Genomic DNA, 1153433 nt, shown 5'->3' on the forward strand with positions numbered 1-1153433 from the left:
AAAAGGGCCATCTGAAAAAAGTGTAAAATCCAGAAAGGCAGGACAGGCCATGGAGAACTGGGAGCCTTGTTATGCTGATGGGCGGGATGTAAATTGCCAACAGCCACTAGGGAGAAGTGTATGGTGTTTCCTGAAACATCTAAAAAACAAAGCAACAGAGCCTAGGGCACTTCCACTTATGGTCCTATAGCTTAGGGAAATTAAAATCAAAAAGACACAGCCACCCCAAAGTTTGGGATGGCTCTGTTTACAAGAAACTCGTTTACGGTACAAGTTCAATATCGCATAAAGCGAAAAATGGATAAAGAAGTTGTGGTATTTACGTACAATGCACTATCACTCAGCAATGACATCTATGTCATCAGGCCCATAGCAGCATAATGAGTGGATTCAGGTATGATGATTCTAACTGAAATAATTCACACAGAAAAAGAAACATCATAAGATATCACTAATACACGGAATGTAAACTTGGCTACACAGGAACTGAATTTCAAAACAGAACATGGTCCCAAATTTAGAAAACCAACTTATGCTTGCTTAAGGGGAAAGGTGAGTTGGGGTGCTGCATAAAACCAGAGATTGAAATGAGCACAGATAAAGTTCCTTAAGCCAAATATGTAATAGACAAGAGCTACTCCTTGCTCAACGAAATGGACTCAAAACCCCATATTAAACGCCTAATAATGTACCTGACTAGTATGTATCTTAAAACCTATGGATTGCTATGTCTCTGAAAGTGATCAATCGTGAGTACAGGGGCAAAAACGCAGCAGTGATAGGATTGGAGAGTTTTGGTGAGCAAATGAAGACCCTTTGAAGTCATGTTGCATGGTACCCATTCCACGGGTCTCAACTCTCCAGGTTTAAGGGATTCTTCCTTCAGCTAAAACATGCATGTGGAACCCAGAGTATGATCAACCGTGTGATCGGGAGACGTGTTGAAATATGTCTCAGTTCTTGTCCCCTGGTACTCGGGTGCAACATTCCAGATGCTTTACTAACACTCTCCCGACTTGGAGAGTCAGTGCCTTTAACCTCCTGTTTGGCCCAGTTTGCAAATTCCGCGGAAGATGAACAGGAATAGGGAGAACCAATGAGAGACTAGCTGGAGGTGTCTGGACGGGAAAATTTAACTCTCATTTCCCACCAGGAAGAGGAATTAACCAAAGGCTCAGCGTGCCATGCCGGAACCAGATTAGGGCCTGAAGCAATCCTGCGGTGTTGCGGCCAGCTCACAAGAAAGCGAGTTGAAGAAAGGAGCTCAGGGGCACTGTAATTCACAAACCTGCAGAGTTATAAATGACAGCTATCATCCAAAAATATACTGAAGTAAGGCTGCCAAGAGGACTTGAAAGCCGGGCAGAATTGCAGGAAACCGATTTCAGGAGGTAGACTGGAATTGCATTTAAAGCATAGGAAAAGAGGCAGAAGGTCGACAATGATGCACTTGGCCAAAAAGGGCGTATGCGTTTTTTCCTGAATATATTCAGGAAAAAACGCATACGCCCTTTTTGGCCAACCAAGCAAGCTTGCAAAGGAAATCTGCACTACAATGAAGTCTCACTTCCCCCCGTCAAAAGGGCCATCTGAAAAAAGTGTAAAATCCAGAAAGGCAGGACAGGCCATGGAGAACTGGGAGCCTTGTTATGCTGATGGGCGGGATGTAAATTGCCAACAGCCACTCTGGAGAAGTGTATGGTGTTTCCTGAAACATCTAAAAAACAAAGCAACAGAGCCTAGGGCACTTCCACTTATGGTCCTATAGCTTAGGGAAATTAAAATCAAAAAGACACAGCCACCCCAAAGTTTGGGATGGCTCTGTTTACAAGAAACTCGTTTACGGTACAAGTTCAATATCGCATAAAGCGAAAAATGGATAAAGAAGTTGTGGTAATTACGTACAATGCAATATCACTCAGCAATGACATCTATGTCATCAGGCCCATAGCAGCATAATGAGTGGATTCAGGTATGATGATTCTAACTGAAATAAGTCACACAGAAAAAGAAACATCATAAGATATCACTAATACACGGAATGTAAACTTGGCTACACAGGAACTGAATTTCAAAACAGAACATGGTCCCAAATTTAGAAAATCAACTTATGCTTCCTTAAGGGGAAAGGTGAGTTGGGGTGCTGCATAAAACCAGAGATTGAAATGAGCACAGATAAAGTTCCTTAAGCCAAATATGTAATAGACAAGAGCTACTCCTTGCTCAACGAAATGGACTCAAAACCCCATATTAAACGCCTAATAATGTACCTGACTAGTAAGTATCTTAAAACCTATGGATTGCTATGTCTCTGAAAGTGAATCAATCGTGAGTACAGGGGCAAAAACGCAGCAGTGATAGGATTGGAGAGTTTTGGTGAGCAAATGAAGACCCTTTGAAGTCATGTTGCATGGTACCCATTCCACGGGTCTCAACTCTCCAGGTTTAAGGGATTCTTCCTTCAGCTAAAACATGCATGTGGAACCCAGAGTATGATCAACCGTGTGATCGGGAGACGTGTTGAAATATGTCTCAGTTCTTGTCCCCTGGTACTCGGGTGCAACATTCCAGATGCTTTACTAACACTCTCCCGACTTGGAGAGTCAGTGCCTTTAACCTCCTGTTTGGCCCAGTTTGCAAATTCCGCGGAAGATGAACAGGAATAGGGAGAACCAATGAGAGACTAGCTGGAGGTGTCTGGACGGGAAAATTTAACTCTCATTTCCCACCAGGAAGAGGAATTAACCAAAGGCTCAGCGTGCCATGCCGGAACCAGATTAGGGCCTGAAGCAATCCTGCGGTGTTGCGGCCAGCTCACAAGAAAGCGAGTTGAAGAAAGGAGCTCAGGGGCACTGTAATTCACAAACCTGCAGAGTTATAAATGACAGCTATCATCCAAAAATATACTGAAGTAAGGCTGCCAAGAGGACTTGAAAGCCGGGCAGAATTGCAGGAAACCGATTTCAGGAGGTTGACTGGAATTGCATTTAAAGCATAGGAAAAGAGGCAGAAGGTCGACAATGATGCACTTGGCCAAAAAGGGCGTATGCGTTTTTTCCTGAATATATTCAGGAAAAAACGCATACGCCCTTTTTGGCCAACCAAGCAAGCTTGCAAAGGAAATCTGCACTACAATGAAGTCTCACTTCCCCCCCGTCAAAAGGGCCATCTGAAAAAAGTGTAAAATCCAGAAAGGCAGGACAGGCCATGGAGAACTGGGAGCCTTGTTATGCTGATGGGCGGGATGTAAATTGCCAACAGCCACTAGGGAGAAGTGTATGGTGTTTCCTGAAACATCTAAAAAACAAAGCAACAGAGCCTAGGGCACTTCCACTTATGGTCCTATAGCTTAGGGAAATTAAAATCAAAAAGACACAGCCACCCCAAAGTTTGGGATGGCTCTGTTTACAAGAAACTCGTTTACGGTACAAGTTCAATATCGCATAAAGCGAAAAATGGATAAAGAAGTTGTGGTATTTACGTACAATGCACTATCACTCAGCAATGACATCTATGTCATCAGGCCCATAGCAGCATAATGAGTGGATTCAGGTATGATGATTCTAACTGAAATAATTCACACAGAAAAAGAAACATCATAAGATATCACTAATATACGGAATGTAAACTTGGCTACACAGGAACTGAATTTCAAAACAGAACATGGTCCCAAATTTAGAAAACCAACTTATGCTTGCTTAAGGGGAAAGGTGAGTTGGGGTGCTGCATAAAACCAGAGATTGAAATGAGCACAGATAAAGTTCCTTAAGCCAAATATGTAATAGACAAGAGCTACTCCTTGCTCAACGAAATGGACTCAAAACCCCATATTAAACGCCTAATAATGTACCTGACTAGTATGTATCTTAAAACCTATGGATTGCTATGTCTCTGAAAGTGATCAATCGTGAGTACAGGGGCAAAAACGCAGCAGTGATAGGATTGGAGAGTTTTGGTGAGCAAATGAAGACCCTTTGAAGTCATGTTGCATGGTACCCATTCCACGGGTCTCAACTCTCCAGGTTTAAGGGATTCTTCCTTCAGCTAAAACATGCATGTGGAACCCAGAGTATGATCAACCGTGTGATCGGGAGACGTGTTGAAATATGTCTCAGTTCTTGTCCCCTGGTACTCGGGTGCAACATTCCAGATGCTTTACTAACACTCTCCCGACTTGGAGAGTCAGTGCCTTTAACCTCCTGTTTGGCCCAGTTTGCAAATTCCGCGGAAGATGAACAGGAATAGGGAGAACCAATGAGAGACTAGCTGGAGGTGTCTGGACGGGAAAATTTAACTCTCATTTCCCACCAGGAAGAGGAATTAACCAAAGGCTCAGCGTGCCATGCCGGAACCAGATTAGGGCCTGAAGCAATCCTGCGGTGTTGCGGCCAGCTCACAAGAAAGCGAGTTGAAGAAAGGAGCTCAGGGGCACTGTAATTCACAAACCTGCAGAGTTATAAATGACAGCTATCATCCAAAAATATACTGAAGTAAGGCTGCCAAGAGGACTTGAAAGCCGGGCAGAATTGCAGGAAACCGATTTCAGGAGGTAGACTGGAATTGCATTTAAAGCATAGGAAAAGAGGCAGAAGGTCGACAATGATGCACTTGGCCAAAAAGGGCGTATGCGTTTTTTCCTGAAAATATTCAGGAAAAAACGCATACGCCCTTTTTGGCCAACCAAGCAAGCTTGCAAAGGAAATCTGCACTACAATGAAGTCTCACTTCCCCCCCGTCAAAAGGGCCATCTGAAAAAAGTGTAAAATCCAGAAAGGCAGGACAGGCCATGGAGAACTGGGAGCCTTGTTATGCTGATGGGCGGGATGTAAATTGCCAACAGCCACTCGGGAGAAGTGTATGGTGTTTCCTGAAACATCTAAAAAACAAAGCAACAGAGCCTAGGGCACTTCCACTTATGGTCCTATAGCTTAGGGAAATTAAAATCAAAAAGACACAGCCACCCCAAAGTTTGGGATGGCTCTGTTTACAAGAAACTCGTTTACGGTACAAGTTCAATATCGCATAAAGCGAAAAATGGATAAAGAAGTTGTGGTATTTACGTACAATGCAATATCACTCAGCAATGACATCTATGTCATCAGGCCCATAGCAGCATAATGAGTGGATTCAGGTATGATGATTCTAACTGAAATAAGTCACACAGAAAAAGAAACATCATAAGATATCACTAATACACGGAATGTAAACTTGGCTACACAGGAACTGAATTTCAAAACAGAACATGGTCCCAAATTTAGAAAATCAACTTATGCTTGCTTAAGGGGAAAGGTGAGTTGGGGTGCTGCATAAAACCAGAGATTGAAATGAGCACAGATAAAGTTCCTTAAGCCAAATGTGTAATAGACAAGAGCTACTCCTTGCTCAACGAAATGGACTCAAAACCCCATATTAAACGCCTAATAATGTACCTGACTAGTAAGTATCTTAAAACCTATGGATTGCTATGTCTCTGAAAGTGAATCAATCGTGAGTACAGGGGCAAAAACGCAGCAGTGATAGGATTGGAGAGTTTTGGTGAGCAAATGAAGACCCTTTGAAGTCATATTGCATGGTACCCATTCCACGGGTCTCAACTCTCCAGGTTTAAGGGATTCTTCCTTCAGCTAAAACATGAATGTGGAACCCAGAGTATGATCAACCGTGTGATCGGGAGACGTGTTGAAATATGTCTCAGTTCTCGTCCCCTGGTACTCGGGTGCAACATTCCAGATGCTTTACTAACACTCTCCCGACTTGGAGAGTCAGTGCCTTTAACCTCCTGTTTGGCCCAGTTTGCAAATTCCGCGGAAGATGAACAGGAATAGGGAGAACCAATGAGAGACTAGCTGGAGGTGTCTGGACGGGAAAATTTAACTCTCATTTCCCACCAGGAAGAGGAATTAACCAAAGGCTCAGCGTGCCATGCCGGAACCAGATTAGGGCCTGAAGCAATCCTGCGGTGTTGCGGCCAGCTCACAAGAAAGCGAGTTGAAGAAAGGAGCTCAGGGGCACTGTAATTCACAAACCTGCAGAGTTATAAATGACAGCTATCATCCAAAAATATACTGAAGTAAGTCTGCCAAGAGGACTTGAAAGCCGGGCAGAATTGCAGGAAACCGATTTCAGGAGGTTGACTGGAATTGCATTTAAAGCATAGGAAAAGAGGCAGAAGGTCGACAATGATGCACTTGGCCAAAAAGGGCGTATGCGTTTTTTCCTGAATATATTCAGGAAAAAACGCATACGCCCTTTTTGGCCAACCAAGCAAGCTTGCAAAGGAAATCTGCACTACAATGAAGTCTCACTTCCCCCCCGTCAAAAGGGCCATCTGAAAAAAGTGTAAAATCCAGAAAGGCAGGACAGGCCATGGAGAACTGGGAGCCTTGTTATGCTGATGGGCGGGATGTAAATTGCCAACAGCCACTCGGGAGAAGTGTATGGTGTTTCCTGAAACATCTAAAAAACAAAGCAACAGAGCCTAGGGCACTTCCACTTATGGTCCTATAGCTTAGGGAAATTAAAATCAAAAAGACACAGCCACCCCAAAGTTTGGGATGGCTCTGTTTACAAGAAACTCGTTTACGGTACAAGTTCAATATCGCATAAAGCGAAAAATGGATAAAGAAGTTGTGGTACTTACGTACAATGCAATATCACTCAGCAATGACATCTATGTCATCAGGCCCATAGCAGCATAATGAGTGGATTCAGGTATGATGATTCTAACTGAAATAAGTCACACAGAAAAAGAAACATCATAAGATATCACTAATACACGGAATGTAAACTTGGCTACACAGGAACTGAATTTCAAAACAGAACATGGTCCCAAATTTAGAAAACCAACTTATGCTTGCTTAAGGGGAAAGGTGAGTTGGGGTGCTGCATAAAACCAGAGATTGAAATGAGCACAGATAAAGTTCCTTAAGCCAAATATGTAATAGACAAGAGCTACTCCTTGCTCAACGAAATGGACTCAAAACCCCATATTAAACGCCTAATAATGTACCTGACTAGTAAGTATCTTAAAACCTATGGATTGCTGTGTCTCTGAAAGTGAATCAATCGTGAGTACAGGGGCAAAAACGCAGCAGTGATAGGATTGGAGAGTTTTGGTGAGCAAATGAAGACCCTTTGAAGTCATATTGCATGGTACCCATTCCACGGGTCTCAACTCTCCAGGTTTAAGGGATTCTTCCTTCAGCTAAAACATGCATGTGGAACCCAGAGTATGATCAACCGTGTGATCGGGAGACGTGTTGAAATATGTCTCAGTTCTCGTCCCCTGGTACTCGGGTGCAACATTCCAGATGCTTTACTAACACTCTCCCGACTTGGAGAGTCAGTGCCTTTAACCTCCTGTTTGGCCCAGTTTGCAAATTCCGCGGAAGATGAACAGGAATAGGGAGAACCAATGAGAGACTAGCTGGAGGTGTCTGGACGGGAAAATTTAACTCTCATTTCCCACCAGGAAGAGGAATTAACCAAAGGCTCAGCGTGCCATGCCGGAACCAGATTAGGGCCTGAAGCAATCCTGCGGTGTTGCGGCCAGCTCACAAGAAAGCGAGTTGAAGAAAGGAGCTCAGGGGCACTGTAATTCACAAACCTGCAGAGTTATAAATGACAGCTATCATCCAAAAATATACTGAAGTAAGGCTGCCAAGAGGACTTGAAAGCCGGGCAGAATTGCAGGAAACCGATTTCAGGAGGTTGACTGGAATTGCATTTAAAGCATAGGAAAAGAGGCAGAAGGTCGACAATGATGCACTTGGCCAAAAAGGGCGTATGCGTTTTTTCCTGAATATATTCAGGAAAAAACGCATACGCCCTTTTTGGCCAACCAAGCAAGCTTGCAAAGGAAATCTGCACTACAATGAAGTCTCACTTCCCCCCCGTCAAAAGGGCCATCTGAAAAAAGTGTAAAATCCAGAAAGGCAGGACAGGCCATGGAGAACTGGGAGCCTTGTTATGCTGATGGGCGGGATGTAAATTGCCAACAGCCACTCGGGAGAAGTGTATGGTGTTTCCTGAAACATCTAAAAAACAAAGCAACAGAGCCTAGGGCACTTCCACTTATGGTCCTATAGCTTAGGGAAATTAAAATCAAAAAGACACAGCCACCCCAAAGTTTGGGATGGCTCTGTTTACAAGAAACTCGTTTACGGTACAAGTTCAATATCGCATAAAGCGAAAAATGGATAAAGAAGTTGTGGTACTTACGTACAATGCAATATCACTCAGCAATGACATCTATGTCATCAGGCCCATAGCAGCATAATGAGTGGATTCAGGTATGATGATTCTAACTGAAATAAGTCACACAGAAAAAGAAACATCATAAGATATCACTAATACACGGAATGTAAACTTGGCTACACAGGAACTGAATTTCAAAACAGAACATGGTCCCAAATTTAGAAAACCAACTTATGCTTGCTTAAGGGGAAAGGTGAGTTGGGGTGCTGCATAAAACCAGAGATTGAAATGAGCACAGATAAAGTTCCTTAAGCCAAATATGTAATAGACAAGAGCTACTCCTTGCTCAACGAAATGGACTCAAAACCCCATATTAAACGCCTAATAATGTACCTGACTAGTAAGTATCTTAAAACCTATGGATTGCTATGTCTCTGAAAGTGAATCAATCGTGAGTACAGGGGCAAAAACGCAGCAGTGATAGGATTGGAGAGTTTTGGTGAGCAAATGAAGACCCTTTGAAGTCATATTGCATGGTACCCATTCCACGGGTCTCAACTCTCCAGGTTTAAGGGATTCTTCCTTCAGCTAAAACATGCATGTGGAACCCAGAGTATGATCAACCGTGTGATCGGGAGACGTGTTGAAATATGTCTCAGTTCTCGTCCCCTGGTACTCGGGTGCAACATTCCAGATGCTTTACTAACACTCTCCCGACTTGGAGAGTCAGTGCCTTTAACCTCCTGTTTGGCCCAGTTTGCAAATTCCGCGGAAGATGAACAGGAATAGGGAGAACCAATGAGAGACTAGCTGGAGGTGTCTGGACGGGAAAATTTAACTCTCATGTCCCACCAGGAAGAGGAATTAACCAAAGGCTCAGCGTGCCATGCCGGAACCAGATTAGGGCCTGAAGCAATCCTGCGGTGTTGCGGCCAGCTCACAAGAAAGCGAGTTGAAGAAAGGAGCTCAGGGGCACTGTAATTCACAAACCTGCAGAGTTATAAATGACAGCTATCATCCAAAAATATACTGAAGTAAGGCTGCCAAGAGGACTTGAAAGCCGGGCAGAATTGCAGGAAACCGATTTCAGGAGGTTGACTGGAATTGCATTTAAAGCATAGGAAAAGAGGCCGAAGGTCGACAATGATGCACTTGGCCAAAAAGAGCGTATGCGTTTTTTCCTGAATATATTCAGGAAAAAACGCATACGCCCTTTTTGGCCAACCAAGCAAGCTTGCAAAGGAAATCTGCACTACAATGAAGTCTCACTTCCCCCCGTCAAAAGGGCCATCTGAAAAAAGTGTAAAATCCAGAAAGGCAGGACAGGCCATGGAGAACTGGGAGCCTTGTTATGCTGATGGGCGGGATGTAAATTGCCAACAGCCACTCGGGAGAAGTGTATGGTGTTTCCTGAAACATCTAAAAAACAAAGCAACAGAGCCTAGGGCACTTCCACTTATGGTCCTATAGCTTAGGGAAATTAAAATCAAAAAGACACAGCCACCCCAAAGTTTGGGATGGCTCTGTTTACAAGAAACTCGTTTACGGTACAAGTTCAATATCGCATAAAGCGAAAAATGGATAAAGAAGTTGTGGTACTTACGTACAATGCAATATCACTCAGCAATGACATCTATGTCATCAGGCCCATAGCAGCATAATGAGTGGATTCAGGTATGATGATTCTACCTGAAATAAGTCACACAGAAAAAGAAACATCATAAGATATCACTAATACACGGAATGTAAACTTGGCTACACAGGAACTGAATTTCAAAACAGAACATGGTCCCAAATTTAGAAAACCAACTTATGCTTGCTTAAGGGGAAAGGTGAGTTGGGGTGCTGCATAAAACCAGAGATTGAAATGAGCACAGATAAAGTTCCTTAAGCCAAATATGTAATAGACAAGAGCTACTCCTTGCTCAACGAAATGGACTCAAAACCCCATATTAAACGCCTAATAATGTACCTGACTAGTAAGTATCTTAAAACCTATGGATTGCTATGTCTCTGAAAGTGAATCAATCGTGAGTACAGGGGCAAAAACGCAGCAGTGATAGGATTGGAGAGTTTTGGTGAGCAAATGAAGACCCTTTGAAGTCATATTGCATGGTACCCATTCCACGGGTCTCAACTCTCCAGGTTTAAGGGATTCTTCCTTCAGCTAAAACATGCATGTGGAACCCAGAGTATGATCAACCGTGTGATCGGGAGACGTGTTGAAATATGTCTCAGTTCTCGTCCCCTGGTACTCGGGTGCAACATTCCAGATGCTTTACTAACACTCTCCCGACTTGGAGAGTCAGTGCCTTTAACCTCCTGTTTGGCCCAGTTTGCAAATTCCGCGGAAGATGAACAGGAATAGGGAGAACCAATGAGAGACTAGCTGGAGGTGTCTGGACGGGAAAATTTAACTCTCATTTCCCACCAGGAAGAGGAATTAACCAAAGGCTCAGCGTGCCATGCCGGAACCAGATTAGGGCCTGAAGCAATCCTGCGGTGTTGCGGCCAGCTCACAAGAAAGCGAGTTGAAGAAAGGAGCTCAGGGGCACTGTAATTCACAAACCTGCAGAGTTATAAATGACAGCTATCATCCAAAAATATACTGAAGTAAGGCTGCCAAGAGGACTTGAAAGCCGGGCAGAATTGCAGGAAACCGATTTCAGGAGGTTGACTGGAATTGCATTTAAAGCATAGGAAAAGAGGCAGAAGGTCGACAATGATGCACTTGGCCAAAAAGGGCGTATGCGTTTTTTCCTGAATATATTCAGGAAAAAACGCATACGCCCTTTTTGGCCAACCAAGCAAGCTTGCAAAGGAAATCTGCACTACAATGAAGTCTCACTTCCCCCCCGTCAAAAGGGCCATCTGAAAAAAGTGTAAAATCCAGAAAGGCAGGACAGGCCATGGAGAACTGGGAGCCTTGTTATGCTGATGGGCGGGATGTAAATTGCCAACAGCCACTCGGGAGAAGTGTATGGTGTTTCCTGAAACATCTAAAAAACAAAGCAACAGAGCCTAGGGCACTTCCACTTATGGTCCTATAGCTTAGGGAAATTAAAATCAAAAAGACACAGCCACCCCAAAGTTTGGGATGGCTCTGTTTACAAGAAACTCGTTTACGGTACAAGTTCAATATCGCATAAAGCGAAAAATGGATAAAGAAGTTGTGGTACTTACGTACAATGCAATATCACTCAGCAATGACATCTATGTCATCAGGCCCATAGCAGCATAATGAGTGGATTCAGGTATGATGATTCTAACTGAAATAAGTCACACAGAAAAAGAAACATCATAAGATATCACTAATACACGGAATGTAAACTTGGCTACACAGGAACTGAATTTCAAAACAGAACATGGTCCCAAATTTAGAAAACCAACTTATGCTTGCTTAAGGGGAAAGGTGAGTTGGGGTGCTGCATAAAACCAGAGATTGAAATGAGCACAGATAAAGTTCCTTAAGCCAAATATGTAATAGACAAGAGCTACTCCTTGCTCAACGAAATGGACTCAAAACCCCATATTAAACGCCTAATAATGTACCTGACTAGTAAGTATCTTAAAACCTATGGATTGCTATGTCTCTGAAAGTGAATCAATCGTGAGTACAGGGGCAAAAACGCAGCAGTGATAGGATTGGAGAGTTTTGGTGAGCAAATGAAGACCCTTTGAAGTCATATTGCATGGTACCCATTCCACGGGTCTCAACTCTCCAGGTTTAAGGGATTCTTCCTTCAGCTAAAACATGCATGTGGAACCCAGAGTATGATCAACCGTGTGATCGGGAGACGTGTTGAAATATGTCTCAGTTCTCGTCCCCTGGTACTCGGGTGCAACATTCCAGATGCTTTACTAACACTCTCCCGACTTGGAGAGTCAGTGCCTTTAACCTCCTGTTTGGCCCAGTTTGCAAATTCCGCGGAAGATGAACAGGAATAGGGAGAACCAATGAGAGACTAGCTGGAGGTGTCTGGACGGGAAAATTTAACTCTCATTTCCCACCAGGAAGAGGAATTAACCAAAGGCTCAGCGTGCCATGCCGGAACCAGATTAGGGCCTGAAGCAATCCTGCGGTGTTGCGGCCAGCTCACAAGAAAGCGAGTTGAAGAAAGGAGCTCAGGGGCACTGTAATTCACAAACCTGCAGAGTTATAAATGACAGCTATCATCCAAAAATATACTGAAGTAAGGCTGCCAAGAGGACTTGAAAGCCGGGCAGAATTGCAGGAAACCGATTTCAGGAGGTAGACTGGAATTGCATTTAAAGCATAGGAAAAGAGGCAGAAGGTCGACAATGATGCACTTGGCCAAAAAGGGCGTATGCGTTTTTTCCTGAATATATTCAGGAAAAAACGCATACGCCCTTTTTGGCCAACCAAGCAAGCTTGCAAAGGAAATCTGCACTACAATGAAGTCTCACTTCCCCCGTCAAAAGGGCCATCTGAAAAAAGTGTAAAATCCAGAAAGGCAGGACAGGCCATGGAGAACTGGGAGCCTTGTTATGCTGATGGGCGGGATGTAAATTGCCAACAGCCACTCGGGAGAAGTGTATGGTGTTTCCTGAAACATCTAAAAAACAAAGCAACAGAGCCTAGGGCACTTCCACTTATGGTCCTATAGCTTAGGGAAATTAAAATCAAAAAGACACAGCCACCCCAAAGTTTGGGATGGCTCTGTTTACAAGAAACTCGTTTACGGTACAAGTTCAATATCGCATAAAGCGAAAAATGGATAAAGAAGTTGTGCTACTTACGTACAATGCAATATCACTCAGCAATGACATCTATGTCATCAGGCCCATAGCAGCATAATGAGTGGATTCAGGTATGATGATTCTAACTGAAATAAGTCACACAGAAAAAGAAACATCATAAGATATCACTAATACACGGAATGTAAACTTGGCTACACAGGAACTGAATTTCAAAACAGAACATGGTCCCAAATTTAGAAAATCAACTTATGCTTGCTTAAGGGGAAAGGTGAGTTGGGGTGCTGCATAAAACCAGAGATTGAAATGAGCACAGATAAAGTTCCTTAAGCCAAATATGTAATAGACAAGAGCTACTCCTTGCTCAACGAAATGGACTCAAAACCCCATATTAAACGCCTAATAATGTACCTGACTAGTAAGTATCTTAAAACCTATGGATTGCTGTGTCTCTGAAAGTGAATCAATCGTGAGTACAGGGGCAAAAACGCAGCAGTGATAGGATTGGAGAGTTTTGGTGAGCAAATGAAGACCCTTTGAAGTCATATTGCATGGTACCCATTCCACGGGTCTCAACTCTCCAGGTTTAAGGGATTCTTCCTTCAGCTAAAACATGCATGTGGAACCCAGAGTATGATCAACCATGTGATCGGGAGACGTGTTGAAATATGTCTCAGTTCTCGTCCCCTGGTACTCGGGTGCAACATTCCAGATGCTTTACTAACACTCTCCCGACTTGGAGAGTCAGTGCCTTTAACCTCCTGTTTGGCCCAGTTTGCAAATTCCGCGGAAGATGAACAGGAATAGGGAGAACCAATGAGAGACTAGCTGGAGGTGTCTGGACGGGAAAATTTAACTCTCATTTCCCACCAGGAAGAGGAATTAACCAAAGGCTCAGCGTGCCATGCCGGAACCAGATTAGGGCCTGAAGCAATCCTGCGGTGTTGCGGCCAGCTCACAAGAAAGCGAGTTGAAGAAAGGAGCTCAGGGGCACTGTAATTCACAAACCTGCAGAGTTATAAATGACAGCTATCATCCAAAAATATACTGAAGTAAGGCTGCCAAGAGGACTTGAAAGCCGGGCAGAATTGCAGGAAACCGATTTCAGGAGGTTGACTGGAATTGCATTTAAAGCATAGGAAAAGAGGCCGAAGGTCGACAATGATGCACTTGGCCAAAAAGGGCGTATGCGTTTTTTCCTGAATATATTCAGGAAAAAACGCATACGCCCTTTTTGGCCAACCAAGCAAGCTTGCAAAGGAAATCTGCACTACAATGAAGTCTCACTACCCCCCGTCAAAAGGGCCATCTGAAAAAAGTGTAAAATCCAGAAAGGCAGGACAGGCCATGGAGAACTGGGAGCCTTGTTATGCTGATGGGCGGGATGTAAATTGCCAACAGCCACTCGGGAGAAGTGTATGGTGTTTCCTGAAACATCTAAAAAACAAAGCAACAGAGCCTAGGGCACTTCCACTTATGGTCCTATAGCTTAGGGAAATTAAAATCAAAAAGACACAGCCACCCCAAAGTTTGGGATGGCTCTGTTTACAAGAAACTCGTTTACGGTGCAAGTTCAATATCGCATAAAGCGAAAAATGGATAAAGAAGTTGTGGTAATTACGTACAATGCAATATCACTCAGCAATGACATCTATGTCATCAGGCCCATAGCAGCATAATGAGTGGATTCAGGTATGATGATTCTACCTGAAATAAGTCACACAGAAAAAGAAACATCATAAGATATCACTAATACACGGAATGTAAACTTGGCTACACAGGAACTGAATTTCAAAACAGAACATGGTCCCAAATTTAGAAAACCAACTTATGCTTGCTTAAGGGGAAAGGTGAGTTGGGGTGCTGCATAAAACCAGAGATTGAAATGAGCACAGATAAAGTTCCTTAAGCCAAATATGTAATAGACAAGAGCTACTCCTTGCTCAACGAAATGGACTCAAAACCCCATATTAAACGCCTAATAATGTACCTGACTAGTAAGTATCTTAAAACCTATGGATTGCTATGTCTCTGAAAGTGAATCAATCGTGAGTACAGGGGCAAAAACGCAGCAGTGATAGGATTGGAGAGTTTTGGTGAGCAAATGAAGACCCTTTGAAGTCATATTGCATGGTACCCATTCCACGGGTCTCAACTCTCCAGGTTTAAGGGATTCTTCCTTCAGCTAAAACATGCATGTGGAACCCAGAGTATGATCAACCGTGTGATCGGGAGACGTGTTGAAATATGTCTCAGTTCTCGTCCCCTGGTACTCGGGTGCAACATTCCAGATGCTTTACTAACACTCTCCCGACTTGGAGAGTCAGTGCCTTTAACCTCCTGTTTGGCCCAGTTTGCAAATTCCGCGGAAGATGAACAGGAATAGGGAGAACCAATGAGAGACTAGCTGGAGGTGTCTGGACGGGAAAATTTAACTCTCATTTCCCACCAGGAAGAGGAATTAACCAAAGGCTCAGCGTGCCATGCCGGAACCAGATTAGGGCCTGAAGCAATCCTGCGGTGTTGCGGCCAGCTCACAAGAAAGCGAGTTGAAGAAAGGAGCTCAGGGGCACTGTAATTCACAAACCTGCAGAGTTATAAATGACAGCTATCATCCAAAAATATACTGAAGTAAGGCTGCCAAGAGGACTTGAAAGCCGGGCAGAATTGCAGGAAACCGATTTCAGGAGGTTGACTGGAATTGCATTTAAAGCATAGGAAAAGAGGCCGAAGGTCGACAATGATGCACTTGGCCAAAAAGGGCGTATGCGTTTTTTCCTGAATATATTCAGGAAAAAACGCATACGCCCTTTTTGGCCAACCAAGCAAGCTTGCAAAGGAAATCTGCACTACAATGAAGTCTCACTACCCCCCGTCAAAAGGGCCATCTGAAAAAAGTGTAAAATCCAGAAAGGCAGGACAGGCCATGGAGAACTGGGAGCCTTGTTATGCTGATGGGCGGGATGTAAATTGCCAACAGCCACTCGGGAGAAGTGTATGGTGTTTCCTGAAACATCTAAAAAACAAAGCAACAGAGCCTAGGTCACTTCCACTTATGGTCCTATAGCTTAGGGAAATTAAAATCAAAAAGACACAGCCACCCCAAAGTTTGGGATGGCTCTGTTTACAAGAAACTCGTTTACGGTGCAAGTTCAATATCGCATAAAGCGAAAAATGGATAAAGAAGTTGTGGTAATTACGTACAATGCAATATCACTCAGCAATGACATCTATGTCATCAGGCCCATAGCAGCATAATGAGTGGATTCAGGTATGATGATTCTACCTGAAATAAGTCACACAGAAAAAGAAACATCATAAGATATCACTAATACACGGAATGTAAACTTGGCTACACAGGAACTGAATTTCAAAACAGAACATGGTCCCAAATTTAGAAAACCAACTTATGCTTGCTTAAGGGGAAAGGTGAGTTGGGGTGCTGCATAAAACCAGAGATTGAAATGAGCACAGATAAAGTTCCTTAAGCCAAATATGTAATAGACAAGAGCTACTCCTTGCTCAACGAAATGGACTCAAAACCCCATATTAAACGCCTAATAATGTACCTGACTAGTAAGTATCTTAAAACCTATGGATTGCTATGTCTCTGAAAGTGAATCAATCGTGAGTACAGGGGCAAAAACGCAGCAGTGATAGGATTGGAGAGTTTTGGTGAGCAAATGAAGACCCTTTGAAGTCATATTGCATGGTACCCATTCCACGGGTCTCAACTCTCCAGGTTTAAGGGATTCTTCCTTCAGCTAAAACATGCATGTGGAACCCAGAGTATGATCAACCGTGTGATCGGGAGACGTGTTGAAATATGTCTCAGTTCTCGTCCCCTGGTACTCGGGTGCAACATTCCAGATGCTTTACTAACACTCTCCCGACTTGGAGAGTCAGTGCCTTTAACCTCCTGTTTGGCCCAGTTTGCAAATTCCGCGGAAGATGAACAGGAATAGGGAGAACCAATGAGAGACTAGCTGGAGGTGTCTGGACGGGAAAATTTAACTCTCATTTCCCACCAGGAAGAGGAATTAACCAAAGGCTCAGCGTGCCATGCCGGAACCAGATTAGGGCCTGAAGCAATCCTGCGGTGTTGCGGCCAGCTCACAAGAAAGCGAGTTGAAGAAAGGAGCTCAGGGGCACTGTAATTCACAAACCTGCAGAGTTATAAATGACAGCTATCATCCAAAAATATACTGAAGTAAGGCTGCCAAGAGGACTTGAAAGCCGGGCAGAATTGCAGGAAACCGATTTCAGGAGGTTGACTGGAATTGCATTTAAAGCATAGGAAAAGAGGCAGAAGGTCGACAATGATGCACTTGGCCAAAAAGGGCGTATGCGTTTTTTCCTGAATATATTCAGGAAAAAACGCATACGCCCTTTTTGGCCAACCAAGCAAGCTTGCAAAGGAAATCTGCACTACAATGAAGTCTCACTTCCCCCCCGTCAAAAGGGCCATCTGAAAAAAGTGTAAAATCCAGAAAGGCAGGACAGGCCATGGAGAACTGGGAGCCTTGTTATGCTGATGGGCGGGATGTAAATTGCCAACAGCCACTCGGGAGAAGTGTATGGTGTTTCCTGAAACATCTAAAAAACAAAGCAACAGAGCCTAGGGCACTTCCACTTATGGTCCTATAGCTTAGGGAAATTAAAATCAAAAAGACACAGCCACCCCAAAGTTTGGGATGGCTCTGTTTACAAGAAACTCGTTTACGGTACAAGTTCAATATCGCATAAAGCGAAAAATGGATAAAGAAGTTGTGGTACTTACGTACAATGCAATATCACTCAGCAATGACATCTATGTCATCAGGCCCATAGCAGCATAATGAGTGGATTCAGGTATGATGATTCTACCTGAAATAAGTCACACAGAAAAAGAAACATCATAAGATATCACTAATACACGGAATGTAAACTTGGCTACACAGGAACTGAATTTCAAAACAGAACATGGTCCCAAATTTAGAAAACCAACTTATGCTTGCTTAAGGGGAAAGGTGAGTTGGGGTGCTGCATAAAACCAGAGATTGAAATGAGCACAGATAAAGTTCCTTAAGCCAAATATGTAATAGACAAGAGCTACTCCTTGCTCAACGAAATGGACTCAAAACCCCATATTAAACGCCTAATAATGTACCTGACTAGTAAGTATCTTAAAACCTATGGATTGCTATGTCTCTGAAAGTGAATCAATCGTGAGTACAGGGGCAAAAACGCAGCAGTGATAGGATTGGAGAGTTTTGGTGAGCAAATGAAGACCCTTTGAAGTCATATTGCATGGTACCCATTCCACGGGTCTCAACTCTCCAGGTTTAAGGGATTCTTCCTTCAGCTAAAACATGCATGTGGAACCCAGAGTATGATCAACCGTGTGATCGGGAGACGTGTTGAAATATGTCTCAGTTCTCGTCCCCTGGTACTCGGGTGCAACATTCCAGATGCTTTACTAACACTCTCCCGACTTGGAGAGTCAGTGCCTTTAACCTCCTGTTTGGCCCAGTTTGCAAATTCCGCGGAAGATGAACAGGAATAGGGAGAACCAATGAGAGACTAGCTGGAGGTGTCTGGACGGGAAAATTTAACTCTCATTTCCCACCAGGAAGAGGAATTAACCAAAGGCTCAGCGTGCCATGCCGGAACCAGATTAGGGCCTGAAGCAATCCTGCGGTGTTGCGGCCAGCTCACAAGAAAGCGAGTTGAAGAAAGGAGCTCAGGGGCACTGTAATTCACAAACCTGCAGAGTTATAAATGACAGCTATCATCCAAAAATATACTGAAGTAAGGCTGCCAAGAGGACTTGAAAGCCGGGCAGAATTGCAGGAAACCGATTTCAGGAGGTAGACTGGAATTGCATTTAAAGCATAGGAAAAGAGGCAGAAGGTCGACAATGATGCACTTGGCCAAAAAGGGCGTATGCGTTTTTTCCTGAATATATTCAGGAAAAAACGCATACGCCCTTTTTGGCCAACCAAGCAAGCTTGCAAAGGAAATCTGCACTACAATGAAGTCTCACTTCCCCCCGGTCAAAAGCGCCATCTGAAAAAAGTGTAAAATCCAGAAAGGCAGGACAGGCCATGGAGAACTGGGAGCCTTGTTATGCTGATGGGCGGGATGTACATTGCCAAAAGCCAATCGGGAGAAGTGTATGGTGATTCCTGAAACATCTAAAAAACAAAGCAACAGAGCCTAGGGCACTTCCACTTATGGTCCTATAGCTTAGGGAAATTAAAATCAAAAAGACACAGCCACCCCAAAGTTTGGGATGGCTCTGTTTACAAGAAACTCGTTTACGGTACAAGTTCAATATCGCATAAAGCGAAAAATGGATAAAGAAGTTGTGGTACTTACGTACAATGCAATATCACTCAGCAATGACATCTATGTCATCAGGCCCATAGCAGCATAATGAGTGGATTCAGGTATGATGATTCTAACTGAAATAAGTCACACAGAAAAAGAAACATCATAAGATATCACTAATACACGGAATGTAAACTTGGCTACACAGGAACTGAATTTCAAAACAGAACATGGTCCCAAATTTAGAAAACCAACTTATGCTTGCTTAAGGGGAAAGGTGAGTTGGGGTGCTGCATAAAACCAGAGATTGAAATGAGCACAGATAAAGTTCCTTAAGCCAAATATGTAATAGACAAGAGCTACTCCTTGCTCAACGAAATGGACTCAAAACCCCATATTAAACGCCTAATAATGTACCTGACTAGTAAGTATCTTAAAACCTATGGATTGCTATGTCTCTGAAAGTGAATCAATCGTGAGTACAGGGGCAAAAACGCAGCAGTGATAGGATTGGAGAGTTTTGGTGAGCAAATGAAGACCCTTTGAAGTCATATTGCATGGTACCCATTCCACGGGTCTCAACTCTCCAGGTTTAAGGGATTCTTCCTTCAGCTAAAACATGCATGTGGAACCCAGAGTATGATCAACCGTGTGATCGGGAGACGTGTTGAAATATGTCTCAGTTCTCGTCCCCTGGTACTCGGGTGCAACAATCCAGATGCTTTACTAACACTCTCCCGACTTGGAGAGTCAGTGCCTTTAACCTCCTGTTTGGCCCAGTTTGCAAATTCCGCGGAAGATGAACAGGAATAGGGAGAACCAATGAGAGACTAGCTGGAGGTGTCTGGACGGGAAAATTTAACTCTCATTTCCCACCAGGAAGAGGAATTAACCAAAGGCTCAGCGTGCCATGCCGGAACCAGATTAGGGCCTGAAGCAATCCTGCGGTGTTGCGGCCAGCTCACAAGAAAGCGAGTTGAAGAAAGGAGCTCAGGGGCACTGTAATTCACAAACCTGCAGAGTTATAAATGACAGCTATCATCCAAAAATATACTGAAGTAAGGCTGCCAAGAGGACTTGAAAGCCGGGCAGAATTGCAGGAAACCGATTTCAGGAGGTTGACTGGAATTGCATTTAAAGCATAGGAAAAGAGGCAGAAGGTCGACAATGATGCACTTGGCCAAAAAGGGCGTATGCGTTTTTTCCTGAATATATTCAGGAAAAAACGCATACGCCCTTTTTGGCCAACCAAGCAAGCTTGCAAAGGAAATCTGCACTACAATGAAGTCTCACTTCCCCCCCGTCAAAAGGGCCATCTGAAAAAAGTGTAAAATCCAGAAAGGCAGGACAGGCCATGGAGAACTGGGAGCCTTGTTATGCTGATGGGCGGGATGTAAATTGCCAACAGCCACTCGGGAGAAGTGTATGGTGTTTCCTGAAACATCTAAAAAACAAAGCAACAGAGCCTAGGGCACTTCCACTTATGGTCCTATAGCTTAGGGAAATTAAAATCAAAAAGACACAGCCACCCCAAAGTTTGGGATGGCTCTGTTTACAAGAAACTCGTTTACGGTACAAGTTCAATATCGCATAAAGCGAAAAATGGATAAAGAAGTTGTGGTACTTACGTACAATGCAATATCACTCAGCAATGACATCTATGTCATCAGGCCCATAGCAGCATAATGAGTGGATTCAGGTATGATGATTCTAACTGAAATAAGTCACACAGAAAAAGAAACATCATAAGATATCACTAATACACGGAATGTAAACTTGGCTACACAGGAACTGAATTTCAAAACAGAACATGGTCCCAAATTTAGAAAACCAACTTATGCTTGCTTAAGGGGAAAGGTGAGTTGGGGTGCTGCATAAAACCAGAGATTGAAATGAGCACAGATAAAGTTCCTTAAGCCAAATATGTAATAGACAAGAGCTACTCCTTGCTCAACGAAATGGACTCAAAACCCCATATTAAACGCCTAATAATGTACCTGACTAGTAAGTATCTTAAAACCTATGGATTGCTATGTCTCTGAAAGTGAATCAATCGTGAGTACAGGGGCAAAAACGCAGCAGTGATAGGATTGGAGAGTTTTGGTGAGCAAATGAAGACCCTTTGAAGTCATATTGCATGGTACCCATTCCACGGGTCTCAACTCTCCAGGTTTAAGGGATTCTTCCTTCAGCTAAAACATGCATGTGGAACCCAGAGTATGATCAACCGTGTGATCGGGAGACGTGTTGAAATATGTCTCAGTTCTCGTCCCCTGGTACTCGGGTGCAACATTCCAGATGCTTTACTAACACTCTCCCGACTTGGAGAGTCAGTGCCTTTAACCTCCTGTTTGGCCCAGTTTGCAAATTCCGCGGAAGATGAACAGGAATAGGGAGAACCAATGAGAGACTAGCTGGAGGTGTCTGGACGGGAAAATTTAACTCTCATTTCCCACCAGGAAGAGGAATTAACCAAAGGCTCAGCGTGCCATGCCGGAACCAGATTAGGGCCTGAAGCAATCCTGCGGTGTTGCGGCCAGCTCACAAGAAAGCGAGTTGAAGAAAGGAGCTCAGGGGCACTGTAATTCACAAACCTGCAGAGTTATAAATGACAGCTATCATCCAAAAATATACTGAAGTAAGGCTGCCAAGAGGACTTGAAAGCCGGGCAGAATTGCAGGAAACCGATTTCAGGAGGTTGACTGGAATTGCATTTAAAGCATAGGAAAAGAGGCAGAAGGTCGACAATGATGCACTTGGCCAAAAAGGGCGTATGCGTTTTTTCCTGAATATATTCAGGAAAAAACGCATACGCCCTTTTTGGCCAACCAAGCAAGCTTGCAAAGGAAATCTGCACTACAATGAAGTCTCACTTCCCCCCCGTCAAAAGGGCCATCTGAAAAAAGTGTAAAATCCAGAAAGGCAGGACAGGCCATGGAGAACTGGGAGCCTTGTTATGCTGATGGGCGGGATGTAAATTGCCAACAGCCACTCGGGAGAAGTGTATGGTGTTTCCTGAAACATCTAAAAAACAAAGCAACAGAGCCTAGGGCACTTCCACTTATGGTCCTATAGCTTAGGGAAATTAAAATCAAAAAGACACAGCCACCCCAAAGTTTGGGATGGCTCTGTTTACAAGAAACTCGTTTACGGTACAAGTTCAATATCGCATAAAGCGAAAAATGGATAAAGAAGTTGTGCTACTTACGTACAATGCAATATCACTCAGCAATGACATCTATGTCATCAGGCCCATAGCAGCATAATGAGTGGATTCAGGTATGATGATTCTAACTGAAATAAGTCACACAGAAAAAGAAACATCATAAGATATCACTAATACACGGAATGTAAACTTGGCTACACAGGAACTGAATTTCAAAACAGAACATGGTCCCAAATTTAGAAAACCAACTTATGCTTGCTTAAGGGGAAAGGTGAGTTGGGGTGCTGCATAAAACCAGAGATTGAAATGAGCACAGATAAAGTTCCTTAAGCCAAATATGTAATAGACAAGAGCTACTCCTTGCTCAACGAAATGGACTCAAAACCCCATATTAAACGCCTAATAATGTACCTGACTAGTAAGTATCTTAAAACCTATGGATTGCTATGTCTCTGAAAGTGAATCAATCGTGAGTACAGGGGCAAAAACGCAGCAGTGATAGGATTGGAGAGTTTTGGTGAGCAAATGAAGACCCTTTGAAGTCATATTGCATGGTACCCATTCCACGGGTCTCAACTCTCCAGGTTTAAGGGATTCTTCCTTCAGCTAAAACATGCATGTGGAACCCAGAGTATGATCAACCGTGTGATCGGGAGACGTGTTGAAATATGTCTCAGTTCTCGTCCCCTGGTACTCGGGTGCAACATTCCAGATGCTTTACTAACACTCTCCCGACTTGGAGAGTCAGTGCCTTTAACCTCCTGTTTGGCCCAGTTTGCAAATTCCGCGGAAGATGAACAGGAATAGGGAGAACCAATGAGAGACTAGCTGGAGGTGTCTGGACGGGAAAATTTAACTCTCATTTCCCACCAGGAAGAGGAATTAACCAAAGGCTCAGCGTGCCATGCCGGAACCAGATTAGGGCCTGAAGCAATCCTGCGGTGTTGCGGCCAGCTCACAAGAAAGCGAGTTGAAGAAAGGAGCTCAGGGGCACTGTAATTCACAAACCTGCAGAGTTATAAATGACAGCTATCATCCAAAAATATACTGAAGTAAGGCTGCCAAGAGGACTTGAAAGCCGGGCAGAATTGCAGGAAACCGATTTCAGGAGGTTGACTGGAATTGCATTTAAAGCATAGGAAAAGAGGCCGAAGGTCGACAATGATGCACTTGGCCAAAAAGGGCGTATGCGTTTTTTCCTGAATATATTCAGGAAAAAACGCATACGCCCTTTTTGGCCAACCAAGCAAGCTTGCAAAGGAAATCTGCACTACAATGAAGTCTCACTTCCCCCCCGTCAAAAGGGCCATCTGAAAAAAGTGTAAAATCCAGAAAGGCAGGACAGGCCATGGAGAACTGGGAGCCTTGTTATGCTGATGGGCGGGATGTAAATTGCCAACAGCCACTCGGGAGAAGTGTATGGTGTTTCCTGAAACATCTAAAAAACAAAGCAACAGAGCCTAGGGCACTTCCACTTATGGTCCTATAGCTTAGGGAAATTAAAATCAAAAAGACACAGCCACCCCAAAGTTTGGGATGGCTCTGTTTACAAGAAACTCGTTTACGGTACAAGTTCAATATCGCATAAAGCGAAAAATGGATAAAGAAGTTGTGGTACTTACGTACAATGCAATATCACTCAGCAATGACATCTATGTCATCAGGCCCATAGCAGCATAATGAGTGGATTCAGGTATGATGATTCTAACTGAAATAAGTCACACAGAAAAAGAAACATCATAAGATATCACTAATACACGGAATGTAAACTTGGCTACACAGGAACTGAATTTCAAAACAGAACATGGTCCCAAATTTAGAAAACCAACTTATGCTTGCTTAAGGGGAAAGGTGAGTTGGGGTGCTGCATAAAACCAGAGATTGAAATGAGCACAGATAAAGTTCCTTAAGCCAAATATGTAATAGACAAGAGCTACTCCTTGCTCAACGAAATGGACTCAAAACCCCATATTAAACGCCTAATAATGTACCTGACTAGTAAGTATCTTAAAACCTATGGATTGCTATGTCTCTGAAAGTGAATCAATCGTGAGTACAGGGGCAAAAACGCAGCAGTGATAGGATTGGAGAGTTTTGGTGAGCAAATGAAGACCCTTTGAAGTCATATTGCATGGTACCCATTCCACGGGTCTCAACTCTCCAGGTTTAAGGGATTCTTCCTTCAGCTAAAACATGCATGTGGAACCCAGAGTATGATCAACCGTGTGATCGGGAGACGTGTTGAAATATGTCTCAGTTCTCGTCCCCTGGTACTCGGGTGCAACATTCCAGATGCTTTACTAACACTCTCCCGACTTGGAGAGTCAGTGCCTTTAACCTCCTGTTTGGCCCAGTTTGCAAATTCCGCGGAAGATGAACAGGAATAGGGAGAACCAATGAGAGACTAGCTGGAGGTGTCTGGACGGGAAAATTTAACTCTCATTTCCCACCAGGAAGAGGAATTAACCAAAGGCTCAGCGTGCCATGCCGGAACCAGATTAGGGCCTGAAGCAATCCTGCGGTGTTGCGGCCAGCTCACAAGAAAGCGAGTTGAAGAAAGGAGCTCAGGGGCACTGTAATTCACAAACCTGCAGAGTTATAAATGACAGCTATCATCCAAAAATATACTGAAGTAAGGCTGCCAAGAGGACTTGAAAGCCGGGCAGAATTGCAGGAAACCGATTTCAGGAGGTTGACTGGAATTGCATTTAAAGCATAGGAAAAGAGGCAGAAGGTCGACAATGATGCACTTGGCCAAAAAGGGCGTATGCGTTTTTTCCTGAATATATTCAGGAAAAAACGCATACGCCCTTTTTGGCCAACCAAGCAAGCTTGCAAAGGAAATCTGCACTACAATGAAGTCTCACTTCCCCCCCGTCAAAAGGGCCATCTGAAAAAAGTGTAAAATCCAGAAAGGCAGGACAGGCCATGGAGAACTGGGAGCCTTGTTATGCTGATGGGCGGGATGTAAATTGCCAACAGCCACTCGGGAGAAGTGTATGGTGTTTCCTGAAACATCTAAAAAACAAAGCAACAGAGCCTAGGGCACTTCCACTTATGGTCCTATAGCTTAGGGAAATTAAAATCAAAAAGACACAGCCACCCCAAAGTTTGGGATGGCTCTGTTTACAAGAAACTCGTTTACGGTACAAGTTCAATATCGCATAAAGCGAAAAATGGATAAAGAAGTTGTGGTACTTACGTACAATGCAATATCACTCAGCAATGACATCTATGTCATCAGGCCCATAGCAGCATAATGAGTGGATTCAGGTATGATGATTCTAACTGAAATAAGTCACACAGAAAAAGAAACATCATAAGATATCACTAATACACGGAATGTAAACTTGGCTACACAGGAACTGAATTTCAAAACAGAACATGGTCCCAAATTTAGAAAACCAACTTATGCTTGCTTAAGGGGAAAGGTGAGTTGGGGTGCTGCATAAAACCAGAGATTGAAATGAGCACAGATAAAGTTCCTTAAGCCAAATATGTAATAGACAAGAGCTACTCCTTGCTCAACGAAATGGACTCAAAACCCCATATTAAACGCCTAATAATGTACCTGACTAGTAAGTATCTTAAAACCTATGGATTGCTATGTCTCTGAAAGTGAATCAATCGTGAGTACAGGGGCAAAAACGCAGCAGTGATAGGATTGGAGAGTTTTGGTGAGCAAATGAAGACCCTTTGAAGTCATATTGCATGGTACCCATTCCACGGGTCTCAACTCTCCAGGTTTAAGGGATTCTTCCTTCAGCTAAAACATGCATGTGGAACCCAGAGTATGATCAACCGTGTGATCGGGAGACGTGTTGAAATATGTCTCAGTTCTCGTCCCCTGGTACTCGGGTGCAACATTCCAGATGCTTTACTAACACTCTCCCGACTTGGAGAGTCAGTGCCTTTAACCTCCTGTTTGGCCCAGTTTGCAAATTCCGCGGAAGATGAACAGGAATAGGGAGAACCAATGAGAGACTAGCTGGAGGTGTCTGGACGGGAAAATTTAACTCTCATTTCCCACCAGGAAGAGGAATTAACCAAAGGCTCAGCGTGCCATTCCGGAACCAGATTAGGGCCTGAAGCAATCCTGCGGTGTTGCGGCCAGCTCACAAGAAAGCGAGTTGAAGAAAGGAGCTCAGGGGCACTGTAATTCACAAACCTGCAGAGTTATAAATGACAGCTATCATCCAAAAATATACTGAAGTAAGGCTGCCAAGAGGACTTGAAAGCCGGGCAGAATTTCAGGAAACCAATTTCAGGAGGTTGACTGGAATTGCATTTAAAGCATAGGAAAAGAGGCAGAAGGTCGACAATGATGCACTTGGCCAAAAAGGGCGTATGCGTTTTTTCCTGAATATATTCAGGAAAAAACGCATACGCCCTTTTTGGCCAACCAAGCAAGCTTGCAAAGGAAATCTGCACTACAATGAAGTCTCACTTCCCCCCCGTCAAAAGGGCCATCTGAAAAAAGTGTAAAATCCAGAAAGGCAGGACAGGCCATGGAGAACTGGGAGCCTTGTTATGCTGATGGGCGGGATGTAAATTGCCAACAGCCACTCGGGAGAAGTGTATGGTGTTTCCTGAAACATCTAAAAAACAAAGCAACAGAGCCTAGGGCACTTCCACTTATGGTCCTATAGCTTAGGGAAATTAAAATCAAAAAGACACAGCCACCCCAAAGTTTGGGATGGCTCTGTTTACAAGAAACTCGTTTACGGTACAAGTTCAATATCGCATAAAGCGAAAAATGGATAAAGAAGTTGTGGTACTTACGTACAATGCAATATCACTCAGCAATGACATCTATGTCATCAGGCCCATAGCAGCATAATGAGTGGATTCAGGTATGATGATTCTAACTGAAATAAGTCACACAGAAAAAGAAACATCATAAGATATCACTAATACACGGAATGTAAACTTGGCTACACAGGAACTGAATTTCAAAACAGAACATGGTCCCAAATTTAGAAAACCAACTTATGCTTGCTTAAGGGGAAAGGTGAGTTGGGGTGCTGCATAAAACCAGAGATTGAAATGAGCACAGATAAAGTTCCTTAAGCCAAATATGTAATAGACAAGAGCTACTCCTTGCTCAACGAAATGGACTCAAAACCCCATATTAAACGCCTAATAATGTACCTGACTAGTAAGTATCTTAAAACCTATGGATTGCTATGTCTCTGAAAGTGAATCAATCGTGAGTACAGGGGCAAAAACGCAGCAGTGATAGGATTGGAGAGTTTTGGTGAGCAAATGAAGACCCTTTGAAGTCATATTGCATGGTACCCATTCCACGGGTCTCAACTCTCCAGGTTTAAGGGATTCTTCCTTCAGCTAAAACATGCATGTGGAACCCAGAGTATGATCAACCGTGTGATCGGGAGACGTGTTGAAATATGTCTCAGTTCTCGTCCCCTGGTACTCGGGTGCAACATTCCAGATGCTTTACTAACACTCTCCCGACTTGGAGAGTCAGTGCCTTTAACCTCCTGTTTGGCCCAGTTTGCAAATTCCGCGGAAGATGAACAGGAATAGGGAGAACCAATGAGAGACTAGCTGGAGGTGTCTGGACGGGAAAATTTAACTCTCATTTCCCACCAGGAAGAGGAATTAACCAAAGGCTCAGCGTGCCATGCCGGAACCAGATTAGGGCCTGAAGCAATCCTGCGGTGTTGCGGCCAGCTCACAAGAAAGCGAGTTGAAGAAAGGAGCTCAGGGGCACTGTAATTCACAAACCTGCAGAGTTATAAATGACAGCTATCATCCAAAAATATACTGAAGTAAGGCTGCCAAGAGGACTTGAAAGCCGGGCAGAATTGCAGGAAACCAATTTCAGGAGGTTGACTGGAATTGCATTTAAAGCATAGGAAAAGAGGCAGAAGGTCGACAATGATGCACTTGGCCAAAAAGGGCGTATGCGTTTTTTCCTGAATATATTCAGGAAAAAACGCATACGCCCTTTTTGGCCAACCAAGCAAGCTTGCAAAGGAAATCTGCACTACAATGAAGTCTCACTTCCCCCCCGTCAAAAGGGCCATCTGAAAAAAGTGTAAAATCCAGAAAGGCAGGACAGGCCATGGAGAACTGGGAGCCTTGTTATGCTGATGGGCGGGATGTAAATTGCCAACAGCCACTCGGGAGAAGTGTATGGTGTTTCCTGAAACATCTAAAAAACAAAGCAACAGAGCCTAGGGCACTTCCACTTATGGTCCTATAGCTTAGGGAAATTAAAATCAAAAAGACACAGCCACCCCAAAGTTTGGGATGGCTCTGTTTACAAGAAACTCGTTTACGGTACAAGTTCAATATCGCATAAAGCGAAAAATGGATAAAGAAGTTGTGGTACTTACGTACAATGCAATATCACTCAGCAATGACATCTATGTCATCAGGCCCATAGCAGCATAATGAGTGGATTCAGGTATGATGATTCTAACTGAAATAAGTCACACAGAAAAAGAAACATCATAAGATATCACTAATACACGGAATGTAAACTTGGCTACACAGGAACTGAATTTCAAAACAGAACATGGTCCCAAATTTAGAAAACCAACTTATGCTTGCTTAAGGGGAAAGGTGAGTTGGGGTGCTGCATAAAACCAGAGATTGAAATGAGCACAGATAAAGTTCCTTAAGCCAAATATGTAATAGACAAGAGCTACTCCTTGCTCAACGAAATGGACTCAAAACCCCATATTAAACGCCTAATAATGTACCTGACTAGTAAGTATCTTAAAACCTATGGATTGCTATGTCTCTGAAAGTGAATCAATCGTGAGTACAGGGGCAAAAACGCAGCAGTGATAGGATTGGAGAGTTTTGGTGAGCAAATGAAGACACTTTGAAGTCATATTGCATGGTACCCATTCCACGGGTCTCAACTCTCCAGGTTTAAGGGATTCTTCCTTCAGCTAAAACATGCATGTGGAACCCAGAGTATGATCAACCGTGTGATCGGGAGACGTGTTGAAATATGTCTCAGTTCTCGTCCCCTGGTACTCGGGTGCAACATTCCAGATGCTTTACTAACACTCTCCCGACTTGGAGAGTCAGTGCCTTTAACCTCCTGTTTGGCCCAGTTTGCAAATTCCGCGGAAGATGAACAGGAATAGGGAGAACCAATGAGAGACTAGCTGGAGGTGTCTGGACGGGAAAATTTAACTCTCATTTCCCACCAGGAAGAGGAATTAACCAAAGGCTCAGCGTGCCATGCCGGAACCAGATTAGGGCCTGAAGCAATCCTGCGGTGTTGCGGCCAGCTCACAAGAAAGCGAGTTGAAGAAAGGAGCTCAGGGGCACTGTAATTCACAAACCTGCAGAGTTATAAATGACAGCTATCATCCAAAAATATACTGAAGTAAGGCTGCCAAGAGGACTTGAAAGCGTGGCAGAATTGCAGGAAACCGATTTCAGGAGGTTGACTGGAATTGCATTTAAAGCATAGGAAAAGAGGCAGAAGGTCGACAATGATGCACTTGGCCAAAAAGGGCGTATGCGTTTTTTCCTGAATATGTTCAGGAAAAAACGCATACGCCCTTTTTGGCCAACCAAGCAAGCTTGCAAAGGAAATCTGCACTACAATGAAGTCTCACTTCCCCCCCGTCAAAAGGGCCATCTGAAAAAAGTGTAAAATCCAGAAAGGCAGGACAGGCCATGGAGAACTGGGAGCCTTGTTATGCTGATGGGCGGGATGTAAATTGCCAACAGCCACTCGGGAGAAGTGTATGGTGTTTCCTGAAACATCTAAAAAACAAAGCAACAGAGCCTAGGGCACTTCCACTTATGGTCCTATAGCTTAGGGAAATTAAAATCAAAAAGACACAGCCACCCCAAAGTTTGGGATGGCTCTGTTTACAAGAAACTCGTTTACGGTACAAGTTCAATATCGCATAAAGCGAAAAATGGATAAAGAAGTTGTGGTACTTACGTACAATGCAATATCACTCAGCAATGACATCTATGTCATCAGGCCCATAGCAGCATAATGAGTGGATTCAGGTATGATGATTCTAACTGAAATAAGTCACACAGAAAAAGAAACATCATAAGATATCACTAATACACGGAATGTAAACTTGGCTACACAGGAACTGAATTTCAAAACAGAACATGGTCCCAAATTTAGAAAACCAACTTATGCTTGCTTAAGGGGAAAGGTGAGTTGGGGTGCTGCATAAAACCAGAGATTGAAATGAGCACAGATAAAGTTCCTTAAGCCAAATATGTAATAGACAAGAGCTACTCCTTGCTCAACGAAATGGACTCAAAACCCCATATTAAACGCCTAATAATGTACCTGACTAGTAAGTATCTTAAAACCTATGGATTGCTATGTCTCTGAAAGTGAATCAATCGTGAGTACAGGGGCAAAAACGCAGCAGTGATAGGATTGGAGAGTTTTGGTGAGCAAATGAAGACCCTTTGAAGTCATATTGCATGGTACCCATTCCACGGGTCTCAACTCTCCAGGTTTAAGGGATTCTTCCTTCAGCTAAAACATGCATGTGGAACCCAGAGTATGATCAACCGTGTGATCGGGAGACGTGTTGAAATATGTCTCAGTTCTCGTCCCCTGGTACTCGGGTGCAACATTCCAGATGCTTTACTAACACTCTCCCGACTTGGAGAGTCAGTGCCTTTAACCTCCTGTTTGGCCCAGTTTGCAAATTCCGCGGAAGATGAACAGGAATAGGGAGAACCAATGAGAGACTAGCTGGAGGTGTCTGGACGGGAAAATTTAACTCTCATTTCCCACCAGGAAGAGGAATTAACCAAAGGCTCAGCGTGCCATGCCGGAACCAGATTAGGGCCTGAAGCAATCCTGCGGTGTTGCGGCCAGCTCACAAGAAAGCGAGTTGAAGAAAGGAGCTCAGGGGCACTGTAATTCACAAACCTGCAGAGTTATAAATGACAGCTATCATCCAAAAATATACTGAAGTAAGGCTGCCAAGAGGACTTGAAAGCCGGGCAGAATTGCAGGAAACCGATTTCAGGAGGTTGACTGGAATTGCATTTAAAGCATAGGAAAAGAGGCAGAAGGTCGACAATGATGCACTTGGCCAAAAAGGGCGTATGCGTTTTTTCCTGAATATGTTCAGGAAAAAACGCATACGCCCTTTTTGGCCAACCAAGCAAGCTTGCAAAGGAAATCTGCACTACAATGAAGTCTCACTTCCCCCCGGTCAAAAGGGCCATCTGAAAAAAGTGTAAAATCCAGAAAGGCAGGACAGGCCATGGAGAACTGGGAGCCTTGTTATGCTGATGGGCGGGATGTACATTGCCAAAAGCCAATCGGGAGAAGTGTATGGTGATTCCTGAAACATCTAAAAAACAAAGCAACAGAGCCTAGGGCACTTCCACTTATGGTCCTATAGCTTAGGGAAATTAAAATCAAAAAGACACAGCCACCCCAAAGTTTGGGATGGCTCTGTTTACAAGAAACTCGTTTACGGTACAAGTTCAATATCGCATAAAGCGGAAAATGGATAAAGAAGTTGTGGTACTTACGTACAATGCAATATCACTCAGCAATGACATCTATGTCATCAGGCCCATAGCAGCATAATGAGTGGATTCAGGTATGATGATTCTAACTGAAATAAGTCACACAGAAAAAGAAACATCAAAAGATATCACTAATACACGGAATGTAAACTTGGCTACACAGGAACTGAATTTCAAAACAGAACATCGTCCCAAATTTAGAAAATCAACTTATGCTTGCTTAAGGGGAAAGGTGAGTTGGGGTGCTGCATAAAACCAGAGATTGAAATGAGCACAGATAAAGTTCCTTAAGCCAAATATGTAATAGACAAGAGCTACTCCTTGCTCAACGAAATGGACTCAAAACCCCATATTAAACGCCTAATAATGTACCTGACTAGTAAGTATCTTAAAACCTATGGATTGCTATGTCTCTGAAAGTGAATCAATCGTGAGTACAGGGGCAAAAACGCAGCAGTGATAGGATTGGAGAGTTTTGGTGAGCAAATGAAGACCCTTTGAAGTCATATTGCATGGTACCCATTCCACGGGTCTCAACTCTCCAGGTTTAAGGGATTCTTCCTTCAGCTAAAACATGCATGTGGAACCCAGAGTATGATCAACCGTGTGATCGGGAGACGTGTTGAAATATGTCTCAGTTCTCGTCCCCTGGTACTCGGGTGCAACATTCCAGATGCTTTACTAACACTCTCCCGACTTGGAGAGTCAGTGCCTTTAACCTCCTGTTTGGCCCAGTTTGCAAATTCCGCGGAAGATGAACAGGAATAGGGAGAACCAATGAGAGACTAGCTGGAGGTGTCTGGACGGGAAAATTTAACTCTCATTTCCCACCAGGAAGAGGAATTAACCAAAGGCTCAGCGTGCCATGCCGGAACCAGATTAGGGCCTGAAGCAATCCTGCGGTGTTGCGGCCAGCTCACAAGAAAGCGAGTTGAAGAAAGGAGCTCAGGGGCACTGTAATTCACAAACCTGCAGAGTTATAAATGACAGCTATCATCCAAAAATATACTGAAGTAAGGCTGCCAAGAGGACTTGAAAGCCGGGCAGAATTGCAGGAAACCGATTTCAGGAGGTAGACTGGAATTGCATTTAAAGCATAGGAAAAGAGGCAGAAGGTCGACAATGATGCACTTGGCCAAAAAGGGCGTATGCGTTTTTTCCTGAATATGTTCAGGAAAAAACGCATACGCCCTTTTTGGCCAACCAAGCAAGCTTGCAAAGGAAATCTGCACTACAATGAAGTCTCACTTCCCCCCGGTCAAAAGGGCCATCTGAAAAAAGTGTAAAATCCAGAAAGGCAGGACAGGCCATGGAGAACTGGGAGCCTTGTTATGCTGATGGGCGGGATGTACATTGCCAAAAGCCAATCGGGAGAAGTGTATGGTGATTCCTGAAACATCTAAAAAACAAAGCAACAGAGCCTAGGGCACTTCCACTTATGGTCCTATAGCTTAGGGAAATTAAAATCAAAAAGACACAGCCACCCCAAAGTTTGGGATGGCTCTGTTTACAAGAAACTCGTTTACGGTACAAGTTCAATATCGCATAAAGCGGAAAATGGATAAAGAAGTTGTGGTACTTACGTACAATGCAATATCACTCAGCAATGACATCTATGTCATCAGGCCCATAGCAGCATAATGAGTGGATTCAGGTATGATGATTCTAACTGAAATAAGTCACACAGAAAAAGAAACATCAAAAGATATCACTAATACACGGAATGTAAACTTGGCTACACAGGAACTGAATTTCAAAACAGAACATCGTCCCAAATTTAGAAAATCAACTTATGCTTGCTTAAGGGGAAAGGTGAGTTGGGGTGCTGCATAAAACCAGAGATTGAAATGAGCACAGATAAAGTTCCTTAAGCCAAATATGTAATAGACAAGAGCTACTCCTTGCTCAACGAAATGGACTCAAAACCCCATATTAAACGCCTAATAATGTACCTGACTAGTAAGTATCTTAAAACCTATGGATTGCTATGTCTCTGAAAGTGAATCAATCGTGAGTACAGGGGCAAAAACGCAGCAGTGATAGGATTGGAGAGTTTTGGTGAGCAAATGAAGACCCTTTGAAGTCATATTGCATGGTACCCATTCCACGGGTCTCAACTCTCCAGGTTTAAGGGATTCTTCCTTCAGCTAAAACATGCATGTGGAACCCAGAGTATGATCAACCGTGTGATCGGGAGACGTGTTGAAATATGTCTCAGTTCTCGTCCCCTGGTACTCGGGTGCAACATTCCAGATGCTTTACTAACACTCTCCCGACTTGGAGAGTCAGTGCCTTTAACCTCCTGTTTGGCCCAGTTTGCAAATTCCGCGGAAGATGAACAGGAATAGGGAGAACCAATGAGAGACTAGCTGGAGGTGTCTGGACGGGAAAATTTAACTCTCATTTCCCACCAGGAAGAGGAATTAACCAAAGGCTCAGCGTGCCATGCCGGAACCAGATTAGGGCCTGAAGCAATCCTGCGGTGTTGCGGCCAGCTCACAAGAAAGCGAGTTGAAGAAAGGAGCTCAGGGGCACTGTAATTCACAAACCTGCAGAGTTATAAATGACAGCTATCATCCAAAAATATACTGAAGTAAGGCTGCCAAGAGGACTTGAAAGCCGGGCAGAATTGCAGGAAACCGATTTCAGGAGGTAGACTGGAATTGCATTTAAAGCATAGGAAAAGAGGCAGAAGGTCGACAATGATGCACTTGGCCAAAAAGGGCGTATGCGTTTTTTCCTGAATATATTCAGGAAAAAACGCATACGCCCTTTTTGGCCAACCAAGCAAGCTTGCAAAGGAAATCTGCACTACAATGAAGTCTCACTTCCCCCCCGTCAAAAGGGCCATCTGAAAAAAGTGTAAAATCCAGAAAGGCAGGACAGGCCATGGAGAACTGGGAGCCTTGTTATGCTGATGGGCGGGATGTAAATTGCCAACAGCCACTCGGGAGAAGTGTATGGTGTTTCCTGAAACATCTAAAAAACAAAGCAACAGAGCCTAGGGCACTTCCACTTATGGTCCTATAGCTTAGGGAAATTAAAATCAAAAAGACACAGCCACCCCAAAGTTTGGGATGGCTCTGTTTACAAGAAACTCGTTTACGGTACAAGTTCAATATCGCATAAAGCGAAAAATGGATAAAGAAGTTGTGGTACTTACGTACAATGCAATATCACTCAGCAATGAAATCTATGTCATGAGGCCTGTAGCAGCATAATGAGTGGATTCAGGTATGATGATTCTAACTGAAATAAGTCACACAGAAAAAGAAACATCATAAGATATCACTAATACACGGAATGTAAACTTGGCTACACAGGAACTGAATTTCAAAACAGAACATGGTCCCAAATTTAGAAAACCAACTTATGCTTGCTTAAGGGGAAAGGTGAGTTGGGGTGCTGCATAAAACCAGAGATTGAAATGAGCACAGATAAAGTTCCTTAAGCCAAATATGTAATAGACAAGAGCTACTCCTTGCTCAACGAAATGGACTCAAAACCCCATATTAAACGCCTAATAATGTACCTGACTAGTAAGTATCTTAAAACCTATGGATTGCTATGTCTCTGAAAGTGAATCAATCGTGAGTACAGGGGCAAAAACGCAGCAGTGATAGGATTGGAGAGTTTTGGTGAGCAAATGAAGACCCTTTGAAGTCATATTGCATGGTACCCATTCCACGGGTCTCAACTCTCCAGGTTTAAGGGATTCTTCCTTCAGCTAAAACATGCATGTGGAACCCAGAGTATGATCAACCGTGTGATCGGGAGACGTGTTGAAATATGTCTCAGTTCTCGTCCCCTGGTACTCGGGTGCAACATTCCAGATGCTTTACTAACACTCTCCCGACTTGGAGAGTCAGTGCCTTTAACCTCCTGTTTGGCCCAGTTTGCAAATTCCGCGGAAGATGAACAGGAATAGGGAGAACCAATGAGAGACTAGCTGGAGGTGTCTGGACGGGAAAATTTAACTCTCATTTCCCACCAGGAAGAGGAATTAACCAAAGGCTCAGCGTGCCATGCCGGAACCAGATTAGGGCCTGAAGCAATCCTGCGGTGTTGCGGCCAGCTCACAAGAAAGCGAGTTGAAGAAAGGAGCTCAGGGGCACTGTAATTCACAAACCTGCAGAGTTATAAATGACAGCTATCATCCAAAAATATACTGAAGTAAGGCTGCCAAGAGGACTTGAAAGCCGGGCAGAATTGCAGGAAACCGATTTCAGGAGGTTGACTGGAATTGCATTTAAAGCATAGGAAAAGAGGCAGAAGGTCGACAATGATGCACTTGGCCAAAAAGGGCGTATGCGTTTTTTCCTGAATATGTTCAGGAAAAAACGCATACGCCCTTTTTGGCCAACCAAGCAAGCTTGCAAAGGAAATCTGCACTACAATGAAGTCTCACTTCCCCCCGGTCAAAAGGGCCATCTGAAAAAAGTGTAAAATCCAGAAAGGCAGGACAGGCCATGGAGAACTGGGAGCCTTGTTATGCTGATGGGCGGGATGTACATTGCCAAAAGCCAATCGGGAGAAGTGTATGGTGATTCCTGAAACATCTAAAAAACAAAGCAACAGAGCCTAGGGCACTTCCACTTATGGTCCTATAGCTTAGGGAAATTAAAATCAAAAAGACACAGCCACCCCAAAGTTTGGGATGGCTCTGTTTACAAGAAACTCGTTTACGGTACAAGTTCAATATCGCATAAAGCGGAAAATGGATAAAGAAGTTGTGGTACTTACGTACAATGCAATATCACTCAGCAATGACATCTATGTCATCAGGCCCATAGCAGCATAATGAGTGGATTCAGGTATGATGATTCTAACTGAAATAAGTCACACAGAAAAAGAAACATCAAAAGATATCACTAATACACGGAATGTAAACTTGGCTACACAGGAACTGAATTTCAAAACAGAACATCGTCCCAAATTTAGAAAATCAACTTATGCTTGCTTAAGGGGAAAGGTGAGTTGGGGTGCTGCATAAAACCAGAGATTGAAATGAGCACAGATAAAGTTCCTTAAGCCAAATATGTAATAGACAAGAGCTACTCCTTGCTCAACGAAATGGACTCAAAACCCCATATTAAACGCCTAATAATGTACCTGACTAGTAAGTATCTTAAAACCTATGGATTGCTATGTCTCTGAAAGTGAATCAATCGTGAGTACAGGGGCAAAAACGCAGCAGTGATAGGATTGGAGAGTTTTGGTGAGCAAATGAAGACCCTTTGAAGTCATATTGCATGGTACCCATTCCACGGGTCTCAACTCTCCAGGTTTAAGGGATTCTTCCTTCAGCTAAAACATGCATGTGGAACCCAGAGTATGATCAACCGTGTGATCGGGAGACGTGTTGAAATATGTCTCAGTTCTCGTCCCCTGGTACTCGGGTGCAACATTCCAGATGCTTTACTAACACTCTCCCGACTTGGAGAGTCAGTGCCTTTAACCTCCTGTTTGGCCCAGTTTGCAAATTCCGCGGAAGATGAACAGGAATAGGGAGAACCAATGAGAGACTAGCTGGAGGTGTCTGGACGGGAAAATTTAACTCTCATTTCCCACCAGGAAGAGGAATTAACCAAAGGCTCAGCGTGCCATGCCGGAACCAGATTAGGGCCTGAAGCAATCCTGCGGTGTTGCGGCCAGCTCACAAGAAAGCGAGTTGAAGAAAGGAGCTCAGGGGCACTGTAATTCACAAACCTGCAGAGTTATAAATGACAGCTATCATCCAAAAATATACTGAAGTAAGGCTGCCAAGAGGACTTGAAAGCCGGGCAGAATTGCAGGAAACCGATTTCAGGAGGTAGACTGGAATTGCATTTAAAGCATAGGAAAAGAGGCAGAAGGTCGACAATGATGCACTTGGCCAAAAAGGGCGTATGCGTTTTTTCCTGAATATATTCAGGAAAAAACGCATACGCACTTTTTGGCCAAGCAAGCAAGCTTGCAAAGGAAATCTGCACTACAATGAAGTCTCACTTCCCCCCCGTCAAAAGGGCCATCTGAAAAAAGTGTAAAATCCAGAAAGGCAGGACAGGCCATGGAGAACTGGGAGCCTTGTTATGCTGATGGGCGGGATGTAAATTGCCAACAGCCACTCGGGAGAAGTGTATGGTGTTTCCTGAAACATCTAAAAAACAAAGCAACAGAGCCTAGGGCACTTCCACTTATGGTCCTATAGCTTAGGGAAATTAAAATCAAAAAGACACAGCCACCCCAATGTTTGGGATGGCTCTGTTTACAAGAAACTCGTTTACGGTACAAGTTCAATATCGCATAAAGCGGAAAATGGATAAAGAAGTTGTGGTACTTACGTACAATGCAATATCACTCAGCAATGACATCTATGTCATCAGGCCCATAGCAGCATAATGAGTGGATTCAGGTATGATGATTCTAACTGAAATAAGTCACACAGAAAAAGAAACATCATAAGATATCACTAATACACGGAATGTAAACTTGGCTACACAGGAACTGAATTTCAAAACAGAACATGGTCCCAAATTTAGAAAACCAACTTATGCTTGCTTAAGGGGAAAGGTGAGTTGGGGTGCTGAATAAAACCAGAGATTGAAATGAGCACAGATAAAGTTCCTTAAGCCAAATATGTAATAGACAAGAGCTACTCCTTGCTCAACGAGATGGACTCAACACCCCATATTAAACGCCTAATAATGTACCTGACTAGTAAGTATCTTAAAACCTATGGATTGCTATGTCTCTGAAAGTGAATCAATCGTGAGTACAGGGGCAAAAACGCAGCAGTGATAGGATTGGAGAGTTTTGGTGAGCAAATGAAGACCCTTTGAAGTCATATTGCATGGTACCCATTCCACGGGTCTCAACTCTCCAGGTTTAAGGGATTCTTCCTTCAGCTAAAACATGCATGTGGAACCCAGAGTATGATCAACCGTGTGATCGGGAGACGTGTTGAAATATGTCTCAGTTCTCGTCCCCTGGTACTCGGGTGCAACATTCCAGATGCTTTACTAACACTCTCCCGACTTGGAGAGTCAGTGCCTTTAACCTCCTGTTTGGCCCAGTTTGCAAATTCCGCGGAAGATGAACAGGAATAGGGAGAACCAATGAGAGACTAGCTGGAGGTGTCTGGACGGGAAAATTTAACTCTCATTTCCCACCAGGAAGAGGAATTAACCAAAGGCTCAGCATGCCGTGCTAGAACAAGATTAGGGCCTGAAGCAATCCTGCGGTGTTGCGGCCAGCTCACAAGAAAGCGCGTTGAAGAAAGGAGCTCAGGGGCACTGTAATTCACAAACCTGCAGAGATATAAATGACAGCTATCGTCCCAAAATATACGGAAGTAAGGCTGCCAAGAGGACTTGAAAGCGGGGCAGAATTGCAGGAAACCAGTTTCAGGAGGTAGACTGTAATTGCATTTAAAGCATAGGAAAAGAGGCAGAACGTCCACAATGATGCACTTGGCCCAAAAGGGCGTATGCGTTTTTTCCTGAATATATTCAGGAAAAAAACGCATACGCCCTTTTTGGCCAACCAAGCAAGCTTGCAAAGGAAATCTGCACTACAATGAAGTCTCACTTCCCCCCGGTCAAAAGGGCCATCTGAAAAAAGTGTAAAATCCAGAAAGGCAGGACAGGCTATGGAGAACTGGGTGCCTTGTTATGCTGATGGGCAGGATGTGAATTGCCAACAGCCACTGGGGAGAAGTGTATGGTGTTTCCTGAAACATCTAAAAAACAAAGCAACAGAGCCTAGAGCACTTCCACTTATGGTCCTATAGCTTAGGGAAATTAAAATCAAAAAGACACAGCCACCCCAAAGTTTGGGACGGCTCTGTTTACAAGAACCTCGTTTACGGGACAAGTTCAATATCGCAAAGAGTGAAAAATGGATAAAGAAGTTGTGGTACTTACGTACAATGCAATATCACTCAGCAATGAAATCTATGTCATCAGGCCCGTAGCAGCGTAATGAGTGGATTCAGGTATGACGATTCTAACTGAAATAAGTCACACAGAAAAAGAAACATCATAAGATATCACTAATACATGGAATGTAAACTTGGCTACACAGGAACTGGATTACAAAACAGAACAGGGTCTCAAATTTAGAAAACCAACTTATGCTTGCTTAAGGGGAAAGGTGAGTTGGGGTGCTGCGTAAAACCAGAGATTGAAATGAGCACAGATAAAGTTCCTTAAGCCAAATATGTAATAGACAAGAGCTACTCCTTGCTCAACGAGATGGACTCAACACCCCATATTAAACGCGTAAGACTGTACCTGACTAGTAAGTATCTTAAAACCTATGGATTGCTATGTCTCTGAAAGAGAATCAAGCGTGTGTACAGGGGCATAAACGCAGCAGTGATAGGATTGGAGAGGTTCGGTGAGCAAATGAAGACCCTTTGAAGTCATATTGCATGGTACCCATTCCACGGGTCTCAACTCTCCAGGTTTAAGGGATTCTTCCTTCAGCTAAAGCATGCATGTGGAACCCAGAGTATGATCAACCGTGTGATCCGGAGACGTGTTCAAATATGTCTCAGTTCTCGTCCCCTGGTACTCGGGTGCAACATTCCAGATGCTTTACTAACACTCTCCCGACTTGGAGAGTCAGTGCCTTTAACCTCCTGTTTGGCCCAGTTTGCAATTTCTGCGGAAGATGAACAGGAATAGGGAGAACCAATGAGAGACTAGCTGGAGGTGTCTGGACGGGCAAATTTAACTCTCATTTCCCACCAGGAAGAGGAATTAACCAAAGGCTCAGCATGCCGTGCTAGAACAAGATTAGGGCCTGAAGCAATCCTGCGGTGTTGCGGCCAGCTCACAAGAAAGCGAGTTGAAGAAACGAGCTCAGGGGCACTGTAATTCACAAACCTGCAGAGTTATAAATGACAGCTATCGTCCAAAAATATACTGAAGTAAGGCTGCCAAGAGGACTTGAAAGCCGGGCAGAATTGCAGGCAACCGATTTCAGGTGGTAGACTGGAATTGCATTTAATGGATAGGGAAAGAGGCAGAACGTCCACAATGATGCACTTGGCCACAAAGGGCGTATGTGTTTTTACCTGAATATATTCAGGAAAAAACGCATATGCCCTTTTTGGCCAACCAAGCAAACTTGCAAAGGAAATCTGCACTACAATGAAGTCTCACTTCCCCACGGTCAAAAGGGCCATCTGAAAAAAGTGTAAAATCCAGAAAGGCAGGACAGGCCATGGAGAACTGGGAGCCTTGTTATGCTGATGGGCGGGATGTAAATTGCCAACAGCCACTGGGGAGAAGTGTATGGTGTTTCCTGAAACATCTAAAAAACAAAGCAACAGAGCATAGGGCACTTCCACTTATGGTCCTATAGCTTAGGGAAATTAAAATAAAAAAGACACAGCCACCCCAAAGTTTGGGATGGCTCTGTTTACAAGACCCTCGTTTACGGTACAAGTTCAATATCGCAGAAAGTGAAAAATGGATAAAAAAGTTGTGGTACTTACGTACAATGCAATATCACTCAGCAATGAAATGTATGTCATCAGGCCCATAGCAGCATAATGAGTGGATTTAGGTATGATGATTCTAACTGAAATAAGTCACACAGAAAAAGAAACATCATAAGATATCACTAATACACGGAATGTAAACTTGGCTATACTGGAACTGAATTCCAAAACACAACAGGGTCTCAAATTTAGAAAACCAACTTATGCTTGCTAAAGGGGAAAGGTGACTTAGGGTGCTGCATAAAACCAGAGATTGAAATGAGCACAGATAAAGTTCCTTAAGCCAAATATGGAATAGACAAGAGCTACTCCTTGCTCAACGAAATTGACTCAACACCCCATATTAAACACCTAAGAATGTACCTGACTAGTAAGTATCTTAAAACCTATGGATTGGTATCTCTCCGAAAGGGAATCAAGCATGTGTAGAGGGGCATAAATGCAGCAGTGATAGGATTGGAGAGGTTCGATGAGCAAATGAAGACCCTTTGAAGTCATATTGCATGGTACCCATTCCACGGGTCTCAACTCTCCAGGTTTAAGGGATTCTTCCTTCAGCTAAAACATGCATGTGGTTCCCAGAGTATGATCAACCGTGTGATCGGGCGACGTGTTCAAATACGTCTCAGTTCTCGTCCCCTGTTACTCGGGTGCAACATTCCAGACGCTTTACTAACACCCTCCCGACTTGGAGAGTCAGTGCCTTTAACCTCCTGTTTGGCCCAGTTTGCAATTTCTGCGAAAGATGAACAGCAATAGGGAGAACCAATGACAGACTAGCTGGAGGTGTCTGGACAGGCAAATTTAACTCTCATTTCCCACCAGGAAGAGGAATTAACCAAAGGCTCAGCGTGCCATGCTGGAACCAGATTAGGGCCTGAAGCAATCCTGCGGTGTTGCGGCCAGCTCACAAGAAAGCGAATTGAAGAATGGAGCTCAGGGGCACTGTAATTCACAAACCTGCAGAGTTATAAATGACAGCTATCGTCCAAAAATATACTGAGGTAAGGCTGCCAAGAGGACTTGAAAGCGGGGCAGAATTGCAGGAAACCAATTTCAGGAGGTAGACTGGAATTGCATTTAAAGCATAGGAAAAGAGGCAGAACGTCGACAATGATGCACTTGGCCAAAAAGGGCGTATGCGTTTTTTCCTGAATATATTCAGGAAAAAATGCATACGCCCTTTTTGGCCAACCAAGCAAGCTTGCAAAGGAAATCTGCACTACAATGAAGTCTCACTTCCCCACGATCAACAGGGCCATCTGAAAAAAGTGTAAAATCCAGAAAGGCAGGACAGGCCATGGAGAACTGGGACCCTTGTTATGCTGATGGGCGGGATGTAAATTGCCAACAGCCACTCAGGAGAAGTGTATGGTGTTTCCTGAAACATCTAAGAAACAAAGCAACAGAGCCTAGGGCACTTCCACTTATGGTCCTATAGCTTAGGGAAATTAAAATCAAAAAGACACAGCCACCACAAAGTTTGGGATGGCTCTGTTTACAAGAAACTCATTTACGGGACAAGTTCAATATCGCAGAAAGTGAAAAATGGAGAAAGAAGATTTGGTACTTACGTACAATGCAATATCACTCAGCAATGAAATCTATGTCATCAGGCCCATAGCAGCATAATGAGTGGATTCAGGTATGATGATTCTAACTGAAATAAGTCACACAGAAAAACAAACATCATAAGATATCACTAATACACGGAATGTAAACTTGGCTACACAGGAACTGGATTACAAAACAGAACAGTGTCTCAAATTCAGAAAACCAACGTATGCTTGCTTAAGGGGAAAGGTGAGTTGGGGTGCTGCATAAAACCAGAGATTGAAATTAGCACAGATAAATTTCCTTAAGACAAATATGGAATAGACAAGAGCTACTCCCTGCTCAACGAAATGGACTCAACAACCCATATTAAACACCTAAGCATGTACCTGACTAGTAAGTATCTTAAAACCTATGGATTGCTATGTCTCCAAAAGAGAATCAAGCGTGAGAACAGGGGCATAAACGCAGCAGTGATAGGATTGGAGAGGTTCGGTGAGCAAATGAAGACCCTTTGAAGTCATATTGCATGGTACCCATTCCACGGGTCTCAACTCTCCAGGTTTAAGGGATTCTTCCTTCAGCTAATACATGCATGTGGAACCCAGAGTATGATCAACCATGTGTTTGGGAGACGTGTTGAAATATGTCTTAGTTCTCGTCCCCTGGTACTCGGGTGCAACATTCCAGACGCTTTACTAACACTCTCCCGACTTGGAGAGTCAGTGCTTTTAACCTCCTGTTTGGCCCAGTTTGCAAATTCCGCGGAAGATGAACAGGAATAGGGAGAACCAATGAGAGACTAGCTGGAGGTCTCTGGACGGGCAAATTTAACTCTCATTTCCCACCAGGAAGAGGAATTAACCAAAGGCTCAGTGTGCTGTGCCGGAAACAGATTAGGGCCTGAAGCAATTCTGCGGTGTTGTGGCCAGCTCACAAGAAAGCGAGTTGAAGAAAGGAGCTCACGGGCACTGTAATTCACAAACCTGCAGAGTTATAAATGACAGCTATCGTCCAAAAATATACTGAAGTAAGGCTCCCAAGAGGACTTGAAAGCGGGGCATAATTGCAGGAAACCGATTACAGGAGGTAGACTGGAATTGCATTTAAAGCATAGGAAAATGGGCAGAACGTCCACAATGATGCACTTGGCCAAAAAGGGCGTATGCGTTTTTTCCTGAATATATTCAGGAAAAAACGCATACGCCCTTTTTGGCCAACCAAGCAAGCTTGCAAAGGAAATCTGCACTACAATGAAGTCTCACTTCCCCCCGGTCAAAAGGGCAATCTGAAAAAAGTGTAAAATCCAGAAAGGCAGGACAGGCCATGGAGAAATGGGAGCCTTCTTATGCTGATGGGCGGGATGTAAATTGCCAACAGCCACTCAGGAGAAGTGTATGGTGTTTCTAGAAACATCTAAAAAACAAAGCAACAGAGCCTAGGGAACTTCCACTTATGGTCCTATAGCTTAGGGAAATTAAAATCAAAAAGACACAGCCAGCCCAAAGTTTGGGACGGCTCTGTTTACAAGAACCTCATTTACGGTACAAGTTGAATGTCGCAGAAACTGAAGAATGGATAAGGAAGTTGTGGTACTTACGTACAATGCAATATCACTCAGCAATGAAATCTATGTCATCAGGCCCATAGCAGCATAATGAGTGGATTCAGGTATGATGATTCTAAATGAAATAAGTCACACAGAAAATGAAACATCATAAGATATAACTGATACACGGAATGTAAACTTGGCTACACAGGAACTGGATTACAAAACAGAACAGGGTCTCAAATTTAGAAAACCAACATATGTTTGCTTAAGGGGAAAGGTGAGTTGGGGTGCTGCATAAAACCAGAGATTGAAATGAGCACAGATAAAGTTCCTTAAGCCAAATATGTAATAGACAAGAGCTACTCCTTGCTCAATGAAATGGAGTCAACATCCTATATTAAACGCCTAAGGTTGTACCTGACTAGTAAGTATCTTAAAACCTATGTATTGCTATGTCTCCAAAAGAGAATCAAGCGTGTGTACAGCGGCATAAACGCAGCAGTGATAGGATTGGAGAGGTTCGGTGAGTAAATGAAGACCCTTTGAAGTCATATAGCATGGTACCCATTCCACGGGTCTCAACTCTCCAGGTTTAAGGGATTCTTCCTTCAGCTAAAACATGCATGTGGAGCCCAGAGTATGATCAACTGTGTGATCGGGAGACGTGTTCAAATATGTCTCAGTTTTCGTCCCCTGGTACTCGGGTGCAACATTCCAGACGCTTTACTAACACTCTCCCGACTTGGAGAGTCAGTGCCTTTAACCTCCTGTGTGGCCCAGTTTGCAATTTCTGCGGAAGATGAACAGGAATAGGGAGAACAAATGAGAGACTAGCTGGAGGTGTCTGGAAGGGCAAATTTAACTCTCATTTCCCACCAGGAAGAGGAATTAACCAAAGGCTCAGCGTGCCGTGCCGGAACCAGATTAGGGCCTGAAGCAATCCTGCGGTGTTGCGGCCAGCTCACAAGAAAGCGAGTTGAAGAAAGGAGCTCAGGGGCACTGTAATTCACAAACCTGCAGAGTTATAAATGACAGCTATCGTCCAAAAATATACTGAAGTAAGGCTGCCAACAGGACTTCAAAGCGGAGCAGAATTGCAGGAAACCGATATCACGAGGTAGACTGGAATTGCATTTAAAGCATAGGAAAAGAGGCAGAACGTCCACAATGATGCACTTGGCCAAAAAGTGCGTATGCGTTTTTTCCTGAATATGTTCAGGAGAAAACGCATACGCCCTTTTTGGCCAACCAAGCAAGCTTGCAAAGGAAATCTGCACTACAATGAAGTCTCACTTCCCCCCGGTCAAATGGACCATCTTTCAAAAGTGTAAAATCCAGAAAGGCAGGACAGGCCATGGAGAACTGGGAGCCTTGTTATGCTGATGGGCGGGATGTAAATTGCCAACAGCCACTTGGGAGAAGTGTATGGTGTTTCTTGAAACATCTAAGAAACAAAGCAACAGAGCCTAGGGCACTTCCCCTTATGGTCCTATAGCTTAGGGAAATTAAAATCAAAAAGACACAGCCACCCCAAAGTTTGGGACAGCTCTGTTTACAAGAACCTCATTTACGGTACAAGTTCAATATCTCAGAAAGCGAAAAATGGATAAAGAAGTTTTGGTACTTACGTACAATGCAATATCACTCACCAATGAAATCTATGTCATCAGGCCCGTAGCAGCATAATGAGTGGATTCAGGTATGATGATTCTAACTGAAATAAGTCACACAGAAAAAGAAACATCATAAGATATCACTAATACACGGAATGTAAACTTGGCTACACAGGAACTGAATTACAAAACACAACAGGGCCTCAAATGTAGAAAACCACCTTATGCTTGCTTAAGGGGAATGGTGAGTTGGGGTGCTGCATAAAACCAGAGATTGAAATGAGCACAGATAAAGTTCCTTAAGCCAAATATGTAATAGACAAGAGCTACTCCTTGCTCAACGAAATGGACTCAACACCCCATATTAAACGCCTAAGAATGTACCTGACTAGTAAGTATCTTAAAACCTATGGATTGCTATGTCTCCGAAAAAGAATCAAGCATGTGTACAGGGGCATAAACGCAGCAGTGATAGGATTGGAGAGGTTCGGTGAGCAAATGAAGACCCTTTGAAGTCATATTGCATGGAACCCATTCCACGGGTCTCAACTCTCCAGGTTTAAGGGATTCTTCCTTCAGCTAAAACATGCATGTGGAACCGAGAGTATGATCAACCGTGTGATCGGGAGACGTGTTCAAATATGTCTCAGTTCTCGTCACTTGGTACTCGGGTGCAACATTCCAGACGCCTTACTAACACTCTCCCAACTTGGAGAGTCAGTGCCTTTAACCTCCTGTTTGGCCCAGTTTGCAATTTCTGCGGAAGATGAACAGGAATAGGGAGAACCAATGAGAGACTAGCTGGAGGTGTCTGGACGGGCAAATTTAACTCTCATTTCCCACCAGGAAGAGGAATTAAGCAAAGGCTCAGCGTGCCGTGCCGGAACCAGATTAAGGCCTGAAGCAATACTGCGGTGTTGCGGCCAGCTCACAAGAAAGCGAGATGAAGAAAGGAGCTCAGGGGCACTGTAATTCACAAAACTGCAGACTTATAAATGACAGCTATCGCCCAAAAATATACTGAAGTAAGCCTGACAAGAGGACTTGAATGCGGGGCAAAATTGCAGGAAACCAATTTCAGGAGGTAGACTGGAATTGCATTTAAAGCATAGGAAAGGAGGCAGAACGTCCACAATGATGCACTTGGACAAAAAGGGCATATGCGTTTTTTCCTGAATATATTGAGGAAAAAACGCATATGCCCTTTTTGGCCATCCAAGCACGCTTGCAAAGGAAATCTGCACTACAATGAAGTCTCACTTCCGCCTGGTCAAAAGGGCCATCTGAAAAAAGTGTAAAATCCAGAAAGGCAGGACAGGCCATGGAGAACTGGGAGCCTTGTTATGCTGATGAGCAGGATGTAAATTGCCAACAGCCACTGGGGAGAAGTGTATGGTGTTTCCTGAAACATCTAAAAAACAAAGCAACAGAGCCTAGGGCACTTCCACTTATGGTCCTATACCTTAGGGAAATTAAAATCAAAAAGACACACCCACCCCAAAGTTTGGGACGGCTCTGTTTACAAGAACCTCCTTTACTTTACAAGTTCAATATCGCAGAAAGCAAAAAATGGAGAAAGAAGTTTTGGTACTTACGTACAATGCAATATCACTCAGCAATGAAATCTATGTCATCAGGCCCGTAGCAGCATAATGAGTGGATTCAGGTATGATGATTCCAACTGAAATAAGTCACACAGAAAAAGAAACATCATAAGATATCACTAATACACGGAATGTAAACTAAGCTACACAGGAACTGAATTACAAAACACAACAGGGCCTCAAATGTAGAAAACCACCTTATGCTTGCTTAAGGGGAAAGGTGAGTTGGGGTGCTGCATAAAACCAGATATTGAAATGACCACAGATAAATTTCCTTAAGCCAAATATGTAATACACAAGAGCTACTCCTTGCTCAATGAAATGGACTCACAACCCCATATTAAACGCCTAAGAATGTATCTGACTAGTAAGTATCTTAAAACCTATGGATTGCTATGTCTCCGAAAGAGAATAAAGCGTGTGTACAGGGGCATAAATGCAGAAATGATAGGACTGGAGAGTTTCGGTGAGCAAATGAAGACCCTTTGAAGTCATATTGCATGGTACCCATTCCAAGAGTCTCAACTCTCCAGGTTTAAGGGATTCTTCCTTCAGCTAAAGCATGCATGTGGAACCCAGAGTATGATCAACCATGTGATCGGGAGACCGTGTTCCAATATGTCTCAGTTCTCGTCCCCTGGTACTCGGGTGCATCATTCCAGACGCTTTACTAACACTCTGCCGACTTGGAGAGTCAGTGCCTTTAAACTCCTGTTTGGCCCAGTTTGCAATTTCTGCGGAAGATGAACAGGAATACGGAGAACCAATGAGAGACTAGCTGGAGGTGTCTGGACGGGCAAATTTAACTCTCATTTCCCACCAGGAAGAGGAATTAACCAAAGGCTCAGCGTGCCATGCCGGAACAAGATTAGGGCCTGAAGCAATTCTGCGGTGTTGTGGCCAGCTCACAAGAAAGCGAGTTGAAGAAAGGAGCTCAGGGGCACTGTAATTCACAAACCTGCAGAGTTATAAATGACAGCTATCGTCCAAAAATATACTGAAGTAAGGCTGCCAAGAGGACTTGAAAGCGGGGCAGAATTGCAGGAAACCGATTACAGGAGGTAGACTGGAATTGCATTTAAAGCATAGGAAAATGGGCAGAACGTCCACAATGATGCGCTTGGCCAAAAAGGGCGTATGCGTTTTTTCCTGAATATATTCAGGAAAAAACGCATACGCCCTTTTTGGCCAACCAAGCAAGCTTGCAAAGGAAATCTGCACTACAATGAAGTCTCACTTCCCCCCGGTCAAAAGGGCAATCTGAAAAAAGTGTAAAATCCAGAAAGGCAGGACAGGCCATGGAGAACTGGGAGCCTTCTTATGCTGATGGGCGGGATGTAAATTGCCAACAGCCACTCAGGAGAAGTGTATGGTGTTTCTAGAAACATCTAAAAAACAAAGCAACAGAGCCTAGGGAACTTCCACTTATGGTCCTATAGCTTAGGGAAATTAAAATCAAAAAGACACAGCCACCCCAATGTTTGGGACGGCTCTGTTTACAAGAACGTCGTTTACGGTACAAGTTCAATATCGCAGAAAGTGAAAAATGGATAAAGAATTTGTGGTACTTACGTACAATGCAATATCACTCAGCAATGACATCTATGTCAACAGGCCCGTAGCAGAAAATGAGTGGGTTCAGGTATGATGATTCTAACTGAAATAAGTCACACAGAAAAAGAAACATCATAAGATATCACTAATACACTGAATGTAAACTTGGCTACACAGGAACTGAATTACAAAACAGAACAGGGTCTCAAATTTAGAAAACCAACTTATGCTTGCTTAAGGGGAAAGGTGAGTTGGGGTGCTGCATAAAACCAGAGATTGAAATGAGCACAGATAAAGTTCCTTAAGCCAAATATGTAATAGACAAGAGCTACTCCTTGCTCAACGAAATGGACTCAACACCCCATATTAAATGCCTAAGAATGTACCTGACTTGTTAATATCTTAAAACCTATGGATTGCTATGTCTCTGAAAGAGAATCAAGCGTGAGTACAGGGGCATAAACGTAGCAGTGATAGGATTGGAGAGGTTCGGTGAGCAAATGAAGACCCTTTGAAGTCATATTGCATGGTACCCATTCCATGGGTCTCAACTTTCCAGGTTTAAGGGATTCTTCCTTCAGCTAAAACATGCATGTGTAACCCATAGTATGATCAACCGTGTGATCGGGAGTCATGTTCAAATATGTCTCAGTTCTCATCCACTGGTACTCGGGTGCAACATTCTAGATGCTTTACTAACACTCTCCCGACTTGGAGAGTCAGTGCCTTTAACCTCCTGTTTGACCCAGTTTGCAAATTACGCGGAAGATGTACAGGAATAGGGAGAACCAATGAGAGACTAGCTGGAGGTGTCTGGACGGGCAAATTTAACTCTCATTTCCCACCAGGAAGAGGAATTAAGCAAAGGCTCAGCGTGCCATGCCGGAACCAGATTAAGGTCTGAAGCAATCCTGCGGTGTTGCGGTCAGATCACAAGAAAGCGAGTTGAAGAAAGGAGCTCATGGGCACTGTAATTCACAAACCTGCACAGTTATAAATGACAGCTATCGTCCAAAAATATACTGAAGTAAGGCTGCCAAGAGGACTTGAAAGCGGGGCAGAATTGCAGGCAACCGATTTCAGGAGGTAGACTGGAATTGCATTTAAAGCATAGGAAAAGAGGCAGAACGTCCACAATGATGCACTTGGCCACAAAGGGCGTATGCGTTTTTTCCTGAATATATTCAGGAAAAGACGCATAGGCCCTTTTTGGCCAACCAAGCAAGCTTGCAAAGGAAATCTGCACTACAATGAAGTCTCACTTCCCCCCTGTCAAAAGGGACATCTGAACAAAGTGTAAAATCCAGAAAGGCAGGACAGGCCATGGAGAACTGGGAGCCTTGTTATGCTGATGGGAAGGATGTAAATTGCCAATAGCCACTGGGGAGAAGTGTATGGTGTTTCCTGAATCATCTAAAAAACAAAGCAACAGAGCCTAGGGCACTTCCACTTATGATCCTATAGCTTAGGGAAATTAAAATAAAAAAGACACAGCCACCCCAAAATTTGGTACGGCTCTGTTTATAAGAACCTCGTTTACGGTACAAGTTCTATATCACAGAAAGTGAAAAATGGATAAAGAAGTTGTGGTACTTACGTACAATGCAATATCACTCAGCAATGAAATCTATGTCATCAGGCCCATAGCAGCATAATGACTGGATTCAGGTATGATGATTCTAACTGAAATAAGTCACACAGAAAAAGAAACATCATAAGATATCACTAATACACGGAATGTAAACTTGGCTACACAGGAACTGGATTACAAAACAGAACAGGGTCTCAAATTTAGAAAACCAACTTATGCTTGCTTAAGGGGAAAGGTGAGTTCGGGTGCTGCATAAAACCAGAGATTGAAATGAGCACAGATAAAGTTCCTTAAGCCAAATGTGTAATAGACAAGAGCTACTCCTTGCTCAATGAAATGGACTCAACATCCTATATTAAACGCCTAAGGTTGTACCTGACTAGTAAGTATCTTAAAACCTATGTATTGCTATGTCTCCAAAAGAGAATCAAGCGTGTGTACAGGGGCATAAACGCAGCAGTGATATGATTGGAGAGGTTCGGTGAGTAAATGAAGACCCTTTGAAGTCATATTGCATGGTACCCATTCCACGGGTCTCAACTCTCCAGGTTTAAGGGATTCTTCCTTCAGCTGAAACATGCATGTGGAGCCCAGAGTATGATCAACTGTGTGATCGGGAGACGTGTTCAAATATGTCTCAGTTTTCTTCCCCTGGTACTCGGGTGCAACATTCCAGACGCTTTACTAACACTCTCCCGACTTGGAGAGTCAGTGCCTTTAACCTCCTGTGTGGCCCAGTTTGAAATTTCTGCGGAAGATGAACAGGAATAGGGAGAACAAATGAGAGACTAGCTGGAGGTGTCTGGACGGGCAAATTTAACTCTCATTTCCCACCAGGAAGAGGAATTAACCAAAGGCTCAGCGGGCCATGCCGGAACCAGATTAGGGCCTGAAGCAATCCTGCGGTGTTGCGGCCAGCTCACAAGAAAGTGAGTTGAAGAAAGGAGCTCAGGGGCACTGTAATTCACAAACCTGCAGAGTTATAAATGACAGCTATCGTCCAAAAATATACTGAAGTAAGGCTGCCAAGAGGTCTTGAATGTGGGGCAGAATTGCAGGAAACCAATTTCAGGAGGTAGACTGGAATTTCATTTAAAGCATAGGAAAAGAGGCAGAACTTTGAAAATGATGCACTTGGCCAAAAAGGGCGTATGCGTTTTTTCCTGAATATATTCAGGAAAAAACGCATACGCCCTCTTTGGCCAACGGAGCAAGCTTACAAAGGAAATCTGCACTACAAAGAAGTCTCACATCTCCCCGGTCAAAAGGGCCATGTGAAAAAAGTGTAAAATCCAGAAAGGCAGGACAGGCCATGGAGAACTGGGAGCATTTTTATGCTGATGGGCGGGATGTAAATTGACAACAGCCACTTGGGAGAAGTGTATGGTGTTTCCTGAAACATCTAAAAAACAAAGCAACAGAGCCTAGGGCACTTCCAGTTATGGTCCTATAGCTTAGGGAAATTAAAATCAAAAAGACACAGCCACCCCAAAGTTTGGGACGGCTCTGTTTACAAGAACCTCATTTATGGTACAAGTTCAATATCGCAGAAAGTGAAAAATGGATAAAGAAGTTGTGGTACTTACGTACAATGCAATATCACTCAGCAATGACATCTATGTCATCAGGCCCGTAGCAGCATAATGAGTGGATTCAGGTATGATGATTCTAACTGAAATAAGTCACACAGAAAAAGAAACATAATAAGATATCACTAATACACGGAATGTAAACTTGGCAACACAGGAACTGGATTACAAAACAGAACAGGGTCTCAAATTTAGAAAACCAACTTATGCTTGCTTAAGGGGAAAGGTGAGTTGGGGTGCTGCATAAAACCAGAGATTGAAATGAGCACAGATAAAGTTCCTTAAGCCAAATATGTAATAGACAAGAGCTACTCTTTGCTCAATGAAATGGACTCAACACCCCATATTAAACGCCTAAGAATGTACCTGACTAGTAAGTATCTTAAAACCTATGGATTGCTACGTCTCCGAAAGAGAATCAAGCGTGTGTACAGGGACATAAACGCAGCAGTGATAGGATTGGAGAGGTTCGGTGAGCAAATGAAGACCCTTTGAAGTCATATTACATGGTACCCATTCCACGCGTCTCAACTCTCCAGGTTTAAGGGATTCTTCCTTCAGCTGAAACATGCATCTGGTACACAGAGTATGATCAACCATGTGATCGGGAGATGTCTTCAAATATGTCTCAATTCTCGTTCCATGGTACTCGGGTGCAACATTCCAGACGCTTTACTAACACTCTCCCGAGTTGGAGAGTCAGTGACTTTAACTTCCTGTTTGGCCCAGTTTGCAATTTCTCCGGAAGATGAACAGGAATAGGGAGAACCAATGAGAGACTAGCTGGAGGTGTCTGGACGGGCAAATTTAACTCTCATTTCCCACCAGGAAGCAGAATTAACCAAAGGCTCAGCGTGCCGTGCCGGAACCAGATTAGTGCCTGAAGCAATCTGCGGTGTTGCGACCAGCTCACAAGAAAGCGAGTTGAAGAAAGGAGCTCAGGGGCACTGTAATTCACAAACCTGCAGAGTTATAAATGACAGCTATCGTCCAAAAATATACTGAAGTAAGGCTGCCAAGAGGACTTGAAAGCGGGGCAGAATTGCAGGAAACCGATGTCAGGAGGTAGACTGGAATTGCATTTAAAGCATAGGAAAAGAGGCAGAACGTCGACAATGAAGCACTTGGCCAAAAAGGGCGTATGAGTTTTTTCCTGAATATATTCAGGAAAAAACGCATACGCCCTTTTTGGCCAACCAAGCAAGCTTGCAAAGGAAATCTGCACTACAATGAAGTCTCACTTCCCCCCGGTCAAAAGGACCATCTGAAAAAAGTGTAAAATCCAGAAAGGCAGGAAAGGCCATGGAGAACTGGGAGCCTTGTTATGCTGATGGGCGGGATGTAAATTGCCAACAGCCACTCAGGAGAAGTGTATGGTGCTTCCTGAAACATCTAAAAAACAGAGGAAGAGAGCCTAGGGCACTTCCACTTATGGGCCTATAGCTTAGGGAAATTAAAATCAAAAAGACACAGCAAACCCAAAGTTTGGGACGGCTCTCTTTACAAGAACCTCGTTTACGGTACAAGTACAATATCGCAGAAAGCAAAAAATGGATAAAGAAGTTGTGGTACTTACGTACAATGCAATATCACTCAGCAATGAAATCTATGTCATCAGGCCTGTAGCAGCATAATGAGTGGATTCAGGTATGATGATTCTAACTGAAATAAGTCACACAGAAAAAGAAAAATCATAAGATATCACTAATACAAGGAATGTAAACTTGGATACAAAGGAACTGAATTACAAAACAGAACAGGGTCTCAAATTCAGAAAACCAACTTACGCTTGCTTAAGGGGAAAGGTGAGTTGGGGTGCTGCATAAAACCAGAGATTGAAATGAGCACAGAAAAAGTTCCTTAAGCCAAATATGTAATAGACAAGAGCTACTCCTTGCTCAACGAAATGGACTCAACACCCCATATTAAACACCTGAGAATGTACCTGACTAGTAAGTATCTTAAAACCTATGGATTGCTATGTCTCCAAAAGAGAATCAAGCGTGTGTACAGGGGCATAAACGCAGCAGTGATAGGATTGGAGAGGTTCGGTGAGCAAATGAAGAACCTTTGAAGTCATATTGCATGGTACCCATTCCACGGGTCTCAACTCTCCAGGTTTAAGGGATTCTTCCTTCAGCTAAAACATGCATGTGGAACCCAGAGTATGATCAACCGTGTGATCGGGAAACGGGTTCAAATATGTCTCAGTTTTCGTCCCCTGGTAATCGGGTGCAACATTCCAGGCGCTTTACTAACACTCTGCCGACTTGGAGAGTCAGTGCCTTTAACCTCCTGTTTGGCCCAGTTTGCAATTTCTGCGGAAGATGAACAGGAATAGGGAGAACAAATGAGAGACTACCTGGAGGTGTCTGGACGGGTAAATTTAACTCTCATTTCCCACCAGGAAGAGGAATTAACCAAAGGCTCAGCGTGCCGTGCCGGAACCAGATTACGGCCTGAAGCAATCCTGCAGTGTTGCGGCCAGCTCACAAGAAAGTGAGTTGGAGAAAGGAGCTCAGGGGCACTGTAATTCACAAACATGCAGAGTTATAAATGACAGCTATCGTCCAAAAATATACTGAAGTAAGGCTGCCAAGAGGACTTGAAAGCAGGGCAGAATTGCAGGAAACTGATTTCAGGAGGTAGACTGGAATTGCATTTAAAGCATAGGAAAAGAGGCAGAACGTCCACAATGATGCACTTGGCCAAAAGGGCGTATGCGTTTTTTCCTGAATATATTCAGGCAAAAACGCATACGCTCTTTTTGGCCAACCAAGCAAGCTTGCAAAGGAAATCTGCACTACTATGAAGTCTCACTTCCCCCCGGTCAAAAGGGCCATCTGAAAAAAGTGTAAAATCCAGAAAGGCAGGACAGGCCATGGAGAACTGGGAGCCTTGTTATGCTGATGGGCGGGATGTAAATTTCCAACAGCCACTCTGGAGAAGTGTATGGTGTTTCCTGAAACATATAAAAAACAAAGCATCAGAGCCTTGGGCACTTCCACTTATGGTCCTATAGTTTAGGGATATTAAAATTGAAAAGACGCAGCCACCCCAATGTTTGGAACGGCTCTGTTTACCAGAACCACGTTTACGGTACAAGTTCAATATCGCAGAAAGCAAAAAATGGATAAAGAAGTTGTGCTACTTACGTACAATGCAATATCACTCAGCAATGAAATCTATGTCATCAGGCCCGTAGCAGCATAATGAGTGGATTCTGGTATGATGATTCTAACTGAAATAAGTCACACAGAAAAAAAAACATCATAAGATATCACTAATACACGGAATGTAAACTTGGCGACACAGGAACTGAATTACAAAACAAAACAGGGTCTCAAATTTAGAAAACCAACTTATGCTTGCTTAAGGGAAAAGGTGAGCTGGGGTGCTGCATAAAACCAGAGATTGAAATGAGCACAGATAAAGTTCCTTAAGCCAAATATGTAATAGACAAGAGCTACTCCTTGCTCAACGAAATGGACTCAACACCCCATATTAAACGCCTGAGAATGTACCTGACTAGTAAGTATCTTAAAACCTATGGATTGCTATGTCTCCGAAAGAGAATCAAGCATGTGTACAGGGGCATAAACGCAGCAGTGATAGGATTGTAGAGGTTCGGTGAGCAAATGAAGACCCTTTGAAGTCATATTTCATGTTACCCATTCCACGGGTATCAAGTCTCCTTGTTTAAAGTTTTCTGCCTTCAGCTAAAACATGCATGTGGAACACATAGTATGATCAACTGTGTGATTGGGAGACGTGTTCCAATATGTCTCAGTTCTCATCCCCTGGTACTCGGGTACAACATTCCAGGTGCTTTACTAATACTCTCCCGACTTGGAGAGTCAGTGTCTTTAACCTCCTGTTTGGCCCAGGTTACAAATTCCACGGAAGATGAACAGGAATAGGGAGAACCAATGAGAGCCTAGCTGGAGGTGTCTGGACGGGCAAATTTAACTCTCATTTCCCACCAGGAAGAGGAATTAACCAAAGGCTCAGCGGGCCGTGCCGGAACCAGATTAGGGCCTGAAGCAATCCTGCGGTGTTGCGGCCAGCTCACAAGAAAGCGAGTTGAAGAAAGGAGCTCAGGGGCACTGTAATTCACAAACCTGCAGAGTTATAAATGACAGCTATCGTCCAAAAATATACTGAAGTAAAGCTGCCAAGAGGACTTGAAAGCGGGGCATAATTGCAGGAATCCGATTTCAGGAGGTAGACTGGATTCGATTTAAAGCATAGGAAAAGAGGCAGAACGTCGACAATGATGCACTTGGCCAAAACGGGCGTATGCGTTTTTTTCTGAATATATTCAGGAAAAGACGTATACGCCCTTTTTGGCCAACCAAGCAAGCTTGCAAAGGAAATCTGCACTACAATGAAGTCTCACTTCCCCCCGGTCAAAACGGCCATCTGAAAAAAGTGTAAAATCCAGAAAGGCAGGACAGGCCATGGAGAACTGGGAGCCTTGTTATGCTGATGGTTGGGATGTAAATTGCCAACAGCCACTCGGGAGAAGTGTATGGTGTTTCCTGAAACATCTAAAAAACAAAGCAACAGAGCCTAGGGCACTTCCACTTATGGTCCTATAGCTTAGGGAAATTAAAATCAAAAAGACACAGCCACCCCAAAGTTTAGGACGGCTCTGTTTACAAGAACCTCATTTACGGTACAAGTTCAATATCGCAGAAAGCAAAAAATGGATAAAGAAGTTGTGGTACTTACGTACAATGCAATATCACTCAACAATGAAATCTATGTCATCAGGCCCAAAGCAGCATAATGAGTGGATTCAGGTATGATGATTCTAACTGAAATAAGTCACACAGAAAAAGAAACATCATAAGATATCACTAATACACGGAATGTAAACTTGGCTACACAGGAACTGGATTACAAAAGAGAACAGGGTCTCAAATTTAGAAAACCAACTTATGCTTGCTTAAGGGGAAAGGTGAGTTGGGGTGCTGCATAAAACCAGAGATTGAAATGAGCACAGATAAAGTTCCTTAAGCCAAATATGTAATAGACAAGAGCTACTCCTTGCTCAACGAAATGGACTCAACACCACATATTAAACGCCTAAGAATGTACCTGACTAGTAAGTATCTTAAAACCTATGGATCACTATGTCTCCGAAAGAGAATCAAGCGTGTGTACAGGGGCATAAACGCAGCAGTGATAGGATTGGAGAGGTTCGGTGAGCAAATGAAGATCCTTTGAAGTCATATTGCATGGTACCCATTCCACAGGTCTCAACTCTCCAGGTTTAAGGGATTCTTCCTTCAGCTAAAGCATGCATGTGGAACCCAGAGTATGATCAACCGTGTGATTAGGAGACGTGTTCCAATATGTCTCAGTTCTCGTCCCCTGGTACTCGGGTGCAACATTCCAGACGCTTTACTAACACTCTCCCGACTTGGAGAGTCAGTGCCTTTAACCTCCTGTTTGGCCCAGTTTGCAATTTCTGCGGAAGATGAACAGGAATAGGGAGAACCAATGAGAGACTAGCTGGAGGTATCTGGACGGGCAAATTTAACTCTCATTTCCCACTAGGAAGAGGAATTAACCAAAGGCTCAGCATGCCGTGCCGGAAACAGATTAGGGCCTGAAGCAATCCTGCGGTGTTGCGGCCAGCTCACAAGAAAGCGAGTTGAAGAGAGGAGCTCAGGGGCACTGTAATTCACAAACCTGCAGAGTTATAAATGACAGCTATCGTCCAAAAATATACTGAAGTAAGGCTGCCAAGAGGACTTGAAAGCGGGGAAGAACTGCAGGAAACCGATTTTAGGAGGTAGACTGGAATTGCATTTAAAGCATAGGTAAAGAGGCAAAACGTCAACAATGATGCACTTGGCCAAAAAGGGCGTATGCGTTTTTTCCTGAATATATTCAGGAAAAAACGCATACGCCCTTTTTGGCCAACCAAGCAAGCTTGCAAAGGAAATCTGCACTACAATGAAGTCTCACTTCCCCCCGGTCAAAAGGGCCAACTGAAAAAAGTGTAAAATCCAGAAAGGCAGGACAGGCCATGGAGAACTGGGAGCCTTGTTTTGCTGATGGGCGGGATGTATATTGCCAACAGCCACTCGGGAGAAGTGTATGGTGTTTCCTGAAACATCTAAAAAACAAAGCAACAGAGCCTAGGGCACTTCCACTTATGGCCCTATAGCATAGGAAAATTAAAATCTAAAAGACACAGCCACCCCAAAGTTTGGGACGGCTCTGTTTACAAGAAACTCGTTTACGGGACAAGTTCAATATCACAGAAAGTGAAAAATGGATAAAGAAGTTGTGGTACTTACGTACAATGCAATATCACTCAGCAATGACATCTATGTCATCAGGCCCATAGCAGCATAATGAGTGGATTCAGGTATGACGATTCTAACTGAAATAAGTCACACAGAAAAGGAAACATCATAAGATAACACTAATACACGGAATGTAAACTTGGCTACACAGGAACTGGATTACAAAAGAGAACAGGGTCTCAAATTTAGAAAACCAACTTATGCTTGCTTAAGGGGAAAGGTGAGTTGGGGTGCTGCATAAAACCAGAGATTGAAATGAGCACAGATAAAGTTCCTTAAGCCAAATATGTAATAGACAAGAGCTACTCCTTGCTCAACGAAATGGACTCAACACCCCATATAAAACGCCTAAGGTTGTACCTGACTAGTAAGTATCTTAAAACCTATGTATTGCTATGTCTCCAAAAGAGAATCAAGCGTGTGTACAGGGGCATAAACGCAGCAGTGATACGATTGGAGAGTTTTGGTGAGCAAATGAAGACCCTTTGAAGTCATATTGCATGGTACCCATTCCACGGGTCTCAACTCTCCAGGTTTAAGGGATTCTTCCTTCAGCTAAAACATGCATGTGGAACCCAGAGTATGATCAACCGTGTGATCGGGAGACGTGTTCCAATATGTCTCAGTTCTCATCCCCTGGTACTCGGGTGAAACATTCCAGACGCTTTACTAACACTCTCCCGACTTGGAGAGTCAGTGCCTTTAACCTCCTGTTTGGCCCAGTTTGCAATTTCTGCGGAAGATGAACAGGAATAGGGAGAACCAATGAGAGACTAGCTGGAGGTGTCTGGACGGGCAAATTTAACTCTCATTTCCCACCAGGAAGAGGAATTAACCAAAGGCTCAGCATGCCGTGCCGGAACCAGATTAGGGCCTGAAGCAATCCTGCGGTGTTGCGGCCAGCTCACAAGAAAGCGAGTTGAAGAAAGGAGCTCAGGGGAACTGTAATTCACAAACCTGCAGAGTTATAAATGACAGCTATCGTCCAAAAATATACTGAAGTAAGGCTGCCAAGAGGACTTGAAAGCGGGGCAGAACTGCAGGAAACCAATTTCAGGAGGTACACTGGAATTGCATTTAAAGAATAGGAAAAGAGGCAAAACGTCGACAATGATGCACTTGGCAAAAAGGGCGTATGCGTTTTTTCCTGAATATATTCAGGAAAAAACGCATACGCCCTTTTTGGCCAACCAAGCAAGCTTGCAAAGGAAATCTGCACTACAATGAAGTCTCACTTCCCCCCGGTCAAAAGGGCCAACTGAAAAAAGTGTAAAATCCAGAAAGGCAGGACAGGCCATGGAGAACTGGGAGCCTTGTTATGCTGATGGGCGGGATGTATATTGCCAACAGCCACTGGGGAGAAGTGTATGGTGTTTCCTGAAACATCTAAAAAACAAAGCAACAGAGCCTAGGGCACTTCCACTTATGGTGCTATAGCTTAGGGAAATTAACATCAAAAAGACACAGCCACCCCAAAGTTTGGGACGGCTCTGTTTACAAGAACCTCGTTTATGGGACAAGTTCAATATTGCAGAAAGCGAAAAATGGATAAAGAAGTTGTGGTACTTACGTACAATGCAATATCACTCAGCAATGACATCTATGTCATCAGGCCCGTAGCAGCATAATGAGTGGATTCTGGTATGATGATTCTAACTGAAATAAGTCACACAGAAAAAGAAACATCATAAGATATCACTAATACACGGAATGTAAACTTGGCTACACAGGAACTGGATTACAAAAGAGAACAGGGTCTCAAATTTAGAAAACCAACTTATGCTTGCTTAAGGGGAAAGGTGAGTTGGGGTGCTGCATAAAACCAGAGATTTAAATGATCACAGATAAAGTTCCTTAAGCCAAATGTGTAATAGACAAGAGCTACTCCTTGCTCAACGAAATGGACTCAACACCCCATATTAAACGCCTAAGAATGTACCTGACTAGTAAGTATCTTAAAACCTATGGATCACTATGTCTCCGAAAGAGAATCAAGCGTGTGTACAGGGGCATAAACGCAGCAGTGATAGGATTGGAGAGTTTCGGTGAGCAAATGAAGACCCTTTGAAGTCATATTGCATGGTACCCATTCCACGGGTCTCAACTCTCCAGGTTTAAGGGATTCTTCCTTCAGCTAAATCATGCATGTGGAACCCAGAGTATGATCAACCGTGTGATCGGGAGACGTGTTCCAATATGTCTCAGTTCTCGTCCCCTGGTACTCGGGTGCAACATTCCAGACGGTTTACTAACACTCTCCCGACTTGGAGAGTCAGTGCCTTTAACCTCCTGTTTGGCCCAGTTTGCAATTTCTGCGGAAGATGAACAGGAATAGGGAGAACCAATGTGAAACTAGCTGGAGGTGTCTGGACGGGCAAATTTAACTCTTATTTCCCACCAGGAAGAGGAATTAACCAAAGGCTCAGCATGCCGTGCCGGAATCAGATTAGGGCCTGAAGCAATCCTGCAGTGTTGCGGCCAGCTCACAAGAAAGCCAGTTGAAGAGAGGAGCTCAGGGGCACTGTAATTCACAAACCTGCAGAGTTATAAATGACAGCTATCGTCCAAAAATATACTGAAGTAAGGCTGCCAAGAGGACTTGAAAGCGGGGCAGAACTGCAGGAAACCGATTTTAGGAGGTAGACTGGAATTGCATTTAAAGCATAGGAAAAGAGGCAAAACGTCGACAATGATGCACTTGGCCAAAAAGGGCGTATGCGTTTTTTCCTGAATATATTCAGGAAAAAACGCATACGCCCTTTTTGGCCAACCAAGCAAGCTTGAAAAGGAAATCTGCACTACAATGAAGTCTCACTTCCCCCCGGTCAAAAGGGCCAACTGAAAAAAGTGTAAAATCCAGAAAGGCAGGACAGGCCATGGAGAACTTGGAGCCTTGTTTTGCTGATGGGCGGGATGTATATTGCCAACAGCCACTCGGGAGAAGTTTATGGTGTTTCCTGAAACATCTAAAAAACAAAGCAACAGAGCCTAGGGCACTTCCACTTATGGCCCTATGGCTTAGGGAAATTAAAATCAAAAAGACACAGCCACCCCAAAGTTTGGGACGGCTCTGTTTACAAGAACCTCGTTTACGGGACAAGTTCAATATCACAGAAAGTGAAAAATGGATAAAGAATTTGTGGTACTTAGGTACAATGCAATATCACTCAGCAATGAAATCTATGTCATCAGGCCCATAGCAGCATAATGAGTGGGTTCAGGTATGAGGCTTCTAACTGAAATAAGTCACACAGAAAAAGAAACATTATAAGATATCACTGATACACGGAATGTAAACTTGGCTACACAGGAACTGGATTACAAAAGAGAACAGGGTCTCAAATTTAGAAAACCAACTTATGCTTGCTTAAGGGGAAAGGTGAGTTGGGGTGCTGCATAAAACCAGAGATTGAAATGAGCACAGATAAAGTTCCTTAAGCCAAATATGTAATAGACAAGAGCTACTCCTTGCTCAACGAAATGGACTCAACACCCCATATTAAACGCCTAAGAATGTACCTGACTAGTAAGTATCTTAAAACCTATGGAACACTATGTCTCCGAAAGAGAATCAAGCGTGTGTACAGGGGCATAAACGCAGCAGTGATAGCATTGGAGAGGTTCGGTGAGCAAATGAAGACCCTCTGAAGTCATATTGCATGGTACCCATTCCACGGGTCTCAACTCTCCAGGTTTAAGGGATTCTTCCTTCAGCTAAATCATGCATGTGGAACCCAGAGTATGATCAACCGTGTGATCGGGAGACGTGTTCCAATATGTCTCAGTTCTCGTCCCCTGGTACTCGGGTGCAACATTCCAGACGCTTTACTAACACTCTCCCGACTTGGAGAGTCAGTGCCTTTAACCTCCTGTTTGGCCCAGTTTGCAATTTCTGCGGAAGATGAACAGGAATAGGGAGAACCAATGAGAGACTAGCTGGAGGTGTCTGGACGGGCAAATTTAACTCTCATTTCCCACCAGGAAGAGGAATTAACCAAAGGCTCAGCGGGCCGTGCCGGAACCAGATTAGGGCCTGAAGCAATCCTGCGGTGTTGCGGCCAGCTCACAAGAAAGCGAGTTGAAGAAAGGAGCTCAGGGGCACTGTAATTCACAAACCTGCAGAGTTATAAATGACAGCTATCGTCCAAAAATGTACTGAAGTAAGGCTGCCAAGAGGACTTGAAAGCGGGGCAGAATTGCAGGAATCCGATTTCAGGAGGTAGACTGGATTCGATTTAAAGCATAGGAAAAGAGGCAGAACGTCGACAATGATGCACTTGGCCAAAACGGGCGTATGCGTTTTTTTCTGAATATATTCAGGAAAAGACGTATACGCCCTTTTTGGCCAACCAAGCAAGCTTGCAAAGGAAATCTGCACTACAATGAAGTCTCACTTCCCCCCGGTCAAAAGGGCCATCTGAAAAAAGTGTAAAATCCAGAAAGGCAGGACAGGCCATGGAGAACTGGGAGCCTTGTTATGCTGATGGGCGGGATGTAAATTGCCAACAGCCACTCGGGAGAAGTGTATGGTGTTTCCTGAAACATCTAAAAAACAAAGCAACAGAGCCTAGGGCACTTCCACTTATGGTCCTATAGCTTAGGGAAATTAAAATCAAAAAGACACAGCCACCCCAAAGTTTGGGACGGCTCTGTTTACAAGAACCTCGTTTATGGTACTAGTTCAATATCGCAGAAAGCAAAAAATGGATAAAGAAGTTGTGGTACTTACGTACAATGCAATATCACTCAACAATGAAATCTATGTCATCAGGCCCATAGCAGCATAATGAGTGGATTCAGGTATGATGATTCTAACTGAAATAAGTCACACAGAAAAAGAAACATCATAAGATATCACTAATACACGGAATGTAAACTTGGCTACACAGGAACTGGATTACAAAAGAGAACAGGGTCTCAAATTTAGAAAACCAACTTATGCTTGCTTAAGGGGAAAGGTGAGTTGGGGTGCTGCATAAAACCAGAGATTGAAATGAGCACAGATAAAGTTCCTTAAGCCAAATATGTAATAGACAAGAGCTACTCCTTGCTCAACGAAATGGACTCAACACCACATATTAAACGCCTAAGAATGTACCTGACTAGTAAGTATCTTAAAACCTATGGATCACTATGTCTCCGAAAGAGAATCAAGCGTGTGTACAGGGGCATAAACGCAGCAGTGATAGGATTGGAGAGGTTCGGTGAGCAAATGAAGATCCTTTGAAGTCATATTGCATGGTACCCATTCCACAGGTCTCAACTCTCCAGGTTTAAGGGATTCTTCCTTCAGCTAAAGCATGCATGTGGAACCCAGAGTATGATCAACCGTGTGATTAGGAGACGTGTTCCAATATGTCTCAGTTCTCGTCCCCTGGTACTCGGGTGCAACATTCCAGACGCTTTACTAACACTCTCCCGACTTGGAGAGTCAGTGCCTTTAACCTCCTGTTTGGCCCAGTTTGCAATTTCTGCGGAAGATGAACAGGAATAGGGAGAACCAATGAGAGACTAGCTGGAGGTGTCTGGACGGGAAAATTTAACTCTCATTTCCCACCAGGAAGAGGAATTAACCAACGGCTCACCGTGCCATGCCAGAACAAGATTAGGGCCTGAAGCAATCCTGCGGTGTTGCGGCCAGCTCACAAGAAAGCGAGTTGAAGAGAAGAGCTCAGGGGCACTGTAATTCACAAACCTGCAGAGTTATAAATGACAGCTATCGTCCAAAAATATACTGAAGTAAGGCTGCCAAGAGGACTTGAAAGCGGGGCAGAACTGCAGGAAACCGATTTTAGGAGGTAGACTGGAATTGCATTTAAAGCATAGGTAAAGAGGCAAAACGTCGACAATGATGCACTTGGCCAAAAAGGGCGTATGCGTTTTTTCCTGAATATATTTAGGAAAAAACGCATACGCCCTTTTTGGCCAACCAAGCAAGCTTGCAAAGGAAATCTGCACTACAATGAAGTCTCACTTCCCCCCGGTCAAAAGGGCCAACTGAAAAAAGTGTAAAATCCAGAAAGGCAGGACAGGCCATGGAGAACTGGGAGCCTTGTTTTGCTGATGGGCGGGATGTATATTGCCAACAGCCACTCGGGAGAAGTGTATGGTGTTTCCTGAAACATCTAAAAAACAAAGCAACAGAGCCTAGGGCACTTCCACTTATGGCCCTATAGCATAGGAAAATTAAAATCTAAAAGACACAGCCACCCCAAAGTTTGGGACGGCTCTGTTTACAAGAAACTCGTTTACGGGACAAGTTCAATATCACAGAAAGTGAAAAATGGATAAAGAAGTTGTGGTACTTACGTACAATGCAATATCACTCAGCAATGACATCTATGTCATCAGGCCCATAGCAGCATAATGAGTGGATTCAGGTATGACGATTCTAACTGAAATAAGTCACACAGAAAAGGAAACATCATAAGATAACACTAATACACGGAATGTAAACTTGGCTACACAGGAACTGGATTACAAAAGAGAACAGGGTCTCAAATTTAGAAAACCAACTTATGCTTGCTTAAGGGGAAAGGTGAGTTGGGGTGCTGCATAAAACCAGAGATTGAAATGAGCACAGATAAAGTTCCTTAAGCCAAATATGTAATAGACAAGAGCTACTCCTTGCTCAACGAAATGGACTCAACACCCCATATAAAACGCCTAAGGTTGTACCTGACTAGTAAGTATCTTAAAACCTATGTATTGCTATGTCTCCAAAAGAGAATCAAGCGTGTGTACAGGGGCATAAACGCAGCAGTGATACGATTGGAGAGTTTTGGTGAGCAAATGAAGACCCTTTGAAGTCATATTGCATGGTACCCATTCCACGGGTCTCAACTCTCCAGGTTTAAGGGATTCTTCCTTCAGCTAAAACATGCATGTGGAACCCAGAGTATGATCAACCGTGTGATCGGAAGACGTGTTCCAATATGTCTCAGTTCTCATCCCCTGGTACTCGGGTGAAACATTCCAGACGCTTTACTAACACTCTCCCGACTTGGAGAGTCAGTGCCTTTAACCTCCTGTTTGGCCCAGTTTGCAATTTCTGCGGAAGATGAACAGGAATAGGGAGAACCAATGAGAGACTAGCTGGAGGTGTCTGGACGGGCAAATTTAACTCTCATTTCCCACCAGGAAGAGGAATTAACCAAAGGCTCAGCATGCCGTGCCGGAACCAGATTAGGGCCTGAAGCAATCCTGCGGTGTTGCGGCCAGCTCACAAGAAAGCGAGTTGAAGAAAGGAGCTCAGGGGAACTGTAATTCACAAACCTGCAGAGTTATAAATGACAGCTATCGTCCAAAAATATACTGAAGTAAGGCTGCCAAGAGGACTTGAAAGCGGGGCAGAACTGCAGGAAACCAATTTCAGGAGGTACACTGGAATTGCATTTAAAGCATAGGAAAAGAGGCAAAACGTCGACAATGATGCACTTGGCAAAAAGGGCGTATGCATTTTTTCCTGAATATATTCAGGAAAAAACGCATACGCCCTTTTTGGCCAACCAAGCAAGCTTGCAAAGGAAATCTGCACTACAATGAAGTCTCACTTCCCCCCGGTCAAAAGGGCCAACTGAAAAAAGTGTAAAATCCAGAAAGGCAGGACAGGCCATGGAGAACTGGGAGCCTTGTTATGCTGATGGGCGGGATGTATATTGCCAACAGCCACTGGGGAGAAGTGTATGGTGTTTCCTGAAACATCTAAAAAACAAAGCAACAGAGCCTAGGGCACTTCCACTTATGGTGCTATAGCTTAGGGAAATTAACATCAAAAAGACACAGCCACCCCAAAGTTTGGGACGGCTCTGTTTACAAGAACCTCGTTTATGGGACAAGTTCAATATTGCAGAAAGCGAAAAATGGATAAAGAAGTTGTGGTACTTACGTACAATGCAATATCACTCAGCAATGACATCTATGTCATCAGGCCCGTAGCAGCATAATGAGTGGATTCTGGTATGATGATTCTAACTGAAATAAGTCACACAGAAAAAGAAACATCATAAGATATCACTAATACACGGAATGTAAACTTGGCTACACAGGAACTGGATTACAAAAGAGAACAGGGTCTCAAATTTAGAAAACCAACTTATGCTTGCTTAAGGGGAAAGGTGAGTTGGGGTGCTGCATAAAACCAGAGATTTAAATGATCACAGATAAAGTTCCTTAAGCCAAATGTGTAATAGACAAGAGCTACTCCTTGCTCAACGAAATGGACTCAACACCCCATATTAAACGCCTAAGAATGTACCTGACTAGTAAGTATCTTAAAACCTATGGATCACTATGTCTCCGAAAGAGAATCAAGCGTGTGTACAGGGGCATAAACGCAGCAGTGATAGGATTGGAGAGTTTCGGTGAGCAAATGAAGACCCTTTGAAGTCATATTGCATGGTACCCATTCCACGGGTCTCAACTCTCCAGGTTTAAGGGATTCTTCCTTCAGCTAAATCATGCATGTGGAACCCAGAGTATGATCAACCGTGTGATCGGGAGACGTGTTCCAATATGTCTCAGTTCTCGTCCCCTGGTACTCGGGTGCAACATTCCAGACGGTTTACTAACACTCTCCCGACTTGGAGAGTCAGTGCCTTTAACCTCCTGTTTGGCCCAGTTTGCAATTTCTGCGGAAGATGAACAGGAATAGGGAGAACCAATGTGAAACTAGCTGGAGGTGTCTGGACGGGCAAATTTAACTCTTATTTCCCACCAGGAAGAGGAATTAACCAAAGGCTCAGCATGCCGTGCCGGAATCAGATTAGGGCCTGAAGCAATCCTGCAGTGTTGCGGCCAGCTCACAAGAAAGCCAGTTGAAGAGAGGAGCTCAGGGGCACTGTAATTCACAAACCTGCAGAGTTATAAATGACAGCTATCGTCCAAAAATATACTGAAGTAAGGCTGCCAAGAGGACTTGAAAGCGGGGCAGAACTGCAGGAAACCGATTTTAGGAGGTAGACTGGAATTGCATTTAAAGCATAGGAAAAGAGGCAAAACGTCGACAATGATGCACTTGGCCAAAAAGGGCGTATGCGTTTTTTCCTGAATATATTCAGGAAAAAACGCATACGCCCTTTTTGGCCAACCAAGCAAGCTTGAAAAGGAAATCTGCACTACAATGAAGTCTCACTTCCCCCCGGTCAAAAGGGCCAACTGAAAAAAGTGTAAAATCCAGAAAGGCAGGACAGGCCATGGAGAACTTGGAGCCTTGTTTTGCTGATGGGCGGGATGTATATTGCCAACAGCCACTCGGGAGAAGTTTATGGTGTTTCCTGAAACATCTAAAAAACAAAGCAACAGAGCCTAGGGCACTTCCACTTATGGCCCTATGGCTTAGGGAAATTAAAATCAAAAAGACACAGCCACCCCAAAGTTTGGGACGGCTCTGTTTACAAGAACCTCGTTTACGGGACAAGTTCAATATCACAGAAAGTGAAAAATGGATAAAGAATTTGTGGTACTTAGGTACAATGCAATATCACTCAGCAATGAAATCTATGTCATCAGGCCCATAGCAGCATAATGAGTGGGTTCAGGTATGAGGCTTCTAACTGAAATAAGTCACACAGAAAAAGAAACATTATAAGATATCACTAATACACGGAATGTAAACTTGGCTACACAGGAACTGGATTACAAAAGAGAACAGGGTCTCAAATTTAGAAAACCAACTTATGCTTGCTTAAGGGGAAAGGTGAGTTGGGGTGCTGCATAAAACCAGAGATTGAAATGAGCACAGATAAAGTTCCTTAAGCCAAATATGTAATAGACAAGAGCTACTCCTTGCTCAACGAAATGGACTCAACACCCCATATTAAACGCCTAAGAATGTACCTGACTAGTAAGTATCTTAAAACCTATGGAACACTATGTCTCCGAAAGAGAATCAAGCGTGTGTACAGGGGCATAAACGCAGCAGTGATAGCATTGGAGAGGTTCGGTGAGCAAATGAAGACCCTCTGAAGTCATATTGCATGGTACCCATTCCACGGGTCTCAACTCTCCAGGTTTAAGGGATTCTTCCTTCAGCTAAATCATGCATGTGGAACCCAGAGTATGATCAACCGTGTGATCGGGAGACGTGTTCCAATATGTCTCAGTTCTCGTCCCCTGGTACTCGGGTGCAACATTCCAGACGCTTTACTAACACTCTCCCGACTTGGAGAGTCAGTGCCTTTAACCTCCTGTTTGGCCCAGTTTGCAATTTCTGCGGAAGATGAACAGGAATAGGGAGAACCAATGAGAGACTAGCTGGAGGTGTCTGGACGGGCAAATTTAACTCTCATTTCCCACCAGGAAGAGGAATTAACCAAAGGCTCAGCGGGCCGTGCCGGAACCAGATTAGGGCCTGAAGCAATCCTGCGGTGTTGCGGCCAGCTCACAAGAAAGCGAGTTGAAGAAAGGAGCTCAGGGGCACTGTAATTCACAAACCTGCAGAGTTATAAATGACAGCTATCGTCCAAAAATGTACTGAAGTAAGGCTGCCAAGAGGACTTGAAAGCGGGGCAGAATTGCAGGAATCCGATTTCAGGAGGTAGACTGGATTCGATTTAAAGCATAGGAAAAGAGGCAGAACGTCGACAATGATGCACTTGGCCAAAACGGGCGTATGCGTTTTTTTCTGAATATATTCAGGAAAAGACGTATACGCCCTTTTTGGCCAACCAAGCAAGCTTGCAAAGGAAATCTGCACTACAATGAAGTCTCACTTCCCCCCGGTCAAAAGGGCCAACTGAAAAAAGTGTAAAATCCAGAAAGGCAGGACAGGCCATGGAGAACTGGGAGCCTTGTTATGCTGATGGGCGGGATGTAAATTGCCAACAGCCACTCGGGAGAAGTGTATGGTGTTTCCTGAAACATCTAAAAAACAAAGCAACAGAGCCTAGGGCACTTCCACTTATGGTCCTATAGCTTAGGGAAATTAAAATCAAAAAGACACAGCCACCCCAAAGTTTGGGACGGCTCTGTTTACAAGAACCTCGTTTATGGTAGTAGTTCAATATCGCAGAAAGCAAAAAATGGATAAAGAAGTTGTGGTACTTACGTACAATGCAATATCACTCAACAATGAAATCTATGTCATCAGGCCCAAAGCAGCATAATGAGTGGATTCAGGTATGATGATTCTAACTGAAATAAGTCACACAGAAAAAGAAACATCATAAGATATCACTAATATACGGAATGTAAACTTGGCTACACAGGAACTGGATTACAAAAGAGAACAGGGTCTCAAATTTAGAAAACCAACTTATGCTTGCTTAAGGGGAAAGGTGAGTTGGGGTGCTGCATAAAACCAGAGATTGAAATGAGCACAGATAAAGTTCCTTAAGCCAAATATGTAATAGACAAGAGCTACTCCTTGCTCAACGAAATGGACTCAACACCACATATTAAACGCCTAAGAATGTACCTGACTAGTAAGTATCTTAAAACCTATGGATCACTATGTCTCCGAAAGAGAATCAAGCGTGTGTACAGGGGCATAAACGCAGCAGTGATAGGATTGGAGAGGTTCGGTGAGCAAATGAAGATCCTTTGAAGTCATATTGCATGGTACCCATTCCACAGGTCTCAACTCTCCAGGTTTAAGGGATTCTTCCTTCAGCTAAAGCATGCATGTGGAACCCAGAGTATGATCAACCGTGTGATTAGGAGACGTGTTCCAATATGTCTCAGTTCTCGTCCCCTGGTACTCGGGTGCAACATTCCAGACGCTTTACTAACACTCTCCCGACTTGGAGAGTCAGTGCCTTTAACCTCCTGTTTGGCCCAGTTTGCAATTTCTGCGGAAGATGAACAGGAATAGGGAGAACCAATGAGAGACTAGCTGGAGGTATCTGGACGGGCAAATTTAACTCTCATTTCCCACTAGGAAGAGGAATTAACCAAAGGCTCAGCATGCCGTGCCGGAAACAGATTAGGGCCTGAAGCAATCCTGCGGTGTTGCGGCCAGCTCACAAGAAAGCGAGTTGAAGAGAGGAGCTCAGGGGCACTGTAATTCACAAACCTGCAGAGTTATAAATGACAGCTATCGTCCAAAAATATACTGAAGTAAGGCTGCCAAGAGGACTTGAAAGCGGGGCAGAACTGCAGGAAACCGATTTTAGGAGGTAGACTGGAATTGCATTTAAAGCATAGGTAAAGAGGCAAAACGTCGACAATGATGCACTTGGCCAAAAAGGGCGTATGCGTTTTTTCCTGAATATATTCAGGAAAAAACGCATACGCCCTTTTTGGCCAACCAAGCAAGCTTGCAAAGGAAATCTGCACTACAATGAAGTCTCACTTCCCCCCGGTCAAAAGGGCCAACTGAAAAAAGTGTAAAATCCAGAAAGGCAGGACAGGCCATGGAGAACTGGGAGCCTTGTTTTGCTGATGGGCGGGATGTATATTGCCAACAGCCACTCGGGAGAAGTGTATGGTGTTTCCTGAAACATCTAAAAAACAAAGCAACAGAGCCTAGGGCACTTCCACTTATGGCCCTATAGCATAGGAAAATTAAAATCTAAAAGACACAGCCACCCCAAAGTTTGGGACGGCTCTGTTTACAAGAAACTCGTTTACGGGACAAGTTCAATATCACAGAAAGTGAAAAATGGATAAAGAAGTTGTGGTACTTACGTACAATGCAATATCACTCAGCAATGACATCTATGTCATCAGGCCCATAGCAGCATAATGAGTGGATTCAGGTATGACGATTCTAACTGAAATAAGTCACACAGAAAAGGAAACATCATAAGATAACACTAATACACGGAATGTAAACTTGGCTACACAGGAACTGGATTACAAAAGAGAACAGGGTCTCAAATTTAGAAAACCAACTTATGCTTGCTTAAGGGGAAAGGTGAGTTGGGGTGCTGCATAAAACCAGAGATTGAAATGAGCACAGATAAAGTTCCTTAAGCCAAATATGTAATAGACAAGAGCTACTCCTTGCTCAACGAAATGGACTCAACACCCCATATAAAACGCCTAAGGTTGTACCTGACTAGTAAGTATCTTAAAACCTATGTATTGCTATGTCTCCAAAAGAGAATCAAGCGTGTGTACAGGGGCATAAACGCAGCAGTGATACGATTGGAGAGTTTTGGTGAGCAAATGAAGACCCTTTGAAGTCATATTGCATGGTACCCATTCCACGGGTCTCAACTCTCCAGGTTTAAGGGATTCTTCCTTCAGCTAAAACATGCATGTGGAACCCAGAGTATGATCAACCGTGTGATCGGAAGACGTGTTCCAATATGTCTCAGTTCTCATCCCCTGGTACTCGGGTGAAACATTCCAGACGCTTTACTAACACTCTCCCGACTTGGAGAGTCAGTGCCTTTAACCTCCTGTTTGGCCCAGTTTGCAATTTCTGCGGAAGATGAACAGGAATAGGGAGAACCAATGAGAGACTAGCTGGAGGTGTCTGGACGGGCAAATTTAACTCTCATTTCCCACCAGGAAGAGGAATTAACCAAAGGCTCAGCATGCCGTGCCGGAACCAGATTAGGGCCTGAAGCAATCCTGCGGTGTTGCGGCCAGCTCACAAGAAAGCGAGTTGAAGAAAGGAGCTCAGGGGAACTGTAATTCACAAACCTGCAGAGTTATAAATGACAGCTATCGTCCAAAAATATACTGAAGTAAGGCTGCCAAGAGGACTTGAAAGCGGGGCAGAACTGCAGGAAACCAATTTCAGGAGGTACACTGGAATTGCATTTAAAGCATAGGAAAAGAGGCAAAACGTCGACAATGATGCACTTGGCAAAAAGGGCGTATGCGTTTTTTCCTGAATATATTCAGGAAAAAACGCATACGCCCTTTTTGGCCAACCAAGCAAGCTTGCAAAGGAAATCTGCACTACAATGAAGTCTCACTTCCCCCCGGTCAAAAGGGCCAACTGAAAAAAGTGTAAAATCCAGAAAGGCAGGACAGGCCATGGAGAACTGGGAGCCTTGTTATGCTGATGGGCGGGATGTATATTGCCAACAGCCACTGGGGAGAAGTGTATGGTGTTTCCTGAAACATCTAAAAAACAAAGCAACAGAGCCTAGGGCACTTCCACTTATGGTGCTATAGCTTAGGGAAATTAACATCAAAAAGACACAGCCACCCCAAAGTTTGGGACGGCTCTGTTTACAAGAACCTCGTTTATGGGACAAGTTCAATATTGCAGAAAGCGAAAAATGGATAAAGAAGTTGTGGTACTTACGTACAATGCAATATCACTCAGCAATGACATCTATGTCATCAGGCCCGTAGCAGCATAATGAGTGGATTCTGGTATGATGATTCTAACTGAAATAAGTCACACAGAAAAAGAAACATCATAAGATATCACTAATACACGGAATGTAAACTTGGCTACACAGGAACTGGATTACAAAAGAGAACAGGGTCTCAAATTTAGAAAACCAACTTATGCTTGCTTAAGGGGAAAGGTGAGTTGGGGTGCTGCATAAAACCAGAGATTTAAATGATCACAGATAAAGTTCCTTAAGCCAAATGTGTAATAGACAAGAGCTACTCCTTGCTCAACGAAATGGACTCAACACCCCATATTAAACGCCTAAGAATGTACCTGACTAGTAAGTATCTTAAAACCTATGGATCACTATGTCTCCGAAAGAGAATCAAGCGTGTGTACAGGGGCATAAACGCAGCAGTGATAGGATTGGAGAGTTTCGGTGAGCAAATGAAGACCCTTTGAAGTCATATTGCATGGTACCCATTCCACGGGTCTCAACTCTCCAGGTTTAAGGGATTCTTCCTTCAGCTAAATCATGCATGTGGAACCCAGAGTATGATCAACCGTGTGATCGGGAGACGTGTTCCAATATGTCTCAGTTCTCGTCCCCTGGTACTCGGGTGCAACATTCCAGACGGTTTACTAACACTCTCCCGACTTGGAGAGTCAGTGCCTTTAACCTCCTGTTTGGCCCAGTTTGCAATTTCTGCGGAAGATGAACAGGAATAGGGAGAACCAATGTGAAACTAGCTGGAGGTGTCTGGACGGGCAAATTTAACTCTTATTTCCCACCAGGAAGTGGAATTAACCAAAGGCTCAGCATGCCGTGCCGGAATCAGATTAGGGCCTGAAGCAATCCTGCAGTGTTGCGGCCAGCTCACAAGAAAGCCAGTTGAAGAGAGGAGCTCAGGGGCACTGTAATTCACAAACCTGCAGAGTTATAAATGACAGCTATCGTCCAAAAATATACTGAAGTAAGGCTGCCAAGAGGACTTGAAAGCGGGGCAGAACTGCAGGAAACCGATTTTAGGAGGTAGACTGGAATTGCATTTAAAGCATAGGAAAAGAGGCAAAACGTCGACAATGATGCACTTGGCCAAAAAGGGCGTATGCGTTTTTTCCTGAATATATTCAGGAAAAAACGCATACGCCCTTTTTGGCCAACCAAGCAAGCTTGAAAAGGAAATCTGCACTACAATGAAGTCTCACTTCCCCCCGGTCAAAAGGGCCAACTGAAAAAAGTGTAAAATCCAGAAAGGCAGGACAGGCCATGGAGAACTTGGAGCCTTGTTTTGCTGATGGGCGGGATGTATATTGCCAACAGCCACTCGGGAGAAGTTTATGGTGTTTCCTGAAACATCTAAAAAACAAAGCAACAGAGCCTAGGGCACTTCCACTTATGGCCCTATGGCTTAGGGAAATTAAAATCAAAAAGACACAGCCACCCCAAAGTTTGGGACGGCTCTGTTTACAAGAACCTCGTTTACGGGACAAGTTCAATATCACAGAAAGTGAAAAATGGATAAAGAATTTGTGGTACTTAGGTACAATGCAATATCACTCAGCAATGAAATCTATGTCATCAGGCCCATAGCAGCATAATGAGTGGGTTCAGGTATGAGGCTTCTAACTGAAATAAGTCACACAGAAAAAGAAACATTATAAGATATCACTAATACACGGAATGTAAACTTGGCTACACAGGAACTGGATTACAAAAGAGAACAGGGTCTCAAATTTAGAAAACCAACTTATGCTTGCTTAAGGGGAAAGGTGAGTTGGGGTGCTGCATAAAACCAGAGATTGAAATGAGCACAGATAAAGTTCCTTAAGCCAAATATGTAATAGACAAGAGCTACTCCTTGCTCAACGAAATGGACTCAACACCCCATATTAAACGCCTAAGAATGTACCTGACTAGTAAGTATCTTAAAACCTATGGAACACTATGTCTCCGAAAGAGAATCAAGCGTGTGTACAGGGGCATAAACGCAGCAGTGATAGCATTGGACAGGTTCGGTGAGCAAATGAAGACCCTCTGAAGTCATATTGCATGGTACCCATTCCACGGGTCTCAACTCTCCAGGTTTAAGGGATTCTTCCTTCAGCTAAATCATGCATGTGGAACCCAGAGTATGATCAACCGTGTGATCAGGAGACGTGTTCCAATATGTCTCAGTTCTCGTCCCCTGGTACTCGGGTGCAACATTCCAGACGCTTTACTAACACTCTCCCGACTTGGAGAGTCAGTGCCTTTAACCTCCTGTTTGGCCCAGTTTGCAATTTCTGCGGAAGATGAACAGGAATAGGGAGAACCAATGAGAGACTAGCTGGAGGTGTCTGGACGGGCAAATTTAACTCTCATTTCCCACCAGGAAGAGGAATTAACCAAAGGCTCAGCGGGCCGTGCCGGAACCAGATTAGGGCCTGAAGCAATCCTGCGGTGTTGCGGCCAGCTCACAAGAAAGCGAGTTGAAGAAAGGAGCTCAGGGGCACTGTAATTCACAAACCTGCAGAGTTATAAATGACAGCTATCGTCCAAAAATGTACTGAAGTAAGGCTGCCAAGAGGACTTGAAAGCGGGGCAGAATTGCAGGAATCCGATTTCAGGAGGTAGACTGGATTCGATTTAAAGCATAGGAAAAGAGGCAGAACGTCGACAATGATGCACTTGGCCAAAACGGGCGTATGCGTTTTTTTCTGAATATATTCAGGAAAAGACGTATACGCCCTTTTTGGCCAACCAAGCAAGCTTGCAAAGGAAATCTGCACTACAATGAAGTCTCACTTCCCCCCGGTCAAAAGGGCCATCTGAAAAAAGTGTAAAATCCAGAAAGGCAGGACAGGCCATGGAGAACTGGGAGCCTTGTTATGCTGATGGGCGGGATGTAAATTGCCAACAGCCACTCGGGAGAAGTGTATGGTGTTTCCTGAAACATCTAAAAAACAAAGCAACAGAGCCTAGGGCACTTCCACTTATGGTCCTATAGCTTAGGGAAATTAAAATCAAAAAGACACAGCCACCCCAAAATTTGGGACGGCTCTTTTACAGGAACCTCTTCTTCAGCACAAGTTAAATATGCCAGAGAGCAAATAATTGATAAAGAAGTTGCGGTACTTACGTACAACAGAATACCTCTCAGCAATGAAAACTATGTCACCAGGCCCGTACCAGCATAATGAGTGGATTGAGGCACGGTGATTCTAAGTGAAAAAAGTCACACAGAAAGAGAAACATCATAAGGTATCACTAATACATGGAATGTGAACTTGGTTACACATGAACTGAATTACAAAACAGAACAGGGTCTCATGTTTAGAAAACCAACTTATGCTTGCTTAAGGGGGAAGGTGAGTTGTGGTGTTGCATAAAAGCAGAGTTTGAAATTAGCACAGATACCGTTCCATAAGCTAAATATGTAATAGACAAGACCTACCCCTTGCTCAACAAAATGGACTCAACAATGAGGTATCACCTCACACCTGGTAGAATGGGCATCATCAGAAAATCTACAAACAAAAAATGCTGGAAATGTGTGGAGAAAAGGAACCCTCTTCCACTATTGTTGGGAATATAAATTGATACAGTCACTATGGAGAACAATATGGAGTTTCTTAAGAAACTAACAGTAGAATTACCATATGATACAGCAATCCCAGTTCTGGACATATACCCAGACAAAACCATAAATCAAAAAGAGACATTCACCGCAATGTTCATTGTATCACTCTTTACAATATCGAGGTAATGGAAGCAACCTAAATGCCCACAGACAGACGAATGCATAAAGCAGTGGTACATATATAAAATGGAATATTACTAAGCCATGAAAAGGAATGAAATTAGTCATTTGTAGAGACGTCGATGGATCTAGAGACTGTCATACAGAGTGAAGTAAGTCAGAAAGAGAAAAACAAATCTTGTATATTCATGCATATATGTGGAACCTAGAAAAACTGTACAGATTAACCATTTTGCAAGGCATAAATAGAGCAACAGATGTGGACAACAAACGTATGGACAACAAGGGGGGAAAGCTGTTGGGGGGGTTGGTGGTGGGAGGAGTTGAGAGACTGGGATTGGCATGTATACATTTATATGTATAAAATAGATAACCAATAAGAACCTGCTGTATAAAAATATAAAATAAAATTCAAAATTAAAAAGAAATAAAATTAAAAAAATAAAACAGAAAAAACAATTATTCCCTTCACATACATGTATTTATATGAATAAATTATTTCTATGCTTATATCTGTAAATACAAAAAAGAGGAATAAAATCTACCTTGAACCAAAAACGAAAAAGAGAAAAAAAAACACAGAACCCACCAGTTCCACAGAGGAAAACCGTATCAGGGCACTTGCTCCAGTTGTAAACAATTCTGAAGTTGGTCAGTGGTGGGGAATCGTCTCCCATTCAGCCAGCAGCCCCCATGCAACAAGCGTCCTCATTGCAAAGCTGGGGCACCGTGCCGAGGCATCTGTGAGTAAACGTGAGCTGAGCCCCAGGCCAGTTGCTGCTGAACTATTCCCACCCGTCCCAGGTAAAACACCTGAATATATACAAGGACTTGAAAGCCTAGAGGAAGGGCCATAGAGCCACACGAGTGACAGCATACCGGCCGACTTGGTGCCTGCAGGCCAGCCAGGATGGTCCTGGCCCTGGGTGCTCTTCTGGAAGATTTCCATTTCCCTGCCTGAGATACCCGTCCTGTCCCTGCCCCCACTGCTTTTTTCCTTCCTCACCTCTGCCCAGGGAGAAATTCCAGCAGCAGGTATAGGTGACACATCCTCTTCTTTAGCAGGTGGCAGCCTGGCAACTGCTGCAGAAAGTCCAGCAGAGCCCCACTCACACTGGGCCACCCACAAAGCCGTGGCCTCTCACTCCCTCCCACCAGCCCAGCCCCGAGACTGCTGACAGGGCAGAGAAAATGGCGTCAGGCACGGCTGCAGGGCCTCTTGCTGCCTGGAGTGGTATTTATATTGATCTCAACCCAGGCACACCTGGGGAGGGCTGGCCGGCACGGTAAGGCTGCCCAGGTCAGCCAATCATCATCCCTCAGGGGCTCACAGTTGCAGAAAATGGAAATTGCTGAACCGGCCAGGTCCAAGGAACAGGTGTGGGCTCCTGAGAGTCAGGATAGACAAGGGGTGCAGCTTTGGCTTGTTTTCTAATCATTTTATCTGGCCCATAAGTGGGAGACCACTTCAAGAAAACCCTCTCCTAATGAGAGGAACCCTGGAGTCAGGGAGAGGAGGGGTGGGTGGTGGTTGGAGACAGAGGCCTGGTGTCCCGGGTGCAGTGGAAGTCTCTGGAAGACCAGGTGGAGGGAGGCCGCACAGAGTGATGCCCAGGGTCACAGACCTGTCGCAGCTGCTGTTTGTTAGTTCAAGTCCTGCTCTGAGGTGCTCTGTGTCAGCTCTGAGTGACAGGTGAGCTGGGGGTGCTCTGCAATGAGGGCTATGTGCACGGTTCCTGTGTGCCCAGCCCTGCCACGGTACCTGCAAGGGTAGCTCTGTATCCTGGGAGGGGCCTGACCACGAGAGCCCCGTGGGCTGGGGTGGGGGTGGGGTACCTGCCCAGGTGAGCTCCATATTCTGGGATTGGTCTGACCACGAGAGCCCCATGGGCTGCTGGGGACCTGGTAAAGGATGTCAGGACAGTCAGTGAAGCCACCGAGGATATACCTCCAGCTGCTCCTAATTCCTACACCCTGCTGGTCATTCTACCAACCACCAGGACATGGTATTCTGTATTAGTCTTCAATGATGCCTTCTTTTGTATTCCATTAGTCCCAGAGTCACAAGAAATTTTGGCTTGTGAGTGGCAGGACTCAACATACAACTAAAACAATACTTCCGGGCCGTCTTGCCCCAAGGGTGCAAAAATTCCCACACCATCTTTGGGGAAAGCTTAGCTAAAGACCTAAAAGTTCTACCTCTGGGAAAGGAAACCCTCCTTCAGTACGCAGACGACATTCTGATCGCCAGCCCTACTAAGGAGGCCTCTGAACTACCAAGCCAATAAAGGATAGAAGTTGTCCAAGAAAAAGCTCAAATATCACAGACTGCAGTGACCTGCCTGGGCTTCGTTCTCACAGAAGGTCGGAGAAGCCCATCCCAGGAAAGGGAAGAAACCATTTTCAGCCTTACCCCTTTCTAAAACTAGAAGACAGCTTAGGGGTTCCTGGGGAGGCCAGGGTTTGCTGCTTCTGGATCCCTAACTACAGTCTACTAGCTGGGCCTCTATATGAAACACTGAAAGGAAAAGATGATGATCCTTTTGAATAGAATCCAGAAGTGGCCTTTCAAGAATGGAAAGAGCAGTCAATTCAGACCCTTGCCCTGGAACTCCCTAATTTAGCTAAACCCTTTGACCTTTACATTCCCGGTGAAAGGTGAATCGCCATTGGAGAATTAGTGCAAAAACTGGGACCACTTGAAATGGAACAATGCAAGAATGCCATCCAGGTAGGATAAACTACGGGCACCAAGGGGCTTGGCCCACTGCCACATCTGGCCAAGATACTGGCGGTATCTAAAAACCTGGAAATCAGCAGCCCAAAAGGCCACCTCCCTCCTAAGGGAAAAGGACCCCACGTGGTGATCCTAACCACCAACCATGCCCTGAAGTTGCAGGGTTCGCTCCGTGGGCACACCAACCTCGAGTGAGGAGGCCCTCCAACTCCAACATCCAGAGAGATAACCGGGGGCAACAGGGCACCATGACGACTCGTGTGAACATCACTTGACCTGGAGTTTCTCTCATAAAACAACAAGAGTGTGTCCCAAAAGAGTAGACTACTGCTTGCAGGACTTACTGCACGCAGAGGGGAGCTAATAATCTTGGCGGGGGAACCGTATATCACACTGTCACCATAGAAAAGCCTACAGACACCGTGATGATGGTGGCCAATAAGACCGGCTGGACTCCTGTTTACTTCAAAAGGCTGTTGGCTCAGTGGCCATCATGGTCCTTGATCACCACTGACCCTGGACTGTCTGGGAGTTGAGCAGGCAGGGCTCTGACACCTGGTGCTGTTTGTACGTTAATTCAGGAGCCTAATTGAAGAAAGCGCAGACTACTGGTCAGAGCATCTAGGCTGGCAGAAACGGTCAGCCTAAGGTGGCCAAACAAATGTGGGGCGGGGTGAAACCGGCCCCCACAGCGTCTCTGCACATCTCTTTCCTGGACCCTTAAAGGTCATTAGAATCTATAACACTTCCAATGCTGGTGCTCAGGTGGACGAGCAGGGAGGCAGGGGGCCTGGGGACAATCAACGTCACCTGGAGGCTGCTGGGGAGAAGCCCTGACCCTCGCCCCCGGGTATGAGGGCTCCCAACTCAGCACTCAGCAGTTACAGAAGAAGGGTCTGCACCCTCAGCACTCCAAGAATGAGGAACGGGACAAAAGGCAGAGGAGGGGTTTGTCCCCAGCAAAGCCCATTAAAAATCCCTGGGAGATAAAAATAGAATCTGGGCAATAAAGTCAAGTCTAACCTTTTTTATCCTTTGTGCTTTGTCTAATTTCATGTGCTCCTAGGGTCCCGCATGCAGAGGTTCCACACCCAGCACTTCAGACCAGATTTCCTAGTGCAGAATGGCTGGGACGACACCTCAGCTCCTGGGGCCCAGTGCAGACTCCGCGATATAGAGCCTGAGCTGCAGCCAACCCGGCCCTCGAGAGCTCCGCCCCCTCCCTCCCACTGACTCTGACAGGATCTCTACACAACAGCCCAGCCCACAGCCCACGGGGTAGTGCATGCTCTCACCTCTCCATTCTCTGATCAAAATATAAAGTTTCCTTTGCTTGTGAACCAAACTCAGTCTCGATCTGTTGGCCCCAATGACACTGGGCAGGGGGACACTTGTTGGGGTCCACTCTGGAGAATCAGTAACAGAAACTGAGACTATTGTAACCTCAATGAACAGATGTGTGAGCCAAACTGGAGTTAACATAGAACAGTGTATAAGGTTCGGGTAAAATAAGATGTTTCTAACACTTCCATTTGATATTTCCATCACTTTATTATAAGCAAGTTCAGTGAAAAGGTCTGTCTTATTTGTCAGGTCAATATTAGAGAAACGAAGTGATTTCTTTCCAAGGATGTACATCTAATAATCTTGGTTAAAGCTTCAATCTTGTTTTAAATGCTTTTCCATTGAAAATGATACCTCTCTTTCAGCTCCCCCATTTCTGAGAAGTATAAAATCTTATAATTTATTATTACCAAAGGGGAAAGGTGGGAGGAGGGATAAATTAACAGTTTGGGATTAACACATACACACTGCTATGTATAAAATAGATCATCAACAAGGAACTACTGTATAGCACAGGGAACTACACTCAACATTTTGCAATAAGCTATAAGGGGAAATAATCTGGAAAAGAATAGATATTTTTATTGTCATTGTCATCTATCAATGACAGTTAAAGTGTAACCTAAGGGAAGCTGGTGGTGAGTGCTTCTGACCCTGAAGACTTCAATCATCTAAAGTTTGGACTCTGCCTACTTCCCCAGGCCCTTAATGAACATATGTGTAGCCGTAGCTTAAAAAATTCCCCAGTTTGGGTTTCGGGCAGACACTGATTTTGAAAAAGCCCTGGTGTTCTCCTTACATGAATGGGACTCTTCCTACTGCTAAAACATGTCTGTCACACCCAGAGGATGGTATACCGTCTGATCGGGAAGAGTTTGGAAAAGGCATCTCATCTCCTCATCTCCTGGTGCTCGGGTTCACCCCTCCAGCGTCTTTACTAACAGTCTCCCCACTTGGAGATGTCAGCACTGTCAACATCCTGTTGCGTACAGTTTGGAATTTGTCCAGAGGATGAAGCGGAAGGATGAGGAACAATGAGAGACAAGTCCTAGGTGTTCAGACAGGCACATGTCACTCTAATTTCCAACCAGGAAGACGAATTGACCAAAGGCTAGGGTTGCCCATGGAAACAGTATAGGGCTTGAGGAAATCCCGCTGCTTTGTGGCCAGTTCCCATAAACACAAGTTGAACAATGGAACTCAGGGGCAGTAAAATTCATGAAACTGCAGAGTTGAAAATATCCATCACTGAAAAATGTCTTGAGGAAAGTCAGAGAAAAGGACTTGTAAGCAAGGGAGAATGGCAGGAAAGGGATCTGAGGAGGTAGAAAGGACTCGCCATTAAGCACGAGAAAAGGAGCTGAACATTGCCAACATTGCAGTTGGCCAAAAAGGGTGTATGCGTTTTTTTCTATATATATTCAAGAAAAGGGCATACACTTTTTTAGCCAAGCAAACAGGTGGGCACTGGAAGTCAATACTACAAAAGATATCACTTCGCATCAGTCAGAAGAGCCATCCTCATAAAGCGTAAACAACAGAAATGCAGGACAGGGCAAGGAGAAGAGGGAGCCCTGTGAGACTTATAGTGGAAATGTATATTGCCAACGGCCATTCTGGAGAAGTGTATTGTGTTTACTAAAGCATCTAAAAAATGAGCTACAGAGCATAGGGCACTTGCACTCATGGGCGTATATCTTGGGAAAAACAAAAATCGAGAGGACACAGGCACCCCAATGTTTACCCCCTCTCTGTTTAAAAGATCCTCGACTAGGATATAACTTAAATGTCTCTGGAGAGAAAAAATGGATAGAGATGTGGTACTTAGGTAGAGTGGAATATTATTCAGCCTGGAAATCAATGAACTATGGCCAGTTGTAACAACTCCGGAGGAGTTACGTATGATCATTCTAAGTGACATAATTCAAAAAGAAAAAGACACATATCATAAGATATCACTTAAAGGTGGAATCCAAAATGGCTACACATGAAATAAATTACAAAACAAAAACATAGTCAAATATGTAGGAAACACGCATAAGGCTGCTAAACGGGAAAGGTGGGGAGGGGTGAGGCATCATCCAGGAGGTTGAAATTAGCAAAGATACCATTCCAAATACCAAACTGATAATCAACAAAGCCTACACGGTAGCTAAAAGAACTGCACTCAGCACACTCAAGTCACCGGAAAAGAATATATACGACTGGTAAGAATCTGAAAAAGAATTTACTGATGTCTCTCTGTACGTGAATCAAGTGGATGTACAGCAGCAAGAAACAGAGCTTTGAAAATCAGCTGTAACCAATATAGTAACAAATTGAAAAAAATAAATGACAGAGAGACAGAGAAAACCTCTTACAACTTTTCCTCAGGGACAGTGATGCAACATGGATTGAACACATCTAGACCCACAGCAGGATGAGACATAAGGCTGGAAACTGTTTGCACTAAGAGAAATGTGAGGTTGGGTGAGGAAATGCACACCCTTTAAAGTAATACTACCTGGTACCCATTCAATGGGTCCCAAATCTGCAGGTTCAAGGGATCTTCCTACAGCTAAAACATGCATGGAAAACCCAGAGGACTGTACACCATGTGATTGGGAGATGTGTCTAAAATGCAGCTCATTTATCCTCTCCTGGTGCTCCTGTTCACCATTCCAGCCACGTTACTTAGAATCTCCCCACTTGGAGAATCAGCACATTTCAACTTCTGTTTCACACATTTTGCAAATTGTGAGGAGGATGAACGGGAAGAGGGGGAACCAATGAGAGAATAGTTGTAGGGGTTTGGACGGGCACATATCACTCTAATTTCCCATTAAGAATAAGAATTGAAAAAAGGCTCAGCCCGCCTCGCCGGAGCCAAAATAGGGCCTGAAGCAATCCTGCGGGTTTGAGGCCAGCTCACAAAAGAGCAACTTAAAAAATGGAGCTCAGGGTCACTGCAATTCACAAACCTGCAGAGTTATAAATGAAAACTAACGTCCAAAACTATGTTGAGGTAAGGCAAAGAAGAGGATCTGAATGCAAGACAGAATTGCAAGAAACAGATTTCAAGAGATAGATTGGACTCGTCTTTAAAGCACATGAAAAGCGGCAGAATTTCGACAATGATGCAGTTGGCCCAAAAGGGCGTATGCGTTTTTCCTGATTATATCCAGGAAAAAACGCATACGCACTTTATGGGCAACGAAGCAAGCAAGCAATGCAAATGTGCACAACAAAGAAGTCTCATTTCCCACCGGTCAAAAGGGCCATCCTAAAAAATTGTAAAAACCAGAAATGCAGGACAGGCCATGGAGAACAGGGAGCCTTTATACGCTGATGGGCAGTGTGTGAACTGCCGAGAGCCACTCTGGAGAAGTGTATGGTGGTTCCTAAATCATCTAAAAAACAGAGCTACAGAGCATAGGACACTTCCAATCATGGGAATATATCTAGGGAAGTCTAAAAATCAACAAGACACAAGCACACCACAGTTTAGGGCTACTCTGTTTACAAGAACCTCAACTTCAGTACACCTTAAATATCCCAGGAAAGAGAACAATGGATAAAGAAGATGTGGTACTTATGTACAATGGAATATCTCTTCACCATGAAATCAATGTAATAAGGCTAGTAGAAGGATAAAGAGTGGATTTAGGTCCGATAATACTACTTGAAATAAGTCAAACAGAAAAAGAAACATATCATAAGATATCACTTATAGAGGGAGGGTAAATATGGCTGCACAAGAAATGAATTACAGAACAGTGTCTCACATTTAGAAAACACACTTATGTCAGCTTAAGGGGAAAGGAGAGGTGGGGTGATGCATAAAACCAGAGTTTGAAATTAGCACAGATACCGTTCAATAAACCAAATAGATATTAGACAAGATCTACACCTTGCTCAATGAACTGGCCTCAACACACCTTATAAACCGCAGAGAAACATATCTGAGTAATAAGAATCTTAAAATCCATGTATTGATATATCTCCATAAGGGAATCAAGTGTGTGCAGAGCGGCACAAACACAGCAGTGAAAATGAGCTAAACCCCATTATAGAAATAAATTTTAAAAACAAAACGCAGAAACAATGAAAGAGAGAAAAATTCTTACAAAATTTGCTCAGGGGCTGTGATGCAACCTGGATTGACCACATATAAACCCACAGCTGGATAACACATAAGGCTGGACACTTGGGGCTGAGAGGATTGGTGAGTTTTGGTGAGCAACTGCCAAAAGTTTAATGCAATACTTCATGCTACTCATTCCAAGGGTCCCAACAATCCAGGTTGAAGGGAATCTTCCTACAGCTAAACCATGCTTGGGAAACCCAGCGACTGGTATACCATATGATCGGGAAAGGTTTCTAAAACGCACCTCATTTTTCCTCTCCTGGGGCTCCGGATCGACATTCCAGCCGCTTTACTAACAACATCCTCACATGGAGAGTCAATGCCTTTAAGTTCTGGTATCGCACAGTCTGCAGTTAGTGCGGAGGATGAATGGGAATAGGGGGAACCAGTGAGAAACAAGCTGTAGCGGTTTCAATGGGCACATGTCACTCTAATTTCACATCAGTAAGAAGAATAAACCAAAGGCACAGCAAGGTGCCCCAGAAGAAGAATAGGGCCTGAAGGAATCCTGTGGTTATGAGGCAAGATCACAAAAATATGAGCTGAAAAATGGAGCTAAGGGCCACTGCAATTCAAAAACGTGCAGAGTTATAAAGGCCAACTATTTTCAAAAACTATATTGAGGTAAGGCTATGAAGAGGCATTGAAAGCAAGGCAGAATTGCAGGAAACCTATTTCAGGAGGTAGACAGGAATTGCATTTAAAGCATAGGAAAAGAGGCAGAACGACGACAATGATGCACTTGGCCAAAAAGGGCGTATGCGTTTTTTCCTGAATATATTCAGGAAAAAACGCATACGCCCTTTTTGGCCAACCAAGCAAGCTTGCAAAGGAAATCTGCACTACAATGAAGTCTCACTTCCCCCCAGTCAAAAGGGCCATCTGAAAAAAGTGTAAAATCCAGAAAGGCAGGACAGGCAATGGAGAACTGGGAGCATTGTTATGCTGATGGGTGGGATGTAAATTGCCAACAGCCACTCGGGAGAAGTGTATGGTGTTTCCTGAAACATCTAAAAAACAAAGCAACAGAGCCTAGGGCACTTCCACTTATGGTGCTATAGCTTAGGGAAATTAAAATCAAAAAGACACAGCCACCCCAAAGTTTGGGACGGCTCTGTTTACAAGAACCTCGTTTACGGGACAAGTTCAATATTGCAGAAAGCGAAAAATGGATAAAGAAGTTGTGGTACTTACGTACAATGCAATATCACTCAGCAATGAAATCTATGTCATCAGGCCCGTAGCAGCATAATGAGTGGATTCAGGTATGATCATTCTAACTGAAATAAGTCACACAGAAAAAGAAACATCATAAGATATCACTAATACACGGAATGTAAACTTGCTACACAGGAACAGAGTTACAAAACAGAATAAGGTCTCAAATTTAGAAAACCAACTTATGTTTGCTTAAGGGGAAAGGTGAGTTGGGGTGCTGCATAAAACCAGAGATTGAAATGAGCACAGATAAAGTTCCTTAAGCCAAATATGGAATAGACAAGAGCTACTCCTTGCTCAACGAGATGGACTCAACACCCCATATTAAACGCCTAAGAATGTACCTGACTAGTAAGTATCTTAAAACCTATGGATTGCTTTGTCTCCAAAAGAGAATCAAGCGTGTGTACAGGGGCATAAACGCAGCAGTGATAGGATTGGAGAGGTTCGGTGAGCAAATGAAGACCCTTTGAAGTCATATTGCATGGTACCTATTCGACGGGTCTCAACTCTCCAGGTTTAAGGGATTCTTCCTTCAGCTAAAACACGCATGTGGAACCCAGAGTATGATCAACCGTGTGATCGGGAGATGTGTTCAAATATGTCTCAGTTCCCATCCCCTGGTTCTCGGGTGCAACATTCCCGATGCTTTACTAACACTCTCCCGACTTGGAGAGTCAGTGCCTTTAACCTCCTGTTTGGCCAAGTTTGCAATTTCTGTGGAAGATGAACAGGAATAGTGAGGACCAATGAGAGACTAGTTGGAGGTGTCTGGACAGGCAAATTTAACTCTCATTTCCCACCAGGAAGAGGAATTAACCAAAGGCTCAGCATCCCGTGCCAGAACCAGATTAGGGCCTGAAGCAATCCGGCAGTGTTGCGGGCAGCTCACAAGAAAGCGAGTTGAAAAAAGGAGCTCAGGGGCACTGTAATTCACAAACCTGCAGAGTTATAAATGACAGCTATCGTCCAAAAATATACTGAAGTAAGGCTGCCAAGAGGACTTGAAAGCGGGGCAGAATTGCAGGAAACTGATTTCAGGAGGTCGACTGGAATTGCATTTAAAGCATAGGAAAAGAGGCAGAACGTCCACAATGATGCACTTGGCCAAAAAGGGCGTATGCGTTTTTTCCTGAATATATTCAGGAAAAAACGCATACGCCCTTTTTGGCCAACCAAGCAAGCTTGCAAAAGAAATCTGCACTACAATGAAGTCTCACTTCCCCCTGGTAAAAAGGGCCATCTGAAAAAAGTGTAAAATCCAGAAAGGCAGTACAGGCCATGGAGAACTGGGAGCCTGGTTATGCTGATGAGTGGGATGTAAATTGCCAACAGCCACTCGGGAGAAGTGTATGGTGTTTCCTGAAACATCTAAAAAACAAAGCAACAGAGCCTAGGGCACTTCCACTTATGGTGCTATAGCTTAGGGAAATTAAAATCAAAAAGACACAGCCACCCCAAAGTTTGGGACGGCTCTGTTTACAAGAACCTCGTTTACGGGACAAGTTCAATATTGCAGAAAGCAAAAAATGGATAAAGAAGTTGTGGTACTTACGTACAATGCAATATCACTCAGCAATGACATCTATGTCATCAGGCCCGTAGCAGCATAATGAGTGGATTCAGGTATGATGATTCTAACTGAAATAAGTCACACAGAAAAAGAAACATCATAAGATATCACTAATACACGGAATGTAAACTTGCTACACAGGAACAGAGTTACAAAACAGAATAAGGTCTCAAATTTAGAAAACCAACTTATGCTTGCTTAAGGGGAAAGGTGAGTTGGGGTGCTGCATAAAACCAGAGATTGAAATGAGCACAGATAAAGTTCCTTAAGCCAAATATGGAATAGACAAGAGCTACTCCTTGCTCAACGAGATGGACTCAACACCCCATATTAAACGCCTAAGTATGTACCTGACTAGTAAGTATCTTAAAACCTATGGATTGCTATGTCTCCAAAAGAGAATCAAGCGTGTGTACAGGGGCATAAACGCAGCAGTGATAGGATTGGAGAGGTTCGGTGAGCAAATGAAGACCCTTTGAAGTCATATTGCATGGTACCTATTCGACGGGTCTCAACTCTCCAGGTTTAAGGGATTCTTCCTTCAGCTAAAACACGCATGTGGAACCCAGAGTATGATCAACCGTGTGATCGGGAGATGTGTTCAAATATGTCTCAGTTCCCGTCCCCTGGTTCTCGGGTGCAACATTCCAGATGCTTTACTAACACTCTCCCGACTTGGAGAGTCAGTGCCTTTAAACTCCTGTTTGGCCCAGTTTGCAATTTCTGCGGAAGATGAACAGGAATAGTGAGGACCAATGAGAGACTAGTTGGAGGTGTCTGGACAGGCAAATTTAACTCTCATTTCCCACCAGGAAGAGGAATTAACCAAAGGCTCAGCATCCCGTGCCAGAACCAGATTAGGGCCTGAAGCAATCCTGCAGTGTTGCGGGCAGCTCACAAGAAAGCGAGTTGAAAAAAGGAGCTCAGGGGCACTGTAATTCACAAACCTGCAGAGTTATAAATGACAGCTATCGTCCAAAAATATACTGAAGTAAGGCTGCCAAGAGGACTTGAAAGCGGGGCAGAATTGCAGGAAACCGATTTCAGGAGGTCGACTGGAATTGCATTTAAAGCATAGGAAAAAAGGCAGAACGTCCACAATGATGCACTTGAACAAAAAGGGCGTATGCGTTTTTTCCTGAATATATTCATGAAAAAACGCATACGCCCTTTTTGGCCAACCAAGCAAGCTTGCAAAGGAAATCTGCACTACAATGAAGTCTCACTTCCCCCTGGTAAAAAGGGCCATCTGAAAAAAGTGTAAAATCCAGAAAGGCAGTACAGGCCATGGAGAACTGGGAGCCTTGTTATGCTGATGGGCGGGATGTACATTGCCAAGAGCCACTCGGGAGAAGTGTATGGTGATTCCTGAAACATCTAAAAAACAAAGCAACAGAGCCTAGGGCACTTCCACTTATGGTCCTATAGCTTAGGGAAATTAAAATCAAAAAGACACAGCCACCCCAAAGTTTGGGACGGCTCTGTTTACAAGAACCTCGTTTACGGTACAAGTTCAATATCGCAGAAAGCGAAAAATGGATAAAGAAGTTGTGGTACTTACGTACAATGCAATATCACTCAGCAATGAAATCTATGTCATGAGGCCTGTAGCAGCATATTGAGTGGATTCAGGTATGATGATTCTAACTGAAATAAGTCACACAGAAAAAGAAACATCATAAGATATCACTAATACACAGTATGTAAACTTGGCTACACAGGAACTGGATTACAAAAGAGAACAGGGTCTCAAATTTAGAAAACCAACTTATGCTTGCTTAAGGGGAAAGGTGAGTTGGGGTGGTGCATAAAACCAGAGATTGAAATGAGCACAGATAAAGTTCCTTAAGCCAAATATGGAATAGACAAGAGCTACTCCTTGCTCAACGAAATGGACTCAAAACCCCATATTAAACGCCTAAGAATGTACCTGACTAGTAAGTATCTTAAAACCTATGGATTGCCATGTCTCCGAAAGAGAATCAAGCATGTGTACAGGGGCATAAACGCAGCAGTGATAGGATTGGAGAGGTTCGGTGAGCAAATGAAGACCCTTTGAAGTCATATTGCATGGTACCCATTCCACGGGTCTCAACTCTCCAGGTTTAAGGGATTCTTCCTTCAGCTGAAACATGCATGTGGAACCCAGAGTATGATCAACCGTGTGATCGGGAGACGTGTTCCAATATGTCTCAGTTCTCGTCCCCTGGTACTCGGGTACAACATTCCAGACGCTTTACTAACACTCTCCCGACTTGGAGAGTCAGTGCCTTTAACGTCCTGTTTGGCCCAGTTTGCAATTTCTGCGGAAGATGAACAGGAATAGGGAGGACCAATGAGAGACTAGCTGGAGGTGCCTGGACGGGCAATTTTAACTCTCATTTCCCACCAGGAAGAGGAATTAACCAAAGGCTCAGCGTGCCGTGCCGGAACAAGATTAGGGCCTGAAGCAATCCTGCGGTGTTGCGGCCAGCTCACAAGAAAGCGAGTTGAAGAAAGGAGCTCGGGGCACTGTAATTCACAAACCTGCAGAGTTATAAATGACAGCTATCGTCCAAAAATATACTGAAGTAAGGCTCCCAAGAGTACTTGAAAGCTGGGCAGAATTGCAGGAAACCGATTTCAGGAGGTAGACTGGAATTGCATTTAAAGCATAGGAAAAGAGGCAGAACGTCCACAATGATGCACTTGGCCTAAAAGGGCGTATGCATTTTTTCCTGAATATATTCAGGAAAAAATGCATACGCGCTTTTTGGCCAACTAAGCAAGCTTGCAAAGGAAATCTGCACTAAAATGAAGTCTCACTTCCCCCGGGTCACAAGGGCGATCTGAAAAATGTGTAAAATCCAGAAAGGCAGGACTGGCCATGGAGAACTTGGAGCCTTGTTATGCTGATGGGCGGGATGTAAATTGCCAACAGCCACTTGGGAGAAGTGTATGGTGTTTCCTGAAAGTTCTAAGAAACAAAGCAACAGAGCCTAGGGCACTTCCACTTATGGTCCTATAGCTTAGGGAAATTAAAATCAAACAGACACAGCCACCCCAATGTTTGGGACGGCTCTGTTTACAAGAACCTCGTTTACGGTACAAGTTCAATATCGCAGAAAGTGAAAAATGGATAAAGAAGTTGTGGTACTTACGTACAACGCAATATCACTCAGCAATGAAATCTATGTCATCAGGCCCATAGCAGCATAATGTGTGGATTCAGTTATGATGATTCTAACTGAAATAAGTCACAGAGAAAAAGAAACATCATAAGATATCACTAACACACGGAATGTAAACTTGCTACACAGTAACTGAATTACGAAACAGAATACGGTGTCAAATTTAGAAAACCAACTTATGCTTGCTTAAGGGGAAAAGTGAGTTGGGGTGCTACACAAAAACACATATTGAAATGAGCACAGATAAAGTTCCTTAAGCCAAATATGTAATAGACAAGAGCTACTCCTTGCTCAACGAGATGGACTCAACACCCCATATTAAACGGCTAAGTATGTACCTGACTAGTAAGTATCTTAAAACCTATGGATTGCTATGTCTCCGAAAGAGAATCAAGTGTGTGTACAGGGGCATAAACGCAGCAGTGATACGATTGGAGAGGTTCAGTGAGCAAATGAAGACCCTTTGAAGTCATATTGCATGGTACATATTCCACGGGTCTCAACTCTCCAGGTTTAAGGGATTCTTCCTTCAGCTAAAACACGCATGTGGAACCCAGAGTATGATCAACCGTGTGATCCTGAGACGTGTTCAAATATGTCTCATTTCTCGTCACCTGGTACTTGGGTGCAACATTCCAGATGCTTCACTAACCCTCTCCCGACTTGGAGAGTCAGTGCCTTTAACCTCCTGTTTGGCCCAGTTTGCAATTTCTGCGGAAGATGAACAGGAATAGGGAGAACCAATGAGAGACTAGCTGGAAGTGTCTGGACGGGCAAATTTAACTCTCATTTCCGACCAGGAAGAGGAATTAACCAAAGGCTCAGCGTGCCATGGCGGAACAAGATTAGGGCCTGAATCAATCCTGCGGTGTTCCGGGCAGCTCACAAGAAAGCGAGTTGAAGAAAGGAGCTCAGGGGCACTGTAATTCACAAACCTGCAGAGTTATAAATGACAGCTATCGTCCAAAAATATACTGAAGTAAAGCTGCCAAGAGGACTTGAAAGCGGGGCAGAATTGCAGGAACCCAATTTCAGGAGGTAGACTGGAATTGCATTTAAAGCATAGGAAAAGAGGCAGAACGTCCACAATGATGCACTTGGCCAAAAAGGGCATATGCGTTTTTGCCTGAATATATTCAGGAGAAAACGCATACGCCCTTTTTGGCCAACCAAGCAAGCTTGCAAAGGAAATCTGCACTACAATGTAGTCTCATTTCCCCCAGGTCGAAAGGGCCATCTGAAAGAAGTGTAAAATCCAGAAAGGCAGGACAGGCCATGGAGAACTGGGAGCCTTGTTATGCTGATGGGTGGGATGTAAATTGCCAACAGCCACTCGGGAGAAGTGTATGGTGTTTCCTGAAACATCTAAAAAACAAAGCAACAGAGCCTAGGGCACTTCCACTTATGGTCCTATAGCTTAGGGAAATTAAAATCAAAAAGACACAGCTACCCCAAAGTTTGGGACGGCTCTGATTACAAGAACCTCGTTTACGGTACAAGTTCAATATCGCAGAAAGTGAAAAATGGATAAAGAATTTGTGGTACTTACGTACAATGCAATATCACTCAGCAATGAAATCTATTTCATCAGGCCCGTAGCAGCATAATGAGTGGGTTCAGGTATGAGGATTCTAACTGAAATAAGTCACACAGAAAAAGAAACATCATAAGATATCACTAATACACGGAATGTAAACTTGCTACACAGGAACTGAATTACAAAACAGAATAAGGTCTCAAATTTAGAAAACCAACTTATGCTTGCTTAAGCGGAAAGGTGAGTTGGGGTGCTGCACAAAAACACAGATTCAAATGAGCACAGATAAAGTTCCTTAAGCCAAATATGTAATAGACAAGAGCTACTCCTTGCTCAACGAGATGGACTCAACACCCCATATTAAACGCCTAAGAATGTACCTGACTAGTAAGTATCTTAAAACCTATGGATTGCTATGTCTCTGAAAGAGAATCAAGCGTGTGTACAGGGGCATAAACGCAGCAGTGATAGGATTGGAGAGGTTCGGTGAGCAAATGAAGACCCTTTGAAGTCATATTGCATGGTACCCATTCCATGGGTCTCAACTCTCCAGGTTTAAGGGATTCTTCCTTCAGCTAAAACACGCATGTGGAACCCAGAGTATGATCAACCGTGTGATCCTGAGACGTGTTCAAATATGTCTCATTTCTTGTCACCTGGTACTTGGGTGCAACATTCCAGATGCTTCACTAACACTCTCCCGACTTGGAGAGTCAGTGCCTTTAACCTCCTGTTTGGCCCAGTTTGCAATTTCTGCGGAAGATGAACAGGAATAGGGAGAGCCAATGAGAGACTAGCTGGAAGTGTCTGGACGGGCAAATTTAACTCTCATTTCCGACCAGGAAGAGGAATTAACCAAAGGCTCAGCGTGCCATGGCGGAACAAGATTATGGCCTGAATCAATCCTGTGGTGTTCCGGGCAGCTCACAAGAAAGCGAGTTGAAGAAAGGAGCTCAGGGGCACTGTAATTCACAAACCTGCAGAGTTATAAATGACAGCTATCGTCCAAAAATATACTGAAGTAAGGCTGCCAAGAGGACTTGAAAGCGGGGAAGAATTGCAGGAACCCGATTTCAGGAGGTAGACTGGAATTCCATTTAAAGCATAGGAAAAGAGGCAGAACGTCCACAATGATGCACTTGGCCAAAAAGGGCGTATGCGTTTTTTCCTGAATATATTCAGGAGAAAACGCATACGCCCTTTTTGGCCAACCAAGCAAGCTTGCAAAGGAAATCTGCACTACAATGAAGTGTCACTTCCCCCAGGTCAAAAGGGCCATCTGAAAAAAGTGTAAAATCCAGAAAGGCAGGACAGGTCATGGAGAACTGGGAGCCTTGTTATTCTGAAGGGTGGGATGTAAATTGCCAACAGCCACTCGGGAGAAGTGTATGGTGTTTCCTGAAACATCTAAAAAACAAAGCAACAGAGCCTAGGGCACTTCCACTTATGGTCCTACAGCTTAGGGAAATTAAAATCAAAAAGACACAGCCACCCCAAAGTTTGGGATGGCTCTGATTACAAGAACCTCGTTTACGGTACAAGTTCAATATCGCAGAAAGTGAAAAATGGATAAAGAATTTGTGGTACTTACGTACAATGCAATATCACTCAGCAATGAAATCTATTTCATCAGGCCCGTAGCAGCATAATGAGTGGGTGCAGGTATGAGGATTCTAACTGAAATAAGTCACACAGAAAAAGAAACATCATAAGATATCACTAATACACGGAATGTAAACTTGCTACACAGGAACTGAATTACAAAACAGAATAAGGTCTCAAATTTAGAAAACCAACTTATGCTTGCTTAAGCGGAAAGGTGAGTTGGGGTGCTGCACAAAAACACAGATTCAAATGAGCACAGATAAAGTTCTTTAAGCCAAATATGTAATAGACAAGAGCTACTCCTTGCTCAACGAGATGGACTCAACACCCCATATTAAACGCCTAATAATGTACCTGACTAGTAAGTATCTTAAAACCTATGGACTGCTATGTCTCTGAAAGAGAATCAAGCGTGTGTACAGGGGCATAAACGCAGCAGTGATAGGATTGGAGAGGTTCGGTGAGCAAATGAAGACCCCTGAAGTCCTATTGCATGGTACCCATTCCACGGGTCTCAACTCTCCAGGTTTAAGGGATTCTTCCTTCAGCTAAAACACGCATGTGGAACCCAGAGTATGATCAACCATGTGATCCTGAGACGTGTTCAAATATGTCTCATTTCTTGTCACCTGGTACTTGGGTGCAACATTCCAGATGCTTCACTAACACTCTCCCGACTTGGAGAGTCAGTGCCTTTAACCTCCTGTTTGGCCCAGTTTGCAATTTCTGCGGAAGATGAACAGGAATAGGGAGAACCAATGAGAGACTAGCTGGAGGTGTCTGGACGGGCAAATTTAACTCTCATTTCCCACCAGGAAGAGGAATTAACCAAAGGCTCAGCGTGCCGTGCCGGAACCAGATTAGGGCCTGAAGCAATCCTGCGGTGTTGCGGGCAGCTCACAAGAAAGCGAGTTGAAGAAAGGAGCTCAGGGGCACTGTAATTCACAAACCTGCAGAGTTATAAATGACAGCTATCATCCAAAAATATACTGAAGTAAGGCTGCAAAGAGGACTTGAAAGTGGGGCAGAATTGCAGGAACCCGATTTCAGGAGGTAGACTGGAATTGCATTTTAAGCATAGGAAAAGAGGCAGAACCTCCACAATGATGCACTTGGCCAAAAAGGGCGTATGCGTTTTTTCCTGAATATATTCATGAGAAAACGCATACGCCCTTTTTGGCCAACCAAGCAAGCTTGCGAAGGAAATCTGCACTACAATGAAGTCTCACTTCCCCCAGTCAAAAGGGCCATCTGAAAAAAGTGTAAAATCCAGAAAGGCAGGACAGGCCATGGAGAACTGGGAGCCTTGTTATGCTGATGGGCGGGATGTAAATTGCCAACAGCCACTGGGGAGAAGTGTATGGTGTTTCCTGAAACATCTAAAAAACAAAGCAACAGAGCCTAGGGCACTTCCACTTATGGTCCTATAGCTTAGGGAAATTAAAATCAAAAAGACACAGCCACCCCAAAATTTGGGACGGCTCTTTTACAGGAACCTCTTCTTCAGCACAAGTTAAATATGCCAGAGAGCAAATAATTGATAAAGAAGTTGCGGTACTTACGTACAACAGAATACCTCTCAGCAATGAAAACTATGTCACCAGGCCCGTACCAGCATAATGAGTGGATTGAGGCACGGTGATTCTAAGTGAAAAAAGTCACACAGAAAGAGAAACATCATAAGGTATCACTAATACATGGAATGTGAACTTGGTTACACATGAACTGAATTACAAAACAGAACAGGGTCTCATGTTTAGAAAACCAACTTATGCTTGCTTAAGGGGGAAGGTGAGTTGTGGTGTTGCATAAAAGCAGAGTTTGAAATTAGCACAGATACCGTTCCATAAGCTAAATATGTAATAGACAAGACCTACCCCTTGCTCAACAAAATGGACTCAACAATGAGGTATCACCTCACACCTGGTAGAATGGGCATCATCAGAAAATCTACAAACAAAAAATGCTGGAAATGTGTGGAGAAAAGGAACCCTCTTCCACTATTGTTGGGAATATAAATTGATACAGTCACTATGGAGAACAATATGGAGTTTCTTAAGAAACTAACAGTAGAATTACCATATGATACAGCAATCCCAGTTCTGGACATATACCCAGACAAAACCATAAATCAAAAAGAGACATTCACCGCAATGTTCATTGTATCACTCTTTACAATATCGAGGTAATGGAAGCAACCTAAATGCCCACAGACAGACGAATGCATAAAGCAGTGGTACATATATAAAATGGAATATTACTAAGCCATGAAAAGGAATGAAATTAGTCATTTGTAGAGACGTCGATGGATCTAGAGACTGTCATACAGAGTGAAGTAAGTCAGAAAGAGAAAAACAAATCTTGTATATTCATGCATATATGTGGAACCTAGAAAAACTGTACAGATTAACCATTTTGCAAGGCATAAATAGAGCAACAGATGTAGACAACAAACATATGGACAACAAGGGGGGAAAGCTGTTGGGGGGGTTGGTGGTGGGAGGAGTTGAGAGACTGGGATTGGCATGTATACATTTATATGTATAAAATAGATAACCAATAAGAACCTGCTGTATAAAAATATAAAATAAAATTCAAAATTAAAAAGAAATAAAATTAAAAAAATAAAACAGAAAAAACAATTATTCCCTTCACATACATGTATTTATATGAATAAATTATTTCTATGCTTATATCTGTAAATACAAAAAAGAGGAATAAAATCTACCTTGAACCAAAAACGAAAAAGAGAAAAAAAACACAGAACCCACCAGTTCCACAGAGGAAAACCGTATCAGGGCACTTGCTCCAGTTGTAAACAATTCTGAAGTTGGTCAGTGGTGGGGAATCGTCTCCCATTCAGCCAGCAGCCCCCATGCAACAAGCGTCCTCATTGCAAAGCTGGGGCACCGTGCCGAGGCATCTGTGAGTAAACGTGAGCTGAGCCCCAGGCCATTTGCTGCTGAACTATTCCCACCCGTCCCAGGTAAAACACCTGAATATATACAAGGACTTGAAAGCCTAGAGGAAGGGCCATAGAGCCACACGAGTGACAGCATACCGGCCGACTTGGTGCCTGCAGGCCAGCCAGGATGGTCCTGGCCCTGGGTGCTCTTCTGGAAGATTTCCATTTCCCTGCCTGAGATACCCGTCCTGTCCCTGCCCCCACTGCTTTTTTCCTTCCTCACCTCTGCCCAGGGAGAAATTCCAGCAGCAGGTATGGGTGACACATCCTCTTCTTTAGCAGGTGGCAGCCTGGCAACTGCTGCAGAAAGTCCAGCAGAGCCCCACTCACACTGGGCCACCCACAAAGCCGTGGCCTCTCACTCCCTCCCACCAGCCCAGCCCCGAGACTGCTGACAGGGCAGAGAAAATGGCGTCAGGCACGGTTGCAGGGCCTCTTGCTGCCTGGAGTGGTATTTATATTGATCTCAACCCAGGCACACCTGGGGAGGGCTGGCCGGCACGGTAAGGCTGCCCAGGTCAGCCAATCATCATCCCTCAGGGGCTCACAGTTGCAGAAAATGGAACTTGCTGAACCGGCCAGGTCCAAGGAACAGGTGTGGGCTCTGAGAGTCAGGATAGACAAGGGGCTGCAGCTTTGGCTTGTTTTCTAATGATTTTATCTGGCCCATGAGTGGGAGACAACTTCAAGAAAACCCTCTCCTAATGAGAGGAACCCTGGAGTCAGGGAGAGGAGGGGTGGGTGGTGGTTGGAGACAGAGGCCTGGTGCCCCGGGTGCAGTGGAAGTCTCTGGAAGACCAGGTGGAGGGAGGCCGCACAGAGTGATGCCCAGGGTCACAGACCTGTCGCAGCTGCTGTTTGTTAGTTCAAGTCCTGCTCTGAGGTGCTCTGTGTCAGCTCTGAGCGACAGGTGAGCTGGGGGTGCTCTGCAATGAGGGCTATGTGCACGGTTCCTGTGTGCCCAGCCCTGCCACGGTACCTGCAAGGGTAGCTCTGTATCCTGGGAGGGGCCTGACCACGAGAGCCCCGTGGGCTGGGGTGGGGGTGGGGTACCTGCCCAGGTGAGCTCCATATTCTGGGATTGGTCTGACCACGAGAGCCCCATGGGCTGCTGGGGACCTGGTAAAGGATGTCAGGACAGTCAGTGAAGCCACCGAGGATATACCTCCAGCTGCTCCTAATTCCTACACCCTGCTGGTCATTCTACCAACCACCAGGACATGGTATTCTGTATTAGTCTTCAATGATGCCTTCTTTTGTATTCCATTAGTCCCAGAGTCACAAGAAATTTTGGCTTGTGAGTGGCAGGACTCAACATACAACTAAAACAATACTTCCGGGCCGTCTTGCCCCAAGGGTGCAAAAATTCCCACACCATCTTTGGGGAAAGCTTAGCTAAAGACCTAAAAGTTCTACCTCTGGGAAAGGAAACCCTCCTTCAGTACGCAGACGACATTCTGATCGCCAGCCCTACTAAGGAGGCCTCTGAACTACCAAGCCAATAAAGGATAGAAGTTGTCCAAGAAAAAGCTCAAATATCACAGACTGCAGTGACCTGCCTGGGCTTCGTTCTCACAGAAGGTCGGAGAAGCCCATCCCAGGAAAGGGAAGAAACCATTTTCAGCCTTACCCCTTTCTAAAACTAGAAGACAGCTTAGGGGTTCCTGGGGAGGCCAGGGTTTGCTGCTTCTGCATCCCTAACTACAGTCTACTAGCTGGGCCTCTATATGAAACACTGAAAGGAAAAGATGATGATCCTTTTGAATAGAATCCAGAAGTGGCCTTTCAAGAATGGAAAGAGCAGTCAATTCAGACCCTTGCCCTGGAACTCCCTAATTTAGCTAAACCCTTTGACCTTTACATTCCCGGTGAAAGGTGAATCGCCATTGGAGAATTAGTGCAAAAACTGGGACCACTTGAAATGGAACAATGCAAGAATGCCATCCAGGTAGGATAAACTACGGGCACCAAGGGGCTTGGCCCACTGCCACATCTGGCCAAGATACTGGCGGTATCTAAAAACCTGGAAATCAGCAGCCCAAAAGGCCACCTCCCTCCTAAGGGAAAAGGACCCCACGTGGTGATCCTAACCACCAACCATGCCCTGAAGTTGCAGGGTTCGCTCCGTGGGCACACCAACCTCGAGTGAGGAGGCCCTCCAACTCCAACATCCAGAGAGATAACCGGGGGCAACAGGGCACCATGACGACTCGTGTGAACATCACTTGACCTGGAGTTTCTCTCATAAAACAACAAGAGTGTGTCCCAAAAGAGTAGACTACTGCTTGCAGGACTTACTGCACGCAGAGGGGAGCTAATAATCTTGGCGGGGGAACCGTATATCACACTGTCACCATAGAAAAGCCTACAGACACCGTGATGATGGTGGCCAATAAGACCGGCTGGACTCCTGTTTACTTCAAAAGGCTGTTGGCTCAGTGGCCATCATGGTCCTTGATCACCACTGACCCTGGACTGTCTGGGAGTTGAGCAGGCAGGGCTCTGACACCTGGTGCTGTTTGTACGTTAATTCAGGAGCCTAATTGAAGAAAGCGCAGACTACTGGTCAGAGCATCTAGGCTGGCAGAAACGGTCAGCCTAAGGTGGCCGAACAAATGTGGGGCGGGGTGAAACCGGCCCCCACAGCGTCTCTGCACATCTCTTTCCTGGACCCTTAAAGGTCATTAGAATCTATAACACTTCCAATGCTGGTGCTCAGGTGGACGAGCAGGGAGGCAGGGGGCCTGGGGACAATCAACGTCACCTGGAGGCTGCTGGGGAGAAGCTCTGACCCTCGCCCCCGGGTATGAGGGCTCCCAACTCAGCACTCAGCAGTTACAGAAGAAGGGTCTGCACCCTCAGCACTCCAAGAATGAGGAACGGGACAAAAGGCAGAGGAGGGGTTTGTCCCCAGCAAAGCCCATTAAAAATCCCTGGGAGATAAAAATAGAATCTGGGCAATAAAGTCAAGTCTAACCTTTTTTATCCTTTGTGCTTTGTCTAATTTCATGTGCTCCTAGGGTCCCGCATGCAGAGGTTCCACACCCGGCACTTCAGACCAGATTTCCTAGTGCAGAATGGCTGGGACGACACCTCAGCTCCTGGGGCCCAGTGCAGACTCCGCGATATAGAGCCTGAGCTGCAGCCAACCCGGCCCTCGAGAGCTCCGCCCCCTCCCTCCCACTGACTCTGACAGGATCTCTACACAACAGCCCAGCCCACAGCCCACGGGGTAGTGCATGCTCTCACCTCTCCATTCTCTGATCAAAATATAAAGTTTCCTTTGCTTGTGAACCAAACTCAGTCTCGATCTGTTGGCCCCAATGACACTGGGCAGGGGGACACTTGTTGGGGTCCACTCTGGAGAATCAGTAACAGAAACTGAGACTATTGTAACCTCAATGAACAGATGTGTGAGCCAAACTGTAGTTAACATAGAACAGTGTATAAGGCTCGGGTAAAATAAGATGTTTCTAACACTTCCATTTGATATTTCCATCACTTTATTATAAGCAAGTTCAGTGAAAAGGTTTGTCTTATTTGTCAGGTCAATATTAGAGAAACGAAGTGATTTCTTTCCAAGGATGTACATCTAATAATCTTGGTTAAAGCTTCAATCTTGTTTTAAATGCTTTTCCATTGAAAATGATACCTCTCTTTCAGCTCCCCCATTTCTGAGAAGTATAAAATCTTATAATTTATTATTACCAAAGGGGAAAGGTGGGAGGAGGGATAAATTAACAGTTTGGGATTAACACATACACACTGCTATGTATAAAATAGATCATCAACAAGGAACTACTGTATAGCACAGGGAACTACACTCAACATTTTGCAATAAGCTATAAGGGGAAATAATCTGGAAAAGAATAGATATTTTTATTGTCATTGTCATCTATCAATGACAGTTAAAGTGTAACCTAAGGGAAGCTGGTGGTGAGTGCTTCTGACCCTGAAGACTTCAATCATCTAAAGTTTGGACTCTGCCTACTTCCCCAGGCCCTTAATGAACATATGTGTAGCCGTAGCTTAAAAAATTCCCCAGTTTGGGTTTCGGGCAGACACTGATTTTGAAAAAGCCCTGGTGTTCTCCTTACATGAATGGGACTCTTCCTACTGCTAAAACATGTCTGTCACACCCAGAGGATGGTATACCGTCTGATCGGGAAGAGTTTGGAAAAGGCATCTCATCTCCTCATCTCCTGGTGCTCGGGTTCACCCCTCCAGCGTCTTTACTAACAGTCTCCCCACTTGGAGATGTCAGCACTGTCAACATCCTGTTGCGTACAGTTTGGAATTTGTCCAGAGGATGAAGCGGAAGGATGAGGAACAATGAGAGACAAGTCCTAGGTGTTCAGACAGGCACATGTCACTCTAATTTCCAACCAGGAAGACGAATTGACCAAAGGCTAGGGTTGCCCATGGAAACAGTATAGGGCTTGAGGAAATCCCGCTGCTTTGTGGCCAGTTCCCATAAACACAAGTTGAACAATGGAACTCAGGGGCAGTAAAATTCACGAAACTGCAGAGTTGAAAATATCCATCACTGAAAAATGTCTTGAGGAAAGTCAGAGAAAAGGACTTGTAAGCAAGGGAGAATGGCAGGAAAGGGATCTGAGGAGGTAGAAAGGACTCGCCATTAAGCACGAGAAAAGGAGCTGAACATTGCCAACATTGCAGTTGGCCAAAAAGGGTGTATGCGTTTTTTTCTGTATATATTCAAGAAAAGGGCATACACTTTTTTAGCCAAGCAAACAGGTGGGCACTGGAAGTCAATACTACAAAAGATATCACTTCGCATCAGTCAGAAGAGCCATCCTCATAAAGCGTAAATAACAGAAATGCAGGACAGGGCAAGGAGAAGAGGGAGCCCTGTGAGACTTATAGTGGAAATGTATATTGCCAACGGCCATTCTGGAGAAGTGTATTGTGTTTACTAAAGCATCTAAAAAATGAGCTACAGAGCATAGGGCACTTGCACTCATGGGCGTATATCTTGGGAAAAACAAAAATCGAGAGGACACAGGCACCCCAATGTTTACCCCCTCTCTGTTTAAAAGATCCTCGACTAGGATATAACTTAAATGTCTCTGGAGCGAAAAAATGGATAGAGATGTGGTACTTAGGTAGAGTGGAATATTATTCAGCCTGGAAATCAATGAACTATGGCCAGTTGTAACAACTCCGGAGGAGTTACGTATGATCATTCTAAGTGACATAATTCAAAAAGAAAAAGACACATATCATAAGATATCACTTAAAGGTGGAATCCAAAATGGCTACACATGAAATAAATTACAAAACAAAAACATAGTCAAATATGTAGGAAACACGCATAAGGCTGCTAAACGGGAAAGGTGGGGAGGGGTGAGGCATCATCCAGGAGGTTGAAATTAGCAAAGATACCATTCCAAATACCAAACTGATAATCAACAAAGCCTACACGGTAGTTAAAAGAACTGCACTCAGCACACTCAAGTCACCGGAAAAGAATATATACGACTGGTAAGAATCTGAAAAAGAATTTACTGATGTCTCTCTGTACGTGAATCAAGTGGATGTACAGCAGCAAGAAACAGAGCTTTGAAAATCAGCTGTAACCAATATAGTAACAAATTGAAAAAAATAAACGACAGAGAGACAGAGAAAACCTCTTACAACTTTTCCTCAGGGACGGTGATGCAACATGGATTGAACACATCTAGACCCACAGCAGGATGAGACATAAGGCTGGAAACTGTTTGCACTAAGAGAAATGTGAGGTTGGGTGAGGAAATGCACACCCTTTAAAGTAATACTACCTGGTACCCATTCAATGGGTCCCAAATCTGCAGGTTCAAGGGATCTTCCTACAGCTAAAACATGCATGGAAAACCCAGAGGACTGTACACCATGTGATCGGGAGATGTGTCTAAAATGCAGCTCATTTATCCTCTCCTGGTGCTCCTGTTCACCATTCCAGCCACGTTACTTAGAATCTCCCCACTTGGAGAATCAGCACATTTCAACTTCTGTTTCACACATTTTGCAAATTGTGAGGAGGATGAACGGGAAGAGGGGGAACCAATGAGAGAATAGTTGTAGGGGTTTGGACGGGCACATATCACTCTAATTTCCCATTAAGAATAAGAATTGAAAAAAGGCTCAGCCCGCCTCGCCGGAGCCAAAATAGGGCCTGAAGCAATCCTGCGGGTTTGAGGCCAGCTCACAAAAGAGCAACTTAAAAAATGGAGCTCAGGGTCACTGCAATTCACAAACCTGCAGAGTTATAAATGAAAACTAACGTCCAAAACTATGTTGAGGTAAGGCAAAGAAGAGGATCTGAATGCAAGACAGAATTGCAAGAAACAGATTTCAAGAGATAGATTGGACTCGTCTTTAAAGCACATGAAAAGCGGCAGAATTTCGACAATGATGCAGTTGGCCCAAAAGGGCGTATGCGTTTTTCCTGATTATATCCAGGAAAAAACGCATACGCACTTTATGGGCAACGAAGCAAGCAAGCAATGCAAATGTGCACAACAAAGAAGTCTCATTTCCCACCGGTCAAAAGGGCCATCCTAAAAAATTGTAAAAACCAGAAATGCAGGACAGGCCATGGAGAACAGGGAGCCTTTATACGCTGATGGGCAGTGTGTGAACTGCCGAGAGCCACTCTGGAGAAGTGTATGGTGGTTCCTAAATCATCTAAAAAACAGAGCTACAGAGCATAGGACACTTCCAATCATGGGAATATATCTAGGGAAGTCTAAAAATCAACAAGACACAAGCACACCACAGTTTAGGGCTACTCTGTTTACAAGAACCTCAACTTCAGTACACTTTAAATATCCCAGGAAAGAGAACAATGGATAAAGAAGATGTGGTACTTATGTACAATGGAATATCTCTTCACCATGAAATCAATGTAATAAGGCTAGTAGAAGGATAAAGAGTGGATTTAGGTCCGATAATACTACTTGAAATAAGTCAAACAGAAAAAGAAACATATCATAAGATATCACTTATAGAGGGAGGGTAAATATGGCTGCACAAGAAATGAATTACAGAACAGAACAGTGTCTCACATTTAGAAAACACACTTATGTCAGCTTAAGGGGAAAGGAGAGGTGGGGTGATGCATAAAACCAGAGTTTGAAATTAGCACAGATACCGTTCAATAAACCAAATAGATATTAGACAAGATCTACACCTTGCTCAATGAACTGGCCTCAACACACCTTATAAACCACAGAGAAATATATCTGAGTAATAAGAATCTTAAAATCCATGTATTGGGCTTCCCTGGTGGCACAGTGGTTGAGAGTCCGCCTGCCAATGCAGGGGACGCGGGTTCGTGCCCTGGTCCGGGAGGATCCCATGTGCCGCGGAGTGGCTGGGCCCGTGAGCCATGGCCGCTGAGCCTGCGCGTCCGGAGCCTGTGCTCCGCGGCGGGAGAGGCCACAACAGTGAGAGGCCCACGTATCGCAAAAGAAAAAAAAAAATCCATGTATTGATATATCTCCATAAGGGAATCAAGTGTGTGCAGAGCGGCACAAACACAGCAGTGAAAATGAGCTAAACCCCATTATAGAAATAAATTTTAAAAACAAAACGCAGAAACAATGAAAGAGAGAAAAATTCTTACAAAATTTGCTCAGGGGCTGTGATGCAACCTGGATTGACCACATATAAACCCACAGCTGGATAAGACATAAGGCTGGACACTTGGGGCTGAGAGGATTGGTGAGTTTTGGTGAGCAACTGCCAAAAGTTTAATGCAATACTTCATGCTACTCATTCCAAGGGTCCCAACAATCCAGGTTGAAGGGAATCTTCCTACAGCTAAACCATGCTTGGGAAACCCAGCGACTGGTATACCATATGATCGGGAAAGGTTTCTAAAACGCACCTCATTTTTCCTCTCCTGGGGCTCCGGATCGACATTCCAGCCGCTTTACTAACAACATCCTCACATGGAGAGTCAATGCCTTTAAGTTCTGGTATCGCACAGTCTGCAGTTAGTGCAGAGGATGAATGGGAATAGGGGGAACCAGTGAGAAACAAGCTGTAGCGGTTACAATGGGCACATGTCACTGTAATTTCTCATCAGTAAGAAGAATAAACCAAAGGCACAGCAAGGTGCCCCAGAAGAAGAATAGGGCCTGAAGGAATCCTGTGGTTATGAGGCAAGATCACAAAAATATGAGCTGAAAAATGGAGCTAAGGGCCACTGCAATTCAAAAACGTGCAGAGTTATAAAGGCCAACTATTTTCAAAAAATATATTGAGGTAAGGCTATGAAGAGGCATTGAAAGCAAGGCAGAATTGCAGGAAACCTATTTCAGGAGGTAGACAGGAATTGCATTTAAAGCATAGGAAAAGAGGCAGAACGACGACAATGATGCATTTGGCCAAAAAGGGCGTATGCGTTTTTTCCTGAATATATTCAGGAAAAAACGCATACGCCCTTTTTGGCCAACCAAGCAAGCTTGCAAAGGAAATCTGCACTACAATGAAGTCTCACTTCCCCCCAGTCAAAAGGGCCATCTGAAAAAAGTGTAAAATCCAGAAAGGCAGGACAGGCCATGGAGAACTGGGAGCATTGTTATGCTGATGGGTGGGATGTAAATTGCCAACAGCCACTCGGGAGAAGTGTATGGTGTTTCCTGAAACATCTAAAAAACAAAGCAACAGAGCCTAGGGCACTTCCACTTATGGTGCTATAGCTTAGGGAAATTAAAATCAAAAAGAGACAGCCACCCCAAAGTTTGGGACGGCTCTGTTTAAGGGAACCTCGTTTACGGGACAAGTTCAATATTGCAGAAAGCGAAAAATGGATAAAGAAGTTGTGGTACTTACGTACAATGCAATATCACTCAGCAATGAAATCTATGTCATCAGGCCCGTAGCAGCATAATGAGTGGATTCAGGTATGATGATTCTAACTGAAATAAGTCACACAGAAAAAGAAACATCATAAGATATCACTAATACACGGAATTTAAACTTGCTACACAGGAACAGAGTTACAAAATAGAATAAGGTCTCAAATTTAGAAAACCAACTTATGCTTGCTTAAGGGGAAAGGTGAGTTGGGGTGCTGCATAAAACCAGAGATTGAAATGAGCACAGATAAAGTTCCTTAAGCCAAATATGGAATAGACAAGAGCTACTCCTTGCTTAACGAGATGGACTCAACACCCCATATTAAACGCCTAAGTATGTACCTGACTAGTAAGTATCTTAAAACCTATGGATTGCTATGTCTCCGTAAGAGAATCAAGCGTGTGTACAGGGGCATAAATGCAGCAGTGATAGGATTGGAGAGGTTCGGTGAGCAAATGAAGACCCTTTGAAGTCATATTGCATGGTACCTATTCGACGGGTCTCAACTCTCCAGGTTTAAGGGATTCTTCCTTCAGCTAAAACACGCATGTGGAACCCAGAGTATGATCAACCGTGTGATAGGGAGATGTGTTCAAATATGTCTCAGTTCCCGTCCCCTGGTTCTCGGGTGCAACATTCCAGATGCTTTACTAACACTCTCCCGACTTGGAGAGTCAGTGCCTTTAACCTCCTGTTTGGCCAAGTTTGCAATTTCTGTGGAAGATGAACAGGAATAGTGAGGACCAATGAGAGACTAGCTGGAGGTGTCTGGACGGGCAAATTTAACTCTCATTTCCCACCAGGAAGAGGAATTAACCAAAGGCTCAGCATCCCGTGCCAGAACCAGATTAGGGCCTGAAGCAATCCTGCAGTGTTGCGGGCAGCTCACAAGAAAGCGAGTTGAAAAAAGGAGCTCAGGGGCACTGTAATTCACAAACCTGCAGAGTTATAAATGACAGCCATCGTCCAAAAATATACTGAAGTAAGGCTGCCAAGAGGACTTGAAAGCGGGGCAAAATTGCAGGAAACCGATTTCAGGAGGTCGACTGGAATTGCATTTAAAGCATAGGAAAAGAGGCAGAACGTCCACAATGATGCACTTGGCCAAAAATGTCTTATGCGTTTTTTCCTGAATATCTTCAGGAAAAAACGCATACGGCATTTTTGGCCAACCAAGCAAGCTTGCAAAGGAAATCTGCACTACAATGAAGTCTCACTTCCCCCCAGTCAAAAGGGTCATCTGAAAAAAGTATAAAATCCAGAAAGGCAGGACAGGCCATGGAGAACTGGGAGCCCTGTTATGCTGATGGGCGGGATGTAAATTGCCAACAGCCACTCGGGAGAAGTGTATGGTGTTTCCTGAAACATCTAAAAAACAAAGCAACAGAGCCTAGGTCAAATCCACTTATGGTCCTATAGCTTAGGGAAATTAAAATCAAAAAGACACAGCCACCCCAAAGTTTGGGATGACTCTGTTTACAAGAACCTCGTTTATGGTACAAGTTCAATATCGCAGAAAGCGAAAAATGGATAAAGAAGTTGTGGTACTTACGTACAATGCAATATCACTCAGCAATGAAATCTATGTCAACAGGCCTGTAGCAGAAAAAGAGTGGGTTCAGGTATGATGATTCTAACTGAAATAAGTCACACAGAAAAAGAAACATCATAAGATATCACTAATACACGGAATGTAGAATTGGCTACACAGGAACTGGATTACAAAACAGAACAGGGTCTCAAATTTAGAAAACCAACTTATGCTTGCTTAAGGGGAAAGTTGAGTTGGGGTGCTGCATAAAACCAGAGATTGAAATGAGCACAGATAAAGTTCCTTAAGACAAATATGTAATAGACAAGAGCTACTACTTGCTCAACGAAATGTACTCAACACCGCATATTAAACGCCTAAGAATGTACCTGACTAGTAAGTATCTTAAAACCTATGGATCACTATGTCTCCGAAAGAGAATCAAGCATGTGTACAGGGGCATAAACGCAGCAGTGATAGGATTGGAGAGGTTCGGTGAGCAAATGAAGACCCTTTGAAGTCATATTGCATGGTACCCATTCCACGCGTCTCAACTCTCCAGGTTTAAGGGATTCTTCCTTCAGCTGAAACATGCATGTGGAACCCAGAGTATGATCAACCGTGTGATCGGGAGACGTGTTCCAATATGTCTCAGTTCTCGTCCCCTGGTACTCGGGTGCAACATTCCAGACGCTTTACTAACACTCTCCCAACTTGGAGAGTCAGTGCCTTTAACCTCCTGTTTGGCCCAGTTTGCAATTTCTGCAGAAGATGAACAGGAATAGGGAGAACCAATGAGAGACTAGCTGGAGGTGTCTGGACGGGCAAATTTAACTCTCATTTCCCACCAGGAAGAGGCATTAACCAAAAGCTCAGCGTGCCGTGCCGGAAAAAGATTAGGGCCTGAAGCAATCCTGCGGTGTTGCGGCCAGCTAACAAGAAAGCGAGTTGAAGAAAGGAGCTCAGGGGCCCTGTAATTCACAAACCTGCAGAATTATAAATGACAGCTATCGTCCAAAAATATACTGAAGTAAGGCTGCCAAGAGGACTTGAAAGCGGGGCAGAATTGCAGAAAACCGATTTCAGGAGGTAGACTGGAATTGCATTTAAAGCATAGGAAAAGAGGCAGAACGTCCACAATGATGCACTTGGACAAAAAGGGCGTATCCGTTTTTTCCTGAATATATTCACTCGGGAGAAGTGTATGGTGTTTCCTGAAACATCTAAAAAAGAAAGCAACAGAGCCTAGGTCAATTCCACTTATGGTCCTATAGCTTAGGGAAATTAAAATCAAAAAGACACAGCCACCCCAAAGTTTGGGATGGCTCTGTTTACAAGAACCTCGTTTATGGTACAAGTTCAATATCGCAGAAAGCGCAAAATGGATAACGAAGTTGTGGTACTTACGTACAATACAATATCACTCAGCAATGAAATCTATGTCAACAGGCCTGTAGCAGAAAATGAGTGGGTTCAGGTATGATGATTCTAACTGAAATAAGTCACACAGAAAAAGAAACATCATAAGATATCACTAATACACGGAATGTAAACTTGGCTACACAGGAACTGGATTACAAAACAGAACAGGGTCTCAAATTTAGAAAACCAACTTATGCTTGCTTAAGGGGAAGGTGAGTTTGGGCGCTGCATAAAACCAGAGATTGAAATGAGCACAGATAAAGTTCCTTAAGCCAAATATGGAATAGACAAGTGCTACTCCTTGTTCAATGAAATGGACTCAACACCCCATATTAAACGCCTAAGAATGTACCTGACTAGTAAGTATCTTAAAACCTATGGATTGCTATGTCTCCGAAAGAGAATCAAGCATGTGTACAGGGGCATAAACGCAGCAGTGAGAGGATTGGAGAGGTTCGGTGAGCAAACGAAGACCCTTTGAAATCATATTGCATGGTACCCATTCCACGGGTCTCAACTCTCCAGGTTTAAGGGATTCTTCCTTCAGCTAAAACATGCATGTGGAACCCAGAGTATGATCAACCATGTGATCGGGAGACGTGTGCCAATATATCTCAGTTCTCGTCCCCTGGTACTTGGGTGTAACATTCCAGACACTTTACTAACACTCTCCCGACTTGGAGAGTCAGTGCCTTTAACGTCCTGTTTGGCCCAGTTTGCAATTTCTGCGGAAGATGAACAGGAATAGGGAGAACCAATGAGAGACTAGCTGGAGGTGTCTGGACGGGCAAATTTAACTCTCATTTCCCACCAGGAAGAGGAATTAACCAAAGGCTCAGCGTGCCATGCCGGAACCAGATTAGGGCCTGAAGCAATCCTGCGGTGTTGCGGCCAGCTCACAAGAAAGCGAGTTGAAGAAAGGAGCTCAGGGGCACTGTAATTCACAAACCTGCAGAGTTATAAATGACAGCTATCGTCCAAAAATATACTGAAGTAAGGCTGCCAAGAGGACTTGAAAGCGGGGCAGAATTGCAGGAAACCGATTTCAGGAGTAGACTGGAATTGCATTTAAAGCATAGGAAAAGAGGCAGAACGTCCACAATGATGCACTTGGACAAAAAGGGCGTATCCGTTTTTTCCTGAATATATTCACTCGGGAGAAGTGTATGGTGTTTCCTGAAACATCTAAAAAAGAAAGCAACAGAGCCTAGGGCACTTCCACTTATGGTCCTATAGTTTAGGGAAATTAAAATCAAAAAGACACAGCCACCCAAATGTTTGGGACGGCTCTGTTTACAAGAACCTCGTTTATGGTACAAGTTCAATATCACAGAAAGTGAAAAATGGATAAAGAAGTTGTGGTACTTACGTACAATGCAATACCACTCAGCAATGAAATCTATGTCAACACGCCTGTAGCACAAAATGAGTGGGTTCAGGTATGATGATTCTAACTGAAATAAGTCACACAGAAAAAGAAACATCATAAGATATCACTAATACACAGAATGTAAACTTGGCTACACAGGAACTGAATTACAAAACAGAACAGGGTCTCAAATTTAGAAAACCAACTTATGCTTGCTTAAGGGGAAATGTGAGTTGGGGTGCTGCATAAAACCAGAGATTGAAATGAACACAGATAAAGTTCCTTAAGCCAAATATGTAATAGACAAGAGCTACTCCTTATTCAACGAAATGGACTCAACACCCCATATTAAACGCCTAAGAATGTACCTGACTAGTAAGTATCTTAAAACCTATGGATTGCTATGTCTCCGAAAGAGAATCAAGCATGTGTACAGGGGCATAAACGCAGCAGTGATAGGATTTGAGAGGTTCGGTGAGCAAAGAATGACCCTTTGAAGTCATATTACATGCTACCCATTCCACGGGTCTCAACTCTCCAGGTTTAAGGGATTCTTCCTTCAGCTGAAACATGCATGTGGAACCCAGAGTATGATCAACCGTGTGATCAGGAGACGTTTTCAAATATGTCTCAGTTTTCGTCCACTGGTACTCGGGTGCAACATTCCAGACGCTTTACTAACACTCTCCTGACTTGGAGAGTCAGTGCCTTTAACCTCCTGTTTGGCCCAGATTGCAATTTCTGCAGAAGATGAACAAGAATAGGTAGGAGCAATGAGAGACTAGCTGGAGGTGTCTGGACGGGCAAATTTAACTCTCATTTCCCACCAGGAAGAGGAATTAACCAAAGGCTCAGCGTGCCGTGGGGAACCAGATTAGGGCCTGAAGCAATCCTGCGGTGTTGCGGCCAGCTCACAAGAAAGCGAGTTGAAGAAAGGAGCTCAGGGGCACTGTAATTCACAAACCTGCAGAGTTATAAATGACAGCTATCGGCCAAAAATATACTGAAGTAAGGCTGCCAAGAGGACTTGAACGTGGAGCAGAATTGCAGGAAACCGATATCAGGAGGGAGACTGGAATTGCATTTAAAGCATAGGAAAAGAGGCAGAACGTCCACAATGATGCACTTGGCCAAAAAGGGCGTATGCATTTTTTCCTGAACATATTCAGGAAAAAACGCATACGCCCTTTTTGGACAACCAAGCAAGCTTGCAAAGGAAATCTGCACTACAATTAAGTCTCACTTCCCCCAGGTCAAAAGGGCCATCTGAAAAAAGTGTAAAATCCAGAAAGGCAGGACAGGCCATGGAGAACTGGGAGCCTTGTTATGCTGATGGGCAGGTTGTAAATTGCCAACAGCCACTCGAGAGAAGTGTATGGTGTTTCCTGAAACATCTAAAAAACAAAGCAACAGAGCCTAGGTCAATTCCACTTATGGTCCTATAGCTTAGGGAAATTAAAATCAAAAAGACACAGCCACCCCAAAGTTTGGGACGGCTCTGTTTACAAGAACCTCTTTTACGGTACAAGTTCAATATCGCAGAAAGCGCAAAATGGATAACGAAGTTGTGGTACTTACGTACAATGCAATATCACTCAGCAATGAAATCTATGTCAACAGGCCTGTAGCAGAAAATGAGTGGGCTCAGGTATGATGATTCTAACTGAAATAAGTCACACAGAAAAAGAAACAACATAAGATATCACTAATACACGGAATGTAAACTTGGCTACACAGGAACTGGATTACAAAAGAGAACAGGGTCTCAAATTTAGAAAAACAACTTATGCTTGCTTAAGGGGAAATGTGAGTTGGGGTGCTGCATAAAACCAGAGATTGAAATGAGCACAGATAAAGTTCCTTAAGCCAAATATGTAATAGACAAGAGCTACTCCTTGCTCAACGAAATGGACTCAACACCCCATATTAAACGCCTAAGAATGTACCTGACTAGTAAGTATCTTAAAACCTATGGATTGCTATGTCTCCGAAAGAGAATCAAGCATGTGTACAGGGGCATAAACGCAGCAGTGATAGGATTTGAGAGGTTCGGTGAGCAAAGAATGACCCTTTGAAGTCATATTACATGCTACCAATTCCACGGTTCTCAACTCTCCAGGTTTAAGGGATTCTTCCTTCAGCTGAAACATGCATGTGGAACCCAGAGTATGATCAACCGTGTGATCAGGAGACGTTTTCAAATATGTCTCAGTTTTCGTCCACTGGTACTCGGGTGCAACATTCCAGACGCGTTACTAACACTCTCCTGACTTGGAGAGTCAGTGCCTTTAACCTCCTGTTTGGCCCAGATTGCAATTTCTGCAGAAGATGAACAGGAATAGGTAGGAGCAATGAGAGACTAGCTGGAGGTGTCTGGACGGGCAAATTTAACTCTCATTTCCCACCAGGAAGAGGAATTAACCAAAGGCTCAGTGTGCCGTGCCAGAACCACATTAGGGCCTGAAGCAATCCTGCGGTGTTGTGGCCCGCTCACAAGAAAGCGAGTTGAAGAAAGGAGCTCAGGGGCACTGTAATTCACAAACCTGCAGAGTTATAAATGACAGCTATCGTCCAAAAATATACTGAAGTAAGGCTGCCAAGAGGACTTGAAAGCGGGGCAGAATTGCAGGAAACCGATTTCAGGAGGGAGACTGGAATTGCATTTAAAGCATAGGAAAAGAGGAAGAACGTCCAAAATGATGCACTTGGCCAAAAATGTCGTATGCGTTTTTTCCTGAATATATTCAGGAAAAAACGCATACACCATTTTTGGCTAACCAAGCAAGCTTGCAAAGGAAATCTGCACTACAATGAAGTCTCACTTCCCCCCGGTCAAAAGGGCCATCTGAAAAAAGTGTAAAAACGAGAAAGGCAGGAGAGTCCATGGAGAACTGGGAGCCTTGTTATGCTGATGGGCGGGATGTAAATTGCCAACAGCCACTCAGGAGAAGTGTATGGTGTTTCCTGAAACATCTAAAAAACAAAGCAACGGAGCCTAGGGCACTTCCACTTATAGTCCTATAGCTTAGGGAAATTAAAATCAAAAAGACACAGCCACCCCAAAGTTTGGGACGGCTCTGTTTACAAGAACATCGTTTACGGTACAAGTTCAATATCGCAGAAAGTGAAAAATGGATAAAGAAGTTGTGGTAGTTACGTACAATGCAATATCACTCAGCAATGAAATCTACGTCATCAGGCCCGTAACAGCATAGAGTGGATTCAGGTATGATGATTCTAACTGAAATAAGTCACACAGAAAAAGAAACATCATAAGATATCACTAATACACGGAATGTAGAATTGGCTAGACAGGTACTGGATTAAAAAACAGAACAGGGTCTCAAATTTAGAAAACCAACTTATGCTTGCTTAAGGGGAAAGGTGAGTTGGGGTGCTGCATAAAACCAGAGATTGAAATGAGCACAGATAAAGTTCCTTAAGCCAAATATGTAATAGACAAGAGCTACTACTTGCTCAATGAAATGTACTCAACACCGCATATTAAACGCCTAAGAATGTACCTGACTAGTAAGTATCTTAAAACCTATGGATTGCTATGTCTCTGAAAGAGAATCAAGCGTGTGTACAGGGACATAAACGCAGAAGTGATAGGATTGGAGAGGTTCGGTGAGCAAATGAAGACCCTTTGAAGTCTTATTGCATGGTACCCATTCCACGGGTCTCAACTCTCCAACTTTAAGGGAATCTTCCTTCAGCTGAAACATGCATGTGGAACCCAGAGTATGATCAACCGTGTGATCGGGAGACGTGTTCCAATATGTCTCACTTCTCGTCCCCTGGTACTCGGGTGCAACATTCCAGACGCTTTACTAACACTCTCCCGACTTGGAGAGTCAGTGCCTTTAACCTCCTGTTTGGCCCAGATTGCAATTTCTGCAGAAGATGAACAGGAATAGGGAGAACCAATGAGAGACTAGCTGGAGGTGTCTGGACGGGCAAATTTAACTCTCATTTCCCACCAGGAAGAGGAATTAACCAAAGGCTCAGCGTGCCGTGCCGGAACAAGATTAGGGCCTGAAGCAATCCTGCGGTGTTGCGGCCAGCTCACAAGAAAGCGAGTTGAAGAAAGGAGCTCAGGGGCCCTGTAATTCACAAACCTGCAGAATTATAAATGACAGCTATCGTCCAAAAATATACTGAAGTAAGGCTGCCAAGAGGACTTGAAAGCGGGGCAGAATTGCAGAAAACAGATTTCAGGAGGTAGACTGGAATTGCATTTAAAGCATAGGAAAAGAGGCAGAACGTCCACAATGATGCACTTGGACAAACAGGGCGTATGCGTTTTTTCCTGAATATATTCACTCGGGAGAAGTGTATGGTGTTTCCTGAAACATCTAAAAAAGAAAGCAACAGAGCCTAGGTTAATTCCACTTATGGTCCTATAGCTTAGGGAAATTAAAATCAAAAAGACACAGCCACCCCAAAGTTTGGGATGGCTCTGTTTACAAGAACCTCGTTTATGGTACAAGTTCAATATCGCAGAAAGCGAAAAATGGATAAAGCAGTTGTGGTACTTACGTACAATACAATATCACTCAGCAATGAAATCTATGTCAACAGGCCTGTAGCAGAAAATGAGTGGGTTCAGGTATGATGATTCTAACTGAAATAAGTCACACAGAAAAAGAAACATCATAAGATATCACTAATACATGGAATGTAAACTTGGCTACACAGGAACTGGATTACAAAACAGAACAGGGTCTCAAATTTAGAAAACCAACTTATGCTTGCTTAAGGGGAAGGTGAGTTTGGGCGCTGCATAAAACCAGAGATTGAAATGAGCACAGATAAAGTTCCTTAAGCCAAATATGGAATAGACAAGTGCTACTCCTTGTTCAATGAAATGGACTCAACACCCCATATTAAAAGCCTAAGAATGTACCTGACTAGTAAGTATCTTAAAACCTATGGATTGCTATGTCTCCGAAAGAGAATCAAGCATGTGTACAGGGGCATAAACGCAGCAGTGAGAGGATTGGAGAGGTTCGGTGAGCAAACGAAGACCCTTTGAAATCATATTGCATGGTACCCATTCCACGGGTCTCAACTATCCAGGTTTAAGGGATTCTTCCTTCAGCTAAAACATGCATGTGGAACCCAGAGTATGATCAACCATGTGATCGGGAGACGTGTGCCAATATATCTCAGTTCTCGTCCCCTGGTACTCGGGTGTAACATTCCAGACACTTTACTAACACTCTCCCGACTTGGAGAGTCAGTGCCTTTAACGTCCTGTTTGGCCCAGTTTGCAATTTCTGCGGAAGATGAACAGGAATAGGGAGAACCAATGAGAGACTAGCTGGAGGTGTCTGGACGGGCAAATTTAACTCTCATTTCCCACCAGGAAGAGGAATTAACCAAAGGCTCAGCGTGCCATGCCGGAACCAGATTAGGGCCTGAAGCAATCCTGCGGTGTTGCGGCCAGCTCACAAGAAAGCGAGTTGAAGAAAGGAGCTCAGGGGCACTGTAATTCACAAACCTGCAGAGTTATAAATGACAGCTATCGTCCAAAAATATACTGAAGTAAGGCTGCCAAGAGGACTTGAAAGCGGGGCAGAATTGCAGGAAACCGATTTCAGGAGTAGACTGGAATTGCATTTAAAGCATAGGAAAAGAGGCAGAACGTCCACAATGATGCACTTGGACAAAAAGGGCGTATCCGTTTTTTCCTGAATATATTCACTCGGGAGAAGTGTATGGTGTTTCCTGAAACATCTAAAAAAGAAAGCAACAGAGCCTAGGGCACTTCCACTTATGGTCCTATAGTTTAGGGAAATTAAAATCAAAAAGACACAGCCACCCAAATGTTTGGGACGGCTCTGTTTACAAGAACCTCGTTTATGGTACAAGTTCAATATCACAGAAAGTGAAAAATGGATAAAGAAGTTGTGGTACTTACGTACAATGCAATACCACTCAGCAATGAAATCTATGTCAACACGCCTGTAGCACAAAATGAGTGGGTTCAGGTATGATGATTCTAACTGAAATAAGTCACACAGAAAAAGAAACATCATAAGATATCACTAATACACAGAATGTAAACTTGGCTACACAGGAACTGAATTACAAAACAGAACAGGGTCTCAAATTTAGAAAACCAACTTATGCTTGCTTAAGGGGAAAGGTGAGTTGGGATGCAGCATAAAACCAGAGATTGAAATGAACACAGATAAAGTTCCTTAAGCCAAATATGTAATAGACAAGAGCTACTCCTTATTCAACGAAATGGACTCAACACCCCATATTAAACGCCTAAGGATGTAACTGACTAGTAAGTATCTTAAAACCTATGGATTGCTATGCCTCCGAAAGAGAATCAAGCGTGTGTACAGGGGCATAAACGCAGCAGTGATAGGATTGGAGAGGTTCGGTGAGCAAATGAAGACCCTTTGAAGTCATATTGCATGGTACCCATTCCACGGTTCTCAACTCTCCAGGTTTAAGGGATTCTTCCTTCAGCTGAAACATGCATGTGGAACCCAGAGTATGATCAACCGTGTGATCAGGAGACGTGTTCAAATATGTCTCAGTTTTCGTCCCCTGGTACTCGGGTACAACATTCCAGACGCTTTACTAACACTCTCCTGACTTGGAGAGTCAGTGCCTTTAACCTCCTGTTTGGCCCAGATTGCAATTTCTGCAGAAGATGAACAAGAATAGGTAGGAGCAATGAGAGACTAGCTGGAGGTGTCTGGACGGGCAAATTTAACTCTCATTTCCCACCAGGAAGAGGAATTAACGAAAGGCTCAGCGTGCCGTGCCGGAACAAGATTAGGGCCTGAAGCAATCCTGTGGTGTTGTGGCCCGCTCACAAGAAAGCGAGTTGAAGAAAGGAGCTCAGGGGCACTGTAATTCACAAACCTGCAGAGTTATAAATGTCAGCTATCGTCCAAAAATATACTGAAGTAAGGCTGCCAAGAGGACTTGAAAGCGGGGCAGAATTGCAGGAAACCGATTTCAGGAGGTAGACTGGAATTGCATTTAAAGCATAGGAAAAGAGGCAGAACGTCCACAATGATGCACTTGGCCAAAAAGGGCGTATGCGTTTTTTCCTGAATATATTCAGGAAAAAACGCATACGCCCTTTTTGGCCAACAAAGCAAGCTTGCAAAGGAAATCTGCACTACAATGAAGTCTCACTTCCGCCTGGTCAAAAGGGCCATCTGAAAAAAGTGTAAAATCCAGAAAGGCAGGACAGACCATGGAGAACTGGGAGCCTTGTTATGCTGATGGGCGGGATGTAAATTGCCAACAGCCACTGGGGAGAAGTGTATGGTGTTTCCTGAAACATCTAAAAAACAAAGCAACAGAGCCTAGGGCACTTCCACTTATGGTCCTATAGCTTAGGGAAATTAAAATCAAAAAGACACAGCCACCCCAAAGTTTGGGACGGCTCTGTTTACAAGAACCTTGTTTATGGTACAAGTTCAATATCACAGAAAGTGAAAAATGGATAAAGAAGTTGTGGTACTTACGTACAATGCAATATCACTCAGCAATGAAATCTATGTCATAAGGCCCGTAGGAGCATAGTGAGTGGATTCAGGTATGACGATTCTAACTGAAATAAGTCACACAGAAAAAGAAACATCATAAGATATCACTAATACATGGAATGTAAACTTGGCTACACAGAAACTGAATTACAAAACAGAACAGGGTCTCAAATGAAGAAAACCAACTTATGCTTGCTTAAGGGGAAAGGTGAGTTGGGGTGCTGCATAAAACCAGAGATTGAAATGAGCACAGATAAAGTTCCTTAAGCCAAATATGGAATAGACAAGAGCTACTCCTTGCTCAACAAAATGGACTCAACACCCCATATTAAACGCCGAAGAATGTACCTGACTAGTAAGTATCTTAAACCCTATGGATTGCTATGTCTCTGAAAGAGAATCAAGTGTGTGTACAGTTGCATAAACGCAGCAGTGATAGGATTGGAGAGGTTCGGTGAGCAAATGAAGACCCTTTGAAGTCATAATGCATGGTACCCATTCCACGGGTCTCAACTCTCCAGGTTTAAGGGATTCTTCCTTCAGCTGAAACATGCCTGTGGAACCCAGAGTATGATCAACCGTGTGATCGGCAGACGTGTTCAAATATGTCTCAGTTTTCGTCCCCTGGTACTCGGGTGCAACATTCCAGACGCTTTACTAACACTCTCCCGACTTGGAGAGTCAGTGCCTTTAACCTCCTGTTTGGCCCAGTTTGCAATTTCTGCGGAAGATGAACAGGAATAGGGAGAACCAATGAGAGACTAGCTGGACGTTTCTGGACGGGCAAATTTAACTCTCATTTCCCACCAGGAAGAGGAATTAACCAAAGGCTCAGCGTGCCGTGCCGGAACCAGATTAGGGTCTGAAGCAATCCTGCGGTGTTGTGGCCAGCTCACAAGAAAGCGAGTTGAAGAAAGGAACTCACGGGCACTGTAATTCACAAACGTGCAGAGTTATAAATGATAGCTATCGTCCAAAAATATACTGAAGTAAGGCTGCCAAGAGGACTTGAAAGCGGGGCAGAATTGCAGGAAACCGATTTCAGGAGGTAGACTGGAATTGCATTTAAAGCATAGGAAAAGAGGCAGAACGTGGACAATGATGCACTTGGCCAAAAAGGGCATATGCGTTTTTTCCTGAATATATTCAGGAAAAAACGCATACGCCCTTTTTGGCGAACCAAGCAAGCTTGCACAGGAAATCTGCACTACAATGAAGTTTCACTTCCCCCCTGTCAAAGGGGCCATCTGAAAAAAGTGTAAAATCCAGAAAGGCAGGACAGGCCATGGAGAACTGGGAGCCTTGTTATGCTGATGGGCGGGTTGTAAATTGCCAACAGCCACTCGGGAGAAGTGTATGGTGTTTCCTGAAACATCTAAAAAACAAAGCAACAGAGCCTAAGGCACTTCCACTTATGGTCCTATAGCTTAGGGAAATTAAAATCAAAAAGACACAGCCACCCCAAAGTTTGGGACGGCTCTGTTTACAAGAACATCGTTTATGATACAAGTTCAATATCGCAGAAAGTGAAAAATGGATAAAGAATTTGTGCTACTTACGTACAATGCAATATCACTCAGCAATGAAATCTCTGTCAACAGGCCTGTAGCAGAAAATGAGTGGGTTCAGGTATGATGATTCTAACTGAAATAAGTCACACAGAAAAAGAAACATCATAAGATATCACTAATACACGGAATGTAAACTTGGCTACACAGGAACTGAATTACAAAACAGAACAGGGTCTCAAATTTAGAAAACCAACTTATGCTTGCTTAAGGGGAAAGGTGAGTTGGGGTGCTGCATAAAACCAGAGATTGAAATGAGCACAGATAAAGTTCCTTAAGCCAAATATGGAATAGACAAGTGCTACTCCTTGTTCAATGAAATGGACTCAACACCCCATATTAAACGCCTAAGAATGTACCTGACTAGTAAGTATCTTAAAACCTATGGATTGCTATGTCTCCGAAAGAGAATCAAGCATGTGTACAGGGGCATAAAAGCAGCAGTGATAGGACTGGAGAGGTTCAGTGAGCAAACGAAGACCCTTTGAAATCATATTGCATGGTACCCATTCCACGGGTCTCAACTCTCCAGGTTTAAGGGATTCTTCCTTCAGCTAAAACATGCATGTGGAACCCAGAGTATGATCAACCGTGTGATCGGGAGACGTGTGCCAATATATCTCTGTTCTCGTCCCCTGGTACTTGGGTGCAACATTCCAGACACTTTACTAACACTCTACTGACTTGGAGAGTCAGTGCCTTTAACCTCCTGTTTGGCCCAGTTTGCAATTTCTGCGGAATATGAACAGGAATAGGGAGAACCAATGAGAGACTAGCTGGAGGTGTCTGGACGGGAAAATTTAACTCTCATTTACCACCAGGAAGAGGAATTAACCAAAGTCTCAGCGTGCCGTGGGGAACAAGATTAGGGCCTGAAGCAATCCTGCGGTGTTGCGGCCAGCTCACAAGAAAGCGAGTTGAAGAAAGGAGCTCAGGGGCACTGTAATTCACAAACCTGCAGAGTTATAAATGACAGCTATCGTCCAAAAATATACTGAAGTAAGGCTGCTAAGAGGACTTGAACGTGGGGCAGAATTGCAGGAAACCGATATCAGGAGGGACACTGGAATTGCATTTAAAGCATAGGAAAAGAGGCAGAACGTCCACAATGATGCACTTGGCCAAAAAGGGTGTATGCGTTTTTTCCTGAATATATTCAGGAAAAAACGCATACGCCCTTTTTGGACAACCAAGCAAGCTTGCAAAGGAAATCTGCACTACAATTAAGTCTCACTTCCCCCCGGTCAGAAGGGCCATCTGAAAAAAGTGTAAAATCCAGAAAGGCAGGACAGGCCATGGAGAACTGGGAGCCTTGTTATGCTGATGGGCAGGTTGTAAATTGCCAACAGCCACTCGGGAGAAGTGTATGGTGTTTCCTGAAACATCTAAAAAACAAAGCAACAGAGCCTAGGTCAATTCCACTTATGGTCCTATAGCTTAGGGAAATTAAAATCAAAAAGACACAGCCACCCCAAAGTTTGGGACGGCTCTGTTTACAAGAACCTCTTTTACGGTACAAGTTCAATATCGCAGAAAGCGCAAAATGGATAAAGAAGTTGTGGTACTTACGTACAATGCAATATCACTCAGCAATGAAATCTATGTCAACAGGCCTGTAGCAGAAAATGAGTGGGCTCAGGTATGATGATTCTAACTGAAATAAGTCACGCAGAAAAAGAAACAACATAAGATATCACTAATACACGGAATGTAAACTTGGCTACACAGGAACTGGATTACAAAAGAGAACAGGGTCTCAAATTTAGAAAACCAACTTATGCTTGCTTAAGGGGAAATGTGAGTTGGGGTGCTGCATAAAACCAGAGATTGAAATGAGCACAGATAAAGTTCCTTAAGCCAAATATGTAATAGACAAGAGCTACTCCTTGCTCAACGAAATGGACTCAACACCCCATATTAAACGCCTGAGAATGTACCTGATTAGTAAGTATCTTAAAACCTATGGATTGCTATGCCTCCGAAAGAGAATCAAGCGTGTGTACAGGGGCGTAAACGCAGCAGTGATAGGATTGGAGAGGTTTGGTGAGCAAATGAAAACCCTTTGAAGTCATATTGCATGGTACCCATTCCACGGTTCTCAACTCTCCAGGATTAAGGGATTCTTCCTTCAGCTGAAACATGCATGTGGAACCCAGAGTATGATCAACCGTGTGATCAGGAGACGTGTTCAAATATGTCTCAGTTTTCGTCCCCTGGTACTCGGGTGCAACATTCCAGACGCTTTACTAACAATCTCCCGACTTGGAGAGTCAGTGCCTTTAACCTCCTGTTTGGCCCAGTTTGCAATTTCTGCGGAAGATGAACAGGAATAAGGAGGACCAATGAGAGACTAGCTGGAGGTGTCTGGACGGGCAAATTTAACTCTCATTTCCCACCAGGAAGAGGAATTAACCAAAGGCTCAGCGTGCCGTGCCGGAACCACATTAGGGCCTGAAGCAATCCTGCGGTGTTGCGGCCAGCTCACAAGAAAGCGAGTTGAAGAAAGGAGCTCAGGGGCACTGTAATTCACAAACCTACAGAGTTATAAATGACAGCTATCGTCCAAAAATATACTGAAGTAAGGCTGCCAAGAGGACTTGAAAGCGGGGCAGAATTGCAGGAAACCGATTTCAGGAGGTAGAGTGGAATTGCATTTAAAGCATAGGAAAAGAGGAAGAACGTCCAAAATGATGCACTTGACCAAAAATGTCGTATGCGTTTTTTCCTGAATATATTCAGGAAAAAACGCATACACCATTTTTGGCCAACCAAGCAAGCTTGCAAAGGAAATCTGCACTACAATGAAGTCTCACTTCCCCCCGGTCAAAAGGGCCATCTGAAAAAAGTGTAAAATCGAGAAAGGCAGGACAGTCCATGGAGAACTGGGAGCCTTGTTATGCTGATGGTCGGGATGTAAATTGCCAACAGCCACTTGGGAGAAGTGTATGGTGTTTCCTGAAACATCTAAAAAACAAAGCAACGGAGCCTAGGGCACTTCCACTTATGGTCCTATAGCTTAGGGAAATTAAAATCAAAAAGACACAGCCACCCCAAAGTTTGGGACGGCTCTGTTTACAAGAACCTCGTTTACGGTACAAGTTCAATATCGCAGAAAGTGAAAAATGGATAAAGAAGTTGTGGTACTTACGTACAATACAATATCACTCAGCAATGAAATCTACGTCATCAGGCCCGTAACAGCATAGAGTGGATTCAGGTATGATGATTCTAACTGAAATAAGTCACACAGAAAAAGAAACATCATAAGATATCACTAATACACGGAATGTAAAATTGGCTACACAGGATCTGGATTACAAAACAGAACAAGGTCTCAAATTTAGAAAACCAACTTATGCTTGCTTAAGGGGAAAGGTGAGTTGGGGTGCTGCATAAAACCAGAGATTGAAATGAGCACAGATAAAGTTCCTTAAGCCAAATATGTAATAGACAAGAGCTACTACTTGCTCAACGAAATGGACTCAACACCGCATATTAAAAGCCTAAGAATGTACCTGACTAGTAAGTATCTTAAAACCTATGGATTGCTATGTCTCTGAAAGAGAATCAAGTGTGTGTACAGGGACATAAAGGCAGCAGTGATAGGATTGGAGAGTTTCGGTGAGCAAATGAAGACCCTTTGAAGTCATATTGCATGGTACCCATTCCACGGGTCTCAACTCTCCAGCTTTAAGGGAATCTTCCTTCAGCTGAAACATGCATGTGGAACCCAGAGTATGATCAACCGTGTGATCGGGAGACGTGTTCCAATATGTCTCAATTCTCGTCCCCTGGTACTCGGGTGCAACATTCCAGACGCTTTACTAACACTCTCCCGACTTGGAGAGTCAGTGCCTTTAACCTCCTGTTTGGCCCAGTTTGCAATTTCTGCAGAAGATGAACAGGAATAGGGAGAACCAATGAGAGACTAGCTGGAGGTGTCTGGACGGGCAAATTTAACTCTCATTTCCCACCAGGAAGAGGAATTAACCAAAGGCTCAGCGTGCCGTGCCGGAACAAGATTAGGGCCTGAAGCAATCCAGCGGTGTTGCGGCCAGCTCACAAGAAAGCGAGTTGAAGAAAGGAGCTCAGGGCCCCTGTAATTCACAAACCTGAAGAATTATAAATGACAGCTATCGTCCAAAAATATACTGAAGTAAGGCTGCCAAGAGGACTTGAAAGCGGGGCAGAATTGCAGAAAACCGATTTCAGGAGGTAGACTGGAATTGCATTTAAAGCATAGGAAAAGAGGCAGAACGTCCACAATGATGCACTTGGACAAAAAAGGCGTATGCGTTTTTTCCTGAATATATTCACTCGGGAGAAGTGTATGGTGTTTCCTGAAACATCTAAAAAACAAAGCAACAGAGCCTAGGGCACCTCCACTTATGGTCCTATAGCTTAGGGAAATTAAAATCAAAAAGACACAGCCACCCAAATGTTTGGGACGGCTCTGTTTACAAGAACCTCGTTTATGGTACAAGTTCAATATCGCAGAAAGTGAAAAATGGATAAAGAAGTTCTGGTACTTACGTACAATGCAATACCACTCAGCAATGAAATCTATGTCAACACGCCAGTAGCACAAAATGAGTGGGTTCAGGTATGATGATTCTAACTGAAATAAGTCACACAGAAAAAGAAACATCATAAGATATCACTAATACACGGAATGTAAACTTGGCTACACAGGAACTGGATTACAAAACAGAACAGGGTCTCAAATTTAGAAAACCAACTTATGCTTGCTTAAGGGGAAAGGTGAGTTGGGATGGAGCATAAAACCAGAGATTGAAATGAACACAGGTAAAGTTCCTTAAGCCAAATATGTAATAGACAAGAGCTACTCCTTATTCAACGAAATGGACTCAACACCCCATATTAAACGCCTAAGAATGTACCTGACTAGTAAGTATCTTAAAACCTATGGATTGCTATGTCTCCGAAAGAGAATCAAGCATGTGTACAGGGGCATAAACGCAGCAGTGATAGGATTTGAGAGTTTCGGTGAGCAAAGAATGACCCTTTGAAGTCATATTACATGCTACCCATTCCACGGGTCTCAACTCTCCAGGTTTAAGGGATTCTTCCTTCAGCTGAAACATTCATGTGGAACCCAGAGTATGATCAACCGTGTGATCAGGAGACGTTTTCAAATATGTCTCAGTTTTCGTCCACTGGTACTCGGGTGCAACATTCCAGACGCTTTACTAACACTCTACTGACTTGGAGAGTCAGTGCCTTTAACCTCCTGTTTGGCCCAGATTGCAATTTCTGCAGAAGATGAACAGGAATAGGTAGGAGCAATGAGAGACTAGCTGGACGTGTCTGGATGGGCAAATTTAACTCTCATTTCCCACCAGGAAGAGGAATTAACCAAAGGCTCAGCGTGCCGTGCCGGAACCAGATTAGGGCCTGAAGCAATCCTGCGGTGTCGTGGCCCGCTCACAAGAAAGCGAGTTGAAGAAAGGAGCTCAGGGGCACTGTAATTCACAAACCTGCAGAGTTATAAATGTCAGCTATCGTCCAAAAATATACTGAAGTAAGGCTGCCAAGAGGACTTGAAAGCGGGGCAGAATTGCAGGAAACCGATTTCAGGAGGTAGACTGGAATTGCATTTAAAGCATAGGAAAAGAGGCAGAACGTCGACAATGATGCACTTGGCCAAAAATATCGTATGCGTTTTTTCCTGAATATATTCAGGAAAAAACGCATACACCATTTTTGGCCAACCAAGCAAGCTTGCAAAGGAAATCTGCACTACAATGAAGTCTCACTTCCCCCCAGTCAAAAGGGCCATGTGAAAAAAGTGTAAAATCCAGAAAGGCAGGACAGGCCATGGAGAACTGGGAGCCCTGTTATGCTGATGGGCGGGATGTAAATTGCCAACAGCCACTCGGGAGAAGTGTATGGTGTTTCCTGAAACATCTAAAAAACAAAGCTACAGAGCCTAGGTCAAATCCACTTATGGTCCTATAGCTTAGGGAAATTAAAATAAAAAAGACACAGCCACCCCAAAGTTTGGGATGGCTCTGTTTACAAGAACCTCGTTTATGGTACAAGTTCAATATTGCAGAAAGCGAAAAATGGATAAAGAAGTTGTGGTACTTACGTACAATGCAATATCACTCAGCAATGAAATCTATGTCAACAGGCCTGTAGCAGAAAATGAGTGGGTTCAGGTATGATGATTCTAACTGAAATAAGTCACACAGAAAAAGAAACATCATAAGATATCACTAATACACGGAATGTAAACTTGGCTACACAGGAACTGGATTACAAAACAGAACAGGGTCTCAAATTTAGAAAACCAACTTATGCTTGCTTAAGGGGAAACGTGAGTTGGGGTGATGCATAAAACCAGAGATTGAAATGAGCACAGATAAACTTCCTTAAGCCAAATATGGAATAGACAAGAGCTACTCCTTGCTCAATGAAATGGACTCAACACCCCATATTAAACGCCTAAGAATGTACCTTACTAGTAAGTATCTTAAAACCTATGGATCGCTATGTCTCCAAATGAGAATCAAGCGTGTGTACAGGGGCATAAACGCAGCAGTGATAGGATTGCAGAGGTTCGGTGAGCAAATGAAGACCCTTTGAAGTCATATTGCATGGTACCCATTCCACGGGTCTCAACTCTCCAGGTTTAAGTGATTCTTCCTTCAGCTAAAACATGCATGTGGAACCCAGAGTATGATCAACCGTGTGATCGGGAGACATGTTCCAATATGTCTCAGTTCTCGACCCTGGTACTCGGGTGCAACATTCCAGATGCTTTACTAACTCTCTCCCAACTTGGAGAGTCAGTGCCTTTAACCTCCTGTTTGGCCCAGTTTGCAATTTCCGCGGAAGATGAACAGGAATAGGGAGAACCAATGAGAGACTAGCTGGAGGTGTCTGGACGTGCAAATTTAACTCTCATTTCCCACCAGGAAGAGGAATTAACCAAAGGCTCAGCATGCCGTGCCGGAACCAGAAAAGGGCCTGAAGCAATCCTGCGGTGTTGCGGCCAGCTCACAAGAAAGCGAATTGAAGAAAGGAGCTCAGGGGCACTGTAATTCACAAACCTGCAGAGTTATAAATGACAGCTATCGTCCAAAAATATACTGAAGTAAGGCTGCCAAGAGGACTTGAAAGCGGGGCAGAATTGCAGGAAACCGATTTTAGGAGGTAGACTGGAATTGCATTTAAAGCATAGGAAAAGAGGCAGTACATCGACAATGATGCATTTGGCCAAAAAGGGCGTATGCGTTTTTTCCTGAATACATTCAGGAAAAAACGCATACGCCCTTTTTGGCCAACCAAGCAAGCTTGCAAAGGAAATCTGCACTACAATGAAGTCTCACTTCCCCCCAGTCAAAAGGGCCATCTGAAAAAAGTGTAAAATCCAGAAAGGCAGGACAGGCCATGGAGAACTGGGAGCCTTGTTATGCTGATGGGCGGGATGTAAATTGCCAACAGCCACTTGGGAGAAGTGTATGGTGTTTCCTGAAACATCTAAAAAACAAATCAACAGAGCCTAGGGCACTTCCACTTATGGTCCTACAGCTTAGGGAAATTAAAATCAAAAAGACACAGCCACCCCAAAGTTTGGGACGGCTCTGCTTACAAGAACCTCGTTTACGGGACAAGTTCAATATCGCAGACAGTGAAAAATGGATAAAGAAGTTGTGGTACTTACGTACAATGCAATATCACTCAGCAATGAAATCTACGTCATCAGGCCCGTGGCAGCATAATGAGTGGATTCAGGTATGATGATTCTAACGGAAATAAGTCACAAGAAAAAGAAACATCATAAGATATCACTAATACACGGAATGTAAAGTTGGCTACACAGAAACTGAATTACAAAACACAACAGCGTCTCAAATTTAGAAAACCAACTTATGCTTGCTTAAGGGGAAAGGTGAGTTGGGGTGCTGCATAAAACCAGAGATTGAAATGAGCACAGATAAAGTTCCTTAAGCCAAATATGGAATAGACAAGAGCTACTCCTTGCTCAACGAAATGGACTCAACACCCCATATTAAACGCCTAAGAATGTACCTGACTAGTAAGTATATTAAAAGCTATGGATCGCTATGTCTCCGAAAGAGAATCAAGCGTGTGTACAGGGGTATAAACGCAGCAGTGATAGGATTGGAGAGGTTCGGTGAGCAAATGAAGACCCTTTGAAGTCATATTGCATGGTACCCATTCCACGGGTCTCAACTCTCCAGGTTTAAGGGATTCTTCCTTCAGCTGAAACATTCATGTGGAACCCAGAGTATGATCAACCGTGTGATCAGGAGACGTTTTCAAATATGTCTCAGTTTTCGTCCACTGGTACTCGGGTGCAACATTCCAGACGCTTTACTAACACTCTACTGACTTGGAGAGTCAGTGCCTTTAACCTCCTGTTTGGCCCAGATTGCAATTTCTGCAGAAGATGAACAGGAATAGGTAGGAGCAATGAGAGACTAGCTGGACGTGTCTGGATGGGCAAATTTAACTCTCATTTCCCACCAGGAAGAGGAATTAACCAAAGGCTCAGCGTGCCGTGCCGGAACCAGATTAGGGCCTGAAGCAATCCTGCGGTGTCGTGGCCCGCTCACAAGAAAGCGAGTTGAAGAAAGGAGCTCAGGGGCACTGTAATTCACAAACCTGCAGAGTTATAAATGTCAGCTATCGTCCAAAAATATACTGAAGTAAGGCTGCCAAGAGGACTTGAAAGCGGGGCAGAATTGCAGGAAACCGATTTCAGGAGGTAGACTGGAATTGCATTTAAAGCATAGGAAAAGAGGCAGAACGTCGACAATGATGCACTTGGCCAAAAATATCGTATGCATTTTTTCCTGAATATATTCAGGAAAAAACGCATACACCATTTTTGGCCAACCAAGCAAGCTTGCAAAGGAAATCTGCACTACAATGAAGTCTCACTTCCCCCCAGTCAAAAGGGCCATGTGAAAAAAGTGTAAAATCCAGAAAGGCAGGACAGGCCATGGAGAACTGGGAGCCCTGTTATGCTGATGGGCGGGATGTAAATTGCCAACAGCCACTCGGGAGAAGTGTATGGTGTTTCCTGAAACATCTAAAAAACAAAGCTACAGAGCCTAGGTCAAATCCACTTATGGTCCTATAGCTTAGGGAAATTAAAATAAAAAAGACACAGCCACCCCAAAGTTTGGGATGGCTCTGTTTACAAGAACCTCGTTTATGGTACAAGTTCAATATTGCAGAAAGCGAAAAATGGATAAAGAAGTTGTGGTACTTACGTACAATGCAATATCACTCAGCAATGAAATCTATGTCAACAGGCCTGTAGCAGAAAATGAGTGGGTTCAGGTATGATGATTCTAACTGAAATAAGTCACACAGAAAAAGAAACATCATAAGATATCACTAATACACGGAATGTAAACTTGGCTACACAGGAACTGGATTACAAAACAGAACAGGGTCTCAAATTTAGAAAACCAACTTATGCTTGCTTAAGGGGAAACGTGAGTTGGGGTGATGCATAAAACCAGAGATTGAAATGAGCACAGATAAACTTCCTTAAGCCAAATATGGAATAGACAAGAGCTACTCCTTGCTCAATGAAATGGACTCAACACCCCATATTAAACGCCTAAGAATGTACCTTACTAGTAAGTATCTTAAAACCTATGGATCGCTATGTCTCCAAATGAGAATCAAGCGTGTGTACAGGGGCATAAACGCAGCAGTGATAGGATTGCAGAGGTTCGGTGAGCAAATGAAGACCCTTTGAAGTCATATTGCATGGTACCCATTCCACGGGTCTCAACTCTCCAGGTTTAAGTGATTCTTCCTTCAGCTAAAACATGCATGTGGAACCCAGAGTATGATCAACCGTGTGATCGGGAGACATGTTCCAATATGTCTCAGTTCTCGACCCTGGTACTCGGGTGCAACATTCCAGATGCTTTACTAACTCTCTCCCAACTTGGAGAGTCAGTGCCTTTAACCTCCTGTTTGGCCCAGTTTGCAATTTCCGCGGAAGATGAACAGGAATAGGGAGAACCAATGAGAGACTAGCTGGAGGTGTCTGGACGTGCAAATTTAACTCTCATTTCCCACCAGGAAGAGGAATTAACCAAAGGCTCAGCATGCCGTGCCGGAACCAGAAAAGGGCCTGAAGCAATCCTGCGGTGTTGCGGCCAGCTCACAAGAAAGCGAATTGAAGAAAGGAGCTCAGGGGCACTGTAATTCACAAACCTGCAGAGTTATAAATGACAGCTATCGTCCAAAAATATACTGAAGTAAGGCTGCCAAGAGGACTTGAAAGCGGGGCAGAATTGCAGGAAACCGATTTTAGGAGGTAGACTGGAATTGCATTTAAAGCATAGGAAAAGAGGCAGTACATCGACAATGATGCATTTGGCCAAAAAGGGCGTATGCGTTTTTTCCTGAATACATTCAGGAAAAAACGCATACGCCCTTTTTGGCCAACCAAGCAAGCTTGCAAAGGAAATCTGCACTACAATGAAGTCTCACTTCCCCCCAGTCAAAAGGGCCATCTGAAAAAAGTGTAAAATCCAGAAAGGCAGGACAGGCCATGGAGAACTGGGAGCCTTGTTATGCTGATGGGCGGGATGTAAATTGCCAACAGCCACTTGGGAGAAGTGTATGGTGTTTCCTGAAACATCTAAAAAACAAATCAACAGAGCCTAGGGCACTTCCACTTATGGTCCTACAGCTTAGGGAAATTAAAATCAAAAAGACACAGCCACCCCAAAGTTTGGGACGGCTCTGCTTACAAGAACCTCGTTTACGGGACAAGTTCAATATCGCAGACAGTGAAAAATGGATAAAGAAGTTGTGGTACTTACGTACAATGCAATATCACTCAGCAATGAAATCTACGTCATCAGGCCCGTGGCAGCATAATGAGTGGATTCAGGTATGATGATTCTAACGGAAATAAGTCACAAGAAAAAGAAACATCATAAGATATCACTAATACACGGAATGTAAAGTTGGCTACACAGAAACTGAATTACAAAACACAACAGCGTCTCAAATTTAGAAAACCAACTTATGCTTGCTTAAGGGGAAAGGTGAGTTGGGGTGCTGCATAAAACCAGAGATTGAAATGAGCACAGATAAAGTTCCTTAAGCCAAATATGGAATAGACAAGAGCTACTCCTTGCTCAACGAAATGGACTCAACACCCCATATTAAACGCCTAAGAATGTACCTGACTAGTAAGTATATTAAAAGCTATGGATCGCTATGTCTCCGAAAGAGAATCAAGCGTGTGTACAGGGGTATAAACGCAGCAGTGATAGGATTGGAGAGGTTCGGTGAGCAAATGAAGACCCTTTGAAGTCATATTGCATGGTACCCATTCCACGGGTCTCAACTCTCCAGGTTTAAGGGATTCTTCCTTCAGCTAAAACATGCATGTGGAAACCAGAGTATGATCAACCGTATGATCGGGAGACGTGTTCTAATATGTCTCAGTTCTCGTCCCCTGGTACTCGGGTGCAACATTCCTGACGCTTTACTAACACTCTCCCGACTTGGAGAGTCAGTGCCTTTAACCTCCTGTTTGGCCCAGTTTGCAATTTCTGCGGAAGATGAACAGGAATAGGGAGGACCAATGAGAGACTAGCTGGAGGTGTCTGGACGGGCAAATTTAACTCTCATTTCCCACCAGGAAGAGGAATTAACCAAAGGCTCAGCGTGCCGTGCCGGAACCAGATTAGGGCCTGAAGCAATCCTGCGGTGTTGCGGCCAGCTCACAAGAAAGCGAGTTGAAGAAAGGAGCTCAGGGGCACTGTAATTCACAAACCTGCAGAGTTATAAATGAGAGTTATCGTCCAAAAATATACTGAAGTAAGGCTGCCAAGAGGACTTGAAAGCGGGGCAGAATTGCAGGAAACCGATTTCAGGAGGTAGACTGGAATTGCATTTAAAGCATAGGAAAAGAGGCAGAACGTCGACAATGATGCACTTGGCCAAAAAGGGCGTATGCGTTTTTTCCTGAATATATTCAGGAAAAAACGCATACGCCCATTTTGGCCAACCAAGCAAGCTTGCAAAGGAAATCTGCACTACAATGAAGTCTCACTTCCCCCCGGTCAAAAGGGCCATCTGAAAAAAGTGTAAAATCCAGAAAGGCAGGACAGGCCATGGAGAACTGGGAGCCTTGTTATGCTGATGGGCGGGATGTAAATTGCCAACAGCCACTTTGGAGAAGTGTATGGTGTTTCCTGAAACATATAAGAAACAAAGCAACAGAGCCTAGGGCACTTCCTCTTATGGCCCTAAAGCTTAGGGAAATTAAAATCAAAAAGACACAGCCACCCCTATGTTTGGGACAGCTCTGTTCAGAAGAAACTCGTTTAAGGGACTAGTTCAATATCGCAGAAAGTGAAAAATGGATAAAGAAGTTGTGGTACTTACGTACAATGCAATATCACTCAGCAATGAAATCTATGTCATCAGGCCCGTAACAGCATAATGAGTGGATTCAGGTATGATGATTCTAACTGAAGTAAGTCACACAATAAAAAAAATCATAAGATATCACTAATACACGGAATGTAAACTTGGCTACACAGGAACTGGATTACAAAACAGAACAGGGTCTCAAATTTAGAAAACCAACTTATGCTTGCTTAAGGGGAAAGGTGAGTTGGGGTGCTGCATAAAACCAGAGATTGAAATGAGCACAGATAAAGTTCCTTAAGCCAAATATGTAATAGACAAGAGCTACTCCTTGCTCAACGAATTGGACTGAAACACCATATTAAACGCCTAAGAATGTACCTGACTAGTAAGTATTTTAAAACCTATGGATCACTATGTCTCTGAAAGAGAATCAAGCATGTGTACAGGGGCATAAACGCAGCAGTGATAGGATTGGAAAGGTTCGGTGAGCAAATGAAGACCCTTTGAAGTCATATTGCATGGTACCCATTCCACGGGTCTCAACTCTCCAGGTTTAAGGGATTCTTCCTTCAGCTAAATCATGCATGTGGATCCCAGAGTATGACCAACCATGTGATCAGGAGACGTGTTCAAATATGTCTCAGTTTTCGTCCCCTGGTACTCGGGTGCAACATTCCAGACGCTTTACTAACACTCTCCCGACTTGGAGAGTCAGTGCCTTTAACCTCCTGTTTGGCCCAGTTTGCAATTTCTGCGGAAGATGAACAGGAATAGGGAGAACCAATGAGAGACTAGCTGGAGGTGTCTGGAGGGGGAAATTTAACTCTCATTTCCCACCAGGAAGAGGAATTAACCAAAGGATCAGCATGCGGTGCCGGAACCAGATTAGGGCCTGAAGCAATCCTGCGGTGTTGCGGCCAGCTCACAAGAAAGCGAGTTGAAGAAAGGAGCTCAGGGGCACTGTAATTCACAAACCTGCAGAGTTATAAATGACAGCTATCGTCCAAAAATATACTGAAGTAAGGCTGCCAAGAGGACTTGAAAGCGGGGCAGAATTGCAGGAAGCCGATTTCAGGAGGTAGACTGGAAATGCATTTAAAGCATAGGAAAAGAGGCAGAACATCGACAATGATGCACTTGGCCAAAAAGGGCGTATGCGTTTTTTCCTGAATATATTGAGGAAAAAACGCATACGCCCTTTTTGGCCAACCAAGCAAGCTTGCAAAGGAAATCTGCACTACAGTGAAGTCTCACTTCCCCCCGGTCAAAAGGACCATCTGAAAAAAGTGTAAAATCCAGAAAGGAAGGACACGCCATGGAGAACTGGGAGACTTGTTATGCTGATGGGCAGGATGTATATTGCCAACAGCCACTCGGGAGAAGTGTATGGTGTTTCCTGAAACATCTAAATGACAAAGCAACAGAACCTAGGGCACTTCCACTTATGGTCCTATAGCTTAGGGAAATTAAAATCAAAAAGACCCAGCCACCCCAAAGTTTGGGACGGCTCTGTTTACAAGAAAATCGTTTATGGGACAAGTTCAATATCGCAGAAATTGAAAAATGGATAAAGAAGTTGTGGTACTTACGTACAATGCAATATCACTCAGCAATGAAATCTATGTCATCAGGCCCGTAGCAGCATAATGAGTGGATTCAGGTATGATGATTCTAACTGAAATAAGTCACACAGAAAAAGAAACATCATAAGATATCACTAATACACGGAATGTAAACTTGGCTACAGAGGAACTGGATTACAAAAGAGAACAGGGTCTCAAATTTAGAAAACCAACTTATGCTTGCTTAAGGGGAAAGGTGAGTTGGGGTGCTGGATAAAACCAGAGATTGAAATGAGCACAGATAAAGTTCCTTAAGCCAAATATGGAGTAGACAAGAGCTACTCCTTGCTCAACGAAATGGACTCAACACCCCATATTAAACGCCTAAGAATGTACCTGACTAGTAAGTATCTTAAAACCTATGGATCGCTATGTCACCGAAAAAGAATCAAGCATGTGTACAGGGGCATAAACGCAGCAGTGATAGGATTGGAGAGGTTCGGTGAGAAAATGAAGACCCTTTGAAGTCATATTGCATGGTACCCATTCCACGGGTCTCAACTCTCCAGGTTTAAGGGATTCTTCCTTCAGCTAAATCATGCATGTGGAACCCAGAGTATGATCAACCGTGTGATCGGGAGACGTGTTCCAATATGTCTCAGTTCTCGTACCCTGGTACTCGGGTGCAACATTCCAGACGCTTTACTAACACTCTCCCGACTTGGAGAGTCAGTGCCTTTAACCTCCTGTTTGGCCCAGTTTGCAATTTCTGCGGAAGATGAACAGGAATAGGGAGAACCAATTGGAGACTAGCTGGAGGTGTATGGACGGGCAAATTTAACTCTCATTTCCCACCAGGAAAAGGAATTAACCAAAGGCTCAGCGGGACGTGCCTCAACCAGATTAGGGCCTGAAGCAATCCTGCGGTGTTGCGGCCAGCTCACAAGAAAGCGAGTTGAAGAAAGGAGCTCAGGGGCACTGTAATTCACAAACCTGCAGAGTTATAAATGACAGCTATCGTCCAAAAATATACTGAAGTAAGGCTGCCAAGAGGACTTGAAAGCGGGGCAGAATTGCAGGAAACCGATTTCAGGAGGTAGACTGGAAATGCATTTAAAGCATAGGAAAAGAGGCAGAACATCGACAATGATGCACTTGGCCAAAAAGGGCGTATGCGTTTTTTCCTGAATATATTCAGGAAAAAACGCATACGCCCTTTTTGGCCAACCAAGCAAGCTTGCAAAGGAAAACTGCACTACAGTGAAGTCTCACTTCCCCCCGGTCAAAAGGGCCATCTGAAAAAAGTGTAAAATCCAGAAAGGCAGGACAGGCCATGGAGAACTGGGAGACTTGTTATGCTGATGGGCAGGATGTATATTGCCAACAGCCACTCGGGAGAAGTGTATGGTGTTTCCTGAAACATCTAAAGAACAAAGCAACAGAACCTAGGGCACTTCCACTTATGGTCCTATAGCTTAGGGAAATTAAAATCAAAAAGACACAGCCACCCCAAAGTTTGGGACGGCTCTGTTTACAAGAAACTCGTTTATGGGACAAGTTCAATATCGCAGAAAGTGAAAAATGGATAAAGAAGTTTTGGTACTTACGTACAATGCAATATCACTCAGCAATGAAATCTATGTCATCAGGCCCGTAGCAGCATAATGAGTGGATTCAGGTATGATGATTCTATCTGAAATAAGTCACACAGAAAAAGAAACATCATAAGATATCACTAATACACGGAATGTAAACTTGGCTACAGAGGAACTGGATTACAAAAGAGAACAGGGTCTCAAATTTAGAAAACCAACTTATGCTTGCTTAAGGGGAAAGGTGAGTTGGGGTGCTGGATAAAACCAGAGATTGAAATGAGCACAGATAAAGTTCCTTAAGCCAAATATGGAGTAGACAAGAGCTACTCCTTGCTCAACGAAATGGACTCAACACCCCATATTAAACGCCTAAGAATGTAGCTGAGTAGAAATTATCTTAAAACGTATGGATTGCTATGTCTCCAAAAGAGAATCAAGCGTGTGTACAGGGGCATAAACGCAGCAGTGATATTATTGGAGAGGTTCGGTGAGCAAATGAAGACCCTTTGAAGTCATATTGCATGGTACCCATTCCACGGGTCTCAACTCTCCACGTTTAAGGGATTCTTCCTTCAGCTAAAGCATGCATGTGGAACCCAGAGCGTGATCAACCATGTGATCGGGAGACGTGTTCCAATATGTCTCAGTTCTCGTCCCCTGGTACTCGGGTGCAACATTCCAGACACTTTACTAACACTCTCCCGACTTGGAGAGTCAGTGCCTTTAACCTCCTGTTTGGCCCAGTTTGCAATTTCTGCGGAAGATGAACAGGAATAGGGAGAACCAATGAGAGACTAGCTGGAGGTGTCTGGACGGGCAAATTTAACTCTCATTTCCCACCAGGAAGAGGAATTAACCAAAGGCTCAGCGGGCCGTGCCAGAACAAGATTAGGGCCAGAAGCAATCCTGCGGTGTTGCGGCCAGCTCACAAGAAAGCGAGTTGAAGAAAGGAGCTCAGGGGCACTGTAATTCACAAACCTGCAGAGTTATAAATGACAGCTATCGTCCAAAAATATACTGAAGTAAGGCTGCCAAGAGGACTTGAAAACGGGGCAGAATTGCAGGAAACCGATTTCAGGAGGTAGACTGGAATTGCATTTAAAGCATAGGAAAAGAGGCAGAACGTCCACAATGATGCACTTGGCCAAAAAGGGCGTATGCGTTTTTTCCTGAATATATTCAGGAAAAAACGCATACGCCCTTTTTGGCCAACCAAGCAAGCTTGCAAAGGAAATCTGCACTACAGTGAAGTCTCACTTGCCCCTGGTCAAAAGGGCCATCTGAAAAAAGTGTAAAATCCAGAAAGGCAGGACAGGCCATGGAGAACTTGGAGCCTTGTTATGCTGATGGGCGGGATATAAATTGCCAACAGCCACTCGGGAGAAGTGTATGGTGTTTCCTGAAACATCTAAAAAACAAAGCAACAGAGCCTAGGGCACTTCCACTTATGGTCCTATAGCTTAGGGAAATTAAAATCAAAAAGACACAGCCACCCCAAAGTTTGGGACGGCTCTGTTTACAAGAAACTCGTTTACGGGACAAGTTCAATATCGCAGAAAGTGAAAAATGGATAAAGAAGTTGTGGTACTTACGTACAATGCAATATCACTCAGCAATGAAATCTATGTCATCAGGCCCGTAGCAGCATAATGAGTGGATTCAGGTATGATGATTCTAACTGAAATAAGTCACACAGAAAAAGAAACATCATAAGATATCACTAATACACGGAATGTAAACTTGGCTACACAGGAACTGGATTACAAAAGAGAACAGGGTCTCAAATTTAGAAAACCAACTTATGCTTGCTTAAGGGGAAAGGTGAGTTGGGGTGCTGCATAAAACCAGAGATTGAAATGAGCACAGATAAAGTTCCTTACGCCAAATATGGAATAGACAAGAGCTACTCCTTGCTCAACGAAATGGACTCAACACCCCATATTAAACGCCTAAGAATGTACCTGACTAGTAAGTATCTTAAAACCTATGGATCGCTATGTCTCCGAAAGAGAATCAAGCGTGTGTACAGGGGCATAAACACAGCAGTGATAGGATTGGAGAGGTTCGGTGAGCAAATGAAGACCCTTTGAAGTCATATTGCATGGTACCCATTCCACGGGTCTCAACTCTCCAGGTTTAAGGGATTCTTCCTTCAGCTAAATCATGCATGTGGAACCCAGAGTATGATCAACCGTGTGATCGGGAGACGTGTTCCAATATGGCTCAGTTCTCGTCCCCTGGTACTCGGGTGCAACATTCCAGACGCTTTACTAACACTCTCCCGACTTGGAGAGTCAGTGCCTTTAACCTCCTGTTTGGCCCAGTTTGCAATTTCTGCGGAAGATGAACAGGAATAGGGAGAACCAATGAGAGACTAGCTGGAGGTGTCTGGACGGGCAAATTGAACTCTCATTTCCCACCAGGAAGAGGAATTAACCAAAGGCTCAGCGTGCCGTGCCGGAACCAGATTAGGGCCTGAAGCAATCCTGCGGTGTTGCGGCCAGCTCACAAGAAAGCGAGTTGAAGAAAGGAGCTCAGGGGCACTGTAATTCACAAACCTGCAGAGTTATAAATGACAGCTATCGTCCAAAAATATACTGAAGTAAGGCTGCCAAGAGGACTTGAAAGCGGGGCAGAATTGCAGGAACCCGATTTCAGGAGGTAGACTGGAATTGCATTTAAAGCATAGGAAAAGAGGCAGAACGTCCACAATGATGCACTTGGCCAAAAAGGGCGTATGCGTTTTTTCCTGAATATATTCAGGAAAAAACGCATACGCCCTTTTTGGCCAACCAAGCAAGCTTGCAAAGGAAATCTGCACTACAATGAAGTCTCACTTCCGCCCGGTCAAAAGGGCCATCTGAAAAAAGTGTAAAATCCAGAAAGGCAGGACAGGCCATGGAGAACTGGTAGCCTTGTTATGCTGATGGGCGGGATGTAAATTGCCAACAGCCACTGGGGAGAAGTGTATGGTGTTTCCTGAAATATCTAAGAAACAAAGCAACAGAGCCTAGGGCAATTCCACTTATGGTCCTGTAGCTTAGGGAAATTAAAATCAAAAAGGCACAGCCACCCCAAACTTTGGGACGGCTCTGTTTACAAGAACCTCGTTTACGGCACAAGTTCAATATCGCAAAAAGTGAAAAATGGATAAAGAAGTTGTGGTACTTACGTACAATGCAATATCACTCAGCAATGAAATCTATGTCATCAGGCCCGTAGCAGCATAATGAGTGGATTCAGGTATGATGATTCTAACTGAAATAAGTCACACAGAAAAAGAAGCATCATAAGATATCACTAATACATGGAATGTAAACTTGTCTACACAGGAACTGAATTACAAAACAGAACAGGGTCTCAAATTTAGAAAACCAACTTATGCTTGCTTAAGGGGAAAGGTGAGTTGGGGTGCTGCATAAAACCAGAGATTGAAATGAGCACAGATAAAGTTCCTTAAGCCAAATATGTAATAGATAAGAGCTACTCCTTGCTCAACGAAATGGACTCAACACCCCATATTAAACGCCTAAGAATGTACCTCACTAGTAAGTATCTTAAAACCTATGGATTGCTATGTCTCCGAAAGAGAATCAAGCATGAGTACAGGGGCATAAACATAGCAGTGATAGGATTGGAGAGGTTCGGTGAGCAAATGAAGACCCTTTGAAGTCATATTGCATGGTACCCATTCCACGGTCTCAACTCTCCAGGTTTAAGGGATTCTTCCTTCAGCTAAAACATGCATGTGGAACCCAGGGTATGATCAACCGTGTGATCGGGAGACGTGTTCCAATATGTCTCAGTTCTCATCCCCTGGTACTCGGGTGCAACATTCCAGACACTTTCCTAACACTCTCCTGACTTGGAGAGTCAGTGCCTTTAACCTCCTGTTAGGCCCAGTTTGCATTTTCTGCGGAAGATGAACAGGAATAGGGAGAACCAATGAGAGACTAGCTGGAGGTGTCTGGACGGGCAAATTTAACTCTCATTTCCCACCAGGAAGAGGAATTAACCAAAGGCTCAGCCTGCCGTGCCGGTCCCAGATTAGGGCCTGAAGCAGTCCTGCGGTGTTGCGGCCAACTCACAAGAAAGCGAGTTGAAGAAAGGAGCTCAGGTGCACTGTAATTCACAAACCTGCAGAGTTATAAATGACAGCTATCGTCCAAAAATATTCTGAAGTAAGGCTGCCAAGAGGACTTGAAAGCGGGGCAGAATTGCAGGAAACTGATTTCAGGAGGTAGACTGGAATTGCATTTAAAGCATAGGAAAAGAGGCAGAACGTTGACAATGATGCACTTGGACAAAAAGGGCGTATGCGTTTTTTCCTGAATATATTCAGGAAAAACGCATACGCCCTTTTTGGCCAACCAAGCAAGCTTGCAAAGGAAATCTGCACTACAATGAAGTCTCACTTCCCCCTGGTCAAAAGGGCCATCTGAAAAAAGTGTAAAATCCAGAAAGGCAGGACAGGCCATGGAGAACTGGGAGCCTTGTTATGCTGATGGGCGGGATGTAAATTGCCAACAGCCACTCGGGAGAAGTGTATGGTGTTTCCTGAAACATCTAAAAAACAAAGCAACAGAACCTAGGGCACTTCCACTTATGGTCCTATAGCTTAGGGAAATTAAAATCAAAAAGACACAGCCACCCCAAAGTTTGGGACGGCTCTGTTTACAACAACCTCGTTTACGGGAAAAGTTCAATATCGCAGAAAGTGAAAAATGGATAAAGAATTTGTGGTACTTACGTACAATGCAATATCACTCAGCAATGAAATCTATGTCATCAGGCCCATAGCAGCATAATGAGTGGATTCAGGTATGATGATTCTAACTGAAATAAGTCACACAGAAAAAGAAACATCATAAGATATCACTAATACACGGAATGTAAACTTGGCTACACAGGAACTGGATTACAAAACAGAACAGGGTCTCAAATTTAGAAAACCAACTTATGCTTGCTTAAGGTGAAAGGTGAGTTGGGGTGCTGCATAAAACCAGAGATTGAAATGAGCACAGATAAAGTTCCTTAAGCCAAATATGTAATAGACAAGAGCTACTCCTTGCTCAACGAAATGGACTCAAAACCCCATATTAAACGCCTAATAATGTACCTGACTAGTAAGTATCTTAAAACGTATGGATTGCTATGTCTCCGAAAGAGAATCAAGCGTGAGAACAGGGGCATAAACACAGCAGTGATAGGATTGGTGAGGTTCGGTGAGCAAATGAAGACCCTTTGAAGTCATATTGCATGGTACCCATTCCACGGGTCTCAACTCTCCAGGTTTAAGGGATTCTTCCTTCAGCTAAAACATGCATGTGGAACCCAGAGTATGATCAACCATGTGATTGGGAGACGTGTTGAAATATGTCTTAGTTCTCGTCCCCTGGTACTCGGGTGCAACATTCCAGACGCTTTACTAACACTCTCCCGACTTGGAGAGTCAATGCTTTTAACCTCCTGTTTGGCCCAGTTTGCAAATTCCGCGGAAGATGAACAGGAATAGGGAGAACCAATGAGAGACTAGCTGGAGGTCTCTGGACGGGCAAATTGAACTCTCATTTCCCACCAGGAAGAGGAATTAACCAAAGGCTCAGTGTGCTGTGCCGGAAACAGATTAGGGCCTGAAGCAATTCTGCGGTGTTGCGGCCAGCTCACAAGAAAGCGAGTTGAATAAAGGAGCTCACGGGCACTGTAATTCACAAACCTGCAGAGTTATAAATGACAGCTATCGTCCAAAAATATACTGAAGTAAGGCTGCCAAGAGGACTTGAAAGCGGGGCAGAACTGCAGGAAACCGATTTCAGGAGGTAGACTGGAATTGCATTTAAAGCACAGGAAAAGAGGCAGAACGTCGACAATGATGCCCTTGGCCACAAAGGGCGTATGCGTTTTTTCCTGAATATATTCAGGAAAAGACGCATACGCCGTTTTTGGCCAACAAAGCAAGCTTGCAAAGGAAATCTGCACTACAATGAAGTCTCACTTCCCCCATGTCAAAAGGGCTTTCTGAAAAAAGTGTAAAATCCAGAAAGGCAGGACAGGCCATGGAGAACTGGGAGCCTTGTTATGCTGATGAGCAGGATGTAAATTGCCAACAGCCACTGGGGAGAAGTGTATGGTGTTTCCTGAAACATCTAAAAAACAAAGCAACAGAGCCTAGGGCACTTCCACTTATGGTCCTATAGCTTAGGGAAATTAAAATAAAAAAGACACTGCCACTCCAAAATTTGGTATGGCTCTGTTTATAAGAACCTCGTTTACGGTACAAGTTCAATATCGCAGAAAGTGAAAAATGGATAAAGAAGTTGTGGTACTTACGTACAATGCAATATCACTCAGCAATGAAATCTATGTCATCAGGCCCATAGCAGCATAATGAGTGGATTCAGGTATGATGATTCTAACTGAAATAAGTCACACAGAAAAAGAAACATCATAAGATATCACTAATACACGGAATGTAAACTTGGCTACACAGGAACTGGATTACAAAACAGAACAGGATCTCAAATTTAGAAAACCAACTTATGCTTGCTTAAGGGGAAACGTGAGTTCGGGTGCTGCATAAAACCAGAGATTGAAATGAGCACAGATAAAGTTCCTTAAGCCAAATATGTAATAGACAAGAGCTACTCCTTGCTCAACGAAATGGACTCAAAACCCCATATTAAACGCCTAATAATGTACCTGACTAGTAAGTATCTTAAAACCTATGGATTGCTATGTCTCCGAAAGAGAATCAAGTGTGAGAACAGGGGCATAAACGCAGCAGTGATAGGATTGGATAGGTTCGGTGAGCAAATGAAGACCCTTTGAAGTCATATTGCATGGTACCCATTCCACGCGTCTCAACTCTCCAGGTTTAAGGGATTCTTCCTTCAGCTAAAACATGCAATTGGAACCCAGAGTATGATCAACCGTGTGATCGGGAGACGTGTTCCAATATGTCTCAGTTTTCGTCCCCTGTTACTCGGGTGCAACATTCCAGACGCTTTACTAACACTCTCCCGACTTGGACAGTCAGTGCCTTTAACCTCCTGTTTGGCCCAGTTTGCAATTTCTGCGGAAGATGAACAGGAATAGGGAGAACCAATGAGAGACTATCTGGAGGTCTCTGGACGGGCAAATTTAACTCTCATTTCCCACCAGGAAGAGGAATTAACCAAAGGCTCAGCGTGCCGTGCCGGAACAAGATTAGGGCCTGAAGCAATGCTGCAGTTTTGCGGCCAGCTCACAAGAAAGCGAGTTGAAGAGGGGAGCTCGGGGCACTGTAATTCACAAACCTGCAGAGTTATAAATGACAGCTATCGTCCAAAAATATACTGAAGTAAGGCTGCCAAGAGGACTTGAAAGCGGGGCAGAATTGCAGGAAACCGATTTCAGGAGGTAGACTGGAATTGCATTTAAAGCATAGGAAAAGAGGCAGAACGTCGACGATGATGCACTTGGCCAAAAAGGGCGTATGCATTTTTTCCTGAATATATTCAGGAAAAAACGCATACGCCCTTTTTGGCCAACCAAGCAAGCTTGCAAAGGAAATCTGCACTACAATGAAGTCTCACTTCCCCCCGGTCAAAAGGGCCATCTGAAAAAAGTGTAAAATCCAGGAAGGCAGGACAGGCCATGGAGAACTGGGAGCCTTGTTATGCTGATGGGTGGGATGTAAATTGCCAACAGCCACTCGGGAGAAGTGTATGGTGTTTCCTGAAACATCTAAGAAACAAAGCAACAGAGCCTAGGGCACTTCCACTTATGGTCCTATAGCTTAGGGAAATTAAAATCAAAAAGACACAGCCACCCCAAAGTTTGGGACGGCTCTGTTTACAACAACCTCGTTTACGGGAAAAGTTCAATATCGCAGAAAGTGAAAAATGGATAAAGAAGTTTTGGTACTTACGTAAAATGCAATATCACTCAGCAATGAAATCTATGTCATCAGGCCCGTGGCAGCATAATGAGTGGATTAAGGTATGATGATTCTAACTGAAATAAGTCACACAGAAAAAGAAACATCATAAGATATCACTAATACACGGAATGTAAACTTGGCTACACAGGAACTGGATTACATAACAGAACAGGGTCTGAAATTTAGAAAACCAACTTATGCTTGCTTAAGGGGAAAGGTGAGTTGGGGTGCTCCATAAAACCAGAGATTGAAATGAGCACAGATAAAGTTCCTTAAGCCAAATATGTAATAGACAAGAGCTACTCCTTGCTCAACGAAATGGACTCAACACCCCATATTAAACGCCTACGAATGTACCTGACTAGTAAGTATCTTAAAAGCTATGGATTGCTATGTCTCCGAAAGAGAATCAAGCGTGTGTACAGGGGCATAAACGCAGCAGTGATAGGATTGGAGAGGTTCGGTGAGCAAATGAAGACCCTTTGAAGTCATATTGCATGGTACCCATTCCACGGGTCTCAACTCTCCAGGTTTAAGGGATTCTTCCTTCAGCTAAAACATGCATGTGGAACCCAGATTATGATCAACCGTGTGATTGGGAGACGTGTTCCAATCTGTCTCAGTTCTCGTACCCTGGTACTCGGGTGCAACATTCCAGACACTTTACTAACACTCTCCCGACTTGGAGAGTCAGTGCCTTTAACCTCCTGTTTGGCCCAGTTTGCAATTTCTGCGGAAGATGAACAGGAATAGGGAGAACCAATGACAGACTAGCTGGAGGTGTCTGGACGGGCAAATTTAACTCTGATTTCCCACCAGGAAGAGGAATTAACCAAAGGCTCAGCGGGCCGTGCCTCAACCAGATTAGGGCCTGAAGCAATCCAGCGGTGTTGTGGCCAGCTCACAAGAAAGCGGGTTGAAGAAAGGAGCTCAGGGGCACTGTAATTCACAAACCTGCAGAGTTATAAATGACAGCTATCGTCCAAAAATATACTGAAGTAAGGCTGCCAAGAGGACTTGAAAGCGGGGCAAAATTGAGGGAAACCAATTTCAGGAGGTAGACTGGAATTGCATTTAAAGCATAGGAAAAGAGGCAGAACGTCGACAATGATGCACTTGGCCAAAAAGGGCGTATGCGTTTTTTCCTGAATATATTCAGGAAAAAACGCATACGCCCTTTTTGGCCAACCAAGCAAGCTTGCAAAGGAAATCTGCACTACAATGAAGTCTCACTTTCCCCCGGTGAAAAGGGCCATCTGAAAAAAGTGTAAAATCCAGAAAGGCAGGACAGGCCATGGAGAACTGGTAGCCTTGTTATGCTGATGGGTGGGATGTAAATTGCCAACAGCCACTCGGGAGAAGTGTATGGTGTTTCCTGAAACATCTAAAAAACAAAGCAACAGAGCCTAGGGCACTTCCACTTATGGTCCTATAGCTTAGGGAAATTAAAATCAAAAAGACACAGCCACCCCAAAGTTTGGGACGGTTCTGTTTACAAGAACCTCGTTTACGGTACAAGTTCAATATCGCAGAAAGCGAAAAATGGATAAAGAAGTTGTGGTACTTACGTACAATGCAATATAACTCAGAAATGAAATCTTTGTCATCAGGCCCATAGAAGCATAATGAGTGGATTCAGGTATGATGATTCTAACTGAAATAAGTCACACAGAAAAAGAAACATCATAAGATATCACTAATACACGGAATGTAAACTTGGCTACACAGGAACTGGATTACAAAACAGAACACGGTCTCAAATTTAGAAAACCAACTTATGCTTGCTTAAGGGGAAAGGTAAGTTGGGGTGATGCATAAAACCAGACTGAACTGAGCACAGATAAAGTTCCTTAAGCCAAATATGGAATAGACAAGAGCTACTCCTTGCTCAACGAAATGGACTCAACACCCCATATTAAACGCCTACGAATGTACCTGACTAGTAAGTATCTTAAAAGCTATGGAAGCTATGTCTCCGAAAGAGAATCAAGCGTGTGTACAGGGGCATAAACGCAGCAGTGATAGGATTGGAGAAGTTCGGTGAGCAAATGAAGACCCTTTGAAGTCATATTGCATGGTACCCATTCCACAGGTGTCAACTCTCCAAGTTTAAGGGATTTTTCCTTCAGCTAAATCATGCATGTGGAACCCAGAGTATGATCAACCATGTGATCGGGAGACGTGTTCCAATATGTCTCAGTTCTCATCCCCTGGTACTCGGGTGCATCATTTCAGACGCTTTACTAACACTCTCCCGACTTGGAGAGTCAGTGCCTTTAACCTCCTGTTTGGCCCAGTTTGCAATTTCTGGGGAAGATGAACAGGAATAGGGAGAACCAATGAGAGACTAGCTGGAGGTGTCTGAACGGGCAAATTTAACTCTCATTTCCCACCAGGAAGAGGAATTAACCAAAGGCTCAGCGTGCCGTGCCGGAACCAGTTTAGGGCCTGAAGCAATGCTGCAGTGTTGCGGCCAGCTCACAAGAAAGCGAGTTGAATAAAGAAGCTCAGGGGCACTGTAATTCACAAACCTGCAGAGTTATAAATGACAGCTATTGTCCAAACATATACTGAAGTAAGGCTGCCAAGAGGACTTGAAAGCGGGGCAGAATTGCAGGAAACCGATTTCAGGAGGTAGACTGGAATTGCATTTAAAGCATAGGAAAAGAGGCAAAACGTCGACAATGATGCACTTGGCCAAAAAGGGCGTATGCGTTTTTTCCTGAATATATTCAGGGAAAAACGCATACGCACTTTTTGGCCAACCGAGCAAGCTTGAAAAGGAAATCTGCACTACAATGAAGTCTCACTTCCCCCCGGTCAAAAGGGCCATCTGAAAAAAGTGTAAAATCCAGGAAGGCAGGACAGGCCATGGAGAACTGGGAGCCTTGTTATGCTGATGGGTGGGATGTAAATTGCCAACAGCCACTCGGGAGAAGTGTATGGTGTTTCCTGAAACATCTAAGAAACAAAGCAACAGAGCCTAGGGCACTTCCACTTATGGTCCTTTAGCTTAGGGAAATTAAAATCAAAAAGACACAGCCACCCCAAAGTTTGGGATGGCTCTGTTTACAACAACCTCGTTTACGGGAAAAGTTCAATATCGCAGAAAGTGAAAAATGGATAAAGAAGTTTTGGTACTTACGTACAATGCAATATCACTCAGCAATGAAATCTATGTCATCAGGCCCGTAGCAGCATAATGAGTGGATTCAGGTATGATGATTCTAACTGAAATAAGTCACACAGAAAAAGAAACATCATAAGATATCACTAATACACGGAATGTAAACTTGGCTACACAGGAACTGGATTACATAACAGAACAGGGTCTCAAATTTAGAAAACCATCTTATGCTTGCTTAAGGGGAAAGGTGAGTTGGGGTGCTCCATAAAACCAGAGATTGAAATGAGCACAGATAAAGTTCCTTAAGCCAAATATGTAATAGACAGGAGCTACTCCTTGCTCAACGAAATGGACTCAACACCCCATATTAAACGCCTACGAATGTACCTGACTAGTAAGTATCTTAAAAGCTATGGATTGCTATGTCTCCGAAAGAGAATCAAGCGTGTGTACAGGGGCATAAACGCAGCAGTGATAGGATTGGAGAGGTACGGTGAGCAAATGAAGACCCTTTGAAGTCATATTGCATGGTACACATTCCACGGGTCTCAACTCTCCAGGTTTAAGTGATTCTTCCTTCAGCTAAAATATGCATGTGGAACCCAGAGTATGATTCACCGTGTGATTGGGAGACGTGTTCCAATCTGTCTCAGTTCTCGTACCCTGGTACTCGGGTGCAACATTCCAGACACTTTACTAACACTCTCCCGACTTGGAGAGTCAGTTCATTTAACCTCCTGTTTGGCCCAGTTTGCAATTTCTGCGGAAGATGAACAGGAATAGGGAGAACCAATGAGAGACTAGCTGGAGGTGTCTGGACGGGCAAATTTAACTCTCATTTCCCACCAGGAAGAGGAATTAACCAAAGGCTCAGCCTTCCGTGCCGGTCCCAGATTAGGGCCTGAAGCAGTCCTGCGGTGTTGCGGCCAGCAAACAAGAAAGCGAGTTGAAGAAAGGAGCTCAGGGGCACTGTAATTCACAAACCTGCAGAGTTATAAATGACAGCTATCGTCAAAAAATATACTGAAGTAAGCCTGCCAAGAGGACTTGAAAGCGGGGCAGAATTGCAGGAAACCGATTTCAGGAGGTAGACTGGAATTGCATTTAAAGCATAGTAAAAGAGGCAGAACGTCGACAATGATGCACTTGGCCAAAAAGGGCGTATGCGTTTTTTCCTGAATATATTCAGGAAAAAACGCATACGCCCTTTTTGGCCAACCAAGCAAGCTTGCAAAGGAAATCTGCACTACAATGAAGTCTCACTTCCCCCCGGTCAAAAGGGCCATCTGAAAAAAGTGTAAAATCCAGAAAGGCAGGACAGGCCATGGAGAACTGGGAGCCTTGTTATGCTGATGGGCGGGATGTAAATTGCCAACAGCCACTCGGGAAAAGTGTATGGTGTTTCCTGAAACATCTAAAAACAAAGCAAAAGAGCCTAGGGCACTTCCACTTATGGTCCTATAGCTTAGGGAAATTAAAATCAAAAAGACACAGCCACCCCAAAGTTTGGGACAGCTCTGTTTACAAGAACCTCGTTTACAGTACAAGTTCAATATCGCAGAAAGTGAAAAATGGATAAAGAAGTTGTGGTACTTACGTACAATGCAATATCACTCAGCAATGAAATCTATGTCATCAGGCCCATAGCAGCATAATGAGTGGATTCAGGTATGATGATTCTAACTGAAATAAGTCACACAGAAAAAGAAACATCATAAGATATCACTAATACACGGAATGTAAACTTGGCTACACAGGAACTGAATTACAAAACAGAACAGGGTCTCAAATTTAGAAAAACCAACTTATGCTTGCTTAAGGGGAAAGGTGAGTTGGGGTGCTGCATAAAACCAGAGATTGAAATGAGCACAGATAAAGTTCCTTAAGCCAAATATGGAATAGACAAGAGCTACTCCTTGCTCAACGAAATGGACTCAACACCCCATATTAAACGCCTAAGAATGTACCTTACTAGTAAGTATCTTAAAACCTATGGATTGCTATGTCTCGGAAGGAGAATCAAGCGTGTGTACAGGGGCATAAACGCAGCAGTGATAGGATTGGAGAGGTTCGGTGAGCAAATGAAGACCCTTTGAAGTCATATTGCATGGTACCCATTCCACGGGTCTCAACTCTCCAGGTTTAAGGGATTCTTCCTTCAGCTAAAGCATGCATGTGGAACCCAGAGTACGATCAATGGTGTGATCGGGAGACGTGTTCCAATATGCCTCAGTTCTCGTCCCCTGGTACTCGGGTGCAACATTCCAGACGCTTTACTAACACTCTCCCGAGTTGGACAGTCAGTGCCTTTAACCTCCTGTTTGACCCAGTTTGCAAATTAGGCGGAAGATGTACAGGAATAGGGAGAACCAATGAGAGACTAGCTGGAGGTGTCTGGACGGGCAAATTGAACTCTCATTTCCCACCAGCAAGAGGAATTAACCAAAGGCTCAGCATGCCGTGCCGGAACCAGATTAGGGTCTGAAGCAATCCTGCGGTATTGCGGCCAGCTGACAAGAAAGCGAGTTGAAGAAAGGAGCTCAGGGGCATTGTAATTCACAAACCTGCAGAGTTATAAATGACAGCTATCGTCCAAAAATATACTGAAGTAAGGCTGCCAAGAAGACTTGAAAGCGGGGCAGAATTGCAGGAACCCGATTTCAGGAGGTAGACTGGAATTGCATTTAAAGCATAGGAAAAGAGGCAGAACGTCGACAATGATGCACTTGGCCAAAAAGGGCTTATGCGTTTTTTCCTGAATATATTCAGGAAAAAACGCATAAGCCCTTTTTGGCCAACCAAGCAAGCTTGCAAAGGAAATCTGCACTACAATGAAGTCTCACTTCCGCCCGGTCAAAAGGGCCATCTGAAAAAAGTGTAAAATCCAGAAAGGCAGGACAGGCCATGGAGAACTGGTAGCCTTGTTATGCTGATGGGCGGGATGTAAATTGCCAACAGCCACTGGGGAGAAGTGTATGGTGTTTCCTGAAACATCTAAGAAACAAAGCAACAGAGCCTAGGGCACTTCCACTTATGGCCCTATAGCCTAGGGAAATTTACATCAAAAAGACACAGCCACCCCAAAGTCTGGGACGGCTCTGTTTAGAAGAAACTCGTTTAAGGGACTAGTTCAATATCGCAGAAAGTGAAAAATGGATAAAGAAGTTGTGGTACTTACGTACAATGCAATATCACTCAGCAATGAAATCTATGTCATCAGGCCAGTAGCAGCATAATGAGTGGATTCAGGTATGATGATTCTAACTGAAATAAGCCACACAGAAAAAGAAACATCATAAGATATCACTAATACACGGAATGTAAACTTGGCTACACAGGAACTGTATTACAAAAGAGAACAGGGTCTCAAATTTAGAAAACCAACTTATGCTTGCTTAAGGGGAAAGATGAGTTGGGGTGCTGCATAAAAACAGAGATTGAAATGAGCACAGATAAAGTTCCTTAAGCCAAATATGGAATAGACAAGAGCTACTCCTTGCTCAACGAAATGGACTCAACACCCCATATTAAACGCCTAAGAATGTACCTGACTAGTAAGTATCTTAAAACCTATGGATTGCTATGTCTCGGAAAGAGAATCAAGCGTGTGTACAGGGGCATAAACGCAGCAGTGATAGGATTGGAGAGGTTCGGTGAGCAAATGAAGACCCTTTGAAATCATATTGCATGGTACCCATTCCACGGGGCTCAACTCTCCAGGTTTAAGGGATTCTTCCTTCAGCTAAAGCATGCATGTGGAACCCAGAGTACGATCAATGGTGTGATCGGGAGACGTGTTCCAATATGCCTCAGTTCTCGTCCCCTGGTACTCGGGTGCAACATTCCAGATGCTTTACTAACACTCTCCCGAGTTGGACAGTCAGTGCCTTTAACCTCCTGTTTGACCCAGTTTGCAAATTAGGCGGAAGATGAACAGGAATAGGGAGAACCAATGAGAGACTAGCTGGAGGTGTCTGGACGGGGAAATTTAACTCTCATTTCCCACCAGGAAGAGGAATTAACCAAAGGCTCAGCGTGCCATGCCGGAACCAGATTAGGGCCTGAAGCAATCCTGCAGTGTTGCGGCCAGCTCACAAGAAAGCGAGTTGAAGAAAGGAGCTCAGGGGCACTGTAATTCACAAACCTGCAGAGTTATAAATGACAGCTATCGTCCAAAAATATACTGAAGTAAGGCTGCCAAGAGGACTTGAAAGCGGGGCAGAATTGCAGGAAACCAATTTCAGGAGGTACCCTGGAATTGCATTTAAAGCAGAGGAAAAGAGGCAACACGTCGACAATGATGCACTTGGCCAAAAATGGCGTATGCGTTTTTTCCTGAATATATTCAGGAAAAAACGCATACGCCCTTTTTGGCCACCCAAGCAAGCCTGCAAAGGAAATCTGCACTACAATGAAGTCTCACTTGCCCCCGGTCAAAAGGGCCATCTGAAAAAAGTGTAAAATTCAGACAGGCAGGACAGGCCATGGAGAACTGGGAGCCTTGTTATGCTGATGGGCGGGATGTATATTGCCAACAGCCACTTGGGAGAAGTGTATGTTGTTTCGTGAAACATCTAAAAAACAAAGCAACAGAGCCTAGGGCACTTCCACTTATGGCCCTATAGATTAGGGAAATTAAAATCAAAAAGACACAGCCACCCCTAAGTTTGGGACGGCTCTGTTTACAAGAAACTCGTTTATGGGACTAGTTCAATATCGCAGAAAGTGAAAAATGGATAAAGAAGTTGTGGTACTTACGTACAATGCAATATCACTCAGCAATGAAATCTATGTCATCAGGCCCATAGCAGCATAATGAGTGGATTCAGGTATGATGATTCTAACTGAAATAAGTCACACAGAAAAAGAAACATCATAAGATATCACTAATACACGGAATGTAAACTTGGCTACACAGGAACTGAATTACAAAACAGAACAGGGTCTCAAATTTAGAAAAACCAACTTATGCTTGCTTAAGGGGAAAGGTGAGTTGGGGTGCTGCATAAAACCAGAGATTGAAATGAGCACAGATAAAGTTCCTTAAGCCAAATATGGAATAGACAAGAGCTACTCCTTGCTCAACGAAATGGACTCAACACCCCATATTAAACGCCTAAGAATGTACCTGACTAGTAAGTATATTAAAACCTATTGATTGCTATGTCTCCAAAAGAGAATCAAGCGTGTGTACAGGGGCATAAACGCAGCAGTGATAGGATTGGAGAGGTTCGCTGAGCAAATGAAGACCCTTTGAAGTCATATTGCATGGTACCCATTCCACAGGTCTCAACTCTCCAAGTTTAAGGGATTCTTCCTTCAGCTAAATCATGCATGTGGAACCCAGAGTATGATCAACCATGTGATCGGGAGACGTGTTCCAATATGTCTCAGTTCTCGTCCCCTGGTACTCGGGTTCAACATTCCAGACGCTTTACTAACACTCTCCCGACTTGGAGAGTCAGTGCCTTTAACCTCCTGTTTGGCCCAGTTTGCAATTTCCGCGGAAGATGAACAGGAATAGGGAGAACCAATGAGAGACTAGCTGGAGGTGTCTGGACGGGCAAATTTAACTCTCATTTCCCACCAGGAAGAGGAATTAACCAAAGGCTCAGCGTGCCGTGCCGGAACCAGATTAGGGCCTGAAGCAATCCTGCGGTGTTGCGGCCAGCTCACAAGAAAGAGAGTTGAAGAAAGGAGCTCAGGGGCACTGTAATTCACAAACCTGCAGAGTTATAAATGACAGCTATCGTCCAAAAATATACTGAAGTAAGGCTGCCAAGAGGACTTGAAAGCGGGGCAGAATTGCAGGAAACCAATTTCAGGAGGTACCCTGGAATTGCATTTAAAGCAGAGGAAAAGAGGCAACACGTCGACAATGATGCACTTGGCCAAAAATGGCGTATGCGTTTTTTCCTGAATATATTCAGGAAAAAACGCATACGCCCTTTTTGGCCACCCAAGCAAGCCTGCAAAGGAAATCTGCACTACAATGAAGTCTCACTTGCCCCCGGTCAAAAGGGCCATCTGAAAAAAGTGTAAAATCCAGACAGGCAGGACAGGCCATGGAGAACTGGGAGCCTTGTTATGCTGATGGGCGGGATGTATATTGCCAACAGCTACTTGGGAGAAGTGTATGTTGTTTCGTGAAACATCTAAAAAACAAAGCAACAGAGCCTAGGGCACTTCCACTTATGGCCCTATAGATTAGGGAAATTAAAATCAAAAAGACACAGCCACCCCTAAGTTTGGGACGGCTCTGTTTACAAGAAACTCGTTTATGGGACTAGTTCAATATCGCAGAAAGTGAAAAATGGATAAAGAAGTTGTGGTACTTACGTACAATGCAATATCACTCAGCAATGAAATCTACGTCATCAGGCGCGTAGCAGCATAATGAGTGGATTCAGGTATGATGATTCTAACTGAAATATGTCACACAGGAAAAGAAACATCATAAGATATCACTAATACACGGAATGTAAACTTGGCTACACAGGAACTGGATTACAAAACAGAACAGGGTCTCAAATTTAGAAAACCAACTTATGCTTGCTTAAGGGGAAAGGTGAGTTGGGGTGCTGCATAAAACCAGACTGAAATGAGCACAGATAAAGTTCCTTAAGCCAAATATGGAATAGACAAGAGCTACTCCTTGCTCAACGAAATGGACTCAACACCCCATATTAAACGCCTACGAATGTACCTGACTAGTAATATCTTAAAAGCTATGGATTGCTATGTCTCCGAAAGAGAATCAAGCGTGTGTACAGGGGCATAAACGCAGCAGTGATAGGATTGGAGAGGTTCGGTGAGCAAATGAAGACCCTTTGAAGTCATATTGCATGGTACCCATTCCACAGGTCTCAACTCTCCAAGTTTAAGGGATTCTTCCTTCAGCTAAATCATGCATGTGGAACCCAGAGTATGATCAACCATGTGATCGGGAGACGTGTTCCAATATGTCTCAGTTCTCGTCCCCTGGTACTCGGGTTCAACATTCCAGACGCTTTACTAACACTCTCCCGACTTGGAGAGTCAGTGCCTTTAACCTCCTGTTTGGCCCAGTTTGCAATTTCCGCGGAAGATGAACAGGAATAGGGAGAACCAATGAGAGACTAGCTGGAGGTGTCTGGACGGGCAAATTTAACTCTCATTTCCCACCAGGAAGAGGAATTAACCAAAGGCTCAGCGTGCCATGCCGGAACCAGATTAGGGCCTGAAGCAATCCTGCGGTGTTGCGGCCAGCTCACAAGAAAGCGAGTTGAAGAAAGGAGCTCAGGGGCACTGTAATTCACAAACTTGCAGAGTTATAAATGACAGCTATCGTCCAAAAATATACTGAAGTAAGGCTGCCAAGAGGACTTGAAAGCGGGGCAGAATTGCAGGAAACCAATTTCAGGAGGTACCCTGGAATTGCATTTAAAGCAGAGGAAAAGAGGCAACACGTCGACAATGATGCACTTGGCCAAAAATGGCGTATGCGTTTTTTCCTGCATATATTCAGGAAAAAACGCATACGCCCTTTTTGGCCACCCAAGCAAGCCTGCAAAGGAAATCTGCACTACAATGAAGTCTCACTTGCCCCCGGTCAAAAGGGCCATCTGAAAAAAGTGTAAAATCCAGACAGGCAGGACAGGCCATGGAGAACTGGGAGCCTTGTTATGCTGATGGGCGGGATGTATATTGCCAACAGCCACTTGGGAGAAGTGTATGTTGTTTCGTGAAACATCTAAAAAACAAAGCAACAGAGCCTAGGGCACTTCCACTTATGGCCCTATAGATTAGGGAAATTAAAATCAAAAAGACACAGCCACCCCTAAGTTTGGGACGGCTCTGTTTACAAGAAACTCGTTTATGGGACTAGTTCAATATCGCAGAAAGTGAAAAATGGATAAAGAAGTTGTGGTACTTACGTACAATGCAATATCACTCAGCAATGAAATCTACGTCATCAGGCGCGTAGCAGCATAATGAGTGGATTCAGGTATGATGATTCTAACTGAAATAAGTCACACAGGAAAAGAAACATCATAAGATATCACTAATACACGGAATGTAAACTTGGCTACACAGGAACTGGATTACAAAACAGAACAGGGTCTCAAATTTAGAAAACCAACTTATGCTTGCTTAAGGGGAAAGGTGAGTTGGGGTGCTGCATAAAACCAGAGATTGAAATGAGCACAGATAAAGTTCCTTAAGCCAAATATGAAATAGACAAGAGCTACTCCTTGCTCAACGAAATGGACTCAACACCCCATATTAAACGCCTAAGAATGTACCTGACTAGTAAGTATCTTAAAACCTATGGATCGCTATATCTCCGAAAGAGAATCAAGCGTGTGTACAGGGGCATAAACGCAGCAGTGATAGGATTGGGGAGGTTCGGTGAGCAAATGAAGACCCTTTGAAGTCATATTGCATGGTACCCATTCCACGGGTCTCAACTCTCCAGGTTTAAGCGATTCTTCCTTCAGCGAAAACATGCATGTGGATCCCAGAGTATGATCAACCGTGTGATCGGGAGTCGTGTTCAAATATGTCTCAGTTTTCGTCCCCTGGTACTCGGGTGCAACATTCCAGATGCTTTACTAACACTCTCCCGACTTGGAGAGTCAGTGCCTTTAACCTCCTGTTTGGCCCAGTTTGCAATTTCTGCGGAAGATGAACAGGAATAGGGAGAACCAATGAGAGACTAGCTGGAGGTGTCTGGACGGGCAAATTTAACTCTCATTTCCCACCAGGAAGAGGAATTAACCAAAGGCTCAGCGTGCCGTGCCGGAACAAGATTAGGGCCTGAAGCAATCCTGCAGTGTTGCGGCCAGCTCACAAGAAAGCAAGTTGAAGATAGGAGCTCAGGGGCACTGTAATTCACAAACCTGCAGAGTTATAAATGACAGCTATCGTCCAAAAATATACTGAAGTAAGGCTGCCAAGAGGACTTGAAAGCAGGGCAGAATTGCAGGAAACCGATTTCAGGAGGTAGATAGGAATTGCATTTAAAGCATAGGAAAAGAGGCAGAACGTGCACAATTATGCACTTGGCCAAAAAGGGCGTATGCGTTTTTTCCTGAATATATTCAGGAAAAAACGCATACGCCCTTTTTGGCCAACCAAGCAAGCTTGCAGAGGAAATCTGCACTACAATGAAGTCTCACTTCTCCCCGGTCAAAAGGGCCATCTGAAAAAAGTGTAAAATCCAGAAAGGCAGGAGAGGCCATGGAGAACAGGGAGCCTTGTTATGCTGATGGGCGGGATGTAAATTGCCAACAGCCACTGGGGAGAAGTGTATGGTGTTTCCTGAAACATCTAAAAAACAAAGCAACAGAGCCTAGGGCACTTCCACTTATGGTCCTATAGCTTAGGGAAATTAAAATCAAAAAGACACAGCCACCCAAAAATTTGGTACGGCTCTGTTTACAGGAACCTCTTCTGCAGCACAAGTTTAATATGCCAGAGAGCAAATAATGGATAAAGAAGTTGCAGTACTTACGTACAACAGAATACCTCTCAGCAATGAAAACTATGTCACCAGGCCCGTACCAGCATAATGAGTGGATTGAGGCACGGTGATTCTAAGTGAAAAAAGTCACACAGAAAAAGAAACATCATAAGGTACCACTAATACATGGAATGCGAACTTGGCTACACATGAACTGAATAACAAAACAGAACAGGGTCTCATGTTTAGAAAACCAACTTATGCTTGCTTAAGGGGGAAGGTTAGTTGGGGTGCTGCATAAAACCTGTGTTTGAAATTAGCACAGATACCGTTCCATAAGCTAAATATGTAATAGACAAGACCTACCCCTTGCTCAAGGAAATGGACTCAACAATGAGATATCACCTCACACCTGGTAGAATGGGCATCATCAGAAAATCTAGAAACAAAAAATGCTGGAAAGGGTGTGGAGAAATGGAACGCTCTTCCACTATTGTTGGGAATATAAATTGATACAGTCACTATGGAGAACAATATGGAGTTTCTTAAGAAACTAACAGTAGAATTACCATATGATACAGCAATCCCAGTTCTGGACATATACCCAGACAAAACCATAAATCAAAAAGAGACATTCACCGCAATGTTCATTGCCTCACTCTTTACAATATCGAGGTAATGGAAGCAACCTAAATGCCCACAGACAGACGAATGCATAAAGCTGTGGTACATATATAAAATGGAATATTACTAAGCCATGAAAAGGAATGAAATTGGGTCATTTGTAGAGACGTCGATGGATCTAGAGAGTGTCATACAGAGTGAAGTAAGTCAGAAAGAGAAAAACAAATCTTGTATATTCATGCATATATGTGGAACCTAGAAAAACTGTACAGGTTAACCATTTTGCAAGGCATAAATAGAGCAACAGATGTAGACAACAAACGTATGGACAACAAGCGGGGAAAGCTGTTGGAGGTTGGTGGTGGGAGGAGTTGAGAGACTGGGATTGGCATGTATACATTTATATGTATAAAATAGATAACCAATAAGAACCTGCTGTATAAAAATATAAAATAAAATTCAAAATTAAAAAGAAATAAAATTTAAAAAATAAACAGAAAAAACAATTATTCCCTTCACATACATGTATTTATATGAATAAATTATTTCCATGCTTATATCTGTAAATACAAAAAAGAGGAATAAAATCTACCTTCAACCAAAAACGAAAAAGAGAAAAAAAACACAGAACCCACCAGTTCCACAGAGGAAAACCGTATCAGGGCACTTGCTCCAGTTGTAAACAATTCTGAAGTTGGTCAGTGGTGGGGAATCGTCTCCCATTCAGCCAGCAGCCCCCACGCAACAAGCGTCCTCATTGCAAAGCTGGGGCACCGTGCTGAGGCATCTGTGAGTAAACGTGAGCTGAGCCCCAGGCCAGTTGCTGCTGAACTATTCCTACCCGTCCCAGGTAAAACACCTGAATTTATACAAGGACTTGAAAGCCTAGAGGAAGGGCCATAGAGCCACACGAGTGACAGCATGCCGGCCGACTTGGTGCCTGCAGGCCAGCCAGGATGGTCCTGGCCCTGGGTGCTCTTCTGGAAGATTTCCATTTCCCTGCCTGAGATACCCGTCCTGTCCCTGCCCCCACTGCTTTTTTCCTTCCTCACCTCTGCCCAGGGAGAAATTCCAGCAGCAGGTATAGGTGACACATCCTCTTCTTTAGCAGGTGGCAGCCTGGCTACTGCTGCAGAAAGTCCAGCAGAGCCCCACTCACACTGGGCCACCCACAAAGCCATGGCCTCTCACTCCCTCCCACCAGCCCAGCCCCGAGACTGCTGACAGGGCAGAGAAAATGGCATCAGGAACGGCTGCAGGGGCTCTTGCTGCCTGGAGTGGTATTTATATTGATCTCAACCCAGGCACACCTGGGGAGGGCTGGCCGGCACGGTAAGGCTGCCCAGGTCAGCCAATCATCACCCCTCAGGGGCTCACAGTTGCAGAAAATGGAACTTGCTGAACCGGCCAGGTCCAAGGAACAGGTGTGGGCTCTGAGAGTCAGGATAGACAAGGGGCTGCAGCTTTGGCTTGTTTTCTAATGATTTTATCTGGCCCATGAGTGGGAGACAACTTCAAGAAAACCCTCTCCTAATGAGAGGAACCCTGGAGTCAGGGAGAGGAGGGGTGGGTGGTGGTTGGAGACAGAGGCCTGGTGCCCCGGGTGCAGTGGAAGTCTCTGGAAGACCAGGTGGAGGGAGGCCGCACAGAGTGATGCCCAGGGTCACAGACCTGTCGCAGCTGCTGTTTGTTAGTTCAAGTCCTGCTCTGAGGTGCTCTGTGTCAGCTCTGAGCGACAGGTGAGCTGGGGGTGCTCTGCAATGAGGGCTATGTGCACGGTTCCTGTGTGCCCAGCCCTGCCACGGTACCTGCAAGGGTAGCTCTGTATCCTGGGAGGGGCCTGACCACGAGAGCCCCGTGGGCTGGGGTGGGGGTGGGGTACCTGCCCAGGTGAGCTCCATATTCTGGGATTGGTCTGACCACGAGAGCCCCATGGGCTGCTGGGGACCTGGTAAAGGATGTCAGGACAGTCAGTGAAGCCACCGAGGATATACCTCCAGCTGCTCCTAATTCCTACACCCTGCTGGTCATTCTACCAACCACCAGGACATGGTATTCTGTATTAGTCTTCAATGATGCCTTCTTTTGTATTCCATTAGTCCCAGAGTCACAAGAAATTTTGGCTTGTGAGTGGCAGGACTCAACATACAACTAAAACAATACTTCCGGGCCGTCTTGCCCCAAGGGTGCAAAAATTCCCACACCATCTTTGGGGAAAGCTTAGCTAAAGACCTAAAAGTTCTACCTCTGGGAAAGGAAACCCTCCTTCAGTACGCAGACGACATTCTGATCGCCAGCCCTACTAAGGAGGCCTCTGAACTACCAAGCCAATAAAGGATAGAAGTTGTCCAAGAAAAAGCTCAAATATCAGACTGCAGTGACCTGCCTGGGCTTCGTTCTCACAGAAGGTCGGAGAAGCCCATCCCAGGAAAGGGAAGAAACCATTTTCAGCCTTACCCCTTTCTAAAACTAGAAGACAGCTTAGGGGTTCCTGGGGAGGCCAGGGTTTGCTGCTTCTGGATCCCTAACTACAGTCTACTAGCTGGGCCTCTATATGAAACACTGAAAGGAAAAGATGATGATCCTTTTGAATAGAATCCAGAAGTGGCCTTTCAAGAATGGAAAGAGCAGTCAATTCAGACCCTTGCCCTGGAACTCCCTAATTTAGCTAAACCCTTTGACCTTTACATTCCCGGTGAAAGGTGAATCGCCATTGGAGAATTAGTGCAAAAACTGGGACCACTTGAAATGGAACAATGCAAGAATGCCATCCAGGTAGGATAAACTACGGGCACCAAGGGGCTTGGCCCACTGCCACATCTGGCCAAGATACTGGCGGTATCTAAAAACCTGGAAATCAGCAGCCCCAAAGGCCACCTCCCTCCTAAGGGAAAAGGACCCCACGTGGTGATCCTAACCACCAACCATGCCCTGAAGTTGCAGGGTTCGCTCCATGGGCACACCAACCTCGAGTGAGGAGGCCCTCCAACTCCAACATCCAGAGAGATAACCGGGGGCAACAGGGCACCATGACGACTCGTGTGAACATCACTTGACCTGGAGTTTCTCTCATAAAACAACAAGAGTGTGTCCCAAAAGAGTAGACTACTGCTTGCAGGACATACTGCACCCAGAGGGGAGCTAATAATCTTGGCGGGGGAACCGTATATCACACTGTCACCATAGAAAAGCCTACAGACACCGTGATGATGGTGGCCAATGAGACTGGCTGGACTCCTGTTTACTTCAAAAGGCTGTTGACTCAGTGGCCATCATGGTCCTTGATCACCACTGACCCTGGACTGTCTGGGATTTGAGCGGGCAGGGCTCTGACACCTGGTGCTGTTTGTACATTAATTCAGGGACCTAATTGAAGAAAGCGCAGACTACTGGTCAGAGCATCTAGGCTGGCAGAAACGGTCAGCCTAAGGTGGCCGAACAAATGTGGGGCGGGGTGAAACAGGTTCCCACAGCGTCTCTGCACATCTCTTTCCTGGACCCTTAAAGGTCATTAGAATCTATAACACTTCCAATGCTGGTGCTCAGGTGGACGAGCAGGGAGGCAGGGGGCCTGGGGACAATCAACGTCACCTGGAGGCTGCTGGGGAGAAGCTCTGACCCTCGCCCCCGGGTATGAGGGCTCCCAACTCAGCACTCAGCAGTTACAGAAGAAGGGTCTGCACCCTCAGCACTCCAAGAATGAGGAACGGGACAAAAGGCAGAGGAGGGGTTTGTCCCCAGCAAAGCCCATTAAAAATCCCTGGGAGATAAAAATAGAATCTGGGCAATAAAGTCAAGTCTAACCTTTTTTATCCTTTGTGCTTTGTCTAATTTCATGTGCTCCTAGGGTCCCGCATGCAGAGGTTCCACACCCGGCACTTCAGACCAGATTTCCTAGTGCAGAATGGCTGGGACGACACCTCAGCTCCTGGGGCCCAGTGCAGACTCCGCGATATAGAGCCTGAGCTGCAGCCAACCCGGCCCTCGAGAGCTCCGCCCCCTCCCTCCCACTGACTCTGACAGGATCTCTACACAACAGCCCAGCCCACAGCCCACGGGGTAGTGCATGCTCTCACCTCTCCATTCTCTGATCAAAATATAAAGTTTCCTTTGCTTGTGAACCAAACTCAGTCTCGATCTGTTGGCCCCAATGACACTGGGCAGGGGGACACTTGTTGGGGTCCACTCTGGAGGATCAGTAACAGAAATTGAGACTATTGTAACCTCAATGAACAGATGTGTGAGCCAAACTGTAGTTAACATAGAACAGTGTATAAGGCTCGGGTAAAATAAGATGTTTCTAACACTTCCATTTGATATTTCCATCACTTTATTATAAGCAAGTTCAGTGAAAAGGTCTGTCTTATTTGTCAGGTCAATATTAGAGAAACGAAGTGATTTCTTTCCAAGGATGTACATCTAATAATCTTGGTTAAAGCTTCAATCTTGTTTTAAATGCTTTTCCATTGAAAATGATACCTCTCTTTCAGCTCCCCCATTTCTGAGAAGTATAAAATCTTATAATTTATTATTACCAAAGGGGAAAGGTGGGAGGAGGGATAAATTAACAGTTTGGGATTAACACATACACACTGCTATGTATAAAATAGATCATCAACAAGGAACTACTGTATAGCACAGGGAACTACACTCAACATTTTGCTATAACCTATAAGGGGAAATAATCTGGAAAAGAATAGATATTTTTATTGACATCATCTATCAATGACAGTTAAAGTGTAACCTAAGGGAAGCTGGTGGTGAGTGCTTCTGACCCTGAAGACTTCAATCGTCTAAAGTTTGGACTCTGCCTACTTCCCAAGGCCCTTAATGAACATATGTGTAGCCATAGCTTAAAAAATTCCCCAGTTTGGGTTTTGGGCAGACACTGATTTTGAAAAAGCCCTGGTGTTCTCCTTACATGAATGGGACTCTTCCTACTGCTAAAACATGTCTGTCACACACAGAGGATGGTATACCGTCTGATCGGGAAGAGTTTGGAAAAGGCATCTCATCTCCTCATCTCCTGGTGCTCGGGTTCACCCCTCCAGCGTCTTTACTAACAGTCTCCCCACTTGGAGATGTCAGCACTGTCAACATCCTGTTGCGTACAGTTTGGAATTTGTCCAGAGGATGAAGCGGAAGGATGAGGAACAATGAGAGACAAGTCCTAGGTGTTCAGACAGGCACATGTCACTCTAATTTCCAATCAGGAAGACGAATTGACCAAAGGCTAGGGTTGCCCATGGAAACAGTATAGGGCTTGAGGAAATCCCGCTGCTTTGTGGCCAGTTCCCATAAACGCAAGTTGAACAATGGAACTCAGGGGCAGTAAAATTCATGAAACTGCAGAGTTGAAAATATCCATCACTGAAAAATGTCTTGAGGAAAGTCAGAGAAAAGGACTTGTAAGCAAGGGAGAATGGCAGGAAAGGGATCTGAGGAGGTAGAAAGGACTCGCCATTAAGCACGAGAAAAGGAGCTGAACATTGCCAACATTGCAGTTGGCCAAAAAGGGTGTATGCGTTTTTTTCTGTATATATTCAAGAAAAGGGCATACACTTTTTTAGCCAAGCAAACAGGTGGGCACTGGAAGTCAATACTACAAAAGATATCACTTCGCATCAGTCAGAAGAGCCATCCTCATAAAGCGTAAACAACAGAAATGCAGGACAGGGCAAGGAGAAGAGGGAGCCCTGTGAGACTTATAGTGGAAATGTATATTGCCAACGGCCATTCTGGAGAAGTGTATTGTGTTTACTAAAGCATCTAAAAAATGAGCTACAGAGCATAGGGCAATTGCACTCATGGGCGTATATCTTGGGAAAAACAAAAATTGAGAGGACACAGGCACCCCAAAGTTTACTCCCTCTCTGTTTAAAAGATCCTCGACTAGGATATAACTTAAATGTCTCTGGAGGGAAAAAATGGATAGAGATGTGGTACTTAGGTAGAGTGGAATATTATTCAGCCTGGAAATCAATGAACTATGGCCAGTTGTAACAACTCCGGAGGAGTTACGTATGATCTTTCTAAGTGACATAATTCAAAAAGAAAAGACACATATCATAAGATATCACTTAAAGGTGGAATCCAAAATGGCTACACATGAAATAAATTACAAAACAAAAACATAGTCAAATATGTAGAAAACACGCATAAGGCTGCTAAACGGGAAAGGTGGAGAGGGGTGAGGCATCATCCAGGAGGTTGAAATTAGCAAAGATACCATTCCAAATACCAAACTGATAATCAACAAGGCCCACACGGTAGCTAAAAGAACTGCACTCAGCACACTCAAGTCACCGGAAAAGAATATATACGACTGGTAAGAATCTGAAAAAGAATTTACTGATGTCTCTTGTACGTGAATCAAGTGGATGTACAGCAGCAAGAAACAGAGCTTTGAAAATCAGCTGTAACCAATATAGTAATAAATTGAAAAAAATAAATGACAGAGAGACAGAGAAAACCTCTTACAACTTTTCCTCAGGGACGGTGATGCAACATGGATTGAACACATCTAGACCCACAGCAGGATGAGACATAAGGCTGGAAACTGTTTGCACTAAGAGAAATGTGAGGTTGGGTGAGGAAATGCACACCCTTTAAAGTAATACTACCTGGTACCCATTCAATGGGTCCCAAATCTGCAGGTTCAAGGGATCTTCCTACAGCTAAAACATGCATGGAAAACCCAGAGGACTGTACACCATGTGATCGGGAGATGTGTCTAAAATGCAGCTCATTTATCCTCTCCTGGTGCTCCTGTTCACCATTCTGGCCACGTTACTTAGAATCTCTCCACTTGGAGAATCAGCACATTTAAACTTCTGTTTCACACATTTTGCAAATTGTGAGGAGGATGAACGGGAAGAGGGGGAACCAATGAGAGAATAGTTGTAGGGGTTTGGATGGGCACATATCACTCTAATTTCCCATTAAGAATAAGAATTGAAAAAAGGCTCAGCCCACCTCGCCGGAGCCAAAATAGGTCCTGAAGCAATTCTGTGGGTTTGAGCCCAGCTCACAAAAGAGCAACTTAAGAAATGGAGCTCAGGGTCACTGCAATTCACAAACCTGCAGAGTTATAAATGAAAACTAACGTCCAAAAATATGTTGAGGTAAGGCAAAGAAGAGGATCTGAATGCAAGACAGAATTGCAAGAAACAGATTTCAAGAGATAGATTGGACTCGTCTTTAAAGCACATGAAAAGCGGCAGAATTTCGACAATGATGCAGTTGGCCCAAAAGGGCGTATGCGTTTTTTCCTGATTATAACCAGGAAAAAACACATACGCACTTTATGGGCAATGAAGCAAGCAAGCAATGCAAATGTGCACAACAAAGAAGTCTCATTTCCCACTGGTCAAAAGGGCCATCCTAAAAATTTGTAAAAACCAGAAATGCAGGACAGGCCATGGAGAACAGGGAGCCTTTATACGCTGATGGGCAGTGTGTGAACTGCCGAGAGCCACTCTGGAGAAGTGTTTGGTGGTTCCTAAATCATCTAGAAAACAGAGCTACAGAGCATAGGACACTTCCAATCATGGGAGTATATCTAGGGAAGTCTAAAAATCAACAAGACACAAGCACACCACAGTTTAGGGCTACTCTGTTTACAAGAACCTCAACTTCAGTACACCTTAAATATCCCAGGAAAGAGAACAATGGATAAAGAAGATGTGGTACTTATGTACAATGGAATATCTCTTCACCATGAAATCAATGTAATAAGGCTAGTAGAAGGATAAAGAGTGGATTTAGGTCCGATAATACTACTTGAAATAAGTCAAACAGAAAAAGAAATATATCATAAGATATCACTTATAGAGGGAGGGTAAATATGGCTGCACAAGAAATGAATTACAGAACAGAACAGTGTCTCACATTTAGAAAACACACTTATGTCAGCTTAAGGGGAAAGAGAGGTGGGGTGATGCATAAAACCAGAGTTTGAAATTAGCACAGATACCGTTCAATAAACCAAATAGATATTAGACAAGATCTACACCTTGCTCAATGAACTGGCCTCAACACACCTTATACACCGCAGAGAAATGTATCTGAGTAATAAGAATCTTAAAACCCATGTATTGATATATCTCCATAAGGGAATCAAGTGTGTGCAGAGCGGCACAAACACAGCAGTGAAAATGAGCTAAACCCCATTATAGAAATAAATTTTAAAAACAAAACGCAGAAACAATGAAAGAGAGAAAAATTCTTACAAAATTTGCTCAGGGGCTGTGATGCAACCTGGATTGACCACATATAAACCCACAGCTGGATAAGACATAAGGCTGGACACTTGGGGCTGAGAGGATTGGTGAGCTTTGGTGAGCAACTGCCAAAAGTTTAATGCAATACTTCATGCTACTCATTCCAAGGGTCCCAAAACTCCAGGTTGAAGGGAATCTTCCTACAGCTAAACCATGCTTGGGAAACCCAGCGACTGGTATACCATATGATCGGGAAAGGTTTCTAAAACGCACCTCATTTTTCCTCTCCTGGGGCTCCGGATCGACATTCCGGCCGCTTTACTAACAATATCCCCACATGGAGAGTCAATGCCTTTAAGTTCTGGTATCGCACAGTCTGCAGTTAGTGCGGAGGATGAATGGAAATAGGGGGAACTAGTGAGAAACTAGCTATAGCAGTTTCAATGGGCACATGTCACTCTAATTTCACATCAGTAAGAAGAATAAACCAAAGGCACAGCAAGGTGCCCCAGAAGAAGAATAGGGCCTGAAGGAATCCTGTGGTTATGAGGCAAGATCACAAAAATAAGAGCTGAAAAATGGAGCTAAGGGCAACTGCAATTCAAAAACCTGCAGAGTTATAAAGGCCAACTATTTTCAAAAAATATATTGAGATAAGGCTATGAAGAGGCATTGAAAGCAAGGCACAATTGCAGGAAACCGATTTCAGGAGGTAGACTGGAATTGCATTTAAAGCATAGGAAAAGAGGCAGAACGTCCACAATGATGCACTTGGCCAAAAAGGGCGTATGCGTTTTTTCCTGAATATATTCAGGAAAAAACGCATACGCCCTTTTTGGCCAACCAAGCAAGCTTGCAAAGGAAATCTGCACTACAATGAAGTCTCACTTCCCCCCGGTCAAAAGGGCCATCTGAAAAAAGTGTAAAATCCAGAAAGGCAGGACAGGCCATGGAGAACTGGGAGCCTTGTTATGCTGATGGGCGGGATGTAAATTGCCAACAGCCTCTCTGGAGAAGTGTATGGTGTTTCCTGAAACATCTAAAAAACAAAGCAACAGAGCCTAGGGCACTTCCACTTATGGTCCTATAGATTAGGGAAATTAAAATCGAAAAGACACAGCCACCCCAAAGTTTGGGACAGCTGTGTTTACAAGAACCTCCTTTACAGTACAAGTTCAATATCGCAGAAAGCGAAAAATGGATAAAGAAGTTGTGGTACTTACGTACAATGCAATATCACTCAGCAATGAAATCTATGTCATCAGGCCCATAGCAGCATAATGAGTGGATTCAGGTATGATGATTCTAACTGAAATAAGTCACACAGAAAAAGAAACATCATAAGATATCACTAATACACGGAATGTAAACTTGGCTACACAGGAACTGGATTACAAAACAGAAGAGGGTCTCAAATTTAGAAAACCAACTTATGCTTGCTTAAGGGGAAAGGTGAGTTGGGGTGCTGCATAAAACCAGAGATTGAAATGAGCACAGATAAAGTTCCTTAAGCCCAATATGGAATAGACAAGAGCTACTCCTTGCTCAACGAAAGGGACTCAACACCCCATATTAAACGCCTAAGAATGTACCTGACTAATAAGTATCTTAAAACCTATGGATCGCTCTGTCTCCGAAAGAGAAGCAAGCGTGTGTACAGGGGCATAAACGCAGCAGTGATAGGATTGGAGAGGTTCGGTGAGCCAATGAAGACCCTTTGAAGTCATATTGCATGGGACCCATTCCACAGGTCTCAACTCTCCAGGTTTAAGGGATTCTTCCTTCAGCTAAAACATGCATGTGGAACCCAGAGTATGATCAACCATGTGATTGGGAGACGTGTTCCAATATGTCTCACTTCTCGTCCCCTGGTACTCGGGTGCAACATTCCAGACGCTTTACTAACACTCTCCCGACTTGGAGAGTGAGTGCCTTTAACCTCCTGTTTGGCCCAGTTTGCAATTTCTGCGGAAGATGAACAGGAATAGGGAGAACCAATGACAGACTAGCTGGAGGTGTCTGGACGGGCAAATTTAACTCTCATTTCCCACCAGGAAGAGGAATTAACCAAAGGCTCACCGTGCCATGCCGGAACCAGATTAGGGCCTGAAGCAATCCAGCGGTCTTGCCGCCAGCTCACAAGAAAGCGGGTTGAAGAAAGGAGCTGAGGGGCACTGTAATTCACAAACCTGCAGAGTTATAAATGACAGCTATCGTCCAAAAATATACTGAAGTAAGGCTGCCAAGAGGACTTGAAAGCGGGGCAGAATTGCAGGAAACCAATTTCAGGAGGTCGACTGGAATTGCATTTAAAGCAAAGGAAAAGAGGCAGAACGTCGACAATGATGCACTTGGCCAAAAAGGGCGTATGCGTTTTTTCCTGAATATATTCAGGAAAAAACGCATACGCACTTTTTGGCCAACCAAGCAAGCTTGCAAAGGAAATCTGCACTACAATGAAGTCTCACTTTCCCCCGGTGAAAAGGGCTATCTGAAAAAAGTGTAAAATCCAGAAAGGCAGGACAGGCCATGGAGAACTGGGAGCCTTGTTATGCTGATGGGCGGGATGTATATTGCCAACAGCCACTTGGGAGAAGTGTATGGTGTTTCTTGAAACATCTAAAAAACAAAGCAACAGAGCCTAGGGCACTTCCACTTATGGCTCTATAGATTAGGGAAATTAAAATCAAAAAGACACAGCCACCCCTAAGTTTGGGACGGCTCTGTTTACAAGAACCTCGTTTATGGGACTAGTTCAATATCGCAGAAAGTGAAAAATGGATAAAGAAGTTGTGGTACTTACGTACAATGCAATATCACTCAGCAATGAAATCTATGTCATCAGGCCCGTAGCAGCATAATGAGTGGATTCAGGTATGATGATTCTAACTGAAATAAGTCACACAGGAAAAGAAACATCATAAGATATCACTAATACACGGAATGTAAACTTGGCTACACAGGAACTGGATTACAAAACAGAACAGGGTCTCAAATTTAGAAAACCAACTTATGCTTGCTTAAGGGGAAAGGTGAGTTGGGGTGCTGCATAAAACCAGAGATTGAAATGAGCACAGATAAAGTTCCTTAAGCCAAATATGAAATAGACAAGAGCTACTCCTTGCTCAACGAAATGGACTCAACACCCCATATTAAACGATTAAGAATGTAACTGACTAGTAAGTATCTTAAAACCTATGGATCGCTATGTCTCCAAAAGAGAATCAAGCGTGTGTACAGGGGCATAAACGCAGCAGTGATAGGATTGGGGAGGTTCGGTGAGCAAATGAAGACCCTTTGAAGTCATATTGCATGGTACCCATTCCACGGGTCTCAACTCTCCAGGTTTAAGGGATTCTTCCTTCAGCGAAAACATGCATGTGGATCCCAGAGTATGATCAACCATGTGATCGGGAGTCGTGTTCAAATATGTCTCAGTTTTCGTCCCCTGGTACTTGGGTGCAACATTCCAGACGCTTTACTAACACTCTCCCGACTTGGAGAGTCAGTGCCTTTAACCTCCTGTTTGGCCCAGTTTGCAATTTCTGCGGAAGATGAACAGGAATAGGGAGAACCAATGAGAGACTAGCTGGAGGTGTCTGGACGGGCAAATTTAACTCTCATTTCCCACCAGGAAGAGGAATTAACCAAAGGCTCAGCGTGCCGTGCCGGAACAAGATTAGGGCCTGAAGCAATCCTGCGGTGTTGCGGCCAGCTCACAAGAAAGCGAGTTGAAGAAAGGAGCTCAGGGGCACTGTAATTCACAAACCTGCAGAGTTATAAATGACAGCTATCATCCAAAAATATACTGAAGTAAGGCTGCCAAGAGGACTTGAAAGCAGGGCAGAATTGCAGGAAACCGATTTCAGGAGGTAGACAGGAATTGCATTTAAAGCATAGGAAAAGAGGCAGAACGTCCACAATGATGCACTTGGCCAAAAAGGGCGTATGCGTTTTTTCCTGAATATATTCAGGAAAAAACGCATACTCCCTTTTTGGCCAACCAAGCAAGCTTGCAGAGGAAATCTGCACTACAATGAAGTCTCACTTCTCCCCAGTCAAAAGGGCCATCTGAAAAAAGTGTAAAATCCAGAAAGGCAGGAGAGACCATGGAGAACAGGGAGCCTTGTTATGCTGATGGGCGGGATGTAAATTGCCAACAGCCACTGGGGAGAAGTGTATGGTGTTTCCTGAAACATCTAAAAAACAAAGCAACAGAGCCTAGGGCACTTCCACTTATGGTCCTATAGCTTAGGGAAATTAAAATCAAAAAGACACAGCCACCCAAAAATTTGGTACGGCTCTGTTTACAGGAACCTCTTCTGCAGCACAAGTTTAATATGCCAGAGAGCAAATAATGGATAAAGAAGTTGCAGTACTTACGTACAACAGAATACCTCTCAGCAATGAAAACTATGTCACCAGGCCCGTACCAGCATAATGAGTGGATTGAGGCACGGTGATTCTAAGTGAAAAAAGTCACACAGAAAAAGAAACATCATAAGGTACCACTAATACATGGAATGCGAACTTGGCTACACATGAACTGAATAACAAAACAGAACAGGGTCTCATGTTTAGAAAACCAACTTATGCTTGCTTAAGGGGGAAGGTTAGTTGGGGTGCTGCATAAAACCTGTGTTTGAAATTAGCACAGATACCGTTCCATAAGCTAAATATGTAATAGACAAGACCTACCCCTTGCTCAAGGAAATGGACTCAACAATGAGATATCACCTCACACCTGGTAGAATGGGCATCATCAGAAAATCTAGAAACAAAAAATGCTGGAAAGGGTGTGGAGAAATGGAACCCTCTTCCACTATTGTTGGGAATATAAATTGATACAGTCACTATGGAGAACAATATGGAGTTTCTTAAGAAACTAACAGTAGAATTACCATATGATACAGCAATCCCAGTTCTGGACATATACCCAGACAAAACCATAAATCAAAAAGAGACATTCACCGCAATGTTCATTGCCTCACTCTTTACAATATCGAGGTAATGGAAGCAACCTAAATGCCCACAGACAGACGAATGCATAAAGCCGTGGTACATATATAAAATGGAATATTACTAAGCCATGAAAAGGAATGAAATTGGGTCATTTGTAGAGACGTCGATGGATCTAGAGAGTGTCATACAGAGTGAAGTAAGTCAGAAAGAGAAAAACAAATCTTGTATATTCATGCATATATGTGGAACCTAGAAAAACTGTACAGGTTAACCATTTTGCAAGGCATAAATAGAGCAACAGATGTAGACAACAAACGTATGGACAACAAGCGGGGAAAGCTGTTGGAGGTTGGTGGTGGGAGGAGTTGAGAGACTGGGATTGGCATGTATACATTTATATGTATAAAATAGATAACCAATAAGAACCTGCTGTATAAAAATATAAAATAAAATTCAAAATTAAAAAGAAATAAAATTTAAAAAATAAACAGAAAAAACAATTATTCCCTTCACATACATGTATTTATATGAATAAATTATTTCCATGCTTATATCTGTAAATACAAAAAAGAGGAATAAAATCTACCTTCAACCAAAAACGAAAAAGAGAAAAAAAACACAGAACCCACCAGTTCCACAGAGGAAAACCGTATCAGGGCACTTGCTCCAGTTGTAAACAATTCTGAAGTTGGTCAGTGGTGGGGAATCGTCTCCCATTCAGCCAGCAGCCCCCACGCAACAAGCGTCCTCATTGCAAAGCTGGGGCACCGTGCTGAGGCATCTGTGAGTAAACGTGAGCTGAGCCCCAGGCCAGTTGCTGCTGAACTATTCCTACCCGTCCCAGGTAAAACACCTGAATTTATACAAGGACTTGAAAGCCTAGAGGAAGGGCCATAGAGCCACACGAGTGACAGCATGCCGGCCGACTTGGTGCCTGCAGGCCAGCCAGGATGGTCCTGGCCCTGGGTGCTCTTCTGGAAGATTTCCATTTCCCTGCCTGAGATACCCGTCCTGTCCCTGCCCCCACTGCTTTTTTCCTTCCTCACCTCTGCCCAGGGAGAAATTCCAGCAGCAGGTATAGGTGACACATCCTCTTCTTTAGCAGGTGGCAGCCTGGCTACTGCTGCAGAAAGTCCAGCAGAGCCCCACTCACACTGGGCCACCCACAAAGCCGTGGCCTCTCACTCCCTCCCACCAGCCCAGCCCCGAGACTGCTGACAGGGCAGAGAAAATGGCATCAGGAACGGCTGCAGGGGCTCTTGCTGCCTGGAGTGGTATTTATATTGATCTCAACCCAGGCACACCTGGGGAGGGCTGGCCGGCACGGTAAGGCTGCCCAGGTCAGCCAATCATCACCCCTCAGGGGCTCACAGTTGCAGAAAATGGAACTTGCTGAACCGGCCAGGTCCAAGGAACAGGTGTGGGCTCTGAGAGTCAGGATAGACAAGGGGCTGCAGCTTTGGCTTGTTTTCTAATGATTTTATCTGGCCCATGAGTGGGAGACAACTTCAAGAAAACCCTCTCCTAATGAGAGGAACCCTGGAGTCAGGGAGAGGAGGGGTGGGTGGTGGTTGGAGACAGAGGCCTGGTGCCCCGGGTGCAGTGGAAGTCTCTGGAAGACCAGGTGGAGGGAGGCCGCACAGAGTGATGCCCAGGGTCACAGACCTGTCGCAGCTGCTGTTTGTTAGTTCAAGTCCTGCTCTGAGGTGCTCTGTGTCAGCTCTGAGCGACAGGTGAGCTGGGGGTGCTCTGCAATGAGGGCTATGTGCACGGTTCCTGTGTGCCCAGCCCTGCCACGGTACCTGCAAGGGTAGCTCTGTATCCTGGGAGGGGCCTGACCACGAGAGCCCCGTGGGCTGGGGTGGGGGTGGGGTACCTGCCCAGGTGAGCTCCATATTCTGGGATTGGTCTGACCACGAGAGCCCCATGGGCTGCTGGGGACCTGGTAAAGGATGTCAGGACAGTCAGTGAAGCCACCGAGGATATACCTCCAGCTGCTCCTAATTCCTACACCCTGCTGGTCATTCTACCAACCACCAGGACATGGTATTCTGTATTAGTCTTCAATGATGCCTTCTTTTGTATTCCATTAGTCCCAGAGTCACAAGAAATTTTGGCTTGTGAGTGGCAGGACTCAACATACAACTAAAACAATACTTCCGGGCCGTCTTGCCCCAAGGGTGCAAAAATTCCCACACCATCTTTGGGGAAAGCTTAGCTAAAGACCTAAAAGTTCTACCTCTGGGAAAGGAAACCCTCCTTCAGTACGCAGACGACATTCTGATCGCCAGCCCTACTAAGGAGGCCTCTGAACTACCAAGCCAATAAAGGATAGAAGTTGTCCAAGAAAAAGCTCAAATATCAGACTGCAGTGACCTGCCTGGGCTTCGTTCTCACAGAAGGTCGGAGAAGCCCATCCCAGGAAAGGGAAGAAACCATTTTCAGCCTTACCCCTTTCTAAAACTAGAAGACAGCTTAGGGGTTCCTGGGGAGGCCAGGGTTTGCTGCTTCTGGATCCCTAACTACAGTCTACTAGCTGGGCCTCTATATGAAACACTGAAAGGAAAAGATGATGATCCTTTTGAATAGAATCCAGAAGTGGCCTTTCAAGAATGGAAAGAGCAGTCAATTCAGACCCTTGCCCTGGAACTCCCTAATTTAGCTAAACCCTTTGACCTTTACATTCCCGGTGAAAGGTGAATCGCCATTGGAGAATTAGTGCAAAAACTGGGACCACTTGAAATGGAACAATGCAAGAATGCCATCCAGGTAGGATAAACTACGGGCACCAAGGGGCTTGGCCCACTGCCACATCTGGCCAAGATACTGGCGGTATCTAAAAACCTGGAAATCAGCAGCCCCAAAGGCCACCTCCCTCCTAAGGGAAAAGGACCCCACGTGGTGATCCTAACCACCAACCATGCCCTGAAGTTGCAGGGTTCGCTCCATGGGCACACCAACCTCGAGTGAGGAGGCCCTCCAACTCCAACATCCAGAGAGATAACCGGGGGCAACAGGGCACCATGACGACTCGTGTGAACATCACTTGACCTGGAGTTTCTCTCATAAAACAACAAGAGTGTGTCCCAAAAGAGTAGACTACTGCTTGCAGGACATACTGCACCCAGAGGGGAGCTAATAATCTTGGCGGGGGAACCGTATATCACACTGTCACCATAGAAAAGCCTACAGACACCGTGATGATGGTGGCCAATGAGACTGGCTGGACTCCTGTTTACTTCAAAAGGCTGTTGACTCAGTGGCCATCATGGTCCTTGATCACCACTGACCCTGGACTGTCTGGGATTTGAGCGGGCAGGGCTCTGACACCTGGTGCTGTTTGTACATTAATTCAGGGACCTAATTGAAGAAAGCGCAGACTACTGGTCAGAGCATCTAGGCTGGCAGAAACGGTCAGCCTAAGGTGGCCGAACAAATGTGGGGCGGGGTGAAACAGGTTCCCACAGCGTCTCTGCACATCTCTTTCCTGGACCCTTAAAGGTCATTAGAATCTATAACACTTCCAATGCTGGTGCTCAGGTGGACGAGCAGGGAGGCAGGGGGCCTGGGGACAATCAACGTCACCTGGAGGCTGCTGGGGAGAAGCTCTGACCCTCGCCCCCGGGTATGAGGGCTCCCAACTCAGCACTCAGCAGTTACAGAAGAAGGGTCTGCACCCTCAGCACTCCAAGAATGAGGAACGGGACAAAAGGCAGAGGAGGGGTTTGTCCCCAGCAAAGCCCATTAAAAATCCCTGGGAGATAAAAATAGAATCTGGGCAATAAAGTCAAGTCTAACCTTTTTTATCCTTTGTGCTTTGTCTAATTTCATGTGCTCCTAGGGTCCCGCATGCAGAGGTTCCACACCCGGCACTTCAGACCAGATTTCCTAGTGCAGAATGGCTGGGACGACACCTCAGCTCCTGGGGCCCAGTGCAGACTCCGCGATATAGAGCCTGAGCTGCAGCCAACCCGGCCCTCGAGAGCTCCGCCCCCTCCCTCCCACTGACTCTGACAGGATCTCTACACAACAGCCCAGCCCACAGCCCACGGGGTAGTGCATGCTCTCACCTCTCCATTCTCTGATCAAAATATAAAGTTTCCTTTGCTTGTGAACCAAACTCAGTCTCGATCTGTTGGCCCCAATGACACTGGGCAGGGGGACACTTGTTGGGGTCCACTCTGGAGGATCAGTAACAGAAATTGAGACTATTGTAACCTCAATGAACAGATGTGTGAGCCAAACTGTAGTTAACATAGAACAGTGTATAAGGCTCGGGTAAAATAAGATGTTTCTAACACTTCCATTTGATATTTCCATCACTTTATTATAAGCAAGTTCAGTGAAAAGGTCTGTCTTATTTGTCAGGTCAATATTAGAGAAACGAAGTGATTTCTTTCCAAGGATGTACATCTAATAATCTTGGTTAAAGCTTCAATCTTGTTTTAAATGCTTTTCCATTGAAAATGATACCTCTCTTTCAGCTCCCCCATTTCTGAGAAGTATAAAATCTTATAATTTATTATTACCAAAGGGGAAAGGTGGGAGGAGGGATAAATTAACAGTTTGGGATTAACACATACACACTGCTATGTATAAAATAGATCATCAACAAGGAACTACTGTATAGCACAGGGAACTACACTCAACATTTTGCTATAACCTATAAGGGGAAATAATCTGGAAAAGAATAGATATTTTTATTGACATCATCTATCAATGACAGTTAAAGTGTAACCTAAGGGAAGCTGGTGGTGAGTGCTTCTGACCCTGAAGACTTCAATCGTCTAAAGTTTGGACTCTGCCTACTTCCCAAGGCCCTTAATGAACATATGTGTAGCCATAGCTTAAAAAATTCCCCAGTTTGGGTTTTGGGCAGACACTGATTTTGAAAAAGCCCTGGTGTTCTCCTTACATGAATGGGACTCTTCCTACTGCTAAAACATGTCTGTCACACACAGAGGATGGTATACCGTCTGATCGGGAAGAGTTTGGAAAAGGCATCTCATCTCCTCATCTCCTGGTGCTCGGGTTCACCCCTCCAGCGTCTTTACTAACAGTCTCCCCACTTGGAGATGTCAGCACTGTCAACATCCTGTTGCGTACAGTTTGGAATTTGTCCAGAGGATGAAGCGGAAGGATGAGGAACAATGAGAGACAAGTCCTAGGTGTTCAGACAGGCACATGTCACTCTAATTTCCAATCAGGAAGACGAATTGACCAAAGGCTAGGGTTGCCCATGGAAACAGTATAGGGCTTGAGGAAATCCCGCTGCTTTGTGGCCAGTTCCCATAAACGCAAGTTGAACAATGGAACTCAGGGGCAGTAAAATTCATGAAACTGCAGAGTTGAAAATATCCATCACTGAAAAATGTCTTGAGGAAAGTCAGAGAAAAGGACTTGTAAGCAAGGGAGAATGGCAGGAAAGGGATCTGAGGAGGTAGAAAGGACTCGCCATTAAGCACGAGAAAAGGAGCTGAACATTGCCAACATTGCAGTTGGCCAAAAAGGGTGTATGCGTTTTTTTCTGTATATATTCAAGAAAAGGGCATACACTTTTTTAGCCAAGCAAACAGGTGGGCACTGGAAGTCAATACTACAAAAGATATCACTTCGCATCAGTCAGAAGAGCCATCCTCATAAAGCGTAAACAACAGAAATGCAGGACAGGGCAAGGAGAAGAGGGAGCCCTGTGAGACTTATAGTGGAAATGTATATTGCCAACGGCCATTCTGGAGAAGTGTATTGTGTTTACTAAAGCATCTAAAAAATGAGCTACAGAGCATAGGGCAATTGCACTCATGGGCGTATATCTTGGGAAAAACAAAAATTGAGAGGACACAGGCACCCCAAAGTTTACTCCCTCTCTGTTTAAAAGATCCTCGACTAGGATATAACTTAAATGTCTCTGGAGGGAAAAAATGGATAGAGATGTGGTACTTAGGTAGAGTGGAATATTATTCAGCCTGGAAATCAATGAACTATGGCCAGTTGTAACAACTCCGGAGGAGTTACGTATGATCTTTCTAAGTGACATAATTCAAAAAGAAAAGACACATATCATAAGATATCACTTAAAGGTGGAATCCAAAATGGCTACACATGAAATAAATTACAAAACAAAAACATAGTCAAATATGTAGAAAACACGCGTAAGGCTGCTAAACGGGAAAGGTGGAGAGGGGTGAGGCATCATCCAGGAGGTTGAAATTAGCAAAGATACCATTCCAAATACCAAACTGATAATCAACAAGGCCCACACGGTAGCTAAAAGAACTGCACTCAGCACACTCAAGTCACCGGAAAAGAATATATACGACTGGTAAGAATCTGAAAAAGAATTTACTGATGTCTCTTGTACGTGAATCAAGTGGATGTACAGCAGCAAGAAACAGAGCTTTGAAAATCAGCTGTAACCAATATAGTAATAAATTGAAAAAAATAAATGACAGAGAGACAGAGAAAACCTCTTACAACTTTTCCTCAGGGACGGTGATGCAACATGGATTGAACACATCTAGACCCACAGCAGGATGAGACATAAGGCTGGAAACTGTTTGCACTAAGAGAAATGTGAGGTTGGGTGAGGAAATGCACACCCTTTAAAGTAATACTACCTGGTACCCATTCAATGGGTCCCAAATCTGCAGGTTCAAGGGATCTTCCTACAGCTAAAACATGCATGGAAAACCCAGAGGACTGTACACCATGTGATCGGGAGATGTGTCTAAAATGCAGCTCATTTATCCTCTCCTGGTGCTCCTGTTCACCATTCTGGCCACGTTACTTAGAATCTCTCCACTTGGAGAATCAGCACATTTAAACTTCTGTTTCACACATTTTGCAAATTGTGAGGAGGATGAACGGGAAGAGGGGGAACCAATGAGAGAATAGTTGTAGGGGTTTGGATGGGCACATATCACTCTAATTTCCCATTAAGAATAAGAATTGAAAAAAGGCTCAGCCCACCTCGCCGGAGCCAAAATAGGTCCTGAAGCAATTCTGTGGGTTTGAGCCCAGCTCACAAAAGAGCAACTTAAGAAATGGAGCTCAGGGTCACTGCAATTCACAAACCTGCAGAGTTATAAATGAAAACTAACGTCCAAAAATATGTTGAGGTAAGGCAAAGAAGAGGATCTGAATGCAAGACAGAATTGCAAGAAACAGATTTCAAGAGATAGATTGGACTCGTCTTTAAAGCACATGAAAAGCGGCAGAATTTCGACAATGATGCAGTTGGCCCAAAAGGGCGTATGCGTTTTTTCCTGATTATAACCAGGAAAAAACACATACGCACTTTATGGGCAATGAAGCAAGCAAGCAATGCAAATGTGCACAAAAAAGAAGTCTCATTTCCCACTGGTCAAAAGGGCCATCCTAAAAATTTGTAAAAACCAGAAATGCAGGACAGGCCATGGAGAACAGGGAGCCTTTATACGCTGATGGGCAGTGTGTGAACTGCCGAGAGCCACTCTGGAGAAGTGTTTGGTGGTTCCTAAATCATCTAGAAAACAGAGCTACAGAGCATAGGACACTTCCAATCATGGGAGTATATCTAGGGAAGTCTAAAAATCAACAAGACACAAGCACACCACAGTTTAGGGCTACTCTGTTTACAAGAACCTCAACTTCAGTACACCTTAAATATCCCAGGAAAGAGAACAATGGATAAAGAAGATGTGGTACTTATGTACAATGGAATATCTCTTCACCATGAAATCAATGTAATAAGGCTAGTAGAAGGATAAAGAGTGGATTTAGGTCCGATAATACTACTTGAAATAAGTCAAACAGAAAAAGAAATATATCATAAGATATCACTTATAGAGGGAGGGTAAATATGGCTGCACAAGAAATGAATTACAGAACAGAACAGTGTCTCACATTTAGAAAACACACTTATGTCAGCTTAAGGGGAAAGAGAGGTGGGGTGATGCATAAAACCAGAGTTTGAAATTAGCACAGATACCGTTCAATAAACCAAATAGATATTAGACAAGATCTACACCTTGCTCAATGAACTGGCCTCAACACACCTTATACACCGCAGAGAAATGTATCTGAGTAATAAGAATCTTAAAACCCATGTATTGATATATCTCCATAAGGGAATCAAGTGTGTGCAGAGCGGCACAAACACAGCAGTGAAAATGAGCTAAACCCCATTATAGAAATAAATTTTAAAAACAAAACGCAGAAACAATGAAAGAGAGAAAAATTCTTACAAAATTTGCTCAGGGGCTGTGATGCAACCTGGATTGACCACATATAAACCCACAGCTGGATAAGACATAAGGCTGGACACTTGGGGCTGAGAGGATTGGTGAGCTTTGGTGAGCAACTGCCAAAAGTTTAATGCAATACTTCATGCTACTCATTCCAAGGGTCCCAAAACTCCAGGTTGAAGGGAATCTTCCTACAGCTAAACCATGCTTGGGAAACCCAGCGACTGGTATACCATATGATCGGGAAAGGTTTCTAAAACGCACCTCATTTTTCCTCTCCTGGGGCTCCGGATCGACATTCCGGCCGCTTTACTAACAATATCCCCACATGGAGAGTCAATGCCTTTAAGTTCTGGTATCGCACAGTCTGCAGTTAGTGCGGAGGATGAATGGAAATAGGGGGAACTAGTGAGAAACTAGCTATAGCAGTTTCAATGGGCACATGTCACTCTAATTTCACATCAGTAAGAAGAATAAACCAAAGGCACAGCAAGGTGCCCCAGAAGAAGAATAGGGCCTGAAGGAATCCTGTGGTTATGAGGCAAGATCACAAAAATAAGAGCTGAAAAATGGAGCTAAGGGCAACTGCAATTCAAAAACCTGCAGAGTTATAAAGGCCAACTATTTTCAAAAAATATATTGAGATAAGGCTATGAAGAGGCATTGAAAGCAAGGCACAATTGCAGGAAACCGATTTCAGGAGGTAGACTGGAATTGCATTTAAAGCATAGGAAAAGAGGCAGAACGTCCACAATGATGCACTTGGCCAAAAAGGGCGTATGCGTTTTTTCCTGAATATATTCAGGAAAAAACGCATACGCCCTTTTTGGCCAACCAAGCAAGCTTGCAAAGGAAATCTGCACTACAATGAAGTCTCACTTCCCCCCAGTCAAAAGGGCCATCTGAAAAAAGTGTAAAATCCAGAAAGGCAGGACAGGCCATGGAGAACTGGGAGCCTTGTTATGCTGATGGGCGGGATGTAAATTGCCAACAGCCTCTCTGGAGAAGTGTATGGTGTTTCCTGAAACATCTAAAAAACAAAGCAACAGAGCCTAGGGCACTTCCACTTATGGTCCTATAGATTAGGGAAATTAAAATCGAAAAGACACAGCCACCCCAAAGTTTGGGACAGCTGTGTTTACAAGAACCTCCTTTACAGTACAAGTTCAATATCGCAGAAAGCGAAAAATGGATAAAGAAGTTGTGGTACTTACGTACAATGCAATATCACTCAGCAATGAAATCTATGTCATCAGGCCCATAGCAGCATAATGAGTGGATTCAGGTATGATGATTCTAACTGAAATAAGTCACACAGAAAAAGAAACATCATAAGATATCACTAATACACGGAATGTAAACTTGGCTACACAGGAACTGGATTACAAAACAGAAGAGGGTCTCAAATTTAGAAAACCAACTTATGCTTGCTTAAGGGGAAAGGTGAGTTGGGGTGCTGCATAAAACCAGAGATTGAAATGAGCACAGATAAAGTTCCTTAAGCCCAATATGGAATAGACAAGAGCTACTCCTTGCTCAACGAAAGGGACTCAACACCCCATATTAAACGCCTAAGAATGTACCTGACTAATAAGTATCTTAAAACCTATGGATCGCTCTGTCTCCGAAAGAGAAGCAAGCGTGTGTACAGGGGCATAAACGCAGCAGTGATAGGATTGGAGAGGTTCGGTGAGCCAATGAAGACCCTTTGAAGTCATATTGCATGGGACCCATTCCACAGGTCTCAACTCTCCAGGTTTAAGGGATTCTTCCTTCAGCTAAAACATGCATGTGGAACCCAGAGTATGATCAACCATGTGATTGGGAGACGTGTTCCAATATGTCTCACTTCTCGTCCCCTGGTACTCGGGTGCAACATTCCAGACGCTTTACTAACACTCTCCCGACTTGGAGAGTCAGTGCATTTAACCTCCTGTTTGGCCCAGTTTGCAATTTCTGCGGAAGATGAACAGGAATAGGGAGAACCAATGACAGACTAGCTGGAGGTGTCTGGACGGGCAAATTTAACTCTCATTTCCCACCAGGAAGAGGAATTAACCAAAGGCTCACCGTGCCATGCCGGAACCAGATTAGGGCCTGAAGCAATCCAGCGGTCTTGCCGCCAGCTCACAAGAAAGCGGGTTGAAGAAAGGAGCTGAGGGGCACTGTAATTCACAAACCTGCAGAGTTATAAATGACAGCTATCGTCCAAAAATATACTGAAGTAAGGCTGCCAAGAGGACTTGAAAGCGGGGCAGAATTGCAGGAAACCAATTTCAGGAGGTCGACTGGAATTGCATTTAAAGCAAAGGAAAAGAGGCAGAACGTCGACAATGATGCACTTGGCCAAAAAGGGCGTATGCGTTTTTTCCTGAATATATTCAGGAAAAAACGCATACGCACTTTTTGGCCAACCAAGCAAGCTTGCAAAGGAAATCTGCACTACAATGAAGTCTCACTTTCCCCCGGTGAAAAGGGCTATCTGAAAAATGTGTAAAATCCAGAAAGGCAGGACAGGCCATGGAGAACTGGTAGCCTTGTTATGCTGATGGGCGGGATGTAAATTGCCAACAGCCACTTGGGAGAAGTGTATGGTGTTTCTTGAAACATCTAAAAAACAAAGCAACAGAGCCTAGGGCACTTCCACTTATGGCTCTATAGATTAGGGAAATTAAAATCAAAAAGACACAGCCACCCCTAAGTTTGGGACGGCTCTGTTTACAAGAAACTCGTTTATGGGACTAGTTCAATATCGCAGAAAGTGAAAAATGGATAAAGAAGTTGTGGTACTTACGTACAATGCAATATCACTCAGCAATGAAATCTATGTCATCAGGCCCGTAGCAGCATAATGAGTGGATTCAGGTATGATGATTCTAACTGAAATAAGTCACACAGGAAAAGAAACATCATAAGATATCACTAATACACGGAATGTAAACTTGGCTACACAGGAACTGGATTACAAAACAGAACAGGGTCTCAAATTTAGAAAACCAACTTATGCTTGCTTAAGGGGAAAGGTGAGTTGGGGTGCTGCATAAAACCAGAGATTGAAATGAGCACAGATAAAGTTCCTTAAGCCAAATATGAAATAGACAAGAGCTACTCCTTGCTCAACGAAATGGACTCAACACCCCATATTAAACGACTAAGAATGTAACTGACTAGTAAGTATCTTAAAACCTATGGATCGCTATGTCTCCAAAAGAGAATCAAGCGTGTGTACAGGGGCATAAACGCAGCAGTGATAGGATTGGGGAGGTTCGGTGAGCAAATGAAGACCCTTTGAAGTCATATTGCATGGTACCCATTCCACGGGTCTCAACTCTCCAGGTTTAAGGGATTCTTCCTTCAGCGAAAACATGCATGTGGATCCCAGAGTATGATCAACCATGTGATCGGGAGTCGTGTTCAAATATGTCTCAGTTTTCGTCCCCTGGTACTCGGGTGCAACATTCCAGACGCTTTACTAACACTCTCCCGACTTGGAGAGTCAGTGCCTTTAACCTCCTGTTTGGCCCAGTTTGCAATTTCTGCGGAAGATGAACAGGAATAGGGAGAACCAATGAGAGACTAGCTGGAGGTGTCTGGACGGGCAAATTTAACTCTCATTTCCCACCAGGAAGAGGAATTAACCAAAGGCTCAGCGTGCCGTGCCGGAACAAGATTAGGGCCTGAAGCAATCCTGCGGTGTTGCGGCCAGCTCACAAGAAAGCGAGTTGAAGAAAGGAGCTCAGGGGCACTGTAATTCACAAACCTGCAGAGTTATAAATGACAGCTATCATCCAAAAATATACTGAAGTAAGGCTGCCAAGAGGACTTGAAAGCAGGGCAGAATTGCAGGAAACCGATTTCAGGAGGTAGACAGGAATTGCATTTAAAGCATAGGAAAAGAGGCAGAACGTCCACAATGATGCACTTGGCCAAAAAGGGCGTATGCGTTTTTTCCTGAATATATTCAGGAAAAAACGCATACGCCCTTTTTGGCCAACCAAGCAAGCTTGCAGAGGAAATCTGCACTACAATGAAGTCTCACTTCTCCCCAGTCAAAAGGGCCATCTGAAAAAAGTGTAAAATCCAGAAAGGCAGGAGAGGCCATGGAGAACAGGGAGCCTTGTTATGCTGATGGGCGGGATGTAAATTGCCAACAGCCACTGGGGAGAAGTGTATGGTGTTTCCTGAAACATCTAAAAAACAAAGCAACAGAGCCTAGGGCACTTCCACTTATGGTCCTATAGCTTAGGGAAATTAAAATCAAAAAGACACAGCCACCCAAAAATTTGGTACGGCTCTGTTTACAGGAACCTCTTCTGCAGCACAAGTTTAATATGCCAGAGAGCAAATAATGGATAAAGAAGTTGCAGTACTTACGTACAACAGAATACCTCTCAGCAATGAAAACTATGTCACCAGGCCCGTACCAGCATAATGAGTGGATTGAGGCACAGTGATTCTAAGTGAAAAAAGTCACACAGAAAAAGAAACATCATAAGGTACCACTAATACATGGAATGCGAACTTGGCTACACATGAACTGAATAACAAAACAGAACAGGGTCTCATGTTTAGAAAACCAACTTATGCTTGCTTAAGGGGGAAGGTTAGTTGGGGTGCTGCATAAAACCTGTGTTTGAAATTAGCACAGATACCGTTCCATAAGCTAAATATGTAATAGACAAGACCTACCCCTTGCTCAAGGAAATGGACTCAACAATGAGATATCACCTCACACCTGGTAGAATGGGCATCATCAGAAAATCTAGAAACAAAAAATGCTGGAAAGGGTGTGGAGAAATGGAACCCTCTTCCACTATTGTTGGGAATATAAATTGATACAGTCACTATGGAGAACAATATGGAGTTTCTTAAGAAACTAACAGTAGAATTACCATATGATACAGCAATCCCAGTTCTGGACATATACCCAGACAAAACCATAAATCAAAAAGAGACATTCACCGCAATGTTCATTGCCTCACTCTTTACAATATCGAGGTAATGGAAGCAACCTAAATGCCCACAGACAGACGAATGCATAAAGCTGTGGTACATATATAAAATGGAATATTACTAAGCCATGAAAAGGAATGAAATTGGGTCATTTGTAGAGACGTCGATGGATCTAGAGAGTGTCATACAGAGTGAAGTAAGTCAGAAAGAGAAAAACAAATCTTGTATATTCATGCATATATGTGGAACCTAGAAAAACTGTACAGGTTAACCATTTTGCAAGGCATAAATAGAGCAACAGATGTAGACAACAAACGTATGGACAACAAGCGGGGAAAGCTGTTGGAGGTTGGTGGTGGGAGGAGTTGAGAGACTGGGATTGGCATGTATACATTTATATGTATAAAATAGATAACCAATAAGAACCTGCTGTATAAAAATATAAAATAAAATTCAAAATTAAAAAGAAATAAAATTTAAAAAAAAAACAGAAAAAACAATTATTCCCTTCACATACATGTATTTATATGAATAAATTATTTCCATGCTTATATCTGTAAATACAAAAAAGAGGAATAAAATCTACCTTCAACCAAAAACGAAAAAGAGAAAAAAAACACAGAACCCACCAGTTCCACAAAGGAAAACCGTATCAGGGCACTTGCTCCAGTTGTAAACAATTCTGAAGTTGGTCAGTGGTGGGGAATCGTCTCCCATTCAGCCAGCAGCCCCCACGCAACAAGCGTCCTCATTGCAAAGCTGGGGCACCGTGCTGAGGCATCTGTGAGTAAACGTGAGCTGAGCCCCAGGCCAGTTGCTGCTGAACTATTCCTACCCGTCCCAGGTAAAACACCTGAATTTATACAAGGACTTGAAAGCCTAGAGGAAGGGCCATAGAGCCACACGAGTGACAGCATGCCGGCCGACTTGGTGCCTGCAGGCCAGCCAGGATGGTCCTGGCCCTGGGTGCTCTTCTGGAAGATTTCCATTTCCCTGCCTGAGATACCCGTCCTGTCCCTGCCCCCACTGCTTTTTTCCTTCCTCACCTCTGCCCAGGGAGAAATTCCAGCAGCAGGTATAGGTGACACATCCTCTTCTTTAGCAGGTGGCAGCCTGGCTACTGCTGCAGAAAGTCCAGCAGAGCCCCACTCACACTGGGCCACCCACAAAGCCGTGGCCTCTCATTCCATCCCACCAGCCCAGCCCCGAGACTGCTGACAGGGCAGAGAAAATGGCATCAGGAACGGCTGCAGGGGCTCTTGCTGCCTGGAGTGGTATTTATATTGATCTCAACCCAGGCACACCTGGGGAGGGCTGGCCGGCACGGTAAGGCTGCCCAGGTCAGCCAATCATCACCCCTCAGGGGCTCACAGTTGCAGAAAATGGAACTTGCTGAACCGGCCAGGTCCAAGGAACAGGTGTGGGCTCTGAGAGTCAGGATAGACAAGGGGCTGCAGCTTTGGCTTGTTTTCTAATGATTTTATCTGGCCCATGAGTGGGAGACAACTTCAAGAAAACCCTCTCCTAATGAGAGGAACCCTGGAGTCAGGGAGAGGAGGGGTGGGTGGTGGTTGGAGACAGAGGCCTGGTGTCCCGGGTGCAGTGGAAGTCTCTGGAAGACCAGGTGGAGGGAGGCCGCACAGAGTGATGCCCAGGGTCACAGACCTGTCGCAGCTGCTGTTTGTTAGTTCAAGTCCTGCTCTGAGGTGCTCTGTGTCAGCTCTGAGCGACAGGTGAGCTGGGGGTGCTCTGCAATGAGGGCTATGTGCACGGTTCCTGTGTGCCCAGCCCTGCCACGGTACCTGCAAGGGTAGCTCTGTATCCTGGGAGGGGCCTGACCACGAGAGCCCCGTGGGCTGGGGTGGGGGTGGGGTACCTGCCCAGGTGAGCTCCATATTCTGGGATTGGTCTGACCATGAGAGCCCCATGGGCTGCTGGGGACCTGGTAAAGGATGTCAGGACAGTCAGTGAAGCCACCGAGGATATACCTCCAGCTGCTCCTAATTCCTACACCCTGCTGGTCATTCTACCAACCACCAGGACATGGTATTCTGTATTAGTCTTCAATGATGCCTTCTTTTGTATTCCATTAGTCCCAGAGTCACAAGAAATTTTGGCTTGTGAGTGGCAGGACTCAACATACAACTAAAACAATACTTCCGGGCCGTCTTGCCCCAAGGGTGCAAAAATTCCCACACCATCTTTGGGGAAAGCTTAGCTAAAGACCTAAAAGTTCTACCTCTGGGAAAGGAAACCCTCCTTCAGTACGCAGACGACATTCTGATCGCCAGCCCTACTAAGGAGGCCTCTGAACTACCAAGCCAATAAAGGATAGAAGTTGTCCAAGAAAAAGCTCAAATATCAGACTGCAGTGACCTGCCTGGGCTTCGTTCTCACAGAAGGTCGGAGAAGCCCATCCCAGGAAAGGGAAGAAACCATTTTCAGCCTTACCCCTTTCTAAAACTAGAAGACAGCTTAGGGGTTCCTGGGGAGGCCAGGGTTTGCTGCTTCTGGATCCCTAACTACAGTCTACTAGCTGGGCCTCTATATGAAACACTGAAAGGAAAAGATGATGATCCTTTTGAATAGAATCCAGAAGTGGCCTTTCAAGAATGGAAAGAGCAGTCAATTCAGACCCTTGCCCTGGAACTCCCTAATTTAGCTAAACCCTTTGACCTTTACATTCCCGGTGAAAGGTGAATCGCCATTGGAGAATTAGTGCAAAAACTGGGACCACTTGAAATGGAACAATGCAAGAATGCCATCCAGGTAGGATAAACTACGGGCACCAAGGGGCTTGGCCCACTGCCACATCTGGCCAAGATACTGGCGGTATCTAAAAACCTGGAAATCAGCAGCCCCAAAGGCCACCTCCCTCCTAAGGGAAAAGGACCCCACGTGGTGATCCTAACCACCAACCATGCCCTGAAGTTGCAGGGTTCGCTCCATGGGCACACCAACCTCGAGTGAGGAGGCCCTCCAACTCCAACATCCAGAGAGATAACCGGGGGCAACAGGGCACCATGACGACTCGTGTGAACATCACTTGACCTGGAGTTTCTCTCATAAAACAACAAGAGTGTGTCCCAAAAGAGTAGACTACTGCTTGCAGGACATACTGCACCCAGAGGGGAGCTAATAATCTTGGCGGGGGAACCGTATATCACACTGTCACCATAGAAAAGCCTACAGACACCGTGATGATGGTGGCCAATGAGACTGGCTGGACTCCTGTTTACTTCAAAAGGCTGTTGACTCAGTGGCCATCATGGTCCTTGATCACCACTGACCCTGGACTGTCTGGGATTTGAGCGGGCAGGGCTCTGACACCTGGTGCTGTTTGTACATTAATTCAGGGACCTAATTGAAGAAAGCGCAGACTACTGGTCAGAGCATCTAGGCTGGCAGAAACGGTCAGCCTAAGGTGGCCGAACAAATGTGGGGCGGGGTGAAACAGGTTCCCACAGCGTCTCTGCACATCTCTTTCCTGGACCCTTAAAGGTCATTAGAATCTATAACACTTCCAATGCTGGTGCTCAGGTGGACGAGCAGGGAGGCAGGGGGCCTGGGGACAATCAACGTCACCTGGAGGCTGCTGGGGAGAAGCTCTGACCCTCGCCCCCGGGTATGAGGGCTCCCAACTCAGCACTCAGCAGTTACAGAAGAAGGGTCTGCACCCTCAGCACTCCAAGAATGAGGAACGGGACAAAAGGCAGAGGAGGGGTTTGTCCCCAGCAAAGCCCATTAAAAATCCCTGGGAGATAAAAATAGAATCTGGGCAATAAAGTCAAGTCTAACCTTTTTTATCCTTTGTGCTTTGTCTAATTTCATGTGCTCCTAGGGTCCCGCATGCAGAGGTTCCACACCCGGCACTTCAGACCAGATTTCCTAGTGCAGAATGGCTGGGACGACACCTCAGCTCCTGGGGCCCAGTGCAGACTCCGCGATATAGAGCCTGAGCTGCAGCCAACCCGGCCCTCGAGAGCTCCGCCCCCTCCCTCCCACTGACTCTGACAGGATCTCTACACAACAGCCCAGCCCACAGCCCACGGGGTAGTGCATGCTCTCACCTCTCCATTCTCTGATCAAAATATAAAGTTTCCTTTGCTTGTGAACCAAACTCAGTCTCGATCTGTTGGCCCCAATGACACTGGGCAGGGGGACACTTGTTGGGGTCCACTCTGGAGGATCAGTAACAGAAATTGAGACTATTGTAACCTCAATGAACAGATGTGTGAGCCAAACTGTAGTTAACATAGAACAGTGTATAAGGCTCGGGTAAAATAAGATGTTTCTAACACTTCCATTTGATATTTCCATCACTTTATTATAAGCAAGTTCAGTGAAAAGGTCTGTCTTATTTGTCAGGTCAATATTAGAGAAACGAAGTGATTTCTTTCCAAGGATGTACATCTAATAATCTTGGTTAAAGCTTCAATCTTGTTTTAAATGCTTTTCCATTGAAAATGATACCTCTCTTTCAGCTCCCCCATTTCTGAGAAGTATAAAATCTTATAATTTATTATTACCAAAGGGGAAAGGTGGGAGGAGGGATAAATTAACAGTTTGGGATTAACACATACACACTGCTATGTATAAAATAGATCATCAACAAGGAACTACTGTATAGCACAGGGAACTACACTCAACATTTTGCAATAACCTATAAGGGGAAATAATCTGGAAAAGAATAGATATTTTTATTGTCATTGTCATCTATCAATGACAGTTAAAGTGTAACCTAAGGGAAGCTGGTGGTGAGTGCTTCTGACCCTGAAGACTTCAATCGTCTAAAGTTTGGACTCTGCCTACTTCCCAAGGCCCTTAATGAACATATGTGTAGCCATAGCTTAAAAAATTCCCCAGTTTGGGTTTTGGGCAGACACTGATTTTGAAAAAGCCCTGGTGTTCTCCTTACATGAATGGGACTCTTCCTACTGCTAAAACATGTCTGTCACACACAGAGGATGGTATACCGTCTGATCGGGAAGAGTTTGGAAAAGGCATCTCATCTCCTCATCTCCTGGTGCTCGGGTTCACCCCTCCAGCGTCTTTACTAACAGTCTCCCCACTTGGAGATGTCAGCACTGTCAACATCCTGTTGCGTACAGTTTGGAATTTGTCCAGAGGATGAAGCGGAAGGATGAGGAACAATGAGAGACAAGTCCTAGGTGTTCAGACAGGCACATGTCACTCTAATTTCCAATCAGGAAGACGAATTGACCAAAGGCTAGGGTTGCCCATGGAAACAGTATAGGGCTTGAGGAAATCCCGCTGCTTTGTGGCCAGTTCCCATAAACGCAAGTTGAACAATGGAACTCAGGGGCAGTAAAATTCATGAAACTGCAGAGTTGAAAATATCCATCACTGAAAAATGTCTTGAGGAAAGTCAGAGAAAAGGACTTGTAAGCAAGGGAGAATGGCAGGAAAGGGATCTGAGGAGGTAGAAAGGACTCGCCATTAAGCACAAGAAAAGGAGCTGAACATTGCCAACATTGCAGTTGGCCAAAAAGGGTGTATGCGTTTTTTTCTGTATATATTCAAGAAAAGGGCATACACTTTTTTAGCCAAGCAAACAGGTGGGCACTGGAAGTCAATACTACAAAAGATATCACTTCGCATCAGTCAGAAGAGCCATCCTCATAAAGCGTAAACAACAGAAATGCAGGACAGGGCAAGGAGAAGAGGGAGCCCTGTGAGACTTATAGTGGAAATGTATATTGCCAACGGCCATTCTGGAGAAGTGTATTGTGTTTACTAAAGCATCTAAAAAATGAGCTACAGAGCATAGGGCAATTGCACTCATGGGCGTATATCTTGGGAAAAACAAAAATTGAGAGGACACAGGCACCCCAAAGTTTACCCCCTCTCTGTTTAAAAGATCCTCGACTAGGATATAACTTAAATGTCTCTGGAGGGAAAAAATGGATAGAGATGTGGTACTTAGGTAGAGTGGAATATTATTCAGCCTGGAAATCAATGAACTATGGCCAGTTGTAACAACTCCGGAGGAGTTACGTATGATCTTTCTAAGTGACATAATTCAAAAAGAAAAGACACATATCATAAGATATCACTTAAAGGTGGAATCCAAAATGGCTACACATGAAATAAATTACAAAACAAAAACATAGTCAAATATGTAGAAAACACGCATAAGGCTGCTAAACGGGAAAGGTGGGGAGGGGTGAGGCATCATCCAGGAGGTTGAAATTAGCAAAGATACCATTCCAAATACCAAACTGATAATCAACAAGGCCCACACGGTAGCTAAAAGAACTGCACTCAGCACACTCAAGTCACCGGAAAAGAATATATACGACTGGTAAGAATCTGAAAAAGAATTTACTGATGTCTCTTGTACGTGAATCAAGTGGATGTACAGCAGCAAGAAACAGAGCTTTGAAAATCAGCTGTAACCAATATAGTAATAAATTGAAAAAAATAAATGACAGAGAGACAGAGAAAACCTCTTACAACTTTTCCTCAGGGACGGTGATGCAACATGGATTGAACACATCTAGACCCACAGCAGGATGAGACATAAGGCTGGAAACTGTTTGCACTAAGAGAAATGTGAGGTTGGGTGAGGAAATGCACACCCTTTAAAGTAATACTACCTGGTACCCATTCAATGGGTCCCAAATCTGCAGGTTCAAGGGATCTTCCTACAGCTAAAACATGCATGGAAAACCCAGAGGACTGTACACCATGTGATCGGGAGATGTGTCTAAAATGCAGCTCATTTATCCTCTCCTGGTGCTCCTGTTCACCATTCTGGCCACGTTACTTAGAATCTCTCCACTTGGAGAATCAGCACATTTAAACTTCTGTTTCACACATTTTGCAAATTGTGAGGAGGATGAACGGGAAGAGGGGGAACCAATGAGAGAATAGTTGTAGGGGTTTGGATGGGCACATATCACTCTAATTTCCCATTAAGAATAAGAATTGAAAAAAGGCTCAGCCCACCTCACCGGAGCCAAAATAGGTCCTGAAGCAATTCTGTGGGTTTGAGCCCAGCTCACAAAAGAGCAACTTAAGAAATGGAGCTCAGGGTCACTGCAATTCACAAACCTGCAGAGTTATAAATGAAAACTAACGTCCAAAAATATGTTGAGGTAAGGCAAAGAAGAGGATCTGAATGCAAGACAGAATTGCAAGAAACAGATTTCAAGAGATAGATTGGACTCGTCTTTAAAGCACATGAAAAGCGGCAGAATTTCGACAATGATGCAGTTGGCCCAAAAGGGCGTATGCGTTTTTTCCTGATTATAACCAGGAAAAAACACATACGCACTTTATGGGCAACGAAGCAAGCAAGCAATGCAAATGTGCACAAAAAAGAAGTCTCATTTCCCACTGGTCAAAAGGGCCATCCTAAAAATTTGTAAAAACCAGAAATGCAGGACAGGCCATGGAGAACAGGGAGCCTTTATACGCTGATGGGCAGTGTGTGAACTGCCGAGAGCCACTCTGGAGAAGTGTATGGTGGTTCCTAAATCATCTAGAAAACAGAGCTACAGAGCATAGGACACTTCCAATCATGGGAGTATATCTAGGGAAGTCTAAAAATCAACAAGACACAAGCACACCACAGTTTAGGGCTACTCTGTTTACAAGAACCTCAACTTCAGTACACCTTAAATATCCCAGGAAAGAGAACAATGGATAAAGAAGATGTGGTACTTATGTACAATGGAATATCTCTTCACCATGAAATCAATGTAATAAGGCTAGTAGAAGGATAAAGAGTGGATTTAGGTCCGATAATACTACTTGAAATAAGTCAAACAGAAAAAGAAATATATCATAAGATATCACTTATAGAGGGAGGGTAAATATGGCTGCACAAGAAATGAATTACAGAACAGAACAGTGTCTCACATTTAGAAAACACACTTATGTCAGCTTAAGGGGAAAGGAGAGGTGGGGTGATGCATAAAACCAGAGTTTGAAATTAGCACAGATACCGTTCAATAAACCAAATAGATATTAGACAAGATCTACACCTTGCTCAATGAACTGGCCTCAACACACCTTATAAAACACAGAGAAATATATCTGAGTAATAAGAATCTTAAAATCCATGTATTGGGCTTCCCTGGTGGCAGAGTGGTTGAGAGTCCGCCTGCCGATGCAGGGGACGCGGGTTCGTGCCCTGGTCCGGGAGGATCCCATGTGCCGCGGAGTGGCTGGGCCCGTGAGCCATGGCCGCTGAGCCTGCGCGTCCGGAGCCTGTGCTCCGCGGCGGGAGAGGCCACAACAGTGAGAGGCCCACGTATCGCAAAAGAAAAAAAAAAATCCATGTATTGATATATCTCCATAAGGGAATCAAGTGTGTGCAGAGCGGCACAAACACAGCAGTCAAAATGAGCTAAACCCCATTATAGAAATAAATTTTAAAAACAAAACGCAGAAACAATGAAAGAGAGAAAAATTCTTACAAAATTTGCTCAGGGGCTGTGATGCAACCTGGATTGACCACATATAAACCCACAGCTGGATAACACATAAGGCTGGACACTTGGGGCTGAGAGGATTGGTGAGTTTTGGTGAGCAACTGCCAAAAGTTTAATGCAATACTTCATGCTACTCATTCCAAGGGTCCCAACAATCCAGGTTGAAGGGAATCTTCCTACAGCTAAACCATGCTTGGGAAACCCAGCGACTGGTATACCATATGATCGGGAAAGGTTTCTAAAACGCACCTCATTTTTCCTCTCCTGGGGCTCTGGATCGACATTCCAGCCGCTTTACTAACAACATCCTCACATGGAGAGTCAATGCCTTTAAGTTCTGGTATCGCACAGTCTGCAGTTAGTGCGGAGGATGAATGGGAATAGGGGGAACCAGTGAGAAACAAGCTGTAGCGGTTACAATGGGCACATGTCACTCTAATTTCACATCAGTAAGAAGAATAAACCAAAGGCACAGCAAGGTGCCCCAGAAGAAGAATAGGGCCTGAAGGAATCCTGTGGTTATGAGGCAAGATCACAAAAAAATGAGCTGAAAAATGGAGCTAAGGGCCACTGCAATTCAAAAACGTGCAGAGTTATAAAGGCCAACTATTTTCAAAAAATATATTGAGGTAAGGCTATGAAGAGGCATTGAAAGCAAGGCAGAATTGCAGGAAACCTATTTCAGGAGGTAGACTGGAATTGCATTTAAAGCATAGGAAAAGAGGCAGAACGTCCACAATGATGCACTTGGCCAAAAAGGGCGTATGCGTTTTTTCCTGAATATACTCAACGAAATGGACTCAACACCCCATATTAAACGTCTAAGAATGTACCTGACTAGTAAGTATCTTAAAACTTATGGATTGCTATTTCTCTGAAAGAGAATCAAGCATGTGTACAGGGGCATAAATGCAACAGTGATAGGATTGGAGAGGTTCCGTGAGCAAACAAAGACCCTTTGAACTCATATTGCACGGTAGCCATTCCACGGGTCTCAACTCTCCAGGTTTAAGGGATTGTTCCTTCAGCTAAAACATGCATGTGGAACTCAGAGTATGATCAACCGTGAGATCGGGAGAGATGTTCCAATATGTCTCAGTTCTCGTCCCCTGGTACTCGGGTGCAACATTCCAGACGCTTAACTAACACTCTCCCGACTTGGAGAGTCAGTGCCTTTAACCTCCTGTTTGGCCCAGTTAGCAATTTCTGCGGAAGATGAACAGGAATAGGGAGAACCAATGAGAGACTAGCTGGAGGTGTCTGGACGGGCAAATTTAACTCTCATTTCCCACCAGGAAGAGGAATTAACCAAAGGCTCAGGGTGCCATGCCGGAACCAGATTAGGGCCTGAAGCAATCCTGCGGTGTTGCGGCCAGCTCACAAGAAAGCGAGTTGAAGAAAGGAGTTCAGGGGCACTGTAATTCACAAAGCTGCAGAGTTATAAATGACAGCTATCGTCCAAAAATATACTGAAGTAAGGCTGCCAAGAGGACTTGAAAGTGGGGCAGAATTGCAGGAAACCGATTTCAGGAGGTAGACTGGAATTGCATTTAAAGCATAGGAAAAGAGGCAGAACGTCCACAATGATGCACTTGGCCAAAAAGGGCGTATGCGGTTTTTCCTGAATATATTCAGGAAAAAACACATACGCCCTTTTTGGCCAAGCAAGCAATCTTGCAAAGGAAATCTGCACTACAATGAAGTCTCACTTCCCCCCGGTCAAAAGGGCCATCTGAAAAAAGTGTAAAATCCAGAAAGGCAGGACAGGCCATGGAGAACTGGGAGCCTAGTTGTGCTGATGGGCGGGATGTAAATTGCCAACAGCCACTCGGGAGAAGTGTATGGTGTTTCCTGAAACATCTAAAAAACAAAGCAACAGAGCCTAGGGCACTTCCACTTATGGTCCTATAGCTTAGGGAAATTAAAATCAAAAAGACACAGCCACGCCAAAGTTTGCGACGGCTCTGTTTACAAGAACCTCCTTTACGGTACAAGTTCAATATCGCAGAAAGTGAAAACTGGATAAAGAAGTTGTGGTACTTACGTACAATGCAATATCACTCAGCAATGAAATCTATCTCATCAGGCCCGTAGCAGCATAATGAGTGGATTCAGGTATGATGATTCTAACTGAAATAAATCACACAGAAACAAAAACATCATAAGACATCACTAATACACGGAATGTAAACTTGGCTACACAGGAACTGAATTACAAAACAGAACAGGGTCTCAAATGTAGAAAACCAACTTATGCTTGCTTAAGGGGAAAGGTGAGTTGGGGTGCTGCATAAAACCAGAGACTGAAATGAGCACAGATAAAGTTCCTTAAGCCAAATATGGAATAGACAAGAGCTACTCCTTGCTCAATGAAATGGACTCAACACCCCATATTAAACGCCTAAGAATGTACCTGACTAATAAGTATCTTAAAACCTCTGGATTGCTATGTCTCTGAAAGAGAATCAAGCGTGTGTACAGGGGCATAAATGCAGCAGTGATAGGATTGGAGAGGTTGGGTGAGCAAATGAAGACCCTTTGAAGTCATATTGCATGGTACCCATTCCACGGGTCTCAACTCTCCAGGTTTAAGGGATTCTTCCTGCAGCTAAAACATGCATGTGGAACCCACAGTATGATCAACCATGTGATCGGGAGACGTGTTCAAATATGTCTCAGTTTTCGTCCCCTGGTAGTCGGGTGCAACATTCCAGACGCTTTACTAACACTCTCCCGACTTGGAGATTCAGTGCCTTTAACCTCCTGTTTGGCACACTTTGCAATTTCTGTGGAAGATAAACAGGAATAGGGAGAACCAATGAGAGACTAGCTGGAGGTGTCTGGACGGGAAAATTCAACTCTCATTTCCGACCAGGAAGAGGAATTAACCAAAGGCTCAGCGTGCTGTGCCGAAACCAGATTAGGGCCTGAAGCCATCCTGCGGTGTTGCGGCCAGCTCACAAGAAAGCGAGTTGAAGAAAGGAGCTCAGGGGCACTGTAATTCACACACCTGCAGAGTTATAAATGACAGCTATCGTTCAAAAATATACTGAAGTAAGGCTGCCAAGAGGACTTGAAAGTGGGGCAGAATTGCAGGATACCAATTTCAGGAGGTACACTGGAATTGCATTTAAAGCATAGGAAAAGAGGCAGAACGTCGACAATGATGCACTTGGCCAAAAAGTGCATATGCGTTTTTTCCTGAATATATTCAGGAAAAAACGCATATGCCCTTTTTGGCCAACCAAGCAAGCTTGCAAAGGAAATCTGCACTACAATGAAGTCTCACTTCCCCCTGGTCAAAAGTGCCATCTGAAAAAAGTGTAAAATCCAGAAAGGCAGGACAGGCCATGGAGAACTGGGAGCCTTGTTATGCTGATGGGTGGGATGTAAATTGCCAACAGCCACTCGGGAGAAGTGTATGGTGTTTCCTGAAACATCTAAAAAACAAAGCAACAGAGCCTAGGGCACTTCCACTTATGGTCCTATAGCTTAGGGAAATTAAAATCAAAAAGACACAGCCACCCCAAAGTTTGGGACGGCTCTGTTTACAAGAACCTCGTTTATGGTACAAGTTCAATATCGCAGAAAGTGAAAAATGGATAAAGAATTTGTGCTACTTACGTACAATGCAATATCACTCAGCAATGAAATCTATGTCATCAGGCCTGTAGCAGCATAGTGAGTGGATTCAGGTATGACGATTCTAACTGAAATAAGTCACACAGAAAAAGAAACATCATAAGATATCACTAATACACGGAATGTAAACTTGGCTACACAGAAACTGAATTACAAAAAAGAACAGGGTCTCAAATTTAGAAAACCAACTTATGCTTGCTTAAGGGGAAAGGTGAGTTGGGGTGCTGCATAAAACCAGAGATTGAAATGAGCACAGATAAAGTTCCTTAAGACAAATATGTAATAGACAAGAGCTACTCCTTGCTCAACGAAATGGACTCAAAACCCCATATTAAACGCCTAATAATGTACCAGACTAGTCAGTATCTTAAAACCTATGGATTGCTATGTATCTGAAAGAGAATCAAGCATGAGTACAGGGGCATAAACGCAGCAGTGAGAGGATTGGAGAGGTTCGGTGTGCAAATGAAGACCCTTTGAAGTCATATTGCATTGTACCCATTCCACGGGTGTCAACTCTCCAGGTTTAAGGGATTCTTCCTTCAGCTAAAACATGCATGTGGAACCCAGAGTATGATGAACCGTGTGATCGGGAGACGTGTTCAAATATGTCTCAGTTTTCGACCCCTGGTACTCGGGTGCAACTTTTCAGATGCTTTACTAACACTCTCCCGACTTGGAGAGTCAGTGCCTTTAACCTCCTGTTTGGCCCAGTTTGCAATTTCTGCGGAAGATGAACAGGAATAGGGAGAACCAATGAGAGACTAGCTGGAGGTGTCTGGACGGGAAAATTTAACTCTCATTTCCCACCAGGAAGAGGAATTAACCAACGGCTCACCGTGCCATGCCAGAACAAGATTAGGGCCTGAAGCAATCCTGCGGTGTTGCTGCCAGCTCACAAGAAAGCGAGTTGAAGAAAGGAGCTCAGGGGCACTGTAATTCACAAACCTGCAGAGTTATAAATGACAGCTATCGTCCAAAAATATACTGAAGTAAGGCTGCCAAGAGGACTTGAAAGCGGGGCAGAATTGCAGGAAACCGATTTCAGGAGGTGGACTGGAATTGCATTTAAAGCATAGGAAAAGAGGCAGAATGTCCACAATGATGCACTTGGCCAAAAAGGGCGTATGCATTTTTTCCTGAATATATTCAGGAAAAAACGCATACGCACTTTGTGGCCAACCAAGCAAGCTTGCAAAGGAAATCTGCACTACAATAAAGTCTCACTTCCCCCCGGTCAAGAGGGCCATCTGAAAAAAGTGTAAAATCCAGAAAGGCAGGACAGGCCATGGAGAACTGGGAGCCTTGTTATGCTGATGGGCGGGATGTAAATTGCCAACAGCCACTCGGGAGAAGTGTATGGTGTTTCCTGAAACATCTAAAAAACAAAGCAACAGAGCCTAGGGCACTTCCTCATATGGTCCTATAGCTTAGGGAAATTAAAATCAAAAAGACACAGCCACCCCAAAGTTTGGGACGGCTCTGTTTACAAGAACCTCGTTTACGGTACAAGTTCAATTTCGCAGAAAGTGAAAAATGGATAAAGAATTTGTGGTACTTACGTACAATGCAATATCACTCAGCAATGAAATCTATGTCATCAGGCCCGTAGCAGCATAATGAGTGGATTCAGGTACGATGATTCTAAGTGAAATAAGTCACACAGAAAAAGAAACATCATAAGATATCACTAATACACGGAATGTAAACTTGGCTACACAGGAACTGGATTACAAAAGAGAACAGGGTCTCAAATTTAGAAAACCAACTTATGCTTGCTTAAGGGGAAAGGTGAGTTGGGGTGCTGCATAAAACCAGAGATTGAAATGAGCACAGATAAAGTTCCTTAAGCCAAATATGTAATAGACAAGAGCTACTCCTTGCTCAACGAAATGGACTCAACACCCCATATTAAACGCCTAAGAATGTACCTGACTAGTAAGTATCTTAAAACCTATGGATTGCTATGTCTCTGAAAGAGAATCAAGCATGTGTACAGGGGCATAAACGCAGCAGTGATAGGATTGGAGAGGTTCGGTGAGCAAATGAAGACCCTTTGAAGTCATATTACATGGTACCCGTTCCACAGGTCTCAACTCTCCAGGTTTAAGGGATTCTTCCTTCAGCTAAAGCATGCATGTGGAACCCAGAGTATGATCAACCGTGTGATCGGGAGACGTGTTCCAATATGTCTCAGTTTTCGTCCCCGGGTACTCGGGTGCAACATTCCAGATGCTTTACTAACACTCTCCCGAGTTGGAGAGTCAGTGCCTTTAAATTCCTGTTTGGCCCAGTTTGCAATTTCTGCGGAAGATGAACAGGAATAGGGAGAACCAATGAGAGACTAGCTGGAGGTGTCTGGACGGGCAAATTTAACTCTCATTTCGCACCAGGTAGAGGAATTATCCAAAGGCTCAGCGTGCCGTGCCGGAACAAGATTAGGGCCTGAAGCAATCCTGCGGTGTTGCTGCCAGCTCACAAGAAAGCGAGTTGAAGAAAGGAGCTCAGGGGCACTGTAATTCACAAACCTGCAGAGTTATAAATGACAGCTATCGTCCAAAAATATACTGAAGTAAGGCTGCCAAGAGGACTTGAAAGCGGGGCAGAATTGCAGGAAACCGATTTCAGGAGGTGGACTGGAATTGCATTTAAAGCATAGGAAAAGAGGCAGAACGTCCACAATGATGCACTTGGCCAAAAAGTGCGTATGCGTTTTTTCCTGAATATATTCAGGAAAAAACGCATACGCACTTTTTGGCCAACCAAGCAAACTTGCAAAGGAAATCTGCACTACAATGAAGTCTCACTTCCCCCCGGTCAAGAGGGCCATCTGAAAAAAGTGTAAAATCCAGAAAGGCAGGACAGGCCATGGAGAACTGGGAGCCTTGTTATGCTGATGGGCGGGATGTAAATTGCCAACAGCCACTCGGGAGAAGTGTATGGTGTTTCCTGAAACATCTAAAAAACAAAGCAACAGAGCCTAGGGCACTTCCTCATATGGTCCTATAGCTTAGGGAAATTAAAATCAAAAAGACACAGCCACCCCAAAGTTTGGGACGGCTCTTCTTACAAGAACCTCGTTTACAGTACAAGTTCAATTTCGCAGAAAGTGAAAAATGGATAAAGAATTTGTGGTACTTACGTACAATGCAATATCACTCAGCAATGAAATCTATGTCATCAGGCCCGTAGAAGCATAATGAGTGGATTCAGGTATGATGATTCTAACTGAAATAAGTCACACAGAAAAAGAAACATCATAAGATATCACTAATACACGGAATGTAAACTTGGCTACACAGGAACTGGATTACAAAACAGAACAGGGTCTCAAATTTAGAAAACCAACTTATGCTTGCTTAAGGGGAAAGTTGAGTTGGGGTGCTGCATAAAACCAGAGATTGAAATGAGCACAGATAAAGTTCCTTAAGCCAAATATGTAATAGACAAGAGCTACACCTTGCTCAACGAAATGGACTCAACACCCCATATTAAACGCCTAAGAATGTACCTGACTAGTAAGTATCTTAAAACCTATGGATTGCTATGTCTCTGAAAGAGAATCAAGCATGTGTACAGGGGCATAAACACAGCAGTGATAGGATTGGAGAGGTTCGGTGAGCAAATGAAGACCCTTTGAAGTCATATTACATGGTACCCGTTCCACGGGTCTCAACTCTCCAGGTTTAAGGGATTCTTCCTTCAGCTAAAGCATGCATGTGGAACCCAGAGTATGATCAACCATGTGATCGGGAGACGTGTTCCAATATGTCTCAGTTCTCGTCCCCGGGTACTCGGGTGCAACATTCCAGATGCTTTACTAACACTCTCCCGAGTTGGAGAGTGAGTGCCTTTAACCTCCTGTTTGGCCCAGTTTGCAATTTCTGCGGAAGATGAACAGGAATAGGGAGAACCAATGAGAGACTAGCTGGAGGTGTCTGGACAGGCAAATTTAACTCTCATTTCCCACCAGGTAGAGGAATTATCCAAAGGCTCAGCGTGCCGTGCCGGAACCAGATTAGGGCCTGAAGCAATCCTGCGGTGTTGCGGCCAGCTCACAAGAAAGCGGGTTGAAGAAAGGAGCTCAGGGGCACTGTAATTCACACACCTGCAGAGTTATAAATGACAGCTATCGTCCAAAAATATACTGAAGTAAGGCTGCCAAGAGGACTTGAAAGTGGGGCAGAATTGCAGGATACCAATTTCAGGAGGTACACTGGAATTGCATTTAAAGCATAGGAAAAGAGGCAGAACGTAGACAATGATGCACTTGGCCAAAAAGGGCATATGCGTTTTTTCCTGAATATATTCAGGAAAAAACGCATATGCCCTTTTTGGCCAACCAAGCAAGCTTGCAAAGGAAATCTGCACTACAATGAAGTCTCACTTCCCCCTGGTCAAAAGTGCCATCTGAAAAAAGTGTAAAATCCAGAAAGGCAGGACAGGCCATGGAGAACTGGGAGCCTTGTTATGCTGATGGGCGGGATGTAAATTGCCAACAGCCACTGGGGAGAAGTGTATGGTGTTTCCTGAAACATCTAAAAAACAAAGCAACAGAGCCTAGGGCACTTCCTCATATGGTCCTATAGCTTAGGGAAATTAAAATCAAAAAGACACAGCCACCCCAAAGTTTGGGACCTCTCTGTTTACAAGAACCTCGTTTACGGTACAAGTTCAATTTCGCAGAAAGTGAAAAATGGATAAAGAATTTGTGGTACTTACGTACAATGCAATATCACTCAGCAATGAAATCTATGTCATCAGGCCCGTAGCAGCATAATGAGTGGATTCAGGTATGATGATTCTAACTGAAATAAGTCACACAGAAAAAGAAACATCATAAGATATCACTAATACACGGAATGTAAACTTGGCTACACAGAAAGTGAATTACAAAAAAGAACAGGGTCTCAAATTTAGAAAACCAACTTATGCTTGCTTAAGGGGAAAGGTGAGTTGGGGTGCTGCATAAAACCAGAGATTGAAATGAGCACAGATAAAGTTCCTTAAGCCAAATATGTAATAGACAAGAGCTACTCCTTGCTCAACGAAATGGACTCAAAACCCCATATTAAACGCCTAAGAATGTACCTGACTAGTAAGTATCTTAAAACCTATGGATTGCTATGTCTCTGAAAGAGAATCAAGCATGTGTACAGGGGCATAAACGCAGCAGTGATAGGATTGGAGAGGTTCGGTGAGCAAATGAAGACCCTTTGAAGTCATATTACATGGTACCCGTTCCACGGGTCTCAACTCTCCAGGTTTAAGGGATTCTTCCTTCAGCTAAAGCATGCATGTGGAACCCAGAGTATGATCAACCATGTGATCGGGAGACGTGTTCAAATATGTCTCAGTTCTCGTCCCCGGGTACTCGGGTGCAACATTCCAGATGCTTTACTAACACTCTCCCGAGTTGGAGAGTCAGTGCCTTTAACCTCCTGTTTGGCCCAGTTTGCAATTTCTGCGGAAGATGAACAGGAATAGGGAGAACCAATGAGAGACTAGCTGGAGGTGTCTGGACGGGCAAATTTAACTCTCATTTCCCACCAGGAAGAGGAATTAACCAAAGGCTCAGCGTGCCGTGCCGGAACCAGATTAGGGCCTGAAGCAATCCTGCGGTGTTGCGGCCAGCTCACAAGAAAGCGAGTTGAAGAAAGGAGCTCAGGGGCACTGTAATTCACACACCTGCAGAGTTATAAATGACAGCTATCGTCCAAAAATATACTGAAGTAAGGCTGCCAAAAGGACTTGAAAGTGGGGCAGAATTGCAGGATACCAATTTCAGGAGGTACACTGGAATTGCATTTAAAGCATAGGAAAAGAGGGAGAACGTCGACAATGATGCCCTTGGCCAAAAAGGGCATATGCGTTTTTTCCTGAATATATTCAGGAAAAAACGCATATGCCCTTTTTGGCCAACCAAGCAAGCTTGCAAAGGAAATCTGCACTACAATGAAGTCTCACTTCCCCCTGGTCAAAAGTGCCATCTGAAAAAAGTGTAAAATCCAGAAAGGCAGGACAGGCCATGGAGAACTGGGAGCCTTGTTATGCTGATGGGTGGGATGTAAATTGCCAACAGCCACTCGGGAGAAGTGTATGGTGTTTCCTGAAACATCTAAAAAACAAAGCAACAGAGCCTAGGGCACTTCCACTTATGGTCCTATAGCTTAGGGAAATTAAAATCAAAAAGACACAGCCACCCCAAAGTTTGGGACGGCTCTGTTTACAAGAACCTCGTTTATGGTACAAGTTCAATATCGCAGAAAGCGAAAAATGGATAAAGAATTTGTGCTACTTACGTACAATGCAATATCACTCAGCAATGAAATCTATGTCATCAGGCCTGTAGCAGCATAGTGAGTGGATTCAGGTATGACGATTCTAACTGAAATAAGTAACACAGAAAAAGAAACATCATAAGATATCACTAATACATGGAATGTAAACTTGGCTACACAGAAACTGAATTACAAAAAACAACAGGGTCTCAAATTTACAAAACCAACTTATGCTTGCTTAAGGGGAAAGGTGAGTTGGGGTGCTGCATAAAACCAGAGATTGAAATGAGCACAGATAAAGTTCCTTAAGACAAATATGTAATAGACAAGAGCTACTCCTTGCTCAACGAAATGGACTCAAAACCCCATATTAAACGCCTAATAATGTACCAGACTAGTCAGTATCTTAAAACCTATGGATTGCTATGTCTCTGAAAGAGAATCAAGCGTGAGTACAGGGGCATAAACGCAGTAGTGAGAGGATTGGAGAGGTTCGGTGTGCAAATGAAGACCCTTTGAAGTCATATTGCATGGTACCCATTCCACGGGTCTCAACTCTCCAGGTTTAAGGGATTCTTCCTTCAGCTAAAACATGCATGTGGAACCCAGAGTATGATCAACCGTGTGATCGGGAGATGTGTTCAAATATGTCTCAGTTTTTGACCCCTGGTACTCGGGTGCAACTTTTCAGACGCTTTACTAACACTCTCCCGACTTGGAGAGTCAGTGCCTTTAACCTCCTGTTTGGCCCAGTTTGCAATTTCTGCGGAAGATGAACAGGAATAGGGAGAACCAATGAGAGACCAGCTGGAGGTGTCTGGACGGGCAAATTTAACTCTCATTTCCCACCAGGAAGAGGAATTAACCAAAGGCTCAGCGTGCCGTGCCGGAACCAGATTAGGGCCTGAAGCAATCCTGCGGTGTTGCGGCCAGCTCACAAGAAAGCGAGTTGAAGAAAGGAGCTCAGGGGCACTGTAATTCACACACATGCAGAGTTATAAATGACAGCTATCATCCAAAAATATACTGAAGTAAGGCTGCCAAGAGGACTTGAAAGCGGGGCAGAATTGCAGGAAACCGATTTCAGGAGGTGGACTGGAATTGCATTTAAAGCATAGGAAAAGAGGCAGAACGTCCACAATGATGCACTTGGCCAAAAAGGGCGTATGCGTTTTTTCCTGAATATATTCAGGAGAAAACGCATACGCCCTTTTTGGCCAACCAAGCAAGCTTGCAAAGGAAATCTGCACTACAATGAAGTCTCACTTCCCCCCGGTCAAAAGGGCCATCTGAAAAAAGTGTAAAATCCAGAAAGGCAGGACAGGCCATGGAGAACTGGGAGCCTTGTTATGCTGATGGGCGGGATGTAAACTGCCAACAGCCACTGGGGAGAAGTGTATGGTGTTTCCTGAAACATCTAAAAAACAAAGCAACAGAGCCTAGGGCACTTCCTCATATGGTCCTATAGCTTAGGGAAATTAAAATCAAAAAGACACAGCCACCCCAAAGTTTGGGACGGCTCTGTTTACAAGAACCTCGTTTACGGTACAAGTTCAATTTCGCAGAAAGTGAAAAATGGATAAAGAATTTGTGGTACTTACGTACAATGCAATATCACTCAGCAATGAAATCTATGTCATCAGGCCCGTAGCAGCATAATGAGTGGATTCAGGTATGATGATTCTAACTGAAATAAGTCATACAGAAAAAGAAACATCATAAGATATCTCTAATACACGGAATGTAAACTTGGCTACACAGGAACTGGATTACAAAACAGAACAGGGTCTCAAATTTAGAAAACCAACTTATGCTTGCTTAAGGGGAAAGGTGAGTTGGGGTGCTGCATAAAACCAGAGATTGAAATGAGCACAGATAAAGTTCCTTAAGCCAAATATGTAATAGACAAGAGCTACTCCTTGCTCAACGAAATGGACTCAACACCCCATATTAAACGCCTAAGAATGTACCTGACTAGTAAGTATCTTAAAACCTATGGATTGCTATGTCTCTGAAAGAGAATCAAGCATGTGTACAGGGGCATAAACGCAGCAGTGATAGGATTGGAGAGGTTCGGTGAGCAAATGAAGACCCTTTGAAGTCATATTACATGGTACCCGTTCCACGGGTCTCAACTCTCCAGGTTTAAGGGATTCTTCCTTCAGCTAAAGCATGCATGTGGAACCCAGAGTATGATCAACCGTGTGATCGGGAGACGTGTTCCAATATGTCTCAGTTCTCGTCCCCGGGTACTCGGGTGCAACATTCCAGATACTTTACTAACACTCTCCCGAGTTGGAGAGTCAGTGCCTTTAACCTCCTGTTTGGCCCAGTTTGCAATTTCTGCGGAAGATGAACAGGAATAGGGAGAACCAATGAGAGACTAGCTGGAGGTGTCTGGACGGGCAAATTTAACTCTCATTTCCCACCAGGAAGAGGAATTAACCAACGGCTCAGCGTGCCGTGCCGGAACCAGATTAGGGCCTGAAGCAATCCTGCGGTGTTGCTGCCAGCTCACAAGAAAGCGAGTTGAAGAAAGGAGCTCAGGGGCACTGTAATTCACAAACCTGCAGAGTTATAAATGACAGCTATCGTCCAAAAATATACTGAAGTAAGGCTGCCAAGAGGACATTGAAAGCGGGGCAGAATTGCAGGAAACCGATTTCAGGAGGTGGACTGGAATTGCATTTAAAGCATAGGAAAAGAGGCAGAACGTCCACAATGATGCACTTGGCCAAAAAGGGCGTATGCGTTTTTTCCTGAATATATTCAGGAAAAAACGCATACGCCCTTTTTGGCCAACCAAGCAAGCTTGCAAAGGAAATCTGCACTACAATGAAGTCTCACTTCCCCCCGGTCAAGAGGGCCATCTGAAAAAAGTGTAAAATCCAGAAAGGCAGGACAGGCCATGGAGAACTGGGAGCCTTGTTATGCAGATGGGCGGGATGTAAATTGCCAACAGCCACTGGGGAGAAGTGTATGGTGTTTCCTGAAACATCTAAAAAACAAAGCAACAGAGCCTAGGGCACTTCCTCCTATGGTCCTATAGCTTAGGGAAATTAAAATCTAAAAGACACAGCCACCCCAAAGTTTGGGACGACTCTGTTTACAAGAACCTCGTTTACGGTACAAGTTCAATATTGCAGAAAGTGAAAAATGGATAAAGAAGTTTTGGTACTTATGTACAATGCAATATCACTCAGCAATGAAATCTATGTCATCAGGCCCGTAGCAGCATAATGAGTGGATTCAGGTATGATGATTCTAACTGAAATAAGTCACACAGAAAAAGAAACATCATAAGGTACCAGTAATACACGGAATGTAAACTTGGCAATACAGGAACTGAATTACAAAACAGAACAGGGTCTCAAATTTAGAAAACCAACTTATGCTTGCTTAAGGGGAAAGGTGAGTTGGGGTGCTGCATAAAGCCAGAGATTGAAATGAGTACAGATAAAATTCCTTAAGCCAATTATGTAATAGACAAGAGCTACTCCTTGCTCAACGAAATGGACTCAAAACCCCATATTAAACGCCTAAGAATGTACATGACTAGTAAGCATCTTAAAACCTATGGATTGCTATGTCTCCGAAAGAGAATCAAGCGTGTGTACAGGGGCATAAACGCAGCAGTGATAGGATTGGAGAGGTTCGCTGAGCAAACGAAGACCCTTTGAAGTCATATTGCATGGTACCCATTCCACGGGTCTCAACTCTCCAGGTTTAAGGGATTCTTCCTTCAGCTGAAACATGCATGTGGAACCCAGAGTATGATCAACCGTGTGATCGGGAGATGTCTTCAAATATGTCTCTGTTCTCGTCCCCTGGTACTCGGGTGCAACAGTCCAGAAGCTTTACTAACACTCTCCCGACTTGGAGAGTCAGTGACTTTAACTTCCTGTTTGGCCCAGTTTGCAATTTCTACGGAAAATGAACAGGAATAGGGAGAACCAATGAGAGACTAGCTGGAGGTGTCTGGACGGGCAAATTTAACTCTCATTTCCCACCAGGAAGAGGAATTAACCAAAGGCTCAGCGTGCCATGCCGGAACAAGATTAGGGCCTGAAGCAATCCTGCGGTGTTGCGGCCAGCTCACAAGAAAGCGAGCTGAAGAAAGGAGCTCAGGGGCACTGTAATTCAAAAACCTGCAGAGTTATAAATGACAGCTATCGTCCAAAAGTATACTGAAGTAAGGCTGCCAAGAGGACTTGAAAGCGGGGCAGAATTGCAGGAAACCGATTTCAGGAGGTAGACTGGAATTGCATTTAAAGAATAGGAAAAGAGGCAGAACGTCGACAATGATGCACTTGGCCAAAAAGGGCGTATGCGTTTTTTCCTGAATATATTCAGGAAAAAACGCATACGCCCTTTTTGGCCAACCAAGCAAGCTTGCAAAGGAAATCTGCACTACAATGAAGTCTCACTTCCCCCCGGTCAAAAGGGCCATCTGAAAAAAGTGTAAAATCCAGAAAGGCAGGACAGGCCATGGAGAACTGGGAGCCTTGTTATGCTGATGGGCGGGATGTAAATTGCCAACAGCCACTGGGGAGAAGTGTATGGTGTTTCCTGAAACATCTTAAAAACAAAGCAACAGAGCCTAGGGCACTTCCTCCTATGGTCCTATAGCTTAGGGAAATTAAAATCTAAAAGACACAGCCACCCCAAAGTTTGGGACGACTCTGTTTACAAGAACCTCGTTTACGGTACAAGTTCAATATTGCAGAAAGTGAAAAATGGATAAAGAAGTTTTGGTACTTATGTACAATGCAATATCACTCAGCAATGAAATCTATGTCATCAGGCCCGTAGCAGCATAATGAGTGGATTCAGGTATGATGATTCTAACTGAAATAAGTCACACAGAAAAAGAAACATCATAAGGTACCAGTAATACACGGAATGTAAACTTGGCAATACAGGAACTGAATTACAAAACAGAACAGGGTCTCAAATTTAGAAAACCAACTTATGCTTGCTTAAGGGGAAAGGTGAGTTGGGGTGCTGCATAAAGCCAGAGATTGAAATGAGTACAGATAAAATTCCTTAAGCCAATTATGTAATAGACAAGAGCTACTCCTTGCTCAACGAAATGGACTCAAAACCCCATATTAAACGCCTAAGAATGTACATGACTAGTAAGCATCTTAAAACCTATGGATTGCTATGTCTCCGAAAGAGAATCAAGCGTGTGTACAGGGGCATAAACGCAGCAGTGATAGGATTGGAGAGGTTCGCTGAGCAAACGAAGACCCTTTGAAGTCATATTGCATGGTACCCATTCCACGGGTCTCAACTCTCCAGGTTTAAGGGATTCTTCCTTCAGCTGAAACATGCATGTGGAACCCAGAGTATGATCAACCGTGTGATCGGGAGATGTCTTCAAATATGTCTCTGTTCTCGTCCCCTGGTACTCGGGTGCAACAGTCCAGAAGCTTTACTAACACTCTCCCGACTTGGAGAGTCAGTGACTTTAACTTCCTGTTTGGCCCAGTTTGCAATTTCTACGGAAAATGAACAGGAATAGGGAGAACCAATGAGAGACTAGCTGGAGGTGTCTGGACGGGCAAATTTAACTCTCATTTCCCACCAGGAAGAGGAATTAACCAAAGGCTCAGCGTGCCATGCCGGAACAAGATTAGGGCCTGAAGCAATCCTGCGGTGTTGCGGCCAGCTCACAAGAAAGCGAGCTGAAGAAAGGAGCTCAGGGGCACTGTAATTCAAAAACCTGCAGAGTTATAAATGACAGCTATCGTCCAAAAGTATACTGAAGTAAGGCTGCCAAGAGGACTTGAAAGCGGGGCAGAATTGCAGGAAACCGATTTCAGGAGGTAGACTGGAATTGCATTTAAAGAATAGGAAAAGAGGCAGAACGTCGACAATGATGCACTTGGCCAAAAAGGGCGTATGTGTTTTTTCCTGAATATATTCAGGAAAAAACGCATACGCCCTTTTTGGCCAACCAAGCAAGCTTGCAAAGGAAATCTGCACTACAATGAAGTCTCACTTCCCCCCGGTCAAGAGGGCCATCTGAAAAAAGTGTAAAATCCAGAAAGGCAGGACAGGCCATGGAGAACTGGGAGCCTTGTTATGCTGATGGGCGGGATGTAAATTGCCAACAGCCACTGGGGAGAAGTGTATGGTGTTTCCTGAAACATCTTAAAAACAAAGCAACAGAGCCTAGGGCACTTCCTCCTATGGTCCTATAGCTTAGGGAAATTAAAATCTAAAAGACACAGCCACCCCAAAGTTTGGGACGACTCTGTTTACAAGAACCTCGTTTACGGTACAAGTTCAATATTGCAGAAAGTGAAAAATGGATAAAGAAGTTTTGGTACTTATGTACAATGCAATATCACTCAGCAATGAAATCTATGTCATCAGGCCCGTAGCAGCATAATGAGTGGATTCAGGTATGATGATTCTAACTGAAATAAGTCACACAGAAAAAGAAACATCATAAGATACCAGTAATACACGGAATGTAAACTTGGCAATACAGGAACTGAATTACAAAACAGAACAGGGTCTCAAATTTAGAAAACCAACTTATGCTTGCTTAAGGGGAAAGGTGAGTTGGGGTGCTGCATAAAGCCAGAGATTGAAATGAGTACAGATAAAATTCCTTAAGCCAATTATGTAATAGACAAGAGCTACTCCTTGCTCAACGAAATGGACTCAAAACCCCATATTAAACGCCTAAGAATGTACATGACTAGTAAGCATCTTAAAACCTATGGATTGCTATGTCTCCGAAAGAGAATCAAGCGTGTGTACAGGGGCATAAACGCAGCAGTGATAGGATTGGAGAGGTTCGCTGAGCAAACGAAGACCCTTTGAAGTCATATTGCATGGTACCCATTCCACGGGTCTCAACTCTCCAGGTTTAAGGGATTCTTCCTTCAGCTGAAACATGCATGTGGAACCCAGAGTATGATCAACCGTGTGATCGGGAGATGTCTTCAAATATGTCTCTGTTCTCGTCCCCTGGTACTCGGGTGCAACAGTCCAGAAGCTTTACTAACACTCTCCCGACTTGGAGAGTCAGTGACTTTAACTTCCTGTTTGGCCCAGTTTGCAATTTCTACGGAAAATGAACAGGAATAGGGAGAACCAATGAGAGACTAGCTGGAGGTGTCTGGACGGGCAAATTTAACTCTCATTTCCCACCAGGAAGAGGAATTAACCAAAGGCTCAGCGTGCCATGCCGGAACAAGATTAGGGCCTGAAGCAATCCTGCGGTGTTGCGGCCAGCTCACAAGAAAGCGAGTTGAAGAAAGGAGCTCAGGGGCACTGTAATTCAAAAACCTGCAGAGTTATAAATGACAGCTATCGTCCAAAAGTATACTGAAGTAAGGCTGCCAAGAGGACTTGAAAGCTGGGCAGAATTGCAGGAAACCGATTTCAGGAGGTAGACTGGAATTGCATTTAAAGAATAGGAAAAGAGGCAGAACGTCGACAATGATGCACTTGGCCAAAAAGGGCGTATGTGTTTTTTCCTGAATATATTCAGGAAAAAACGCATACGCCCTTTTTGGCCAACCAAGCAAGCTTGCAAAGGAAATCTGCACTACAATGAAGTCTCACTTCCCCCCGGTCAAAAGGGCCATCTGAAAAATGTGTAAAATCCAGAAAGGCAGGACAGGCCATGGAGAACTGGGATCCTTGTTATGCTGAAGGGCGGCATGTAAATTGCCAACAGCCACTCGGGAGAAGTGTATGGTGCTTCCTGAAACATCTAAAAAACAGAGGAACAGAGCCTAGGGCACTTCCACTTATGGTCCTATAGATTAGGGAAATTAAAATCAAAAAGACACAGCCACCCCAAAGTTTGTGATGGCTCTCTTTACAAGAACCTCGTTTACGGTACAAGTTCAATATCGCAGAAAGCAAAAAATGGATGAAGAAGTTGTGGTACTTACATACAATGCAATATCACTCAGCAATGAAATCTATGTCATCAGGCCCGTAGCAGCATAATGAGTGGATTCAGGTATGATGATTCTAACTGAAATAAGTCACACAGAAAAAGAAACATCATAAGATATCACTAATACACGGAATGTAAACTTGGCTACACAGGAACTGGATTACAAAAGAGAACAGGGTCTCAAATTTAGAAAACCAACTTATGCTTGCTTAAGGGGAAAGGTGAGTTGGGGTGCTGCATAAAACCAGAGATTGAAATGAGCACAGATAAAGTTCCTTAAGCCAAATATGTAATAGACAAGAGCTACTACTTGCTCAACGAAATGGACTCAACACCCCATATTAAACGTCTAAGAATGTACCTGACTACTAATTATCTTAAAACCTATGGATTGCTATGTCTCCGAAAGAGAATCAAACATTTGTACAGGGGCACAAACGCAGCAATGATAGGATTGGAGAGTTTCGGTGAGCAAATGAAGACCCTTTGAAGTCATATTGCATGGTACCCATTCCACGGGTCTCAACTTTCCAGGTTTAAGGGATTCTTCCTTCAGCTAAAACATGCATGTGGAACCCAGAGTATGATCAACCATGTGATCGGGAGACGTGTTCCAATATGTCTGAGTTCTCGTCCCCTGGTACTCGGGTGCAACATTCCAGATGCTTTACTAACACTCTCCCGACTTGGAGAGTCAGTGCCTTTAACCTCCTGTTTGGCCCAGTTTGCAATTTCTGCGGAAGATGAACAGGAATAGGGAGAACCAATGAGAGACTAGCTGGAGGTGTCTGGACGGGCAAATTTAACTCTCATTTCCCACCAGGAAGAGGAATTAAACAAAGGCTCAGCGTGCCGTGCCGGAACCAGATTAGGGCCTGAATCAATCCTGCGGTGTTGCGGCCAGCTCACAAGAAAGCGAGTTGAAGAAAGGAGCTCAGGGGCACTGTAATTCACAAACCTGCAGAGTTATAAATGACAGCTATCGTCCAAAAATATACTGAAGTAAGCCTGCCAAGAGGACTTGAAAGCGGGGCAGAATTGCAGGAAACTGATTTCAGGAGGTAGACCGGAATTGCATTTAAAGCATAGGAAAAGAGGCAGAACGTTGAAAATGATGCACTTGGACAAAAAGGGCGTATGCGTTATTTCCTGAATATATTCAGGAAAAACGCATACGCCCTTTTTGGCCAACCAAGCAAGCTTGCAAAGGAAATCTGCACTACAATGAAGTCTCACTTCCCCCCGGTCAAAAGGGCCATCTGAGAAAAGTCTAAAATCCAGAAAGGCAGGACAGGCCATGGAGAACTGGTAGCCTTGTTATGCTGATCGGCGGGATGTAAATTGCCAACAGCCACTCGGGCAAAGTGTATGGTGTTTCCTGAAACATCTAAAAAACAAAGCAACAGAACCTAGGGCACTTCCACTTATGGTCCTATAGCTTAGGAAAATTAAAATCAAAAAGACACAGCCACCCCAAAGTTTGGGACGGCTCTGTTTACAACAACCTCATTTACGGGAATAGTTCAATATCGCAGAAAGTGAAAAATGGATAAAGAAGTTGTGGTACTTACGTACAATGCAATATCACTCAGCAATGAAATCTATGTCATCAGGCCTGTAGCAGCATAATGAGTGGATTCAGGTATGATGATTCTAACTGAAATAAGTCACAAGAAAAAGAAACATCATAAGATATCTCTAATACACGGAATGTAAACTTGGCTACACAGGAACTGGATTACAAAACAGAACAGGGTCTCAAATTTAGAACACCAACTTATGCTTGCTTAAGGGGAAACGTGAGTTGGGGTGCTGCATAAAACCAGAGATTGAAATGAGCACAGATAAAGTTCCTTAAGCCAAATATGGAATAGACAAGAGCTACTCTTGCTCAACAAAATGGACTCAACACCCCATATTAAACGCCTAAGAATGTACCTGACTAGTAAGTATCTTAAAACCTATGGATCGCTCTGTCTCCGAAAGAGAATCAAGCAGGTGTACAGGGGCATAAATGCAGCAGTGATAGGATTGGAGAGGTTCAGTGAGCAAATGAAGACCCTTTGAAGTCATATTGCATGGTACCCATTCCACGGGTCTCAACTCTCCAGGTTTAAGGGATTCTTCCTTCAGCTAAATCATGCATGTGGAACCCAGAATATGATCAACCGTGTGATCGAGAGACGTGTTCCAATATGTCTCAGTTCTCGTCCCCTGGTACTCGGGTGCAACATTCAAGACGCTTTACTAACACTCTCCCGACTTGGAGAGTCAGTGCCTTTAACCTCCTGTTTGGACCAGTTTGCAATTTCTGCGGAAGATGAACAGGAATAGGGAGAACCAATGAGACTAGCTGGAGGTGTCTGGACGGGCAAATTTAACTCTCATTTCCCACCAGGAAGAGGAATTAACCAAAGGCTCAGCGTGCCGTGCCGGAACCAGATTAGGGCCTGAAGCAATCCTGCGGTGTTGCGGCCAGCTCACAAGAAAGCGAGTTGAAGAAAGGAGCTCAGGGACACTGTAGTTCACAAACCTGCAGAGTTATAAATGACAGCTATCGTCCAAAAATATACTGAAGTAAGCCGGCCAAGAGGACTTGAAAGCGGGGCAGAATTGCAGGATACCAATTTCAGGAGGTACACTGGAATTGCATTCAAAGCATAGGAAAAGAGGCAGAACGTCGACAATGATGCCCTTGGCCAAAAAGGGCATATGCGTTTTTTCCTGAATATATTCAGGAAAAAACGCATATGCCCTTTTTGGCCAACCAAGCAAGCTTGCAAAGGAAATCTGCACTACAATGAAGTCTCACTTCCCCCTGGTCAAAAGTGCCATCTGAAAAAAGTGTAAAATCCAGAAAGGCAGGACAGTCCATGGAGAACTGGGAGCCTTGTTATGCTGATGGGTGGGATGTAAATTGCCAACAGCCACTCGGGAGAAGTGTATGGTGTTTCCTGAAACATCTAAAAAACAAAGCAACAGAGCCTAGGGCACTTCCTCCTATGGTCCTATAGCTTAGGGAAATTAAAATCAAAAAACACAGCCACCCCAAAGTTTGGGACGGCTCTGTTTACAAGAACCTCGTTTATGGTACAAGTTCAATATCGCAGAAAGTGAAAAATGGATAAAGAATTTGTGCTACTTACGTACCATGCAATATCACTCAGCAATGAAATCTATGTCATCAGGCCTGTAGCAGCATAGTGAGTAGATTCAGGTATGACGATTCTAACTGAAATAAGTCACACAGAAAAAGAAACATCATAAGATATCACTAATACACGGAATGGAAACTTGGCTACACAGAAACTGAATTACAAAAAAGAACAGGGTCTCAGATTTAGAAAACCAACTTATGCTTGCTTAAGGGGAAAGGTGAGTTGGGGTGCTGCATAAAACCAGAGATTGAAATGAGCACAGATAAAGTTCCTTAAGACAAATATGTAATAGACAAGAGCTACTCCTTGCTCAACGAAATGGACTCAAAACCCCATATTAAACGCCTAATAATGTACCAGACTAGTCAGTATCTTAAAACCTATGGATTGCTATGTCTCTGAAAGAGAATCAAGCGTGAGTACAGGGGCATAAACGCAGCAGTGAGAGGATTGGAGAGGTTCGGTGTGCAAATGAAGACCCTTTGAAGTCATATTTCATGGTACCCATTCCACGGGTCTCAACTCTCCAGGTTTAAGGGATTCTTCCTTCAGCTAAAACATGCATGTGGAACCCAGAGTATGATCAACCGTGTGATCGGGAGACGTGTTCAAATATGTCTCAGTTTTCGACCCCTGGTACTCGGGTGCAACTTTTCAGACGCTTTACTAACACTCTCCCGACTTGGAGAGTCAGTGCCTTTAACCTCCTGTTTGGCCCAGTTTGCAATTTCTGCGGAAGATGAACAGGAATAGGGAGAACCAATGAGAGACTAGCTGGAGGTGTCTGGACGGGCAAATTTAACTCTCATTTCCCACCAGGTAGCGGAATTATCCAAAGGCTCAGCGTGCCGTGCCGGAACAAGATTAGGGCCTGAAGCAATCCTGCGGTGTTGCGGCCAGCTCACAAGAAAGCGAGTTGAAAAAGGAGCTCAGGGGCACTGTAATTCACAAACCTGCAGAGTTATAAATGACAGCTATCGTCCAAAAATATACTGAAGTAAGCCTGCCAAGAGGACTTGAAAGCGGGGCAGAATTGCAGGAAACTGATTTCAGGAGGTAGACCGGAATTGCATTTAAAGCATAGGAAAAGAGGCAGAACGTTGACAATGATGCACTTGGACAAAAAGGGCGTATGCGTTTTTTCCTGAATATATTCAGGAAAAACGCATACGCCCTTTTTGGCCAACCAAGCAAGCTTGCAAAGGAAATCTGCACTACAATGAAGTCTCACTTCCCCCCGGTCAAAAGGGCCATCTGAGAAAAGTCTAAAATCCAGAAAGGCAGGACAGGCCATGGAGAACTGGTAGCCTTGTTATGCTGATGGGCGGGATGTAAATTGCCAACAGCCACTCGGGCAAAGTTTATGGAGTTTCCTGAAACATCTAAAAAACAAAGCAACAGAGCCTAGGGCACTTCCACTTATGGTCCTATAGCTTAGGGAAATTAAAATAAAAAAGACACAGCCACCCCAAAGTTTGGGACGGCTCTTCTTACAAGAACCTCGTTTACGGTACAAGTTCAATATCGCAGAAAGTGAAAAATGGATAAAGAAGTTGTGGTACTTACGTACAATGCAATATCACTCAGCAATGAAATCTATGTCATCAGGCCCGTAGCAGCATAATGAGTGGATTCGGGTATGATGATTCTAACTGAAATAAGTCGCACAGAAAAAGAAATATCATAAGATATCACTAATACACGGAATGTAAACTTGGCTACACAGGAACTGGATTACAAAACAGAACAGGGTCTCAAATTTAGAAAACCAACTTATGCTTGCTTAAGGGGAAAGGTGAGTTGGGGTGCTGCATAAAACCAGAGATTGAAATGAGCACAGATAAAGTTCCTTAAGCCAAATATGTAATAGACAAGAGCTACTCCTTGCTCAACGAAATGGACTCAACACCCCATATTAAACGCCTAATAATGTACCTGACTAGTAAGTATCTTAAAACCTATGGATTGGTATGTCTCTGAAAGAGAATCAAGCGTGAGTACAGGGGCATAAACGCAGCAGTGATAGGATTGGAGAGGTTCGGTGTGCAAATGAAGACCCTTTGAAGTCATATTGCATGGTACCCATTCCACGGGTCTCAACTCTCCAGGTTTAAGGGATTCTTCCTTCAGCTAAAACATGCATGTGGAACCCAGAGTATGATCAACCATGTGATCGGGAGACGTGTTCAAATATGTCTCAGTTTTCGACCCCTGGTACTCGGGTGCAACTTTTCAGACGCTTTACTAACACTCTCCCGACTTGGAGAGTCAGTGCCTTTAACCTCCTGTTTGGCCCAGTTTGCAATTTCTGCGGAAGATGAACAGGAATAGGGAGAACCAAAGAGAGACTAGCTGGAGGTGTCTGGACGGGCAAATTTAACTCTCATTTCCCACCAGGAAGAGGAATTAACCAACGGCTCACCATGCCATGCCAGAACAAGATTAGGGCCTGAAGCAATCCGGCGGTGTTGCTGCCAGCTCACAAGAAAGCGAGTTGAAGAAAGGAGCTCAGGGGCACTGTAATTCACAAACCTGCAGAGTTATAAATGACAGCTATCGTCCAAAAATATACTGAAGTAAGGCTGCCAAGAGGACTTGAAAATGGGGCAGAATTGCAGGAAACCGATTTCAGGAGGTGGACTGGAATTGCATTTAAAGCATAGGAAAAGAGGCAGAAAGTCCACAATGATGCACTTGGCCAAAAAGGGCGTATGCGTTTTTTCCTGAATATATTCAGGAAAAAACGCATACGTCCTTTTTGGCCAACCAAGCAAGCTTGCAAAGGAAATCTGCACTACAATGAAGTCTCACTTCCCCCAGGTCAAAAGGGCCATCTGAAAAAAGTGTAAAATCCAGAAAGGCAGGACAGGCCGTGGAGAACTGGGAGCCTTGTTATGCTGATGGGCGGGATGTAAATTGCCAACAGCCACTCTGGAGAAGTGTATGGTGTTTCCTGAAATATCTAAAAAACAAAGCAACAGAGCCTAGGGCACTTCCACTTATAGTCCTATAGCTTAGGGAAATTAAAATAAAAAAGACACAGACACCCCAAAGTATGGGACGGCTCTGTTTATAAGAACCTCGTTTACGGTATAAGTTCAATATCGCAGAAAGTGAAAAATGGATAAAGAAGTTGCGGAACTTACGTACAATGCAATATCACTCAGCAATGAAATCTATGTCATCAGGCCCGTAGCAGCATAGAGTGGATTCAGGTATGATGATTCTAACTGAAATAAGTCACACAGAAAAAGAAACATCATAAGATATCACTACTACACGGAATGTAAACTTGGCTACAGAGGAACTGGATTACAAAACAGAACAGGGTCTCAAATGTAGAAAAGCAACTTATGCTTGCTTAAGGGGAAAGGTGAGTTGGGGTGCTGCATAAAACCAGAGATTGAAATGAGCACAGATAAAGTTCCTTAAGCCAAACATGTAATAGACAAGAGCTACTCCTTGCTCAACGAAATGGACTCAAAACACCATATTAAATGCCTAATAATGTACCTGACTAGTAAGTATCTTAAAACCTATGGATTGCTATGTCTCTGAAAGAGAATCAAGCGTGAGTACAGGGACATAAACGCAGCAGTGATAGGATTGGAGAGGTTCGGTGAGCAAATGAAGACCCTTTGAAGTCATATTGCATGGTACCCATTCCACGGGTCTCAACTCTCCAGGTTTAAGGGATTCTTCCTTCAGCTAAAACATGCATGTGGAACCCAGAGTATGATCAACCATGTGATCGGGAGACGTGTTCAAATATGTCTCAGTTCTCATCGCCTGGTACTCGGGTGCAACATTCCAGATGCTTTACTAACACTGTCCCGACTTGGAGAGTCAGTGCCTTTAACCTCCTGTTTGGCCCAGTTTGTAAATTCCACGGAAGATGAACAGGAATAGGGAGAACCAATGTGAGACTAGCTGGAGGTGTCTGGACGGGCAAATTTAACTCTCATTTCCCACCAGGAAGAGCAATTAAGCAAAGGCTCAGCGTGCTATGCCGGAACCAGATTAGGGCCTGAAGCAATCCTGCGGTGTTGCGGCCAGCTCACAAGAAAGTGAGTTGAAGAAAGGAGCTCAGGGGCACTGTTATCACAAACCTGCAGAGTTATGAATGACAGCTATCATTCAAAAATATACTGAAGTAAGGCTGCCAAGAGGACTTGAAAGCGGGACAGAATTACAGGAATCCGATTTCAGGAGGTAGACTGGAATTGCATTTAAAGAATAGGAAAGAGGCAGAACGTCGACAATGATGCACTTGGCCAAAAACTGCGTATGCGTTTTTTCCTGCATATATTCAGGAAAAAACGCATACGCCCTTTTTGGCCAACCAAGCAAGCTTGCAAAGGAAATCTGCACTACAATGAAGTCTCACTTCCCCCAGGTCTAAAGGGCCATCTGAAAAAAGTGTAAAATCCAGAAAGGCTGGACTGGCCATGGAGAACTGGGAGCCTTGTTATGCTGATGGGCGGGATGTAAATTGCCAACAGCCACTCGGGAGAAGTGTATGGTGTTTCCTGAAACATCTAAAAAACAAAGCAACAGAGCCTAGGGCACTTCCACTTATGGCCCTATAGCTTAGGGAAATTAAAATCAAAAAGACACAGCCACCCCAAAGTTTGGGACGGCTCTGTTTACAAGAACCTTGTTTACGGTACATGTTCAATATCGCAGAAAGTGAAAAATGGATAAAGAAGTTGTGGTACTCACGTACAATGCAATATCACTCAGCAATGAAATCAATGTCATCTGGCCTATAGCATCATAATGAGTGGATTCAGGTATGATGATTCTAACTGAAATAAGTCACACAGAAAAAGAAACATCATAAGATATCACTAATACACGGAATGTAAACTTGGCTACACAGGAACTGGATTACAAAACAGAAGAGGGTCTCAAATTTAGAAAACCAACTTATGCTTGTTTAAGGGGAAAGGTGAGTTGGGGTGCTGCATAAAACCAGAGATTGAAATGAGCACAGATAAAGTTCCTTAAGCCAAATATGGAATAGACAAGAGCTACTCCTTGCTCAACGAAATGGACTCAACACCCCATATTAAACGCCTAAGAATGTACCTGACTAGTAAGTATCTTAAAACCTATGGATTGCTATGTCTCCGAAAGAGAATCAAGCGTGTGTACAGGGGCATAAACGCAGCAGTGATAGGATTGGAGAGGTTCGGTGAGCAAATGAAGACCCTTTGAAGTCATATTGCATGGTACCCATTCCACGGGTCTCAAGTCTCCAGGTTTAAGGTATTCTTCCTTCAGCTAAAGCATGCATGTGGAACCCAGAGTATGATCAACCGTGTGATCGGGAGACGGGTTCAAATATGTCTCAGTTCTTGTCCCCTGGTACTCAGGTGCAACATTCCACACGCTTTACTAAGACTCTCCCGACTTGGAGAGTCAGTGCCTTTAACCTCCTGTTTGGCCCAGTTTGCAATTTCTGCGGAAGATGAACAGGGATAGGGAGGACCAATGAGAGACTAGCTGGAGGTGTCTGGACGGGCAAATTTAACTCTCATTTCCCACCAGGAAGAGGAATTAAGCAAAGGCTCAATGTGCCGTGCCGGAACCAGATTAGGGCCTGAAGCAATCCTGCGGTGTTGCGGCCAGCTCACAAGAAAGCGAGTTGAAGAAAGGAGCTCAGGGGCACTGTAATTCACAAACCTGCAGAGTTATAAATGACAGCTATCGTCCAAAAATATACTGAAGTAAGGCTGCCAAGAGGACTAGAAAGCGGGGCAGAATTGCAGGAAACCGATTTCAGGAGGTAGACTGGAATTGCATTTAAAGCATAGGAAAGAGGCAGAACGTCGACAATGATGCACTTGGCCAACAAGGGCGAATGCGTTTTTTCCTGAATATATTCAGGAAAAAACGCATACGCCCTTTTTGGCCAACCAAGCCAGCTTGCAAAGGAAATCTGCACTACAATGAAGTCTTACTTCCCCCCGGTCAAAAGGGCCATCTGAAAAAAGTGTAAAATCCAGAAAGGCAGGACAGGCCATGGAGAACTGAGAGCCTTGTTATGCTGATGAGCAGGATGTGAATTGCCAACAGCCACTCAGGAGAAGTGTATGGTGTTTCCTGAAACATCTAAAAAACAAAGCAACAGAGCCTAGGGCACTTCCACTTATGGTCCTATAGCTTAGGGAAATTAAAATCAAAAAGACACAGCCACCCCAAAGTTTGGCACAGCTCTGTTTACAAGAACCTCGTTTACGGTACAAGTTAAATTTCGCAGAAAGTGAAAAATGGAAAAAGAAGTTGTGGTACTTACGTACAATGCAATATCACTCAGCAATGAAATCTATGTCATCAGGCCCGTAGCAGGATAATGAGTGGATTCAGGCATGATGATTCTAACTGAAATAAGTCACACAGAAAAAGAAACATCATGAGATATCACTAAAACACGGAATGTAATCTTGGCTACACAGGAACTGAATTACAAAACCGAACAGGGAATCAAATTTAGAAAACCAACTTATGCTTGCTTAAGGGGAAAGGTGAGTTGGGGTGCTGCATAAAACCAGAGATTGAAATGAGCACAGATAAAGTTCCTTAAGCCAAATATGGAATAGACAAGAGCTACTCCTTGCTCAACGAAATGGACTCAACACCCCATATTAAACGCCTAAGGATGTACCTGACTAGTAAGTATCTTAAAACCTATGGATTGCTCTGTCTCCGAAAGAGAATCAGGCGTGTGTACAGGGGCATAAATGCAGCAGTGATAGGATTGGAGAGGTTCGGTGAGCAAATGAAGACCCTTTGAAGTCATATTGCATGGTACCCATTCCACGGGTCTCAACTCTCCAGGTTTAAGGGATTCTTCCTTCAGCTAAAACATGCATGTGGAACCCAGGGTATGATCAACCGTGTGATCGGGAGACGTGTTCCAATATGTCTCAGTTCTCATCCCCTGGTATTCGGGTGCAACATTCCAGATGCTTTACTAACACTCTCCCGACTTGGAGAGTCAGTGCCTTTAACCTCCTGTTTGGCCCAGTTTGCAATTTCTGCAGAAGATGAACAGGAATAGGGAGAAACTATGAGGGACTAGCTGGAGGTGTCTGGACGGGCAAATTTAACTCTCATTTCCCACCAGGAAGAGGAATTAACCAACGGCTCAGCGTGCCGTGCCGGAACCAGATTAGGGCCTGAAGCAATCCTGCCGTGTTGCGGCCAGCTCACAAGAAAGCGACTTGAAGAAAGGAGCTCAGGGGCACTGTAATTCACAAACCTGCAGAGTTATAAATGACAGCTATCGTCCAAAAATATACTGAAGTAAGGCTGCAGGGAAGACTTGAAAGCGGGGCAGAATCGCAGGAAACCGATTTCAGGAGGTAGACTGGAATTGCACTTAAAGCATAGGAAAAGAGGCAGAACGTCGACAATGATGCACTTGGCCAAAAAGGGCGTATGCATTTTTTCCTGAATATATTCAGGAAAAAACGCATACGCCCTTTTTGGCCAACCAAGCAAGCTTGCAAAGGAAATCTGCACTACAATGAAGTCTCACTTCCCCCTGGTCAAAAGGGCCATCTGAAAAAAGTGTAAAATCCAGAAAGGCAGGACAGGCCATGGAGTACTGGGAGCCTTGTTATGCTGATGGGCGGGATGTAAATTGCCAACAGCCACTCGGGAGAAGTGTATGGTGTTTCCTGAAACATCTAAAAAACAAAGCAACAGAGCCTAGGGCACTTCCACATATGGTCCTATAGCTTAGGGAAATCAAAATCAAAAAGACACAGCCACCCCTAAGTTTCGGACGGCTCTGTTTACAAGAAACTCGTTTACGGGACAAGTTCAATATCGCAGAAAGTGAAAAATGGATAAAGCAGTTGTGGTACTTACGTACAATGCAATATCACTCAGCAATGAAATCTATGTCATCAGGCCCATAGCAGCATAATGAGTGGATTCAGGTATGATGATTCTATCTGAAATAAGTCACACAGAAAAAGAAACATCATAAGATATCACTAATACACGGAATGTAAACTTGGCTACACAGGAACTGGATTACAAAACAGAACAGGGTCTCAAATTTAGAAAACCAACTTATGCTTGCTTAAGGGGAAAGGTGAGTTGGGGTGCTGCATAAAACTAGAGATTGAAATGTGCACAGATAAAGTTCCTTAAGCCAAATATGGAATAGACAAGAGCTACTCCTTGCTCAATGAAATGGACTCAACACCCCATATTAAACGCCTAAGAATGTACCTGACTAGTAAGTATCTTAAAACCTATGGATTGCTATGTCTCCAAAAGAGAATCAAGCGTGTGTACAGGGGCATAAACGCAGCAGTGATAGGATTGGAGAGGTTCGGTGAGCAAATGAAGACCCTTTGAAGTCATATTGCATGGTACCCGTTCCACGGGTCTCAACTCTCCAGGTTTAAGGGATTCTTCCTTCAGCTAAAGCATGCATGTGGAACCCAGAGTATGATCAACCGTGTGATCGGGAGACGTGTTCCAATATGTCTCAGTTCTCGTCCCCTTGTACTCGGGTGCAACATTCCAGACGCTTTACTAACACTCTCCCGACTTCGAGAGTCAGTGCCTTTAAACTCCTGTTTTGGCCAGTTTGCAATTTCTGCGGAAGATGAACAGGAATAGGGAGGACCAATGAGAGACTAGCTGGAGGTGTCTGGGCGGGCAAATTTAACTCTCATTTCCCACCAGGAAGAGGAATTAAGCAAAGGCTCAGCGTGCCGTGCCAGAACCAGATTAGGGCCTGAAGCAATCCTGCGGTGTGGCGGCCAGCTCACAAGAAAGCGAGTTGAAGAAAGGAGCTCAGGGGCAGTGTAATCACAAACCTGCAGAGTTATAAATGACAGCTATCGTCCAAAAATATACCGAAGGAAGGCTGCCAAGAGGACTTGAAAGCAGGGCAGAATTGCAGGAAACCAATTTCAGGAGTTAGACTGGAATTGCATTTAAAGCATAGGAAAAGAGGCAGAACGTCCACAATGATGCACTTGGCCAAAAAGGGCGTATGCGTTTTTTCCTGAATATATTCAGGAAAAAATGCATACGCCCTTTTTGGCCAACCAAGCAAGCTTGCAAAGGAAATCTGCACTACAATGAAGTCTCACTTCCCCCCGGTCAAAAGGGCCATCTGAAAAAAGTGTAAAATCCAGACAGGCAGGACAGGCCATGGAGAACTGGGAGCCTTGTTATGCTGATGGGCGGGATGTATATTGCCAACAGCCACTCGGGAGAAGTGTATGGTGTTTCCTGAAACATCTAAAAAACAAAGCAACAGAGCCTAGGGCACTTCCACTTATGGTCCTATAGCTTAGGGAAATTAAAATCAAAAAGACACAGCCACCCCAAAGTTTGGGATGGTTCTGTTTACAAGAACCTCGTTTACGGTACAAGTTCAATATCGCAGAAAGTGAAAAATGGATAAAGAAATTGTGGTACTTACGTACAATGCAATATCACTCAGCAATGCAATCTATGTCATCAGGCCCATCGCAGCATAATGAGTTGATTCAGGTATGATGAATCTAACTGAAATAAGTCACAAAGAAAAAGAAACATCATAAGATATCACTAATACACGGAATGTAAACTTGGCTACACAGGAACTGGATTATAAAACAGAAGAGGGTCTCAAATTTAGAAAACCAACATATGCTTGATTAAGGGGAAAGGTGAGTTGGGGTGCTGCATAAAACCAGAGATTGAAATGAGCAAACATAAAGTTCCTTAAGCCAAATTTGGAATAGACAAGAGCTACACCTTGCTCAATGAAATGGACTCAACACCCCATATTAAAATCCTAAGAATGTAGCTGACTAGTAAGTATCTTAAAACCTATGGATTGCTATGTCTCTGAAAGAGAATCAAGCGTGAGTACAGGGGCATAAACGCAGCAGTGATAGGATTGGAGAGGTTCGGTAAGCAAATGAAGACCCTTTGAAGTCATATTTCATGGTACCCATTCCACGGGTATCAAGTCTCCTGATTTAAAGGTTTCTGCCTTCAGCTAAAACATGCATGTGGAACACATAGTATGATCAACTGTTTGATTGGGAGACGTGTTCCAATATGTCTCAGTTCTCATCCCCTGGTACTCGGGTACAACATTCCAGGTGCTTTACTAATACTCTCCCGACTTGGAGAGTCAGTGTCTTTAACCTCCTGTTTGGCCCAGGTTGCAAATTCCACGGAAGATGAACAGGAATAGGGAGAACCAATGAGAGACTAGCTGGAGGTGTCTGGACGGGCAAATTTAACTCTCATTTCCCACCAGGAAGAGGAATTAACCAAAGGCTCAGCGTGCCGTGCCGGAACCAGATTAGGGCCTGAAGCAATCCTGCGGTGTTGCGGCCAGCTCACAAGAAAGCGAGTTGAAGAAAGGAGCTCAGGGGCACTGTAATTCACAAACCTGCAGAGTTATAAATGACAGCTATCGTCCAAAAATATACTGAAGTAAGGCTGCCAAGAGGACTTGAAAGCGGGGCAGAATTGCAGGAAACCGATTTCAGGAGGTAGACTGGAATTGCATTTAAAGCATAGGAAAAGAGGCAGAACGTCGACAATGATGCACTTGGCCAAAAAGGGCGTATGTGTTTTTTCCTGCATATATTCAGGAAAAAAGGCATACGCCCATTTTGGCCAACCAAGCAAGCTTGCAAAGGAAATCTGCACTACAATGAAGTCTCACTTCCCCCCCGGTCAAAAGGGCCATCTGAAAAAAGTGTAAAATCCAGAAAGGCAACACAGGCCATGGAGAACTGGGAGCCTTGTTATGCTGATGGGCGGGATGTAAATTGCCAACAGCCACTCGGGAAAAGTGTATGGTGTTTCCTGAAACATCTAAAAAACAAAGCAACAGAGCCTAGGGCACTTCCACTTATGGCCCTATAGCCTAGGGAAATTAACATCAAAAAGACACAGCCACCCCAAATTCTGGGACGGCTCTGTTTAGAAGAAACTCGTTTAAGGGACTAGTTCAATATCGCAGAAAGTGAAAAATGGATAAAGAAGTTGTGGTACTTACGTACAATGCAATATCCCTCAGCAATGAAATCTATGTCATCAGGCCCGTAGCAGCATAATGAGTGGATTCAGGTATGATGATTCTAACTGAAATAAGCCACACAGAAAAAAAAACATCATAAGATATCACTAATACACGGAATGTAAACTTGGCTACACAGGAACTGTATTACAAAAGAGAAAAGGGTCTCAAATTTAGAAAACCAACTTATGCTTGCTTAAGGGGAAAGGTGAGTTGGGGTGCTGCATAAAACCAGAGATTGAAATGAGCACAGATAAAGTTCCTTAAGCCAAATATGGAATAGACAAGAGCTACTCCTTGCTCAACGAAATGGACTCAACACCCCATATTAAATGCCTAAGAATGTACCTGACTAGTAAGTATCTTAAAACCTATGGATTGCTATGTCTCCAAAAGAGAATCAAGCGTGTGTACAGGGGCATAAACGCAGCAGTGATAGCATTGGAGAGGTTCGGTGAGCAAATGAAGACCCTTTGAAGTCATATTGCATGGTACCCATTCCACGGGTCTCAACTCTCCAGGTTTTAGGGATTCTTCCTTCACCTAAAGCATGCATGTGGAACCCAGAGTATTATCAACCATGTGATCGGGAGACGTGTTCCAATATGTCTCAGTTCTCGTCCCCTTGTACTCGGGTGCAACATTCCAGACGCTTTACTAACACTCTCCCGACTTGGAGAGTCAGTGCCTTTAAACTCCTGTTTGGGCCAGTTTGCAAATTCTGCGGAACATGAACAGGAATAGGGAGAACCAATGAGAGACTAGCTGGAGGTGTCTGGACGGGCAAATTTAACTCTCATTTCCCACCAGGAAGAGGAATTAACCAAAGGCTCAGTGTGCCGTGCCGGAACTAGATTAGGGCCTGAAGCAATCCTGCGGTGTTGCGGCCAGCTCACAAGAAAGCGAATTGAAGAAAGGAGCTCAGGGGCAGTGTAATTCACAAACCTGCAGAGTTATAAATGACAGCTATCGTCCAAAAATATACTGAAGTAAGGCTGCCAAGAGGACTTGAAAGCGGGGCAGAATTGCAGGAAACTGATTTCAGGAGGTACACTGGAATTGCATTTAAAGCATAGGAAAAGAGGCAAAACGTCGACAATGATAAACTTGGCCACAAAGGGCGTATGCGTTTTTTCCTGAATATATTTAGGAAAAAACGCATATGCCCTTTTTGGCCAACCAAGCAAGCTTGCAAAGGAAATCTGCACTACAATGAAGTCTCACTTGCCCCCGGTCAAAAGGGCCATCTGAAAAAAGTGTAAAATCCAGACAGGCAGGACAGGCCATGGAGAACTGGGAGCCTTGTTATGCTGATGGGCGGGATGTATATTGCCAACAGCCACTCGGGAGAAGTGTATGGTGTTTCCTGAAACATCTAAAAAACAAAGCAACAGAGCCTAGGGCACTTCCACTTATGGCCCTATAGCTTAGGGAAAATAAAATCAAAAAGACACAGACACCCCTATGTTTGGGACGGCTCTGTTTACAAGAAACTCGTTTATGGGACTAGTTCAATATCGCAGAAACTGAAAACTGGATAAAGCAGTTGTGGTACTAACGTACAATGCAATATCACTCAGCAATGAAATCTATGTCATCAGGCCCGTAGCAGCATAATGAGTGGATTCAGGTATGATGATTCTAACTGAAATAAGTCACACAGGAAAAGAAACATCAGAAGATATCACTAATACACGGAATGTAAACCTGGCTACACAGGAACTGAATTACAAAACAGAACAGGGAATCAAATTTAGAAAACCAACTTATGCTTGCTTAAGGGGAAAGGTGAGTTGGGGTGCTGCATAAAACCAGAGATTGAAATGAGCACAGATAAAGTTCCTTAAGCCAAATATGGAATAAACAAGAGCTACTCCTTGCTCAACGAAATGGACTCAACACCTCATATTAAAAGCCTAAGTATGTAGCTGTCTAGTAAGTATCTTAAAACCTATGGATTGCTATGTCTCCGAAAGAGAATCAAGTGTGTGTACAGGGGCATAAACGCAGCAGTGATAGGATTGGAGAGTTTTGGTGAGCAAATGAAGACCCTTTGAAGTCATATTGCATGGTACCCATTCCACGGGTCTCAACTCTCCAGGTTTAAGGGATTCTTCCTTCAGCTAAAACATGCATGTGGAACCCAGAGTGTGATCAACCGTGTGATCGGAAGACGTGTTCCAATATGTCTCACTTTTCGTCCCCTGTTACTCGGGTGCAATATTCCAGACGTTTTACTAACAATCTCCCGACTTGGAGAGACAGTGCCTTTAACCTCCTGTTTGGCGCAGTTTGCAAATTCTGCGGAAGATGAACAGGAATAGGGAGGACCAATGAGAGACTAGCTGGAGGTGTCTGGACGGGCAAATTTAACTCTCATTTCCCACCAGGAAGAGGAATTATCCAAAAGCTCAGCGTGTCATGCCGGAACCAGATTAGGGCCTGAAGCAATCCTGCATTGTTGCGGCCAGCTCACAAGAAAGCGAGTTGAAGAAAGGAGCTCAGGGACACTGTAATTCACAAACCGGCAGAGTTATAAATGACAGCTATCGTCCAAAAATATACTGAAGTAAGGCTGCCAAGAGGACTTGAAAGCGGGGCAGAACTGCAGGAAAGCAATTTCAGGAGGAACACTGGAATTGCATTTAAAGCATAGGAAAAGAGGCAGAACGTCGACAATGATGCACTTGGCCAAAAAGGGCGTATGCGTTTTTTCCTGAATATATTCTGGAAAAATCGCATACGGCCTTTTTGGCCAACCAAGCAAGCTTGCAAAGGAAATCTGCACTACAATGAAGTCTCACTTCCCTCCGGTCAAAAGGGCCAACTGAAAAAAGTGTAAAGTCCAGAAAGGCAGGACAGGGCATGGAGAACTGCTAGCCTTGTTATGCTGATGGGCTGGATGTATATTGCCAACAGCCACTCGGGAGAAGTGTATGGTGTTTCCTGAAACATCTAAAAAACAAAGCAACAGAGCCTAGGGCACTTCCACTTATGGCCCTATAGCTTAGGGAAATTAACATCAAAAAGACACAGCCACCCCAAATTTGGGACGGCTCTGTTTACAAGAAACTCGTTTACGGGACAAGTTCAATATCACAGAAAGTGAAAAATGGATAAAGCAGTTGTGGTACTTACGTACAATGCAATATCACTCAGCAATGAAATCTATGTCATCAGACCCATAGCAGCATAATGAGTGGATTCAGGTATGATGATTCTAACTGAAATAAGTCACACAGAAAAAGAAACATCATAAGATATCACTAATACACGGAATGTAAACTTGGCTACACAGGAACTGGATTACAAAAGAGAACAGGGTCTCAAATTCGGAAAACGAACTTATGCTTGCTTAAGGGGAAAGGTGAGTTGGGGTGCTGCATAAAACCAGAGATTGAAATGAGCACAGATAAAGTTCCTTAAGCCAAATATGGAATAGACAAGAGCTACTCCTTGCTCAACGAAATGGACTCAACACCCCATATTAAACGCCTAAGTATGTACCTGACTAGTAAGTATCTTAAAACCTATGGATTGCTATGTCTCCAAAACAGAATCAAGCGTGTGTATAGGGGCATAAACGCAGCAGTGATAGGATTGGAGAGGTTCGGTGAGCAAATGAAGACCCTTTGAAGTCATATTGCATGGTACCCATTCCACGGGTCTCAACTCTCCAGCTTTAAGGGATTCTTCCTTCAGCTGAAACATGCATGTGGAACCCAGAGTATGATCAACCGTTTGATTGGGAGACGTGTTCAAATATGTCTCAGTTTTCGACCGCTGGTACTCAGGTGCAACATTCCAGACGCTTTACTAACACTCTCCCGACTTGGAGAGTCAGTGCCTTTAACCTCCTGCTTGGCCCAGTTTGCAATTTCTGCGGAAGATGACAGGGATAGGGAGGACCAATGAGAGACTAGCTGGAGGTGTCTGGACGGGCAAATTTAACTCTCATTGCCCACCAGGAAGAGCAATTAAGCAAAGGCTCAGCGTGCCGTTCCGGAACCAGATTAGGGCCTGAAGCAATCCTGCGGTGTTGCGGAGAGCTCACAAGAAAGCGAGTTGAAGAAAGGAGTTCAGGGACACTGTAATTCACAAACCTGCGGAGTTATAAATGACAGCTATCGTCCAAAAATATACTGAAGTAAGGCTGCCAAGAGGACTTGAAAGCGGGCCAGAATTGCAGGAAACAGATTTCAGGAGGTAGACTGGAGTTTCATTTAAAGCACAGGAAAAGAGGCAGAACGTCCACAATGACGCACTTGCCCTAAAAGGGCGTATGCGTTTTTTCCTGAATATATTCAGGAAAAAACGCATACGCACTTTTTGGCCAACCAAGCAAGCTTGCAAAGGAAATCTGCACTACAATGAAGTCTCACTTCCTCCCGGTCAAAAGGGCCATCTGAAAAAAGTGTAAAATCGAGAAAGGCAAGACAGGACATGGAGAACTGGGAGCCTTTTTATGCTGATGGGCGGGATGTAAATTGCCAACAGCCACTGGTTAGAAGTGTATGGTGTTTCCTGAAACATCTAAAAAAAAGAGGAACAGAGCCTACTTCACTTCCACTTATGGTCCTATAGCTTAGGGAAATTAAAATCAAAAAGGCAGAACCACCCAAAAGTTCTGGACGGCTCTGTTTACAACAACCTCGTTTACGGGACAACTTCAATATCGCAGAAAGTGAAAAATGGATAAAGAATTTGTGGTACTTACGTACAATGCAATATCACTCAACAATTAAATCTATGTTATCAGGCCCGTAGCAGCATAATGAGTGGATTCAGGTATGATGATTCTAACTACAATATGTAACACAGAAAAAGAAACATCTTAAGATATCACCGATACACGGAATGTAAACTTGGCTACACAGGAACTGGATTACAAAACAGAAGAGGGTCTCAAATTTAGAAAACCAACTTATGCTTGTTTAAGGGGAAAGGTGAGTTGGGGTGCTGCATAAAACCAGACATTGAAATGAGCACAGATAAATTTCCTTAAGCCAAATATGGAATAGACAAGAGCTACTCCTTGCTCAACGAAATGGACTCAACACCACATATTAAACGCCTAATAATGTACCTGACTAGTAAGTATCTTAAAACCTATGGATTGCTATGTCTCCGAAAGAGAATCAAGCGTGTGTACAGGGGCATAAACGCAGCAGTGATAGGATTGGAGAGGTTCGGTGAGCAAATGAAGACCCTTTGAAGTCATATTGCATGGTACCCATTCCACGGGTCTCAACTCTCCAGCTTTAAGGGATTCTTCCTTCAGCTGAAACATGCATGTGGAACCCAGAGTATGATCAACCGTTTGATTGGGAGACGTGTTCAAATATGTCTCAGTTTTCGACCGCTGGTACTCAGGTGCAACATTCCAGACGCTTTACTAACACTCTCCCGACTTGGAGAGTCAGTGCCTTTAACCTCCTGCTTGGCCCAGTTTGCAATTTCTGCGGAAGATGACAGGGATAGGGAGGACCAATGAGAGACTAGCTGGAGGTGTCTGGACGGGCAAATTTAACTCTCATTTCCCACCAGGAAGAGCAATTAAGCAAAGGCTCAGCGTGCCGTGCCGGAACCAGATTAGGGCCTGAAGCAATCCTGCGGTGTTGCGGAGAGCTCACAAGAAAGCGAGTTGAAGAAAGGAGTTCAGGGACACTGTAATTCACAAACCTGCGGAGTTATAAATGACAGCTATCGTCCAAAAATATACTGAAGTAAGGCTGCCAAGAGGACTTGAAAGCGGGCCAGAATTGCAGGAAACAGATTTCAGGAGGTAGACTGGAGTTTCATTTAAAGCACAGGAAAAGAGGCAGAACGTCCACAATGACGCACTTGCCCTAAAAGGGCGTATGCGTTTTTTCCTGAATATATTCAGGAAAAAACGCATACGCCCTTTTTGGCCAACCAAGCAAGCTTGCAAAGGAAATCTGCACTACAATGAACTCTCACTTCCTCCCGGTCAAAAGGGCCATCTGAAAAAAGTGTAAAATCGAGAAAGGTAAGACAGGACATGGAGAACTGGGAGCCTTTTTATGCTGATGGGCGGGATGTAAATTGCCAACAGCCACTGGTTAGAAGTGTATGGTGTTTCCTGAAACATCTAAAAAAAAGAGGAACAGAGCCTAGGGCACTTCCACTTATGGTCCTATAGCTTAGGGAAATTAAAATCAAAAAGGCAGAACCACCCAAAAGTTTTGGACGGCTCTGTTTACAACAACCTCGTTTACGGGACAACTTCAATATCGCAGAAAGTGAAAAATGGATAAAGAATTTGTGGTACTTACGTACAATGCAATATCACTCAACAATTAAATCTATGTTATCAGGCCCGTAGCAGCATAATGAGTGGATTCAGGTATGATGATTCTAACTACAATATGTAACACAGAAAAAGAAACATCTTAAGATATCACCGATACACGGAATGTAAACTTGGCTACACAGGAACTGGATTACAAAACAGAAGAGGGTCTCAAATTTAGAAAACCAACTTATGCTTGTTTAAGGGGAAAGGTGAGTTGGGGTGCTGCATAAAACCAGAGATTGAAATGAGCACAGATAAAGTTCCTTAAGCCAAATATGGAATAGACAAGAGCTACTCCTTGCTCAACGAAATGGACTCAACACCCCATATTAAACGCCTAAGAATGTAGCTGACTAGTAAGTATCTTAAAACCTATGGATTGCTATGTCTCCGAAAGAGAATCAAGCGTGTGTACAGGGGCATAAACGCAGCAGTGATAGGATTGGAGAGGTTCGGTGAGCAAATGAAGACCCTTTGAAGTCATATTGCATGGTACCCATTCCACGGGTCTCAACTCTCCAGGTTTAAGGGATTCTTCCTTCAGCTAAAGCATGCATGTGGAACCCAGAGTATGATCAACCGTGTGATCGGGAGACGGGTTCAAATATGTCTCAGTTCTTGTCCCCTGGTACTCAGGTGCAACATTCCACACGCTTTACTAAGACTCTCCCGACTTGGAGAGTCAGTGACTTTAACCTCCTGTTTGGCCCAGTTTGCAATTTCTGCGGAAGATGAACAGGGATAGGGAGGACCAATGAGAGACTAGCTGGAGGTGTCTGGACGGGCAAATTTAACTCTCATTTCCCACCAGGAAGAGGAATTAAGCAAAGGCTCAATGTGCCGTGCCGGAACCAGATTAGGGCCTGAAGCAATCCTGCGGTGTTGCGGCCAGCTCACAAGAAAGCGAGTTGAAGAAAGGAGCTCAGGGGCACTGTAATTCACAAACCTGCAGAGTTATAAATGACAGCTATCGTCCAAAAATATACTGAAGTAAGGCTGCCAAGAGGACTAGAAAGCGGGGCAGAATGGCAGGAAACCCATTTCAGGAGGTAGACTGGAATTGCATTTAAAGCATAGGAAAAGAGGCAGAAGGTCGATAATGATGCACTTGCCCAAAAAGGACGTATGCGTTTTTTCCTGAATATATTCAGGAAAAAACGCATACGCACTTTTTGGCCAACCAAGCAAGCTTGCAAAGGAAATCTGCACTACAATGAAGTCTCACTTCCCCCAGGTCAAAAGGGCCATCTGAAAAAAGTGTAAAATCCAGAAAGGCAGGACAGGCCATGGAGAACTGGGAGCCTTGTTATGCTGATGGGCGGGATGTAAATTGTCAACAGCCACTCAGGAGAAGTGTATGGTGTTTCCTGAAACATCTAAAAAACAAAGCAACAGAGCCTAGGACACTTCCACTTATAGTCCTATAGCTTAGGGAAATTAAAATCAAAAAGACACAGACACCCCAAAGTATGGGACGGCTCTGTTTATAAGAACCTCGTTTACGGTACAAGTTCAATATCGCAGAAAGTGAAAAATGGATAAAGAAGTTGCGGTACTTACGAACAATGCAATATCACTGAGCAATGAAATCTATGTCATCAGGCCCGTAGCAGCATAGAGTGGATTCAGGTATGATGATTCTAACTGAAATAAGTCACACAGAAAAAGAAACATCATAAGATATCACTAATAAACGGAATGTAAACTTGGCTACACAGGAACTGGATTACAAAACAGAACAGGGTCTCAAATGTAGAAAAGCAACTTATGCTTGCTTAAGGGGAAAGGTGAGTTGGGGTGCTGCATAAAACCAGAGATTGAAATGAGCACAGATAAAGTTCCTTAAGCCAAACATGTAATAGACAAGAGCTACTCCTTGCTCAATGAAATGGACTCAAAACACCATATTAAATGCCTAATAATGTACCTGACTAGTAAGTATCTTCAAACCTATGGATTGCTATGTCTCTGAAAGAGAATCAAGCGTGAGTACAGGGACATAAACGCAGCAGTGATAGGATTGGAGAGGTTCGGTGAGCAAATGAAGACCCTTTGAAGTCATATTGCATGGTACCCATTCCACGGGTCTCAACTCTCCAGGTTTAAGGGATTCTTCCTTCAGCTAAAACATGCATGTGGAACCCAGAGTATGATCAACCGTGTGATCGGGAGACGTGTTCAAATATGTCTCAGTTTTCATCCCCTGGTACTCGGGTGCAACATTCCAGACGCTTTACTAACACTCTCCCGACTTGTAGAGTCAGTGCCTTTAACCTCCTGTTTTCCCCAGTTTGCAATTTCTGCGGAAGATGAACAGGAATAGGGAGGACCAATGAGAGACTAGCTGGAGGTGTCTGGACGGGCAAATTTAACTCTCATTTCCCACCAGGAAGAGGAATTAACCAAAGGCTCAGCGTGCCGTGCCGGAACCAGATTAGGGCCTGAAGCAATCCTGCGGTGTTGCGGCCAGCTCACAAGAAAGCGAGTTGAAGAAAGGAGCTCAGGGGCACTGTAATTCACAAACCTGCAGAGTTATAAATGACAGCTATCGTCCAAAAATATACTGAAGTAAGGCTGCCAAGAGGACTTGAAAGCGGGGCAGAATTGCAGGAAACCGATTTCAGGAGGTAGACTGGAATTGCATTTAAAGCATAGGAAAAGACGCAGAACGTCCACAATGATGCACTTGGCCAAAAAGGGCGTATGCGTTGTTTCCTGAATATATTCAGGAAGGAACGCATACGCACTTTTTGGCCAACCAAGCAAGCTTGCAAAGGAAATCTGCAGTACAATGAAGTCTCACTTCCCCCCGGTCAAAAGGGCCTTCTGAAAAAAGTGTAAAATCCAGAAAGGCACGACAGGCCATGGAGAACTGGGAGCCTTGTTATGCTGATGGGCGGGATGAAAATTGCCAACATCCACTCAGGAGAAGTGTATGGTGTTTCCTGAAACATCTAAAAAACAAAGCAACAGAGCCTAGGGCACTTCCACTTATAGTCCTATAGCTTAGGGAAATTAAAATCAAAAAGACACAGCCACCCTAAACTTTGGGTCGGCTCAGTTTACAAAAACCTCGTTTACGGTACAAGTTAAATATCACAGAAAGCGAAAAATGGATAAAGAAGTTGTGGTACTTACGTACAATGCAATATCACTCAGCAATGAAATCTATGTCATCAGGCCCGTAGCAGCATAATGAGTCGATTCAGGTATGATGATTCTAACTGAAATAAGTCACACAGAAAAAGAAACATCATAAGATATCACTAATACACAGAATGTAAACTTGGCTACAGAGGAACTGGATTACAAAACAGAACAGGGTCTCAAATTTAGAAAACCAACTTATGCTTTCTTAAGGAGAAAGGTGAGTTGGGGTGCTGCATAAAACCAGAGATTGAAATGAGCACAGATAAACTTCCTTAAGCCAAATATGTAATAGACAAGAGCTACTCCTTGCCCAACGAAATGGACTCAACACCCCATATTAAACACCTAATAATGTACCTGACTAGTATCTTAAAAGCTATGGATTGCTATGTCTCCAAAAGAGAATCAAGCGTGTGTACAGGGGCATAAACGCAGCAGTGATAGGATTGGAGAGGTTCGGTGAGCAAATGAAGACCCTTTGAAGTCATATTGCATGGTACCCATTCCACGGGTCTCAACTCTCCAGGTTTAAGGGATTCTTCCTTCAGCTAACACATGCATGTGGAACCCAGACTATGATCAACCGTTTGATCGGGAGACGTGTTCAAATATGTCTCAGTTCTCGTCCCCTGGTACTCGGGTGCAACTTTCCAGACGCTTTACTAACACTCTCCCGAATTGGAGAGTCAGTGCCTTTAACCTCCTGTTTGGCCCAGTTTGCAATTTCTGCGGAAGATGAACAGGAATAGGGAGAACCAATGAGAGACTAGCTGGAGGTGTCTGGATGGGCAAATTTAACTCTCATTTCCCAACTGGAAGAGGAATTAACCAAAGGCTCAGCGTGCCCTGATGGAACCAGATTAGGGTCTGAAGCAATCCTGCGGTGTTGCGGCCAGCTCACAAGAAAGCGAGTTGAAGAAAGGAGCTCAGGGGCACTGTAATTCACAAATCTGTAGAGTTATAAATGACAGCTATGGTCCAAACATATACTGAAGTAAGGCTGCCAAGAGGACTTGAAAACGGCGCAGAATTGCAGGAAACTGATTTCAGGAGGTAGACAGGAATTGCATTTAAAGCATAGGAAAAGAGGCAGAATGTCGACAATGATGCACTTGGCCAAAAAGGGCGTATGCGTTTTTTCCTGAATATATTCAGGAAAACAGGCATATGTCCTTTTTGGTCAACCAAGCAAGCTTGCAAAGGAAATCTGCACTACAATGAAGTCTCACTTCCCCCCAGTCAAAAGGGCCATCTGAAAAAAGTGTAAAATCCAGAAAGGCAGGACAGGCCATGGAGAACTGGGAGCCTTGTTATGCTGATGGGCGGGATGTAAATTGCCAACAGCCACTCGGGAGAAGTGTATGGTGCTTCCTGAAGCATCTAAAAAACACATGAACAGAGCCTAGGGCATTTCCACTTATGGTCCTATAGCTTAGGGAAATTAAAATCAAAAAGACACAGCCACCCCAAAGTTTGGGATGGCTCTGTTGACAAGAACCTCGTTTACGGTACAAGTTCAATATCGCAGAAAGCGAAAAACGGATAAAGAAGTTGTGGTACTTACGTACAATGCAATATCACTCAGGAATGAAATCTATGTCATCAGGCCCGTAACAGCATAATGAGTGGATTCAGGTATGATGATTCTAACTGATTTAAGTCACACAGAAAAAGAAACATCATAAGATATCACTAATAAACGGAATGTAAACTTGGCTACACAGGAACTGGATTACAAAAGAGAACAGGGTCTAAAATTTAGAAAACCAACTTATGCTTGCTTAAGGGGAAAGGTGAGTTGGGGTGCTGCATAAAACCAGAGATTGAAAGGAGCACAGATAAAGTTCCTTAAGCCAAATATGTAATAGACAAAAGCTACTCCTTGCTAAACGAAACGGGCTCAACACCCCATATTAAACGCCTAACAATGTGGCTGACTAGTAAGTATCTTAAAACTTATGGATTGCTATGTCTCCAAAAGAGAATGAAGCGTGTGTACGGTGGTAGAAACGCAGCAATGATAGGATTGGAGAGGTTCGGTGAGCAAATGAAGACCCTTTGAAATCATATTGCATGGTACCCATTCCACGGGTCTCAACTCTGCAGGTTTAAGGGATTCTTCCTTCAGCTAAAACATGCATGTGTAACCCAGAGTATGATCAACCGTGTGATCAGGAGATGTGTTCCAATTTGTCTCAGTTCTCGTCCACCGGTGCTCGGGTGCAACATTCCAGCCGCTTAACTAACACTCTCCCGACTTGGAGAGTCAGTGCCTTTAACCTCCTGTTTGGCCCAGTTTGCAATTTCTGCGGAAGATAAACAGGAATAGGGAGAACCAATGAGAGACTAGCTGGAGGTGTCTGGACGGGCAAATTTAACTCTCATTTCCCACCAGGAAGAGGAATTAAGCAAAGGCTCAGCGTGCCGTGCCAGAACCAGATTAGGGCCTGAAGCAATCCTGCGGTGTTGCGGCCAGCTCACAAGAAAGCGAGTTGAAGAAAGGCGCTCGGGGCACTGTAATTCACAAACCTGCAGAGTTATAAATGACAGCTCTCGTCCAAAAATATACTGAAGTAAGGCTGCCAAGAGGACTTGAAAGCGGGGCAGAATTGCAGGAAGCCGATTTCAGGAGGTAGACTGGAATTGCATTTAAAGCATAGGAAAAGAGGCAGAACGTCCACAATGATGCACTTGGCCAAAAAGGGCGTATGCGTTTATTCCTGAATATATTCAGGAAAAAACGCATACGCCCTTTTTGGCCAACCAAGCAAGCTTGCATAGGAAATCTGCACAACAATGAAGTCTCACTTCCCCCTGGTCAAAAGGGCCATCTGAATAAAGTGTAAAATCCAGAAAGGCAGGACAGGCCATGGAGAAATGGGAGCCTTGTTATGCTGATGGGCGGGATGTAAACTGCCAACAGCCACTAGGGAGAAGTGTATGGTGTTTCCTGAAACATCTAAAAAACAAAGCAACAGAGCCTAGGGCACTTCCACTTATGGTCCTATAGCTTAGGGAAATTTAAATCAAAAAGACACAGCCACCCCAAAATTTGGGATGGCTCTGTTTACAAGAACCTCATTTACGGTACAAGTTCAATTTTGCAGAAAGTGAAAAATGGATAAAGAAGTTTTGGTACTTACGTACAATGCAATATCCCTCAGCAATGAAATCTATGTCATCAGGCCCATAGCAGCATAATGAGTGGATTCAGGTATGATGATTCTAACTGAAATAAGTCACACAGAAAAAGAAATATCATAAGATATCACTAATACACGGAATGTAAACTTGACTACACAGGAACTAGATTACAAAAGAGAACAGGGTCTCAAATTTAGAAAACAAACTTATGCTTGCTTAAGGGGAAAGGTGAGTTGGGGTGCTGCGTAAAACCAGAGATTGAAATGAGCACAGATAAAGTTCCTTAAGCCAAATATGTAATAGACAAGAGCTACTCCTTGCTCAACGAAATGGACTCAAAACCCCATGTTAAACACCTGATAATGTACCTGACTAGTAAGTATCTTAAAACCTAAAGATTGCTATGTGTCTGAAAGAGAATCAAGTGTGAGTACAGGGGCATAAACGCAGCAGTGATAGGATTGGAGAGGTTCGGTGAGCAAATGAAGACCCTTTGAAGTCATATTGCATGGTACCCATTCCACGGGTCTCAACTCTCCAGGTTTAAGGGATTCTTCCTTCAGCTAAAACAAGCATGTGGAACCCAGAGTATGATCAACTGTGTGATCGGGAGACGTATTCCAATATGTCTCAGTTCTCGTCCCCTGGTACTCGGGTGCAACATTCCAGACGCTTTACTAACACTCTCCCGACTTGGAGAGTCAGTGCCTTTAACCTCCTGTTTGGCCCAGTTTGCAATTTCTGCGGAAGATGAACAGGAATAGGGAGGACAAATGAGAGACTAGCTGGAGGTGTCTGGACGGGCAAATTTAACTCTCATTTCCCACCAGGAAGAGGAATTAACCAAAGGCTCAGTGTGCCGTGCCGGAACTAGATTAGGGCCTGAAGCAATCCTGCGGTGTTGCGGCCAGCTCACAAGAAAGCGAATTGAAGAAAGGAGCTCAGGGGCAGTGTAATTCACAAACCTGCAGAGTTATAAATGACAGCTATCGTCCAAAAATATACTGAAGTAAGGCTGCCAAGAGGACTTGAAAGCGGGGCAGAATTGCAGGAAACTGATTTCAGGAGGTACACTGGAATTGCATTTAAAGCATAGGAAAAGAGGCAAAACGTCGACAATGATAAACTTGGCCACAAAGGGCGTATGCGTTTTTTCCTGAATATATTCAGGAAAAAACGCATACGCCCTTTTTGGCCAAGCAAGCAAGCTTGCAAAGGAAATCTGCACTACAATGAAGTCTCACTTGCCCCCGGTCAAAAGGGCCATCTGAAAAAAGTGTAAAATCCAGACAGGCAGGACAGGCCATGTAGAACTGGGAGCCTTGTTATGCTGTTGGGCGGGATGTATATTGCCAACAGCCACTCGGGAGAAGTGTATGGTGTTTCCTGAAACATCTAAAAAACAAAGCAACAGAGCCTAGGGCACTTCCACTTATGGCCCTATAGCTTAGGGAAATTAAAATCAAAAAGACACAGCCACCCCTAAGTTTGGGACGGCTCTGTTTACAAGAAACTCGTTTATGGGACTAGTTCAATATCGCAGAAACTGAAAACTGGATAAAGCAGTTGTGGTACTTACGTACAATGCAATATCACTCAGCAATGAAATCTATGTCATCAGGCCCGTAGCAGCATAATGAGTGGATTCAGGTATGATGATTCTAACTGAAATAAGTCACACAGGAAAAGAAACATCAGAAGATATCACTAATACACGGAATGTAAACCTGGCTACACAGGAACTGAATTACAAAACAGAACAGGGAATCAAATTTGGAAAACCAACTTATGCTTGCTTAAGGGTAAAGGTGAGTTGGGGTGCTGCATAAAACCAGAGATTGAAATGAGCACAGATAAAGTTCCTTAAGCCAAATATGGAATAGACAAGAGCTACTCCTTGCTCAACGAAATGGACTCAACACCTCATATTAAAAGCCTAAGTATGTAGCTGTCTAGTAAGTATCTTAAAACCTATGGATTGCTATGTCTCCGAAAGAGAATCAAGTGTGTGTACAGGGGCTTAAACGCAGCAGTGATAGGATTGGAGAGTTTTGGTGAGCAAATGAAGACCCTTTGAAGTCATATTGCATGGTACCCATTCCACGGGTCTCAACTCTCCAGGTTTAAGGGATTCTTCCTTCAGCTAAAACATGCATGTGGAACCCAGAGTGTGATCAACCGTGTGATCGGAAGACGTGTTCCAATATGTCTCACTTTTCGTCCCCTGGTACTCGGGTGCAATATTCCAGACGTTTTACTAACAATCTCCCGACTTGGAGAGTCAGTGCCTTTAACCTCCTGTTTGGCCGAGTTTGCAAATTCTGCGGAAGATGAACAGGAATAGGGAGGACCAATGAGAGACTAGCTGGAGGTGTCTGGACGGGCAAATTTAACTCTCATTTCCCACCAGGAAGAGGAAATATCCAAAAGCTCAGCGTGTCATGCCGGAACCAGATTAGGGCCTGAAGCAATCCTGCATTGTTGCGGCCAGCTCACAAGAAAGCGAGTTGAAGAAAGGAGCTCAGGGACACTGTAATTCACAAACCTGCAGAGTTATAAATGACAGCTATCGTCCAAAAATATACTGAAGTAAGCCTGCCAAGAGGACTTGAAAGTGGGGCAGAATTGCAGGAAACCGATATCGGGAGGTAGACTGGAATTGCATTTAAAGCATAGCAAAAGAGGCAGAACGTCCACAATGATGCACTTGGCCCAAAAGGGCGTATGCGTTTTTTCCTGAATACATTCAGGAAAAAACGCATACGCCCTTTTTGGCCAACCAAGCAAGCTTGCAAAGGAAATCTGCACTACAATGAAGTCTCACTTCCCTCCGGTCAAAAGGGCCAACTGAAAAAAGTGTAAAATCCAGAAAGGCAGGACAGGGCATGGAGAACTGCTAGCCTTGTTATGCTGATGGGCGGGATGTATATTGCCAACAGCCACTCGGGAGAAGTGTATGGTGTTTCCTGAAACATCTAAAAAACAAAGCAACAGAGCCTAGGGCATTTCCACTTATGGCCCTATAGCTTAGGGAAATTAACATCAAAAAGACACAGCCACCCCAAATTTGGGACAGCTCTGTTTACAAGAAACTCGTTTACGGGACAAGTTCAATATAACAGAAAGTGAAAAATGGATAAAGCAGTTGTGGTACTTACGTACAATGCAATATCACTCAGCAATGAAATCTATGTCATCAGACCCATAGCAGCATAATGAGTGGATTCAGGTATGATGATTCTAACTGAAATAAGTCACACAGAAAAAGAAACATCATAAGATATCACTAATACACGGAATGTAAACTTGGCTACACAGGAACTGGATTACAAAAGAGAACAGGGTCTCAAATTTGGAAAACGAACTTATGCTTGCTTAAGGGGAAAGGTGAGTTGGGGTGCTGCATAAAACCAGAGATTGAAATGAGCACAGATAAAGTTCCTTAAGCCAAATATGGAATAGACAAGAGCTACGCATTGCTCAACGAAATGGACTCAACACCCCATATTAAACGCCTAAGTATGTACGTGACTAGTAAGTATCTTAAAACCCATGGATTGCTATATCTCCAAAAGAGAATCAAGCGTGTGTACAGGGGCATAAACGCAGCAGTGATAGGATTGGAGAGGTTCGGTGATCAAATGAAGACCCTTTGAAGTCATATTGCATGGTACCCATTCCACGGGTCTCAACTCTCCAGGTTTAAGGGATTCTTCCTTCAGCTAAAACATGCATGTGGAACCCAGAGTGTGATCAACCGTGTGATCGGGAGACATGTTCCAATATGTCTCAGTTCTCGTCCCCTGGTACTCGGGTGCAACATTCCAGATGCTTTACTAACACTCTCCCGACTTGGAGAGTCAGGGCCTTTAACCTCCTGTTTGGCCCAGTTTGCAATTTCTGCGGAAGATGAACAGGAATAGGGAGAACCAATGAGAGACTAGCTGGTGGTGTCTGGACGGGCAAATTTAAGTCTCATTTCCCACCAGGAAGAGGAATTAACCAAAGGCTCAGCGTGCCGTGCCGGAACCAGATTAGGGCCTGAAGCAATCCTGCGGTGTTGCGGCCAGCTCACAAGAAAGCGAGTTGAAGAAAGGAGCTCAGGGGCCCTGTAATTCACAAACCTGCAGAATTATAAATGACAGCTATCATCCAAAAATATACTGAAGTAAGGCTGCCAAGAGGACTTGAAAGCGGGGCAGAATTGCAGAAAACCGATTTCAGGAGGTAGACTGGAATTGCATTTAAAGCATAGGAAAAGAGGCAGAACGTGGACAATGATAAATGTGGCCAAAAAGGGCGTATGCGTTTTTTCCTGAATATATTCAGGAAAAAACGCATACGCCCTTTTTGGCCAACCAAACAAGCTTGCAAAGGAAATCTGCACTACAATGAAGTCTCACTTCCCCGCGGTCAAAAGGGCCATCTGAAAAAAGTGTAAAATCCAGAAAGGCAGAACAGGCCATGGAGAACTGGGAGCCTTGTTATGCTGATGGGCGGGATGTAAATTGCCAACAGCCACTCCGGAGAAGTGTATGGTGTTTCCTGAAACATCTAAAAAACAAAGCAACAGAGCCTAGGGCATTTCCACTTATGGTCCTATAGCTTAGGGAAATTAAAATCAAAAAGACACAGCCACCCCAAAGTTTGGGACGGCTCTCTTTACAAGAACCGCATTTATGGTACAAGTTCAATATCGCAGAAAGCGGAAAATGGATAAAGAAGTTGTGGTACTTACGTACAATGCAATATCACTTAGCAATGAAATCTATGTCATCAGGCACGTAGCAGCATAATGAGTGGATTCAGGTATGATGATTCTAACTGAAATAAGTCACACAGAAAAAGAAACATCATAAGATATCACTAATACACGGAATGTAAACTTGGCTACACAGGAACTGGATTACAAAACAGAACAGGGTCTCAAATTTAGAAAACCAACTTATGCTTGCTTAAGGGGAAAGGTGAGTTGGGGTGCTGCATAAAACCAGAGATTGAAATGAGCACAGATAAAGTTCCTTAAGCCAAATATGTAATACACAAGAGCTACTCCTTGCTCAATGAAATGGACTCAACACCCCATATTAAACGCCAAAGAATGTAGCTGACTAGTAAGTATCTTAAAACCTATGGATTGCTATGTCTCCAAAGGAGAATCAAGCGTGTGCACAGGGGCATAAACGCAACAGTGATAGGATTGGAGAGGTTCGGTAAGGAAATGAAGACCCTTTGAAGTCATATTGCATGGTACCCATTCCACGGGTCTCAACTCTCCAGGTTTAAGGGATTCTTCCTTCAGCAAAATCATGCATGTGGAACCCAGAGTATGATCAACCGTGTGATCGGGAGACATGTTCAAATATGTCTCCGTTCTCGTCCCCTGGAACTCGGGTGCAACATTCCAGACGCTTTACTAACACTCTCCCGACTTGGAGAGTCAGTGCCTTTAACCTCCTGTTTGGCTCAGTTTGCAATTTCTGCGGAAGATGAACAGGAATAGGGAGAAGCAATGAGAGGCTAGCTGGAGGTGTCTGTACGGGCCAATTTAACTCTCATTTCCCACCAGGAAGAGGAATTAACGAAAGGCTTAGCGTGTCGTGCCGGAACCAGATTAGGGCCTGAAGCAATCCTGCGGTGTTGCGGCCAGCTCAGAAGAAAGCGAGTTGAAGAAAGGCGCTCAGGGGCACTGTAATTCACAAACCTGCAGAGTTATAAATGACAGCTATCGTCCAAAAATATACTGAAGTAAGGCTGCCACGAGGACTTGAAAGCGGGGCAGAATTGCAGGAAACCGATTTCAGGAGGTAGACTGGAATTGCATTTAAAGCATAGGAAAAGAGGCAGAACGTCAACAATGATGCACTTGGCCAAAAAGTGTGTATGCATTTTTTCCTGAATATATTCAGGAAAAAATGCATACGCCCTTTTTGGCCAACCAAGCAAGCTTGCAAAGGAAATCTGCACTACAATGAAGTCTCACTTCCCCCCGGTCAAAAGGGCCATCTGAAAAAAGTATAAAATCCAGAAAGGCAGGACAGGCCATGGAGAACTGGAAGCCTTGTTATGCTGATGAGCGGGATGTAAATTGCCAACAGCCACTCAGGAGAAGTGTATGGTGTTTCCTGAAACATATAAAAAACAAAGCAACAGAGCCTAGAGCACATCCACTTATGGCCCTATAGCTTAGGGAAATTAAAATCAAAAAGACACAGCCACCCCTAAGTTTGGGACGGCTCTGTTTACAAGAAACTCGTTTATGGGACTAGTTCAATATCGCAGAAAGTGAAAAATGGATAAAGCAGTTGTGGTACTTACGTACAATGCAATATCACTCAGCAATGAAATCTATGTCATCAGGCCCGTAGCAGCATAATGAGTGGATTCAGGTATGATGATTCTAACTGAAATAAGTCACACAGGAAAAGAAACATCATAAGATATCACTAATACACGGAATGTAAACTTGGCTACACAGGAACTGGATTACAAAACAGAACAGTGTCTCAAATTTAGAAAACCAACTTATGCTTGCTTAAGGGGAATGGTGAGTTGGGGTGCTGCATAAAACTAGAGATGAAATGAGCACAGATAAAGTTCCTTAAGCCAAATGTGGAATAGACAAGAGCTACTCCTTGCTCAACGAAATGGACTCAACACCCCATATTAAACGCCTAAGAATGTACCTGACTAGTAAGTATCTTAAAACCTATGGATTGCTATGACTCCGAAAGAGAATCAAGCGTTTGTACAGGGGCATAAACACAGCAGTGATAGGATTGGAGAGGTTCGGTGAGCAAATGAAGACCCTTTGAAGTCATATTGCATGGTACCCATTCCACGGGTCTCAACGCTCCAGGTTTAAGGGATTCTTCCTTCAGCTAAATCATGCATGTGGAACCCTGAGTATGATCAACCATGTGATCGGGAGACGTGTTCCAATATGTCTCAGTTTTCGTCCCCTGGTACTCGGGTGCAACATTCCAGACGCTTTACTAACACTCTCCCGACTTGGAGAGTCAGTGCCTTTAACCTCCTGTTTGGCCCAGTTTGCAATTTCTGCGGAAGATGAACAGGAATAGGGAGAACCAATGAGAGACTAGCTGGAGGTGTCTGGACGGGCAAATTTAACTCTCATTTCCCACCAGGAAGAGGAATTAATCAAAGGCTCAGCGTGCCGTGCCGGAACCAGATTAGGGCCTGAAGCAATCCTGCGGTGTTGCGGCCAGCTCACAAGAAAGCGAGTTGAAGAAAGGAACTCAGGGGCACTGTAATTCACAAACCTGCAGAGTTATAAATGACAGCTATCGTCCAAAAATATACTGAAGTAAGGCTGCCAAGAGGACTTGAAAGCGGGGCAGAATTGCAGGAAACTGATTTCAGGAGGTACACTGGAATTGCATTTAAAGCATAGGAAAAGAGGCAAAACGTCGACAATGATAAACTTGGCCACAAAGGGCGTATGCGTTTTTTCCTGAATATATTCAGGAAAAAACGCATACGCCCTTTTTGGCCAACCAAGCAAGCTTGCAAAGGAAATCTGCACTACAATGAAGTCTCACTTGCCCCCGGTCAAAAGGGCCATCTGAAAAAAGTGTAAAATCCAGACAGGCAGGACAGGCCATGGAGAACTGGAAGCCTTGTTATGCTGATGGGCGGGATGTAAATTGCCAACAGCCACTCGGGAGAAGTGTATGGTGTTTCCTGAAACATGTAAAAAACAAAGCAACAGAGGCTAGGGCACTTCCACTTATGATCCTATAGCTTAGGGAAATTAAAATCAAAAAGACACAGCCACCCCAAAATTTGGTATGGCTCTTATTACAAGAACCTCGTTTACGGTACAAGTTCAATATCACAGAAAGTGAAAAATGGATAAAGATGTTGTGGTACTTACATACAATGCAATAACACTCAGCAATGAAATCTATGTCATCAGGCACGTAGCAGCATAATGAGTGGATTCAGGTATGATGATTCTAACTGAAATAAGTCACACAGAAAAAGAAACATCATAAGATATCACTAATACACGGAATGTAAACTTGGCTACACAGGAAATGGATTACAAAACAGAACAGGGTCTCAAATTTAGAAAACCAACTTATGCTTGCTTAAGGGGAAAGGTGAGTTGGGGTGCTGCATAAAACCAGAGATTGAAATGAGCACAGATAAAGTTCCTTAAGCCAAATATGGAATAGAAAAGAGCTACTCCCTGCTCAACGAAATGGACTCAAAACCCCATGTTAAACACCTTATAATGTACCTGACTAGTAAGTTTCTTAAAACCTAAAGATTGCTATGTCTCTGAAAGAGAATCAAGCGTGAGTACAGGGGCATAAACGCAGCAGTGATAGGATTGGAGAGGTTCGGTGAGCAAATGAAGACCCTTTGAAGTCATATTGCATGGTACCCATTCCACGGGTCTCAACTCTCCAGGTTTAAGGGATTCTTCCTTCAGCTAAAACATGCATGTGGAACCCAGAGTATGATCAACCGTGTGATCGGGAGACGTGTTGAAATATGTCTCAGTTCTCATCCCCTGGTACTCGGGTGTAACATTCCAGACGCTTTACTGACACTCTCCCGACTTGGAGAGTCAGTGCCTTTAACCTCCTGTTTGGCCCAGTTTGCAAATTCCGTGGAAGATGAACAGGAATAGGGAGAACCAATGAGAGACTAGCTGGAGGTGTCTGGACGGGCAAATTTAACTCCCATTTCCCACCAGGAAGAGGAATTAACCAAAGGCTCAGCGTGCCATGTCGGAATCAGATTAGGGCCTGAAGCAATCCTGCGGTGTTGCGGCCAGCTCACAAGAAAGCGAATTGAAGAAAGGAGTTCAGGGGCACTGTAATTCACAAACCTGCAGAGTTATAAATGACAGCTATCGTCCAAAAATATACTGAAGTAATGCTGCCAAGAGGACTTGAAAGCCGGGCAGAATTGCAGGAAACCGATTTCAGGAGGTAGACTGGAATTGCATTTAAAGCATAGGAAAAGAGGCAGAACGTCGAGAATGATGCACTAGGCCAAAAAGGGTGTATGCGTTTTTTCCTGAATATATTCAGGAAAAAACGCATACGCCCTTTTTGGCCAACCAAGCAAGCTTGCAAAGGAAATCTGCACTACAATGAAGTCTCACTTCCCCCCGGTCAAAAGGGCCATCTGAAAAAAGTGTAAAATCCAGAAAGGCAGGACAGGCCATGGAGAACTGGGAGCCTTGTTATGTTGATTGGCGGGATGTAAATTGCCAACAGCCACTCAGGAGAAGTGTATGGTGTTTCCTGAAACATCGAAAAAACAAAGCAACAGAGCCTAGGGCAGTTCCACTTATGGTCCTATAGCTTAGGGAAATTGAAATCAAAAAGACACAGCCACCCCAAAGTTTGGGACGGCTCTGTTTACAAGAACCCCATTTATGGTACAAGTTCAATATCGCAGAAAGTGAAAACTGGATAAAGAAGTTGTGGTACTTACGTACAATGCAATATCAATCAGCAATGAAATCTATGTCATCAGGCCTGTAAAGCATAGAGTGGATTCAGGTATGATGATTCTAACGGAAATAAGTCACACAGAAAAAGAAACATCATAAGATAACACTAATACACGGAGTGTAAACTTGGCTACACAGGAACTGGATTACAAAACAGAACAGGGTCTCAAATTTAGAAAACCAACTTATGCTTGCTTAAGGGGAAAGGTGAGTTGGGGTGCTGCATAAAACCAGAGATTGAAATGAGCACAGATAAAGTTCCTTAAGCCAAATATGTAATAGACAAGGGCTACTCCTTGCTCAACGAAATGGACTCAAAACCCCTTATTAAACGCCTAATAATGTACCTGACTAGTAAGTATCTTAAAACTTATGGATTGCTATGTCTCTGAAAGAGAATCAAGCGTGAGTACAGGGGCATAAACGCAGCAGTGATAGGATTGGAGAGGTTTGGTGAGCAAATGAAGACCCTTTGAAGTCATATTGCATGGTACCCATTCCACGGGTCTCAACTCTCCAAGTTTAAGGGATTCTTCCTTCAGCTAAAAAATGCATGTGGAACACAGAGTGTGATCAACTGTGTGATCGGGAGATGTGTTCTAATATGTCTCAGTTCTCATCCCCTGGTACTCGGGTGCAAAATTGCAGACGCTTTACTAATATTCTCCCGACTTGGAGAGACAGTGCCTTTAACTTCCTGTTTGGCCCAGTTTGCAATTTCTGTGGAAGATGAACAGGAATAGGGAGAACCAATGAGAGACTAGCTGGAGGTGTCTGGACGGGCAAATTTAACTCTCATTTCCCACCAGGAAGAGGAATTAACCAAAGGCTCAGCGTGCCGTGCCAGAACCAGATTAGGGCCTGAAGCAATCCTGCGGTGTTGAGGCCAGCTCACAAGAAAGCGAGTTGAAGAGAGGAGCTCAGGGGCACTGTAATTCACAAACCTGCAGAGTTATAAATGACAGCTATCGTACAAAAATCTACTGAAGTAAGGCTGCCAAGAGGGCTTGAAACCGGGGCAGAATTGCAGGAAACGGATTTCAGGTGGTAGACTTGATTTGCATTTAAAGCATAGGAAAAGAGGCAGAACGTCGACAATGATGCACTTGCCAAAAAGGGCGTATGCTTTTTTTCCTGAATATATTCAGGAAAAAAAGCATACGCCCTTTTAGGCCAACCAAGCAAGCTTGCAAAGGAAATCTGCACTACAATGAAGTCTCACTTCCCCCCAGTCAAATGGGCCATCTGAAAAAAGTGTAAAATCCAGAAAGGCAGGACAGGCCATGGAGAACTGGGAGCCTTGTTATGCTGATGGGCGGGATGTAAATTGCCAACAGCCACTCAGGAGAAGTGTATGGTGTTTCCTGGAACGTCTAAAACAAAGCAACAGAGCCTAGGGCACTTCCACTTATGGTCCTATAGCTTAGGGAAATTTAAATAAAAAAGACACAGCCACCCCAAAGTTTGGGACGGCTCTGTTTACAAGAACCTCGTTTACGGTACAAGTTCAATTTCACAGAAAGCGAAAAGTGGATAAAGAAGTTGTGGTACTTACGTACAATGCAATATCACTCAGCAATGAAATCTTTGTCATCAGGCCCATAGCAGCATAATGAGTGGATTCAGGTATGATGATTCTAACTGAAATAAGTCACACAGAAAAAGAAACATCATAAGATATCACTAATACACGGAATGTAAACTTGGCTACACAGGAACTGGATTACAAAACAGAACAGGGTCTCAAATTTAGAAAACCAACTTATGCTTGCTTAAGGCGAAAGGTGAGTTGGGGTGCTGTATAAAACTAGAGATTGAAATGAGCACAGATAAAGTTCCTTAAGCCAAATATGGAATAGACAAGAGCTACTCCTTGCTCAACGAAATGGACTCAACACCCCATATTAAACGCCTAAGAATGTACCTGACTAGTAAGTATCTTAAAACCTATGGATCGCTATGTCTCCGAAAGAGAATCAAGCGTGTGTACAGGGGCATAAACGCAGCAGTGATAGGATTGGAGAGGTTCGGTGAGCAAATGAAGACCCTTTGAAGTCATATTGCATGGTACCCATTCCACGGGTCTCAACTCTCCAGGTTTAAGGGATTCTTCCTTCAGCTAAATCATGCATGTGGAACCCGGAGTATGATCAACCGTGTGATCGGGAGTCGTGGTCCAATATGTCTCCATTCTCGTCCCCTGGTACTCGGGTGCAACATTCCAGATGCTTTACTAACACTCTCCCGACTTGGAGAGTCAGTGCCTTTAACCTCCTGTTTGGCCCAGTTTGCAATTTCTGCGGAAGATGAACAGGAATAGGGAGAACCAATGAGAGACTAGCTGGAGGTGTCTGGACGGGCAAATTTAACTCTCATTTCCCACCAGGAAGAGGAATTAACCAAAGGCTCAGCGTGCCGTGCCGGAACCAGATTAGGGCCTGAAGGAATCCTGCGGTGTTGCGGCCCGCTCACCAGAAAGCGAGTTGAAGAAAGGAGCTCAGGGGCACTGTAATTCACAAACCTGCAGAGTTATAAATGACAGCTATCGTCCAAAAATATACTGAAGTAAGGCTGCCAAGAGGACTTGAAAGCGGGGAAGAATTGCAGGAAACCGATTTCACGAGGTAGACTGGAATTGCATTTAAAGCATAGGAAAAGAGGCAGAACGTCGACAATGATGCACTTGGCCAAAAAGGGCGTATGCGTTTTTTCCTGAATATATTCAGGACAAAACGCATACGCCCTTTTTGGCCAACCAAGCAAGCTTGCAAAGGAAATCTGCACTACAATGAAGTCTCACTTCCCCCCAGGTCAAAAGGGCCATCTGAAAAAAGTGTAAAATCCAGAAAGGCAGGACAGACCATGGAGAACTGGGAGCCTTGTTATGCTGATGGGTGGGATGTAAATTGCCAACAGCCACTCCGGAGAAGTGTATGGTGTTTCCTGAAACATCTAAAAAACAAAGCAACAGAGCCTAGGGCACTTCCACTTATGGTCCTATAGCTTAGGGAAATTAAAATCAAAAAGACACAGCCACCCCAAAGTTTGGGACGGCTCTGTTTACAAGAAACTCTTTTACGGGACAGGTTCAATATCGCAGAAAGTGAAAAATGGATAAAGAAGTTGTGGTACTTACATACAATGCAATATAACTCAGCAATGAAATCTATGTCATCAGGCCCGTAGCAGCATAATGAGTGGATTCAGGTATGATGATTCTAACTGAAATAAGTCACAAGAAAAAGGAATATCATAAGATATCACTAATACACAGAATGTAAACTTGGCTACACAGGAACTGAATTACAAAACAGAACAGGGTCTCAAATTTAGAAAACCAACTTATGCTTGCTTAAGGGGAAAGGTGAGTTGGGGTGCTGCATAAAACCAGAGATTGAAATGAGCACAGATAAATTTCCTTAAGCCAAATATGGAATAGACAAGAGCTACTCCTTGCTCAATGAAATGGACCCAACACCCCATATTAAACGCCTAAGAATGTACCTGACTAGTAAGTATCTTAAAACCTATGGATTGCTATGTCTCTGAAAGAGAATCAAGCGTGTGTACAGGGGCATAAATGCAGCAGTGATAGGATTTGAGAGGTTCGGTTAGCAAATGAAGACCCTTTGAAGTCATATTGCATGGTACCCATTCCACAGGTCTCAACTCTCCAGGTTTAAGGGATTCTTCCTTCAGCTAAAGCATGCATGTGGAACCCAGAGTATGATCAACCATGTGATTGGGAGACGTGTTCCAATATGTCTCAGTTCTCGTCCACTGGTACTCGGGTGCAACATTCCAGGTGCTTTACTAATACTCTCCTGACTTGGAGAGTCAGTGTCTTTAACCTCCTGTTTGGCCCAGGTTGCAAATTCCACGGAAGATGAACAGGAATAGGGAGAACCAATGAGAGACTAGCTGGAGGTGTCTGGACGGGCAAATTTAACTCTCATTTCCCACCAGGAAGAGGAATTAACCAAAGGCTCAGCGTGCCGTGCCGGAACCAGATTAGGGCCTGAAGCAATCCTGCGGTGTTGCGGGCAGCTCACAAGAAAGCGAGTTGAAGAAAGGAGCTCAGGGGCACTGTAATTCACAAACCTGCAGAGTTATAAATGACAGCTATCGTCCAAAAATATACTGAAGTAAGGCTGCCAAGAGGACTTGAAAGCGGGGCAGAATTGCAGGAAACCGATTTCAGGAGGTAGACTGGAATTGCATTTAAAGCATAGGAAAAGAGGCAGAACGTCAACAATGATGCACTTGGCCAAAAAGGGCGTATGCGTTTTTTCCTGCATATATTCAGGAAAAAACGCATACGCCCATTTTGGCCAACCAAGCAAGCTTGCAAAGGAAATCTGCACTACAATGAAGTCTCACTTCCCCCCGGTCAAAAGGGCCATCTGAAAAAAGTGTAAAATCCAGAAAGGCAACACAGGCCATGGAGAACTGAGAGCCTTGTTATGCTGATGGGCGGGATGTAAATTGCCAACAGCCACTCAGGAGAAGTGTATGGTGTTTCCTGAAACATCTAAAAAACAAAGCAACAGAGCCTAGGCCACTTCCACTTATGGCCCTATAGCCTAGGGAAATTTACATCAAAAAGACACAGCCACCCCAAAGTCTGGGACGGCTCTGTTTAGAAGAAACTCGTTTAAGGGACTAGTTCAATATCGCAGAAAGTGAAAAATGGATAAAGAAGTTGTGGTACTTACGTACAATGCAATATCACTCAGCAATGAAATCTATGTCATCAGGCCAGTAGCAGCATAATGAGTGGATTCAGGTATGATGATTCTAACTGAAATAAGCCACACAGAAAAAGAAACATCATAAGATATCACTAATACACGGAATGTAAACTTGGCTACACAGGAACTGTATTACAAAAGAGAACACGGTCTCAAATTTAGAAAACCAACTTATGCTTGCTTAAGGGGAAAGGTGAGTTGGGGTGCTGCATAAAACCAGAGATTGAAATGAGCACAGATAAAGTTCCTTAAGCCAAATATGGAATAGACAAGAGCTACTCCTTGCTCAACGAAATGGACTCAACACCCCATATTAAATGCCTAAGAATGTACCTGACTAGTAAGTATCTTAAAACCTATGGATTGCTATGTCTCCAAAAGAGAATCAAGCGTGTGTACAGGGGCATAAACGCAGCAGTGATAGGATTGGAGAGGTTCGGTGAGCAAATGAAGACCCTTTGAAGTCATATTGCATGGTACCCATTCCACGGGTCTCAACTCTCCAGGTTTAAGGGATTCTTCCTTCAGCTAAAACATGCATGTGGAACCCAGAGTATGATCAACCATGTCATCGCGAGACGTGTTCAAATATGTCTCAGTTCTCGTACCCTTGTACTTGGGTGCAACATTCCAGACGCTTTACTAACACTCTCCCGACTTGGAGAGTCAGTGCCTTTAAACTCCTGTTTGGGCCAGTTTGCAATTTCTGCGGAACATGAACAGGAATAGGGAGAACCAATGAGAGACTAGCTGGAGGTGTCTGGATGGGCAAATTTAACTCTCATTTCCCACCAGGAAGAGGAATTAAGCAAAGGCTCAGCGTGCCGTGCCAGAACCAGATTAGGCCCTGAAGCAATCCTGCGGTGTTGCGGCCAGCTCACAAGAAAGCGAGTTGAAGAAAGGCGCTCGGGGCACTGTAATTCACAAACCTGCAGAGTTATAAATGACAGCTATCGTCCAAAAATATACTGAAGTAAGGCTGCCAAGAGGACTTGAAAGCGGGGCAGAATTGCAGGAAGCCGATTTCAGGAGGTAGACTGGAATTGCATTTAAAGCATAGGAAAAGAGGCAGAACGTCCACAATGATGCACTTGGCCAAAAAGGGCGTATGCGTTTATTCCTGAATATATTCAGGAAAAAACGCATACGCCCTTTTTGGCCAACCAAGCAAGCTTGCATAGGAAATCTGCACAACAATGAAGTCTCACTTCCCCCTGGTCAAAAGGGCCATCTGAATAAAGTGTAAAATCCAGAAAGGCAGGACAGGCCATGGAGAAATGGGAGCCTTGTTATGCTGATGGGCGGGATGTAAACTGCCAACAGCCACTAGGGAGAAGTGTATGGTGTTTCCTGAAACATCTAAAAAACAAAGCAACAGAGCCTAGGGCACTTCCACTTATGGTCCTATAGCTTAGGGAAATTTAAATCAAAAAGACACAGCCACCCCAAAATTTGGGATGGCTCTGTTTACAAGAACCTCATTTACGGTACAAGTTCAATTTTGCAGAAAGTGAAAAATGGATAAAGAAGTTTTGGTACTTACGTACAATGCAATATCCCTCAGCAATGACATCTATGTCATCAGGCCCATAGCAGCATAATGAGTGGATTCAGGTATGATGATTCTAACTGAAATAAGTCACACAGAAAAAGAAATATCATAAGATATCACTAATACAAGGAATGTAAACTTGACTACACAGGAACTAGATTACAAAAGAGAACAGGGTCTCAAATTTAGAAAACAAACTTATGCTTGCTTAAGGGGAAAGGTGAGTTGGGGTGCTGCGTAAAACCAGAGATTGAAATGAGCACAGATAAAGTTCCTTAAGCCAAATATGTAATAGACAAGAGCTACTCCTTGCTCAACGAAATGGACTCAAAACCCCATGTTAAACACCTGATAATGTACCTGACTAGTAAGTATCTTAAAACCTAAAGATTGCTATGTGTCTGAAAGAGAATCAAGTGTTAGTACAGGGGCATAAACGCAGCAGTGATAGGATTGGAGAGGTTCGGTGAGCAAATGAAGACCCTTTGAAGTCATATTGCATGGTACCCATTCCACGGGTCTCAACTCTCCAGGTTTAAGGGATTCTTCCTTCAGCTAAAACAAGCATGTGGAACCCAGAGTATGATCAACTGTGTGATCGGGAGACGTGTTCCAATATGTCTCAGTTCTCGTCCCCTGGTACTCGGGTGCAACATTCCAGACGCTTTACTAACACTCTCCCGACTTGGAGAGTCAGTGCCTTTAACCTCCTGTTTGGCCCAATTTCCAATTTCTGCGGAAGATGAACAGGAATAGGGAGGACAAATGAGAGACTAGCTGGAGGTGTCTGGACGGGGAAATTTAACTCTCATTTCCCACCAGGAAGAGGAATTAACCAAAGGCTCAGTGTGCCGTGCCGGAACTAGATTAGGGCCTGAAGCAATCCTGCGGTGTTGCGGCCAGCTCACAAGAAAGCGAATTGAAGAAAGGAGCTCAGGGGCAGTGTAATTCACAAACCTGCAGAGTTATAAATGACAGCTATCGTCCAAAAATATACTGAAGTAAGGCTGCCAAGAGGACTTGAAAGCGGGGCAGAATTGCAGGAAACTGATTTCAGGAGGTACACTGGAATTGCATTTAAAGCATAGGAAAAGAGGCAAAACGTCGACAATGATAAACTTGGCCACAAAGGGCGTATGCGTTTTTTCCTGAATATATTCAGGAAAAAATGCATACGCCCTTTTTGGCCAACCAAGCAAGCTTGCAAAGGAAATCTGCACTACAATGAAGTCTCACTTGCCCCCGGTCAAAAGGGCCATCTGAAAAAAGTGTAAAATCCAGACAGGCAGGACAGGCCATGGAGAACTGGGAGCCTTGTTATGCTGATGGGCGGGATGTATATTGCCAACAGCCACTCGGGAGAAGTGTATGGTGTTTCCTGAAACATCTAAAAAACAAAGCAACAGAGCCTAGCGCACTTCCACTTATGGCCCTATAGCTTAGGGAAATTAAAATCAAAAAGACACAGCCACCCCTAAGTTTGGGACGGCTCTGTTTACAAGAAACTCGTTTATGGGACTAGTTCAATATCGCAGAAACTGAAAACTGGATAAAGCAGTTGTGGTACTTACGTACAATGCAATATCACTCAGCAATGAAATCTATGTCATCAGGCCCGTAGCAGCATAATGAGTGGATTCAGGTATGATGATTCTAACTGAAATAAGTCACACAGGAAAAGAAACATCAGAAGATATCACTAATACACGGAATGTAAACCTGGCTACACAGGAACTGAATTACAAAACAGAACAGGGAATCAAATTTAGAAAACCAACTTATGCTTGCTTAAGGGGAAAGGTGAGTTGGGGTGCTGCATAAAACCAGAGATTGAAATGAGCACAGATAAAGTTCCTTAAGCCAAATATGGAATAGACAAGAGCTACGCATTGCTCAACGAAATGGACTCAACACCCCATATTAAACGCCTAAGTATGTACGTGACTAGTAAGTATCTTAAAACCCATGGATTGCTATATCTCCAAAAGAGAATCAAGCGTGTGTACAGGGGCATAAACGCAGCAGTGATAGGATTGGAGAGGTTCGGTGATCAAATGAAGACCCTTTGAAGTCATATTGCATGGTACCCATTCCACGGGTCTCAACTCTCCAGTTTTAAGGGATTCTTCCTTCAGCTAAAACATGCATGTGGAACCCAGAGTGTGATCAACCGTGTGATCGGGAGACATGTTCCAATATGTCTCAGTTCTCGTCCCCTGGTACTCGGGTGCAACATTCCAGATGCTTTACTAACACTCTCCCGACTTGGAGAGTCAGGGCCTTTAACCTCCTGTTTGGCCCAGTTTGCAATTTCTGCGGAAGATGAACAGGAATAGGGAGAACCAATGAGAGACTAGCTGGTGGTGTCTGGACGGGGAAATTTAAGTCTCATTTCCCACCAGGAAGAGGAATTAACCAAAGGCTCCGCGTGCCGTGCCGGAACAAGATTAGGGCCTGAAGCAATCCTGCGGTGTTGCGGCCAGCTCACAAGAAAGCGAGTTGAAGAAAGGAGCTCAGGGGCCCTGTAACTCACAAACCTGCAGAATTATAAATGACAGCTATCATCCAAAAATATACTGAAGTAAGGCTGCCAAGAGGACTTGAAAGCGGGGCAGAATTGCAGAAAACTGATTTCAGGAGGTAGACTGGAATTGCATTTAAAGCATAGGAAAAGAGGCAGAACGTGGACAATGATAAATGTGGCCAAAAAGGGCGTATGCGTTTTTTCCTGAATATATTCAGGAAAAAACGCATACGCCCTTTTTGGCCAACCAAACAAGCTTGCAAAGGAAATCTGCACTACAATGAAGTGTCACTTCCCCCCGGTCAAAAGGGCCATCTGAAAAAAGTGTAAAATCCAGAAAGGCAGAACAGGCCATGGAGAACTGGGAGCCTTGTTATGCTGATGGGCGGGATGTAAATTGCCAACAGCCACTCGGGAGAAGTGTATGGTGTTTCCTGAAACATCTAAAAAACAAAGCAACAGAGCCTAGGGCATTTCCACTTATGGTCCTATAGCTTAGGGAAATTAAAATCAAAAAGACACAGCCACCCCAAAGTTTGGGACGGCTCTCTTTACAAGAACCGCATTTATGGTACAAGTTCAATATCGCAGAAAGCGGAAAATGGATAAAGAAGTTGTGGTACTTACGTACAATGCAATATCACTCAGCAATGAAATCTATGTCATCAGGCACGTAGCAGCATAATGAGTGGATTCAGGTATGATGATTCTAACTGAAATAAGTCACACAGAAAAAGAAACATCATAAGATATCACTAATACACGGAATGTAAACTTGGCTACACAGGAACTGGATTACAAAACAGAACAGGGTCTCAAATTTAGAAAACCAACTTATGCTTGCTTAAGGGGAAAGGTGAGTTGGGGTGCTGCATAAAACCAGAGATTGAAATGAGCACAGATAAAGTTCCTTAAGCCAAATATGTAATAGACAAGAGCTACTCCTTGCTCAATGAAATGGACTCAACACCCCATATTAAACGCCAAAGAATGTAGCTGACTAGTAAGTATCTTAAAACCTATGGATTGCTATGTCTCCAAAGGAGAATCAAGCGTGTGCACAGGGGCATAAACGCAACAGTGATAGGATTGGAGAGGTTCGGTAAGCAAATGAAGACCCTTTGAAGTCATATTGCATGGTACCCATTCCACGGGTCTCAACTCTCCAGGTTTAAGGGATTCTTCCTTCAGCAAAATCATGCATGTGGAACCCAGAGTATGATCAACCGTGTGATCGGGAGACATGTTCAAATATGTCTCCGTTCTCGTCCCCTGGAACTCGGGTGCAACATTCCAGACGCTTTACTAACACTCTCCCGACTTGGAGAGTCAGTGCCTTTAACCTCCTGTTTGGCCCAGTTTGCAATTTCTGCGGAAGATGAACAGGAATAGGGAGAAGCAATGAGAGGCTAGCTGGAGGTGTCTGTACGGGCCAATTTAACTCTCATTTCCCACCAGGAAGAGGAATTAACGAAAGGCTTAGCGTGTCGTGCCGGAACCAGATTAGGGCCTGAAGCAATCCTGCGGTGTTGCGGCCAGCTCACAAGAAAGCGAGTTGAAGAAAGGAGCTCAGGGGAACTGTAATTCACAAACCTGCAGAGTTATAAATGACAGCTATCGTCCAAAAATATACTGAAGTAAGGCTGCCACGAGGACTTGAAAGCGGGGCAGAATTGCAGGAAACCGATTTCAGGAGGTAGACTGGAATTGCATTTAAAGCATAGGAAAAGAGGCAGAACGTCAACAATGATGCACTTGGCCAAAAAGTGTGTATGCATTTTTTCCTGAATATATTCAGGAAAAAATGCATACGCCCTTTTTGGCCAACCAAGCAAGCTTGCAAAGGAAATCTGCACTACAATGAAGTCTCACTTCCCCCCGGTCAAAAGGGCCATCTGAAAAAAGTGTAAAATCCAGAAAGGCAGGACAGGCCATGGAGAACTGGAAGCCTTGTTATGCTGATGAGCGGGATGTAAATTGCCAACAGCCACTCAGGAGAAGTGTATGGTGTTTCCTGAAACATATAAAAAACAAAGCAACAGAGCCTAGAGCACATCCACTTATGGCCCTATAGCTTAGGGAAATTAAAATCAAAAAGACACAGCCACCCCTAAGTTTGGGACGGCTCTGTTTACAAGAAACTTGTTTATGGGACTAGTTCAATATCGCAGAAAGTGAAAAATGGATAAAGCAGTTGTGGTACTTACGTACAATGCAATATCACTCAGCAATGAAATCTATGTCATCAGGCCCGTAGCAGCATAATGAGTGGATTCAGGTATGATGATTCTAACTGAAATAAGTCACACAGGAAAAGAAACATCAGAAGATATCACTAATACACGGAATGTAAACTTGGCTACACAGGAACTGGATTACAAAACAGAACAGTGTCTCAAATTTAGAAAACCAACTTATGCTTGCTTAAGGGGAATGGTGAGTTGGGGTGCTGCATAAAACTAGAGATGAAATGAGCACAGATAAAGTTCCTTCAGCCAAATGTGGAATAGACAAGAGCTACTCCTTGCTCAACGAAATGGACTCAACACCCCATATTAAACGCCTGAGAATGTACCTGACTAGTAAGTATCTTAAAACCTATGGATTGCTATGTCTCCGAAAGAGAATCAAGCATTTGTACAGGGGCATAAACGCAGCAGTGATAGGATTGGAGAGGTTCGGTGAGCAAATGAAGACCCTTTGAAGTCATATTGCATGGTACCCATTCCACGGGTCTCAACGCTCCAGGTTTAAGGGATTCTTCCTTCAGCTAAATCATGCATGTGGAACCCTGAGTATGATCAACCATGTGATTGGGAGACGTGTTCCAATATGTCTCAGTTTTCGTCCCCTGGTACTCGGGAGCAACATTCCAGACGCTTTACTAACACTCTCCCAACTTGGAGAGTCAGTGCCTTTAACCTCCTGTTTGTCCCAGTTTGCAATTTCTGCGGAAGATGAACAGGAATAGGGAGAAGCAATGAGAGACTAGCTGGAGGTGTCTGGACGGGCAAATTTAACTCTCATTTCCCACCAGGAAGAGGAATTAAGCAAAGGCTCAGCGTGCCGTGCCGGAACCAGATTAGGGCCTGAAGCAATCCTGCGGTGTTGCGGCCAGCTCACAAGAAAGCGAGTTGAAGAAAGGAACTCAGGGGCACTGTAATTCACAAACCTGCAGAGTTATAAATGACAGCTATCGTCCAAAAATATACTGAAGTAAGGCTGCCAAGAGGACTTGAAAGCGGGGCAGAATTGCAGGAAACTGATTTCAGGAGGTACACTGGAATTGCATTTAAAGCATAGGAAAAGAGGCAAAACGTCGACAATGATAAACTTGGCCACAAAGGGCGTATGCGTTTTTTCCTGAATATATTCAGGAAAAAACGCATACGCACTTTTTGGCCAACCAAGCAAGCTTACAAAGGAAATCTGCACTACAATGAAGTCTCACTTGCCCCCGGTCAAAAGGGCCATCTGAAAAAAGTGTAAAATCCAGACAGGCAGGACAGGCCATGGAGAACTGGGAGCCTTGTTATGCTGATGGGCGAGATGTAAATTGCCAACAGCCACTCGGGAGAAGTGTATGGTGTTTCCTGAAACATGTAAAAAACAAAGCAACAGAGGCTAGTGCACTTCCACTTATGATCCTATAGCTTAGGGAAATTAAAATCAAAAAGACACAGCCACCCCAAAATTTGGTATGGCTCTTATTACAAGAACCTCGTTTACGGTACAAGTTCAATATCACAGAAAGTGAAAAATGGATAAAGATGTTGTGGTACTTACATACAATGCAATAACACTCAGCAATGAAATCTACGTCATCAGGCACGTAGCAGCATAATGAGTGGATTCAGGTATGATGATTCTAACTGAAATAAGTCACACAGAAAAAGAAACATCATAAGATATCACTAATACACGGAATGTAAACTTGGCTACACAGGAAATGGATTACAAAACAGAACAGGGTCTCAAATTTAGAAAACCAACTTATGCTTGCTTAAGGGGAAAGGTGAGTTGGGGTGCTGCATAAAACCAGAGATTGAAATGAGCACAGATAAAGTTCCTTAAGCCAAATATGGAATAGACAAGAGCTACTCCCTGCTCAACGAAATGGACTCAAAACCCCATGTTAAACACCTTATAATGTACCTGACTAGTAAGTTTCTTAAAACCTAAAGATTGCTATGTCTCTGAAAGAGAATCAAGCGTGAGTACAGGGGCATAAACGCAGCAGTGATAGGATTGGAGAGGTTCGGTGAGCAAATGAAGACCCTTTGAAGTCATATTGCATGGTACCCATTCCACGGGTCTCAACTCTCCAGGTTTAAGGGATTCTTCCTTCAGCTAAAACATGCATGTGGAACCCAGAGTATGATCAACCGTGTGATCGGGAGACGTGTTGAAATTTGTCTCAGTTCTCATCCCCTGGTACTCGGGTGTAACATTCCAGACGCTTTACTAACACTCTCCCGACTTGGAGAGTCAGTGCCTTTAACCTCCTGTTTGGCCCAGTTTGCAAATTCCGTGGAAGATGAACAGGAATAGGGAGAACCAATGAGAGACTAGCTGGAGGTGTCTGGACGGGCAAATTTAACTCCCATTTCCCACCAGGAAGAGGAATTAACCAAAGGCTCAGCGTGCCGTGCCGGAACCAGATTAGGGCCTGAAGGAACCCTGCGGTGTTGCGGCCAGCTCACAAGAAAGCGAGTTGAAGAAAGGAGCTCAGGGGCACTGTAATTCACAAACCTGCAGAGTTATAAATGACAGCTATCGTCCAAAAATATACTGAAGTAAGGCTGCCAAGAGGACTTGAAAGCGGGGCAGAATTGCAGGAAACCGATTTCAGGAGGTAGACAGGAATTGCATTTAAAGCATAGGAAAAGAGGCAGAACGTCCACAATGATGCACTTGGCCAAAAAGGGCGTATGCGTTTTTTCCTGAATATATTCAGGAAAAAAAGCATACGCCCTTTTTGGCCAACCAAGCAAGCTTGCAAAGGACATCTGCACTACAATGAAGTCTCACTTCCCCGCGGTCAAAGGGGCCATCTGAAAAAAGTGTAAAATCCAGAAAGGCAGGACAGGCCATGGAGAACTGGGAGCCTTGTTATGCTGATGGGCGGGATGTAAATTGCCAACAGCCACTGGGGAGAAGTGTATGGTGTTTCCTGAAACATCTAAAAAACAAAGCAACAGAGCCTAGGGCACTTCCACTTATGGTCCTATAGCTTAGGGAAATTAAAATCAAAAAGACACAGCCACCCCAAAGTTTGGGATGGCTCTGTTTACAAGAACCTCGTTTACGGTACAAGTTCAATATCGCAGAAAGTGAAAAATGGATAAAGAAGTTGTGGTACTTACGTACAATGCAATATCACTCAGCAATGAAATCTATGTCATCAGGCTCGTAGCAGAAAATGAGTGGGTTCAGGTATGATGATTCTAACTGAAATAAGTCACACAGAAAAAGAAACATCATAAGATATCACTAATACACGGAATGTAAACTTGGCTACAGAGGAACTGGATTACAAAACAGAACAGGGTCTCCAATTTAGAAAACCAACTTATGCTTGCTTAAGGGGAAAGGTGAGTTGGGGTGCTGCATAAAACCAGAGATTGAAATGAGCACAGATAAAGTTCCTTAAGCCAAATATGTAATAGACAAGAGCTACTCCTTCCTCAACGAAATGGACTCAAAACCCCATGTTAAACACCTTATAATGTACCTGACTTGTAAGTATCTTAAAACCTAAAGATTGCTATGTCTCTGAAAGAGAATCAAGCGTGAGTATAGGGGCATAAACGCAACAGTGATAGGATTGGAGAGGTTCGGTGAGCAAATGAAGACCCTTTGAAGTCATATTGCATGGTACCCATTCCACGGGTCTCAACTCTCCAGGTTTAAGGGATTCTTCCTTCAGCTAAAACATGCATGTGGAACCCAGAGTATGATCAAACGTGTGATCGGGAGACGTGTTCCAATATGTCTCAGATCTCGTCCCCTGGTACTCGGGTGCAACATTCCATACGCTTTACTAACACTCTCCTGAATTGGAGAGTCAGTGCCTTTAACCTCCTGTTTGGCCCAGGTTGCAAATTCCGCGGAAGATTAACAGGAATAGGGAGAACCAATGAGAGACTAGCTGGAGGTGTCTGGACGGGCAAATTTAACTCTCATTTCCCACCACGAAGAGGAATTAACCAAAGGCTCAGCGTGCCATGTCGGAATCAGATTAGGGCCTGAAGCAATCCTGCGGTGTTGCTGCCAGCTCACAAGAAAGCAATTTGAAGAAAGGAGTTCAGGGGCACTGTAATTCACAAACCTGCAGAGTTATAAATGACAGCTATCGTCCAAAAATATACTGAAGTAATGCTGCCAAGAGGACTTGAAAGCCGGGCAGAATTGCAGGAAACCGATTTCAGGAGGTAGACAGGAATTGCATTTAAAGCATAGGAAAAGAGGCAGAACGTCGAGAATGATGCACTAGGCCAAAAAGGGTGTATGCGTTTTTTCCTGAATATATTCAGGAAAAAACGCATACGCCCTTTTTGGCCAACCAAGCAAGCTTGCAAAGGAAATCTGCACTACAATGAAGTCTCACTTCCCCCCGGTCAAAAGGGCCATCTGAAAAAAGTGTAAAATCCAGAAAGGCAGGACAGGCCATGGAGAACTGGGAGCCTTGTTATGTTGATTGGCGGGATGTAAATTGCCAACAGCCACTCAGGAGAAGTGTATGGTGTTTCCTGAAACATCGAAAAAACAAAGCAACAGAGCCTAGGGCAGTTCCACTTATGGTCCTATAGCTTAGGGAAATTGAAATCAAAAAGACACAGCCACCCCAAAGTTTGGGACGGCTCTGTTTACAAGAACCCCATTTATGGTACAAGTTCAATATCGCAGAAAGTGAAAACTGGATAAAGAAGTTGTGGTACTTACGTACAATGCAATATCAATCAGCAATGAAATCTATGTCATCAGGCCTGTAAAGCATAGAGTGGATTCAGGTATGATGATTCTAACTGAAATAAGTCACACAGAAAAAGAAACATCATAAGATAACACTAATACACGGAGTGTAAACTTGGCTACACAGGAACTGGATTACAAAACAGAACAGGGTCTCAAATTTAGAAAACCAACTTATGCTTGCTTAAGGGGAAAGGTGAGTTGGGGTGCTGCATAAAACCAGAGATTGAAATGAGCACAGATAAAGTTCCTTAAGCCAAATATGTAATAGACAAGGGCTACTCCTTGCTCAACGAAATGGACTCAAAACCCCTTATTAAACGCCTAATAATGTACCTGACTAGTAAGTATCTTAAAACTTATGGATTGCTATGTCTCTGAAAGAGAATCAAGCGTGAGTACAGGGGCATAAACGCAGCAGTGATAGGATTGGAGAGGTTTGGTGAGCAAATGAAGACCCTTTGAAGTCATATTGCATGGTACCCATTCCACGGGTCTCAACTCTCCAAGTTTAAGGGATTCTTCCTTCAGCTAAAAAATGCATGTGGAACACAGAGTGTGATCAACTGTGTGATCGGGAGATGTGTTCTAATATGTCTCAGTTCTCATCCCCTGGTACTCGGGTGCAAAATTGCAGACGCTTTACTAATATTCTCCCGACTTGGAGAGACAGTGCCTTTAACTTCCTGTTTGGCCCAGTTTGCAATTTCTGCGGAAGATGAACAGGAATAGGGAGAACCAATGAGAGACTACCTGGAGGTGTCTGGACGGGCAAATTTAACTCTCATTTCCCACCAGGAAGAGGAATTAACCAAAGGCTCAGCGTGCCGTGCCAGAACCAGATTAGGGCCTGAAGCAATCCTGCGGTGTTGAGGCCAGCTCACAAGAAAGCGAGTTGAAGAGAGGAGCTCAGGGGAACTGTAATTCACAAACCTGCAGAGTTATAAATGACAGCTATCGTACAAAAATCTACTGAAGTAAGGCTGCCAAGAGGGCTTGAAACCGGGGCAGAATTGCAGGAAACCGATTTCAGGTGGTAGACTTGATTTGCATTTAAAGCATAGGAAAAGAGGCAGAACGTCGACAATGATGCACTTGCCAAAAAGGGCGTATGCTTTTTTTCCTGAATATATTCAGGAAAAAACGCATACGCCCTTTTAGGCCAACCAAGCAAGCTTGCAAAGTAAATCTGCACTACAATGAAGTCTCACTTCCCCCCAGTCAAATGGGCCATCTGAAAAAAGTGTAAAATCCAGAAAGGCAGGACAGGCCATGGAGAACTGGGAGCCTTGTTATGCTGATGGGCGGGATGTAAATTGCCAACAGCCACTCAGGAGAAGTGTATGGTGTTTCCTGGAACGTCTAAAACAAAGCAACAGAGCCTAGGGCACTTCCACTTATGGTCCTATAGCTTAGGGAAATTAAAATAAAAAAGACACAGCCACCCCAAAGTTTGGGACGGCTCTGTTTACAAGAACCTCGTTTACGGTACAAGTTCAATTTCACAGAAAGCGAAAAATGGATAAAGAAGTTGTGGTACTTACGTACAATGCAATATCACTCAGCAATGAAATCTTTGTCATCAGACCCATAGCAGCATAATGAGTGGATTCAGGTATGATGATTCTAACTGAAATAAGTCACACAGAAAAAGAAACATCATAAGATATCACTAATACACGGAATGTAAACTTGGCTACACAGGAACTGGATTACAAAACAGAACAGGGTCTCAAATTTAGAAAACCAACTTATGCTTGCTTAAGGCGAAAGGTGAGTTGGGGTGCTGCATAAAACCAGAGATTGAAATGAGCACAGATAAAGTTCCTTAAGCCAAATATGGAATAGACAAGAGCTACTCCTTGCTCAACGAAATGGACTCAACACCCCATATTAAACGCCTAAGAATGTACCTGACTAGTAAGTATCTTAAAACCTATGGATCGCTATGTCTCCGAAAGAGAATCAAGCGTGTGTACAGGGGCATAAACGCAGCAGTGATAGGATTGGAGAGGTTCGGTGAGCAAATGAAGACGCTTTGAAGTCATATTGCATGGTACCCATTCCACGGGTCTCAACTCTCCAGGTTTAAGGGATTCTTCCTTCAGCTAAATCATGCATGTGGAACCCGGAGTATGATCAACCGTGTGATCGGGAGTCGTGGTCCAATATGTCTCCATTCTCGTCCCCTGGTACTCGGGTGCAACATTCCAGACGCTTTACTAACACTCTCCCGACTTGGAGAGTCAGTGCCTTTAACCTCCTGTTTGGCCCAGTTTGCAATTTCTGCGGAAGATGAACAGGAATAGGGAGAACCAATGAGAGACTAGCTGGAGGTGTCTGGACGGGCAAATTTAACTCTCATTTCCCACCAGGAAGAGGAATTAACCAAAGGCTCAGCGTGCCGTGCCGGAACCAGATTAGGGCCTGAAGGAATCCTGCGGTGTTGCGGCCCGCTCACAAGAAAGCGAGTTGAAGAAAGGAGCTCAGGGGCACTGTAATTCACAAACCTGCAGAGTTATAAATGACAGCTATCGTCCAAAAATATACTGAAGTAAGGCTGCCAAGAGGACTTGAAAGCGGGGAAGAATTGCAGGAAACCGATTTCACGAGGTAGACTGGAATTGCATTTAAAGCATAGGAAAAGAGGCAGAAGGTCGACAATGATGCACTTGGCCAAAAAGGGCGTATGCGTTTTTTCCTGAATATATTTAGGACAAATCGCATATGCCCTTTTTGGCCAACCAAGCAAGCTTGCAAAGGAAATCTGCACTACAATGAAGTCTCACTTCCCCCCAGGTCAAAAGGGCAATCTGAAAAAAGTGTAAAATCCAGAAAGGCAGGACAGACCATGGAGAACTGGGAGCCTTGTTATGCTGATGGGTGGGATGTAAATTGCCAACAGCCACTCCGGAGAAGTGTATGGTGTTTCCTGAAACATCTAAAAAACAAAGCAACAGAGCCTAGGGCACTTCCACTTATGGTCCTATAGCTTAGGGAAATTAAAATCAAAAAGACACAGCCACCCCAAAGTTTGGGACGGCTCTGTTTACAAGAAACTCTTTTACGGGACAGGTTCAATATCGCAGAAAGTGAAAAATGGATAAAGAAGTTGTGGTACTTACATACAATGCAATATAACTCAGCAATGAAATCTATGTCATCAGGCCCGTAGCAGCATAATGAGTGGATTCAGGTATGATGATTCTAACTGAAATAAGTCACAAGAAAAAGGAATATCATAAGATATCACTAATACACAGAATGTAAACTTGGCTACACAGGAACTGAATTACAAAACAGAACAGGGTCTCAAATTTAGAAAAACAACTTATGCTTGCTTAAGGGGAAAGGTGAGTTGGGGTGCTGCATAAAACCAGAGATTGAAATGAGCACAGATAAATTTCCTTAAGCCAAATATGGAATAGACAAGAGCTACTCCTTGCTCAATGAAATGGACTCAACACCCCATATTAAACGCCTAAGAATGTACCTGACTAGTAAGTATCTTAAAACCTATGGATTGCTATGTCTCTGAAAGAGAATCAAGCGTGTGTACAGGGGCATAAACGCAGCAGTGATAGGATTGGAGAGTTTTGGTGAGCAAATGAAGACCCTTTGAAGTCATATTGCATGGTACCCATTCCACGGGTCTCAACTCTCCAGGTTTAAGGGATTCTTCCTTCACCTAAAGCATGCATGTGGAACCCAGAGTATGATCAACCATGTGATCGGGAGACGTGTTCCAATATGTCTCAGTTCTCATCCCCTTGTACTCGGGTGCAACATTCCAGACGCTTTACTAACACTCTCCTGACTTGGAGAGTCAGTGCCTTTAAACTCCTGTTTGGGCCAGTTTGCAATTTCTGCGGAACATGAACAGGAATAGGGAGAACCAATGAGAGACTAGCTGGAGGTGTCTGGACGGGCAAATTTAACTCTCATTTCCCACCAGGAAGAGGAATTAAGCAAAGGCTCAGCGTGCCGTGCCAGAACCAGATTAGGGCCTGAAGCAATCCTGCGGTGTTGCGGCCAGCTCACAAGAAAGCGAGTTGAAGAAAGGCGCTCGGGGCACTGTAATTCACAAACCTGCAGAGTTATAAATGACAGCTATCGTCCAAAAATATACTGAAGTAAGGCTGCCAAGAGGACTTGAAAGCGGGGCAGAATTGCAGGAAGCCGATTTCAGGAGGTAGACTGGAATTGCATTTAAAGCATAGGAAAAGAGGCAGAACGTCCACAATGATGCACTTGGCCAAAAAGGGCGTATGCGTTTATTCCTGAATATATTCAGGAAAAAACGCATACGCCCTTTTTGGCCAACCAAGCAAGCTTGCATAGGAAATCTGCACAACAATGAAGTCTCACTTCCCCCTGGTCAAAAGGGCCATCTGAATAAAGTGTAAAATCCAGAAAGGCAGGACAGGCCATGGAGAAATGGGAGCTTTGTTATGCTGATGGGCGGGATGTAAACTGCCAACAGCCACTAGGGAGAAGTGTATGGTGTTTCCTGAAACATCTAAAAAACAAAGCAACAGAGCCTAGGGCACTTCCACTTATGGTCCTATAGCTTAGGGAAATTTAAATCAAAAAGACACAGCCACCCCAAAATTTGGGATGGCTCTGTTTACAAGAACCTCATTTACGGTACAAGTTCAATTTTGCAGAAAGTGAAAAATGGATAAAGAAGTTTTGGTACTTACGTACAATGCAATATCCCTCAGCAATGACATCTATGTCATCAGGCCCATAGCAGCATAATGAGTGGATTCAGGTATGATGATTCTAACTGAAATAAGTCACACAGAAAAAGAAATATCATAAGATATCACTAATACACGGAATGTAAACTTGACTACAGAGGAACTAGATTACAAAAGAGAACAGGGTCTCAAATTTAGAAAACAAACTTATGCTTGCTTAAGGGGAAAGGTGAGTTGGGGTGCTGCGTAAAACCAGAGATTGAAATGAGCACAGATAAAGTTCCTTAAGCCAAATATGTAATAGACAAGAGCTACTCCTTGCTCAACGAAATGGACTCAAAACCCCATGTTAAACACCTGATAATGTACCTGACTAGTAAGTATCTTAAAACCTAAAGATTGCTATGTGTCTGAAAGAGAATCAAGTGTGAGTACAGGGGCATAAACGCAGCAGTGATAGGATTGGAGAGGTTCGGTGAGCAAATGAAGACCCTTTGAAGTCCTATTGCATGGTACCCATTCCACAGGTCTCAACTCTCCAGGTTTAAGGGATTCTTCCTTCAGCTAAAACAAGCATGTGGAACCCAGAGTATGATCAACTGTGTGATCGGGAGACGTGTTCCAATATGTCTCAGTTCTCGTCCCCTGGTACTCGGGTGCAACATTCCAGACGCTTTACTAACACTCTCCCGACTTGGAGAGTCAGTGCCTTTAACCTCCTGTTTGGCCCAGTTTCCAATTTCTGCGGAAGATGAACAGGAATAGGGAGGACAAATGAGAGACTAGCTGGTGGTGTCTGGACGGGCAAATTTAAGTCTCATTTCCCACCAGGAAGAGGAATTAACCAAAGGCTCAGCGTGCCGTGCCGGAACAAGATTAGGGCCTGAAGCAATCCTGCGGTGTTGCGGCCCGCTCACAAGAAAGCGAGTTGAAGAAAGGAGCTCAGGGGCCCTGTAATTCACAAACCTGCAGAATTATAAATGACAGCTATCATCCAAAAATATACTGAAGTAAGGCTGCCAAGAGGACTTGAAAGCGGGGCAGAATTGCAGAAAACCGATTTCAGGAGGTAGACTGGAATTGCATTTAAAGCATAGGAAAAGAGGCAGAACGTGGACAATGATAAATGTGGCCAAAAAGGGCGTATGCGTTTTTTCCTGAATATATTCAGGAAATAACGCATACGCCCTTTTTGGCCAACCAAACCAGCTTGCAAAGGAAATCTGCACTACAATGAAGTCTCACTTCCCCGCGGTCAAAAGGGCCATCTGAAAAAAGTGTAAAATCCAGAAAGGCAGAACAGGCCATGGAGAACTGGGAGCCTTGTTATGCTGATGGGCGGGATGTAAATTGCCAACAGCCACTGGGGAGAAGTGTATGGTGTTTCCTGAAACATCTAAAAAACAAAGCAACAGAGCCTAGGGCATTTCCACTTATGGTCCTATAGCTTAGGGAAATTAAAATCAAAAAGACACAGCCACCCCAAAGTTTGGGACGGCTCTCTTTACAAGAACCGCATTTATGGTACAAGTTCAATATCGCAGAAAGCGGAAAATGGATAAAGAAGTTGTGGTACTTACGTACAATGCAATATCACTCAGCAATGAAATCTATGTCATCAGGCACGTAGCAGCATAATGAGTGGATTCAGGTATGATGATTCTAACTGAAATAAGTCACACAGAAAAAGAAACATCATAAGATATCACTAATACACGGAATGTAAACTTGGCTACACAGGAACTGGATTACAAAACAGAACAGGGTCTCAAATTTAGAAAACCAACTTATGCTTGCTTAAGGGGAAAGGTGAGTTGGGGTGCTGCATAAAACCAGAGATTGAAATGAGCACAGATAAAGTTCCTTAAGCCAAATATGTAATAGACAAGAGCTACTCCTTGCTCAATGAAATGGACTCAACACCCCATATTAAACGCCAAAGAATGTAGCTGACTAGTAAGTATCTTAAAACCTATGGATTGCTATGTCTCCAAAGGAGAATCAAGCGTGTACACAGGGGCATAAACGCAACAGTTATAGGATTGGAGAGGTTCGGTAAGCAAATGAAGACCCTTTGAAGTCATATTGCATGGTACCAATTCCACGGGTCTCAACTCTCCAGGTTTAAGGGATTCTTCCTTCAGCAAAATCATGCATGTGGAACCCAGAGTATGATCAACCGTGTGATCGGGAGACATGTTCAAATATGTCTCCGTTCTCGTCCCCTGGAACTCGGGTGCAACATTCCAGACGCTTTACTAACACTCTCCCGACTTGGAGAGTCAGTGCCTTTAACCTCCTGTTTGGCCCAGTTTGCAATTTCTGCGGAAGATGAACAGGAATAGGGAGAAGCAATGAGAGGCTAGCTGGAGGTGTCTGTACGGGCCAATTTAACTCTCATTTCCCACAAGGAAGAGGAATTAACGAAAGGCTTAGCGTGTCGTGCCGGAACCAGATTAGGGCCTGAAGCAATCCTGCGGTGTTGCGGCCAGCTCACAAGAAAGCGAGTTGAAGAAAGGAGCTCAGGGGCACTGTAATTCACAAACCTGCAGAGTTATAAATGACAGCTATCGTCCAAAAATATACTGAAGTAAGGCTGCCACGAGGACTTGAAAGCGGGGCAGAATTGCAGGAAACCGATTTCAGGAGGTAGACTGGAATTGCATTTAAAGCATAGGAAAAGAGGCAGAACGTCAACAATGATGCACTTGGCCAAAAAGTGTGTATGCATTTTTTCCTGAATATATTCAGGAAAAAATGCATACGCACTTTTTGGCCAACCAAGCAAGCTTGCAAAGGAAATCTGCACTACAATGAAGTCTCACTTCCCCCCGGTCAAAAGGGCCATCTGAAAAAAGTATAAAATCCAGAAAGGCAGGACAGGCCATGGAGAACTGGAAGCCTTGTTATGCTGATGAGCGGGATGTAAATTGCCAACAGCCACTCAGGAGAAGTGTATGGTGTTTCCTGAAACATATAAAAAACAAAGCAACAGAGCCTAGAGCACATCCACTTATGGCCCTATAGCTTAGGGAAATTAAAATCAAAAAGACACAGCCACCCCTAAGTTTGGGACGGCTCTGTTTACAAGAAACTCGTTTATGGGACTAGTTCAATATCGCAGAAAGTGAAAAATGGATAAAGCAGTTGTGGTACTTACGTACAATGCAATATCACTCAGCAATGAAATCTATGTCATCAGGCCCGTAGCAGCATAATGAGTGGATTCAGGTATGATGATTCTAACTGAAATAAGTCACACAGGAAAAGAAACATCAGAAGATATCACTAATACACGGAATGTAAACTTGGCTACACAGGAACTGGATTACAAAACAGAACAGTGTCTCAAATTTAGAAAACCAACTTATGCTTGCTTAAGGGGAATGGTGAGTTGGGGTGCTGCATAAAACTAGAGATGAAATGAGCACAGATAAAGTTCCTTAAGCCAAATGTGGAATAGACAAGAGCTACTCATTGCTCAACGAAATGGACTCAACACCCCATATTAAACGCCTAAGAATGTACCTGACTAGTAAGTATCTTAAAACCTATGGATTGCTATGTCTCCGAAAGAGAATCAAGCGTTTGTACAGGGGCATAAACGCAGCAGTGATAGGATTGGAGAGGTTCGGTGAGCAAATGAAGACCCTTTGAAGTCATATTGCATGGTACCCATTCCACGGGTCTCAATGCTCCAGGTTTAAGGGATTCTTCCTTCAGCTAAATCATGCATGTGGAACCCTGAGTATGATCAACCATGTGATCGGGAGACGTGTTCCAATATGTCTCAGTTTTCGTCCCCTGGTACTCGGGTGCAACATTCCAGACGCTTTACTAACACTCTCCCGACTTGGAGAGTCAGTGCCTTTAACCTCCTGTTTGGCCCAGTTTGCAATTTCTGCAGAAGATGAACAGGAATAGGGAGAACCAATGAGAGACTAGCTGGAGGTGTCTGGACGGGCAAATTTAACTCTCATTTCCCACCAGGAAGAGGAATTAACCAAAGGCTCAGCGTGCCGTGCCGGAACCAGATTAGGGCCTGAAGCAATCCTGCGGTGTTGCGGCCAGCTCACAAGAAAGCGAGTTGAAGAAAGGAGCTCAGGGGCACTGTAATTCACAAACCTGCAGAGTTATAAATGACAGCTATCGTCCAAAAATATACTGAAGTAAGGCTGCCAAGAGGACTTGAAAGCGGGGCAGAATTGCAGGAAACCGATTTCAGGTGGTAGACTTGATTTGCATTTAAAGCATAGGAAAAGAGGCAGAACGTCGACAATGATGCACTTGCCAAAATGGGCGTATGCTTTTTTTCCTGAATATATTCAGGAAAAAAAGCATACGCCCTTTTAGGCCAACCAAGCAAGCTTGCAAAGGAAATCTGCACTACAATGAAGTCTCACTTCCCCCCAGTCAAATGGGCCATCTGAAAAAAGTGTAAAATCCAGAAAGGCAGGACAGGCCATGGAGAACTGGGAGCCTTGTTATGCTGATGGGCGGGATGTAAATTGCCAACAGCCACTCAGGAGAAGTGTATGGTGTTTCCTGGAACGTCTAAAACAAAGCAACAGAGCCTAGGGCACTTCCACTTATGGTCCTATAGCTTAGGGAAATTAAAATAAAAAAGACACAGCCACCCCAAAGTTTGGGACGGCTCTGTTTACAAGAACCTCGTTTACGGTACAAGTTCAATTTCACAGAAAGCGAAAAATGGATAAAGAAGTTGTGGTACTTACGTACAATGCAATATCACTCAGCAAAGAAATCTTTGTCATCAGGCCCATAGCAGCATAATGAGTGGATTCAGGTATGATGATTCTAACTGAAATAAGTCACACAGAAAAAGAAACATCATAAGATATCACTAATACACGGAATGTAAACTTGGCTACACAGGAACTGGATTACAAAACAGAACAGGGTCTCAAATTTAGAAAACCAACTTATGCTTGCTTAAGGCGAAAGGTGAGTTGGGGTGCTGCATAAAACCAGAGATTGAAATGAGCACAGATAAAGTTCCTTAAGCCAAATATGGAATAGACAAGAGCTACTCCTTGCTCAACGAAATGGACTCAACACCCCATATTAAACGCCTAAGAATGTACCTGACTAGTAAGTATCTTAAAACCTATGGATCGCTATGTCTCCGAAAGAGAATCAAGCGTGTGTACAGGGGCATAAACGCAGCAGTGATAGGATTGGAGAGGTTCGGTGAGCAAATGAAGACGCTTTGAAGTCATATTGCATGGTACCCATTCCACGGGTCTCAACTCTCCAGGTTTAAGGGATTCTTCCTTCAGCTAAATCATGCATGTGGAACCCGGAGTATGATCAACCGTGTGATTGGAGTCGTGGTCCAATATGTCTCCATTCTCGTCCCCTGGTACTCGGGTGCAACATTCCAGATGCTTTACTAACACTCTCCCGACTTGGAGAGTCAGTGCCTTTAACCTCCTGTTTGACACAGTTTGCAATTTCTGCGGAAGATGAACAGGGATAAGGAGGACCAATGAGAGACTAGCTGGAGGTGTCTGGACGGGTAATTTTAACTCTCATTTCCCACCAGGAAGAGGAATTAAGCAAAGGCTCAGCGTGCGGTGCCGGAACCAGATTAGGGCCTGAAGCAATCCTGCGGTGTTGCGGCCAGCTCACAAGAAAGCGAGTTGAAGAAAGGAGCTCATGGGCACTGTAATTCACAATCCTGCAGAGTTATAAATGACAGCTATCGTCCAAAAATATACTGAAGTAAGGCTGCCAAGAGGACTTGAAAGCGGGGCAGAATTGCAGGAAACCGATTTCTAGAGGTAGACTGGAATTGCACTTAAAGCATAGGAAAAGAGGCAGAACTTCCACAATGATGCACTTGGCCAAAAAGGGCGTATGCGTTTTTTCCTGAATATATTCAGGAAAAAACGCATACGCCCTTTTTGGCCAACCAAGCATGCTTGCAAAGGAAATCTGCACTACAATGAAGTCTCACTTCCCCGCGGTCAAAGGGGCCATCTGAAAAAAGTGTAAAATCCAGAAAGGCAGGACAGGCCATGGAGAACTGGGAGCCTTGTTATGCTGATGGGCGGGATGTAAACTCCCAACAGCCACTGGGGAGAAGTGTATGGTGTTTCCTGAAACATCTAAAAAACAAAGCAACAGAGCCTAGGGCAATTCCACTTATGGTCCTATAGCTTAGGGAAATTAAAATCAAAAAGACACAGCCACCCCAAAGTTTGGGACAGCTCTGTTTACAAGAACCTCGTTTACGGTACAAGTTCATTATCGCAGAAAGTGAAAAATGGATAAAGAAGTTGTGGTACTTACGTACAATGCAATATCACTCAGCAATGAAATCTATGTCATCAGGCCCGTAGCAGCATAATGAGTGGATTCAGGTATGATGATTCTAACTGAAATAAGTCACACAGAAAAAGAAACATCATAAGATATCACTAATACACGGAATGTAAACTTGGCTACACAGGAACTGGATTACAAAACAGAACAGGGTCTCCAATTTAGAAAACCAACTTATGCTTGCTTAAGGGGAAAGGTGAGTTGGGGTGCTGCATAAAACCAGAGATTGAAATGAGCACAGATAAAGTTCCTTAAGCCAAATATGTAATAGACAAGAGCTACTCCTTGCTCAACGAAATGGACTCAACACCACATATTAAACGCCTAATAATGTACCTGACTAGTAAGTATCTTAAAACCTATGGATTGCTATGTCTCTGAAAGAGAATCAAGCGTGAGTACAGGGGCATAAAAGCAGCAGTGAGAGGATTGGAGAGGTTCGGTGAGCAAATGAAGACCCTTTGAAGTCATATTGCATGGTACCCATTCCACGGGTCTCAACTCTCCAGGTTTAAGGGATTCTTCCTTCAGCTAAAACATGCATGTGGAACCCAGAGTATGATCAACCATGTCATCGCGAGACGTGTTCAAATATGTCTCAGTTTTCGTCCCCTGGTACTCGGGTGCAACATTCCAGATGCTTTACTAACACTCTCCCGACTTGGAGAGTCAGTGCCTTTAACCTCCTGTTTGGCCCAGTTTGCAATTTCTGCGGAAGATGAACAGGGATAAGGAGGACCAATGAGAGACTAGCTGGAGGTGTCTGGACGGGCAATTTTAACTCTCATTTCCCACCAGGAAGAGGAATTAAGCAAAGGCTCAGCGTGCGGTGCCGGAACCAGATTAGGGCCTGAAGCAATCCTGCGGTGTTGCGGCCAGCTCACAAGAAAGCGAGTTGAAGAAATGAGCTCATGGGCACTGTAATTCACAATCCTGCAGAGTTATAAATGACAGCTATCGTCCAAAAATATACTGAAGTAAGGCTGCCAAGAGGACTTGAAAGCGGGGCAGAATTGCAGGAAACCGATTTCAGGAGGTAGACTGGAATTGCATTTAAAGCATAGGAAAAGAGGCAGAACTTCCACAATGATGCACTTGGCCAAAAAGGGCGTATGCGTTTTTTCCTGAATATATTCAGGAAAAAACGCATACGCCCTTTTTGGTCAACCAAGCAAGCTTACAAAGGACATCTGCACTAAAATGAAGTCTCACTTCCCCCCGGACAAAAGGGCCATCTGAAAAAAGTGTAAAATCCAGAAAGGCAGGACAGGCCATGGACAACTGTGAGACTTGTTATGCTAATGGGTGGGATGTAAATTGCCAACAGCCACTGGGGAGAAGTGTATGGTGTTTCCTGAAACATCTAAAAAACAAAGCAACAGAGCCTAGGGCACTTCTACTTATGGTCCTATAGCTTAGAGAAATTATAATCAAAAAGACTCAGCCACCCCAAAGTTTGGGATGGTTCTGTTTACAAGAACCTCGTTTACGGTAGAAGTTCAATATCGCAGAGAGTGAAAAATGGATAAAGAAATTGTGCTACTTACGTACAATGCAATATCACTCAGCAATGAAATCTATGTCATCAGGCCCGTAGCAGCATAATGAGTGGATTCAGGTATGATGATTCTAACTGAAATAAGTCACACAGAAAAAGAAACATCATAAGATATCACTAATACACGGAATGTAAACTTGGCTACACAGGAACTGGATTACAAAACAGAACAGGGTCTCAAATGTAGAAAACCAACTTATGCTTGCTTAATGGGAAAGGTGAGTTGGGGTGCTGCATAAAACCAGAGATTGAAATGAGCACAGATAAAGTTCCTTAAGCCAAATATTAATAGACAAGAGCTACTCCTTGCTCAACGAAATGGGCTCAACACCCCATATTAAATGCCTAAGAATGTACCTGATTAGTAAGTATCTTAAAACCTATGGATTGCTATGTCTCCGAAAGAGAATCAAGCGTGTGTACAGGGGCATAAACGCAGCAGTGATAGGATTGGAGAGGTTCGGTGAGCAAATGAAGACCCTTTGAAGTCATATTGCATGGAACCCATTCCACGGGTTTAAACTCTCCAGGTTTATGGGATTCTTCCTTCAGCTAAAACATGCATGTGGAACCCAGAGTATGATCAACCGTGTGATCGGGAGATGTGTTCCAATATGTCTCAGATCTCGTCCCCTGGTACTCGGGTGCAACATTCCAGAAGTTTAACTAACACTCTCCCGACATGGAGAGTCAGTGCCTTTAACCTCCTGTTTGGCCCAGTTTGAAATTTCTATGGAGGATGAACAGGTATAGGGAGAACCAATGAGAGACTAGCCGGAGGTGTCTGGACGGGCAAATTTAACTCTCATTTCCCACCAGGAAGAGGAATTAACCAAAGGCTCAGCATGCCGTGCCGGAACCAGATTAGGGCCTGAAGCAATCCTGCGGTTTTGCGGCCAGCTCACAAGAAAGCGAGTTGAAGAAAGGAGCTCAGGGGCACTGTAATTCACAACCCTGCACAGTTATAAATGACAGCTATCGTCCAAAAATATACGAAGTAAGGCTGCCAAGAGTCCTTGAATGCGGGGCAGAAATGCAGGAAACCAATTTCAGGAGGTAGACTGGAATTGCATTTAAAGCATAGGAAAAGAGGCAGAACGTCGACAATGAGGCACTTGGCCAAAAAGGGCATATGCGTTTTTTCCTGAATATATTTAGGAAAAAACGCATATGCACTTTTAGGCCATCAAGCAAGCTTGCAAAGGAAATCTGCACTACAATGAAGTCTCACTTCCCCCTGGTCAAAAGGGCGATCTGCAAAAAGTGTAAAATCCAGAAAGGCAGGACAGGCCATGGAGAACTGGGAGCCTTGTTATGCTGATGGGCGGGATGTAAATTGCCAACAGCCACTGGGGAGAAGTGTATGGTGTTTCCTGAAACATCTATAAACAAAGCAACAGAGCCTAGGGCACTTCCACTTATGGTCCTATAGCTTAGGGAAATTAAAATAAAAAAGACACAGCCACCCCAAAGTTTGGGACGGCTCTGTTTACAAGAAACTCGTTTGCGGTACAAGTTCAATATCGCAGAAAGTGAAAAATGGATAAAGAAGTTGTGGTACTTACGTACAATGCAATATCACTCAGCAATGAAATCTATGTCATCAGGCCAATAGCAGCATAATGAGTGGATTCAGCTATGATGATCCTAACTGAAACAAGTCACACAGAAAAGGAAACATCATAAGATATCACTAATACACGGAATGTAAACTTGGCTACACAGGAACTGGATTACAAAGAAGAACAGTGTCTCAAATGTAGGAAACCAACATATGCTTGCTTAAGGGGAAAGGTGAGTTGGGGTGCTGCATAAAACGGGAGATTGAAATGAGCACAGATAAAGTTCCTTAAGCCAAATATGTAATAGACAAGAGCTACTCCTTGCTCAACAAAATCGACTCAACACCCCATATTAAACGCCTAAGAATGTACCTGAGTAGTAAGTATCTTAAAACCTATGGATTGCTATGTCTCCAAAAGAGAATCAAGCGTGTGTACAGGGGCATAAACACAGCAGTGATAGGATTGGAGAGGTTCGGTGAGCAAATGAAGACCCTTTGAAGTCATATTGCATGGTACCCATTCTCGGGTCTCAACTCTCCAGGTTTAAGGGATTCTTCCTTCAGCTAAAACATGCATGTGGAACCCAGAGTATGATCAACCGTGTGATCGGGAGATGTGTTCCAATATGTCTCAGTTCTCGTCCCCTGGTACTCGGGTGCAACATTCCAGAAGTTTAACTAACACTCTCCCGACATGGAGAGTCAGTGCCTTTAAACTCCTGTTTGGCCCAGTTTGAAATTTCTGTGGAGGATGAACAGGTATAGGGAGAACCAATGAGAGACTAGCCGGAGGTGTCTGGACGGGCAAATTTAACTCTCATTTTCCACCAGGAAGAGGAATTAACCAAAGGCTCAGCGTGCCATGCCGGAACCAGATTATGGCCTGAAGCAATCCTGCGGTGTTGCGGCCAGCTCACAAGAAAGCGAGTTGAAGAAAGGAGCTCAGGGGCACTGTAATTCACAAACCTGCAGAGTTATAAATGACAGCTATCGTCCAAAAATATACTGAAGTAAGGCTGCCAAGAGGACTTGAAAGCCGGGCAGAATTGCAGGAAACCGATTTCAGGAGGTAGACTGGAATTGCATTTAAAGCATAGGAAAAGAGGCAGAACGTCGACAATGATGCACTTGGCCAAAAAGGGCGTATGCGTTTTTTCCTGAATATATTCAGGAAAAAACGCATACGCCCTTTTTGGCCAACCAAGCAAGCTTGCAAAGGAAATCTGCACTACAATGAAGTCTCACTTCCCCCAGGTCAAAAAGGCCATCTGAAAAAAGTGTAAAATCCAGAAAGGCAAGACAGGCCATGGAGAACTGGGAGCCTTGTTATGCTGATGGGCGGGATGTAAATTGCCAACAGCCACTCGGGAGAAGTGTATGGTATTTCCTGAAACATCTAAAAAACAAAGCAACAGAGCCTAGGGCACTTCCACTTATGGTCCTACAGCTTAGGGAAATTAAAATCAAAAAGACACAGCCACCCCAAAGTTTGGGATGGCTCTGTTTACAAGAACCTCATTTACGGTACATAATCAATATCGCTGAAAGTGAAAAATGGATAAAGAAGTTGTGGTACTTACGTACAATGCAATATCACTCAGCAATGAAATCTATGTCATCAGGCCCGTAGCAGCATAATGAGTCGATTCAGGTATGATGATTCTAACTGAAATAAGTCACACAGAAAAAGAAACATCATAAGATATCACTAATACACGGAATGTAAACTTGGCTACACAGGAACTGAATTTCAAAACACAACATTGTCCCAAATTTAGAAAATCAACTTATGCTTGCTTAAGGGGAAAGGTGAGTTGTGGTGCTGCATAAAACCAGAGATTGAAATGAGCACAAATAAAGTTCCTTAAGCCAAATATGTAATAGACAAGAGCTACTCCTTGCTCAACGAAATGGACTCAAAACCCCATATTAAACGCCTAAGAATGTACCTGACTAGTAATATCTTAAAATGTATGGATTGCTATGTCTCCGAAAGAGAATCAAGCATGTGTAGAGGGGCATAAACGGAGCAGTGATAGGATTGGAGAGGTTCGGTGAGCAAACGAAGACCCTTTGATGTCATATTGTATGGTACCCATTCCACGGGTCTCAACTCTCCAGGTTTAAGGGATTCTTCCTTCAGCTAAAACATGCATGTGGAACCCAGAGTATGATCAACCGTGTGATCGGGAGACGTGTTCAAATATGTCTCAGTTTTCCTCCCCTGGTACTCGGGTGCAACATTCCAGATGCTTTACTAACACTCTCCCGACTTGGAGAGTCATTGCCTTTAAACTCCTGTTTGGCCCAGTTTGCAAATTCCGCGGCAGATGAACAGGAATAGGGAGAACCAATGAGAGACTAGCTGGAGGTGTCTGGACGGGAAAATTTAACTCTCATTTCCCACCAGGAAGAGGAATTAACCAAAGGCTCAGCGTGCCATGCCGGAACCAGATTAGGGCCTGAAGCAATCCTGCGGTGTTGCGGCCAGCTCACAAGAAAGCGAGTTGAAGAAAGGAGCTCAGGGGCACTGTAATTCACAAACCTGCAGAGTTATAAATGACAGCTATCGTCCAAAAATATACTGAAGTAAGGCTGCCAAGAGGACTTGAAAGTGGGGCAAAATTGCAGGAAACCGATTTCAGGAGGTAGACTGGAATTGCACTTAAAGCATAGGAAAAGAGGCAGAACGTCGACAATGATGCACTTGGCCAAAAAGGGCGTATGCGTTTTTTCCTGAATATATTCAGGAAAAAACGCATACGCCCTTTTTGGCTAACCAAGCAAGCTTGCAAAGGAAATCTGCACTACAATGAAGTCTCACTTCCCCCCGGTCAAAAGGACCACTGAAAAAAGTGTAAAATCCAGAAAGGCAGGACAGGCCATGGAGAACTGGGAGCCTTGTTATGCTGATGGGCGGGATGTATATTGCCAACAGCCACTTGGGAGAAGTGTATGATGTGTTTCCTGAAACATCTAAAAAACAAAGCAACAGAGCCTAGGGCACTTCCACTTATGGCCCTATAGCTTAGGGAAATTAAAATCAAAAAGACACAGCCACCCCAACGTTTGGGACGGCTCTGTTTACAAGAAACTCGTTTACGGTACAAGTTCAATATCACAGAAAGTGAAAAATGGATAAAGAAGTTGTGGTACTTACGTACAATGCAATATCACTCAGCAATGAAATCTATGTCATCAGGCCCGTAGCAGCATAATGAGTGGATTCAGGTATGATGATTCTAACTGAAATAAGTCACACAGAAAAACAAACATCATAAGATATCACTAATACACGGAATGTAAACTTGGCTACACAGGAACTGGATTACAAAACAGAAGAGGGTCTCAAATGTAGAAAACCAACTTATGCTGGCTGAAGGGGAAACGTGCGGTGGGGTGCTGCATAAAACCAGAGATTGAAATGAGCACAGATAGAGTTCCTTAAGCCAAATATGGAATAGACAAGAGCTACTCCTTGCCCAACGAAATGGACTCAACACCCCATATTAAACGCCTAAGAATGTACCTGACTAGTAAGTATCTTAAAACCTATGGATTGCTATGTCTCCGAAAGAGAATCAAGCGTGTGTACAGGGGCATAAACGCAGCAGTGATAGGATTGGAGAGGTTCGGTGAGCAAATGAAGACCCTTGAAGTCATATTGCATGGTACCCATTCCATGGGTCTCAACTCTCCAGGTTTAAGGGATTCTTCCTTCAGCTAAAACATGCATGTGGAACCCAGAGTATGATCAACCGTGTGATCGGGAGACGTGTTCAAATATGTCTCAGTTTTCGTCCCCTGGTACTCGGGTGCAACATTCCAGACGCTTTACTAACACTCTCCCGACTTGGAGAGTCAGTGCCTTTAACCTCCTGTTTGGCCCAGTTTGCAATTTCTGCGGAAGATGAACAGGAATAGGGAGAACCAATGAGAGACTACCTGGAGATGTCTGGACCGGCAAATTTAACTCTCATTTCCCACCAGGAAGAGGAATTAAGCAAAGGCTCAGCGTGCCGTGCCGGAACCAGATTAGGGCCTGAAGCAATCCTGCGGTGTTGCGGCCAGCTCACAAGAAAGCGAGCTGAAGAAAGGAGCTCAGGGGCACTGTAATTCACAAACCTGCAGAGTTATAAATGACAGCTATCGTCCAAAAATATACTGAAGTAAGGCTGCCAAGAGGACTTGAAAGCGGGGCAGAATTGAAGGAAACCGATTTCAGGAGGTAGAATGGAATTGCATTTAAAGCATAGGAAAAGAGGCAGAACGTCCACAATGATGCACTTGGCCAAAAAGGGCGTATACGTTTTTTCCTGAATATATTCAGGAAAAAACGCATACGGCCTTTTTGGCCAACCAAGCAAGCTTGCAAAGGAAATCTGCACTACAATGAAGTCTCACTTCCCCCCGGTCAAAAGGGCCATCTGAAAAAAGTGTAAAATCCAGAAAGGCAGGACAGGCCATGGAGAACTGGGAGCCTTGTTATGCTGATGGGCGGGATGTAAATTGCCAACAGCCACTCGGGAGTAGTGTATGGTGTTTCCTGAAACATCTAAGAAACAAAGCAACAGAGCCTAGGGCACTTCCACTTATGGTCCTACAGCTTAGGGAAATTAAAATCAAAAAGACACAGCCACCCCAAAGTTTGGGACGGCTCTGTTTACAAGAACCTAGTTTACGGTACAAGTTCAATATCGCAGAAAGTGAAAACTGGATAAAGAAGTTGTGGTACTTACGTACAATGCCATATCACTCAGCAATGAAATCTATGTCATCAGGCCCGTAGAAGCATAATGAGTGGATTCAGGTATGATGATTCTAACTGAAATAAGTCACACAGAAATAGAAATATCATAAGACATCACTAATACACGGAATGTAAACTTGGCTACCCAGGAACTGGATTACAAAACAGAAGAGGGTCTCAAGTTTAGAAAACCAACTTATGCGGGCTTAAGGGGAAAGGAGAGTTGGGGTGCTGCATAAAACCAGAGATTGAAATGAGCACAGATAAAGTTCCTTAAGCCAAATATGGAATAGACAAGAGCTACTCCTTGCCCAACGAAATGGACTCAACACCCCATATTAAACGCCTAAGAATGTACCTGACTAGTAAGTATCTTAAAACCTATGGATTGCTATGTCTCCGAAAGAGAATCAAGCGTGTGTACAGGGGCATAAACGCAGCAGTGATAGGATTGGAGAGGTTCGGTGAGCAAATGAAGACCCTTTGAAGTCATATTGCATGGTACCCATTCCACGGGTCTCAACTCTCCAGGTTTAAGGGATTCTTCCTTCAGCTAAAACATGCATGTGGAACCCAGAGTATGATCAACCATGTGATCGGGAGACTTGTTCAAATATGTCTCAGTTTTCGTCCCCTGGTACTCGGGTGCAACATTCCAGATGCTTTACTAACACTCTCCCGACTTGGAGAGTCAGTGCCTTTAACCTCCTGTTTGGCCCAGTTTGCAATTTCTGCGGAAGATGAAGAGGAATAGGGAGAACCAATGAGAGACTAGCTGGAGATGTCTGGACGGGCAAATTTAACTCTCATTTCCCACCAGGAAGAGGAATTAACCAAAGGCTCAGCGTGCCGTGCCGGAAACAGATTAGGGCCTGAAGCAATCCTGCAGTGTTGCGGCCAGCTCACAAGAAAGCGAGTTGAAGAAAGGAGCTCAGGGGCACTGTAATTCACAAACCTGCAGAGTTATAAATGACAGCTATCATCCGAAAATATACTGAAGTAAGGCTGCCAAGAGGACTTGAAAGCCGGGCAGAATTGCAGGAAACAGATTTCAGGAGGTAGACTGGAATTGCATTTAAAGCATAGGAAAAGAGGCAGAACGTCGACAATGATGCACTTGGCCAAAAAGGGCGTATGCGTTTTTTCCTGAATATATTCAGGAAAAAACGCATACGCCCTTTTTGGCCAACCAAGCAAGCTTGCAAAGGAAATCTGCACTACAATGAAGTCTCAATTCCCCCCGGTCAAAAGGGCCATCTGAAAAAAGTGTAAAATCCAGAAAGGCAGGACAGGCCATGGAGAACTGGGAGCCTTGTTATGCTGATGGGCGGGATGTAAATTGCCAACAGCCACTCAGGAGAAGTGTATGGTGTTTCCTGAAGCATCTAAAAAACAAAGCAACAGAGCCTAGGGCACTTCCACTTATGGTCCTATAGCTTAGGGAAATTAAAATCAAAAAGACACAGCCACCCCAAAGTTTGGGATGGCTCTGTTTACAAGAACCTCGTTTACGGTACAAGTTCAATATCGCATAAAGCGAAAAATGAATAACGAAGTTGTTTTACTTACGTACAATGCAATATCACTCAGCAATGAAATCTATGTCATCAGGCCCATAGCAGCATAATGAGTGGATTCAGGTATGATGATTCTAACTGAAATAAGTCACACAGAAAAAGAAACATCATAAGATATCACTAATACACGGAATGTAAACTTGGCTACACAGGAACTGGATTACAAAACAGAACAGGGTCTCAAATTTAGAAAACCAACTTATGCTTGCTTAAGGTGAAAGGTGAGTTGGGGTGCTGCATAAAACCAGAGATTGAAATGAGCACAGATAAAGTTCTTTAAGCCAAATATGGAATAAACAAGAGCTACACCTTGCTCAACGAAATGGACTCAACACCCCATATTAAACGCCTGAGAATGTACCTGACTAGTAAGTATCTTAAAACCTATGGATTGCTATGTCTCCGAAAGAGAATCAAGCGTGTGTACAGGGGCATAAACGCAGCAGTGATAGGATTGGAGAGCTTCGGTGAGAAAATGAAGACCCTTTGAAGTCATATTGCATGGTACCCATTCCACGGGTCTCAACTCTCCAGGTTTAAGGGATTCTTCCTTCAGCTAAAACATGCATGTGGAACCCACAGTATGATCAACCGTTTGATCGGGAGACGTGTTCCAATGTCTCAGTTCTCATCCCCTGGTACTTGGGTGCAACATTCCAGACGCTTTACTAACACTCTCCCGACTTGGAGAGTCAGTCCCTTTAAACTCCTGTTTTGCGCAGTTTGCAATTTCTGCGGAAGATGAACAGGAATAGGGAGAACCAATGAGAGACTAGCTGGAGGTTTCTGGACGGGCAAATTTAACTCTCATTTCCCAACAGGAAGAGGAATTAAGCAAAGGCTCAGCGTGCCGTGCCGGAACCAGATTAGGGCCTGAAGCAATCCTGTGGTGTTGCAGCCAGCTTACAAGAAAGCGAGTTGAAGAAAGGAGCTCAGGGGCACTGTAATTCACAAACCTGCAGAGTTATAAATGACAGCTATCGTCCAAAAATATATTGAAGTAACGCTGCCAAGAGGACTTGAAAGCGGGGCAGAATTGCAGGAAACCGATTTCAGGAGGTAGACTGGAATTGCATTTAAAGCATAGGAAAAGAGGCAGAACATCGACAATGATGCACTTGGCCAAAAAGGGCGTATGCGTTTTTTCCTGAATATATTCAGGAAAATACGCATACGCACTTTTTGGCCAACCAAGCAAGCTTGCAAAGGAAATCTGCACTACAATGAAGTCTCACTTCCCCCCGGTCAAAAGGACCACTGAAAAAAGTGTAAAATCCAGAAAGGCAGGACAGGCCATGGAGAACTGGGAGCCTTGTTATGCTGATGGGCGGGATGTATATTGCCAACAGCCACTCAGGAGAAGTGTATGGTGTTTCCTGAAACATCTAAAAAACAAAGAAACAGAGCCTAGGGCACTTCCACTTATGGCCCTATAGCTTAGGGAAATTAAAATCAAAAAGACACAGCCACCCCAACGTTTGGGACGGCTCTGTTTACAAGAAACTCGTTTACGGGACAAGTTCAATTTCGCAGAAAGTGAAAAATGGATAAAGAAGTTGTGGTACTTACGTAGAATGCAATATCACTCAGCAATGAAATCTATGTCATCAGGCCCATAGCAGCATAATGAGTGGATTCAGGTATGATGATTCTAACTGAAATAAGTCACATAGAAAAAGAAACATCATAAGATACCACTAATACACGGAATGTAAACTTGGCTACACAGGAACTGGATTACAAAAGAGAACAGTGTCTCAAATTTAGAAAACCATCTTATGATTGCTTAAGGGGAAAGGTGAGTTGGGGTGCTGCATAAAACAAGAGATTGAAATGAGCACAGATAAAGTTCCTTAAGCCAAATATGTAATAGACAAGAGCTACTCCTTGCTAAACGAAATGGACTCAACACCCCATAGTAAACGCCTAACAATGTACCTGACTAGTAAGTATCTTAAAACCTATGGATCGCTATGTCTCCGAAAGAGAATCAAGCGTGTGTACAGGGGCATAAACGCAGCAGTGATAGGATTGGAGAGGTTCGGTGAGCAAATGAAGACCCTTTGAAGTCATATTGCATGGTACCCATTCCACGGGTCTCAACTCTCCAACTTAAGGGATTCTTCCTTAGGCGAAATCATGCATGTGGAACCCAGAGTATGATCAACCGTGTGATCGGGAGACGTGTTCCAATATGTCTCAGTTCTCGTCCCCTGGTACTCGGGTGCAACATTCCAGACGCTTTACTAACACTCTCCCGACTTGGAGAGTCAGTGCCTTTAACCTCCTGTTTGGCCCAGTTTGCAATTTCTGCGGAAGATGAACAGGAATAGGGAGAACCAATGAGAGACTAGCTGGAGGTGTCTGGACGGACAAATTTAACTCTCATTTCCCACCAGGAAGAGGAATTAACCAAAGGCTCAGCGTGCCGTGCCGGAACCAGATTAGGGCCTGAAGCAATCCTGCGGTGTTGCGGCCAGCTCACAAGAAAGAGATTTGAAGAAAGGAGCTCAGGGGCACTGTAATTCACAAACATGCAGAGTTATAAATGACAGCTATCGTCCAAAAATATATTGAAGTAAGGCTGCCAAGAGGACTTGAAAGCGGGGCAGAATTGCAGGAAACCGATTTCAGGAGGTAGACTGGAATTGCATTTAAAGCATAGGAAAAGAGGTAGAACGTGGACAATGATGCACTTGGCCAAAAGGGCGTATGCGTTTTTTCCTGAATATATTCAGGAAAAAACGCATACGCCCTTTTTGGCCAACCAAGCAAGCTTGCAAAGGAAATCTGCACTACAATGAAGTCTCACTTCCCCCCGGTCAAAAGGGACATCTGAAAAAAGTGTAAAATCCAGAAAGGCAGGACAGGCCATGGAGCACTGGGAGCCTTGTTATGCTGATGGGCGGGATGTAATTTCCCAACAGCCACTCGGGAGAAGTGTATGGTGTTTCCTGAAACATCTAAAAAACAAAGCAACAGAGCCTAGGGCACTTCCACTTATGGTTCTATAGCTTAGGGAAATTAAAATCAAAAAGACACAGCCACCCCAAAGTTTGGGACGGCTCTGTTTACAAGAACCGCGTTTATGGTACAAGTTCAATATCGCAGAAAGCGAAAAATGGATAAAGAAGGTGTGGTACTTACGTACAATTCAATATCACTCAGCAATGAAATCTATGTCATCAGGCCCGTAGCAGCATAATGAGTGGATTCAGGTATGATGATTCTCACTGAAATAAGTCACACAGAAAAAGAAACATCATAAGATATCACTAATACACGAAATGTAAACATGGCTACACAGGAACTGGATTACAAAACAGAACAGGGTCTCAAATTTAGAAAACCAACTTATGCTTGCTTAAGGGGAAAGGTGAGTTGGAGTGCTGCATAAAACCAGAGGTTGAAATGAGCACAGATAAAGTTCCTTAAGCCAAATATGTAATAGACCAGAGCTACTCCTTCCTCAACGAAATGGACTCAACACCCCATATTAAATGCCTAAGAATGTACCTGACTAGTAAGTATCTTAAAACCTATGGATCGCTATGTCTCCGAAAGAGAATCAAGCGTGTGTACAGGGGCATAAACGCAGCAGTGATAGGATTGGAGAGGTTCGGTGAGCAAATGAACACGCTTTGAAGTCATATTGCATGGTACCCATTCCACGGGTCTCAACTCTCCAGGTTTAAGGGATTCTTCCTTCAGCTAAATCATGCATGTGGAACCCAGAGTATGATCAACCGTGTGATCGGGAGACGTGTTCCAATATGTCTCAGGACTCGTCCCCTGGTACTCGGGTGCAACATTCCAGACGCTTTACTAACACTCTCCCGACTGGGAGAGTCAGTGCCTTTAACCTCCTGTTTGGCCCTGTTTGCAATTTCTGCGGCAGATGAACAGGAATAGGGAGAACCAATGAGAGACTAGCTGGAGGTGTCTGGACGGGCAAATTTAACTCTCATTTCCCACCAGGAAGAGGAATTAACCAAAGGCTCAGCGTGCCGTGCCGGAACCAGATTAGGGCCTGAAGCAATCCTGCGGTGTTGCGGCCAGCTCACAAGAAAGCGAGTTGAAGAAAGGAGCTCAGGGGCACTGTAATTCACAAACCTGCAGAGTTATAAATGACAGCTATCGTCCAAAAATATACTGAAGTAAGGCTGCCAAGAGGACTTGAAAGTGGGACAAAATTGCAGGAAACCGATTTCAGGAGGTAGACTGGAATTGCACTTAAAGCATAGGAAAAGAGGCAGAACGTCGACAATGATGCACTTGGCCAAAAAGGGCGTATGCGTTTTTTCCTGAATATATTCAGGAAAAAACGCATACGCCCTTTTTGGCCAACCAAGCAAGCTTGCAAAGGAAATCTGCACTACAATGAAGTCTCACTTGCCCCCGGTCAAAAGGGCCATCTGAAAAAAGTGTAAAATCCAGAAAGGCAGGAGAGGCCATGGAGAACTGGGAGCCTTGTTATGCTGATGGGCAGGATGTAAATTGCCAACAGCCACTCAGGAGAAGTGTATGGTGTTTCCTGAAACATCTAAAAAACAAATCAACAGAGCCTAGGGCACTTCCACTTATGGTCCTATAGCTTAGGGAAATTAAAATAAAAAATACACAGCCACCCCAAAGTTTGGGATGGCTCTGTTTACAAGAACCTCGTTTACGGTACAAGTTCAATATCGCAGAAAGTGAAAAATGGATAAAGAAGTTGTGGTACTTACGTACAATGCAATATCACTCAGCAATGAAATCTATGTCATCAGGCACGTAGCAGAAAATGAGTGGGTTCAGGTATGATGATTCTAACTGAAATAAGTCACACAGAAAAAGAAACATCATAAGATATCACTAATACACGGAATGTAAACTTGGCTACACAGGAACTGGATTACAAAACAGAACAGGGTCTCAAATTTAGAAAACCAACTTATGCTTGCTTAAGGGGAAAGGTGAGTTGGGGTGCTGCATAAAACCAGAGATTGAAATGAGCACAGATAAAGTTCCTTAAGCCAAATATGGAATAGACAAGAGGTACTCCTTGCTCAACGAAATGGACTCAAAGCCCCATGTTAAACACCTTATAATGTACCTGACTAGTAAGTATCTTAAAACCTAAAGATTGCTATGTCTCTGAAAGAGAATCAAGCGTGAGTACAGGGGCATAAACGCAGCAGTGATAGGATTGGAGAGGTTCGGTGAGCAAATGAAGACCCTTTGAAGTCATATTGCATGGTTCCCATTCCACGGGTCTCAACTCTCCAGGTTTAAGGGATTCTTCCTTCAGCTAAAACATGCATGTGGAACCCAGAGTATGATCAACCGTGTGATCGGGAGACGTGTTCCAATATGTCTCAGGACTCGTCCCCTGGTACTCGGGTGCAACATTCCAGACGCTTTACTAACACTCTCCTGAATTGGTGAGTCAGTGCCTTTAACCTCCTGTTTGGCCCAGGTTGCAAATTCCGCGGAAGATTAACAGGAATAGGGAGAACCAATGAGAGACTAGCTGGAAGTGTCTGGACGGGCAAATTTAACTCTCATTTCCCACCACGAAGTGGAATTAACCAAAGGCTCAGCGTGCCATGTCAGAATCAGATTAGGGCCTGAAGCAATCCTGCGGTGTTGCTGCCAGCTCACAAGAAAGCAATTTGAAGAAAGGAGTTCAGGGGCACTGTAATTCACAAACCTGCAGAGTTATAAATGACAGCTATCGTCCAAAAATATACTGAAGTAAGGCTGCCAAGAGGACTTGAAAGCCGGGCAGAATTGCAGGAAACCGATTTCAGGAGGTAGACTGGAATTGCATTTAAAGCATAGGAAAAGAGGCAGAACGTCGACAATGATGCACTTGGCCAAAAAGGGCGTATGCGTTTTTTCCTGAATATATTCAGGAAAAAACGCATACGGCCTTTTTGGCCAACCAAGCAAGCTTGCAAAGGAAATCTGCACTACAATGAAGTCTCACTTCCCCCCGGTCAAAGGGGCCATCTGAAAAAAGTGTAAAATCCAGAAAGGCAGGACAGGCCATGGAGAACTGGGAGCCTTGTTATGCTGATGGGCGGGATGTAAATTGCCAACAGCCACTGGGGAGAAGTGTATGGTGTTTCCTGAAACATCTAAAAAACAAAGCAACAGAGCCTAGGGCACTTCCACTTATGGCCCTATAGCTTAGGGAAATTAAAATCAAAAAGACACAGCCACCCCAACGTTTGGGACGGCTCTGTTTACAAGAAACTCGTTTACGGGACAAGTTCAATATCACAGAAAGTGAAAAATGGATAAAGAAGTTGTGGTACTTACGTACAATGAAATATCACTCAGCAATGAAATCTATGTCATCAGGCCCGTAGCAGCATAATGAGTGGATTCAGTTATGATGATTCTAACTTAAATAAGTCACACAGAAAAAGAAACATCATAAGATATCACTAATACACGGAATGTAAACTTGGCTACACAGGAACTGGATTACAAAAGAGAACAGGGTCTCAAATTTAGAAAACCAACTTATGCTTGCTTAAGGGGAAAGGTGCGTTGGGGTGCTGCATAAAACCAGAGATTGAAATGAGCACAGATAAAGTTCCTTAAGCCAAATATGGAATAGACAAGAGCTACTCCTTGCTCAACGAAATGGACTCAACACCCCATATTAAACGCCTAAGAATGTACCTGACTTGTAAGTATCTTAAAACCTATGGATCGCTATGTCTCCGAAAGAGAATCAAGCGTGTGTACAGGGGCATAAACGCAGCAGTGATAGGATTGCAGAGGTTCGGTGAGCAAATGAAGACCCTTTGAAGTCATATTGCATGGTACCCATTCCACGGGTCTCAACTCTCCAGGTTTAAGGGATTCTTCCTTCAGCTAAATCATGCATGTGGAACCCAGAGTATGATCATCCATGTGATCGGGAGACGTGTTCCAACATATCTCAGTTCTCGTCCCCTGGTACTCGGGTGCAACATTCCAGACGCTTTACTAACACTCTCCCGACTTGGAGAGTCACTGCCTTTAACCTCCTGTTTGGCCCAGTTTGCAATTTCTGCGGAAGATGAACAGGAATAGGGAGAACCAATGAGAGACTAGCTGGAGGTGTCTGGACGGGCAAATTTAACTCTCATTTCCCACCAGGAAGAGGAATTATCCAGAGGCTCAGCGTGCCGTGCCGGAACCAGATTAGGGCCTGAAGCAATCCTGCGGTGTTGCAGCCAGCTCACAAGAAAGCGAGTTGAAGAAAGGAGCTCAGGGGCACTGTAATTCACAAACCTGCAGAGTTATAAATGACAGCTATCGTCCAAAAATATACTGAAGTAAGGCTGCCAAGAGGACTTGAAAGCGGGGCAGAATTGCAGGAAACCGATTTCAGGAGGTAGACTGGAATTGCATTTAAAGCATAGGAAAAGAGGCAGAACGTCGACAATGATGCACTTGGCCAAAAAGGGCGTATGCGTTTTTTCCTGAATATATTCAGGAAAAAACGCATACGCCCTTTTTGGCCAACCAAGCAAGCTTGCAAAGGAAATCTGCACTACAATGAAGTCTCACTTCCGCCTGGTCAAAAGGGCCATCTGAAAAAAGTGTAAACTCCGGCAAGGCAGGACAGGCCATGGAGAACTTTTTATGCTGATGTGTGGGATGTAAATTGCCAACAGCCACTCAGGAGAAGTGTATGGTGTTTCCTGAAACATCTAAAAAACAAATCAACAGAGCCTAGGGCACTTCCACTTATGGTCCTATAGCTTAGGGAAATTAAAATCAAAAAGACACAGCCACCCAAAAGTTTGGGATGGCTCTGTTTACAAGAACCTCGTTTACGGTACAAGTTCAATATCGCAGAAAGTGAAAAATGGATAAAGAAGTTGTGGTACTTACGTACAATGCAATATCACTCAGCAATGAAATCTATGTCATCAGGCACGTAGCAGAAAATGAGTGGGTTCAGGTATGATGATTCTAACTGAAATAAGTCACACAGAAAAAGAAACATCATAAGATATCACTAATACACGGAATGTAAACTTGGCTACACAGGAACTGGATTACAAAACAGAACAGGTTCTCCAATTTAGAAAACCAACTTATGCTTGCTTAAGGGGAAAGGTGAGTTGGGGTGCTGCATAAAACCAGAGATTGAAATGAGCACAGATAAAGTTCCTTAAGCCAAATATGGAATAGACAAGAGGTACTCCTTGCTCAACGAAATGGACTCAAAGCCCCATGTTAAACACCTTATAATGTACCTGACTAGTAAGTATCTTAAAACCTAAAGATTGCTATGTCTCTGAAAGAGAATCAAGCGTGAGTACAGGGGCATAAACGCAGCAGTGATAGGATTGGAGAGGTTCGGTGAGCAAATGAAGACCCTTTGAAGTCATATTGCATGGTACCCATTCCACGGGTCTCAACTCTCCAGGTTTAAGGGATTCTTCCTTCAGCGAAAACATGCATGTGGAACCCAGAGTATGATCAACCGTGTGATCGGGAGACGTGTTGAAATATGTCTCAGTTCTCGTCCCCTGGTACTCAGGTGCAACATTCCAGACACTTTACTAACACTCTCCCGACTTGGAGAGTCAGTGCCTTTAACCTCCTGTTTCGCCCAGTTTGCAAATTCCACGGAAGATGAACAGGAATAGGGAGAACCAATGAGAGACTAGCTGGAGGTGTCTGGACGGGCAAATTTAACTCCCATTTCCCACCAGGAAGAGGAATTAACCAAAGGCTCAGCGTGCCGTGCCGGAACAAGATTAGGGCCTGAAGGAATCCTGCGGTGTTGCGGCCAGCTCACAAGAAAGCGAGTTTAAGAAAGCAGCTCTGGGGCACTGTAATTCACAAACCTGCAGAGTTATAAATGACAGCTATCGTCCAAAAATATACTGAAGTAAGGCTGCCAAGAGGACTTGAAAGCGGGGCAGAATTGCAGGAAACCGATTTCAGGAGGTAGACAGGAATTGCATTTAAAGCATAGGAAATGAGGCAGAACGTCCACAATGATGCAGTTGGCCAAAAAGGGCGTATGCGTTTTTTCCTGAATATATTCAGGAAAAAACGCATACGCCCTTTTTGGCCAACCAAGCAAGCTTGCAAAGGAAATCTGCACTACAATGAAGTCTCACTTCCCCGCGGTCAAAGGGGCCATCTGAAAAAAGTGTAAAATCCAGAAAGGCAGGACAGGCCATGGAGAACTGGGAGCCTTGTTATGCTGATGGGCGGGATGTAAACTCCCAACAGCCACTGGGGAGAAGTGTATGGTGTTTCCTGAAACATCTAAAAAACAAAGCAACAGAGCCTAGGGCACTTCCACTTATGGTCCTATAGCTTAGGGAAATTAAAATCAAAAAGACACAGCCACCCCAAAGTTTGGGATGGCTCTGTTTACAAGAACCTCGTTTACGGTACAAGTTCAATATCGCAGAAAGTGAAAAATGGATAAAGAAGTTGTGGTACTTACGTACAATGCAATATCACTCAGCAATGAAATCTATGTCATCAGGCCCGTAGCAGAAAATGAGTGGGTTCAGGTATGATGAATCTAACTGAAATAAGTCACACAGAAAAAGAAACATCATAAGATATCACTAATACACGGAATGTAAACTTGGCTACACAGGAACTGGATTACAAAACAGAACAGGGTCTCCAATTTAGAAAACCAACATATGCTTGCTTAAGGGGAAAGGTGAGTTGGGGTGCTGCATAAAACCAGAGATTGAAATGAGCACAGATAAAGTTCCTTAAGCCAAATATGTAATAGACAAGAGGTACTCCTTGCTCAACGAAATGGACTCAAAGCCCCATGTTAAACACCTTATAATGTACCTGACTAGTAAGTATCTTAAAACCTAAAGATTGCTATGTCTCTGAAAGAGAATCAAGCGTGAGTACAGGGGCATAAACGCAGCAGTGATAGGATTGGAGAGGTTCGGTGAGCAAATGAAGACCCTTTGAAGTCATATTGCATGGTACCCATTCCACGGGTCTCAACTCTCCAGGTTTAAGGGATTCTTCCTTCAGCTAAAACATGCATGTGGAACCCAGAGTATGATCAACCGTGTGATCGGGAGACGTGTTGAAATATGTCTCCATTCTCGTCCCCTGGTACTCGGGTGCAACATTCCAGACACTTTACTAACACTCTCCCGACTTGGAGAGTCAGTGCCTTTAACCTCCTGTTTGGCCCAGTTTGCAAATTCCACGGAAGATGAACAGGAATAGGGAGAACCAATGAGAGACTAGCTGTCGGTGTCTGGACGGGCAAATGTAACTCCCATTTCCCACCAGGAAGAGGAATTAACCAAAGGCTCAGCGTGCCGTGCCGGAACAAGATTAGGGCCTGAAGGAATCCTGCGGTGTTGCGGCCAGCTCACAAGAAAGCTAGTTTAAGAAAGCAGCTCTGGGGCACTGTAATTCACAAACCTGCAGAGTTATAAATGACAGCTATCGTCCAAAAATATACTGAAGTAAGGCTGCCAAGAGGACTTGAAAGCAGGGCAGAATTGCAGGAAACCGATTTCAGGAGGTAGACAGGAATTGCATTTAAAGCATAGGAAATGAGGCAGAACGTCCACAATGATGCAGTTGGCCAAAAAGGGCGTATGCGTTTTTTCCTGAATATATTCAGGAAAAAACGCATACGCCCTTTTTGGCCAACCAAGCAAGCTTGCAAAGGAAATCTGCACTACAATGAAGTCTCACTTCCCCGCGGTCAAAGGGGCCATCTGAAAAAAGTGTAAAATCCAGAAAGGCAGGACAGGCCATGGAGAACTGGGAGCCTTGTTATGCTGATGGGCGGGATGTAAACTCCCAACAGCCACTGGGGAGAAGTGTATGGTGTTTCCTGAAACATCTAAAAAACAAAGCAACAGAGCCTAGGGCACTTCCACTTATGGTCCTATAGCTTAGGGAAATTAAAATCAAAAAGACACAGCCACCCCAAAGTTTGGGATGGCTCTGTTTACAAGAACCTCGTTTACGGTACAAGTTCAATATCGCAGAAAGTGAAAAATGGATAAAGAAGTTGTGGTACTTACGTAAAATGCAATATCACTCAGCAATGAAATCTATGTCATCAGGCCCGTAGCAGAAAATGAGTGGGTTCAGGTATGATGAATCTAACTGAAATAAGTCACACAGAAAAAGAAACATGATAAGATATCACTAATACACGGAATGTAAACTTGGCTACACAGGAAATGGATTACAAAACAGAACAGGGTCTCCAATTTAGAAAACCAACATATGCTTGCTTAAGGGGAAAGGTGAGTTGGGGTGCTGCATAAAACCAGAGATTGAAATGAGCACAGATAAAGTTCCTTAAGCCAAATATGTAATAGACAAGAGCTACTCCTTCCTCAACGAAATGGACTCAAAACCCCATGTTAAACACCTTATAATGTACCTGACTTGTAAGTATCTTAAAACCTAAAGATTGCTATGTCTCTGAAAGAGAATCAAGCGTGAGTACAGGGGCATAAACGCAGCAGTGATAGGATTGGAGAGGTTCGGTGAGCAAATGAAGACCCTTTGAAGTCATATTGCATGGTACCCATTCCACGGGTCTCAACTCTCCAGGTTTAAGGGATTCTTCCTTCAGCTAAAACATGCATGTGGAACCCAGAGTATGATCAACCGTGTGATCGGGAGACGTGTTCCAATATGTCTCAGGACTCGTCCCCTGGTACTCGGGTGCAACATTCCAGACGCTTTACTAACACTCTCCTGAATTGGTGAGTCAGTGCCTTTAACCTCCTGTTGGGCCCAGGTTGCAAATTCCGCGGAAGATTAACAGGAATAGGGAGAACCAATGAGAGACTAGCTGGAGGTGTCTGGACGGGCAAATTTAATTCTCATTTCCCACCACGAAGTGGAATTAACCAAAGGCTCAGCGTGCCATGTCAGAATCAGATTAGGGCCTGAAGCAATCCTGCGGTGTTGCTGCCAGCTCACAAGAAAGCAATTTGAAGAAAGGAGTTCAGGGGCACTGTAATTCACAAACCTGCAGAGTTATAAATGACAGCTATCGTCCAAAAATATACTGAAGTAAGGCTGCCAAGAGGACTTGAAAGCCGGGCAGAATTGCAGGAAACCGATTTCAGGAGGTAGACTGGAATTGCATTTAAAGCATAGGAAAAGAGGCAGAAGGTCGACAATGATGCACTTGGCCAAAAAGCGCGTATGCTTTTTTTCCTGAATATATTCAGGAAAAAAAGCATACGCCCTTTTAGGCCAACCAAGCAAGCTTGCAAAGGAAATCTGCACTACAATGAAGTCTCACTTCCCCCCAGTCAAATGGGCCATCTGAAAAAAGTGTAAAATCCAGAAAGGCAGGACAGGCCATGGAGAACTGGGAGCCTTGTTATGCTGATGGGCGGGATGTAAATTGCCAACAGCCACTCAGGAGAAGTGTATGGTGTTTCCTGGAACATCTAAAACAAAGCAACAGAGCCTAGGACACTTCCACTTATGGTCCTATAGCTTAGGGAAATTAAAATAAAAAAGACACAGCCACCCCAAAGTTTGGGACGGCTCTGTTTACAAGAACCTCGTTTACGGTACAAGTTCAATTTCACAGAAATTGAAAAATGGATAAAGAAGGTGTGGTACTTACGTACAATGCAATATCACTCAGCAATGAAATCTATGTCATCAGGCCCGTAGCAGCATAATGAGTGGATTCAGGTATGATGATTCTAACTGAAATAAGTCACACAGAAAAAGAAACATCATAAGATATCACTAATACACGGAATGTAAACTTGGCTACACAGGAACTGGATTACAAAACAGAACAGGGTCTCAGATTTAGAAAACCAACTTATGCTTGCTTAAGGCGAAAGGTGAGTTGGGGTGCTGCATAAAACCAGAGATTGAAATGAGCACAGATAAAGTTCCTTAAGCCAAATATGGAATAGACAAGAGCTACTCCTTGCTCAGCGAAATGGACTCAAAACCCCATGTTAAACGCCTAAGAATGTACCTGACTAGTAAGTATCTTAAAACCTATGGATCGCTATGTCTCCGAAAGAGAATCAAGCGTGTGTACAGGGGCATAAACGCAGCAGTGATAGGATTGGAGTGGTTCGGTGAGCAAATGAAGACGCTTTGAAGTCATATTGCATGGTACCCATTCCACGGGTCTCAACTCTCCAGGTTTAAGGGATTCTTCCTTCAGCTAAATCATGCATGTGGAACCCGGAGTATGATCAACCGTGTGATCGGGAGACGTGTTCCAATATGTCTCCATTCTCGTCCCCTGGTACTCGGGTGCAACATTCCAGACACTTTACTAACACTCTCCCGACTTGGAGAGTCAGTGCCTTTAACCTCCTGTTTGGCCCAGTTTGCAATTTCTGCGGAAGATGAACAGGAATAGGGAGAACCAATGAGAGACTAGCTGGAGGTGTCTGGACGGGCAATTTAACTCTCATTTCCCACCAGGAAGAGGAATTAACCAAAGGCTCAGCGTGCCGTGCCAGAACCTGATTAGGGCCTGAAGCAATCCTGCGGTGTTGCGGCCAGCTCACAAGAAAGCGAGTTGAAGAACGGAGCTCAGGGGCACTGTAATTCACAAACCTGCACAGTTATAAATGACAGCTATCGTCAAAAAATATACTGAAGTAAGGCTGCCAAGAGGACTTGAAAGCGGGGCAGAATTGCAGGAAACCGATTTCAGGAGGTAGACTGGAATTGCATTTAAAGCATAGGAAAAGAGGCAGAACGTTGACAATGATGCACTTGGCCAAAAAGGACGTATGCGTTTTTTCCTGAATATATTCAGGAAAAAACGCATATGCACTTTTTGGCCAACCAAGCAAGCTTGCAAAGGAAATCTGCACTATAATGAAGTCTCACTTCCCCACGGTCAAAAGGGCCATCTGAAGAAAGTGTAAAATCCAGAAAGGCAGGACAGGCCATGGAGAACTGGGAGCGTTGTTATGCTGATGGGCGGGATGTAAATTGCCAACAGCCACTCGGGAGAAGTGTAAGGTGTTTCCTGAAACATATAAAAAACAAGCAACAGAGCCTAGGGCACTTCCACTTATGGTCCTATAGCTTAGGGAAATTAAAATCAAAAAGACACAGCCACCCCAAAGTTTGGGACGGCTCTGTTTACAAGAACCTCCTTTACGGTACAAGTTCAATTTCGCAGAAAGTGAAAAATGGATAAAGAAGTTGTGGTACTTACGTACAATGCAATATCACACAGCAATGAAATCTATGTCATCATGCCCGTAGCAGCATAATGAGTGGATTCAGGTATGATGATTCTAACTGAAATAAGTCACAGAGAAAAAGAAACGTCATAAGATATCACTAATACACGGAATGTAAACTTGGCTACACAGGCACTGAATTACAAAACAGAACAGGGTCTCAAATTTAGAAAACCAACTTATGCTTGCTTAAGGGGAAGGTGAGTTGGGGTGCTGCATAAAACCAGAGATTGAAATGAGCACAGATAAAGTTCCTTAAGCCAAATATGTAATAGACAAGAGCTACTCCTTGCTCAACGAAATGGACTCAACACCCCATATTAAACCCCTAAGAATGTACCTGACTAGTAAGTATCTTAAAACCTATGGATTGCTATGTCTCCGAAAGAGAATCAAGCGTGTGTACCGGGGCATAAACGCAGCAGTGATAGGATTGGAGAGGTTTGGTGAGCAAATGAAGACCCTTTGAAGTCACATTGCATGGTACCCATTCCACGGGTCTCAACTCTCCAGGTTTAAGGGATTCTTCCTTCAGCTAAAACATGCATGTGGATCCCAGAGTATGATCAACGGTGTGAGTGGGAGACGTTTTCAAATATGTCTCAGTTCTCGTACCCTGGAACTCGGGTGCAACATTCCAGACGCTTTATTAACACTCTCCCGACTTGGAGAGTCAGTGCCTTTAACCTCCTGTATGGCCCAGTTTGCAATTTCTGCGGAAGATGAACAGGAATAGGGAGAACCAATGAGAGACTAGCTGGAGGTGTCTGGACGGGCGAAAATAACTCTCATTTCCCACCAGGAAGAGGAATTAACCAAAGGCTCAGCATACCGTGCCGGAACCAGATTAGGGAATGAAGCAATCCTGCGGTGTTGCGGCCAGCTCACAAGAAAGCGAGTTGAAGAAAGGAGCTCAGGGGCACTGTAATTCACAAACCTGCAGAGTTATAAATAACAGCTATTGTCCAAAAATATACTGAAGTAAGGCTGCCAAGAGGACTTGAAAGCGGGGCAGAATTGCAGGAAACCGATTTCAGGAGGTAGACTGGAATTGCATTTAAAGCATAGGAAAAGAGGGAGAACGTCCACAATGATGCACTTGGCCAAAAAGGGCGTATGCGTTTTTTCCTGAATATATTCAGGACAAAACACATACGCCCTTTTTGGCCAACCAAGCAAGCTTGCAAAGGAAATCTGCACTACAATGAAGTCTCACTTCCCCCCGGTCAAAAGGGCCATCTGAAAAAAGTGTAAAACCCAGAAAGGCAGGACAGGCCATGGAGAACTGGGAGCCTTGTTATGCTGATGGGCGGGATGTAAATTGCCAACAGCCACTCGGGAGAAGTGTATGGTGTTTCCTGAAACATCTAAAAAACTGAGGAACAGAGCCTAGGGCACTTCCACTTATGGTCCTATAGCTTAGGGAAATTAAAATCAAAAAGACACAGCCACCCCAAAGTTTGGGACAGCTCTGTTTACAAGAACCTCGTTTACGGTACAAGTTCAATATCGCAGAAAGCGAAAAATGGATAAAAAAGTTGTGGTACTTACGTAAAATGCAATATCACTCAGCAATAAAATCTATGTCATCATGCCCGTAGCAGCATAATGAGTGGATTCAGGTATGATGATTCTAACTGAAATAAGTCACACAGAAATAGAAACGTCATAAGATATCACTAATACACGGAATGTAAACTTGGCTACAAAGGCACTGAATTACAAAACAGAACAGGGTCTCAAATTTAGAAAACCAACTTATGCTTGCTTAAGGGGAAAGGTGAGTTGGGGTGCTGCATAAAACAAAAGATTGAAATGAGCACAGATAAACTTACTTAAGCCAAATATGTAATAGACAAGAGCTACTCCTTGTTCAACGAAATGGACTCAACACCCCATATTAAAATCCTAAGAATGTACCTGACTAGTAAGTATCTTAAAACCTATGGATTGCTATGTCTCCGAAAGAGAACCAAGCGTGTGTACAGGGGCATAAACGCAGCAGTGATAGGATTGGAGAGGTTCGGTGAGCAAATGAAGACCCTTTGAAGTCACATTGCATGGTACCTATTCCACGGGTCTCAACTTCCAGGTTTAAGGGATTCTTCCTTCAGCTAAAACATGTATGTGGAACCCAGAGTATGATCAACCGTGTGAGTGGGAGACGTTTTCAAATATGTCTCAGTTCTCGTACCCTGGTACTCGGGTGCAACATTCCAGACGCTTTATTAACACTCACCCGACTTGGAGAGTCAGTGCCTTTAACCTCCTGTATGGCCCAGTTTACAATTTCTGCGGAAGATGAACAGGAATAGGGAGAACCAATGAGAGACTAGCTGGAGGTGTCTGGACGGGCGAATTTAACTCTCATTTCCCACCAGGAAGAGGAATTAACCAAAGGCTCAGCATACCGTGCCGGAACCAGATTAGGGCCTGAAGCAATCCTGCGGTGTTGCGGCCAGCTCACAAGAAAGCGAGTTGAAGAAAGGAGCTCAGGGGAACTGTAATTCACAAACCTGCAGAGTTATAAATGACAGCTATCGTCCAAAAATATACTAAAGTAAGGCTGCCAAGAGGACTTGAAAGCGGGGCAGAATTGCAGGAAACTGATTTCAGGAGGTAGACTGGAATTGCATTTAAAGCACAGGAAAAGAGGCAGAACGTCGACAATGATGCACTTGGCCAAAAAGGGCGTATGCGTTTTTTCCTGAATATATTCAGGAAAAAACGCATACGCGCTTTTTTGCCAACCAAGCAAGCTTGCAAAGGAAATCTGCACTACAATGAAGTCTCACTTCCGCCTGGTCAAAAGGGCCATCTGAAAAAAGTGTAAACACCAGAAAGGCAGGACAGGCCATGGAGAACTGGGAGCCTTGTTATGCTGATGGGTGGGATATAAATTGCCAACAGCCACTCGGGAGAAGTGTATGGTGTTTCCTGAAACATATAAAAAACAAGCAACAGAGCCTAGGGCACTTCCACTTATGGTCCTATAGCTTAGGGAAATTAAAATCAAAAAGACACAGCCACCCCAAAGTTTGGGACGGCTCTGTTTACAAGAACCTCCTTTACGGTACAAGTTCAATTTCGCAGAAAGTGAAAAATGGATAAAGAAGTTGTGGTACTTACGTACAATGCAATATCACACAGCAATGAAATCTATGTCATCATGCCCGTAGCAGCATAATGAGTGGATTCAGGTATGATGATTCTAACTGAAATAAGTCACAGAGAAAAAGAAACTTCATAAGATATCACTAATACACGGAATGTAAACTTGGCTACACAGGCACTGAATTACAAAACAGAACAGGGTCTCAAATTTAGAAAACCAACTTATGCTTGCTTAAGGGGAAAGGTGAGTTGGGGTGCTGCATAAAACCAGAGAATGAAATGAGCACAAATAAAGTTCCTTAAGCCAAATATGTAATAGACAAGAGCTACTCCTTGCTCAACGAAATGGACTCAACACCCCATATTAAACCCCTAAGAATGTACCTGACTAGTAAGTATCTTAAAACCTATGGATTGCTATGTCTCCGAAAGAGAATCAAGCGTGTGTACCGGGGCATAAACGCAGCAGTGATAGGATTGGAGAGGTTTGGTGAGCAAATGAAGACCCTTTGAAGTCACATTGCATGGTACCCATTCCACGGGTCTCAACTCTCCAGGTTTAAGGGATTCTTCCTTCAGCTAAAACATGCATGTGGATCCCAGAGTATGATCAACCGTGTGAGTGGGAGACGTTTTCAAATATGTCTCAGTTCTCGTACCCTGGTACTCGGGTGCAACATTCCAGACGCTTTATTAACACTCTCCCGACTTGGAGAGTCAGTGCCTTTAACCTCCTGTATGGCCCAGTTTGCAATTTCTGCGGAAGATGAACAGGAATAGGGAGAACCAATGAGAGACTAGCTGGAGGTGTCTGGACGGGCGAAATTAACTCTAATTTCCCACCAGGAAGAGGAATTAACCAAAGGCTCAGGATACCGTGCCGGAACCAGATTAGGGCCTGAAGCAATCCTGCGGTGTTGCGGCCAGCTCACAAGAAAGCGAGTTGAAGAAAGGAGCTCAGGGGCACTGTAATTCACAAAGCTGCAGAGTTATAAATGACAGCTATTGTCCAAAAATACACTGAAGTAAGGCTGCCAAGAGGACTTGAAAGTGGGGCAGAATTGCAGGAAACCGATTTCAGGAGGAAGACTGGAATTGCATTTAAAGCATAGGAAAAGAGGCAGAACGTCGACAATGATGCACTTGGCCAAAAAGGGCATATGCGTTTTTTCCTGAATATATTCAGGACAAAACACATATGCCCTTTTTGGCCAACCAAGCAAGCTTGCAAAGGAAATCTGCACTACAATGAAGTCTCACTTCCCCACGGTCAAAAGGGCCATCTGAAAAAAGTGTAAAATCCAGAAAGGCAGGACAGGCCATGGAGAACTGGGAGCATTGTTATGCTGATGGGTGGGATGTAAATTGCCAACAGCCACTCGGGAGAAGTGTATGGTGTTTCCTGAAACATCTAAAAAACTGAGGAACAGAGCCTAGGGCACTTCCACTTATGGTCCTATAGCTTAGGGAAATTAAAATCAAAAAGACACAGCCACCCCAAAGTTTGGGACAGCTCTGTTTACAAGAACCTCGTTTACGGTACAAGTTCAATATCGCAGAAAGCGAAAAATGGATAAAAATGTTGTGGTACTTACGTACAATGCAATATCACTCAGCAATAAAATCTATGTCATCATGCCCGTAGCAGCATAATGAGTGGATTCAGGTATGATGATTCTAACTGAAATAAGTCACACAGAAATAGAAACGTCATAAGATATCACTAATACACGGAATATAAACTTGGCTACACAGGCACTGAATTACAAAACAGAACAGGGTCTCAAATTTAGAAAACCAACTTATGCTTGCTTAAGGGGAAAGGTGAGTTGGGGTGCTGCATAAAACCAGAGATTGAAATGAGCACAGATAAAGTTCCTTAAGCCAAATATGTAATAGACAAGACCTACTCCTTGCTCAACGAAATGGACTCAACACCCCATATTAAACGCCTAAGAATGTACCTGACTAGTAAGTATCTTAAAACCTATGGATTGCTATGTCTCCAAAAGAGAACCAAGCGTGTGTACAGGGGCATAAACGCAGCAGTGATAGGATTGGAGAGGTTCGGTGAGCAAATGAAGACCCTTTGAAGTCACATTGCCTGGTACCCATTCCACGGGTCTCAACTCTCCAGGTTTAAGGGATTCTTCCTTCAGCAAAAACATGCATGTGGAACCCAGCGTATGATCAACCATGTGATCGCGAGATGTGTTCAAATATGTCTCAGTTCTCGTACCCTGGTACTCGGGTGCAACATTCCAAATGCTTTATTAACACTCTCCCGACTTGGAGAGTCAGTGCCTTTAACCTCCTGTTTGGCCCAGTTTGCAATTTCTGCGGAAGATGAACAGGAATAGGGAGAACCAATGAGAGACTAGCTGGAGGTGTCTGGACGGGCGAATTTAACTCTCATTTCCCACCAGGAAGAGGAATTAACCAAAGGCTCAGCATACCATGCCGTAACCAGATTAGGGCCTGAAGCAATCCTGCGGTGTTGCGGCCAGCTCACAAGAAAGCGAGTTGAAGAAAGGAGCTCAGGGGCACTGTAATTCACAAACCTGCAGAGTTATAAATGACAGTTATTGTCCAAAAATATACTGAAATAAGGCTGCCAAGAGGACTTGAAAGCGGGGCAGAATTGCAGGAAACCGATTTCAGGAGGTAGACTGGAATTGCATTTAAAGCATAGGAAAAGAGGCAGAACGTCCACAATGATGCACTGGCCAAAAAGGGCGTATGCGTTTTTTCCTGAATATATTCAGGACAAAACACATACGCCCTTTTTGGCCAACCAAGCAAGCTTGCAAAGGAAATCTGCACTACAATGAAGTCTCACTTCCCCCCGGTCAAAAGGGCCATCTGAAAAAAGTGTAAAATCCAGAAAGGCAGGACAGGCCATGGAGAACTGGGAGCCTTGTTATGCTGATGGGCAGGATGTAAATTGCCAACAGCCACTCGGGAGAAGTGTATGGTGTTTCCTGAAACATCTAAAAAACTGAGGAACACAGCCTAGGGCACTTCCACTTATGGTCCTATAGCTTAGGGAAATTAAAATAAAAAAGACACAGCCACCCCAAAATTTGGGACAGCTCTGTTTACAAGAACCTCAGTCACGGTACAAGTTCAATATCGCAGAAAGCGAAAAATGGATAAAGAAGTTGTGGTACTTACGTACAATGCAATATCAATCAGCAATGAAATCTATGTCATCATGCCTGTAAAGCATAGAGTGGATTCAGGTATGATGATTCTAACTGAAATAAGTCACACAGAAAAAGAAACGTCATAAGATATCACTAATACACGGAATGTAAACTTGGCTACACAGGCACTGAATTACAAAAAAGAACAGGATCTCAAATTTAGAAAACCAACTTATGCTTGCTTAAGGGGAAAGGTGAGTTGGGGTGCTGCATAAAATCAGAGATTGAAATGAGCACAGATAAAGTTCCTTAAGCCAAATATGTAATAGACAAGGGCTACTCCTTGCTCAACGAAATGGACTCAAAACCCCATATTAAACGCCTAAGAATGTACCTGACTAGTAAGTATCTTAAAACTTATGGATTGGTATGTCTCTGAAAGAGAATCAAGCCTAAGTACAGGGGCATAAACGCAGCAGTGATAGGATTGGAGAGGTTCGGTGAGCAAATGAAGACCCTTTGAAGTCATATTGCATGGTACCCATTCCACGGGTCTCAACTCTCCAAGTTTAAGGGATTCTTCCTTCAGCTAAAAAATGCATGTGGAACACAGAGTGTGATCAACCGTGAGATCGGGAGACGTGTTCTAATATGTCTCAGTTCTCATCCCCTGGTACTCGGGTGCAACATTGCAGACGCTTTACTAACATTCTCCCGACATGGAGAGACAGTGCCTTTAACCTCCTGTTTGGCCCAGTTTGCAATTTCTGCGGAAGATGAACAGGAATAGGGAGAACCAATGAGAGACTAGCTGGAGGTGTCTGGACGGGCAAATTTAACTCTCATTTCCCACCAGGAAGAGGAATTAACCAAAGGCTCAGCGTGCCGTGCCGGAACCAGATTAGGGCCTGAAGCAATCTGCGGTGTTGCGGCCAGCTCACAAGAAAGCGAGTTGAAGAAAGGAGCTCAGGGGCACTGTAATTCACAAACCTGCAGAGTTATAAATGACAGCTATCGTCCAAAAATATACTGAAGTAAGGCTGCCAAGAGGACTTGAAAGCGGGGCAGAATTGCAAGAAACCGATTTCAGGAGGTAGACTGGAATTGCATTTAAAGCATAGGAAAAGAGGCAGAACGTCCACAATGATGCACTTGGCCAAAAAGGGCGTATGCGTTTTTTCCTGAATATATTCAGGAAAAAACGCATACGCCCTTTTTGGTCAACCAAGCAAGCTTGCACAGGAAATCTGCACTAAAATGAAGTCTCACTTCCCTGCGGTCAAAAGGGCCATCTGAAAAAAGTGTAAAATCCAGAAAGGCAGGACAGGCGTTGGAGAACTGGGAGCCTTGTTATGCTGATGGGTGGGATGTAAATTGCCAACAGCCACTTGGGAGAACTGTATGGTGTTTCCTGAAACATCTAAAAAACAAAGCAACAGAGCCTAGGGCACTTCCACTTATGGTCCTATAGCTTAGGGAAATTAAAATCAAAAAGACACAGCCACCCCAAAATTTGGTACGGCTATTATTACAAGAACCTCGTTTACGGTACAAGTTCAATATCGCAGAAAGTGAAAAATGGATAAAGAAGTTGTGGTACTTACGTACAATGCAATATCACTCTCCAATGAAATCTATGTCATCAGGCCCGTAGCAGCATAATGAGTGGATTCAGGTATGATGATTCTAACTGAAATAAGTCACACAGAAAAAGAAACATCATAAGATATCACTAATACACGGAATGTAAACTTGGCTACACAGGAACTGGATTACAAAACAGAACAGGGTCTCAAATTTAGAAAAGCAACTTATGCTTGCTTAAGGGGAAAGGTGAGTTGGGGTGCTGCATAAAACCAGAGATTGAAATGAGCACAGATAAAGTTCCTTAAGCCAAATATGTAATAGACAAGAGCTACTCCTTGCTCAACGTAATGGACTCAAAACCCCATGTTTAACGCCTTATAATGTACCTGACTAGTAAGTATCTTAAAACCTATGTATTGCTATGTCTCTGAAAGAGAATCAAGCATGAGTACAGGAGCATAAACGCCACAGTGATAGGATTGGAGAGGTTCGGTGAGCAAATGAAGACCCTTTGAAGTCATATTGCATGGTACCCATTCCACGGGTCTCAACTCTCCAGGTTTAAGGGATTCTTCCTTCAGCTAAAACATGCATGTGGAACACAGAGTATGATCAACCGTGTGATCGGGATACGTGTTGAAATTTATCTCAGTTCTCGTCCCATGGTACTCGGGTGCAACATTCCAGACGCTTTACTAACACTCTCCCGACTTGGAGAGTCAGTGCCTTTAACCTCCTCTTTGGCCCAGTTTGCAAATTCCGCGGAAGATGAACAGGAATAGGGAGAACCAATGAGAGACTAGCTGGAGGTGTCTGGACGGGCAAATTTAACTCTCATTTCCCACCAGGAAGAGGAATTAACCAAAGGCTCAGTGTGTCGTGCCGGAACCAGATTAGGGCCTGAAGCAATCCTGCGGTGTTGCGGCCAGCTCACAAGAAAGCGAGTTGAAGAAAGGAGCTCAGGGGCACTGTAATTCACAAACCTGCAGAGTTATAAATGACAGCTATCGTCCAAAAATATACTGAAGTAAGGCTGCCAAGAGGACTTGAAAGCAGAGCAGAATTGCAGGAAACCGATTTCAGGAGGTAGACTGGAATTGCATTTAAAGCATAGGAAAAGAGGCAGAACGTTGACAATGATGCACTTGGCCAAAAAGGACGTATGCGTTTTTTCCTGAATATATTCAGGAAAAAACGCATATGCACTTTTTGGCCAACCAAGCAAGCTTGCAAAGGAAATCTGCACTATAATGAAGTCTCACTTCCCCACGGTCAAAAGGGCCATCTGAAGAAAGTGTAAAATCCAGAAATGCAGGACAGGCCATGGAGAACTGGGAGCGTTGTTATGCTGATGGGCGGGATGTAAATTGCCAACAGCCACTCGGGAGAAGTGTAAGGTGTTTCCTGAAACATATAAAAAACAAGCAACAGAGCCTAGGGCACTTCCACTTATGGTCCTATAGCTTAGGGAAATTAAAATCAAAAAGACACAGCCACCCCAAAGTTTGGGACGGCTCTGTTTACAAGAACCTCCTTTACGGTACAAGTTCAATTTCGCAGAAAGTGAAAAATGGATAAAGAAGTTGTGGTACTTACGTACAATGCAATATCACACAGCAATGAAATCTATGTCATCATGCCCGTAGCAGCATAATGAGTGGATTCAGGTATGATGATTCTAACTGAAATAAGTCACAGAGAAAAAGAAACGTCATAAGATATCACTAATACACGGAATGTAAACTTGGCTACACAGGCACTGAATTACAAAACAGAACAGGGTCTCAAATTTAGAAAACCAACTTATGCTTGCTTAAGGGGAAGGTGAGTTGGGGTGCTGCATAAAACCAGAGATTGAAATGAGCACAGATAAAGTTCCTTAAGCCAAATATGTAATAGACAAGAGCTACTCCTTGCTCAACGAAATGGACTCAACACCCCATATTAAACCCCTAAGAATGTACCTGACTAGTAAGTATCTTAAAACCTATGGATTGCTATGTCTCCGAAAGAGAATCAAGCGTGTGTACCGGGGCATAAACGCAGCAGTGATAGGATTGGAGAGGTTTGGTGAGCAAATGAAGACCCTTTGAAGTCACATTGCATGGTACCCATTCCACGGGTCTCAACTCTCCAGGTTTAAGGGATTCTTCCTTCAGCTAAAACATGCATGTGGATCCCAGAGTATGATCAACGGTGTGAGTGGGAGACGTTTTCAAATATGTCTCAGTTCTCGTACCCTGGAACTCGGGTGCAACATTCCAGACGCTTTATTAACACTCTCCCGACTTGGAGAGTCAGTGCCTTTAACCTCCTGTATGGCCCAGTTTGCAATTTCTGCGGAAGATGAACAGGAATAGGGAGAACCAATGAGAGACTAGCTGGAGGTGTCTGGACGGGCGAAAATAACTCTCATTTCCCACCAGGAAGAGGAATTAACCAAAGGCTCAGCATACCGTGCCGGAACCAGATTAGGGAATGAAGCAATCCTGCGGTGTTGCGGCCAGCTCACAAGAAAGCGAGTTGAAGAAAGGAGCTCAGGGGCACTGTAATTCACAAACCTGCAGAGTTATAAATAACAGCTATTGTCCAAAAATATACTGAAGTAAGGCTGCCAAGAGGACTTGAAAGCGGGGCAGAATTGCAGGAAACCGATTTCAGGAGGTAGACTGGAATTGCATTTAAAGCATAGGAAAAGAGGGAGAACGTCCACAATGATGCACTTGGCCAAAAAGGGCGTATGCGTTTTTTCCTGAATATATTCAGGACAAAACACATACGCCCTTTTTGGCCAACCAAGCAAGCTTGCAAAGGAAATCTGCACTACAATGAAGTCTCACTTCCCCCCGGTCAAAAGGGCCATCTGAAAAAAGTGTAAAATCCAGAAAGGCAGGACAGGCCATGGAGAACTGGGAGCCTTGTTATGCTGATGGGCGGGATGTAAATTGCCAACAGCCACTCGGGAGAAGTGTATGGTGTTTCCTGAAACATCTAAAAAACTGAGGAACAGAGCCTAGGGCACTTCCACTTATGGTCCTATAGCTTAGGGAAATTAAAATCAAAAAGACACAGCCACCCCAAAGTTTGGGACAGCTCTGTTTACAAGAACCTCGTTTACGGTACAAGTTCAATATCGCAGAAAGCGAAAAATGGATAAAAAAGTTGTGGTACTTACGTACAATGCAATATCACTCAGCAATAAAATCTATGTCATCATGCCCGTAGCAGCATAATGAGTGGATTCAGGTATGATGATTCTAACTGAAATAAGTCACACAGAAATAGAAACGTCATAAGATATCACTAATACACGGAATGTAAACTTGGCTACAAAGGCACTGAATTACAAAACAGAACAGGGTCTCAAATTTAGAAAACCAACTTATGCTTGCTTAAGGGGAAAGGTGAGTTGGGGTGCTGCATAAAACAAAAGATTGAAATGAGCACAGATAAACTTACTTAAGCCAAATATGTAATAGACAAGAGCTACTCCTTGTTCAACGAAATGGACTCAACACCCCATATTAAAATCCTAAGAATGTACCTGACTAGTAAGTATCTTAAAACCTATGGATTGCTATGTCTCCGAAAGAGAACCAAGCGTGTGTACAGGGGCATAAACGCAGCAGTGATAGGATTGGAGAGGTTCGGTGAGCAAATGAAGACCCTTTGAAGTCACATTGCATGGTACCTATTCCACGGGTCTCAACTTCCAGGTTTAAGGGATTCTTCCTTCAGCTAAAACATGTATGTGGAACCCAGAGTATGATCAACCGTGTGAGTGGGAGACGTTTTCAAATATGTCTCAGTTCTCGTACCCTGGTACTCGGGTGCAACATTCCAGACGCTTTATTAACACTCACCCGACTTGGAGAGTCAGTGCCTTTAACCTCCTGTATGGCCCAGTTTACAATTTCTGCGGAAGATGAACAGGAATAGGGAGAACCAATGAGAGACTAGCTGGAGGTGTCTGGACGGGCGAATTTAACTCTCATTTCCCACCAGGAAGAGGAATTAACCAAAGGCTCAGCATACCGTGCCGGAACCAGATTAGGGCCTGAAGCAATCCTGCGGTGTTGCGGCCAGCTCACAAGAAAGCGAGTTGAAGAAAGGAGCTCAGGGGAACTGTAATTCACAAACCTGCAGAGTTATAAATGACAGCTATTGTCCAAAAATATACTGAAGTAAGGCTGCCAAGAGGACTTGAAAGCAGGGCAGAATTGCAGGAAACCGATTTCAGGAGGTAGACTGGAATTGCATTTAAAGCATAGGAAAAGAGGCAGAACGTCCAAAATGATGCACTTGGCCAAAAAGGGCGTATGCGTTTTTTCCTGAATATATTCAGGACAGAATACATACGCCCTTTTTGGCCAACCAAGCAAGCTTGCAAAGGAAATCTGCACTACAATGAAGTCTCATTTCCCCGCGGTCAAAAGGGCCATCTGAAAAAAGTGTAAAATCCAGAAAGGCAGAACAGGCCATGGAGAACTGGGAGCCTTGTTATGCTGATGGGCGGGATGTAAATTGCCAACAGCCACTCGGGAGAAGTGTATGGTGTTTCCTGAAACATCTAAAAAACTGAGGAACAGAGCCTACGGCACTTCCACTTATGGTCCTATAGCTTAGGGAAATTAAAATAAAAAAGACACAGCCACCCCAAAGTTTGGGACGGCTCTGTTTACAAGAACCTCGTTTACGGTACAAGTTCAATATCGCACAAAGCGAAAAATGGATAAAGAAGTTGTGCTACTTATGCACAATGCAATATCACTCAGCAATGAAATCTATGTCATCATGCCCATAGCAGCATAATGAGTGGATTCAGGTATGATGATTCTAACTGAAATAAGTCACACAGAAAAAGAAACGTCATAAGATATCACTAATACACGGAATGTAAACTTGGCTACACAGGCACTGAATTACAAAACAGAACAGGGTCTCAAATTTAGAAAACCAACTTATGCTTGCTTAAGGGGAAAGGTGAGTTGGGGTGCTGCATAAAACCAGAGATTGAAATGAGCACAGATAAAGTTCCTTAAGCCAAATATGTAATAGACAAGAGCTACTCCTTGCTCAACGAAATGGACTCAACACCCCATATTAAACGCCTAAGAATGTACCTGACTAGTAAGTATCTTAAAACCTATGGATTGCTATGTCTCCGAAAGTGAATCAAGCATGTGTACAGGGGCATAAACGCAGCAGTGATAGGATTGGAGAGGTTTGGTGAGCAAATGAAGACCCTTTGAAGTCACATTGCATGGTACCCATTCCACGGGTCTCAACTCTCCAGGTTTAAGGGATTCTTCCTTCAGCTAAAACATGCATGTGGATCCCAGAGTATGATCAACCGTGTGAGTGGGAGACGTTTTCAAATATGTCTCAGTTCTCGTACCCTGGTACTTGGCTGCAACATTCCAGACGCTTTATTAACACTCTCCCGACTTGGAGAGTCAGTGCCTTTAACCTCCTGTATGGCCCAGTTTGCAATTTCTGCGGAAGATGAACAGGAATAGGGAGAACCAATGAGAGACTAGCTGGAGGTGTCTGGACGGGCGAAATTAACTCTAATTTCCCACCAGGAAGAGGAATTAACCAAAGGCTCAGGATACCGTGCCGGAACCAGATTAGGGCCTGAAGCAATCCTGCGGTGTTGCGGCCAGCTCACAAGAAAGCGAGTTGAAGAAAGGGGCTCAGGGGCACTGTAATTCACAAACCTGCAGAGTTATAAATGACAGCTATCATCCAAAAATATACTGAAGTAAGGCTGCCAAGAGGACTTGAAAGCCGGGCAGAATTGCAGGAAACCGATTTCAGGAGGTAGACTGGAATTGCATTTAAAGCATAGGAAAAGAGGCAGAAGGTCGACAATGATGCACTTGGCCAAAAAGGGCATATGCGTTTTTTCCTGAATATATTCAGGACAAAACACATATGCCCTTTTTGGCCAACCAAGTAAGCTTGCAAAGGAAATCTGCACTACAATGAAGTCTCACTTCCCCACGGTCAAAAGGGCCATCTGAAGAAAGTGTAAAATCCAGAAAGGCAGGACAGGCCATGGAGAACTGGGAGCCTTGTTATGCTGATGGGCGGGATGTATATTGCCAACAGCCACTCAGGGGAAGTGTATGGTGTTTCCTGAAACATCTAAAAAACAAAGCAACAGAGCCTAGGGCACTTCCACTTATGGCCTTATAGCTTAGGGAAATTAAAATCAAAAAGACACAGCCACCCCAACGATTGGGACGGCTCTGTTTACAAGAAACTCGTTTACGGGACAAGTTCAATATCACAGAAAGTGTAAAATGGATAAAGAAGTTGTGATACTTACATACAATGAAATATCACTCAGCAATGAAATCTATGTCATCAGGCCCGTAGCAGCATAATGAGTGGATTCAGTTATGATGATTCTAACTGAAATAAGTCACACAGAAAAAGAAACATCATAAGATATCACTAATACACGGAATGTAACCTTGGCTACACAGGAACTGGATTACAAAAGACAACAGAGTCTCAAATTTAGAAAACCAACTTATGCTTGCTTAAGGGGAAAGGTGAGTTGGGGTGCTGCATAAAACCAGAGATTGAAATGAGCACAGATAAAGTTCCTTAAGCCAAATATTTAATAGACAAGAGCTACTCCTTGCTCAACGAAATGGACTCAACACCCCATATTAAACGCCTAAGAATGTACCTGACTAGTAAGTATCTTAAAACCTATGGATCGCTATGTCTCCGAAAGAGAATCAAGCGTGTGTACAGGGGCATAAACGCAGCAGTGATAGGATTGGAGAGGTTCGGTGAGCAAATGAAGACCCTTTGAAGTCATATTGCATGGTACCCATTCCACGGGTCTCAACTCTCCAGGTTTAAGGGATTCTTCCTTCAGCTAAATCATGCATGTGGAACCCAGAGTATGATCAACCATGTGATCGGGAGACGTGTTCCAACATGTCTCAGTTCTCGTCCCCTGGTACTCGGGTGCAACATTCCAGACGCTTTACTAACACTCTCCCGACTTGGAGAGTCAGTGCCTTTAACCTCCTGTTTGGCCCAGTTTGCAATTTCTGCGGAAGATGAACAGGAATAGGGAGAACCAATGAGAGACTAGCTGGAGGTGTCTGGACGGGCAAATTTAACTCTCATTTCCCACCAGGAAGAGGAATTATCCAAAGGCTCAGCGTGCCGTGCCGGAACCAGATTAGGGCCTGAAGCAATCCTGCGGTGTTGCAGCCAGCTCACAAGAAAGCGAGTTGAAGAAAAGAGCTCAGGGACACTGTAATTCACAAACCTGCAGAGTTATAAATGACAGCTATCGTCCAAAAATATACTAAAGTAAGGCTGCCAAGAGGACTTGAAAGCGGGGCAGAATTGCAGGAAACTGATTTCAGGAGGTAGACTGGAATTGCATTTAAAGCACAGGAAAAGAGGCAGAACGTCGACAATGATGCACTTGGCCAAAAAGGGCGTATGCGTTTTTTCCTGAATATATTCAGGAAAAAACGCATACGCGCTTTTTTGCCAACCAAGCAAGCTTGCAAAGGAAATCTGCACTACAATGAAGTCTCACTTCCGCCTGGTCAAAAGGGCCATCTGAAAAAAGTGTAAACACCAGAAAGGCAGGACAGGCCATGGAGAACTGGGAGCCTTGTTATGCTGATGGGTGGGATATAAATTGCCAACAGCCACTCGGGAGAAGTGTATGGTGTTTCCTGAAACATATAAAAAACAAGCAACAGAGCCTAGGGCACTTCCACTTATGGTCCTATAGCTTAGGGAAATTAAAATCAAAAAGACACAGCCACCCCAAAGTTTGGGACGGCTCTGTTTACAAGAACCTCCTTTACGGTACAAGTTCAATTTCGCAGAAAGTGAAAAATGGATAAAGAAGTTGTGGTACTTACGTACAATGCAATATCACACAGCAATGAAATCTATGTCATCATGCCCGTAGCAGCATAATGAGTGGATTCAGGTATGATGATTCTAACTGAAATAAGTCACAGAGAAAAAGAAACTTCATAAGATATCACTAATACACGGAATGTAAACTTGGCTACACAGGCACTGAATTACAAAACAGAACAGGGTCTCAAATTTAGAAAACCAACTTATGCTTGCTTAAGGGGAAAGGTGAGTTGGGGTGCTGCATAAAACCAGAGATTGAAATGAGCACAAATAAAGTTCCTTAAGCCAAATATGTAATAGACAAGAGCTACTCCTTGCTCAACGAAATGGACTCAACACCCCATATTAAACCCCTAAGAATGTACCTGACTAGTAAGTATCTTAAAACCTATGGATTGCTATGTCTCCGAAAGAGAATCAAGCATGTGTACCGGGGCATAAACGCAGCAGTGATAGGATTGGAGAGGTTTGGTGAGCAAATGAAGACCCTTTGAAGTCACATTGCATGGTACCCATTCCACGGGTCTCAACTCTCCAGGTTTAAGGGATTCTTCCTTCAGCTAAAACATGCATGTGGATCCCAGAGTATGATCAACCGTGTGAGTGGGAGACGTTTTCAAATATGTCTCAGTTCTCGTACCCTGGTACTCGGGTGCAACATTCCAGACGCTTTATTAACACTCTCCCGACTTGGAGAGTCAGTGCCTTTAACCTCCTGTATGGCCCAGTTTGCAATTTCTGCGGAAGATGAACAGGAATAGGGAGAACCAATGAGAGACTAGCTGGAGGTGTCTGGACGGGCGAAATTAACTCTAATTTCCCACCAGGAAGAGGAATTAACCAAAGGCTCAGGATACCGTGCCGGAACCAGATTAGGGCCTGAAGCAATCCTGCGGTGTTGCGGCCAGCTCACAAGAAAGCGAGTTGAAGAAAGGAGCTCAGGGGCACTGTAATTCACAAAGCTGCAGAGTTATAAATGACAGCTATTGTCCAAAAATACACTGAAGTAAGGCTGCCAAGAGGACTTGAAAGTGGGGCAGAATTGCAGGAAACCGATTTCAGGAGGAAGACTGGAATTGCATTTAAAGCATAGGAAAAGAGGCAGAACGTCGACAATGATGCACTTGGCCAAAAAGGGCATATGCGTTTTTTCCTGAATATATTCAGGACAAAACACATATGCCCTTTTTGGCCAACCAAGCAAGCTTGCAAAGGAAATCTGCACTACAATGAAGTCTCACTTCCCCACGGTCAAAAGGGCCATCTGAAAAAAGTGTAAAATCCAGAAAGGCAGGACAGGCCATGGAGAACTGGGAGCATTGTTATGCTGATGGGTGGGATGTAAATTGCCAACAGCCACTCGGGAGAAGTGTATGGTGTTTCCTGAAACATCTAAAAAACTGAGGAACAGAGCCTAGGGCACTTCCACTTATGGTCCTATATCTTAGGGAAATTAAAATCAAAAAGACACAGCCACCCCAAAGTTTGGGACAGCTCTGTTTACAAGAACCTCGTTTACGGTACAAGTTCAATATCGCAGAAAGCGAAAAATGGATAAAAATGTTGTGGTACTTACGTACAATGCAATATCACTCAGCAATAAAATCTATGTCATCATGCCCGTAGCAGCATAATGAGTGGATTCAGGTATGATGATTCTAACTGAAATAAGTCACACAGAAATAGAAACGTCATAAGATATCACTAATACACGGAATATAAACTTGGCTACACAGGCACTGAATTACAAAACAGAACAGGGTCTCAAATTTAGAAAACCAACTTATGCTTGCTTAAGGGGAAAGGTGAGTTGGGGTGCTGCATAAAACCAGAGATTGAAATGAGCACAGATAAAGTTCCTTAAGCCAAATATGTAATAGACAAGACCTACTCCTTGCTCAACGAAATGGACTCAACACCCCATATTAAACGCCTAAGAATGTACCTGACTAGTAAGTATCTTAAAACCTATGGATTGCTATGTCTCCAAAAGAGAACCAAGCGTGTGTACAGGGGCATAAACGCAGCAGTGATAGGATTGGAGAGGTTCGGTGAGCAAATGAAGACCCTTTGAAGTCACATTGCCTGGTACCCATTCCACGGGTCTCAACTCTCCAGGTTTAAGGGATTCTTCCTTCAGCAAAAACATGCATGTGGAACCCAGCGTATGATCAACCATGTGATCGCGAGATGTGTTCAAATATGTCTCAGTTCTCGTACCCTGGTACTCGGGTGCAACATTCCAAATGCTTTATTAACACTCTCCCGACTTGGAGAGTCAGTGCCTTTAACCTCCTGTTTGGCCCAGTTTGCAATTTCTGCGGAAGATGAACAGGAATAGGGAGAACCAATGAGAGACTAGCTGGAGGTGTCTGGACGGGCGAATTTAACTCTCATTTCCCACCAGGAAGAGGAATTAACCAAAGGCTCAGCATACCATGCCGTAACCAGATTAGGGCCTGAAGCAATCCTGCGGTGTTGCGGCCAGCTCACAAGAAAGCGAGTTGAAGAAAGGAGCTCAGGGGCACTGTAATTCACAAACCTGCAGAGTTATAAATGACAGTTATTGTCCAAAAATATACTGAAATAAGGCTGCCAAGAGGACTTGAAAGCGGGGCAGAATTGCAGGAAACCGATTTCAGGAGGTAGACTGGAATTGCATTTAAAGCATAGGAAAAGAGGCAGAACGTCCACAATGATGCACTGGCCAAAAAGGGCGTATGCGTTTTTTCCTGAATATATTCAGGACAAAACACATACGCCCTTTTTGGCCAACCAAGCAAGCTTGCAAAGGAAATCTGCACTACAATGAAGTCTCACTTCCCCCCGGTCAAAAGGGCCATCTGAAAAAAGTGTAAAATCCAGAAAGGCAGGACAGGCCATGGAGAACTGGGAGCCTTGTTATGCTGATGGGCAGGATGTAAATTGCCAACAGCCACTCGGGAGAAGTGTATGGTGTTTCCTGAAACATCTAAAAAACTGAGGAACACAGCCTAGGGCACTTCCACTTATGGTCCTATAGCTTAGGGAAATTAAAATAAAAAAGACACAGCCACCCCAAAATTTGGGACAGCTCTGTGTACAAGAACCTCAGTCACGGTACAAGTTCAATATCGCAGAAAGCGAAAAATGGATAAAGAAGTTGTGGTACTTACGTACAATGCAATATCAATCAGCAATGAAATCTATGTCATCATGCCTGTAAAGCATAGAGTGGATTCAGGTATGATGATTCTAACTGAAATAAGTCACACAGAAAAAGAAACGTCATAAGATATCACTAATACACGGAATGTAAACTTGGCTACACAGGCACTGAATTACAAAAAAGAACAGGATCTCAAATTTAGAAAACCAACTTATGCTTGCTTAAGGGGAAAGGTGAGTTGGGGTGCTGCATAAAATCAGAGATTGAAATGAGCACAGATAAAGTTCCTTAAGCCAAATATGTAATAGACAAGGGCTACTCCTTGCTCAACGAAATGGACTCAAAACCCCATATTAAACGCCTAAGAATGTACCTGACTAGTAAGTATCTTAAAACCTATGGATTGCTATGTCTCCGAAAGAGAATCAAGCATGTGGACAGGGGCATAAACGCAGCAGTGATAGTATTGGAGAGGTTCGGTGAGCAAATGAAGACCCTTTGAAGTCATATTGCATGGTACCATTTCCACGGGTCTCAACTCTCCAGGTTTAAGGGATTCTTCCTTCGGCTAAAACATGCATGTGGAACCCAGAGTACGATCAACCGTGTGACGGGGAGACGTATTCCAATATGTCTCAGTTTTCATCCCCTGGTACTCGGGTGCAACATTCCAGACAGTTTACTAACACTCTCCCGACTTGGAGAGTGAGTGCCTTTAACCTCTTGTTTGGACCAGTTTGCAATTTCTCCAGAAGATGAACTGGAATAGGGAGAACCAATGAGAGACTAGCTGGAGGTGTCTGGACGGGCAAATTTAACTCTCATTTCCCACCAGGAAGAGGAATTAACCAAAGGCTCAGCGTGCCGTGCCAGAACCAGATTAGGGCCTGAAGCAATCCTGCGGTGTTGTGGCCAGCTCACAAGAAAGCGAGTTGAAGAAAGGAGCTCAGGGGCACTGTAATTCACAAACCTGCAGAGTTATAAATGACAGCTATCGTCCAAAAATATACTGAAGTAAGGCTGCCAAGAGGACTTGAAAGCGGGGCAGAATTGCAGGAAACCGATTTCAGGAGGTAGACTGGAATTGCATTTAAAGCATAGGAAAAGAGGCAAAACGTCGACAATGATGCACTTGGCCAAAAAGGGCGTATGCGTTTTTTCCTGAATATATTCAGGAAAAAACGCATACGCACTTTTTGGCCAACCAAGCAAGCTTGCAAAGGAAATCTGCACTACAATGAAGTCTCACTTCACCCGGGTCAAAAGGGCCATCTGAAAAAAGTGTAAAATCCAGAAAGGAAGGACAGGCCATGGAGAACTGGGAGACTTGTTATGCTGATGGGCGGGATGTAAATTGCCAACAACCACTCAGGAGAAGTGTATGGTGTTTCCTGAAACATCTACAAAACAAAGCAACAGAGCCTAGGGCACTTCCAGTTATGGTCCTATAGCTTAGGGAAATTAAAATCAAAAAGACACAGCCACCCCAAAGTTTGGGATGGCTCTGTTTACAAGAACCTCGTTTACGGTACAAGTTCAATATCACAGAAAGCGAAAAATGGATAAAGAAGTTGTGGTATTTACGTACAATGCAATATCCCTCAGCAATGACATCTATGTCATCAGGTCCGTAGCAGCATAATGAGTGGATTCAGGTATGATGATTCTAACTGAAATAAGTCACACAGAAAAAGAAACATCATAAGATATCACTAATACACGGAATGTAAACTTGGCTACACAGGAACTGAATTCCAAAACAGAACAGGGTCTCAAATTTAGAAAACCAGCTTATGCTTGCTTAAGGGGAAAGGTGAGTTGGGGTGCTGCATAAAACCAGAGATTGAAATGAGCACAGATAAAGTTCCTTAAGCCAAATATGTAATAGACAAGAGCTACTCCTTGCTCAACGAAATGGACTCAACACCCCATATTAAACGCCTAAGAATGTACCTGACTAGTAAGTATCTTAAAACCTATGGATTGCTATGTCTCTGAAAGAGAATCAAGCGTGTGTACAGGGTCATAAAGGCAGCAGTGATAGGATTGGAGAGGTTCGGTGGGCAAACGAAGACCCTTTGAAATCATATTGCATCGTACCCATTCCACGGTCTCAACTCTCCAGGTTTAAGGGATTCTTCCTTCAGCTAAAACATGCATGTGGAACCCAGAGTATGATCAACCGTGTGATCGGGAGACGTGTGCCATTATATCTCAGTTCTCGTCCCCTGGTACTCGGGTGCAACATTCCAGACCCTTTACTAACACTCTCCCGACTTGGAGAGTCAGTGCCTTTAACCTCCTGTTTGGCCCAGTTTGCAATTTCTGCGGAACATGAACAGGAATAGGGAGAAACAATGAGAGACTAGGTGGATGTGTCTGGACGGGCAAATTTAACTCTCATTTCCCACCAGGAAGAGGAATTAACCAAAGGCTCAGCGTGCCATGCCGGAACCAGATTAGGCCCTGAAGCAATCCTGCGGTGTTGCGGCCAGCTCACAAGAAAGTGAGTTAAAGAAAGGAGCCCAGGGGCACTGTAATTCACAAACCTGCAGAGTTATAAATGACAGCTATCGTCCAAAAATATACTGAAGTAAGGCTGCCAAGAGGACTTGAAAGCGGGGCAGAATTGCAGGAAACCGATTTCAGGAGGTAGACTGGAATTGCATTTAAAGCATAGGAAAAGAGGCAGAACGTCGACAATGATGCACTTGGCCAAAATGGGCGTATGGGTTTTTTCCTGAATATATTCAGGAAAAAACGCATACGCCCTTTTTGGCCAACCAAGCAAGCTTGCAAAGGAAATCTGCACTACACTGAAGTCTCACTTCCCCCCGGTCAAAAGGGCCATCTGAAAAAAGTGTAAAATCCAGAAAGGCAGGACAGGCCATGGAGAACTGGGAGCCTTGTTATGCTGATGGGCGGGATGTAAATTGCCAACAGCCACTCAGGAGAAGTGTATGGTGTTTCCTGAAACATCTACAAAACAAAGCAACAGAGCCTAGGGCACTTCCACTTATGGTCCTATAGCTTAGGGAAATTAAAATCAAAAAGACACAGCCACCTCAAAATTTGGGACGGCTCTGTTTACAAAAACCTCGTTTACGGTACAAGTTCAATATCGCAGAAAGTGAAAAATGGATAAAGAAGTTGTGGTACTTACGTACAATGCAATATCACTCACCAATGAAATCTATGTCATCAGGCCCGTAGCAGCATAATGAGTGGATTCAGGTATGATGATTCTAACTGAAATAAGTCACACAGAAAAAGAAACATCATAAGATATCACTAATACACCGAATGTAAACTTGGCTACACAGGAACTGGATTACAAAACAGAACAGGGTCTCAAATTTAGAAAAGCAACTTATGGTTGCTTAAGGGGAAAGGTGAGTTGGGGTGCTGCATAAAACCAGAGATTGAAATGAGCACAGATAATGTTCCTTAAGCCAAATATGTAATAGACAAGAGCTACTCCTTGCTCAACGTAATGGACTCAAAACCCCATGTTTAACGCCTTATAATGTACCTGACTAGTAAGTATCTTAAAACCTATGTATTGCTATGTCTCTGAAAGAGAATCAAGCATGAGTACAGGAGCATAAACGCCACAGTGATAGGATTGGAGAGGTTCGGTGAGCAAATGAAGACCCTTTGAAGTCATATTGCATGGTACCCATTCCACGGGTCTCAACTCTCCAGGTTTAAGGGATTCTTCCTTCAGCTAAAACATGCATGTGGAACACAGAGTATGATCAACTGTGTGATCGGGATACGTGTTGAAATTTATCTCAGTTCTCGTCCCATGGTACTCGGGTGCAACATTCCAGACGCTTTACTAACACTCTCCCGACTTGGAGAGTCAGTGCCTTTAACCTCCTCTTTGGCCCAGTTTGCAAATTCCGCGGAAGATGAACAGGAATAGGGAGAACCAATGAGAGACTAGCTGGAGGTGTCTGGACGGGCAAATTTAACTCTCATTTCCCACCAGGAAGAGGAATTAACCAAAGGCTCAGTGTGTCGTGCCGGAACCAGATTAGGGCCTGAAGCAATCCTGCGGTGTTGCGGCCAGCTCACAAGAAAGCGAGTTGAAGAAAGGAGCTCAGGGGCACTGTAATTCACAAACCTGCAGAGTTATAAATGACAGCTATCGTCCAAAAATATACTGAAGTAAGGCTGCCAAGAGGACTTGAAAGCAGAGCAGAATTGCAGGAAACCGATTTCAGGAGGTAGACTGGAATTGCATTTAAAGCATAGGAAAAGAGGCAGAACGTCGACAATGATGCACTTGGCCAAAAAGGACGTATGCGTTTTTTCCTGAATATATTCAGGAAAAAACGCATACGCCCTTTTTGGCCAACCAAGCAAGCTTGCAAAGGAAATCTGCACTATAATGAAGTCTCACTTCCCCCCGGACAAAAGGGCCATCTGAAAAAAGTGTAAAATCCAGAAAGGCAGGACAGGCCATGGACAACTATGAGACTTGTTATACTGATGGGCGGGATGTAAATTGCCAACAGCCACTCTGGAGAAGTGTATGGTGTTTCCTGAAACATCTAAAAAACAAAGCAACAGAGCCTAGGGCACTTCTACATATGGTTCTATAGCTTAGGGAAATTAAAATCAAAAACACACAGCCACCCCAAAATTTGGGACGGCTCTGTTTACAGGAACCTCTTCTGCAGCACAAGTTAAATATGCCAGAGAGCAAATAATGGTTAAAGAAGTTGCGGTACTTACGTACAACAGAATACCTCTCAGCAATGAAAACTATGTCACCAGGCCCGTGCCAGCATAATGAGTGGATTGAGGCACGGTGATTCTAAGTAAAAAATGTCACACAGAAAAAAAACATCATAAGGTACCACTAATACATGGAATGAGAACTTGGCTACACATGAACTGAATTACAAAACAGAACAGGGTCTCATGTTTAGAAAACCAACTTATGCTTGCTTAAGGGGGAAGGTGAGTTGGGTGCTGCACAAAACCTGAGTTTGAAATTAGCACAGATACCGTTCCATAAGCTAAATATGTAATTGACAAGACCTACCCCTTGCTCAAGGAAATGGACTCAACAATGAGATATCACCTCACACCTGGTAGAATGGGCATCATCAGAAAATCTACAAACAAAAAATGCTGGAAAGGGTGTGGAGAAAAAGAACCCTCTTCCACTATTGTTGGGAATATAAATTGATACAGTCACTATGGAGAACAATATGGAGTTTCTTAAGAAACTAACAGTAGAATTACCATATGATACAGCAATCCCAGTTCTGGACATATACCCAGACAAAACCATAAATCAAAAAGAGACATTCACCGCAATGTTCATTGCCTCACTCTTTACAATATCGAGGTAATGGAAGCAACCTAAATGCCCACAGACAGACGAATGCATAAAGCAGTGGTACATATATAAAATGGAATATTACTAAGCCATGAAAAGGAATGAAATTGGATCATTTGTAGAGACGTCGATGGATCTAGAGACTGTCATACAGAGTGAAGTAAATCAGAAAGAGAAAAACAAATCTTGTATATTCATGCATATATGTGGAACCTAGAAAAACTGTACAGGTTAACCATTTTGCAAGGCATAAATAGAGCAACAGATGTAGACAACAAACGTATAGACAACAAGGGGGGAAAGCTGTTGGGGTGGTGGTGGTGGGAGGAGTTGAGACACTGGGATTGGCATGTATACATTTATATGTATAAAATAGATAACCAATAAGAACCTGCTGTATAAAAATATAAAATAAAATTCAAAATTAAAAAGAAATAAAATTTAAAAAATAAAACAGAAAAAACAATTATTCCCTTCACATACATGTATTTATATGAATAAATTATTTCCATGCTTATATCTGTAAATACAAAAAAGAGGAATAAAATCTACCTTGAACCAAAAACGAAAAACAGAAAAAAAACACAGAACCCACCAGTTCCACAGAGGAAAACCGTATCAGGGCACTTGCTCCAGTTGTAAACAATTCTGAAGTTGGTCAGTGGTGGGGAATCGTCTCCCATTCAGCCAGCAGCCCCCACGCAACAAGCAACCTCATTGCAAAGCTGGGGCACCGTGCCGAGGCATCTGTGAGTAAACGTGAGCTGAGCCCCAGGCCAGTTGCTGCTGAACTATTCCCACCCGTCCCAGGTAAAACACCTGAATATATACAAGGACTTGAAAGCCTAGAGGAGGGCCATAGAGCCACACGAGTGACAGCATGCCAGCCGACTTGGTGCCTGCAGGCCAGCCAGGATGGTCCTGGCCCTGGGTGCTCTTCTGGAAGATTTCCATTTCCCTGCCTGAGATACCCGTCCTGTCCCTGCCCCCACTGCTTTTTTCCTTCCTCACCTCTGCCCAGGGAGAAATTCCAGCAGCAGGTATGGGTGACACATCCTCTTCTTTAGCAGGTGGCAGCCTGGCAACTGCTGCAGAAAGTCCAGCAGAGCCCCACTCACACTGGGCCACCCACAAAGCCGTGGCCTCTCATTCCATCCCACCAGCCCAGCCCCGAGACTGCTGACAGGGCAGAGAAAATGGCGTCAGGCATGGCTGCAGGGGCTCTTGCTGCCTGGAGTGGTATTTATATTGATCTCAACCCAGGCACACCTGGGGAGGGCTGGCCGGCACGGTAAGGCTGCCCAGGTCAGCCAATCATCACCCCTCAGGGGCTCACAGTTGCAGAAAATGGAACTTGCTGAACCGGCCAGGTCCAAGGAACAGGTGTGGGCTCCTGAGAGTCAGGATAGACAAGGGCCTGCAGCTTTGGCTTGTTTTCTAATCATTTTATCTGGCCCATGAGTGGGAGACAACTTCAAGAAAGCCCTCTCCTAATGAGAGGAACCCAGGAGTCAGGGAGAGGAGGGGTGGGTGGTGGTTGGAGACAGAGGCCTGGTGCCCCGGGTGCAGTGGAAGTCTCTGGAAGACCAGGTGGAGGGAGACCGCACAGAGTGATGCCCAGGGTCACAGACCTGTCGCAGCTGCTGTTTGTTAGTTCCAGTCCTGCTCTGAGGTGCTCTGTGTCAGCTCTGAGTGACAGGTGAGCTGGGGGTGCTCTGCAATGAGGGCTATGTGCACAGTTCCTGTGTGCCCAGCCCTGCCACGGTACCTGCAAGGGTAGCTCTGTATCCTGGGAGGGGCCTGACCACGATAGCCCCGTGGGCTGGGGTGGGGGTGGGGTACCTGCCCAGGTGAGCTCCATATTCTGGGATTGGTCTGACCACGAGAGCCCCATGGGCTGCTGGGGACCTGGTAAAGGATGTCAGGACAGTCAGTGAAGCCACCGAGGATATACCTCCAGCTGCTCCTAATTCCTACACCCTGCTGGTCATTCTACCAACCACCAGGACATGGTATTCTGTATTAGTCTTCAATGATGCCTTCTTTTGTATTCCATTAGTCCCAGAGTCACAAGAAATTTTGGCTTGTGAGTGGCAGGACTCAACATACAACTAAAACAATACTTCCGGGCCGTCTTGCCCCAAGGGTGCAAAAATTCCCACACCATCTTTGGGGAAAGCTTAGCTAAAGACCTAAAAGTTCTACCTCTGGGAAAGGAAACCCTCCTTCAGTACGCAGACGACATTCTGATCGCCAGCCCTACTAAGGAGGCCTCTGAACTACCAAGCCAATAAAGGATAGAAGTTGTCCAAGAAAAAGCTCAAATATCACAGACTGCGGTGACCTGCCTGGGCTTCGTTCTCACAGAAGGTCGGAGAAGCCCATCCCAGGAAAGGGAAGAAACCATTTTCAGCCTTACCCCTTTCTAAAACTAGAAGACAGCTTAGGGGTTCCTGGGGAGGCCAGGGTTTGCTGCTTCTGGATCCCTAACTACAGTCTACTAGCTGGGCCTCTATATGAAACACTGAAAGGAAAAGATGATGATCCTTTTGAATAGAATCCAGAAGTGGCCTTTCAAGAATGGAAAGAGTAGTCAATTCAGACCCTTGCCCTGGAACTCCCTAATTTAGCTAAACCCTTTGACCTTTACATTCCCGGTGAAAGGTGAATCGCCATTGGAGAATTAGTGCAAAAACTGGGACCACTTGAAATGGAACAATGCAAGAATGCCATCCAGGTAGGATAAACTACGGGCACCAAGGGGCTTGGCCCACTGCCACATCTGGCCAAGATACTGGCGGTATCTAAAAACCTGGAAATCAGCAGCCCCAAAGGCCACCTCCCTCCTAAGGGAAAAGGACCCCACGTGGTGATCCTAACCACCAACCATGCCCTGAAGTTGCAGGGTTCGCTCCGTGGGCACACCAACCTCGAGTGAGGAGGCCCTCCAACTCCAACATCCAGAGAGATAACCGGGGGCAACAGGGCACCATGACGACTCATGTGAACATCACTTGACCTGGAGTTTCTCTCATAAAACAACAAGAGTGTGTCCCAAAAGAGTAGACTACTGCTTGCAGGAATTACTGCATGCAGAGGGGAGCTAATAATCTTGGCGGGGGAACCGTATATCACACTGTCACCATAGAAAAGCCTACAGACACCGTGATGATGGTGGCCAATAAGACCGGCTGGACTCCTGTTTACTTCAAAAGGCTGTTGACTCAGTGGCCATCATGGTCCTTGATCACCACTGACCCTGGACTGTCCGGGAGTTGAGCAGGCAGGGCTCTCACACCTGGTGCTGTTTGTACGTTAATTCAGGGGCCTAATTGAAGAAAGCGCAGACTACTGGTCAGAGCATCTAGGCTGGCAGAAACGGTCAGCCTAAGGTGGCCGAACAAATGTGGGGCGGGGTGAAACCGGCCCCCACAGCGTCTCTGCACATCTCTTTCCTGGACCCTTAAAGGTCATTAGAATCTATAACACTTCCAATGCTGGTGCTCAGGTGGACGAGCAGGGAGGCAGGGGGCCTGGGGACAATCAACGTCACCTGGAGGCTGCTGGGGAGAAGCTCTGACCCTCGTCCCCGGGTATGAGGGCTCCCAACTCAGCACTCACCAGTTACAGAAGAAGGGTCTGCACCCTCAGCACTCCAAGAATGAGGAACGGGACAAAAGGCAGAGGAGGGGTTTGTCCCCAGCAAAGCCCATTAAAAATCCCTGGGAGATAAAAATAGAATCTGGGCAATAAAGTCAAGTCTAACCTTTTTTATCCTTTGTGCTTTGTCTAATTTCATGTGCTCCTAGGGTCCCGCATGCAGAGGTTCCACACCTGGCACTTCAGACCAGATTTCCTAGTGCAGAATGGCTGGGACGACACCTCAGCTCCTGGGGCCCAGTGCAGACTCCGCGATATAGAGCCTGAGCTGCAGCCAACCCGGCCCTCGAGAGCTCCGCCCCCTCCCTCCCACTGACTCTGACAGGATCTCTACACAGCAGCCCAGCCCACAGCCCACGGGGTAGTGCATGCTCTCACCTCTCCATTCTCTGATCAAAATATAAAGTTTCCTTTGCTTGTGAACCAAACTCAGTCTCGATCTGTTGGCCCCAATGACACTGGGCAGGGGGACACTTGTTGGGGTCCACTCTGGAGGATCAGTAACAGAAATTGAGACTATTGTAACCTCAATGAACAGATGTGTGAGCCAAACTGTAGTTAACATAGAACAGTGTATAAGGCTCAGGTAAAATAAGATGTTTCTAACACTTCCATTTGATATTTCCATCACTTTATTATAAGCAAGTTCAGTGAAAAGGTTTGTCTTATTTGTCAGGTCAATATTAGAGAAACGAAGTGATTTCTTTCCAAGGATGTACATCTAATAATCTTGGTTAAAGCTTCAATCTTGTTTTAAATGCTTTTCCATTGAAAATGATACCTCTCTTTCAGCTCCCCCATTTCTGAGAAGTATAAAATCTTATAATTTATTATTACCAAAGGGGAAAGGTGGGAGGAGGGATAAATTAACAGTTTGGGATTAACACATACACACTGCTATGTATAAAATAGATCATCAACAAGGAACTACTGTATAGCACAGGGAACTACACTCAACATTTTGCTATAACCTATAAGGGGAAATAATCTGAAAAAGAATAGATATTTTTATTGACATCATCTATCAATGACAGTTAAAGTGTAACCTAAGGGAAGCTGGTGGTGAGTGCTTCTGACCCTGAAGACTTCAATCATCTAAAGTTTGGACTCTGCCTACTTCCCAAGGCCCTTAATGAACATATGTGTAGCCATAGCTTAAAAAATTTCCCAGTTTGGGTTTCGGGGAGACACTGATTTTGAAAAAGCCCTGGTGTTCTCCTTACATGAATGGGACTCTTCCTACTGCTAAAACATGTCTGTCACACCCAGAGGATGGTATACCATCTGATCGGGAAGAGTTTGGAAAAGGCATCTCATCTCCTCATCTCCTGGTGCTCGGGTTCACCCCTCCAGCGTCTTTACTAACAGTCTCCCCACTTGGAGATGTCAGCACTGTCAACATCCTGTTGTGTACAGTTTGGAATTTGTCCAGCGGATGAAGCGGAAGGATGAGGAACAATGAGAGACAAGTCCTAGGTGTTCAGACAGGCACATGTCACTTTAATTTCCAATCAGGAAGATGAAATGACCAAAGGCTAGGATTGCCCAAGGAAACAGTATAGGGCTAGAGGAAATCCCGCTGCTTTGTGGCCAGTTCCCATAAACACAAGTTGAACAATGGAACTCAGGGACAGTAAAATTCATGAAACTGCAGAGTTGAAAATATCCATCACTGAAAAATGTCTTGAGGAAAGTCAGAGAAAAGGACTTGTAAGCAAGGGAGAATGGCAGGAAAGGGATTTGAGGAGGTAGAAAGGACTAGCCATTAAGCACAAGAAAAGGAGCTGAACATTGCCAACATTGCAGTTGGCCAAAAAGGGTGTATGCGTTTTTTTCTGTATATATTCAAGAAAAGGGCATACACTTTTTTAGCCAAGCAAACAGGTGGGCACTGGAAGTCAATACTACAAAAGATATCACTTCGCATCAGTCAGAAGAGCCATCCTCATAAAGCGTAAACAACAGAAATGCAGGACAGGGCAAGGAGAAGAGGGAGCCCTGTGAGACTCATAGTGGAAATGTATATTGCCAACAGCCATTCTGGAGAAGTGTATTGTGTTTACTAAAGCATCTAAAAAATGAGCTACAGAGCATAGGGCACTTGCACTCATGGGCGTATATCTTGGGAAAAACAAAAATTGAGAGGACACAGGCACCCCAATGTTTACCCCCTCTCTGTTTAAAAGATCCTCAACTAGGATATAACTTAAATGTCTCTGGAGAGAAAAAATGGATAGAGATGTGGTACTTAGGTAGAGTGGAATATTATTCAGCCTGGAAATCAATGAAATATGGTCAGTTGTAACAACTCCGGAAGAGTTACGTATGATCTTTCTAAGTGACATAATTCAAAAAGAAAAAGACACATATCATAAGATATCACTTAAAGGTGGAATCCAAAATGGCTACACATGAAATAAATTACAAAACAAAAACATAGTCAAATATGTAGAAAACACGCATAAGGCTGCTAAACGGGAAAGGTGGGGAGGGGTGAGGCATCATCCAGGAAGTTGAAATTAACAAAGATACCATTCCAAATACCAAACTGATAATCAACAAGGCTTACACGGTAGCTAAAAGAACTGCACTCAGCACACTCAAGTCACCGGAAAAGAATATATACGACTGGTAAGAATCTGAAAAAGAATTTACTGATGTCTCTCTGTACGTGAATCAAGTGGATGTACAGCAGCAAGAAACAGAGCTTTGAAAATCAGCTGGAACCAATATAGTAATAAATTGAAAAAAATAAACGACAGAGAGACAGAGAAAACCTCTTACAACTTTTCCATGATGCAACATGGATTGAACACATCTAGACCCACAGCAGGATGAGACATAAGGCTGGAAACTGTTTGCACTAAGAGAAATGTGAGGTTGGGTGAGGAAATGCACACCCTTTAAAGTAATACTACCTGGTACCCATTCAATGGGTCCCAAATCTGCAGGTTAAAGGGATCTTCCTACAGCTAAAACATGCATGGATAACCCAGAGGACTGTACACCATGTGATCGGGAGATGTGTCTAAAATGCAGCTCATTTATCCTCTCCTGGTGCTCCTGTTCACCATTCTGGCCACGTTACTTAGAATCTGCCCACTTGGAGAATCAGCACATTTCAACTTCTGTTTCACACATTTTGCAAATTGTGAGGAGGATGAACGGGAAGAGGGGGAACCAATGAGAGAATAGTTGTAGGGGTTTGGACGGGCACATATCACTCTAATTTCCCATTAAGAATAAGAATTGAAAAAAGGCTCAGCCCGCCTCGCCGGAACCAAAATAGGGCCTGAAGCAATCCTGTGGGTTTGAGGCCAGCTCACAAAAGAGCAACTTAAAAAATGGGGCTCAGGGTCACTGCAATTCACAAACCTGCAGAGTTATAAATGAAAACTAACGTCCAAAAATATGTTGAGGTAAGGCAAAGAAGAGGATCTGAATGCAAGACAGAATTGCAAGAAACAGATTTCAAGAGATAGATTGGACTCGTCTTTAAAGCACATGAAAAGCGGCAGAATTTCGACAATGATGCAGTTGGCCCAAAAGGGCGTATGCGTTTTTTCCTGATTATATCCAGGAAAAAACGCATACGCACTTTATGGGCAACGAAGCAAGCAAGCAATGCAAATGTGCACAACAAAGAAGTCTCATTTCCCACCGGTCAAAAGGGCCATCCTAAAAAATTGTAAAAACCAGAAATGCAGGACAGGCCATGGAGAACAGGGAGCCTTTATACGCTGATGGGCAGTGTGTGAACTGCCGAGAGCCACTCTGGAGAAGTGTATGGTGGTTCCCAAATCATCTAAAAAACAGCTACAGAGCATAGGACACTTCCAATCATGGGAGTATATCTAGGGAAGTCTAAAAATCAACAAGACACAAGCACACCACAGTTTAGGGCTACTCTGTTTACAAGAACCTCAACTTCAGTACACCTTAAATATCCCAGGAAAGAGAACAATGGATAAAGAAGATGTGGTACTTATGTACAATGGAATATCTCTTCACCATGAAATCAATGTAATAAGGCTAGTAGAAGGATAAAGAGTGGATTTAGGTCCGATAATACTACTTGAAATAAGTCAAACAGAAAAAGAAACATATCATAAGATATCACTTATAGAGGGAGGGTAAATATGGCTGCACAAGAAATGAATTACAGAACAGAACAGTGTCTCACATTTAGAAAACACACTTATGTCAGCTTAAGGGGAAAGGAGAGGTGGGGTGATGCATAAAACCAGAGTTTGAAATTAGCACAGATACCGTTCAATAAACCAAATAGATATTAGACAAGATCTACACCTTGCTCAATGAACTGGCCTCAACACACCCTATACACCGCAGAGAAATATATCTGAGTAATAAGAATCTTAAAACCCATGTATTGATATATCTCCATAAGGGAATCAAGTGTGTGCAGAGCGGCACAAACACAGCAGTGAAAATGAGCTAAACCCCATTATAGAAATAAATTTTAAAAACAAAACGCAGAAACAATGAAAGAGAGAAAAATTCTTACAAAATTTGCTCAGGGGCTGTGATGCAACCTGGATCGACCACATATAAACCCACAGCTGGATAAGACATAAGGCTGCACACATGGGGCTGAGAGGATTGGTGAGCTTTGGTGAGCAACTGCCAAAAGTTTAATGCAATACTTCATGCTACTCATTCCAAGGGTCCCAAAACTCCAGGTTGAAGGGAATCTTCCTACAGATAAACCATGCTTGGGAAACCCAGCGACTGGTATACCATATGATCGGGAAAGGTTTCTAAAACACACCTCATTTTTCCTCTCCTGGGGCTCCAGATCGACATTCCAGCCGCTTTACTAACAATATCCCCACATGGAGAGTCAATGCCTTTAAGTTCTGGTATCGCACAGTCTGCAGTTAGTGCGGAGGATGAATGGGAATAGGGGGAACCAGTGAGAAACTAGCTGTAGCAGTTTCAATGGGCACATGTCACTCTAATTTCACATCAGTAAGAAGAATAAACCAAAGGCACAGCAAGGTGCCCCAGAAGAAGAATAGGGCGTGAAGGAATCCTGTGGTTATGAGGCAAGATCACAAAAATAAGAGCTGAAAAATGGAGCTAAGGGCCACTGCAATTCAAAAACCTGCAGAGTTATAAAGGCCAACTATTTTCAAAAAATATATTGAGATAAGGCTACGAAGAGGCATTGAAAGCAAGGCACAATTGCAGGAAACCGATTTCAGGAGGTAGACTGGAATTGCATTTAAAGCATAGGAAAAGAGGCAGAACGTCGACAATGATGCACTTGGCCAAAATGGGCGTATGGGTTTTTTCCTGAATATATTCAGGAAAAAACGCATACGGCCTTTTTGGCCAACCAAGCAAGCTTGCAAAGGAAATCTGCACTACAATGAAGTCTCACTTCCCCCCGGTCAAAAGGGCCATCTGAAAAAAGTGTAAAATCCAGAAAGGCAGGACAGGCCATGGAGAACTGGGAGCCTTGTTATGCTGATGGGCGGGATGTAAATTGCCAACAGCCACTCAGGAGAAGTGTATGGTGTTTCCTGAAACATCTACAAAACAAAGCAACAGAGCCTAGGGCACTTCCACTTATGGTCCTATAGCTTAGGGAAATTAAAATCAAAAAGACACAGCCACCTCAAAATTTGGGACGGCTCTGTTTACAAAAACATCGTTTACGGTACAAGTTCAATATCGCAGAAAGTGAAAAATGGATAAAGAATTTGTGGTACCTACGTACAATGCAATATCACTCAGCCTTGACATCTATGTCATCAGGCCTGTAGCAGCATAATGAGTGGATTCAGGTATAATGATTCTAACTGAAATAAGTCACACAGAAAAAGAAACATCATAAGATATCACTAATACACGGAATGTAAACTTGGCTACACAGAACTGGATTACAAAACAGAACAGGGTCGCAAATTTAGAAAACCAACTTATGCTTGCTTAACGGCAAAGGTGAGTTGGGGTGCTGCATAAAACCAGAGATTGAAATGAGCACAGATAAAGTTCCTTAAGCCAAATATGTAATAGACAAGAGCTACTCCTTGCTCAAATAGATGGACTCAACACCCCATATTAAATGCATAAGAATGTACCTGACTACTAAGTATCTTAAAACCTATGGATTGCTATGTCTCCGAAAGAGAATCAAGCGTGTGTACAGGGGCATAAACGCAGCAGTGATAGGATTGGTGAGGTTCGGTGAGCAAATGAAGACCCTTTGAAATCATATCGCATGGTACCCATTCCACGGGTCTCAACTCTCCAGGTTTAAGGGATTCTTCCTTCAGCTAAAGCATGCATGTGGAACCCAGAGTATGATCAACCGTGTGATCGGGAGATGTGTTCCAATATGTCTCAGTTCTCGTCCCCTGGTACTCGGGTGCAACATTCCAGACGCTTTACTAACACTCTCCCGACTTGGAGAGTCAGTGTCTTTAAACTCCTGTTTGGCCCACTTTGCAATTTCTGTGGAAGATGAACAAGAATAGGGAGGACCAATGAGAGACTAGCTGGAGGTGTCCGGACGGGCAAATTTAACTCTCATTACCCACCAGGAAGAGGAATTAACCAAAGGCTCAGCGTGCCGTGCCGGAACCAGATTAGGGCCTGAAGCAATCCTGCGGTGTTGCGGCCAGCTCACAAGAAAGCGAGTTGAAGAAAGGAGCTCAGGGGCACTGTAATTCACAAACCTGCAGAGTTATAAATGACAGCTATCGTCCAAAAATATACTGAAGTAAGGCTGCCAAGAGGACTTGAAAGCGGGGCAGAATTGCAGGAAACCGATTTCAGGAGGTAGACTGGAATTGCATTTAAAGCATAGGAAAAGAGGCAGAACGTCGACAATGATGCACTTGGCCAAAAAGGGCATATGCGTTTTTTCCTGAATATATTCAGGAAAAAACGCATACGCACTTTTTGGCCAACCAAGCAAGCTTGCAAAGGAAATCTGCACTACAATGAAGTCTCACTTCACCCGGGTCAAAAGGGCCATCTGAAAAAAGTGTAAAATCCAGAACGGTAGGACAGGCCATGGAGAACTGGGAGCCTTGTTATGCTGATGGGCGGGATGTAAATTGCCAACAGCCACTCAGGAGAAGTGTATGGTGTTTCCTGAAACATCTACAAAACAAAGCAACAGAGCCTAGGGCACTTCCAGTTATGGTCCTATAGCTTAGGGAAATTAAAATCAAAAAGACACAGCCACCCCAAAGTTTGGGATGGCTCTGTTTACAAGAACCTCGTTTACGGTACAAGTTCAATATCACAGAAAGCGAAAAATGGATAAAGAAGTTGTGGTATTTACGTACAATGCAATATCCCTCAGCAATGACATCTATGTCATCAGGCCCGTAGCAGCATAATGAGTGGATTCAGGTATGATGATTCTAACTGAAATAAGTCACACAGAAAAAGAAACATCATAAGATATCACTAATACATGGAATGTAAACTTGGCTACACAGGAACTGAATTCCAAAACAGAACAGGGTCTCAAATTTAGAAAACCAGCTTATGCTTGCTTAAGGGGAAAGGTGAGTTGAGGTGCTGCATAAAACCAGAGATTGAAATGAGCACAGATAAAGTTCCTTAAGCCAAATATGGAATAGAAAAGAGCTACTCCTTGCTCAACGAGATGGACTCAACACCCCATATTAAACGCCTAAGAATGTACCTGACTAGTAAGTATCTTAAAACCTATGGATTGCTATGTCTCCGAAAGAGAATCAAGCGTGTGTACAGGGGCATAAAGGCACAAGTGATAGGATTGGAGAGGTTCGGTGGGCAAACGAAGACCCTTTGAAATCATATTGCATGGTACCCATTCCACGGGTCTCAACTCTCCAGGTTTAAGGGATTCTTCCTTCAGCTAAAACATGCATGTGGAACCCAGAGTATGATCAACCGTGTGATCGGGAGACGTGTGCCATTATATCTCAGTCCTCGTCCCCTTGTACTCGGGTGCAACATTCCAGAACCTTTACTAACACTCTCCCGACCTGGAGAGTCAGTGCCTTTAACCTCCTGTTTGGCCCAGTTTGAAATTTCTGCGGAAGATGAACAGGAATAGGGAGAAACAATGAGAGACTAGCTGGAGGTGTCTGGACGGGCAAATTTAACTCTCATTTCCCACCAGGAAGAGGAATTAACCAAAGGCTCCGCGTGCCGTGCCGGAATCAGATTAGGGCCTGAAGCAATCCTGCGGTGTTGCGGCCAGCTCACAAGAAAGCGAGTTAAAGAAAGGAGCCCAGGGGCACTGTAATTCACAAACCTGCAGAGTTATAAATGACAGCTATCGTCAAAAAATATATTGAAGTAAGTCTGCCAAGAGGACTTGAAAGTGGGGCAGAATTGCAGGAAACTGATTTCAGGAGGTAGACTGGAATTGCATTTAAAGCATAGGAAAAGAGGCAGAACGTCGACAATGATGCACTTGGCCAAAAAGGGCGTATGGGTTTTTTCCTGAATATATTCAGGAAAAAACGCATACGCCCTTTTTGGCCAACCAAGCAAGCTTGCAAAGGAAATCTGCACTAAAATGAAGTCTCCCTTCCCCCCGGTCAAAAGGGCCATCTGAAAAAAGTGTAAAATCCAGAAAGGCAGGACAGGCCATGGAGAACTGGGAGCCTTGTTATGCTGATGGGCGGGATGTAAATTGCCAACAGCCACTCAGGAGAAGTGTATGGTGTTTCCTGAAACATCTACAAAACAAAGCAACAGAGCCTAGGGCACTTCCACTTATGGCCCTATAGCTTAGGGAAATTAAAATCAAAAAGACACAGCCACCCCAAAGTTTGGGACGGCTCTGTTTACAAGAAACTCGTTTATGGGACAAGTTCAATATCGCAGAAAGTGAAAAATGGATAAAGAAGTTGTGGTACTTACGTACAATGCAATATCACTCAGCAATGAAGTCTATGTCATCAGGCCCGTAGCAGCATAATGAGTGGATTCAGGTATGATGATTCTAACTGAAATAAGTCACACAGAAAAAGAAACATCATAAGATATCACTAATACACGGAATGTAAACTTGGCTACACAGGAACTAGATTACAAAACAGAACAGGGTCTCAAATTTAGAAAACCAACTTATGCTTGCTTAAGAGGAAAGGTGAGTTGGGGTGCTGCATAAAACCAGAGATTGAAATGAGCACAGATAAAGTTCCTTAAGCCAAATATGTAATAGACAAGAGCTACTCCTTGCTCAACGAAATGGACTCAACACCCCATATTAAACGCCTAAGAATGTACCTGAGTAGTAAGTATCTTAAAACCTATGGATCACTATGTCTCCGAAAGAGAATCAAGCGTGTGTACAGGGGCATAAACGCAGCAGTGATAGGATTGGAGAGGTTCGGTGAGCAAATGAAGACCCTTTGAAGTCATATTGCATGGTACCCATTCCACGGGTCTCAACTCTCCAGGTTTAAGGGATTCTTCCTTCAGCTAAAGCATGCATGTGGAACCCAGAGTATGATCAACTGTGTGATTGGGAGACGTGTTCCAGTATGTCTCAGTTCTTGTCCCCTGGTATTCGGGTGCAACATTCCAGACACTTTACTAACACTCTCCCGACTTGGAGAGTCAGTGCCTTTAACCTCCTGTTTGGCCCAGTTTGCAATTTCTGCGGAAGATGAACAGGAATAGGGAGAACCAATGAGAGACTAGCTGAAGGTGTCTGGACGGGTAAATTTAACTCTCATTTCCCACCAGGAAGAGGAATTAACCAAAGGCTCAGCGTGCTGTGCTGGAACCAGATTAGGGCCTGAAGCAATCCTGCAGTGTTGCGGCCAGCTCACAAGAAAGCGAGTTGAAGAAAGGAGCTCAGGGGCACTGTAATTCACAAACCTGCAGAGTTATAAATGACAGCTATCGTCCAAAAATATACTGAAGTAAGGCTGCCAAGAGGACTTGAAAGCGGGGCAGAATTGCAGGAAACGGATTTCAGGAGGTACACTGGAATTGCATTTAAAGCATAGGAAAAGAGGCAGAACGTCGACAATGATGCACTTGGCCAAAAGGACGTATGCGTTTTTTCCTGAATATATTCAGGAAAAAACGCATACGTCCTTTTTGGCCAACCAAGCAAGCTTGCAAACGAAATCTACACTAAAATGAAGTCTCACTTCCCCACGGTCAAAAGGGCCATCTGAAAAAAGTGTAAAATCCAGAAAGACAGGACAGGCCATGTAGAACTGGGAGCCTTGTTATGCTGATGGGCGGGATGTAAATTGCAAACAGCCACTCGGGAGAAGTGTATGGTGTTTCCTGAAACATCTAAAAAACAAAGCAACAGAGACTAGGGCACTTCCACTTATGGTCCTATAGCTTAGGGAAATTAAAATCAAAAAGACACAGCCACCCAAAAATTTGGGACGGCTCTGTTTACAAGAACCTCGTTTACGGTACAAGTTCAATATCGCAGAAAGTGAACACTGGATAAAGAATTTGTGGTACTTATGTACAATGCAATATCATTCAGCATTGACATCTGTGTCATCAGGCCTGTAGCAGCATAATGAGTGGATTCAGGTATGATGATTCTAACTGAAATAAGTCACACAGAAAAAGAAACATTATAAGATATCACTAATACACGGAATGTAAACTTGGCTACACAGAACTGGATTACAAAACAGAACAGGGTCTCAAATTTAGAAAACCAACTTATGCTTTCTTAAGGGGAAAGGTGAGTTGGGGTGCTGCATAAAACCAGAGATTGAAATGAGCACAGATAAAGTTCCTTAAGCCAAATATGGAATAGACAAGAGCTACTCCTTGCTCAACGAGATGGACTCAACACCCCATATTAAACGCCTAAGAATGTACCTGACTAGTAAGTATCTTAAAACCTATGGATTGCTATGTCTCCGAAAGAGAATCCAGCGTGTGTACAGGGGCATAAACTCAGCAGTGATAGGATTCGAGAGGTTCGGTGAGCAAATGAAGACCCTTTGAAGTCATATTGCATGGTACCCATTCCACGGGTCTCAACTCTCCAGGTTTAAGGGATTCTTCCTTCAGCTAAAACAGGCATGTGGAACCCAGAGTATGATCAACCATGTGATCGGGAGACGTGTTCCAATATGTCTCAGTTCTCGTCCCCTGGTACTCGGGTGCAACATTCCAGACGCTTTACTAACACTCTCCCGACTTGGAGAGTCAGTGCCTTTAACCTCCTGTTTGGCCCAGTTTGCAATTTCTGCGGAAGATGAACAGGAATAGGGTGGACCAATGAGAGATTAGCTGGAGGTGTCTGGACAGGCAAATTTAACTCTCATTTCCCACCAGGAAGAGGAATTAACCAAAGGCTCAGCGTGCCGTGCCGGAACCAGATTAGGGCCTGAAGCAATCCTGCGGTGTTGCGGCCAGCTCACAAGAAAGCGAGTTGAAGAAAGGAGCTCAGGGGCACTGTAATTCACAAACCTGCAGAGTTATAAATGACAGCTATCGTCCAAAAATATACTGAAGTAAGGCTGCCAAGAGGACTTGAAAGCGGGGCAGAATTGCAGGAAACCGGTTTCAGGAGGTAGACTGGAATTGCATTTAAAGCATAGGAAAAGAGGCAGAACGTCGACAATGATGCACTTGGCCAAAAAGGGCGTATGCGTTTTTTCCTGAATATATTCAGGATAATCGCATATGCACTTTTTGGCCAAAAAAGCAAGCTTGCAAAGGAAATCTGCACTACAATGAAGTCTCACTTCCCCCCGGTCAAAAGGGCCATCTGAAAAAAGTGTAAAATCCAGAAAGGCAGGACAGGCCATGGAGAACTGGGAGCCTTATTATGCTGATGGGCTGGATGTAAATTGCCAACAGCCACTCGGGAGAAGTGTATGGTGTTTCCTGAAACATCTAAAAAACAAAGCAACAGAGCCTAGGGCACTTCCACTTATGGTCCTATAGCTTAGGGAAATTAAAATCAAAAAGACACAGCCACCCCAAAATTTGGGATGGCTCTGTTTACAAGAAACTCGTTTACGGTACAAGTTCAATATCGCATAAAGCGAAAAATGGATAAAGAAGTTGTGGTACTTACGTACAATGCAATATCACTCAGCAATGAAATCTATGTCATCAGGCCCGTAGCAGCATAATGAGTGGATTCAGGTATGATGATTCTAACTAAGTCACACAGAAAAAGAAACATCATAAGATATCACTAATACACGGAATGTAAACTTGGCTACACAGGAACTGGATTACAAAACAGAAGAGGGTCTCAAATTTAGAAAACCAACATGCTTGCTTAAGCGGAAAGGTGAGTTGGGGTGCTGCATAAAACCAGAGATTGAAATGAGCACAGATAAAGTTCCTTAAGCCAAATATGGAATAGACAAGAGCTACTCCTTGCTCAACGAAATGGACTCAACACCCCATATTAAACGCCTAAGAATGTACCTGACTAGTAAGTATCTTAAAACCTATAGATTGGTATGTCTCTGAAAGAGAATCAAGCGTGTGTACAGGGGCATAAAAGCAGCAGTGATAGGATTGGAGAGGTTCGGTGAGCAAATGAAGACCCTTTGAAGTCATATTGCATGGTACCCATTCCACGGGTCTCAACTCTCCAGGTTTAAGGGATTCTTCCTTCAGCTAAAACATGCATGTGGAACCCAGAGTATGATCAACCATGTGATCGGGAGACATGTTCAAATATGTCTCAGTTTTCGACCCCTGGTACTTGGGTGCAACATTCCAGACGCTTTAATAACGCTCTCCCGACTTGGTCAGTGCCTTTAACCTCCTGTTTGGCCCAGTTTGCAATTTCTGCGGAAGATGAACAGGAATAGGGAGAACCAATGAGAGACTAGCTGGAGGTGTGTGGACGGGCAAATTTAACTCTCATTTCCCACCAGGAAGAGGAATTAACCAAAGGCTCAGTGTGCCGTGCCGGAACCAGATTAGGGCCTGAAGCAATCCTGCGGTGTTGCGGCCAGCTCACAAGAAAGCGAGTTGAAGAAAGGAGCTCAGGGGCACTGTAATTCACAACCCTGCACAGTTATAAATGACAGCTATCGTCCAAAAATATACGAAGTAAGGCTGCCAAGAGTCCTTGAATGCAGGGCAGAAATGCAGGAAACCAATTTCAGGAGGGAGACTGGAATTGCATTTAAAGAGGCAGAACGTCGACAATGATGCACTTGGCCAAAAAGGGCATATGCGTTTTTTCCTGAATATATTCACGAAAAAACGCATATGCACTTTTAGGCCATCAAGCAAGCTTGCAAAGGAAATCTGCACTACAATGAAGTCTCACTTCCCCCTGGTCAAAAGGGCGAAATGCAAAAAGTGTAAAATCCAGAAAGGCAGGACAGGCCATGGAGAACTGGGAGCCTTGTTATGCTGATGGGCGGGATGTAAATTGCCAACAGCCACTGGGGAGAAGTATATGGTGTTTCCTGAAACATCTATAAACAAAGCAACAGAGCCTAGGGCACTTCCACTTATGGTCCTATAGCTTAGGGAAATTAAAATCAAAAAGACACAGCCACCCCAAAGTTTGGGATGGCTCTGTTTACAAGAACCTCGTTTACGGTACAAGTTCAATATCGCAGAAAGTGAAAAATGGATAAAGAAGTTGTGGTACTTACGTACAATGCAATATCACTCAGCAATGAAATCTATGTCATCAGGCCAATAGCAGCATAATGAGTGGATTCAGCTATGATGATCCTAACTGAAACAAGTCACACAGAAAAGGAAACATCATAAGATATCACTAATACACGGAATGTAAACTTGGCTACACAGGAACTGGATTACAAAGAAGAACAGTGTCTCAAATGTAGAAAACCAACATATGCTTGCTTAAGGGGAAAGGTGAGTTGGGGTGCTGCATAAAACCACAGATTGAAATGAGCACAGATAAAGTTCCTTAAGCCAAATATGGAATAGACAAGAGCTACTCCTTGCTCAACAAAATGGACTCAACACCCCATATTAAACGCCTAAGAATGTACCTGACTAGTAAGTATCTTAAAACCTATGGATTGCTATGTCTCCGAAAGAGAATCAAGCGTGTGTACAGGGGCATAAACACAGCAGTGATAGGATTGGAGAGGTTCGGTGAGCAAATGAAGACCCTTTGAAGTCATATTGCATGGTACCCATTCCACGGGTCTCAACTCTCCAGGTTTAAGGGATTCTTCCTTCAGCTAAAACATGCATGTGGAACCCAGAGTATGATCAACCGTGTGATCGGGAGACGTGTTCAAATATGTCTCAGTTTTCCTCCCCTGGTACTCGGGTGCAACATTCCAGATGCTTTACTAACACTCTCCCAACTTGGAGACTCAGTGCCTTAAACCTCTTGATTGGCCCAGTTTGCAATTTCTGTGGAAGATGAACAGGAACAGGGAGAACCAGTTAGAGACTAGCTGGAGGTGTCTGGACGGGCAAATTTAACTCTCATTCCCACCAGTTAGAGGAATTTACCAAAGGCTCAGCGGGCCGTGCCGGAACCAGATTAGGGCCTGAAGCAATCCTGCGGTGTTGCAGCCAGCTCACAAGAAAGCGAGTTGAAGAAAGGAGCTCAGGGGCACTGTAATTAACAAACCTGCAGAGTTATAAATCACAGCTATCGTCCAAAAATATACTGAAGTAAGGCTGCCAAGAGGACTTGAAAGCGGGGCAGAATTGCAGGAAACCGGTTTCAGGAGGTAGACTGGAATTGCATTTAAAGCATAGGAAAAGAGGCAGAACGTCGACAATGATGCACTTGGCCAAAAAGGGCGTATGCGTTTTTTCCTGAATATATTCAGGAAAATCGCATACGCACTTTTTGGCCAACCAAGCAAGCTTGCAAAGGAAATCTGCACTACAATGAAGTCTCACTTCCCCCCGGTCAAAAGGGCCATCTGAAAAAAGTGTAAAATCCAGAAAGGCAGGACAGGCCATGGAGAACTGGGAGCCTTGTTATGCTGATGGGCCGGATGTAAATTACCAACAGCCACTCGGGAGAAGTGTATGGTGTTTCCTGAAACATCTAAAAAACAAAGCAACAGAGCCTAGGGCACTTCCACTTATGGTCCTATAGCTTAGGGAAATTAAAATCAAAAAGACACAGCCACCCAAAAATTTGGGACGGCTCTGTTTACAAGAACCTCGTTTACGGTACAAGTTCAACATCACAGAAAGCGAAAAATGGATAAAGAAGTTGTGGTACTTACGTACAATGCAATATCACTCAGCAATGAAATCTATGTCATGAGGCCCGTAGCAGCATATTGAGTGGGTTCAGGTATGATGATTCTAACTGAAATAAGTCACACAGAAAAAGAAACATCATAAGATATCACTAATACACGGAATGTAAACTTGGCTACACAGGAACTGAATTACAAAACAGAACAGGGTCTCAAATTTAGAAAACCAACTTATGCTTGCTTAAGGGGAAAGGTGAGTTGGGGTGCTGCATAAAACCAGAGATTGAAATGAGCACAGATAAAGTTCCTTAAGCCAAATATGGAATAGACAAGAGCTACTCCTTGCTCAACGAAATGGACTCAACACCCCATCTTAAACGCCTAAGAATGTACCTGACTAGTAAGTATCTTAAAACCTATGGATTGCTATGTCTCCGAAAGAGAATCAAGCGTGTGTAGAGGGGCATAAACGCAGCAGTGATAGGATTGGAGAGGTTCGGTGAGCAAATGAAGACCCTTTGAAGTCATATTGCATGGTACCCATTCCACGGGTCTCAACTCTCCAGGTTTAAGGGATTCTTCCTTCAGCTGAAACATGCATGTGGAAACCAGAGTATGATCAACCGTGTGATCAGGAGACGTGTTCAAATATGTCTCAGTTCTTGTCCCCTGGTACTCTGGTGCAACATTCCAGATGCTTTACTAACACTCTCCCGACTTGGAGAGTCAGTGCCTTTAACCTCCTGTTTGGCCCAGTTTGCAATTTCTGCGGAAGATGAACAAGAATAGGGAGGACCAATGAGAGACTAGCTGGAGGTGCCTGGACGGGCAAATTTAACTCTCATTTCCCACCAGGAAGAGGAATTAACCAAAGGCTCAGCGTGCCGTGCCGGAACCAGATTAGGGCCTGAAGCAATCCTGCGGTGTTGCGGCCAGCTCACAAGAAAGCGAGTTGAAGAAAGGAGCTCAGGGGCACTGTAATTAACAAACCTGCAGAGTTATAAATCACAGCTATCGTCCAAAAATATACTGAAGTAAGCCTGCCAAGAGGACTTGAAAGTGGGGCAGAATTGCAGGAAACTGCTATCGGGAGGTAGACTGGAATTCCATTTAAAGCATAGGAAAAGAGGCAGAACGTCCACAATGATGCACTTGGCCAAAAAGTGCATATGCGTTTTTTCCTGAATATATTCAGGAAAAAACGCATACGCCCTTTTTGGCCAACCAAGCAAGCTTGTAAAGGAAATCTGCACTACAATGAAGTCTCACTTCTCCCCGGTCAAAAGGGCCATCTGAAAAAAGTGTAAAATCCAGAAAGGCAGGACAGGCCATGGAGAACTGGGAGCCTTGTTATGCTGATGGGCGGGATGTAAATTGCCAACAGCCACTCGGGAGAAGTGTATGGTGTTTCCTGAAACATCTAAAAAACAAAGCAACAGAGCCTAGGTCAATTCCACTTATGGTCCTATAGCTTAGGGAAATTAAAATCAAAAAGACACAGCCACCCCAAAGTTTGGGACGGCTCTGTTTTCTAGAACCTCGTTTACGGTACAAGTTCAATATCGCAGAAAGCAAAAAATGGATAAAGAAGTTGTGGTACTTATGTACAATGCAATATCACTCAGCAATGAAATCTATGTCAACAGGCCTGTAGCAGAAAATGAGTGGGTTCAGGTATGATGATTCTAACTGAAATAAGTCACACAGAAAAAGAAACATCATAAGATATCACTAATACACAGAATGTAAACTTGGCTACAGAGGAACTGAATTACAAAACAGAACAGGGTCTCAAATTTAGAAAACCAACTTATGCTTGCTTAAGAGGAAAGGTGAGTTGGGGTGCTGCATAAAACCAGAGATTGAAATGAGCACAGATAAAGTTCCTTAAGCCAAATATGTAATAGACAAGAGCTACACCTTGCTCAACGAAATGGACTCAACACCCCATATTAAAAGACTAAGAATGTACTTGACTAGTAAGTATCTTAAAACCTATGGATGGCTATGTCTCCAAAAGAGAATCAAGCATGTGTACAGGGGCATAAACGCAGCAGTGATAGGATTGGAGAGGTTTGGTGAGCAAACGAAGACCCTTTGAAGTCATATTGCATGGTACCCATTCCACGGGTCTCAACTCTCCAGGTTTAAGGGATTCTTCCTTCAGCTAAAACATGCATGTGGAACCCAGAGTATGATCAACCGTGTGATCGAAGATGTGTGCCAATATATCTCAATTCTCATCCCCTGGTACTCGGGTGCAACATTCCAGACACTTTACTAACACTCTCCCGACTTGGAGAGTCAGTGCCTTTAACTTCCTGTTTGGCCCAGTTTGCAATTTCTGCAGAAGATGAAAAGGAATAGGGAGAACCAATGAGAGACTAGCTGGAGGTGTCTGGACGGGCAAATTTAACTCTCATTTCCCACCAGGAAGAGGAATTAACCAAAGGCTCAGCATGCCGTGCCGGAACCAGATTAGGGCCTGAAGCAATCCTGCGGTGTTGCGGCCAGCTCACAAGTAAGCGAGTTGAAGAAAGGAGCTCAGGGGCACTGTCATTCACCAAGCTGCAGAGTTATAAATGACAGCTATCATCCAAAAATATACTGAAGTAAGGTTGCCAAGAGGACTTGAAAGCGGGGCAGAATTGCAGGAACCCGATTTCAGGAGGTAGACTGGAATTGCATTTAAAGCATAGGAAAAGAGGCAGAACGTCGACAATCATGCACTTGGCCAAAAAGGGCGTATGCGTTTTTTCCTGAATATATTCAGGAAAAACCGCATACGCCCTTTTTGGCGAACCAAGCAAGCTTGCAAAGGAAATCTGCACTACAATGAAGTCTCACTTCGCCCCGGTCAAAAGGGCCATCTGAAAAAAGTGTAAAATCCAGAAAGGCAGGACAGGCCATGGAGAACTGGGAGGTTTGTTATGCTGATGGGTGGGATGTAATTTGCCAACAGCCACTAGGGAGAAGTGTATGGTGTTTCCTGAAACATCTGAAAAACAAAGCAACAGAGCCTAGGTCAATTCCACTTATGGTCCTACAGCTTAGGGAAATTAAAATCAAAAAGACACAGCCACCCCAAAATTTGGGACGGCTCTTTTACAGGAACCTCTTCTTCAGCACAAGTTAAATATGCCAGAGAGCAAATAATGGATAAAGAAGTTGCGGTACTTACGTACAACAGAATACCTCTCAGCAATGAAAACTATGTCACCAGGCCCGTACCAGCATAGTGAGTGGATTGAGGCACGGTGATTCTAAGTGAAAAAAGTCACACAGAAAGAGAAACATCATAAGGTATCACTAATACATGGAATGTGAACTTGGTTACACATGAACTGAATTACAAAACAGAACAGGGTCTCATGTTTAGAAAACCAACTTATGCTTGCTTAAGGGGGAAGGTGAGTTGTGGTGCTGCATAAAAGCAGAGTTTGAAATTAGCACAGATACCGTTCCATAAGCTAAATATGTAATAGACAAGACCTACCCCTTGCTCAACAAAATGGACTCAACAATGAGGTATCACCTCACACCTGGTAGAATGGGCATCATCAGAAAATCTACAAACAAAAAATGCTGGAAATGTGTGGAGAAAAGGAACCCTCTTCCACTATTGTTGGGAATATAAATTGATACAGTCACTATGGAGAACAATATGGAGTTTCTTAAGAAACTAACAGTAGAATTACCATATGATACAGCAATCCCAGTTCTGGACATATACCCAGACAAAACCATAAATCAAAAAGAGACATTCACCGCAATGTTCATTGTATCACTCTTTACAATATCGAGGTAATGGAAGCAACCTAAATGCCCACAGACAGACGAATGCATAAAGCTGTGGTACATATATAAAATGGAATATTACTAAGCCATGAAAAGGAATGAAATTAGGTCATTTGTAGAGACGTCGATGGATCTAGAGACTGTCATACAGAGTGAAGTAAGTCAGAAAGAGAAAAACAAATCTTGTATATTCATGCATATATGTGGAACCTAGAAAAACTGTGCAGGTTAACCATTTTGCAAGGCATAAATAGAGCAACAGATGTAGACAACAAACGTATGGACAACAAGGGGGGAAAGCTGTTGGGGGGGGTGGTGGTGGGAGGAGTTGAGAGACTGGGATTGGCATGTATACATTTATATGTATAAAATAGATAACCAATAAGAACCTGCTGTATAAAAATATAAAATAAAATTCAAAATTAAAAAGAAATAAAATTTAAAAAATAAAACAGAAAAAACAATTATTCCCTTCACATACATGTATTTATATGAATAAATTATTTCCATGCTTATATCTGTAAATACAAAAAAGAGGAATAAAATCTACCTTGAACCAAAAACGAAAAAGAGAAAAAAAACACAGAACCCACCAGTTCCACAGAGGAAAACCGTATCAGGGCACTTGCTCCAGTTGTAAACAATTCTGAAGTTGGTCAGTGGTGGGGAATCGTCTCCCATTCAGCCAGCAGCCCCCACGCAACAAGCGTCCTCATTTCAAAGCTGGGGCACCGTGCCGAGGCATCTGTGAGTAAACGTGAGCTGAGCCCCAGGCCAGTTGCTGCTGAACTATTCCCACCCGTCCCAGGTAAAACACCTGAATATATACAAGGACTTGAAAGCCTAGAGGAAGGGCCATAGAGCCACACGAGTGACAGCATACCGGCCGACTTGGTGCCTGCAGGCCAGCCAGGATGGTCCTGGCCCTGGGTGCTCTTCTGGAAGATTTCCATTTCCCTGCCTGAGATACCCGTCCTGTCCCTGCCCCCACTGCTTTTTTCCTTCCTCACCTCTGCCCAGGGAGAAATTCCAGCAGCAGGTATGGGTGACACATCCTCTTCTTTAGCAGGTGGCAGCCTGGCAACTGCTGCAGAAAGTCCAGCAGAGCCCCACTCACACTGGGCCACCCACAAAGCCGTGGCCTCTCACTCCCTCCCACCAGCCCAGCCCCGAGACTGCTGACAGGGCAGAGAAAATGGTGTCAGGCACGGCTGCAGGGCCTCTTGCTGCCTGGAGTGGTATTTATATTGATCTCAACCCAGGCACACCTGGGGAGGGCTGGCCGGCACGGTAAGGCTGCCCAGGTCAGCCAATCATCACCCCTCAGGGGCTCACAGTTGCAGAAAATGGAACTTGCTGAACCGGCCAGGTCCAAGGAACAGGTGTGGGCTCCTGAGAGTCAGGATAGACAAGGGGCTGCAGCTTTGGCTTGTTTTCTAATCATTTTATCTGGCCCATGAGTGGGAGACAACTTCAAGAAAACCCTCTCCTAATGAGAGGAACCCAGGAGTCAGGGAGAGGAGGGGTGGGTGGTGGTTGGAGACAGAGGCCTGGTGCCCCAGGTGCAGTGGAAGTCTCTGGAAGACCAGGTGGAGGGAGGCCGCACAGAGTGATGCCCAGGGTCACAGACCTGTCGCAGCTGCTGTTTGTTAGTTCAAGTCCTGCTCTGAGGTGCTCTGTGTCAGCTCTGAGCGACAGGTGAGCTGGGGGTGCTCTGCAATGAGGGCTATGTGCACGGTTCCTGTGTGCCCAGCCCTGCCACGGTACCTGCAAGGGTAGCTCTGTATCCTGGGAGGGGCCTGACCACGAGAGCCCCGTGGGCTGGGGTGGGGGTGGGGTACCTGCCCAGGTGAGCTCCATATTCTGGGATTGGTCTGACCACGAGAGCCCCATGGGCTGCTGGGGACCTGGTAAAGGATGTCAGGACAGTCAGTGAAGCCACCGAGGATATACCTCCAGCTGCTCCTAATTCCTACACCCTGCTGGTCATTCTACCAACCACCAGGACATGGTATTCTGTATTAGTCTTCAATGATGCCTTCTTTTGTATTCCATTAGTCCCAGAGTCACAAGAAATTTTGGCTTGTGAGTGGCAGGACTCAACATACAACTAAAACAATACTTCCGGGCCGTCTTGCCCCAAGGGTGCAAAAATTCCCACACCATCTTTGGGGAAAGCTTAGCTAAAGACCTAAAAGTTCTACCTCTGGAAAAGGAAACCCTCCTTCAGTACGCAGACGACATTCTGATCGCCAGCCCCACTAAGGAGGCCTCTGAACTACCAAGCCAATAAAGGATAGAAGTTGTCCAAGAAAAAGCTCAAATATCACAGACTGCGGTGACCTGCCTGGGCTTCGTTCTCACAGAAGGTCGGAGAAGCCCATCCCAGGAAAGGGAAGAAACCATTTTCAGCCTTACCCCTTTCTAAAACTAGAAGACAGCTTAGGGGTTCCTGGGGAGGCCAGGGTTTGCTGCTTCTGGATCCCTAACTACAGTCTACTAGCTGGGCCTCTATATGAAACACTGAAAAGAAAAGATGATGATCCTTTTGAATAGAATCCAGAAGTGGCCTTTCAAGAATGGAAAGAGCAGTCAATTCAGACCCTTGCCCTGGAACTCCCTAATTTAGCTAAACCCTTTGACCTTTACATTCCCGGTGAAAGGTGAATCGCCATTGGAGAATTAGTGCAAAAACTGGGACCACTTGAAATGGAACAATGCAAGAATGCCATCCAGGTAGGATAAACTACGGGCACCAAGGGGCTTGGCCCACTGCCACATCTGGCCAAGATACTGGCGGTATCTAAAAACCTGGAAATCAGCAGCCCAAAAGGCCACCTCCCTCCTAAGGGAAAAGGACCCCACGTGGTGATCCTAACCACCAACCATGCCCTGAAGTTGCAGGGTTCGCTCCATGGGCACACCAACCTCGAGTGAGGAGGCCCTCCAACTCCAACATCCAGAGAGATAACCGGGGGCAACAGGGCACCATGACGACTCATGTGAACATCACTTGACCTGGAGTTTCTCTCATAAAACAACAAGAGTGTGTCCCAAAAGAGTAGACTACTGCTTGCAGGACTTACTGCACCCAGAGGGGAGCTAATAATCTTGGCGGGGGAACCGTATATCACACTGTCACCATAGAAAAGCCTACAGACACCATGATGATGGTGGCCAATAAGACCAGCTGGACTCCTGTTTACTTCAAAAGGCTGTTGACTCAGTGGCCATCATGGTCCTTGATCACCACTGACCCTGGACTGTCTGGGAGTTGAGCAGGCAGGGCTCTGACACCTGGTGCTGTTTGTACGTTAATTCAGGGGCTTAATTGAAGAAAGCGCAGACTACTGGTCAGAGCATCTAGGCTGGCAGAAACGGTCAGCCTAAGGTGGCCGAACAAATGTGGGGCGGGGTGAAACCGGCCCCCACAGCGTCTCTGCACATCTCTTTCCTGGACCCTTAAAGGTCATTAGAATCTATAACACTTCCAATGCTGGTGCTCAGGTGGACGAGCAGGGAGGCAGGGGGCCTGGGGACAATCAACGTCACCTGGAGGCTGCTGGGGAGAAGCTCTGACCCTCGCCCCCGGGTATGAGGGCTCCCAACTCAGCACTCAGCAGTTACAGAAGAAGGGTCTGCACCCTCAGCACTCCAAGAATGAGGAACGGGACAAAAGGCAGAGGAGGGGTTTGTCCCCAGCAAAGCCCATTAAAAATCCCTGGGAGATAAAAATAGAATCTGGGCAATAAAGTCAAGTCTAACCTTTTTTATCCTTTGTGCTTTGTCTAATTTCATGTGCTCCTAGGGTCCCGCATGCAGAGGTTCCACACCCGGCACTTCAGACCAGATTTCCTAGTGCAGAATGGCTGGGACGACACCTCAGCTCCTGGGGCCCAGTGCAGACTCCGCGATATAGAGCCTGAGCTGCAGCCAACCCAGACCTCGAGAGCTCCGCCCCCTCCCTCCCACTGACTCTGACAGGATCTCTACACAACAGCCCAGCCCACAGCCCACGGGGTAGTGCATGCTCTCACCTCTCCATTCTCTGATCAAAATATAAAGTTTCCTTTGCTTGTGAACCAAACTCAGTCTCGATCTGTTGGCCCCAATGACACTGGGCAGGGGGACACTTGTTGGGGTCCACTCTGGAGGATCAGTAACAGAAATTGAGACTATTGTAACCTCAATGAACAGATGTGTGAGCCAAACTGTAGTTAACATAGAACAGTGTATAAGGCTCGGGTAAAATAAGATGTTTCTAACACTTCCATTTGATATTTCCATCACTTTATTATAAGCAAGTTCAGTGAAAAGGTTTGTCTTATTTGTCAGGTCAATATTAGAGAAACGAAGTGATTTCTTTCCAAGGATGTACATCTAATAATCTTGGTTAAAGCTTCAATCTTGTTTTAAATGCTTTTCCATTGAAAATGATACCTCTCTTTCAGCTCCCCCATTTCTGAGAAGTATAAAATCTTATAATTTATTATTACCAAAGGGGAAAGGTGGGAGGAGGGATAAATTAACAGTTTGGGATTAACACATACACACTGCTATGTATAAAATAGATCATCAACAAGGAACTACTGTATAGCACAGGGAACTACACTCAACATTTTGCAATAAGCTATAAGGGGAAATAATCTGGAAAAGAATAGATATTTTTATTGTCATTGTCATCGATCAATGACAGTTAAAGTGTAACCTAAGGGAAGCTGGTGGTGAGTGCTTCTGACCCTGAAGACTTCAATCATCTAAAGTTTGGACTCTGCCTACTTCCCAAGGCCCTTAATGAACATATGTGTAGCCGTAGCTTAAAAAATTCCCCAGTTTGGGTTTCGGGCAGACACTGATTTTGAAAAAGCCCTGGTGTTCTCCTTACATGAATGGGACTCTTCCTACTGCTAAAACATGTCTGTCACACCCAGAGGATGGTATACCGTCTGATCGGGAAGAGTTTGGAAAAGGCATCTCATCTCCTCATCTCCTGGTGCTCGGGTTCACCCCTCCAGCGTCTTTACTAACAGTCTCCCCACTTGGAGATGTCAGCACTGTCAACATCCTGTTGCGTACAGTTTGGAATTTGTCCAGAGGATGAAGCGGAAGGATGAGGAACAATGAGAGACAAGTCCTAGGTGTTCAGACAGGCACATGTCACTCTAATTTCCAATCAGAAAGACGAATTGACCAAAGGCTAGGGTTGCCCATGGAAACAGTATAGGGCTTGAGGAAATCCTGCTGCTTTGTGGCCAGTTCCCATAAACACAAGTTGAAAAATGGAACTCAGGGGCAGTAAAATTCACGAAACTGCAGAGTTGAAAATATCCATCACTGAAAAATGTCTTGAGGAAAGTCAGAGAAAAGGACTTGTAAGCAAGGGAGAATGGCAGGAAAGGGATCTGAGGAGGTAGAAAGGACTCGCCATTAAGCACAAGAAAAGGAGCTGAACATTGCCAACATTGCAGTTGGCCAAAAAGGGTGTATGCATTTTTTTCTGTATATATTCAAGAAAAGGGCATACACTTTTTTAGCCAAGCAAACAGGTGGGCACTGGAAGTCAATACTACAAAAGATATCACTTCGCATCAGTCAGAAGAGCCATCCTCATAAAGCGTAAACAACAGAAATGCAGGACAGGGCAAGGAGAAGAGGGAGCCCTGTGAGACTTATAGTGGAAATGTATATTGCCAACGGCCATTCTGGAGAAGTGTATTGTGTTTACTAAAGCATCTAAAAAATGAGCTACAGAGCATAGGGCACTTGCACTCATGGGCGTATATCTTGGGAAAAACAAAAATCGAGAGGACACAGGCACCCCAATGTTTACCCCCTCTCTGTTTAAAAGATCCTCGACTAGGATATAACTTAAATGTCTCTGGAGGGAAAAAGTGGATAGAGATGTGGTACTTAGGTAGAGTGGAATATTATTCAGCCTGGAAATCAATGAACTATGGCCAGTTGTAACAACTCCGGAGGAGTTACGTATGATCATTCTAAGTGACATAATTCAAAAAGAAAAAGACACATATCATAAGATATCACTTAAAGTTGGAATCCAAAACGGCTACACATGAAATAAATTACAAAACAAAAACATAGTCAAATATGTAGAAAACATGCATAAGGCTGCTAAACGGGAAAGGTGGGGAGGGGTGAGGCATCATCCAGGAGGTTGAAATTAGCAAAGATACCATTCCAAATACCAAACTGATAATCAACAAGGCCTACACGGTAGCTAAAAGAACTGCACTCAGCACACTCAAGTCACCGGAAAAGAATATATACGACTGGTAAGAATCTGAAAAAGAATTTACTGATGTCTCTCTGTACGTGAATCAAGTGGATGTACAGCAGCAAGAAACAGAGCTTTGAAAATCAGCTGTAACCAATATAGTAATAAATTGAAAAAAATAAACGACAGAGAGACAGAGAAAACCTCTTACAACTTTTCCTCAGGGACGGTGATGCAACATGGATTGAACACATCTAGACCCACAGCAGGATGAGACATAAGGCTGGAAACTGTTTGCACTAAGAGAAATGTGAGGTTGGGTGAGGAAATGCACACCCTTTAAAGTAATACTACCTGGTACCCATTCAATGGGTCCCCAATCTGCAGGTTCAAGGGATCTTCCTACAGCTAAAACATGCATGGAAAACCCAGAGGACTGTACACCATGTGATCGGGAGATGTGTCTAAAATGCAGCTCATTTATCCTCTCCTGGTGCTCCTGTTCACCATTCCAGCCACGTTACTTAGAATCTCCCCACTTGGAGAATCAGCACATTTAAACTTCTGTTTCACACATTTTGCAAATTGTGAGGAGGATGAACGGGAAGAGGGGGAACCAATGAGAGAATAGTTGTAGGGGTTTGGACGGGCACATATCACTCTAATTTCCCATTAAGAATAAGAATTGAAAAAAGGCTCAGCCCGCCTCGCCGGAGCCAAAATAGGGCCTGAAGCAATCCTGCGGCTTTGAGGCCAGCTCACAAAAGAGCAACTTAAAAAATGGAGCTCAGGGTCACTGCAATTCACAAACCTGCAGAGTTATAAATGAAAACTAACGTCCAAAACTATGTTGAGGTAAGGGAAAGAAGAGGATCTGAATGCAAGACAGAATTGCAAGAAACAGATTTCAAGAGATAGATTGGACTCGTCTTTAAAGCACATGAAAAACGGCAGAATTTCGACAATGATGCAGTTGGCCCAAAAGGGCGTATGTGTTTTTCCTGATTATATCCAGGAAAAAACGCATACGCACTTTATGGGCAACGAAGCAAGCAAGCAATGCAAATGTGCACAACAAAGAAGTCTCATTTCCCACCGGTCAAAAGGGCCATCCTAAAAAATTGTAAAAACCAGAAATGCAGGACAGGCCATGGAGAACAGGGAGCCTTTATACGCTGATGGGCAGTGTGTGAACTGCCGAGAGCCACTCTGGAGAAGTGTATGGTGGTTCCTAAATCATCTAAAAAACAGAGCTACAGAGCATAGGACACTTCCAATCATGGGAATATATCTAGGGAAGTCTAAAAATCAACAAGACACAAGCACACCACAGTTTAGGGCTACTCTGTTTACAAGAACCTCAACTTCAGTACACCTTAAATATCCCAGGAAAGAGAACAATGGATAAAGAAGATGTGGTACTTATGTACAATGGAATATCTCTTCACCATGAAATCAATGTAATAAGGCTAGTAGAAGGATAAAGAGTGGATTTAGGTCCGATAATACTACTTGAAATAAGTCAAACAGAAAAAGAAACATATCATAAGATATCACTTATAGAGGGAGGGTAAATATGGCTGCACAAGAAATGAATTACAGAACAGAACAGTGTCTCACATTTAGAAAACACACTTATGTCAGCTTAAGGGGAAAGGAGAGGTGGGGTGATGCATAAAACCAGAGTTTGAAATTAGCACAGATACCGTTCAATAAACCAAATAGATATTAGACAAGATCTACACCTTGCTCAATGAACTGGCCTCAACACACCTTATAAACCACAGAGAAATATATCTGAGTAATAAGAATCTTAAAATCCATGTATTGGGCTTCCCTGGTGGCACAGTGGTTGAGAGTCCGCCTGCCGATGCAGGAGACGCGGGTTGGTGCCCCGGTCCGGGAGGATCCCATGTGCTGCGGAGTGGCTGGGCCCGTGAGCCATGGCCGCTGAGCCTGCGCGTCCGGAGCCTGTGCTCCACGGCGGGAGAGGCCACAACAGTGAGAGGCCCACGTATCGCAAAAGAAAAAAAAAAAAAAAGAAAATCCATGTATAGATATATCTCCATAAGGGAATCAAGTGTGTGCAGAGCGGCACAAACACAGCAGTGAAAATGAGCTAAACCCCATTATAGAAATAAATTTTAAAAACAAAACGCAGAAACAATGAAAGAGAGAAAAATTCTTACAAAATTTGCTCAGGGGCTGTGATGCAACCTGGATTGACCACATATAAACCCACAGCTGGATAACACATAAGGCTGGACACTTGGGGCTGAGAGGATTGGTGAGCTTTGGTGAGCAACTGCCAAAAGTTTAATGCAATACTTCATGCTACTCATTCCAAGGGTCCCAACAATCCAGGTTGAAGGGAATCTTCCTACAGCTAAACCATGCTTGGGAAACCCAGCGACTGGTATACCATATGATCGGGAAAGGTTTCTAAAACGCACCTCATTTTTCCTCTCCTGGGGCTCCAGATCGACATTCCAGCCGCTTTACTAACAATATCCCCACATGGAGAGTCAATTCCTTTAAGTTCTGGTATCGCACAGTCTGCAGTTAGTGCGGAGGATGAATGGAAATAGGGGGAACCAGTGAGAAACCAGCTGTAGCAGTTTCAATGGGCACATGTCACTCTAATTTCACATCAGTAAGAAGAATAAACCAAAGGCACAGCAAGGTGCCCCAGAAGAAGAATAGGGCCTGAAGGAATCCTGTGGTTATGAGGCAAGATCACAAAAATATGAGCTGAAAAATGGAGCTAAGGGCCACTGCAATTCAAAAACCTGCAGAGTTATAAAGGCCAACTATTTTCAAAAAATATATTGAGATAAGGCTATGAAGAGGCATTGAAAGCAAGGCACAATTGCAGGAAACCGATTTCAGGAGGTAGACTGGAATTGCATTTAAAGCATAGGAAAAGAGGCAGAACGTCCACAATGATGCACTTGGCCAAAAAGGGCGTATACGTTTTTTCCTGAATATATTTAGGAAAAAACGCATACGCCCTTTTTGGCCAACCAAGCAAGCTTGCAAAGGAAATATGCACTACAATGAAGTCTCACTTCCCCCCGGTCAAAAGGGCCATCTGAAAAAAGTGTAAAATCCAGAAAGACAGGACAGGCCATGGAGAACTGGGAGCTTTGTTATGCTGATGGGCGGGATGTAAATTGCCAACAGCCACTCGGGAGAAGTGTATGGTGCTTCCTGAAACATCTAAAAAACAGAGGAACAGAGCCTAGGGCACTTCCACTTATGGTCCTATAGCTTAGGGAAATTAAAATCAAAAAGACACAGCCACCCCAAACTTTGGGACGGCTCTGTTTACAAGAACCTCGTTTACGGTACAAGTTCAATATCGCAGAAAGTGAAAAATGGATAAAGAAGTTGTGGTACTTACGTACAATGCAATATCACTCAGCAATGAAATCTATGTCATCAGGCCCATAGCAGCATAATGAGTGGATTCAGGCATGATGATTCTAACTGAAATAAGTCACGCAGAAAAAGAAACATCATATGATATCACTAATACACGGAATGTAAACTTGGCTACACAGGAACTGTATTAAAAAACAGAACAGGGTCTCAAGTATAGAAAACCAACTTATGCTTGCTTAAGGGGAAAGGTGAGTTGGGGTGCTGCATAAAACCAGAGATTGAAATGAGCACAGATAAAGTTCCTTAAGCCAAATATGTAACAGAAAAGAGCTACTCCTTGCTCAACGAAATGGACTCAAAACCCCATATTTAACGCCTAATAATGTACCTGATTAGTAAGTATCTTAAAACCTATGGATTGCTATGTCTCTGAAAGAGAATCAAGAGTGAGTACAGGGGCATAAACGCAGCAGTGAGAGGATTGGAGAGGTTCGGTGAGCAAATGAAGACCCTTTGAAGTCATATTGCATGGTACCCATTCCATGGGTCTCAACTCTCCAGGTTTAAGGGATTCTTCCTTCAGCTAAAACATGCATGTGGAACCGAGAGTATGATCAACCATGTGATCGGGAGATGTGTTCAAATATGTCTCAGTTTTCGACCCCTGGTACTCGGGTGCAACATTCCAGACGCTTTACTAACACTCTCCCGACTTGGAGAGTCAGTGCCTTTAACCTCCTGTTTGGCCCAGTTTGCAATTTCTGCGGAAGATGAACAGGAATAGGGAGAACCAATGAGAGACTAGCTGGAGGTGTCTGGACGGGCAAATTTAACTCTCATTTCCCACCAGGAAGAGGAATTAACCAAAGGCTCAGCGTGACGTGCCGCAACCAGATTAGAGCCTGAAGCAATCCTGCGGTGTTGCGGCCAGCTCACAAGAAAGCGAGTTGAAGAAAGGAGCTCAGGGGCACTGTAATTCACACACCTGCAGAGTTATAAATGACAGCTATCGTCCAAAAATATACTGAAGTAAGGCTGCCAAGAGGACTTGAAAGTGGGGAAGAATTGCAGGAAACCGATTTCAGGAGGTACACTGGAATTGCATTTAAAGCATAGGAAAAGAGGCAGAACGTCCACAATGATGCACTTGGCCAAAAAGGGCATATGCGTTTTTTCCTGAATATATTCAGGAAAAAACGCATATGCCCTTTCTGGCCAACCAAGCAAGCTTGCAAAACAAATCTGCACTACAATGAAGTCTCACTTCCCCCTGGTCAAAAGGGCCATCTGAAAAAAGTGTAACATCCAGAAAGGCAGGACAGGCCATGGAGAACTGGGAGCCTTGTTATGCTGATGGGCGGGATGTAAATTGCCAACAGCCACTCGGGAGAAGTGTATGGTGTTTCCTGAAACATCTAAAAAACAAAGCAACAGAGCCTAGTCACTTCCACTTATGGTCCTAGAGCTTAGGGAAATTAAAATCAAAAAGACACAGCCACCCCAAAGTTTGGGACGGCTCTGTTTACAAGAACCTCGTTTACGGTACAAGTTCAATATAGCAGAAAGTGAAAAATGGATAAAGAAGTTGTGGTACTTACGTACAATGCAATAACACTCAGCAATGAAATCTATGTCATCAGGCCCGTAGCAGCATAATGAGTGGATTCAGGTATGATGATTCTAACTGAAATAAGTCACACAAAAAAAGAAACATCATAAGATATCACTAATACACGGAATGTAAACTTGGCTACACAGGAACTGGTTTACAAAAGAGAACAGGGTCTCAAATTTAGAAAACCAACTTATGCTTGCGTAAGGGGAAAGGTGAGTTGCGGTGCTGCATAAAACCAGAGATTGAAATGAGCACAGATAAAGTTCCTTAAGCCAAATATGGAATACACAAGAGCTACTCCTTGCTCAACGAAATGGACACAAAACCACATATTAAACGCCTAAGAATGTACCTGACTAGTAAGTATCTTAAAACCTATGGATTGCTATGTCTCTTAAAGAGAATCAAGCGTGAGTACAGGGGCATAAACGCAGCAGTGATAGGATTGGAGAGGTTCGGTGAGCAAATGAAGACCCTTTGAAGTCATATTGCATGGTACCCATTCCACGGGTCTCAACTCTCCAGGTTTAAGGGATTCTTCCTTCAGCTAAATCATGCATGTGGAACCCAGAGTATGATCAACCACGTGATCGGGAGACGTGTTGAAATATGTCACAGTTCTCGTCCCCTGGTACTCGGGTGCAACATTCTAAACGCTTTACTAACACTCTCCCGACTTGGAGAGTCAGTGCCTTTAACCTCCTGTTTGGCCCAGTTTGCAAATTCCGCGGAAGATGAACAGGAATAGGGAGAACCAATGAGAGACTAGCTGGAGGTGTCCGGACGGCCAAATTTAACTCCCATTTCCCACCAGGAAGAGGAATTAACCAAAGGCTCAGCGTGACGTGCCGCAACAAGATTAGGGCCTGAAGCAATCCTGCGGTGTTGCGGCCAGCTCACAAGAAAGCAAGTTGAAGAAAGGAGCTCAGGGACACTGTAATTCACAAACCTGCAGAGTTATAAATGACAGCTATCGTCCAAAAATATACTGAAGTAAGGCTGCCAAGAGGACTTGAAAGTGGGGCAGAATTGCAGGAAACCGATTTCAGGAGGTAGACTGGAATTGCATTTAAAGCATAGGAAAAGAGGCAGAACGTCGACAATGATGCTCTTGGCCAAAAAGGGCGTATGCGTTTTTTCCTGAATATATTCAGGAAAAAACGCATACGCACTTTTTGGCCAACCAAACAAGCTTGCAACGGAAATCTGCACTATAATGAAGTCTCACTTCCCCCTGGTCAAAAGGGCCATCTGAAAAAAGTGTAACATCCAGAAAGGCAGGACAGGCCATGGAGAACTGGGAGCCTTTTTATGCTGATGGGCGGGATGTATATTGCCAACAGCCACTGGGGAGAAGTGTATGGTGTTTCCTGAAATATCTAAAAAACAAAGCAACAGAGCCTAGGGCACTTCCACTTATGGTCCTATAGCATAGTGATATTAAAATCAAAGAGACACAGCCACCCCAAAGTTTGGGACGGCTCTGTTTACAGAACCTCATTTACGGGACAAGTTCAATATTGCAGAAAGCGAAAAATGGATAAAGAAGGTGTGGTTCTTACGTACAATGCAATATCACTCAGCAATGAAATCTATGTCATCAGGCCCGTAGCAGCATAATGAGTGGATTCAGGTATGATGATTCTAACTGAAATAAGTCACACAGAAAAAGTAACATCATAAGATATCACTAATACACGGAATGTAAACTTGGCTACACAGGAACTGGATTACAAAACAGAACAGGGTCTCAAATTTAGAAAACCAACTTATGCTTGCTTAAGTGGAAAGGTGAGTTGGGGTGCTGCATAAAACCAGAGATTGAAATCAGCACAGATAAATTTCCTTAAGCCAAACATGTAATAGACAGGAGCTATTCGTTGCTCAACGAAATGGACTCAACACCCCATATTAAACTCCTAAGAATGTAGCTGACTAGTAAGTATCTTAAAACCTATGGATTGCTATGTCTCTGAAAGAGAATCAAGCGTGTGTACAGGGGCATAAACGCTGCAGTGATAGGATTGGAGAGGTTCGGTGAGCACATGAAGACCCTTTAAAGTCATACTGCATGGTACCCATTCCAGGGGTCTCAACTCTCCAGGTTTAAGGGATTCTTCCTTCATCTAAAACATGCATGTGGAACCCAGAGTATGATCAACCGTGGGATCAGGAGGCGTGTTCCAATATGTCTCAGTTCTCGTCCCCTGGTACTCGGGTGCAACATTCCAGACGCTTTACTAACACTCTCCCGACTTGGAGAGTCAGTGCCTTTAACCTCCTGTTTGGCCCAGTTTGCAATTTCTGCGGAAGATGAACAGGAATAGGGAGAACCAATGAGAGACCGGCTGGAGGTGTCTGGACAGGGAAATTTAACTCTCATTTCCCACCAGGAAGAGGAATTAACCAAAGCCTCAGGGTGCCGTGCTGGAACCAGATTAGGGCCTGAAGCAATCCTGCGGTGTTGTGGCCAGCTCAAAAGAAAGCGAGTTGAAGAAAGGAGCTCAGGGGCACTGTAATCACAAACCTGCAGAGTTATAAATGATAGCTATCATCCAAAAATATACTGAAGTAAGGCTGCTAAGAGGACTTGAAAGCGGGGCATAATTGCAGGAATCCGATTTCAGGAGGGAGACAGGATTGGATTTAAAGCATAGGAAAAGAGGCAAAACGTCCACAATGATGCACTTGGCCAAAAAGGGCATATGCGTTTTTTCCTGAATATATTCAGGGAAAAAACGCATACGCCCTTTTTGGCCAACCAAGCAAGCTTGCAAAGGAAATCTGCACTACAATGAAGTCTCACTTCCCCCCCGGTCAAAAGGGCCATCTGAAAAAAGTGTAAAATCCAGAAAGGCAGGACAGGCCATGGAGAACTGGGAGCCTTGTTATGCTGATGGGTGGGATGTAAATTGCCAACAGCCACTCGGGAGAAGTGTATGGTGTTTCCTGAAACATCTAAAAAACAAAGCAACAGAGCCTAGGGCACTTCCACTTATGGTCCTATAGCTTAGGGAAATTAAAATCAAAAAGACACAGCCACCCCAAAGTTTGGGACGGCTCTGTTTACAAGAACCTCGCTTATGGTACAAGTTCAATATCGCAGAAAGCAAAAAATGGATAAAGAAGTTGTGGTACTTAAGTACAATGCAATATGACTCAGCAATGAAATCTATGTCATCAGGCCCATAGCAGCATAATAAGTGGATTCAGGTATGATGATTCTAACTGAAATATGTCACACAGAAAAAGAAACATCATAAGATATCACTAATACACGGAATGTAAACTTGGCTACACAGGAACTGAATTACAAAACAGAACAGGGTCTCAAATTTAGAAAACCAACTTATGCTTGCTTAAGGGGAAAGGTGAGTTGGGGTGCTGCATAAAACCAGAGATTGAAATGAGCACAGATAAAGTTCCTTAAGCCAAATATGGAATAGACAAGAGCTACTCCTTGCTCAACGAAATGGGCTCAACACCCCATATTAAACGCTTAAGAATGTACCTGACTAGTAAGTATCTTAAAACGTATGGATTGCTATGTCTCCAATAGAGAATCAAGTGTGTGTACAGAGGCATAAACGCAGCAGTGATAGGATTGGAGAAGTTCGGTGAGCAAATGAAGACCCTTTGAACTCATATTGCATGGTACCCATTCCACGGGTCTCAACTCTCAAGGTTTAAGGGATTCTTCCTTCAGCTAAAACATGCATGTGGAACCCAGAGTATGATCAACTGTGTGATCGGGAGACGTGTTGAAATATGTCTCAGTTCTCGTCCCCTGGTACTTGGGTGCAACATTCCAGATGCTTTACTAACACTCTCCCGACTTGGAGAGTCAGTGCCTTTAACCTCTTGTTTGGCCCAGTTTTCAATTTCTGCGAAAGATGAACAGGAATAGGGAGAATCAATGAGAGACTAGCTGGAGGTGTCTGGACGGGCAAATTTAACTCTCATTTCCCCCCAGGAGGAAGAATTAACCAAAGGCTCAGCGTGCCATGCCGGAGCAAGATTAGGGCCTGAAGAAATCCTGCGGTGTTGCGGCCAGCTAACAAGAAAGTGAGTTGAGGAAAGGAGCTCAGGGGCACTGTAATCACAAACCTGCAGAGTTATAAATGACAGCTATCGTCCAAAAATATACTGAAGTAAGGCTGCCAAGAGGAGTTGAAAGCGGAGCATAATTGCAGGAATCCGATTTCAGGAGGTAGACTGGAATTGCATTTAAAGCATAGGAAAAGAGGCAGAACGTCGACAATGATGCACTTTTCCAAAATGGGCGTATGCATTTTCTCCTGAATATATTCAGGAAAAGACGCATACGCCCTTTTTGGCCAACCAAGCAAGCTTGCAAAGGAAATCTGCACTACAATGAAGTCTCACTTCCCCCCGGTCAAAAGGGCCATCTGAAAAAAGTGTAACATCCAGAAAGGCAGGACAGGCCATGGAGAACTGGGAGCCTTGTTATGCTGATGGGCGGGATGTAAGTTGCCAACAGCCACTCTGGAGAAGTGTATGGTGTTTCCTGAAACATGTAAAAAACAAAGCAACAGAGCCAAGGGCACTTCCACTTATGGTCCTATAGCTTAGGGAAATTAAAATCAAAAAGACACAGCCACCCCAAAGTTTGGGACAGCTCTGTTTACAAGAACCTCGTTTATGGTACAAGTTCAATATCGCAGAAAGCGAAAAATGGATAAAGAAGTTGTGGTACTTATGTACAAAGCAATATCACTCAGCAATGAAATCTATGTCATCAGGCCCGTAGCAGCATAATGAGTGGATTCAGGTATGATGATTCTAACTGAAATAAGTCACACAGAAAAAGAAACATCATAAGATATCAGTAATACACGGAATGTAAACTTGGCTACACAGGAACCTGATTACAAAACAGAAGAGTGTCTCAAATTTAGAAAACCAACTCATGCTTGCTTAAGGGGAAAGGGGAGTTGGGGTGCTGCATAAAACCAGAGATTGAAATGAGCACAGATAAATTTCCTTAAGCCAAATATGTAACAGACAAGAGCTACTCCTTGCTCAACGAAATGGACTCAACACCCCATATTAAACACCTAAGAATGTACCTGACTAGTAAGTATCTTAAAACCTATGTATTGCTATGTCTCCGAAAGAGAATCAAGAGTGTGTACAGGGGCATAAACGCAGCAGTGATAGGATTGCAGAGGTTCGGTGAGCAAATGAAGACCCTTTGAAGTCATATTGCATGGTACCCATTCCATGGTTCTCAACTCTCCAGGTTTAAGGGATTCTTCCTTCAGCTAAAACATGCATGTGGAACCCAGAGTATGATCAACCGTGTGATCGGGAGACGTGTTGAAATATGTCTCAGTTCTCGTCCCCTGGTACTTGGGTGCAACATTCCAGATGCTTTACTAACACTCTCCCGACTTGGAGAGTCAGTGCCTTTAACCTCCTGTTTGGCCCAGTTTTCAATTTCTGCGAAAGATGAACAGGAATAGGGAGAATCAATGAGAGACTAGCTGGAGGTGTCTGGACGGGCAAATTTAACTCTCATTTCCCCCCAGGAGGAAGAATTAACCAAAGGCTCAGCGTGCCATGCCGGAGCCAGATTAGGGCCTGAAGAAATCCTGCGGTGTTGCGGCCAGCTAACAAGAAAGTGAGTTGAGGAAAGGAGCTCAGGGGCACTGTAATCACAAACCTGCAGAGTTATAAATGACAGCTATCGTCCAAAAATATACTGAAGTAAGGCTGCCAAGAGGAGTTGAAAGCGGGGCATAATTGCAGGAATGCGATTTCAGGAGGTAGACTGGAATTGCATTTAAAGCATAGGAAAAGAGGCAGAACGTCGACAATGATGCACTTGGCCAATATGGGCGTATGCATTTTCTCCTGAATATATTCAGGAAAAGACGCATACGCCCTTTTTGGCCAACCAAGCAAGCTTGCAAAGGAAATCTGCACTACAATGAAGTCTCAATTCCCCCCGGTCAAAAGGGCCATCTGAAAAAAGTGTAACATCCAGAAAGGCAGGACAGGCCATGGAGAACTGGGAGCCTGGTTATGCTGACGGGCGGGATGTAAGTTGCCAAAAGCCACTCTGGAGAAGTGTATGGTGTTTCCTGAAACATGTAAAAAACAAAGCAACAGAGCCAAGGGCACTTCCACTTATGGTCCTATAGCTTAGGGAAATTAAAATCAAAAAGACACAGCCACCCCAAAGTTTGGGACGGCTCTGTTTACAAGAACCTCGTTTACGGTACAACTTCAATATCGCAGAAAGCGAAAAATGGATAAAGAAGTTGTGGTACTTACGTACAATGCAATATCACTCAGCAATGAAATCTATGTCATCACGCCCGTAGCAGCATAATGAGTGGATTCAGGTGTGATGATTCTAACTGAAATAAGTCACACAGAAAAAGAAACATAAGATATCACTAATACACGGAATGTAAACTTGGCTACAGAGGAACTGGATTACAAAACAGAAGAGGGTCTCAAATTTAGAAAACCAACTTATGTTTGCTTAAGGGGAAAGTTGAGTTGGGGTGCTGCATAAAACCAGAGATTGAAATGAGCACAGATAAAGTTCCTTAAGCCAAATATGGAATAGACAAGAGCTACTCCTTGCTCAACGAAATGGACTCAACACCCCATATTAAACGCCTAAGAATGTACTTGACTAGTAAGTATCTGAAAACCTATGGATTTCTATGTCTCCGAAAGAGAATCAAGTGTGTGTACAGGGACATAAACGCAGCAGTGATAGGATAGGAGAGGTTCGCTGAGCAAATGAAGACCCTTGGAGGTCATATTGCATTGTACCCATTCCACAAGTCTCAACTCTCCAGGTTTAAGGGATTCTTCCTTCAGCTAAAACATGCATGAGGAGCCCAGAGTATGATCAACCGTGTGATCGGGAGACGTGTTCCAATATGTCTCAGTTCTCGTCCCCTGGTACTCGGGTGCAACATTCCAGACGCTTTACTAACACTCTCCCGACTTGGAGAGTCAGTGCCTTTAACCTCTTGTTTTGCGCAGTTTGCAATTTCAGCGGAAGATGAACGGGAATAGGGAGAACCAATGAGAGACTAGCTGGAGGTGTCTGGATGGGCAAATTTAACTCTCATTTCCCACCAGGAAGAGGAATTAACCAAAGGCTCAGCTTGCCGTGCCAGAAAAAGATTAGGGCCTGAAGCAATCCTGTGGTGTTGCGGCCAGCTTACAAGCAAGTGAGTTGAAGAAAGGAGCTCAGGGGCACTGTAATTCACAAACCTGCAGAGTTATAAATGACAGCAATCATCCAAAAATATACTGAAGAATGGCTGCCAAGAGGATTTCAAAGCGGGGCAGAATTGCAGGAAACCGATTTCAGGAGGTAGACTGCAACTGCATTTAAAGCATAGGAAAAGAGGCAGAACGTCGACAATGATACACTTGGCAAAAAAGGGCGTATGTGTTTTTTCCTGAATATATTCAGGAAAAAACACATATGCCCTTTTAGGCCAACCAAGGAAGCTTGAAAAGGAAATCTACACTATAATGAAGTCTCACTTCCCCCCGGTCAAAAGGGCCATCTGAAAAAAGTGTAAAATCCAGAAAGGCAGGACAGGCCATGGAGAACTGGGAGCGTTGTTATGCTGATCGGCGGGATGTAAATTGCCAACAGCCAATCGGGAGATATGTATGGTGTTTCCTGAAACATCTAAAAAACAAAGCAACAGAGCCTAGGGCACTTCCAATTATGGTCCTATAGCTTAGGGAAATTAAAATAAAAAAGACACAGCCACCCCAAAATTTGGGATGGCTCTGTTTACAAGAACCTCGTTTATGGTACAAGTTCAATATCGCAGAAAGCGAAAAATGGATAAAGAAGTTGTGGTACTTACGTACAAAGCAATATCACTCAGCAATGAAATCTATGTCATCAGGCCCGTAGCAGCATAATGAGTGGATTCAGGTATGATGATTCTAACTGAAATAAGTCACACAGAAAAAGAAACATCATAAGATATCAGTAATACACGGAATGTAAACTTGGAAACACAGGAACCTGATTACAAAACAGAAGAGGGTCTCAAATTTAGAAAACCAACTTATGCTTGCTTAAGGGGAAAGGGGAGTTGGGGTGCTGCATAAAACCAGAGATTGAAATGAGCACAGATAAATTTCCTTCAGCCAAATATGTAACAGGCAAGAGCTACTCCTTGCTCAACGAAATGGACTCAACACCCCATATTAAACGCCTAAGAATGTACCTAACTAGTAAGTATCTTAAAACCTATGGATTGCTATGTCTCCGAAAGAGAATCAAGCGTGTGTACAGGGGCATAAACGCAGCAGTGATAGGATTGCAGAGGTTCGGTGAGCAAATGAAGACCCTTTGAAGTCATATTGCATGGTACCCATTCCACGGGTCTCAACTCTCCAGGTTTAAGGGATTCTTCCTTCAGCTAAAACATGCATGTGGAACCCAGAGTATGATCAGCCGTGTGATCGGGACACGTGTTCAAATATATTTCAGTTTTCCTCCCCTGGTACTCAGGTGCAACATTCCAGATGCTTTACTAACACTCTCCCAACTTGGAGAGTCAGTGCCTTTAACCTCCTGTTTGGCCCAGTTTGCAATTTCTGCGGAAGATGAACAGGAATAGGGAGAACAAATGAGAGACTAGCTGGAGGTGTCTGGACGGGCAAATTTAACTCTCATTTCCCACCACGAAGAGGAATTAACCAAAGGCTCAGCATGCCGTGCCGGAACCAGATTAGGGCCTGAAGCAATCCTGCGGTGTTGCGGCCAGCTCACAAGAAAGCGAGTTGAAGAAAGGAGCTCAGGGGCACTGTAATTCACAAACCTGCAGAGTTATAAATGACAGCTATCGTCCAAAAATATACTGAAGTAAGGCTGCCAAGAGGACTTGAAAGCGGGGCAGAATTGCAGGAAACCGATTTCAGGAGGTAGACTGGAATTGCATTTAAAGCATAGGAAAAGAGGCAGAACGTCGACAATGATGCACTTGGCCAAAAAGTGCGTATGCGTTTTTTCCTGAATATATTCAGGAACAAATGCATACGCACTTTTTGGCCAACCAAGCAAGCTTGCAAAGGAAATCTGCACTACAATGAAGTGTCACTTCCCCCCGGTCAAAAGGGCCATCTGAAAAAAGTGTAAAATCCAGAAAGGCTGGACTGGCCATGGAGAACTGGGAGCCTTGTTATGCTGATGGGCGGGATGTAAATTGCCAACAGCCACTTGGGAGAAGTGTATGGTGTTTCCTGAAACATCTAAAAAACAAAGCAACAGAGCCTAGGGCACTTCCACTTATGGTCCTGCAGCTTAGGGAAATTAAAATCAAAAAGACACAGCCACCCCAAAGTTTGGGATGGCTCTGTTTACAAGAAACTCGTTTACGGTACAAGTTCAATATCGCATAAAGCGAAAAATGGATAAAGAAGTTGTGGTACTTACGTACAATGCAATATCACTCAGCAATGACATCTATGTCATCAGGCCCATAGCAGCATAATGAGTGGATTCAGGTATGATGATTCTAACTGAAATAAGTCACACAGAAAAAGAAACATCATAAGATATCACTAATACATGGAATGTAAACTTGGCTACACAGGAACTGAATTTCAAAACAGAACATGGTCCCAAATTTAGAAAATCAACTTATGCTTGCTTAAGGGGAAAGGTGAGTTGGGGTGCTGCATAAAACCAGAGATTGAAATGAGCACAGATAAAGTTCCTTAAGCCAAATATGTAATAGACAAGAGCTACTCCTTGCTCAACGAAATGGACTCAAAACCCCATATTAAACGCCTAATAATGTACCTGACTAGTAAGTATCTTAAAACCTATGGATTGCTATGTCTCTGAAAGTGAATCAATCGTGAGTACAGGGGCAAAAACGCAGCAGTGATAGGATTGGAGAGTTTTGGTGAGCAAATGAAGACCCTTTGAAGTCATATTGCATGGTACCCATTCCACGGGTCTCAACTCTCCAGGTTTAAGGGATTCTTCCTTCAGCTAAAACATGCATGTGGAACCCAGAGTATGATCAACCGTGTGATCGGGAGACGTGTTGAAATATGTCTCAGTTCTCGTCCCCTGGTACTCGGGTGCAACATTCCAGATGCTTTACTAACACTCTCCCGACTTGGAGAGTCAGTGCCTTTAACCTCCTGTTTGGCCCAGTTTGCAAATTCCGCGGAAGATGAACAGGAATAGGGAGAACCAATGAGAGACTAGCTGGAGGTGTCTGGACGGGAAAATTTAACTCTCATTTCCCACCAGGAAGAGGAATTAACCAAAGGCTCAGCGTGCCATGCCGGAACCAGATTAGGGCCTGAAGCAATCCTGCGGTGTTGCGGCCAGCTCACAAGAAAGCGAGTTGAAGAAAGGAGCTCAGGGGCACTGTAATTCACAAACCTGCAGAGTTATAAATGACAGCTATCATCCAAAAATATACTGAAGTAAGGCTGCCAAGAGGACTTGAAAGCCGGGCAGAATTGCAGGAAACCGATTTCAGGAGGTAGACTGGAATTGCATTTAAAGCATAGGAAAAGAGGCAGAAGGTCGACAATGATGCACTTGGCCAAAAAGGGCGTATGCGTTTTTTCCTGAATATATTCAGGAAAAAACACATACGCCCTTTTTGGCCAACCAAGCAAGCTTGCAAAGGAAATCTGCACTACAATGAAGTCTCACTTCCCCCCCGTCAAAAGGGCCATCTGAAAAAAGTGTAAAATCCAGAAAGGCAGGACAGGCCATGGAGAACTGGGAGCCTTGTTATGCTGATGGGCGGGATGTAAATTGCCAACAGCCACTCGGGAGAAGTGTATGGTGTTTCCTGAAACATCTAAAAAACAAAGCAACAGAGCCTAGGGCACTTCCACTTATGGTCCTGCAGCTTAGGGAAATTAAAATCAAAAAGACACAGCCACCCCAAAGTTTGGGATGGCTCTGTTTACAAGAAACTCGTTTACGGTACAAGTTCAATATCGCATAAAGCGAAAAATGGATAAAGAAGTTGTGGTATTTACGTACAATGCAATATCACTCAGCAATGACATCTATGTCATCAGGCCCATAGCAGCATAATGAGTGGATTCAGGTATGATGATTCTAACTGAAATAAGTCACACAGAAAAAGAAACATCATAAGATATCACTAATACACGGAATGTAAACTTGGCTACACAGGAACTGAATTTCAAAACAGAACATGGTCCCAAATTTAGAAAATCAACTTATGCTTGCTTAAGGGGAAAGGTGAGTTGGGGTGCTGCATAAAACCAGAGATTGAAATGAGCACAGATAAAGTTCCTTAAGCCAAATATGTAATAGACAAGAGCTACTCCTTGCTCAACGAAATGGACTCAAAACCCCATATTAAACGCCTAATAATGTACCTGACTAGTAAGTATCTTAAAACCTATGGATTGCTATGTCTCTGAAAGTGAATCAATCGTGAGTACAGGGGCAAAAACGCAGCAGTGATAGGATTGGAGAGTTTTGGTGAGCAAATGAAGACCCTTTGAAGTCATATTGCATGGTACCCATTCCACGGGTCTCAACTCTCCAGGTTTAAGGGATTCTTCCTTCAGCTAAAACATGCATGTGGAACCCAGAGTATGATCAACCGTGTGATCGGGAGACGTGTTGAAATATGTCTCAGTTCTCGTCCCCTGGTACTCGGGTGCAACATTCCAGATGCTTTACTAACACTCTCCCGACTTGGAGAGTCAGTGCCTTTAACCTCCTGTTTGGCCCAGTTTGCAAATTCCGCGGAAGATGAACAGGAATAGGGAGAACCAATGAGAGACTAGCTGGAGGTGTCTGGACGGGAAAATTTAACTCTCATTTCCCACCAGGAAGAGGAATTAACCAAAGGCTCAGCGTGCCATGCCGGAACCAGATTAGGGCCTGAAGCAATCCTGCGGTGTTGCGGCCAGCTCACAAGAAAGCGAGTTGAAGAAAGGAGCTCAGGGGCACTGTAATTCACAAACCTGCAGAGTTATAAATGACAGCTATCATCCAAAAATATACTGAAGTAAGGCTGCCAAGAGGACTTGAAAGCTGGGCAGAATTGCAGGAAACCGATTTCAGGAGGTAGACTGGAATTGCATTTAAAGCATAGGAAAAGAGGCAGAAGGTCGACAATGATGCACTTGGCCAAAAAGGGCGTATGCGTTTTTTCCTGAATATATTCAGGAAAAAACGCATACGCCCTTTTTGGCCAACCAAGCAAGCTTGCAAAGGAAATCTGCACTACAATGAAGTCTCACTTCCCCCAGGTCTAAAGGGCCATCTGAAAAAAGTGTAAAATCCAGAAAGGCTGGACTGGCCATGGAGAACTGGGAGCCTTGTTATGCTGATGGGCGGGATGTAAATTGCCAACAGCCACTCGGGAGAAGTGTATGGTGTTTCCTGAAACATCTAAAAAACAAAGCAACAGAGCCTAGGGCACTTCCACTTATGGTCCTGCAGCTTAGGGAAATTAAAATCAAAAAGACACAGCCACCCCAAAGTTTGGGATGGCTCTGTTTACAAGAAACTCGTTTACGGTACAAGTTCAATATCGCATAAAGCGAAAAATGGATAAAGAAGTTGTGGTACTTACGTACAATGCAATATCACTCAGCAATGACATCTATGTCATCAGGCCCATAGCAGCATAATGAGTGGATTCAGGTATGATGATTCTAACTGAAATAAGTCACACAGAAAAAGAAACATCATAAGATATCACTAATGCATGGAATGTAAACTTGGCTACACAGGAACTGAATTTCAAAACAGAACATGGTCCCAAATTTAGAAAATCAACTTATGCTTGCTTAAGGGGAAAGGTGAGTTGGGGTGCTGCATAAAACCAGAGATTGAAATGAGCACAGATAAAGTTCCTTAAGCCAAATATGTAATAGACAAGAGCTACTCCTTGCTCAACGAAATGGACTCAAAACCCCATATTAAACGCCTAATAATGTACCTGACTAGTAAGTATCTTAAAACCTATGGATTGCTATGTCTCTGAAAGTGAATCAATCGTGAGTACAGGGGCAAAAACGCAGCAGTGATAGGATTGGAGAGTTTTGGTGAGCAAATGAAGACCCTTTGAAGTCATATTGCATGGTACCCATTCCACGGGCCTCAACTCTCCAGGTTTAAGGGATTCTTCCTTCAGCTAAAACATGCATGTGGAACCCAGAGTATGATCAACCGTGTGATCGGGAGACGTGTTGAAATATGTCTCAGTTCTCGTCCCCTGGTACTCGGGTGCAACATTCCAGATGCTTTACTAACACTCTCCCGACTTGGAGAGTCAGTGCCTTTAACCTCCTGTTTGGCCCAGTTTGCAAATTCCGCGGAAGATGAACAGGAATAGGGAGAACCAATGAGAGACTAGCTGGAGGTGTCTGGACGGGAAAATTTAACTCTCATTTCCCACCAGGAAGAGGAATTAACCAAAGGCTCAGCGTGCCATGCCGGAACCAGATTAGGGCCTGAAGCAATCCTGCGGTGTTGCGGCCAGCTCACAAGAAAGCGAGTTGAAGAAAGGAGCTCAGGGGCACTGTAATTCACAAACCTGCAGAGTTATAAATGACAGCTATCATCCAAAAATATACTGAAGTAAGGCTGCCAAGAGGACTTGAAAGCCGGGCAGAATTGCAGGAAACCGATTTCAGGAGGTAGACTGGAATTGCATTTAAAGCATAGGAAAAGAGGCAGAAGGTCGACAATGATGCACTTGGCCAAAAAGGGCGTATGCGTTTTTTCCTGAATATATTCAGGAAAAAACGCATACGCCCTTTTTGGCCAACCAAGCAAGCTTGCAAAGGAAATCTGCACTACAATGAAGTCTCACTTCCCCCAGGTCTAAAGGGCCATCTGAAAAAAGTGTAAAATCCAGAAAGGCTGGACTGGCCATGGAGAACTGGGAGCCTTGTTATGCTGATGGGCGGGATGTAAATTGCCAACAGCCACTCGGGAGAAGTGTATGGTGTTTCCTGAAACATCTAAAAAACAAAGCAACAGAGCCTAGGGCACTTCCACTTATGGTCCTGCAGCTTAGGGAAATTAAAATCAAAAAGACACAGCCACCCCAAAGTTTGGGATGGCTCTGTTTACAAGAAACTCGTTTACGGTACAAGTTCAATATCGCATAAAGCGAAAAATGGATAAAGAAGTTGTGGTACTTACGTACAATGCAATATCACTCAGCAATGACATCTATGTCATCAGGCCCATAGCAGCATAATGAGTGGATTCAGGTATGATGATTCTAACTGAAATAAGTCACACAGAAAAAGAAACATCATAAGATATCACTAATGCACGGAATGTAAACTTGGCTACACAGGAACTGAATTTCAAAACAGAACATGGTCCCAAATTTAGAAAATCAACTTATGCTTGCTTAAGGGGAAAGGTGAGTTGGGGTGCTGCATAAAACCAGAGATTGAAATGAGCACAGATAAAGTTCCTTAAGCCAAATATGTAATAGACAAGAGCTACTCCTTGCTCAACGAAATGGACTCAAAACCCCATATTAAACGCCTAATAATGTACCTGACTAGTAAGTATCTTAAAACCTATGGATTGCTATGTCTCTGAAAGTGAATCAATCGTGAGTACAGGGGCAAAAACGCAGCAGTGATAGGATTGGAGAGTTTTGGTGAGCAAATGAAGACCCTTTGAAATCATATTGCATGGTACCCATTCCACGGGTCTCAACTCTCCAGGTTTAAGGGATTCTTCCTTCAGCTAAAACATGCATGAGGAACCCAGAGTATGATCAACCGTGTGATCGGGAGACGTGTTGAAATATGTCTCAGTTCTCGTCCCCTGGTACTCGGGTGCAACATTCCAGATGCTTTACTAACACTCTCCCGACTTGGAGAGTCAGTGCCTTTAACCTCCTGTTTGGCCCAGTTTGCAAATTCCGCGGAAGATGAACAGGAATAGGGAGAACCAATGAGAGACTAGCTGGAGGTGTCTGGACGGGAAAATTTAACTCTCACTTCCCACCAGGAAGAGGAATTAACCAAAGGCTCAGCGTGCCATGCCGGAACCAGATTAGGGCCTGAAGCAATCCTGCGGTGTTGCGGCCAGCTCACAAGAAAGCGAGTTGAAGAAAGGAGCTCAGGGGCACTGTAATTCACAAACCTGCAGAGTTATAAATGACAGCTATCATCCAAAAATATACTGAAGTAAGGCTGCCAAGAGGACTTGAAAGCCGGGCAGAATTGCAGGAAACCGATTTCAGGAGGTAGACTGGAATTGCATTTAAAGCATAGGAAAAGAGGCAGAAGGTCGACAATGATGCACTTGGCCAAAAAGGGCGTATGCGTTTTTTCCTGAATATATTCAGGAAAAAACGCATACGCCCTTTTTGGCCAACCAAGCAAGCTTGCAAAGGAAATCTGCACTACAATGAAGTCTCACTTCCCCCCCGTCAAAAGGGCCGTCTGAAAAAAGTGTAAAATCCAGAAAGGCAGGACAGGCCATGGAGAACTGGGAGCCTTGTTATGCTGATGGGCGGGATGTAAATTGCCAACAGCCACTCGGGAGAAGTGTATGGTGTTTCCTGAAACATCTAAAAAACAAAGCCACAGAGCCTAGGGCACTTCCACTTATGGTCCTGCAGCTTAGGGAAATTAAAATCAAAAAGACACAGCCACCCCAAAGTTTGGGATGGCTCTGTTTACAAGAAACTCGTTTACGGTACAAGTTCAATATCGCATAAAGCGAAAAATGGATAAAGAAGTTGTGGTACTTACGTACAATGCAATATCACTCAGCAATGACATCTATGTCATCAGGCCCATAGCAGCATAATGAGTGGATTCAGGTATGATGATTCTAACTGAAATAGGTCACACAGAAAAAGAAACATCATAAGATATCACTAATACACGGAATGTAAACTTGGCTACACAGGAACTGAATTTCAAAACAGAACATGGTCCCAAATTTAGAAAATCAACTTATGCTTGCTTAAGGGGAAAGGTGAGTTGGGGTGCTGCATAAAACCAGAGATTGAAATGAGCACAGATAAAGTTCCTTAAGCCAAATATGTAATAGACAAGAGCTACTCCTTGCTCAACGAAATGGACTCAAAACCCCATATTAAACGCCTAATAATGTACCTGACTAGTAAGTATCTTAAAACCTATGGATTGCTATGTCTCTGAAAGTGAATCAATCGTGAGTACAGGGGCAAAAACGCAGCAGTGATAGGATTGGAGAGTTTTGGTGAGCAAATGAAGACCCTTTGAAGTCATATTGCATGGTACCCATTCCACGGGTCTCAACTCTCCAGGTTTAAGGGATTCTTCCTTCAGCTAAAGCATGCATGTGGAACCCAGAGTATGATCAACCGTGTGATCGGGAGACGTGTTGAAATATGTCTCAGTTCTCGTCCCCTGGTACTCGGGTGCAACATTCCAGATGCTTTACTAACACTCTCCCGACTTGGAGAGTCAGTGCCTTTAACCTCCTGTTTGGCCCAGTTTGCAAATTCCGCGGAAGATGAACAGGTATAGGGAGAACCAATGAGAGACTAGCTGGAGGTGTCTGGACGGGAAAATTTAACTCTCATTTCCCACCAGGAAGAGGAATTAACCAAAGGCTCAGCGTGCCATGCCGGAACCAGATTAGGGCCTGAAGCAATCCTGCGGTGTTGCGGCCAGCTCACAAGAAAGCGAGTTGAAGAAAGGAGCTCAGGGGCACTGTAATTCACAAACCTGCAGAGTTATAAATGACAGCTATCATCCAAAAATATACTGAAGTAAGGCTGCCAAGAGGACTTGAAAGCCGGGCAGAATTGCAGGAAACCGATTTCAGGAGGTAGACTGGAATTGCATTTAAAGCATAGGAAAAGAGGCAGAAGGTCGACAATGATGCACTTGGCCAAAAAGGGCGTATGCGTTTTTTCCTGAATATATTCAGGAAAAAACGCATACGCCCTTTTTGGCCAACCAAGCAAGCTTGCAAAGGAAATCTGCACTACAATGAAGTCTCACTTCCCCCCCGTCAAAAGGGCCATCTGAAAAAAGTGTAAAATCCAGAAAGGCAGGACAGGCCATGGAGAACTGGGAGCCTTGTTATGCTGATGGGCGGGATGTAACTTGCCAACAGCCACTCAGGAGAAGTGTATGGTGTTTCCTGAAACATCTAAAAAACAAAGCAACAGAGCCTAGGGCACTTCCACTTATGGTCCTATAGCTTAGGGAAATTAAAATCAAAAAGACACAGCCACCCCAAAGTTTGGGATGGCTCTGTTTACAAGAAACTCGTTTACGGTACAAGTTCAATATCGCATAAAGCGAAAAATGGATAAAGAAGTTGTGGTACTTACGTACAATGCAATATCACTCAGCAATGACATCTATGTCATCAAGCCCATAGCAGCATAATGAGTGGATTCAGGTATGATGATTCTAACTGAAATAAGTCACACAGAAAAAGAAACATCATAAGATATCACTAATACACGGAATGTAAACTTGGCTACACAGGAACTGAATTTCAAAACAGAACATGGTCCCAAATTTAGAAAACCAACTTATGCTTGCTTAAGGGGAAAGGTGAGTTGGGGTGCTGCATAAAACCAGAGATTGAAATGAGCACAGATAAAGTTCCTTAAGCCAAATATGTAATAGACAAGAGCTACTCCTTGCTCAACGAAATGGACTCAAAACCCCATATTAAACGCCTAATAATGTACCTGACTAGTAAGTATCTTAAAACCTATGGATTGCTATGTCTCTGAAAGTGAATCAATCGTGAGTACAGGGGCAAAAACGCAGCAGTGATAGGATTGGAGAGTTTTGGTGAGCAAATGAAGACCCTTTGAAGTCATATTGCATGGTACCCATTCCACGGGTCTAAACTCTCCAGGTTTAAGGGATTCTTCCTTCAGCTAAAACATGCATGTGGAACCCAGAGTATGATCAACCGTGTGATCGGGAGACGTGTTGAAATATGTCTCAGTTCTCGTCCCCTGGTACTCGGGTGCAACATTCCAGATGCTTTACTAACACTCTCCCGACTTGGAGAGTCAGTGCCTTTAACCTCCTGTTTGGCCCAGTTTGCAAATTCCGCGGAAGATGAACAGGAATAGGGAGAACCAATGAGAGACTAGCTGGAGGTGTCTGGACGGGAAAATTTAACTCTCATTTCCCACCAGGAAGAGGAATTAACCAAAGGCTCAGCGTGCCATGCCGGAACCAGATTAGGGCCTGAAGCAATCCTGCGGTGTTGCGGCCAGCTCACAAGAAAGCGAGTTGAAGAAAGGAGCTCAGGGGCACTGTAATTCACAAACCTGCAGAGTTATAAATGACAGCTATCATCCAAAAATATACTGAAGTAAGGCTGCCAAGAGGACTTGAAAGCCGGGCAGAATTGCAGGAAACCGATTTCAGGAGGTAGACTGGAATTGCATTTAAAGCATAGGAAAAGAGGCAGAAGGTCGACAATGATGAACTTGGCCAAAAAGGGCGTATGCGTTTTTTCCTGAATATATTCAGGAAAAAACGCATACGCCCTTTTTGGCCAACCAAGCAAGCTTGCAAAGGAAATCTGCACTACAATGAAGTCTCACTCCCCCCCCCCCCGTCAAAAGGGCCATCTGAAAAAAGTGTAAAATCCAGAAAGGCAGGACAGGCCATGGAGAACTGGGAGCCTTGTTATGCTGATGGGCGGGATGTAACTTGCCAACAGCCACTCAGGAGAAGTGTATGGTGTTTCCTGAAACATCTAAAAAACAAAGCAACAGAGCCTAGGGCACTTCCACTTATGGTCCTATAGCTTAGGGAAATTAAAATCAAAAAGACACAGCCACCCCAAAGTTTGGGATGGCTCTGTTTACAAGAAACTCGTTTACGGTACAAGTTCAATATCGCATAAAGCGAAAAATGGATAAAGAAGTTGTGGTACTTACGTACAATGCAATATCACTCAGCAATGACATCTATGTCATCAGGCCCATAGCAGCATAATGAGTGGATTCAGGTATGATGATTCTAACTGAAATAAGTCACACAGAAAAAGAAACATCATAAGATATCACTAATACACGGAATGAAAACTTGGCTACACAGGAACTGAATTTCAAAACAGAACATGGTCCCAAATTTAGAAAACCAACTTATGCTTGCTTAAGGGGAAAGGTGAGTTGGGGTGCTGCATAAAACCAGAGATTGAAATGAGCACAGATAAAGTTCCTTAAGCCAAATATGTAATAGACAAGAGCTACTCCTTGCTCAACAAAATGGACTCAAAACCCCATATTAAACGCCTAATAATGTACCTGACTAGTAAGTATCTTAAAACCTATGGATTGCTATGTCTCTGAAAGTGAATCAATCGTGAGTACAGGGGCAAAAACGCAGCAGTGATAGGATTGGAGAGTTTTGGTGAGCAAATGAAGACCCTTTGAAGTCATATTGCATGGTACCCATTCCACGGGTCTCAACTCTCCAGGTTTAAGGGATTCTTCCTTCAGCTAAAACATGCATGTGGAACCCAGAGTATGATCAACCGTGTGATCGGGAGACGTGTTGAAATATGTCTCAGTTCTCGTCCCCTGGTACTCGGGTGCAACATTCCAGATGCTTTACTAACACTCTCCCGACTTGGAGAGTCAGTGCCTTTAACCTCCTGTTTGGCCCAGTTTGCAAATTCCGTGGAAGATGAACAGGAATAGGGAGAACCAATGAGAGACTAGCTGGAGGTGTCTGGACGGGCAAATTTAACTCTCATTTCCCACCAGGAAGAGGAATTAACCAAAGGCTCAGCATGCCATGCCGGAACCAGATTAGGGCCTGAAGCAATCCTGCGGTGTTGCGGCCAGCTCACAAGAAAGCGAGTTGAAGAAAGGAGCTCAGGGGCACTGTAATTCACAAACCTTCAGAGTTATAAATGACAGCTATCATCCAAAAATATACTGAAGTAAGGCTGCCAAGAGGACTTGAAAGCCGGGCAGAATTGCAGGAAACCGATTTCAGGAGGTAGACTGGAATTGCATTTAAAGCATAGGAAAAGAGGCAGAAGGTCGACAATGATGCACTTGGCCAAAAAGGGCGTATGCGTTTTTTCCTGAATATATTCAGGAAAAAACGCATACGCCCTTTTTGGTCAACCAAGCAAGCTTGCAAAGGAAATCTGCACTACAATGAAGTCTCACTTCCCCCCCGTCAAAAGGGCCATCTGAAAAAAGTGTAAAATCCAGAAAGGCAGGACAGGCCATGGAGAACTGGGAGCCTTGTTATGCTGATGGGCGGGATGTAAATTGCCAACAGCCACTCTGGAGAAGTGTATGGTGTTTCCTGAAACATCTAAAAAACAAAGCAACAGAGCCTAGGGCACTTCCACTTATGGTCCTATAGCTTAGGGAAATTAAAATCAAAAAGACACAGCCACCCCAAAGTTTGGGATGGCTCTGTTTACAAGAAACTCGTTTACGGTACAAGTTCAATATCGCATAAAGCGAAAAATGGATAAAGAAGTTGTGGTACTTACGTACAATGCAATATCACTCAGCAATGACATCTATGTCATCAGGCCCATAGCAGCATAATGAGTGGATTCAGGTATGATGATTCTAACTGAAATAAGTCACACAGAAAAAGAAACATCATAAGATATCACTAATACACGGAATGTAAACTTGGCTACACAGGAACTGAATTTCAAAACAGAACATGGTCCCAAATTTAGAAAACCAACTTATGCTTGCTTAAGGGGAAAGGTGAGTTGGGGTGCTGCATAAAACCAGAGATTGAAATGAGCACAGATAAAGTTCCTTAAGCCAAATATGTAATAGACAAGAGCTACTCCTTGCTCAACGAAATGGACTCAAAACCCCATATTAAACGCCTAATAATGTACCTGACTAGTAAGTATCTTAAAACCTATGGATTGCTATGTCTCTGAAAGTGAATCAATCGTGAGTACAGGGGCAAAAAAGCAGCAGTGATAGGATTGGAGAGTTTTGGTGAGCAAATGAAGACCCTTTGAAGTCATATTGCATGGTACCCATTCCACGGGTCTCAACTCTCCAGGTTTAAGGGATTCTTCCTTCAGCTAAAACATGCATGTGGAACCCAGAGTATGATCAACCGTGTGATCGGGAGACGTGTTGAAATATGTCTCAGTTCTCGTCCCCTGGTACTCGGGTGCAACATTCCAGATGCTTTACTAACACTCTCCCGACTTGGAGAGTCAGTGCCTTTAACCTCCTGTTTGGCCCAGTTTGCAAATTCCGCGGAAGATGAACAGGAATAGGGAGAACCAATGAGAGACTAGCTGGAGGTGTCTGGACGGGAAAATTTAACTCTCATTTCCCACCAGGAAGAGGAATTAACCAAAGGCTCAGCGTGCCATGCCGGAACCAGATTAGGGCCTGAAGCAATCCTGCGGTGTTGCGGCCAGCTCAAAAGAAAGCGAGTTGAAGAAAGGAGCTCAGGGGCACTGTAATTCACAAACCTGCAGAGTTATAAATGACAGCTATCATCCAAAAATATACTGAAGTAAGGCTGCCAAGAGGACTTGAAAGCCGGGCAGAATTGCAGGAAACCGATTTCAGGAGGTAGACTGGAATTGCATTTAAAGCATAGGAAAAGAGGCAGAAGGTCGACAATGATGCACTTGGCCAAAAAGGGCGTATGCGTTTTTTCCTGAATATATTCAGGAAAAAACGCATACGCCCTTTTTGGCCAACCAAGCAAGCTTGCAAAGGAAATCTGCACTACAATGAAGTCTCACTTCCCCCCCATCAAAAGGGCCATCTGAAAAAAGTGTAAAATCCAGAAAGGCAGGACAGGCCATGGAGAACTGGGAGCCTTGTTATGCTGATGGGCGGGATGTAAATTGCCAACAGCCACTCGGGAGAAGTGTATGGTGTTTCCTGAAACATCTAAAAAACAAAGCAACAGAGCCTAGGGCACTTCCACTTATGGTCCTGCAGCTTAGGGAAATTAAAATCAAAAAGACACAGCCACCCCAAAGTTTGGGATGGCTCTGTTTACAAGAAACTCGTTTACGGTACAAGTTCAATATCGCATAAAGCGAAAAATGGATAAAGAAGTTGTGGTACTTACGTACAATGCAATATCACTCAGCAATGACATCTATGTCATCAGGCCCATAGCAGCATAATGAGTGGATTCAGGTATGATGATTCTAACTGAAATAGGTCACACAGAAAAAGAAACATCATAAGATATCACTAATACACGGAATGTAAACTTGGCTACACAGGAACTGAATTTCAAAACAGAACATGGTCCCAAATTTAGAAAATCAACTTATGCTTGCTTAAGGGGAAAGGTGAGTTGGGGTGCTGCATAAAACCAGAGATTGAAATGAGCACAGATAAAGTTCCTTAAGCCAAATATGTAATAGACAAGAGCTACTCCTTGCTCAACGAAATGGACTCAAAACCCCATATTAAACGCCTAATAATGTACCTGACTAGTAAGTATCTTAAAACCTATGGATTGCTATGTCTCTGAAAGTGAATCAATCGTGAGTACAGGGGCAAAAACGCAGCAGTGATAGGATTGGAGAGTTTTGGTGAGCAAATGAAGACCCTTTGAAGTCATATTGCATGGTACCCATTCCACGGGTCTCAACTCTCCAGGTTTAAGGGATTCTTCCTTCAGCTAAAGCATGCATGTGGAACCCAGAGTATGATCAACCGTGTGATCGGGAGACGTGTTGAAATATGTCTCAGTTCTCGTCCCCTGGTACTCGGGTGCAACATTCCAGATGCTTTACTAACACTCTCCCGACTTGGAGAGTCAGTGCCTTTAACCTCCTGTTTGGCCCAGTTTGCAAATTCCGCGGAAGATGAACAGGAATAGGGAGAACCAATGAGAGACTAGCTGGAGGTGTCTGGACGGGAAAATTTAACTCTCATTTCCCACCAGGAAGAGGAATTAACCAAAGGCTCAGCGTGCCATGCCGGAACCAGATTAGGGCCTGAAGCAATCGTGCGGTGTTGCGGCCAGCTCACAAGAAAGCGAGTTGAAGAAAGGAGCTCAGGGGCACTGTAATTCACAAACCTGCAGAGTTATAAATGACAGCTATCATCCGAAAATATACTGAAGTAAGGCTGCCAAGAGGACTTGAAAGCCGGGCAGAATTGCAGGAAACCGATTTCAGGAGGTAGACTGGAATTGCATTTAAAGCATAGGAAAAGAGGCAGAAGGTCGACAATGATGAACTTGGCCAAAAAGGGCGTATGCGTTTTTTCCTGAATATATTCAGGAAAAAACGCATACGCCCTTTTTGGCCAACCAAGCAAGCTTGCAAAGGAAATCTGCACCACAATGAAGTCTCACTTCCCCCCCGTCAAAAGGGCCATCTGAAAAAAGTGTAAAATCCAGAAAGGCAGGACAGGCCATGGAGAACTGGGAGCCTTTTTATGCTGATGGGCGGGATGTAAATTGCCAACAGCCACTCGGGAGAAGTGTATGGTGTTTCCTGAAACATCTAAAAAACAAAGCAACAGAGCCTAGGGCACTTCCACTTATGGTCCTATAGCTTAGGGAAATTAAAATCAAAAAGACACAGCCACCCCAAAGTTTGGGATGGCTCTGTTTACAAGAAACTCGTTTACGGTACAAGTTCAATATCGCATAAAGCGAAAAATGGATAAAGAAGTTGTGGTACTTACGTACAATGCAATATCACTCAGCAATGACATCTATGTCATCAGGCCCATAGCAGCATAATGAGTGGATTCAGGTATGATGATTCTAACTGAAATAAGTCACACAGAAAAAGAAACATCATAAGATATCACTAATACACGGAATGTAAACTTGGCTACACAGGAACTGAATTTCAAAACAGAACATGGTCCCAAATTTAGAAAATCAACTTATGCTTGCTTAAGGGGAAAGGTGAGTTGGGGTGCTGCATAAAACCAGAGATTGAAATGAGCACAGATAAAGTTCCTTAAGCCAAATATGTAATAGACAAGAGCTACTCCTTGCTCAATGAAATGGACTCAAAACCCCATATTAAACGCCTAATAATGTACCTGACTAGTAAGTATCTTAAAACCTATGGATTGCTATGTCTCTGAAAGTGAATCAATCGTGAGTACAGGGGCAAAAACGCAGCAGTGATAGGATTGGAGAGTTTTGGTGAGCAAATGAAGACCCTTTGAAGTCATATTGCATGGTACCCATTCCACGGGTCTCAACTCTCCAGGTTTAAGGGATTCTTCCTTCAGCTAAAACATGCATGTGGAACCCAGAGTATGATCAACCGTGTGATCGGGAGACGTGTTGAAATATGTCTCAGTTCTCATCCCCTGGTACTCGGGTGCAACATTCCAGATGCTTTACTAACACTCTCCCGACTTGGAGAGTCAGTGCCTTTAACCTCCTGTTTGGCCCAGTTTGCAAATTCCGTGGAAGATGAACAGGAATAGGGAGAACCAATGAGAGACTAGCTGGAGGTGTCTGGACGGGAAAATTTAACTCTCATTTCCCACCAGGAAGAGGAATTAACCAAAGGCTCAGCGTGCCATGCCAGAACCAGAGTAGGGCCTGAAGCAATCCTGCGGTGTTGCGGCCAGCTCACAAGAAAGCGAGTTGAAGAAAGGAGCTCAGGGGCACTGTAATTCACAAAACTGCAGAGTTATAAATGACAGCTATCATCCAAAAATATACTGAAGTAAGGCTGCCAAGAGGACTTGAAAGCCGGGCAGAATTGCAGGAAACCGATTTCAGGAGGTAGACTGGAATTGCATTTAAAGCATAGGAAAAGAGGCAGAAGGTCGACAATGATGCACTTGGCCAAAAAGGGCGTATGCGTTTTTTCCTGAATATATTCAGGAAAAAACGCATACGCCCTTTTTGGCCAACCAAGCAAGCTTGCAAAGGAAATCTGCACTACAATGAAGTCTCACTTCCCCCCCGTCAAAAGGGCCATCTGAAAAAAGTGTAAAATCCAGAAAGGCAGGACAGGCCATGGAGAACTGGGAGCCTTGTTATGCTGATGGGCGGGATGTAAATTGCCAACAGCCACTCGGGAGAAGTGTATGGTGTTTCCTGAAACATCTAAAAAACAAAGCAACAGAGCCTAGGGCACTTCCACTTATGGTCCTGCAGCTTAGGGAAATTAAAATCAAAAAGACACAGCCACCCCAAAGTTTGGGATGGCTCTGTTTACAAGAAACTCGTTTACGGTACAAGTTCAATATCGCATAAAGCGAAAAATGGATAAAGAAGTTGTGGTACTTACGTACAATGCAATATCACTCAGCAATGACATCTATGTCATCAAGCCCATAGCAGCATAATGAGTGGATTCAGGTATGATGATTCTAACTGAAATAAGTCACACAGAAAAAGAAACATCATAAGATATCACTAATACACGGAATGTAAACTTGGCTACACAGGAACTGAATTTCAAAACAGAACATGGTCCCAAATTTAGAAAACCAACTTATGCTTGCTTAAGGGGAAAGGTGAGTTGGGGTGCTGCATAAAACCAGAGATTGAAATGAGCACAGATAAAGTTCCTTAAGCCAAATATGTAATAGACAAGAGCTACTCCTTGCTCAACGAAATGGACTCAAAACCCCATATTAAACGCCTAATAATGTACCTGACTAGTAAGTATCTTAAAACCTATGGATTGCTATGTCTCTGAAAGTGAATCAATCGTGAGTACAGGGGCAAAAACGCAGCAGTGATAGGATTGGAGAGTTTTGGTGAGCAAATGAAGACCCTTTGAAGTCATATTGCATGGTACCCATTCCACGGGTCTCAACTCTCCAGGTTTAAGGGATTCTTCCTTCAGCAAAAACATGCATGTGGAACCCAGAGTATGATCAACCGTGTGATCGGGAGACGTGTTGAAATATGTCTCAGTTCTCGTCCCCTGGTACTCGGGTGCAACATTCCAGATGCTTTACTAACACTCTCCCGACTTGGAGAGTCAGTGCCTTTAACCTCCTGTTTGGCCCAGTTTGCAAATTCCGCGGAAGATGAACAGGTATAGGGAGAACCAATGAGAGACTAGCTGGAGGTGTCTGGACGGGAAAATTTAACTCTCATTTCCCACCAGGAAGAGGAATTAACCAAAGGCTCAGCGTGCCATGCCGGAACCAGATTAGGGCCTGAAGCAATCCTGCGGTGTTGCGGCCAGCTCACAAGAAAGCGAGTTGAAGAAAGGAGCTCAGGGGCACTGTAATTCACAAACCTTCAGAGTTATAAATGACAGCTATCATCCAAAAATATACTGAAGTAAGGCTGCCAAGAGGACTTGAAAGCCGGGCAGAATTGCAGGAAACCGATTTCAGGAGGTAGACTGGAATTGCATTTAAAGCATAGGAAAAGAGGCAGAAGGTCGACAATGATGCACTTGGCCAAAAAGGGCGTATGCGTTTTTTCCTGAATATATTCAGGAAAAAACGCATACGCCCTTTTTGGCCAACCAAGCAAGCTTGCAAAGGAAATCTGCACTACAATGAAGTCTCACTTCCCCCCCGTCAAAAGGGCCATCTGAAAAAAGTGTAAAATCCAGAAAGGCAGGACAGGCCATGGAGAACTGGGAGCCTTGTTATGCTGATGGGCGGGATGTAACTTGCCAACAGCCACTCAGGAGAAGTGTATGGTGTTTCCTGAAACATCTAAAAAACAAAGCAACAGAGCCTAGGGCACTTCCACTTATGGTCCTATAGCTTAGGGAAATTAAAATCAAAAAGACACAGCCACCCCAAAGTTTGGGATGGCTCTGTTTACAAGAAACTCGTTTACGGTACAAGTTCAATATCGCATAAAGCGAAAAATGGATAAAGAAGTTGTGGTACTTACGTACAATGCAATATCACTCAGCAATGACATCTATGTCATCAAGCCCATAGCAGCATAATGAGTGGATTCAGGTATGATGATTCTAACTGAAATAAGTCACACAGAAAAAGAAACATCATAAGATATCACTAATACACGGAATGTAAACTTGGCTACACAGGAACTGAATTTCAAAACAGAACATGGTCCCAAATTTAGAAAACCAACTTATGCTTGCTTAAGGGGAAAGGTGAGTTGGGGTGCTGCATAAAACCAGAGATTGAAATGAGCACAGATAAAGTTCCTTAAGCCAAATATGTAATAGACAAGAGCTACTCCTTGCTCAACGAAATGGACTCAAAACCCCATATTAAACGCCTAATAATGTACCTGACTAGTAAGTATCTTAAAACCTATGGATTGCTATGTCTCTGAAAGTGAATCAATCGTGAGTACAGGGGCAAAAACGCAGCAGTGATAGGATTGGAGAGTTTTGGTGAGCAAATGAAGACCCTTTGAAGTCATATTGCATGGTACCCATTCCACGGGTCTAAACTCTCCAGGTTTAAGAGATTCTTCCTTCAGCTAAAACATGCATGTGGAACCCAGAGTATGATCAACCGTGTGATCGGGAGACGTGTTGAAATATGTCTCAGTTCTCGTCCCCTGGTACTCGGGTGCAACATTCCAGATGCTTTACTAACACTCTCCCGACTTGGAGAGTCAGTGCCTTTAACCTCCTGTTTGGCCCAGTTTGCAAATTCCGCGGAAGATGAACAGGAATAGGGAGAACCAATGAGAGACTAGCTGGAGGTGTCTGGACGGGAAAATTTAACTCTCATTTCCCACCAGGAAGAGGAATTAACCAAAGGCTCAGCGTGCCATGCCGGAACCAGATTAGGGCCTGAAGCAATCCTGCGGTGTTGCGGCCAGCTCACAAGAAAGCGAGTTGAAGAAAGGAGCTCAGGGGCACTGTAATTCACAAACCTGCAGAGTTATAAATGACAGCTATCATCCAAAAATATACTGAAGTAAGGCTGCCAAGAGGACTTGAAAGCCGGGCAGAATTGCAGGAAACCGATTTCAGGAGGTAGACTGGAATTGCATTTAAAGCATAGGAAAAGAGGCAGAAGGTCGACAATGATGAACTTGGCCAAAAAGGGCGTATGCGTTTTTTCCTGAATATATTCAGGAAAAAACGCATACGCCCTTTTTGGCCAACCAAGCAAGCTTGCAAAGGAAATCTGCACTACAATGAAGTCTCACTCCCCCCCCCCCCGTCAAAAGGGCCATCTGAAAAAAGTGTAAAATCCAGAAAGGCAGGACAGGCCATGGAGAACTGGGAGCCTTGTTATGCTGATGGGCGGGATGTAACTTGCCAACAGCCACTCAGGAGAAGTGTATGGTGTTTCCTGAAACATCTAAAAAACAAAGCAACAGAGCCTAGGGCACTTCCACTTATGGTCCTATAGCTTAGGGAAATTAAAATCAAAAAGACACAGCCACCCCAAAGTTTGGGATGGCTCTGTTTACAAGAAACTCGTTTACGGTACAAGTTCAATATCGCATAAAGCGAAAAATGGATAAAGAAGTTGTGGTACTTACGTACAATGCAATATCACTCAGCAATGACATCTATGTCATCAGGCCCATAGCAGCATAATGAGTGGATTCAGGTATGATGATTCTAACTGAAATAAGTCACACAGAAAAAGAAACATCATAAGATATCACTAATACACGGAATGAAAACTTGGCTACACAGGAACTGAATTTCAAAACAGAACATGGTCCCAAATTTAGAAAACCAACTTATGCTTGCTTAAGGGGAAAGGTGAGTTGGGGTGCTGCATAAAACCAGAGATTGAAATGAGCACAGATAAAGTTCCTTAAGCCAAATATGTAATAGACAAGAGCTACTCCTTGCTCAACGAAATGGACTCAAAACCCCATATTAAACGCCTAATAATGTACCTGACTAGTAAGTATCTTAAAACCTATGGATTGCTATGTCTCTGAAAGTGAATCAATCGTGAGTACAGGGGCAAAAACGCAGCAGTGATAGGATTGGAGAGTTTTGGTGAGCAAATGAAGACCCTTTGAAGTCATATTGCATGGTACCCATTCCACGGGTCTCAACTCTCCAGGTTTAAGGGATTCTTCCTTCAGCTAAAACATGCATGTGGAACCCAGAGTATGATCAACCGTGTGATCGGGAGACGTGTTGAAATATGTCTCAGTTCTCGTCCCCTGGTACTCGGGTGCAACATTCCAGATGCTTTACTAACACTCTCCCGACTTGGAGAGTCAGTGCCTTTAACCTCCTGTTTGGCCCAGTTTGCAAATTCCGCGGAAGATGAACAGGAATAGGGAGAACCAATGAGAGACTAGCTGGAGGTGTCTGGACGGGAAAATTTAACTCTCATTTCCCACCAGGAAGAGGAATTAACCAAAGGCTCAGCATGCCATGCCGGAACCAGATCAGGCCCTGAAGCAATCCTGCGGTGTTGCGGCCAGCTCACAAGAAAGCGAGTTGAAGAAAGGAGCTCAGGGGCACTGTAATTCACAAACCTTCAGAGTTATAAATGACAGCTATCATCCAAAAATATACTGAAGTAAGGCTGCCAAGAGGACTTGAAAGCCGGGCAGAATTGCAGGAAACCGATTTCAGGAGGTAGACTGGAATTGCATTTAAAGCATAGGAAAAGAGGCAGAAGGTCGACAATGATGCACTTGGCCAAAAAGGGCGTATGCGTTTTTTCCTGAATATATTCAGGAAAAAACGCATACGCCCTTTTTGGTCAACCAAGCAAGCTTGCAAAGGAAATCTGCACTACAATGAAGTCTCACTTCCCCCCCGTCAAAAGGGCCATCTGAAAAAAGTGTAAAATCCAGAAAGGCAGGACAGGCCATGGAGAACTGGGAGCCTTGTTATGCTGATGGGCGCGATGTAAATTGCCAACAGCCACTCGGGAGAAGTGTATGGTGTTTCCTGAAACATCTAAAAAACAAAGCAACAGAGCCTAGGGCACTTCCACTTATGGTCCTATAGCTTAGGGAAATTAAAATCAAAAAGACACAGCCACCCCAAAGTTTGGGATGGCTCTGTTTACAAGAAACTCGTTTACGGTACAAGTTCAATATCGCATAAAGCGAAAAATGGATAAGGAAGTTGTGGTACTTACGTACAATGCAATATCACTCAGCAATGACATCTATGTCATCAGGCCCATAGCAGCATAATGAGTGGATTCAGGTATGATGATTCTAACTGAAATAAGTCACACAGAAAAAGAAACATCATAAGATATCACTAATACACGGAATGTAAACTTGGCTACACAGGAACTGAATTTCAAAACAGAACATGGTCCCAAATTTAGAAAACCAACTTATGCTTGCTTAAGGGGAAAGGTGAGTTGGGGTGCTGCATAAAACCAGAGATTGAAATGAGCACAGATAAAGTTCCTTAAGCCAAATATGTAATAGACAAGAGCTACTCCTTGCTCAACAAAATGGACTCAAAACCCCATATTAAACGCCTAATAATGTACCTGACTAGTAAGTATCTTAAAACCTATGGATTGCTATGTCTCTGAAAGTGAATCAATCGTGAGTACAGGGGCAAAAACGCAGCAGTGATAGGATTGGAGAGTTTTGGTGAGCAAATGAAGACCCTTTGAAGTCATATTGCATGGTACCCATTCCACGGGTCTCAACTCTCCAGGTTTAAGGGATTCTTCCTTCAGCTAAAACATGCATGTGGAACCCAGAGTATGATCAACCGTGTGATCGGGAGACGTGTTGAAATATGTCTCAGTTCTCGTCCCCTGGTACTCGGGTGCAACATTCCAGATGCTTTACTAACACTCTCCCGACTTGGAGAGTCAGTGCCTTTAACCTCCTGTTTGGCCCAGTTTGCAAATTCCGTGGAAGATGAACAGGAATAGGGAGAACCAATGAGAGACTAGCTGCAGGTGTCTGGACGGGAAAATTTAACTCTCATTTCCCACCAGGAAGAGGAATTAACCAAAGGCTCAGCATGCCATGCCGGAACCAGATTAGGGCCTGAAGCAATCCTGCGGTGTTGCGGCCAGCTCACAAGAAAGCGAGTTGAAGAAAGGAGCTCAGGGGCACTGTAATTCACAAACCTTCAGAGTTATAAATGACAGCTATCATCCAAAAATATACTGAAGTAAGGCTGCCAAGAGGACTTGAAAGCCGGGCAGAATTGCAGGAAACCGATTTCAGGAGGTAGACTGGAATTGCATTTAAAGCATAGGAAAAGAGGCAGAAGGTCGACAATGATGCACTTGGCCAAAAAGGGCGTATGCGTTTTTTCCTGAATATATTCAGGAAAAAACGCATACGCCCTTTTTGGTCAACCAAGCAAGCTTGCAAAGGAAATCTGCACTACAATGAAGTCTCACTTCCCCCCCGTCAAAAGGGCCATCTGAAAAAAGTGTAAAATCCAGAAAGGCAGGACAGGCCATGGAGAACTGGGAGCCTTGTTATGCTGATGGGCGGGATGTAAATTGCCAACAGCCACTCTGGAGAAGTGTATGGTGTTTCCTGAAACATCTAAAAAACAAAGCAACAGAGCCTAGGGCACTTCCACTTATGGTCCTATAGCTTAGGGAAATTAAAATCAAAAAGACACAGCCACCCCAAAGTTTGGGATGGCTCTGTTTACAAGAAACTCGTTTACGGTACAAGTTCAATATCGCATAAAGCGAAAAATGGATAAAGAAGTTGTGGTACTTACGTACAATGCAATATCACTCAGCAATGACATCTATGTCATCAGGCCCATAGCAGCATAATGAGTGGATTCAGGTATGATGATTCTAACTGAAATAAGTCACACAGAAAAAGAAACATCATAAGATATCACTAATACACGGAATGTAAACTTGGCTACACAGGAACTGAATTTCAAAACAGAACATGGTCCCAAATTTAGAAAACCAACTTATGCTTGCTTAAGGGGAAAGGTGAGTTGGGGTGCTGCATAAAACCAGAGATTGAAATGAGCACAGATAAAGTTCCTTAAGCCAAATATGTAATAGACAAGAGCTACTCCTTGCTCAACGAAATGGACTCAAAACCCCATATTAAACGCCTAATAATGTACCTGACTAGTAAGTATCTTAAAACCTATGGATTGCTATGTCTCTGAAAGTGAATCAATCGTGAGTACAGGGGCAAAAAAGCAGCAGTGATAGGATTGGAGAGTTTTGGTGAGCAAATGAAGACCCTTTGAAGTCATATTGCATGGTACCCATTCCACGGGTCTCAACTCTCCAGGTTTAAGGGATTCTTCCTTCAGCTAAAACATGCATGTGGAACCCAGAGTATGATCAACCGTGTGATCGGGAGACGTGTTGAAATATGTCTCAGTTCTCGTCCCCTGGTACTCGGGTGCAACATTCCAGATGCTTTACTAACACTCTCCCGACTTGGAGAGTCAGTGCCTTTAACCTCCTGTTTGGCCCAGTTTGCAAATTCCGCGGAAGATGAACAGGAATAGGGAGAACCAATGAGAGACTAGCTGGAGGTGTCTGGACGGGAAAATTTAACTCTCATTTCCCACCAGGAAGAGGAATTAACCAAAGGCTCAGCGTGCCATGCCGGAACCAGATTAGGGCCTGAAGCAATCGTGCGGTGTTGCGGCCAGCTCACAAGAAAGCGAGTTGAAGAAAGGAGCTCAGGGGCACTGTAATTCACAAACCTGCAGAGTTATAAATGACAGCTATCATCCAAAAATATACTGAAGTAAGGCTGCCAAGAGGACTTGAAAGCCGGGCAGAATTGCAGGAAACCGATTTCAGGAGGTAGACTGGAATTGCATTTAAAGCATAGGAAAAGAGGCAGAAGGTCGACAATGATGAACTTGGCCAAAAAGGGCGTATGCGTTTTTTCCTGAATATATTCAGGAAAAAACGCATACGCCCTTTTTGGCCAACCAAGCAAGCTTGCAAAGGAAATCTGCACTACAATGAAGTCTCACTCCCCCCCCCCCCCCCCGTCAAAAGGGCCATCTGAAAAAAGTGTAAAATCCAGAAAGGCAGGACAGGCCATGGAGAACTGGGAGCCTTGTTATGCTGATGGGCGGGATGTAAATTGCCAACAGCCACTCGGGAGAAGTGTATGGTGTTTCCTGAAACATCTAAAAAACAAAGCAACAGAGCCTAGGGCACTTCCACTTATGGTCCTATAGCTTAGGGAAATTAAAATCAAAAAGACACAGCCACCCCAAAGTTTGGGATGGCTCTGTTTACAAGAAACTCGTTTACGGTACAAGTTCAATATCGCATAAAGCGAAAAATGGATAAAGAAGTTGTGGTACTTACGTACAATGCAATATCACTCAGCAATGACATCTATGTCATCAGGCCCATAGCAGCATAATGAGTGGATTCAGGTATGATGATTCTAACTGAAATAAGTCACACAGAAAAAGAAACATCATAAGATATCACTAATACACGGAATGAAAACTTGGCTACACAGGAACTGAATTTCAAAACAGAACATGGTCCCAAATTTAGAAAACCAACTTATGCTTGCTTAAGGGGAAAGGTGAGTTGGGGTGCTGCATAAAACCAGAGATTGAAATGAGCACAGATAAAGTTCCTTAAGCCAAATATGTAATAGACAAGAGCTACTCCTTGCTCAACGAAATGGACTCAAAACCCCATATTAAACGCCTAATAATGTACCTGACTAGTAAGTATCTTAAAACCTATGGATTGCTATGTCTCTGAAAGTGAATCAATCGTGAGTACAGGGGCAAAAACGCAGCAGTGATAGGATTGGAGAGTTTTGGTGAGCAAATGAAGACCCTTTGAAGTCATATTGCATGGTACCCATTCCACGGGTCTCAACTCTCCAGGTTTAAGGGATTCTTCCTTCAGCTAAAACATGCATGTGGAACCCAGAGTATGATCAACCGTGTGATCGGGAGACGTGTTGAAATATGTCTCAGTTCTCGTCCCCTGGTACTCGGGTGCAACATTCCAGATGCTTTACTAACACTCTCCCGACTTGGAGAGTCAGTGCCTTTAACCTCCTGTTTGGCCCAGTTTGCAAATTCCGCGGAAGATGAACAGGAATAGGGAGAACCAATGAGAGACTAGCTGGAGGTGTCTGGACGGGAAAATTTAACTCTCATTTCCCACCAGGAAGAGGAATTAACCAAAGGCTGAGCATGCCATGCCGGAACCAGATTAGGGCCTGAAGCAATCCTGCGGTGTTGCGGCCAGCTCACAAGAAAGCGAGTTGAAGAAAGGAGCTCAGGGGCACTGTAATTCACAAACCTGCAGAGTTATAAATGACAGCTATCATCCAAAAATATACTGAAGTAAGGCTGCCAAGAGGACTTGAAAGCCGGGCAGAATTGCAGGAAACCGATTTCAGGAGGTAGACTGGAATTGCATTTAAAGCATAGGAAAAGAGGCAGAAGGTCGACAATGATGAACTTGGCCAAAAAGGGCGTATGCGTTTTTTCCTGAATATATTCAGGAAAAAACGCATACGCCCTTTTTGGCCAACCAAGCAAGCTTGCAAAGGAAATCTGCACTACAATGAAGTCTCACTCCCCCCCCCCCGTCAAAAGGGCCATCTGAAAAAAGTGTAAAATCCAGAAAGGCAGGACAGGCCATGGAGAACTGGGAGCCTTGTTATGCTGATGGGCGGGATGTAACTTGCCAACAGCCACTCAGGAGAAGTGTATGGTGTTTCCTGAAACATCTAAAAAACAAAGCAACAGAGCCTAGGGCACTTCCACTTATGGTCCTATAGCTTAGGGAAATTAAAATCAAAAAGACACAGCCACCCCAAAGTTTGGGATGGCTCTGTTTACAAGAAACTCGTTTACGGTACAAGTTCAATATCGCATAAAGCGAAAAATGGATAAGGAAGTTGTGGTACTTACGTACAATGCAATATCACTCAGCAATGACATCTATGTCATCAGGCCCATAGCAGCATAATGAGTGGATTCAGGTATGATGATTCTAACTGAAATAAGTCACACAGAAAAAGAAACATCATAAGATATCACTAATACACGGAATGTAAACTTGGCTACACAGGAACTGAATTTCAAAACAGAACATGGTCCCAAATTCAGAAAACCAACTTATGCTTGCTTAAGGGGAAAGGTGAGTTGGGGTGCTGCATAAAACCAGAGATTGAAATGAGCACAGATAAAGTTCCTTAAGCCAAATATGTAATAGACAAGAGCTACTCCTTGCTCAACAAAATGGACTCAAAACCCCATATTAAACGCCTAATAATGTACCTGACTAGTAAGTATCTTAAAACCTATGGATTGCTATGTCTCTGAAAGTGAATCAATCGTGAGTACAGGGGCAAAAACGCAGCAGTGATAGGATTGGAGAGTTTTGGTGAGCAAATGAAGACCCTTTGAAGTCATATTGCATGGTACCCATTCCACGGGTCTCAACTCTCCAGGTTTAAGGGATTCTTCCTTCAGCTAAAACATGCATGTGGAACCCAGAGTATGATCAACCGTGTGATCGGGAGACGTGTTGAAATATGTCTCAGTTCTCGTCCCCTGGTACTCGGGTGCAACATTCCAGATGCTTTACTAACACTCTCCCGACTTGGAGAGTCAGTGCCTTTAACCTCCTGTTTGGCCCAGTTTGCAAATTCCGTGGAAGATGAACAGGAATAGGGAGAACCAATGAGAGACTAGCTGCAGGTGTCTGGACGGGAAAATTTAACTCTCATTTCCCACCAGGAAGAGGAATTAACCAAAGGCTCAGCATGCCATGCCGGAACCAGATTAGGGCCTGAAGCAATCCTGCGGTGTTGCGGCCAGCTCACAAGAAAGCGAGTTGAAGAAAGGAGCTCAGGGGCACTGTAATTCACAAACCTTCAGAGTTATAAATGACAGCTATCATCCAAAAATATACTGAAGTAAGGCTGCCAAGAGGACTTGAAAGCCGGGCAGAATTGCAGGAAACCGATTTCAGGAGGTAGACTGGAATTGCATTTAAAGCATAGGAAAAGAGGCAGAAGGTCGACAATGATGCACTTGGCCAAAAAGGGCGTATGCGTTTTTTCCTGAATATATTCAGGAAAAAACGCATACGCCCTTTTTGGTCAACCAAGCAAGCTTGCAAAGGAAATCTGCACTACAATGAAGTCTCACTTCCCCCCCGTCAAAAGGGCCATCTGAAAAAAGTGTAAAATCCAGAAAGGCAGGACAGGCCATGGAGAACTGGGAGCCTTGTTATGCTGATGGGCGGGATGTAAATTGCCAACAGCCACTCTGGAGAAGTGTATGGTGTTTCCTGAAACATCTAAAAAACAAAGCAACAGAGCCTAGGGCACTTCCACTTATGGTCCTATAGCTTAGGGAAATTAAAATCAAAAAGACACAGCCACCCCAAAGTTTGGGATGGCTCTGTTTACAAGAAACTCGTTTACGGTACAAGTTCAATATCGCATAAAGCGAAAAATGGATAAAGAAGTTGTGGTACTTACGTACAATGCAATATCACTCAGCAATGACATCTATGTCATCAGGCCCATAGCAGCATAATGAGTGGATTCAGGTATGATGATTCTAACTGAAATAAGTCACACAGAAAAAGAAACATCATAAGATATCACTAATACACGGAATGAAAACTTGGCTACACAGGAACTGAATTTCAAAACAGAACATGGTCCCAAATTTAGAAAACCAACTTATGCTTGCTTAAGGGGAAAGGTGAGTTGGGGTGCTGCATAAAACCAGAGATTGAAATGAGCACAGATAAAGTTCCTTAAGCCAAATATGTAATAGACAAGAGCTACTCCTTGCTCAACGAAATGGACTCAAAACCCCATATTAAACGCCTAATAATGTACCTGACTAGTAAGTATCTTAAAACCTATGGATTGCTATGTCTCTGAAAGTGAATCAATCGTGAGTACAGGGGCAAAAACGCAGCAGTGATAGGATTGGAGAGTTTTGGTGAGCAAATGAAGACCCTTTGAAGTCATATTGCATGGTACCCATTCCACGGGTCTCAACTCTCCAGGTTTAAGGGATTCTTCCTTCAGCTAAAACATGCATGTGGAACCCAGAGTATGATCAACCGTGTGATCGGGAGACGTGTTGAAATATGTCTCAGTTCTCGTCCCCTGGTACTCGGGTGCAACATTCCAGATGCTTTACTAACACTCTCCCGACTTGGAGAGTCAGTGCCTTTAACCTCCTGTTTGGCCCAGTTTGCAAATTCCGCGGAAGATGAACAGGAATAGGGAGAACCAATGAGAGACTAGCTGGAGGTGTCTGGACGGGAAAATTTAACTCTCATTTCCCACCAGGAAGAGGAATTAACCAAAGGCTCAGCGTGCCATGCCGGAACCAGATTAGGGCCTGAAGCAATCCTGCGGTGTTGCGGCCAGCTCACAAGAAAGCGAGTTGAAGAAAGGAGCTCAGGGGCACTGTAATTCACAAACCTGCAGAGTTATAAATGACAGCTATCATCCAAAAATATACTGAAGTAAGGCTGCCAAGAGGACTTGAAAGCCGGGCAGAATTGCAGGAAACCGATTTCAGGAGGTAGACTGGAATTGCATTTAAAGCATAGGAAAAGAGGCAGAAGGTCGACAATGATGCACTTGGCCAAAAAGGGCGTATGCGTTTTTTCCTGAATATATTCAGGAAAAAACGCATACGCCCTTTTTGGCCAACCAAGCAAGCTTGCAAAGGAAATCTGCACTACAATGAAGTCTCACTCCCCCCCCCCCATCAAAAGGGCCATCTGAAAAAAGTGTAAAATCCAGAAAGGCAGGACAGGCCATGGAGAACTGGGAGCCTTGTTATGCTGATGGGCGGGATGTAACTTGCCAACAGCCACTCGGGAGAAGTGTATGGTGTTTCCTGAAACATCTAAAAAACAAAGCAACAGAGCCTAGGGCACTTCCACTTATGGTCCTATAGCTTAGGGAAATTAAAATCAAAAAGACACAGCCACCCCAAAGTTTGGGATGGCTCTGTTTACAAGAAACTCGTTTACGGTACAAGTTCAATATCGCATAAAGCGAAAAATGGATAAGGAAGTTGTGGTACTTACGTACAATGCAATATCACTCAGCAATGACATCTATGTCATCAGGCCCATAGCAGCATAATGAGTGGATTCAGGTATGATGATTCTAACTGAAATAAGTCACACAGAAAAAGAAACATCATAAGATATCACTAATACACGGAATGTAAACTTGGCTACACAGGAACTGAATTTCAAAACAGAACATGGTCCCAAATTTAGAAAACCAACTTATGCTTGCTTAAGGGGAAAGGTGAGTTGGGGTGCTGCATAAAACCAGAGATTGAAATGAGCACAGATAAAGTTCCTTAAGCCAAATATGTAATAGACAAGAGCTACTCCTTGCTCAACGAAATGGACTCAAAACCCCATATTAAACGCCTAATAATGTACCTGACTAGTAAGTATCTTAAAACCTATGGATTGCTATGTCTCTGAAAGTGAATCAATCGTGAGTACAGGGGCAAAAACGCAGCAGTGATAGGATTGGAGAGTTTTGGTGAGCAAATGAAGACCCTTTGAAGTCATATTGCATGGTACCCATTCCACGGGTCTCAACTCTCCAGGTTTAAGGGATTCTTCCTTCAGCTAAAACATGCATGTGGAACCCAGAGTATGATCAACCGTGTGATCGGGAGACGTGTTGAAATATGTCTCAGTTCTCGTCCCCTGGTACTCGGGTGCAACATTCCAGATGCTTTACTAACACTCTCCCAACTTGGAGAGTCAGTGCCTTTAACCTCCTGTTTGGCCCAGTTTGCAAATTCCACGGAAGATGAACAGGAATAGGGAGAACCAATGAGAGACTAGCTGGAGGTGTCTGGACGGGAAAATTTAACTCTCATTTCCAACCAGGAAGAGGAATTAACCAAAGGCTCAGCGTGCCATGCCGGAACCAGAGTAGGGCCTGAAGCAATCCTGCGGTGTTGCGGCCAGCTCACAAGAAAGCGAGTTGAAGAAAGGAGCTCAGGGGCACTGTAATTCACAAACTTGCAGAGTTATAAATGACAGCTATCATCCAAAAATATACTGAAGTAAGGCTGCCAAGAGGACTTGAAAGCCGGGCAGAATTGCAGGAAACCGATTTCAGGAGGTAGACTGGAATTGCATTTAAAGCATAGGAAAAGAGGCAGAAGGTCGACAATGATGCACTTGGCCAAAAAGGGCGTATGCGTTTTTTCCTGAATATATTCAGGAAAAAACGCATACGCCCTTTTTGGCCAACCAAGCAAGCTTGCAAAGGAAATCTGCACTACAATGAAGTCTCACTTCCCCCCCGTCAAAAGGGCCATCTGAAAAAAGTGTAAAATCCAGAAAGGCAGGACAGGCCATGGAGAACTGGGAGCCTTGTTATGCTGATGGGCGGGATGTAACTTGCCAACAGCCACTCAGGAGAAGTGTATGGTGTTTCCTGAAACATCTAAAAAACAAAGCAACAGAGCCTAGGGCACTTCCACTTATGGTCCTATAGCTTAGGGAAATTAAAATCAAAAAGACACAGCCACCCCAAAGTTTGGGATGGCTCTGTTTACAAGAAACTCGTTTACGGTACAAGTTCAATATCGCATAAAGCGAAAAATGGATAAAGAAGTTGTGGTACTTACGTACAATGCAATATCACTCAGCAATGACATCTATGTCATCAAGCCCATAGCAGCATAATGAGTGGATTCAGGTATGATGATTCTAACTGAAATAAGTCACACAGAAAAAGAAACATCATAAGATATCACTAATACACGGAATGTAAACTTGGCTACACAGGAACTGAATTTCAAAACAGAACATGGTCCCAAATTTAGAAAACCAACTTATGCTTGCTTAAGGGGAAAGGTGAGTTGGGGTGCTGCATAAAACCAGAGATTGAAATGAGCACAGATAAAGTTCCTTAAGCCAAATATGTAATAGACAAGAGCTACTCCTTGCTCAACGAAATGGACTCAAAACCCCATATTAAACGCCTAATAATGTACCTGACTAGTAAGTATCTTAAAACCTATGGATTGCTATGTCTCTGAAAGTGAATCAATCGTGAGTACAGGGGCAAAAACGCAGCAGTGATAGGATTGGAGAGTTTTGGTGAGCAAATGAAGACCCTTTGAAGTCATATTGCATGGTACCCATTCCACGGGTCTAAACTCTCCAGGTTTAAGGGATTCTTCCTTCAGCTAAAACATGCATGTGGAACCCAGAGTATGATCAACCGTGTGATCGGGAGACGTGTTGAAATATGTCTCAGTTCTCGTCCCCTGGTACTCGGGTGCAACATTCCAGATGCTTTACTAACACTCTCCCGACTTGGAGAGTCAGTGCCTTTAACCTCCTGTTTGGCCCAGTTTGCAAATTCCGCGGAAGATGAACAGGAATAGGGAGAACCAATGAGAGACTAGCTGGAGGTGTCTGGACGGGAAAATTTAACTCTCATTTCCCACCAGGAAGAGGAATTAACCAAAGGCTCAGCGTGCCATGCCGGAACCAGATTAGGGCCTGAAGCAATCCTGCGGTGTTGCGGCCAGCTCACAAGAAAGCGAGTTGAAGAAAGGAGCTCAGGGGCACTGTAATTCACAAACCTGCAGAGTTATAAATGACAGCTATCATCCAAAAATATACTGAAGTAAGGCTGCCAAGAGGACTTGAAAGCCGGGCAGAATTGCAGGAAACCGATTTCAGGACGTAGACTGGAATTGCATTTAAAGCATAGGAAAAGAGGCAGAAGGTCGACAATGATGAACTTGGCCAAAAAGGGCGTATGCGTTTTTTCCTGAATATATTCAGGAAAAAACGCATACGCCCTTTTTGGCCAACCAAGCAAGCTTGCAAAGGAAATCTGCACTACAATGAAGTCTCACTCCCCCCCGCCCCGTCAAAAGGGCCATCTGAAAAAAGTGTAAAATCCAGAAAGGCAGGACAGGCCATGGAGAACTGGGAGCCTTGTTATGCTGATGGGCGGGATGTAACTTGCCAACAGCCACTGGGGAGAAGTGTATGGTGTTTCCTGAAACATCTAAAAAACAAAGCAACAGAGCCTAGGGCACTTCCACTTATGGTCCTATAGCTTAGGGAAATTAAAATCAAAAAGACACAGCCACCCCAAAGTTTGGGATGGCTCTGTTTACAAGAAACTCGTTTACGGTACAAGTTCAATATCGCATAAAGCGAAAAATGGATAAAGAAGTTGTGGTACTTACGTACAATGCAATATCACTCAGCAATGACATCTATGTCATCAGGCCCATAGCAGCATAATGAGTGGATTCAGGTATGATGATTCTAACTGAAATAAGTCACACAGAAAAAGAAACATCATAAGATATCACTAATACACGGAATGAAAACTTGGCTACACAGGAACTGAATTTCAAAACAGAACATGGTCCCAAATTTAGAAAACCAACTTATGCTTGCTTAAGGGGAAAGGTGAGTTGGGGTGCTGCATAAAACCAGAGATTGAAATGAGCACAGATAAAGTTCCTTAAGCCAAATATGTAATAGACAAGAGCTACTCCTTGCTCAACGAAATGGACTCAAAACCCCATATTAAACGCCTAATAATGTACCTGACTAGTAAGTATCTTAAAACCTATGGATTGCTATGTCTCTGAAAGTGAATCAATCGTGAGTACAGGGGCAAAAACGCAGCAGTGATAGGATTGGAGAGTTTTGGTGAGCAAATGAAGACCCTTTGAAGTCATATTGCATGGTACCCATTCCACGGGTCTCAACTCTCCAGGTTTAAGGGATTCTTCCTTCAGCTAAAACATGCATGTGGAACCCAGAGTATGATCAACCGTGTGATCGGGAGACGTGTTGAAATATGTCTCAGTTCTCGTCCCCTGGTACTCGGGTGCAACATTCCAGATGCTTTACTAACACTCTCCCGACTTGGAGAGTCAGTGCCTTTAACCTCCTGTTTGGCCCAGTTTGCAAATTCCGTGGAAGATGAACAGGAATAGGGAGAACCAATGAGAGACTAGCTGGAGGTGTCTGGACGGGAAAATTTAACTCTCATTTCCCACCAGGAAGAGGAATTAACCAAAGGCTCAGCATGCCATGCCGGAACCAGATTAGGCCCTGAAGCAATCCTGCGGTGTTGCGGCCAGCTCACAAGAAAGCGAGTTGAAGAAAGGAGCTCAGGGGCACTGTAATTCACAAACCTTCAGAGTTATAAATGACAGCTATCATCCAAAAATATACTGAAGTAAGGCTGCCAAGAGGACTTGAAAGCCGGGCAGAATTGCAGGAAACCGATTTCAGGAGGTAGACTGGAATTGCATTTAAAGCATAGGAAAAGAGGCAGAAGGTCGACAATGATGCACTTGGCCAAAAAGGGCGTATGCGTTTTTTCCTGAATATATTCAGGAAAAAACGCATACGCCCTTTTTGGTCAACCAAGCAAGCTTGCAAAGGAAATCTGCACTACAATGAAGTCTCACTTCCCCCCCGTCAAAAGGGCCATCTGAAAAAAGTGTAAAATCCAGAAAGGCAGGACAGGCCATGGAGAACTGGGAGCCTTGTTATGCTGATGGACGCGATGTAAATTGCCAACAGCCACTCTGGAGAAGTGTATGGTGTTTCCTGAAACATCTAAAAAACAAAGCAACAGAGCCTAGGGCACTTCCACTTATGGTCCTATAGCTTAGGGAAATTAAAATCAAAAAGACACAGCCACCCCAAAGTTTGGGATGGCTCTGTTTACAAGAAACTCGTTTACGGTACAAGTTCAATATCGCATAAAGCGAAAAATGGATAAGGAAGTTGTGGTACTTACGTACAATGCAATATCACTCAGCAATGACATCTATGTCATCAGGCCCATAGCAGCATAATGAGTGGATTCAGGTATGATGATTCTAACTGAAATAAGTCACACAGAAAAAGAAACATCATAAGATATCACTAATACACGGAATGTAAACTTGGCTACACAGGAACTGAATTTCAAAACAGAACATGGTCCCAAATTTAGAAAACCAACTTATGCTTGCTTAAGGGGAAAGGTGAGTTGGGGTGCTGCATAAAACCAGAGATTGAAATGAGCACAGATAAAGTTCCTTAAGCCAAATATGTAATAGACAAGAGCTACTCCTTGCTCAACAAAATGGACTCAAAACCCCATATTAAACGCCTAATAATGTACCTGACTAGTAAGTATCTTAAAACCTATGGATTGCTATGTCTCTGAAAGTGAATCAATCGTGAGTACAGGGGCAAAAACGCAGCAGTGATAGGATTGGAGAGTTTTGGTGAGCAAATGAAGACCCTTTGAAGTCATATTGCATGGTACCCATTCCACGGGTCTCAACTCTCCAGGTTTAAGGGATTCTTCCTTCAGCTAAAACATGCATGTGGAACCCAGAGTATGATCAACCGTGTGATCGGGAGACGTGTTGAAATATGTCTCAGTTCTCGTCCCCTGGTACTCGGGTGCAACATTCCAGATGCTTTACTAACACTCTCCCGACTTGGAGAGTCAGTGCCTTTAACCTCCTGTTTGGCCCAGTTTGCAAATTCCGTGGAAGATGAACAGGAATAGGGAGAACCAATGAGAGACTAGCTGCAGGTGTCTGGACGGGAAAATTTAACTCTCATTTCCCACCAGGAAGAGGAATTAACCAAAGGCTCAGCATGCCATGCCGGAACCAGATTAGGGCCTGAAGCAATCCTGCGGTGTTGCGGCCAGCTCACAAGAAAGCGAGTTGAAGAAAGGAGCTCAGGGGCACTGTAATTCACAAACCTTCAGAGTTATAAATGACAGCTATCATCCAAAAATATACTGAAGTAAGGCTGCCAAGAGGACTTGAAAGCCGGGCAGAATTGCAGGAAACCGATTTCAGGAGGTAGACTGGAATTGCATTTAAAGCATAGGAAAAGAGGCAGAAGGTCGACAATGATGCACTTGGCCAAAAAGGGCGTATGCGTTTTTTCCTGAATATATTCAGGAAAAAACGCATACGCCCTTTTTGGTCAACCAAGCAAGCTTGCAAAGGAAATCTGCACTACAATGAAGTCTCACTTCCCCCCCGTCAAAAGGGCCATCTGAAAAAAGTGTAAAATCCAGAAAGGCAGGACAGGCCATGGAGAACTGGGAGCCTTGTTATGCTGATGGGCGGGATGTAAATTGCCAACAGCCACTCTGGAGAAGTGTATGGTGTTTCCTGAAACATCTAAAAAACAAAGCAACAGAGCCTAGGGCACTTCCACTTATGGTCCTATAGCTTAGGGAAATTAAAATCAAAAAGACACAGCCACCCCAAAGTTTGGGATGGCTCTGTTTACAAGAAACTCGTTTACGGTACAAGTTCAATATCGCATAAAGCGAAAAATGGATAAAGAAGTTGTGGTACTTACGTACAATGCAATATCACTCAGCAATGACATCTATGTCATCAGGCCCATAGCAGCATAATGAGTGGATTCAGGTATGATGATTCTAACTGAAATAAGTCACACAGAAAAAGAAACATCATAAGATATCACTAATACACGGAATGTAAACTTGGCTACACAGGAACTGAATTTCAAAACAGAACATGGTCCCAAATTTAGAAAACCAACTTATGCTTGCTTAAGGGGAAAGGTGAGTTGGGGTGCTGCATAAAACCAGAGATTGAAATGAGCACAGATAAAGTTCCTTAAGCCAAATATGTAATAGACAAGAGCTACTCCTTGCTCAACGAAATGGACTCAAAACCCCATATTAAACGCCTAATAATGTACCTGACTAGTAGTATCTTAAAACCTATGGATTGCTATGTCTCTGAAAGTGAATCAATCGTGAGTACAGGGGCAAAAACGCAGCAGTGATAGGATTGGAGAGTTTTGGTGAGCAAATGAAGACCCTTTGAAGTCATATTGCATGGTACCCATTCCACGGGTCTCAACTCTCCAGGTTTAAGGGATTCTTCCTTCAGCTAAAACATGCATGTGGAACCCAGAGTATGATCAACCGTGTGATCGGGAGACGTGTTGAAATATGTCTCAGTTCTCGTCCCCTGGTACTCGGGTGCAACATTCCAGATGCTTTACTAACACTCTCCCGACTTGGAGAGTCAGTGCCTTTAACCTCCTGTTTGGCCCAGTTTGCAAATTCCGCGGAAGATGAACAGGAATAGGGAGAACCAATGAGAGACTAGCTGGAGGTGTCTGGACGGGAAAATTTAACTCTCATTTCCCACCAGGAAGAGGAATTAACCAAAGGCTCAGCATGCCATGCCGGAACCAGATTAGGCCCTGAAGCAATCCTGCGGTGTTGCGGCCAGCTCACAAGAAAGCGAGTTGAAGAAAGGAGCTCAGGGGCACTGTAATTCACAAACCTTCAGAGTTATAAATGACAGCTATCATCCAAAAATATACTGAAGTAAGGCTGCCAAGAGGACTTGAAAGCCGGGCAGAATTGCAGGAAACCGATTTCAGGAGGTAGACTGGAATTGCATTTAAAGCATAGGAAAAGAGGCAGAAGGTCGACAATGATGCACTTGGCCAAAAAGGGCGTATGCGTTTTTTCCTGAATATATTCAGGAAAAAACGCATACGCCCTTTTTGGTAAACCAAGCAAGCTTGCAAAGGAAATCTGCACTACAATGAAGTCTCACTTCCCCCCCGTCAAAAGGGCCATCTGATAAAAGTGTAAAATCCAGAAAGGCAGGACAGGCCATGGAGAACTGGGAGCCTTGTTATGCTGATGGGCGCGATGTAAATTGCCAACAGCCACTCGGGAGAAGTGTATGGTGTTTCCTGAAACATCTAAAAAACAAAGCAACAGAGCCTAGGGCACTTCCACTTATGGTCCTATAGCTTAGGGAAATTAAAATCAAAAAGACACAGCCACCCCAAAGTTTGGGATGGCTCTGTTTACAAGAAACTCGTTTACGGTACAAGTTCAATATCGCATAAAGCGAAAAATGGATAAGGAAGTTGTGGTACTTACGTACAATGCAATATCACTCAGCAATGACATCTATGTCATCAGGCCCATAGCAGCATAATGAGTGGATTCAGGTATGATGATTCTAACTGAAATAAGTCACACAGAAAAAGAAACATCATAAGATATCACTAATACACGGAATGTAAACTTGGCTACACAGGAACTGAATTTCAAAACAGAACATGGTCCCAAATTTAGAAAACCAACTTATGCTTGCTTAAGGGGAAAGGTGAGTTGGGGTGCTGCATAAAACCAGAGATTGAAATGAGCACAGATAAAGTTCCTTAAGCCAAATATGAAATAGACAAGAGCTACTCCTTGCTCAACAAAATGGACTCAAAACCCCATATTAAACGCCTAATAATGTACCTGACTAGTAAGTATCTTAAAACCTATGGATTGCTATGTCTCTGAAAGTGAATCAATCGTGAGTACAGGGGCAAAAACGCAGCAGTGATAGGATTGGAGAGTTTTGGTGAGCAAATGAAGACCCTTTGAAGTCATATTGCATGGTACCCATTCCACGGGTCTCAACTCTCCAGGTTTAAGGGATTCTTCCTTCAGCTAAAACATGCATGTGGAACCCAGAGTATGATCAACCGTGTGATCGGGAGACGTGTTGAAATATGTCTCAGTTCTCGTCCCCTGGTACTCGGGTGCAACATTCCAGATGCTTTACTAACACTCTCCCGACTTGGAGAGTCAGTGCCTTTAACCTCCTGTTTGGCCCAGTTTGCAAATTCCGTGGAAGATGAACAGGAATAGGGAGAACCAATGAGAGACTAGCTGCAGGTGTCTGGACGGGAAAATTTAACTCTCATTTCCCACCAGGAAGAGGAATTAACCAAAGGCTCAGCATGCCATGCCGGAACCAGATTAGGGCCTGAAGCAATCCTGCGGTGTTGCGGCCAGCTCACAAGAAAGCGAGTTGAAGAAAGGAGCTCAGGGGCACTGTAATTCACAAACCTTCAGAGTTATAAATGACAGCTATCATCCAAAAATATACTGAAGTAAGGCTGCCAAGAGGACTTGAAAGCCGGGCAGAATTGCAGGAAACCGATTTCAGGAGGTAGACTGGAATTGCATTTAAAGCATAGGAAAAGAGGCAGAAGGTCAACAATGATGCACTTGGCCAAAAAGGGCGTATGCGTTTTTTCCTGAATATATTCAGGAAAAAACGCATACGCCCTTTTTGGTCAACCAAGCAAGCTTGCAAAGGAAATCTGCACTACAATGAAGTCTCACTTCCCCCCGGTCAAAAGGGCCATCTGAAAAAAGTGTAACATCCAGAAAGGCAGGACAGGCCATGGAGAACTGGGAGCCTTGTTATGCTGATGGGCGGGATGTAAATTGCCAACAGCCACTCTGGAGAAGTGTATGGTGTTTCCTGAAACATCTAAAAAACAAAGCAACAGAGCCTAGGGCACTTCCACTTATGGTCCTATAGCTTAGGGAAATTAAAATCAAAAAGACACAGCCACCCCAAAGTTTGGGATGGCTCTGTTTACAAGAAACTCGTTTACGGTACAAGTTCAATATCGCATAAAGCGAAAAATGGATAAAGAAGTTGTGGTACTTACGTACAATGCAATATCACTCAGCAATGACATCTATGTCATCAGGCCCATAGCAGCATAATGAGTGGATTCAGGTATGATGATTCTAACTGAAATAAGTCACACAGAAAAAGAAACATCATAAGATATCACTAATACACGGAATGTAAACTTGGCTACACAGGAACTGAATTTCAAAACAGAACATGGTCCCAAATTTAGAAAACCAACTTATGCTTGCTTAAGGGGAAAGGTGAGTTGGGGTGCTGCATAAAACCAGAGATTGAAATGAGCACAGATAAAGTTCCTTAAGCCAAATATGTAATAGACAAGAGCTACTCCTTGCTCAACGAAATGGACTCAAAACCCCATATTAAACGCCTAATAATGTACCTGACTAGTAAGTATCTTAAAACCTATGGATTGCTATGTCTCTGAAAGTGAATCAATCGTGAGTACAGGGGCAAAAACGCAGCAGTGATAGGATTGGAGAGTTTTGGTGAGCAAATGAAGACCCTTTGAAGTCATATTGCATGGTACCCATTCCACGGGTCTCAACTCTCCAGGTTTAAGGGATTCTTCCTTCAGCTAAAACATGCATGTGGAACCCAGAGTATGATCAACCGTGTGATCGGGAGACGTGTTGAAATATGTCTCAGTTCTCGTCCCCTGGTACTCGGGTGCAACATTCCAGATGCTTTACTAACACTCTCCCGACTTGGAGAGTCAGTGCCTTTAACCTCCTGTTTGGCCCAGTTTGCAAATTCCGCGGAAGATGAACAGGAATAGGGAGAACCAATGAGAGACTAGCTGGAGGTGTCTGGAAGGGAAAATTTAACTCTCATTTCCCACCAGGAAGAGGAATTAACCAAAGGCTCAGCGTGCCATGCCGGAACCAGATTAGGGCCTGAAGCAATCCTGCGGTGTTGCGGCCAGCTCAAAAGAAAGCGAGTTGAAGAAAGGAGCTCAGGGGCACTGTAATTCACAAACCTGCAGAGTTATAAATGACAGCTATCATCCAAAAATATACTGAAGTAAGGCTGCCAAGAGGACTTGAAAGCCGGGCAGAATTGCAGGAAACCGATTTCAGGAGGTAGACTGGAATTGCATTTAAAGCATAGGAAAAGAGGCAGAAGGTCGACAATGATGAACTTGGCCAAAAAGGGCGTATGCGTTTTTTCCTGAATATATTCAGGAAAAAACGCATACGCCCTTTTTGGCCAACCAAGCAAGCTTGCAAAGGAAATCTGCACTACAATGAAGTCTCACTCCCCCCCCCCCCCGTCAAAAGGGCCATCTGAAAAAAGTGTAAAATCCAGAAAGGCAGGACAGGCCATGGAGAACTGGGAGCCTTGTTATGCTGATGGGCGGGATGTAAATTGCCAACAGCCACTCGGGAGAAGTGTATGGTGTTTCCTGAAACATCTAAAAAACAAAGCAACAGAGCCTAGGGCACTTCCACTTATGGTCCTATAGCTTAGGGAAATTAAAATCAAAAAGACACAGCCACCCCAAAGTTTGGGATGGCTCTGTTTACAAGAAACTCGTTTACGGTACAAGTTCAATATCGCATAAAGCGAAAAATGGATAAAGAAGTTGTGGTACTTACGTACAATGCAATATCACTCAGCAATGACATCTATGTCATCAGGCCCATAGCAGCATAATGAGTGGATTCAGGTATGATGATTCTAACTGAAATAAGTCACACAGAAAAAGAAACATCATAAGATATCACTAATACACGGAATGAAAACTTGGCTACACAGGAACTGAATTTCAAAACAGAACATGGTCCCAAATTTAGAAAACCAACTTATGCTTGCTTAAGGGGAAAGGTGAGTTGGGGTGCTGCATAAAACCAGAGATTGAAATGAGCACAGATAAAGTTCCTTAAGCCAAATATGTAATAGACAAGAGCTACTCCTTGCTCAACGAAATGGACTCAAAACCCCATATTAAACGCCTAATAATGTACCTGACTAGTAAGTATCTTAAAACCTATGGATTGCTATGTCTCTGAAAGTGAATCAATCGTGAGTACAGGGGCAAAAACGCAGCAGTGATAGGATTGGAGAGTTTTGGTGAGCAAATGAAGACCCTTTGAAGTCATATTGCATGGTACCCATTCCACGGGTCTCAACTCTCCAGGTTTAAGGGATTCTTCCTTCAGCTAAAACATGCATGTGGAACCCAGAGTATGATCAACCGTGTGATCGGGAGACGTGTTGAAATATGTCTCAGTTCTCGTCCCCTGGTACTCGGGTGCAACATTCCAGATGCTTTACTAACACTCTCCCGACTTGGAGAGTCAGTGCCTTTAACCTCCTGTTTGGCCCAGTTTGCAAATTCCGCGGAAGATGAACAGGAATAGGGAGAACCAATGAGAGACTAGCTGGAGGTGTCTGGACGGGAAAATTTAACTCTCATTTCCCACCAGGAAGAGGAATTAACCAAAGGCTCAGCGTGCCATGCCGGAACCAGATTAGGGCCTGAAGCAATCCTGCGGTGTTGCGGCCAGCTCAAAAGAAAGCGAGTTGAAGAAAGGAGCTCAGGGGCACTGTAATTCACAAACCTGCAGAGTTATAAATGACAGCTATCATCCAAAAATATACTGAAGTAAGGCTGCCAAGAGGACTTGAAAGCCGGGCAGAATTGCAGGAAACCGATTTCAGGAGGTAGACTGGAATTGCATTTAAAGCATAGGAAAAGAGGCAGAAGGTCGACAATGATGAACTTGGCCAAAAAGGGCGTATGCGTTTTTTCCTGAATATATTCAGGAAAAAACGCATACGCCCTTTTTGGCCAACCAAGCAAGCTTGCAAAGGAAATCTGCACTACAATGAAGTCTCACTCCCCCCCCCCCCCGTCAAAAGGGCCATCTGAAAAAAGTGTAAAATCCAGAAAGGCAGGACAGGCCATGGAGAACTGGGAGCCTTGTTATGCTGATGGGCGGGATGTAAATTGCCAACAGCCACTCGGGAGAAGTGTATGGTGTTTCCTGAAACATCTAAAAAACAAAGCAACAGAGCCTAGGGCACTTCCACTTATGGTCCTATAGCTTAGGGAAATTAAAATCAAAAAGACACAGCCACCCCAAAGTTTGGGATGGCTCTGTTTACAAGAAACTCGTTTACGGTACAAGTTCAATATCGCATAAAGCGAAAAATGGATAAAGAAGTTGTGGTACTTACGTACAATGCAATATCACTCAGCAATGACATCTATGTCATCAGGCCCATAGCAGCATAATGAGTGGATTCAGGTATGATGATTCTAACTGAAATAAGTCACACAGAAAAAGAAACATCATAAGATATCACTAATACACGGAATGAAAACTTGGCTACACAGGAACTGAATTTCAAAACAGAACATGGTCCCAAATTTAGAAAACCAACTTATGCTTGCTTAAGGGGAAAGGTGAGTTGGGGTGCTGCATAAAACCAGAGATTGAAATGAGCACAGATAAAGTTCCTTAAGCCAAATATGTAATAGACAAGAGCTACTCCTTGCTCAACGAAATGGACTCAAAACCCCATATTAAACGCCTAATAATGTACCTGACTAGTAAGTATCTTAAAACCTATGGATTGCTATGTCTCTGAAAGTGAATCAATCGTGAGTACAGGGGCAAAAACGCAGCAGTGATAGGATTGGAGAGTTTTGGTGAGCAAATGAAGACCCTTTGAAGTCATATTGCATGGTACCCATTCCACGGGTCTCAACTCTCCAGGTTTAAGGGATTCTTCCTTCAGCTAAAACATGCATGTAGAACCCAGAGTATGATCAACCGTGTGATCGGGAGACGTGTTGAAATATGTCTCAGTTCTCGTCCCCTGGTACTCGGGTGCAACATTCCAGATGCTTTACTAACACTCTCCCGACTTGGAGAGTCAGTGCCTTTAACCTCCTGTTTGGCCCAGTTTGCAAATTCCGCGGAAGATGAACAGGAATAGGGAGAACCAATGAGAGACTAGCTGGAGGTGTCTGGACGGGAAAATTTAACTCTCATTTCCCACCAGGAAGAGGAATTAACCAAAGGCTCAGCATGCCATGCCGGAACCAGATTAGGCCCTGAAGCAATCCTGCGGTGTTGCGGCCAGCTCACAAGAAAGCGAGTTGAAGAAAGGAGCTCAGGGGCACTGTAATTCACAAACCTTCACAGTTATAAATGACAGCTATCATCCAAAAATATACTGAAGTAAGGCTGCCAAGAGGACTTGAAAGCCGGGCAGAATTGCAGGAAACCGATTTCAGGAGGTAGACTGGAATTGCATTTAAAGCATAGGAAAAGAGGCAGAAGGTCGACAATGATGCACTTGGCCAAAAAGGGCGTATGCGTTTTTTCCTGAATATATTCAGGAAAAAACGCATACGCCCTTTTTGGTCAACCAAGCAAGCTTGCAAAGGAAATCTGCACTACAATGAAGTCTCACTTCCCCCCCATCAAAAGGGCCATCTGAAAAAAGTGTAAAATCCAGAAAGGCAGGACAGGCCATGGAGAACTGGGAGCCTTGTTATGCTGATGGGCGCGATGTAAATTGCCAACAGCCACTCGGGAGAAGTGTATGGTGTTTCCTGAAACATCTAAAAAACAAAGCAACAGAGCCTAGGGCACTTCCACTTATGGTCCTATAGCTTAGGGAAATTAAAATCAAAAAGACACAGCCACCCCAAAGTTTGGGATGGCTCTGTTTACAAGAAACTCGTTTACGGTACAAGTTCAATATCGCATAAAGCGAAAAATGGATAAAGAAGTTGTGGTACTTACGTACAATGCAATATCACTCAGCAATGACATCTATGTCATCAGGCCCATAGCAGCATAATGAGTGGATTCAGGTATGATGATTCTAACTGAAATAAGTCACACAGAAAAAGAAACATCATAAGATATCACTAATACACGGAATGTAAACTTGGCTACACAGGAACTGAATTTCAAAACAGAACATGGTCTCAAATTTAGAAAATCAACTTATGCTTGCTTAAGGGGAAAGGTGAGTTGGGGTGCTGCATAAAACCAGAGATTGAAATGAGCACAGATAAAGTTCCTTAAGCCAAATATGTAATAGACAAGAGCTACTCCTTGCTCAACGAAATGGACTCAAAACCCCATATTAAACGCCTAATAATGTACCTGACTAGTAAGTATCTTAAAACCTATGGATTGCTATGTCTCTGAAAGTGAATCAATCGTGAGTACAGGGGCAAAAACGCAGCAGTGATAGGATTGGAGAGTTTTGGTGAGCAAATGAAGACCCTTTGAAGTCATATTGCATGGTACCCATTCCACGGGTCTCAACTCTCCAGGTTTAAGGGATTCTTCCTTCAGCTAAAACATGCATGTGGAACCCAGAGTATGATCAACCGTGTGATCGGGAGACGTGTTGAAATATGTCTCAGTTCTCGTCCCCTGGTACTCGGGTGCAACATTCCAGATGCTTTACTAACACTCTCCCGACTTGGAGAGTCAGTGCCTTTAACCTCCTCTTTGGCCCAGTTTGCAAATTCCACGGAAGATGAACAGGAATAGGGAGAACCAATGAGAGACTAGCTGGAGGTGTCTGGACGGGAAAATTTAACTCTCATTTCCCACCAGGAAGAGGAATTAACCAAAGGCTCAGCGTGCCATGCCGGAACCAGATTAGGGCCTGAAGCAATCCTGCGGTGTTGCGGCCAGCTCACAAGAAAGCGAGTTGAAGAAAGGAGCTCAGGGGCACTGTAATTCACAAACCTGCAGAGTTATAAATGACAGCTATCATCCAAAAATATACTGAAGTAAGGCTGCCAAGAGGACTTGAAAGCCGGGCAGAATTGCAGGAAACCGATTTCAGGAGGTAGACAGGAATTGCATTTAAAGCATAGGAAAAGAGGCAGAAGGTCGACAATGATGCACTTGGCCAAAAAGGGCGTATGCGTTTTTTCCTGAATATATTCAGGAAAAAACGCATACGCACTTTTTGGCCAACCAAGCAAGCTTGCAAAGGAAATCTGCACTACAATGAAGTCTCACTTCCCCCCCATCAAAAGGGCCATCTGAAAAAAGTGTAAAATCCAGAAAGGCAGGACAGGCCATGGAGAACTGGGAGCCTTGTTATGCTGATGGGCGGGATGTAACTTGCCAACAGCCACTCGGGAGAAGTGTATGGTGTTTCCTGAAACATCTAAAAAACAAAGCAACAGAGCCTAGGGCACTTCCACTTATGGTCCTATAGCTTAGGGAAATTAAAATCAAAAAGACACAGCCACCCCAAAGTTTGGGATGGCTCTGTTTACAAGAAACTCGTTTACGGTACAAGTTCAATATCGCATAAAGCGAAAAATGGATAAAGAAGTTGTGGTACTTACGTACAATGCAATATCACTCAGCAATGACATCTATGTCATCAGGCCCATAGCAGCATAATGAGTGGATTCAGGTATGATGATTCTAACTGAAATAAGTCACACAGAAAAAGAAACATCATAAGATATCACTAATACACGGAATGTAAACTTGGCTACACAGGAACTGAATTTCAAAACAGAACATGGTCCCAAATTTAGAAAATCAACTTATGCTTGCTTAAGGGGAAAGGTGAGTTGGGGTGCTGCATAAAACCAGAGATTGAAATGAGCACAGATAAAGTTCCTTAAGCCAAATATGAAATAGACAAGAGCTACTCCTTGCTCAACGAAATGGACTCAAAACCCCATATTAAACGCCTAATAATGTACCTGACTAGTAAGTATCTTAAAACCTATGGATTGCTATGTCTCTGAAAGTGAATCAATCGTGAGTACAGGGGCAAAAACGCAGCAGTGATAGGATTGGAGAGTTTTGGTGAGCAAATGAAGACTCTTTGAAGTCATATTGCATGGTACCCATTCCACGGGTCTCAACTCTCCAGGTTTAAGGGATTCTTCCTTCAGCTAAAACATGCATGTGGAACCCAGAGTATGATCAACCGTGTGATCGGGAGACGTGTTGAAATATGTCTCAGTTCTCGTCCCCTGGTACTCGGGTGCAACATTCCAGATGCTTTACTAACACTCTCCCGACTTGGAGAGTCAGTGCCTTTAACCTCCTGTTTGGCCCAGTTTGCAAATTCCGCGGAAGATGAACAGGAATAGGGAGAACCAATGAGAGACTAGCTGGAGGTGTCTGGACGGGAAAATTTAACTCTCATTTCCCACCAGGAAGAGGAATTAACCAAAGGCTCAGCGTGCCATGCCGGAACCAGATTAGGGCCTGAAGCAATCCTGCGGTGTTGCGGCCAGCTCACAAGAAAGCGAGTTGAAGAAAGGAGCTCAGGGGCACTGTAATTCACAAACCTGCAGAGTTATAAATGACAGCTATCATCCAAAAATATACTGAAGTAAGGCTGCCAAGAGGACTTGAAAGCCGGGCAGAATTGCAGGAAACCGATTTCAGGAGGTAGACTGGAATTGCATTTAAAGCATAGGAAAAGAGGCAGAAGGTCGACAATGATGCACTTGGCCAAAAAGGGCGTATGCGTTTTTTCCTGAATATATTCAGGAAAAAACGCATACGCCCTTTTTGGCCAACCAAGCAAGCTTGCAAAGGAAATCTGCACTACAATGAAGTCTCACTTCCCCCCCCGTCAAAAGGGCCATCTGAAAAAAGTGTAAAATCCAGAAAGGCAGGACAGGCCATGGAGAACTGGGAGCCTTGTTATGCTGATGGGCGGGATGTAACTTGCCAACAGCCACTCGGGAGAAGTGTATGGTGTTTCCTGAAACATCTAAAAAACAAAGCAACAGAGCCTAGGGCACTTCCACTTATGGTCCTATAGCTTAGGGAAATTAAAATCAAAAAGACACAGCCACCCCAAAATTTGGGACGGCTCTTTTACAGGAACCTCTTCTTCAGCACAAGTTAAATATGCCAGAGAGCAAATAATGGATAAAGAAGTTGTGGTACTTACGTACAACAGAATACCTCTCAGCAATGAAAACTATGTCACCAGGCCCGTACCAGCATAATGAGTGGATTGAGGCACGGTGATTCTAAGTGAAAAAAGTCACACAGAAAGAGAAACATCATAAGGTATCACTAATACATGGAATGAGAACTTGGTTACACATGAACTGAATTACAAAACAGAACAGGGTCTCATGTTTAGAAAACCAACTTATGCTTGCTTAAGGGGGAAGGTGAGTTGTGGTGCTGCATAAAAGCAGAGTTTGAAATTAGCACAGATACCGTTCCATAAGCTAAATATGTAATAGACAAGACCTACCCCTTGCTCAACAAAATGGACTCAACAATGAGGTATCACCTCACACCTGGTAGAATGGGCATCATCAGAAAATCTACAAACAAAAAATGCTGGAAATGTGTGGAGAAAAGGAACCCTCTTCCACTATTGTTGGGAATATAAATTGATACAGTCACTATGGAGAACAATATGGAGTTTCTTAAGAAACTAACAGTAGAATTACCATATGATACAGCAATCCCAGTTCTGGACATATACCCAGACAAAACCATAAATCAAAAAGAGACATTCACCGCAATGTTCATTGTATCACTCTTTACAATATCGAGGTAATGGAAGCAATCTAAATGCCCACAGACAGACGAATGCATAAAGCTGTGGTACATATATAAAATGGAATATTACTAAGCCATGAAAAGGAATGAAATTAGGTCATTTGTAGAGACGTCGATGGATCTAGAGACTGTCATACAGAGTGAAGTAAGTCAGAAAGAGAAAAACAAATCTTGTATATTCATGCATATATGTGGAACCTAGAAAAACTGTACAGATTAACCATTTTGCAAGGCATAAATAGAGCAACAGATGTAGACAACAAACGTATGGACAACAAGGGGGGAAAGCTGTTGGGGGGGTTGGTGGTGGGAGGAGTTGAGAGACTGGGATTGGCATGTATACATTTATATGTATAAAATAGATAACCAATAAGAACCTGCTGTATAAAAATATAAAATAAAATTCAAAATTAAAAAGAAATAAAATTTAAAAAATAAAACAGAAAAAACAATTATTCCCTTCACATACATGTATTTATATGAATAAATTATTTCCATGCTTATATCTGTAAATACAAAAAAGAGGAATAAAATCTACCTTGAACCAAAAACGAAAAAGAGAAAAAAAAACACAGAACCCACCAGTTCCACAGAGGAAAACCGTATCAGGGCACTTGCTCCAGTTGTAAACAATTCTGAAGTTGGTCAGTGGTGGGGAATCGTCTCCCATTCAGCCAGCAGCCCCCATGCAACAAGCGTCCTCATTGCAAAGCTGGGGCACCGTGCCGAGGCATCTGTGAGTAAACGTGAGCTGAGCCCCAGGCCAGTTGCTGCTGAACTATTCCCACCCGTCCCAGGTAAAACACCTGAATATATACAAGGACTTGAAAGCCTAGAGGAAGGGCCATAGAGCCACACGAGTGACAGCATACCGGCCGACTTGGTGCCTGCAGGCCAGCCAGGATGGTCCTGGCCCTGGGTGCTCTTCTGGAAGATTTCCATTTCCCTGCCTGAGATACCCGTCCTGTCCCTGCCCCCACTGCTTTTCTCCTTCCTCACCTCTGCCCAGGGAGAAATTCCAGCAGCAGGTATGGGTGACACATCCTCTTCTTTAGCAGGTGGCAGCCTGGCAACTGCTGCAGAAAGTCCAGCAGAGACCCACTCACACTGGGCCACCCACAAAGCCATGGCCTCTCACTCCCTCCCACCAGCCCAGCCCCGAGACTGCTGACAGGGCAGAGAAAATGGCGTCAGGCACGGCTGCAGGGCCTCTTGCTGCCTGGAGTGGTATTTATATTGATCTCAACCCAGGCACACCTGGGGAGGGCTGGCCGGCACGGTAAGGCTGCCCAGGTCAGCCAATCATCACCCCTCAGGGGCTCACAGTTGCAGAAAATGGAACTTGCTGAACCGGCCAGGTCCAAGGAACAGGTGTGGGCTCCTGAGAGTCAGGATAGACAAGGGGCTGCAGCTTTGGCTTGTTTTCTAATCATTTTATCTGGCCCATGAGTGGGAGACAACTTCAAGAAAACCCTCTCCTAATGAGAGGAACCCAGGAGTCAGGGAGAGGAGGGGTGGGTGGTGGTTGGAGACAGAGGCCTGGTGCCCCGGGTGCAGTGGAAGTCTCTGGAAGACCAGGTGGAGGGAGGCCGCACAGAGTGATGCCCAGGGTCACAGACCTGTCGCAGCTGCTGTTTGTTAGTTCAAGTCCTGCTCTGAGGTGCTCTGTGTCAGCTCTGAGCGACAGGTGAGCTGGGGGTGCTCTGCAATGAGGGCTATGTGCACGGTTCCTGTGTGCCCAGCCCTGCCACGGTACCTGCAAGGGTAGCTCTGTATCCTGGGAGGGGCCTGACCACGAGAGCCCCGTGGGCTGGGGTGGGGGTGGGGTACCTGCCCAGGTGAGCTCCATATTCTGGGATTGGTCTGACCACGAGAGCCCCATGGGCTGCTGGGGACCTGGTAAAGGATGTCAGGACAGTCAGTGAAGCCACCGAGGATATACCTCCAGCTGCTCCTAATTCCTACACCCTGCTGGTCATTCTACCAACCACCAGGACATGGTATTCTGTATTAGTCTTCAATGATGCCTTCTTTTGTATTCCATTAGTCCCAGAGTCACAAGAAATTTTGGCTTGTGAGTGGCAGGACTCAACATACAACTAAAACAATACTTCCGGGCCGTCTTGCCCCAAGGGTGCAAAAATTCCCACACCATCTTTGGGGAAAGCTTAGCTAAAGACCTAAAAGTTCTACCTCTGGAAAAGGAAACCCTCCTTCAGTACACAGACGACATTCTGATCGCCAGCCCTACTAAGGAGGCCTCTGAACTACCAAGCCAATAAAGGATAGAAGTTGTCCAAGAAAAAGCTCAAATATCACAGACTGCGGTGACCTGCCTGGGCTTCGTTCTCACAGAAGGTCGGAGAAGCCCATCCCAGGAAAGGGAAGAAACCATTTTCAGCCTTACCCCTTTCTAAAACTAGAAGACAGCTTAGGGGTTCCTGGGGAGGCCAGGGTTTGCTGCTTCTGGATCCCTAACTACAGTCTACTAGCTGGGCCTCTATATGAAACACTGAAAGGAAAAGATGATGATCCTTTTGAATAGAATCCAGAAGTGGCCTTTCAAGAATGGAAAGAGCAGTCAATTCAGACCCTTGCCCTGGAACTCCCTAATTTAGCTAAACCCTTTGACCTTTACATTCCCGGTGAAAGGTGAATCGCCATTGGAGAATTAGTGCAAAAACTGGGACCACTTGAAATGGAACAATGCAAGAATGCCATCCAGGTAGGATAAACTACGGTCACCAAGGGGCTTGGCCCACTGCCACATCTGGCCAAGATACTGGCGGTATCTAAAAACCTGGAAATCAGCAGCCCAAAAGGCCACCTCCCTCCTAAGGGAAAAGGACCCCACATGGTGATCCTAACCACCAACCATGCCCTGAAGTTGCAGGGTTCGCTCCGTGGGCACACCAACCTCGAGTGAGGAGGCCCTCCAACTCCAACATCCAGAGAGATAACCGGGGGCAACAGGGCACCATGACGACTCGTGTGAACATCACTTGACCTGGAGTTTCTCTCATAAAACAACAAGAGTGTGTCCCAAAAGAGCAGACTACTGCTTGCAGGACTTACTGCACGCAGAGGGGAGCTAATAATCTTGGCGGGGGAACCGTATATCACACTGTCACCATAGAAAAGCCTACAGACACCTTGATGATGGTGGCCAATAAGACCAGCTGGACTCCTGTTTACTTCAAAAGGCTGTTGACTCAGTGGCCATCATGGTCCTTGATCACCACTGACCCTGGACTGTCTGGGAGTTGAGCAGGCAGGGCTCTGACACCTGGTGCCGTTTGTACGTTAATTCAGGGGCCTAATTGAAGAAAGCGCAGACTACTGGTCAGAGCATCTAGGCTGGCAGAAACGGTCAGCCTAAGGTGGCCGAACAAATGTGGGGCGGGGTGAAACCGGCCCCCACAGCGTCTCTGCACATCTCTTTCCTGGACCCTTAAAGGTCATTAGAATCTATAACACTTCCAATGCTGGTGCTCAGGTGGACGAGCAGGGAGGCAGGGGGCCTGGGGACAATCAACGTCACCTGGAGGCTGCTGGGGAGAAGCTCTGACCCTCGTCCCTGGGTATGAGGGCTCCCAACTCAGCACTCAGCAGTTACAGAAGAAGGGTCTGCACCCTCAGCACTCCAAGAATGAGGAATGGGACAAAAGGCAGAGGAGGGGTTTGTCCCCAGCAAAGCCCATTAAAAATCCCTGGGAGATAAAAATAGAATCTGGGCAATAAAGTCAAGTCTAACCTTTTTTATCCTTTGTGCTTTGTCTAATTTCATGTGCTCCTAGGGTCCCGCATGCAGAGGTTCCACACCCGGCACTTCAGACCAGATTTCCTAGTGCAGAATGGCTGGGACGACACCTCAGCTCCTGGGGCCCAGTGCAGACTCTGCGATATAGAGCCTGAGCTGCAGCCAACCCGGCCCTCGAGAGCTCCGCCCCCTCCCTCCCACTGACTCTGACAGGATCTCTACACAACAGCCCAGCCCACAGCCCACGGGGTAGTGCATGCTCTCACCTCTCCATTCTCTGATCAAAATATAAAGTTTCCTTTGCTTGTGAACCAAACTCAGTCTCGATCTTTTGGCCCCAATGACACTGGGCAGGGGGACACTTGTTGGGGTCCACTCTGGAGGATCAGTAACAGAAATTGAGACTATTGTAACCTCAATGAACAGATGTGTGAGCCAAACTGTAGTTAACATAGAACAGTGTATAAGGCTCGGGTAAAATAAGATGTTTCTAACACTTCCATTTGATATTTCCATCACTTTATTATAAGCAAGTTCAGTGAAAAGGTTTGTCTTATTTGTCAGGTCAATATTAGAGAAACGAAGTGATTTCTTTCCAAGGATGTACATCTAATAATCTTGGTTAAAGCTTCAATCTTGTTTTAAATGCTTTTCCATTGAAAATGATACCTCTCTTTCAGCTCCCCCATTTCTGAGAAGTATAAAATCTTATAATTTATTATTACCAAAGGGGAAAGGTGGGAGGAGGGATAAATTAACAGTTTGGGATTAACACATACACACTGCTATGTATAAAATAGATCATCAACAAGGAACTACTGTATAGCACAGGGAATTACACTCAACATTTTGCAATAAGCTATAAGGGGAAATAATCTGGAAAAGAATAGATATTTTTATTGTCATTGTCATCGATCAATGACAGTTAAAGTGTAACCTAAGGGAAGCTGGTGGTGAGTGCTTCTGACCCTGAAGACTTCAATCATCTAAAGTTTGGACTCTGCCTACTTCCCAAGGCCCTTAATGAACATATGTGTAGCCGTAGCTTAAAAAATTCCCCAGTTTGGGTTTCGGGCAGACACTGATTTTGAAAAAGCCCTGGTGTTCTCCTTACATGAATGGGACTCTTCCTACTGCTAAAACATGTCTGTCACACCCAGAGGATGGTATACCGTCTGATCGGGAAGAGTTTGGAAAAGGCATCTCATCTCCTCATCTCCTGGTGCTCGGGTTCACCCCTCCAGCGTCTTTACTAACAGTCTCCCCACTTGGAGATGTCAGCACTGTCAACATCCTGTTGCGTACAGTTTGGAATTTGTCCAGAGGATGAAGCGGAAGGATGAGGAACAATGAGAGACAAGTCCTAGGTGTTCAGACAGGCACATGTCACTCTAATTTCCAATCAGGAAGACGAATTGACCAAAGGCTAGGGTTGCCCATGGAAACAGTATAGGGCTTGAGGAAATCCCGCTGCTTTGTGGCCAGTTCCCATAAACACAAGTTGAACAATGGAACTCAGGGGCAGTAAAATTCACGAAACTGCAGAGTTGAAAATATCCATCACTGAAAAATGTCTTGAGGAAAGTCAGAGAAAAGGACTTGTAAGCAAGGGAGAATGGCAGGAAAGGGATCTGAGGAGGTAGAAAGGACTCGCCATTAAGCACGAGAAAAGGAGCTGAACATTGCCAACATTGCAGTTGGCCAAAAAGGGTGTATGCGTTTTTTTCTGTATATATTCAAGAAAAGGGCATACACTTTTTTAGCCAACCAAACAGGTGGGCACTGGAAGTCAATACTACAAAAGATATCACTTCGCATCAGTCAGAAGAGCCATCCTCATAAAGCGTAAACAACAGAAATGCAGGACAGGGCAAGGAGAAGAGGGAGCCCTGTGAGACTTATAGTGGAAATGTATATTGCCAACGGCCATTCTGGAGAAGTGTATTGTGTTTACTAAAGCATCTAAAAAATGAGCTACAGAGCATAGGGCACTTGCACTCATGGGCGTATATCTTGGGAAAAACAAAAATTGAGAGGACACAGGCACCCCAATGTTTACCCCCTCTCTGTTTAAAAGATCCTCGACTAGGATATAACTTAAATGTCTCTGGAGAGAAAAAATGGATAGAGATGTGGTACTTAGGTAGAGTGGAATATTATTCAGCCTGGAAATCAATGAAATATGGCCAGTTGTAACAACTCCGGAAGAGTTACGTATGATCATTCTAAGTGACATAATTCAAAAAGAAAAAGACACATGTCATAAGATATCACTTAAAGGTGGAATCCAAAATGGCTACACATGAAATAAATTACAAAACAAAAACATAGTCAAATATGTAGGAAACACGCATAAGGCTGCTAAACGGGAAAGGTGGGGAGGGGTGAGGCATCATCCAGGAGGTTGAAATTAGCAAAGATACCATTCCAAATACCAAACTGATAATCAACAAGGCCTACACGGTAGCTAAAAGAACTGCACTCAGCACACTCAAGTCACCAGAAAAGAATATATACGACTGGTAAGAATCTGAAAAAGAATTTACTGATGTCTCTCTGTATGTGAATCAAGTGGATGTACAGCAGCAAGAAACAGAGCTTTGAAAATCAGCTGTAACCAATATAGTAATAAATTGAAAAAAATAAACGACAGAGAGACAGAGAAAACCTCTTACAACTTTTCCTCAGGGACGGTGATGCAACATGGATTGAACACATCTAGACCCACAGCAGGATGAGACATAAGGCTGGAAACTGTTTGCACTAAGAGAAATGTGAGGTTGGGTGAGGAAATGCACACCCTTTAAAGTAATACTACCTGGTACCCATTCAATGGGTCCCAAATCTGCAGGTTCAAGGGATCTTCCTACAGCTAAAACATGCATGGAAAACCCAGAGGACTGTACACCATGTGATCGGGAGATGTGTCTAAAATGCAGCTCATTTATCCTCTCCTGGTGCTCCTGTTCACCATTCCAGCCACGTTACTTAGAATCTCCCCACTTGGAGAATCAGCACATTTAAACTTCTGTTTCACACATTTTGCAAATTGTGAGGAGGATGAACGGGAAGAGGGGGAACCAATGAGAGAATAGTTGTAGGGGTTTGGACGGGCACATATCACTCTAATTTCCCATTAAGAATAAGAATTGAAAAAAGGCTCAGCCCGCCTCGCCGGAGCCAAAATAGGGCCTGAAGCAATCCTGCGGGTTTGAGGCCAGCTCACAAAAGAGCAACTTAAAAAATGGAGCTCAGGGTCACTGCAATTCACAAACCTGCAGAGTTATAAATGAAAACTAACGTCCAAAACTATGTTGAGGTAAGGCAAAGAAGAGGATCTGAATGCAAGACAGAATTGCAAGAAACAGATTTCAAGAGATAGATTGGACTCGTCTTTAAAGCACATGAAAAGCGGCAGAATTTCGACAATGATGCAGTTGGCCCGAAAGGGCGTATGCGTTTTTCCTGATTATATCCAGGAAAAAACGCATACGCACTTTATGGGCAACGAAGCAAGCAAGCAATGCAAATGTGCACAACAAAGAAGTCTCATTTCCCACCGGTCAAAAGGGCCATCCTAAAAAATTGTAAAAACCAGAAATGCAGGACAGGCCATGGAGAACAGGGAGCCTTTATACGCTGATGGGCAGTGTGTGAACTGCCGAGAGCCACTCTGGAGAAGTGTATGGTGGTTCCTAAATCATCTAAAAAACAGAGCTACAGAGCATAGGACACTTCCAATCATGGGAATATATCTAGGGAAGTCTAAAAATCAACAAGACACAAGCACACCACAGTTTAGGGCTACTCTGTTTACAAGAACCTCAACTTCAGTACACCTTAAATATCCCAGGAAAGAGAACAATGGATAAAGAAGATGTGGTACTTATGTACAATGGAATATCTCTTCACCATGAAATCAATGTAATAAGGCTAGTAGAAGGATAAAGAGTGGATTTAGGTCCGATAATACTACTTGAAATAAGTCAAACAGAAAAAGAAACATATCATAAGATATCACTTATAGAGGGAGGGTAAATATGGCTGCACAAGAAATGAATTACAGAACAGAACAGTGTCTCACATTTAGAAAACACACTTATGTCAGCTTAAGGGGAAAGGAGAGGTGGGGTGATGCATAAAACCAGAGTTTGAAATTAGCACAGATACCATTCAATAAACCAAATAGATATTAGACAAGATCTACACCTTGCTCAATGAACTGGCCTCAACACACCTTATAAACCACAGAGAAATATATCTGAGTAATAAGAATCTTAAAATCCATGTATTGATATATCTCCATAAGGGAATCAAGTGTGTGCAGAGCGGCACAAACACAGCAGTGAAAATGAGCTAAACCCCATTATAGAAATAAATTTTAAAAACAAAACGCAGAAACAATGAAAGAGAGAAAAATTCTTACAAAATTTGCTCAGGGGCTGTGATGCAACCTGGATTGACCACATATAAACCCACAGCTGGATAAGACATAAGGCTGGACACTTGGGGCTGAGAGGATTGGTGAGTTTTGGTGAGCAACTGCCAAAAGTTTAATGCAATACTTCATGCTACTCATTCCAAGGGTCCCAACAATCCAGGTTGAAGGGAATCTTCCTACAGCTAAACCACGCTTGGGAAACCCAGCGACTGGTATACCATATGATCGGGAAAGGTTTCTAAAACGCACCTCATTTTTCCTCTCCTGGGGCTCCGGATCGACATTCCAGCCGCTTTACTAACAACATCCCCACATGGAGAGTCAATGCCTTTAAGTTCTGGTATCGCACAGTCTGCAGTTAGTGCGGAGGATGAATGGGAAATGGGGAACCAATGAGAAACAAGCTGTAGCGGTTTCAATGGGCACATGTCACTCTAATTTCACATCAGTAAGAAGAATAAACCAAAGGCACAGCAAGGTGCCCCAGAAGAAGAATAGGGCCTGAAGGAATCCTGTGGTTATGAGGCAAGATCACAAAAATATGAGCTGAAAAATGGAGTTAAGGGCCACTGCAATTCAAAAACGTGCAGAGTTATAAAGGCCAACTATTTTCAAAAACTATATTGAGGTAAGGCTATGAAGAGGCATTGAAAGCAAGGCAGAATTGCAGGAAACCTATTTCAGGAGGTAGACAGGAATTGCATTTAAAGCATAGGAAAAGAGGCAGAACGTCGACAATGATGCACTTGGCCAAAAAGGGCGTATGCGTTTTTTCCTGAATATATTCAGGAAAAAAACGCATACGCGCTTTTTGGCCAACCAAGCAAGCTTGCAAAGGAAATCTGCACTACAATGAAGTCTCACTTCCCCCTGGTCAAAAGGGCCATCTGAAAAAAGTGTAAAATCCAGAAAGGCAGGACAGGCCATGGAGAACTGGGAGCCTTGTTATGCTGATGGGCGGGATGTAAATTGCCAACAGCCACTCGGGAGAAGTGTATGGTGTTTCCTGAAACATCTAAAAAACAAAGCAACAGAGCCTAGGGCACTTCCACTTATGGTCCTATAGCTTAGGGAAATTAAAATCAAAAAGACACAGCCACCCCGAAGTTTTGAACGGCTGTCTTTACAACAACCTCGTTTATGGTAAAAGTTCAATATCGCAGAAAGTGAAAAATGGATAAAGAAGTTGTGGTACTTACGTACAATGCAATATCACTCAGCAATGAAATCTATGTCATCAGGCAAGTAGCAGCATAATGACTAGATTCAGGTATGATGATTCTAACTGAAATAAGTCAAACAGAAAAAGAAACATCATAAGATATCACTAATACACAGAATGTAAACTTGGCTACACAGGAACTGGATTACAATACACAACAGGGTATCAAATTTAGAAAACCAACTTATGCTTGCTTAAGGGGAAAGGTGTGTTGGGGTGCTGCACAAAAACACACATTGAAATGAGCACAGATAAAGTTCCTTAAGCCAAATATGTAATAGAAAAGAGCTACTCCTTGCTCAACGAAATGGACTCAAAACCCCATATTAAACGCCTAAGAATGTAACTGACTAGTAAGTATCTTAAAACCTATGGATTGCTATGTCTCGGAAAGAGAATCAAGCATGTGTACAGGGCCATAAATGCAGCAGTGATAGGATTGGAGAGGTTCAGTGAGCAAATGAAGACCCTTTGAAGTCATATTGCATGGTACCCATTCCACGGGTCTCAACTCTCCAGGTTTAAGGGATTCTTCCTTCAGCTAAAACATGCATGTGGAACCCAGAGTATGATCAACCGTGTGATCGGGAGTCATTTTCAAATATGTCTCAGTTCTCATCCCCTGGTACTCGGGTGCAACATTCTAGACGCTTTACTAACACTCTCCCGACTTGGACAGTCAGTGCCTTTAACCTCCTATTTGGCCCAGTTTGCAAATTCCGCGGAAGATGTACAGGAATACGGAGAACCAATGAGAGACTAGCTGGAGGTGTCTGGACGGGCAAATTTAACTCTCATTTCCCACCAGGAAGAGGAATTAACCAAAGGCTCAGCGTGCCGCTCCGGAACTAGATTAGGGCCTGAAGCAATCCTGCGGTGTTGCGGCCAGCTCACAAGAAAGCGAGTTGAAGAAAGGAGCTCAGGGGCACTGTAATTCACAAAGCTGCAGAGTTATAAATGACAGCTATCGTCCAAAAATATACTGAAGTAAGGCTGCCACGAGGACTTGAAAGCGGGGCAGAATTGCAGGAAACCGATTTCAGGAGGTAGACTGGAATTGCATTTAAAGCATAGGAAAAGAGGCAGAACGTCCTCAATGATGCACTTGGCCAAAAAGGGCGTATGCGTTTTTTCCTGAATATATTCAGGAAAAAAGGCATACGTCCTTTTTGGTCAACGAAGCAAGCTTGCAAAGGAAACCTGCACTACAATGAAGTCTCACTTGCTCCCGGTCAAAAGGGCCATCTGAAAAAAGTGTAAAATCCAGAAAGGCAGGACAGGCCATGGAGAACTGGGAGCCTTGTTATGCTGATGGGCGGGATGTAAATGGCCAACGGCCACTCGGGAGAAGTGTATGGTGCTTCCTGAAACATCTGAAAAACAGATGAACAGAGCCTAGGGCACTTCCACTTATGGTCCTATAGCTTAGGGAAATTAAAATCAAAAAGACACAGCCACCCAAAAGTTTCCGATGGCTCTGTTTACAAGAACCTCGTTTATGGTACAAGTTCAATATTGCAGAAAGTGAAAAATGGATAAAGAAGTTGTGGTACTTACGTACAATACAATATCACTCAGTAATGAAATCTATGTCATCAGGCCCGTAGCAGCATAATGAGTGGATTCAGGTATGATGATTCTAACTGAAATAAGTCACACAGAAAAAGAAACATCATAAGATATCACTAATACATGGAATGTAAACTTGCCTACACAGGAACTGAATTACAAAACAGAACAGGGTCTCAAATTTAGAAAACCAACTTATGCTTGCTTAAGGGGAAAGGTGAGTTGGGGTGCTGCATAAAACCAGAGATTGAAATGAGCACAGATAAAGTTCCTTAAGCCAAATATGTAATAGACAAGAGCTACTCCTTGCTCAACGAAATGGAATCAACACCCCATATTAAACGTCTAAGAATGTACCTGACTACTAACTATCGTAAAACCTATGGATTGCTATGTCTCCGAAAGAGAATCAAGCATATGTACAGGGGCATAAACGCAGCAGTGATAGGATTTGATGGGTTCGGTGCGCAAACAAAGACCCTTTGAAGTCATATTGCATGGTACCCATTCCACGGGTCTCAACTCTCCAGGTTTAAGGGATTCTTCCTTCAGCTAAAATATGCATGTGTAACCCAGAGTATGATCAACCGTGTGATTGGGAGACGTGTTCCAATATGTCTCAGTTCTAGTCCCCTGGTACTCGGGTGCAACATTCCAGACGCTTAACTAACACTCTCCCGACTTGGAGAGTCAGTGCCTTTAACCTCCTGTTTGGCCCAGTTTGCAATATCTGCGGAAGATGAACAGGAATAGGGAGAACCAATGAGAGACTACCTGGAGGTGTCTGGACGGGCAAATTTAACTCTCATTTCCCACCAGGAAGAGGAATTAAGCAAAGGCTCAGCGTGCCGTGCCGGAACCAGATTAGGGCCGGAAGCAATCCTGTGGTGTTGCGGCCAGCTCACAAGAAAGCGAGTTGAAGAAAGGAGCTCAGGGGCACTGTAATTCACAAACCTGCAGAGTTATAAATGACAGCTACTGTCCAAAAATATAGTGAAGTAAGGCTGCCAAGAGGACTTGAAAGCGGCACAGAATTGCAGGGAACCGATTTCAGGAGGAGGACTGGAATTGCATTTAAAGCATAGGAAAAGAGGCAGAACGTCCACAATGATGCACTTGGCCAAAAAGTGCGTATGCGTTTTTTCCTGAATATATTCAGGAAAAAACGCATACGCACTTTTTGGCCAACCAAGCAAGCTTGCAAAGGAAATCTGCACTACAATGAAGTCTCACTTCACCCCTGTCAAAAGGGCCATCTGAAAAAAGTGTAAAATCCAGAAAGGCAGGACAGGCCATGGAGAACTGGGAGCCTTGTTATGCTGAAGGGCGGGATGTAAATTGCCAACAGCGACTCGGGAGAAGTGTATGGTGTTTCCTGAAACATCTAAAAAACTGAGGAACAGAGCCTAGGGCACTTCCACTTATGGTCCTATAACTTAGGGAAATTAAAATCAAAAAGACACAGCCACCCAAAAGTTTGGGACAGCTCTGTTTACAAGAACCTCATTCACGGTACAAGTTCAATATCGCAGAAAGTGAAAAATGGATAAAGAAGTTGTGGTACTTACGTACAATGCAATATCACTCAGCAATGAAATCTATGTCATCAGGCCCGTAGAAGCATAATGAGTGGATTCAGGTATGATGATTCTATCTGAAATAAGTCACACAGAAAAAGAAACATCATAAGATATCACTAATACATGGAATGTAAACTTGGCTACACAGGAACTGGATTACAAAAGAGAACAGGGTCTCAAATTTAGAAAACCAACTTATGCTTGCTTAAGGGGAAAGTTGAGTTGGGGTGCTGCATAAAACTAGAGATTGAAATGAGCACAGATAAAGTTCCTTAAGCCAAATATGGAATAGACAAGAGCTACTCCTTGCTCAACGAAATGGACTCAACACCCCATATTAAACGCCTAAGAATGTAGCTGACTAGTAAGTATCTTAAAACCTATGGATTGCTATGTCTCCGAAAGAGAATCAAGCGTGTGTACAGGGGCATAAACGCAACAGTGATAGGATTGGAGAGGTTCGGTGAGCAAATGAAGACCCTTTGAAGTCACATTGCATGGTACCCATTCCACGGGTCTCAACTCTCCAGGTTTAAGGGATTCTTCCTTCAGCTAAAGCATGCATGTGGAACCCAGAGTATGATCAACCATGTGATCGGGAGACGTGTTCCAATATGTGTCAGTTCTCGTCCCCTGGTACTCGGGTGCAACATTCCAGACGCTTTCCTAACACTCTCCCGACTTGGAGAGTCAGTGCCTTTAACCTCCTGTTTGGCCCAGTTTGCAATTTCTGCGGAAGATGAACAGGAATACGGAGAACTAATGAGAGACTAGCTGGGGGTGTCTGGACGGGCAAATTTAACTCTCATTTCCCACCAGGAAGAGGAATTAACCAAAGGCTCAGCGTGCCGTGCCAGAACCAGATTAGGGCCTGAAACAATCCTGCGGTGTTGCGGCCAGCTCACAAGAAAGCGAGTTGAAGAAAGGAGCTCAGGGGCACTGTAATTCACAAACCTGCAGAGTTATAAATGACAGCTATCGTCCAAAAATATACTGAAGTAAGGCTGCCAAGAGGACTTGAAAGCGGGGCAGAATTGCAGGAAACCGATTTCAGGAGGTAGACTGGAATTGCACTTAAAGCATAGGAAAAGAGGCAGAACGTCGACAATGATGCACTTGGCCAAAAAGTGCGTATACGTTTTTTCCTGAATATATTCAGGAAAAAATGCATACGCGCTTTTTGGCCAACCAAGCAAGCTTGCAAAGGAAATCTGCACTACAATGAAGTCTCACTTCCCCCTGGTCAAAAGGGCCGTCTGAAAAAAGTGTAAAATCCAGCAAGGCAGGACAGGCCATGTAGAACTGGGAGCCTTGTTTTGCTGATGGGCGGGATGTAAATTGCCAACAGCCACTGGGGAGAAGTGTATGGTGTTTCCTGAAACATCTAAAAAACAAAGCAACAGAGCCTAGGGCACTTCCACATATGGTCCTATAGTTTAGGGAAATTAAAATCAAAAAGACACAGCCACCCCAAAGTTTGGGACTGCTCTGTTTACAAGAAAGTCGTTTACGGGACAAGTTCAATATCGCAGAAAGTGAAAAATGGATAAAGCAGTTGTGGTACTTACGTACAATGCAATATCACTCAGCAATGAAATCTATGTCATCAGGCCCGTAGCAGCATAATGAGTGGATTCAGGTATGATGATTCTATCTGAAATAAGTCACAAGAAAAAGAAACATCATAAGATATCACTAATACACGGAATGTAAACTTGGCTACACAGGAACTGGATTACAAAAGAGAACAGGGTCTCAAATTCAGAAAACCAACTTATGCTTGCTTAAGGGGAAAGGTGAGTTGGGGTGCTGCATAAAACCAGAGATTGAAATGAGCACAGATAAAGTTCCTTAAGCCAAATATGTAATAGACAAGAGCTACTCCTTGCTCAACGAAATGGACTCAACACCCCATATTAAACACGTAATAATGTAGCTGACTAGAAAGTATCTTAAAACCTATGGATTGCTATGTCTCCAAAAGAGAATCAAGCGTGTGTACAGGGGCATAAACGCAGCAGTGATAGGATTGGAGAGGTTCGGTGAGCAAATGAAGACCCTTTGAAGTCATATTGCATGGTACCCATTCCATGGGTCTCAACTCTCCACGTTTAAGGGATTCTTCCTTCAGCTAAAGCATGCATGTGGAACCCAGAGTATGATCAACCGTGTGATTGGGAGACGTGTTCCAATATGTGTCAGTTCTCGTCCCCTGGTACTCGGGTGCAACATTGCAGACGCTTTCCTAACACTCTCCCGACTTGGAGAGTCAGTGCCTTTAACCTCCTGTTTGGCCCAGTTTGCAATTTCTGCGGAAGATGAACAGGAATAGGGAGAACCAATGAGAGACTAGCTGGAGGTGTCTGGACGGGCAAATTTAACTCTCATTTCCCACCAGGAAGAGGAATTAACCAAAGCCTCAGCGGGCCATGCCAGAACCAGATTAGGGCCTGAAGCAATCCTGCGGTGTTGCGGCCAGCTCACAAGAAAGCGAGTTGAAGAAAGGAGCTCAGGGGCACTGTAATTCACAAACCTGCAGAGTTATAAATGACAGCTATCGTCCAAAAATATACTGAAGTAAGGCTGCCAAGAGGACTTGAAAGCGGGGCAGAATTGCAGGAAACCGATTTCAGGAGGTAGACTGGAATTGCATTTAAAGCATAGGAAAAGAGGCAGAACGTCGACAATGATGCACTTGGCCAAAAAGGGCGTATGCGTTTTTTCCTGAATATATTCAGGAATAAACGCATACGCCCTTTTTGGCCAACCAAGCAAGCTTGCAAAGGAAATCTCCACTACAATGAAGTCTCACTTCCTCACGGTCAAAAGGGCCATCTGAAAAAAGTGTAAAATCCAGCAAGGCAGGCCAGGCCATGGAGAACTGGGAGCCTTGTTATGCTGATGGGCAGGATGTAAATTGCTAACAGCCACTCAGGAGAAGTGTATGGTTTTTCGTGAAACATCTAAGAAACAAATCAACAGAGCCTAGGGCACTTCCACTTATGGTCCTATAGCTTAGGGAAATTAAAATCAAAAAGATACAGCCACCCCAATGTTTGGGATGGCTCTGTTTACAAGAACCTCGTTTACGGTACAAGTTCAATATCGCAGAAAGTGAAAAATGGATAAAGAAGTTGTGGTACTTACGTACAATGCAATATCACTCAGCAATGAAATCTATGTCATCTGGCCCGTAGCAGCATAATGAGTGGATTCAGGTATGATGATTCTAACTGAAATAAGTCACACAGAAAAAGAAACATCATAAGATATCACTAATACACGGAATGTAAACTTGGCTATACTGGAACTGAATTCCAAACCACAATAGGGTCTCAAATTTAGAAAACCAACTTATGCTTGCTTAAGGGGAAAGGTGAGTTGGGGTGCTGCATAAAACCAGAGATTGAAATGATCACAGATTAAGTTCCTTAAGCCAAATATGTAATAGACAAGAGCTACTCTTTGTTCAGCGAAATGGACTCAACACCCCATATTAAACGCCTAAGAATGTACCTGACTAGTAAGTATCTTAAAACCTATGGATTGCTATGTCTCCGAAAGAGAATCAAGCTTGTGTACAGGGGCATAAATGCAGCAGTGATAGGATTGCAGAGGTTCGGTGAGCAAACGAAGACCCTTTGAAGTCATATTGCATGGTACCCATTCCACGGGTCTCAACTCTCCAGGTTTAAGGGATTCTTCCTTGAGCTAAAACATGCATGTGGAACCCAGAGTATGATCAACCGTGTGATTGGGAGATGTATTCCAATATGTCTCAGTTCTCATCCCCTGGTACTCGGGTGCAACATTCCAGATGCTTTACTAACACTCTAACGACTTGGAGAGTCAGTGCTTTTAACCTCCTGTTTGGCCCAGTTTGCAAATTCCGCGGAAGATGAACAGGAATAGGGAGAACCAATGAGAGACTAGCTGGAGTTCTCTGGATGGGCAAATTTATCTCTCATTTCCCACCAGGAAGAGGAATTAACCAAAGGCTCAGCGTGCCGTGCCGGAACCAGATTAGGGCCTGAAGCAATCCTGCGGTGTTGCGGCCAGCTCACAAGAAAGCGAGTTGAAGAAAGGAGCTCAGGGGCACTGTAATTCACAAACCTGCAGAGTTATAAATGACAGCTATCGTCCAAAAATATACTGAAGTAAGGCTGCCAAGAGGACTTGAAAGCAGGGCAGAATTGCAGGAAACCGATTTCAGGAGGTAGACTGGATTTGCATTTAAAGCATAGGAAAAGAGGCAGAACGTCGACAATGATGCACTTGGCCAAAAAGGGCGTATGTGTTTTTTCCTGAATATATTCAGGAAAAAACGCATACGCCCTTTTTGGCCAACCAAGCAAGCTTGCAAAGGAAATCTGCACTACAATGAAGTCTCACTTCCTCCCCGTCAAAAGGGCCATCTGAAAAAAGTGTAAAATCCAGAAAGGCAGGACAGGCCATGGAGAACTGGGAGCCTTGTTATGCTGATGGGCGGGATGTAAATTGCCAACAGCCACTCGGGAGAAGTGTATGGTGTTTCCTGGAACATCTAAAACAAAGCAACAGAGCCTAAGGCACTTCCACTTATGGTCCTAGAGCTTAGGGAAATTAAAATCAAAAAGACACAGCCACCCCAATGTTTGGGACGGCTCTGTTTACAAGAACCTCGTTTACGGTACAAGTTCAATATCGCATAAAGCGAAAAATGGATAAAGAAGTTGTGGTACTTACGTACAATGCAATATCACTCAGCAATGAAATCTATGTCATCAGGCCCATAGCAGCATAATGAGTGGTTTCAGGTATGATGATTCTAACTGAAATAAGTCACACAGAAAAAGAAACATCATAAGATATCACTAATACACGGAATGTAAACTTGGCTACACAGGAACTGAATTACAAAACAGAACAGGGTCTCAAATGTAGAAAACCAACTTATGCTTGCTTAAGGGCAAAGGTGAGTTGGGGTGCTGCATAAAACCAGAGATTGAAATGAGCACAGATAAAGTTCCTTAAGCCAAATATGGAATAGACAAGAGCTACTCCTTGCTCAACGAAATGGACTCAACACCCCATATTAAACGCCTAAGAATGTACCTGACTAGAAAGTATCTTAAAACCAATGGATTACTATGCCTCTGAAAGAGAATCAAGCATGTGTACAGGGGCATAAACGCAGCAGTGATAGGATTGTAGAGGTTCGGTGAGCAAATGAAGACCCTTTGAAGTCAAATTGCATGGTACCCATTCCACGGGTCTCAACTATACTGGTTTAAGGGATTCTTCCTTCAGCTAAAGCATGCATGTGGAACCCAGAGTATGATCAACCGTGTGATCGGGAGACGTGTTCCAATATGTCTCAGTTCTCGTCCCCTGGTACTCGGGTGCAGTATTCCAGATGCTTTACTAACACTCTCCCGACTTGGAGAGTCAGTGCCTTTAACCTCCTGTTTGGCCCCGTTTGCAATTTCTGCGGAAGATGAACAGGAATAGGGAGAACCAATGAGAGACTAGCTGGAGGTGTCTGGACGGGCAAATTTAACTCTCATTTCCCACCAGGAAGAGGAATTTACCAAAGGCTCAGCGTGCCGTGCCGGAACCAGATTAGGGCCTGAAGCAATCGTGCGGTGTTGCGGCCAGCGCACAACAAAGCGAGTTGAAGAAAGGAGCTCAGGGGCACTGTAATTCACAAACCTGCAGAGTTATAAATGACAGCTATCGTCCAAAAATAAACTGAAGTAAGGCTGCCAAGAGGACTTGAAAGCGGGGCAGAATTGCAGGAAACCAATTTCAGGAGGTACACTGGAATTGCATTTAAAGCATAGGAAAAGAGGAAAAATGTCGACAATGATGCACTTGGCCAAAAAGGGCGTATGCGTTTTTTCCTGAATATATTCAGGAAAAAACGCATACGCCCTTTTTGGCCAACCAAGCAAGCTTGCAAAGGAAATCTGCACTACAATGAAGTCTCACTTCCCCCCGGTCAAAAGGGCCAACTGAAAAAAGTGTAAAATCCAGAAAGCCAGGACAGGCCATGGAGAACTGGGAGCCTTGTTATGCTGATGGGTGGGATGTATATTGCCAACAGCCACTCGGGAGAAGTGTATGGTGTTTCCTGAAACATCTAAAAAACAAAGCAAAAGAGCCTAGGGCACTTCCACTTATGGCCCTATAGCTTAGGGAAATTAAAATAAAAAAGACACAGCCACCCCAAAGTTTGGGACTGCTCTGTTTACAAGAAACTCGTTTACGGGACTAGTTCAATATCGCAGAAAGTGAAAAATGGATAAAGAAGTTGTGGTACTTACGTACAATGCAATATCACTCAGCAATGAAATCTATGTCATCAGGGCCGTAGCAGCATAATGAGTGGATTCAGGTATGATGATTCTAACTGAAATAAGTCATACAGGAAAAGAAACATCGTAAGATATCACTAATACACGGAATGTAAACTTGGCTACACAGGAACTGAATTACAAAAGAGAACAGGGTCTCAAATTTAGAAAACCAACTTATGCTTGCTTAAGGTGAAAGGTGAGTTGGGGTGCTGCAGAAAACCAGAGATTGAAATGAGCACAGATAAAGTTCCTTAAGCCAAATATGTAATAGACAAGAGCTACTCCTTGCTCAACGTATTGGACACAACACCCCACATTAAACGCCTAAGAATGTACCTGAATAGTAAGTATCTTAAAACCTATGGATCGCTATGTCTCCGAAAGAGAATCAAGCGTGTGTACAGGGGCATAAACGCAGCAGTGATAGGATTGGAGAGGTTCGGTGAGCAAATGAAGACCCTTTGAAGTCATATTGCATGGTACCCATTCCACGGGTCTCAACTCTCCAGGTTTAAGGGATTCTTCCTTCAGCTAAATCATGCATGTGGAACCCGTAGTATGATCAACCGTGTGATCGGGAGACGTGTTCCAATATGTCTCAGTTCTCGTCCCCTGGTACTCGGGTGCAACATTCCAGACGCTTTACTAACACTCTCCCGTCTTCGAGAGTCAGTGCCTTTAACCTCCTGTTTGGCCCAGTTTGCAATTTCTGCGGAAGATGAACAGGAATAGGGAGAACCAATGAGAGACTAGCTGGAGGTGTCTGGACGGGCAAATTTAACTCTCATTTCCCACCAGGAAGAGGAATTAACCAAAGGCTCAGCGTGCCGTGCCGGAAACAGATTAGGGCCTGAAGCAATCCTGCGGTGTTGCGGCCAGCTCACAAGAAAGCGAGTTGAAGAAAGGAACTCAGGGGGACTGTAATTCACAAACCTGCAGAGTTATAAATGACAGCTATCCTCCAAAAATATACTGAAGTAAGGCTGCCAAGAGAACTAGAAGGCTGAGCAGAATTGCAGGAACCCGATTTAAGGAGGTAGACTGGAATTGCATTTAAAGCATAGGAAAAGAGGCAGAACGTCGACAATGATGCACTTGGCCAAAAAGGGCGTATGCATTTTTTCCTGAATATATTCAGGAAAAAACGCATACGCCCTTTTTGGCCAACCAAGCAAGATTGCAAAGGAAATCTGCACTACAATGAAGTCTCACTTCCCCCTGGTCAAAGGGGCTATCTGAAAAAAGTGTAAAATCCAGAAAGGCAGGACAGGCCATGGAGAACTGGGAGCCTTGTTATGCTGATGGGCGGGATGTAAATTGCCAACAGCCACTCAGGAGAAGTGTATGGTGTTTCCTGAAACATCTAAAAAACAAAGCAACAGAGCCTAGGGCACTTCCACTTATGGTCCTATAGCTTAGCGAAATTAAAATCAAAAGGACACAGCCACCCCAAAGTTTGGGATGGCTGTTTACAAGAATCTTGTTTACGGTATATGTTCAATATCGCAGAAAGTGAAAAATGGATAAAGAAGTTGTGGTACTCACGTACAATGCAATATCACTCAGCAATGAAATCTATGTCATCAGCCCCGTAGCAGCATAATGAGTGGATTCAGGTATGATGATTCTAACTGAAATAAGTCACACAGAAAATGAAACATCATAAGATATCACTAATACACGGAATGTAAACTTGGCTACACAGGAACTGGATTACAAAACAGAACAGGGTCTCAAATGTAGAAAACCAACTTATGCTTGCTTAAGGGGAAAGGTGAGTTGGGGTGCTGCATAAAACCAGAGATTGAAATGAGCACAGATAACGTTCCTTAAGCCAAATATGTAATAGACAAGAGCTACTCCTTGCTCAACGAAATGGACTCAAAACCGCATATTAAACGCCTAATAATGTACCTGACAGTAAGTATCTTAAAACCTATGGATTGCTATGTCTCTGAAAGAGAATCAAGCGTGAGAACAGGGGCATAAACGCAGCAGTGATAGGATTGGAGAGGTTCGGTGAGCAAATGAAGACCCTTTGAAGTCATATTGCATGGTACCCATTCCACGGGTCTCAAATCTCCAGGTTTAAGGGATTCTACCTTCAGCGAAAACATGCATTTGGAACCCAGACTATGATCAACCGTGTGATCGTGAGTCATGTTCAAATATGTCTCAGTTCTCGTCCCCTGGTACTCGGGTGCAACAATCTAGACACTTTACTAACACTCTCCTGACTTGGAGAGTGAGTGCCTTTAACCTCCTGTTTGGCCCAGTTTGAAATTTCTGCAAAAGATGAACAGGAATAGGGAGAACCAATGAGAGACAAGCTGGAGGTGTCTGGACGGGCAAATTTAACTCTCATTTCCCACCAGGATGAGGAATTAACCAAAGGCTCAGCGTGCCGTGCTGGAACCAGATTAGGGCCTGAAGCAATCCTGCGGTGTTGCGGACAGCTCACAAGAAAGCGAAGTGAAGAAAGGAGCTCAGGGGCACTGTAATTCACAAACCTGCAGAGTTATAAATGACAGCTATCCTCCAAAAATATACTGAAGTAAGGCTGCCAAGAGGACTAGGAAGCTGAGCAGAATGGCAGGAACCCGATTTCAGGAGGTAGACTGGAATTGCATTTAAAGCATAGGAAAAGAGGCAGAACGTCGACAATGATGCACTTGGCCAAAAAGGGCGTATGCATTTTTTCCTGAATATATTCAGGAAAAAACGCATACGCCCTTTTTGGCCAAGCAAGCAAGCTTGGAAAGGAAATCTGCACTACAATGAAGTCTCACTTCCCCCCGGTCAAAAAGGCCATCTGAAAAAAGTGTAAAATCCAGAAAGGCAGGACAGGCCATGGAGAACTGGGAGCCTTGTTATGCTGATGGGCGGGATGTAAATTGCCAACAGCCACTCGGGAGAAATGTATGGTGTTTCCTGAAACATCTAAAAAACAATGTAACAGAGCCTAGGGCACTTCCACTTATGGTCCTATAGCTTAGGGAAATTAAAATCAAAAAGACACAGCCAACCCAAAGTTTGGGACGGCTCTGTTTACAAGAACCTCCTTTACAGTACAAGTTCAATACCGCAGAAAGCGAAAAATGGATAAAGAAGTTGTGGTACTTATGTACAATTCAATATCACTCAGCAATGAAATCTATGTCATCAGGCCCATAGCAGCATAATGAGTGGATTCAGGTATGATGATTCTAACTGAAATAAGTCACACAGAAAAAGAAACATCATAAGATATCTCTAATACACGGAATGTAAACTTGGCTACAGAGGAACTGGATTACAAAACAGAACAGGGTCTCAAATTTAGAAAACCAACTTATGCTTGCTTAAGGGGAAAGGTGAGTTGGGGTGCTGCATAAAACCAGAGATTGAAATGAGCACAGATAAAGTTCCTTAAGCCAAATATGTAATAGACAAGAGCTACTCCTTGCTCAACGAAATGGACTCAACACCCCATATTAAACGCCTAAGAATGTACCTGACTAGTAAGTATCTTAAAACCTATGGATTGCTATGGCTCCGAAAGAGAATCAAGCGTGTGTACAGGGGCTTAAACACAGCAGTGATAGGATTGGAGAGGTTCGGTGAGCAAACGAAGACCCTTTGAAGTCATATTGCATGGTACCCATTCCACGGGTCTCAACTCTCCAGGTTTAAGGGATTCTTCCTTCAGCTAAAACATGCATGAGAAACCCAGAGTATGATCAACCGTGTGATCGGAAGACGTGTTCAAATATGTCTCAGTTCTCGTCCCCTGGTACTCGGGTGCAACATTCCACACGCTTTAGTAACACCCTCCCGATTTGGAGAGTCAGTGCCTTTAACCTCCTGTTTGTCCCAGTTTGCAATTTCCGCGGAAGATGAACAGGAATAGGGAGAACCAATGAGAGACTAGCTGGAGTTCTCTGGATGGGCAAATTTATCTCTCATTTCCCACCAGGAAGAGGAATTAACCAAAGGCTCAGCGTGCCGTGCCGGAACCAGATTAGGGCCTGAAGCAATCCTGCGGTGTTGCGGCCAGCTCACAAGAAAGCGAGTTGAAGAAAGGAGCTCAGGGGCACTGTAATTCACAAACCTGCAGAGTTATAAATGACAGCTATCGTCCAAAAATATACTGAAGTAAGGCTGCCAAGAGGACTTGAAAGCAGGGCAGAATTGCAGGAAACCGATTTCAGGAGGTAGACTGGATTTGCATTTAAAGCATAGGAAAAGAGGCAGAACGTCGACAATGATGCACTTGGCCAAAAAGGGCGTATGTGTTTTTTCCTGAATATATTCAGGAAAAAACGCATACGCCCTTTTTGGCCAACCAAGCAAGCTTGCAAAGGAAATCTGCACTACAATGAAGTCTCACTTCCTCCCCGTCAAAAGGGCCATCTGAAAAAAGTGTAAAATCCAGAAAGGCAGGACAGGCCATGGAGAACTGGGAGCCTTGTTATGCTGATGGGCGGGATGTAAATTGCCAACAGCCACTCGGGAGAAGTGTATGGTGTTTCCTGGAACATCTAAAACAAAGCAACAGAGCCTAAGGCACTTCCACTTATGGTCCTAGAGCTTAGGGAAATTAAAATCAAAAAGACACAGCCACCCCAATGTTTGGGACGGCTCTGTTTACAAGAACCTCGTTTACGGTACAAGTTCAATATCGCATAAAGCGAAAAATGGATAAAGAAGTTGTGGTACTTACGTACAATGCAATATCACTCAGCAATGAAATCTATGTCATCAGGCCCATAGCAGCATAATGAGTGGTTTCAGGTATGATGATTCTAACTGAAATAAGTCACACAGAAAAAGAAACATCATAAGATATCACTAATACACGGAATGTAAACTTGGCTACACAGGAACTGAATTACAAAACAGAACAGGGTCTCAAATGTAGAAAACCAACTTATGCTTGCTTAAGGGCAAAGGTGAGTTGGGGTGCTGCATAAAACCAGAGATTGAAATGAGCACAGATAAAGTTCCTTAAGCCAAATATGGAATAGACAAGAGCTACTCCTTGCTCAACGAAATGGACTCAACACCCCATATTAAACGCCTAAGAATGTACCTGACTAGAAAGTATCTTAAAACCAATGGATTACTATGCCTCTGAAAGAGAATCAAGCATGTGTACAGGGGCATAAACGCAGCAGTGATAGGATTGTAGAGGTTCGGTGAGCAAATGAAGACCCTTTGAAGTCAAATTGCATGGTACCCATTCCACGGGTCTCAACTATACTGGTTTAAGGGATTCTTCCTTCAGCTAAAGCATGCATGTGGAACCCAGAGTATGATCAACCGTGTGATCGGGAGACGTGTTCCAATATGTCTCAGTTCTCGTCCCCTGGTACTCGGGTGCAGTATTCCAGATGCTTTACTAACACTCTCCCGACTTGGAGAGTCAGTGCCTTTAACCTCCTGTTTGGCCCCGTTTGCAATTTCTGCGGAAGATGAACAGGAATAGGGAGAACCAATGAGAGACTAGCTGGAGGTGTCTGGACGGGCAAATTTAACTCTCATTTCCCACCAGGAAGAGGAATTTACCAAAGGCTCAGCGTGCCGTGCCGGAACCAGATTAGGGCCTGAAGCAATCATGCGGTGTTGCGGCCAGCGCACAACAAAGCGAGTTGAAGAAAGGAGCTCAGGGGCACTGTAATTCACAAACCTGCAGAGTTATAAATGACAGCTATCGTCCAAAAATAAACTGAAGTAAGGCTGCCAAGAGGACTTGAAAGCGGGGCAGAATTGCAGGAAACCAATTTCAGGAGGTACACTGGAATTGCATTTAAAGCATAGGAAAAGAGGAAAAATGTCGACAATGATGCACTTGGCCAAAAAGGGCGTATGCGTTTTTTCCTGAATATATTCAGGAAAAAACGCATACGCCCTTTTTGGCCAACCAAGCAAGCTTGCAAAGGAAATCTGCACTACAATGAAGTCTCACTTCCCCCCGGTCAAAAGGGCCAACTGAAAAAAGTGTAAAATCCAGAAAGCCAGGACAGGCCATGGAGAACTGGGAGCCTTGTTATGCTGATGGGTGGGATGTATATTGCCAACAGCCACTCGGGAGAAGTGTATGGTGTTTCCTGAAACATCTAAAAAACAAAGCAAAAGAGCCTAGGGCACTTCCACTTATGGCCCTATAGCTTAGGGAAATTAAAATAAAAAAGACACAGCCACCCCAAAGTTTGGGACTGCTCTGTTTACAAGAAACTCGTTTACGGGACTAGTTCAATATCGCAGAAAGTGAAAAATGGATAAAGAAGTTGTGGTACTTACGTACAATGCAATATCACTCAGCAATGAAATCTATGTCATCAGGGCCGTAGCAGCATAATGAGTGGATTCAGGTATGATGATTCTAACTGAAATAAGTCATACAGGAAAAGAAACATCGTAAGATATCACTAATACACGGAATGTAAACTTGGCTACACAGGAACTGAATTACAAAAGAGAACAGGGTCTCAAATTTAGAAAACCAACTTATGCTTGCTTAAGGTGAAAGGTGAGTTGGGGTGCTGCAGAAAACCAGAGATTGAAATGAGCACAGATAAAGTTCCTTAAGCCAAATATGTAATAGACAAGAGCTACTCCTTGCTCAACGTATTGGACACAACACCCCACATTAAACGCCTAAGAATGTACCTGAATAGTAAGTATCTTAAAACCTATGGATCGCTATGTCTCCGAAAGAGAATCAAGCGTGTGTACAGGGGCATAAACGCAGCAGTGATAGGATTGGAGAGGTTCGGTGAGCAAATGAAGACCCTTTGAAGTCATATTGCATGGTACCCATTCCACGGGTCTCAACTCTCCAGGTTTAAGGGATTCTTCCTTCAGCTAAATCATGCATGTGGAACCCGTAGTATGATCAACCGTGTGATCGGGAGACGTGTTCCAATATGTCTCAGTTCTCGTCCCCTGGTACTCGGGTGCAACATTCCAGACGCTTTACTAACACTCTCCCGTCTTCGAGAGTCAGTGCCTTTAACCTCCTGTTTGGCCCAGTTTGCAATTTCTGCGGAAGATGAACAGGAATAGGGAGAACCAATGAGAGACTAGCTGGAGGTGTCTGGACGGGCAAATTTAACTCTCATTTCCCACCAGGAAGAGGAATTAACCAAAGGCTCAGCGTGCCGTGCCGGAAACAGATTAGGGCCTGAAGCAATCCTGCGGTGTTGCGGCCAGCTCACAAGAAAGCGAGTTGAAGAAAGGAACTCAGGGGGACTGTAATTCACAAACCTGCAGAGTTATAAATGACAGCTATCCTCCAAAAATATACTGAAGTAAGGCTGCCAAGAGAACTAGAAGGCTGAGCAGAATTGCAGGAACCCGATTTAAGGAGGTAGACTGGAATTGCATTTAAAGCATAGGAAAAGAGGCAGAACGTCGACAATGATGCACTTGGCCAAAAAGGGCGTATGCATTTTTTCCTGAATATATTCAGGAAAAAACGCATACGCCCTTTTTGGCCAACCAAGCAAGATTGCAAAGGAAATCTGCACTACAATGAAGTCTCACTTCCCCCTGGTCAAAGGGGCTATCTGAAAAAAGTGTAAAATCCAGAAAGGCAGGACAGGCCATGGAGAACTGGGAGCCTTGTTATGCTGATGGGCGGGATGTAAATTGCCAACAGCCACTCAGGAGAAGTGTATGGTGTTTCCTGAAACATCTAAAAAACAAAGCAACAGAGCCTAGGGCACTTCCACTTATGGTCCTATAGCTTAGCGAAATTAAAATCAAAAGGACACAGCCACCCCAAAGTTTGGGATGGCTGTTTACAAGAATCTTGTTTACGGTATATGTTCAATATCGCAGAAAGTGAAAAATGGATAAAGAAGTTGTGGTACTCACGTACAATGCAATATCACTCAGCAATGAAATCTATGTCATCAGCCCCGTAGCAGCATAATGAGTGGATTCAGGTATGATGATTCTAACTGAAATAAGTCACACAGAAAATGAAACATCATAAGATATCACTAATACACGGAATGTAAACTTGGCTACACAGGAACTGGATTACAAAACAGAACAGGGTCTCAAATGTAGAAAACCAACTTATGCTTGCTTAAGGGGAAAGGTGAGTTGGGGTGCTGCATAAAACCAGAGATTGAAATGAGCACAGATAACGTTCCTTAAGCCAAATATGTAATAGACAAGAGCTACTCCTTGCTCAACGAAATGGACTCAAAACCGCATATTAAACGCCTAATAATGTACCTGACAGTAAGTATCTTAAAACCTATGGATTGCTATGTCTCTGAAAGAGAATCAAGCGTGAGAACAGGGGCATAAACGCAGCAGTGATAGGATTGGAGAGGTTCGGTGAGCAAATGAAGACCCTTTGAAGTCATATTGCATGGTACCCATTCCACGGGTCTCAAATCTCCAGTTTTAAGGGATTCTACCTTCAGCGAAAACATGCATTTGGAACCCAGACTATGATCAACCGTGTGATCGTGAGTCATGTTCAAATATGTCTCAGTTCTCGTCCCCTGGTACTCGGGTGCAACAATCTAGACACTTTACTAACACTCTCCTGACTTGGAGAGTGAGTGCCTTTAACCTCCTGTTTGGCCCAGTTTGAAATTTCTGCAAAAGATGAACAGGAATAGGGAGAACCAATGAGAGACAAGCTGGAGGTGTCTGGACGGGCAAATTTAACTCTCATTTCCCACCAGGATGAGGAATTAACCAAAGGCTCAGCGTGCCGTGCTGGAACCAGATTAGGGCCTGAAGCAATCCTGCGGTGTTGCGGACAGCTCACAAGAAAGCGAAGTGAAGAAAGGAGCTCAGGGGCACTGTAATTCACAAACCTGCAGAGTTATAAATGACAGCTATCCTCCAAAAATATACTGAAGTAAGGCTGCCAAGAGGACTAGGAAGCTGAGCAGAATGGCAGGAACCCGATTTCAGGAGGTAGACTGGAATTGCATCTAAAGCATAGGAAAAGAGGCAGAACGTCGACAATGATGCACTTGGCCAAAAAGGGCGTATGCATTTTTTCCTGAATATATTCAGGAAAAAACGCATACGCCCTTTTTGGCCAAGCAAGCAAGCTTGGAAAGGAAATCTGCACTACAATGAAGTCTCACTTCCCCCCGGTCAAAAAGGCCATCTGAAAAAAGTGTAAAATCCAGAAAGGCAGGACAGGCCATGGAGAACTGGGAGCCTTGTTATGCTGATGGGCGGGATGTAAATTGCCAACAGCCACTCGGGAGAAATGTATGGTGTTTCCTGAAACATCTAAAAAACAATGTAACAGAGCCTAGGGCACTTCCACTTATGGTCCTATAGCTTAGGGAAATTAAAATCAAAAAGACACAGCCAACCCAAAGTTTGGGACGGCTCTGTTTACAAGAACCTCCTTTACAGTACAAGTTCAATACCGCAGAAAGCGAAAAATGGATAAAGAAGTTGTGGTACTTATGTACAATTCAATATCACTCAGCAATGAAAGCTATGTCATCAGGCCCATAGCAGCATAATGAGTGGATTCAGGTATGATGATTCTAACTGAAATAAGTCACACAGAAAAAGAAACATCATAAGATATCTCTAATACACGGAATGTAAACTTGGCTACAGAGGAACTGGATTACAAAACAGAACAGGGTCTCAAATTTAGAAAAGCAACTTATGCTTGCTTAAGGGGAAAGGTGAGTTGGGGTGCTGCATAAAACCAGAGATTGAAATGAGCACAGATAAAGTTCCTTAAGCCAAATATGTAATAGACAAGAGCTAATCCTTGCTCAACGAAATGGACTCAACACCCCATATTAAACGCCTAAGAATGTACCTGACTAGTAAGTATCTTAAAACCTATGGATTGCTATGGCTCCGAAAGAGAATCAAGCGTGTGTACAGGGGCTTAAACACAGCAGTGATAGGATTGGAGAGGTTCGGTGAGCAAACGAAGACCCTTTGAAGTCATATTGCATGGTACCCATTCCACGGGTCTCAACTCTCCAGGTTTAAGGGATTCTTCCTTCAGCTAAAACATGCATGAGAAACCCAGAGTATGATCAACCGTGTGATCGGAAGACGTGTTCAAATATGTCTCAGTTCTCGTCCCCTGGTACTCGGGTGCAACATTCCACACGCTTTAGTAACACCCTCCCGATTTGGAGAGTCAGTGCCTTTAACCTCCTGTTTGTCCCAGTTTGCAATTTCCGCGGAAGATGAACAGGAATAGGGAGAACCAATGAGAGACTAGCTGGAGGTTTCTGGACGGGCAAATTTAACTCTCATTTCCCACCACGAAGAGGAATTAACCAAAGGCTCAGCGTGCCGTGCTGGAACCAGATTAGGGCCTGAAGCAATCCTGCGGTGTTGCGGCCAGCTCACAAGAAAGCGAGTTGAAGAAAGGAGCTCAGGGGCACTGTAATTCACAAACATGCAGAGTTATAAATGACAGCTATCGTCCAAAAGTATACTGAAGTAAGGCTGCCAAGAGGACTTGAAAGCGGGCCAGAAATGCAGTAAACCGATTTCAGGAGGTAGACTGGAATTGCATTTAAAGCATAGGAAAAGAGGCAGAACGTCCACAATGATGCACTTGGCCAAAAAGGGCGTATGCGTTGTTTCCTGAATATATTCAGGAAAAAACGCATACGCCCTTTTTGGCCAACCAAGCAAGCTTGCAAAGGAAATCTGCACTACAATGAAGTCTCACTTCCCCCCGGTCAAAAGGGCCATCTGAAAAAAGTGTAAAATCCAGAAAGGCAGGACAGGCCATGGAGAACTGGGAGCCTTGTTATGCTGATGGACGGGATGTAAATTGCCAACAGCCACTCTGGAGAAGTGTATGGTGTTTCCTGAAACATCTAAAATACAAAGCAACAGAGCCTAGGGCACTTCCACTTATGGTCCTATAGCTTAGGGAAATTAAAATCAAAAAGACACAGCCAACCCAAAGTTTGGGACGGCTGTGTTTACAAGAACCTCCTTTACAGTACAAGTTCAATATCGCAGAAAGCAAAAAATGGATAAAGAAGTTGTGGTACTTACGTACAATTCAATATCACTCAGCAATGAAATCTATGTCATCAGGCCCGTAGCAGCATAGACTGGATTCAGGTATGATGATTCTCACTGAAATAAGTCACACAGAAAAAGAAACATCATAAGATATCACTAATACACGGAATGTAAACCTGGCTACACAGGAGCTGGATTACAAAACAGAACAGGATCTCAAATTTAGAAAACCAACTTATGCTTGCTTAAGGGGAAAGGTGAGTTGGGGTGCTACATAAAACCAGAGATTGAAATGAGCACAGATAAATTTCCTTAAGCCAAATATGGAATAGACAAGAGCTACTCCTTGCTCAATGAAATGGACTCAACACCCCATATTAAACGCCTAAGAATGTACCTGACTAGGAAGTATCTTAAAACCTATGGATTGCTATGGCTCCGAAAGAGAATCAAGCGTGTGTACAGGGGCTTAAACACAGCAGTGATAGGATTGGAGAGGTTCGGTGAGCAAATGAAGACCCTTTGAAGTCATATTGCATGGTACCCATTCCACGGGTCTCAACTCTCCAGCTTTAAGGGATTCTTCCTTCAGCTAAAACATGCATGTGGAACCCAGAGTATGCTCAACCGTGTGATTGGGAGACGTGTTCAAATATGTCTCAGTTTTTGTCCGCTGGTACTCAGGTGGAACATTCCAGACGCTTTACTAACACTCTCCCAACTTGGAGAGTCAGTGCCTTTAACCTCCTGTTTGGCCCAGTTTGCAATTTCTGCGGAAGATGAACAGGGATAGGGAAGACCAATGAGAGACTAGCTGGAGGTGTCTGGACGGGCAAATTTAACTCTCATTTCCCACCAGGAAGAGGAATTAAGCAAAGGCTCAGCGTGCCGTGCCAGAACCAGATTAGGACCTGAAGCAATCCTGCGGTGTTGCGGCCAGCTCACAAGAAAGCAAGTTGAAGAAAGGAGCTCAGGGGAACTGTAATTCACAAACCTGCAGAGTTATAAATGACAGCTATCGTCCAAAAATATACTGAAGTAAGGCTGCCAAGAGGACTTGAAAGCTGGGCAGAATTGCAGGAAACCGACTTCAGGAGGTAGACTGGAATTGCATTTAAAGCATAGGAAAAGAGGCAGAATGTCGACAATGATGCACTTGGCCAAAAAGGGCGTATGCGTTTTTTCCTGAATATATTCACGAAAAAACGCATACGCCCTTTTTGGCCAACCAAGCAAGCTTGCAAAGGAAATCTGCACTACAATGAAGTCTCACTTCCCCCTGGTCAAAAGGGCCATCTGAAAAAAGTGTAAAATCCAGAAAGGCAGGACAGGCCATGGAGAACTGGGAGCCTTGTTATGCTGATGGGCGGGATGTAAATTGCCAACAGCCACTCAGGAGAAATGTATGGTGTTTCCTGAAACATCTAAAAAACAAAGCAACAGAGCCTAGGGCACTTCCACTTATGGTCCTATAGCTTAGGGAAATTAAAATCAAAAAGACACAGCCACCCCAAAGTTTGGGACGGCTCTGTTTACAAGAACCTCGTTTACGGTACAAGTTCAATATCGCAGAAAGTGAAAAATTGATAAAGAAGTTGTGGTACTTACGTACAATGCAATATCACTCAGCAATGAAATCTATGTCATCAGGCCCGTAGCAGCATAGAGTGGATTCAGGTATGATGATTCTAACTGAAATAAGTCACACAGAAAAAGAAACATCATAAGATATCACTAATACATGGAATGTAAACTTGGCTACACAGGAACTGGATTACAAAACAGAACAGGGTCTCAAATTTAGAAAACCAACTTATGCTTGCTTAAGGGGAAAGGTGAGTTGGGGTGCTGCATAAAACCAGAGATTGAAATGAGCACAGATAAAGTTCCTTAAGCCAAATATGGAATAGACAAGAGCTACTCCTTGCTCAACGAAATGGACTCAAAACCCCATATTAAACGCCTAATAATGTACCTGACTAGTAAGTATCTTAAAACCTATGGATTGCTATGTCTCTGAAAGAGAATCAAGCGTGAGTACAGGGGCACAAACGCAGCAGTGATAGGATTGGAGAGGTTCGGTGAGCAAATGAAGACCCTTTGAAGTCATATTGCATGGTACCCATTCCACGGGTCTCAACTCTCCAGGTTTAAGTGATTCTTCCTTCAGCTAAACATTCATGTGAAACCCAGAGTATGATCAACCATGTGATCGTCAGCCATGTTCAAATATGTCTCAGTTCTCCTCCCCTGGTACTCGGTTGCAACATTCTAGACGCTTTTCTAACACTCTCCCGACTTGGAGAGTCAGTGCCTTTAACCTCCTGTTTGGCCCAGTTTGCAAATTCCGCGGAAGATGAACAGGAATAGGGAGAACCAATGAGAGACTAGCTGGAGGTGTCTGGACGGGCAAATTTAACTCTCATTTCCCACCAGGAAGAGGAATTAAGCAAAGGCTCAGCGTGCCGTGCCGGAACCAGATTAGGGCCTGAAGCAATAGTGCGGTGTTGCGGCCTGCTCACAAGAAAGCGAGTTGAAGAAAGTAGCTCAGGGACACTGTAATTCACAAACCTGCAGAGTTATAAATGACAGCTATCGTCCAAAAATATACTGAAGTAAGCCTGCCAAGAGGACTTGAAAGTGAGGCAGAATTGCAGGAAACCAATTTCAAGAGGTAGACTGGAATTGCATTTCAAGCATAGGAAAAGAGGCAGAACGTCGACAATGATGCACTTGGCCAAAAAGTGCGTATGCGTTTTTTCCTGAATATATTCAGGACAAAACGCATACGCCCTTTTTGGCCAACCAAGCAAGCTTGCAAAGGAAATCTGCACTACAATGAAGTCTCACTTCCCCCCGGTCAAAAGGGCCATCTGAAAAAAGTGTAAAATCCAGAAAGGCAGGACAGGCCATGGAGAACTGGGAGCCTTGTTATGCTGATGGGCGGGATGTAAATTGCCAACAGCCACTCGGGAGAAGTGTATGGTGTTTCCTGAAACATCTAAAAAACAAAGCAACAGAGCCTAGGGCACTTCCACATATGGTTCTATAGCTTAGGGAAATTAAAATCAAAAAGACACAGCCACCCCAAAATTTGGGACGGCTCTGTTTACAGGAACCTCTTCTGCAGCACAAGTTAAATATGCCAGAGAGCAAATAATGGATAAAGAAGTTGCGGTACTTACGTACAACAGAATACCTCTCAGCAATGAAAACTATGTCACCAGGCCCGTACCAGCATAATGAGTGGATTGAGGCACGGTGATTCTAAGTAAAAAATGTCACACAGAAAAAAAACATCATAAGGTACCACTAATACATGGAATGAGAACTTGGCTACACATGAACTGAATTACAAAACAGAACAGGGTCTCATGTTTAGAAAACCAACTTATGCTTGCTTAAGGGGGAAGGTGAGTTGGGTGCTGCACAAAACCTGAGTTTGAAATTAGCACAGATACCGTTCCATAAGCTAAATATGTAATAGACAAGACCTACCCCTTGCTCAAGGAAATGGACTCAACAATGAGATATCACCTCACACCTGGTAGAATGGGCATCATCAGAAAATCTACAAACAAAAAATGCTGGAAAGGGTGTGGAGAAAAAGAACCCTCTTCCACTATTCTTGGGAAAATAAATTGATACAGTCACTATGGAGAACAATATGGAGTTTCTTAAGAAACTAACAGTAGAATTACCATATGATACAGCAATCCCAGTTCTGGACATATACCCAGACAAAACCATAAATCAAAAAGAGACATTCACCGCAATGTTCATTGCCTCACTCTTTACAATATCGAGGTAATGGAAGCAACCTAAATGCCCACAGACAGACGAATGCATAAAGCTGTGGTACATATATAAAATGGAATATTACTAAGCCATGAAAAGGAATGAAATTGGGTCATTTGTAGAGACGTCGATGGATCTAGAGACTGTCATACAGAGTGAAGTAAGTCAGAAAGAGAAAAACAAATCTTGTATATTCATGCATATATGTGGAACCTAGAAAAACTGTACAGGTTAACCATTTTGCAAGGCATAAATAGAGCAACAGATGTAGACAACAAACGTATGGACAACAAGGGGGGAAAGCTGTTGGGGTGGTGGTGGTGGGAGGAGTTGAGAGACTGGGATTGGCATGTATACATTTATATGTATAAAATAGATAACCAATAAGAACCTGCTGTATAAAAATATAAAATAAAATTCAAAATTAAAAAGAAATAAAATTTAAAAAATAAAACAGAAAAAACAATTATTCCCTTCACATACATGTATTTATATGAATAAATTATTTCCATGCTTATATCTGTAAATACAAAAAAGAGGAATAAAATCTACCTTGAACCAAAAACGAAAAAGAGAAAAAAAACACAGAACCCACCAGTTCCACAGAGGAAAACCGTATCAGGGCACTTGCTCCAGTTGTAAACAATTCTGAAGTTGGTCAGTGGTGGGGAATCGTCTCCCATTCAGCCAGCAGCCCCCACGCAACAAGCGACCTCATTGCAAAGCTGGGGCACCGTGCCGAGGCATCTGTGAGTAAACGTGAGCTGAGCCCCAGGCCAGTTGCTGCTGAACTATTCCCACCCGTCCCAGGTAAAACACCTGAATATATACAAGGACTTGAAAGCCTAGAGGAAGGGCCATAGAGCCACACGAGTGACAGCATGCCAGCCGACTTGGTGCCTGCAGGCCAGCCAGGATGGTCCTGGCCCTGGGTGCTCTTCTGGAAGATTTCCATTTCCCTGCCTGAGATACCCGTCCTGTCCCTGCCCCCACTGCTTTTTTCCTTCCTCACCTCTGCCCAGGGAGAAATTCCAGCAGCAGGTATGGGTGACACATCCTCTTCTTTAGCAGGTGGCAGCCTGGCAACTGCTGCAGAAAGTCCAGCAGAGCCCCACTCACACTGGGCCACCCACAAAGCCGTGGCCTCTCATTCCATCCCACCAGCCCAGCCCCGAGACTGCTGACAGGGCAGAGAAAATGGCGTCAGGCATGGCTGCAGGGGCTCTTGCTGCCTGGAGTGGTATTTATATTGATCTCAACCCAGGCACACCTGGGGAGGGCTGGCCGGCACGGTAAGGCTGCCCAGGTCAGCCAATCATCACCCCTCAGGGGCTCACAGTTGCAGAAAATGGAACTTGCTGAACCGGCCAGGTCCAAGGAACAGGTGTGGGCTCCTGAGAGTCAGGATAGACAAGGGGCTGCAGCTTTGGCTTGTTTTCTAATCATTTTATCTGGCCCATGAGTGGGAGACAACTTCAAGAAAGCCCTCTCCTAATGAGAGGAACCCAGGAGTCAGGGAGAGGAGGGGTGGGTGGTGGTTGGAGACAGAGGCCTGGTGCCCCGGGTGCAGTGGAAGTCTCTGGAAGACCAGGTGGAGGGAGGCCGCACAGAGTGATGCCCAGGGTCACAGACCTGTCGCAGCTGCTGTTTGTTAGTTCAAGTCCTGCTCTGAGGTGCTATGTGTCAGCTCTGAGTGACAGGTGAGCTGGGGGTGCTCTGCAATGAGGGCTATGTGCACAGTTCCTGTGTGCCCAGCCCTGCCACGGTACCTGCAAGGGTAGCTCTGTATCCTGGGAGGGGCCTGACCACGAGAGCCCCGTGGGCTGGGGTGGGGGTGGGGTACCTGCCCAGGTGAGCTCCATATTCTGGGATTGGTCTGACCACGAGAGCCCCATGGGCTGCTGGGGACCTGGTAAAAGATGTCAGGACAGTCAGTGAAGCCACCGAGGATATACCTCCAGCTGCTCCTAATTCCTACACCCTGCTGGTCATTCTACCAACCACCAGGACATGGTATTCTGTATTAGTCTTCAATGATGCCTTCTTTTGTATTCCATTAGTCCCAGAGTCACAAGAAATTTTGGCTTGTGAGTGGCAGGACTCAACATACAACTAAAACAATACTTCCGGGCCGTCTTGCCCCAAGGGTGCAAAAATTCCCACACCATCTTTGGGGAAAGCTTAGCTAAAGACCTAAAAGTTCTACCTCTGGAAAAGGAAACCCTCCTTCAGTACGCAGACGACATTCTGATCGCCAGCCCTACTAAGGAGGCCTCTGAACTACCAAGCCAATAAAGGATAGAAGTTGTCCAAGAAAAAGCTCAAATATCACAGACTGCGGTGACCTGCCTGGGCTTCGTTCTCACAGAAGGTCGGAGAAGCCCATCCCAGGAAAGGGAAGAAACCATTTTCAGCCTTACCCCTTTCTAAAACTACAAGACAGCTTAGGGGTTCCTGGGGAGGCCAGGGTTTGCTGCTTCTGGATCCCTAACTACAGTCTACTAGCTGGGCCTCTATATGAAACACTGAAAGGAAAAGATGATGATCCTTTTGAATAGAATCCAGAAGTGGCCTTTCAAGAATGGAAAGAGTAGTCAATTCAGACCCTTGCCCTGGAACTCCCTAATTTAGCTAAACCCTTTGACCTTTACATTCCCGGTGAAAGGTGAATCGCCATTGGAGAATTAGTGCAAAAACTGGGACCACTTGAAATGGAACAATGCAAGAATGCCATCCAGGTAGGATAAACTACGGGCACCAAGGGGCTTGGCCCACTGCCACATCTGGCCAAGATACTGGCGGTATCTAAAAACCTGGAAATCAGCAGCCCCAAAGGCCACCTCCCTCCTAAGGGAAAAGGACCCCACGTGGTGATCCTAACCACCAACCATGCCCTGAAGTTGCAGGGTTCGCTCTGTGGGCACACCAACCTCGAGTGAGGAGGCCCTCCAACTCCAACATCCAGAGAGATAACCGGGGGAAACAGGGCACCATGACGACTCATGTGAACATCACTTGACCTGGAGTTTCTCTCATAAAACAACAAGAGTGTGTCCCAAAAGAGTAGACTACTGCTTGCAGGAATTACTGCACCCAGAGGGGAGCTAATAATCTTGGCGGGGGAACCGTATATCACACTGTCACCATAGAAAAGCCTACAGACACCGTGATGATGGTGGCCAATAAGACCGGCTGGACTCCTGTTTACTTCAAAAGGCTGTTGACTCAGTGGCCATCATGGTCCTTGATCACCACTGACCCTGGACTGTCCGGGAGTTGAGCAGGCAGGGCTCTCACACCTGGTGCTGTTTGTACGTTAATTCAGGGGCCTAATTGAAGAAAGTGCAGACTACTAGTCAGAGCATCTAGGCTGGCAGAAACGGTCATCCTAAGGTGGCTGAACAAATGTGGGGCGGGGTGAAACCGGCCCCCACAGCGTCTCTGCACATCTCTTTCCTGGACCCTTAAAGGTCATTAGAATCTATAACACTTCCAATGCTGGTGCTCAGGTGGACGAGCAGGGAGGCAGGGGGCCTGGGGACAATCAACGTCACCTGGAGGCTGCTGGGGAGAAGCTCTGACCCTCGTCCCCGGGTATGAGGGCTCCCAACTCAGCACTCAGCAGTTACAGAAGAAGGGTCTGCACCCTCAGCACTCCAAGAATGAGGAATGGGACAAAAGGCAGAGGAGGGGTTTGTCCCCAGCAAAGCCCATTAAAAATCCCTGGGAGATAAAAATAGAATCTGGGCAATAAAGTCAAGTCTAACCTTTTTTATCCTTTGTGCTTTGTCTAATTTCATGTGCTCCTAGGGTCCCGCATGCAGAGGTTCCACACCCGGCACTTCAGACCAGATTTCCTAGTGCAGAATGGCTGGGACGACACCTCAGCTCCTGGGGCCCAGTGCAGACTCTGCGATATAGAGCCTGAGCTGCAGCCAACCCGGCCCTCGAGAGCTCCGCCCCCTCCCTCCCACTGACTCTGACAGGATCTCTACACAGCAGCCCAGCCCACAGCCCACGGGGTAGTGCATGCTCTCACCTCTCCATTCTCTGATCAAAATATAAAGTTTCCTTTGCTTGTGAACCAAACTCAGTCTCGATCTGTTGGCCCCAATGACACTGGGCAGGGGGACACTTGTTGGGGTCCACTCTGGAGGATCAGTAACAGAAATTGAGACTATTGTAACCTCAATGAACAGATGTGTGAGCCAAACTGTAGTTAACATAGAACAGTGTATAAGGCTCAGGTAAAATAAGATGTTTCTAACACTTCCATTTGATATTTCCATCACTTTATTATAAGCAAGTTCAGTGAAAAGGTTTGTCTTATTTGTCAGGTCAATATTAGAGAAACGAAGTGATTTCTTTCCAAGGATGTACATCTAATAATCTTGGTTAAAGCTTCAATCTTGTTTTAAATGCTTTTCCATTGAAAATGATACCTCTCTTTCAGCTCCCCCATTTCTGAGAAGTATAAAATCTTATAATTTATTATTACCAAAGGGGAAAGGTGGGAGGAGGGATAAATTAACAGTTTGGGATTAACACATACACACTGCTATGTATAAAATAGATCATCAACAAGGAACTACTGTATAGCACAGGGAACTACACTCAACATTTTGCTATAACCTATAAGGGGAAATAATCTGAAAAAGAATAGATATTTTTATTGACATCATCTATCAATGACAGTTAAAGTGTAACCTAAGGGAAGCTGGTGGTGAGTGCTTCTGACCCTGAAGACTTCAATCATCTAAAGTTTGGACTCTGCCTACTTCCCAAGGCCCTTAATGAACATATGTGTAGCCATAGCTTAAAAAATTTCCCAGTTTGGGTTTCGGGGAGACACTGATTTTGAAAAAGCCCTGGTGTTCTCCTTACATGAATGGGACTCTTCCTACTGCTAAAACATGTCTGTCACACCCAGAGGATGGTATACCATCTGATCGGGAAGAGTTTGGAAAAGGCATCTCATCTCCTCATCTCCTGGTGCTCGGGTTCACCCCTCCAGCGTCTTTACTAACAGTCTCCCCACTTGGAGATGTCAGCACTGTCAACATCCTGTTGTGTACAGTTTGGAATTTGTCCAGAGGATGAAGCGGAAGGATGAGGAACAATGAGAGACAAGTCCTAGGTGTTCAGACAGGCACATGTCACTTTAATTTCCAATCAGGAAGATGAAATGACCAAAGGCTAGGATTGCCCATGGAAACAGTATAGGGCTTGAGGAAATCCCGCTGCTTTGTGGCCAGTTCCCATAAACACAAGTTGAACAATGGAACTCAGGGACAGTAAAATTCATGAAACTGCAGAGTTGAAAATATCCATCACTGAAAAATGTCTTGAGGAAAGTCAGAGAAAAGGACTTGTAAGCAAGGGAGAATGGCAGGAAAGGGATTTGAGGAGGTAGAAAGGACTCGCCATTAAGCACAAGAAAAGGAGCTGAACATTGCCAACATTGCAGTTGGCCAAAAAGGGTGTATGCGTTTTTTTGTGTATATATTCAAGAAAAGGGCATACACTTTTTTAGCCAACCAAACAGGTGGGCACTGGAAGTCAATACTACAAAAGATATCACTTCGCATCAGTCAGAAGAGCCATCCTCATAAAGCGTAAACAACAGAAATGCAGGACAGGGCAAGGAGAAGAGGGAGCCCTGTGAGACTTATAGTGGAAATGTATATTGCCAACAGCCATTCTGGAGAAGTGTATTGTGTTTACTAAAGCATCTAAAAAATGAGCTACAGAGCATAGGGCACTTGCACTCATGGGCGTATATCTTGGGAAAAACAAAAATTGAGAGGACACAGGCACCCCAATGTTTACCCCCTCTCTGTTTAAAAGATCCTCAACTAGGATATAACTTAAATGTCTCTGGAGAGAAAAAATGGATAGAGATGTGGTACTTAGGTAGAGTGGAATATTATTCAGCCTGGAAATCAATGAAATATGGCCAGTTGTAACAACTCCGGAGGAGTTACGTATGATCTTTCTAAGTGACATAATTCAAAAAGAAAAAGACACATATCATAAGATATCACTTAAAGGTGGAATCCAAAATGGCTACACATGAAATAAATTACAAAACAAAAACATAGTCAAATATGTAGAAAACACGCATAAGGCTGCTAAACGGGAAAGGTGGGGAGGGGTGAGGCATCATCCAGGAAGTTGAAATTAACAAAGATACCATTCCAAATACCAAACTGATAATCAACAAGGCTTACACGGTAGCTAAAAGAACTGCACTCAGCACACTCAAGTCACCGGAAAAGAATATATACGACTGGTAAGAATCTGAAAAAGAATTTACTGATGTCTCTCTGTACGTGAATCAAGTGGATGTACAGCAGCAAGAAACAGAGCTTTGAAAATCAGCTGTAACCAATATAGTAATAAATTGAAAAAAATAAACGACAGAGAGACAGAGAAAACCTCTTACAACTTTTCCTCAGGGACGGTGATGCAACATGGATTGAACACATCTAGACCCACAGCAGGATGAGACATAAGGCTGGAAACTGTTTGCACTAAGAGAAATGTGAGGTTGGGTGAGGAAATGCACACCCTTTAAAGTAATACTACCTGGTACCCATTCAATGGGTCCCAAATCTGCAGGTTCAAGGGATCTTCCTACAGCTAAAACATGCATGGAAAACCCAGAGGACTGTACACCATGTGATCGGGAGATGTGTCTAAAATGCAGCTCATTTATCCTCTCCTGGTGCTCCTGTTCACCGTTCCAGTCACGTTACTTAGAATCTCCCCACTTGGAGAATCAGCACATTTCAACTTCTGTTTCACACATTTTGCAAATTGTGAGGAGGATGAACGGGAAGAGGGGGAACCAATGAGAGAATAGTTGTAGGGGTTTGGACGGGCACATATCACTCTAATTTCCCATTAAGAATAAGAATTGAAAAAAGGTTCAGCCCGCCTCGCCGGAGCCAAAATAGGGCCTGAAGCAATCCTGCGGGTTTGAGGCCAGCTCACAAAAGAGCAACTTAAAAAATGGAGCTCAGGGTCACTGCAATTCACAAACCTGCAGAGTTATAAATGAAAACTAACGTCCAAAAATATGTTGAGGTAAGGCAAAGAAGAGGATCTGAATGCAAGACAGAATTGCAAGAAAGAGATTTCAAGAGATAGATTGGACTCGTCTTTAAAGCACATGAAAAGCGGCAGAATTTCGACAATGATGCAGTTGGCCCAAAAGGGCGTATGCGTTTTTTCCTGATTATATCCAGGAAAAAACCATACGCACTTTATGGGCAACGAAGCAAGCAAGCAATGCAAATGTGCACAACAAAGAAGTCTCATTTCCCACCGGTCAAAAGGGCCATCCTAAAAAATTGTAAAAACCAGAAATGCAGGACAGGCCATGGAGAACAGGGAGCCTTTATACGCTGATGGGCAGTGTGTGAACTGCCGAGAGCCACTCTGGAGAAGTGTATGGTGGTTCCTAAATCATCTAAAAAACAGAGCTACAGAGCATAGGACACTTCCAATCATGGGAGTATATCTAGGGAAGTCTAAAAATCAACAAGACACAAGCACACCACAGTTTAGGGCTACTCTGTTTACAAGAACCTCAACTTCAGTACACCTTAAATATCCCAGGAAAGAGAACAATGGATAAAGAAGATGTGGTACTTATGTACAATGGAATATCTCTTCACCAAGAAATCAAGGTAATAAGGCTAGTAGAAGGATAAAGAGTGGATTTAGGTCCGATAATACTACTTGAAATAAGTCAAACAGAAAAAGAAACATATCATAAGATATCACTTATAGAGGGAGGGTAAATATGGCTGCACAAGAAATGAATTACAGAACAGAACAGTGTCTCACATTTAGAAAACACACTTATGTCAGCTTAAGGGGAAAGGAGAGGTGGGGTGATGCATAAAACCAGAGTTTGAAATTAGCACAGATACCGTTCAATAAACCAAAAAGATATTAGACAAGATCTACACCTTGCTCAATGAACTGGCCTCAACACACCCTATACACCGCAGAGAAATGTATCTGAGTAATATGAATCTTAAAACCCATGTATTGATATATCTCCATAAGGGAATCAAGTATGTGCAGAGCGGCACAAACACAGCAGTGAAAATGAGCTAAACCCCATTATAGAAATAAATTTTAAAAACAAAACGCAGAAACAATGAAAGAGAGAAAAATTCTTACAAAATTTGCTCAGGGGCTGTGATGCAACCTGGATTGACCACATATAAACCCACAGCTGGATAAGACATAAGGCTGCACACTTGGGGCTGAGAGGATTGGTGAGCTTTGGTGAGCAACTGCCAAAAGTTTAATGCAATACTTCATGCTACTCATTCCAAGGGTCCCAAAACTCCAGGTTGAAGGGAATCTTCCTACAGCTAAACCATGCTTGGGAAACCCAGCGACTGGTATACCATATGATCGGGAAAGGTTTCTAAAACACACATCATTTTTCCTCTCCTGCGGCTCCAGATCGACATTCCAGCCGCTTTACTAACAATATCCCCACATGGAGAGTCAATGCCTTTAAGTTCTGGTATCGCACAGTCTGCAGTTAGTGCGGAGGATGAATGGGAATGGGGGAACCAGTGAGAAACTAGCTGTAGCAGTTTCAATGGGCACATGTCACTCTAATTTCACATCAGTAAGAAGAATAAACCAAAGGCACAGCAAGGTGCCCCAGAAGAAGAATACGACCTGAAGGAATGCTGTGGTTATGAGGCAAGATCACAAAAATAAGAGCTGAAAAATGGAGCTAAGGGCCACTGCAATTCAAAAACCTGCAGAGTTATAAAGGCCAACTATTTTCAAAAAATATATTGAGATAAGGCTATGAAGAGGCATTGAAAGCAAGGCACAATTGCAGGAAACCGATTTCAGGAGGTAGACTGGAATTGCATTTAAAGCATAGGAAAAGAGGCAGAACGTCGACAATGATGCACTTGGCCAAAAAGGGCGTATGTGTTTTTTCCGGAATATATTCAGGAAAAAACGCATACGCCCTTTTTGGCCAACCAAGCAAGTTTGCAAAGGAAATCTGCACTACAATGAAGTCTCACTTCCCCCCGGTCAAAAAGGCCATCTGAAAAAAGTGTAAAATCCAGAAAGGCAGGACAGGCCATGGAGAACTGGGAGCCTTGTTATGCTGATGGGCCGGATGTAAATTGCCAAGAGCCACTCGGAGAAGTGTATGGTGTTTCCTGAAACATCTAAAAAACAAAGCAACAGAGCCTAGGGCACTTCCACTTATGGTCTTATAGCTTAGGCAAATTAAAATCAAAAAGACACAGCCACCCCAAAGTTTGGGACGGCTCTGTTTACAAGAACCTCGTTTACAGTACAAGTTCAATATCGCAGAAAGTGAAAAATGGATAAAGAAGTTGTGGTACTTACGTACAATGCAATATCACTCAGCAATGAAATCTATGTCATCAGGCCAATAGCAGCATAATGAGTGGATTCAGCTATGATGATCCTAACTGAAACAAGTCACACAGAAAAAGAAACATCATAAGATATCACTAATACACGGAATGTAAACATGGCTACACAGGAACTGGATTACAAAACAGAAGACGGTCTGAAATTTAGAAAACCAACTTATGCTTGCTTAATGGGAAAGGTGAGTTAGGGTGCTGCATAAAACCAGAGATTGAAATGAGCACAGATAAAGTTCCTTAAGCCAAATATGTAATAGAAAAGAGCTGCTCCAAGCTCAACGAAATGGACTCAACACCCCATATTAAACGCCTAAGAATTTACCTGACTAGTAAGTATCTTAAAACCTATGGATTGCTATGTCTCCGAAAGAGAATCAAGCGTGTGTACAGGGCCATAAACGCAGCAGTGATAGGATTGGAGAGGTTCGGTGAGCAAATGAAGACCCTTTGAAATAATATTGCATGGTACCCATTCCACAGGTCTCAACTCTCCACGTTTAAGGGATTCTTCCTTCAGCTAAAACATGCATGTGGAACCCAGAGTATGATAAACCGTGTGATTGGGAGACGTGTTCAAATATGTCTCAGTTCTCGTCCCCTGGTACTCAGGAGCAACATTCCAGACGCTTTACTAACACTCTCCCGACTTGGAGAGTCAGTGCTTTTAACCTCCTGTTTGGCCCAGTTTGCAATTTCTGCAAAAGATGAACAGGAATAGGGAGAACCAATGAGAGACTAGCTGGAGGTGTCTGGAAGGGCAAATTTAACTCTCATTTCCCACCAGGAAGAGGAATTAACCAAAGGCTCAGCGTGTCATGCCGGAACCAGATTAGGGCCTGAAGCAATCCTGCGGTGTTGCGGCCAGCTCACAAAAAAGCGAGTTGATGAAAGGAGCTCAGGGGCACTGTAATTCACAAACCTGCAGAGTTATAAATGACAGCTATCGTCCAAAAATATACTGAAGTAAGGCTGCCAAGAGGACTTGAAAGCGGGGCAGAATTGCAGGAAACCGATTTCAGGAGGTAGACTGGAATTGCATTTAAAGCATAGGAAAAGAGGCAGAACGTGCACAATGATGCACTTGGCCAAAAAGGGCGTATGCGTTTTTTCCTGAATATATTCAGGAAAAAACGCATACGTCCTTTTTGGCCAACCAAGCAAGCTTGCAAAGGAAATCTGCACTACAATGAAGTCTCACTTCCCCCTGGTGAAAAGGGCCATCTGAAATAATTGTAAAATCCAGAAAGGCAGGACAGGCCATGGAGAACTCGGAGCCTTGTTATGCTGATGGGCGGGATGTAAGTTGCCAACAGCCACTCGGGAGAAGTGTATGGTGTTTCCTGAAACATGTAAAAAACAAAGCAACAGAGCCTAGAGCACTTCCACTTATGGTCCAGTAGCTTAGGGAAATTAAAATCAAAAAGACACCGCCACCCCAAAGTTTGGGATGGCTCTGTTTACAAGAAACTCGTTTACGGTACAAGTTCAATATCGCAGAAAGCAAAAAATGGATAAAGAAGTTGTGGTACTTACGTACAATGCAATATCACTCAGCAATGACATCTATGTCATCAGGCCCGTAGCAGCATAATGACTGGATTCAGGTATGATGATTCTAACTGAAATAAGTCACACAGAAAAAGAAACATCATAAGATATCACTAATCCACAGAATGTAAACTTGGCGACACAGTAACTGGATTACAAAACAGAACAGGGTCTCAAATTTAGAAAGCCAACTTATGCTTGCTTAAGGGGAAAGATGAGTTGGGGTGCTGCATAAAACCAGAGATTGAAATGAGCACAGATAAAGTTCCTTAAGCCAAATATGTAATAGACAAGATCTACTCCTTGCTCAACGAAATGGTCTCAACACCCCATATTAAACGCCTAAGAATGTACCTGACTAGTAAGTATCTTAAAACCTATGGATTGCTATGTCTCCGAAAGAGAATCAAGTATGTGTACAGGGGCATAAACGCAGCAGTGATAGGATTGGAGAGGTTCGGTGAGCAAATGAAGACCCTTTGAAGTCATATTGCATGGTACCCATTCCACGGGGCTCAACTCTCCAGGTTTAAGGGATTCTTCCTTCAGCTAAAACATGCATGTGGAACCCAGACTATGATCAACCATGTGATCGGGAGACGTGTTCCAATATGTCTCAGTTCTCGTCCCCTGGTACTCGGGTGCAACATTCCAGACGCTTTACTAACACTCTCCCGACTTGGAGAGTCAGTGCCTTTAACCTCCTATTTGGGCCAGTTTGCAATTTCTGCGGAAGATGAACAGGAATAGGGAGGACCAATGAGAGACTAGCTGGAGGTGTCTGGACGGGCAAATTTAACTCTCATTTCCCACCAGGAAGAGGAGTTAACCAAAGGCTCAGCTTGCTGTGCCGGAACCTGATTAGGGCCTGAAGCAATCCTGCGGTGTTGCGGCCAGCTCACAAGAAAGCGAGTTGAAGAAAGGAGCTCAGGGGCACTGTAATTCACAAACCTGCAGAGTTATAAATGACAGCTATCGTCCAAAAATATACTGAAGTAAGGCTGCCAAGAGGACTTGAAAGCAGGGCAGAATTGCAGGAAACCGATTTCAGGAGGTAGACTGGAATTGCATTTAAAGCATAGGAAAAGAGGCAGAATGTCGACAATGATGCACTTGGCCAAAAAGGGCGTATGCGTTTTTTCCTGAATATATTCAGGAAAAAACGCATACGCCCTTTTTGGCCAACCAAGCAAGCTTGCAAAGGAAATCTGCACTACAATGAAGTCTCACTTCCCCCCGGTTAAAAGGGCCATCTGAAAAAAGTGTAAAATCCAGAAAGGCAGGACAGGCCATGGAGAACTGGGAGCCTTGTTATGCTGATGGGTGGGATGTACATTGCCAACAGCCACTCGAGAGAAGTGTATGGTGCTTCCTGAAACATCTAAAAAACAAAGCAACAGAGCCTAGGGCACTTCCAGTTATGGTCCTGTAGCTTAGGGAAATTAAAATCAAAAAGACACAGCCACCCCAAAGTTTGGGATGGCTCTGTTTACAAGAACCTCGTTTACGGTACATAATCAATATCGCAGAAAGTGAAAAATGGATAAAGAAGTTGTGCTACTTACGTACAATGCAATATCACTCAGCAATGAAATCTATGTCATCAGGCCCGTAGCAGCATAATGAGGGGATTCAGCTATGATGATTCTAACTGAAATAAGTCACACAGAAAAAGAAACATCGTAAGATATCACTAATACACGGAATGTAAACTTGGCTACACAGGAACTGAATTACAAAACAGAACAGGGTCTCAAATTTAGAAAACCAACTTATGCTTGCTTAAGGGGAAAGGTGAGTTGGGGTGCTGCATAAAACCAGAGATTGAAATGAGCACAGATAAAGTTCCTTAATCAAATATGTAATAGAGAAGAGCTACTCGTTGCTCAACGAAATCGACTCAACACCCCATATTAAACGCCTAAGAATGTACCTGACTAGGAAGTATCTTAAAACCTATGGATTGCTATGTCTCCGAAAGAGAATCAAGCGTGTTTACAGGGGCATAAATGCAGCAGTGATAGTATTGGAGAGGTTCTGTGAGCAAATGAAGATGCTTTGAAATCATATTGCATGGTACCCATTCCACGGGTCTCAACTCTCAAGGTTTAAGGAATTCTTCCTTCAGCTAAAACATGCATGTGGAACCCAGAGTATGATCAACCGTGTGATCGGGAGACGTGTTCAAATATGTCTCAGTTTTCCTCCCCTGGTACTCGGGTGCAACATTCCAGATGCTTTACTAACACTCTCCCGACTTGGAGACTCAGTGCCTTTAACCTCTTGATTGGCCCAGTTTGCAATTTCTGTGGAAGATGAACAGGAACAGGGAGAACCAGTTAGAGACTAGCTGGAGGTGTCTGGACGTGCAAATTTAACTCTCATTTCCCACCAGGAAGAGGAATTAACCAACGGCTCAGCGTGCCATGCCGGAACCAGATTAGGGCCTGAAATAATCCTGCGGTGTTGCGGCCAGCTCACAAGAAAGCGAGTTGAAGAAAGGAGCTCAGGGGCACTGTAATTCACAAACCTGCAGAGTTATAAATGACAGCTATCGTCCAAAAATATAATGAAGTAAGGCTGCCAAGAGGACTGGAAAGCGGGGCAGAATTGCAGGAAACCGATTTCAGGAGTTAGACTGGAATTGCATTTAAAGCATAGGAAAAGAGGCAGAACGTGCACAATGATGCACTTGGCCAAAAAGGGCGTATGCGTTTTTTCCTGAATATATTCAGGAAAAAACGCATACGCCCTTTTTGGCTAACCAAGCAAGCTTGCAAAGAAATCTGCACTACAATGAAGTCTCACTTCCCCCCGGTCAAAAGGGCCATCTGAAAAAAGTGTAAAATCCAGAAAGGCAGGACAGGCCATGGAGAACTGGGAGCTTTGTTATGCTGATGTGCGGGATGTAAATTGGCAATAGCCACTCGGGAGAAGTGTATGGTGTTTCCTGAAACGTCTAAAAAACAAAGCAACAGAGCCTAGGGCACTTCCACTTATGATCCTATAGCTTACGGAAATTAAAATCGAAAAGACACAGCCACCCCAAAGTTTGGGACGGCTCTGTTTACAAGAACCTCGTTTACGGTACAAGTTCAATATCGCAGAAAGTGAAAAATGGATAAAGAAGTTGTGGTACTTACGTACAATGCAATATCACTCAGCAATGACATCTATGTCATCAGGCTCATAGCAGCATAATGAGTGGATTCAGGTATGATGATTGTAACTGAAATAAGTCACACAGAAAAAGAAACATCATAAGATATCACTAATACACGGAATGTAAACTTGCCTACACAGGAACTGAATTTCAAAACAGAATATGGTCCCAAATTTAGAAAAGCAACTTATGCTTGCTTAAGGGGAAAGGTGAGTTGGGGTGCTGCATAAAACCAGAGATTGAAATGAGCACAGATAAAGTTCCTTAAGCCAAATGTGGAATAGACAACAGCTACTCCTTGCTCAACGAAATGGACTCAACACCCCATATTAAACGCCTAAGAATGTACCTGACTAGTAAGTATCTTAAAACCTATGGATTGCTATGTCTCCGAAAGAGAATCAGGCATGTGTACAGGGGCATAAACGCAGCAGTGATAGGATTGGAGAGGTTCGGTGAGCAAATTAAGACCCTTTGAAATAATATTGCATGGTACCCATTCCACAGGTCTCAACTCTCCACGTTTAAGGGATTCTTCCTTCAGCTAAAACATGCATGTGGAACCCAGAGTATGATAAACCGTGTGATTGGGAGACGTGTTCCAATATGTCTCAGTTCTCGTCCCCTGGTACTCGGGTGCAACATTCCAGACGCTTTACTAACACTCTCCCGACTTGGAGAGTCACTGCTTTTAACCTCCTGTTTGGCCCAGTTTGCAATTTCTGCAAAAGATGAACAGGAATAGGGAGAACCAATGAGAGACTAGCTGGAGGTGTCTGGAAGGGCAAATTTAACTCTCATTTCCCACCAGGAAGAGGAATTAACCAAAGGCTCAGCGTGTCATGCCGGAACCAGATTAGGGCCTGAAGCAATCCTGCGGTGTTGCGGCCAGCTCACAAGAAAGCGAGTTGATGAAAGGAGCTCAGGGGCACTGTAATTCACAAACCTGCAGAGTTATAAATGACAGCTATCGTCCAAAAATATACTGAAGTAAGGCTGCCAAGAGGACTTGAAAGCGGGGCAGAATTGCAGGAAACCGATTTCAGGAGGTAGACTGGAATTGCATTTAAAGCATAGGAAAAGAGGCAGAACGTGCACAATGATGCACTTGGCCAAAAAGGGCGTATGCGTTTTTTCCTGAATATATTCAGGAAAAAACGCATACGCCCTTTTTGGCCAACCAAGCAAGCTTGCAAAGGAAATCTGCACTACAATGAAGTCTCACTTCCCCCTGGTGAAAAGGGCCATCTGAAATAATTGTAAAATCCAGAAAGGCAGGACAGGCCATGGAGAACTCGGAGCCTTGTTATGCTGATGGGCGGGATGTAAGTTGCCAACAGCCACTCGGGAGAAGTGTATGGTGTTTCCTGAAACATGTAAAAAACAAAGCAACAGAGCCTAGAGCACTTCCACTTATGGTCCTGTAGATTAGGGAAATTAAAATCAAAAAGACACCGCCACCCCAAAGTTTGGGACAGCTCTGTTTACAAGAACCTCGTTTACGGTACAAGTTCAATATCGCAGAAAGTGAAAAATGGATAAAGAAGTTGTGGTACTTACGTACAATGCAATATCACTCAGCAATGACATCTATGTCATCAGGCCCGTAGCAGCATAATGACTGGATTCAGGTATGATGATTCTAACTGAAAAAAGTCACACAGAAAAAGAAACATCATAAGATATCACTAATACACGGAATGTAAACTTGGCGACACAGTAACTGGATTACAAAACAGAACAGGGTCTCAAATTTAGAAAGCCAACTTATGCTTGCTTAAGGGGAAAGATGAGTTGGGGTGCTGCATAAAACCAGAGATTGAAATGAGCACAGATAAAGTTCCTTAAGCCAAATATGTAATAGACAAGATCTACTCCTTGCTCAACTAAATGGTCTCAACACCCCATATTAAACGCCTAAGAATGTACCTGACTAGTAAGTATCTTAAAACCTATGGATTGCTATGTCTCCGAAAGAGAATCAAGTATGTGTACAGGGGCATAAACGCAGCAGTGATAGGATTGGAGAGGTTCGGTGAGCAAATGAAGACCCTTTGAAGTCATATTGCATGGTACCCATTCCACGGGGCTCAACTCTCCAGGTTTAAGGGATTCTTCCTTCAGCTAAAACATGAATGTGGAACCCAGACTATGATCAACCATGTGATCGGGAGACGTGTTCCAATATGTCTCAGTTCTCATCCCCTGGTACTCGGGTGCAACATTCCAGACGCTTTACTAACACTCTCCCGACTTGGAGAGTCAGTGCCTTTAACCTCCTATTTGGGCCAGTTTGCAATTTCTGCGGAAGATGAACAGGAATAGGGAGGACCAATGAGAGACTAGCTGTAGGTGTCTGGACGGGCAAATTTAACTCTCATTTCCCACCAGGAAGAGGAGTTAACCAAAGGCTCAGCATGCTGTGCCGGAACCTGATTAGGGCCTGAAGCAATCCTGCGGTGTTGCGGCTAGCTCACAAGAAAGCGAGTTGAAGAAAGGAGCTCAGGGGCACTGTAATTCACAAACCTGCAGAGTTATAAATGACAGCTATCGTCCAAAAATATACTGAAGTAAGGCTGCCAAGAGGACTTGAAAGCAGGGCAGAATTGCAGGAAACCGATTTCAGGAGGTAGACTGGAATTGCATTTAAAGCATAGGAAAAGAGGCAGAACGTCGAGAATGATGCACTAGGCCAAAAAGGGCGTATGCGTTTTTTCCTGAATATATTCAGGAAAAAACGCATACGCCCTTTTTGGCCAACCAAGCAAGCTTGCAAAGGAAATCTGCACTACAATGAAGTCTCACTTCCCCCCGGTCAAAAGGGCCATCTGAAAAAAGTGTAAAATCCAGAAAGGCAGGACAGGCCATGGAGAACTGGGAGCCTTGTTATGCTGATGGGTGGGATGTAAATTGCCAACAGCCACTCGAGAGAAGTGTATGGTGCTTCCTGAAACATCTAAAAAACAAAGCAACAGAGCCTAGGGCACTTCCAGTTATGGTCCTGTAGCTTAGGGAAATTAAAATCAAAAAGACACAGCCACCCCAAAGTTTGGGATGGCTCTGTTTACAAGAACCTCGTTTACGGTACATAATCAATATCGCAGAAATTGAAAAATGGATAAAGAAGTTGTGCTACTTACGTACAATGCAATATCACTCAGCAATGAAATCTATGTCATCAGGCCCGTAGCAGCATAATGAGGGGATTCAGCTATGATGATTCTAACTGAAATAAGTCACACAGAAAAAGAAACATCGTAAGATATCACTAATACACGGAATGTAAACTTGGCTACACAGGAACTGAATTACAAAACAGAACAGGGTCTCAAATTTAGAAAACCAACTTATGCTTGCTTAAGGGGAAAGGTGAGTTGGGGTGCTGCATAAAACCAGAGATTGAAATGAGCACAGATAAAGTTCCTTAATCAAATATGTAATAGAGAAGAGCTACTCGTTGCTCAACGAAATCGACTCAACACCCCATATTAAACGCCTAAGAATGTACCTGACTAGGAAGTATCTTAAAACCTATGGATTGCTATGTCTCCGAAAGAGAATCAAGCGTGTTTACAGGGGCATAAATGCAGCAGTGATAGTATTGGAGAGGTTCTGTGAGCAAATGAAGACGCTTTGAAATCATATTGCATGGTACCCATTCCACGGGTCTCAACTCTCAAGGTTTAAGGGATTCTTCCTTCAGCTAAAACATGCATGTGGAACCCAGAGTATGATCAACCGTGTGATCGGGAGACGTGTTCAAATATGTCTCAGTTTTCCTCCCCTGGTACTCGGGTGCAACATTCCAGATGCTTTACTAACACTCTCCCAACTTGGAGACTCAGTGCCTTTAACCTCTTGATTGGCCCAGTTTGCAATTTCTGTGGAAGATGAACAGGAACAGGGAGAACCAGTTAGAGACTAGCTGGAGGTGTCTGGACGTGCAAATTTAACTCTCATTTCCCACCAGGAAGAGGAATTAACCAAAGGCTCAGCGTGCCATGCCGGAACCAGATTAGGGCCTGAAATAATCCTGCGGTGTTGCGGCCAGCTCACAAGAAAGCGAGTTGAAGAAAGGAGCTCAGGGGCACTGTAATTCACAAACCTGCAGAGTTATAAATGACAGCTATCGTCCAAAAATATACTGAAGTAAGGCTGCCAAGAGGACTGGAAAGCGGGGCAGAATTGCAGGAAACCGATTTCAGGAGTTAGACTGGAATTGCATTTAAAGCATAGGAAAAGAGGCAGAACGTGCACAATGATGCACTTGGCCAAAAAGGGCGTATGCGTTTTTTCCTGAATATATTCAGGAAAAAACGCATACGCCCTTTTTGGCCAACCAAGCAAGCTTGCAAAGAAATCTGCACTACAATGAAGTCTCACTTCCCCCCGGTCAAAAGGGCCATCTGAAAAAAGTGTAAAATCCAGAAAGGCAGGACAGGCCATGGAGAACTGGGAGCTTTGTTATGCTGATGTGCGGGATGTAAATTGGCAATAGCCACTCGGGAGAAGTGTATGCTGTTTCCTGAAACGTCTAAAAAACAAAGCAACAGAGCCTAGGGCACTTCCACTTATGATCCTATAGCTTACGGAAATTAAAATCGAAAAGACACAGCCACCCCAAAGTTTGGGACGGCTCTGTTTACAAGAACCTCGTTTACGGTACAAGTTCAATATCACAGAAACCAAAAAATGGATAAAGAAGTTGTGGTACTTATGTACAATGCAATATCACTCAGCAATGAAATCTATGTCATCAGGCCCGTAGCATCATAATGAGTGGATTCAGGTATGATGATTCTAACTGAAATAAGTCACACAGAAAAAGAAACATCATAAGATATCACTAATACACGGAATGTAAACTTGGCTACACAGGCACTGAATTACAAAACAGAACAGGGTCTCAAATTTAGAAAACCAACTTATGCTTGCTTAAGGGGAAAGGTGAGTTGGGGTGCTGCCTAAAACCAGAGATTGAAATGAGCACAGATAAAGTTCCTTAAGCCAAATATGGAATAGACAAGAGCTACTCCTTGCTCAACGAAATGGACTCAAAACCCCATATTAAACGCCTACGAATGTACCTGACTACTAAGTATCTTAAAACCTATGGATTGCTATGTCTCCGAAAGAGAATCAAGTGTGTGTACAGGGGCATAAACGCAGCAGCGATAGGATTGGAGACGTTCGGTGAGCAAATGAAGACCCTTTGAAGTCATATTGCATGGTACCCATTCCACGGGTCTCAACTCTCCAGGTTTAAGGGATTCTTCCTTCAGCTGAAACATGCATGTGGAACCCAGAGTATGATCAACCGTGTGATCGGGAGACGTGTTCCAATATGTCTCAGTTCTCGTCCCCTGGTACTCGGGTGCAACATTCCAGACGCTTTACTAAAACTCTGCCGACTTGGAGAGTCAGTGCCTTTAACCTCCTGTTTGGCCCAGTTTGCAATTTCTGCAGAAGATGAACAGGAATAGGGAGAACCAATGAGAGACTAGCTGGAGGTGTCTGGACGGGCAAATTTAACTCTCATTTCCCACCAGGAAGAGGAGTTAACCAAAGGCTCAGCGTGCCGTGCCAGAACAAGATTAGGGCCTGAAGCAATCCTGCGGTGTTGCGGCCAGCTCACAAGAAAGCGAGTTGAAGAAAGGAGCTTAGGGACACTGTAATTCACAAACATGCAGAGTTATAAAAGACAGCTATCGTCCAAAAATATACTGAAGTAAGGCTGCCAAGAGGACTTGAAAGCGGGGCAGAATTGCAGGAAACCGATTTCAGGAGGTAGACTGGAATTGCATTTAAAGCATAGGAAAAGAGGCAGAACGTCGACAATGATGCACTTGGCCAAAATGGGCGTATGCGTTTTTTCCTGAATATGTTCAGGAAAAAACGCATACGCACTTTTTGGCCAACCAAGCAAGCTTGCAAAGGAAATCTGCACTACAATTAAGTCTCACTTCCCCCCGGTCAAAAGGGCCATGTGAAAAAAGTGTAAAATCGAGAAAGGCAGGACAGGCCATGGAGAACTGGGAGCCTTGTTATGCTGATGGGTGGGATGTAAATGGTCAACAGCCACTAGGGAGAAGTGTATGGTGTTTCCTGAAACAACTAAAAAACAAAGTAACAGAGCCTAGGGCACTTCCACTTATGGTCCTATAGCTTAGGGAAATTAAAATCAGAAAGACACAGCCACCCCTAAGTTTGGGACGGCTCTGTTTACAAGAACCTCGTTTACAGGACAAGTTCAATATCGCAGAAAGTGAAAAATGGATAAAGAAATTGTGGTACTTATGTACAATGCAATACCACTCAGCAATGAAATCTATGTCATCAGGCCCGTGGCAGCATAATGAGTGGATTCAGGTATGATGATTCTAACTGAAATAAGTCACACAGAAAAAGAAACATCATAAGATATCACTAATACACGGAATGTAAACTTGGCTACACAGGAACTGAATTACAAAATAGAACAGGGTCTCAAATTTAGAAAAGCAACTTATGCTTGCTTAAGGGGAAAGGTGAGTTGGGGTGCTGCATAAAACCAGAGATTGAAATGAGCACAGATAAAGTTCCTTAAGCCAAATATGTAATAGACAAGAGCTACTCCTTGCTCAACGAAATGGACCAAAAACCCCATATTAAACGCCTAAGAATGTACCTGACTAGTAAGTATCTTAAAACCTATGGATTGCTATGTCTCTGAAAGAGAATCAAGCGTGTGTACAGGGGCATAAACGCAGCAGTGATAGGATTGGAGAGGTTCGGTGAGCAAATGAAGACCCTTTGAAATCATATTGCATGGTACCCATTCCACGGGTCTCAACTCTCCAGGTTTAAGGGATTCTTCCTTCACCTAAAACATGCATGTGGAACCCACAGTATGATCAACCGTGTGATCGGGAGACGTGTTCCAATATGTCTCAGTTCTCGTCCCTGGTACTCGGGTGCAGTATTCCAGACGCTTTACTAACACTCTCCCGACTTGGAGAGTCAGTGCCTTTAACCTCCTGTTTGGCCCAGTTTGCAATTTCTGCGGAAGATGAACAGGAATAGGGAGAACCAATGAGAGACTAGCTGGAGGTGTCTGGACGGGCAAATTTAACTCTCATTTCCCACCAGGAAGAGGAATTAACCAAAGGCTCAGCGTGCCGTGCCGGAACCAGATTAGGGCCTGAAGCAATCCTGCGGTGTTGCGGCCAGCTCACAAGAAAGCGAGTTGAAGAAAGGAGCTCAGGGGCACAGTAATTCACAAACCTGCAGAGTTATAAATGACAGCTATCATCCAAAAATATACTGAAGTAAGGATGCCAAGAGGACTTGAAAGCGGGGCAGAATTGCAGGAAAGCGATTTCAGGAGGTAGACTGGAATTGCATTTAAAGCATAGGAAAAGAGGCAGAACGTCGACAATGATGCACTTGGCCAAAAAGGGCGTATGCGTTTTTTCCTGAATATATTCAGGAAAAAAACGCATACGCCCTTTTTGGCCAACCAAGCAAGCTTGCAAAGGAAATCTGCACTACAATGAAGTCTCACTTCCCCCCAGTCAAAAGGGCCATCTGAAAAAAGTGTAAAATCCAGAAAGGCAAGACAGGCCATGGAGAACTGGAAGCCTTGTTATGCTGATGGGCGGGATGTAAATTGCCAACAGCCACTCAGGAGAAGTGTATGGTGTTTCTTGAAACATCTAAAAAACAAAGCAACAGAGCCTAGGGCACTTCCACTTATGGTCCTATAGCTTAGGGAAATTAAAATCAAAAAGACACAGCCACCCCAAAGTTTGGGATGGCTCTGTTGACAAGAACCTCGTTTACGGGACAAGTTCAAAATCGCAGAAAGTGAAAAATGGATAAAGAAGTTTTGGTACTTACGTACAATGCAATATCACTCAGCAATGAAATCTATGTCATCAGGCCCGTAGCAGCATAATGAGTGGATTCAGGTATGATGATTCTAACTGAAATAAGTCACAAGGAAAAGAAACATCATAAGATATCATTAAAAACGGAATGGAAACTTGGCTACACAGGAACTGGATTACAAAACAGAACAGGGTCTCAAATTCAGAAAACCAACTTATGCTTGCTTAAGGGGAAAGGTGAGTTGGGGTGCTGCATAAAACCAGAGATTGAAATGAGCACAGATAAAGTTCCTTAAGCCAAATATGTAATAGACAAGAGCTACTCCTTGTTCAACGAAATGGACTCAACACCCCATATTAAACGTCTAAGAATGTACCTGACTAGTAAGTATCTTAAAACCTATGGATTGCTATGTCTCCGAAAGAGAATCAAGCATGTGTACAGGGGCATAAACGCAGCAGTGATAGGATTGGAGAGGTTCGGTGAGCAAACAAAGACCCTTTGAAGTCATATTGCATGGTACCCATTCCACGGGTCTCAACTCTCCAGGTTTAAGGGATTCTTCCTTCAGCTAAAACATGCATGTGGAATCCAGAGTATGATCAACCGTGTGATCGGGAGACGTGTTGAAATATGTCTCAGTTCTCGTCCCCTGGTACTCTGGTGCAACATTCCAAACGCTTTACTAACACTCTCCCGAATTGGAGAGTGAGTGCCTTTAACCTCCAGTTTGGCCCAGTTTGCAATTTCTGCGGAAGATGAAAACGAATAGGGAGGACCAATGAGAGACTACCTGGAGGTTTCTGGACGGGCAAATTTAACTTTCATTTCCCACCAGGAAGAGGAATTAACCAAAGGATCAGCATGCCGTTCCGTAACCAGATTAGGGCCTGAAGCAATCCTGCGGTGTTGCGGCCAGCTCACAATAAAGCGAGTTGAAGAATGGAGTTCAGGGGCACTGTAATTCACAAACCTGCAGAGTTATAAATGACAGCTATCGTCCAAAAATATACTGAAGTAAGCCTGACAAGAGGACTTGAAAGCGGGGCAGAATTGCAGGAAACCGATTTCAGGAGGTAGACTGGAATTGCATTTAAAGCATAGGAAAAGAGGCAGAACGTGGACAATGATGCACTTTGCCAAAAAGGGCGCATGCGTTTTTTCCTGAATATATTCAGGAAAAAACGCATACGCCATTTTTGGCCAACCAAGCAAGCTTGCAAAGGAAATCTGCACTACAATGAAGTCTCACTTCCCCCCGGTAAAAAGGGCCATATGAAAAAAGTATAAAATCCAGAAAGGCAGGACAAGCCATGGAGAACTGGGAGCCTTGTTATGCTGATGGGCGGGATGTAAATTGCCAACAGCCACTCAGGAGAAGTGTATGGTGTTTCCTGAAACATCTAAAAAACAAAGCAACAGAGCCTAGGGCACTTCCACTTATGATCCTATAGCTTAGGGAAATTAAAATCAAAAAGACACAGCAACCCCAAAGTTTGGGACGGCTCTGTTTACAAGAACCGCGTTTATGGTACAAGTTCAATATCGCAGAAAACGAAAAATGGATAAAGAAGTTGTGGTACTTACGTACAATGCAATATCACTAAGCAATGAAATCTATGTCATCAGGCCCGTAGCAGCATAATGAGTGGATTCAGGTATGATGATTCTAACTGAAATAAGTCACACAAAAAAAGAAACATCATAAGATATCACTAATACACGGAATGTAAACTTGGCTACACAGGAACTGGATTACAAAACAGAACAGGGTCTCAAATTTAGAAAACCAACTTATGCTTGCTTAAGGGGAAAGGTGAGTTGGGGTGCTGCATAAAACCAGAGATTGAAATGAGCACAGATAAAGTTCCTTAAGCCAAATATGTAATAGACAAGAGCTACTCCTTGCTCAACGAAATGGACTCAACACCCCATATTAAACGCCTACGAATGTACCTGACTAGTAAGTATCTTAAAACCTATGGATCGCTATGTCTCCGAAAGAGAATCAAGAGTGTGTACAGGGGCATAAACGCAGCAGTGATAGGATTGGAGAGGTTCGGTGAGCAAATGAAGACCCTTTGAAGTCATATTGCATGGTAACCATTCCACGGGTCTCAACTCTCCAGGTTTAAGGGATTCTTCCTTGATCTGAAACATGCATGTGGAACCCAGAGTATGATCAACCGTGTGATCGGGAGACGTGTTCCAATATGTCTCAGTTCTCGTCCCCTGGTACTCGGGTGCAACATTCCAGACGCTTTACTAAAACTCTGCCGACTTGGAGAGTCAGTGCCTTTAACCTCCTGTTTGGCCCAGTTTGCAATTTCTGCAGAAGATGAACAGGAATAGGGAGAACCAATGAGAGACTAGCTGGAGGTGTCTGGACGGGCAAATTTATCTCTCATTTCCCACCAGGAAGAGGAGTTAACCAAAGGCTCAGCGTGCCGTGCCAGAACAAGATTGGGGCCTGAAGCAATCCTGCGGTGTTGCGGCCAGCTCACAAGAAAGCGAGTTGAAGAAAGGAGCTTAGGGACACTGTAATTCACAAACATGCAGAGTTATAAAAGACAGCTGTCGTCCAAAAATATATTGAAGTAAGGCTGCCAAGAGGACTTGAAAGCGGGGCAGAATTGCAGGAAACCGATTTCAGGAGGTAGACTGGAATTGCATTTAAAGCATAGCAAAAGAGGCAGAACGTCGACAATGATGCACTTGGCCAAAATGGGCGTATGCGTTTTTTCCTGAATATGTTCAGGAAAAAACGCATACGCACTTTTTGGCCAACCAAGCAAGCTTGCAAAGGAAATCTGCACTACAATTAAGTCTCACTTCCCCCCGGTCAAAAGGGCCATGTGAAAAAAGTGTAAAATCGAGAAAGGCAGGACAGGCCATGGAGAACTGGGAGCCTTGTTATGCTGATGGGTGGGATGTAAATGGTCAACAGCCACTAGGGAGAAGTGTATGGTGTTTCCTGAAACAACTAAAAAACAAAGTAACAGAGCCTAGGGCACTTCCACTTATGGTCCTATAGCTTAGGGAAATTAAAATCAGAAAGACACAGCCACCCCTAAGTTTGGGACGGCTCTGTTTACAAGAACCTCGTTTACAGGACAAGTTCAATATCGCAGAAAGTGAAAAATGGATAAAGAAATTGTGGTACTTATGTACAATGCAATACCACTCAGCAATGAAATCTATGTCATCAGGCCCGTGGCAGCATAATGAGTGGATTCAGGTATGATGATTCTAACTGAAATAAGTCACACAGAAAAAGAAACATCATAAGATATCACTAATACACGGAATGTAAACTTGGCTACACAGGAACTGAATTACAAAATAGAACAGGGTCTCAAATTTAGAAAAGCAACTTATGCTTGCTTAAGGGGAAAGGTGAGTTGGGGTGCTGCATAAAACCAGAGATTGAAATGAGCACAGATAAAGTTCCTTAAGCCAAATATGTAATAGACAAGAGCTACTCCTTGCTCAACGAAATGGACCAAAAACCCCATATTAAACGCCTAAGAATGTACCTGACTAGTAAGTATCTTAAAACCTATGGATTGCTATGTCTCTGAAAGAGAATCAAGCGTGTGTACAGGGGCATAAACGCAGCAGTGATAGGATTGGAGAGGTTCGGTGAGCAAATGAAGACCCTTTGAAATCATATTGCATGGTACCCATTCCACGGGTCTCAACTCTCCAGGTTTAAGGGATTCTTCCTTCACCTAAAACATGCATGTGGAACCCACAGTATGATCAACCGTGTGATCGGGAGACGTGTTCCAATATGTCTCAGTTCTCGTCCCTGGTACTCGGGTGCAGTATTCCAGACGCTTTACTAACACTCTCCCGACTTGGAGAGTCAGTGCCTTTAACCTCCTGTTTGGCCCAGTTTGCAATTTCTGCGGAAGATGAACAGGAATAGGGAGAACCAATGAGAGACTAGCTGGAGGTGTCTGGACGGGCAAATTTAACTCTCATTTCCCACCAGGAAGAGGAATTAACCAAAGGCTCAGCGTGCCGTGCCGGAACCAGATTAGGGCCTGAAGCAATCCTGCGGTGTTGCGGCCAGCTCACAAGAAAGCGAGTTGAAGAAAGGAGCTCAGGGGCACAGTAATTCACAAACCTGCAGAGTTATAAATGACAGCTATCATCCAAAAATATACTGAAGTAAGGATGCCAAGAGGACTTGAAAGCGGGGCAGAATTGCAGGAAAGCGATTTCAGGAGGTAGACTGGAATTGCATTTAAAGCATAGGAAAAGAGGCAGAACGTCGACAATGATGCACTTGGCCAAAAAGGGCGTATGCGTTTTTTCCTGAATATATTCAGGAAAAAAACGCATACGCCCTTTTTGGCCAACCAAGCAAGCTTGCAAAGGAAATCTGCACTACAATGAAGTCTCACTTCCCCCCAGTCAAAAGGGCCATCTGAAAAAAGTGTAAAATCCAGAAAGGCAAGACAGGCCATGGAGAACTGGAAGCCTTGTTATGCTGATGGGCGGGATGTAAATTGCCAACAGCCACTCAGGAGAAGTGTATGGTGTTTCTTGAAACATCTAAAAAACAAAGCAACAGAGCCTAGGGCACTTCCACTTATGGTCCTATAGCTTAGGGAAATTAAAATCAAAAAGACACAGCCACCCCAAAGTTTGGGATGGCTCTGTTGACAAGAACCTCGTTTACGGGACAAGTTCAAAATCGCAGAAAGTGAAAAATGGATAAAGAAGTTTTGGTACTTACGTACAATGCAATATCACTCAGCAATGAAATCTATGTCATCAGGCCCGTAGCAGCATAATGAGTGGATTCAGGTATGATGATTCTAACTGAAATAAGTCACAAGGAAAAGAAACATCATAAGATATCATTAAAAACGGAATGGAAACTTGGCTACACAGGAACTGGATTACAAAACAGAACAGGGTCTCAAATTCAGAAAACCAACTTATGCTTGCTTAAGGGGAAAGGTGAGTTGGGGTGCTGCATAAAACCAGAGATTGAAATGAGCACAGATAAAGTTCCTTAAGCCAAATATGTAATAGACAAGAGCTACTCCTTGTTCAACGAAATGGACTCAACACCCCATATTAAACGTCTAAGAATGTACCTGACTAGTAAGTATCTTAAAACCTATGGATTGCTATGTCTCCGAAAGAGAATCAAGCATGTGTACAGGGGCATAAACGCAGCAGTGATAGGATTGGAGAGGTTCGGTGAGCAAACAAAGACCCTTTGAAGTCATATTGCATGGTACCCATTCCACGGGTCTCAACTCTCCAGGTTTAAGGGATTCTTCCTTCAGCTAAAACATGCATGTGGAATCCAGAGTATGATCAACCGTGTGATCGGGAGACGTGTTGAAATATGTCTCAGTTCTCGTCCCCTGGTACTCTGGTGCAACATTCCAAACGCTTTACTAACACTCTCCCGAATTGGAGAGTGAGTGCCTTTAACCTCCAGTTTGGCCCAGTTTGCAATTTCTGCGGAAGATGAAAACGAATAGGGAGGACCAATGAGAGACTACCTGGAGGTTTCTGGACGGGCAAATTTAACTTTCATTTCCCACCAGGAAGAGGAATTAACCAAAGGATCAGCATGCCGTTCCGTAACCAGATTAGGGCCTGAAGCAATCCTGCGGTGTTGCGGCCAGCTCACAATAAAGCGAGTTGAAGAATGGAGCTCAGGGGCACTGTAATTCACAAACCTGCAGAGTTATAAATGACAGCTATCGTCCAAAAATATACTGAAGTAAGCCTGACAAGAGGACTTGAAAGCGGGGCAGAATTGCAGGAAACCGATTTCAGGAGGTAGACTGGAATTGCATTTAAAGCATAGGAAAAGAGGCAGAACGTGGACAATGATGCACTTTGCCAAAAAGGGCGCATGCGTTTTTTCCTGAATATATTCAGGAAAAAACGCATACGCCATTTTTGGCCAACCAAGCAAGCTTGCAAAGGAAATCTGCACTACAATGAAGTCTCACTTCCCCCCGGTAAAAAGGGCCATATGAAAAAAGTATAAAATCCAGAAAGGCAGGACAAGCCATGGAGAACTGGGAGCCTTGTTATGCTGATGGGCGGGATGTAAATTGCCAACAGCCACTCAGGAGAAGTGTATGGTGTTTCCTGAAACATCTAAAAAACAAAGCAACAGAGCCTAGGGCACTTCCACTTATGATCCTATAGCTTAGGGAAATTAAAATCAAAAAGACACAGCAACCCCAAAGTTTGGGACGGCTCTGTTTACAAGAACCGCGTTTATGGTACAAGTTCAATATCGCAGAAAACGAAAAATGGATAAAGAAGTTGTGGTACTTACGTACAATGCAATATCACTAAGCAATGAAATCTATGTCATCAGGCCCGTAGCAGCATAATGAGTGGATTCAGGTATGATGATTCTAACTGAAATAAGTCACACAAAAAAAGAAACATCATAAGATATCACTAATACACGGAATGTAAACTTGGCTACACAGGAACTGGATTACAAAACAGAACAGGGTCTCAAATTTAGAAAACCAACTTATGCTTGCTTAAGGGGAAAGGTGAGTTGGGGTGCTGCATAAAACCAGAGATTGAAATGAGCACAGATAAAGTTCCTTAAGCCAAATATGTAATAGACAAGAGCTACTCCTTGCTCAACGAAATGGACTCAACACCCCATATTAAACGCCTACGAATGTACCTGACTAGTAAGTATCTTAAAACCTATGGATCGCTATGTCTCCGAAAGAGAATCAAGAGTGTGTACAGGGGCATAAACGCAGCAGTGATAGGATTGGAGAGGTTCGGTGAGCAAATGAAGACCCTTTGAAGTCATATTGCATGGTAACCATTCCACGGGTCTCAACTCTCCAGGTTTAAGGGATTCTTCCTTGATCTGAAACATGCATGTGGAACCCAGAGTATGATCAACCGTGTGATCGGGAGACGTGTTCCAATATGTCTCAGTTCTCGTCCCCTGGTACTCGGGTGCAACATTCCAGACGCTTTACTAAAACTCTGCCGACTTGGAGAGTCAGTGCCTTTAACCTCCTGTTTGGCCCAGTTTGCAATTTCTGCAGAAGATGAACAGGAATAGGGAGAACCAATGAGAGACTAGCTGGAGGTGTCTGGACGGGCAAATTTATCTCTCATTTCCCACCAGGAAGAGGAGTTAACCAAAGGCTCAGCGTGCCGTGCCAGAACAAGATTGGGGCCTGAAGCAATCCTGCGGTGTTGCGGCCAGCTCACAAGAAAGCGAGTTGAAGAAAGGAGCTTAGGGACACTGTAATTCACAAACATGCAGAGTTATAAAAGACAGCTGTCGTCCAAAAATATATTGAAGTAAGGCTGCCAAGAGGACTTGAAAGCGGGGCAGAATTGCAGGAAACCGATTTCAGGAGGTAGACTGGAATTGCATTTAAAGCATAGCAAAAGAGGCAGAACGTCGACAATGATGCACTTGGCCAAAATGGGCGTATGCGTTTTTTCCTGAATATGTTCAGGAAAAACCGCATACGCACTTTTTGGCCCACCAAGCAAGCTTGCAAAGGAAATCTGCACTACAATTAAGTCTCACTTCCCCCCGGCCAAAAGGGCCATGTGAAAAAAGTGTAAAATCCAGAAAGGCAGGACAGGCCATGGAGAACTGGGAGCCTTGTTATGCTGATGGGTGGGATGTAAATGGCCAACAGCCACTAGGGAGAAGTGTATGGTGTTTCCTGAAACATCTAAAAAACAAAGCAACAGAGCCTAGGGCACTTCCACTTACGGTCCTATAGCTTAGGGAAATTAAAATCAGAAAGACACAGCCACCCCTAAGTTTGGGACGGCTCTGTTTACAAGAACCTCGTTTACAGGACAAGTTCAATATCGCAGAAAGTGAAAAATGGATAAAGAAATTGTGGTACTTATGTACAATGCAATACCACTCAGCAATGAAATCTATGTCATCAGGCCCGTAGCAGCATAATGAGTGGATTCAGGTATTATGATTCTAACTGAAATAAGTCACAAGAAAAAGAAACATCATAAGATATCACTAATACATGGAATGTAAACTTGGTTACACAGGAACTGGATTACAAAACAGAAGAGAGTCTCAAATTTAGAAAACCAACTTATGCTTGCTTAAGGGGAAAGGTGAGTTGGGGTGCTGCATAAAACCAGAGATTGAAATGAGCACAGATAAAGTTCCTTAAGCCAAATATGTAATAGACAAGAGCTACTCCTTGCTCAACGAAATGGACTCAACACCCCATATTAAATGCCTAAGAATGTACCTGACTAGTAAGTATCTTAAAACCTATGGATTGCTATGTCTCCGAAAGAGAATCAACCGTGTGTACAGGGACATAAACGCAGCGCTGATAGGATTGGAGAGGTTCGGTGAGCAAATGAAGACCCTTTGAAGTCATATTGCATGGTACCCATTCCACGGGTCTCAACTCTCCAGGTTTAAGGGATTCTTCCTTCAGCTAAAACATGCATGTGGAACCCAGAGTATGATCAACCATGTGATCAGGAGACGTGTTCCAATATGTCTCAGTTCTCGTCACCTGGTACTCGGGTACAAAATTCCAGATACTTTACTAACACTCTCCCGACTTGGAGAGTCAGTGCCTTCAACCTCCTGTTTGGCCCGGTTTGCAATTTCTGCGGAAGATGAACAGCAATAGGGAGAACCAAAGAGACTAGCTGGAGGTGTCTGGACGGGCAAATTAACTCTCATTTCCCACCAGGAAGAGGAATTAAGCAAAGGCTCAGCGTGCCGTGGGGAACCAGATTAGGGCCTGAAGCAATCCTGTGGTGTTGCGGCCAGCTCACAAGAAAGCGAGTTGAAGAACGGAGCTCAGGGGCACTGTAATTCACAAACCTGCAGAGTTATAAATGACAGCTATCGTCCAAAAATATACTGAAGTAAGGCTGCCAAGAGGACTTGAAAGTGGGGCAGAATTGCAGGAAACCGATTTCAGGAGGTAGACTGGAATTGCACTTAAAGCATAGGAAAAAAGTCAGAACGTCGACAATGATGCACTTGGCCAAAAAGGGCGTATGCGTTTTTTCCTGAATATATTCAGGAAAAAACGCATACGCCCTTTCTGGCCAACCAAGCAAGCTTGCAAAGGAAATCTGCACTACAATGAAGTCTCACTTCCCCCTGGTCAAAAGGGCCATCTGAAAACGTGTAAAATCCAGAAAGGCAGGAAAGGCCATGGAGAACTGGGAGCCTTGTTATGCTGATGGGCGGGATGGAAATTGCCAACAGACACTCGGGAAAAGTGTATGGTGTTTTCTGAAACAATTAAAAAACACAGCAACAGAGCCTAGGGCACATCCACTTATGGTCCTATAGCTTAGGGAAATTAAAATCAAAAAGACACAGCCACCCCAAAATTTGTGACGGCTCTCTTTACAAGAACCTCGTTTACGGTACAAGTTCAATATCGCAGAAAGCAAAAAATGGATAAAGAAGTTGTGGTACTTACGTACAATGCAATATCACTCAGCAATGAAATCTATGTCATCAGGCCCGTAGCAGCATAATGAGTGGATTCAGGTATGATGATTCTAACTGAAATAAGTCACACAGAAAAAGAAACATCATAAGTTATCACTAATACACGGAATGGAAACTTGGCTACACAGGAACTGGATTACAAACCAGAACAGGGTCTCAAATTTAGAAAACCAACTTATGCTTGCTTAAGGGGAAAGGTGAGTTGGGCTGCTGCATAAAACCAGAGATTGAAATGAACACAGATAAAGTTCCTTAAGCCAAATATGTAATAGACAAGAGCTACTCCTTGCTCAACGAAATGGACTCAAAACCCCATATTAAACGCCTAATAATGTACCTGACTAGTAAGTATCTTAAAACCTATGGATCGCTATGTCTCTGAAAGAGAATCAAGCGTGAGTGCAGGGGCATAAACGCAGCAGTGATAGGATTGGAGAGTTTCGGTGAGCAAATGAAGACCCTTTGAAGTCATATTGCATGGTACCCATTCCACGGGTCTCAACTCTCCAGGTTTAAGGGATTCTTCCTTCAGCTAAAACATTCCTTCCTTGAGTTCCGCATTCAGTGGAACCCAGAGTATGATCAAACGTGTGATCGGGAGACGTGTTCCAATATGTCTCAGTTCTCGTCCCCTGGTACTCGGGTGCAACATTCCAGACGCTTTACTAACACTCTCCCGACTTGGAGAGTCAGTGCCTTTAACCTCCTGTTTGGCCCAGTTTGCAATTTCTGCGGAAGATGAACAGGAATAGGGAGAACCAATGAGAGACTAGCTGGAGGTGACTGGACGGGCAAATTTAACTCTCATTTCCCACCAGGAAGAGGAATTAACCAAAGGATCTGCGTGCTGTGCCGGAACCAGATTAGGGTCTGAAGCAATACTGTGGTGTTGCGGCCAGCTCACAAGAAAGCGAGTTGAAGAAAGGAGCTCAGGGGCACTGTAATTCACAAACCTGCAGAGTTATAAATGACAGCTATCGTCCAAAAATATACTGAAGTACGGCTGCCAAGAGGACTTGAAAGTGGAGCAGAATTGCAGGAAACCAATTTCAGGAGGAAGACTGGAACTGCATTTAAAGCATAGGAAAAGAGGCAGAACGTTGACAATGATGCACTTGGCCAAAAATGGTGTATGCGTTTTTTCCTGAATATATTCAGGAAAAAATGCAAACGCACTTTTTGGCCAACCAAGCAAGCTTGCAAAGGAAATCTGCACTACAATGAACTCTCACTTCCCCACGATCAACAGGGCCATCTGAAAAAAGTGTAAAATCCAGAAAGGCAGGACAGGCCATGGAGAACTGGGACCCTTGTTATGCTGATGGGCGGGATGTAAATTGCCAACAGCCACTCGGGAGAAGTGTATGGTGTTTCCTGAAACATCTAAGAAACAAAGCAACAGAGCCTAGGGCACTTCCACTTATGGTCCTATAGCTTAGGGAAACTAAAATCAAAAAGACACAGCCACCCCAAAGTTTGGGACGGCTGTGTTTACAAGAACCTCGTTTATGGTACAAGTTCAATGTCGCAGAAAGCGAAAAATGGATAAAGAAGTTGTGGTACTTTCGTACAATGCAATATCACTCAGCAATGAAATCTACGTCATCAGGCCCTTAGCAGCCTAATGAGTGGATTCAGGTATGATGATTCTAACTGAAATAAGTCACACAGAAAAAGAAACATCATAAGATATCACTAATACACGGAATGTAAACTTGGCTACACAGGAACTGAATTACCAAACAGAACAGGGTCTCAAATTTAGAAACCAACTTATGCTTGCTTAAGGGGAAAGGTGAGTTGGGGTGCTGCATAAAAGCAGAGATTGAAATGAGCACAGATAAAGTTCCTTAAGCCTAATATGTAATAGACAAGAGCTACTCCTTCCTCAACGAGATGGACTCAACACCCCATATTTAACGTCTAATAATGTACCTGACTAGTAAGTATCTTAAAACCTATGGATTGCTATGTCTCTGAAAGAGAATCCAGCGTGTGTACAGGGGCTTAAACGCAGCAGTGATAGGATTGGAGAGGTTCAGTTAGCAAACGAAGACCCTTTGAAGTCATATTGCATGGTACCCATTCCACGGGTCTCAAATCTCCAGGTTTAAGGGATTCTTCCTTCAGCTAAAACATGCATGTGGAACCCAGAGTATGATCAACCATGTGATCGGGAGACGTGTTCTAATATGTCTCCGTTTTCGTCCCCTGGTACTCGGGTGCAACATTCCAGACGCTTTACTAACACTCTCCCGACTGGGTGAGTCAGTACCTTTAACCTCCTGTTTGGCCAGGTTTGCAATTTCTGTGGAAGATGAACAGGAATAGGGAGGACAAATGAGAGACTAGCTGGAGGTGTCTGGACGGGCAAATTTAACTCTCATTTCCCACCAGGAAGAGGAATTAACCAAAGGCTCAGCGTGCCGTGCCGGAACCAGATTAGGGCCTGAAGCAATCCTGCGGTGTTGTGGCCAGCTCACAAGAAAGCGAGTTGAAGAAAGGAGCTCATGGGCACTGTAATTAACAAACCTGCACAGTTATAAATGACAGCTATCGTTCAAAAATATACTGAAGTAAGGCTGCCAAGAGGACTTGAAAGCGGGGCAGAATTGCAGGCAACCGATTTCAGGAGGTAGACTGGAATTGCATTTAAAGCATAGGAAAACAGGCAGAACGTGGACAATGATGCACTTGGCCAAAAAGGGCGTATGCATTTTTTCCTGAATATAATCAGGTAAAAACGCATACGCCCTTTTTGGCCAACCAAGCAAGCTTGCAAAGGAAATCTGCACTACAATGAAGTCTCACTTCCCCCCTGTCAAAAGGGCCATCTGAAAAAAGTGTAAAATCCAGAAAGGCAGGACAGGCCATGGAGAACTGGGAGCCTTGTTCTGCTGATGGGCAGGATGTTAATTGCCAACAGCCACTGGGGAGAAGTGTATGGTGTTTCCTGAAACATGTAAAAAACAAAGCAACAGAGCCTAGGGCACTTCCACTTATGGTCCTATAGCTTAGGGAAATTAAAATAAAAAAGACACAGCCACCCCAAAATTTGGTACGGCTCTGTTTATAAGAACCTCGATTACGGTACAAGTTCAATATCGCAGAAAGAGAAAAATGGATAAAGAAGTTGTGGTACTTACGTACAATGCAATATCACTCAGCAATGAAATCTATGTCATCAGGCCCATAGCAGCATAATGAGTGGATTCAGGTATGATGATTCTAACTGAAATAAGTCACACCGAAAAAGAAACATCATAAGATATCACTAATACACGGAATGTAAACTTGGCTACACAGGAACTGGATTACAAAACAGAACAGGGTCTCAAATTTAGAAAACCAACTTATGCTTGCTTAAGGGTCAAGGTGAGTTCGGGTGCTGCATAAAACCAGAGATTGAATAGAGCACAGATAAAGTTCCTTAAGCCAAATATGTAATAGACAAGAGCTACTCCTTGCTCAACGAAATGGACTCAAAACCCCATATTAAACGCCTAATAATGTACCTGACTAGTAAGTATCTTAAAACCTATGGATTGCTATGTCTCCGAAAGAGAATCACGCATGAGAACAGGGGCATAAACGCAGCAGTGATAGGATTGGAGAGGTTCGGTGAGCAAATGAAGACCCTTTGAAGTCATATTGCATGGTACCCATTCCACGGGTCTCAACTCTCCAGGTTTAAGGGATTCTTCCTTCAGCTAAAACATGCATGTGGAACCCAGAGTATGATCAACCATGTGATTGGGAGACGTGTTGAAATATGTCTCAGTTCTCGTCCCCTGGTACTCGGGTGCAACATTCCAGACGCTTTACTAACACTCTCCCGACTTGGACAGTCAGTGCTTTTAACCTCCTGTTTGGCCCAGTTTGTAAATTTCGCGGAAGATGAACAGGAATAGGGAGAACCAATGAGAGACTAGCTGGAGGTCTGTGGACGGGCAAATTTAACTCTCATTTCCCACCAGGAAGAGGAATTAACCAAAGGCTCAGTGTGCTGTGCCAGAAACAGATTAGGGCCTGAAGCAATCCTGCGGTGTTGCGGCCAGCTCACAAGAAAGCGAGTTGAAGAAAGGAGCTCAGGGGCACTGTAATTCACAAACCTGCAGAGTTATAAATGACAGCTATCGTCCAAAAATATACTGAAGTAAGGCTGCCAAGAGGACTTGAAAGCGGGGCAGAATTGCAGGAAACCGATTTCAGGAGGTAGACTGGAATTCCATTTAAAGCATAGGAAAAGAGGCAGAACTTTGAAAATGATGCACTTGGCCAAAAAGGGCGTATGCGTTTTTTCCTGAATATATTCAGGAAAAAAACGCATACGCCCTCTTTGGCCAACGGAGCAAGCTTACAAAGGAAATCTGCACTACAAAGAAGTCTCACATCTCCCCGGTCAAAAGGGCCATGTGAAAAAAGTGTAAAATCCAGAAAGGCAGGACAGGCCATGGAGAACTGGGAGCCTTGTTATGCTGATGGGTGGGATGTAAATTGCTAACAGCCACTGGGGAGAAGTGTATGGTGTTTCCTGAAACATCTAAAAAACAAAGCAACAGAGCCTAGGACCCTTCCACTTATGGTCCTATAGCTTAGGGAAATTAAAATCAAAAAGACACAGCCACCCCAAAGTTTGGGATGGCTCTGTTTACAAGAACCTCGTTTACGGTACAAGTTCAATATCGCAGAAAGCGAAAAATGGATAAAGAAGATGTGGTACTTACGTACAATGCAATATCACTCAGCAATGAAATCTATGTCATCAGGCCCGTAGCAACATAATGAGTGGATTCAGGTATGATGATTCTAACTGAAATAAGTCACACAGAAAAAGAAACATCATAAGATATCACTAATAAACGGAATGTAAACTTGGCTACAAAGGAACTGAATTACAAAACAGAACAGGGTCTCAAATTCAGAAAACCAACTTATGCTTGCTTAAGTGGAAAGGTGAGTTGGGGTGCTGCATAAAACCAGAGATTGAAATGAGCACAGATAAAGTTCCTTAAGCCAAATATGTAATATACAAGAGCTACTCCTTGCTCAACAAAATAGACTCATCACCCAATATTAAACGCCTAATAATATAATTGACTAGTAAGTATCTTAAAACCTATGGATTGCTATGTCTCCAAAACAGAATCAAGCGTTTGTACAGGGGCATAAACGCAGCAGTGATAGGATTGGAGAGGTTCGGTGAGCAAATGAAGACCCTTTGAAGTCATATTGCATGGAACCCATTCCACGGGTCTCAACTCTCCAGGTTTAAAGCATTTTTTCCTTCAGCTAAAACATTCATGTGGAACCCAGAGTATGATCAACCGTGTGATCGGGAGACGTGTTCAAATATGTCTCAGTTGTCGTCCCCTGGTACTTGGGTGCAACATTCCAGATGCTTTACTAAAACTCTCCTGACTTGGAGAGTCTGTGCCTTTAACCTCCTCTTTGGCCCAGTTTGCAATTTCTGCGGAAGATGAAGAGGAATAGGGAAAACCAATGAGAGACTAGCTGGAGGTGTCTGGATGGGCAAATTTAACTCTCATTTCCCACCAGGAAGACGAATTAACCAAAGGCTCAGCATGCCGTGCCGGAACCAGATTAGGGCCTGAAACAATCCTGCGGTGTTGCGGCCAGCTCACAAGAAAGCGAGTTGAAGACAGGAGCTCAGGGGCACTGTAATTCACAAACCTGCAGAGTTATAAATGACAGCTATCGTCCAAAAATATACTGAAGTAAGGCTGCCAAGAGGACTTGAAAGCGGGGCAGAATTGCAGGAAACCGATTTCAGGAGGTAGACTGGAATTCCATTTAAAGCATAGGAAAAGAGGCAGAACGTCCACAAAGATGCTCTTGGCCAGAAAGGGCGTATGCCTTTTTTCCTGAATATATTCAGGAAAAAACGCATACGCCCTTTTTGGCCAACCAAGCAAGCTTGCAAAGGAAATCTGCACTACAATGAAGTCTCACTTCCCCCCGGTCAAAAGGGCCATCTGAAAAAAGTGTAAAATCCAGAAAGGCAGGACAGGCCATGGAGAACTGGGAGCCTTGTTATGCTGATGGGCGGGATGTAAATTGACAACAGCCACTTGGGAGAAGTATATGGTGTTTCCTGAAACATCTAAAACACAAAGCAACAGAGCCTAGGGCACTTCCACTTATAGTCCTATAGCTTAGGGAAATTAAAATCAAAAAGACACAGCCACCGGAAAGTTTGGGACGGCTCTGTTTACAAGAACCTCATATATGGTACAAGTTCAATATCGCAGAAAGTGAGAAATGGATAAAGAAGTTGTGGTACTTACGTACAATGCAATATCACTCAGCAATGACATCTATGTCATCAGGCCCGTAGCAGCATAATGAGTGGATTCAGGTATGATGATTCTAAATGAAATAAGTCACACAGAAAAAGAAACATCATAAGATATCACTAATACACGGAATGTAAACTTGGCAACACAGGAACTGGATTACAAAACAGAACAGGGTCTCAAATTTAGAAAACCAACTTATGCTTGCTTAAGGGGAAAGGTGAGTTGGGGTGCTGCATAAAACCAGAGATTGAAATGAGCACAGATAAAGTTCCTTAAGCCAAATATGGAATAGACAAGAGCTACTCCTTGCTCAACGAAATGGACTCAAAACCCCATATTAAACGCCTAATAATGTACCTGACTAGTAAGTATCTTAAAACCTATGGATTGCTATGTCTCTGAAAGTTAATCAATCGTGAGTACAGGGGCAAAAACGCAGCAGTGATAGGATTGGAGAGTTTTGGTGAGCAAATGAAGACCCTTTGAAGTCATATTGCATGGTACCCATTCCACGGGTCTCAACTCTCCAGGTTTAAGGGATTCTTCCTTCAGCTAAAACATGCATGTGAAACGCAGAGTATGATCAACCGTGTGATCGGGAGACGTGTTGAAATATGTCTCAGTTCTCGTCCCCTGGTACTCGGGTGCAACATTCCAGATGCTTTACTAACACTCTCCCGACTTGGAGAGTCAGTGCCTTTAACCTCCTGTTTGGCCCAGTTTGCAAATTCAGCGGAAGATGAACAGGAATAGGGAGAACCAATGAGAGACTAGCTGGAGGTGTCTGGACGGGAAAATTTAACTCTCATTTCCCACCAGGAAGAGGAATTAACCAAAGGCTCAGCGTGCCATGCCGGAACCAGATTAGGGCCTGAAGCAATCCTGCGGTGTTGCGGCCAGCTCACAAGAAAGCGAGTTGAAGAAAGGAGCTCAGGGGCACTGTAATTCACAAACCTGCAGAGTTATAAATGACAGCTATCATCCAAAAATATACTGAAGTAAGGCTGCCAAGAGGACTTGAAAGCCGGGCAGAATTGCAGGAAACCGATTTCAGGAGGTAGACTGGAATTGCATTTAAAGCATAGGAAAAGAGGCAGAAGGTCGACAATGATGCACTTGGCCAAAAAGGGCGTATGCGTTTTTTCCTGAATATATTCAGGAAAAAACGCATACGCCCTTTTTGGCCAACCAAGCAAGCTTGCAAAGGAAATCTGCACTACAATGAAGTCTCACTTCCCCCCGGTCAAAAGGGCCATCTGAAAAAAGTGTAAAATCCAGAAAGGCAGGACAGGCCATGGAGAACTGGGAGCCTTGTTATGCTGATGGGCGGGATGTAAATTGCCAACAGCCACTCGGGAGAAGTGTATGGTGTTTCCTGAAACATCTAAAAAACAAAGCAACAGAGCCTAGGGCAATTCCACTTATGGTCCTATAGCTTAGGGAAATTAAAATCAAAAAGACACAGCCACCCCAAAGTTTGGGATGGCTCTGTTTACAAGAAACTCATTTACGGTACAAGTTCAATATCGCATAAAGCGAAAAATGGATAAAGAAGTTGTGGTACTTACGTACAATGCAATATCACTCAGCAATGACATCTATGTCATCAGGCCCATAGCAGCATAATGAGTGGATTCAGGTATGATGATTCTAACTGAAATAAGTCACACAGAAAAAGAAACATCATAAGATATCACTAATACATGGAATGTAAACTTGGCTACACAGGAACTGAATTTCAAAACAGAACATGGTCCCAAATTTAGAAAATCAACTTATGCTTGCTTAAGGGGAAAGGTGAGTTGGGGTGCTGCATAAAACCAGAGATTGAAATGAGCACAGATAAAGTTCCTTAAGCCAAATATGTAATAGACAAGAGCTACTCCTTGCTCAACGAAATGGACTCAAAACCCCATATTAAACGCCTAATAATGTACCTGACTAGTAAGTATCTTAAAACCTATGGATTGCTATGTCTCTGAAAGTGAATCAATCGTGAGTACAGGGGCAAAAACGCAGCAGTGATAGGATTGGAGAGTTTTGGTGAGCAAATGAAGACCCTTTGAAGTCATATTGCATGGTACCCATTCCACGGGTCTCAACTCTCCAGGTTTAAGGGATTCTTCCTTCAGCTAAAACATGCATGTGGAACCCAGAGTATGATCAACCGTGTGATCGGGAGACGTGTTGAAATATGTCTCAGTTCTCGTCCCCTGGTACTCGGGTGCAACATTCCAGATGCTTTACTAACACTCTCCCGACTTGGAGAGTCAGTGCCTTTAACCTCCTGTTTGGCCCAGTTTGCAAATTCCGCGGAAGATGAACAGGAATAGGGAGAACCAATGAGAGACTAGCTGGAGGTGTCTGGACGGGAAAATTTAACTCTCATTTCCCACCAGGAAGAGGAATTAACCAAAGGCTCAGCGTGCCATGCCGGAACCAGATTAGGGCCTGAAGCAATCCTGCGGTGTTGCGGCCAGCTCACAAGAAAGCGAGTTGAAGAAAGGAGCTCAGGGGCACTGTAATTCACAAACCTGCAGAGTTATAAATGACAGCTATCATCCAAAAATATACTGAAGTAAGGCTGCCAAGAGGACTTGAAAGCCGGGCAGAATTGCAGGAAAACGATTTCAGGAGGTAGACTGGAATTGCATTTAAAGCATAGGAAAAGAGGCAGAAGGTCGACAATGATGCACTTGGCCAAAAAGGGCGTATGCGTTTTTTCCTGAATATATTCAGGAAAAAACGCATACACCCTTTTTGGCCAACCAAGCAAGCTTGCAAAGGAAATCTGCACTACAATGAAGTCTCACTTCCCCCCCGTCAAAAGGGCCATCTGAAAAAGTGTAAAATCCAGAAAGGCAAGACAGGCCATGGAGAACTGGGAGCCTTGTTATGCTGATGGGCGGGATGTAAATTGCCAACAGCCACTCGGGAAAAGTGTATGGTGTTTCCTGAAACATCTAAAAAACAAAGCAACAGAGCCTAGGGCACTTCCACTTATGGTCCTATAGTTTAGGGAAATTGAAATCAAAAAGACACAGCCACCCCAAAGTTTGGGATGGCTCTGTTTACAAGAAACTCGTTTACGGTACAAGTTCAATATCGCATAAAGCGAAAAATGGATAAAGAAGTTGTGGTACTTACGTACAATGCAATATCACTCAGCAATGACATCTATGTCATCAGGCCCATAGCAGCATAATGAGTGGATTCAGGTATGATGATTCTAACTGAAATAAGTCACACAGAAAAAGAAACATCATAAGATATCACTAATACACGGAATGTAAACTTGGCTACACAGGAACTGAATTTCAAAACAGAACATGGTCCCAAATTTAGAAAATCAACTTATGCTTGCTTAAGGGGAAAGGTGAGTTGGGGTGCTGCATAAAACCAGAGATTGAAATGAGCACAGATAAAGTTCCTTAAGCCAAATATGGAATAGACAAGAGCTACTCCTTGCTCAACGAAATGGACTCAAAACCCCATATTAAACGCCTAATAATGTACCTGACTAGTAAGTATCTTAAAACCTATGGATTGCTATGTCTCTGAAAGTGAATCAATCGTGAGTACAGGGGCAAAAACGCAGCAGTGATAGGATTGGAGAGTTTTGGTGAGCAAATGAAGACCCTTTGAAGTCATATTGCATGGTACCCATTCCACGGGTCTCAACTCTCCAGGTTTAAGGGATTCTTCCTTCAGCTAAAACATGCATGTGGAACCCAGAGTATGATCAACCGTGTGATCGGGAGACGTGTTGAAATATGTCTCAGTTCTCGTCCCCTGGTACTCGGGTGCAACATTCCAGATGCTTTACTAACACTCTCCCGACTTGGAGAGTCAGTGCCTTTAACCTCCTGTTTGGCCCAGTTTGCAAATTCCGCGGAAGATGAACAGGAATAGGGAGAACCAATGAGAGACTAGCTGGAGGTGTCTGGACGGGAAAATTTAACTCTCATTTCCCACCAGGAAGAGGAATTAACCAAAGGCTCAGCGTGCCATGCCGGAACCAGATTAGGGCCTGAAGCAATCCTGCGGTGTTGCGGCCAGCTCACAAGAAAGCGAGTTGAAGAAAGGAGCTCAGGGGCACTGTAATTCACAAACCTGCAGAGTTATAAATGACAGCTATCATCCAAAAATATACTGAAGTAAGGCTGCCAAGAGGACTTGAAAGCCGGGCAGAATTGCAGGAAACCGATTTCAGGAGGTAGACTGGAATTGCATTTAAAGCATAGGAAAAGAGGCAGAAGGTCGACAATGATGCACTTGGCCAAAAAGGGCGTATGCGTTTTTTCCTGAATATATTCAGGAAAAAAGGCATACGCCCTTTTTGGCCAACCAAGCAAGCTTGCAAAGGAAATCTGCACTACAATGAAGTCTCACTTCCCCCCGGTCAAAAGGGCCATCTGAAAAAAGTGTAAAATCCAGAAAGGCAGGACAGGCCATGGAGAACTGGGAGCCTTGTTATGCTGATGGGTGGGATGTAAATTGCCAACAGCCACTGGGGAGAAGTGTATGGTGTTTCCTGAAACATCTAAAAAACAAAGCAACAGAGCCTAGGGCACTTCCACTTATGGTCCTATAGCTTAGGGAAATTAAAATCAAAAAGACACAGCCACCCCAAAGTTTGGGATGGCTCTGTTTACAAGAAACTCGTTTACGGTACAAGTTCAATATCGCATAAAGCGAAAAATGGATAAAGAAGTTGTGGTACTTACGTACAATGCAATATCACTCAGCAATGACATCTATGTCATCAGGCCCATAGCAGCATAATGAGTGGATTCAGGTATGATGATTCTAACTGAAATAAGTCACACAGAAAAAGAAACATCATAAGATATCACTAATACACGGAATGTAAACTTGGCTACACAGGAACTGAATTTCAAAACAGAACATGGTCCCAAATTTAGAAAATCAACTTATGCTTGCTTAAGGGGAAAGGTGAGTTGGGGTGCTGCATAAAACCAGAGATTGAAATGAGCACAGATAAAGTTCCTTAAGCCAAATATGTAATAGACAAGAGCTACTCCTTGCTCAACGAAATGGACTCAAAACCCCATATTAAACGCCTAATAATGTACCTGACTAGTAAGTATCTTAAAACCTATGGATTGCTATGTCTCTGAAAGTGAATCAATCGTGAGTACAGGGGCAAAAACGCAGCAGTGATAGGATTGGAGAGTTTTGGTGAGCAAATGAAGACCCTTTGAAGTCATATTGCATGGTACCCATTCCACAGGTCTCAACTCTCCAGGTTTAAGGGATTCTTCCTTCAGCTAAAACATGCATGTGGAACCCAGAGTATGATCAACCGTGTGATCGGGAGACGTGTTGAAATATGTCTCAGTTCTCGTCCCCTGGTACTCGGGTGCAACATTCCAGATGCTTTACTAACACTCTCCCGACTTGGAGAGTCAGTGCCTTTAACCTCCTGTTTGGCCCAGTTTGCAAATTCCGCGGAAGATGAACAGGAATAGGGAGAACCAATGAGAGACTAGCTGGAGGTGTCTGGACGGGAAAATTTAGCTCTCATTTCCCACCAGGAAGAGGAATTAACCAAAGGCTCAGCGTGCCATGCCGGAACCAGATTAGGGCCTGAAGCAATCCTGCGGTGTTGCGGCCAGCTCACAAGAAAGCGAGTTGAAGAAAGGAGCTCAGGGGCACTGTAATTCACAAACCTGCAGAGTTATAAATGACAGCTATCATCCAAAAATATACTGAAGTAAGGCTGCCAAGAGGACTTGAAAGCCGGGCAGAATTGCAGGAAACCGATTTCAGGAGGTAGACTGGAATTGCATTTAAAGCATAGGAAAAGAGGCAGAAGGTCGACAATGATGCACTTGGCCAAAAAGGGCGTATGCGTTTTTTCCTGAATATATTCAGGAAAAAAGGCATACGCCCTTTTTGGCCAACCAAGCAAGCTTGCAAAGGAAATCTGCACTACAATGAAGTCTCACTTCCCCCCGGTCAAAAGGGCCATCTGAAAAAAGTGTAAAATCCAGAAAGGCAGGACAGGCCATGGAGAACTGGGAGCCTTGTTATGCTGATGGGTGGGATGTAAATTGCCAACAGCCACTGGGGAGAAGTGTATGGTGTTTCCTGAAACATCTAAAAAACAAAGCAACAGAGCCTAGGGCACTTCCACTTATGGTCCTATAGCTTAGGGAAATTGAAATCAAAAAGACACAGCCACCCCAAAGTTTGGGATGGCTCTGTTTACAAGAACCTCGTTTACAGTACAAGTTCAATATCGCATAAAGCGAAAAATGGATAAAGAACTTGTGGTACTTACGTACAATGCAATATCACTCAGCAATGACATCTATGTCATCAGGCCCATAGCAGCATAATGAGTGGATTCAGGTATGATGATTCTAACTGAAATAAGTCACACAGAAAAAGAAACATCATAAGATATCACTAATACACGGAATGTAAACTTGGCTACACAGGAACTGAATTTCAAAACAGAACATGGTCCCAAATTTAGAAAATCAACTTATGCTTGCTTAAGGGGAAAGGTGAGTTGGGGTGCTGCATAAAACCAGAGATTGAAATGAGCACAGATAAAGTTCCTTAAGCCAAATATGTAATAGACAAGAGCTACTCCTTGCTCAACGAAATGGACTCAAAACCCCATATTAAACGCCTAATAATGTACCTGACTAGTAAGTATCTTAAAACCTATGGATTGCTATGTCTCTGAAAGTGAATCAATCGTGAGTACAGGGGCAAAAACGCAGCAGTGTTAGGATTGGAGAGTTTTGGTGAGCAAATGAAGACCCTTTGAAGTCATATTGCATGGTACCCATTCCACGGGTCTCAACTCTCCAGGTTTAAGGGATTCTTCCTTCAGCTAAAACATGCATGTGGAACCCAGAGTATGATCAACCGTGTGATCGGGAGACGTGTTGAAATATGTCTCAGTTCTCGTCCCCTGGTACTCGGGTGCAACATTCCAGATGCTTTACTAACACTCTCCCGACTTGGAGAGTCAGTGCCTTTAACCTCCTGTTTGGCCCAGTTTGCAAATTCCTCGGAAGATGAACAGGAATAGGGAGAACCAATGAGAGACTAGCTGGAGGTGTCTGGACGGGAAAATTTAACTCTCATTTCCCACCAGGAAGAGGAATTAACCAAAGGCTCAGCGTGCCATGCCGGAACCAGATTAGGGCCTGAAGCAATCCTGCGGTGTTGCGGCCAGCTCACAAGAAAGTGAGTTGAAGAAAGGAGCTCAGGGGCACTGTAATTCACAAACCTGCAGAGTTATAAATGACAGCTATCATCCAAAAATATACTGAAGTAAGGCTGCCAAGAGGACTTGAAAGCCGGGCATAATTGCAGGAAACCGATTTCAGGAGGTAGACTGGAATTGCATTTAAAGCATAGGAAAAGAGGCAGAAGGTCGACAATGATGCACTTGGCCAAAAAGGGCGTATGCGTGTTTTCCTGAATATATTCAGGAAAAAAAGCATACGCCCTTTTTGGCCAACCAAGCAAGCTTGCAAAGGAAATCTGCACTACAATGAAGTCTCACTTCCCCCCGGTCAAAAGGGCCATCTGAAAAAAGTGTAAAATCCAGAAAGGCAGGACAGGCCATGGAGAACTGGGAGCCTTGTTATGCTGATGGGTGGGATGTAAATTGCCAACAGCCACTGGGGAGAAGTGTATGGTGTTTCCTGAAACATCTAAAAAACAAAGCAACAGAGCCTAGGGCACTTCCACTTATGGTCCTATAGCTTAGGGAAATTAAAATCAAAAAGACACAGCCACACCAAAGTTTGGGATGGCTCTGTTTACAAGAAACTCATTTACGGTACAAGTTCAATATCGCATAAAGCGAAAAATGGATAAAGAAGTTGTGGTACTTACGTACAATGCAATATCACTCAGCAATGACATCTATGTCATCAGGCCCATAGCAGCATAATGAGTGGATTAAGGTATGATGATTCTAACTGAAATAAGTCACACAGAAAAAGAAACATCATAAGATATCACTAATACACGGAATGTAAACTTGGCTACACAGGAACTGAATTTCAAAACAGAACATGGTCCCAAATTTAGAAAATCAACTTATGCTTGCTTAAGGGGAAAGGTGAGTTGGGGTGCTGCATAAAACCAGAGATTGAAATGAGCACAGATAAAGTTCCTTAAGCCAAATATGTAATAGACAAGAGCTACTCCTTGCTCAACGAAATGGACTCAAAACCCCATATTAAACGCCTAATAATGTACCTGACTAGTAAGTATCTTAAAACCTATGGATTGCTATGTCTCTGAAAGTGAATCAATCGTGAGTACAGGGGCAAAAACGCAGCAGTGATAGGATTGGAGAGTTCTGGTGAGCAAATGAAGACCCTTTGAAGTCATATTGCATGGTACCCATTCCACGGGTCTCAACTCTCCAGGTTTAAGGGATTCTTCCTTCAGCTAAAACATGCATGTGGAACCCAGAGTATGATCAACCGTGTGATCGGGAGACGTGTTGAAATATGTCTCAGTTCTCGTCCCCTGGTACTCCGGTGCAACATTCCGGATGCTTTACTAACACTCTCCCGACTTGGAAAGTCAGTGCCTTTAACCTCCTGTTTGGCCCAGTTTGCAAATTCCGCGGAAGATGAACAGGAATAGGGAGAACCAATGAGAGACTAGCTGGAGGTGTCTGGACGGGAAAATTTAACTCTCATTTCCCACCAGGAAGAGGAATTAACCAAAGGCTCAGCGTGCCATGCCGGAACCAGATTAGGGCCTGAAGCAATCCTGCGGTGTTGCGGCCAGCTCACAAGAAAGCGAGTTGAAGAAAGGAGCTCAGGGGCACTGTAACTCACAAACCTGCAGAGTTATAAATGACAGCTATCATCCAAAAATATACTGAAGTAAGGCTGCCAAGAGGACTTGAAAGCCGGGCAGAATTGCAGGAAACCGATTTCAGGAGGTAGACTGGAATTGCATTTAAAGCATAGGAAAAGAGGCAGAAGGTCGACAATGATGCACTTGGCCAAAAAGGGTGTATGCGTTTTTTCCTGAATATATTCAGGAAAAAACGCATACGCCCTTTTTGGCCAACCAAGCAAGCTTGCAAAGGAAATCTGCACTACAATGAAGTCTCACTTCCCCCCCCGTCAAAAGCGCCATCTGAAAAAAGTGTAAAATCCAGAAAGGCAGGACAGGCCATGGAGAACTGGGAGCCTTGTTATGCTGATGGGCGGGATGTAAATTGCCAACAGCCACTGGGGAGAAGTGTATGTTGTTTCCTGAAACATCTAAAAAACAAACCAACAGAGCCTAGGGCACTTCCACTTATGGTTCTATAGCTTAGGGAAATTAAAATCAAAAAGACACAGCCACCCCAAAGTTTGGGACGGCTCTGTTTACAAGAACCTCGTTTACGGTACAAGTTCAATATCGCAGAAAGCGAAAAATGGATAAAGAAGTTGTGGTACTTACGGACAATGCAATATCACTCAGCAATGAAGTCTATGTCATCAGGCCCTTAGAAGCATAATGAGTGGATTCAGGTATGATGATTCTAACTGAAATAAGTCACACAGAAAAAGAAACATCATAAGATATCACTAATACACGGAATGTAAACTTATCTACACAGGAACTGGATTACAAAACAGAAGAGGGTCTCAAATTTAGAAAACCAACTTATGCTTGCTTAAGGGGAAAGGTGAGTTGGGGTGCTGCATAAAACCAGAGATTGAAATGAGCACAGATAAAGTTCCTTAAGTCAAATATGTAATAGACAAGAGCTACTCCTTGCTCAACGAAATGGAGTCAAAACCCCATATTAAACGCCTAATAATGTACCTGACTAGTAAGTATCTTAAAACCTATGGATTGCTATGTCTCTGAAAGAGAATCAATCGTGAGTACAGTGGCATAAACCCAGCAGTGAGAGGATTGGAGAGGTTCGGTGAGCTAATGAAGACTCTTTGAAGTCATATTGCATGGTACCCATTCCACAGGTCTCAACTCTCCAGGTTTAAGGGATTCTTCCTTCAGCTAAAACATGCATGTGGAACCCAGAGTATGATCAACCGTGTGATCGCTAGACGTGTTGAAATATGTCTCAGTTCTCATCCCCTGGTACTCGGGTGCCACATTCCAGACGCTTTACTAACACTCTCCTGACTTGGAGAGTCAGTGCCTTTAACCTCCTGTTTGGCCCAGTTTGCAAATTGCGTGGAAGATGTACAAGAATAGGGAGAACCAATGAGAGACTAGCTGGAGGTGTCTGGACGGGCAAATTTAACTCTCATTTCCCACCAGGAAGAGGAATTAACCAAAGGCTCAGCGTGACGTGCCGGAACCAGATTAGGGCCTGAAGCAATCCTGCGGTGTTGCGGCCAGCTCACAAGAAAGCGAGTTGAAGAAAGGAGCTCAGGGGCACAGTAATTCACTAACCTGCAGAGTTATAAATGACAGCTATCGTCCAAAAATATACTGAAGTAAGGATGCCAAGAGGACTTGAAAGTGGGGCAGAATTGCAGGAAACCGATTTCAGGAGGTAGACTGGAATTGCTTTTAAAGCATAAGAAAAGAAGTAGAACGTCGACAATGATGCACTTGGCCAAAAAGGGCGTATGCGTTTTTTCCTGAATACATTCAGGAAAAAACGCATACGCCCTTTTTGGCCAAACAAGCAAGCTTGCAAAGGAAATCTGCACTACAATGAAGTCTCACTTCCCCCCGGTCACAAGGGCCATCTGAAAAAAGTGTAAAATCCAGAAAGGCAGGACAGGCCATGGAGAACTGGGAGCCTTGTTATGCTGGTGGGCGGGATGTAAATTGGTAACAGCCACTTGGGAGAAGTGTATGGTGTTTCCTGAAACATCTAAAAAACAAAGCAACAGAGCCTAGGGCACTTCCACTTATGGTCCTATACCTTAGGGAAATTAAAATCAAAAAGAGACAGCCTTTGGCTTCCCTGGTTGCACAGTGTTTGAGAGTCTGCCTGCCGATGCAGGGGACACGGGTTCGTGCCCCGGTCCGGGAGGATCCTGCGTGCCGCGGGGCGGCTGGGCCCGTGAGCCGTGGCCGCTGGGCCTGTGCGTTCCGAGCCTGTGCTCCGCAGCGGGAGAGGCCATGGCGGTGAGAGGCCCATGTACCGCAAAAAAAAAAAAAAAAAAAAAAAAAAGACACAGCCACCCCAAAGTTTGGGACGGCTCTGTTTACAAGAACCTCGTTTACGGTACAAGTTCAATATCGCAGAAAGCGAAAAATGGATAAAGAAGTTGTGGTACTTATGGACAATGCAATATCCCTCAGCAATGAAGTCTATGTCATCAGGCCCTTAGAAGCATAATGAGTGGATTCAGGTATGATGATTCTAACTGAAATAAGTCACACAGAAAAAGAAACATCATAAGATATCACTAATACACGGAATGTAAACTTATCTACACAGGAACTGGATTACAAAACAGAAGAGGGTCTCAAATTTAGAAAACCAACTTATGCTTGCTTAAGGGGAAAGGTGAGTTGGGGTGCTGCATAAAACCAGAGATTGAAATGAGCACAGATAAAGTTCCTTAAGTCAAATATGTAATAGACAAGAGCTACTCCTTGCTCAACGAAATGGAGTCAAAACCCCATATTAAACGCCTAATAATGTACCTGACTAGTAAGTATCTTAAAACCTATGGATTGCTATGTCTCTGAAAGAGAATCAATCGTGAGTACAGTGGCATAAACGCAGCAGTGAGAGGATTGGAGAGGTTCGGTGAGCTAATGAAGACTCTTTGAAGTCATATTGCATGGTACCCATTCCACAGGTCTCAACTCTCCAGGTTTAAGGGATTCTTCCTTCAGCTAAAACATGCATGTGGAACCCAGAGTATGATCAACCGTGTGATCACTAGACGTGTTCCAATATGTCTCAGTTTTCGTCCCTTGGGACTAGGGTGCAGCATTCCAGACACTTTACTAACACTCTCCCGACTTGGAGAGTCAATGCCTTTAACCTCCTGTTTGGCCGAGTTTGCAAATTCCGCGGAAGATGAACAGAAATAGGGAGAACCAATGAGAGCCTAGCTGGAGGTGTCTGGACGGGCAAATTTAACTCTCATTTCCCACCAAGAAGAGGAATTAACCAAAGGCTCAGCGTGCCGTGCCGGAACCAGATTAGGTCCTGAAGCAATCCTGCGGTGTTGCGGCCAGCTCACAAGAAAGCGAGTTGAAGAAAGGAGCTCAGGGGCACTGTAATTCACAAACCTGCAGAGTTATAAATGACAGCTATCATCCAAAGATATACTGAAGTAAGGCTGCCAAGAGGACTTGAAAGCGGGGCAGAATAGCAGGAAACCGATTTCAGGAGGTAGACTGGAATTGCATTTAAAGCATAGGAAAAGAGGCAGAACGTCGACAATGATGCACTTGGCCAAAAAGTTCGTATGCTTTTTTTCCTGAATATATTCAGGAAAGAATCGCATACGCCCTTTTTGGCCAACCAAGCAAGCTTGCAAAGGAAATCTGCACTACAATGAAGTCTCACTTCCCCCCGGACAAAAGGGCCATCTGAGAAAAGTGTAAAATCCAGAAAGGCAGGACAGGCCATGGAGAACTGGGAGCCTTGTTATGCTGATGGGCGGGATGTAAACTGCCAACAGCCACTCGGGAGAAGTGTATGGTGTTTCCTGAAACATCTAAAAAACAAAGCAACAGAGCCTAGGGCACTTCCACTTATGGTCCTATAGCTTAGGGAAATTAAAATCAAAAAGACACAGCCACCCCAAAACTTTGGACGGCTCTGTTTACAAGAACCACGTTTGTGGTACAAGTTCAATATCGCAGAAAGCGGAAAATGGATAAAGAACTTGTGGTACTTACGTACAATGCAATATCACTCAGCAATGAAATCTATGTCATCAGGCCCGTAGCAGCATAATGAGTGGATTCAGGTATGATGATACTAACTGAAATAAGTCACACAGAAAAATAAACTTCATAAGATATCACTAATACACGGAATGTAAACTTGGCTACACAGGAACTGAATTACAAAACAGAACAGGGTCTCAAATTTGGAAAACCAACTTATGCTTGCTTAAGGGGAAAGGTGAGTTGTGGTACTGCATAAAACCAGAGATTGAAATGAGCACAGATAAAGTTCCTTAAGCCAAATATGTAATAGACAAGAGCTACTCCTTGCTCAATGAAATGGACTCAACACCCCATATTACAGGCCTAAGAATGTACCTGACTAGTAAGTATCTTAAAACCTATGAATTGCTATGTCTCCGAAAGAGAATCAAGCATGTGTACAGGGACATAAACGCAGCAGTGATAGGATTGGAGAGGTTCGGTGAGCAAACGAAGACCCTTTGAAGTCATATTGCATGGTACCCATTCCACGGTTCTCAACTCTCCAGGTTTAAGAGATTCTTCCTTGAGCTGAAACATGCATGTGGAACCTAGAGTATGATCAACCGTGTGATCGGGAGATGTCTTCAAATATGTCTCAATTCTCGTCCCCTGGTACTCGGGTGCAACATTCCAGACGCTTTACTAACACTCTCCCGACTTGGAGAGTCAGTGCCTTTAACTTCCTGTTTGGCCCAGTTTGCAATTTCTGCGGAAGATGAACAGGAATAGGGAGAACCAATGAGAGACTAGCTGGAGGTGTCTGGACGGGCAAATTTAACTCTCATTTCCCACCAGGAAGAGGAATTACCCAAAGGCTCAGCGAGCCATGCCGGAACGAGATTAGGGCCTGAAGCAATCCTGCGGTGTTGCGGCCAGCTCACAAGAACGCGAGTTGAAGAAAGGAGCTCAGGCGCACTGTAATACACAAACCTGCAGAGTTATAAATGACAGCTATCGTCCAAAAATATACTGAAGTAAGGCTGCCAAGAGGACTTGAAAGTGGGGCAGAATTGCAGGAAACCGATTTCAGGAGGTAGACTGGAATTACATTTAAAGCATAGGAAAAGAGGCAGAATGTCGACAATGATGCACTTGGCCAAAAAGGGCGTATGCGTTTTTTCCTGAATATATTCAGGAAAAAACGCATACGCCCTTTTTGGCTAACCAAGGAAGCTTGCAAAGGAAATCTGCACTACAATGAAGTCTCACTTCCCCCCGTTCAAAAGGTCCATCTGAATAAAGTGTAAAATCCAGAAAGCCAGGACAGGCCATGGAGAACTGGGAGCCTTGTTATGCTGATGGGCGGGATGTAAACTGCCAACAGCCACTCGGGAGAAGTGTATGGTGTTTCCTGAAACATCTAAAAAACAAAGCAACAGAGCCTAGGGCACTTCCACTTATGGTCCTATAGCTTAGGGAAATTAAAATCAAAAAGACACAGCCACCCCAAAACTTTGGACGGCTCTGTTTACAAGAACCACGTTTGTGGTACAAGTTCAATATCGCAGAAAGCGGAAAATGGATAAAGAACTTGTGGTACTTACGTACAATGCAATATCACTCAGCAATGAAATCTATGTCATCAGGCCCGTAGCAGCATAATGAGTGGATTCAGGTATGATGATACTAACTGAAATAAGTCACACAGAAAAATAAACTTCATAAGATATCACTAATACACGGAATGTAAACTTGGCTACACAGGAACTGAATTACAAAACAGAACAGGGTCTCAAATTTGGAAAACCAACTTATGCTTGCTTAAGGGGAAAGGTGAGTTGTGGTACTGCATAAAACCAGAGATTGAAATGAGCACAGATAAAGTTCCTTAAGCCAAATATGTAATAGACAAGAGCTACTCCTTGCTCAATGAAATGGACTCAACACCCCATATTAAAGGCCTAAGAATGTACCTGACTAGTAAGTATCTTAAAACCTATGAATTGCTATGTCTCCGAAAGAGAATCAAGCATGTGTACAGGGACATAAACGCAGCAGTGATAGGATTGGAGAGGTTCGGTGAGCAAACGAAGACCCTTTGAAGTCATATTGCATGGTACCCATTCCACGGTTCTCAACTCTCCAGGTTTAAGAGATTCTTCCTTGAGCTGAAACATGCATGTGGAACCTAGAGTATGATCAACCGTGTGATCGGGAGATGTCTTCAAATATGTCTCAATTCTCGTCCCCTGGTACTCGGGTGCAACATTCCAGACGCTTTACTAACACTCTCCCGACTTGGAGAGTCAGTGCCTTTAACTTCCTGTTTGGCCCAGTTTGCAATTTCTGCGGAAGATGAACAGGAATAGGGAGAACCAATGAGAGACTAGCTGGAGGTGTCTGGACGGGCAAATTTAACTCTCATTTCCCACCAGGAAGAGGAATTACCCAAAGGCTCAGCGAGCCATGCCGGAACGAGATTAGGGCCTGAAGCAATCCTGCGGTGTTGCGGCCAGCTCACAAGAACGCGAGTTGAAGAAAGGAGCTCAGGCGCACTGTAATACACAAACCTGCAGAGTTATAAATGACAGCTATCGTCCAAAAATATACTGAAGTAAGGCTGCCAAGAGGACTTGAAAGTGGGGCAGAATTGCAGGAAACCGATTTCAGGAGGTAGACTGGAATTGCATTTAAAGCATAGGAAAAGAGGCAGAATGTCGACAATGATGCACTTGGCCAAAAAGGGCGTATGCGTTTTTTCCTGAATATATTCAGGAAAAAACGCATACGCCCTTTTTGGCTAACCAAGGAAGCTTGCAAAGGAAATCTGCACTACAATGAAGTCTCACTTCCCCCCGTTCAAAAGGTCCATCTGAATAAAGTGTAAAATCCAGAAAGCCAGGACAGGCCATGGAGAACTGGGAGCCTTGTTATGCTGATGGGTGGGATGTAAATTGCCAACAGCCACTCGGAAGAAGTGTATGGTGCTTCCTGAAACATCTAAAAAACAGAGGAACAGAGCCTAGGGCACTTCCACTTATGGTCCTATAGTTTAGGGAAATTAAAATCAAAAAGACACAGCCACCCCAAAGTTTGGGTTGGCTCTGTTTACAAGAACCTCCTTTACAGTACAAGTTCAATATCACAGAAAGCAAAAAATGGATAAAGAAGTTGTGGTACTTATGTACAATGCAATATCACTCAGAAATGAAATCTATGTCATCAGGCCTGTAGCAGCATAATGAGTGGATTCAGGTATGATGATTCTAACTGAAATAAGTCACACAGAAAAAGAAACATCATAAGATATCACTAATACACGGAATGTAAACTTGGCTACACAGGCACTGCATTACAAAACAGAACAGGGTCTCAAATTTAGAAAACCAACTTATGCTTGCTTAAGGGGAAAGGTGAGTTGGGGTGCTGCATAAAACCAGAGATTGAAATGAGCACAGATAAAGTTCCTTAAGCCAAATATGGAATAGACAAGAGCTACTCCTTGCTCAACGAAATGGACTCAACACCCCATATTAAACGCCTAAGAATGTATCTGACTAGTAAGTATCTTGAAACCTGTGGATTGCTATGTCTCTGAAAGAGAATCAAACATGTGTACAGGGGCATAAACACAGCAGTGATAGGATTGGAGAGGTTCGGTGAGCAAATGAAGACCCTTTGAAGTCATATTGCATGGTACCCATTCCACGGGTCTCAACTTTCCAGGTTTAAGGGATTCTTCCTTCAGCTAAAACATGCATGTGGAACCCAGAGTATGATCAACCGTGTGATCGGGAGACGTGTTACAATATGTCTCAGTTCTCGTCCCCTGGTACTCGGGTGCAACATTCCAGACGCTTTACTAACACTCTCCCGACTTGGAGAGTCAGTGCCTTTAACCTCCTGTTTGGCCCAGTTTGCAATTTCTGCGGAAGATGAACAGGAATAGAGAGGACAAATGAGAGACTAGCTGGAGGTGTCTGGACGGGCAAATTTAACTCTCATTTCCCACCAGGAAGAGGAATTAACCAAAGGCTCAGTGTGCCGTGCCGGACCTAGATTAGGGCCTGAAGCAATCCTGCCATGTTGCGGCCATTTCACAAGAAAGCGAGTTGAAGAAAGGAGCTCAGGGGCACTGTAATTCACAAACCTGCAGAGTTATAAATGACAGCTATCGTCCAAAAGTATACTGAAGTAAGGCTGCCAAGAGGACTTGAAAGCAGGGCAGAATTGCAGGAAACCAATTTCAGGAGGTAGACTGGAATTGCATTTAAAGCATAGGAAAAGAGGCAGAACGTCCACAATGATGCACTTGGCCAAAAAGGGCGTATGCGTTTTTTCCTGAATATATTCAGGAAAAAACGCATACACTCCTTTGGCCAACCAAGCAAGCTTGCAAAGGAAATCTGCACTACAATGAAGTCTCACTTCCCCCGGGTCAAAAGGGCCATCTGAAAAAAGTGTAAAATCCAGAAAGGCAGGACAGGCCATGGAGAACTGGGAGCCTTGTTATGCTGATGGGCGGGATGTAAATTGCCAACAGCCACTGGGGAGAAGTGTATGGTGTTTCCTGAAACATCTAAAAAACAAAGCAACAGAGCCTAGGGCACTTCCACTTATGGTCCTATAGCTTAGGGAAATTAAAATCAAAAAGACACAGCCACCCCAAAGTTTGGGATGGTTCTGTTTACAAGAACCTCGTTTACGGTACAAGTTCAATATCGCAGAAAGTGAAAAATGGATAAAGAAATTGTGGTACTTCAGTACAATGCAATATCACTCAGCAATGCAATCTATGTCATCAGGCCCATAGCAGCATAATGAGTGGATTCAGGTATGATGAATCTAACTGAAATAAGTCACAAAGAAAAAGAAACATCATAAGATATCACTAATACATGGAATGTAAACTTGGCTACACAGGAACTGGATTATAAAACAGAAGAGGGTCTCAAATTTAGAAAACCAACATATGCTTGCTTAAGGGGAAAGGTGTGTTGGGGTGCTGCATAAAACCAGAGATTGAAATGAGCACAGATAAAGTTCCTTAAGCCAAATTTGGAATAGACAAGAGCTACACCTTGCTCAATGAAATGGACTCAACACCCCATATTAAACTCCTAAGAATGTAGCTGACTAGTAAGTATCTTAAAACCTATGGATTGCTATGTCTCTGAAAGAGAATCAAGCGTGAGTACAGGGGCATAAACGCAGCAGTGATAGGATTGGAGAGGTTCGGTGAGCAAATGAAGACCCTTTGAAGTCATATTTAATGGTACCCATTACACGGGTATCACGTCTCCTGGTTTAAAGGTTTCTGCCTTCAGCTAAAACATGCATGTGGAACACATAGTATGATCAACTGTGTGATTGGGAGACGTGTTCCAATATGTCTCAGTTCTCATCCCCTGGTACTCGGGTACAACATTCCAGGTGCTTTACTAATACTCTCCCGACTTGGACAGTCAGTGTCTTTAACATCCTGTTTGGCCCAGTTTGCAATTTCTGCGGAAGATGAACAGGAATAGGGAGAACCAATGAGAGACTAGCTGGAGGTGTCTGGACGGGCAAATTTAACTCTCATTTCCCACCAGGAAGAGGAATTAACCAAAGGCTCAGCATGCCGTGCCGGAACCAGTATAGGGCCTGAAGCAATCCTGCGGTGTTGCGGCCAGCTCACAAGAAAGCGAGTTGAAGAAAGGAGCTCAGGGGCACTGTAATTCACAAACCTGCAGAGTTATAAATGACAGCTATCATCCAAAAATATACTGAAGTAAGGCTGCCAAGAGGACTTGAAAGCGGGGCAGAACTGCAGGAAACCAATTTCAGGAGGTACACTGGAATTGCATTTAAAGCATAGGAAAAGAGGCAAAACGTCGACAATGATGCACTTGGCCAAAAAGGGCGTATGCGTTTTTTCCTGAATATATTCAGGAAAAAACGCATACGCCCTTTTTGGCCAACCAAGCAAGCTTGCAAAGGAAATCTGCACTACAATGAAGTCTCACTACCACCCGGTCAAAAGGGCCAACTGAAAAAAGTGTAAAATCCAGAAAGGCAGGACAGGCCATGGAGAACTGGGAGCCTTGTTATGCTGATGGGCGGGATGTATATTGCCAACAGCGAAACGGGAGAAGTGTATGGTGTTTCCTGAAACATCTAAAAAACAAAGCAACAGAGCCTAGGGCACTTCCACTTATGGCCCTATAGCTTAGGGAAATTAAAATAAAAAAGACACAGCCACCCCAAAGTTTGTTACGGCTCTGTTTACAAGAAACTCGTTTACGGGACAAGTTCAATATCACAGAAAGTGAAAAATGAATAAAGAAGTTGTGGTACTTACGTACAATGCAATATCACTCAGCAATGAAATATATGTCATCAGGCCCATAGCAGCATAATGAGTGGGCTCAGGTATGATGATTCTAACTGAAATAAGTCACACAGAAAAAGAAACATCATAAGATATCACTAATACACGGAATGTAAACTTGGCTACACAGGAACTGGATTACAAAAGAGAACAGGGTCTCAAATTTAGAAAACCAACTTATGCTTGCTTAAGGGGAAATGTGAGTTGGGGTGCTGCATAAAACCAGAGATTGAAATGAGCACAGATAAAGTTCCTTAAGCCAAATATGTAATAGACAAGAGCTACTCCTTGCTCAACGAAATGGACTCAACACCCCATATTAAACGCCTAAGAATGTACCTGATTAGTAAGTATCTTAAAACCTATGGATTGCTATGCCTCCGAAAGAGAATCAAGCGTGTGTACAGGGGCATAAACGCAGCAGTGATAGGATTGGAGAGGTTCGTTGAGCAAATGAAGACCCTTTGAAGTCATATTGCATGGTACCCATTCCACGAGTCTCAACTCTCCAGGTTTAAGGGATTCTTCCTTCAGCTGAAACATGCATGTGGAACCCAGAGTATGATCAACCGTGTGATCAGGAGACGTGTTCAAATATGTCTCAGTTTTCGTCCCCTGGTACTCGGGTGCAACATTCCAGATGCTTTACTAACAATCTCCCGACTTGGAGAGTCAGTGCCTTTAACCTCCTGTTTGGCCCAGTTTGCAATTTCTGCGGAAGATGAACAGGAATAGGGAGGACCAATGAGAGACTAGCTGGAGGTGTCTGGACGGGCAAATTTAACTCTCATTTCCCACCAGGAAGAGGAATTAACCAAAGGCTCAGCGTGCCATGCCGGAACCACATTAGGGCCTGAAGCAATCCTGCGGTGTTGCGGGCAGCTCACAAGAAAGCGAGTTGAAGAAAGGAGCTCAGGGGCACTGTAATTCACAAACCTGCAGAGTTATAAATGACAGCTATCGTCCAAAAATATACTGAAGTAAGGCTGCCAAGAGGACTTGAAAGCGGGGCAGAATTGCAGGAAACCGATTTCAGGAGGTAGACTGGAACTGCATTTAAAGCATAGGAAAAGAGGAAGAACGTCCAAAATGATGCACTTGGCCAAAAATTTCGTATGCGTTTTTTCCTGAATATATTCAGGAAAAAACGCATACACCATTTTTGGCCAACCAAGCAAGCTTGCAAAGGAAATCTGCACTACAATGAAGTCTCACTTCCCCCGGTCAGAAGGGCCATCTGAAAAAAGTGTAAAATCCAGAAAGGCAGGACAGGCCATGGAGAACTGGGAGCCTTGTTATGCTGATGGGCGGGATGTAAATTTCCAACAGCCACTCGGGAGAAGTGTATGGTGTTTCCTGAAACATCTAAAAAACAAAGCAACGGAGCCTAGGGCACTTCCACTTATGGTCCTATAGCTTAGGGAAATTAAAATCAAAAAGACACAGCCACCCCAAAGTTTGGGACGGCTCTGTTTACAAGAACCTCGTTTACGGTACAAGTTCAATATCGCAGAATGTGAAAAATGGATAAAGAAGTTGTGGTATTTACATACAATGCAATATCACTCAGCAATGAAATCTACGTCATCAGGCCCGTAACAGCATAGAGTGGATTCAGGTATGATGATTCTAACTGAAATAAGTCACACAGAAAAAGAAACATCATAAGATATCACTAATACATGGAATGTAAACTTGGCTACAGAGGAACTGGATTACAAAACAGAACAGGGTCTCAAATTTAGAAAACCAACTTATGCTTGCTTAAGGGGAAAGGTGAGTTGGGATGCAGCATAAAACCAGAGATTGAAATGAACACAGATAAAGTTCCTTAAGCCAAATATGTAATAGACAAGAGCTACTCCTTATTCAACGAAATGGACTCAACACACCATATTAAACGCCTAAGAATGTACCTGACTAGTAAGTATCTTAAAACCTATGGATTGCTATGTCTCCAAAAGAGAATCAAGCATGTGTACAGGGGCATAAACGCAGCAGTGATAGGATTGGAGAGGTTCGGTGAGCAAAGAATGACCCTTTGAAGTCATATTACATGCTACCCATTCCACGGATCTCAACTCTCCAGGTTTAAGGGATTCTTCCTTCAGCTGAAACATGCATGTGGAACCCAGAGTATGATCAACCGTGTGATCAGGAGACGTTTTCAAATATGTCTCAGTTTTCCTCCACTGGTACTCGGGTGCAACATTCCAGACGCTTTACTAACACTCTCCTGACTTGGAGAGTCAGTGCCTTTAACCTCCTGTTTGGCCCAGATTGCAATTTCTGCAGAAGATGAACAGGAATAGGTAGGAGCAATGAGAGACTAGCTGGAGGTGTCTGGACGGGCAAATTTAACTGTCATTTCCCACCAGGAAGAGGAATTAACCAAAGGCTCAGCGTGCCGTGCCGGAACCAAATTAGGGCCCGAAGCAATCCTGCGGTGTTGCGGCCCGCTCACAAGAAAGCGAGTTGAAGAAAGGAGCTCAGGGGCACTGTAATTCACAAACCTGCAGAGTTATAAATGACAGCTATCGTCCAAAAATATACTGAAGTAAGGCTGCCAAGAGGACTTGAAAGCGGGGCAGAATTGCAGGAAACCGATTTCAGGAGGTAGACTGGAATTGCATTTAAAGCATAGGAAAAGAGGCAGAACGTCCACAATGATGCACTTGGACAAAAAGGGCGTATGCGTTTTTTCCTGAATATATTCAGGAAAAAACGCATACGCCCTTTTTGGCCAACCAAGCAAGCTTGCAAAGGAAATCTGCACTACAATGAAGTCTCACTTCCCCCTGGTCAAAAGGGCCATCTGAAAAAAGTGTAAAATCTGAAAGGCAGGACAGGCCATGGAGAACTGGGAGCCTTGTTATTCTGATGGGCGGGATGTAAATTGCCAACAGCCCCTTGGGAGAAGTGTATGGTGTTTCCTGAAACATCTAAAAAACAAAGCAACGGAGCCTAGGGCACATCCACTTATGGCCCTATAGCTTAGGGAAATTAAAATCAAAAAGACACAGCCACCCCTAAATTTGGGATGGCTCCGTTTAAAAGAAACTCGTTTACGGTACTAGTTCAATATCGCAGAAAGTGAAAAATGGATAAAGAAGTTGTGGTACTTACGTACAATGAAATATCACTCAGCAATGAAATCTATGTCATCAGGCCCGTAGCAGCATAATGAGTGGATTCAGGTATGATGATTCTAACTGAAATAAGTCACACAGAAAAAGAAACATCATAAGATATCACTAATACACGGAATGTAAACTTGGCTATACAGGAACTGGATTACAAAACAGAACAGGGTCTCAAATTTCGAAAACCAACTTATGCTTGCTTAAGGGGAATGTTGAGTTGAGGTGCTGCATAAAACCAGAGATTGAAATGAGCACAGATAAAGTTCCTTAAGCCAAATATGTAATAGACAAGAGCTACTCCTTGCTCAACGAAATGGACTCAACACCTCATATTAAACGCCTAAGAATGTACCTGACTAGTAAGTATCTTAAAAGCTATGGATTGCTATGTCTCCGAAAGAGAATCAAGCGTGTGTACAGGGGCACAAACCCAGCAGTGATAGGATTGGAGAGGTTCGGTGAGCAAATGAAGACCCTTTGATGTCATATTGCATGGTACCATTCCAAGGGTCTCAACTCTCCAGGTTTAAGGGATTCTTCCTTCAGCTAAATCATGCATGTGGAACCCAGAGTATGATCAACCATGTGATTGGGAGATGTGTTCTAATATTTCGCAGTTTTCGTCACCTGGTACTCGGGTGCAATATTCCAGATGCTTTACTAACACTCTCCTGACTTGGAGAGTCAGTGCCTTTAACCGCCTGTTTAGCCCTATTTGCAATTTCTGCGGAAGATGAACAGGAATAAGGAGAACCAATGAGAGACTAGCTGGAGGTGTCTGGACGGGCAAATTTAACTCTCATTTCCCTCCAGGAAGAGGAACTAACCAAAGGCTCAGCGTGCCATGTCGGAATCAGATTAGGGCTTGAAGCAATCCTGCGGTGTTGCGGTCAGCTCACAAGAAAGCAATTTGAAGAAAGGAGGTCAGGGGCACTGTAATTCACAAACCTGCAGAGTTATAAATGACAGCTATCGTCCAAAAATATACTGAAGTAAGGCTGCCAAGAGGACTTGAAAGCCGGGCAGAATTGCAGGAAACCGATTTCAGGAGGTAGACTGGAATTGCATTTAAAGCATAGGAAAAGAGGCAGAACGTGCACAATGATGCACTTGGCCAAAAAGGGCGTATGCGTTTTTTCCTGAATATATTCAGGAAAAAACGCATACGCCATTTTTGGCCAACCAAGCAAGCTTGCAAAGGAAATCTGCACTACAATGAAGTCTCACTTCCCCCCGCACAAAAGGGCCATCTGAAAAAAGTGTAAAATCCAGAAAGGCAGGACAGGTCATGGAGAACTGGGAGCCTTGTTATGCTGATGGGCGGGATGTAAATTGCCAACAGCCGCTTGGGAGAAGTGTATGGTGTTTCCTGAAACATCTAAGAAACAAAGCAACAGAGCCTAGGGCACTTCCACTTGTGGTCCTACAGCTTAGGGAAATTAAAATCAAAAAGACACAGCCACCCCAAAGTTTGGGACGGCTCTACTTACAAGAACCTCGTTTACGGGACAAGTTCAATATCGCAGACAGTGAAAAATGGATAAAGAAATTTTGGTACTTACGTACAATGCAATATCACTCAGCAATGAAATCTATGTCATCAGGCCCGTAGCAGCATAATGAGTGGATTCAGGTATGATGATTCTAACTGAAATAAGTCACAAGAAAAAGAAACATCATAAGATATCATTAATACATGGAATGTAAAGTTGGCTACACAGAAACTGAATTACAAAACAGAACAGGGTCTCAAATTTAGAAAACCATCTTATGCTTGCTTAAGGGGAAAGGTGAGTTGGGGTGCTGCATAAAACCAGAGATTGAAATGAGCACAGATAAATTTCCTTAAGCCAAATATGGAATAGACAAGAGCTACTCCTTGCTCAACGAAATGGACTCAACACCCCATATTAAACGCCTAAGAATGTACCTGACTAGTAAGTATATTAAAAGCTATGGATTGCTATGTCTCCGAAAGAGAATCAAGCGTGTGTACAGGGGCATAAACGCAGCAGTGATAGGATTGGAGAGGTTCGGTGAGCAAATGAAGACCCTTTGAAATCATATTGCATGGAACCCATTCCACGGGTCTCAACTCTCCAGGTTTAAGGGATTCTTCCTTCAGCTAAATCATGCATGTGGAACCCAGAGTATGATCAACCATGTGATCGGGAGACGTGTTCCAATATGTCTCAGTTCTCGTCCCCTGGTACTCGGGTGCAACATTCCAGATGCTTTACTAACACTCTCCCGACTTGGAGAGTCAGTGCCTTTAACCTCCTGTTTGGCCCAGTTTGCAATTTCTGCGGAAGATGAACAGGAATAGGGAGGACCAATGAGAGACTAGCTGGAGGTGTCTGGACGGGAAAATTTAACTCTCATTTCCCACCAGGAAGAGGAATTAACCAAAGGCTCAGTGTGCCGTACCGGAACCAGATTAGGGCCTGAAGCAATCCTGCGGTGTTGCGGCCAGCTCACAAGAAAGCGAGTTGAAGAAAGGAGCTCAGGGGCACTGTAATTCACAAACCTGCAGAGTTATAAATGACAGCTATCGTCCAAAAATATACTGAAGTAAGGCTGCCAAGAGGACTTGAAAGCGGGGCAGAATTGCAGGAAACCTATTTCAGGAGGTAGACTGGAATTACATTTAAAGCATAGGAAAAGAGGCAGAACGTGGACAATGATGCACTTGGCCAAAAAGGGCGTATGCGTTTTTTCCTGAATATATTCAGGAAAAATCGCATACGCCCTTTTTGGCCAACCAAGCAAGCTTGAAAAAGAAATCTGCACTACAATGAAGTCTCACTTCCTCCCGGTCAAAAGGGCCATCTGAAAAAAGTGTAAAATCCATAAAGGCAGGACAGGCCATGGAGAACTGGGAGCCGTGTTATGCTGATGGGCGGGATGTAAATTGCCAACAGCCACTCGGGAGAAGTGTATGGTGTTTCCTGAAACATCTAAAAAACAAAGCAACAGAGCCTAGGGCACATCCACTTATGGCCCTATAGCTTAGGGAAATTAAAATCAAAAAGACACAGCCACCCCTAAATTTGGGATGGCTCCGTTTAAAAGAAACTCGTTTACGGTACTAGTTCAATATCGCAGAAAGTGAAAAATGGATAAAGAAGTTGTGGTACTTACGTACAATGAAATATCACTCAGCAATGAAATCTATGTCATCAGGCCCATAGCAGCATAATGAGTGGATTCAGGTATGATGATTCTAACTGAAATAAGTCACACAGAAAAAGAAACATCATAAGATATCACTAATACACGGAATGTAAACTTGGCTATACAGGAACTGGATTACAAAACAGAACAGGGTCTCAAATTTCGAAAACCAACTTATGCTTGCTTAAGGGGAATGTTGAGTTGAGGTGCTGCATAAAACCAGAGATTGAAATGAGCACAGATAAAGTTCCTTAAGCCAAATATGTAATAGACAAGAGCTACTCCTTGCTCAACGAAATGGACTCAACACCTCATATTAAACGCCTAAGAATGTACCTGACTAGTAAGTATCTTAAAAGCTATGGATTGCTATGTCTCCGAAAGAGAATCAAGCGTGTGTACAGGGGCACAAACCCAGCAGTGATAGGATTGGAGAGGTTCGGTGAGCAAATGAAGACCCTTTGATGTCATATTGCATGGTACCATTCCAAGGGTCTCAACTCTCCAGGTTTAAGGGATTCTTCCTTCAGCTAAATCATGCATGTGGAACCCAGAGTATGATCAACCATGTGATTGGGAGATGTGTTCTAATATTTCGCAGTTTTCGTCACCTGGTACTCGGGTGCAATATTCCAGATGCTTTACTAACACTCTCCTGACTTGGAGAGTCAGTGCCTTTAACCGCCTGTTTAGCCCTATTTGCAATTTCTGCGGAAGATGAACAGGAATAAGGAGAACCAATGAGAGACTAGCTGGAGGTGTCTGGACGGGCAAATTTAACTCTCATTTCCCACCAGGAAGAGGAACTAACCAAAGGCTCAGCGTGCCATGTCGGAATCAGATTAGGGCTTGAAGCAATCCTGCGGTGTTGCGGTCAGCTCACAAGAAAGCAATTTGAAGAAAGGAGGTCAGGGGCACTGTAATTCACAAACCTGCAGAGTTATAAATGACAGCTATCGTCCAAAAATATACTGAAGTAAGGCTGCCAAGAGGACTTGAAAGCCGGGCAGAATTGCAGGAAACCGATTTCAGGAGGTAGACTGGAATTGCATTTAAAGCATAGGAAAAGAGGCAGAACGTGCACAATGATGCACTTGGCCAAAAAGGGCGTATGCGTTTTTTCCTGAATATATTCAGGAAAAAACGCATACGCCCTTTTTGGCCAACCAAGCAAGCTTGCAAAGGAAATCTGCACTACAATGAAGTCTCACTTCCCCCCGCACAAAAGGGCCATCTGAAAAAAGTGTAAAATCCAGAAAGGCAGAACAGGCCATGGAGAACTGGGAGCATTGTTATGCTGATGGGCGGGATGTGAATTGCCAACAACCACTCGGGAGAAGTGTATGGTGTTTCCTGAAACATCTAAAAAACAAAGCAACAGAGCCTAGGGCACTTCCACTTATGGTCCTATAGCTTAGGGAAATTAAAATCAAAAAGACACAGCCACCCCAAAGTTTGGGACGGCTCTGTTTACAAGAACCTCATTTACGGTACAAGTTCAATATCGCAGAAAGTGAGAAATGGATAAACAAGAAGTGGTACTTACGTACAATGCAATATCACTCAGCAATGAAATCTATGTCATCAGGCCCGTAGCAGCATAATGAGTGGATTCAGGTATGATGATTCTAACTGAAATAAGTCACACAGAAAAAGAAACATCATAAGATATCACTAATACACGGAATGTAAACTTGGCTACACAGGAACTCGATTACAAAACAGAACAGGGTCTCAAATGTAGAAAACCAACTTATGCTTGCTTAAGGGGAAAGGTGAGTTGGGGTGCTGCATAAAACCAGAGATTGAAATGAGCACAGATAAAGTTCCTTAAGCCAAATATGTAATAGACAAGAACTACTCCTTGCTCAACGAAATGGGCTCAACACCCCATATTGAACGCCTAAGAATGTAGCTGACTAGTAAGTATCTTAAAACTTATGGATTGCTATGTCTCCAAAAGAGAATCAAGCGTGCGTACAGTGGCAAAAACGCAGCAGTGATAGGATTGGAGAGGTTCGGTGAGCAAATGAAGACCCTTTGAAGTCATATTGCATGGTACCCATTCCACGGGTTTCAACTCTCCAGGTTTAAGGGATTCTTCCTTCAGCTAAAACATGCATGTGGAACCCAGAGTATGATCAACCGTGTGATCGGGCGACGTGTTCCAATATGTCTCAGTTCTCGTCCCCTGGTAATCGGTTGCAAAATTCCAGATGCTTTACTAACACTCTCCCGACTTGGAGAGTCAGTGCCTTTAACCTCCTGTTTGGCCCAGTTTGCAAATTCCGCGGAAGATGAACAGGAATAGGGAGAACCAATGAGAGACTAGCTGGAGGTGTCCGGACGGGAAAATTTAACTCTCATTTCCCACCAGGAAGAGGAATTAACCAAAGGCTCAGCGTGCCGTGCCGGAACCAGATTAGGGCCTGAAGCAATCCTGCGGTGTTGCGGCCACCTCAGGAGAAAGCGAGCTGAAGAAAGGAGCTCAGGGGCACTGTAATTCACAAACATGCAGAGTTATAAATGACAGCTATCGTCCAAAAATATACTGAAGTAAGGCTGCCAAGAGGACTTGAAAGCGGGGCAAAATTGCAGGAAACCGATTTCAGGAGGTAGACTGGAATTGCATTTAAAGCATAGGAAATGAGGCAGAACGTCCACAATGATGCACTTGGGCAAAAAGGGCGTATGCGTTTTTTCCTGAATATATTCAAGAAAAAAAGCATACGCACATTTTCGCCAACCAAGCAAGCTTGCAAAGGAAATCTGCACTACAATGAAGTCTCATTTCCCCCCAGTCAAATGGGCCATCTGAAAAAAGTGTAAAATCCAGAAAGGCAGGACAGGCCATGGAGAATTGGGAGCCTTGTTATGCTGATGGGCGGGATGTAAATTTCCAACAGTCACTCCGGATAATTGTATGGTGTTTCCTGAAACATCTAAAAAACAAAGCAACAGAGCCTAGGGCACTTCCACTTATGGTCCTACAGCTTAGGGAAATTAAAATCAAAAAGACACAGCCACCCAAAAGTTTGGGATGGCTCTGTTTATAAGAACCTCGTTTACAGTACAAGTTCAATATCGCAGAAAGTGAAAAATGGATAAAGAAGTTGTGGTACTTACGTACAATGCAATATCACTCAGCAATGAAATCTATGTCATCAGGCCCGTAGCAGCATAATGAGTGGATTCAGGTATGATGATTCTAACTGAAATAAGTCACACAGAAAAAGAAACATCATAAGATATCACTAATACACGGAATGTAAACTTGGCTACACAGGCACTGGATTACAAAACAGAACAGGGTCTCAAATGTAGAAAAGCAACTTATGCTTGCTTAAAGGGAAAAGTGAGTTGCGGTGCTGCATAAAACCAGAGATTGAAATGAGCACAGATAAATTTCCTTAAGCCAAATATGTAATAGACAAGAGGTACTCCTTGCTCAACGAAATGGACTCAAAACCCCATATTAAACGCCTAATAATGTACCTGACTAGTAAGTATCTTAAAACCTATGGATTGCTATGTCTCTGAAAGAGAATCAAGCGTGAGAACAGGGTCATAAACGCAGCAGTGATAGGATTGGAGAGGTTCGGTGAGCAAATGAAGACCCTTTGAAGTCATATTGCATGGTACCCATTCCACAGGTCTCAACTCTCCAGGTTTAAGGGATTCTTCCTTCAGCTAAACATGCATTTGCAACCCAGACTATGATCAACCGTGTGATCGTGAGTCATGTTCAAATATGTCTCAGTTCTCGTCCCCTGGTACTGGGGTGCAACATTCTAGACACTTTACTAACACTCTCCCGACTTGGAGAGTCAGTGCCTTTAACCTCCTGTTTGGCCCGGTTTGCAAATTCCGCGGATGATGAACAGGAATACGGAGAACCAATGAGAGAGTAGCTGGAGATGTCTGGACGGGCAAATTTAACTCTCATTTCCCACCAGGAAGAGGAATTAAGCAAAGGCTCAGCGTGCCGTGCCGGAACCAGATTAGGGCCTGAAGCAATCCTGCGGTGTTGCGGCTAGCTCACAAGAAAGCGAGTTGAAGAAAGGAGCTCAGGGGCACTGTAATTCAAAAACCTGCAGAGTTATAAATGACAGCTATCGTCCAAAAATATACTGAAGTAACGCTGCCAAGAGGACTTGAAAGCGGGGCAGAATTGCAGGAAACCGATTTCAGGAGGTAGACTGGAATTGCATTTAAAGCATAGGAAAAGAGGCAGAACGTCGAGAATGATGCACTAGGCCAAAAAGGGCGTATGCGTTTTTTCCTGAATATATTCAGGAAAAAACGCATACGCCCTTATTGGCCAACCAAGCAAGCTTGCAAAGGAAATCTCCACTACAATGAAGTCTCACTTCCCCCGGGTCAAAAGGGCCATCTGAAAAAAGTGTAAAATCCAGAAAGGCAGGACAGGCCATGGAGAACTGGGAGCCTTGTTATGCTGATGGGCGGGATGTAAATTGCCAACAGCCACTTGGGAGAAGTGTATGGTGTTTCCTGAAACATCTAAAAAACAAAGCAACAGAGCCTAGGGCACTTCCACTTCTGGACCTATAGCTTAGGGAAATTAAAATCAAAAAGACACAGCCACCCCAAAGTTTGGGATGGCTCTGTTTACAAGAACCTCGTTTACGGTACATAATCAATATCGCAGAAAGTGAAAAATGGATAAAGAAGTTGTGGTACTTACGTACAATGCAATATCACTCAGCAATGAAATCTATGTAATCAGGCCCGTAGCAGCATAATGAGTGGATTCAGGTATGATGATTCTAACTGAAATAAGTCACACAGAAAAAGAAACATCATAAGATATCACTAATACACGGAATGTAAACTTGGCTACACAGGAACTGGATTACAAAACAGAACAGGGTCTCAAATTTAGACAACAAACTTATGCTTGCTTAAGGGGAAAGGTGAGGTGGGGTGCTGCATAAAACCAGAGATTGAAATGAGCACAGATAAAGTTCCTTAAGCCAAATATGGAATAGACAAGAGCTACTCCTTTCTCAACGAAATAGACTCAACACCACATATTAAACACCTAAGAATGTACCTGACTAGTAAGTATCTTAAAAGCTATGGATTGCTATGTCTCCAAAAGAGAATCAACCGTGTGTACAGGGGCATAAACGCAGCAGTGATAGGATTGGAGAGGTTCGGTGAGCAAATGAAGACCCTTTGGAGTCATATTGCATGGTACCCATTCCACGGGTCTCAACTCTCCAGGTTTAAGGGATTCTTCCTTCAGCTAAAACATGCATGTGGAACCCAGAGTATGATCAACCGTGTGATCGGGAGACGTGTTGAAATATGTCTCAGTTCTCGTCCCCTGATACTCGGGTGCAACATTCCAGACGCTTTACTAACACTCTCCCGACTTGGAGAGTCAGTGCCTTTAACCTCCTGTTTGGCCCAGTTTGCAATTTCTGCGGAAGATAAACAGGAATAGGGAGAACCAATGAGAGACTAGCTGGAGGTGTCTGGACGGGCAAATTTAACTCTCATTTCCCACCAGGAAGGGGAATTAACCAAAGGCTCAGCGTGCCATGTCGGAATCAGATTAGGGCTTGAAGCAATCCTGCGGTGTTGCGGTCAGCTCACAAGAAAGCAATTTGAAGAAAGGAGGTCAGGGGCACTGTAATTCACAAACCTGCAGAGTTATAAATGACAGCTATCGTCCAAAAATATACTGAAGTAAGGCTGCCAAGAGGACTTGAAAGCCGGGCAGAATTGCAGGAAACCGATTTCAGGAGGTAGACTGGAATTGCATTTAAAGCATAGGAAAAGAGGCAGAACGTGCACAATGATGCACTTGGCCAAAAAGGGCGTATGCGTTTTTTCCTGAATATATTCAGGAAAAAACGCATACGCCCTTTTTGGCCAACCAAGCAAGCTTGCAAAGGAAATCTGCACTACAATGAAGTCTCACTTCCCCCCGCACAAAAGGGCCATCTGAAAAAAGTGTAAAATCCAGAAAGGCAGAACAGGCCATGGAGAACTGGGAGCATTGTTATGCTGATGGGCGGGATGTGAATTGCCAACAACCACTGGGGAGAAGTGTATGGTGTTTCCTGAAACATCTAAAAAACAAAGCAACAGAGCCTAGGGCACTTCCACTTATGGTCCTATAGCTTAGGGAAATTAAAATCAAAAAGACACAGCCACCCCAAAGTTTGGGACGGCTCTGTTTACAAGAACCTCATTTACGGTACAAGTTCAATATCGCAGAAAGTGAGAAATGGATAAACAAGAAGTGGTACTTACGTACAATGCAATATCACTCAGCAATGAAATCTATGTCATCAGGCCCGTAGCAGCATAATGAGTGGATTCAGGTATGATGATTCTAACTGAAATAAGTCACACAGAAAAAGAAACATCATAAGATATCACTAATACACGGAATGTAAACTTGGCTACACAGGAACTCGATTACAAAACAGAACAGGGTCTCAAATGTAGAAAACCAACTTATGCTTGCTTAAGGGGAAAGGTGAGTTGGGGTGCTGCATAAAACCAGAGATTGAAATGAGCACAGATAAAGTTCCTTAAGCCAAATATGTAATAGACAAGAACTACTCCTTGCTCAACGAAATGGGCTCAACACCCCATATTGAACGCCTAAGAATGTAGCTGACTAGTAAGTATCTTAAAACTTATGGATTGCTATGTCTCCAAAAGAGAATCAAGCGTGCGTACAGTGGCAAAAACGCAGCAGTGATAGGATTGGAGAGGTTCGGTGAGCAAATGAAGACCCTTTGAAGTCATATTGCATGGTACCCATTCCACGGGTTTCAACTCTCCAGGTTTAGGGGATTCTTCCTTCAGCTAAAACATGCATGTGGAACCCAGAGTATGATCAACCGTGTGATCGGGCGACGTGTTCCAATATGTCTCAGTTCTCGTCCCCTGGTAATCGGTTGCAAAATTCCAGATGCTTTACTAACACTCTCCCGACTTGGAGAGTCAGTGCCTTTAACCTCCTGTTTGGCCCAGTTTGCAAATTCCGCGGAAGATGAACAGGAATAGGGAGAACCAATGAGAGACTAGCTGGAGGTGTCCGGACGGGAAAATTTAACTCTCATTTCCCACCAGGAAGAGGAATTAACCAAAGGCTCAGCGTGCCGTGCCGGAACCAGATTAGGGCCTGAAGCAATCCTGCGGTGTTGCGGCCACCTCAGGAGAAAGCGAGCTGAAGAAAGGAGCTCAGGGGCACTGTAATTCACAAACCTGCAGAGTTATAAATGACAGCTATCGTCCAAAAATATACTGAAGTAAGGCTGCCAAGAGGACTTGAAAGCGGGGCAAAATTGCAGGAAACCGATTTCAGGAGGTAGACTGGAATTGCATTTAAAGCATAGGAAATGAGGCAGAACGTCCACAATGATGCACTTGGGCAAAAAGGGCGTATGCGTTTTTTCCTGAATATATTCAAGAAAAAAAGCATACGCACATTTTCGCCAACCAAGCAAGCTTGCAAAGGAAATCTGCACTACAATGAAGTCTCATTTCCCCCCAGTCAAATGGGCCATCTGAAAAAAGTGTAAAATCCAGAAAGGCAGGACAGGCCATGGAGAATTGGGAGCCTTGTTATGCTGATGGGCGGGATGTAAATTTCCAACAGTCACTCCGGATAATTGTATGGTGTTTCCTGAAACATCTAAAAAACAAAGCAACAGAGCCTAGGGCACTTCCACTTATGGTCCTACAGCTTAGGGAAATTAAAATCAAAAAGACACAGCCACCCAAAAGTTTGGGATGGCTCTGTTTATAAAAACCTCGTTTACAGTACAAGTTCAATATCGCAGAAAGTGAAAAATGGATAAAGAAGTTGTGGTACTTACGTACAATGCAATATCACTCAGCAATGAAATCTATGTCATCAGGCCCGTAGCAGCATAATGAGTGGATTCAGGTATGATGATTCTAACTGAAATAAGTCACACAGAAAAAGAAACATCATAAGATATCACTAATACACGGAATGTAAACTTGGCTACACAGGCACTGGATTACAAAACAGAACAGGGTCTCAAATGTAGAAAAGCAACTTATGCTTGCTTAAAGGGAAAAGTGAGTTGCGGTGCTGCATAAAACCAGAGATTGAAATGAGCACAGATAAATTTCCTTAAGCCAAATATGTAATAGACAAGAGGTACTCCTTGCTCAACGAAATGGACTCAAAACCCCATATTAAACGCCTAATAATGTACCTGACTAGTAAGTATCTTAAAACCTATGGATTGCTATGTCTCTGAAAGAGAATCAAGCGTGAGAACAGGGTCATAAACGCAGCAGTGATAGGATTGGAGAGGTTCGGTGAGCAAATGAAGACCCTTTGAAGTCATATTGCATGGTACCCATTCCACGGGTCTCAACTCTCCAGGTTTAAGGGATTCTTCCTTCAGCTAAACATGCATTTGCAACCCAGACTATGATCAACCGTGTGATCGTGAGTCATGTTCAAATATGTCTCAGTTCTCGTCCCCTGGTACTGGGGTGCAACATTCTAGACACTTTACTAACACTCTCCCGACTTGGAGAGTCAGTGCCTTTAACCTCCTGTTTGGCCCGGTTTGCAAATTCCGCGGATGATGAACAGGAATAGGGAGAACCAATGAGAGAGTAGCTGGAGATGTCTGGACGGGCAAATTTAACTCTCATTTCCCACCAGGAAGAGGAATTAAGCAAAGGCTCAGCGTGCCGTGCCGGAACCAGATTAGGGCCTGAAGCAATCCTGCGGTGTTGCGGCTAGCTCACAAGAAAGCGAGTTGAAGAAAGGAGCTCAGGGGCACTGTAATTCACAAACCTGCAGAGTTATAAATGACAGCTATCGTCCAAAAATATACTGAAGTAACGCTGCCAAGAGGACTTGAAAGCGGGGCAGAATTGCAGGAAACCGATTTCAGGAGGTAGACTGGAATTGCATTTAAAGCATAGGAAAAGAGGCAGAACGTCGAGAATGATGCACTAGGCCAAAAAGGGCATATGCGTTTTTTCCTGAATATATTCAGGAAAAAACGCATATGCCCTTATTGGCCAACCAAGCAAGCTTGCAAAGGAAATCTCCACTACAATGAAGTCTCACTTCCCCCGGGTCAAAAGGGCCATCTGAAAAAAGTGTAAAATCCAGAAAGGCAGGACAGGTCATGGAGAACTGGGAGCCTTGTTATGCTGATGGGCGGGATGTAAATTGCCAACAGCCACTTGGGAGAAGTGTATGGTGTTTCCTGAAACATCTAAAAAACAAAGCAACAGAGCCTAGGGCACTTCCACTTCTGGACCTATAGCTTAGGGAAATTAAAATCAAAAAGACACAGCCACCCCAAAGTTTGGGATGGCTCTGTTTACAAGAACCTCGTTTACGGTACATAATCAATATCGCAGAAAGTGAAAAATGGATAAAGAAGTTGTGGTACTTACGTACAATGCAATATCACTCAGCAATGAAATCTATGTAATCAGGCCCGTAGCAGCATAATGAGTGGATTCAGGTATGATGATTCTAACTGAAATAAGTCACACAGAAAAAGAAACATCATAAGATATCACTAATACACGGAATGTAAACTTGGCTACACAGGAACTGGATTACAAAACAGAACAGGGTCTCAAATTTAGACAACAAACTTATGCTTGCTTAAGGGGAAAGGTGAGGTGGGGTGCTGCATAAAACCAGAGATTGAAATGAGCACAGATAAAGTTCCTTAAGCCAAATATGGAATAGACAAGAGCTACTCCTTTCTCAACGAAATAGACTCAACACCACATATTAAACACCTAAGAATGTACCTGACTAGTAAGTATCTTAAAATCTATGGATTGCTATGTCTCCAAAAGAGAATCAACCGTGTGTACAGGGGCATAAACGCAGCAGTGATAGGATTGGAGAGGTTCGGTGAGCAAATGAAGACCCTTTGGAGTCATATTGCATGGTACCCATTCCACGGGTCTCAACTCTCCAGGTTTAAGGGATTCTTCCTTCAGCTAAAACATGCATGTGGAACCCAGAGTATGATCAACCGTGTGATCGGGAGACGTGTTGAAATATGTCTCAGTTCTCGTCCCCTGGTACTCGGGTGCAACATTCCAGACGCTTTACTAACACTCTCCCGACTTGGAGAGTCAGTGCCTTTAACCTCCTGTTTGGCCCAGTTTGCAATTTCTGCGGAAGATAAACAGGAATAGGGAGAACCAATGAGAGACTAGCTGGAGGTGTCTGGACGGGCAAATTTAACTCTCATTTCCCACCAGGAAGTGGAATTAACCAAAGGCTCAGCGTGCCATGTCGGAATCAGATTAGGGCTTGAAGCAATCCTGCGGTGTTGCGGTCAGCTCACAAGAAAGCAATTTGAAGAAAGGAGGTCAGGGGCACTGTAATTCACAAACCTGCAGAGTTATAAATGACAGCTATCGTCCAAAAATATACTGAAGTAAGGCTGCCAAGAGGACTTGAAAGCCGGGCAGAATTGCAGGAAACCGATTTCAGGAGGTAGACTGGAATTGCATTTAAAGCATAGGAAAAGAGGCAGAACGTGCACAATGATGCACTTGGCCAAAAAGGGCGTATGCGTTTTTTCCTGAATATATTCAGGAAAAAACGCATACGCACTTTTTGGCCAACCAAGCAAGCTTGCAAAGGAAATCTGCACTACAATGAAGTCTCACTTCCCCCCGCACAAAAGGGCCATCTGAAAAAAGTGTAAAATCCAGAAAGGCAGAACAGGCCATGGAGAACTGGGAGCATTGTTATGCTGATGGGCGGGATGTGAATTGCCAACAACCACTCGGGAGAAGTGTATGGTGTTTCCTGAAACATCTAAAAAACAAAGCAACAGAGCCTAGGGCACTTCCACTTATGGTCCTATAGCTTAGGGAAATTAAAATCAAAAAGACACAGCCACCCCAAAGTTTGGGACGGCTCTGTTTACAAGAACCTCATTTACGGTACAAGTTCAATATCGCAGAAAGTGAGAAATGGATAAACAAGAAGTGGTACTTACGTACAATGCAATATCACTCAGCAATGAAATCTATGTCATCAGGCCCGTAGCAGCATAATGAGTGGATTCAGGTATGATGATTCTAACTGAAATAAGTCACACAGAAAAAGAAACATCATAAGATATCACTAATACACGGAATGTAAACTTGGCTACACAGGAACTCGATTACAAAACAGAACAGGGTCTCAAATGTAGAAAACCAACTTATGCTTGCTTAAGGGGAAAGGTGAGTTGGGGTGCTGCATAAAACCAGAGATTGAAATGAGCACAGATAAAGTTCCTTAAGCCAAATATGTAATAGACAAGAACTACTCCTTGCTCAACGAAATGGGCTCAACACCCCATATTGAACGCCTAAGAATGTAGCTGACTAGTAAGTATCTTAAAACTTATGGATTGCTATGTCTCCAAAAGAGAATCAAGCGTGCGTACAGTGGCAAAAACGCAGCAGTGATAGGATTGGAGAGGTTCGGTGAGCAAATGAAGACCCTTTGAAGTCATATTGCATGGTACCCATTCCACGGGTTTCAACTCTCCAGGTTTAAGGGATTCTTCCTTCAGCTAAAACATGCATGTGGAACCCAGAGTATGATCAACCGTGTGATCGGGCGACGTGTTCCAATATGTCTCAGTTCTCGTCCCCTGGTAATCGGTTGCAAAATTCCAGATGCTTTACTAACACTCTCCCGACTTGGAGAGTCAGTGCCTTTAACCTCCTGTTTGGCCCAGTTTGCAAATTCCGCGGAAGATGAACAGGAATAGGGAGAACCAATGAGAGACTAGCTGGAGGTGTCCGGACGGGAAAATTTAACTCTCATTTCCCACCAGGAAGAGGAATTAACCAAAGGCTCAGCGTGCCGTGCCGGAACCAGATTAGGGCCTGAAGCAATCCTGCGGTGTTGCGGCCACCTCAGGAGAAAGCGAGCTGAAGAAAGGAGCTCAGGGGCACTGTAATTCACAAACCTGCAGAGTTATAAATGACAGCTATCGTCCAAAAATATACTGAAGTAAGGCTGCCAAGAGGACTTGAAAGCGGGGCAAAATTGCAGGAAACCGATTTCAGGAGGTAGACTGGAATTGCATTTAAAGCATAGGAAATGAGGCAGAACGTCCACAATGATGCACTTGGGCAAAAAGGGCGTATGCGTTTTTTCCTGAATATATTCAAGAAAAAAAGCATACGCACATTTTCGCCAACCAAGCAAGCTTGCAAAGGAAATCTGCACTACAATGAAGTCTCATTTCCCCCCAGTCAAATGGGCCATCTGAAAAAAGTGTAAAATCCAGAAAGGCAGGACAGGCCATGGAGAATTGGGAGCCTTGTTATGCTGATGGGCGGGATGTAAATTTCCAACAGTCACTCCGGATAATTGTATGGTGTTTCCTGAAACATCTAAAAAACAAAGCAACAGAGCCTAGGGCACTTCCACTTATGGTCCTACAGCTTAGGGAAATTAAAATCAAAAAGACACAGCCACCCCAAAGTTTGGGACGGCTCTGTTTACAAGAACCTCATTTACGGTACAAGTTCAATATCGCAGAAAGTGAGAAATGGATAAACAAGAAGTGGTACTTACGTACAATGCAATATCACTCAGCAATGAAATCTATGTCATCAGGCCCGTAGCAGCATAATGAGTGGATTCAGGTATGATGATTCTAACTGAAATAAGTCACACAGAAAAAGAAACATCATAAGATATCACTAATACACGGAATGTAAACTTGGCTACACAGGAACTCGATTACAAAACAGAACAGGGTCTCAAATGTAGAAAACCAACTTATGCTTGCTTAAGGGGAAAGGTGAGTTGGGGTGCTGCATAAAACCAGAGATTGAAATGAGCACAGATAAAGTTCCTTAAGCCAAATATGTAATAGACAAGAACTACTCCTTGCTCAACGAAATGGGCTCAACACCCCATATTTAACGCCTAAGAATGTAGCTGACTAGTAAGTATCTTAAAACTTATGGATTGCTATGTTTCCAAAAGAGAATCAAGCGTGCGTACAGTGGCAAAAACGCAGCAGTGATAGGATTGGAGAGGTTCGGTGAGCAAATGAAGACCCTTTGAAGTCATATTGCATGGTACCCATTCCACGGGTCTCAACTCTCCAGGTTTAAGGGATTCTTCCTTCAGCTAAACATGCATTTGCAACCCAGACTATGATCAACCGTGTGATCGTGAGTCATGTTCAAATATGTCTCAGTTCTCGTCCCCTGGTACTGGGGTGCAACATTCTAGACACTTTACTAACACTCTCCCGACTTGGAGAGTCAGTGCCTTTAACCTCCTGTTTGGCCCGGTTTGCAAATTCCGCGGATGATGAACAGGAATAGGGAGAACCAATGAGAGAGTAGCTGGAGATGTCTGGACGGGCAAATTTAACTCTCATTTCCCACCAGGAAGAGGAATTAAGCAAAGGCTCAGCGTGCTGTGCCGGAACCAGATTAGGGCCTGAAGCAATCCTGCGGTGTTGCGGCTAGCTCACAAGAAAGCGAGTTGAAGAAAGGAGCTCAGGGGCACTGTAATTCACAAACCTGAAGAGTTATAAATGACAGCTATCGTCCAAAAATATACTGAAGTAACGCTGCCAAGAGGACTTGAAAGCGGGGCAGAATTGCAGGAAACCGATTTCAGGAGGTAGACTGGAATTGCATTTAAAGCATAGGAAAAGAGGCAGAACGTCGAGAATGATGCACTAGGCCAAAAAGGGCGTATGCGTTTTTTCCTGAATATATTCAGGAAAAAACGCATATGCCCTTATTGGCCAACCAAGCAAGCTTGCAAAGGAAATCTCCACTACAATGAAGTCTCACTTCCCCCGGGTCAAAAGGGCCATCTGAAAAAAGTGTAAAATCCAGAAAGGCAGGACAGGCCATGGAGAACTGGGAGCCTTGTTATGCTGATGGGCGGGATGTAAATTGCCAACAGCCACTTGGGAGAAGTGTATGGTGTTTCCTGAAACATCTAAAAAACAAAGCAACAGAGCCTAGGGCACTTCCACTTCTGGACCTATAGCTTAGGGAAATTAAAACCAAAAAGACACAGCCACCCCAAAGTTTGGGATGGCTCTGTTTACAAGAACCTCGTTTACGGTACATAATCAATATCGCAGAAAGTGAAAAATGGATAAAGAAGTTGTGGTACTTACGTACAATGCAATATCACTCAGCAATGAAATCTATGTAATCAGGCCCGTAGCAGCATAATGAGTGGATTCAGGTATGATGATTCTAACTGAAATAAGTCACACAGAAAAAGAAACATCATAAGATATCACTAATACACGGAATGTAAACTTGGCTACACAGGAACTGGATTACAAAACAGAACAGGGTCTCAAATTTAGACAACAAACTTATGCTTGCTTAAGGGGAAAGGTGAGGTGGGGTGCTGCATAAAACCAGAGATTGAAATGAGCACAGATAAAGTTCCTTAAGCCAAATATGGAATAGACAAGAGCTACTCCTTTCTCAACGAAATAGACTCAACACCACTTATTAAACACCTAAGAATGTACCTGACTAGTAAGTATCTTAAAAGCTATGGATTGCTATGTCTCCAAAAGAGAATCAACCGTGTGTACAGGGGCATAAACGCAGCAGTGATAGGATTGGAGAGGTTCGGTGAGCAAATGAAGACCCTTTGAAGTCATATTGCATGGTACCCATTCCACGGGTCTCAACTCTCCAGGTTTAAGGGATTCTTCCTTCAGCTAAAACATGCATGTGGAACCCAGAGTATGATCAACCGTGTGATCGGGAGACGTGTTGAAATATGTCTCAGTTCTCGTCCCCTGGTACTCGGGTGCAACATTCCAGACGCTTTACTAACACTCTCCCGACTTGGAGAGTCAGTGCCTTTAACCTCCTGTTTGGCCCAGTTTGCAATTTCTGCGGAAGATAAACAGGAATAGGGAGAACCAATGAGAGACTAGCTGGAGGTGTCTGGACGGGCAAATTTAACTCTCATTTCCCACCAGGAAGAGGAATTAACCAAAGGCTCAGCGTGCCATGTCGGAATCAGATTAGGGCTTGAAGCAATCCTGCGGTGTTGCGGTCAGCTCACAAGAAAGCAATTTGAAGAAAGGAGGTCAGGGGCACTGTAATTCACAAACCTGCAGAGTTATAAATGACAGCTATCGTCCAAAAATATACTGAAGTAAGGCTGCCAAGAGGACTTGAAAGCCGGGCAGAATTGCAGGAAACCGATTTCAGGAGGTAGACTGGAATTGCATTTAAAGCATAGGAAAAGAGGCAGAACGTGCACAATGATGCACTTGGCCAAAAAGGGCGTATGCGTTTTTTCCTGAATATATTCAGGAAAAAACGCATACGCCCTTTTTGGCCAACCAAGCAAGCTTGCAAAGGAAATCTGCACTACAATGAAGTCTCACTTCCCCCCGCACAAAAGGGCCATCTGAAAAAAGTGTAAAATCCAGAAAGGCAGAACAGGCCATGGAGAACTGGGAGCATTGTTATGCTGATGGGCGGGATGTGAATTGCCAACAACCACTCGGGAGAAGTGTATGGTGTTTCCTGAAACATCTAAAAAACAAAGCAACAGAGCCTAGGGCACTTCCACTTATGGTCCTATAGCTTAGGGAAATTAAAATCAAAAAGACACAGCCACCCCAAAGTTTGGGACGGCTCTGTTTACAAGAACCTCATTTACGGTACAAGTTCAATATCGCAGAAAGTGAGAAATGGATAAACAAGAAGTGGTACTTACGTACAATGCAATATCACTCAGCAATGAAATCTATGTCATCAGGCCTGTAGCAGCATAATGAGTGGATTCAGGTATGATGATTCTAACTGAAATAAGTCACACAGAAAAAGAAACATCATAAGATATCACTAATACACGGAATGTAAACTTGGCTACACAGGAACTCGATTACAAAACAGAACAGGGTCTCAAATGTAGAAAACCAACTTATGCTTGCTTAAGGGGAAAGGTGAGTTGGGGTGCTGCATAAAACCAGAGATTGAAATGAGCACAGATAAAGTTCCTTAAGCCAAATATGTAATAGACAAGAACTACTCCTTGCTCAACGAAATGGGCTCAACACCCCATATTGAACGCCTAAGAATGTAGCTGACTAGTAAGTATCTTAAAACTTATGGATTGCTATGTTTCCAAAAGAGAATCAAGCGTGCGTACAGTGGCAAAAACGCAGCAGTGATAGGATTGGAGAGGTTCGGTGAGCAAATGAAGACCCTTTGAAGTCATATTGCATGGTACCCATTCCACGGGTCTCAACTCTCCAGGTTTAAGGGATTCTTCCTTCAGCTAAACATGCATTTGCAACCCAGACTATGATCAACCGTGTGATCGTGAGTCATGTTCAAATATGTCTCAGTTCTCGTCCCCTGGTACTGGGGTGCAACATTCTAGACACTTTACTAACACTCTCCCGACTTGGAGAGTCAGTGCCTTTAACCTCCTGTTTGGCCCGGTTTGCAAATTCCGCGGATGATGAACAGGAATAGGGAGAACCAATGAGAGAGTAGCTGGAGATGTCTGGACGGGCAAATTTAACTCTCATTTCCCACCAGGAAGAGGAATTAAGCAAAGGCTCAGCGTGCTGTGCCGGAACCAGATTAGGGCCTGAAGCAATCCTGCGGTGTTGCGGCTAGCTCACAAGAAAGCGAGTTGAAGAAAGGAGCTCAGGGGCACTGTAATTCACAAACCTGAAGAGTTATAAATGACAGCTATCGTCCAAAAATATACTGAAGTAACGCTGCCAAGAGGACTTGAAAGCGGGGCAGAATTGCAGGAAACCGATTTCAGGAGGTAGACTGGAATTGCATTTAAAGCATAGGAAAAGAGGCAGAACGTCGAGAATGATGCACTAGGCCAAAAAGGGCGTATGCGTTTTTTCCTGAATATATTCAGGAAAAAACGCATATGCCCTTATTGGCCAACCAAGCAAGCTTGCAAAGGAAATCTCCACTACAATGAAGTCTCACTTCCCCCGGGTCAAAAGGGCCATCTGAAAAAAGTGTAAAATCCAGAAAGGCAGGACAGGCCATGGAGAACTGGGAGCCTTGTTATGCTGATGGGCGGGATGTAAATTGCCAACAGCCACTTGGGAGAAGTGTATGGTGTTTCCTGAAACATCTAAAAAACAAAGCAACAGAGCCTAGGGCACTTCCACTTCTGGACCTATAGCTTAGGGAAATTAAAACCAAAAAGACACAGCCACCCCAAAGTTTGGGATGGCTCTGTTTACAAGAACCTCGTTTACGGTACATAATCAATATCGCAGAAAGTGAAAAATGGATAAAGAAGTTGTGGTACTTACGTACAATGCAATATCACTCAGCAATGAAATCTATGTAATCAGGCCCGTAGCAGCATAATGAGTGGATTCAGGTATGATGATTCTAACTGAAATAAGTCACACAGAAAAAGAAACATCATAAGATATCACTAATACACGGAATGTAAACTTGGCTACACAGGAACTGGATTACAAAACAGAACAGGGTCTCAAATTTAGACAACAAACTTATGCTTGCTTAAGGGGAAAGGTGAGGTGGGGTGCTGCATAAAACCAGAGATTGAAATGAGCACAGATAAAGTTCCTTAAGCCAAATATGGAATAGACAAGAGCTACTCCTTTCTCAACGAAATAGACTCAACACCACATATTAAACACCTAAGAATGTACCTGACTAGTAAGTATCTTAAAAGCTATGGATTGCTATGTCTCCAAAAGAGAATCAACCGTGTGTACAGGGGCATAAACGCAGCAGTGATAGGATTGGAGAGGTTCGGTGAGCAAATGAAGACCCTTTGAAGTCATATTGCATGGTACCCATTCCACGGGTCTCAACTCTCCAGGTTTAAGGGATTCTTCCTTCAGCTAAAACATGCATGTGGAACCCAGAGTATGATCAACCGTGTGATCGGGAGACGTGTTGAAATATGTCTCAGTTCTCGTCCCCTGGTACTCGGGTGCAACATTCCAGACGCTTTACTAACACTCTCCCGACTTGGAGAGTCAGTGCCTTTAACCTCCTGTTTGGCCCAGTTTGCAATTTCTGCAGAAGATAAACAGGAATAGGGAGAACCAATGAGAGACTAGCTGGAGGTGTCTGGACGGGCAAATTTAACTCTCATTTCCCACCAGGAAGAGGAATTAACCAAAGGCTCAGCGTGCCATGTCGGAATCAGATTAGGGCTTGAAGCAATCCTGCGGTGTTGCGGTCAGCTCACAAGAAAGCAATTTGAAGAAAGGAGGTCAGGGGCACTGTAATTCACAAACCTGCAGAGTTATAAATGACAGCTATCGTCCAAAAATATACTGAAGTAAGGCTGCCAAGAGGACTTGAAAGCCGGGCAGAATTGCAAGAAACCGATTTCAGGAGGTAGACTGGAATTGCATTTAAAGCATAGGAAAAGAGGCAGAACGTGCACAATGATGCACTTGGCCAAAAAGGGCGTATGCGTTTTTTCCTGAATATATTCAGGAAAAAACGCATACGCCCTTTTTGGCCAACCAAGCAAGCTTGCAAAGGAAATCTGCACTACAATGAAGTCTCACTTCCCCCCGCACAAAAGGGCCATCTGAAAAAAGTGTAAAATCCAGAAAGGCAGAACAGGCCATGGAGAACTGGGAGCATTGTTATGCTGATGGGCGGGATGTGAATTGCCAACAACCACTCGGGAGAAGTGTATGGTGTTTCCTGAAACATCTAAAAAACAAAGCAACAGAGCCTAGGGCACTTCCACTTATGGTCCTATAGCTTAGGGAAATTAAAATCAAAAAGACACAGCCACCCCAAAGTTTGGGACGGCTCTGTTTACAAGAACCTCATTTACGGTACAAGTTCAATATCGCAGAAAGTGAGAAATGGATAAACAAGAAGTGGTACTTACGTACAATGCAATATCACTCAGCAATGAAATCTATGTCATCAGGCCTGTAGCAGCATAATGAGTGGATTCAGGTATGATGATTCTAACTGAAATAAGTCACACAGAAAAAGAAACATCATAAGATATCACTAATACACGGAATGTAAACTTGGCTACACAAGAACTCGATTACAAAACAGAACAGGGTCTCAAATGTAGAAAACCAACTTATGCTTGCTTAAGGGGAAAGGTGAGTTGGGGTGCTGCATAAAACCAGAGATTGAAATGAGCACAGATAAAGTTCCTTAAGCCAAATATGTAATAGACAAGAACTACTCCTTGCTCAACGAAATGGGCTCAACACCCCATATTGAACGCCTAAGAATGTAGCTGACTAGTAAGTATCTTAAAACTTATGGATTGCTATGTCTCCAAAAGAGAATCAAGCGTGTGTACAGTGGCAAAAACGCAGCAGTGATAGGATTGGAGAGGTTCGGTGAGCAAATGAAGACCCTTTGAAGTCATATTGCATGGTACCCATTCCACGGGTTTCAACTCTCCAGGTTTAAGGGATTCTTCCTTCAGCTAAAACATGCATGTGGAACCCAGAGTATGATCAACCGTGTGATCGGGCGACGTGTTCCAATATGTCTCAGTTCTCGTCCCCTGGTAATCGGTTGCAAAATTCCAGATGCTTTACTAACACTCTCCCGACTTGGAGAGTCAGTGCCTTTAACCTCCTGTTTGGCCCAGTTTGCAAATTCCGCGGAAGATGAACAGGAATAGGGAGAACCAATGAGAGACTAGCTGGAGGTGTCCGGACGGGAAAATTTAACTCTCATTTCCCACCAGGAAGAGGAATTAACCAAAGGCTCAGCGTGCCGTGCCGGAACCAGATTAGGGCCTGAAGCAATCCTGCGGTGTTGCGGCCACCTCAGGAGAAAGCGAGCTGAAGAAAGGAGCTCAGGGGCACTGTAATTCACAAACCTGCAGAGTTATAAATGAAAGCTATCGTCCAAAAATATACTGAAGTAAGGCTGCCAAGAGGACTTGAAAGCGGGGCAAAATTGCAGGAAACCGATTTCAGGAGGTAGACTGGAATTGCATTTAAAGCATAGGAAATGAGGCAGAACGTCCACAATGATGCACTTGGGCAAAAAGGGCGTATGCGTTTTTTCCTGAATATATTCAGGAAAAAAAGCATACGCACATTTTCGCCAACCAAGCAAGCTTGCAAAGGAAATCTGCACTACAATGAAGTCTCATTTCCCCCCAGTCAAATGGGCCATCTGAAAAAAGTGTAAAATCCAGAAAGGCAGGACAGGCCATGGAGAATTGGGAGCCTTGTTATGCTGATGGGCGGGATGTAAATTTCCAACAGTCACTCCGGATAATTGTATGGTGTTTCCTGAAACATCTAAAAAACAAAGCAACAGAGCCTAGGGCACTTCCACTTATGGTCCTACAGCTTAGGGAAATTAAAATCAAAAAGACACAGCCACCCAAAAGTTTGGGATGGCTCTGTTTATAAGAACCTCGTTTACAGTACAAGTTCAATATCGCAGAAAGTGAAAAATGGATAAAGAAGTTGTGGTACTTACGTACAATGCAATATCACTCAGCAATGAAATCTATGTCATCAGGCCCGTAGCAGCATAATGAGTGGATTCAGGTATGATGATTCTAACTGAAATAAGTCACACAGAAAAAGAAACATCATAAGATATCACTAATACACGGAATGTAAACTTGGCTACACAGGCACTGGATTACAAAACAGAACAGGGTCTCAAATGTAGAAAAGCAACTTATGCTTGCTTAAGGGGAAAAGTGAGTTGCGGTGCTGCATAAAACCAGAGATTGAAATGAGCACAGATAAATTTCCTTAAGCCAAATATGTAATAGACAAGAGGTACTCCTTGCTCAACGAAATGGACTCAAAACCCCATATTAAACGCCTAATAATGTACCTGACTAGTAAGTATGTTTAAACCTATGGATTGCTATGTCTCTGAAAGAGAATCAAGCGTGAGAACAGGGTCATAAACGCAGCAGTGATAGGATTGGAGAGGTTCGGTGAGCAAATGAAGACCCTTTGAAGTCATATTGCATGGTACCCATTCCACGGGTCTCAACTCTCCAGGTTTAAGGGATTCTTCCTTCAGGTAAACATGCATTTGCAACCCAGACTATGATCAACCGTGTGATCGTGAGTCATGTTCAAATATGTCTCAGTTCTCGTCCCCTGGTACTGGGGTGCAACATTCTAGACACTTTACTAACACTCTCCCGACTTGGAGAGTCAGTGCCTTTAACATCCTGTTTGGCCCAGTTTGCAATTTCTGCGGAAGATGAACAGGAATAGGGAGAACCAATGAGAGACTAGCTGGAGGTGTCTGGACGGGCAAATTTAACTCTGATTTCCCACCAGGAAGAGGAATTAAGCAAAGGCTCAGCATGCCGTGCCGGAACCAGATTAGGGCCTGAAGCAATCCTGCGGTGTTGCGGCCAGCTCACAAGAACGCGAGTTGAAGAAAGGAGCTCAGGCGCACTGTAATACACAAACCTGCAGAGTTATAAATGACAGCTATCGTCCAAAAATATACTGAAGTAACGCTGCCAAGAGGACTTGAAAGCGGGGCAGAATTGCAGGAAACCGATTTCAGGAGGTAGACTGGAATTGCATTTAAAGCATAGGAAAAGAGGCAGAACGTCGAGAATGATGCACTAGGCCAAAAAGGGCGTATGCGTTTTTTCCTGAATATATTCAGGAAAAAACGCATACGCCCTTATTGGCCAACCAAGCAAGCTTGCAAAGGAAATCTCCACTACAATGAAGTCTCACTTCCCCCGGGTCAAAAGGGCCATCTGAAAAAAGTGTAAAATCCAGAAAGGCAGGACAGGCCATGGAGAACTGGGAGCCTTGTTATGCTGATGGGCGGGATGTAAATTGCCAACAGCCACTCGGGAGAAGTGTATGGTGTTTCCTGTAACATCGAAAAAACAAAGCAACAGAGCCTAGGGCACTTCCACTTATGGTCCTGCAGCTTAGGGAAATTGAAATCAAAAAGACACAGCCACCCTAAAATTTGGGACAGCTCTGTTTACAAGAACCTCGTTTATGGTACAAGTTCAATATCTCAGAAAGTGAAAACTGGATAAAGAAGTTGTGGTACTTACGTACAATGCAATATCAATCAGCAATGAAATCTATGTCATCAGGCCTGTAAAGCATAGAGTGGATTCAGGTATGATGACTCTAACTGAAATAAGTCACACAGAAAAAGAAACATCATAAGATAACACTAATACACGGAGTGTAAACTTGGCTACACAGGAACTGGATTAAAAAACAGAACAGGGTCTCAAATTTAGAAAACCAACTTATGCTTGCTTAAGGGGAAAGGTGAGTTGGGGTGCTGCATAAAACCAGAGATTGAAATGAGCACAGATAAAGTTCCTTAAGCCAAATATGTAATAGACAAGGGCTACTCCTTGCTGAACGAAATGGACTCAAAACCCCATATTAAACGCCTAAGAATGTACCTGACTAGTAAGTATCTTAAAACTTATGGATTGCTATGTCTCTGAAAGAGAATCAAGCGTGAGTACAGGGGCATAAACGCAGCAGTGATAGGTTTGGAGAGGTTCAGTGAGCAAATGAAGACCATTTGAAGTCATATTGCATGGTACCCATTCCACGGGTCTCAACTCTCCAAGTTTAAGGGATTCTTCCTTCAGCTAAAAAATGCATGTGGAACACAGAGTGTGATCAACCGTGTGATCGGGAGATGTGTTCTAATATGTCTCAGTTCTCATCCCCTGGTACTCGGGTGCAAAATTGCAGACGCTTTACTAACATTCTCCCGACTTGGAGAGACAGTGCCTTTAACCTCCTGTTTGGCCCAGTTTGCAATTTCTGCGGAAGATGAACAGGAATAGGGAGAACCAATGAGAGACTAGCTGGAGGTGTCTGGACGGGCAAATTTAACTCTCATTTCCCACCAGGAAGAGGAAATAACCAAAGGATCAGCATACCGTGCCGGAACCAGATTAGGGCCTGAAGCAATCCTGCGGTGTTGCGGCCAGCTCACAAGAAAGCGAGTTGAAGAAAGGAGCTCAGGGGCACTGTAATTCACAAACCTGCAGAGTTATAAATGACAGCTATTGTACAAAAATATACTGAAGTAAGGCTGCCAAGAGGACTTGAAAGCGGGGCAGAATTGCAGGAAACCGACTTCAGGAGGTAGAGTGGAATTGCATTTAAAGCATAGGAAAAGAGGCAGAACGTCCACAATGATGCACTTGGCCAAAAAGGGCGTATGCGTTTTTTCCTGAATATATTCTGGACAAAACACATACGCCCTTTTTGGCCAACCAAGCAAGCTTGCAAAGGAAATCTGCACTACAATGAAGTCTCACTTCCCCACGGTCAAAAGGGCCATCTGAAAAAAGTGTAAAATCCAGAAAGGCAGGACAGGCCATGGAGAACTGGGAGCCTTGTTATGCTGATGGGCGGGATGTAAATTGCCAACAGCTACTCAGGAGAAGTGAATGGTGTTTCCTGAAACATCTAAAAAACTGAGGAACAGAGCCTAGGGCACTTCCACTTATGGTCCTATAGCTTAGGGAAATTAAAATCAAAAAGACACAGCCACCCCAAAGTTTGGGACAGCTCTGTTTACAAGAACCTCATTTACGGTACTAGTTCAATATCACAGAAAGCGAAAAATGGATTAAAAAGTTGTGGTACTTATGTACAATGCAATATCAATCAGCAATGAAATCTATGTCATCAGGCCTGTAAAGCATAGAGTGGATTCAGGTATGATGATTCTAACTGAAATAAGTCACACAGAAAAAGAAACGTCATAAGATATCACTAATACACGGAATGTAAACTTGGCTACACAGGCACTGAATTACAAAACAGAACAGGGTCTCAAATATAGAAAACCAACTTATGCTTGCTTAAGGGGAAAGGTGAGTTGGGGTGCTGCATAAAACCAGAGATTGAAATGAGCACAGATAAAGTTCCTTAAGCCAAATATGTAATAGACAAGAGCTACTCCTTGCTCAACGAAATGGACTCAACACCCCATATTAAACGCCTAAGAATGTACCTGACTAGTAAGTATCTTAAAACCTATGGATTGCTATGTCTCCGAAAGAGAATCAAGCATGTGTACAGGGGCATAAACGCAGCAGTGATAGGATTGGAGAGGTTTGGTGAGCAAATGAAGACCCTTTGAAGTCACATTGCATGGTACCCATTCCACGGGTCTCAACTCTCCAGGTTTAAGGGATTCTTCCTTCAGCTAAAACATGCATGTGGATCCAAGTGTATGATCAACCGTGTGAGTGGGAGACGTTTTCAAATATGTCTCAGTTCTCGTACCCTGGTACTCGGGTGCAACATTCCAGACGCTTTATTAACGCTCTCCCGACTTGGAGAGTCAGTGCCTTTAACCTCCTGTATGGCCCAGTTTGCAATTTCTGCGGAAGATGAACAGGAATAGGGAGAACCAATGAGAGACTAGCTGGAGGTGTCTGGACGGGCGAATTTAACTCTCATTTCCCACCAGGAAGAGAAATTAACAAAAGGCTCAGCGTGCCGTGCCGGAACCAGATTAGGACCTGAAGCAATCCTGCGGTGTTGCGGCCAGCTCACAAGAAAGCGAGTTGAAGAAAGGAGCTCAGGGGCACTGTAATTCACAAACCTGCATAGTTATAAATGACAGCTATCGTCCAAAAATATACTGAAGTAAGGCTGCCAAGAGGACTTGAAAGCGGGGCAGAATTGCAGGAAACCGATTTCAGGAGGTAGACTGGAATTGCATTTAAAGCATAGGAAAAGAGGCAGAACGTCCACAATGATGCACTTGGCCAAAAAGGGCGTATGCGTTTTTTCCTGAATATATTCAGGACAAAACACATACGCCCTTTTTGGCCAACCAAGCAAGCTTGCAAAGGAAATCTGCACTACAATGAAGTCTCACTTCCCCCCGGTCAAAAGGGCCATCTGAAAAAAGTGTAAAATCCAGAAAGGCAGGACAGGCCATGGAGAACTGGGAGCCTTGTTATGCTGATGGGCGGGATGTAAATTGCCAACAGCCACTCGGGAGAAGTGTATGGTGTTTCCTGAAACATCTAAAAAACTGAGGAACAGAGCCTAGGGCACTTCCACTTATGGTCCTATAGCTTAGGGAAATTAAAATCAAAAAGACACAGCCACCCCAAAGTTTGGGACAGCTCTGTTTACAAGAACCTCGTTTACGGTACAAGTTCAATATCGCAGAAAGCGAAAAATGGATAAAAAAGTTGTGGTACTTACGTACAATGCAATATCACTCAGCAATGAAATCTATGTCATCAGGCCCGTAGCAGCATAATGAGTGGATTCAGGTATGATGATTCTAACTGAAATAAGTCACACAGAAAAAGAAACGTCATAAGATATCACTAATACACGGAATGTAAACTTGGCTACACAGGCACTGAATTACAAAACAGAACAGGGTCTCAAATTTAGAAAACCAGCTTATGCTTGCTTAAGGGGAAAGATGAGTTGGGGTGCTGCATAAAACCAGAGATTGAAATGAGCACAGATAAAGTTCCTTAGGCCAATTATGTAAAAGACAAGAGCTACTCCTTCTTAACGAAATGGACTCAACACCCCATATTAAACGCCTAAGAATGTACCTGACTAGTAAGTATCTTAAAACCTATGGATTGCTATGTCTCCGAAAGAGAATCAAGCATGTGTACAGGGGCATAAACGCAGCAGTGATAGGATTGGAGAGGTTCGGTGAGCAAACAAAGACCCTTTGAAGTCACATTGCATGGTACCCATTCCACGGGTCTCAACTCTCCAGGTTTAAGGGATTCTTCCTTCAGCTAAAACATGCATGTGGATCCCAGAGTATGATCAACCATGTGAGTGGGAGACGTTTTCAAATATGTCTCAGTTCTCGTACCCTGGTACTCGGGTGCAACATTCCAGACGCTTTATTAACACTCTCCCGACTTGGAGAGTCAGTGCCTTTAACCTCCTGTATGGCCCAGTTTGCAATTTCTGCGGAAGATGAACAGGAATAGGGAGGACCAATGAGAGACTAGCTGGAGGTGTCTGGACGGGCGAAATTAACTCTCATTTCCCACCAGGAAGAGGAATTAACCAAAGGCTCAGCATACCGTGCCGGAACCAGATTAGGGCCTGAAGCAATCCTGCGGTGTTGCGGCCAGCTCACAAGAAAGCGAGTTGAAGAAAGGAGCTCAGGGGCACTGTAATTCACAAAACTGCAGAGTTATAAATGACAGCTATTGTCCAAAAATATACTGAAGTAAGGCTGCCAAGAGGACTTGAAAGCGGGGCAGAAGTGCAGGAAACCGATTTCAGGAGGTAGACTGGAATTGCATTTAAAGCATAGGAAAAGAGGCAGAACGTCCACAATGATGCACTTGGCCAAAAAGGGCGTATGCGTTTTTTCCTGAATATATTCAGGACAAAACACATATGCCCTTTTTGGCCAACCAAGCAAGCTTGCAAAGGAAATCTGCACTACAATGAAGTCTCACTTCCCCCCGGTCAAAAGGGCCATCTGAAAAAAGTGTAAAATCCAGAAAGGCAGGACAGGCCATGGAGAACTGGGAGCCTTGTTATGCTGATGGGCGGGATGTAAATTGCCAACAGCCACTCAGGAGAAGTGTATGGTGTTTCCTGAAACATCTAAAAAACTGAGGAACAGAGCCTAGGGCACTTCCACTTATGGTCCTATAGCTTAGGGAAATTAAAATCAAAAACACAAAGCCACCCCAAAGTTTGGGACAGCTCTGTTTACAAGAACCTCGTTTACGGTACAAGTTCAATATCACAGAAAGTGAAAAATGGATAAAGAAGTTGTGGTACTTACGTACAATGCAATATCACTCAACAATGAAATCTATGTCATCAGGCCCGTAGCAGCATAATGAGTGGATTCAGGTATGATGATTCTAACTGAAATAAGTCACACAGAAAAAGAAACGTCATAAGATATCACTAATACACGGAATGTAAACTTGGCTACACAGGCACTGAATTACAAAATAGAACAGGGTCTCAAATTAAAAAACCAACTTATGCTTGCTTAAGGGCAAAGGTGAGTTGGGGTGCTGCATAAAACCAGAGATTGAAATGAGCACAGATAAAGTTCCTTAAGCCAAATATGTAATAGACAAGAGCTACTCCTTGCTCAACGAAATGGACTCAACACCCCATATTAAACGCCTAAGAATGTACCTGACTAGTAAGTATCTTAAAACCTATGGATTGCTATGTCTCCAAAACAGAACCAAGCGTGTGTAGAGGGGCATAAACGCAGCAGTGATAGGATTGGAGAGGTTCGGTGAGCAAATGAAGACCCTTTGAAGTCACACTGCATGGTACCCATTCCACGGGTCTCAACTCTCCAGGTTTAAGGGATTTTTCCTTCAGCTAAAACATGCATGTGGAACCCAGAGTATGATCAACCATGTGATCGGGAGACGTGTTCAAATATGTCTCAGTTCTCGTCCCCTGGTACTCGGGTGCAACATTCCAGATGCTTTACTAACACTCTCCCGACTTGGAGAGTCAGTGCCTTTAACCTCCTGTTTGGCCCAGTTTGCAATTTCTGCGGAAGATGAACAGGAATAGGGAGAACCAATGAGAGACTAGCTGGAGGTGTCTGGACGGGCAAATTTAACTCTCATTTCCCACCAGGAAGAGGAATTAAGCAAAGGCTCAGCGTGCCGTGCCGGAACCAGATTAGGGCCTGAAGCAATCCTGCGGTGTTGCGGCCAGCTCACAAGAAAACGAATTGAAGAAAGGAGCTCAGGGGCACTGTAATTCACAAACCTGCAGAGTTATAAATGACAGCTATCGTCCAAAAATATACTGAAGTAAGGCTGCCAAGAGGACTTGAAAGCGGGGCAGAATTGCAGGAAACCGATTTCAGGAAGTAGACTGGAATTGCATTTAAAGCATAGGAAAAGAGGCAGAACGTCCACAATGATGCACTTGGCCAAAAAGGGCGTATGCGTTTTTTCATGAATATATTCAGGAAAAAACGCATACGCCCTTTTGGGCCAATCAAGCAAGCTTGCAAAGGAAATCTGCACTATAATGAAGTCTCACTTCCCCCCGGTCAAAAGGGCCATCTGAAAAAAGTGTAAAATCCAGAAAGGCAGGACAGGCCATGGAGAACTGGGAGCCTTGTTATGCTGATGGACGGGATGTAAATTGCCGACAGCCACTAGGGAGAAGTGTATGGTGTTTCCTGAAACATCTAAAAAACAAAGCAACAGAGCCTAGGGCACTTCCACTTATGGTCCTATAGCTTAGGGAAATTAAAATCAAAAAGACACAGCCACCCCAAAGTTTGGGACGGCTCTGTTTACAAGAACCTCCTTTACGGTACAAGTTCAATTTCGCAGAAAGTGAAAAATGGATAAAGAAGTTGTGGTACTTACGCACAATGCAATATCACTCAGCAATGAAATCTATGTCATCAGGCCCGTAGCAGCATAATGAGTGGATTCAGGTATGATGATTCTAACTGAAATAAGTCACACAGAAAAAGAAACATCATAAGATATCACTAATACACGGAATGTAAACCTGGATACACAGGAAGTGGATTACAAAACAGAACAGGGTCTCAAATTTAGAAAACCAACTTATGCTTGCTTAAGGGGAAAGATGAGTTGGGGTGCTGCATAAAACTAGAGACTGAAATGAGCACTGATAAAGTTCCTTAAGCCAAATATGTAACAGACAAGAGATACTCCTTGCTCAACGAAATGGACTCAACACCCCATATTAAACGCCTAAGAATGTACCTGACTAGTAAGTATCTTAAAACCTATGGATTGCTATGTCTCCGAAAGAGAATCAAGCGTGTGTACAGGGGCATAAACGCAGCAGTGATAGGATTGGAGAGGTTTGGTGAGCAAATGAAGACCCTTTGAAGTCACATTGCATGGTACCCATTCCACGGGTCTCAACTCTCCAGGTTTAAGGGATTCTTCCTTCAGCTAAAACATGCATGTGGATCCCAGAGTATGATCAACCATGTGAGTGGGAGACGTTTTCAAATATGTCTCAGTTCTCGTACCCTGGTACTCGGGTGCAACATTCCAGACGCTTTATTAACACTCTCCCGACTTGGAGAGTCAGTGCCTTTAACCTCCTGTATGGCCCAGTTTGCAATTTCTGCGGAAGATGAACAGGAATAGGGAGGACCAATGAGAGACTAGCTGGAGGTGTCTGGACGGGCGAAATTAACTCTCATTTCCCACCAGGAAGAGGAATTAACCAAAGGCTCAGCATACCGTGCCGGAACCAGATTAGGGCCTGAAGCAATCCTGCGGTGTTGCGGCCAGCTCACAAGAAAGCGAGTTGAAGAAAGGAGCTTAGGGGCACTGTAATTCACAAAACTGCAGAGTTATAAATGACAGCTATTGTCCAAAAATATACTGAAGTAAGGCTGCCAACAGGACTTGAAAGCGGGGCAGAATTGCAGGAAACCGATTTCAGGAGGTAGACTGGAATTGCATTTAAAGCATAGGAAAAGAGGCAGAACGTCCACAATGATGCACTTGGCCAAAAAGGGCGTATGCGTTTTTTCCTGAATATATTCAGGACAAAACACATATGCCCTTTTTGGCCAACCAAGCAAGCTTGCAAAGGAAATCTGCACTACAATGAAGTCTCACTTCCCCACGGTCAAAAGGGCCATCTGAAAAAAGTGTAAAATCCAGAAAGGCAGGACAGGCCATGGAGAACTGGGAGCCTTGTTATGCTGATGGGCGGGATGTAAATTGCCAACAGCCACTCAGGAGAAGTGTATGGTGTTTCCTGAAACATCTAAAAAACTGAGGAACAGAGCCTAGGGCACTTCCACTTATGGTCCTATAGCTTAGGGAAATTAAAATCAAAAACACAAAGCCACCCCAAAGTTTGGGACAGCTCTGTTTACAAGAACCTCGTTTACGGTACAAGTTCAATATCACAGAAAGTGAAAAATGGATAAAGAAGTTGTGGTACTTACGTACAATGCAATATCACTCAACAATGAAATCTATGTCATCAGGCCCGTAGCAGCATAATGAGTGGATTCAGGTATGATGATTCTAACTGAAATAAGTCACACAGAAAAAGAAACGTCATAAGTTATCACTAATACACGGAATGTAAACTTGGCTACACAGGCACTGAATTACAAAACAGAACAGGGTCTCAAATTTAGAAAACCAACTTATGCTTGCTTAAGGGCAAAGGTGAGTTGGGGTGCTGCATAAAACCAGAGATTGAAATGAGCACAGATAAAGTTCCTTAAGCCAAATATGTAATAGACAAGAGCTACTCCTTGCTCAACGAAATGGACTCAACACCCCATATTAAACGCCTAAGAATGTACCTGACTAGTAAGTATCTTAAAACCTATGGATTGCTAAGTCTCCAAAACAGAACCAAGCGTGTGTACAGGGGCATAAATGCAGCAGTGATAGGATTGGAGAGGTTCGGTGAGCAAATGAAGACCCTTTGAAGTCACACTGCATGGTACCCATTCCACGGGTCTCAACTCTCCAGGTTTAAGGGATTTTTCCTTCAGCTAAAACATGCATGTGGAACCCAGAGTATGATCAACCATGTGATCGGGAGACGTGTTCAAATATGTCTCAGTTCTCGTCCCCTGGTACTCGGGTGCAACATTCCAGATGCTTTACTAACACTCTCCCGACTTGGAGAGTCAGTGCCTTTAACCTCCTGTTTGGCCCAGTTTGCAATTTCTGCGGAAGATGAACAGGAATAGGGAGAACCAATGAGAGACTAGCTGGAGGTGTCTGGACGGGCAAATTTAACTCTCATTTCCCAACAGGAAGAGGAATTAAGCAAAGGCTCAGCGTGCCGTGCCGGAACCAGATTAGGGCCTGAAGCAATCCTGCGGTGTTGCGGCCAGCTCACAAGAAAACGAATTGAAGAAAGGAGCTCAGGGGCACTGTAATTCACAAACCTGCAGAGTTATAAATGACAGCTATCGTCCAAAAATATACTGAAGTAAGGCTGCCAAGAGGACTTGAAAGCGGGGCAGAATTGCAGGAAACCGATTTCAGGAAGTAGACTGGAATTGCATTTAAAGCATAGGAAAAGAGGCAGAACGTCCACAATGATGCACTTGGCCAAAAAGGGCGTATGCGTTTTTTCATGAATATATTCAGGAAAAAACGCATACGCCCTTTTGGGCCAATCAAGCAAGCTTGCAAAGGAAATCTGCACTATAATGAAGTCTCACTTCCCCCCGGTCAAAAGGGCCATCTGAAAAAAGTGTAAAATCCAGAAAGGCAGGACAGGCCATGGAGAACTGGGAGCCTTGTTATGCTGATGGACGGGATGTAAATTGCCGACAGCCACTAGGGAGAAGTGTATGGTGTTTCCTGAAACATCTAAAAAACAAAGCAACAGAGCCTAGGGCACTTCCACTTATGGTCCTATAGCTTAGGGAAATTAAAATCAAAAAGACACAGCCACCCCAAAGTTTGGGACGGCTCTGTTTACAAGAACCTCCTTTACGGTACAAGTTCAATTTCGCAGAAAGTGAAAAATGGATAAAGAAGTTGTGGTACTTACGCACAATGCAATATCACTCAGCAATGAAATCTATGTCATCAGGCCCGTAGCAGCATAATGAGTGGATTCAGGTATGATGATTCTAACTGAAATAAGTCACACAGAAAAAGAAACATCATAAGATATCACTAATACACGGAATGTAAACCTGGATACACAGGAAGTGGATTACAAAACAGAACAGGGTCTCAAATTTAGAAAACCAACTTATGCTTGCTTAAGGGGAAAGATGAGTTGGGGTGCTGCATAAAACCAGAGACTGAAATGAGCACTGATAAAGTTCCTTAAGCCAAATATGTAACAGACAAGAGATACTCCTTGCTCAACGAAATGGACTCAACACCCCATATTAAACGCCTAAGAATGTACCTGACTAGTAAGTATCTTAAAACCTATGGATTGCTATGTCTCCGAAAGAGAATCAAGCGTGTGTACAGGGGCAAAAACGCAGCTGTGATAGGGTTGGAGAGGTTCGGTGAGCAAATGAAGACCCTTTGAAGTCATATTGCATGGTACCCATTCCACGGGTCTCAACTCTCCAGGTTTAAGGGATTCTTCCTTCAGCTAAAACATGCATGTGGAACCCAGAGTATGATCAACCCTGTGATCGGGAGACGTGTTCAAATATGTCTCAGTTTTCATGCCCTGGTACTCGGGTGCAACATTCCAGACGCTTTATTAACACTCTCCCGACTTGGAGAGTCAGTGCCTTTAACCTCCTGTTTGGCCCAGTTTGCAATTTCTGCGGAAGATGAACAGGAATAGGGAGAACCAATGAGAGACTAGCTGGAGGTGTCTGGACGGGCAAATTTAACTCTCATTTCCCACCAGGAAGAGGAATTAACCAACGGCTCAGCGTGCCGTGCCGCAACCAGATTAGTGCCTGAAGCAAAACTGCGGTGTTGGGGCCAGCTCACAAGAAAGCGAGTTGAAGAAAGGAGCTCAGGGGCACTGTAATTCACACACCTGCAGAGTTATAAATGACAGCTATCATCCAAAAATATACTGAAGTAAGGCTGCCAAGAGGACTTGAAAGTGTGGCAGAATTGCAGGAAACCAATTTCAGGAGGTACACTGGAATTGCATTTAAAGCATAGGAAAAGAGGCAGAACGTTCACAATGATGCACTTGGCCAAAAAGGGCATATGCGTTTTTTCCTGAATATATTCAGGAAAAAACATATACGCCATTTTTGGCCAACCAAGCAAGCTTGCAAAGGAAATCTGCACTACAATGAAGTCTCACTTCCCCCTGCTCAAAAGGGCAATCTGAAAAAAGTGTAAAATCCAGAAAGGCAGGACAGGCTATGGAGAATTGGGAGCCTTGTTATGCTGATGGGCGGGATGTAAATTGCCAAAAGCCACTGGGGAGAAGTGTATGGTGTTTCCTGAAACATCTAAAAAACAAAGCAACAGAGCCTAGGGCACTTCCACTTATGGTCCTATAGCTTAGGGAAATTAATATCAAAAAGACACAGCCACCCCAAATTTTGGGACGGCTCTGTTTACAAGAACCTCGTTTATGGTACAAGTTCAATATAGCAGAAAATGAAAAATGGATAAAGAAGTTGTGGTACTTACGTACAATGCAATATCACTCAGCAATGAAATCTCTGTCAACAGGCCTGTAGCAGAAAATGAGTGGGTTCAGGTATGATGAATCTAAGTGAAATAAGTCACACAGAAAAAGAAACATCATAAGATATCACTAATACACGGAATGTAAACTTGGCTACACAGGAACTGGATTACAAAACAGAACAGGGTCTCAAATTTAGAAAACCAACTTATGCTTGCTTAAGGGGAAAGGTGAGTTGGGGTGCTGCATAAAACCAGAGATTGAAATGAGCACAGATAAAGTTCCTTAAGCCAAATATGTAATAGACAAGAGCTACTGCTTGCTCAACGAAATGGACTCAACACCCCATATTAAACACCAATGAATGTACCTGACTAGTAAGTATCTTAAAACCTATGGATTGCTATGTCTCTGAAAGACAATCAACCGTGTGTACAGGGGCATAAACGCAGCAGTGATAGGATTGGAGAGGTTCGGTGAGCAAATGAAGACCCTTTGAAGTCATATTGCATGGTACCCATTCCACGGGTCTGAACTCTCCAGGTTTAAGGGATTCTTCCTTCAGCTGAAACATGCATGTGGAACCCAGAGGATGATCAACCGTGTGATCGGGAGACGTGTTCAAATATGTCTCAGTTTTCGTCCCCTGGTACTCGGGTGCAACATTCCAGACGCTTTACTAACACTCTCCCGACTTGGAGAGTCAGTGCCTTTAACCTCCTGTTTGGCCCAGTTTGCAATTTCTGCGGAAGATGAACAGGGATAGGGAGGACCAATGAGAGACTAGCTGGAGGTGTCTGGACGGGCAATTTTAACTCTCATTTCCCACCAGGAAGAGGAATTAACCAAAGGCTCAGCGTGCAGTGCCGAAACCAGATTAGGGACTGAAGCAATCCTGCGGTGTTGCGGTCAGCTAACAAGAAAGCGAGTTGAAGAAAGGAGCTCAGGGGCACTGTAATTCACAAAACTGCAGAGTTATAAATGACAGCTATCGTCCAAAAATATACTGAAGTAAGGCTGCCAAGAGGACTTGAAAGTGGGGCAGAATTGCAGGAAACCGATTTCAGGAGGTAGACTGGAATTGCATTTAAAGCATAGGAAAAGAGGCAGAACGTCCACAATGATGCACTTGGTCAAAAAGGGCGTATGCGTTTTTTCCTGAATATATTCAGGAAAAAACGCATACGCCCTTTTTGGTCAACCAAGCAAGCTTGCAAAGGAAATCTGCACTAAAATGAAGTCTCACTTCCCCGCGGTCAAAAGGGCCATCTGAAAAAAGTGTAAAATCCAGAAAGGCAGGACAGTCGTTGGAGAACTGGGAGCCTTGTTATGCTGATGGGTGGGATGTAAATTGCCAGCAGCCACAGGGGAGAAGTGTATGGTGTTTCCTGAAACATCTAAAAAACAAAGCAACAGAGCCTAGGGCACTTCCACTTATGGTCCTAGAGCTTAGGGAAATTAAAATAAAAAAGACACAGCCACCCCAAAATTTGGTACGGCTCTTATTACAAGAACCTCGTTTATGGTACAAGTTCAATATCACAGAAAGTGAAAAATGGATAAAGAAGTTGTGGTACTTACGTACAATGCAATATCACTCAGCAATGACATCTATGTCATTAGGCCCGTAGCAGCATAATGAGTGGATTCAGGTATGATGATTCTAACTGAAATAAGTCACACAGAAAAAGAAACATCATAAGATATCACTAATACACGGAATGTAAACTTGGCTACACAGGAACTGGATTACAAAAGAGAACAGGGTCTCAAATTTAGAAAAGCAACTTATGCTTGCTTAAGGGGAAAGGTGAGTTGGGGTGCTGCATAAAACCAGAGATTGAAATGAGCACAGATAAAGTTCCTTTAGCCAAATATGTAATAGACAAGAGCTACTCCTTGCTCAACGTAATGGACTCAAAACCCCATGTTTAACGCCTTATAATGTACCTGACTAGTAAGTATCTTAAAACGTATGGATTGCTATGTCTCTGAAAGAGAATCAAGCATGAGTACAGGGGCATAAACGCCGCAGTGATAGGATTGGAGAGGTTCGGTGAGCAAATGAAGACACTTTGAAGTCATATTGCATGGTACCCATTCCACGGGTCTCAACTCTCCAGGTTTAAGGGATTCTTCCTTCAGCTAAAACATGCATGTGGAACCCAGAGTATGATCAACCGTGTTATCGGGAGACGTGTTGAAATTTATCTCAGTTCTCGTCCCATGGTACTCAGGTGCAACATTCCAGACGCTTTACTAACACTCTCCCGACTTGGAGAGTCAGTGCCTTTAACCTCCTGTTTGGCCCAGTTTGCAAATTCCGTGGAAGATGAACAGGAATATGGAGAACCAATGAGAGACAAGCTGGAGGTGTCTGGACGGGCAAATTTAACTCCCATTTCCCACCAGGAAGAGGAATTAACGAAAGGCTCAGCGTGACGTGCCGGAACCAGATTAGGGCCTGAAGCAATCCTGCGGTGTTGCGGCCAGCTCACAAGAAAGCAAGTTGAAGAAAGGAGCTCAGGGGCACTGTAATTCACAAACCTGCAGAGTTATAAATGACAGCTATCGTCCAAAAATATACTGAAGTAAGGCTACCAAGAGGACTTGAAAGCGGGGCAGAATTGCAGGAAACCGATTTCAGGAAGTAGACTGGAATTGCATTTAAAGCATAGGAAAAGAGGCAGAACATCCACAATGATGCACTTGGCCAAAAAGGGCGTATGCGTTTTTACCTGAATATATTCAGGAAAAAACACATACGCCCTTTTTGGCCAACCAAGCAAGCTTTCAAAGGAAATCTGCACTACACTGAAGTCTCACTTCCCCCCAGTCAAAAGGGCCATCTGAAAAAAGTGTAAAATCCAGAAAGGCAGGACAGGCCATGGAGAACTGGGAGCCTTGTTATGCTGATGGTCGGGATGTGAATTGCCAACAGCCACTGGGGAGAAGTGTATGGTGTTTCCTGAAACATCTAAAAAAAAAAGCAACAGAGCCTAGGGCACTTCCACTTATGGTCCTATAGCTTAGGGAAATTATAATCAAAAAGACTCAGCCACCCCAAAGTTTGGGAAGGTTCTGTTTACAAGAACCTCGTTTACGGTACAAGTTCAATATCGCAGAGAGTGAAAAATGGATAAAGAAATTGTGCTACTTACTTACAATGCAATATCACTCAGCAATGAAATCTAAGGCATCAGGCCCATAGCAGCATAATGAGTGGATTCAGGTATGATGATTCTAACTGAAATAAGTCACACAGAAAAAGAAACATCATAAGATATCACTAATACACGGAATGTAAACTTGGCTACACAGGAACTGGATTAAAAAACAGAACAGGGTCTCAAATGTAGAAAACCAACTTATGCTTGCTTAAGGGGAAAGGTGAGTTGGGGTGCTGCATAAAACCAGAGATTGAAATGAGCACAGATAAAGTTCCTTAAGCCAAATATTAATAGACAAGAGCTACTCCTTGCTCAACGAAATGGGCTCAACACCCCATATTAAACGCCTAAGAATGTACCTGATTAGTAAGTATCTTAAAACCTATGGATTGCTATGTCTCCGAAAGAGAATCAAGCGTGTGTACAGGGGCATAAACGCAGCAGTGATAGGATTGGAGAGGTTCGGTGAGCAAATGAAGACCCTTTGAAGTCATATTGCATGGTACCCATTCCACGGGTCTCAACTCTCCAGGTTTAAGGGATTCTTCCTTCAGCTAAAACATGCATGTGGAACCCAGAATATGATCAACCATGTGATCGGGAGACGTGTTCCAATATGTCTCAGATCTCGTCCCCTGGTACTCGGGTGCAACATTCCAGACGCTTTACTAACACTCTCCCGACTTTGAGAGTCAGTGCCTTTAACCTCCTGTTTGGCCCAGTTTGCAATTTCTGCGGAAGATGAATAGGAATAGGGAGAACCAATGACAGACTAGCTGGAGGTGTCTGGACGGGCAAATTTAACTCTCATTTCCCACCACGAAGAGGAATTAACCAAAGGCTCAGCGTGCCGTGCCGGAACCAGATTAGGGGCTGAAGCAATCCTGCGGTGTTGCGGCCAGCTCGCAAGAAAGCGAGTTGAAGAAGGGAGCTCAGGGGCACTGTAATTCACACACCTGCAGAGTTATAAATGGTAGCTATCGTCCAAAAATATACTGAAGTTAGGCTGCCAAGAGGACTTGAAAGCGGGGCAGAATTGCAGGAAACCGATTTCAGGAGGTAGAGTGGAATTGCATTTAAAGCATAGGAAAAGAGGCAGAACGTCCACAATGATGCACTTGGCCAAAAGGGGGTATGAGTTTTTTCCTGAATATATTCAGGAAAAAACGCATACGCCCTTTTTGGCCAACCAAGCAAGCTTGCAAAGGAAATCTGCACTACAATGAAGTCTCACTTCTCCCCGGTCAAAAGGGCCATCTGAAAAAAGTGTAAAATCCAGAAAGGCAGGACAGGCCATGGAGAACTGGGAGCTTTGTTATGCTGATGGGCGGGATGAAAATTGCCAACAGCCACTCGGGAGAAGTGTATGGTGCTTCCTGAAACATCTAAAAAACAAAGCAACAGAGCCTAGGGCACTTCCACTTATGGTCCTATAGCTTAGGGAAATTAAAATCAAAAAGACACAGCCACCCCAAAGTTTGGGATGGCTCTGTTTACAAGAACCTCGTTTATGGTACAAGTTCAATATCGCAGAAAGTGAAAAATTGATAAAGAAGTTGTGGTACTTACGTACAATGCAATATCACTCAGCAATGAAATCTATGTCATCAGGCCCGTAGCAGCATAATGAGTGGATTCAGGTATGATGATTCTAACTGAAATAAGTCACACAGAAAAAGAAACATCATAAGATATCACTAATACACGGAATGTAAACTTGGTTTCACAGGAACTGGATTACAAAACAGAACAGGGCCTCAAATTTAGAAAACCAACTTATGCTTGCTTAAGGGGAAAGGTGAGTTGGGGTGCTGCATAAAACCAGAGATTGAAATGAGCACAGATAAAGTTCCTTAAGCCAAATATGTAATAGACAAGAGCTACTCCTTGCTCAACGAAATGGACTCAACACCCCATATTAAACGCTTAAGAATGTACCTGACCAGTAAGTATCTTAAAACCTAAGGATTGCTATGTCTCCGATAGAGAATCAAGCGTGTGTACAGGGGCATAAACGCAGCAGTGATAGGATTGGAGAGGTTTGGTGAGCAAATGAAGACCCTTTGAAGTCATATTGCATGGTACCCATTCCACGGGTCTCAACTCTCCAGGTTTAAGGGATTCTTCCTTCAGCTAAAACATGCATGTGGAACCCAGAGTATGATCAACCGTGTGATCGGGAGACGTGTTCCAATTTGTCTCAGTTCTCATCCCCTGGTACTCGTGTGCAACATTCCAGATGCTTTACTAACACTCTCCCGACCTGGAGAGTCAGTGCCTTTAACCTCCTGTTTGGCCCAGTTTGCAATTTCTGCGGAAGATGAACAGGAATAGGGAGAACCAATGAGAGACTAGCTGGAGGTGTCTGGACGGGCAAATTTAACTCTCATTTCCCAACAGGAAGAGGAATTAACCAAAGGCTCAGCGTGCCGTGCCGGAACCAGATTAGGGCCTGAAGCAATCCTGCGGTGTTGCGGCCAGCTCACAAGAAAGCGAGTTGAAGAAAGGAGCTCAGGGGCACTGTAATTCACAAACCTGCAGAGTTATAAATGACAGCTATCGTCCAAAAATATACTGAAGTAAGGCTGCCAAGAGGACTTGAAAGCGGGGCAGAATTGCAGGAAACCGATTTCAGGAGGTAGACTGGAATTGCATTTAAAGCATAGGAAAAGAGGCAGAACGTCGACAATGATGCACTTGGCCAAAAAGGGCGTATGCGTTTTTTCCTGAATATATTCAGGAAAAAACGCATACGCCCGTTTTGGCCAACCAAGCAAGCTTGCAAAGGAAATCTGCACTACAATGAAGTCTCACTTCCCCCCGGTCAAAAGGGCCATCTGAAAAAAGTGTAAAATCCAGAAAGGCAGGACAGGCCATGGAGAACTGGTTGCCTTGTTATGCTGATGGGCGGGATGTAAATTGCCAACAGCCACTGGGGAGAAGTGTATGGTGTTTCCTGAAACATCTAAAAAACAAAGCAACAGAGCCTAGGGCACTTCCACTTATGGTCCTATAGCTTAGGGAAATTAAAATCAAAAAGACACAGCCACCCCAAAGTTTGGGACGGCTCTGTTTACAAGAACCTCGTTTACGCTACAAGTTCAATATCACAGAAAGTGAAAAATGGATAAAGAATTTGTGGTACTTACGTACAATGCAATATCACTCAGCATTGACATCTATGTCATGAGGCCCGTAGCAGCATAATGAGTGGATTCAGGTATGATGATTCTAACTGAAATAAGTCACACAGAAAAAGAAACATCATAAGTTATCACTAATACACGGAATGTAAACTTGGCTACACAGGAACTGAATTACAAAACAGAACAGAGTCTCAAATTTAGAAAACCAACTTATGCTTGCTTAAGGGGAAAGGTGAGTTGGGGTGCTGCATAAAACCAGAGATTGAAATGAGCACAGATAAAGTTCCTTAAGCCAAATATGGAATAGAAAAGAGCTACTCCTTGCTCAACGAAATGGACTCAACACCCCATATTAAACGCCTAAGAATGTACCTGACTAGTAAGTATCTTAAAACCTATGGATTGCTATGTCTCCGAAAGAGAATCAAGCGTGTGTACAGGGGCATAAACGCAGCAGTGATAGGATTGGAGAGGTTCGGTGAGCAAATGAAGACCCTTTGAAGTCATATTGCATGGTACCCATTCCAAGGGTCTCAACTCTCCAGGTTTAAGGGATTTTTCCTTCAGCTGAAACATGCATGTGGAACCCAGAGTATGATCAACCGTGTGATCAGGAGACGTGTTCAAATATGTCTCAGTTCTCGTCCCCTGGTACTCGGCTGCAACATTCCAGACGGTTTACTAACACTCTGCCGACTTGCAGAGTCAGTGCCTTTAACCTCCTGTTTGGCCCAGTTTGCAATTTCTGCGGAAGATGAACAGGAATAGGGAGGACCAATGAGAGACTAGCTGGAGGTGTCTGGACGGGCAATTTTAACTCTCATTTCCCACCAGGAAGAGGAATTAACCAAAGGCTCAGCGTGCAGTGCCGAAACCAGATTAGGGACTGAAGCAGTCCTGCGGTGTTGCGGTCAGCTAACAAGAAAGCGAGTTGAAGAAAGGAGCTCAGGGGCACTGTAATTCACAAAACTGCAGAGTTATAAATGACAGCTATCGTCCAAAAATATACTGAAGTAAGGCTGCCAAGAGGACTTGAAAGTGGGGCAGAATTGCAGGAAACCGATTTCAGGAGGTAGACTGGAATTGCATTTAAAGCATAGGAAAAGAGGCAGAACGTCCACAATGATGCACTTGGTCAAAAAGGGCGTATGCGTTTTTTCCTGAATATATTCAGGAAAAAACGCATACGCCCTTTTTGGTCAACCAAGCAAGCTTGCAAAGGAAATCTGCACTAAAATGAAGTCTCACTTCCCCGCGGTCAAAAGGGCCATCTGAAAAAAGTGTAAAATCCAGAAAGGCAGGACAGTCGTTGGAGAACTGGGAGCCTTGTTATGCTGATGGGTGGGATGTAAATTGCCAGCAGCCACAGGGGAGAAGTGTATGGTGTTTCCTGAAACATCTAAAAAACAAAGCAACAGAGCCTAGGGCACTTCCACTTATGGTCCTAGAGCTTAGGGAAATTAAAATAAAAAAGACACAGCCACCCCAAAATTTGGTACGGCTCTTATTACAAGAACCTCGTTTATGGTACAAGTTCAATATCACAGAAAGTGAAAAATGGATAAAGAAGTTGTGGTACTTACGTACAATGCAATATCACTCAGCAATGACATCTATGTCATTAGGCCCGTAGCAGCATAATGAGTGGATTCAGGTATGATGATTCTAACTGAAATAAGTCACACAGAAAAAGAAACATCATAAGATATCACTAATACACGGAATGTAAACTTGGCTACACAGGAACTGGATTACAAAAGAGAACAGGGTCTCAAATTTAGAAAAGCAACTTATGCTTGCTTAAGGGGAAAGGTGAGTTGGGGTGCTGCATAAAACCAGAGATTGAAATGAGCACAGATAAAGTTCCTTTAGCCAAATATGTAATAGACAAGAGCTACTCCTTGCTCAACGTAATGGACTCAAAACCCCATGTTTAACGCCTTATAATGTACCTGACTAGTAAGTATCTTAAAACGTATGGATTGCTATGTCTCTGAAAGAGAATCAAGCATGAGTACAGGGGCATAAACGCCGCAGTGATAGGATTGGAGAGGTTCGGTGAGCAAATGAAGACACTTTGAAGTCATATTGCATGGTACCCATTCCACGGGTCTCAACTCTCCAGGTTTAAGGGATTCTTCCTTCAGCTAAAACATGCATGTGGAACCCAGAATATGATCAACCATGTGATCGGGAGACGTGTTCCAATATGTCTCAGATCTCGTCCCCTGGTACTCGGGTGCAACATTCCAGACGCTTTACTAACACTCTCCCGACTTTGAGAGTCAGTGCCTTTAACCTCCTGTTTGGCCCAGTTTGCAATTTCTGCGGAAGATGAATAGGAATAGGGAGAACCAATGACAGACTAGCTGGAGGTGTCTGGACGGGCAAATTTAACTCTCATTTCCCACCACGAAGAGGAATTAACCAAAGGCTCAGCGTGCCGTGCCGGAACCAGATTAGGGGCTGAAGCAATCCTGCGGTGTTGCGGCCAGCTCGCAAGAAAGCGAGTTGAAGAAGGGAGCTCAGGGGCACTGTAATTCACACACCTGCAGAGTTATAAATGGTAGCTATCGTCCAAAAATATACTGAAGTTAGGCTGCCAAGAGGACTTGAAAGCGGGGCAGAATTGCAGGAAACCGATTTCAGGAGGTAGAGTGGAATTGCATTTAAAGCATAGGAAAAGAGGCAGAACGTCCACAATGATGCACTTGGCCAAAAGGGGGTATGAGTTTTTTCCTGAATATATTCAGGAAAAAACGCATACGCCCTTTTTGGCCAACCAAGCAAGCTTGCAAAGGAAATCTGCACTACAATGAAGTCTCACTTCTCCCCGGTCAAAAGGGCCATCTGAAAAAAGTGTAAAATCCAGAAAGGCAGGACAGGCCATGGAGAACTGGGAGCTTTGTTATGCTGATGGGCGGGATGAAAATTGCCAACAGCCACTCGGGAGAAGTGTATGGTGCTTCCTGAAACATCTAAAAAACAAAGCAACAGAGCCTAGGGCACTTCCACTTATGGTCCTATAGCTTAGGGAAATTAAAATCAAAAAGACACAGCCACCCCAAAGTTTGGGATGGCTCTGTTTACAAGAACCTCGTTTATGGTACAAGTTCAATATCGCAGAAAGTGAAAAATTGATAAAGAAGTTGTGGTACTTACGTACAATGCAATATCACTCAGCAATGAAATCTATGTCATCAGGCCCGTAGCAGCATAATGAGTGGATTCAGGTATGATGATTCTAACTGAAATAAGTCACACAGAAAAAGAAACATCATAAGATATCACTAATACACGGAATGTAAACTTGGTTTCACAGGAACTGGATTACAAAACAGAACAGGGCCTCAAATTTAGAAAACCAACTTATGCTTGCTTAAGGGGAAAGGTGAGTTGGGGTGCTGCATAAAACCAGAGATTGAAATGAGCACAGATAAAGTTCCTTAAGCCAAATATGTAATAGACAAGAGCTACTCCTTGCTCAACGAAATGGACTCAACACCCCATATTAAACGCTTAAGAATGTACCTGACCAGTAAGTATCTTAAAACCTAAGGATTGCTATGTCTCCGATAGAGAATCAAGCGTGTGTACAGGGGCATAAACGCAGCAGTGATAGGATTGGAGAGGTTTGGTGAGCAAATGAAGACCCTTTGAAGTCATATTGCATGGTACCCATTCCACGGGTCTCAACTCTCCAGGTTTAAGGGATTCTTCCTTCAGCTAAAACATGCATGTGGAACCCAGAGTATGATCAACCGTGTGATCGGGAGACGTGTTCCAATTTGTCTCAGTTCTCATCCCCTGGTACTCGTGTGCAACATTCCAGATGCTTTACTAACACTCTCCCGACCTGGAGAGTCAGTGCCTTTAACCTCCTGTTTGGCCCAGTTTGCAATTTCTGCGGAAGATGAACAGGAATAGGGAGAACCAATGAGAGACTAGCTGGAGGTGTCTGGACGGGCAAATTTAACTCTCATTTCCCAACAGGAAGAGGAATTAACCAAAGGCTCAGCGTGCCGTGCCGGAACCAGATTAGGGCCTGAAGCAATCCTGCGGTGTTGCGGCCAGCTCACAAGAAAGCGAGTTGAAGAAAGGAGCTCAGGGGCACTGTAATTCACAAACCTGCAGAGTTATAAATGACAGCTATCGTCCAAAAATATACTGAAGTAAGGCTGCCAAGAGGACTTGAAAGCGGGGCAGAATTGCAGGAAACCGATTTCAGGAGGTAGACTGGAATTGCATTTAAAGCATAGGAAAAGAGGCAGAACGTCGACAATGATGCACTTGGCCAAAAAGGGCGTATGCGTTTTTTCCTGAATATATTCAGGAAAAAACGCATACGCCCGTTTTGGCCAACCAAGCAAGCTTGCAAAGGAAATCTGCACTACAATGAAGTCTCACTTCCCCCCGGTCAAAAGGGCCATCTGAAAAAAGTGTAAAATCCAGAAAGGCAGGACAGGCCATGGAGAACTGGTTGCCTTGTTATGCTGATGGGCGGGATGTAAATTGCCAACAGCCACTGGGGAGAAGTGTATGGTGTTTCCTGAAACATCTAAAAAACAAAGCAACAGAGCCTAGGGCACTTCCACTTATGGTCCTATAGCTTAGGGAAATTAAAATCAAAAAGACACAGCCACCCCAAAGTTTGGGACGGCTCTGTTTACAAGAACCTCGTTTACGCTACAAGTTCAATATCACAGAAAGTGAAAAATGGATAAAGAATTTGTGGTACTTACGTACAATGCAATATCACTCAGCATTGACATCTATGTCATGAGGCCCGTAGCAGCATAATGAGTGGATTCAGGTATGATGATTCTAACTGAAATAAGTCACACAGAAAAAGAAACATCATAAGTTATCACTAATACACGGAATGTAAACTTGGCTACACAGGAACTGAATTACAAAACAGAACAGAGTCTCAAATTTAGAAAACCAACTTATGCTTGCTTAAGGGGAAAGGTGAGTTGGGGTGCTGCATAAAACCAGAGATTGAAATGAGCACAGATAAAGTTCCTTAAGCCAAATATGGAATAGAAAAGAGCTACTCCTTGCTCAACGAAATGGACTCAACACCCCATATTAAACGCCTAAGAATGTACCTGACTAGTAAGTATCTTAAAACCTATGGATTGCTATGTCTCCGAAAGAGAATCAAGCGTGTGTACAGGGGCATAAACGCAGCAGTGATAGGATTGGAGAGGTTCGGTGAGCAAATGAAGACCCTTTGAAGTCATATTGCATGGTACCCATTCCAAGGGTCTCAACTCTCCAGGTTTAAGGGATTTTTCCTTCAGCTGAAACATGCATGTGGAACCCAGAGTATGATCAACCGTGTGATCAGGAGACGTGTTCAAATATGTCTCAGTTCTCGTCCCCTGGTACTCGGGTGCAACATTCCAGACGGTTTACTAACACTCTGCCGACTTGCAGAGTCAGTGCCTTTAACCTCCTGTTTGGCCCAGTTTGCAATTTCTGCGGAAGATGAACAGGAATAGGGAGGACCAATGAGAGACTAGCTGGAGTTGTCTGGACGGGCAAATTTAACTCTCATTTCCCACCAGGAAGAGGAATTAACCAAAGGCTCAGCGTGCCGTGCCGGAACCAGATTAGGGCCTGAAGCAATCCTGCGGTGTTGCGGCCAGCTCAGAAGAAAGCGAGTTGAAGAAAGGAGCTCAGGGACACTGTAATTCACAAACCTGCAGAGTTATAAATGACAGCTATCGTCCAAAAATATACTGAAGTAAGGCTACCAAGAGGACTTGAAAGTGGGGCAGAATTGCAGGAAACCGATATCGGGAGGTAGACTGGAATTGCATTTAAAGCATAGGAAATGAGGCAGAACGTGGACAATGATGCACTTGGCCAAAAAGGGCGTATGTGTTTTTTCCTGAATATATTCAGGAAAAAACGCATACGCCCTTTTTGGCCAACCAAGCAAGCTTGCAAAGGAAATCTGCACTACAATGAAGTCTCACTTCCCGCCGGTCAAAAGGGCCATCTGAAAAAAGTGTAAAATCCAGAAAGGCAGGACAGGCCATGGAGAACTGGGAGCTTTGTTATGCTGATGGGCGGGATGAAAATTGCCAACAGCCACTCGGGAGAAGTGTATGGTGCTTCCTGAAACATCTAAAAAACAAAGCAACAGAGCCTAGGGCACTTCCACTTATGGTCCTATAGCTTAGGGAAATTAAAATCAAAAAGACACAGCCACCCCAAAGTTTGGGATGGCTCTGTTTACAAGAACCTCATTTATGGTACAAGTTCAATATCGCAGAAAGTGAAAAATTGATAAAGAAGTTGTGGTACTTACGTACAATGCAATATCACTCAGCAATGAAATCTATGTCATCAGGCCCGTAGCAGCATAATGAGTGGATTCAGGTATGATGATTCTAACTGAAATAAGTCACACAGAAAAAGAAACATCATAAGATATCACTAATACACGGAATGTAAACTTGGTTTCACAGGAACTGGATTACAAAACAGAACAGGGCCTCAAATTTAGAAAACCAACTTATGCTTGCTTAAGGGGAAAGGTGAGTTGGGGTGCTGCATAAAACCAGAGATTGAAATGAGCACAGATAAAGTTCCTTAAGCCAAATATGTAATAGACAAGAGCTACTCCTTGCTCAACAAAATGGACTCAACACCCCATATTAAATGCCTAAGAATGTACCTGACTAGTAAGTATCTTAAAACCTATGGATTGCTATGTCTCTGAAAGAGAATCAAGCGTGTGTACAGGGGCATAAACACAGCAGTGATAGGATTGAAGAGGTTCGGTGAGTAAATGAAGACCCTTTGAAGTCATATTTCATGGTACCCATTCCACGGGTCTCAACTCTCCAGGTTTAAGGGATTCTATCTTCAGCTAAAACATGCATGTGGAACCCAGAGTATGATCAGCTGTGTGATCGGGACACGTGTTCAAATATGTCTCAGTTTTCCTCCCCTGGTACTCAGGTGCAACATTCCAGATGCTTTACTAACACTCTCCCAACTTGGAGAGTCAGTGCCTTTAACCTCCTGTTTGGTCCAGTTTGCAATTTCTGCGGAAGATGAACAGGAATAGGGTGAACCAATGAGAGACTAGCTGGAGGTGTCTGGACGGGCAAATTTAACTCTCATTTCACACCAGGAAGAGGAATTAACCAAAGGCTCAGCGTGCCGTGCCAGAACCAGATTAGGGCCTGACGCAATCCTGTGGTGTTGCGGCCAGCTCACAAGAAAGCGAGTTGAAGAAAGGAGCTCAGGGGCACTGTAATCACAAACCTGCAGAGTTATAAATGACAGCTATCATCCAAAAATATACTGAAGTAAGGCTGCCAAGAGGACTTGAAAGCGGGGCAGAATTGCAGGAAACCGATTTCAGGAGGTAGACTGGAATTGCATTTAAAGCATAGGAAAAGAGGCAGAACGTCAACAATGATGCACTTGGCCAAAAAGGGCGTATGCGTTTTTTCCTGAATATATTCAGGAAAAGACGCATATGCCCTTTTTGGCCAACCAAGCAAGCTTGCAAAGGAAATCTGCACTACAATGAAGTCTCACTTCCCCCCGGTCAAAAGGGCCATCTGAAAAAAGTGTAAAATCCAGAAAGGCAGAACAGGCCATGGAGAACTGGGAGCCTTGTTATGCTGATGGATGGGATGTAAATTGCCAACAGCCACTGGGGAGAAGTGTATGGTGTTTCCTGAAACATCTAAAAAACAAAGCAACAGAGCCTAAGACACTTCCACTTATGGTCCTATAGCTTAGGGAAATTAAAATGAAAAAGACACAGCCACCCCAAAGTTTGGGACAGCTCTGTTTACAAGAACCTCGTTTACGGTACAAGTTCAATATCACAGAAAGTGAAAAATGGATAAAGAAGTTGTGGTACTTACGTACAATGCAATATCACTCAACAATGAAATCTATGTCATCAGGCCCGTAGCAGCATAATGAGTGGATTCAGGTATGATGATTCTAACTGAAATAAGTCACACAGAAAAAGAAACATCATAAGTTATCACTAATACACGGAATGTAAACTTGGCTACACAGGAACTGAATTACAAAACAGAACAGAGTCTCAAATTTAGAAAACCAACTTCTGCTTGCTTAAGGGGAAAGGTGAGTTGGGGTGCTGCATAAAACCAGAGATTGAAATGAGCACAGATAAAGTTCCTTAAGCCAAATATGGAATAGAAAAGAGCTACTCCTTGCTCAACGAAATGGACTCAACACCCCATATTAAACGCCTAAGAATGAACCTGACTAGTAAGTATCTTAAAACCTATGGATTGCTATGTCTCCGAAAGAGAATCAAGCGTGTGTACAGGGGCATAAATGCAGCAGTGATAGGATTGGAGAGGTTCGGTGAGCAAATGAAGACCCTTTGAAGTCATATTGCATGGTACCCATTCCAAGGGTCTCAACTCTCCAGGTTTAAGGGATTTTTCCTTCAGCTGAAACATGCATGTGGAACCCAGAGTATGATCAACCGTGTGATCAGGAGACGTGTTCAAATATGTCTCAGTTCTCGTCCCCTGGTACTCGGGTGCAACATTCCAGACGGTTTACTAACACTCTGCCGCCTTGGAGAGTCAGTGCCTTTAACCTCCTGTTTGGCCCAGTTTGCAATTTCTGCGGAAGATGAACAGGAATAGGGAGGACCAATGAGAGACTAGCTGGAGTTGTCTGGACGGGCAAATTTAACTCTCATTTCCCACCAGGAAGAGGAATTAACCAAAGGCTCAGCGTGCCGTGCCGGAACCAGATTAGGGCCTGAAGCAATCCTGCGGTGTTGCGGCCAGCTCAGAAGAAAGCGAGTTGAAGAAAGGAGCTCAGGGACACTGTAATTCACAAACCTGCAGAGTTATAAATGACAGCTATCGTCCAAAAATATACTGAAGTAAGGCTACCAAGAGGACTTGAAAGTGGGGCAGAATTGCAGGAAACCGATATCGGGAGGTAGACTGGAATTGCATTTAAAGCATAGGAAATGAGGCAGAACGTGGACAATGATGCACTTGGCCAAAAAGGGCGTATGTGTTTTTTCCTGAATATATTCAGGAAAAAACGCATACGCCCTTTTTGGCCAACCAAGCAAGCTTGCAAAGGAAATCTGCACTACAATGAAGTCTCACTTCCCGCCGGTCAAAAGGGCCATCTGAAAAATGTGTAAAATCCAGAAAGGCAGGACAGGCCATGGAGAACTGGGAGCCTTGTTATGCTGATGGGCGGGATATAAATTGTCAACAGCCACTCGGGAGAAGTGTATTGTATTTCCTGAAACATCGAAAAAACAAAGCAACAGAGCCTAGGGCACTTCCACTTATGGTCCTATAGCTTAGGGATATTAAAGTCAAAAAGACACAGCCACCCCAAAGTTTGGGACGGCTCTGTTTACAAGAACCTCGTTTACGGTACAGGTTCAATATCGCAGAAAGCGAAAGATGGATAAAGAAGTTGTGGTACTTACGTACAATGCAATATCACTCAGCAATGACATCTATGTCATCAGGCCCGTAGCAGCATAGAGTGGATTCAGGTATGATGATTCTAACTGAAATAAGTCACACAGAAAAAGAAACATCATAAGATATCACTAATACACGGAATGTAAACTTGGCTACACAGGAACTGAATTACAAAACAGAACAGGGTCTCAAATTTAGAAAACCAACTTATGCTTAATTAAGGGGAAAGGTGAGTTGGGGTGCTGCATAAAACCAGAGATTGAAATGAGCACAGATAAAGTTCCTTAAGCCAAATATGGAATAGACAAGAGCTACTCCTTGCTCAACGAGATGGACTCAACACCCCATATTAAACGTTTAAGAATGTACCTGACTAGTAAGTATCTTAAAACCTATGGATTGCTATGTCTCCGAAAGAGAATCAAGCGTGTGTATAGGGGCATAAACGCAGCAGTGATAGGATTGGAGAGGTTCGGTGAGCAAATGAAGACCCTTTGAAGTCATATTGCATGGTACCCATTCCACGGGTCTCAACTCTCCAGGTTTAAGGGATGCTTCCTTCAGCTAAAACATGCATGTGGAACCCAGAGTATGATCAACCGTGTGATCGGGAGACGTGTTCCAATATGTCTCAGTTCTCGTCCCCTGGTACTCGGCTGCAACATCCCAGACTGTTTACTATCACTCTCCCGACTTGGAGAGTCAGTGCCTTTAACCTCCTGTTTGACCCAGTTTGCAATTTCTGCGGAAGATGAACAGGAATAGGGAGAAAGAATGAGAGACTAGCTGGAGGTGTCTGGACGGGCAAATTTAACTCTCATTTCCCACCAGGAAGAGGAATTAACCAAAGGCTTAGCGTGCCGTGCCGGAACCAGATTAGGTCCTGAAGCAATGCTGCAGTGTTGCGGCCAGCTCACAAGAAAGCGAGTTGAAGAAAGGAGCTCAGGGGCACTGTAATTCACAAACCTGCAGAGTTATAAATGACAGCTATCGTCCAAAAATATACTGAAGTAAGGCTGCCAAGAGGACTTGAAAGCGGGGCAGAATTGCAGGAAACCGATGTCAGGAGGTAGACTGGAATTGCATCTAAAGCATAGGAAAAGAGGCAGAACATCGACAATGATGCTCTTGGCCAAAAAGGGCGTATGCGTTTTTTACTGAATATATTCAGGAAAAAACGCATACGCCCTTTTTGGCCAACCAAGCAAGCTTGCAAAGGAAATCTGCATTACAATGAAGTCTCACTTCCCCCCGGTCAAAAGGGCCATCTGAAAAAAGTGTAAAATCCAGAAAGGCAGGACAGGCCATGGAGAACTGGGAGCCTTGTTATGCTGATGGGCGGGATGTAAATTGCCAACAGCCACTTGGGAGAAGTGTATGGTGTTTCCTGAGACATCTAAGAAACAAAGCAACAGAGCCTAGGGCACTTCCACTTATGGTCCTATAGCTTAGGGAAATTAAAATCAAAAAGACACAGCCACCCCAAAGTTTGGGACGGCTCTGTTTACAAGAACCTCGTTTACGGGACAAGTTCAATATCACAAAGAGTGAAAAATGGATAAAGAAGTTGTGGTACTTACCTACAGTGCAATATCACTCAGCAATGAAATCTATGTCATTAGGCCCGTAGCAGCATAATGAGTGGATTCAGGTATGACGATTCTAACTGAAATAAGTCACACAGAAAAAGAAACATCATAAGATATCACTAATACATGGAATGTAAACTTGGCTACACAGGAACTGGATTACAAAACAGAACAGGGTCTCAAATTTAGAAAACCAACTTATGCTTGCTTAAGGGGAAAGGTGAGTTGGGGTGCTGCATAAAACCAGAGATTGATATGAGCACAGATAAAGTTCCTTAAGCCAAATATGTAATAGACAAGAGCTACTCCTTGCTCAACGAGATGGACTCAACACCCCATATTAAACGCCTAAGAATGTACCTGACTAGTAAGTATCTTAAAACCTATGGATCGCTGTATCTCTGAAAGAGAATCAAGCGTGTGTACAGGGGCATAAACGCAGGAGTGATAGGATTGGAGAGGTTCGGTGAGCAAATGAAGACCCTTTGAAGTCATATTGCATGGTACCCATTCCACGGGTCTCAACTCTCCAGGTTTAAGGGATTCTTCCTTCAGCTAAAGCATGCTTGTGGAACCCAGAGTATGATCAACCATGTGATCCGGAGACGTGTTCCAATATGTCTCAGTTCTCGTCCCCTGGTACTCGGGTGCAACATTCCAGATGCTCTACTAACACTCTCCCAACTTGGAGACTCAGTGCCTTTAACCTCCTGTTTGGCCCAGTTTGCAATTTCTGCAGAAGATGAACAGGAATAGGGAGAAAGAATGAGAGACTAGCTGGAGGTGTCTGGACGGGCAAATTTAACTCTCATTTCCCACCAGGAAGAGGAATTAACCAAAGGCTCAGCATGCCGTGCTAGAACAAGATTAGGGCCTGAAGCAATCCTGCGGTGTTGCGGCCAGCTCACAAGAAAGCGAATTGAAGAAAGGAGCTCAGGGGCACTGTAATTCACAAACCTGCAGAGATATAAATGACAGCTATCGTCCAAAAATATACTGAAGTAAGTCTGCCAAGAGGACTTGAAAGCCGGGCAGAATTGCAGGAAACCGATTTCAGGAGGTAGACTGGAATTGCATTTAAAGCATAGGAAAAGAGGCAGAACGTCGACAATGATGCACTTGGCCAAAAAGTGCGTATGCGTTTTTTCCTGAATATATTCAGGAAAAAACGCATACGCACTTTTTGGCCAACCAAGCAAGCTTGCAAAGGAAATCTGCACTACAATGAAGTCAAACTTCCCCCCGGTCAAAAGGGCCATCTGAAAAAAGTGTAAAATCCAGAAAGGCTGGACAGGCCATGGAGAACTGGGAGCCTGGTTATGCTGATGGGCGGGATGTGAATTGCCAACAGCCACTGGGGAGAAGTGTATGGTGTTTCCTGAAACATCTAAAAAACAAAGCAACAGAGCCTAGGGCACTTCCACTTATGGTAATATAGCTTAGGGAAATTAAAATCAAAAAGACACAGCCACCCCAAAGTTTGGGACGGCTCTGTTTACAAGAAACTCTTTTACGGGACAAGTTCGATATCGCAGAAAGTGAAAAATGGATAAAGAAGTTGTGGTACTTACGTACAATGCAATATCACTCAGCAATGAAATGTATGTCATTAGGCCCATAGCAGCATAATGAGTGGATTCAGGTATTATGATTCTAACTGAAATAAGTCACAAGAAAAAGAAACATCATAAGATATCTCTAATACACGGAATGTAAACTTGGCTACACAGGAACTGGATTACAAAACAGAACAGGGTCTCAAATTTAGAAAATCAACTTATGCTTGCTTAAGGGGAAAGGTGAGTTGGGGTGCTGCATAAAACCAGAGATTGAAATGAGCACAGATAAAGTTCCTTAAGCCAAATATGGAATAGACAAGAGCTACTCCTTGCTCAACGAAAGGGACTCAACACCCCATATTAAACGCCTAAGAATGTACCTGACTAGTAAGTATCTTAAAACCTATGGATCGCTGTGTCTCTGAAAGAGAATCAAGCGTGTGTACAGGGGCATAAACGCAGCAGTGATAGGATTGGAGAGGTTCGGTGAGCAAATGAAGACTCTTTGAAGTCATATTGCATGGTACCCATTCCACGGGTCTCAACTCTCCACGTTTAAGGGATTCTTCCTTCAGCTAAATCATGCATGTGGAACCCAGGGTATGATCAACCGTGTGATCGGGAGACGTGTTCCAATATGTCTCAGTTCTCGTCCCCTGGTACTCAGGTGCAACATTCCAGACACTTTACTAACACTCTCCCGACTTGGAGAGTCAGTGCCTTTAACCTCCTGTTTGGCCCAGTTTGCAATTTCTGTGGAAGATGAACAGGAATAGGGAGTACCAATGAGAGACTAGCTGGAGGTGTCTGGACGGGCAAATTTAACTCTCATTTCCCACCAGGAAGAGGAATTAACCAAAGGCTCAGCGTGCCGTGCCGGAACAAGATTAGGGCCTGAAGCAATGCAGCAGTGTTGCGGCCAGCTCACAAGAAAGCGAGTTGAAGAAAGGAGCGCAGGGGCACTGTAATTCACAAACCTGCAGAGTTATAAATGACAGCTATCGTCCAAAAATATACTGAAGTAAGGCTGCCAAGAGGACTTGAAAGAGGGGCAGAATTGCAGGAAACCGATTTCAGGAGGTAGACTGGAATTGCATTTAAAGCATAGGAAAAGAGGCAGAACGTCGACAATGATGCACTTGGCCAAAAAGGGCGTATGCGTTTTTTCCTGAATATGTTCAGGAAAAAACGCATACGCCCTTTTTGGCCAACCAAGCAAGCTTGCAAAGGAAATCTGCACTACAATGAAGTATCACTTCCCCCGGGTCAAAAGGGCCATCTGAAAAAAGTGTAAAATCCAGGAAGGCAGGACAGGCCATGGAGAACTGGGAGACTTGTTATGCTAATGGGCGGGATGTAAATTGCCAACAGCCACTTGGGAGAAGTGTATGGTGTTTCCTGAAACATCTAAGAAACAAAGCAACAGAGCCTAGGGTACTTCCACTTATGGTCCTATAGCTTAGGGAAATTAAAATCAAAAAGACACAGCCACCCCAAAGTTTGGGACGGCTCTGTTTACAAGAACCTCGTTTAGGGGACAAGTTCAATATCACAAAGAGTGAAAAATGTATAAAGAAGTTGTGGTACTTACGTACAATGCAATATCACTCAGCAATGAAATCTATGTCATCAGGCCCGTAGCAGCATAATGAGTGGATTCAGGTATGATGATTCTAACTGAAATAAGTCACAAAAAAAAGAAACATCATAAGATATCACTAATACACGGAATGTAAATTTGGCTACACAGGAACTGGATTACAAAACAGAACAGAGTCTCCAATTTAGAAAACCAACTTATGCTTGCTTAAGGGGAAAGGTGAGTTGGGGTGCTGCATAAAACCAGAGATTGAAATGAGCACAGATAAAGTTCCTTAAGCCAAATATGGAATAGACAAGAGCTACTCCTTGCTCAACGAGATGGACTCAACACCCCATATTAAACGCCTAAGAATGTACCTGACTAGTAAGTATCTTAAAACCTATGGATTGCTATGTCTCCGAAAGAGAATCAAGCATGAGTACAGGGGCATACACGCAGCAGTGATAGGATTGGAGAGGTTCGGTGAGCAAATGAAGACCCTTTGAAGTTATATTGCACGGTATCCATTCCACGGGTCTCAACTCTTCATGTTTAAGGGATTCTTCCTTCAGCTAAAACATGCATGTGGAACCCAGAGTATGATCAACCGTGTGATCTGGAGACGTGTTCCAATATGTCTCAGTTCTCATCCCCTGGTACTCGGGTGCAACATTCCAGACACTTTACTAACACTCCCCCGACTTGGAGAGTGAGTGCCTTTAACCTCCTGTTTGGCCCAGTTTGCAATATCTGCGGAAGATAAACAGGAAGAGGGAGAACCAATGAGAGACTAGCTGGAGGTGTCTGGACGGGCAAATTTAACTCTCATTTCCCACCAGGAAGAGGAATTAACCAAAGGCTCAGCGTGCCGTGCCGGAACCAGATTAGGGCCTGAAGCAATCCTGCGGTGTTGCGGCCAGCTCACAAGAAAGCGAGTTGAAGAAGGGAGCTCAGGGGCACTGTAATTCACAAACATGCAGAGATATAAATGACAGCTATCGTCCAAAACTATACTGAAGTAAGGCTGCCAAGAGGACTTGAAAGCATGGCAGAATTACAGGAAACCGATTTCAAGAGGTAGAGTGGAATTGCATTTAAAGCATAGGAAAAGAGGCAGAACGTTGACAATGATGCACTTGGCCAAAAAGGGCGTATGAGTTTTTTCCGGAAAAAACGCATACGCCCTTTTTGGCCAACCAAGCAAGCTTGCAAAGGAAATCTGCACTACAATGAAGTCTCACTTCCCCCAGGTCAAAAGGGCCATCTGAAAAATGTGTAAAATCCAGAAAGGCAGGACAGGCCATGGAGAACTGGGAGCCTTGTTATGCTGATGGGCGGGATGTAAATTGCCAACAGCCGCTTGCGAGAAGTGTATGGTGTTTCCTGAAACATCTAAGAAACAAAGCAACAGAGCCTAGGCCACTTCCACTTATGGTCCAATAGCTTAGGGAAATTAAAATCAAAAAGACACAGCCACCCCAAAGTTTGGGATGGCTCTGTTTACAACAACCTCATTTACAGTACAAGTTCAATATTGCAGAAAGTGAAAAATGGATAAAGAAGTTGTGGTACTTACGTACAATGCAATATCACTCAGCAATGAAATCTATGTCATCAGGCCCGTAGCAGCATAATGAGTGGATTCAGGTATGATGATTCTAACTGAAATAATTTACACAGAAAAAGAAACATCTTAAGATAACACTAATACACGGAGTGTAAACTTGGATACACAGGAACTGGATTACAAAACAGAACAGGGTCTCAAATTTAGAAAACCAACTTATGCTTGCTTAAGGGGAAAGGTGAGTTGGGGTGCTGCATAAAACCAGAGATTGAAATGAGCACAGATAATGTTTCTTAAGCCAAATATGGAATAGACAAGGGCTACTGCTTGCTCAACGAAATGGACTCAAAACCCCATATTAAACGCCTAATAATGTACCTGACTAGTAAGTATCTTAAAACTTATGTATTGCTATGTCTCTGAAAGAGAATCAAGCGTGAGTACAGGGGCATAAACGCAGCAGTGATAGGATTGGAGAGGTTTGGTGAGCAAATGAAGACGCTTTGAAGTCATATTGCATGGTACCCATTCCACGGGTCTCAACTCTCGAAGTTTAAGGGATTCTTCCTTCAGCTAAAAAATGCATGTGGAACACAGAGTGTGATTAACCGTGTGATCGGGAGACGTGTTCTAATATGTCTCAGTTCTTATCCCCTGGTACTCGGGTGCAACATTGCAGACGCTTTACTAACATTCTCCCGACTTGGAGAGACAGTGCCTTTAACCTCCTGTTTGGCCCAGTTTGCAATTTCTGCGGAAGATGAACAGGAATAGGGAGAACCAATGAGAGACTAGCTGGAGGTGTCTGGACGGGCAAATTTAACTCTCATTTCCCACCAGGAAGAGGAATTAACCAAAGGCTCAACCTGCCGTGCCGGAACCAGATTAGGGCCTGAAGCAATCCTGCCGTGTTGCGGCCAGCTCACAAGAAAGCGAGTTGAAGAAAGGAGCTCAGGGGCACTGTAATTCACAAACCTGCAGAGTTATAAATGACAGCTATCGTCCAAAAATCTACTGAAGTAAGGCTGCCAAGAGGACTTGAAAACGGGGCAGAATTGCAGGAAACCGATTTCAGGAGGTAGAACTGATTTGCATTTAAAGCATAGGAAAAGAGGCAGAACGTCGACAATGATGCACTTGCTAAAAAGGGCTTATGCTTTTTTTCCTGAATATATTCAGGAAAAAAAGCATACGCACTTTTTGGCCAACCAAGCAAGCTTGCAAAGGAAATTTGCACTACAATGAAGTCTCACTTCCCCCCAGTCAAAAGAGCCATCTGAAAAAAGTGTAAAATCCAGAAAGGCAGGACAGGCCATGGAGAACTGGGAGCCTTGTTATGCTGATGGGCTGGATGTAAATTGCCAACAGCCACTAGGGAGAAGTGTATGGTGTTTCCTGAAACATCTAAAAAACAAAGCAACAGAGCCTAGGGCACTTCCACTTATGGTCCAATAGCTTAGGGAAATTAAAATCAAAAAGACACAGCCACCCCAAAGTTTGGGACGGCTCTGTTTACAAGAACCTCGTTTACGGTACAAGTTCAATATCGCAGAAAGCGAAAAATGGATAAAGAAGTTGTGGTACTTACGGACAATGCAATATCACTCAGCAATGAAATCTATGTCATCAGGCCCTTAGAAGCATAATGAGTGGATTCAGGTATGATGATTCTAACTGAAATAAGTCACACAGAAAAAGAAACATCATAAGATATCACTAATAAACGGAATGTAAACTTATCTACACAGGAACTGGATTACAAAACAGAAGAGGGTCTCAAATTTAGAAAACCAACTTATGCTTGCTTAAGGGGAAAGGTGAGTTGGGGTGCTGCATAAAACCAGAGATTGAAATGAGCACAGATAAAGTTCCTTAAGTCAAATATGTAATAGACAAGAGCTACTCCTTGCTCAACGAAATGGAGTCAAAACCCCATATTAAACGCCTAATAATGTACCTGACTAGTAAGTATCTTAAAACCTATGGATTGCTATGTCTCTGAAAGAGAATCAATCGTAAGTACAGTGGCATAAACGCAGCAGTGAGAGGATTGGAGAGGTTCGGTGAGCTAATGAAGACTCTTTGAAGTCATATTGCATGGTACCCATTCCACAGGTCTCAACTCTCCAGGTTTAAGGGATTCTTCCTTCAGCTAAAACATGCATGTGGAACCCAGAGTATGATCAACCGTGTGATCGGGAGACGTGTTGAAATATGTCTCAGTTCTCATCCCCTGGTACTCGGGTGCCACATTCCAGACGCTTTACTAACACTCTCCCGACTTGGAGAGTCAGTGCCTTTAACCTCCTATTTGGCCCAGTTTGCAAATTGCGTGGAAGATGTACAAGAATAGGGAGAACCAATGAGAGACTAGCTGGAGGTGTCTGGACGGGCAAATTTAACTCCCATTTCCCACCAGGAAGAGGAATTAACCAAAGGCTCAGCTTGACGTGCCGGAACCAGATTAGGGCCTGAAGCAATCCTGCGGTGTTGCGGCCAGCTCACAAGAAAGCGAGTTGAAGAAAGGAGCTCAGGGGCACTGTAATTCACAAACCTGCAGAGTTATAAATGACAGATATCGTCCAAAAATATACTGAAGTAAGGCTGCCAAGAGGACTTGAAAGCGGGGCAGAATTGCAGGAAACCGATTTCAGGAGGTAGACTGGAATTGCTTTTAAAGCATAAGAAAAGAAGTAGAACGTCGACAATGATGCACTTGGCCAAAAAGGGCGTATGCGTTTTTTCCTGAATACATTCAGGAAAAAACGCATACGCCCTTTTTGGCCAAACAAGCAAGCTTGCAAAGGAAATCTGCACTACAATGAAGTCTCACTTCCCCCCGGTCAAAAGGGCCATCTGAAAAAAGTGTAAAATCCAGAAAGGCAGGACAGGCCATGGAGATCTGGGAGCCTTGTTATGCTGGTGGGCGGGATGTAAATTGGCAACAGCCACTTGGGAGAAGTGTATGGTGTTTCCTGAAACATCTAAAAAACAAAGCAACAGAGCCTAGGGCACTTCCACTTATGGTCCTATACCTTAGGGAAATTAAAATCAAAAAGAGACAGCCTTGGGCTTCCCTGGTTGCGCAGTGGTTGAGAGTCTGCCTGCCGATGCAGGGGACACGGGTTCGTGCCCCGGTCCGGGAGGATCGTGCGTGCCGCGGGGCGGCTGGGCCCGTGAGCCGTGGCCGCTGGGCCTGTGCGTCCGGAGCCTGTGCTCCGCAGCGGGAGAGGCCATGGCGGTGAGAGGTCCGTGTACCGCAAAAAAAAAAAAAAAAAAAAAAAAAGACACAGCCACCCCAAAGTTTGGGACGGCTCTGTTTACAAGAACCTCGTTTACGGTGCAAGTTCAATATCGCAGAAAGTGAAAACTGGATAAAGAAGTTGTGGTACTTACGTAGAATGTAATATCACTCAGCAATGAAATCTATGTCATCAGGCCCGTAGCACCATAATGAGTGGATTCAGGTATGATGATTCTAACTGAAATCAGTCACACAGAAAAAGAAACATCATAAGATATAAAAAATACACGGAATGTAAACTTGGCTACACAGGAACTGGATTACAAAACAGAACAGTGTCTCAAATTTAGAAAAGTAACTTATGCTTGCTTAAGGGGAAAGGTGAGTTGGGATGCTGCATAAAACCAGAGATTGAAATGAGCACAGATAAAGTTCCTTAAGGCAAATACGTAATAGACAAGAGCTACTCCTTGCTCAACGAAATGGACTCAACACCCCATACTAAACGCCTAAGAATGTACCTGACTAGTAAGTATCTTAAAACCTATGGATTGCTATGTCTCCGAAAGAGAATGAAGCGTGTGTACAGGGGCATAAATGCAGCAGTGATAGGATTGGAGAGGTTCGGTGAGCAAATGAAGACCCTTTGAAATCATATTGCATAGTACCCATTCCACGGGTCTCAACTCTCCAGGTTTAAGGGATTCTTCCTTCAGCTAAAACATGCATGTGGAACCCAGAGTATGATCAACCGTGTGATCAGGAGATGTGTTCCAATATGTCTCAGTTCTCGTCCCCTGGTACTCGGGTGCAACATTCCAGAAGCTTAACTAACACTCTCCCGACTTGGAGAGTCAGTGCCTTTAACCTCCTGATTGGCCCAGTTTGCAAATTCCGCGGACGATGAACAGGAATAGGGTGAACCAATGAGAGACTAGCTGGAGGTGTCTGGATGGGAAAATTTAACTCTCATTTCCCACCAGGAAGAGGAATTAACCAAAGGCTCAGCCTGCCGTGCCGGAACCAGATTAGGGACTGAAGCAATCCTGCGGTGTTGCGGCCAGCTGACAAGAAAGCGAGTTGAAGAAAGGAGCTCAGGGGCACTGTAATTCACAAACCTGCAGAGTTATAAATGACAGCTATCGTCCAAAAATATACTGAAGTAAGGCTGCCAAGAGGACTTGAAAGCGGGGCCGAATTGCAGGAAACCGATTTCAGGAGGTAGACTGGAATTGCATTTAAAGCATAGCAAAAGGGGCAGAACGTCGACAATGATGCACTTGGCCAAAAGTGCATATGCGTTTTCTCCTGAATATATTCAGGAAAAAACGCATACGCCCTTTTTGGCCAACCAAGCAAGCTTGCAAAGGAAATCTGCACTACAATGAAGTCTCACTTCCCCCCCGGTCAAAAGGGCCATCTGAAAAAAGTGTAAAATCCAGAAAGGCAGAACAGGCCATGGAGAACTGGGAGCCTTGTTATGCTGATGGGCGGGATGTAAATTGCCAACAGCCACTCGGGAGAAGTGTATGGTGTTTGCTGAAACATCTAAAAAACAAAGCAACAGAGCCTAGGGCACTTCCACTTATGGTCCTATAGCTTAGGGAAATTAAAATCAAAAAGACACAGCAACCCCAAAGTTTGGGATGGCTCTGTTTACAAGAACCTCGTTTATGGTACAAGTTCAATATCTCAGAAAGTGAGAAATGGATACAGAAGTTGTGGTACTTACGTACAATGCAATATCACTCAGCAATGAAATCTATGTCATCAGGCCCGTAGCAGCATAATGAGTGGATTCAGGTACGATGATTCTAACTGAAATAAGTCACACAGAAAAAGAAACATCATAAGATATCACTAATACACGGAATGTAAACTTGGCTACTCAGGAACTGAATTACAAAACAGAACAGGGTCTCAAATTTAGAAAACCAACTTATGCTTGCTCAAGGGGAAAGGTGAGTTGGGGTGCTGCATAAAACCAGAGATTGAAATGAGCACAGATAATGTTCCTTAAGCCAAATATGTAATAGACAAAAGCTACTCCTTGCTCAACGAAATGGACTCAAAACCCCATATTAAATGCCTAAGAATGTACCTGACTAGTAATATATTAAAATCTATGGATTGCTATGTCTCTGAAAGAGAATCAAGCATGTGTACAGGGGCATAAACGCAGCAGTGATAGGATTGGAGAGGTTCGGTGAGCAAACGAAGACCCTTTGAAGTCATATTGCATGGTACCCATTCCACGGGTCTCAACTCTCCAGGTTTAAGGGATTCTTCCTTCAGCTAAAACATGCATGTGGAACCCAGAGTATGATCAACCGTGTGATCGGGAGATGTGTTCCAATATATCTCAGTTCTCGTCCCCTGGTACTCGGGTGCAACATTCCAGAAGCTTAACTAAAACTCTCCCGACTTGGAGAGTCAGTGCCTTTAACCTCCTGTTTGGCCCAGTTTGCAATTTCTGTGGAGGATGAACAGGAATAGGGAGAACCAATGAGAGACTAGCTGGAGGTGTCTGGACGGGCAAATTTAACTCTCATTTCCCACCAGGAAGAGGAATTAACCAAAGGCTCAGCGTGACGTGCCAGAACCAGATTAGGGCCTGAAGCAATCCTGCGGTGTTGCGGCCAGCTCACAAGAAAGCGAGTTGAAGAAAGGAGCTCAGGGGCACTGTAATTCACAAACCTGCAGAGTTATAAATGACAGCTATCGTCCAAAAATATACTGAAGTAAGGCTGCCAAGAGGAGTTGAAAGCGGGGCAGAATTGCAGGAAACCGATTTCAATAGGTAGACTGGAATTGCATTTAAATCATAGGAAAAGAGGCAGAATGTCGACAATGATGCACTTGGCCAAAAAGGGCGTATGCGTTTTTTCCTGAATATATTCAGGAAAAAACGCATACGCCCGTTTTGGCCAACCAAGCAAGCTTGCCAAGGAAATCTGCACTACAATGAAGTCTCACTTCCCCCCGGTCAAAAGGGCCATCTGAAAAAAGTGTAAAATCCAGAAAGGCAGGACAGGCCATGGAGAACTGGGAGCCTTGTTATGCTGATGGGCGGGATGTAAATTGCCAACAGCCACTCGGGAGAAGTGTATGGTGTTTTCTGAAACATCTAAAAAACAAAGCAACAGAGCCTAGGGCACTTCCACTTATGGTCCTATAGCTTAGGGAAATTAAAATCAAAAAGACACAGCCACCCCAAAGTTTGGGAAGGCTCTGTTTACAAGAACCTCATTTACGGTACAAGTTCAATTTCACAGAAAGTGAAAAATGGATACAGAAGTTGTGGTACTTACGTACAATGCAATATCACTCAGCAATGAAATCTATGTCATCAGGCCCATAAAAGCATAATGAGTGGATTCAGGTATGATGATTCTAACTGAAATAAGTCACACAGAAAAAGAAACATCATAAGATATCACTAATACACGGAATGTAAACTTGGCAACAAAGGAACTGGATTACAAAACAGAACAGGGTCTCAAATTTGTAAAACGAACTTATGCTTGCTTAAGGGGAAAGGTGAGTTGGGGTGCTGCATAAAACCAGAGATTGAAATCAGCACAGATAAAGTTCCTTAAGCCAAATATGGAATACACAAGAGCTACTCCTTGTTCAACGAAATGGACTCAACACCCCATATTAAACGCCTAAGAATGTACCTGACTAGTAAGTATCTTAAAACCTATGGATTGCTATGTCTCCAAAAGTGAATCAAGAGTGTGTACAGGGGCATAAACGCAGCAGTGATAGGATTGGAGAGGTTCGGTGAGCAAATGAATACCCTTTGAAGTCACATTGCATGGAACCCATTCCACGGGTCTCAACACTCCAGGTTTAAGGGATTCTTCCTTCAGCTAAAACATGCATGTGGAACCCAGCGTATGATCAACCATGTGATCGGGAGACGTGTTCCAATATGTCCCAGTTCTCGTCCCCTGGTACTCGGGTGCAACATTCCAGACGCTTTACTAACACTCTCCCGACTTGGGGAGTCAGTGCCTTTAACCTCCTGTTTGGCCCAGTTTGCAAATTCCGCGGAAGATGAACAGGAATAGGGAGAACCAATGAGAGACTAGCTGGAGGTGTCTGGACGGGCAAATTTAACTCTCATTTCCCACCAGGAAGAGGAATTAACCGAAGGCTCAGCGTGCCATGCCGGAACCAGATTAGGGCCTGATACAATCATGCGGTGTGCGACCAGCTCACAAGAAAGTGAGTTGAAGAAAGGAGCTCAGGGGCACTGTAATTCACAAACCTGCAGAGTTATAAATGACAGCTATCGTCCAAAAATATACTGAAGTAAGGCTGCCAAGAGGACTTGAAAGCGGGGCAGAATTGCAGGAAACCGATTTCAGGACGTAGACTGGAATTGCATTTAAAGCATAGGAAAAGAGGCAGAACGTAGACAATGATGCACTTGGCCAAAAGGGCGTATGCGTTTTCTCCTGAATATATTCAGGAAAAAACGCATATGCCCTTTTTGGCCAACCAAGCAAGCTTGCAAAGGAAATTTGCACTACAATGAAGTCTCACTTCCCCCCGGTCAAAAGGGCCATCTGAAAAAAGTGTAAAATCCAGAAAGGCAGGACAGGCCATGGAGAACTGGGAGCCTTGTTATGCTGATGGGCGGGATGTAAATTGCCAACAGCCACTCGGGAGAAGTGTATGGTGTTTCCTGAAACATCTAAAAAACAAAGCAACAGAGCCTAGGGCACTTCCACTTATGGTCCTATAGTTTAGGGAAATTAAAATCAAAAAGACACAGCCACCCCAAAGTTTCGGATGGCTCTGTTTACAAGAACCTCATTTACGGTACAAGTTCAATATCTCAGAAAGTGAGAAATGGATAAAGAAGTTGTGGTACTTACGTACAATGCAATATCACTCAGCAATGAAATCTATGTCATCAGGCCCATAGCAGAATAATGAGTGGATTCAGGTATGATGATTCTAACTGAAATAAGTCACACAGAAAAAGAAACATCATAAGATATCACTAATACACGGAATGTAAACTTGGCTACTCAGGAACTGAATTACAAAACAGAACAGGGTCTCAAATTTAGAAAACAAACTTATGCTTGCTTAAGGGGAAAGGTGAGTTGGGGTGCTGCATAAAACCAGAGATTGAAATGAGCACAGATAATGTTCCTTAAGCCAAATATGTAATAGAAAAGAGCTACTCCTTGCTCAACGAAATGGACTCAAAACCCCATATTAAACGCCTAAGAATGTACCTGACTAGTAATATCTTAAAATCTGTGGATTGCTATGTCTCCGAAAGAGAATCAAGCATGTGTAGAGGGGCATAAACGCAGCAGTGATAGGATTGGAGAGGTTCGGTGAGCAAACGAAGACCCTTTGAAGTCATATTGCATGGTACCCATTCCACGGGTCTCAACTCTCCAGGTTTAAGGGATTCTTCCTTCAGCTAAAACATGCATGTGGAACCCAGAGTATGATCAACCGTGTGATCGGGAGATGTGTTCCAATATGTCTCAGTTCTCGTCCCCTGGTACTCGGGTGCAACATTCCAGACGCTTTACTAACACTCTGCCGACTTGGAGAGTCAGTGCCTTTAACCTCCTGTTAGGCCCAGTTTTCAATTTCTGTGGAGGATGAACAGGAATAGGGAGAACCAATGAGAGACTAGCTGGAGGTGTCTGGATGGGCAAATTTAACTCTCATTTCCCACCAGGAAGAGGAATTAACCAAAGGCTCAGCGTGCCGTGCCGGAACCAGATTAGGGCCTGAAGCAATCCTGCGGTGTTGCGGCCAGCTCACAAGAAAGCGAGTTGAAGAAAGGAGCTCAGGGGCACTGTAATTCACACACCTGCAGAGTTATAAATGACAGCTATCGTCCAAAAATATAATGAAGTAAGGCTGCCAAGAGGACTTCAAAGCGGGGCAGAATTGCAGGAAATCGATTTCAGGAGGGACACTGGAATTGCATTTAAAGCATAGGAAAAGAGGCAGAACATCGACAATGATGCACTTGGCCAAAAAGGGCGTATGCGTTTTTTCCTGAATATATTCAGGAAAAAACGCATACGCCCTTTTTGGCCAACCAAGCAAGCTTGCAAAGGAAATCTGCACTACAATGAAGTCTCACTTCCCCCCGGTCAAAAGGGCCATCTGAAAAAAGTGTAAAATCCAGAAAGGCAGGACAGGCCATGGAGAACTGGGAGCCTTGTTATGCTGATGGGCTGGATGTAAATTGCCAACAGCCACTCGAGAGAAGTGTATGGTGTTTCCTGAAACAGCTAAAAAACAAAGCAAGAGAGCCTAGGGCACTTCCACTTATGGTCCTACAGCTTAGGGAAATTAAAATCAAAAAGACACAGCCACCCCAAAGTTTGGGACGGCTCTCTTAACAAGAACCTCATTTACGGTACAAGTACAATATCGCAGAAAGCAAAAAATGGATAAAGAAGTTGTGGTACATATGTACAATGCAATATCACTCAGCAATGAAATCTATGTCATCAGGCCCGTAGCAGCATAATGAGTGGATTCAGGTATGATGATTCTAACTGAAATAAGTCACACAGAAAAAGAAACATCATAAGATATCACTAATAAATGGAATGTAAACTTGGCTACACAGGAACTGAATTACAAAACAGAACAGGGTCTCAAATTTAGAAAACTAACTTATACTTGCTTAAGGGGAAAGGTGAGTTGGGGTGCTGCATAAAACCAGAGATTGAAATGAGCACAGATAAAGTTCCTTAAGCCAAATATGGAATACACAAGAGCTACTCCTTGTTCAACGTAATGGACTCAACACCCCATATTAAACGCCTAAGAATGTACCTGACTAGTAAGTATCTTAAAACCTATGGATTGCAATGTCTCCAAAAGAGAATCAAGAGTGTGTACAGGGGCATAAACGCAGCAGTGATAGGATTGGAGAGGTTCGGTGAGCAAATGAATACCCTTTGAAGTCACATTGCATGGAACCCATTCCACGGGTCTCAACACTCCAAGTTTAAGGGATTCTTCCTTCAGCTAAAACATGCATGTGGAACCCAGCGTATGATCAACCATGTGATCGGGAGACGTGTTCCAATATGTCCCAGTTCTCGTCCCCTGGTACTCGGGTGCAACATTCCAGACGCTTTACTAACACTCTCCCGACTTGGGGAGTCAGTGCCTTTAACCTCCTGTTTGGCCCAGTTTGCAAATTCCGCGGAAGATGAACAGGAATAGGGAGAACCAATGAGAGACTAGCTGGAGGTGTCTGGACGGGCAAATTTAACTCTCATTTCCCACCAGGAAGAGGAATTAACCAAAGGCTCAGCGTGCCATGCCGGAACCAGATTAGGGCCTGATACAATCATGCGGTGTGCGACCAGCTCACAAGAAAGTGAGTTGAAGAAAGGAGCTCAGGGGCACTGTAATTCACAAACCTGCAGAGTTATAAATGACAGCTATCGTCCAAAAATATACTGAAGTAAGGCTGCCAAGAGGACTTGAAAGCGGGGCAGAATTGCAGGAAACCGATTTCAGGACGTAGACTGGAATTGCATTTAAAGCATAGGAAAAGAGGCAGAACGTAGACAATGATGCACTTGGCCAAAAGGGCGTATGCGTTTTCTCCTGAATATATTCAGGAAAAAACGCATATGCCCTTTTTGGCCAACCAAGCAAGCTTGCAAAGGAAATCTGCACTACAATGAAGTCTCACTTCCCCCCGGTCAAAAGGGCCATCTGAAAAAAGTGTAAAATCCAGAAAGGCAGGACAGGCCATGGAGAACTGGGAGCCTTGTTATGCTGATGGGCGGGATGTAAATTGCCAACAGCCACTCGGGAGAAGTGTATGGTGTTTCCTGAAACATCTAAAAAACAAAGCAACAGAGCCTAGGGCACTTCCACTTATGGTCCTATAGTTTAGGGAAATTAAAATCAAAAAGACACAGCCACCCCAAAGTTTCGGATGGCTCTGTTTACAAGAACCTCATTTACGGTACAAGTTCAATATCTCAGAAAGTGAGAAATGGATAAAGAAGTTGTGGTACTTACGTACAATGCAATATCACTCAGCAATGAAATCTATGTCATCAGGCCCATAGCAGAATAATGAGTGGATTCAGGTATGATGATTCTAACTGAAATAAGTCACACAGAAAAAGAAACATCATAAGATATCACTAATACACGGAATGTAAACTTGGCTACTCAGGAACTGAATTACAAAACAGAACAGGGTCTCAAATTTAGAAAACAAACTTATGCTTGCTTAAGGGGAAAGGTGAGTTGGGGTGCTGCATAAAACCAGAGATTGAAATGAGCACAGATAATGTTCCTTAAGCCAAATATGTAATAGAAAAGAGCTACTCCTTGCTCAACGAAATGGACTCAAAACCCCATATTAAACGCCTAAGAATGTACCTGACTAGTAATATCTTAAAATCTGTGGATTGCTATGTCTCCGAAAGAGAATCAAGCATGTGTAGAGGGGCATAAACGCAGCAGTGATAGGATTGGAGAGGTTCGGTGAGCAAACGAAGACCCTTTGAAGTCATATTGCATGGTACCCATTCCACGGGTCTCAACTCTCCAGGTTTAAGGGATTCTTCCTTCAGCTAAAACATGCATGTGGAACCCAGAGTATGATCAACCGTGTGATCGGGAGATGTGTTCCAATATGTCTCAGTTCTCGTCCCCTGGTACTCGGGTGCAACATTCCAGACGCTTTACTAACACTCTGCCGACTTGGAGAGTCAGTGCCTTTAACCTCCTGTTAGGCCCAGTTTTCAATTTCTGTGGAGGATGAACAGGAATAGGGAGAACCAATGAGAGACTAGCTGGAGGTGTCTGGATGGGCAAATTTAACTCTCATTTCCCACCAGGAAGAGGAATTAACCAAAGGCTCAGCGTAACGTACCAGAACCAGATTAGGGCCTGAAGCAATCCTGCGGTGTTGCGGCCAGCTCACAAGAAAGCGAGTTGAAGAAAGGAGCTCAGGGGCACTGTAATTCACAAACCTGCAGAGTTATAAAGGACAGCTGTCGTCCGAAAATATACTGAAGTAAGGCTGCCAAGAGGACTTGAAAGCGGGGCAGAATTGCAGGAAACCGATTTCAGGAGGTACACTGGAATTGCATTTAAAGCATAGTAAAAGAGGCAGAACTTCGACAATCATACACTTGGCCAAAAAGGGCGTATGCGTTTTTTCCTGAATATATTCAGGAAAAAACGCATACGCCCTTTTTGGCCAACCAAGCAAGCTTGCAAAGGAAATCTGCACTACAATGAAGTCTCACTTCCCCCCGGTCAAAAGGGCCATGTGAAAAAAGTGTAAAATCCAGAAAGGCAGGACAGGCCATGGAGAACTGGGAGCCTTGTTATGCTGACGGGCGGGATGTAAATTGCCAACAGCCACTCGGGAGAAGTGTATGGTGTTTCCTGAAACATCTAAAAAACAAAGCAACAGAGTCTAGGGCACTTCCACTTATGGTCCTATAGCTTAGGGAAATTAAAGTCAAAAAGACACAGCACCCCAAAGTTTGGGACGGCTCTGTTTACAAGAACCTCGTTTACGGTGCAAGTTCAATATCGCAGAAAGTGAAAACTGGATAAAGAAGTTGTGGTACTTACGTAGAATGTAATATCACTCAGCAATGAAATCTATGTCATCAGGCCCGTAGCACCATAATGAGTGGATTCAGGTATGATGATTCTAACTGAAATAAGTCACACAGAAAAAGAAACATCATAAGATATCACTAATACACGGAATGTAAACTTGGCTACACAGGAACTGGATTACAAAACAGAACAGGGTCTCAAATGTAGAAAATCAACTTATGCTTGCTTAAGGGGAAAGGTGAGTTGGGGTGCTGCATAAAACCAGAGATTGAAATGAGCACAGATAAAGTTCCTTAAGCCAAATACGTAATAGACAAGAGCTACTCCTTGCTCAACGAAATGGACACAACACCCCATATTAAACGCCTAAGAATGTAACTGACTAGTAAGTATCTTAAAACCTATGGATCGCTATGTCTCTGGAAGAGAATCAAGCGTGTGTACAGGGGCATAAACGCAGCAGTGATAGGATTGGAGAGGTTCAGTGAGCAAATGAAGACCCTTTGAAGTCATATTGCATGGTACCCATTCCACGGGTCTCAACTCTCCAGGTTTAAGGGATTCTTCCTTCAGCTGAAACATGCATGTGGAACCCAGAGTATGATCAACCGTGTCATCGGGAGACGTGTTCAAATATGTCTCAGTTTTCGTCCCCTGGTACTCGGGTGCAACATTCCAGACGCTTTACTAACACTCTCCCGACTTGGAGAGTCAGAGCCTTTAACATCCTGTTTGGCCCAGTTTGCAAATTCCGCGGAAGATGAACAGGAATAGGGAGAACCAATGAGAGACTAGCTGGAGGTGTCTGGACGGGCAAATTTAACTCTCATTTCCCACCAGGAAGAGGAATTAACCAAAGGCTCAGCGGGCCGTGCCGGAACCAGATTAGGGCCTGAAGCAATCCTGCGGTGTTGCGGCCAGCTCACAAGAAAGCGAGTTGAAGAAAGGAGCTCAGGGGCACTGTAATTCACAAACCTGCAGAGTTATAAATGACAGCTAGCGTCCAAAAATATACTGTAGTAAGGCTGCCAAGAGGACTTGAAAGCGGGGCAGAATTGCAGGAAACCGATTTCAGGAGGTACACTGGAATTGCATTTAAAGCGTAGGAAAGAGGCAGAACGTCCACAATGATGCACTTGGCCAAAAAGGGCGTATGCGTTTTTTCCTGAATATATTCAGGAAAAAACGCATACGCCCTTTTTGGCCAACCAAGCAAGCTTGCAAAGCAAATCTGCACTACAATGAAGTCTCACTTCCACCCGGTCCAAAGGGCCATCTGAAAAAGGGTAAAATCCAGAAAGGCAGGACAGGCCATGGAGAACTGGGAGCCTTGTTATGCTGAGGGGCGGGATGTAAACTGCCAACAGCCACTGGGGAGAAGTGTATGCTGTTTCCTGAAACATATAAAAAAAAAAACCAAAGCAACAGAACCTAGGGCACTTCCACTTATGGTCCTATAGCTTAGGGAAATTAAAATCAGAAAGACACAGCCACCCAAAAGTTTGGGACGGCTCTGTTTACAAGAACCTCATTTATGGTACAAGTTCAATATCGCAGAAAGTGAAACGTGGATAAAGAATTTGTGGTACTTACGTACAATGCAATATCACTCAGCAATGAAATCTATGTCATCAGGCCCGTAGCAGAAAATGAGTGGGTTCAAGTATGATGATTCTAACTGAAATGAGTCACACAGAAAAAGAAACATCATAAGATATCACTAATACACGGAATGTAAACTTGGCTACAGAGGAACTGGATTACATAACAGAACAGGGTCTCAAATTTAGAATACCAACTTATGCTTGCTTAAGGGGAAAGGTGAGTTGGGGTGCTGCATAAAACCAGAGATTGAAATGAGCACAGATAAAGTTCCTTAAGCCAAATATGTAATAGACAAGAGCTACTCCTTGCTCAACGAAATGGACTCAACACCCCATATTAAACGCCTAAGAATGTACCTGACTAGTAAGTATCTTAAAACCTATGGATTGCTATGTCTCTGAAAGAGAATCAAGCATGTGTACAGGGGCATAAATGCAGCAGTGATAGGATTGGAGAGGTTCGGTGAGCAAACGAAGACCCTTTGAAGTCATATTGCATGGTACCCATTCCACGGGTCTCAACTCTCCAGGTTTAAGGGATTCTTCCTTCAGCTGAAAGATGCATGTGGAACCCAGAGTATGATCAATCGTGTGATCAGGAGACGTGTTCAAATATATCTCTGTTTTCGTCCCCTGGTACTCGGGTGCAACATTCCAGACGCTTTACTAACACTCTCCCAACATGGAGAGTCAGTGCCTTTAACCTCCTGTTTGGCCCAGTTTGCAATTTCTGCAGAAAATGAACAGGAATAGGGAGGACCAATGAGAGACAAGCTGGAGGTGTCTGGACGGACAAATTTCACTCTCATTTCCCACCAGGTAGAGGAATTAACCAAGGGCTCAGCGTGCCGTGCCGGAACCAGATTAGGACCTGAAGCAATCCTGCGGTGTTGCGGCCAGCTCACAAGAAAGCGAGTTGAAGAAAGGAGCTCAGGGGCACTGTAATTCACAAACCTGCAGAGTTATAAATGACAGCTATCCTCCAAAAATATACTGAAGTAAGGCTGCCAAGAGGACTTGAAAGCGGGGCAGAATTGCAGGAAACCGATTTCAGGAGGTACACTGGAATTGCATTTAAAGCATAGTAAAAGAGGCAGAACTTCGACAATCATACACTTGGCCAAAAAGGGTGTATGCGTTTTTTCCTGAATATATTCAGGAAAAAACGCATACGCCCTTTTTGGCGAAACAAGCAAGCTTGCAAAGGAAATCTGCAGTACAATGAAGTCTCACTTCCCCCCGGTCAAAAGGGCCATCTGAAAAAATTGTAAAATCCAGAAAGGCAGGACAGGCCATGGAGAACTGGGAGCCTTGTTATGCTGATGGGCGGGATGTAAATTGCCAACAGCCACTCGAGAGAAGTGTATGGTGCTTCCTGAAACATCTAAAAAACACATGAACAGAGCCTAGGGCACTTCCACTTATGGTCCTATAGCTTAGGGAAATTAAAATCAAAAAGACACAGCCACCCAAAAGTTTCGGATGGCTCTGTTTACAAAAACCTCGTTTACGGTACAAGTTCAATATCGCAGAAAGTGAAAAATGGACAAAGAAGTTGTGGTACTTACCTACAATACAATATCACTCAGCAATGAAATCTATGTCATCAGGCCCGTAGCAGCATACTGAGTGGATTCAGGTATGTTGATTCTAACTGAAATAAGTCACACAGAAAAAGAAACATCATAAGATATCACTAATACACGGAATGTAAACTTGGCTACACAGGAACTGAATTACAAAACAGAACAGGGTCTCAAATTTAGAAAACCAACTTATGCTTGCTTAAGGGGAAAGGTGAGTTGGGGTGCTGCATAAAACCAGAGATTGAAATGAGCACAGATAAAGTTCCTTAAGCCAAATATGGAATAGACAAGATCTACTCCTTGCTCAACGAAATGGACTCAACACCGCATATTAAACGCCTAAGAATGTACCTGACTAGTAAATATCTTAAAAGCTATGGATTGTTATGTCTCTGAAAGAGAATCAAGCGTGTGTACAGGGGCATAAATGCAGCAGTGTTAGGGTTGGAGAGGTTCGGTGAGCAAATGAAGACCCTTTGAAGTCATATTGCATGGTACCCATTCCACGGGTCTCAACTCTCCAGGTTTAAGGGATTCTTCCTTCAGCTAAAACATGCATGTAGAAACCACAGTATGATCAACCGTGTGATCGGGAGACGTGTTCCAATGTCTCAGTTCTCATCCCCTGGTACTCGGATGCAACATTCCAGACGCTTTACTCACACTCTCCTGACTTGGAGAGTCAGTGCCTTTAACCTCCTGTTTGACCCAGTTTGCAAATTCCACGGAAGATGAACAGGAATAGGGAGAACCAATGAGAGACTAGCTGGAGGTGTCTGGACGGGCAAATTTAACTCTCATTTCCAACCAGGAAGAGGAATTAACCAAAGGCTCAGCATGCCATGCCAAAACCGGATTAGGGACTGAAACAATACTGGGGTGTTGCGGCCAGCTCACAAGAAAGCGAGTTGAAGAAAGGAGCTCAGGGGCACTGTAATTCACAAACCTGCAGAGTTATAAATGACAGCTATAGTCCAAAAATACACTGAAGTAAGGCTGCCAAGAGGACTTGAAAGCCGGGCAGAATTGTAGGAAACCGATTTCAGGAGGTAGACTGGAATTGCATTTAAAGCATAGGAAAAGAGGCAGAACTTCGACAATGATGCACTTGGCCAAAAAGGGCGTATGCGTTTTTTCCTGAATATATTCAGGAAAAAATGCATACGCCCTCTTTGTACAACCAAGCAAGCTTGCAAAGGAAATCTGCACTACAATGAAGTCTCACTTCCCCCCGGTCAAAAGGGACATCTGAAAAAAGTGTAAAATCCAGAAAGGCAGGACAGGCCATGGAGAACTGGGAGCCTTGTTATGCTGATGGGCGGGATGTAAATTGCCAACAGCCACTCTGGAGAAGTGTATGGTGCTTCCTGAAACATCTAAAAAACAAAGCAACAGAGCCTAGGGCATTTCCACTTATGGTCCTATAGTTTAGGGAAATTAAAATCAAAAAGACACAGCCACCCCAAAGTTTGGGACGGCTCTGTTGACAAGAACCTCGTTTACGGTACAAGTTCAATATCGCAGAAAGCGAAAAACGGATAAAGAAGTTGTGGTACTTACGTACAATGCAATATCACTCAGGAATGAAATCTATGTCATCAGCCCCGTAGCAGCATAATGAGTGGATTCAGGTATGATGATTCTAACTGATATAAGTCACACAGAAAAAGAAACATCATAAGATATCACTAATACACGGAATGTAAACTTGGCTACACAGGAACTGGATTACAAAAGAGAACAGGGTCTCAAATTTAGAAAACCAACTTATGCTTGCTTAAGGGGAAAGGTGAGTTGGGGTGCTGCATAAAAGCAGAGATTGAAATGAGCACAGATAAAGTTCCTTAAGCCAAATATGTAATAGACAAGAGCTACTCCTTGCTCAACGAAATGGGCTCAACACCCCATATTAAACGCCTAACAATGTGGCTGACTAGTAAGTATCTTAAAACTTATGGATTGCTATGTCTCCAAAAGAGAATCAAGCGTGTGTACAATGGTAGAAACACAGCAATGATAGGATTGGAGAGGTTCGGTGAGCAAATGAAGACCCTTTGAAATCATACTGCATGGTACCCATTCCACGGGTCTCAACTCTCCAGGTTTAAGGGATTCTTCCTTCAGCTAAATCATGCATGTGGAACCCAGACTATGATCAACCATGTGATATGGCTACGTGTTCCAATATGTCTCAGTTCTCGTCCCCTGGTACTCGGGTGCAACATTCCAGATGCTTTACTAACACTCTCCCGACTTGGAGAGTCAGTGCCTTTAACTTCCTGTTTGGCCCAGTTTGCAATTTCTGCGGAAGATGAACAGGAATAGGGAGAACCAATGAGAGACTAGCTGGAGGTGTCTGGACGGGCAAATTTAACTCTCATTTCCCACCAGGAAAAGGAATTAACCAAAGGCTCAGAGTGCCGTGCCGGACCCAGATTAGGGACTGAAGCAATCCTGCGGTGTTGCAGCCAGCTCACAAGAAAGCGAGTTGAAGAAAGGAGCTCAGGGGCACTGTAATTAACAAACCTGCAGCGTTATAAATGACAGCTATCGTCCAAAAATATACTGAAGTAAGGCTGCCAAGAGGACTTGAAAGCGGGGCAGAATTGCAGGAAACTGATTTCAGTAAGCAGACTGGAATTGCATTTAAAGCATAGGAAAAGAGGCAGAACGTCGACAATGATGCACTTGGCCAAAAAGGGCGTATGCGTTTTTTCCTGAATATATTCAGGAAAAAACGCATACGCACTTTTTGGCCAACCAAGCAAGCTTGCAAAGGAAATCTGCACTACAATGAAGTCTCACATCCCCCCGGTCAAAAGGGCCATCTCAAAAAAAGTGTAAAATCCAGAAAGGCAGGAGAGGCCATGGAGAACTGGGAACCTTGTTGTGCTGATGGGCGGGATGTAAATTGTCAACAGCCACTCTGGAGAAGTGTATGGTGTTTCCTGAAACATCTAAAAAACAAAGCATCAGAGCCTAGGGCACTTCCACTTATGGTCCTATAGCTTAGGGTTATTAAAATCAAAAAGACACAGCCACCCCAAAGTTTGGAATGGCTCTGTTTACCGGAACCACGTTTACGTTACAAGTTCAATACCACAGAAAGTGAAAAATGGATAAAAAAGTTGTGGTACTTACGTACAATGCAATATCACTCAGAAATGAAATGTATGTCATCAGGCCCGTAGCAGCATAATGAGTGGATTCAGGTATGATGATTCTAACTGAAATAAGTCACACAGAAAAAGAAACATCATAAGATATCACTGATACACGGAATGTAAACTTGGCTACACAGGAACTGAATTACAAAACAGAACAGGGTCTCAAATTTAGAAAACCAACTTATGCTTGCTTAAGGGGAAAGGGGAGCTGGGGTGCTGCATAAAACCAGAGATTGAAATGAGCACAGATAAAGTTCCTTAAGCCAAATATGTAATAGACAAGAGCTACTCATTGCTCAACGAAATGGACTCAACACCCCATATTAAACGCTTGAGAATGTACCTGACTAGTAAGTATCTTAAAACCTATGGATTGCTATGTCTCCGAAAGAGAATCATGTGTGTGTACAGGGGCATAAACACAGCAGTGATAGGATTGGAGAGGTTCGGTGAGCAAATGAAGACCCTTTGAAGTCATATTGCATGGTACCCATTCCACGGGTCTCAACTCCTCAGGTTTAAGGGATTCTTCCTTCAGCTAAAACATGCATGTGGAACCCAGAGTATGATCAACCGTGTGATCGGGAGACGGGTTCAAATATGTCTCAGTTTTCGTCCCCTGGTACTCGGGTGCAACATTCCAGATGCTTAACTAACACTCTCCCGACTTGGAGAGTCAGTGCCTTTAACCTCCTGTTTGGCCCAGTTTGCAATTTCTGCGGAAGATGAACAGGAATAGGGAGAACAAATGAGAGACTAGCTGGAGGTGTTTGGATGGGCAAATTTAACTCTCATTTCCCACCAGGAAGAGGAATTAACCAAAGGCTCAGCGTGCCGTGCCGGAACCAGATTAGGGCCTGAAGCAATCCTGCGGTGTTGCGGCCAGCTCACAAGAAAGCGAGTTGAAGAAAGGGGCGCACGGGCACTGTAATTCACAAACCTGCAGAGTTATAAATGACAGCTATCGTCCAAAAATATACTGAAGTAAGGCTGCCAAGAGGACTTGAAAGCGGGGCAGAATTGCAGGAAACCGATTTCAGGAGGTAGACTGGAATTGCATTTAAAGCATAGGAAAAGAGGCAGAACGTCGACAATGATGCACTTGGCCAAAAAGGGCGTATGCGTTTTTTCCGGAAAAAACGCATACGCCCTTTTTGGCCAACCAAGCAAGCTTGCAAAGGAAATCTGCACTACAATGAAGTCACACTTCCCCCCGTCAAAAGGGCCATCTGAAAAAAGTGTAAAATCCAGAAAGGCAGGACAGGCCATGGAGAACTGGGAGCCTTGTTATGCTGATGGGTGGGATGTAAATTGCCAGCAGCCACAGGGGAGAAGTGTATGGTGTTTCCTGAAACATCTAAAAAACAAAGCAACAGAGCCTAGGGCACTTCCACTTATGGTCCTATAGCTTAGGGAAATTAAAATCAAAAAGACACAGCCACCCCAAAGTTTGGGACGGCTCTGTTTACAAGAAACTCTTTTACGGGACAGGTTCAATATCGCAGAAAGTGAAAAATGGATAAAGAAGTTGTGGTACTTACGTAAAATGCAATATCACTCAGCAATGAAATCTATGTCATCAGGCCCGTAACAGCATACTGAGTGGATTCAGGTATGACGATTCTAACTGAAATAAGTCACACAGAAAAAGAAACATCATAAGATATCACTAATACACGGAATGTAAACCTTGCTACACAGGAACTGGATTACAAAAGAGAACAGTGTCTCAAATTTAGAAAACCAACTTATGCTTGCTTAAGGGAAAAGGTGAGTTGGGGTGCTGCATAAAACCAGAGATTGAAATGAGCACAGATAAAGTTCCTTAAGCCAAATATGGAATAGACAAGAGCTACTCCTTGCTCAACGAAATGGACTCAACACCCCATATTACACGCCTTAGAATGTACCTGACTAGTAAGTATCTTAAAACCTATCGATCGCTATGTCTCCGAAAGAGAATGAAGCGTGTGTACAGGGGCATAAACGAAGCAGTGATAGGATTGGAGAGGTTCGGTGAGCAAATGAAGACCCTTTGAAGTCATATTGCATGGTACCCATTCCACGGGTCTCAACTCTCCAGGTTTAAGGGATTCTTCCTTCAGCTACATCATGCATGTGGAACCCAGAGTATGATCAACCATGTGATCGGGAGACGTGTTCCAATATGTCTCAGTTCTCGTCCCCTGGTACTCGGGTGCAACATTCCAGATGCTTTACTAACACTCTCCCGACTTGGAGAGTCAGTGCCTTTAACCTCCTGTTTGGCTCAGTTTGCAATTTCTGCGGAAGATGAACAGGAATAGGGAGAACCAATGAGAGACTAGCTGGAGGTGTCTGGACGGGCAAATTTAACTCTCATTTCCCACCAGGAAGAGGAATTAACCAAAGGATCAGCGTGCTGTTCCAGAACAAGATTAGGGCCTGAAGCAATCCTGCGGTGTTGCGGCCAGCTCACAAGAAAGCGAGTTGAAGAAAGGAGCGCACGGGCACTGTAATTCACAAACCTGCAGAGTTATAAATGACAGCTATCGTCCAAAAATATACTGAAGTAAGGCTACCAAGAGGACTTGAAAGCGGGGCAGAATTGCAGGAAACCGATTTCAGGAGGTAGACTGGAATTGCACTTAAAGCATAGGAAAAGAGGCAGAACGTCGACAATGATGCACTTGGCCAAAAAGGGCGTATGAGTTTTTTCCGGAAAAAACGCATATGCCCTTTTTGGCCAACCAAGCAAGCTTGCAAAGGAAATCTGCACTAAAATGAAGTCTCACTTCCCCCTGGTCAAAAGGGCCATCTGAAAAAAGTGTAAAATCCAGAAAGGCAGGACAGGCCATGGAGTACTGGGAGCCTTGTTATGCTGATGGGCGGGATGTAAATTGCCAACAGCCACTCGGGAGAAGTGTATGGTGTTTCCTGAAACATCTAAAAAACAAAGCAACAGAGCCTAGAGCACTTCCACTTATGGTCCTATAGCTTAGGGAAATTTAAATCAAAAAGACACAGCCACCCCAAAATTTGGGATGGCTCTGTTTACAAGAACCTCATTTATGGTACAAGTTCAATTTTGCAGAAAGTGAAAAATGGATAAAGAAGTTTTGGTACTTACGTACAATGCAATATCACTCAGCAATGAAATCTATGTCATCAGGCCCATAGCAGCATAATGAGTGGATTCAGGTATGATGATTCTAACTGAAATAAGTCACACAGAAAAAGAAACATCATAAGATATCACTAATACACGGAATGTAAACTTGGCTACACAGGAACTGAATTACAAAACAGAACAGGGTCTCAAATTTAGAAAACCAACTTATGCTTGCTTAAGGGGAAAGGTGACTTGGGGTGCTGCATAAAACCAGAGATTGAAATGAGCACAGATAAAGTTCCTTAAGCCAAATATGTAATAGACAAGAGCTACTCCTTGCTCAACGAAATGGACTCAAAACCCCATGTTAAACACCTTATAATGTACCTGACTAGTAAGTATCTTAAAACCTAAAGATTGCTATGTCTCTGAAAGAGAATCAAGTGTGAGTACAGGGGCATAAACGCAGCAGTGATAGGATTGGAGAGGTTCGGTGAGCAAATGAAGACCCTTTGAAGTCATATTGCATGGTACCCATTCCACGGGTCTCAACTCTCCAGGTTTAAGGGATTCTTCCTTCAGCTAAAACATGCATGTGGTACCCAGAGTATGATCAACCATGTGATCGGGAGACGTGTTCCAATATGTCTCAGTTCTCGTCCCCTGGTACTCGGGTGCAACATTCCAGACGCTTTACTAACACTCTCCCGACTTGGAGAGTCAGTGCCTTTAACCTCCTGTTTGGCCCAGTTTGCAATTTCTGCGGAAGATGAACAGGAATAGGGAGGACAAATGAGAGACTAGCTGGAGGTGTCTGGACGGGCAAATTTAACTCTCATTTCCCACCAGGAAGAGGAATTAACCAAAGGCTCAGTGTGCCGTGCCGGAACTAGATTAGGGCCTGAAGCAATCCTGCCATGTTGCGGCCATTTCACAAGAAAGCGAGTTGAAGAAAGGAGCTCAGGGGCACTGTAATTCACAAACCTGCAGAGTTATAAATGACAGCTATCGTCCAAAAGTATTCTGAAGTAAGGCTGCCAAGAGGACTTGAAAGCGGGGCAGAATTGCAGGAAACCGATTTCAGGAGGTAGACTGGAATTGCATTTAAAGCATAGGAAAAGAGGCAGAACGTCCACAATGATGCACTTGGCCAAAAAGGGTGTATGCGTTTTTTCCTGAATATATTCAGGAAAAAACGCATACACTCTTTTTGGCCAACCAAGCAAGCTTGCAAAGGAAATCTGCACTACAATGAAGTCTCACTTCCCCCGGGTCAAAAGGGCCATCTGAAAAAAGTGTAAAATCCAGAAAGGCAGGACAGGCCATGGAGAACTGGGAGCCTTGTTATGTTGATGGGCGGGATGTAAATTGCCAACAGCCACTGGGGAGAAGTGTATGGTGTTTCCTGAAACATCTAAAAAACAAAGCAACAGAGCCTAGGGCACTTCCACTTATGGTCCTATAGCTTAGGGAAATTAAAATCAAAAAGACACAGCCACCCCAAAGTTTGGGATGGTTCTGTTTACAAGAACCTCGTTTACGGTACAAGTTCAATATCGCAGAAAGTGAAAAATGGATAAAGAAATTGTGGTACTTCAGTACAATGCAATATCACTCAGCAATGCAATCTATGTCATCAGGCCCATAGCAGCATAATGAGTGGATTCAGGTATGATGAATCTAACTGAAATAAGTCACAAAGAAAAAGAAACATCATAAGATATCACTAATACACGGAATGTAAACTTGGCTACACAGGAACTGGATTATAAAACAGAAGAGGGTCTCAAATTTAGAAAACCAACATATGCTTGCTTAAGGGGAAAGGTGAGTTGGGGTGCTGCATAAAACCAGAGATTGAAATGAGCACAGATAAAGTTCCTTAAGCCAAATTTGGAATAGACAAGAGCTACACCTTGCTCAATGAAATGGACTCAACACCCCATATTAAAGTCCTAAGAATGTAGCTGACTAGTAAGTATCTTAAAACCTATGGATTGCTATGTCTCTGAAAGAGAATCAAGAGTGAGTACAGGGGCATAAACGCAGCAGTGATAGGATTGGAGAGGTTCGGTGAGCAAATGAAGACCCTTTGAAGTCATATTTAATGGTACCCATTCCACGGGTATCACGTCTCCTGGTTTAAAGGTTTCTGCCTTCAGCTAAAACATGCATGTGGAACACATAGTATGATCAACTGTGTGATTGGGAGACGTGTTCCTATATGTCTCAGTTCTCATCCCCTGGTACTCGGGTACAACATTCCAGGTGCTTTACTAATACTCTCCCGACTTGGACAGTCAGTGTCTTTAACATCCTGTTTGGCCCAGTTTGCAATTTCTGCGGAAGATGAACAGGAATAGGGAGAACCAATGAGAGACTAGCTGGAGGTGTCTGGACGGGCAAATTTAACTCTCATTTCCCACCAGGAAGAGGAATTAACCAAAGGCTCAGCATGCCGTGCCGGAACCAGTATAGGGCCTGAAGCAATCCTGCGGTGTTGCGGCCAGCTCACAAGAAAGCGAGTTGAAGAAAGGAGCTCAAGGGCACTGTAATTCACAAACCTGCAGAGTTATAAATGACAGCTATCATCCAAAAATATACTGAAGTAAGGCTGCCAAGAGGACTTGAAAGCGGGGCAGAACTGCAGGAAACCAATTTCAGGAGGTACACTGGAATTGCATTTAAAGCATAGGAAAAGAGGCAAAACGTCGACAATGATGCACTTGGCCAAAAAGGGCGTATGCGTTTTTTCCTGAATATATTCAGGAAAAAACGCATACGCCCTTTTTGGCCAACCAAGCAAGCTTGCAAAGGAAATCTGCACTACAATGAAGTCTCACTTCCCCCCGGTCAAAAGGGCCAACTGAAAAAAGTGTAAAATCCAGAAAGGCAGGACAGGCCATGGAGAACCCGGAGCCTTGTTATGCTGATGGGCGGGATGTATATTGCCAACAGCCAAACGGGAGAAGTGTATGGTGTTTCCTGAAACATCTAAAAAACAAAGCAACAGAGCCTAGGGCACTTCCACTTATGGCCCTATAGCTTAGGGAAATTAACATCAAAAAGACACAGCCACCCCAAAATTTGGGACGGCTCTGTTTACAAGAAACTCGTTTACGGGACAAGTTCAATATCACAGAAAGTGAAAAATGGATAAAGAAGTTGTGGTACTTACGTACAATGCAATATCACTCAGCAATGAAATCTATGTCATCAGGCCCATAGCAGCATAATGAGTGGGCTCAGGTATGATGATTCTAACTGAAATAAGTCACACAGAAAAAGAAACATCATAAGATATCACTAATACACGGAATGTAAACTTGGCTACACAGGAACTGGATTACAAAAGAGAACAGGGTCTCAAATTTAGAAAACCAACTTATGCTTGCTTAAGGGGAAATGTGAGTTGGGGTGCTGCATAAAACCAGAGATTGAAATGAGCACAGATAAAGTTCCTTAAGCCAAATATGTAATAGACAAGAGCTACTCCTTGCTCAACGAAATGGACTCAACACCCCATATTAAACGCCTAAGAATGTACCTGATTAGTAAGTATCTTAAAACCTATGGATTGCTATGCCTCCGAAAGAGAATCAAGCGTGTGTACAGGGGCATAAACGCAGCAGTGATAGGATTGGAGAGGTTCGTTGAGCAAATGAAGACCCTTTGAAGTCATATTTCATGGTACCCATTCCACGAGTCTCAACTCTCCAGGTTTAAGGGATTCTTCCTTCAGCTGAAACATGCATGTGGAACCCAGAGTATGATCAACCGTGTGATCAGGAGACGTTTTCAAATATGTCTCAGTTTTCCTCCACTGGTACTCAGGTGCAACATTCCAGACGCTTTACTAACACTCTCCTGACTTGGAGAGTCAGTGCCTTTAACCTCCTGTTTGGCCCAGATTGCAATTTCTGCAGAAGATGAACAGGAATAGGTAGGAGCAATGAGAGACTAGCTGGAGGTGTCTGGACGGGCAAATTTAACTGTCATTTCCCACCAGGAAGAGGAATTAACCAAAGGCTCAGCGTGCCGTGCCGGAACCAGATTAGGGCCTGAAGCAATCCTGCGGTGTTGCGGCCCGCTCACAAGAAAGCGAGTTGAAGAAAGGAGCTCAGGGGCACTGTAATTCACAAACCTGCAGAGTTATAAATGACAGCTATCGTCCAAAAATATACTGAAGTAAGGCTGCCAAGAGGACTTGAAAGCGGGGCAGAATTGCAGGAAACAGATTTCAGGAGGTAGACTGGAATTGCATTTAAGGCATAGGAAAAGAGGCAGAACGTCCACAATGATGCACTTGGACAAAAAGGGCGTATGCGTTTTTTCCTGAATATATTCAGGAAAAAACGCATACGCCCTTTTTGGCCAACCAAGCAAGCTTGCAAAGGAAATCTGCACTACAATGAAGTCTCACTTCCCCCTGGTCAAAAGGGCCATCTGAAAAAAGTGTAAAATCTGAAAGGCAGGACAGGCCATGGAGAACTGGGAGCCTTGTTATTCTGATGGGCGGGATGTAAATTGCCAACAGCCCCTTGGGAGAAGTGTATGGTGTTTCCTGAAACATCTAAAAAACAAAGCAACAGAGCCTAGGGCACTTCCACTGATGGTCCTATAGCTTAGGGAAATTAAAATCAAAAAGACACAGCCACCCCAAAGTTTGGGACGGCTCTGTTGACAAGAACCTTGTTTATGGTACAAGTTCAATATCGCAGAAAGTGAAAAATGGATAAAGAAGTTGTGGTACTTACGTACAATGCAATATCACTCAGCAATGAAATCTATGTCATCAGGCCCGTAGGAGCATAGTGAGTGGATTCAGGTATGACGATTCTAACTGAAATAAGTCACACAGAAAAAGAAACATCATAAGATATCACTAATACATGGAATGTAAACTTGGCTACACAGAAATTGAATTACAAAACAGAACAGGGTCTCAAATGAAGAAAACCAACTTATGCTTGCTTAAGGGGAAAGGTGAGTTGGGGTGCTGCAGAAAACCAGAGATTGAAATGAGCACAGATAAAGTTCCTTAAGCCAAATATGTAACAGAGAAGAGCTACTCCTTGCTCAACGAAATGGACTCAACACCCCATATTAAACGCCTAAGAATGTACCTGACTAGTAAGTATCTTAAACCCTATGGATTGCTATGTCTCCGAAAGAGAATCAAGCGTGTGTACAGTTGCATAAACGCAGCAGTGATAGGATTGGAGAGGTTCGGTGAGCAAATGAAGACCCTTTGAAGTCATATTGCATGGTACCCATTCCACGAGTCTCAACTCTCCAGGTTTAAGGGATTCTTCCTTCAGCTGAAACATGCATGTGGAACCCAGAGTATGATCAACCGTGTGATCAGGAGACGTGTTCAAATATGTCTCAGTTTTCGTCCCCTGGTACTCGGGTGCAACATTCCAGATGCTTTACTAACAATCTCCCGACTTGGAGAGTCAGTGCCTTTAACCTCCTGTTTGGCCCAGTTTGCAATTTCTGCGGAAGATGAACAGGAATAGGGAGAACCAATGAGAGACTAGCTGGAGGTGTCTGGACGGGCAAATTTAACTCTCATTTCCCACCAGGAAGAGGAATTAACCAAAGGCTCAGCGTGCCATGCCGGAACCACATTAGGGCCTGAAGCAATCCTGCGGTGTTGCGGGCAGCTCACAAGAAAGCGAGTTGAAGAAAGGAGCTCAGGGGCACTGTAATTCACAAACCTGCAGAGTTATAAATGACAGCTATCGTCCAAAAATATACTGAAGTAAGGCTGCCAAGAGGACTTGAAAGCGGGGCAGAATTGCAGGAAACCGATTTCAGGAGGTAGACTGGAATTGCATTTAAAGCATAGGAAAAGAGGAAGAACGTCCAAAATGATGCACTTGGCCAAAAATTTCGTATGCGTTTTTTCCTGAATATATTCAGGAAAAAACGCATACACCATTTTTGGCCAACCAAGCAAGATTGCAAAGGAAATCTGCACTACAATGAAGTCTCACTTCCCCCGGTCAGAAGGGCCATCTGAAAAAAGTGTAAAATCCAGAAAGGCAGGACAGGCCATGGAGAACTGGGAGCCTTGTTATGCTGATGGGCGGGATGTAAATTGCCAACAGCCACTCGGGAGAAGTGTATGGTGTTTCCTGAAACATCTAAAAAACAAAGCAACGGAGCCTAGGGCACTTCCACTTATGGTCCTATAGCTTAGGGAAATTAAAATCAAAAAGACACAGCCACCCCAAAGTTTGGGACGGCTCTGTTTACAAGAACCTCGTTTACGGTACAAGTTCAATATCGCAGAAAGTGAAAAATGGATAAAGAAGTTGTGGTATTTACATACAATGCAATATCACTCAGCAATGAAATCTACGTCATCAGGCCCGTAACAGCATAGAGTGGATTCAGGTATGATGATTCTAACTGAAATAAGTCACACAGAAAAAGAAACATCATAAGATATCACTAATACATGGATTGTAATCTTGGCTACAGAGGAACTGGATTACAAAACAGAACAGGGTCTCAAATTTAGAAAACCAACTTATGCTTGCTTAAGGGGAAAGGTGAGTTGGGATGCAGCATAAAACCAGAGATTGAAATGAACACAGATAAAGTTCCTTAAGCCAAATATGTAATAGACAAGAGCTACTCCTTATTCAACGAAATGGACTCAACACACCATATTAAACGCCTAAGAATGTACCTGACTAGTAAGTATCTTAAAACGTATGGATTGCTATGTCTCCGAAAGAGAATCAAGCATGTGTACAGGGGCATAAATGCAGCAGTGATAGGATTTGAGAGTTTCGGTGAGCAAAGAATGACCCTTTGAAGTCATATTACATGCTACCCATTCCACGGATCTCAACTCTCCAGGTTTAAGGGATTCTTACTTCAGCTGAAACATGCATGTGGAACCCAGAGTATGATCAACCATGTGATCAGGAGACGTTTTCAAATATGTCTCAGTTTTCCTCCACTGGTACTCGGGTGCAACATTCCAGACGCTTTACTAACACTCTCCTGACTTGGAGAGTCAGTGCCTTTAACCTCCTGTTTGGCCCAGATTGCAATTTCTGCAGAAGATGAACAGGAATAGGTAGGAGCAATGAGAGACTAGCTGGAGGTGTCTGGACGGGCAAATTTAACTGTCATTTCCCACCAGGAAGAGGAATTAACCAAAGGCTCAGCGTGCCGTGCCGGAACCAGATTAGGGCCTGAAGCAATCCTGCGGTGTTGCGGCCCGCTCACAAGAAAGCGAGTTGAAGAAAGGAGCTCAGGGGCACTGTAATTCACAAACCTGCAGAGTTATAAATGACAGCTATCGTCCAAAAATATACTGAAGTAAGGCTGCCAAGAGGACTTGAAAGCGGGGCAGAATTGCAGGAAACAGATTTCAGGAGGTAGACTGGAATTGCATTTAAAGCATAGGAAAAGAGGCAGAACGTCCACAATGATGCACTTGGACAAAAAGGGCGTATGCGTTTTTTCCTGAATATATTCAGGAAAAAACGCATACGCCCTTTTTGGCCAACCAAGCAAGCTTGCAAAGGAAATCTGCACTACAATGAAGTCTCACTTCCCCCTGGTCAAAAGGGCCATCTGAAAAAAGTGTAAAATCTGAAAGGCAGGACAGGCCATGGAGAACTGGGAGCCTTGTTATTCTGATGGGCGGGATGTAAATTGCCAACAGCCCCTTGGGAGAAGTGTATGGTGTTTCCTGAAACATCTAAAAAACAAAGCAACAGAGCCTAGGGCACTTCCACTGATGGTCCTATAGCTTAGGGAAATTAAAATCAAAAAGACACAGCCACCCCAAAGTTTGGGACGGCTCTGTTGACAAGAACCTTGTTTATGGTACAAGTTCAATATCGCAGAAAGTGAAAAATGGATAAAGAAGTTGTGGTACTTACGTACAATGCAATATCACTCAGCAATGAAATCTATGTCATCAGGCCCGTAGGAGCATAGTGAGTGGATTCAGGTATGACGATTCTAACTGAAATAAGTCACACAGAAAAAGAAACATCGTAAGATATCACTAATACATGGAATGTAAACTTGGCTACACAGAAATTGAATTACAAAACAGAACAGGGTCTCAAATGAAGAAAACCAACTTATGCTTGCTTAAGGGGAAAGGTGAGTTGGGGTGCTGCAGAAAACCAGAGATTGAAATGAGCACAGATAAAGTTCCTTAAGCCAAATATGTAACAGAGAAGAGCTACTCCTTGCTCAACGAAATGGACTCAACACCCCATATTAAACGCCTAAGAATGTACCTGACTAGTAAGTATCTTAAACCCTATGGATTGCTATGTCTCCGAAAGAGAATCAAGCGTGTGTACAGTTGCATAAACGCAGCAGTGATAGGATTGGAGAGGTTCGGTGAGCAAATGAAGACCCTTTGAAGTCATATTGCATGGTACCCATTCCACGGGTCTCAACTCTCCAGGTTTATGGGATTCTTCCTTCAGCTGAAACATGCATGTGGAACCCAGAGTATGATCAACCGTGTCATCGGGAGACGTGTTCAAATATGTCTCAGTTTTCGTCCCCTGGTACTCGGGTGCAACATTCAGGACGCTTTACTAACACTCTCCCGACTTGGAGAGTCAGTGCCTTTAACCTCCTGTTTGGCCCAGTTTGCAATTTCTGCGGAAGATGAACAGGAATAGGGAGAACCAATGAGAGACTAGCTGGACGTTTCTGGACGGGCAAATTTAACTCTCATTTCCCACCAGGAAGAGGAATTAACCAAAGGCTCAGCGTGCCGTGCTGGAACGAGATTAGGGTCTGAAGCAATCCTGCGGTGTTGTGGCCAGCTCACAAGAAAGAGAGTTGAAGAAAGGAGCTCATGGGCACTGTAATTCACAAACGTGCAGAGTTATAAATGACAGCTATCGTCCAAAAATATACTGAAGTAAGGCTGCCAAGAGGACTTGAAAGTGGGGCAGAATTGCAGGAAACCGATTTCAGGAGGTAGACTGGAATTGCATTTAAAGCATAGGAAAAGAGGCAGAACGTGGACAATGATGCACTTGGCCAAAAAGGGCGTATGCGTTTTTTCCTGAATATATTCAGGAAAAAAAGCATACGCCCTTTTTGGCGAACCAAGCAAACTTGCAGAGGAAATCTGCACTACAATGAAGTTTCACTTCCCCCCGGTCAAAAGGGCCATCTGAAAAAAGTGTAAAATCCAGAAAGGCAGGACAGGCCATGGAGAACTGGGAGCCTTGTTATGCTGATGGGCAGGATGTAAATTGCCAACCGCCACTAGGGAGAAGTGTATGGTGTTTCCTGAAACATCTAAAAAACAAAGCAACAGAGCCTAGGGCACTTCCACTTATGGTCCTATAGCTTAGGGAAATTAAAATCAAAAAGACACAGCCACCCCAAAGTTCGGGACGGCTCTGTTTACAAGAACCTCGTTTATGGTACAAGTTCAATATCGCAGAAAGTGAAAAATGGCTAAAGAATTTGTGCTACTTACGTACAATGCAATATCACTCAGCAATGAAATCTCTGTCAACAGGCCTGTAGCAGAAAATGAGTGGGTTCAGGTATGATGATTCTAACTGAAATAAGTCACACAGAAAAAGAAACATCATAAGATATCACTAATACATGGAATGTAAACTTGGCTACACAGAAACTGAATTACAAAACAGAACAGGGTGTCAAATGAAGAAAACCAACTTATGCTTGCTTAAGGGGAAAGGTGAGTTGGGGTGCTGCATAAAACCAGAGATTGAAATGAGCACAGATAAAGTTCCTTAAGCCAAATATGGAATAGACAAGAGCTACTCCTTGCTCAACGAAATGGACTCAACACCCCATATTAAACGCCTAAGAATGTACGTGACTAGTAAGTATCTTAAAAGCTAGGGATTGCTATGTCTCCGAAAGAGAATCAAGCATGTGTACAGGGGCATAAACCCAGCAGTGATAGGATTGGAGAGGTTCGGTGAGCAAATGAAGACCCTTTGAAGTCATATTGCATGGTACCCATTCCACGGGTCTCAACTCTCCAGGTTTAAGGGATTCTTCCTTCAGCTAAAACATGCATGTAGAAACCACAGTATGATCAACCATGTGATCGGGAGACATGTTCCAATGTCTCAGTTCTCATCCCCTGGTACTCGGGTGCAACATTCCAGACGCTTTACTCACACTCTCCTGACTTGGAGAGTCAGTGCCTTTAACCGCCTGTTTGACCCAGTTTGCAAATTCCACGGAAGATGAACAGGAATAGGGAGAACCAATGAGAGACTAGCTGGAGGTGTCTGGACGGGCAAATTTAACTCTCATTTCCCACCAGGAAGAGGAATTAACCAAAGGCTCAGCATGCCATGCCGAAACCGGATTAGGGACTGAAACAATACTGGGGTGTTGCGGCCAGCTCACAAGAAAGCGAGTTGAAGAAAGGAGCTCAGGGGCACTGTAATTCACAAACCTGCAGAGTTATAAATGACAGCTATAGTCCAAAAATACACTGAAGTAAGGCTGCCAAGAGGACTTGAAAGCCGGGCAGAATTGCAGGAAACCGATTTCAGGAGGTAGACTGGAATTGCATTTAAAGCATAGGAAAAGAGGCAGAACGTCGACAATGATGCACTTGGCCAAAAAGGGCGTATGCGTTTTTTCCTGAATATATTCAGGAAAAAACGCATACGCCCTCTTTGTACAACCAAGCAAGCTTGCAAAGGAAATCTGCACTACAATGAAGTCTCACTTCCCCCCGGTCAAAAGGGACATCTGAAAAAAGTGTAAAATCCAGAAAGGCAGGACAGGCCATGGAGAACTGGGAGCCTTGTTATGCTGATGGGCGGGATGTAAATTGCCAACAGCCACTCTGGAGAAGTGTATGGTGCTTCGTGAAACATCTAAAAAACAAAGCAACAGAGCCTAGGGCATTTCCACTTATGGTCCTATAGCTTAGGGAAATTAAAATCAAAAAGACACAGCCACCCCAAAGTTTGGGACGGCTCTGTTGACAAGAACCTCGTTTACGGTACAAGTTCAATATCGCAGAAAGCGAAAAACGGATAAAGAAGTTGTGGTACTTACGTACAATGCAATATCACTCAGGAATGAAATCTATGTCATCAGGCCCGTAGCAGCATAATGAGTGGATTCAGGTATGATGATTCTAACTGATATAAGTCACACAGAAAAAGAAACATCATAAGATATCACTAATACACGGAATGTAAACTTGGCTACACAGGAACTGGATTACAAAAGAGAACAGGGTCTCAAATTTAGAAAACCAACTTATGCTTGCTTAAGGGGAAAGGTGAGTTGGGGTGCTGCATAAAAGCAGAGATTGAAATGAGCACAGATAAAGTTCCTTAAGCCAAATATGTAATAGACAAGAGCTACTCCTTGCTCAACGAAATGGGCTCAACACCCCATATTAAACGCCTAACAATGTGGCTGACTAGTAAGTATCTTAAAACTTATGGATTGCTATGTCTCCAAAAGAGAATCAAGCGTGTGTACAGTGGTAGAAACACAGCAATGATAGGATTGGAGAGGTTCGGTGAGCAAATGAAGACCCTTTGAAATCATACTGCATGGTACCGATTCCACGGGTCTCAACTCTCCAGGTTTAAGGGATTCTTCCTTCAGCTAAATCATGCATGTGGAACCCAGACTATGATCAACCATTTGATATGGCGACGTGTTCCAATATGTCTCAGTTCTCGTCCCCTGGTACTCGGGTGCAACATTCCAGATGCTTTACTAACACTCTCCCGACTTGGAGAGTCAGTGCCTTTAACTTCCTGTTTGGCCCAGTTTGCAATTTCTGCGGAAGATGAACAGGAATAGGGAGAACCAATGAGAGACTAGCTGGAGGTGTCTGGACGGACAAATTTAACTCTCATTTCCCACCAGGAAAAGGAATTAACCAAAGGCTCAGAGTGCCGTGCCGGACCCAGATTAGGGACTGAAGCAATCCTGCGGTGTTGCGGCCAGCTCACAAGAAAGCGAGTTGAAGAAAGGAGCTCAGGGGCACTGTAATTAACAAACCTGCAGAGTTATAAATGACAGCTATCGTCCAAAAATATACTGAAGTAAGGCTGCCAAGAGGACTTGAAAGCGGGGCAGAATTGCAGGAAACTGATTTCAGTAAGCAGACTGGAATTGCATTTAAAGCATAGGAAAAGAGGCAGAACGTCGACAATGATGCACTTGGCCAAAAAGGGCGTATGCGTTTTTTCCGGAAAAAACGCATACGCCCTTTTTGGCCAACCAAGCAAGCTTGCAAAGGAAATCTGCACTACAATGAAGTCTCACTTCCCCCCGTCAAAAGTGCCATCTGAAAAAAGTGTAAAATCCAGAAAGGCAGGACAGGCCATGGAGAACTGGGAGCCTTGTTATGCTGATGGGTGGGATGTAAATTGCCAGCAGCCACAGGGGAGAAGTGTATGGTGTTTCCTGAAACATCTAAAAAACAAAGCAACAGAGCCTAGGGCACTTCCACTTATGGTCCTATAGCTTAGGGAAATTAAAATCAAAAAGACACAGCCACCCCAAAGTTTGGGACGGCTCTGTTTACAAGAAACTCTTTTACGGGACAGGTTCAATATCGCAGAAAGTGAAAAATGGATAAAGAAGTTGTGGTACTTACGTAAAATGCAATATCACTCAGCAATGAAATCTATGTCATCAGGCCCGTAGCAGCATACTGAGTGGATTCAGGTATGACGATTCTAACTGAAATAAGTCACACAGAAAAAGAAACATCATAAGATATCACTAATACACGGAATGTAAACCTTGCTACACAGGAACTGGATTACAAAAGAGAACAGTGTCTCAAATTTAGAAAACCAACTTATGCTTGCTTAAGGGAAAAGGTGAGTTGGGGTGCGCATAAAACCAGAGATTGAAATGAGCACAGATAAAGTTCCTTAAGCCAAATATGGAATAGACAAGAGCTACTCCTTGCTCAAAGAAATGGACTCAACACCCCATATTACACGCCTAAGAATGTACCTGACTAGTAAGTATCTTTAAACCTATCGATCGCTATGTCTCCGAAAGAGAATGAAGCGTGTGTACAGGGGCATAAACGAAGCAGTGATAGGATTGGAGAGGTTCGGTGAGCAAATGAAGACCCTTTGAAGTCATATTGCATGGTACCCATTCCACGGGTCTCAACTCTCCAGGTTTAAGGGATTCTTCCTTCAGCTACATCATGCATGTGGAACCCAGAGTATGATCAACCATGTGATCAGGAGACGTGTTCCAATATGTCTCAGTTCTCGTCCCCTGGTACTCGGGTGCAACATTCCAGATGCTTTACTAACACTCTCCCGACTTGGAGAGTCAGTGCCTTTAACCTCCTGTTTGGCTCAGTTTGCAATTTCTGCGGAAGATGAACAGGAATAGGGAGAACCAATGAGAGACTAGCTGGAGGTGTCTGGACGGGCAAATTTAACTCTCATTTCCCACCAGGAAGAGGAATTAACCAAAGGCTCAGCGTGCTGTTCCAGAACAAGATTAGGGCCTGAAGCAATCTTACGGTGTTGCGGCCAGCTCACAAGAAAGCGAGTTGAAGAAAGGAGCGCACGGGCACTGTAATTCACAAACCTGCAGAGTTATAAATGACAGCTATCGTCCAAAAATATACTGAAGTAAGGCTGCCAAGAGGACTTGAAAGCGGGGCAGAATTGCAGGAAACCGATTTCAGGAGGTAGACTGGAATTGCACTTAAAGCATAGGAAAAGAGGCAGAACGTCGACAATGATGCACTTGGCCAAAAAGGGCGTATGAGTTTTTTCCGGAAAAACGCATACGCCCTTTTTGGCCAACCAAGCAAGCTTGCAAAGGAAATCTGCACTACAATGAAGTCTCACTTCCCCCCGGTCAAAAGGGCCAACTGAAAAAAGTGTAAAATCCAGAAAGGCAGGACAGGCCATGGAGAACTGGGAGCCTTGTTATGCTGATGGGCGGGATGTATATTGCCAACAGCCAAACGGGAGAAGTGTATGGTGTTTCCTGAAACATCTAAAAAACAAAGCAACAGAGCCTAGGGCACTTCCACTTATGGCCCTATAGCTTAGGGAAATTAACATCAAAAAGACACAGCCACCCCAAAGTTTGGGACGGCTCTGTTTACAAGAAACTCGTTTACGGGACAAGTTCAATATCAGAGAAAGTGAAAAATGGATAAAGAAGTTGCGGTACTTACGTACAATGCAATATCACTCAGCAATGAAATCTATGTCATCAGGCCCATAGCAGCATAATGAGTGGGCTCAGGTATGATGATTCTAACTGAAATAAGTCACACAGAAAAAGAAACATCATAAGATATCACTAATACACGGAATGTAAACTTGGCTACACAGGAACTGGATTACAAAAGAGAACAGGGTCTCAAATTTAGAAAACCAACTTATGCTTGCTTAAGGGGAAATGTGAGTTGGGGTGCTGCATAAAACCAGAGATTGAAATGAGCACAGATAAAGTTCCTTAAGACAAATATGTAATAGACAAGAGCTACTCCTTGCTCAACGAAATGGACTCAACACCCCATATTAAACGCCTAAGAATGTACCTGATTAGTAAGTATCTTAAAACCTATGGATTGCTATGCCTCCGAAAGAGAATCAAGCGTGTGTACAGGGGCATAAACGCAGCAGTGATAGGATTGGAGAGGTTCGTTGAGCAAATGAAGACCCTTTGAAGTCATATTGCATGGTACCCATTCCACGAGTCTCAACTCTCCAGGTTTAAGGGATTCTTCCTTCAGCTGAAACATGCATGTGGAACCCAGAGTATGATCAACCGTGTGATCAGGAGATGTGTACCAATATGTCTCAGTTTTCGTCCCCTGGTACTCGGGTGCAACATTCCAGATGCTTTACTAACACTCTCCCGACTTGGAGAGTCAGTGCCTTTAACCTCCTGTTTGGCCCAGTTTGCAATTTCTGCGGAAGATGAACAGGAATAGGGAGGACCAATGAGAGACTAGCTGGAGGTGTCTGGACGGGCAAATTTAACTCTCATTTCCCACCAGGAAGAGGAATTAACCAAAGGCTCAGCGTGCCATGCCGGAACCACATTAGGGCCTGAAGCAATCCTGCGGTGTTGCGGGCAGCTCACAAGAAAGCGAGTTGAAGAAAGGAGCTCAGGGGCACTGTAATTCACAAACCTGCAGAGTTATAAATGACAGCTATCGTCCAAAAATATACTGAAGTAAGGCTGCCAAGAGGACTTGAAAGCGGGGCAGAATTGCAGGAAACCGATTTCAGGAGGTAGACTGGAATTGCATTTAAAGCATAGGAAAAGAGGAAGAACGTCCAAAATGATGCACTTGGCCAAAAATTTCGTATGCGTTTTTTCCTGAATTTATTCAGGAAAAAACGCATACACCATTTTTGGCCAACCAAGCAAGCTTGCAAAGGAAATCTGCACTACAATGAAGTCTCACTTCCCCCGGTCAGAAGGGCCATCTGAAAAAAGTGTAAAATCCAGAAAGGCAGGACAGGCCATGGAGAACTGGGAGCCTTGTTATGCTGATGGGCGGGATGTAAATTGCCAACAGCCACTCGGGAGAAGTGTATGGTGTTTCCTGAAACATCTAAAAAACAAAGCAACGGAGCCTAGGGCACTTCCACTTATGGTCCTATAGCTTAGGGAAATTAAAATCAAAAAGACACAGCCACCCCAAAGTTTGGGACGGCTCTGTTTACAAGAACCTCGTTTACGGTACAAGTTCAATATCGCAGAAAGTGAAAAATGGATAAAGATGTTGTGGTATTTACATACAATGCAATATCACTCAGCAATGAAATCTACGTCATCAGGCCCGTAACAGCATAGAGTGGATTCAGGTATGATGATTCTAACTGAAATAAGTCACACAGAAAAAGAAACATCATAAGATATCACTAATACATGGAATGTAAACTTGGCTACAGAGGAACTGGATTACAAAACAGAACAGGGTCTCAAATTTAGAAAACCAACTTATGCTTGCTTAAGGGGAAAGGTGAGTTGGGATGCAGCATAAAACCAGAGATTGAAATGAACACAGATAAAGTTCCTTAAGCCAAATATGTAATAGACAAGAGCTACTCCTTATTCAACGAAATGGACTCAACACACCATATTAAACGCCTAAGAATGTACCTGACTAGTAAGTATCTTAAAACCTATGGATTGCTATGTCTCCAAAAGAGAATCAAGCATGTGTACAGGGGCATAAACGCAGCAGTGATAGGATTTGAGAGGTTCGGTGAGCAAAGAATGACCCTTTGAAGTCATATTACATGCTACCCATTCCACGGATCTCAAGTCTCCAGGTTTAAGGGATTCTTACTTCAGCTGAAACATGCATGTGGAACCCAGAGTATGATCAACCGTGTGATCAGGAGACGTTTTCAAATATGTCTCAGTTTTCCTCCACTGGTACTCGGGTGCAACATTCCAGACGCTTTACTAACACTCTCCTGACTTGGAGAGTCAGTGCCTTTAACCTCCTGTTTGGCCCAGATTGCAATTTCTGCAGAAGATGAACAGGAATAGGTAGGAGCAATGAGAGACTAGCTGGAGGTGTCTGGACGGGCAAATTTAACTGTCATTTCCCACCAGGAAGAGGAATTAACCAAAGGCTCAGTGTGCCGTGCCGGAACCAGATTAGGGCCTGAAGCAATCCTGCGGTGTTGCGGCCCGCTCACAAGAAAGCGAGTTGAAGAAAGGAGCTCAGGGGCACTGTAATTCACAAACCTGCAGAGTTATAAATGACAGCTATCGTCCAAAAATATACTGAAGTAAGGCTGCCAAGAGGACTTGAAAGCGGGGCAGAATTGCAGGAAACCGATTTCAGGAGGTAGACTGGAATTGCATTTAAAGCATAGGAAAAGAGGCAGAACGTCCACAATGATGCACTTGGCCAAAAAGGGCGTATGCGTTTTTTCCTGAATATATTCAGGAAAAAACGCATACGCCCTTTTTGGCCAACCAAGCAAGCTTGCAAAGGAAATCTGCACTACAATGAAGTCTCACTTCCCCCTGGTCAAAAGGGCCATCTGAAAAAAGTGTAAAATCTGAAAGGCAGGACAGGCCATGGAGAACTGGGAGCCTTGTTATTCTGATGGGCGGGATGTAAATTGCCAACAGCCCCTTGGGAGAAGTGTATGGTGTTTCCTGAAACATCTAAAAAACAAAGCAACAGAGCCTAGGGCACTTCCACTGATGGTCCTATAGCTTAGGGAAATTAAAATCAAAAAGACACAGCCACCCCAAAGTTTGGGACGGCTCTGTTGACAAGAACCTTGTTTATGGTACAAGTTCAATATCGCAGAAGGTGAAAAATGGATAAAGAAGTTGTGGTACTTACGTACAATGCAATATCACTCAGCAATGAAATCTATGTCATCAGGCCCGTAGGAGCATGGTGAGTGGATTCAGGTATGACGATTCTAACTGAAATAAGTCACACAGAAAAAGAAACATCATAAGATATCACTAATACATGGAATGTAAACTTGGCTACACAGAAATTGAATTACAAAACAGAACAGGGTCTCAAATGAAGAAAACCAACTTATGCTTGCTTAAGGGGAAAGGTGAGTTGGGGTGCTGCAGAAAACCAGAGATTGAAATGAGCACAGATAAAGTTCCTTAAGCCAAATATGTAACAGAGAAGAGCTACTCCTTGCTCAACGAAATGGACTCAACACCCCATATTAAACGCCTAAGAATGTACCTGACTAGTAAGTATCTTAAACCCTATGGATTGCTATGTCTCCGAAAGAGAATCAAGCGTGTGTACAGTTGCATAAACGCAGCAGTGATAGGATTGGAGAGGTTCGGTGAGCAAATGAAGACCCTTTGAAGTCATATTGCATGGTACCCATTCCACGGGTCTCAACTCTCCAGGTTTATGGGATTCTTCCTTCAGCTGAAACATGCATGTGGAACCCAGAGTATGATCAACCGTGTCATCGGGAGACGTGTTCAAATATGTCTCAGTTTTCGTCCCCTGGTACTCGGGTGCAACATTCCAGACGCTTTACTAACACTCTCCCGACTTGGAGAGTCAGTGCCTTTAACCTCCTGTTTGGCCCAGTTTGCAATTTCTGCGGAAGATGAACAGGAATAGGGAGAACCAATGACAGACTAGCTGGACGTTTCTGGACGGGCAAATTTAACTCTCATTTCCCACCAGGAAGAGGAATTAACCAAAGGCTCAGCGTGCCGTGCTGGAACGAGATTAGGGTCTGAAGCAATCCTGCGGTGTTGTGGCCAGCTCACAAGAAAGAGAGTTGAAGAAAGGAGCTCATGGGCACTGTAATTCACAAACGTGCAGAGTTATAAATGACAGCTATCGTCCAAAAATATACTGAAGTAAGGCTGCCAAGAGGACTTGAAAGCGGGGCAGAATTACAGGAAACCGATTTCAGGAGGTAGACTGGAATTGCATTTAAAGCATAGGAAAAGAGGCAGAACGTGGACAATGATGCACTTGGCCAAAAAGGGCGTATGCGTTTTTTCCTGAATATATTCAGGAAAAAAAGCATACGCCCTTTTTGGCGAACCAAGCAAACTTGCAGAGGAAATCTGCACTACAATGAAGTTTCACTTCCCCCCGGTCAAAAGGGCCATCTGAAAAAAGTGTAAAATCCAGAAAGGCAGGACAGGCCATGGAGAACTGGGAGCCTTGTTATGCTGATGGGCGGGATGTAAATTGCCAACCGCCACTAGGGAGAAGTGTATGGTGTTTCCTGAAACATCTAAAAAACAAAGCAACAGAGCCTAGGGCACTTCCACTTATGGTCCTATAGCTTAGGGAAATTAAAATCAAAAAGACACAGCCACCCCAAAGTTCGGGACGGCTCTGTTTACAAGAACCTCGTTTATGGTACAAGTTCAATATCGCAGAAAGTGAAAAATGGATAAAGAATTTGTGCTACTTACGTACAATGCAATATCACTCAGCAATGAAATCTCTGTCAACAGGCCTGTAGCAGAAAATGAGTGGGTTCAGGTATGATGATTCTAACTGAAATAAGTCACACAGAAAAAGAAACATCATAGATATCACTAATACATGGAATGTAAACTTGGCTACACAGAAACTGAATTACAAAACAGAACAGGGTGTCAAATGAAGAAAACCAACTTATGCTTGCTTAAGGGGAAAGGTGAGTTGGGGTGCTGCATAAAACCAGAGATTGAAATGAGCACAGATAAAGTTCCTTAAGCCAAATATGGAATAGACAAGAGCTACTCCTTGCTCAAAGAAATGGACTCAACACCCCATATTACACGCCTAAAAATGTACCTGACTAGTAAGTATCTTAAAACCTATCGATCGCTATGTCTCCGAAAGAGAATGAAGCGTGTGTACAGGGGCATAAACGAAGCAGTGATAGGATTGGAGAGGTTCGGTGAGCAAATGAAGACCCTTTGAAGTCATATTGCATGGTACCCATTCCACGGGTCTCAACTCTCCAGGTTTAAGGGATTCTTCCTTCAGCTACATCATGCATGTGGAACCCAGAGTATGATCAACCATGTGATCAGGAGACGTGTTCCAATATGTCTCAGTTCTCGTCCCCTGGTACTCGGGTGCAACATTCCAGATGCTTTACTAACACTCTCCCGACTTGGAGAGTCAGTGCCTTTAACCTCCTGTTTGGCTCAGTTTGCAATTTCTGCGGAAGATGAACAGGAATAGGGAGAACCAATGAGAGACTAGCTGGAGGTGTCTGGACGGGCAAATTTAACTCTCATTTCCCACCAGGAAGAGGAATTAACCAAAGGCTCAGCGTGCTGTTCCAGAACAAGATTAGGGCCTGAAGCAATCTTACGGTGTTGCGGCCAGCTCACAAGAAAGCGAGTTGAAGAAAGGAGCGCACGGGCACTGTAATTCACAAACCTGCAGAGTTATAAATGACAGCTATCGTCCAAAAATATACTGAAGTAAGGCTGCCAAGAGGACTTGAAAGCGGGGCAGAATTGCAGGAAACCGATTTCAGGAGGTAGACTGGAATTGCACTTAAAGCATAGGAAAAGAGGCAGAACGTCGACAATGATGCACTTGGCCAAAAAGGGCGTATGAGTTTTTTCCGGAAAAACGCATACGCCCTTTTTGGCCAACCAAGCAAGCTTGCAAAGGAAATCTGCACTACAATGAAGTCTCACTTCCCCCCGGTCAAAAGGGCCAACTGAAAAAAGTGTAAAATCCAGAAAGGCAGGACAGGCCATGGAGAACTGGGAGCCTTGTTATGCTGATGGGCGGGATGTATATTGCCAACAGCCAAACGGGAGAAGTGTATGGTGTTTCCTGAAACATCTAAAAAACAAAGCAACAGAGCCTAGGGCACTTCCACTTATGGCCCTATAGCTTAGGGAAATTAACATCAAAAAGACACAGCCACCCCAAAGTTTGGGACGGCTCTGTTTACAAGAAACTCGTTTACGGGACAAGTTCAATATCAGAGAAAGTGAAAAATGGATAAAGAAGTTGCGGTACTTACGTACAATGCAATATCACTCAGCAATGAAATCTATGTCATCAGGCCCATAGCAGCATAATGAGTGGGCTCAGGTATGATGATTCTAACTGAAATAAGTCACACAGAAAAAGAAACATCATAAGATATCACTAATACACGGAATGTAAACTTGGCTACACAGGAACTGGATTACAAAAGAGAACAGGGTCTCAAATTTAGAAAACCAACTTATGCTTGCTTAAGGGGAAATGTGAGTTGGGGTGCTGCATAAAACCAGAGATTGAAATGAGCACAGATAAAGTTCCTTAAGACAAATATGTAATAGACAAGAGCTACTCCTTGCTCAACGAAATGGACTCAACACCCCATATTAAACGCCTAAGAATGTACCTGATTAGTAAGTATCTTAAAACCTATGGATTGCTATGCCTCCGAAAGAGAATCAAGCGTGTGTACAGGGGCATAAACGCAGCAGTGATAGGATTGGAGAGGTTCGTTGAGCAAATGAAGACCCTTTGAAGTCATATTGCATGGTACCCATTCCACGAGTCTCAACTCTCCAGGTTTAAGGGATTCTTCCTTCAGCTGAAACATGCATGTGGAACCCAGAGTATGATCAACCGTGTGATCAGGAGATGTGTACCAATATGTCTCAGTTTTCGTCCCCTGGTACTCGGGTGCAACATTCCAGATGCTTTACTAACACTCTCCCGACTTGGAGAGTCAGTGCCTTTAACCTCCTGTTTGGCCCAGTTTGCAATTTCTGCGGAAGATGAACAGGAATAGGGAGGACCAATGAGAGACTAGCTGGAGGTGTCTGGACGGGCAAATTTAACTCTCATTTCCCACCAGGAAGAGGAATTAACCAAAGGCTCAGCGTGCCATGCCGGAACCACATTAGGGCCTGAAGCAATCCTGCGGTGTTGCGGGCAGCTCACAAGAAAGCGAGTTGAAGAAAGGAGCTCAGGGGCACTGTAATTCACAAACCTGCAGAGTTATAAATGACAGCTATCGTCCAAAAATATACTGAAGTAAGGCTGCCAAGAGGACTTGAAAGCGGGGCAGAATTGCAGGAAACCGATTTCAGGAGGTAGACTGGAATTGCATTTAAAGCATAGGAAAAGAGGAAGAACGTCCAAAATGATGCACTTGGCCAAAAATTTCGTATGCGTTTTTTCCTGAATTTATTCAGGAAAAAATGCATACACCATTTTTGGCCAACCAAGCAAGCTTGCAAAGGAAATCTGCACTACAATGAAGTCTCACTTCCCCCGGTCAGAAGGGCCATCTGAAAAAAGTGTAAAATCCAGAAAGGCAGGACAGGCCATGGAGAACTGGGAGCCTTGTTATGCTGATGGGCGGGATGTAAATTGCCAACAGCCACTCGGGAGAAGTGTATGGTGTTTCCTGAAACATCTAAAAAACAAAGCAACGGAGCCTAGGGCACTTCCACTTATGGTCCTATAGCTTAGGGAAATTAAAATCAAAAAGACACAGCCACCCCAAAGTTTGGGACGGCTCTGTTTACAAGAACCTCGTTTACGGTACAAGTTCAATATCGCAGAAAGTGAAAAATGGATAAAGATGTTGTGGTATTTACATACAATGCAATATCACTCAGCAATGAAATCTACGTCATCAGGCCCGTAACAGCATAGAGTGGATTCAGGTATGATGATTCTAACTGAAATAAGTCACACAGAAAAAGAAACATCATAAGATATCACTAATACATGGAATGTAAACTTGGCTACAGAGGAACTGGATTACAAAACAGAACAGGGTCTCAAATTTAGAAAACCAACTTATGCTTGCTTAAGGGGAAAGGTGAGTTGGGATGCAGCATAAAACCAGAGATTGAAATGAACACAGATAAAGTTCCTTAAGCCAAATATGTAATAGACAAGAGCTACTCCTTATTCAACGAAATGGACTCAACACACCATATTAAACGCCTAAGAATGTACCTGACTAGTAAGTATCTTAAAACCTATGGATTGCTATGTCTCCAAAAGAGAATCAAGCATGTGTACAGGGGCATAAACGCAGCAGTGATAGGATTTGAGAGGTTCGGTGAGCAAAGAATGACCCTTTGAAGTCATATTACATGCTACCCATTCCACGGATCTCAAGTCTCCAGGTTTAAGGGATTCTTACTTCAGCTGAAACATGCATGTGGAACCCAGAGTATGATCAACCGTGTGATCAGGAGACGTTTTCAAATATGTCTCAGTTTTCCTCCACTGGTACTCGGGTGCAACATTCCAGACGCTTTACTAACACTCTCCTGACTTGGAGAGTCAGTGCCTTTAACCTCCTGTTTGGCCCAGATTGCAATTTCTGCAGAAGATGAACAGGAATAGGTAGGAGCAATGAGAGACTAGCTGGAGGTGTCTGGACGGGCAAATTTAACTGTCATTTCCCACCAGGAAGAGGAATTAACCAAAGGCTCAGTGTGCCGTGCCGGAACCAGATTAGGGCCTGAAGCAATCCTGCGGTGTTGCGGCCCGCTCACAAGAAAGCGAGTTGAAGAAAGGAGCTCAGGGGCACTGTAATTCACAAACCTGCAGAGTTATAAATGACAGCTATCGTCCAAAAATATACTGAAGTAAGGCTGCCAAGAGGACTTGAAAGCGGGGCAGAATTGCAGGAAACCGATTTCAGGAGGTAGACTGGAATTGCATTTAAAGCATAGGAAAAGAGGCAGAACGTCCACAATGATGCACTTGGCCAAAAAGGGCGTATGCGTTTTTTCCTGAATATATTCAGGAAAAAACGCATACGCCCTTTTTGGCCAACCAAGCAAGCTTGCAAAGGAAATCTGCACTACAATGAAGTCTCACTTCCCCCTGGTCAAAAGGGCCATCTGAAAAAAGTGTAAAATCTGAAAGGCAGGACAGGCCATGGAGAACTGGGAGCCTTGTTATTCTGATGGGCGGGATGTAAATTGCCAACAGCCCCTTGGGAGAAGTGTATGGTGTTTCCTGAAACATCTAAAAAACAAAGCAACAGAGCCTAGGGCACTTCCACTGATGGTCCTATAGCTTAGGGAAATTAAAATCAAAAAGACACAGCCACCCCAAAGTTTGGGACGGCTCTGTTGACAAGAACCTTGTTTATGGTACAAGTTCAATATCGCAGAAGGTGAAAAATGGATAAAGAAGTTGTGGTACTTACGTACAATGCAATATCACTCAGCAATGAAATCTATGTCATCAGGCCCGTAGGAGCATGGTGAGTGGATTCAGGTATGACGATTCTAACTGAAATAAGTCACACAGAAAAAGAAACATCATAAGATATCACTAATACATGGAATGTAAACTTGGCTACACAGAAATTGAATTACAAAACAGAACAGGGTCTCAAATGAAGAAAACCAACTTATGCTTGCTTAAGGGGAAAGGTGAGTTGGGGTGCTGCAGAAAACCAGAGATTGAAATGAGCACAGATAAAGTTCCTTAAGCCAAATATGTAACAGAGAAGAGCTACTCCTTGCTCAACGAAATGGACTCAACACCCCATATTAAACGCCTAAGAATGTACCTGACTAGTAAGTATCTTAAACCCTATGGATTGCTATGTCTCCGAAAGAGAATCAAGCGTGTGTACAGTTACATAAACGCAGCAGTGATAGGATTGGAGAGGTTCGGTGAGCAAATGAAGACCCTTTGAAGTCATATTGCATGGTACCCATTCCACGGGTCTCAACTCTCCAGGTTTATGGGATTCTTCCTTCAGCTGAAACATGCATGTGGAACCCAGAGTATGATCAACCGTGTCATCGGGAGACGTGTTCAAATATGTCTCAGTTTTCGTCCCCTGGTACTCGGGTGCAACATTCCAGACGCTTTACTAACACTCTCCCGACTTGGAGAGTCAGTGCCTTTAACCTCCTGTTTGGCCCAGTTTGCAATTTCTGCGGAAGATGAACAGGAATAGGGAGAACCAATGACAGACTAGCTGGACGTTTCTGGACGGGCAAATTTAACTCTCATTTCCCACCAGGAAGAGGAATTAACCAAAGGCTCAGCGTGCCGTGCTGGAACGAGATTAGGGTCTGAAGCAATCCTGCGGTGTTGTGGCCAGCTCACAAGAAAGAGAGTTGAAGAAAGGAGCTCATGGGCACTGTAATTCACAAACGTGCAGAGTTATAAATGACAGCTATCGTCCAAAAATATACTGAAGTAAGGCTGCCAAGAGGACTTGAAAGCGGGGCAGAATTGCAGGAAACCGATTTCAGGAGGTAGACTGGAATTGCATTTAAAGCATAGGAAAAGAGGCAGAACGTGGACAATGATGCACTTGGCCAAAAAGGGCGTATGCGTTTTTTCCTGAATATATTCAGGAAAAAAAGCATACGCCCTTTTTGGCGAACCAAGCAAACTTGCAGAGGAAATCTGCACTACAATGAAGTTTCACTTCCCCCCGGTCAAAAGGGCCATCTGAAAAAAGTGTAAAATCCAGAAAGGCAGGACAGGCCATGGAGAACTGGGAGCCTTGTTATGCTGATGGGCGGGATGTAAATTGCCAACCGCCACTAGGGAGAAGTGTATGGTGTTTCCTGAAACATCTAAAAAACAAAGCAACAGAGCCTAGGGCACTTCCACTTATGGTCCTATAGCTTAGGGAAATTAAAATCAAAAAGACACAGCCACCCCAAAGTTCGGGACGGCTCTGTTTACAAGAACCTCGTTTATGGTACAAGTTCAATATCGCAGAAAGTGAAAAATGGATAAAGAATTTGTGCTACTTACGTACAATGCAATATCACTCAGCAATGAAATCTCTGTCAACAGGCCTGTAGCAGAAAATGAGTGGGTTCAGGTATGATGATTCTAACTGAAATAAGTCACACAGAAAAAGAAACATCATAGATATCACTAATACATGGAATGTAAACTTGGCTACACAGAAACTGAATTACAAAACAGAACAGGGTGTCAAATGAAGAAAACCAACTTATGCTTGCTTAAGGGGAAAGGTGAGTTGGGGTGCTGCATAAAACCAGAGATTGAAATGAGCACAGATAAAGTTCCTTAAGCCAAATATGGAATAGACAAGAGCTACTCCTTGCTCAACGAAATGGACTCAACACCCCATATTAAACGCCTAAGAATGTACGTGACTAGTAAGTATCTTAAAAGCTAGGGATTGCTATGTCTCCGAAAGAGAATCAAGCATGTGTACAGGGGCATAAACCCAGCAGTGATAGGATTGGAGAGGTTCGGTGAGCAAATGAAGACCCTTTGAAGTCATATTGCATGGTACCCATTCCACGAGTCTCAACTCTCCAGGTTTAAGGGATTCTTCCTTCAGCTGAAACATGCATGTGGAACCCAGAGTATGATCAACCGTGTGATCAGGAGACGTGTTCAAATATGTCTCAGTTTTCGTCCCCTGGTACTCGGGTGCAACATTCCAGATGCTTTACTAACAATCTCCCGACTTGGAGAGTCAGTGCCTTTAACCTCCTGTTTGGCCCAGTTTGCAATTTCTGCGGAAGATGAACAGGAATAGGGAGGACCAATGAGAGACTAGCTGGAGGTGTCTGGACGGGCAAATTTAACTCTCATTTCCCACCAGGAAGAGGAATTAACCAAAGGCTCAGCGTGCCATGCCGGAACCACATTAGGGCCTGAAGCAATCCTGCGGTGTTGCGGGCAGCTCACAAGAAAGCGAGTTGAAGAAAGGAGCTCAGGGGCACTGTAATTCACAAACCTGCAGAGTTATAAATGACAGCTATCGTCCAAAAATATACTGAAGTAAGGCTGCCAAGAGGACTTGAAAGCGGGGCAGAATTGCAGGAAACCGATTTCAGGAGGTCGAGTGGAATTGCATTTAAAGCATAGGAAAAGAGGAAGAACATCGACAATGATGCACTTGGCCAAAAGGGCGTATGCGTTTTTTCCTGAATATATTCAGGAAAAAACGCATACGCCCTTTTTGGCCAACCAAGCAAGCTTGCAAAGGAAATCTGCACTACAATGAAGTCTCACTTCCCCCCGGTCAAAAGGGCCATCTGAAAAAAGTGTAAAATCCAAAAAGGCAGGACAGGCCATGGAGAACTGGGAGCCTTGTTATGCTGATGGGCGGGATGTAAATTGCCAACAGCCACTTGGGAGAAGTGTATGGTGTTTCCTGAAACATCTAAAAAGCAAAGCAACAGAGCCTAAGGCACTTCCACTTATGGTCCTACAGCTTAGGGAAATTAAAATCAAAGACACAGCCACCCCAAAGTTTGGGATGGCTCTGTTTACAAGAACCTCGTTTACGGGACAAGTTCAATATCGCAGAAAGTGAAAAATGGATAAAGAAGTTTTGGTACTTACGTACAATGCAATATCACTCAGCAATGCAATCTATGTCATCAGGCCTGTAGCAGCATAATGAGTGGATTCAGGTATGATGATTCTAACTGAAATAAGTCACAAGAAAAAGAAACATCATAAGATATCACTAATACATGGAATGTAAAGTTGGCTACACAGAAACTGAATTACAAAACAGAACAGGGTCTCAAATTTAGAAAAACATCTTATGCTTGCTTAAGGGGAAAGGTGAGTTGGGGTGCTGCATAAAACCAGAGATTGAAATGAGCACAGATAAAGTTCCTTAAGCCAAATATGGAATAGACAAGAGCTACTCCTTGCTCAACGAAATGGACTCAACACCCCATATTAAACGCCTAAGAATGTACCTGACTAGTAAGTATATTAAAAGCTAGGGATTGCTATGTCTCCGAAAGAGAATCAAGCATGTGTACAGGGGCATAAACCCAGCAGTGATAGGATTGGAGAGGTTCGGTGAGCAAATGAAGACCCTTTGAAGTCATATTGCATGGTACCCATTCCACGGGTCTCAACTCTCCAGGTTTAAGGGATTCTTCCTTCAGCTAAAACATGCATGTGGAACCCAGAGTATGATCAACCGTGTGATCGGGAGACGTGTTCCAATATGTCTCAGTTCTCGTCCCCTGGTACTCGGGTGCAACATTCCAGACGCTTTACTAACACTCTCCCGACTTGGAGAGTCAGTGCCTTTAACCTCCTGTTTGGCCCAGTTTGCAATTTCTGCGGAAGATGAACAGGAATAGGGAGGACAAATGAGAGACTAGCTGGACGTTTCTGGACGGGCAAATTTAACTCTCATTTCCCACCAGGAAGAGGAATTAACCAAAGGCTCAGTGTGCCGTGCCGGAACTAGATTAGGGCCTGAAGCAATCCTGCCATGTTGCGGCCATTTCACAAGAAAGCGAGTTGAAGAAAGGAGCTCAGGGGCACTGTAATTCACAAACCTGCAGAGTTATAAATGACAGCTATCGTCCAAAAGTATTCTGAAGTAAGGCTGCCAAGAGGACTTGAAAGCAGGGCAGAATTGCAGGAAACCAATTTCAGGAGGTAGACTGGAATTGCATTTAAAGCATAGGAAAAGAGGCAGAACGTCCACAATGATGCACTTGGCCAAAAAGGGCGTATGCGTTTTTTCCTGAATATATTCAGGAAAAAACGCATACACTCTTTTTGGCCAACCAAGCAAGCTTGCAAAGGAAATCTGCACTACAATGAAGTCTCACTTCCCGCGGGTCAAAAGGGCCATCTGAAAAAAGTGTAAAATCCAGAAAGGCAGGACAGGCCATGGAGAACTGGGAGCCTTGTTATGCTGATGGGCGGGATGTATATTGCCAACAGCCAAACGGGAGAAGTGTATGGTGTTTCCTGAAACATCTAAAAAACAAAGCAACAGAGCCTAGGGCACTTCCACTTATGGCCCTATAGCTTAGGGAAATTAACATCAAAAAGACACAGCCACCCCAAAGTTTGGGACGGCTCTGTTTACAAGAAACTCGTTTACGGGACAAGTTCAATATCACAGAAAGTGAAAAATGGATAAAGAAGTTGTGGTACTTACGTACAATGCAATATCACTCAGCAATGAAATCTATGTCATCAGGCCCATAGCAGCATAATGAGTGGGCTCAAGTATGATGATTCTAACTGAAATAAGTCACACAGAAAAAGAAACATCATAAGATATCACTAATACACGGAATGTAAACTTGGCTACACAGGAACTGGATTACAAAAGAGAACAGGGTCTCAAATTTAGAAAACCAACTTATGCTTGCTTAAGGGGAAATGTGAGTTGGGGTGCTGCATAAAACCAGAGATTGAAATGAGCACAGATAAAGTTCCTTAAGACAAATATGTAATAGACAAGAGCTACTCCTTGCTCAACGAAATGGACTCAACACCCCATATTAAACGCCTAAGAATGTACCTGATTAGTAAGTATCTTAAAACCTATGGATTGCTATGCCTCCGAAAGAGAATCAAGCGTGTTTACAGGGGCATAAACGCAGCAGTGATAGGATTGGAGAGGTTCGTTGAGCAAATGAAGACCCTTTGAAGTCATATTGCATGGTACCCATTCCACGAGTCTCAACTCTCCAGGTTTAAGGGATTCTTCCTTCAGCTGAAACATGCATGTGGAACCCAGAGTATGATCAACCGTGTGATCAGGAGACGTGTTCAAATATGTCTCAGTTTTCGTCCCCTGGTACTCGGGTGCAACATTCCAGATGCTTTACTAACACTCTCCCGACTTGGAGAGTCAGTGCCTTTAACCTCCTGTTTGGCCCAGTTTGCAATTTCTGCGGAAGATGAACAGGAATAGGGAGGACCAATGAGAGACTAGCTGGAGGTGTCTGGACGGGCAAATTTAACTCTCATTTCCCACCAGGAAGAGGAATTAACCAAAGGCTCAGCGTGCCATGCCGGAACCATATTAGGGCCTGAAGCAATCCTGCGGTGTTGCGGGCAGCTCACAAGAAAGCGAGTTGAAGAAAGGAGCTCAGGGGCACTGTAATTCACAAACCTGCAGAGTTATAAATGACAGCTATCGTCCAAAAATATACTGAAGTAAGGCTGCCAAGAGGACTTGAAAGCGGGGCAGAATTGCAGGAAACCGATTTCAGGAGGTAGACTGGAATTGCATTTAAAGCATAGGAAAAGAGGAAGAACGTCCAAAATGATGCACTTGGCCAAAAATTTCGTATGCGTTTTTTCCTGAATATATTCAGGAAAAAACGCATACACCATTTTTGGCCAACCAAGCAAGCTTGCAAAGGAAATCTGCACTACAATGAAGTCTCACTTCCCCCGGTCAGAAGGGCCATCTGAAAAAAGTGTAAAATCCAGAAAGGCAGGACAGGCCATGGAGAACTGGGAGCCTTGTTATGCTGATGGGCGGGATGTAAATTGCCAACAGCCACTCGGGAGAAGTGTATGGTGTTTCCTGAAACATCTAAAAAACAAAGCAACGGAGCCTAGGGCACTTCCACTTATGGTCCTATAGCTTAGGGAAATTAAAATCAAAAAGACACAGCCACCCCAAAGTTTGGGACGGCTCTGTTTACAAGAACCTCGTTTACGGTACAAGTTCAATATCGCAGAAAGTGAAAAATGGATAAAGAAGTTGTGGTATTTACATACAATGCAATATCACTCAGCAATGAAATCTACGTCATCAGGCCCGTAACAGCATAGAGTGGATTCAGGTATGATGATTCTAACTGAAATAAGTCACACAGAAAAAGAAACATCATAAGATATCACTAATACATGGAATGTAAACTTGGCTACAGAGGAACTGGATTACAAAACAGAACAGGGTCTCAAATTTAGAAAACCAACTTATGCTTGCTTAAGGGGAAAGGTGAGTTGGGATGCAGCATAAAACCAGAGATTGAAATGAACACAGATAAAGTTCCTTAAGCCAAATATGTAATAGACAAGAGCTACTCCTTATTCAACGAAATGGACTCAACACACCATATTAAACGCCTAAGAATGTACATGACTAGTAAGTATCTTAAAACCTATGGATTGCTATGTCTCCAAAAGAGAATCAAGCATGTGTACAGGGGCATAAACGCAGCAGTGATAGGATTTGAGAGGTTCGGTGAGCAAAGAATGACCCTTTGAAGTCATATTACATGCTACCCATTCCACGGATCTCAACTCTCCAGGTTTAAGGGATTCTTACTTCAGCTGAAACATGCATGTGGAACCCAGAGTATGATCAACCGTGTGATCAGGAGACGTTTTCAAATATGTCTCAGTTTTCCTCCACTGGTACTCGGGTGCAACATTCCAGACGCTTTACTAACACTCTCCTGACTTGGAGAGTCAGTGCCTTTAACCTCCTGTTTGGCCCAGATTGCAATTTCTGCAGAAGATGAACAGGAATAGGTAGGAGCAATGAGAGACTAGCTGGAGGTGTCTGGACGGGCAAATTTAACTGTCATTTCCCACCAGGAAGAGGAATTAACCAAAGGCTCAGCGTGCCGTGCCGGAACCAGATTAGGGCCTGAAGCAATCCTGCGGTGTTGCGGCCCGCTCACAAGAAAGCGAGTTGAAGAAAGGAGCTCAGGGGCACTGTAATTCACAAACCTGCAGAGTTATAAATGACAGCTATCGTCCAAAAATATACTGAAGTAATGCTGCCAAGAGGACTTGAAAGCGGGGCAGAATTGCAGGAAACAGATTTCAGGAGGTAGACTGGAATTGCATTTAAAGCATAGGAAAAGAGGCAGAACGTCCACAATGATGCACTTGGCCAAAAAGGGCGTATGCGTTTTTTCCTGAATATATTCAGGAAAAAACGCATACGCCCTTTTTGGCCAACCAAGCAAGCTTGCAAAGGAAATCTGCACTACAATGAAGTCTCACTTCCCCCTGGTCAAAAGGGCCATCTGAAAAAAGTGTAAAATCTGAAAGGCAGGACAGGCCATGGAGAACTGGGAGCCTTGTTATTCTGATGGGCGGGATGTAAATTGCCAACAGCCCCTTGGGAGAAGTGTATGGTGTTTCCTGAAACATCTAAAAAACAAAGCAACAGAGCCTAGGGCACTTCCACTGATGGTCCTATAGCTTAGGGAAATTAAAATCAAAAAGACACAGCCACCCCAAAGTTTGGGACGGCTCTGTTGACAAGAACCTTGTTTATGGTACAAGTTCAATATCGCAGAAAGTGAAAAATGGATAAAGAAGTTGTGGTACTTACGTACAATGCAATATCACTCAGCAATGAAATCTATGTCATCAGGCCCGTAGGAGCATAGTGAGTGGATTCAGGTATGACGATTCTAACTGAAATAAGTCACACAGAAAAAGAAACATCATAAGATATCACTAATACATGGAATGTAAACTTGGCTACACAGAAATTGAATTACAAAACAGAACAGGGTCTCAAATGAAGAAAACCAACTTATGCTTGCTTAAGGGGAAAGGTGAGTTGGGGTGCTGCAGAAAACCAGAGATTGAAATGAGCACAGATAAAGTTCCTTAAGCCAAATATGTAACAGAGAAGAGCTACTCCTTGCTCAACGAAATGGACTCAACACCCCATATTAAACGCCTAAGAATGTACCTGACTAGTAAGTATCTTAAACCCTATGGATTGCTATGTCTCCGAAAGAGAATCAAGCGTGTGTACAGTTGCATAAACGCAGCAGTGATAGGATTGGAGAGGTTCGGTGAGCAAATGAAGACCCTTTGAAGTCATATTGCATGGTACCCATTCCACGGGTCTCAACTCTCCAGGTTTATGGGATTCTTCCTTCAGCTGAAACATGCATGTGGAACCCAGAGTATGATCAACCGTGTCATCGGGAGACGTGTTCAAATATGTCTCAGTTTTCGTCCCCTGGTACTCGGGTGCAACATTCCAGACGCTTTACTAACACTCTCCCGACTTGGAGAGTCAGTGCCTTTAACCTCCTGTTTGGCCCAGTTTGCAATTTCTGCGGAAGATGAACAGGAATAGGGAGAACCAATGAGAGACTAGCTGGACGTTTCTGGACGGGCAAATTTAACTCTCATTTCCCACCAGGAAGAGGAATTAACCAAAGGCTCAGCGTGCCGTGCTGGAACCAGATTAGGGTCTGAAGCAATCCTGCGGTGTTGTGGCCAGCTCACAAGAAAGAGAGTTGAAGAAAGGAGCTCATGGGCACTGTAATTCACAAACGTGCAGAGTTATAAATGACAGCTATCGTCCAAAAATATACTGAAGTAAGGCTGCCAAGAGGACTTGAAAGCGGGGCAGAATTGCAGGAAACCGATTTCAGGAGGTAGACTGGAATTGCATTTAAAGCATAGGAAAAGAGGCAGAACGTGGACAATGATGCACTTGGCCAAAAAGGGCGTATGCGTTTTTTCCTGAATATATTCAGGAAAAAAAGCATACGCCCTTTTTGGCGAACCAAGCAAACTTGCAGAGGAAATCTGCACTACAATGAAGTTTCACTTCCCCCCGGTCAAAAGGGCCATCTGAAAAAAGTGTAAAATCCAGAAAGGCAGGACAGGCCATGGAGAACTGGGAGCCTTGTTATGCTGATGGGCGGGATGTAAATTGCCAACCGCCACTAGGGAGAAGTGTATGGTGTTTCCTGAAACATCTAAAAAACAAAGCAACAGAGCCTAGGGCACTTCCACTTATGGTCCTATAGCTTAGGGAAATTAAAATCAAAAAGACACAGCCACCCCAAAGTTCGGGACGGCTCTGTTTACAAGAACCTCGTTTATGGTACAAGTTCAATATCGCAGAAAGTGAAAAATGGATAAAGAATTTGTGCTACTTACGTACAATGCAATATCACTCAGCAATGAAATCTCTGTCAACAGGCCTGTAGCAGAAAATGAGTGGGTTCAGGTATGATGATTCTAACTGAAATAAGTCACACAGAAAAAGAAACATCATAGATATCACTAATACATGGAATGTAAACTTGGCTACACAGAAACTGAATTACAAAACAGAACAGGGTGTCAAATGAAGAAAACCAACTTATGCTTGCTTAAGGGGAAAGGTGAGTTGGGGTGCTGCATAAAACCAGAGATTGAAATGAGCACAGATAAAGTTCCTTAAGCCAAATATGGAATAGACAAGAGCTACTCCTTGCTCAACGAAATGGACTCAACACCCCATATTAAACGCCTAAGAATGTACCTGACTAGTAAGTATCTTAAAAGCTAGGGATTGCTATGTCTCCGAAAGAGAATCAAGCATGTGTACAGGGGCATAAACCCAGCAGTGATAGGATTGGAGAGGTTCGGTGAGCAAATGAAGACCCTTTGAAGTCATATTGCATGGTACCCATTCCACGAGTCTCAACTCTCCAGGTTTAAGGGATTCTTCCTTCAGCTGAAACATGCATGTGGAACCCAGAGTATGATCAACCGTGTGATCAGGAGACGTGTTCAAATATGTCTCAGTTTTCGTCCCCTGGTACTCGGGTGCAACATTCCAGATGCTTTACTAACAATCTCCCGACTTGGAGAGTCAGTGCCTTTAACCTCCTGTTTGGCCCAGTTTGCAATTTCTGCGGAAGATGAACAGGAATAGGGAGGACCAATGAGAGACTAGCTGGAGGTGTCTGGACGGGCAAATTTAACTCTCATTTCCCACCAGGAAGAGGAATTAACCAAAGGCTCAGCGTGCCATGCCGGAACCACATTAGGGCCTGAAGCAATCCTGCGGTGTTGCGGGCAGCTCACAAGAAAGCGAGTTGAAGAAAGGAGCTCAGGGGCACTGTAATTCACAAACCTGCAGAGTTATAAATGACAGCTATCGTCCAAAAATATACTGAAGTAAGGCTGCCAAGAGGACTTGAAAGCGGGGCAGAATTGCAGGAAACCGATTTCAGGAGGTAGACTGGAATTGCATTTAAAGCATAGGAAAAGAGGAAGAACGTCCAAAATGATGCACTTGGCCAAAAATTTCGTATGCGTTTTTTCCTGAATATATTCAGGAAAAAACGCATACACCATTTTTGGCCAACCAAGCAACATTGCAAAGGAAATCTGCACTACAATGAAGTCTCACTTGCCCCCGGTCAAAAGGGCCATCTGAAAAAAGTGTAAAATCCAAAAAGGCAGGACAGGCCATGGAGAACTGGGAGCCTTGTTATGCTGATGGGCGGGATGTATATTGCCAACAGCCACTCCGGAGAAGTGTATGGTGTTTCCTGAAACATCTAAAAAGCAAAGCAACAGAGCCTAGGGCACATCCACTTATGGCCCTATAGCTTAGGGAAATTAAAATCAAAAAGACACAGCCACCCCTAAATTTGGGACGGCTCCGTTTAAAAGAAACTCGTTTACGGGACTAGTTCAATATCGCAGAAAGTGAAAAATGGATAAAGAAGTTGTGGTACTTACGTACAATGAAATATCACTCAGCAATGAAATCTATTTCATCAGGCCCGTAGCAGCATAATGAGTGGATTCAGGTATGATGATTCTAACTGAAATAAGTCACAAGAAAAAGAAACATCATAAGATATCATTAATACATGGAATGTAAAGTTGGCTACACAGAAACTGAATTACAAAACAGAACAGGGTCTCAAATTTAGAAAACCAACTTATGCTTGCTTAAGGGGAAAGGTGAGTTGGGGTGCTGCATAAAACCAGAGATTGAAATGAGCACAGATAAATTTCCTTAAGCCAAATATGGAATAGACAAGAGCTACTCCTTGCTCAACGAAATGGACTCAACACCCCATATTAAACGCCTAAGAATGTACCTGACTAGTAAGTATATTAAAAGCTATGGATTGCTATGTCTCCGAAAGAGAATCAAGCGTGTGTACAGGGGCATAAACGCAGCAGTGATAGGATTGGAGAGGTTTGGTGAGCAAATGAAGACCCTTTGAAATCATATTGCATGGTACCCATTCCACGGGTCTCAACTCTCCAGGTTTAAGGGATTCTTCCTTCAGCTAAATCATGCATGTGGAACCCAGAGTATGATCAACCATGTGATCGGGAGACGTGTTCCAATATGTCTCAGTTCTCGTCCCCTGGTACTCGGGTGCAACATTCCAGATGCTTTACTAACACTCTCCCGACTTGGAGAGTCAGTGCCTTTAACCTCCTGTTTGGCCCAGTTTGCAATTTCTGCGGAAGATGAACAGGAATAGGGAAGACCAATGAGAGACTAGCTGGAGGTGTTTGGACGGGCAAATTTAACTCTCATTTCCCACCAGGAAGAGGAATTAACCAAAGGCTCAGTGTGCCGTACCGGAACCAGATTAGGGCCTGAAGCAATCCTGCGGTGTTGCGGCCAGCTCACAAGAAAGCGAGTTGAAGATAGGAGCTCAGGGGCACTGTAATTCACAAACCTGCAGAGTTATAAATGACAGCTATCGTCCAAAAATATACTGAAGTAAGGCTGCCAAGAATACTTGAAAGCTGGGCAGAATTGCAGGAAACCTATTTCAGGAGGTAGACTGGAATTACATTTAAAGCATAGGAAAAGCGACAGAACGTCAACAATGATGCACTTGGCCAAAAAGGGCGTATGCGTTTTTTCCTGAATATATTCAGGAAAAAACGCATACGCCCTTTTTGGCCAACCAAGCAAGCTTGAAAAAGAAATCTGCACTACAATGAAGTCTCACTTCCCCCCGGTCAAAAGGGCCATCTGAAAAAAGTGTAAAATCCAGAAAGGCAGGACAGGCCATGGAGAACTGGGAGCCTTGTTATGCTGATGGGTGGGATGTAAATTGCCAACAGCCACTCGGGAGAAGTGTATGGTGTTTCCTGAAACATCTAAAAAACAAAGCAACAGAGCCTAGGGCACATCCACTTATGGCCCTATAGCTTAGGGAAATTAAAATCAAAAAGACACAGCCACCCCTAAATTTGGGATGGCTCCGTTTAAAAGAAACTCGTTTACGGAACTAGTTCAATAACGCAGAAAGTGAAAAATGGATAAAGAAGTTGTGGTACTTACGTACAATGAAATATCACTCAGCAATGAAATCTATGTCATCAGGCCCGTAGCAGCATAATGAGTGGATTCAGGTATGATGATTCTAACTGAAATAAGTCACACAGAAAAAGAAACATCATAAGATATCACTAATACACGGAATGTAAACTTGGCTACACAGGAACTGGATTACAAAACAGAACAGGGTCTCAAATTTAGAAAACCAACTTATGCTTGCTTAAGGGGAAAGGTGAGTTGGGGTGCTGCATAAAACCAGAGATTGAAATGAGCACAGATAAAGTCCCTTAAGCCAAATATGTAACAGAGAAGAGCTACTCGTTGCTAAACGAAATGGACTCAACACCCCATATTAAACGCCTAAGAATGTACCTGACTAGTAAGTATCTTAAAAGCTATGGATTGCTATGTCTCTGAAAGAGAATCAAGCGTGTGTACAGGGGCACAAACCCAGCAGTGATAGGATTGGAGAGGTTCGGTGAGCAAATGAAGACCCTTTGATGTCATATTGCATGGTACCATTCCAAGGGTCTCAACTCTCCAGGTTTAAGGGATTCTTCCTTCAGCTAAATCATGCATGTGGAACCCAGAGTATGATCAACCATGTGATTGGGAGATGTGTTCTAATATGTCGCAGTTTTTGTCACCTGGTACTCGGGTGCAATATTCCAGATGCTTTACTAACACTCTCCTGACTTGGAGAGTCAGTGCCTTTAACCGCCTGTTTAACCCTATTTGCAATTTCTGCGGAAGATGAACAGGAATAAGGAGAACCAATGAGAGACTAGCTGGAGGTGTCTGGACGGGCAAATTTAACTCTCATTTCCGACCAGGAAGAGGAATTAACCAAAGGCTCAGTGTGCCGTGCCGGAACCAGATTAGGGCCTGAAGCAATCCTGCGGTGTTGCGGCCAGCTCACAAGAAAGCGAGTTGAAGAAAGGAGCTCAGGGGCACTGTAATTCACAAAACTGCAGAGTTATAAATGACAGCTATAGTCCAAAAATATACTGAAGTAAGGCTGCCAAGAGGACTTGAAAGCGGGGCAGAATTGCAGGAAACCGATTTCAGAAGGTAGACTGGAATTGCATTTAAAGCATAGGAAAAGAGGCAGAACGTCAACAATGATGCACTTGGCCAAAAAGGGCGTATGCGTTTTTTCCTGAATATATTCAGGAAAAAACGCATACGCCCTTTTTGGCCAACCAAGCAAGCTTGCAAAGGAAATCTGCACTACAATGAAGTCTCACTTCCCCCGGGTCAAAAGGGCCATCTGAAAAAAGTGTAAAATCCAGAAAGGCAGGACAGGCCATGGAGAACTGGGAGCCTTGTTATGCTGATGGGCAGGATGTAAATTGCCAACAGCCACTTGGGAGAAGTGTATGGTGTTTCCTGAAACATCTAAAAAACAAAGCAACAGAGCCTAGGGCACTTCCACTTCTGGTCCTATAGCTTAGGGAAATTAAAATCAAAAAGACACAGCCACCCCAAAGTTTGGGATGGCTCTGTTTACAAGAACCTCGTTTACGGTACATAATCAATATCGCAGAAAGTGAAAAATGGATAAAGAAGTTGTGGTACTTACGTACAATGCAATATCACTCAGCAATGAAATCTATGTAATCAGGCCCGTAGCAGCATAATGAGTGGATTCAGGTATGATGATTCTAACTGAAATAAGTCACACAGAAAAAGAAACATCATAAGATATCACTAATACACGGAATGTAAACTTGGCTACACAGGAACTGGATTACAAAGCAGAACAGGGTCTCAAATTTAGAAAACAAACTTATGCTTGCTTAAGGGGAAAGGTGAGGTGGGGTGCTGCATAAAACCAGAGATTGAAATGAGCACAGATAAAGTTCCTTAAGCCAAATATGGAATAGACAAGAGCTACTCCTTTCTCAACGAAATAGACTCAACACCACATATTAAACACCTAAGAATGTACCTGACTAGTAAGTATCTTAAAAGCTATGGATTGCTATGTCTCCAAAAGAGAATCAACCGTGTGTACAGGGGCATAAACGCAGCAGTGATAGGATTGGAGAGGTTCGGTGAGCAAATGAAGACCCTTTGAAGTCATATTGCATGGTACCCATTCCACGGGTCTCAACTCTCCAGGTTTAAGGGATTCTTCCTTCAGCTAAAACATGCATGTGGAACCCAGAGTATGATCAACCGTGTGATCGGGAGACGTGTTGAAATATGTCTCAGTTCTCGTCCCCTGGTACTCGGGTGCAACATTCCAGACGCTTTACTAACACTCTCCCGACTTGGAGAGTCAGTGCCTTTAACCTCCTGTTTGGCCCAGTTTGCAATTTCTGCGGAAGATAAACAGGAATAGGGAGAACCAATGAGAGACTAGCTGGAGGTGTCTGGACGGGCAAATTTATCTCTCATTTCCCACCAGGAAGGGGAATTAACCAAAGGCTCAGCGTGCCATGTCGGAATCAGATTAGGTCTTGAAGCAATCCTGCGGTTTTGCGGTCAGCTCACAAGAAAGCAATTTGAAGAAAGGAGGTCAGGGGCACTGTAATTCACAAACCTGCAGAATTATAAATGACAGCTATCGTCCAAAAATATACTGAAGTAAGGCTGCCAAGAGGACTTGAAAGCCGGGCAGAATTGCAGGAAACCGATTTCAGGAGGTAGACTGGAATTGCATTTAAAGCATAGGAAAAGAGGCAGAACGTGCACAATGATGCACTTGGCCAAAAAGGGCGTATGCGTTTTTTCCTGAATATATTCAGGAAAAAACGCATACGCCCTTTTTGGCCAACCAAGCAAGCTTGCAAAGGAAATCTGCACTACAATGAAGTCTCACTTCCCCCCGGACAAAAGGGCCATCTGAAAAAAGTGTAAAATCCAGAAAGGCAGAACAGGCCATGGAGAACTGGGAGCCTTGTTATGCTGATGGGCGGGATGTGAATTGCCAACAACCACTCGGGAGAAGTGTATGGTGTTTCCTGAAACATCTAAAAAACAAAGCAACAGAGCCTAGGGCACTTCCACTTATGGTCCTATAGCTTAGGAAAATTAAAATCAAAAAGACACAGCCACCCAAAAGTTTGGGACGGCTCTGTTTACAAGAAACTCATTTACGGTACAAGTTCAATATCGCAGAAAGTGAGAAATGGATAAACAAGAAGTGGTACTTACGTACAATGCAATATCACTCAGCAATGAAATCTATGTCATCAGGCCCGTAGCAGCATAATGAGTGGATTCAGGTATGATGATTCTAACTGAAATAATTCACACAGAAAAAGAAACATCATAAGATATCACTAATACACGGAATGTAAACTTGGCTACACAGGAACTCGATTACAAAACAGAACAGGGTCTCAAATGTAGAAAACCAACTTATGCTTGCTTAAGGGGAAAGGTGAGTTGGGGTGCTGCATAAAACCAGAGATTGAAATGAGCACAGATAAAGTTCCTTAAGCCAAATATGTAATAGACAAGAACTACTCCTTGCTCAACGAAATGGGCTCAACACCCCATATTGAACGCCTAAGAATGTAGCTGACTAGTAAGTATCTTAAAACTTATGGATTGCTATGTCTCCAAAAGAGAATCAAGCGTGCGTACAGTGGCAAAAACGCAGCAGTGATAGGATTGGAGAGGTTCGGTGAGCAAATGAAGACCCTTTGAAGTCATATTGCATGGTACCCATTCCACGGGTTTCAACTCTCCAGGTTTAAGGGATTCTTCCTTCAGCTAAAACATGCATGTGGAACCCAGAGTATGATCAACAGTGTGATCGGGCGACGTGTTCCAATATGTCTCAGTTCTCGTCCCCTTGTAATCGGTTGCAAAATTCCAGATGCTTTACTAACACTCTCCCGACTTGGAGAGTCAGTGCCTTTAACCTCCTGTTTGGCCCAGTTTGAAAATTCCGCGGAAGATGAACAGGAATAGGGAGAACAAATGAGAGACTAGCTGGAGGTGTCCGGACGGGAAAATTTAACTCTCATTTCCCACCAGGAAGAGGAATTAACCAAAGGCTCAGCGTGCCGTGCCGGAACAAGATTAGGGCCTGAAGCAATCCTGCGGTGTTGCGGCCACCTCAGGAGAAAGCGAGCTGAAGAAAGGAGCTCAGGGGCACTGTAATTCACAAACCTGCAGAGTTATAAAGGACAGCTATCGTCCAAAAATATACTGAAGTAAGGCTGCCAAAAGGACTTGAAAGCGGGGCAAAATTGCAGGAAACCGATTTCAGGAGGTAGACTGGAATTGCATTTAAAGCATAGGAAATGAGGCAGAACGTCCACAATGATGCACTTGGGCAAAAAGGGCGTATGCGTTTTTTCCTGAATATATTCAAGAAAAAAAGCATACGCACATTTTCGCCAACCAAGCAAGCTTGCAAAGGAAATCTGCACTACAATGAAGTCTCATTTCCCCCCAGTCAAATGGGCCATCTGAAAAAAGTGTAAAATCCAGAAAGGCAGGACAGGCCATGGAGAATTGGGAGCCTTGTTATGCTAATGGGCGGGATGTAAATTTCCAACAGTCACTCCGGATAATTGTATGGTGTTTCCTGAAACATCTAAAAAACAAAGCAACAGAGCCTAGGGCACTTCCACTTATGGTCCTACAGCTTAGGGAAATTAAAATCAAAAAGACACAGCCACCCAAAAGTTTGGGATGGCTCTGTTTATAAGAACCTCGTTTACAGTACAAGTTCAATATTGCAGAAAGTGAAAAATGGATAAAGAATTTGTGGTACTTACGTACAATGCAATATCACTCAGCAATGAAATCTATGTCATCAGGCCCGTAGCAGCATAATGAGTGGATTCAGGTATGATGATTCTAACTGAAATAAGTCACACAGAAAAAGAAACATCATAGATATCACTAATACATGGAATGTAAACTTGGCTACACAGAAACTGAATTACAAAACAGAACAGGGTGTCAAATGAAGAAAACCAACTTATGCTTGCTTAAGGGGAAAGGTGAGTTGGGGTGCTGCATAAAACCAGAGATTGAAATGAGCACAGATAAAGTTCCTTAAGCCAAATATGGAATAGACAAGAGCTACTCCTTGCTCAACGAAATGGACTCAACACCCCATATTAAACGCCTAAGAATGTACCTGACTAGTAAGTATCTTAAAAGCTAGGGATTGCTATGTCTCCGAAAGAGAATCAAGCATGTGTACAGGGGCATAAACCCAGCAGTGATAGGATTGGAGAGGTTCGGTGAGCAAATGAAGACCCTTTGAAGTCATATTGCATGGTACCCATTCCACGAGTCTCAACTCTCCAGGTTTAAGGGATTCTTCCTTCAGCTGAAACATGCATGTGGAACCCAGAGTATGATCAACCGTGTGATCGGGAGACGTGTTCAAATATGTCTCAGTTTTCGTCCCCTGGTACTCGGGTGCAACATTCCAGATGCTTTACTAACAATCTCCCGACTTGGAGAGTCAGTGCCTTTAACCTCCTGTTTGGCCCAGTTTGCAATTTCTGCGGAAGATGAACAGGAATAGGGAGGACCAATGAGAGACTAGCTGGAGGTGTCTGGACGGGCAAATTTAACTCTCATTTCCCACCAGGAAGAGGAATTAACCAAAGGCTCAGCGTGCCATGCCGGAACCACATTAGGGCCTGAAGCAATCCTGCGGTGTTGCGGGCAGCTCACAAGAAAGCGAGTTGAAGAAAGGAGCTCAGGGGCACTGTAATTCACAAACCTGCAGAGTTATAAATGACAGCTATCGTCCAAAAATATACTGAAGTAAGGCTGCCAAGAGGACTTGAAAGCGGGGCAGAATTGCAGGAAACCGATTTCAGGAGGTAGACTGGAATTGCATTTAAAGCATAGGAAAAGAGGAAGAACGTCCAAAATGATGCACTTGGCCAAAAATTTCGTATGCGTTTTTTCCTGAATATATTCAGGAAAAAACGCATACACCATTTTTGGCCAACCAAGCAACATTGCAAAGGAAATCTGCACTACAATGAAGTCTCACTTGCCCCCGGTCAAAAGGGCCATCTGAAAAAAGTGTAAAATCCAAAAAGGCAGGACAGGCCATGTAGAACTGGGAGCCTTGTTATGCTGATGGGCGGGATGTATATTGCCAACAGCCACTCGGGAGAAGTGTATGGTGTTTCCTGAAACATCTAAAAAGCAAAGCAACAGAGCCTAGGGCACATCCACTTATGGCCCTATAGCTTAGGGAAATTAAAATCAAAAAGACACAGCCACCCCTAAATTTGGGACGGCTCCGTTTAAAAGAAACTCGTTTACGGGACTAGTTCAATATCGCAGAAAGTGAAAAATGGATAAAGAAGTTGTGGTACTTACGTACAATGAAATATCACTCAGCAATGAAATCTATTTCATCAGGCCCGTAGCAGCATAATGAGTGGATTCAGGTATGATGATTCTAACTGAAATAAGTCACAAGAAAAAGAAACATCATAAGATATCATTAATACATGGAATGTAAAGTTGGCTACACAGAAACTGAATTACAAAACAGAACAGGGTCTCAAATTTAGAAAACCAACTTATGCTTGCTTAAGGGGAAAGGTGAGTTGGGGTGCTGCATAAAACCAGAGATTGAAATGAGCACAGATAAATTTCCTTAAGCCAAATATGGAATAGACAAGAGCTACTCCTTGCTCAACGAAATGGACTCAACACCCCATATTAAACGCCTAAGAATGTACCTGACTAGTAAGTATATTAAAAGCTATGGATTGCTATGTCTCCGAAAGAGAATCAAGCGTGTGTACAGGGGCATAAACGCAGCAGTGATAGGATTGGAGAGTTTTGGTGAGCAAATGAAGACCATTTGAAATCATATTGCATGGTACCCATTCCACGGGTCTCAACTCTCCAGGTTTAAGGGATTCTTCCTTCAGCTAAATCATGCATGTGGAACCCAGAGTATGATCAACCATGTGATTGGGAGACGTGTTCCAATATGTCTCAGTTCTCGTCCCCTGGTACTCGGGTGCAACATTCCAGATGCTTTACTAACACTCTCCCGACTTGGAGAGTCAGTGCCTTTAACCTCCTGTTTGGCCCAGTTTGCAATTTCTGCGGAAGATGAACAGGAATAGGGAAGACCAATGAGAGACTAGCTGGAGGTGTTTGGACGGGCAAATTTAACTCTCATTTCCCACCAGGAAGAGGAATTAACCAAAGGCTCAGTGTGCCGTACCGGAACCAGATTAGGGCCTGAAGCAATCCTGCGGTGTTGCGGCCAGCTCACAAGAAAGCGAGTTGAAGATAGGAGCTCAGGGGCACTGTAATTCACAAACCTGCAGAGTTATAAATGACAGCTATCGTCCAAAAATATACTGAAGTAAGGCTGCCAAGAGGACTTGAAAGCTGGGCAGAATTGCAGGAAACCTATTTCAGGAGGTAGACTGGAATTACATTTAAAGCATAGGAAAAGCGACAGAACGTCAACAATGATGCACTTGGCCAAAAAGGGCGTATGCGTTTTTTCCTGAATATATTCAGGAAAAAACGCATACGCCCTTTTTGGCCAACCAAGCAAGCTTGAAAAAGAAATCTGCACTACAATGAAGTCTCACTTCCCCCCGGTCAAAAGGGCCATCTGAAAAAAGTGTAAAATCCAGAAAGGCAGGACAGGCCATGGAGAACTGGGAGCCTTGTTATGCTGATGGGCGGGATGTAAATTGCCAACAGCCACTCGGGAGAAGTGTATGGTGTTTCCTGAAACATCTAAAAAACAAAGCAACAGAGCCTAGGGCACATCCACTTATGGCCCTATAGCTTAGGGAAATTAAAATCAAAAAGACACAGCCACCCCTAAATTTGGGATGGCTCCGTTTAAAAGAAACTCGTTTACGGAACTAGTTCAATAACGCAGAAAGTGAAAAATGGATAAAGAAGTTGTGGTACTTACGTACAATGAAATATCACTCAGCAATGAAATCTATGTCATCAGGCCCGTAGCAGCATAATGAGTGGATTCAGGTATGATGATTCTAACTGAAATAAGTCACACAGAAAAAGAAACATCATAAGATATCACTAATACACGGAATGTAAACTTGGCTACACAGGCACTGGATTACAAAACAGAACAGGGTCTCAAATTTAGAAAACCAACTTATGCTTGCTTAAGGGGAAAGGTGAGTTGGGGTGCTGCATAAAACCAGAGATTGAAATGAGCACAGATAAAGTCCCTTAAGCCAAATATGTAACAGAGAAGAGCTACTCGTTGCTAAACGAAATGGACTCAACACCCCATATTAAACGCCTAAGAATGTACCTGACTAGTAAGTATCTTAAAAGCTATGGATTGCTATGTCTCTGAAAGAGAATCAAGCGTGTGTACAGGGGCACAAACCCAGCAGTGATAGGATTGGAGAGGTTCGGTGAGCAAATGAAGACCCTTTGATGTCATATTGCATGGTACCATTCCAAGGGTCTCAACTCTCCAGGTTTAAGGGATTCTTCCTTCAGCTAAATCATGCATGTGGAACCCAGAGTATGATCAACCATGTGATTGGGAGATGTGTTCTAATATGTCGCAGTTTTTGTCACCTGGTACTCGGGTGCAATATTCCAGATGCTTTACTAACACTCTCCTGACTTGGAGAGTCAGTGCCTTTAACCGCCTGTTTAACCCTATTTGCAATTTCTGCGGAAGATGAACAGGAATAAGGAGAACCAATGAGAGACTAGCTGGAGGTGTCTGGACGGGCAAATTTAACTCTCATTTCCGACCAGGAAGAGGAATTAACCAAAGGCTCAGTGTGCCGTGCCGGAACCAGATTAGGGCCTGAAGCAATCCTGCGGTGTTGCGGCCAGCTCACAAGAAAGCGAGTTGAAGAAAGGAGCTCAGGGGCACTGTAATTCACAAAACTGCAGAGTTATAAATGACAGCTATAGTCCAAAAATATACTGAAGTAAGGCTGCCAAGAGGACTTGAAAGCGGGGCAGAATTGCAGGAAACCGATTTCAGAAGGTAGACTGGAATTGCATTTAAAGCATAGGAAAAGAGGCAGAACGTCAACAATGATGCACTTGGCCAAAAAGGGCGTATGCGTTTTTTCCTGAATATATTCAGGAAAAAACGCATACGCCCTTTTTGGCCAACCAAGCAAGCTTGCAAAGGAAATCTGCACTACAATGAAGTCTCACTTCCCCCGGGTCAAAAGGGCCATCTGAAAAAAGTGTAAAATCCAGAAAGGCAGGACAGGCCATGGAGAACTGGGAGCCTTGTTATGCTGATGGGCAGGATGTAAATTGCCAACAGCCACTTGGGAGAAGTGTATGGTGTTTCCTGAAACATCTAAAAAACAAAGCAACAGAGCCTAGGGCACTTCCACTTCTGGTCCTATAGCTTAGGGAAATTAAAATCAAAAAGACACAGCCACCCCAAAGTTTGGGATGGCTCTGTTTACAAGAACCTCGTTTACGGTACATAATCAATATCGCAGAAAGTGAAAAATGGATAAAGAAGTTGTGGTACTTACGTACAATGCAATATCACTCAGCAATGAAATCTATGTAATCAGGCCCGTAGCAGCATAATGAGTGGATTCAGGTATGATGATTCTAACTGAAATAAGTCACACAGAAAAAGAAACATCATAAGATATCACTAATACACGGAATGTAAACTTGGCTACACAGGAACTGGATTACAAAGCAGAACAGGGTCTCAAATTTAGAAAACAAACTTATGCTTGCTTAAGGGGAAAGGTGAGGTGGGGTGCTGCATAAAACCAGAGATTGAAATGAGCACAGATAAAGTTCCTTAAGCCAAATATGGAATAGACAAGAGCTACTCCTTTCTCAACGAAATAGACTCAACACCACATATTAAACACCTAAGAATGTACCTGACTAGTAAGTATCTTAAAAGCTATGGATTGCTATGTCTCCAAAAGAGAATCAACCGTGTGTACAGGGGCATAAACGCAGCAGTGATAGGATTGGAGAGGTTCGGTGAGCAAATGAAGACCCTTTGAAGTCATATTGCATGGTACCCATTCCACGGGTCTCAACTCTCCAGGTTTAACGGATTCTTCCTTCAGCTAAAACATGCATGTGGAACCCAGAGTATGATCAACCGTGTGATCGGGAGACGTGTTGAAATATGTCTCAGTTCTCGTCCCCTGGTACTCGGGTGCAACATTCCAGACGCTTTACTAACACTCTCCCGACTTGGAGAGTCAGTGCCTTTAACCTCCTGTTTGGCCCAGTTTGCAATTTCTGCGGAAGATAAACAGGAATAGGGAGAACCAATGAGAGACTAGCTGGAGGTGTCTGGACGGGCAAATTTATCTCTCATTTCCCACCAGGAAGGGGAATTAACCAAAGGCTCAGCGTGCCATGTCGGAATCAGATTAGGTCTTGAAGCAATCCTGCGGTTTTGCGGTCAGCTCACAAGAAAGCAATTTGAAGAAAGGAGGTCAGGGGCACTGTAATTCACAAACCTGCAGAGTTATAAATGACAGCTATCGTCCAAAAATATACTGAAGTAAGGCTGCCAAGAGGACTTGAAAGCCGGGCAGAATTGCAGGAAACCGATTTCAGGAGGTAGACTGGAATTGCATTTAAAGCATAGGAAAAGAGGCAGAACGTGCACAATGATGCACTTGGCCAAAAAGGGCGTATGCGTTTTTTCCTGAATATATTCAGGAAAAAACGCATACGCCCTTTTTGGCCAACCAAGCAAGCTTGCAAAGGAAATCTGCACTACAATGAAGTCTCACTTCCCCCCGGACAAAAGGGCCATCTGAAAAAAGTGTAAAATCCAGAAAGGCAGAACAGGCCATGGAGAACTGGGAGCCTTGTTATGCTGATGGGCGGGATGTGAATTGCCAACAACCACTCGGGAGAAGTGTATGGTGTTTCCTGAAACATCTAAAAAACAAAGCAACAGAGCCTAGGGCACTTCCACTTATGGTCCTATAGCTTAGGAAAATTAAAATCAAAAAGACACAGCCACCCAAAAGTTTGGGACGGCTCTGTTTACAAGAAACTCATTTACGGTACAAGTTCAATATCGCAGAAAGTGAGAAATGGATAAACAAGAAGTGGTACTTACGTACAATGCAATATCACTCAGCAATGAAATCTATGTCATCAGGCCCGTAGCAGCATAATGAGTGGATTCAGGTATGATGATTCTAACTGAAATAATTCACACAGAAAAAGAAACATCATAAGATATCACTAATACACGGAATGTAAACTTGGCTACACAGGAACTCGATTACAAAACAGAACAGGGTCTCAAATGTAGAAAACCAACTTATGCTTGCTTAAGGGGAAAGGTGAGTTGGGGTGCTGCATAAAACCAGAGATTGAAATGAGCACAGATAAAGTTCCTTAAGCCAAATATGTAATAGACAAGAACTACTCCTTGCTCAACGAAATGGGCTCAACACCCCATATTGAACGCCTAAGAATGTAGCTGACTAGTAAGTATCTTAAAACTTATGGATTGCTATGTCTCCAAAAGAGAATCAAGCGTGCGTACAGTGGCAAAAACGCAGCAGTGATAGGATTGGAGAGGTTCGGTGAGCAAATGAAGACCCTTTGAAGTCATATTGCATGGTACCCATTCCACGGGTTTCAACTCTCCAGGTTTAAGGGATTCTTCCTTCAGCTAAAACATGCATGTGGAACCCAGAGTATGATCAACAGTGTGATCGGGCGACGTGTTCCAATATGTCTCAGTTCTCGTCCCCTTGTAATCGGTTGCAAAATTCCAGATGCTTTACTAACACTCTCCCGACTTGGAGAGTCAGTGCCTTTAACCTCCTGTTTGGCCCAGTTTGAAAATTCCGCGGAAGATGAACAGGAATAGGGAGAACCAATGAGAGACTAGCTGGAGGTGTCCGGACGGGAAAATTTAACTCTCATTTCCCACCAGGAAGAGGAATTAACCAAAGGCTCAGCGTGCCGTGCCGGAACAAGATTAGGGCCTGAAGCAATCCTGCGGTGTTGCGGCCACCTCAGGAGAAAGCGAGCTGAAGAAAGGAGCTCAGGGGCACTGTAATTCACAAACCTGCAGAGTTATAAAGGACAGCTATCGTCCAAAAATATACTGAAGTAAGGCTGCCAAAAGGACTTGAAAGCGGGGCAAAATTGCAGGAAACCGATTTCAGGAGGTAGACTGGAATTGCATTTAAAGCATAGGAAATGAGGCAGAACGTCCACAATGATGCACTTGGGCAAAAAGGGCGTATGCGTTTTTTCCTGAATATATTCAAGAAAAAAAGCGTATGCACATTTTCGCCAACCAAGCAAGCTTGCAAAGGAAATTTGCACTACAATGAAGTCTCATTTCCCCCCAGTCAAATGGGCCATCTGAAAAAAGTGTAAAATCCAGAAAGGCAGGACAGGCCATGGAGAATTGGGAGCCTTGTTATGCTAATGGGCGGGATGTAAATTTCCAACAGTCACTCCGGATAATTGTATGGTGTTTCCTGAAACATCTAAAAAACAAAGCAACAGAGCCTAGGGCACTTCCACTTATGGTCCTACAGCTTAGGGAAATTAAAATCAAAAAGACACAGCCACCCAAAAGTTTGGGATGGCTCTGTTTATAAGAACCTCGTTTACAGTACAAGTTCAATATTGCAGAAAGTGAAAAATGGATAAAGAATTTGTGGTACTTACGTACAATGCAATATCACTCAGCATTGAAATCTATGTCATCAGGCCCGTAGCAGCATAATGAGTGGATTCAGGTATGATGATTCTAACTGAAATAAGTCACACAGAAAAAGAAACATCATAAGATATCACTAATACACGGAATGTAAACTTGGCTACACAGGCACTGGATTACAAAACAGAACAGGGTCTCAAATATAGAAAAGCAACTTATGCTTGCTTAAGGGGAAAAGTGAGTTGGGGTGCTGCATAAAACCAGAGATTGAAATGAGCACAGATAAATTTCCTTAAGCCAAATATGTAATAGACAAGAGGTACTCCTTGCTCAACGAAATGGACTCAAAACCCCATATTAAACGCCTAATAATGTACCTGACTAGTACCTATGGATTGCTATGTCTCTGAAAGAGAATCAAGCGTGAGAACAGGGTCATAAACGCAGCAGTGATAGGATTGGAGAGGTTCGGTGAGCAAATGAAGACCCTTTGAAGTCATATTGCATGGTACCCATTCCACGGGTCTCAACTCTCCTGTTTTAAGGGATTCTTCCTTCAGCTAAACATGCATTTGCAACCCAGACTATGATCAACCGTGTAATCGTGAGTCATGTTCAAATATGTCTCAGTTCTCGTCCCCTGGTACTCGGGTGCAACATTCTAGACACTTTACTAACACTCTCCCGACTTGGAGAGTCAGTGCCTTTAACCTCCTGTTTGGCCCGGTTTGCAAATTCCGCGGATGATGAACAGGAATAGGGAGAACCAATGAGAGACTAGCTGGAGATGTCTGGACGGGCAAATTTAACTCTCATTTCCCACCAGGAAGAGGAATTAAGCAAAGGCTCAGCGTGCCGTGCCGGAACCAGATTAGGGCCTGAAGCAATCCTGCGGTGTTGCGGCTAGCTCACAAGAAAGCGAGTTGAAGAAAGGAGCTCAGGGGCACTGTAATTCACAAACCTGCAGAGTTATAAATGACAGCTATCGTCCAAAAATATACTGAAGTAACGCTGCCAAGAGGACTTGAAAGCGGGGCAGAATTGCAGGAAACCGATTTCAGGAGGTAGACTGGAATTGTATTTAAAGCATAGGAAAAGAGGCAGAACGTCGAGAATGATGCACTAGGCCAAAAAGGGCGTATGCGTTTTTTCCTGAATATATTCAGGAAAAAACGCATATGCCCTTCTTGGCCAACCAAGCAAGCTTGCAAAGGAAATCTGCACTACAATGAAGTCTCACTTCCCCACGGTCAAAAGGGCCATCTGAAAAAAGTGTAAAATCCAGAAAGGCAGGACAGGCCATGGAGAACTGGGAGCCTTGTTATGCTGATGGGCGGGATGTAAATTGCCAACAGCCACTCAGGAGAAGTGTATGGTGTTTCCTGAAACATCTAAAAAACTGAGGAACAGAGCCTAGGGCACTTCCACTTATGGTCCTATAGCTTAGGGAAATTAAAATCAAAAAGACACAGCCACCCCAAAGTTTGGGACAGCTCTGTTTACAAGAACCTCGTTTACGGTACAAGTTCAATATCGCAGAAAGAGAAAAATGGATAAAAAAGTTGTGGTACTTACGTACAATGCAATATCACTCAGCAATGAAATCTATGTCATCATGCCCGTAGCAGCATAATGAGTGGATTCAGGTATGATGATTCTAACTGAAATAAGTCACACAGAAAAAGAAACGTCATAAGATATCACTAATACACGGAATGTAAACTTGGCTACACAGGCACTGAATTACAAAACAGAACAGGGTCTCAAATTTAGAAAACCAACTTATGCTTGCTTAAGGGGAAAGATGAGTTGGGGTGCTGCATAAAACCAGAGATTGAAATGAGCACAGATAAAGTTCCTTAAGCCAATTATGTAAAAGACAAGAGCTACTCCTTGCTCAACGAAATGGACTCAACACCCCATATTAAACGCCTAAGAATGTACCTGACTAGTAAGTATCTTAAAACCTATGGATTGCTATGTCTCCGAAAGAGAATCAAGCGTGTGTACAGGGGCATAAACGCAGCAGTGATAGGATTGGAGAGGTTTGGTGAGCAAATGAAGACCCTTTGAAGTCACATTGCATGGTACCCATTCCACGGGTCTCAACTCTCCAGGTTTAAGGGATTCTTCCTTCAGCTAAAACATGCATGTGGATCCCAGAGTATGATCAACCGTGTGAGTGGGAGACGTTTTCAAATATGTCTCAGTTCTCGTACCCTGGTACTCGGGTGCAACATTCCAGACGCTTTATTAACACTCTCCCGACTTGGAGAGTCAGTGCCTTTAACCTCCTGTATGGCCCAGTTTGCAATTTCTGCGGAAGATGAACAGGAATAGGGAGGACCAATGAGAGACTAGCTGGAGGTGTCTGGACGGGCGAAATTAACTCTCATTTCCCACCAGGAAGAGGAATTAACCAAAGGCTCAGCATACCGTGCCGGAACCAGATTAGGGCCTGAAGCAATCCTGCGGTGTTGCGGCCAGCTCACAAGAAAGCGAGTTGAAGAAAGGAGCTCAGGGGCACTGTAATTCACAAACCTGCAGAGTTATAAATGACAGCTATTGTCCAAAAATATACTGAAGTAAGGCTGCCAAGAGGACTTGAAAGCGGGGCAGAATTGCAGGAAACCGATTTCAGGAGGTAGACTGGAATTGCATTTAAAGCATAGGAAAAGAGGCAGAACGTCCACAATGATGCACTTGGCCAAAAAGGGCGTATGCGTTTTTTCCTGAATATATTCAGGACAAAACACATATGCCCTTTTTGGCCAACCAAGCAAGCTTGCAAAGGAAATCTGCACTACAATGAAGTCTCACTTCCCCACGGTCAAAAGGGCCATCTGAAAAAAGTGTAAAATCCAGAAAGGCAGGGCAGGCCATGGAGAACTGGGAGCCTTGTTATGCTGATGGGCGGGATGTAAATTGCCAACAGCCACACTGGAGAAGTGTATGGTGTTTCCTGAAACATCTAAAAAACTGAGGAACAGAGCCTAGGGCACTTCCACTTATGGTCCTATAGCTTAGGGAAATTAAAATCAAAAAGACACAGCCACCCCAAAGTTTGGGACAGCTCTGTTTACAAGAACCTCGTTTACGGTACAAGTTCAATATCGCAGAAAGAGAAAAATGGATAAAAAAGTTGTGGTACTTACGTACAATGCAATATCACTCAGCAATGAAATCTATGTCATCATGCCCGTAGCAGCATAATGAGTGGATTCAGGTATGATGATTCTAACTGAAATAAGTCACACAGAAAAAGAAACGTCATAAGATATCACTAATACACGGAATGTAAACTTGGCTACACAGGCACTGAATTACAAAACAGAACAGGGTCTCAAATTTAGAAAACCAACTTATGCTTGCTTAAGGGGAAAGATGAGTTGGGGTGCTGCATAAAACCAGAGATTGAAATGAGCACAGATAAAGTTCCTTAAGCCAATTATGTAAAAGACAAGAGCTACTCCTTGCTCAACGAAATGGACTCAACACCCCATATTAAACGCCTAAGAATGTACCTGACTAGTAAGTATCTTAAAACCTATGGATTGCTATGTCTCCGAAAGAGAATCAAGCGTGTGTACAGGGGCATAAACGCAGCAGTGATAGGATTGGAGAGGTTTGGTGAGCAAATGAAGACCCTTTGAAGTCACATTGCATGGTACCCATTCCACGGGTCTCAACTCTCCAGGTTTAAGGGATTCTTCCTTCAGCTAAAACATGCATGTGGATCCCAGAGTATGATCAACCGTGTGAGTGGGAGACGTTTTCAAATATGTCTCAGTTCTCGTACCCTGGTACTCGGGTGCAACATTCCAGACGCTTTATTAACACTCTCCCGACTTGGAGAGTCAGTGCCTTTAACCTCCTGTATGGCCCAGTTTGCAATTTCTGTGGAAGATGAACAGGAATAGGGAGGACCAATGAGAGACTAGCTGGAGGTGTCTGGACGGGCGAAATTAACTCTCATTTCCCACCAGGAAGAGGAATTAACCAAAGGCTCAGCATACCGTGCCGGAACCAGATTAGGGCCTGAAGCAATCCTGCGGTGTTGCGGCCAGCTCACAAGAAAGCGAGTTGAAGAAAGGAGCTCAGGGGCACTGTAATTCACAAACCTGCAGAGTTATAAATGACAGCTATTGTCCAAAAATATACTGAAGTAAGGCTGCCAAGAGGACTTGAAAGCGGGGCAGAATTGCAGGAAACCGATTTCAGGAGGTAGACTGGAATTGCATTTAAAGCATAGGAAAAGAGGCAGAACGTCCACAATGATGCACTTGGCCAAAAAGGGCGTATGCGTTTTTTCCTGAATATATTCAGGACAAAACACATATGCCCTTTTTGGCCAACCAAGCAAGCTTGCAAAGGAAATCTGCACTACAATGAAGTCTCACTTCCCCACGGTCAAAAGGGCCATCTGAAAAAAGTGTAAAATCCAGAAAGGCAGGACAGGCCATGGAGAACTGGGAGCCTTGTTATGCTGATGGGCGGGATGTAAATTGCCAACAGCCACTCAGGAGAAGTGTATGGTGTTTCCTGAAACATCTAAAAAACTGAGGAACAGAGCCTAGGGCACTTCCACTTATGGTCCTATAGCTTAGGGAAATTAAAATCAAAAAGACACAGCCACCCCAAAGTTTGGGACAGCTCTGTTTACAAGAACCTCGTTTACGGTACAAGTTCAATATCGCAGAAAGAGAAAAATGGATAAAAAAGTTGTGGTACTTACGTACAATGCAATATCACTCAGCAATGAAATCTATGTCATCATGCCCGTAGCAGCATAATGAGTGGATTCAGGTATGATGATTCTAACTGAAATAAGTCACACAGAAAAAGAAACGTCATAAGATATCACTAATACACGGAATGTAAACTTGGCTACACAGGCACTGAATTACAAAACAGAACAGGGTCTCAAATTTAGAAAACCAACTTATGCTTGCTTAAGGGGAAAGATGAGTTGGGGTGCTGCATAAAACCAGAGATTGAAATGAGCACAGATAAAGTTCCTTAAGCCAATTATGTAAAAGACAAGAGCTACTCCTTGCTCAACGAAATGGACTCAACACCCCATATTAAACGCCTAAGAATGTACCTGACTAGTAAGTATCTTAAAACCTATGGATTGCTATGTCTCCGAAAGAGAATCAAGCGTGTGTACAGGGGCATAAACGCAGCAGTGATAGGATTGGAGAGGTTTGGTGAGCAAATGAAGACCCTTTGAAGTCACATTGCATGGTACCCATTCCACGGGTCTCAACTCTCCAGGTTTAAGGGATTCTTCCTTCAGCTAAAACATGCATGTGGATCCCAGAGTATGATCAACCGTGTGAGTGGGAGACGTTTTCAAATATGTCTCAGTTCTCGTACCCTGGTACTCGGGTGCAACATTCCAGACGCTTTATTAACACTCTCCCGACTTGGAGAGTCAGTGCCTTTAACCTCCTGTATGGCCCAGTTTGCAATTTCTGTGGAAGATGAACAGGAATAGGGAGGACCAATGAGAGACTAGCTGGAGGTGTCTGGACGGGCGAAATTAACTCTCATTTCCCACCAGGAAGAGGAATTAACCAAAGGCTCAGCATACCGTGCCGGAACCAGATTAGGGCCTGAAGCAATCCTGCGGTGTTGCGGCCAGCTCACAAGAAAGCGAGTTGAAGAAAGGAGCTCAGGGGCACTGTAATTCACAAACCTGCAGAGTTATAAATGACAGGTATTGTCCAAAAATATACTGAAGTAAGGCTGCCAAGAGGACTTGAAAGCGGGGCAGAATTGCAGGAAACCGATTTCACGAGGTAGACTGGAATTGCATTTAAAGCATAGGAAAAGAGGCAGAACGTCCACAATGATGCACTTGGCCAAAAAGGGCGTATGCGTTTTTTCCTGAATATATTCAGGACAAAACACATATGCCCTTTTTGGCCAACCAAGCAAGCTTGCAAAGGAAATCTGCACTACAATGAAGTCTCACTTCCCCACGGTCAAAAGGGCCATCTGAAAAAAGTGTAAAATCCAGAAAGGCAGGACAGGCCATGGAGAACTGGGAGCCTTGTTATGCTGATGGGCGGGATGTAAATTGCCAACAGCCACTCAGGAGAAGTGTATGGTGTTTCCTGAAACATCTAAAAAACTGAGGAACAGAGCCTAGGGCACTTCCACTTATGGTCCTATAGCTTAGGGAAATTAAAATCAAAAAGACACAGCCACCCCAAAGTTTGGGACAGCTCTGTTTACAAGAACCTCGTTTACGGTACAAGTTCAATATCACAGAAAGTGAAAAATGGAAAAAGAAGTTGTGGTACTTACGTACAATGCAATATCACTCAGCAATGACATCTATGTCATCAGGCCCATAGCAGCATAATGAGTGGATTCAGGTATGATGATTCTAACTGAAATAAGTCACACAGAAAAAGAAACATCATAAGATATCACTAATACACGGAATGTAAACTTGGCTACACAGGAACTGAATTTCAAAACAGAACATGGTCCCAAATTTAGAAAATCAACTTATGCTTGCTTAAGGGGAAAGGTGAGTTGGGGTGCTGCATAAAACCAGAGATTGAAATGAGCACAGATAAAGTTCCTTAAGCCAAATATGTAATAGACAAGAGCTACTCCTTGCTCAACGAAATGGACTCAACACCCCATATTAAACGCCTAAGAATGTACCTGACTAGAAAGTATCTTAAAACCTATGGATTGCTATGTCTCTGAAAGACAATCAACCGTGTGTACAGGGGCATAAACGCAGCAGTGATAGGATTGGAGAGGTTCGGTGAGCAAATGAAGACCCTTTGAAGTCATATTGCATGGTACCCATTCCACGGGTCTCAACTCTCCAGGTTTAAGGGATTCTTCCTTCAGCTGAAACATGCATGTGGAACCCAGAGGATGATCAACCGTGTGATCGGGAGACGTGTTCAAATATGTCTCAGTTTTCGTCCCCTGGTACTCGGGTGCAACATTCCAGACGCTTTACTAACACTCTCCCGACTTGGAGAGTCAGTGCCTTTAACCTCCTGTTTGGCCCAGTTTGCAATTTCTGCGGAAGATGAACAGGGATAGGGAGGACCAATGAGAGACTAGCTGGAGGTGTCTGGACGGGCAATTTTAACACTCATTTCCCACCAGGAGGAGGAATTAACCAAAGGCTCAGCGTGCAGTGCCGAAACCAGATTAGGGACTGAAGCAATCCTGCGGTGTTGCGGTCAGCTAACAAGAAAGCGAGTTGAAGAAAGGAGCTCAGGGGCACTGTAATTCACAAAACTGCAGAGTTATAAATGACAGCTATCGTCCAAAAATATACTGAAGTAAGGCTGCCAAGAGGACTTGAAAGCGGGGCAGAATTGCAGGAAACCGATTTCAGGAGGTAGACTGGAATTGCATTTAAAGCATAGGAAAAGAGGCAGAACGTCCACAATGATGCACTTGGTCAAAAAGGGCGTATGCGTTTTTTCCTGAATATATTCAGGAAAAAACGCATACGCCCTTTTTGGTCAACCAAGCAAGCTTGCAAAGGAAATCTGCACTAAAATGAAGTCTCACTTCCCCGCGGTCAAAAGGGCCATCTGAAAAAAGTGTAAAATCCAGAAAGGCAGGACAGTCGTTGGAGAACAGGGAGCCTTGTTATGCTGATGGGTGGGATGTAAATTGCCAGCAGCCACAGGGGAGAAGTGTATGGTGTTTCCTGAAACATCTAAAAAACAAAGCAACAGAGCCTAGGGCACTTCCACTTATGGTCCTAGAGCTTAGGGAAATTAAAATCAAAAAGACACAGCCACTCCAAAATTTGGTACGGCTCTTATTACAAGAACCTCGTTTATGGTACAAGTTCAATATCACAGAAAGTGAAAAATGGATAAAGAAGTTGTGGTACTTACGTACAATGCAATATCACTCAGCAATGACATCTATGTCATTAGGCCCGTAGCAGCATAATGAGTGGATTCAGGTATGATGATTCTAACTGAAATAAGTCACACAGAAAAAGAAACATCATAAGATATCACTAATACACGGAATGTAAACTTGGCTACACAGGAACTGGATTACAAAAGAGAACAGGGTCTCAAATTTAGAAAAGCAACTTATGCTTGCTTAAGGGGAAAGGTGAGTTGGGGTGCTGCATAAAACCAGAGATTGAAATGAGCACAGATAAAGTTCCTTTAGCCAAATATGTAATAGACAAGTGCTACTCCTTGCTCAACGTAATGGACTCAAAACCCCATGTTTAACGCCTTATAATGTACCTGACTAGTAAGTATCTTAAAACCTATGGATTGCTATGTCTCTGAAAGAGAATCAAGCATTAGTACAGGGGCATAAACGCCACAGTGATAGGATTGGAGAGGTTCGGTGAGCAAATGAAGACCCTTTGAAGTCATATTGCATGGTACCCATTCCACGGGTCTCAACTCTCCAGGTTTAAGGGATTCTTCCTTCAGCTAAAACATGCATGTGGAACCCAGAGTATGATCAACCGTGTGATCGGGAGACGTGTTGAAATTTATCTCAGTTCTCATCCCATGGTACTCAGGTGCAACATTCCAGACGCTTTACTAACACTCTCCCGACTTGGAGAGTCAGTGCCTTTAACCTCCTATTTGGCCCAGTTTGCAAATTCCGTGGAAGATGAACAGGAATATGGAGAACCAATGAGAGACAAGCTGGAGGTGTCTGGACGGGCAAATTTAACTCCCATTTCCCACCAGGAAGAGGAATTAACGAAAGGCTCAGCGTGACGTGCCGGAACCAGATTAGGGCCTGAAGCAATCCTGCGGTGTTGCGGCCAGCTCACAAGAAAGCAAGTTGAAGAAAGGAGCTCAGGGGCACTGTAATTCACAAACCTGCAGAGTTATAAATGACAGCTATCGTCCAAAAATATACTGAAGTAAGGCTGCCAAGAGGACTTGAAAGCGGGGCAGAATTGCAGGAAACCGATTTCAGGAGGTAGACTGGAATTGCATTTAAAGCATAGGAAAAGAGGCAGAACATCCAAAATGATGCACTTGGCCAAAAAGGGCGTATATGTTTTTTCCTGAATATATTCAGGAAAAAACACATACGTCCTTCTTGGCCAACCAAGCAAGCTTTCAAAGGAAATCTGCACTACAATGAAGTCTCACTTCCCCCCAGTCAAAAGGGCCATCTGAAAAAAGTGTAAAATCCAGAAAGGCAGGACAGGCCATGGAGAACTGGGAGCCTTGTTATGCTGATGGTCGGGATGTGAATTGCCAACAGCCACTGGGGAGAAGTGTATGGTGTTTCCTGAAACATCTAAAAAAAAAAGCAACAGAGCCTAGGGCACTTCCACTTATGGTCCTATAGCTTAGGGAAATTATAATCAAAAAGACTCAGCCACCCCAAAGTTTGGGAAGGTTCTGTTTACAAGAACCTCGTTTACGGTACAAGTTCAATATCGCAGAGAGTGAAAAATGGATAAAGAAATTGTGCTACTTACTTACAATGCAATATCACTCAGCAATGAAATCTAAGGCATCAGGCCCATAGCAGCATAATGAGTGGATTCAGGTATGATGATTCTAACTGAAATAAGTCACACAGAAAAAGAAACATCATAAGATATCACTAATACACGGAATGTAAACTTGGCTACACAGGAACTGGATTAAAAAACAGAACAGGGTCTCAAATGTAGAAAACCAACTTATGCTTGCTTAAGGGGAAAGGTGAGTTGGGGTGCTGCATAAAACCAGAGATTGAAATGAGCACAGATAAAGTTCCTTAAGCCAAATATTAATAGACAAGAGCTACTCCTTGCTCAACGAAATGGGCTCAACACCCCATATTAAACGCCTAAGAATGTACCTGATTAGTAAGTATCTTAAAACCTATGGATTGCTATGTCTCCGTAAGAGAATCAAGCGTGTGTACAGGGGCATAAACGCAGCAGTGATAGGATTGGAGAGGTTCGGTGAGCAAATGAAGACCCTTTGAAGTCATATTGCATGGAACCCATTCCACGGGTCTCAACTCTCCAGGTTTATGGGATTCTTCCTTCAGCTAAAACATGCATGTGGAACCCAGAATATGATCAACCATGTGATCGGGAGACTAGTTCCAATATGTCTCAGTTCTCGTCCCCTGGTACTCGGGTGCAACATTCCAGACGCTTTACTAACACTCTCCCGACTTTGAGAGTCAGTGCCTTTAACCTCCTGTTTGGCCCAGTTTGCAATTTCTGCGGAAGATGAATAGGAATAGGGAGAACCAATGACAGACTAGCTGGAGGTGTCTGGACGGGCAAATTTCACTCTCATTTCCCACCACGAATAGGAATTAACCAAAGGCTCAGCGTGCCGTGCCGGAACCAGATTAGGGGCTGAAGCAATCCTGCGGTGTTGCGGCCAGCTCACAAGAAAGCGAGTTGAAGAAGGGAGCTCAGGGGCACTGTAATTCACACACCTGCAGAGTTATAAATGGTAGCTATCGTCCAAAAATATACTGAAGTTAGGCTGCCAAGAGGACTTGAAAGCGGGGCAGAATTGCAGGAAACCAATTTCAGGAGGTAGACTGGAATTGCATTTAAAGCATAGGAAAAGAGGCAGAACGTCCACAATGATGCACTTGGCCAAAAGGGGGTATGAGTTTTTTCCTGAATATATTCAGGAAAAAACGTATACGCCCTTTTTGGCCAACCAAGCAAGCTTGCAAAGGAAATCTGCACTACAATGAAGTCTCACTTCTCCCCGGTCAAAAGGGCCATCTGAAAAAAGTGTAAAATCCCGAAATGCAGGACAGGCCATGGAGAACTGGGAGCTTTGTTATGCTGATGGGCGGGATGAAAATTGCCAACAGCCACTCGGGAGAAGTGTATGGTGCTTCCTGAAACATCTAAAAAACAAAGCAACAGAGCCTAGGGCACTTCCACTTATGGTCCTATAGCTTAGGGAAATTAAAATGAAAAAGACACAGCCACCCCAAAGTTTGGTATGGCTCTGTTTACAAGAACCTCGTTTATGGTACAAGTTCAATATCGCAGAAAGTGAAAAATTGATAAAGAAGTTGTGGTACTTACGTACAATGCAATATCACTCAGCAATGAAATCTATGTCATCAGGCCCGTAGCAGCATAATGAGTGGATTCAGGTATGATGATTCTAACTGAAATAAGTCACACAGAAAAAGAAACATCATAAGATATCACTAATACACGGAATGTAAACTTGGTTTCACAGGAACTGGATTACAAAACAAAACAGGGCCTCAAATTTAGAAAACCAACTTATGCTTGCTTAAGGGGAAAGGTGAGTTGGGGTGCTGCATAAAACCAGAGATTGAAATGAGCACAGATAAAGTTCCTTAAGCCAAATATGTAATAGACAAGAGCTACTCCTTGCTCAACAAAATGGACTCAACACCCCATATTAAACGCCTAAGAATGTACCTGACTAGTAAGTATCTTAAAACCTATGGATTGCTATGTCTCTGAAAGAGAATCAAGCGTGTGTACAGGGGCATAAACGCAGCAGTGATAGGATTGAAGAGGTTCGGTGAGTAAATGAAGACCCTTTGAAGTCATATTTCATGGTACCCATTCCACGGGTCTCAACTCTCCAGGTTTAAGGGATTCTATCTTCAGCTAAAACATGCATGTGGAACCCAGAGTATGATCAGCTGTGTGATCGGGACACGTGTTCAAATATGTCTCAGTTTTCCTACCCTGGTTCTCTGGTGCAACATTCCAGATGCTTTACTAACACTCTCCCAACTTGGAGAGTCAGTGCCTTTAACCTCCTGTTTGGCCCAGTTTGCAATTTCTGCGGAAGATGAACAGGAATAGGGTGAACCAATGAGAGACTAGCTGGAGGTGTCTGGACGGGCAAATTTAACTCTCATTTCCCACCAGGAAGAGGAATTAACCAAAGGCTCAGCGTGCCGTGCCAGAACCAGATTAGGGCCTGACGCAATCCTGTGGTGTTGCGGCCAGCTCACAAGAAAGCGAGTTGAAGAAAGGAGCTCAGGGGCACTGTAATCACAAACCTGCAGTGTTATAAATGACAGCTATCGTCCAAAAATATACTGAAGTAAGGCTGCCAAGAGGACTTGAAAGCGGGGCAGAATTGCAGGAAACCGATTTCAGGAGGTAGACTGGAATTGCATTTAAAGCATAGGAAAAGAGGCAGAACATCGACAATGATGCACTTGGCCAAAAAGGGCGTATGCGTTTTTTCCTGAATATATTCAGGAAAGACGCATATGCACTTTTTGGCCAATCAAGCAAGCTTGCAAAGGAAATCTGCACTACAATGAAGTCTCACTTCCCCCCGGTCAAAAGGGCCATCTGAAAAAAGTGTAAAATCCAGAAAGGCAGAACAGGCCATGGAGAACTGGGAGCCTTGTTATGCTGATGGATGGGATGTAAATTGCCAACAGCCACTAGGGAGAAGTGTATGGTGTTTCCTGAAACATCTAAAAAACAAAGCAACAGAGCCTAAGACACTTCCACTTATGGTCCTATAGCTTAGGGAAATTAAAATGAAAAAGACACAGCCACCCCAAAGTTTGGGACAGCTCTGTTTACAAGAACCTCGTTTACGGTACAAGTTCAATATCACAGAAAGTGAAAAATGGATAAAGAAGTTGTGGTACTTACATACAATGCAATATCACTCAACAATGAAATCTATGTCATCAGGCCCGTAGCAGCATAATGAGTGGATTCAGGTATGATGATTCTAACTGAAATAAGTCACACAGAAAAAGAAACATCATAAGATATCACTAATACACGGAATGTAAACTTGGCTACTCATGAACTGAATTACAAAACAGAACAGGGTCTCAAATTTAGAAAACCAACTTATGCTTGCTCAAGGGGAAAGGTGAGTTGGGGTGCTGCATAAAACCAGAGATTGAAATGAGCACAGATAAAGTTCCTTAAGCCAAATATGTAATAGACAAGAGCTACTCCTTGCTCAACGAAATGGACTCAACACCCCATATTAAACGCTTAAGAATGTACCTGACTAGTAAGTATCTTAAAAGGTATGGATTGCTATGTCTCCAAAAGAGAATCAAGCGTGTGTACAGGGGCATAAACGCAGCAGTGATAGGATTGGAGAGGTTAGGTGAGCAAATGAAGACCCTTTGAAGTCATATTGCATGGTACCCATTCCACGGGTCTCAACTCTCCATGTTTAAGGGATTCCTCCTTCAGCTAAAACATGCATGTGGAACCCACAGTATGATCAACCGTGTGATCGGGAGACGTGTTCAAATATGTCTCCATCCTCGTCCCCTGGTACTCGGGTGCAACATTCCAGACGCTTTACTAACACTCTCCCGACTTGGAGAGTCAGTGCCTTTAACCTCCTGTTTGGCCCAGTTTGCAAATTCTTCGGAAGATGAACAGGAATAGGGAAGACCAATGAGAGACCAGCTGGAGGTGTCTGGACGGGCAAATTTAACTCTCATTTCCCACCAGGAAGAGGAATTAACCAAAGGCTCAGCGTGCCGTGCCGGAACCAGATTAGGGCCTGAAGCAATCCTGTGGTGTTGCGGCCAGCTCACAAGAAAGCGAGTTGAAGAAAGGAGCTCAGGGGCACTGTAATTCACAAACCTGCAGAGTTATAAATGACAGCTATCATCCAAAAATATACTGAAGTAAGGCTGCCAAGAGGACTTGAAAGCAGGGCAGAATTGCAGGAAACCGAGTTCAGGAGGTAGACTGGAATTGCATTTAAAGCATAGGAAAAGAGGCAGAACGTCGACAATGATGCACTTGGCCAAAAAGTGCGTATGCGTTTTTTCCTGATTATATTCAGGAAAAAACGCATACACACTTTTTGGCCAACCAAACAAGCTTGCAAAGAAATATGCACTGCAATGAAGTCTCACTTCCCCCCGGTCAAAAGGGCCATCTGAAAAAAGTGTAAAATCCAGAAAGGCAGGACAGGCCATGGAGAACTGGGAGCCTTGTTATGCTGATGGGCGAGATGTACATTGCCAAAAGCCACTTGGGAGAAGTGTATGCTGATTCCTGAAACATCTACAAAACAAAGCAACAGAGCGTAGGGCACTTCCACTTATGGTCCTATAGCTTAGGGAAATTAAAATTAAAAAGACACAGCCACCCCAAAGTTTGGGACGGCTCTGTTTACAAGAACCTCATTTACGGTACAAGTTCAATATCACAGAAAGCGAAAAATGGATAAAGAACTTGTGGTATTTACGTACAATGCAATATCACTCAGCAATGACATCTATGTCATCAGGCCCGTAGCAGCATAATGAGTGGATTCAGGTATGATGATTCTAACTGAAATAAGTCACACAGAAAAAGAAACATCATAAGATATCACTAATACACGGAATGTAAACTTGGCTACACACTAACTGAATTACAAAACAGAACAGGGTCTCAAATTTAGAAAACCAACTTATGCTTGCTTAAGGGGAAAGGTGAGTTGGGGTGCTGCATAAAACCAGAGATTGAAATGAGCACAGATAAAGTTCCTTAAGCCAAATATGTAATAGACAAGAGCTACTCCTTGCTCAACGAAATGGACTCAACACCCCATATTAAACGCATAAGAATGTACCTGACTAGGAAGTATCTTAAAACCTATGGATTGCTATCTCTCCGAAAGAATATCAAGCGTGTGTACAGGGGCATAAACGCAGCAGTGATAGGATTGGAGAGGTTCGGTGAGCAACTGAAGACCCTTTGAAATAATATTGCATGGTACCCTTTCCACGGGTCTCAACTCTCCAGGTTTAAGGGATTCTCCCTTCGGTTAAAACATGCATGTGGAAACCAGAGTATGATCAACCGTGTGATCGGGAGACCTATTCAAATATGTCTCTGTTTTAATCCCCTGGTACTCGGGTGCAACATTCCAGACGCTTTACTAACACTCTCCCGACTTGGAGAGTCAGTGCCTTTAACCTCTTGTTTGGACCTGTTTGTAATTTCTCCGGAAGATGAACTGGAAAAGGGAGAACCAATGAGAGACTAGCTGGAGTTGTCTGGACGGGCAAATTTAACTCTCATTTCCCACCAGGAAGAGGAATTAACCAAAGGCTCAGCGTGCCATGCCGGAACCAGATTAGGGCCTGAAGCAATCCTGCGGTGTTGCGGCGAGCTCACAAGAAACTGAGTTGAAGAAAGGAGCTCAGGGGCACTGTAATTCACAAACCTGCAGAGTTATAAATGACAGCTATCGTCCAAAAATATACTGAAGTAAGGCTGCCAAGAGGACTTGAAAGCGGGGCAAAATTGCAGGAAACCGATTTCAGGAGGTAGACTGGAATTGCATTTAAAGCATAGGAAAAGAGGCAGAACGTCCACAATGATGCACTTGGCCAAAAAGGGCGTATGCGTTTTTTCCTGAATATATTCAGGAAAAAACACATACGCCCTTTTTGGCCAACCAAGCAAGCTTGCAAAGGAAATCTGCACTACAATGAAGTCTCACTTCCCCCCAGTCAAAAGGGCCATCTGAAAAAAGTGTAAAATCCAGAAAGGCAGGACAGGCCATGCAGAACTGGGAGCCTTGTTATGCTGATGAGCGGGATGTAAATGGCCAACAGCCACTCGGGAGAGGTGTATGGTGTTTCCTGAAACATCTAAAAAACAAAGCAACAGAGCCTAGGTCAATTCCACTTATGGTCCTATAGCTTAGGGAAATTAAAATAAAAAAGACACAGCCACCCCAAAGTTTGGGACGGCTCTGTTTACAAGAACCTCGTTTACGGTACAAGTTCAATATCGCAGAAAACGAAAAATGGATAAAGAAGTTGTGGTACTTACGTACAATGCAATATCACTCAGCAATGAAATCTATGTCATGAGGCCCGTAGCAGCATAATGAGTGGATTCAGGTATGATTATTCTAACTGAAATAAGTCACACAGAAAAAGAAACATCATAAGATATCAATAATACACGGAATGTAAACTTGGCTACACAGGAACTGGATTACAAAACAGAACAGGGTCTCAAATTTAGAAAACCAACTTATGCTTGCTTAAGGGGAAAGGTGAGTTGGGGTGCTGCATAAAACCAGAGATTGAAATGAGCACAGATAAAGTTCCTTAAGCCAAATATGGAATAGACAAGAGCTACTCCTTGCTCAACGAAATGGACTCAACACCCCATATTAAACGCCTAAGAATGTACCTGACTAGTAAGTATCTTAAAACCTATGGATTGCTATGTCTCCGAAAGAGAATCAAGCGTGTGTACAGGGGCATAAACGCAGCAGTGATAGGATTGGAGAGGTTCGGTGAGCAAATGAAGACCCTTTGAAGTCATATTGCATGGTACCCATTCCAAGGGTCTCAACTCTCCAGGTTTAAGGGATTTTTCCTTCAGCTGAAACATGCATGTGTAACCCAGAGTATGATCAACCGTGTGATCAGGAGACGTGTTCAAATATGTCTCAGTTCTCGTCCCCTGGTACTCGGGTGCAACATTCCAGACGCTTTACTAACACTCTCCCGACTTGGAGAGTCAGTGCCTTTAACCTCCTGTTTGGCCCAGTTTGCAATTTCTGCGGAAGATTATCAGGAATAGGGAGGACCAATGAGAGTCTAGCTGGAGGTGTCTGGACGGGCAAATTTAACTCTCATTTCCCACCAGGAAGAGGAATAAACCAAAGGCACAGCGTGCCGTGCCAGAACCAGATTAGGGCCTGAAGCAATCATGCGGTGTTGCGGCCAGCTCAGAAGAAAGCGAGTTGAAGAAAGGAGCTCAGGGGCACTGTAATTCACAAACCTGCAGAGTTATAAATGACAGCTATCGTCCAAAAATATACTGAAGTAAGGCTACAAAGAGGACTTGAAAGCGGGGCAGAATTGCAGGAAACCGATATCGGGAGGTAGACTGGAATTGCATTTAAAGCATAGGAAAAGAGGCAGAACGTGGACAATGATGCACTTGGCCAAAAAGGGCGTATGCGTTTTTTCCTGAATATATTCAGGAAAAAACGCATACGCCCTTTTTGGCCAACCAAGCAAGCTTGCAAAGGAAATCTGAACTAAAATGCAGTCTCACTTCCCCGCGGTCAAACGGGCCATCTGAAAAAAGTGTAAAATCCAGAAAGGCAGGACAGGCCATGGAGGACTGGGAGCCTTGTTATGCTGATGGGCGGGATGTAAATTGCCAACAGCCACTTGGGAGAAGTGTATTGTATTTCCTGAAACATCGAAAAAACAAAGCAACAGAGCCTAGGGCACTTCCACTTATGGTCCTATAGCTTAGGGATATTAAAATCAAAAAGACACAGCCACCCCAAAGTTTGGGACGGCTCTGTTTACAAGAACCTCGTTTACGGTACAAGTTCAATATCGCAGAAAGCGAAAGATGGATAAAGAAGTTCTGGTACTTACGTACAATGCAATATCACTCAGCAATGACATCTATGTCATCAGGCCCATAGCAGCATAATGAGTGGATTCAGGTATGATGATTCTAACTGAAATAAGTCACACAGAAAATGAAACATCATAAGATATCACTAATACACGGAATGTAAACTTGGCTACACAGAACTGTATTACAAAACAGAACAGGGTCTCAAATTTAGAAAACCAACTAATGCTTGCTCAAGGGCAAAGGTGAGGTGGGGTGCTGCATAAAACCAGAGATTGAAATGAGCACAGATAAAGTTCCTTAAGCCAAATATGGAATAGACAAGAGCTACTCCTTGCTCAACGAGATGGACTCAACACCCCATATTAAACGTTTAAGAATGTACCTGACTAGTAAGTATCTTAAAACCTATGGATTGCTATGTCTCTGAAAGAGAATCAAGCATGTGTACAGGGGCATAAACGCAGCACTGATAGGATTGGAGAGGTTCGGTGAGCAAATGAAGACCCTTTGAAGTCATATTGCATGGTACCCATTCCACGGGTCTCAACTCTCCAGGTTTAAGGGATTCTTCCTTCAGCTAAAGCATGCATGTGGAACCCAGAGTATGATCAACCTTGTGATCCGGAGACGTGTTCCAATATGTCTCAGTTCTCGTCCCCTGGTACTCGGGTGCAACATTCCAGATGCTTTACTAACACTCTCCCAACTTGGAGACTCAGTGCCTTTAACCTCCTGTTTGGCCCAGTTTGCAATTTCTGCGGAAGATGAACAGGAATAGGGAGAACCAATGAGAGACTAGCTGGAGGTGTCTGGACGGGCAAATTTAACTCTCATTTCCCACCAGGAAGAGGAATTAACCAAAGGCTCAGCATGCCGTGCTAGAACAAGATTAGGGCCTTAAGCAATCCTGCGGTGTTGCGGCCAGCTCACAAGAAAGCGAGTTGAAGAAAGGAGCTCAGGGGCACTGTAATTCACAAACCTGCAGAGATATAAATGACAGCTATCGTCCAAAAATATACTGAAGTAAGTCTGCCAAGAGGACTTGAAAGCCAGGCAGAATTGCAGGAAACCGATTTCAGGAGGTAGACTGGAATTGCATTTAAAGCATAGGAAAAGAGGCAGAACGTGGACAATGATGCACTTGGCCAAAAAGGGCGTATGCGTTTTTTCCTGAATATATTCAGGAAAAAACGCATACGCACTTTTTGGCCAACCAAGCAAGCTTGCAAAGGAAATCTGCACTACAATGAAGTCAAACTTCCCCCCGGTCAAAAGGGCCATCTGAAAAAAGTGTAAAATCCAGAAAGGCTGGACAGGCCATGGAGAACTGGGAGCCTGGTTATGCTGATGGGCGGGATGTGAATTGCCAACAGCCACTGCGGAGAAGTGTATGGTGTTTCCTGAAACATCTAAAAAACAAAGCAACAGAGCCTAGGGCACTTCCACTTATGGTCCTATAGCTTAGGGAAATTAAAATCAAAAAGACACAGCCACCCCAAAGTTTGGGACGGCTCTGTTTACAAGAAACTCTTTTACGGGACAAGTTCGATATCGCAGAAAGTGAAAAATGGATAAAGAAGTTGTGGTACTTACGTACAATGCAATATCACTCAGCAATGAAATGTATGTCATTAGGCCCATAGCAGCATAATGAGTGGATTCAGGTATTATGATTCTAACTGAAATAAGTCACAAGAAAAAGAAACATCATAAGATATCTCTAATACACGGAATGTAAACTTGGCTACACAGGAACTGGATTACAAAACAGAACAGGGTCTCAAATTTAGAAAATCAACTTATGCTTGCTTAAGGGGAAAGGTGAGTTGGGGTGCTGCATAAAACCAGAGATTGAAATGAGCACAGATAAAGTTCCTTAAGCCAAATATGGAATAGACAAGAGCTACTCCTTGCTCAACGAAAGGGACTCAACACCCCATATTAAACGCCTAAGAATGTACCTGACTAGTAAGTATCTTAAAACCTATGGATCACTGTGTCTCTGAAAGAGAATCAAGCGTGTGTACAGGGGCATAAACGCAGCAGTGATAGGATTGGAGAGGTTCGGTGAGCAAATGAAACTCTTTGAAGTCATATTGCATGGTACCCATTCCACGGGTCTCAACTCTCCACGTTTAAGGGATTCTTCCTGCAGCTAAATCATGCATGTGGAACCCAGGGTATGATCAACCGTGTGATCGGGAGACGTGTTCCAATATGTCTCAGTTCTCGTCCCCTGGTACTCAGGTGCAACATTCCAGACACTTTACTAACACTCTCCCGACTTGGAGAGTCAGTGCCTTTAACCTCCTGTTTGGCCCAGTTTGCAATTTCTGTGGAAGATGAACAGGAATAGGGAGTACCAATGAGAGACTAGCTGGAGGTGTCTGGACGGGCAAATTTAACTCTCATTTCCCACCAGGAAGAGGAATTAACCAAAGGCTCAGCGTGCCGTGCCGGAACAAGATTAGGGCCTGAAGCAATGCAGCAGTGTTGCGGCCAGCTCACAAGAAAGCGAGTTGAAGAAAGAGGCGCAGGGGCACTGTAATTCACAAACCTGCAGAGTTATAAATGACAGCTATCGTCCAAAAATATACTGAAGTAAGGCTGCCAAGAGGACTTGAAAGCGGGGCAGAATTGCAGGAAACCGATTTCAGGAGGTAGACTGGAATTGCATTTAAAGCATAGGAAAAGAGGCAGAACGTCGACAATGATGCACTTGGCCAAAAAGGGCGTATGCGTTTTTTCCTGAATATATTCCGGAAAAAACGCATACGCCCTTTTTGGCCAACCAAGCAAGCTTGCAAAGGAAATCTGCACTACAATGAAGTCTCACTTCCCCCAGGTCAAAAGGGCCATCTGAAAAATGTGTAAAATCCAGAAAGGCAGGACAGGCCATGGAGAACTGGGAGCCTTGTTATGCTGATGGGCGGGATGTAAATTGCCAACAGCCGCTTGCGAGAAGTGTATGGTGTTTCCTGAAACATCTAAGAAACAAAGCAACAGAGCCTAGGGCACTTCCACTTATGGTCCTATAGCTTAGGGAAATTAAAATCAAAAAGACACAGCCACCGCAAAGTTTGGGATGGCTCTGTTTACAACAACCTCGTTTACAGTACAAGTTCAATATTGCAGAAAGTGAAAAATGGATAAAGAAGTTGTGGTACTTACGTACAATGCAATATCACTCAGCAATGAAATCTATGTCATCAGGCCCGTAGCAGCATAATGAGTGGATTCAGGTATGATGATTCTAACTGAAATAAGTCACACAGAAAAAGAAACATCATAAGATATCACTAATACACGGAATGTAAACTTGGCTACACAGGAACTGGATTACATAACAGAACAGGGTCTCAAATTTAGAAAACCAACTTATGCTTGCTTAAGGGGAAAGGTGAGTTGGGGTGCTGCATAAAACCAGAGATTGAAATGAGCACAGATAAAGTTCCTTAAGCCAAATATGTAATAGACAAGACCTACTCCTTGCTCAACGAAATGGACTCAACACCCCATATTAAACGCCTACGAATGTACCTGACTAGTAAGTATCTTAAAAGCTATGGATTGCTATGTCTCCGAAAGAGAATCAAGCGTCTGTACAGGGGCATAAATGCAGAAATGATAGGACTGGAGAGGTTCGGTGAGCAAATGAAGACCCTTTGAAGTCATGTTGCATGGTACCCATTCCACGGGTCTCAACTCTCCAAGTTTAAGGGATTCTTCCTTCAGCTAAATCATGCATGTGGAACCCAGAGTATGATCAACCATGTGATCGGGAGACGTGTTCCAATATGTCTCAGTTCTCGTCCCCTGGTACGCGGGTGCATCATTGCAGAAGCTTTAATAACACTCTCCTGACTTAGAGAGTCAGTGCCTTTAACCTCCTGTTTGGCCCAGTTTGCAATTTCTGCGGAAGATGAACAGGAATAGGGAGAACCAATGAGAGACTAGCTGGAGGTGTCTGGACGGGCAAATTTAACTCTCATTTCCCACCAGGAAGAGGAATTAACCAAAGGCTCAGCGGGCCGTGCCAGAACAAGATTACGGCCTGAAGCAATCCTGCGGTGTTGCGGCCAGCTCACAAGAAAGCGAGTTGAAGAAAGGAGTTCAGGGGCATTGTAACTCACAAACTGCAGAGTTATAAATGACAGCTATCGTCCAAAAATATACTGAAGTAAGTCTGCCAAGAGGACTTGAAAGTGGGGCAGAATTGCAGGCAACCGATTTCAGGTGGTAGACTGGAATTGCATTTAAAGCATAGGAAAAGAGGCAGAACGTCAACAATGATGCACTTGGCCACAAAGGGCTTATGCGTTTTTTCCTGAATATATTCAGGAAAAAACGCATATGCCCTTTTTGGCCAACCAAGCAAACTTGCAAAGGAAATCTGCACTACAATGAAGTCTCACTTCCCCACGGTCAAAAGGGCCATCTGAAAAAAGTGTAAAATCCAGAAAGGCATGACAGGCCATGGAGAACTGGGAGCCTTGTTATGCTGATGGGCGGGATGTAAATTGCCAACAGCCACTCGGGAGAAGTGTATGGTGTTTCCTGAAACATCTAAAAAACAAAGCAACAGAGCATAGAGCACTTCCACTTATGGTCCTATAGCTTAGGGAAATTAAAATCAAAAAGACACAGCCACCCCAAAGTTTGGGATGGCTCTGTTTACAAGACCCTCGTTTACGGTACAAGTTCAATATCGCAGAAAGTGAAAAATGGATAAAGAAGTTGTGGTACTTACGTACAATGCAATATCACTCAGCAATGAAATGTATGTCATCAGGCCCATAGCAGCATAATGAGTGGATTTAGGTATGATGATTCTAACTGAAATAAGTCACACAGAAAAAGAAACATCATAAGATATCACTAATACACGGAATGTAAACTTGGCTATACTGGAACTGAATTCCAAAACACAACAGGGTCTCAAATTTAGAAAACCAACTTATGCTTGCTTAAGGGGAAAGGTGACTTAGGGTGCTGCATAAAACCAGAGATTGAAATGAGCACAGATAAAGTTCCTGAAGCCAAATATGGAATAGACAAGAGCTACTCCTTGCTCAACGAAATGGACTCAACACCCCATATTAAACACCTAAGAATGTACCTGACTAGTAAGTATCTTAAAACCTATGGATTGGTATGTCTCCGAAAGGGAATCAAGCATGTGTAGAGGGGCATAAACGCAGCAGTGATAGTATTGGTGAGGTTCAATGAGCAAATGAAGACCCTTTGAATTCATATTGCATGGTACCCATTCCACGGGTCTCAACTCTCCAGGTTTAAGGGATTCTTCCTTCAGCTAAAACATGCATGTGGATCCCAGAGTATGATCAACCGTGTGATCGGGACACGTGTTCAAATACGTCTCAGTTCTCGTCCCCTGGTACTCGGGTGCAACATTCCAGATTCTTTACTAACACTCTCCCGACTTGGAGAGTCAGTGCCTTTAACCTCCTGTTTGGCCCAGTTTGCAATTTCTGCGAAAGATGAACAGCAATAGGGAGAACCAATGACAGACTAGCTGGAGGTGTCTGGACTGGCAAATTTAACTCTCATTTCCCACCAGGAAGAGGAATTAACCAAAGGCTCAGCGTGCCGTGCCGGAACCAGAATAGGGTCTGAAGCAATGCTGCAGTGTTGCGGCCAGCTCACAAGAAAGCGAGTTGAAGAAAGGAGCTCAGGGGCACTGTAATTCACAAACCTGCAGAGTTGTAAATGACAGCTATCGTCCAAAAATATACTGAAGTAAGGCTGCCAAGAGGACTTGAAAGCCGGGCAGAATTGCAGGAAACCGATTTCAGGAGGTAGACTGGAATTGCATTTAAAGCATAGGAAAAGAGGCAGAACGTCCACAATGATGCACTTGGTCAAAAAGGGCGTATGCGTTTTTTCCTGAATATATTCAGGAAAAAACGCATACGCCCTTTTTGGCCAACCAAGCAAGCTTGCAAAGGAAATCTGCACTACAATGAAGTCTCACTTCCCCCCGGTCAAAAGGGCCATCTGAAAAAAGTGTAAAATCCAGAAAGGCAGGACAGGCCATGGAGATCAGGGAGCCTTGTTATGCTGATGGGCGGGATGTAAATTGCCAACAGCCACTGGGGAGAAGTGTATGGTGTTTCCTGAAACATCTAAAAAACAAAGCAACAGAGCCTAGGGCACTTCCACTTATGGTCCTATAGCTTAGGGAAATTAAAATCAAAAAGACACAGCCACCCAAAAATTTGGGACGGCTCTGTTTACAGGAACCTCTTCTGCAGCACAAGTTAAATATGCCAGAGAGCAAATAATGGATAAAGAAGTTGCGGTACTTACGTACAAAAGAATACCTCTCAGCAATGAAAACTATGTCACCAGGCCCGTACCAGCATAATGAGTGGATTGAGGCACGGTGATTCTAAGTGAAAAAAGTCACACAGAAAAAGAAACATCATAAGGTACCACTAATACATGGAATGCGAACTTGGCTACACATGAACTGAATTACAAAACAGAACAGGGTCTCATGTTTAGAAAACCAACTTATGCTTGCTTAAGGGGGAAGGTGAGTTGGGGTGCTGCATAACACCAGAGTTTGAAATTAGCAGAGATACCATTCCATAAGCTAAATATGTAATAGACAAGACCTACCCCTTGCTCAACAAAATGGACTCAACAATGAAGTATCACCTCACACCTGGTAGAATGGGCATCATCAGAAAATCTACAAACAAAAAATGCTGGAAAGGGTGTGGAGAAAAGGAACCCTCTTCTACTATTGTTGGGAATATAAATTGATACAGTCACTATGGAGAACAATATGGAGTTTCTTAAGAAACTAACAGTAGAATTACCATATGATACAGCAATCCCAGTTCTGGACATATACCCAGACAAAACCATAAATCAAAAAGAGACATTCACCGCAATGTTCATTGCCTCACTCTTTACAATATCGAGGTAATGGAAGCAACCTAAATGCCCACAGACAGACGAATGCATAAAGCTGTGGTACATATATAAAATGGAATATTAGTAAGCCATGAAAAGGAATGAAATTGGGTCATTTGTAGAGACGTCGATGGATCTAGAGAGTGTCATACAGAGTGAAGTAAGTCAGAAAGAGAAAAACAAATCTTGTATATTCATGCATATATGTGGAACCTAGAAAAACTGTACAGGTTAACCATTTTGCAAGGCATAAATAGAGCAACAGATGTAGACAACAAACGTATGGACAACAAGGGGGGAAAGCTGTTGGGGGGGTGGTGGTGGGAGGAGTTGAGAGACTGGGATTGGCATGTATACATTTATATGTATAAAATAGATAACCAATAAGAACCTGCTGTATAAAAATATAAAATAAAATTCAAAATTAAAAAGAAATAAAATTTAAAAAATAAAACAGAAAAAACAATTATTCCCTTCACATACATGTATTTATATGAATAAATTATTTCCATGCTTATATCTGTAAATACAAAAAAGAGGAATAAAATCTACCTTGAACCAAAAATGAAAAAGAGAAAACAAAACACAGAACCCACCAGTTCCACAGAGGAAAACCGTATCAGGGCACTTGCTCCAGTTGTAAACAATTCTGAAGTTGGTCAGTGGTGGGGAATCGTCTCCCATTCAGCCAGCAGCCCCCACGCAACAAGCATCCTCATTGCAAAGCTGGGGCACCGTGCTGAGGCATCTGTGAGTAAACGTGAGCTGAGCCCCAGGCCAGTTGCTGCTGAACTATTCCCACCCGTCCCAGGTAAAACACCTGAATATATACAAGGACTTGAAAGCCTAGAGGAAGGGCCATAGAGCCACACGAGTGACAGCATGCCGGCCGACTTGGTGCCTGCAGGCCAGCCAGGATGGTCCTGGCCCTGGGTGCTCTTCTGGAAGATTTCCATTTCCCTGCCTGAGATACCCGTCCTGTCCCTGCCCCCACTGCTTTTTTCCTTCCTCACCTCTGCCCAGGGAGAAATTCCAGCAGCAGATATAGGTGACACATCCTCTTCTTTAGCAGGTGGCAGCCTGGCAACTGCTGCAGAAAGTCCAGCAGAGCCCCACTCACACTGGGCCACCCACAAAGCCGTGGCCTCTCACTCCCTCCCACCAGCCCAGCCCCGAGACTGCTGACAGGGCAGAGAAAATGGCATCAGGCACGGCTGCAGGGCCTCTTGCTGCCTGGAGTGGTATTTATATTGATCTCAACCCAGGCACACCTGGGGAGGGCTGGCCGGCATGGTAAGGCTGCCCAGGTCAGCCAATCATCACCCCTCAGGGGCTCACAGCTGCAGAAAATGGAACTTGCTGAACCGGCCAGGTCCAAGGAACAGGTGTGGGCTCCTGAGAGTCAGGATAGACAAGGGGCTGCAGCTTTGGCTTGTTTTCTAATCATTTTATCTGGCCCATGAGTGGGAGACAACTTCAAGAAAACCCTCTCCTAATGAGAGGAACCCAGGAGTCAGGGAGAGGAGGGGTGGGTGGTGGTTGGAGACAGAGGCCTGGTGCCCCGGGTGCAGTGGAAGTCTCTGGAAGACCAGGTGGAGGGAGGCCGCACAGAGTGATGCCCAGGGTCACAGACCTGTCGCAGCTGCTGTTTGTTAGTTCAAGTCCTGCTCTGAGGTGCTCTGTGTCAGCTCTGAGCGACAGGTGAGCAGGGGGTGCTCTGCAATGAGGGCTATGTGCACGGTTCCTGTGTGCCCAGCCCTGCAACGGTACCTGCAAGGGTAGCTCTGTATCCTGGGAGGGGCCTGACCACGAGAGCCCCGTGGGCTGGGGTGGGGGTGGGGTACCTGCCCAGGTGAGCTCCATATTCTGGGATTGGTCTGACCACGAGAGCCCCATGGGCTGCTGGGGACCTGGTAAAGGATGTCAGGACAGTCAGTGAAGCCACCGAGGATATACCTCCAGCTGCTCCTAATTCCTACACCCTGCTGGTCATTCTACCAACCACCAGGACATGGTATTCTGTATTAGTCTTCAATGATGCCTTCTTTTGTATTCCATTAGTCCCAGAGTCACAAGAAATTTTGGCTTGTGAGTGGCAGGACTCAACATACAACTAAAACAATACTTCCGGGCCGTCTTGCCCCAAGGGTGCAAAAATTCCCACACCATCTTTGGGGAAAGCTTAGCTAAAGACCTAAAAGTTCTACCTCTGGAAAAGGAAACCCTCCTTCAGTACACAGACGACATTCTGATCGCCAGCCCTACTAAGGAGGCCTCTGAACTACCAAGCCAATAAAGGATAGAAGTTGTCCAAGAAAAAGCTCAAATATCACAGACTGCGGTGACCTGCCTGGGCTTCATTCTCACAGAAGGTCGGAGAAGCCCATCCCAGGAAAGGAAAGAAACCATTTTCAGCCTTACCCCTTTCTAAAACTAGAAGACAGCTTAGGGGTTCCTGGGGAGGCCAGGGTTTGCTGCTTCTGGATCCCTAACTACAGTCCACTAGCTGGGCCTCTATATGAAACACTGAAAGGAAAAGATGATGATCCTTTTGAATAGAATCCAGAAGTGGCCTTTCAAGAATGGAAAGAGCAGTCAATTCAGACCCTTGCCCTGGAACTCCCTAATTTAGCTAAACCCTTTGACCTTTACATTCCCAGTGAATCGCCATTGGAGAATTAGTGCAAAATCTGGGACCACTTGAAATGGAACAATGCAAGAATGCAATGAATGCCATCCAGGTAGGATAAACTACGGTCACCAAGGGGCTTGGCCCACTGCCACATCTGGCCAAGATACTGGCGGTATCTAAAAACCTGGAAATCAGCAGCCCCAAAGGCCACCTCACTCCTAAGGGAAAAAGACCCCACGTGGTGATCCTAACCACCAACCATGCCCTGAAGTTGCAGGGTTCGCTCTGTGGGCACACCAACCTCGAGTGAGGAGGCCTTCCAACTCCAACATCCAGAGAGATAACCGGGGGCAACAGGGCACCATGACGACTCATGTGAACATCACTTGACCTGGAGTTTCTCTCATAAAACAACAAGAGTGTGTCCCTAAAGAATAGACTACTGCTTGCAGGACATACTGCACCCAGAGGGGAGCTAATAATCTTGGCGGGGGAACCGTATATCACACTGTCACCAAAGAAAAGCCTACAGACACCATGATGATGGTGGCCAATGAGACCGGCTGGACTTCTGTTTACTTCAAAAGGCTGTTGACTCAGTGGCCATCATGGTCCTTGATCACCACTGACCCTGGACTGTCTGGGAGTTGAGCGGGCAGGGCTCTGACACCTGGTGCTGTTTGTACGTTAATTCAGGGACCTAATTGAAGAAAGCGCAGACTACTGGTCAGAGCATCTAGGCTGGCAGAAACGGTCAGCCTAAGGTGGCCGAACAAATGTGGGGCGGGGTGAAACCGGCCCCCACAGCGTCTCTGCACATCTCTTTCCTGGACCCTTAAAGGTCATTAGAATCTATAACACTTCCAATGCTGGTGCTCAGGTGGACGAGCAGGGAGGCAGGGGGCCTGGGGACAATCAACGTCACCTGGAGGCTGCTGGGGAGAGCTCTGACCCTCGCCCCCGGGTATGAGGGCTCCCAACTCAGCACTCAGCAGTTACAGAAGAAGGGTCTGCACCCTCAGCACTCCAAGAATGAGGAACGGGGCAAAAGGCAGAGGAGGGGTTTGTCCCCAGCAAAGCCCATTAAAAATCCCTGGGAGATAAAAATAGAATCTGGGCAATAAAGTCAAGTCTAACCGTTTTTATCCTTTGTGCTTTGTCTAATTTCATGTGCTCCTAGGGTCCCGCATGCAGAGGTTCCACACCCGGCACTTCAGACCAGATTTCCTAGTGCAGAATGGCTGGGACGACACCTCAGCTCCTGGGGCCCAGTGCAGACTCCGCGATATAGAGCCTGAGCTGCAGCCAACCCGGCCCTCGAGAGCTCCGCCCCCTCCCTCCCACTGACTCTGACAGGATCTCTACACAACAGCCCAGCCCACAGCCCACGGGGTAGTGCATGCTCTCACCTCTCCATTCTCTGATCAAAATATAAAGTTTCCTTTGCTTGTGAACCAAACTCAGTCTCGATCTGTTGGCCCCAATGACACTGGGCAGGGGGACACTTGTTGGGGTCCACTCTGGAGGATCAGTAACAGAAATTGAGACTATTGTAACCTCAATGAACAGATGTGTGAGCCAAACTGTAGTTAACATAGAACAGTGTATAAGGCTCGGGTAAAATAAGATGTTTCTAACACTTCCATTTGATATTTCCATCACTTTATTATAAGCAAGTTCAGTGAAAAGGTTTGTCTTATTTGTCAGGTCAATATTAGAGAAACGAAGTGATTTCTTTCCAAGGATGTACATCTAATAATCTTGGTTAAAGCTTCAATCTTGTTTTAAATGCTTTTCCATTGAAAATGATACCTCTCTTTCAGCTCCCCCATTTCTGAGAAGTATAAAATCTTATAATTTATTATTACCAAAGGAGAAAGGTGGGAGGAGGGATAAATTAACAGTTTGGGATTAACACATACACACTGCTATGTATAAAATAGATCATCAACAAGGAACTACTGTATAGCACAGGGAACTACACTCAACATTTTGCTATAACCTATAAGGGGAAATAATCTGGAAAAGAATAGATATTTTTATTGACATCATCTATCAATGACAGTTAAAGTGTAACCTAAGGGAAGCTGGTGGTGAGTGCTTCTGACCCTGAAGACTTCAATCATCTAAAGTTTGGACTCTGCCTACTTCCCAAGGCCCTTAATGAACATATGTGTAGCCGTAGCTTAAAAAATTCCCCAGTTTGGGTTTCGGGGAGACACTGATTTTGAAAAAGCCCTGGTGTTCTCCTTACATGAATGGGACTCTTCCTACTGCTAAAACATGTCTGTCACACCCAGAGGATGGTATACCGTCTGATCGGGAAGAGTTTGGAAAAGGCATCTCATCTCCTCATCTCCTGGTGCTCGGGTTCACCCCTCCAGCGTCTTTACTAACAGTCTCCCCACTTGGAGATGTCAGCACTGTCAACATCCTGTTGCGTACAGTTTGGAATTTGTCCAGAGGATGAAGCGGAAGGATGAGGAACAATGAGAGACAAGTCCTAGGTGTTCAGACAGGCACATGTCACTCTAATTTCCAATCAGGAAGACGAATTGACCAAAGGCTAGGGTTGCCCATGGAAACAGTATAGGGCTTGAGGAAATCCCTCTGCTTTGTGGCCAGTTCCCATAAACACAAGTTGAACAATGGAACTCAGGGGCAGTAAAATTCACGAAACTGCAGAGTTGAAAATATCCATCACTGAAAAATGTCTTGAGGAAAGTCAGAGAAAAGGACTTGTAAGCAAGGGAGAATGGCAGGAAAGGGATTTGAGGAGGTAGAAAGGACTCGCCATTAAGCACAAGAAAAGGAGCTGAACATTGCCAACATTGCAGTTGGCCAAAAAGGGTGTATGCGTTTTTTTCTGTATATATTCAAGAAAAGGGCATACACTTTTTTAGCCAACCAAACAGGTGGGCACTGGAAGTCAATACTACAAAAGATATCACTTCGCATCAGTCAGAAGAGCCATCCGCATAAAGCGTAAACAACAGAAATGCAGGACAGGGCAAGGAGAAGAGGGAGCCCTGTGAGACTTATAGTGGAAATGTATATTGCCAACGGCCATTCTGGAGAAGTGTATTGTGTTTACTAAAGCATCTAAAAAATGAGCTACAGAGCATAGGGCACTTGCACTCATGGGCGTATATCTTGGGAAAAACAAAAATCGAGAGGACACAGGCACCCCAATGTTTACCCCCTCTCTGTTTAAAAGATCCTCGACTAGGATATAACTTAAATGTCTCTGGAGAGAAAAAATGGATAGAGATGTGGTACTTAGGTAGAGTGGAATATTATTCAGCCTGGAAATCAATGAAATATGGCCAGTTGTAACAACTCCGGAGGAGTTACGTATGATCATTCTAAGTGACATAATTCAAAAAGAAAAAGACACATATCATAAGATATCACTTAAAGGTGGAATCCAAAATGGCTACACATGAAATAAATTACAAAACAAAAACATAGTCAAATATGTAGAAAACACGCATAAGGCTGCTAAACGGGAAAGGTGGGGAGGGGTGAGGCATCATCCAGGAGGTTGAAATTAGCAAAGATACCATTCCAAATACCAAACTGATAATCAACAAGGCCCACACGGTAGCTAAAAGAACTGAACTCAGCACACTCAAGTCACCGGAAAAGAATATATACGACTGGTAAGAATCTGAAAAAGAATTTACTGATGTCTCTCTGTACGTGAATCAAGTGGATGTACAGCAGCAAGAAACAGAGCTTTGAAAATCAGCTGTAACCAATATAGTAATAAATTGAAAAAAATAAACGACAGAGAGACAGAGAAAACCTCTTACAACTTTTCCTCAGGGACGGTGATGCAACATGGATTGAACACATCTAGACCCACAGCAGGATGAGACATAAGGCTGGAAACTGTTTGCACTAAGAGAAATGTGAGGTTGGGTGAGGAAATGCACACCCTTTAAAGTAATACTACCTGGTACCCATTCAATGGGTCCCCAATCTGCAGGTTCAAGGGATCTTCCTACAGCTAAAACATGCATGGAAAACCCAGAGGACTGTACACCATGTGATCAGGAGATGTGTCTAAAATGCAGCTCATTTATCCTCTCCTGGTGCTCCTGTTCACCATTCCAGCCACGTTACTTAGAATCTCCCCACTTGGAGAATCAGCACATTTCAACTTCTGTTTCACACATTTTGCAAATTGTGAGGAGGATGAACGGGAAGAGGGGGAACCAATGAGAGAATAGTTGTAGGGGTTTGGACGGGCACATATCACTCTAATTTCCCATTAAGAATAAGAATTGAAAAAAGGCTCAGCCCGCCTCGCCGGAGCCAAAATAGGGCCTGAAGCAATCCTGCGGGTTTGAGGCCAGCTCACAAAAGAGCAACTTAAAAAATGGAGCTCAGGGTCACTGCAATTCACAAACCTGCAGAGTTATAAATGAAAACTAACGTCCAAAAATATGTTGAGGTAAGGCAAAGAAGAGGATCTGAATGCAAGACAGAATTGCAAGAAACAGATTTCAAGAGATAGATTGGACTCGTCTTTAAAGCACATGAAAAGCGGCAGAATTTCGACAATGATGCAGTTGGCCCAAAAGGGCGTATGCGTGTTTTCCTGATTATATCCAGGAAAAAACGCATACGCACTTTATGGGCAACGAAGCAAGCAAGCAATGCAAATGTGCACAACAAAGAAGTCTCATTTCCCACCGGTCAAAAGGGCCATCCTAAAAATTTGTAAAAACCAGAAATGCAGGACAGGCCATGGAGAACAGGGAGCCTTTATACGCTGATGGGCAGTGTGTGAACTGCCAAGAGCCACTCTGGAGAAGTGTATGGTGGTTCCTAAATCATCTAAAAAACAGAGCTACAGAGCATAGGACACTTCCAATCATGGGAGTATATCTAGGGAAGTCTAAAAATCAACAAGACACAAGCACACCACAGTTTAGGGCTACTCTGTTTACAAGAACCTCAACTTCAGTACACCTTAAATATCCCAGGAAAGAGAACAATGGATAAAGAAGATGTGGTACTTATGTACAATGGAATATCTCTTCACCATGAAATCAAGGTAATAAGGCTAGTAGAAGGATAAAGAGTGGATTTAGGTCCGATAATACTACTTGAAATAAGTCAAACAGAAAAAGAAACATATCATAAGATATCACTTATAGAGGGAGGGTAAATATGGCTGCACAAGAAATGAATTACAGAACAGAACAGTGTCTCACATTTAGAAAACACACTTATGTCAGCTTAAGGGGAAAGGAGAGGTGGGGTGATGCATAAAACCAGAGTTTGAAATTAGCACAGATACCGTTCAATAAACCAAATAGATATTAGACAAGATCTACACCTTGCTCAATGAACTGGCCTCAACACACCCTATACACCGCAGAGAAATATATCTGAGTAATAAGAATCTTAAAACCCATGTATTGATATATCTCCATAAGGGAATCAAGTGTGTGCAGAGCGGCACAAACACAGCAGTGAAAATGAGCTAAACCCCATTATAGAAATAAATTTTAAAAACAAAATGCAGAAACAATGAAAGAGAGAAAAATTCTTACAAAATTTGCTCAGGGGCTGTGATGCAACCTGGATTGACCACATATAAACCCACAGCTGGATAAGACATAAGGCTGCACACTTGGGGCTGAGAGGATTGGTGAGCTTTGGTGAGCAACTGCCAAAAGTTTAATGCAATACTTCATGCTACTCATTCCAAGGGTCCCAAAACTCCAGGTTGAAGGGAATCTTCCTACAGCTAAACCATGCTTGGGAAACGCAGCGACTGGTATACCATATGATCGGGAAAGGTTTCTAAAACACACATCATTTTTCCTCTCCTGCGGCTCCAGATCGACATTCCAGCCGCTTTACTAACAATATCCCCACATGGAGAGTCAATGCCTTTAAGTTCTGGTATCGCACAGTCTGCAGTTAGTGCGGAGGATGAATGGGAATAGGGGGAACCAGTGAGAAACTAGCTGTAGCAGTTTCAATGGGCACATGTCACTCTAATTTCACATCAGTAAGAAGAATAAACCAAAGGCACAGCAAGGTGCCCCAGAAGAAGAATACGGCCTGAAGGAATGCTGTGGTTATGAGGCAAGATCACAAAAATAAGAGCTGAAAAATGGAGCTAAGGGCCACTGCAATTCAAAAACCTGCAGAGTTATAAAGGCCAACTATTTTCAAAAAATATATTGAGATAAGGCTATGAAGAGGCATTGAAAGCAAGGCACAATTGCAGGAAACCGATTTCAGGAGGTAGACTGGAATTGCATTTAAACCATAGGAAAAGAGGCAGAACGTCGACAATGATGCACTTGGCCAAAAAGGGCGTATGCGTTTTTTCCTGAATATATTCAGAAAAAAACGCATAGCCCTTTTTGGCCAACCAAGCAAGCTTGCAAAGGAAATCTGCACTACAATGAAGTCTCACTTCCCCCCGGTCAAAAGGGCCATCTGAAAAAAGTGTAAAATCCAGAAAGGCAGGACAGGCCATGGAGAACTGGGAGCATTGTTATGCTGATGGGCCGGATGTAAATTGCCAACAGCCACTCGGAGAAGTGTATGGTGTTTCCTGAAACATCTAAAAAACAAAGCAACAGAGCCTAGGGCACTTCCACTTATGGTCTTATAGCTTAGGCAAATTAAAATAAAAAAGACACAGCCTCCCCAAAGTTTGGGACGGCTCTGTTTACAAGAACCTCGTTTACGGTACAAGTTCAATATCGCAGAAAGTGAAAAATGGATAAAGAAGTTGTGGTACTTACGTACAATGCAATATCACTCAGCAATGAAATCTATGTCATCAGGCCAATAGCAGCATAATGAGTGGATTCAGCTATGATGATCCTAACTGAAACAAGTCACACAGAAAAAGAAACATCATAAGATATCACTAATACATGGAATGTAAACTTGGCTACACAGGAACTGGATTACAAAACAGAAGAGGGTCTCAAATTTAGAAAACCAACTTATGCTTGCTTAAGGGGAAAGGTGAGTTAGGGTGCTGCATAAAACCAGAGATTGAAATGAGCACAGATAAAGTTCCTCAAGCCAAATATGTAATAGAAAAGAGCTACTCCAAGCTCAACGAAATGGACTCAACACCCCATATTAAACGCCTAAGAATTTACCTGACTAGTAAGTATCTTAAAACCTATGGATTGCTATGTCTCCGAAAGAGAATCAAGCGTGTGTACAGGGCCATAACCGCAGCAGTGATAGGATTGGAGAGGTTCGGTGAGCAAATGAAGACCCTTTGAAATAATATTGCATGGTACCCATTCCACAGGTCTCAACTCTCCAGGTTTAAGGGATTCTTCCTTCAGCTAAAACATGCATGTGGAACCCAGAGTATGATAAACCGTGTGATTGGGAGACGTGTTCAAATATGTCTCGGTTCTCGTCCCCTGGTACTCGGGTGCAACATTCCAGACGCTTTACTAACACTCTCCCGACTTGGAGAGTCAGTGCTTTTAACCTCCTGTTTGGCCCAGTTTGCAATTTCTGCAAAAGATGAACAGGAATAGGGAGAACCAATGAGAGACTAGCTGGAAGTGTCTGGAAGGGCAAATTTAACTCTCATTTCCCACCAGGAAGAGGAATTAACCAAAGGCTCAGCGTGTCATTCCGGAACAAGATTAGGGCCTGAAGCAATCCTGCGGTGTTGCGGCCAGCTCACAAGAAAGCGAGTTGAAGAAAGGAGCTCAGGGACACTGTAATTCACAAACCTGCAGAGTTATAAATGACAGCTATCATCCAAAAATATACTGAAGTAAGGCTGCCAAGAGGACTTGAAAGCGGGGCAGAATTGCAGGAATCCGATTTCAGGAGGTAGACTGGAATTGCATTTAAAGCATAGGAAAAGAGGCAGAACGTCCACAATGATGCACTTGGCCAAAAAGGGCGTATGCGTTTTTTCCTGAATATATTCAGGAAAAAAAGCATACGCCCTTTTTGGCCAACCAAGCAAGCTTCCAAAGGAAATCTGCACTACAATGAAGTCTCACTTCCCCCTGGTGAAAAGGGCCATCTGAAATAAGTGTAAAATCCAGAAAGGCAGGACAGGCCATGGAGAACTCGGAGCCTTGTTATGCTGATGGGCGGGATGTAAGTTGCCAACAGCCACTTGGGAGAAGTGTATGGTGTTTCCTGAAACATGTAAAAGACAAAGCCACAGAGCCTAGAGCACTTCCACTTATGGTCCTGTAGCTTAGGGAAATTAAAATCAAAAAGACACAGCCACCCCAAAGTTTGGGACAGCTCTGTTTACAAGAACCTCGTTTACGGTACAAGTTCAATATCGCAGAAAGCGAAAAATGGATAAAGAAGTTGTGGTACTTACGTACAATGCAATATCACTCAGCAATGACATCTATGTCATCAGGCCCGTAGCAGCATAATGAGGGGATTCAGCTATGATGATTCTAACTGAAATAAGTCACACAGAAAAAGAAACATCATAAGATATCACTAATACACGGAATGTAAACTTGGCTACACAGGAACTGAATTACAAAACAGAACAGGGTCTCAAATTTAGAAAACCAACTTATGCTTGCTTAAGGGGAAAGGTGAGATGGGGTGCTGCATAACACCAGACATTGAAATGAGCACAGATAAAGTTCCTTAAGCCAAATATGTAATAGACAAGACCTACTCCTTGTTCAACGAAATGGACTCAACACCCCATATTAAACGCCTAAGAATGTACCTGACTAGTAAGTATCTTAAAACCTATGGATTGCTATGTCTCCGAAAGAGAATCAAGCATGTGTACAGGGGCATAAACGCAGCAGTGATAGGATTGGAGAGGTTCGGTGAGCAAACGAAGACCCTTTGAAGTCATATTGCATGGTACCCATTCCACGGGTCTCAACTCTCCAGGTTTAAGGGATTCTTCCTTCAGCTAAAACATGCATGTGGAACCCAGAGTATGATCAACCGTGTGATTGGGAGATGTGTTTCAATATGTCTCAGTTCTCGTCACCTGGTACTCGGGTGCAACATTCCAGACGCTTTACTAACACTCTCCCGACTTGGGGAGTCAGTGCCTTTAACCTCCTGTTTGGCCCAGTTTGCAAATTCCGCGGAAGATGAACAGGAATAGGGAGAACCAATGAGAGACTAGCTGGAGGTGTCTGGACGGGCAAATTTATCTCTCATTTCCCACCAGGAAGAGGAATTAACCAAAGGCTCAGCGTGCCGTGCCGGAACCAGATTAGTTCCTGAAGCAATCCTGTGGTGTTGCGGCCAGCTCACAAGAAAGCGAGTTGAAGAAAGGAGCTCAGGGGCACTGTAATTCACAAACCTGCAGAGTTATAAATGACAGCTATCGTCCAAAAATATACTGAAGTAAGGCTGCCAAAAGGACTTGAAAGCGGGGCAGAATTGCAGGAAACCGATTTCAGGAGGTAGACTGGATTTGCATTTAAAGCCTAGGAAAAGAGGCAGAACGTCGACAATGATGCACTTGGCCAATAAGGACGTATGCTTTTTTTCCTGAATATATTCAGGAAAAAAAGCATACGCCCTTTTTGGCCAACCAAGCAAGCTTGCAAAGGAAATCTGCACTACAATGAAGTCTCACTTCCCCCCAGTCAAAAGGGCCATCTGAAAAAAGTGTAAAATCCAGAAAGGCAGGACAGGCCATGGAGAACTGGAAGCCTTGTTATGCTGATGGGCGGGATGTAAATTGCCAACAGCCACTCGGGAGAAGTGTATGCTGTTTCCTGGAACATCTAAAACAAAGCAACGGAGCCTAGGGCACTTCCAGTTATGGTCCTGTAGCTTAGGGAAATTAAAATCAAAAAGACACAGCCACCCCAATGTTTGGGATGGCTCTGTTTACAAGAACCTCGTTTACGGTACAAGTTCAATATCACAGAAAGTGAAAAATGGATAAAGAAGTTGTGGTACTTATGTACAATGCAATATCACTCAACAATGAAATGTATGTCATCAGGCCCGTAGCAACATAGAGTGGATTCAGGTATGATGATTGTAACTGAAATAAGTCACACAGAAAAAGAAACATCATAAGATATCACTAATACACGGAATGTAAACTTCGCTACACAAGAACTGAATTACAAAACAGAAAAGGGTCTCAAATTTAGAAAAACAACTTATGCTTGCTAAAGGGGAAAGGTGAGTTGGGGTGCTGCATAAAACCAGAGATTGAAATGAGCACAGATAAAGTTCCTTAAGCCAAATATGGAATAGACAAGAGCTACTCCTTGCTCAATGAGATGGACTCAACACCCCATATTAGACGCCTATGTATGTACCTGACTAGTAAGTATCTTAAAAGCTATGGATTGCTATGTCTCCGAAAGAGAATCAAGCGTGTGTACAGGGGCATAAACGCAGCAGTGATAGGATTGGAGAGGTTCGGTGAGCAAATGAAGACCCTTTGAAGTCATATTGCATGGTACCCATTCCACGGGTCTCAACTCTCCAGGTTTAAGGGATTCTTCCTTCAGCTAAAACATGCATGTGGAACCCAGAGTATGATCAACCGTGTGATCGGGAGACGTGTTCCAATATGTCTCAGTTCTCGTCCCCTGGTACTCGGGTGCAACATTCCAGATGCTTTACTAACACTCTCCCGACATGGAGAGTCAGTGCCTTTAACCTCCTGTTTAGCCCAGTTTGCAAATTCCGCGGCAGATGAACAGGAATAGGGAGAACCAATGAGAGACTAGCTGGAGGTGTCTGGACGGGCAAATTTATCTCTCATTTCCCACCAGGAAGAGGAATTAACCAAAGGCTCAGCGTGCCGTGCCGGAACCAGATTAGGGCCTGAAGCAATCATGCGGTGTTGAGGCCAGCTCACAAGAAAGCGAGTTGAAGAAAGGAGCTCAGGGGCACTGTAATTCACAAACCTGCAAGTTATAAATGACAGCTATCGTCCAAAAATATACTGAAGTAAGGCTGCCAAGAGGACTTGAAAGCGGGGCAGAATTGCAGGAAACCGATTTCAGGAGGTAGACTGGATTTGCATTTAAAGCACAGGAAAAGAGGCAGAACGTCGACAATGACGCACTTGGCCGAAAAGGGCGTATGTTGTTTTCCTGAATATATTCAGGAAAAAAAGCATACGCCCTTTTTGGCCAACCAAGCAAGCTTACAAAGGAAATCTGCACTACATTGAAGTCTCACTTCCCCCCAGTCAAAAGGGCCATCTGAAAAAAGTGTAAAATCCAGAAAGGCAGGACAGGCCATGGAGAACTGGGAGCCTTGTTATGCTGATGGGCGGGATGTAAATTGCCAACAGCCACTCGGGAGAAGTGTATGGTGTTTCCTGGAACATCTAAAACAAAGCAACAGAGCCTAGGGCACTTCCAGTTATGGTCCTGTAGCTTAGGGAATTTAAAATCAAAAAGACACAGCCACCCCAATGTTTGGGATGGCTCTGTTTACAAGAACCTCGTTTACGGTACAAGTTCAATATCACAGAAAGTGAAAAATGGATAAAGAAGTTGTGGTACTTATGTACAATGCAATATCACTTAGCAATGAAATCTATGTCATCAGGCCCGTAGCAGCATACAGTGGATTCAGGTATGATGATTCTAACTGAAATAAGTCACACAGAATAAGAAACATCATAAGATATCACTAATACACGGAATGTAAACTTGGCTACACAAGAACTGAATTACAAAACAGAACAGGGTCTCAAATTTAGAAAAACAACTTATGCTTGCTTAAGGGGAAAGGTGAGTTGGGGTTTTGCCTAAAACCAGAGATTGAAATGAGCACAGATAAAGTTCCTTAAGCCAAATATGGAATAGACAAGAGCTACTCCTTGCTCAAGGAAATGGACTCAACACCCCATATTAGACGCCTAAGTATGTACCTGACTAGTAAGTATCTTAAAAGCTATGGATTGCTATGTCTCCGAAAGAGAATCAAGTGTGTGTACAGGGGCATAAACGCAGCAGTGATAGGATTGGAGAGGTTCGGTGAGCAAATGAAGACCCTTTGAAGTCATATTGCATGGTACCCATTCCACGGGTCTCAACTCTCCAGGTTTAAGGGATTCTTCCTTCAGCTAAAACATGCATGTGGAACCCAGAGTATGATCAACCGTGTGATCGGGAGACGTGTTCCAATATGTCTCTGTTCTCGTCCCCTGGTACTCGGGTGCAACATTCCAGATGCTTTACTAACACTCTCCCGACATGGAGAGTCAGTGCCTTTAACCTCCTGTTTGGCCCAGTTTGCAAATTCCGCGGAAGATGAACAGGAATAGGGAGAACCAATGAGAGACTAGCTGGAGGTGTCTGGACGGGCAAATTTAACTCTCATTTCCCACCAGGAAGAGGAATTAACCAAAGGCTCAGCGTGCCATGCCGGAACCAGATTAGGGCCTGAAGCAATCCTGCGGTGTTGCGGCCAGCTCACAAGAAAGCGAGTTGAAGAAAGGAGCTCAGGGGCACTGTAATTCACAAACCTGCAGAGTTATAAATGACAGCTATCGTCCAAAAATATACTGAAGTAAGGCTGCCAAGAGGACTTGAAAGCGGGGCAGAATTGCAGGAAACCGATTTCAGGAGGTAGACTGCAATTGCATTTAAAGCATAGGAAAAGAGGCAGAATGTCGACAATGATGCACTTGGCCAAAAAGGGCGTATGCGTTTTTTCCCGAATATATTCAGGAAAAAACGCATACGCCCTTTTTGGCCAACCAAGCAAGCTTGCAAAGGAAATCTGCACTACAATGAAGTCTCACTTCCCCCCGGTCAAAAGGGCCATCTGAAAAAAGTGTAAAATCCAGAAAGGCAGGACAGGCCATGGAGAACTGGGAGCCTTGTTATGCTGATGGGTGGGATGTAAATTGCCAACAGCCACTCGAGAGAAGTGTATGGTGCTTCCTGAAACATCTAAAAAAGTGAGGAACAGAGCCTAGGGCATTTCCACTTATGGTCCTATAGCTTAGGGAAATTAAAATGAGAAAGACACAGCCACCCCAAAGTTTGGGATGGCTCTATTTACAAGAACCTCGTTTACTGTACAAGTTCAATATCGCAGAAAGCAAAAAATGGATAAAGAAGTTGTGGTACTTACGTACAATGCAATATCACTCAGCAATGAAATCTATGTCATCAGGCCCGTAGCAGCATAATGAGGGGATTCAGCTATGATGATTCTAACTGAAATAAGTCACACAGAAAAAGAAACATCATAAGATATCACTAATACACGGAATGTAAACTTGGCTACACAGGAACTGAATTACAAAACAGAACAGGGTCTCAAATATAGAAAACCAACTTATGCTTGCTTAAGGGGAAAGGTGAGATGGGGTGCTGCATAACACCAGACATTGAAATGAGCACAGATAAAGTTCCTTAAGCCAAATGTGTAATAGACAAGAGCTACTCCTTGCTCAACGAAATGGACTCAAAACCCCATATTAAACGCCTAAGAATGTACCTGACTAGTAATATCTTAAAATCTATGGATTGCTATGTCTCCGAAAGAGAATGAAGCATGTGTAGAGGGGCATAAACGCAGCCATGATAGGATTGGAGAGGTTCGGTGAGCAAACGAAGACCCTTTGAAGTCATATTGCATGGTACCCATTCCACGGGTCACTACTCTCCAGGTTTAAGGGATTCTTCCTTCAGCTAAAACATGCATGTGGAACCCAGAGTATGATCAACCGTGTGATCGGGAGATGTGTTCCAATATGTCTCAGTTCTCGTCCCCTGGTACTCGGGTGCAACATTCCAGAAGTTTAACTAACACTCTCCCGACATGGAGACTCAGTGCCTTTAACCTCCTGTTTGGCCCAGTTTGAAATTTCTCTGGAGGATGAACAGCTATAGGGAGAACCAATGAGAGACTAGCCGGAGGTGTCTGGACGGGCAAATTTAACTCTCATTTCCCACCAGGAAGAGGAATTAACCAAAGGCTCAGCGTGCCATGCCGGAACCAGATTATGGCCTGAAGCAACCCTACAGTGTTGCGGCCAGCTCACAAGAAAGCGAGTTGAAGAAAGGAGCTCAGGGGCACTGTAATTCACAAACCTGCAGAGTTATAAATGACAGATATCATCCAAAAATATACTGAAGTAAGGCTGCCAAGAGGACTTGAAAGCCGGGCAGAATTGCAGGAAACCGATTTCAGGAGGTAGACTGGAATTGCATTTAAAGCATAGGAAAAGAGGCAGAACGTCCACAATGATGCACTTGGCCAAAAAGGGTGTATGCGTTTTTTCCTGAATATATTCAGGAAAAAACGCTTACAACCTTTTTGGCCAACCAAGCAAGCTTGCAAAGGAAATCTGCACTACAATGAAGTCTCACTTCCCCCCGGTCAAAAGGGCCATCTGAAAAAAGTGTAAAATCCAGAAAGGCAGGACAGGCCATGGAGAACTGGGAGCCTTGTTATGCTGATGGTCGGGATGTAAATTGCCAACAGCCACTCGGGAGAAGTGTATGGTGTTTCTTGAAACATCTAAAAAACAAAGCAACAGAGCCTAGGGCACTTCCACTTATGGTCCTATAGCTTAGGGAAATTAAAATGAGAAAGACACAGCCACCCCAAAGTTTGGGATGGCTCTGTTTACAAGAACCTCATTTACGGTACAAGTTCAATATCACATAAAGCGAAAAATGGATAAAGAAGTTGTGGTACTTACGTACAATGCAATATCACTCAACAATGAAATCTATGTCATCAGGCCCGTAGCAGCATAGAGTGGATTCAGGTATGATGATTCTAACTGAAATAAGTCACACAGAATAAGAAACATCATAAGATATCACTAATACACGGAATGTAACCTTGGCTACACAGGAACTGGTTTACAAAACAGAACAGAGTCTCAAATTTAGAAAACCAACTTATGCTTGCTTAAGGGGAAAGGTGAGTTGGGGTGCTGCATAAAACCAGAGATTGAAATGAGCACAGATAAAGTTCCTTAAGCCAAATATGTAATAGACAAGAGCTACTCCTTGCTCAACGAAATGGACTCAAAACCCCATATTAAACGCCTAATAATGTACCTGAGTAGTAAGTATCTTAAAACCTATGGATTGCTATGTTTCTGAAAGTGAATCAATCGTGAGTACAGGGGCATAAACGCAGCAGTGATAGGATTGGAGAGTTTTGGTGAGCAAATGAAGACCCTTTCAAGTCGTATTTTATGGTACCCATTACACGGGTCTCAACTCTCCAGGTTTAAGGGATTCTTCCTTCAGCTAAAACATGCATGTGGAACCCAGAGTATGATCAACCGTGTGATCGGGAGACGTGTTGAAATATGTCTCAGTTCTCGTCCCCTGGTACTCGGGTGCAACATTCCAGATGCTTTACTAACACTCTCCTGACTTGGAGAGTCAGTGCCTTTAACCTCCTGTTTGGCCCAGTTTGCAAATTCCGCGGAAGATGAACAGGAATAGGGAGAACCAATGAGAGACTAGCTGGAGGTGTCTGGACGGGCAAATTTAACTCTCATTTCCCACCAGGAAGAGGAATTAACCAAATGCTCAGCGTGCCTTGCCGGAACCAGTTTAGGGCCTGAAGCTATCCTGCGGTGTTGCGGCCAGCTCACAAGAAAGCGAGTTGAAGAAAGGAGCTCAGGGGCACTGTAATTCACAAACCTGCAGAGTTATAAATGACAGCTATCGTCCAAAAATATACTGAAGTAAGGCTGCCAAGAGGACTTGAAAGCGGGGCAGAATTGCAGGAAACCGATTTCAGGAGGTAGACTGGAATTGCATTTAAAACATAGGAAAAGAGGCAGAAAGTCGACAATGATGCACTTGGCCAAAAAGGGCGTATGCGTTTTTTCCTGAATATATTCAGGAAAAAAACGCATACGCCCTTTTTGGCCAACCAAGCAAGCTTGCAAGGGAAATCTGCACTACAATGAAGTCTCACTTCCCCCGGGTCAAAAGGGCCATCTGAAAAAAGTGTAAAATCCAGAAAGGCAGGACAGGCCATGGAGAACTGGGAGTCTTGTTATGCTGATGGGCGGGATGTAAATTGCCAACAGCCACTCGGGAGAACTGTATGGTGTTTCCTGAAACATCTAAAAAACAGAGGAACAGAGCCTAGGGCACTTCCACTTATGGTCCTATAGCTTAGGGAAATTAAAATCAAACAGACACAGGCACCCCAAAGTTTGGGATGGCTCTGTTTACAAGAACCTCGTTTACCGTACATAATCAATATCGCAGAAAGTGAAAAATGGATAAAGAAGTTGTGGTACTTACGTACAATGCAATATCACTCAGCAATGAAATCTATGTCATCAGGCCCATAGCAGCATAATGAGTGGATTCAGGTATGATGATTCTAACTGAAATAAGTCACACAGAAAAAGAAACATCGTAAGATATCACTAATACACGGAATGTAAACTTGGCTACACAGGAACTGAATTACAAAACACAACAGGGTCTCAAATTTAGAAAACCAACTTATGCTTGCTTAAGGGGAAAGGTGAGTTGGGGTGCTGCATAAAACCAGAGATTGAAATGAGCACAGATAAAGTTCCTTAAGCCAAATATGTAATAGAGAAGAGCTACTCGTTGCTCAACGAAATGGACTCAACACCCCATATTAAACGCCTAAGAATGTACCTGACTAGTAAGTATCTTAAAACCTATGGATTGCTATGTCTCCGAAAGAGAATCAAGCGTGTGTACAGGGGCATAAATGCAGCAGTGATAGTATTGGAGAGGTTCTGTGAGCAAATGAAGACGCTTTGAAATCATATTGCATGGTACCCATTCCACGGGTCTCAACTCTCCAGGTTTAAGGGATTCTTCCTTCAGCTAAAACATGCATGTGGAACCCAGAGTATGATCAACCATGTGATCGGGATACGTGTTCAAATATGTCTCAGTTCTCGTTGCCTGGTACTCGGGTGCAACATTCCAGACACTTTACTAACACTCTCCCGACTTGGAGAGTCAGTGCCTTTAACCTCCTGTTTGGCTCAGTTTGCAATTTCTGTGGAAGATGAACAGGAATAGGGAGAACCAATGAGAGACTAGCTGGAGGTTTCTGGACGGGCAAATTTAACTCTCATTTCCCACCAGGAAGACGAATTAACCAAAGGCTCAGCATGCCGTGCCGGAACCAGATTAGGGCCTGAAGCAATCCTGCGGTGTTGCGGCCAGCTCACAAGAAAGTGAGTTGAAGAAAGGAGCTCAGGGGCACTGTAATTCACAACCCTGCACATTTATAAATGACAGCTATCGTCCAAAAATATACGAAGTAAGGCTGCCAAGAGTCCTTGAATGCGGGGCAGAAATGCAGGAAACCGATTTCAGGAGGTAGACAGGAATTGCATTTAAAGCATAGGAAAAGAGGCAGAACGTCGACAATGATGCACTTGGCCAAAAAGGGAATATGCGTTTTTTCCTGAATATATTCAGGAAAAAACGCATATGCACTTTTAGGCCATCAAGCAAGCTTGCAAAGGAAATCTGCACTACAATGAAGTCTCACTTCCCCCTGGTCAAAAGGGCGATCTGCAAAAAGTGTAAAATCCAGAAAGGCAGGACAGGCCATGGAGAACTGGGAGCCTTGTTATGCTGATGGGCGGGATGTAAATTGCCAACAGCCACTGGGGAGAACTGTATGGTGTTTCCTGAAACATCTATAAACAAAGCAACAGAGCCTAGGGCACTTCCACTTATGGTCCTATAGCTTAGGGAAATTAAAATCAAAAAGACACAGCCACCGCAAAGTTTGGGACGGCTCTGTTTACAAGAAACTCGTTTACGGTACAAGTTCAATATCGCAGAAAGTGAAAAATGGATAAAGAAGTTGTGGTACTTACGTACAATGCAATATCACTCAGCAATGAAATCTATGTAATCAGGCCAATAGCAGCATAATGAGTGGATTCAGCTATGATGATCCTAACTGAAACAAGTCACACAGAAAAGGAAACATCTAAAGATATCACTAATACACGGAATGTAAACTTGGCTACACAGGAACTGGATTACAAAGAAGAACAGTGTCTCAAATGTAGCAAACCAACATATGCTTGCTTAAGGGGAAAGGTGAGTTGGGGTGCTGCATAAAACGGGAGATCGAAATGAGCACAGATAAAGTTCCTTAAGCCAAATATGGAATAGACAAGAGCTACTCCTTGCTCAACAAAATGGACTCAACACCCTATATTAAACGCCTAAGAATGTACCTGACTAGTAAGTATCTTAAAACCTATGGATTGCTATGTCTCCAAAAGACAATCAAGCGTGTGTACAGGGGCATAAACACAGCAGTGATAGGATTGGAGAGGTTCGGTGAGCAAATGAAGACCCTTTGAAGTCATATTGCATGGTACCCATTCCTCGGGTCTCAGCTCTCCAGGTTTAAGGGATTCTTCCTTCAGCTAAAACATGCATGTGGAACCCAGAGTATGATCTACCGTGTGATCGGGAGACGTGTCAAATATGTCTCAGTTTTCCTCCCCTGGTACTCGGGTGCAACATTCCAGATGCTTTACTAACACTCTCCCAACTTGGAGACTCAGTGCCTTTAACCTCTTGATTGGCCCAGTTTGCAATTTCTGTGGAAGATGAACAGGAACAGGGAGCACCAGTTAGAGACTAGCTGGAGGTGCCTGGACGGGCAAATTTAACTCTCATTTCCCACCAGGAAGAGGAATTAACCAAAGGCTCAGCGTGCCATGCCGGAACCAGATTAGGGCCTGAAATAATCCTGCGGTGTTGCGGCCAGCTCACAAGAAAGCGAGTTGAAGAAAGGAGCTCAGGGGCACTGTAATTCACAAACCTGCAGAGTTATAAATGACAGCTATCGTCCAAAAATATACTGAAGTAAGCCTGACAAGAGGACTGGAAAGTGGGGCAGAATTGCAGGAAACCGATTTCAGGAGTTAGACTGGAATTGCATTTAAAGCATAGGAAAAGAGGCAGAACGTGCACAATGATGCACTTGGCCAAAAAGGGCGTATGCGTTTTTTCCTGAATATATTCAGGAAAAAACGCATACGCCCTTTTTGGCCAACCAAGCAAGCTTGCAAAGAAATCTGCACTACAATGAAGTCTCACTTCCCCCCGGTCAAAAGGGCCATCTGAAAAAAGTGTAAAATCCAGAAAGGCAGGACAGGCCATGGAGAACTGGGAGACTTTTTATGCTGATGGGCGGGATGTAAATTGGCAACAGCCACTCGGGAGAAGTGTATGGTGTTTCCTGAAACGTCTAAAAAACAAAGCAACAAAGCCTACGGCACTTCCACTTATGATCCTATAGCTTAGGGAAATTAAAATCAAAAAGACACAGCCACCCCAAAGTTTGGGACGGCTCTGTTTACAAGAACCTCGTTTATGGTACAAGTTCAATATCGCAGAAAGTGAAAAATGGATAAAGAAGTTGTGGTACTTACGTACAATGCAATATCACTCAGCAATGACATCTATGTCATCAGGCCCGTAGCAGCATAATGAGTGGATTCAGGTATGATGATTCTAACTGAAATAAGTCACACAGAAAAAGAAACATCATAAGATATCACTAATACACGGAATGTAAACTTGGCTACACAGGAACTGGATTACAAAAGAGAACAGGGTCTCAAATTTAGAAAACCAACTTATGCTTGCTTAAGGGGAAAGGTGAGTTGGGGTGCTGCATAAAACCAGAGATTGAAATGAGCACAGATAAAGTTCCTTAAGCCAAATGTGGAATAGACAAGAGCTACTCCTTGCTCAACGAAATGGACTCAACACCCCATATTAAACGCCTAAGAATGTACCTGACTAGTAAGTATCTTAAAACCTATGGATTGCTATGTCTCTGAAAGAGAATCAGGCATGTGTATGGGGCATAAACGCAGCAGTGATAGGATTGGAGATGTTTGGTGAGCAAATTAAGACCCTTTGAAGTCATATTGCATGGTACCCATTCCACAGGTCTCAACTCTCCAGGTTTAAGGGATTCTTCCTTCAGCTAAAACATGCATGTGGAACCCAGATTATGATCAACCGTGTGATCGGGAGACGTGTTCAAATACGTCTCCATTCTTGTCCCCTGGTACTTGGGTGCAACATTCCAGACGCTTTACTAACACTCTCCCGACTTGGAGAGTCAGTGCCTTTAACGTCCTGTTTGGCCCAGTTTGCAATTTCTGCGGAAGATGAACAGGAATAGGGAGAACCAATGAGAGACTAGCTGGAGGTGTCTGGACGGGCAAATTTAACTCTCAATTCCCACCAGGAAGAGAAATTAACCAAAGGCTCAGCGTGCCGTGCCGGAATCAGATTAGGGCCTGAAGCAATCCTGCGGTGTTGCGGCCAGCTCACAAGAAAGTGAGTTGAAGAAAGGAGCTCAGGGGTTTGTAATTCACAAACATGTAGAGTTATAAATGACAGCTATCGTCCAAAAATATTCTGAAGTAAGGCTGCCAAGTGGACTGCAAAGTTGGGCAGAATTGCAGGAAACTGATTTCAGGAGGTAGACTGGAATTGCATTTAAAGCATAGGAAAAGAGGCAGAACGTGCACAATGATGCACTTGGCCAAAATTGGCGTATGCGTTTTTTCCTGAATATATTCAGGAAAAAACGCATACGCCCTTTTTGGCCAACCAAGCAAGCTTGCAAAGAAATCTGCACTACAATGAAGTCTCACTTCCCCCCAGTCAAAAGGGCCATCTGAAAAAAGTGTAAAATCCAGAAAGGCAGGACAGGCCATGGAGAACTGGGAGCCTTGTTATGCTGATGGGCGGGATGTAAATTCCAACAGCCTCTGGGGAGAAGTGTATGGTGTTTCCTGAAACATCTAAAAAACAAAGGAACAGAGCCTAGGGCACTTCCACTTATGGTCCTATAGCTTAGGGAAATTAAAATCAAAAAGACACAGCCACCCCAAAGTTTGGGATGGCTCTGTTTACAAGAACGTCGTTTACGGTACAAGTTCAATGTCGCAGAAAGTGAAGAATGGATAAAGAAGTTGTGGTACTTACGTACAATGCAATATCACTCAGCCATGAAATCTATGTCATCAGGCCCGTAGCAGCATAATGAGTGGATTCAGGTATGATGATTCTAACTGAAATAAGTCACACAGAAAAAGAAACATCATAAGATATCACTAATACACGGAATGTAAACTTGGCTACACAGGAACTGGATTACAAAACACAACAGGGTCTCAAATTTAGAAAACCAACTTATGCTTCCTTAAGGGGAAAGGTGAGTTGGGGTGCTGCATAAAACCAGAGATGGAAATGAGCACAGATAAAGTTCCTTAAGCCAAATATGTAATACACCAGAGCTACTCCTTGCTCAACGAAATGGACTCAAAACCCCATATTAAACGCCTAAGAATGTACCTGACTAGTAAGTATCTTAAAACCTATGGATTGCTATGTCTCCGAAAGACCATCAAGTGTGTGTACAGGGGCATAAACGCAGCAGTGATAGGATTGGAGAGGTTCGGTGAGCAAACGAAGACCCTTTGAAGTCATATTGCATGGTACCCATTCCACGGGTCTCAACTCTCCAGGTTTAAGGGATTCTTCCTTCAGCTAAAACATGCATGTGGAACCCAGAGTATGATCAACCGTGTGATTGGGAGATGTGTTTCAATATGTCTCAGTTCTCGTCACCTGGTACTCGGGTGCAACATTCCAGACGCTTTACTAACACTCTCCCGACTTGGGGAGTCAGTGCCTTTAACCTCCTGTTTGGCCCAGTTTGCAAATTCCGCGGAAGATGAACAGGAATAGGGAGAACCAATGAGAGACTAGCTGGAGGTGTCTGGACGGGCAAATTTATCTCTCATTTCCCACCAGGAAGAGGAATTAACCAAAGGCTCAGCGTGCCGTGCCGGAACCAGATTAGTTCCTGAAGCAATCCTGCGGTGTTGCGGCCAGCTCACAAGAAAGCGAGTTGAAGAAAGGAGCTCAGGGGCACTGTAATTCACAAACCTGCAGAGTTATAAATGACAGCTATCGTCCAAAAATATACTGAAGTAAGGCTGCCAAAAGGACTTGAAAGCGGGGCAGAATTGCAGGAAACCGATTTCAGGAGGTAGACTGGATTTGCATTTAAAGCCTAGGAAAAGAGGCAGAACGTCGACAATGATGCACTTGGCCAATAAGGACGTATGCTTTTTTTCCTGAATATATTCAGGAAAAAAAGCATACGCCCTTTTTGGCCAACCAAGCAAGCTTGCAAAGGAAATCTGCACTACAATGAAGTCTCACTTCCCCCCAGTCAAAAGGGCCATCTGAAAAAAGTGTAAAATCCAGAAAGGCAGGACAGGCCATGGAGAACTGGGAGCCTTGTTATGCTGATGGGCGGGATGTAAATTGCCAACAGCCACTCGGGAGAAGTGTATGCTGTTTCCTGGAACATCTAAAACAAAGCAACGGAGCCTAGGGCACTTCCAGTTATGGTCCTGTAGCTTAGGGAAATTAAAATCAAAAAGACACAGCCACCCCAATGTTTGGGATGGCTCTGTTTACAAGAACCTCGTTTACGGTACAAGTTCAATATCACAGAAAGTGAAAAATGGATAAAGAAGTTGTGGTACTTATGTACAATGCAATATCACTCAACAATGAAATGTATGTCATCAGGCCCGTAGCAACATAGAGTGGATTCAGGTATGATGATTGTAACTGAAATAAGTCACACAGAAAAAGAAACATCATAAGATATCACTAATACACGGAATGTAAACTTCGCTACACAAGAACTGAATTACAAAACAGAAAAGGGTCTCAAATTTAGAAAAACAACTTATGCTTGCTAAAGGGGAAAGGTGAGTTGGGGTGCTGCATAAAACCAGAGATTGAAATGAGCACAGATAAAGTTCCTTAAGCCAAATATGGAATAGACAAGAGCTACTCCTTGCTCAATGAGATGGACTCAACACCCCATATTAGACGCCTAAGTATGTACCTGACTAGTAAGTATCTTAAAAGCTATGGATTGCTATGTCTCCGAAAGAGAATCAAGCGTGTGTACAGGGGCATAAACGCAGCAGTGATAGGATTGGAGAGGTTCGGTGAGCAAATGAAGACCCTTTGAAGTCATATTGCATGGTACCCATTCCACGGGTCTCAACTCTCCAGGTTTAAGGGATTCTTCCTTCAGCTAAAACATGCATGTGGAACCCAGAGTATGATCAACCGTGTGATCGGGAGACGTGTTCCAATATGTCTCAGTTCTCGTCCCCTGGTACTCGGGTGCAACATTCCAGATGCTTTACTAACACTCTCCCGACATGGAGAGTCAGTGCCTTTAACCTCCTGTTTAGCCCAGTTTGCAAATTCCGCGGCAGATGAACAGGAATAGGGAGAACCAATGAGAGACTAGCTGGAGGTGTCTGGACGGGCAAATTTATCTCTCATTTCCCACCAGGAAGAGGAATTAACCAAAGGCTCAGCGTGCCGTGCCGGAACCAGATTAGGGCCTGAAGCAATCATGCGGTGTTGAGGCCAGCTCACAAGAAAGCGAGTTGAAGAAAGGAGCTCAGGGGCACTGTAATTCACAAACCTGCAAGTTATAAATGACAGCTATCGTCCAAAAATATACTGAAGTAAGGCTGCCAAGAGGACTTGAAAGCGGGGCAGAATTGCAGGAAACCGATTTCAGGAGGTAGACTGGATTTGCATTTAAAGCACAGGAAAAGAGGCAGAACGTCGACAATGACGCACTTGGCCGAAAAGGGCGTATGTTGTTTTCCTGAATATATTCAGGAAAAAAAGCATACGCCCTTTTTGGCCAACCAAGCAAGCTTACAAAGGAAATCTGCACTACATTGAAGTCTCACTTCCCCCCAGTCAAAAGGGCCATCTGAAAAAAGTGTAAAATCCAGAAAGGCAGGACAGGCCATGGAGAACTGGGAGCCTTGTTATGCTGATGGGCGGGATGTAAATTGCCAACAGCCACTTGGGAGAAGTGTATGGTGTTTCCTGGAACATCTAAAACAAAGCAACAGAGCCTAGGGCACTTCCAGTTATGGTCCTGTAGCTTAGGGAATTTAAAATCAAAAAGACACAGCCACCCCAATGTTTGGGATGGCTCTGTTTACAAGAACCTCGTTTACGGTACAAGTTCAATATCACAGAAAGTGAAAAATGGATAAAGAAGTTGTGGTACTTATGTACAATGCAATATCACTTAGCAATGAAATCTATGTCATCAGGCCCGTAGCAGCATACAGTGGATTCAGGTATGATGATTCTAACTGAAATAAGTCACACAGAATAAGAAACATCATAAGATATCACTAATACACGGAATGTAAACTTGGCTACACAAGAACTGAATTACAAAACAGAACAGGGTCTCAAATTTAGAAAAACAACTTATGCTTGCTTAAGGGGAAAGGTGAGTTGGGGTTTTGCCTAAAACCAGAGATTGAAATGAGCACAGATAAAGTTCCTTAAGCCAAATATGGAATAGACAAGAGCTACTCCTTGCTCAACGAAATGGACTCAACACCCCATATTAGACGCCTAAGTATGTACCTGACTAGTAAGTATCTTAAAAGCTATGGATTGCTATGTCTCCGAAAGAGAATCAAGTGTGTGTACAGGGGCATAAACGCAGCAGTGATAGGATTGGAGAGGTTCGGTGAGCAAATGAAGACCCTTTGAAGTCATATTGCATGGTACCCATTCCACGGGTCTCAACTCTCCAGGTTTAAGGGATTCTTCCTTCAGCTAAAACATGCATGTGGAACCCAGAGTATGATCAACCGTGTGATCGGGAGACGTGTTCCAATATGTCTCTGTTCTCGTCCCCTGGTACTCGGGTGCAACATTCCAGATGCTTTACTAACACTCTCCCGACATGGAGAGTCAGTGCCTTTAACCTCCTGTTTGGCCCAGTTTGCAAATTCCGCGGAAGATGAACAGGAATAGGGAGAACCAATGAGAGACTAGCTGGAGGTGTCTGGACGGGCAAATTTAACTCTCATTTCCCACCAGGAAGAGGAATTAACCAAAGGCTCAGCGTGCCATGCCGGAACCAGATTAGGGCCTGAAGCAATCCTGCGGTGTTGCGGCCAGCTCACAAGAAAGCGAGTTGAAGAAAGGAGCTCAGGGGCACTGTAATTCACAAACCTGCAGAGTTATAAATGACAGCTATCGTCCAAAAATATACTGAAGTAAGGCTGCCAAGAGGACTTGAAAGCGGGGCAGAATTGCAGGAAACCGATTTCAGGAGGTAGACTGCAATTGCATTTAAAGCATAGGAAAAGAGGCAGAATGTCGACAATGATGCACTTGGCCAAAAAGGGCGTATGCGTTTTTTCCCGAATATATTCAGGAAAAAACGCATACGCCCTTTTTGGCCAACCAAGCAAGCTTGCAAAGGAAATCTGAACTACAATGAAGTCTCACTTCCCCCCGGTCAAAAGGGCCATCTGAAAAAAGTGTAAAATCCAGAAAGGCAGGACAGGCCATGGAGAACTGGGAGCCTTGTTATGCTGATGGGTGGGATGTAAATTGCCAACAGCCACTCGAGAGAAGTGTATGGTGCTTCCTGAAACATCTAAAAAAGAGAGGAACAGAGCCTAGGGCACTTCCACTTATGGTCCTATAGCTTAGGGAAATTAAAATGAGAAAGACACAGCCACCCCAAAGTTTGGGATGGCTCTATTTACAAGAACCTCGTTTACTGTACAAGTTCAATATCGCAGAAAGCAAAAAATGGATAAAGAAGTTGTGGTACTTACGTACAATGCAATATCACTCAGCAATGAAATCTATGTCATCAGGCCCGTAGCAGCATAATGAGGGGATTCAGCTATGATGATTCTAACTGAAATAAGTCACACAGAAAAAGAAACATCATAAGATATCACTAATACACGGAATGTAAACTTGGCTACACAGGAACTGAATTACAAAACAGAACAGGGTCTCAAATATAGAAAACCAACTTATGCTTGCTTAAGGGGAAAGGTGAGATGGGGTGCTGCATAACACCAGACATTGAAATGAGCACAGATAAAGTTCCTTAAGCCAAATATGTAATAGACAAGACCTACTCCTTGTTCAACGAAATGGACTCAACACCCCATATTAAACGCCTAAGAATGTACCTGACTAGTAAGTATCTTAAAACCTATGGATTGCTATGTCTGCGAAAGAGAATCAAGCATGTGTACAGGGGCATAAACGCAGCAGTGATAGGATTGGAGAGGTTCGGTGAGCAAACGAAGACCCTTTGAAGTCATATTGCATCGTACCCATTCCACGGGTCTCAACTCTCCAGGTTTAAGGGATTCTTCCTTCAGCTAAAACATGCATGTGGAACCCAGAGTATGATCAACCGTGTGATTGGGAGATGTGTTCCAATATGTCTCAGTTCTCGTCACCTGGTACTCGGGTGCAACATTCCAGACGCTTTACTAACACTCTCCCGACTTGGAGAGTCAGTGCCTTTAACCTCCTGTTTGGCCCAGTTTGCAAATTCCGCGGAAGATGAACAGGAATAGGGAGAACCAATGAGAGACTAGCTGGAGGTGTCTGGACGGGCAAATTTATCTCTCATTTCCCACCAGGGAGAGGAATTAACCAAAGGCTCAGCGTGCCGTGCCGGAACCAGATTAGGGCCTGAAGCAATCCTGCGGTGTTGCGGCCAGCTCACAAGAAAGCGAGTTGAAGAAAGGAGCTCAGGGGCACTGTAATTCACAAACCTGCAGAGTTATAAATGACAGCTATCGTCCAAAAATATACTGAAGTAAGGCTGCCAAGAGGACTTGAAAGCGGGGCAGAATTGCAGGAAACCGATTTCAGGAGGTAGACTGGATTTGCATTTAAAGCGTAGGAAAAGAGGCAGAACGTCGACAATGATGCACTTGGCCAAAAAGGGCGTATGCGTTTTTTCCTGAATATATTCAGGAAAAAAAGCATACGCCCTTTTTGGCCAACCAAGCAAGCTTGCAAAGGAAATCTGCACTAAAATGAAGTCTCACTTCCCCCCAGTCAAAAGGGCCATCTGAAAAAAGTGTAAAATCCAGAAAGTCAAGAAAGGCCATGGAGAACTGGGAGCCTTGTTATGCTGATGGACAGGATGTAAATTGCCAGCAGCCACAGGGGAGAAGTGTATGGTGTTTCCTGAAACATCTAAAACAAAGCAACAGAGCCTAGGGCACTTCCAGTTATGGTCCTGTAGCTTAGGGAAATTAAAATCAAAAAGACACAGCCACCCCAATGTTTGGCATGGCTCTGTTTACAAGAACCTCGTTTACGGTACAAGTTCAATATCACAGAAAGTGAAAAATGGATAAAGAAGTTGTGGTACTTATGTACAATGCAATATCACTCAGCAATGAAATCTATGTCATCAGGCCCGTAGCAGCATAATGAGTGGATTCAGGTATGATGATTCTAACTGAAATAAGTCACACAGAAAAAGAAACATCATAAGATATCACTAATACACGGAATGTAAACTTGGCTACACAGGAACTGAATTTTAAAACAGAACATGGTCCCAAATTTAGAAAATCAACTTATGCTTGCTTAAGGGGAAAGGTGAGTTGGGGTGCTGCATAAAACCAGAGATTGAAATGAGCACAGATAAAGTTCCTTAAGCCAAATGTGTAATAGACAAGAGCTACTCCTTGCTCAACGAAATGGACTCAAAACCCCATATTAAACGCCTAAGAATGTACCTGACTAGTAATATCTTAAAATCTATGGATTGCTATGTCTCCGAAAGAGAATGAAGCATGTGTAGAGGGGCATAAACGCAGCCATGATAGGATTGGAGAGGTTCGGTGAGCAAACGAAGACCCTTTGAAGTCATATTGCATGGTACCCATTCCACGGGTCACTACTCTCCAGGTTTAAGGGATTCTTCCTTCAGCTAAAACATGCATGTGGAACCCAGAGTATGATCAACCGTGTGATCGGGAGATGTGTTCCAATATGTCTCAGTTCTCGTCCCCTGGTACTCGGGTGCAACATTCCAGAAGTTTAACTAACACTCTCCCGACATGGAGACTCAGTGCCTTTAACCTCCTGTTTGGCCCAGTTTGAAATTTCTCTGGAGGATGAACAGCTATAGGGAGAACCAATGAGAGACTAGCCGGAGGTGTCTGGACGGGCAAATTTAACTCTCATTTCCCACCAGGAAGAGGAATTAACCAAAGGCTCAGCGTGCCATGCCGGAACCAGATTATGGCCTGAAGCAACCCTACAGTGTTGCGGCCAGCTCACAAGAAAGCGAGTTGAAGAAAGGAGCTCAGGGGCACTGTAATTCACAAACCTGCAGAGTTATAAATGACAGATATCATCCAAAAATATACTGAAGTAAGGCTGCCAAGAGGACTTGAAAGCCGGGCAGAATTGCAGGAAACCGATTTCAGGAGGTAGACTGGAATTGCATTTAAAGCATAGGAAAAGAGGCAGAACGTCCACAATGATGCACTTGGCCAAAAAGGGTGTATGCGTTTTTTCCTGAATATATTCAGGAAAAAACGCTTACAACCTTTTTGGCCAACCAAGCAAGCTTGCAAAGGAAATCTGCACTACAATGAAGTCTCACTTCCCCCCGGTCAAAAGGGCCATCTGAAAAAAGTGTAAAATCCAGAAAGGCAGGACAGGCCATGGAGAACTGGGAGCCTTGTTATGCTGATGGTCGGGATGTAAATTGCCAACAGCCACTCCGGAGAAGTGTATGGTGTTTCCTGAAACATCTAAAAAACAAAGCAACAGAGCCTAGGGCACATCCACTTATGGTCCTATAGCTTAGGGAAATTAAAATGAGAAAGACACAGCCACCCCAAAGTTTGGGATGGCTCTGTTTACAAGAACCTCATTTACGGTACAAGTTCAATATCACATAAAGCGAAAAATGGATAAAGAAGTTGTGGTACTTACGTACAATGCAATATCACTCAACAATGAAATCTATGTCATCAGGCCCGTAGCAGCATAGAGTGGATTCAGGTATGATGATTCTAACTGAAATAAGTCACACAGAATAAGAAACATCATAAGATATCACTAATACACGGAATGTAACCTTGGCTACACAGGAACTGGTTTACAAAACAGAACAGAGTCTCAAATTTAGAAAACCAACTTATGCTTGCTTAAGGGGAAAGGTGAGTTGGGGTGCTGCATAAAACCAGAGATTGAAATGAGCACAGATAAAGTTCCTTAAGCCAAATATGTAATAGACAAGAGCTACTCCTTGCTACACGAAATGGACTCAAAACCCCATATTAAACGCCTAATAATGTACCTGAGTAGTAAGTATCTTAAAACCTATGGATTGCTATGTTTCTGAAAGTGAATCAATCGTGAGTACAGGGGCATAAACGCAGCAGTGATAGGATTGGAGAGTTTTGGTGAGCAAATGAAGACCCTTTCAAGTCGTATTTTATGGTACCCATTACACGGGTCTCAACTCTCCAGGTTTAAGGGATTCTTCCTTCAGCTAAAACATGCATGTGGAACCCAGAGTATGATCAACCGTGTGATCGGGAGACGTGTTGAAATATGTCTCAGTTCTCGTCCCCTGGTACTCGGGTGCAACATTCCAGATGCTTTACTAACACTCTCCTGACTTGGAGAGTCAGTGCCTTTAACCTCCTGTTTGGCCCAGTTTGCAAATTCCGCGGAAGATGAACAGGAATAGGGAGAACCAATGAGAGACTAGCTGGAGGTGTCTGGACGGGCAAATTTAACTCTCATTTCCCACCAGGAAGAGGAATTAACCAAATGCTCAGCGTGCCTTGCCGGAACCAGTTTAGGGCCTGAAGCTATCCTGCGGTGTTGCGGCCAGCTCACAAGAAAGCGAGTTGAAGAAAGGAGCTCAGGGGCACTGTAATTCACAAACCTGCAGAGTTATAAATGACAGCTATCGTCCAAAAATATACTGAAGTAAGGCTGCCAAGAGGACTTGAAAGCGGGGCAGAATTGCAGGAAACCGATTTCAGGAGGTAGACTGGAATTGCATTTAAAACATAGGAAAAGAGGCAGAAAGTCGACAATGATGCACTTGGCCAAAAAGGGCGTATGCGTTTTTTCCTGAATATATTCAGGAAAAAAACGCATACGCCCTTTTTGGCCAACCAAGCAAGCTTGCAAGGGAAATCTGCACTACAATGAAGTCTCACTTCCCCCGGGTCAAAAGGGCCATCTGAAAAAAGTGTAAAATCCAGAAAGGCAGGACAGGCCATGGAGAACTGGGAGTCTTGTTATGCTGATGGGCGGGATGTAAATTGCCAACAGCCACTCGGGAGAACTGTATGGTGTTTCCTGAAACATCTAAAAAACAGAGGAACAGAGCCTAGGGCACTTCCACTTATGGTCCTATAGCTTAGGGAAATTAAAATCAAACAGACACAGGCACCCCAAAGTTTGGGATGGCTCTGTTTACAAGAACCTCGTTTACCGTACATAATCAATATCGCAGAAAGTGAAAAATGGATAAAGAAGTTGTGGTACTTACGTACAATGCAATATCACTCAGCAATGAAATCTATGTCATCAGGCCCATAGCAGCATAATGAGTGGATTCAGGTATGATGATTCTAACTGAAATAAGTCACACAGAAAAAGAAACATCGTAAGATATCACTAATACACGGAATGTAAACTTGGCTACACAGGAACTGAATTACAAAACACAACAGGGTCTCAAATTTAGAAAACCAACTTATGCTTGCTTAAGGGGAAAGGTGAGTTGGGGTGCTGCATAAAACCAGAGATTGAAATGAGCACAGATAAAGTTCCTTAAGCCAAATATGTAATAGAGAAGAGCTACTCGTTGCTCAACGAAATGGACTCAACACCCCATATTAAACGCCTAAGAATGTACCTGACTAGTAAGTATCTTAAAACCTATGGATTGCTATGTCTCCGAAAGAGAATCAAGCGTGTGTACAGGGGCATAAATGCAGCAGTGATAGTATTGGAGAGGTTCTGTGAGCAAATGAAGACGCTTTGAAATCATATTGCATGGTACCCATTCCACGGGTCTCAACTCTCCAGGTTTAAGGGATTCTTCCTTCAGCTAAAACATGCATGTGGAACCCAGAGTATGATCAACCATGTGATCGGGATACGTGTTCAAATATGTCTCAGTTCTCGTTGCCTGGTACTCGGGTGCAACATTCCAGACACTTTACTAACACTCTCCCGACTTGGAGAGTCAGTGCCTTTAACCTCCTGTTTGGCTCAGTTTGCAATTTCTGTGGAAGATGAACAGGAATAGGGAGAACCAATGAGAGACTAGCTGGAGGTTTCTGGACGGGCAAATTTAACTCTCATTTCCCACCAGGAAGACGAATTAACCAAAGGCTCAGCATGCCGTGCCGGAACCAGATTAGGGCCTGAAGCAATCCTGCGGTGTTGCGGCCAGCTCACAAGAAAGTGAGTTGAAGAAAGGAGCTCAGGGGCACTGTAATTCACAACCCTGCACATTTATAAATGACAGCTATCGTCCAAAAATATACGAAGTAAGGCTGCCAAGAGTCCTTGAATGCGGGGCAGAAATGCAGGAAACCGATTTCAGGAGGTAGACAGGAATTGCATTTAAAGCATAGGAAAAGAGGCAGAACGTCGACAATGATGCACTTGGCCAAAAAGGGCATATGCGTTTTTTCCTGAATATATTCAGGAAAAAACGCATATGCACTTTTAGGCCATCAAGCAAGCTTGCAAAGGAAATCTGCACTACAATGAAGTCTCACTTCCCCCTGGTCAAAAGGGCGATCTGCAAAAAGTGTAAAATCCAGAAAGGCAGGACAGGCCATGGAGAACTGGGAGCCTTGTTATGCTGATGGGCGGGATGTAAATTGCCAACAGCCACTGGGGAGAACTGTATGGTGTTTCCTGAAACATCTATAAACAAAGCAACAGAGCCTAGGGCACTTCCACTTATGGTCCTATAGCTTAGGGAAATTAAAATCAAAAAGACACAGCCACCGCAAAGTTTGGGACGGCTCTGTTTACAAGAAACTCGTTTACGGTACAAGTTCAATATCGCAGAAAGTGAAAAATGGATAAAGAAGTTGTGGTACTTACGTACAATGCAATATCACTCAGCAATGAAATCTATGTAATCAGGCCAATAGCAGCATAATGAGTGGATTCAGCTATGATGATCCTAACTGAAACAAGTCACACAGAAAAGGAAACATCTAAAGATATCACTAATACACGGAATGTAAACTTGGCTACACAGGAACTGGATTACAAAGAAGAACAGTGTCTCAAATGTAGCAAACCAACATATGCTTGCTTAAGGGGAAAGGTGAGTTGGGGTGCTGCATAAAACGGGAGATCGAAATGAGCACAGATAAAGTTCCTTAAGCCAAATATGGAATAGACAAGAGCTACTCCTTGCTCAACAAAATGGACTCAACACCCTATATTAAACGCCTAAGAATGTACCTGACTAGTAAGTATCTTAAAACCTATGGATTGCTATGTCTCCAAAAGACAATCAAGCATGTGTACAGGGGCATAAACACAGCAGTGATAGGATTGGAGAGGTTCGGTGAGCAAATGAAGACCCTTTGAAGTCATATTGCATGGTACCCATTCCTCGGGTCTCAGCTCTCCAGGTTTAAGGGATTCTTCCTTCAGCTAAAACATGCATGTGGAACCCAGAGTATGATCTACCGTGTGATCGGGAGACGTGTCAAATATGTCTCAGTTTTCCTCCCCTGGTACTCGGGTGCAACTTTCCAGATGCTTTACTAACACTCTCCCAACTTGGAGACTCAGTGCCTTTAACCTCTTGATTGGCCCAGTTTGCAATTTCTGTGGAAGATGAACAGGAACAGGGAGAACCAGTTAGAGACTAGCTGGAGGTGCCTGGACGGGCAAATTTAACTCTCATTTCCCACCAGGAAGAGGAATTAACCAAAGGCTCAGCGTGCCATGCCGGAACCAGATTAGGGCCTGAAATAATCCTGCGGTGTTGCGGCCAGCTCACAAGAAAGCGAGTTGAAGAAAGGAGCTCAGGGGCACTGTAATTCACAAACCTGCAGAGTTATAAATGACAGCTATCGTCCAAAAATATACTGAAGTAAGCCTGACAAGAGGACTGGAAAGTGGGGCAGAATTGCAGGAAACTGATTTCAGGAGTTAGACTGGAATTGCATTTAAAGCATAGGAAAAGAGGCAGAACGTGCACAATGATGCACTTGGCCAAAAAGGGCGTATGCGTTTTTTCCTGAATATATTCAGGAAAAAACGCATACGCCCTTTTTGGCCAACCAAGCAAGCTTGCAAAGAAATCTGCACTACAATGAAGTCTCACTTCCCCCCGGTCAAAAGGGCCATCTGAAAAAAGTGTAAAATCCAGAAAGGCAGGACAGGCCATGGAGAACTGGGAGACTTTTTATGCTGATGGGCGGGATGTAAATTGGCAACAGCCACTCGGGAGAAGTGTATGGTGTTTCCTGAAACGTCTAAAAAACAAAGCAACAAAGCCTACGGCACTTCCACTTATGATCCTATAGCTTAGGGAAATTAAAATCAAAAAGACACAGCCACCCCAAAGTTTGGGACGGCTCTGTTTACAAGAACCTCGTTTATGGTAAAAGTTCAATATCGCAGAAAGTAAAAAATGGATAAAGAAGTTGTGGTACTTACGTACAATGCAATATCACTCAGCAATGACATCTATGTCATCAGGCCCGTAGCAGCATAATGAGTGGATTCAGGTATGATGATTGTAACTGAAATAAGTCACACAGAAAAAGAAACATCATAAGATATCACTAATACACGGAATGTAAACTTGGCTACACAGGAACTGGATTACAAAAGAGAACAGGGTCTCAAATTTAGAAAACCAACTTATGCTTGCTTAAGGGGAAAGGTGAGTTGGGGTGCTGCATAAAACCAGAGATTGAAATGAGCACAGATAAAGTTCCTTAAGCCAAATGTGGAATAGACAAGAGCTACTCCTTGCTCAACGAAATGGACTCAACACCCCATATTAAACGCCTAAGAATGTACCTGACTAGTAAGTATCTTAAAACCTATGGATTGCTATGTCTCTGAAAGAGAATCAGGCATGTGTATGGGGCATAAACGCAGCAGTGATAGGATTGGAGATGTTTGGTGAGCAAATTAAGACCCTTTGAAGTCATATTGCATGGTACCCATTCCACAGGTCTCAACTCTCCAGGTTTAAGGGATTCTTCCTTCAGCTAAAACATGCATGTGGAACCCAGATTATGATCAACCGTGTGATCGGGAGACGTGTTCAAATACGTCTCCATTCTTGTCCCCTGGTACTTGGGTGCAACATTCCAGACGCTTTACTAACACTCTCCCGACTTGGAGAGTCAGTGCCTTTAACGTCCTGTTTGGCCCAGTTTGCAATTTCTGCGGAAGATGAACAGGAATAGGGAGAACCAATGAGAGACTAGCTGGAGGTGTCTGGACGGGCAAATTTAACTCTCAATTCCCACCAGGAAGAGAAATTAACCAAAGGCTCAGCGTGCCGAGCCGGAATCAGATTAGGGCCTGAAGCAATCCTGCGGTGTTGCGGCCAGCTCACAAGAAAGTGAGTTGAAGAAAGGAGCTCAGGGGTTTGTAATTCACAAACATGTAGAGTTATAAATGACAGCTATCGTCCAAAAATATTCTGAAGTAAGGCTGCCAAGTGGACTGCAAAGTTGGGCAGAATTGCAGGAAACTGATTTCAGGAGGTAGACTGGAATTGCATTTAAAGCATAGGAAAAGAGGCAGAACGTGCACAATGATGCACTTGGCCAAAATTGGCGTATGCGTTTTTTCCTGAATATATTCAGGAAAAAACGCATACGCCCTTTTTGGCCAACCAAGCAAGCTTGCAAAGAAATCTGCACTACAATGAAGTCTCACTTCCCCCCAGTCAAAAGGGCCATCTGAAAAAAGTGTAAAATCCAGAAAGGCAGGACAGGCCATGGAGAACTGGGAGCCTTGTTATGCTGATGGGCGGGATGTAAATTCCAACAGCCACTGGGGAGAAGTGTATGGTGTTTCCTGAAACATCTAAAAAACAAAGGAACAGAGCCTAGGGCACTTCCACTTATGGTCCTATAGCTTAGGGAAATTAAAATCAAAAAGACACAGCCACCCCAAAGTTTGGGATGGCTCTGTTTACAAGAACGTCGTTTACGGTACAAGTTCAATGTCGCAGAAAGTGAAGAATGGATAAAGAAGTTGTGGTACTTACGTACAATGCAATATCACTCAGCCATGAAATCTATGTCATCAGGCCCGTAGCAGCATAATGAGTGGATTCAGGTATGATGATTCTAACTGAAATAAGTCACACAGAAAAAGAAACATCATAAGATATCACTAATACACGGAATGTAAACTTGGCTACACAGGAACTGGATTACAAAACACAACAGGGTCTCAAATTTAGAAAACCAACTTATGCTTCCTTAAGGGGAAAGGTGAGTTGGGGTGCTGCATAAAACCAGAGATGGAAATGAGCACAGATAAAGTTCCTTAAGCCAAATATGTAATACACCAGAGCTACTCCTTGCTCAACGAAATGGACTCAAAACCCCATATTAAACGCCTAAGAATGTACCTGACTAGTAAGTATCTTAAAACCTATGGATTGCTATGTCTCCGAAAGACCATCAAGTGTGTGTACAGGGGCATAAACGCAGCAGTGATAGGATTGGAGAGGTTCGGTGAGCAAATGAAGACCCTTTGAAGTCATATTGCATGGTACCCATTCCACGGGTCTCAAATCTCCAGGTTTAAGGGATTCTTCCTTCAGCTAAAGCATGCATGTGGAACACAGAGTATGATCAACCATGTGATTGGGAGACGTGTTCCAATATGTCTCAGTTCTCGTCCCCTGGTACTCGGGTGCAACATTCCAGACGCTTTACTAACACTCCCCCGACTTGGAGAGTCAGTGCCTTTAACCTCCTGTTTGGCCCAGTTTGCAATTTCTGCGGAAGATGAACAGGAATAGGGAGAACCAATGAGAGACTAGCTGGAGGTGCCTGGACGGGCAAATTTAACTCTCATTTCCCACCAGGAAGAGGAATTAACCAAAGGCTCAGCGTGCCATGCCGGAACCAGATTAGGGCCTGAAATAATCCTGCGGTGTTGCGGCCAGCTCACAAGAAAACGAGTTGAAGAAAGGAGCTCAGGGGCACTGTAATTCACAAACCTGCAGAGTTATAAATGACAGCTATCGTCCAAAAATATACTGAAGTAAGGCTTCCAAGAGGACTTGAAAGCGGCCCAGAATTGCAGGAAACCGATTTCAGGAGGTAGACTGGAATTGCATTTAAAGCATAGGAAAAGAGGCAGAACGTCGACAATGATGCACTTCGCCAAAAATTGCGTATGCGTTTTTTCTTGAATATATTCAGGAAAAAACGCATACGCCCTTTTTGGCCAACCAAGCAAGCTTGCAAAGGAAATCTGCACTAAAATGAAGTCTCACTTCCCCCCGGTCAAAAGGGCCAACTGAAAAAAGTGTAAAATCCAGAAAGGCAGGACAGGCCATGGAGAACTGGGAGACTTGTTATGCTGATGGGCGGGATGTAAATTGCCAACAGCCACTCGGGAGAAGTGTATGGTGTTTCCTGAAACATCTAAAAAACAAAGCAACAGAGCCTAGGGCACTTCCACTTACGGTCCTATAGCTTAGGGAAATTAAAATCAAAAAGACACAGCCACCCCAAAGTTTGGGACGGCTCTGTTTACAACAAACTCGTTTATGGGACAAGTTCAATATCGCAGAAAGTGAAAAATGGATAAAGAAGTTGTGGTACTTACGTACAATGCAATATCACTCAGCAATGAAATCTATGTCATCAGGCCCGTAGCAGCATAATGAGTGGATTCAGGTATGATGATTCTAACTGAAATAAGTCACACAGAAAACGAAACATCATAAGATATCACTAATACACGGAATGTAAACTTGGCTACACAGGAACTGGATTACAAAAGAGAACAGGGTCTCAAATTTAGAAAACCAACATATGCTTGCTTAAGGGGAAAGGTGAGTTGGGGTGCTGCATAAAACCAGAGATTGAAATGAGCACAGATAAAGTTCCTTAAGCCAAATATGTAATAGACAAGAGCTACTCCTTGCTCAACAAAATGGACTCAACACCCCATATTAAACGCCTAAGAATGTACCTGACTAGTAAGTATCTTAAAACCTATGGATCGCTATGTCTCCGAAAGAGAATCAAGCATGTGTACAGGGGCATAAACGCAGCAGTGATAGGATTGGAGAGGTTCGGTGAGCAAATGAAGACCCTTTGAAGTCATATTGCATGGTACCCATTCCACGGGTCTCCACGCTCCAGGTTTAAGGGATTCTTCTTTCAGCTAAATCACGCATGTGGAACCCAGAGTATGATCAACCGTGTGATCGGGAGATGTGTTCCAATATGTCTCAGTTCTCGTCCCCTGGTACTCGGGTGCAACATTCCAGACGCTTTACTAACACTCTCACGACTTGGAGAGTCAGTGCCTTTAACCTCCTGTTTGGCCCAGTTTGCAATTTCTGCGGAAGATGAACAGGAATAGGGAGAACAAATGAGAGACTAGCTGGAGGTGTCTAGACGGGCAAATTTAACTCTCATTTCCCACCAGGAAGAGGAATTAACCAAAGGCTCAGCGTGCCGTGCCGGAACCAGATTAGGGCCTGAAGCAATCCTGCGGTGTTGCGGCCAGCTCACAAGAAAGCGAGTTGAAGAAAGGAGCTCAGGGGCACTGTAATTCACAAACCTGCAGAGTTATAAATGACAGCTATCGTCCAAAAATATACTGAAGTAAGGCTGCCAAGAGGACTTGAAAGCGGGGCAGAATTGCAGGAAACCGATTTCAGGAGGTAGACTGGAATTGCATTTAAAGCATAGGAAAAGAGGCAGAACGTCGACAATGATGCACTTGGCCAAAAAGGGCGTATGCGTTTTTTCCTGAATATATTCAGGAAAAAACGCATACGCCCTTTTTGGCCAACCAAGCAAGTTTGCAAAGGATATCTGCACTACAATGAAGTCTCACTTCCCTCCGGTCAAAAGGGCCAACTGAAAAAAGTGTAAAATCCAGAAAGGCAGGACAGGCCATGGAGAACTGGAAGCCTTGTTATGCTGATGGGCGGGATGTAAATTGCCAACAGCCACTCGGGAGAAGTGTATGGTGTTTCCTGAAACATCTAAAAAACAAAGCAACAGAGCCTAGGGCACTGCCACTTATGGCCCTATAGCTTAGGGAAATTAAAATCAAAAAGACACAGCCACCCCAAAGTTTGGAACGGCTCTGTTTACAAGAAACTCGTTTACGGGACAAGTTCAATATCACAGAAAGTGAAAAATGGATAAAAAAGTTGTGGTACTTACGTACAATGCAATATCACTCAGCAATGAAATCTATGTCATCAGGCCCGTAGCAGCATAATGAGTGGATTCAGGTATGATGATTCTAACTGAAATAAGTCACACAGAAAAAGAAACATCATAAGATATCACTAATACACGGAATGTAAACTTGGCTACACAGGAACTGGATTACAAAAGAGAACAGGGTCTCAAATTTAGAAAACCAACATATGCTTGCTTAAGGGGAAAGGTGAGTTGGGGTGCTGCATAAAACCAGAGATTGAAATGAGCACAGATAAAGTTCCTTAAGCCAAATATGTAATAGACAAGAGCTACTCCTTGCTCAACGAAATGGACTCAACACCCCATATTAAACGCCTAAGAATGTACCTGACTAGTAAGTATCTTAAAACCTATGGATCGCTATGTCTCCGAAAGAGAATCAAGCATGTGTACAGGGGCATAAACGCAGCAGTGATAGGATTGGAGAGGTTCGGTGAGCAAATGAAGACCCTTTGAAGTCATATTGCATGGTACCCATTCCACGGGTCTCCACGCTCCAGGTTTAAGGGATTCTTCTTTCAGCTAAATCACGCATGTGGAACCCAGAGTATGATCAACCATGTGATCGGGAGATGTGTTCCAATATGTCTCAGTTCTCGTCCCCTGGTACTCGGGTGCAACATTCCAGACGCTTTACTAACACTCTCACGACTTGGAGAGTCAGTGCCTTTAACCTCCTGTTTGGCCCAGTTTGCAATTTCTGCGGAAGATGAACAGGAATAGGGAGAACAAATGAGAGACTAGCTGGAGGTGTCTAGACGGGCAAATTTAACTCTCATTTCCCACCAGGAAGAGGAATTAACCAAAGGCTCAGCGTGCCGTGCCGGAACCAGATTAGGGCCTGAAGCAATCCTGCAGTGTTGCGGCCAGCTCACAAGAAAGCGAGTTGAAGAAAGGAGCTCAGGGGCACTGTAATTCACAAACCTGCAGAGTTATAAATGACAGCTATCGTCCAAAAATATACTGAAGTAAGGCTGCCAAGAGGACTTGAAAGCGGGGCAGAATGGCAGGAAACCGATTTCAGGAGGTAGACTGGAATTGCATTTAAAGCATAGGAAAAGAGGCAGAACGTCCACAATGATGCACTTGGCCAAAAAGGGCATATGCGTTTTTTCCTGAATATATTCAGGAAAAAACGCATACGCCCTTTTTGGCCAACCAAGCAAGCTTGCAAAGGATATCTGCACTACAATGAAGTCTCACTTCCCTCCGGTCAAAAGGGCCAACTGAAAAAAGTGTAAAATCCAGAAAGGCAGGACAGGCCATGGAGAACTGGGAGCCTTGTTATGCTGATGGGAGGGATGTAAATTGCCAACAGCCACTCGAGAGAAGTGTATGGTGTTTCCTGAAACATCTAAAAAACAAAGCAACAGAGCCTAGGGCACTTCCACTTATGGTCCTATAGCTTAGGGAAATTAAAATCAAAAAGACACAGCCACCCCAAAGTTTGGGACGGCTCTGTTTACAAGAACCTGGTTTACGGTACAAGTACAATATCGCAGAAAGTGAAAAATGGATAAAGATGTTGTGGTACTTACGTACAATGCAAAATCACTCAGCAATGAAATCTATGTCATCAGGCCCATGGCAGCATAATGAGTGGATTCAGGTATGATGATTCTAACTGAAATAAGTCACACAGAAAACGAAACATCATAAGATATCACTAATACACGGAATGTAAACTTGGCTACACAGGAACTGGATTACAAAACACAACAGGGTCTCAAATTTAGAAAACCAACTTATGCTTGCTTAAGGGGAAAGGTGAATTGGGGTGCTGCATAAAACCAGAGATTGAAATGAGCACAGATAAAGTTCCTTAAGCCAAATACGTAATACACAAGAGCTACTCTTGTTCAACGAAATGGACTCAACACCCCATATTAAACGCCTAAGAATGTACCTGACTAGTAAGTATCTTAAAACCTATGGATTTCTATGTCTCTGAAAGAGAATCAAGCGTGTGTACAGGGGCATAAACGCAGCAGTGATAGGATTGGAGAGGTTTGGTGAGCAAATGAAGACCGTGTGAAATCATATTGCATGGTACCCATTCCACGGGTCTCAACTCTCCAGGTTTAAGGGATTCTTCCTTCAGCTAAAGCATGCATGTGGAACCCAGAGTATGATCAACCATGTGATCGGGAGACGTGTTCCAATATGTCTCAGTTCTAGTCCCCTGGTACTCGGGTGCAACATTCCAGACGTTTACTAACACTCTCCGGACTTGGAGAGTCAGTGCCTTTAACCTCCTGTTTGGCCCAGTTTGCAATTTCTGCGGAAGATGAACAGGAATAGGGAGAACCAATGAGAGACTAGCTGGAATTGTCTGGACGGGCAAATTTAACTCTCATTTCCCACCAGGGAGAGGAATTAACCAAAGGCTCAGCGTGCCGTGCCGGAACCAGATTAGGGCCTGAAGCAATCCTGCGGTGTTGCAGCCAGCTCACAAGAAAGCGAGTTGAAGAAAGGAGCTCAGGGGCACTGTAATTCACAAACCTGCAGAGTTATAAATGACAGCTATCATCCAAAAATATACTGAAGTAAGGCTGCCAAGAGGACTTGAAAGCGGTGCAGAATTGCAGGAAACCGATTTCAGGAGGTAGACTGGAATTGCATTTAAAGCATAGGAAAAGAGGCAGAACGTCGACAATGATGCACTTGGCCAAAAAGGGCATATGCGTTTTTTCCTGAATATATTCAGGAAAAAACGCATACGCCCTTTTTGGCCAACCAAGCAAGCTTGCAAAGGATATCTGCACTACAATGAAGTCTCACTTCCCTCCGGTCAAAAGGGCCAACTGAAAAAAGTGTAAAATCCAGAAAGGCAGGACAGGCCATGGAGAACTGGGAGCCTTGTTATGCTGATGGGAGGGATGTAAATTGCCAACAGCCACTCGGGAGAAGTGTATGGTGTTTCCTGAAACATCTAAAAAACAAAGCAACAGAGCCTAGGGCACTTCCACTTATGGTCCTATAGCTTAGGGAAATTAAAATCAAAAAGACACAGCCACCCAAAAGTTTGGGACAGCTCTGTTTACAAGAAACTCGTTTACAGGACAAGTTCAATATCGCAGAAAGTGAAAAATGGATAAAGCAGTTGTGGTACTTACGTAGAATGCAATATCACTCAGCAATGAAATCTATGTCATCAGGCCCGTAGCAGCATAATGAGTGGATTCAGGTATGATGATTCTATCTGAAATAAGTCACACAGAAAAAGAAACATCATAAGATATCACTAATACACGGAATGTAAACTTGGCTACACAGGAACTGGATTACAAATGAGAACAGGGTCTCAAATTTAGAAAACCAACTTATGCTTGCTTAAGGGGAAAGGTGAGTTGGGGTGCTGCATAAAACCAGAGATTGAAATGAGCACAGATAAAGTTCCTTAAGCCAAATATGTAATAGACAAGAGCTACTCCTTGCTCAACGAAATGGACTCAACACCCCATATTAAACGCCTAAGAATGTACCTGACTAGTAAGTATCTTAAAAGCTATGGATTGCTATGTCTCCGAAAGAGAATCAAGCGTGTGTACAGGGGCATAAATGCAGCAATGATAGGATTGCAGAGGTTCGGAGAGCAAATGAAGACCCTTTGAAGTCATATTGCATGGTACCCATTCCACGGGTCTCAACGATCCAGGTTTAAGGGATTCTTCTTTCAGCTAAATCATGCATGTGGAACCTAGAGTATGATCAACCATGTGATCGGGAGACGTGTTCCAATATGTCTCAGTTCTTGCTCCCTGGTACTCGGGTGCAACATTCCAGACGCTTTACTAACACTCTCCCGACTTGGAGAGTCAGTGCCTTTAACCTCCTGTTTGGCCCAGTTTGCAATTTCTGCGGAAGATGAACAGGAATAGGGAGAACCAATGAGAGACTAGCTGGAGGTGCCTGGACGGGCAAATTTAACTCTCATTTCCCACCAGGAAGAGGAATTAACCAAAGGCTCAGCGTGCCGTGCCGGAACCAGATTAGCGCCTGAAACAATCCTGCGGTGTTGCCGCCAGCTCAAAAGAAAGCGAGTTGAAGAAAGGAGCTCAGGGGCACTGTAATTCACAAAGCTGCAGAGTTATAAATGACAGCTATCGTCCAAAAATATACTGAAGTAAGGCTGCCAAGAGGACTTGAAAGCGGGGCAGAATTGCAGGAAACCGATTTCAGGAGGTAGACTGGAATTGCATTTAAAGCATAGGAAAAGAGGCAGAACGTCCACAATGATGCACTTGGCCAAAAAGGGCGTATGCCTTTTTTCCTGAATATATTCAGGAAAAAACGCATACGCCCTTTTTGGCCAACCAAGCAAGCTTGCAAAGGATATCTGCACTACAATGAAGTCTCACTTCCCTCCGGTCAAAAGGGCCAACTGAAAAAAGTGTAAAATCCAGAAAGGCAGGACACGCCATGGAGAACTGGGAGCCTTGTTATGCTGATGGGAGGGATGTAAATTGCCAACAGCCACTCGGGAGAAGTGTATGGTGTTTCCTGAAACATCTAAAAAACAAAGCAACAGAGCCTAGGGCACTTCCACTTATGGTCCTATAGCTTAGGGAAATTAAAATCAAAAAGACACAGCCACCCCAAAGTTTGGGACGGCTCTGTTTACAAGAACCTTGTTTACGGTACAAGTACAATATCGCAGAAAGTGAAAAATGGATGAAGAAGTTGTGGTACTTACGTACAATGCAATATCACTCAGCAATGAAATCTATGTCATCAGGCCCGTAGCAGCATAATGAGTGGATTCAGGTATGATGATTCTAACTGAAATAAGTCACACAGAAAAAGAAACATCATAAGATATCACTAATACACGGAATATAAACTTGGCTACACAGGAACTGGATTACAAAAGAGAACAGGGTCTCAAATTTAGAAAACCAACTTATGCTTGCTTAAGGGGAAAGGTGAGTTGGGGTGCTGCATAAAACCAGAGATTGAAATGAGCACAGATAAAGTTCCTTAAGCCAAATATGTAATACACAAGAGCTACACCTTGCTCAACGAAATGGACACAACACCCCATCTTAAACGCCTAAGAATGTACCTGCCTTGTAAGTATTTTAAACCTATGGATTGCTATGTCTCCGAAAGAGAATCAAGCGTGTGTACAGGGACATAAATGCAGCAATGATAGGATTGGAGAGGTTCGGTGAGCAAATGAAGACCCTTTGAAGTCATATTGCATGGTACCCATTCCACGGGTCTCAACTCTCCAGGTTTAAGGGATTCTTCCTTCAGCTACATCATTCATGTGGAACCCAGAGTATGATCAACCGTGTGATCGGGAGACGTGTTCCAATATGTCTCAGTTCTCGTCCCCTGGTACTCTGGTGCAACATTCCAGATGCTTTACTAACACTCTCCCGACTTGGAGAGTCACTGCCTTTAACCTCCTGTTTGGCCCAGTTTGCAATTTCTGTGGAAGATGAACAGGAATAGGGAGAACCAATGAGAGACTAGCTGTAGGTGTCTGGACAGGCAAATTTAACTCTCATTTCCCACCAGGAAGAGGAATTAACCAAAGGCTCAGCGTGCCGTGCCGGAACCAGATTAGGGCCTGAAGCAATCCTGCGGTGTTGCAGCCAGCTCACAAGAAAGCGAGTTGAAGAAAAGAGCTCAGGGGCGCTGTAATTCACAAACCTGCAGAGTTATAAATGACAGCTATTGTCCAAAAATATACTGAAGTAAGGCTGCCAAGAGGACTTGAAAGCGGGGCAGAATTGCAGGAAGCCAATTTCAGGAGGTAGACTGGAATTGCATTTAAAGCATAGGAAAAGAGGCAGAACGTAGACAATGATGCACTTGGCCAAAAAGGGCTTATGCGTTTTTTCCTGAATATATTCAGGAAAAAACGCATACGCCCTTTTTGGCCAACCAAGCAAGCTTGCAAAGATATCTGCACTACAATGAAGTCTCACTTCCCCCCGGTCAAAAGGGCCAACTGAAAAAAGTGTAAAATCCAGAAAGGCAGGACAGGCCATGGAGAACTGGGAGCCTTGTTATGCTGATGGGCGGGATGTAAATTGCCAACAGCCACTCGGGAGAAGTGTATGGTGTTTCCTGAAACATCTAAAAAACAAAGCAACAGAGCCTAGGGCACTTCCACTTATGGTCCTATAGTTTAGGGAAATTAAAATCAAAAAGACACAGCCACCCAAATTTTGGGACGGCTCTGTTTACAAGAACCTCGTATATGGTACATGTTCAATATCGCAGAAAGTGAAAAATGGATAAAGAATTTGTGGAACTTACGTACAATGCAATATCACTCAGCAATGAAATCTATGTCAACAGGCCTGTAGCAGAAAATGAGTGGGTTCAGGTATGATGATTCTAACTGAAATAAGTCACACAGAAAAAGAAACATCATAAGATATCACTAATACACGGAATGTAAACTTGGCTACACAGGAACTGGATTACAAAACAGAACAGGGTCTCAAATTTAGAAAACCAACTTATGCTTGCTTAAGGGGAAAGGTGAGTTGGGGTGCTGCATAAAACCAGAGATTGAAATGAGCACAGATAAAGTTCCTTAAGCCAAATATGTAATAGACAAGAGCTACACCTTGCTCAACGAAATGGACACAACACCCCATCTTAAACGCCTAAGAATGTACCTGCCTTGTAAGTATTTTAAACCTATGGATTGCTATGTCTCCGAAACAGAATCAAGCGTGTGTACAGGGGCATAAATGCAGCAATGATAGGATTGGAGAGGTTCGGTGAGCAAATGAAGACCCTTTGAAGTCATATTGCATGGTACCCATTCCACGGGTCTCAACTCTCCAGGTTTAAGGGATTCTTCCTTCAGCTAAAGCATGCATGTGGAACCCAGAGTATGATCAACCGTGTGATCGGGAGACGTGTTCCAATATGTCTCAGTTCTCGTCCCCTGGTACTCGGGTGCAACATTCCAGATGCTTTACTAAAACTCTCCCGACTTGGAGAGTCAGTGCCTTTAACCTCCTGTTTGCCCCGGTTTGCAATTTCTGCGGAAGATGAACAGGAATAGGGAGAACCAATGAGAGACTAGCTGGAGGTGTCTGGACAGGCAAATTTAACTCTCATTTCTCACCAGGAAGAGGAATTAACCAAAGGCTCAGCGTGCCGTGCCGGAACCAGATTAGGGCCTGAAGCAATCTTGCGGTGTTGCGGCCAGCTCACAAGAAAGCGAGTTGAAGAAAGGAGCTCAGGGGCACTGTAATTCACAAACCTGCAGAGTTATAAATAACAGCTATCGTCCAAAAATATACTGAAGTAAGGCTGCCAAGAGGACTTGAAAGCGGGGCAGAATTGCAGGAAACTGCTATCGGGAGGTAGACTGGAATTCCATTTAAAGCATAGGAAAAGAGGCAGAACGTCCACAATGATGCACTTGGCCAAAAAGGGTGTATGCGTTTTTTCCTGAATATATTCAGGAAAAAACGCATACGCCCATTTTGGCCAACCAAGCAAGCTTGCAAAGATATCTGCACTACAATGAAGTCTCACTTCCGCCCGGTCAAAAGGGCCAACTGAAAAAAGTGTAAAATCCAGAAAGGCAGGACAGGCCATGGAGAACTGGGAGCCTTGTTATGCTGATGGGCGGGATGTATATTGCCAACAGCCACTCGGGAGAAGTGTATGGTGATTCCTGAAACATCTAAAAAACAAAGAACAGAGCCTAGGGCACTTCCACTTATGGTCCTATAGTTTAGGGAAATTAAAATCAAAAAGACACAGCCACCCAAATTTTGGGACGGCTCTGTTTACAAGAACCTCGTATATGGTACATGTTCAATATCGCAGAAAGTGAAAAATGGATAAAAAATTTGTGGTACTTACGTACAATGCAATATCACTCAGCAATGACATCTATGTCAACAAGCCTGTAGCAGAAAATGAGTGGGTTCAGGTATGATGATTCTAACTGAAATAAGTCACACAGAAAAAGAAACATCATAAGATATCACTAATACACGGAATGTAAACTTGGCTACACAGGAACTGGATTACAAAAGAGAACAGGGTCTCAAATTTAGAAAACCAACTTATGCTTGCTTAAGGGGAAAGGTGAGTTGGGGTGCTGCATAAAACCAGAGATTGAAATGAGCACAGATAAAGTTCCTTAAGCCAAATATGTAATACACAAGAGCTACTCCTTGCTCAACGAAATGGACTCAACACCCCATATTAAACGCCTAAGAATGTACCTGACTAGAAAGTATCTTAAAAGCTATGAATTGCTATGTCTCTGAAAGAGAATCAAGCATGTGTACAGGGGCATAAACGCAGCAGTGATAGGACTGGAGAGGTTCGGTGAGCAAATGAAGACCCTTTGAAGTCATATTGCATGGTACCCATTCCACGGGTCTCAACTCTCCAGGTTTAAGGGATTCTTCCTTCAGCTAAATCATGCATGTGGAACCCAGAGTATGATCAACTGTGTGATCGGGAGACGTGTTCCAATATGTCTCAGTTCTCGTCCCCTGGTACACGGGTGCAACATTCCAGACAATTTATTAACACTCTCCCGACTTGGAGAGTCAGTGCCCTTAACCTCCTGTTTGGCCCAGTTTGCAATTTCTGCGGAAGATGAACAGGAATAGGGCGAACCAACGAGAGACTAGCTGGAGGTGTCTGGACGGGCAAATTTAACTCTCATTTCCCAACAGGAAGAGGAATCAACCAAAGGCTCAGCGTGCCGTGCCGGAACCAGATTAGGGCCTGAAGCAATCCTGCGGTGTTGCGGCCAGCTCACAAGAAAGCGAGTTGAAGAAAGGAGCTCAGGGGCACTGTAATTCACAAACCTGCAGTGTTATAAATGACAGCTATCGTCCAAAAATATACTGAAGTAAGGCTGCCAAGAGGACTTGAAAGCGGGGCAGAACTGCAGGAAACCAATTTCAGGAGGAACACTGGAAATGCATTTAAAGCATAGGAAAAGAGGCAAAACGTCGACAATGATGCACTTGGCCAAAAAGGGCGTATGCGTTTTTTCCTGAATATATTCAGGAAAAAACGCATACGCCCTTTTTGGCCAACCAAGCAAGCTTGCAAATGATATCTGCACTACAATGAAGTCTCACTTCCCCCGGTCAAAAGGGCCAACTGAAAAAAGTGTAAAATCCAGAAAGGCAGGACAGGCCATGGAGAACTGGGAACCTTGTTATGCTGATGGGCGGGATGTATATTGCCAACAGCCACTCGGGAGAAGTGTATGGTGTTTCCTGAAACATCTAAAAAACAAAGCAACAGAGCCTAGGGCACTGCCACTTATGGCCCTATAGCTTAGGGAAATTAAAATCAAAAAGACACAGCCACCCCAAAGTTTGGAACGGCTCTGTTTACAAGAAACTCGTTTACGGGACAAGTTCAATATCACAGAAAGTGAAAAATGGATAAAAAAGTTGTGGTACTTACGTACAATGCAATATCACTCAGCAATGAAATCTATGTCATCAGGCCCGTAGCAGCATAATGAGTGGATTCAGGTATGATGATTCTAACTGAAATAAGTCACACAGAAAAAGAAACATCATAAGATATCACTAATACACGGAATGTAAACTTGGCTACACAGGAACTGGATTACAAAAGAGAACAGGGTCTCAAATTTAGAAAAACCAACATATGCTTGATTAAGGGGAAAGGTGAGTTGGGGTGCTGCATAAAACCAGAGATTGAAATGAGCACAGATAAAGTTCCTTAAGCCAAATATGTAATAGACAAGAGCTACTCCTTGCTCAACGAAATGGACTCAACACCCCATATTAAACGCCTAAGAATGTACCTGACTAGTAAGTATCTTAAAACCTATGGATCGCTATGTCTCCGAAAGAGAATCAAGCATGTGTACAGGGGCATAAACGCAGCAGTGATAGGATTGGAGAAGTTCGGTGAGCAAATGAAGACCCTTTGAAGTCATATTGCATGGTACCCATTCCATGGGTCTCCACGCTCCAGGTTTAAGGGATTCTTCTTTCAGCTAAATCACGCATGTGGAACCCAGAGTATGATCAACCATGTGATCGGGAGATGTGTTCCAATATGTCTCAGTTCTCGTCCCCTGGTACTCGGGTGCAACATTCCAGACGCTTTACTAACACTCTCACGACTTGGAGAGTCAGTGCCTTTAACCTCCTGTTTGGCCCAGTTTGCAATTTCTGCGGAAGATGAACAGGAATAGGGAGAACCAATGAGAGACTAGCTGGAGGTGTCTAGACGGGCAAATTTAACTCTCATTTCCCACCAGGAAGAGGAATTAACCAAAGGCTCAGCGTGCCGTGCCGGAACCAGATTAGGGCCTGAAGCAATACTGCGGTGTTGCGGCCAGCTCACAAGAAAGCGAGTTGAAGAAAGGAGCTCAGGGGCACTGTAATTCACAAACCTGCAGAGTTATAAATGACAGCTATCGTCCAAAAATATACTGAAGTAAGGCTGCCAAGAGGACTTGAAAGCGGGGCAGAATGGCAGGAAACCGATTTCAGGAGGTAGACTGGAATTGCATTTAAAGCATAGGAAAAGAGGCAGAACATCGACAATGATGCACTTGGCCAAAAAGGGCGTATGCATTTTTTCCTGAATATATTCAGGAAAAAACGCATACGCCCTTTTTGGCCAACCAAGCAAGCTTGCAAAGGATATCTGCACTACAATGAAGTCTCACTTCCCTCCGGTCAAAAGGGCCAACTGAAAAAAGTGTAAAATCCAGAAAGGCAGGACAGGCCATGGAGAACTGGGAGCCTTGTTATGCTGATGGGAGGGATGTAATTTGCCAACAGCCACTCGAGAGAAGTGTATGGTGTTTCCTGAAACATCTAAAAAACAAAGCAACAGAGCCTAGGGCACTTCCACTTATGGTCCTATAGCTTAGGGAAATTAAAATCAAAAAGACACAGCCACCCAAATTTTGGGACGGCTCTGTTTACAAGAACCACGTATATGGTACATGTTCAATATCGCAGAAAGTGAAAAATGGATAAAAAATTTGTGGTACTTACGTACAATGCAATATCACTCAGCAATGAAATCTATGTCAACAAGCCTGTAGCAGAAAATGAGTGGGTTCAGGTATGATGATTCTAACTGAAATAAGTCACACAGAAAAAGAAACATCATAAGATATCACTAATACACGGAATGTAAACTTGGCTACACAGGAACTGGATTACAAAACAGAACAGGGTCTCAAATTTAGAAAACCAACTTATGCTTGCTTAAGGGGAAAGGTGAGTTGGGGTGCTGCATAAAACCAGAGATTGAAATGAGCACAGATAAAGTTCCTTAAGCCAAATATGTAATACACAAGAGCTACACCTTGCTCAACGAAATGGACACAACACCCCATCTTAAACGCCTAAGAATGTACCTGCCTTGTAAGTATTTTAAACCTATGGATTGCTGTCTCCGAAAGAGAATCAAGCGTGTGTACAGGGGCATAAACGCAGCAGTGATAGGATTGGAGAGGTTCGGTGAGCAAATGAAGACCCTTTGAAGTCATATTGCATGGTACCCATTACACGGGTCTCAACTCTCCAGGTTTAAGGGATTCTTCCTTCAGCTAAAGCATGCATGTGGAACCCAGAGTATGATCAACCGTGTGATCGGGAGACGTGTTCCAATATGTCTCAGTTCTCGTCCCCTGGTACTCGGGTGCAACATTCCAGATGCTTTACTAACACTCTCCCGACTTGGAGAGTCAGTGCCTTTAACCTCCTGTTTGGCCCAGTTTGCAATTTCTGCGGAAGATGAACAGGAATAGGGAGAACCAATGAGAGACTAGCTGGAGGTGTCTGGACGGGCAAATTTAACTCTCATTTCCCACCAGGAAGAGGAATTAACCAAAGGCTCAACGTGCCGTGCCAGAACAAGATTCGGGCCTGAAGCAATCCTGCGGTGTTGCGGGCAGCTCACAAGAAAGCGAGTTGAAGAAAGGAGCTCAGGGGCACTGTAATTCACAAACCTGCAGAGTTATAAATGACAGCTATCGTCCAAAAATATACTGAAGTAAGCCTGACAAGAGGACTTGAAAGCGGGGCAGAATTGCAGGAAACCAATTTCAGGAGGTAGACTGGAATTGCATTTAAAGCATAGGAAAAGAGGCAGAACGTCCACAATGATGCACTTGGACAAAAAGGGCATATGCGTTTTTTCCTGAATATATTCAGGAAAAAAGGCATACGCTCTTTTTGGCCAACCAAGCAAGCTTGCAAAGGAAATCTGCACTACAATGAAGTCTCCCTTCCCCCCCGTCAAAAGGGCTATCTGAATACAGTGTAAAATCCAGAAAGGCAGGACAGTCCATGGAGAACTGGGAGCCCTGTTATGCTGATGGGTGGGATGTAAATTGCCAACAGGCCCTCGGGAGAAGTGTATGGTGTTTCCTGAAACATATAAAAAACAAAGCAACACAGCCTAGGGCACTTCCACTTATGGTCCTAGAGCTTAGGGAAATTAAAATCAAAAAGACACAGCCACCCCAAAGTTTGGGACGGCTCTGTTTACAAGAACCACATTTAGGGTACAAGTTCAATATCGCAGAAAGTGAAAAATGGATAAAGAAGTTGTTGTACTTACGTACAATGCAATATCACTCAGGAATGAAATCTATGTCATAAAGCCCGTAGCAGCATAATGAGTGGATTCGGGTATGATGATTCTAACTGAAATAAGTCACACAGAAAAATAAACATCATAAGATATCACAAATACACGGAATGTAAACATGGCTACATAGGAACTGGATTACAAAACAGAACAGGGTCTCAAATTTAGAAAACCAACTTATGCTTGCTTAAGGGGAAAGTTGAGTTGGGGTGCTGCATAAAACCAGAGATTGAAATGAGCACAGATAAAGTTCCTTAAGCCAAATATGTAATAGACAAGAGCTACTCCTTGCTTAACGAAATGGACTCAACACCCCATATTAAACGCCTAAGAATGTAACTGACTAGTAAGTATCTTAAAACCTATGGATCACTATATCTCCGAAAGAGAATCAAGCGTGTGTACAGGGGCATAAACGCAGCAGTGATAGGATTGGAGAGGTTCGGTGAGCAAATGAAGACCCCTTGAAGTCATATTGCATGGTACCCCTTCCACGGTTCTCAACTCTCCAGGTTTAAGGGATTCTTCCTTCAGCTAAAGCATGCATGTGGAACCCAGAGTATGATCAACCGTGTGATTGGGAGACGTGTTCCAGTATGTCTCAGTTCTTGTCCCCTGGTACTCGGGTGCACCATTCCAGACACTTTACTAACACTCTCCCGACTTGGAGAGTCAGTGCCTTTAACCTCCTGTTTGGCCCAGTTTGCAATTTCTGCGGAAGATGAACAGGAATAGGGAGAACCAATGAGAGACTAGCTGGAGGTGTCTGGACGGGTAAATTTAACTCTCATTTCCCACCAGGAAGAGGAATTAACCAAAGGCTCAGCGTGCCGTGCCGGAACCAGATTAGGGCCTGAAGCAATCCTGCGGTGTTGCGGCCAGCTCACAAGAAAGCGAGTTGAAGAAAGGAGCTCAGGGGCACTGTAATTCACAAACCTGCAGAGTTATAAATGACAGCTATCGTCCAAAAATATACTGAAGTAAGGCTGCCAAGAGGACTTGAAAGCGGGGCAGAATTGCAGGAAACCGATTTCAGGAGGTAGACTGGAATTGCATTTAAAGCATAGGAAAAGAGGCAGAACGTCGACAATGATGCACTTGGCCAAAAAGGACGTATGCGTTTTTTCCTGAATATATTCAGGAAAAAACGCATACGTCCTTTTTGGCCAACCAAGCAACCTTGCAAACGAAATCTGCACTACAATGAAGTCTCCCTTCCCCCTGGTCCAAAGGGCCATCTGAAAAAAGTGTAAAATCCAGAAAGACAGGACAGGCCATGGAGAACTGGGAGCCTTGTTATGCTGATGGGCGGGATGTAAATTGCCAACAGCCACCCGGGAGAAGTGTATGGTGTTTCCTGAAACATCTAAAAAACAAAGCAACAGAGCCTAGGGCACTTCCACTTATGGTCCTATAGCTTAGGGAAATTAAAATCAAAAAGACACAGCCACCCAAAAATTTGGGACGGCGCTGTTTACAAGAACCTCGTTTACGGTACAAGTTCAATATCGCAGAGTGAAAACTGGATAAAGAATTTGTGGTACTTATGTACAATGCAATATCATTCAGCATTGACATCTATGTCATCAGGCCGGTAGCAGCATAATGAGTGGATTCAGGTATGATGATTCTAACTGAAATAAGTCACACAGAAAAAGAAACATCATAAGATATCACTAATACATGGAATGTAAACTTGGCTACACAGAACTGGATTACAAAACAGAACAGGGTCTCAAATTTAGAAAACCAACTTATGCTTGCTCAAGGGGAAAGGTGAGTTGGGGTGCTGCATAAAACCAGAGATTGAAATGAGCACAGATAAAGTTCCTTAAGCCAAATATGGAATAGACAAGAACTACTCCTTGCTCAACTAGATGGACTCACCACCCCATATTAAATGCCTAATAATGTACCTGACTATTAAGTATCTTAAAACCTATGGATTGCTATGTCTCCGAAAGAGAATCAAGCGTGTGTACAGGGGCATAAACGCAGCAGTGATAGGATTGGAGAGGTTCGGTGAGTAAACGAAGACCTTTTGAAATCATATTGCATGGTACCCATTCCACGGGTCTCAACTCTCCAGGTTTAAGGGATTCTTCCTTCAGTTAAAACATGCATGTGGAACCCAGAGTATGATCAACCGTGTGATCTGGAGACGTGTGCCAATATATCTCAGTTCTCGTCCCCTGGTACTCGGGTGCAACATTCCAGACACTTTACTAACACTCTCCTGACTTGGAGAGTCAGTGCCCTTAACTTCCTGTTTGGCCCAGTTTGCAATTTCTGCAGAAGATGAACAGGAATAGGGAGAACCAATGAGAGACTAGCTGGAGGTGTCTGGACGGGCAAATTTAACTCTCATTTTCCACCAGGAAGAGGAATTAACCAAAGGCTCAGCGTGCCGTGCCGGAAACAGATTAGGGCCTGAAGCAATCCTGCGGTGTTGCGGCCAGCTCACAAGAAAGTGAGTTGAAGAAAGGAGCTCAGGGGCACTGTAATTCACAAACCTGCAGAGTTATAAATGACAGCTATCGTCCAAAAATATACTGAAGTAAGGCTGCCAAGAGGACTTGAAAGCGGGGCAGAATTGCAGGAAACCGATTTCTGGAGGTAGACTGGAATTGCATTTAAAGCATAGGAAAAGAGGCAGAACGTCGACAATGATGCACTTGGCCAAAAAGGGTGTATGCGTTTTTTCCTGAATATATTCAGGAAAAAAAGCATACGCCCTTTTTGGCCAACCAAGCAAGCTTGCAAAGGAAATCTGCACTACAATGAAGTCTCACTTCCCCCTGGTCAAAAGGGCCATCTGAAAAATGTGTAAAATCCAGAAAGGCAGGACAGGCCATGGAGAACTGGGAGCCTTGTTATGCTGATGGGCCGGATGTAAATTGCCAACAGCCACTCGGGAGAAGTGTATGGTGTTTCCTGAAACATCTAAAAAACAAAGCAACAGAGCCTAGGGCACTTCCACTTATGGTCCTATAGCTTAGGGAAATTAAAATCAAAAAGACACACCCACCCCAAAGTTTGGGACGGCTCTGATTACAAGAACCTCGTTTACGGTACAAGTTCAATATCACAGAAAGCGAAAAATGGATAAAGAAGTTGTGGTACTTACGTACAATGCAATATCCCTCAGCAATGACATCTATGTCATCAGGCCCGTAGCAGCATAATGAGTGGATTCAGGTATGATGATTCTAACTGAAATAAGTCACACAGAAAAAGAAACATCATAAGATATCACTAATACATGGAATGTAATCTTGGCTACACACTAACTGAATTACAGAACAGAAGAGGGTCTCAAATTTAGAAAACCAACTTATGTTTGCTTAAGGGGAAAGGTGAGTTGGAGTGGTGCATAAAACCAGAGATTGAAATGATCACAGATAAAGTTCCTTAAGCCAAATGTGTAATAGACAAGAGCTACTCCTTGATCAACGAAATGGACTCAACACCCCATATTAAACGCCTAACAATGTACCTGACTAATAAGTATCTTAAAACCTATGGATTGCTATGTCTCCGAAAGAGAATCAAGCGTGTGTACAGGGGCATAAACGCAGCAGTGATAGGATTGGAGAGGTTCGGTGAGCAAATGAAGACCCTTTGAAGTCATATTGCATGGTACCCATTCCATGGGTCTCAACTCTCCAGGTTTAAGGGATTCTTCCTTCAGCTAAAACATGCATGTGGAACCCAGAGTATGATCAACCGTGTGATCGGGAGACGTGTTCCAATATGTCTCAGTTTTCTCCCCTGGTACTCGGGTGCAACATTCCAGATGCTTTACTAACACTCTCCCGACTTGGAGAGTCAGTGCCTTTAACCTCCTGTTTGGCCCAGTTTGCAATTTCTGTGGAAGATGAACAGGAATAGGGAGAACCAACGAGAGACTAGCTGGAGGTGTCTGGACGGGCAAATTTAACTCTCATTTCCCACGAGGAAGAGGAATTAACCAAAGGCTCAGCGTGCCGTGCCGGAACCAGATTAGGGCCTGAAGCAATCCTGCGGTGTTGCGGCCAGCTCACAAGAAATCGAGTTGAAGAAAGGAGCTCAGGGGCACTGTAATTCACAAAGCTGCAGAGTTATAAATGAGAGCTATCGTCCAAAAATATACTGAAGTAAGTCTGCCAAGAGGACTTGAAAGTGGGGCAGAATTGCAGGAACCCGATTTCAGGAGGTAGACTGGAATTGCATTTAAAGCATAGGAAAAGAGGCAGAACGTCGACAATGATGCACTTGGCCAAAAAGTGTGTATGCGTTTTTTCCTGAATATATTCAGGAAAAAATGCATACACACTTTTTGGCCAACCAAGCAAGCTTGCAAAGGAAATCTGCACTACAATGAAGTCTCACTTCCTCCTGGTCAAAAGGGCCATCTGAAAAAAGTGTAAAATCCAGAAAGGCAGGACAGGCCATGGAGAACTGGGAGCCTTGTTATGCTGATGGGCGGGATGTACATTGCCAAGAGCCACTCGGGAGAAGTGTATGGTGATTCCTGAAACATCTAAAAAACAAAGCAACAGAGCCTAGGGTACTTCCACTTATGGTCCTATAGCTTAGGGAAATTAAAATCAAAAAGACACAGCCACCCCAAAGTTTCGGACGGCTCTGTTTACAAGAACCTCGTTTACGGTACAAGTTCAATATCGCAGAAAGCGAAAAATGGATAAAGAAGTTGTGTTACTTACGTACAATGCAATATCACTCAGCAATGAAATCTATGTCATGAGGCCCGTAGCAGCATATTGAGTGGGTTCAGGTATGATGATTCTAACTGAAATAAGTCACACAGAAAAAGAAACATCATAAGATATCACTAATACACGGAATGTAAACTTGGCTACACAGGAACTGAATTACAAAACAGAACAGGGTCTCAAATTTAGAAAACCAACTTATGCTTGCTTAAGGGGAAAGGTGAGTTGGGGTGCTGCATAAAACCAGAGATTGAAATGAGCACAGATAAAGTTCCTTAAGCCAAATATGGAATAGACAAGAGCTACTCCTTGCTCAACGAAATGGACTCAACACCCCATCTTAAACGCCTAAGAATGTACCTGACTAGTAAGTATCTTAAAACCTATGGATTGCTATGTCTCCAAAAGAGAATCAAGCGTGTGTAGAGGGGCATAAACGCAGCAGTGATAGGATTGGAGAGGTTCGGTGAGCAAATGAAGACCCTTTGAAGTCATATTGCATGGTACCCATTCCACGGGTCTCAACTCTCCAGGTTTAAGGGATTCTTCCTTCAGCTGAAACATGCATGTGGAACCCAGAGTATGATCAATGGTGTGATCAGGAGACGTGTTCAAATATGTCTCAGTTCTCGTCCCCTGGTACTCGGGTGCAACATTCCAGACGCTTTTCTAACACTCTCCCGACTTGGAGAGTCAGTGCCTTTAACCTCCTGTTTGGCCCAGTTTGCAATTCCTGCGGAAGATGAACAGGAATAGGGAGGACCAATGAGAGACTAGCTGGAGGTGCCTGGACGGGCAAATTTAACTCTCATTTCCCACCAGGAAGAGGAATTAACCAAAGGCTCAGCGTGCCGTGCCGGAACCAGATTAGGGCCTGAAGCAATCCTGCGGTGTTGCGGCCAGCTCACAAGAAAGCGAGTTGAAGAAAGGAGCTCAGGGGCACTGTAATTAACAAACCTGCAGAGTTATAAATGACAGCTATCGTCCAAAAATATACTGAAGTAAGCCTGCCAAGAGGACTTGAAAGTGGGGCAGAATTGCAGGAAACTGCTATCGGGAGGTAGACTGGAATTCCATTTAAAGCATAGGAAAAGAGGCAGAACGTCCACAATGATGCACTTGGCCAAAAAGGGCGTATGCGTTCTTTCCTGAATATATTCAGGAAAAAACGCATACGCCCTTTTTGGCCAACCAAGCAAGCTTGCAAAGGAAATCTGCACTACAATGAAGTCTCACTTCTCCCCGGTCAAAAGGGCCATCTGAAAAAAGTGTAAAATCCAGAAAGGCAGGACAGGCCATGGAGAACTGGGAGCCTTGTTATGCTGATGGGCGGGATGTAAATTGCCAACAGCCACTCCGGAGAAGTGTATGGTGTTTCCTGAAACATCTAAAAAACAAAGCAACAGAGCCTAGGTCAATTCCACTTATGGTCCTATAGCTTAGGGAAATTAAAATCAAAAAGACACAGCCACCCCAAAGTTTGGGACGGCTCTGTTTTCTAGAACCTCGTTTACGGTACAAGTTCAATATCGCAGAAAGCAAAAAATGGATAAAGAAGTTGTGGTACTTATGTACAATGCAATATCACTCAGCAATGAAATCTATGTCAACAGGCCTGTAGCAGAAAATGAGTGGGTTCAGGTATGATGATTCTAACTGAAATAAGTCACACAGAAAAAGAAACATCATAAGATATCACTAATACACAGAATGTAAACTTGGCTACAGAGGAACTGAATTACAAAACAGAACAGGGTCTCAAATTTAGAAAACCAACTTATGCTTGCTTAAGAGGAAAGGTGAGTTGGGGTGCTGCATAAAACCAGAGATTGAAATGATCACAGATAAAGTTCCTTAAGCCAAATGTGTAATAGACAAGAGCTACTCCTTGATCAACGAAATGGACTCAACACCCCTTATTAAACGCCTAACAATGTACCTGACTAATAAGTATCTTAAAACCTATGGATTGCTATGTCTCCGAAAGAGAATCAAGCGTGTGTACAGGGGCATAAACGCAGCAGTGATAGGATTGGAGAGGTTCGGTGAGCAAATGAAGACCCTTTGAAGTCATATTGCATGGTACCCATTCCACGGGTCTCAACTCTCCAGGTTTAAGGGATTCTTCCTTCAGCTAAAACATGCATGTGGAACCCAGAGTATGATCAACCGTGTGATCAGGAGACGTGTTCCAATATGTCTCAGTTTTCTCCCCTGGTACTCGGGTGCAACATTCCAGATGCTTTACTAACACTCTCCCGACTTGGAGAGTCAGTGCCTTTAACCTCCTGTTTGGCCCAGTTTGCAATTTCTGTGGAAGATGAACAGGAATTGGGAGAACCAACGAGAGACTAGCTGGAGGTGTCTGGACGGGCAAATTTAACTCTCATTTCCCACCAGGAAGAGGAATTAACCAAAGGCTCAGCGAGCCGTGCCGGAACCAGATTAGGGCCTGAAGCAATCCTGCGGTGTTGCGGCCAGCTCACAAGAAAGCGAGTTGAAGAAAGGAGCTCAGGGGCACTGTAATTCACAAAGCTGTAGAGTTATAAATGACAGCTATCGTCCAAAAATATACTGAAGTAAGGCTGCCAAGAGGACTTGAAAGCGGGGCAGAATTGCAGGAACCCGATTTCAGGAGGTAGACTGGAATTGCATTTAAAGCATAGGAAAAGAGGCAGAACGTCGACAATGATGCACTTGGCCAAAAAGTGTGTATGCGTTTTTTCCTGAATATATTCAGGAAAAAATGCATACACACTTTTTGGCCAACCAAGCAAGCTTGCAAAGGAAATCTGCACTACAATGAAGTCTCACTTCCTCCCGGTCAAAAGGGCCATCTGAAAAAAGTGTAAAATCCAGAAAGGCAGGACAGGCCATGGAGAACTGGGAGCCTTGTTATGCTGATGGGCGGGATGTACATTGCCAAGAGCCACTCGGGAGAAGTGTATGGTGATTCCTGAAACATCTAAAAAACAAAGCAACAGAGCCTAGGGTACTTCCACTTATGGTCCTATAGCTTAGGGAAATTAAAATCAAAAAGACACAGCCACCCCAAAGTTTCGGACGGCTCTGTTTACAAGAACCTCGTTTACGGTACAAGTTCAATATCGCAGAAAGCGAAAAATGGATAAAGAAGTTGTGGTACTTACGTACAATGCAATATCACTCAGCAATGAAATCTATGTCATGAGGCCCGTAGCAGCATATTGAGTGGGTTCAGGTATGATGATTCTAACTGAAATAAGTCACACAGAAAAAGAAACATCATAAGATATCACTAATACACGGAATGTAAACTTGGCTACACAGGAACTGAATTACAAAACAGAAAAGGGTCTCAAATTTAGAAAACCAACTTATGCTTGCTTAAGGGGAAAGGTGAGTTGGGGTGCTGCATAAAACCAGAGATTGAAATGAGCACAGATAAAGTTCCTTAAGCCAAATATGGAATAGACAAGAGCTACTCCTTGCTCAACGAAATGGACTCAACACCCCATCTTAAACGCCTAAGAATGTACCTGACTAGTAAGTATCTTAAAACCTATGGATTGCTATGTCTCCAAAAGAGAATCAAGCGTGTGTAGAGGGGCATAAACGCAGCAGTGATAGGATTGGAGAGGTTCGGTGAGCAAATGAAGACCCTTTGAAGTCATATTGCATGGTACCCATTCCACGGGTCTCAACTCTCCAGGTTTAAGGGATTCTTCCTTCAGCTGAAACATGCATGTGGAACCCAGAGTATGATCAATGGTGTGATCAGGAGACGTGTTCAAATATGTCTCAGTTCTCGTCCCCTGGTACTCGGGTGCAACATTCCAGACGCTTTACTAACACTCTCCCGACTTGGAGAGTCAGTGCCTTTAACCTCCTGTTTGGCCCAGTTTGCAATTCCTGCGGAAGATGAACAGGAATAGGGAGGACCAATGAGAGACTAGCTGGAGGTGCCTGGACGGGCAAATTTAACTCTCATTTCCCACCAGGAAGAGGAATTAACCAAAGGCTCAGCGTGCCGTGCCGGAACCAGATTAGGGCCTGAAGCAATCCTGCGGTGTTGCGGCCAGCTCACAAGAAAGCGAGTTGAAGAAAGGAGCTCAGGGGCATTGTAATTAACAAACCTGCAGAGTTATAAATGACAGCTATCGTCCAAAAATATACTGAAGTAAGCCTGCCAAGAGGACTTGAAAGTGGGGCAGAATTGCAGGAAACTGCTATCGGGAGGTAGACTGGAATTCCATTTAAAGCATAGGAAAAGAGGCAGAACGTCCACAATGATGCACTTGGCCAAAAAGGGCGTATGCGTTCTTTCCTGAATATATTCAGGAAAAAACGCATACGCCCTTTTTGGCCAACCAAGCAAGCTTGCAAAGGAAATCTGCACTACAATGAAGTCTCACTTCTCCCCGGTCAAAAGGGCCATCTGAAAAAAGTGTAAAATCCAGAAAGGCAGGACAGGCCATGGAGAACTGGGAGCCTTGTTATGCTGATGGGCGGGATGTAAATTGCCAACAGCCACTCCGGAGAAGTGTATGGTGTTTCCTGAAACATCTAAAAAACAAAGCAACAGAGCCTAGGTCAATTCCACTTATGGTCCTATAGCTTAGGGAAATTAAAATCAAAAAGACACAGCCACCCCAAAGTTTGGGACGGCTCTGTTTTCTAGAACCTCGTTTACGGTACAAGTTCAATATCGCAGAAAGCAAAAAATGGATAAAGAAGTTGTGGTACTTATGTACAATGCAATATCACTCAGCAATGAAATCTATGTCAACAGGCCTGTAGCAGAAAATGAGTGGGTTCAGGTATGATGATTCTAACTGAAATAAGTCACACAGAAAAAGAAACATCATAAGATATCACTAATACACAGAATGTAAACTTGGCTACAGAGGAACTGAATTACAAAACAGAACAGGGTCTCAAATTTAGAAAACCAACTTATGCTTGCTTAAGAGGAAAGGTGAGTTGGGGTGCTGCATAAAACCAGAGATTGAAATGATCACAGATAAAGTTCCTTAAGCCAAATGTGTAATAGACAAGAGCTACTCCTTGATCAACGAAATGGACTCAACACCCCTTATTAAACGCCTAACAATGTACCTGACTAATAAGTATCTTAAAACCTATGGATTGCTATGTCTCCGAAAGAGAATCAAGCGTGTGTACAGGGGCATAAACGCAGCAGTGATAGGATTGGAGAGGTTCGGTGAGCAAATGAAGACCCTTTGAAGTCATATTGCATGGTACCCATTCCACGGGTCTCAACTCTCCAGGTTTAAGGGATTCTTCCTTCAGCTAAAACATGCATGTGGAACCCAGAGTATGATCAACCGTGTGATCGGGAGACGTGTTGAAATATGTCTCAGTTCTCGTCCCCTGGTACTCGGGTGCAACATTCCAGATGCTTTACTAACACTCTCCCGACTTGGAGAGTCAGTGCCTTTAACCTCCTGTTTGGCCCAGTTTGCAATTTCTGTGGAAGATGAACAGGAATAGGGAGAACCAACGAGAGACTAGCTGGAGGTGTCTGGACGGGCAAATTTAACTCTCATTTCCCACCAGGAAGAGGAATTAACCAAAGGCTCAGCGTGCCGTGCCGGAACCAGATTAGGGCCTGAAGCAATCCTGCGGTGTTGCGGCCAGCTCACAAGAAAGCGAGTTGAAGAAAGGAGCTCAGGGGCACTGTAATTCACAAAGCTGCAGAGTTATAAATGACAGCTATCGTCCAAAAATATACTGAAGTAAGGCTGCCAAGAGGACTTGAAAGCGGGGCAGAATTGCAGGAACCCGATTTCAGGAGGTAGACTGGAATTGCATTTAAAGCATAGGAAAAGAGGCAGAACGTCGACAATGATGCACTTGGCCAAAAAGTGTGTATGCGTTTTTTCCTGAATATATTCAGGAAAAAATGCATACACACTTTTTGGCCAACCAAGCAAGCTTGCAAAGGAAATCTGCACTACAATGAAGTCTCACTTCCTCCCGGTCAAAAGGGCCATCTGAAAAAAGTGTAAAATCCAGAAAGGCAGGACAGGCCATGGAGAACTGGGAGCCTTGTTATGCTGATGGGCGGGATGTACATTGCCAAGAGCCACTCGGGAGAAGTGTATGGTGATTCCTGAAACATCTAAAAAACAAAGCAACAGAGCCTAGGGTACTTCCACTTATGGTCCTATAGCTTAGGGAAATTAAAATCAAAAAGACACAGCCACCCCAAAGTTTCGGACGGCTCTGTTTACAAGAACCTCGTTTACGGTACAAGTTCAATATCGCAGAAAGCGAAAAATGGATAAAGAAGTTGTGTTACTTACGTACAATGCAATATCACTCAGCAATGAAATCTATGTCATGAGGCCCGTAGCAGCATATTGAGTGGGTTCAGGTATGATGATTCTAACTGAAATAAGTCACACAGAAAAAGAAACATCATAAGATATCACTAATACACGGAATGTAAACTTGGCTACACAGGAACTGAATTACAAAACAGAACAGGGTCTCAAATTTAGAAAACCAACTTATGCGTGCTTAAGGGGAAAGGTGAGTTGGGGTGCTGCATAAAACCAGAGATTGAAATGAGCACAGATAAAGTTCCTTAAGCCAAATATGGAATAGACAAGAGCTACTCCTTGCTCAACGAAATGGACTCAACACCCCATCTTAAACGCCTAAGAATGTACCTGACTAGTAAGTATCTTAAAACCTATGGATTGCTATGTCTCCGAAAGAGAATCAAGCGTGTGTACAGGGGCATAAACGCAGCAGTGATAGGATTGGAGAGGTTCGGTGAGCAAATGAAGACCCTTTGAAGTCATATTGCATGGTACCCATTCCACGGGTCTCAACTCTCCAGGTTTAAGGGATTCTTCCTTCAGCTAAAACATGCATGTGGAACCCAGAGTATGATCAACCGTGTGATCGGGAGACGTGTTCCAATATGTCTCAGTTTTCTCCCCTGGTACTCGGGTGCAACATTCCAGATGCTTTACTAACACTCTCCCGACTTGGAGAGTCAGTGCCTTTAACCTCCTGTTTGGCCCAGTTTGCAATTTCTGTGGAAGATGAACAGGAATAGGGAGAACCAACGAGAGACTAGCTGGAGGTGTCTGGACGGGCAAATTTAACTCTCATTTCCCACCAGGAAGAGGAATTAACCAAAGGCTCAGCGTGCCGTGCCGGAACCAGATTAGGGCCTGAAGCAATCCTGCGGTGTTGCGGCCAGCTCACAAGAAAGCGAGTTGAAGAAAGGAGCTCAGGGGCACTGTAATTCACAAAGCTGCAGAGTTATAAATGACAGCTATCGTCCAAAAATATACTGAAGTAAGGCTGCCAAGAGGACTTGAAAGCGGGGCAGAATTGCAGGAACCCGATTTCAGGAGGTAGACTGGAATTGCATTTAAAGCATAGGAAAAGAGGCAGAACGTCGACAATGATGCACTTGGCCAAAAAGTGTGTATGCGTTTTTTCCTGAATATATTCAGGAAAAAATGCATACACACTTTTTGGCCAACCAAGCAAGCTTGCAAAGGAAATCTGCACTACAATGAAGTCTCACTTCCTCCCGGTCAAAAGGGCCATCTGAAAAAAGTGTAAAATCCAGAAAGGCAGGACAGGCCATGGAGAACTGGGAGCCTTGTTATGCTGATGGGCGGGATGTACATTGCCAAGAGCCACTCGGGAGAAGTGTATGGTGATTCCTGAAACATCTAAAAAACAAAGCAACAGAGCCTAGGGTACTTCCACTTATGGTCCTATAGCTTAGGGAAATTAAAATCAAAAAGACACAGCCACCCCAAAGTTTCGGACGTCTCTGTTTACAAGAACCTCGTTTACGGTACAAGTTCAATATCGCAGAAAGCGAAAAATGGATAAAGAAGTTGTGTTACTTACGTACAATGCAATATCACTCAGCAATGAAATCTATGTCATGAGGCCCGTAGCAGCATATTGAGTGGGTTCAGGTATGATGATTCTAACTGAAATAAGTCACACAGAAAAAGAAACATCATAAGATATCACTAATACACGGAATGTAAACTTGGCTACACAGGAACTGAATTACAAAACAGAAAAGGGTCTCAAATTTAGAAAACCAACTTATGCTTGCTTAAGGGGAAAGGTGAGTTGGGGTGCTGCATAAAACCAGAGATTGAAATGAGCACAGATAAAGTTCCTTAAGCCAAATATGGAATAGACAAGAGCTACTCCTTGCTCAACGAAATGGACTCAACACCCCATCTTAAACGCCTAAGAATGTACCTGACTAGTAAGTATCTTAAAACCTATGGATTGCTATGTCTCCAAAAGAGAATCAAGCGTGTGTAGAGGGGCATAAACGCAGCAGTGATAGGATTGGAGAGGTTCGGTGAGCAAATGAAGACCCTTTGAAGTCATATTGCATGGTACCCATTCCACGGGTCTCAACTCTCCAGGTTTAAGGGATTCTTCCTTCAGCTGAAACATGCATGTGGAACCCAGAGTATGATCAATGGTGTGATCAGGAGACGTGTTCAAATATGTCTCAGTTCTCGTCCCCTGGTACTCGGGTGCAACATTCCAGACGCTTTACTAACACTCTCCCGACTTGGAGAGTCAGTGCCTTTAACCTCCTGTTTGGCCCAGTTTGCAATTCCTGCGGAAGATGAACAGGAATAGGGAGGACCAATGAGAGACTAGCTGGAGGTGCCTGGACGGGCAAATTTAACTCTCATTTCCCACCAGGAAGAGGAATTAACCAAAGGCTCAGCGTGCCGTGCCGGAACCAGATTAGGGCCTGAAGCAATCCTGCGGTGTTGCGGCCAGCTCACAAGAAAGCGAGTTGAAGAAAGGAGCTCAGGGGCATTGTAATTAACAAACCTGCAGAGTTATAAATGACAGCTATCGTCCAAAAATATACTGAAGTAAGCCTGCCAAGAGGACTTGAAAGTGGGGCAGAATTGCAGGAAACTGCTATCGGGAGGTAGACTGGAATTCCATTTAAAGCATAGGAAAAGAGGCAGAACGTCCACAATGATGCACTTGGCCAAAAAGGGCGTATGCGTTCTTTCCTGAATATATTCAGGAAAAAACGCATACGCCCTTTTTGGCCAACCAAGCAAGCTTGCAAAGGAAATCTGCACTACAATGAAGTCTCACTTCTCCCCGGTCAAAAGGGCCATCTGAAAAAAGTGTAAAATCCAGAAAGGCAGGACAGGCCATGGAGAACTGGGAGCCTTGTTATGCTGATGGGCGGGATGTAAATTGCCAACAGCCACTCCGGAGAAGTGTATGGTGTTTCCTGAAACATCTAAAAAACAAAGCAACAGAGCCTAGGTCAATTCCACTTATGGTCCTATAGCTTAGGGAAATTAAAATCAAAAAGACACAGCCACCCCAAAGTTTGGGACGGCTCTGTTTTCTAGAACCTCGTTTACGGTACAAGTTCAATATCGCAGAAAGCAAAAAATGGATAAAGAAGTTGTGGTACTTATGTACAATGCAATATCACTCAGCAATGAAATCTATGTCAACAGGCCTGTAGCAGAAAATGAGTGGGTTCAGGTATGATGATTCTAACTGAAATAAGTCACACAGAAAAAGAAACATCATAAGATATCACTAATACACAGAATGTAAACTTGGCTACAGAGGAACTGAATTACAAAACAGAACAGGGTCTCAAATTTAGAAAACCAACTTATGCTTGCTTAAGAGGAAAGGTGAGTTGGGGTGCTGCATAAAACCAGAGATTGAAATGATCACAGATAAAGTTCCTTAAGCCAAATGTGTAATAGACAAGAGCTACTCCTTGATCAACGAAATGGACTCAACACCCCTTATTAAACGCCTAACAATGTACCTGACTAATAAGTATCTTAAAACCTATGGATTGCTATGTCTCCGAAAGAGAATCAAGCGTGTGTACAGGGGCATAAACGCAGCAGTGATAGGATTGGAGAGGTTCGGTGAGCAAATGAAGACCCTTTGAAGTCATATTGCATGGTACCCATTCCACGGGTCTCAACTCTCCAGGTTTAAGGGATTCTTCCTTCAGCTAAAACATGCATGTGGAACCCAGAGTATGATCAACCGTGTGATCGGGAGACGTGTTGAAATATGTCTCAGTTCTCGTCCCCTGGTACTCGGGTGCAACATTCCAGATGCTTTACTAACACTCTCCCGACTTGGAGAGTCAGTGCCTTTAACCTCCTGTTTGGCCCAGTTTGCAATTTCTGTGGAAGATGAACAGGAATAGGGAGAACCAACGAGAGACTAGCTGGAGGTGTCTGGACGGGCAAATTTAACTCTCATTTCCCACCAGGAAGAGGAATTAACCAAAGGCTCAGCGTGCCGTGCCGGAACCAGATTAGGGCCTGAAGCAATCCTGCGGTGTTGCGGCCAGCTCACAAGAAAGCGAGTTGAAGAAAGGAGCTCAGGGGCACTGTAATTCACAAAGCTGCAGAGTTATAAATGACAGCTATCGTCCAAAAATATACTGAAGTAAGGCTGCCAAGAGGACTTGAAAGCGGGGCAGAATTGCAGGAACCCGATTTCAGGAGGTAGACTGGAATTGCATTTAAAGCATAGGAAAAGAGGCAGAACGTCGACAATGATGCACTTGGCCAAAAAGTGTGTATGCGTTTTTTCCTGAATATATTCAGGAAAAAATGCATACACACTTTTTGGCCAACCAAGCAAGCTTGCAAAGGAAATCTGCACTACAATGAAGTCTCACTTCCTCCCGGTCAAAAGGGCCATCTGAAAAAAGTGTAAAATCCAGAAAGGCAGGACAGGCCATGGAGAACTGGGAGCCTTGTTATGCTGATGGGCGGGATGTACATTGCCAAGAGCCACTCGGGAGAAGTGTATGGTGATTCCTGAAACATCTAAAAAACAAAGCAACAGAGCCTAGGGTACTTCCACTTATGGTCCTATAGCTTAGGGAAATTAAAATCAAAAAGACACAGCCACCCCAAAGTTTCGGACGGCTCTGTTTACAAGAACCTCGTTTACGGTACAAGTTCAATATCGCAGAAAGCGAAAAATGGATAAAGAAGTTGTGTTACTTACGTACAATGCAATATCACTCAGCAATGAAATCTATGTCATGAGGCCCGTAGCAGCATATTGAGTGGGTTCAGGTATGATGATTCTAACTGAAATAAGTCACACAGAAAAAGAAACATCATAAGATATCACTAATACACGGAATGTAAACTTGGCTACACAGGAACTGAATTACAAAACAGAACAGGGTCTCAAATTTAGAAAACCAACTTATGCGTGCTTAAGGGGAAAGGTGAGTTGGGGTGCTGCATAAAACCAGAGATTGAAATGAGCACAGATAAAGTTCCTTAAGCCAAATATGGAATAGACAAGAGCTACTCCTTGCTCAACGAAATGGACTCAACACCCCATCTTAAACGCCTAAGAATGTACCTGACTAGTAAGTATCTTAAAACCTATGGATTGCTATGTCTCCGAAAGAGAATCAAGCGTGTGTACAGGGGCATAAACGCAGCAGTGATAGGATTGGAGAGGTTCGGTGAGCAAATGAAGACCCTTTGAAGTCATATTGCATGGTACCCATTCCACGGGTCTCAACTCTCCAGGTTTAAGGGATTCTTCCTTCAGCTAAAACATGCATGTGGAACCCAGAGTATGATCAACCGTGTGATCGGGAGACGTGTTCCAATATGTCTCAGTTTTCTCCCCTGGTACTCGGGTGCAACATTCCAGATGCTTTACTAACACTCTCCCGACTTGGAGAGTCAGTGCCTTTAACCTCCTGTTTGGCCCAGTTTGCAATTTCTGTGGAAGATGAACAGGAATAGGGAGAACCAACGAGAGACTAGCTGGAGGTGTCTGGACGGGCAAATTTAACTCTCATTTCCCACCAGGAAGAGGAATTAACCAAAGGCTCAGCGTGCCGTGCCGGAACCAGATTAGGGCCTGAAGCAATCCTGCGGTGTTGCGGCCAGCTCACAAGAAAGCGAGTTGAAGAAAGGAGCTCAGGGGCACTGTAATTCACAAAGCTGCAGAGTTATAAATGACAGCTATCGTCCAAAAATATACTGAAGTAAGGCTGCCAAGAGGACTTGAAAGCGGGGCAGAATTGCAGGAACCCGATTTCAGGAGGTAGACTGGAATTGCATTTAAAGCATAGGAAAAGAGGCAGAACGTCGACAATGATGCACTTGGCCAAAAAGTGTGTATGCGTTTTTTCCTGAATATATTCAGGAAAAAATGCATACACACTTTTTGGCCAACCAAGCAAGCTTGCAAAGGAAATCTGCACTACAATGAAGTCTCACTTCCTCCCGGTCAAAAGGGCCATCTGAAAAAAGTGTAAAATCCAGAAAGGCAGGACAGGCCATGGAGAACTGGGAGCCTTGTTATGCTGATGGGCGGGATGTACATTGCCAAGAGCCACTCGGGAGAAGTGTATGGTGATTCCTGAAACATCTAAAAAACAAAGCAACAGAGCCTAGGGTACTTCCACTTATGGTCCTATAGCTTAGGGAAATTAAAATCAAAAAGACACAGCCACCCCAAAGTTTCGGACGTCTCTGTTTACAAGAACCTCGTTTACGGTACAAGTTCAATATCGCAGAAAGCGAAAAATGGATAAAGAAGTTGTGTTACTTACGTACAATGCAATATCACTCAGCAATGAAATCTATGTCATGAGGCCCGTAGCAGCATATTGAGTGGGTTCAGGTATGATGATTCTAACTGAAATAAGTCACACAGAAAAAGAAACATCATAAGATATCACTAATACACGGAATGTAAACTTGGCTACACAGGAACTGAATTACAAAACAGAACAGGGTCTCAAATTTAGAAAACCAACTTATGCGTGCTTAAGGGGAAAGGTGAGTTGGGGTGCTGCATAAAACCAGAGATTGAAATGAGCACAGATAAAGTTCCTTAAGCCAAATATGGAATAGACAAGAGCTACTCCTTGCTCAACGAAATGGACTCAACACCCCATCTTAAACGCCTAAGAATGTACCTGACTAGTAAGTATCTTAAAACCTATGGATTGCTATGTCTCCAAAAGAGAATCAAGCGTGTGTAGAGGGGCATAAACGCAGCAGTGATAGGATTGGAGAGGTTCGGTGAGCAAATGAAGACCCTTTGAAGTCATATTGCATGGTACCCATTCCACGGGTCTCAACTCTCCAGGTTTAAGGGATTCTTCCTTCAGCTGAAACATGCATGTGGAACCCAGCGTATGATCAACCGTGTGATCGGGAGATGTGTTCCAATATGTCTCAGTTCTCGTCCCCTGGTACTCGGGTGCAACATTCCAGACGCTTTACTAACACTCTCCCGACTTGGAGAGTCAGTGCCTTTAACCTCCTGTTTGGCCCAGTTTGCAATTTCTGCGGAAGATGAACAGGAATAGGGAGGACCAATGAGAGACTAGCTGGAGGTGCCTGGACGGGCAAATTTAACTCTCATTTCCCACCAGGAAGAGGAATTAACCAAAGGCTCAGCGTGCCGTGCCGGAACCAGATTAGGGCCTGAAGCAATCCTGCGGTGTTGCGGCCAGCTCACAAGAAAGCGAGTTGAAGAAAGGAGCTCAGGGGCACTGTAATTAACAAACCTGCAGAGTTATAAATGACAGCTATCGTCCAAAAATATACTGAAGTAAGCCTGCCAAGAGGACTTGAAAGTGGGGCAGAATTGCAGGAAACTGCTATCGGGAGGTAGACTGGAATTCCATTTAAAGCATAGGAAAAGAGGCAGAACGTCCACAATGATGCACTTGGCCAAAAAGGGCGTATGCGTTCTTTCCTGAATATATTCAGGAAAAAACGCATACGCCCTTTTTGGCCAACCAAGCAAGCTTGCAAAGGAAATCTGCACTACAATGAAGTCTCACTTCTCCCCGGTCAAAAGGGCCATCTGAAAAAAGTGTAAAATCCAGAAAGGCAGGACAGGCCATGGAGAACTGGGAGCCTTGTTATGCTGATGGGCGGGATGTACATTGCCAAGAGCCACTCGGGAGAAGTGTATGGTGATTCCTGAAACATCTAAAAAACAAAGCAACAGAGCCTAGGGTACTTCCACTTATGGTCCTATAGCTTAGGGAAATTAAAATCAAAAAGACACAGCCACCCCAAAGTTTCGGACGGCTCTGTTTACAAGAACCTCGTTTACGGTACAAGTTCAATATCGCAGAAAGCGAAAAATGGATAAAGAAGTTGTGTTACTTACGTACAATGCAATATCACTCAGCAATGAAATCTATGTCATGAGGCCCGTAGCAGCATATTGAGTGGGTTCAGGTATGATGATTCTAACTGAAATAAGTCACACAGAAAAAGAAACATCATAAGATATCACTAATACACGGAATGTAAACTTGGCTACACAGGAACTGAATTACAAAACAGAACAGGGTCTCAAATTTAGAAAACCAACTTATGCGTGCTTAAGGGGAAAGGTGAGTTGGGGTGCTGCATAAAACCAGAGATTGAAATGAGCACAGATAAAGTTCCTTAAGCCAAATATGGAATAGACAAGAGCTACTCCTTGCTCAACGAAATGGACTCAACACCCCATCTTAAACGCCTAAGAATGTACCTGACTAGTAAGTATCTTAAAACCTATGGATTGCTATGTCTCCGAAAGAGAATCAAGCGTGTGTACAGGGGCATAAACGCAGCAGTGATAGGATTGGAGAGGTTCGGTGAGCAAATGAAGACCCTTTGAAGTCATATTGCATGGTACCCATTCCACGGGTCTCAACTCTCCAGGTTTAAGGGATTCTTCCTTCAGCTAAAACATGCATGTGGAACCCAGAGTATGATCAACCGTGTGATCGGGAGACGTGTTCCAATATGTCTCAGTTTTCTCCCCTGGTACTCGGGTGCAACATTCCAGATGCTTTACTAACACTCTCCCGACTTGGAGAGTCAGTGCCTTTAACCTCCTGTTTGGCCCAGTTTGCAATTTCTGTGGAAGATGAACAGGAATAGGGAGAACCAACGAGAGACTAGCTGGAGGTGTCTGGACGGGCAAATTTAACTCTCATTTCCCACCAGGAAGAGGAATTAACCAAAGGCTCAGCGTGCCGTGCCGGAACCAGATTAGGGCCTGAAGCAATCCTGCGGTGTTGCGGCCAGCTCACAAGAAAGCGAGTTGAAGAAAGGAGCTCAGGGGCACTGTAATTCACAAAGCTGCAGAGTTATAAATGACAGCTATCGTCCAAAAATATACTGAAGTAAGGCTGCCAAGAGGACTTGAAAGCGGGGCAGAATTGCAGGAACCAGATTTCAGGAGGTAGACTGGAATTGCATTTAAAGCATAGGAAAAGAGGCAGAACGTCGACAATGATGCACTTGGCCAAAAAGTGTGTATGCGTTTTTTCCTGAATATATTCAGGAAAAAATGCATACACACTTTTTGGCCAACCAAGCAAGCTTGCAAAGGAAATCTGCACTACAATGAAGTCTCACTTCCTCCCGGTCAAAAGGGCCATCTGAAAAAAGTGTAAAATCCAGAAAGGCAGGACAGGCCATGGAGAACTGGGAGCCTTGTTATGCTGATGGGCGGGATGTACATTGCCAAGAGCCACTCGGGAGAAGTGTATGGTGATTCCTGAAACATCTAAAAAACAAAGCAACAGAGCCTAGGGTACTTCCACTTATGGTCCTATAGCTTAGGGAAATTAAAATCAAAAAGACACAGCCACCCCAAAGTTTCGGACGGCTCTGTTTACAAGAACCTCGTTTACGGTACAAGTTCAATATCGCAGAAAGCGAAAAATGGATAAAGAAGTTGTGTTACTTACGTACAATGCAATATCACTCAGCAATGAAATCTATGTCATGAGGCCCGTAGCAGCATATTGAGTGGGTTCAGGTATGATGATTCTAACTGAAATAAGTCACACAGAAAAAGAAACATCATAAGATATCACTAATACACGGAATGTAAACTTGGCTACACAGGAACTGAATTACAAAACAGAACAGGGTCTCAAATTTAGAAAACCAACTTATGCGTGCTTAAGGGGAAAGGTGAGTTGGGGTGTTGCATAAAACCAGAGATTGAAATGAGCACAGATAAAGTTCCTTAAGCCAAATATGGAATAGACAAGAGCTACTCCTTGCTCAACGAAATGGACTCAACACCCCATCTTAAACGCCTAAGAATGTACCTGACTAGTAAGTATCTTAAAACCTATGGATTGCTATGTCTCCAAAAGAGAATCAAGCGTGTGTAGAGGGGCATAAACGCAGCAGTGATAGGATTGGAGAGGTTCGGTGAGCAAATGAAGACCCTTTGAAGTCATATTGCATGGTACCCATTCCACGGGTCTCAACTCTCCAGGTTTAAGGGATTCTTCCTTCAGCTGAAACATGCATGTGGAACCCAGCGTATGATCAACCGTGTGATCGGGAGATGTGTTCCAATATGTCTCAGTTCTCGTCCCCTGGTACTCGGGTGCAACATTCCAGACGCTTTACTAACACTCTCCCGACTTGGAGAGTCAGTGCCTTTAACCTCCTGTTTGGCCCAGTTTGCAATTTCTGCGGAAGATGAACAGGAATAGGGAGGACCAATGAGAGACTAGCTGGAGGTGCCTGGACGGGCAAATTTAACTCTCATTTCCCACCAGGAAGAGGAATTAACCAAAGGCTCAGCGTGCCGTGCCGGAACCAGATTAGGGCCTGAAGCAATCCTGCGGTGTTGCGGCCAGCTCACAAGAAAGCGAGTTGAAGAAAGGAGCTCAGGGGCACTGTAATTAACAAACCTGCAGAGTTATAAATGACAGCTATCGTCCAAAAATATACTGAAGTAAGCCTGCCAAGAGGACTTGAAAGTGGGGCAGAATTGCAGGAAACTGCTATCGGGAGGTAGACTGGAATTCCATTTAAAGCATAGGAAAAGAGGCAGAACGTCCACAATGATGCACTTGGCCAAAAAGGGCGTATGCGTTCTTTCCTGAATATATTCAGGAAAAAACGCATACGCCCTTTTTGGCCAACCAAGCAAGCTTGCAAAGGAAATCTGCACTACAATGAAGTCTCACTTCTCCCCGGTCAAAAGGGCCATCTGAAAAAAGTGTAAAATCCAGAAAGGCAGGACAGGCCATGGAGAACTGGGAGCCTTGTTATGCTGATGGGCGGGATGTAAATTGCCAACAGCCACTCCGGAGAAGTGTATGGTGTTTCCTGAAACATCTAAAAAACAAAGCAACAGAGCCTAGGTCAATTCCACTTATGGTCCTATAGCTTAGGGAAATTAAAATCAAAAAGACACAGCCACCCCAAAGTTTGGGACGGCTCTGTTTTCTAGAACCTCGTTTACGGTACAAGTTCAATATCGCAGAAAGCAAAAAATGGATAAAGAAGTTGTGGTACTTATGTACAATGCAATATCACTCAGCAATGAAATCTATGTCAACAGGCCTGTAGCAGAAAATGAGTGGGTTCAGGTATGATGATTCTAACTGAAATAAGTCACACAGAAAAAGAAACATCATAAGATATCACTAATACACAGAATGTAAACTTGGCTACAGAGGAACTGAATTACAAAACAGAACAGGGTCTCAAATTTAGAAAACCAACTTATGCTTGCTTAAGAGGAAAGGTGAGTTGGGGTGCTGCATAAAACCAGAGATTGAAATGATCACAGATAAAGTTCCTTAAGCCAAATGTGTAATAGACAAGAGCTACTCCTTGATCAACGAAATGGACTCAACACCCCTTATTAAACGCCTAACAATGTACCTGACTAATAAGTATCTTAAAACCTATGGATTGCTATGTCTCCGAAAGAGAATCAAGCGTGTGTACAGGGGCATAAACGCAGCAGTGATAGGATTGGAGAGGTTCGGTGAGCAAATGAAGACCCTTTGAAGTCATATTGCATGGTACCCATTCCACGGGTCTCAACTCTCCAGGTTTAAGGGATTCTTCCTTCAGCTAAAACATGCATGTGGAACCCAGAGTATGATCAACCGTGTGATCGGGAGACGTGTTCCAATATGTCTCAGTTTTCTCCCCTGGTACTCGGGTGCAACATTCCAGATGCTTTACTAACACTCTCCCGACTTGGAGAGTCAGTGCCTTTAACCTCCTGTTTGGCCCAGTTTGCAATTTCTGTGGAAGATGAACAGGAATAGGGAGAACCAACGAGAGACTAGCTGGAGGTGTCTGGACGGGCAAATTTAACTCTCATTTCCCACCAGGAAGAGGAATTAACCAAAGGCTCAGCGTGCCGTGCCGGAACCAGATTAGGGCCTGAAGCAATCCTGCGGTGTTGCGGCCAGCTCACAAGAAAGCGAGTTGAAGAAAGGAGCTCAGGGGCACTGTAATTCACAAAGCTGCAGAGTTATAAATGACAGCTATCGTCCAAAAATATACTGAAGTAAGGCTGCCAAGAGGACTTGAAAGCGCGGCAGAATTGCAGGAACCCGATTTCAGGAGGTAGACTGGAATTGCATTTAAAGCATAGGAAAAGAGGCAGAACGTCGACAATGATGCACTTGGCCAAAAAGTGTGTATGCGTTTTTTCCTGAATATATTCAGGAAAAAATGCATACACACTTTTTGGCCAACCAAGCAAGCTTGCAAAGGAAATCTGCACTACAATGAAGTCTCACTTCCTCCCGGTCAAAAGGGCCATCTGAAAAAAGTGTAAAATCCAGAAAGGCAGGACAGGCCATGGAGAACTGGGAGCCTTGTTATGCTGATGGGCGGGATGTACATTGCCAAGAGCCACTCGGGAGAAGTGTATGGTGATTCCTGAAACATCTAAAAAACAAAGCAACAGAGCCTAGGGTACTTCCACTTATGGTCCTATAGCTTAGGGAAATTAAAATCAAAAAGACACAGCCACCCCAAAGTTTCGGACGGCTCTGTTTACAAGAACCTCGTTTACGGTACAAGTTCAATATCGCAGAAAGCGAAAAATGGATAAAGAAGTTGTGTTACTTACGTACAATGCAATATCACTCAGCAATGAAATCTATGTCATGAGGCCCGTAGCAGCATATTGAGTGGGTTCAGGTATGATGATTCTAACTGAAATAAGTCACACAGAAAAAGAAACATCATAAGATATCACTAATACACGGAATGTAAACTTGGCTACACAGGAACTGAATTACAAAACAGAACAGGGTCTCAAATTTAGAAAACCAACTTATGCTTGCATAAGGGGAAAGGTGAGTTGGGGTGCTGCATAAAACCAGAGATTGAAATGAGCACAGATAAAGTTCCTTAAGCCAAATATGGAATAGACAAGAGCTACTCCTTGCTCAACGAAATGGACTCAACACCCCATCTTAAACGCCTAAGAATGTACCTGACTAGTAAGTATCTTAAAACCTATGGATTGCTATGTCTCCAAAAGAGAATCAAGCGTGTGTAGAGGGGCATAAACGCAGCAGTGATAGGATTGGAGAGGTTCGGTGAGCAAATGAAGACCCTTTGAAGTCATATTGCATGGTACCCATTCCACGGGTCTCAACTCTCCAGGTTTAAGGGATTCTTCCTTCAGCTGAAACATGCATGTGGAACCCAGCGTATGATCAACCGTGTGATCGGGAGATGTGTTCCAATATGTCTCAGTTCTCGTCCCCTGGTACTCGGGTGCAACATTCCAGACGCTTTACTAACACTCTCCCGACTTGGAGAGTCAGTGCCTTTAACCTCCTGTTTGGCCCAGTTTGCAATTTCTGCGGAAGATGAACAGGAATAGGGAGGACCAATGAGAGACTAGCTGGAGGTGCCTGGACGGGCAAATTTAACTCTCATTTCCCACCAGGAAGAGGAATTAACCAAAGGCTCAGCGTGCCGTGCCGGAACCAGATTAGGGCCTGAAGCAATCCTGCGGTGTTGCGGCCAGCTCACAAGAAAGCGAGTTGAAGAAAGGAGCTCAGGGGCACTGTAATTCACAAAGCTGCAGAGTTATAAATGACAGCTATCGTCCAAAAATATACTGAAGTAAGGCTGCCAAGAGGACTTGAAAGCGGGGCAGAATTGCAGGAACCCGATTTCAGGAGGTAGACTGGAATTGCATTTAAAGCATAGGAAAAGAGGCAGAACGTCGACAATGATGCACTTGGCCAAAAAGTGTGTATGCGTTTTTTCCTGAATATATTCAGGAAAAAATGCATACACACTTTTTGGCCAACCAAGCAAGCTTGCAAAGGAAATCTGCACTACAATGAAGTCTCACTTCCTCCCGGTCAAAAGGGCCATCTGAAAAAAGTGTAAAATCCAGAAAGGCAGGACAGGCCATGGAGAACTGGGAGCCTTGTTATGCTGATGGGCGGGATGTACATTGCCAAGAGCCACTCGGGAGAAGTGTATGGTGATTCCTGAAACATCTAAAAAACAAAGCAACAGAGCCTAGGGTACTTCCACTTATGGTCCTATAGCTTAGGGAAATTAAAATCAAAAAGACACAGCCACCCCAAAGTTTCGGACGGCTCTGTTTACAAGAACCTCGTTTACGGTACAAGTTCAATATCGCAGAAAGCGAAAAATGGATAAAGAAGTTGTGTTACTTACGTACAATGCAATATCACTCAGCAATGAAATCTATGTCATGAGGCCCGTAGCAGCATATTGAGTGGGTTCAGGTATGATGATTCTAACTGAAATAAGTCACACAGAAAAAGAAACATCATAAGATATCACTAATACACGGAATGTAAACTTGGCTACACAGGAACTGAATTACAAAACAGAACAGGGTCTCAAATTTAGAAAACCAACTTATGCTTGCTTAAGGGGAAAGGTGAGTTGGGGTGCTGCATAAAACCAGAGATTGAAATGAGCACAGATAAAGTTCCTTAAGCCAAATATGTAATAGACAAGAGCTACTCCTTGCTCAACGAAATGGACTCAACACCCCATCTTAAACGCCTAAGAATGTACCTGACTAGTAAGTATCTTAAAACCTATGGATTGCTATGTCTCCAAAAGAGAATCAAGCGTGTGTAGAGGGGCATAAACGCAGCAGTGATAGGATTGGAGAGGTTCGGTGAGCAAATGAAGACCCTTTGAAGTCATATTACATGGTACCCATTCCACGGGTCTCAACTCTCCAGGTTTAAGGGATTCTTCCTTCAGCTGAAACATGCATGTGGAACCCAGCGTATGATCAACCGTGTGATCGGGAGATGTGTTCCAATATGTCTCAGTTCTCGTCCCCTGGTACTCGGGTGCAACATTCCAGACGCTTTACTAACACTCTCCCAACTTGGAGAGTCAGTGCCTTTAACCTCCTGTTTGGCCCAGTTTGCAATTTCTGCGGAAGATGAACAGGAATAGGGAGGACCAATGAGAGACTAGCTGGAGGTGCCTGGACGGGCAAATTTAACTCTCATTTCCCACCAGGAAGAGGAATTAACCAAAGGCTCAGCGTGCCGTGCCGGAACCAGATTAGGGCCTGAAGCAATCCTGCGGTGTTGCGGCCAGCTCACAAGAAAGCGAGTTGAAGAAAGGAGCTCAGGGGCACTGTAATTAACAAACCTGCAGAGTTATAAATGACAGCTATCGTCCAAAAATATACTGAAGTAAGCCTGCCAAGAGGACTTGAAAGTGGGGCAGAATTGCAGGAAACTGCTATCGGGAGGTAGACTGGAATTCCATTTAAAGCATAGGAAAAGAGGCAGAACGTCCACAATGATGCACTTGGCCAAAAAGGGCGTATGCGTTCTTTCCTGAATATATTCAGGAAAAAACGCATACGCCCTTTTTGGCCAACCAAGCAAGCTTGCAAAGGAAATCTGCACTACAATGAAGTCTCACTTCTCCCCGGTCAAAAGGGCCATCTGAAAAAAGTGTAAAATCCAGAAAGGCAGGACAGGCCATGGAGAACTGGGAGCCTTGTTATGCTGATGGGCGGGATGTAAATTGCCAACAGCCACTCCGGAGAAGTGTATGGTGTTTCCTGAAGCATCTAAAAAACAAAGCAACAGAGCCTAGGTCAATTCCACTTATGGTCCTATAGCTTAGGGAAATTAAAATCAAAAAGACACAGCCACCCCAAAGTTTGGGACGGCTCTGTTTTCTAGAACCTCGTTTACGGTACAAGTTCAATATCGCAGAAAGCAAAAAATGGATAAAGAAGTTGTGGTACTTATGTACAATGCAATATCACTCAGCAATGAAATCTATGTCAACAGGCCTGTAGCAGAAAATGAGTGGGTTCAGGTATGATGATTCTAACTGAAATAAGTCACACAGAAAAAGAAACATCATAAGATATCACTAATACACAGAATGTAAACTTGGCTACAGAGGAACTGAATTACAAAACAGAACAGGGTCTCAAATTTAGAAAACCAACTTATGCTTGCTTAAGAGGAAAGGTGAGTTGGGGTGCTGCATAAAACCAGAGATTGAAATGATCACAGATAAAGTTCCTTAAGCCAAATGTGTAATAGACAAGAGCTACTCCTTGATCAACGAAATGGACTCAACACCCCTTATTAAACGCCTAACAATGTACCTGACTAATAAGTATCTTAAAACCTATGGATTGCTATGTCTCCGAAAGAGAATCAAGCGTGTGTACAGGGGCATAAACGCAGCAGTGATAGGATTGGAGAGGTTCGGTGAGCAAATGAAGACCCTTTGAAGTCATATTGCATGGTACCCATTCCACGGGTCTCAACTCTCCAGGTTTAAGGGATTCTTCCTTCAGCTAAAACATGCATGTGGAACCCAGAGTATGATCAACCGTGTGATCGGGAGACGTGTTCCAATATGTCTCAGTTTTCTCCCCTGGTACTCGGGTGCAACATTCCAGATGCTTTACTAACACTCTCCCGACTTGGAGAGTCAGTGCCTTTAACCTCCTGTTTGGCCCAGTTTGCAATTTCTGTGGAAGATGAACAGGAATAGGGAGAACCAACGAGAGACTAGCTGGAGGTGTCTGGACGGGCAAATTTAACTCTCATTTCCCACCAGGAAGAGGAATTAACCAAAGGCTCAGCGTGCCGTGCCGGAACCAGATTAGGGCCTGAAGCAATCCTGCGGTGTTGCGGCCAGCTCACAAGAAAGCGAGTTGAAGAAAGGAGCTCAGGGGCACTGTAATTCACAAAGCTGCAGAGTTATAAATGACAGCTATCGTCCAAAAATATACTGAAGTAAGGCTGCCAAGAGGACTTGAAAGCGCGGCAGAATTGCAGGAACCCGATTTCAGGAGGTAGACTGGAATTGCATTTAAAGCATAGGAAAAGAGGCAGAACGTCGACAATGATGCACTTGGCCAAAAAGTGTGTATGCGTTTTTTCCTGAATATATTCAGGAAAAAATGCATACACACTTTTTGGCCAACCAAGCAAGCTTGCAAAGGAAATCTGCACTACAATGAAGTCTCACTTCCTCCCGGTCAAAAGGGCCATCTGAAAAAAGTGTAAAATCCAGAAAGGCAGGACAGGCCATGGAGAACTGGGAGCCTTGTTATGCTGATGGGCGGGATGTACATTGCCAAGAGCCACTCGGGAGAAGTGTATGGTGATTCCTGAAACATCTAAAAAACAAAGCAACAGAGCCTAGGGTACTTCCACTTATGGTCCTATAGCTTAGGGAAATTAAAATCAAAAAGACACAGCCACCCCAAAGTTTCGGACGGCTCTGTTTACAAGAACCTCGTTTACGGTACAAGTTCAATATCGCAGAAAGCGAAAAATGGATAAAGAAGTTGTGTTACTTACGTACAATGCAATATCACTCAGCAATGAAATCTATGTCATGAGGCCCGTAGCAGCATATTGAGTGGGTTCAGGTATGATGATTCTAACTGAAATAAGTCACACAGAAAAAGAAACATCATAAGATATCACTAATACACGGAATGTAAACTTGGCTACACAGGAACTGAATTACAAAACAGAACAGGGTCTCAAATTTAGAAAACCAACTTATGCTTGCATAAGGGGAAAGGTGAGTTGGGGTGCTGCATAAAACCAGAGATTGAAATGAGCACAGATAAAGTTCCTTAAGCCAAATATGGAATAGACAAGAGCTACTCCTTGCTCAACGAAATGGACTCAACACCCCATCTTAAACGCCTAAGAATGTACCTGACTAGTAAGTATCTTAAAACCTATGGATTGCTATGTCTCCAAAAGAGAATCAAGCGTGTGTAGAGGGGCATAAACGCAGCAGTGATAGGATTGGAGAGGTTCGGTGAGCAAATGAAGACCCTTTGAAGTCATATTGCATGGTACCCATTCCACGGGTCTCAACTCTCCAGGTTTAAGGGATTCTTCCTTCAGCTGAAACATGCATGTGGAACCCAGCGTATGATCAACCGTGTGATCGGGAGATGTGTTCCAATATGTCTCAGTTCTCGTCCCCTGGTACTCGGGTGCAACATTCCAGACGCTTTACTAACACTCTCCCGACTTGGAGAGTCAGTGCCTTTAACCTCCTGTTTGGCCCAGTTTGCAATTTCTGCGGAAGATGAACAGGAATAGGGAGGACCAATGAGAGACTAGCTGGAGGTGCCTGGACGGGCAAATTTAACTCTCATTTCCCACCAGGAAGAGGAATTAACCAAAGGCTCAGCGTGCCGTGCCGGAACCAGATTAGGGCCTGAAGCAATCCTGCGGTGTTGCGGCCAGCTCACAAGAAAGCGAGTTGAAGAAAGGAGCTCAGGGGCACTGTAATTCACAAAGCTGCAGAGTTATAAATGACAGCTATCGTCCAAAAATATACTGAAGTAAGGCTGCCAAGAGGACTTGAAAGCGGGGCAGAATTGCAGGAACCCGATTTCAGGAGGTAGACTGGAATTGCATTTAAAGCATAGGAAAAGAGGCAGAACGTCGACAATGATGCACTTGGCCAAAAAGTGTGTATGCGTTTTTTCCTGAATATATTCAGGAAAAAATGCATACACACTTTTTGGCCAACCAAGCAAGCTTGCAAAGGAAATCTGCACTACAATGAAGTCTCACTTCCTCCCGGTCAAAAGGGCCATCTGAAAAAAGTGTAAAATCCAGAAAGGCAGGACAGGCCATGGAGAACTGGGAGCCTTGTTATGCTGATGGGCGGGATGTACATTGCCAAGAGCCACTCGGGAGAAGTGTATGGTGATTCCTGAAACATCTAAAAAACAAAGCAACAGAGCCTAGGGTACTTCCACTTATGGTCCTATAGCTTAGGGAAATTAAAATCAAAAAGACACAGCCACCCCAAAGTTTCGGACGGCTCTGTTTACAAGAACCTCGTTTACGGTACAAGTTCAATATCGCAGAAAGCGAAAAATGGATAAAGAAGTTGTGTTACTTACGTACAATGCAATATCACTCAGCAATGAAATCTATGTCATGAGGCCCGTAGCAGCATATTGAGTGGGTTCAGGTATGATGATTCTAACTGAAATAAGTCACACAGAAAAAGAAACATCATAAGATATCACTAATACACGGAATGTAAACTTGGCTACACAGGAACTGAATTACAAAACAGAACAGGGTCTCAAATTTAGAAAACCAACTTTTGCTTGCTTAAGGGGAAAGGTGAGTTGGGGTGCTGCATAAAACCAGAGATTGAAATGAGCACAGATAAAGTTCCTTAAGCCAAATATGGAATAGACAAGAGCTACTCCTTGCTCAACGAAATGGACTCAACACCCCATCTTAAACGCCTAAGAATGTACCTGACTAGTAAGTATCTTAAAACCTATGGATTGCTATGTCTCCAAAAGAGAATCAAGCGTGTGTAGAGGGGCATAAACGCAGCAGTGATAGGATTGGAGAGGTTCGGTGAGCAAATGAAGACCCTTTGAAGTCATATTGCATGGTACCCATTCCACGGGTCTCAACTCTCCAGGTTTAAGGGATTCTTCCTTCAGCTGAAACATGCATGTGGAACCCAGCGTATGATCAACCGTGTGATCGGGAGATGTGTTCCAATATGTCTCAGTTCTCGTCCCCTGGTACTCGGGTGCAACATTCCAGACGCTTTACTAACACTCTCCCGACTTGGAGAGTCAGTGCCTTTAACCTCCTGTTTGGCCCAGTTTGCAATTTCTGCGGAAGATGAACAGGAATAGGGAGGACCAATGAGAGACTAGCTGGAGGTGCCTGGACGGGCAAATTTAACTCTCATTTCCCACCAGGAAGAGGAATTAACCAAAGGCTCAGCGTGCCGTGCCGGAACCAGATTAGGGCCTGAAGCAATCCTGCGGTGTTGCGGCCAGCTCACAAGAAAGCGAGTTGAAGAAAGGAGCTCAGGGGCACTGTAATTAACAAACCTGCAGAGTTATAAATGACAGCTATCGTCCAAAAATATACTGAAGTAAGCCTGCCAAGAGGACTTGAAAGTGGGGCAGAATTGCAGGAAACTGCTATCGGGAGGTAGACTGGAATTCCATTTAAAGCATAGGAAAAGAGGCAGAACGTCCACAATGATGCACTTGGCCAAAAAGGGCGTATGCGTTCTTTCCTGAATATATTCAGGAAAAAACGCATACGCCCTTTTTGGCCAACCAAGCAAGCTTGCAAAGGAAATCTGCACTACAATGAAGTCTCACTTCTCCCCGGTCAAAAGGGCCATCTGAAAAAAGTGTAAAATCCAGAAAGGCAGGACAGGCCATGGAGAACTGGGAGCCTTGTTATGCTGATGGGCGGGATGTAAATTGCCAACAGCCACTCCGGAGAAGTGTATGGTGTTTCCTGAAGCATCTAAAAAACAAAGCAACAGAGCCTAGGTCAATTCCACTTATGGTCCTATAGCTTAGGGAAATTAAAATCAAAAAGACACAGCCACCCCAAAGTTTGGGACGGCTCTGTTTTCTAGAACCTCGTTTACGGTACAAGTTCAATATCGCAGAAAGCAAAAAATGGATAAAGAAGTTGTGGTCCTTATGTACAATGCAATATCACTCAGCAATGAAATCTATGTCAACAGGCCTGTAGCAGAAAATGAGTGGGTTCAGGTATGATGATTCTAACTGAAATAAGTCACACAGAAAAAGAAACATCATAAGATATCACTAATACACAGAATGTAAACTTGGCTACAGAGGAACTGAATTACAAAACAGAACAGGGTCTCAAATTTAGAAAACCAACTTATGCTTGCTTAAGAGGAAAGGTGAGTTGGGGTGCTGCATAAAACCAGAGATTGAAATGATCACAGATAAAGTTCCTTAAGCCAAATGTGTAATAGACAAGAGCTACTCCTTGATCAACGAAATGGACTCAACACCCCTTATTAAACGCCTAACAATGTACCTGACTAATAAGTATCTTAAAACCTATGGATTGCTATGTCTCCGAAAGAGAATCAAGCGTGTGTACAGGGGCATAAACGCAGCAGTGATAGGATTGGAGAGGTTCGGTGAGCAAATGAAGACCCTTTAAAGTCATATTGCATGGTACCCATTCCACGGGTCTCAACTCTCCAGGTTTAAGGGATTCTTTCTTCAGCTAAAACATGCATGTGGAACCCAGAGTATGATCAACCGTGTGATCGGGAGACGTGTTCCAATATGTCTCAGTTTTCTCCCCTGGTACTCGGGTGCAACATTCCAGATGCTTTACTAACACTCTCCCGACTTGGAGAGTCAGTGCCTTTAACCTCCTGTTTGGCCCAGTTTGCAATTTCTGTGGAAGATGAACAGGAATAGGGAGAACCAACGAGAGACTAGCTGGAGGTGTCTGGACGGGCAAATTTAACTCTCATTTCCCACCAGGAAGAGGAATTAACCAAAGGCTCAGCGTGCCGTGCCGGAACCAGATTAGGGCCTGAAGCAATCCTGCGGTGTTGCGGCCAGCTCACAAGAAAGCGAGTTGAAGAAAGGAGCTCAGGGGCACTGTAATTCACAAAGCTGCAGAGTTATAAATGACAGCTATCGTCCAAAAATATACTGAAGTAAGGCTGCCAAGAGGACTTGAAAGCGGGGCAGAATTGCAGGAACCCGATTTCAGGAGGTAGACTGGAATTGCATTTAAAGCATAGGAAAAGAGGCAGAACGTCGACAATGATGCACTTGGCCAAAAAGTGTGTATGCGTTTTTTCCTGAATATATTCAGGAAAAAATGCATACACACTTTTTGGCCAACCAAGCAAGCTTGCAAAGGAAATCTGCACTACAATGAAGTCTCACTTCCTCCCGGTCAAAAGGGCCATCTGAAAAAAGTGTAAAATCCAGAAAGGCAGGACAGGCCATGGAGAACTGGGAGCCTTGTTATGCTGATGGGCGGGATGTACATTGCCAAGAGCCACTCGGGAGAAGTGTATGGTGATTCCTGAAACATCTAAAAAACAAAGCAACAGAGCCTAGGGTACTTCCACTTATGGTCCTATAGCTTAGGGAAATTAAAATCAAAAAGACACAGCCACCCCAAAGTTTCGGACGGCTCTGTTTACAAGAACCTCGTTTACGGTACAAGTTCAATATCGCAGAAAGCGAAAAATGGATAAAGAAGTTGTGTTACTTACGTACAATGCAATATCACTCAGCAATGAAATCTATGTCATGAGGCCCGTAGCAGCATATTGAGTGGGTTCAGGTATGATGATTCTAACTGAAATAAGTCACACAGAAAAAGAAACATCATAAGATATCACTAATACACGGAATGTAAACTTGGCTACACAGGAACTGAATTACAAAACAGAACAGGGTCTCAAATTTAGAAAACCAACTTATGCTTGCTTAAGGGGAAAGGTGAGTTGGGGTGCTGCATAAAACCAGAGATTGAAATGAGCACAGATAAAGTTCCTTAAGCCAAATATGGAATAGACAAGAGCTACTCCTTGCTCAACGAAATGGACTCAACACCCCATCTTAAACGCCTAACAATGTACCTGACTAGTAAGTATCCTAAAACCTATGGATTGCTATGTCTCCAAAAGAGAATCAAGCGTGTGTAGAGGGGCATAAACGCAGCAGTGATAGGATTGGAGAGGTTCGGTGAGCAAATGAAGACCCTTTGAAGTCATATTGCATGGTACCCATTCCACGGGTCTCAACTCTCCAGGTTTAAGGGATTCTTCCTTCAGCTGAAACATGCATGTGGAACCCAGCGTATGATCAACCGTGTGATCGGGAGATGTGTTCCAATATGTCTCAGTTCTCGTCCCCTGGTACTCGGGTGCAACATTCCAGACGCTTTACTAACACTCTCCCGACTTGGAGAGTCAGTGCCTTTAACCTCCTGTTTGGCCCAGTTTGCAATTCCTGCGGAAGATGAACAGGAATAGGGAGGACCAATGAGAGACTAGCTGGAGGTGCCTGGACGGGCAAATTTAACTCTCATTTCCCACCAGGAAGAGGAATTAACCAAAGGCTCAGCGTGCCGTGCCGGAACCAGATTAGGGCCTGAAGCAATCCTGCGGTGTTGCGGCCAGCTCACAAGAAAGCGAGTTGAAGAAAGGAGCTCAGGGGCACTGTAATTAACAAACCTGCAGAGTTATAAATGACAGCTATCGTCCAAAAATATACTGAAGTAAGCCTGCCAAGAGGACTTGAAAGTGGGGCAGAATTGCAGGAAACTGCTATCGGGAGGTAGACTGGAATTCCATTTAAAGCATAGGAAAAGAGGCAGAACGTCCACAATGATGCACTTGGCCAAAAAGGGCGTATGCGTTCTTTCCTGAATATATTCAGGAAAAAACGCATACGCCCTTTTTGGCCAACCAAGCAAGCTTGCAAAGGAAATCTGCACTACAATGAAGTCTCACTTCTCCCCGGTCAAAAGGGCCATCTGAAAAAAGTGTAAAATCCAGAAAGGCAGGACAGGCCATGGAGAACTGGGAGCCTTGTTATGCTGATGGGCGGGATGTCAATTGCCAACAGCCACTCCGGAGAAGTGTATGGTGTTTCCTGAAACATCTAAAAAACAAAGCAACAGAGCCTAGGTCAATTCCACTTATGGTCCTATAGCTTAGGGAAATTAAAATCAAAAAGACACAGCCACCCCAAAGTTTGGGACGGCTCTGTTTTCTAGAACCTCGTTTACGGTACAAGTTCAATATCGCAGAAAGCAAAAAATGGATAAAGAAGTTGTGGTCCTTATGTACAATGCAATATCACTCAGCAATGAAATCTATGTCAACAGGCCTGTAGCAGAAAATGAGTGGGTTCAGGTATGATGATTCTAACTGAAATAAGTCACACAGAAAAAGAAACATCATAAGATATCACTAATACACAGAATGTAAACTTGGCTACAGAGGAACTGAATTACAAAACAGAACAGGGTCTCAAATTTAGAAAACCAACTTATGCTTGCTTAAGAGGAAAGGTGAGTTGGGGTGCTGCATAAAACCAGAGATTGAAATGATCACAGATAAAGTTCCTTAAGCCAAATGTGTAATAGACAAGAGCTACTCCTTGATCAACGAAATGGACTCAACACCCCTTATTAAACGCCTAACAATGTACCTGACTAATAAGTATCTTAAAACCTATGGATTGCTATGTCTCCGAAAGAGAATCAAGCGTGTGTACAGGGGCATAAACGCAGCAGTGATAGGATTGGAGAGGTTCGGTGAGCAAATGAAGACCCTTTGAAGTCATATTGCATGGTACCCATTCCACGGGTCTCAACTCTCCAGGTTTAAGGGATTCTTCCTTCAGCTAAAACATGCATGTGGAACCCAGAGTATGATCAACCGTGTGATCGGGAGACGTATTCCAATATGTCTCAGTTTTCTCCCCTGGTACTCGGGTGCAACATTCCAGATGCTTTACTAACACTCTCCCGACTTGGAGAGTCAGTGCCTTTAACCTCCTGTTTGGCCCAGTTTGCAATTTCTGTGGAAGATGAACAGGAATAGGGAGAACCAACGAGAGACTAGCTGGAGGTGTCTGGACGGGCAAATTTAACTCTCATTTCCCACCAGGAAGAGGAATTAACCAAAGGCTCAGCGTGCCGTGCCGGAACCAGATTAGGGCCTGAAGCAATCCTGCGGTGTTGCGGCCAGCTCACAAGAAAGCGAGTTGAAGAAAGGAGCTCAGGGGCACTGTAATTCACAAAGCTGCAGAGTTATAAATGACAGCTATCGTCCAAAAATATACTGAAGTAAGGCTGCCAAGAGGACTTGAAAGCGGGGCAGAATTGCAGGAACCCGATTTCAGGAGGTAGACTGGAATTGCATTTAAAGCATAGGAAAAGAGGCAGAACGTCGACAATGATGCACTTGGCCAAAAAGTGTGTATGCGTTTTTTCCTGAATATATTCAGGAAAAAATGCATACACACTTTTTGGCCAACCAAGCAAGCTTGCAAAGGAAATCTGCACTACAATGAAGTCTCACTTCCTCCCGGTCAAAAGGGCCATCTGAAAAAAGTGTAAAATCCAGAAAGGCAGGACAGGCCATGGAGAACTGGGAGCCTTGTTATGCTGATGGGCGGGATGTACATTGCCAAGAGCCACTCGGGAGAAGTGTATGGTGATTCCTGAAACATCTAAAAAACAAAGCAACAGAGCCTAGGGTACTTCCACTTATGGTCCTATAGCTTAGGGAAATTAAAATCAAAAAGACACAGCCACCCCAAAGTTTCGGACGGCTCTGTTTACAAGAACCTCGTTTACGGTACAAGTTCAATATCGCAGAAAGCGAAAAATGGATAAAGAAGTTGTGTTACTTACGTACAATGCAATATCACTCAGCAATGAAATCTATGTCATGAGGCCCGTAGCAGCATATTGAGTGGGTTCAGGTATGATGATTCTAACTGAAATAAGTCACACAGAAAAAGAAACATCATAAGATATCACTAATACACGGAATGTAAACTTGGCTACACAGGAACTGAATTACAAAACAGAACAGGGTCTCAAATTTAGAAAACCAACTTATGCTTGCTTAAGGGGAAAGGTGAGTTGGGGTGCTGCATAAAACCAGAGATTGAAATGAGCACAGATAAAGTTCCTTAAGCCAAATATGGAATAGACAAGAGCTACTCCTTGCTCAACGAAATGGACTCAACACCCCATCTTAAACGCCTAACAATGTACCTGACTAGTAAGTATCTTAAAACCTATGGATTGCTATGTCTCCAAAAGAGAATCAAGCGTGTGTAGAGGGGCATAAACGCAGCAGTGATAGGATTGGAGAGGTTCGGTGAGCAAATGAAGACCCTTTGAAGTCATATTGCATGGTACCCATTCCACGGGTCTCAACTCTCCAGGTTTAAGGGATTCTTCCTTCAGCTGAAACATGCATGTGGAACCCAGAGTATGATCAATGGTGTGATCAGGAGACGTGTTCAAATATGTCTCAGTTCTCGTCCCCTGGTACTCGGGTGCAACATTCCAGACGCTTTACTAACACTCTCCCGACTTGGAGAGTCAGTGCCTTTAACCTCCTGTTTGGCCCAGTTTGCAATTCCTGCGGAAGATGAACAGGAATAGGGAGGACCAATGAGAGACTAGCTGGAGGTGCCTGGACGGGCAAATTTAACTCTCATTTCCCACCAGGAAGAGGAATTAACCAAAGGCTCAGCGTGCCGTGCCGGAACCAGATTAGGGCCTGAAACAATCCTGCGGTGTTGCGGCCAGCTCACAAGAAAGCGAGTTGAAGAAAGGAGCTCAGGGGCACTGTAATTAACAAACCTGCAGAGTTATAAATGACAGCTATCGTCCAAAAATATACTGAAGTAAGCCTGCCAAGAGGACTTGAAAGCGGGGCATAATTGCAGGAAACCGATTTCAGGAGGTAGACTGGAATTGCATTTAAAGCATAGGAAAAGAGGCAGAACGTCCACAATGATGCACTTGGCCAAAAAGGGCGTATGCGTTCTTTCCTGAATATATTCAGGAAAAAACGCATACGCCCTTTTTGGCCAACCAAGCAAGCTTGCAAAGGAAATCTGCACTACAATGAAGTCTCACTTCTCCCCGGTCAAAAGGGCCATCTGAAAAAAGTGTAAAATCCAGAAAGGCAGGACAGGCCATGGAGAACTGGGAGCCTTGTTATGCTGATGGGCGGGATGTAAATTGCCAACAGCCACTCCGGAGAAGTGTATGGTGTTTCCTGAAACATCTAAAAAACAAAGCAACAGAGCCTAGGTCAATTCCACTTATGGTCCTATAGCTTAGGGAAATTAAAATCAAAAAGACACAGCCACCCCAAAGTTTGGGACGGCTCTGTTTTCTAGAACCTCGTTTACGGTACAAGTTCAATATCGCAGAAAGCAAAAAATGGATAAAGAAGTTGTGGTACTTATGTACAATGCAATATCACTCAGCAATGAAATCTATGTCAACAGGCCTGTAGCAGAAAATGAGTGGGTTCAGGTATGATGATTCTAACTGAAATAAGTCACACAGAAAAAGAAACATCATAAGATATCACTAATACACAGAATGTAAACTTGGCTACAGAGGAACTGAATTACAAAACAGAACAGGGTCTCAAATTTAGAAAACCAACTTATGCTTGCTTAAGAGGAAAGGTGAGTTGGGGTGCTGCATAAAACCAGAGATTGAAATGATCACAGATAAAGTTCCTTAAGCCAAATGTGTAATAGACAAGAGCTACTCCTTGATCAACGAAATGGACTCAACACCCCTTATTAAACGCCTAACAATGTACCTGACTAATAAGTATCTTAAAACCTATGGATTGCTATGTCTCCGAAAGAGAATCAAGCGTGTGTACAGGGGCATAAACGCAGCAGTGATAGGATTGGAGAGGTTCGGTGAGCAAATGAAGACCCTTTGAAGTCATATTTCATGGTACCCATTCCACGGGTCTCAACTCTCCAGGTTTAAGGGATTCTTCCTTCAGCTAAAACATGCATGTGGAACCCAGAGTATGATCAACCGTGTGATCGGGAGACGTGTTCCAATATGTCTCAGTTTTCTCCCCTGGTACTCGGGTGCAACATTCCAGATGCTTTACTAACACTCTCCCGACTTGGAGAGTCAGTGCCTTTAACCTCCTGTTTGGCCCAGTTTGCAATTTCTGTGGAAGATGAACAGGAATAGGGAGAACCAACGAGAGACTAGCTGGAGGTGTCTGGACGGGCAAATTTAACTCTCATTTCCCACCAGGAAGAGGAATTAACCAAAGGCTCAGCGTGCCGTGCCGGAACCAGATTAGGGCCTGAAGCAATCCTGCGGTGTTGCGGCCAGCTCACAAGAAAGCGAGTTGAAGAAAGGAGCTCAGGGGCACTGTAATTCACAAAGCTGCAGAGTTATAAATGACAGCTATCGTCCAAAAATATACTGAAGTAAGGCTGCCAAGAGGACTTGAAAGCGGGGCAGAATTGCAGGAACCCGATTTCAGGAGGTAGACTGGAATTGCATTTAAAGCATAGGAAAAGAGGCAGAACGTCGACAATGATGCACTTGGCCAAAAAGTGTGTATGCGTTTTTTCCTGAATATATTCAGGAAAAAATGCATACACACTTTTTGGCCAACCAAGCAAGCTTGCAAAGGAAATCTGCACTACAATGAAGTCTCACTTCCTCCCGGTCAAAAGGGCCATCTGAAAAAAGTGTAAAATCCAGAAAGGCAGGACAGGCCATGGAGAACTGGGAGCCTTGTTATGCTGATGGGCGGGATGTACATTGCCAAGAGCCACTCGGGAGAAGTGTATGGTGATTCCTGAAACATCTAAAAAACAAAGCAACAGAGCCTAGGGTACTTCCACTTATGGTCCTATAGCTTAGGGAAATTAAAATCAAAAAGACACAGCCACCCCAAAGTTTCGGACGGCTCTGTTTACAAGAACCTCGTTTACGGTACAAGTTCAATATCGCAGAAAGCGAAAAATGGATAAAGAAGTTGTGTTACTTACGTACAATGCAATATCACTCAGCAATGAAATCTATGTCATGAGGCCCGTAGCAGCATATTGAGTGGGTTCAGGTATGATGATTCTAACTGAAATAAGTCACACAGAAAAAGAAACATCATAAGATATCACTAATACACGGAATGTAAACTTGGCTACACAGGAACTGAATTACAAAACAGAACAGGGTCTCAAATTTAGAAAACCAACTTATGCTTGCTTAAGGGGAAAGGTGAGTTGGGGTGCTGCATAAAACCAGAGATTGAAATGAGCACAGATAAAGTTCCTTAAGCCAAATATGGAATAGACAAGAGCTACTCCTTGCTCAACGAAATGGACTCAACACCCCATCTTAAACGCCTAAGAATGTACCTGACTAGTAAGTATCTTAAAACCTATGGATTGCTATGTCTCCAAAAGAGAATCAAGCGTGTGTAGAGGGGCATAAACGCAGCAGTGATAGGATTGGAGAGGTTCGGTGAGCAAATGAAGACCCTTTGAAGTCATATTGCATGGTACCCATTCCACGGGTCTCAACTCTCCAGGTTTAAGGGATTCTTCCTTCAGCTGAAACATGCATGTGGAACCCAGAGTATGATCAACCGTGTGATCAGGAGACGTGTTCAAATATGTCTCAGTTCTCGTCCCCTGGTACTCGGGTGCAACATTCCAGACGCTTTACTAACACTCTCCCGACTTGGAGAGTCAGTGCCTTTAACCTCCTGTTTGGCCCAGTTTGCAATTCCTGCGGAAGATGAACAGGAATAGGGAGGACCAATGAGAGACTAGCTGGAGGTGCCTGGACGGGCAAATTTAACTCTCATTTCCCACCAGGAAGAGGAATTAACCAAAGGCTCAGCGTGCCGTGCCGGAACCAGATTAGGGCCTGAAACAATCCTGCGGTGTTGCGGCCAGCTCACAAGAAAGCGAGTTGAAGAAAGGAGCTCAGGGGCACTGTAATTAACAAACCTGCAGAGTTATAAATGACAGCTATCGTCCAAAAATATACTGAAGTAAGGCTGCCAAGAGGACTTGAAAGTGGGGCAGAATTGCAGGAAACTGCTATCGGGAGGTAGACTGGAATTCCATTTAAAGCATAGGAAAAGAGGCAGAACGTCCACAATGATGCACTTGGCCAAAAAGGGCGTATGCGTTCTTTCCTGAATATATTCAGGAAAAAACGCATACGCCCTTTTTGGCCAACCAAGCAAGCTTGCAAAGGAAATCTGCACTACAATGAAGTCTCACTTCTCCCCGGTCAAAAGGGCCATCTGAAAAAAGTGTAAAATCCAGAAAGGCAGGACAGGCCATGGAGAACTGGGAGCCTTGTTATGCTGATGGGCGGGATGTAAATTGCCAACAGCCACTCCAGAGAAGTGTATGGTGTTTCCTGAAACATCTAAAAAACAAAGCAACAGAGCCTAGGGCACTTCCACTTATGGTCCTGCAGCTTAGGGAAATTAAAATAAAAAAGACACAGCCACCCCAAAGTTTGGGACGGCTCTGTTTTCTAGAACCTCGTTTACGGTACAAGTTCAATATCGCAGAAAGCAAAAAATGGATAAAGAAGTTGTGGTACTTATGTACAATGCAATATCACTCAGCAATGAAATCTATGTCAACAGGCCTGTAGCAGAAAATGAGTGGGTTCAGGTATGATGATTCTAACTGAAATAAGTCACACAGAAAAAGAAACATCATAAGATATCACTAATACACAGAATGTAAACTTGGCTACAGAGGAACTGAATTACAAAACAGAACAGGGTCTCAAATTTAGAAAACCAACTTATGCTTGCTTAAGAGGAAAGGTGAGTTGGGGTGCTGCATAAAACCAGAGATTGAAATGATCACAGATAAAGTTCCTTAAGCCAAATGTGTAATAGACAAGAGCTACTCCTTGATCAACGAAATGGACTCAACACCCCTTATTAAACGCCTAACAATGTACCTGACTAATAAGTATCTTAAAACCTATGGATTGCTATGTCTCCGAAAGAGAATCAAGCGTGTGTACAGGGGCATAAACGCAGCAGTGATAGGATTGGAGAGGTTCGGTGAGCAAATGAAGACCCTTTGAAGTCATATTGCATGGTACCCATTCCACGAGTCTCAACTCTCCAGGTTTAAGGGATTCTTCCTTCAGCTAAAACATGCATGTGGAACCCAGAGTATGATCAACCGTGTGATCGGGAGACGTGTTCCAATATGTCTCAGTTTTCTCCCCTGGTACTCGGGTGCAACATTCCAGATGCTTTACTAACACTCTCCCGACTTGGAGAGTCAGTGCCTTTAACCTCCTGTTTGGCCCAGTTTGCAATTTCTGTGGAAGATGAACAGGAATAGGGAGAACCAACGAGAGACTAGCTGGAGGTGTCTGGACGGGCAAATTTAACTCTCATTTCCCACCAGGAAGAGGAATTAACCAAAGGCTCAGCGTGCCGTGCCGGAACCAGATTAGGGCCTGAAGCAATCCTGCGGTGTTGCGGCCAGCTCACAAGAAAGCGAGTTGAAGAAAGGAGCTCAGGGGCACTGTAATTCACAAAGCTGCAGAGTTATAAATGACAGCTATCGTCCAAAAATATACTGAAGTAAGGCTGCCAAGAGGACTTGAAAGCGGGGCAGAATTGCAGGAACCCGATTTCAGGAGGTAGACTGGAATTGCATTTAAAGCATAGGAAAAGAGGCAGAACGTCGACAATGATGCACTTGGCCAAAAAGTGTGTATGCGTTTTTTCCTGAATATATTCAGGAAAAAATGCATACACACTTTTTGGCCAACCAAGCAAGCTTGCAAAGGAAATCTGCACTACAATGAAGTCTCACTTCCTCCCGGTCAAAAGGGCCATCTGAAAAAAGTGTAAAATCCAGAAAGGCAGGACAGGCCATGGAGAACTGGGAGCCTTGTTATGCTGATGGGCGGGATGTACATTGCCAAGAGCCACTCGGGAGAAGTGTATGGTGATTCCTGAAACATCTAAAAAACAAAGCAACAGAGCCTAGGGTACTTCCACTTATGGTCCTATAGCTTAGGGAAATTAAAATCAAAAAGACACAGCCACCCCAAAGTTTCGGACGGCTCTGTTTACAAGAACCTCGTTTACGGTACAAGTTCAATATCGCAGAAAGCGAAAAATGGATAAAGAAGTTGTGTTACTTACGTACAATGCAATATCACTCAGCAATGAAATCTATGTCATGAGGCCCGTAGCAGCATATTGAGTGGGTTCAGGTATGATGATTCTAACTGAAATAAGTCACACAGAAAAAGAAACATCATAAGATATCACTAATACACGGAATGTAAACTTGGCTACACAGGAACTGAATTACAAAACAGAACAGGGTCTCAAATTTAGAAAACCAACTTATGCTTGTTTAAGGGGAAAGGTGAGTTGGGGTGCTGCATAAAACCAGAGATTGAAATGAGCACAGATAAAGTTCCTTAAGCCAAATATGGAATAGACAAGAGCTACTCCTTGCTCAACGAAATGGACTCAACACCCCATCTTAAACGCCTAAGAATGTACCTGACTAGTAAGTATCTTAAAACCTATGGATTGCTATGTCTCCAAAAGAGAATCAAGCGTGTGTAGAGGGGCATAAACGCAGCAGTGATAGGATTGGAGAGGTTCGGTGAGCAAATGAAGACCCTTTGAAGTCATATTGCATGGTACCCATTCCACGGGTCTCAACTCTCCAGGTTTAAGGGATTCTTCCTTCAGCTAAAACATGCATGTGGAACCCAGAGTATGATCAACCGTGTGATCAGGAGACGTGTTCAAATATGTCTCAGTTCTCGTCCCCTGGTACTCGGGTGCAACATTCCAGACGCTTTACTAACACTCTCCCGACTTGGAGAGTCAGTGCCTTTAACCTCCTGTTTGGCCCAGTTTGCAATTCCTGCGGAAGATGAACAGGAATAGGGAGGACCAATGAGAGACTAGCTGGAGGTGCCTGGACGGGCAAATTTAACTCTCATTTCCCACCAGGAAGAGGAATTAACCAAAGGCTCAGCGTGCCGTGCCGGAACCAGATTAGGGCCTGAAGCAATCCTGCGGTGTTGCGGCCAGCTCACAAGAAAGCGAGTTGAAGAAAGGAGCTCAGGGGCACTGTAATTAACAAACCTGCAGAGTTATAAATGACAGCTATCGTCCAAAAATATACTGAAGTAAGCCTGCCAAGAGGACTTGAAAGTGGGGCAGAATTGCAGGAAACTGCTATCGGGAGGTAGACTGGAATTCCATTTAAAGCATAGGAAAAGAGGCAGAACGTCCACAATGATGCACTTGGCCAAAAAGGGCGTATGCGTTCTTTCCTGAATATATTCAGGAAAAAACGCATACGCCCTTTTTGGCCAACCAAGCAAGCTTGCAAAGGAAATCTGCACTACAATGAAGTCTCACTTCTCCCCGGTCAAAAGGGCCATCTGAAAAAAGTGTAAAATCCAGAAAGGCAGGACAGGCCATGGAGAACTGGGAGCCTTGTTATGCTGATGGGCGGGATGTAAATTGCCAACAGCCACTCCGGAGAAGTGTATGGTGTTTCCTGAAACATCTAAAAAACAAAGCAACAGAGCCTAGGTCAATTCCACTTATGGTCCTATAGCTTAGGGAAATTAAAATCAAAAAGACACAGCCACCCCAAAGTTTGGGACGGCTCTGTTTTCTAGAACCTCGTTTACGGTACAAGTTCAATATCGCAGAAAGCAAAAAATGGATAAAGAAGTTGTGGTACTTATGTACAATGCAATATCACTCAGCAATGAAATCTATGTCAACAGGCCTGTAGCAGAAAATGAGTGGGTTCAGGTATGATGATTCTAACTGAAATAAGTCACACAGAAAAAGAAACATCATAAGATATCACTAATACACAGAATGTAAACTTGGCTACAGAGGAACTGAATTACAAAACAGAACAGGGTCTCAAATTTAGAAAACCAACTTATGCTTGCTTAAGAGGAAAGGTGAGTTGGGGTGCTGCATAAAACCAGAGATTGAAATGATCACAGATAAAGTTCCTTAAGCCAAATGTGTAATAGACAAGAGCTACTCCTTGATCAACGAAATGGACTCAACACCCCTTATTAAACGCCTAACAATGTACCTGACTAATAAGTATCTTAAAACCTATGGATTGCTATGTCTCCGAAAGAGAATCAAGCGTGTGTACAGGGGCATAAACGCAGCAGTGATAGGATTGGAGAGGTTCGGTGAGCAAATGAAGACCCTTTGAAGTCATATTGCATGGTACCCATTCCACGGGTCTCAACTCTCCAGGTTTAAGGGATTCTTCCTTCAGCTAAAACATGCATGTGGAACCCAGAGTATGATCAACCGTGTGATCGGGAGACGTGTTCCAATATGTCTCAGTTTTCTCCCCTGGTACTCGGGTGCAACATTCCAGATGCTTTCCTAACACTCTCCCGACTTGGAGAGTCAGTGCCTTTAACCTCCTGTTTGGCCCAGTTTGCAATTTCTGTGGAAGATGAACAGGAATAGGGAGAACCAACGAGAGACTAGCTGGAGGTGTCTGGACGGGCAAATTTAACTCTCATTTCCCACCAGGAAGAGGAATTAACCAAAGGCTCAGCGTGCCGTGCCGGAACCAGATTAGGGCCTGAAGCAATCCTGCGGTGTTGCGGCCAGCTCACAAGAAAGCGAGTTGAAGAAAGGAGCTCAGGGGCACTGTAATTCACAAACCTGCAGAGTTATAAATGAGAGCTATCGTCCAAAAATATACTGAAGTAAGGCTGCCAAGAGGACTTGAAAGCGGGGCAGAATTGCAGGAACCCGATTTCAGGAGGTAGACTGGAATTGCATTTAAAGCATAGGAAAAGAGGCAGAACGTCGACAATGATGCACTTGGCCAAAAAGTGTGTATGCGTTTTTTCCTGAATATATTCAGGAAAAAATGCATACACACTTTTTGGCCAACCAAGCAAGCTTGCAAAGGAAATCTGCACTACAATGAAGTCTCACTTCCTCCTGGTCAAAAGGGCCATCTGAAAAAAGTGTAAAATCCAGAAAGGCAGGACAGGCCATGGAGAACTGGGAGCCTTGTTATGCTGATGGGCGGGATGTACATTGCCAAGAGCCACTCGGGAGAAGTGTATGGTGATTCCTGAAACATCTAAAAAACAAAGCAACAGAGCCTAGGGTACTTCCACTTATGGTCCTATAGCTTAGGGAAATTAAAATCAAAAAGACACAGCCACCCCAAAGTTTCGGACGGCTCTGTTTACAAGAACCTCGTTTACGGTACAAGTTCAATATCGCAGAAAGCGAAAAATGGATAAAGAAGTTGTGGTACTTATGTACAATGCAATATCACTCAGCAATGAAATCTATGTCATGAGGCCCGTAGCAGCATATTGAGTGGGTTCAGGTATGATGATTCTAACTGAAATAAGTCACACAGAAAAAGAAACATCATAAGATATCACTAATACACGGAATGTAAACTTGGCTACACAGGAACTGAATTACAAAACAGAACAGGGTCTCAAATTTAGAAAACCAACTTATGCTTGCTTAAGGGGAAAGGTGAGTTGGGGTGCTGCATAAAACCAGAGATTGAAATGAGCACAGATAAAGTTCCTTAAGCCAAATATGGAATAGACAAGAGCTACTCCTTGCTCAACGAAATGGACTCAACACCCCATCTTAAACGCCTAAGAATGTACCTGACTAGTAAGTATCTTAAAACCTATGGATTGCTATGTCTCCAAAAGAGAATCAAGCGTGTGTAGAGGGGCATAAACGCAGCAGTGATAGGATTGGAGAGGTTCGGTGAGCAAATGAAGACCCTTTGAAGTCATATTGCATGGTACCCATTCCACGGGTCTCAACTCTCCAGGTTTAAGGGATTCTTCCTTCAGCTGAAACATGCATGTGGAACCCAGAGTATGATCAACCGTGTGATCAGGAGACGTGTTCAAATATGTCTCAGTTCTCGTCCCCTGGTACTCGGGTGCAACATTCCAGACGCTTTACTAACACTCTCCCGACTTGGAGAGTCAGTGCCTTTAACCTCCTGTTTGGCCCAGTTTGCAATTCCTGCGGAAGATGAACAGGAATAGGGAGAACCAATGAGAGACTAGCTGGAGGTGCCTGGACGGGCAAATTTAACTCTCATTTCCCACCAGGAAGAGGAATTAACCAAAGGCTCAGCGTGCCGTGCCGGAACCAGATTAGGGCCTGAAACAATCCTGCGGTGTTGCGGCCAGCTCACAAGAAAGCGAGTTGAAGAAAGGAGCTCAGGGGCACTGTAATTAACAAACCTGCAGAGTTATAAATGACAGCTATCGTCCAAAAATATACTGAAGTAAGCCTGCCAAGAGGACTTGAAAGCGGGGCAGAATTGCAGGAAACTGCTATCGGGAGGTAGACTGGAATTCCATTTAAAGCATAGGAAAAGAGGCAGAACGTCCACAATGATGCACTTGGCCAAAAAGGGCGTATGCGTTCTTTCCTGAATATATTCAGGAAAAAACGCATACGCCCTTTTTGGCCAACCAAGCAAGCTTGTAAAGGAAATCTGCACTACAATGAAGTCTCACTTCTCTCAGGTCAAAAGGGCCATCTGAAAAAAGTGTAAAATCCAGAAAGGCAGGACAGGCCATGGAGAACTGGGAGCCTTGTTATGCTGATGGGCGGGATGTAACTTGCCAACAGCCACTCGGGAGAAGTGTATGGTGTTTCCTGAAACATCTAAAAAACAAAGCAACAGAGCCTAGGGCACTTCCACTTATGGTCCTGCAGCTTAGGGAAATTAAAATCAAAAAGACACAGCCACCCCAAAGTTTGGGATGGCTCTGTTTACAAGAAACTCGTTTACGGTACAAGTTCAATATCGCAGAAAGCGAAAAATGGATAAAGAAGTTGTGGTACTTACGTACAATGCAATATCACTCAGCAATGACATCTATGTCATCAGGCCCATAGCAGCATAATGAGTGGATTCAGGTATGATGATTCTAACTGAAATAAGTCACACAGAAAAAGAAACATCATAAGATATCACTAATACACGGAATGTAAACTTGGCTACACAGGAACTGAATTTCAAAACAGAACATGGTCCCAAATTTAGAAAATCAACTTATGCTTGCTTAAGGGGAAAGGTGAGTTGGGGTGCTGCATAAAACCAGAGATTGAAATGAGCACAGATAAAGTTCCTTAAGCCAAATATGTAATAGACAAGAGCTACTCCTTGCTCAACGAAATGGACTCAAAACCCCATATTAAACGCCTAATAATGTACCTGACTAGTAAGTATCTTAAAACCTATGGATTGCTATGTCTCTGAAAGTGAATCAATCGTGAGTACAGGGGCAAAAACGCAGCAGTGATAGGATTGGAGAGTTTTGGTGAGCAAATGAAGACCCTTTGAAGTCATATTGCATGGTACCCATTCCACGGGTCTCAACTCTCCAGGTTTAAGGGATTCTTCCTTCAGCTAAAACATGCATGTGGAACCCAGAGTATGATCAACCGTGTGATCGGGAGACGTGTTGAAATATGTCTCAGTTCTCGTCCCCTGGTACTCGGGTGCAACATTCCAGATGCTTTACTAACACTCTCCCGACTTGGAGAGTCAGTGCCTTTAACCTCCTGTTTGGCCCAGTTTGCAAATTCCGCGGAAGATGAACAGGAATAGGGAGAACCAATGAGAGACTAGCTGGAGGTGTCTGGACGGGAAAATTTAACTCTCATTTCCCACCAGGAAGAGGAATTAACCAAAGGCTCAGCGTGCCATGCCGGAACCAGATTAGGGCCTGAAGCAATCCTGCGGTGTTGCGGCCAGCTCACAAGAAAGCGAGTTGAAGAAAGGAGCTCAGGGGCACTGTAATTCACAAACCTGCAGAGTTATAAATGACAGCTATCATCCAAAAATATACTGAAGTAAGGCTGCCAAGAGGACTTGAAAGCCGGGCAGAATTGCAGGAAACCGATTTCAGGAGGTAGACTGGAATTGCATTTAAAGCATAGGAAAAGAGGCAGAAGGTCGACACTGATGCACTTGGCCAAAAAGGGCGTATGCGTTTTTTCCTGAATATATTCAGGAAAAAACGCATACGCCCTTTTTGGCCAACCAAGCAAGCTTGCAAAGGAAATCTGCACTACAATGAAGTCTCACTTCCCCCCCCGTCAAAAGGGCCATCTGAAAAAAGTGTAAAATCCAGAAAGGCAGGACAGGCCATGGAGAACTGGGAGCCTTGTTATGCTGATGGGCGGGATGTAAATTGCCAACAGCCACTCGGGAGAAGTGTATGGTGTTTCCTGAAACATCTAAAAAACAAAGCAACAGAGCCTAGGGCACTTCCACTTATGGTCCTGCAGCTTAGGGAAATTAAAATCAAAAAGACACAGCCACCCCAAAGTTTGGGATGGCTCTGTTTACAAGAAACTCGTTTACGGTACAAGTTCAATATCGCAGAAAGCGAAAAATGGATAAAGAAGTTGTGGTACTTACGTACAATGCAATATCACTCAGCAATGACATCTATGTCATCAGGCCCATAGCAGCATAATGAGTGGATTCAGGTATGATGATTCTAACTGAAATAAGTCACACAGAAAAAGAAACATCATAAGATATCACTAATACACGGAATGTAAACTTGGCTACACAGGAACTGAATTTCAAAACAGAACATGGTCCCAAATTTAGAAAATCAACTTATGCTTGCTTAAGGGGAAAGGTGAGTTGGGGTGCTGCATAAAACCAGAGATTGAAATGAGCACAGATAAAGTTCCTTAAGCCAAATATGTAATAGACAAGAGCTACTCCTTGCTCAACGAAATGGACTCAAAACCCCATATTAAACGCCTAATAATGTACCTGACTAGTAAGTATCTTAAAACCTATGGATTGCTATGTCTCTGAAAGTGAATCAATCGTGAGTACAGGGGCAAAAACGCAGCAGTGATAGGATTGGAGAGTTTTGGTGAGCAAATGAAGACCCTTTGAAGTCATATTGCATGGTACCCATTCCACGGGTCTCAACTCTCCAGGTTTAAGGGATTCTTCCTTCAGCTAAAACATGCATGTGGAACCCAGAGTATGATCAACCGTGTGATCGGGAGACGTGTTGAAATATGTCTCAGTTCTCGTCCCCTGGTACTCGGGTGCAACATTCCAGATGCTTTACTAACACTCTCCCGACTTGGAGAGTCAGTGCCTTTAACCTCCTGTTTGGCCCAGTTTGCAAATTCCGCGGAAGATGAACAGGAATAGGGAGAACCAATGAGAGACTAGCTGGAGGTGTCTGGACGGGCAAATTTAACTCTCATTTCCCACCAGGAAGAGGAATTAACCAAAGGCTCAGCGTGCCATGCCGGAACCAGATTAGGGCCTGAAGCAATCCTGCGGTGTTGCGGCCAGCTCACAAGAAAGCGAGTTGAAGAAAGGAGCTCAGGGGCACTGTAATTCACAAACCTGCAGAGTTATAAATGACAGCTATCATCCAAAAATATACTGAAGTAAGGCTGCCAAGAGGACTTGAAAGCCGGGCAGAATTGCAGGAAACCGATTTCAGGAGGTAGACTGGAATTGCATTTAAAGCACAGGAAAAGAGGCAGAAGGTCGACAATGATGCACTTGGCCAAAAAGGGCGTATGCGTTTTTTCCTGAATATATTCAGGAAAAAACGCATACGCCCTTTTTGGCCAACCAAGCAAGCTTGCAAAGGAAATCTGCACTACAATGAAGTCTCACTTCCCCCCCGTCAAAAGGGCCATCTGAAAAAAGTGTAAAATCCAGAAAGGCAGGACAGGCCATGGAGAACTGGGAGCCTTGTTATGCTGATGGGCGGGATGTAAATTGCCAACAGCCACTCGGGAGAAGTGTATGGTGTTTCCTGAAACATCTAAAAAACAAAGCAACAGAGCCTAGGGCACTTCCACTTATGGTCCTGCAGCTTAGGGAAATTAAAATCAAAAAGACACAGCCACCCCAAAGTTTGGGATGGCTCTGTTTACAAGAAACTCGTTTACGGTACAAGTTCAATATCGCAGAAAGCGAAAAATGGATAAAGAAGTTGTGGTACTTACGTACAATGCAATATCACTCAGCAATGACATCTATGTCATCAGGCCCATAGCAGCATAATGAGTGGATTCAGGTATGATGATTCTAACTGAAATAAGTCACACAGAAAAAGAAACATCATAAGATATCACTAATACACGGAATGTAAACTTGGCTACACAGGAACTGAATTTCAAAACAGAACATGGTCCCAAATTTAGAAAATCAACTTATGCTTGCTTAAGGGGAAAGGTGAGTTGGGGTGCTGCATAAAACCAGAGATTGAAATGAGCACAGATAAAGTTCCTTAAGCCAAATATGTAATAGACAAGAGCTACTCCTTGCTCAACGAAATGGACTCAAAACCCCATATTAAACGCCTAATAATGTACCTGACTAGTAAGTATCTTAAAACCTATGGATTGCTATGTCTCTGAAAGTGAATCAATCGTGAGTACAGGGGCAAAAACGCAGCAGTGATAGGATTGGAGAGTTTTGGTGAGCAAATGAAGACCCTTTGAAGTCATATTGCATGGTACCCATTCCACGGGTCTCAACTCTCCAGGTTTAAGGGATTCTTCCTTCAGCTAAAACATGCATGTGGAACCCAGAGTATGATCAACCGTGTGATCGGGAGACGTGTTGAAATATGTCTCAGTTCTCGTCCCCTGGTACTCGGGTGCAACATTCCAGATGCTTTACTAACACTCTCCCGACTTGGAGAGTCAGTGCCTTTAACCTCCTGTTTGGCCCAGTTTGCAAATTCCGCGGAAGATGAACAGGAATAGGGAGAACCAATGAGAGACTAGCTGGAGGTGTCTGGACGGGAAAATTTAACTCTCATTTCCCACCAGGAAGAGGAATTAACCAAAGGCTCAGCGTGCCATGCCGGAACCAGATTAGGGCCTGAAGCAATCCTGCGGTGTTGCGGCCAGCTCACAAGAAAGCGAGTTGAAGAAAGGAGCTCAGGGGCACTGTAATTCACAAACCTGCAGAGTTATAAATGACAGCTATCATCCAAAAATATACTGAAGTAAGGCTGCCAAGAGGACTTGAAAGCCGGGCAGAATTGCAGGAAACCGATTTCAGGAGGTAGACTGGAATTGCATTTAAAGCTTAGGAAAAGAGGCAGAAGGTCGACAATGATGCACTTGGCCAAAAAGGGCGTATGCGTTTTTTCCTGAATATATTCAGGAAAAAACGCATACGCCCTTTTTGGCCAACCAAGCAAGCTTGCAAAGGAAATCTGCACTACAATGAAGTCTCACTTCCCCCCCCCCGTCAAAAGGGCCATCTGAAAAAAGTGTAAAATCCAGAAAGGCAGGACAGGCCATGGAGAACTGGGAGCCTTGTTATGCTGATGGGCGGGATGTAAATTGCCAACAGCCACTCGGGAGAAGTGTATGGTGTTTCCTGAAACATCTAAAAAACAAAGCAACAGAGCCTAGGGCACTTCCACTTATGGTCCTGCAGCTTAGGGAAATTAAAATCAAAAAGACACAGCCACCCCAAAGTTTGGGATGGCTCTGTTTACAAGAAACTCGTTTACGGTACAAGTTCAATATCGCAGAAAGCGAAAAATGGATAAAGAAGTTGTGGTACTTACGTACAATGCAATATCACTCAGCAATGACATCTATGTCATCAGGCCCATAGCAGCATAATGAGTGGATTCAGGTATGATGATTCTAACTGAAATAAGTCACACAGAAAAAGAAACATCATAAGATATCACTAATACACGGAATGTAAACTTGGCTACACAGGAACTGAATTTCAAAACAGAACATGGTCCCAAATTTAGAAAATCAACTTATGCTTGCTTAAGGGGAAAGGTGAGTTGGGGTGCTGCATAAAACCAGAGATTGAAATGAGCACAGATAAAGTTCCTTAAGCCAAATATGTAATAGACAAGAGCTACTCCTTGCTCAACGAAATGGACTCAAAACCCCATATTAAACGCCTAATAATGTACCTGACTAGTAAGTATCTTAAAACCTATGGATTGCTATGTCTCTGAAAGTGAATCAATCGTGAGTACAGGGGCAAAAACGCAGCAGTGATAGGATTGGAGAGTTTTGGTGAGCAAATGAAGACCCTTTGAAGTCATATTGCATGGTACCCATTCCACGGGTCTCAACTCTCCAGGTTTAAGGGATTCTTCCTTCAGCTAAAACATGCATGTGGAACCCAGAGTATGATCAACCGTGTGATCGGGAGACGTGTTGAAATATGTCTCAGTTCTCGTCCCCTGGTACTCGGGTGCAACATTCCAGATGCTTTACTAACACTCTCCCGACTTGGAGAGTCAGTGCCTTTAACCTCCTGTTTGGCCCAGTTTGCAAATTCCGCGGAAGATGAACAGGAATAGGGAGAACCAATGAGAGACTAGCTGGAGGTGTCTGGACGGGAAAATTTAACTCTCATTTCCCACCAGGAAGAGGAATTAACCAAAGGCTCAGCGTGCCATGCCGGAACCAGATTAGGGCCTGAAGCAATCCTGCGGTGTTGCGGCCAGCTCACAAGAAAGCGAGTTGAAGAAAGGAGCTCAGGGGCACTGTAATTCACAAACCTGCAGAGTTATAAATGACAGCTATCATCCAAAAATATACTGAAGTAAGGCTGCCAAGAGGACTTGAAAGCCGGGCAGAATTGCAGGAAACCGATTTCAGGAGGTAGACTGGAATTGCATTTAAAGCACAGGAAAAGAGGCAGAAGGTCGACAATGATGCACTTGGCCAAAAAGGGCGTATGCGTTTTTTCCTGAATATATTCAGGAAAAAACGCATACGCCCTTTTTGGCCAACCAAGCAAGCTTGCAAAGGAAATCTGCACTACAATGAAGTCTCACTTCCCCCCCGTCAAAAGGGCCATCTGAAAAAAGTGTAAAATCCAGAAAGGCAGGACAGGCCATGGAGAACTGGGAGCCTTGTTATGCTGATGGGCGGGATGTAAATTGCCAACAGCCACTCGGGAGAAGTGTATGGTGTTTCCTGAAACATCTAAAAAACAAAGCAACAGAGCCTAGGGCACTTCCACTTATGGTCCTGCAGCTTAGGGAAATTAAAATCAAAAAGACACAGCCACCCCAAAGTTTGGGATGGCTCTGTTTACAAGAAACTCGTTTACGGTACAAGTTCAATATCGCATAAAGCGAAAAATGGATAAAGAAGTTGTGGTACTTACGTACAATGCAATATCACTCAGCAATGACATCTATGTCATCAGGCCCATAGCAGCATAATGAGTGGATTCAGGTATGATGATTCTAAATGAAATAAGTCACACAGAAAAAGAAACATCATAAGATATCACTAATACACGGAATGTAAACTTGGCTACACAGGAACTGAATTTCAAAACAGAACATGGTCCCAAATTTAGAAAATCAACTTATGCTTGCTTAAGGGGAAAGGTGAGTTGGGGTGCTGCATAAAACCAGAGATTGAAATGAGCACAGATAAAGTTCCTTAAGCCAAATATGTAATAGACAAGAGCTACTCCTTGCTCAACGAAATGGACTCAAAACCCCATATTAAACGCCTAATAATGTACCTGACTAGTAAGTATCTTAAAACCTATGGATTGCTATGTCTCTGAAAGTGAATCAATCGTGAGTAGAGGGGCAAATACGCAGCAGTGATAGGATTGGAGAGTTTTGGTGAGCAAATGAAGACCCTTTGAAGTCATATTGCATGGTACCCATTCCACGGGTCTCAACTCTCCAGGTTTAAGGGATTCTTCCTTCAGCTAAAACATGCATGTGGAACCCAGAGTATGATCAACCGTGTGATCGGGAGACGTGTTGAAATATGTCTCAGTTCTCGTCCCCTGGTACTCGGGTGCAACATTCCAGATGCTTTACTAACACTCTCCCGACTTGGAGAGTCAGTGCCTTTAACCTCCTGTTTGGCCCAGTTTGCAAATTCCGCGGAAGATGAACAGGAATAGGGAGAACCAATGAGAGACTAGCTGGAGGTGTCTGGACGGGAAAATTTAACTCTCATTTCCCACCAGGAAGAGGAATTAACCAAAGGCTCAGCGTGCCATGCCGGAACCAGATTAGGGCCTGAAGCAATCCTGCGGTGTTGCGGCCAGCTCACAAGAAAGCGAGTTGAAGAAAGGAGCTCAGGGGCACTGTAATTCACAAACCTGCAGAGTTATAAATGACAGCTATCATCCAAAAATATACTGAAGTAAGGCTGCCAAGAGGACTTGAAAGCCGGGCAGAATTGCAGGAAACCGATTTCAGGAGGTAGACTGGAATTGCATTTAAACCATAGGAAAAGAGGCAGAACGTCGACAATGATGCACTTGGCCAAAAAGGGCGTATGCGTTTTTTCCTGAATATATTCAGGAAAAAACGCATACGCCCTTTTTGGCCAACCAAGCAAGCTTGCAAAGGAAATCTGCACTACAATGAAGTCTCACTTCCCCCCCCCCCGTCAAAAGGGCCATCTGAAAAAAGTGTAAAATCCAGAAAGGCAGGACAGGCCATGGAGAACTGGGAGCCTTGTTATGCTGATGGGCGGGATGTAAATTGCCAACAGCCACTCGGGAGAAGTGTATGGTGTTTCCTGAAACATCTAAAAAACAAAGCAACAGAGCCTAGGGCACTTCCACTTATGGTCCTGCAGCTTAGGGAAATTAAAATCAAAAAGACACAGCCACCCCAAAGTTTGGGATGGCTCTGTTTACAAGAACCTCGTTTACGGTACAAGTTCAATATCGCATAAAGCGAAAAATGGATAAAGAAGTTGTGGTACTTACGTACAATGCAATATCACTCAGCAATGACATCTATGTCATCAGGCCCATAGCAGCATAATGAGTGGATTCAGGTATGATGATTCTAACTGAAATAAGTCACACAGAAAAAGAAACATCATAAGATATCACTAATACACGGAATGTAAACTTGGCTACACAGGAACTGAATTTCAAAACAGAACATGGTCCCAAATTTAGAAAATCAACTTATGCTTGCTTAAGGGGAAAGGTGAGTTGGGGTGCTGCATAAAACCAGAGATTGAAATGAGCACAGATAAAGTTCCTTAAGCCAAATATGTAATAGACAAGAGCTACTCCTTGCTCAACGAAATGGACTCAAAACCCCATATTAAACGCCTAATAATGTACCTGACTAGTAAGTATCTTAAAACCTATGGATTGCTATGTCTCTGAAAGTGAATCAATCGTGAGTACAGGGGCAAAAACGCAGCAGTGATAGGATTGGAGAGTTTTGGTGAGCAAATGAAGACCCTTTGAAGTCATATTGCATGGTACCCATTCCACGGGTCTCAACTCTCCAGGTTTAAGGGATTCTTCCTTCAGCTAAAACATGCATGTGGAACCCAGAGTATGATCAACCGTGTGATCGGGAGACGTGTTGAAATATGTCTCAGTTCTCGTCCCCTGGTACTCGGGTGCAACATTCCAGATGCTTTACTAACACTCTCCCGACTTGGAGAGTCAGTGCCTTTAACCTCCTGTTTGGCCCAGTTTGCAAATTCCGCGGAAGATGAACAGGAATAGGGAGAACCAATGAGAGACTAGCTGGAGGTGTCTGGACGGGAAAATTTAACTCTCATTTCCCACCAGGAAGAGGAATTAACCAAAGGCTCAGCGTGCCATGCCGGAACCAGATTAGGGCCTGAAGCAATCCTGCGGTGTTGCGGCCAGCTCAGAAGAAAGCGAGTTGAAGAAAGGAGCTCAGGGGCACTGTAATTCACAAACCTGCAGAGTTATAAATGACAGCTATCATCCAAAAATATACTGAAGTAAGGCTGCCAAGAGGACTTGAAAGCCGGGCAGAATTGCAGGAAACCGATTTCAGGAGGTAGACTGGAATTGCATTTAAAGCACAGGAAAAGAGGCAGAAGGTCGACAATGATGCACTTGGCCAAAAAGGGCGTATGCGTTTTTTCCTGAATATATTCAGGAAAAAACGCATACGCCCTTTTTGGCCAACCAAGCAAGCTTGCAAAGGAAATCTGCACTACAATGAAGTCTCACTTCCCCCCCGTCAAAAGGGCCATCTGAAAAAAGTGTAAAATCCAGAAAGGCAGGACAGGCCATGGAGAACTGGGAGCCTTGTTATGCTGATGGGCGGGATGTAAATTGCCAACAGCCACTCGGGAGAAGTGTATGGTGTTTCCTGAAACATCTAAAAAACAAAGCAACAGAGCCTAGGGCACTTCCACTTATGGTCCTGCAGCTTAGGGAAATTAAAATCAAAAAGACACAGCCACCCCAAAGTTTGGGATGGCTCTGTTTACAAGAAACTCGTTTACGGTACAAGTTCAATATCGCATAAAGCGAAAAATGGATAAAGAAGTTGTGGTACTTACGTACAATGCAATATCACTCAGCAATGACATCTATGTCATCAGGCCCATAGCAGCATAATGAGTGGATTCAGGTATGATGATTCTAACTGAAATAAGTCACACAGAAAAAGAAACATCATAAGATATCACTAATACACGGAATGTAAACTTGGCTACACAGGAACTGAATTTCAAAACAGAACATGGTCCCAAATTTAGAAAATCAACTTATGCTTGCTTAAGGGGAAAGGTGAGTTGGGGTGCTGCATAAAACCAGAGATTGAAATGAGCACAGATAAAGTTCCTTAAGCCAAATATGTAATAGACAAGAGCTACTCCTTGCTCAACGAAATGGACTCAAAACCCCATATTAAACGCCTAATAATGTACCTGACTAGTAAGTATCTTAAAACCTATGGATTGCTATGTCTCTGAAAGTGAATCAATCGTGAGTACAGGGGCAAAAACGCAGCAGTGATAGGATTGGAGAGTTTTGGTGAGCAAATGAAGACCCTTTGAAGTCATATTGCATGGTACCCATTCCACGGGTCTCAACTCTCCAGGTTTAAGGGATTCTTCCTTCAGCTAAAACATGCATGTGGAACCCAGAGTATGATCAACCGTGTGATCGGGAGACGTGTTGAAATATGTCTCAGTTCTCGTCCCCTGGTACTCGGGTGCAACATTCCAGATGCTTTACTAACACTCTCCCGACTTGGAGAGTCAGTGCCTTTAACCTCCTGTTTGGCCCAGTTTGCAAATTCCGCGGAAGATGAACAGGAATAGGGAGAACCAATGAGAGACTAGCTGGAGGTGTCTGGACGGGAAAATTTAACTCTCATTTCCCACCAGGAAGAGGAATTAACCAAAGGCTCAGCGTGCCATGCCGGAACCAGATTAGGGCCTGAAGCAATCCTGCGGTGTTGCGGCCAGCTCACAAGAAAGCGAGTTGAAGAAAGGAGCTCAGGGGCACTGTAATTCACAAACCTGCAGAGTTATAAATGACAGCTATCATCCAAAAATATACTGAAGTAAGGCTGCCAAGAGGACTTGAAAGCCGGGCAGAATTGCAGGAAACCGATTTCAGGAGGTAGACTGGAATTGCATTTAAAGCATAGGAAAAGAGGCAGAAGGTCGACACTGATGCACTTGGCCAAAAAGGGCGTATGCGTTTTTTCCTGAATATATTCAGGAAAAAACGCATACGCCCTTTTTGGCCAACCAAGCAAGCTTGCAAAGGAAATCTGCACTACAATGAAGTCTCACTTCCCCCCCCGTCAAAAGGGCCATCTGAAAAAAGTGTAAAATCCAGAAAGGCAGGACAGGCCATGGAGAACTGGGAGCCTTGTTATGCTGATGGGCGGGATGTAAATTGCCAACAGCCACTCGGGAGAAGTGTATGGTGTTTCCTGAAACATCTAAAAAACAAAGCAACAGAGCCTAGGGCACTTCCACTTATGGTCCTGCAGCTTAGGGAAATTAAAATCAAAAAGACACAGCCACCCCAAAGTTTGGGATGGCTCTGTTTACAAGAAACTCGTTTACGGTACAAGTTCAATATCGCATAAAGCGAAAAATGGATAAAGAAGTTGTGGTACTTACGTACAATGCAATATCACTCAGCAATGACATCTATGTCATCAGGCCCATAGCAGCATAATGAGTGGATTCAGGTATGATGATTCTAACTGAAATAAGTCACACAGAAAAAGAAACATCATAAGATATCACTAATACACGGAATGTAAACTTGGCTACACAGGAACTGAATTTCAAAACAGAACATGGTCCCAAATTTAGAAAATCAACTTATGCTTGCTTAAGGGGAAAGGTGAGTTGGGGTGCTGCATAAAACCAGAGATTGAAATGAGCACAGATAAAGTTCCTTAAGCCAAATATGTAATAGACAAGAGCTACTCCTTGCTCAACGAAATGGACTCAAAACCCCATATTAAACGCCTAATAATGTACCTGACTAGTAAGTATCTTAAAACCTATGGATTGCTATGTCTCTGAAAGTGAATCAATCGTGAGTACAGGGGCAAAAACGCAGCAGTGATAGGATTGGAGAGTTTTGGTGAGCAAATGAAGACCCTTTGAAGTCATATTGCATGGTACCCATTCCACGGGTCTCAACTCTCCAGGTTTAAGGGATTCTTCCTTCAGCTAAAACATGCATGTGGAACCCAGAGTATGATCAACCGTGTGATCGGGAGACGTGTTGAAATATGTCTCAGTTCTCGTCCCCTGGTACTCGGGTGCAACATTCCAGATGCTTTACTAACACTCTCCCGACTTGGAGAGTCAGTGCCTTTAACCTCCTGTTTGGCCCAGTTTGCAAATTCCGCGGAAGATGAACAGGAATAGGGAGAACCAATGAGAGACTAGCTGGAGGTGTCTGGACGGGAAAATTTAACTCTCATTTCCCACCAGGAAGAGGAATTAACCAAAGGCTCAGCGTGCCATGCCGGAACCAGATTAGGGCCTGAAGCAATCCTGCGGTGTTGCGGCCAGCTCACAAGAAAGCGAGTTGAAGAAAGGAGCTCAGGGGCACTGTAATTCACAAACCTGCAGAGTTATAAATGACAGCTATCATCCAAAAATATACTGAAGTAAGGCTGCCAAGAGGACTTGAAAGCCGGGCAGAATTGCAGGAAACCAATTTCAGGAGGTAGACTGGAATTGCATTTAAAGCACAGGAAAAGAGGCAGAAGGTCGACAATGATGCACTTGGCCAAAAAGGGCGTATGCGTTTTTTCCTGAATATATTCAGGAAAAAACGCATACGCCCTTTTTGGCCAACCAAGCAAGCTTGCAAAGGAAATCTGCACTACAATGAAGTCTCACTTCCCCCCCGTCAAAAGGGCCATCTGAAAAAAGTGTAAAATCCAGAAAGGCAGGACAGGCCATGGAGAACTGGGAGCCTTGTTATGCTGATGGGCGGGATGTAACTTGCCAACAGCCACTCGGGAGAAGTGTATGGTGTTTCCTGAAACATCTAAAAAACAAAGCAACAGAGCGTAGGGCACTTCCACTTATGGTCCTGCAGCTTAGGGAAATTAAAATCAAAAAGACACAGCCACCCCAAAGTTTGGGATGGCTCTGTTTACAAGAAACTCGTTTACGGTACAAGTTCAATATCGCATAAAGCGAAAAATGGATAAAGAAGTTGTGGTACTTACGTACAATGCAATATCACTCAGCAATGACATCTATGTCATCAGGCCCATAGCAGCATAATGAGTGGATTCAGGTATGATGATTCTAACTGAAATAAGTCACACAGAAAAAGAAACATCATAAGATATCACTAATACACGGAATGTAAACTTGGCTACACAGGAACTGAATTTCAAAACAGAACATGGTCCCAAATTTAGAAAATCAACTTATGCTTGCTTAAGGGGAAAGGTGAGTTGGGGTGCTGCATAAAACCAGAGATTGAAATGAGCACAGATAAAGTTCCTTAAGCCAAATATGTAATAGACAAGAGCTACTCCTTGCTCAACAAAATGGACTCAAAACCCCATATTAAACGCCTAATAATGTACCTGACTAGTAAGTATCTTAAAACCTATGGATTGCTATGTCTCTGAAAGTGAATCAATCGTGAGTACAGGGGCAAAAACGCAGCAGTGATAGGATTGGAGAGTTTTGGTGAGCAAATGAAGACCCTTTGAAGTCATATTGCATGGTACCCATTCCACGGGTCTCAACTCTCCAGGTTTAAGGGATTCTTCCTTCAGCTAAAACATGCATGTGGAACCCAGAGTATGATCAACCGTGTGATCGGGAGACGTGTTGAAATATGTCTCAGTTCTCGTCCCCTGGTACTCGGGTGCAACATTCCAGATGCTTTACTAACACTCTCCCGACTTGGAGAGTCAGTGCCTTTAACCTCCTGTTTGGCCCAGTTTGCAAATTCCGCGGAAGATGAACAGGAATAGGGAGAACCAATGAGAGACTAGCTGGAGGTGTCTGGACGGGAAAATTTAACTCTCATTTCCCACCAGGAAGAGGAATTAACCAAAGGCTCAGCGTGCCATGCCGGAACCAGATTAGGGCCTGAAGCAATCCTGCGGTGTTGCGGCCAGCTCACAAGAAAGCGAGTTGAAGAAAGGAGCTCAGGGGCACTGTAATTCACAAACCTGCAGAGTTATAAATGACAGCTATCATCCAAAAATATACTGAAGTAAGGCTGCCAAGAGGACTTGAAAGCCGGGCAGAATTGCAGGAAACCGATTTCAGGAGGTAGACTGGAATTGCATTTAAAGCACAGGAAAAGAGGCAGAAGGTCGACAATGATGCACTTGGCCAAAAAGGGCGTATGCGTTTTTTCCTGAATATATTCAGGAAAAAACGCATACGACCTTTTTGGCCAACCAAGCAAGCTTGCAAAAGAAATCTGCACTACAATGAAGTCTCACTTCCCCCCCGTCAAAAGGGCCATCTGAAAAAAGTGTAAAATCCAGAAAGGCAGGACAGGCCATGGAGAACTGGGAGCCTTGTTATGCTGATGGGCGGGATGTAACTTGCCAACAGCCACTCGGGAGAAGTGTATGGTGTTTCCTGAAACATCTAAAAAACAAAGCAACAGAGCCTAGGGCACTTCCACTTATGGTCCTGCAGCTTAGGGAAATTAAAATCAAAAAGACACAGCCACCCCAAAGTTTGGGATGGCTCTGTTTACAAGAAACTCGTTTACGGTACAAGTTCAATATCGCATAAAGCGAAAAATGGATAAAGAAGTTGTGGTACTTACGTACAATGCAATATCACTCAGCAATGACATCTATGTCATCAGGCCCATAGCAGCATAATGAGTGGATTCAGGTATGATGATTCTAACTGAAATAAGTCACACAGAAAAAGAAACATCATAAGATATCACTAATACACGGAATGTAAACTTGGCTACACAGGAACTGAATTTCAAAACAGAACATGGTCCCAAATTTAGAAAATCAACTTATGCTTGCTTAAGGGGAAAGGTGAGTTGGGGTGCTGCATAAAACCAGAGATTGAAATGAGCACAGATAAAGTTCCTTAAGCCAAATATGTAATAGACAAGAGCTACTCCTTGCTCAACGAAATGGACTCAAAACCCCATATTAAACGCCTAATAATGTACCTGACTAGTAAGTATCTTAAAACCTATGGATTGCTATGTCTCTGAAAGTGAATCAATCGTGAGTACAGGGGCAAAAACGCAGCAGTGATAGGATTGGAGAGTTTTGGTGAGCAAATGAAGACCCTTTGAAGTCATATTGCATGGTACCCATTCCACGGGTCTCAACTCTCCAGGTTTAAGGGATTCTTCCTTCAGCTAAAACATGCATGTGGAACCCAGAGTATGATCAACCGTGTGATCGGGAGACGTGTTGAAATATGTCTCAGTTCTCGTCCCCTGGTACTCGGGTGCAACATTCCAGATGCTTTACTAACACTCTCCCGACTTGGAGAGTCAGTGCCTTTAACCTCCTGTTTGGCCCAGTTTGCAAATTCCGCGGAAGATGAACAGGAATAGGGAGAACCAATGAGAGACAAGCTGGAGGTGTCTGGACGGGAAAATTTAACTCTCATTTCCCACCAGGAAGAGGAATTAACCAAAGGCTCAGCGTGCCATGCCGGAAACAGATTAGGGCCTGAAGCAATCCTGCGGTGTTGCGGCCAGCTCACAAGAAAGCGAGTTGAAGAAAGGAGCTCAGGGGCACTGTAATTCACAAACCTGCAGAGTTATAAATGACAGCTATCATCCAAAAATATACTGAAGTAAGGCTGCCAAGAGGACTTGAAAGCCGGGCAGAATTGCAGGAAACCGATTTCAGGAGGTAGACTGGAATTGCATTTAAAGCACAGGAAAAGAGGCAGAAGGTCGACAATGATGCACTTGGCCAAAAAGGGCGTATGCGTTTTTTCCTGAATATATTCAGGAAAAAACGCATACGCCCTTTTTGGCCAACCAAGCAAGCTTGCAAAGGAAATCTGCACTACAATGAAGTCTCACTTCCCCCCCGTCAAAAGGGCCATCTGAAAAAAGTGTAAAATCCAGAAAGGCAGGACAGGCCATGGAGAACTGGGAGCCTTGTTATGCTGATGGGCGGGATGTAACTTGCCAACAGCCACTCGGGAGAAGTGTATGGTGTTTCCTGAAACATCTAAAAAACAAAGCAACAGAGCCTAGGGCACTTCCACTTATGGTCCTGCAGCTTAGGGAAATTAAAATCAAAAAGACACAGCCACCCCAAAGTTTGGGATGGCTCTGTTTACAAGAAACTCGTTTACGGTACAAGTTCAATATCGCATAAAGCGAAAAATGGATAAAGAAGTTGTGGTACTTACGTACAATGCAATATCACTCAGCAATGACATCTATGTCATCAGGCCCATAGCAGCATAATGAGTGGATTCAGGTATGATGATTCTAACTGAAATAAGTCACACAGAAAAAGAAACATCATAAGATATCACTAATACACGGAATGTAAACTTGGCTACACAGGAACTGAATTTCAAAACAGAACATGGTCCCAAATTTAGAAAATCAACTTATGCTTGCTTAAGGGGAAAGGTGAGTTGGGGTGCTGCATAAAACCAGAGATTGAAATGAGCACAGATAAAGTTCCTTAAGCCAAATATGTAATAGACAAGAGCTACTCCTTGCTCAACGAAATGGACTCAAAACCCCATATTAAACGCCTAATAATGTACCTGACTAGTAAGTATCTTAAAACCTATGGATTGCTATGTCTCTGAAAGTGAATCAATCGTGAGTACAGGGCCAAAAACACAGCAGTGATAGGATTGGAGAGTTTTGGTGAGCAAATGAAGACCCTTTGAAGTCATATTGCATGGTACCCATTCCACGGGTCTCAACTCTCCAGGTTTAAGGGATTCTTCCTTCAGCTAAAACATGCATGTGGAACCCAGAGTATGATCAACCGTGTGATCGGGAGACGTGTTGAAATATGTCTCAGTTCTCGTCCCCTGGTACTCGGGTGCAACATTCCAGATGCTTTACTAACACTCTCCCGACTTGGAGAGTCAGTGCCTTTAACCTCCTGTTTGGCCCAGTTTGCAAATTCCGCGGAAGATGAACAGGAATAGGGAGAACCAATGAGAGACTAGCTGGAGGTGTCTGGACGGGAAAATTTAACTCTCATTTCCCACCAGGAAGAGGAATTAACCAAAGGCTCAGCGTGCCATGCCGGAACCAGATTAGGGCCTGAAGCAATCCTGCGGTGTTGCGGCCAGCTCACAAGAAAGCGAGTTGAAGAAAGGAGCTCAGGGGCACTGTAATTCACAAACCTGCAGAGTTATAAATGACAGCTATCATCCAAAAATATACTGAAGTAAGGCTGCCAAGAGGACTTGAAAGCCGGGCAGAATTGCAGGAAACCGATTTCAGGAGGTAGACTGGAATTGCATTTAAAGCATAGGAAAAGAGGCAGAAGGTCGACAATGATGCACTTGGCCAAAAAGGGCGTATGCATTTTTTCCTGAATATATTCAGGAAAAAACGCATACGCCCTTTTTGGCCAACCAAGCAAGCTTGCAAAGGAAATCTGCACTACAATGAAGTCTCACTTCCCCCCGGTCAAAAGGGCCATCTGAAAAAAGTGTAAAATCCAGAAAGGCAGGACAGGCCATGGAGAACTGGGAGCCTTGTTATGCTGATGGGTGGGATGTAAATTGCCAACAGCCACTCGGGAGAAGTGTATGGTGTTTCCTGAAACATCTAAAAAACAAAGCAACAGAGCCTAGGGCACTTCCACTTATGGTCCTGCAGCTTAGGGAAATTAAAATCAAAAAGACACAGCCACCCCAAAGTTTGGGATGGCTCTGTTTACAAGAAACTCGTTTACGGTACAAGTTCAATATCGCATAAAGCGAAAAATGGATAAAGAAGTTGTGGTACTTACGTACAATGCAATATCACTCAGCAATGACATCTATGTCATCAGGTCCATAGCAGCATAATGAGTGGATTCAGGTATGATGATTCTAACTGAAATAAGTCACACAGAAAAAGAAACATCATAAGATATCACTAATACACGGAATGTAAACTTGGCTACACAGGAACTGAATTTCAAAACAGAACATGGTCCCAAATTTAGAAAATCAACTTATGCTTGCTTAAGGCGAAAGGTGAGTTGGGGTGCTGCATAAAACCAGAGATTGAAATGAGCACAGATAAAGTTCCTTAAGCCAAATATGTAATAGACAAGAGCTACTCCTTGCTCAACGAAATGGACTCAAAACCCCATATTAAACGCCTAATAATGTACCTGACTAGTAAGTATCTTAAAACCTATGGATTGCTATGTCTCTGAAAGTGAATCAATCGTGAGTACAGGGGCAAAAACGCAGCAGTGATAGGATTGGAGAGTTTTGGTGAGCAAATGAAGACCCTTTGAAGTCATATTGCATGGTACCCATTCCACGGGTCTCAACTCTCCAGGTTTAAGGGATTCTTCCTTCAGCTAAAACATGCATGTGGAACCCAGAGTATGATCAACCGTGTGATCGGGAGACGTGTTGAAATATGTCTCAGTTCTCGTCCCCTGGTACTCGGGTGCAACATTCCAGATGCTTTACTAACACTCTCCCGACTTGGAGAGTCAGTGCCTTTAACCTCCTGTTTGGCCCAGTTTGCAAATTCCGCGGAAGATGAACAGGAATAGGGAGAACCAATGAGAGACTAGCTGGAGGTGTCTGGACGGGAAAATTTAACTCTCATTTCCCACCAGGAAGAGGAATTAACCAAAGGCTCAGCGTGCCATGCCGGAACCAGATTAGGGCCTGAAGCAATCCTGCGGTGTTGCGGCCAGCTCACAAGAAAGCGAGTTGAAGAAAGGAGCTCAGGGGCACTGTAATTCACAAACCTGCAGAGTTATAAATGACAGCTATCATCCAAAAATATACTGAAGTAAGGCTGCCAAGAGGACTTGAAAGCCGGGCAGAATTGCAGGAAACCAATTTCAGGACGTAGACTGGAATTGCATTTAAAGCATAGGAAAGGAGGCAGAAGGTCGACAATGATGCACTTGGCCAAAAAGGGCGTATGCGTTTTTTCCTGAATATATTCAGGAAAAAACGCATACGCCCTTTTTGGCCAACCAAGCAAGCTTGCAAAGGAAATCTGCACTACAATGAAGTCTCACTTCCCCCCCGTCAAAAGGGCCATCTGAAAAAAGTGTAAAATCCAGAAAGGCAGGACAGGCCATGGAGAACTGGGAGCCTTGTTATGCTGATGGGCGGGATGTAACTTGCCAACAGCCACTCGGGAGAAGTGTATGGTGTTTCCTGAAACATCTAAAAAACAAAGCAACAGAGCCTAGGGCACTTCCACTTATGGTCCTATAGCTTAGGGAAATTAAAATCAAAAAGACACAGCCACCCCAAAGTTTGGGATGGCTCTGTTTACAAGAAACTCGTTTACGGTACAAGTTCAATATCGCATAAAGCGAAAAATGGATAAAGAAGTTGTGGTACTTACGTACAATGCAATATCACTCAGCAATGACATCTATGTCATCAGGCCCATAGCAGCATAATGAGTGGATTCAGGTATGATGATTCTAACTGAAATAAGTCACACAGAAAAAGAAACATCATAAGATATCACTAATACACGGAAGGTAAACTTGGCTACACAGGAACTGAATTTCAAAACAGAACATGGTCCCAAATTTAGAAAATCAACTTATGCTTGCTTAAGGGGAAAGGTGAGTTGGGGTGCTGCATAAAACCAGAGATTGAAATGAGCACAGATAAAGTTCCTTAAGCCAAATATGTAATAGACAAGAGCTACTCCTTGCTCAACGAAATGGACTCAAAACCCCATATTAAACGCCTAATAATGTACCTGACTAGTAAGTATCTTAAAACCTATGGATTGCTATGTCTCTGAAAGTGAATCAATCGTGAGTACAGGGGCAAAATCGCAGCAGTGATAGGATTGGAGAGTTTTGGTGAGCAAATGAAGACCCTTTGAAGTCATATTGCATGGTACCCATTCCACGGGTCTCAACTCTCCAGGTTTAAGGGATTCTTCCTTCAGCTAAAACATGCATGTGGAACCCAGAGTATGATCAACCGTGTGATCGGGAGACGTGTTGAAATATGTCTCAGTTCTCGTCCCCTGGTACTCAGGTGCAACATTCCAGATGCTTTACTAACACTCTCCCGACTTGGAGAGTCAGTGCCTTTAACCTCCTGTTTGGCCCAGTTTGCAAATTCCGCGGAAGATGAACAGGAATAGGGAGAACCAATGAGAGACTAGCTGGAGGTGTCTGGACGGGAAAATTTAACTCTCATTTCCCACCAGGAAGAGGAATTAACCAAAGGCTCAGCGTGCCATGCCGGAACCAGATTAGGGCCTGAAGCAATCCTGCGGTGTTGCGGCCAGCTCACAAGAAAGCGAGTTGAAGAAAGGAGCTCAGGGGCACTGTAATTGACAAACCTGCAGAGTTATAAATGACAGCTATCATCCAAAAATATACTGAAGTAAGGCTGCCAAGAGGACTTGAAAGCCGGGCAGAATTGCAGGAAACCGATTTCAGGAGGTAGACTGGAATTGCATTTAAAGCATAGGAAAAGAGGCAGAAGGTCGACAATGATGCACTTGGCCAAAAAGGGCGTATGCGTTTTTTCCTGAATATATTCAGGAAAAAACGCATACGCCCTTTTTGGCCAACCAAGCAAGCTTGCAAAGGAAATCTGCACTACAATGAAGTCTCACTTCCCCCCCATCAAAAGGGTCATCTGAAAAAAGTGTAAAATCCAGAAAGGCAGGACAGGCCATGGAGAACTGGGAGCCTTGTTATGCTGATGGGCGGGATGTAACTTGCCAACAGCCACTCGGGAGAAGTGTATGGTGTTTCCTGAAACATCTAAAAAACAAAGCAACAGAGCCTAGGGCACTTCCACTTATGGTCCTGCAGCTTAGGGAAATTAAAATCAAAAAGACACAGCCACCCCAAAGTTTGGGATGGCTCTGTTTACAAGAAACTCGTTTACGGTACAAGTTCAATATCGCATAAAGCGAAAAATGGATAAAGAAGTTGTGGTACTTACGTACAATGCAATATCACTCAGCAATGACATCTATGTCATCAGGCCCATAGCAGCATAATGAGTGGATTCAGGTATGATGATTCTAACTGAAATAAGTCACACAGAAAAAGAAACATCATAAGATATCACTAATACACGGAATGTAAACTTGGCTACACAGGAACTGAATTTCAAAACAGAACATGGTCCCAAATTTAGAAAATCAACTTATGCTTGCTTAAGGGGAAAGGTGAGTTGGGGTGCTGCATAAAACCAGAGATTGAAATGAGCACAGATAAAGTTCCTTAAGCCAAATATGTAATAGACAAGAGCTACTCCTTGCTCAACGAAATGGACTCAAAACCCCATATTAAACGCCTAATAATGTACCTGACTAGTAAGTATCTTAAAACCTATGGATTGCTATGTCTCTGAAAGTGAATCAATCGTGAGTACAGGGGCAAAAACGCAGCAGTGATAGGATTGGAGAGTTTTGGTGAGCAAATGAAGACCCTTTGAAGTCATATTGCATGGTACCCATTCCACGGGTCTCAACTCTCCAGGTTTAAGGGATTCTTCCTTCAGCTAAAACATGCATGTGGAACCCAGAGTATGATCAACCGTGTGATCGGGAGACGTGTTGAAATATGTCTCAGTTCTCGTCCCCTGGTACTCGGGTGCAACATTCCAGATGCTTTACTAACACTCTCCCGACTTGGAGAGTCAGTGCCTTTAACCTCCTGTTTGGCCCAGTTTGCAAATTCCACGGAAGATGAACAGGAATAGGGAGAACCAATGAGAGACTAGCTGGAGGTGTCTGGACGGGAAAATTTAACTCTCATTTCCCACCAGGAAGAGGAATTAACCAAAGGCTCAGCGTGCCATGCCGGAACCAGATTAGGGCCTGAAGCAATCCTGCGGTGTTGCGGCCAGCTCACAAGAAAGCGAGTTGAAGAAAGGAGCTCAGGGGCACTGTAATTCACAAACCTGCAGAGTTATAAATGACAGCTATCATCCAAAAATATACTGAAGTAAGGCTGCCAAGAGGACTTGAAAGCCGGGCAGAATTGCAGGAAACCGATTTCAGGACGTAGACTGGAATTGCATTTAAAGCATAGGAAAGGAGGCAGAAGGTCGACAATGATGCACTTGGCCAAAAAGGGCGTATGCGTTTTTTCCTGAATATATTCAGGAAAAAACGCATACGCCCTTTTTGGCCAACCAAGCAAGCTTGCAAAGGAAATCTGCACTACAATGAAGTCTCACTTCCCCCCCGTCAAAAGGGCCATCTGAAAAAAGTGTAAAATCCAGAAAGGCAGGACAGGCCATGGAGAACTGGGAGCCTTGTTATGCTGATGGGCGGGATGTAACTTGCCAACAGCCACTCGGGAGAAGTGTATGGTGTTTCCTGAAACATCTAAAAAACAAAGCAACAGAGCCTAGGGCACTTCCACTTATGGTCCTATAGCTTAGGGAAATTAAAATCAAAAAGACACAGCCACCCCAAAGTTTGGGATGGCTCTGTTTACAAGAAACTCGTTTACGGTACAAGTTCAATATCGCATAAAGCGAAAAATGGATAAAGAAGTTGTGGTACTTACGTACAATGCAATATCACTCAGCAATGACATCTATGTCATCAGGCCCATAGCAGCATAATGAGTGGATTCAGGTATGATGATTCTAACTGAAATAAGTCACACAGAAAAAGAAACATCATAAGATATCACTAATACACGGAAGGTAAACTTGGCTACACAGGAACTGAATTTCAAAACAGAACATGGTCCCAAATTTAGAAAATCAACTTATGCTTGCTTAAGGGGAAAGGTGAGTTGGGGTGCTGCATAAAACCAGAGATTGAAATGAGCACAGATAAAGTTCCTTAAGCCAAATATGTAATAGACAAGAGCTACTCCTTGCTCAACGAAATGGACTCAAAACCCCATATTAAACGCCTAATAATGTACCTGACTAGTAAGTATCTTAAAACCTATGGATTGCTATGTCTCTGAAAGTGAATCAATCGTGAGTACAGGGGCAAAATCGCAGCAGTGATAGGATTGGAGAGTTTTGGTGAGCAAATGAAGACCCTTTGAAGTCATATTGCATGGTACCCATTCCACGGGTCTCAACTCTCCAGGTTTAAGGGATTCTTCCTTCAGCTAAAACATGCATGTGGAACCCAGAGTATGATCAACCGTGTGATCGGGAGACGTGTTGAAATATGTCTCAGTTCTCGTCCCCTGGTACTCAGGTGCAACATTCCAGATGCTTTACTAACACTCTCCCGACTTGGAGAGTCAGTGCCTTTAACCTCCTGTTTGGCCCAGTTTGCAAATTCCGCGGAAGATGAACAGGAATAGGGAGAACCAATGAGAGACTAGCTGGAGGTGTCTGGACGGGAAAATTTAACTCTCATTTCCCACCAGGAAGAGGAATTAACCAAAGGCTCAGCGTGCCATGCCGGAACCAGATTAGGGCCTGAAGCAATCCTGCGGTGTTGCGGCCAGCTCACAAGAAAGCGAGTTGAAGAAAGGAGCTCAGGGGCACTGTAATTGACAAACCTGCAGAGTTATAAATGACAGCTATCATCCAAAAATATACTGAAGTAAGGCTGCCAAGAGGACTTGAAAGCCGGGCAGAATTGCAGGAAACCGATTTCAGGAGGTAGACTGGAATTGCATTTAAAGCATAGGAAAAGAGGCAGAAGGTCGACAATGATGCACTTGGCCAAAAAGGGCGTATGCGTTTTTTCCTGAATATATTCAGGAAAAAACGCATACGCCCTTTTTGGCCAACCAAGCAAGCTTGCAAAGGAAATCTGCACTACAATGAAGTCTCACTTCCCCCCCATCAAAAGGGTCATCTGAAAAAAGTGTAAAATCCAGAAAGGCAGGACAGGCCATGGAGAACTGGGAGCCTTGTTATGCTGATGGGCGGGATGTAACTTGCCAACAGCCACTCGGGAGAAGTGTATGGTGTTTCCTGAAACATCTAAAAAACAAAGCAACAGAGCCTAGGGCACTTCCACTTATGGTCCTGCAGCTTAGGGAAATTAAAATCAAAAAGACACAGCCACCCCAAAGTTTGGGATGGCTCTGTTTACAAGAAACTCGTTTACGGTACAAGTTCAATATCGCATAAAGCGAAAAATGGATAAAGAAGTTGTGGTACTTACGTACAATGCAATATCACTCAGCAATGACATCTATGTCATCAGGCCCATAGCAGCATAATGAGTGGATTCAGGTATGATGATTCTAACTGAAATAAGTCACACAGAAAAAGAAACATCATAAGATATCACTAATACACGGAATGTAAACTTGGCTACACAGGAACTGAATTTCAAAACAGAACATGGTCCCAAATTTAGAAAATCAACTTATGCTTGCTTAAGGGGAAAGGTGAGTTGGGGTGCTGCATAAAACCAGAGATTGAAATGAGCACAGATAAAGTTCCTTAAGCCAAATATGTAATAGACAAGAGCTACTCCTTGCTCAACGAAATGGACTCAAAACCCCATATTAAACGCCTAATAATGTACCTGACTAGTAAGTATCTTAAAACCTATGGATTGCTATGTCTCTGAAAGTGAATCAATCGTGAGTACAGGGGCAAAAACGCAGCAGTGATAGGATTGGAGAGTTTTGGTGAGCAAATGAAGACCCTTTGAAGTCATATTGCATGGTACCCATTCCACGGGTCTCAACTCTCCAGGTTTAAGGGATTCTTCCTTCAGCTAAAACATGCATGTGGAACCCAGAGTATGATCAACCGTGTGATCGGGAGACGTGTTGAAATATGTCTCAGTTCTCGTCCCCTGGTACTCGGGTGCAACATTCCAGATGCTTTACTAACACTCTCCCGACTTGGAGAGTCAGTGCCTTTAACCTCCTGTTTGGCCCAGTTTGCAAATTCCACGGAAGATGAACAGGAATAGGGAGAACCAATGAGAGACTAGCTGGAGGTGTCTGGACGGGAAAATTTAACTCTCATTTCCCACCAGGAAGAGGAATTAACCAAAGGCTCAGCGTGCCATGCCGGAACCAGATTAGGGCCTGAAGCAATCCTGCGGTGTTGCGGCCAGCTCACAAGAAAGCGAGTTGAAGAAAGGAGCTCAGGGGCACTGTAATTCACAAACCTGCAGAGTTATAAATGACAGCTATCATCCAAAAATATACTGAAGTAAGTCTGCCAAGAGGACTTGAAAGCCGGGCAGAATTGCAGGAAACCGATTTCAGGAGGTAGACTGGAATTGCATTTAAAGCATAGGAAAAGAGGCAGAAGGTCGACAATGATGCACTTGGCCAAAAAGGGCGTATGCGTTTTTTCCTGAATATATTCAGGAAAAAACGCATACGCCCTTTTTGGCCAACCAAGCAAGCTTGCAAAGGAAATCTGCACTACAATGAAGTCTCACTTCCCCCCCGTCAAAAGGGCCATCTGAAAAAAGTGTAAAATCCAGAAAGGCAGGACAGGCCATGGAGAACTGGGAGCCTTGTTATGCTGATGGGCGGGATGTAATTTGCCAACAGCCACTCGGGAGAAGTGTATGGTGTTTCCTGAAACATCTAAAAAACAAAGCAACAGAGCCTAGGGCACTTCCAGTTATGGTCCTGCAGCTTAGGGAAATTAAAATCAAAAAGACACAGCCACCCCAAAGTTTGGGATGGCTCTGTTTACAAGAAACTCGTTTACGGTACAAGTTCAATATCGCATAAAGCGAAAAATGGATAAAGAAGTTGTGGTACTTACGTACAATGCAATATCACTCAGCAATGACATCTATGTCATCAGGTCCATAGCAGCATAATGAGTGGATTCAGGTATGATGATTCTAACTGAAATAAGTCACACAGAAAAAGAAACATCATAAGATATCACTAATACACGGAATGTAAACTTGGCTACACAGGAACTGAATTTCAAAACAGAACATGGTCCCAAATTTAGAAAATCAACTTATGCTTGCTTAAGGGGAAAGGTGAGTTGGGGTGCTGCATAAATCCAGAGATTGAAATGAGCACAGATAAAGTTCCTTAAGCCAAATATGTAATAGACAAGAGCTACTCCTTGCTCAACGAAATGGACTCAAAACCCCATATTAAATGCCTAATAATGTACCTGACTAGTAAGTATCTTAAAACCTATGGATTGCTATGTCTCTGAAAGTGAATCAATCGTGAGTACAGGGGCAAAAACGCAGCAGTGATAGGATTGGAGAGTTTTGGTGAGCAAATGAAGACCCTTTGAAGTCATATTGCATGGTACCCATTCCACGGGTCTCAACTCTCCAGGTTTAAGGGATTCTTCCTTCAGCTAAAACATGCATGTGGAACCCAGAGTATGATCAACCGTGTGATCGGGAGACGTGTTGAAATATGTCTCAGTTCTCGTCCCCTGGTACTCGGGTGCAACATTCCAGATGCTTTACTAACACTCTCCCGACTTGGAGAGTCAGTGCCTTTAACCTCCTGTTTGGCCCAGTTTGCAAATTCCGCGGAAGATGAACAGGAATAGGGAGAACCAATGAGAGACTAGCTGGAGGTGTCTGGACGGGAAAATTTAACTCTCATTTCCCACCAGGAAGAGGAATTAACCAAAGGCTCAGCGTGCCATGCCGGAACCAGATTAGGGCCTGAAGCAATCCTGCGGTGTTGCGGCCAGCTCACAAGAAAGCGAGTTGAAGAAAGGAGCTCAGGGGCACTGTAATTCACAAACCTGCAGAGTTATAAATGACAGCTATCATCCAAAAATATACTGAAGTAAGGCTGCCAAGAGGACTTGAAAGCCGGGCAGAATTGCAGGAAACCGATTTCAGGACGTAGACTGGAATTGCATTTAAAGCATAGGAAAAGAGGCAGAAGGTCGACAATGATGCACTTGGCCAAAAAGGGCGTATGCGTTTTTTCCTGAATATATTCAGGAAAAAACGCATACGCCCTTTTTGGCCAACCAAGCAAGCTTGCAAAGGAAATCTGCACTACAATGAAGTCTCACTTCCCCCCCGTCAAAAGGGCCATCTGAAAAAAGTGTAAAATCCAGAAAGGCAGGACAGGCCATGGAGAACTGGGAGCCTTGTTATGCTGATGGGCGGGATGTAACTTGCCAACAGCCACTCGGGAGAAGTGTATGGTGTTTCCTGAAACATCTAAAAAACAAAGCAACAGAGCCTAGGGCACATCCACTTATGGTCCTATAGCTTAGGGAAATTAAAATCAAAAAGACACAGCCACCCCAAAGTTTGGGATGGCTCTGTTTACAAGAAACTCGTTTACGGTACAAGTTCAATATCGCATAAAGCGAAAAATGGATAAAGAAGTTGTGGTACTTACGTACAATGCAATATCACTCAGCAATGACATCTATGTCATCAGGCCCATAGCAGCATAATGAGTGGATTCAGGTATGATGATTCTAACTGAAATAAGTCACACAGAAAAAGAAACATCATAAGATATCACTAATACACGGAATGTAAACTTGGCTACACAGGAACTGAATTTCAAAACAGAACATGGTCCCAAATTTAGAAAACCAACTTATGCTTGCTTAAGGGGAAAGGTGAGTTGGGGTGCTGCATAAAACCAGAGATTGAAATGAGCACAGATAAAGTTCCTTAAGCCAAATATGTAATAGACAAGAGCTACTCCTTGCTCAACGAAATGGACTCAAAACCCCATATTAAACGCCTAATAATGTACCTGACTAGTAAGTATCTTAAAACCTATGGATTGCTATGTCTCTGAAAGTGAATCAATCGTGAGTACAGGGGCAAAAACGCAGCAGTGATAGGATTGGAGAGTTTTGGTGAGCAAATGAAGACCCTTTGAAGTCATATTGCATGGTACCCATTCCACGGGTCTCAACTCTCCAGGTTTAAGGGATTCTTCCTTCAGCTAAAACATGCATGTGGAACCCAGAGTATGATCAACCGTGTGATCGGGAGACGTGTTGAAATATGTCTCAGTTCTCGTCCCCTGGTACTCGGGTGCAACATTCCAGATGCTTTACTAACACTCTCCCGACTTGGAGAGTCAGTGCCTTTAACCTCCTGTTTGGCCCAGTTTGCAAATTCCGCGGAAGATGAACAGGAATAGGGAGAACCAATGAGAGACTAGCTGGAGGTGTCTGGACGGGAAAATTTAACTCTCATTTCCCACCAGGAAGAGGAAATAACCAAAGGCTCAGCGTGCCATGCCGGAACCAGATTAGGGCCTGAAGCAATCCTGCGGTGTTGCGGCCAGCTCACAAGAAAGCGAGTTGAAGAAAGGAGCTCAGGGGCACTGTAATTCACAAACCTGCAGAGTTATAAATGACAGCTATCATCCAAAAATATACTGAAGTAAGGCTGCCAAGAGGACTTGAAAGCCGGGCAGAATTGCAGGAAACCGATTTCAGGAGGTAGACTGGAATTGCATTTAAAGCATAGGAAAAGAGGCAGAAGGTCGACAATGATGCACTTGGCCAAAAAGGGCGTATGCGTTTTTTCCTGAATATATTCAGGAAAAAACGCATACGCCCTTTTTGGCCAACCAAGCAAGCTTGCAAAGGAAATCTGCACTACAATGAAGTCTCACTTCCCCCCCGTCAAAAGGGCCATCTGAAAAAAGTGTAAAATCCAGAAAGGCAGGACAGGCTATGGAGAACTGGGAGCCTTGTTATGCTGATGGGCGGGATGGAAATTGCCAACAGCCACTCGGGAGAAGTGTATGGTGTTTCCTGAAACATCTAAAAAACAAAGCAACAGAGCCTAGGGCACTTCCACTTATGGTCCTATAGCTTAGGGAAATTAAAATCAAAAAGACACAGCCACCCCAAAGTTTGGGATGGCTCTGTTTACAAGAAACTCGTTTACGGTACAAGTTCAATATCGCATAAAGCGAAAAATGGATAAAGAAGTTGTGGTACTTACGTACAATGCAATATCACTCAGCAATGACATCTATGTCATCAGGCCCATAGCAGCATAATGAGTGGATTCAGGTATGATGATTCTAACTGAAATAAGTCACACAGAAAAAGAAACATCATAAGATATCACTAATACACGGAATGTAAACTTGGCTACACAGGAACTGAATTTCAAAACAGAACATGGTCCCAAATTTAGAAAATCAACTTATGCTTGCTTAAGGGGAAAGGTGAGTTGGGGTGCTGCATAAAACCAGAGATTGAAATGAGCACAGATAAAGTTCCTTAAGCCAAATATGTAATAGACAAGAGCTACTCCTTGCTCAACGAAATGGACTCAAAACCCCATATTAAACGCCTAATAATGTACCTGACTAGTAAGTATCTTAAAACCTATGGATTGCTATGTCTCTGAAAGTGAATCAATCGTGAGTACAGGGGCAAAAACGCAGCAGTGATAGGATTGGAGAGTTTTGGTGAGCAAATGAAGACCCTTTGAAGTCATATTGCATGGTACCCATTCCACGGGTCTCAACTCTCCAGGTTTAAGGGATTCTTCCTTCAGCTAAAACATGCATGTGGAACCCAGAGTATGATCAACCGTGTGATCGGGAGACGTGTTGAAATATGTCTCAGTTCTCGTCCCCTGGTACTCGGGTGCAACATTCCAGATGCTTTACTAACACTCTCCCGACTTGGAGAGTCAGTGCCTTTAACCTCCTGTTTGGCCCAGTTTGCAAATTCCGCGGAAGATGAACAGGAATAGGGAGAACCAATGAGAGACTAGCTGGAGGTGTCTGGACGGGAAAATTTAACTCTCATTTCCCACCAGGAAGAGGAATTAACCAAAGGCTCAGCGTGCCATGCCGGAACCAGATTAGGGCCTGAAGCAATCCTGCGGTGTTGCGGCCAGCTCACAAGAAAGCGAGTTGAAGAAAGGAGCTCAGGGGCACTGTAATTCACAAACCTGCAGAGTTATAAATGACAGCTATCATCCAAAAATATACTGAAGTAAGGCTGCCAAGAGGACTTGAAAGCCGGGCAGAATTGCAGGAAACCAATTTCAGGAGGTAGACTGGAATTGCATTTAAAGCACAGGAAAAGAGGCAGAAGGTCGACAATGATGCACTTGGCCAAAAAGGGCGTATGCGTTTTTTCCTGAATATATTCAGGAAAAAACGCATACGCCCTTTTTGGCCAACCAAGCAAGCTTGCAAAGGAAATCTGCACTACAATGAAGTCTCACTTCCCCCCCGTCAAAAGGGCCATCTGAAAAAAGTGTAAAATCCAGAAAGGCAGGACAGGCCATGGAGAACTGGGAGCCTTGTTATGCTGATGGGCGGGATGTAACTTGCCAACAGCCACTCGGGAGAAGTGTATGGTGTTTCCTGAAACATCTAAAAAACAAAGCAACAGAGCCTAGGGCACTTCCACTTATGGTCCTGCAGCTTAGGGAAATTAAAATCAAAAAGACACAGCCACCCCAAAGTTTGGGATGGCTCTGTTTACAAGAAACTCGTTTACGGTACAAGTTCAATATCGCATAAAGCGAAAAATGGATAAAGAAGTTGTGGTACTTACGTACAATGCAATATCACTCAGCAATGACATCTATGTCATCAGGCCCATAGCAGCATAATGAGTGGATTCAGGTATGATGATTCTAACTGAAATAAGTCACACAGAAAAAGAAACATCATAAGATATCACTAATACACGGAATGTAAACTTGGCTACACAGGAACTGAATTTCAAAACAGAACATGGTCCCAAATTTAGAAAATCAACTTATGCTTGCTTAAGGGGAAAGGTGAGTTGGGGTGCTGCATAAAACCAGAGATTGAAATGAGCACAGATAAAGTTCCTTAAGCCAAATATGTAATAGACAAGAGCTACTCCTTGCTCAACAAAATGGACTCAAAACCCCATATTAAACGCCTAATAATGTACCTGACTAGTAAGTATCTTAAAACCTATGGATTGCTATGTCTCTGAAAGTGAATCAATCGTGAGTACAGGGGCAAAAACGCAGCAGTGATAGGATTGGAGAGTTTTGGTGAGCAAATGAAGACCCTTTGAAGTCATATTGCATGGTACCCATTCCACGGGTCTCAACTCTCCAGGTTTAAGGGATTCTTCCTTCAGCTAAAACATGCATGTGGAACCCAGAGTATGATCAACCGTGTGATCGGGAGACGTGTTGAAATATGTCTCAGTTCTCGTCCCCTGGTACTCGGGTGCAACATTCCAGATGCTTTACTAACACTCTCCCGACTTGGAGAGTCAGTGCCTTTAACCTCCTGTTTGGCCCAGTTTGCAAATTCCGCGGAAGATGAACAGGAATAGGGAGAACCAATGAGAGACTAGCTGGAGGTGTCTGGACGGGAAAATTTAACTCTCATTTCCCACCAGGAAGAGGAATTAACCAAAGGCTCAGCGTGCCATGCCGGAACCAGATTAGGGCCTGAAGCAATCCTGCGGTGTTGCGGCCAGCTCACAAGAAAGCGAGTTGAAGAAAGGAGCTCAGGGGCACTGTAATTCACAAACCTGCAGAGTTATAAATGACAGCTATCATCCAAAAATATACTGAAGTAAGGCTGCCAAGAGGACTTGAAAGCCGGGCAGAATTGCAGGAAACCGATTTCAGGAGGTAGACTGGAATTGCATTTAAAGCACAGGAAAAGAGGCAGAAGGTCGACAATGATGCACTTGGCCAAAAAGGGCGTATGCGTTTTTTCCTGAATATATTCAGGAAAAAACGCATACGACCTTTTTGGCCAACCAAGCAAGCTTGCAAAAGAAATCTGCACTACAATGAAGTCTCACTTCCCCCCCGTCAAAAGGGCCATCTGAAAAAAGTGTAAAATCCAGAAAGGCAGGACAGGCCATGGAGAACTGGGAGCCTTGTTATGCTGATGGGCGGGATGTAACTTGCCAACAGCCACTCGGGAGAAGTGTATGGTGTTTCCTGAAACATCTAAAAAACAAAGCAACAGAGCCTAGGGCACTTCCACTTATGGTCCTGCAGCTTAGGGAAATTAAAATCAAAAAGACACAGCCACCCCAAAGTTTGGGATGGCTCTGTTTACAAGAAACTCGTTTACGGTACAAGTTCAATATCGCATAAAGCGAAAAATGGATAAAGAAGTTGTGGTACTTACGTACAATGCAATATCACTCAGCAATGACATCTATGTCATCAGGTCCATAGCAGCATAATGAGTGGATTCAGGTATGATGATTCTAACTGAAATAAGTCACACAGAAAAAGAAACATCATAAGATATCACTAATACACGGAATGTAAACTTGGCTACACAGGAACTGAATTTCAAAACAGAACATGGTCCCAAATTTAGAAAATCAACTTATGCTTGCTTAAGGGGAAAGGTGAGTTGGGGTGCTGCATAAAACCAGAGATTGAAATGAGCACAGATAAAGTTCCTTAAGCCAAATATGTAATAGACAAGAGCTACTCCTTGCTCAACGAAATGGACTCAAAACCCCATATTAAACGCCTAATAATGTACCTGACTAGTAAGTATCTTAAAACCTATGGATTGCTATGTCTCTGAAAGTGAATCAATCGTGAGTACAGGGGCAAAAACGCAGCAGTGATAGGATTGGAGAGTTTTGGTGAGCAAATGAAGACCCTTTGAAGTCATATTGCATGGTACCCATTCCACGGGTCTCAACTCTCCAGGTTTAAGGGATTCTTCCTTCAGCTAAAACATGCATGTGGAACCCAGAGTATGATCAACCGTGTGATCGGGAGACGTGTTGAAATATGTCTCAGTTCTCGTCCCCTGGTACTCGGGTGCAACATTCCAGATGCTTTACTAACACTCTCCCGACTTGGAGAGTCAGTGCCTTTAACCTCCTGTTTGGCCCAGTTTGCAAATTCCGCGGAAGATGAACAGGAATAGGGAGAACCAATGAGAGACTAGCTGGAGGTGTCTGGACGGGAAAATTTAACTCTCATTTCCCACCAGGAAGAGGAATTAACCAAAGGCTCAGCGTGCCATGCCGGAAACAGATTAGGGCCTGAAGCAATCCTGCGGTGTTGCGGCCAGCTCACAAGAAAGCGAGTTGAAGAAAGGAGCTCAGGGGCACTGTAATTCACAAACCTGCAGAGTTATAAATGACAGCTATCATCCAAAAATATACTGAAGTAAGGCTGCCAAGAGGACTTGAAAGCCGGGCAGAATTGCAGGAAACCGATTTCAGGAGGTAGACTGGAATTGCATTTAAAGCACAGGAAAAGAGGCAGAAGGTCGACAATGATGCACTTGGCCAAAAAGGGCGTATGCGTTTTTTCCTGAATATATTCAGGAAAAAACGCATACGCCCTTTTTGGCCAACCAAGCAAGCTTGCAAAGGAAATCTGCACTACAATGAAGTCTCACTTCCCCCCCGTCAAAAGGGCCATCTGAAAAAAGTGTAAAATCCAGAAAGGCAGGACAGGCCATGGAGAACTGGGAGCCTTGTTATGCTGATGGGCGGGATGTAACTTGCCAACAGCCACTCGGGAGAAGTGTATGGTGTTTCCTGAAACATCTAAAAAACAAAGCAACAGAGCCTAGGGCACTTCCACTTATGGTCCTGCAGCTTAGGGAAATTAAAATCAAAAAGACACAGCCACCCCAAAGTTTGGGATGGCTCTGTTTACAAGAAACTCGTTTACGGTACAAGTTCAATATCGCATAAAGCGAAAAATGGATAAAGAAGTTGTGGTACTTACGTACAATGCAATATCACTCAGCAATGACATCTATGTCATCAGGCCCATAGCAGCATAATGAGTGGATTCAGGTATGATGATTCTAACTGAAATAAGTCACACAGAAAAAGAAACATCATAAGATATCACTAATACACGGAATGTAAACTTGGCTACACAGGAACTGAATTTCAAAACAGAACATGGTCCCAAATTTAGAAAATCAACTTATGCTTGCTTAAGGGGAAAGGTGAGTTGGGGTGCTGCATAAAACCAGAGATTGAAATGAGCACAGATAAAGTTCCTTAAGCCAAATATGTAATAGACAAGAGCTACTCCTTGCTCAACGAAATGGACTCAAAACCCCATATTAAACGCCTAATAATGTACCTGACTAGTAAGTATCTTAAAACCTATGGATTGCTATGTCTCTGAAAGTGAATCAATCGTGAGTACAGGGGCAAAAACGCAGCAGTGATAGGATTGGAGAGTTTTGGTGAGCAAATGAAGACCCTTTGAAGTCATATTGCATGGTACCCATTCCACGGGTCTCAACTCTCCAGGTTTAAGGGATTCTTCCTTCAGCTAAAACATGCATGTGGAACCCAGAGTATGATCAACCGTGTGATCGGGAGACGTGTTGAAATATGTCTCAGTTCTCGTCCCCTGGTACTCGGGTGCAACATTCCAGATGCTTTACTAACACTCTCCCGACTTGGAGAGTCAGTGCCTTTAACCTCCTGTTTGGCCCAGTTTGCAAATTCCGCGGAAGATGAACAGGAATAGGGAGAACCAATGAGAGACTAGCTGGAGGTGTCTGGACGGGAAAATTTAACTCTCATTTCCCACCAGGAAGAGGAATTAACCAAAGGCTCAGCGTGCCATGCCGGAAACAGATTAGGGCCTGAAGCAATCCTTCGGTGTTGCGGCCAGCTCACAAGAAAGCGAGTTGAAGAAAGGAGCTCAGGGGCACTGTAATTCACAAACCTGCAGAGTTATAAATGACAGCTATCATCCAAAAATATACTGAAGTAAGGCTGCCAAGAGGACTTGAAAGCCGGGCAGAATTGCAGGAAACCGATTTCAGGAGGTAGACTGGAATTGCATTTAAAGCTTAGGAAAAGAGGCAGAAGGTCGACAATGATGCACTTGGCCAAAAAGGGCGTATGCGTTTTTTCCTGAATATATTCAGGAAAAAACGCATACGCCCTTTTTGGCCAACCAAGCAAGCTTGCAAAGGAAATCTGCACTACAATGAAGTCTCACTTCCCCCCCGTCAAAAGGGCCATCTGAAAAAAGTGTAAAATCCAGAAAGGCAGGACAGGCCATGGAGAACTGGGAGCCTTGTTATGCTGATGGGCGGGATGTAACTTGCCAACAGCCACTCGGGAGAAGTGTATGGTGTTTCCTGAAACATCTAAAAAACAAAGCAACAGAGCCTAGGGCACTTCCACTTATGGTCCTGCAGCTTAGGGAAATTAAAATCAAAAAGACACAGCCACCCCAAAGTTTGGGATGGCTCTGTTTACAAGAAACTCGTTTACGGTACAAGTTCAATATCGCATAAAGCGAAAAATGGATAAAGAAGTTGTGGTACTTACGTACAATGCAATATCACTCAGCAATGACATCTATGTCATCAGGCCCATAGCAGCATAATGAGTGGATTCAGGTATGATGATTCTAACTGAAATAAGTCACACAGAAAAAGAAACATCATAAGATATCACTAATACACGGAATGTAAACTTGGCTACACAGGAACTGAATTTCAAAACAGAACATGGTCCCAAATTTAGAAAATCAACTTATGCTTGCTTAAGGGGAAAGGTGAGTTGGGGTGCTGCATAAAACCAGAGATTGAAATGAGCACAGATAAAGTTCCTTAAGCCAAATATGTAATAGACAAGAGCTACTCCTTGCTCAACGAAATGGACTCAAAACCCCATATTAAACGCCTAATAATGTACCTGACTAGTAAGTATCTTAAAACCTATGGATTGCTATGTCTCTGAAAGTGAATCAATCGTGAGTACAGGGGCAAAAACGCAGCAGTGATAGGATTGGAGAGTTTTGGTGAGCAAATGAAGACCCTTTGAAGTCATATTGCATGGTACCCATTCCACGGGTCTCAACTCTCCAGGTTTAAGGGATTCTTCCTTCAGCTAAAACATGCATGTGGAACCCAGAGTATGATCAACCATGTGATCGGGAGACGTGTTGAAATATGTCTCAGTTCTCGTCCCCTGGTACTCGGGTGCAACATTCCAGATGCTTTACTAACACTCTCCCGACTTGGAGAGTCAGTGCCTTTAACCTCCTGTTTGGCCCAGTTTGCAAATTCCGCGGAAGATGAACAGGAATAGGGAGAACCAATGAGAGACTAGCTGGAGGTGTCTGGACGGGAAAATTTTACTCTCATTTCCCACCAGGAAGAGGAATTAACCAAAGGCTCAGCGTGCCATGCCGGAACCAGATTAGGGCCTGAAGCAATCCTGCGGTGTTGCGGCCAGCTCACAAGAAAGCGAGTTGAAGAAAGGAGCTCAGGGGCACTGTAATTCACAAACCTGCAGAGTTATAAATGACAGCTATCATCCAAAAATATACTGAAGTAAGGCTGCCAAGAGGACTTGAAAGCCGGGCAGAATTGCAGGAAACCGATTTCAGGAGGTAGACTGGAATTGCATTTAAAGCTTAGGAAAAGAGGCAGAAGGTCAACAATGATGCACTTGGCCAAAAAGGGCGTATGCGTTTTTTCCTGAATATATTCAGGAAAAAACGCATACGCCCTTTTTGGCCAACCAAGCAAGCTTGCAAAGGAAATCTGCACTACAATGAAGTCTCACTTCCCCCCGTCAAAAGGGCCATCTGAAAAAAGTGTAAAATCCAGAAAGGCAGGACAGGCCATGGAGAACTGGGAGCCTTGTTATGCTGATGGGCGGGATGTAACTTGCCAACAGCCACTCGGGAGAAGTGTATGGTGTTTCCTGAAACATCTAAAAAACAAAGCAACAGAGCCTAGGGCACTTCCACTTATGGTCCTGCAGCTTAGGGAAATTAAAATCAAAAAGACACAGCCACCCCAAAGTTTGGGATGGCTCTGTTTACAAGAAACTCGTTTACGGTACAAGTTCAATATCGCATAAAGCGAAAAATGGATAAAGAAGTTGTGGTACTTACGTACAATGCAATATCACTCAGCAATGACATCTATGTCATCAGGTCCATAGCAGCATAATGAGTGGATTCAGGTATGATGATTCTAACTGAAATAAGTCACACAGAAAAAGAAACATCATAAGATATCACTAATACACGGAATGTAAACTTGGCTACACAGGAACTGAATTTCAAAACAGAACATGGTCCCAAATTTAGAAAATCAACTTATGCTTGCTTAAGGGGAAAGGTGAGTTGGGGTGCTGCATAAAACCAGAGATTGAAATGAGCACAGATAAAGTTCCTTAAGCCAAATATGTAATAGACAAGAGCTACTCCTTGCTCAACGAAATGGACTCAAAACCCCATATTAAACGCCTAATAATGTACCTGACTAGTAAGTATCTTAAAACCTATGGATTGCTATGTCTCTGAAAGTGAATCAATCGTGAGTACAGGGGCAAAAACGCAGCAGTGATAGGATTGGAGAGTTTTGGTGAGCAAATGAAGACCCTTTGAAGTCATATTGCATGGTACCCATTCCACGGGTCTCAACTCTCCAGGTTTAAGGGATTCTTCCTTCAGCTAAAACATGCATGAGGAACCCAGAGTATGATCAACCGTGTGATCGGGAGACGTGTTGAAATATGTCTCAGTTCTCGTCCCCTGGTACTCGGGTGCAACATTCCAGATGCTTTACTAACACTCTCCCGACTTGGAGAGTCAGTGCCTTTAACCTCCTGTTTGGCCCAGTTTGCAAATTCCGCGGAAGATGAACAGGAATAGGGAGAACCAATGAGAGACTAGCTGGAGGTGTCTGGACGGGAAAATTTAACTCTCATTTCCCACCAGGAAGAGGAATTAACCAAAGGCTCAGCGTGCCATGCCGGAACCAGATTAGGGCCTGAAGCAATCCTGCGGTGTTGCGGCCAGCTCACAAGAAAGCGAGTTGAAGAAAGGAGCTCAGGGGCACTGTAATTCACAAACCTGCAGAGTTATAAATGACAGCTATCATCCAAAAATATACTGAAGTAAGGCTGCCAAGAGGACTTGAAAGCCGGGCAGAATTGCAGGAAACCGATTTCAGGAGGTAGACTGGAATTGCATTTAAAGCATAGGAAAAGAGGCAGAAGGTCGACAATGATGCACTTGGCCAAAAAGGGCGTATGCATTTTTTCCTGAATATATTCAGGAAAAAACGCATACGCCCTTTTTGGCCAACCAAGCAAGCTTGCAAAGGAAATCTGCACTACAATGAAGTCTCACTTCCCCCCGGTCAAAAGGGCCATCTGAAAAAAGTGTAAAATCCAGAAAGGCAGGACAGGCCATGGAGAACTGGGAGCCTTGTTATGCTGATGGGTGGGATGTAAATTGCCAACAGCCACTCGGGAGAAGTGTATGGTGTTTCCTGAAACATCTAAAAAACAAAGCAACAGAGCCTAGGGCACTTCCACTTATGGTCCTGCAGCTTAGGGAAATTAAAATCAAAAAGACACAGCCACCCCAAAGTTTGGGATGGCTCTGTTTACAAGAAACTCGTTTACGGTACAAGTTCAATATCGCATAAAGCGAAAAATGGATAAAGAAGTTGTGGTACTTACGTACAATGCAATATCACTCAGCAATGACATCTATGTCATCAGGTCCATAGCAGCATAATGAGTGGATTCAGGTATGATGATTCTAACTGAAATAAGTCACACAGAAAAAGAAACATCATAAGATATCACTAATACACGGAATGTAAACTTGGCTACACAGGAACTGAATTTCAAAACAGAACATGGTCCCAAATTTAGAAAATCAACTTATGCTTGCTTAAGGCGAAAGGTGAGTTGGGGTGCTGCATAAAACCAGAGATTGAAATGAGCACAGATAAAGTTCCTTAAGCCAAATATGTAATAGACAAGAGCTACTCCTTGCTCAACGAAATGGACTCAAAACCCCATATTAAACGCCTAATAATGTACCTGACTAGTAAGTATCTTAAAACCTATGGATTGCTATGTCTCTGAAAGTGAATCAATCGTGAGTACAGGGGCAAAAACGCAGCAGTGATAGGATTGGAGAGTTTTGGTGAGCAAATGAAGACCCTTTGAAGTCATATTGCATGGTACCCATTCCACGGGTCTCAACTCTCCAGGTTTAAGGGATTCTTCCTTCAGCTAAAACATGCATGTGGAACCCAGAGTATGATCAACCGTGTGATCGGGAGACGTGTTGAAATATGTCTCAGTTCTCGTCCCCTGGTACTCGGGTGCAACATTCCAGATGCTTTACTAACACTCTCCCGACTTGGAGAGTCAGTGCCTTTAACCTCCTGTTTGGCCCAGTTTGCAAATTCCGCGGAAGATGAACAGGAATAGGGAGAACCAATGAGAGACTAGCTGGAGGTGTCTGGACGGGAAAATTTAACTCTCATTTCCCACCAGGAAGAGGAATTAACCAAAGGCTCAGCGTGCCATGCCGGAACCAGATTAGGGCCTGAAGCAATCCTGCGGTGTTGCGGCCAGCTCACAAGAAAGCGAGTTGAAGAAAGGAGCTCAGGGGCACTGTAATTCACAAACCTGCAGAGTTATAAATGACAGCTATCATCCAAAAATATACTGAAGTAAGGCTGCCAAGAGGACTTGAAAGCCGGGCAGAATTGCAGGAAACCGATTTCAGGACGTAGACTGGAATTGCATTTAAAGCATAGGAAAGGAGGCAGAAGGTCGACAATGATGCACTTGGCCAAAAAGGGCGTATGCGTTTTTTCCTGAATATATTCAGGAAAAAACGCATACGCCCTTTTTGGCCAACCAAGCAAGCTTGCAAAGGAAATCTGCACTACAATGAAGTCTCACTTCCCCCCCGTCAAAAGGGCCATCTGAAAAAAGTGTAAAATCCAGAAAGGCAGGACAGGCCATGGAGAACTGGGAGCCTTGTTATGCTGATGGGCGGGATGTAACTTGCCAACAGCCACTCGGGAGAAGTGTATGGTGTTTCCTGAAACATCTAAAAAACAAAGCAACAGAGCCTAGGGCACTTCCACTTATGGTCCTATAGCTTAGGGAAATTAAAATCAAAAAGACACAGCCACCCCAAAGTTTGGGATGGCTCTGTTTACAAGAAACTCGTTTACGGTACAAGTTCAATATCGCATAAAGCGAAAAATGGATAAAGAAGTTGTGGTACTTACGTACAATGCAATATCACTCAGCAATGACATCTATGTCATCAGGCCCATAGCAGCATAATGAGTGGATTCAGGTATGATGATTCTAACTGAAATAAGTCACACAGAAAAAGAAACATCATAAGATATCACTAATACACGGAAGGTAAACTTGGCTACACAGGAACTGAATTTCAAAACAGAACATGGTCCCAAATTTAGAAAATCAACTTATGCTTGCTTAAGGGGAAAGGTGAGTTGGGGTGCTGCATAAAACCAGAGATTGAAATGAGCACAGATAAAGTTCCTTAAGCCAAATATGTAATAGACAAGAGCTACTCCTTGCTCAACGAAATGGACTCAAAACCCCATATTAAACGCCTAATAATGTACCTGACTAGTAAGTATCTTAAAACCTATGGATTGCTATGTCTCTGAAAGTGAATCAATCGTGAGTACAGGGGCAAAATCGCAGCAGTGATAGGATTGGAGAGTTTTGGTGAGCAAATGAAGACCCTTTGAAGTCATATTGCATGGTACCCATTCCACGGGTCTCAACTCTCCAGGTTTAAGGGATTCTTCCTTCAGCTAAAACATGCATGTGGAACCCAGAGTATGATCAACCGTGTGATCGGGAGACGTGTTGAAATATGTCTCAGTTCTCGTCCCCTGGTACTCAGGTGCAACATTCCAGATGCTTTACTAACACTCTCCCGACTTGGAGAGTCAGTGCCTTTAACCTCCTGTTTGGCCCAGTTTGCAAATTCCGCGGAAGATGAACAGGAATAGGGAGAACCAATGAGAGACTAGCTGGAGGTGTCTGGACGGGAAAATTTAACTCTCATTTCCCACCAGGAAGAGGAATTAACCAAAGGCTCAGCGTGCCATGCCGGAACCAGATTAGGGCCTGAAGCAATCCTGCGGTGTTGCGGCCAGCTCACAAGAAAGCGAGTTGAAGAAAGGAGCTCAGGGGCACTGTAATTGACAAACCTGCAGAGTTATAAATGACAGCTATCATCCAAAAATATACTGAAGTAAGGCTGCCAAGAGGACTTGAAAGCCGGGCAGAATTGCAGGAAACCGATTTCAGGAGGTAGACTGGAATTGCATTTAAAGCATAGGAAAAGAGGCAGAAGGTCGACAATGATGCACTTGGCCAAAAAGGGCGTATGCGTTTTTTCCTGAATATATTCAGGAAAAAACGCATACGCCCTTTTTGGCCAACCAAGCAAGCTTGCAAAGGAAATCTGCACTACAATGAAGTCTCACTTCCCCCCCATCAAAAGGGTCATCTGAAAAAAGTGTAAAATCCAGAAAGGCAGGACAGGCCATGGAGAACTGGGAGCCTTGTTATGCTGATGGGCGGGATGTAACTTGCCAACAGCCACTCGGGAGAAGTGTATGGTGTTTCCTGAAACATCTAAAAAACAAAGCAACAGAGCCTAGGGCACTTCCACTTATGGTCCTGCAGCTTAGGGAAATTAAAATCAAAAAGACACAGCCACCCCAAAGTTTGGGATGGCTCTGTTTACAAGAAACTCGTTTACGGTACAAGTTCAATATCGCATAAAGCGAAAAATGGATAAAGAAGTTGTGGTACTTACGTACAATGCAATATCACTCAGCAATGACATCTATGTCATCAGGCCCATAGCAGCATAATGAGTGGATTCAGGTATGATGATTCTAACTGAAATAAGTCACACAGAAAAAGAAACATCATAAGATATCACTAATACACGGAATGTAAACTTGGCTACACAGGAACTGAATTTCAAAACAGAACATGGTCCCAAATTTAGAAAATCAACTTATGCTTGCTTAAGGGGAAAGGTGAGTTGGGGTGCTGCATAAAACCAGAGATTGAAATGAGCACAGATAAAGTTCCTTAAGCCAAATATGTAATAGACAAGAGCTACTCCTTGCTCAACGAAATGGACTCAAAACCCCATATTAAACGCCTAATAATGTACCTGACTAGTAAGTATCTTAAAACCTATGGATTGCTATGTCTCTGAAAGTGAATCAATCGTGAGTACAGGGGCAAAAACGCAGCAGTGATAGGATTGGAGAGTTTTGGTGAGCAAATGAAGACCCTTTGAAGTCATATTGCATGGTACCCATTCCACGGGTCTCAACTCTCCAGGTTTAAGGGATTCTTCCTTCAGCTAAAACATGCATGTGGAACCCAGAGTATGATCAACCGTGTGATCGGGAGACGTGTTGAAATATGTCTCAGTTCTCGTCCCCTGGTACTCGGGTGCAACATTCCAGATGCTTTACTAACACTCTCCCGACTTGGAGAGTCAGTGCCTTTAACCTCCTGTTTGGCCCAGTTTGCAAATTCCACGGAAGATGAACAGGAATAGGGAGAACCAATGAGAGACTAGCTGGAGGTGTCTGGACGGGAAAATTTAACTCTCATTTCCCACCAGGAAGAGGAATTAACCAAAGGCTCAGCGTGCCATGCCGGAACCAGATTAGGGCCTGAAGCAATCCTGCGGTGTTGCGGCCAGCTCACAAGAAAGCGAGTTGAAGAAAGGAGCTCAGGGGCACTGTAATTCACAAACCTGCAGAGTTATAAATGACAGCTATCATCCAAAAATATACTGAAGTAAGTCTGCCAAGAGGACTTGAAAGCCGGGCAGAATTGCAGGAAACCGATTTCAGGAGGTAGACTGGAATTGCATTTAAAGCATAGGAAAAGAGGCAGAAGGTCGACAATGATGCACTTGGCCAAAAAGGGCGTATGCGTTTTTTCCTGAATATATTCAGGAAAAAACGCATACGCCCTTTTTGGCCAACCAAGCAAGCTTGCAAAGGAAATCTGCACTACAATGAAGTCTCACTTCCCCCCCGTCAAAAGGGCCATCTGAAAAAAGTGTAAAATCCAGAAAGGCAGGACAGGCCATGGAGAACTGGGAGCCTTGTTATGCTGATGGGCGGGATGTAATTTGCCAACAGCCACTCGGGAGAAGTGTATGGTGTTTCCTGAAACATCTAAAAAACAAAGCAACAGAGCCTAGGGCACTTCCAGTTATGGTCCTGCAGCTTAGGGAAATTAAAATCAAAAAGACACAGCCACCCCAAAGTTTGGGATGGCTCTGTTTACAAGAAACTCGTTTACGGTACAAGTTCAATATCGCATAAAGCGAAAAATGGATAAAGAAGTTGTGGTACTTACGTACAATGCAATATCACTCAGCAATGACATCTATGTCATCAGGCCCATAGCAGCATAATGAGTGGATTCAGGTATGATGATTCTAACTGAAATAAGTCACACAGAAAAAGAAACATCATAAGATATCACTAATACACGGAAGGTAAACTTGGCTACACAGGAACTGAATTTCAAAACAGAACATGGTCCCAAATTTAGAAAATCAACTTATGCTTGCTTAAGGGGAAAGGTGAGTTGGGGTGCTGCATAAAACCAGAGATTGAAATGAGCACAGATAAAGTTCCTTAAGCCAAATATGTAATAGACAAGAGCTACTCCTTGCTCAACGAAATGGACTCAAAACCCCATATTAAACGCCTAATAATGTACCTGACTAGTAAGTATCTTAAAACCTATGGATTGCTATGTCTCTGAAAGTGAATCAATCGTGAGTACAGGGGCAAAATCGCAGCAGTGATAGGATTGGAGAGTTTTGGTGAGCAAATGAAGACCCTTTGAAGTCATATTGCATGGTACCCATTCCACGGGTCTCAACTCTCCAGGTTTAAGGGATTCTTCCTTCAGCTAAAACATGCATGTGGAACCCAGAGTATGATCAACCGTGTGATCGGGAGACGTGTTGAAATATGTCTCAGTTCTCGTCCCCTGGTACTCAGGTGCAACATTCCAGATGCTTTACTAACACTCTCCCGACTTGGAGAGTCAGTGCCTTTAACCTCCTGTTTGGCCCAGTTTGCAAATTCCGCGGAAGATGAACAGGAATAGGGAGAACCAATGAGAGACTAGCTGGAGGTGTCTGGACGGGAAAATTTAACTCTCATTTCCCACCAGGAAGAGGAATTAACCAAAGGCTCAGCGTGCCATGCCGGAACCAGATTAGGGCCTGAAGCAATCCTGCGGTGTTGCGGCCAGCTCACAAGAAAGCGAGTTGAAGAAAGGAGCTCAGGGGCACTGTAATTGACAAACCTGCAGAGTTATAAATGACAGCTATCATCCAAAAATATACTGAAGTAAGGCTGCCAAGAGGACTTGAAAGCCGGGCAGAATTGCAGGAAACCGATTTCAGGAGGTAGACTGGAATTGCATTTAAAGCATAGGAAAAGAGGCAGAAGGTCGACAATGATGCACTTGGCCAAAAAGGGCGTATGCGTTTTTTCCTGAATATATTCAGGAAAAAACGCATACGCCCTTTTTGGCCAACCAAGCAAGCTTGCAAAGGAAATCTGCACTACAATGAAGTCTCACTTCCCCCCCATCAAAAGGGTCATCTGAAAAAAGTGTAAAATCCAGAAAGGCAGGACAGGCCATGGAGAACTGGGAGCCTTGTTATGCTGATGGGCGGGATGTAACTTGCCAACAGCCACTCGGGAGAAGTGTATGGTGTTTCCTGAAACATCTAAAAAACAAAGCAACAGAGCCTAGGGCACTTCCACTTATGGTCCTGCAGCTTAGGGAAATTAAAATCAAAAAGACACAGCCACCCCAAAGTTTGGGATGGCTCTGTTTACAAGAAACTCGTTTACGGTACAAGTTCAATATCGCATAAAGCGAAAAATGGATAAAGAAGTTGTGGTACTTACGTACAATGCAATATCACTCAGCAATGACATCTATGTCATCAGGCCCATAGCAGCATAATGAGTGGATTCAGGTATGATGATTCTAACTGAAATAAGTCACACAGAAAAAGAAACATCATAAGATATCACTAATACACGGAATGTAAACTTGGCTACACAGGAACTGAATTTCAAAACAGAACATGGTCCCAAATTTAGAAAATCAACTTATGCTTGCTTAAGGGGAAAGGTGAGTTGGGGTGCTGCATAAAACCAGAGATTGAAATGAGCACAGATAAAGTTCCTTAAGCCAAATATGTAATAGACAAGAGCTACTCCTTGCTCAACGAAATGGACTCAAAACCCCATATTAAACGCCTAATAATGTACCTGACTAGTAAGTATCTTAAAACCTATGGATTGCTATGTCTCTGAAAGTGAATCAATCGTGAGTACAGGGGCAAAAACGCAGCAGTGATAGGATTGGAGAGTTTTGGTGAGCAAATGAAGACCCTTTGAAGTCATATTGCATGGTACCCATTCCACGGGTCTCAACTCTCCAGGTTTAAGGGATTCTTCCTTCAGCTAAAACATGCATGTGGAACCCAGAGTATGATCAACCGTGTGATCGGGAGACGTGTTGAAATATGTCTCAGTTCTCGTCCCCTGGTACTCGGGTGCAACATTCCAGATGCTTTACTAACACTCTCCCGACTTGGAGAGTCAGTGCCTTTAACCTCCTGTTTGGCCCAGTTTGCAAATTCCACGGAAGATGAACAGGAATAGGGAGAACCAATGAGAGACTAGCTGGAGGTGTCTGGACGGGAAAATTTAACTCTCATTTCCCACCAGGAAGAGGAATTAACCAAAGGCTCAGCGTGCCATGCCGGAACCAGATTAGGGCCTGAAGCAATCCTGCGGTGTTGCGGCCAGCTCACAAGAAAGCGAGTTGAAGAAAGGAGCTCAGGGGCACTGTAATTCACAAACCTGCAGAGTTATAAATGACAGCTATCATCCAAAAATATACTGAAGTAAGTCTGCCAAGAGGACTTGAAAGCCGGGCAGAATTGCAGGAAACCGATTTCAGGAGGTAGACTGGAATTGCATTTAAAGCATAGGAAAAGAGGCAGAAGGTCGACAATGATGCACTTGGCCAAAAAGGGCGTATGCGTTTTTTCCTGAATATATTCAGGAAAAAACGCATACGCCCTTTTTGGCCAACCAAGCAAGCTTGCAAAGGAAATCTGCACTACAATGAAGTCTCACTTCCCCCCCGTCAAAAGGGCCATCTGAAAAAAGTGTAAAATCCAGAAAGGCAGGACAGGCCATGGAGAACTGGGAGCCTTGTTATGCTGATGGGCGGGATGTAATTTGCCAACAGCCACTCGGGAGAAGTGTATGGTGTTTCCTGAAACATCTAAAAAACAAAGCAACAGAGCCTAGGGCACTTCCAGTTATGGTCCTGCAGCTTAGGGAAATTAAAATCAAAAAGACACAGCCACCCCAAAGTTTGGGATGGCTCTGTTTACAAGAAACTCGTTTACGGTACAAGTTCAATATCGCATAAAGCGAAAAATGGATAAAGAAGTTGTGGTACTTACGTACAATGCAATATCACTCAGCAATGACATCTATGTCATCAGGTCCATAGCAGCATAATGAGTGGATTCAGGTATGATGATTCTAACTGAAATAAGTCACACAGAAAAAGAAACATCATAAGATATCACTAATACACGGAATGTAAACTTGGCTACACAGGAACTGAATTTCAAAACAGAACATGGTCCCAAATTTAGAAAATCAACTTATGCTTGCTTAAGGCGAAAGGTGAGTTGGGGTGCTGCATAAAACCAGAGATTGAAATGAGCACAGATAAAGTTCCTTAAGCCAAATATGTAATAGACAAGAGCTACTCCTTGCTCAACGAAATGGACTCAAAACCCCATATTAAACGCCTAATAATGTACCTGACTAGTAAGTATCTTAAAACCTATGGATTGCTATGTCTCTGAAAGTGAATCAATCGTGAGTACAGGGGCAAAAACGCAGCAGTGATAGGATTGGAGAGTTTTGGTGAGCAAATGAAGACCCTTTGAAGTCATATTGCATGGTACCCATTCCACGGGTCTCAACTCTCCAGGTTTAAGGGATTCTTCCTTCAGCTAAAACATGCATGTGGAACCCAGAGTATGATCAACCGTGTGATCGGGAGACGTGTTGAAATATGTCTCAGTTCTCGTCCCCTGGTACTCGGGTGCAACATTCCAGATGCTTTACTAACACTCTCCCGACTTGGAGAGTCAGTGCCTTTAACCTCCTGTTTGGCCCAGTTTGCAAATTCCGCGGAAGATGAACAGGAATAGGGAGAACCAATGAGAGACTAGCTGGAGGTGTCTGGACGGGAAAATTTAACTCTCATTTCCCACCAGGAAGAGGAATTAACCAAAGGCTCAGCGTGCCATGCCAGAACCAGATTAGGGCCTGAAGCAATCCTGCGGTGTTGCGGCCAGCTCACAAGAAAGCGAGTTGAAGAAAGGAGCTCAGGGGCACTGTAATTCACAAACCTGCAGAGTTATAAATGACAGCTATCATCCAAAAATATACTGAAGTAAGGCTGCCAAGAGGACTTGAAAGCCGGGCAGAATTGCAGGAAACCGATTTCAGGACGTAGACTGGAATTGCATTTAAAGCATAGGAAAGGAGGCAGAAGGTCGACAATGATGCACTTGGCCAAAAAGGGCGTATGCGTTTTTTCCTGAATATATTCAGGAAAAAACGCATACGCCCTTTTTGGCCAACCAAGCAAGCTTGCAAAGGAAATCTGCACTACAATGAAGTCTCACTTCCCCCCCGTCAAAAGGGCCATCTGAAAAAAGTGTAAAATCCAGAAAGGCAGGACAGGCCATGGAGAACTGGGAGCCTTGTTATGCTGATGGGCGGGATGTAACTTGCCAACAGCCACTCGGGAGAAGTGTATGGTGTTTCCTGAAACATCTAAAAAACAAAGCAACAGAGCCTAGGGCACTTCCACTTATGGTCCTATAGCTTAGGGAAATTAAAATCAAAAAGACACAGCCACCCCAAAGTTTGGGATGGCTCTGTTTACAAGAAACTCGTTTACGGTACAAGTTCAATATCGCATAAAGCGAAAAATGGATAAAGAAGTTGTGGTACTTACGTACAATGCAATATCACTCAGCAATGACATCTATGTCATCAGGCCCATAGCAGCATAATGAGTGGATTCAGGTATGATGATTCTAACTGAAATAAGTCACACAGAAAAAGAAACATCATAAGATATCACTAATACACGGAAGGTAAACTTGGCTACACAGGAACTGAATTTCAAAACAGAACATGGTCCCAAATTTAGAAAATCAACTTATGCTTGCTTAAGGGGAAAGGTGAGTTGGGGTGCTGCATAAAACCAGAGATTGAAATGAGCACAGATAAAGTTCCTTAAGCCAAATATGTAATAGACAAGAGCTACTCCTTGCTCAACGAAATGGACTCAAAACCCCATATTAAACGCCTAATAATGTACCTGACTAGTAAGTATCTTAAAACCTATGGATTGCTATGTCTCTGAAAGTGAATCAATCGTGAGTACAGGGGCAAAATCGCAGCAGTGATAGGATTGGAGAGTTTTGGTGAGCAAATGAAGACCCTTTGAAGTCATATTGCATGGTACCCATTCCACGGGTCTCAACTCTCCAGGTTTAAGGGATTCTTCCTTCAGCTAAAACATGCATGTGGAACCCAGAGTATGATCAACCGTGTGATCGGGAGACGTGTTGAAATATGTCTCAGTTCTCGTCCCCTGGTACTCAGGTGCAACATTCCAGATGCTTTACTAACACTCTCCCGACTTGGAGAGTCAGTGCCTTTAACCTCCTGTTTGGCCCAGTTTGCAAATTCCGCGGAAGATGAACAGGAATAGGGAGAACCAATGAGAGACTAGCTGGAGGTGTCTGGACGGGAAAATTTAACTCTCATTTCCCACCAGGAAGAGGAATTAACCAAACGCTCAGCGTGCCATGCCGGAACCAGATTAGGGCCTGAAGCAATCCTGCGGTGTTGCGGCCAGCTCACAAGAAAGCGAGTTGAAGAAAGGAGCTCAGGGGCACTGTAATTGACAAACCTGCAGAGTTATAAATGACAGCTATCATCCAAAAATATACTGAAGTAAGGCTGCCAAGAGGACTTGAAAGCCGGGCAGAATTGCAGGAAACCGATTTCAGGAGGTAGACTGGAATTGCATTTAAAGCATAGGAAAAGAGGCAGAAGGTCGACAATGATGCACTTGGCCAAAAAGGGCGTATGCGTTTTTTCCTGAATATATTCAGGAAAAAACGCATACGCCCTTTTTGGCCAACCAAGCAAGCTTGCAAAGGAAATCTGCACTACAATGAAGTCTCACTTCCCCCCCATCAAAAGGGTCATCTGAAAAAAGTGTAAAATCCAGAAAGGCAGGACAGGCCATGGAGAACTGGGAGCCTTGTTATGCTGATGGGCGGGATGTAACTTGCCAACAGCCACTCGGGAGAAGTGTATGGTGTTTCCTGAAACATCTAAAAAACAAAGCAACAGAGCCTAGGGCACTTCCACTTATGGTCCTGCAGCTTAGGGAAATTAAAATCAAAAAGACACAGCCACCCCAAAGTTTGGGATGGCTCTGTTTACAAGAAACTCGTTTACGGTACAAGTTCAATATCGCATAAAGCGAAAAATGGATAAAGAAGTTGTGGTACTTACGTACAATGCAATATCACTCAGCAATGACATCTATGTCATCAGGCCCATAGCAGCATAATGAGTGGATTCAGGTATGATGATTCTAACTGAAATAAGTCACACAGAAAAAGAAACATCATAAGATATCACTAATACACGGAATGTAAACTTGGCTACACAGGAACTGAATTTCAAAACAGAACATGGTCCCAAATTTAGAAAATCAACTTATGCTTGCTTAAGGGGAAAGGTGAGTTGGGGTGCTGCATAAAACCAGAGATTGAAATGAGCACAGATAAAGTTCCTTAAGCCAAATATGTAATAGACAAGAGCTACTCCTTGCTCAACGAAATGGACTCAAAACCCCATATTAAACGCCTAATAATGTACCTGACTAGTAAGTATCTTAAAACCTATGGATTGCTATGTCTCTGAAAGTGAATCAATCGTGAGTACAGGGGCAAAAACGCAGCAGTGATAGGATTGGAGAGTTTTGGTGAGCAAATGAAGACCCTTTGAAGTCATATTGCATGGTACCCATTCCACGGGTCTCAACTCTCCAGGTTTAAGGGATTCTTCCTTCAGCTAAAACATGCATGTGGAACCCAGAGTATGATCAACCGTGTGATCGGGAGACGTGTTGAAATATGTCTCAGTTCTCGTCCCCTGGTACTCGGGTGCAACATTCCAGATGCTTTACTAACACTCTCCCGACTTGGAGAGTCAGTGCCTTTAACCTCCTGTTTGGCCCAGTTTGCAAATTCCACGGAAGATGAACAGGAATAGGGAGAACCAATGAGAGACTAGCTGGAGGTGTCTGGACGGGAAAATTTAACTCTCATTTCCCACCAGGAAGAGGAATTAACCAAAGGCTCAGCGTGCCATGCCGGAACCAGATTAGGGCCTGAAGCAATCCTGCGGTGTTGCGGCCAGCTCACAAGAAAGCGAGTTGAAGAAAGGAGCTCAGGGGCACTGTAATTCACAAACCTGCAGAGTTATAAATGACAGCTATCATCCAAAAATATACTGAAGTAAGTCTGCCAAGAGGACTTGAAAGCCGGGCAGAATTGCAGGAAACCGATTTCAGGAGGTAGACTGGAATTGCATTTAAAGCATAGGAAAAGAGGCAGAAGGTCGACAATGATGCACTTGGCCAAAAAGGGCGTATGCGTTTTTTCCTGAATATATTCAGGAAAAAACGCATACGCCCTTTTTGGCCAACCAAGCAAGCTTGCAAAGGAAATCTGCACTACAATGAAGTCTCACTTCCCCCCCGTCAAAAGGGCCATCTGAAAAAAGTGTAAAATCCAGAAAGGCAGGACAGGCCATGGAGAACTGGGAGCCTTGTTATGCTGATGGGCGGGATGTAACTTGCCAACAGCCACTCGGGAGAAGTGTATGGTGTTTCCTGAAACATCTAAAAAACAAAGCAACAGAGCCTATGGCACTTCCAGTTATGGTCCTGCAGCTTAGGGAAATTAAAATCAAAAAGACACAGCCACCCCAAAGTTTGGGATGGCTCTGTTTACAAGAAACTCGTTTACGGTACAAGTTCAATATCGCATAAAGCGAAAAATGGATAAAGAAGTTGTGGTACTTACGTACAATGCAATATCACTCAGCAATGACATCTATGTCATCAGGTCCATAGCAGCATAATGAGTGGATTCAGGTATGATGATTCTAACTGAAATAAGTCACACAGAAAAAGAAACATCATAAGATATCACTAATACACGGAATGTAAACTTGGCTACACAGGAACTGAATTTCAAAACAGAACATGGTCCCAAATTTAGAAAATCAACTTATGCTTGCTTAAGGCGAAAGGTGAGTTGGGGTGCTGCATAAAACCAGAGATTGAAATGAGCACAGATAAAGTTCCTTAAGCCAAATATGTAATAGACAAGAGCTACTCCTTGCTCAACGAAATGGACTCAAAACCCCATATTAAACGCCTAATAATGTACCTGACTAGTAAGTATCTTAAAACCTATGGATTGCTATGTCTCTGAAAGTGAATCAATCGTGAGTACAGGGGCAAAAACGCAGCAGTGATAGGATTGGAGAGTTTTGGTGAGCAAATGAAGACCCTTTGAAGTCATATTGCATGGTACCCATTCCACGGGTCTCAACTCTCCAGGTTTAAGGGATTCTTCCTTCAGCTAAAACATGCATGTGGAACCCAGAGTATGATCAACCGTGTGATCGGGAGACGTGTTGAAATATGTCTCAGTTCTCGTCCCCTGGTACTCGGGTGCAACATTCCAGATGCTTTACTAACACTCTCCCGACTTGGAGAGTCAGTGCCTTTAACCTCCTGTTTGGCCCAGTTTGCAAATTCCACGGAAGATGAACAGGAATAGGGAGAACCAATGAGAGACTAGCTGGAGGTGTCTGGACGGGAAAATTTAACTCTCATTTCCCACCAGGAAGAGGAATTAACCAAAGGCTCAGCGTGCCATGCCGGAACCAGATTAGGGCCTGAAGCAATCCTGCGGTGTTGCGGCCAGCTCACAAGAAAGCGAGTTGAAGAAAGGAGCTCAGGGGCACTGTAATTCACAAACCTGCAGAGTTATAAATGACAGCTATCATCCAAAAATATACTGAAGTAAGTCTGCCAAGAGGACTTGAAAGCCGGGCAGAATTGCAGGAAACCGATTTCAGGAGGTAGACTGGAATTGCATTTAAAGCATAGGAAAAGAGGCAGAAGGTCGACAATGATGCACTTGGCCAAAAAGGGCGTATGCGTTTTTTCCTGAATATATTCAGGAAAAAACGCATACGCCCTTTTTGGCCAACCAAGCAAGCTTGCAAAGGAAATCTGCACTACAATGAAGTCTCACTTCCCCCCCGTCAAAAGGGCCATCTGAAAAAAGTGTAAAATCCAGAAAGGCAGGACAGGCCATGGAGAACTGGGAGCCTTGTTATGCTGATGGGCGGGATGTAACTTGCCAACAGCCACTCGGGAGAAGTGTATGGTGTTTCCTGAAACATCTAAAAAACAAAGCAACAGAGCCTATGGCACTTCCAGTTATGGTCCTGCAGCTTAGGGAAATTAAAATCAAAAAGACACAGCCACCCCAAAGTTTGGGATGGCTCTGTTTACAAGAAACTCGTTTACGGTACAAGTTCAATATCGCATAAAGCGAAAAATGGATAAAGAAGTTGTGGTACTTACGTACAATGCAATATCACTCAGCAATGACATCTATGTCATCAGGTCCATAGCAGCATAATGAGTGGATTCAGGTATGATGATTCTAACTGAAATAAGTCACACAGAAAAAGAAACATCATAAGATATCACTAATACACGGAATGTAAACTTGGCTACACAGGAACTGAATTTCAAAACAGAACATGGTCCCAAATTTAGAAAATCAACTTATGCTTGCTTAAGGGGAAAGGTGAGTTGGGGTGCTGCATAAATCCAGAGATTGAAATGAGCACAGATAAAGTTCCTTAAGCCAAATATGTAATAGACAAGAGCTACTCCTTGCTCAACGAAATGGACTCAAAACCCCATATTAAACGCCTAATAATGTACCTGACTAGTAAGTATCTTAAAACCTATGGATTGCTATGTCTCTGAAAGTGAATCAATCGTGAGTACAGGGGCAAAAACGCAGCAGTGATAGGATTGGAGAGTTTTGGTGAGCAAATGAAGACCCTTTGAAGTCATATTGCATGGTACCCATTCCACGGGTCTCAACTCTCCAGGTTTAAGGGATTCTTCCTTCAGCTAAAACATGCATGTGGAACCCAGAGTATGATCAACCGTGTGATCGGGAGACGTGTTGAAATATGTCTCAGTTCTCGTCCCCTGGTACTCGGGTGCAACATTCCAGATGCTTTACTAACACTCTCCCGACTTGGAGAGTCAGTGCCTTTAACCTCCTGTTTGGCCCAGTTTGCAAATTCCGCGGAAGATGAACAGGAATAGGGAGAACCAATGAGAGACTAGCTGGAGGTGTCTGGACGGGAAAATTTAACTCTCATTTCCCACCAGGAAGAGGAATTAACCAAAGGCTCAGCGTGCCATGCCGGAACCAGATTAGGGCCTGAAGCAATCCTGCGGTGTTGCGGCCAGCTCACAAGAAAGCGAGTTGAAGAAAGGAGCTCAGGGGCACTGTAATTCACAAACCTGCAGAGTTATAAATGACAGCTATCATCCAAAAATATACTGAAGTAAGGCTGCCAAGAGGACTTGAAAGCCGGGCAGAATTGCAGGAAACCGATTTCAGGAGGTAGACTGGAATTGCATTTAAAGCATAGGAAAAGAGGCAGAAGGTCGACAATGATGCACTTGGCCAAAAAGGGCGTATGCGTTTTTTCCTGAATATATTCAGGAAAAAACGCATACGCCCTTTTTGGCCAACCAAGCAAGCTTGCAAAGGAAATCTGCACTACAATGAAGTCTCACTTCCCCCCCGTCAAAAGGGCCATCTGAAAAAAGTGTAAAATCCAGAAAGGCAGGACAGGCCATGGAGAACTGGGAGCCTTGTTATGCTGATGGGCGGGATGTAACTTGCCAACAGCCACTCGGGAGAAGTGTATGGTGTTTCCTGAAACATCTAAAAAACAAAGCAACAGAGCCTAGGGCACATCCACTTATGGTCCTATAGCTTAGGGAAATTAAAATCAAAAAGACACAGCCACCCCAAAGTTTGGGATGGCTCTGTTTACAAGAAACTCGTTTACGGTACAAGTTCAATATCGCATAAAGCGAAAAATGGATAAAGAAGTTGTGGTACTTACGTACAATGCAATATCACTCAGCAATGACATCTATGTCATCAGGCCCATAGCAGCATAATGAGTGGATTCAGGTATGATGATTCTAACTGAAATAAGTCACACAGAAAAAGAAACATCATAAGATATCACTAATACACGGAATGTAAACTTGGCTACACAGGAACTGAATTTCAAAACAGAACATGGTCCCAAATTTAGAAAACCAACTTATGCTTGCTTAAGGGGAAAGGTGAGTTGGGGTGCTGCATAAAACCAGAGATTGAAATGAGCACAGATAAAGTTCCTTAAGCCAAATATGTAATAGACAAGAGCTACTCCTTGCTCAACGAAATGGACTCAAAACCCCATATTAAACGCCTAATAATGTACCTGACTAGTAAGTATCTTAAAACCTATGGATTGCTATGTCTCTGAAAGTGAATCAATCGTGAGTACAGGGGCAAAAACGCAGCAGTGATAGGATTGGAGAGTTTTGGTGAGCAAATGAAGACCCTTTGAAGTCATATTGCATGGTACCCATTCCACGGGTCTCAACTCTCCAGGTTTAAGGGATTCTTCCTTCAGCTAAAACATGCATGTGGAACCCAGAGTATGATCAACCGTGTGATCGGGAGACGTGTTGAAATATGTCTCAGTTCTCGTCCCCTGGTACTCGGGTGCAACATTCCAGATGCTTTACTAACACTCTCCCGACTTGGAGAGTCAGTGCCTTTAACCTCCTGTTTGGCCCAGTTTGCAAATTCCGCGGAAGATGAACAGGAATAGGGAGAACCAATGAGAGACTAGCTGGAGGTGTCTGGACGGGAAAATTTAACTCTCATTTCCCACCAGGAAGAGGAATTAACCAAAGGCTCAGCGTGCCATGCCGGAACCAGATTAGGGCCTGAAGCAATCCTGCGGTGTTGCGGCCAGCTCACAAGAAAGCGAGTTGAAGAAAGGAGCTCAGGGGCACTGTAATTCACAAACCTGCAGAGTTATAAATGACAGCTATCATCCAAAAATATACTGAAGTAAGGCTGCCAAGAGGACTTGAAAGCCGGGCAGAATTGCAGGAAACCGATTTCAGGAGGTAGACTGGAATTGCATTTAAAGCATAGGAAAAGAGGCAGAAGGTCGACAATGATGCACTTGGCCAAAAAGGGCGTATGCGTTTTTTCCTGAATATATTCAGGAAAAAACGCATACGCCCTTTTTGGCCAACCAAGCAAGCTTGCAAAGGAAATCTGCACTACAATGAAGTCTCACTTCCCCCCGGTCAAAAGGGCCATCTGAAAAAAGTGTAAAATCCAGAAAGGCAGGACAGGCCATGGAGAACTGGGAGCCTTGTTATGCTGATGGGCGGGATGTAAATTGCCAACAGCCACTCGGGAGAAGTGTATGGTGTTTCCTGAAACATCTAAAAAACAAAGCAACAGAGCCTAGGGCACATCCACTTATGGTCCTATAGCTTAGGGAAATTGAAATCAAAAAGACACAGCCACCCCAAAGTTTGGGATGGCTCTGTTTACAAGAAACTCGTTTACGGTACAAGTTCAATATCGCATAAAGCGAAAAATGGATAAAGAAGTTGTGGTACTTACGTACAATGCAATATCACTCAGCAATGACATCTATGTCATCAGGCCCATAGCAGCATAATGAGTGGATTCAGGTATGATGATTCTAACTGAAATAAGTCACACAGAAAAAGAAACATCATAAGATATCACTAATACACGGAATGTAAACTTGGCTACACAGGAACTGAATTTCAAAACAGAACATGGTCCCAAATTTAGAAAATCAACTTATGCTTGCTTAAGGGGAAAGGTGAGTTGGGGTGCTGCATAAAACCAGAGATTGAAATGAGCACAGATAAAGTTCCTTAAGCCAAATATGTAATAGACAAGAGCTACTCCTTGCTCAACGAAATGGACTCAAAACCCCATATTAAACGCCTAATAATGTACCTGACTAGTAAGTATCTTAAAACCTATGGATTGCTATGTCTCTGAAAGTGAATCAATCGTGAGTACAGGGGCAAAAACGCAGCAGTGATAGGATTGGAGAGTTTTGGTGAGCAAATGAAGACCCTTTGAAGTCATATTGCATGGTACCCATTCCACGGGTCTCAACTCTCCAGGTTTAAGGGATTCTTCCTTCAGCTAAAACATGCATGTGGAACCCAGAGTATGATCAACCGTGTGATCGGGAGACGTGTTGAAATATGTCTCAGTTCTCGTCCCCTGGTACTCGGGTGCAACATTCCAGATGCTTTACTAACACTCTCCCGACTTGGAGAGTCAGTGCCTTTAACCTCCTGTTTGGCCCAGTTTGCAAATTCCGCGGAAGATGAACAGGAATAGGGAGAACCAATGAGAGACTAGCTGGAGGTGTCTGGACGGGAAAATTTAACTCTCATTTCCCACCAGGAAGAGGAAATAACCAAAGGCTCAGCGTGCCATGCCGGAACCAGATTAGGGCCTGAAGCAATCCTGCGGTGTTGCGGCCAGCTCACAAGAAAGCGAGTTGAAGAAAGGAGCTCAGGGGCACTGTAATTCACAAACCTGCAGAGTTATAAATGACAGCTATCATCCAAAAATATACTGAAGTAAGTCTGCCAAGAGGACTTGAAAGCCGGGCAGAATTGCAGGAAACCGATTTCAGGAGGTAGACTGGAATTGCATTTAAAGCATAGGAAAAGAGGCAGAAGGTCGACAATGATGCACTTGGCCAAAAAGGGCGTATGCGTTTTTTCCTGAATATATTCAGGAAAAAACGCATACGCCCTTTTTGGCCAACCAAGCAAGCTTGCAAAGGAAATCTGCACTACAAAGAAGTCTCACTTCCCCCCCGTCAAAAGGGCCATCTGAAAAAAGTGTAAAATCCAGAAAGGCAGGACAGGCTATGGAGAACTGGGAGCCTTGTTATGCTGATGGGCGGGATGGAAATTGCCAACAGCCACTCGGGAGAAGTGTATGGTGTTTCCTGAAACATCTAAAAAACAAAGCAACAGAGCCTAGGGCACTTCCACTTATGGTCCTATAGCTTAGGGAAATTAAAATCAAAAAGACACAGCCACCCCAAAGTTTGGGATGGCTCTGTTTACAAGAAACTCGTTTACGGTACAAGTTCAATATCGCATAAAGCGAAAAATGGATAAAGAAGTTGTGGTACTTACGTACAATGCAATATCACTCAGCAATGACATCTATGTCATCAGGCCCATAGCAGCATAATGAGTGGATTCAGGTATGATGATTCTAACTGAAATAAGTCACACAGAAAAAGAAACATCATAAGATATCACTAATACACGGAATGTAAACTTGGCTACACAGGAACTGAATTTCAAAACAGAACATGGTCCCAAATTTAGAAAATCAACTTATGCTTGCTTAAGGGGAAAGGTGAGTTGGGGTGCTGCATAAAACCAGAGATTGAAATGAGCACAGATAAAGTTCCTTAAGCCAAATATGTAATAGACAAGAGCTACTCCTTGCTCAACGAAATGGACTCAAAACCCCATATTAAACGCCTAATAATGTACCTGACTAGTAAGTATCTTAAAACCTATGGATTGCTATGTCTCTGAAAGTGAATCAATCGTGAGTACAGGGGCAAAAACGCAGCAGTGATAGGATTGGAGAGTTTTGGTGAGCAAATGAAGACCCTTTGAAGTCATATTGCATGGTACCCATTCCACGGGTCTCAACTCTCCAGGTTTAAGGGATTCTTCCTTCAGCTAAAACATGCATGTGGAACCCAGAGTATGATCAACCGTGTGATCGGGAGACGTGTTGAAATATGTCTCAGTTCTCGTCCCCTGGTACTCGGGTGCAACATTCCAGATGCTTTACTAACACTCTCCCGACTTGGAGAGTCAGTGCCTTTAACCTCCTGTTTGGCCCAGTTTGCAAATTCCGCGGAAGATGAACAGGAATAGGGAGAACCAATGAGAGACTAGCTGGAGGTGTCTGGACGGGAAAATTTAACTCTCATTTCCCACCAGGAAGAGGAATTAACCAAAGGCTCAGCGTGCCATGCCGGAACCAGATTAGGGCCTGAAGCAATCCTGCGGTGTTGCGGCCAGCTCACAAGAAAGCGAGTTGAAGAAAGGAGCTCAGGGGCACTGTAATTCACAAACCTGCAGAGTTATAAATGACAGCTATCATCCAAAAATATACTGAAGTAAGGCTGCCAAGAGGACTTGAAAGCCGGGCAGAATTGCAGGAAACCGATTTCAGGAGGTAGACTGGAATTGCATTTAAAGCATAGGAAAAGAGGCAGAAGGTCGACAATGATGCACTTGGCCAAAAAGGGCGTATGCGTTTTTTCCTGAATATATTCAGGAAAAAACGCATACGCCCTTTTTGGCCAACCAAGCAAGCTTGCAAAGGAAATCTGCACTACAATGAAGTCTCACTTCCCCCCCGTCAAAAGGGCCATCTGAAAAAAGTGTAAAATCCAGAAAGGCAGGACAGGCCATGGAGAACTGGGAGCCTTGTTATGCTGATGGGCGGGATGTAACTTGCCAACAGCCACTGGGGAGAAGTGTATGGTGTTACCTGAAACATCTAAAAAACAAAGCAACAGAGCCTAGGGCACTTCCACTTATGGTCCTGCAGCTTAGGGAAATTAAAATCAAAAAGACACAGCCACCCCAAAGTTTGGGATGGCTCTGTTTACAAGAAACTCGTTTACGGTACAAGTTCAATATCGCATAAAGCGAAAAATGGATAAAGAAGTTGTGGTACTTACGTACAATGCAATATCACTCAGCAATGACATCTATGTCATCAGGCCCATAGCAGCATAATGAGTGGATTCAGGTATGATGATTCTAACTGAAATAAGTCACACAGAAAAAGAAACATCATAAGATATCACTAATACACGGAATGTAAACTTGGCTACACAGGAACTGAATTTCAAAACAGAACATGGTCCCAAATTTAGAAAATCAACTTATGCTTGCTTAAGGGGAAAGGTGAGTTGGGGTGCTGCATAAAACCAGAGATTGAAATGAGCACAGATAAAGTTCCTTAAGCCAAATATGTAATAGACAAGAGCTACTCCTTGCTCAACGAAATGGACTCAAAACCCCATATTAAACGCCTAATAATGTACCTGACTAGTAAGTATCTTAAAACCTATGGATTGCTATGTCTCTGAAAGTGAATCAATCGTGAGTACAGGGGCAAAAACGCAGCAGTGATAGGATTGGAGAGTTTTGGTGAGCAAATGAAGACCCTTTGAAGTCATATTGCCTGGTACCCATTCCACGGGTCTCAACTCTCCAGGTTTAAGGGATTCTTCCTTCAGCTAAAACATGCATGTGGAACCCAGAGTATGATCAACCGTGTGATCGGGAGACGTGTTGAAATATGTCTCAGTTCTCGTCCCCTGGTACTCGGGTGCAACATTCCAGATGCTTTACTAACACTCTCCCGACTTGGAGAGTCAGTGCCTTTAACCTCCTGTTTGGCCCAGTTTGCAAATTCCGCGGAAGATGAACAGGAATAGGGAGAACCAATGAGAGACTAGCTGGAGGTGTCTGGACGGGAAAATTTAACTCTCATTTCCCACCAGGAAGAGGAATTAACCAAACGCTCAGCGTGCCATGCCGGAACCAGATTAGGGCCTGAAGCAATCCTGCGGTGTTGCGGCCAGCTCACAAGAAAGCGAGTTGAAGAAAGGAGCTCAGGGGCACTGTAATTCACAAACCTGCAGAGTTATAAATGACAGCTATCATCCAAAAATATACTGAAGTAAGTCTGCCAAGAGGACTTGAAAGCCGGGCAGAATTGCAGGAAACCGATTTCAGGAGGTAGACTGGAATTGCATTTAAAGCATAGGAAAAGAGGCAGAAGGTCGACAATGATGCACTTGGCCAAAAAGGGCGTATGCGTTTTTTCCTGAATATATTCAGGAAAAAACGCATACGCCCTTTTTGGCCAACCAAGCAAGCTTGCAAAGGAAATCTGCACTACAATGAAGTCTCCCTTCCCCCCCGTCAAAAGGGCCATCTGAAAAAAGTGTAAAATCCAGAAAGGCAGGACAGGCCATGGAGAACTGGGAGCCTTGTTATGCTGATGGGCGGGATGTAACTTGCCAACAGCCACTCGGGAGAAGTGTATGGTGTTTCCTGAAACATCTAAAAAACAAAGCAACAGAGCCTAGGGCACTTCCACTTATGGTCCTATAGTTTAGGGAAATTGAAATCAAAAAGACACAGCCACCCCAAAGTTTGGGATGGCTCTGTTTACAAGAAACTCGTTTACGGTACAAGTTCAATATCGCATAAAGCGAAAAATGGATAAAGAAGTTGTGGTACTTACGTACAATGCAATATCACTCAGCAATGACATCTATGTCATCAGGCCCATAGCAGCATAATGAGTGGATTCAGGTATGATGATTCTAACTGAAATAAGTCACACAGAAAAAGAAACATCATAAGATATCACTAATACACGGAATGTAAACTTGGCTACACAGGAACTGAATTTCAAAACAGAACATGGTCCCAAATTTAGAAAATCAACTTATGCTTGCTTAAGGGGAAAGGTGAGTTGGGGTGCTGCATAAAACCAGAGATTGAAATGAGCACAGATAAAGTTCCTTAAGCCAAATATGTAATAGACAAGAGCTACTCCTTGCTCAACGAAATGGACTCAAAACCCCATATTAAACGCCTAATAATGTACCTGACTAGTAAGTATCTTAAAACCTATGGATTGCTATGTCTCTGAAAGTGAATCAATCGTGAGTACAGGGGCAAAAACGCAGCAGTGATAGGATTGGAGAGTTTTGGTGAGCAAATGAAGACCCTTTGAAGTCATATTGCATGGTACCCATTCCACGGGTCTCAACTCTCCAGGTTTAAGGGATTCTTCCTTCAGCTAAAACATGCATGTGGAACCCAGAGTATGATCAACCGTGTGATCGGGAGACGTGTTGAAATATGTCTCAGTTCTCGTCCCCTGGTACTCGGGTGCAACATTCCAGATGCTTTACTAACACTCTCCCGACTTGGAGAGTCAGTGCCTTTAACCTCCTGTTTGGCCCAGTTTGCAAATTCCGCGGAAGATGAACAGGAATAGGGAGAACCAATGAGAGACTAGCTGGAGGTGTCTGGACGGGAAAATTTAACTCTCATTTCCCACCAGGAAGAGGAATTAACCAAAGGCTCAGCGTGCCATGCCGGAACCAGATTAGGGCCTGAAGCAATCCTGCGGTGTTGCGGCCAGCTCACAAGAAAGCGAGTTGAAGAAAGGAGCTCAGGGGCACTGTAATTCACAAACCTGCAGAGTTATAAATGACAGCTATCATCCAAAAATATACTGAAGTAAGGCTGCCAAGAGGACTTGAAAGCCGGGCAGAATTGCAGGAAACCGATTTCAGGAGGTAGACTGGAATTGCATTTAAAGCATAGGAAAAGAGGCAGAAGGTCGACAATGATGCACTTGGCCAAAAAGGGCGTATGCGTTTTTTCCTGAATATATTCAGGAAAAAAAGCATACGCCCTTTTTGGCCAACCAAGCAAGCTTGCAAAGGAAATCTGCACTACAATGAAGTCTCACTTCCCCCCGGTCAAAAGGGCCATCTGAAAAAAGTGTAAAATCCAGAAAGGCAGGACAGGCCATGGAGAATAGGGAGCCTTGTTATGCTGATGGGCGGGATGTAAATTGCCAACAGCCACTCGGGAGAAGTGTATGGTGTTTCCTGAAACATCTAAAAAACAAAGCAACAGAGCCTAGGGCACATCCACTTATGGTCCTATAGCTTAGGGAAATTGAAATCAAAAAGACACAGCCACCCCAAAGTTTGGGATGGCTCTGTTTACAAGAAACTCGTTTACGGTACAAGTTCAATATCGCATAAAGCGAAAAATGGATAAAGAAGTTGTGGTACTTACGTACAATGCAATATCACTCAGCAATGACATCTATGTCATCAGGCCCATAGCAGCATAATGAGTGGATTCAGGTATGATGATTCTAACTGAAATAAGTCACACAGAAAAAGAAACATCATAAGATATCACTAATACACGGAATGTAAACTTGGCTACACAGGAACTGAATTTCAAAACAGAACATGGTCCCAAATTTAGAAAATCAACTTATGCTTGCTTAAGGGGAAAGGTGAGTTGGGGTGCTGCATAAAACCAGAGATTGAAATGAGCACAGATAAAGTTCCTTAAGCCAAATATGTAATAGACAAGAGCTACTCCTTGCTCAACGAAATGGACTCAAAACCCCATATTAAACGCCTAATAATGTACCTGACTAGTAAGTATCTTAAAACCTATGGATTGCTATGTCTCTGAAAGTGAATCAATCGTGAGTACAGGGGCAAAAACGCAGCAGTGATAGGATTGGAGAGTTTTGGTGAGCAAATGAAGACCCTTTGAAGTCATATTGCATGGTACCCATTCCACGGGTCTCAACTCTCCAGGTTTAAGGGATTCTTCCTTCAGCTAAAACATGCATGTGGAACCCAGAGTATGATCAACCGTGTGATCGGGAGACGTGTTGAAATATGTCTCAGTTCTCGTCCCCTGGTACTCGGGTGCAACATTCCAGATGCTTTACTAACACTCTCCCGACTTGGAGAGTCAGTGCCTTTAACCTCCTGTTTGGCCCAGTTTGCAAATTCCGCGGAAGATGAACAGGAATAGGGAGAACCAATGAGAGACTAGCTGGAGGTGTCTGGACGGGAAAATTTAACTCTCATTTCCCACCAGGAAGAGGAATTAACCAAAGGCTCAGCGTGCCATGCCGGAACCAGATTAGGGCCTGAAGCAATCCTGCGGTGTTGCGGCCAGCTCACAAGAAAGCGAGTTGAAGAAAGGAGCTCAGGGGCACTGTAATTCACAAACCTGCAGAGTTATAAATGACAGCTATCATCCAAAAATATACTGAAGTAAGGCTGCCAAGAGGACTTGAAAGCCGGGCAGAATTGCAGGAAACCGATTTCAGGAGGTAGACTGGAATTGCATTTAAAGCATAGGAAAAGAGGCAGAAGGTCGACAATGATGCACTTGGCCAAAAAGGGCGTATGCGTTTTTTCCTGAATATATTCAGGAAAAAACGCATACGCCCTTTTTGGCCAACCAAGCAAGCTTGCAAAGGAAATCTGCACTACAATGAAGTCTCACTTCCCCCCGGTCAAAAGGGCCATCTGAAAAAAGTGTAAAATCCAGAAAGGCAGGACAGGCCATGGAGAACTGGGAGCCTTGTTATGCTGATGGGCGGGATGTAAATTGCCAACAGCCACTCGGGAGAAGTGTATGGTGTTTCCTGAAACATCTAAAAAACAAAGCAACAGAGCCTAGGGCACATCCACTTATGGTCCTATAGCTTAGGGAAATTGAAATCAAAAAGACACAGCCACCCCAAAGTTTGGGATGGCTCTGTTTACAAGAAACTCGTTTACGGTACAAGTTCAATATCGCATAAAGCGAAAAATGGATAAAGAAGTTGTGGTACTTACGTACAATGCAATATCACTCAGCAATGACATCTATGTCATCAGGCCCATAGCAGCATAATGAGTGGATTCAGGTATGATGATTCTAACTGAAATAAGTCACACAGAAAAAGAAACATCATAAGATATCACTAATACACGGAATGTAAACTTGGCTACACAGGAACTGAATTTCAAAACAGAACATGGTCCCAAATTTAGAAAATCAACTTATGCTTGCTTAAGGGGAAAGGTGAGTTGGGGTGCTGCATAAAACCAGAGATTGAAATGAGCACAGATAAAGTTCCTTAAGCCAAATATGTAATAGACAAGAGCTACTCCTTGCTCAACGAAATGGACTCAAAACCCCATATTAAACGCCTAATAATGTACCTGACTAGTAAGTATCTTAAAACCTATGGATTGCTATGTCTCTGAAAGTGAATCAATCGTGAGTACAGGGGCAAAAACGCAGCAGTGATAGGATTGGAGAGTTTTGGTGAGCAAATGAAGACCCTTTGAAGTCATATTGCATGGTACCCATTCCACGGGTCTCAACTCTCCAGGTTTAAGGGATTCTTCCTTCAGCTAAAACATGCATGTGGAACCCAGAGTATGATCAACCGTGTGATCGGGAGACGTGTTGAAATATGTCTCAGTTCTCGTCCCCTGGTACTCGGGTGCAACATTCCAGATGCTTTACTAACACTCTCCCGACTTGGAGAGTCAGTGCCTTTAACCTCCTGTTTGGCCCAGTTTGCAAATTCCGCGGAAGATGAACAGGAATAGGGAGAACCAATGAGAGACTAGCTGGAGGTGTCTGGACGGGAAAATTTAACTCTCATTTCCCACCAGGAAGAGGAATTAACCAAAGGCTCAGCGTGCCATGCCGGAACCAGATTAGGGCCTGAAGCAATCCTGCGGTGTTGCGGCCAGCTCACAAGAAAGCGAGTTGAAGAAAGGAGCTCAGGGGCACTGTAATTCACAAACCTGCAGAGTTATAAATGACAGCTATCATCCAAAAATATACTGAAGTAAGGCTGCCAAGAGGACTTGAAAGCCGGGCAGAATTGCAGGAAACCGATTTCAGGAGGTAGACTGGAATTGCATTTAAAGCATAGGAAAAGAGGCAGAAGGTCGACAATGATGCACTTGGCCAAAAAGGGCGTATGCGTTTTTTCCTGAATATATTCAGGAAAAAACGCATACGCCCTTTTTGGCCAACCAAGCAAGCTTGCAAAGGAAATCTGCACTACAATGAAGTCTCACTTCCCCCCGGTCAAAAGGGCCATCTGAAAAAAGTGTAAAATCCAGAAAGGCAGGACAGGCCATGGAGAACTGGGAGCCTTGTTATGCTGATGGGCGGGATGTAAATTGCCAACAGCCACTCGGGAGAAGTGTATGGTGTTTCCTGAAACATCTAAAAAACAAAGCAACAGAGCCTAGGGCACATCCACTTATGGTCCTATAGCTTAGGGAAATTGAAATCAAAAAGACACAGCCACCCCAAAGTTTGGGATGGCTCTGTTTACAAGAAACTCGTTTACGGTACAAGTTCAATATCGCATAAAGCGAAAAATGGATAAAGAAGTTGTGGTACTTACGTACAATGCAATATCACTCAGCAATGACATCTATGTCATCAGGCCCATAGCAGCATAATGAGTGGATTCAGGTATGATGATTCTAACTGAAATAAGTCACACAGAAAAAGAAACATCATAAGATATCACTAATACACGGAATGTAAACTTGGCTACACAGGAACTGAATTTCAAAACAGAACATGGTCCCAAATTTAGAAAATCAACTTATGCTTGCTTAAGGGGAAAGGTGAGTTGGGGTGCTGCATAAAACCAGAGATTGAAATGAGCACAGATAAAGTTCCTTAAGCCAAATATGTAATAGACAAGAGCTACTCCTTGCTCAACGAAATGGACTCAAAACCCCATATTAAACGCCTAATAATGTACCTGACTAGTAAGTATCTTAAAACCTATGGATTGCTATGTCTCTGAAAGTGAATCAATCGTGAGTACAGGGGCAAAAACGCAGCAGTGATAGGATTGGAGAGTTTTGGTGAGCAAATGAAGACCCTTTGAAGTCATATTGCATGGTACCCATTCCACGGGTCTCAACTCTCCAGGTTTAAGGGATTCTTCCTTCAGCTAAAACATGCATGTGGAACCCAGAGTATGATCAACCGTGTGATCGGGAGACGTGTTGAAATATGTCTCAGTTCTCGTCCCCTGGTACTCGGGTGCAACATTCCAGATGCTTTACTAACACTCTCCCGACTTGGAGAGTCAGTGCCTTTAACCTCCTGTTTGGCCCAGTTTGCAAATTCCGCGGAAGATGAACAGGAATAGGGAGAACCAATGAGAGACTAGCTGGAGGTGTCTGGACGGGAAAATTTAACTCTCATTTCCCACCAGGAAGAGGAATTAACCAAAGGCTCAGCGTGCCATGCCGGAACCAGATTAGGGCCTGAAGCAATCCTGCGGTGTTGCGGCCAGCTCACAAGAAAGCGAGTTGAAGAAAGGAGCTCAGGGGCACTGTAATTCACAAACCTGCAGAGTTATAAATGACAGCTATCATCCAAAAATATACTGAAGTAAGGCTGCCAAGAGGACTTGAAAGCCGGGCAGAATTGCAGGAAACCGATTTCAGGAGGTAGACTGGAATTGCATTTAAAGCATAGGAAAAGAGGCAGAAGGTCGACAATGATGCACTTGGCCAAAAAGGGCGTATGCGTTTTTTCCTGAATATATTCAGGAAAAAAAGCATACTCCCTTTTTGGCCAACCAAGCAAGCTTGCAAAGGAAATCTGCACTACAATGAAGTCTCACTTCCCCCCGGTCAAAAAGGCCATCTGAAAAAAGTGTAAAATCCAGAAAGGCAGGACAGGCCATGGAGAACTGGGAGCCTTGTTATGCTGATGGGTGGGATGTAAATTGCCAACAGCCACTGGGGAGAAGTGTATGGTGTTTCCTGAAACATCTAAAAAACAAAGCAACAGAGCCTAGGGCACTTCCACTTATGGTCCTATAGCTTAGGGAAATTAAAATAAAAAAGACACAGCCACCCCAAAGTTTGGGATGGCTCTGTTTACAAGAAACTCGTTCACGGTACAAGTTCAATATCGCATAAAGCGAAAAATGGATAAAGAAGTTGTGGTACTTACGTACAATGCAATATCACTCAGCAATGACATCTATGTCATCAGGCCCATAGCAGCATAATGAGTGGATTCAGGTATGATGATTCTAACTGAAATAAGTCACACAGAAAAAGAAACATCATAAGATATCACTAATACACGGAATGTAAACTTGGCTACACAGGAACTGAATTTCAAAACAGAACATGGTCCCAAATTTAGAAAATCAACTTATGCTTGCTTAAGGGGAAAGGTGAGTTGGGGTGCTGCATAAAACCAGAGATTGAAATGAGCACAGATAAAGTTCCTTAAGCCAAATATGTAATAGACAAGAGCTACTCCTTGCTCAACGAAATGGACTCAAAACCCCATATTAAACGCCTAATAATGTACCTGACTAGTAAGTATCTTAAAACCTATGGATTGCTATGTCTCTGAAAGTGAATCAATCGTGAGTACAGGGGCAAAAACGCAGCAGTGATAGGATTGGAGAGTTTTGGTGAGCAAATGAAGACCCTTTGAAGTCATATTGCATGGTACCCATTCCACGGGTCTCAACTCTCCAGGTTTAAGGGATTCTTCCTTCAGCTAAAACATGCATGTGGAACCCAGAGTATGATCAACCGTGTGATCGGGAGACGTGTTGAAATATGTCTCAGTTCTCGTCCCCTGGTACTCGGGTGCAACATTCCAGATGCTTTACTAACACTCTCCCGACTTGGAGAGTCAGTGCCTTTAACCTCCTGTTTGGCCCAGTTTGCAAATTCCGCGGAAGATGAACAGGAATAGGGAGAACCAATGAGAGACTAGCTGGAGGTGTCTGGACGGGAAAATTTAACTCTCATTTCCCACCAGGAAGAGGAATTAACCAAACGCTCAGCGTGCCATGCCGGAACCAGATTAGGGCCTGAAGCAATCCTGCGGTGTTGCGGCCAGCTCACAAGAAAGCGAGTTGAAGAAAGGAGCTCAGGGGCACTGTAATTCACAAACCTGCAGAGTTATAAATGACAGCTATCATCCAAAAATATACTGAAGTAAGTCTGCCAAGAGGACTTGAAAGCCGGGCAGAATTGCAGGAAACCGATTTCAGGAGGTAGACTGGAATTGCATTTAAAGCATAGGAAAAGAGGCAGAAGGTCGACAATGATGCACTTGGCCAAAAAGGGCGTATGCGTTTTTTCCTGAATATATTCAGGAAAAAAAGCATACGCCCTTTTTGGCCAACCAAGCAAGCTTGCAAAGGAAATCTGCACTACAATGAAGTCTCACTTCCCCCCCGTCAAAAAGGCCATCTGAAAAAAGTGTAAAATCCAGAAAGGCAGGACAGGCCATGGAGAACTGGTAGCCTTGTTATGCTGATGGGCGGGATGTAAATTGCCAACAGCCACTCGGGAGAAGTGTATGGTGTTTCCTGAAACATCTAAAAAACAAAGCAACAGAGCCTAGGGCACTTCCACTTATGGTCCTATAGCTTAGGGAAATTGAAATCAAAAAGACACAGCCACCCCAAAGTTTGGGATGGCTCTGTTTACAAGAAACTCGTTTACGGTACAAGTTCAATATCGCATAAAGCGAAAAATGGATAAAGAAGTTGTGGTACTTACGTACAATGCAATATCACTCAGCAATGACATCTATGTCATCAGGCCCATAGCAGCATAATGAGTGGATTCAGGTATGATGATTCTAACTGAAATAAGTCACACAGAAAAAGAAACATCATAAGATATCACTAATAAACGGAATGTAAACTTGGCTACACAGGAACTGAATTTCAAAACAGAACATGGTCCCAAATTTAGAAAATCAACTTATGCTTGCTTAAGGGGAAAGGTGAGTTGGGGTGCTGCATAAAACCAGAGATTGAAATGAGCACAGATAAAGTTCCTTAAGCCAAATATGTAATAGACAAGAGCTACTCCTTGCTCAACGAAATGGACTCAAAACCCCATATTAAACGCCTAATAATGTACCTGACTAGTAAGTATCTTAAAACCTATGGATTGCTATGTCTCTGAAAGTGAATCAATCGTGAGTACAGGGGCAAAAACGCAGCAGTGATAGGATTGGAGAGTTTTGGTGAGCAAATGAAGACCCTTTGAAGTCATATTGCATGGTACCCATTCCACGGGTCTCAACTCTCCAGGTTTAAGGGATTCTTCCTTCAGCTAAAACATGCATGTGGAACCCAGAGTATGATCAACCGTGTGATCGGGAGACGTGTTGAAATATGTCTCAGTTCTCGTCCCCTGGTACTCGGGTGCAACATTCCAGATGCTTTACTAACACTCTCCCGACTTGGAGAGTCAGTGCCTTTAACCTCCTGTTTGGCCCAGTTTGCAAATTCCGCGGAAGATGAACAGGAATAGGGAGAACCAATGAGAGACTAGCTGGAGGTGTCTGGACGGGAAAATTTAACTCTCATTTCCCACCAGGAAGAGGAATTAACCAAAGGCTCAGCGTGCCATGCCGGAACCAGATTAGGGCCTGAAGCAATCCTGCGGTGTTGCGGCCAGCTCACAAGAAAGCGAGTTGAAGAAAGGAGCTCAGGGGCACTGTAATTCACAAACCTGCAGAGTTATAAATGACAGCTATCATCCAAAAATATACTGAAGTAAGTCTGCCAAGAGGACTTGAAAGCCGGGCAGAATTGCAGGAAACCGATTTCAGGAGGTAGACTGGAATTGCATTTAAAGCATAGGAAAAGAGGCAGAAGGTCGACAATGATGCACTTGGCCAAAAAGGGCGTATGCGTTTTTTCCTGAATATATTCAGGAAAAAACGCATACGCCCTTTTTGGCCAACCAAGCAAGCTTGCAAAGGAAATCTGCACTACAATGAAGTCTCACTTCCCCCCCGTCAAAAGGGCCATCTGAAAAAAGTGTAAAATCCAGAAAGGCAGGACAGGCCATGGAGAACTGGGAGCCTTGTTATGCTGATGGGCGGGATGTAAATTGCCAACAGCCACTCAGGAGAAGTGTATGGTGTTTCCTGAAACATCTAAAAAACAAAGCAACAGAGCCTAGGGCACTTCCACTTATGGTCCTGCAGCTTAGGGAAATTAAAATCAAAAAGACACAGCCACCCCAAAGTTTGGGATGGCTTTGTTTACAAGAAACTCGTTTACGGTACAAGTTCAATATCGCATAAAGCGAAAAATGGATAAAGAAGTTGTGGTACTTACGTACAATGCAATATCACTCAGCAATGACATCTATGTCATCAGGCCCATAGCAGCATAATGAGTGGATTCAGGTATGATGATTCTAACTGAAATAAGTCACACAGAAAAAGAAACATCATAAGATATCACTAATACACGGAATGTAAACTTGGCTACACAGGAACTGAATTTCAAAACAGAACATGGTCCCAAATTTAGAAAATCAACTTATGCTTGCTTAAGGGGAAAGGTGAGTTGGGGTGCTGCATAAAACCAGAGATTGAAATGAGCACAGATAAAGTTCCTTAAGCCAAATATGTAATAGACAAGAGCTACTCCTTGCTCAACGAAATGGACTCAAAACCCCATATTAAACGCCTAATAATGTACCTGACTAGTAAGTATCTTAAAACCTATGGATTGCTATGTCTCTGAAAGTGAATCAATCGTGAGTACAGGGGCAAAAACGCAGCAGTGATAGGATTGGAGAGGTTCGGTGAGCAAATGAAGACCCTTTGAAGTCATATTGCATGGTACCCATTCCACGGGTCTCAACTCTCCAGGTTTAAGGGATTCTTCCTTCAGCTAAAACATGCATGTGGAACCCAGAGTATGATCAACCGTGTGATCGGGAGACGTGTTGAAATATGTCTCAGTTCTCGTCCCCTGGTACTCGGGTGCAACATTCCAGATGCTTTACTAACACTCTCCCGACTTGGAGAGTCAGTGCCTTTAACCTCCTGTTTGGCCCAGTTTGCAAATTCCGTGGAAGATGAACAGGAATAGGGAGAACCAATGAGAGACTAGCTGGAGGTGTCTGGACGGGAAAATTTAACTCTCATTTCCCACCAGGAAGAGGAATTAACCAAACGCTCAGCGTGCCATGCCGGAACCAGATTAGGGCCTGAAGCAATCCTGCGGTGTTGCGGCCAGCTCACAAGAAAGCGAGTTGAAGAAAGGAGCTCAGGGGCACTGTAATTCACAAACCTGCAGAGTTATAAATGACAGCTATCATCCAAAAATATACTGAAGTAAGTCTGCCAAGAGGACTTGAAAGCCGGGCAGAATTGCAGGAAACCGATTTCAGGAGGTAGACTGGAATTGCATTTAAAGCATAGGAAAAGAGGCAGAAGGTCGACAATGATGCACTTGGCCAAAAAGGGCGCATGCATTTTTTTCCTGAATATATTCAGGAAAAAACGCATACGCACTTTTTGGCCAACCAAGCAAGCTTGCAAAGGAAATCTGCACTACAATGAAGTCTCACTTCCCCCCCGTCAAAAGGGCCATCTGAAAAAAGTGTAAAATCCAGAAAGGCAGGACAGGCCATGGAGAACTGGGAGCCTTGTTATGCTGATGGGCGGGATGTAACTTGCCAACAGCCACTCGGGAGAAGTGTATGGTGTTTCCTGAAACATCTAAAAAACAAAGCAACAGAGCCTAGGGCACTTCCACTTATGGTCCTATAGTTTAGGGAAATTGAAATCAAAAAGACACAGCCACCCCAAAGTTTGGGATGGCTCTGTTTACAAGAAACTCGTTTACGGTACAAGTTCAATATCGCATAAAGCGAAAAATGGATAAAGAAGTTGTGGTACTTACGTACAATGCAATATCACTCAGCAATGACATCTATGTCATCAGGCCCATAGCAGCATAATGAGTGGATTCAGGTATGATGATTCTAACTGAAATAAGTCACACAGAAAAAGAAACATCATAAGATATCACTAATACACGGAATGTAAACTTGGCTACACAGGAACTGAATTTCAAAACAGAACATGGTCCCAAATTTAGAAAATCAACTTATGCTTGCTTAAGGGGAAAGGTGAGTTGGGGTGCTGCATAAAACCAGAGATTGAAATGAGCACAGATAAAGTTCCTTAAGCCAAATATGTAATAGACAAGAGCTACTCCTTGCTCAACGAAATGGACTCAAAACCCCATATTAAACGCCTAATAATGTACCTGACTAGTAAGTATCTTAAAACCTATGGATTGCTATGTCTCTGAAAGTGAATCAATCGTGAGTACAGGGGCAAAAACGCAGCAGTGATAGGATTGGAGAGTTTTGGTGAGCAAATGAAGACCCTTTGAAGTCATATTGCATGGTACCCATTCCACGGGTCTCAACTCTCCAGGTTTAAGGGATTCTTCCTTCAGCTAAAACATGCATGTGGAACCCAGAGTATGATCAACCGTGTGATCGGGAGACGTGTTGAAATATGTCTCAGTTCTCGTCCCCTGGTACTCGGGTGCAACATTCCAGATGCTTTACTAACACTCTCCCGACTTGGAGAGTCAGTGCCTTTAACCTCCTGTTTGGCCCAGTTTGCAAATTCCGTGGAAGATGAACAGGAATAGGGAGAACCAATGAGAGACTAGCTGGAGGTGTCTGGACGGGAAAATTTAACTCTCATTTCCCACCAGGAAGAGGAATTAACCAAACGCTCAGCGTGCCATGCCGGAACCAGATTAGGGCCTGAAGCAATCCTGCGGTGTTGCGGCCAGCTCACAAGAAAGCGAGTTGAAGAAAGGAGCTCAGGGGCACTGTAATTCACAAACCTGCAGAGTTATAAATGACAGCTATCATCCAAAAATATACTGAAGTAAGTCTGCCAAGAGGACTTGAAAGCCGGGCAGAATTGCAGGAAACCGATTTCAGGAGGTAGACTGGAATTGCATTTAAAGCATAGGAAAAGAGGCAGAAGGTCGACAATGATGCACTTGGCCAAAAAGGGCGTATGCATTTTTTCCTGAATATATTCAGGAAAAAACGCATACGCACTTTTTGGCCAACCAAGCAAGCTTGCAAAGGAAATCTGCACTACAATGAAGTCTCACTTCCCCCCCGTCAAAAGGGCCATCTGAAAAAAGTGTAAAATCCAGAAAGGCAGGACAGGCCATGGAGAACTGGGAGCCTTGTTATGCTGATGGGCGGGATGTAACTTGCCAACAGCCACTCGGGAGAAGTGTATGGTGTTTCCTGAAACATCTAAAAAACAAAGCAACAGAGCCTAGGGCACTTCCACTTATGGTCCTATAGTTTAGGGAAATTGAAATCAAAAAGACACAGCCACCCCAAAGTTTGGGATGGCTCTGTTTACAAGAAACTCGTTTACGGTACAAGTTCAATATCGCATAAAGCGAAAAATGGATAAAGAAGTTGTGGTACTTACGTACAATGCAATATCACTCAGCAATGACATCTATGTCATCAGGCCCATAGCAGCATAATGAGTGGATTCAGGTATGATGATTCTAACTGAAATAAGTCACACAGAAAAAGAAACATCATAAGATATCACTAATACACGGAATGTAAACTTGGCTACACAGGAACTGAATTTCAAAACAGAACATGGTCCAAAATTTAGAAAATCAACTTATGCTTGCTTAAGGGGAAAGGTGAGTTGGGGTGCTGCATAAAACCAGAGATTGAAATGAGCACAGATAAAGTTCCTTAAGCCAAATATGTAATAGACAAGAGCTACTCCTTGCTCAACGAAATGGACTCAAAACCCCATATTAAACGCCTAATAATGTACCTGACTAGTAAGTATCTTAAAACCTATGGATTGCTATGTCTCTGAAAGTGAATCAATCGTGAGTACAGGGGCAAAAACGCAGCAGTGATAGGATTGGAGAGTTTTGGTGAGCAAATGAAGACCCTTTGAAGTCATATTGCATGGTACCCATTCCACGGGTCTCAACTCTCCAGGTTTAAGGGATTCTTCCTTCAGCTAAAACATGCATGTGGAACCCAGAGTATGATCAACCGTGTGATCGGGAGACGTGTTGAAATATGTCTCAGTTCTCGTCCCCTGGTACTCGGGTGCAACATTCCAGATGCTTTACTAACACTCTCCCGACTTGGAGAGTCAGTGCCTTTAACCTCCTGTTTGGCCCAGTTTGCAAATTCCGCGGAAGATGAACAGGAATAGGGAGAACCAATGAGAGACTAGCTGGAGGTGTCTGGACGGGAAAATTTAACTCTCATTTCCCACCAGGAAGAGGAATTAACCAAACGCTCAGCGTGCCATGCCGGAACCAGATTAGGGCCTGAAGCAATCCTGCGGTGTTGCGGCCAGCTCACAAGAAAGCGAGTTGAAGAAAGGAGCTCAGGGGCACTGTAATTCACAAACCTGCAGAGTTATAAATGACAGCTATCATCCAAAAATATACTGAAGTAAGTCTGCCAAGAGGACTTGAAAGCCGGGCAGAATTGCAGGAAACCGATTTCAGGAGGTAGACTGGAATTGCATTTAAAGCATAGGAAAAGAGGCAGAAGGTCGACAATGATGCACTTGGCCAAAAAGGGCGTATGCGTTTTTTCCTGAATATATTCAGGAAAAAACGCATACGCACTTTTTGGCCAACCAAGCAAGCTTGCAAAGGAAATCTGCACTACAATGAAGTCTCACTTCCCCCCCGTCAAAAGGGCCATCTGAAAAAAGTGTAAAATCCAGAAAGGCAGGACAGGCCATGGAGAACTGGGAGCCTTGTTATGCTGATGGGCGGGATGTAAATTGCCAACAGCCACTCGGGAGAAGTGTATGGTGTTTCCTGAAACATCTAAAAAACAAAGCAACAGAGCCTAGGGCACTTCCACTTATGGTCCTATAGTTTAGGGAAATTGAAATCAAAAAGACACAGCCACCCCAAAGTTTGGGATGGCTCTGTTTACAAGAAACTCGTTTATGGTACAAGTTCAATATCGCATAAAGCGAAAAATGGATAAAGAAGTTGTGGTACTTACGTACAATGCAATATCACTCAGCAATGACATCTATGTCATCAGGCCCATAGCAGCATAATGAGTGGATTCAGGTATGATGATTCTAACTGAAATAAGTCACACAGAAAAAGAAACATCATAAGATATCACTAATAAACGGAATGTAAACTTGGCTACACAGGAACTGAATTTCAAAACAGAACATGGTCCCAAATTTAGAAAATCAACTTATGCTTGCTTAAGGGGAAAGGTGAGTTGGGGTGCTGCATAAAACCAGAGATTGAAATGAGCACAGATAAAGTTCCTTAAGCCAAATATGTAATAGACAAGAGCTACTCCTTGCTCAACGAAATGGACTCAAAACCCCATATTAAACGCCTAATAATGTACCTGACTAGTAAGTATCTTAAAACCTATGGATTGCTATGTCTCTGAAAGTGAATCAATCGTGAGTACAGGGGCAAAAACGCAGCAGTGATAGGATTGGAGAGTTTTGGTGAGCAAATGAAGACCCTTTGAAGTCATATTGCATGGTACCCATTCCACGGGTCTCAACTCTCCAGGTTTAAGGGATTCTTCCTTCAGCTAAAACATGCATGTGGAACCCAGAGTATGATCAACTGTGTGATCGGGAGACGTGTTGAAATATGTCTCAGTTCTCATCCCCTGGTACTCGGGTGCAACATTCCAGATGCTTTACTAACACTCTCCCGACTTGGAGAGTCAGTGCCTTTAACCTCCTGTTTGGCCCAGTTTGCAAATTCCGCGGAAGATGAACAGGAATAGGGAGAACCAATGAGAGACTAGCTGGAGGTGTCTGGACGGGAAAATTTAACTCTCATTTCCCACCAGGAAGAGGAATTAACCAAAGGCTCAGCGTGCCATGCCGGAACCAGATTAGGGCCTGAAGCAATCCTGCGGTGTTGCGGCCAGCTCACAAGAAAGCGAGTTGAAGAAAGGAGCTCAGGGGCACTGTAATTCACAAACCTGCAGAGTTATAAATGACAGCTATCATCCAAAAATATACTGAAGTAAGGCTGCCAAGAGGACTTGAAAGCCAGGCAGAATTGCAGGAAACCGATTTCAGGAGGTAGACTGGAATTGCATTTAAAGCATAGGAAAAGAGGCAGAACGTCGACAATGATGCACTTGGCCAAAAAGGGCGTATGCGTTTTTTCCTGAATATATTCAGGAAAAAACGCATACGCCCTTTTTGGCCAACCAAGCAAGCTTGCAAAGGAAATCTGCACTACAATGAAGTCTCACTTCCCCCCGGTCAAAAGGGCCATCTGAAAAAAGTGTAAAATCCAGAAAGGCAGGACAGGCCATGGAGAACTGGGAGCCTTGTTATGCTGATGGGTGGGATGTAAATTGCCAACAGCCACTCGGGAGAAGTGTATGGTGTTTCCTGAAACATCTAAAAAACAAAGCAACAGAGCCTAGGGCACTTCCACTTATGGTCCTATAGCTTAGGGAAATTAAAATCAAAAAGACACAGCCACCCCAAAGTTTGGGATGGCTCTGTTTACAAGAAACTCGTTTACTGTACAAGTTCAATATCGCATAAAGCGAAAAATGGATAAAGAAGTTGTGGTACTTACGTACAATGCAATATCACTCAGCAATGAAATCTATGTCATCAGGCCCGTAGCAGCATAATGAGTGGATTCAGGTATGATGATTCTAACTGAAAAAATTCACACAGAAAAAGAAACATCATAAGATATCACTAATACACGGAATGTAAACTTGGCTACACAGGAACTGAATTTCAAAACAGAACATGGTCCCAAATTTAGAAAATCAACTTATGCTTGCTTAAGGGGAAAGGTGAGTTGGGGTGCTGCGTAAAAGCAGAGGTTGAAATGAGCACAGATAAAGTTCCTTAAGCCAAATATGTAGTAGACAAGAGCTACTCCTTGCTCAACAAAATGGACTCAACACCACATTTTAAACGCCTAAGAATGTACCTGACTAGTAAGTATCTTAAAACCTATGGATTGCTATGTCTCCAAAACAGAATCAAGCGTGTGTACAGGGGCATAAACGCAGCAGTGATAGGATTGGAGAGGTTCGGTGACCAAATGAAGACCCTTTGAAGTCATATTGCATGGTACCCATTCCATGGGTCTCAACTCTCAAGGTTTAAGGGATTCTTCCTTCAGCTAAAACATGCATGTGGAGCCTAGAGTATGATCAACTGTGTGATCGGGAGATGTGTACCAATATGTCTCAGATTTCGTCCCCTGGTACTCGGGTGCAACATTCCAGAGGCTTTAATAACACTCTGCCGACTTGGAGAGTCAGTGCTTTTAACCTCCTGTTTGGCCCAGTTTGCAATTTCTGCGGAAGATGAACAGGAATAGGGAGAACCAATGACAGTCTAGCTGGAGGTGTCTGGACGGGCAAATTTAACTCTCATTTCCCACCAGGAAGAGGAATTAACCAAAGGCTCAGCGTGCCGTGCCGCAACCAGATTAGGGCATGAAGCAATCCTGTGGTGTTGCGGTCAGCTCACAAGAAAACCAGTTGAAGAAAGGAGCTCAGGGGCACTGTAATTCACAAACCTGCAGAGTTATAAATGACAGCTATCATCCAAAAATATACTGAAGTAAGGCTGCCAAGAGGACTTGAAAGCGGGGCAGAATTGCAGGAAACCGATTTCAGGAGGTAGACTGGAATTGCATTTAAAGCATAGGAAAAGAGGCAGAATGTCGACAATGATGCACTTGGCCAAAAAGGGCGTATGCGTTTTTTCCTGAATATATTCATGAAAAAAACGCATACGCACTTTTTGGCCAACCAAGCAAGATTGCAAAGGAAATCTGCACTACAATGAAGTCTCACTTCCCCCTGGTCAAAAGGGCCATCTGAAAAAAGTGTAAAATCCAGAAAGGCAGGACAGGCCATGGAGAACTGGGAGCCTTGTTATGCTGATGGGCGGGATGTAAATTGCCAACAGCCACTCGGGAGAAGTGTATGGTGTTTCCTGAAACATGTAAAAAACAAAGCAACAGAGCCTAGGGCACTTCCACTTATGGTCCTATAGCTTAGGGAAATTAAAATCAAAAAGACACAGCCACCCCAAAGTTTGGGTTGGCTCTGTTTACAAGAACCTCGTTTACGGTACAAGTTCAATATCGCAGAAAGCGAAAAATGGATAAAGAGGTTGTGGTACTTACGTACAATGCAATATCACTCAGCAATGACATCTATGTCATCAGGCCCATAGCAGCATAATGAGTGGATTCAGGTATGATGATTCTAACTGAAATAAGTCACACAGAAAAAGAAACATCATAAGATATCACTAATACACGGAATGTAAACTTGGCTACACAGGAACTGGATTACAAAACACAACAGGGTCTCAAATGTAGAAAACCAACTTATGCTTGCTTAAGGGGAAAGGTGAGTTGGGGTGCTGCATAAAACCAGAGATTGAAATGAGCACAGATAAAGTTCCTTAAGCCAAATATGTAATACACAAGAGCTACCCCTTGCTCAACGAAATGGACTCAACACCCCATATTAAACGCCTAAGAATGTACCTGACTAGTAAGTATCTTAAAACCTATGGATCGCTATGTCTCCGAAAGAGAATCAAGCGTGTGTACAGGGGTATAAACGCAGCAGTGATAGGATTGGAGAGGTTCGGTGAACAAATGAAGACCCTTTGAAGTCATATTGCATGGTACCCATTCCACGGGTCTCAACTCTCCAGGTTTAAGGGATTCTTCCTTCAGCTAAATCATGCATGTGGAACCCAGAGTATGATCAACCGTGTGATCGGGAGATGTGTTCCAATATGTCTCAGTTCTCGTCCCCTGGTACTCGGGTGCAACATTCCAGACGCTTTACTAACACTCTCCCGACTTGGAGAGTCAGTGCCTTTAACCTCCTGTTTGGCCCAGTTTGCAATTTCTGCGGAAGATGAACAGGAATAGGGAGAACCAATGAGAGACTAGCTGGAGGTGTCTGGACGGACAAATTTAACTCTCATTTCCCACCAGGGAGAGGAATTAACCCAAGGCTCAGCGTGCCATGCCGGAACGAGTTTAGGGCCTGAAGCAATCCTGCGGTGTTGCGGTCAGCTCACAAGAAAGCGAGTTGAAGAAAGGAGCTCGGGGGCACTGTAATTCACAAACCTGCAGAGTTATAAATGACAGCTATCGTCCAAAAATATACTGAAGTAAGGCTGCCAAGAGGACTTGCAAGCGGGACAGAATTGCAGGAAACCGATTTCAGGAGGTAGACTGGAATTGCATTTAAAGCATAGGAAAAGAGGCAGAACGTCGACAATGATGCACTTGGCCAAAAAGGGCGTATGCGTTTTTTCCTGAATATATTCAGGAAAAAACGCATACGCCCTTTTTGGCCAACCAAGCAAGCTTGCAAAGGAAATCTGCACTACAATGAAGTCTCACTTCCCCCCCATCAAAAGGGCCATCTGAAAAAAGTGTAAAATCCAGAAAGGCAGGACAGGCCATGGAGAACTGGGAGCCTTGTTATGCTGATGGGCGGGATGTAAATTGCCAACAGCCACTTGGGAGAAGTGTATGTTGTTTCCTGAAACATCTAAAAAACAAACCAACAGAGCCTAGGGCACTTCCACTTATGGTTCTATAGCTTAGGGAAATTAAAATCAAAAAGACACAGCCACCCCTAAGTTTGGGACGGCTCTGTTTACAAGAAACTCGTTTACGGGACAAGTTCAATATCGCAGAAAGTGAAAAATGGATAAAGAAGGTGTGGTACTTACGTACAATGCAATATCACTCAGCAATGAAATCTATGTCATCAGGCCCGTAGCAGCATAATGAGTGGATTCAGGTATGATGATTCTAACTGAAATAAGTCACACAGAAAAAGAAACATCATAAGATATCACTAATACATGGAATGTAAACTTGGCTACACAGGAACTGGATTACAAAACACAACAGGTTCTCCAATGTAGAAAACCAAGTTATGCTTGTTTAAGGGGAAAGGTGAGTTGGGGTGCTGCATAAAACCAGAGATTGAAATGACCACAGATAAAGTTCCTTAAGCCAAATATGTAATACACAAGAGCTACTCTTTGCTCAACGAAATGGACTCAACACCCCATATTAAACGCCTAAGAATGTATCTGACTAGTAAGAATCTTAAAACCTATGGATCGCTATGTCTCTGAAAGAGAATCAAGTGTGTGTACAGGGGCATAAACGCAGCAGTGATAGGATTGGAGAGGTTCGGTGAGCAAATGAAGACCCTTTGAAGTCATATTGCATGGTACCCATTCCACGGGTCTCAACTCTCCAGGTTTAAGGGATTCTTCCTTCAGCTAAATCATGCATGTGGAACCCAGAGTATGATCAACTGTGTGATCGGGAGACGTGTTCAAATATGTCTCAGTTCTCCTCCCCTGGTACTCGTGTGCAACATTCCAGACGCTTTACTAACACTCTCCCGACTTGGAGAGTCAGTGCCTTTAACCTCCTGTTTGGCCCAGTTTGCAATTTCTGCGGAAGATGAACAGGAATAGGGAGAACCAATGAGAGACTAGATGGAGGTGTCTGGACGGGCAAATTTAACTCTCATTTCCCACCAGGGAGAGGAATTAACCAAAATCTCCGTGTGCCGTGTCGGAACCAGATTAGGGCCTTAAGCAATCCTGCGGTGTTGCGGCCAGCTCACAAGAAAGCGAGTTGAAGAAAGGAGCTCAGGGGCACTGTAATTCACAAACCTGCAGAGTTATAAATGACAGCTATCATCCAAAAATATACTGAAGTAAGGCTGCCAAGAGGACTTGAAAGCGGGGCAGAATTGCAGGAAACCGATTTCAGGAGGTAGACTGGAATTGCATTTAAAGCATAGGAAAAGAGGCAGAAGGTCGACAATGATGCACTTGGCCAAAAAGGGCGTATGCGTTTTTTCCTGAATATATTCAGGAAAAAACGCATACGCCCTTTTTGGCCAACCAAGCAAGCTTGCAAAGGAAATCTGCACTACAATGAAGTCTCACTTCCCCCCCGTCAAAAGGGCCATCTGAAAAAAGTGTAAAATCCAGAAAGGCAGGACAGGCCATGGAGAACTGGGAGCCTTGTTATGCTGATGGGCGGGATGTAAATTGCCAACAGCCACTCGGGAGAAGTGTATGGTGTTTCCTGAAACATCTAAAAAACAAAGCAACAGAGCCTAGGGCACTTCCACTTATGGTCCTATAGCTTAGGGAAATTAAAATCAAAAAGACACAGCCAGGGCAAAGTTTGGGACAGCTCTGTTTACAAGAACCTTGTTTACGGTACAAGTTCAGTATCGCAGAAAGTGAAAAATGGATAAAGAAGTTGTGGTACTTACGTACAATGCAATATCACTCAGCAATGAAATCTATGTCATCAGGCCCGTAGCAGCATAATGAGTGGATTCAGGTATGATGATTCTAACTGAAAAAATTCACACAGAAAAAGAAACATCATAAGATATCACTGATACACGGAATGTAAACTTGGCTACACAGGAACTGAATTTCAAAACAGAACATGGTCCCAAATTTAGAAAATCAACTTATGCTTGCTTAAGGGGAAAGGTGAGTTGGGGTGCTGCGTAAAAGCAGAGGTTGAAATGAGCACAGATAAAGTTCCTTAAGCCAAATATGTAGTAGACAAGAGCTACTCCTTGCTCAACAAAATGGACTCAACACCACATTTTAAATGCCTAAGAATGTACCTGACTAGTAAGTATCTTAAAACCTATGGATTGCTATGTCTCCAAAACAGAATCAAGCGTGTGTACAGGGGCATAAACGCAGCAGTGATAGGATTGGAGAGGTTCGGTGAGCAAATGAAGACCCTTTGAAGTCATATTGCATGGTACCCATTCCATGGGTCTCAACTCTCAAGGTTTAAGGGATTCTTCCTTCAGCTAAAACATGCATGTGGAGCCTAGAGTATGATCAACTGTGTGATCGGGAGATGTGTACCAATATGTCTCAGATTTTGTCCCCTGGTACTCGGGTGCAACATTCCAGAGGCTGTAATAACACTCTGCCGACTTGGAGAGTCAGTGCTTTTAACCTCCTGTTTGGCCCAGTTTGCAATTTCTGCGGAAGATGAACAGGAATAGGGAGAACCAATGACAGTCTAGCTGGAGGTGTCTGGACGGGCAAATTTAACTCTCATTTCCCACCAGGAAGAGGAATTAACCAAAGGCTCAGCGTGCCGTGCCGCAACCAGATTAGGGCATGAAGCAATCCTGTGGTGTTGCGGTCAGCTCACAAGAAAACCAGTTGAAGAAAGGAGCTCAGGGGCACTGTAATTCACAAACCTGCAGAGTTATAAATGACAGCTATCATCCAAAAATATACTGAAGTAAGGCTGCCAAGAGGACTTGAAAGCGGGGCAGAATTGCAGGAAACCGATTTCAGGAGGTAGACTGGAATTGCATTTAAAGCATAGGAAAAGAGGCAGAATGTCGACAATGATGCACTTGGCCAAAAAGGGCGTATGCGTTTTTTCCTGAATATATTCATGAAAAAAACGCATACGCACTTTTTGGCCAACCAAGCAAGATTGCAAAGGAAATCTGCACTACAATGAAGTCTCACTTCCCCCTGGTCAAAAGGGCCATCTGAAAAAAGTGTAAAATCCAGAAAGGCAGGACAGGCCATGGAGAACTGGGAGCCTTGTTATGCTGATGGGCGGGATGTAAATTGCCAACAGCCACTCGGGAGAAGTGTATGGTGTTTCCTGAAACATGTAAAAAACAAAGCAACAGAGCCTAGGGCACTTCCACTTATGGTCCTATAGCTTAGGGAAATTAAAATCAAAAAGACACAGCCACCCCAAAGTTTGGGTTGGCTCTGTTTACAAGAACCTCGTTTACGGTACAAGTTCAATATCGCAGAAAGCGAAAAATGGATAAAGAGGTTGTGGTACTTACGTACAATGCAATATCACTCAGCAATGACATCTATGTCATCAGGCCCATAGCAGCATAATGAGTGGATTCAGGTATGATGATTCTAACTGAAATAAGTCACACAGAAAAAGAAACATCATAAGATATCACTAATACACGGAATGTAAACTTGGCTACACAGGAACTGGATTACAAAACACAACAGGGTCTCAAATGTAGAAAACCAACTTATGCTTGCTTAAGGGGAAAGGTGAGTTGGGGTGCTGCATAAAACCAGAGATTGAAATGAGCACAGATAAAGTTCCTTAAGCCAAATATGTAATACACAAGAGCTACCCCTTGCTCAACGAAATGGACTCAACACCCCATATTAAACGCCTAAGAATGTACCTGACTAGTAAGTATCTTAAAACCTATGGATCGCTATGTCTCCGAAAGAGAATCAAGCGTGTGTACAGGGGTATAAACGCAGCAGTGATAGGATTGGAGAGGTTCGGTGAACAAATGAAGACCCTTTGAAGTCATATTGCATGGTACCCATTCCACGGGTCTCAACTCTCCAGGTTTAAGGGATTCTTCCTTCAGCTAAATCATGCATGTGGAACCCAGAGTATGATCAACCGTGTGATCGGGAGATGTGTTCCAATATGTCTCAGTTCTCGTCCCCTGGTACTCGGGTGCAACATTCCAGACGCTTTACTAACACTCTCCCGACTTGGAGAGTCAGTGCCTTTAACCTCCTGTTTGGCCCAGTTTGCAATTTCTGCGGAAGATGAACAGGAATAGGGAGAACCAATGAGAGACTAGCTGGAGGTGTCTGGACGGACAAATTTAACTCTCATTTCCCACCAGGGAGAGGAATTAACCCAAGGCTCAGCGTGCCATGCCGGAACGAGTTTAGGGCCTGAAGCAATCCTGCGGTGTTGCGGTCAGCTCACAAGAAAGCGAGTTGAAGAAAGGAGCTCGGGGGCACTGTAATTCACAAACCTGCAGAGTTATAAATGACAGCTATCGTCCAAAAATATACTGAAGTAAGGCTGCCAAGAGGACTTGCAAGCGGGACAGAATTGCAGGAAACCGATTTCAGGAGGTAGACTGGAATTGCATTTAAAGCATAGGAAAAGAGGCAGAACGTCGACAATGATGCACTTGGCCAAAAAGGGCGTATGCGTTTTTTCCTGAATATATTCAGGAAAAAACGCATACGCCCTTTTTGGCCAACCAAGCAAGCTTGCAAAGGAAATCTGCACTACAATGAAGTCTCACTTCCCCCCCATCAAAAGGGCCATCTGAAAAAAGTGTAAAATCCAGAAAGGCAGGACAGGCCATGGAGAACTGGGAGCCTTGTTATGCTGATGGGCGGGATGTAAATTGCCAACAGCCACTTGGGAGAAGTGTATGTTGTTTCCTGAAACATCTAAAAAACAAACCAACAGAGCCTAGGGCACTTCCACTTATGGTTCTATAGCTTAGGGAAATTAAAATCAAAAAGACACAGCCACCCCTAAGTTTGGGACGGCTCTGTTTACAAGAAACTCGTTTACGGGACAAGTTCAATATCGCAGAAAGTGAAAAATGGATAAAGAAGGTGTGGTACTTACGTACAATGCAATATCACTCAGCAATGAAATCTATGTCATCAGGCCCGTAGCAGCATAATGAGTGGATTCAGGTATGATGATTCTAACTGAAATAAGTCACACAGAAAAAGAAACATCATAAGATATCACTAATACATGGAATGTAAACTTGGCTACACAGGAACTGGATTACAAAACACAACAGGTTCTCCAATGTAGAAAACCAAGTTATGCTTGTTTAAGGGGAAAGGTGAGTTGGGGTGCTGCATAAAACCAGAGATTGAAATGACCACAGATAAAGTTCCTTAAGCCAAATATGTAATACACAAGAGCTACTCCTTGCTCAACGAAATGGACTCAACACCCCATATTAAACGCCTAAGAATGTATCTGACTAGTAAGAATCTTAAAACCTATGGATCGCTATGTCTCTGAAAGAGAATCAAGTGTGTGTACAGGGGCATAAACGCAGCAGTGATAGGATTGGAGAGGTTCGGTGAGCAAATGAAGACCCTTTGAAGTCATATTGCATGGTACCCATTCCACGGGTCTCAACTCTCCAGGTTTAAGGGATTCTTCCTTCAGCTAAATCATGCATGTGGAACCCAGAGTATGATCAACTGTGTGATCGGGAGACGTGTTCAAATATGTCTCAGTTCTCCTCCCCTGGTACTCGTGTGCAACATTCCAGACGCTTTACTAACACTCTCCCGACTTGGAGAGTCAGTGCCTTTAACCTCCTGTTTGGCCCAGTTTGCAATTTCTGCGGAAGATGAACAGGAATAGGGAGAACCAATGAGAGACTAGATGGAGGTGTCTGGACGGGCAAATTTAACTCTCATTTCCCACCAGGGAGAGGAATTAACCAAAATCTCCGTGTGCCGTGTCGGAACCAGATTAGGGCCTTAAGCAATCCTGCGGTGTTGCGGCCAGCTCACAAGAAAGCGAGTTGAAGAAAGGAGCTCAGGGGCACTGTAATTCACAAACCTGCAGAGTTATAAATGACAGCTATCATCCAAAAATATACTGAAGTAAGGCTGCCAAGAGGACTTGAAAGCGGGGCAGAATTGCAGGAAACCGATTTCAGGAGGTAGACTGGAATTGCATTTAAAGCATAGGAAAAGAGGCAGAAGGTCGACAATGATGCACTTGGCCAAAAAGGGCGTATGCGTTTTTTCCTGAATATATTCAGGAAAAAACGCATACGCCCTTTTTGGCCAACCAAGCAAGCTTGCAAAGGAAATCTGCACTACAATGAAGTCTCACTTCCCCCCCGTCAAAAGGGCCATCTGAAAAAAGTGTAAAATCCAGAAAGGCAGGACAGGCCATGGAGAACTGGGAGCCTTGTTATGCTGATGGGCGGGATGTAAATTGCCAACAGCCACTCGGGAGAAGTGTATGGTGTTTCCTGAAACATCTAAAAAACAAAGCAACAGAGCCTAGGGCACTTCCACTTATGGTCCTATAGCTTAGGGAAATTAAAATCAAAAAGACACAGCCAGGGCAAAGTTTGGGACAGCTCTGTTTACAAGAACCTTGTTTACGGTACAAGTTCAGTATCGCAGAAAGTGAAAAATGGATAAAGAAGTTGTGGTACTTACGTACAATGCAATATCACTCAGCAATGAAATCTATGTCATCAGGCCCGTAGCAGCATAATGAGTGGATTCAGGTATGATGATTCTAACTGAAAAAATTCACACAGAAAAAGAAACATCATAAGATATCACTGATACACGGAATGTAAACTTGGCTACACAGGAACTGAATTTCAAAACAGAACATGGTCCCAAATTTAGAAAATCAACTTATGCTTGCTTAAGGGGAAAGGTGAGTTGGGGTGCTGCGTAAAAGCAGAGGTTGAAATGAGCACAGATAAAGTTCCTTAAGCCAAATATGTAGTAGACAAGAGCTACTCCTTGCTCAACAAAATGGACTCAACACCACATTTTAAATGCCTAAGAATGTACCTGACTAGTAAGTATCTTAAAACCTATGGATTGCTATGTCTCCAAAACAGAATCAAGCGTGTGTACAGGGGCATAAACGCAGCAGTGATAGGATTGGAGAGGTTCGGTGAGCAAATGAAGACCCTTTGAAGTCATATTGCATGGTACCCATTCCATGGGTCTCAACTCTCAAGGTTTAAGGGATTCTTCCTTCAGCTAAAACATGCATGTGGAGCCTAGAGTATGATCAACTGTGTGATCGGGAGATGTGTACCAATATGTCTCAGATTTTGTCCCCTGGTACTCGGGTGCAACATTCCAGAGGCTGTAATAACACTCTGCCGACTTGGAGAGTCAGTGCTTTTAACCTCCTGTTTGGCCCAGTTTGCAATTTCTGCGGAAGATGAACAGGAATAGGGAGAACCAATGACAGTCTAGCTGGAGGTGTCTGGACGGGCAAATTTAACTCTCATTTCCCACCAGGAAGAGGAATTAACCAAAGGCTCAGCGTGCCGTGCCGCAACCAGATTAGGGCATGAAGCAATCCTGTGGTGTTGCGGTCAGCTCACAAGAAAACCAGTTGAAGAAAGGAGCTCAGGGGCACTGTAATTCACAAACCTGCAGAGTTATAAATGACAGCTATCATCCAAAAATATACTGAAGTAAGGCTGCCAAGAGGACTTGAAAGCGGGGCAGAATTGCAGGAAACCGATTTCAGGAGGTAGACTGGAATTGCATTTAAAGCATAGGAAAAGAGGCAGAATGTCGACAATGATGCACTTGGCCAAAAAGGGCGTATGCGTTTTTTCCTGAATATATTCATGAAAAAAACGCATACGCACTTTTTGGCCAACCAAGCAAGATTGCAAAGGAAATCTGCACTACAATGAAGTCTCACTTCCCCCTGGTCAAAAGGGCCATCTGAAAAAAGTGTAAAATCCAGAAAGGCAGGACAGGCCATGGAGAACTGGGAGCCTTGTTATGCTGATGGGCGGGATGTAAATTGCCAACAGCCACTCGGGAGAAGTGTATGGTGTTTCCTGAAACATCTAAAAAACAAAGCAACAGAGCCTAGGGCACTTCCACTTATGGTCCTATAGCTTAGGGAAATTAAAATCAAAAAGACACAGCCACCCCAAAGTTTGGGTTGGCTCTGTTTACAAGAACCTCGTTTACGGTACAAGTTCAATATCGCAGAAAGCGAAAAATGGATAAAGAGGTTGTGGTACTTACGTACAATGCAATATCACTCAGCAATGAAATCTATGTCATCAGGCACATAGCAGCATAATGAGTGGATTCAGGTATGATGATTCTAACTGAAATAAGTCACACAGAAAAAGAAACATCATAAGATATCACTAATACACGGAATGTAAACTTGGCTACACAGGAACTGGATTACAAAACACAACAGGGTCTCAAATGTAGAAAACCAACTTATGCTTGCTTAAGGGGAAAGGTGAGTTGGGGTGCTGCATAAAACCAGAGATTGAAATGAGCACAGATAAAGTTCCTTAAGCCAAATATGTAATACACAAGAGCTACCCCTTGCTCAACGAAATGGACTCAACACCCCATATTAAACGCCTAAGAATGTACCTGACTAGTAAGTATCTTAAAACCTATGGATCGCTATGTCTCCGAAAGAGAATCAAGCGTGTGTACAGGGGTATAAACGCAGCAGTGATAGGATTGGAGAGGTTCGGTGAGCAAATGAAGACCCTTTGAAGTCATATTGCATGGTACCCATTCCACGGGTCCCAACTCTCCAGGTTTAAGGGATTCTTCCTTCAGCTAAATCATGCATGTGGAACCCAGAGTATGATCAACCGTGTGATCAGGAGATGTGTTCCAATATGTCTCAGTTCTCGTCCCCTGGTACTCGGGTGCAACATTCCAGACGCTTTACTAACACTCTCCCGACTTGGAGAGTCAGTGCCTTTAACCTCCTGTTTGGCCCAGTTTGCAATTTCTGCGGAAGATGAACAGGAATAGGGAGAACCAATGAGAGACTAGCTGGAGGTGTCTGGACGGGCAAATTTAACTCTCATTTCCCACCAGGGAGAGGAATTAACCCAAGGCTCAGCGTGCCATGCCGGAACGAGTTTAGGGCCTGAAGCAATCCTGCGGTGTGCGGTCAGCTCACAAGAAAGCGAGTTGAAGAAAGGAGCTCGGGGGCACTGTAATTCACAAACCTGCAGAGTTATAAATGACAGCTATCGTCCAAAAATATACTGAAGTAAGGCTGCCAAGAGGACTTGCAAGCGGGACAGAATTGCAGAAAACCGATTTCAGGAGGTAGACTGGAATTGCATTTAAAGCATAGGAAAAGAGGCAGAACGTCGACAATGATGCACTTGGCCAAAAAGGGCGTATGCGTTTTTTCCTGAATATATTCAGGAAAAAACGCATACGCCCTTTTTGGCCAACCAAGCAAGCTTGCAAAGGAAATCTGCACTACAATGAAGTCTCACTTCCTCCCCATCAAAAGGGCCATCTGAAAAAAGTGTAAAATCCAGAAAGGCAGGACAGGCCATGGAGAACTGGGAGCCTTGTTATGCTGATGGGCGGGATGTAAATTGCCAACAGCCACTTGGGAGAAGTGTATGTTGTTTCCTGAAACATCTAAAAAACAAAGCAACAGAGCCTAGGGCACTTCCACTTATGGTTCTATAGCTTAGGGAAATTAAAATCAAAAAGACACAGCCACCCCTAAGTTTGGGACGGCTCTGTTTACAAGAAACTCGTTTACGGGACAAGTTCAATATCGCAGAAAGTGAAAAATGGATAAAGAAGGTGTGGTACTTACGTACAATGCAATATCACTCAGCAATGAAATCTATGTCATCAGGCCCGTAGCAGCATAATGAGTGGATTCAGGTATGATGATTCTAACTGAAATAAGTCACACAGAAAAAGGAACATCATAAGATATCACTAATACATGGAATGTAAACTTGGCTACACAGGAACTGGATTACAAAACACAACAGGTTCTCCAATGTAGAAAACCAAGTTATGCTTGTTTAAGGGGAAAGGTGAGTTGGGGTGCTGCATAAAACCAGAGATTGAAATGACCACAGATAAAGTTCCTTAAGCCAAATATGTAATACACAAGAGCTACTCCTTGCTCAACGAAATGGACTCAACACCCCATATTAAACGCCTAAGAATGTATCTGACTAGTAAGTATCTTAAAACCTATGGATCGCTATGTCTCCGAAAGAGAATCAAGTGTGTGTACAGGGGCATAAACGCAGCAGTGATAGGATTGGAGAGGTTCGGTGAGCAAATGAAGACCCTTTGAAGTCATATTGCATGGTACCCATTCCACGGGTCTCAACTCTCCAGGTTTAAGGGATTCTTCCTTCAGCTAAATCATGCATGTGGAACCCAGAGTATGATCAACTGTGTGATCGGGAGACGTGTTCAAATATGTCTCAGTTCTCCTCCCCTGGTACTCGTGTGCAACATTCCAGACGCTTTACTAACACTCTCCCGACTTGGAGAGTCAGTGCCTTTAACCTCCTGTTTGGCCCAGTTTGCAATTTCTGCGGAAGATGAACAGGAATAGGGAGAACCAATGAGAGACTAGATGGAGGTGTCTGGACGGGCAAATTTAACTCTCATTTCCCACCAGGGAGAGGAATTAACCAAAATCTCCGTGTGCCGTGTCGGAACCAGATTAGGGCCTGAAGCAATCCTGCGGTGTTGCGGCTAGCTCACAAGAAAGCGAGTTGAAGAAAGGAGCTCAGGGGCACTGTAATTCACAAACCTGCAGAGTTATAAATGACAGCTATCATCCAAAAATATACTGAAGTAAGCATGCCAAGAGGACTTGAAAGCGGGGCAGAATTGCAGGAAACCGATTTCAGGAGGTAGACTGGAATTGCATTTAAAGCATAGGAAAAGAGGCAGAACGTCGACAATGATGCACTTGGCCAAAAAGGGCGTATGAGTTTTTTCCTGAATATATTCAGGAAAAAACGCATACGCCCTTTTTGGCCAACCAAGCAAGCTTGCAAAGGAAATCTGCACTACAATGAAGTCTCACTTCCCCCCCCGTCAAAAGGGCCATCTGAAAAAAGTGTAAAATCCAGAAAGGCAGGACAGGCCATGGAGAACTGGGAGACTTGTTATGCTGATGGGCGGGATGTAAATTGCCAACAGCCACTGGGGAGAAGTGTATGGTGCTTCCTGAAACATCTAAAAAACAAAGCAACAGAGCCTAGGGCACTTCCACTTATGGTCCTATAGCTTAGGGAAATTGAAATCAAAAAGACACAGCCACCCCAAAGTTTGGGATGGCTCTGTTTACAAGAAACTCGTTTACGGTACAAGTTCAATATCGCATAAAGCGAAAAATGGATAAAGAAGTTGTGGTACTTACGTACAATGCAATATCACTCAGCAATGACATCTATGTCATCAGGCCCATAGCAGCATAATGAGTGGATTCAGGTATGATGATTCTAACTGAAATAAGTCACACAGAAAAAGAAACATCATAAGATATCACTAATACACGGAATGTAAACTTGGCTACACAGGAACTGGATTACAAAACAGAACAGGGTCTCAAATTTAGAAAGCCAACTTATGCTTGCTTAAGGGGAAAGGTGAGTTGGGGTGCTGCATAAAACCAGAGATTGAAATGAGCACAGATAAAGTTCCTTAAGCCAAATATGTAATACAAAAGAGCTACTCCTTGCTCAACGAAATGGACTCAACACCCCATATTAAACGCCTAAGAATGTAGCTGACTAGTATGTATCTTAAAACCTATGGATTGCTACGTCTCCAAAAGAGAATCAAGCGTGTGTACAGGGGCATAAATGCAGCAGTGATAGGATTGGAGAGGATCGGTGAGCAAATGAAGACCCTTTGAAGTCATATTGCATGGTACCCATTCCATGGGTCTCAACTCTCCAGGTTTAAGGGATTCTTCCTTCAGCTAAAGCATGCATGTGGAACCCAGAGTATGATCAACCATGTGATCAGGAGACGTGTTGCAATATGTCTCAGTTCTCGTCCCCTGGTACTCGGGTGCAACATTCCAGACGCTTTATTAACACTCTCCCGACTTGGAGAGTCAGTGCCTTTAACCTCCTGTTTGGCCCAGTTTGCAATTTCTGCGGAAGATAAACAGGAATAGGGAGAACCGATGAGAGACTAGCTGGAGGTGTCTGGACGGGAAAATTTAACTCTCATTTCCCACCAGTTAGAGGAATTAACCAAAGGCTCAGCGGGCCGTGCCGGAACCAGATTAGGGCCTGAAGCAATCCTGCGGTGTTGCGGCCAGCTCACAAGAAAGCGAGTTGAAGAAAGGAGCTCAGGGGCACTGTAATTCACAAACCTGCAGAGTTATAAATGACAGCTATCATCCAAAAATATACTGAAGTAAGGCTGCGAAGAGGACTTGAAAGCGGGGCAGAATTGCAGGAAACTGATTTCAGGAGGTAGACTGGAATTGCATTTAAAGCATAGGAAAAGAGGCAGAACGTCCACAATGATGCACTTGGCCAAAAAGGGCGTATGTGTTTCTTCCTGAATATATTCAGGAAAAAACGCATACGCACTTTTTGGCCAACCAAGCAAGCTTGCAAAGGAAATCTGCACTGCAATGAAGTCTCACTTCCCCCCGGTCAAAAGGGCCATCTGAAAAAAGTGTAAAATCCAGAAAGGCAGGACAGGCCATGGAGAACTGGGAGCCTTGTTATGCTGATGGGCGGGATGTAAATTGCCAACAGCCACTCAGGAGAAGTGTATGGTGCATCCTGAAACATCTAAAAAACAGAGGAACAGAGCCTAGGGCACTTCCACTTATGGTCCTATAGCTTAGTGAAATTAAAATCAAAAAGGCCCAGCCACGCCAAAGTTTGGGACGGCTCTGTTTACAAGAACCTCGTTTACGGTACAAGTTCAATATCGCAGAAAGCAAAAAATTGATAAAGAAGTTTTGGTACTTACGTACAATGCAATATCACTCAGCAATGAAATCTACGTCATCAGGCCCGTAGCAGCATAATGAGTGGATTCAGGTATGATGATTCTAACTGAGATATGTCACACAGAAAAAGAAACATCATAAGATATCACTAATACACGGAATGTAAACTTGCTACACAGGAACTGAATTACAAAACAAAACAGGGTCTCAAATTTAGAAAACCAACTTATGCTTCCTTAAGGGGAAAGGTGAGTTGGGGTGCTGCATAAAACCAGAGATTGAAATGAGCACAGATAAAGTTCCTTAAGGCACTTATGTATTAGACAAGAGCTACTCCTTGCTCAACGAAATGGACTCAACACGCCATATTAAACGCCTAAGAATGTAGCTGACTAGTAAGTATCTTAAAACCTATGGATTGCTATGTCTCTGAAAGAGAATCAAGCGTGTGTACAGGGTCATAAACGCAGCAGTGATAGGATTGGAGAGGTTCGGTGAGCAAATGAAGACCCTTTGAAGTCATATTGCATGGTACCCATTCCACGGGTCTCAACTCTCCAGGTTTAAGGGATTCTTCCTTCAGCTAAATCATGCATGTGGAACCCAGAGTATGATCAACTGTGTGATCGGGAGACGTGTTCAAATATGTCTCAGTTCTCCTCCCCTGGTACTCGTGTGCAACATTCCAGACGCTTTACTAACACTCTCCCGACTTGGAGAGTCAGTGCCTTTAACCTCCTGTTTGGCCCAGTTTGCAATTTCTGCGGAAGATGAACAGGAATAGGGAGAACCAATGAGAGACTAGCTGGAGGTGTCTGGACGGGCAAATTTAACTCTCATTTCCCACCAGGGAGAGGAATTAACCAAAATCTCCGTGTGCCGTGTCGGAACCAGATTAGGGTCTGAAGCAATCCTGCGGTGTTGCGGCCAGCTCACAAGAAAGCGAGTTGAAGAAAGGAGCTCAGGGGCACTGTAATTCACAAACCTGCAGAGTTATAAATGACAGCTATCATCCAAAAATATACTGAAGTAAGGCTGCCAAGAGGACTTGAAAGCCGGGCAGAATTGCAGGAAACCGATTTCAGGAGGTAGACTGGAATTGCATTTAAAGCATAGGAAAAGAGGCAGAAGGTCGAAAATGATGCACTTGGCCAAAAAGGGCGTATGCGTTTTTTCCTGAATATATTCAGGAAAAAACGCATATGCTCTTTTTGGCCAACCAAGCAAGCTTGCAAAGGAAATCTGCACTACAATGAAGTCTCACTTCCCCCCGGTAAAAAGGGCCATCTGAAAAAAGTGTAAAATCCAGAAAGGCAGGACAGGCCATGGAGAACTGGGAGCCTTGTTATGCTGATGGGCGGGATGTAACTTGCCAACAGCCACTCAGGAGAAGTGTATGGTGTTTCCTGAAACATCTAAAAAACAAAGTAACAGAGCCTAGGGCACTTCCACTTATGGTCCTATAGCTTAGGGAAATTGAAATCAAAAAGACACAGCCACCCCAAAGTTTGGGATGGCTCTGTTTACAAGAAACTCATTTACGGTACAAGTTCAATATCGCATAAAGCGAAAAATGGATAAAGAAGTTGTGGTACTTACGTACAATGCAATATCACTCAGCAATGACATCTATGTCATCAGGCCCATAGCAGCATAATGAGTGGATTCAGGTATGATGATTCTAACTGAAATAAGTCACACAGAAAAAGAAACATCATAAGATATCACTAATACACGGAATGTAAACTTGGCTACACAGGAACTGAATTTCAAAACAGAACATGGTCCCAAATTTAGAAAATCAACTTATGCTTGCTTAAGGGGAAAGGTGAGTTGGGGTGCTGCATAAAACCAGAGATTGAAATGAGCACAGATAAAGTTCCTTAAGCCAAATATGTAATAGACAAGAGCTACTCCTTGCTCAACGAAATGGACTCAAAACCCCATATTAAACGCCTAATAATGTACCTGACTAGTAAGTATCTTAAAACCTATGGATTGCTATGTCTCTGAAAGTGAATCAATCGTGAGTACAGGGGCAAAAACGCAGCAGTGATAGGATTGGAGAGTTTTGGTGAGCAAATGAAGACCCTTTGAAGTCATATTGCATGGTACCCATTCCACGGGTCTCAACTCTCCAGGTTTAAGGGATTCTTCCTTCAGCTAAAACATGCATGTGGAACCCAGAGTATGATCAACCGTGTGATCGGGAGACGTGTTGAAATATGTCTCAGTTCTCGTCCCCTGGTACTCGGGTGCAACATTCCAGATGCTTTACTAACACTCTCCCGACTTGGAGAGTCAGTGCCTTTAACCTCCTGTTTGGCCCAGTTTGCAAATTCCGCAGAAGATGAACAGGAATAGGGAGAACCAATGAGAGACTAGCTGGAGGTGTCTGGACGGGAAAATTTAACTCTCATTTCCCACCAGGAAGAGGAATTAACCAAAGGCTCAGCGTGCCATGCCGGAACCAGATTAGGGCCTGAAGCAATCCTGCGGTGTTGCGGCCAGCTCACAAGAAAGCGAGTTGAAGAAAGGAGCTCAGGGGCACTGTAATTCACAAACCTGCAGAGTTATAAATGACAGCTATCATCCAAAAATATACTGAAGTAAGGCTGCCAAGAGGACTTGAAAGCCGGGCAGAATTGCAGGAAACCGATTTCAGGAGGTAGACTGGAATTGCATTTAAAGCATAGGAAAAGAGGCAGAAGGTCGACAATGATGCACTTGGCCAAAAAGGGCGTATGCGTTTTTTCCTGAATATATTCAGGAAAAAAAGCATACGCCCTTTTTGGCCAACCAAGCAAGCTTGCAAAGGAAATCTGCACTACAATGAAGTCTCACTTCCCCCCCGTCAAAAAGGCCATCTGAAAAAAGTGTAAAATCCAGAAAGGCAGGACAGGCCATGGAGAACTGGGAGCCTTGTTATGCTGATGGGCGGGATGTAAATTGCCAACAGCCACTCGGGAGAAGTGTATGGTGTTTCCTGAAACATCTAAAAAACAAAGCAACAGAGCCTAGGGCACTTCCACTTATGGTCCTATAGCTTAGGGAAATTGAAATCAAAAAGACACAGCCACCCCAAAGTTTGGGATGGCTCTGTTTACAAGAAACTCGTTTACGGTACAAGTTCAATATCGCATAAAGCGAAAAATGGATAAAGAAGTTGTGGTACTTACGTACAATGCAATATCACTCAGCAATGACATCTATGTCATCAGGCCCATAGCAGCATAATGAGTGGATTCAGGTATGATGATTCTAACTGAAATAAGTCACACAGAAAAAGAAACATCATAAGATATCACTAATACACGGAATGTAAACTTGGCTACACAGGAACTGAATTTCAAAACAGAACATGGTCCCAAATTTAGAAAATCAACTTATGCTTGCTTAAGGGGAAAGGTGAGTTGGGGTGCTGCATAAAACCAGAGATTGAAATGAGCACAGATAAAGTTCCTTAAGCCAAATATGTAATAGACAAGAGCTACTCCTTGCTCAACGAAATGGACTCAAAACCCCATATTAAACGCCTAATAATGTACCTGACTAGTAAGTATCTTAAAACCTATGGATTGCTATGTCTCTGAAAGTGAATCAATCGTGAGTACAGGGGCAAAAACGCAGCAGTGATAGGATTGGAGAGTTTTGGTGAGCAAATGAAGACCCTTTGAAGTCATATTGCATGGTACCCATTCCACGGGTCTCAACTCTCCAGGTTTAAGGGATTCTTCCTTCAGCTAAAACATGCATGTGGAACCCAGAGTATGATCAACCGTGTGATCGGGAGACGTGTTGAAATATGTCTCAGTTCTCGTCCCCTGGTACTCGGGTGCAACATTCCAGATGCTTTACTAACACTCTCCCGACTTGGAGAGTCAGTGCCTTTAACCTCCTGTTTGGCCCAGTTTGCAAATTCCGCAGAAGATGAACAGGAATAGGGAGAACCAATGAGAGACTAGCTGGAGGTGTCTGGACGGGAAAATTTAACTCTCATTTCCCACCAGGAAGAGGAATTAACCAAAGGCTCAGCGTGCCATGCCGGAACCAGATTAGGGCCTGAAGCAATCCTGCGGTGTTGCGGCCAGCTCACAAGAAAGCGAGTTGAAGAAAGGAGCTCAGGGGCACTGTAATTCACAAACCTGCAGAGTTATAAATGACAGCTATCATCCAAAAATATACTGAAGTAAGGCTGCCAAGAGGACTTGAAAGCCGGGCAGAATTGCAGGAAACCGATTTCAGGAGGTAGACTGGAATTGCATTTAAAGCATAGGAAAAGAGGCAGAAGGTCGACAATGATGCACTTGGCCAAAAAGGGCGTATGCGTTTTTTCCTGAATATATTCAGGAAAAAACGCATACGCCCTTTTTGGCCAACCAAGCAAGATTGCAAAGGAAATCTGCACTACAATGAAGTCTCACTTCCCCCCCGTCAAAAGGGCCATCTGAAAAAAGTGTAAAATCCAGAAAGGCAGGACAGGCCATGGAGAACTGGGAGCCTTGTTATGCTGATGGGCGGGATGTAAATTGCCAACAGCCACTCAGGAGAAGTGTATGGTGTTTCCTGAAACATCTAAAAAACAAAGCAACAGAGCCTAGGGCACTTCCACTTATGGTCCTATAGCTTAGGGAAATTAAAATCAAAAAGACACAGCCACCCCAAAGTTTGGGATGGCTCTGTTTACAAGAACCTCATTTACGGTACAAGTTCAATATCGCATAAAGCGAAAAATGGATAAAGAAGTTGTGGTACTTACGTACAATGCAATATCACTCAGCAATGACATCTATGTCATCAGGCCCATAGCAGCATAATGAGTGGATTCAGGTATGATGATTCTAACTGAAATAAGTCACACAGAAAAAGAAACATCATAAGATATCACTAATACACGGAATGTAAACTTGGCTACACAGGAACTGAATTTCAAAACAGAACATGGTCCCAAATTTAGAAAATCAACTTATGCTTGCTTAAGGGGAAAGGTGAGTTGGGGTGCTGCATAAAACCAGAGATTGAAATGAGCACAGATAAAGTTCCTTAAGCCAAATATGTAATAGACAAGAGCTACTCCTTGCTCAACGAAATGGACTCAAAACCCCATATTAAACGCCTAATAATGTACCTGACTAGTAAGTATCTTAAAACCTATGGATTGCTATGTCTCTGAAAGTGAATCAATCGTGAGTACAGGGGCAAAAACGCAGCAGTGATAGGATTGGAGAGTTTTGGTGAGCAAATGAAGACCCTTTGAAGTCATATTGCATGGTACCCATTCCACGGGTCTCAACTCTCCAGGTTTAAGGGATTCTTCCTTCAGCTAAAACATGCATGTGGAACCCAGAGTATGATCAACCGTGTGATCGGGAGACGTGTTGAAATATGTCTCAGTTCTCGTCCCCTGGTACTCGGGTGCAACATTCCAGATGCTTTACTAACACTCTCCCGACTTGGAGAGTCAGTGCCTTTAACCTCCTGTTTGGCCCAGTTTGCAAATTCCGCGGAAGATGAACAGGAATAGGGAGAACCAATGAGAGACTAGCTGGAGGTGTCTGGACGGGAAAATTTAACTCTCATTTCCCACCAGGAAGAGGAATTAACCAAAGGCTCAGCGTGCCATGCCGGAACCAGATTAGGGCCTGAAGCAATCCTGCGGTGTTGCGGCCAGCTCACAAGAAAGCGAGTTGAAGAAAGGAGCTCAGGGGCACTGTAATTCACAAACCTGCAGAGTTATAAATGACAGCTATCATCCAAAAATATACTGAAGTAAGGCTGCCAAGAGGACTTGAAAGCCGGGCAGAATTGCAGAAAACCGATTTCAGGAGGTAGACTGGAATTGCATTTAAAGCATAGGAAAAGAGGCAGAAGGTCGACAATGATGCACTTGGCCAAAAAGGGCGTATGCGTTTTTTCCTGAATATATTCAGGAAAAAACGCATACGCACTGTTTGGCCAACCAAGCAAGCTTGCAAAGGAAATCTGCACTACAATGAAGTCTCACTTCCCCCCCGTCAAAAGGGCCATCTGAAAAAAGTGTAAAATCCAGAAAGGCAGGACAGGCCATGGAGAACTGGGAGCCTTGTTATGCTGATGGGCGGGATGTAACTTGCCAACAGCCACTCGGGAGAAGTGTATGGTGTTTCCTGAAACATCTAAAAAACAAAGCAACAGAGCCTAGGGCACTTCCACTTATGGTCCTATAGTTTAGGGAAATTGAAATCAAAAAGACACAGCCACCCCAAAGTTTGGGATGGCTCTTTTACAAGAAACTCGTTTACGGTACAAGTTCAATATCGCATAAAGCGAAAAATGGATAAAGAAGTTGTGGTACTTACGTACAATGCAATATCACTCAGCAATGACATCTATGTCATCAGGCCCATAGCAGCATAATGAGTGGATTCAGGTATGATGATTCTAACTGAAATAAGTCACACAGAAAAAGAAACATCATAAGATATCACTAATACACGGAATGTAAACTTGGCTACACAGGAACTGAATTTCAAAACAGAACATGGTCCCAAATTTAGAAAATCAACTTATGCTTGCTTAAGGGGAAAGGTGAGTTGGGGTGCTGCATAAAACCAGAGATTGAAATGAGCACAGATAAAGTTCCTTAAGCCAAATATGTAATAGACAAGAGCTACTCCTTGCTCAACGAAATGGACTCAAAACCCCATATTAAACGCCTAATAATGTACCTGACTAGTAAGTATCTTAAAACCTATGGATTGCTATGTCTCTGAAAGTGAATCAATCGTGAGTACAGGGGCAAAAACGCAGCAGTGATAGGATTGGAGAGTTTTGGTGAGCAAATGAAGACCCTTTGAAGTCATATTGCATGGTACCCATTCCACGGGTCTCAACTCTCCAGGTTTAAGGGATTCTTCCTTCAGCTAAAACATGCATGTGGAACCCAGAGTATGATCAACCGTGTGATCGGGAGACGTGTTGAAATATGTCTCAGTTCTCGTCCCCTGGTACTCGGGTGCAACATTCCAGATGCTTTACTAACACTCTCCCGACTTGGAGAGTCAGTGCCTTTAACCTCCTGTTTGGCCCAGTTTGCAAATTCCGCGGAAGATGAACAGGAATAGGGAGAACCAATGAGAGACTAGCTGGAGGTGTCTGGACGGGAAAATTTAACTCTCATTTCCCACCAGGAAGAGGAATTAACCAAACGCTCAGCGTGCCATGCCGGAACCAGATTAGGGCCTGAAGCAATCCTGCGGTGTTGCGGCCAGCTCACAAGAAAGCGAGTTGAAGAAAGGAGCTCAGGGGCACTGTAATTCACAAACCTGCAGAGTTATAAATGACAGCTATCATCCAAAAATATACTGAAGTAAGGCTGCCAAGAGGACTTGAAAGCCGGGCAGAATTGCAGGAAACCGATTTCAGGAGGTAGACTGGAATTGCATTTAAAGCATAGGAAAAGAGGCAGAAGGTCGACAATGATGCACTTGGCCAAAAAGGGCGTATGCGTTTTTTCCTGAATATATTCAGGAAAAAACGCATACGCCCTTTTTGGCCAACCAAGCAAGCTTGCAAAGGAAATCTGCACTACAATGAAGTCTCACTTCTCCCCCGTCAAAAGGGCCATCTGAAAAAAGTGTAAAATCCAGAAAGGCAGGACAGGCCATGGAGAACTGGGAGCCTTGTTATGCTGATGGGTGGGATGTAACTTGCCAACAGCCACTCGGGAGAAGTGTATGGTGTTTCCTGAAACATCTAAAAAACAAAGCAACAGAGCCTAGGGCACATCCACTTATGGTCCTATAGCTTAGGGAAATTAAAATCAAAAAGACACAGCCACCCCAAAGTTTGGGATGGCTCTGTTTACAAGAAACTCGTTTACGGTACAAGTTCAATATCGCATAAAGCGAAAAATGGATAAAGAAGTTGTGGTACTTACGTACAATGCAATATCACTCAGCAATGACATCTATGTCATCAGGCCCATAGCAGCATAATGAGTGGATTCAGGTATGATGATTCTAACTGAAATAAGTCACACAGAAAAAGAAACATCATAAGATATCACTAATACACGGAATGTAAACTTGGCTACACAGGAACTGAATTTCAAAACAGAACATGGTCCCAAATTTAGAAAATCAACTTATGCTTGCTTAAGGGGAAAGGTGAGTTGGGGTGCTGCATAAAACCAGAGATTGAAATGAGCACAGATAAAGTTCCTTAAGCCAAATATGTAATAGACAAGAGCTACTCCTTGCTCAACGAAATGGACTCAAAACCCCATATTAAACGCCTAATAATGTACCTGACTAGTAAGTATCTTAAAACCTATGGATTGCTATGTCTCTGAAAGTGAATCAATCGTGAGTACAGGGGCAAAAACGCAGCAGTGATAGGATTGGAGAGTTTTGGTGAGCAAATGAAGACCCTTTGAAGTCATATTGCATGGTACCCATTCCACGGGTCTCAACTCTCCAGGTTTAAGGGATTCTTCCTTCAGCTAAAACATGCATGTGGAACCCAGAGTATGATCAACCATGTGATCGGGAGACGTGTTGAAATATGTCTCAGTTCTCGTCCCCTGGTACTCGGGTGCAACATTCCAGATGCTTTACTAACACTCTCCCGACTTGGAGAGTCAGTGCCTTTAACCTCCTGTTTGGCCCAGTTTGCAAATTCCGCGGAAGATGAACAGGAATAGGGAGAACCAATGAGAGACTAGCTGGAGGTGTCTGGACGGGAAAATTTAACTCTCATTTCCCACCAGGAAGAGGAATTAACCAAAGGCTCAGCGTGCCATGCCGGAACCAGATTAGGGCCTGAAGCAATCCTGCGGTGTTGCGGCCAGCTCACAAGAAAGCGAGTTGAAGAAAGGAGCTCAGGGGCACTGTAATTCACAAACCTGCAGAGTTATAAATGACAGCTATCATCCAAAAATATACTGAAGTAAGGCTGCCAAGAGGACTTGAAAGCCGGGCAGAATTGCAGGAAACCGATTTCAGGAGGTAGACTGGAATTGCATTTAAAGCATAGGAAAAGAGGCAGAAGGTCGACAATGATGCACTTGGCCAAAAAGGGCGTATGCGTTTTTTCCTGAATATATTCAGGAAAAAAAGCATACTCCCTTTTTGGCCAACCAAGCAAGCTTGCAAAGGAAATCTGCACTACAATGAAGTCTCACTTCCCCCCGGTCAAAAAGGCCATCTGAAAAAAGTGTAAAATCCAGAAAGGCAGGACAGGCCATGGAGCACTGGGAGCCTTGTTATGCTGATGGGTGGGATGTAAATTGCCAACAGCCACTGGGGAGAAGTGTATGGTGTTTCCTGAAACATCTAAAAAACAAAGCAACAGAGCCTAGGGCACTTCCACTTATGGTCCTATAGCTTAGGGAAATTAAAATCAAAAAGACACAGCCACCCCAAAGTTTGGGATGGCTCTGTTTACAAGAAACTCGTTCACGGTACAAGTTCAATATCGCATAAAGCGAAAAATGGATAAAGAAGTTGTGGTACTTACGTACAATGCAATATCACTCAGCAATGACATCTATGTCATCAGGCCCATAGCAGCATAATGAGTGGATTCAGGTATGATGATTCTAACTGAAATAAGTCACACAGAAAAAGAAACATCATAAGATATCACTAATACACGGAATGTAAACTTGGCTACACAGGAACTGAATTTCAAAACAGAACATGGTCCCAAATTTAGAAAATCAACTTATGCTTGCTTAAGGGGAAAGGTGAGTTGGGGTGCTGCATAAAACCAGAGATTGAAATGAGCACAGATAAAGTTCCTTAAGCCAAATATGTAATAGACAAGAGCTACTCCTTGCTCAACGAAATGGACTCAAAACCCCATATTAAACGCCTAATAATGTACCTGACTAGTAAGTATCTTAAAACCTATGGATTGCTATGTCTCTGAAAGTGAATCAATCGTGAGTACAGGGGCAAAAACGCAGCAGTGATAGGATTGGAGAGTTTTGGTGAGCAAATGAAGACCCTTTGAAGTCATATTGCATGGTACCCATTCCACGGGTCTCAACTCTCCAGGTTTAAGGGATTCTTCCTTCAGCTAAAACATGCATGTGGAACCCAGAGTATGATCAACCGTGTGATCGGGAGACGTGTTGAAATATGTCTCAGGTCTCGTCCCCTGGTACTCGGGTGCAACATTCCAGATGCTTTACTAACACTCTCCCGACTTGGAGAGTCAGTGCCTTTAACCTCCTGTTTGGCCCAGTTTGCAAATTCCGCGGAAGATGAACAGGAATAGGGAGAACCAATGAGAGACTAGCTGGAGGTGTCTGGACGGGAAAATTTAACTCTCATTTCCCACCAGGAAGAGGAATTAACCAAAGGCTCAGCGTGCCATGCCGGAACCAGATTAGGGCCTGAAGCAATCCTGCGGTGTTGCGGCCAGCTCACAAGAAAGCGAGTTGAAGAAAGGAGCTCAGGGGCACTGTAATTCACAAACCTGCAGAGTTATAAATGACAGCTATCATCCAAAAATATACTGAAGTAAGGCTGCCAAGAGGACTTGAAAGCCGGGCAGAATTGCAGGAAACCGATTTCAGGAGGTAGACTGGAATTGCATTTAAAGCATAGGAAAAGAGGCAGAAGGTCGACAATGATGCACTTGGCCAAAAAGGGCGTATGCGTTTTTTCCTGAATATATTCAGGAAAAAAAGCATACTCCCTTTTTGGCCAACCAAGCAAGCTTGCAAAGGAAATCTGCACTACAATGAAGTCTCACTTCCCCCCGGTCAAAAAGGCCATCTGAAAAAAGTGTAAAATCCAGAAAGGCAGGACAGGCCATGGAGCACTGGGAGCCTTGTTATGCTGATGGGTGGGATGTAAATTGCCAACAGCCACTGGGGAGAAGTGTATGGTGTTTCCTGAAACATCTGAAAAACAAAGCAACAGAGCCTAGGGCACTTCCACTTATGGTCCTATAGCTTAGGGAAATTAAAATCAAAAAGACACAGCCACCCCAAAGTTTGGGATGGCTCTGTTTACAAGAAACTCGTTCACGGTACAAGTTCAATATCGCATAAAGCGAAAAATGGATAAAGAAGTTGTGGTACTTACGTACAATGCAATATCACTCAGCAATGACATCTATGTCATCAGGCCCATAGCAGCATAATGAGTGGATTCAGGTATGATGATTCTAACTGAAATAAGTCACACAGAAAAAGAAACATCATAAGATATCACTAATACACGGAATGTAAACTTGGCTACACAGGAACTGAATTTCAAAACAGAACATGGTCCCAAATTTAGAAAATCAACTTATGCTTGCTTAAGGGGAAAGGTGAGTTGGGGTGCTGCATAAAACCAGAGATTGAAATGAGCACAGATAAAGTTCCTTAAGCCAAATATGTAATAGACAAGAGCTACTCCTTGCTCAACGAAATGGACTCAAAACCCCATATTAAACGCCTAATAATGTACCTGACTAGTAAGTATCTTAAAACCTATGGATTGCTATGTCTCTGAAAGTGAATCAATCGTGAGTACAGGGGCAAAAACGCAGCAGTGATAGGATTGGAGAGTTTTGGTGAGCAAATGAAGACCCTTTGAAGTCATATTGCATGGTACCCATTCCACGGGTCTCAACTCTCCAGGTTTAAGGGATTCTTCCTTCAGCTAAAACATGCATGTGGAACCCAGAGTATGATCAACCGTGTGATCGGGAGACGTGTTGAAATATGTCTCAGTTCTCGTCCCCTGGTACTCGGGTGCAACATTCCAGATGCTTTACTAACACTCTCCCGACTTGGAGAGTCAGTGCCTTTAACCTCCTGTTTGGCCCAGTTTGCAAATTCCGCGGAAGATGAACAGGAAGAGGGAGAACCAATGAGAGACTAGCTGGAGGTGTCTGGACGGGCAAATTTAACTCTCATTTCCCACCAGGAAGAGGAATTAACCAAACGCTCAGCGTGCCATGCCGGAACCAGATTAGGGCCTGAAGCAATCCTGCGGTGTTGCGGCCAGCTCACAAAAAGCGAGTTGAAGAAAGGAGCTCAGGGGCACTGTAATTCACAAACCTGCAGAGTTATAAATGACAGCTATCATCCAAAAATATACTGAAGTAAGTCTGCCAAGAGGACTTGAAAGCCGGGCAGAATTGCAGGAAACCAATTTCAGGAGGTAGACTGGAATTGCATTTAAAGCATAGGAAAAGAGGCAGAAGGTCGACAATGATGCACTTGGCCAAAAAGGGCGTATGCGTTTTTTCCTGAATATATTCAGGAAAAAACGCATACGCACTTTTTGGCCAACCAAGCAAGCTTGCAAAGGAAATCTGCACTACAATGAAGTCTCACTTCCCCCCCGTCAAAAGGGCCATCTGAAAAATGTGTAAAATCCAGAAAGGCAGGACAGGCCATGGAGAACTGGGAGCCTTGTTATGCTGATGGGCGGGATGTAACTTGCCAACAGCCACTCGGGAGAAGTGTATGGTGTTTCCTGAAACATCTAAAAAACAAAGCAACAGAGCCTAGGGCACTTCCACTTATGGTCCTATAGTTTAGGGAAATTGAAATCAAAAAGACACAGCCACCCCAAAGTTTGGGATGGCTCTGTTTACAAGAAACTCGTTTACGGTACAAGTTCAATATCGCATAAAGCGAAAAATGGATAAAGAAGTTGTGGTACTTACGTACAATGCAATATCACTCAGCAATGACATCTATGTCATCAGGCCCATAGCAGCATAATGAGTGGATTCAGGTATGATGATTCTAACTGAAATAAGTCACACAGAAAAAGAAACATCATAAGATATCACTAATACACGGAATGTAAACTTGGCTACACAGGAACTGAATTTCAAAACAGAACATGGTCCCAAATTTAGAAAATCAACTTATGCTTGCTTAAGGGGAAAGGTGAGTTGGGGTGCTGCATAAAACCAGAGATTGAAATGAGCACAGATAAAGTTCCTTAAGCCAAATATGTAATAGACAAGAGCTACTCCTTGCTCAACGAAATGGACTCAAAACCCCATATTAAACGCCTAATAATGTACCTGACTAGTAAGTATCTTAAAACCTATGGATTGCTATGTCTCTGAAAGTGAATCAATCGTGAGTACAGGGGCAAAAACGCAGCAGTGATAGGATTGGAGAGTTTTGGTGAGCAAATGAAGACCCTTTGAAGTCATATTGCATGGTACCCATTCCACGGGTCTCAACTCTCCAGGTTTAAGGGATTCTTCCTTCAGCTAAAACATGCATGTGGAACCCAGAGTATGATCAACTGTGTGATCGGGAGACGTGTTGAAATATGTCTCAGTTCTCATCCCCTGGTACTCGGGTGCAACATTCCAGATGCTTTACTAACACTCTCCCGACTAGCAGAGTCAGTGCCTTTAACCTCCTGTTTGGCCCAGTTTGCAAATTCCGCGGAAGATGAACAGGAATAGGGAGAACCAATGAGAGACTAGCTGGAGGTGTCTGGACGGGAAAATTTAACTCTCATTTCCCACCAGGAAGAGGAATTAACCAAAGGCTCAGCGTGCCATGCCGGAACCAGATTAGGGCCTGAAGCAATCCTGCGGTGTTGCGGCCAGCTCACAAGAAAGCGAGTTGAAGAAAGGAGCTCAGGGGCACTGTAATTCACAAACCTGCAGAGTTATAAATGACAGCTATCATCCAAAAATATACTGAAGTAAGGCTGCCAAGAGGACTTGAAAGCCAGGCAGAATTGCAGGAAACCGATTTCAGGAGGTAGACTGGAATTGCATTTAAAGCATAGGAAAAGAGGCAGAAGGTCGACAATGATGCACTTGGCCAAAAAGGGCGTATGCGTTTTTTCCTGAATATATTCAGGAAAAAACGCATACGCCCTTTTTGGCCAACCAAGCAAGCTTGCAAAGGAAATCTGCACTACAATGAAGTCTCACTTCCCCCCCGTCAAAAGGGCCATCTGAAAAAAGTGTAAAATCCAGAAAGGCAGGACAGGCCATGGAGAACTGGGAGCCTTGTTATGCTGATGGGCGGGATGTAAATTGCCAACAGCCACTCAGGAGAAGTGTATGGTGTTTCCTGAAACATCTAAAAAACAAAGCAACAGAGCCTAGGGCACTTCCACTTATGGTCCTATAGCTTAGGGAAATTAAAATCAAAAAGACACAGCCAGGGCAAAGTTTGGGACAGCTCTGTTTACAAGAACCTTGTTTACGGTACAAGTTCATTATCACAGAAAGTGAAAAATGGATAAAGAAGTTGTGGTACTTACGTACAATGCAATATCACTCAGCAATGAAATCTATGTCATCAGGCCCGTAGCAGCATAATGAGTGGATTCAGGTATGATGATTCTAACTGAAAAAATTCACACAGAAAAAGAAACATCATAAGATATCACTGATACACGGAATGTAAACTTGGCTACACAGGAACTGAATTTCAAAACAGAACATGGTCCCAAATTTAGAAAATCAACTTATGCTTGCTTAAGGGGAAAGGTGAGTTGGGGTGCTGCGTAAAAGCAGAGGTTGAAATGAGCACAGATAAAGTTCCTTAAGCCAAATATGTAGTAGACAAGAGCTACTCCTTGCTCAACAAAATGGACTCAACACCACATTTTAAACGCCTAAGAATGTACCTGACTAGTAAGTATCTTAAAACCTATGGATTGCTATGTCTCCAAAACAGAATCAAGCGTGTGTACAGGGGCATAAACGCAGCAGTGATAGGATTGGAGAGGTTCGGTGAGCAAATGAAGACCCTTTGAAGTCATATTGCATGGTACCCATTCCATGGGTCTCAACTCTCAAGGTTTAAGGGATTCTTCCTTCAGCTAAAACATGCATGTGGAGCCTAGAGTATGATCAACTGTGTGATCGGGAGATGTGTACCAATATGTCTCAGATTTCGTCCCCTGGTACTCGGGTGCAACATTCCAGAGGCTTTAATAACACTCTGCTGACTTGGAGAGTCAGTGCTTTTAACCTCCTGTTTGGCCCAGTTTGCAATTTCTGCGGAAGATGAACAGGAATAGGGAGAACCAATGACAGTCTAGCTGGAGGTGTCTGGACGGGCAAATTTAACTCTCATTTCCCACCAGGAAGAGGAATTAACCAAAGGCTCAGCGTGCCGTGCCGCAACCAGATTAGGGCATGAAGCAATCCTGTGGTGTTGCGGTCAGCTCACAAGAAAACCAGTTGAAGAAAGGAGCTCAGGGGCACTGTAATTCACAAACCTGCAGAGTTATAAATGACAGCTATCATCCAAAAATATACTGAAGTAAGGCTGCCAAGAGGACTTGAAAGCGGGGCAGAATTGCAGGAAACCGATTTCAGGAGGTAGACTGGAATTGCATTTAAAGCATAGGAAAAGAGGCAGAATGTCGACAATGATGCACTTGGCCAAAAAGGGCGTATGCGTTTTTTCCTGAATATATTCATGAAAAAAACGCATACGCACTTTTTGGCCAACCAAGCAAGATTGCAAAGGAAATCTGCACTACAATGAAGTCTCACTTCCCCCTGGTCAAAAGGGCCATCTGAAAAAAGTGTAAAATCCAGAAAGGCAGGACAGGCCATGGAGAACTGGGAGCCTTGTTATGCTGATGGGCGGGATGTAAATTGCCAACAGCCACTCGGGAGAAGTGTATGGTGTTTCCTGAAACATGTAAAAAACAAAGCAACAGAGCCTAGGGCACTTCCACTTATGGTCCTATAGCTTAGGGAAATTAAAATCAAAAAGACACAGCCACCCCAAAGTTTGGGTTGGCTCTGTTTACAAGAACCTCGTTTACGGTACAAGTTCAATATCGCAGAAAGCGAAAAATGGATAAAGAGGTTGTGGTACTTACGTACAATGCAATATCACTCAGCAATGAAATCTATGTCATCAGGCCCATAGCAGCATAATGAGTGGATTCAGGTATGATGATTCTAACTGAAATAAGTCACACAGAAAAAGAAACATCATAAGATATCACTAATACACGGAATGTAAACTTGGCTACACAGGAACTGGATTACAAAACACAACAGGGTCTCAAATGTAGAAAACCAACTTATGCTTGCTTAAGGGGAAAGGTGAGTTGGGGTGCTGCATAAAACCAGAGATTGAAATGAGCACAGATAAAGTTCCTTAAGCCAAATATGTAATACACAAGAGCTACCCCTTGCTCAACGAAATGGACTCAACACCCCATATTAAACGCCTAAGAATGTACCTGACTAGTAAGTATCTTAAAATCTATGGATCGCTATGTCTCCGAAAGAGAATCAAGCGTGTGTACAGGGGTATAAACGCAGCAGTGATAGGATTGGAGAGGTTCGGTGAGCAAATGAAGACCCTTTGAAGTCATATTGCATGGTACCCATTCCACGGGTCTCAACTCTCCAGGTTTAAGGGATTCTTCCTTCAGCTAAATCATGCATGTGGAACCCAGAGTATGATCAACCGTGTGATCGGGAGATGTGTTCCAATATGTCTCAGTTCTCGTCCCCTGGTACTCGGGTGCAACATTCCAGACGCTTTACTAACACTCTCCTGACTTGGAGAGTCAGTGCCTTTAACCTCCTGTTTGGCCCAGTTTGCAATTTCTGCGGAAGATGAACAGGAATAGGGAGAACCAATGAGAGACTAGCTGGAGGTGTCTGGACGGACAAATTTAACTCTCATTTCCCACCAGGGAGAGGAATTAACCCAAGGCTCAGCGTGCCATGCCGGAACGAGTTTAGGGCCTGAAGCAATCCTGCGGTGTTGCGGTCAGCTCACAAGAAAGCGAGTTGAAGAAAGGAGCTCGGGGGCACTGTAATTCACAAACCTGCAGAGTTATAAATGACAGCTATCGTCCAAAAATATACTGAAGTAAGGCTGCCAAGAGGACTTGAAAGCGGGGCAGAATTGCAGGAAACCGATTTCAGGAGGTAGACTGGAATTGCATTTAAAGCATAGGAAAAGAGGCAGAACGTCGACAATGATGCACTTGGCCAAAAAGGGCGTATGCGTTGTTTCCTGAATATATTCAGGAAAAAACGCATACGCCCTTTTTGGCCAACCAAGCAAGCTTGCAAAGGAAATCTGCACTACAATGAAGTCTCACTTCCCCCCCATCAAAAGGGCCATCTGAAAAAAGTGTAAAATCCAGAAAGGCAGGACAGGCCATGGAGAACTGGGAGCCTTGTTATGCTGATGGGCGGGATGTAAATTGCCAACAGCCACTTGGGAGAAGTGTATGCTGTTTCCTGAAACATCTAAAAAACAAACCAACAGAGCCTAGGGCACTTCCACTTATGGTTCTATAGCTTAGGGAAATTAAAATCAAAAAGACACAGCCACCCCTAAGTTTGGGACGGCTCTGTTTACAAGAAACTCGTTTACGGGACAAGTTCAATATCGCAGAAAGTGAAAAATGGATAAAGAAGGTGTGGTACTTACGTACAATGCAATATCACTCAGCAATGAAATCTATGTCATCAGGCCCGTAGCAGCATAATGAGTGGATTCAGGTATGATGATTCTAACTGAAATAAGTCACACAGAAAAAGAAACATCATAAGATATCACTAATACATGGAATGTAAACTTGGCTACACAGGAACTGGATTACAAAACACAACAGGTTCTCCAATGTAGAAAACCAAGTTATGCTTGTTTAAGGGGAAAGGTGAGTTGGGGTGCTGCATAAAACCAGAGATTGAAATGACCACAGATAAAGTTCCTTAAGCCAAATATGTAATACACAAGAGCTACTCCTTGCTCAACGAAATGGACTCAACACCCCATATTAAACGCCTAAGAATGTATCTGACTAGTAAGTATCTTAAAACCTATGGATCGCTATGTCTCCGAAAGAGAATCAAGTGTGTGTACAGGGGCATAAACGCAGCAGTGATAGGATTGGAGAGGTTCGGTGAGCAAATGAAGACCCTTTGAAGTCATATTGCATGGTACCCATTCCACGGGTCTCAACTCTCCAGGTTTAAGGGATTCTTCCTTCAGCTAAATCATGCATGTGGAACCCAGAGTATGATCAACTGTGTGATCGGGAGACGTGTTCAAATATGTCTCAGTTCTCCTCCCCTGGTACTCGTGTGCAACATTCCAGACGCTTTACTAACACTCTCCCGACTTGGAGAGTCAGTGCCTTTAACCTCCTGTTTGGCCCAGTTTGCAATTTCTGCGGAAGATGAACAGGAATAGGGAGAACCAATGAGAAACTAGATGGAGGTGTCTGGACGGGCAAATTTAACTCTCATTTCCCACCAGGGAGAGGAATTAACCAAAATCTCCGTGTGCCGTGTCGGAACCAGATTAGGGCCTGAAGCAATGCTGCGGTGTTGCGGCTAGCTCACAAGAAAGCGAGATGAAGAAAGGAGCTCAGGGGCACTGTAATTCACAAACCTGCAGAGTTATAAATGACAGCTATCATCCAAAAATATACTGAAGTAAGCATGCCAAGAGGACTTGAAAGCGGGGCAGAATTGCAGGAAACCGATTTCAGGAGGTAGACTGGAATTGCTTTTAAAGCATAGGAAAAGAGGCAGAACGTCGACAATGATGCACTTGGCCAAAAAGGGCGTATGCGTTTTTTCCTGAATATATTCAGGAAAAAACGCATACGCCCTTTTTGGCCAACCAAGCAAGCTTGCAAAGGAAATCTGCACTACAATGAAGTCTCATTTCCCCCCGGTCAAAAGGGCCATCTGAAAAAAGTGTAAAATCCAGAAAGGCAGGACAGGCCATGGAGAACTGGGAGACTTGTTATGCTGATGGGCGGGATGTAAATTGCCAACAGCCACTGGGGAGAAGTGTATGGTGCTTCCTGAAACATCTAAAAAACAAAGCAACAGAGCCTAGAGCACTTCCACTTATGGTCCTATAGCTTAGGGAAATTAAAATAAAAAAGACACAGCCACCCCAATATTTGGGACGGCTCTGTTTACAAGAACCTCATTTTCGGTACAAGTTCAATATCGCAGAAAGTGAAAAATTGATAAAGAATTTGTGGTATTTACGTACAATGCAATATCACTCAGCAATGAAATCTATGTCATCAGGCCTGTAGCAGCATAATGAGTGAATTCAGGTATGATGATTCTAACTGAAATAAGTCACACAGAAAAAGAAACATCATAAGATATCACTAATACACGGAATGTAAACTTGGCTACACAGGAACTGGATTACAAAACAGAACAGGGTCTCAAATTTAGAAAGCCAACTTATGATTGCTTAAGGGGAAAGGTGAGTTGGGGTGCTGCATAAAATCAGAGATTGAAATGAGCACAGATAAAGTTCCTTAAGCCAAATATGTAATACAAAAGAGCTACTCCTTGCTCAACGAAATGGACTCAACACCCCATATTAAACGCCTAAGAATGTAGCTGACTAGTATGTATCTTAAAACCTATGGATTGCTACGTCTCCAAAAGAGAATCAAGCGTGTGTACAGGGGCATAAATGCAGCAGTGATAGGATTGGAGAGGATCGGTGAGCAAATGAAGACCCTTTGAAGTCATATTGCATGGTACCCATTCCATGGGTCTCAACTCTCCAGGTTTAAGTGATTCTTCCTTCAGCTAAAGCATGCATGTGGAACCCAGAGTATGATCAACCATGTGATCAGGAGACGTGTTGCAATATGTCTCAGTTCTCGTCCCCTGGTACTCGGGTGCAACATTCCAGACGCTTTATTAACACTCTCCCGACTTGGAGAGTCAGTGCCTTTAACCTCCTGTTTGGCCCAGTTTGCAATTTCTGCGGAAGATAAACAGGAATAGGGAGAACCGATGAGAGACTAGCTGGAGGTGTCTGGACGGGAAAATTTAACTCTCATTTCCCACCAGTTAGAGGAATTAACCAAAGGCTCAGCGGTTCGTGCCGGAACCAGATTAGGGCCTGAAGCAATCCTGCGGTGTTGCGGCCAGCTCACAAGAAAGCGAGTTGAAGAAAGGAGCTCAGGGGCACTGTAATTCACAAACCTGCAGAGTTATAAATGACAGCTATCATCCAAAAATATACTGAAGTAAGGCTGCGAAGAGGACTTGAAAGCGGGGCAGAATTGCAGGAAACTGATTTCAGGAGGTAGACTGGAATTCCATTTAAAGCATAGGAAAGGAGGCAGAACGTCCACAATGATGCACTTGGCCAAAAAGGGCGTATGTGTTTCTTCCTGAATGTATTCAGGAAAAAACGCATACGCACTTTTTGGCCAACCAAGCAAGCTTGCAAAGGAAATCTGCACTGCAATGAAGTCTCACTTCCCCCCGGTCAAAAGGGCCATCTGAAAAAAGTGTAAAATCCAGAAAGGCAGGACAGGCCATGGAGAACTGGGAGCCTTGTTATGCTGATGGGCGGGATGTAAATTGCCAACAGCCACTCAGGAGAAGTGTATGGTGCATCCTGAAACATCTAAAAAACAGAGGAACAGAGCCTAGGGCACTTCCACTTATGGTCCTATAGCTTAGTGAAATTAAAATCAAAAAGGCCCAGCCACGCCAAAGTTTGGGACGGCTCTGTTTACAAGAACCTCGTTTACGGTACAAGTTCAATATCGCAGAAAGCAAAAAATTGATAAAGAAGTTTTGGTACTTACGTACAATGCAATATCACTCAGCAATGAAATCTACGTCATCAGGACCGTAGCAGCATAATGAGTGGATTCAGGTATGATGATTCTAACTGAGATATGTCACACAGAAAAAGAAACATCATAAGATATCACTAATACACGGAATGTAAACTTGCTACACAGGAACTGAATTACAAAACAAAACAGGGTCTCAAATTTAGAAAACCAACTTATGCTTCCTTAAGGGGAAAGGTGAGTTGGGGTGCTGCATAAAACCAGAGATTGAAATGAGCACAGATAAAGTTCCTTAAGGCACTTATGTATTAGACAAGAGCTACTCCTTGCTCAACGAAATGGACTCAACACGCCATATTAAACGCCTAAGAATGTAGCTGACTAGTAAGTATCTTAAAACCTATGGATTGCTATGTCTCTGAAAGAGAATCAAGCGTGTGTACAGGGTCATAAACGCAGCAGTGATAGGATTGGAGAGGTTCGGTGAGCAAATGAAGACCCTTTGAAGTCATATTGCATGGTACCCATTCCACGGGTCTCAACTCTCCAGGTTTAAGGGATTCTTCCTTCAGCTAAATCATGCATGTGGAACCCAGAGTATGATCAACTGTGTGATCGGGAGACGTGTTCAAATATGTCTCAGTTCTCCTCCCCTGGTACTCGTGTGCAACATTCCAGACGCTTTACTAACACTCTCCCGACTTGGAGAGTCAGTGCCTTTAACCTCCTGTTTGGCCCAGTTTGCAATTTCTGCGGAAGATGAACAGGAATAGGGAGAACCAATGAGAGACTAGATGGAGGTGTCTGGACGGGCAAATTTAACTCTCATTTCCCACCAGGGAGAGGAATTAACCAAAATCTCCGTGTGCCGTGTCGGAACCAGATTAGGGTCTGAAGCAATCCTGCGGTGTTGCGGCCAGCTCACAAGAAAGCGAGTTGAAGAAAGGAGCTCAGGGGCACTGTAATTCACAAACCTGCAGAATTATAAATGACAGCTATCATCCAAAAATATACTGAAGTAAGGCTGCCAAGAGGACTTGAAAGCCGGGCAGAATTGCAGGAAACCGATTTCAGGAGGTAGACTGGAATTGCATTTAAAGCATAGGAAAAGAGGCAGAAGGTCGAAAATGATGCACTTGGCCAAAAAGGGCGTATGCGTTTTTTCCTGAATATATTCAGGAAAAAACGCATACGCTCTTTTTGGCCAACCAAGCAAGCTTGCAAAGGAAATCTGCACTACAATGAAGTCTCACTTCCCCCCGGTAAAAAGGGCCATCTGAAAAAAGTGTAAAATCCAGAAAGGCAGGACAGGCCATGGAGAACTGGGAGCCTTGTTATGCTGATGGGCGGGATGTAACTTGCCAACAGCCACTCGGGAGAAGTGTATGGTGTTTCCTGAAACATCTAAAAAACAAAGCAACAGAGCCTAGGGCACTTCCACTTATTGTCCTATAGCTTAGGGAAATTAAAATCAAAAAGACACAGCCACCCCAAAGTTTGGGATGGCTCTGTTTACAAGAACCTTGTTTACGGTACAAGTTCAGTATCGCAGAAAGTGAAAAATGGATAAAGAAGTTGTGGTACTTACGTACAATGCAATATCACTCAGCAATGAAATCTATGTCATCAGGCCCGTAGCAGCATAATGAGTGGATTCAGGTATGATGATTCTAACTGAAAAAATTCACACAGAAAAAGAAACATCATAAGATATCACTAATACACGGAATGTAAACTTGGCTACACAGGAACTGAATTTCAAAACAGAACATGGTCCCAAATTTAGAAAATCAACTTATGCTTGCTTAAGGGGAAAGGTGAGTTGGGGTGCTGCATAAAAGCAGAGGTTGAAATGAGCACAGATAAAGTTCCTTAAGCCAAATATGTAGTAGACAAGAGCTACTCCTTGCTCAACAAAATGGACTCAACACCACATTTTAAACGCCTAAGAATGTACCTGACTAGTAAGTATCTTAAAACCTATGGATTGCTATGTCTCCAAAACAGAATCAAGCGTGTGTACAGGGGCATAAACGCAGCAGTGATAGGATTGGAGAGGTTCGGTGAGCAAATGAAGACCCTTTGAAGTCATATTGCATGGTACCCATTCCATGGGTCTCAACTCTCAAGGTTTAAGGGATTCTTCCTTCAGCTAAAACATGCATGTGGAGCCTAGATTATGATCAACTGTGTGATCGGGAGATGTGTACCAATATGTCTCAGATTTCGTCCCCTGGTACTCGGGTGCAACATTCCAGAGGCTTTAATAACACTCTGCCGACTTGGAGAGTCAGTGCTTTTAAACTCCTGTTTGGCCCAGTTTGCAATTTCTGCGGAAGATGAACAGGAATAGGGAGAACCAATGACAGTCTAGCTGGAGGTGTCTGGACGGGCAAATTTAACTCTCATTTCCCACCAGGAAGAGGAATTAACCAAAGGCTCAGCGTGCCGTGCCGCAACCAGATTAGGGCATGAAGCAATCCTGTGGTGTTGCGGTCAGCTCACAAGAAAACCAGTTGAAGAAAGGAGCTCAGGGGCACTGTAATTCACAAACCTGCAGAGTTATAAATGACAGCTATCATCCAAAAATATACTGAAGTAAGGCTGCCAAGAGGACTTGAAAGCGGGGCAGAATTGCAGGAAACCGATTTCAGGAGGTAGACTGGAATTGCATTTAAAGCATAGGAAAAGAGGCAGAATGTCGACAATGATGCACTTGGCCAAAAAGGGCGTATGCGTTTTTTCCTGAATATATTCATGAAAAAAACGCATAGGCACTTTTTGGCCAACCAAGCAAGATTGCAAAGGAAATCTGCACTACAATGAAGTCTCACTTCCCCCTGGTCAAAAGGGCCATCTGAAAAAAGTGTAAAATACAGAAAGGCAGGACAGGCCATGGAGAACTGGGAGCCTTGTTATGCTGATGGGCGGGATGTAAATTGCCAACAGCCACTCGGGAGAAGTGTATGGTGTTTCCTGAAACATGTAAAAAACAAAGCAACAGAGCCTAGGGCACTTCCACTTATGGTCCTATAGCTTAGGGAAATTAAAATCAAAAAGACACAGCCACCCCAAAGTTTGGGTTGGCTCTGTTTACAAGAACCTCGTTTACGGTACAAGTTCAATATCGCAGAAAGCGAAAAATGGATAAAGAGGTTGTGGTACTTACGTACAATGCAATATCACTCAGCAATGAAATCTATGTCATCAGGCCCATAGCAGCATAATGAGTGGATTCAGGTATGATGATTCTAACTGAAATAAGTCACACAGAAAAAGAAACATCATAAGATATCACTAATACACGGAATGTAAACTTGGCTACACAGGAACTGGATTACAAAACACAACAGGGTCTCAAATGTAGAAAACCAACTTATGCTTGCTTAAGGGGAAAGGTGAGTTGGGGTGCTGCATAAAACCAGAGATTGAAATGAGCACAGATAAAGTTCCTTAAGCCAAATATGTAATACACAAGAGCTACCCCTTGCTCAACGAAATGGACTCAACACCCCATATTAAACGCCTAAGAATGTACCTGACTAGTAAGTATCTTAAAACCTATGGATCGCTATGTCTCTGAAAGAGAATCAAGCGTGTGTACAGGGGTATAAACGCAGCAGTGATAGGATTGGAGAGGTTCGGTGAGCAAATGAAGACCCTTTGAAGTCATATTGCATGGTACCCATTCCACGGGTCTCAACTCTCCAGGTTTAAGGGATTCTTCCTTCAGCTAAATCATGCATGTGGAACCCAGAGTATGATCAACCGTGTGATCGGGAGATGTGTTCCAATATGTCTCAGTTCTCGTCCCCTGGTACTCGGGTGCAACATTCCAGACGCTTTACTAACACTCTCCCGACTTGGAGAGTCAGTGCCTTTAACCTCCTGTTTGGCCCAGTTTGCAATTTCTGCGGAAGATGAACAGGAATAGGGAGAACCAATGAGAGACTAGCTGGAGGTGTCTGGACGGGCAAATTTAACTCTCATTTCCCACCAGGGAGAGGAATTAACCCAAGGTTCAGCGTGCCATGCCGGAACGAGTTTAGGGCCTGAAGCAATCCTGCGGTGTTGCGGTCAGCTCACAAGAAAGCGAGTTGAAGAAAGGAGCTCGGGGGCACTGTAATTCACAAACCTGCAGAGTTATAAATGACAGCTATCGTCCAAAAATATACTGAAGTAAGGCTGGCAAGAGGACTTGCAAGCGGGACAGAATTGCAGGAAACCGATTTCAGGAGGTAGACTGGAATTGCATTTAAAGCATAGGAAAAGAGGCAGAACGTCGACAATGATGCACTTGGCCAAAAAGGGCGTATGCGTTTTTTCCTGAATATATTCAGGAAAAAACGCATACGCCCTTTTTGGCCAACCAAGCAAGCTTGCAAAGGAAATCTGCACTACAATGAAGTCTCACTTCCCCCCCATCAAAAGGGCCATCTGAAAAAAGTGTAAAATCCAGAAAGGCAGGACAGGCCATGGAGAACTGGGAGCCTTGTTATGCTGATGGGCGGGATGTAAATTGCCAACAGCCACTTGGGAGAAGTGTATGTTGTTTCCTGAAACATCTAAAAAACAAACCAACAGAGCCTAGGGCACTTCCACTTATGGTTCTATAGCTTAGGGAAATTAAAATCAAAAAGACACAGCCACCCCTAAGTTTGGGACGGCTCTGTTTACAAGAAACTCGTTTACGGGACAAGTTCAATATCGCAGAAAGTGAAAAATGGATAAAGAAGGTGTGGTACTTACGTACAATGCAATATCACTCAGCAATGAAATCTATGTCATCAGGCCCGTAGCAGCATAATGAGTGGATTCAGGTATGATGATTCTAACTGAAATAAGTCACACAGAAAAAGAAACATCATAAGATATCACTAATACATGGAATGTAAACTTGGCTACACAGGAACTGGATTACAAAACACAACAGGTTCTCCAATGTAGAAAACCAAGTTATGCTTGTTTAAGGGGAAAGGTGAGTTGGGGTGCTGCATAAAACCAGAGATTGAAATGACCACAGATAAAGTTCCTTAAGCCAAATATGTAATACACAAGAGCTACTCCTTGCTCAACGAAATGGACTCAACACCCCATATTAAACGCCTAAGAATGTATCTGACTAGTAAGTATCTTAAAACCTATGGATCGCTATGTCTCCGAAAGAGAATCAAGTGTGTGTACAGGGGCATAAACGCAGCAGTGATAGGATTGGAGAGGTTCGGTGAGCAAATGAAGACCCTTTGAAGTCATATTGCATGGTACCCATTCCACGGGTCTCAACTCTCCAGGTTTAAGGGATTCTTCCTTCAGCTAAATCATGCATGTGGAACCCAGAGTATGATCAACTGTGTGATCGGGAGACGTGTTCAAATATGTCTCAGTTCTCCTCCCCTGGTACTCGTGTGCAACATTCCAGACGCTTTACTAACACTCTCCCGACTTGGAGAGTCAGTGCCTTTAACCTCCTGTTTGGCCCAGTTTGCAATTTCTGCGGAAGATGAACAGGAATAGGGAGAACCAATGAGAGACTAGATGGAGGTGTCTGGACGGGCAAATTTAACTCTCATTTCCCACCAGGGAGAGGAATTAACCAAAATCTCCGTGTGCCGTGTCGGAACCAGATTAGGGCCTGAAGCAATCCTGCGGTGTTGCGGCTAGCTCACAAGAAAGCGAGTTGAAGAAAGGAGCTCAGGGGCACTGTAATTCACAAACCTGCAGAGTTATAAATGACAGCTATCATCCAAAAATATACTGAAGTAAGCATGCCAAGAGGACTTGAAAGCGGGGCAGAATTGCAGGAAACCGATTTCAGGAGGTAGACTGGAATTGCATTTAAAGCATAGGAAAAGAGGCAGAACGTCGACAATGATGCACTTGGCCAAAAAGGGCGTATGCGTTTTTTCCTGAATATATTCAGGAAAAAACGCATACGCCCTTTTTGGCCAACCAAGCAAGCTTGCAAAGGAAATCTGCACTACAATGAAGTCTCACTTCCCCCCCATCAAAAGGGCCATCTGAAAAAAGTGTAAAATCCAGAAAGGCAGGACAGGCCATGGAGAACTGGGAGACTTGTTATGCTGATGGGCGGGATGTAAATTGCCAACAGCCACTGGGGAGAAGTGTATGGTGCTTCCTGAAACATCTAAAAAACAAAGCAACAGAGCCTAGGGCACTTCCACTTATGGTCCTATAGCTTAGGGAAATTAAAATCAAAAAGACACAGCCACCCCAATATTTGGGACGGCTCTGTTTACAAGAACCTCATTTACGGTACAAGTTCAATATCGCAGAAAGTGAAAAATTGATAAAGAATTTGTGGTATTTACGTACAATGCAATATCACTCAGCAATGAAATCTATGTCATGAGGCCCGTAGCAGCATATTGAGTGGGTTCAGGTATGATGATTCTAACTGAAATAAGTCACACAGAAAAAGAAACATCATAAGATATCACTAATACACGGAATGTAAACTTGGCTACACAGGAACTGGATTACAAAACAGAACAGGGTCTCAAATTTAGAAAGCCAACTTATGCTTGCTTAAGGGGAAAGGTGAGTTGGGGTGCTGCATAAAACCAGAGATTGAAATGAGCACAGATAAAGTTCCTTAAGCCAAATATGTAATACAAAAGAGCTACTCCTTGCTCAACGAAATGGACTCAACACCCCATATTAAACGCCTAAGAATGTAGCTGACTAGTATGTATCTTAAAACCTATGGATTGCTACATCTCCAAAAGAGAATCAAGCGTGTGTACAGGGGCATAAATGCAGCAGTGATAGGATTGGAGAGGATCGGTGAGCAAATGAAGACCCTTTGAAGTCATATTGCATGGTACCCATTCCATGGGTCTCAACTCTCCAGGTTTAAGGGATTCTTCCTTCAGCTAAAGCATGCATGTGGAACCCAGAGTATGATCAACCATGTGATCAGGAGACGTGTTGCAATATGTCTCAGTTCTCATCCCCTGGTACTCGGGTGCAACATTCCAGACGCTTTATTAACACTCTCCCGACTTGGAGAGTCAGTGCCTTTAACCTCCTGTTTGGCCCAGTTTGCAATTTCTGTGGAAGATAAACAGGAATAGGGAGAACCGATGAGAGACTAGCTGGAGGTGTCTGGACGGGAAAATTTAACTCTCATTTCCCACCAGTTAGAGGAATTAACCAAAGGCTCAGCGGGCCGTGCCGGAACCAGATTAGGGCCTGAAGCAATCCTGCGGTGTTGCGGCCAGCTCACAAGAAAGCGAGTTGAAGAAAGGAGCTCAGGGGCACTGTAATTCACAAACCTGCAGAGTTATAAATGACAGCTATCATCCAAAAATATACTGAAGTAAGGCTGCGAAGAGGACTTGAAAGCGGGGCAGAATTGCAGGAAACTGATTTCAGGAGGTAGACTGGAATTGCATTTAAAGCATAGGAAAAGAGGCAGAACGTCCACAATGATGCACTTGGCCAAAAAGGGCGTATGTGTTTCTTCCTGAATATATTCAGGAAAAAACGCATACGCACTTTTTGGCCAACCAAGCAAGCTTGCAAAGGAAATCTGCACTGCAATGAAGTCTCACTTCCCCCCGGTCAAAAGGGCCATCTGAAAAAAGTGTAAAATCCAGAAAGGCAGGACAGGCCATGGAGAACTGGGAGCCTTGTTATGCTGATGGGCGGGATGTAAATTGCCAACAGCCACTCAGGAGAAGTGTATGGTGCATCCTGAAACATCTAAAAAACAGAGGAACAGAGCCTAGGGCACTTCCACTTATGGTCCTATAGCTTAGTGAAATTAAAATCAAAAAGGCCCAGCCACGCCAAAGTTTGGGACGGCTCTGTTTACAAGAACCTCGTTTACGGTACAAGTTCAATATCGCAGAAAGCAAAAAATTGATAAAGAAGTTTTGGTACTTACGTACAATGCAATATCACTCAGCAATGAAATCTACGTCATCAGGCCCGTAGCAGCATAATGAGTGGATTCAGGTATGATGATTCTAACTGAGATATGTCACACAGAAAAAGAAACATCATAAGATATCACTAATACACGGAATGTAAACTTGCTACACAGGAACTGAATTACAAAACAGAACAGGGTCTCAAATTTAGAAAACCAACTTATGCTTCCTTAAGGGGAAAGGTGAGTTGGGGTGCTGCATAAAACCAGAGATTGAAATGAGCACAGATAAAGTTCCTTAAGGCACTTATGTATTAGACAAGAGCTACTCCTTGCTCAACGAAATGGACTCAACACGCCATATTAAACGCCTAAGAATGTACCTGACTAGTAAGTATCTTAAAACCTATGGATCGCTATGTCTCTGAAAGAGAATCAAGCGTGTGTACAGGGGTATAAACACAGCAGTGATAGGATTGGAGAGGTTCGGTGAGCAAATGAAGACCCTTTGAAGTCATATTGCATGGTACCCATTCCACGGGTCTCAACTCTCCAGGTTTAAGGGATTCTTCCTTCAGCTAAATCATGCATGTGGAACCCAGAGTATGATCAACCGTGTGATCGGGAGATGTGTTCCAATATGTCTCAGTTCTCGTCCCCTGGTACTCGGGTGCAACATTCCAGACGCTTTACTAACACTCTCCCGACTTGGAGAGTCAGTGCCTTTAACCTCCTGTTTGGCCCAGTTTGCAATTTCTGCGGAAGATGAACAGGAATAGGGAGAACCAATGAGAGACTAGCTGGAGGTGTCTGGACGGGCAAATTTAACTCTCATTTCCCACCAGGGAGAGGAATTAACCCAAGGCTCAGCGTGCCATGCCGGAACGAGTTTAGGGCCTGAAGCAATCCTGCGGTGTTGCGGTCAGCTCACAAGAAAGCGAGTTGAAGAAAGGAGCTCAGGGGCACTGTAATTCACAAACCTGCAGAGTTATAAATGACAGCTATCGTCCAAAAATATACTGAAGTAAGGCTGGCAAGAGGACTTGCAAGCGGGACAGAATTGCAGGAAACCGATTTCAGGAGGTAGACTGGAATTGCATTTAAAGCATAGGAAAAGAGGCAGAACGTCGACAATGATGCACTTGGCCAAAAAGGGCGTATGCGTTTTTTCCTGAATATATTCAGGAAAAAACGCATACGCCCTTTTTGGCCAACCAAGCAAGCTTGCAAAGGAAATCTGCACTACAATGAAGTCTCACTTCCCCCCCATCAAAAGGGCCATCTGAAAAAAGTGTAAAATCCAGAAAGGCAGGACAGGCCATGGAGAACTGGGAGCCTTGTTATGCTGATGGGCGGGATGTAAATTGCCAACAGCCACTTGGGAGAAGTGTATGTTGTTTCCTGAAACATCTAAAAAACAAACCAACAGAGCCTAGGGCACTTCCACTTATGGTTCTATAGCTTAGGGAAATTAAAATCAAAAAGACACAGCCACCCCTAAGTTTGGGACGGCTCTGTTTACAAGAAACTCGTTTACGGGACAAGTTCAATATCGCAGAAAGTGAAAAATGGATAAAGAAGGTGTGGTACTTACGTACAATGCAATATCACTCAGCAATGAAATCTATGTCATCAGGCCCGTAGCAGCATAATGAGTGGATTCAGGTATGATGATTCTAACTGAAATAAGTCACACAGAAAAAGAAACATCATAAGATATCACTAATACATGGAATGTAAACTTGGCTACACAGGAACTGGATTACAAAACACAACAGGTTCTCCAATGTAGAAAACCAAGTTATGCTTGTTTAAGGGGAAAGGTGAGTTGGGGTGCTGCATAAAACCAGAGATTGAAATGACCACAGATAAAGTTCCTTAAGCCAAATATGTAATACACAAGAGCTACTCCTTGCTCAACGAAATGGACTCAACACCCCATATTAAACGCCTAAGAATGTATCTGACTAGTAAGTATCTTAAAACCTATGGATCGCTATGTCTCCGAAAGAGAATCAAGTGTGTGTACAGGGGCATAAACGCAGCAGTGATAGGATTGGAGAGGTTCGGTGAGCAAATGAAGACCCTTTGAAGTCATATTGCATGGTAGCCATTCCACGGGTCTCAACTCTCCAGGTTTAAGGGATTCTTCCTTCAGCTAAATCATGCATGTGGAACCCAGAGTATGATCAACTGTGTGATCGGGAGACGTGTTCAAATATGTCTCAGTTCTCCTCCCCTGGTACTCGTGTGCAACATTCCAGACGCTTTACTAACACTCTACCGACTTGGAGAGTCAGTGCCTTTAACCTCCTGTTTGGCCCAGTTTGCAATTTCTGCGGAAGATGAACAGGAATAGGGAGAACCAATGAGAGACTAGATGGAGGTGTCTGGACGGGCAAATTTAACTCTCATTTCCCACCAGGGAGAGGAATTAACCAAAATCTCCGTGTGCCGTGTCGGAACCAGATTAGGGCCTGAAGCAATCCTGCGGTGTTGCGGCTAGCTCACAAGAAAGCGAGTTGAAGAAAGGAGCTCAGGGGCACTGTAATTCACAAACCTGCAGAGTTATAAATGACAGCTATCATCCAAAAATATACTGAAGTAAGCCTGCCAAGAGGACTTGAAAGCGGGGCAGAATTGCAGGAAACCGATTTCAGGAGGTAGACTGGAATTGCATTTAAAGCATAGGAAAAGAGGCAGAACGTCGACAATGATGCACTTGGCCAAAAAGGGCGTATGCGTTTTTTCCTGAATATATTCAGGAAAAAACGCATACGCCCTTTTTGGCCAACCAAGCAAGCTTGCAAAGGAAATCTGCACTACAATGAAGTCTCACTTCCCCCCGGTCAAAAGGGCCATCTGAAAAAAGTGTAAAATCCAGAAAGGCAGGACAGGCCATGGAGAACTGGGAGACTTGTTATGCTGATGGGCGGGATGTAAATTGCCAACAGCCACTGGGGAGAAGTGTATGGTGCTTCCTGAAACATCTAAAAAGCAAAGCAACAGAGCCTAGGGCACTTCCACTTATGGTCCTATAGCTTAGGGAAATTAAAATCAAAAAGACACAGCCACCCCAATATTTGGGACGGCTCTGTTTACAAGAACCTCATTTACGGTACAAGTTCAATATCGCAGAAAGTGAAAAATTGATAAAGAATTTGTGGTATTTACGTACAATGCAATATCACTCAGCAATGAAATCTATGTCATCAGGCCTGTAGCAGCATAATGAGTGAATTCAGGTATGATGATTCTAACTGAAATAAGTCACACAGAAAAAGAAACATCATAAGATATCACTAATACACGGAATGTAAACTTGGCTACACAGGAACTGGATTACAAAACAGAACAGGGTCTCAAATTTAGAAAGCCAACTTATGCTTGCTTAAGGGGAAAGGTGAGTTGGGGTGCTGCATAAAACCAGAGATTGAAATGAGCACAGATAAAGTTCCTTAAGCCAAATATGTAATACAAAAGAGCTACTCCTTGCTCAACGAAATGGACTCAACACCCCATATTAAACGCCTAAGAATGTAGCTGACTAGTATGTATCTTAAAACCTATGGATTGCTACGTCTCCAAAAGAGAATCAAGCGTGTGTACAGGGGCATAAATGCAGCAGTGATAGGATTGGAGAGGATCGGTGAGCAAATGAAGACCCTTTGAAGTCATATTGCATGGTACCCATTCCATGGGTCTCAACTCTCCAGGTTTAAGGGATTCTTCCTTCAGCTAAAGCATGCATGTGGAACCCAGAGTATGATCAACCATGTGATCAGGAGACGTGTTGCAATATATCTCAGTTCTCGTCCCCTGGTACTCGGGTGCAACATTCCAGACGCTTTATTAACACTCTCCCGACTTGGAGAGTCAGTGCCTTTAACCTCCTGTTTGGCCCAGTTTGCAATTTCTGCGGAAGATAAACAGGAATAGGGAGAACCGATGAGAGACTAGCTGGAGGTGTCTGGACGGGAAAATTTAACTCTCATTTCCCACCAGTTAGAGGAATTAACCAAAGGCTCAGCGGGCCGTGCCGGAACCAGATTAGGGCCTGAAGCAATCCTGCGGTGTTGCGGCCAGCTCACAAGAAAGCGAGTTGAAGAAAGGAGCTCAGGGGCACTGTAATTCACAAACCTGCAGAGTTATAAATGACAGCTATCATCCAAAAATATACTGAAGTAAGGCTGCGAAGAGGACTTGAAAGCGGGGCAGAATTGCAGGAAACTGATTTCAGGAGGTAGACTGGAATTGCATTTAAAGCATAGGAAAAGAGGCAGAACGTCCACAATGATGCACTTGGCCAAAAAGGGCGTATGTGTTTCTTCCTGAATATATTCAGGAAAAAACGCATACGCACTTTTTGGCCAACCAAGCAAGCTTGCAAAGGAAATCTGCACTGCAATGAAGTCTCACTTCCCCCCGGTCAAAAGGGCCATCTGAAAAAAGTGTAAAATCCAGAAAGGCAGGACAGGCCATGGAGAACTGGGAGCCTTGTTATGCTGATGGGCGGGATGTAAATTGCCAACAGCCACTCAGGAGAAGTGTATGGTGCATCCTGAAACATCTAAAAAACAGAGGAACAGAGCCTAGGGCACTTCCACTTATGGTCCTATAGCTTAGTGAAATTAAAATCAAAAAGGCCCAGCCACGCCAAAGTTTGGGACGGCTCTGTTTACAAGAACCTCGTTTACGGTACAAGTTCAATATCGCAGAAAGCAAAAAATTGATAAAGAAGTTTTGGTACTTACGTACAATGCAATATCACTCAGCAATGAAATCTACGTCATCAGGCCCGTAGCAGCATAATGAGTGGATTCAGGTATGATGATTCTAACTGAGATATGTCACACAGAAAAAGAAACATCATAAGATATCACTAATACACGGAATGTAAACTTGCTACACAGGAACTGAATTACAAAACAAAACAGGGTCTCAAATTTAGAAAACCAACTTCTGCTTCCTTAAGGGGAAAGGTGAGTTGGGGTGCTGCATAAAACCAGAGATTGAAATGAGCACAGATAAAGTTCCTTAAGGCACTTATGTATTAGACAAGAGCTACTCCTTGCTCAACGAAATGGACTCAACACGCCATATTAAACGCCTAAGAATGTAGCTGACTAGTAAGTATCTTAAAACCTATGGATTGCTATGTCTCTGAAAGAGAATCAAGCGTGTGTACAGGGCCATAAACGCAGCAGTGATAGGATTGGAGAGGTTCGGTGAGCAAATGAAGACCCTTTGAAGTCATATTGCATGGTACCCATTCCACGGGTCTCAACTCTCCAGGTTTAAGGGATTCTTCCTTCAGCTAAAACATGCATGTGGAACCCAGAGTATGATCAACCGTGTGATCGGGAGACGTTTTCCAATATGTCTCAGTTCTCGTCCCCTGGTACTCGGGTGCAACATTCCAGACGCTTTACTAACTCTCTCCCAACTTGGAGAGTCAGTGCCTTTAACCTCCTGTTTGGCCCAGTTTGCAATTTCTGCGGAAGATGAACAGGAATAGGGAGAACCAATGAGAGACTAGCTGGAGGTGTCTGGACGTGCAAATTTAACTCTCATTTCCCACCAGGAAGAGGAATTAACCAAAGGCTCAGCGTGCCGTGCCGGAAACAGATTAGGGCCTGAAGCAATCCTTTGGTGTTGCGGCCAGCTCACAAGAAAGCGAGTTGAAGAAAGGAGCTCAGGGGCACTGTAATTCACAAACCTGCAGAGTTATAAATGACAGCTATCGTCCAAAAATATACTGAAGTAAGCCTGCCAAGAGGACTTGAAAGCGGGGCAGAATTGCAGGAAACCGATTTCAGGAGGTAGACTGGAATTGCATTTAAAGCATAGGAAAAGAGGCAGAACGTCAACAATGATGCACTTGGCCAAAAAGGGCGTATGCGTTTTTTCCTGAATATATTCAGGAAAAAACGCATACGCCCTTCTTGGCCAACCAAGCAAGCTTGCAAAGGAAATCTGCACTACAATGAAGTCTCACTTCCCCCCGGTCAAAAGGGCCATCTGAAAAAAGTGTAAAATCCAGAAAGGCAGGACAGGCCATGGAGAACTGGGAGACTTGTTATGCTGATGGGCGGGATGTAAATTGCCAACAGCCACTGGGGAAAAGTGTATGGTGCTTCCTGAAACATCTAAAAAACAAAGCAACAGAGCGTAGGGCACTTCCACTTATGGTCCTATAGCTTAGGGAAATTAAAATCAAAAAGACACAGCCACCCCAAAGTTTGGGACGGTTCTGTTTACAAGAACCTCGTTTACGGTACAAGTTCAATATCGCAGAAAGTGTAAAATGGATAAAGAAGTTGTGGTACTTACGTACAATACAATATCACTCAGCAATGAAATCTATGTCATCAGACCCGTAGCAGCATAATGAGTGGATTCAGGTATGATGATTCTAACTGAAATAAGTCACACAGAAAAAGAAACATCATAAGATATCATTAATACATGGAATGTAAAGTTGGCTACACAGAAACTGAATTACAAAACAGAACAGGGTCTCAAATTTAGAAAACCAACTAATGCTTGCTTAAGGGGAAAGGTGAGTTGGGGTGCTGCATAAAACCAGAGATTGAAATGAGCACAGATAAATTTCCTTAAGCCAAATATGGAATAGACAAGAGCTACTCCTTGCTCAACGAAATGGACTCAACACCCCATATTAAACGCCTAAGAATGTGCCTGACTAGTAAGTATCTCAAAACCTATGGATTGCTATGTCTCCGAAAGAGAATCAAGCGTGTGTATAGGGACATAAACGCAGCAGTGATAGGATTGGAGAGGTTCGGTGAGCAAATGAAGACCCTTTGAAGTCATATTGCATGGTACCCATTCCACGGGTCTCAACTCTCCAGGTTTAAGGGATTCTTCCTTCAGCTAAAACATGCATGTGGAACCCAGAGTATGATCAACCGTGTGATCGGGAGACGTGTTCCAATATGTCTCAGTTCTCGTCCCCTGGTACTCGGGTGCAACATTCCAGATGCTTTATTAACACTCTCCCGACTTGGAGAGTCAGTGCCTTTAACCTCCTGTTTGGCCCAGTTTGCAATTTCTGCGGAAGATGAACAGGAATAGGGAGAACCGATGAGAGACTAGCTGGAGGTGTCTGGACGGGCAAATTTAACTCTCATTTCCCACCAGTTAGAGGAATTAACCAAAGGCTCAGCGGGCCGTGCCGGAACCAGATTAGGGCCTGAAGCAATCCTGCGGTGTTGCAGCCACTTCACAAGAAACCGAGTTGAAGAAAGGAGCTCAGGGGCACTGTAAGTCACAAACCTGCATAGTTATAAATGACAGCTATCGTCCAAAAATATACTGAAGTAAGCCTGCCAAGAGGACTTGAAAGCGGGGCAGAATTGCAGGAAACCGATTTCAGGAGGTAGACTGGAATTGCATTTAAAGCATAGGAAAAGAGGCAGAACGTCAACAATGATGCACTTGGCCAAAAAGGGCGTATGCGTTTTTTCCTGAATATATTCAGGAAAAAACGCATACGCCCTTTTTGGCCAACCAAGCAAGCTTGCAAAGGAAATCTGCACTACAATGAAGTCTGACTTCCCCCCGGTCAAAAGGGCCATCTGAAAAAAGTGTAAAATCCAGAAAGGCAGGACAGGTCATGGAGAACTGGGAGCCTTGTTATGCTGATGGGTGGGATGTAAATTGCCAACAGCCACTGGGGAGAAGTGTATGGTGTTTCCTGAAACATCTAAAAAACAAAACAACAGAGCCTAGGGCACTTCCACTTATGGTCCTATAGCTTAGGGAAATTAAAATAAAAAAGGCACAGCCACCCCAAAGTTTGGGACGGCTCTGTTTACAAGAAACTCGTTTATGGGGCAAGTTTAATATCGCAGAAAGTGAAAAATGGATAAAGAAGTTGTGGTACTTATGTACAATGCAATATCACTCAGCAATGAAATCTATGTCATCAGGCCCGTAGCAGCATAATGAGTGGATTCAGGTATGATGATTCTAACTGAAATAAGTCACACAGAAAAAGAAACATCATAAGATATCACTAATACACGGAATGTAAACTTGGCTACACAGGAACTGGATTACAAAACACAACAGGGTCTCAAATATAGAAAACCAACTTATGCTTGCTTAAGGGGAAAGGTGCGTTGGGGTGCTGCATAAAACCAGAGATTGAAATGAGCACAGATAAAGTTCCTTAAGCCAAATATGTAATACACAAGAGCTACTCCTTGCTCAATGAAATGGACTCAACACCCCATATTAAACGCCTAAGAATGTACCTGACCAATAAGTATCTTAAAACCTATGGATTGCTATGTCTCCGAAAGAGAATCAAGCGTGTGTACAGTGGCATAAACGCAGCAGTGATAGGATTGGAGAGGTTTGGTGAGCAAATGAAGACACTTTGAAGTCATATTGCATGGTACCCATTGCACGGGTCTCAACTCTCCAGGTTTAAGGCATTCTTCCTTCAGCTAAAACATGCTTGTGGAACCCAGATTATGATCAACCGTGTGATCGGGAGACGTGTTGAAATATGTCTCAGTTCTTGTCACCTGGTACTCGGGTGCAACATTCCAGATGTTTTATTAACACTCTCCCGACTTGGAGAGTCAGTGCCTTTAACCTCCTGTTTGGCCCAGTTTGCAATTTCTGTGGAAGATGAACAGGAATAGGGAGAATCAATGAGAGACTAGCTGGAGGTGTCTGGACGGGCAAATTTAACTCTCATTTCCCACAAGGAAGAGGAATTAACCAAAGGCTCAGCGTGCCATGCTGGAACCAGATTAGGGCCTGAAGCAATCCTGCGGTGTTGCGGCCAGCTCACAAGAAAGCAAGTTGAAGAATGGAGCTCAGGGGCACTGTAATTCACAAACCTGCAGAGTTATAAATGACAGCTATCGTCTAAAAATATACTGAAGTAAGCCTGCCAAGAGGACTTGAAAGCGTGGCAGAATTGCAGGAAACCGATTTCAGGAGGTAGACTGGAATTGCATTTAAAGCATAGGAAAAGAGGCAGAACGTCAACAATGATGCACTTGGCCAAAAAGGGCGTATGCGTTTTTTCCTGAATATATTCAGGAAAAAATGCATACGCCCTTTTTGGCCAACCAAGCAAGCTTGCAAAGGAAATCTGCACTACAATGAAGTCTCACTTCCCCCCGGTCAAAAGGGTCATCTGAAAAAAGTGTAAAATCCAGAAAGGCAGGGCAGGCCATGGAGAACTGGGAGCCTTGTTATGCTGATGGGCGGGATGTAAATTGCCAACAGCCACTCGGGAGAAGTGAATGGTGTTTCCTGAAACATGTAAAAAACAAAGCAACAGAGCCTAGGGCACTTCCACTTATGGTCCTATAGCTTAGGGAAATTAAAATCAAAAAGACACAGCCACCCCAAAGTTTGGGACGGTTCTGTTTACAAGAACCTCGTTTACGGTACAAGTTCAATATCGCAGAAAGTGAAAAATGGATAAAGAAGTTGTGGTACTTACGTACAATACAATATCACTCCGCAATGAAATCTATGTCATCAGGCCCGTACCAGCATAATGAGTGGATTCAGGTATGATGATTCTAACTGAAATAAGTCACACAGAAAAAGAAACATCATAAGATATCACTAATACACGGAATGTAAACTTGGCTACACAGAACTGAATTAGAAAACTGAACAGGGTCTCAAATTTAGAAAACCAACTTATGCTTGCTTAAGGGGAAAGGTGAGTTGGGGTTCTGCATAAAACCAGACATTGAAATGAGCACAGATAAAGTTCCTTAAGCCAAATATGTAATAGACAAGAGCTACTCCTTGCTCAACGAAATGGACTCAACACCCCATATTAAACGCCTAAGAATGTGCCTGACTAGTAAGTATCTTAAAACGTATGGATTGCTATGTCTCCGAAAGAGAATCAAGCGTGTGTACAGGGGCATAAACGCAGCAGTGATAGGATTGGAGAGGTTCGGTGAGCAAATGAAGACCCTTTGAAGTCATATTGCATGGTACCCATTCCATGGGTCTCAACTCTCCAGCTTTAAGGGATTCTTCCTTCAGCTAAAGCATGCATGTGGAACCCAGAGTATGATCAACCGTGTGATCGGGAGACGTGTTCCAATATGTCTCACTTCTCGTCCCCTGGTACTCGTGTGCAACATTCCAGACGCTTTACTAACGCTCTGCCGACTTGGAGAGTCAGTGCCTTTAACCTCCTGTTTGGCCCAGTTTGCAATTTCTGCGGAAGATGAACAGGAATAGGGAGAACCAATGAGAGACTAGCTAGAGGTGTCTGGACGGGCAAATTTAACTCTTATTTCACACCAGGAAGAGGAGTAACCAAAGGCTCAGCATGCCGTGCCAGACCCAGATTAGGGCCTGAAACAATCCTGCAGTGTTGCGGGCAGCTCACAAGGAAGCGAGTTGAAGAAAGGAGCTCAAGAACACTGTAATTCACAAACCTGCAGAGTTATAAATGACAGCTATCATCCAAAAATATACTGAAGTAAGGCTGCCAAGCGGACTTGAAAGCGGGGCAGAATTGCAGGAAACCGATTTCAGGAGGCAGACTGGAATTGCATTTAAAGCATAGGAAAAGAGGCAGAACGTCGACAATGATGCACTTGGCCATAAAGGGCGTATGCGTTTTTTCCTGAATATATTCACGGAAAAACGCATACGCACTTTTTGGCCAACCAAGCAAGCTTGCAAAGGAAATCTGCACTACAATGAAGTCTCACTTCCCCCCGGTCAAAAGGGCCATCTGAAAAAAGTGTAAAATCCAGAAAGGCAGGACAGGCCATGGAGAACTGGGAGCCTTGTTATGCTGATGGGTGGGATGTAAATTGCCAACAGCCACTCGGGAGAAGTGTATGGTGTTTCCTGAAACATATAAAAAACAAAGCAACAGAGCCTAGGGCACTTCCACTTATGGTCCTATAGCTTAGGGAAATTAAAATCAAAAAGACACAGCCACCCCAAAGTTTGGGACAGCTCTGTTTACAGGAACGTCTTCTGCAGCACAAGTTAAATATGCCAGAGAACAAATAATGGATAAAGAAGTTGCGGTACTTACGTACAACAGAATACCTCTCAGCAATGAAAACTATTTCACCAGGCCCGTACCAGCATAATGAGTGGATTGAGGCACGGTGATTCTAAGTGAAAAAAGTCACACAGAAAAAGAAACATCATAAGGTACCACTAATACATGGAATGAGAACTTGGCTACACATGAACTGATTTACAAAACAGAACACGGTCTCAAATTTAGAAAACCAACTTATGCTTGCTTAAGTGGGAAGGTGAGTTGGGGTGCTGCATAAAACCAGAGTTTGAAATTAGTACAGATACCGTTCCATAAGCCAAATATTTAATAGACAGGACCTACCCCTTGCTCAAGGAAATGGACTCAGCAATGAGGTATCACCTCACACCTGGTAGAATGGGCATCATCAGAAAATCTACAAACAAAAAATGCTGGAAAGGGTGTGGAGAAAAGGAACCCTCTTCCACTATTGTTGGGAATATAAACTGATACAGTCACTATGGAGAACAATATGGAGTTTCTTAAGAAACTAACAGTAGAATTACCATATGATACAGCAATCCCAGTTCTGGACATATACCCAGACAAAACCATAAATCAAAAAGAGACATTCACCGCAATGTTCATTGCCTCACTCTTTACAATATCGAGGTAATGGAAGCAACCTAAATGCCCACAGACAGACGAATGCATAAAGCTGTGGTACATATATAAAATGGAATATTACTAAGCCATGAAAAGGAATGAAATTGGGTCATTTGTCAAGACGTCGATGGATCTAGAGAGTGTCATACAGAGTGAAGTAAGTCAGAAAGAGAAAAACAAATCTTGTATATTCATGCATATATGTGGAACCTAGAAAAACTGTACAGGTTAACCATTTTGCAAGGCATAAATAGAGCAACAGATGTAGACAACAAACGTATGGACAACAAGGGTGGAAGGCTGTTGGGGGGGTGGTGGTGGGAGGAGTTGAGAGACTGGGATTGGCATGTATACATTTATACGTATAAAATAGGTAACCAATAAGAACCTGCTGTATAAAAATATAAAATAAAATTCAAAATTAAAAAGAAATAAAATTTAAAAAATAAAACAGAAAAAACAATTATTCCCTTCACATACATGTATTTATATGAATAAATTATTTCCATGCTTATATCTGTAAATACAAAAAAGAGGAATAAAATCTACCTTGAACCAAAAACGAAAAAGAGAAAAAAAACACAGAACCCACCAGTTCCACAGAGGAAAACCGTATCAGGGCACTTGCTCCAGTTGTAAACAATTCTGAAGTTGGTCAGTGGTGGGGAATCGTCTCCCATTCAGCCAGCAGCCCCCACGCAACAAGCGTCCTCATTGCAAAGCTGGGGCACCGTGCCGAGGCATCTGTGAGTAAACGTGAGCTGAGCCCCAGGCCAGTTGCTGCTGAACTATTCCCACCCGTCCCAGGTAAAACACCTGAATATATACAAGGACTTGAAAGCGTAGAGGAAGGGCCATAGAGCCACACGAGTGACAGCATGCCGGCCGACTTGGTGCCTGCAGGCCAGCCAGGATGGTCCTGGCCCTGGGTGCTCTTCTGGAAGATTTCCATTTCCCTGCCTGAGATACCCGTCCTGTCCCTGCCCCCACTGCTTCTTTCCTTCCTCACCTCTGCCCAGGGAGAAATTCCAGCAGCAGGTATAGGTGACACATCCTCTTCTTTAGCAGGTGGCAGCCTGGCAACTGCTGCAGAAAGTCCAGCAGAGCCCCACTCACACTGGGCCACCCACAAAGCCGTGGCCTCTCACTCCCTCCCACCAGCCCAGCCCCGAGACTGCTGACAGGGCAGAGAAAATGGCGTCAGGCACGGCTGCAGGGCCTCTTGCTGCCTGGAGTGGTATTTATATTGATCTCAACCCAGGCACACCTGGGGAGGGCTGGCCGGCACGGTAAGGCTGCCCAGGTCAGCCAATCATCACCCCTCAGGGGCTCACAGTTGCAGAAAATGGAAATTGCTGAACCGGCCAGGTCCAAGGAACAGGTGTGGGCTCCTGAGAGTCAGGATAGACAAGGGGCTGCAGCTTTGGCTTGTTTTCTAATCATTTTATCTGGCCCATGAGTGGGAGACAACTTCAAGAAAACCCTCTTCTAATGAGAGGAACCCAGGAGTCAGGGAGAGGAGGGGTGGGTGGTGGTTGGAGACAGAGGCCTGGTGCCCCGGGTGCAGTGGAAGTCTCTGGAAGACCAGGTGGAGGGAGGCCGCACAGAGTGATGCCCAGGGTCACAGACCTGTCGCAGCTGCTGTTTGTTAGTTCAAGTCCTGCTCTGAGGTGCTCTGTGTCAGCTCTGAGCGACAGGTGAGCTGGGGGTGCTCTGCAATGAGGGCTATGTGCACGGTCCTGTGTGCCCAGCCCTGCCACGGTACCTGCAAGGGTAGCTCTGTATCCTGGGAGGGGCCTGACCACGAGAGCCCCGTGGGCTGGGGTGGGGGTGGGGTACCTGCCCAGGTGAGCTCCATATTCTGGGATTGGTCTGACCACGAGAGCCCCATGGGCTGCTGGGGACCTGGTAAAGGATGTCAGGACAGTCAGTGAAGCCACCGAGGATATACCTCCAGCTGCTCCTAATTCCTACACCCTGCTGGTCATTCTACCAACCACCAGGACATGGTATTCTGTATTAGTCTTCAATGATGCCTTCTTTTGTATTCCATTAGTCCCAGAGTCACAAGAAATTTTGGCTTGTGAGTGGCAGGACTCAACATACAACTAAAACAATACTTCCGGGCCGTCTTGCCCCAAGGGTGCAAAACTTCCCACACCATCTTTGGGGAAAGCTTAGCTAAAGACCTAAAAGTTCTACCTCTGGAAAAGGAAACCCTCCTTCAGTACGCAGACGACATTCTGATCGCCAGCCCTACTAAGGAGGCCTCTGAACTACCAAGCCAATAAAGGATAGAAGTTGTCCAAGAAAAAGCTCAAATATCACAGACTGCGGTGACCTGCCTGGGCTTCATTCTCACAGAAGGTCGGAGAAGCCCATCCCAGGAAAGGGAAGAAACCATTTTCAGCCTTACCCCTTTCTAAAACTAGAAGACAGCTTAGGGGTTCTTGGGGAGGCCAGGGTTTGCTGCTTCTGGATCCCTAACTACAGTCTACTAGCTGGGCCTCTATATGAAACACTGAAAGGAAAAGATGATGATCCTGTTGAATAGAATCCAGAAGTGGCCTTTCAAGAATGGAAAGAGCAGTCAATTCAGACCCTTGCCCTGGAACTCCCTAATTTAGCTAAACCCTTTGACCTTTACATTCCCGGTGAAAGGTGAATCGCCATTGGAGAATTAGTGCAAAAACTGGGACCACTTGAAATGGAACAATGCAAGAATGCCATCCAGGTAGGATAAACTACGGTCACCAAGGGGCTTGGCCAACTGCCACATCTGGCCAAGATACTGGCGGTATCTAAAAACCTGGAAATCAGCAGCCCCAAAGGCCACCTCCCTCCTAAGGGAAAAGGACCCCACGTGGTGATCCTAACCACCAACCATGCCCTGAAGTTTCAGGGTTCGCTCTGTGGGCACACCAACCTCGAGTGAGGAGGCCTTCCAACTTCAACATCCAGAGAGATAACCGGGGGCAACAGGGCACCATGACGACTCATGTGAACATCACTTGACCTGGAGTTTCTCTCATAAAACAACAAGAGTGTGTCCCAAAAGAGTAGACTACTGCTTGCAGGACTTACTGCACCCAGAGGGGAGCTAATAATCTTGGCGGGGGAACCGTATATCACACTGTCACCATAGAAAAGCCTACAGACACCGTGATGATGGTTGCCAATAAGACTGGCTGGACTCCTGTTTACTTCAAAAGGCTGTTGACTCAGTGGCCATCATGGTCCTTGATCACCACTGACCCTGGACTGTCTGGGAGTTGAGCAGGCAGGGCTCTGACACCTGGTGCTGTTTGTATGTTAATTCAGGGGCCTAATTGAAGAAAGCGCAGACTACTGGTCAGAGCATCTAGGCTGGCAGAAACGGTCAGCCTAAGGTGGCTGAACAAATGTGGGGCGGGGTGAAACCGGCCCCCACAGCGTCTCTGCACATCTCTTTCCTGGACCCTTAAAGGTCATTAGAATCTATAACACTTCCAATGCTGGTGCTCAGGTGGACGAGCAGGGAGGCAGGGGGCCTGGGGACAATCAACGTCACCTGGAGGCTGCTGGGGAGAAGCTCTGACCCTCGCCCCCGGGTATGAGGGCTCCCAACTCAGCACTCAGCAGTTACAGAAGAAGGGTCTGCACCCTCAGCACTCCAAGAATGAGGAACGGGACAAAAGGCAGAGGAGGGGTTTGTCCCCAGCAAAGCCCATTAAAAATCCCTGGGAGATAAAAATAGAATCTGGGCAATAAAGTCAAGTCTAACCGTTTTTATCCTTTGTGCTTTGTCTAATTTCATGTGCTCCTAGGGTCCCGCATGCAGAGGTTCCACACCCGGCACTTCAGACCAGATTTCCTAGTGCAGAATGGCTGGGACGACACCTCAGCTCCTGGGGCCCAGTGCAGACTCCGCGATACAGAGCCTGAGCTGCAGCCAACCCGGCCCTCGAGAGCTCCGCCCCCTCCCTCCCACTGACTCTGACAGGATCTCTACACAGCAGCCCAGCCCACAGCCCAGGGGGTAGTGCATGCTCTCACCTCTCCATTCTCTGATCAAAATATAAAGTTTCCTTTGCTTGTGAACCAAACTCAGTCTCGATCTGTTGGCCCCAATGACACTGGGCAGGGGGAAACTTGTTGGGGTCCACTCTGGAGGATCAGTAACAGAAATTGAGACTATTGTAACCTCAATGAACAGATGTGTGAGCCAAACTGTAGTTAACATAGAACAGTGTATAAGGCTCGGGTAAAATAAGATGTTTCTAACACTTCCATTTGATATTTCCATCACTTTATTATAAGCAAGTTCAGTGAAAAGGTTTGTCTTATTTGTCAGGTCAATATTAGAGAAACGAAGTGATTTCTTTCCAAGGATGTACATCTAATAATCTTGGTTAAAGCTTCAATCTTGTTTTAAATGCTTTTCCATTGAAAATGATACCTCTCTTTCAGCTCCCCCATTTCTGAGAAGTATAAAATCTTATAATTTATTATTACCAAAGGGGAAAGGTGGGAGGAGGGATAAATTAACAGTTTGGGATTAACACATACACACTGCTATGTATAAAATAGATCATCAACAAGGAACTACTGTATAGCACAGGGAACTACACTCAACATTTTGCAATAAGCTATAAGGGGAAATAATCTGAAAAAGAATAGATATTTTTATTGACATCATCTATCAATGACAGTTAAAGTGTAACCTAAGGGAAGCTGGTGGTGAGTGCTTCTGACCCTGAAGACTTCAATCATCTAAAGTTTTGACTCTGCCTACTTCCCAAGGCCCTTAATGAACATATGTGTAGCCGTAGCTTAAAAAATTCCCCAGTTTGTGTTTCGGGGAGACACTGATTTTGAAAAAGCCCTGATGTTCTCCTTACATGAATGGGACTCTTCCTACTGCTAAAACATGTCTGTCACACCCAGAGGATGGTATACCGTCTGATCGGGAAGAGTTTGGAAAAGGCATCTCATCTCCTCATCTCCTGGTGCTCGGGTTCACCCCTCCAGCGTCTTTACTAACAGTCTCCCCACTTGGAGATGTCAGCACTGTCAACATCCTGTTGTGTACAGTTTGGAATTTGTCCAGAGGATGAAGCGGAAGGATGAAGAACAATGAGAGACAAGTCCTAGGTGTTCAGACAGGCACATGTCACTCTAATTTCCAATCAGGAAGACGAACTGACCAAAGGCTAGGGTTGCCCATGGAAACAGTATAGGGCTTGAGGAAATCCCGCTGCTTTGTGGCCAGTTCCCATAAACACAAGTTGAACAATGGAACTCAGGGGCAGTAAAATTCACGAAACTGCAGAGTTGAAAATATCCATCACTGAAAAATGTCTTGAGGAAAGTCAGAGAAAAGGACTTGTAAGCAAGGGAGAATGGCAGGAAAGGGATCTGAGGAGGTAGAAAGGACTCGCCATTAAGCACAAGAAAAGGAGCTGAACATTGCCAACATTGCAGTTGGCCAAAAAGGGTGTATGCGTTTTTTTCTGTATATATTCAAGAGAAGGGCATACACTTTTTTAGCCAAGCAAACAGGTGGGCACTGGAAGTCAATACTACAAAAGATATCACTTCGCATCAGTCAGAAGAGCCATCCTCATAAAGCGTAAACAACAGAAATGCAGGACAGGGCAAGGAGAAGAGGGAGCCCTGTGAGACTTATAGTGGAAATGTATATTGCCAACGGCCATTCTGGAGAAGTGTATTGTGTTTACTAAAGCATCTAAAAAATGAGCTACAGAGCATAGGGCACTTGCACTCATGGGCGTATATCTTGGGAAAAACAAAAATTGAGAGGACACAGGCACCCCAATGTTTACCCCCTCTCTGTTTAAAAGATCCTCGACTAGGATATAACTTAAATGTCTCTGGAGAGAAAAAATGGATAGAGATGTGGTACTTAGGTAGAGTGGAATATTATTCAGCCTGGAAATCAATGAAATATGGCCAGTTGTAACAACTCCGGAGGAGTTACGTATGATCTTTCTAAGTGACATAATTCAAAAAGAAAAAGACACATATCATAAGATATCACTTAAAGGTGGAATCCAAAATGGCTACACATGAAATAAATTACAAAACAAAAACATAGTCAAATATGTAGAAAACACGCATAAGGCTGCTAAACGGGAAAGGTGGGGAGGGGTGAGGCATCATCCAGGAGGTTGAAATTAGCAAAGATACCATTCCAAATACCAAACTGATAATCAACAAGGCCCACACGGTAGCTACAAGAACTGCACTCAGCACACTCAAGTCACCGGAAAAGAATATATACGACTGGTAAGAATCTGAAAAAGAATTTACTGATGTCTCTCTGTACGTGAATCAAATGGATGTACAGCAGCAAGAAACAGAGCTTTGAAAATCAGCTGTAACCAATATAGTAATAAATTGAAAAAAATAAACGACAGAGAGACAGAGAAAACCTCTTACAACTTTTCCTCAGGGACGGTGATGCAACATGGATTGAACACATCTAGACCCACAGCAGGATGAGACATAAGGCTGGAAACTGTTTGCACTAAGAGAAATGTGAGGTTGGGTGAGGAAATGCACACCCTTTAAAGTAATACTACCTGGTACCCATTCAATGGGTCCCAAATCTGCAGGTTCAAGGGATCTTCCTACAGCTAAAACATGCATGGAAAACCCAGAGGACTGTACACCATGTGATCGGGAGATGTGTCTAAAATGCAGCTCATTTATCCTCTCCTGGTGCACCTGTTCACCATTCCAGCCACGTTACTTAGAATCTCCCCACTTGGAGAATCAGCACATTTCAACTTCTGTTTCACACATTTTGCAAATTGTGAGGAGGATGAACGGGAAGAGGGGGAACCAATGAGAGAATAGTTGTAGGGGTTTGGACGGGCACATATCACTCTAATTTCCCATTAAGAATAAGAATTGAAAAAAGGCTCAGCCCACCTCGCCGGAGCCAAAATAGGGCCTGAAGCAATCCTGTGGGTTTGAGGCCAGCTCACAAAAGAGCAACTTAAAAAATGGAGCTCAGGGTCACTGCAATTCACAAAACTGCAGAGTTATAAATGAAAACTAACGTCCAAAAATATGTTGAGGTAAGGCAAAGAAGAGGATCTGAATGCAAGACAGAATTGCAAGAAACAGATTTCAAGAGATAGATTGGACTCGTCTTTAAAGCACATGAAAAGCGGCAGAATTTCGACAATGATGCAGTTGGCCCAAAAGGGCGTATGCGTTTTTTCCTGATTATATCCAGGAAAAAACGCATACGCACTTTATGGGCAACGAAGCAAGCAAGCAATGCAAATGTGCACAACAAAGAAGTCTCATTTCCCACCGGTCAAAAGGGCCATCCTAAAAAATTGTAAAAACCAGAAATGCAGGACAGGCCATGGAGAACAGGGAGCCTTTATACGCTGATGGGCAGTGTGTGAACTTCTGAGAGCCACTCTGGAGAAGTGTATGGTGGTTCCTAAATCATCTAAAAAACAGAGCTACAGAGCATAGGACACTTCCAATCATGGGAGTATATCTAGGGAAGTCTAAAAATCAACAAGACACAAGCACACCACAGTTTAGGGCTACTCTGTTTACAAGAACCTCAACTTCAGTACACCTTAAATATCCCAGGAAAGAGAACAATGGATAAAGAAGATGTGGTACTTATGTACAATGGAATATCTCTTCACCATGAAATCAAGGTAATAAGGCTAGTAGAAGGATAAAGAGTGGATTTAGGTCCGATAATACTACTTGAAATAAGTCAAACAGAAAAAGAAACATATCATAAGATATCACTTATAGAGGGAGGGTAAATATGGCTGCACAAGAAATGAATTACAGAACAGAACAGTGTCTCACATTTAGAAAACACACTTATGTCAGCTTAAGGGGAAAGGAGAGGTGGGGTGATGCATTAAACCAGAGTTTGAAATTAGCACAGATACCGTTCAATAAACCAAATAGATATTAGACAAGATCTACACCTTGCTCAATGAACTGGCCTCAACACACCCTATACACCGCAGAGAAATATATCTGAGTAATAAGAATCTTAAAACCCATGTATTGATATATCTCCATAAGGGAATCAAGTGTGTGCAGAGCGGCACAAACACAGCAGTGAAAATGAGCTAAACCCCATTATAGAAATAAATTTTAAAAACAAAACGCAGAAACAATGAAAGAGAGAAAAATTCTTACAAAATTTGCTCAGGGGCTGTGATGCAACCTGGATTGACCACATATAAACCCACAGCTGGATAAGACATAAGGCTGCACACTTGGGGCTGAGAGGATTGGTGAGCTTTGGTGAGCAACTGCCAAAAGTTTAATGCAATACTTCATGCTACTCATTCCAAGGGTCCCAAAACTCCAGGTTGAAGGGAATCTTCCTACAGCTAAACCATGCTTGGGAAACCCAGCGACTGGTATACCATATGATCGGGAAAGGTTTCTAAAACACACATCATTTTTCCTCTCCTGCGGCTCCAGATCGACATTCCAGCCGCTTTACTAACAATATCCCCACATGGAGAGTCAATGCCTTTAAGTTCTGGTATCGCACAGTCTGCAGTTAGTGCGGAGGATGAATGGGAATGGGGGAACCAGTGAGAAACTAGCTGTAGCAGTTTCAATGGGCACATGTCACTCTAATTTCACATCAGTAAGAAGAATAAACCAAAGGCACAGCAAGGTGCCCCAGAAGAAGAATACGACCTGAAGGAATGCTGTGGTTATGAGGCAAGATCACAAAAATAAGAGCTGAAAAATGGAGCTAAGGGCCACTGCAATTCAAAAACCTGCAGAGTTATAAAGGCCAACTATTTTCAAAAAATATATTGAGATAAGGCTATGAAGAGGCATTGAAAGCAAGGCACAATTGCAGGAAACCGATTTCAGGAGGTAGACTGGAATTGCATTTAAAGCATAGGAAAAGAGGCAGAACGTCGACAATGATGCACTTGGCCAAAAAGGGCGTATGCGTTTTTTCCAGAATATATTCAGAAAAAAACGCATAGCCCTTTTTGGCCAACCAAGCAAGCTTGCAAAGGAAATCTGCACTACAATGAAGTCTCACTTCCCCCCAGTCAAAAGGGCCATCTGAAAAAAGTGTAAAATCCAGAAAGGCAGGACAGGCCATGGAGAACTGGGAGCCTTGTCATGCTGATGTGCGGAATGTAAATTGCCAACAGCCACTGGGGAGAAGTGTATGGTGTTTTCTGAAACATCTAAAAAACAAAGCAACAGAGCCTAGGGAACTTCCACTTATGGTCCTATAGCTTAGGGAAATTAAAATCAAAAAGACACAGCCACCCCAAAGTTTGGGACGGCTCTATTTACAAGACCCTCGTTTACGGTACAAGTTCAATATCGCAGAAAGCAAAAAATGGATAAAGAAGTTGTGGTACTTACGTACAATGCAATATCACTCAGCAATGAAATCTATGTCATCAGGCCCGTAGCAGCATAATGAGGGGATTCAGCTATGATGATTCTAACTGAAATAAGTCACACAGAAAAAGAAACATCATAAGATATCACTAATACACGGAATGTAAACTTGGCTACACAGGAACTGGATTACAAAACAGAACAGGGTCTCAAATTTAGAAAACCAACTTATGCTTGCTTAAGGGGAAAGGTGAGTTGGGGTGCTGCATAAAACCAGAGATTGAAATGAACACAGATAAATTTCCTTAAGACAACTATGTAATAGACAAGAGCTACTCCTTGCTCAACTAAATGGACTCAACACCCCATATTAAACGCCTAAGAATGTACCTGACTAGTATATATCTTAAAACCTATGGATTGCTATGTCTCCGAAAGAGAATCAAGCGTGTGTACAAGGGCATAAACGCAGCAGTGATAGGATTGGAGAGGTTCGGTGAGCAAATGAAGACCCTTTCAAGTCATATTGCATGGTACCCATTCCACGGGTCTCAACTCTCCAGGTTTAAGGGATTCTTCCTTCAGCTAAAACATGCATGTGGAACCCAGAGTATGATCAACGGTGTGATCGGGAGACATGTTCCAATATGTCTCAGTTCTCGTCCCCTGGTACTCGGGTGCAACATTCCAGACGCTTTACTAACACTCTGCCGACTTGGAGAGTCAGTGCCTTTAACCTCCTGTTTGGCCCAGTTTGCAATTTCTGCGGAAGATGAACAGGAATAGGGAGAACCAATGAGAGACTAGCTGGAGGTGACTGGACGGGCAAATTTAACTCTCATTTCCCACCAGGAAGAGGAATTAACCAAAGGATCTGCGTGCTGTGCCGGAACCAGATTAGGGTCTGAAGCAATACTGTGGTGTTGCGGCCAGCTCACAAGAAAGCGAGTTGAAGAAAGGAGCTCAGGGGCACTGTAATTCACAAACCTGCAGAGTTATAAATGACAGCTATCGTCCAAAAATATACTGAAGTAAGGCTGCCAAGAGGACTTGAAAGTGGAGCAGAATTGCAGGAAACCGATTTCAGGAGGTAGACTGGAACTGCATTTAAAGCATAGGAAAAGAGGCAGAACGTCGACAATGATGCACTTGGCCAAAAAGGGTGTATGCGTTTTTTCCTGAATATATTCAGGAAAAAATGCATACGCCCTTTTTGACCAACCAAGCAAGCTTGCTAAGGAAATCTGCACTACAATGAAGTCTCACTTCCCCCCGGTCAAAAGGGCCATCTGAAAAAAGTTTAAAATCCAGAAAGGCAAGACAGGCCATGGAGAACTGGGAGCCTTGTTATGCTGATGGGCGGGATGTAAATTGCCAACAGCCACTCGGGAGAAGTGTATGGTGTTTTCTGAAACATCTAAAAAACAAAGCAACAGAGCCTAGGGCACTTCCACTTATGGTCCTATAGCTTAGGGAAATTAAAATCAAAAAGACACAGCCACCCCAAAGTTTGGGACGGCTCTGTTTACAAGAACCTCGTTTACGGTACAAGTTCAATTTCGCAGAAAGTGAAAAATTGATACAGAGGTTGTGGTACTTACGTACAATGCAATATCACTCAGCAATGAAATCTATGTCATCACGCCCGTAACAGCATAATGAGTGGATTCAGGTATGATGATTCTAACTGAAATAAGTCACACAGAAAAAGAAACATCATAAGATATCACTAATACACGGAATGTAAACTTGGCAACAAAGGAACTGGATTACAAAACAGAACAGGGTCTCAAATTTGGAAAACCAACTTATTCTTGCTTAAGGGGAAAGGTGAGTTGGGGTGCTGCATAAAACCGGAGATTGAAATGAGCACAGATAAAGTTCCTTAAGCCAAATATGTAATACACAAGAGCTACTCCTTGCTCAATGAAATGGACTCAACACCCCATATTAAACGCCTAAGAATGTACCTGACTAGTAAGTATCTTAAAACCTATGAATTGCTATGTCTCCGAAAGAGAATCAAGCATGTGTACAGGGGCATAAACGCAGCAGTGATAGGATTGGAGAGGTTCGGTGAGCAAATGAAGACCCTTTGAAATCATATTGCATGGTACCCATTCCACGGGTCTCAACTCTCCAGGTTTAAGGGATTTTTTCCTTCAGCTGAAACATGCATGTGGAACCCAGAGTATGATCAACCGTGTGATCGGGAGATGTCTTCAAATATGTCTCAATTCTCGTCCCCTGGTACTCGGGTGCAACATTCCAGACGCTTTACTAACACTCTCCCGAGTTGGAGAGTCAGTGCCTTTAACTTCCTGTTTGGCCCAGTTTGCAATTTCTGCGGAAGATGAACAGGAATAGGGAGAACCAATGAGAGACTAGCTGGAGGTGTCTGGACGGGCAAATTTAACTCTCATTTCCCACCAGGAAGAGGAATTAACCAAAGGCTCAGCGACCCGTGCCGGAACCAGATTAGGGCCTGAAGCAATCCTGCGGTGTTGCGGCCAGCTCACAAGAAAGCGAGTTCAAGAAAGGAGCTCAGGGGCACTGTAATTCACATACCTGCAGAGTTATAAATGACAGCTATCATCCAAAAATATACTGAAGTAAGGCTGCCAAGAGGACTTGAAAGCGGGGCAGAATTGCAGGAAACCGATTTCAGGAGGTACACTGGAATTGCATTTAAAGCATAGTAAAAGAGGCAGAACTTCGACAATCATACACTTGGCCAAAAAGGGCGTATGCGTTTTTTCCTGAATATATTCAGGAAAAAACGCATATGCCCTTTTTGGCCAACCAAGCAAGCTTGCAAAGGAAATCTGCAGTACAATGAAGTCTCACTTCCCCCCGGGCAAAAGGGCCATCTGAAAAAAGTGTAAAATCCAGAAAGGCAGGACAGGCCATGGAGAACTGGGAGCCTTGTCATGCTGATGGGCGGGATGTAAATTGCCAACAGCCACTCGGGAGAAGTGTATGGTGTTCCCTGAAACATGTAAGAAACAAAGCAACAGAGCCTAGGGCACTTCCACTTATGGTCCTATAGCTTAGGGAAATTAAAATCAAAAAGACACAGCCACCCCAAAGTTTGGGACGGCTCTGTTTACAAGAACCACGTTTACAGTACAAGTTCAATATCGCAGAAAGCGAAAAATGGATAAAGAAGTTGTGGTACTTACGTACAATGCAATATCACTCAGCAATGAAATCTATGTCATCAGGCCCGTAGCAGCATAATGAGTGGATTCAGGTATGATGATTCTAACTGAAATAAGTCACACAGAAAAAGAAACATCATAAGATATCACTAATACACGGAATGTAAACTTGGCTACACAGGAACTGGATTACAAAACAGAAAAGATTCTCAAATGTAGAAAATCAACTTATGCTTGCTTAAGGGGAAAGGTGAGTTGGGGTGCTGCATAAAACCAGAGATTGAAATTAGCACAGATAAAGTTCCTTAAGCCAAATACGTAATAGACAAGAGCTACTCCTTGCTCAACGAAATGGACACAACACCCCATATTAAACGCCTAAGAATGTAACTGACTAGTAAGTACCTTAAAACCTATGGATCGCTATGTCTCCGGAAGAGAATCAAGCGTGAGTACAGGGGCATAAACGCTGCAGTGATAGGATTGGAGAGGTTCGGTGAGCAAATGAAGACCCTTTGAAGTCATATTGCATGGTACCCATTCCACGGGTCTCAACTCTCCAAGTTTAAGGGATTCTTCCTTCAGCTAAAACATGCATGTGAAACCCAGAGTATGATCAACCGTGTGATCGGGAGACGTGTTCAAATATGTCTGAGTTTTCGTACCCTGGTACTCGGGTGCAACATTCCAGACGCTTTACTGACACTCTCCCGACTTGGAGAGTCAGTGCCTTTAACCTCCTGTTTGGCCCAGTTTGCAATTTCTGCGGAAGATGAACACGAATAGGGAGAACCAATGAGACACTAGCCGGAGGTATCTGGACATGCAAATTTAACTCTCATTTCCCACCAGGAAGAGGAATTAACCAAAGGCTCTGCGTGCCGTACCGGAAACAGATTAGAGCCTGAAGCAATCCTGCGGTGTTGCGGCCAGCCCACAAGAAAGCGAGTTGAAGAAAGGAGCTCAGGGGCACTGTAATTCACAAACCTGCAGAGTTATAAATGACAGCTATCGTCCAAAAATATACTGAAGTAAGGCTGCCAAGAGGACTTGAAAGCGGGGCAGAATTGCAGGAAACCGATTTCAGGAGGGAGACTGGAATTGCATTTAAAGCATAGGAAAAGAGGCAGAACTTCGACAATGATACACTTGGCCAAAAAGGGCGTATGCGTTTTTTCATGAATATATTCAGGAAAAAACGCATACACGCTTTTTGGCCAACCAAGCAAGCTTGCAAAGGAAATCTGCACTACAATGAAGTCTCACTTCCCCCCGGTGAAGAGGGCCATCTGAAAAAAGTGTAAAATCCAGAAAGGAAGTACAGGCCATGGAGAACTGGAAACCTTGTTATGCTGATGGGCGGGATGTAACTTGCCAACAGCCACTCGGGAGAAGTGTATGGTGTTTCCTGAAACATCTAAAAAACAAAGCAACAGAGTCTAGGGCACTTCCACTTATGGTCCTATAGCTTAGGGAAATTAAAATCAAAAAGGCACAGCCACCCCAAAGTTTGGGACGGCTCTGTTTACAAGAACCTCGTTTACGGTGCAAGTTCAATATCGCAGAAAGTGAAAACTGGATAAAGAAGTTGTGGTACTTACGTACAATGCAATATCACTCAGCAATGAAATCTATGTCATCAGGCCCATAGCACCATAATGAGTGGATTCAGGTATGATGATTCTAACTGAAATAAGTCACACAGAAAAAGAAACATCATAAGATATCAAAAATACACGGAATGGAAACTTGGCTACACAGGAACTGAATTACAAAACAGAACAGTGTCTCAAATTTAGAAAACCAACTTATGCTTGCTTAAGGGGAAAGGTGAGTTGGGGTGCTGCATAAAACCAGAGATTGAAATGAGCACAGATAATGTTCCTTAAGCCAAATATGTAACAGACAAAAGCTACTCCTTGCTCAACGAAATGGACTCAAAACCCCATATTAAATGCCTAAGAATGTACCTGACTAGTAATATCTTAAAATCTATGGATTGCTATGTCTCTGAAAGAGAATCAAGCATGTGTACAGGGGCATAAACGCAGCAGTGATAGGATTGGAGAGGTTCGGTGAGCAAATGAAGACACTTTGAAGTCATATTGCATGGTACCCATTCCACGGGTCTCAACTCTCCAGGTTTAAGGGATTCTTCCTTCAGCTAAAACATGCATGTGGAACCCAGAGTATGATCAACCGTGTGATCGGGAGATGTGTTCCAATATGTCTCAGTTCTCGTCCCCTGGTACTCGGGTGCAAAATTCCAGAAGCTTAACTAAAACTCTCCCGACTTGGAGAGTCAGTGCCTTTAACCTCCTGTTTGGCCCAGTTTGCAATTTCTGTGGAGGATGAACAGGAATAGGGAGAACCAATGAGAGACTAGCTGGAGGTGTCTGGACGGGCAAATTTAACTCTCATTTCCCACCAGGAAGAGGAATTAACCAAAGGTTCAGCGTGAATGCCAGAACCAGATTAGGGCCTGAAGCAATCCTGCGGTGTTGCGGCCAGCTCACAAGAAAGCGAGTTGAAGAAAGGTGCTCAGGGGCACTGTAATTCACAAACCTGCAGAGTTATAAATGAAAGCTATCGTCCGAAAATATACTGAAGTAAGGCTGCCAAGAGGACTTGAAAGCGGGGCAGAATTGCAGGAAACCGATTTCAGGAGGTACACTGGAATAGCATTTAAAGCATAGGAAAAGAGGCAGAAGGTCGACAATGATGCACGTGGCCAAAAAGGGCGTATGCGTTTTTTCCTAAATATATTCAGGAAAAAACGCATACGCCCTTTTTGGCCAACCAAGCAAGCTTGCAAAGGAAATCTGCACTACAATGAAGTCTCACTTCCCCCCGGTCAAAAGGGCCATCTGAAAAAAGTGTAAAATCCAGAAAGGCAGGACAGGCCATGGAGAACTGGGAGCCTTGTTATGCTGATGGGCTGGATGTAAATTGCCAACAGCCACTCGGGAGAAGTGTATGGTGTTTCCTGAAACATCTAAAAAACAAAGCAACAGAGCCTAGGGCACTTCCACTTATGGTCCTATAGCTTAGGGAAATTAAAATCAAAAGACACAGCCACCCCAAAGTTTGGGATGGCTCTCTAACAAGAACCTCATTTACGGTACAAGTACAATATCGCCGAAAGCAAAAAATGGATAAAGAAGTTGTGGTACTTATGTACAATGCAATATCACTCAGCAATGAAATCTATGTCATCAGGCCCGTAGCAACATAATGAGTGGATTCAGGTATGATGATTCTAACTGAAATAAGTCACACAGAAACAGAAACATCATAAGATATCACTAATACACGGAATGTAAACTTGGGTACACAGGAACTGAATTACAAAACAGAACAGGGTCTCAAATTTAGAAAACTAACTTAGGCTTGCTTAAGGGGAAAGGTGAGGTGGGGTGCTACATAAAATCAGAGATTGAAATGAGCACAGATAAAGTTCCTTAAGCCAGATATGTAATATACAAGAGCTACTCCTTGCTCAACGAAATAGACCCAACACCCAATATTAAACGCCTAATAATGTAACTGACCAGTAAGTATCTTAAAACCTATGGATTGCTATGTCTCCAAAAGAGAATCAAGAGTGTGTACAGGGGCATAAACGCAGCAGTGATAGGATTGGAGAGGTTCGGTGAGCAAATGAATACCTTTTGAAATCACATTGCATGGAACCCATTCCACGGGTCTCAACACTCCAGGTTTAAGGGATTCTTCCTTCAGCTAAAACATGCATGTGGAACCCAGCGTATGATCAACCATGTGATCGGGAGACGTGTTCCAATATGTCCCAGTTCTCGTCCCCTGGTACTCGGGTGAACATTCCAGACGCTTTACTAACACTCTCCCGACTTGGGGAGTCAGTGCCTTTAACCTCCTGTTTGGCCCAGTTTGCAAATTCCGCGGAAGATGAACAGGAATAGGGAGAACCAATGAGAGACCAGCTGGAGGTGTCTGGACGGGCAAATTTAACTCTCATTTCCCACCAGGAAGAGGAATTAACCAAAGGCTCAGCGTGCCATGCCGGAACCAGATTAGGGCCTGATACAATCATGCGGTGTGCGACCAGCTCACAAGAAAGTGAGTTGAAGAAAGGAGCTCAGGGGCACTGTAATTCACAAACCTGCAGAGTTATAAATGACAGCTATCGTCCAAAAATATACTGAAGTAAGGCTGCCAAGAGGACTTGAAAGCGGGGCAGAATTGCAGGAAACCAATTTCAGGACGTAGACTGGAATTGCATTTAAAGCATAGGAAAAGAGGCAGAACGTAGACAATGATGCACTTGGCCAAAAGGGCGTATGCGTTTTCTCCTGAATATATTCAGGAAAAAACGCATATGCCCTTTTTGGCCAAACAAGCAAGCTTGCAAAGGAAATCTGCAGTACAATGAAGTCTCACTTCCCCCCGGGCAAAAGGGCCATCTGAAAAAAGTGTAAAATCCAGAAAGGCAGGACAGGCCATGGAGAACTGGGAGCCTTGTTATGCTGATGGGCGGGATGTAAATTGCCAACAGCCACTCGGGAGAAGTGTATGGTGTTTCCTGAAACATCTGAAAAACAAAGCAACAGAGCCTAGGGCACTTCCACTTATGGTCCTATAGCTTAGGGAAATTAAAATCAAAAAGACACAGCCACCCCAAAGTTTCGGATGGCTCTGTTTACAAGAACCTCATTTACGGTACAAGTTCAATATCTCAGAAAGTGAGAAATGGATAAAGAAGTTGTGGTACTTACGTACAATGCAATATCACTCAGCAATGAAATCTATGTCATCAGGCCCATAGCAGAATAATGAGTGGATTCAGGTATGATGATTCTAACTGAAATAAGTCACACAGAAAAAGAAACATCATAAGATATCACTAATACACGGAATGTAAACTTGGCTACTCAGGAACTGAATTACAAAACAGAACAGGGTCTCAAATTTAGAAAACAAACTTATGCTTGCTTAAGGGGAAAGGTGAGTTGGGGTGCTGCATAAAACCAGAGATTGAAATGAGCACAGATAATGTCCCTTAAGCCAAATATGTAATAGACAAGAGCTACTCCTTGCTCAACGAAATGGACTCAAAACCCCATATTAAACGCCTAAGAATGTACCTGACTAGTAATATCTTAAAATCTATGGATTGCTATGTCTCCGAAAGAGAATCAAGCATGTGTAGAGGGGCATAAACGCAGCAGTGATAGGATTGGAGAGGTTCGGTGAGCAAACGAAGACCCTTTGAAGTCATATTGCATGGTACCCATTCCACGGGTCTCAACTCTCCAGGTTTAAGGGATTCTTCCTTCAGCTAAAACATGCATGTGGAACCCAGAGTATGATCAACCATGTGATTGGGAGATGTGTTCCAATATGTCTCAGTTCTCGTCCCCTGGTACTCGGGTGCAACATTCCAGACGCTTTACTAACACTCTGCCGACTTGGAGAGTCAGTGCCTTTAACCTCCTGTTAGGCCCAGTTTTCAATTTCTGTGGAGGATGAACAGGAATAGGGAGAACCAATGAGAGACTAGCTGGAGGTGTCTGGATGGGCAAATTTAACTCTCATTTCCCACCAGGAAGAGGAATTAACCAAAGGCTCAGCGTGACGTACCAGAACCAGATTAGGGCCTGAAGCAATCCTGCGGTGTTGCGGCCAGCTCACAAGAAAGCGAGTTGAAGAAAGGAGCTCAGGGGCACTGTAATTCACAAACCTGCAGAGTTATAAAGGACAGCTGTCGTCCGAAAATATACTGAAGTAAGGCTGCCAAGAGGACTTGAAAGCGGGGCAGAATTGCAGGAAACCGATTTCAGGAGGTACACTGGAATTGCATTTAAAGCATAGTAAAAGAGGCAGAACTTCGACAATCATACACTTGGCCAAAAAGGGCGTATGCGTTTTTTCCTGAATATATTCAGGAAAAAACGCATACGCCCTTTTTGGCCAACCAAGCAAGCTTGCAAAGGAAATCTGCACTACAATGAAGTCTCACTTCCCCCCGGTCAAAAGGGCCATGTGAAAAAAGTGTAAAATCCAGAAAGGCAGGACAGGCCATGGAGAACTGGGAGCCTTGTTATGCTGATGGGCGGGATGTAAATTGCCAACAGCCACTCGGGAGAAGTGTATGGTGTTTCCTGAAACATCTAAAAAACAAAGCAACAGAGTCTAGGGCACTTCCACTTATGGTCCTATAGCTTAGGGAAATTAAAGTCAAAAAGACACAGCCACCCCAAAGTTTGGGACGGCTCTGTTTACAAGAACCTCGTTTACGGTGCAAGTTCAATATCGCAGAAAGTGAAAACTGGATAAAGAAGTTGTGGTACTTACGTAGAATGTAATATCACTCAGCAATGAAATCTACGTCATCAGGCCCGTAGCACCATAATGAGAGGATTCAGGTATGATGATTCTAACTGAAATAAGTCACACAGAAAAAGAAACATCATAAGATATCACTAATACACGGAATGTAAACTTGGCTACACAGGAACTGGATTACAAAACAGAACAGGGTCTCAAATGTAGAAAATCAACTTATGGTTGCTTAAGGGGAAAGGTGAGTTGGGGTGCTGCATAAAACCAGAGATTGAAATGAGCACAGATAAAGTTCCTTAATCCAAATACGTAATAGACAAGAGCTACTCCTTGCTCAACGAAATGGACACAACACCCCATATTAAACGCCTAAGAATGTAACTGACTAGTAAGTATCTTAAAACCTATGGATCGCTATGTCTCCGGAAGAGAATCAAGCGTGTGTACAGGGGCATAAACGCAGCAGTGATAGGATTGGAGAGGTTCGGTGAGCAAATGAAGACCCTTTGAAGTCATATTGCATGGTACCCATTCCACGGGTCTCAACTCTCCAGGTTTAAGGGATTCTTCCTTCAGCTGAAACATGCATGTGGAACCCAGAGTATGATCAACCGTGTCATCGGGAGACGTGTTCAAATATGTCTCTGTTTTCGTCCCCTGGTACTCGGGTGCAACATTCCAGACGCTTTACTAACACTCTCCCGACTTGGAGAGTCAGAGCCTTTAACCTCCTGTTTGGCCCAGTTTGCAAATTCCGCGGAAGATGAACAGGAATAGGGAGAACCAATGAGAGACTAGCTGGAGGTGTCTGGACGGGCAAATTTAACTCTCATTTCCCACCAGGAAGAGGAATTAACCAAAGGATCAGCATGCCGTGCCGGAACCAGAGTAGGGCCTGAAGCAATCCTGCGGTGTTGTGTCTAGCTCACAAGAAAGCGAGTTGAAGAACGGAGCTCAGGGTCACTGTAATTCACAAACCTACAGAGTTATAAATGACAGCTATTGTCCAAAAATATACTGAAGTAAGGATGCCAAGAGGACTTGAAAGCGGGGCAGAATTGCAGGAAAGCGATTTCAGGAGGTACACTGGAATTGCATTTAAAGCGTAGGAAAAGAGGCAGAACGTCCACAATGATGCACTTGGCCAAAAAGGGCGTATGCGTTTTTTCCTGAATATATTCAGGAAAAAACGCATACGCCCTTTTTGGCCAACCAAGCAAGCTTGCAAAACAAATCTGCACTACAATGAAGTCTCACTTCCCCCCGGTCCAAAGGGCCATCTGAAAAAAGGGTAAAATCCAGAAAGGCAGGACAGGCCATGGAGAACTGGGAGCCTTGTTATGCTGATGGGCGGGATGTAAATTGCCAACAGCCACTGGGGAGAAGTGTATGCTGTTTCCTGAAACATATAAAAAAAAAAACCAAAGCAACAGAACCTAGGGCACTTCCACTTATGGTCCTATAGCTTAGGGAAATTAAAATCAGAAAGACACAGCCACCCAAAAGTTTGGGACGGCTCTGTTTACAAGAACCTCATTTATGGTACAAGTTCAATATCGCAGAAAGTGAAACGTGGATAAAGAATTTGTGGTACTTACGTACAATGCAATATCACTCAGCAATGAAATCTATGTCATCAGGCCCGTAGCAGAAAATGAGTGGGTTCAAGTATGATGATTCTAACTGAAATGAGTCACACAGAAAAAGAAACATCATAAGATATCACTAATACACGGAATGTAAACTTGGCTACACAGGAACTGGATTACATAACAGAACAGGGTCTCAAATTTAGAAAACCAACTTATGCTTGCTTAAGGGGAAAGGTGAGTTGGGGTGCTGCATAAAACCAGAGATTGAAATGAGCACAGATAAAGTTCCTTAAGCCAAATATGTAATAGACAAGAGCTACTCCTTGCTCAACGAAATGGACTCAACACCCCACATTAAACGCCTAAGAATGTACCTGACTAGTAAGTACCTTAAAACCTATGGATTGCTATGTCTCTGAAACAGAATCAAGCATGTGTACAGGGGCATAAATGCAGCAGTGATAGGATTGGAGAGGTTCGGTGAGCAAACGAAGACCCTTTGAAGTAATATTGCATGGTACCCATTCCACGGGTCTCAACTCTCCAGGTTTAAGGGATTCTTCCTTCAGCTGAAACATGCATGTGGAACCCAGAGTATGATCAAACGTGTGATCAGGAGACGTGTTCAAATATATCTCTGTTTTCGTCCCCTGGTACTCGGGTGCAACATTCCAGACGGTTTACTAACACTCTCCCAACATGGAGAGTCAGTGCCTTTAACCTCCTATTTGGCCCAGTTTGCAATTTCTGCAGAAAATGAACAGGAATAGGGAGGACCAATGAGAGACTAGCTGGAGGTGTCTGGACGGGCAAATTTAACTCTCATTTCCCACCAGGAAGAGGAATTAACCAAGGGCTCAGCGTGCCGTGCCGGAACCAGATTAGGGCCTGAAGCAATCCTGCGGTGTTGCGGCCAGCTCACAAGAAAGCGAGTTGAAGAAAGGAGCTCAGGGGCACTGTAATTCACAAACCTGCAGAGTTATAAATGACAGCTATCGTCCAAAAATATACTGAAGTAAGGCTGCCAAGAGGACTTGAACGCGGGGCAGAATTGCAGGAAACCGATTTCAGGAGGTAGACTGGATTTGCATTTAAAGCATAGGAGAAGAGTCAGAACGTCGACAATTATGCACTTGGCCAAAAAGGGCGTATGCGTTTTTTCCTGAATATATTCAGGAAAAAAAGCATACGCCCTTTTTGGCCAACCAAGCAAGCTTGCAAAGGAAATCTGCACTACAATGAAGTCTCACTTCCCCCCGGTCAAAAGGGCCATCTGAAAAAAGTGTAAAATCCAGAAAGGCAGGACAGGCCATGGAGAACTGGGAGCCTTGTTATGCTGATGGGCGGGATGTAAATTGCCAACAGCCACTCAGGAGAAATGTGGTGTTTCCTGGAACATCTAAAACAAAGCAACAGAGCCTAGGGCACTTCCACTTATGGTCCTAGAGCTTAGGGAAATTAAAATAAAAAAGACACAACCACCCCAATGTTTGGGACGGCTCTGTTTACAAGAACCTCGTTTACGGTACAAGTTCAATATCGCATAAAGCGAAAAATGGATAAAGAAGTTATGGTACTTACGTACAATGCAATATCACTCAGCAATGAAATCTATGTCATCAGGCACATAGCAGCATAATGAGTGGTTTCAGGTATGATGATTCTAACTGAAATAAGTCACACAGAAAAAGAAACATCATAAGATATCACTAATACACGGAATGTAAACTTGGCTACACAGGAACTGGATTACATAACAGAACAGGGTCTCAAATGTAGAAAACCAACTTATGCTTGCTTAAGGGGAAAGGTGAGTTGGGGTGCTGCATAAAACCAGAGATTGAAATGAGCACAGATAAAGTTCCTTAAGCCAAATATGTAATAGACAAGAGCTACTCCTTGCTCAACGAAATGGACTCAACACCCCATATTAAACGCCTAAGAATGTACCTGACTAGAAAGTATCTTAAAACCAATGGATTGCTATGCCTCTGAAAGAGAATCAAGCATGTGTACAGGGGCATAAACGCAGCAGTGATAGGATTGGAGAGGTTCGGTGAGCAAATGAAGACCCTTTGAAGTCAAATTGCATGGTACCCATTCCACGGGTCTCAACTCTCCAGGTTTAAGGGATTCTTCCTTCAGCTAAAACATGCATGTGGAACGCAGAGTATGATCAACCGTGTGATCGGGAGACGTGTTCAAATATGTCTCAGTTTTCCTCCCCTGGTACTCGGGGGCGACATTCCAGATGCTTTACTAACACTCTCCCGACTTGGAGAGTCAGTGCCTTTAACCTCCTGTTTGGCCCAGTTTGCAATTTCTGCGGAAGATGAACAGGAATAGGGAGAACCAATGAGAGACTAGCTGGAGGTGTCTGGACGGGCAAATTTAACTCTCATTTCCCACCAGGAAGAGGAATTAACCAAAGGCTCAGCATGCAATGCCGGACCAGATTAGGGCCTGAAGCAATCCTGCGGTGTTGCGGCCAGCTCACAAGAAAGCGAGTTGAAGAAAGGAGCTCAGGGGCACTGTAATTCACACACCTGCAGAGTTATAAATGACAGCTATCATCCAAAAATATACTGAAGTAAGGCTGCCAAGAGGACTTGAAAGCGGGGCAGAATTGCAGGAAACCGATTTCAGGAGGTAGACTGGAATTGCATTTAAAGCATAGGAAAAGAGGCAGAACGTGCACAATGATGACTTGGCCAAAAAGGGCGTATGCGTTTTTTCCTGAATATATTCAGGAAAAAACGCATACGCCCTTTTTGGCCAACCAAGCAAGCTTGCAAAGGAAATCTGCACTACAATGAAGTCTCACTTCCCCCGGGTCAAAAGGGCCATCTGAAAAATGTGTAAAATCCAGAAAGGCAGGACAGGCCATGGAGAACTGGGAGCCTTGTTATGCTGTTGGGCGGGATGTAAATTGCCAACAGCCACTCGGGAGAAGTGTATGGTGTTTCCTGAAACATCTAATAAACAAAGCAACAGAGCCTAGGGCACTTCCACTTATGGTCCTATAGCTTAGGGAAATTAAAATCAAAAAGACACAGCCACCCCAAAGTTTGGGACGGCTCTGTTTACAAGAACCTCGTTTACGGTACAAGTTCAGTATCACAGAAATTGAAAAATGGATAAAGAAGTTGTGGTACTTACGTAGAATGCAATATCACTCAGCAATGAAATCTATGTCATCAGGCCCGTAGCAGCATAATGAGTGGATTCAGGTATGATGATTCTAACTGAAATAAGTCACACAGAAAAAGAAACATCATAAGATATCACTAATACACGGAATGTAAACTTGGCTATACAGGAACTGGATTACAAAACAGAACAGTGTCTCAAATTTCGAAAACCAACTTATGCTTGCTTAAGGGGAAAGGTGAGTTGAGGTGCTGCATAAAACCAGAGATTGAAATGAGCACAGATAAAGTTCCTTAAGCCAAATATGTAATAGACAAGAGCTACTCCTTGCTCAACGAAATGGACTCAACACCTCATATTAAACGCCTAAGAATGTACCTGACTAGTAAGTATCTTAAAAGCTATGGATTGCTATGTCTCCGAAAGAGAATCAAGCGTGTGTACAGGGGCACAAACCCAGCAGTGATAGGATTGGAGAGGTTCGGTGAGCAAATGAAGACCCTTTGATGTCATATTGCATGGTACCATTCCAAGGGTCTCAACTCTCCAGGTTTAAGGGATTCTTCCTTCAGCTAAATCATGCATGTGGAACCCAGAGTATGATCAACCATGTGATTGGGAGATGTGTTCTAATATGTCGCAGTTTTCGTCACCTGGTACTCGGGTGCAATATTCCAGATGCTTTACTAACACTCTCCTGACTTGGAGAGTCAGTGCCTTTAACCGCCTGTTTAGCCCTATTTGCAATTTCTGCGGAAGATGAACAGGAATAAGGAGAACCAATGAGAGACTAGCTGGAGGTGTCTGGACGGGCAAATTTAACTGTCATTTCCGACCAGGAAGAGGAATTAACCAAAGGCTCAGTGTGCCGTGCCGGAAACAGATTAGGGCCTGAAGCAATCCTGCGGTGTTGCGGCCAGCTCACAAGAAAGCGAGTTGAAGAAAGGAGCTCAGGGGCACTGTAATTCACAAAACTGCAGAGTTATAAATGACAGCTATAGTCCAAAAATATACTGAAGTAAGGCTGCCAAGAGGACTTGAAAGCGGGGCAGAATTGCAAGAAACCGATTTCAGGAGGTAGACTGGAATTGCATTTAAAGCATAGGAAAAGAGGCAGAACGTGCACAATGATGCACTTGGCCAAAAAGGGCGTATGCGTTTTTTCCTGAATATATTCAGGAAAAAACGCATACGCCCTTTTTGGCCAACCAAGCAAGCTTGCAAAGGAAATCTGCACTACAATGAAGTCTCACTTCCCCCGGGTCAAAAGGGCCATCTGAAAAAAGTGTAAAATCCAGAAAGGCAGGACAGGCCATGGAGAACTGGGAGCCTTGTTATGCTGATGGGCGGGATGTAAATTGCCAACAGCCACTTGGGAGAAGTGTATGGTGTTTCCTGAAACATCTAAAAAACAAAGCAACAGAGCCTAGGGCACTTCCACTTCTGGTCCTATAGCTTAGGGAAATTAAAATCAAAAAGACACAGCCACCCCAAAGTTTGGGATGGCTCTGTTTACAAGAACCTCGTTTACGGTACATAATCAATATCGCAGAAACTGAAAAATGGATAAAGAAGTTGTGGTACTTACGTACAATGCAATATCACTCAGCAATGAAATCTATGTAATCAGGCCCGTAGCAGCATAATGAGTGGATTCAGGTATGATGATTCTAACTGAAATAAGTCACACAGAAAAAGAAACATCATAAGATATCACTAATACACGGAATGTAAACTTGGCTACACAGGAACTGGATTACAAAACAGAACAGGGTCTCAAATTTAGAAAACAAACTTATGCTTGCTTAAGGGGAAAGGTGAGGTGGGGTGCTGCATAAAACCAGAGATTGAAATGAGCACAGATAAAGTTCCTTAAGCCAAATATGGAATAGACAAGAGCTACTACTTTCTCAACGAAATAGACTCAACACCACATATTAAACACCTAAGTATGTACCTGACTAGTAAGTATCTTAAAAGCTATGGATTGCTATGTCTCCAAAAGAGAATCAACCGTGTGTACAGGGACATAAACACAGCAGTGATAGGATTGGAGAGGTTCGGTGAGCAAATGAAGACCCTTTGAAGTCATATTGCATGGTACCCATTCCACGGGTCTGAACTCTCCAGGTTTAAGGGATTCTTCCTTCAGCTAAAACATGCATGTGGAACCCAGAGTATGATCAACCGTGTGATCGGGAGACGTGTTGAAATATGTCTCAGTTCTCGTCCCCTGGTACTCGGGTGCAACATTCCAGACGCTTTACTAACACTCTCCCGACTTGGAGAGTCAGTGCCTTTAACCTCCTGTTTGGCCCAGTTTGCAATTTCTGCGGAAGATAAACAGGAATAGGGAGAACCAATGAGAGACTAGCTGGAGGTGTCTGGACGGGCAAATTTAACTCTCATTTCCCACCAGGAAGAGGAATTAACCAAAGGCTCAGCGTGCCATGTCGGAATCAGATTAGGGCTTGAAGCAATCCTGCGGTGTTGCGGTCAGCTCACAAGAAAGCAATTTGTAGAAAGGAGGTCAGGGGCACTGTAATTCACAAACCTGCAGAGTTATAAATGACAGCTATCGTCCAAAAATATACTGAAGTAATGCTACCAAGAGGACATGAAAGCCGGGCAGAATTGCAGGAAACCGATTTCAGGAGGTAGACTGGAATTGCATTTAAAGCATAGGAAAAGAGGCAGAACGTGCACAATGATGCACTTGGCCAAAAAGGGCGTATGCGTTTTTTCCTGAATATATTCAGGAAAAAGTGCATACGACCTTTTTGGCCAACCAAGCAAGCTTGCAAAGGAAATCTGCACTACAATGAAGTCTCACTTCCCCCCGGACAAAAGGGCCATCTGAAAAAAGTGTAAAATCCAGAAAGGCAGAACAGGCCATGGAGAACTGGGAGCCTTGTTATGCTGATGGGCGGGATGTGAATTGCCAACAACCACTCGGGAGAAGTGTATGGTGTTTCCTGAAACATCTAAAAAATAAAGCAACAGAGCCTAGGGCACTTCCACTTATGGTCCTATAGCTTAGGGAAATTAAAATCAAAAAGACACAGACACCCCAATGTTTCGGACGGCTCTGTTTACAAGAACCTCATTTACGGTACAAGTTCAATATCGCAGAAAGTGAGAAATGGATAAACAAGAAGTGGTACTTACGTACAATGCAATATCACTCAGCAATGAAATCTATGTCATCAGGCCCGTAGCAGCATAATGAGTGGATTCAGGTATGATGATTCTAACTGAAATAAGTCACACAGAAAAAGAAACATCATAAGATATCACTAATACACGGAATGTAAACTTGGCTACACAGGAACTGGATTACAAAACACAACAGGGTCTCAAATTTAGAAAACCAACTTATGCTTGCTTAAGGGGAAAGGTGAGTTGGGGTGCTGCATAAAACCAGAGATTGAAATGAGCACAGAAAAAGTTCCTTAAGCCAAATATGTAATAGACAAGAGCTACTCCTTGCTCAACGAAATGGACTCAACACCTCATATTAAACGCCTAAGAATGTACCTGACTAGTAAGTATCTTAAAAGCTATGGATTGCTATGTCTCCAAAAGAGAATCAAGCGTGTGTACAGGGGCATAAACCCAGCAGTGATAGGATTGGAGAGGTTCGGTGAGCAAATGAAGACCCTTTGAAGTCATATTGCATGGTACCCATTCCACGGGTCTCAACTCTCCAGGTTTAAGGGATTCTTCCTTCAGCTAAAACATGCATGTGGAACCCAGAGTATGATCAACCGTGTGATCGGGAGACGTGCTCCAATATGTCTCAGTTCTCGTCCCCTGGTACTCGGGTGCAACATTCCAGACGCTTTACTAACATTCTCCCGACTTGGAGAGTCAGTGCCTTTAACCTCCTGTTTGGCCAAGTTTGCAATTTCTGCGGAAGATAAACAGGAATAGGGAGAACCAATGAGAGACTAGCTGGAGGTGTCTGGATGGGCAAATTTATCTCTCATTTCCCACCAGGAAGAGGAATTAACCAAAGGCTCAGCGTGCCATGTCGGAATCAGATTAGGGCCTGAAGCAATCCTGCGGTGTTGCGGCCAGCTCACAAGAAAGCAATTTGAAGAAAGGAGGTCAGGGGCACTGTAATTCACAAACCTGCAGAGTTATAAATGACAGCTATCGTCCAAAAATATACTGAAGTAAGGCTGCCAAGAGGACTTGAAAGCCGGGCAGAATTGCAGGAAACTGATTTCAGGAGGTAGACTGGAATTGCATTTAAAGCATAGGAAAAGAGGCAGAACGTGCACAATGATGCACTTAGCCAATAAGGGCGTATGCGTTTCTTCCTGAATATATTAAGGAAAAAACGCATACGCCCTTTTTGGCCAAACAAGCAAGCTTGCAAAGGAAATCTGCACTACAATGAAGTCTCACTTCTCCCCGGTCAAAAGGGCCAATTGAAAAAAGTGTAAAATCCAGAAAGGCAGGACAGTCCATGGAGAACTGGGAGCCTTGTTATGCTGTTGGGCGGGATGTAAATTGCCAACAGCCACTCAGGAGAAGTGTATGGTGTTTCCTGAGACATCTAGAAAACAAAGCAACAGAGCCTAGGGCACTTCCACTTATGGTCCTATAGCTTAGGGAAATTAAAATCAAAAAGACACAGCCACCCCAAAGTTTGGGATGGCTCTGTTTACAAGAACCTCATTTACGGTACAAGTTCAATGTCGCAGAAAGTGAAGAATGGATAAAGAAGTTGTGGTACTTACGTACAATGCAATATCACTCAGCAATGAAATCTATGTCATCAGGCCCGTAGCAGCATAATGAGTGGATTCAGGTATGATGATTCTAACTGAAATGAGTCACACAGAAAAAGAAACATCATAAGATATCACTAATACACGGAATGTAAACTTGGCTACACAGGAACTGGATTACAAAACAGAACAGGGTCTCAAATTTAGAAAACCAACTTATGCTTGCTTAAGGGGAAAGGTGAGTTAGGGTGCTGCATAAAACCAGAGGTTGAAATGAGCACAGATAAAGTTCCTTAATCCAAATATGTAATAGACAAGAGCTACTCCTTGCTCAACGAAATGGACTCAACACCACATATTAAACGCCTAAGAATGTACCTGACTAGTAAGTATCTTAAAACCTATGGATCGCTATGTCTCCGAAAGAGAATCAAGAGTGTGTACAGGGGCATAAACGCAGCAGTGATAGGATTGGAGAGGTTCGGTGAGCAAATGAAGACCCTTTGAAGTCATATTGCATGGTACCCATTCCATGGGTCTCAACTCTCAAGGTTTAAGGGATTCTTCCTTCAGCAAAAACATGCATGTGGAGCCTAGAGTATGATCAACTGTGTGATTGGGAGACGTGTTCAAATATGTCTCAGTTTTCGTCCCCTGGTACTCGGGTGCAACATTCCAGACGCTTTACTAACACTCTCCCGACTTGGAGAGTCAGTGCCTTTAACCTCCTGTTTGGCCCAGTTTACAATTTCTGTGGAAGATGAACAGGAATAGGGAGAACCAATGAGAGACTAGCTGGAGGTGTCCGGACAGGCAAATTTAACTCTCATTTCCCACCAGGAAGAGGAATTAACCAAAGGCTCAGCGTGCCGTGCCGGAACCAGATTAGGGCCTGAAGCAATCCTGCGGTGTTGCGGCCACCTCAGGAGAAAGCGAGCTGAAGAAAGGAGCTCAGGGGCACTGTAATTCACAAAACTGCAGAGTTATAAATGACAGCTATCGTCCAAAAATATACTGAAGTAAGGCTGCCAAGAGGACTTGAAAGCGGGCAAAATTGCAGGAAACCGATTTCAGGAGGTAGACTGGAATTGCATTTAAAGCATAGGAAATGAGGCAGAACGTCCACAATGATGCACTTGGGTAAAAAGGGCGTATGCGTTTTTTCCTGAATATATTCAAGAAAAAAAGCATACGCACATTTTCGCCAACCAAGCAAGCTTGCAAAGGAAATCTGCACTACAATGAAGTCTCATTTCCCCCCAGTCAAATGGGCCATCTGAAAAAAGTGTAAAATCCAGAAAGGCAGGACAGGCCATGGAGAATTGGGAGCCTTGTTATGCTGATGGGCGGGATGTAAATTTCCAACAGTCACTCCGGATAATTGTATGGTGTTTCCTGAAACATCTAAAAAACAAAGCAACAGAGCATAGGGCACTTCCACTTATGGTCCTACAGCTTAGGGAAATTAAAATCAAAAAGACACAGCCACCAAAAAGTTTGGGATGGCTCTGTTTATAAGAACCTCGTTTACAGTACAAGTTCAATATCGCAGAAAGTGAAAAATGGATAAAGAAGTTGTGGTACTTACGTAAAATGCAATATCACTCAGCAATGAAATCTATGTCATCAGGCCCGTAGCAGCATAATGAGTGGATTCAGGTATGATGATTCTAACTGAAATAAGTCACACAGAAAAAGAAACATCATAAGATATCACTAATACACGGAATGTAAACTTGGCTACACAGGCACTGGATTACAAAACAGAACAGGGTCTCAAATGTAGAAAAGCAACTTATGCTTGCTTAAGGGGAAAAGTGAGTTGGGGTGCTGCATAAAACCAGAGATTGAAATGAGCACAGATAAATTTCCTTAAGCCAAATATGTAATAGACAAGAGGTACTCCTTGCTCAACGAAATGGTCTCAAAACCCCATATTAAATGCCTAATAATGTACCTGACTAGTAAGTATCTTAAAACCTATGGATTGCTATGTCTCTGAAAGAGAATCAAGCGTGAGAACAGGGTCATAAACGCAGCAGTGATAGGATTGGAGAGGTTCGGTGAGCAAATGAAGACCCTTTGAAGTTATATTGCATGGTACCCATTCCACGGGTCTCAACTCTCCAGGTTTAAGGGATTCTTCCTTCAGCTAAACATGCATTTGCAACCCAGACTATGATCAACCGTGTGATCGTGAGTCATGTTCAAATATGTCTCAGTTCTCGTCCCCTGGTACTCGGGTGCAACATTCTAGACACTTTACTAACACTCTCCCGACTTGGAGAGTCAGTGCCTTTAACCTCCTGTTTGGCCCGGTTTGCAAATTCCGCGGATGATGAACAGGAATAGGAAGAACCAATGAGAGACTAGCTGCAGATGTCTGGACGGGCAAATTTAACTCTCATTTCCCACCAGGAAGAGGAATTAAGCAAAGGCTCAGCGTGCCGTGCCGGAACCAGATTAGGGCCTGAAGCAATCCTACGGTGTTGCGGCTAGCTCACAAGAAAGCGAGTTGAAGAAAGGAGCTCAGGGGCACTGTAATTCACAAACCTGCAGAGTTATAAATGACAGCTATCGTCCAAAAATATACTGAAGTAACGCTGCCAAGAGGACTTGAATGCGGGGCAGAATTGCAGGAAACCGATTTCAGGAGGTAGACTGGAATTGCATTTAAAGCATAGGAAAAGAGGCAGAACGTCGAGAATGATGCACTTGGCCAAAAAGGGCGTATGCTTTTTTTCCTGAATATATTCAGGAAAAAACGCATATGCCCTTATTGGCCAACCAAGCAAGCTTGCAAAGGAAATCTGCACTACAATGAAGTCTCACTTCCCCCGGGTCAAAAGGGCCATCTGAAAAAAGTGTAAAATCCAGAAAGGCAGGACAGGCCATGGAGAACTGGGAGCCTTGTTATGCTGATGGGCGGGATGTAAATTGCCAACAGCCACTCAGGAGAAGTGTATGGTGTTTCCTGTAACATCGAAAAAACAAAGCAACAGAGCCTAAGGCAGTTCCACTTATGGTCCTATAGCTTAGGGAAATTGAAATCAAAAAGACACAGCCACCCCAAAGTTTGGGACAGCTCTGTTTACAAGAACCTCGTTTATGGTACAAGTTCAATATCTCAGAAAGTGAAAACTGGATAAAGAAGTTGTGGTACTTACGTACAATGCAATATCAATCAGCAATGAAATCTATGTCATCAGGCCTGTAAAGCATAGAGTGGATTCAGGTATGATGACTCTAACTGAAATAAGTCACACAGAAAAAGAAACATCATAAGATAACACTAATACACGGAGTGTAAACTTGGTTACACAGGAACTGGATTAGAAAACAGAACAGGGTCTCAAATTTAGAAAACCAACTTATGGTTGCTTAAGGGGAAAGGTGAGTTGGGGTGCTGCATAAAACCAGAGATTGAAATGAGCACAGATAAAGTTCCTTAAGCCAAATATGTAATAGACAAGGGCTACTCCTTGCTCAACGAAATGGACTCAAAACCCCATATTAAACGCCTAAGAATGTACCTGACTAGTAAGTATCTTAAAACTTATGGATTGCTATGTCTCTGAAAGAGAATCAAGCGTTAGTACAGGGGCATAAACGCAGCAGTGATAGGTTTGGAGAGGTTCAGTGAGCAAATGAAGACCCTTTGAAGTCATATTGCATGGTACCCATTCCACGGGTCTCAACTCTCCAAGTTTAAGGGATTCTTCCTTCAGCTAAAAAATGCATGTGGAACACAGAGTGTGATCAACCGTGTGATCGGGAGATGTGTTCTAATATGTCTCAGTTCTCATCCCCTGGTACTCGGGTGCAAAATTGCAGACGCTTTACTAACTTTCTCCCGACTTGGAGAGACAGTGCCTTTAACCTCCTGTTTGGCCCAGTTGGCAATTTCTGCGGAAGATGAACAGGAATAGGGAGAACCAATGAGAGACTAGCTGGAGGTGTCTGGACGGGCAAATTTAACTCTCATTTCCCACCAGGAAGAGGAATTAACCAAAGGATCAGCATACCGTGCCCGAATCAGATTAGGGCCTGAAGCAATCCTGCGGTGTTGCGGCCAGCTCACAAGAAAGCGAGTTGAAGAAAGGAGCTCAGGGGCACTGTAATTCACAAACCTGCAGAGTTATAAATGACAGCTATTGTCCAAAAATATACTGAAGTAAGGCTGCCAAGAGGACTTGAAAGCGGGGCAGAATTGCAGGAAACCGATTTCAGGAGGTAGAGTGGAATTGCATTTAAAGCATAGGAAAAGAGGCAGAACGTCCACAATGATGCACTTGGCCAAAAAGGGCGTATGCGTTTTTTCCTGAATATATTCAGGACAAAACACATACGCCCTTTTTGGCCAACCAAGCAAGCTTGCAAAGGAAATCTGCACTACAATGAAGTCTCACTTCCCCCCGGTCAAAAGGGCCATCTGAAAAAAGTGTAAAATCCAGAAAGGCAGGACAGGCCATGGAGAACTGGGAGCCTTGTTATGCTGATGGGCGGGATGTAAATTGCCAACAGCCACTCGGGAGAAGTGTATGGTGTTTCCTGAAACATCTAAAAAACAAAGCAACAGAGCCTAGGGCACTTCCACTTATGGTCCTGCAGCTTAGGGAAATTAAAATCAAAAAGACACAGCCACCCCAAAGTTTGTGACAGCTCTGTTTACAAGAACCTCGTTTACGGTACAAGTTCAATATCGCAGAAAGCGAAAAATGGATAAAAAAGTTGTGGTACTTACGTACAATGCAATATCACTCAGCAATGAAATCTATGTCATCATGCCCGTAGCAGCATAATGAGTGGATTCAGGTATGATGATTCTAACTGAAATAAGTCACAAGAAAAAGAAACATCATAAGATATCACTAATACATGGAATGTAAACTTGGTTACACAGGAACTGGATTACAAAACAGAACAGAGTCTCAAATTTAGAAAACCAACTTATGCTTGCTTAAGGGGAAAGGTGAGTTGGGGTGCTGCATAAAACCAGAGATTGAAATGAGCACAGATAAAGTTCCTTAAGCCAAATATGTAATAGACAAGAGCTACTCCTTGCTCAACGAAATGGACTCAACACCCCATATTAAACGCCTAAGAATGTACCTGACTAGTAAGTATCTTAAAACCTATGGATTGCTATGTCTCCGAAAGAGAATCAACCGTGTGTACAGGGGCATAAACGCAGCGCTGATAGGATTGGAGAGGTTCGGTGAGCAAATGAAGACCCTTTGAAGTCATATTGCATGGTATCCATTCCACGGGTCTCAACGCTCCAGGTTTAAGGGATTCTTCCTTCAGCTAAAACATGCATGTGGAACCCAGAGTATGATCAACCATGTGATCAGGAGACGTGTTCCAATATGTCTCAGTTCTCGTCACCTGGTACTCGGGTACAACATTCCAGATACTTTACTAACACTCTCCCGACTTGGAGAGTCAGTGCCTTTAAACTCCTGTTTGGCCCGGTTTGCAATTTCTGCGGAAGATGAACAGCAATAGGGAGAACCAATGAGAGACTAGCTGGAGGTGTCTGGACGGGCAAATTAACTCTCATTTCCCACCAGGAAGAGGAATTAACCAAAGGCTCAGTGTGCCGTGGGGAACCAGATTAGGGCCTGAAGCAATCCTGCGGTGTTGCGGCCAGCTCACAAGAAAGCGAGTTGAAGAAAGGAGCTCAGGGGCACTGTAATTCACAAACCTGCAGAGTTATAAATGACAGCTATCGTCCAAAAATATACTGAAGTAAGGCTGCCAAGAGGACTTGAAAGCGGGGCAGAATTGCAGGAAACCGATTTCAGGAGGTAGACTGGAATTGCTTTTAAAGCATAAGAAAAGAAGTAGAACGTCGACAATGATGCACTTGGCCAAAAAGGGCATATGCGTTTTTTCCTGAATACATTCAGGAAAAAACGCAAACGCCCTTTTTGGCCAAACAAGCAAGCTTGCAAAGGAAATCTGCACTACAATGAAGTCTCACTTCCCCCCGGTCAAAAGGGCCATCTGAAAAAAGTGTAAAATCCAGAAAGGCAGGACAGGCCATGGAGATCTGGGAGCCTTGTTATGCTGGTGGGCGGGATGTAAATTGGCAACAGCCACTTGGGAGAAGTGTATGGTGTTTCCTGAAACATCTAAAAAACAAAGCAACAGAGCCTAGGGCACTTCCACTTATGGTCCTATACCTTAGGGAAATTAAAATCAAAAAGAGACAGCCTTGGGCTTCCCTGGTTGCGCAGTGGTTGAGAGTCTGCCTGCCGATGCAGGGGACACGGGTTCGTGCCCCGGTCCGGGAGGATCGTGCGTGCCGCGGGGCGGCTGGGCCCGTGAGACGTGGCCGCTGGGCCTGTGCGTCCGGAGCCTGTGCTCCGCAGTGGGAGAGGCCATGGCGGTGAGAGGTCCGTGTACCGCAAAAAAAAAAAAAAAAAAAAAAAAAAAAAGACACAGCCACCCCAAAGTTTGGGACGGCTCTGTTTACAAGAACCTCGTTAACGGTACAAGTTCAATATCGCAGAAAGCGAAAAATGGATAAAGAAGTTGTGGTACTTACGGACAATGCAATATCACTCAGCAATGAAATCTATGTCATCAGGCCCTTAGAAGCATAATGAGTGGATTCAGGTATGATGATTCTAACTGAAATAAGTCACACAGAAAAAGAAACATCATAAGATATCACTAATAAACGGAATGTAAACTTATCTACACAGGAACTGGATTACAAAACAGAAGAGGGTCTCAAATTTACAAAACCAACTTATGCTTGCTTAAGGGGAAAGGTGAGTTGGGGTGCTGCATAAAACCAGAGATTGAAATGAGCACAGATAAAGTTCCTTAAGTCAAATATGTAATAGACAAGAGGTACTCCTTGCTCAACGAAATGGAGTCAAAACCCCATATTAAACGCCTAATAATGTACCTGACTAGTAAGTATCTTAAAACCTATGGATTGCTATGTCTCTGAAAGAGAATCAATCGTGAGTACAGTGGCATAAACGCAGCAGTGAGAGGATTGGAGAGGTTCGGTGAGCTAATGAAGACTCTTTGAAGTCATATTGCATGGTACCCATTCCACAGGTCTCAACTCTCCAGGTTTAAGGGATTCTTCCTTCAGCTAAAACATGCATGTGGAACCCAGAGTATGATCAACCGTGTGATCGCTAGACGTGTTCCAATATGTCTCAGTTTTTGTCCCTTGGGACTAGGGTGCAGCATTCCAGACACTTTACTAACACTCTCCCGACTTGGAGAGTCAATGCCTTTAACCTCCTGTTTGGCCGAGTTTGCAAATTCCGCGGAAGATGAACAGGAATACGGAGAACCAATGAGAGCCTAGCTGGAGGTGTCTGGACGGGCAAATTTAACTCTCATTTCCCACCAAGAAGAGGAATTAACCAAAGGCTCCGCGTGCCGTGCCGGAACCAGATTAGGTCCTGAAGCAATCCTGCGGTGTTGCGGCCAGCTCACAAGAAAGCGAGTTGAAGAAAGGAGCTCAGGGGCACTGTAATTCACAAACCTGCAGAGTTATAAATGACAGCTATCATCCAAAAATATACTGAAGTAAGGCTGCCAAGAGGACTTGAAAGCGGGGCAGAATAGCAGGAAACCGATTTCAGGAGGTAGACTGGAATTGCATTTAAAGCATAGGAAAAGAGGCAGAACGTCGACAATGATGCACTTGGCCAAAAAGGTCGTATGCTTTTTTTCCTGAATATATTCAGGAAAGAATCGCATACGCCCTTTTTGGCCAACCAAGCAAGCTTGCAAAGGAAATCTGCACTACAATGAAGTCTCACTTCCCCCCGGACAAAAGGGCCATCTGAGAAAAGTGTAAAATCCAGAAAGGCAGGACAGGCCATGGAGAACTGGGAACCTTGTTATGCTGATGGGCGGGATGTAAACTGCCAACAGCCACTCGGGAGAAGTGTATGGTGTTTCCTGAAACATGTAAGAAACAAAGCAACAGAGCCTAGGGCACTTCCACTTATGGTCCTACAGCTTAGGGAAATTAAAATCAAAGACACAGCCACCCCAAAGTTTGGACGGCTCTGTTTACAAGAACCTCGTTTACGGGACAAGTTCAATATCGCAGAAAGTGAAAAATGGATAAAGAAGTTTTGGTACTTACGTACACTGCAATATCACTCAGCAATGAAATCTATGTCATCAGGCCTGTAGCAGCATAATGAGTGGATTCAGGTATGATGATTCTAACTGAAATAAGTCACAAGAAAAAGAAACATCATAAGATATCACTAATACATGGAATGTAAAGTTGGCTACACAGAAACTGAATTACAAAACAGAATAGGGTCTCAAATTTAGAAAACCATCTTATGCTTGCTTAAGGGGAAAGGTGAGTTGGGGTGCTGCATAAAACCAGAGATTGAAATGAGCACAGATAAAGTTCCTTAAGCCAAATATGGAATAGACAAGAGCTACTCCTTGCTCAACGAAATGGACTCAACACCCCATATTAAACGCCTAAGAATGTACCTGACTAGTAAGTATATTAAAAGCTAGGGATTGCTATGTCTCCGAAAGAGAATCAAGCATGTGTACAGGGGCATAAACCCAGCAGTGATAGGATTGGAGAGGTTCGGTGAGCAAATGAAGACCCTTTGAAGTCATATTGCATGGTACCCATTCCACGGGTCTCAACTCTCCAGGTTTAAGGGATTCTTCCTTCAGCTAAATCATGCATGTGGAACCCAGAGTATGATCAACCATGTGATCGGGAGACGTGTTCCAATATCTCTCAGTTCTCGTCCGCTGGTAATCGGGTGCAATATTCCAGATGCTTTACTAACACTCTCCCGACTTGGAGAGTCAGTGCCTTTAACCTCCTCTTTGGCCCAGTTTGCAATTTCTGCGGAAGATGAACAGGAATAGGGAGGACCAATGAGAGACTAGCTGGAGGTGTCTGGACGGGCAAATTTAACTCTCATTTCCCACCAGGAAGAGGAATTAACCAAAGGCTCAGCGTGCCGTGCCGGAACCAGATTAGGGCTTGAAGCAATCCTGCGGTGTTGCGGCCAGCTCACAAGAAAGCGAGTTGAAGAAAGGAGCTCAGGGGCACTGTAATTCACAAACCTGCAGAGTTATAAATGACAGCTATCGTCAAAAAATATACTGAAGTAAGGCTGCCAAGAGGACTTGAAAGCGGGGCAGAATTGCAGGAAACCGATTTCAGGAGGTAGACTGGAATTGCCTTTAAAGCATAGGAAAAGAGGCAGAAGGTCGACAATGATGCACTTGGCCAAAAAGGGCGTATGCGTTTTTTCCTGAATATATTCAGGAAAAAACGCATACGCCCTTTTTGGCCAACCAAGCAAGCTTGCAAAGGAAATCTGCACTACAATGAAGTCTCACTTGCCCCCGGTCAAAAGGGCCATCTGAAAAAAGTGTAAAATCCAAAAAGGCAGGACAGGCCATGGAGAACTGGTTGCCTTGTTATGCTGATGGGCGGGATGTATATTGCCAACAGCCACTCGGGAGAAGTGTATGGTGTTTCCTGAAACATCTAAAAAGCAAAGCAACAGAGCCTAGGGCACATCCACTTATGGCCCTATAGCTTAGGGAAATTAAAATAAAAAAGACACAGCCACCCCTAAATTTGGGACGGCTCCGTTTAAAAGAAACTCGTTTACGGGACTAGTTCAATATCGCAGAAAGTGAAAAATGGATAAAGAAGTTGTGGTACTTACGTACAATGAAATATCACTCAGCAATGAAATCTATTTCATCAGGCCCGTAGCAGCATAATGAGTGGATTCAGGTATGATGATTCTAACTGAAATAAATCACAAGAAAAAGAAACATCATAAGATATCATTAATACATGGAATGTAAAGTTGGCTACACAGAAACTGAATTACAAAACAGAACAGGGTCTCAAATTTAGAAAACCAACTAATGCTTGCTTAAGGGGAAAGGTGAGTTGGGGTGCTGCATAAAACCAGAGATTGAAATGAGCACAGATAAATTTCCTTAAGCCAAATATGGAATAGACAAGAGCTACTCCTTGCTCAACGAAATGGACTCAACACCCCATATTAAACGCCTAAGAATGTACCTGACTAGTAAGTATATTAAAAGCTATGGATTGCTATGTCTCCGAAAGAGAATCAAGCGTGTGTACAGGGGCATAAACGCAGCAGTGATAGGATTGGAGAGGTTCGGTGAGCAAATGAAGACCCTTTGAAATCATATTGCATGGTACTCATTCCACGGGTCTCAACTCTCCAGGTTTAAGGGATTCTTCCTTCAGCTAAATCATGCATGTGGAACCCAGAGTATGATCAACCATGTGATCAGGAGACGTGTTCCAATATGTCTCAGTTCTCGTCCCCTGGTACTCGGGTGCAACATTCCAGATGCTTTACTAACACTCTCCCGACTTGGAGAGTCAGTGCCTTTAACCTCCTGTTTGGCCCAGTTTGCAATTTCTGCGGAAGATGAACAGGAATAGGGAGGACAAATGAGAGACTAGCTGGAGGTGTCTGGACGGGCAAAGTTAACTCTCATTTCCCACCAGGAAGAGGAATTAACCAAAGGCTCAGCGTGCTGTGCCGGAACCACATTAGGGCCTGAAGCAATCCTGCAGTGTTGCGGCCAGCTCACAAGAAAGCGAGTTGAAGAAAGGAGCTCAGGGGCACTGTAATTCACAAACCTGCAGAGTTATAAAGGACAGCTATCGTCCAAAAATATACTGAAGTAAGGCTGCCAAGAGGACTTGAAAGCGGGGCAGAATTGCAGGAAAACTATTTCAGGAGGTAGACAAGAATTGCATTTAAAGCATAGGAAAAGAGGCAGAACATCGACAATGATGCACTTGGCCAAAAAGGGCGTATGCGTTTTTTCCTGAATATATTCAGGAAAAAACGCATACGCACTTTTTGGCCAACCAAGCAAGCTTGCAAAGGAAATCTGCACTACAATGAAGTCTCACTTCTCCCCGGTAAAAAGGGCCATCTGAAAAAAGTGTAAAATCCAGAAAGGCAGGACAGGCCATGGAGAACTGGGAGCCTTGTTATGCTGATGGGCGGGATGTAAATTGCCAACAGCCGCTTGGGAGAAGTGTATGGTGTTTCCTGAAACATCTAAGAAACAAAGCAACAGAGCCTAGGGCACTTCCACTTGTGGTCCTACAGCTTAGGGAAATTAAAATCAAAAAGACACAGCCACCCCAAAGTTTGGGACGGCTCTGCTTACAAGAACCTCGTTTACGGGACAAGTTCAATATCGCAGACAGTGAAAAATGGATAAAGAAGTTGTGGTACTTACGTACAATGCAATATCACTCAGCAATGAAATCTATGTCATCAGGCCCATAGCAGCATAATGAGTGGATTCAGGTATGATGATTCTAACTGAAATAAGTCACAAGAAAAAGAAACATCATAAGATATCATTAATACATGGAATGTAAAGTTGGCTACACAGAAACTGAATTACAAAACAGAACAGGGTCTCAAATTTAGAAAACCAACTTATGCTTGCTTAAGGGGAAAGGTGAGTTGGGGTGCTGCATAAAACCAGAGATTGAAATGAGCACAGATAAATTTCCTTAAGCCAAATATGGAATAGACAAGAGCTACTCCTTGCTCAACGAAATGGACTCAACACCCCATATTAAACGCCTAAGAATGTACCTGACTAGTAAGTATATTAAAAGCTATGGATTGCTATGTCTCCGAAAGAGAATCAAGCGTGTGTACAGGGGCATAAACGCAGCAGTGATAGGATTGGAGAGGTTCGGTGAGCAAATGAAGACCCTTTGAAATCATATTGCATGGAACCCATTCCACGGGTCTCAACTCTCCGGGTTTAAAGGATTCTTCCTTCAGCTAAATCATGCATGTGGAACCCAGAGTATGATCAACCATGTGATCAGGAGACGTGTTCCAATATGTCTCAGTTCTCGTCCCCTGGTACTCGGGTGCAACATTCCAGAAGCTTTACTAACACTCTCCCGACTTGGAGAGTCAGTGCCTTTAACCTCCTGTTTGGCCCAGTTTGCAATTTCTGCGGAAGATGAACAGGAATAGGGAGGACCAATGAGAGACTAGCTGGAGGTGTCTGGACGGGCAAATTTAACTCTCATTTCCCACCAGGAAGAGGAATTAACCAAAGGCTCAGCGTGCCGTGCCGGAACCAGATTAGGGCTTGAAGCAATCCTGCGGTGTTGCGGCCAGCTCACAAGAAAGCGAGTTGAAGAAAGGAGCTCAGGGGCACTGTAATTCACAAACCTGCAGAGTTATAAATGACAGCTATCGTCCAAAAATATACTGAAGTAAGGCTGCCAAGAGGACTTGAAAGCGGGGCAGAATTGCAGGAAACCTATTTCAGGAGGTAGACTGGAATTACATTTAAAGCATAGGAAAAGAGGCAGAACGTGGACAATGATGCACTTGGCCAAAAAGGGCGTATGCGTTTTTTCCTGAATATATTCAGGAAAAAACGCATACGCCCTTTTTGGCCAACCAAGCAAGCTTGCAAAGGAAATCTGCACTACAATGAAGTCTCACTTCTCCCCGGCAAAAAGGGCCATCTGAAAAAAGTGTAAAATCCAGAAAGGCAGGACAGGCCATGGAGAACTGGGAGCCTTGTTATGCTGATGGGCGGGATGTAAATTGCCAACAGCCACTCGGGAGAAGTGTATGGTGTTTCCTGAAACATCTAAAAAACAAAGCAACAGAGCCTAGGGCACTTCCACTTATGGTCCTATAGCTTAGGGAAATTAAAATCAAAAAGACACAGCCACCCCAATGTTTGGGACGGCTCTGTTTACAAGAACCTTGTTTACGGTACAAGTACAATATCGCAGAAAGTGAGAAATGGATAAAGAAATTGTGGTACTTACGTACAATGCAATATCACTCAGCAATGAAATCTATGTCATCAGGCACATAGCAGCATAATGAGTGGTTTCAGGTATGATGATTCTAACTGAAATAAGTCACACAGAAAAAGAAACATCATAAGATATCACTAATACACGGAATGTAAACTTGGCTACACAGGAACTGGATTACATAACAGAACAGGGTCTCAAATGTAGAAAACTAACTTATGCTTGCTTAAGGGGAAAGGTGAGTTGGGGTGCTGCATAAAACCAGAGATTGAAATGAGCACAGATAAAGTTCCTTAAGCCAAATATGTAATAGACAAGAGCTACTCCTTGCTCAACGAAATGGACTCAACACCCCATATTAAACGCCTAAGAATGTACCTGACTAGAAAGTATCTTAAAACCAATGGATTGCTATGCCTCTGAAAGAGAATCAAGCATGTGTACAGGGGCATAAACGCAGCAGTGATAGGATTGTAGAGGTTCGGTGAGCAAATGAAGACCCTTTGAAGTCAAATTGCATGGTACCCATTCCACGGGTCTCAACTCTCCAGGTTTAAGGGATTCTTCCTTCAGCTAAAACATGCATGTGGAACGCAGAGTATGATCAACCGTGTGATCAGGAGACGTGTTCAAATATGTCTCAGTTTTCCTCCCCTGGTACTCGGGGGCGACATTCCAGATGCTTTACTAACACTCTCCCGACTTGGAGAGTCAGTGCCTTTAACCTCCTGTTTGGCCCAGTTTGCAATTTCTGCGGAAGATGAACAGGAATAGGGAGAACCAATGAGAGACTAGCTGGAGGTGTCTGGACGGGCAAATTTAACTCTCATTTCCCACCAGGAAGAGGAATTAACCAAAGGCTCAGCATGCAATGCCGGACCAGATTAGGGCCTGAAGCAATCCTGCGGTGTTGCGGCCAGCTCACAAGAAAGCGAGTTGAAGAAAGGAGCTCAGGGGCACTGTAATTCACACACCTGCAGAGTTATAAATGACAGCTATCGTCCAAAAATATACTGAAGTAAGGCTGCCAAGAGGACTTGAAAGCGGGGCAGAATTGCAGGAAACCGATTTCAGGAGGTAGACTGGAATTGCATTTAAAGCATAGGAAAAGAGGCAGAACGTGCACAATGATGACTTGGCCAAAAAGGGCGTATGCGTTTTTTCCTGAATATATTCAGGAAAAAACGCATACGCCCTTTTTGGCCAACCAAGCAAGCTTGCAAAGGAAATCTGCACTACAATGAAGTCTCACTTCCCCCGGGTCAAAAGGGCCATCTGAAAAATGTGTAAAATCCAGAAAGGCAGGACAGGCCATGGAGAACTGGGAGCCTTGTTATGCTGATGGGCGGGATGTAAATTGCCAACAGCCACTTGGGAGAAGTGTATGGTGTTTCCTGAAACATCTAAAAAACAAAGCAACAGAGCCTAGGGCACTTCCACTTCTGGTCCTATAGCTTAGGGAAATTAAAATCAAAAAGACACAGCCACCCCAAAGTTTGGGATGGCTCTGTTTACAAGAACCTCGTTTACGGTACATAATCAATATCGCAGAAAGTGAAAAATGGATAAAGAAGTTGTGGTACTTACGTACAATGCAATATCATTCAGCAATGAAATCTATGTAATCAGGCCCGTAGCAGCATAATGAGTGGATTCAGGTATGATGATTCTAACTGAAATAAGTCACACAGAAAAAGAAACATCATAAGATATCACTAATACACGGAATGTAAACTTGGCTACACAGGAACTGGATTACAAAACAGAACAGGGTCTCAAATTTAGAAAACAAACTTATGCTTGCTTAAGGGGAAAGGTGAGGTGGGGTGCTGCATAAAACCAGAGATTGAAATGAGCACAGATAAAGTTCCTTAAGCCAAATATGGAATAGACAAGAGCTACTACTTTCTCAACGAAATAGACTCAACACCACATATTAAACACCTAAGTATGTACCTGACTAGTAAGTATCTTAAAAGCTATGGATTGCTATGTCTCCAAAAGTGAATCAACCGTGTGTACAGGGGCATAAACACAGCAGTGATAGGATTGGAGAGGTTCGGTGAGCAAATGAAGACCCTTTGAAGTCATATTGCATGGTACCCATTCCACGGGTCTCAACTCTCCAGGTTTAAGGGATTCTTCCTTCAGCTAAAACATGCATGTGGAACCCAGAGTATGATCAACCGTGTGATCGGGAGACGTGTTGAAATATGTCTCAGTTCTCGTCCCCTGGTACTCGGGTGCAACATTCCAGATGCTTTACTAACACTCTCCCGACTTGGAGAGTCAGTGCCTTTAACCTCCTGTTTGGCCCAGTTTGCAATTTCTGCGGAAGATAAACAGGAATAGGGAGAACCAATGAGAGACTAGCTGGAGGTGTCTGGACGGGCAAATTTAACTCTCATTTCCCACCAGGAAGAGGAATTAACCAAAGGCTCAGCATGCCGTGCCGGAACAAGATTAGGGCCTGAAGCAATCCTGCGGTGTTGCGGTCAGCTCACAAGAAAGCAATTTGTAGAAAGGAGGCCAGGGGCACTGTAATTCACAAACCTGCAGAGTTATAAATGACAGCTATCGTCCAAAAATATACTGAAGTAAGGCTGCCAAGAGGACTTGAAAGCTGGGCAGGATTGCAGGAAACCGATTTCAGAAGGTAGACTGGAATTGCATTTAAAGCATAGGAAAAGAGGCAGAACGTGCACAATGATGCACTTGGCCAAAAAGGGCGTATGCGTTTTTTCCTGAATATATTCAGGAAAAAACGCATACGCCCTTTTTGGCCAACCAAGCAAGCTTGCAAAGGAAATCTGCACTACAATGAAGTCTCACTTCCCCCCGGACAAAAGGGCCATCTGAAAAAAGTGTAAAATCCAGAAAGGCAGAACAGGCCATGGAGAACTGGGAGCCTTGTTATGCTGATGGGCGGGATGTGAATTGCCAACAACCACTCAGGAGAAGTGTATGGTGTTTCCTGAAACATCTAAAAAACAAAGCAACAGAGCCTAGGGCACTTCCACTTATGGTCCTATAGCTTAGGGAAATTAAAATCAAAAAGACACAGCCACCCCAAAGTTTGGGACGGCTCTGTTTACAAGAACCTCATTTACGGTACAAGTTCAATATCGCAGAAAGTGAGAAATGGATAAACAAGTAGTGGTACTTACGTACAATGCAATATCACTCAGCAATGAAATCTATGTCATCAGGCCCGTAGCAGCATAATGAGTGGATTCAGGTATGATGATTCTAACTGAAATAAGTCACACAGAAAAAGAAACATAATAAGATATCACTAATACACGGAATGTAAACTTGGCTACACAGGAACTCGATTACAAAACAGAACAGGGTCTCAAATGTAGAAAACCAACTTATGCTTGCTTAAGGGGAAAGGTGAGTTGGGGTGCTGCATAAAACCAGAGATTGAAATGAGCACAGATAAAGTTCCTTAAGCCAAATATGTAATAGACAAGAACTACTCCTTGCTCAACGAAATGGGCTCAACACCCCATATTGAACGCCTAATAATGTAGCTGACTAGTAAGTATCTTAAAACTTATGGATTGCTATGTCTCCAAAAGAGAATCAAACGTGTGTACAGTGGCAAAAACACAGCAGTGATAGGATTGGAGAGGTTCGGTGAGCAAATGAAGACCCTTTGAAGTCATATTGCATGGTACCCATTCCACGGGTTTCAACTCTCCAGGTTTAAGGGATTCTTCCTTCAGCTAAAACATGCATGTGGAACCCAGAGTATGATCAACCGTGTGATCGGGCGACGTGTTCCAATATGTCTCAGTTCTCATCCCCTGGTACTCGGGTGCAAAATTGCAGACGCTTTACTAACATTCTCCCGACTTGGAGAGACAGTGCCTTTAACCTCCTGTTTGGCCCAGTTTGCAATTTCTGCGGAAGATGAACAGGAATAGGGAGAACCAATGAGAGACTAGCTGGAGGTGTCTGGACGGGCAAATTTAACTCTCATTTCCCACCAGGAAGAGGAATTAACCAAAGGATCAGCATACCGTGCCGGAACCAGATTAGGGCCTGAAGCAATCCTGCGGTGTTGCGGCCAGCTCACAAGAAAGCGAGTTGAAGAAAGGAGCTCAGGGGCACTGTAATTCACAAACCTGCAGAGTTATAAATGACAGCTATTGTCCAAAAATATACTGAAGTAAGGCTGCCAAGAGGACTTGAAAGCGGGGCAGAATTGCAGGAAACCGATTTCAGGAGGTAGAGTGGAATTGCATTTAAAGCATAGGAAAAGAGGCAGAACGTCCACAATGATGCACTTGGCCAAAAAGGTCGTATGCGTTATTCCTGAATATATTCAGGACAAAACACATACGCCCTTTTTGGCCAACCAAGCAAGCTTGCAAAGGAAATCTGCACTACAATGAAGTCTCACTTCCCCACGGTCAAAAGGGCCATCTGAAAAAAGTGTAAAATCCAGAAAGGCAGGACAGGCCATGGAGAACTGGGAGCCTTGTTATGCTGATGGGTGGGATGTAAATTGCCAACAGCTACTCAGGAGAAGTGTATGGTGTTTCCTGAAACATCTAAAAAACCGAGGAACAGAGCCTAGGGCACTTCCACTTATGGTCCTATAGCTTAGGGAAATTAAAATCAAAAAGACACAGCCACCCCAAAGTTTGGGACAGCTCTGTTTACAAGAACCTCATTTACGGTACAAGTTCAATATCACAGAAAGCGAAAAATGGATAAAAAAGTTGTGGTACTTATGTACAATGCAATATCAATCAGCAATGAAATCTATGTCATCAGGCCTGTAAAGCATAGAGTGGATTCAGGTATGATGATTCTAAGTGATATAAGTCACACAGAAAAAGAAACGTCATAAGATATCACTAATACACGGAATGTAAACTTGGCTACACAGGAACTGAATTACAAAACAGAACAGGGTCTCAAATATAGAAAACCAACTTATGCTTGCTTAAGGGGAAAGGTGAGTTGGGGTGCTGCATAAAACCAGAGATTGAAATGAGCACAGATAAAGTTCCTTAAGCCAAATATGGAATAAACAAGAGCTACTCCTTGCTCAACGAAATGGACTCAACACCCCATATTAAACGCCTAAGAATGTACCTGACTAGTAAGTATCTTAAAACCTATGGATTGCTATGTCTCCGAAAGAGAATCAAGCGTGTGTACAGGGGCATAAACGCAGCAGTGATAGGATTGGAGAGGTTTGGTGAGCAAATGAAGACCCTTTGAAGTCACATTGCATGGTACCCATTCCACGGGTCTCAACTCTCCAGGTTTAAGGGATTCTTCCTTCAGCTAAAACATGCATGTGGATCCCAGAGTATGATCAACCGTGTGAGTGGGAGACGTTTTCAAATATGTCTCAGTTCTCGTACCCTGGTACTCGGGTGCAACATTCCAGACGCTTTATTAACACTCTCCCGACTTGGAGAGTCAGTGCCTTTAACCTCCTGTATGGCCCAGTTTGCAATTTCTGCGGAAGATGAACAGGAATAGGGAGAACCAATGACAGTCTAGCTGGAGGTGTCTGGACGGGCGAAATTAACTCTCATTTCCCACCAGGAAGAGGAATTAACCAAAGGCTCAGCATACCGTGCCGGAACCAGATTAGGGCCTGAAGCAATCCTGCGGTGTTGCGGCCAGCTCACAAGAAAGCGAGTTGAAGAAAGGAGCTCAGGGGCACTGTAATTCACAAACCTGCAGAGTTATAAATGACAGCTATCGTCCAAAAATATACTGAAGTAAGGCTGCCAAGAGGACTTGAAAGCGGGGCAGAATTGCAGGAAACCGATTTCAGGAGGTAGACTGGAATTGCATTTAAAGCATAGGAAAAGAGGCAGAACGTCCACAATGATGCACTTGGCCAAAAAGGGCGTATGCGTTTTTTCCTGAATATATTCAGGACAAAACACATATGCCCTTTTTGGCCAACCAAGCAAGCTTGCAAAGGAAATCTGCACTACAATGAAGTCTCACTTCCCCACGGTCAAAAGGGCCATCTGAAAAAAGTGTAAAATCCAGAAAGGCAGGACAGGCCATGGAGAACTGGGAGCCTTGTTATGCTGATGGGCGGGATGTAAATTGCCAACAGCCACTCAGGAGAAGTGTATGGTGTTTCCTGAAACATCTAAAAAACTGAGGAAAAGAGCCTAGGGCACTTCCACTTATGGTCCTATAGCTTAGGGAAATTAAAATCAAAAACACACAGCCACCCCAAAGTTTGGGACAGCTCTGTTTACAAGAACCTCATTTACGGTACAAGTTCAATATCACAGAAAGTGAAAAATGGATAAAGAAGTTGTGGTACTTACGTACAATGCAATATCACTCAACAATGAAATCTATGTCATCAGGACCGTAGCAGCATAATGAGTGGATTCAGGTATGATGATTCTAACTGAAATAAGTCACACAGAAAAAGAAACGTCATAAGATATCACTAATACACGGAATGTAAACTTGGCTACACAGGCACTGAATTACAAAACAGAACAGGGTCTCAAATTTAGAAAACCAACTTATGCTTGCTTAAGGGCAAAGGTGAGTTGGGGTGCTGCATAAAACCAGAGATTGAAATGAGCACAGATAAAGTTCCTTAAGCCAAATATGTAATAGAGAAGAGCTACTCCTTGCTCAACGAAATGGACTCAACACCCCATATTAAACGCCTAAGAATGTACCTGACTAGTAAGTATCTTAAAACCTATGGATCGCTATGTCTCCGAAAGAGAATCAAGCGTGTGTACAGGGGCATAAACGCAGCAGTGATAGGATTGGAGAGGTTCGGTGAGCAAATGAAGACCCTTTGAAGTCACATTGCATGGTACCCATTCCACGGGTCTCAACTCTCCAGGTTTAAGGGATTTTTCCTTCAGCAAAAACATGCATGTGGAACCCAGAGTATGATCAACCATGTGATCGGGAGACGTGTTCAAATATGTCTCAGTTCTCGTACCCTGGTACTCGGGTGCAACATTCCAGATGCTTTACTAACACTCTCCCGACTTGGAGAGTCAGTGCCTTTAACCTCCTGTTTGGCCCAGTTTGCAATTTCTGCGGAAGATGAACAGGAATAGGGAGAACCAATGAGAGACTAGCTGGAGGTGTCTGGACGGGCAAATTTAACTCTCATTTCCCACCAGGAAGAGGAATTAAGCAAAGGCTCAGCGTGCCGTGCCGGAACCAGATTAGGGCCTGAAGCAATCCTGCGGTGTTTCGGCCAGCTCACAAGAAAACGAATTGAAGAAAGGAGCTCAGGGGCACTGTAATTCACAAACCTGTAGAGTTATAAATGACAGCTATCGTCCAAAAATATACTGAAGTAAGGCTGCCAAGAAGACTTGAAAGCGGGGCAGAATTGCAGGAAACCGGTTTCAGGTGGTAGACTTGATTTGCATTTAAAGCATAGGAAAAGAGGCAGAACGTAGACAATGATGCACTTGCCAAAAAGGGCGTATGCGTTTTTTCCTGAATATATTCAGGACAAAACACATATGCCCTTTTAGGCCAACAAAGCAAGCTTGCAAAGGAAATCAGCACTACAATGAAGTCTCACTTCCCCCCAGTCAAAAGGGCCATCTGAAAAAAGTGTAAAATCCAGAAAGGCAAGACAGGCCATGGAGAACTGGGAGCCTTGTTATGCTGTTGTGCGGGATGTAAATTGCCAACAGCCACTCAGGAGAAGTGTATGGTGTTTCCTGGAACATCTAAAACAAAGCAACAGAGCCTAGGGCACTTCCACTTATGGTCCTATAGCTTAGGGAAATTTAAATCAAAAGACACAGCCAACCCAAAGTTTGGGACAGCTCTGTTTACAAGAACCTCGTTTACGGTACAAGTTCAATTTCACAGAAAGCGAAAAATGGATAAAGAAGTTGTGGTACTTACGTACAATGCAATATCACTCAGCAATGAAATCTATGTCATCAGGCCCGTAGCAGCATAATGAGTGGATTCAGGTATGATGATTCTAACTGAAATAAGTCACACAGAAAAAGAAACATCATAAGATATCACTAATACACGGAATGTAAACTTGGCTACACAGGAACTGGATTACAAAACACAACAGGGTCTCAAATTTAGAAAACCAACTTATGCTTTCTTAAGGCGAAAGGTGAGTTGGGGTGCTGCATAAAACCAGAGATTGAAATGAGCACAGATAAAGTTCGTTAAGCCAAATATGGAATAGACAAGAGCTACTCCTTGCTCAATGAAATGGACTCAACACCCCATATTAAACGCCTAAGAATGTACCTGACTAGTAAGAATCTTAAAACCTATGGATTGCTATGTCTCCGAAAGAGAATCAAGCGTGTGTACAGGGGCATAAACGCAGCAGTGATAGGATTGGAGAGGTTCGGTGAGCAAATGAAGACTTTTTGAAGTCATATTGCATGGTACCCATTCCACGGGTCTCAACTCTCCAGGTTTAAGGGATTCTTCCTTCAGCTAAATCATGCATGTGGAACCCGGAGTATGATCAACCGTGTGATCGGGAGACGTGTTCAAATATGTCTCAGTTCTCGTCCCCTGGTACTCCGGTGCAACATTCCAGACGCTTTACTAACACTCTCCTGACTTGGAGAGTCAGTGCCTTTAACCTCCTGTATGGCCCAGTTTGCAATTTTTGCGGAAGATGAACAGGAATAGGGTGAACCAATGTGAGACTAGCTGGAGGTGTCTGGACGGGCAAATTTAACTCTCATTTCCCACCAGGAAGAGGAATTAACCAAAGGCTCAGCGTGCCGTGCCAGACCATGATTAGGGCCTGAAGCAATCCTGCGGTGTTGCGGCCAGCTCACAAGAAAGCGAGTTGAAGAAAGGAGCTCAGGGGCACTGTAATTCACAAACCTGCAGAGTTATAAATGACAGCTATCGTCCAAAAATATACTGAAGTAAGGCTGCCAAGAGGATTTGAAAGCGGGGCAGAATTGCAGGAAACCGATTTCAGGAAGTAGACTGGAATTGCATTTAAAGCATAGGAAAAGAGGCAGAACGTCCACAATGATGCACTTGGCCAAAAAGGGCGTATGCGTTTTTTCATGAATATATTCAGGAAAAAACGCATACGCCCTTTTGGGCCAATCAAGCAAGCTTGCAAAGGAAATCTGCACTATAATGAAGTCTCATTTCCCCCCGGTCAAAAGGGCCATCTGAAAAAAGTGTAAAATCCAGAAAGGCAGGACAGGCCATGGAGAACTGGGAGCCTTGTTATGCTGATGGACGGGATGTAAATTGCCGACAGCCACGAGGGAGAAGTGTATGGTGTTTCCTGAAACATATAAAAAACAAAGCAACAGAGCCTAGGGCACTTCCACTTATGGTCCTATAGCTTAGGGAAATTAAAATCAAAAAGACACAGCCACCCCAAAGTTTGGGACGGCTCTGTTTACAAGAACCTCCTTTACGGTACAAGTTCAATTTCGCAGAAAGTGAAAAATGGATAAAGAAGTTGTGGTACTTACGTACAATGCAATATCACTCAGCAATGAAATCTATGTCATCAGGCCCGTAGCAGCATAATGAGTGGATTCAGGTATGATGATTCTAACTGAAATAAGTCACACAGAAAAAGAAACATCATAAGATATCACTAATACACGGAATGTAAACTTGGATACACAGGAAGTGGATTACAAAACAGAACAGGGTCTCAAATTTAGAAAACCAACTTATGCTTGCTTAAGGGGAAAGATGAGTTGGGGTGCTGCATAAAACCAGAGACTGAAATGAGCACAGATAAAGTTCCTTAAGCCAAATATGTAACAGACAAGAGCTACTACTTGCTCAACGAAATGGACTCAACACCCCATATTAAACGCCTAAGAATGTACCTGACTAGTAAGTATCTTAAAACCTATGGATTGCTATGTCTCCGAAAGAGAATCAAGCGTGTGTACAGGGGCAAAAACGCAGCTGTGATAGGGTTGGAGAGGTTCGGTGTGCAAATGAAGACCCTTTGAAGTCATATTGCATGGTACCCATTCCACGGGTCTCAACTCTCCAGGTTTAAGGGATTCTTCCTTCAGCTAAAACATGCATGTGGAACCCAGAGTATGATCAACCATGTGATCGGGAGACGTGTTCAAATATGTCTCAGTTTTCATGCCCTTGTACTCGGGTGCAACATTCCAGACGCTTTATTAACACTCTCCCGACTTGGAGAGTCAGTGCCTTTAACCTCCTGTTTGGCCCGGTTTGCAATTTCTGCGGAAGATGAACAGGAATAGGGAGAACCAATGAGAGACTAGCTGGAGGTGTCTGGACGGGCAAATTTAACTCTCATTTCCCACCAGGAAGAGGAATTAACCAACGGCTCAGCGTGACGTGCCGCAACCAGATTAGTGCCTGAAGCAAAACTGCGGTGTTGCGGCCAGCTCACAAGAAAGCGAGTTGAAGAAAGGAGCTCAGGGGCACTGTAATTCACACACCTGCAGAGTTATAAATGACAGCTATCATCCAAAAGTATACTGAAGTAAGGCTGCCAAGAGGACTTGAATGTGGGGCAGAATTGCAGGAAACCAATTTCAGGAGGTACACTGGAATTGCATTTAAAGCATAGGAAAAGAGGAAGAACGTCCACAATAATGCACTTGGCCAAAAAGGGCATATGCGTTTTTTCCTGAATATATTCAGGAAAAAACATATACGCCGTTTTTGGCCAACCAAGCAAGCTTGCAAAGGAAATCTGCACTACAATGAAGTCTCACTTCCCCCTGCTCAAAAGGGCCATCTGAAAAAAGTGTAAAATCCAGAAAGGCAGGACAGGCTATGGAGAACTGGGAGCCTTGTTATGCTGATGGGTGGGATGTAAATTGCCAAAAGCCACTGGGAAGAAGTGTATGGTGTTTCCTGAAACATCTAAAAAACAAAGCAACAGAGCCTAGGGCACTTCCACTTATGGTCCTATAGCTTAGGGAAATTAAAATCAAAAAGACACAGCCACCCCAAATTTTGGGTCGGCTCTGTTTACAAGAACCTCGTTTATGGTACAAGTTCAATATAGCAGAAAATGAAAAATGGATAAAGAAGTTGTGGTACTTACGTACAATGCAATATCACTCAGCAATGAAATCTCTGTCAACAGGCCTGTAGCAGAAAATGAGTGGGTTCAGGTATGATGAATCTAAGTGAAATAAGTCACACAGAAAAAGAAACATCATAAGATATCACTAATACACGGAATGTAAACTTGGCTACACAGGAACGGATTACAAAACAGAACAGGGTCTCAAATTTAGAAAACCAACTTATGCTTGCTTAAGGGGAAAGGTGAGTTGGGGTGCTGCATAAAACCAGAGATTGAAATGAGCACAGGTAAAGTTCCTTAAGCCAAATATGTAATAGACAAGAGCTACTCCTTGCTCAACGAAATGGACTCAACACCTCATATTAAACGCCAATGAATGTACCTGACTAGTAAGTATCTTAAAACCTATGGATTGCTATGTCTCTGAAAGACAATCAACCGTGTGTACAGGGGCATAAACGCAGCAGTGATAGGATTGGAGAGGTTCGGTGAGCAAATGAAGACCCTTTGAAGTCATATTGCATGGTACCCATGCCACGGGTCTCAACTCTCCAGGTTTAAGGGATTCTTCCTTCAGCTGAAACATGCATGTGGAACCCAGAGGATGATCAACCGTGTGATCGGGAGACGTGTTCAAATATGTCTCAGTTTTCGTCCCCTGGTACTCGGGTGCAACATTCCAGACGCTTTACTAACACTCTCCCGACTTGGAGAGTCAGTGCCTTTAACCTCCTGTTTGGCCCAGTTTGCAATTTCTGCGGAAGATGAACAGGGATAGGGAGGACCAATGAGAGACTAGCTGGAGGTGTGTGGACGGGCAATTTTAACTCTCATTTCCCACCAGGAAGAGGAATTAACCAAAGGCTCAGCGTGCAGTGCCGAAACCAGATTAGGGACTGAAGCAATCCTGCGGTGTTGCGGACAGCTAACAAGAAAGCGAGTTGAAGAAAGGAGCTCAGGGGCACTGTAATTCACAAAACTGCAGAGTTATAAATGACAGCTATCGTCCAAAAATATACTGAAGTAAGGCTGCCAAGAGGACTTGAAAGCGGGGCAGAATTGCAGGAAACCGATTTCAGGAGGTAGACTGGAATTGCATTTAAAGCATAGGAAAAGAGGCAGAACATCCACAATGATGCACTTGGCCAAAAAGGGCGTATATGTTTTTTCCTGAATATATTCAGGAAAAAACACATACGCCCTTTTTGGCCAACCAAGCAAGCTTGCAAAGGAAATCTGCACTACAATGAAGTCTCACTTCCCCCCAGTCAAAAGGGCCATCTGAAAAAAGTGTAAAATCCAGAAAGGCAGGACAGGCCATGGAGAACTGGGAGCCTTGTTATGCTGATGGTCGGGATGTGAATTGCCAACAGCCACTGGGGAGAAGTGTATGGTGTTTCCTGAAACATCTAAAAAAAAAGCAACAGAGCCTAGGGCACTTCCACTTATGGTCCTATAGCTTAGGGAAATTATAATCAAAAAGTCTCAGCCACCCCAAAGTTTGGGAAGGTTCTGTTTACAAGAACCTCGTTTACGGTACAAGTTCAATATCGCAGAGAGTGAAAAATGGATAAAGAAATTGTGCTACTTACTTACAATGCAATATCACTCAGCAATGAAATCTAAGGCATCACGCCCATAGCAGCATAATGAGTGGATTCAGGTATGATGATTCTAACTGAAATAAGTCACACAGAAAAAGAAACATCATAAGATATCACTAATACACGGAATGTAAACTTGGCTACACAGGAACTGGATTAAAAAACAGAACAGGGTCTCAAATGTAGAAAACCAACTTATGCTTGCTTAAGGGGAAAGGTGAGTTGGGGTGCTGCATAAAACCAGAGATTGAAATGAGCACAGATAAAGTTCCTTAAGCCAAATATTAATAGACAAGAGCTACTCCTTGCTCAACGAAATGGGCTCAACACCCCATATTAAACGCCTAAGAATGTACCTGATTAGTAAGTATCTTAAAACCTATGGATTGCTATGTCTCCGAAAGAGAATCAAGCGTGTGTACAGGGGCATAAACGCAGCAGTGATAGGATTGAAGAGGTTCGGTGAGTAAATGAAGACCCTTTGAAGTCATATTTCATGGTACCCATTCCACGGGTCTCAACTCTCCAGGTTTAAGGGATTCTATCTTCAGCTAAAACATGCATGTGGAACCCAGAGTATGATCAGCTGTGTGATCGGGACACGTGTTCAAATATGTCTCAGTTTTCCTCCCCTGGTTCTCGGGTGCAACATTCCAGATGCTTTACTAACACTCTCCCAACTTGGAGAGTCAGTGCCTTTAACCTCCTGTTTGGCCCAGTTTGCAATTTCTGCGGAAGATGAACAGGAATAGGGTGAACCAATGAGAGACTAGCTGGAGGTGTCTGGACGGGCAAATTTAACTCTCATTTCCCACCAGGAAGAGGAATTAACCAAAGGCTCAGCGTGCCGTGCCAGAACCAGATTAGGGCCTGACGCAATCCTGTGGTGTTGCGGCCAGCTCACAAGAAAGCGAGTTGAAGAAAGGAGCTCAGGGGCACTGTAATCACAAACCTGCAGAGTTATAAATGACAGCTATCGTCCAAAAATATACTGAAGTAAGGCTGCCAAGAGGACTTGAAAGCGGGGCAGAATTGCAGGAAACCGATTTCAGGAGGTAGACTGGAATTGCATTTAAAGCATAGGAAAAGAGGCAGAACGTCGACAATGATGCACTTGGCCAATAAGGGCGTATGCGTTTTTTCCTGAATATATTCAGGAAAAGACGCATATGCCCTTTTTGGCCAACCAAGCAAGCTTGCAAAGGAAATCTGCACTACAATGAAGTCTCACTTCCCCCCGGTCAAAAGGGCCATCTGAAAAAAGTGTAAAATCCAGAAAGGTAGAACAGGCCATGGAGAACTGGGAGCCTTGTTATGCTGATGGATGGGATGTAAATTGCCAACAGCCACTAGGGAGAAGTGTATGGTGTTTCCTGAAACATCTAAAAAACAAAGCAACAGAGCCTAAGACACTTCCACTTATGGTCCTATAGCTTAGGGAAATTAAAATGAAAAAGACACAGCCACCCCAAAGTTTGGGACAGCTCTGTTTACAAGAACCTCGTTTACGGTACAAGTTCAATATCACAGAAAGTGAAAAATGGATAAAGAAGTTGTGGTACTTACGTACAATGCAATATCACTCAGCAATGACATCTATGTCATCAGGCCCATAGCAGCATAATGAGTGGATTCAGGTATGATGATTGTAACTGAAATAAGTCACACAGAAAAAGAAACATCGTAAGATATCACTAATACACGGAATGTAAACTTGGCTACAAAGGAACTGGATTACAAAACAGAACAGGGTCTCAAATTTAGAAAACCAACTTATGCTTGCTTAAGGGGAAATGTGAGTTGGGGTGCTGCATAAAACCAGAGATTGAAATGAGCACAGATAAAGTTCCTTAAGCCAAATATGTAATAGACAAGAGCTACTCCTTACTCAACGAAATGGACTCAATACCCCATATTAAACGCTTAAGAATGTACCTGACTAGTAAGCATCTTAAAAGGTATGGATTGCTATGTCTCCAAAAGAGAATCAAGCGTGTGTACAGGGGCATAAACGCAGCAGTGATAGGATTGGAGAGGTTAGGTGAGCAAATGAAGACCCTTTGAAGTCATATTGCATGGTACCCATTCCACGGGTCTCAACTCTCCATGTTTAAGGGATTCCTCCTTCAGCTAAAACATGCATGTGGAACCCAGAGTATGATAAACCGTGTGATCGGGAGACGTGTTCAAATATGTCTCCATCCTCCTCCCCTGGTACTCGGGTGCAACATTCCAGACGCTTTACTAACACTCTCCCGACTTGGAGAGTCAGTGCCTTTAACCTCCTGTTTGGCCCAGTTTGCAAATTCTTCGGAAGATGAACAGGAATAGGGAAGACCAATGAGAGACTAGCTGGAGGTGTCTGGACGGGCAAATTTAACTCTCATTTCCCACCAGGAAGAGGAATTAACCAAAGGCTCAGCGTGCCGTGCCGGAACCAGATTAGGGCCTGAAGCAATCCTGTGGTGTTGCGGCCAGCTCACAAGAAAGCGAGTTGAAGAAAGGAGCTCAGGGGCACTGTAATTCACAAACCTGCAGAGTTATAAATGACAGCTATCATCCAAAAATATACTGAAGTAAGGCTGCCAAGAGGACTTGAAAGCGGGGCAGAATTGCAGGAAACCGAGTTCAGGAGGTAGACTGGAATTGCATTTAAAGCATAGGAAAAGAGGCAGAACGTCGACAATGATGCACTTGGCCAAAAAGTGCGTATGCGTTTTTTCCTGATTATATTCAGGAAAAAACGCATACACACTTTTTGGCCAACCAAACAAGCTTGCAAAGGAAATATGCACTGCAATGAAGTCTCACTTCCCCCTGGTCAAAAGGGCCATCTGAAAAAAGTGTAAAATCCAGAAAGGCAGGACAGACCATGGAGAACTGGGAGCCTTGTTATGCTGATGGGCGAGATGTACATTGCCAAAAGCCACTTGGGAGAAGTGTATGCTGATTCCTGAAACATCTACAAAACAAAGCAACAGAGCTTAGGGCACTTCCACTTATGGTCCTATAGCTTAGGGAAATTAAAATTAAAAAGACACAGCCACCCCAAAGTTTGGGACGGCCCTGTTTACAAGAACCTCATTTACGGTACAAGTTCAATATCACAGAAAGCGAAAAATGGATAAAGAACTTGTGGTATTTACGTACAATGCAATATCACTCAGCAATGACATCTATGTCATCAGGCCCGTAGCAGCATAATGAGTGGATTCAGGTATGATGATTCTAACTGAAATAAGTCACACAGAAAAAGAAACATCATAAGATATCACTAATACACGGAATGTAAACTTGGCTACACACTAACTGAATTACAAAACAGAACAGGGTCTCAAATTTAGAAAACCAACTTATGCTTGCTTAAGGGGAAAGGTGAGTTGGGGTGCTGCATAAAACCAGAGATTGAAATGAGCACAGATAAAGTTCCTTAAGCCAAATATGTAATAGACAAGAGCTACTCCTTGCTCAACGAAATGGACTCAACACCCCATATTAAACGCCTAAGAATGTACCTGACTAGGAAGTATCTTAAAACCTATGGATTGCTATCTCTCCGAAAGAATATCAAGCGTGTGTACAGGGGCATAAACGCAGCAGTGATAGGATTGGAGAGGTTCGGTGAGCAACTGAAGACCCTTTGAAGTCATATTGCATGGTACCCTTTCCACGGGTCTCAACTCTCCAGGTTTAAGGGATTCTCCCTTCGGTTAAAACATGCATGTGGAAACCAGAGTATGATCAACCGTGTGATCGGGAGACCTATTCAAATATGTCTCAGTTTTAAACCCCTGGTACTCGGGTGCAACATTCCAGACGCTTTACTAACACTCTCCCGACTTGGAGAGTCAGTGCCTTTAACCTCTTGTTTGGACCTGTTTGTAAATTCTCCGGAAGATGAACTGGAAAAGGGAGAACCAATGAGAGACTAGCTGGAGTTGTCTGGACGGGCAAATTTAACTCTCATTTCCCACCAGGAAGAGGAATTAACCAAAGGCTCAGCGTGCCGTGCCGGAACCAGATTAGGGCCTGAAGCAATCCTGCGGTGTTGCGGCGAGCTCACAAGAAACTGAGTTGAAGAAAGGAGCTCAGGGGCACTGTAATTCACAAACCTGCAGAGTTATAAATGACAGCTATCGTCCAAAAATATACTGAAGTAAGGCTGCCAAGAGGACTTGAAAGCGGGGCAAAATTGCAGGAAACCGATTTCAGGAGGTAGACTGGAATTGCATTTAAAGCATAGGAAAAGAGGCAGAACGTCCACAATGATGCACCTGGCCAAAAAGGGCGTATGCGTTTTTTCCTGAATATATTCAGGAAAAAACGCATACGCCCTTTTTGGCCAACCAAGCAAGCTTGCAAAGGAAATCTGCACTACAATGAAGTCTCACTTCCCCCCAGTCAAAAGGGCCATCTGAAAAAAGTGTAAAATCCAGAAAGGCAGGACAGGCCATGGAGAACTGGGAGCCTTGTTATGCTGATGAGCGGGATGTAAATGGCCAACAGCCACTCGGGAGAGGTGTATGGTGTTTCCTGAAACATCTAAAAAACAAAGCAACAGAGCCTAGGTCAATTCCACTTATGGTCCTATAGCTTAGGGAAATTAAAATAAAAAAGTCACAGCCACCCCAAAGTTTGGGACAGCTCTGTTTACAAGAACCTCGTTTACGGTACAAGTTAAATATCGCAGAAAACGAAAAATGGATAAAGAAGTTGTGGTACTTACGTACAATGCAATATCACTCAGCAATGAAATCTATGTCATGAGGCCCGTAGCAGCATAATGAGTGGATTCAGGAATGATGATTCTAACTGAAATAAGTCACACAGAAAAAGAAACATCATAAGATATCACTAATACACGGAATGTAAACTTGGCTACACAGGAACTGGATTACAAAACAGAACAGGGTCTCAAATTTAGAAAACCAACTTATGCTTGCTTAAGGGGAAAGGTGAGTTGGGGTGCTGCATAAAACCAGAGATTGAAATGAGCACAGATAAAGTTCCTTAAGCCAAATATGGAATAGACAAGAGCTACTCCTTGCTCAACGAAATGGACTCAACACCCCATATTAAACGCCTAAGAATATACCTGACTAGTAAGTATCTTAAAACCTATGGATTGCTATGTCTCCGAAAGAGAATCAAGCATGTGTACAGGGGCATAAACGCAGCAGTGATAGGATTGGAGAGGTTCGGTGAGCAAATGAAGACCCTTTGAAGTCATATTGCATGGTACCCATTCCAAGGGTCTCAACTCTCCAGGTTTAAGGGATTTTTCCTTCAGCTGAAACATGCATGTGGAACCCAGAGTATGATCAACCGTGTGATCAGGAGACGTGTTCAAATATGTCTCAGTTCTCGTCCCCTGGTACTCGGGTGCAACATTCCAGACGCTTTACTAACACTCTCCTGACTTGGAGAGTCAGTGCCTTTAACCTCCTGTTTGGCCCAGTTTGCAATTTCTGCGGAAGATTATTAGGAATAGGGAGGACCAATGAGAGACTAGCTGGAGGTTTCTGGACGGGCAAATTTAACTCTCATTTCCCACCAGGAAGAGGAATAAACCAAAGGCACAGCGTGCCGTGCCGGAACCAGATTAGGGCCTGAAGCAATCCTGCGGTGTTGCGGCCAGCTCAGAAGAAAGCGAGTTGAAGAAAGGAGCTCAGGGGCACTGTAATTCACAAACCTGCAGAGTTATAAATGACAGCTATCGTCCAAAAATATACTGAAATAAGGCTGCCAAGAGGACATGAAAGCGGGGCAGAATTGCAGGAAACCGATTTCAGGAGGTAGACTGGAATTGCATTTAAAGCATAGGAAAAGAGGCAGAACGTCGACAATGATGCACTTGGCCAAAAAGGGCGTATGCGTTTTTTCCTGAATATATTCAGGAAAAAACGCATACGCCCTTTTTGGCCAACCAAGCAAGCTTGCAAAGGAAATCTGCACTACAATGAAGTCTCACTTCCCCCCGGTCAAAAGGGCCATCTGAAAAAAGTGTAAAATCCAGAAAGGCAGGACAGGCCATGGAGAACTGGTTGCCTTGTTATGCTGATGGGCGGGATGTAAATTGCCAACAGCCACTGGGGAGAAGTGTATGGTGTTTCCTGAAACATCTAAAAAACAAAGCAACAGAGCCTAGGGCACTTCCACTTATGGTCCTATAGCTTAGGGAAATTAAAATCAAAAAGACACAGCCACCCCAAAGTTTGGGACGGCTCTGTTTACAAGAACCTCGTTTACGCTACAAGTTCAATATCACAGAAAGTGAAAAATGGATAAAGAATTTGTGGTACTTACGTACAATGCAATATCACTCAGCATTGACATCTATGTCATGAGGCCCGTAGCAGCATAATGAGTGGATTCAGGTATGATGATTCTAACTGAAATAAGTCACACAGAAAAAGAAACATCATAAGATATCACTAATACACGGAATGTAAACTTGGCTACACAGGAACTGAATTACAAAACAGAACAGGGTCTCAAATTTAGAAAACCAACTTATGCTTGCTTAAGGGGAAAGGTGAGTTGGGGTGCTGCATAAAACCAGAGATTGAAATGAGCACAGATAAAGTTCCTTAAGCCAAATATGGAATAGACAGGAGCTACTCCTTGCTCAACGAAATGGACTCAACACCCCATATTAAACGCCTAAGAATGTATCTGACTAGTAAGTATCTTAAAACCTATGGATTGCTATGTCTCCGAAAGAGAATCAAGCGTGTGTACAGGGGCATAAACGCAGCAGTGATAGGATTGGAGAGGTTCGGTAAGCAAATGAAGACCCTTTGAAGTCATATTGCATGGTACCCATTCCAAGGGTCTCAACTCTCCAGGTTTAAGGGATTTTTCCTTCAGCTGAAACATGCATGTGGAACCCAGAGTATGATCAACCGTGTGATCAGGAGACGTGTTCAAATATGTCTCAGTTCTCGTCCCCTGGTACACGGGTGCAACATTCCAGACAGTTTACTAACACTCTGCCGACTTGGAGAGTCAGTGCCTTTAACCTCCTGTTTGGCCCCGTTTGCAATTTCTGCGGAAGATGAACAGGAATAGGGAGGACCAATGAGAGACTAGGTGGAGTTGTCTGGACGGGCAAATTTAACTCTCATTTCCCACCAGGAAGAGGAATTAACCAAAGGCTCAGCGTGCTGTGCCGGAACCAGATTAGGGCCTGAAGCAATCCTGCGGTGTTGCGGCCAGCTCAGAAGAAAGCGAGTTGAAGAAAGGAGCTCAGGGACACTGTAATTCACAAACCTGCAGAGTTATAAATGACAGCTATCGTCCAAAAATATACTGAAGTAAGGCTACCAAGAGGACTTGAAAGTGGGGCAGAATTGCAGGAAACCGATATCGGGAGGTAGACTGGAATTGCATTTAAACCATAGGAAATGAGGCAGAACGTGGACAATGATGCACTTGGCCAAAAAGGGCGTATGTGTTTTTTCCTGAATATATTCAGGAAAAAACGCATACGCCCTTTTTGGCCAACCAAGCAAGCTTGCAAAGGAAATCTGCACTACAATGAAGTCTCACTTCTCCCCGGCAAAAAGGGCCATCTGAAAAAAGTGTAAAATCCAGAAAGGCAGGACAGGCCATGGAGAACTGGGAGCCTTGTTATGCTGATGGGCGGTATGTAAATTGCCAACAGCCACTCGGGAGAAGTGTATGGTGTTTCCTGAAACATCTAAAAAACAAAGCAACAGAGCCTAGGGCACTTCCACTTATGGTCCTATAGCTTAGGAAAATTAAAATCAAAAAGACACAGCCACCCCAATGTTTGGGATGGCTCTGTTTACAAGAAACTCGTTTACGGTACAAGTTCAATATCGCATAAAGCGAAAAATGGATAAAGAAGTTGTGGTACTTACGTACAATGCAATATCACTCAGCAATGACATCTATGTCATCAGGCCCATAGCAGCATAATGAGTGGATTCAGGTATGATGATTCTAACTGAAATAAGTCACACAGAAAAAGAAACATCATAAGATATCACTAATACACGGAATGTAAACTTGGCTACACAGGAACTGAATTTCAAAACAGAACCTGGTCCCAAATTTAGAAAATCAACTTATGCTTGCTTAAGGGGAAAGGTGAGTTGGGGTGCTACATAAAACCAGAGATTGAAATGAGCACAAATAAAGTTCCTTAAGCCAAATATGTCATAGACACGAGCTACTCCTTGCTCAACGAAATGGACTCAAAACCCCATATTAAACACCTAATAATGTACCTGACTAGTAATATCTTAAAATCTATGGATTACTATGTCTCCGAAAGAGAATCAAGCGTGTGTACAGGGGCATAAACGCAGCAGTGATAGGATTGGAGAGGTTCGGTGAGCAAACGAAGACCCTTTGAAGTCATAATGAATGGTACCCATTCCACGGGTCTCAACTCTCAAGGTTTAAGGGATTCTTCCTTCAGCTAAAACATGCATGTGGAACCCAGAGTAAGATCAACAGTTTGACCGGGAGACTTGTTCAAATATGTCTCAGTTTTCCTCCTGTGGTACTCGGGTACAACATTCCAGATGCTTTACTAACACTCTCCCGACTTGGAGAGTCAGTGCCTTTAACCTCTTGTTTGGGCCAGTTTGCAATTTCTGCGGAAGATGAACAGGAATAGGGAGAACCAATGAGAGACTAGCTGGAGGTGTCTGGACGGGCAAATTTAACTCTCATTTCCCACCAGGAAGAGGAATTAACCAAAGGCTCAGCGTGCCGTGCCGGAACCAGATTAGGGCCTGAAGCAATCCTGCGGTGTTGCGGCCAGCTCACGAGAAAGCGAGTTGAAGAAAGGAGCTCAGGGGCACTGTAATTCACAAACCTGCAGAGTTATAAATGACAGCTATTGTCCAAAAATATACTGAAGTAAGGCTGCCAAGAGGACTTGAAAGCGGGGCAGAATTGCAGGAAACCGATTTCAGGAGGTAGACTGGAATTGCATTTAAAACATAGGAAAAGAGGCAGAACGTTGACAATGATGCACTTGGCCAAAAAGGGCGTATGCGTTTTTTCCTGAATATATTCAGGAAAAAGTGCATACGATCTTTTTGGCCAACCAAGCAAGCTTGCAAAGGAAATCTGCACTACAATGAAGTCTCACTTCCCCCCAGTCAAAAGGGCCATCTGAAAAAAGTGTAAAATCCAGAAAGGCAGGACAGGCCATAGAGAACTCGGAGCCTTGTTATGCTGATGGGCGGGAGGTAACTTGCCAACAGCCACTCAGGAGAAGTGTATGGTGTTTCCTGGAACATCTAAAACAAAGCAACAGAGCCTAGGGCACTTCCACTTATGGTCCTGCAGCTTAGGGAAATTAAAATCAAAAAGACACAGCCACCCCAATGTTTGGGACGGCTCTGTTTACAAGAACCTCCTTTACGGTACAAGTTCAATATCAGAGAAAGTGAAAAATGGATAAAGAAGTTGTGGTACTTACGTACAATGCAATATCACTCAGCAATGAAATCTATGTCATCAGGCCCGTAGCAGCATAGAGTGGATTCAGGTATGATGATTCTAACTGAAATAAGTCACACAGAATAAGAAACATCATAAGATATCACTAATACACGGAATGTAAATTTGGCTACACAGGAACTGGATTACAAAACAGATCAGAGTCTCAAATTTAGAAAACCAACTTATGCTTGCTTAAGGGGAAAGGTGAGTTGGGGTGCTGCATAAAACCAGAGATTGAAATGAGCACAGATAAAGTTCCTTAAGCCAAATATGTAATAGACAAGAGCTACTCCTTGCTCAACGAAATGGACTCAAAACCCCATATTAAACGCCTAATAATGTACCTGACTAGTAAGTATCTTAAAACCTATGGATTGCTATGTCTCTGAAAGTGAATCAATCGTGAGTACAGGGGCAAAAACGCAGCAGTGATAGGATTGGAGAGTTTTGGTGAGCAAATGAAGACCCTTTGAAGTCATATTGCATGGTACCCATTCCACGGGTCTCAACTCTCCAGGTTAAGGGATTCTTCCTTCAGCTAAAACATGCATGTGGAACCCAGAGTATGATCAACCGTGTGATCGGGAGACGTGTTGAAATATGTCTCAGTTCTCGTCCCCTGGTACTCGGGTGCAACATTCCAGATGCTTTACTAACACTCTCCCAACTTGGAGAGTCAGTGCCTTTAACCTCCTGTTTGGCCCAGTTTGCAAATTCCGCGGAAGATGAACAGGAATAGGGAGGACCAATGAGAGACTAGCTGGAGGTGTCTGGACGGGAAAATTTAACTCTCATTTCCCACCAGGAAGAGGAATTAACCAAAGGCTCAGCATGCCATGCCGGAACCAGATTAGGGCCTGAAGCAATCCTGCGGTGTTGCGGCCAGCTCACAAGAAAGCGAGTTGAAGAAAGGAGCTCAGGGGCACTGTAATTCACAAACCTGCAGAGTTATAAATGACAGCTATCATCCAAAAATATACTGAAGTAAGGCTGCCAAGAGGACTTGAAAGCCGGGCAGAATTGCAGGAAACCGATTTCAGGAGGTAGACTGGAATTGCATTTAAAGCATAGGAAAAGAGGCAGAAGGTCGACAATGATGCACTTGGCCAAAAAGGGCGTATGCGTTTTTTCCTGAATATATTCAGGAAAAAACGCATACGCCCTTTTTGGCCAACCAAGCAAGCTTGCAAAGGAAATCTGCACTACAATGAAGTCTCACTTCCTCCCCCCCCGTCAAACGGGCCATCTGAAAAAAGTGTAAAATCCAGAAAGGCAGGACAGGCCATGGAGAACTGGGAGCCTTGTTATGCTGATGGGCAGGATGTAACTTGCCAACAGCCACTCGGGAGAAGTGTATGGTGTTTCCTGAAACATCTAAAAAACAAAGCAACAGAGCCTAGGGCACTTCCACTTATGGTCCTGCAGCTTAGGGAAATTAAAATAAAAAAGACACAGCCACCCCAAAGTTTGGGATGGCTCTGTTTACAAGAAACTCGTTTACGGTACAAGTTCAATATCGCATAAAGCGAAAAATGGATAAAGAAGTTGTGGTACTTACGTACAATGCAATATCACTCAGCAATGACATCTATGTCATCAGGCCCATAGCAGCATAATGAGTGGATTCAGGTATGATGATTCTAACTGAAATAAGTCACACAGAAAAAGAAACATCGTAAGATATCACTAATACACGGAATATAAACTTGGCTACAAAGGAACTGGATTACAAAACAGAACAGGGTCTCAAATTTAGAAAACCAACTTATGCTTGCTTAAGGGGAAATGTGAGTTGGGGTGCTGCATAAAACCAGAGATTGAAATGAGCACAGATAAAGTTCCTTAAGCCAAATATGTAATAGACAAGAGCTACTCCTTACTCAACGAAATGGACTCAATACCCCATATTAAACGCTTAAGAATGTACCTGACTAGTAAGCATCTTAAAAGGTATGGATTGCTATGTCTCCAAAAGAGAATCAAGCGTGTGTACAGGGGCATAAACGCAGCAGTGATAGGATTGGAGAGGTTAGGTGAGCAAATGAAGACCCTTTGAAGTCATATTGCATGGTACCCATTCCACGGGTCTCAACTCTCCATGTTTAAGGGATTCCTCCTTCAGCTAAAACATGCATGTGGAACACAGAGTATGATAAACCGTGTGATCGGGAGACGTGTTCAAATATGTCTCCATCCTCCTCCCCTGGTACTCGGGTGCAACATTCCAGACGCTTTACTAACACTCTCCCGACTTGGAGAGTCAGTGCCTTTAACCTCCTGTTTGGCCCAGTTTGCAAATTCTTCAGAAGATGAACAGGAATAGGGAAGACCAATGAGAGACTAGCTGGAGGTGTCTGGACGGGCAAATTTAACTCTCATTTCCCACCAGGAAGAGGAATTAACCAAAGGCTCAGCGTGCCGTGCCGGAACCAGATTAGGGCCTGAAGCAATCCTGTGGTGTTGCGGCCAGCTCACAAGAAAGCGAGTTGAAGAAAGGAGCTCAGGGGCACTGTAATTCACAAACCTGCAGAGTTATAAATGACAGCTATCATCCAAAAATATACTGAAGTAAGGCTGCCAAGAGGACTTGAAAGCGGGGCAGAATTGCAGGAAACCGAGTTCAGGAGGTAGACTGGAATTGCATTTAAAGCATAGGAAAAGAGGCAGAACGTCGACAATGATGCACTTGGCCAAAAAGTGCGTATGCGTTTTTTCCTGATTATATTCAGGAAAAAACGCATACACTTTTTGGCCAACCAAACAAGCTTGCAAAGGAAATATGCACTGCAATGAAGTCTCACTTCCCCCCGGTCAAAAGGGCCATCTGAAAAAAGTGTAAAATCCAGAAAGGCAGGACAGGCCATGGAGAACTGGGAGCCTTGTTATGCTGATGGGCGAGATGTACATTGCCAAAAGCCACTTGGGAGAAGTGTATGCTGATTCCTGAAACATCTACAAAACAAAGCAACAGAGCCTAGGGCACTTCCACTTATGGTCCTATAGCTTAGGGAAATTAAAATTAAAAAGACACAGCCACCCCAAAGTTTGGGACGGCCCTGTTTACAAGAACCTCATTTACGGTACAAGTTCAATATCACAGAAAGCGAAAAATGGATAAAGAACTTGTGGTATTTACGTACAATGCAATATCACTCAGCAATGACATCTATGTCATCAGGCCCGTAGCAGCATAATGAGTGGATTCAGGTATGATGATTCTAACTGAAATAAGTCACACAGAAAAAGAAACATCATAAGATATCACTAATACACGGAATGTAAACTTGGCTACACACTAACTGAATTACAAAACAGAAAAGGGTCTCAAATTTAGAAAACCAACTTATGCTTGCTTAAGGGGAAAGGTGAGTTGGGGTGCTGCATAAAACCAGAGATTGAAATGAGCACAGATAAAGTTCCTTAAGCCAAATATGTAATAGACAAGAGCTACTCCTTGCTCAACGAAATGGACTCAACACCCCATATTAAACGCCTAAGAATGTACCTGACTAGGAAGTATCTTAAAACCTATGGATTGCTATCTCTCCGAAAGAATATCAAGCGTGTGTACAGGGGCATAAACGCAGCAGTGATAGGATTGGAGAGGTTCGGTGAGCAACTGAAGACCCTTTGAAGTCATATTGCATGGTACCCTTTCCACGGGTCTCAACTCTCCAGGTTTAAGGGATTCTCCCTTCGGTTAAAACATGCATGTGGAAACCAGAGTATGATCAACCATGTGATCGGGAGACCTATTCAAATATGTCTCAGTTTTAAACCCCTGGTACTCGGGTGCAACATTCCAGACGCTTTACTAACACTCTCCCGACTTGGAGAGTCAGTGCCTTTAACCTCTTGTTTGGACCTGTTTGTAATTTCTCCGGAAGATGAACTGGAAAAGGGAGAACCAATGAGAGACTAGCTGGAGTTGTCTGGACGCGCAAATTTAACTCTCATTTCCCACCAGGAAGAGGAATTAACCAAAGGCTCAGCGTGCCGTGCCGGAACCAGATTAGGGCCTGAAGCAATCCTGCGGTGTTGCGGCGAGCTCACAAGAAACTGAGTTGAAGAAAGGAGCTCAGGGGCACTGTAATTCACAAACCTGCAGAGTTATAAATGACAGCTATCGTCCAAAAATATACTGAAGTAAGGCTGCCAAGAGGACTTGAAAGCGGGGCAAAATTGCAGGAAACCGATTTCAGGAGGTAGACTGGAATTGCATTTAAAGCATAGGAAAAGAGGCAGAACGTCCACAATGATGCACTTGGCCAAAAAGGGCGTATGCGTTTTTTCCTGAATATATTCAGGAAAAAACGCATACGCCCTTTTTGGCCAACCAAGCAAGCTTGCAAAGGAAATCTGCACTACAATGAAGTCTCACTTCCCCCCAGTCAAAAGGGCCATCTGAAAAAAGTGTAAAATCCAGAAAGGCAGGACAGGCCATGGAGAACTGGGAGCCTTGTTATGCTGATGAGCGGGATGTAAATGGCCAACAGCCACTCGGGAGAGGTGTATGGTGTTTCCTGAAACATCTAAAAAACAAAGCAACAGAGCCTAGGTCAATTCCACTTATGGTCCTATAGCTTAGGGAAATTAAAATAAAAAAGACACAGCCACCCCAAAGTTTGGGACGGCTCTGTTTACAAGAACCTCGTTTACGGTACAAGTTAAATATCGCAGAAAACGAAAAATGGATAAAGAAGTTGTGGTACTTACGTACAATGCAATATCACTCAGCAATGAAATCTATGTCATGAGGCCCGTAGCAGCATAATGAGTGGATTCAGGTATGATGATTCTAACTGAAATAAGTCACACAGAAAAAGAAACATCATAAGATATCACTAATACACGGAATGTAAACTTGGCTACACAGGAACTGGATTACAAAACAGAACAGGGTCTCAAATTTAGAAAACCAACTTATGCTTGCTTAAGGGGAAAGGTGAGTTGGGGTGCTGCATAAAACCAGAGATTGAAATGAGCACAGATAAAGTTTCTTAAGCCAAATATGGAATAGACAAGAGCTACTCCTTGCTCAACGAAATGGACTCAACACCCCATATTAAACGCCTAAGAATGTACCTGACTAGTAAGTATCTTAAAACCTATGGATTGCTATGTCTCCGAAAGAGAATCAAGCGTGTGTACAGGGACATAAACGCAGCAGTGATAGGATTGGAGAGGTTCGGTGAGCAAATGAAGACCCTTTGAAGTCATATTGCATGGTACCCATTCCAAGGGTCTCAACTCTCCAGGTTTAAGGGATTTTTCCTTCAGCTGAAACATGCATGTGGAACCCAGAGTATGATCAACCGTGTGATCAGGAGACGTGTTCAAATATGTCTCAGTTCTCGTCCCCTGGTACTCGGGTGCAACATTCCAGACGGTTTACTAACACTCTGCCGACTTGGAGAGTCAGTGCCTTTAACCTCCTGTTTGGCCCAGTTTGCAATTTCTGCGGAAGATGAACAGGAATAGGGAGGACCAATGAGAGACTAGCTGGAGGTTTCTGGACGGGCAAATTTAACTCTCATTTCCCACCAGGAAGAGGAATAAACCAAAGGCACAGCGTGCCGTGCCGGAACCAGATTAGGGCCTGAAGCAATCCTGCGGTGTTGCGGCCAGCTCAGAAGAAAGCGAGTTGAAGAAAGGAGCTCAGGGACACTGTAATTCACAAACCTGCAGAGTTATAAATGACAGCTATCGTCCAAAAATATACTGAAGTAAGGCTGCCAAGAGGACTTGAAAGTGGGGCAGAATTGCAGGAAACCGATATCGGGAGGTAGACTGGAATTGCATTTAAAGCATAGGAAATGAGGCAGAACGTGGACAATGATGCACTTGGCCAAAAAGGGCGTATGTGTTTTTTCCTGAATATATTCAGGAAAAAACGCATACGCCCTTTTTGGCCAACCAAGCAAGCTTGCAAAGGAAATCTGCACTACAATGAAGTCTCACTTCTCCCCGGCAAAAAGGGCCATCTGAAAAAAGTGTAAAATCCAGAAAGGCAGGACAGGCCATGGAGAACTGGGAGCCTTGTTATGCTGATGGGCGGTATGTAAATTGCCAACAGCCACTCGGGAGAAGTGTATGGTGTTTCCTGAAACATCTAAAAAACAAAGCAACAGAGCCTAGGGCACTTCCACTTATGGTCCTATAGCTTAGGAAAATTAAAATCAAAAAGACACAGCCACCCCAAAGTTTGGGATGGCTCTGTTTACAAGAAACTCGTTTACGGTACAAGTTCAATATCGCATAAAGCGAAAAATGGATAAAGAAGTTGTGGTACTTACGTACAATGCAATATCACTCAGCAATGACATCTATGTCATCAGGCCCATAGCAGCATAATGAGTGGATTCAGGTATGATGATTCTAACTGAAATAAGTCACACAGAAAAAGAAACATCATAAGATATCACTAATACACGGAATGTAAACTTGGCTACACAGGAACTGAATTTCAAAACAGAACCTGGTCCCAAATTTAGAAAATCAACTTATGCTTGCTTAAGGGGAAAGGTGAGTTGGGGTGCTGCATAAAACCAGAGATTGAAATGAGCACAAATAAAGTTCCTTAAGCCAAATATGTCATAGACACGAGCTACTCCTTGCTCAACGAAATGGACTCAAAACCCCATATTAAACGCCTAAGAATGTACCTGACTAGTAATATCTTAAAATCTATGGATTACTATGTCTCCGAAAGAGAATCAAGCATGTGTAGAGGGGCATAAACGCAGCAGTGATAGGATTGGAGAGGTTCGGTGAGCAAACGAAGACCCTTTGAAGTCATATTGAATGGTACCCATTCCACGGGTCTCAACTCTCAAGGTTTAAGGGATTCTTCCTTCAGCTAAAACATGCATGTGGAACCCAGAGTATGATCAACCGTGTGACCGGGAGACTTGTTCAAATATGTCTCAGTTTTCCTCCTGTGGTACTCGGGTACAACATTCCAGATGCTTTACTAACACTCTCCCGACTTGGAGAGTCAGTGCCTTTAACCTCTTGTTTGGCCCAGTTTGCAATTTCTGCGGAAGATGAACAGTAATAGGGAGAACCAATGAGAGACTAGCTGGAGGTGTCTGGACGGGCAAATTTAACTCTCATTTTCCACCAGGAAGAGGAATTAACCAAAGGCTCAGCGTGCCGTGCCGGAACCAGATTAGGGCCTGAAGCAATCCTGCGGTGTTGCGGCCAGCTCACGAGAAAGCGAGTTGAAGAAAGGAGCTCAGGGGCACTGTAATTCACAAACCTGCAGAGTTATAAATGACAGCTATTGTCCAAAAATATACTGAAGTAAGGCTGCCAAGAGGACTTGAAAGCGGGGCAGAATTGCAGGAAACCGATTTCAGGAGGTAGACTGGAATTGCATTTAAAACATAGGAAAAGAGGCAGAACGTTGACAATGATGCACTTGGCCAAAAAGGGGGTATGCGTTTTTTCCTGAATATATTCAGGAAAAAGTGCATACGACCTTTTTGGCCAACCAAGCAAGCTTGCAAAGGAAATCTGCACTACAATGAAGTCTCACTTCCCCCCAGTCAAAAGGGCCATCTGAAAAAAGTGTAAAATCCAGAAAGGCAGGACAGGCCGTAGAGAACTCGGAGCCTTGTTATGCTGATGGGCGGGATGTAACTTGCCAACAGCCACTCAGGAGAAGTGTATGGTGTTTCCTGGAACATCTAAAACAAAGCAACAGAGCCTAGGGCACTTCCACTTATGGTCCTGCAGCTTAGGGAAATTAAAATCAAAAAGACACAGCCACCCCAATGTTTGGGACGGCTCTGTTTACAAGAACCTCATTTACGGTACAAGTTCAATATCAGAGAAAGTGAAAAATGGATAAAGAAGTTGTGGTACTTACGTACAATGCAATATCACTCAGCAATGACATCTATGTCATCAGGCCCATAGCAGCATAATGAGTGGATTCAGGTATGATGATTCTAACTGAAATAAGTCACACAGAAAAAGAAACATCATAAGATATCACTAATACACGGAATGTAAAATGGCTACACTGGAACTGAATTTCAAAACAGAACATGGTCCCAAATTTAGAAAATCAACTTATGCTTGCTTAAGGGGAAAGGTGAGTTGGGGTGCTGCATAAAACCAGAGATTGAAATGAGCACAGATAAAGTTCCTTAAGCCAAATATGTAATAGACACGAGCTACTCCTTGCTCAACGAAATGGACTCAAAACCCCATATTAAACGCCTAATAATGTACCTGACTAGTAAGTATCTTAAAACCTATGGATTGCTATGTCTCTGAAAGTGAATCAATCGTGAGTACAGGGGCAAAAACGCAGCAGTGATAGGATTGGAGAGTTTTGGTGAGCAAATGAAGCCCCTTTGAAGTCATATTGCATGGTACCCATTCCACGGGTCTCAACTCTCCAGGTTTAAGGGATTCTTCCTTCAGCTAAAACATGCATGTGGAACCCAGAGTATGATCAACCGTGTGATCGGGAGACGTGTTGAAATATGTCTCAGTTCTCGTCCCCTGGTACTCGGGTGCAACATTCCAGATGCTTTACTAACACTCTCCCGACTTGGAGAGTCAGTGCCTTTAACCTCCTGTTTGGCCCAGTTTGCAAATTCCACGGAAGATGAACAGGAATAGGGAGAACCAATGAGAGACTAGCTGGAGGTGTCTGGACGGGAAAATTTAACTCTCATTTCCCACCAGGAAGAAGAATTAACCAAAGGCTCAGCGTGCCGTGCCGGAACCAGATTAGGGCCTGAAGCAATCCTGCGGTGTTGCGGCCAGCTCAAAAGAAAGCGAGTTGAAGAAAGGAGCTCAGGGGCACTGTAATTCACAAACCTGCAGAGTTATAAATGACAGCTATCATCCAAAAATATACTGAAGTAAGGCTGCCAAGAGGACTTGAAAGCCGGGCAGAATTGCAGGAAACCGATTTCAGGAGGTAGACTGGAATTGCATTTAAAGCTTAGGAAAAGAGGCAGAAGGTCGACAGTGATGCACTTGGCCAAAAAGGGCGTATGCGTTTTTTCCTGAATATATTCAGGAAAAAACGCATACGCCCTTTTTGGCCAACCAAGCAAGCTTGCAAAGGAAATCTGCACTACAATGAAGTCTCACTTCCCCCCCTTCAAAAGGGCCATCTGAAAAAAGTGTAAAATCCAGAAAGGCAGGACAGGCCATGGAGAACTGGGAGCCTTGTTATGCTGATGGGCGGGATGTAAATTGCCAACAGCCACTCGGGAGAAGTGTATGGTGTTTCCTGAAACATCTAAAAAACAAAGCAACAGAGCCTAGGGCACTTCCACTTATGGTCCTGTAGCTTAGGGAAATTAAAATCAAAAAGACACAGCCACCCCAAAGTTTGGGATGGCTCTGTTTACAAGAAACTCGTTTATGGTACAAGTTCAATAATGCAGAAAGTGAAAAATGGATAAAGAAGTTGTGGTACTTACCTACAATACAATATCACTCAGCAATGAAATCTATGTCATCAGGCCCGTAGCAGCATACTGAGTGGATTCAGGTATGATGATTCTAACTGAAATAAGTCACACAGAAAAAGAAACATCATAAGATATCACTAATACACGGAATGTAAACTTGGCTACACAGGATCTGGATTACAAAAGAGAACAGGGTCTCAAATTTAGAAAACCAACTTATGCTTGCTTAAGGGGAAAGGTGAGTTGGGGTGCTGCATAAAACCAGAGATTGAAATGAGCGCAGATAAAGTTCCTTAAGCCAAATATGGAATAGACAAGAGCTACTCCTTGCTCAACGAAATGGACTCAACACCGCATATTAAACGCCTAAGAATGTACCTGACTAGTAAATATCTTAAAAGCTATGGATTGTTATGTCTCTGAAAGAGAATCAAGCGTGTGTACAGGGGCATAAATGCAGCAGTGTTAGGGTTGGAGAGGTTCGGTGAGCAAATGAAGACCCTTTGAAGTCATATTGCATGGTACCCATTCCACGGGTCTCAACTCTCCAGGTTTAAGGGATTCTTCCTTCAGCTAAAACATGCATGTAGAAACCACAGTATGATCAACCGTGTGATCGGGAGACGAGTTCCAATGTCTCAGTTCTCATCCACTGGTACTCGGGTGCAACATTCCAGACGCTTTACTCACACTCTCCTGACTTGGAGAGTCAGTGCCTTTAACCTCCTGTTTGACCCAGTTTGCAAATTCCACGGAAGATGAACAGGAATAGGGAGAACCAATGAGAGACTAGCTGGAGGTATCTGGACGGGCAAATTTAACTCTCATTTCCCACCAGGAAGAGGAATTAACCAAAGGCTCAGCATGCCATGCCGAAACCGGATTAGGGACTGAAACAATACTGGGGTGTTGCGGCCAGCTCACAAGAAAGCGAGTTGAAGAAAGGAGCTCAGGGGCACTGTAATTCACAAACCTGCAGAGTTATAAATGACAGCTATAGTCCAAAAATACACTGAAGTAAGGCTGCCAAGAGGACTTGAAAGCCGGGCAGAATTGCAGGAAACCGATTTCAGGAGGTAGACTGGAATTGCATTTAAAGCATAGGAAAAGAGGCAGAACGTCGACAATGATGCACTTGGCCAAAAAGGGCGTATGCGTTTTTTCCTGAATATATTCAGGAAAAAACGCATACGCCATCTTTGTACAACCAAGCAAGCTTGCAAAGGAAATCTGCACTACAATGAAGTCTCACTTCCCCCAGGTCAAAAGGGACATCTGAAAAAAGTGTAAAATCCAGAAAGGCAGGACAGGCCATGGAGAACTGGGAACGTTGTTATGCTGATGGGCCGGATGTAAATTGCCAACAGCCACTCTGGAGAAGTGTATGGTGCTTCCTGAAACATCTAAAAAACAAAGCAACAGAGCCTAGGGCATTTCAACTTATGGTCCTATAGCTTAGGGAAATTAAATTCAAAAAGACACAGCCACCCCAAAGTTTGGGACGGCTCTGTTGACAAGAACCACGTTTACGGTACAAGTTCAATATCGCAGAAAGCAAAAAACGGATAAAGAAGTTGTGGTACTTACGTACAATGCAATATCACTCAGGAATGAAATCTATGTCATCAGGCCCGTAGCAGCATAATGAGTGGATTCAGGTATGATGATTCTAACTGATATAAGTCACACAGAAAAAGAAACATCATAAGATATCACTAATACACGGAATGTAAACTTGGCTACACAGGAACTGGATTACAAAAGAGAACAGGGTCTCAAATTTAGAAAACCAACTTATGCTTGCTTAAGGGGAAAGGTGAGTTGGGGTGCTGCATAAAAGCAGAGATTGAAATGGGCACAGATAAAGTTCCTTAAGCCAAATATGTAATAGACAAGAGCTACTCCTTGCTCAACGAAATGGGCTCAACACCCCATATTAAACGCCTAACAATGTGGCTGACTAGTAAGTATCTTAAAACTTATGGATTGCTATGTCTCCAAAAGAGAATCAAGCGTGTGTACAGTGGTAGAAACACAGCAATGATAGGATTGGAGAGGTTCGGTGAGCAAATGAAGACCCTTTGAAATCATACTGCATGGTACCCATTCCACGGGTCTCAACTCTCCAGGTTTAAGGGATTCTTCCTTCAGCTAAATCATGCATGTGGAACCCAGACTATGATCAACCATGTGATATGGCGACGTGTTCCAATATGTCTCAGTTCTCGTCTTCTGGTACTCGGGTGCAACATTCCAGATGCTTTACTAACACTCTCCCGACTTGGAGAGTCAGTGCCTTTAACTTCCTGTTTGGCCCAGTTTGCAATTTCTGCGGAAGATGAACAGGAATAGGGAGAACCAATGAGAGACTAGCTGCAGGTGTCTGGACGGACAAATTTAACTCTCATTTCCCACCAGGAAAAGGAATTAACCAAAGGCTCAGAGTGCCGTGCCGGACCCAGATTAGGGCCTGAAGCAATCCTGCGGTGTTGCGGCCAGCTCACAAGAAAGCGAGTTGAAGAAAGGAGCTCAGGGGCACTGTAATTAGCAAACCTGCAGAGTTATAAATGACAGCTATCGTCCAAAAATATACTGAAGTAAGGCTGCCAAGAGGACTTGAAAGCGGGGCAGAATTGCAGGAAACTGATTTCAGTAAGCAGACTGCAATTACATTTAAAGCATAGGAAAAGAGGCAGAACGTCGACAATGATGCACTTGGCCAAAAAGGGCGTATGCGTTTTTTCCTGAATATATTCAGGAAAAAATGCATACGCACTTTTTGGCCAACCAAGCAAGCTTGCAAAGGAAATCTGCACTACAATGAAGTCTCACATCCCCCCAGTCAAAAGGGCCATCTCAAAAAAAGTGTAAAATCCAGAAAGGCAGGACAGGCCATGGAGAACTGGGAACCTTGTTGTGCTGATGGGCGGGATGTAAATTGTCAACAGCCACTCTGGAGAAGTGTATGGTGTTTCCTGAAACATCTAAAAAACAAAGCATCAGAGCCTAGGGCACTTCCACTTATGGTCCTATAGCTTAGGGATATTAAAATCAAAAAGACACAGCCACCCCAAAGTTTGGAACGGCTCTGTTTACCAGAACCACGTTTACGTTACAAGTTCAATATCACAGAAAGTGAAAAATGGATAAAGAAGTTGTGGTACTTACGTACAATGCAATATCACTCAGAAATGAAATGTATGTCATCAGGCCCGTAGCAGCATAATGAGTGGATACAGGTATGATGATTCTAACTGAAATAAGTCACACAGAAAAAGAAACATCATAAGATATCACTAATACACGGAATGTAAACTTGGCTACACAGGAACTGAATTACAAAACAGAACAGGGTCTCAAATTTAGAAAACCAACTTATGCTTGCTTAAGGGGAAAGGTGAGCTGGGGTGCTGCATAAAACCAGAGATTGAAATGAGCACAGATAAAGTTCCTTAAGCCAAATATGTAATAGACAAGAGCTACTCATTGCTCAACGAAATGTACTCAACACCCCATATTAAACGCTTGAGAATGTACCTGACTAGTAAGTATCTTAAAACCTATGGATTGCTATGTCTCCGAAAGAGAATCATGTGTGTGTACAGGGGCATAAACGCAGCAGTGATAGGATTGGAGAGGTTCGGTGAGCAAATGAAGACCCTTTGAAGTCATATTGCATGGTACCTATTCCACGGGTCTCAACTCTCCAGGTTTAAGGGATTCTTCCTTCAGCTAAAACATGCATGTGGAACCCAGAGTATGATCAACCGTGTGATCGGGAGACGGGTTCAAATATGTCTCAGTTTTCGTCCCCTGGTACTCGGGTGCAACATTCCAGATGCTTAACTAACACTCTCCCGACTTGGAGAGTCAGTGCCTTTAACCTCCTGTTTGGCCCAGTTTGCAATTTCTGCGGAAGATGAACAGGAATAGGGAGAACAAATGAGAGACTAGCTGGAGGTGTCTGGATGGGCAAATTTAACTCTCATTTCCCACCAGGAAGAGGAATTAACCAAAGGCTCAGCGTGCCGTGCCGGAACCAGATTAGGGCCTGAAGCAATCCTGCGGTGTTGCGGCCAGCTCACAAGAAAGCGAGTTGAAGAAAGGAGCGCACGGGCACTGTAATTCACAAACCTGCAGAGTTATAAATGACAGCTATCGTCCAAAAATATACTGAAGTAAGGCTGCCAAGAGGACTTGAAAGCGGGGCAGAATTGCAGGAAACCGATTTCAGGAGGTAGACTGGAATTGCATTTAAAGCATAGGAAAAGAGGCAGAACGTCGACAATGATGCACTTGGACAAAAAGGGCGTATGCGTTTTTTCCGGAAAAAACGCATACCCCCTTTTTGGCCAACCAAGCAAGCTTGCAAAGGAAATCTGCACTACAATGAAGTCTCACTTCCCCCCGTCAAAAGGGCCATGTGAAAAAAGTGTAAAATCCAGAAAGGCAGGACAGGCCATGGAGAACTGGGAGCCTTGTTATGCTGATGGGTGGGATGTAAATTGCCAGCAGCCACAGGGGAGAAGTGTATGGTGTTTCCTGAAACATCTAAAAAACAAAGCAACAGAGCCTAGGGCACTTCCACTTATGGTCCTATAGCTTAGGGAAATTAAAATCAAAAAGACACAGCCACCCCAAAGTTTGGGACGGCTCTGTTTACAAGAAACTCTTTTACGGGACAGGTTCAATATCGCAGAAAGTGAAAAATGGATAAAGAAGTTGTGGTACTTACGTACAATGCAATATCACTCAGCAATGAAATCTATGTCATCAGGCCCGTAGCAGCATACTGAGTGGATTCAGGTATGACGATTCTAACTGAAATAAGTCACACAGAAAAAGAAACATCATAAGATATCACTAATACACGGAATGTAAACCTTGCTACACAGGAACTGGATTACAAAAGAGAACAGTGTCTCAAATTTAGAAAACCAACTTATGCTTGCTTAAGGGGAAAGGTGAGTTGGGGTGCTGCATAAAACCAGAGATTGAAATGAGCACAGATAAAGTTCCTTAAGCCAAATATGGAATAGACAAGAGCTACTCCTTGCTCAACGAAATGGACTCAACACCCCATATTACACGCCAAAGAATGTACCTGACTAGTAAGTATCTTAAAACCTATCGATCGCTATGTCTCCGAAAGAGAATGAAGCGTGTGTACAGGGGCATAAACAAAGCAGTGATAGGATTGGAGATGTTCGGTGAGCAAATGAAGACCCTTTGATGTCATATTGCATGGTACCCATTCCACGGGTCTCAACTCTCCAGGTTTAAGGGATTCTTCCTTCAGCTACATCATGCATGTGGAACCCAGAGTATGATCAACCATGTGATCGGGAGACGTGTTGCAATATGTCTCAGTTCTCGTCCCCTGGTACTCGGGTGCAACATTCCAGATGCTTTACTAACACTCTCCCGACTTGGAGAGTCAGTGCCTTTAACCTCCTGTTTGGCTCAGTTTGCAATTTCTGCGGAAGATGAACAGGAATAGGGAGAACCAATGAGAGACTAGCTGGAGGTGTCTGGACGGGCAAATTTAACTCTCATTTCCCACCAGGAAGAGGAATTAACCAAAGGCTCAGCGTGCTGTTCCAGAACAAGATTAGGGCCTGAAGCAATCCTGCGGTGTTGCGGCCAGCTCACAAGAAAGCGAGTTGAAGAAAGGAGCGCACGGGCACTGTAATTCACAAACCTGCAGAGTTATAAATGACAGCTATCGTCCAAAAATATACTGAAGTAAGGCTGCCAAGAAGACTTGAAAGCGGGGCAGAATTGCAGGAAACCGATTTCAGGAGGTAGACTGGAATTGCACTTAAAGCATAGGAAAAGAGGCAGAACGTCGACAATGATGCACTTGGCCAAAAAGGGCGTATGAGTTTTTTCCGGAAAAAACGCATACGCCCTTTTTGGCCAACCAAGCAAGCTTGCAAAGGAAATCTGCACTAAAATGAAGTCTCACTTCCCCCTGGTCAAAAGGGCCATCTGAAAAAAGTGTAAAATCCAGAAAGGCAGGACAGGCCATGGAGTACTGGGAGCCTTGTTATGCTGATGGGCGGGATGTAAATTGCCAACAGGCACTGGGGAGAAGTGTATGGTGTTTCCTGAAACATCTAAAAAACAAAGCAACAGAGCCTAGAGCACTTCCACTTATGGTCCTATAGCTTAGGGAAATTTAAATCAAAAAGACACAGCCACCCCAAAATTTGGGATGGCTCTGTTTACAAGAACCTCATTTATGGTACAAGTTCAATTTTGCAGAAAGTTAAAAATGGAGAAAGAAGTTTTGGTACTTACGTACAATGCAATATCACTCAGCAATGAAATCTATGTCATCAGGCCCATAGCAGCATAATGAGTGGATTCAGGTATGATGATTCTAACTGAAATAAGTCACACAGAAAAAGAAATATCATAAGATATCACTAATACACAGAATGTAAACTTGACTACACAGGAACTAGATTACAAAAGAGAACAGGGTCTCAAATTTAGAAAACCAACTTATGCTTGCTTAAGGGGAAAGGTGAGTTGGGGTGCTGCGTAAAACCAGAGATTGAAATGAGCACAGATAAAGTTCCTTAAGCCAAATATGTAATACACAAGAGCTACTCCTTACTCAACGAAATGGACTCAAAACCCCATGTTAAACACCTTATAATGTACCTGACTAGTAAGTATCTTAAAACCTAAAGATTGCTATGTCTCTGAAAGAGAATCAAGTGTGAGTACAGGGGCATAAATGCAGCAGTGATAGGATTGGAGAGGTTCGGTGAGCAAATGAAGACCCTTTGAAGTCATATTGCATGGTACCCATTCCACGGGTCTCAACTCTCCAGGTTTAAGGGATTCTTCCTTCAGCTAAAACATGCATGTGGAACCCAGAGTATGATCAACCGTGTGATCGGGAGACGTGTTCCAATATGTCTCAGTTCTCGTCCCCTGGTACTCGGGTGCAACATTCCAGACGCTTTACTAACACTCTCCCGACTTGGAGAGTCAGTGCCTTTAACCTCCTGTTTGGCCCAGTTTGCAATTTCTGCGGAAGATGAACAGGAATAGGGAGGAGCAATGAGAGACTAGCTGGAGGTGTCTGGACGGGCAAATTTAACTCTCATTTCCCACCAGGAAGAGGAATTAACCAAAGGCTCAGTGTGCCGTGCCGGAACTAGATTAGGGCCTGAAGCAATCCTGCCATGTTGCGGCCATTTCACAAGAAAGCGAGTTGAAGAAAGGAGCTCAGGGGCACTGTAATTCACAAACCTGCAGAGTTATAAATGACAGCTATAGTCCAAAAGTATACTGAAGTAAGGCTGCCGAGAGGACTTGAAAGCAGGGCAGAATTGCAGGAAACCAATTTCAGGAGGTAGACTGGAATTGCATTTAAAGCATAGGAAAAGAGGCAGAACGTGGACAATGATGCACTTGGCCAAAAAGGGCGTATGCGTTTTTTCCTGAATATATTCAGGAAAAAACGCATACACTCTTTTTGGCCAACCAAGCAAGCTTGCAAAGGAAATCTGCACTACAATGAAGTCTCACATCCCCCCAGTCAAAAGGGCCATCTCAAAAAAAGTGTAAAATCCAGAAAGGCAGGACAGGCCATGGAGAACTGGGAACCTTGTTGTGCTGATGGGCGGGATGTAAATTGTCAACAGCCACTCTGGAGAAGTGTATGGTGTTTCCTGAAACATCTAAAAAACAAAGCATCAGAGCCTAGGGCACTTCCACTTATGGTCCTATAGCTTAGGGATATTAAAATCAAAAAGACACAGCCACCCCAAAGTTTGGAACGGCTCTGTTTACCAGAACCACGTTTACGTTACAAGTTCAATATCACAGAAAGTGAAAAATGGATAAAGAAGTTGTGGTACTTACGTACAATGCAATATCACTCAGAAATGAAATGTATGTCATCAGGCCCGTAGCAGCATAATGAGTGGATACAGGTATGATGATTCTAACTGAAATAAGTCACACAGAAAAAGAAACATCATAAGATATCACTAATACACGGAATGTAAACTTGGCTACACAGGAACTGAATTACAAAACAGAACAGGGTCTCAAATTTAGAAAACCAACTTATGCTTGCTTAAGGGGAAAGGTGAGCTGGGGTGCTGCATAAAACCAGAGATTGAAATGAGCACAGATAAAGTTCCTTAAGCCAAATATGTAATAGACAAGAGCTACTCATTGCTCAACGAAATGTACTCAACACCCCATATTAAACGCTTGAGAATGTACCTGACTAGTAAGTATCTTAAAACCTATGGATTGCTATGTCTCCGAAAGAGAATCATGTGTGTGTACAGGGGCATAAACGCAGCAGTGATAGGATTGGAGAGGTTCGGTGAGCAAATGAAGACCCTTTGAAGTCATATTGCATGGTACCTATTCCACGGGTCTCAACTCTCCAGGTTTAAGGGATTCTTCCTTCAGCTAAAACATGCATGTGGAACCCAGAGTATGATCAACCGTGTGATCGGGAGACGGGTTCAAATATGTCTCAGTTTTCGTCCCCTGGTACTCGGGTGCAACATTCCAGATGCTTAACTAACACTCTCCCGACTTGGAGAGTCAGTGCCTTTAACCTCCTGTTTGGCCCAGTTTGCAATTTCTGCGGAAGATGAACAGGAATAGGGAGAACAAATGAGAGACTAGCTGGAGGTGTCTGGATGGGCAAATTTAACTCTCATTTCCCACCAGGAAGAGGAATTAACCAAAGGCTCAGCGTGCCGTGCCGGAACCAGATTAGGGCCTGAAGCAATCCTGCGGTGTTGCGGCCAGCTCACAAGAAAGCGAGTTGAAGAAAGGAGCACACGGGCACTGTAATTCACAAACCTGCAGAGTTATAAATGACAGCTATCGTCCAAAAATATACTGAAGTAAGGCTGCCAAGAGGACTTGAAAGCGGGGCAGAATTGCAGGAAACCGATTTCAGGAGGTAGACTGGAATTGCATTTAAAGCATAGGAAAAGAGGCAGAACGTCGACAATGATGCACTTGGACAAAAAGGGCGTATGCGTTTTTTCCGGAAAAAACGCATACCCCCTTTTTGGCCAACCAAGCAAGCTTGCAAAGGAAATCTGCACTACAATGAAGTCTCACTTCCCCCCGTCAAAAGGGCCATGTGAAAAAAGTGTAAAATCCAGAAAGGCAGGACAGGCCATGGAGAACTGGGAGCCTTGTTATGCTGATGGGTGGGATGTAAATTGCCAGCAGCCACAGGGGAGAAGTGTATGGTGTTTCCTGAAACATCTAAAAAACAAAGCAACAGAGCCTAGGGCACTTCCACTTATGGTCCTATAGCTTAGGGAAATTAAAATCAAAAAGACACAGCCACCCCAAAGTTTGGGACGGCTCTGTTTACAAGAAACTCTTTTACGGGACAGGTTCAATATCGCAGAAAGTGAAAAATGGATAAAGAAGTTGTGGTACTTACGTAAAATGCAATATCACTCAGCAATGAAATCTATGTCATCAGGCCCGTAGCAGCATACTGAGTGGATTCAGGTATGATGATTCTAACTGAAGTAAGTCACACAGAAAAAGAAACATCATAAGATATCACTAATACAAGGAATGTAAACTTGGCTACACAGGAACTGAATTACAAAATAGAACAGGGTCTCAAATTTAGGAAACCAACTTATGCTTGCTTAAGGGGAAAGGTGAGTTGGGGTGCTGCATAAAACCAGAGATTGAAATGAGCACAGATAAAGTTCCTTAAGCCAAATATGTAATAGACAAGAGTTACTCCTTGCTCAACGAAATGGACTCAACACCCCATATTACACGCCTAAGTATGTACCTGACTAGTAAGTATCTTAAAACCTATGGATTGCTATGTCTCCGAAAGAGAATCAAGCGTGTGTACAGTGGCATAAACGCAACAGTGATAGGATTGGAGAGGTTCGGTGAGCAAATGAAGACCCTTTGAAGTCATATTGCATGGTACCCATTCCACGGGTCTCAACTCTCCAGGTTTAAGGGATTCTTCCTTCAGCTAAAACATGCCTGTGGAACCCAGAGTATGATCAACCATGTGATCCGGAGATGTGTTCAAATATGTCTCAGTTTTCGTCCCCTGGTACTCGGGTGCAACATTCCAGATGCTTTACTAACACTCTCCAGACTTGGAGAGTCAGTGCCTTTAACCTCCTGTTTGGCCCAGTTTGCAATTTCTGCGGAAGATGAACAGGAATAGGGAGGACCAGTGAGAGACTAGCTGGAGGTTTCTGGACGGGCAAATTTAACTCTCATTTCCCACCAGGAAGAGGAATTAACCAAAGGCTCAGCATGCCGTGCCGGAACCAGATTAGGGCCTGAAACAATCCTGCGGGGTTGCGGCCAGCTCACAAGAAAGCGAGTTGAAGAAAGGAGCTCAGGGGCACTGTAATTCACAAACCTGCAGAGTTATAAATGACAGCTATCGTCCAAAAATATACTGAAGTAAGGCTGCCAAGAGGACTTGAAAGCGGGGCAGAATTGCAGGAAACCGATTTCAGGAGGTAGACTGGAATTGCATTTAAAGCATAGGAAAAGAGGCAGAACGTGGACAATGATGCACTTGGCCAAAAAGGGCGTATGCGTTTTTTCCTGAATATATTCAGGAAAAAACGCATACGCCCTTTTTGGCCAACCAAGCAAGCTTGCAAAGAAATGTGCACTACAATGCAGTCTCACTTCCCCGCGGTCAAAAGGGCCATCTCAAAAAAGTGTAAAATCCAGAAAGGCAGGACAGGCGTTGGAGAACTGGGAGCCTTGTTATGCTGATGGGTGGGATGTAAATTGCCAACAGCCACTCGGGAGAAGTGTATGGTGTTTCCTGAAACATCTAAAAAACAAAGCAACAGAGCCTAGGGCACTTCCACTTATGGTCCTATAGCTTAGGGAAATTAAAATCAAAAAGACACAGCCACCCCAAAATTTGGTACGGCTCTTATTACAAGAACCTCGTTTACGGTACAAGTTCAATATCACAGAAAGTGAAAAATGGATAAAGAAGTTGTGGTACTTACGTACAATGCAATATCACTCAGCAATGAAATCTATGTCATCAGGCACGTAGCAGCATAATGAGAGGATTCAGGTATGATGATTCTAACTGAAATAAGTCACACAGAAAAAGAAACATCATAAGATATCACTAATACACGGAATGTAAACTTGGCTACACAGGAACTGGATTACAAAACAGAACAGGGTCTCAAATTTAGAAAACCAACTTATGCTTGCTTAAGGGGAAAGGTGAGTTGGGGTGCTGCATAAAACCAGAGATTGAAATGAGCACAGATAAAGTTCCTTAAGCCAAATATGTAATAGACAAGAGCTACTCCTTGCTCAACGAAATGGACTCAAAACCCCATGTTAAACACCTTATAATGTACCTGACTAGTAAGTATCTTAAAACCTAAAGATTGCTATGTCTCTGAAAGAGAATCAAGCGTGAGTACAGGGGCATAAACGCAGCAGTGATAGGATTGGAGAGGTTCGCTGAGCAAATGAAGACCCTTTGAAGTCATATTGCATGGTACCCATTCCACAGGTCTCAACTCTCCAGGTTTAAGGGATTCTTCCTTCAGCTAAAACATGCATGTGGAACCCAGAGTATGATCAACCGTGTGATCGCTAGACGTGTTGAAATATGTCTCAGTTCTCATCCCCTGGTACTCGGGTCCAACATTCCAGACGCTTTACTAACACTCTCCCGACTTGGAGAGTCAGTGCCTTTAACCTCCTGTTTGGCCCAGTTTGCAAATTGCGTGGAAGATGTACAAGAATAGGGAGAACCAATGAGAGACTAGCTGGAGGTGTCTGGACGGGCAAATTTAACTCCCATTTCCCACCAGGAAGAGGAATTAACCAAAGGCTCAGCGTGACGTGCCGGAAGCAGATTAGGGCCTGAAGCAATCCTGCGGTGTTGCGGCCAGCTCACAAGAAAGCGAGTTGAAGAAAGGAGCTCAGGGGCACTGTAATTCACAAACCTGCAGAGTTATAAATGACAGCTATCGTCCAAAAATATACTGAAGTAAGGCTGCCAAGAGGACTTGAAAGCGGGGCAGAATTGCAGGAAACCGATTTCAGGAGGGAGACTGGAATTGCATTTAAAGCATAGGAAAAGAGGCAGAACGTCCACAATGAAGCACTTGGCCAAAAAGGGCGTATGCGTTTTTTCCTGAATATATTCAGGAAAGAAAGCATACGCACTTTTTGGCCAACCAAGCAAGCTTGCAAAGGAAATCTGCACTACAATGAAGTCTCACTTCCCCCCGGTCAAAAGGGCCATCTGAAAAAAGTGTAAAATCCAGAAAGGCAGGACAGGCCATGGAACACTGGGAGCCTTGTTATGCTGATGGGCGGGATGTAAATTGCCAACAGCCACTCGGGAGAAGTGTATGGTTTTTCCTGAAACATCTAAAAAACAAAGCAACAGAGCCTAGGGCACTTCCACTTATGGTCCTATAGCTTAGGGAAATTAAAATCAAAAAGACACAGCCACCCCAAAGTTTGGGACGGCTGTGTTTGCAAGAACCTCGTTTACGGTACAAGTTCAATATCGCAGAAAGTGAAAAATGGATAAAGAAGTTGTGGTACTTATGTACAATACAATATCACTCAGCAATGAAATCTATGTCATCAGGCCCATAGCAGCATAATGAGTGGATTCAGGTATGATGATTCTAACTGAAGTAAGTCACACAGAAAAAGAAACATCATAAGATATCACTAATACAAGGAATGTAAACTTGGCTACACAGGAACTGAATTACAAAATAGAACAGGGTCTCAAATTTAGGAAACCAACTTATGCTTGCTTAAGGGGAAAGGTGAGTTGGGGTGCTGCATAAAACCAGAGATTGAAATGAGCACAGATAAAGTTCCTTAAGCCAAATATGTAATAGACAAGAGTTACTCCTTGCTCAACGAAATGGACTCAACACCCCATATTAAACGCCTAAGTATGTACCTGACTAGTAAGTATCTTAAAACCTATGGATTGCTATGTCTCCGAAAGAGAATCAAGCGTGTGTACAGTGGCATAAACGCAACAGTGATAGGATTGGAGAGGTTCGGTGAGCAAATGAAGACCCTTTGAAGTCATATTGCATGGTACCCATTCCACGGGTCTCAACTCTCCAGGTTTAAGGGATTCTTCCTTCAGCTGAAACATGCCTGTGGAACCCAGAGTATGATCAACCGTGTGATCCGGAGATGTGTTCAAATATGTCTCAGTTTTCGTCCCCTGGTACTCGGGTGCAACATTCCAGATGCTTTACTAACACTCTCCAGACTTGGAGAGTCAGTGCCTTTAACCTCCTGTTTGGCCCAGTTTGCAATTTCTGCGGAAGATGAACAGGAATAGGGAGGACCAGTGAGAGACTAGCTGGAGGTTTCTGGACGGGCAAATTTAACTCTCATTTCCCACCAGGAAGAGGAATTAACCAAAGGCTCAGCATGCCGTGCCGGAACCAGATTAGGGCCTGAAACAATCCTGCGGGGTTGCGGCCAGCTCACAAGAAAGCGAGTTGAAGAAAGGAGCTCAGGGGCACTGTAATTCACAAACCTGCAGAGTTATAAATGACAGCTATCGTCCAAAAATATACTGAAGTAAGGCTGCCAAGAGGACTTGAAAGCGGGGCAGAATTGCAGGAAACCGATTTCAGGAGGTAGACTGGAATTGCATTTAAAGCATAGGAAAAGAGGCAGAACGTGGACAATGATGCACTTGGCCAAAAAGGGCGTATGCGTTTTTTCCTGAATATATTCAGGAAAAAACGCATACGCCCTTTTTGGCCAACCAAGCAAGCTTGCAAAGAAATGTGCACTACAATGCAGTCTCACTTCCCCGCGGTCAAAAGGGCCATCTCAAAAAAGTGTAAAATCCAGAAAGGCAGGACAGGCGTTGGAGAACTGGGAGCCTTGTTATGCTGATGGGTGGGATGTAAATTGCCAACAGCCACTCGGGAGAAGTGTATGGTGTTTCCTGAAACATCTAAAAAACAAAGCAACAGAGCCTAGGGCACTTCCACTTATGGTCCTATAGCTTAGGGAAATTAAAATCAAAAAGACACAGCCACCCCAAAATTTGGTACGGCTCTTATTACAAGAACCTCGTTTACGGTACAAGTTCAATATCACAGAAAGTGAAAAATGGATAAAGAAGTTGTGGTACTTACGTACAATGCAATATCACTCAGCAATGAAATCTATGTCATCAGGCTCGTAGCAGCATAATGAGTGGATTCAGGTATGATGATTCTGACTGAAATAAGTCACACAGGAAAAGAAACATCATAAGATATCACTAATACACGGAATGTAAACTTGGCTACACAGGCACTGAATTACAAAACAGAACAGGGTCTCAAATTTAGAAAACCAACTTATGCTTGCTTAAGGGGAAAGGTGAGTTGGGGTGCTGCATAAAACCAGAGAATTAAATGAGCACAGATAAAGTTCCTTAAGCCAAATATGTAATAGACAAGAGCTACTCCTTGCTCAACGAAATGGAGTCAACACCCCATATTAAATGCCTAAGAATGTAGCTGACTAGTAAGTATCTTAAAACGTATGGATTGCTATGTCTCCAAAAGAGAATCAAGCGTGTGTACAGGGGCATAAACGTAGCAGTGATAGGATTGGAGAGGTTTGGTGAGCAAATGAAGACCCTTTGAAATCATATTGCATGGTACCCATTCCACGGGTTTCAACTCTCCAGGTTTAAGGGATTCTTCCTTCAGCTAAAGCATGCATGTGCAACACAGAGTATGATCAACCATGTGACCGGGAGACGTGTTCAAATATGTCTCAGTTCTCGTCCCCTGGTACTCGGGTGCAACATTCCAGACGCTTTACTAACACTCTCCCGACTTGGAGAGTCAGTGCCTTTAACCTCCTGTTTGGCCCAGTTTGCAATTTCTTCGGAAGATGAACAGGAATAGCGAGAAACAATGAGAAACTAGCTGGAGGTGTCTGATGGGCAAATTTAACTCTCATTTTCCACCAGGGAGAGGAATTAACCAAAGGCTCTGCATGCCGAGCCACAACCAGATTAGGGCCTGAAGCAATCCTGCGGTGTTGCGGCCAGCTCACAAGAAAGCGAGTTGAAGAAAGGAGCTCAGGGGCACTGTAATTCACAAACCTGCAGAGTTATAAATGACAGCTATCGTCCAAAAATATACTGAAGTAAGGCTGCCAAGAGGACTTGAAAACGGGGCAGAATTGTAGAAAACCGATTTCGGTAGGTAGACTGGAATTGCATTTAAAGCATAGGAAAAGAGGCAGAACGTCGACAATGATGCACTTGGCCAAAAAGGGCGTATGCGTTTTTTCCTGAATATATTCAGGAAAAAACACATACGCCCTTTTTGGCCAACCAAGCAAACTTGCAAAGGAAATCTGCACTACAATGAAGTCTCACTTCCCCCCGGTCAAAAGGGCCATCTGAAAAAAGTGTAAAATCCAGAAAGGCAGGACAGGCCATGGAGAACTGGGAGCCTTGTTATGCTGATGGGCGGGATGTAAATTGCCAACAGCCACTCGGGAGAACTGTATGGTGCTTCCTGAAACATCTAAAAAACAAAGCAACAGAGCCTAGGGCACTTCCACTTATGGTCCTATAGCTTAGGGAAATTAAAATCAAAAAGACACAGCCACCCCAAAGTTTGGGACAGCTCTGTTTACAAGAACCTCGTTTACGGTACAAGTTCAATATCGCAGAAAGCGAAAAATGGATAAAGAAGTTTTGGTACTTACGTACAATGCAATATCACTCAGCAATGAAATCTATGTCATCAGGCTCGTAGCAGCATAATGAGTGGATTCAGGTATGATGATTCTAACTGAAATTAGTCACACAGAAAAAGAAACATCATAAGATATCACTAATACACGGAATGTAAACTTGGCTACACAGGAACTGGATTACAAAACAGAACAGGGTCTCAAATTTAGAAAACCAACTTATGCTTGCTTAAGGGGAAAGGTGAGCTGGGGTGCTGCATAAAACCAGAGATTGAAATGAAAACAGATAAAGTTCCTTAAGCAAAATATATAATAGACAAGAGCTACTCCTTGCTCAACGAAATGGACTCCACATCCCATATTAAATGCCTAAGAATGTACCTGACTAGTAATTATCTTAAAACCTATGGATTGCTATGTCTCCAAAAGAGAATCAAGCGTGTGTACAGGGGCATAAACACAGCAGTGGTAGGATTGGAGAGGTTCGGTGAGCAAATGAAGACCCTTTGAAGTCATATTGCATGGTACCCATTCCATGGGTCTCAACTCTCCAGGTTTAAGGGATTCTTCCTTCAGCTAAAGCATGCATGTGGAACCCAGAGTATGATCAACCGAGTGATCGGGAGACGTGATCCAATATGTCTCAGTTCTCGTCCCCTGGTACTCGGGTGCAACATTCCAGATGCTTTACTAACACTCTCCCGACTTGGAGAGTCAGTGCCTTTCACCTCCTGTTTGGCCCAGTTTGCAATTTCTGTGGAAGATTTCCAGGAATAGGGAGAAACAATAAGAGACTAGCTGGAGGTGTCTGGACGGGCAAATTTAACTCTCATTTCCCAGCAGGAAGAGGAATTAACCAAAGGCTCAGCGTGCCGTGCCGGAACCAGATTAGGGCCTGAAGCAATCCTGTGGTGTTGCGGCCAGCTCACAAGAAAGCGAGTTGAAGAAAGGAGCTCAGGGGCACTGTAATTCACAAACCTGCAGAGTTATAAATGACAGCTATCATCCAAAAATATACTGAAGTAAGGCTGCCAAGAGGACTTGAAAGCGGGGCAGAATTGCAGGAAACTGATTTCAGGAGGTAGACTTGAATTGCATTTAAAGCATAGGAAAAGAGGTAGAACGTCGACACTGATGCACTTGGCCAAAAAGGGCGTATGCGTTTTTTCCTGAATATATTCAGGAAAAAACGCATACGCCCTTTTTGGCCAACCAAGCAAGCTTGCAAAGGAAATCTGCACTACAATGAAGTCTCACTTCCCCCCGGTCAAAAGGGCCATCTGAAAAAAGTGTAAAATCCAGAAAGGCAGGACAGGCCATGGAGAACTGGGAGCCTTGTTATGCTGATGGGCGGGATGTATATTGCCAACAGCCACTCGGGAGAAGTGTATGGTGTTTCCTGAAACATCTAAAAAACAAAGCAACAGAGCCTAGAGCACTTCCACTTATGGTCCTATAGATTAGGGAAATTAAAATCAAAAAGACACAGCCACCCAAATCTTTCGGATGGCTCTGTTTACAAGAACCTCGTTTACGGGACAAATTCAATATGGCAGAAAGTGAAAAATGGATAAAGAAGTTGTGGAACTTACGTACAATGCAATATCACTCAGCAATGAAATCTATGTCATCAGGCCCGTAGCAGCATAATGAGTGGATTCAGCCATGATGAATCTAACTGAAATAAGTCACACAGAAAAAGAAACATCATAAGATATCACTAATACACGGAATGTAAACTTGGCTACACAGGAACTGGATTACAAAACAGAACAGGGTCTCAAATTTAGAAAACCAACTTATGCTTGCTTAAGGGGAAAGGTGAGTTGGGGTGCTGCATAAAACCAGAGATTGAAATGAGCACAGATAAAGTTCCTTAAGCCAAATATGTAATAGACAAGAGCTACTCCTTGCTCAACGAAATGGACTCAAAACCCCATGTTAAACACCTTATAATGTACCTGACTAGTAAGTATCTTAAAACCTATGGATCGCTATGTCTCCGAAAGAGAACCAAGCGTGTGTACAGGGGCATAAACGCAGCAGTGATAGGATTGGAGAGGTTCGGTGAGCAAATGAAGACCCTATGAAGTCATATTGCATGGTACCCATTCCACGGGTCTCAAGTCTCCAGGTTTAAGGGATTCTTCCTTCAGCTAAATCATGCATGTGGAACCCAGAGTATGATCAACCATGTGATCAGGAGACGTGTTCCAACATGTCTCAGTTCTCGTCCCCTGGTACTTGGGTGCAACATTCCATACGCTTTACTAACACTCTCCCGACTTGGAGAGTCAGTGCCTTTAACCTCCTGTTTGGCCCAGTTTGCAATTTCTGCGGAAGATAAACAGGAATAGGGAGAACCAATGAGAGACTAGCTGGAGGTGTCTGGACGGGCAAATTTAACTCTCATTTCCCACCAGGAAGTGGAATTATCCAAAGGCTCAGCGTGCCATGCCGGAACCAGATTAGGGCCTGAAGCAATCCTGCGGTGTAGCAGTCAGCTCACAAGAAAGCGAGTTGAAGAAAGGAGCTCAGGGACACTGTAATTCACAAACCTGCAGAGTTATAAATGACAGCTATCGTCCAAAAATATACTGAAGTAAGGCTGCCAAGAGGACTTGAAAGCGGGCCAGAATTGCAGGAAACCGATTTCAGGAGGTAGACTGGAATTGCATTTAAAGCATAGGAAAAGAGGCAGAACGTCGACAATGATGCACTTGGCCAAAAAGGGCGTATGCGTTTTTTCCTGAATATATTCAGGAAAAAACGCATACGCCCTTTTTGGCCAACGAAGCAAGCTTGCAAAGGAAATCTGCACTACAATGAAGTCTCACTTCCCCCCGGTCAAAAGGGCCATCTGAAAAAAGTGTAAAATCCAGAAAGGCAGGACAGGCCATGGAGAACTGGGAGCCTTGTTATGCTGATGGGCGTGATGTAAATTGCCAACAGTCACTGGAGAGATGTGTATGGTGCTTCCTGAAACATCTGAAAAACAGAGGAACAGAGCCTAGGGCACTTCCACTTATGGTCCTATAGCTTAGGGAAATTAAAATCAAAAAGACACAGCCACCCCAAAGTTTGGGACGGCTCTCTTTACAAGAACCTCGTTTACGGTACAAGTTAAATATCGCAGAAAGCAAAAAATGGATAAAGAAGTTGTGGTACTTATGTACAATGCAATATCACTCAGCAAAGAAATCTATGTCATCAGGCCCGTAGCAGCATAAGGAGTGGATTCAGGTATGATGATTCTGACTGAAATAAGTCACACAGGAAAAGAAACATCATAAGATATCACTAATACACGGAATGTAAACTTGGCTACACAGGCACTGAATTACAAAACAGAACAGGGTCTCAAATTTAGAAAACCAACTTATGCTTGCTTAAGGGGAAAGGTGAGTTGGGGTGCTGCATAAAACCAGAGAATTAAATGAGCACAGATAAAGTTCCTTAAGCCAAATATGTAATAGACAAGAGCTACTCCTTGCTCAACGAAATGGAGTCAACACCCCATATTAAATGCCTAAGAATGTAGCTGACTAGTAAGTATCTTAAAACGTATGGATTGCTATGTCTCCAAAAGAGAATCAAGCGTGTGTACAGGGGCATAAACGCAGCAGTGATAGGATTGGAGAGGTTTGGTGAGCAAATGAAGACCCTTTGAAATCATATTGCATGGTACCCATTCCACGGGTTTCAACTCTCCAGGTTTAAGGGATTCTTCCTTCAGCTAAAGCATGCATGTGCAACACAGAGTATGATCAACCATGTGACCGGGAGACGTGTTCAAATATGTCTCAGTTCTCGTCCCCTGGTACTCGGGTGCAACATTCCAGACGCTTTACTAACACTCTCCCGACTTGGAGAGTCAGTGCCTTTAACCTCCTGTTTGGCCCAGTTTGCAATTTCTTCGGAAGATGAACAGGAATAGCGAGAAACAATGAGAAACTAGCTGGAGGTGTCTGATGGGCAAATTTAACTCTCATTTTCCACCAGGGAGAGGAATTAACCAAAGGCTCTGCATGCCGAGCCACAACCAGATTAGGGCCTGAAGCAATCCTGCGGTGTTGCGGCCAGCTCACAAGAAAGCGAGTTGAAGAAAGGAGCTCAGGGGCACTGTAATTCACAAACCTGCAGAGTTATAAATGACAGCTATCGTCCAAAAATATACTGAAGTAAGGCTGCCAAGAGGACTTGAAAACGGGGCAGAATTGTAGAAAACCGATTTCGGTAGGTAGACTGGAATTGCATTTAAAGCATAGGAAAAGAGGCAGAACGTCGACAATGATGCACTTGGCCAAAAAGGGCGTATGCGTTTTTTCCTGAATATATTCAGGAAAAAACACATACGCCCTTTTTGGCCAACCAAGCAAACTTGCAAAGGAAATCTGCACTACAATGAAGTCTCACTTCCCCCCGGTCAAAAGGGCCATCTGAAAAAAGTGTAAAATCCAGAAAGGCAGGACAGGCCATGGAGAACTGGGAGCCTTGTTATGCTGATGGGCGGGATGTAAATTGCCAACAGCCACTCGGGAGAACTGTATGGTGCTTCCTGAAACATCTAAAAAACAAAGCAACAGAGCCTAGGGCACTTCCACTTATGGTCCTATAGCTTAGGGAAATTAAAATCAAAAAGACACAGCCACCCCAAAGTTTGGGACAGCTCTGTTTACAAGAACCTCGTTTACGGTACAAGTTCAATATCGCAGAAAGCGAAAAATGGATAAAGAAGTTTTGGTACTTACGTACAATGCAATATCACTCAGCAATGAAATCTATGTCATCAGGCTCGTAGCAGCATAATGAGTGGATTCAGGTATGATGATTCTAACTGAAATTAGTCACACAGAAAAAGAAACATCATAAGATATCACTAATACACGGAATGTAAACTTGGCTACACAGGAACTGGATTACAAAACAGAACAGGGTCTCAAATTTAGAAAACCAACTTATGCTTGCTTAAGGGGAAAGGTGAGCTGGGGTGCTGCATAAAACCAGAGATTGAAATGAAAACAGATAAAGTTCCTTAAGCAAAATATATAATAGACAAGAGCTACTCCTTGCTCAACGAAATGGACTCCACATCCCATATTAAATGCCTAAGAATGTACCTGACTAGTAATTATCTTAAAACCTATGGATTGCTATGTCTCCAAAAGAGAATCAAGCGTGTGTACAGGGGCATAAACACAGCAGTGGTAGGATTGGAGAGGTTCGGTGAGCAAATGAAGACCCTTTGAAGTCATATTGCATGGTACCCATTCCATGGGTCTCAACTCTCCAGGTTTAAGGGATTCTTCCTTCAGCTAAAGCATGCATGTGGAACCCAGAGTATGATCAACCGAGTGATCGGGAGACGTGATCCAATATGTCTCAGTTCTCGTCCCCTGGTACTCGGGTGCAACATTCCAGATGCTTTACTAACACTCTCCCGACTTGGAGAGTCAGTGCCTTTCACCTCCTGTTTGGCCCAGTTTGCAATTTCTGTGGAAGATTTCCAGGAATAGGGAGAAACAATAAGAGACTAGCTGGAGGTGTCTGGACGGGCAAATTTAACTCTCATTTCCCAGCAGGAAGAGGAATTAACCAAAGGCTCAGCGTGCCGTGACGGAACCAGATTAGGGCCTGAAGCAATCCTGTGGTGTTGCGGCCAGCTCACAAGAAAGCGAGTTGAAGAAAGGAGCTCAGGGGCACTGTAATTCACAAACCTGCAGAGTTATAAATGACAGCTATCATCCAAAAATATACTGAAGTAAGGCTGCCAAGAGGACTTGAAAGCGGGGCAGAATTGCAGGAAACTGATTTCAGGAGGTAGACTTGAATTGCATTTAAAGCATAGGAAAAGAGGTAGAACGTCGACACTGATGCACTTGGCCAAAAAGGGCGTATGCGTTTTTTCCTGAATATATTCAGGAAAAAACGCATACGCCCTTTTTGGCCAACCAAGCAAGCTTGCAAAGGAAATCTGCACTACAATGAAGTCTCACTTCCCCCCGGTCAAAAGGGCCATCTGAAAAAAGTGTAAAATCCAGAAAGGCAGGACAGGCCATGGAGAACTGGGAGCCTTGTTATGCTGATGGGCGGTATGTATATTGCCAACAGCCACTCGGGAGAAGTGTATGGTGTTTCCTGAAACATCTAAAAAACAAAGCAACAGAGCCTAGGGCACTTCCACTTATGGTCCTATAGCTTAGGGAAATTAAAATCAAAAAGACACATCCACCCCAAAGTTTGGGATGGTTCTGTTTACAAGAACCTCGTTTACGGTACAAGTTCAATATCGCAGAAAGTGAAAAATGGATAAAGAAATTGTGGTACTTCAGTACAATGCAATATCACTCAGCAATGCAATCTATGTCATCAGGCCCATAGCAGCATAATGAGTGGATTCAGGTATGATGAATCTAACTGAAATAAGTCACAAAGAAAAAGAAACATCATAAGATATCACTAATACACGGAATGTAAACTTGGCTACACAGGAACTGGATTATAAAACAGAAGGGGGTCTCAAATTTAGAAAACCAACATATGCTTGCTTAAGGGGAAAGGTGAGTTGGGGTGCTGCATAAAACCAGAGATTGAAATGAGCACAGATAAAGTTCCTTAAGCCAAATTTGGAATAGACAAGAGCTACACCTTGCTCAATGAAATGGACTCAACACCCCATATTAAACTCCTAAGAATGTAGCTGACTAGTAAGTATCTTAAAACCTATCGATTGCTATGTCTCTGAAAGAGAATCAAGCGTGAGTACAGGGGCATAAACGCAGCAGTGATAGGATTGGAGAGGTTCGGTGAGCAAATGAAGACCCTTTGAAGTCATATTTAATGGTACCCATTCCACGGATATCACGTCTCCTGGTTTAAAGGTTTCTGCCTTCAGCTAAAACATGCATGTGGAACACATAGTATGATCAACTGTGTGATTGGGAGACGTGTTCCAATATGTCACAGTTCTCATCCCCTGGTACTCGGGTACAACATTCCAGGTGCTTTACTAATACTCTCCCGACTTGGACAGTCAGTGTCTTTAACCTCCTGTTTGGCCCAGTTTGCAATTTCTGCGGAAGATGAACAGGAATAGGGAGAACCAATGAGAGACTAGCTGCAGGTGTCTGGACGGACAAATTTAACTCTCATTTCCCACCAGGAAAAGGAATTAACCAAAGGCTCAGAGTGCCGTGCCGGACCCAGATTAGGGCCTGAAGCAATCCTGCGGTGTTGCGGCCAGCTCACAAGAAAGCGAGTTGAAGAAAGGAGCTCAGGGGCACTGTAATTAGCAAACCTGCAGAGTTATAAATGACAGCTATCGTCCAAAAATATACTGAAGTAAGGCTGCCAAGAGGACTTGAAAGCGGGGCAGAATTGCAGGAAACTGATTTCAGTAAGCAGACTGCAATTACATTTAAAGCATAGGAAAAGAGGCAGAACGTCGACAATGATGCACTTGGCCAAAAAGGGCGTATGCGTTTTTTCCTGAATATATTCAGGAAAAAATGCATACGCACTTTTTGGCCAACCAAGCAAGCTTGCAAAGGAAATCTGCACTACAATGAAGTCTCACATCCCCCCAGTCAAAAGGGCCATCTCAAAAAAAGTGTAAAATCCAGAAAGGCAGGACAGGCCATGGAGAACTGGGAACCTTGTTGTGCTGATGGGCGGGATGTAAATTGTCAACAGCCACTCTGGAGAAGTGTATGGTGTTTCCTGAAACATCTAAAAAACAAAGCATCAGAGCCTAGGGCACTTCCACTTATGGTCCTATAGCTTAGGGATATTAAAATCAAAAAGACACAGCCACCCCAAAGTTTGGAACGGCTCTGTTTACCAGAACCACGTTTACGTTACAAGTTCAATATCACAGAAAGTGAAAAATGGATAAAGAAGTTGTGGTACTTACGTACAATGCAATATCACTCAGAAATGAAATGTATGTCATCAGGCCCGTAGCAGCATAATGAGTGGATACAGGTATGATGATTCTAACTGAAATAAGTCACACAGAAAAAGAAACATCATAAGATATCACTAATACACGGAATGTAAACTTGGCTACACAGGAACTGGATTACAAAACAGAACAGGGTCTCAAATTTAGAAAACCAACTTATGCTTGCTTAAGGGGAAAGGTGAGTTGGGGTGCTGCATAAAACCAGAGATTGAAATGAGCACAGATAAAGTTCCTTAAGCCAAATATGTAATAGACAAGAGCTACTCCTTGCTCAACGAAATGGACTCAAAACCCCATGTTAAACACCTTATAATGTACCTGACTAGTAAGTATCTTAAAACCTAAAGATTGCTATGTCTCTGAAAGAGAATCAAGCGTGAGTACAGGGGCATAAACGCAGCAGTGATAGGATTGGAGAGGTTCGCTGAGCAAATGAAGACCCTTTGAAGTCATATTGCATGGTACCCATTCCACAGGTCTCAACTCTCCAGGTTTAAGGGATTCTTCCTTCAGCTAAAACATGCATGTGGAACCCAGAGTATGATCAACCGTGTGATCGCTAGACGTGTTGAAATATGTCTCAGTTCTCATCCCCTGGTACTCGGGTCCAACATTCCAGACGCTTTACTAACACTCTCCCGACTTGGAGAGTCAGTGCCTTTAACCTCCTGTTTGGCCCAGTTTGCAAATTGCGTGGAAGATGTACAAGAATAGGGAGAACCAATGAGAGACTAGCTGGAGGTGTCTGGACGGGCAAATTTAACTCCCATTTCCCACCAGGAAGAGGAATTAACCAAAGGCTCAGCGTGACGTGCCGGAAGCAGATTAGGGCCTGAAGCAATCCTGCGGTGTAGCAGCCAGCTCACAAGAAAGCGAGTTGAAGAAAGGAGCTCAGGGACACTGTAATTCACAAACCTGCAGAGTTATAAATGACAGCTATCGTCCAAAAATATACTGAAGTAAGGCTGCCAAGAGGACTTGAAAGCGGGCCAGAATTGCAGGAAACTGATTTCAGTAAGCAGACTGCAATTACATTTAAAGCATAGGAAAAGAGGCAGAACGTCGACAATGATGCACTTGGCCAAAAAGGGCGTATGCGTTTTTTCCTGAATATATTCAGGAAAAAATGCATACGCACTTTTTGGCCAACCAAGCAAGCTTGCAAAGGAAATCTGCACTACAATGAAGTCTCACATCCCCCCAGTCAAAAGGGCCATCTCAAAAAAAGTGTAAAATCCAGAAAGGCAGGACAGGCCATGGAGAACTGGGAACCTTGTTGTGCTGATGGGCGGGATGTAAATTGTCAACAGCCACTCTGGAGAAGTGTATGGTGTTTCCTGAAACATCTAAAAAACAAAGCATCAGAGCCTAGGGCACTTCCACTTATGGTCCTATAGCTTAGGGATATTAAAATCAAAAAGACACAGCCACCCCAAAGTTTGGAACGGCTCTGTTTACCAGAACCACGTTTACGTTACAAGTTCAATATCACAGAAAGTGAAAAATGGATAAAGAAGTTGTGGTACTTACGTACAATGCAATATCACTCAGAAATGAAATGTATGTCATCAGGCCCGTAGCAGCATAATGAGTGGATACAGGTATGATGATTCTAACTGAAATAAGTCACACAGAAAAAGAAACATCATAAGATATCACTAATACACGGAATGTAAACTTGGCTACACAGGAACTGGATTACAAAACAGAACAGGGTCTCAAATTTAGAAAACCAACTTATGCTTGCTTAAGGGGAAAGGTGAGTTGGGGTGCTGCATAAAACCAGAGATTGAAATGAGCACAGATAAAGTTCCTTAAGCCAAATATGTAATAGACAAGAGCTACTCCTTGCTCAACGAAATGGACTCAAAACCCCATGTTAAACACCTTATAATGTACCTGACTAGTAAGTATCTTAAAACCTAAAGATTGCTATGTCTCTGAAAGAGAATCAAGCGTGAGTACAGGGGCATAAACGCAGCAGTGATAGGATTGGAGAGGTTCGCTGAGCAAATGAAGACCCTTTGAAGTCATATTGCATGGTACCCATTCCACAGGTCTCAACTCTCCAGGTTTAAGGGATTCTTCCTTCAGCTAAAACATGCATGTGGAACCCAGAGTATGATCAACCGTGTGATCGCTAGACGTGTTGAAATATGTCTCAGTTCTCATCCCCTGGTACTCGGGTCCAACATTCCAGACGCTTTACTAACACTCTCCCGACTTGGAGAGTCAGTGCCTTTAACCTCCTGTTTGGCCCAGTTTGCAATTTCTGCGGAAGATAAACAGGAATAGGGAGAACCAATGAGAGACTAGCTGGAGGTGTCTGGACGGGCAAATTTAACTCTCATTTCCCACCAGGAAGTGGAATTATCCAAAGGCTCAGCGTGCCATGCCGGAACCAGATTAGGGCCTGAAGCAATCCTGCGGTGTAGCAGCCAGCTCACAAGAAAGCGAGTTGAAGAAAGGAGCTCAGGGACACTGTAATTCACAAACCTGCAGAGTTATAAATGACAGCTATCGTCCAAAAATATACTGAAGTAAGGCTGCCAAGAGGACTTGAAAGCGGGCCAGAATTGCAGGAAACCGATTTCAGGAGGTAGACTGGAATTGCATTTAAAGCATAGGAAAAGAGGCAGAACGTCGACAATGATGCACTTGGCCAAAAAGGGCGTATGCGTTTTTTCCTGAATATATTCAGGAAAAAACGCATACGCCCTTTTTGGCCAACGAAGCAAGCTTGCAAAGGAAATCTGCACTACAATGAAGTCTCACTTCCCCCCGGTCAAAAGGGCCATCTGAAAAAAGTGTAAAATCCAGAAAGGCAGGACAGGCCATGGAGAACTGGGAGCCTTGTTATGCTGATGGGCGTGATGTAAATTGCCAACAGTCACTGGAGAGATGTGTATGGTGCTTCCTGAAACATCTGAAAAACAGAGGAACAGAGCCTAGGGCACTTCCACTTATGGTCCTATAGCTTAGGGAAATTAAAATCAAAAAGACACAGCCACCCCAAAGTTTGGGACGGCTCTCTTTACAAGAACCTCGTTTACGGTACAAGTTAAATATCGCAGAAAGCAAAAAATGGATAAAGAAGTTGTGGTACTTATGTACAATGCAATATCACTCAGCAAAGAAATCTATGTCATCAGGCCCGTAGCAGCATAAGGAGTGGATTCAGGTATGATGATTCTGACTGAAATAAGTCACACAGGAAAAGAAACATCATAAGATATCACTAATACACGGAATGTAAACTTGGCTACACAGGCACTGAATTACAAAACAGAACAGGGTCTCAAATTTAGAAAACCAACTTATGCTTGCTTAAGGGGAAAGGTGAGTTGGGGTGCTGCATAAAACCAGAGAATTAAATGAGCACAGATAAAGTTCCTTAAGCCAAATATGTAATAGACAAGAGCTACTCCTTGCTCAACGAAATGGAGTCAACACCCCATATTAAATGCCTAAGAATGTAGCTGACTAGTAAGTATCTTAAAACGTATGGATTGCTATGTCTCCAAAAGAGAATCAAGCGTGTGTACAGGGGCATAAACGCAGCAGTGATAGGATTGGAGAGGTTTGGTGAGCAAATGAAGACCCTTTGAAATCATATTGCATGGTACCCATTCCACGGGTTTCAACTCTCCAGGTTTAAGGGATTCTTCCTTCAGCTAAAGCATGCATGTGCAACACAGAGTATGATCAACCATGTGACCGGGAGACGTGTTCAAATATGTCTCAGTTCTCGTCCCCTGGTACTCGGGTGCAACATTCCAGACGCTTTACTAACACTCTCCCGACTTGGAGAGTCAGTGCCTTTAACCTCCTGTTTGGCCCAGTTTGCAATTTCTTCGGAAGATGAACAGGAATAGCGAGAAACAATGAGAAACTAGCTGGAGGTGTCTGATGGGCAAATTTAACTCTCATTTTCCACCAGGGAGAGGAATTAACCAAAGGCTCTGCATGCCGAGCCACAACCAGATTAGGGCCTGAAGCAATCCTGCGGTGTTGCGGCCAGCTCACAAGAAAGCGAGTTGAAGAAAGGAGCTCAGGGGCACTGTAATTCACAAACCTGCAGAGTTATAAATGACAGCTATCGTCCAAAAATATACTGAAGTAAGGCTGCCAAGAGGACTTGAAAACGGGGCAGAATTGTAGAAAACCGATTTCGGTAGGTAGACTGGAATTGCATTTAAAGCATAGGAAAAGAGGCAGAACGTCGACAATGATGCACTTGGCCAAAAAGGGCGTATGCGTTTTTTCCTGAATATATTCAGGAAAAAACACATACGCCCTTTTTGGCCAACCAAGCAAACTTGCAAAGGAAATCTGCACTACAATGAAGTCTCACTTCCCCCCGGTCAAAAGGGCCATCTGAAAAAAGTGTAAAATCCAGAAAGGCAGGACAGGCCATGGAGAACTGGGAGCCTTGTTATGCTGATGGGCGGGATGTAAATTGCCAACAGCCACTCGGGAGAACTGTATGGTGCTTCCTGAAACATCTAAAAAACAAAGCAACAGAGCCTAGGGCACTTCCACTTATGGTCCTATAGCTTAGGGAAATTAAAATCAAAAAGACACAGCCACCCCAAAGTTTGGGACAGCTCTGTTTACAAGAACCTCGTTTACGGTACAAGTTCAATATCGCAGAAAGCGAAAAATGGATAAAGAAGTTTTGGTACTTACGTACAATGCAATATCACTCAGCAATGAAATCTATGTCATCAGGCTCGTAGCAGCATAATGAGTGGATTCAGGTATGATGATTCTAACTGAAATTAGTCACACAGAAAAAGAAACATCATAAGATATCACTAATACACGGAATGTAAACTTGGCTACACAGGAACTGGATTACAAAACAGAACAGGGTCTCAAATTTAGAAAACCAACTTATGCTTGCTTAAGGGGAAAGGTGAGCTGGGGTGCTGCATAAAACCAGAGATTGAAATGAAAACAGATAAAGTTCCTTAAGCAAAATATATAATAGACAAGAGCTACTCCTTGCTCAACGAAATGGACTCCACATCCCATATTAAATGCCTAAGAATGTACCTGACTAGTAATTATCTTAAAACCTATGGATTGCTATGTCTCCAAAAGAGAATCAAGCGTGTGTACAGGGGCATAAACACAGCAGTGGTAGGATTGGAGAGGTTCGGTGAGCAAATGAAGACCCTTTGAAGTCATATTGCATGGTACCCATTCCATGGGTCTCAACTCTCCAGGTTTAAGGGATTCTTCCTTCAGCTAAAGCATGCATGTGGAACCCAGAGTATGATCAACCGAGTGATCGGGAGACGTGATCCAATATGTCTCAGTTCTCGTCCCCTGGTACTCGGGTGCAACATTCCAGATGCTTTACTAACACTCTCCCGACTTGGAGAGTCAGTGCCTTTCACCTCCTGTTTGGCCCAGTTTGCAATTTCTGTGGAAGATTTCCAGGAATAGGGAGAAACAATAAGAGACTAGCTGGAGGTGTCTGGACGGGCAAATTTAACTCTCATTTCCCAGCAGGAAGAGGAATTAACCAAAGGCTCAGCGTGCCGTGCCGGAACCAGATTAGGGCCTGAAGCAATCCTGTGGTGTTGCGGCCAGCTCACAAGAAAGCGAGTTGAAGAAAGGAGCTCAGGGGCACTGTAATTCACAAACCTGCAGAGTTATAAATGACAGCTATCATCCAAAAATATACTGAAGTAAGGCTGCCAAGAGGACTTGAAAGCGGGGCAGAATTGCAGGAAACTGATTTCAGGAGGTAGACTTGAATTGCATTTAAAGCATAGGAAAAGAGGTAGAACGTCGACACTGATGCACTTGGCCAAAAAGGGCGTATGCGTTTTTTCCTGAATATATTCAGGAAAAAACGCATACGCCCTTTTTGGCCAACCAAGCAAGCTTGCAAAGGAAATCTGCACTACAATGAAGTCTCACTTCCCCCCGGTCAAAAGGGCCATCTGAAAAAAGTGTAAAATCCAGAAAGGCAGGACAGGCCATGGAGAACTGGGAGCCTTGTTATGCTGATGGGCGGGATGTATATTGCCAACAGCCACTCGGGAGAAGTGTATGGTGTTTCCTGAAACATCTAAAAAACAAAGCAACAGAGCCTAGAGCACTTCCACTTATGGTCCTATAGATTAGGGAAATTAAAATCAAAAAGACACAGCCACCCAAATCTTTCGGATGGCTCTGTTTACAAGAACCTCGTTTACGGGACAAATTCAATATGGCAGAAAGTGAAAAATGGATAAAGAAGTTGTGGAACTTACGTACAATGCAATATCACTCAGCAATGAAATCTATGTCATCAGGCCCGTAGCAGCATAATGAGTGGATTCAGCCATGATGAATCTAACTGAAATAAGTCACACAGAAAAAGAAACATCATAAGATATCACTAATACACAGAATGTAAACTTGGCTACACAGGAACTGGATTACAAAACAGAACAGGGTCTCAAATTTAGAAAACCAACTTATGCTTGCTTAAGGGGAAAGGTGAGTTGGGGTGCTGCATAAAACCAGAGATTGAAATGAGCACAGATAAAGTTCCTTAAGCCAAATATGTAATAGACAAGAGCTACTCCTTGCTCAACGAAATGGACTCAAAACCCCATGTTAAACACCTTATAATGTACCTGACTAGTAAGTATCTTAAAACCTATGGATCGCTATGTCTCCGAAAGAGAACCAAACGTGTGTACAGGGGCATAAACGCAGCAGTGATAGGATTGGAGAGGTTCGGTGAGCAAATGAAGACCCTTTGAAGTCATATTGCATGGTACCCATTCCACGGGTCTCAAGTCTCCAGGTTTAAGGGATTCTTCCTTCAGCTAAATCATGCATGTGGAACCCAGAGTATGATCAACCATGTGATCAGGAGACGTGTTCCAACATGTCTCAGTTCTCGTCCCCTGGTACTTGGGTGCAACATTCCATACGCTTTACTAACACTCTCCCGACTTGGAGAGTCAGTGCCTTTAACCTCCTGTTTGGCCCAGTTTGCAATTTCTGCGGAAGATAAACAGGAATAGGGAGAACCAATGAGAGACTAGCTGGAGGTGTCTGGACGGGCAAATTTAACTCTCATTTCCCACCAGGAAGTGGAATTATCCAAAGGCTCAGCGTGCCATGCCGGAACCAGATTAGGGCCTGAAGCAATCCTGCGGTGTAGCAGCCAGCTCACAAGAAAGCGAGTTGAAGAAAGGAGCTCAGGGACACTGTAATTCACAAACCTGCAGAGTTATAAATGACAGCTATCGTCCAAAAATATACTGAAGTAAGGCTGCCAAGAGGACTTGAAAGCGGGCCAGAATTGCAGGAAACCGATTTCAGGAGGTAGACTGGAATTGCATTTAAAGCATAGGAAAAGAGGCAGAACGTCGACAATGATGCACTTGGCCAAAAAGGGCGTATGCGTTTTTTCCTGAATATATTCAGGAAAAAACGCATACGCCCTTTTTGGCCAACGAAGCAAGCTTGCAAAGGAAATCTGCACTACAATGAAGTCTCACTTCCCCCCGGTCAAAAGGGCCATCTGAAAAAAGTGTAAAATCCAGAAAGGCAGGACAGGCCATGGAGAACTGGGAGCCTTGTTATGCTGATGGGCGTGATGTAAATTGCCAACAGTCACTGGAGAGATGTGTATGGTGCTTCCTGAAACATCTGAAAAACAGAGGAACAGAGCCTAGGGCACTTCCACTTATGGTCCTATAGCTTAGGGAAATTAAAATCAAAAAGACACAGCCACCCCAAAGTTTGGGACGGCTCTCTTTACAAGAACCTCGTTTACGGTACAAGTTAAATATCGCAGAAAGCAAAAAATGGATAAAGAAGTTGTGGTACTTATGTACAATGCAATATCACTCAGCAAAGAAATCTATGTCATCAGGCCCGTAGCAGCATAAGGAGTGGATTCAGGTATGATGATTCTGACTGAAATAAGTCACACAGGAAAAGAAACATCATAAGATATCACTAATACACGGAATGTAAACTTGGCTACACAGGCACTGAATTACAAAACAGAAGAGGGTCTCAAATTTAGAAAACCAACTTATGCTTGCTTAAGGGGAAAGGTGAGTTGGGGTGCTGCATAAAACCAGAGAATTAAATGAGCACAGATAAAGTTCCTTAAGCCAAATATGTAATAGACAAGAGCTACTCCTTGCTCAACGAAATGGAGTCAACACCCCATATTAAATGCCTAAGAATGTAGCTGACTAGTAAGTATCTTAAAACGTATGGATTGCTATGTCTCCAAAAGAGAATCAAGCGTGTGTACAGGGGCATAAACGCAGCAGTGATAGGATTGGAGAGGTTTGGTGAGCAAATGAAGACCCTTTGAAATCATATTGCATGGTACCCATTCCACGGGTTTCAACTCTCCAGGTTTAAGGGATTCTTCCTTCAGCTAAAGCATGCATGTGCAACACAGAGTATGATCAACCATGTGACCGGGAGACGTGTTCAAATATGTCTCAGTTCTCGTCCCCTGGTACTCGGGTGCAACATTCCAGACGCTTTACTAACACTCTCCCGACTTGGAGAGTCAGTGCCTTTAACCTCCTGTTTGGCCCAGTTTGCAATTTCTTCGGAAGATGAACAGGAATAGCGAGAAACAATGAGAAACTAGCTGGAGGTGTCTGATGGGCAAATTTAACTCTCATTTTCCACCAGGGAGAGGAATTAACCAAAGGCTCTGCATGCCGAGCCACAACCAGATTAGGGCCTGAAGCAATCCTGCGGTGTTGCGGCCAGCTCACAAGAAAGCGAGTTGAAGAAAGGAGCTCAGGGGCACTGTAATTCACAAACCTGCAGAGTTATAAATGACAGCTATCGTCCAAAAATATACTGAAGTAAGGCTGCCAAGAGGACTTGAAAACGGGGCAGAATTGTAGAAAACCGATTTCGGTAGGTAGACTGGAATTGCATTTAAAGCATAGGAAAAGAGGCAGAACGTCGACAATGATGCACTTGGCCAAAAAGGGCGTATGCGTTTTTTCCTGAATATATTCAGGAAAAAACACATACGCCCTTTTTGGCCAACCAAGCAAACTTGCAAAGGAAATCTGCACTACAATGAAGTCTCACTTCCCCCCGGTCAAAAGGGCCATCTGAAAAAAGTGTAAAATCCAGAAAGGCAGGACAGGCCATGGAGAACTGGGAGCCTTGTTATGCTGATGGGCGGGATGTAAATTGCCAACAGCCACTCGGGAGAACTGTATGGTGCTTCCTGAAACATCTAAAAAACAAAGCAACAGAGCCTAGGGCACTTCCACTTATGGTCCTATAGCTTAGGGAAATTAAAATCAAAAAGACACAGCCACCCCAAAGTTTGGGACAGCTCTGTTTACAAGAACCTCGTTTACGGTACAAGTTCAATATCGCAGAAAGCGAAAAATGGATAAAGAAGTTTTGGTACTTACGTACAATGCAATATCACTCAGCAATGAAATCTATGTCATCAGGCTCGTAGCAGCATAATGAGTGGATTCAGGTATGATGATTCTAACTGAAATTAGTCACACAGAAAAAGAAACATCATAAGATATCACTAATACACGGAATGTAAACTTGGCTACACAGGAACTGGATTACAAAACAGAACAGGGTCTCAAATTTAGAAAACCAACTTATGCTTGCTTAAGGGGAAAGGTGAGCTGGGGTGCTGCATAAAACCAGAGATTGAAATGAAAACAGATAAAGTTCCTTAAGCAAAATATATAATAGACAAGAGCTACTCCTTGCTCAACGAAATGGACTCCACATCCCATATTAAATGCCTAAGAATGTACCTGACTAGTAATTATCTTAAAACCTATGGATTGCTATGTCTCCAAAAGAGAATCAAGCGTGTGTACAGGGGCATAAACACAGCAGTGGTAGGATTGGAGAGGTTCGGTGAGCAAATGAAGACCCTTTGAAGTCATATTGCATGGTACCCATTCCATGGGTCTCAACTCTCCAGGTTTAAGGGATTCTTCCTTCAGCTAAAGCATGCATGTGGAACCCAGAGTATGATCAACCGAGTGATCGGGAGACGTGATCCAATATGTCTCAGTTCTCGTCCCCTGGTACTCGGGTGCAACATTCCAGATGCTTTACTAACACTCTCCCGACTTGGAGAGTCAGTGCCTTTCACCTCCTGTTTGGCCCAGTTTGCAATTTCTGTGGAAGATTTCCAGGAATAGGGAGAAACAATAAGAGACTAGCTGGAGGTGTCTGGACGGGCAAATTTAACTCTCATTTCCCAGCAGGAAGAGGAATTAACCAAAGGCTCAGCGTGCCGTGCCGGAACCAGATTAGGGCCTGAAGCAATCCTGTGGTGTTGCGGCCAGCTCACAAGAAAGCGAGTTGAAGAAAGGAGCTCAGGGGCACTGTAATTCACAAACCTGCAGAGTTATAAATGACAGCTATCATCCAAAAATATACTGAAGTAAGGCTGCCAAGAGGACTTGAAAGCGGGGCAGAATTGCAGGAAACTGATTTCAGGAGGTAGACTTGAATTGCATTTAAAGCATAGGAAAAGAGGTAGAACGTCGACACTGATGCACTTGGCCAAAAAGGGCGTATGCGTTTTTTCCTGAATATATTCAGGAAAAAACGCATACGCCCTTTTTGGCCAACCAAGCAAGCTTGCAAAGGAAATCTGCACTACAATGAAGTCTCACTTCCCCCCGGTCAAAAGGGCCATCTGAAAAAAGTGTAAAATCCAGAAAGGCAGGACAGGCCATGGAGAACTGGGAGCCTTGTTATGCTGATGGGCGGGATGTATATTGCCAACAGCCACTCGGGAGAAGTGTATGGTGTTTCCTGAAACATCTAAAAAACAAAGCAACAGAGCCTAGGGCACTTCCACTTATGGTCCTATAGCTTAGGGAAATTAAAATCAAAAAGACACATCCACCCCAAAGTTTGGGATGGTTCTGTTTACAAGAACCTCGTTTACGGTACAAGTTCAATATCGCAGAAAGTGAAAAATGGATAAAGAAATTGTGGTACTTCAGTACAATGCAATATCACTCAGCAATGCAATCTATGTCATCAGGCCCATAGCAGCATAATGAGTGGATTCAGGTATGATGAATCTAACTGAAATAAGTCACAAAGAAAAAGAAACATCATAAGATATCACTAATACACGGAATGTAAACTTGGCTACACAGGAACTGGATTATAAAACAGAAGGGGGTCTCAAATTTAGAAAACCAACATATGCTTGCTTAAGGGGAAAGGTGAGTTGGGGTGCTGCATAAAACCAGAGATTGAAATGAGCACAGATAAAGTTCCTTAAGCCAAATTTGGAATAGACAAGAGCTACACCTTGCTCAATGAAATGGACTCAACACCCCATATTAAACTCCTAAGAATGTAGCTGACTAGTAAGTATCTTAAAACCTATCGATTGCTATGTCTCTGAAAGAGAATCAAGCGTGAGTACAGGGGCATAAACGCAGCAGTGATAGGATTGGAGAGGTTCGGTGAGCAAATGAAGACCCTTTGAAGTCATATTTAATGGTACCCATTCCACGGATATCACGTCTCCTGGTTTAAAGGTTTCTGCCTTCAGCTAAAACATGCATGTGGAACACATAGTATGATCAACTGTGTGATTGGGAGACGTGTTCCAATATGTCACAGTTCTCATCCCCTGGTACTCGGGTACAACATTCCAGGTGCTTTACTAATACTCTCCCGACTTGGACAGTCAGTGTCTTTAACCTCCTGTTTGGCCCAGTTTGCAATTTCTGCGGAAGATGAACAGGAATAGGGAGAACCAATGAGAGACTAGCTGCAGGTGTCTGGACGGACAAATTTAACTCTCATTTCCCACCAGGAAAAGGAATTAACCAAAGGCTCAGAGTGCCGTGCCGGACCCAGATTAGGGCCTGAAGCAATCCTGCGGTGTTGCGGCCAGCTCACAAGAAAGCGAGTTGAAGAAAGGAGCTCAGGGGCACTGTAATTAGCAAACCTGCAGAGTTATAAATGACAGCTATCGTCCAAAAATATACTGAAGTAAGGCTGCCAAGAGGACTTGAAAGCGGGGCAGAATTGCAGGAAACTGATTTCAGTAAGCAGACTGCAATTACATTTAAAGCATAGGAAAAGAGGCAGAACGTCGACAATGATGCACTTGGCCAAAAAGGGCGTATGCGTTTTTTCCTGAATATATTCAGGAAAAAATGCATACGCACTTTTTGGCCAACCAAGCAAGCTTGCAAAGGAAATCTGCACTACAATGAAGTCTCACATCCCCCCAGTCAAAAGGGCCATCTCAAAAAAAGTGTAAAATCCAGAAAGGCAGGACAGGCCATGGAGAACTGGGAACCTTGTTGTGCTGATGGGCGGGATGTAAATTGTCAACAGCCACTCTGGAGAAGTGTATGGTGTTTCCTGAAACATCTAAAAAACAAAGCATCAGAGCCTAGGGCACTTCAACTTATGGTCCTATAGCTTAGGGAAATTAAAATCAAAAAGACACAGCCACCCCAAAATTTGGTACGGCTCTTATTACAAGAACCTCGTTTACGGTACAAGTTCAATATCACAGAAAGTGAAAAATGGATAAAGAAGTTGTGGTACTTACGTACAATGCAATATCACTCAGCAATGAAATCTATGTCATCAGGCACGTAGCAGCATAATGAGAGGATTCAGGTATGATGATTCTAACTGAAATAAGTCACACAGAAAAAGAAACATCATAAGATATCACTAATACACGGAATGTAAACTTGGCTACACAGGAACTGGATTACAAAACAGAACAGGGTCTCAAATTTAGAAAACCAACTTATGCTTGCTTAAGGGGAAAGGTGAGTTGGGGTGCTGCATAAAACCAGAGATTGAAATGAGCACAGATAAAGTTCCTTAAGCCAAATATGTAATAGACAAGAGCTACTCCTTGCTCAACGAAATGGACTCAAAACCCCATGTTAAACACCTTATAATGTACCTGACTAGTAAGTATCTTAAAACCTAAAGATTGCTATGTCTCTGAAAGAGAATCAAGCGTGAGTACAGGGGCATAAACGCAGCAGTGATAGGATTGGAGAGGTTCGCTGAGCAAATGAAGACCCTTTGAAGTCATATTGCATGGTACCCATTCCACAGGTCTCAACTCTCCAGGTTTAAGGGATTCTTCCTTCAGCTAAAACATGCATGTGGAACCCAGAGTATGATCAACCGTGTGATCGCTAGACGTGTTGAAATATGTCTCAGTTCTCATCCCCTGGTACTCGGGTCCAACATTCCAGACGCTTTACTAACACTCTCCCGACTTGGAGAGTCAGTGCCTTTAACCTCCTGTTTGGCCCAGTTTGCAAATTGCGTGGAAGATGTACAAGAATAGGGAGAACCAATGAGAGACTAGCTGGAGGTGTCTGGACGGGCAAATTTAACTCCCATTTCCCACCAGGAAGAGGAATTAACCAAAGGCTCAGCGTGACGTGCCGGAAGCAGATTAGGGCCTGAAGCAATCCTGCGGTGTTGCGGCCAGCTCACAAGAAAGCGAGTTGAAGAAAGGAGCTCAGGGGCACTGTAATTCACAAACCTGCAGAGTTATAAATGACAGCTATCGTCCAAAAATATACTGAAGTAAGGCTGCCAAGAGGACTTGAAAGCGGGGCAGAATTGCAGGAAACCGATTTCAGGAGGGAGACTGGAATTGCATTTAAAGCATAGGAAAAGAGGCAGAACGTCCACAATGAAGCACTTGGCCAAAAAGGGCGTATGCGTTTTTTCCTGAATATATTCAGGAAAGAAAGCATACGCACTTTTTGGCCAACCAAGCAAGCTTGCAAAGGAAATCTGCACTACAATGAAGTCTCACTTCCCCCCGGTCAAAAGGGCCATCTGAAAAAAGTGTAAAATCCAGAAAGGCAGGACAGGCCATGGAACACTGGGAGCCTTGTTATGCTGATGGGCGGGATGTAAATTGCCAACAGCCACTCGGGAGAAGTGTATGGTTTTTCCTGAAACATCTAAAAAACAAAGCAACAGAGCCTAGGGCACTTCCACTTATGGTCCTATAGCTTAGGGAAATTAAAATCAAAAAGACACAGCCACCCCAAAGTTTGGGACGGCTGTGTTTGCAAGAACCTCGTTTACGGTACAAGTTCAATATCGCAGAAAGTGAAAAATGGATAAAGAAGTTGTGGTACTTATGTACAATACAATATCACTCAGCAATGAAATCTATGTCATCAGGCCCATAGCAGCATAATGAGTGGATTCAGGTATGATGATTCTAACTGAAGTAAGTCACACAGAAAAAGAAACATCATAAGATATCACTAATACAAGGAATGTAAACTTGGCTACACAGGAACTGAATTACAAAATAGAACAGGGTCTCAAATTTAGGAAACCAACTTATGCTTGCTTAAGGGGAAAGGTGAGTTGGGGTGCTGCATAAAACCAGAGATTGAAATGAGCACAGATAAAGTTCCTTAAGCCAAATATGTAATAGACAAGAGTTACTCCTTGCTCAACGAAATGGACTCAACACCCCATATTAAACGCCTAAGTATGTACCTGACTAGTAAGTATCTTAAAACCTATGGATTGCTATGTCTCCGAAAGAGAATCAAGCGTGTGTACAGTGGCATAAACGCAACAGTGATAGGATTGGAGAGGTTCGGTGAGCAAATGAAGACCCTTTGAAGTCATATTGCATGGTACCCATTCCACGGGTCTCAACTCTCCAGGTTTAAGGGATTCTTCCTTCAGCTGAAACATGCCTGTGGAACCCAGAGTATGATCAACCGTGTGATCCGGAGATGTGTTCAAATATGTCTCAGTTTTCGTCCCCTGGTACTCGGGTGCAACATTCCAGATGCTTTACTAACACTCTCCAGACTTGGAGAGTCAGTGCCTTTAACCTCCTGTTTGGCCCAGTTTGCAATTTCTGCGGAAGATGAACAGGAATAGGGAGGACCAGTGAGAGACTAGCTGGAGGTTTCTGGACGGGCAAATTTAACTCTCATTTCCCACCAGGAAGAGGAATTAACCAAAGGCTCAGCATGCCGTGCCGGAACCAGATTAGGGCCTGAAACAATCCTGCGGGGTTGCGGCCAGCTCACAAGAAAGCGAGTTGAAGAAAGGAGCTCAGGGGCACTGTAATTCACAAACCTGCAGAGTTATAAATGACAGCTATCGTCCAAAAATATACTGAAGTAAGGCTGCCAAGAGGACTTGAAAGCGGGGCAGAATTGCAGGAAACCGATTTCAGGAGGTAGACTGGAATTGCATTTAAAGCATAGGAAAAGAGGCAGAACGTGGACAATGATGCACTTGGCCAAAAAGGGCGTATGCGTTTTTTCCTGAATATATTCAGGAAAAAACGCATACGCCCTTTTTGGCCAACCAAGCAAGCTTGCAAAGAAATGTGCACTACAATGCAGTCTCACTTCCCCGCGGTCAAAAGGGCCATCTCAAAAAAGTGTAAAATCCAGAAAGGCAGGACAGGCGTTGGAGAACTGGGAGCCTTGTTATGCTGATGGGTGGGATGTAAATTGCCAACAGCCACTCGGGAGAAGTGTATGGTGTTTCCTGAAACATCTAAAAAACAAAGCAACAGAGCCTAGGGCACTTCCACTTATGGTCCTATAGCTTAGGGAAATTAAAATCAAAAAGACACAGCCACCCCAAAATTTGGTACGGCTCTTATTACAAGAACCTCGTTTACGGTACAAGTTCAATATCACAGAAAGTGAAAAATGGATAAAGAAGTTGTGGTACTTACGTACAATGCAATATCACTCAGCAATGAAATCTATGTCATCAGGCTCGTAGCAGCATAATGAGTGGATTCAGGTATGATGATTCTGACTGAAATAAGTCACACAGGAAAAGAAACATCATAAGATATCACTAATACACGGAATGTAAACTTGGCTACACAGGCACTGAATTACAAAACAGAACAGGGTCTCAAATTTAGAAAACCAACTTATGCTTGCTTAAGGGGAAAGGTGAGTTGGGGTGCTGCATAAAACCAGAGAATTAAATGAGCACAGATAAAGTTCCTTAAGCCAAATATGTAATAGACAAGAGCTACTCCTTGCTCAACGAAATGGAGTCAACACCCCATATTAAATGCCTAAGAATGTAGCTGACTAGTAAGTATCTTAAAACGTATGGATTGCTATGTCTCCAAAAGAGAATCAAGCGTGTGTACAGGGGCATAAACGCAGCAGTGATAGGATTGGAGAGGTTTGGTGAGCAAATGAAGACCCTTTGAAATCATATTGCATGGTACCCATTCCACGGGTTTCAACTCTCCAGGTTTAAGGGATTCTTCCTTCAGCTAAAGCATGCATGTGCAACACAGAGTATGATCAACCATGTGACCGGGAGACGTGTTCAAATATGTCTCAGTTCTCGTCCCCTGGTACTCGGGTGCAACATTCCAGACGCTTTACTAACACTCTCCCGACTTGGAGAGTCAGTGCCTTTAACCTCCTGTTTGGCCCAGTTTGCAATTTCTTCGGAAGATGAACAGGAATAGCGAGAAACAATGAGAAACTAGCTGGAGGTGTCTGATGGGCAAATTTAACTCTCATTTTCCACCAGGGAGAGGAATTAACCAAAGGCTCTGCATGCCGAGCCACAACCAGATTAGGGCCTGAAGCAATCCTGCGGTGTTGCGGCCAGCTCACAAGAAAGCGAGTTGAAGAAAGGAGCTCAGGGGCACTGTAATTCACAAACTTGCAGAGTTATAAATGACAGCTATCGTCCAAAAATATACTGAAGTAAGGCTGCCAAGAGGACTTGAAAACGGGGCAGAATTGTAGAAAACCGATTTCGGTAGGTAGACTGGAATTGCATTTAAAGCATAGGAAAAGAGGCAGAACGTCGACAATGATGCACTTGGCCAAAAAGGGCGTATGCGTTTTTTCCTGAATATATTCAGGAAAAAACACATACGCCCTTTTTGGCCAACCAAGCAAACTTGCAAAGGAAATCTGCACTACAATGAAGTCTCACTTCCCCCCGGTCAAAAGGGCCATCTGAAAAAAGTGTAAAATCCAGAAAGGCAGGACAGGCCATGGAGAACTGGGAGCCTTGTTATGCTGATGGGCGGGATGTAAATTGCCAACAGCCACTCGGGAGAACTGTATGGTGCTTCCTGAAACATCTAAAAAACAAAGCAACAGAGCCTAGGGCACTTCCACTTATGGTCCTATAGCTTAGGGAAATTAAAATCAAAAAGACACAGCCACCCCAAAGTTTGGGACAGCTCTGTTTACAAGAACCTCGTTTACGGTACAAGTTCAATATCGCAGAAAGCGAAAAATGGATAAAGAAGTTTTGGTACTTACGTACAATGCAATATCACTCAGCAATGAAATCTATGTCATCAGGCTCATAGCAGCATAATGAGTGGATTCAGGTATGATGATTCTAACTGAAATTAGTCACACAGAAAAAGAAACATCATAAGATATCACTAATACACGGAATGTAAACTTGGCTACACAGGAACTGGATTACAAAACAGAACAGGGTCTCAAATTTAGAAAACCAACTTATGCTTGCTTAAGGGGAAAGGTGAGCTGGGGTGCTGCATAAAACCAGAGATTGAAATGAAAACAGATAAAGTTCCTTAAGCAAAATATATAATAGACAAGAGCTACTCCTTGCTCAACGAAATGGACTCCACATCCCATATTAAATGCCTAAGAATGTACCTGACTAGTAATTATCTTAAAACCTATGGATTGCTATGTCTCCAAAAGAGAATCAAGCGTGTGTACAGGGGCATAAACACAGCAGTGGTAGGATTGGAGAGGTTCGGTGAGCAAATGAAGACCCTTTGAAGTCATATTGCATGGTACCCATTCCATGGGTCTCAACTCTCCAGGTTTAAGGGATTCTTCCTTCAGCTAAAGCATGCATGTGGAACCCAGAGTATGATCAACCGAGTGATCCGGAGACGTGATCCAATATGTCTCAGTTCTCGTCCCCTGGTACTCGGGTGCAACATTCCAGATGCTTTACTAACACTCTCCCGACTTGGAGAGTCAGTGCCTTTCACCTCCTGTTTGGCCCAGTTTGCAATTTCTGTGGAAGATTTCCAGGAATAGGGAGAAACAATAAGAGACTAGCTGGAGGTGTCTGGACGGGCAAATTTAACTCTCATTTCCCAGCAGGAAGAGGAATTAACCAAAGGCTCAGCGTGCCGTGCCGGAACCAGATTAGGGCCTGAAGCAATCCTGTGGTGTTGCGGCCAGCTCACAAGAAAGCGAGTTGAAGAAAGGAGCTCAGGGGCACTGTAATTCACAAACCTGCAGAGTTATAAATGACAGCTATCATCCAAAAATATACTGAAGTAAGGCTGCCAAGAGGACTTGAAAGCGGGGCAGAATTGCAGGAAACTGATTTCAGGAGGTAGACTTGAATTGCATTTAAAGCATAGGAAAAGAGGTAGAACGTCGACACTGATGCACTTGGCCAAAAAGGGCGTATGCGTTTTTTCCTGAATATATTCAGGAAAAAACGCATACGCCCTTTTTGGCCAACCAAGCAAGCTTGCAAAGGAAATCTGCACTACAATGAAGTCTCACTTCCCCCCGGTCAAAAGGGCCATCTGAAAAAAGTGTAAAATCCAGAAAGGCAGGACAGGCCATGGAGAACTGGGAGCCTTGTTATGCTGATGGGCGGGATGTATATTGCCAACAGCCACTCGGGAGAAGTGTATGGTGTTTCCTGAAACATCTAAAAAACAAAGCAACAGAGCCTAGAGCACTTCCACTTATGGTCCTATAGATTAGGGAAATTAAAATCAAAAAGACACAGCCACCCAAATCTTTCGGATGGCTCTGTTTACAAGAACCTCGTTTACGGGACAAATTCAATATGGCAGAAAGTGAAAAATGGATAAAGAAGTTGTGGAACTTACGTACAATGCAATATCACTCAGCAATGAAATCTATGTCATCAGGCCCGTAGCAGCATAATGAGTGGATTCAGCCATGATGAATCTAACTGAAATAAGTCACACAGAAAAAGAAAAATCATAAGATATCACTAATACACGGAATGTAAACTTGGCTACACAGGAACTGGATTACAAAACAGAACAGGGTCTCAAATTTAGAAAACCAACTTATGCTTGCTTAAGGGGAAAGGTGAGTTGGGGTGCTGCATAAAACCAGAGATTGAAATGAGCACAGATAAAGTTCCTTAAGCCAAATATGTAATAGAAAAGAGCTAGTCCTTGCTCAACGAAATGGACTCAACACCCCATATTAAACGCCTAAGAATGTACCTGACTAGTAAGTATCTTAAAACCTTAGGATTGCTATGTCTCTGAAAGAGAATCAAGCGTGTGTACACGGGCATAAATGCAGCAGTGATAGGATTGGACAGGTTTGGTGAGCAAATGAAGACCCTTTGAAGTCATATTGCATGGTACCGATTCCACGGGTCTCAACTCTCCACGTTTAAGGGATTCTTCCTTCAGCTAAAACATGCATGTGGAACCCAGAGTATGATCAACCGTGTGATTGGTAGACGTGTTCCAATATGTCTCAGTTCTCGTCCCCTGGTACGCGGGTGCAACATTCCAGACACTTTACTAACACTCTCCCGAATTGGAGAGTCACTGCCTTTAACCTCCTGTTTGGCCCAGTTTACAATTTCTGCGGAAGATGAACAGGAATAGAGAGAACCAATGAGAGACTAGCTGGAGGTGTCTGGACGGGCAAATTTAACTCTCATTTCCCACCAGGAAGAGGAATTAACCAAAGGCTCAGCGTGCCCTGCCGGAACCAGATTAGGGCCTGAAGCAATCCTGCGGTGTTGCGGCCAGCTCAAAAGAAAGCGAGTTGAAGAAAGGAGCTCAGGGGCACTGTAATTCACAAACCTGCAGAGATATAAATGACAGCTAGCGTCCAAAAATATACTGAAGTAAGGCTGCCAAGAGGACTTGAAAGCGGGGCAGAATTGCAGGAAACCAATTTCAGGAGGTAGACTGGAATTGCACTTAAAGCATAGGAAAATAGTCAGAACGTCGACAATGATGCACTTGGCCAAAACGGGCGTATGCGTTCTTTCCTGAGTATATTCAGGAAAAAACGCATACGCCCTTTTTGGCCAACCAAGCAAGCTTGCAAAGGATATCTGCACTACAATGAAGTCTCACTTCCCCCCGGTCAAACGGGCCAACTGAAAAAAGTGTAAAATCCAGAAAGGCAGGACAGGCCATGGAGAACTGGGAGCCTTGTTATGCTGATGGGCGGGATGTATATTGCCAACAGCCACTCGGGAGAAGTGTATGGTGTTTCCTGAAACATCTAAAAAACAAAGCAACAGAGCCTAGGGCACTTCCACTTATGGTCCTATAGCTTAGGGAAACTAAAATAAAAAAGACACAGCCACCCCAAAGTTTGGGACGGCTCTGTTTACAAGAACCTTGTTTACGGTACAAGTACAATATTGCAGAAAGTGAAAAATGGATAAAGAAGTTGTGGTACTTACGTACAATGCAATATCACTCAGCAATGAAATCTATGTCATCAGGCCCGTAGCAGCATAATAAGTGGATTCAGGTATGATGATTCTAACTGAAATAAGTCACACAGAAAAAGAAAAATCATAAGATATCACTAATACATGGAATGTAAACTTGGCTACACAGGAACTGGATTACAAAACACAACAGGGTCTCAAATTTAGAAAACCAACTTATGCTTGCTTAAGGGGAAAGGTGAGTTGGGGTGCTGCATAAAACCAGACATTGAAATGAGCACACATAAAGTTCCATAAGCCAAATATGTAATAGACAAGAGCTACTCCTTGCTCAATGAAACGGACACAACACCCCATATTAAACGCCTAAGAATGTACCTGACTAGTAAGTATCTTAAAACCTATGGATTGCTATGTCTCCGAAAGAGAATCAAACGTGTGTACAGGGACATAAACGCAGCAGTGATAGGATTGGAGAGGTACGGTGAGCAAATGAAGACCCTTTGAAGTCATATTGCATGGTAGCCATTCCACGGGTCTCAACACTACAGGTTTAAGGGATTCTTCCTTCAGCTAGATCATTCATGTGGAACCCAGAGTATGTTCAACCGTGTGATCGGGAGAAGTGTTCAAATATGTCTCAGTTCTCGTCCCCTGGTACTCGGGTGCAACATTCCAGACGCTTTACTAACACTCTCCCGACTTGGAGAGTCAGTGCCTTTAACCTCCTGTTTGGCCCAGTTTGCAATTTCTGCGGAAGATGAACAGGAATAGGGAGAACCAATGAGAGACTAGCTGGAGGTGTCTGGACGGGCAAATTTAACTCTCATTTCCCACCAGGAAGAGGAATTAACCAAAGGCTCAGCGTGCCGTGCCAGAACCAGATTAGGGCCTGAAGCAATCCTCTGGTGTTGCGGCCAGCTCACAAGAAAGCGAGTTGAAGAAAGGAGCTCAGGGGCACTGTAATTCACAAATCTGCAGAGTTATAAATGACAGCTATCGTCCAAAAATATACTGAAGTAAGGCTGCCAAGAGGACTTGAAAGCGGGGCAGAATTGCAGGAAACCGATTTCAGGAGGTAGACTGGAATTGCATTTAAAGCATAGGAAAAGAGGCAGAACGTCCACAATGATGCACTTGGCCAAAAAGGGCGTATGCGTTTTTTCCTGAATATATTCAGGAAAAAACGCATACGCCCTTTTTGGCCAACCAAGCAAGTTTGCAAAGGAAATCTGCACTACAATGAAGTCTCATTTCCCCATGGTCAAAAGGGCCATCTGAAAAAAGTGTAAAATCCAGAAAGTCTGAAGGCCATGGAGAACTGGGAGCCTTGTTATGCTGATGGGCGGGATGTAAATTGCCAACAGCCACTCGGGGGAAGTGTATGGTGTTTCCTGAAACATCTAAAAAACAAAGCAACAGAGCCTAGCGCACTTCCACATATGGTCCTATAGCTTAGGGAAATTAAAATACAAAAGACACACCCACCCCTAAGTTTGGGAAGGCTCTGTTTACAAGAAACTCGTTTAAGGGACAAGTTCAATATCACAGAAAGTGAAAAATGGATAAAGCAGTTGTGGTACTTACGTACAATGCAATATCACTCAGCAATGAAGTCTATGTCATCAGGCCCGTAGCAGCATAATGAGTGGATTCAGGTATGATGAGTCTATGTGAAATAAGTCACACAGAAAAACAAACATCATAAGATATCACTAATATACGGAATGTAAACTTGGCTACACAGGAACTGGATTACAAAAGAGAACAGGGTCTCAAATTTAGAAAACCAACTTCTGCTTGCTTAAGGGGAAAGGTGAGTTGGGGTGCTGCATAAAACCAGAGATTGAAATGAGCACAGATAAAGTTGCTTAAGCCAAATATGTAATACACAAGAGCTACTCCTTGCTCAACGAAATGGGCTCAACATCCCATATTAAACGCCTAAGAATGTACCTGACTACTAAGTATCTTAAAACCTATGGATTGCTATGTCTCCAAAAGAGAATCAAGCGTGTGTACAGGGGCATAAACGCAGCAGTGATAGGATTCGAGAGGTCCGGTGAGCAAGTGAAGACCCTTTGAAGTCACATTGCATGGTACCCATTCCAAGGGTCTCAACTCTCCACGTTTAAGGGATTCTTCCTTCAGCTAAAGCATGCATGTGGAACCCAGAGTATGATCAACCATGTGATCGGGAGACGTGTTCCAATATGTTTCAGTTCTCGTCCCCTGGTACTCGGGTGCAACATTCCAGACGCTTTACTAACACTCTCCCGACTTGGAGAGTCAGTTCCTATAACCTCCTGTTTGGGCTAGTTTGCAATTTCTGCAGAAGATGAACAGGAATAGGGAGAACCAATGAGAGACTAGCTGGAGGTGTCTGGACGGGCAAATTTAACTCTCATTTCCCACCAGGAAGAGGAATTAACCAAAGGCTCAGCGTGCCGTGCCGGAACCAGATTAGGGCCTGAAGCAATCCTGCGGTGTTGCGGCCAGCTCACAAGAAAGCGAGTTGAAGAAAGGAGCTCAGGGGCACTGTAATTCACAAACCTGCAGAGTTATAAATGACAGCTATCGTCCAAAAATATACTGAAGTAAGGCTGCCAAGAGGACTTGAAAGCGGGGCAGAATGGCAGGAAACCGATTTCAGGAGGTAGACTGGAATTGCATTTAAAGCATAGGAAAAGAGGCGGAACGTCGACAACGTTGCTCTTGGCCAAAAAGGGCGTATGCGTTTTTTCCTGAATATATTCAGGAAAACACGCATAGGCACTTTTTGGCCAACCAAGCAAGCTTGCAAAGGAAATCTGCACTACAATGAGGTCTCACTTCCCCCCGGTCAAAAGGGCCATCTGAAAAAAGTGTAAAATCCAGAAAGGCAGGACAGGCCATGGAGAACTGGGAGACTTGTTATGCTGATGGGCGGGATGTAAATTGCCAACAACCACTGGGGGGAAGTGTATGGTGTTTCCTGAAACATCTAAGAAACAAAGCAACAGAGCCTAGGGCACTTCCACTTATGATCCTATAGCTTAGGGAAATTAAAATCAAAAAGACACAGCCACCCCAAAGTTAGGGACGGCTCTGCTTACAAGAACCTCGTTTAAGGGACAAGTTCAATTTCGCAGAAAGTGAAAAATGGATAAAGAAGTTGTGGTACTTACGTACAATGCAATATCACTCAGCAATGAAATCTATGTCATCAGGCCCGTAGCAGCATAATGAGTGGATTCAGGTATGATGATTCTAACTGAAATAAGTCACACAGAAAAAGAAACATCATAAGATATCACTAATACACGGAATGTAAACTTGGCTACACAGGAACTTGATTACAAAACACAACAGGGTCTCAAATTTAGAAAACCAACTTATGCTTGCTTAAGGGGAAAGGTGAGTTGGGGTGCTGCATAAAACCAGAGATTGAAATGAGCACAGATAAAGTTCCTTAAGCCAAATATGTAATAGACAAGAGCTACTCCTTGCTCAACGAAATGGAGTCAACACCCCATATTAAACGCCTAAGAATGTAGCTGACTAGTAAGTATCTTAAAACCTATGGATTGCTATGTCTCCAAAAGAGAATCAAGCGTGTGTACAGGGGCATAAATGCAGCAGTGATAGGATTGGAGAGGTTTGGTAAGCAAATGAAGACCCTTTGAAATCATATTGCATGGTACCCATTACACGGGTTTCAACTCTCCAGGTTTAAGGGATTCTTCCTTCAGCTAAAGCATGCATGTGGAACACAGAGTATGATCAACCATGTGACCGGGAGACGTGTTCAAATATGTCTCAGTTCTCGTCCCCTGGTACTCGGGTGCAACATTCCAGACGCTTTACTAAAACTCTCCCGACTTGGAGAGTCAGTGCCTTTAACCTCCTGTTTGGCCCAGTTTGCAATTTCTGCGGAAGATGAACAGGAATAGCGAGAAACAATGAGAGACTAGCTGGACGTGTCTGAACGGGCAAATTTAATTCTCATTTCCCACCAGGGAGAGGAATTAACCAAAGGCTCTGCGTGCCGTGCCACAACCAGATTAGGGCCTGAAGCAATCCTGCGGTGTTGCGGCCAGCTCACAAGAAAGCGAGTTGAAGAAAGGAGCTCAGGGGCACTGTAATTCACAAACCTGCAGAGTTATAAATGACAGCTATCGTCCAAAAATATACTGAAGTAAGGCTGCCAAGAGGACTTGAAAGCGGGGCAGAATTGTAGGAAACCGATTTCGGTAGGTAGACTGGAATTGCATTTAAAGCATAGGAAAAGAGGCAGAACGTCGACAATGATGCACTTGGCCAAAAAGGGCGTATGCGTTTTTTCCTGAATATATTCAGGAAAAAACGCATACGCCCTTTTTGGCCAACCAAGCAAGCTTGCAAAGGAAATCTGCACTACAATGAAGTCTCACTTCCCCCCGGTCAAAAGGGCCATATGAAAAAAGTGTAAAATCCAGAAAGGCAGGACAGGCCATGGAGAACTGGGAGCCTTGTTATGCTGATGGGTGGGATGTAAATTCCCAACAGCCACTCGGGAGAAGTGTATGGTGTTTCCTGAAACATCTAAAAAACAAAGCAACAGAGCCTAGGGCACTTCCACTTATGGTCCTATAGCTTAGGGAAATTAAAATCAAAAAGACACAGCCACCCCAAAATTTGGGACGGCTCTGTTTACAAGAACCGCATTTATGGTACAAGTTCAATATTGCAGAAAGTGAAAAATGGATAAAGAAGTTGTGGTACTTACGTACAATGCAATATCACTCAGCAATGAAATCTATGTCATCAGGCCCGTTGCAGCATAATGAGTGGATTCAGGTATGATGATTCTAACTGAAATAAGTCACACAGAAAAAGAAACATCATAAGATATCACTAATACACGGAATGTAAACTTGGCTACACAGGAACTGGATTACAAAACAGAACAGGGTCTCAAATTTAGAAAACCAACTTATGCTTGCTTAAGGGGAAAGGTGAGTTGGGGTGATGCATAAAACCAGAGACTGAAATGAACACAGATAAAGTTCCTTAAGCCAAATATGTAATAGACAAGAGCTACTACTTGCTCAACGAAACTGACTCAATACCCCATGTTAAACGCCTTATAATGTACCTGACTAGTAAGTATCTTAAAACCTATGGATTGCTATGTCTCTGAAAGAGAATCAAGCGTGAGTACCGGGGCATAAACGCAGCAATGATAGGATTGGAGAGGTTCGGTGAGCAAACGAAGACCATTTGAAGACATATTTCATGGTACCCATTCCACGGGTCTCAACTCTCCAGGTTTAAGGGATTCTTCCTTCAGCTAAAACACGCATGTGGAACCCAGAGTATGATCAACTGTGTGATCGGGAGACGTGCTGAAATATGTCTCAGTTCTCATCCCCTGGTACTCAGGTGCAACATTCCAGACGCTTTACTAACACTCTCCCGACTTGGAGAGTCAGTGCCTTTAACCTCCTGTTTGGCCCAGTTTGCAAATTCCACGGAAGATGAACAGGAATAGGGAGAACCAATGAGAGACTAGCTGGAGGTGTCTGGACGGGCAAATTTAACTTCCAATTCCAACCAGGAAGAGGAATAAACCAAAGGCTCAGCGTGACGTGCCGGAACCAGATTAGGGCCTGAAGCAATCCTGCGGTGTTTCGGCCAGCTCACAAGAAAGCGAGTTGCAGAAAGGAGCTCAGGGGCACTGTAATTCACAAACCTGCAGAGTTATAAATGACAGCTATCGTTCAAAAATATACTGAAGTAAGGCTGCCAAGAGGACTTGAAAGCGGGGCAGAATTGCAGGAAACCGATTTCAGGAGGTAGACTGGAATTGCATTTAAAGCATAGGAAAAGAGGCAGAACTTGCACAATGATGCACTTTGCCAAAAAGGGCGTATGCGTTTTTTCCTGAATATATTCAGGAAAAAACGCATACGCCCGTTTTGGCCAACCAAGCAAGCTTGCAAAGGAAATCTGCACTACAGTGAAGTCTCACTTCCCCGCAGTCAAAAGGGCCATCTGAAAAAAGTGTAAAATCCAGAAAGGCAGGACAGGCGTTGGAGAACTGGGAGCCTTGTTATGCTGATGGGCGGGATGTAAATTGCTAACAGCCACTCGGGAGAAGTGTATGGTGTTTCCTGAAACATCTAAAAAACAAAGCAACAGAGCCTAGTGCACTTCCTCTTGTGGTCCTATAGCTTAGGGAAATTAAAATGAAAAAGACACAGCCACCCCAAAATTTGGTTCGCTCTTATTACAAGAACCTCGTTTACGGTACAAGTTCAATATCACAGAAAGTGAAAAATGGATAAGGATGTTGTGGTACTTACGTACAATGCAATATCACTCAGCAATGAAATCTATGTCATCATGACCGTAACAGCATAATGAGTGGATTCAGGTATGATGATTTTAACTGAAATATGTCACACAGAAAAAGAAACATCATAAGATATCACTAATACACGGAATGTAACCTTGGCTACACAGGAACTGGATTACAAAACAGAACAGGGTCTCAAATTTAGAAAACCAACTTATGCTTGCTTAAGGGGAAAGGTGAGTTGGGGTGCTGCATAAAACCAGAGAATGAAATGAGCACAGATAAAGTTCCTTAAGCCAAATATGTAATAGACAAGAGCTACTCCTTGCTCAACGAAATGGACTCAAAACCCCATGTTAAACGCCATATAATGTACCTGACTAGTAAGTATCTTAAAACCTATGGATTGCTATGTCTCTGAAAGAGAACCAAGCGTGAGTACAGGGCCATAAACGCAGCAGTGATAGGATTGGAGAGGTTGGGTGACCAAATGAAGACCCTTTGAAGTCATATTGCATGGTACCCATTCCACGGGTCTCAACTCTCCAGGTTTAAGGGATTCTTCCTTCAGCTAAAACATGCATGTGGAACCCAGAGTATGATCAACCGTGTGATCGGGAGACGTGTTGAAATATGTCTCAGTTCTCGTCCCCTGGTACTCGGGTGCAACATTCCAGACGCTTTACTAACACTCTCCCGACTTGGAGAGTCAGAGCCTTTAACGTCCTGTTTGGCCCAGTTTGCAAATTCCGCGGATGATTAACAGGAATAGGGAGAACCAATGAGAGACTAGCTGGAGGTGTCTGGACGGGCAAATTTCACTCCCATTTCCCACCAGGAAGAGGAATTAACCAAAGGCTCAGCGTGCCGTGCCGGAACCAGATTAGGGCCTGAAGCAATCCTGCGGTGTTGCGGCCAGCTCACAAGAAAGCGAGTTGAAGAAAGCAGCTCAGGGGCACTGTAATTCACAAACCTGCAGAGTTATAAATGACAGCTATCGTCCAAAAATATACAGAAGTAAGGCTGCCAAGAGGACTTGAAAGCGGGGCAGAATTGCAGGAAACCGATTTCAGGAGGTAGAGTGGAATTGCATTTAAAGCATAGGAAAAGAGGCAGAACGTCCACAATGATGCACTTGGCCAAAAAGGGCGTACACGTTTTTTCCTGAATATATTCAGGAAAAAATGCATACGCCGTTTTTTGCCAACCAAGCAAGCTTGCAAAGGAAATCTGCACTACAATGAAGTCTCACTTCCCCCTGGTCAAAAGGGCCATCTGAAAAAAGTGTAAAATCCAGAAAGGCAGGACAGGCCATGGAGAACTGGGAGCCTTGTTATGCTGATGGGCGGGATGTAAATTGCCAACAGCCACTCGGGAGAAGTGTATGGTGTTTCGGGAAACATCTAAGAAACAAAGCAACAGAGCCTAGGGCACTTCCACTTATGGTCCTATAGCTTAGGGAAATTAAAATCAAAAAGACACAGCCACCCCAAAGTTTGGGACCTCTCTGTTTACAAGAACCTCGTTTACGGTACAAGTTCAATATCGCAGATAGTGAAAAATGGATAAAGAAGTTTTGGTACTTATGTACAATGCAATATCACTCAGCAATGAAATCTATGTCATCAGGCCCGTAGCAGCATAATGAGTGGATTCAGGTATGATGATTCTAACTGAAATAAGTCACACAGAAAAAGAAACATCATAAGATATCACTAATACACGGAATGTAAACTTGGCTACACAGGAACTGGATTACAAAAGAGAACATGGTCTCAAATTTAGAAAACCAACTTATGCTTGCTTAAGGGGAAAGGTGAGTTGGGGTGCTGCATAAAACCAGAGATTGAAATGAGCACAGATAACGTTCCTTAAGCCAAATATGGACTTGAAAGCCGGGCAGAATTGCAGGAAACCGATTTCAGGAGGTAGACTGGAATTGCATTTAAAGCATAGGAAAAGAGGCAGAAGGTCGACAATGATGCACTTGGCCAAAAAGGGCGTATGCGTTTTTTCCTGAATATATTCAGGAAAAAACGCATACGCCCTTTTTGGCCAACCAAGCAAGCTTGCAAAGGAAATCTACACTACAATGAAGTCTCACTTCCCCCTGGTCAAAAGGGCCATCTGAAAAAAGTGTAAAATCCAGAAAGGCAGGACAGGCCATGGAGAACTGGGAGCCTTGTTATGCTGATGGGCGGGATGTAAATTGCCAACAGCCACTTTGTAGAAGTGTATGGTGCTTCCTGAAACATCTAAAAAACAGAGGAACAGAGCCTAGAGCACTTCCACTTATGGTCCTATAGCTTAGGGAAATTAAAATCAAAAAGACACAGCCACCCCAAAGTTTGGGATGGCTCTGTTTATCAGAACCTCTTTTGTGGTACAAGTTCAATGTCGCAGAAAGTGAAGAATGGATAAAGAAGTTGTTCTACTTACGTACAATGCAATATCACTCAGCAATGACATCTATGTCATCAGGCCCGTAGCAGCATAATGAGTGGATTCAGGTATGATGATTCTAACTGAAATAAGTCACACAGAAAAAGAAACATCATAAGATATCACTAATACACGGAATGTAAACTTGGCTACACAGGAACTGGATTACAAAACAGAACAGGGTCTCAAATTTAGAAAACCAACTTATGCTTGCTTAAGGGGAAAGGTGAGTTGGGGTGCTACATTAAACCAGAGATTGAAATGAGCACAGATAAAGTTCCTTAAGCTAAATATGTAATAGACAAGAGCTACTCCTTGCTCAACGAAATGGACTCAACACCCCATATTAGACGCCTAAGAATGTACCTGATTAGTAATTATCTTAAAAGCTATGGATTGCTATGTCTCCAAAAAAGAATCAAGCGTGTGTACAGGGGCATAAACGCAGCAGTGATAGGATTGGAGAGGTTCGGTGAGCAAATGAAGACCCTTTGAAGTCATATTGCATGGTACCGATTCCACGGGTCTCAACTCTCCACGTTTAAGGGATTCTTCCTTCAGCTAAAACATGCATGTGGAACCCAGAGTATGATCAACCGTGTGATCGGTAGACGTGTTCCAATATGTCTCAGTTCTCGTCCCCTGGTACGCGGGTGCAACATTCCAGACACTTTACTAACACTCTCCCGAATTGGAGAGTCAGTGCCTTTAACCTCCTGTTTGGCCCAGTTTACAATTTCTGCGGAAGATGAACAGGAATAGGGAGAACCAATGAGAGACTAGCTGGAGGTGTCTGGACGGGCAAATTTAACTCTCATTTCCCACCAGGAAGAGGAATTAACCAAAGGCTCAGCGTGCCCTGCCGGAACCAGATTAGGGCCTGAAGCAATCCTGCGGTGTTGCGGCCAGCTCACAAGAAAGCGAGTTAAAGAAAGGAGCTCAGGGGCACTGTAATTCACAAACCTGCAGAGTTATAAATGACAGCTATCCTCCAAAAATATACTGAAGTAAGGCTGCCAAGAGGACTTGAATGCGGGGCAGAATTGCAGGAAACCGATTTTAGGAGGTACACTGGAATTGCATTTAAAGCATAGGAAAAGAGGCAGAACGTCGACAATGATGCACTTGGCCAAAAACGGCGTATGCGTTTTTTCCTGAATATATTCAGGAAAAAACGCATACGCCCTTTTTGGCCAACCAAGCAAGCTTGCAAAGGATATCTGCACTACAATGAAGTCTCACTTCCCCTGGTCAAAAGGGCCATCTGAAAAAAGTGTAAAATCCAGAAAGGCAGGACAGGCCATGGAGAACTGGGAGCCTTGTTATGCAGATGGGCGGGATGTAAATTGCCAACAGCCACTCAGGAGAAGTGTATGGTGTTTCCTGAAACATCTAAAAAACAAAGCAACAGAGCCTAGCGCACTTCCACATATGGTCCTATAGCTTAGGGAAATTAAAATAAAAAAGACACAGCCACCCCTAAGTTTGGGAAGGCTCTGTTTACAAGAAACTCGTTTAAGGGACAAGTTCAATATCGCAGAAAGTGAAAAATGGATAAAGCAGTTGTGGTACTTACGTACAATGTAATATCACTCAGCAATGAAATCTATGTCAACAGGCCCATAGCAGCATAATGAGTGGATTCAGGTATGATGATTCTATGTGAAATAAGTCACACAGAAAAACAAACATCATAAGATATCACTAATACACGGAATGTAAACTTGGCTACACAGGAACTGGATTACAAAACAGAACAGGGTCTCAAATTTAGAAAACCAACTTATGCTTGCTTAAGGGGAAAGGTGAGTTGGGGTGTTGCATAAAACCAGAGATTGAAATGAGCACACATAAAGTTCCTTAAGCAAAATATGTAATACACAAGAGCTACTCCTTGCTCAACGAAATGGGCTCAACATCCCATATTAAACGCCTAAGAATGTACCTGACTAGTAAGTATCTTAAAACCTATGGATTGCTACGTCTCCAAAAGAGAATCAAGCGTGTGTACAGGGGCATAAACGCAGCAGTGATAGGATTGGAGAGGTCCGGTGAGCAAGTGAAGACCCTTTGAAGTCACATTGCATGGTACCCATTCCAAGGGTCTCAACTCTCCACGTTTAAGGGATTCTTCCTTCAGCTAAAGCATGCATGTGGAACCCAGAGTATGATCAACCATGTGATCGGGAGACGTGTTCCAATATGTCTCAGTTCTCGTCCCCTGGTACTCGGGTGCAACATTCCAGACGCTTTACTAACACTCTCCCGACTTGGAGAGTCAGTGCCTTTAACCTCCTGTTTGGCCCAGTTTGCAATTTCTGCGGAAGATGAACAGGAATAGGGAGAACCAATGAGAGACTAGCTGGAGGTGTCTGGACGGGCAAATTTAACTCTCATTTCCCACCAGGAAGAGGAATTAACCAAAGGCTCAGCGTGCCGTGCCAGAACCAGATTAGGGCCTGAAGCAATCCTGCGGAGTTGCGGCCAGCTCACAAGAAAGCGAGTTGAAGAAAGGAACTCAGGGGCACTGTAATTCACAAATCTGCAGAGTTATAAATGACAGCTATCGTCCAAAAATATACTGAAGTAAGGCTGCCAAGAGGACTTGAAAGCGGGGCAGAATTGCAGGAAACCAATTTCAGGAGGTACACTGGAATTGCATTTAAAGCATAGGAAAAGAGGCAAAACGTCGACAATGATGCACTTGGCCAAAAAGTGCGTATGAGTTTTTTCCTGAATATATTCAGGAAAAAACGCATACGCCCTTTTTGGCCAACCAAGCAAGCTTGCAAATGAAATCTGCACTACAATGAAGTCTCACTTGCCCCCAGTCAAAAGGGCCATCTGAAAAAAGTGTAAAATCCAAAAAGGCAGGACAGGCCATGGAGAACTGGGAGCCTTGTTATGCTGATGGGCGGGATGTATATTACCAACAGCCACTCGGGAGAAGTGTATGGTGTTTCCTGAAACATCTAAAAAACAAAGCAACAGAGCCTAGGGCACTGCCACTTATGGCCCTATAGCTTAGGGAAATTAAAATCAAAAAGACACAGCCACCCCTAAGTTTGGGACGGCTCCGTTTACAAGAAACTCGTTTACGGGACTAGTTCAATATCGCAGAAAGTGAAAAATGGATAAAGAAGTTGTGGTACTTACGTACAATGCAATATCACTCAGCAATGAAATCTATGTCATCAGGCCCGTAGCAGCATAATGAGTGGATTCAGGTATGATGATTCTAACTGAAATAAGTCACACAGGAAAAGAAACATCATAAGATATCACTAATACACGGAATGTAAACTTGGCTACACAGTAACTGGATTACAAAAGAGAACAGGGTCTCAAATTTAGAAAACCAACTTATGCTTGCTTAAGGGGAAAGGTGAGTTGGGGTGCTGCATAAAACCAGAGATTGAAATGAGCACAGATAAAGTTCCTTAAGCCAAATATGTAACAGACAAGAGCTACTCCTTGCTCAACGAAATGTACTCAACACCCCATATTAAACGCCTAAGAATGTACCTGACTAGTAAGTATCTTAAAACCTATGGATCGCTATGTCTCCGAAAGAGAATCAAGCGTGTGTACAGGGGGAATAAACGCAGCAGTGATAGGATTGGAGAGGTTCGGTGAGCAAATGAAGACCCTTTGAAGTCATATTTCATGGTACCCATTCCACGGGTCTCAGCGCTCCAGGTTTAAGGGATTCTTCCTTCAGCTAAATCATACATGTGGAACCCAGAGTATGATCAACCGTGTGATCGGGAGACGTCTTCCAATATGTCTCAGTTCTCGTCCCCTGGTACTCGGGTGCAACATTCCAGACGCTTTACTAACACTCTCCCGACTTGGAGAGTCAGTGCCTTTAACCTCCTGTGTGGCCCAGTTTACAATTTCTGAGGAAGATGAACAGGAATAGGGAGGACCAATGAGAGACTAGCTGGAGGTGTCTGGACGGGCAAATTTAACTCTCATTTCCCACCAGGAAGAGGAATTAACCAAAAGTTTAGCGTGCCGTGCCGGAACCAGATCAGGGCCTGAAACAATCCTGCGGTGTTGCGGCCAGCTCACAAGAAAGCGAGTTGAAGAAAGGAGCTCAGGGGCACTGTAATTCACAAACCTGCAGAGTTATAAATGACAGCTATCGTCCAAAAATATACTGAAGTAAGGCTGCCAGGAGGACTTGAAAGCGGGGCAGAATTGCAGGAAACTGATTTCAGGAGGTAGACTGGAATTGCACTTAAAGCATAGGAAAAGAGTCAGAACGTCGACAATGATGCACTTGGCCAAAAAGGGCGTATGCGTTTTTTCCTGAATATATTCAGGAAAAAACGCATACGCCCTTTTTGGACAACTAAGCAAGCTTGCAAAGGAAATCTGCACTACAATGAAGTCTCACTTCCCCATGGTCAAAAGGGCCATCTGAAAAAAGTGTAAAATCCAGAAAGGCAGGACAGGCCATGGAGAACTGGGAGCCTTGTTATGCTGATGGGCGGGATGTAAATTGCCAACAGCCACTCGGGAGAAGTGTATGGTGTTTCCTGAAACATCTAAGAAACAAAGCAACAGAGCCTAGGGCACTTCCACATATGGTCCTATAGCTTAGGGAAATTAAAATCAAAAAGACACAGCCACCCCAAAGTTTGGGAAGGCTCTGTTTACAAGAACCTCGTTTACGGGACAAGTTCAATATCGCAGAAAGTGAAAAATGGATAAAGAAGTTTTGGTACTTACGTACAATGCAATATCACTCAGCCATGAAATCTATGTCATCAGGCCCGTAGCAGCATAATGAGTGTTTTCAGGTATGATGATTCTAACTGAAATAAGTCACACAGAAAAACAAACATCATAAGATATCACTAATACACGGAATATAAACTTGGCTACACAGGAACTGGATTACAAAACAGAACAGGGTCTCAAATTTAGAAAACCAACTTATGCTTGCTTAAGGGGAAAGGTGAGTTGGGGTGCTGCATAAAACCAGAGATTGAAATGAGCACAGAGAAAGTTCCTTAAGCCAAACAGGTAATAGACTAGAGCTACTACTTGCTCAACGAAATGGACTCAACACCCCATATTAAACGCCTAAGAATGTACCTGACTAGTAAGTATCTTAAAACCTATGGATTGCTATGTCTCCGAAAGAGAATCAAGCGTGTGTACAGGGGCATAAACGCAGCAGTGATAGGATTGGAGAGGTTCGGTGAGCAAATGAAGACCCTTTGAAGTCATATTGCATGGTACCCATTCCACGGGTCTCAACGCTCCAGGTTTAAGGGATTCTTCCTTCAGCTAAATCATGCATGTGGAACCCAGAGTATGATCAACTGTGTGATCGGGAGACGTGTTCCAATATGTCTCAGTTCTCGTCCCCTGGTACTCGGGTGCAACATTCCAGACGCTTTACTAAAATCTCCCGACTGGGAGAGTCAGTGCCTTTAACCTCCTGTTTGGCCCAGTTTGCAATTTCTGCGGAAGATGAACAGGAATAGGGAGGACCAATGAGAGACTAGCTGGAGGTGTCTGGACGGGCAAATTTAACTCTCATTTCCCACCAGGAAGAGGAATTAACCAAACGTTCAGCGTGCCGTGCCGGAACCAGATTAGGGCCTGAAACAATCCTGCGGTGTTGCGGCCAGCTCACAAGAAAGCGAGTTGAAGAAAGGAGCTCAGGGGCACTGTAATTCACAAAGCTGCAGAGTTATAAATGACAGCTATCGTCCAAAAATATACTGAAGTAAGGCTGCCAAGAGGACTTGAAAGCGGGCCAGAATTTCAGGAAACCGATTTCAGGAGGTAGACTGGAATTGCACTTAAAGCATAGGAAAAGAGGCAGAACGTCGACAATGATGCACTTGGCCCAAAAGTGCGTATACGTTTTTTCCTGAATATATTCAGGAAAAAATGCATACGCCCTTTTTGGCCAACCAAGCAAGCTTGCAAAGGAAATCTGCACTACAATGAAGTCTCACTTCCCCCTGGTCAAAAGGGCCATCTGAAAAAAGTGTAAAATCCAGAAAGGCAGGACAGGCCATGGAGAACTGGGAGCCTTGTTATGCTGATGGGCGGGATAAAAATTCCCAACAGCCACTCGGGAGAAGTGTATGGTGTTTCCTGAAACATCTAAAAAACAAAGCAACAGAGCCTAGGGCACTTCCACATATGGTCCTATAGCTTAGGGAAATTAAAATCAAAAAGACACAGCCACCCCTAAGTTTGGGACGGCTCTGTTTACAAGAACCTCGTTTACGGTACAAGTTCAATATTGCAGAAAGCGAAAAATGGATAAAGAAGTTGTGGTACTTACGTACAAGGCAATATCACTCAGCAATGAAATCTATGTCATCAGGCCCGTAGCAGCATAATGAGTGGATTCAGGTATGATGATTCTAACTGAAATAAGTCACACAGAAAAAGAAACATCATAAGATATCACTAATGCACGGAATGTAAACTTGGCTACACAGGAACTGAATTACAAAACAGAACAGAGTCTCAAATTTAGAAAACCAACTTATGCTTGCTTAAGGGGAAAGGTGAGTTGGGGTGCTGCATAAAACCAGAGATTGAAATGAGCACAGATAAAGTTCCTTAAGCCAAATATGTAATAGACAAGAGCTACTCCTTGCTCAACGAAATGGACTCAACACCCCATATTAAACGCCTAAGAATGTACCTGACTAGTAAGTATCTTAAAACCTATGGATTGCTATGTCTCTGAAAGAGAATCAAGTGTGTGTACAGGGGCATAAACGCAGCAGTGATAGGATTGGAGAGGTTCGGTGAGCAAATGAAGACCCTTTGAAGTCATATTGCATGGTACCCATTCCACGGGTCTCAACTCTCCAGGTTTAAGGGATTCTTCCTTCAGCTGAAACATGCATGTGGAACCCAGAGTATGATCAACCGTGTGATCGGGAGACGTGTTCAAATATGTCTCAGTTTTCGTCCCCTGGTCCTCGGGTGCAACATTCCAGACGCTTTACTAACACTCTCCTGACTTGGAGAGTCAGTGCCTTTAACCTCCTGTTTGGCCCAGTTTGCAATTTCTGCGGAAGATGAACAGGAATAGGGAGGACCAATGAGAGACTAGCTGGAGGTGTCTGGACGGGCAAATATAACTCTCATTTCCCACCAGGAAAGGAATTAACCAAAGGCTCAGCGTGCCATGCCGGATCAAGGTTAGGGCCTGAAGCAATCCAGCGGTGTTAGGGCCAGCTCACAAGAAAGTGAGTTGAAGAAAGGAGCTCAGGGGCACTGTAATTCACAAACCTGCAGAGTTATAAATGACAGCTATCATCCAAAAATATACTGAAGTAAGGCTGCCAAGAGGACTTGAAAGCGGGCCAGAATTGCAGGAAACCGATTTCAGGAGGTAGACTGGAATTGCATTTAAAGCATAGGAAAAGAGGCAGAACGTCCACAATGATGCACTTGGCCAAAAAGGGCGTATGCGTTTTTTCCTGAATATATTCAGGAAAAAACGCATACGCCCCTTTTTGGCCAACCAAGCAAGCTTGCAAAGGGAATCTGCACTACAATGAAGTCTCACTTCCCCCCGGTCAAAAGGGCCATCTGAAAAAAGTGTAAAATCCAGAAAGGCAGGACAGGCCATGGAGAATTGGGAGCCTTGTTATGCTGATGGGCGGGATGTAAATTGCCAACAGCCACTAGGGAGAAGTGTATGGTGTTTCCTGAAACATCTAAAAAACAAAGCAACAGAGCCTAGGTTAATTCCCCTTATGGTCCCATAGCTTAGGGAAATTAAAATCAAAAAGACACAGCCACCCCAAAGTTTGGGACGGCTCTGTTTACAAGAACCTCGTTTACGGGACAAGTTCAATATTGCAGAAAGTGAAAAATGGATAAAGAAGTTGTGGTACTTACGTACAATGCAATATCACTCAGCAATGAAATCGGTGTCATCAGGCCCGTGCAGCATAATCAGTGGATTCAGGTATGATGATTCTAACTGAAATAAGTCACAAGAAAAAGAAACATCATAAGATATCACTAATACACGGAATGTAAACTTGGCTACACAGGAACTGGATTATAAAACACAACAGGGTCTCAAATTTAGAAAATCAACTTATGCTTGCTTAAGGGGAAAGGTGAGTTGGGGTGCTGCTTAAAACCAGAGATTGAAATGAGCACAGATAAAGTTCCTTCAGCCAAATATGTAATACACAAGAGCTACTCCTTGCTCAACGAAATGGACACAACACCTCATATTAAACGCCTAAGAATGTAGCTGACTAGAAAGTATCTTAAAAGCTATGGATTACTATGTCTCCGAAAGAGAATCAAGCGTGTGTACAGGGGCATAAACGCAGCAGTGATAGGATTGGAGAGGTTCGGTGAGCAAATGAAGACCCTTTGAAGTCATATTGCATGGTACCCATTCCACGGGTCTCAACTCTCCAGGTTTAAGGGATTCTTCCTTCAGCTAAAACATGCATGTGGAACCCAGAGTATAATCAACCGTGTGATCGGGAGACGTGTTCCAATATGTCTCAGTTCTCGTCCCCTGGTACTCGTGTGCAACATTCCAGACGCTTTACTAACTCTCTCCCAACTTGGAGAGTCAGTGCCTTTAACCTCCTGTTTGGCCCAGTTTGCAAATTCCGCGGAAGATGAACAGGAATAGGGAGAACCAATGAGAGACAAGCTGGAGGTGTCTGGACGGGCAAATTTAACTCTCATTTCCCACCAGGAAGAGGAATTAACCAAAGGCTCAGCATGCCATGCCAGAACCAGATTAGGGCCTGAAGCAATCCTGCAGTGTTGCGGGCAGCTCACAAGAAAGTGAGTTAAAGAAAGGAGCTCAGGGGCACTGTAATACACAAACCTGCAGAGTTATAAATGACAGCTATCGTCCAAAAATATACTGAAGTAAGGCTGCCAAGAGGACTTGAAAGCGGGGCAGAATTGCAGGAAACCGATTTCAGGAGGTAGACTGGAATTGCATTTAAAGCATAGGAAAAGAGGCAGAACGTCGACAATGATGCACTTGGCCAAAAAGGGCGTATGCGTTTTTTCCTGAATATATTCAGGAAAAAATGCATACACACTTTTTGGCCAACCAAGCAAGCTTGCAAATGAAATCTGCACTACAATGAAGTCTCACTTCCCCCCGGTCAAAAGGGACATCTGAAAAATGTGTAAAATCCAGAAAGGCAGGACAGGCCATGGAGAACTGGGAGCCTTGTTATGCTGATGGGCAGGATGTATATTGCCAACAGCCACTCCGGAGAAGTGTATGGTGTTTCCTGAAACATCTAAAAAACAAAGCAACAGAGCCTAGGGCACTTCCACTTATGGCCCTATTGCTTAGGGAAATTAAATTCAAAAAGACACAGCCACCCCAAACTTTGGGACGGCTGTGTTTACAAGAAACTCGTTTACGGTGCAAGTTCAATATCGCAGAAAGTGAAAAATGGATAAAGAAGTTGTGGTACTTATGTACAATGCAGTATCACTCAGCAATGAAATCTATGTCATCAGGCCCATAGCAGCATAATGAGTGGATTCAGGTATGATGATTCTAACTGAAATAAGTCACACAGAAAAAGAAACATCATAAGATATCACTAATACACGGAATGTAAACTTGGCTACACAGGAACTGGATTACAAAAGAGAACAGGGTCTCAAATTTAGAAAACCAACTTATGCTTGCTTAAGGGGAAAGGTGAGTTGGGGTGCTGCATAAAACCAGAGATTGAAATCAGCACAGATAAAGTTCCTTAAGCCAAATATGTAATAGACAAGAGCTACTCCTTGCTCAACGAAATGGACTCAACACCCCATATTAAACGCCTAAGAATGTAGCTGACTAGTAAGTATCTTAAAACCTATGGATCACATTGTCTCCGAAGAGAATCAAGCGTGTGTACAGGGGCATAAACGCAGCAGTGATAGGACTGGAGAGGTTCGGTGAGCAAATGAAGACCCTTTGAAGTCATATTGCATGGTACCTATTCCACGGGTCTCAACTCTCCAATTTTAAGGGATTCTTCCTTCAGCTAAATCATGCATGTGGAACCCAGAGTATGATCAACCGTGTGATTGCGAGACTTGTTGCAATATGTCTCAGTTCTCGTCCCCTGGTACTCGGGTGCAACATTCCAGACGCTTTACTAACACTCTCCCGACTTGGAGAGCCAGTGCCTTTAACCTCCTGTTTGGCCTAGTTTGCAATTTCTGCGGAAGATGAACAGGAATAGGGAGAACCAATGAGAGACTAGCTGGAGGTGTCTGGACGGGCAAATTTAACTCTCATTTCCCACCAGGAAGAGGAATTAACCGAAGGCTCAGCGGGCCATGCCAGAACAAGATTAGGGCCTGAAGCAATCCTGCGGTGTTGCGGCCAGCTCACAAGAAAGCGAGTTGAAGAAAGTAGCTCAGGGGCACTGTAAATCACAAACCTGCAGAGTTATAAATGACAGCTATCGTCCAAAAATATACTGAAGTAAGTCTGCCAAGAGGACTTGAAAGCGGGGCAGAATTTCAGGAAACCAATTTCAGGAGGTACACTGGAATTGCATTTAAAGCATAGGAAAAGAGGCAGAACGTCGACAATGATGCACTTGGCCAAAAAGGGCGTATGCGTTTTTTCCTGAATATATTCAGGAAAAAACGCATATGCCCTTTTTGGCCAACCAAGCAAGCTTGCAAAGGAAATCTGCACTACAATGAAGTCTCACTTCCCCCCAGTGAAAAGGGCCATCTGAAAAAAGTGTAAAATCCAGAAAGGCAGGACAGGCCATGGAGAACTGGGAGCCTTGTTATGCTGATGGGCGGGATGTAAATTGCCAACAGCCACTCGGGAGAAGTGTATGTTGTTTCCTGAAACATCTAAAAAACAAAGCAACAGAGCCTAGGGCACTTCCACTTATGGTCCTATAGCTTAGGGAAATTAAAATAAAAAAGACACAGCCACCCCGAAGTTTGGGACGGCTCTGTTTACAAGAACCTGGTTTACGGTACAAGCACAATATCGCAGAAAGTGAAAAATGGATAAAGAAGTTGTGGTACTTATGTACAATTGAATATGACTCAGCAATGAAATCTATGTCATCAGGCCCGTAGCAGCATAATGAGTGGATTCAGGTATGATGATTCTAACTGAAATAAGTCACACAGAAAAAGAAACATCATAAAATATCACTAATACACGGAACGTAAATTTGGCTACACAGGAACTGAATTACAAAACAGAACAGGGTCTCAAATTTAGAAAACCAACTTATGCTTGCTTAAGGGGAAAGGTGAGTTGGGGTGCTGCATTAAACCAGAGATTGAAATGAGCACAGATAAAGTTCCTTAAGCCAAATATGTAATAGACAAGAGCTACTCCTTGCTCAACGAAATGGACTCAACACCCCATATTAAACGCCTAAGAATGTACCTGACTAGTAAGTATCTTAAAAGCTATGGATCGCTATGTCTCCGAAAGAGAATCAAGCGTGTGTACAGGGGCATAAACGCAGCAGTGATAGGATTGGAGAGTTTCAGTGAGCAAATGAAGACCCTTTGAAGTCATATTGCATGGTACCCATTCCACGGGTCTCAACTCTCCAGGTTTAAGGGATTCTTCCTTCAGCTAAAGCATGCATGTGGAACCCAGAGTATGATCAACTATGTGATCGGGAGACGTGTTCCAATAAGTCTCAGTTCTCGTCCCCTAGTACTCGGGTGCAACATTCCAGATGCTTTACTAACACTCTCCCGTCTTGGGGAGTCAGTGCCTTTAACCTCCTGTTTGGCCCAGTTTGCAATTTCTGCGGAAGATGAACAGGAATAGGGAGAACCAATGAGACACTAGCTGGAGGTGTCTGGACAGGCAAATTTAACTCTCATTTCCCACCAGGAAGAGGAATTAACCAAAGGCTCAGCGTGCTGTGCCGGAACCAGATTAGGGCCTGAAGCAATCCTGCGGTGTTGCGGCCATCTCACAAGAAAGCGAGTTGAAGATAGGAGCTCAGGGGCACTGTAATTCACAAACCTGCAGAGTTATAAATGACAGCTATCGTCCAAAAATATACTGAAGTAAGGCTGCCAAGAGGACTTGAAAGCGGGGCAGAATTGCAGGAAACCAATTTCAGGAGGTAGACTGGAATTGCATTTAAAGCATAGGAAAAGAGGCAGAACGTCGACAATGATGCACTTGGCCAAAAAGGGCGTATGCGTTTTTTCCTGAATATATTCAGGAAAAAACGCATACGCCCTTTTTGGCCAACCAAGCAAGCTTGCAAAGGAAATCTGCACTACAATGAAGTCTCACTTCCCCCCGGTCAAAAGGGCCAACTGAAAAAAGTGTAAAATCCAGAAAGGCAGGACAGGCCATGGAGAACTGGGAGCCTTGTTATGCTGATGGGCGGGATGGAAATGGCCAACAGCCACTCCGGAGAAGTGTATGGTGTTTCCTGAAACATCTAAAAAACAGAGCAACAGAGCCTAGGGCACTTCCACTTATGGCCCTATAGCTTAGGGAAATTAAAATCCAAAAGACACAGCCACCCCTAAGTTTGGGACGGCTCTGTTTACAAGAAACTCATTTACGGGACAAGTTCAATATCACAGAAAGTGAAAAATGGATAAAGCAGTTGTGGTACTTACGTACAATGTAATATCACTCAGCAATGAAATCTATGTCATCAGGCCCATAGCAGCATAATGAGTGGATTCAGGTATGATGATTCTATCTGAAATAAGATACACAGAAAAAGAAACATCATAAGATATCACTAATACACGGAATGTAAACTTGGCTACACCGGAACTGGATTACAAAACAGAACAGGGTCTCAAATTTAGAAAACCAACTTATGCTTGCTTAAGGGGAAAGGTGAGTTGGGGTGCTGCATAAAAGCAGAGATTGAAATGAGCACAGATAAAGTTCCTTAAGCCAAATATGTAATAGACAAGAGCTACTCCTTGCTCAACGAAATGGACTGAAACCCCATATTAAACGCCTAAGAATGTACCTGACGAGTAAGTATCTTAAAAGCTATGGATTGCTATGTCTCCAAAAGAGAATCAAGCGTGTGTACAGGGGCATAAAAGCAGCAGTGATAGGATTGGAGAGGTTCGGTGAGCAAATGAAGACCCTTTGAAGTCATATTGCATGGTACCCATTCCACGGGTCTCAACTCTCCAGGTTTAAGGGATTCTTCCTTCAGCTAAATCATGCATGTGGAACCCAGAGTGTGATCAGGAGACGTGTTCAAATATGTCTCAATTCTCGTCCCCTGGTACTCGGGTGCAACATTCCAGATGGTTTACTAACACTCTCCCGACTTGGAGAGTCAGTGCCTTTAACCTCCTGTTTGGCCCAGTTTGCAATTTCTGCGGAAGATGAACAGGAATAGGGAGGACCAATGAGAGACTAGCTGGAGGTGTCTGGACGGGCAAATTTAACTCTCATTTCCCACCAGGAAGAGGAATTAACCAAAGGCTCAGCGAGCCCTGCCGGAACCAGATTAGGGCCTGAAGCAATCCTGCAGTCTTGCGGCCAGCTCACAAGAAAGCGAGTTGAAGAAAGGAGCTCAGGGGCACTGTAATTCACAAACCTGCAGAGTTATAAATGACAGCTATCGTCCAAAAATATACTGAAGTAAGGCTGCCAAGAGGACTTGAAAGCGGGGCAGAATTGCAGGAAACCGATTTCAGGAGGTAGACTGGAATTGCATTTAAAGCATAGGAAAAGAGGCAGAACGTCCACAATGATGCACTTGGCCAAAAAGGGCGTATGCGTTTTTTCCTGAATATATTCAGGAAAAAAAGCATACGCACTTTTTGGCCAACCAAGCAAGCTTGCAAAGGAAATCTGCACTACAATGAAGTCTCACTTCCCCCCGGTCAAAAGGGCCATCTGAAAAAAGTGTAAAATCCAGAAAGGCAGGACAGGCCATGGAGAACTGGGAGCCTTGTTATGCTGATGGGCGGGATGTAAATTGCCAACAGCCACTCGGGAGAAGTGTATGGTGTTTCCTGAAACATCTAAAAAACAAAGCAACAGAGACTAGGGCACTTCCACTTATGGTCCTATAGCTTAGGGAAATTAAAATCAAAAAGACACAGCCACCCCAAAGTTTGGGACGGCTCTGTTTACAAGAACCTCATTTACGGTACAAGTTCAATATCGCAGAAAGCGAAAAATGGATAAAGATGTTGTGGTACTTACGTACAATGCAATATCACTCAGCAATGAAATCTATATCATCAGGCCCATAGCAGCATAATCAGTGGATTCAGGTATGATGATTCTAACTGAAATAAGTCACACAGAAAAAGAAACATCATAAGATATCACTAATACACGGAATGTAAACTTGGCTACACAGGAACTGAATTACAAAACAGAAGAGGGTCTCAAATTTAGAAAACCAACTTATGCTTGCTTAAGGGGAAAGGTGAGTTGGGGTGCTGCATAAAACCAGAGATTAAAATGAGCACAGATAAAGTTCCTTAAGCCAAATATGGAATAGACAAGAGCTACTCCTTGCTCAACGAAATGGACTCAACACCCCATATTAAACGCCTAAGAATGTACCTGACTAGTAAGTATCTTAAAACCTATGGATTGCTATGTCTCCGAAAGAGAATCAACCATGTGTACAGGGGCATAAATGCCAGCAGTGATAGGATTGGAGAGGTTCGGTGAGCAAACGAAGACCCTATGAAATCATATTGCATGGTACCCATTCCACGGGTCTCAACTCTCCAGGTTTAAGGGATTCTTCCTTCAGCTAAAACATGCATGTGGAACCCAGAGTATGATCAATCGTGTGATCGGGGGATGTGTTCCAATATGTCTCAGTTCTCGTCCCCTGGTACTCGGGTGCAACATTCCAGACGCTTTACTGACACTCTCCCGACTTGGAGAGTCAGTGCCTTTAACCTCCTGTCTGGCCCAGTTTGCAAATTCCGCGGAAGATGAACAGGAATAGGGAGAACCAATGAGAGACTAGCTGGAGGTGTCTGGACGGGCAAATTTAACTCTCATTTCCCACCAGGAAGAGGAGTTAACCAAAGGTGCAGTGTGCCGTGCCGGAACCAGATTAGGGCCTGAAGCAATCCTGCGTGTTGCGGCCAGCTCACAAGAAAGCGAGTTGAAGAATGGAGCTCAGGGACACTGTAACTCACAAACCTGCAGAGTTATAAATGACAGCTATCGTCCAAAAATATACTGAAGTAAGGCTGCCAAGAGGACTTGAAAGTGGGGCAGAATTGCAGGAAACTGAATTCAGGAGGTAGACTGGAATTGCATTTAAAGCATAGGAAAAGAGGCAGAACGTCCACAATGATGCACTTGGTCAAAAAGGGCGTATGCGTTTTTTCCTGAATATATTCAGGAAAAAACGCATACGCCCTTTTTGGCCAACCAAGCAAGCTTGCAAAGGAAATCTGTACTACAATGAAGTCTCACTTTCCCCCGGCCAAAAGGGCCATCTGAAAAAAGTGTAAGATCCAGAAATGCAGGACAGGCCATGGAGAACTGGGAGCCTTGTTATGCTGATGGGCGGGATGTAAATTGCCAACAGCCACTGGGGAGAAGTGTATGGTGTTTCCTGAAACATCTACAAAACAAAGCAACAGAGCCTAGGGCACTTCCACATATGGTTCTATAGCTTAGGGAAATTAAAATCAAAAAGACACAGCCACCCCAAAGTTTGGGATGGCTCTGTTTACAAGAACCTCGTTTATGGTACAAGTTCTTTTTCGCAGAAAGTGAAGAATGGATAAAGAAGTTGTGGTACTTACGTACAATGCAATATCACTCAGCAATGAAATCTATGTCATCAGGCCCGTAGCAGCATAATGAGTGGATTCAGGTATGACGACTCTAACTGAAATAAGCCACACGGAAAAAGAAACATCATAAGGTATCATTAATACACAGAATGTAAACTTGGCTACACAGGAACTGGATTACAAAACAGAACAGGGTCTCAAATTTAGAAAACCAACTTATGCTTGCTTAAGGGGAAAGGTGAGTTGGGGTGCTGCATAAAACCAGAGATTGAAATGAGCACAGATAAAGTTCCTTAAGCCAAATATGTAATAGACAAGAGCTACTCCTTGCTCAACGAAATGGACTCAACATCCCATATTAAACGCCTAAGAATGTACCTGACTAGTAAGTATCTTAAAACATATGGATTGCTATGTCTCCGAAAGAGAATCAAGCGTGTGTACAGGGGCATAAACACAGCAGTGATAGGATTGGAGAGGTTCGGTGAGCAAATGAAGACCCTTTGAAGTCATATTGCATGGTACCCATTCCACAGGTCTCAACTCTCCAGGTTTAAGGGATTCTTCCTTCAGCTAAAACATGCATGTGGAACCCAGAGTATGATCAACCGTGTGACCGGGAGACGTGTTCCAATATGTCTCCATTCTCGTCCCCTTGTACTCGGGTGCAACATTCCAGACGCTTTACTAACACTCTGCCGACTTGGAGAGTCAGTGCCTTTAACCTCCTGTTTGGCCCAGTTTGCAATTTCTGCGGAAGATGAACAGGAATAGGGAGAACCAATGAGAGACTAGCTGGAGGTCTCTGGACGGGCAAATTTAACTCTCAATTCCCACCAGGAAGAGGAATTAACCAAAGGCTCAGCGTGCCGTGCCGGAACCAGATTAGGACCTGAAGCAATCCTGCGATGTTACGGCCAGCTCACAAGAAAGCGAGTTGAAGAAAGGAGCTCAGGGGCACTGTAATTCACAAACCTGCAGAGTTATAAATGACAGCTATCATCCAAAAATATACTGAAGTAAGGCTGCCAAGAGGACTTCAAAACGGGGCAGAATTGCAGGAAACTGATTTCAGGAGGTAGACTGGAATTGCATTTAAAGCATAGGAAAAGAGGCAGAACGTGCACAATGATTCACTTGGCCAATAAGGGTGTATGCGTTTTTTCCTGAATATATTAAGGAAAAAACGCATACGCCCTTTTTGGTCAACCAAGCAAGCTTGCAAAGGAAATCTGCACTACAATGAAGTCTCACTTCCCCCCAGTCAAAGGGGCCATCTGAAGAAAGTGTAAAATCCAGAAAGGCAGGACAGGCCATGGAGAACTGGGAGCCTTGTTATGCTGATGGGCGGGATGTAAATTGCCAACAGCCACTGGGGAGAAGTGTATGGAGTTTCCTGAGACATCTAGAAATCAAAGCAACAGAGCCTAGGGCACTTCCACTTATGGTCCTATAGCTTAGGAAAATTAAAATCAAAAAGACACAGCCACCCCAAAGTTTGGGATGGCTCTGTTTACAAGAACCTCATTTACGGTACAAGTTCAATGTCGCAGAAAGTGAAGAATGGATAAAGAAGTTGTGGTACTTACGTACAAAGCAATATCACTCAGCAATGAAATGTATGTCATCAGGCCCGTAGCAGCATAATGCGTGGATTCAGGTAGGATGATTCTAACTGAAATAAGTCACACAGAAAAACAAACATCATAAGATATCACTAATACACGGAATGTAAACTTGGCTACACAGGAACTGGATTACAAAACAGAACAGGGTCTCAAATTTAGAAAAACAACTTATGCTTGCTTAAGGGGAAATGTGAGTTGGGGTGCTGCATAAAACCAGAGGTTGAAATGAGCACAGATCAAGTTCCTTAAGCCAAATATGTAATAGACAAGAGCTACTCCTTGCTCAACGAAATGGACTCAACACCCCATATTAAACGCCTAAGAATGTATCTGACTAGTAAGTATCTTAAAACCTATGGATTGCTATGTCTCCAAAAGAGAATCAAGCGTGTGTACAGGGGCATAAACACAGCAGTGATAGGATTGGAGAGGTTCGGTGAGCAAATGAAGACCCTTTGAAGTCATATTGCATGGTACCCATTCCACGGGTCTCAACTCTCCAGGTTTAAGGGATTCTTCCTTCAGCTAAAACATGCATGTGGAACCCAGAGTATGATCAACTGTGTGATCGGGAGACGTGTTCCAATATGTCTCAGTTTTCGTCCCCTGGTATTCGGGTGCAACATTCCAGACGCTTTACTAACACTCTCCCGACTTGGAGAGTCAGTGCCTTTAACCTCCTGTTTGGCCCAGTTTGCAATTTCTGCGGAAGATGAACAGGAATAGGGAGAACCAATGAGAGACTAGCTGGAGGTGTCCGGACAGGCAAATTTAACTCTCATTTCCCACCAGGAAGAGGAATTAACCAAAGGCTCAGCGAGCCGTGCCGGAACCAGATTAGGGCCTGAAGCAATCCTGCGGTGTTGCGGCCAGCTCACAAGAAAGCAAGTTGAAGAAAGGAGCTCAGGGTCACTGTAATTCACAAACCTGCAGAGTTATAAATGACAGCTATCGTCCAAAAATATACTGAAGTAAGGCTGCCAAGAGGATTTGAAAGCGGGGCAGAATTGCAGGAAACCGATTTCAGGAGGTACACTGGAATTGCATTTAAAGCATAGGAAAAGAGGCAGAATGTCGACAATGATGTACTTGGCCAAAAAGGGCGTATGCGTTTTTTCCAGAATATATTCAGGAAAAAACGCATACGCACTTTTTGGCCAACCAAGCAAGCTTGCAAAGGAAATCTGCACTACAGTTAAGTCTCACTTCCCCCCGGTCAAAAGAGCCATCTGAAAAAAGTGTAAAATCCAGAAATGCAGGACAGGCCATGGAGAACTGGGAGCCTTGTTATGCTGATGGGCGGGATGTAAATTGCCAACAGCCACTGGGGAGAAGTGTATGGTGTTTCCTGAAACATCTAAAAAACAAAGCAACAGAGCCTAGGGCACTTCCACATATGGTTCTATAGCTTAGGGAAATTAAAATCAAAAAGACACAGCCACCCCAAAGTTTGGGATGGCTCTGTTTACAAGAACCTCGTTTACGGTACATGTTCTTTTTCGCAGAAAGTGAAGAATGGATAAAGAAGTTGTGGTATTTACGTACAATGCAATATCACTCAGCAATGAAATCTATGTCATCAGGCCCTTAGCAGCATAATGAGTGGATTCAGGTATGATGATTCTAACTGAAATAAGCCACACAGAAAAAGAAACATCATAAGATATCACTAATACACGGAATGTAAACTTGGCTACACAGGAACTGGATTACAAAACAGAACAGGGTCTCAAATTTAGAAAACCAACTTATGCTTGCTTAAGGGGAAAGGTGAGTTGGGGTGCTGCATAAAACCAGAGATTGAAATGAGCACAGATAAATTTCCTTAAGCCAAATATGTAATAGACAAGAGCTACTCCTTGCTCAACGAAATGGACTCAACACCACATATTAAAGACCTAAGAATGTACCTGACTAGTAATTATCTTAAAACCTATGGATTGTTATATCTCTGAAAGAGAATCAAGCATGTGTACAGGGGTAAAAACGCAGCAGTGATAGGATTGGAGAGGTTCGGTGAGCAAATGAAGACCCTTTGAAGTCATATTGCATGGTACCCATTCCACGGGTCTCAACTCTCCAGGTTTAAGGGATTCTTCCTTCAGCTAAAACATGGATGTGGAACCCAGAGTATGATCAACCGTGTGATCGGAAGACGTGTTCAAATATGTCTCAGTTCTCGTCCCCTGGTACTCGGGTGAAACATTCCAGACGCTTTACTAACTCTCTCCCGACTTGGAGAGTCAGTGCCTTTAACCTCCTGTTTGGCCCAGTTTGCAATTTCTGCGGAAGATGAACAGGAATAGGGAGAACCAATGAGAGACTAGCTGGAGGTGTCTGGACGGGCAAATTTAACTCTCATTTCCAACCAGGAAGAGGAATTAAACAAAGGCTCAACATGCCATGCCGGAACCTGATTAGGGCCTGATGCAATCCTGCGGTGTTGCGGCCAGCTCACAAGAAAGCGAGTTGAAGAAAGGAGCTCAAGGGCACTGTAATTCACAAACCTGCAGAGTTATAAATGACAGCTATCGTCCAAAAATATACTGAAGTAAGGCTGCCAAGAGGACTTGAAAGTGGGGCAGAATTGCAGGAAACCGATTTCAGGAGGTAGACTGGAATTGCATTTAAAGCATAGGAAAAGAGGCAGAACGTCGACAATGATGCACTTGGCCAAAAAGGGCGTATGTGTTTTTTTCCTGAATATATTCAGGAAAAAATGCATACGCACTTTTTGGCCAACCAAGCAAGCTTGTAAAGGAAATCTGCACTAAAATGAAGTCTCAATTCCCCCCGGACAAAAGGGCCATCTGAAAAAAGTGTAAAATCCAGAAAGGCAGGACAGGCCATGGAGAACTGGGAGCCTTGTTATGCTGATGGGCGGGATGTAAATTGCCAACAGCCACTCTGGAGAAGTGTATGGTGTTTCCTGAAACATCTAAAAAGCAAAGCAACAGAGCCTAGGGCACTTCCACTTATGGTCCTATGGCTTAGGGAAATTAAAATCAAAAAGACACAGCCACCCCAATGTTTGGGACGTCTCTGTTTAAAAGAACCTCGTTTACGGTACAAGTTCAATATCGCAGAAAGTGAGAAATGGATAAACAAGAAGTGGTACTTACGTACAATGCAATATCACTCAGCAATGAAATCTATGTCATCAGGCCCGTAGCAGCATAATGACTGGATTCAGGTATGATGACTCTAACTGAAATAAGTCACACAGAAAAAGAAACATCATAAGATATCACTAATACATGGAATATAAACTTGGCTACACAGGAACTGGATTACAAAACACAACAGGGTCTCAAATGTAGAAAACCAACTTATGCTTGCTTAAGGGGAAAGGTGAGTTGGGGTGCTGCATAAAACCAGAGATTGAAATGAGCACAGATAAAGTTCCTTAAGCCAAATATGTAATACACAAGAGCTACTCCTTGCTCAACGAAATGGTCTCAACACCCCATATTAAACGCCTAAGAATGTACCTGACTAGTAAGTATCTTAAAACCTATGGATTGCTATGTCTCCGAAAGAGAATCAAGCGTGTGTACAGGGGCATAAACGCAGCAGTGATAGGATTGGAGAGGTTCGGTGAGCAAATGAAGACCCTTTGAAGTCATATTGCATGGTACCCATTCCACGGGTCTCAACTCTCCAGGTTTAAGGGATTCTTCCTTCAGCTAAAACATGGATGTGGAACCCAGAGTATGATCAACCGTGTGATCGGAAGACGTGTTCAAATATGTCTCAGTTCTCGTCCCCTGGTACTCGGGTGAAACATTCCAGACGCTTTACTAACTCTCTCCCGACTTGGAGAGTCAGTGCCTTTAACCTCCTGTTTGGCCCAGTTTGCAATTTCTGCGGAAGATGAACAGGAATAGGGAGAACCAATGAGAGACTAGCTGGAGGTGTCTGGACGGGCAAATTTAACTCTCATTTCCAACCAGGAAGAGGAATTAAACAAAGGCTCAACATGCCATGCCGGAACCTGATTAGGGCCTGATGCAATCCTGCGGTGTTGCGGCCAGCTCACAAGAAAGCGAGTTGAAGAAAGGAGCTCAAGGGCACTGTAATTCACAAACCTGCAGAGTTATAAATGACAGCTATCGTCCAAAAATATACTGAAGTAAGGCTGCCAAGAGGACTTGAAAGTGGGGCAGAATTGCAGGAAACCGATTTCAGGAGGTAGACTGGAATTGCATTTAAAGCATAGGAAAAGAGGCAGAACGTCGACAATGATGCACTTGGCCAAAAAGGGCGTATGTGTTTTTTTCCTGAATATATTCAGGAAAAAATGCATACGCACTTTTTGGCCAACCAAGCAAGCTTGTAAAGGAAATCTGCACTAAAATGAAGTCTCAATTCCCCCCGGACAAAAGGGCCATCTGAAAAAAGTGTAAAATCCAGAAAGGCAGGACAGGCCATGGAGAACTGGGAGCCTTGTTATGCTGATGGGCGGGATGTAAATTGCCAACAGCCACTCTGGAGAAGTGTATGGTGTTTCCTGAAACATCTAAAAAGCAAAGCAACAGAGCCTAGGGCACTTCCACTTATGGTCCTATGGCTTAGGGAAATTAAAATCAAAAAGACACAGCCACCCCAATGTTTGGGACGTCTCTGTTTAAAAGAACCTCGTTTACGGTACAAGTTCAATATCGCAGAAAGTGAGAAATGGATAAACAAGAAGTGGTACTTACGTACAATGCAATATCACTCAGCAATGAAATCTATGTCATCAGGCCCATAGCAGCATAATGACTGGATTCAGGTATGATGACTCTAACTGAAATAAGTCACACAGAAAAAGAAACATCATAAGATATCACTAATACATGGAATATAAACTTGGCTACACAGGAACTGGATTACAAAACACAACAGGGTCTCAAATGTAGAAAACCAACTTATGCTTGCTTAAGGGGAAAGGTGAGTTGGGGTGCTGCATAAAACCAGAGATTGAAATGAGCACAGATAAAGTTCCTTAAGCCAAATATGTAATACACAAGAGCTACTCCTTGCTCAACGAAATGGTCTCAACACCCCATATTAAACGCCTAAGAATGTACCTGACTAGTAAGTATCTTAAAACCTATGGATTGCTATGTCTCCGAAAGAGAATCAAGCGTGTGTACAGGGGCATAAACGCAGCAGTGATAGGATTGGAGAGGTTCGGTGAGCAAATGAAGACCCTTTGAAGTCATATTGCATGGTACCCATTCCACGGGTCTCAACTCTCCAGGTCTAAGGGATTCTTCCTTCAGCTAAAACATGCATGTGTAACCCAGAGTATGATCAACCGTGTGATCGGGAGACGTGTTCCAATATGGTTCAGTTCTCGTCCCCTGGTACTCGGGTGCAACATTCCAGACGCTTTACTAACTCTCTCCCAACTTGGAGAGTCAGTGCCTTTAAACTCCTGTTTGGCCCAGGTTGCAATTTCTGCGGAAGATAAACAGGAATAGGGAGAACCAATGAGAGACTAGCTGGAGGTTTCTGGAGGTGCAAATTTAACTCTCATTTCCCACCAGGAAGAGGAATTAACCAAAGGCTCAGCGTGCCATGCCAGAACCAGATTAGGGCCTTAAGCAATCCTGCGGTGTTGCGGCCAGCTCACAAGAAAGTGAGTTGAACAAAGGAGCTCAGGGGCACTGTAATTCACAAACCTGCAGAGTTATAAATGACAGCTATCGTCCAAAAATATACTGAAGTAAGCCTGCCAAGAGGACTTGAAAGCGGGGCAGAATTGCAGGAAACCGATTTCAGGAGGTAGACTGGAATTGCATTTAAAGCATAGGAAAAGAGGCAGAACGTCGACAATGATGCACTTGGCCAAAAAGTGCGTATGCTTTTTTTCCTGAATATATTCAGGAAAAAACGCATACGCCCTTTTTGGCCAACCAAGCAAGCTTGCAAAGGAAATCTGCACTACAATGAAGTCTCTCTTCCCCCTGGTCAAAAGGGCCATCTGAAAAAAGTGTAAAATCCAGAAAGGCAGGACAGGCCATGGAGAACTGGGAGCCTTGTTATGCTGATGGGCGGGATGTAAATTGCCAACAGCCACTGGGGAGAAGTGTATGGTGCTTCCTGAAACATCTAAAAAACAAAGCAACAGAGCCTAGGGCACTTCCACTTATGGTCCTATAGCTTAGGGAAATTAAAATCAAAAAGACACAGCCACCCCTAAGTTTGGGACGGCTCTGTTTACAAGAAACTCGTTTACCGGACAAGTTGAATATCGCAGAAAGCGAAAAATGGATAAAGAAGTTGTGGTACTTACGTACAATGCAATATCACTCAGCAATGAAATCTATGTCATCAGGCCCTTAGCAGCATAATGAGTGGATTCAGGCATGATGATTCTAACTGAAATAAGTCACACAGAAAAAGAACCATCATAAGATATCACTAATACACTGAATGTAAACTTGGCTACACAGGAACTGAATTACAAAACAGAACAGGGTCTCAAATTTAGAAAACCAACTTATGCTTGCTTAAGGGGAAAGGTGAGATGGGGTGCTGCATAAAACCAGAGATTGAAATGAGCACAGATAATGTTCCTTAAGCCAAATATGTAATAGACAAGAGCTACTCCTTGCTCAACGAAATGGACTAAACACCCCATATTAAACGCCTAAGAATGTACCTGACTAGTAAGTATCTTAAAACCTATGGATTGCTATGTCTCCGAAAGAGAATCAAGCATGTGTACAGGGTCATAAACGCAGCAGTGATAGGATTGGAGAGGTTCGGTGAGCAAATGAAGACCCTTTGAAGTCATATTGCATGGTACCCATTCCACGGGTCTCAACTCTCCAGGTTTAAGGGATTCTTCCTTCAGCTAAAACATGCATGTGGAACCCAGAGTATGATCAACCGTGTGATCGGGAGACGTGTTCCAATATGTCTCAGTTCTCGTCCCCTGGTACTCGGGTGCAACATTCCAGACGCTTTACTAACTCTCTCCCGACTTGGAGAGTCAGTGCCTTTAACCTCCTGTTTGGCCCAGTTTGCAATTTCTGCGGAAGATGAACAGGAATAGGGAGAACCAATGAGAGACTAGCTGGAGGTGTTTGGACGGGCAAATTTAACTCTCATTTCCCACCAGGAAGAGGAATTAACCAAAGGCTCAGCGTGCTGTGCCGGTACCAGATTAGGGCCTGAAGCAATACTGCGGTGTTGCGGCCAGCTCACAAGAATGCGAGTTGAAGAAAGGAGCTCAGGGGCACTGTAATTCACAAACCTGCAGAGTTATAAATGACAGCTATCGTCCAAAAATATACTGAAGTAAGCCTGCCAAGAGGACTTGAAAGCGGGGAAGAATTGCAGGAAACCGATTTCAGAAGGTAGACTGGAATTGCATTTAAAGCATAGGAAAAGAGGCAGAACGTACACAATGATGCACTTGGCCAAAAAGGGCATATGTGTTTTTTCCTGAATATATTCATGAAAAAACGCATACCTCCTTTTTGGCCAACCAAGCAAGCTTGCAAAGGAAATCTGCACTACAATGAAGTCTCACTTCCCCCCGGTCATAAGGGCCATCTGAAAAAAGTGTAAAATCCAGAAAGGCAGGACAGGCCATGGAGACTGGGAGACTTGTTATGCTGATGGGCGGGATGTATATTGCCAACAGCCACTGGGGAGAAGTGTATGGTGCTTCCTGAAACATCTAAAAAACAAAGCAACAGTGCCTAAGGCACCTCCACTTATGTTCCTATAGCTTAGGGAAATTAAAATCAAAAAGACACAGCCACCCCAAAGTTTGGGACGGCTCTGTTTACAAGAACCTCATTTACTGTACAAGTTCAATATCGCACAAAGTGAAAAATGGACAAAGAAGCTGCGGTACTTACGTACAATGCAATATCACTCAGCAATGAAATCTATGTCATCAGGCCCATAGCAGCATAATGAGTGGATTCAGGTATGATGATTCTAACTGAAATAAGTCACACAGAAAAAGAAACATCATAGGATATCACTAATACACGGAATGTAAACTTGGCTACACAGGAACTGAATTACAAAACAGAACAGTGTCTCAAATTTAGAAAATCAACTTATGCTTGCTTAAGGGGAAAGGTGAGTTGGGGTGCTGCATAAAACCAGAGATTGAAATGAGCACAGATAAAGTTCCTTAAGCCAAATATGTAATAGACAAGAGCTACTCCTTGCTCAACGAAATGGGCTCAACTCCCCATATTAAACGCCTAAGAATGTACCTGACTAGTAAGTATCTTAAAACCTATGGATTGCTATGTCTCTGAAAGAGAATCAAGCCTGTGTACAGGGGCATAAACGCAGCAGTGATAGCATTGGAGAGGTTCTGTGAACAAATGAAGACCCTTTAAAGTCATATTGCATGGTACCCATTCCACGGGTCTCAACTCTCCAGGTTTAAGGGATTCTTCTTTCAGCTAAATCATGCATGTGGAACCCAGAGTATGATCAACCGTGTGATCGGGAGACGTGTTCCAATATGTCTCAGTTCTCCTCCCCTGGTACTTGGGTGCAACTTTCCAGACGCTTTACTAACACTCTCCCGACTTGGAGAGTCAGTGCCTTTAACCTCCTGTTTGGCCCAGTTTGCAATTTCTGCGGAAGATGAACAGGAATAGGGAGAACCAATGAGAGGCTAGCTGGAGGTGTCTGGACGGGCAAATTTAACTCTCATTTCCCACCAGGAAGAGGAATTAACCAAAGGCTCAGCGTGCCGTGCCAGAACCAGATTAGGGCCTGAAGCAATCCTGCGGTGTTGCGGCCACCTCACAAGAAAGCGAGTTGTAGAAAGGAGCTCAGGGGCACTGTAATTCACACACCTGCAGAGTTATAAATGACAGCTATCGTCCAAAAATATACTGAAGTAAGGCTGCCAAGAGGACTTGAAAGCGGGGCAGAATTGCAGGAAACCGATTTCAGGAGGTAGACTGGAATTGCATTTAAAGCATAGGAAAAGAGGCAGAACGTCCACAATGATGCACTTCGCCAAAAAGGACGTATGCGTTTTTTCCTGAATATATTCAGGAAAAAACGCATACGCACTTTTTGGCCAACCAAGCAAGCTTGCAAAGCAAATCTGCACTACAATGAAGTCTCACTTTCCCCCGGTCAAAAGGGCCATCTGAAAAAGTGTAAAATCCAGAAAGGCAGGACAGGCCATGGAGAACTTGGAGCCTTGTTATGCTGATGGGTGGGATGTAAATTGCCAACAGCCACTGGGGAGAAGTGTATGGTGTTTCCTGAAACATCTAAAAAACAAAGCAACAGAGCCTAAGGCACTTCCACTTATGGTCCTATAGCTTAGGGAAATTAAAATCAAAAAGACACAGCCACCCCAATATTTGGGATGGCTCTGTTTACAGGAACCTCTTCTGCAGCACAAGTTAAATATGCCAGAGAGCAAATAATGGATAAAGAAGTTGCGGTACTTACGTACAACAGAATACCTCTCAGCAATGAAAACTATGTCACCAGGCCCGTACCAGCATAATGAGTGGATTGAGGCACGGTGATTCTAAGTGAAAAAAGTCACACAGAAAAAGAAACATCATAAGGTACCACTAATACATGGAATGAGAACTTGGCTACACATGAACTGATTTACAAAACAGAACACGGTCTCAAATTTAGAAAACCAACTTATGCTTGCTTAAGTGGGAAGGTGAGTTGGGGTGCTGCATAAAACCAGAGTTTGAAATTAGCACAGATACCGTTCAATAAGCCAAATATTTAATAGACAAGACCTACCTCTTGCTCAAGGAAATGGACTCAGCAATGAGGTATCACCTCACACCTGGTAGAATGGGCATCATCAGAAAATCTACAAACAAAAAATGCTGGAAAGGGTGTGGAGAAAAGGAACCCTCTTCCACTACTGTTGGGAATATAAATTGATACAGTCACTATGAAGAACAATATGGAGTTTCTTAAGAAACTAACAGTAGAATTACCATATGATACAGCAATCCCAGTTCTGGACATATACCCAGACAAAACCATAAATCAAAAAGAGACATTCACCGCAATGTTCATTGCCTCACTCTTTACAATATCGAGGTAATGGAAGCAACCTAAATGCCCACAGACAGACGAATGCATAAAGCTGTGGTACATATATAAAATGGAATATTACTAAGCCATGAAAAGGAATGAAATTGGGTCATTTGTCAAGACGTCGATGGATCTAGAGAGTGTCATACAGAGTGAAGTAAGTCAGAAAGAGAAAAACAAATCTTGTATATTCATGCATATATGTGGAACCTAGAAAAACTGTACAGGTTAACCATTTTGCAAGGCATAAATAGAGCAACAGATGTAGACAACAAACGTATGGACAACAAGGGTGGAAAGCTGTTGGGGGGGTGGTGGTGGGAGGAGTTGAGAGACTGGGATTGGCATGTATACATTTATACGTATAAAATAGATAACCAATAAGAACCTGCTGTATAAAAATATAAAATAAAATTCAAAATTAAAAAGAAATAAAATTTAAAAAATAAAACAGAAAAAACAATTATTCCCTTCACATACATGTATTTATATGAATAAATTATTTCCATGCTTATATCTGTAAATACAAAAAAGAGGAATAAAATCTACCTTGAACCAAAAACGAAAAGGAGAAAAAAAACACAGAACCCACCAGTTCCACAGAGGAAAACCGTATCAGGGCACTTGCTCCAGTTGTAAACAATTCTGAAGTTGGTCAGTGGTGGGGAATCGTCTCCCATTCAGCCAGCAGCCCCCACGCAACAAGCGTCCTCATTGCAAAGCTGGGGCACCGTGCCGAGGCATCTGTGAGTAAACGTGAGCTGAGCCCCAGGCCAGTTGCTGCTGAACTATTCCCACCCGTCCCAGGTAAAACACCTGAATATATACAAGGACTTGAAAGCCTAGAGGAAGGGCCATAGAGCCACACGAGTGACAGCATGCCGGCCGACTTGGTGCCTGCAGGCCAGCCAGGATGGTCCTGGCCCTGGGTGCTCTTCTGGAAGATTTCCATTTCCCTGCCTGAGATACCCGTCCTGTCCCTGCCCCCACTGCTTCTTTCCTTCCTCACCTCTGCCCAGGGAGAAATTCCAGCAGCAGGTATAGGTGACACATCCTCTTCTTTAGCAGGTGGCAGCCTGGCAACTGCTGCAGAAAGTCCAGCAGAGCCCCACTCACACTGGGCCACCCACAAAGCCATGGCCTCTCACTCCCTCCCACCAGCCCAGCCCCGAGACTGCTGACAGGGCAGAGAAAATGGCGTCAGGCACGGCTGCAGGGGCTCTTGCTGCCTGGAGTGGTATTTATATTGATCTCAACCCAGGCACACCTGGGGAGGGCTGGCCGGCATGGTAAGGCTGCCCAGGTCAGCCAATCATCACCCCTCAGGGGCTCACAGTTGCAGAAAATGGAACTTGCTGAACCGGCCAGGTCCAAGGAACAGGTGTGGGCTCCTGAGAGTCAGGATAGACAAGGGGCTGCAGCTTTGGCTTGTTTTCTAATCATTTTATCTGGCCCATGAGTGGGAGACAACTTCAAGAAAACCCTCTCCTAATGAGAGGAACCCAGGAGTCAGGGAGAGGAGGGGTGGGTGGTGGTTGGAGACAGAGGCCTGGTGCCCCGGGTGCAGTGGAAGTCTCTGGAAGACCAGGTGGAGGGAGGCCGCACAGAGTGATGCCCAGGGTCACAGACCTGTCGCAGCTGCTGTTTGTTAGTTCAAGTCCTGCTCTGAGGTGCTCTGTGTCAGCTCTGAGTGACAGGTGAGCTGGGGGTGCTCTGCAATGAGGGCTATGTGCACGGTTCCTGTGTGCCCAGCCCTGCCACGGTACCTGCAAGGGTAGCTCTGTATTCTGGGAGGGGCCTGACCACGAGAGCCCCGTGGGCTGGGGTGGGGGTGGGGTACCTGCCCAGGTGAGCTCCATATTCTGGGATTGGTCTGACCAGAGAGCCCCATGGGCTGCTGGGGACCTGGTAAAGGATGTCAGGACAGTCAGTGAAGCCACCGAGGATATACCTCCAGCTGCTCCTAATTCCTACACCCTGCTGGTCATTCTACCAACCACCAGGACATGGTATTCTGTATTAGTCTTCAATGATGCCTTCTTTTGTATTCCATTAGTCCCAGAGTCACAAGAAATTTTGGCTTGTGAGTGGCAGGACTCAACATACAACTAAAACAATACTTCCGGGCCGTCTTGCCCCAAGGGTGCAAAAATTCCCACACCATCTTTGGGGAAAGCTTAGCTAAAGACCTAAAAGTTCTACCTCTGGAAAAGGAAACCCTCCTTCAGTACACAGACGACATTCTGATCACCAGCCCTACTAAGGAGGCCTCTGAACTACCAAGCCAATAAAGGATAGAAGTTGTCCAAGAAAAAGCTCAAATATCACAGACTGCGGTGACCTGCCTGGGCTTCATTCTCACAGAAGGTCGGAGAAGCCCATCCCAGGAAAGGAAAGAAACCATTTTCAGCCTTACCCCTTTCTAAAACTAGAAGACAGCTTAGGGGTTCTTGGGGAGGCCAGGGTTTGCTGCTTCTGGATCCCTAACTACAGTCTACTAGCTGGGCCTCTATATGAAACACTGAAAGGAAAAGATGATGATCCTGTTGAATAGAATCCAGAAGTGGCCTTTCAAGAATGGAAAGAGCAGTCAATTCAGACCCTTGCCCTGGAACTCCCTAATTTAGCTAAACCCTTTGACCTTTACATTCCCGGTGAAAGGTGAATCGCCATTGGAGAATTAGTGCAAAAACTGGGACCACTTGAAATGGAACAATGCAAGAATGCCATCCAGGTAGGATAAACTACGGTCACCAAGGGGCTTGGCCAACTGCCACATCTGGCCAAGATACTGGCGGTATCTAAAAACCTGGAAATCAGCAGCCCCAAAGGCCACCTCCCTCGTAAGGGAAAAGGACCCCACGTGGTGATCCTAACCACCAACCATGCCCTGAAGTTTCAGGGTTCGCTCTGTGGGCACACCAACCTCGAGTGAGGGGGCCTTCCAACTTCAACATCCAGAGAGATAACCGGGGGCAACAGGGCACCATGACGACTCATGTGAACATCACTTGACCTGGAGTTTCTCTCATAAAACAACAAGAGTGTGTCCCAAAAGAGTAGACTACTGCTTGCAGGACTTACTGCACCCAGAGGGGAGCTAATAATCTTGGCGGGGGAACCGTATATCACACTGTCACCATAGAAAAGCCTACAGACACCGTGATGATGGTGGCCAATAAGACTGGCTGGACTCCTGTTTACTTCAAAAGGCTGTTGACTCAGTGGCCATCATGGTCCTTGATCACCACTGACCCTGGACTGTCTGGGAGTTGAGCAGGCAGGGCTCTGACACCTGGTGCTGTTTGTACGTTAATTCAGGGGCCTAATTGAAGAAAGCGCAGACTACTGGTCAGAGCATCTAGGCTGGCAGAAATGGTCAGCCTAAGGTGGCCGAACAAATGTGGGGCGGGGTGAAACCAGCCCCCACAGCGTCTCTGCACATCTCTTTCCTGGACCCTTAAAGGTCATTAGAATCTATAACACTTCCAATGCTGGTGCTCAGGTGGACGAGCAGGGAGGCAGGGGGCCTGGGGACAATCAACGTCACCTGGAGGCTGCTGGGGAGAAGCTCTGACCCTCGCCCCCGGGTATGAGGGCTCCCAACTCAGCACTCAGCAGTTACAGAAGAAGGGTCTGCACCCTCAGCACTCCAAGAATGAGGAACGGGACAAAAGGCAGAGGAGGGGTTTGTCCCCAGCAAAGCCCATTAAAAATCCCTGGGAGATAAAAATAGAATCTGGGCAATAAAGTCAAGTCTAACCGTTTTTATCCTTTGTGCTTTGTCTAATTTCATGTGCTCCTAGGGTCCCGCATGCAGAGGTTCCACACCCGGCACTTCAGACCAGATTTCCTAGTGCAGAATGGCTGGGACGACACCTCAGCTCCTGGGGCCCAGTGCAGACTCCGCGATATAGAGCCTGAGCTGCAGCCAACCCGGCCCTCGAGAGCTCCGCCCCCTCCCTCCCACTGACTCTGACAGGATCTCTACACAGCAGCCCAGCCCACAGCCCACGGGGTAGTGCATGCTCTCACCTCTCCATTCTCTGATCAAAATATAAAGTTTCCTTTGCTTGTGAACCAAACTCAGTCTCGATCTGTTGGCCCCAATGGCACTGGGCAGGGGGACACTTGTTGGGGTCCACTCTGGAGGATCAGTAACAGAAATTGAGACTATTGTAACCTCAATGAACAGATGTGTGAGCCAAACTGTAGTTAACATAGAACAGTGTATAAGGCTCGGGTAAAATAAGATGTTTCTAACACTTCCATTTGATATTTCCATCACTTTATTATAAGCAAGTTCAGTGAAAAGGTTTGTCTTATTTGTCAGGTCAATATTAGAGAAACGAAGTGATTTCTTTCCAAGGATGTACATCTAATAATCTTGGTTAAAGCTTCAATCTTGTTTTAAATGCTTTTCCATTGAAAATGATACCTCTCTTTCAGCTCCCCCATTTCTGAGAAGTATAAAATCTTATAATTTATTATTACCAAAGGGGAAAGGTGGGAGGAGGGATAAATTAACAGTTTGGGATTAACACATACACACTGCTATGTATAAAATAGATCATCAACAAGGAACTACTGTATAGCACAGGGAACTACACTCAACATTTTGCAATAACCTATAAGGGGAAATAATCTGAAAAAGAATAGATATTTTTATTGACATCATCTATCAATGACAGTTAAAGTGTAACCTAAGGGAAGCTGGTGGTGAGTGCTTCTGACCCTGAAGACTTCAATCATCTAAAGTTTGGACTCTGCCTACTTCCCAAGGCCCTTAATGAACATATGTGTAGCCGTAGCTTAAAAAATTCCCCAGTTTGTGTTTCGGGGAGACACTGATTTTGAAAAAGCCCTGATGTTCTCCTTACATGAATGGGACTCTTCCTACTGCTAAAACATGTCTGTCACACCCAGAGGATGGTATACCGTCTGATCGGGAAGAGTTTGGAAAAGGCATCTCATCTCCTCATCTCCTGGTGCTCGGGTTCACCCCTCCAGCGTCTTTACTAACAGTCTCCCCACTTGGAGATGTCAGCACTGTCAACATCCTGTTGTGTACAGTTTGGAATTTGTCCAGAGGATGAAGCGGAAGGATGAAGAACAATGAGAGACAAGTCCTAGGTGTTCAGACAGGCACATGTCACTCTAATTTCCAATCAGGAAGACGAACTGACCAAAGGCTAGGGTTGCCCATGGAAACAGTATAGGGCTTGAGGAAATCCCACTGCTTTGTGGCCAGTTCCCATAAACACAAGTTGAACAATGGAACTCAGGGGCAGTAAAATTCACGAAACTGCAGAGTTGAAAATATCCATCACTGAAAAATGTCTTGAGGAAAGTCAGAGAAAAGGACTTGTAAGCAAGGCAGAATGGCAGGAAAGGGATTTGAGGAGGTAGAAAGGACTCGCCATTAAGCACAAGAAAAGGAGCTGAACATTGCCAACATTGCAGTTGGCCAAAAAGGGTGTATGCGTTTTTTTCTGTATATATTCAAGAAAAGGGCATACACTTTTTTAGCCAACCAAACAGGTGGGCACTGGAAGTCAATACTACAAAAGATATCACTTCGCATCAGTCAGAAGAGCCATCCTCATAAAGCGTAAACAACAGAAATGCAGGACAGGGCAAGGAGAAGAGGGAGCCCTGTGAGACTTATAGTGGAAATGTATATTGCCAACGGCCATTCTGGAGAAGTGTATTGTGTTTACTAAAGCATCTAAAAAATGAGCTACAGAGCATAGGGCACTTGCACTCATGGGCGTATATCTTGGGAAAAACAAAAATTGAGAGGACACAGGCACCCCAATGTTTACCCCCTCTCTGTTTAAAAGATCCTCGACTAGGATATAACTTAAATGTCTCTGGAGGGAAAAAATGGATAGAGATGTGGTACTTAGGTAGAGTGGAATATTATTCAGCCTGGAAATCAATGAAATATGGCCAGTTGTAACAACTCCGGAGGAGTTACGTATGATCTTTCTAAGTGACATAATTCAAAAAGAAAAAGACACATATCATATCACTTAAAGGTGGAATCCAAAATGGCTACACATGAAATAAATTACAAAACAAAAACATAGTCAAATATGTAGAAAACACGCATAAGGCTGCTAAACGGGAAAGGTGGGGAGGGGTGAGGCATCATCCAGGAGGTTGAAATTAGCACAGATACCATTCCAAATACCAAACTGATAATCAACAAAGCCCACACGGTAGCTAAAAGAACTGCACTCAGCACACTCAAGTCACCGGAAAAGAATATATACGACTGGTAAGAATCTGAAAAAGAATTTACTGATGTCTCTCTGTACGTGAATCAAGTGGATGTACAGCAGCAAGAAACAGAGCTTTGAAAATCAGCTGTAACCAATATAGTAACAAATTGAAAAAAATAAACGACAGAGAGACAGAGAAAACCTCTTACAACTTTTCCTCAGGGACGGTGATGCAACATGGATTGAACACATCTAGACCCACAGCAGGATGAGACATAAGGCTGGAAACTGTTTGCACTAAGAGAAATGTGAGGTTGGGTGAGGAAATGCACACCCTTTAAAGTAATACTACCTGGTACCCATTCAATGGGTCCCAAATCTGCAGGTTCAAGGGATCTTCCTACAGCTAAAACATGCATGGAAAACCCAGAGGACTGTACACCATGTGATCGGGAGATGTGTCTAAAATGCAGCTCATTTATCCTCTCCTGGTGCTCCTGTTCACCATTCCAGCCACGTTACTTAGAATCTCCCCACTTGGAGAATCAGCACATTTCAACTTCTGTTTCACACATTTTGCAAATTGTGAGGAGGATGAACGGGAAGAGGGGGAACCAATGAGAGAATAGTTGTAGGGGTTTGGACGGGCACATATCACTCTAATTTCCCATTAAGAATAAGAATTGAAAAAAGGCTCAGCCCGCCTCGCCGGAGCCAAAATAGGGCCTGAAGCAATCCTGCGGGTTTGAGGCCAGCTCACAAAAGAGCAACTTAAAAAATGGAGCTCAGGGTCACTGCAATTCACAAACCTGCAGAGTTATAAATGAAAACTAACGTCCAAAACTATGTTGAGGTAAGGCAAAGAAGAGGATCTGAATGCAAGACAGAATTGCAAGAAACAGATTTCAAGAGATAGATTGGACTCGTCTTTAAAGCACATGAAAAGCGGCAGAATTTCGACAATGATGCAGTTGGCCCAAAAGGGCGTATGCGTTTTTTCCTGATTATATCCAGGAAAAAATGCATACGCACTTTATGGGCAACGAAGCAAGCAAGCAATGCAAATGTGCACAACAAAGAAGTCTCATTTCCCACCGGTCAAAAGGGCCATCCTAAAAAATTGTAAAAACCAGAAATGCAGGACAGGCCATGGAGAACAGGGAGCCTTTATACGCTGATGGGCAGTGTGTGAACTGCCGAGAGCCACTCTGGAGAAGTGTATGGTGGTTCCTAAATCATCTAAAAAACAGAGCTACAGAGCATAGGACACTTCCAATCATGGGAGTATATCTAGGGAAGTCTAAAAATCAACAAGACACAAGCACACCACAGTTTAGGGCTACTCTGTTTACAAGAACCTCAACTTCAGTACACCTTAAATATCCCAGGAAAGAGAACAATGGATAAAGAAGATGTGGTACTTATGTACAATGGAATATCTCTTCACCATGAAATCAAGGTAATAAGGCTAGTAGAAGGATAAAGAGTGGATTTAGGTCCGATAATACTACTTGAAATAAGTCAAACAGAAAAAGAAACATATCATAAGAGATCACTTATAGAGGGAGGGTAAATATGGCTGCACAAGAAATGAATTACAGAACAGAACAGTGTCTCACATTTAGAAAACACACTTATGTCAGCTTAAGGGGAAAGGAGAGGTGGGGTGCATTAAACCAGAGTTTGAAATTAGCACAGATACCGTTCAATAAACCAAATAGATATTAGACAAGATCTACACCTTGCTCAATGAACTGGCCTCAACACACCCTATACACCGCAGAGAAATATATCTGAGTAATAAGAATCTTAAAACCCATGTATTGATATATCTCCATAAGGGAATCAAGTGTGTGCAGAGTGGCACAAACACAGCAGTGAAAATGAGCTAAACCCCATTATAGAAATAAATTTTAAAAACAAAATGCAGAAACAATGAAAGAGAGAAAAATTCTTACAAAATTTGCTCAGGGGCTGTGATGCAACCTGGATGGACCACATATAAACCCACAGCTGGATAAGACATAAGGCTGCACACTTGGGGCTGAGAGGATTGGTGAGCTTTGGTGAGCAACTGCCAAAAGTTTAATACAATACTTCATGCTACTCATTCCAAGGGTCCCAAAACTCCAGGTTGAAGGGAATCTTCCTACAGCTAAACCATGCTTGGGAAACCCAGCGACTGGTATACCATATGATCGGGAAAGGTTTCTAAAACGCACCTCATTTTTCCTCTCCTGGGACTCCGGATCGACATTCCAGCCACTTTACTAACAATATCCCCACATGGAGAGTCAATGCCTTTAAGTTCTGGTATCGCACAGTCTGCAGTTAGTGCGGAGGATGAATGGGAATAGGGGGAAACAGTGAGAAACTAGCTGTAGCAGTTTCAATGGGCACATGTCACTCTAATTTCACATCAGTAAGAAGAATAAACCAAAGGCACAGCAAGGTGCCCCAGAAGAAGAATAGGGCCTGAAGGAATCCTGTGGTTATGAGGCAAGATCACAAAAATAAGACCTGAAAAATGGAGCTAAGGGCCACTGCAATTCAAAAAACTGCAGAGTTATAAAGGCCAACTATTTTCAAAAAATATATTGAGGTAAGGCTATGAAGAGGCATTGGAGGCAAGGCAGAATTGCAGGAAACCGATTTCAGGAGGTAGACTGGAATTGCATTTAAAGCATAGGAAAAGAGGCAGAACGTCCACAATGATGCACTTGGCCAAAAAGGGCGTATGCGTTTTTTCCTGAATATATTCAGGAAAAAACGCATACACCCTTTTTGGCCAACCAAGCAAGCTTGCAAAGGAAATCTGCACTACAATGAAGTCTCACTTCCCCCTGGTCAAAAGGGCCATCTGAAAAAAGTGTAAAATCCAGAAAGGCAGGACAGGCCATGGAGAACTGGGAGCCTTGTTATGCTGATGGGCGGGATGTAAATTGCCAACAGCCACTCCGGAGAAGTGTATGGTGTTTCCTGAAATATCTAAAAAACAAAGCAACAGAGCCTAGGGCACTTCCACTTATGGTACTATAGCTTAGGGAAATTAAAATCAAAAAGACACAGCAACCCCAAAGTTTGGGACAACTCTGTTTACAAGAACCGCGTTTATGGTACAAGTTCAATATCGCAGAAAGTGGAAAATGGATAAAGAAGTTGTGGTACTTACGTACTTTGCAATATCACTCAGCAATTAAATCTATGTCATCAAGCCAATAGCAGCATAATGAGTGGATTCAGGTATGATGATTCTAACTGAAATAAGTCACACAGAAAAAGAAACATCATAAGATATCACTAATACACGGAATGTAAACTTGGCTACACAGGAACTGGTTTACAAAGACGAAGAGGGTCTCAAATTTAGAAAACCAACTTATGCTTGCTTAAGGGGAAAGGTGAGTTGGGGTGCTGCATAAAACCACAGATTGAAATGAGCACAGATAAAGTTCCTTAAGCTAAATATGTAATAGACAAGAGCTACTCCTTGCTCAACGAAATGGACTCAACACCCCATATTAAACACCTAACAATGTACCTGACAAGTAAGCATCTTAAAACCTATGGATTGCTATGTCTCTAAAAGAGAATCAAGCATGTGTGCAGGGGCATAAACGCAGCAGTGATAGGATTGGAGAGGTTCGGTGAGCAAATGAAGACCCTTTGAAGTCATATTGCATGGTACCCATTCCACGGGTCTCAACTCTCCAGGTTTAAGGGATTCTTCCTTCAGCTAAAACATGCATGTGGAACCCAGAGTATGATCAACTGTGTGATCGGGAGACGTGTTGAAATATGTCTCAGTTTTCGTCCCCTGGTACTCGGGTGCAACATTCCAGATGCTTTATTAACACTCTCCCGACTTGGAGAGTCAGTGCCTTTAACCTCCTGTTTGGCCCAGTTTGCAATTTCTGCGGAAGATGAACAGGAATATGGAGAACCAATGAGAGACTAGCTGGAGGTGTCTGGACGGGCAAATTTAACTGTAATTTCCCACCAGGAAGAGGAATTAACCAAAGGCTAAGCGTGCCGTGGCGGAACTACATTAGGGCCTTAAGCAATCCTGCGGTGTTGCGGCCAGCTCACAAGAAAGCGAGTTGAAGAAAGGAGCTCAGGGGCACTGTAATTCACAAATCTGCAGAGTTATAAATGACAGCTATCGTCCAAAAATATACTGAAGTAAGGCTGCCAAGAGGACTTGAAAGCGGGGCAGAGTTGCAGGAAACCAATTTCAGGAGGTAGACTGGAATTGCATTTAAAGCATATGAAAAGAGGCAGAACGTCCACAATGATGCACTTGGCCAAAAAGGGCGTATGCGTTTTTTCCTGAATATATTCAGGAAAAAACGCATACGCCCTTTTAGGCCAACCAAGCAAGCTTGCAAAGGAAATCTGCACTACAATGAAGTCTCACTTCCCCCTGGTCAAAAGGGCCATCTGAAAATAGTGTAAAATCCAGAAAGGCAGGACAGGCCATGGAGAACTGGGAGCCTTGTTATGCTGATGGGCGGGATGTAAATTGCCAACAGCCACTGTTTAGAAGTGTATGGTGTTTCCTGAAACATCTAAAAAACAGAGGAACAGAGCCTAGGGCACTTCCACTTATGGTCCTATAGCTTAGGGAAATTAAAATCAAAAAGACACAGCCACCCCAAAGTTTGGGACGGCTCTGTTTACAAGAACCACATTTATGGTACAAGTTCAATATCGCAGAAAGTGAAAAATGGATAAAGAAGTTGTGGTACTTTCGTACAATGCAGTATCATTCAGCAATGAAAGCTATGTCATCAGCCCCATAGCAGAATAATGAGTGGATTCAGGTATGATGATTCTAACTGAAATAAGTCACACAGAAAAAGAAACATCATAAGATATCACTAATACACGGAATGTAAACTTGGCTACAAAGGAACTAGATTACAAAACAGAACAGGGTCTCAAATTTAGAAAACCAACTTATGCTTGCTTAAGGGGAAAGGTGAGTTGGGGTGCTGCGTAAAACCAGAGACTGAAATGAGCACAGATAAAGTTCCTTAAGCCAAACATGTAATAGACAAGAGCTACTCTTTGCTCAAAGAAATGGGCTGAACACCCCATAATAAACGACTAAGAATGTAGCTGACTTGTAAGTATCTTAAAACCTATGGATTGCTATGTCTCCAAAAGAGAATCAAGCGTGTGTACAGGGGCATAAACGCAGCAGTGATAGGATTGGAGAGGTTCGGTGAGCAAATGAAGACCCTTTGAAGTCATATTGCATGGTACCCATTCCACGGGTCTCAACTCTCCAGGTTTAAGGGATTCTTCCTTCAGCTAAAACATGCATGTGGAACCCAGAGTATGGTCAACCGTGTGATCGGTAGACGTCTTCAAATATGTCTCAGCTGTCAAACCCTGATACTCGTGTGCAACATTCCAGACGCTTTACTAACACTCTCCCGACTTGGAGAGTCAGTGCCTTTAACCTCCTGTTTGGCCCAGTTTGCAATTTCTGCGGAAGATGAACAGGAATAGGGAGAACCAATGAGAGACCAGCTGGAGGTGTCTGGACGGGCAAATTTAACTCTCATTTCCCACCAGGAAGAGGAATTAACCAAAGGCTCAGCGTGCCGTGCCGGAACCAGATTAGGGCCTGAAGCAATCCTGCGGTGTTGCGGCCAGCTCACAAGAAAGCGAGTTGAAGAAAGGAGCTCAGGGGCACTGTAATTCACAAACCTGCAGAGTTATAAATGACAGCTATCGTCCAAAAATATACTGAAGTAAGCCTGCCAAGACGACTTGAAAGCACGGCAGAATTGCAGGAAACCGATTTCAGGAGGTAGACTGGAATTGCATTTAAAGCATAGGAAAAGAGGCAGAACGTCAACAATGATGCACTTGGCCAAAAAGGGCGTATGCGTTTTTTCCTGAATATATTCAGGAAAAAACGCATACGCCCTTTTTGGCCAACCAAGCAAGCTTGCAAAGGAAATCTGCACTACAATGAAGTCTCAATTCCCCCCTGTCAAAAGGGCCATCTGAAAAAAGTGAAAAATCCAGAAAGGCAGGACAGGCCATGGAGAACTGGGAGCCTTGTTATGCTGATGGGCGGGATGTAAATTGCCAACAGCCACTGGGGAGCAGTGTATGGTGTTTCCTGAAACATCTAAAAAACAAAGCAACAGAGCCTAGGGCACTTCCACTTATGGTCCTATAGCTTAGGGAAATTAAAATCAAAAAGACACAGCTACCCCAAAATTTGGGATGGCTCTGTTTACAAGAACCTCGTTTACGGTACAACTTCAATATTGCAGAAAGTGAAAAATGGACAAAGAAGTTGTGGTACTTACGTACAATGCAATATCACTCAGCAATGAAATCTATGTCATCAGGCCCGTAGCAGCATAATGAGTGGATTCAGGTATGATGATTCTAACTGAAATATGTCACACAGAAAAACAAACATCATAAGATATCACTAATACAAGGAATGTAAACTTGGCTACACAGGGACTGGATTACAAAACAGAACAGGGTCTCAAATTTAGAAAACAACTTATGCTTGCTTAAGGGGAAAGGTGAGTTTGGGTGCTGCATGAAACCAGAGATTGAAATGAGCAAAGATAAAGTTCCTTAAGCCAAACATGTAATAGACAAGAGCTACTCCTTGCTCAAAGAAATGGGCTCAACACCCCATAATAAACGCCTAAGAATGTAGCTGAATAGTAAGTATCTTAAAACCTATGGATTGCTATGTCTCCAAAAGAGAATCAAACGTGTGTACAGGGGCATAAACGCAGCAGTGATAGGATTGGAGAGCTTTGGCGAGCAAATGAAGACCCTTTGAAGTCATATTGCATGGTACCCATTCCACGGGTCTCAACTCTCCAGGTTTAAGGGATTCTTCCTTCAGCTAAAACATGCATGTGGAACCCAGAGTATGATCAACCGTGTGATCGGGAGACGTGTTCAAATATGTCTCAGTTTTCAACCCCTGGTACTCGTGTGCAACATTCCAGACGCTTTACTAACACTCTCCCGACTTGGAGAGTCAGTGCCTTTAACCTCCTGTTTGGCCCAGTTTGCAATTTCTGCGGAAGATGAACAGGAATAGGGAGAACCAATGAGAGACTAGCTGGAGGTGTCTGGACGGGCAAATTTAACTCTCATTTCCCACCAGGAAGAGGAATTAACCAAAGGCTCAGCGTGCCGTGCCGGAACCAGATTAGGGCCTGAAACAATCCTGCAGTGTTGCGGCCAGCTCACAAGAAAGCGAGTTGAAGAAAGGAGCTCAGGGGCACTGTAATTCACACCCTGCAGAGTTATAAATAACAGCTATCGTCCAAAAATATACTGAAGTAAGCCTGCCAAGAGGACTTGAAAGCAGGGCAAAGTTGCAGGAAACCAATTTCAGGAGGTAGACTGGAATTGCATTTAAAGCATAGGAAAAGAGGCAGAACGTCGACCATGATACACTTGGCAAAAAAGGGCGTATGCGTTTTTTCCTGAATGTATTCAGGAAAAAACGCATACGCACTTTTTGGCCAACCAAGCAAGCTTGCAAAGGAAATCTGCACTACAATGAAGTCTCACTTCCCCCCGGTCAAAAGGGCCATCTGAAAAAAGTGTAAAATCCAGAAAGGCAGGACAGGCCATGGAGAACTGGGAGCCTTGTTATGCTGATGGGCGGGATGTAAATTGCCAACAGCCACTCGGGAGAAGTGTACGGTGTTTCCTGAAACATCTAAAAAACAAAGCAACAGAGCCTAGGGCACTTCCACTTATGGTCCTATAGCTTAGGGAAATTAAAATCAAAAAGACACAGCCACCCCAAAGTTTGGGACAGCTCTGTTTACAAGAACCGCATTTATGGTACAAGTTCAATATCGCAGAAAGTGAAAAATGGATAAAGAAGTTGTGGTACTTTCGTACAATGCAGTATCATTCAGCAATGAAAGCTATGTCATCAGCCCCATAGCAGAATAATGAGTGGATTCAGGTATGATGATTCTAACTGAAATAAGTCACACAGAAAAAGAAACATCATAAGATACCACTAATACACGGAATGTAAACTTGGCTACACAGGAACTGAATTACAAAACAGAACAGGGTCTCAAAATTAGAAAACCAACTTATGCTTTCTTAAGGGGAAAGGTGAGTTGGGGTGCTGCATAAAACTAGAGATTGAAATGAGCACAGATAAAGTTCCTTAAGCCAAACATGTAATAGACAAGAGCTACTCCTTGCTCAACGAAATGGACTCAACACCCCCTATTAAACGCCTAAGAATGTACCTGACTAGTAAGTATCTTAAAACCTATGGATTGCTATGTCTCCGAAAGAGAATCAAGCGTGTGTACAGGGCCTTAAACGCAGCAGTGATAGGATTGGAGAGGTTCGGTGAGCAAAGGAAGACCCTTTGAAGTCATATTGCTTGGTACCCATTCCATGGGTCTCAACTCTCCAGGTTTAAGGGATTCTTCCTTCAGCTAAAACATGCATGTGGAACCCAGAGTATGATCAACTGTGTGATCGGGAGACGTGTTCAAATATGTCTCAGTTCTCGTCCCCTGGTACTCGGGTGCAACATTCCAGACGCTTTACTAACACTCTTCCGACTTGGAGAGTCAGTGCCTTTAACCTCCTGTTTGGCCCAGTTTGCAATTTCTGCGGAAGATGAACAGGAATAGGGAGAACCAATGGAGACTAGCTGGAGGTGTCTGGACGGCAAATTTAATTCTCATTTCCCACAAGGAAGAGGAATTAACCAAAGGCTCAGCCTGCCGTGCCGGAACGAGATTAGGGCCTGAAGCAATCCTGCGGTGTTGCGGCCAGCTCACAAGAAAGCGAGTTGAAGAAAGGAGCTCAGGGGCACTGTAATTCACAAACCTGCAGAGTTATAAATGACAGCTATCGTCCAAAAATATACTGAAGTAAGGCTGCCAAGAGGACTTGAAAGCGGGGCAGAATTGCAGGAAACCGATTTCAGGAGGTAGACTGGAATTGCATTTAAAGCATATGAAAAGAGGTAGAACGTCGACAATGATGCACTTGGCCAAAAAGGGCGTATGCGTTTTTTCCTGAATATATTCAGGAAAAAACGCATACGCCCTTTCTGGCCAACCAAGCAAGCTTGCAAAGGAAATCTGCACTACAATGAAGTCTCACTTTCCCCCGGTCAAAAGGGCCATCTGAAAAAAGTGTAAAATCCAGAAAGGCAGGACAGGCAATGGAGAACTGGGAGCCTTGTTATGCTGATGGGCGGGATGTAAATTGCCAACAGCCACTCTGGAGAAGTGTATGGTGTTTCCTGAAACATCTAAAAAACAAAGCAACAGAGCCTAGGACACTTCCACTTATGGTCCTATAGCTTAGGGAAATTAAAATCAAAAAGACACAGCCACCACAAAGTTTGGGATGGCTCTGTTTACAAGAACCTAGTTTAAGGTACAAGTTCAATATCGCAGAAAGTGAAAAATGGACAAAGAAGTTGTGGTACTTACGTACAATGCAATATCACTCAGCAATGAAATCTATGTCATCACGCCCGTAGCAGCATAATGAGTGGATTCAGGTATGATGATTCTAACTGAAATAAGTCACACAGAAAAAGAAACATCATAAGATATCACTAATACATGGAATGTAAACTTGGCTACACAGGAACTGGATTACAAAACAGAACAGGGTCACAAATTTAGAAAAACAACTTATGCTTGCTTAAGAGGAAAGGTGAGTTGGGGTGCTGCATAAAACCAGAGATTGACATGAGCACAGATAAAGTTCCTTAAGCCAAACATGTAATAGACAAGTGCTACTCCTTGCTCAACGAAATGGACTCAACACCCCCTATTAAACGCCTAAGAATGTACCTGACTAGTAAGTATCTTAAAACCTATGGATTGCTATGTCTCCGAAAGAGAATCAAGCATGTGTACAGGGGCATAAACGCAGCAGTCATAGGATTGGAGACATTCGGTGAGCAAATGAAGACCCTTTGAAGTCATATTGCATGGTACCCATTCCACGGGTCTCAACTCTCCAGGTTTAAGGGATTCTTCCTTCAGCTAAAACATGCATGTGGAACCCAGAGTATGATCCACCGTGTGATCGGGAGACGTGTTCCAATATGTCTCAGTTCTCGTCCCCTGGTACTCGGGTGCAACATTCCAGACGCTTTACTAACACTCTCCCGACTTGGAGAGTCAGTGCCTTTAACCTCCTGTTTGGCCCAGTTTGCAATTTCTGCGGAAGATGAACAGGAATAAGGAGAACCAATGGAGACTAGCTGGGGGTGTCTGGACGGGCAAATTTAATTCTCATTTCCCACAAGGAAGAGGAATTAACCAAAGGCTCAGCCTTCCGTGCCGGAACCAGATTAGGGCCTGAAGCAATTCTGCGGTGTTGCGGCCAGCTCATAAGAAAGCAAGTTGAAGAAAGGAGCTCAGGGGCACTGTAATTCACAAACCTGCAGAGTTATAAATGACAGCTATCGTCCAAAAATATACTGAAGTAAGGTTGCCAAGAGGACTTGAAAGCGGGGCAGAATTGCAGGAAACCGATTTCAGGAGGTAGACTGGAATTGCATTTAAAGCATAGGAAAAGAGGCAGAACGTCGACAATGATGCACTTGGCCAAAAAGGGCGTATGCGTTTTTTCCTGAATATATTCAGGAAAAAACGGATACGCACTTTTTGGCCAACCAAGCAAGCTTGCAAAGGAAATCTGCACTACAATGAAGTCTCACTATCCCGGGGTCAAAAGGGCCATCTGAAAAAAGTGTAAAATCCAGAAAGGCAGGACAGGCCATGGAGAACTGGGAGCCTTGTTATGCTGATGGGTGGGATGTAAATTGCCAACAGCCACTCTGGAGAAGTGTATGGTGTTTCCTGAAACATCTAAAAAACAAAGCAACAGAGCCTAGGGCACTTCCAATTATGGTCCTATAGCTTAGGGAAATTAAAATCAAATAGACACAGCCACCCCAAAGTTTGGGATGGCTCTGTTTACAAGAACCTCGTTTACGGTACAAGTTCAATATCGCAGAAAGCGAAAAATGGACAAAGAAGTTGTGGTACTTATGTACAATGCAATATCACTCAGCAATGAAATCTATGTCATCAGGGCCGTAGCAGCATAATGAGTGGATTCAGGTATGATGATTCTAACTGAACTAAGTCACACAGAAAAAGAAACATCATGAGATATCACTAATACACGGAATGTAAACTTGGCTACACAGGAACTGAATTACAAAACAGAACAGGGTCTCAAATGCAGAAAACCAACTTATGCTTGCTTAAGGGTAAAGGGGAGTTGGGGTGCTGCATAAAACCAGAGATTGAAATGAGCACAGATAAAGTTCCTTAAACCAAACATGGAATAGACAAGAGCTACTCCTTGCTCAACGAAATGGACTCAACACCCCATATTAAACGCCTAAGAATGTACCTGACTAGTATCTAAAACCTATGGATTGCTATGTCTCCAAAAGAGAATCAAGCGTGTGTACAGGGGCATAAACGCAGCAGTGATAGGATTGGAGAGGTTCGGTGAGCAAATGAAGACCCTTTGAAGTCATATTGCATGGTACCCATTCCACGGGTCTCAACTCTCCAGGTTTAAGGGATTCTTCCTTCAGCTAAAACATGCATGTGGAACCCAGAGTATGATCAACCGTGTGATCGGGAGACGTGTTGAAATATGTCTCAGTTCTCGTCCCCTGGTACTCGGGTGCAACATTCCAGATGCTTTACTAACACTCTCCCGACTTGGAGAGTCAGTGCCTTTAACCTCCTGTTTGGCCCAGTTTGCAATTTCTGCGGAAGATGAACAGGAATAGGGAGAACCAATGAGAGACTAGCTGGAGGTGTCTGGACGGGCAAATTTAACTCTCATTTCCCACCAGGAAGAGGAATTAACCAAAGGCTCAGCGTGCCGTGCCGGAACCAGATTAGGGCCTGAAACAATCCTGCGGTGTTGCGGCCAGCTCACAAGAAAGCGAGTTGAAGAAAGGAGCTCAGGGGCACTGTAATTCACACCCTGCAGAGTTATAAATAACAGCTATCGTCCAAAAATATACTGAAGTAAGCCTGCCAAGAGGACTTGAAAGCAGGGCAAAGTTGCAGGAAACCAATTTCAGGAGGTAGACTGGAATTGCATTTAAAGCATAGGAAAAGAGGCAGAACGTCGACCATGATACACTTGGCAAAAAAGGGCGTATGCGTTTTTTCCTGAATGTATTCAGGAAAAAACGCATACGCACTTTTTGGCCAACCAAGCAAGCTTGCAAAGGAAATCTGCACTACAATGAAGTCTCACTTCCCCCCGGTCAAAAGGGCCATCTGAAAAAAGTGTAAAATCCAGAAAGGCAGGACAGGCCATGGAGAACTGGGAGCCTTGTTATGCTGATGGGCGGGATGTAAATTGCCAACAGCCACTCGGGAGAAGTGTACGGTGTTTCCTGAAACATCTAAAAAACAAAGCAACAGAGCCTAGGGCACTTCCACTTATGGTCCTATAGCTTAGGGAAATTAAAATCAAAAAGACACAGCCACCCCAAAGTTTGGGACAGCTCTGTTTACAAGAACCGCATTTATGGTACAAGTTCAATATCGCAGAAAGTGAAAAATGGATAAAGAAGTTGTGGTACTTTCGTACAATGCAGTATCATTCAGCAATGAAAGCTATGTCATCAGCCCCATAGCAGAATAATGAGTGGATTCAGGTATGATGATTCTAACTGAAATAAGTCACACAGAAAAAGAAACATCATAAGATACCACTAATACACGGAATGTAAACTTGCCTACACAGGAACTGAATTACAAAACAGAACAGGGTCTCAAAATTAGAAAACCAACTTATGCTTTCTTAAGGGGAAAGGTGAGTTGGGGTGCTGCATAAAACTAGAGATTGAAATGAGCACAGATAAAGTTCCTTAAGCCAAACATGTAATAGACAAGAGCTACTCCTTGCTCAACGAAATGGACTCAACACCCCCTATTAAACGCCTAAGAATGTACCTGACTAGTAAGTATCTTAAAACCTATGGATTGCTATGTCTCCGAAAGAGAATCAAGCGTGTGTACAGGGCCCTAAACGCAGCAGTGATAGGATTGGAGAGGTTCGGTGAGCAAAGGAAGACCCTTTGAAGTCATATTGCTTGGTACCCATTCCATGGGTCTCAACTCTCCAGGTTTAAGGGATTCTTCCTTCAGCTAAAACATGCATGTGGAACCCAGAGTATGATCAACTGTGTGATCGGGAGACGTGTTCAAATATGTCTCAGTTCTCGTCCCCTGGTACTCGGGTGCAACATTCCAGACGCTTTACTAACACTCTTCCGACTTGGAGAGTCAGTGCCTTTAACCTCCTGTTTGGCCCAGTTTGCAATTTCTGCGGAAGATGAACAGGAATAGGGAGAACCAATGGAGACTAGCTGGAGGTGTCTGGACGGCAAATTTAATTCTCATTTCCCACAAGGAAGAGGAATTAACCAAAGGCTCAGCCTGCCGTGCCGGAACGAGATTAGGGCCTGAAGCAATCCTGCGGTGTTGCGGCCAGCTCACAAGAAAGCGAGTTGAAGAAAGGAGCTCAGGGGCACTGTAATTCACAAACCTGCAGAGTTATAAATGACAGCTATCGTCCAAAAATATACTGAAGTAAGGCTGCCAAGAGGACTTGAAAGCGGGGCAGAATTGCAGGAAACCGATTTCAGGAGGTAGACTGGAATTGCATTTAAAGCATAGGAAAAGAGGTAGAACGTCGACAATGATGCACTTGGCCAAAAAGGGCGTATGCGTTTTTTCCTGAATATATTCAGGAAAAAACGCATACGCCCTTTTTGGCCAACCAAGCAAGCTTGCAAAGGAAATCTGCACTACAATGAAGTCTCACTTTCCCCCGGTCAAAAGGGCCATCTGAAAAAAGTGTAAAATCCAGAAAGGCAGGACAGGCAATGGAGAACTGGGAGCCTTGTTATGCTGATGGGCGGGATGTAAATTGCCAACAGCCACTCTGGAGAAGTGTATGGTGTTTCCTGAAACATCTAAAAAACAAAGCAACAGAGCCTAGGACACTTCCACTTATGGTCCTATAGCTTAGGGAAATTAAAATCAAAAAGACACAGCCACCACAAAGTTTGGGATGGCTCTGTTTACAAGAACCTAGTTTAAGGTACAAGTTCAATATCGCAGAAAGTGAAAAATGGACAAAGAAGTTGTGGTACTTACGTACAATGCAATATCACTCAGCAATGAAATCTATGTCATCACGCCCGTAGCAGCATAATGAGTGGATTCAGGTATGATGATTCTAACTGAAATAAGTCACACAGAAAAAGAAACATCATAAGATATCACTAATACATGGAATGTAAACTTGGCTACACAGGAACTGGATTACAAAACAGAACAGGGTCTCAAATTTAGAAAACCAACTTATGCTTGCTTAAGAGGAAAGGTGAGTTGGGGTGCTGCATAAAACCAGAGATTGACATGAGCACAGATAAAGTTCCTTAAGCCAAACATGTAATAGACAAGTGCTACTCCTTGCTCAAGGAAATGGACTCAACACCCCCTATTAAACGCCTAAGAATGTACCTGACTAGTAAGTATCTTAAAACCTATGGATTGCTATGTCTCCGAAAGAGAATCAAGCATGTGTACAGGGGCATAAACGCAGCAGTGATAGGATTGGAGAGGTTCGGTGAGCAAATAAGACCCTTTGAAGTCATATTGCATGGTACCCATTCCACGGGTCTCAACTCTCCAGGTTTAAGGGATTCTTCCTTCAGCTAAAACATGCATGTGGAACCCAGAGTATGATCCACCGTGTGATCGGGAGACATGTTCCAATATGTCTCAGTTCTCGTCCCCTGGTACTCGAGTGCAACATTCCAGACGCTTTACTAACACTCTCCCGACTTGGAGAGTCAGTGCCTTTAACCTCCTGTTTGGCCCAGTTTGCAATTTCTGCGGAAGATGAACAGGAATAAGGAGAACCAATGGAGACTAGCTGGGGGTGTCTGGACGGGCAAATTTAATTCTCATTTCCCACAAGGAAGAGGAATTAACCAAAGGCTCAGCCTTCCGTGCCGGAACCAGATTAGGGCCTGAAGCAATTCTGCGGTGTTGCGGCCAGCTCATAAGAAAGCAAGTTGAAGAAAGGAGCTCAGGGGCACTGTAATTCACAAACCTGCAGAGTTATAAATGACAGCTATCGTCCAAAAATATACTGAAGTAAGGTTGCCAAGAGGACTTGAAAGCGGGGCAGAATTGCAGGAAACCGATTTCAGGAGGTAGACTGGAATTGCATTTAAAGCATAGGAAAAGAGGCAGAACGTCGACAATGATGCACTTGGCCAAAAAGGGCGTATGCGTTTTTTCCTGAATATATTCAGGAAAAAACGGATACGCACTTTTTGGCCAACCAAGCAAGCTTGCAAAGGAAATCTGCACTACAATGAAGTCTCACTATCCCGGGGTCAAAAGGGCCATCTGAAAAAAGTGTAAAATCCAGAAAGGCAGGACAGGCCATGGAGAACTGGGAGCCTTGTTATGCTGATGGGTGGGATGTAAATTGCCAACAGCCACTCTGGAGAAGTGTATGGTGTTTCCTGAAACATCTAAAAAACAAAGCAACAGAGCCTAGGGCACTTCCAATTATGGTCCTATAGCTTAGGGAAATTAAAATCAAATAGACACAGCCACCCCAAAGTTTGGGATGGCTCTGTTTACAAGAACCTCGTTTACGGTACAAGTTCAATATCACAGAAAGCGAAAAATGGACAAAGAAGTTGTGGTACTTATGTACAATGCAATATCACTCAGCAATGAAATCTATGTCATCAGGGCCGTAGCAGCATAATGAGTGGATTCAGGTATGATGATTCTAACTGAAATAAGTCACACAGAAAAAGAAACATCATGAGATATCACTAATACACGGAATGTAAACTTGGCTACACAGGAACTGAATTACAAAACAGAACAGGGTCTCAAATGCAGAAAACCAACTTATGCTTGCTTAAGGGTAAAGGGGAGTTGGGGTGCTGCATAAAACCAGAGATTGAAATGAGCACAGATAAAGTTCCTTAAGCCAAACATGGAATAGACAAGAGCTACTCCTTGCTCAACGAAATGGACTCAACACCCCATATTAAACGCCTAAGAATGTACCTGACTAGTATCTAAAACCTATGGATTGCTATGTCTCCAAAAGAGAATCAAGCGTGTGTACAGGGGCATAAACGCAGCAGTGATAGGATTGGAGAGGTTCGGTGAACAAATGAAGACCCTTTGAAGTCATATTGCATGGTACCCATTCCACGGGTCTCAACTCTCCAGGTTTAAGGGATTCTTCCTTCAGCTAAAACATGCATGTGGAACCCAGAGTATGATCAACCGTGTGATTGGGAGACGTGTTCCAATATGTCTCAGTTCTCGTCCCCTGGTACTCGGGTGCAACATTCCAGACGCTTTACTAACTCTCTCCCAACTTGGATAGTCAGTGCCTTTAACCTCCTGTTTGGCCCAGTTTGCAATTTCTGCGGAAGATGAACAGGAATAGGGAGAACCAATGAGAGACTAGCTGGAGGTGTCTGGACGGGCAAATTTAACTCTCATTTCCCACCAGGGAGAGGAATTAACCAAAGGCTCAGCGTGCCGTGCTGGAACCAGATTAGGGCCTGAAGCAATCCTGCGGTGTTGCGGCCAGCTCACAAGAAAGCGAGTTGAAGAAAGGAGCTCAGGGGCACTGTAATTCACAAACCTGCAGAGTTATAAATGACAGCTGTCATCCAAAAATATACTGAAGTAAGGCTGCCAAGTGGACTTGAAAGCGGGGCAGAATTGCAGGAAACCGATTTCAGGAGGTAGACTGGAATTGCATTTAAAGCATAGGAAAAGAGACAGAACGTCGACAATGATGCACTTGGCCAAAAAGGGCGTATGCGTTTTTTCCTGAATATATTCAGGAAAAAACGCATAGGCACTTTTTGGCCAACCAAGCAAGCTTGCAAAGGAAATCTGCACTACAATGAAGTCTCACTTCCCCCCGGTCAAAAGGGCCATCTGAAAAAAGTGTAAAATCCAGAAAGGCAGGACAGGCCATGGAGAACTGGGAGCCTTGTTATGCTGATGGGCGGGATGTAAATTGCCAACAGCCACTGGGGAGAAGTGTATGGTGTTTCCTGAAACATATAAAAAACAAAGCAACAGAGCCTAGGGCACTTCCACTTATGGTCCTATAGCTTAGGGAAATTAAAATCAAAAAGACACAGCCACCCCAATATTTGGGATGGCTCTGTTTACAGGAACCTCTTCTGCAGCACAAGTTAAATATGCCAGAGAGCAAATAATGGATAAAGAAGTTGTGGTACTTACGTACAACAGAATACCTCTCAGCCATGAAAACTATGTCACCAGGCCCGTACCAGCATAATGAGTGGATTGAGGCACGGTGATTCTAAGTGAAAAAAGTCACACAGAAAAAGAAACATCATAAGGTACCACTAATACATGGAATGAGAACTTGGCTACACATGAAGTGATTTACAAAACAGAACAGGGTCTCAAATTTAGAAAACCAACTTATGCTTGCTTAAGTGGGAAGGTGAGTTGGGGTGCTGCATAAAACCAGAGTTTGAAATTAGCACAGATACCGTTCCATAAGCCAAATATTTAATAGACAAGACCTACCCCTTGCTCAAGGAAATGGACTCAGCAATGAGGTATCACCTCACACCTGGTAGAATGGGCATCATCAGAAAATCTACAAACAAAAAATGCTAGAAAGGGTGTGGAGAAAAGGAACCCTCTTCCACTACTGTTGGGAATATAAATTGATACAGTCACTATGGAGAACAATATGGAGTTTCTTAAGAAACTAACAGTAGAATTACCATATGATACAGCAATCCCAGTTCTGAACATATACCCAGACAAAACCATAAATCAAAAAGAGACATTCACCGCAATGTTCATTGCCTCACTCTTTACAATATCGAGGTAATGGAAGCAACCTAAATGCCCACAGACAGACGAATGCATAAAGCTGTGGTACATATATAAAATGGAATATTACTAAGCCATGAAAAGGAATGAAATTGGGTCATTTGTCAAGACGTCGATGGATCTAGAGACTGTCATACAGAGTGAAGTAAGTCAGAAAGAGAAAAACAAATCTTGTATATTCATGCATATATGTGGAATCTAGAAAAACTGTACAGGTTAACCATTTTGCAAGGCATAAATAGAGCAACAGATGTAGACAACAAACGTATGGACAACAAGGGTGGAAAGCTGTTGGGGGGGTGGTGGTGGGAGGAGTTGAGAGACTGGGATTGGCATGTATACATTTATACGTATAAAATAGATAACCAATAAGAACCTGCTGTATAAAAATATAAAATAAAATTCAAAATTAAAAAGAAATAAAATTTAAAAAATAAAACAGAAAAAACAATTATTCCCTTCACATACATGTATTTATATGAATAAATTATTTCCATGCTTATATCTGTAAATACAAAAAAGAGGAATAAAATCTACCTTGAACCAAAAACGAAAAGGAGAAAAAAAACACAGAACCCACCAGTTCCACAGAGGAAAACCGTATCAGGGCACTTGCTCCAGTTGTAAACAATTCTGAAGTTGGTCAGTGGTGGGGAATCGTCTCCCATTCAGCCAGCAGCCCCCACGCAACAAGCGTCCTCATTGCAAAGCTGGGGCACCGTGCCGAGGCATCTGTGAGTAAACGTGAGCTGAGCCCCAGGCCAGTTGCTGCTGAACTATTCCCACCCGTCCCAGGTAAAACACCTGAATATATACAAGGACTTGAAAGCCTAGAGGAAGGGCCATAGAGCCACACGAGTGACAGCATGCCGGCCGACTTGGTGCCTGCAGGCCAGCCAGGATGGTCCTGGCCCTGGGTGCTCTTCTGGAAGATTTCCATTTCCCTGCCTGAGATACCCGTCCTGTCCCTGCCCCCACTGCTTCTTTCCTTCCTCACCTCTGCCCAGGGAGAAATTCCAGCAGCAGGTATAGGTGACACATCCTCTTCTTTAGCAGGTGGCAGCCTGGCAACTGCTGCAGAAAGTCCAGCAGAGCCCCACTCACACTGGGCCACCCACAAAGCCATGGCCTCTCACTCCCTCCCACCAGCCCAGCCCCGAGACTGCTGACAGGGCAGAGAAAATGGCGTCAGGCACGGCTGCAGGGGCTCTTGCTGCCTGGAGTGGTATTTATATTGATCTCAACCCAGGCACACCTGGGGAGGGCTGGCCGGCATGGTAAGGCTGCCCAGGTCAGCCAATCATCACCCCTCAGGGGCTCACAGTTGCAGAAAATGGAACTTGCTGAACCGGCCAGGTCCAAGGAACAGGTGTGGGCTCCTGAGAGTCAGGATAGACAAGGGGCTGCAGCTTTGGCTTGTTTTCTAATCATTTTATCTGGCCCATGAGTGGGAGACAACTTCAAGAAAACCCTCTCCTAATGAGAGGAACCCAGGAGTCAGGGAGAGGAGGGGTGGGTGGTGGTTGGAGACAGAGGCCTGGTGCCCCGGGTGCAGTGGAAGTCTCTGGAAGACCAGGTGGAGGGAGGCCGCACAGAGTGATGCCCAGGGTCACAGACCTGTCGCAGCTGCTGTTTGTTAGTTCAAGTCCTGCTCTGAGGTGCTCTGTGTCAGCTCTGAGTGACAGGTGAGCTGGGGGTGCTCTGCAATGAGGGCTATGTGCACGGTTCCTGTGTGCCCAGCCCTGCCACGGTACCTGCAAGGGTAGCTCTGTATTCTGGGAGGGGCCTGACCACGAGAGCCCCGTGGGCTGGGGTGGGGGTGGGGTACCTGCCCAGGTGAGCTCCATATTCTGGGATTGGTCTGACCAGAGAGCCCCATGGGCTGCTGGGGACCTGGTAAAGGATGTCAGGACAGTCAGTGAAGCCACCGAGGATATACCTCCAGCTGCTCCTAATTCCTACACCCTGCTGGTCATTCTACCAACCACCAGGACATGGTATTCTGTATTAGTCTTCAATGATGCCTTCTTTTGTATTCCATTAGTCCCAGAGTCACAAGAAATTTTGGCTTGTGAGTGGCAGGACTCAACATACAACTAAAACAATACTTCCGGGCCGTCTTGCCCCAAGGGTGCAAAAATTCCCACACCATCTTTGGGGAAAGCTTAGCTAAAGACCTAAAAGTTCTACCTCTGGAAAAGGAAACCCTCCTTCAGTACACAGACGACATTCTGATCACCAGCCCTACTAAGGAGGCCTCTGAACTACCAAGCCAATAAAGGATAGAAGTTGTCCAAGAAAAAGCTCAAATATCACAGACTGCGGTGACCTGCCTGGGCTTCATTCTCACAGAAGGTCGGAGAAGCCCATCCCAGGAAAGGAAAGAAACCATTTTCAGCCTTACCCCTTTCTAAAACTAGAAGACAGCTTAGGGGTTCTTGGGGAGGCCAGGGTTTGCTGCTTCTGGATCCCTAACTACAGTCTACTAGCTGGGCCTCTATATGAAACACTGAAAGGAAAAGATGATGATCCTGTTGAATAGAATCCAGAAGTGGCCTTTCAAGAATGGAAAGAGCAGTCAATTCAGACCCTTGCCCTGGAACTCCCTAATTTAGCTAAACCCTTTGACCTTTACATTCCCGGTGAAAGGTGAATCGCCATTGGAGAATTAGTGCAAAAACTGGGACCACTTGAAATGGAACAATGCAAGAATGCCATCCAGGTAGGATAAACTACGGTCACCAAGGGGCTTGGCCAACTGCCACATCTGGCCAAGATACTGGCGGTATCTAAAAACCTGGAAATCAGCAGCCCCAAAGGCCACCTCCCTCGTAAGGGAAAAGGACCCCACGTGGTGATCCTAACCACCAACCATGCCCTGAAGTTTCAGGGTTCGCTCTGTGGGCACACCAACCTCGAGTGAGGGGGCCTTCCAACTTCAACATCCAGAGAGATAACCGGGGGCAACAGGGCACCATGACGACTCATGTGAACATCACTTGACCTGGAGTTTCTCTCATAAAACAACAAGAGTGTGTCCCAAAAGAGTAGACTACTGCTTGCAGGACTTACTGCACCCAGAGGGGAGCTAATAATCTTGGCGGGGGAACCGTATATCACACTGTCACCATAGAAAAGCCTACAGACACCGTGATGATGGTGGCCAATAAGACTGGCTGGACTCCTGTTTACTTCAAAAGGCTGTTGACTCAGTGGCCATCATGGTCCTTGATCACCACTGACCCTGGACTGTCTGGGAGTTGAGCAGGCAGGGCTCTGACACCTGGTGCTGTTTGTACGTTAATTCAGGGACCTAATTGAAGAAAGCGCAGACTACTGGTCAGAGCATCTAGGCTGGCAGAAACGGTCAGCCTAAGGTGGCCGAACAAATGTGGGGCGGGGTGAAACCAGCCCCCACAGCGTCTCTGCACATCTCTTTCCTGGACCCTTAAAGGTCATTAGAATCTATAACACTTCCAATGCTGGTGCTCAGGTGGACGAGCAGGGAGGCAGGGGGCCTGGGGACAATCAACGTCACCTGGAGGCTGCTGGGGAGAAGCTCTGACCCTCGCCCCCGGGTATGAGGGCTCCCAACTCAGCACTCAGCAGTTACAGAAGAAGGGTCTGCACCCTCAGCACTCCAAGAATGAGGAACGGGACAAAAGGCAGAGGAGGGGTTTGTCCCCAGCAAAGCCCATTAAAAATCCCTGGGAGATAAAAATAGAATCTGGGCAATAAAGTCAAGTCTAACCGTTTTTATCCTTTGTGCTTTGTCTAATTTCATGTGCTCCTAGGGTCCCGCATGCAGAGGTTCCACACCCGGCACTTCAGACCAGATTTCCTAGTGCAGAATGGCTGGGACGACACCTCAGCTCCTGGGGCCCAGTGCAGACTCCGCGATATAGAGCCTGAGCTGCAGCCAACCCGGCCCTCGAGAGCTCCGCCCCCTCCCTCCCACTGACTCTGACAGGATCTCTACACAGCAGCCCAGCCCACAGCCCACGGGGTAGTGCATGCTCTCACCTCTCCATTCTCTGATCAAAATATAAAGTTTCCTTTGCTTGTGAACCAAACTCAGTCTCGATCTGTTGGCCCCAATGGCACTGGGCAGGGGGACACTTGTTGGGGTCCACTCTGGAGGATCAGTAACAGAAATTGAGACTATTGTAACCTCAATGAACAGATGTGTGAGCCAAACTGTAGTTAACATAGAACAGTGTATAAGGCTCGGGTAAAATAAGATGTTTCTAACACTTCCATTTGATATTTCCATCACTTTATTATAAGCAAGTTCAGTGAAAAGGTTTGTCTTATTTGTCAGGTCAATATTAGAGAAACGAAGTGATTTCTTTCCAAGGATGTACATCTAATAATCTTGGTTAAAGCTTCAATCTTGTTTTAAATGCTTTTCCATTGAAAATGATACCTCTCTTTCAGCTCCCCCATTTCTGAGAAGTATAAAATCTTATAATTTATTATTACCAAAGGGGAAAGGTGGGAGGAGGGATAAATTAACAGTTTGGGATTAACACATACACACTGCTATGTATAAAATAGATCATCAACAAGGAACTACTGTATAGCACAGGGAACTACACTCAACATTTTGCAATAACCTATAAGGGGAAATAATCTGAAAAAGAATAGATATTTTTATTGACATCATCTATCAATGACAGTTAAAGTGTAACCTAAGGGAAGCTGGTGGTGAGTGCTTCTGACCCTGAAGACTTCAATCATCTAAAGTTTGGACTCTGCCTACTTCCCAAGGCCCTTAATGAACATATGTGTAGCCGTAGCTTAAAAAATTCCCCAGTTTGTGTTTCGGGGAGACACTGATTTTGAAAAAGCCCTGATGTTCTCCTTACATGAATGGGACTCTTCCTACTGCTAAAACATGTCTGTCACACCCAGAGGATGGTATACCGTCTGATCGGGAAGAGTTTGGAAAAGGCATCTCATCTCCTCATCTCCTGGTGCTCGGGTTCACCCCTCCAGCGTCTTTACTAACAGTCTCCCCACTTGGAGATGTCAGCACTGTCAACATCCTGTTGTGTACAGTTTGGAATTTGTCCAGAGGATGAAGCGGAAGGATGAAGAACAATGAGAGACAAGTCCTAGGTGTTCAGACAGGCACATGTCACTCTAATTTCCAATCAGGAAGACGAACTGACCAAAGGCTAGGGTTGCCCATGGAAACAGTATAGGGCTTGAGGAAATCCCACTGCTTTGTGGCCAGTTCCCATAAACACAAGTTGAACAATGGAACTCAGGGGCAGTAAAATTCACGAAACTGCAGAGTTGAAAATATCCATCACTGAAAAATGTCTTGAGGAAAGTCAGAGAAAAGGACTTGTAAGCAAGGCAGAATGGCAGGAAAGGGATTTGAGGAGGTAGAAAGGACTCGCCATTAAGCACAAGAAAAGGAGCTGAACATTGCCAACATTGCAGTTGGCCAAAAAGGGTGTATGCGTTTTTTTCTGTATATATTCAAGAAAAGGGCATACACTTTTTTAGCCAACCAAACAGGTGGGCACTGGAAGTCAATACTACAAAAGATATCACTTCGCATCAGTCAGAAGAGCCATCCTCATAAAGCGTAAACAACAGAAATGCAGGACAGGGCAAGGAGAAGAGGGAGCCCTGTGAGACTTATAGTGGAAATGTATATTGCCAACGGCCATTCTGGAGAAGTGTATTGTGTTTACTAAAGCATCTAAAAAATGAGCTACAGAGCATAGGGCACTTGCACTCATGGGCGTATATCTTGGGAAAAACAAAAATTGAGAGGACACAGGCACCCCAATGTTTACCCCCTCTCTGTTTAAAAGATCCTCGACTAGGATATAACTTAAATGTCTCTGGAGGGAAAAAATGGATAGAGATGTGGTACTTAGGTAGAGTGGAATATTATTCAGCCTGGAAATCAATGAAATATGGCCAGTTGTAACAACTCCGGAGGAGTTACGTATGATCTTTCTAAGTGACATAATTCAAAAAGAAAAAGACACATATCATATCACTTAAAGGTGGAATCCAAAATGGCTACACATGAAATAAATTACAAAACAAAAACATAGTCAAATATGTAGAAAACACGCATAAGGCTGCTAAACGGGAAAGGTGGGGAGGGGTGAGGCATCATCCAGGAGGTTGAAATTAGCACAGATACCATTCCAAATACCAAACTGATAATCAACAAAGCCCACACGGTAGCTAAAAGAACTGCACTCAGCACACTCAAGTCACCGGAAAAGAATATATACGACTGGTAAGAATCTGAAAAAGAATTTACTGATGTCTCTCTGTACGTGAATCAAGTGGATGTACAGCAGCAAGAAACAGAGCTTTGAAAATCAGCTGTAACCAATATAGTAACAAATTGAAAAAAATAAACGACAGAGAGACAGAGAAAACCTCTTACAACTTTTCCTCAGGGACGGTGATGCAACATGGATTGAACACATCTAGACCCACAGCAGGATGAGACATAAGGCTGGAAACTGTTTGCACTAAGAGAAATGTGAGGTTGGGTGAGGAAATGCACACCCTTTAAAGTAATACTACCTGGTACCCATTCAATGGGTCCCAAATCTGCAGGTTCAAGGGATCTTCCTACAGCTAAAACATGCATGGAAAACCCAGAGGACTGTACACCATGTGATCGGGAGATGTGTCTAAAATGCAGCTCATTTATCCTCTCCTGGTGCTCCTGTTCACCATTCCAGCCACGTTACTTAGAATCTCCCCACTTGGAGAATCAGCACATTTCAACTTCTGTTTCACACATTTTGCAAATTGTGAGGAGGATGAACGGGAAGAGGGGGAACCAATGAGAGAATAGTTGTAGGGGTTTGGACGGGCACATATCACTCTAATTTCCCATTAAGAATAAGAATTGAAAAAAGGCTCAGCCCGCCTCGCCGGAGCCAAAATAGGGCCTGAAGCAATCCTGCGGGTTTGAGGCCAGCTCACAAAAGAGCAACTTAAAAAATGGAGCTCAGGGTCACTGCAATTCACAAACCTGCAGAGTTATAAATGAAAACTAACGTCCAAAACTATGTTGAGGTAAGGCAAAGAAGAGGATCTGAATGCAAGACAGAATTGCAAGAAACAGATTTCAAGAGATAGATTGGACTCGTCTTTAAAGCACATGAAAAGCGGCAGAATTTCGACAATGATGCAGTTGGCCCAAAAGGGCGTATGCGTTTTTTCCTGATTATATCCAGGAAAAAATGCATACGCACTTTATGGGCAACGAAGCAAGCAAGCAATGCAAATGTGCACAACAAAGAAGTCTCATTTCCCACCGGTCAAAAGGGCCATCCTAAAAAATTGTAAAAACCAGAAATGCAGGACAGGCCATGGAGAACAGGGAGCCTTTATACGCTGATGGGCAGTGTGTGAACTGCCGAGAGCCACTCTGGAGAAGTGTATGGTGGTTCCTAAATCATCTAAAAAACAGAGCTACAGAGCATAGGACACTTCCAATCATGGGAGTATATCTAGGGAAGTCTAAAAATCAACAAGACACAAGCACACCACAGTTTAGGGCTACTCTGTTTACAAGAACCTCAACTTCAGTACACCTTAAATATCCCAGGAAAGAGAACAATGGATAAAGAAGATGTGGTACTTATGTACAATGGAATATCTCTTCACCATGAAATCAAGGTAATAAGGCTAGTAGAAGGATAAAGAGTGGATTTAGGTCCGATAATACTACTTGAAATAAGTCAAACAGAAAAAGAAACATATCATAAGAGATCACTTATAGAGGGAGGGTAAATATGGCTGCACAAGAAATGAATTACAGAACAGAACAGTGTCTCACATTTAGAAAACACACTTATGTCAGCTTAAGGGGAAAGGAGAGGTGGGGTGCATTAAACCAGAGTTTGAAATTAGCACAGATACCGTTCAATAAACCAAATAGATATTAGACAAGATCTACACCTTGCTCAATGAACTGGCCTCAACACACCCTATACACCGCAGAGAAATATATCTGAGTAATAAGAATCTTAAAACCCATGTATTGATATATCTCCATAAGGGAATCAAGTGTGTGCAGAGTGGCACAAACACAGCAGTGAAAATGAGCTAAACCCCATTATAGAAATAAATTTTAAAAACAAAATGCAGAAACAATGAAAGAGAGAAAAATTCTTACAAAATTTGCTCAGGGGCTGTGATGCAACCTGGATGGACCACATATAAACCCACAGCTGGATAAGACATAAGGCTGCACACTTGGGGCTGAGAGGATTGGTGAGCTTTGGTGAGCAACTGCCAAAAGTTTAATGCAATACTTCATGCTACTCATTCCAAGGGTCCCAAAACTCCAGGTTGAAGGGAATCTTCCTACAGCTAAACCATGCTTGGGAAACCCAGCGACTGGTATACCATATGATCGGGAAAGGTTTCTAAAACGCACCTCATTTTTCCTCTCCTGGGACTCCGGATCGACATTCCAGCCACTTTACTAACAATATCCCCACATGGAGAGTCAATGCCTTTAAGTTCTGGTATCGCACAGTCTGCAGTTAGTGCGGAGGATGAATGGGAATAGGGGGAACCAGTGAGAAACTAGCTGTAGCAGTTTCAATGGGCACATGTCACTCTAATTTCACATCAGTAAGAAGAATAAACCAAAGGCACAGCAAGGTGCCCCAGAAGAAGAATAGGGCCTGAAGGAATCTTGTGGTTATGAGGCAAGATCACAAAAATAAGACCTGAAAAATGGAGCTAAGGGCCACTGCAATTCAAAAAACTGCAGAGTTATAAAGGCCAACTATTTTCAAAAAATATATTGAGGTAAGGCTATGAAGAGGCATTGGAGGCAAGGCAGAATTGCAGGAAACCGATTTCAGGAGGTAGACTGGAATTGCATTTAAAGCATAGGAAAAGAGGCAGAACGTCGACAATGATGCACTTGGCCAAAAAGGGCGTATGCGTTTTTTCCTGAATATATTCAGGAAAAAACGCATACGCCCTTTTTGGCCAACCAAGCAAGCTTGCAAAGGAAATCTGCACTACAATGAAGTCTCACTTCCGCCTGGTCAAAAGGGCCATCTGAAAAAAGTGTAAACTCCAGAAAGGCAGGACAGGCCATGGAGAACTTGTTATGCTGATGGGTGGGATGTAAATTGCCAACAGCCACTCAGGAGAAGTGTATGGTGTTTCCTGAAACATCTAAAAAACAAATCAACAGAGCCTAGGGCACTTCCACTTATGGTCCTATAGCTTAGGGAAATTAAAATCAAAAAGACACAGCCACCCCAAAATTTGGGATGGCTCTGTTTACAAGAACCTCGTTTACGGTACAAGTTCAATATTGCAGAAAGTGAAAAATGGATAAAGAAGTTGTGGTACTTACGTACAATGCAATATCACTCAGCAATGAAATCTATGTCATCAGGCACGTAGCAGAAAATGAGTGGGTTCAGGTATGATGATTCTAACTGAAATAAGTCACACAGAAAAAGAAACATCATAAGATATCACTAATACACGGAATATAAACTTGGCTACAAAGGAACTGGATAACAAAACAGAACAGGGTCTCAAATTTAGAAAACCAACTTATGCTTGCTTAAGGGGAAAGGTGAGTTGGGGTGCTGCATAAAACCAGAGATTGAAATGAGCACAGATAAAGTTCCTTAAGCCAAATATGTAATAGACAAGAGCTACTCCTTGCTCAACGAAATGGACTCAACACCCCATATTAAACGCCTAAGAATGTACCTGACTAGTAAGTATCTTAAAACTTTTGAATTGCTATGTCTCCGAAAGAGAATCAAGCGTGTGTACAGGGGCATAAACGCAGCAATAATAGGATTGGAGACATTCGGTGAGCAAATGAAGAACCTTTGAAATCATATTGCATGGTACCCATTCCACGGGTCTCAACTCTCCAGGTTTAAGGGATTCTTCCTTCAGCTAAATCATGCATGTGGAACCCAGAGTATGATCAACCGTGTGATCGGGAGATGTGTTCCAATATGTCTCAGGACTCGTCCCCTGGTACTCGGGTGCAACATTCCAGACGATTTACTAACACTCTCCCGACTGGGAGAGTCAGTGCCTTTAACCTCCTGTTTGGCCCAGTTTGCAATTTCTGCGGCAGATGAACAGGAATAGGGAGAACCAATGAGAGACTAGCTGGAGGTGTCTGGACGGGCAAATTTAACTCTCATTTCCTACCAGGGAGAGGAATTAACCAAAGGCTCAGCGTGCCGTGCCGGAACCAGATTAGGGCCTGAAGCAATCATGCGGTGTTGCGGCCAGCTCACAAGAAAGCGAGTTGAAGAAAGGAGCTCAGGGGCACTGTAATTCACAAACCTGCAGAGTTATAAATGACAGCTATCGTCCAAAAATATACTGAAGTAAGGCTGCCAAGAGGACTTGAAAGCCGGGCAGAATTGCAGGAAACCGATTTCAGGAGGTAGACTGGAATTGCATTTAAAGCATAAGAAAAGAGGCAGAAGGTCGACAATGATGCACTTGGCCAAAAAGGGCGTATGCGTTTTTTCCTGAATATATTCAGGAAAAAACGCATACGCCCTTTTTGGCCAAGGAAGCAAGCTTGCAAAGGAAATCTGCACTACAATGAAGTCTCACTTCCCCCCGGTCAAAAGGGCCATCTGTAAAAAGTGTAAAATCCAGAAAGGCAGGACAGGCCATGGAGAACTGTGAGCCTTGTTATGCTGATGAGCGGGATGTAAATTGCCAACAGTCACTGGAGAGAAGTGTATGGTGCTTCCTGAAACATCTGAAAAACAGAGGAACAGAGCCTAGGGCACTTCCACTTATGGTCCTATAGCTTAGGGAAATTAAAATCAAAAACACAGAGCCACCCCAAAGTTTGGGACGGCTATCTTTACAAGAACCTCGTTTACGGTACAAGTTAAATATCGCAGAAAGCAAAAAATGGATAAAGAAGTTGTGGTACTTATGTACAATGCAATATCACTCAGCAAAGAAATCTATGTCATCAGGCCCGTAGCAGCATAAGGAGTGGATTCAGGTATGATGATTCTAACTGAAATAAGTCACACAGGAAAAGAAACATCATAAGATATCACTAATACACGGAATGTAAACTTGGCTACACAGGAACTGGATTACAAAACAGAACAGGGTCTCCAATTTAGAAAACCAACTTATGATTGCTTAAGGGGAAAGGTGAGTTGGGGTGCTGCATAAAACCAGAGATTGAAATGAGCACAGATAAAGTTCCTTAAGCCAAATATGTAATAGACAAGAGCTACTCCTTGCTCAACGAAATGGACTCAACACCCCATATTAAACGCCTAAGTATGTACCTGACTAGTAAGTATCTTAAAACCTATGGATCGCTATGTCTCCGAAAGAGAACCAAGCGTGTGTACAGGGGCATAAACGCAGCAGTGATAGGATTGGAGAGGTTCGGTGAGCAAATGAAGACCCTTTGAAGTCATATTGCATGGTACCCATTCCACGGGTCTCAAGTCTCCAGGTTTAAGGGATTCTTCCTTCAGCTAAATCATGCATGTGGAACCCAGAGTATGATCAACCATGTGATCAGGAGACGTGTTCCAACATGTCTCAGTTCTCGTCCCCTGGTACTTGGGTGCAACATTCCAGACGCTTTACTAACACTCTCCCGACTTGGAGAGTCAGTGCCTTTAACCTCCTGTTTGGCCCAGTTTGCAATTTCTGCGGAAGATAAACAGGAATAGGGAGAACCAATGAGAGACTAGCTGGAGGTGTCTGGACGGGCAAATTTAACTCTCATTTCCCACCAGGAAGTGGAATTATCCAAAGGCTCAGCGTGCCATGCCGGAACCAGATTAGGGCCTGAAGCAATCCTGCGGTGTAGCAGCCAGCTCACAAGAAAGCGAGTTGAAGAAAGGAGCTCAGGGACACTGTAATTCACAAACCTGCAGAGTTATAAATGACAGCTATCGTCCAAAAATATACTGAAGTAAGGCTGCCAAGAGGACTTGAAAGCGGGGCAGAATTGCAGGAAACCGATTTCAGGAGGTAGACTGGAATTGCATTTAAAGCATAGGAAAAGAGGCAGAACGTCGACAATGATGCACTTGGCCAAAAAGGGCGTATGCGTTTTTTCCTGAATATATTCAGGAAAAAACGCATACGCCCTTTTTGGCCAACGAAGCAAGCTTGCAAAGGAAATCTGCACTACAATGAAGTCTCACTTCCCCCCGGTCAAAAGGGCCATCTGAAAAAAGTGTAAAATCCAGAAAGGCAGGACAGGCCATGGAGAACTGGGAGCCTTGTTATGCTGATGGGCGGGATGTAAATTGCCAACAGTCACTGGAGAGATGTGTATGGTGCTTCCTGAAACATCTGAAAAACAGAGGAACAGAGCCTAGGGCACTTCCACTTATGGTCCTATAGCTTAGGGAAATTAAAATCAAAAAGACACAGCCACCCCAAAGTTTGGGACGGCTCTCTTTACAAGAACCTCGTTTACGGTACAAGTTAAATATCGCAGAAAGCAAAAAATGGATAAAGAAGTTGTGGTACTTATGTACAATGCAATATCACTCAGCAAAGAAATCTATGTCATCAGGCCCGTAGCAGCATAAGGAGTGGATTCAGGTATGATGATTCTGACTGAAATAAGTCACACAGGAAAAGAAACATCATAAGATATCACTAATACACGGAATGTAAACTTGGCTACACAGGCACTGAATTACAAAACAGAACAGGGTCTCAAATTTAGAAAACCAACTTATGCTTGCTTAAGGGGAAAGGTGAGTTGGGGTGCTGCATAAAACCAGAGAATTAAATGAGCACAGATAAAGTTCCTTAAGCCAAATATGTAATAGACAAGAGCTACTCCTTGCTCAACGAAATGGAGTCAACACCCCATATTAAATGCCTAAGAATGTAGCTGACTAGTAAGTATCTTAAAACGTATGGATTGCTATGTCTCCAAAAGAGAATCAAGCGTGTGTACAGGGGCATAAACGCAGCAGTGATAGGATTGGAGAGGTTTGGTGAGCAAATGAAGACCCTTTGAAATCATATTGCATGGTACCCATTCCACGGGTTTCAACTCTCCAGGTTTAAGGGATTCTTCCTTCAGCTAAAGCATGCATGTGCAACACAGAGTATGATCAACCATGTGACCGGGAGACGTGTTCAAATATGTCTCAGTTCTCGTCCCCTGGTACTCGGGTGCAACATTCCAGACGCTTTACTAACACTCTCCCGACTTGGAGAGTCAGTGCCTTTAACCTCCTGTTTGGCCCAGTTTGCAATTTCTGCGGAAGATGAACAGGAATAGCGAGAAACAATGAGAAACTAGCTGGAGGTGTCTGATGGGCAAATTTAACTCTCATTTTCCACCAGGGAGAGGAATTAACCAAAGGCTCTGCATGCCGAGCCACAACCAGATTAGGGCCTGAAGCAATCCTGCGGTGTTGCGGCCAGCTCACAAGAAACCGAGTTGAAGAAAGGAGCTCAGGGGCACTGTAATTCACAAACCTGCAGAGTTATAAATGACAGCTATCGTCCAAAAATATACTGAAGTAAGGCTGCCAAGAGGACTTGAAAACGGGGCAGAATTGTAGGAAACCGATTTCGGTAGTTAGACTGGAATTGCATTTAAAGCATAGGAAAAGAGGCAGAACGTCGACAATGATGCACTTGGCCAAAAAGGGCGTATGCGTTTTTTCCTGAATATATTCAGGAAAAAACACATACGCCCTTTTTGGCCAACCAAGCAAACTTGCAAAGGAAATCTGCACTACAATGAAGTCTCACTTCCCCCCGGTCAAAAGGGCCATCTGAAAAAAGTGTAAAATCCAGAAAGGCAGGACAGGCCATGGAGAACTGGGAGCCTTGTTATGCTGATGGGCGGGATGTAAATTGCCAACAGCCACTCGGGAGAACTGTATGGTGCTTCCTGAAACATCTAAAAAACAAAGCAACAGAGCCTAGGGCACTTCCACTTATGGTCCTATAGCTTACGGAAATTAAAATCAAAAAGACACAGCCACCCCAAAGTTTGGGACAGCTCTGTTTACAAGAACCTCGTTTACGGTACAAGTTCAATATCGCAGAAAGCGAAAAATGGATAAAGAAGTTTTGGTACTTACGTACAATGCAATATCACTCAGCAATGAAATCTATGTCATCAGGCTCGTAGCAGCATAATGAGTGGATTCAGGTATGATGATTCTAACTGAAATTAGTCACACAGAAAAAGAAACATCATAAGATATCACTAATACACGGAATGTAAACTTGGCTACACAGGAACTGGATTACAAAACAGAACAGGGTCTCAAATTTAGAAAACCAACTTATGCTTGCTTAAGGGGAAAGGTGAGCTGGGGTGCTGCATAAAACCAGAGATTGAAATGAAAACAGATAAAGTTCCTTAAGCCAAATATATAATAGACAAGAGCTACTCCTTGCTCAACGAAATGGACTCCACATCCCATATTAAATGCCTAAGAATGTACCTGACTAGTAATTATCTTAAAACCTATGGATTGCTATGTCTCCAAAAGAGAATCAAGCGTGTGTACAGGGGCATAAACACAGCAGTGGTAGGATTGGAGAGGTTCGGTGAGCAAATGAAGACCCTTTGAAGTCATATTGCATGGTACCCATTCCATGGGTCTCAACTCTCCAGGTTTAAGGGATTCTTCCTTCAGCTAAAGCATGCATGTGGAACCCAGAGTATGATCAACCGAGTGATCGGGAGACGTGATCCAATATGTCTCAGTTCTCGTCCCCTGGTACTCGGGTGCAACATTCCAGATGCTTTACTAACACTCTCCCGACTTGGAGAGTCAGTGCCTTTCACCTCCTGTTTGGCCCAGTTTGCAATTTCTGTGGAAGATTTCCAGGAATAGGGAGAAACAATAAGAGACTAGCTGGAGGTGTCTGGACGGGCAAATTTAACTCTCATTTCCAAGCAGGAAGAGGAATTAACCAAAGGCTCAGCGTGCCGTGCCGGAACCAGATTAGGGCCTGAAGCAATCCTGTGGTGTTGCGGCCAGCTCACAAGAAAGCGAGTTGAAGAAAGGAGCTCAGGGGCACTGTAATTCACAAACCTGCAGAGTTATAAATGACAGCTATCATCCAAAAATATACTGAAGTAAGGCTGCCAAGAGGACTTGAAAGCGGGGCAGAATTGCAGGAAACTGATTTCAGGAGGTAGACTTGAATTGCATTTAAAGCATAGGAAAAGAGGTAGAACGTCGACACTGATGCACTTGGCCAAAAAGGGCGTATGCGTTTTTTCCTGAATATATTCAGGAAAAAACGCATACGCCCTTTTTGGCCAACCAAGCAAGCTTGCAAAGGAAATCTGCACTACAATGAAGTCTCACTTCCCCCCGGTCAAAAGGGCCATCTGAAAAAAGTGTAAAATCCAGAAAGGCAGGACAGGCCATGGAGAACTGGGAGCCTTGTTATGCTGATGGGCGGGATGTATATTGCCAACAGCCACTCGGGAGAAGTGTATGGTGTTTCCTGAAACATCTAAAAAACAAAGCAACAGAGCCTAGAGCACTTCCACTTATGGTCCTATAGATTAGGGAAATTAAAATCAAAAAGACGCAGCCACCCAAATCTTTCGGATGGCTCTGTTTACAAGAACCTCGTTTACGGGACAAATTCAATATGGCAGAAAGTGAAAAATGGATAAAGAAGTTGTGGAACTTACGTACAATGCAATATCACTCAGCAATGAAATCTATGTCATCAGGCCCGTAGCAGCATAATGAGTGGATTCAGCCATGATGAATCTAACTGAAATAAGTCACACAGAAAAAGAAACATCATAAGATATCACTAATACACAGAATGTAAACTTGGCTACACAGGAACTGGATTACAAAACAGAACAGGGTCTCAAATTTAGAAAACCAACTTATGCTTGCTTAAGGGGAAAGGTGAGTTGGGGTGCTGCATAAAACCAGAGATTGAAATGAGCACAGATAAAGTTCCTTAAGCCAAATATGTAATAGAAAAGAGCTAGTCCTTGCTCAACGAAATGGACTCAACACCCCATATTAAACGCCTAAGAATGTACCTGACTAGTAAGTATCTTAAAACCTTAGGATTGCTATGTCTCTGAAAGAGAATCAAGCGTGTGTACACGGGCATAAATGCAGCAGTGATAGGATTGGACAGGTTTGGTGAGCAAATGAAGACCCTTTGAAGTCATATTGCATGGTACCGATTCCACGGGTCTCAACTCTCCACGTTTAAGGGATTCTTCCTTCAGCTAAAACATGCATGTGGAACCCAGAGTATGATCAACCGTGTGATTGGTAGACGTGTTCCAATATGTCTCAGTTCTCGTCCCCTGGTACGCGGGTGCAACATTCCAGACACTTTACTAACACTCTCCCGAATTGGAGAGTCAGTGCCTTTAACCTCCTGTTTGGCCCAGTTTACAATTTCTGCGGAAGATGAACAGGAATAGAGAGAACCAATGAGAGACTAGCTGGAGGTGTCTGGACGGGCAACTTTAACTCTCATTTCCCACCAGGAAGAGGAATTAACCAAAGGCTCAGCGTGCCCTGCCGGAACCAGATTAGGGCCTGAAGCAATCCTGCGGTGTTGCGGCCAGCTCACAAGAAAGCGAGTTGAAGAAAGGAGCTCAGGGGCACTGTAATTCACAAACCTGCAGAGATATAAATGACAGCTAGCGTCCAAAAATATACTGAAGTAAGGCTGCCAAGAGGACTTGAAAGCGGGGCAGAATTGCAGGAAACCAATTTCAGGAGGTAGACTGGAATTGCACTTAAAACATAGGAAAATAGTCAGAACGTCGACAATGATGCACTTGGCCAAAACGGGCGTATGCGTTCTTTCCTGAGTATATTCAGGAAAAAACGCATACGCCCTTTTTGGCCAACCAAGCAAGCTTGCAAAGGATATCTGCACTACAATGAAGTCTCACTTCCCCCCGGTCAAACGGGCCAACTGAAAAAAGTGTAAAATCCAGAAAGGCAGGACAGGCCATGGAGAACTGGGAGCCTTGTTATGCTGATGGGCGGGATGTATATTGCCAACAGCCACTCTGGAGAAGTGTATGGTGTTTCCTGAAACATCTAAAAAACAAAGCAACAGAGCCTAGGGCACTTCCACTTATGGTCCTATAGCTTAGGGAAACTAAAATAAAAAAGACACAGCCACCCCAAAGTTTGGGACGGCTCTGTTTACAAGAACCTTGTTTACGGTACAAGTACAATATTGCAGAAAGTGAAAAATGGATAAAGAAGTTGTGGTACTTACGTACAATGCAATATCACTCAGCAATGAAATCTATGTCATCAGGCCCGTAGCAGCATAATAAGTGGATTCAGGTATGATGATTCTAACTGAAATAAGTCACACAGAAAAAGAAACATCATAAGATATCACTAATACATGGAATGTAAACTTGGCTACACAGGAACTGGATTACAAAACACAACAGGGTCTCAAATTTAGAAAACCAACTTATGCTTGCTTAAGGGGAAAGGTGAGTTGGGGTGCTGCATAAAACCAGACATTGAAATGAGCACACATAAAGTTCCATAAGCCAAATATGTAATAGACAAGAGCTACTCCTTGCTCAATGAAACGGACACAACACCCCATATTAAACGCCTAAGAATGTACCTGACTAGTAAGTATCTTAAAACCTATGGATTGCTATGTCTCCGAAAGAGAATCAAACGTGTGTACAGGGATATAAACGCAGCAGTGATAGGATTGGAGAGGTACGGTGAGCAAATGAAGACCCTTTGAAGTCATATTGCATGGTAGCCATTCCACGGGTCTCAACACTACAGGTTTAAGGGATTCTTCCTTCAGCTAAATCATTCATGTGGAACCCAGAGTATGTTCAACCGTGTGATCGGGAGAAGTGTTCAAATATGTCTCAGTTCTCGTCCCCTGGTACTCGGGTGCAACATTCCAGACGCTTTACTAACACTCTCCCGACTTGGAGAGTCAGTGCCTTTAACCTCCTGTTTGGCCCAGTTTGCAATTTCTGCGGAAGATGAACAGGAATAGGGAGAACCAATGAGAGACTAGCTGGAGGTGTCTGGACGGGCAAATTTAACTCTCATTTCCCACCAGGAAGAGGAATTAACCAAAGGCTCAGCGTGCCGTGCCAGAACCAGATTAGGGCCTGAAGCAATCCTGCGATGTTGCGGACAGCTCACAAGAAAGCGAGTTGAAGAAAGGAACTCAGGGGCACTGTAATTCACAAATCTGCAGAGTTATAAATGACAGCTATCGTCCAAAAATATACTGAAGTAAGGCTGCCAAGAGGACTTGAAAGCGGGGCAGAATTGCAGGAAACCAATTTCAGGAGGTACACTGGAATTGCATTTAAAGCATAGGAAAAGAGGCACAACGTCGACAATGATGCACTTGGCCAAAAAGGGCGTATGAGTTTTTTCCTGAATATATTCAGGAAAAAACGCATACGCCCTTTTTGGCCAACCAAGCAAGTTTGCAAAGGAAATCTGCACTACAATGAAGTCTCATTTCCCCATGGTCAAAAGGGCCATCTGAAAAAAGTGTAAAATCCAGAAAGTCTGAAGGCCATGGAGAACTGGGAGCCTTGTTATGCTGATGGGCGGGATGTAAATTGCCAACAGCCACTTGGGAGAAGTGTATGGTGTTTCCTGAAACATCTAAAAAACAAAGCAACAGAGCCTAGCGCACTTCCACATATGGTCCTATAGCTTAGGGAAATTAAAATACAAAAGACACACCCACCCCTAAGTTTGGGAAGGCTCTGTTTACAAGAAACTCGTTTAAGGGACAAGTTCAATATCACAGAAAGTGAAAAATGGATAAAGCAGTTGTGGTACTTACGTACAATGCAATATCACTCAGCAATGAAGTCTATGTCATCAGGCCCGTAGCAGCATAATGAGTGGATTCAGGTATGATGAGTCTATGTGAAATAAGTCACACAGAAAAACAAACATCATAAGATATCACTAATATACGGAATGTAAACTTGGCTACACAGGAACTGGATTACAAAAGAGAACAGGGTCTCAAATTTAGAAAACCAACTTATGCTTGCTTAAGGGGAAAGGTGAGTTGGGGTGCTGCATAAAACCAGAGATTGAAATGAGCACAGATAAAGTTGCTTAAGCCAAATATGTAATACACAAGAGCTACTCCTTGCTCAACGAAATGGGCTCAACATCCCATATTAAACGCCTAAGAATGTACCTGACTACTAAGTATCTTAAAACCTATGGATTGCTATGTCTCCAAAAGAGAATCAAGCGTGTGTACAGGGGCATAAACGCAGCAGTGATAGGATTCGAGAGGTCCGGTGAGCAAGTGAAGACCCTTTGAAGTCACATTGCATGGTACCCATTCCAAGGGTCTCAACTCTCCACGTTTAAGGGATTCTTCCTTCAGCTAAAGCATGCATGTGGAACCCAGAGTATGATCAACCATGTGATCGGGAGACGTGTTCCAATATGTTTCAGTTCTCGTCCCCTGGTACTCGGGTGCAACATTCCAGACGCTTTACTAACACTCTCCCGACTTGGAGAGTCAGTTCCTTTAACCTCCTGTTTGGGCTAGTTTGCAATTTCTGCAGAAGATGAACAGGAATAGGGAGAACCAATGAGAGACTAGCTGGAGGTGTCTGGACGGGCAAATTTAACTCTCATTTCCCACCAGGAAGAGGAATTAACCAAAGGCTCAGCGTGCCGTGCCGGAACCAGATTAGGGCCTGAAGCAATCCTGCGGTGTTGCGGCCAGCTCACAAGAAAGCGAGTTGAAGAAAGGAGCTCAGGGGCACTGTAATTCACAAACCTGCAGAGTTATAAATGACAGCTATCGTCCAAAAATATACTGAAGTAAGGCTGCCAAGAGGACTTGAAAGCGGGGCAGAATGGCAGGAAACCGATTTCAGGAGGTAGACTGGAATTGCATTTAAAGCATAGGATAAGAGGCGGAACGTCGACAACGTTGCTCTTGGCCAAAAAGGGCGTATGCGTTTTTTCCTGAATATATTCAGGAAAACACGCATAGGCACTTTTTGGCCAACCAAGCAAGCTTGCAAAGGAAATCTGCACTAAAATGAGGTCTCACTTCCCCCCGGTCAAAAGGGCCATCTGAAAAAGTGTAAAATCCAGAAAGGCAGGACAGGCCATGGAGAACTGGGAGACTTGTTATGCTGATGGGCGGGATGTAAATTGCCAACAACCACTGGGGGGAAGTGTATGGTGTTTCCTGAAACATCTAAGAAACAAAGCAACAGAGCCTAGGGCACTTCCACTTATGATCCTATAGCTTAGGGAAATTAAAATCAAAAAGACACAGCCACCCCAAAGTTAGGGACGGCTCTGCTTACAAGAACCTCGTTTAAGGGACAAGTTCAATTTCGCAGAAAGTGAAAAATGGATAAAGAAGTTGTGGTACTTACGTACAATGCAATATCACTCAGCAATGAAATCTATGTCATCAGGCCCGTAGCAGCATAATGAGTGGATTCAGGTATGATGATTCTAACTGAAATAAGTCACACAGAAAAAGAAACATCATAAGATATCACTAATACACGGAATGTAAACTTGGCTACACAGGAACTTGATTACAAAACACAACAGGGTCTCAAATTTAGAAAACCAACTTATGCTTGCTTAAGGGGAAAGGTGAGTTGGGGTGCTGCATAAAACCAGAGATTGAAATGAGCACAGATAAAGTTCCTTAAGCCAAATATGTAATAGACAAGAGCTACTCCTTGCTCAACGAAATGGAGTCAACACCCCATATTAAACGCCTAAGAATGTAGCTGACTAGTAAGTATCTTAAAACCTATGGATTGCTATGTCTCCAAAAGAGAATCAAGCGTGTGTACAGGGGCATAAATGCAGCAGTGATAGGATTGGAGAGGTTTGGTAAGCAAATGAAGACCCTTTGAAATCATATTGCATGGTACCCATTACACGGGTTTCAACTCTCCAGGTTTAAGGGATTCTTCCTTCAGCTAAAGCATGCATGTGGAACACAGAGTATGATCAACCATGTGACCGGGAGACGTGTTCAAATATGTCTCAGTTCTCGTCCCCTGGTACTCGGGTGCAACATTCCAGACGCTTTACTAAAACTCTCCCGACTTGGAGAGTCAGTGCCTTTAACCTCCTGTTTGGCCCAGTTTGCAATTTCTGCGGAAGATGAACAGGAATAGCGAGAAACAATGAGAGACTAGCTGGACGTGTCTGAACGGGCAAATTTAACTCTCATTTCCCACCAGGGAGAGGAATTAACCAAAGGCTCTGCGTGCCGTGCCACAACCAGATTAGGGCCTGAAGCAATCCTGCGGTGTTGCGGCCAGCTCACAAGAAAGCGAGTTGAAGAAAGGAGCTCAGGGGCACTGTAATTCACAAACCTGCAGAGTTATAAATGACAGCTATCGTCCAAAAATATACTGAAGTAAGGCTGCCAAGAGGACTTGAAAGCGGGGCAGAATTGTAGGAAACCGATTTCGGTAGGTAGACTGGAATTGCATTTAAAGCATAGGAAAAGAGGCAGAACGTCGACAATGATGCACTTGGCCAAAAAGGGCGTATGCGTTTTTTCCTGAATATATTCAGGAAAAAACGCATACGCCCTTTTTGGCCAACCAAGCAAGCTTGCAAAGGAAATCTGCACTACAATGAAGTCTCACTTCCCCCCGTCAAAAGGGCCATATGAAAAAAGTGTAAAATCCAGAAAGGCAGGACAGGCCATGGAGAACTGGGAGCCTTGTTATGCTGATGGGTGGGATGTAAATTCCCAACAGCCACTCGGGAGAAGTGTATGGTGTTTCCTGAAACATCTAAAAAACAAAGCAACAGAGCCTAGGGCACTTCCACTTATGGTCCTATAGCTTAGGGAAATTAAAATCAAAAAGACACAGCCACCCCAAAATTTGGGACGGCTCTGTTTACAAGAACCGCATTTATGGTACAAGTTCAATATTGCAGAAAGTGAAAAATGGATAAAGAAGTTGTGGTACTTACGTACAATGCAATATCACTCAGCAATGAAATCTATGTCATCAGGCCCGTTGCAGCATAATGAGTGGATTCAGGTATGATGATTCTAACTGAAATAAGTCACACAGAAAAAGAAACATCATAAGATATCACTAATACACGGAATGTAAACTTGGCTACACAGGAACTGGATTACAAAACAGAACAGGGTCTCAAATTTAGAAAACCAACTTATGCTTGCTTAAGGGGAAAGGTGAGTTGGGGTGATGCATAAAACCAGAGACTGAAATGAACACAGATAAAGTTCCTTAAGCCAAATATGTAATAGACAAGAGCTACTACTTGCTCAACGAAACTGACTCAATACCCCATGTTAAACGCCTTATAATGTACCTGACTAGTAAGTATCTTAAAACCTATGGATTGCTATGTCTCTGAAAGAGAATCAAGCGTGAGTACCGGGGCATAAACGCAGCAGTGATAGGATTGGAGAGGTTCGGTGAGCAAACGAAGACCATTTGAAGACATATTTCATGGTACCCATTCCACGGGTCTCAACTCTCCAGGTTTAAGGGATTCTTCCTTCAGCTAAAACACGCATGTGGAACCCAGAGTATGATCAACCGTGTGATCGGGAGACGTGTTGAAATATGTCTCAGTTCTCATCCCCTGGTACTCAGGTGCAACATTCCAGACGCTTTACTAACACTCTCCCGACTTGGAGAGTCAGTGCCTTTAACCTCCTGTTTGGCCCAGTTTGCAAATTCCACGGAAGATGAACAGGAATAGGGAGAACCAATGAGAGACTAGCTGGAGGTGTCTGGACGGGCAAATTTAACTTCCAATTCCAACCAGGAAGAGGAATAAACCAAAGGCTCAGCGTGCCGTGCCGGAACCAGATTAGGGCCTGAAGCAATCCTGCGGTGTTTCGGCCAGCTCACAAGAAAGCGAGTTGCAGAAAGGAGCTCAGGGGCACTGTAATTCACAAACCTGCAGAGTTATAAATGACAGCTATCGTTCAAAAATATACTGAAGTAAGGCTGCCAAGAGGACTTGAAAGCGGGGCAGAATTGCAGGAAACCGATTTCAGGAGGTAGACTGGAATTGCATTTAAAGCATAGGAAAAGAGGCAGAACTTGCACAATGATGCACTTTGCCAAAAAGGGCGTATGCGTTTTTTCCTGAATATATTCAGGAAAAAACGCATACGCCCGTTTTGGCCAACCAAGCAAGCTTGCAAAGGAAATCTGCACTACAGTGAAGTCTCACTTCCCCGCAGTCAAAAGGGCCATCTGAAAAAAGTGTAAAATCCAGAAAGGCAGGACAGGCGTTGGAGAACTGGGAGCCTTGTTATGCTGATGGGCGGGATGTAAATTGCTAACAGCCACTCGGGAGAAGTGTATGGTGTTTCCTGAAACATCTAAAAAACAAAGCAACAGAGCCTAGTGCACTTCCTCTTGTGGTCCTATAGCTTAGGGAAATTAAAATGAAAAAGACACAGCCACCCCAAAATTTGGTTCGCTCTTATTACAAGAACCTCGTTTACGGTACAAGTTCAATATCACAGAAAGTGAAAAATGGATAAAGATGTTGTGGTACTTACGTACAATGCAATATCACTCAGCAATGAAATCTATGTCATCATGACCGTAACAGCATAATGAGTGGATTCAGGTATGATGATTTTAACTGAAATATGTCACACAGAAAAAGAAACATCATAAGATATCACTAATACACGGAATGTAACCTTGGCTACACAGGAACTGGATTACAAAACAGAACAGGGTCTCAAATTTAGAAAACCAACTTATGCTTGCTTAAGGGGAAAGGTGAGTTGGGGTGCTGCATAAAACCAGAGAATGAAATGAGCACAGATAAAGTTCCTTAAGCCAAATATGTAATAGACAAGAGCTACTCCTTGCTCAACGAAATGGACTCAAAACCCCATGTTAAACGCCATATAATGTACCTGACTAGTAAGTATCTTAAAACCTATGGATTGCTATGTCTCTGAAAGAGAACCAAGCGTGAGTACAGGGCCATAAACGCAGCAGTGATAGGATTGGAGAGGTTGGGTGACCAAATGAAGACCCTTTGAAGTCATATTGCATGGTACCCATTCCACGGGTCTCAACTCTCCAGGTTTAAGGGATTCTTCCTTCAGCTAAAACATGCATGTGGAACCCAGAGTATGATCAACCGTGTGATCGGGAGACGTGTTGAAATATGTCTCAGTTCTCGTCCCCTGGTACTCGGGTGCAACATTCCAGACGCTTTACTAACACTCTCCCGACTTGGAGAGTCAGTGCCTTTAACGTCCTGTTTGGCCCAGTTTGCAAATTCCGCGGATGATTAACAGGAATAGGGAGAACCAATGAGAGACTAGCTGGAGGTGTCTGGACGGGCAAATTTAACTCCCATTTCCCACCAGGAAGAGGAATTAACCAAAGGCTCAGCGTGCCGTGCCGGAACCAGATTAGGGCCTGAAGCAATCCTGCGGTGTTGCGGCCAGCTCACAAGAAAGCGAGTTGAAGAAAGCAGCTCAGGGGCACTGTAATTCACAAACCTGCAGAGTTATAAATGACAGCTATCGTCCAAAAATATACAGAAGTAAGGCTGCCAAGAGGACTTGAAAGCGGGGCAGAATTGCAGGAAACCGATTTCAGGAGGTAGACTGGAATTGCATTTAAAGCATAGGAAAAGAGGCAGAACGTCCACAATGATGCACTTGGCCAAAAAGGGCGTACACGTTTTTTCCTGAATATATTCAGGAAAAAATGCATACGCCGTTTTTTGCCAACCAAGCAAGCTTGTAAAGGAAATCTGCACTACAATGAAGTCTCACTTCCCCCTGGTCAAAAGGGCCATCTGAAAAAAGTGTAAAATCCAGAAAGGCAGGACAGGCCATGGAGAACTGGGAGCCTTGTTATGCTGATGGGCGGGATGTAAATTGCCAACAGCCACTCGGGAGAAGTGTATGGTGTTTCGGGAAACATCTAAGAAACAAAGCAACAGAGCCTAGGGCACTTCCACTTATGGTCCTATAGCTTAGGGAAATTAAAATCAAAAAGACACAGCCACCCCAAAGTTTGGGACCTCTCTGTTTACAAGAACCTCGTTTATGGTACAAGTTCAATATCGCAGATAGTGAAAAATGGATAAAGAAGTTTTGGTACTTATGTACAATGCAATATCACTCAGCAATGAAATCTATGTCATCAGGCCCGTAGCAGCATAATGAGTGGATTCAGGTATGATGATTCTAACTGAAATAAGTCACACAGAAAAAGAAACATCATAAGATATCACTAATACACGGAATGTAAACTTGGCTACACAGGAACTGGATTACAAAAGAGAACATGGTCTCAAATTTAGAAAACCAACTTATGCTTGCTTAAGGGGAAAGGTGAGTTGGGGTGCTGCATAAAACCAGAGATTGAAATGAGCACAGATAACGTTCCTTAAGCCAAATATGGACTTGAAAGCCGGGCAGAATTGCAGGAAACCGATTTCAGGAGGTAGACTGGAATTGCATTTAAAGCATAGGAAAAGAGGCAGAAGGTCGACAATGATGCACTTGGCCAAAAAGGGCGTATGCGTTTTTTCCTGAATATATTCAGGAAAAAACGCATACGCCCTTTTTGGCCAACCAAGCAAGCTTGCAAAGGAAATCTACACTACAATGAAGTCTCACTTCCCCCTGGTCAAAAGGGCCATCTGAAAAAAGTGTAAAATCCAGAAAGGCAGGACAGGCCATGGAGAACTGGGAGCCTTGTTATGCTGATGGGCGGGATGTAAATTGCCAACAGCCACTTTGTAGAAGTGTATGGTGCTTCCTGAAACATCTAAAAAACAGAGGAACAGAGCCTAGAGCACTTCCACTTATGGTCCTATAGCTTAGGGAAATTAAAATCAAAAAGACACAGCCACCCCAAAGTTTGGGATGGCTCTGTTTATCAGAACCTCTTTTGTGGTACAAGTTCAATGTCGCAGAAAGTGAAGAATGGATAAAGAAGTTGTTCTACTTACGTACAATGCAATATCACTCAGCAATGACATCTATGTCATCAGGCCCGTAGCAGCATAATGAGTGGATTCAGGTATGATGATTCTAACTGAAATAAGTCACACAGAAAAAGAAACATCATAAGATATCACTAATACACGGAATGTAAACTTGGCTACACAGGAACTGGATTACAAAACAGAACAGGGTCTCAAATTTAGAAAACCAACTTATGCTTGCTTAAGGGGAAAGGTGAGTTGGGGTGCTACATTAAACCAGAGATTGAAATGAGCACAGATAAAGTTCCTTAAGCTAAATATGTAATAGACAAGAGCTACTCCTTGCTCAACGAAATGGACTCAACACCCCATATTAGACGCCTAAGAATGTACCTGATTAGTAATTATCTTAAAAGCTATGGATTGCTATGTCTCCAAAAAAGAATCAAGCGTGTGTACAGGGGCATAAACGCAGCAGTGATAGGATTGGAGAGGTTCGGTGAGCAAATGAAGACCCTTTGAAGTCATATTGCATGGTACCGATTCCACGGGTCTCAACTCTCCACGTTTAAGGGATTCTTCCTTCAGCTAAAACATGCATGTGGAACCCAGAGTATGATCAACCGTGTGATCGGTAGACGTGTTCCAATATGTCTCAGTTCTCGTCCCCTGGTACGCGGGTGCAACATTCCAGACACTTTACTAACACTCTCCCGAATTGGAGAGTCAGTGCCTTTAACCTCCTGTTTGGCCCAGTTTACAATTTCTGCGGAAGATGAACAGGAATAGGGAGAACCAATGAGAGACTAGCTGGAGGTGTCTGGACGGGCAAATTTAACTCTCATTTCCCACCAGGAAGAGGAATTAACCAAAGGCTCAGCGTGCCCTGCCGGAACCAGATTAGGGCCTGAAGCAATCCTGCGGTGTTGCGGCCAGCTCACAAGAAAGCGAGTTAAAGAAAGGAGCTCAGGGGCACTGTAATTCACAAACCTGCAGAGTTATAAATGACAGCTATCCTCCAAAAATATACTGAAGTAAGGCTGCCAAGAGGACTTGAATGCGGGGCAGAATTGCAGGAAACCGATTTTAGGAGGTACACTGGAATTGCATTTAAAGCATAGGAAAAGAGGCAGAACGTCGACAATGATGCACTTGGCCAAAAAGGGCGTATGCGTTTTTTCCTGAATATATTCAGGAAAAAACGCATACGCCCTTTTTGGCCAACCAAGCAAGCTTGCAAAGGATATCTGCACTACAATGAAGTCTCACTTCCCCTGGTCAAAAGGGCCATCTGAAAAAAGTGTAAAATCCAGAAAGGCAGGACAGGCCATGGAGAACTGGGAGCCTTGTTATGCAGATGGGCGGGATGTAAATTGCCAACAGCCACTCAGGAGAAGTGTATGGTGTTTCCTGAAACATCTAAAAAACAAAGCAACAGAGCCTAGCGCACTTCCACATATGGTCCTATAGCTTAGGGAAATTAAAATAAAAAAGACACAGCCACCCCTAAGTTTGGGAAGGCTCTGTTTACAAGAAACTCGTTTAAGGGACAAGTTCAATATCGCAGAAAGTGAAAAATGGATAAAGCAGTTGTGGTACTTACGTACAATGTAATATCACTCAGCAATGAAATCTATGTCAACAGGCCCATAGCAGCATAATGAGTGGATTCAGGTATGATGATTCTATGTGAAATAAGTCACACAGAAAAACAAACATCATAAGATATCACTAATACACGGAATGTAAACTTGGCTACACAGGAACTGGATTACAAAACAGAACAGGGTCTCAAATTTAGAAAACCAACTTATGCTTGCTTAAGGGGAAAGGTGAGTTGGGGTGCTGCATAAAACCAGAGATTGAAATGAGCACACATAAAGTTCCTTAAGCAAAATATGTAATACACAAGAGCTACTCCTTGCTCAACGAAATGGGCTCAACATCCCATATTAAACGCCTAAGAATGTACCTGACTAGTAAGTATCTTAAAACCTATGGATTGCTACGTCTCCAAAAGAGAATCAAGCGTGTGTACAGGGGCATAAACGTAGCAGTGATAGGATTGGAGAGGTCCGGTGAGCAAGTGAAGACCCTTTGAAGTCACATTGCATGGTACCCATTCCAAGGGTCTCAACTCTCCACGTTTAAGGGATTCTTCCTTCAGCTAAAGCATGCATGTGGAACCCAGAGTATGATCAACCATGTGATCGGGAGACGTGTTCCAATATGTCTCAGTTCTCGTCCCCTGGTACTCGGGTGCAACATTCCAGACGCTTTACTAACACTCTCCCGACTTGGAGAGTCAGTGCCTTTAACCTCCTGTTTGGCCCAGTTTGCAATTTCTGCGGAAGATGAACAGGAATAGGGAGAACCAATGAGAGACTAGCTGGAGGTGTCTGGACGGGAAAATTTAACTCTCATTTCCCACCAGGAAGAGGAATTAACCAAAGGCTCAGCGTGCCGTGCCAGAACCAGATTAGGGCCTGAAGCAATCCTGCGGAGTTGCGGCCAGCTCACAAGAAAGCGAGTTGAAGAAAGGAACTCAGGGGCACTGTAATTCACAAATCTGCAGAGTTATAAATGACAGCTATCGTCCAAAAATATACTGAAGTAAGGCTGCCAAGAGGACTTGAAAGCGGGGCAGAATTGCAGGAAACCAATTTCAGGAGGTACACTGGAATTGCATTTAAAGCATAGGAAAAGAGGCAAAACGTCGACAATGATGCACTTGGCCAAAAAGTGCGTATGAGTTTTTTCCTGAATATATTCAGGAAAAAACGCATACGCCCTTTTTGGCCAACCAAGCAAGCTTGCAAATGAAATCTGCACTACAATGAAGTCTCACTTGCCCCCAGTCAAAAGGGCCATCTGAAAAAAGTGTAAAATCCAAAAAGGCAGGACAGGCCATGGAGAACTGGGAGCCTTGTTATGCTGATGGGCGGGATGTATATTACCAACAGCCACTCGGGAGAAGTGTATGGTGTTTCCTGAAACATCTAAAAAACAAAGCAACAGAGCCTAGGGCACTGCCACTTATGGCCCTATAGCTTAGGGAAATTAAAATCAAAAAGACACAGCCACCCCTAAGTTTGGGACGGCTCCGTTTACAAGAAACTCGTTTACGGGACTAGTTCAATATCGCAGAAAGTGAAAAATGGATAAAGAAGTTGTGGTACTTACGTACAATGCAATATCACTCAGCAATGAAATCTATGTCATCAGGCCCGTAGCAGCATAATGAGTGGATTCAGGTATGATGATTCTAACTGAAATAAGTCACACAGGAAAAGAAACATCATAAGATATCACTAATACACGGAATGTAAACTTGGCTACACAGTAACTGGATTACAAAAGAGAACAGGGTCTCAAATTTAGAAAACCAACTTATGCTTGCTTAAGGGGAAAGGTGAGTTGGGGTGCTGCATAAAACCAGAGATTGAAATGAGCACAGATAAAGTTCCTTAAGCCAAATATGTAACAGACAAGAGCTACTCCTTGCTCAACGAAATGTACTCAACACCCCATATTAAACGCCTAAGAATGTACCTGACTAGTAAGTATCTTAAAACCTATGGATCGCTATGTCTCCGAAAGAGAATCAAGCGTGTGTACAGGGGGAATAAACGCAGCAGTGATAGGATTGGAGAGGTTCGGTGAGCAAATGAAGACCCTTTGAAGTCATATTTCATGGTACCCATTCCACGGGTCTCAGCGCTCCAGGTTTAAGGGATTCTTCCTTCAGCTAAATCATACATGTGGAACCCAGAGTATGATCAACCGTGTGATCGGGAGACGTCTTCCAATATGTCTCAGTTCTCGTCCCCTGGTACTCGGGTGCAACATTCCAGACGCTTTACTAACACTCTCCCGACTTGGAGAGTCAGTGCCTTTAACCTCCTGTGTGGCCCAGTTTACAATTTCTGAGGAAGATGAACAGGAATAGGGAGGACCAATGAGAGACTAGCTGGAGGTGTCTGGACGGGCAAATTTAACTCTCATTTCCCACCAGGAAGAGGAATTAACCAAAAGTTTAGCGTGCCGTGCCGGAACCAGATCAGGGCCTGAAACAATCCTGCGGTGTTGCGGCCAGCTCACAAGAAAGCGAGTTGAAGAAAGGAGCTCAGGGGCACTGTAATTCACAAACCTGCAGAGTTATAAATGACAGCTATCGTCCAAAAATATACTGAAGTAAGGCTGCCAGGAGGACTTGAAAGCGGGGCAGAATTGCAGGAAACTGATTTCAGGAGGTAGACTGGAATTGCACTTAAAGCATAGGAAAAGAGTCAGAACGTCGACAATGATGCACTTGGCCAAAAAGGGCGTATGCGTTTTTTCCTGAATATATTCAGGAAAAAACGCATACGCCCTTTTTGGACAACTAAGCAAGCTTGCAAAGGAAATCTGCACTACAATGAAGTCTCACTTCCCCATGGTCAAAAGGGCCATCTGAAAAAAGTGTAAAATCCAGAAAGGCAGGACAGGCCATGGAGAACTGGGAGCCTTGTTATGCTGATGGGCGGGATGTAAATTGCCAACAGCCACTCGGGAGAAGTGTATGGTGTTTCCTGAAACATCTAAGAAACAAAGCAACAGAGCCTAGGGCACTTCCACGTATGGTCCTATAGCTTAGGGAAATTAAAATCAAAAAGACACAGCCACCCCAAAGTTTGGGAAGGCTCTGTTTACAAGAACCTCGTTTACGGGACAAGTTCAATATCGCAGAAAGTGAAAAATGGATAAAGAAGTTTTGGTACTTACGTACAATGCAATATCACTCAGCCATGAAATCTATGTCATCAGGCCCGTAGCAGCATAATGAGTGTTTTCAGGTATGATGATTCTAACTGAAATAAGTCACACAGAAAAACAAACATCATAAGATATCACTAATACACGGAATATAAACTTGGCTACACAGGAACTGGATTACAAAACAGAACAGGGTCTCAAATTTAGAAAACCAACTTATGCTTGCTTAAGGGGAAAGGTGAGTTGGGGTGCTGCATAAAACCAGAGATTGAAATGAGCACAGAGAAAGTTCCTTAAGCCAAACAGGTAATAGACTAGAGCTACTACTTGCTCAACGAAATGGACTCAACACCCCATATTAAACGCCTAAGAATGTACCTGACTAGTAAGTATCTTAAAACCTATGGATTGCTATGTCTCCGAAAGAGAATCAAGCGTGTGTACAGGGGCATAAACGCAGCAGTGATAGGATTGGAGAGGTTCGGTGAGCAAATGAAGACCCTTTGAAGTCATATTGCATGGTACCCATTCCACGGGTCTCAACGCTCCAGGTTTAAGGGATTCTTCCTTCAGCTAAATCATGCATGTGGAACCCAGAGTATGATCAACTGTGTGATCGGGAGACGTGTTCCAATATGTCTCAGTTCTCGTCCCCTGGTACTCGGGTGCAACATTCCAGACGCTTTACTAAAATCTCCCGACTGGGAGAGTCAGTGCCTTTAACCTCCTGTTTGGCCCAGTTTGCAATTTCTGCGGAAGATGAACAGGAATAGGGAGGACCAATGAGAGACTAGCTGGAGGTGTCTGGACGGGCAAATTTAACTCTCATTTCCCACCAGGAAGAGGAATTAACCAAACGTTCAGCGTGCCGTGCCGGAACCAGATTAGGGCCTGAAACAATCCTGCGGTGTTGCGGCCAGCTCACAAGAAAGCGAGTTGAAGAAAGGAGCTCAGGGGCACTGTAATTCACAAAGCTGCAGAGTTATAAATGACAGCTATCGTCCAAAAATATACTGAAGTAAGGCTGCCAAGAGGACTTGAAAGCGGGCCAGAATTTCAGGAAACCAATTTCAGGAGGTAGACTGGAATTGCACTTAAAGCATAGGAAAAGAGGCAGAACGTCGACAATGATGCACTTGGCCAAAAAGTGCGTATACGTTTTTTCCTGAATATATTCAGGAAAAAATGCATACGCCCTTTTTGGCCAACCAAGCAAGCTTGCAAAGGAAATCTGCACTACAATGAAGTCTCACTTCCCCCTGGTCAAAAGGGCCATCTGAAAAAAGTGTAAAATCCAGAAAGGCAGGACAGGCCATGGAGAACTGGGAGCCTTGTTATGCTGATGGGCGGGATAAAAATTCCCAACAGCCACTCGGGAGAAGTGTATGGTGTTTCCTGAAACATCTAAAAAACAAAGCAACAGAGCCTAGGGCACTTCCACATATGGTCCTATAGCTTAGGGAAATTAAAATCAAAAAGACACAGCCACCCCTAAGTTTGGGACGGCTCTGTTTACAAGAACCTCGTTTACGGTACAAGTTCAATATTGCAGAAAGCGAAAAATGGATAAAGAAGTTGTGGTACTTACGTACAAGGCAATATCACTCAGCAATGAAATCTATGTCATCAGGCCCGTAGCAGCATAATGAGTGGATTCAGGTATGATGATTCTAACTGAAATAAGTCACACAGAAAAAGAAACATCATAAGATATCACTAATGCACGGAATGTAAACTTGGCTACACAGGAACTGAATTACAAAACAGAACAGAGTCTCAAATTTAGAAAACCAACTTATGCTTGCTTAAGGGGAAAGGTGAGTTGGGGTGCTGCATAAAACCAGAGATTGAAATGAGCACAGATAAAGTTCCTTAAGCCAAATATGTAATAGACAAGAGCTACTCCTTGCTCAACGAAATGGACTCAACACCCCATATTAAACGCCTAAGAATGTACCTGACTAGTAAGTATCTTAAAACCTATGGATTGCTATGTCTCTGAAAGAGAATCAAGTGTGTGTACAGGGGCATAAACGCAGCAGTGATAGGATTGGAGAGGTTCGGTGAGCAAATGAAGACCCTTTGAAGTCATATTGCATGGTACCCATTCCACGGGTCTCAACTCTCCAGGTTTAAGGGATTCTTCCTTCAGCTGAAACATGCATGTGGAACCCAGAGTATGATCAACCGTGTGATCGGGAGACGTGTTCAAATATGTCTCAGTTTTCGTCCCCTGGTCCTCGGGTGCAACATTCCAGACGCTTTACTAACACTCTCCTGACTTGGAGAGTCAGTGCCTTTAACCTCCTGTTTGGCCCAGTTTGCAATTTCTGCGGAAGATGAACAGGAATAGGGAGGACCAATGAGAGACTAGCTGGAGGTGTCTGGACGGGCAAATTTAACTCTCATTTCCCACCAGGAAAGGAATTAACCAAAGGCTCAGCGTGCCATGCCGGATCAAGGTTAGGGCCTGAAGCAATCCAGCGGTGTTAGGGCCAGCTCACAAGAAAGTGAGTTGAAGAAAGGAGCTCAGGGGCACTGTAATTCACAAACCTGCAGAGTTATAAATGACAGCTATCATCCAAAAATATACTGAAGTAAGGCTGCCAAGAGGACTTGAAAGCGGGCCAGAATTGCAGGAAACCGATTTCAGGAGGTAGACTGGAATTGCATTTAAAGCATAGGAAAAGAGGCAGAACGTCCACAATGATGCACTTGGCCAAAAAGGGCGTATGCGTTTTTTCCTGAATATATTCAGGAAAAAACGCATACGCCCCTTTTTGGCCAACCAAGCAAGCTTGCAAAGGGAATCTGCACTACAATGAAGTCTCACTTCCCCCCGGTCAAAAGGGCCATCTGAAAAAAGTGTAAAATCCAGAAAGGCAGGACAGGCCATGGAGAATTGGGAGCCTTGTTATGCTGATGGGCGGGATGTAAATTGCCAACAGCCACTAGGGAGAAGTGTATGGTGTTTCCTGAAACATCTAAAAAACAAAGCAACAGAGCCTAGGTTAATTCCCCTTATGGTCCCATAGCTTAGGGAAATTAAAATCAAAAAGACACAGCCACCCCAAAGTTTGGGACGGCTCTGTTTACAAGAACCTCGTTTACGGGACAAGTTCAATATTGCAGAAAGTGAAAAATGGATAAAGAAGTTGTGGTACTTACGTACAATGCAATATCACTCAGCAATGAAATCGGTGTCATCAGGCCCGTGCAGCATAATCAGTGGATTCAGGTATGATGATTCTAACTGAAATAAGTCACAAGAAAAAGAAACATCATAAGATATCACTAATACACGGAATGTAAACTTGGCTACACAGGAACTGGATTATAAAACACAACAGGGTCTCAAATTTAGAAAATCAACTTATGCTTGCTTAAGGGGAAAGGTGAGTTGGGGTGCTGCTTAAAACCAGAGATTGAAATGAGCACAGATAAAGTTCCTTCAGCCAAATATGTAACAGACAAGAGCTACTCCTTGCTCAACGAAATGTACTCAACACCCCATATTAAACGCCTAAGAATGTACCTGACTAGTAAGTATCTTAAAACCTATGGATCGCTATGTCTCCGAAAGAGAATCAAGCGTGTGTACAGGGGGAATAAACGCAGCAGTGATAGGATTGGAGAGGTTCGGTGAGCAAATGAAGACCCTTTGAAGTCATATTTCATGGTACCCATTCCACGGGTCTCAGCGCTCCAGGTTTAAGGGATTCTTCCTTCAGCTAAATCATACATGTGGAACCCAGAGTATGATCAACCGTGTGATCGGGAGACGTCTTCCAATATGTCTCAGTTCTCGTCCCCTGGTACTCGGGTGCAACATTCCAGACGCTTTACTAACACTCTCCCGACTTGGAGAGTCAGTGCCTTTAACCTCCTGTGTGGCCCAGTTTACAATTTCTGAGGAAGATGAACAGGAATAGGGAGGACCAATGAGAGACTAGCTGGAGGTGTCTGGACGGGCAAATTTAACTCTCATTTCCCACCAGGAAGAGGAATTAACCAAAAGTTTAGCGTGCCGTGCCGGAACCAGATCAGGGCCTGAAACAATCCTGCGGTGTTGCGGCCAGCTCACAAGAAAGCGAGTTGAAGAAAGGAGCTCAGGGGCACTGTAATTCACAAACCTGCAGAGTTATAAATGACAGCTATCGTCCAAAAATATACTGAAGTAAGGCTGCCAGGAGGACTTGAAAGCGGGGCAGAATTGCAGGAAACTGATTTCAGGAGGTAGACTGGAATTGCACTTAAAGCATAGGAAAAGAGTCAGAACGTCGACAATGATGCACTTGGCCAAAAAGGGCGTATGCGTTTTTTCCTGAATATATTCAGGAAAAAACGCATACGCCCTTTTTGGACAACTAAGCAAGCTTGCAAAGGAAATCTGCACTACAATGAAGTCTCACTTCCCCATGGTCAAAAGGGCCATCTGAAAAAAGTGTAAAATCCAGAAAGGCAGGACAGGCCATGGAGAACTGGGAGCCTTGTTATGCTGATGGGCGGGATGTAAATTGCCAACAGCCACTCGGGAGAAGTGTATGGTGTTTCCTGAAACATCTAAGAAACAAAGCAACAGAGCCTAGGGCACTTCCACGTATGGTCCTATAGCTTAGGGAAATTAAAATCAAAAAGACACAGCCACCCCAAAGTTTGGGAAGGCTCTGTTTACAAGAACCTCGTTTACGGGACAAGTTCAATATCGCAGAAAGTGAAAAATGGATAAAGAAGTTTTGGTACTTACGTACAATGCAATATCACTCAGCCATGAAATCTATGTCATCAGGCCCGTAGCAGCATAATGAGTGTTTTCAGGTATGATGATTCTAACTGAAATAAGTCACACAGAAAAACAAACATCATAAGATATCACTAATACACGGAATATAAACTTGGCTACACAGGAACTGGATTACAAAACAGAACAGGGTCTCAAATTTAGAAAACCAACTTATGCTTGCTTAAGGGGAAAGGTGAGTTGGGGTGCTGCATAAAACCAGAGATTGAAATGAGCACAGAGAAAGTTCCTTAAGCCAAACAGGTAATAGACTAGAGCTACTACTTGCTCAACGAAATGGACTCAACACCCCATATTAAACGCCTAAGAATGTACCTGACTAGTAAGTATCTTAAAACCTATGGATTGCTATGTCTCCGAAAGAGAATCAAGCGTGTGTACAGGGGCATAAACGCAGCAGTGATAGGATTGGAGAGGTTCGGTGAGCAAATGAAGACCCTTTGAAGTCATATTGCATGGTACCCATTCCACGGGTCTCAACGCTCCAGGTTTAAGGGATTCTTCCTTCAGCTAAATCATGCATGTGGAACCCAGAGTATGATCAACTGTGTGATCGGGAGACGTGTTCCAATATGTCTCAGTTCTCGTCCCCTGGTACTCGGGTGCAACATTCCAGACGCTTTACTAAAATCTCCCGACTGGGAGAGTCAGTGCCTTTAACCTCCTGTTTGGCCCAGTTTGCAATTTCTGCGGAAGATGAACAGGAATAGGGAGGACCAATGAGAGACTAGCTGGAGGTGTCTGGACGGGCAAATTTAACTCTCATTTCCCACCAGGAAGAGGAATTAACCAAACGTTCAGCGTGCCGTGCCGGAACCAGATTAGGGCCTGAAACAATCCTGCGGTGTTGCGGCCAGCTCACAAGAAAGCGAGTTGAAGAAAGGAGCTCAGGGGCACTGTAATTCACAAAGCTGCAGAGTTATAAATGACAGCTATCGTCCAAAAATATACTGAAGTAAGGCTGCCAAGAGGACTTGAAAGCGGGCCAGAATTTCAGGAAACCGATTTCAGGAGGTAGACTGGAATTGCACTTAAAGCATAGGAAAAGAGGCAGAACGTCGACAATGATGCACTTGGCCAAAAAGTGCGTATACGTTTTTTCCTGAATATATTCAGGAAAAAATGCATACGCCCTTTTTGGCCAACCAAGCAAGCTTGCAAAGGAAATCTGCACTACAATGAAGTCTCACTTCCCCCTGGTCAAAAGGGCCATCTGAAAAAAGTGTAAAATCCAGAAAGGCAGGACAGGCCATGGAGAACTGGGAGCCTTGTTATGCTGATGGGCGGGATAAAAATTCCCAACAGCCACTCGGGAGAAGTGTATGGTGTTTCCTGAAACATCTAAAAAACAAAGCAACAGAGCCTAGGGCACTTCCACATATGGTCCTATAGCTTAGGGAAATTAAAATCAAAAAGACACAGCCACCCCTAAGTTTGGGACGGCTCTGTTTACAAGAACCTCGTTTACGGTACAAGTTCAATATTGCAGAAAGCGAAAAATGGATAAAGAAGTTGTGGTACTTACGTACAAGGCAATATCACTCAGCAATGAAATCTATGTCATCAGGCCCGTAGCAGCATAATGAGTGGATTCAGGTATGATGATTCTAACTGAAATAAGTCACACAGAAAAAGAAACATCATAAGATATCACTAATGCACGGAATGTAAACTTGGCTACACAGGAACTGAATTACAAAACAGAACAGAGTCTCAAATTTAGAAAACCAACTTATGCTTGCTTAAGGGGAAAGGTGAGTTGGGGTGCTGCATAAAACCAGAGATTGAAATGAGCACAGATAAAGTTCCTTAAGCCAAATATGTAATAGACAAGAGCTACTCCTTGCTCAACGAAATGGACTCAACACCCCATATTAAACGCCTAAGAATGTACCTGACTAGTAAGTATCTTAAAACCTATGGATTGCTATGTCTCTGAAAGAGAATCAAGTGTGTGTACAGGGGCATAAACGCAGCAGTGATAGGATTGGAGAGGTTCGGTGAGCAAATGAAGACCCTTTGAAGTCATATTGCATGGTACCCATTCCACGGGTCTCAACTCTCCAGGTTTAAGGGATTCTTCCTTCAGCTGAAACATGCATGTGGAACCCAGAGTATGATCAACCGTGTGATCGGGAGACGTGTTCAAATATGTCTCAGTTTTCGTCCCCTGGTCCTCGGGTGCAACATTCCAGACGCTTTACTAACACTCTCCTGACTTGGAGAGTCAGTGCCTTTAACCTCCTGTTTGGCCCAGTTTGCAATTTCTGCGGAAGATGAACAGGAATAGGGAGGACCAATGAGAGACTAGCTGGAGGTGTCTGGACGGGCAAATTTAACTCTCATTTCCCACCAGGAAAGGAATTAACCAAAAGCTCAGCGTGCCATGCCGGATCAAGGTTAGGGCCTGAAGCAATCCAGCGGTGTTAGGGCCAGCTCACAAGAAAGTGAGTTGAAGAAAGGAGCTCAGGGGCACTGTAATTCACAAACCTGCAGAGTTATAAATGACAGCTATCATCCAAAAATATACTGAAGTAAGGCTGCCAAGAGGACTTGAAAGCGGGCCAGAATTGCAGGAAACCGATTTCAGGAGGTAGACTGGAATTGCATTTAAAGCATAGGAAAAGAGGCAGAACGTCCACAATGATGCACTTGGCCAAAAAGGGCGTATGCGTTTTTTCCTGAATATATTCAGGAAAAAACGCATACGCCCCTTTTTGGCCAACCAAGCAAGCTTGCAAAGGGAATCTGCACTACAATGAAGTCTCACTTCCCCCCGGTCAAAAGGGCCATCTGAAAAAAGTGTAAAATCCAGAAAGGCAGGACAGGCCATGGAGAATTGGGAGCCTTGTTATGCTGATGGGCGGGATGTAAATTGCCAACAGCCACTAGGGAGAAGTGTATGGTGTTTCCTGAAACATCTAAAAAACAAAGCAACAGAGCCTAGGTTAATTCCCCTTATGGTCCCATAGCTTAGGGAAATTAAAATCAAAAAGACACAGCCACCCCAAAGTTTGGGACGGCTCTGTTTACAAGAACCTCGTTTACGGGACAAGTTCAATATTGCAGAAAGTGAAAAATGGATAAAGAAGTTGTGGTACTTACGTACAATGCAATATCACTCAGCAATGAAATCGGTGTCATCAGGCCCGTGCAGCATAATCAGTGGATTCAGGTATGATGATTCTAACTGAAATAAGTCACAAGAAAAAGAAACATCATAAGATATCACTAATACACGGAATGTAAACTTGGCTACACAGGAACTGGATTATAAAACACAACAGGGTCTCAAATTTAGAAAATCAACTTATGCTTGCTTAAGGGGAAAGGTGAGTTGGGGTGCTGCTTAAAACCAGAGATTGAAATGAGCACAGATAAAGTTCCTTCAGCCAAATATGTAATACACAAGAGCTACTCCTTGCTCAACGAAATGGACACAACACCTCATATTAAACGCCTAAGAATGTAGCTGACTAGAAAGTATCTTAAAAGCTATGGATTACTATGTCTCCGAAAGAGAATCAAGCGTGTGTACAGGGGCATAAACGCAGCAGTGATAGGATTGGAGAGGTTCGGTGAGCAAATGAAGACCCTTTGAAGTCATATTGCATGGTACCCATTCCACGGGTCTCAACTCTCCAGGTTTAAGGGATTCTTCCTTCAGCTAAAACATGCATGTGGAACCCAGAGTATAATCAACCGTGTGATCGGGAGACGTGTTCCAATATGTCTCAGTTCTCGTCCCCTGGTACTCGTGTGCAACATTCCAGACGCTTTACTAACTCTCTCCCAACTTGGAGAGTCAGTGCCTTTAACCTCCTGTTTGGCCCAGTTTGCAAATTCCGCGGAAGATGAACAGGAATAGGGAGAACCAATGAGAGACTAGCTGGAGGTGTCTGGACGGGCAAATTTAACTCTCATTTCCCACCAGGAAGAGGAATTAACCAAAGGCTCAGCATGCCATGCCAGAACCAGATTAGGGCCTGAAGCAATCCTGCGGTGTTGCGGGCAGCTCACAAGAAAGTGAGTTGAAGAAAGGAGCTCAGGGGCACTGTAATACACAAACCTGCAGAGTTATAAATGACAGCTATCGTCCAAAAATATACTGAAGTAAGGCTGCCAAGAGGACTTGAAAGCGGGGCAGAATTGCAGGAAACCGATTTCAGGAGGTAGACTGGAATTGCATTTAAAGCATAGGAAAAGAGGCAGAACGTCGACAATGATGCACTTGGCCAAAAAGGGCGTATGCGTTTTTTCCTGAATATATTCAGGAAAAAACGCATACGCCCTCTTTGGCCAACCAAGCAAGCTTGCAAAGGAAATCTGCACTACAATGAAGTCTCACTTCCCCCCGGTCAAAAGGGCCATCTGAAAAAAGTGTAAAATCCAGAAAAGCAGGACAGGCCATGGAGAACTGGGAGCCTTGTTATGCTGATGGGCGGGATAAAAATTGCCAACAGCCACTCGGGAGAAGTGTATGGTGTTTCCTGAAACATCTAAAAAACAAAGCAACAGAGCCTAGGGCACTTCCACTTATGGTCCTATAGCTTAGGGAAATTAAAATCAAAAAGACACAGCCACCCCGAAGTTTGGGACGGCTCTGCTTACAAGACCCTCGTTTACGGAACAAGTTCAATAACGCAGAAAGTGAAAAATGGATAAAGAAGTTTTGGTACTTACGTACAATGCAATATCACTCAGCAATGAAATCTATGTCATCAGGCCCGTAGCAGCATAATGAGTGGATTCAGGTATGATGATTCTAACTGACATAAGTCACACAGAAAAAGAAACATCATAAGATATCACTAATACACGGAATGTAAACTTGGCTACACAGGAACTGGATTACAAAAGAGAACAGGGTCTCAAATTTAGAAAACCAACTTATGCTTGCTTAAGGGGAAAGGTGAGTTGGGGTGCTGCATAAAACCAGAGATTGAAATGAACACAGATAAAGTTCCTTAAGCCAAATATGTAATAGAAAAGAGCTACTCCTTGCTCAACGAAATGGACTCAACACCCCATATTAAACGCCTAAGAATGTACCTGACTAGTAAGTATCTTAAAAGCTATGGATCGCTATGTCTCCGAAAGAGAATCAAGCGTGTGTACAGGGGCATAAACGCAGCAGTGATAGGATTGGAGAGTTTCAGTGAGCAAATGAAGACCCTTTGAAGTCATATTGCATGGTACCCATTCCACGGGTCTCAACTCTCCAGGTTTAAGGGATTCTTCCTTCAGCTAAAGCATGCATGTGGAACCCAGAGTATGATCAACTATGTGATCGGGAGACGTGTTCCAATAAGTCTCAGTTCTCGTCCCCTAGTACTCGGGTGCAACATTCCAGATGCTTTACTAACACTCTCCCGTCTTGGGGAGTCAGTGCCTTTAACCTCCTGTTTGGCCCAGTTTGCAATTTCTGCGGAAGATGAACAGGAATAGGGAGAACCAATGAGACACTAGCTGGAGGTGTCTGGACAGGCAAATTTAACTCTCATTTCCCACCAGGAAGAGGAATTAACCAAAGGCTCAGCGTGCTGTGCCGGAACCAGATTAGGGCCTGAAGCAATCCTGCGGTGTTGCGGCCATCTCACAAGAAAGCGAGTTGAAGATAGGAGCTCAGGGGCACTGTAATTCACAAACCTGCAGAGTTATAAATGACAGCTATCGTCCAAAAATATACTGAAGTAAGGCTGCCAAGAGGACTTGAAAGCGGGGCAGAATTGCAGGAAACCAATTTCAGGAGGTAGACTGGAATTGCATTTAAAGCATAGGAAAAGAGGCAGAACGTCGACAATGATGCACTTGGCCAAAAAGGGCTAATGCGTTTTTTCCTGAATATATTCAGGAAAAAACGCATACGCCCTTTTTGGCCAACCAAGCAAGCTTGCAAAGGAAATCTGCACTACAATGAAGTCTCACTTCCCCCCGGTCAAAAGGGCCAACTGAAAAAAGTGTAAAATCCAGAAAGGCAGGACAGGCCATGGAGAACTGGGAGCCTTGTTATGCTGATGGGCTGGATGTATATTGCCAACAGCCACTCGGGAGAAGTGTATGGTGTTTCCTGAAACATCTAAAAAACAAAGCAACAGAGCCTAGGGCACTTCCACTTATGGCCCTATAGCTTAGGGAAATTAAAATCAAAAAGATACAGCCACCCCAAAGTTTGGGACGGCTCTGTTTACAAGAAACTCATTTACGGGACTAGTTCAATGTCACAGAAAGTGAAAAATGGATAAAGCAGTTGTGGTACTTACGTACAATGCAATATCACTCAACAATGAAATCTATTTCATCAAGCCCGTAGCAGCATAATGAGTGGATTCAGGTATGATGATTCTAACTGAAATATGTCACACAGGAAAAGAAACATCATAAGATGTCACTAATACATGGAATGTAAACTTGGCTACACAGGAACTGAATTACAAAACAGAACAGGGTCTCAAATTCAGAAAATCAACTTATGCTTGCTTAAGGGGAAAGGTGAGTTGGGGTGCTGCATAAAACCAGAGATTGAAATGAGCACAGATAAAGTTCCTTAAGCCAAATATGTAATAGACAAGAGCTACTCCTTGCTCAACGAAATGGACTCAACACCACATATTAAACGCCTAAGAATGTACCTGACTAGTAATTATCTTAAAACCTATGGATCGCTATGTCTCCGAAAGTGAATCAAGCATGTGTACAGGGGCATAAACGCAGCATTGATAGGATTGCAGAGGTTCGGTGAGCAAATGAAGACCCTTTGAAGTCATATTACATGGTACCCATTCCACGGGTCTCAACTCTCCAGGTTTAAGGGATTCTTCCTTCAGCTAAATCATGCATGTGGAACCCAGAGTATGATCAACCGTGTGATCGGGAGACGTGTTCCAATATGTCTCAGTTCTCGTCCCCTGGTACTCGGGTGCAACATTCCAGACGCTTTACTAACACTCTCCCGACTTGGAGAGTCAGTGCCTTTAACCTCCTGTTTGGCCCAGTTTGCAATTTCTGCGGAAGATGAACAGGAATAGCGAGAAACAATGAGAGACTAGCTGGACGTGTCTGAACGGGCAAATTTAACTCTCATTTCCCACCAGGGAGAGGAATTAACCAAAGGCTCTGCGTGCCGTGCCACAACCAGATTAGGGCCTGAAGCAATCCTGCGGTGTTGCGGCCAGCTCACAAGAAAGCGAGTTGAAGAAAGGAGCTCAGGGGCACTGTAATTCACAAACCTGCAGAGTTATAAATGACAGCTATCGTCCAAAAATATACTGAAGTAAGGCTGCCAAGAGGACTTGAAAGCGGGGCAGAATTGTAGGAAACCGATTTCGGTAGGTAGACTGGAATTGCATTTAAAGCATAGGAAAAGAGGCAGAACGTCGACAATGATGCACTTGGCCAAAAAGGGCGTATGCGTTTTTTCCTGAATATATTCAGGAAAAAACGCATACGCCCTTTTTGGCCAACCAAGCAAGCTTGCAAAGGAAATCTGCACTACAATGAAGTCTCACTTCCCCCCGTCAAAAGGGTCATATGAAAAAAGTGTAAAATCCAGAAAGGCAGGACAGGCCATGGAGAACTGGGAGCCTTGTTATGCTGATGGGTGGGATGTAAATTCCCAACAGCCACTCGGGAGAAGTGTATGGTGTTTCCTGAAACATCTAAATAACAAAGCAACAGAGCCTAGGGTACTTCCACTTATGGTCCTATAGCTTAGGGAAATTAAAATCAAAAAGACACAGCCACCCCAAAATTTGGGACGGCTCTGTTTACAAGAACCGCATTTATGGTACAAGTTCAATATTGCAGAAAGTGAAAAATGGATAAAGAAGTTGTGGTACTTACGTACAATGCAATATCACTCAGCAATGAAATCTATGTCATCAGGCCCGTTGCAGCATAATGAGTGGATTCAGGTATGATGATTCTAACTGAAATAAGTCACACAGAAAAAGAAACATCATAAGATATCACTAATACACGGAATGTAAACTTGGCTACACAGGAACTGGATTACAAAACAGAACAGGGTCTCAAATTTAGAAAACCAACTTATGCTTGCTTAAGGGGAAAGGTGAGTTGGGGTGATGCATAAAACCAGAGACTGAAATGAACACAGATAAAGTTCCTTAAGCCAAATATGTAATAGACAAGAGCTACTACTTGCTCAACGAAACTGACTCAATACCCCATGTTAAACGCCTTATAATGTACCTGACTAGTAAGTATCTTAAAACCTATGGATTGCTATGTCTCTGAAAGAGAATCAAGCGTGAGTACCGGGGCATAAACGCAGCAGTGATAGGATTGGAGAGGTTCGGTGAGCAAACGAAGACCATTTGAAGACATATTTCATGGTACCCATTCCACGGGTCTCAACTCTCCAGGTTTAAGGGATTCTTCCTTCAGCTAAAACACGCATGTGGAACCCAGAGTATGATCAACCGTGTGATCGGGAGACGTGTTGAAATATGTCTCAGTTCTCATCCCCTGGTACTCAGGTGCAACATTCCAGACGCTTTACTAACACTCTCCCGACTTGGAGAGTCAGTGCCTTTAACCTCCTGTTTGGCCCAGTTTGCAAATTCCACGGAAGATGAACAGGAATAGGGAGAACCAATGAGAGACTAGCTGGAGGTGTCTGGACGGGCAAATTTAACTTCCAATTCCAACCAGGAAGAGGAATAAACCAAAGGCTCAGCGTGACGTGCCGGAACCAGATTAGGGCCTGAAGCAATCCTGCGGTGTTTCGGCCAGCTCACAAGAAAGCGAGTTGCAGAAAGGAGCTCAGGGGCACTGTAATTCACAAACCTGCAGAGTTATAAATGACAGCTATCGTTCAAAAATATACTGAAGTAAGGCTGCCAAGAGGACTTGAAAGCGGGGCAGAATTGCAGGAAACCGATTTCAGGAGGTAGACTGGAATTGCATTTAAAGCATAGGAAAACAGGCAGAACTTGCACAATGATGCACTTTGCCAAAAAGGGCGTATGCGTTTTTTCCTGAATATATTCAGGAAAAAACGCATACGCCCGTTTTGGCCAACCAAGCAAGCTTGCAAAGGAAATCTGCACTACAGTGAAGTCTCACTTCCCCGCAGTCAAAAGGGCCATCTGAAAAAAGTGTAAAATCCAGAAAGGCAGGACAGGCGTTGGAGAACTGGGAGCCTTGTTATGCTGATGGGCGGGATGTAAATTGCTAACAGCCACTCGGGAGAAGTGTATGGTGTTTCCTGAAACATCTAAAAAACAAAGCAACAGAGCCTAGTGCACTTCCTCTTGTGGTCCTATAGCTTAGGGAAATTAAAATGAAAAAGACACAGCCACCCCAAAATTTGGTTCGCTCTTATTACAAGAACCTCGTTTACGGTACAAGTTCAATATCACAGAAAGTGAAAAATGGATAAAGATGTTGTGGTACTTACGTACAATGCAATATCACTCAGCAATGAAATCTATGTCATCATGACCGTAACAGCATAATGAGTGGATTCAGGTATGATGATTTTAACTGAAATATGTCACACAGAAAAAGAAACATCATAAGATATCACTAATACACGGAATGTAACCTTGGCTACACAGGAACTGGATTACAAAACAGAACAGGGTCTCAAATTTAGAAAACCAACTTATGCTTGCTTAAGGGGAAAGGTGAGTTGGGGTGCTGCATAAAACCAGAGAATGAAATGAGCACAGATAAAGTTCCTTAAGCCAAATATGTAATAGACAAGAGCTACTCCTTGCTCAACGAAATGGACTCAAAACCCCATGTTAAACGCCATATAATGTACCTGACTAGTAAGTATCTTAAAACCTATGGATTGCTATGTCTCTGAAAGAGAACCAAGCATGAGTACAGGGCCATAAACGCAGCAGTGATAGGATTGGAGAGGTTGGGTGACCAAATGAAGACCCTTTGAAGTCATATTGCATGGTACCCATTCCACGGGTCTCAACTCTCCAGGTTTAAGGGATTCTTCCTTCAGCTAAAACATGCATGTGGAACCCAGAGTATGATCAACCGTGTGATCAGGAGACGTGTTGAAATATGTCTCAGTTCTCGTCCCCTGGTACTCGGGTGCAACATTCCAGACGCTTTACTAACACTCTCCCGACTTGGAGAGTCAGTGCCTTTAACGTCCTGTTTGGCCCAGTTTGCAAATTCCGCGGATGATTAACAGGAATAGGGAGAACCAATGAGAGACTAGCTGGAGGTGTCTGGACGGGCAAATTTAACTCCCATTTCCCACCAGGAAGAGGAATTAACCAAAGGCTCAGCGTGCCGTGCCGGAACCAGATTAGGGCCTGAAGCAATCCTGCGGTGTTGCGGCCAGCTCACAAGAAAGCGAGTTGAAGAAAGCAGCTCAGGGGCACTGTAATTCACAAACCTGCAGAGTTATAAATGACAGCTATCGTCCAAAAATATACAGAAGTAAGGCTGCCAAGAGGACTTGAAAGCGGGGCAGAATTGCAGGAAACCGATTTCAGGAGGTAGACTGGAATTGCATTTAAAGCATAGGAAAAGAGGCAGAACGTCCACAATGATGCACTTGGCCAAAAAGGGCGTACACGTTTTTTCCTGAATATATTCAGGAAAAAATGCATACGCCGTTTTTTGCCAACCAAGCAAGCTTGTAAAGGAAATCTGCACTACAATGAAGTCTCACTTCCCCCTGGTCAAAAGGGCCATCTGAAAAAAGTGTAAAATCCAGAAAGGCAGGACAGGCCATGGAGAACTGGGAGCCTTGTTATGCTGATGGGCGGGATGTAAATTGCCAACAGCCACTCGGGAGAAGTGTATGGTGTTTCGGGAAACATCTAAGAAACAAAGCAACAGAGCCTAGGGCACTTCCACTTATGGTCCTATAGCTTAGGGAAATTAAAATAAAAAAGACACAGCCACCCCAAAGTTTGGGACCTCTCTGTTTACAAGAACCTCGTTTACGGTACAAGTTCAATATCGCAGATAGTGAAAAATGGATAAAGAAGTTTTGGTACTTATGTACAATGCAATATCACTCAGCAATGAAATCTATGTCATCAGGCCCGTAGCAGCATAATGAGTGGATTCAGGTATGATGATTCTAACTGAAATAAGTCACACAGAAAAAGAAACATCATAAGATATCACTAATACACGGAATGTAAACTTGGCTACACAGGAACTGGATTACAAAAGAGAACATGGTCTCAAATTTAGAAAACCAACTTATGCTTGCTTAAGGGGAAAGGTGAGTTGGGGTGCTGCATAAAACCAGAGATTGAAATGAGCACAGATAACGTTCCTTAAGCCAAATATGGACTTGAAAGCCGGGCAGAATTGCAGGAAACCGATTTCAGGAGGTAGACTGGAATTGCATTTAAAGCATAGGAAAAGAGGCAGAAGGTCGACAATGATGCACTTGGCCAAAAAGGGCGTATGTGTTTTTTCCTGAATATATTCAGGAAAAAACGCATACGCCCTTTTTGGCCAACCAAGCAAGCTTGCAAAGGAAATCTACACTACAATGAAGTCTCACTTCCCCCTGGTCAAAAGGGCCATCTGAAAAAAGTGTAAAATCCAGAAAGGCAGGACAGGCCATGGAGAACTGGGAGCCTTGTTATGCTGATGGGCGGGATGTAAATTGCCAACAGCCACTTTGTAGAAGTGTATGGTGCTTCCTGAAACATCTAAAAAACAGAGGAACAGAGCCTAGAGCACTTCCACTTATGGTCCTATAGCTTAGGGAAATTAAAATCAAAAAGACACAGCCACCCCAAAGTTTGGGATGGCTCTGTTTATCAGAACCTCTTTTGTGGTACAAGTTCAATGTCGCAGAAAGTGAAGAATGGATAAAGAAGTTGTTCTACTTACGTACAATGCAATATCACTCAGCAATGACATCTATGTCATCAGGCCCGTAGCAGCATAATGAGTGGATTCAGGTATGATGATTCTAACTGAAATAAGTCACACAGAAAAAGAAACATCATAAGATATCACTAATACACGGAATGTAAACTTGGCTACACAGGAACTGGATTACAAAACAGAACAGGGTCTCAAATTTAGAAAACCAACTTATGCTTGCTTAAGGGGAAAGGTGAGTTGGGGTGCTACATTAAACCAGAGATTGAAATGAGCACAGATAAAGTTCCTTAAGCTAAATATGTAATAGACAAGAGCTACTCCTTGCTCAACGAAATGGACTCAACACCCCATATTAGACGCCTAAGAATGTACCTGATTAGTAATTATCTTAAAAGCTATGGATTGCTATGTCTCCAAAAAAGAATCAAGCGTGTGTACAGGGGCATAAACGCAGCAGTGATAGGATTGGAGAGGTTCGGTGAGCAAATGAAGACCCTTTGAAGTCATATTGCATGGTACCGATTCCACGGGTCTCAACTCTCCACGTTTAAGGGATTCTTCCTTCAGCTAAAACATGCATGTGGAACCCAGAGTATGATCAACCGTGTGATCGGTAGACGTGTTCCAATATGTCTCAGTTCTCGTCCCCTGGTACGCGGGTGCAACATTCCAGACACTTTACTAACACTCTCCCGAATTGGAGAGTCAGTGCCTTTAACCTCCTGTTTGGCCCAGTTTACAATTTCTGCGGAAGATGAACAGGAATAGGGAGAACCAATGAGAGACTAGCTGGAGGTGTCTGGACGGGCAAATTTAACTCTCATTTCCCACCAGGAAGAGGAATTAACCAAAGGCTCAGCGTGCCCTGCCGGAACCAGATTAGGGCCTGAAGCAATCCTGCGGTGTTGCGGCCAGCTCACAAGAAAGCGAGTTAAAGAAAGGAGCTCAGGGGCACTGTAATTCACAAACCTGCAGAGTTATAAATGACAGCTATCCTCCAAAAATATACTGAAGTAAGGCTGCCAAGAGGACTTGAATGCGGGGCAGAATTGCAGGAAACCGATTTTAGGAGGTACACTGGAATTGCATTTAAAGCATAGGAAAAGAGGCAGAACGTCGACAATGATGCACTTGGCCAAAAAGGGCGTATGCGTTTTTTCCTGAATATATTCAGGAAAAAACGCATACGCCCTTTTTGGCCAACCAAGCAAGCTTGCAAAGGATATCTGCACTACAATGAAGTCTCACTTCCCCTGGTCAAAAGGGCCATCTGAAAAAAGTGTAAAATCCAGAAAGGCAGGACAGGCCATGGAGAACTGGGAGCCTTGTTATGCAGATGGGCGGGATGTAAATTGCCAACAGCCACTCAGGAGAAGTGTATGGTGTTTCCTGAAACATCTAAAAAACAAAGCAACAGAGCCTAGCGCACTTCCACATATGGTCCTATAGCTTAGGGAAATTAAAATAAAAAAGACACAGCCACCCCTAAGTTTGGGAAGGCTCTGTTTACAAGAAACTCGTTTAAGGGACAAGTTCAATATCGCAGAAAGTGAAAAATGGATAAAGCAGTTGTGGTACTTACGTACAATGTAATATCACTCAGCAATGAAATCTATGTCAACAGGCCCATAGCAGCATAATGAGTGGATTCAGGTATGATGATTCTATGTGAAATAAGTCACACAGAAAAACAAACATCATAAGATATCACTAATACACGGAATGTAAACTTGGCTACACAGGAACTGGATTACAAAACAGAACAGGGTCTCAAATTTAGAAAACCAACTTATGCTTGCTTAAGGGGAAAGGTGAGTTGGGGTGCTGCATAAAACCAGAGATTGAAATGAGCACACATAAAGTTCCTTAAGCAAAATATGTAATACACAAGAGCTACTCCTTGCTCAACGAAATGGGCTCAACATCCCATATTAAACGCCTAAGAATGTACCTGACTAGTAAGTATCTTAAAACCTATGGATTGCTACGTCTCCAAAAGAGAATCAAGCGTGTGTACAGGGGCATAAACGCAGCAGTGATAGGATTGGAGAGGTCCGGTGAGCAAGTGAAGACCTTTTGAAGTCACATTGCATGGTACCCATTCCAAGGGTCTCAACTCTCCACGTTTAAGGGATTCTTCCTTCAGCTAAAGCATGCATATGGAACCCAGAGTATGATCAACCATGTGATCGGGAGACGTGTTCCAATATGTCTCAGTTCTCGTCCCCTGGTACTCGGGTGCAACATTCCAGACGCTTTACTAACACTCTCCGGACTTGGAGAGTCAGTGCCTTTAACCTCCTGTTTGGCCCAGTTTGCAATTTCTGCGGAAGATGAACAGGAATAGGGAGAACCAATGAGAGACTAGCTGGAGGTGTCTGGACGGGCAAATTTAACTCTCATTTCCCACCAGGAAGAGGAATTAACCAAAGGCTCAGCGTGCCGTGCCAGAACCAGATTAGGGCCTGAAGCAATCCTGCGGAGTTGCGGCCAGCTCACAAGAAAGCGAGTTGAAGAAAGGAACTCAGGGGCACTGTAATTCACAAATCTGCAGAGTTATAAATCACAGCTATCGTCCAAAAATATACTGAAGTAAGGCTGCCAAGAGGACTTGAAAGCGGGGCAGAATTGCAGGAAACCAATTTCAGGAGGTACACTGGAATTGCATTTAAAGCATAGGAAAAGAGGCAAAACGTCGACAATGATGCACTTGGCCAAAAAGTGCGTATGAGTTTTTTCCTGAATATATTCAGGAAAAAACGCATACGCCCTTTTTGGCCAACCAAGCAAGCTTGCAAATGAAATCTGCACTACAATGAAGTCTCACTTGCCCCCAGTCAAAAGGGCCATCTGAAAAAAGTGTAAAATCCAAAAAGGCAGGACAGGCCATGGAGAACTGGGAGCCTTGTTATGCTGATGGGCGGGATGTATATTACCAACAGCCACTCGGGAGAAGTGTATGGTGTTTCCTGAAACATCTAAAAAACAAAGCAACAGAGCCTAGGGCACTGCCACTTATGGCCCTATAGCTTAGGGAAATTAAAATCAAAAAGACACAGCCACCCCTAAGTTTGGGACGGCTCCGTTTACAAGAAACTCGTTTACGGGACTAGTTCAATATCGCAGAAAGTGAAAAATGGATAAAGAAGTTGTGGTACTTACGTACAATGCAATATCACTCAGCAATGAAATCTATGTCATCAGGCCCGTAGCAGCATAATGAGTGGATTCAGGTATGATGATTCTAACTGAAATAAGTCACACAGGAAAAGAAACATCATAAGATATCACTAATACACGGAATGTAAACTTGGCTACACAGTAACTGGATTACAAAAGAGAACAGGGTCTCAAATTTAGAAAACCAACTTATGCTTGCTTAAGGGGAAAGGTGAGTTGGGGTGCTGCATAAAACCAGAGATTGAAATGAGCACAGATAAAGTTCCTTAAGCCAAATATGTAACAGACAAGAGCTACTCCTTGCTCAACGAAATGTACTCAACACCCCATATTAAACGCCTAAGAATGTACCTGACTAGTAAGTATCTTAAAACCTATGGATCGCTATGTCTCCGAAAGAGAATCAAGCGTGTGTACAGGGGGAATAAACGCAGCAGTGATAGGATTGGAGAGGTTCGGTGAGCAAATGAAGACCCTTTGAAGTCATATTTCATGGTACCCATTCCACGGGTCTCAGCGCTCCAGGTTTAAGGGATTCTTCCTTCAGCTAAATCATACATGTGGAACCCAGAGTATGATCAACCGTGTGATCGGGAGACGTCTTCCAATATGTCTCAGTTCTCGTCCCCTGGTACTCGGGTGCAACATTCCAGACGCTTTACTAACACTCTCCCGACTTGGAGAGTCAGTGCCTTTAACCTCCTGTGTGGCCCAGTTTACAATTTCTGAGGAAGATGAACAGGAATAGGGAGGACCAATGAGAGACTAGCTGGAGGTGTCTGGACGGGCAAATTTAACTCTCATTTCCCACCAGGAAGAGGAATTAACCAAAAGTTTAGCGTGCCGTGCCGGAACCAGATCAGGGCCTGAAACAATCCTGCGGTGTTGCGGCCAGCTCACAAGAAAGCGAGTTGAAGAAAGGAGCTCAGGGGCACTGTAATTCACAAACCTGCAGAGTTATAAATGACAGCTATCGTCCAAAAATATACTGAAGTAAGGCTGCCAGGAGGACTTGAAAGCGGGGCAGAATTGCAGGAAACTGATTTCAGGAGGTAGACTGGAATTGCACTTAAAGCATAGGAAAAGAGTCAGAACGTCGACAATGATGCACTTGGCCAAAAAGGGCGTATGCGTTTTTTCCTGAATATATTCAGGAAAAAAACGCATACGCCCTTTTTGGACAACTAAGCAAGCTTGCAAAGGAAATCTGCACTACAATGAAGTCTCACTTCCCCATGGTCAAAAGGGCCATCTGAAAAAAGTGTAAAATCCAGAAAGGCAGGACAGGCCATGGAGAACTGGGAGCCTTGTTATGCTGATGGGCGGGATGTAAATTGCCAACAGCCACTCGGGAGAAGTGTATGGTGTTTCCTGAAACATCTAAGAAACAAAGCAACAGAGCCTAGGGCACTTCCACGTATGGTCCTATAGCTTAGGGAAATTAAAATCAAAAAGACACAGCCACCCCAAAGTTTGGGAAGGCTCTGTTTACAAAAACCTCGTTTACGGGACAAGTTCAATATCGCAGAAAGTGAAAAATCGATAAAGAAGTTTTGGTACTTACGTACAATGCAATATCACTCAGCCATGAAATCTATGTCATCAGGCCCGTAGCAGCATAATGAGTGTTTTCAGGTATGATGATTCTAACTGAAATAAGTCACACAGAAAAACAAACATCATAAGATATCACTAATACACGGAATATAAACTTGGCTACACAGGAACTGGATTACAAAACAGAACAGGGTCTCAAATTTAGAAAACCAACTTATGCTTGCTTAAGGGGAAAGGTGAGTTGGGGTGCTGCATAAAACCAGAGATTGAAATGAGCACAGAGAAAGTTCCTTAAGCCAAACAGGTAATAGACTAGAGCTACTACTTGCTCAACGAAATGGACTCAACACCCCATATTAAACGCCTAAGAATGTACCTGACTAGTAAGTATCTTAAAACCTATGGATTGCTATGTCTCCGAAAGAGAATCAAGCGTGTGTACAGGGGCATAAACGCAGCAGTGATAGGATTGGAGAGGTTCGGTGAGCAAATGAAGACCCTTTGAAGTCATATTGCATGGTACCCATTCCACGGGTCTCAACGCTCCAGGTTTAAGGGATTCTTCCTTCAGCTAAATCATGCATGTGGAACCCAGAGTATGATCAACTGTGTGATCGGGAGACGTGTTCCAATATGTCTCAGTTCTCGTCCCCTGGTACTCGGGGGCAACATTCCAGACGCTTTACTAAAATCTCCCGACTGGGAGAGTCAGTGCCTTTAACCTCCTGTTTGGCCCAGTTTGCAATTTCTGCGGAAGATGAACAGGAATAGGGAGGACCAATGAGAGACTAGCTGGAGGTGTCTGGACGGGCAAATTTAACTCTCATTTCCCACCAGGAAGAGGAATTAACCAAACGTTCAGCGTGCCGTGCCGGAACCAGATTAGGGCCTGAAACAATCCTGCGGTGTTGCGGCCAGCTCACAAGAAAGCGAGTTGAAGAAAGGAGCTCAGGGGCACTGTAATTCACAAAGCTGCAGAGTTATAAATGACAGCTATCGTCCAAAAATATACTGAAGTAAGGCTGCCAAGAGGACTTGAAAGCGGGCCAGAATTTCAGGAAACCGATTTCAGGAGGTAGACTGGAATTGCACTTAAAGCATAGGAAAAGAGGCAGAACGTCGACAATGATGCACTTGGCCAAAAAGTGCGTATACGTTTTTTCCTGAATATATTCAGGAAAAAATGCATACGCCCTTTTTGGCCAACCAAGCAAGCTTGCAAAGGAAATCTGCACTACAATGAAGTCTCACTTCCCCCTGGTCAAAAGGGCCATCTGAAAAAAGTGTAAAATCCAGAAAGGCAGGACAGGCCATGGAGAACTGGGAGCCTTGTTATGCTGATGGGCGGGATAAAAATTCCCAACAGCCACTCGGGAGAAGTGTATGGTGTTTCCTGAAACATCTAAAAAACAAAGCAACAGAGCCTAGGGCACTTCCACATATGGTCCTATAGCTTAGGGAAATTAAAATCAAAAAGACACAGCCACCCCTAAGTTTGGGACGGCTCTGTTTACAAGAACCTCGTTTACGGTACAAGTTCAATATTGCAGAAAGCGAAAAATGGATAAAGAAGTTGTGGTACTTACGTACAAGGCAATATCACTCAGCAATGAAATCTATGTCATCAGGCCCGTAGCAGCATAATGAGTGGATTCAGGTATGATGATTCTAACTGAAATAAGTCACACAGAAAAAGAAACATCATAAGATATCACTAATGCACGGAATGTAAACTTGGCTACACAGGAACTGAATTACAAAACAGAACAGAGTCTCAAATTTAGAAAACCAACTTATGCTTGCTTAAGGGGAAAGGTGAGTTGGGGTGCTGCATAAAACCAGAGATTGAAATGAGCACAGATAAAGTTCCTTAAGCCAAATATGTAATAGACAAGAGCTACTCCTTGCTCAACGAAATGGACTCAACACCCCATATTAAACGCCTAAGAATGTACCTGACTAGTAAGTATCTTAAAACCTATGGATTGCTATGTCTCTGAAAGAGAATCAAGTGTGTGTACAGGGGCATAAACGCAGCAGTGATAGGATTGGAGAGGTTCGGTGAGCAAATGAAGACCCTTTGAAGTCATATTGCATGGTACCCATTCCACGGGTCTCAACTCTCCAGGTTTAAGGGATTCTTCCTTCAGCTGAAACATGCATGTGGAACCCAGAGTATGATCAACCGTGTGATCGGGAGACGTGTTCAAATATGTCTCAGTTTTCGTCCCCTGGTCCTCGGGTGCAACATTCCAGACGCTTTACTAACACTCTCCTGACTTGGAGAGTCAGTGCCTTTAACCTCCTGTTTGGCCCAGTTTGCAATTTCTGCGGAAGATGAACAGGAATAGGGAGGACCAATGAGAGACTAGCTGGAGGTGTCTGGACGGGCAAATTTAACTCTCATTTCCCACCAGGAAAGGAATTAACCAAAGGCTCAGCGTGCCATGCCGGATCAAGGTTAGGGCCTGAAGCAATCCAGCGGTGTTAGGGCAGCTCACAAGAAAGTGAGTTGAAGAAAGGAGCTCAGGGGCACTGTAATTCACAAACCTGCAGAGTTATAAATGACAGCTATCATCCAAAAATATACTGAAGTAAGGCTGCCAAGAGGACTTGAAAGCGGGCCAGAATTGCAGGAAACCGATTTCAGGAGGTAGACTGGAATTGCATTTAAAGCATAGGAAAAGAGGCAGAACGTCCACAATGATGCACTTGGCCAAAAAGGGCGTATGCGTTTTTTCCTGAATATATTCAGGAAAAAACGCATACGCCCCTTTTTGGCCAACCAAGCAAGCTTGCAAAGGGAATCTGCACTACAATGAAGTCTCACTTCCCCCCGGTCAAAAGGGCCATCTGAAAAAAGTGTAAAATCCAGAAAGGCAGGACAGGCCATGGAGAACTGGGAGCCTTGTTATGCTGATGGGCGGGATAAAAATTGCCAAGAGCCACTCGGGAGAAGTGTATGGTGTTTCCTGAAACATCTAAAAAACAAAGCAACAGAGCCTAGGTTAATTCCCCTTATGGTCCCATAGCTTAGGGAAATTAAAATCAAAAAGACACAGCCACCCCAAAGTTTGGGACGGCTCTGTTTACAAGAACCTCGTTTACGGGACAAGTTCAATATTGCAGAAAGTGAAAAATGGATAAAGAAGTTGTGGTACGTACGTACAATGCAATATCACTCAGCAATGAAATCGGTGTCATCAGGCCCGTGCAGCATAATCAGTGGATTCAGGTATGATGATTCTAACTGAAATAAGTCACAAGAAAAAGAAACATCATAAGATATCACTAATACACGGAATGTAAACTTGGCTACACAGGAACTGGATTATAAAACACAACAGGGTCTCAAATTTAGAAAATCAACTTATGCTTGCTTAAGGGGAAAGGTGAGTTGGGGTGCTGCTTAAAACCAGAGATTGAAATGAGCACAGATAAAGTTCCTTCAGCCAAATATGTAATACACAAGAGCTACTCCTTGCTCAACGAAATGGACACAACACCTCATATTAAACGCCTAAGAATGTAGCTGACTAGAAAGTATCTTAAAAGCTATGGATTACTATGTCTCCGAAAGAGAATCAAGCGTGTGTACAGGGGCATAAACGCAGCAGTGATAGGATTGGAGAGGTTCGGTGAGCAAATGAAGACCCTTTGAAGTCATATTGCATGGTACCCATTCCACGGGTCTCAACTCTCCAGGTTTAAGGGATTCTTCCTTCAGCTAAAACATGCATGTGGAACCCAGAGTATAATCAACCGTGTGATCGGGAGACGTGTTCCAATATGTCTCAGTTCTCGTCCCCTGGTACTCGTGTGCAACATTCCAGACGCTTTACTAACTCTCTCCCAACTTGGAGAGTCAGTGCCTTTAACCTCCTGTTTGGCCCAGTTTGCAAATTCCGCGGAAGATGAACAGGAATAGGGAGAACAAATGAGAGACTAGCTGGAGGTGTCTGGACGGGCAAATTTAACTCTCATTTCCCACCAGGAAGAGGAATTAACCAAAGGCTCAGCATGCCATGCCAGAACCAGATTAGGGCCTGAAGCAATCCTGCGGTGTTGCGGGCAGCTCACAAGAAAGTGAGTTGAAGAAAGGAGCTCAGGGGCACTGTAATACACAAACCTGCAGAGTTATAAATGACAGCTATCGTCCAAAAATATACTGAAGTAAGGCTGCCAAGAGGACTTGAAAGCGGGGCAGAATTGCAGGAAACCGATTTCAGGAGGTAGACTGGAATTGCATTTAAAGCATAGGAAAAGAGGCAGAACGTCGACAATGATGCACTTGGCCAAAAAGGGCGTATGCGTTTTTTCCTGAATATATTCAGGAAAAAACGCATACGCCCTCTTTGGCCAACCAAGCAAGCTTGCAAAGGAAATCTGCACTACAATGAAGTCTCACTTCCCCCCGGTCAAAAGGGCCATCTGAAAAAAGTGTAAAATCCAGAAAAGCAGGACAGGCCATGGAGAACTGGGAGCCTTGTTATGCTGATGGGCGGGATAAAAATTGCCAACAGCCACTCGGGAGAAGTGTATGGTGTTTCCTGAAACATCTGAAAAACAAAGCAACAGAGCCTAGGGCACTTCCACTTATGGTCCTATAGCTTAGGGAAATTAAAATCAAAAAGACACAGCCACCCCGAAGTTTGGGACGGCTCTGCTTACAAGACCCTCGTTTACGGAACAAGTTCAATAACGCAGAAAGTGAAAAATGGATAAAGAAGTTTTGGTACTTACGTACAATGCAATATCACTCAGCAATGAAATCTATGTCATCAGGCCCGTAGCAGCATAATGAGTGGATTCAGGTATGATGATTCTAACTGACATAAGTCACACAGAAAAAGAAACATCATAAGATATCACTAATACACGGAATGTAAACTTGGCTACACAGGAACTGGATTACAAAAGAGAACAGGGTCTCAAATTTAGAAAACCAACTTATGCTTGCTTAAGGGGAAAGGTGAGTTGGGGTGCTGCATAAAACCAGAGATTGAAATGAACACAGATAAAGTTCCTTAAGCCAAATATGTAATAGAAAAGAGCTACTCCTTGCTCAACGAAATGGACTCAACACCCCATATTAAACGCCTAAGAATGTACCTGACTAGTAAGTATCTTAAAAGCTATGGATCGCTATGTCTCCGAAAGAGAATCAAGCGTGTGTACAGGGGCATAAACGCAGCAGTGATAGGATTGGAGAGTTTCAGTGAGCAAATGAAGACCCTTTGAAGTCATATTGCATGGTACCCATTCCACGGGTCTCAACTCTCCAGGTTTAAGGGATTCTTCCTTCAGCTAAAGCATGCATGTGGAACCCAGAGTATGATCAACTATGTGATCGGGAGACGTGTTCCAATAAGTCTCAGTTCTCGTCCCCTAGTACTCGGGTGCAACATTCCAGATGCTTTACTAACACTCTCCCGTCTTGGGGAGTCAGTGCCTTTAACCTCCTGTTTGGCCCAGTTTGCAATTTCTGCGGAAGATGAACAGGAATAGGGAGAACCAATGAGACACTAGCTGGAGGTGTCTGGACAGGCAAATTTAACTCTCATTTCCCACCAGGAAGAGGAATTAACCAAAGGCTCAGCGTGCTGTGCCGGAACCAGATTAGGGCCTGAAGCAATCCTGCGGTGTTGCGGCCATCTCACAAGAAAGCGAGTTGAAGATAGGAGCTCAGGGGCACTGTAATTCACAAACCTGCAGAGTTATAAATGACAGCTATCGTCCAAAAATATACTGAAGTAAGGCTGCCAAGAGGACTTGAAAGCGGGGCAGAATTGCAGGAAACCAATTTCAGGAGGTAGACTGGAATTGCATTTAAAGCATAGGAAAAGAGGCAGAACGTCGACAATGATGCACTTGGCCAAAAAGGGCGTATGCGTTTTTTCCTGAATATATTCAGGAAAAAACGCATACGCCCTTTTTGGCCAACCAAGCAAGCTTGCAAAGGAAATCTGCACTACAATGAAGTCTCACTTCCCCCCGGTCAAAAGGGCCAACTGAAAAAAGTGTAAAATCCAGAAAGGCAGGACAGGCCATGGAGAACTGGGAGCCTTGTTATGCTGATGGGCTGGATGTATATTGCCAACAGCCACTCGGGAGAAGTGTATGGTGTTTCCTGAAACATCTAAAAAACAAAGCAACAGAGCCTAGGGCACTTCCACTTATGGCCCTATAGCTTAGGGAAATTAAAATCAAAAAGATACAGCCACCCCAAAGTTTGGGACGGCTCTGTTTACAAGAAACTCATTTACGGGACTAGTTCAATGTCACAGAAAGTGAAAAATGGATAAAGCAGTTGTGGTACTTACGTACAATACAATATCACTCAACAATGAAATCTATTTCATCAAGCCCGTAGCAGCATAATGAGTGGATTCAGGTATGATGATTCTAACTGAAATATGTCACACAGGAAAAGAAACATCATAAGATGTCACTAATACATGGAATGTAAACTTGGCTACACAGGAACTGAATTACAAAACAGAACAGGGTCTCAAATTCAGAAAATCAACTTATGCTTGCTTAAGGGGAAAGGTGAGTTGGGGTGCTGCATAAAACCAGAGATTGAAATGAGCACAGATAAAGTTCCTTAAGCCAAATATGTAATAGACAAGAGCTACTCCTTGCTCAACGAAATGGACTCAACACCACATATTAAACGCCTAAGAATGTACCTGACTAGTAATTATCTTAAAACCTATGGATCGCTATGTCTCCAAAAGTGAATCAAGCATGTGTACAGGGGCATAAACGCAGCATTGATAGGATTGCAGAGGTTCGGTGAGCAAATGAAGACCCTTTGAAGTCATATTACATGGTACCCATTCCACGGGTCTCAACTCTCCAGGTTTAAGGGATTCTTCCTTCAGCTAAATCATGCATGTGGAACCCAGAGTATGATCAACCGTGTGATCGGGAGACGTGTTCCAATATGTCTCAGTTCTCGTCCCCTGGTACTCGGGTGCAACATTCCAGACGCTTTACTAACACTCTCCCGACTTGGAGAGTCAGTGCCTTTAACCTCCTGTTTGGCCCAGTTTGCAATTTCTGCGGAAGATGAACAGGAATAGGGAGAACCAATGAGAGACTAGCTGGAGGTGTCTGGACGGGCAAATTTAACTCTCATTTCCCACGAGGAAGAGGAATTAACCAAAGGCTCAGCGTGCCGTGCCGGAACCAGATTAGGGCCTGAAGCAATCCTGCGGTGTTGCAGCCAGCTCACAAGAAAGCGAGTTGAAAAAAGGAGCTCAGGGGCACTGTAATTCACAAACCTGCAGAGTTATAAATGACAGCTATCGTCCAAAAATATACTGAAGTAAGGCTGCCAAGAGGACTTGAAAGCGGGCCAGAAGTGCAGGAAACCGATTTCAGGAGGTAGACTGGAATTGCATTTAAAGCATAGGAAAAGAGGCAGAACGTCAACAATGATGCACTTGGTCAAAAAGGGCGTATGCGTTTTTTCCTGAATATATTCAGGAAAAAACGCATACGCCCTTTTTGGCCAACCAAGCAAGCTTGCAAAGGAAATCTGCACTACAATGAAGTCTCACTTCCCCCCGGTAAAAAGGGCCATCTGAAAAAAGTGTAAAATCCAGAAAGGCAGGACAGGCCATGGAGAACTGGGAGACTTGTTATGCTGATGGGCGGGATGGAAATTGCCAACAGCCACTCCGGAGAAGTGTATGGTGTTTCCTGAAACATCTAAAAAACAGAGCAACAGAGCCTAGGGCACTTCCACTTATGGCCCTATAGCTTAGGGAAATTAAAATCCAAAAGACACAGCCACCCCTAAGTTTGGGACGGCTCTGTTTACAAGAAACTCATTTACGGGACAAGTTCAATATCACAGAAAGTGAAAAATGGATAAAACAGTTGTGGTACTTACGTACAATGTAATATCACTCAGCAATGAAATCTATGTCATCAGGCCCATAGCAGCATAATGAGTGGATTCAGGTATGATGATTCTATCTGAAATAAGATACACAGAAAAAGAAACATCATAAGATATCACTAATACACGGAATGTAAACTTGGCTACACCGGAACTGGATTACAAAACAGAACAGGGTCTCAAATTTAGAAAACCAACTTATGCTTGCTTAAGGGGAAAGGTGAGTTGGGGTGCTGCATAAAAGCAGAGATTGAAATGAGCACAGATAAAGTTCCTTAAGCCAAATATGTAATAGACAAGAGCTACTCCTTGCTCAACGAAATGGACTAAACACCCCATATTAAACGCCTAAGAATGTACCTGACGAGTAAGTATCTTAAAAGCTATGGATTGCTATGTCTCCAAAAGAGAATCAAGCGTGTGTACAGGGGCATAAAAGCAGCAGTGATAGGATTGGAGAGGTTCGGTGAGCAAATGAAGACCCTTTGAAGTCATATTGCATGGTACCCATTCCACGGGTCTCAACTCTCCAGGTTTAAGGGATTCTTCCTTCAGCTAAATCATGCATGTGGAACCCAGAGTGTGATCAGGAGACGTGTTCAAATATGTCTCAGTTCTCGTCCCCTGGTACTTGGGTGCAACATTCCAGATGGTTTACTAACACTCTCCCGACTTGGAGAGTCAGTGCCTTTAACCTCCTGTTTGGCCCAGTTTGCAATTTCTGCGGAAGATGAACAGGAATAGGGAGGACCAATGAGAGACTAGCTGGAGGTGTCTGGACGGGCAAATTTAACTCTCATTTCCCACCAGGAAGAGGAATTAACCAAAGGCTCAGCGAGCCCTGCCGGAACCAGATTAGGGCCTGAAGCAATCCTGCAGTCTTGCGGCCAGCTCACAAGAAAGCGAGTTGAAGAAAGGAGCTCAGGGGCACTGTAATTCACAAACCTGCAGAGTTATAAATGACAGCTATCGTCCAAAAATATACTGAAGTAAGGCTGCCAAGAGGACTTGAAAGCGGGGCAGAATTGCAGGAAACCGATTTCAGGAGGTAGACTGGAATTGCATTTAAAGCATAGGAAAAGAGGCAGAACGTCCACAATGATGCACTTGGCCAAAAAGGGCGTATGCGTTTTTTCCTGAATATATTCAGGAAAAAAAGCATACGCACTTTTTGGCCAACCAAGCAAGCTTGCAAAGGAAATCTGCACTACAATGAAGTCTCACTTCCCCCCGGTCAAAAGGGCCATCTGAAAAAAGTGTAAAATCCAGAAAGGCAGGACAGGCCATGGAGAACTGGGAGCCTTGTTATGCTGATGGGCGGGATGTAAATTGCCAACAGCCACTCGGGAGAAGTGTATGGTGTTTCCTGAAACATCTAAAAAACAAAGCAACAGAGACTAGGGCACTTCCACTTATGGTCCTATAGCTAAGGGAAATTAAAATCAAAAAGACACAGCCACCCCAAAGTTTGGGACGGCTCTGTTTACAAGAACCTCGTTTACGGTACAAGTTCAATATCGTAGAAAGCGAAAAATGGATAAAGATGTTGTGGTACTTACGTACAATGCAATATCACTCAGCAATGAAATCTATATCATCAGGCCCGTAGCAGCATAATCAGTGGATTCAGGTATGATGATTCTAACTGAAATAAGTCACACAGAAAAAGAAACATCATAAGATATCACTAATACACGGAATGTAAACTTGGCTACACAGGAACTGAATTACAAAACAGAAGAGGGTCTCAAATTTAGAAAACCAACTTATGCTTGCTTAAGGGGAAAGGTGAGTTGGGGTGCTGCATAAAACCAGAGATTAAAATGAGCACAGATAAAGTTCCTTAAGCCAAATATGGAATAGACAAGAGCTACTCCTTGCTCAACGAAATGGACTCAACACCCCATATTAAACGCCTAAGAATGTACCTGACTAGTAAGTATCTTAAAACCTATGGATTGCTATGTCTCCGAAAGAGAATCAACCATGTGTACAGGGGCATAAATGCCAGCAGTGATAGGATTGGAGAGGTTCGGTGAGCAAACGAAGACCCTATGAAATCATATTGCATGGTACCCATTCCACGGGTCTCAACTCTCCAGGTTTAAGGGATTCTTCCTTCAGCTAAAACATGCATGTGGAACCCAGAGTATGATCAATCGTGTGATCGGGGGATGTGTTCCAATATGTCTCAGTTCTCGTCCCCTGGTACTCGGGTGCAACATTCCAGACGCTTTACTGACACTCTCCCGACTTGGAGAGTCAGTGCCTTTAACCTCCTGTCTGGCCCAGTTTGCAAATTCCGCGGAAGATGAACAGGAATAGGGAGAACCAATGAGAGACTAGCTGGAGGTGTCTGGACGGGCAAATTTAACTCTCATTTCCCACCAGGAAGAGGAGTTAACCAAAGGTGCAGTGTGCCGTGCCGGAACCAGATTAGGGCCTGAAGCAATCCTGCGTGTTGCGGCCAGCTCACAAGAAAGCGAGTTGAAGAATGGAGCTCAGGGACACTGTAACTCACAAACCTGCAGAGTTATAAATGACAGCTATCGTCCAAAAATATACTGAAGTAAGGCTGCCAAGAGGACTTGAAAGTGGGGCAGAATTGCAGGAAACTGAATTCAGGAGGTAGACTGGAATTGCATTTAAAGCATAGGAAAAGAGGCAGAACGTCCACAATGATGCACTTGGTCAAAAAGGGCGTATGCGTTTTTTCCTGAATATATTCAGGAAAAAACGCATACGCCCTTTTTGGCCAACCAAGCAAGCTTGCAAAGGAAATCTGTACTACAATGAAGTCTCACTTTCCCCCGGCCAAAAGGGCCATCTGAAAAAAGTGTAAGATCCAGAAATGCAGGACAGGCCATGGAGAACTGGGAGCCTTGTTATGCTGATGGGCGGGATGTAAATTGCCAACAGCCACTGGGGAGAAGTGTATGGTGTTTCCTGAAACATCTACAAAACAAAGCAACAGAGCCTAGGGCACTTCCACATATGGTTCTATAGCTTAGGGAAATTAAAATCAAAAAGACACAGCCACCCCAAAGTTTGGGATGGCTCTGTTTACAAGAACCTCGTTTATGGTACAAGTTCTTTTTCGCAGAAAGTGAAGAATGGATAAAGAAGTTGTGGTACTTACGTACAATGCAATATCACTCAGCAATGAAATCTATGTCATCAGGCCCGTAGCAGCATAATGAGTGGATTCAGGTATGACGACTCTAACTGAAATAAGCCACACGGAAAAAGAAACATCATAAGGTATCATTAATACACAGAATGTAAACTTGGCTACACAGGAACTGGATTACAAAACAGAACAGGGTCTCAAATTTAGAAAACCAACTTATGCTTGCTTAAGGGGAAAGGTGAGTTGGGGTGCTGCATAAAACCAGAGATTGAAATGAGCACAGATAAAGTTCCTTAAGCCAAACATGTAATAGACAAGAGCTACTCCTTGCTCAACGAAATGGACTCAACATCCCATATTAAACGCCTAAGAATGTACCTGACTAGTAAGTATCTTAAAACCTATGGATTGCTATGTCTCCGAAAGAGAATCAAGCGTGTGTACAGGGGCATAAACACAGCAGTGATAGGATTGGAGAGGTTCGGTGAGCAAATGAAGACCCTTTGAAGTCATATTGCATGGTACCCATTCCACAGGTCTCAACTCTCCAGGTTTAAGGGATTCTTCCTTCAGCTAAAACATGCATGTGGAACCCAGAGTATGATCAACCGTGTGACCGGGAGACGTGTTCCAATATGTCTCCATTCTCGTCCCCTTGTACTCGGGTGCAACATTCCAGACGCTTTACTAACACTCTGCCGACTTGGAGAGTCAGTGCCTTTAACCTCCTGTTTGGCCCAGTTTGCAATTTCTGCGGAAGATGAACAGGAATAGGGAGAACCAATGAGAGACTAGCTGGAGGTCTCTGGACGGGCAAATTTAACTCTCAATTCCCACCAGGAAGAGGAATTAACCAAAGGCTCAGCGTGCCGTGCCGGAACCAGATTAGGACCTGAAGCAATCCTGCGATGTTACGGCCAGCTCACAAGAAAGCGAGTTGAAGAAAGGAGCTCAGGGGCACTGTAATTCACAAACCTGCAGAGTTATAAATGACAGCTATCATCCAAAAATATACTGAAGTAAGGCTGCCAAGAGGACTTCAAAACGGGGCAGAATTGCAGGAAACTGATTTCAGGAGGTAGACTGGAATTGCATTTAAAGCATAGGAAAAGAGGCAGAACGTGCACAATGATTCACTTGGCCAATAAGGGTGTATGCGTTTTTTCCTGAATATATTAAGGAAAAAACGCATACGCCCTTTTTGGTCAACCAAGCAAGCTTGCAAAGGAAATCTGCACTACAATGAAGTCTCACTTCCCCCCAGTCAAAGGGGCCATCTGAAGAAAGTGTAAAATCCAGAAAGGCAGGACAGGCCATGGAGAACTGGGAGCCTTGTTATGCTGATGGGCGGGATGTAAATTGCCAACAGCCACTGGGGAGAAGTGTATGGAGTTTCCTGAGACATCTAGAAATCAAAGCAACAGAGCCTAGGGCACTTCCACTTATGGTCCTATAGCTTAGGAAAATTAAAATCAAAAAGACACAGCCACCCCAAAGTTTGGGATGGCTCTGTTTACAAGAACCTCATTTACGGTACAAGTTCAATGTCGCAGAAAGTGAAGAATGGATAAAGAAGTTGTGGTACTTACGTACAAAGCAATATCACTCAGCAATGAAATGTATGTCATCAGGCCCGTAGCAGCATAATGCGTGGATTCAGGTAGGATGATTCTAACTGAAATAAGTCACACAGAAAAACAAACATCATAAGATATCACTAATACACGGAATGTAAACTTGGCTACACAGGAACTGGATTACAAAACAGAACAGGGTCTCAAATTTAGAAAAATAACTTATGCTTGCTTAAGGGGAAAGGTGAGTTGGGGTGCTGCATAAAACCAGAGGTTGAAATGAGCACAGATCAAGTTCCTTAAGCCAAATATGTAATAGACAAGAGCTACTCCTTGCTCAACGAAATGGACTCAACACCCCATATTAAACGCCTAAGAATGTATCTGACTAGTAAGTATCTTAAAACCTATGGATTGCTATGTCTCCAAAAGAGAATCAAGCGTGTGTACAGGGGCATAAACACAGCAGTGATAGGATTGGAGAGGTTCGGTGAGCAAATGAAGACCCTTTGAAGTCATATTGCATGGTACCCATTCCACGGGTCTCAACTCTCCAGGTTTAAGGGATTCTTCCTTCAGCTAAAACATGCATGTGGAACCCAGAGTATGATCAACTGTGTGATCGGGAGACGTGTTCCAATATGTCTCAGTTTTCGTCCCCTGGTATTCGGGTGCAACATTCCAGACGCTTTACTAACACTCTCCCGACTTGGAGAGTCAGTGCCTTTAACCTCCTGTTTGGCCCAGTTTGCAATTGCTGCGGAAGATGAACAGGAATAGGGAGAACCAATGAGAGACTAGCTGGAGGTGTCCGGACAGGCAAATTTAACTCTCATTTCCCACCAGGAAGAGGAATTAACCAAAGGCTCAGCGAGCCGTGCCGGAACCAGATTAGGGCCTGAAGCAATCCTGCGGTGTTGCGGCCAGCTCACAAGAAAGCAAGTTGAAGAAAGGAGCTCAGGGTCACTGTAATTCACAAACCTGCAGAGTTATAAATGACAGCTATCGTCCAAAAATATACTGAAGTAAGGCTGCCAAGAGGATTTGAAAGCGGGGCAGAATTGCAGGAAACCGATTTCAGGAGGTACACTGGAATTGCATTTAAAGCATAGGAAAAGAGGCAGAATGTCGACAATGATGTACTTGGCCAAAAAGGGCGTATGCGTTTTTTCCAGAATATATTCAGGAAAAAACGCATACGCACTTTTTGGCCAACCAAGCAAGCTTGCAAAGGAAATCTGCACTACAGTTAAGTCTCACTTCCCCCCGGTCAAAAGAGCCATCTGAAAAAAGTGTAAAATCCAGAAATGCAGGACAGGCCATGGAGAACTGGGAGCCTTGTTATGCTGATGGGCGGGATGTAAATTGCCAACAGCCACTGGGGAGAAGTGTATGGTGTTTCCTGAAACATCTAAAAAACAAAGCAACAGAGCCTAGGGCACTTCCACATATGGTTCTATAGCTTAGGGAAATTAAAATCAAAAAGACACAGCCACCCCAAAGTTTGGGATGGCTCTGTTTACAAGAACCTCGTTTACGGTACATGTTCTTTTTCGCAGAAAGTGAAGAATGGATAAAGAAGTTGTGGTATTTACGTACAATGCAATATCACTCAGCAATGAAATCTATGTCATCAGGCCCTTAGCAGCATAATGAGTGGATTCAGGTATGATGATTCTAACTGAAATAAGCCACACAGAAAAAGAAACATCATAAGATATCACTAATACACGGAATGTAAACTTGGCTACACAGGAACTGGATTACAAAACAGAACAGGGTCTCAAATTTAGAAAACCAACTTATGCTTGCTTAAGGGGAAAGGTGAGTTGGGGTGCTGCATAAAACCAGAGATTGAAATGAGCACAGATAAATTTCCTTAAGCCAAATATGTAATAGACAAGAGCTACTCCTTGCTCAACGAAATGGACTCAACACCACATATTAAAGACCTAAGAATGTACCTGACTAGTAATTATCTTAAAACCTATGGATTGTTATATCTCTGAAAGAGAATCAAGCATGTGTACAGGGGTAAAAACGCAGCAGTGATAGGATTGGAGAGGTTCGGTGAGCAAATGAAGACCCTTTGAAGTCATATTGCATGGTACCCATTCCACGGGTCTCAACTCTCCAGGTTTAAGGGATTCTTCCTTCAGCTAAAACATGGATGTGGAACCCAGAGTATGATCAACCGTGTGATCGGAAGACGTGTTCAAATATGTCTCAGTTCTCGTCCCCTGGTACTCGGGTGAAACATTCCAGACGCTTTACTAACTCTCTCCCGACTTGGAGAGTCAGTGCCTTTAACCTCCTGTTTGGCCCAGTTTGCAATTTCTGCGGAAGATGAACAGGAATAGGGAGAACCAATGAGAGACTAGCTGGAGGTGTCTGGACGGGCAAATTTAACTCTCATTTCCAACCAGGAAGAGGAATTAAACAAAGGCTCAACATGCCATGCCGGAACCTGATTAGGGCCTGATGCAATCCTGCGGTGTTGCGGCCAGCTCACAAGAAAGCGAGTTGAAGAAAGGAGCTCAAGGGCACTGTAATTCACAAACCTGCAGAGTTATAAATGACAGCTATCGTCCAAAAATATACTGAAGTAAGGCTGCCAAGAGGACTTGAAAGTGGGGCAGAATTGCAGGAAACCGATTTCAGGAGGTAGACTGGAATTGCATTTAAAGCATAGGAAAAGAGGCAGAACGTCGACAATGATGCACTTGGCCAAAAAGGGCGTATGTGTTTTTTTCCTGAATATATTCAGGAAAAAATGCATACGCACTTTTTGGCCAACCAAGCAAGCTTGTAAAGGAAATCTGCACTAAAATGAAGTCTCAATTCCCCCCGGACAAAAGGGCCATCTGAGAAAAGTGTAAAATCCAGAAAGGCAGGACAGGCCATGGAGAACTGGGAGCCTTGTTATGCTGATGGGCGGGATGTAAATTGCCAACAGCCACTCTGGAGAAGTGTATGGTGTTTCCTGAAACATCTAAAAAGCAAAGCAACAGAGCCTAGGGCACTTCCACTTATGGTCCTATGGCTTAGGAAATTAAAATCAAAAAGACACAGCCACCCCAATGTTTGGGACGTCTCTGTTTAAAAGAACCTCGTTTACGGTACAAGTTCAATATCGCAGAAAGTGAGAAATGGATAAACAAGAAGTGGTACTTACGTACAATGCAATATCACTCAGCAATGAAATCTATGTCATCAGGCCCGTAGCAGCATAATGACTGGATTCAGGTATGATGACTCTAACTGAAATAAGTCACACAGAAAAAGAAACATCATAAGATATCACTAATACATGGAATATAAACTTGGCTACACAGGAACTGGATTACAAAACACAACAGGGTCTCAAATGTAGAAAACCAACTTATGCTTGCTTAAGGGGAAAGGTGAGTTGGGGTGCTGCATAAAACCAGAGATTGAAATGAGCACAGATAAAGTTCCTTAAGCCAAATATGTAATACACAAGAGCTACTCCTTGCTCAACGAAATGGTCTCAACACCCCATATTAAACGCCTAAGAATGTACCTGACTAGTAAGTATCTTAAAACCTATGGATTGCTATGTCTCCGAAAGAGAATCAAGCGTGTGTACAGGGGCATAAACGCAGCAGTGATAGGATTGGAGAGGTTCGGTGAGCAAATGAAGACCCTTTGAAGTCATATTGCATGGTACCCATTCCACGGGTCTCAACTCTCCAGGTCTAAGGGATTCTTCCTTCAGCTAAAACATGCATGTGTAACCCAGAGTATGATCAACCGTGTGATCGGGAGACGTGTTCCAATATGGTTCAGTTCTCGTCCCCTGGTACTCGGGTGCAACATTCCAGACGCTTTACTAACTCTCTCCCAACTTGGAGAGTCAGTGCCTTTAAACTCCTGTTTGGCCCAGGTTGCAATTTCTGCGGAAGATAAACAGGAATAGGGAGAACCAATGAGAGACTAGCTGGAGGTTTCTGGAGGTGCAAATTTAACTCTCATTTCCCACCAGGAAGAGGAATTAACCAAAGGCTCAGCGTGCCATGCCAGAACCAGATTAGGGCCTTAAGCAATCCTGCGGTGTTGCGGCCAGCTCACAAGAAAGTGAGTTGAACAAAGGAGCTCAGGGGCACTGTAATTCACAAACCTGCAGAGTTATAAATGACAGCTATCGTCCAAAAATATACTGAAGTAAGCCTGCCAAGAGGACTTGAAAGCGGGGCAGAATTGCAGGAAACCGATTTCAGGAGGTAGACTGGAATTGCATTTAAAGCATAGGAAAAGAGGCAGAACGTCGACAATGATGCACTTGGCCAAAAAGGGCGTATGCTTTTTTTCCTGAATATATTCAGGAAAAAACGCATACGCCCTTTTTGGCCAACCAAGCAAGCTTGCAAAGGAAATCTGCACTACAATGAAGTCTCTCTTCCCCCTGGTCAAAAGGGCCATCTGAAAAAAGTGTAAAATCCAGAAAGGCAGGACAGGCCATGGAGAACTGGGAGCCTTGTTATGCTGATGGGCGGGATGTAAATTGCCAACAGCCACTGGGGAGAAGTGTATGGTGCTTCCTGAAACATCTAAAAAACAAAGCAACAGAGCCTAGGGCACTTCCACTTATGGTCCTATAGCTTAGGGAAATTAAAATCAAAAAGACACAACCACCCCAAAGTTTGGGACGGCTCTGTTTACAAGAACCTCATTTACGGTACAAGTTCAATATCGCAGAGTGTAAAATTGATAAAGAATTTGTGGTATTTACGTACAATGCAATATCACTCAGCAATGAAATCTATGTCATCAGGCCCGTAGCAGCATAATGAGTGAATTCAGGTATGATGATTCTAACTGAAATAAGTCACACAGAAAAAGAAACATCATAAGATATCACTAATACACGGAATGTAAACTTGGCTACACAGGAACTGGATTACAAAACACAACAGGGTCTCAAATTTAGAAAACCAACTTATGCTTGCTTAAGCGGAAAGTTGAGTTGGGGTGCTGCATAAAACCAGAGATTGAAATGAGCACAGATAAAGTTCCTTAAGCCAAGTATGTAATACACAACAGCTACTCCTTGCTCAACGCAATGGACTCAACACCCCATATTAAACGCCTAAGAATGTTCCTGACTAGTAAGTATCTTAAAACCTATGGATCGCTATGTCTCCGAAAGAGAATCAAGCGTGTGTACAGGGGCATAAACGCAGCAGTGATAGGATTGGAGAGGTTCGGTGAGCAAATGAAGACCCTTTGAAGTAATATTGCATGGTACCCATTCCACGGGTCTCAACTCTCCAGGTTTAAGGGATTCTTCCTTCAGCTAAATCATGCATGTGGAACCCAGAGTATGATCAACCGTGTGATCGGGAGACGTGTTCAAATATGTCTCAGTTCTCCTCCCCTGGTACTCGGGTGCAACATTCCAGACGCTTTACTAACACTCTCCCGACTTGGAGAGTCAGTGCCTTTAAACTCCTGTTTGGCCCAGTTTGCAATTTCTGCGGAAGATGAACAGGAATAGGGAGAACCAATGAGAGACTAGCTGGAGGTGTCTGGACGGGCAAATTTAACTCTCTTTTCCCACCAGGGAGAGGAATTAACCAAATGCTCAGCGTGCCGTGCCGGAACCAGGTTAGGGCCTGAAGCAATCCTGCGGTGTTGCGGCCAGCTCACAAGAAAGCGAGTTGAAGAAAGGAGCTCAGGGGCACTGTAATTCACAAACCTGCAGAGTTATAAATGACAGCTATCATCCAAAAATATACTGAAGTAAGGCTGCCAAGAGGACTTGAAAGCGGGGCAGAATTGCAGGAAACCGATTTCAGGACGTACACTGGAATTGCATTTAAAGCATAGGAAAAGAGGCAGAACGTCGACAATGATGCACTTGGCCAAAAAGTGCGTATGCGTTTTTTCTTGAATATATTCACAAAAAAACGCATACGCACTTTGGCCAACCAAGCAAGCTTGCAAAGGAAATCTGCACTACAATGAATTCTCACTTCCCCCCGGACAAAAGGGCCATCTGAAAAAAGTGTAAAATCCAGAAAGTCAGGACAGGCCATGGAGAACTGGGAGCCTTGTTATGCTGATGGGCGGGATGTAAATTGCCAACAGCAACTGGGGAGAAGTGTATGGTGCTTCCTGAAACATCTAAAAAACAAAGCAACAGAGCCTAGGGCACTTCCACTTATGGTCCTATAGCTTAGGGAAATTAAAATCAAAAAGACACAGCCACCCCTAAGTTTGGGATGGCTCTGTTTACAAGAAACTCGTTTACCGGACAAGTTGAATATCGCAGAAAGCGAAAAATGGATAAAGAAGTTGTGGTACTTACGTACAATGCAATATCACTCAGCAATGAAATCTATGTCATCAGGCCCTTAGCAGCATAATGAGTGGATTCAGGCATGATGATTCTAACTGAAATAAGTCACACAGAAAAAGAACCATCATAAGATATCACTAATACACTGAATGTAAACTTGGCTACCCAGGAACTGAATTACAAAACAGAACAGGGTCTCAAATTTAGAAAACCAACTTATGCTTGCTTAAGGGGAAAGGTGAGATGGGGTGCTGCATAAAACCAGAGATTGAAATGAGCACAGATAATGTTCCTTAAGCCAAATATGTAATAGACAAGAGCTACTCCTTGCTCAACGAAATGGACTAAACACCCCATATTAAACGCCTAAGAATGAACCTGACTAGTAAGTATCTTAAAACCTATGGATTGCTATGTCTCCGAAAGAGAATCAAGCATGTGTACAGGGTCATAAACGCAGCAGTGATAGGATTGGAGAGGTTCGGTGAGCAAATGAAGACCCTTTGAAGTCATATTGCATGGTACCCATTCCACGGGTCTCAACTCTCCAGGTTTAAGGGATTCTTCCTTCAGCTAAAACATGCATGTGGAACCCAGAGTATGATCAACCGTGTGATCGGGAGACGTGTTCCAATATGTCTCAGTTCTCGTCCCCTGGTACTCGGGTGCAACATTCCAGACGCTTTACTAACTCTCTCCCAACTTGGAGAGTCAGTGCCTTTAACCTCCTGTTTGGCCCAGTTTGCAATTTCTGCGGAAGATGAACAGGAATAGGGAGAACCAATGAGAGACTAGCTGGAGGTGTTTGGACGGGCAAATTTAACTCTCATTTCCCACCAGGAAGAGGAATTAACCAAAGGCTCAGCGTGCTGTGCCGGTACCAGATTAGGGCCTGAAGCAATACTGCGGTGTTGCGGCCAGCTCACAAGAATGCGAGTTGAAGAAAGGAGCTCAGGGGCACTGTAATTCACAAACCTGCAGAGTTATAAATGACAGCTATCGTCCAAAAATATACTGAAGTAAGCCTGCCAAGAGGACTTGAAAGCGGGGAAGAATTGCAGGAAACCGATTTCAGAAGGTAGACTGGAATTGCATTTAAAGCATAGGAAAAGAGGCAGAACGTACACAATGATGCACTTGGCCAAAAAGGGCATATGTGTTTTTTCCTGAATATATTCATGAAAAAACGCATACCTCCTTTTTGGCCAACCAAGCAAGCTTGCAAAGGAAATCTGCACTACAATGAAGTCTCACTTCCCCCCGGTCATAAGGGCCATCTGAAAAAAGTGTAAAATCCAGAAAGGCAGGACAGGCCATGGAGACTGGGAGACTTGTTATGCTGATGGGCGGGATGTATATTGCCAACAGCCACTGGGGAGAAGTGTATGGTGCTTCCTGAAACATCTAAAAAACAAAGCAACAGAGCCTAAGGCACCTCCACTTATGTTCCTATAGCTTAGGGAAATTAAAATCAAAAAGACACAGCCACCCCAAAGTTTGGGACGGCTCTGTTTACAAGAACCTCATTTACTGTACAAGTTCAATATCGCACAAAGTGAAAAATGGACAAAGAAGCTGCGGTACTTACGTACAATGCAATATCACTCAGCAATGAAATCTATGTCATCAGGCCCATAGCAGCATAATGAGTGGATTCAGGTATGATGATTCTAACTGAAATAAGTCACACAGAAAAAGAAACATCATAGGATATCACTAATACACGGAATGTAAACTTGGCTACACAGGAACTGAATTACAAAACAGAACAGTGTCTCAAATTTAGAAAATCAACTTATGCTTGCTTAAGGGGAAAGGTGAGTTGGGGTGCTGCATAAAACCAGAGATTGAAATGAGCACAGATAAAGTTCCTTAAGCCAAATATGTAATAGACAAGAGCTACTCCTTGCTCAACGAAATGGGCTCAACTCCCCATATTAAACGCCTAAGAATGTACCTGACTAGTAAGTATCTTAAAACCTATGGATTGCTATGTCTCTGAAAGAGAATCAAGCCTGTGTACAGGGGCATAAACGCAGCAGTGATAGCATTGGAGAGGTTCTGTGAACAAATGAAGACCCTTTAAAGTCATATTGCATGGTACCCATTCCACGGGTCTCAACTCTCCAGGTTTAAGGGATTCTTCTTTCAGCTAAATCATGCATGTGGAACCCAGAGTATGATCAACCGTGTGATCGGGAGACGTGTTCCAATATGTCTCAGTTCTCCTCCCCTGGTACTTGGGTGCAACTTTCCAGAAGCTTTACTAACACTCTCCCGACTTGGAGAGTCAGTGCCTTTAACCTCCTGTTTGGCCCAGTTTGCAATTTCTGCGGAAGATGAACAGGAATAGGGAGAACCAATGAGAGGCTAGCTGGAGGTGTCTGGACGGGCAAATTTAACTCTCATTTCCCACCAGGAAGAGGAATTAACCACAGGCTCAGCGTGCCGTGCCAGAACCAGATTAGGGCCTGAAGCAATCCTGCGGTGTTGCGGCCAGCTCACAAGAAAGCGAGTTGAAGAAAGGAGCTCAGGGGCACTGTAATTCACAAACCTGCAGAGTTATAAATGACAGCTATCGTCCAAAAATATACTGAAGTAAGGCTGCCAAGAGGACTTGAAAGCGGGGCAGAATTGCAGGAAACCGATTTCAGGAGGTAGACTGGAATTGCATTTAAAGCATATGAAAAGAGGTAGAACGTCGACAATGATGCACTTGGCCAAAAAGGGCGTATGCGTTTTTTCCTGAATATATTCAGGAAAAAACGCATACGCCCTTTTTGGCCAACCAAGCAAGCTTGCAAAGGAAATCTGCACTACAATGAAGTCTCACTTTCCCCCGGTCAAAAGGGCCATCTGAAAAAAGTGTAAAATCCAGAAAGGCAGGACAGGCAATGGAGAACTGGGAGCCTTGTTATGCTGATGGGCGGGATGTAAATTGCCAACAGCCACTCTGGAGAAGTGTATGGTGTTTCCTGAAACATCTAAAAAACAAAGCAACAGAGCCTAGGACACTTCCACTTATGGTCCTATAGCTTAGGGAAATTAAAATCAAAAAGACACAGCCACCACAAAGTTTGGGATGGCTCTGTTTACAAGAACCTAGTTTAAGGTACAAGTTCAATATCGCAGAAAGTGAAAAATGGACAAAGAAGTTGTGGTACTTACGTACAATGCAATATCACTCAGCAATGAAATCTATGTCATCACGCCCGTAGCAGCATAATGAGTGGATTCAGGTATGATGATTCTAACTGAAATAAGTCACACAGAAAAAGAAACATCATAAGATATCACTAATACATGGAATGTAAACTTGGCTACACAGGAACTGGATTACAAAACAGAACAGGGTCTCAAATTTAGAAAACCAACTTATGCTTGCTTAAGAGGAAAGGTGAGTTGGGGTGCTGCATAAAACCAGAGATTGACATGAGCACAGATAAAGTTCCTTAAGCCAAACATGTAATAGACAAGTGCTACTCCTTGCTCAAGGAAATGGACTCAACACCCCCTATTAAACGCCTAAGAATGTACCTGACTAGTAAGTATCTTAAAACCTATGGATTGCTATGTCTCCGAAAGAGAATCAAGCATGTGTACAGGGGCATAAACGCAGCAGTGATAGGATTGGAGAGGTTCGGTGAGCAAATAAGACCCTTTGAAGTCATATTGCATGGTACCCATTCCACGGGTCTCAACTCTCCAGGTTTAAGGGATTCTTCCTTCAGCTAAAAGATGCATGTGGAACCCAGAGAATGATCCACCGTGTGATCGGGAGACATGTTCCAATATGTCTCAGTTCTCGTCCCCTGGTACTCGAGTGCAACATTCCAGACGCTTTACTAACACTCTCCCGACTTGGAGAGTCAGTGCCTTTAACCTCCTGTTTGGCCCAGTTTGCAATTTCTGCGGAAGATGAACAGGAATAAGGAGAAACAATGGAGACTAGCTGGGGGTGTCTGGACGGGCAAATTTAATTCTCATTTCCCACAAGGAAGAGGAATTAACCAAAGGCTCAGCCTTCCGTGCCGGAACCAGATTAGGGCCTGAAGCAATTCTGCGGTGTTGCGGCCAGCTCATAAGAAAGCAAGTTGAAGAAAGGAGCTCAGGGGCACTGTAATTCACAAACCTGCAGAGTTATAAATGACAGCTATCGTCCAAAAATATACTGAAGTAAGGTTGCCAAGAGGACTTGAAAGCGGGGCAGAATTGCAGGAAACCGATTTCAGGAGGTAGACTGGAATTGCATTTAAAGCATAGGAAAAGAGGCAGAACGTCGACAATGATGCACTTGGCCAAAAAGGGCGTATGCGTTTTTTCCTGAATATATTCAGGAAAAAACGGATACGCACTTTTTGGCCAACCAAGCAAGCTTGCAAAGGAAATCTGCACTACAATGAAGTCTCACTATCCCGGGGTCAAAAGGGCCATCTGAAAAAAGTGTAAAATCCAGAAAGGCAGGACAGGCCATGGAGAACTGGGAGCCTTGTTATGCTGATGGGTGGGATGTAAATTGCCAACAGCCACTCTGGAGAAGTGTATGGTGTTTCCTGAAACATCTAAAAAACAAAGCAACAGAGCCTAGGGCACTTCCAATTATGGTCCTATAGCTTAGGGAAATTAAAATCAAATAGACACAGCCACCCCAAAGTTTGGGATGGCTCTGTTTACAAGAACCTCGTTTACGGTACAAGTTCAATATCACAGAAAGCGAAAAATGGACAAAGAAGTTGTGGTACTTATGTACAATGCAATATCACTCAGCAATGAAATCTATGTCATCAGGGCCGTAGCAGCATAATGAGTGGATTCAGGTATGATGATTCTAACTGAAATAAGTCACACAGAAAAAGAAACATCATGAGATATCACTAATACACGGAATGTAAACTTGGCTACACAGGAACTGAATTACAAAACAGAACAGGGTCTCAAATGCAGAAAACCAACTTATGCTTGCTTAAGGGTAAAGGGGAGTTGGGGTGCTGCATAAAACCAGAGATTGAAATGAGCACAGATAAAGTTCCTTAAGCCAAACATGGAATAGACAAGAGCTACTCCTTGCTCAACGAAATGGACTCAACACCCCATATTAAACGCCTAAGAATGTACCTGACTAGTATCTAAAACCTATGGATTGCTATGTCTCCAAAAGAGAATCAAGCGTGTGTACAGGGGCATAAACGCAGCAGTGATAGGATTGGAGAGGTTCGGTGAGCAAATGAAGACCCTTTGAAGTCATATTGCATGGTACCCATTCCACGGGTCTCAACTCTCCAGGTTTAAGGGATTCTTCCTTCAGCTAAAACATGCATGTGGAACCCAGAGTATGATCAACCGTGTGATTGGGAGACGTGTTCCAATATGTCTCAGTTCTCGTCCCCTGGTACTCGGGTGCAACATTCCAGACGCTTTACTAACTCTCTCCCAACTTGGATAGTCAGTGCCTTTAACCTCCTGTTTGGCCCAGTTTGCAATTTCTGCGGAAGATGAACAGGAATAGGGAGAACCAATGAGAGACTAGCTGGAGGTGTCTGGACGGGCAAATTTAACTCTCATTTCCCACCAGGGAGAGGAATTAACCAAAGGCTCAGCGTGCCGTGCTGGAACCAGATTAGGGCCTGAAGCAATCCTGCGGTGTTGCGGCCAGCTCACAAGAAAGCGAGTTGAAGAAAGGAGCTCAGGGGCACTGTAATTCACAAACCTGCAGAGTTATAAATGACAGCTGTCATCCAAAAATATACTGAAGTAAGGCTGCCAAGTGGACTTGAAAGCGGGGCAGAATTGCAGGAAACCGATTTCAGGAGGTAGACTGGAATTGCATTTAAAGCATAGGAAAAGAGACAGAACGTCGACAATGATGCACTTGGCCAAAAAGGGCGTATGCGTTTTTTCCTGAATATATTCAGGAAAAAACGCATAGGCACTTTTTGGCCAACCAAGCAAGCTTGCAAAGGAAATCTGCACTACAATGAAGTCTCACTTCCCCCCGGTCAAAAGGGCCATCTGAAAAAAGTGTAAAATCCAGAAAGGCAGGACAGGCCATGGAGAACTGGGAGCCTTGTTATGCTGATGGGCGGGATGTAAATTGCCAACAGCCACTGGGGAGAAGTGTATGGTGTTTCCTGAAACATATAAAAAACAAAGCAACAGAGCCTAGGGCACTTCCACTTATGGTCCTATAGCTTAGGGAAATTAAAATCAAAAAGACACAGCCACCCCAATATTTGGGATGGCTCTGTTTACAGGAACCTCTTCTGCAGCACAAGTTAAATATGCCAGAGAGCAAATAATGGATAAAGAAGTTGTGGTACTTACGTACAACAGAATACCTCTCAGCCATGAAAACTATGTCACCAGGCCCGTACCAGCATAATGAGTGGATTGAGGCACGGTGATTCTAAGTGAAAAAAGTCACACAGAAAAAGAAACATCATAAGGTACCACTAATACATGGAATGAGAACTTGGCTACACATGAAGTGATTTACAAAACAGAACAGGGTCTCAAATTTAGAAAACCAACTTATGCTTGCTTAAGTGGGAAGGTGAGTTGGGGTGCTGCATAAAACCAGAGTTTGAAATTAGCACAGATACCGTTCCATAAGCCAAATATTTAATAGACAAGACCTACCCCTTGCTCAAGGAAATGGACTCAGCAATGAGGTATCACCTCACACCTGGTAGAATGGGCATCATCAGAAAATCTACAAACAAAAAATGCTAGAAAGGGTGTGGAGAAAAGGAACCCTCTTCCACTACTGTTGGGAATATAAATTGATACAGTCACTATGGAGAACAATATGGAGTTTCTTAAGAAACTAACAGTAGAATTACCATATGATACAGCAATCCCAGTTCTGAACATATACCCAGACAAAACCATAAATCAAAAAGAGACATTCACCGCAATGTTCATTGCCTCACTCTTTACAATATCGAGGTAATGGAAGCAACCTAAATGCCCACAGACAGACGAATGCATAAAGCTGTGGTACATATATAAAATGGAATATTACTAAGCCATGAAAAGGAATGAAATTGGGTCATTTGTCAAGACGTCGATGGATCTAGAGACTGTCATACAGAGTGAAGTAAGTCAGAAAGAGAAAAACAAATCTTGTATATTCATGCATATATGTGGAATCTAGAAAAACTGTACAGGTTAACCATTTTGCAAGGCATAAATAGAGCAACAGATGTAGACAACAAACGTATGGACAACAAGGGTGGAAAGCTGTTGGGGGGGTGGTGGTGGGAGGAGTTGAGAGACTGGGATTGGCATGTATACATTTATACGTATAAAATAGATAACCAATAAGAACCTGCTGTATAAAAATATAAAATAAAATTCAAAATTAAAAAGAAATAAAATTTAAAAAATAAAACAGAAAAAACAATTATTCCCTTCACATACATGTATTTATATGAATAAATTATTTCCATGCTTATATCTGTAAATACAAAAAAGAGGAATAAAATCTACCTTGAACCAAAAACGAAAAGGAGAAAAAAAACACAGAACCCACCAGTTCCACAGAGGAAAACCGTATCAGGGCACTTGCTCCAGTTGTAAACAATTCTGAAGTTGGTCAGTGGTGGGGAATCGTCTCCCATTCAGCCAGCAGCCCCCACGCAACAAGCGTCCTCATTGCAAAGCTGGGGCACCGTGCCGAGGCATCTGTGAGTAAACGTGAGCTGAGCCCCAGGCCAGTTGCTGCTGAACTATTCCCACCCGTCCCAGGTAAAACACCTGAATATATACAAGGACTTGAAAGCCTAGAGGAAGGGCCATAGAGCCACACGAGTGACAGCATGCCGGCCGACTTGGTGCCTGCAGGCCAGCCAGGATGGTCCTGGCCCTGGGTGCTCTTCTGGAAGATTTCCATTTCCCTGCCTGAGATACCCGTCCTGTCCCTGCCCCCACTGCTTCTTTCCTTCCTCACCTCTGCCCAGGGAGAAATTCCAGCAGCAGGTATAGGTGACACATCCTCTTCTTTAGCAGGTGGCAGCCTGGCAACTGCTGCAGAAAGTCCAGCAGAGCCCCACTCACACTGGGCCACCCACAAAGCCATGGCCTCTCACTCCCTCCCACCAGCCCAGCCCCGAGACTGCTGACAGGGCAGAGAAAATGGCGTCAGGCACGGCTGCAGGGGCTCTTGCTGCCTGGAGTGGTATTTATATTGATCTCAACCCAGGCACACCTGGGGAGGGCTGGCCGGCATGGTAAGGCTGCCCAGGTCAGCCAATCATCACCCCTCAGGGGCTCACAGTTGCAGAAAATGGAACTTGCTGAACCGGCCAGGTCCAAGGAACAGGTGTGGGCTCCTGAGAGTCAGGATAGACAAGGGGCTGCAGCTTTGGCTTGTTTTCTAATCATTTTATCTGGCCCATGAGTGGGAGACAACTTCAAGAAAACCCTCTCCTAATGAGAGGAACCCAGGAGTCAGGGAGAGGAGGGGTGGGTGGTGGTTGGAGACAGAGGCCTGGTGCCCCGGGTGCAGTGGAAGTCTCTGGAAGACCAGGTGGAGGGAGGCCGCACAGAGTGATGCCCAGGGTCACAGACCTGTCGCAGCTGCTGTTTGTTAGTTCAAGTCCTGCTCTGAGGTGCTCTGTGTCAGCTCTGAGTGACAGGTGAGCTGGGGGTGCTCTGCAATGAGGGCTATGTGCACGGTTCCTGTGTGCCCAGCCCTGCCACGGTACCTGCAAGGGTAGCTCTGTATTCTGGGAGGGGCCTGACCACGAGAGCCCCGTGGGCTGGGGTGGGGGTGGGGTACCTGCCCAGGTGAGCTCCATATTCTGGGATTGGTCTGACCAGAGAGCCCCATGGGCTGCTGGGGACCTGGTAAAGGATGTCAGGACAGTCAGTGAAGCCACCGAGGATATACCTCCAGCTGCTCCTAATTCCTACACCCTGCTGGTCATTCTACCAACCACCAGGACATGGTATTCTGTATTAGTCTTCAATGATGCCTTCTTTTGTATTCCATTAGTCCCAGAGTCACAAGAAATTTTGGCTTGTGAGTGGCAGGACTCAACATACAACTAAAACAATACTTCCGGGCCGTCTTGCCCCAAGGGTGCAAAAATTCCCACACCATCTTTGGGGAAAGCTTAGCTAAAGACCTAAAAGTTCTACCTCTGGAAAAGGAAACCCTCCTTCAGTACACAGACGACATTCTGATCACCAGCCCTACTAAGGAGGCCTCTGAACTACCAAGCCAATAAAGGATAGAAGTTGTCCAAGAAAAAGCTCAAATATCACAGACTGCGGTGACCTGCCTGGGCTTCATTCTCACAGAAGGTCGGAGAAGCCCATCCCAGGAAAGGAAAGAAACCATTTTCAGCCTTACCCCTTTCTAAAACTAGAAGACAGCTTAGGGGTTCTTGGGGAGGCCAGGGTTTGCTGCTTCTGGATCCCTAACTACAGTCTACTAGCTGGGCCTCTATATGAAACACTGAAAGGAAAAGATGATGATCCTGTTGAATAGAATCCAGAAGTGGCCTTTCAAGAATGGAAAGAGCAGTCAATTCAGACCCTTGCCCTGGAACTCCCTAATTTAGCTAAACCCTTTGACCTTTACATTCCCGGTGAAAGGTGAATCGCCATTGGAGAATTAGTGCAAAAACTGGGACCACTTGAAATGGAACAATGCAAGAATGCCATCCAGGTAGGATAAACTACGGTCACCAAGGGGCTTGGCCAACTGCCACATCTGGCCAAGATACTGGCGGTATCTAAAAACCTGGAAATCAGCAGCCCCAAAGGCCACCTCCCTCGTAAGGGAAAAGGACCCCACGTGGTGATCCTAACCACCAACCATGCCCTGAAGTTTCAGGGTTCGCTCTGTGGGCACACCAACCTCGAGTGAGGGGGCCTTCCAACTTCAACATCCAGAGAGATAACCGGGGGCAACAGGGCACCATGACGACTCATGTGAACATCACTTGACCTGGAGTTTCTCTCATAAAACAACAAGAGTGTGTCCCAAAAGAGTAGACTACTGCTTGCAGGACTTACTGCACCCAGAGGGGAGCTAATAATCTTGGCGGGGGAACCGTATATCACACTGTCACCATAGAAAAGCCTACAGACACCGTGATGATGGTGGCCAATAAGACTGGCTGGACTCCTGTTTACTTCAAAAGGCTGTTGACTCAGTGGCCATCATGGTCCTTGATCACCACTGACCCTGGACTGTCTGGGAGTTGAGCAGGCAGGGCTCTGACACCTGGTGCTGTTTGTACGTTAATTCAGGGACCTAATTGAAGAAAGCGCAGACTACTGGTCAGAGCATCTAGGCTGGCAGAAACGGTCAGCCTAAGGTGGCCGAACAAATGTGGGGCGGGGTGAAACCAGCCCCCACAGCGTCTCTGCACATCTCTTTCCTGGACCCTTAAAGGTCATTAGAATCTATAACACTTCCAATGCTGGTGCTCAGGTGGACGAGCAGGGAGGCAGGGGGCCTGGGGACAATCAACGTCACCTGGAGGCTGCTGGGGAGAAGCTCTGACCCTCGCCCCCGGGTATGAGGGCTCCCAACTCAGCACTCAGCAGTTACAGAAGAAGGGTCTGCACCCTCAGCACTCCAAGAATGAGGAACGGGACAAAAGGCAGAGGAGGGGTTTGTCCCCAGCAAAGCCCATTAAAAATCCCTGGGAGATAAAAATAGAATCTGGGCAATAAAGTCAAGTCTAACCGTTTTTATCCTTTGTGCTTTGTCTAATTTCATGTGCTCCTAGGGTCCCGCATGCAGAGGTTCCACACCCGGCACTTCAGACCAGATTTCCTAGTGCAGAATGGCTGGGACGACACCTCAGCTCCTGGGGCCCAGTGCAGACTCCGCGATATAGAGCCTGAGCTGCAGCCAACCCGGCCCTCGAGAGCTCCGCCCCCTCCCTCCCACTGACTCTGACAGGATCTCTACACAGCAGCCCAGCCCACAGCCCACGGGGTAGTGCATGCTCTCACCTCTCCATTCTCTGATCAAAATATAAAGTTTCCTTTGCTTGTGAACCAAACTCAGTCTCGATCTGTTGGCCCCAATGGCACTGGGCAGGGGGACACTTGTTGGGGTCCACTCTGGAGGATCAGTAACAGAAATTGAGACTATTGTAACCTCAATGAACAGATGTGTGAGCCAAACTGTAGTTAACATAGAACAGTGTATAAGGCTCGGGTAAAATAAGATGTTTCTAACACTTCCATTTGATATTTCCATCACTTTATTATAAGCAAGTTCAGTGAAAAGGTTTGTCTTATTTGTCAGGTCAATATTAGAGAAACGAAGTGATTTCTTTCCAAGGATGTACATCTAATAATCTTGGTTAAAGCTTCAATCTTGTTTTAAATGCTTTTCCATTGAAAATGATACCTCTCTTTCAGCTCCCCCATTTCTGAGAAGTATAAAATCTTATAATTTATTATTACCAAAGGGGAAAGGTGGGAGGAGGGATAAATTAACAGTTTGGGATTAACACATACACACTGCTATGTATAAAATAGATCATCAACAAGGAACTACTGTATAGCACAGGGAACTACACTCAACATTTTGCAATAACCTATAAGGGGAAATAATCTGAAAAAGAATAGATATTTTTATTGACATCATCTATCAATGACAGTTAAAGTGTAACCTAAGGGAAGCTGGTGGTGAGTGCTTCTGACCCTGAAGACTTCAATCATCTAAAGTTTGGACTCTGCCTACTTCCCAAGGCCCTTAATGAACATATGTGTAGCCGTAGCTTAAAAAATTCCCCAGTTTGTGTTTCGGGGAGACACTGATTTTGAAAAAGCCCTGATGTTCTCCTTACATGAATGGGACTCTTCCTACTGCTAAAACATGTCTGTCACACCCAGAGGATGGTATACCGTCTGATCGGGAAGAGTTTGGAAAAGGCATCTCATCTCCTCATCTCCTGGTGCTCGGGTTCACCCCTCCAGCGTCTTTACTAACAGTCTCCCCACTTGGAGATGTCAGCACTGTCAACATCCTGTTGTGTACAGTTTGGAATTTGTCCAGAGGATGAAGCGGAAGGATGAAGAACAATGAGAGACAAGTCCTAGGTGTTCAGACAGGCACATGTCACTCTAATTTCCAATCAGGAAGACGAACTGACCAAAGGCTAGGGTTGCCCATGGAAACAGTATAGGGCTTGAGGAAATCCCACTGCTTTGTGGCCAGTTCCCATAAACACAAGTTGAACAATGGAACTCAGGGGCAGTAAAATTCACGAAACTGCAGAGTTGAAAATATCCATCACTGAAAAATGTCTTGAGGAAAGTCAGAGAAAAGGACTTGTAAGCAAGGCAGAATGGCAGGAAAGGGATTTGAGGAGGTAGAAAGGACTCGCCATTAAGCACAAGAAAAGGAGCTGAACATTGCCAACATTGCAGTTGGCCAAAAAGGGTGTATGCGTTTTTTTCTGTATATATTCAAGAAAAGGGCATACACTTTTTTAGCCAACCAAACAGGTGGGCACTGGAAGTCAATACTACAAAAGATATCACTTCGCATCAGTCAGAAGAGCCATCCTCATAAAGCGTAAACAACAGAAATGCAGGACAGGGCAAGGAGAAGAGGGAGCCCTGTGAGACTTATAGTGGAAATGTATATTGCCAACGGCCATTCTGGAGAAGTGTATTGTGTTTACTAAAGCATCTAAAAAATGAGCTACAGAGCATAGGGCACTTGCACTCATGGGCGTATATCTTGGGAAAAACAAAAATTGAGAGGACACAGGCACCCCAATGTTTACCCCCTCTCTGTTTAAAAGATCCTCGACTAGGATATAACTTAAATGTCTCTGGAGGGAAAAAATGGATAGAGATGTGGTACTTAGGTAGAGTGGAATATTATTCAGCCTGGAAATCAATGAAATATGGCCAGTTGTAACAACTCCGGAGGAGTTACGTATGATCTTTCTAAGTGACATAATTCAAAAAGAAAAAGACACATATCATATCACTTAAAGGTGGAATCCAAAATGGCTACACATGAAATAAATTACAAAACAAAAACATAGTCAAATATGTAGAAAACACGCATAAGGCTGCTAAACGGGAAAGGTGGGGAGGGGTGAGGCATCATCCAGGAGGTTGAAATTAGCACAGATACCATTCCAAATACCAAACTGATAATCAACAAAGCCCACACGGTAGCTAAAAGAACTGCACTCAGCACACTCAAGTCACCGGAAAAGAATATATACGACTGGTAAGAATCTGAAAAAGAATTTACTGATGTCTCTCTGTACGTGAATCAAGTGGATGTACAGCAGCAAGAAACAGAGCTTTGAAAATCAGCTGTAACCAATATAGTAACAAATTGAAAAAAATAAACGACAGAGAGACAGAGAAAACCTCTTACAACTTTTCCTCAGGGACGGTGATGCAACATGGATTGAACACATCTAGACCCACAGCAGGATGAGACATAAGGCTGGAAACTGTTTGCACTAAGAGAAATGTGAGGTTGGGTGAGGAAATGCACACCCTTTAAAGTAATACTACCTGGTACCCATTCAATGGGTCCCAAATCTGCAGGTTCAAGGGATCTTCCTACAGCTAAAACATGCATGGAAAACCCAGAGGACTGTACACCATGTGATCGGGAGATGTGTCTAAAATGCAGCTCATTTATCCTCTCCTGGTGCTCCTGTTCACCATTCCAGCCACGTTACTTAGAATCTCCCCACTTGGAGAATCAGCACATTTCAACTTCTGTTTCACACATTTTGCAAATTGTGAGGAGGATGAACGGGAAGAGGGGGAACCAATGAGAGAATAGTTGTAGGGGTTTGGACGGGCACATATCACTCTAATTTCCCATTAAGAATAAGAATTGAAAAAAGGCTCAGCCCGCCTCGCCGGAGCCAAAATAGGGCCTGAAGCAATCCTGCGGGTTTGAGGCCAGCTCACAAAAGAGCAACTTAAAAAATGGAGCTCAGGGTCACTGCAATTCACAAACCTGCAGAGTTATAAATGAAAACTAACGTCCAAAACTATGTTGAGGTAAGGCAAAGAAGAGGATCTGAATGCAAGACAGAATTGCAAGAAACAGATTTCAAGAGATAGATTGGACTCGTCTTTAAAGCACATGAAAAGCGGCAGAATTTCGACAATGATGCAGTTGGCCCAAAAGGGCGTATGCGTTTTTTCCTGATTATATCCAGGAAAAAATGCATACGCACTTTATGGGCAACGAAGCAAGCAAGCAATGCAAATGTGCACAACAAAGAAGTCTCATTTCCCACCGGTCAAAAGGGCCATCCTAAAAAATTGTAAAAACCAGAAATGCAGGACAGGCCATGGAGAACAGGGAGCCTTTATACGCTGATGGGCAGTGTGTGAACTGCCGAGAGCCACTCTGGAGAAGTGTATGGTGGTTCCTAAATCATCTAAAAAACAGAGCTACAGAGCATAGGACACTTCCAATCATGGGAGTATATCTAGGGAAGTCTAAAAATCAACAAGACACAAGCACACCACAGTTTAGGGCTACTCTGTTTACAAGAACCTCAACTTCAGTACACCTTAAATATCCCAGGAAAGAGAACAATGGATAAAGAAGATGTGGTACTTATGTACAATGGAATATCTCTTCACCATGAAATCAAGGTAATAAGGCTAGTAGAAGGATAAAGAGTGGATTTAGGTCCGATAATACTACTTGAAATAAGTCAAACAGAAAAAGAAACATATCATAAGAGATCACTTATAGAGGGAGGGTAAATATGGCTGCACAAGAAAT

At 43.8% G+C, this 1153433-nt stretch overlaps 1 long non-coding RNA gene across 1 annotated transcript; it reads right to left on the reverse strand.

The window, feature by feature from the left end:
* Positions 1–237306: 237306 nt before the first annotated feature.
* On the reverse strand, positions 237307–949263 carry LOC125963357 (uncharacterized). Its single transcript, XR_007475217.1, has 3 exons — positions 949116–949263; positions 578288–578313; positions 237307–237443 (listed from the first exon to the last, which is right to left on the reverse strand). It is a non-coding gene; the product is annotated as an uncharacterized LOC125963357 (long non-coding RNA).
* Between the last annotated feature and the right edge of the window lie 204170 nt (positions 949264–1153433).

Source organism: Orcinus orca, unplaced genomic scaffold (genome assembly GCF_937001465.1).
Source record: "Orcinus orca unplaced genomic scaffold, mOrcOrc1.1 scaffold_36, whole genome shotgun sequence".
In the NCBI taxonomy this organism is placed as follows: domain Eukaryota; kingdom Metazoa; phylum Chordata; class Mammalia; order Artiodactyla; family Delphinidae; genus Orcinus; species Orcinus orca.